General features: G+C 47.2%; 6 protein-coding genes, 2 long non-coding RNA genes, 135 other non-coding genes and 9 pseudogenes across 149 annotated transcripts; 6 read left to right on the plus strand and 146 right to left on the minus strand.

The window, feature by feature from the left end:
* The first annotated feature begins 12,478 nt into the window (after nt 1-12,478).
* Nucleotides 12,479-26,098, plus strand: LOC141072641 (monocyte chemotactic protein 1B-like). Its single transcript, XM_073559934.1, has 4 exons — nt 12,479-12,648; nt 14,278-14,404; nt 17,179-17,275; nt 22,966-26,098. Exons 1-4 carry the CDS (start codon nt 12,588-12,590, stop codon nt 22,981-22,983), a joined length of 303 nt encoding a protein of 100 aa, XP_073416035.1. The 5' UTR covers nt 12,479-12,587; the 3' UTR covers nt 22,984-26,098.
* LOC141072642 (uncharacterized) lies at nt 22,462-154,164 on the minus strand. Its single transcript, XR_012226723.1, has 2 exons — nt 153,931-154,164; nt 22,462-23,051 (listed from the first exon to the last, which is right to left on the minus strand). It is a non-coding gene; the product is annotated as an uncharacterized lncRNA (long non-coding RNA).
* On the plus strand, nt 110,903-146,008 carry LOC141072640 (uncharacterized). Its single transcript, XR_012226722.1, has 3 exons — nt 110,903-110,946; nt 135,469-135,533; nt 144,834-146,008. It is a non-coding gene; the product is annotated as an uncharacterized lncRNA (long non-coding RNA).
* A 123,383-nt stretch (nt 154,165-277,547) lies between the features above and the next one.
* On the minus strand, nt 277,548-277,694 carry LOC141072762 (U1 spliceosomal RNA; annotated as a pseudogene).
* A 5,786-nt stretch (nt 277,695-283,480) lies between these two features.
* LOC141072768 (U1 spliceosomal RNA) lies at nt 283,481-283,637 on the minus strand. Its single transcript, XR_012226822.1, has one exon. It is a non-coding gene; the product is annotated as a U1 spliceosomal RNA (small nuclear RNA).
* A 10,739-nt stretch (nt 283,638-294,376) lies between these two features.
* On the minus strand, nt 294,377-294,557 carry LOC141072769 (U1 spliceosomal RNA; annotated as a pseudogene).
* Nucleotides 294,558-300,279: 5,722 nt separating this feature from the next.
* On the minus strand, nt 300,280-300,426 carry LOC141072766 (U1 spliceosomal RNA; annotated as a pseudogene).
* A 5,742-nt stretch (nt 300,427-306,168) lies between these two features.
* Nucleotides 306,169-306,332, minus strand: LOC141072756 (U1 spliceosomal RNA). Its single transcript, XR_012226819.1, has one exon. It is a non-coding gene; the product is annotated as a U1 spliceosomal RNA (small nuclear RNA).
* Nucleotides 306,333-306,957: 625 nt separating this feature from the next.
* Nucleotides 306,958-307,104, minus strand: LOC141072767 (U1 spliceosomal RNA; annotated as a pseudogene).
* A 5,771-nt stretch (nt 307,105-312,875) lies between these two features.
* On the minus strand, nt 312,876-313,039 carry LOC141072806 (U1 spliceosomal RNA). Its single transcript, XR_012226857.1, has one exon. It is a non-coding gene; the product is annotated as a U1 spliceosomal RNA (small nuclear RNA).
* A 640-nt stretch (nt 313,040-313,679) lies between these two features.
* Nucleotides 313,680-313,843, minus strand: LOC141072668 (U1 spliceosomal RNA). Its single transcript, XR_012226733.1, has one exon. It is a non-coding gene; the product is annotated as a U1 spliceosomal RNA (small nuclear RNA).
* A 622-nt stretch (nt 313,844-314,465) lies between these two features.
* On the minus strand, nt 314,466-314,629 carry LOC141072680 (U1 spliceosomal RNA). Its single transcript, XR_012226745.1, has one exon. It is a non-coding gene; the product is annotated as a U1 spliceosomal RNA (small nuclear RNA).
* A 631-nt stretch (nt 314,630-315,260) lies between these two features.
* LOC141072750 (U1 spliceosomal RNA) lies at nt 315,261-315,424 on the minus strand. The gene has a single exon (XR_012226813.1). It is a non-coding gene; the product is annotated as a U1 spliceosomal RNA (small nuclear RNA).
* A 637-nt stretch (nt 315,425-316,061) lies between these two features.
* On the minus strand, nt 316,062-316,225 carry LOC141072691 (U1 spliceosomal RNA). Its single transcript, XR_012226756.1, has one exon. It is a non-coding gene; the product is annotated as a U1 spliceosomal RNA (small nuclear RNA).
* A 634-nt stretch (nt 316,226-316,859) lies between these two features.
* LOC141072765 (U1 spliceosomal RNA) lies at nt 316,860-317,006 on the minus strand (annotated as a pseudogene).
* A 5,793-nt stretch (nt 317,007-322,799) lies between these two features.
* Nucleotides 322,800-322,963, minus strand: LOC141072702 (U1 spliceosomal RNA). Its single transcript, XR_012226767.1, has one exon. It is a non-coding gene; the product is annotated as a U1 spliceosomal RNA (small nuclear RNA).
* A 631-nt stretch (nt 322,964-323,594) lies between these two features.
* On the minus strand, nt 323,595-323,758 carry LOC141072714 (U1 spliceosomal RNA). The gene has a single exon (XR_012226778.1). It is a non-coding gene; the product is annotated as a U1 spliceosomal RNA (small nuclear RNA).
* Nucleotides 323,759-324,379: 621 nt separating this feature from the next.
* Nucleotides 324,380-324,543, minus strand: LOC141072725 (U1 spliceosomal RNA). Its single transcript, XR_012226789.1, has one exon. It is a non-coding gene; the product is annotated as a U1 spliceosomal RNA (small nuclear RNA).
* Nucleotides 324,544-325,168: 625 nt separating this feature from the next.
* Nucleotides 325,169-325,307, minus strand: LOC141072758 (U1 spliceosomal RNA; annotated as a pseudogene).
* A 625-nt stretch (nt 325,308-325,932) lies between these two features.
* Nucleotides 325,933-326,096, minus strand: LOC141072737 (U1 spliceosomal RNA). The gene has a single exon (XR_012226800.1). It is a non-coding gene; the product is annotated as a U1 spliceosomal RNA (small nuclear RNA).
* A 652-nt stretch (nt 326,097-326,748) lies between these two features.
* Nucleotides 326,749-326,912, minus strand: LOC141072748 (U1 spliceosomal RNA). The gene has a single exon (XR_012226811.1). It is a non-coding gene; the product is annotated as a U1 spliceosomal RNA (small nuclear RNA).
* A 628-nt stretch (nt 326,913-327,540) lies between these two features.
* LOC141072760 (U1 spliceosomal RNA) lies at nt 327,541-327,679 on the minus strand (annotated as a pseudogene).
* Nucleotides 327,680-328,304: 625 nt separating this feature from the next.
* Nucleotides 328,305-328,468, minus strand: LOC141072759 (U1 spliceosomal RNA). The gene has a single exon (XR_012226821.1). It is a non-coding gene; the product is annotated as a U1 spliceosomal RNA (small nuclear RNA).
* A 640-nt stretch (nt 328,469-329,108) lies between these two features.
* Nucleotides 329,109-329,272, minus strand: LOC141072770 (U1 spliceosomal RNA). The gene has a single exon (XR_012226823.1). It is a non-coding gene; the product is annotated as a U1 spliceosomal RNA (small nuclear RNA).
* Nucleotides 329,273-329,900: 628 nt separating this feature from the next.
* On the minus strand, nt 329,901-330,064 carry LOC141072772 (U1 spliceosomal RNA). The gene has a single exon (XR_012226825.1). It is a non-coding gene; the product is annotated as a U1 spliceosomal RNA (small nuclear RNA).
* Nucleotides 330,065-330,692: 628 nt separating this feature from the next.
* Nucleotides 330,693-330,856, minus strand: LOC141072773 (U1 spliceosomal RNA). Its single transcript, XR_012226826.1, has one exon. It is a non-coding gene; the product is annotated as a U1 spliceosomal RNA (small nuclear RNA).
* A 630-nt stretch (nt 330,857-331,486) lies between these two features.
* Nucleotides 331,487-331,650, minus strand: LOC141072774 (U1 spliceosomal RNA). Its single transcript, XR_012226827.1, has one exon. It is a non-coding gene; the product is annotated as a U1 spliceosomal RNA (small nuclear RNA).
* A 625-nt stretch (nt 331,651-332,275) lies between these two features.
* Nucleotides 332,276-332,439, minus strand: LOC141072775 (U1 spliceosomal RNA). Its single transcript, XR_012226828.1, has one exon. It is a non-coding gene; the product is annotated as a U1 spliceosomal RNA (small nuclear RNA).
* A 625-nt stretch (nt 332,440-333,064) lies between these two features.
* Nucleotides 333,065-333,228, minus strand: LOC141072746 (U1 spliceosomal RNA). Its single transcript, XR_012226809.1, has one exon. It is a non-coding gene; the product is annotated as a U1 spliceosomal RNA (small nuclear RNA).
* A 628-nt stretch (nt 333,229-333,856) lies between these two features.
* Nucleotides 333,857-334,020, minus strand: LOC141072745 (U1 spliceosomal RNA). Its single transcript, XR_012226808.1, has one exon. It is a non-coding gene; the product is annotated as a U1 spliceosomal RNA (small nuclear RNA).
* A 645-nt stretch (nt 334,021-334,665) lies between these two features.
* LOC141072776 (U1 spliceosomal RNA) lies at nt 334,666-334,829 on the minus strand. Its single transcript, XR_012226829.1, has one exon. It is a non-coding gene; the product is annotated as a U1 spliceosomal RNA (small nuclear RNA).
* Nucleotides 334,830-335,453: 624 nt separating this feature from the next.
* Nucleotides 335,454-335,617, minus strand: LOC141072777 (U1 spliceosomal RNA). Its single transcript, XR_012226830.1, has one exon. It is a non-coding gene; the product is annotated as a U1 spliceosomal RNA (small nuclear RNA).
* A 624-nt stretch (nt 335,618-336,241) lies between these two features.
* Nucleotides 336,242-336,405, minus strand: LOC141072778 (U1 spliceosomal RNA). The gene has a single exon (XR_012226831.1). It is a non-coding gene; the product is annotated as a U1 spliceosomal RNA (small nuclear RNA).
* A 625-nt stretch (nt 336,406-337,030) lies between these two features.
* Nucleotides 337,031-337,194, minus strand: LOC141072779 (U1 spliceosomal RNA). Its single transcript, XR_012226832.1, has one exon. It is a non-coding gene; the product is annotated as a U1 spliceosomal RNA (small nuclear RNA).
* A 631-nt stretch (nt 337,195-337,825) lies between these two features.
* LOC141072780 (U1 spliceosomal RNA) lies at nt 337,826-337,989 on the minus strand. The gene has a single exon (XR_012226833.1). It is a non-coding gene; the product is annotated as a U1 spliceosomal RNA (small nuclear RNA).
* Nucleotides 337,990-338,626: 637 nt separating this feature from the next.
* Nucleotides 338,627-338,790, minus strand: LOC141072662 (U1 spliceosomal RNA). The gene has a single exon (XR_012226726.1). It is a non-coding gene; the product is annotated as a U1 spliceosomal RNA (small nuclear RNA).
* Nucleotides 338,791-339,409: 619 nt separating this feature from the next.
* Nucleotides 339,410-339,548, minus strand: LOC141072761 (U1 spliceosomal RNA; annotated as a pseudogene).
* Nucleotides 339,549-340,173: 625 nt separating this feature from the next.
* LOC141072781 (U1 spliceosomal RNA) lies at nt 340,174-340,337 on the minus strand. The gene has a single exon (XR_012226834.1). It is a non-coding gene; the product is annotated as a U1 spliceosomal RNA (small nuclear RNA).
* Nucleotides 340,338-340,971: 634 nt separating this feature from the next.
* Nucleotides 340,972-341,135, minus strand: LOC141072783 (U1 spliceosomal RNA). Its single transcript, XR_012226836.1, has one exon. It is a non-coding gene; the product is annotated as a U1 spliceosomal RNA (small nuclear RNA).
* A 625-nt stretch (nt 341,136-341,760) lies between these two features.
* Nucleotides 341,761-341,924, minus strand: LOC141072747 (U1 spliceosomal RNA). The gene has a single exon (XR_012226810.1). It is a non-coding gene; the product is annotated as a U1 spliceosomal RNA (small nuclear RNA).
* Nucleotides 341,925-342,569: 645 nt separating this feature from the next.
* LOC141072749 (U1 spliceosomal RNA) lies at nt 342,570-342,733 on the minus strand. The gene has a single exon (XR_012226812.1). It is a non-coding gene; the product is annotated as a U1 spliceosomal RNA (small nuclear RNA).
* Nucleotides 342,734-343,360: 627 nt separating this feature from the next.
* Nucleotides 343,361-343,524, minus strand: LOC141072784 (U1 spliceosomal RNA). The gene has a single exon (XR_012226837.1). It is a non-coding gene; the product is annotated as a U1 spliceosomal RNA (small nuclear RNA).
* A 633-nt stretch (nt 343,525-344,157) lies between these two features.
* Nucleotides 344,158-344,321, minus strand: LOC141072785 (U1 spliceosomal RNA). Its single transcript, XR_012226838.1, has one exon. It is a non-coding gene; the product is annotated as a U1 spliceosomal RNA (small nuclear RNA).
* Nucleotides 344,322-344,957: 636 nt separating this feature from the next.
* Nucleotides 344,958-345,121, minus strand: LOC141072786 (U1 spliceosomal RNA). The gene has a single exon (XR_012226839.1). It is a non-coding gene; the product is annotated as a U1 spliceosomal RNA (small nuclear RNA).
* Nucleotides 345,122-345,757: 636 nt separating this feature from the next.
* LOC141072787 (U1 spliceosomal RNA) lies at nt 345,758-345,921 on the minus strand. Its single transcript, XR_012226840.1, has one exon. It is a non-coding gene; the product is annotated as a U1 spliceosomal RNA (small nuclear RNA).
* A 636-nt stretch (nt 345,922-346,557) lies between these two features.
* On the minus strand, nt 346,558-346,721 carry LOC141072788 (U1 spliceosomal RNA). Its single transcript, XR_012226841.1, has one exon. It is a non-coding gene; the product is annotated as a U1 spliceosomal RNA (small nuclear RNA).
* A 636-nt stretch (nt 346,722-347,357) lies between these two features.
* On the minus strand, nt 347,358-347,521 carry LOC141072790 (U1 spliceosomal RNA). Its single transcript, XR_012226842.1, has one exon. It is a non-coding gene; the product is annotated as a U1 spliceosomal RNA (small nuclear RNA).
* Nucleotides 347,522-348,148: 627 nt separating this feature from the next.
* Nucleotides 348,149-348,312, minus strand: LOC141072791 (U1 spliceosomal RNA). The gene has a single exon (XR_012226843.1). It is a non-coding gene; the product is annotated as a U1 spliceosomal RNA (small nuclear RNA).
* Nucleotides 348,313-348,943: 631 nt separating this feature from the next.
* LOC141072792 (U1 spliceosomal RNA) lies at nt 348,944-349,107 on the minus strand. Its single transcript, XR_012226844.1, has one exon. It is a non-coding gene; the product is annotated as a U1 spliceosomal RNA (small nuclear RNA).
* A 636-nt stretch (nt 349,108-349,743) lies between these two features.
* Nucleotides 349,744-349,907, minus strand: LOC141072793 (U1 spliceosomal RNA). The gene has a single exon (XR_012226845.1). It is a non-coding gene; the product is annotated as a U1 spliceosomal RNA (small nuclear RNA).
* Nucleotides 349,908-350,543: 636 nt separating this feature from the next.
* Nucleotides 350,544-350,690, minus strand: LOC141072764 (U1 spliceosomal RNA; annotated as a pseudogene).
* A 5,786-nt stretch (nt 350,691-356,476) lies between these two features.
* LOC141072795 (U1 spliceosomal RNA) lies at nt 356,477-356,640 on the minus strand. The gene has a single exon (XR_012226847.1). It is a non-coding gene; the product is annotated as a U1 spliceosomal RNA (small nuclear RNA).
* Nucleotides 356,641-357,276: 636 nt separating this feature from the next.
* Nucleotides 357,277-357,440, minus strand: LOC141072796 (U1 spliceosomal RNA). Its single transcript, XR_012226848.1, has one exon. It is a non-coding gene; the product is annotated as a U1 spliceosomal RNA (small nuclear RNA).
* A 636-nt stretch (nt 357,441-358,076) lies between these two features.
* On the minus strand, nt 358,077-358,240 carry LOC141072797 (U1 spliceosomal RNA). Its single transcript, XR_012226849.1, has one exon. It is a non-coding gene; the product is annotated as a U1 spliceosomal RNA (small nuclear RNA).
* A 632-nt stretch (nt 358,241-358,872) lies between these two features.
* Nucleotides 358,873-359,036, minus strand: LOC141072798 (U1 spliceosomal RNA). Its single transcript, XR_012226850.1, has one exon. It is a non-coding gene; the product is annotated as a U1 spliceosomal RNA (small nuclear RNA).
* A 636-nt stretch (nt 359,037-359,672) lies between these two features.
* On the minus strand, nt 359,673-359,836 carry LOC141072799 (U1 spliceosomal RNA). Its single transcript, XR_012226851.1, has one exon. It is a non-coding gene; the product is annotated as a U1 spliceosomal RNA (small nuclear RNA).
* Nucleotides 359,837-360,470: 634 nt separating this feature from the next.
* On the minus strand, nt 360,471-360,634 carry LOC141072800 (U1 spliceosomal RNA). Its single transcript, XR_012226852.1, has one exon. It is a non-coding gene; the product is annotated as a U1 spliceosomal RNA (small nuclear RNA).
* A 636-nt stretch (nt 360,635-361,270) lies between these two features.
* On the minus strand, nt 361,271-361,434 carry LOC141072801 (U1 spliceosomal RNA). Its single transcript, XR_012226853.1, has one exon. It is a non-coding gene; the product is annotated as a U1 spliceosomal RNA (small nuclear RNA).
* Nucleotides 361,435-362,067: 633 nt separating this feature from the next.
* Nucleotides 362,068-362,231, minus strand: LOC141072802 (U1 spliceosomal RNA). The gene has a single exon (XR_012226854.1). It is a non-coding gene; the product is annotated as a U1 spliceosomal RNA (small nuclear RNA).
* Nucleotides 362,232-362,864: 633 nt separating this feature from the next.
* Nucleotides 362,865-363,028, minus strand: LOC141072803 (U1 spliceosomal RNA). Its single transcript, XR_012226855.1, has one exon. It is a non-coding gene; the product is annotated as a U1 spliceosomal RNA (small nuclear RNA).
* A 633-nt stretch (nt 363,029-363,661) lies between these two features.
* LOC141072804 (U1 spliceosomal RNA) lies at nt 363,662-363,825 on the minus strand. The gene has a single exon (XR_012226856.1). It is a non-coding gene; the product is annotated as a U1 spliceosomal RNA (small nuclear RNA).
* A 633-nt stretch (nt 363,826-364,458) lies between these two features.
* LOC141072807 (U1 spliceosomal RNA) lies at nt 364,459-364,622 on the minus strand. The gene has a single exon (XR_012226858.1). It is a non-coding gene; the product is annotated as a U1 spliceosomal RNA (small nuclear RNA).
* A 633-nt stretch (nt 364,623-365,255) lies between these two features.
* LOC141072808 (U1 spliceosomal RNA) lies at nt 365,256-365,419 on the minus strand. The gene has a single exon (XR_012226859.1). It is a non-coding gene; the product is annotated as a U1 spliceosomal RNA (small nuclear RNA).
* A 633-nt stretch (nt 365,420-366,052) lies between these two features.
* LOC141072809 (U1 spliceosomal RNA) lies at nt 366,053-366,216 on the minus strand. Its single transcript, XR_012226860.1, has one exon. It is a non-coding gene; the product is annotated as a U1 spliceosomal RNA (small nuclear RNA).
* Nucleotides 366,217-366,849: 633 nt separating this feature from the next.
* Nucleotides 366,850-367,013, minus strand: LOC141072810 (U1 spliceosomal RNA). The gene has a single exon (XR_012226861.1). It is a non-coding gene; the product is annotated as a U1 spliceosomal RNA (small nuclear RNA).
* Nucleotides 367,014-367,646: 633 nt separating this feature from the next.
* Nucleotides 367,647-367,810, minus strand: LOC141072751 (U1 spliceosomal RNA). The gene has a single exon (XR_012226814.1). It is a non-coding gene; the product is annotated as a U1 spliceosomal RNA (small nuclear RNA).
* A 639-nt stretch (nt 367,811-368,449) lies between these two features.
* LOC141072812 (U1 spliceosomal RNA) lies at nt 368,450-368,613 on the minus strand. The gene has a single exon (XR_012226862.1). It is a non-coding gene; the product is annotated as a U1 spliceosomal RNA (small nuclear RNA).
* A 642-nt stretch (nt 368,614-369,255) lies between these two features.
* LOC141072663 (U1 spliceosomal RNA) lies at nt 369,256-369,419 on the minus strand. Its single transcript, XR_012226727.1, has one exon. It is a non-coding gene; the product is annotated as a U1 spliceosomal RNA (small nuclear RNA).
* Nucleotides 369,420-370,058: 639 nt separating this feature from the next.
* Nucleotides 370,059-370,222, minus strand: LOC141072664 (U1 spliceosomal RNA). The gene has a single exon (XR_012226729.1). It is a non-coding gene; the product is annotated as a U1 spliceosomal RNA (small nuclear RNA).
* Nucleotides 370,223-370,861: 639 nt separating this feature from the next.
* On the minus strand, nt 370,862-371,025 carry LOC141072665 (U1 spliceosomal RNA). Its single transcript, XR_012226730.1, has one exon. It is a non-coding gene; the product is annotated as a U1 spliceosomal RNA (small nuclear RNA).
* Nucleotides 371,026-371,661: 636 nt separating this feature from the next.
* Nucleotides 371,662-371,825, minus strand: LOC141072666 (U1 spliceosomal RNA). Its single transcript, XR_012226731.1, has one exon. It is a non-coding gene; the product is annotated as a U1 spliceosomal RNA (small nuclear RNA).
* Nucleotides 371,826-372,461: 636 nt separating this feature from the next.
* LOC141072667 (U1 spliceosomal RNA) lies at nt 372,462-372,625 on the minus strand. Its single transcript, XR_012226732.1, has one exon. It is a non-coding gene; the product is annotated as a U1 spliceosomal RNA (small nuclear RNA).
* A 632-nt stretch (nt 372,626-373,257) lies between these two features.
* On the minus strand, nt 373,258-373,421 carry LOC141072669 (U1 spliceosomal RNA). Its single transcript, XR_012226735.1, has one exon. It is a non-coding gene; the product is annotated as a U1 spliceosomal RNA (small nuclear RNA).
* Nucleotides 373,422-374,051: 630 nt separating this feature from the next.
* On the minus strand, nt 374,052-374,215 carry LOC141072670 (U1 spliceosomal RNA). The gene has a single exon (XR_012226736.1). It is a non-coding gene; the product is annotated as a U1 spliceosomal RNA (small nuclear RNA).
* Nucleotides 374,216-374,848: 633 nt separating this feature from the next.
* LOC141072671 (U1 spliceosomal RNA) lies at nt 374,849-375,012 on the minus strand. The gene has a single exon (XR_012226737.1). It is a non-coding gene; the product is annotated as a U1 spliceosomal RNA (small nuclear RNA).
* Nucleotides 375,013-375,645: 633 nt separating this feature from the next.
* Nucleotides 375,646-375,809, minus strand: LOC141072672 (U1 spliceosomal RNA). Its single transcript, XR_012226738.1, has one exon. It is a non-coding gene; the product is annotated as a U1 spliceosomal RNA (small nuclear RNA).
* A 645-nt stretch (nt 375,810-376,454) lies between these two features.
* Nucleotides 376,455-376,618, minus strand: LOC141072673 (U1 spliceosomal RNA). The gene has a single exon (XR_012226739.1). It is a non-coding gene; the product is annotated as a U1 spliceosomal RNA (small nuclear RNA).
* A 633-nt stretch (nt 376,619-377,251) lies between these two features.
* On the minus strand, nt 377,252-377,415 carry LOC141072674 (U1 spliceosomal RNA). Its single transcript, XR_012226740.1, has one exon. It is a non-coding gene; the product is annotated as a U1 spliceosomal RNA (small nuclear RNA).
* A 633-nt stretch (nt 377,416-378,048) lies between these two features.
* On the minus strand, nt 378,049-378,212 carry LOC141072676 (U1 spliceosomal RNA). The gene has a single exon (XR_012226741.1). It is a non-coding gene; the product is annotated as a U1 spliceosomal RNA (small nuclear RNA).
* Nucleotides 378,213-378,845: 633 nt separating this feature from the next.
* LOC141072677 (U1 spliceosomal RNA) lies at nt 378,846-379,009 on the minus strand. Its single transcript, XR_012226742.1, has one exon. It is a non-coding gene; the product is annotated as a U1 spliceosomal RNA (small nuclear RNA).
* Nucleotides 379,010-379,648: 639 nt separating this feature from the next.
* On the minus strand, nt 379,649-379,812 carry LOC141072678 (U1 spliceosomal RNA). The gene has a single exon (XR_012226743.1). It is a non-coding gene; the product is annotated as a U1 spliceosomal RNA (small nuclear RNA).
* A 633-nt stretch (nt 379,813-380,445) lies between these two features.
* Nucleotides 380,446-380,609, minus strand: LOC141072679 (U1 spliceosomal RNA). The gene has a single exon (XR_012226744.1). It is a non-coding gene; the product is annotated as a U1 spliceosomal RNA (small nuclear RNA).
* A 639-nt stretch (nt 380,610-381,248) lies between these two features.
* On the minus strand, nt 381,249-381,412 carry LOC141072681 (U1 spliceosomal RNA). Its single transcript, XR_012226746.1, has one exon. It is a non-coding gene; the product is annotated as a U1 spliceosomal RNA (small nuclear RNA).
* Nucleotides 381,413-382,045: 633 nt separating this feature from the next.
* LOC141072682 (U1 spliceosomal RNA) lies at nt 382,046-382,209 on the minus strand. The gene has a single exon (XR_012226747.1). It is a non-coding gene; the product is annotated as a U1 spliceosomal RNA (small nuclear RNA).
* Nucleotides 382,210-382,857: 648 nt separating this feature from the next.
* On the minus strand, nt 382,858-383,021 carry LOC141072683 (U1 spliceosomal RNA). The gene has a single exon (XR_012226748.1). It is a non-coding gene; the product is annotated as a U1 spliceosomal RNA (small nuclear RNA).
* A 638-nt stretch (nt 383,022-383,659) lies between these two features.
* LOC141072684 (U1 spliceosomal RNA) lies at nt 383,660-383,823 on the minus strand. The gene has a single exon (XR_012226749.1). It is a non-coding gene; the product is annotated as a U1 spliceosomal RNA (small nuclear RNA).
* Nucleotides 383,824-384,456: 633 nt separating this feature from the next.
* Nucleotides 384,457-384,620, minus strand: LOC141072685 (U1 spliceosomal RNA). Its single transcript, XR_012226750.1, has one exon. It is a non-coding gene; the product is annotated as a U1 spliceosomal RNA (small nuclear RNA).
* Nucleotides 384,621-385,253: 633 nt separating this feature from the next.
* LOC141072741 (U1 spliceosomal RNA) lies at nt 385,254-385,417 on the minus strand. The gene has a single exon (XR_012226804.1). It is a non-coding gene; the product is annotated as a U1 spliceosomal RNA (small nuclear RNA).
* A 639-nt stretch (nt 385,418-386,056) lies between these two features.
* On the minus strand, nt 386,057-386,220 carry LOC141072686 (U1 spliceosomal RNA). The gene has a single exon (XR_012226751.1). It is a non-coding gene; the product is annotated as a U1 spliceosomal RNA (small nuclear RNA).
* Nucleotides 386,221-386,853: 633 nt separating this feature from the next.
* Nucleotides 386,854-387,017, minus strand: LOC141072687 (U1 spliceosomal RNA). Its single transcript, XR_012226752.1, has one exon. It is a non-coding gene; the product is annotated as a U1 spliceosomal RNA (small nuclear RNA).
* Nucleotides 387,018-387,665: 648 nt separating this feature from the next.
* LOC141072688 (U1 spliceosomal RNA) lies at nt 387,666-387,829 on the minus strand. Its single transcript, XR_012226753.1, has one exon. It is a non-coding gene; the product is annotated as a U1 spliceosomal RNA (small nuclear RNA).
* Nucleotides 387,830-388,471: 642 nt separating this feature from the next.
* On the minus strand, nt 388,472-388,635 carry LOC141072689 (U1 spliceosomal RNA). The gene has a single exon (XR_012226754.1). It is a non-coding gene; the product is annotated as a U1 spliceosomal RNA (small nuclear RNA).
* Nucleotides 388,636-389,268: 633 nt separating this feature from the next.
* On the minus strand, nt 389,269-389,432 carry LOC141072690 (U1 spliceosomal RNA). The gene has a single exon (XR_012226755.1). It is a non-coding gene; the product is annotated as a U1 spliceosomal RNA (small nuclear RNA).
* A 633-nt stretch (nt 389,433-390,065) lies between these two features.
* Nucleotides 390,066-390,229, minus strand: LOC141072692 (U1 spliceosomal RNA). The gene has a single exon (XR_012226757.1). It is a non-coding gene; the product is annotated as a U1 spliceosomal RNA (small nuclear RNA).
* A 633-nt stretch (nt 390,230-390,862) lies between these two features.
* Nucleotides 390,863-391,026, minus strand: LOC141072752 (U1 spliceosomal RNA). The gene has a single exon (XR_012226815.1). It is a non-coding gene; the product is annotated as a U1 spliceosomal RNA (small nuclear RNA).
* A 633-nt stretch (nt 391,027-391,659) lies between these two features.
* Nucleotides 391,660-391,823, minus strand: LOC141072693 (U1 spliceosomal RNA). Its single transcript, XR_012226758.1, has one exon. It is a non-coding gene; the product is annotated as a U1 spliceosomal RNA (small nuclear RNA).
* Nucleotides 391,824-392,456: 633 nt separating this feature from the next.
* Nucleotides 392,457-392,620, minus strand: LOC141072694 (U1 spliceosomal RNA). The gene has a single exon (XR_012226759.1). It is a non-coding gene; the product is annotated as a U1 spliceosomal RNA (small nuclear RNA).
* A 633-nt stretch (nt 392,621-393,253) lies between these two features.
* Nucleotides 393,254-393,417, minus strand: LOC141072695 (U1 spliceosomal RNA). Its single transcript, XR_012226760.1, has one exon. It is a non-coding gene; the product is annotated as a U1 spliceosomal RNA (small nuclear RNA).
* Nucleotides 393,418-394,050: 633 nt separating this feature from the next.
* On the minus strand, nt 394,051-394,214 carry LOC141072696 (U1 spliceosomal RNA). Its single transcript, XR_012226761.1, has one exon. It is a non-coding gene; the product is annotated as a U1 spliceosomal RNA (small nuclear RNA).
* A 633-nt stretch (nt 394,215-394,847) lies between these two features.
* Nucleotides 394,848-395,011, minus strand: LOC141072697 (U1 spliceosomal RNA). The gene has a single exon (XR_012226762.1). It is a non-coding gene; the product is annotated as a U1 spliceosomal RNA (small nuclear RNA).
* A 633-nt stretch (nt 395,012-395,644) lies between these two features.
* Nucleotides 395,645-395,808, minus strand: LOC141072698 (U1 spliceosomal RNA). The gene has a single exon (XR_012226763.1). It is a non-coding gene; the product is annotated as a U1 spliceosomal RNA (small nuclear RNA).
* Nucleotides 395,809-396,450: 642 nt separating this feature from the next.
* Nucleotides 396,451-396,614, minus strand: LOC141072699 (U1 spliceosomal RNA). The gene has a single exon (XR_012226764.1). It is a non-coding gene; the product is annotated as a U1 spliceosomal RNA (small nuclear RNA).
* A 633-nt stretch (nt 396,615-397,247) lies between these two features.
* LOC141072700 (U1 spliceosomal RNA) lies at nt 397,248-397,411 on the minus strand. The gene has a single exon (XR_012226765.1). It is a non-coding gene; the product is annotated as a U1 spliceosomal RNA (small nuclear RNA).
* Nucleotides 397,412-398,044: 633 nt separating this feature from the next.
* Nucleotides 398,045-398,208, minus strand: LOC141072742 (U1 spliceosomal RNA). Its single transcript, XR_012226805.1, has one exon. It is a non-coding gene; the product is annotated as a U1 spliceosomal RNA (small nuclear RNA).
* Nucleotides 398,209-398,847: 639 nt separating this feature from the next.
* LOC141072701 (U1 spliceosomal RNA) lies at nt 398,848-399,011 on the minus strand. Its single transcript, XR_012226766.1, has one exon. It is a non-coding gene; the product is annotated as a U1 spliceosomal RNA (small nuclear RNA).
* A 633-nt stretch (nt 399,012-399,644) lies between these two features.
* LOC141072703 (U1 spliceosomal RNA) lies at nt 399,645-399,808 on the minus strand. The gene has a single exon (XR_012226768.1). It is a non-coding gene; the product is annotated as a U1 spliceosomal RNA (small nuclear RNA).
* Nucleotides 399,809-400,450: 642 nt separating this feature from the next.
* Nucleotides 400,451-400,614, minus strand: LOC141072704 (U1 spliceosomal RNA). The gene has a single exon (XR_012226769.1). It is a non-coding gene; the product is annotated as a U1 spliceosomal RNA (small nuclear RNA).
* A 642-nt stretch (nt 400,615-401,256) lies between these two features.
* LOC141072705 (U1 spliceosomal RNA) lies at nt 401,257-401,420 on the minus strand. The gene has a single exon (XR_012226770.1). It is a non-coding gene; the product is annotated as a U1 spliceosomal RNA (small nuclear RNA).
* A 633-nt stretch (nt 401,421-402,053) lies between these two features.
* LOC141072706 (U1 spliceosomal RNA) lies at nt 402,054-402,217 on the minus strand. Its single transcript, XR_012226771.1, has one exon. It is a non-coding gene; the product is annotated as a U1 spliceosomal RNA (small nuclear RNA).
* A 633-nt stretch (nt 402,218-402,850) lies between these two features.
* On the minus strand, nt 402,851-403,014 carry LOC141072707 (U1 spliceosomal RNA). The gene has a single exon (XR_012226772.1). It is a non-coding gene; the product is annotated as a U1 spliceosomal RNA (small nuclear RNA).
* A 633-nt stretch (nt 403,015-403,647) lies between these two features.
* On the minus strand, nt 403,648-403,811 carry LOC141072753 (U1 spliceosomal RNA). The gene has a single exon (XR_012226816.1). It is a non-coding gene; the product is annotated as a U1 spliceosomal RNA (small nuclear RNA).
* Nucleotides 403,812-404,444: 633 nt separating this feature from the next.
* On the minus strand, nt 404,445-404,608 carry LOC141072708 (U1 spliceosomal RNA). Its single transcript, XR_012226773.1, has one exon. It is a non-coding gene; the product is annotated as a U1 spliceosomal RNA (small nuclear RNA).
* A 633-nt stretch (nt 404,609-405,241) lies between these two features.
* On the minus strand, nt 405,242-405,405 carry LOC141072709 (U1 spliceosomal RNA). Its single transcript, XR_012226774.1, has one exon. It is a non-coding gene; the product is annotated as a U1 spliceosomal RNA (small nuclear RNA).
* A 648-nt stretch (nt 405,406-406,053) lies between these two features.
* On the minus strand, nt 406,054-406,217 carry LOC141072743 (U1 spliceosomal RNA). The gene has a single exon (XR_012226806.1). It is a non-coding gene; the product is annotated as a U1 spliceosomal RNA (small nuclear RNA).
* Nucleotides 406,218-406,856: 639 nt separating this feature from the next.
* On the minus strand, nt 406,857-407,020 carry LOC141072710 (U1 spliceosomal RNA). Its single transcript, XR_012226775.1, has one exon. It is a non-coding gene; the product is annotated as a U1 spliceosomal RNA (small nuclear RNA).
* Nucleotides 407,021-407,653: 633 nt separating this feature from the next.
* On the minus strand, nt 407,654-407,817 carry LOC141072712 (U1 spliceosomal RNA). The gene has a single exon (XR_012226776.1). It is a non-coding gene; the product is annotated as a U1 spliceosomal RNA (small nuclear RNA).
* Nucleotides 407,818-408,465: 648 nt separating this feature from the next.
* On the minus strand, nt 408,466-408,629 carry LOC141072713 (U1 spliceosomal RNA). Its single transcript, XR_012226777.1, has one exon. It is a non-coding gene; the product is annotated as a U1 spliceosomal RNA (small nuclear RNA).
* Nucleotides 408,630-409,271: 642 nt separating this feature from the next.
* On the minus strand, nt 409,272-409,435 carry LOC141072757 (U1 spliceosomal RNA). The gene has a single exon (XR_012226820.1). It is a non-coding gene; the product is annotated as a U1 spliceosomal RNA (small nuclear RNA).
* Nucleotides 409,436-410,068: 633 nt separating this feature from the next.
* On the minus strand, nt 410,069-410,232 carry LOC141072715 (U1 spliceosomal RNA). The gene has a single exon (XR_012226779.1). It is a non-coding gene; the product is annotated as a U1 spliceosomal RNA (small nuclear RNA).
* Nucleotides 410,233-410,865: 633 nt separating this feature from the next.
* On the minus strand, nt 410,866-411,029 carry LOC141072716 (U1 spliceosomal RNA). The gene has a single exon (XR_012226780.1). It is a non-coding gene; the product is annotated as a U1 spliceosomal RNA (small nuclear RNA).
* A 633-nt stretch (nt 411,030-411,662) lies between these two features.
* On the minus strand, nt 411,663-411,826 carry LOC141072717 (U1 spliceosomal RNA). The gene has a single exon (XR_012226781.1). It is a non-coding gene; the product is annotated as a U1 spliceosomal RNA (small nuclear RNA).
* A 633-nt stretch (nt 411,827-412,459) lies between these two features.
* On the minus strand, nt 412,460-412,623 carry LOC141072718 (U1 spliceosomal RNA). Its single transcript, XR_012226782.1, has one exon. It is a non-coding gene; the product is annotated as a U1 spliceosomal RNA (small nuclear RNA).
* A 633-nt stretch (nt 412,624-413,256) lies between these two features.
* On the minus strand, nt 413,257-413,420 carry LOC141072754 (U1 spliceosomal RNA). The gene has a single exon (XR_012226817.1). It is a non-coding gene; the product is annotated as a U1 spliceosomal RNA (small nuclear RNA).
* Nucleotides 413,421-414,059: 639 nt separating this feature from the next.
* Nucleotides 414,060-414,223, minus strand: LOC141072719 (U1 spliceosomal RNA). The gene has a single exon (XR_012226783.1). It is a non-coding gene; the product is annotated as a U1 spliceosomal RNA (small nuclear RNA).
* A 633-nt stretch (nt 414,224-414,856) lies between these two features.
* On the minus strand, nt 414,857-415,020 carry LOC141072720 (U1 spliceosomal RNA). Its single transcript, XR_012226784.1, has one exon. It is a non-coding gene; the product is annotated as a U1 spliceosomal RNA (small nuclear RNA).
* A 639-nt stretch (nt 415,021-415,659) lies between these two features.
* LOC141072721 (U1 spliceosomal RNA) lies at nt 415,660-415,823 on the minus strand. Its single transcript, XR_012226785.1, has one exon. It is a non-coding gene; the product is annotated as a U1 spliceosomal RNA (small nuclear RNA).
* A 633-nt stretch (nt 415,824-416,456) lies between these two features.
* LOC141072722 (U1 spliceosomal RNA) lies at nt 416,457-416,620 on the minus strand. The gene has a single exon (XR_012226786.1). It is a non-coding gene; the product is annotated as a U1 spliceosomal RNA (small nuclear RNA).
* A 642-nt stretch (nt 416,621-417,262) lies between these two features.
* Nucleotides 417,263-417,426, minus strand: LOC141072771 (U1 spliceosomal RNA). Its single transcript, XR_012226824.1, has one exon. It is a non-coding gene; the product is annotated as a U1 spliceosomal RNA (small nuclear RNA).
* A 633-nt stretch (nt 417,427-418,059) lies between these two features.
* LOC141072723 (U1 spliceosomal RNA) lies at nt 418,060-418,223 on the minus strand. The gene has a single exon (XR_012226787.1). It is a non-coding gene; the product is annotated as a U1 spliceosomal RNA (small nuclear RNA).
* A 648-nt stretch (nt 418,224-418,871) lies between these two features.
* LOC141072744 (U1 spliceosomal RNA) lies at nt 418,872-419,035 on the minus strand. The gene has a single exon (XR_012226807.1). It is a non-coding gene; the product is annotated as a U1 spliceosomal RNA (small nuclear RNA).
* A 639-nt stretch (nt 419,036-419,674) lies between these two features.
* Nucleotides 419,675-419,838, minus strand: LOC141072724 (U1 spliceosomal RNA). Its single transcript, XR_012226788.1, has one exon. It is a non-coding gene; the product is annotated as a U1 spliceosomal RNA (small nuclear RNA).
* Nucleotides 419,839-420,473: 635 nt separating this feature from the next.
* LOC141072726 (U1 spliceosomal RNA) lies at nt 420,474-420,637 on the minus strand. The gene has a single exon (XR_012226790.1). It is a non-coding gene; the product is annotated as a U1 spliceosomal RNA (small nuclear RNA).
* A 648-nt stretch (nt 420,638-421,285) lies between these two features.
* Nucleotides 421,286-421,449, minus strand: LOC141072728 (U1 spliceosomal RNA). Its single transcript, XR_012226791.1, has one exon. It is a non-coding gene; the product is annotated as a U1 spliceosomal RNA (small nuclear RNA).
* A 642-nt stretch (nt 421,450-422,091) lies between these two features.
* Nucleotides 422,092-422,255, minus strand: LOC141072729 (U1 spliceosomal RNA). The gene has a single exon (XR_012226792.1). It is a non-coding gene; the product is annotated as a U1 spliceosomal RNA (small nuclear RNA).
* Nucleotides 422,256-422,888: 633 nt separating this feature from the next.
* LOC141072730 (U1 spliceosomal RNA) lies at nt 422,889-423,052 on the minus strand. Its single transcript, XR_012226793.1, has one exon. It is a non-coding gene; the product is annotated as a U1 spliceosomal RNA (small nuclear RNA).
* A 633-nt stretch (nt 423,053-423,685) lies between these two features.
* Nucleotides 423,686-423,849, minus strand: LOC141072731 (U1 spliceosomal RNA). The gene has a single exon (XR_012226794.1). It is a non-coding gene; the product is annotated as a U1 spliceosomal RNA (small nuclear RNA).
* A 633-nt stretch (nt 423,850-424,482) lies between these two features.
* Nucleotides 424,483-424,646, minus strand: LOC141072732 (U1 spliceosomal RNA). Its single transcript, XR_012226795.1, has one exon. It is a non-coding gene; the product is annotated as a U1 spliceosomal RNA (small nuclear RNA).
* A 633-nt stretch (nt 424,647-425,279) lies between these two features.
* LOC141072733 (U1 spliceosomal RNA) lies at nt 425,280-425,443 on the minus strand. Its single transcript, XR_012226796.1, has one exon. It is a non-coding gene; the product is annotated as a U1 spliceosomal RNA (small nuclear RNA).
* A 633-nt stretch (nt 425,444-426,076) lies between these two features.
* Nucleotides 426,077-426,240, minus strand: LOC141072755 (U1 spliceosomal RNA). Its single transcript, XR_012226818.1, has one exon. It is a non-coding gene; the product is annotated as a U1 spliceosomal RNA (small nuclear RNA).
* A 639-nt stretch (nt 426,241-426,879) lies between these two features.
* On the minus strand, nt 426,880-427,043 carry LOC141072734 (U1 spliceosomal RNA). Its single transcript, XR_012226797.1, has one exon. It is a non-coding gene; the product is annotated as a U1 spliceosomal RNA (small nuclear RNA).
* Nucleotides 427,044-427,676: 633 nt separating this feature from the next.
* LOC141072735 (U1 spliceosomal RNA) lies at nt 427,677-427,840 on the minus strand. The gene has a single exon (XR_012226798.1). It is a non-coding gene; the product is annotated as a U1 spliceosomal RNA (small nuclear RNA).
* Nucleotides 427,841-428,479: 639 nt separating this feature from the next.
* Nucleotides 428,480-428,643, minus strand: LOC141072736 (U1 spliceosomal RNA). Its single transcript, XR_012226799.1, has one exon. It is a non-coding gene; the product is annotated as a U1 spliceosomal RNA (small nuclear RNA).
* A 633-nt stretch (nt 428,644-429,276) lies between these two features.
* Nucleotides 429,277-429,440, minus strand: LOC141072738 (U1 spliceosomal RNA). Its single transcript, XR_012226801.1, has one exon. It is a non-coding gene; the product is annotated as a U1 spliceosomal RNA (small nuclear RNA).
* Nucleotides 429,441-430,079: 639 nt separating this feature from the next.
* Nucleotides 430,080-430,243, minus strand: LOC141072739 (U1 spliceosomal RNA). The gene has a single exon (XR_012226802.1). It is a non-coding gene; the product is annotated as a U1 spliceosomal RNA (small nuclear RNA).
* Nucleotides 430,244-430,876: 633 nt separating this feature from the next.
* LOC141072740 (U1 spliceosomal RNA) lies at nt 430,877-431,040 on the minus strand. Its single transcript, XR_012226803.1, has one exon. It is a non-coding gene; the product is annotated as a U1 spliceosomal RNA (small nuclear RNA).
* A 642-nt stretch (nt 431,041-431,682) lies between these two features.
* On the minus strand, nt 431,683-431,846 carry LOC141072782 (U1 spliceosomal RNA). The gene has a single exon (XR_012226835.1). It is a non-coding gene; the product is annotated as a U1 spliceosomal RNA (small nuclear RNA).
* Nucleotides 431,847-432,479: 633 nt separating this feature from the next.
* On the minus strand, nt 432,480-432,643 carry LOC141072794 (U1 spliceosomal RNA). The gene has a single exon (XR_012226846.1). It is a non-coding gene; the product is annotated as a U1 spliceosomal RNA (small nuclear RNA).
* A 9,401-nt stretch (nt 432,644-442,044) lies between these two features.
* On the plus strand, nt 442,045-582,486 carry PLPP1 (phospholipid phosphatase 1). 3 transcript variants are annotated; one of them, XM_073559937.1, is made up of 6 exons: nt 442,045-442,332; nt 498,889-499,043; nt 532,453-532,733; nt 574,977-575,034; nt 579,232-579,408; nt 581,447-582,486. In XM_073559937.1, exons 1-6 carry the CDS (start codon nt 442,275-442,277, stop codon nt 581,573-581,575), a joined length of 858 nt encoding a protein of 285 aa, XP_073416038.1. In that variant the 5' UTR covers nt 442,045-442,274; the 3' UTR covers nt 581,576-582,486. The 3 variants fall into 3 exon arrangements, with proteins under 3 accessions (XP_073416038.1, XP_073416039.1, XP_073416040.1); XM_073559938.1 differs by lacking the exon at nt 498,889-499,043 and adding an exon at nt 515,774-515,925 and having other exon boundaries at nt 442,046-442,332; XM_073559939.1 differs by lacking the exon at nt 442,045-442,332 and adding an exon at nt 515,774-515,925 and having other exon boundaries at nt 498,908-499,043.
* MTREX (Mtr4 exosome RNA helicase) lies at nt 582,353-753,109 on the minus strand. The gene is made up of 27 exons (XM_073559936.1): nt 752,843-753,109; nt 749,419-749,550; nt 739,850-739,916; nt 738,676-738,738; nt 707,701-707,813; nt 707,043-707,217; nt 702,038-702,128; nt 694,912-695,036; nt 655,008-655,106; nt 654,821-654,923; nt 652,904-653,035; nt 652,684-652,763; nt 650,197-650,307; nt 649,603-649,704; nt 649,323-649,448; nt 641,770-641,920; nt 640,153-640,325; nt 633,510-633,578; nt 630,874-631,002; nt 601,587-601,697; nt 596,556-596,744; nt 596,308-596,471; nt 595,389-595,494; nt 588,900-588,956; nt 588,471-588,633; nt 586,441-586,545; nt 582,353-582,628 (listed from the first exon to the last, which is right to left on the minus strand). The coding sequence occupies exons 1-27, from the start codon at nt 752,947-752,949 to the stop codon at nt 582,576-582,578; spliced, it is 3,096 nt and encodes a 1,031-aa protein (XP_073416037.1). The 5' UTR covers nt 752,950-753,109; the 3' UTR covers nt 582,353-582,575.
* Nucleotides 753,110-753,240: 131 nt separating this feature from the next.
* Nucleotides 753,241-878,640, plus strand: DHX29 (DExH-box helicase 29). 4 transcript variants are annotated; one of them, XM_073559940.1, is made up of 28 exons: nt 753,241-753,394; nt 760,448-760,652; nt 761,107-761,180; nt 764,690-764,803; nt 768,124-768,253; nt 768,434-768,570; nt 768,808-768,975; nt 775,698-775,824; nt 782,727-782,882; nt 785,038-785,203; nt 785,453-785,576; nt 795,109-795,711; nt 797,524-797,667; nt 799,171-799,347; nt 806,674-806,814; nt 807,102-807,246; nt 824,280-824,400; nt 825,557-825,641; nt 825,980-826,068; nt 826,343-826,471; nt 829,414-829,489; nt 832,654-832,878; nt 839,733-839,869; nt 840,717-840,807; nt 853,487-853,792; nt 853,952-854,083; nt 869,729-869,825; nt 878,376-878,640. In XM_073559940.1, the coding sequence occupies exons 2-28, from the start codon at nt 760,469-760,471 to the stop codon at nt 878,423-878,425; spliced, it is 4,128 nt and encodes a 1,375-aa protein (XP_073416041.1). In that variant the 5' UTR covers nt 753,241-753,394; nt 760,448-760,468; the 3' UTR covers nt 878,426-878,640. The 4 variants fall into 4 exon arrangements, with proteins under 4 accessions (XP_073416041.1, XP_073416043.1, XP_073416044.1 ...); XM_073559942.1 differs by having other exon boundaries at nt 768,808-768,930; XM_073559941.1 differs by lacking the exon at nt 753,241-753,394 and adding an exon at nt 753,430-753,599.
* A 52,735-nt stretch (nt 878,641-931,375) lies between these two features.
* CCNO (cyclin O) lies at nt 931,376-936,988 on the plus strand. Its single transcript, XM_073559944.1, has 3 exons — nt 931,376-931,954; nt 933,498-933,683; nt 936,063-936,988. The coding sequence occupies exons 1-3, from the start codon at nt 931,592-931,594 to the stop codon at nt 936,549-936,551; spliced, it is 1,038 nt and encodes a 345-aa protein (XP_073416045.1). The 5' UTR covers nt 931,376-931,591; the 3' UTR covers nt 936,552-936,988.
* Nucleotides 936,989-951,710: 14,722 nt separating this feature from the next.
* Nucleotides 951,711-962,382, plus strand: MCIDAS (multiciliate differentiation and DNA synthesis associated cell cycle protein). 2 transcript variants are annotated; one of them, XM_073559945.1, is made up of 7 exons: nt 951,711-951,830; nt 951,904-951,982; nt 952,053-952,138; nt 957,710-957,782; nt 958,655-958,878; nt 958,973-959,083; nt 959,699-962,382. In XM_073559945.1, exons 1-7 carry the CDS (start codon nt 951,732-951,734, stop codon nt 960,149-960,151), a joined length of 1,125 nt encoding a protein of 374 aa, XP_073416046.1. In that variant the 5' UTR covers nt 951,711-951,731; the 3' UTR covers nt 960,152-962,382. The 2 variants fall into 2 exon arrangements, with proteins under 2 accessions (XP_073416046.1, XP_073416047.1); XM_073559946.1 differs by lacking the exons at nt 951,711-951,830; nt 951,904-951,982; nt 952,053-952,138 and adding an exon at nt 956,794-956,918.
* The last annotated feature ends 174,409 nt before the right edge of the window (nt 962,383-1,136,791 follow it).

Here is a 1,136,791-nt window from a genome sequence, read left to right on the forward strand (position 1 = left end):
GTGCAGGCTCCGGTGGTCTGTGCAGGCCTGCCGGGGGGCTGTGCCGGCCTGCCGGTGGTCTGTGCAGGCTCCGGTGGTCTGTGCAGGCCTGCCGGGGGGCTGTGCCGGCCTGCCGGTGGTCTGTGCAGGCTCCGGGGGTCTGTGCCGGCCTGCCGGGGGGGCTGTGCCAGCCTGCCGGTGGGCTGTGCAGGCTCCAGTGGTCTGTGCCGGCCTGCCGGGGGGTTGTGCCGGCCTGCCGGTGGGCTGTGCAGGCTCCGGGGGTCTGTGCAGGCATCGTCCGATGGGAGTACAAGTCCCATCGGGCGATGCCTGCTACCATGACAGTGATTGACACATTAGCCAATGATGGGACAGTAGTAGTCCCATCATCCGGCTAATGTGTTGAATGTAAAAAAAAAAAAAAAAAATTTACATGCTACATACATGCTACATACATACAACATGCATACTACATATATACTACATGTAACATACATACTACATATATATTACATGCAACATGCATATTACATACATGCTACATACTACATGCATGCTACATACTACATACATAATACATATATACTACATGCATGCAACATACATACAACATATATACTACATGCATGCAACATGCATACTACATATATAATACATGTAACATACATACTACATATATACTACATGCTACATACATGCTACATACTGCATACATGCTACATAATACATATATACTACATGCATGCAACATGCATACTACATATATACTACATGTAACATACTTACTACATATATACTACATGCTACATACATGCAACATACATACTACATACATGCTACATACATAATACATATATACTACATGCATGCAACATACATACAACATATATACTACATGCATACTACATATATACTACATGTAACATACATACTACATGCAACATACATGCAACATACATACTACATACATGCTACATACATACTACATACATAATACATATATACTATATGCAACATACATACAACATATATACTACATGCAACATGCATACTACATATATACTATATATACTACATGTAACATACATACTTCATATATACTACATGCTACATACATGCAACATACACACTACATGCTACATACATGCAACATACATACTACATACATGCTACATACATACACACTACATGCTACATACATGCAACATACATACTACATACATGCTACATACTACATACATGCTACATACATACTACATATACACTCACTGGCCACTTTATTAGGTACACCATGCTAGTAACGGGTTGGACCCCCTTTTGCCTTCAGAACTGCCTCAATTCTTCGTGGCAGAGATTCAACAAGGTGCTGGAAGCATTCCTCAGAGATTTTGGACCATATTGACATGATGGCATCACACAGTTGGCGCAGATTTGTCGGCTGCACATCCCTGATGCGAATCTCCCGTTCCACCACATCCCAAAGATGCTCTATTGGATTGAGATCTGGTGACTGAGGAGGCCATTTGAGTACAGTGAACTCATTGTCATGTTCAAGAAACCAATCTGAGATGATTCGAGCTTTATGACATGGCGCATTATCCTGCTGAAAGTAGCCATCAGATGTTGGGTACATTGTGGTCATAAAGGGATGGACATGGTCAGCAACAATACTCAGGTAGGCTGTGGCGTTGCAACGATGCTCAATTGGTACCAAGGGGCCCAAAGAGTGCCAAGAAAAAATTCCCCACACCATGACACCACCACCACCAGCCTGAACCGTTGATACAAGGCAGGATGGATCCATGCTTTCATGTTGTTTACGCCAAATTCTGACCCTACCATCCGAATGTCGCAGCAGAAATCGAGACTCATCAGACCAGGCAACGTTTTTCCAATCTTCTACTGTCCAATTTCGATGAGCTTGTGCAAATTGTAGCCTCAGTTTCCTGTTCTTAGCTGAGAGGAGTGGTACCCGGTGTGGTCTTCTGCTGCTGTAGCCCATCTGCCTCAAAGTTCGACGCACTGTGCGTTCAGAGATGCTCTTCTGCCTACCTTGGTTGTAACGGGTGGCAATTTGAGTCACTGTTGCCTTTCTATCAGCTCGAGCCAGTCTGCCCATTCTCCTCTGACCTCTGGCATCAACAAGGCATTTCCAGCCACAGAACTGCCGCTCACTGGATTTTTTTTCTTTTTCGGACCATTCTCTGTAAACCCTAGAGATGGTTGTGCGTGAAAATCCCAGTAGATCAGCAGTTTCTGAAATACTCAGACCAGCCCTTCTGGCACCAACAATCATGCCACGTTCAAAGGCACTCAAATCACCTTTCTTCCCCATACTGATGCTCGGTTTGAACTGCAGGAGATTGTCTTGACCATGTCTACATGCCTAAATGCACTGAGTTGCCGCCATGTGATTGGCTGATTAGAAATTAAGTCTTAACACACAGTTGGACAGGTGTACCTAATAAAGTGGCCAGTGAGTGTATACCACATGCATGCAACATGCATACTACATATATACTGCATATATACTACATGCATGCAACATACATACAGTATATACTACATACAATACATACATATAGACATACAGTACATATAACATAGAGTACATACTCACCGTCACTTGTCACTTTGATCCCCGAAGCCATTGTCCCCTTGAGGAATAAATATCAAAATAAAAAAACACCAATATACTTACCCCGATCCGCAGAAGTCCACGAGGGTCCCACGTCCATCTTGCGTGGAGAACAGCAGCATCAGCTGATGCTACCGTTCTCTACCAGCTCCAGGAATACAATGACGGAAGGTAGGTTCATTTTAATAAGGTTAGATCATCAACATTTTGGGTTGACAGACGGGTCCTCTTTTCTGTCAGGATTGATCCAGCAGCACTGAAGACTCGTTCAGATAACACACTAGCAGCAGGGCAAGCGAGCTCCTGTAAGGCATATTGTGCCAATTGTGCCACTTTATGCCATTGCTGCGTGGGAAATTCCCACGCAGCAATGGCATAAAGTGAGACTAGGGACTTTTTTTTTTTTTAAAGTGGTGGAGGAATAAAGTGCGGAAGGATACCTACCTTCCGTCATTGTATTCCTGGAGCTGGTAGAGAACGGTAGCATCAGCTGATGCTGCTGTTCTCCACGCAAGATGGACGTGGGACCCTCGTGGACTTCTGCGGATCGGGGTAAGTATATTGGTGTTTTTTTATTTTGATATTTATTCCTCAAGGGGACAATGGCTTCGGGGATCAAAGTGACAAGTGACGGTGAGTATGTACTCTATGTTATATGTACTGTATGTCTATATGTATGTATTGTATGTAGTATATATGTATGTTGCATGCATGTATTATATATGTAGTATGCATGTTGCATGCATGTGGTATGTATGTAGCATGTATGTAGTATGTATGTTGCATGTATGTAGCATGTAGTGTGTATGTATGTAGCATGTATGTAGTATGTATGTTGCATGTATGTAGCATGTAGTGTGTATGTTGCATGTATGTAGCATGTAGTATATATGTAGTATGTATGTTACATGTAGTATATATAGTATATATGTAGTATGCATGTTGCATGTAGTATATATGTATTATGTATGTAGTATGTATGTAGCATGTATGTAGTATGTATGTTGCATGTATGTAGCATGTAGTATGTATGTTACATGTAGTATATATAGTATATATGTAGTATGCATGTAGTATATATGTTGTATGTTGCATGCATGTAGTATATATGTATTATGTATGTAGCATCTATGTAGTATGTATGTTGCATGTATGTAGCATGTAGTATATATGTAGTAAGTATGTTACATGTAGTATATATGTAGTATGCATGTTGCATGCATGTAGTATATATGTAGTATGTAGCATGTATGTAGCATGTAGTATATATGTAGTATGTATGTTACATGTAGTATATATAGTATATATGTAGTATGCATGTTGCATGCATGTAGTATATATGGTGTATGTATGTTGCATGCATGTAGTATATATGTATGTAGTATGTAGCATGTATGTAGCATGCATGTAGTATGTAGCATGTATGTATTATGCATGTTGCATGTAATATATATGTAGTATGTATGTTACATGTAGTATATATGTAGTATGCATGTTGTATGTATGTAGCATGTATGTAGTATGTATGTTGCATGTATGTAGCATGTAGTATATATGTAGTAAGTATGTTACATGTAGTATATATGTAGTATGCATGTTGCATGCATGTTGTATATATGTATTATGTAGCATGTATGTAGTATGTAGCATGTATGTAGCATGTAGTATATATGTAGTATGTATGTTACATGTAGTATATATAGTATATATGTAGTATGCATGTTGCATGCATGTAGTATATATGTTGTATGTATGTTGCATGCATGTAGTATATATGTATTGTGTATGTAGTATGTATGTAGCATGCATGTAGTATGTAGCATGTATGTAGTATGCATGTTGCATGTAATATATATGTAGTATGTATGTTACATGTAGTATATATGTAGTATGCATGTTGTATGTATGTAGCATGTATGTAGTATGTATGTTGCATGTATGTAGCATGTAGTATATATGTAGTAAGTATGTTACATGTAGTATATATGTAGTATGCATGTTGCATGCATGTAGTATATATGTATTATGTAGCATGTATGTAGTATGTAGCATGTATGTAGCATGTAGTATATATGTAGTATGTATGTTACATGTAGTATATATAGTATATATGTAGTATGCATGTTGCATGCATGTAGTATATATGTTGTATGTATGTTGCATGCATGTAGTATATATGTATTATGTATGTAGTATGTATGTAGCATGCATGTAGTATGTAGCATGTATGTAGTATGCATGTTGCATGTAATATATATGTAGTATGTATGTTACATGTAGTATATATGTAGTATGCATGTTGTATGTATGTAGCATGTATGTAGCATGTAAATTTTTTTTTTTTTTTTTTTTACATTCAACACATTAGCCGGATGATGGGACTACTACTGTCCCATCATTGGCTAATGTGTCAATCACTGTCATGGTAGCAGGCATCGCCCGATGGGACTTGTAGTCCCATCGGACGATGCCTGCACAGACCCCCGGAGCCTGCACAGACCACCGGCAGGCCGGCACAGCCCCCCGGAGCCTGCACAGACCACCGGCAGGCCGGCACAGACCACCGGAGCCTGCACAGACCACCGGCAGGCCGGCACAGCCCCCCGGCAGGCTGGCACAGCCCCCCGGAGCCTGCACAGACCACCGGCAGGCCGGCACAGACCCCCGGACAGTCGGCACAGCCCCCCCGAAGGCCCGAACTGACGGCGCATCATGATGCGCACAGACAGCGCATCATGATGACGTCATTTCGGCAGCCAATCAGAGCCACAAAAGTGGCTCATTGCATTTTGGACTTCCGATTCCGGTATCCCATACGAAAAAAGTATCGGTACTCGGTATCGGAATTCCGATACGGCAAATATCGGCCGATACCCGATACTTGCGGTATCGGAAAGCTCAACACTACTCATTAGAGATGATTCCCTACCGGTTGGTTGAAAGCAAAGCTTTCCGTGAGCTCATGGCCTACACAGTACCACACTATGACCTACCCAGTCGGCACTTCTTTTCGCGAAAAGCCATCCCAGCCCTCCACGTGCATGTGAAAGACCGCATTGTCCATGCACTCAAGCAATCAGTGAGTGGAAAGGTGCACCTCACAACAGATGCATGGTCCAGTAGGCATGGCAAGGCCGTTACGTGTCCATCACTGCGCACTGGGTTAATGTGGTGGATGCAGGGTCCACAGGGGACAGCAGTGGTGGAACAGTGCTGCCTAGCCCACGGTATAGGAAACAGTTGGCTGTAGGCGTTCGACCCTCCTCTTTCTCCTCCTCCAGAAGCGAAAGCTCGTCCACAGAGCGCAGTCGCACGAGCACTCCATCCGCAGCTGCCAGTGTTGCATACGAGGTGTCCTACTATCGAACAGCTAGTAGTAAGCGTCAGCAGGCTGTGTTGAAGATGATGTGTTTGGGAGACAACAGACACACCGCGGAAGTACTGGCCAACTACTTGCAGCAACAAACTGAGTCATGGCTGGGCAGTCTACATTTTGAGGCAGGCAAAGTATTTAGTGATAACGGCAGGAATTTTGTGGCAGCCATAGCCCTTTCAAAACTCAGACACATACCTTGCCTGGCTCACACCTTGAACCTGGTGGTGCAGTGCTTCTTCAATAATTATCCGGAGTTAGCACCCCTGCTCCATAAGGTGCGAAGACTGTGCTCGCACATCCGTCGGTCACCCGTACACTCCAGTCGTATGCAGAAGCTGCAGCGATTGCTCCACCTTCCCAAGCACCGCCTAATTATCGACGTTGCAACAAGGTGGAACTCCACCCTGCACATGGTTCAGAGGCTGTGCGAACAGAGGCAGGCTGTAATTCATTTGTGGGAGGATACACGGGCAGGCATTTTGCAGGCAGACATGGAGTTGTCTGGTGTGAAGTGGTCGAAGCTGAAAGACCTCTGTAAAGTCCTTCAGTGTTTTGAGGAATACACATGGCTGGTAAGTGCAGACGATGCCATCATAAGCATGAGCATCCCACTTATGCGTCTGCTCATGCAAACTTTGACGCACATTAAGGAGCAGGCGTCTGCCGCCGAGGAGGAGGGAAGCCTTGATGACAGTCAGCCATTGTCTGCTCAGGGAAGTCTCGTGGACAAGGTGGAGGAAGAAGAGGAAGGGGAGGAGGAGGAGGATGATGGGGATGATTATTTTGGGGAGGAGGATGCTCTCAGGGGGCAAGAAAAAATGTTGGCGTGGCAAGGTCAGGTACAGGGTTTGTGCGTGACTGGAGGGATGTGGATTTGCCAGAAAGTGCTCCTCCATCCAGCACTCGCAGTGCATCATTGACACCTGGAACATTGGCCCACATGTCTGATTATGCCTTGCAGAACCTAAAAAGGGACCCCCGCATTGCTAAAATGATGAATGATGACAACGACTGGTTGGCCAGCATCCTGGATCCACGCTATAAAGGCAAATTCCAAAACATCATGCCACAGGAGAACCTAGAGCTAATATTGGCTAACAAACAAGCAACTCTGGTATACCGTTTGTTTGAGGCATTCCCAGCACACAGCGGCGGTGACGTTTTTCCAACAAGCCGTAGGGGGCAACATGAAAGAGGTGTTCGTGGTGCACACAGCTGAAGTGGCGTTGGACACGGGGGTTTCTTGACCATGTTGTGGACTGATTTTTCAAGTACCCACGACTGGTAATACTGCATCGATCGAAAGTGACAGGAGACAGCAGTTGTCAACTATGGTAACAAACTACTTCTCCCATATCGATGTTCTCCCTCACCGGTCATTACCCTTTGACTATTGGGCCAGTAAACTTGACACCTGGCCTGAATTGGCACAATATGCCTTACAGGAGCTCGCTTGCCCTGCTGCTAGTGTGTTATCTGAACGAGTCTTCAGTGCTGCTGGATCAATCCTGACAGAAAAGAGGACCCGTCTGTCAACCCAAAATGTTGATGATCTAACCTTATTAAAATGAACCATGCATGGGTTTCAAAGGATTTTGTCCCACCCTCCCCTGCTGACACGTAGGTTGCCAGAAAAATGGCTTGCTTTTGTCCTCCTCTTCCACGGACTTCTCCAATTACTCCATTTGCAGCTGCTGAATGTCCAACATCAACGTATGCCAATTTTTCCACCTCCCTAATTGGGCTGCCTCCCCCCACAGGGCCAGGGTCACCACCTGGCGCACGCACCCGTGCGAGTGCCGTTGCCCTGGACAGGTGGGTGGGCACACTGTTTAGCAACGGCACTGGTACAAGGTCCCTCATAGTACAATCAAGTGTCTCTGACATTGGGGGTGCACACCAGCCATCAGAAACACTGGCATACTATCAGGGGCCCTGTGCCGGTGCCGTCGCCAACGAGTGCCCCCCCCTGCTTGCTCAGGATCACAGCACTTGCAAAGTTGAAATACTTACCTCTCCCTGCTCCACCGTTGTGACGACTTCCGCGTTTCCTGACAGTGACATTCTGATCAGAGAGCGCGATGACATCACGTCTGTACGCCCTCTGCCTAAACAGTCCAAGTGCAGTGAGATGGAAGATGGGGACGACGATGAGTCCAGACTAGTTCAGGGATTCCCTAGCGAGGAGACTTATTTAATTGTTTTCAATGTTGGGACAGCTATTTTTGGGGAGCACTCTACTCTGGAGAATGATATATGAGGCCCACCATACACTGGAGCATTCCAAAGGTGGACATCAGACACTGGAGCAGCATTTACAGGGCCCATTATACACTGGAGCATTAGAAATGGGGCCCATTATATATGGAGCATTATTTGGGCCCATAACACAGTGGAGCTTCATCCATGGGGACCAACATATACTGTAGCATTATGTGGAGCTCATCATATACTGTTTCAAACATTATATGGGACCAATGATTCTGTATGGAGAAATATATGGGCCTCATTACTCTGTATAGCGCACTATGCGGTGGCCATAATACTGTATGGAGTAATATACTGTCCGTTTTTGGAGCTATTGGAGAATTTAAAATGGATATCAGTCAAAAGATGTAAGAAGTGAAGTATTTTTCATTGTACTATACCGCTATTTCTCTGCCGTATCAGAGGATCATGAATTGTGACGTGTTAAAGGAGCCCATTGACACTCTTTGGCCTTGGGCCCACGAAAATCTGGAGCCAGCCCTAACCCCCCCACTACTTTAGCCAAATAACCCCCAGTTTTCAATGCCTAACTATTATTATAAAGTAAATTAAGGCTGACAAGCTTAAGTAATAAGAATTGATGTTTTTGGCATTAAAATGGGCACTGTAGGTGTGTTTCCTGTCCTCCACTCACTGCCGACTTTTCTTCCCCATTGACTTGCATTGGGTTTCGTGTTTCAGTCGGCCTTCGACTTTTCACGGTAATCGGCCAATTTCGTTCGACCCAACTTTTGCGAAAGTCGGGTTTCATGAAACCCGACTCGACCCGGAAAAAGGCAAAGTTGCTCATCTCTAATGAGGAATAAAATCTATGTGTAGATAAGTTTGTGACGCCACCTGTGGTACTCGGCAATAAAGGCGTTAGCCGACGCTGCTTGTACAGACCGCTGGGGCTTGTGGTGATGCAGCAGAGTTGGTTCAGCTCTCCACAGGCAGAGCTTAACCCCAGGGCAGTGTAGGTGAAAGATGGTGGATAACTGTAGTGCAGGGCTGCATGTGTGATCAATAACTGCAGACACAAGAGTTACTGTTCCTTTTAGCTTTTACTGAAGGCTTGGGGTGCAGACTGAAGCACTTGTACAGATGGAAATGGAGATCCAGCAGCCTGAAAGCAGAGCAGGGTCCCTCGAACCAAGTGTTGTTGGAGGCCTCCTTTCTGAGCTAGTGTCTGAGGTCCCTGCAGTTTGTAGCTATACTAAGTCCTCTGTTCTCTACAGTCTTTAGTACTTGCCCTTGTGGCAGGCAGCTCGAGCCTCTTCATCTCATATGCTGCTGTGCCTCTGGGGTTTTGGTGAGGCCAGGAGGTCTGCAGTCTCCTGCTTTCTGGATTTGGCTACTGAGACTGTCGTTCCCAGACAGCCATGGACTTCAGTGTCCAGTATCCAGCGCACTGACCTGAGGTGAGCTTCTTTACAGCTCCACTTCCCCAGGCTTTTCTTAGCTCTTTCTCCTTCCCTCTCTCTACTTTAGTCTGGGGAGCAGCTCCGTCATGCTTCCTTCTCCTTCTCACTCCCAAATTAACTCCTCCCCCTGCCCAGAACTTGCTGGAAGCTCCCCTAAAACAGGGTAGTGATTGCCTGATCAGGGAACTCTTCTCTGCTTCCAGGCATGTCATCACCCCCCCCGGGAGGGAGGCAATGCCACTGTGGCAACTGGACTCCTGGGGTACCACAAATTCTCTATTGATGGAATAGCCTATGGTTAACGGATAGGTTGCAATATAATTGAAAGGGAATTATGGGCGTTGGATGAGTACAGGGTCTCTTCCACATCAATCTGATACTATCTACTGCTGACCAGACATTAGCAAATTTATTCAAAGTAAAATTATTTTCATCTCATTTGTAAGATTTTCATGAACCCAGGGAAATCATACAATATGCAATTCATTTTGTGCAAACTGCCTCCACCATAATGTCTTGTAGCTATCACATCACAAGACATAGTACAGCCAATGATAGCCTGTAAAAAAACCAGAGGCAGGAAAAGTAAAAAAGCAGCGTTGCAATGAATCTGGATAGTGAGAGAACGTCACAGCTCATAACTTAGGCATAGAGATAGTGGGAAAGAGTTATAAATCACTGCAAAAACTGTACAGATACATTGTGTGCACAATTATTAGGAGGCTTGTGTTTATGATGATTAATTTTATTATTGAACTACTATGGTGCTGTCAGTCAATCTAAAAGGTTAATAAACCTGAATATTTCAAGTGAACCTCACAGCTGATACATTCTGTCCATGGATTGGGCAGCATGTATCAGTCATTCACTGTAAGATATAAGACAAGTATGTTCGACTCAATTAAGAACAGTGCTCCTTCCAGGTGTAGTAATATAAAAAGGACTTTATTCCACCATAGTGTAAACGACGTTTCGACCACCAATGGGTCTTTATCAAGTACTCATTTACACTATGGCGGAATAAAGTCCTTCTTTTATTACTACACCTGGAAGGAGTGCTGTTCTTCTCTCTTTTGATTGTCTGGACCATCCAAGAGGGTTCATTGGACTTGGAACGGGCACCCCAATTCAGTGAGTGCTGTCAGCCTTTCTTTAGTATTGAAGTATGTTTGACTCAACTGGGAAGCTAGAAGCTGCTGGGGACCGAGTCTTGCTGGAAACTCGTCTGCCAGGATGGTCCTCATTGGCTTCTCCCTGTCTGCTTGCCTATATTGACAGGTCTTAAATCTACATGTGCATATAGGCAGAAACCTGTCAATCAAGGCAGCAGGCGGTTTCCAGCAAGATTCAGTCCCCAGCAGCTTCTAAAGTATGTTTTTCTCTGAAATGTAGCAGTGTTTCAGAGTCAAGCACACGTGGTGGAGATCATACAGCTAGTACCTGATACATGCTGTCCACAGATTGGGCAACAGGTATCAGCTGTCAGGCTCACTTTAAAACTGCACCAGAAAAACCCGAACAAATCCTGAATGTACATTTTCCATCTCAATTGTTTAATTTTAATTTGTTAAAGTGAGTATAATAACCAACAAAAAGACGTTTGCTGGTTCTGAGATCACGCCCCGATATATTAGCAATTTCAGTTCTGCATCTCTATGTAAGACGTGTCATAATTTTTGTTTTTTCATGATCAGTTAAATCTTTTTTTTTTTTTGCTTATTTTGCCTAAGGAAAACAAGCTGCCTACTAATTCTGCACACCTTGATAAAGGGCGTTTTATCCTTAGGTCTCACTCTTCTTGATTCCACAAAACATAGATCACCTGATCTGCTTCATCCAATAAGCTTCAAGTTTATACAGCTTGGCATTAGAGAACCTGTATAAAATAATGATGGTCAAAATACTCACTTGCGTAATAATTGTGCACACAGCATATGACGGAGATCAGAGTGCGAGGAAAGGAAATATTACAGATAGAACTGATAGAAAGAGAGAGAGGTTGGAGAATCAGAGTCAAACATTTAGAGGGGTTGGAGTATTTTTGATTTGCTTCAAAAGAAATATTCTGGAAAAAATGTGTAGTTGGTGAATTGCAAATTTTAAAAAATGTGTTCATCTTTAGGGCATAGAAATTGGAATGAGATCGAAATGTATTACACGGACTGGCTGGCGGCTCTCCCGAACCGAACGTGACAGCTCCATGTACGGTGTTTCTATGCAGCCGGCGCACTCAGGTAGGCAGAGCTGCCGGCCAGTCCGTGCACTCTAATCATTTTCCGATTTATACGGCTGCCTGACTGCGCCCTTACACATGACAGTATTCTCCCCAACATTGTTTTTCAGCAGCAGAATGAGGGGAACGGTTAGCGATATATAATATTTATTGATAATATTTATTAAGAATGTATGACTTCCCTCCTCATATTTCTGCAAGATCAGATCGGTCTTTTTCTTTGATGAAGTGCACAGCGCAGAAGATACAACTTCAACTTTTTTTGGCTTCAAAAACTGCACCAGAAAAACCCAAACAAATCCTGAAATGTGTAAAAGCACCTTTCAGCGTCACCAGATTTTGTAATGAAACTTTTCAAGGCTTATAATTAGCAATGTAATTAATTGCAGACAGAGCAGAGATGAGCAATAAGGATCAGGAAATGTTTGAATATTTGCGAGGGGGAGGGGGGTCGGTAAGCAAGAAAAAATGGGGAATTTTAAAGTTTACACCACTTTTCCCTAGGAGGAGGAGGCATTACAGGAATCCAGCCCACTATCCTACCTCTGCTGAGGGCTGGTCTATAAAATCCAGTAGTGAAAGTAAAGCATTTGGATAAATAGAAGGTGCCGGTCAGCAGAGATCAGAGCAGAGTCTCACGGAGTGGATATATCAGTATCACAGCTGTGAACATCTGTCCTCGCTGCAGAGATGACATCAACCACCCTCATTGTATTCCTGGCCGTCTTCTCCATCTATGCCATTTGCCAAGGTAAAACTGCATCTACAGATATTATTATTACCGTTAATTTCTTTTTCTTGCTTATAGTTGTTTTTTTTTTATTATTATTTTTACTTTATACTTTTCAGTCTGTTTAGTTATTTTGACTTCTTTTCCAGATTGTAGAGTACATCTAATGCAGGGATATAATGTTACTTCCTAATACAGAATAGCTGCCAATACTAATATGTAATTGTTTAAATAATGAGCCATCCATCCAGCCAAAAAGACATGTCAGGAAGCCAAACTCTGCATCTGCGCCGGCCGCTGCCTGATGTGAGTGAACTAAAATAGGGAAATGGATCATTCCTCATTGCCTGTAAATAATTGAGTTTCAGTAGCAATGCGAAACTTCTAGTTTGACATTTTCAAAATACTTCTTAATTTTTGCTGCTCGGTGGTTAAGCGCCCCCATCTCAGGGTTCAGGAAATGAGATGTCCAATTATTGAGCTTTGTGTTGCTATTTGGCACGTCACTCTGACTTTCTATCTTCGGGTGATATTGTTTGTATACATTGTATCACAAGGATGAATAAGAAACCAGAAGCTGCGGTGTCGCTCTCGGTTGCTTGATTAAACAAATGAGGTTTCTACGAGAGTCAAATTTCACTGGCGTGCCACTAATAAATGGTTTTAACACTACGGCTCCATTCACAAGTTGTGGCTGCGGTGCGTGATTTTTTAAAACTGCAGCAAAAATATAGCTATTTTACAGCGATTGCTTAAAAAAAAAACAAATGCACTATGATCGCAATGTGTGAATACAGCCCAAGAAGAAATAAACATTTATATAAAATGATCAGCATATCTTTTATCTGGCCCAGCTTTCTAATGACAGATCTTCACACAGTTGCATTATGTTACTTATCCTATACTGATCCCGAATATTTAATACCTTTATTATAATCGAGAGCTGCATTCATAATTCTGCTTTTTGAAAACAAGACATGACCATGAAAGCTTAGCTGAGGTTTTAGAGTGTGGAGAAAGGGGACTTTCATTTTTCTATAGAACAAGATGAGTGCTTGGTTCTAAAGGTAACACTTCCCAGATTGCGTATCACCAGATCAAACGCTGTCCAAAAACAGGAACTGTTGGGAGATTTCAGCACAGTTGCAGAATTGTAAATGCAGCTCTGGAGGGCAATGTCAACCTATGCAGGAAATTGTAGTATCACAAAATCCAGAGAGCTTTCTAATCCGCTGGTCTAGACAATATAATGATGTTATCATTAATATACATCTGGAAACATTTTCTTACATCTGTGCTGAATATGTCACAATCCAGCCAACTGCAATGATTAATGATTATTTATTAGACTTGGTTATATGGCACCATCATATTCCATAGCGCTTTGCAGTCATCATCTCTGTCCCCATTGGGGCTCGCAATCTAGATTCCCTATCACTAAGTCTTAGGAGTATGGGAGGAAATTTGGGAACCCGGAGGAAACCCAAGCAAACATGGAGAGATCATACAAACTCCTTGTAGATGTCGTCCTTGGTGGGAGCAGGACCAAAACACTACAATACAACAGTGCTAACCACTGAGCCACCAATCTGACCCATTAATACCTATTTATACGTTGTAATAAACATGCAAACATTCTCCTTTTTGCAGTATCTTCTGCTAATTTAATGTCATTTGACTGCTGCCTGAAGACCAATGACAAAGAGATACCCCAACAAAATGTGAAGTCCTACCGCCACCAGACCACCACAGAGGGCTGCAATATTGAAGCGATTGTGTAAGTGTCCATCTCCAAATCAATCCTATTAGCTATGTATTTCTGTGCTTTCTCTACCCGTCCTGTAAGTATTGTTCTAGTTTGTGTGACACAAGTGCTATCTCGCTTTTTAGAATAGAATAACTCAGTCATTTTGATTGCAGAAATCGCTGTGGGCCGGCAGTAGCCCAAGTGATCCTCGGCTAGCCCAGTAGCCTAAGGCCGGGTTCCCACTGTGCTATGGTAGTCTGTTTAATGGACTGCGTTACACTGTGGTATAACGCGGTGTAACGCAGTCCGTTAACGCTGCCATAGCCTCCCATTAACTAGTACATCGCGACGTATGCCGTCAAGCGGCACACGTTCGCGATGTGCCATTAAGCACTGACGGAGCATCGGACGCGGGCTGCAGCATCTGAGGCTTCGTCACAGCTAGCACTGATAATTCATCAGTGCTAGCGGTATAGCATAACACATATTGCGTTATGCTATAGCGTTAATGCAGCCCGTCAACGCTATGCGTTGATAGGGCTGGTTAACACTATGTGAACCTAGCCTTACACATCCCACAATATCTTGCCCTGAAAATGTGGCTTGGTCATATCCTTCAGAAGACTTAATTATGTACAGGCTCGGACTGGCCCATAGGAGAACAGGAGAATTCTCTGGTGGGCCCCACTGCAGGAATGTACTCTTCACTCCTACTATATGAGAAGTAGTTGACACAATGCATTTGTTTCGCTATGTTCAGACAAAGGCATCATCTCAACATTCATTTAACAAACTACCCCATTTATTATAAAGAAACAGGTAAATTTGTGAATGAGGGTAATGGTGATAATTGCATGTAGCTGAACAGTGGGCCAACAGAGTCAATGTTACTGGTGGGCCTTGGCACCCCAGTCCGGTAGTGATCATGTAGAAACAATTTCAAGGCACAGGACAGGCACCGACTGCGTTCTGCGCAGCTGCATGCATGTCATAAGCCACATGCACACATTCAGTATTTGGTAAGGTTTTTTTACCACAGTATTTGTAAGCCAAAACCAAGAGTGGGTGAAAGATACAAAAGTGATGCAAATGTTTCTATGGCCGGGGTCACACTAACCGACGCAAAATACGGTCCGTAGTTTACAGGCGTAATACGGATGAATTACCCCTAAATAGTGCTCCGTATGTCATCCGTAAGCAAGGTGTGTTCGCGTATTTTGCGCATGTAAGCATCCGTATGTAATCCGTATGCCATCCGCATGGACTCCGTATGGCGAGATTTTCTCGCCGCCTTGCAAAATGGACATATAATGGAGCCCTATGACAGGGTTTCTAACAGAAACGAAATAATAGATATAGACACATAGAATGTATATATATATATATATATATATATATATATGTATATATACACATACATGTCATTGTGACAAATATATATATATATATATATATATATATATATAATTTATATTTCACAGAGTTCTTCATAGCAGAATAGCCACTAATTAAATTGCCGGCTTCTATGAAATCATTCCCCAACCCAACATGAAATGACACATGGTGTACATTCAGTAAAGCATTTCATTTGATGTTTTTTTATATGTCCCTGACTAATAATTAGATGAGGGTTTGTGTGCAAAATTTGGGAGTTGTAGTTGTTATTTTAAGGGGTTAATTCGTTGTTAAAAAATTTGTGGGCTTCCCATTGCCCTATAGTGGTGGCGAGTGGGTTAATCTAACAAAGGGTTAATGTCACCGTACAATCGAATGGTGACATTAACCCTTTGTTAGATTAACCCACTCGCCACCACTATAGGGCAATGGGAAGCCCACGCATTTTTTAACAATGAATTAACCCCTTAAAATAACAGCTACAACTCCCAAATTTTGCACACAAACCCTCATCTAATTATTAGTCAGGGACATATAAAAAAAACATCAAATTAAATGCTTTACTGAATGTAAAACATGTGTAATTTCATGTCGGGTGGGGGAATGATTTCATAGAAGCCGGCAATTTAATTAGCGGCTATTCTGCTATGAAGAAATCTGTGAAATATAAATATATATATATATGCTTGTCACAATGACATGTATGTATGTGTATATATATATATATATGTGTGTATTCTATGTGTATATATCTATTCTTTCGTTTCTTTATTAAACCTGTCAGTGTGAGTTTACTGTATCGCGCACTGAATTGCCGGCTTTTGTAAAAGACACCGGGTGCATATTTCTCGCAAGTCACATGTGTGGTCCGTGTGTAATCTGTATTTTTAGCGCACCCATAGACTTGCATTGGCGTATTACGGGCGTAGTACGCTGACAATCGCAGCATGCTGCGATTGGCACGGACTGTAGAATATGCCCGAGAAATATACGGCTGTTGGGAGCTGCCCCATAGAGAATCATTGGTCCGTGTGTAATGCGTGCTTTTAGCGCCTCTCACTCGTCCATATTCCTCGCCAGTGTGACCCCGGCCTATTATGCTTTTCCTCTGACCGTTCCACTCCTGGTTTTGGCTTACAAATACTGGGGTAAAAACTCACCAAATACTCAATGTATGCACATGGCCATATTCAATGTACAATTCAGCTTCAGGAATCCTAGCAAAAAAAGAAACCCATGCAGCAAAACTAATCTACTGTTAGATTTTTTAATGGCATTTAAATGATTTTTTATGTAAACACATTAAAAAATATTCTAATAGGAAACAAACGCAATGCAGGCAATTGTGGGAAGGAGATCAGTTTGGGAATTGTGCAGTGAAACTAAATCAATGATCTCTTTTTACACAGATTCATCACCCGCAGGAACAAGCACCTGTGCGCCCCACTCGGCTTAAAATGGGTAAAAGATTTAATGGCAAGAGTAGACAAGAAGAAGACACATGAGGTAGGCTGTTACAATGTAGTTGTGCACTTACCAAATTATTCTCTACCTCTAGCTTTTCTTCTTTCTTTGAAATTTTGCTACAGTTTTTATTTTATTTTTTTTTTACATTTTGGCAAAAATGACAAGAAAATATGTTCCTTTATTGTTTTCACATAGCGACCCTAAAAAAGCAGCAAAGGTCTAAAAAAAAAAAAAAATCAATACAAAAATGCCACATACATATATAGTCCTCATTTATGCAAACTAGAATAGCTGTGGGGCAGGTGAGAACTACACTAAATTAAAAGGATTGTCTACTTTATTTTAACAAATGTGTTGGGGACATTATTTTGGCAAAGCAGACAATATCACGATGTGCAGGCTGCGCTCAGGGAAAAGATGAGATCCGGAGAGTATAAGCAAGTCTTTTGCTTACACTAATGCATTTTGATACCAGACTAGTGCCTTTCTCATGGTAAAAAAACAACTAACTTGGGGAATATACATTCTAGCACTTACTAATATACAGTCATATGTAAAAGTTTGGGCACCCCTATTAATGTTAACCTTTTTTCTTTATAACAATTTTGTTTTTTGCAACAGCTATTTCAGTTTCATATATCTAATAACTGATGGACTCAGTTATATTTCTGGATTCAAATGAGGTTTATTGTACTAACAGAAAATATGCAATCTGCATTTAAACAAAATTTAACTGGTGCAAAAGTATGGGCACCCTTATCATTTTCTTGATTTGAACACTCCTAACTACTTTTTACTGACTTCCTGAAGCACTAAATTGGTTTTGTAACCTCATTGAGCTTTGAACTTCATAGCCAGGTGTATCAAATCATGAGAAAATGTATTTAAGGTGGCCACTTGCAAGTAGTTCTCCTATTTGATTCTCCTATGAAGAGTGGCATCATGGGCTCCTCAAAACAACTCTCAAATGATCTGAAAACAAAGATTATTCAACATAGCTTTTCAGGGGAAGGATACAAAAAGTTGTCTCAGAGATTTAACCAGTCAGTTTCCACTGTGAGGAACATAGTAAGGAAATGGAAGAACACAGGTACAGTTCTTGTTAAGCCCAGAAGTGGCAGGCCAAGAAAAATATCAGAAAGGCAGAGAAGAAGAATGGTGAGAACAGTCAAGGACAATCCACAGACCACCTCCAAAGACCTGCAGCATCATCTTGCTGCAGATGGTGTCACTGTGCATCGGTCAACAATACAGCGCATGCATACCGCCTTTTTGTATGACCAAACAACTCAATCTTTGTTTCATCAGTCCACAGGACCTTCTTCCAAAATGTAACTGGCTTGTCCAAATGTGCTTTTGCATACCTCAGGCGACTCTGTTTGTGGCGTGCTTGCAGAAACGGCTTCTTTCGCATCACTCTCCCATACAGCTTCTCCTTGGGCAAAGTGCGCTGTATTGTTGACCGATGCACAGTGACACCATCTGCAGCAAGATGATGCTGCAGGTCTTTGGAGGTGGTCTGTGGATTGTCCTTGACTGTTCTCACCATTCTTCTTCTCTGCCTTTCTGATATTTTTCTTGGCCTGCCACTTCTGGGCTTAACAAGAACTGTACCTGTGTTCTTCCATTCCTTACTATGTTCCTCACAGTGGAAACTGACTGGTTAAATCTCTGAGACAACTTTTTGTATCCTTCCCCTAAAAAGCTATGTTGAATAATCTTTGTTTTCAGATCATTTGAGAGTTGTTTTGAGGAGCCCATGATGCCACTCTTCATAGGAGAATCAAATAGGAGAACTACTTGCAAGTGGCCACTTTAAATACCTTTTCTCATGATTTGAAACACCTGGCTATGAAGTCAAAGCTCAATGAGGTTACAAAACCAATTTAGTGCTTCAGGAAGTCAGTAAAAAGTAGTTAGGAGTGTTCAAATCAAGAAAATGATAAGGGTGCCCATACTTTTGCAGCGGTCAAATTTTGTTTAAATGCAGATTGCACATTTTCTGTTAGTACAATAAACCTCATTTGAATCCAGAAATATAACTGAGCCCATCAGTTATTAGATATATGAAACTGAAATACCTGTTGCAAAAACCAAAATTGTTATAAAGAAAAAAGGTTAACATTAATAGGGGTGCCCAAACTTTTACATATGACTGTATAAGTTCCCACAGTCCTCGCAGACGGTACAGCTTCCCTGTCTGCTGATGGATGATCATGTGACCAGACAGGGGCGGATTAAGAGTAAGAAGCCAGAGCCACTGGCAGTTTAAAAGGTGTGAGGCCCCCAGGTATCTGATGTATCACGTGACATGTCACATGATCCCGTTTGATAGATCATTTGATAAGTCATGTGACCAACACAGAGATGTTCTGGTGCACAACTATAGATGGAAAATGACAGAAGTAGTTTGTGAGCCTGCACATAGCTCTCTATATACAGTATGAGCTCCCACATAACCACTAATATACAGTATGAACCCCCGTATAACCACTAATATACTGTATGTACCCCCACATGGCCTCCTATAAACAGTATGAGTCATCACATAGCCTCCTATATACATTGTGCTCAAACATAGCCTTTTATATACAGTATAAGCCCACATATAACTTCCTATACACATTATGACCTTGCACATAGCTTCCTTTATGCAATATGAGCCCCTACATACCCCCTTATATACAGTATGAGCCCACACATAGCTATGAGCTGTCATATGGCCTCCTATATCCAGTATGAGCCAGCATATAGCCTACTATATACATTATGAGCCTCCTATATAAGGTATGAGCCTGCACATAGCTCCCTGTATAAAATATGAGCCCCACATAGGCTCCTATATACAGTACGAGTCATCACATAGCCCATATACTGTATATAGGCACACATCCCCATACACAAATTAATTTAAAAAAAACAACACATACTCACCTAGCTCCCGTTCCTCTGGCGCTCTGCTCCTGTCCATGTAGCCCTACTTGTACTTCTGGCCAGCACGTACAAGCTGGCGGATGCCGGCTGATGACTTAATTGCCCAGACTCGTCACATAAGAGGCGACGGGAGCTCTCCTGGAGCTGTGTTGCTATTCTGTATTGTTGGCAGCAAAGCTCCAGGAAGTTCCCTGCTGGGATATGTGCGCCGCCGGTAGTGCCGTACAAAACATTATGATGAGTGCAATCTGGCCATGCGCCCCCATCGGAGCCTCGGGCAGTAACCCAGATTGACCTCAGTATAATCCGTCTATGTGACCTAACCCACTTACTGTATTTGCCTCCTTCAGTTGAAAATCACTGAACATGGGAAAGATGTTTTTCCATTGGAGGAGACAAGTCTGTCTGTTAAGATTGAGTCACCGTAGGAGGCAAAAACAAAATGCTAGCTAAGTCCAGAAAACCAGAGAAGTTGGCAGCTATCGGATTGCAGACCCCTGAACCTATCAACACAACTAGCAGTAGCCGTGAGGGGTTCCTACGATGCCCTAGACCCCTCGATCACAGCCGGAGAATTAAATAGGCCTAAAGAAAGAAAGGGGAAATCTAAACTGCCCCAGAGCAGACCCCAAAGCAATAGGCAGCCCCCAACATATAATGACGGTGAAGCAAGATGAAAATACTAACACAGACAGAAAGATAGACTGAGCAAAGACGGGGCCCAAGCTAACTAGATAGAAAAGGACAGGAAGGCTGCTGTCTGCAATCCATGAAAAACCCTATGAAAATAAGAGCCAACAGACTGACAGTGAAAAAGACCCTGAAGACGCTAGGCTTCAAAAAGCTATGTCAGTACTCAGGAATATTCTGAAGACAGAGCTACAGGCAAAAGGAGATTCAGCTCACCCCAGCAGGGAATGGCAGAATACAGAAAAGCAAGGAAAAACAAAAAACAAAACAAAAATGCTAACAGGCAAAACAGAAAACTTAGCTTTAGAGGAGCAGGAATCAGACTGGTGTCCTAGAAGTCCACAGAGAAATCACCCGCAGGGCAGAAGGGCGTCGGCAGCCTTATATCCAGTCCGTGACTCCACTCAGCCAGTCATCCTCATTAGGCTCAGGTGCCTGATAATCAGGCTCATTACCTTCCTTTACCAGAATAGGGAGTTCACCAGACCTCAGTGACGAAGGGGAAAAAGAACTCACAACATCTGTCCATCAGCGGCCATAGTCTAGTAGGAAGGCAATATTAAGGAGAACCTGTAATGCATATATATTGATAAAGTTCATCAAATCAAATCCTCAACACATTTGTTAAAATAAAGATAAAATAACCATCCTCTTCAAAGTACTAAAAATGTAAAATCTGCCAAGAGACAAAGGGTCAGTCACCACCCGGAATAGAGAAGAGTGAATTTATTTGCATTGAATTTAATTCTCCTCAAATTTTACAAAAAAATCATATGGTACAGAACATTTTTGGAGATTTTTTGCAACTCGCTCAGCCTGAGTTCAGCACAGCTGGCCACCATTTTTCTGAACATTTGCAGGTCACACAAACGTTTAAAAGAAAACAAAATTAATAATACTCACGGCTGAAAAATCCTGCCACCCCGACAACCCGCCGTCTGGTCCTCTCACCTCTTTTTTGCCTCTTCCAGTGTAACACGTATCCTCTTTCGCCTCCTCTCTGCAGTCTGTGGATTCTGGCTTGACTTGACAATGAGGATCTAGGCTCCCTATTATTTCAAGAAACTTCTGAAATGTCTCTGAAACATGTCAGACGTTTCAGCAATCAGTGAGGGGCTCATAATCTGGACCCTTACAGTTCAAAAGCAAGGGGCCGTAGTGCTCTGCAGTGTTATGCCCCTTTCTGTTCTGCTGCACTTGACTGACGTCATTTACAGATTCATAGAAAGACAGCTGTACCCAGATGCTCTCTGAAGAGTCACAATGTTCTGCAGACAGCTTTTACCCCTTTGACTTAGAATCAGTGAGGGTCTCAACACCTGGACCTCCACCAAATAAAACTTCTGACATGTTACTATAACCTGTCAAACATTTCTTAAAGGGAATCTGTCACAAGGTTTTTACTAAATTATCTGGGAGTAGTATGATGAAGGGGCTGACACCCATGTGTCACTTGCTAATTGGCATGCGGTCAATTTGATACAATCACGGTTTTCTCTGATGCAGATGTAGCTGAAAATGCCGAGCTGTGCATAACCCCGCCCACACCACTGACTGGTGCTTTCCCTCAGTGTACACAGAAAGCTGCCAATCAAAGATAAGGGCGTGGTTGGATCAGCAGTCACGAGTCACTTAGTCCTGTAGTGATAATCTCCTGCTGATAAAACACTGACTTTATTGAAACAGCAAAACACAGCCTAGAAAGTGATACATCGCTGCAATCAGGGTCTCTGCCCCTAGATCATACTGCACTTGGATTACATGGCAAAATCATGCTGATATATTCCATTTAAAATGATTGGTACCATTTAAATATCATATCTTCAGGATGATAAGGACCTCCATAGCTAAATTCTGGAGCCGATATTACATGCAATTAAAGGGTTAATCGGGATATGCTCACATATGTACTGGGAGACAAGCAGGGAACAGCGACATCGCATTTACAAATATCTGCCAGGTCACTAGCAAATTTAAACAGGATAACAAAATGGAGTTGCCCTTTAAGTAATTTCTTTATCTAACATTTAAGTGAAAAACATTACATTATAACATTTGAATTTAGCTCCATCTGACAATTTTGTATTGTGCTTTCTTTTCTTCAGAAAAAACGAGGTCGCTAAATATTGCTGGGCATTGGAAATGTTGGAGGTGCCAAAGGACGAATATGAGGAGGAAAGTGTGATGGGTCCTGTAAAAAAAAATAATAACCTGCTGTTATTCCATCCTTTACTGCCTGTAGCAATTGGTGCAATTGATTCTGGGAACCTTTACCTTTTTCTTGGCGTAATTACGGTACTAGAGGCTAAATACGAACTTTAGGATGTGCAATACTAAATAGTGTCATTGCGGATCCTGGACATTATTTTCTTGATTTTGTTTTATAAAATACTGAAGAGTAATTTCAAATTAATGTAACGTTTCCTGTACATGTGAAGAGGCAAAAATTGTGTGAAATCTGTAAATTAAGCTCTTGTTCATTATTACTGTAGCTTTAATGTCCTGGGGTCAAACCACTTTTTTTTAGGATTGAAAAGAGCTGTATCTCCTTGTCAAATATAAGTAACGTGACCTGGTAAAACATTTGCCTTTGCTTGATAAGGTGTTGTTGACTAAAAGCGGTTTCATGGAAAATTAGATTAAAAAACTGTCTGTTTTATTTGAGAAACAGCGCCACATGTGTGCACAGGTTGTATGTGGTATTGCAACTCAGCCCTATACACATTAATAGAGATCAGTTACAACTGAAGGCTGCTATTTTTCTTTCATGAGCCACATATGTCCATATTTTTCTAATCTTTTACATCACCATCTATCTGTACATAGTGAAGGCAGTAACATTACTGAGAATTCAGCCTATCCCTTCGCCAGAGAGGGGAGACATTGCTAAAAATGCAACCCATCCATTCACTTAGGCTGCATTCTCATCATTTATGTCACATACCCTATATATTCACTAGTGATCGGTGACATCACTAAAGGGCAGCAGTGACATCACAGACAATCCGACTTTACTTGGACTGTAGAGCAATGGCTTCTCTAGTCCTCCCCACCCAAGGACAAAGTCTAAGTCAAAATTAAAAATATTGATCAATTAGCCCATCTACCAATCATACAGTATATTACCATTAAAAGAAGCCCCCCAAAAGTCAATTATATTGTTAACCAGTTCAAGACAAAGCCATCCCCCACCTTCCTGACCAGGCACATTTTGGGTTTTCTTTTGTACATGCCCTTTTAACAGCTCTAAAACTCTCTCTCCATTGGCTATTCAAATAATGTTTGCTACTTTTATCGCAATATATGGGAGTTAATTTTTATGACTGTTTTTACATTACAATTTCCTTAGGAAAGAAAAATTGAAAATATGTGTCTAATTTTCATATTTTTTTCACAACCATAAAGGACCGCTAAAATTTTTTTTTAAATTGTGTTCTTCTTTCCATAGAAATTATCTTTTTTTTCAGTTTTGTTTTATCTAATTTTTTAATTTATTTCACACACTGTGTGCCCCATAAGGTTTTAAAGGACTTTTAAAGAAGAGGGGGAATTATACTATATTAGTACATTCTTTTTATTGTGGATTTCCCCTGTAACTGGGGCTGATAAATTAGTTACAGAGGAAATGCCACCTCCTGCCTACATAACAGAGCTGACTTTGAGTAAGAGCTGCTGGATTCTAGGAGACAAACTTTACACCAGACAATCACATAATTATTAGAACCAGAGAGCCAGCGATCAGGAAGGCAGAGATGGTAATAAACATCTCTGCCTTTTTCATGGGGAGTCTGGTAGTCTCTGTCAGCTGGCTCCATAGATGCATGTGGAAGCAGTCTACTTTACAAAGAAGTTTTAAAACATCAATACACAGTGCGGATCGTCTACAAGTTCAACTGATCGCTTTTGTAAAAACCTCCCAAGCTGAGCCTCACCAACAAGTTAAGGTTTCTCCCAGGTGAGACCCACATCACATTTTGAGAAGCACTGCCCTAGAGATTGGAATGTCACTCCACCCTTAAAGATTCAGTGCGTTTATTGGTTTATTTGCTTATAATATCAAGTAGCATTTTATCTATGTCCTAAATTGGACCAATTTTGAAATACTAAGTCACTTTATTTTTAATCTTTTTGGCTTTCGAAATTAATGTGAATTTTTTTTTTCCCATGTCGAAAATATCTGTATATTGTGAAAATCAATTATTGCCACAGGTAACAGCTCGTTTCATATTTTCAATATTTACTATATATAACATTTTCAATATTAATATATATTTGTATAGGAATTATATTTTCTTCAGATTAATTTTTCATTCTCATCTGGATTTCTTGGCCTCTTTGGTTTACAGAAGTGATTTGAAATGTACAGTATGTCTCAGGTCTTGACTGATTGGGTTTCATGACAGGAAATATGCCTGACACCTCAAAAGAAACTCATCTTCGCTCATTTTAAACATTTTGCTTTTACCGCAAAGAATCCTTTCCTACAATTACAATAAATACATCTTCGCCATGCCCTTAACTGATGGCCTTTAGTAAATATTATTTACTTCTGGTTGGTTCACAACACAATGACATCATTGATTGGATGTAATGATTCCCTTGGCCATATAATATATGATGGGTAATTATCATACATAAATACATTCCTCACTTCTGGTATACCAAAGTTGATTCAACCCTTGTTAGACAATATGCAGAGGCAATAGATGATGATAAACCAGGATAAATTCATTCGGTTCTGGTGTAATAGTGTTTCTTCTGTTTGGGTCACTAAGATTCTCCGAGACTCCATGTTGTGGTGCCCATCTCTTCACAATAATTCTTACAAACAGTGACCATTCCTTCGGGTTGGGTCATATAAAATTTTTTTTTTTTACAAAATTACCGCAAATTGTAGTCATCGCTGTTCTTTAGTATTGGCTCCAAAAGACAGCACCAATTATTGGTTAATTTCATATTCAGACCTAATAAAATATATCAGATCAGAAGTTGCCATCAACTATGTCTTATATCTTTTCTGTCAGTTCATTGGATGGTGATGTGAACCAAAAGAACAACCCTTTAAGAGGGCACAAAGGACAGAAATGCATTTCAGTCTTACAAGCTTAAGGCAGCTCATCCAAGTGTATCCAGACTGAGACCGTTCATTTGTTGTGTTTTGTTTTTTACAATGACGTTTAAGGTTTTGGGTCTTATATATTAAATTTGATTTCAAATAAATGAAACTAAAATATTAAATTTTGTGTCTCAATTTTTTTTGGTCTGCTTGATGCTGGAAAAAAAATGTATTGAAAACTTTGTTTCAATAATTTACATTATTTTAGGATAATAATCTCATCAAGACAACTCCTTGTCTAAAATAGCTGTTTCTATGCTTAGCTGGGCTTTGTCCAGTCATACAGTATCCCAGATGGTGCTGGGGAAATGTACTAATATGAATAACTAACCATGTAATACATGGACTGGACCGGGTGCACTGATAGATGTTCGCCTGCTTGGTACTCATCCTATAACTCCCATATACCGTATTAGAGCAGGAAGACAGGGGTTATCATCAGGATGCAATTTTTCATTAAAAATCTTCTAAAGGACCAGAATAAATGAGTTATTTATACACTAGAGATGAAGAATTCTCCCAAAAATGTATTTTGCGATGAATAAATTCGCCACGAGTTTCAATATTGCAAAGCCTTAACAGCTTTACCACCTTAGACGTATAGTTATGTCTAATGTGCCCTTCCCATTTGCTGCGGGCTCAGGCAATGCAACTGCAACTTTCCCAGCACATCAGCTGATTTCATCAGCTGACATGTGACCCTAACAGCCACAGGTGGAACCCTGATCCACCCACAGCTGATAACATGTTAAGTGCCACTGTCACTAATCCTGCCCGAAATGGGTCAATAATCCCACCCATCGGCACCAGTGTCACATGACCGCAAGTCTTCGAAGGGTTAGCATGATAACCAGGCCTCTGCCTTTGGTTGTCATTGCCGGATTGCTATGAGCGCTGGCCAGTGGTCGGCACTCACAGCATGTGAGTATTTTTGCTAGATAGAGCAGGGCTGCAGCCCTGCTCTGTGTAGCACAAACGATCGTAAGATCGCAGCTTCTAGTCTCTCATGGAGACTATTAAGCAAGTAGAAAACTTTTTTAAATATTACAAAATTACAAAGAAATATAAAAATTCAAATCACCCCACATTTTCCCCATTCAAAATAAAATAAAAAATACATGTAATTGGTATCCCCGTGTTCAAAATTGCCCAATCAATATAACCGACAGAATAACGGTTTTTTTGGTCACCGCAACATTGTATTACAATACATCAAAATGGTATCAATAAAAACATCAGCTCGGCGCGCAAAACATAAGTCATCACCAAGCCCCAGATCCTGAAAAATAGAGATGCTATTGGACTCAGAAAATGTTTTTTTTTTTTTGTTTTTTTTGTTTTTTTTTTAGAAATTTGGGATTTTTTTTCTGAGATTTAGTTAAAAAAGAACCTATATATATTTGGTATCTACAAACATCTACAAACTCGTAATAACCTGGAGAATCATAATGGCAAGTCATTTTTAGCACTTAGTGAACATGGTAAAAAAGTAAAACAAAAAACAATTGTTGAATTGCACTTTTTTTTGCAATTTCATCACACTTTGAATTTTTTACCTGTTTTCCAGTACACTATATGGCAAAAACAATGGCGTTGTTCAAAAGTACAACTCGTCCCGCAGAAAAACAAGCCCTCACATGGCCATATTGACAGAAAAATAAAAAAAGTTATGGCTCTGGGAAAATGGGGAGCAAAAGATGAAAAAGTCAAAAACTGAAAAACCCAAGGTGGTGAAGGGGTTAAATTGACTGGAAAATACATATATAATAATCTGAGGTCTCTAATTAGACCCATTTGACCTCTTTAATGCAAACACAGCCACAGCTTCAAACTATCAACATCAACTGCAGTATTAGACTTTTTATGCTACCTAAATTATAAAAACAGTCCAAAAATTATCTTTTAGGAGGCAGAAAAGAGCCTTGCTGGTGGTATATACGGGTATAATATTGGACTACTATCACAATTAGATGTTTCAAAAATATATATATATTTTTGCAACTCGTGTACTTTGTGAGGATGACAGTTACTTTTACAATTTTTGTATTATTCAATTTTCCCATCTCACAAGCCAGGAAGCACTTTCTTTAAAAGACAAATCTTGGTTTCAGGATTTTTATTCAGTAGCAAAATTAGGATAGAGAGGTATTAAACTTCTCCTTGTTTGCAATGTATTAAGAATACAAAAAAAGCTGTTATTAAGGTTTTTATATGATAAATCAATCAATTCACTGTCACATTGATTCTGCAGGTCCAGCACCTCCCTATATATAACTTCAATTATGTACTCAACACTGACACTATCACTCCCACTTTTAATGAGCTTAAACATGACATTAGTACTCCACAATCAGATTAGTTTTTTTTAACTATCCCTATGTGGATTGAGCTGTGTGATCTGGCCTCTAACCCCATACAGTAGAAGGCGAAAACGGCGCTGCTTAGTCAGCCTTCATCTTTTATAGTCCCTGAGATAGTTTCCCTCTAATTATCTGCCCTAGACCATGGGATGTGATAGCTGCATGTCCTTATAGAGAACCAAAAAACAGAAAAAAGGTAATGCCAGCTTATCGTTGAAGTACTTAGAAGTGCAGCATGCACGGAACCACGAGCCGACCACTCGTGTTGGCAAATGCAAAAAAAGAGGAAAAATTCCAGCTTCTGGTAAAATTTCAAATGTGATCTTTATTCCATCAAAAACAACTAAAAAATTGAAGACAGGATGGTCAGCAAGCTACGTGTTTCGAACACAGTTGTTCTTTAACAATAAAGATAATGATAAATGATAAAGACGAACCATGTTCGAAACGCGTCACTTGCTGACGAGTTGCATCCGATTATCAGAATGTACGGGGCCTTTCATGTATATGGGTCTGTGGAAAAAAATGAATTACACTCAGATGACAACCGAGTGTGGTCCAAATTTCACAGACACACTACATGTAGAAGTTGGAGAAAAAATGTTTTTTCCTCCACATCCAGGAAAATCGGATCACATGATGATAACACTCTGATCAGAGTCTGGTCAGAGTGTGATTAGCATAATTATACCAATTTTCTTACATGTAGTGTGACCCTAGGCTTTGGGTGCAAATCTTTAGTAGACCAATAAAACATACTTAATGCTACTGCAGATTTTCGCTTTCAGCAGAATCATTAACACTGACATTGTGGAAGTATGATCTGTTTTACTTGGAACATATCAAAAATTATTTGCAGACTACATCATCAACATGAAAGAGTAAATGTGAGAACCAACGCAAAGCAAACTAACAATTAACAGAGTGCAAGCAACTGTCTGCTGAAATGTCCACGGCATAAGCCGGCATAAGCTTCTAACAAGTCAGGTGTTTTTATATGCAGCAGAAAACAATAGTCCAGAATGGATTAGCTGGAATTTATCTGATAGTTTGACACTATTTATCACACATTCAAGTCCAAAGGGGACATATATTGTCAGAGATTTGCCCATCTCTCCGAAGTACCAAAAGTTCTGAATTTCTGTTAAACTGTTTGCTGGTTTGGACCATCCAAGAGAATTGGAATTTTGATTTGTTTGATAGAATCAATGTTATGTAACCATATTTTATGGAAATTCCTTGTAAAGAAAAGGATTAAACAAGGACTAAAAAGTAGAGATGAAAGGAACATTTTTCGAGAGTCCAGTTCGTTGTCCCGGTCAATAGTCTCTCGCCACTTAACGTGAAGCTCTTACCTTCTGAGATGCCTACTTTGCTTTTGACTAGCTGGGCTGGCGTGATATCATTTGTGCATCATTGCTGCAATGATGACGTTCCGTCATCCCGGCTAAGAGCAGCGATGGTCACCTTGCCCATCTCTACTAATAAGTCCTCCTATTTAGCATAAATAACAATATCCTCCTAAAATCAATGCTCCAGAATAATTTAAATATTCATTGCTCTGCATCTTGCAGGGTAATTCAGTTATTCTAGTTTTTCCCAGCAGTTTTGACAATATCAGACAAAGTAAAGTATTTATGTCACCTATATGGGTTTCACCTGTGATCAATGTCCTAGAATTTTTGTTCGTCAAACTAGTAATAGTGGTCTTCCATGCAGTGACCATTACTGGAGAAATATAGCATTAAAGTAATTTCATATGAAAGAGGATCGACTGTTGCAATTTTTTCTCAGAGATCAGCAGCATTAATGACATGATACATTTTGTCTGTCCCAACACAAGTTATCACCTACACACAGAAAAAACTGATCACTTTGGGTTTGACTATTGGGTCCCCCACTGATTCAGAGAATGGGGCTCTGTCAAAGGGACTAACGGAAACTGTAAAGTAGAGTGCTTGCCAGTGTAAGAGGGGGGCAGGATGGTAGTCATAGCCGAGGACACGGGGGCTCTGGTGTCCTGACCTCCTCCCACAGACAAATCATCATCTTCTACCGGCGTACCTGTTCGAGGTGCTGGTCCACCATCAGGGATTCCACAGTGGTGCGACCCAGCTCCTGCAATCTTGGTTCCAGTGCACAGGGTTGAAATAACAGACACAGATACCGGTTCTGATGCCAAATCAATGGTTTTACTTTCTTCTTCAATGGTCCCGGGCAGATCAGATACATTACAGTTCACACAGCCTTCCTCCTGCACTTGCTTACTTTCTACGTCCTCAAGCACATTCTGGGGTAGTAGCGCCCTAGGCAGTACCGCAGCATCACTCCTGTAGGACCTCAAGATAAAGGGGATCCCATTCATCCGCTTTACCTCAGACTTGCAGGCTTCAGCCCTATTCCAGATCTGCCACATGGTGAATACTCTGCACCCTGCACGGCTCTAGGACCACTTTCTCCTTCTCGTTCCTGCTGCTGTCATAAACTGTAATTTCCCCAGGTGCTCCGCTTTTATACAGCACCCGTCTGACTGAGCCCGTGCTTTTATGCTTCTCACAACATTGCGCAGCTGCTATGGCATCCTTGGCTTAGAGCCCTTGTGGACTTGTCGGGCGTGTTTGCCCTTATGAACTATTCCTATAACCTACACTAGCTTAACCCATAGCAGCTCCTCTTACTGTTAACCCTTATGTGAACTACCTATCAACTATACCTAACAAGGCCCACTAGTATACCCCCATCTAGTGGTCCACAACAGAACTACGCTTACTCAGTCTATGGAACTATATACTAACAGTGCCCTCCACTATTAAACATGAAGGATGCACTGGCTTACTCTAATCTAAGCATTGACATACGGCATACAACACAATATATTACATCATGGTATCACATAATGTGGCAGTACCAATAAACAGGAGGTAATACACCGTAGTGCAGCAGTGCCGAAACATCATAAGGTCTATACATTATTTACAATACACATCAATATTAGAACTTCCTTAAAGGGAAGGTAGCATTAAAGAGATATACTGCTCAATCCCTTACACCAGTCCCGTAGGCAATGACAAAATATTCTGAGTGCATTCATTCTAAAAGCACCTTTTAGAGATCCATTCATGAATTGTTGTATTGGACTTTAAATAATTGCAGAAACTGCATATTAGCACATTCTTGTTTTAAATGTGTTTTCCAACATGTAAAAAAAACTGAAATATTCCTAAAGTGACTAAAGAAGCAATATTGTAGGCTGTTAAAAATGTTCTTCTTCCATTCAGAATTAAATTGCTGCGATGCTACAAACAAATTCTAAACACTGATCTACAAGTCACATTCACTTTTTTTGTGGGAGAAAATGATTTTTCCATGATGCAGAACCTAGGAAACTAGGAATTTAGGAAACTAAACTGCTTTTGTGGATTGACTTCTTACTGCCAAGTAACATAATATCATTCCCCATCAAGAAGACGTGTGCAGTGAGAGTCTTCAGCCTCATCTTATTAACTCAGAAGCTGGCGTCTGTCCAGAAGGTGCTTTTCACTGATCGCTAACCACATCCTGCTTGCACAATGCTTTGATTTCTCCATATTGCATGTTTCTGGCCTGTTCTCTAATATCAAGGCTTAATAGGGTTGTCCGGTAAAAACAAGTTATCACCAATCCGCAGGATATGTGATAACCTAACAATCGGTGGGGGTCTGACCGCTGGGACCTTCACCGATCAGCAGAATGGAGAATTTTTATCCTAGTGCTTGAGCGACCCTCAATTCGTTCTCTATGTGGCTGCTGGAAAAAGTCGAAACCAGCGATAGGTCATTAGTGTCTGATTAATGATGGTCTGACTGCTAGAAGTGCCACCAATCATGAAAATGGGGTAAAATCTCCCCCTTTTCGAATGGAGAAAAGGTTGAGCATATGCATTGTGACTTTATACATAGAGACTTTGGAGTCAACTGATAGAACTAAGCGTTGTACTTAGCTATTGTTAGCATTTCCATAGACTTTGAAAAGAGCAGCAATGCGCATGCTCCATTCGAAAAGGGGGACGTGGTAATCTTGATCTTGTGGCAGACGGACCACCATAAATAACAAAGACTGTGTCAACTCACTGAGATGAATGAGTACATGAACTTAAATATTGCTATAAACCTTAAAAAAGTAAAGTAGTTAGTGTTTTTTAAGCAAAGAGCACAAAATACATCCAACCACGTTAAGGTGTACCTAAATATGGATGATCCCCTTCACTAATGTCCTACCTCTCTTTGTGCTAAACCAGGCTTCAACTGAACCAGGGAAATGAAAGAAAACCAGGCATCAGTAAGAAGACTCTTATCGCTGACCACAAGATAGGTAATCATTTTGATTATAGGACAACTACAGAAGCAGGTGCCATTTGAACATTGTCTATAGAAGATTAATGACTATGATGATTGTCTTTTTGATACAACAATCCAAAAATGTATTTATAGGAGTGATCATTTAGAAAAGTTTATACAAAATGTTACATGAATAGACACCTAAAATGGTTAAATACCCCTAATTCCTGTCGTTGGTGCCACAGTAAAAGCATGTCATATAGTGCTGTATTCATTTCTGTACCATAATGTCTTGTCCCGTACCGAACCTGTAACTAATGTGCATAATGTATATTCAACATCTAAACCATTCTGGTGAACTCTATTGAAGCATCTGTAAGGCTCCTAGAAAACGGGGAGACCTTCTTGACACTCTAAGTGAAAGTAACCAATCCACTGCAAAATGTTCCTGAAACCTCCCAGAAAATAGTGCTTCCAGAAAGCTTCTTCTGCTCCAGAGTCCGGTTGCGCATTTAAAATGGGAGTGCGTCGAGGAGGTATGGATACGCGGAAAAAATATTTATTTATCAGTCTATATTATCTGTACTAATTGCATTTACTGGTGAAGCAATACAGTATGTGTAGCATAACATAAATTAACTATATGAACAGCCCCTTAGGTCACTTCTTGTTTTCTCAGACAGATCACATTACGGGAAAATAACTTCATATTCATTGAAAAATCCTTGAAAAACGCTTCCCTCTCTGAGACACAGGAAGCAATGTATCAATGTATGAGGTACGTAGCCGAGGTGAAGGGATTCTGCCCCAGGGCTTCATGTCCGGCTTATGGTCTATTGTCACATATTCCAAACTGAGGAGTATAATGGATGACATGTTAGGCAGGTCCTAGAGAGCCAGGTCATTGCTTGATTTGCAAAATAAGAATCTATGAGGGTCACATCGGGTGCCAGACATGTGATATGTCAGACATATGAGAAGTCGTCCTCTGATGTGGGACATACAAGAATGCAACAGGACTGAAAATAACACTAATAATAATAATAATCTTAATTTTTATATAGCGCTAACATATTCCGCAGTACTTTACAGTTTGCACACATTATCATCACTGTCCCCAATGGGGCTCACAATCTAGAATCCCTATCAGTATGTCTTTGGAAATGTTGGAGGAAGCCGGAGTACCGGGAGGAAACCCATGCAAACACGGGGAGAAAACACAAACTCCTTGCAGATGTTGTAGTAGGATGCCACAATGAGCTTTTGGTGAGTTTTCCTGAACCTATTGTTTAAATTTGGTTCTTGCGTTTTTTCATTGCGTTTTTGTGTGTGTTGTTTTCGCGTTTTTGACGCTGCGGTTTTTGTCTTTTTTTGGTGTGTCATGCTATAAAGCTGCTTTGTTTCTGATACTCCCTGGCATTTCACTTTGACAAAAATTTATTGATATACTTAAGTTCTTTCCAACTCATTTGAATGGGTGAAAAGCACTGCAAAAAAATCCTAAAACAATTGTTAAGCTAGAGACCTGAAAAAACGCTTTGAAGGTTCAATTGCACATGGAAAATCAGCAGCGTGCACATAACATTACAGAAATCTCTTTTGTAAAACGCTGCAATTTCTATGTGGCAAAAATTTATGAAAAAAAAAACGTGGCAAAAATGCAAAGTTTGAACAAACTCTATAAGTGCCAACCACTGCGCATTCTTGAGTTATCACCCGGTTGTTGCCAAAACCCTTACATACTGTAGTCAGTTCCCTGGTATAGGGCCAGTACCATAGCTATTTAGTCATCTCAGACTTCAGTTTATCAAAAATCTTGGTCCTCCATTTATACATTCACATTAATGCATTGATGTGCTGACAGCTTGGTGGATAGGTGCTGCTCCCTACGGAGGCCACCTTCTGATAGTCAAAGTCAAATCTATACACTTGAACAGAGTTTTTGACAGCATGCCCAATTCAAAGATGGTGCTATGGTCCTATAATTAAACTGAGCTGGAAATAACAGGAGAATTGACTATTAGTTGCTACTCCATTCATGAATGCAAGCTCACGTGCAATAGCAAACATCAGAAAAATTTAGCGCATTGAGTCATTGCATTTCTTCTGTATTGGTGTCACATTGACTTTTTTGTTTTGCGTTTTCTCATTTCATATTCTGCCTTGTGTTTTCCTATTGCACAACTACAAATAAAATGCAGGCATTAATGCAGAGCATGTAAATCATTAGGTTGGGATGCCGGAGGCCATTAGATTGCGATGTACAGTTATCCGCATTCTAAGGGAGATTGTTCTCTGTTCATTATGATTTATGACATTTGGAAATTACTGACACTACAAATTGCCGGGGGACTCGTGTCGTAGCTTTTGCTTCCTTTGTCTTGAACGTGTGGGAAGCAGCAAAAGTCCCTAATTTCCTCAAGCAGTAAATGACTTCTGGCAAAGCAAAGATTAGCTTCTTACTAAACCAATGAAAAGAAAATTCCCTACTAATATTCTTTAGGTGTAATCGTACTGTAGATTTAGTGAAAACTGTTGAGAAGTAAACATGAGCGACAAGTAGAGCACAGACACTATTACACCCATCCTCCAGCAGAACATGGGCAGCAATTGGCTTCCATATGCATTAGTATACTGTATAAAAAACATATCCTCAAAGCTAGTGCCTGCTGAAAGGGTTAATATTAGCCAAGATCAAGGTAAAAAAAAAAAGTGTGGTCCAGCAAAAAAAACCAACAATCCATTATTAAAACTTTACGTTTACATAAAATATTAAAAAAACCTCCCATCAGAACATATACAGCCTATCAGAGAGAGAAGCAAAGCTGAGCAACGCATTTCGGTGTTTAGCCTTAGGCTAGGTTCACAATTGCGGATGGGCAAGCTGCAGAGGGATGTGGCCTTCCTCCGTGAAGCTCTGCCCACGGCCGCACCTCCTCGGATCAGCCCCACCTACGGCCGCATGCAGCCACACGCGGCCTGCGTACCCTATCTAACATTGGGTATGCAGGCCGTGCGGATGTATGTGGATGTGTCCTCATGCATCGCTTTGGCGATGCGGTGAAAAAAAGAAATTCCAATCAGGTGCGTTTGACGTGGGTCACTGCATCGTCAAAATGACGCATGCGGACGCATACACATACATCCGCATGGTCTGCGTACCCAATGTTAAAGATAGGGTACGCATGCGGCCATAGGCAGAGCTAACCGGAGGAGGTGCGGCTGTGGGCGGAGCTTCACGGAGGAAGCTTGCATACCTCCGCAGCTCGCCCATCCGCAAGTGTGAACCTAGCCTTAGTCATGGGATGTACTATGGCTAATCATAGTCATCCAGAGTCAAGTAAACAAAGCATGAAGAATTGCATGGCATGAATTATAATCATGTAACTCAGCTATTTAGGCCTCCTGTACCTGTGCCGGACACCCCTATACAAGCTGATAAAAATACAGTAGGTCATCCAAAAAACAATTTGCAAAAACAGCAGAAAGTCATGCAAGGTTTTACTACATGAATGGGCTCCCAATATAAAGGAATGTACAGATCAGCCGGACTCAATTCATGCAGATAAATTTTTGCAATCCAGAGAAAAACCAGATAACACATATCCGGAAGAACTCTCTTATGGGACGGTACCCTATGATAATATAGGAAGCGACTCTTCTGATGAAACGGACTCCGATGAAGTATCTTCTTTATACTCTTCTTCTTCGGGGAATTCTTGTTACCATGAGAAAATTGAAAGTGAACAGAAATCTTTATTACAAGCTGATGGACTTAATACTATACTATTAGATACCATTCCAGCCTCTGATAAATATCCCACTGAAGGCTTTTTGATCAATCTATGTAAAGCCTTTTTATCATCACTCGATACATTGTGGAAATCTGTTAACAATGAGGGTGATTCAGGACTAACGTCTGAAATTAAACATAAAATAACAAACCCTCAGCATATTGATAAGCTTAAGGCATCAGAGAGCCTTATTAAGAAAAATTTTCAAGACACATTATCATCAATGGCTGAAGATATCGAAGTAAACTCTAATAAAATATCTATTATCTCTCTTCTCGACCCAAAAATATCTAACTCTGCAATCAATAATCAAGAAATCTCGCATTCTAAAGATGACCCAAGTATTTATGAACTCTCGAATTCCCTAAAAAATGTTCAGAAAGATATCAATACTTTTAGATGCTGTTTGTCTAATTATGAAGATTTATAAAGGAAAAATAATCTGAAAGTCAGAGGTGTGCCAGATGCTATTCATCCGTCTCGACTAAAGGATAATATTTCTTCACTGGTATGCCATCTATTTCCAGACGTTAAAGGGAAAAAATTGATTGAAGGAGTATTTAGGATTCAAAGACCATCCTCCTTGCCGTCTGATCTGGCTAGTGATGTCATCGTTTCGTTTTATCCTAACTGGTTGAGAAATGCACTCCTCGGGATTACTAAAGAATCAGTTTTCCTCTCGTCACCATATAGTAATTTAGCTTTCTTTAAGGACTTAGCCAGAAATACTTTGCTAAAACGTAGATCATTTCGTCAGACAACAAAAGAACTTCAACGTGCTGGTATTAATTATAATTGGACCCAAACACCTACATTACTCCTCAAATTTACATCCAAATTAGTTACTATCCAATCTCCGAAAGAGGGTATGGACTTTCTTAAAAATGCGGGAATTGCTTCTTCAACGTTTCCTCCAGACGCGCTTCCATGGTCTACTGAGGATCTTCATTATTACCCTACTTGAAAATCGTGAACTGCCAAGATGCTCAATCTTTATTTTGGATTATAAATATTACTAGCAAAAGTGACATTAATAATAGCTTTAATTTTAATAGGATGTGTATTTCACTAGTATAGTTTGAAAAAAAAAAGAACTTTCCTTCCATTTGGTCCTTGGGTTACCAGGTATACTCGGACCAGTCACGACAAGTTTGCATATATTTTATTTTGAGGGTATCTTTATCTGCTTATTTGTATAAGCACTCTCGTTTATAAGAAGTGTACTAAGCGCAATTAATTATTTTCTTTGATATTTACTTTGAGGATATTTTTATAAGCATTTCTGTTTATAAGCAGTTTACTAAGCGGATTTAATATTTTTTCTAAGCAATGTATTAAGCGGTTTTAATACCTTTCTCCTTTTACAGGTGTATTGATATATGTATGCTTGTCTTATTCCGTATAGGGGTTTATTTAATCCCTAAACATATTGAAAAGTCAGAATACTGTTAGTTTCTAACATCTTGTCTTATTCCTTATAGTGGTTTATTTAATCCCCAAACATACCGAAGAGACACGATACTGCTGGTTTTTAATAATTTATAGATAGATATTATGTATCTCTACTAGTGTTGAGCATTACGATACCTCAAGTATCGGGTATCGGCCGATATTAGCTGTATCGGAATTCCGATACTTTTTTCATATCGGATACCGGAATCGGAAGTTCCCATAATGCTATGAGCCCGCTCGCTTTGATTCAGCCAATGGGAATCCTCAGAAGTGTGGGCACATCCTGTTAGGCAAGTAAGCATGTTAACTATTGGCATGGCTGTGATTGGCTGCTGAAATGACGTCATGATGCACTATAAAAGCCGCCGCCGCTGCCATTTCTGGTCACTCTGCTGTGAATTCAGTTAGGGACAGGCTGCTGTTGAAAACTGTGAGGGACAGTTAGAAATAGCGATTCTACAAAACATATTGTGCTTTAACCAGGCTACATAAACCACCACTGTAGCTTTCTTTTCCCTAGCAGCAGTGTTCACAGCTGTCTGCAAGGGCTGTGTGAGTGCAGCTCACGCTGTCGAGTGGGCCCTGCAGCCACGTCTGTTTGTAGGCCGCCCAGCGTGCCTCACTGCTGCCTCATACATATTTTTCTTTTTGAGCTGCTTATTTTTCAAAAATTCTATCTAGTGTGCTTCCATCTGTATCCATATACATTGGTTGCAAACACTAGTAGTAGACAGCGGAGCCTTTCTGCAGCCTTTCAGTGCTAGTGCCCACTTAGCTGCACTGTTCACGGCTGTCTGAGAGGTCTCTGACTGTGTGTGAGTGCAGCTCACGCTGAGTAGTGTGTCCAGCAGCTACGTCTGGTTGTAGGCCGCTCAGCGTGCGTCACTGCCTCACACATATTTTTCTTTTATTGCAGCTCATTTTTTCTTCTCCTATTAGTGTGCATCCATCCGTATCCATCTACATTGGTTAGTTGCAAACACTATATAGGAGTAGATAGAGGAGCCTTTTTTCTGGCTTGTGCCTTTCATCTGCAGCCAGATTAGTATTACCCAATTTTTTTGGAGCCTCATCTTTTGCATTGTAGGTTACCTGCCTGCATTGTAATAGATCAAAAAAGTTGGTGATACTATCACTTTCAAATCTTTGATCACATCCTTTTAGTTTTTTTTCACAAAAAAAAATAAAGTTCACCAAACACTACATTTGAAAGTTGTGTAGGCCACATTAGCTCCTATTAAAGTGTAGTCCACACACACAATTCATAAAATTAGTGTTTCTTCTACTTGTAACCAGCTGTTCAGGAATAAGCACACTAAGCCCCCCCTTTGTACTTTTCTGCCTATCTTTATCAGTCTAGCAAGATGAAAAAGGCAGGGAGTAAGGCACGTGAGAGTGGAGTTTCAGCAGGGAGAGGATGTGGGGATTCTGCAGGGAGAGGATGTGGGGATTTTGCAGGGAGAGGACGTGGGGATTCTGTGCCTGCTGCGGGCACCAGTGAGTCAGCATCACCCAGTTTTAGCAGGCAACAGTCCTTTATGCGCAGCTTTGTAGGACCTTGCCGTACCCCACTGCTGCGGGAGGAACAAATTGAAGCCGTTGTCGGATGGATGGCAGCTAATGCATCGACTTCAATGACTTCCACATCCTCTCAGGGCCAGAGCACCGAAGAGCAACCATCTGTCTCATCACCACCTGCCAAAGTGCCCAGGCAGTAAGAGCCCTGGACAGGAGCCATCACAGTCTCTACTTCTGTTCTTTGAATCTGTTGGCTTGGAAAGAGGGGGCCAGCCAAGCAGCATTCCAGAATGTGAAGATGAGGGAGTATGCAGTGATGCGCAACTTCTTTGTCCCTCTGAATCTGAAGAGGCGGGTGGGCCAGTGCCTATGGTCAGCACACCTCAGTACGCATCAGATGATGACGAGACACAGATACCACTTTCTGGTGCGTACGGTGCTGGCGCGACAACCCAGGAGAAGCAGGTGTTTGAAGAGGGGAGTGTAGATGATGAGGACCTTGACCCATCATGGCGTGAGGAACAGGAAGGTGGTGGGAGCAGCTCTGAGGAAGAGATTCCCCGAACGGCCAAAACAGGAGGGAGAGGGAGGGGGAAGACTTGGTTGCCTGTAGCCTCCACTTCGGCAGCCGTTAGGAGCATTCCTCTTTCAAAAGCCAAAACGGGCGCTCCCAAGACTTGCAGTGCGTGGTCCTTTTTTGACACAGTTGCAGATGACATTTGCTTTGTCAAATGCAAGCTGTGTCATCAGAGAGTCAAAAGAGGGAAAAATGTCAGCAACCTCAATACCACTAATATGCGGAAACATGTGCGGACCAAGCACGAGGTGGAGTTACACAGACACACTGAAGACGTAGGCCAACGTACAGCACCACCTACCACCTCTTCAGCTCGTGTTGGGGCCTCTTCCTCCAGCTCACACACAGCTGGTTCGGCTTCCTCACAGGATCGCCAAGGAAGAACCTCTAGCACTGTTGTCCGGAGACCCTGGGACATTCCACCCACAGCACCACGTTCCCAGTCATCCTCACACTCCCAGGCCGCTAGACAGCCATCGGTAGCACAGGCATGGGATAAAAGGCGGCCATACTCGGCAAACCATCCCGAGTACAGGCTCTGAATGCTGGCATTGCCAAACTACTGGCACTTGAAATGCTCTCATTCAGGCTGGTGGAGACTGACACCTTCCGGGACTTCATGGCATTGGCGTCCCACAATACACCGTGCCCAGCCGCTTTTATTTCAGCAGGCGAGCCGTCCCTGCCCTGCAGAAACATGTGGAGGGAAAAATAAAACATGCGCTACTAAACGCCGTTAGTAGCAAGGTCCACCTGACCACCGATGCGTGGACCAGTAACCATGGACAGGGACGATACCTTTCCCTCACTGCCCATTGGGTCAATGTTGTGGAGCCAGGTATAGATCTGGAGAGAGGCGCTGGACGTGTTCTGCCAACTCCACGGATTGCAGGAATCCAGTCTGTACACATAGACTCCTCCTCCTACTCAAGTTCCTCAGAAACAGCGCAGCAGGAGCCTGTTATGACCGATATGAGCACAGCTGTGGCCAAACGTCAACAGGCCGTACTCAAATTAATTTCTTTGGGGAATCGAATCCACACAGGAGCTCTGGAATGCCATCAAGCAGGAGAGCAACGTGTGGTTTGTGCCAGCGATTCTCCAGCCGGGCTTGGTAGTGTGTGACAATGGCCGAAATCTGGTGGCAGCTCTTGGCCTAGGCAACCTCACTCACATCCCATGTCTGGCACATGTGCTGAACTTGGTCGTGCAGAGCTTTCTGAGGGACTATCCAGATCCTGATGCACTGCTGCACAAGGTCCGCATAGAGTGCGCTCACTTGCGGCGTTCCAGCACGGCAAGATCGCGCCTTGCTGCTCGGCAGCGCCGATTATGCCTTCCGGAACATCGCATCATATGTGACCTACCCACCAGGTGGAATTCAACATTACATACAGTATGTTGGAGCGGTTGTGTGAGCAGCAGGCAGCAGTCATGGAGTACCAGCTGCATCAGGCACAAACCACTCGCACTGTGCGCCAGTCACACTTCAGCACCACTGAGTGGGCCTCTATGAAGGACATCTGCCTCGTTTTGCGTGCCTTCGATGATTCCACTCGGATGGTGAGTGCAGATGATGCACTAGTCAGCATGACTGTCCCCCTTATCTGCCTGCTTCAAAAAACACTGCAAGCACTAAGGGAGGAGGTTTTGGAAGAGGTGGAGGATGAGGAGTCCCAAATTCCATCTGCTTCTGGACAGTCTGCGCTACGTGGTTCCTCACAAAGGCCTAGGCAGGGGACACTTTGTGAGGAGGATGAGGAGGACTCGATGGAGGAGGAAGACATCTCTCCAGAGGAGGGAGGTACACAAAGCTCTAGTCAGTATGTACAGCGAGGGTGGGGTGATGCAGAGCAGGCAGAGATCACGCCTCAAGCAGGGGACAGCAGTTCTTTGGCAGTCTGCAGCACATGGTTGATTTCATGCTGCAGTGCCTGAGAAACAACCGCTGCATCGCCCACATTCTCTACATGGCTGATTATTGGGTGTACACCCTCCTAGATCCTCGCTACTGGGACAACTTACAAAGCCTCATACCAACGTTGAACCTGGAGCGTAAACTGCGGGAGTGCCAAGACACACTGGTGCAGTCTATCATGTTTTCCATTCCACCCGACAGCAGTGGTGCTAGTGCTTTACAAAGCAGCTCTGTGCGTCGAGGCAGTGGAGGAAACTCGGCACAAAGAGGGAGCAGAGGCTGCGCCTCAGCACAAGGCAAGACCACTATGGTCCAAATGTGGCAAAGTTTTGTGTGTCCGCCACAATTGTCTACACCATCACAGACGGCTCCAGTCAGCAGGAGGCAACGTTTCCGTCAGATGGTGACAGACTACATGTCTTGCCCTGTCAGTGTACTCCCAGATGGCTCTTCCCCCTTCAAGTTTTGGGTCTCTAAGCTGGATACATGGCCAGAGCTTAGCCAGTATGCATTGGAGGTGCTGGCTTGCCCTGCTGCCAGTGTATTATCGGAACGCGTCTTTAGTGCCGCAGGTGGTGTACTAACAGACCGTCGCACGCGACTATCTTCTGATAACGTCGTCCGGCTTACTTTTCTGAAAATTAACAAGGCCTGGATCTCTCCAGAATTTGCCAGTCCTCTTCCCGACTAAATAATTGGTTGGCAACTGTATCCAGGTCTCCTGTTGTGTTCATGTTTCTACCACCTGAACTATAATCCCTGGGCTTCAACACAGCCAGTTGTCGCTCAGATGTGTCATCTGCACAGAGAAAAACACACTAGCTCCTGTGTTAGTGGGGTTCAGTAACGCCAGCTGCTCCCCTGCTGTGTGGACGGCAAAGTCTCCTGCTCCATCCACATTCAAACTCCTACTGATTTTTAACCGTGCTCCACTTAGGCCTCTGGCTCCACTGTCTCTAGTATTTCCCTTGGCCTCCAACCCCGCCTGTTACAGCTCTGAAGTGGCGTCTGCACAATCCACACTTGTTCCTGTGTTACTTGGGCTCAGTCACGTCAGTTGATCCCCTGATGTGTGTCCGGCAAGGTCTCCTGCTCTGTCCACATTCCCATTACTAGTAGTGTAAATGAGGACAGAGCAGGAGACCTTGCCGGACACACATCAGGGGATCAACTGACGGGACTGAGCCCCAGTAACACAGGAACAAGTGTGGATTGTGCTGATGCCACTTCAGAGCTGTAACTGGCAGGGTTGGAGGCCAGGGGAAATACTAGAAAACAGTGGAGCCAGAGGCCTAAGTGGAGCACGGTTACAATCAGATGTAGTCTACAACCTCTATAAAACCAGCTGCAAGTTGGCCTCCGCCTGCTGCATGCCTCATCCTGGGCTCCAACAATGCCAGTTGGTGTTCAGAAGTGTCGTCTTCCCAGAGAAAAACACACTAGCTCCTGTGTTAGTGGGGTTCAGTAATGCCAGCTGTTCCCCTGCTGTGTAGACGGCAAAGTCTCCTGCTGCCTCCACATGCCAACAACATCAGGCATCCGCCTGCTCCATGCCTCAACCTGGGCTCCAACACCAGTTGGTGTTCAGAAGTGTCGTCTTCCCAGAGAAAAACACTGTGACGACTCCTGGAGTGGACCCCCTGGGTCGTGGCACCAACCCTCCCAGGGCGAGCTGACCTAGTGAAACCACCCCTATACAGGGAGTGTCAGGGGCAAGCCCCAGGGGGTGAGGTACCACGACTGCTGGCACCAGGCGGCCGGCTCACAGGAGACACGAGTGGGTGAGTGTGTCTGCAGGAACGTGTAAAGCGTGGACACAGGAACACGTGATATACAGAGACTTCGTACATCCGGGTGTGAGTGAAGCAGGATGCGTGCAAGGAGCACGTCAGAGCACTGAGTCAGGCAGCAGGTGTGCCAGGAGGTGTAACAGAGTACAGGAGCAGGGTGTGTGCCAGAGGGCACAACTGAGCATAAGACAGAGTGCAGGATTGGAACGTGTGCCAGGAGGCACAACTGAGTAAGAGACAGAGTACAGGATCAGAGCATGTGCCAGGAGGCACAACTAAGTATGAGACAAGGCACAGGGTCCGAGTGTGTGCCAGGAGGCACAACTGAGTATAAGTCAGAGCACAGGATCAGAGTGTGTGCCAGGAGGCACAACCAAGTACAAGACAGAGCACAGGATCAGAGTGTGTGCCAGGAGGCACAACCAAGTACAAGACAGAGCACAGGGTCAGAGCGTGTGCCAGGAGGCACAACCGAGTACAAGGCAGAGTGCAGGTTCAGAGCGTGTGCCAAGAGGCACAACAGAGTGCAAGGCAGGGGACCCGAATACAGCGCACAGCCAGGCAGGGACACGGCAGGCCAAGCCAGGAAGCACAACAATAATCAGGCACCTCCCCTAGGAAGAGGTAGCCTGATATAGCACATGATCACGAGAGCTTCCGGGTCAAGTCCTCCAGTACCATAGAGAGGACTGACCTGGAGACCGAACTGAGAAAAGCGCGCAAGCGCAGACATAACATGAAGGAGACAGGGACCTAGGTACGAGAGGTGCGCGTGCGCACCCGGCGGGACCCCCGGAGTGACCGCGGCTCCGGAAGAGATGACGTAGGGGCCGAGGTCCCGCCCCCAGGTGAGCGCGGCGTGACAGTACCCCCCCTTTACGCCCCTTTTTTCTAAAACTGGAGAGGAACTTAGACAAAATCTGGGGTGCGTGGATATTCTCCCTGGGCTCCCATGACCTCTCCTCGGGGCCAAAACCCTTCCAATCGATCAAGAACATGGTTCTCCCTCTTACCTTCTTCATGGCCAAAATGTCATTCACCTCAAACTCATCCCCCAAGCCAACAGGCTGGGGTGTGTGGCCTGGAGAAGGATGAAATCAGTTAAGAACCACAGGTTTAAGGAGAGACACATGGAAGAAATTGAGAATACAGAGTGAAGGAGGCAGCTTCAATTTGTAAGCAACATCATTAATTCGCCTGAGGACCTCAAAAGGACCAATGTAACAGGGACCCAGTTTGTAAGATGGTACCTTAAGGCGGACGTATTTGGTGGAGAGCCACACCTTGTCACCAGGAAGAAATGGAGGAACGTCCAGGCGCCTCTTCTCAGCGTGTAATTTCATTCTGTCCCGTGCTTTCTCGAGAGCGGTTTTGGTCTCCTGCCATACCCTGGAGAACTCCACAGACAGAGAATCGGCAGCAGGTACCCCCGAGACAGGAAGTACCGGTAGAGGCACATAGGGATGCTGTCCAAAGACGATGAAGAAAGGAGGCTTGGTAGACGATTCACTGGAGTGATTATTGTAGGCGAACTCAGCCCAAGGAAGTAGACCGACCTGTTATGATTGAGTCACCGTAGGAGGCAAAAACAGAAATACAAGCTAAGTCCAGAAAACCAGAGAAGTTGGCAACTATCAGATTGCAGACCCCTGAACCTATCAACACAACTAGCAGTAGCCATGGGGGGTTCCTACGATGCCCTAGACCCCTCGAACACAGCCGGAGAATTAAATAGGCCTAAAGAAAGAAAGGGGAAATCTAAACTGCCCCAGAGCAGACCCCAAAGCAATAGGCAGCCCCCAACATATAATGACGGTGAAGCAAGATGAAAACACTAACACAGACAGAAAGATAGACTGAGCAAAGCCAGGGCCCAAAACTACCTAGATAGGAAAGGACAGGAAGGCTGCTGTGTGCAATCTGCCAAAACCCTATCAAAGACATAAGCCAACAAGCTGATATGAAAAAGACCCTGAAGCAGCTAGGCTTCAAAAACTAAATCAGCACTCAGGTATTTTCAGAAGACAGAGCTAAAGGAATTCAGCACACCCCAGCAGGGAATGGCAGAAATCCAGAAAAACAAAGCAAACAAAGTCAAAGCGCAAATGCAAAAAGCCGAGCAGCAAACTTAGCTTTAGAGGAGCAGGAATTCAGACTGGTCTCCAAGGATCCCACAGAGAAATCACCCGCAGGGCAGAAGGGCGTCGGCAGCCTTATATCCAGTCAGTAACTCCACTCAGCCAGTCATCATCATCAGCCTCAGGTGTTTGATAATCAGGCTCACTACCTTTCTTTACCAGAAGAGGGAGTTCCTCAGGCCTCAGTATTGAAGGGGAAAATGAACTCACAACAGTACCTCCCCCTTGAGGAGGGGTCACCGAACCCTCAACCACGCCACCAGGGCGATCAGGGTGAGCCCGATGAAAGGCACGCACCAATCTTTTGGCATGAATAGAGGCAGAGACCCAGGAATTATCCTCCTGACCATAACCCTCCCACTTAACCAAATACTGGAGTCTCCGTCTAGCCAGATTCGAATCCAGTACTTTCTCTACCTCATATTCCATGTTACCTTCAACCAATACAGGGTCTGGAGGTGCCACCCCCGGAACAACAGGTTCAACAAACCTCTTCAACAAAGATTTATGGAACACATTATGGATTATGGATTTTAAATGTGACAGGAAGAGCCAAACGAAAAGAGACCGGATTAATAATCTCCACAATCTTGTAAGGTCCAATAAATCTAGGCTTAAACTTAGGAGAAGCCACCTTCATAGCAATATTTTTTGATGATAACCACACCATATCACCAACCTTAAACTGGGGACCAATGGTCCTATGTCGGTTGGAAAACCGCTGGGCCTTTTCCTGGGAGAGAGATAACTTATCCACCACTTGGTCCCAGATCTGGTGCATTCTCTCCACCACAGTGTCAACACCTGGGCAGGCAGAGGGCTCCACCTGCCCTGAAGAAAATCGAGGATGAAACCCAAAGTTACAAAAAAAAGGTGACATCAAAGTGGCAGAACTAGCTCTATTATTTAAAGCAAATTCAGCCAAGGGCAAAAATGAAACCCAATCATCCTGATCAGCAGAAATAAAACATCTCAAATATGACTCCAAGGTCTGGTTTGTTCTCTCTGTCTGCCCATTGGTCTGACAGTGAAAAGCAAAGGAGAAGGACAACTGAATTCCCAGCCTGGAACAGAAAGTTCTCCAAAATCTAGACACAAACTGGACTCCTCTGTCAGATACAATGTTCTCAGGAATCCCGTGCAAACGAACCACCTGTTGTAAAAACAGGGGCACCAACTCAGAGGAAGACGGCAACTTAGGGAGTGGTACAAGATGAACCATCTTAGAGAACCTATCACAAATCACCCAAATAACAGTCACCCTTTGAGAGACAGGCATATCAGAGATGAAATCCATTGAAATATGGGTCCATGGCCTCTTGGGGACAGGCAAAGTCATCAACAACCCACTAGAGCGAGAATACGATTTAGACCGGGAGCACGTCCCACAGGACTGCACAAAATTCCTGACATCACGAGACAAGGAGGGCCACCAAAAAAACCGACTCACCAGATCTCTAGTACCAAAAATACCTGGATGACCAGCCAAAGCAGAGCAATGAACTTCAGACATCACTCTCTTCTTCCACTGGTCAGGAACATACAACTTTCCACTGGGACAACGCTCAGGTTTGTCCTCCTGGAACTCTTCCAGAGCACGTCTCAAATCGGGCGAGATGGTAGAAAGAACTACCCCTTCGCCTAAGATGGTAGCAGGCTTGGTCACCACAGGAGAATCAGCAAAGAAGCTCCTAGAGAGGGCGTCTGCCTTGACATTCTTCGTTCCAGGAAGAAAAGAAACCACAAAATCAAAACGTGTAAAAAACAAGGCCCACTTAGCCTGTCTAGGGTTCAAGCGCTTAGCCGACTCTAGGTAAATCAAATTCTTGTGGTCAGTGAGGCCTACGGCTTGATGCTTAGCTCCCTCCAACCAATGTCTCCACTCCTCAAATGCCCATTTCATGGCCAACAGTTCCCGATTCCCCACATCATAGTTACGTTCAGATGGAGAGAACTTTCGGGAAAAGAAAGCACAGGGATTCATTTTAGATGTTACAGGATCCTTTTGGGACAAAACAGCTCCTGCACCAATCTCAGAAGCATCCACCTCTACCTGGAATGGAAGTGAGACATCAGGTTGCCGCAAAACCGGGGCGGAGGTGAATCTTCGCTTCAGCTCCTGAAAGGAAGAAACAGCCTCCGGAGACCAATTTAACACATCAGCACCCTTCTTAGTCAAATCAGTCAATGGCTTGGCAATACTAGAAAATTTTGCTATAAATTTCCGATAAAAATTAGCAAAACCCAAAAACTTCTGGAGGGCTTTCAAAGAAGTGGGCTGAACCCAATCGTAAATGGCCTGTACCTTGGCCGGGTCCATTTCAATAGTTGACGGGGACAAAATAAATCCCAAAAAAGAAATCCTCTGTACTCCAAAAAGGCATTTAGATCCTTTGACATACAGGGAATTCTCCCTCAAGATCCGGAACACAGTCCGAATATGTTCCACATGAGAATCCCAATCCTTGGAGAAGATCAAAATATAATCCAGATAGATAGTCAAAAATTTATCGACAAAATCTCGGAAAATATCGTTCATGAAGCACTGGAAGACAGAAGGGGCATTAGTGAGCCCAAAAGGCATCACCAGGTACTCAAAATGTCCCTCCGGAGTATTAAACGCCGTCTTCCATTCATCCCCATGCTTAATGCAAATAAGATTATACGCCCCCCTGAGGTCAAGCTTGGTAAACCAGCAAGCACCTTTAACTCTGGAGAATAGATCAGAAATCAGGGGTAACGGATACTGATATTTAACAGTAATTTTGTTGAGGGCACGATAATCAATACAAGGTCTTAATGATCCATCCTTTTTGGCTACAAAAAAAAACCGGCACCTAAGGGTGACGAGGATGGTCTAATATGACCCTTCTCCAACGCCTCCTTAATATAGGATCGCATAGCCTCGTGCTCGGGTACAGATAAATTGAAGAGCCGACCCTTGGGAAATTTACACCCCGGGCTCAGTTCAATTGCACAGTCATAACTCCTATGAGGAGGCAGAGGCGCAGACTCATTCTCACTAAATACATCATAAAAGTCCGCCAAATAATCACGAACATCATGCGACTGGGGAGAGGTGGAAAACACCGGAGCCTCACTAAATGCACACCGACAACCCCAACTCACCACAGACACAGATTTCCAATCCAAAACTGGATTATGAATTTGTAACCAGGGAAACCCCAGAACAATAGTATCATGCAGATTATGCAACACCAAAAATCTGCAATTTTCTTGAGTCCAAAACTGAGGTTTATTTTTAGCCAAAGGAGTAGCATCAATCCCCCTCAAAGGGATAGTCGTCTGCAGAGGTGTCATCGGAAATCCACAACGTTTAGCAAAATCCAAGTCCATTAGGTTTAGGGCTGCTCCCAAATGCACAAAAGCCTTGGCGGAAAATGTGGACAGGGAGCAGATCAGAGTAATAGCCAGAAGAAACTTAGGTTGAACACCCCCAACAGAAAACGTGTGTGCAAAGCGTTTCTCTTGTTTAGGACAGACAGAAATAATATGCGAAGCATCTCCACAGAAAAAACACAACTTATTACGCCTTCTGAACTCCTGACGCTGCTCTCTGGAAAAAACTCTATCACATTGCATAGGTTCAGATATTTGTTCAACAGGTGGCAACACCTCTCATGCAGCTTTGCGTTCGCGCAAACGCCGATCAACCTGAATGGCTAATGACATAGAATCGTCAAGACCAGAGGGAACAGGAAATCCCACCATAGTATCTTTTATGGCTTCTGACAACCCCTTCCGAAAGAGAGCAGCCAAGGCATTATCATTCCAGGTAGTCAGTACTGCCCAGTTTCGGAATTTTTGACAGTACAATTCTGCAGAATCACGACCCTGGTTCAATGCCAGCAGGGTCTTTTCATCCTGATCAATGGCATTAGGTTCGTCATACAAAAACCCCAAGGCCTGAAAAAATGCGTTCACATTAGTCAGAATAGGATCATCTGGTTTCAAAGAAAACGCCCAATCCTGGGGATCGCCACGCAGCAAAGAGATGACAATTTTATCTGCTGCGCGGAGCTCCCTGACGAGTTAGGCTTCAAGGCAAAAAATAATTTACAATTATTTTTGAAATTCAAAAATTTAGACCGATCCCCAAAAAATACATCAGGTGTAGGAATCTTTGGTTCAGCATCATGTGAATGAGCAAGGTAGGCGGAAATTCCCCGCACTTCCGCAGCGAGCTGCTCCACACGATCTGACAATTGCTTTATCTCCATTGAGAGAAAAAAAAATTCCCCCTATACACTTTTTTTTTTTTTTTTTTTTACTATTCTTTCCTGCTATTGAGTACCCTAGGATCTGCGGTATGGCGGGTGATTCTGTTATGATTGAGTCACCGTAGGAGGCAAAAACAGAAATACAAGCTAAGTCCAGAAAACCAGAGAAGTTGGCAACTATCAGATTGCAGACCCCTGAACCTATTAACACAACTAGCAGTAGCCATGGGGGGTTCCTACGATGCCCTAGACCCCTCGAACACAGCCGGAGAATTAAATAGGCCTAAAGAAAGAAAGGGGAAATCTAAACTGCCCCAGAGCAGACCCCAAAGCAATAGGCAGCCCCCAACATATAATGACGGTGAAGCAAGATGAAAACACTAATACAGACAGAAAGATAGACTGAGCAAAGCCAGGGCCCAAAACTACCTAGATAGGAAAGGACAGGAAGGCTGCTGTCTGCAATCTGCCAAAACCCTATCAAAGACATAAGCCAACAAGCTGATATGAAAAAGACACTGAAGCAGCTAGGCTTCAAAAACTAAATCAGCACTCAGGTATTTTCGGAAGACAGAGCTAAAGGAATTCAGCACACCCCAGCAGGGAATGGCAGAAATCCAGAAAAACAAAGCAAACAAAGTCAAAGCGCAAATGCAAAAAGCCGAGCAGCAAACTTAGCTTTAGAGGAGCAGGAATTCAGACTGGTCTCCAAGGATCCCATAGAGAAATCACCCGCAGGGCAGAAGGGCGTCGGCAGCCTTATATCCAGTCAGTAACTCCACTCAGCCAGTCATCATCATCAGCCTCAGGTGTTTGATAATCAGGCTCACTACCTTTCTTTACCAGAAGAGGGAGTTCCTCGGGCCTCAGTATTGAAGGGGAAAATGAACTCACAACACCGACCCAGTCATTCTGATGAGCATTAGAAAAATGCCGGAGGTAGGATGTAAGGATCTGGTTGGTACGTTCCACCTGCCCATTGGTTTGGGGGTGATAGGTGGAAGAGAAATCCAATGACACTTTCATGAGTCCGCATAGAGCTCTCCAGAACCGAGAGGTGAATTGGACCCCTCTGTCTGACACGATGTGCTGGGGGAAGCCGTGAATTCTGAAGATGTGGGAAATGAAGATCTTCGCCAAGTCAGGAGCAGAGGGTAGTCCGGGAAGAGGAATGAAGTGGGCCATCTTTGAAAATCAGTGTACAACCACCAAGACCACAGTACAACCGGAAGAACAAGGCAGATCAGTAATGAAATCCATGGCTATGTGCTGCCATAGAGCCGACGGAACGGGAAGCAGGAGCAGAAGACCAGAGGGTGGTTGTCTGGGTATCTGGGTTCTGGGCACAGGACGGGCAAGATGCCACAAAGTCTTTAACATCCTGGGAGAGTGAAGGCCACCAATAATAGCGAGAGATTAAGTCCAAAGTCTTTTGGACACCAACGTGGCCGGCAATCTTGGATGAATGTCCCCAATTTAACACTCATTTTCGGTTATTCTCAGCCACAAAGTTTCTTCCCAGAGGTAACGTGGTTAACTTGACAGGAGCCACTGTAATTACTTTTGATGGATCAATGATATGAGAGGGTTCTTCCTCTGCATCAGACGACAAGAATGATCTTGACAATGCATCCGCTCTAACGTTTTTATCGCCGGGCCGAAAATGTAGTTCAAAGTCAAAGCGGGCGAAGAATAGGGACCACCTGGCTTGCCGAGGATTGAGCCTCTGTGCGGACTGGATGTACGCCAGGTTCTTATGGTCCGTGAAGATCTTGAATGGATGTATGGCGCCTTCCAGTAAGTACCTCCACTCCTTCAAGGCCAGTTTAATGGCCAATAGCTCTTTGTCGCCAATGGAGTAGTTCTGTTCAGTGGAGAAAAATACAGGTGACAAAACGTCCAGAAGAGGATTTCTGCAGAAGGACTGTGCCAGCCCCGGTAGAGGATGCATCCACCTCGAGAGTGAAAGGTCTACTAACCTCAGGTCGGTGAAGCGCCGGAGCAGCGGCGAAGGCTTGTTTCAACGGCTGGAAGGCCTCTTCAGCCTCAGAGGGCCAAGCCTTTGGGTTAGCTCCCTTGCAGATAAGGGACGAGATGGGGCGAACCAACGAGGAGAAATGAGGAACGAACTGTTGGTAGTAGTTCGCAAAACCAAGGAAGCGTTGGATTGCCTTCACCCCATGGGGCTGTGGACAATCGAGGACGGCGGACACCTTTCCCGGATCCATGCGTAGACCTGATTCTGAGATAATGTACCCCAAGAATGGCAGGGACGTTTGCTCGAAGGCACATTTCTCGAGCTTAGCATAAAGGCGGTTCTCCCTCAGGCGCTGGAGGACTTGACGCACGTTCTTTCTGTGGGCGGCGAGGTCTGGAGAAAAAACGAGGATGTCATCCAGATAGACTACCACGCAGGAGTACAGCATATCCCGGAAGACGTCATTCACGAACTCCTGGAACACTGCTGGGGCATTGCAGACCCCGAAGGGCATGACCAAGTACTCGTAGTGACCGTCTCTGGTGTTAAAGGCGGTCTTATACTCATCACTGGAACGAATGCGGATCAAGTTGTAGGCCCCACGAAGATCCAGTTTGGTTAAAATTCGAGCTCCTCTAAGCCGGTCAAAGAGTTCCGGGATCAATGGCAATGGGTACTTGTTCTTGACCATGATATCGTTCAGGCCTCGGTAGTCTATGCAAGGACGGAGGGAGCCGTCCTTCTTTTTGACAAAGAAAAATCCTGCTCCCGCGGGCGAGGAGGACTTATGGATAAAACCACTAGCAAGGTTCTCCTGGATATACTCAGACATAGCTTGGGTTTCAGCAGGGGATAGCGGATATATTCTACCCCTGGGTGGCGTTGAACCAGGAATGAGGTCAATCGGACAGTCATATGGCCGATGGAGGGGCAGAGTCTCGGCCTCCTTCTTGTCGAAGACATCTGCAAAGGACCAGTAAGCCGACGGCAGACCTGTAGGTGCCGGGGATGGACAGGCAGAGTTCATCGGATGGACGGGCAACAGGCACTTCTCCTGACAGGACGGTCCCCAACGGAGTATCTCGCCCGACCGCCAGTCCAGGGTTGGCTCATGAGTCCGTAGCCAAGGGAGACCTAGAAGAAGCGTGTGAGACATGGTAGACAAGACGAGGAAGGAGATCTTCTCCCGGTGCAGGGCTCCGATCTGCAGCTCGATGTCTTCGGTGGCCTGGGTAACGGTCTCCTGCACGGACGTACCATTGGCCGAAACTATCGACTGAGGAGTCTCAAGGGATCTGACAGGAATCTGATATTTTTTAACCGCCTCGAGTGTGATAAAATTCCCCTCCGTGCCAGAATCCAGAAAAGCCTCCTCAGAATAACGCTTGGCACCTAGATTCAATAACACGGACACGAGCAGGGGAGGAGAGGGATCACGTACACCTAGTGAGGCCTCTCCTACCATCCCTAGGCAGAGAAGTTTCCCGGATTCTTGGGGCAGGAACGAAGGAGGTGAGAGGAGTTCCTCTCTCTGGCTGATTCACGGGCACGTTCCTGAAACCGCAGGTCAATGCGTGTCGCCAGAGAGATCAGATCCTCTAAAGAGGTGGGAGTATCCCGACCTGCCAGTTCGTCTTTGATCCAACCGGACAGGCCACACCAAAAGATCCCTACGAGAGCCTCATTGTTCCAACCGAGTTCGGAGGACAAGGTACGAAAACGGATGGCATACTGTCCCACCGGTAGCGTACCCTGATGGAGGTTAAAGAGAGACTCGGTGGTAGAGGCCAGCTGACCTGGCTTGTCGAACACCTTGCGGAAGGTGTCCAAAAAGGTGGAAAGCTGAGAGATGAGTTGGTCATTGCGCTCCCAGAGGGGGTTCACCCATGCTAACGCCTCCCCCTCTAAGTGTGAAACAATAAAGGCAATTTGGGCGTGCTCAGTGGGATAGTGCTGCGGCCAAAGCTCAAAATGTAACCGGCATTGGTTCAGAAATCCTCGACAAAACTTAGGGTCCCCGCTATATCGGGGTGGCTTGCCGAGGCGCGGCAGTGGGTGCGGGGCCGAGGACTGGGCAGAAACAGCGTGTATGGAAAGAAGCCGACTGTCTACCGACGCCATATAGTTGAGGATATGGACCTGGGTGTCGCGTTGCTGTGTGAGTTCTTGCTGGAGGCTGGCCAGCTGGGAAGCATTCCCAGGGTCAGAGGACTGCATGGCCGACAAATGGGACTCCATGGATTTCAGAGAGGACACGATCCTGGTCTGACTCTCCCGTAGGAACACCAGTTCCTTTAGGATGGAGGCGGTGGTTCCAGCAGGGTCCATGGCCTGATTATACTGTGACGACTCCTGGAGTGGACCCTCTGGGTCATGGCACCAACCCTCCCAGGGCGAGCTGACCTAGTGAAGACCACCCCCTATACAGGAAGTGTCAAGCCCCAGGGGGTGAGGTACCACGACTGCTGGCACCAGGCGGCCGGCTCACAGGAGACACGAGTGGGTGAGTGTGTCTGCAGGAACGTGTAAAGCGTGGACACAGGAACACGTGGCATACAAAGACTTCGTACGTCCGGGTGTGAGTGAAGCAGGATACGTGCAAGGAGCACGTCAGAGCACTGAGTCAGGCAGCAGCTGTGCCAGGAGGTGTAACAGAGTACAGGAGCAGGGTGTGTGCCAGAGGGCACAACTGAGCATAAGACAGAGTGCAGGATTGGAACTTGTGCCAGGAGGCACAACTGAGTAAGAGACATAGTACAGGATCAGAGCATGTGCCAGGAGGCACAACTGAGTATGAGACAAGGCACAGGGTCCGAGTGTGTGCCAGGAGGCACAACTGAGTATAAGACAGAGCACAGGATCAGAGTGTGTGCCAGGAGGCACAACCAAGTACAAGGCAGAGTGCAGGTTCAGAGTGTGTGCCAAGAGACACAACAGAGTGCAAGGCAGGGGACCCGAATACAGCTCAAAGCCAGGCAGGGACACGGCAGACCAAGCCAGGAAGCACAACAATAATCAGGCACCTCCCCTAGGAAGAGGTAGCCTGATATAGCACATGATCACGAGAGCTTCCGGGTCAAGTCCTCCAGTACCATAGAGAGGACTGACCTGGAGACCGAACTGAGAAAAGCACGCAAGCACAGACATAACATGAAGGAGACAGGGACCTAGGTACGAGAGGTGCGCGTGCGCACCCGGCGGGACCCCCGGAGTGATCGCAGCTCCGGAAGAGATGACGTCGGGGCCGAGGTCCCGCCCCCAGGTGAGCGCGGCGTGACAAACACACTAGCTCCTGTGTTAGTGGGGTTCAGTAACGCCAGCTGTCCCCCTGCTGTGCGGATAGCAAAGTCTCCTGCTGCCTCCAAAGTCACGCAACATCTTATTTTCTACTTGCTCCAAGTAGGCCTCAGCCTGCTCGGAGCATTGATCCTGGGCTCCAACACAGCCAGTTGTAACTTGGAAGTGCCGTCCGCACAGATAGAAACACTCGCTCCTGTGTCTCTGGGATTCAGTAACGCCAGCTGCTCCCCTGCTGTGAATGGCAAAGTCTCCTGCTGCCTACACCGTCACACTACTACTGATTTTTAACCGTGGTCCACTTCGGCCTCTGGCTCTACTGTCTCTAGCATTTCCCCTGGCCTCCAACCCCGCCAGTCGCTGCTCTGAAGTGTCGTCTGCACAATCCACACTTGTTCCTGTGTTACTGGGGCTCAGTCACGTTAGTTGATCCCCTGGTGTGTGTCCGGCAAGGTCTCCTGCTCTGTCCCCATTCCCATTACTAGTAGTGGGAATGTGGACAGAGCAGGAGACCTTGCCGGACACACATCATGGGATCAACTGACGTGACTGAACCCCTGTAACCCAGGAACAAGTGTGGATTGTGCAGACGACACTTCAGAGCAGCAACTGGCGGGGTTGGAGGAAAGGGGAAATACTAGAGACAGTAGAGCCAGAGGCCGAAGTGGAGCACGGTTACAATCAGTAGTTGTGTACAACCAATATAAAACTTGCTCCAAGTAGGCCTCATCCTGCTGCATGATTGACCCCTGGGCTCCAACATCACCATTTGCTGCTCAGAAGTGTCTTTGGCACGGGTACTCCCTCCTGCCCAGCCTGGTTCCAGCACGCCTGCTGTTTCCGGGGAGTGTCAACGTCACTTTGCCACCGATACATTGTCCTGTCGTGTTGCGGTCGGGTTAGCCGAGTTTATGGTGCCTGCAGTTTTGGTGCTTCCTATGTGGGCTACGGGTCCTGGTACTAAAGGCTGGTTCTGTAGTGCCAATAGGACAAGCACCCCCTGTTGGACTGTGGGATTCGGTAACTGCGTCCTGCTCGCGGCCTTGCAACTTTGTTGATTATGGGTACCTTCTGCTACCCATCTGGGTTCCAGCACCGTCAGATGGTTCTCGGCAGTGTCTTTGGCACGAGTACTCCCTCCTGCCCAGCCGGATTCCAGCACCGTCAGCTGTTTCTCGGCAGAGCCTTTGGCCGAGGTGCCTCCTTCTCAGTGTCCGAGTTCCAGCAACGTCTGCTGGTTCTTGGTAGTGCTTTAAAGCACAGGTACCTCCTGCTTAGAAACCGTGTTCCAGCACCGTCAGCTGGTCCACAGTTGTGCCATTGGCTCTTGTTTCTTCTGCTACCCATCCGGGTTCCAGCACCGTCAGCTGGTTCTCAGCAGTGTCTTTGGCACAGGTACTCCCTCCTGCCCAGCCTTGTTCCAGCACGCCTGCTCTTTCTGGGTAGTGTCAACGTCACTTTGCCACCAATACGTTGTCCTGTCGTGTTGCGGTCGGGTTAGCCGAGTCTATGGTGCCTGCAGTTTCGTTGCTTCCTATGTGGGCTGTGGGTTCTGGTACTAAAGGCTGGTTCCGTAGTGCCAATAGGACAAGCACCCCCTGTTGGACTGTGGGATTCGGTAACTGTGTCCTGCTCGCGGCCTTGCAACTTTGTTGATTATGGGTACCTTCTGCTACGCATCTGGGTTCCAGCACCGTCAGCTGGTTCTCGGCAGTGTCTTTGGCACGGGTACTCCCTCCTGCCCAGCCGGGTTCCAGCACAGTCAGCTGTTTCTCGGCAGAGCCTTTGGTCGAGGTGCCTCCTTCTTGGTGTCCGAGTTCCAGCAACGTCTGCTGGTTCTTGGTAGTGCTTTAACGCACAGGTACCTCGTGCTTAGAAACCGTGTTCCAGCACCGTCAGCTGTTCCACAGTTGTGCCATTGGCTCTTGTTCCTTCTGCTACCCATCCGGGTTCCAGCACCGTCAGCTGGTTCTCGGCAGTGTCTTTGGCATGGGTACTCCCTCCTGCCCAGCCTGGTTCCAGCAAGCCTTCTGTTTCTGGGTAGTGTCAACATCACTTTGCCACCAATACATTGTCCTGTCGTGTTGCGGTCGGGTTAGCCGAGTCTATGGTGCCTGCAGTTTCGGTGCTTCCTATGTGGGCTGCGGGTTCTGGTACTAAAGGCTGCTTCCATAGTGCCAATAGGACAAGCACCCCCTGTTGGACTGTGGGATTCGGTAACTGCGTCCTGCTCGCGGCCTTGCAACTTTGTTGATTATGGGTACCTTCTGCTACCCATCCTGGTTCCAGCACCATCAGCTGTTTCTCGGCAGAGCCTTTGGTCTAGGTGCCTCCTTCTCGGTATCCAAGTTCCAGCAACGTCTGCTGGTCCTTGGTAGTGCTTTGTAGCACCGGTACCTCCTGCTTCGTAACCGTGTTCCAGCAGCGTCAGCTGGTCCACGGTTGTCCCATTGGCTCTTCTTCCTTCTGCTGCCCCTCCGGGTTCCAGCACCATCAGGTGGTCCTCGTTAGTTTCATTTGCTCTTGCAGCTTCTGCTACCCATTCGGGTTCCAGCACCGGCAGCTGGTTCTCGGCAGAGCCTTTGACCTAGGTGACTCCTTCTTGGTATCCGGGTTCCAGCAACGTCTGCTGGTCCTTGGTAGTGCTTTGTAGCACAGGTACCTCCTGCTTAGTAACCGTGTTCCAGCACCGTCAGCTGGTCCACAGTTGTGCCATTGGCTCTTGTTCCTTCTGCTGCCCCTCCGGGTTCCAGCACCGTCAGCTGGTCCTCGCTAGTTCCATTTGCTATTGTTCCATCTGCTACCAATCTGGGTTCCAGTACCGTCAGCTGGTTCTCGGCAGTTCCTCAGCCTTCTTGTACCTTCTGCTACTTTTCCAAGTTCAAGCTTGTGGAAATGGTTTTTGATTCTCACTCTGGATCTCCTGACAATGACCCTGAAGATGACGACCCTAAAGACCACACAGAAGAATACCTAAAAGATGACCCTGAAGATGACCAAGAGGACAAACAACATGAAGACAACCACCAAGATGCAGAACAACAAGAGACAGAAGAACAAGAAGCATAAAAACCAAAAGCAGAAGAACATTAAGCATAAGACTAAAAATCAGAGCAAATGATATTATCTAATTTATAAGCAGAAGAAGACTAAGCAGTGTATGGGGGTGAGTCCGTTCCTCTTCGTGGTGCCCCTGGAAAAGGTCTGCTGCTGCAGGCAGTGGCGGGCTGGGCCGGGTGGCAGGGAGGAATTTTCCCCCGGGCCGGTTAATTGGCAGAAGGACAGGGCCACAGCGCTTGTTGTGTACATAATAGTACTGTCGGGCTGTCGGCATCCTCATAGGACTGGAGACAGGAGGAGGAGAGCGGCCGCCGCACTAGCAGCTGCAGACACAGGGGGGCCGGGCGGGCTGCCTGCCACACATAGCATAGGCATAGGCTAGCATTAGCCGAGACAGGGTTGCTGGGCGGTGTAATGTATAATAATTAAATCTGTCTCTTTAAGCAAGCCAGACTTATGGGACTTGGAGGGTGGAGACAAGAGGGATGAGAAGGGAAGTTTCAGTTTCACTTCGGGTAGCATGGGAATGCAAGTGTTATGCTGTGTGCTGGAGGACGAAGAATAAAACATATCTAAAGTTTAATACCTTGAATTCTTCATAACGTGTGGATATTACAACTGGCGACGAGGATGGGATATAATCACCTACTGCTGTGAGTACGGACTCTATTTTACCGCTTCACACGCCAGCACCACTGAGAGACTCTATCATGGCTGACTACTTGCACACATTCCCACAGTTTGATATGACTGCTGTCATTAATCTCTCCCATAACTGGAGAAAATGGCTAAACAGGTTTGAGAATTTCCTAGAAGCCATGGACATAAAGGAGGAGAAAAGAAAGAGAGCTTTGCTCCTGCATTGTGCAGGCACAGGAGTCTATGACATATACAGTACGTTACCTGCAGCAGAAACAGACACATACAGCAACTGCACTAAAGCTCTCACTGGCTATTTCAACCCCAAACAGAATATCAGATATGAAAGATATAAATTCAGGATTGCCAAGCAGCTTCCAGAAGAGTCCATAGACACTTATGTCACACGGCTGAAAGAGTTAGCACATGGATGTGCCTTTACGGATGTAGATGATGAAATCCTAACTCAAATAATTGTCACCTGCTCGTCTAATAACCTAAGGCGTAAGGCTCTGCAGCAGGATATCTCTCTACATGATTTGCTCAAAATGGCCCGTGCTATAGAAATAGCAGATCATCAGGCTACCGTAATGGAGAATGGGGATAAATTACATGTGCATAATCTCAAACAGAAAAATTTACCAGACAAACAAGCCCAGAAACAGAAGAAATGTTATAGATGTGGACAGGATTTCCCTCACCACCAGAACAAATGTCCAGCTATGGGACAAACCTGCAGTAAATGTGGAAAAGGGAATCATTTTGCAGCTGTTTGCAAATCAGCGCACTACAAGCCTCCGCTGCCTATGACAAAATCTGCAGATGTAAAAGTGATAAATCAAGACACAGAAGAAATGTCTGCGACTGAGAACTATGTGTTCACTACCTCTGTCACTGGTTCAGTACAGTCTCCCTGTGTTACACTCTCAATCTGCAACACTGACATTACCTTTACAATAGATACAGGAGCTTCAGTGGATATCATAGATGGCACTACATATGAACAATTGAAAACAAGGCCAGTCTTACAACAAGTGCAGACTAAAATTTTTCCTTATGGATCTAAAACACCTCTAGCTATAATGGGACAATTTGATGCTGAAATTAGATATAAAGAAAACAGGCAGAAAACCACTTTCCACACATTACAAGGATCGGGAGGATGTCTTCTCAGCTATCACACTGCCTTGGAGCTAGAGCTCATCCAGATTATTCATACCATAACTGACCCTGCGGATATGGATGTACAAACTATGGTGAACAGCTTTCCCTCCCTATTTAGTGGTTTGGGAAAACTAAAGGACTCTCAAGTACACCTTCATGTGGATGACAATGTTCGTCCAGTAGCCCAGCCTCACAGGCGTATTCCATTTCACCTGAGACAGAAGGTAGAAAAGGAACTCCAATTGCTCATGGATGAGGACGTTATTGAAACTGTTACTGGTCCCACTCTGTGGGTCTCTCCACTTGTGGTAGTTCCAAAACCAAAGACTCCTGATCAAGTGAGACTGTGTGTTGACATGCGCCTGCCCAACACCGCTATCCAGAGGGAAAGACATATCTCACCTACGATTGATGACATTATTCATTTATTAAATGGAGCCACTGTCTTTTCAAAGCTCGACCTCAATAAGGGATATCATCAATTAGAACTGAGTCCAGAGTCCCGATATTTGACCACATTTTCCACCCATGTGGGCCTCAGAAGATACAAAAGATTGACTTTTGGAGTCTGCTCAGCAGCAGAAATTTTTCAGGATGCAATAAGGAGTGTCATTCAACACATCCCAAATGCCTTTAATTACAGTGATGACATATTGGTTTTTGGTAAAACTCAAGCTGAGCATAATCGTGCTCTATATGCTATCTTCGAATGCCTGCTTTCTGCTGGACTCACTTTAAACAAAGAGAAGTGCGAGTTTGACAAGGGTTCATTAGAATTCTATGGTCACATCTTCTCAGCAAAAGGAGTACAACCAGACCCCAAGAAAGTGGAAGCTATCAGAACAGCCTCAATTCCACAGGATGCTAGTGAAGTGCGTTATTTCCTTGGAATGGCAAGTTACTGTGCTAGATATATTCCAAATTTTTCAACAATCAGCAATCCACTACGGGAACTTACAAAACAAAGTTGTATTTTTCAATGGTCTCAAGGCTGTCAGGCCTCTTTTGAAACAATTAAAAATGAACTCTGCTCGACAACCACTATGGCTTATTTTGATCCAGCTCTTCGAACTGAATTGATTGTGGACGCCAGTCCCGTGGGACTGGGTGCTATTCTAGCGCAATACAAGGATAACAATCAAAATCCTCACATCATTTCTTATGCAAGTAAGAGCTTAACAAACACTGAAAGAAAATATTCTCAACCTGAAAAAGAAAGCTTGGCAGTTGTCTGGGGATGTGAACACTTTCACTTATTTCTCTATGGAGCTCCCTTCACCATTGTCACAGATCATCAAGCACTTCTTACAATTTTTGGAAATCCCAGAGCTAAAATGCCTGCACGAATTGAACGATGGGGCCTACGTCTACAGGACTACAACTATAAAATTGTTCACAAACCTGGAAAATACAGCAATCCGGCTGATTATCTTTCAAGACATCCTACTAATGATGATATACCTGTGCATTCCTCCATTGAAGAATACATACGTTTTGTTACAGATTATGCCGTGCCAAAAGCACTTTCTCTTGATCAATTTATAAATGAAACAACAAAAGACAAGACACTCTGTGCCCTAATACAAATCATCCAAAATCGAAGGTGGCATGAAATTCAAAAAGAAAAATTTCCTGATTCTGAGATTGATCTGAAAGAGTTAAAACTATTCTCAAACGTACGTGAGGAACTATCAGTCACTGAAGAACACCTCATTCTTCGAGGTACCAAACTAGTCGTACCTAAGACTTTGCGTAACTTAGTCATACAGATAGCACATGAAGGTCATTTAGGAATTGTTGGCACAAAGAAGTTACTCAGAGAAAAAGTGTGGTTCCCAAATATGGATCACTTGGTGGAAGAAAAGATTAGACGCTGTTCTACTTGTCAATTAATCACTCCATCATCAAACTTAGAGCCATTACAAATGTCTCCGTTACCCACTGCTGTCTGGGAGGAAGTGGCAGTCGATATATATGGACCATTGCCAAAAGGCCAAAACATTCTCGTAACAATTGATGAATATTCTCGATACCCTGTCAATTCATTTATCTCTTCAACATCTGCTAATAATGTCATACCAGAGCTGGATGACATTTTCTCGGCATATGGTATTCCAAAAGTGGTCAAAACAGACAATGGACCTCCATTCAATGGACATGTGTTTACACAATTTTCTGAATACTTGGGATTCAATCACAGGAAAATCACACCTTGCTGGCCGCAAGCCAATGGAATTGTGGAACGTTTTATGCGCACTCTGGGGAAACGTATCAAAGCAGCGAGTCTGGAGCACATCTCACTGAAACAGTCATTATACAAATTCATGCGTAATTACCGCAATACGCCACACTCCACTACTAATGCTGCTCCAGCTCATTTAATGTTCAGCAGAACCCTGCGTATACGTCTCCCTGATGTGACCAGCCATCCCCGACCGAGTGACTCCTCAGTGAGATCCACAGATTTCTCCAACAAACAAGCCATGAAACGTTATGCAGACAGAAGGCGAAGGACACAGTCAAGTGCCATCGAAAGAGGGGATGTCGTGGTGGTACGTCAAAGACCAACCAACAAGACCTCACCTGTATATGGTCCTGCAAAATATTATGTTACCAAAAGGAAAGGCAGCATGATCACCGCTGAACGAGATGGACACTCCATAACGCGAAATTCTTCATATTTTAAAGTCATACCGCAGAATGATGACAATGAACTCTCTTTGGTGGAAGATTTGGTATCCGATGGTGGAGAGGACCAACAAGAGGTAGCTGGTCCATCAACAATGAACTCTCTCAATGAGCCCAGACGTTATCCTACACGAGAGAAAAGAGCTCCATCGAGGCTTATTGAAGAAGTGTAACTACAGTTTTGTTTGGTTTTTTTTTTGTTGTTTGTTTCTCTGGTTTTAGAATTGAACAAATAAGACAAAACGGACATATGATTTCTTTGGACGTTTTCATGTTGTTGCATTTATCAGTAATATAGATTATTTATATAAAAAAAAAAGGGGATGATGTAATGTATAATAATTAAATCTGTCTCTTTAAGCAAGCCAGACTTATGGGACTTGGAGGGTGGAGACAAGAGGGATGAGAAGGGAAGTTTCAGTTTCACTTCGGGTAGCATGGGAATGCAAGTGTTATGCTGTGTGCTGGAGGACGAAGAATAAAACATATCTAAAGTTTAATACCTTGAATTCTTCATAACGTGTGGATATTACAGGCAGGTGGCCGGGCACTACTGCAGCCACACACACATAGGCTATGTGTGTGCGGCGCCCCGCCCACTCGCCCTCCCTCCATGTGTCTGCTAAATGCTATGTGACATTATCATAGCATTAGCAGACACAGGGGGGGTGGGGGGGCGGGGCGCCGCACACACATAGCACATTGACACAGGGGGGGTGGGTGGGCCACGGCAGCACACATAGGTTGCATCATTCATTATAGTACTGTGTAGCAGTACAGAGACATGGGGAGGGGAGGGGAGGGGCACTCAGTCACTGCACACAGAGTCAGACTGTCACTGCAGGCTGACTGAGACAGTGAGACAGCACAGACGTGGCAGCCTGTGATTGGAGGATCTGCCCGAGGTTCAGAGAGAGGGGGGTGGGTCGGTCATGTGTACAGCGTGCTATGTAAGCACGTCTCTGAACCGTCCCCAGCCATATCTGAGAGAAGAGGCAGAGATCAGCCGCCATTGCTCACACAGTGAGAGCCACAGCCCTCAGCCAGGCCTCAAACTGTCCACTCGTGACTCGCTCCACTGAGTGCACTACTGATCGTGTGTCCTCCAGCCCAGGCAGGCTCCTCCAGCACAGCAAGTATGGGAAAATGTGTTTTAGCCACATTCACAGACTAATAATAATGTGGATGTGGCCCTCTAAAATGTTAATGTGACTGTGACTGATGTGTCCCTCTAAGGCCTGTTTCACACGTCAGTTTTTTCTTGTCAGTTACAATCCGCCAAAATGGCGGAAAGCGGATCCGTTCGTAACTGATGCAAACGGACGGCAGCCGACAGTTTTTTTTACGGATCCGTTGGCTGAAGAATTTTTAAGGAACCGCAGTTTGGGGAAGAGAAAGAGAGAGAAAGAGAGAGAGAGAGAATTTTTCCGTGCGCCAGAAAGTATTTCAGGGTTAAATTGCCGGCTGCGTTCATGCCTCCGGGCATGCGCAATACAAAAATGCGGATCATTCAGCCCAAAAAACGTTACATGCTCCATCTGGGTATGTCGGCGGACGGTAAAAAAATGGCGGATCCGCAAAAAAACGGATTCAACGGATGGCCATCCCCATCCGTCAAGATCCGCCAGTAAGGCTGGTTTCACACTTGCGTTTTTTTTTCGCGGTATTTTAGCGCTAAATAGCGCATGCGTTTTTTTTTCCTATACTTTGCATGGGATGCGCTTATGTGCGCATACACATGCGTTTGTAAGCGTTTTTCCGCGCATGCGTTTTTTTGCGGTATGCGCTCGGGCGCACAAAATGCATCCTGTTGCATTTTTTGGGCGTCCGACTTGCCTCAAAAAAACGCATGCACGCGCAATGCGATTTTTACAGCAAGACACCCATTATAAGTCTATGGGTGCGCATATGTGCGCATTGGCATGCTTATGTATGCGTTTTTTTGCACATGCTTTTTTTTTGTTAACCATGGAATTTAGGGGTTTGGTTAGGGTTAGTTAAGGGGGTTTAGGGTTAGGGTTAGGGTCAGGGTTAGGGTCAGGGTTAGTTAGGGTTTGGGTTAGGGTTAAGTATGGTTTGGTTAAGGGTTAGGGTCAGGGTTAGGGTTAGGGTCAGGGTTAGGGTCAGGGTTAGTTAGGGTTTAGGGTTTGGGTTAGGGTTAAGTATGGTTTGGGTTAGGGTCAGGGTTAGGGTTAGGGTCAGGGTTAGGGTCAGGGTTAGGGTCAGGGTTAGGGTCAGGGTCAGGGTCAGGGTTAGTAAAGTCATGGTTTGGTTTAGTGTGAGGGGCCACCTAATGTTTGGAAAAAACGCAAACGCGGTAAAAACGCACTAAAAACGCATACAAACGCATAAAAACGCTGCGTTTTTTTCATGCATGCTCATAAAAATGCTTGAAAAAAACGCAGCAGTTGTATGCTTTTGTATGCGTTTTTTCAATGCGTTTTTTTGCAGGAAAAACGCTGCAAAAAAAAGCAAGTGTGAAATTAGCCTAATGCAAGTCAAAGGGGAAAAAAACTGATCCGCCAAACAAAATGGCGGATCCGTTTTTTTTAGGAAAACGGCGGATCTTGACTGATGGCAAAAAACTGACATGTGAAACAGGCCTAAGGCAACTTTCAGATTTGCGTTCGGAGGTGCAGGGCCACCGCTAAGCTCTGCCCCCGTCCCACCTCCTCCGGTCAGCTCCTCCTCTGATCGCATGACGCAGCATGTAATCAGCGTACCCTATAGTTAGCGTTGGGTATGCTGGTCATGCGCTGGTACATTTTTGCTGGTGCTTGCGTGTTTTTGGCGCTGCGGCAAGCGCACAAAAATGCGCCGTGTTGCTTTTTTGTGCACTTAGTTGATTTCATCACACCAAGCTGTTTGCCTATTGCAGATTCAGTCTTCCCAGGCTGGTGCAGGGCTACAATTTTGTTTCTGGTGTCCTCCGACAGCTCTTTGGTCTTCACCATAGTGGAGTTTGGAGTGTGACTGTTTGAGGTTGTGGACAGGTGACTTTTATACTGATAACAAGTTCAAACAGCTGCCATTACTACAGGTAATGAGTGGAGGCCAGAGGAGACTCTTAAAGAAGTTACAGGTCTGTGAGAGCCAGAAATCTTGCATGTTTCTTATGTTCCGCCATAGTTTGCAAAATAAATCTTGCCAAATCCGACAAGGTGATTTTCTGGATTTGTTTTCTCATTTTGACTCTCATAGCTGTGGTCTACCTATGATGTCAATTACAGGCCTCTCTCATCTTTTTAAGTGGGAGAACTTGCACAATTGGTGGCTGACTAAATACTTTTTTCCCCACTGTATGATACGTATAGGACAGTGAGGACCTTCATACTATATATAGGGGGCATTGGGGACATCATATTGTATATAGGAGCTATGTAGCCATTTTACTATATATAGGGAGCTCTGGGGTCCTCAACGTATTATAAAGGGCTTTGGGGAAAATCATATTGTGTATTGAGGGCTGTAGGACTATCATTCTGTATATACAGAGCTGTGTGGGTACTCAAAGGACATTATTTGTTATAAAAGGAGACATTATTAGTTTTGATAGGGGCACTCAGGTCCCATTATTTATTTTTGTTGGGGGGGCATTACTAACTTTAAGTGGACACTCAAGAGTATTTGTTGCTGGAAGGGGGCACTTGGGATATTATATAGAATTTTTTGGGGAGGGAGTAATCCTAATAATGCCATAATTTTTTAAATATTGGGGTCAGTGCTCCACACCGCAAGTGCACGCAGAGTGGGGAGTTTTTGTAGGTTGGAAATAGATGGCTACGTCGCTTTAAATGTGTTTTTATTGTAATCTGTGCAGACAAGCTGTGGCTGGAGAAGTGGTAATGGAGGTCTGGGCCAGATGGAAAAGACTGGAAAAGTGAACAACCCGAATCAGAAAGAACGTCATGTGTAAGTTAAACTGTACTGTAATCACGTGTATGTTCTGTGGGACTGGTATCTACCAATATACAGTTACTGTAAGGTGGTAAGATTGCTCTTTTTAGTAGTGTTTTGATTTTTTTATTTAGTAACAGGTTAATGTGTTTCAGTCATTATGTAGTAGGTGTATGGTGGTATCATTGGTCTTTGCAGAGTGTTTTGTTATGTAGAGATAATGGTCATATTATTATGTATTCTCTGTGTATTGGTGATGATAGTGGACATTGTGTAGCCGTATTGTTTGGTCTTTTGTAGTAGTCATTTTGATAATATTGGTCTTTGCATTGTGTGTTGTTGGCTAGCAACAGTGATATACTGTAATTACAGATGCTATTTTATATGTATATAGGGCGGTCATATGGGGAAACATGCACTTTGGGGCTTGGACCCCTGGTCTTTTAGGACCCTAGCAACACCCCTGCGTACTGTGTGTTTACATGTCCGTGTTTCCGGAGTTGTATGTTTGAAGGTAAGCTCAGTTATGGTACCATATCTAAGCAGTAAGCTTGGTTCTGGTACTGTATCGATGTAGTAATCTAGATTCTGGTACCATATGTATGCCATAAGCTTGGTATTGTTCCCGTATTTATGTAGTAGACTTAGTAATCTCGGTTCAGCTCCCATATCTCTGGAGTAAGCTCTGTTCTGCTCCCATATCTCTGTAGTAAACTCTGTTCTGCTCCCATATCTCTGTAGTAAGCTCATTTCTGCTCCCATATCTCTCTAGTAAGCTCAGATCTGCTCCCATAGCTCTGTAGTAAGCTCAGTTCTACTCGCTTATCTCTGTAGTATGCTCGGTTCTGCTCCCATATCTCTGTAGTAAGCTTGGCTCTGCTCCCTTATCGCTGTAGTAAGCTCGTTTCAGTTCCCTTATCTAAGTAGTATTCTTGGTTCCGTTCTTGTGTCTATGTAGTTAGCTTGCTTCTGTTACTGTATCTATGTAGGCAGTAAGCTTGGTTCTACTCCCATATCTATGCAGCAAGCTTTGTTCTGTTCGCATATCTATGTACCAGCCTGTCTTTAAAGCTTGTCATTCCTGCTGCTTTAATGCAGTGGCCAGAGATAAGCAGGGCAGAGGTGGGCCACCACAATTCGAGGGCCACTGCCTTGTGATTGCCCCCCAGGCTGAAAAGTGCCAGCCAGCCCCTGGCTGCAGGCCAAACTGAACGCGGACAAATCCTGTTGTAAATCTTTTGTGACAGGCTGAACGGAAGGTGTAATTTTCAAACTTTTATAGATTACAACTACAGGAATGCCTGACACAAATAAGAATATGATGAAGAAGAATAGGAAGAAGATGAAGAAGTAGAATATGAAGAAGAATAATAGTTGAATAAGAAGAATATGAAGAATGTAAAAAAAAAAAATAGGAAGAAGGTGAAGAAGAAGAATATGAATAAGGTGAAGAAGAAGTTGATGAAAAAGATGCTGCTGAGGATGATGAAGGAGAAAGTGTGGGAGAAGTAAAAAAGAAGGTGAAGAGCATGGAAGTAGTGAAACATACATATCTGACAAAATATTAAAGACTTTAACATAGTCAATATCTTTGTAACTACAAACGTCTTTAAAAAAAAAAAATTACTGCTATTCCATTTGATTGGGCTAAACATCTACGGCTTTAATGTCTCCTACACCTCCCACAATACATTCTACATTATTATTAGTTGTTTTTCTTCATGTAGAATTAACCTACAGGGAAAAAAGGTTTTTTTTTTATTCAATATTTCTGTTCCATTGACTTGAATGGGACTTCTGGGATCGGAATCGGCAATACCCGATACTTTTTTTTAGATCGGCCGATCATTTCCGATCCGATATTTTTCAGTATCGGGTGGTATCGCTCAACACTAATCTCTACTTATTTCTTAAAATGTAACATTACTGTTATATTTACCCTCCCCTACCCTCTCCTTTTGTTTTGCCCTTTGTATGTCTTTAATAAAGCAACTTAAACCTACTCCGAACCCCTTACCCTCTCCTCCCCTTTGTCTTATATTTCAAAATTTTTAATAAAGTTATTTGGAAAATGAATGGTCTCCCATAGTTTGCTTGGTTTAGTTACCGTAAATTGCATTGTTTTATAAGGATTGCGTAAAACGAAGGAAATAAAATGCAATTTGACTGTACCATGTGGATCAAGCCTTATCCTTTTGCCAACAGATTTTTTTTTTTTTTGCTTTTGCATTTTCCTTTTTTTTCTCTTCTCTTTTTCCAAAAGTGATTACTGATTTTTCCGTGGAGCTTGTCGTATGAGGGCATTTTTTCAAATATATTTGTAGTTTTAAAAGAGGCGAGTTTAATATATAATGTACTTTGGGCTCTGCTCTTACATTATAAATTGAGAAGTTAAAATTACCTGGCAGATTTATTCTCCAGTTAGGAAGAATTACAGCACTACCAAACTTGCAAACTAGTATAGATTATTTTATACAATATTTAGCGGCTAAAAATAAATTAGAACTTTGTAAAAAACAAAAGTAATAAATAAATCATTCCACTTTCTACAATACAAATGAAATTGAACAGAAAACAGAGCTCTAAATGCTAATGTGAATTTAGACTTGCTCATCAGATTCATCACCCTTCAAGAGGCTGCAGATCCAGTAAGAGGGTTTTCTGTAGTTGCTGAGATTCCCCAGTGCTGTGCAGGAGACTGTCACCTACTGCCCTTAGCAGTACCCTGTGAAACCAAAATGAGGGAAAGAGTTTTGGGAAGGAAGAGTCTAGACTGAGCACTGTGACAGGTGACCTTCATGACGCAGTTCCCCGATACAAGAATCAGGAGTGACAAGGTGGGGAGAGATTAAATGCCAACCAATTAGACCAGCAGGACTGGGGCTGAGAGGGGCGCCAAGGCCGAGACAACAGGATGTACAACGAGGCCCGAACTAGCGGGTTGTTTTACGTCCATGAGCGGGTGCCAGTAAACATTTGTGAACCAGACCATGCCAGTCAAACCTGAGGTTCAGGCTCATGCCAACCAAAGGTCCATGAAACAGGCAATGCAAGGCAAGACCTGAGGCCCAGCCCTCGTTCATCAAGGGCCAAACAGACAAACATCTCAGGTCAAGCACCGAAGACCTGGATAGGACCTCCATCTGGAGGTCGACGTTCGCAGCGGAGAACAGGAGGCATGAGTGAGCAGTGCCATTACTTCCAGCACCGATATACAGGGTTCAGTCTGGGGTGGTATAGCAGATGAGACGGGGACCGGCCAGGGTGAAGAAGGCCCAAAGAGCACTGCTTGACTTTGTCAGAAAGACTTGAGACCTAGTGGGAAGAACCAGAGACCACGACTAGGACCTGGAATCTAAAGGGGGAACATTGTAGTGACACCCACCCTTATTACTGTAACTATTGCCCTCATTAGGAATTTATCAGTTAACATAGAGAGAAACTGCTGCAAGTTATAGTGTGCTTGATGACGCATTGTATATTGTAATGTATACTGTAAATACTCTGCATTCATACGATTTACTCCCTGTTGAAAGTACCCCTTCTTACACCCATGTTAGGAAAATAAACAGGACTGGTTATAAAGAGTAGAGGGGTCCTCATGCCAGTATAGGCAGTATAGTCGCATCAAGCAACAATGCAGCCTACCATCTAGATGTAACAGACAAAAACAATGAACATTAGTAATGGGGGCGTCTTATAGATGCCTCTCCATTACTAACTTCTGGGCTTCATGTCACCTGACAACACAAAGGTGAGAGCACCCCCCCTAACTATCACCCAATTGAGACCGCTCCAGGGCAAGTGGGAAGAGCAAGGCTAAGTACCAGATTTGGTGCATCTTATGGAGAGCTGAGATTTTTAGTCTGGGAGGGCCAATATCCATGGCCCCTTCGTAGGCTATTAATATCAGCTCACAGCTGCCTGTCAAGCGTTGCTGGTTATTAAATATAGGGGACCCCTATTTTAATAACCAGGAAAGGCTAAGTATACAGCAGTGAGCTGATACTAATTGCCCTGGAACCTTTATGAATATTATCTCTACTCCAGAATATTAACATCAGCTCCCAGCCACCGACTTTACCTCTGCTGATTACGAAAATTACAGTGTCCTCCATGCGTTTCCCTTCAGTTACTTTTTTAAATTGTCAACAAGAACAGTATGGTCATGTAATGATACACCGGAAATGCTCTATTATCAAAGTGCCTTTCTAATACTTTCATTGTTCCACACACTGAGCTCTGCTACATCCATTAGGTCTGTGCAAGACACGCTGGGGGATTTTTGACCCCCCCTCCCCTCTCAGCTCCTTCTATCTACACGCTCTCTGTAACGTGAGATTCCAGTGTGTGATCTCACTCCTCCCTCAGAAATGTGGTAATTAGCAGAAACCATTCCTTTGTCTCTAACATGTACTCTGTGTCTAAGATGGCGTTGATTTACAATCTAACCATTAGAGCATAGCTTAACCCCCGTGTATGTTATGAGTATTAGAGTTACATACTTGGGTTGTGCTTCGACAGAGCTACCCAGCCTGTGTTTTCTAGACTCCAGTGTCAGCAGAATCCAAGAAATGGATTCCCACTTAGCCGATTCCTGCAGGTACCTTGAGTGTAGGCTTAAATCAATGCCAACGTCATGCTGAGTAAGATGATGCTCTGTTCATCGCCATACGAGGTCCCTCTCCGAGTTATGTAATTCAGAAAGTTTTTAGCAAAGTGTTCACTCTGGTAGAAAGAGGAGGGCTTCCCTAACTCAGCCCCTTTAGTGATGTCACTACCATGGGGGTATAAATAGTGGGAGCCCACTTCCCAGGCATCTTTGGACCTGGAAGCCTGTTACAGAATGGGACTGTGATGCTCTGCGATGTATCGCCCCTCCCACTTGCATGGTCTGCCTGAGATTGCTTAAGCAATTGTAAGTGCTTCTTCTTCTTTTAATCCCTGTTATTTTGTAATTGTCTTGTACATACTTCAATTGTCCCATATTGTAAAATCTTTTTATATCTTTTGTAAACAGTGCCTAACCTTTTGGAGTAAAATATATAAAATTACTAGTTTCGTTCTCCTTGCTCTGTAACAAATTTGCACGTTCTCTGAAGTGAATTACGCTACTAAATTGGGTTGGCTTCGGACCCCTAATTAAGAAATCGGAGCTGGTGACAGCAAAGTGTGTTCTGGGCTAGTTCGGCAAAGCTGGCAGTGATGGAATGGGTTTTATAAGCTTATTGTCTGGCTGTGGCTAGGAGTAGTTATAATTCCCTCGCTGCAGTGTGCCTGAAAGCCAGTACACATTCAGGCGGCCTGTCTGGCAACTAATTATCCTAGGTGCAGTTCCCTGACTGACCTGAGGGTAAGGGGGGCACCGGAGAGCTGTGAGTTCCAAAGCGGAACTGGAAAGTGGGATATACATAAATCCCTGCAGTTGGTGACATATTGGTGGCAGAGGTGGGATACCTAAAATAAGCCCCCCCTGCGGTAAATTGATAGGTTGATAAAATTGAGTGCGTGTGTGCTGTTTTTTTCATTACAGGTCACTGGAGTTCATAGCAGCTGTTTCTCTTGCTCTGCAAATGTCTTTGCCGGACTGATGAACGACTGCGAGTCCGGCATTCAACAGTCCAGCACTGGAGCTACCATGAGACCCAGTGACTTGAACTCAGGTAACCTTTCAGGATACCAGAGTTCATAGATACCAGGTCTCCTGGCAGCTGGGAGGCCTGGAAACCTCATATGAAACTTTGAAAGACATTTTAAAGTTACTGAAGTTTCAAGCTGCTGGAACACCTGAAGGCTGTAATCTAAGGTTACCTTGGGTGTTTATTTTACTGTACTAGTAAATCAATAAAAAATAAATAAAAATAACAAAGCGTAGTCCCCCTCAATTTTTATAAACAGCTGAGGGAAAGCTGAAGGTTGGGGTCTGATTTTAATATTATAGAAAAAGAGACAATATTCATAAAGATTCCCAGGTTATTAATATCAGCTCACAGCTGTATACTTAGCCTTTCCTGGATATTAAAATATGAGACCCCCCAAAAAGTGACCCTGTATTTTTGATAACCAGCCAGGCAAAACTGACAACTGATTCCCAGGTTATTAATATCAGCTCACAGCTATATACAGTACTTAGCCTTTCCTGGATATTAAAATATGAGACCCCCCAAAAGTGACGTGTGATTACCCTGTATTTTTGATAACCAGCCAGGCAAAACTGATAGCTGTGGGCTGCAACCCTCAGCTGTCAGCTTTAGCAAGGCTGGTTATCAAGAATAGAGGGGTCACCATGCTGTATTTTTTAATTATTTAAATAAATAATAAAAAAACACAATTTTTGGACAACCAGCCAAGCTAAAGCAGACAGCTTGGTGCTGCTATTATGAGGCTCATAAGGGGCCATGGATATTGCCTCCAAGCCTAAAAATAGCAGCCCGCAGCTGCTCCAGAAAAGACACATCTACTAAAGGCACCAATTCTGGCTCATTGCCCAGCTCTTCCCACTTGACCTGTGGCAAGTGGGGTTCATATTTGTGGGGTTGGTGTCACCATTATATTGTCTGGTGGCATCAAATCCATGGTCTAGTAATGGAGAGGCGTATTTAAGACGCATCATGCAACATTGCAGCCTGCCATCTAACTGTAGCAGAGCTAGACACGTTACGGGACAAATGTATCTTTATCTTTTCAGTGGATAGGTAAGGAATATTGTGGTTTATTTTTTAAATCTGTTACAGGAGACCATGGATTCTATGGACTGGGCAATGACGTTAGTATAAATTAATTTAGATTCATTAAAGGAGTCTGTGCCAAACTTTCAATTAAAGGACTTTATTCTGGCTGTGTGTTTCTTTAAAATATAACTATAAGATTAGTAATAGATAGGTGTTTTATAGATGTCTATCCAGTACTAAGCCATTGGCTTGATGTCACCGGGCAATACAAAGGTGTCATCAGCCCCACAAATATGAACTTGTTGCCGCCACAGGGCAAGTTGGAAGAGCAGGGCAAAGTGCCACAATTGGGGAATCTAATAAATGCACCTTTTCTGGAGCAGCTGTGGGCTGCTATTTTTAGGCTGAGGGGCAATATCCATGGCCCCTTACCAGCCTGGGAACACCGACCCCAGCTGTCAGCTTTAGCTTTGCTTGTTGCCAAAAATGGGGGAGACCCCACTTTATTTATTTAAATGCTTAAAAAAAACTAAGAAAACTAAAAGAGTATGGAGTCCTCTATTCTTGATGACCAGCCTTGCTAAAGCTGACAGCTGAGGGTTACAACCCGCAACTGTCAGTTTTGCCTGGCTGGTTATCAAAAATAAAGGGTAGCCTAATTTTTTTTATTATTTATTTATAGTGCAATTGATAGGTCAATTGATGCCACTTTTCCTGATGTTTGCCCCTAATTTTATCTGCTGAAGGTGTTGTCTATGCATTTGGTTTTGCTTCCCATTGAAGTCAATGGGGTTCGGGTATGTTCATCAAACAATTCATAATCATCATTAGGATATTCCAGGTGATTCAAATTTCCCAGAGTTATAAAACCCTAGCCTCCTCTAACCATGTGCCCAAAAAACTGCAGCCAGCTGCCTAGCACTCTGAAAATAAAAATGGTGGAGGCCCACAAAGCAGGAGAAGGCTATAAGAAGATAGCAAATCATTTTCAAGTTGCCCTTTACTTAGCTTGAAATGTAGTTAAGAGGAACAGTGGAGGTCAAGAAAGGTCTGTAATACCAAGCAAAGTTTCTGTGAAAGCAGCTTGTAGGATTGCTAGAGAGACAAATCAAAACCCCACTTGACTGCAAAAGAAATTCAGAAAGATTTAGCAGACTCTGGAGTTGTGGTGCAATATTCTACTGTTCAGAGACACATGTAAAAATATGGCCTTCCTGCATCCTTACCAGTTCTAGGAAAGCAGTTCCACCTTCAGTGTCGCGCCAGCTTCCTCTGGCTCCAATAATCCTCCGGTCACTACCATGGGAGTCTCATGATTCTGTCATCTTTGTCACCAATAAAGCATGCAAAAGTCCAAGGATGAGTAATTGAATACAGAAAAATGTTTCAACACTGTTTTGGAGTGTTATATGCAATTGAAATGTACCAAAGACCACGTAATAGTCTATGGATGAGTAATTAAATCCATAAAAATGTTTCAATGCTTTTTTGGAATGTTATACAACACAGAAATGAACCACAAAGCACCTAATACTCTATAGATAACAATATAGTCAATTTTTCAGCCAAAAAATAAAATGTGGTCAATTGCTGCAGCTATATATTTAGCAACCAACTGCAAAGCCCTAATCCCTGCCTAGAGACTGTATTCATCCACTCTCCATGCTCCTGCAATGCTCTCTCCCTCCCTAGGCTAAATGCAGAATGTATCTCATGCAAACAGCAAAGCACAAAGTTAGGTCTTGTTCGTGTGATGGTTCAGCTTCATCATCAGTATCAACACTACAGGACTTTGATTCGTTAAACTGTGCACACACAGGCCTGCACAAACACTCTCTCCCTCCAATAACAATTTTCACAATGCTGTGTAATGGCGTCAGTGTGCCGAGCCTGGCTGAGCCTTCTATAACCCCTGATGATGTCACAAGGTCAGTCAATCCCATAATGCCACTACCAAGATGGCTAGAGCATTACAGTGAGTTGCAGGCAATGTGGGGCGGGAATTCTAATTTGAAATCAAACACTGGCTAATGTTCGCCTAGTACAGAGCACATCAGAGTATCACTGAGCATGTTCGCTCATCCCTAGTAGCAATAAATCAATGAACAGAGCATAGAATACCGGGCAAACTGCACCACAGAGAGAATGCTACAATTGGCAGAGCTCTGGGCTGAGAGCCGAACTAAGTAGCATGGAAATAATTAGAAACAGGGAGCACCTGCAAGAAGCCCAGCTCCTCCCAGTCTCAGATTGAACGATTGAACTGTCAATCAACACACTGACTTCTCAGCAAGCCCTGCACCCAATTGGATGACTGCGTCATCACTCACTCTGCACATGACACGCCGAGGGGAGGAATCGTGATAATAATAAATATATGTATGCAAAAACCAGGAGTGTCTCCAAAACACAGAAAAGGTGTCAATCTTTTAGGCTACTTTCACATGAGCGTTTTTTAGCGCTGCGCTTTGTGCGCAACAGAATCATGCGTTTTGAATGCATTTGCTTTTTTTAGGCGCATGCGTTTCTAGCCATGTTAACTCTTAAAACGCATGCGATTTTAAATGCAGGCGTGCACATTTAAACAGAGGAATGGAGACATGTGACCCAGAGAAGCATGAGGATCAGGAGGCAGTCAGCACCCATACTGCTCAGGAACCAGTACCAGGCTCTCACGCAGGAAAACAATGAAGAAATACATCAGGATAAGACTTTGCCAACAAACAGCAACCTTGTACGCCTTCAGAGTCCTCCTGGATGGAGAAAGAAAAATGTTGTGAAGAAGAAACGGAGAGTGGTGGTCATGGGGGATTCCCTGTTGAGAGGAACAGAGGCCGCTATCTGCAGACTGGATATAACTTCAAGAGAAATGTGCTGTCTTCCAGGTGCAAAAATTAAAGATGTGTCTGACAGGATATCAGGACTCTTCAGACCTACAGATGACTACCCATTCCTGCTACTATATGTGGGGACAAATGACACCGCAAGAAATGACCTGGAAACCATCTGCAGAGACTTTGAAGACTTAGGCAAGAAAGTGAAAGAACTGGGAGCGCAGGTGGTCTTCTCTTCCATCCTCTCAGTGGATGGCCATGGAACAAGGAGGTGGAATAAGATTCTGCAGGTGAACAACTGGCTACGTCGATGGTGCCATCAGCAAAGATTTGGATTTCTGGATCACGGAGTGAATTACTTATACGATGGACTACGTGCTAGAGATGGGGTGCACCTTACAAAGACTGGAAAGCATGTATTTGGAAGTCGCCTTGCTACACTTGTAAGAAGAGCTTTAAACTAGAGCAACATGGGAAGGGAAACAAAAGATCAGAAAAAGCCATACACCTGACAAATGCTATTGAGAACTCTGCTATTAGAAGTGGAAAGGAAGAACAAAGACGAAAGAATCTAATTAATAAAAATATTGGAGAAAGAGAAACCTATCACAAACTAAAATGTTTCTATACTAATGCACAAAGCATGGGCAACAAACAAGGAGAATTGGAACTACTAACACAGGAAAAGAAATATGATGTAATTGGAATCACTGAGACTTGGTGGGACAATACACATGATTGGAATACAAGACTAGAAGGATACTACTTATTTGCAAGAAACAGACTTGATAAACGAGGAGGAGGTGTCGCATTGTATGTTAGAAACGCGTATATCTGCACAGAGATTGAAGCTTCAGAGACTGGGAGTTCTGTGGAAACTGTTTGGGTAAGAATACAAGGACAGAACAATGGAAAGGACACCATTGTAGGCATTTACTACAGGCCGCCTGTGCAAGCTAAAGACATGGATGAACTCTTTATGCATCAAATGGCCAAGTTCTCCAAAAAATATGACATAGTTGTCATGGGAGATTTCAACTATCCAGACATTTGTTGGGAATCTCTCTCAGGCAAAACTAACAGGTCAAGGAAATTCTTATCATCTCTTGCTGACAACTTTATCTTCCAAAAGGTAGGGGAGAAAACAAGGGGAACTGCTACCTTGGATCTAATCCTTATAAACAGGGAGGAAATGGTTGAGGAGGTAAAAGTGGCTGGGACCCTAGGAGGTAGCTACCATGCTATTTTAGAATTTTGGATAACTAGAGGAGGAAGACCTGTGAAGACTCAGACGTCAAGGTTAGATTTCAGAAAGGCAGATTTTAAGGGATTCAGAAAGAGAATTGGAGGGATCCAATGGCTGGATATTCTTAAAGACAAAAATGTCCAGGAAGGATGGGAAATCTTGAAAAATGAAATTCTCAAACCACAGTTGTTAACAATTCCGAAAAGAGGGAAGAATAGGAAGCATTTAAGGAAACCAGGATGGATGAACACAGAACTTAAGCACATGCTAAAAAGGAAGAAAAAAATGTTTATAAAATGGAAAGAGGGAGGCATATCTAAAGAAGAATATAATGCTGTCTGCAGAACCTGCAGGGCACAAATCAGATTACTAAAGCTGAAAATGAATTGAGGCTTGCAAGAGATGTCAAAAGCAATAATAAAGGATTTTGGGGATATGTCAAAAGTAAAAGAAAAGTCAAAGATGCTATAGGATTTTTACAGGATGAAAATGATGAAATGGTAAGACAGGATGTTGAGAAGGCTGAACTTTTAAATTCCTATTTTGCATCTGTTTTCTCTCAGAAAGAAAATGTAACATCAACTGTTCTTCACTGTTTTATTAAGGGAATAGAAGAATCCAGGATATCTATAAACAGAAAGATAGTGAGGAAACACTTAGCTAACCTAAATAAATTCAAGTCTCCAGGTCCAGATGAATTACACCCCAGAGTACTGAAGGAGAGAGCAGAAGAAATTTTTGAACCCCTCTCCATAATCTTTGAAAATTCTTGGAGAACAGGAGAAGTGCCAGAAGACTGGAGAAGAGCAAATGTTGTTCCTATCTTCAAAAAGGGGAAGAAGGTGGACCCAGGCAACTATAGGCCGGTGAGTCTGACTTCTATACCAGGAAAGATCTTTGAACAAATTATTAAACAACATGTATGTCAGTACCTGGATAAGAATGAAGTGATTAAACAGAGTCAGCATGGGTTTGTAACTAATAAGTCATGTCAGACTAACTTAATTTCCTTCTATGACAGAATCACTGATTGGGTGGATCAAGGAAATGCTGTAGATATAGTATATCTTGACTTCGGCAAAGCATTTGACAAAGTCTCTCATACAATCCTTATTGAAAAAATGACTAAGTATGGAATGGACAAGGCAACTGTTAGGTGGATTCATAACTGGCTTAGTGATCGGACCCAAAGAGTGATCGGACCTGGAAACCATCTGCAAAGACTTTGAAGACTTAGGCAAGAAAGTGAAAGAACTGGGAGCACAGGTGGTCTTCTCTTCCATCCTCCCAGTGGATGGCCATGGAACAAGGAGGTGGAATAAGATTCTGCAGGTGAACAACTGGCTACGTCGATGGTGCCGTCAGCAACGATTTGGATTTATGGATCACGGAGTGAATTACCTTTACGATGGACTACTTGCCAGAGATGGGGTGCACCTTATGAAGACTGGAAAACATGTATTTGGAAGTCGCCTTGCTACACTTGTAAAGAGAGCTTTAAACTAGAACAACGTGGGAAGGGAAGCAAAAGACCAGAAAAAGTCATACACCTGACAAATGCTATTGAGAACTCTGCTATTAGAAGTGGAAAGGAAGAACAAAGACAAAAGAATCTAATTAATAAAAATATTGGAGAAAGAGAAGCCAATCACAAACTAAAATGTTTCTATACTAATGCACAAAGCATGGGCAACAAACAAGGAGAATTGGAACTACTAACACAGGAAAAGAAATATGATGTCATTGGAATCACTGAAACTTGGTGGGACAATACACATGATTGGAATACAAGACTAGAATGATGCAACTTATTTGCAAGAAACAGACTTGATAAACGAGGAGGAGGTGTCGCATTGTATGTTAGAAACGCGTATATCTGCACAGAGATTGAAGCTCCAGAGACTGGAAGTTCTGTGGAAACTGTTTGGGTAAGAATACAAGGACAGAACAATGGAAAGGACACCATTGTAGGCATTTACTACAGGCCACCTGTGCGAGCTGAAGATATGGATGAACTCTTTATGCATCAAATGGCCAAGTTCTCCAAAAAATATGACATAGTTGTCATGGGAAATTTTAACTATCCAGATATTCGTTGGGAATCTCTCTCAGGCAAAACTAACAGGTCAAGGAAATTCTTATCCTCTCTTGCTGACAACTTTATCTTCCAAAAGGTAGGGGAGAAAACAAGGGGAACTGCTACCTTGGATCTAATCCTCATAAACAGGGAGGAAATGGTTGAGGAGGTAAAAGTGGCTGGGACCCTAGGAGGTAGCGACCATGCTATTTTAGAATTTTGGATAACTAGAGGAGGAAGACCTATGAAGACTCAGACGTCAAGGTTAGATTTCAGAAAGGCAGATTTTAAGGGACTCAGAAAGAGAATTGGAGGGATCCAATGGCTGGATATCCTTAAGGACAAAAATGTCCAGGAAGGATGGGAAATCTTGAAAAATGAAATTCTCAAAGCACAATTGTTAACAATTCCGAAAAGAGGGAAGAATAGGAAGCATTTAAGGAAATCAGGATGGATAAACACAGAACTTAAGCACATGCTAAAAAGGAAGAAAAAAATGTTTATAAAATGGAAAGAGGGAGGCATATCTAAAGAAGAATATAATGCTGTTTGCAGAAACTGCAGGGCACAAATCAGATTAGCTAAAGCTGACAATGAATTGAGGCTTGCAAGAGATGTCAAAAGCAATAATAAAGGATTTTGGGGATATGTCAAAAGTAAAAGAAAAGTCAAAGATGCTATAGGATTTTTACAGGATGAAAATGATGAAATGGTAAGACAGGATGTTGAGAAGGCCAAACTTTTAAATTCCTATTTTGCATCTGTTTTCTCTCAGAAAGGAAATGTAACATCAACTGTTCTTCACTGTCCTATTAAGGGAATAGAAGAATCCAGGATACCTATAAACAGAAAGATAGTGAGGAAACACTTAGCTAACTTTATTGAATTCAAGTCTCCAGGTCCAGATGAATTACACCCCAGAGTACTGAAGGAGATAGCAGAAGAAATTTTTGAACCCCTCTCCATAATCTTTGAAAATTCTTGGAGAACAGGAGAAGTCCCAGAAGACTGGAGAAGAGCAAATGTTGTTCCTATCTTCAAAAAGGGGAAGAAGATGGACCCAGGCAACTATAGGCCGGTGAGTCTGACTTCTATACCAGGAAAGATCTTTGAACAAATAATTAAACAACATGTATGTCAGTACCTGGATAAGAACGAAGTGATTAAGCAGAGTCAGCATGGGTTTGTAACTAATAAGTCATGTCAGACTAACTTAATTTCCTTCTATGACGGAATCACTGATTGGGTGGATCAAGGAAATGCTGTAGATATAGTATATCTTGACTTCAGCAAAGCATTTGACAAAGTCTCTCATACAATCTTTATTGAAAAAATGACTAAGTATGGAATGGACAAGGCAACTGTTAGGTGGATTCATAACTGGCTTAGTGATCGGACCCAAAGAGTGGTCGTAAATGGCTGCACATCCAGTTGGAAGAATGTCTCAAGTGGGGTACCACAGGGCTCTGTCCTGGGCCCTGTATTGTTCAACATCTTTATCAACGATTTAGATGAAGGAATTGAGGGTAAACTTTAAATTTGCTGATGACACAAAGCTAGGAGGGATAGCTAATACTAGAGAAGAGAGAGAGAGGATTCAAAAAGATATAAATAAACTGGAGAAGTGGGCAGCAATTACAGAATGGTTTTTAACAGGGAAAAATGCAAAGTATTACATCTGGGCAATAAAAATGAAAAAAGCATATACAGAATGGGAGGAATAGGGCTAAGCAACAGCACATGTGAAAAAGACTTGGGTATACTAATAGATCACAGACTGAATATGAGTCAACAGTGTGATGCAGCAGCAAAAAAGGCAAATGCAATTCTCGGATGTATTAACAGAAGCATACAGTCTAGATCACGTGAAGTCATTATTTCCCTCTACTCCTCTTTGGTCAGACCTCATCTGAAATATTGTGTCCAGTTTTGGGCACCACATTTTAAAAAAGACATCAACAAACTGGAGCAAGTTCAGAAAAGAGCGACCAGAATGGTGACCGGTCTGCAAACCCTGTCTTATGAGGAAAGGTTGCAGGATTTGGGAATGTTTAGTTTGCAAAAGAGAAGACTGAGAGGAGACTTAATAGCTGTCTACAAATATCTAAAGGGCTGTCACATTGTAGAAGGATCAACTTTATTCTCATTTGCACAAGGAAAGACTTGAAGCAATGGGATGAAACTGAATGGGAGGAGACACAGATTAGATATTAGAAAAAACTTTTTGACAGTTAGAGTGATCAATGAGTGGAACAAGCTGCCACGAGAAGTGGTGAGTTCTCCTGCAATGGAAGTCTTCAAACAGAGGCTGGACAGACATCTGACTGGGATGATTTAGCGAATCCTGCTTTGAGCAGGGGGTTGGACCAGATGGCCCAGGAGGTCCCTTCCAACTCTACGATTCTATGATTCTATGAGTGGTCGTAAATGGCTGCACATCCAGTTGGAAGAATGTCTCAAGTGGGGTACCACAGGGCTCTGTCCTGGGCCCTGTATTGTTCAACATCTTTATCAACGATTTAGATGAAGGAATTAGGGTAAACTGATTAAATTTGCTGATGACACAAAGCTAGGAGGGATAGCTAATACTAGAGAAGAGAGAGAGAGGATTCAAAAAGATATAAAAAAAACTGGAGAAGTGGGCAGCAACTAACAGAATGGTTTTTAACAGGGAGAAATGCAAAGTACTACATCTGGGCAATAAAAATGAAAAAAGCATATACAGAATGGGAGGAATAGGGCTAAGTGACAGCACATGTGAAAAAGACTTGGGTATGCTAATAGATCACAGACTGAATATGAGTCAACAGTGTGGTGATGCAGCAGCAAAAAAGGCAAATGCAATTCTAGGATGTATTAACAGAAGCATACAGTCTAGATCACGTGAAGTCATTTCCCTCTACTCCTCTTTGGACAGACCTCATCTGGAATATTGTGTCCAGTTTTGGGCACCACATTTTAAAAAAGACATCAACAAACTGGAGCAAGTTCAGAAAAGAGCGACCAGAATGGTGACCGGTCTGCAAACCCTGTCTTATGAGGAAAGGTTGCAGGATTTGGGAATGTTTAGTTTGCAAAAGAGAAGACTGAGAGGAGACTTAATAGCTGTCTACAAATATCTAAAGGGCTGTCACATTGTAGAAGGATCAACTTTATTCTCGTTTGCACAAGGAAAGACTAGAAGCAATAGGATGAAACTGAATGGGAGGAGACACAGATTAGATATTAGAAAAAACTTTTTGACAGTTAGAGTGATCAATGAGTGGAACAGGCTGCCACGAGAAGTGGTGAGTTCTCCTTTAATGGAAGTCTTCAAATAGAGGCTGGACAGACATCTGACTTGGATGATTTAGCGAATCCTGCTTTGAGCAGGGGGTTGGACCAGATGGCCCAGGAGGTCCCTTCCAATTCTACGATTCTATGATTCTATGTGCACGCCTGCGTTCCCATAGACTTTAATGTGTTATATTGGTGCATTCTGTGCGCATGCGATTTTTTGACACAGGTTGGACGGACCAAAAACGCAACAGGTTGCGTCCGGCGTGCCTAGGCGTACACTACAAAAAACCGCATGCGCATGAAAACACATACAAACGCTAGACCATGCACCCCCATGTTAAACATAGGGGCGCATGCGCATGGACACGCACGAAGCGCAGCGCTAAAAAACGATAGTGTGAAGCTAGCCTTAATTAAAGTTTTTCTCTGTATGTTTCATCCTGATTTTGGCAAACATTGATGCAAAATACTTACCAAATACTGACATGTGAATAAGTCCTAAGCGTGAGTTTTGCCTCAATCTCAGAGTGATGATTGCCATCACCTGCATGTTTAAAACAACAAAGACTAGAAGTAGATCCTGGCAACTTCTTGCAAATTCTTGTAGTTTTTTAGTCACACCTTGGCTCTTTGAATAACTTAATGTGCTGTAGATTAGGTACAATAAGGTAGTAATAGTTGACCCAAAAACACAGGTAAGAAAGGGAGTTTAGAATCCCTAAAAGCGTAGGTAATAGGCCTGAGTGATATCAGGATGATGAAGCCCAGTGGTAGTGTTAAAGCGACAGCATGATAATAAGCATAGGACAGTAACCATGGTAATCCAGCACAGGACAAAGAGAAAAATCCAGATGATTTTTAGCAAGTCTGCACTTATAAGGAATGTCCACTAGATGGTGGTATAGAACAAGAAAGATATTCTGCTCTCTGCGCTGACTGCAAAGCATGCACATTCACAAAATAGATCCACCAATGTTCACTTTATAGCCACAAAGTATAATATGTGGATTGTATGGTCACCACCCAAGGTGTTCCCACACACAAACACACAAAATAAAAGAGCTTGGCTCTTCAGAGTACATCAAATATTGTATCTTAAACTAACATGGCAGTCAATCCAGAAGGCAGATCAGAAAATGTGGGCAGTGCCCAGTTCTAAGAAGTAGTCTCTGGCCAGGTAAGGACCAAGAGGTATAAGCACCGTGGATGACACTAGGGACCAACCGCTGCAATGCATCACCCACTCAAAGGGCTTCAGTTAATTACAACTTCTAGGCTTCAGTACCGGCCGGGCAGCATCGATGCTGAGATGGTCAGTGCGTGCAGAATTGGAGGAGTGGGTTGTGGGAGAGAGGGTCCCCGTCGAGTGTCCGGGTCGGAACCAAGGGGACTGTCACCTGGGTTCCGGGAGAAACTGTTTCCGGGGGACAGAGTTCGGGGACGGACCATTGTGACAGACGGATGGGCTGGGGGAGGGACCAGTATAAAGAAGGTGGGGAATTCCCGGGACAATGAGTCAGAAGAATGAGACAGAAGGAGTAGGAGATCGTGGGAGTGACAGAGCCAGAGCGACTCACCGGAGCCAGGAAGGAGGCCAGAGACAGGAGAGATACTTCCCCTGGATATCAGTGGGACGGCGCCGAGATGATCGTCGGAGAACCGCTGCCCCGCGTCGACCAGCGGCCGCTGCCGCCTCGCTCCTGCCCGCGGCTGTGGCCTGCCCGCAGACACCAGCAGCCGTTGCCGCCTCGCTCCTGCCCGTGGCTGCGGCCTGCCCGCGGACACCAGCGGCCGCTGCCGCCTCACTCCAACCCGCGGCTGCGGCCTGTCTCCCGCTGTCCGCAGCCACTCTGCCCTCACCCGTGGTCGCAGCAAGCCCAGTGCCGGCAGCCACCACTGTCCCGCTCCGGTCTGCAGCAGGGGCCGGCCTCTGCTGACCGCGGACTCCTCGTTGCAGCCATTAACTGTGCAGGTGGCCTGTCATTCGCCACCACACTTTGCTGCTACTTGCCCCAGTCCGGGGGCTGCGGCCCATCCGTCCAAGGACTCCGCAAGGGCCTGTGGGGCTCCAGTGTCATCAGCGCGCCAAGACATCGTCAACACCTCAGCAACTGGGCCCAGCAACTACTAAGCCGAAAGACCACTATCCTGAACAGCGAGGGACGTCTGGACGGCTAAGTTGAATATGTATTTAAGGACCCATAGTGGGCCATACCGCTGCCCTATAGTGACCGGCTATTGCCAGAAGTAGTCGTGTTCTACCCATTTGTGTTTGCTTGTATAGAGCCCCTGCGAGGGCAATCCATGTTACCCCTTTTGGTGATCAGGCCGTGACTGAGGAAAGTTCCCTCTAGTCTTATAAACATTATTATAGAAAGCACCAAATTGTCTCATGACTCATCACTGCATCATGCGTACCTGCAAACACCACATTTGGTGTAGTCTTGCTGATTACTGTCATACTGCTTCAATACGGGTTACCTTGACGCGGTGAAGCAGCTTGGTATACATTTTTTTGCAAAATAAGTATCGACTAACTACCCTGTATTTGTTATCCAGCACTTGCTGATTACTGTCATATATTTTACTGCAGAGTATTTTTGCAATTCTGTTTTTGTGTTGTGTCTCAGTTAGTGGGTGGTGTGAACGTTGTCTTACTGACTTGTTCACATTGTGCATGTCACATGTGTTTTTAATCGTTTTTTTCCTTGCATAGCATGGTTTGAGAGACCCCACCCCTCTCTTGTGTGGCATGCACAAAAGAGCTGTCTTGCACCACAAGCCCATACTAAGAAGCTCCTGTCCGAATCCTGTTCATTTTAGACACTGTTCAGATGTTCAGGTTTTAAATACATTAGATAGGGACTGCTTCAATACAGGTTACCTTGACGCGGTGAAGCAGCTTGGTATACATTTTTTTGCCAAAAAAGTATCGACTAAATACCCTGTATTTGTTATCCAGCACTTGCTGATTACTGTCATATATTTTACTGCAGAGTATTTTTGCAAATCTGTTTTCGTGTTGTGTCATAGTCGGCAGGATGCAGTCTCCGAGCGTGGACAATGAGGGCCCCCAGCCCAGCATTTCTTTGGGGCTATGCTAAGCAATCTACCCAGGTTCTCTGGCAGCAACCTGTGGAATTGGACGGAGTGAATGCATGGGTTATTCAGGATGCATCCGCTTACCCCTGACCTAGAGGCAGAAGTGGCCCTGATGGCATTGGACGGGGATGCCCGGGATACCGTAATGTTGAGGCCCCAGGGGCAGCGAAACACCTTCGTCAGGGTGTTACGTTACAGATCTTAGAAGAGACTTGTGGGGACCCGACCGATGTGGGGGAACTGAGAACCCAGATGTTTGGACGCAAGCAGAAAGAGGGGGAAACAGTGACCCAGTATATGAATGTTTTGCAGGAACTGTTTTTAGCCATTGAAAGGAAGGATGGAGTCAGCGTGGGGACCATGGACGTAACATTATGTGACCTGTTAGTGACCGGGCTACGAGACACCCTGACAAGACAGGCTTTGCGAGAGCGGGTGCGAGTGGACCCACATCTGACCTTTTCAGAGATAGGGAAGGAGGCACGGGTTCGGGAACAGGAGCAAGAGGTGACGGTCCCCGTGTGGATGGCTCAGAGTATCGAAGCATCTGTAAGCGCCCTGAGAGAACCCCACTGGGTACAAGAGGTGAAGCAAGAGAACTGGCCAAAGCCAAGAAAGCGGCCACAAGGAGTCGGCCAGGGCTGGGTAAAGGAGGCATGAATGTTTTGAGTTCATTTTTCCCTTCACCATTGAGGTCTGATGAACTCCCTCCTCTGGTGAAGGAAGGTAGCGAGACTGATTACCAAACACCTGGGCAGCTAGATGATAACTGGGTGGCTGGAATTGAGGACTGGATATAAGGCTGCAGACGCCCTTCTTCCTGGCTGATTTTCCTGCTGGATTCTTGGAGACCAGTCTGATTCCTGCGTCTCAAAGCTAAGTTTTTCTGCTCTGCTTTGTACTGTTCAGTTTTGTTTTTGTTTTGCCTTGTTTTTTGGGAGTTCTTCCAACCCCGGCCGGGGGTGAGCTGAATTCCATTTTTGTCTCTGATCTGTTGATCTTTTGCTCTGTCTTCAGAATATACCTGAGTGCTGATATAGTCTTTTGAAGCCTAGCGACTTCAGGGCCTGTTTTTCCTATCAGTCAGTTGGCTCATTTTGATAGGGTTTTTGCGGATGGCAGACAGCAGCTTTCCTATCCTGTCCTATGTAGTTAGCTTGGGCCCCATCATTTGCTCAAGCTATCTTTCTATCTGTGTTAGTGTTTTCGTCTTGCTTCACCGTCATTATATGTTGGGGGCTGCCTATTGCTTTGGGGTCTGCTCTGGGGCAGTTTAGTTTTTCCCCTTTCTGTCTTTAGGCTATGTAGCTCTCCGGCTGTGATCGAGGGGTCTAGGGCACCGTAGGAACCCCCCATGGCTACTGCTAGTTGTTGTGGATAGGTTCTGGGGTCTGCAATCCGATAGCTGCCAACCTCTCTGGTTTTTCAGGACTTAGCTGGTATTTCGTTTTTTCCTCCTTCGGTGACTGATCATAACAGAATCACCAGCCATACCACAGATCCTAGGGTACTCAATAGCAGGAGAGAATTGTAAAAAGAAAAAAAAAAAAAAGGAAAGGAAAAAAAAAAAGTGTCAGAATTTTTTTTTTTTTTTTTTAGTGTGCATATTTTTTCCTCTATATCTCTGAGGCCGTAGAGGGAATTTTTCTCTCAATGGAGATGAAGCAATTGTCTGATCGTGTGGAGCAGCTCACTGCTGAAGTGCGGGGAATTTCCACCTATCTTGCTCATTCACATGCTGCTGAACCAAAGATTCCTACTCCTGATGCGTTTTTTGGGGATCGGTCTAAATTCTTGAATTTCAAGAATAATTGTAAATTATTTTTTGCCTTGAAGCCTAACTCGTCGGGGAACTCCGCACAGCAGGTTAAAATTGTCATCTCTTTGCTGCGCGGCGATCCCCAGGATTGGGCGTTTTCTTTTAAACCTGATGATCTTATTCTGAATAATGTGAACGCATTTTTTCAAGCCTTGGGGTTGTTGTATGATGAACCTAATGCTATTGATCAGGCTGAAAAGACCCTGTTGTGTTATGAATGAGTCACCGTAGGAGGCAAAAACAGAAATACAAGCTAAGTCCAGAAAACCAGAGAAGTTGGCAACTATCAGATTGCAGACCCCTGAACCTATCAACACAACTAGCAGTAGCCGTGGGGGGTTCCTACGATGCCCTAGACCCCTCGATCACAGTCGGAGAATTAAATAGGCCTAAAGAAAGAAAGGGGAAATCTAAACTGCCCCAGAGCAGACCCCAAAGCAATAGGCAGCCCCCAACATATAATGACGGTGAAGCAAGATGAAAACACTAACACAGACAGAAAGATAGACTGAGCAAAGACGGGGCCCAAAACTACCTAGATAGGAAAGTGTTATGATTGAGTAACCGTAGGAGGCAAAAATAGAAATGCTAGCTAAGTCCTGAAAACCAGAGAAGTTGGCAACTATCAGATTGCAGACCCCTGAACCTATCAACACAACTAGCAGTAGCCGTGGGGGGTTCCTACGATGACCTAGACCCCTCGATCACAGCCGGAGAGATACATAGACCTAAAGAGGGAAAGGGGAAATCTAACTGCCCCAGAGCAGACCCCAAAGCAATAGGCAGCCCCCCACATATAATGACGGTGAAGCAAGATGAAAACACTTACACAGACAGAAAGACAGGCTGAGCAAAGACGGGGCCCAAAAACTACCTAGATAGGAACGGATAGGAAGGCTGCTGTCTGCAATCTGCCAAAACCCTATCAGAGACAAAAGCCAACTAGCTGATATAAAAATGGCCCTGAAGCAACTAAGCTTCAAAAACTAAATCAGCACTCAGGTACTTTCAGAAAACAGAGCTCAAGGAACACTGCACACTCCAGCAGGGAGTGGCAGAATCCAAAAAGCAAGAAAAACAAAAACAAATCTTAGATGCAAAAAGGCAAAACAGCAAACTTAGCTTTAGGAGAGCAGGAATCAGACTGGTGTCCAAGAGTCCACAGAGAAATCACCCGCAGGGCAGAAAGGGCGTAGGCTGCCTTAAATCCAGTCAGTGACTCCACTCAGCCAATCGTCTTCATTAGTCCCAGGTGCCTGATAATCAGGCTCACTACCTTCCTTCACTAGAATAAGGAGTTCACCAGGCCTCAGTGACGGAGGGGAAAATGAACTCACAACAGGAAAGGACAGGAAGGCTGCTGTCTGCAATCTGCCAAAACCCTATCAAAGACATAAGCCAACAAGCTGATATGAAAAAGGCCCTGAAGCAGCTAGGCTTCAAAAACTAAATCAGCACTCAGGTATTTTCAGAAGACAGAGCTAAAGGAATTCAGCATACCCCAGCAGGGAATGGCAGAAATCCAGAAAAACAAAGCAAAACAAAGTCAAAGCACCAATGCAAAAGTCCGAGCAGCAAACTTAGCTTTAGAGGAGCAGGAATTCAGACTGGTCTCCAAGGATCCCACAGAGAAATCACCCGCAGGGCAGAAGGGCGTCGGCAGCCTTATATCCAGTCAGTAACTCCACTCAGCCAGTCATCATCATCAGCCTCAGGTGTTTGATAATCAGGCTCACTACCTTTCTTTACCAGAAGAGGGAGTTCCTCGGGCCTCAGTAATGAAGGGGAAAATTAACTCACAACACTGTTGGCATTAAGCCAGGGTCGGGATTCGGCAGAGTTGTACTGTCAAAAATTCCGAAAGTGGGCGGTCCTTACTACCTGGAATGATGGTGCCTTGGCAGCCCTCTTTCGGAAGGGTTTGTCAGAAACTGTAAAAGATACTATGGTGGGATTTCCTGTTCCCTCTGGTCTTGACGATTCTATGTCATTAGCCATTCAGGTGGATCGGCGTTTACGTGAACGCAAAGCTACACGAGAGATGTTGCCACCTGTTGAACAGATGTCTGAACCTATGCAATGTGATAGAGTTTTGTCTAGGGTGCAACGTCAGGAGTTCAGAAGGCGTAATAAGCTGTTTTTTTTGTGGAGATGCCTCGCATATTATTTGTCTGCCCTAAATGAGAGAAACGTTGTGCACACACGTTTTCTGTGGGTGGTGTTCAACCTAAGTTTCTTCTGGCAATTACTCTGATCTGCTCCCTGTCCACATTTTCCGCCAAGGCTTTTGTGGATTCAGGAGCAGCTCTGAACCTGATGGACTTGGATTTTGCTAAACGTTGTGGATTTCCTATGACACCTCTGCGGACGCCTATCCCTTTGAGGGGGATTGATGCTACTCCTTTGGCGAAGAATAAACCTCAGTTTTGGATCCAGGTGGTAATGCGGGTCGCCCCAGACCATCAAGAAAATTCCAGCTTTTTGGTGTTGCATAATTTGCATGATACCATTGTTCTGGGGTTTCCCTGGTTGCAAATCCATAATCCAGTTCTGGATTGGAAATCTTTGTCTGTGGTGAGTTGGGGTTGTCGGTGTGCCCTTAGTGATGCTCCTGTTTTCTCCACCTCTCCCCAGTCGCATGATGTTCCTGACTATTTGGCTGACTTTTATGATGTATTTAGTGAGAATGAGTCTGCGTCTTTGCCTCCTAATAGGAGTTATGACTGTGCAATTGAGCTGAACCCGGGGTGTAAATTCCCCAAGGATCGGCTTTTCAATTTATCTGTAACCGAGCACAAGGCTATGCAATCCTATATTAAGGAGGCATTGGAGAAGGGTCATATTAGACCATCCTCTTCACCCTTAGGTGCTGGGTTTTTTTTCGTGGCTAAAAAGGATGGTTCATTAAGGCCTTGTATTGACTATCGTGCCCTCAACAAAATTACTGTTAAATATCAGTATCCGTTACCCCTGATTTCGGATCTATTCTCCAGAGTTAAAGGTGCTTGCTGGTTTACCAAGCTTGACCTCAGGGGGGCGTATAATCTTATTCGCATTAAGCATGGGGATGAATGGAAGACGGCGTTTAATACTCCGGAGGGACATTTTGAGTACCTGGTGATGCCTTTTGGGCTCACTAATGCCCCTTCTATCTTCCAGTGCTTCATGAACGATATATTCCGAGACTTTGTGGATAAATTTTTGATTATCTATCTGGATGATATTTTGATCTTCTCCAAGAATTGGGACTCTCATGTGGAACATGTTCGGACTGTGTTCCGGATTTTGAGGGAGAATTCCCTGTATGTCAAGGGATCGAAATGCCTTTTTGGGGTACAGAGGGTTTCATTTTTGGGATTTATTTTGTCTCCGTCAACTATCAAAATGGACCCGGCCAAGGTACAGGCCATTTATGATTGGGTTCAGCCCACTTCTTTGAAGGCCCTCCAGAAGTTTTTGGGTTTTGCTAATTTTTATCGGAAATTTATAGCTAATTTTTCTGGTATTGCCAAGCCATTGACGGATTTGACTAGGAAGGGTGCTGATGTGCTGAATTGGTCTCCGGAGGCTGTTTCTTCCTTTCAGGAGCTGAAGCGAAGATTCACTTCTGCTCCGGTTTTGCGGCAACCTGATGTCTCACTCCCGTTTCAGGTGGAGGTGGATGCTTCTGAGATTGGTGCAGGAGCGGTGTTGTCCCAAAAAGATCCTGTGACATCTAAAATGAATCCTTGTGCTTTCTTTTCCAAAAGTTCTCCCCATCCGAACGTAACTATGATGTGGGGAATCGGGAACTGTTGGCCATGAAATGGGCATTTGAGGAGTGGAGACATTGGTTGGAGGGAGCCAAACACCAAGTCGTGGTCCTTACTGACCACAAGAATTTGATTTACCTGGAGTCGGCCAAGCGCTTGAATCCTAGACAGGCTAGGTGGGCCTTGTTTTTCACACGTTTTGATTTTGTGGTCTCTTTTCTTCCGGGCACTAAGAATGTCAAGGCAGACGCCCTCTCTAGGAGTTTCCTTGCTGATTCTCCTGTTGTGACTAAGCCTGCTACCATCTTAGGCGAGGGGGTAGTTCTTTCTGCCATCTCGCCCGATTTGATACGTGCTCTGGAAGAGTTTCAGGAGGACAAACCCGAGCGTTGTCCCAGTGGAAAGTTGTATGTTCCTGACCAGTGGAGGAAGAGAGTGATGTCTGAAGTTCATTGCTCTGCAATGGCTGGTCATCCAGGTATTTTTGGTACTAGAGATCTGGTGAGTCGGTCTTTTTGGTGGCCCGCCTTGTCTCGTGATGACAGGAATTTTGTGCAGTCCTGTGGGACTTGCTCCCGGTCTAAACCTTGTTCTCGCGCTAATGGCTTGTTGATGCCTTTGCCGGTGCCCAGGAGGCCATGGACCCATATTTCAATGGATTTTATCTCTGATATGCCTGTCTCTCAGAGAATGACTGTTATTTGGGTGATCTGTGATAGATTCTCTAAGATGGTCCATCTTGTACCACTCCCTAAGTTGCCATCTTCCTCTGAGTTGGTGCCCCTGTTTTTGCAACAGGTGGTTCGCTTGCACGGGATTCCTGAGAACATTGTATCTGACAGAGGAGTTCAGTTTGTGCCTAGATTTTGGAGTACTTTCTGTTCCAAGCTGGGAATTCAGTTGTCCTTCTCCTCTGCGTTTCACCCTCAGACCAATGGGCAGGCGGAGAGTACAAACCAGACTTTGGAGTCGTATTTGAGATGTTTTATTTCTGCCAATCAGGATGATTGGGTTTCATTTTTGCCCTTGGCCGAATTTGCTTTAAATAATAGAGCTAGTTCTGCCACTTTGATGTCACCTTTTTTTTGTAACTTTGGTTTTCACCCTCGATTTTCTTCAGGGCAGGTGGAGCCTTCTGCCTGCCCAGGTGTTGACACTGTGGTGGAGAGAATGCACCAGATCTGGGACCAAGTAGTGGATAAGTTGTCTCTCTCCCGGGAAAAGGCCCAGTGGTTTTCCAACCGGCATAGGACCGTTGGTCCCCAGTTTAAGGTGGGTGATATGGTTTGGTTGTCATCAAAAAATATCGCTATGAAGGTGGCTTCTCCTAAGTTTAAGCCTAGATTTATTGGACCTTTCAAGATTTTGGAGATTATTAATCCGGTCTCTTTTCGGTTGGCTCTTCCTGTCACATTTAAAATTCATAATGTGTTTCATAAGTCCTTGTTGAAGAGGTTTGTTGAACCAGTAGTTCCTGTGGTGGCACCTCCTGACCCTATATTGGTTGAAGGTAACATGGAATATGAGGTAGAGAAGATACTGGATTCCCGTCTGGCTAGACAGAGACTCCAGTATTTGGTTAAGTGGAAGGGTTATGGTCAGGAGGATAATTCCTGGGTCTCTGCCTCTGATATTCATGCCGAAAGATTGGTGCGTGCCTTTCATCGGGCTCACCCGGATCGCCCTGGTGGCATGGATGAGGGTTCGGTAACCCCTCCTCAAGGGGGAGGTACTGTTGTGAGTTCATTTTTCCCTTCACCATTGAGGTCTGATGAACTCCCTCCTCTGGTGAAGGAAGGTAGTGAGACTGATTACCAAACACCTGGGCAGCTAGATGATAACTGGGTGGCTGGAATTGAGGACTGGATATAAGGCTGCAGACGCCCTTCTTCCTGGCTGGTGATTTTCCTGCTGGATTCTTGGAGACCAGTCTGATTCCTGCGTCTCAAAGCTAAGTTTTTCTGTTCTGCTTTGTACTCTTCAGTTTTGTTTTTGTTTTGCCTTGTTTTTTGGGAGTTCTTCCATCCCCGGCCGGGGGTGAGCTGAATTCCATTTTTGTCTCTGATCTGTTGATCTTTTGCTCTGTCTTCAGAATATACCTGAGTGCTGATATAGTCTTTTGAAGCCTAGCGACTTCAGGGCCTGTTTTTCCTATCAGTTGGTAGGCTCATTTTGATAGGGTTTTTGCGGATGGCAGACAGCAGCTTTCCTATCCTGTCCTATGTAGTTAGGTTAAGCAAATGATGGGGCCCAAGCTATCTTTCTATCTGTGTTAGTGTTTTCATCTTGCTTCACCGTCATTATATGTTGGGGGCTGCCTATTGCTTTGGGGTCTGCTCTGGGGCAGTTTAGTTTTTCCCCTTTCTGTCTTTAGGCTATGTAGCTCTCCGGCTGTGATCGAGGGGTCTAGGGCACTGTAGGAACCCCCCACGGCTACTGCTAGTTGTTGTGGATAGGTTCTGGGGTCTGCAATCCGATAGCTGCCAACCTCTCTGGTTTTTCTGGACTTAGCTGGTATTTCGTTTTTTCCTCCTTCGGTGACTCATCATAACACATGAACCATCGCGGCCCCCACCCAAGTCGGTCCCCACGACCATTCGCCTCTTACGATTGTGGAGAATTGGGACGCTCCGCCCGAGAGTGCCCACGTTCCAGGGGAAACTTGCCCCGCTGGCCAAGAAGAGCAGAGGACCCTGAGCCGTGGAGACACCGCCCGGAGCTGGAGCCCATCACACGGGGTGGAGGTAGTCACGAAGACCTAGTCGCGCGGTGCCCAGCGGTATGGGCAGAGATCGAAGGCCATGCCGTGCGATGCCTAGTGGATATGGGATCGCAGGTTACGACCATACCAGAGACTTATTTTCAGCAGCGTTTTCCCGAAGCAGTGAGACCTCAGTGGGGGACAGTGATAAAGTTGGTAGCCGCCAACCAGTTACCAGTTCATGTCGTCGGAGTAGCCTGGATGCGGCAAATCACTCGGCCGCCGGGGAGTGGTCCTCACCCATGGAGACACAGACAGCAAACATCCGGTCATTCTGGGTATGAACATACTACGAGAGTTCGGCATCCTCCTCCTCAATGAACCCACACAAGAAACTCTGAGCCACTTGGGTTCTCGCACGGCCCAAGGGCAGGTCTTCCAGCGGTTGGTGCGGGAGGCGCGAGTGCTCCAGGAGTGCCAGGAGGGTGAGGCGCTTGGCATGGTCATCGCGCCGGCAGCCTCCCGCTCGTGCTTCCTCCAGGGCAGATGGTGGTAGCTCTGCCAATCCACACCCCGATGCCACTGGAGGGCGTGGAGGTGCAGGTGGAGTCATGTTACTCGGAGCGCCTGCACCCTGGCATACTGGTAGCCTGCTCCCGATCTACGGTGTGGGAGGTGACCGTCCTGGTGTGTTGTATCAACCTGGAAGACCTAGATATCACCCTGAAGGCCCGGGCCGAAATGGCCAAACTAGTGAGGCCTTTGGAGGAGATGCTGCCCGGAGATCCTTGGGCAGTAACAGTATGAACCCAACAGACTGCCGTGTCCTCGACCCAGGAGAAAGGTCGAGTCATCCTGGAGAGAATGCGGGCTGAACTTTCCGGCCTAGCGCCAGCCCAGCTTCTCCAGGTAGAGACACTTCTTGGACAATTTTACAGTGTCTTCGCCAGCCACGAGGACGACTTCGGATGTACCACGGCCATCACGCATGGGATCCCCATGGCAGGAGAAGCCCCCATCCGGGAGCGATAGCGGCAAATACCACCGCAGCTATACCAGGAAATGAAAACCCTATTAGCCCAAATGCTCCGGAAGGGGGTCATATGAGAAAGCCAGAGCCCTTGGGCAGCCCCTATTGTCCTGGTTCGGAAAAAAGATGGCACTCTGCGTTTTTGCGTGGATTATCGGAAGTTGAACGCCTGCACCATCAAGGATTCGTATCCATTGCCCCGCATAGAAGAGTCTCTGTCCGCCCTGGGGAACGTGACGTACTTTTCAACCCTAGACCTGGCCAGTGGGTACTGGCAGGTGCCGATGTCGGAGGAAGACAGAGCCAAGACGGCATACATCCTTCTCATGGGACTGTTCGAGTTGAATCGGATGCCGTTTGGGCTGGCCAATGCCCCAGGAACTTTTCAGCGGTTGATGGAGTGGTGTCTAGGAGACCTCAACTTTGAAGCCATGTTGATATACCTGGACGATATTATCATCTATTCCACCACGTTCGAGGACCACCTGAGGCCGTTGGGGCAGGTGCTCGGCCGGCTGCAGAAGTACGGGTTAAAGGTAAAGCCCCAGAAATGCAACCTGTTCCGCACCCAGATCGAATACCTGGGGCATACTGTCTCGGCAGAGGGTGTCCGACCATCCCTGGAAAAGGTCGCTGCCATGCGGGGGTGAAGGACGTGCGGGCCTTCTTGGGGTTGGCCGGCTACTACCGTCGGTTCGTGAAGAATTTTGCACGCCGAGCTTGAGCCCTGCAAGACCTGCTGAAGGGGGCTCCCGCTGGGGCGAATGGACGGAAGATCCAGTGGCAGCAACCGCAAGAGGATGCGTTTCAAGATCTCAAAGCTGCTCTCTCGGACGCCCCGGTATTGGCATATGCGGATTTCTCGCCACCGTTCATCCTGCATACCGATGGGAGCCTCCAGGGATTGGGAGCTGTGTTGTCACAGGTGCAGGACGGCTGGGAGAAAGTGATCGCCTATGGTAGCCGGTTGCTGCACGACTCAGAACGCAACCCGGACAATTACAGCTCCTTTAAGCTCGAGCTCCTCGCGGTAGTGTGGACAATGATGGAGCAATTCGCAGAGTACCTGGCGGGCTCCGAAGTAGTAGTGCGGACCGATAACAACCCGTTAGCCCATTTGGAGAATGCCAAACTGGGGGCCCTAGAGCAGCGGTGGGTGGCTCGGATGGCCAAATTCAATTATAAGATCATCTACAAACGGGGAGCAGAAAACGTGCACGCCGACGCGCTCTCCAGAATCCGACACACCACCCCAGGAAGAAGTCGAGAAGACGAATTAGAAGCAGACGAGATGCCATTCGCCCTCACCACCGCGCTTACAGTCAACACGCAAGAAGTGCCTCATCCGGGACTCCTAGGAGGGATGCTGGAACAGCCCCGCGACAAATGGATTCAGCAGCAACAGGAAGATACAGAAGTTGGACTCCTACGCCGATGGGTGGCCACCGGTAAATTGCCCATGGGCTCACAGAGACAGACTTTGACCCAAGATATGTTGCTGATGTTGCGCCAGTGGGAAAAACTAGTCATCAAAAAGGGACTTTTATTTCGAAAAGCCATGTCACATCAGCTACGATATGGCAGGTGATCGTGCCTGGAGCCCATCTCAACCAACTCCCCGGGAAGCCCATGAGAAGGGGTCTCATTTTGGTGCTCAAAAGACTTTACAATGGTTGCAGCAGATAGCGTACCACCCATGCTTGCACGCTGCTGTAGAAGAAGTTTGTCGAATCTGTCGCCCATGCGAGCTCGCTAAACCCCTGGCGCAATGAGCCCCGGTGCAAACTATTGTAACATCAGCCCCTCTGGAGCTTCTTATGGAGGATTATCTGACCATAGGTCCTGCCTATCAGGGGTATGAACATTGTCTCGTTATGGTGGACCATTTCACCAAGTTTGCCGTGGTCACCCCCACTCGAGACCAGACAGCGGAGTTGGCCGCCTATGCGATTTGTATAAACTTTATCCAAGTGCACGGCTGCCCGCAATGAATACATTCGGACCAAGGAGCGTGCTTCCTAGGAAGAGTCATGGAAGAACTACATCATCTCTACGGTATCGATAAGTCTCGGACTACACCATACCACCCGCAGGGAAACGAAGCCTGCGAACGATTCAATCGGACACTAATCCAAATGCTGCGTACCCTGAAGAGCGACCGAAAGGCCCGCTGGCCTGAATACATCCCTGAGCTGGTGTAGGTATATAATAACCGGGTGTACCGGGTGACTGGTTACACCCCCTACTCATTGCTGTTTGGACGGAAGGCAAAGGAATCACGGAAGTGGAGTTAAACCCAGAGGAACCTCTACCCTGGACTGGAGTATCCTCGAGGGTCCGAAACCAATGGCACCGGCTGCAGACCCTTCACCGAATCGTCCATAGAAAGCTCCATGATCTAGAACACCTGGGGGGAGCGCTGCCCCTACCAATTGACTTCCAGGCTGGGGATTGGGTACTCGTACTAGATCAATGCTCCCAAAACAAGTTAGAACCATGGTGGGAGGAAAACCTGTACCGAGTGTTGCGCCGGATAAGCCCCGACGGGCCTGTGTATGAAATACAATCAGAAAGAGACTGTGCACCTCCCACTGGTACTGTGCACCAAAATATGTTGCGCCCCCGTGCGTCCACTGATCCCATGCGACCCGTGCCGATCACTCAGGTCCCCGGCCCCCCGTCAACGGTCTGGGACCTGGATGACGAAGAGGACTTCCCAGCCACATCCGCGGGCCCTCCAAGTAATAACATTGCAGCGGACCCAGTTAGCCTGCCAGAATCGACCAACCCACCACCATCCACCACCCCAGAAAGCTACACCCCGGTCAAACTTAGACGCTTCGAGCGGTCAACAGCTGGCAAACCCCCTGAACGTTACAAACAGGACCAGTTCGTATGGCGACAAGAACTGTCATCTCCAAAGATTAACTCGAGTCTACTAAAGCCCTCGCCCAAGGACTGGCAAGCATACAGGGTGGGGGAGTGTGGGAGAGAGGGTCCCGGTCGAGTGTCCGGGTCAGAACCAAGGGGACCGTCACCTGGGTTCCGGGGGAAACTGTTTTCGGGGGACAGAGTTCGGGGACGGACCGCTGTGACAGACAGATGGGCTGGGGGAGGGACCAGTATAAAGGAGGCGGGGAATTCCCAGGACGATGAGTCAGCAGAACGAGACAGAAGGAGCAGGAGATCGTGGGAGCGACTGAGTGCCAGAGCAACTCACCAGAGCCAGGAAGGAGGCCAGAGACAGGAGAGATACTTCACCTGGACATCAGCAGGACAGCACCGAGACGACCGAGAACCGCTGCCCCGCGTCAACCAGTGGCCGTTGCCACCTCGCTCCTGCCCGCGGCTGCGGCCTGCCCGCGGCCACCAGTGGCCATTGCCGCCTCGCTCCTGCCCGCGGCTGTGGCCTGCCCGGGGCCACCAGCGGCCATTGCCGCATCACTCCTGCCCGCGGCTGCGGCCTGCCTGCGGACACCAGCAGCCACTGCCGCCTCACTCCAACCCGCGACTGCTGCCTGTCTCCCGCTGTCCGCAGCGGTCTGCCCTCACCCGTGGTCGCGGCAAGCCTAGTGCCGTCGGCGGCCACCACTGTCCCGCTCCAGTCTGCAGCAGGGGCCGGGCCTCTGCTGACCGCAGACTCCCCGTCGCAGCCGTTAGCTACGCAGGTGGCCTGTCATTTGCCACCACATATCGCTGCCACTTGCCCCAGTCCGGGGGCTGCGGCCCATCCGTCCAAGGACTCCACCGAGGCCTGTGGGGCTCCAGTGTCATCAGCGCACTAGAGAGCGAGAAGACTTCGTCAACGCCTCAGCAATTGGACCCAGCAACTACTACGCCGAAAGACCACCGTCCCACACGGCGAGAGACGTCTGGACGGCTAAGTTGACTATATATTTAAGGACCCGTAGTCGGCCATACTGTGGCCCTATAGTGACCGGCTATTGCCGGAAGTAGTCGTGTTCTACCCGTTTGTGTTTGCTTGTATAGAGCCCCTGCAAGGGCAACCCGTGTTACCCCTTTTGGTGATCAGGCCGTGACTGAGGAAAGTTCCCTCTAGTCTTATAAACATTATTATAGAAAGCACCAAATTGTCTTGCGACTCGTCACTGCATCCTGCGTACCTGCAAACACCACAGGGTCACCAGCACAGACACAATGGTAGGTTCTCGGGAGTTCAGCTACAAAAGGCACACAGGCGACAAACAGATCATGCCACACCGCCAACAAGCCACATTGGAGACAGCAAGAAACAAAAATCACAGGAGTCTCAGTCGGAAAGGGCTCTGGAGATTAGATAGGCCATAAACCTTCAGGGCTGTTCCAATGCCTACCCCAACATTAACAAGACAGGAAATCTCCTGCAGCAACCAGGGGTCAAAGACTACCAGACAGAGCAAGGATGTTTCTAGATAATGAGGATTAAATGCAACTATAACTTTTCCTGTATTGAAATTTCTGATGTTTGTCCGAATGAGTCAAGTGGGCGGTCCTACTAGTGACTAACAGCTATCTCTGCATGTGCAGTTCTAAGGAGAAGAACCGGACCGTGGGTACCTGTCCTGTGCCGGGTCCGGAACTGTCGGGATTGTCTCTCCTGTTGTCCAGGGGGAAGGAGTAAGAGACCGAACAGACCTTTGCACACGGAAGCAGTGGGCGTGGCTGGGGGAGTACAGGGACAGAGCGCGCGGAAGCAGTCAGTCTTGGCGGGAGCAATCAGCGCGCAGCAGAGAAAGAGGTGCGCTCCATTCCTTGAGCAACGGGACTGCGCGGATCTGCGTCTTTGTACCCCCACAGTCACCAGCGGGGATTGCAGAGAGAAGTGCGGTGTGCCCTATAATTGGCAGGAAGCTAGGTGCCATGCGTGTCATGACCGTAAGTACAGCGCACGTTCCACAGAGAGAGAACCGGGTGCTGTATAGACATCTGCGGCCAACCTTACTGGCATATCCCTGCCCGCCCATGGTGGATCCTGATAGTTCTGTGGCCTTGTTTGTTTCGGTCGCGTATGCTCATGGACTAGGGACTCAGCGGAAGATACCGGAGACCAACTGCTGTCGCCAGAAGACGGACCGCCGCTGTCCACAGAATCTCTTTGGACCAACACCGTACCAGCTGTTGCTGGCGCTATAAACCCCCAAGTAGTATCTGCAGTCTGAAGGACTCCTGACACAATAAGTGCACCAAAGAACTGCTGTCACCTTGTTTATTAACTCTTCATATCCTTTATAATTGGCCTGCTATTCTCCCAGTTAACCCTTCATCTCCCTGCTAGGAGGTAACCCCTTGTTAAATTAAAACTGTCAAATTTGTTAACCCTTGCTCTGCCTTCTGTCTGTCACTGCATCCCGCAACCTGCTTTCACAGTCATATGGGAAGGCTGTCCTTCTCTTAATAGGACCGCCGACTGGACTCGAGTGCAGAAAGACGCTAGGGAATTCAATGTTTAAAATGTCAGTTTTGCTGGAACTTTTCCCACAAAATTGTGTATCAATCTGATTATCTCCTTCTGCTCTATAACATCCTGCCTGCAGTTCCAATACCATTTTTAAACTAAGCAAGTTCCCTTTTATAGTCATGTAAGATGCCTACAAAATAACTGGATATTTGAAAAATTATGCTGACATAACAGACGTATGTTAAATGTTATTTCTTTACTTTTTTTGTTCAGTATGGCTCTCTCATTTATGGTGTAAAAATTAAAAAAAAAAAAAAAAAATTTAAATTTTTTGGTCACATTTTTTCATAACTAAACACAAAAAATATTGAACTAAATTTACTATCAAAAGAAATTGCAATGTGTCATGATAAAAACAGTCTCAGAATTATTGGGATATGTAGAAGTATTCCAAAAATAATCATTACATAGTAATGTGTAGGATTCAAAAAATGGGTCTTTGTTACAAATTCCTAAATTAGCTCTGTCGCTAATGGGTTAAACTGCAAACTACGGACAGCACTCGGATGAGAAAAGGTGGTATTTGTGAACCCTCCATTTATATCATGGATGCATTGATTTGATTTGGAAAGTTTGATTTGTGACTCAGATTAAAAAATAGAAATGTCTTTTTTTTTTTTTTAAAGGCCACTCGGCACGTGAAAAAACGCCAGACACATGAAAAGCCCCACAGACCATAATCGGTGTGTTCTATCAGAAAAATGGCCCTCTGAGCAGTGTCTGACAGGGTTACCAGGGCCACCCCAGTATCCTCAACTCCAGGGCCCCACATTTGAGCTACATGCAAATGTGACTTTAATTTCATTCACAAATTTCTAAATTAATAAACTGAGTAGATTGTTAAATGAATAAAATGCCGCCTTTGTCTGTACATAATGATCCAAGTCAGAGGCGTAGCTAGGATTTCAGCTTGGGGAGGGGCGAAAAATCTGAGTGGGCCCCTGACCACTACAGTGGTGCACCCTAATTGTGAGTATAGGGGAACATCAGCAGATGACTTCTCTGAGATTGAAAATAAATCTATATACAAAAATGAACACTGATATTACTATATGGGGACCATATTGTGGTAGATACCAGTCCTGCAGACTATATAAGAGATCACAGCACAGTTATAGATTGTGACTTATGCCTCTTTCACACATCAGGTTTTCGCCGTCAGGCGCGATCCGGCGCTTTTGACAGAAACCGGATCCGGCAAAATGCAATGCCGGATCCGGTTTCCCCCCCATTGACTTGCATTTGCGCCGGATCGCGCCGGATGGCCATGCGTTTCATCCGGTTTTCGCCGGATCCGGCAATGTGTCGCGATCCGGCGTCTGGAAAAAACGGTGACTGTAACGTTTTTTGTCTCCGGCGAAAAAGTCGGACACGCCGGATCCGGCGCGTCCGGCTTTTTCACACAATGAAAGCCTATGAGCGCCGCAATGCGCCGGATCCGGTTTTTTGGTCTGAGCATGCTCAGTAGCTCTGCCCACAAGACATATATAAAAGCAAGACAGTGGGACCCACAGCCACACCCAACATGCCACCCAAGACAGCAACCAGGCGCAGGAGAAGGCAGGAGACCACTGCAGCACCATCAGCACCACCACCACCCCAAATGGAGCAGCAAATAGAACATGCTGAGGAGGGGAGGCCAGCAGCAGATGAGAGACGGTAATTATCAAATAACCCATTCCTCCAAACTAGGGCTATTGAATATCAAGATATTCATTGGCCCTTTGTTTCTCTTTATTCAACAGCCGCCCAATAGATGCAGCAGCAGCAGCAGCAATGGCAGCAGCTGGAACACCACCCACAGGCATGGAGTGTGGCCACCAGGAAGACAGCACATCATCTTCTGGGAGCCCTCCCTCGCATCGTCAGCGTTTGACGGTAAGTTTTTATTTCCAAAATCCATCTTCTCTGTAATATATGTCTATTCATTGCCTTTTATTTCAAAACAGGAATCACAAGATGAAGAGGAGCTCCCAGAAGAAGAAGGAAGGGGTGGACAGACACCTGGAGTGGGCTCACAATTGGTAAGTTTTTTGCATCAAACGCAGAAACACAACATCACACTACACACAACACATAGAAAACAATGTTCTGCAGACCACACACAGCAAACAAATGCCTACATCCAAAGACATAACATTTTTGTTTTCTTCTCTAGTCTTCCCAATCTGGTGCTCGGCCAAGAGGTCCTCGCAGTGCCTCCCAGGGTCGTCGGCGACAGCAACGCGGCGGTCACCAGCGTGTAAGTATAAATATTTTTGCTTTGTTTTTTTGCACTTTTTATTTCATTTCTTTTGTGGAGGCTAATTATGTTATTTTTGTCTTTTTCTTTAACAGCCTTCACAGCGTGCTCCCGACTCTGACGGTGAGGATGGAGGGATTGATGTGGACCGCCTCATCGATCTCGTCAGAGAAAGGGAGCCGCTCTGGAATATGGCTGACCGCCGCCACGCTGACCTGATCGTTACCTGACGACTCTGGGAGGAAATCTGTTCGCTCCTTGTTGGCCGCTGGGAGGACCTCGAAGCTCGGGCCCAGATTAAAGAGCGAAAGTATATACAGTACCGGTTGCTTGATGTAAACCAGTGTTTCCCGAACTCCAGTCCTCGTGGTCCCCACGGATCATGTGTTCAGGATTTCTATTTACTATAGAAATCCTGAAAACATGACCCCTGGGGACCATGAGGACTGGAGTTTGGGAAACACTGATGTTGTATACTAACCACTCCTTTCTCGTTTCAGGGAACAGAATTGTGAATCGGTGGCGGTCTGTGAGAGATCGTTTCAAGAAGGAGTTCAATAAAGAGATGCGGGCCCCGAGTGGATCTGGAGGACGCAGGAGCAAGTACAAGTACGCAGAAGCCCTGTCGTTCCTCCGGGAAACAATGGTCACCAGAAGGTAAATATTACACACCACATGTGAAAAAAAATGTTATATGTAAATTTTTTTTTCAGCCAGGGCCATACCATGTCAGTATTTTAATTGTTTTTTTTTCTCTTTATTCCACAGCACGGTGAGCAGCACTCGGGAGCCGGCACGATTGGACCCTTCTGAGGCGATCCCTGAGGAGACCGGCACCGAGGGACACTTCGACCGCCCCGGTACATCTGCACCTTCCCAGCCTTCCCACACATTCGACCCATCTGTCCCATCCACCAGCACAGGAGCATCGTGGCCGCCTACATTACATGAAGCTGCTGGTGAGATCACTTTCCCTTTACCCCACCCTTCTGCCCCTGTCACCTCTAGTACACCTGCAGGTACTGGGCGGCAGCGGCAGAGGGGTCAGGAAAAGACTTATGCGCCAGAGTTCTTGCATCTGAATGCATCTTTCCAGAACTGTCTAAAAGTCTTGTCAGAGCAAATCTCCGCAGGCTATCAGCAGATCAACTCCAGCATTCTGGAGGTGAAGACACTTCTGCAAACCATGCATTCAGAAGCAAGATCTTCGCCAAACCACACCTTTTTCAGGTCTGTTGTGGAGCGCATGGAAACGCTCTCTCCTGCCCAGCAGATGCATGTAATGCATTCATGCCACGCTGCTCTCCAGCAAGTTACCTCCCAACCTCCTCCTCCTCCCACCACAGTAGTTCCTCTACCTGCACCCCCTCCAGCCACTTTCCATCCTCCCCCTCCTATTACATCTACACCCCCTCCAGCCACTTTCCATCCTCCCCCTCCTATTACATCTACACCCCCTCCAGCCACTTTCCATCCTCCCCCTCCTATTACATACCATCCACCTCCAGCCACTTTCCATCCTCCCCCTCCTATTACATACCATCCACCTCCCCAGCACCATCTACCTCCCCAGCACCATCCACCTCCCCAGCACCAGCAACCTCCCCAGCACCAGCAACCTCCCCAGCACCAGCAACCTCCCCAGCACCAGCAACCTCCCCAGCACCAGCAACCTCCCCAGCACCAGCAACCTCCACAGTACCTGCAAACTCCCCAGTACCAGCAACCTCCCCAGTACCAGACATCTCCCCACTTCCAGCAACCTGCCCCGTACCAGACATCTCCCCACTTCCAGCAACCTGCCCCGTACCAGACATCTCCCCACTTCCAGCAACCTGCCCCGTACCAAACTCCTTCCCCATACAACTTGCCATCAACATCATCTGCTCCTACAGTCCCTGCCCAACCCTCCACTCCACCACCCACCACCTCTTCTGCTTCCCACATGTCCACCCATTCTGTAGTTTTCTCCACACCTTCACCTCTAACTGTTCCTTCCCCACCACGATCCCAGTCCTCTCTCCACACTCCCAGTGTCGAAGTGTCCCGCAGCCCCTACAGCAGTATTTCCACCACACACTACACAGAATTATAATGTGTGTATTTAAATAAAAATGACAAGTTTTATGGTTTCAGTTTTATAGTTTCAAAGTTTTATTAAACAAGTTTATTAAAATTTTAAAAAAGTTTACTAAAAAAAACATTTTTCAATAAAAGTTAAATTATTTTACACTGGTTGTCTGTCATTTCTTTCTGCGGCGAAAAAGGTTAAATACAGGGTATTTAAAAGGTGAAATGGTATTCAAAACTAGGTATATAACTGTGGGTAAATTTTAGCTTTTTGCCACAGTTGTGTTCCTGGTTGTGTTTGAAGCAAAGTATTTCACCTAAAAAGTTGTGTTTATTGTTGGTGATTTCCTAACAATGTACACAACTTTTGTTAAAAGGTGAAATACTTTGCATAAAACACAACCAGGTACACACCTGTGGCCTAAAGCTAAAAATAGAGACCATGACAAGATAGCCAACTTTGGTTGGCAAAGGTATATACTGTTGGTACAGAAGGTACACAAGTTTGGTTAGGGCACAAATCTTTCACACTCTGTCATCCTGCCAGTGTACTCTGCCTTGAGGTGACATAAAGTATAGTGCAAAATTGTCCCTCATTACTGAAACCGTCACAGAACTTCTAGTGGTAATGTCATGGTAATCTTGCAAGGTGGTTTCTTCAGAGGTGTCCTCAATGGAAATGGGTTCCTTGCAGATAACAAAATTGTGGAGTACCACGCACGCTTTGATCACCTCGTCCACAGTTTCTGTCTTGAGGTTGATCGCAGTCAATAGGACCCGCCATTTGGCTGTCAGAATACCAAAGGTACATTCAACCATTCTTCTTGCTCTTGTGAGGCGGTAATTAAAAATGCGTTTTGGTCTTGTCAATCCTCTGCTAGAGTACGGTTTCAAAAGGTGTTCTGACAGCTGGAAGGCTTCATCCCCTACACAGACAAATGGCATAGGTGGACCAGATGTTTGCGGCAGCGGTCTAGGTGGTGGGAACTGGAAGGTGTTTCCATACAGTTTACGCCCCATGGCAGACAGTTTGAAAACTTGAGAGTCATTGGAGCGGCCATAGGCCCCAATATCAACCGCAATAAATTTGTATTCCGCGTCAGCGATGGCCATGAGGACAATTGAAAAATATTTCTTGTAATTGAAATATTCCGATCCCGATCCAGCTGGCTTTACAATGCGGATGTTTCCCGTCCACAGCGCCCAAGCAGTTTGGAAACTGACATATCTGTTGAAACTTGTCAGCAATTTCAATCCACCTCTCTGTTGTGGGCTCTGGTAAAAACTCTTCAGCTAAGGAGTCCCACAGTGCACGGCATGTGTACTTCACAATTCCAGATATGGTGGAAATCCTGAGTCTGTACTGGAAATGCAGTGACGAAAGGGATTCTCCAGTTGCAAGAAATCTGTGGGGAATTAAAAAACAATAAATTAGTTTTAAATCACAGCATTACATACCAAAACTGACCTATAACACTTGGAGATACAAACTACCACCAACAAGATTGCAGTGAAAGTGTGCTCTGATGCGATCATATCCAATAAATGTGGCTTACCTTAAAGTCACCATCAGACGCTCTGCGGGTGAAACAGAGAAGCGGCAATAGGTGTCCGCTTTTCTTATGAGGTGTGCAATGCGCTCCACCAAGTAATCAAAATTCTCCATTTTCATCCTAACATATCCAAAAAATTTATCCGGGTTTCGTCGAAGGTCCATGCATAGTGTAGAATAGACCCCACGCGTCATTCTCTTGGCTGTGATGGGGTGGATCCACAAACGTCGTCTACGATGCCTGATGCGCTGCTGTCTCGCTCTCTCCTTCACCAGAACAATCACCCTCAAACGATTCGCCTCCACTGTAAAATCCGCCAAATTCTTCAAAATATTTCCAATGACAACATCCATCTTCGCCAGTAACTTGCTCTTCTCTCCAACCTGCACTTTCTCCTCTACAACCTGTCAAAGAAGGGCTGTAGGAACATGCTATATATAGTTTTCCAGTAGCCAATCCCGTTCGGAAGGCCACAAGGGTCAATTTTAAAAACCGGATCCGGCGTAATCCGTCGAAAAACGGATAGAAAAACGGATGAACCGGATGAGACGGATCCGGTTTTGTCTGTCCAGAAAAAGACGGATCCGCCAGAAAACCGGATCCGTCACATCCGGTTTTACGAAACATTTGCCGGATCCGGCGTTCCGGCACAACGCCGGATCGCGCCTGACGCCGAAAACCTGATGTGTGAAAGTAGCCTTACAGGTAACGTTCTTTCTGGTGAATTTTTGCAGTCTTTTCCATCTGGCCCAGACCAACATGACAACTTCTCCAACCAGGACTCCTCTGCAGAGATTACAGCAACACATCTGACTTCTCACATTTCCTGCACCGTCCTTATCTATGCCCAACCTGTGCAAACTACTCATTCTGCTGATACCCCAATACTGAGCTGCTGCTGCGATATGTGTCCTACAGCACCTGCTGTGTGGTACAGTAACAGCTCCTCTTACCGCCCACATAATACTGCCACCACTGTGCCCCTTACATAGTAATAATGCCACCACTGTGCCCCTTACCTAGTAATAATGCCTCCTTTGTGCTCTGTAGATATTAAAATTCCCACCTAAAAAATATTAATGCCCTGTGCTAGTGCCCTCCACATTTTGTCCCTAAAAAAGTAATAATACCCCATATGCAACATTGATGGTCACAATACTGAGTGCTCCCATAACAATAAAGCTTCTTAAGTGCCCACTTAACATTTGTTATCACAGATTGGAGCAGGCGGTCATGTCATGACTCTTTCGGCTTCTCTCAATTCTCTTCTATTGAGAGAAACCAAACCTTTCTAGTCGACACATGCAAATAGCAAACGTGTGGTTCCTGACCTTCCGATAATGCCAGTGATATTTGGGGCTCGATGCAGCAGGCGCTCCCTGTCATGATTTGGCAGTCTGCAGTCACATAAAGTGACTGCAATTGTTTCAAACCATAATTAACTTTAGAACTATAAATTGCTTATTAAATTATTAAAGCTCCACTCCAGCGGGGGTTATTTTGTACTCATCCTCCGGCGTATTCACCACTTTTCGGCACCGCTTCAGTCCAGCGGCTCCATCTTCTGAGCACAGCTTCTAACTGGCCACAAATTAGAATCTACGTCACAAGCGCTCAATGTAAGTCTATAGACAGAAAGCGGCAAGAACAAGACCTGGAATGGGGCTCTCATAGACTCATATTGATTAGAGACCTCTGCTCCACTCCATGAAACACTGGAGCAGCGGACAGGTCACAAACTGGAGGAGATGGCGCCGAACGGCGGCGAAAACAGATGAAAATGCTGGAAGGTGAGTATGATACAGTCGGTCGAGGTCTTGGATTTAAATGTCACCACTCCAGTGGTGAAATAAAGAAAATCTGGAGTGGTGATTTAAAGGGAATCTGTCACCCTCTGGTACCTGGATGACCTATTAATATGGGCATACAGGTAATAGAAATGTTACACTGGTCCTACCTGTATGCTTCATATTATTGGTATTGTTGCTGAGAAATGTTATTTTCTGTTTTTATGTTAGTGATTTCTTCCAGGCTCCGGGGCGTGTGGTGCTTGCAAGAAATCCCTGCCCCCTGTTTTCATTGTACTACTACCCCCCTCCCATCAGCATCAGTTACAGCTTCGGAATCCCGCGCCTGCGCCCGGCACTCCCTCAGGAATACATCCCTCATCCTCTCCCTTCTGTGGGCACTGCATTCAAGGAACTTCTGTGCAGGTAAGGCCTCTTTCACACTTCAGTTTTTTGCATCAGTTATAATCCGCCAAAAAGGCGGACAAGCGGATCCGTTCTCAACTGATGTGAACGGATGGCACAGGATCCGTTTTCAGACGGATCCTGAAAATGAAGAAATTTGAGAGAGAGAGAGAGAGAGAGAGAGAGAGAGAATTTTTTTTTTTTTTTTGTCCGGCACCCAGAAAGAAATTCGGGTTAAATCAGTGTTTGCAGGATCCGCCAGATAAAAAAACGTTACAAGCTCCGTTTTGAAATTTTTGAGGATGGTGACGGACAGCAACTTTTGGCGGATCCTCACAAAAAACGGATGCAACGGACAGCAATCCGTCACAATCCGCCATTAATGCAAGTCAATGGGAAAAAAACGGATCCTCAAAAAAAATTTAAGGATCCGTTTTTTTTCAAAACCTGGCGGATTGTGACTGATTGTAAAAAACGGAAGTGTGAAAGAGGCCTAAGCCACTGTGACCTCCAGTGTGTGCGCCAATAACGTGCTCTCCCCACTTCCTCCCTGCATAGTCATCACTAGGAACCATATGTACATGGTGATGACTATGCAGGGAGGAAGTGGGGAGAGCAACTTATCGGCGTGCACACCGGAGGTCACTGGAGCAGAAGTCGCCAGCGCAGAAGATCCCTGAATGCAGTGCCCATAGAAGGGAGAATGAGGTGAGTATTTCAGAGGGAGTGCAGGGGGCGCAGAATTCCGGGGACATAACTGGCGCTGATGGGAGGGAGTAAGTATTACGATGAAGACAGAAGGCAGGGATTTTCGCAGCGCATGCACCAGAGCCTGGAAGAAATCATGAGCATAAAGACAGAATATAACATTTCTCAACAAGACCGTTTATATGAGGCAGACAAGTAGGACTATTACCTGTATGCCCATATTAATATGTCATATACGTTCCAGGGGGGTGACAAATTCCCTTTACATGTGATTCAGCTCATGGTTACTATATGGGGGCTTGTTATACTAATACTTGTAAATGACCGAGCTAAGGTAAGTATCAAATGCCCCCGGCCTCCCCATCTTCAGCCCCCCAGTTAGCAACTATTACATGTAATAGAGTGAATATAATGTCAAAACATATAATGATCAGCCCCCCCAGTGCCCTGTTGCCCCTCACCCACCTCAGCTCTCACAAAACACCCAACCTCTCACATTAACCCCCCAGTGACCTGTTGCTCCTCACCCACCTCTGCCCTCACAATACCCTCAAACTCTCACATTCAACCCCCAGTGTCCTGTTGCCCCACACCCACCTCAGCCCTCACAATATCCCCATTCTCTCACATTCACCCCCCCAGTGACCTGTTGCTCCTCACCCACCTCTGCCCCCACAATACCCTTAAACTCTCACATTCAACCCCCAGTGTCCTGTTGCCCATACCCACCTCAGCCCTCACAATACCCCCATTTTCTCACATTCACCCCCAAGTGTCCTGTCGCCCCTCACTCACGTCTGCCCTCACAATACCCTCAAACTCTCACATTCAGCACCCAGGGTCCTGTCGCCCCACACCCACCTCAGCCCTCACAATACCCCCATTCTCTCGCATTCACCCCCCAGTGTCCTGTAGCCCCTCACCCACCTCAGCTCTCACAATACCCCCCATCCTCTCACATTCACCTCCCAGTGCTCTTTCCCCCTCACCCACCTCAGCCCTCACAATACCCCCATCCTCTCACATTCACCCCCAGTACCCTATCCCCCTCTCCCATAATACCCCCATCTTCTCACATTCACCTCCCAGTGCTCTTTCCCCCTCACCCACCTCAGCCCTCACAATACCCCCATCCTCTCACATTCACCCCCAGTACCCTATCCCCCTCTCCCATAATACCCCCATCTTCTCACATTCACCCCCCAGTGACCATAACATGCCTTCATTTAATCAATCAATTACATTTCATCCCCACTTACAGATGAAGTTTGCAGACACTTGCAGTGAGGCAGGACCAGGAAGTGTCTGAGTGAAATGCACAGTCGGCACTAGGACCCAGCGTGCCAGAGACAATCTAAGCATCACGTGCAAAAAACTGCAACCCGACAGACAGAGCAGACACTCCTCAGGTCAGTGAAGCCTGCAATTTACACTGCAGGAGGGAGACTGCAACTGTCTACTGTGCTGCCAGCGTGCAGAGTCTCTGTCAGGCTGGGGAGCAAGCATTTTGCTGATTCCCTACCGTGCAGTGTTCTGCCTCATCACAGCAGTGGCTTCGGCTCCCGGTGGGCCCCTTCATGTGACAGGGCCCGGGGCATGGCCCCCTCTGCCCCCCGCCAGTAGCTACGCTACTGATCCAAGTATATTGTGCCAAGTACTGCTCATATATTAGGCTGATGGCCCACTCCTGCACGGGGGCCCACCGGAAGATTCTCCTGATCTCCTGTGGGCCAGTCTAAGGCTGTGTGCACACGCTGCGGATTTTGCTGCGGTTCCGCAGCGGTTTTGGCCGCTGCGGACCCGTAGCAGTTTTTGCTGCGGTGTACAGTACCATGATTCCCTATGGGAATCAAAAACCGCAATGCAGACGGTGCGGAATTTTCCGCGCGGATTATCTGCGGTTTTCAATCCGCAGAAAGAATTGACATGTCAATTCTTTCTGCGGATTCTCCTGCGGTTTGCCATCTCCTCCATTGAGGAGATGAAAAACCGCAGGGCAAAACCGCAGAGCAATCCGCAGGTAAAACCGCGGTTTCACCTGCAGATTTTATAAAATCCGCGCGGATGAATCCGCACCTAATCTGCAGCGTGTGCACACAGCCTAAGACAGTGGCTGAGTGAGGCCTTAGCATGTTCTTTACTGGTATCATCCCTTTTACTCCAGAAATATAGTGTGAAGGCTTTGAAAAGTTGCAAAATTTTAGCACAACATGGAGTTGCGCAAAAATATTACAACTTTTTGATGTTTTAACAATAACAACTCATTTTGACGAAAGGGGTAGAGCCTGGGGGGAGCTGGAACAGAGCTGGGACAGGGCCATGGTGGGGTAGTGTGTGGCCTTTCACCCCGATCTAATAAACATTATCAAAAATGCTGGCATTTTGTACACCAGAAATGCTACTCCGGTTACTGCAGATGGTCCAAATTCATTCAGTGACATGCCACGCTAATGAATTCAGTTCTATGGCAGTCTTGATGAATTGGCCCCCAGAAGTGGATGAGAAAGGCTAAATGAATACAGAAGTTTGTCAGTAACAACTTACTATTAGGACTCATACACACAAACATATTTTCTATCCAAGTGCTGTCCATTAAAAGAAACTCAGACCAATGTTATTCAATGGGGCAGTGCAGATGAACAGTTTGTAATTCACTGAGTGTGGTTGTAAAAAAAAAAAAAAATTCGCAGCATACGGAACTATCCTCCGGAAATCGGATGAGACTCACCCATTCAAGTCTGTAAGTGCATGAAAAAAAAAAATCAGATACCATCAGAAGCCACAGTATAACAGCCAGTTTTTATGGATACATTGCAATTCTGCAACATAGGAAACTTTAAATGGTTTTGTAAATGATTAATAGGTGCAACTGTAAACAAAAATGAGTAAGAAAACAAGTAGTGCCACCCTTCTGGATGAAACTCTGGTCGTGTGAACCTACCGTTACTATAATCTTTCACCGTAATGTGGGCTTATGACCCAAAGCTGGATTCATGTTACCCATCCTTATGCTATGTTCACACATCCATTTTCTTTTTGACAGCCATGTACAATAGACCATTTTACATCTGTGCGCCATCTTGTTTTTTTCATCTGTTTATTTTACTGAAGGATTTGTTTTGCTCCCAAACCAATAAAAAGACCCCTGGAAATTCACATAATTGCTCAAATGTCATTGTTTTTTGTTAGTTTTTTGCGTTGTGGTAAAATCATGCTGACCTAGCTAATATCTCAGCAATTAGCCGAGATCCTGAAGGACGATGTGAGGATGAAGAGAAGAACATTTCATTCTGTCAATCTGGACAGAAACCTGACAAATTTCTTTCTTTGTGCCGCATGTCCATCCTGACTTTTGACAGCAACGTAAACTAAATGGAAAAGGCACACACATGCAGCGATGTATTTCTCCTGAGGAATGGCTCATTGCCTCCCTGAGGTAAGAACATGTAACCCCCTGCTACAATACTGCCATTTCACCCTCATACAATGTACACATATTTCCTTAATCAGATTTTTCACAATCAAGATTTATGTCCCAAAAAGATCCTTTTTTTTCTCTAAATCAACAAAAACATCTAGTTCTCATCCTCCCCAGGTCCCGTTTTCTGCTGCAGCCAATCACTGAGCTCGGAGCTCAATGGTTGTGTGCATCGGTGATGTGCGCCTTAGTCCTGATTTTACTATTGCAGCCAATAAGCTGGGTTTGTTATTCGAGAGGTATATGAGTGTTAGGTTACATACAACTTCAATTCATTAGTAGCGTCAAAGCTAAAAACACCTGGGTCACCCTGAAAAACAGTTCTGTTACAGGTCAATGTCATTGTTCCAGGGTATGGAGGTCTTGAGAGCAGGGTTGACATTTTCTTGTTTTGTCTACTGTACTTTCAGGCTCTTTTGCATTCCTGAATTTTCAGTTTTTGATGGGGCATCCACTCTTGTAAGGATAGTCCAGTGGCCCGGGAAAGTGCAGCATGGTGGCTCAGTGGTTAGCGCTGCAGCCTTGCAGCGCTGGGGTCCTGGGTTCAAATCCCACCAAGGACAACATCTGCAAGGAGTTTGTATGTTCTCACCCTTGTTAGCGTGGGTTTCCTCCGGGTTCTCCGGTTTCCTCCCACACTCTAAAGACATACTGATAGGGAATTTAGATTGTGAGCCTCATCGGGGACAGTGATGATAATGTGTGCAAACTGTAAAGCGCTGCGGAATATGTTAGCGCTATATAAAAATAAAGATTATTATTATTATTATTATTATTATTATTAAAGTGATATGGCACAGCCTGTAGGAGGCGGTGATGCCTCAGCCCAGAGCAGAAGATTGGTTGCAGATTGCTGCACTTTTTTTTGGAAACTCCACAGTTTTCCGGCTGCATTGATGCAATTAATGTGTGAGGTAGCGTCATTCGGGTAGGGGATACTCGCTTGGCAGCCAATAAATCACATCCGGCACAGGTTTTCCATAAAACAATCACGGTCCAAGCGGTTTATTTACGCATCATAAACCATGACCAGCAACATAAAGTTCATATCAAACGGCATAGCGTCCATGACAGAGCTCCACTCTGATTATCCTGTACTTACACAGGTTATGCAATGTTCATTGCGCAGGCTTTCTAGCCTCACAGTTCTCACCCCATCGGGGTTTTACCTCATGGCTGCTTCTCCATGCTGCAGACATCCATTCCCTCCTCTGGGAATTCTCAGACATGTGCAGCCATTACACACAGGCACTTCAGGGAGACAGACACATCTCCCAGCGAGACCTTCCAAATGGACCAACCGGGTCCCTGTATTCACCCATGTGACCTACCTGGCCACCTTATATGGTCCGTAGCCATGCCCACCGGGTCACATGGCTATGACCTCATCACAGGTCCTTGAACCATTCTCACACTCTTTACACTATCATTCTTAACCACACCCCTGGGTGGATTTGTAGGTAACTAGTTCCGCCCGACTCACCAGCTACCTGGAGACTTCACCCGGACACGTTGAAACAGCACCTCAGCATTATCACTGCTGATCAACACACACAAGTCTCCATCTCAAGGCCACCCACCTTGAGATACACAACGGTCATTCAGTACTCTGCCATTCATCCTCTCTCCTAGGACATCCACATAGCGCCCCCTAGCGGACACAGTGGTCACTACACCACAGATGGTAAACATCCAAGTTCAGAACCTGTTGTGCTTCAGGTTCCGAATCTATAAGAACAAGCAGTTTTTCTCAAATATTTTGGTGGCATTAGCTGACAATCACTTCCAGTTTATAGTCATATTTATTGGATCATATGGCAGCATGCTGCTGTTTGCATCTTTGGTGCTTCCAGATTAGGTCAGGAGCATCTTCAAAACTAAATTGTCCTTCCTGAACCTCACACAGTGTCATAACATCCACGATGCTTTTGGGTTTTTGCTGGCTCCTCTGGACCTGCACAGCAAGGTTATCAGTCGTACCGTTTGAAAAAGGTAAATACACATGACATTTGGGTAATCGTGATTCCTATGAGCTTCCCTACCCTTCCAGAGCCACCCAACCTATCCACCAACCTGTACACCCCCAACGCAAAATAATGAATCAACACACTAATTTTGGATAAATTGGCCACAGCAGCCTTTTAACAACATTTATCATAACAAAGCCCCAAAAAATATGACAGCCTCATGATAACACCCACATCTGACCCCATGTCGAGTCCTGTGTCCAGCCATTAAACACCAGCTCAAGGACACGGAAAAGACTTGACTGGCCAGTATCTGCCACTGATCACCCCAGGTTCTGTTTTACCTTTCCTTGCGACCATTACATTCCAGTCCACTTATTCCACCCGAGGGGGAGTCCAGGACCTCTTGAGATACCCCCCCTTCGAACCACCATTTACTGGCACCACCAACTTCGAGGCCCCCCCACACACCACCAACATAAATGTTCTGACCCCCTCAAACATTTATGTCCCTCCACACCTTTAAGCTTTTCTCAATGCCTTCCTGTATTGCTAAGCACCACATGTCGATCCCAATTGCGTTCAAATGAATACTGTCCGTTCTCCAAAAATCCCTTCACCTGATTCCAAGTCCAAATGATGCACCAATAAACAAAAAATCGTCCAAGATGTGAATACATGAACTCAACCCTGACACTTCCTTAACCGTCCACCCCGAAAACGTGCTGAATGTTTCGAAATACACACAAGATAGCGAACACCCCATGGGCAAACAACGATCCATAAAAAAACCTCCATCCCAGAAACATCCCAACAAATGCATACTATCAGGGTGAACTGGTAACAAACAAAAAGCCGCCTCAATGTCCATCTTTGCTAACCATTTCCCTTTTCCACACCCCCGAACAAAAACCATGGCTGCATCAAAAGACGTATACAAAACTGAACATAACTGGGGGGCAATGCCGTCATTAACTGACAAACCCTTTGGAAATGAAAGGTGATGAATCAACCTAAATTTGTTAAGCTCCTTTTTGGGTACCACACCCAATGGTCAGACCCTCAAATTATTGGTGGGAGCCAACTCAAAAGGACCGGCCATTATACCAAAAGCCACTTCTTTTCTCAACTTCTCCGTGACCACATCTGGGAAATCCATGGCCGACTTCAAATTTTTAGTTCTTCACCTTAACATCCACAAACGGAATTTTGAACCTGTCTCTGAAGCCCTCCCTCAGCAACGTTGCCACATCTCTATCCCTATATCTACTTAGAAACCACTCCCTCCCTGCTAGGTGCACCAGCGTCACCCCTTTTTTCAGTACCCTCTGACCCCTCTTGTCCTCCACCCCTAAAACATTTTGACACCCCATGGTTACCTCCACAGGAAGAACATTCGTGCTTAAATTTGCATTTGGCACCAAATCTACAGGCTCCATCATTAAATGAGAAACACAGCCCTTTTTGGAACAGTACTGAGTGCCCCGACTGTCCCGGACCCCCAGTGCCCCCGTGAAACGACTGTGTCCCTTGTCCTGGTCTACTAGGGGCTGTTACTCTCACTGCTTTCCATTGGCGGAACTGCTTATCATATCTAAGCCATCCCTGCCCCCCATAGAACCTATAAACTTCCCCAACGGTGTCCATATAGCAAAAAAGTGCTGAACAATTCTCTAGCGACTTCTCCCCAGTGACGCTGGCCAATATAGTAAAAGCCTGTAAACAATTATTAAACGTGTGGGGAATTAACCGATACCTCCTCTTATCCTCATCCTCTCTTCTCTACTCATCCCTTCTCACCCTATCTAAATTAAAACATTCCAGAGGAAGTAAAGAGAATATGTCTATGTATTCCCCATTCCAAATCCTTTCCCTCACATCCCAGCTTCAAATGCATCCCTAACGGCCCTTCAAAGCAAATATAAACCTCCCCTTTGGCCGCATCATCCAGCCAAAATGCCTCATCCCTATCTTTATCCCCTCCATCTCCTACAGAAGGCCCCTGCCCAGGCAACTCACTGTCTACCGCCGATACCACACCAACATTTGCCAAACATCCCAACGTTGTGCCTGTCATTGAAGTGGAAGAACCGGTCACCCCGCCACTACCCATAACTCTCACTCCAGTATTCCCTAGCCATGCAGACAATGGTGAAGATTCACACTGACCCCTCCCAGATTCCCATAACCTCATTAATTCACTCAGACCTTGCAATACCACACCTATACCGACACCCGCCCCTCCCGCAAACACACCCCCACTCGTACAAACATTAGAAGCTAGTGACGGATGAACGTTAACTAATGAATCTCTCTCACCTGGCTGCCTGGGTGCTGTGAGCCGAGCAGCCGGCAATCCAGAATCCAGAAGCAGACGATCCGTGCCATGCTCTATGCTGTTTTGTTGATTCGCCAATCCAATAGCTCCCAGCAGCCGACCCCACTGTCCGCTGCGATGTCTGTAGGTGTGCCACTCCTCTGGAATGCAGTCTGCATGCTTGTAATACTTGAGCCAGCAGAACGCTGCCCATGGCACTGATATAGGCCATCTCCCTCCCCCATATGTCCAAATTAACCCCGACCCCAAACCCCAGGGTTGAACTTTGCTGTCAGGTCGAGTTACCCTCCCTCCCCCCAGCAGACCATGGGCCTGTACTGCCCTGTACACCATCTCTTGAAGAACTGCCAGCTGCCAGTGAGTGAGCAGTGCCCTCCAGCCGCCACACACTGGCAGCTCCGTGTCTATCAGCCTGAGGCACCTGCTCCCAACGATTCCCCCTGTCATGCCAAGCGGAGGCCTGAAAGCCAGGATCCATATCCACCGATGTTGTCGGCAGGTAGGCGGGGCCACCACTCCGGGTCCTCCGTGAAGGCACCTGGTTTGCAGGCCCCCGTGCTGCCCTCTGCACTTTACACCGCCACTGAGCGAAAGCCCTTTGCTGGCTGAACCTCCGCCGCTCCACTACCCGGATCCTCGCTCTCCACCACCGCGTTTGACAAAGGGGGGCCGACATCACGCCCCGCTGCAGGTTCCGCCATGATGCCAGATTCCTCCCGGCCCTGGAACAGTGCGCCCTCAGCCTGCTGCACGCATTCCCGGCCAAAGGGTCCCTGGAGGGGCTCCTTACTCTGTGCCGGACCCGTGGGGTAGCCTCAGGACTGAGGCACTCCAGAAGCCTGGCTTTCCGAGGCCGGCGTCCTTCACACTGAGCCTTTGTGTGCCCGGCTCCCCCACTTTGTAGCAGGCCTTGAATGGAAGCTTGCAGCCAGCCAACACCCCTGGAATTTGTAGCCTCCCTCAATTGTTGAAGAATCGCCTCGACCTCCACCCTAAGGTACGGTGATACAGCTTGTTTCTGCTGTATTGGGCACCTAAAATGGTTGCCCCAATAAGATGGCCAACCCTTTTTATAGTGACCCTCCAGCCCCCCTTTTAACCCCTCCTACTCCTTGCATCCTTATCCCCAGCCCTGTTATTATTCAAATCCCTTAACCCCTGATGTGCCTCCACCCATTCCTAAGTACAGCTCCCTATAGGTCCCCCTCAACCCAGTCATGTTGGCTATTCTGCCTTCAGGCACACTGACACAATGTGCAATCCAGCATACAGTATAAACCACAGCTCTATCTTCCAAAATAATGAGACTGTTCTCTGTTGTCTAACTTGTTTATTTGTGAAGAGTATAGAACATGCACGGTAAAACTACAAGGAATGCAAAGAACATGCATAAGTATTGGGCAGATGATCACACAGTTAACACAGATACAGGAAGCAATTAGTGTAATGCAATTTACATAGAAAGAAAACACAGGTGTCCAATTACGTCTACTGAGCGCTGACTACTGTGCAGCTAAAAAACTCTCTGCACACACTGCATTGTAAGAAAGATTAAGCTTACCAGATATGCATTAACCTGATAATGAATTCAAATTGGAGAATTAAGATGGAGGACAGGTAAACACATGCATCCTATCATATACACAGAAGCAAAATGGCCCTTCATCCCAGAATACATTGCTTCCTTCCCACAAAGCACTGTTTCAATCCCATGTCCATTGCTTCTGTTAAAGGCACAGACTATATAATGCTATCAAAAACACTGCTATAAATTCAGCCACCACTAGATGGTGCTATAATTAACCCAGCACATAATACAAAACAGACTGCCCTATATCAGAGGGCAGAACACTCCCCGCTTGGCATCAACTGATGCCACTGACAGGCTCTTTAGGCGAAAGCAATAGAATTAGCTCCGCAACTGGTCTGAGGAATAGTTTACTCTCCCCAGTCTTCCACACTTTGACTTCGACCTTGCGCACCTTCTCATCTTTGCTTGGGAACACCTTGGTGATGAGGCCTAGTGGCCACTCATTTCGGTGTGACTTGCTGTCTTTCATGAGCACAATATCACCGGGTTTGATGTTCGGCTTGTCGATCTGCCACTTCTTCCTAGGCTGTAAGGTGGAGAGGTATTGCTTTCTCCATCTGTCCCAGAAAGTATTGGAGAGACTTTGAACTTGTCTCCATTGACGTCTGTAGGGGTCCTTGTTGCTGAATTCTCCCAGTGGAGCACTAGGGGTGTCGGTTTTCTGAGTGAGTAACATGGCGGGAGTGAGAATGGTTGGATCTTCAGCATCACTGGAGAGCGCAGTCAATGTTCTGGCATTTATGATGGCCAAAACTTCTGCCAAGAATGTAGTCAAACCTTCGTGTGTGGGACTTGTGCTACCTTCTTGCAAGAAGATAGAGTCTAAGATTCTGCATGCTATTCCTATCATCTTCTCCCAAGCACCTCCCATGTGAGAAGAGTGTGGTAAATTGAAGGTCCAGGTACATCCCTGTTCACGCAAGTATCTTTCCACACTGGTAATGTCTAGGTTGGAAGGAATTTGGAGTTCTTTCACTGCTCCTACGAAATTTGTGCCTCTGCCAGAGCAAAGGTGTTTCACGGTGCCTCTGATGGCAATGAAGCGTCAGAGTGCATTTATGAAACTTGATGTATCCATGGATTCAATCACTTCGATGGGGACCGCTCTGATGGACATGCAGGTAAACATAACTGCCCAGTGTTTTGCATTGGCTTGGGCTCCTCTGGTGTGCCGTGCAACTACAGACCATGGCCCGAAAACATCCAGTCCGACGTTGGTAAAGGGAGGATCCATACTAAGTCTGTCTGATGGGAGATTGGCCATCTTTGGGCTTTGAGTCGCGCCACGGAGTTTGCGACAAGTCACACAGCTGAAGATGAGTTTACTCACACATCTCTTTGCTCCGACTATCCATAGTCCAGCAGTTCAAAGTTTCCCTTTGGTAAACAATCGGCCCTGATGTTTCACCAAAACATGATGGTGCTGTACGAGCAGAGTAGTCACATGATGATGGCCAGGAATTATTACAGGGTGTTTTTCCACGAATTCCACCTTGGCTTCCTGAAGACGACCTCCAATTCGTATCAGCTCATTTTGGTCAATTATTGGATCAAGCTTTTTACAGACGCTGTCTCTAGAAATGGGTTGACCTTTGTTGAGGTTGTCTATTTCTTTGGCGTAACACTCGCGTTGTATGGTACGAATTATCGTGTTTTTGGCATTTTCCAGGTTCGGAGCGGTAAATGCGTGTTTGCAATGGTGCCAACCGTTACAAGACTTCTGACTGGTGGGTGATGTTGACTTGTAAGACTGAGCCACATGAATTAAACAAGCAATGGCACAAACAAGCGAGGTCCACATTGAAAACCTGCTGAAATGGTGGGATTTGAGGTGATTGTCTGCAGTCACCATACTTAGAGCGGATACCTGAGGGCGGATTTCTTCATCTGCATCTGGATCTACCAGTTCAAAGTGGTCTGATTCATCACTGTAAGGTTTTGAATGGCATAAGAATGCAGGGCCCGTAAACCAGTTTGTGTCCTTTAGGTGTCCAGATTCAACGGATCTAGTTGCATGGTCTGCAGGATTGTGGTGTGTGGACACATAGTGCCACTGTTTAAGGGCAAGTGGATCTCCTGATCCTTAGCACCCGATTGCTAACGTAAACATAAAGGTGTCGAGTTTCGTTGCAAATGTACGGATAGGATGCCTCTACGTGTGAAAGGTTTTTCTTCGTTGATCCGAAAGATAACTGTATCTCTCTTTAAATCCCAGAGCAAACCAAGGCTCCCTTGCATGGGAAGGGAGTCCGTATCCAAATCCAAGTCTTTTAGATCAGTTGAGTAATTTTGAAAGGGAAAAGCTGCCATCATTCCTTGGCTGTTGGAAGCAATTTTGTGCAGCCTCAAGTTCGACAAAGCAAGCATTTCTTGTGTCCTCTTTGGGAGACTGACTGCCGATTCATCTGTGGGTGTGGATTTCAAGCAGTCGTCCACGTAGAAATCCTTTTCCAGAAACGATCTAACATCCAACCCGTGATTTGCCTCATCCTCTCTGGCTGAATGTCTTAGACCATAGATGGCGACAGCAGGGGAAGGGCCATTCCCGAAGATATGTACTTTCATCCGATATTCCACGATGTCGTTGTAGGGGTCATTATCGTGGTACCAGAAAAACCTCAAATAGTTTGTATGTTCTTTTTTGACAAGGAAGCAATGAAACATCTGTTGTATGTCAACCATGAATGCCACTGCATCTTTGCGGAAGCGAAGAAGTACTCCTAGAAGTCTGTTGTTGAGGTCTGGGCAAGACAAAAAGACATCGTTTAGCGAGACACCTTCATATCTGGCGCTTGAGTCAAATACTACTCTTATCTGACCAGGTTTCTTAGGATGATACACGCCAAAAATGGGTATATACCAACATTCCTTGGAATCTCGAAGTACAGGTGCAATTTCTGCATGGCCATTCTGAAGTATTTTCTCCATGAAGGCAAAGAAATCCTCTCTCATTCTTCATCCCAGAATACATTGCTTCCTTCCAACAAAGCACTGCTTCAATCCCATGTGCATTGCTTCTTGCACAGACTATGTAATGCTATCAAAAACACTGCTATAAATTCAGTCACCACTAGATGGTGCTATAATTAACCCAGCACATAATACAAAACAGACTGCCCTATATCAGAGGGCAGAACATTGGCTTCCCTTTGAAGGCCTGCGGCCCAGTACGGCCTCACTAATGTGCAGATTTAACTATTTCAGAAAAAAATATGATATTTCTATATGAAACGTCATTTGTGTGTAAAGGAAACATGTGTCAATGTTTCTCTGTATGGAAGTAGTGGTATGACTGTGTATGAGCTTGATCAACACTAAAATAAACTTTTTTTCATAGAATTTCAACATTAGCACAGAATCAAAACGCAAGGACATTTCAGAGAAAAATTTACTTGGCTACAGTCTTGCAGCCATTTTCTGATTAACGCCGAAAATATCTATCAATTTATCCAATGGAAAAAATTAAATATATACTAGACAATAACCCTCGGTAAATATATATAATTCATTTGCAAGGTTTGGTAAGTGACCGGTCATGTAGCAGGAGAGCTCAGGGGACACAGGCCTGCATAATAATCTACTGGACCCTGCTTTCCTGTTTTTTGGCTATAAGAGCCTCTGAGTATCCCCTGCATCTTCTGGTACACATCAGCAGCGTGACAATGGCTGGAGGCACCAGTAAAAAGCTCTGAGATGCGGCTTACCACAGCGGGTAGAGAAATCCAAGATGGTGCTGACACCCCTTCAGCAGGTATCGGGATGGGAAAACCAGTGGTAGCTAATGTGGAGGTGAAGTTAACCAGCTGTACTAGGACCACAGGTAAAAGCGATTCCTCCCCTGTAAAAGCACTTCTATCACTTGATGGGGATAATAGATGGCCCCAGGTGCCCATAGGGTAAGGAAGGAACTATGATTAACGTAATCCTGATGTTTTCCCTGCCTTACAACCCCAAGTAGGAGATGATTTTGAATATCCATATTGAATCATCAGTTCATGATGGCCCCATAAGATGCTCCATACAAAATACACCTCATATAATGCTGCGCAAAGGTTAATAATACCCCCATAAGATGCTCCATACAAAATACACCCCATATAATGCTGCATAAAGGTTAATAATGCCCCCATAAGATGCTCCATAGAATAATATGCCCCATATGCTGCCCCATAAAGGTTATGGCCCCATAAGATATTTCATAAATTATGCTCCATATGATGCCCCATAAAATGCTCCATAGATTATGCCCCATAAAATGCTTCATAGATTATGCCCCATAAAATGCTCCATAGATTATGCCCCCTTAAAATGCTCCATAGATTATGCCCCATATGCTGCCCCATAAAATGCTCCATAGATTATGCCCCCATAAAATGCTCCATGGAATATGCCCCCATAAAATGCTCCATAGATTATGCCCCATATGCTTCCCCATAAAATGCTCCATAGATTATGCCCCCATAAAATGCTCCATAGATTATGCCTTCATAAAATGCGCCATAGTTTATCCCCCCATATGCTGCTCCATAATTATGCCCCCATATGCTGCTCCATAATTATGCCCCCATATGCTGCTCCATAGATTATGCTATAGGTAGCTAGAGAGAAGTATTCACACTAGACAAGTAGGTTCCCAGCAGATCACAGACCGCCTTGTCGTTTGGCTGCTGGACATGCATGAATTGTCCATATTATGTGCTAAGCATCTCCATTTTTTCTTACTATCTAGAGCAGTAATGCTATTCATATTTCATATATTACATGTTTACATGCTTTAGCACTACAGAGTGCAACTGTTATGAATGAGTCACCATAGGAGGCAAAAACAGAAATACTAGCTAAGTCCAGAAAACCAGAGAAGTTGGCAGCTATCGGATTGCAGACCCCTGAACCTATCAACAACAGCTAGCAGTAGCCGTGGGGGGTTCCTACGGTGCCCTAGACCCCTCGATCACAGCCAGAGAACTAAATAGCCTAAAGACAGAAAGAGAAATCTAAACTGCCCCAGAGCAGACCCCAAAGCAATAGGCAGCCCCCAACATATAATGATGGTGAAGCAAGATGAAAAAACACTCACACAGATAGAAAGATAGGCTGAGCAAATGATGGGGCCCAAGCTAACTAAATAGGAAAGGATAGAAAAGCTGCTGTCTGCAATCCGCCAAAACCCTATCAAAACAAGAGCCAACAGACTGATAGGGAAAAAAGCCCTGAAGATGCTAGGCTTCAAAAAGACTATATCAGTACTCAGGTATTTTCTGAAGACAGAGCAAAAAGGAATTCAGCTCACCCCAGCAGGGAATGGCAGAAATCCAGAAAAACAAGGCAAAACAAAACCAAAACACAAATGCAAAAAGCAGAGCAGAAAACTTAGCTTTTGAGGAGCAGGAATCAGACTTGTCTCCTAGAATCCCTCAGAGAGATCACCAGCAAGGCAGAAGGGCGTCGGCTGCCTTATATCCAGTCAGCAATTCCAGTCACCCAGTCATCATCATCCTGCACAGGTGCTTGGTAATCAGCCTCACTACCTTCCTTCACCAGAAGAGGGAGTTCATCAGACATCAATGGTGAAGGGGATAATGACCTCACAACAGTACCTCCCCCTTGAGGAGGGGTCACCGAACCCTCATCCACGCCACCAGGGCGATCAGGGTGAGCCTGATGAAAGGCACGCACCAATCTTTTGGCATGAATATCAGAGGCAGAGACCCAGGAATTATCCTCCTGACCATAACCCTTCCTCTTAACCAAATACTGGAGTTTCCGTCTAGCCAGACGGGAATCCAGTATCTTCTCTACCTCATATTCCATGTTACCTTCAACCAATACAGGGTCCGGAGGTGCCACCCCAGGAACCATTGGTTCAACAAACCTCTTCAATAGAGTTGAGCGACTTTTGGTTTTTTAGGGTCGCGTTTCGTTTCGTGAAACCCGACTTTTCCAAAAGTCGGGTCGAGCAAGATCGTCCGATTATAGGGAAAAGTCGGGGTCGTCCCGAAACACGAAACCCAATGTAAGTCAATGGGGAATAAAAGTCGGCAGTGAGAGGAGGACAGGAAACACACCTACAGTGCCCATTTGAATGCCAAAAGCATCAATTCTTACTTAAGCTTGTCAACCTTAATTAACTTCATAATACAAGTTACGCACTGAAAAATGGGGGTTATTTGGCTAAAGTTGTGGGGGGGGGGGGGGAGGGCTGGCTGCAGGTTTTCATGTGCCCTTGGCGAAAGAGCACCCCTTTAACACATACCACAACTCATCATGCTCCGATACGGCAGATAAATAGCGGTATAGTACAATGAAAAATACCTCACTTTTTACATCTCATGACGAGGCCCATCTATTTCTCCATACAGAATCATTGGTCCCATATAATGTTTGAAACAGTATATGATGAGCTCCACATAATGCTACAGTATATGTTGGTCCCCATGGATGAAGCTCCATTGTCTTATGGGCCCAAATAATGCTCCAAACATAATGGGCCCCATTTCTAATGCTCTAGTGTATAATGGGCCCTGTAAATGCTGCTCCAGTGTCTGATGTCCACCTTTGGAATGTTCCAGTGTATGGTGGGCCCCATCTATCATTCTCCAGAGTATAGTGCTCCCCAAAAATTGCTGTCCCAACATTGAAAACAATCAAATAAGTCTCCTCGCTAGGGAATCCCTGTACTTGTCTGGACAGGTGCTGTAGCTTGCTTAACAGCTCGCCAGCCGTTCTCACGCCCAGTATGGATTGCATGTGATTGCACAAAGGTTAGAAAGGGTACCGTATCCCTGGATAACATGTATGGATAGCGTACACATTCAAAATATATGTCTCAGGAGGCAGGCTCAGACGGTGTTAGGCCCAGTATGGATTGCACGTGATTGCACAAAGGTTAGAAAGGGTACCGTATCCCTGGATAACATGTATGGATAGCGTACACATTCAAAATATATGTCTCAGGAGGCAGGCTCAGACGGTGTCAGGCACAGTATGGATTTGACGGCCCAGATTACACAGCGGAGGAGCAGGGAGAGGTAAAGATTGCAAATGCTGGGGCCCTGCCCAAGCAAGGGGGGCCCACTCGTGGGCATCGGTACTGGCACTGGGCCCCTCATAGTACAGCGGTGTGTCTGACGGCGGGTGTGCACCACCGCCGTCAAAGACACTTGATTGCACTATGAGGGACCCTGTGCCAGTGCCCGCGCCCAAGAGTCGGCCTACCCACCTGTCCAGGGCAACGGCACTCGCACGGTGTCGTGCGGTAGGTGGTGACCCCGGCCATGGGGGGGGAGGCAGCACAGTTAGGGAGTTTTAGAAAGTGGCATATGTTGATGTTGGACATTCAGCTGATGCAAAAGGCGAAATAGGTGAAGTACCAGGAAGAGGTGGACCAAAGCAAGCCATTTTTCTGTCACCCTATGTGTCATCAGGGGAAGGTGGGACAAAATCCTTGGAAACCCATGCGTGGTTCATTTTAATGAAGGTTAGATCATCCACATTTTGGGTTGACAGACGGGTCCTTTTTTCTGTCAGGATTGATCCAGCTGCACTGAAGACTCTTTCCGATAGCACACTTGCAGCTGGGCAAGCGAGCTCCTGTAAGGCATATTGGGCCAATTCAGGCCAGGTGTCCAGTTTAGCGGCCCAATAGTCAAAGGGGAATGACCTGTGTGGGAGAACATCGATACGGGAGGAAAAGTAGTTTGTAACCATAGTTGACAACTGCTGTCTCCTGTCACTTTCCATCGATGCAGTATTACCAGTTGTGTGAGCGGTATTTGAAAAATCAGTCCACAACATTGTCATGAAACCCCTGTCTCCAACGCCACTTCTGCTGTGTGCACCACGAACACCTCTGCCAAGCTGCCCCCGGCCCGTACGGCTCGTGTGAGAACCATCACCGCTGCTGTGTGCTGGGAATGCCTCAAGCAACCGATTTACCAGAGTTGCTTGTTTATTAGCCAATATTAGGTCAAGGTTCTCCTGTGGCATGATGTTTTGTAATTTGCCTTTATAGCGTGGATCCAGGATGCTGGCCAACCAGTAGTCGTCATCGTTCATCATTTTGGCAATGCAGGGGTCCCTTTTTAGGATCCGCAAGGCATAATCTGACATGTGGGCCAATGTTCCCGGTGTCAATGATGCACTGAGAGTGCTGGGTGGAGGAGCACTTTCTGGCAAATCCACATCCCTCCAGTCACGCACAAACCCTGTACCAGACCTTGCCACGCCAACATTTTCACTTGCCCCACGAGATGCATCCTCCTCCCCTAAGTAATCATCCCCATCATCCTCCTCCTCCTCCTGTTCTTCCTCCACCTCATCCAGGAGAGGTCCCTGAGCAGACAATGGCTGAATGTCATCAAGGATTCCCTCCTCCTCTTCCTCCTCATCAACATTGGCTGCAGACGCCTGCTCCTTAAGGTGCGTCAAAGTTTGCATGAGAAGACGCATAAGTGGGATGCTCATGCTTAGGATGGCGTCGTCTGCGCTTACCAGCCGTGTGCATTCCTCAAAACACTGAAGGACTTTACAAAGGTCTTTCAGCTTCGACCACTGCACGCCTGTCAACTCCATGTCTGCTCTCAAAGTGCCTGGCCGTGTATCCTCCCACAAATGCATTATGGCCTGCCTCTGCTCGCACAGCCGCTCCACCATGTGCAGGGTGGAGTTCCACCTTGTTGCAATGTCGATAATGAGGCGGTGGTTGGGAAGGTGGAGCAATCGCTGCAGCTTCTGCATACGGAGTGTACAGGCGACCGGCTGATGTGCGCGCACAGTCTTCGCACCTTCTGGAGCAGGGCTGTTAACTCCGGATAATTTTTGAGGAAGCACTGCACCACCAGGTTCAAGGTGTGAGCCAAGCAAGGTATGTGGCTGAGTTTTGAAAGGGCTATGGCTGCCACAAAATTACGGCCGTTATCACTAACTACCTTGCCTGCCTCAAGATGTACACTGCCCAGCCATGACTCAGTTTGTCGCTTCAAGTACTCGGCCAGCACCTCGGCGGTGTGTCTGTCGCCCAAACACATCATCTGCAACACAGCCTGCTGACGCTTTCCACTAGCTGCTCGATAGGGGGACACATCGTGTGCAACAGTGGCAGCTGCAGATGGAGTGCTCGTACGACTGCGCTCTGTGGACGAGCTTTCGCTTCTGGAGGAGGAGGAGGAGGAGGGTCGAACGCCTACAGCCAACTGTTTCCTATACCGTGGGCTAGGCAGCACTGTCCCACCACCGCTGTCCCCTGTGGACCCTGCATCCACCACATTAACCCAGTGCGCAGTGATGGACACGTAACGGCCCTGGCCATGCCGACTGGACCATGCATCAGTTGTGAGGTGCACCTTTCCGCTCACTGACTACTTGAGTGCATGGACAATGCGGTCTTTCACATGATGGTGGAGGGCTGGGATGGCTTTGCGAGAGAAGAAGTGGCGACTGGGTAGGTCATAGCGTGGTACTGCATAGGCCATGAGTTCGCGGAAAGCTGTGCTTTCCACCAACCGAAAGGGCATCATCTCAAACGAGATTAGTTTGGCAATGTGGGAGTTCAAACCCAGTGTACGCGGATGAGAGACTGAGTACTTTCTTGACCTACTCATAGTGTCTGGGAGGGTGAGCTGGACTTGAGAGCTGCATATGGTGGAAGTAGCGGTGGACAGGGCGGACTGAGAGAGGGTTGATGATGGTGATGGAGTTGGTGTTCTGTCTTTCGTTGATATAACAGTGGGATTCCCTGACTGCTGTGGTCTTGCAACGACACCTCAACATTTGCTGCTGTGCTAACCGGTGGGCTTACAGTGGGGGAAACAATGTAGCGTTGCTGACTACCTTCGTTGTGATCAGTTGCACATGTGGCACTTGAGGTTTGGTGTTGTGTCCACGCTTGCAAGTGCATGCTGGTTAAATGTCTAAGCATGCAACTGGTATTCAAATTTTTCAGATTTTTCCCTCGGCTAAAGGTCTTTGCGCACTTCTTACAGATAACCTTGGCCTGATCATGAGGATTTTGTTCAAAAAAGTGCCACACTGCACTCTTCCTACTTTGGCAGACATTTTGCGGCCTAGCACGCTGTGATCTTTTGACCCTCTGGACAAGCTGTCTAGCAACTCTTTTGATGTTTGGAACCTGTCTTTGGAGTGCTCCGGGCCTGCCAGATAACAGCTGTTGCGATGTCGATGTCTGCTGTGGCTGCTCCTCATCTGAGCTATTGGAAGCAGCACCCTCTTCCCCCAATGGATGCCAATCTGGGTCAACAACTGGGTCATCCATCACCTCCTCTTCTATGTCATGTGCACCTTTCTCTGTGTCACCGTGTATGGTGGTATAGTGTGCGGGAAGGGGCACCTGAGTCTCATCAGGGTCAAAATCTGGCTCTGTACACTGCGAGGACAATGTAGTGCTCTGAGTGAATGTACCAGCAGAATCATCCATCAGCGGCTGTGCATCAGTGCACTCCATGTCAGATTCATCTTGGCCTGGGTAATTCACCATTTCACTTGATAATCCAGGCATGGTATGTGAAAACAGCTCCATGGAGTAATCAGTAGTATGGCCTGCGTCATCCTTCAATCTTGGTTGGGGTGAAGGACACAAGGAAAGGTGTGGTTCATGAACATGAGCCTCCAATGGCGACTCTGTGCTTTTACTTTTTACAACTGAAGAAGAGGAGGCGATAGAGCTGGAGGCTGAGTCAGCAATGTAAGACAAAACTTTTTCCTGATGCTCTGCCTTTAAAAGCGGTTTGCCAACTCCTAGAAAACTAAGCGTTCGAGGCCTTATGTAGCCAGACGATGACGCAGGGTCAGCACCTCCTGCATTCGGTCCTATTTTGCTCTTGCCACTACCATCAGATCCACCACCAACACCATCATTACCAGCTGCCAACCCCCGCCCAATTCCACGGCCTCTTCCACCAGCCTTCCTCATTTTTGGTAGAAATGTAGACAAAATCCAACAAACTATATAGTAATGTAAAACAAGGTACAAGGTGTCTATAGGACAGGGGAGATTTAGAATTTCTGCACACACTTGTGGACAGTGGACACTTTTGGATTGTGTGAGGCCCACTGATATCTGAGCGCTATGTGACAGGCCCGATGGCACAGCTGCCTGTGACCAAAGTGACGAGAGGATAATGGAGATTTTGAATCTCTGCGCACACTTTTCGACACTGGACACTTGTGGATTGTGTGAGGCCCACTGATATCTGAGCGCTATGTGACACGCTCGATGGCACAGCTGTGACCAAAGTGACGAGAGGATAATGGAGATTTTGAATCTCTGTGCACACTTTTGGACACTGGACACTTGTGGATTGTGTGAGGCCCACTGATATCTGAGCGCTATGTGACAGGCTCGATGGCACAGCTGCCTGTGACCAAAGTGATGAGAGGATAATGGAGATTTTGAATCTCTGCGCACACTTTTGGACACTGGACACTTGTGGATTGTGTGAGGCCCACTGATATCTGAGCGCTATGTGACACGCTCGATGGCACAGCTGCCTGTGACCAAAGTGACGAGAGGGTAATGGAGATTTTGAATCTCTGCGCACACTTTTGGACACTGGACACTTGTGGATTGTGTGAGGCCCACTGATATCTGAGCGCTATGTGACAGGCTCGATGGCACAGCTGCCTGTGACCAAAGTGACGAGAGGATAATGGAGATTTTGAATCTCTGCGCACACTTTTGGACACTGGACACTTGTGGATTGTGTGAGGCCCACTGATATCTGAGCGCTATGTGACAGGCTCGATGGCACAGCTGTGACCAAAGTGACGAGAGGATAATGGAGATTTTGAATCTCTGCGCACACTTTTGGACACTGGACACTTGTGGATTGTGTGAGGCCCACTGATATCTGAGCGCCATGTGACACGCTCGATGGCACAGCTGCCTGTGACCAAAGTGACGAGAGGATAATGGAGATTTTGAATCTCTGCGCACACTTTTGGACACTGGACTCTTGTGGATTGTGTGAGGCCCACTGATTTCTGAGCGCTATGTGACAGGCTCGATGGCACAGCTGTGACAAAAGTGACTAGAGGATAAGGGAGATTGGATTGCTTTTAAAAAAGCAGTTTGCGGAGCAGTGGGTAAACAGCAATGCCAGCGTGTCAGGAAGCCTTAAAAGGCAGCCCAACAACCAACACCACTGATACACCACAATATAGCCTCCCCTTGCACTGCACACACAGTGACTTGTGTGTTGTGCAGGCCAAATCGCTAGCAGCAGAAGCAGTTTTTTTGTCTTCTTCCCTGCCTAACGCTCTCCCTACAGAATCAGCAGCAACCTCTCCCTATACTAAGATCGGCAGAAGTAAGATGGCGGTCGGCGTGCACGCCCTTTTATACCCCCTGTGACGCCCACCAAAGCAAGCCAATCACTTGCATGCCCTTCTGAAAGATGGTGGTGACCCATGCCTAGGTCATCACGTTGCCCACAGTGTCCGTGGATCCTGATTGGCTGAAAAAGAGCGCAAAACAAACTTTTGAAACGCGACTTTGGCGCGTAAGTCGCCGACCTCGTGGCCGACCTCATCCTAGGGTCGGGTTTCGTTTCATGAAACCCGACTTTGCCAAAAGTCGGCGACTTTTGAATTTTTTCGACCCGTTTCGCTCAACTCTACTCTTCAACAAGGACTTATGACACACATTATGGATTTTAAATGTGACAGGAAGAGCCAAACGAAAAGAGACCAGATTAATAATCTCCAAAATCTTGTAAGGTCCAATAAATCTAGGCTTAAACTTAGGAGAAGCCACCTTAATAGCGATATTTTTTAATGATAACCAAACCATTTCACCAACCTTAAAGTGGGGACCAATGGTCCTATGTTGCTTGGAAAACCGCTGGGCCTTTTCCTGGGAGAGAGATAACTTATCCACCACTTGGTCCCAGATCTGGTGCATTCTCTCCAACACAGTGTCAACACCTGGGCAGGCAGAAGGCTCCACCTGCCCTGAAGAAAATCGAGGATGAAACCCAAAGTTACAAAAAAAAGGTGACATCAAAGTGGCAGAACTAGCTCTATTATTTAAAGCAAATTCGGCCAAGGGCAAAAATGAGACCCAATCATCCTGATCAGCGGAAATAAAACATCTCAAATATGACTCCAAGGTCTGGTTTGTTCTCTCCGTCTGCCCATTGGTCTGAGGGTGAAAAGCAGAGGAGAAGGACAACTGAATTCCCAGCTTGGAACAGAAAGTCCTCCAAAATCTAGACACAAACTGAACTCCTCTGTCAGATATAATGTTCTCAGGAATCCCGTGCAAGCGAATCACCTGTTGCAAAAACAGGGGCACCAACTCAGAGGCAGATGGCAACTTAGGGAGTGGTACAAGATGAACCATCTTTGAGAACCTATCACAAATCACCCAAATAACAGTCATTCTCTGAGAGACAGGCATATCAGAGATGAAATCCATTGAAATATGGGTCCATGGCCTCCTGGGGACAGGCAAAGGCATCAACAACCCACTAGAGCGAGAACAAGATTTAGACCGGGAGCAAGTCCCACAGGACTGCACAAAATTCCTGACATCACGAGACAAGGCGGGCCACCAAAAAGACCGACTCACCAGATCTCTAGTACCAAAAATACCTGGATGACCAGCCAATGCAGAGCAATGAACTTCAGACATCACTTCTTCCACTGGTCAGGAACATACAACTTTCCACTGGGACAACGCTCAGGTTTGTCCTCCTGGAACTCTTCCAGAGCACGTCTCAAATCAGGCGAGATGGCAGAAAGAACTACCCCTTCGCCTAAGACGGTAGCAGGCTTGGTCACCACAGGAGAATCAGCAAAGAAGCTCCTAGAGAGAGCGTCAGCCTTGACATTCTTAGTGCCAGGAAGAAAAGAGACCACAAAATCAAAACGTGTAAAAAACAAGGCCCACCTAGCCTGTCTAGGGTTCAAGCATTTGGCCGACTCCAGGTAAATCAAATTCTTGTGGTCAGTGAGGACCACGACTTGATGTTTAGCTCCCTCCAACCAATGTCTCCACTCCTCAAATGCCCATATCATGGCTAACAGTTCCTGATTCCCCACATCATAGTTACGTTCAGATGGAGAGAACTTTCGGGAAAAGAAAGCACTGGGATTCATTTTAGATGTTACAAGATCCTTTTGAGACAAAACAGCTCCTGCACCAATCTCAGAAGCGTCCACCGCTCCACGGGAGTGAGACATCAGATTGCCGCAAAACCGGGGCAGAAGTGAATCTTCGCTTCAGCTCCTGAAAGGAAGATACAGCCTCCGGAGACCAATTCAACACATCAGCACCCTTCTTAGTCAGATCAGTCAATGGCTTGGCAATACTAGAAAATTTTGCTATAAATTTCCAATAAAAATTAGCAAAACCCAAAAACTTCTGGAGGGCCTTCAAAGATGTGGGCTGAACCCAATCATAAATGGCCTGTACCTTGGCCGGGTCCATTTCAATAGTTGACGGAGACAAAATAAATCCCAAAAATGAAATCCTCTGTACCCCAAAAAGGCATTTCGATCCTTTGACATACAGGGAATTCTCCCTCAAGATCCGGAACACAGTCCGAACATGTTCCACATGAGAATCCCAATCCTTGGAGAAGATCAAAATATCATCCAGATAGATAATCAAAAATTTATCCACAAAGTCTCGGAAAATGTCGTTCATGAAGCACTGGAAGACAGAAGGTGCATTAGTGAGCCCAAAAGGCATCACCAGGTACTCAAAATGTCCCTCCGGAGTATTAAACGCCGTCTTCCATTCATCCCCATGCTTAATGTGGATAAGATTATACGCCCCCTGAGGTCAAGCTTGGTAAACCAGCAAGCACCTTTAACTCTGGAGAATAGATCCAAAATCAGGGGTAACGGATACTGATATTTGATAGTAATTTTGTTGAGGGCACGATAATCAATACAAGGCCTTAATGAACCATCCTTTTTGGCCACGAAAAAAAAACCGGCACCTAAGGGTGAAGAGGATGGTCTTATATGACCCTTCTCCAACGCCAGCCGTGGGGGGTTCCTATGGTGCCCTAGACCCCTCGATCACAGCCGGAGAACTAAATAGCCTAAAGACAGAAATAGAAATCTAAACTGCCCCAGAGCAGACCCCAAAGCAATAGGCAGCCCCCAACATATAATGACGGTGAAACAAGATGAAAAAACACTCACACAGATAGAAAGATAGGCTGAGCAAATGATGGGGCCCAAGCTAACTAAATAGGAAAGGATAGAAAAGCTGCTGTCTGCAATCCGCCAAAACCCTATCAAAATAAGAGCCAACAGACTGATAGGGAAAAAAGCCCTGAAGACGCTAGGCTTCAAAAAGACTATATCAGTACTCAGGTATTTTCTGAAGACAGAGCAAAAAGGAATTCAGCTCACCCCAGCAGGGAATGGCAGAAATCCAGAAAAACAAGGCAAAACAAAACCAAAACACAAATGCAAAAAGCAGAGCAGAAAACTTAGCTTTTGAGGAGCAGGAATCAGACTGGTCTCCTAGAATCCCTCAGAGAGATCACCAGCAAGGCAGAAGGGCGTCGGCTGCTTATATCAAGTCAGCAATTCTAGTCACCCAGTCATCATCATCCTGCACAGGTGCTTGGTAATCAGCCTCACTACCTTCCTTCACCAGAAGAGGGAGTTCATCAGACCTCAATGGTGAAGGGGAAAATGAACTCACAACAGCAACTTTATTTGTTGTATATGGAGTTGGCTACTCCTAGTTTGCACCTGTACACACCAGTTTCCTGATTTGGAAGTGGCAGTTTTTTGCCAATAGTATGCTTCAGTTGTAAGGGATACAAAGGAGTGTCAGTAAGTGTACAGATATATACGTGTATGTATATATTTATAATGTTGGATGTTATGTACCCTTTCCCTTTAACATGATTCGTATTTATTGTACATGCCATGCAAATCTCTATTTATTGTATCTGTTACATGTATTTAACATTGTACACTGTTATATAGTTTGGGAAAGTGTAGTACTCTAGTTTTCCCACTAGATGGGGTTAGATATGCTCAGCTTGTAAATAGTTAAAGTAAGAGGGGCTAACAGCTGTTAAGCCAGTGAACTTCTGAATTTTGAGTCAGCTGAGTGGGAGTGCCCTGATAGGGCTGTTGGCTCCTTAACATTAAAGTCAAGAGCCCAGTCATACAGAATTCGGGCCAGTATCTCATCGGGGAGTAACACCAGGAGAAGTGCTGACAGTGCAGAATTAGTGGGCCTGCAGTTGCCAGAAGTCGACTAAGCAGTACGGGCAGGTCACTCAGAATGTGGCAGGTTATTATATCTGTGGATATTCTTGAGATCGGGGTTAAATGGTTAAGAGGGTTCCCTGCTGGACAAAGACTAAGCAGAGTTGATGCTGAAAGACCGGAGAGTATGGTCCATCCCAGAAGCGAGCTTAGTGGGAGAGAGGGAAAGACAGGGACAGAGGGGAAGAGGTCTATTGCCAACCCTGATGCTGGAGTGAATATGTATGCTCTGTGTAAAGGAAACAGTAAAGTTGATTGTTCAAGTATTGAACAGGACTGTGACTCTGTTTGTTCCAGATCGTCTGAGGAGAATGTGCAACGCATAGCAGAAAGCCCTGAGGGGGATCTGGGGAAAGCAACAGGTATGCCGACAGAAAACTGTCATGTCTATTTGAGGGGAGGCCAGGACTCCGTTGCCCCGGAGTCCTCGGCTACGACTACGGTCCTGGCCGAACCTTACACAGTCAGGAGTCCACATCTCAGAATCTAAAACCTTTGTACAAATCATGTGGTTCAGCCAGCGGTATACATTTCAGCATCTAAATCCTTTGTGCTAATCGTGTTGTCCATCCATGAGTCCACATTTCAGTATCTAAATCCTGTGTGCTAATTGTGTGGTCCAGACATACTATCTCAGCAAATAAATACAGATTGTTAATTTAGTGACAGGTGACTGAGAGGTTTGGGCCTAGGGTTGTGAAGCAGCTGGTAAAAAGAAGTGAAGGGCACATCCAACAAGAGTGGGAAAAAGTGAGGTTGTGGTGGAAGGGGGAATATGTATGGTGTTCAAGGTGTACGTGGGTTAGGTGGTAATGTTACTGAAAGCTCTACTGAACAAACATCATATCGTCCATTCCAAACAAAACTGACATTTGTTAGTGGACGGGCTACTAGACTCCCTCTCTTTGGCAGTAGGCACAGTGGTATGCTTTGTAGATGAGGGCCAGAAAGAACATATGGTCTAGTGGATGGCAAGAGCTGCATCAAGTGGTCTTTCTTCCTCCACACTGTACAATCCTAAGAGATGGCACCCCAATTACCCTTGTGTTTCCCCACGTCAAAACTCTCCAACTGCCCAACTGACTGTTGGGAACCACAGATGGGCAAGTCTGCAGAGCTGTTCACACATCCTTTGGAATATCCTCAAACAAAATCTTTGAGGCTGGAAAGCAGTTCACAACAGCAACTCTAGTAGGCTATTCTGACACACTGCAAAGAAATTCATGCAGAAACTACCCAAAAACTCACATGTTCAATGGATGCAAAAATTGTGAAGGTGATATCAAAGAAGAGGTCTTAGATTAATATGTAACTTGGCCTGTTAAGATTTTTATTATTATTTTCTATTTATTTTAATCCTCAGCAAATAAAATAGTGCAACCCAGCATGCAACCCAGTAAGTGATAAATCATGGGAATCTTTACCCCTTCATTATGCTACTCTCAGATGGAGAAAAAACCAGGTGACAAATTTCCTTTCAGGCGCTCAATCCCAAGGGCGCCCTGTTCCAGGCATTTATTTTCCACCCACCGACACACAACTATGGCCAATGCATTGCTAGGGCAATAGGGAGACTGTTGAAGTCCCTAGAGGCCACCATCTTGGTAATATTGTACCTGGGCTTCATAAAAAAACAGGATTTTTAGCTATATACTGCAATACACCTATATTGCAGTATATAGAACTATCAGAACTACCAACAAACTATCATATGATCAAAAGTCCAAGTCCCCTTAAAGGTGTTGTCCACTACTAGGAAAACCCCTTCTTGAACTAAATGTTTGGCCCCGATAAAATAGAAAAAGCTATACTGACCTCCTATGCTGGTGCCATTCAATCGGTATCAGCACTCGTGATCCTGGAGCTCTCGTGCGGTGTTGTGACGCGTGGTGCTCAATTCCCAGTTAGCGCTGGCATCACGGTTCCAGCCTTTGCATGTATTGAACATGAAGAGGAAGTCCGGGCTGCACCTGACCCCGAACTTACTTTTCATGTTCAGTTTGTCCGAAGGTGGAGACAGTGACGCCAGTGCTAATTGGGCACTGGGAACCACGTGTCACAACACCGCATCACAGCCCCGGGACTGCGATCGCTTACACTGATGGAAAGTTGGCAGCATGGGAGAGGAGTATAGGTTTAACCCCTTTTCAACATCGGGCATAATAATACACCGATGTCGGACACCCTCCCTTTGATGTGGACTACGGCGGTGAGCCCACATCTTTCCCGAGACATGTCAGCTGTTTTGAACAGCTGACATGTGCATGTAACAGCTGCGGGTGGAATCGCAATCCACCTGCGGCTATTAACCCATTAAATGCTGTTGTCAAACTTTGGCAGCGGCATTTAACATGCGCTTCCAGCAAGTGAGCCGTAAATTTGCCCCTTGGTGACCCCTGTCACGTGATTGTGGGTCACCGATGGGTTGGTATGACATCCAGAGGGTTCTTGCAGACCTCTATGGTTGTCACTGCCAGATTGCTATATGCGATGCCCAGTGGTCGGCACTCATAGCAAGTCACCAACTTTGCTACATACAGTTGTGGCCAAAAGTATTGACACCCCTGCAATTCTGTCAGATAATACTCAGTTTCTTCCTGAAAATGATTGCAAACACAAATTCTTTGGTATTATTATCTTCATTTAATTTGTCTTAAATGAAAAAACACAAAAGAGAATGAAGCAAAAAGCAAAACATTGATCATTTCACACAAAACTCCAAAAATGGGCCAGTCAAAAGTATTGGCACCCTCAGCCTAATACTTGGTTGCACAACCTTTAGCCAAAATAACTGCGACCAACCGCTTCCGTTAACCATCAATAAGTTTCTTACAATGCTCTGCTGGAATTTTAGACCATTCTTCTTTGGCAAACTGCTCCAGGTCCCTGATATTTGAAGGGTACCTTCTCCAAACTGTCATTTTTAGATCTCTCCACAGGTGTTCTATGGGATTCAGGTCTGGACCCATTGCTGGCAACCTTAGAAGTCTCCAGTGCTTTCTCTCAAACCATTTTCTAGTGCTTTTTGAAGTGTGTTTTGGGTCATTGTCCTGCTAGAAGACCCATGACCTCTGAGGGAGACCCAGCTTTCTCACACTGGGCCCTACATTATGCTGCAAAATTTGTTGGTAGTCTTCAGATTTCATAATGCCATGCACACGGTCAAGCAGTCCAGTGCCAGAGGGAGCAAAGCAACCCCAAAACATCAGGGAACCTCCGCCACGCTAGACTGTAGGGACTGTGTTCTTTTCTTTGAATGCCTCATTTTTCTCCTGTAAACTCTATGTTGATGCCTTTGCCCAAACAGCTCTACTTTTGTCTCATCTGACCAGAGAACATTCTTCCAAAACGTTTTAGGCTTTTTCAGGTAAGTTTTGGCAAACTCCAGCCTGGCTTTTTTATGTCTCGGGGTAAGACGTGGGGTCTTCCTGGGTCTCCTACCATACAGTCCCTTTTCATTCAGACGCCGACTAATAGTACGGGTTGACACTGTTGTACCCTCGGACTGCAGGGCAGCTTGAACTTGTTTGGATGTTAGTGGAGGTTCTTTATTCAACATCCGCACAATCTTGCGTTGAAATCTCTTGTCAATTTTTCTTTTCCGTCCACATCTAGGGAGGTTAGCCACAGTGCCATGGGCTTTAAACTTCTTGAAGACACTGCGCACGGTAGACACAGGAACATTCAGGTCTTTGGAGATGGACTTGTAGCCTTGAGATTGCTTATGCTTCCTCACAATTTAGTTTCTCAAGTCCTCAGACAGTTCTTTGGTCTTCTTTCTTTTCTCCATGCTCAATATGGTACACACAAGGACACAGGACAGAGGTTAAGTCAACTTTACTCCATGTCAACTGGCTGCAAGTGTGATTTAGTTATTGCCAACACCTGTTAGGTGCCACAGGTAAGTTACAGGTGCTGTTAATTACACAAATTAGAGAAGCATCACATGATTTTTCGAACAGTGCCAATACTTTTGTCCACCCTCTTTTTTATGTTTGGTGTGGAATTATATCCAATTTGGCTTTAGGACAATTCTTTTTGTGTTTTTTCATTTAAGACAAATTAAATGAAGATAATAATACCAAAGAATTTGTGTTTGCAATCATTTTCAGGAAGAAACTGAGTATTATCTGACAGAATTGCAGGGGTGTCAATACTTTTGGCCACAACTGTACAGGCGATCTGATCATTGCCTGTATGTAGCAGAGCCGATCAGGTTATGGCAGCTTCTAGTTTCCCATGGAGACTATTGAAGCATTCCAAAAGTAAAATAAAAAATTTTTTAAAAATATATTTTTCAAATTATAAAAAATAATAAAATGTAAAAGTTCAAACCACCCCCCTTTCACCCCATACAAAACAATATAAAACAATAAAAAAAAATTAACCTTACACATATTTGGTATCTCAGAGTTCAGAACCGCACGATCTATCAATATAAGAAAATAATTAACCTGATCGCTGAATCGGCATAATGAGAAAAGAAGTCAAAATGCTTTGGTCGCCGAAACATTGCATTACCCCCTTCATGACGGAGCCCTTTTTCATTTTTGCATTTCTGTTTTTCACTCCTCTTCCTCTCAGAGCCATAACTTTTTAATTTTTCCATCAATATGGCGATGTGAGGGCTTTTTTTTTGTGGAACAAGTTGTACTTTTAACTGACACCATTGGTTTTACCATATTACTTACTCAAAAACAGTAAAATTGCAAAAAATGTGCAATTCTTCAACTGTTTTTTGGACTTTTTTTTACCATATACACCAAATGCTAAAACTGACCTGCCATTATAATGCAGGTCATTACGAGTTCATAGACACCAAACATATCTAAGTTCCTTTTTATTTAAGTGGTGAAAAAAATCCAAAGTTTGTTTAAAAGCAAGAAAAAAAAATTGCGTCATTTTCCGAGACCCGTAGCGTCTCCATTTTTCGTGATCTTAAGTTGGGTGCATACTTATTATTTGCATGCCAAGCGGACATTTTTAATAATACCATTTTGGTGCAGATACAATCTTTTGATCTTTTTATTGCATATTAATGCAATGTTGCGGGATCAAAAAAAAACATAATTCTGGCATTCTGAAATTTTTTCTTGCTACGCCATTTAGCGATCAGATTATTTTTTTTAATATTGATAGTTCGGGCGATTCTGAACACGGTGATACCAAATATGTGCACGTTTGATTTTGAACTTTTATATTTTTTTATACTTTTATAAAGCTTTTTTTTTTTTTTTTTTTTTACTTTTGGCATGCTTCAATAGTCTTCATGGGAAACTGCCATAACCTGATCGATGATCAGATCACCTGTATGTAGCAGAATTGCTGACTTGCTATGAGCTCCGACTACCGGGCGGCGCTCATAGCTATCCATCCTGTCTCTTCCCCACTATACCGTAGAATGTAAGTCTGCAAGGACAGGGTCCTCTCCCCTCTGTACCAGTCTGTCATTGTAAATTTATTTACTGTTAACAATATCTATAACTTTGTATGTAACCCCCCTTCTCATGTACAGCACCATGGAATTTATGGCACTATATAAATAAATAATAATAATAATAATCCATCAGTGACAACCATAGAGGTCTGCAGGAGACCTCTGATTGTCATGCCAACCCTTTGGTTACCTGTGATCATGTGACGGGGTCACCGAAGGGTGGGATTTCCGATGCACTTGCCGGAAGCGTGCGTTAAATGCCGCTGTCAGAGTTTGATACGACATGCACCGTACTGTGTCGTGAAGTAGTTAAAATGCAATAATGGGCGATTCAAAGATTGTATCTACACCAAAATGGTATAATTAAAAACGACAGCCCGGCATTCAAAAACTAAGCCCTCACCCAACCCGAGATCACAAAAAATGGAGACACTACAGATCTCGGAAAATGACGCTTTACTTTCTTTTTAAATAAACTTTGGATTTTTTTTTCACTAAATAAAAGTAAGAACCTAGACATGTTTGGTGTCTATGAACTCGTAATGATAATGACCTGGAGAATCATAATGGCAGGTCAGTTTTAGCATTTATTGTACACTAGATGGAGGCCCGATGCTTTCGCATCGGGAGGGCGGTAATGTCACGATGGGGGACAGGTGTAGCAGCGTTGAGAATCTCTCCCCCCCATGTGCTCACCCACCTATCCACTCCCTCTTTCCCCATGGCCTTTGTTTCTTTTCTTTCATTGTCATTGGCGTACTTTTCAGGAGAAACCATGTTGGCGTTGATATTTGCTTTTAAAAGGGGTTTTCCCACAAACGAAAGTTCATTTTAAAAATTGTGTCTGACCATGAACAGAACATACCACATCTCTTGGGCAGGGGTGGAAGCAAAAGACAATACTCACATTACAGCAGGGAATCACAGAGGATACATTTTGTGAGGTAAAATATTGTTTAAAAACAGTCAGTGAAATATTTTACCCCACAAAATGAATCCTCTGTGATTCCCTGCTGTAATGTCAGTATTGTCTTTTGCTTCCTCCCCTGCCCAGGAGATGTGGTATGTGGAGCGCCCCACCAGGGCTTAGCGGGGTACTCGGTACCGGGCCCGTTGATCTCAGTGGGAGTTGTCATGGAAGCTGTGACCCAGTCCGTGTCCCTGGAACTTCATGGCAAAAGGGGGATGAATGAACAATGAAATAAAGTTTCTGAATAGTTTGTGACGCCACCTGTGGTGTTCGGCAAGTGAGGTGTTAGGCCTTCGCTGCATGCAGATCCTCTGGGACTGGTTGCGGGTTGCAGGCAAGATGGTGAAGCTCCCCACAGGTGGAGCTGTAGTCCCAGGGCAGTGTAGATGTAGCAATGGAGGAGAGGCACAGGCGGTGTAGAGGCTGGGGCCCAGATGTAGTAGCGCGGGGTGTAGTGGTGCGGGAATAAGTGGAGGACACCAGAGCATGTAGTTCCAAAGCTTTACTCACAGTCTGCAGTTCACACAGATGCCTGCCTCCATGCTGCGTCCTCCGGGTCCTGGGCTCAGTCAACCTCCAGGCAAGATAGGATGAACCCTTCCAACACTCCGCCAACATGTACCTTTCTGAACGTCTCCTCTATAGCGCCTTTAAGTGAAGTAATCCTAGTACTGAGTTACACTGGAGTGCCTCCTGACAGATGTTCCCAAGAACTCTACTTGTACGGCAGACAGCTGTAGCCTGCTTCGGGGACTCCTTACTCCTGAGTCCCGGCTCACTATTCAAGTTGCTGTTGTGCCCCAAGTCTTAGATGGGAGTAGTGCATTTACAGCCCACTACTCCACCGGTGTCTGCTGCAGAAGCATTAGTGTCCATACAACCTCGGGGACCGGGCTCCGGTCTTGCGCTTAGAACTTCTAGGCAGGGTTCTTCCTCTAACCCACGTCCTCTGTGTTCCCTTTTACACCTACGTTCCGTACATGTCTTTCTTTCTTATGGAAGCTCAGGCTTCAGTTCAATGTCTTTCTCCTTCTTTCCTTTCCCATGCCAGCTGGCTCAGATCACTGAGGCAGCTGCAGCACTCCTTCCACCATCCCTCTCTTAGGGATCTTCTCTCCTCACTCCTCTCTGAGTGACTCACCCCGACTGACTGACCTAACTAACTGACTACTCACTGAAATTCTAAACCTTCCCACTCTTTTATGTATTTTAAACTCCACCCACCTCCCAGCACGTTTCGTGTTTCGAAGCAGGGAACCACCAAAGGTTCTCTGCTACTCTCTAAGCAAGGAGCCGCAATGTGGCATTACTACACTACTTTATGGTGAGGGGTGCAGGTGTTGGAGCGTGGTTAGGAGTTCCCACCTTACCTGTATGGTGGGGCACCACACCTCAGGAGGAGGTGCAGTACCTCTGTGGCGACTGAAGCCTCAGGGGCGCCACATTATGCTCTGTACACGGTCAGACACAGACAATTTTTAAAATGAACTTTCGTTCTTGGGAAAACCCCTTTAATGTGACCGGCTTCCTCTGCTTGTAGACACGTCGTGCATCTGCCGCCAGGATCAGCCAAATGATTCACTGCACTTGCACAGAATTTGCGCAGATGCAGTAAATCAGACCGCCACCATCTTTGTGCCATGCAGCAAAATGCAACATGCTGCGTTTGGCGCAGGTCGCTACATCGTCAAAAAGACGCATGCGGAGGCATCTGCATTCATCGGCACGGCCTGCATGCCTAATGCTAAAGATAGGGTACGCAGGCCGCATGCTGACAGTGGCGGAGCTGACCAGAGGAGGTGTGGCTTGGGGCGGAGCTTCATGGAGGAAGCCCGCAGCCCTCTGCACCTCGGGCATACGCTAGTGTGAAACTAGCCTTAGGCCGGGGTCACACTAACCGACGCAAAATACGGTCCGTAGTTTACAGGCGTAAAACGGATGAATGACCCCTAAATAGTGCTCCGTATGTCATCCATAAGCAAGGTGTGGTCGAGTATTTTGCGCATGTCAGCATCCGTATGTAATCCGTATGGCATCTGTATGGACTCCGTATGGCGAGATTTTCTCGCAGCCTTGCAAAATGGACATTTAACGGTTTTGAGGCCTGCCAACTTTAAATCATTAGCCTGCACCCTATTTATTGGCTCAGGAACAGGTGGCTGCCTCCATTCTGTCCATTTGTGACCTTGCCTTCACTAGGTGTGTTGGGGTTGTATGTGCAACATGGCAAACAGTCTGACTTTCAACACAACTGAGCAGGTTCTCTTCAACTGGCTTTTGTCACGCCGCTTTGGCCAACCATACCCAGTGATAGTGGATCTGTGGAGGAGGAGACGCATGTGGGTACATCCACTTTTGAGGCAACGACTAACAAGAGGTCATTTTCACCGCCTCTATTCTTCTCTGCGGGAGCATCCGGCTAAATTCTACCAATACTGTCACATGAGCCTTGCAACATTTCATAGACTCTTGGAGACAGTGCGCCCTGGGATAACCTTTCAGGACACAAGGATGCGTAAAGCTATATCTGCAGAGGAGCGACTTCTACTCACAATACGGTATGTACTACACAACCACATTCTTAGAAAATTAGGAAGGGGAAAGGGAAATTTGTGCTCACCAAAATAGTCCTGTAAGCCGGTCGTGCCTAGGGATCAAATGGCTGACCACCATGTGTTGCAAACATGAAAAGAGAAGGAAGATCCGGCACTGGAGACTTAATAAAATCCACGATAAGTTTTATTCACATAATTTCATGATAAAACCATAAAGGGGAAAACAGACCCCCCACGCCTGACGCATTTTGAACCTTACACCAGGTTCTTCCTCAGAGACATGAGGAAGAACCAGGTGTAAGGTTCAAAACGCGTCAGGCGTGGGGGGTCTGTTTTCCCCTTTATGGTTTTATCATGAAATTATGTGAATAAAACTTATCGTGGATTTTATTAAGTCTCCAGTGCCGGATCTTCCTTCTCTTTTCATGTTTACAACCACATTCTCTATGTTCATGATGTGTTGGCCAAAGTATGTATTTTTTGCTTCTTGGAGTAACTTTTATGCCCTCATCTTAGTCCACATATGTCAACTTACAGACCAGAATGTTATGTGTAATATGTACTGAATATCACTAACTCATTGTGCAAACAAAGATGTGTGTGTTATTTGCTCTAAAATCCTACCAAGTTTGTTATGTATGGACCTGTTTGTTTTGTAAATGTGTGCATTCTAAAATATTCCTTTTCTGTTGTTCTTCAGCTTCCTGGCCACTGGCCTGTCTTATGCTGCCCTCCACCATGAGTCTCTGATTGGAAGATCTACCATTTCTGGCATAGTCAGGTCAACATGTAGTGAAATCTGGACAAGACTACATCAAGTCATCATGCCCGAGCCCAGGATGGAAGACTGGTTGAGGATATCAAGGGACTTTGAGGAGGAATGCCAGTTTCCAAATTGTATTGGGGCCCTTGATGGCAAACATATCCGGGTGCGTAAGCCGCCGAACTCTGGCTCCCAATTCTTCAATTATAAACAATACTTTTCTGTTGTATTGTTGGCTCTGGCCGACCCTCAATACAAGTTTATAATTGTTGACATTGGGGCCTATGGAAGGACGGGAGACTCTAGACTTCAATACTTCCATTATGGCTCGGCGGCTACGCACCAGCCAGTTGGATCTACCACCACCACGCCAGCTACCTGGCTTCACTCAAGAATCTGTCCCTTATGTCCTTGTGGCAGATGAGGCGTTTCAGTTAACACGCAATGTCATCAGGCCATATCCCCGGCGCAACCTTGACCACAGGCGCAGAATTTTTAACTTGCGCCTATCACGTGCTCGGCGACTGGTGGAGTGTTCCTTTGGTATTCTTTGAGCCAAATGGCGTGTACTTCAGTCTGCCATTCAGCTGAGTGAACAAAATGTTAATGAAGTAGTGAAAGCCTGTGTGGTTCTTCATAACTTCACCAGGATACATGTTTGTTCCTCCTCTGCTGGTGTTGTGCGTAGGCCGGACAATGTGCGTAGGGTGAGACCACCTATCAACCCTCAACGTAGACCGCTCTCTGGCCTCAAAGTGCGTGATATTTTCACTAATTACTTTCTGGCACCTGAGGGGGAAACTTCTTGGCAAGAGCATGCTGTCTCTATGTTGTAAATTTTGGTTTGATGTGTGTCCAAAAATATATATTTCTACCCCTTCTGAATCTATGACTGTTTAATTGCATTGGTAAGTGTATGTTGATACGGTTTTTGAGTATTGAGACAGAGACGTAAAGTGTAGTAGACAAATTTTTACTTTTGCCTTTTTTTTTAGGTTTTTTTTTTCTTAAAGGCAAACATATTCTTGCCCTATGTAAAACTTGGGCAATGGGCCAAATTGGCCATTTTGCAGATTTGAACATTGTTGCAAAATAAACTTTACAAACATATCCAACAAAAGATATAATGCAATAACAACATTGCAACATTAGACAATTGGATTCCAAAGTCAAAAAGAGGAGGTCTCAATCATCAAAATGATATAAAAAATATAATACAAACATTTATTATGAATGTTTTCAAATCATATTAATAAGCCACCATGACAGGCAAGGCTACCTTACGCGTTTCTGAGACATATTACATGTCTGCAAAAAAGACAATATTTCAGCGCACTATACAGAGAAACTCAAAGGATCACATTAGAATACTCACTTGATAATACATAGAGAGAGCGTGATGTTCTTGAGGCTGTTTGCCTTGATTTGGAAAGAAAGTTAGCTGCCCACAAATTTACGAATTTTATATGGACAGCACGGCTTTTCTATGTATTATCAAGTGAGTAGTCTATTTTGATCCTTTGACTTTACCAGTATAGCGCGGTGAAATATTGTATTTCTTACAGACATGTAATATATTCTCAGAAACGCATAAGGTAGCCTTGCCTGTCATAGTGGTTTATTAATATGCTTTGAATACCTACATAATAAATGTTCGTTTTATAGTTTTTACATCATTTTGATGATGTAGAGCACCTCTTATTTACTTAGGATTGTGATTTTTAGCACCAGTTGTAACACACTGACATCTCCTGCCATCAGTCTGCTTATGGACACTGATGTACAGTATGCATCAACAATTTGCATGTTTGTAGCCACTTATAAATTGTGGAATGTTGGGGAAGGAGAAGGCGGAGGAGCAGTATGTGGTTGCTGCTGACTAATTTGAGCAACATCGCCCTGTGTGGGGGCATACTGTTGCACATGATGTTGGTACTGACCTTCCTCCTGTGATTGTTGGGGGTAGTGGCCAGAGTAATACTGCTGAGGGGCTTCTTGTTGGGGCGGGTAGGCCCATGTCTCATACCCCCCAATATAGCCATGTCGTCCCCAACCAGGTTGGGACGAGCCTCCAACACTTGGTGGGAAAAAGTGGCCATATTGGTGGGGTTGGCTAGAGGCAGACATATGTTGTTGCTGTAGGGAAGGTTGGGTAGGGGGAGGAAGGGGGTGAGGTGTAGGGCCACGTATTTGAGGATGTTCAGACCCTGCTTGAGCAAGCATCTGTGTGGGTGGTCTCATGCGCATAAGATTTCTGGGGGAAAGCTGCCACCTCTCCAGATATTCAAAAAGCTCATATGGGGTATTGGGGGTGTGCTTGCATCAAGCAGGATCTGAAAACATCCTCGAATACGGAGCCTCACCTCACATGAAAGGGCACGGAGATAAAGGGCAAGGCTTCGTGAGTAGGCCTCCTCCCCATCATCTGCATTGACTCTAGATAGGTAATTTAGGACCTCAGTGTCCACATTGGTCCTGGTATCTTGGACAGCCATCTGCCGCCTTCTTCGTCAACGCCAGGATGTTACTCAAGCCTGTGGGGAGCCCCGGATCTGGGCAGTTGGGCTGCTGCTCATGTTGCCCTGCTCCTCCAGTATGGGTGATGGGCCAGCAGCAGACGGTCCTGGTGGTGGTGTTTCTTGGGCAGGCAATGGGTTCTCGTGTGATGACTCTTCACCCATGCTTCTTGTTGGGGGAGAAGATGGGCCAGCCACCTCATCCCCTACAGGATCAATTATGGCCTCTGTCTCTGAGCCCGTTCCTCGAGCCGTAAGGTTGGATTGAGTTCTGTTATGAAATAGAACAGAGCCAAAAATATATCAATATTTTTGGCCCTGTAAAGTATGGGTGCAATGTGGTGTGAGGTATCTACTTACGGTCTCAGATACAGAATTGGGGCGAGGAAGGAGAGGCGGTCATAATATATGTATTTTCTTTTTACGTAGCCCGCATCCCCACTCCTGGACCGCTGCTGACGTTCCCGCCGGTACAGATCCCGGATGCTACGCCAGCGTTTCATAACATCTTCCACTGCAATGTGACAGGAAATATTATCAATTTCACATATTTGATCGGTCACATTTGCTACCAGTAGTCTAGGCATGTGGCCTTCTGGGGTGTGCTTTCTAGCAAGGGTGGCATATCTAATTGGCCCATCCAGGCCAGATACAGAGGGTCTGAATAGTTCATGTATCAAGTAACTACACTTAATAACTTGGTTGGCTAAGAGGATGAGGAGCTTGTGGCCTGGGCAAAATTATGGCAGTGTGAAACTATGTGTCACATCAAAATCTACCCGCCTCATGAGGAAAAAAGTAGAAGCACAGGAAGGGGGGGCAGAATCTGTATGCATTTTTGGTTGTGAGGTAATTTTAATCATTTTTGGGCCTTGTACTTACTCAGTTTCTGCTGCTCCTCACGTGGCCGATCACCAAAGTCATGGAACATCTGGCGACATATGCGCCTCCATGACGCCTCCTTTCTTGCCCGGTTTGCATAATTGGCATCCCGTTGGTCCCAGAGTTCTGGCCGCTCCTGTACCAGTACAATGAGCATCTCCACATTTAGGAAATATGGCGCCATGACGCTGCTGTACTCCGTGGAGGCTGACTTCCTGGATGTCTGGAGCGCTATTTGAGGTGATTTGCATGTCTAGACTTCCTGATGATGGATTGGGCCATTTTCTGTCACTAGCCAAAAGACCTGCGTATTTCTCGCAAGTCACACGTGTGGTCCGTATGTAATCCGTATTTTTTGCACACCCATAGACTTGCATTGGCGTACTACGGGCGTAGTACGCTGACAATCGTAGCATGCTGCGATTGGCACGGACTGTAGAATACGCTCGAGAAATATACGGCTGTTGGGAGCAAACCCATAGAGAATCATTGGTCCGTGTGTAATGCGTGCTTTTAACGCCTCTCACTCGTCCGTATTCCTCGCCAGTGTGACCCCTGCCTTAGACTTTTTCACATCATGTTTTTGGGTTCTTTGTAATGTGGACATCGTGATTTTAAAGCCACACATATTCAGTATTTGGTCAGTATTTTACATCAGTATTTGTAAGCCAAAATCAGGAGTGGGTGATAAATCCAGAAGTGGTGACGGGTTTCTATTATACTTTTCCTCTGATTGTTCCTCTCCTGATTTTGGTTTATAAATACTGATGTAAAATACTGACCAAATACTAAATATATGAACGTAGCTAAGGGTACCGTTACACGTAGCGATGCACCAGCGATCCCGACAACGATATGGATCACTGGTGCATTGCTAAGTGGTTGCTAGTGAGCTGCCACACAGGCAGATCTCACCAGGGACATAAAAGTGGTCAGGGGGCTCTACTTACCTGTGAGACGAGGCGATCCTGACGTCCTTCCGCCCGCGTCCACGCGTCGCTCGTCGGCGCCACAGGAAGCGCCCAACGAGAAATGGCCCAGGCCGTTCTCGCGCGATCATCGCGGGGGAGCCGATCGGAGGTAAGTGTCATATGTAGCGATATCGCTAGCAATATCGCTGCTACGTCACAAAATCAGTGACGTTACAGCGATATTGCTAGCGATATCGCTACGTGTAACGGGCCCTTAAGTCTGTGTGCTCATGATGAGTTTTTCATGAATTTTTGCTGCAGTGTATTTTTGCTGAGTCAAAAACGCAGCGTCTTAGGCTATGTGCGCACGTTGCGGATTTGCCTGGGGAAATTACTGCATGGATTCTTCATCTCTTGGCAGAAAACGCAGTGGAAATTTCGCACTTTTTTTTGCTGATTTCATGTGGTTTTGATGTAGATTGACATGCGGATTTGGATGTGGTTCTGTCTGCAGATTTGGTAGCTCAATAAAGATGTGTACTACTGCTAAAAAATAAATTAAAAAAATTGCCTTGTTCAAGTCCTACCTCCGTTGTTGATATGTTTGAATCAAGATTTGCTCTAGTTTTTATTTTCCGCCCATACACTCTTCCCTCCTGATATATGTGCATTTCAAAAATCCGCAGCTTTTTTTTCAGCCAAATCCACATGAAATCTGCAGCGAATCCGTAAATATTTTTACACCTGTGGATCTGTTGTGGATTTGAGTGCCCCAATCGAAGTCAATGGGGGAAAAACGCTGCAGATTCGCACAAAGAATTGACATGCTGCGGAAAACAAAATGTTGCGAATCAGGATGGAATTTTCTGCAGCATGTGCACACCAATTCTGGATTCCCACTGAATAACCTTGCTTGAGCAATCATTTGCGGATTTGGTGCAATTCCGCGCAGAAAAACTGCTGCAGATCCGCAACGTGTGCACATAGCTTACAGTTCCAGAAAAATGATAGGATTTAGAGAGACATCCTGCCAATGGTGCATCTTTTTTACTCAGTTTACACTGATCTGCGGAGCGTGTTTCAAATCCGCAACATGTCACTTTTTCTTGCATATATGCTGAGCTTTATGTGCATATTTTTTCCATAGACCTACATCAGATGCTGATAATCCGCAGGTAAAAAACACACATGCATTTTCACACCAAAATCTCATGTAATCTGCAACAGGTTGTATCAATGAAGTTTTGTCAAACTCACATACCAGGAAATATACTGTAAATAATATACATATATATATATATATATATATATATATATATATATATAAATAAAAGCAGCCTCATCTAAAATGCAACATGACAAAAATCGCCGGGGCAAAAACGCTAGAAAACCAGTTTTAAAAAAAATAAAACAAATCAATAAAAAATGCAAGCAACTTCACCTCCACCCAACACATTGTGTTTTCTGGATTTCCTTAGTTTTGCACAGGTGAGAGAACCTCTGGCCGTTTCTGATGCCTTGATGATAATTCTATCACCTGTGCAATACTGAGGAAATCCTGAAAACGTGATCTGTTGGTGGACCACGAGGACTGGATTTTGGGAAACATTGCATTAAATGGTTCCATCCAAAGAATGACATGTTGTCACATAGTAAAAAATAATGCCATGTATCGTATACATTATAGCATTGTAAGGAATAACCTGACCTACTACCCTGCTCAATATTATGCTGCGGTGTACCATTGTATATCAGCCACTTACAGGACAGGAGGACACTCTTTTAGTCCAAATTCAGAAATCTGTGAAACATCATTCAGTAAATTTAATGCACAAATGTGATATAAAACCAGCCTCAGGGTATATGCACATGGTGTCTTTAAGGCTAGTTTCACATTTGCGTTTAAGGCCGCAGCGAGGGCCTGCGCACAGCCGCCGTTAAGCCCCGCCCCTGCCGCGCCTCCACCAGTAGCTCCGCCTACGGGCGCATGACGCTGCATGCGTCATGTGTCCCCTATCTTTGGCACTGGGGACGCAGACCATGAGCAGGTATGCGTTTGGAGGCGCATGTGTCCTTTTGATGCTGCGCCGACCAGAGCCAAACGCAACCTGTTGCAATTTGGTGTGCTCGGCGCAGCGTCAAAAGGACGCATGCGCTGCCAAACGCATACCTGCGCACGGCCTGCGTCCCCAATGCTAAAGATAGGGGACTCATGACGCACGCAGCGTCATGCGCCCGTAGGCGGAGGCATGGCAGGGGGCGGGGCTTAGCAGCAGCCGTACGCAGGCCGACGCTGCGGCCTTAAAAGCAAATGTGAAACTACCCTTAGATGTTGACGTCTAGTGGAAGTCTCCTAAAGAATGGTCAGGTCTTGCAATTTTAGCTGCTTCATGACTTTCATTGCCTGAAGCATTTAAAAGAAGTGACAAAAGGTGGAACATATCCACAAGTTGTTAGACAATGCTGTGTATATGTCCGGTCTATTTTTTTTACTTTTTTAGTGCTTTTTTCAATGTGGTTCCAAGTTTTAAAATTGTGTTCACACTGAGGTTTTTGAGCAATTTTTGAAGCCGATACTGAGCAAAAATTTTATAGATATTCCGCAAAAAAAAAAAGCAAATGTAAAACTCCTTAAGAAAAAAAAAAGTTTCCGCTTCAAAACCTCGGCAAAAACAGACTCAGAAGCCACAAAGTTAGGCTACGTTCACACTTGCAATCGGAGGTGCAGCGTACGCTCAGCATGAAGCTCCGTCCCCTGCCGCGCCTCCTATGGTCAGCTCCGCCTATGGGCGCATGACACTGCATGCAACCTGCGTACCCTATCTTTAACATTGGGTACGCAGACCGTGCGCAGGTATGCATTTGCCAGCGATGCGTCCTTTTGACGGTGCGCCGAGCGCACCAAAATGCAATATGGTGCGTTTGGCACACGGTGGCGCGCCGTCAAAAGGACGCATGCGCTGGCAAACGCATACCTGCACACGGCCTGCGTACCCAATGCTAAAGATAGGGTACGCAGGTTGCATGCAGTGTCATGCGCCCATAGGCGGAGCTGACTGGAGGAGGCGCAGCCGTGGGCGGAGATTAGCGGCGTCCGTGCGTTGCCTGACGCAGCTCCAAGCAACGCAAGTGTGAAAGTAGCCTTAAGAAGGCACACAACCAAAGACTGTGTTCACACTTGTTTGTTTTATTTTAGGATCAGATAAGCAGAATTCATGCCAAAAATTCATTCATTCATTTCATAACTGATGCAAACGAAAGAGGGCCATTGATTAGTTTGGGCTTCATCTGGTTTACCGTAATTATTTATCAGTTTTTAGAATGAAAAATAAAAATTCCTTCATGATCCTGAACCTGAGCAGACCAATGGAATTAAATAAGAAACACAATTGCGAACCTTGTCCAGTGCGGTATTTATCAAAATTATAAACAGCATATATATAGCATTTTTATTTTTATATACTGATAGAGCATGGTATGCACTGTATTTTGCACATTATAAGGCGCACCCCAAATTTTGTGAAGGAAAACAGGAAAAAAAATGTTTCTAAATATGTCAAATGGGGGTCCGTCTTAGAGAAGTCCACCACCGAGAGAGCAATGTGCAGAGCGCAGACTCTGCTGCTACCTGCACAGCCGACATTTTCTTGAAGAACACCAGCGGGACCCCCCCTCCTCCCAGCCCATAGCAAGCAGCATCACCCCACTCCAGCTGTGACCCCACTCCACCGCCACCCTCTCGAAATGCTCTTTTCGGACTTTAAAATGCACCCCCATTTTTCTCCCAAACTTGGGGGAAAAATATATGTCTTAAAGTCCGCAAAATATATTATACAACTATGAACTTTATTTTCTATATGTTGTTATGTAAACATTAAAAATGTAAATAATTTTTATATAATATATACCACAGCTTATAAAAGATTAAGGGATCGTTCACATAAGTCTGATATCTATTATTATCCTGGGGGAAAATCTATGACTATACACCTCCAATTACAACCTATGCAATCAATTGTAAGGCCATGTTCACACAATGCGTTAGTGTTGCTTTTTCTTTCAGCGTTTTCTTATGCAAATTAATAGCTGAATTTTACAGCATCAAAAGCTTTGAGATTTCAGAAATCTCATGCACACTCTTGCTGTTTTTTTACTGACTAAGGCTGGTTTCACGCGTTTTTTTGCTCTTTGTTTTAGCGCAAATAAACGCATGCGTTTTTTCCCTATACTTTAACATTGTTGCGCATATGTGCGCATACACATGCGTTTGTACGTGTTTGTATGCGCATGCTTTTTTTGTAGTGTGTGTTCGGGCGCACAAAATGCATCCTGTTGCATCCGACTTGCCCAAAAAAAATGCATGCGCACGCAATGCGTTTTTTTTTACAGCAAAACACCCATTAAAGTCTATGTAATGCGCACGTATACGCAAAAAAGCATGCGTTTTTAAAAAAAACCCGCAAATAATGCACACAAACGCATGATGCATTTTTTTCATGCGTTTGTGTGCGCAAAAAATGCGCAGCAAAAAACACAAGTGTGAAAGTAGCCTAAATTGGAAAACTGGAGTGTTTTTGAAATCTGCAGCATGTCAATTCTTTCAGCATTTTTACAGCACCTTTTTCACCTATAGAAAGCAATGAGGACATGAAAAAAATGCTCCAAAAATGCAACAGTGTTTTTTTTAGATATATAAAAATAACTAATTATACAAAGAATACATACGTGTTAAGCATTAAATTCCCACCGCTGCACAGGAGGGAATCTCAAGCCATGTTCTCCACGGTCTCCCATGCTTTTTCAGTCACAGAGGTTCCTGCTCAGCAGAAACATAGGTCGCAGCATTTTGCTCAGGTTAATGCTATGCATTTGGTTGCTGCTGCTGCCCAAGGTTCAGCTGTAGCATCCTGCATTAGTCAGAGGAGAGCAGAAGCCCCTGGGACCAAGTCCTGCTTTTCTCCATCTGAGCATGCCCCTGAGACGATCACTCATTGGTGGTCGGAGGTCACATGCTCAGGTCTTCAAGCAGCTCGGATTGGGCCATCAGGAATGTCCTAGAAGGCTGCAGTTATAAAAGGATCTCATGGCCGCACGGCTGTGCACTAGTATAGACCATGTGGAGTGAGTGTTGTATGCACGTATGAATGTCTCTGGTGAATGACTCATTATGAAAACCCTACCCTTGGTACGCATGTCTTGTTCAGCCTCATCAGTTAGTGCCTAGGCAGATAGCACAGGTAGGAGGCAGAGTCAGGGACTAGCATCAGCGCCAAGTAGTGGCTTTGCCTGTATGCCACTGTGCACTTGGTCTGCACTCCATGGTAGCCAGCGTCTATTAGTGGTGTTCACAGGTGCGACGCTGTGCGCATAATGAGTCTAGAGGGACTCTAACCCTGTGTCTTTGGGGCAAAGTTCTGTGACTGTACACTAGTGCTCACTTTGCCGAGCTCTGTGAGCTTTAACAGGCTACGGCAGTTATGTTCCACAGTAGTGCGGTTCTGTGAAGCAACAGAGTCTGCCTCTGTACACACCGGGTGACGTTAACCCGCGTGTGTTCTTCTATTATACCGCCATATAGTGTCCGCCATTACCGGGCAGAAGGTAATATCTCTGCATGGTGGAACCCGGGCTGCGAACGCACCTTATTGCTGCCTTCTTATTTGGTGCGTTCCGCCAGCCCTAACATTATACTAGTATCAGGGTCTGGCTAGTAATGGCGGACGAACAGTGACTGCAGAGGTACGTCTAGCAGCTAGAGGGCAGGTTAGTGGCTCTTGAGCGCATAACCTCAGCCGTGGATGTTACCGCAGTACCTATTCAGGCTGCTAGCGTAGCTGCAGCCAGTTTGTCCACTGCCACCCCTGTTCTGACCATATACTGCCTCCAGATAAGTTTTCTGGTCACAGCAAGTCTTGTAGGGAATTTGTGAGCCAGTGTGCTATACACCTTGAGCTCCTGGTGGAACGTTTCCCCTCAGAGCAGGCCAAGGTAGGATTCATAATATCCCTTCTGTTGGACAGGGTGCTGGAGTGGGCCATGCCGCTGTGGGAGTGCAACGATCATGTGGTAGAGTGCTCTGCAGTTCCTGAGCACTCTGAAACAGGTTTTTTTGGGACCTTGAGTGGCGATCCAACTGCTGGCACTGACACAGGGCTCCTCCATGGTCAGCCATTTTGCTGTCCACTTCCAGACTTTAGCAACTGGGCTGCAGTGGCTGGACAAAGTCCTTATCCCTGTATTTTGGAGGGGACTGGCTGACCATGTGAAGGTTGTGTTGGCCACTAGGGAGATTCCTGCCACACTGGAGGAGCTAATAGCAGTGTCAACTCGCATCAACCTTCATTTTAATGAGCGAAGGTTGGAGTGAGCCCAGTGTAGGCAGATGTTTCGGCTGGCTCCCACCTTCGCCAATCCCCTGCAATCTCCAGTCCAGGCATCGGAGCCACATGAGGCCATGGAGGTGTCATGAGAGGGATTTAAGTCCCGGACCGCTCATGCACTCAAGGTCTGTCATGTCTGCCGGCAGTCAGGACATCTTGCCTCCAGATGTCCTCAGCGGTCAGGAGAACGTCCCCGTTTAGTGACCGTAGGAGGTGGTTCACTAGACAGTGGCGTTTTCCTCCAAACTGTCCTTCAAGGGGACAATCACCATTGGCCCATCCACTCATACGGTAGAGCTTTGCATAGATTCCAGGGCGGAGGGCAACTTTGTCTTCTGCCTTCGCCCAATGGCATGCAATGATGATGCTCGCAAAACCAGTGACCATACGAGTGGCAAATGGGTCGACACTGCCTTCACAGATAACTCATCAGACCATCCCATTTACTCTATCCATGTTTCCATCCCATCAGGAGATCATCTCCCTGCTAGTCAATCCCGAGGGAATTGATGAGGTCCGCTTAGGGATACCATGGCTTCGCTACCACTCCCCTCATATAGAGTGTCCTCCACTAGTCCCCCTCACGGATGCGAATCAGGTTGTAAGCACCCCACAGATCAAGTTTAATAAACACCCTTGCTCCCCCGCAACCTATCAAATAGCTCAGATATCAGGGGCAGAGGGTACTTGTTCTTAACGGTGATGGCGTTAAGACCCCTGTAGTCTATGCATGGACGTAGTTCTCCGTTGTTCTGCACAAAGAAGAACCCCGCACCTGCAGGTGACACTGACTGCCTAATGAATCCTCTTGCCAGATTCTTCTGGATTTACTGAGACATCGCCTCCGTCTCCGGGAGAGACAGTGGATAAACTCGACCCCGGGGAGGCTCAGTACCGGGCAAGAGGTCAATAGGGCAGTCATAGGGGCGGTGAGGCGGAAGGGTCTCCACAGCCCTCTTGGAGAACACATCCGCATAGGGCCAATAGTCTTGGGGAGAGAGGAAAAATCTGCGTGTACCTCTGTAGTAGCAACCTGAATGCACTCCCTCTGACATCTATCCTCACAAAATTTACTCCATCCCAGAATTCTCCCTGAGAACCACTCTATATGAGGGGAGTGGTAGCGTAGCCATGGTATCCCTAAGAGGACCTCATCAATTCTCTTGGGAATGACTAGCAGGGCGATGATCTCCTGATGGGATGGAGACATGGAAAGAGTAAATAGGATGGTCTTATGAGTTATCTGTGAGGGCAGTGTTGACCCATTTATCACCCATATGGTCACTGGTTTGGCGAGTATCAACAGGGGAATTGCGTGCCATCAGGTGAAGGCAGAAGACATAAAGTTGCCCTCCGTTCTGGAATCCATGCAAAGCTAAACCATATGGGTGGATGGGCCAATGGAAATTGTCCCCTTGAAGGACAGTTTGGAGAAAACTGCCGCTGCGTCCAGTGAACCACCTCCTGCGGTCACTAAACTGGGACATTCCCCTGACCGCTGAGGACATCTGGAAACAAGATGTCCTGACTGCTGGCAGACATGACAGACTTTGAGTGCACAAGCAGTCCGTGACTTTGATCCCGCTCGTGGACACCTCCATGGCCTCATGTGGCTCGGGCGCCTGGACCGGAGATTCCAGAGGCTTGGCGAAGGTGGAAGCCAGCAGAAACCTGTGCCTACACTGGGCTCACTCCAACCTCCGCTCATTAAAGCGAAGGTCAATGCAAGTTGACACCGCTATTAGCTCCTCCAGTGTGGCAGGAGTCTCCCTAGTGGCCAAAGCGTCGCTCACATTGTCAGCTAGTCCCCTCCAAAATACGGGGATAAGGACCTTGTCCGACCACTCCACTCAGATGCTAGAGTCTGGAAGTGGACTATAAAATGGCTGACCATGGACGAGCCCTGTGTCAGTGCCAGCAGTTGGAGCGCCATATCATGGGTGACTCAAGGCCCCAAAAAGACCTGTCTCAGAGTGCTCAGAAACCGCGGAGCACTCTGCACCACATGATCGTCATGCTCCCACAGCGGCATTGCCCACTCCAATGCCCTGTCCGACAGGAGGGACACTATGAATCCGCCCTTGGCCCGCTCTGAGAGGAAACGGGCAGTTAGGAGCTCAAGGTGTATAGTACACTGGCTCACAAACCCCCTACACGTCTTGCTATCACCAGAAAACTTATCTGGGAGAGGGGATAAGGTTGGAACAGGGGTGGCAATGGACAAACTGGCGGCAGCCACGCTAGCAGCCTGGACAGCTACTGCGGTACCATCCACGGCTGAGGCTATACGCTCGAGAGCTGAAAACCTGCCCCCCAGGTGCTAGATGTACCGCTGTAGTCGCTGTTCGTCTGCCATTACTAGCCAGACCCTGGCGCTAGTATAATGTTAGGGCTGGCGGAATGCACCAAATAATAAAAAAAATGGTGAGGTGCGTTCACAGCCCGGGTTCCACCATACAGAGATGTTAACTGCTACTCGGTAATGGCAGACACTAAATGGCGGTATCGTACTGGGCACACATGGGTTAAAAGCCACCCAGTACGAATATCAACAGACTCTGTTGCTTCACAGAGCCACGGTACAGCATATCACAGATGCTGTACCCTGTTAACTGTGACAGGGCACATCTGAATCAGCACTTGTGTATGGTCACAAGACTCTGCCCCAAAGATGCAGTGTAAGAGCCTCTCAAGACCCACTAGGCGCACGGCGTCGCACCTGCGAACGCCACTAATAGACGCTGGCTACTGTGGAGTGCAGATCAAGTGCTCAGTGGTGTACAGGCAAAGCCACTATTTGGTGCTGAAGCTAGGCCCTGACTCTGCCTCCTACCTGTACTATCAGCCTAGGCACTACCTAGCAAGGCTGAATCAACACATGCGTACCAAGGGTAGGGGTTTCATAATGAGTTAGTCATCAGAGACATTCATACGTGCATACAACACACACTCCATATTATCCAAAAAGAAAAAAGAAGCTATGCTTAAAAGTAATAATCTTTATTGGGACATAGTTTAAACCATGAATATAAAATTCACAATAATTATAAAAGTGAGGGCACTACAAAAAATGCCACATCAAAGGTAATGAGTAGAGTTGAGCGAAACGGGTCGAAAAAATTCAAAAGTCGCCGACTTTTGGCAAAGTCGGGTTTCATGAAACGAAACCCGACCCTAGGATGAGGTCGGCCACGAGGTCGGCGACTTACGCGCCAAAGTCGCGTTTCAAAAGTTTGTTTTGCGCTCTTTTTCAGCCAATCAGGATCCACGGACACTGTGGGCAACGTGATGACATAGGCACGGGTCACCACCATCTTTCAGAAGGGCATGCAAGTGATTGGCTTGCTTTGGTGGGCGTCACAGGGGGTATAAAAGGGCGTGCACGCCGACCGCCATCTTACTTCTGCCGATCTTAGTATAGGGAGAGGTTGCTGCTGATTCTGTAGGGAGAGCGTTAGGCAGGGAAGAAGACAAAAAAACTGCTTCTGCTGCTAGCGATTTGGCCTGCACAACACACCAGTCACTGTGTGTGCAGTGCAAGGGGAGGCTATATAGTGGTGTATCAGTGGTGTTGGTTGTTGGGCTGCCTTTTAAGGCTTCCTGACAGGCTGGCATTGCTGTTTACCCACTGCTCCGCAAACTGCTTTTTTAAAAGCAATCCCAATTTTTTTTTTTTTGTCCTGCTGAGAAGAAAAAAAAACTGCTTCTGCTGCTAGCAATTTGGCCTGCACAGCACACCAGTCACTGTGTGTGCAGTGCAAGGGGAGGCTATATAGTGGTGTATCAGTGGTGTTGGTTGTTGGGCTGCCTTCTAAGGCTTCCTGACAGGCTGGCATTGCTGTTTACCCACTGCTCCGCAAACTGCTTTTTTAAAAGCAATCCAATCTCCCTTATCCTCTAGTCACTTTTGTCACAGCTGTGCCATCGAGCCTGTCACATAGCGCTCAGATATTCATTGGGCCTCACACAATCCAAAAGTGTCCAGTGTCCAAAAGTGTGTGCAGAGATTCAAAATCTCCCTTATCCTCTAGTCACTTTTGTCACAGCTGTGCCATCGAGCCTGTCACATAGCGCTCAGATATCAGTGGGCCTCACACAATCCAAAAGTGTCCACTGTCCACAAGTGTGTGCAGAAATTCAAAATCTCCCTTATCCTCTAGTCACTTTTGTCACAGCTGTGCCATCGAGCCTGTCACATAGCGCTCAGATATCAGTGGGCCTCACACAATCCAAAAGTGTCCACTGTCCACAAGTGTGTGCAGAAATTCAAAATCTCCCTTATCCTCTAGTCACTTTTGTCACAGCAGTGCCATCGAGCCTGTCACATAGCGCTCAGATATCAGTGGGCCTCACACAATCCAAAAGTGTCCACTGTCCACAAGTGTGTGCAGAAATTCAAAATCTCCCTTATCCTCTAGTCACTTTTGTCACAGCTGTGCCATCGAGCCTGTCACATAGCGCTCAGATATCAGTGGGCCTCACACAATCCAAAAGTGTCCACTGTCCACAAGTGTGTGCAGAAATTCAAAATCTCCCTTATCCTCTAGTCACTTTTGTCACAGCAGTGCCATCGAGCCTGTCACATAGCGCTGAGATATCAGTGGGCCTCACACAATCCAAAAGTGTCCAGTGTCCAAAAGTGTGTGCAGATATTCAAAATCTCCCTTATCCTCTAGTCACTTTTGTCACAGCAGTGCCATCGAGCCTGTCACATAGCGCTCAGATATCAGTGGGCCTCACACAATCCAAAAGTGTCCAGTGTCCAAAAGTGTGTGCAGAAATTCAAAATCTCCCCTGTCCTATAGACACCTTGTACCTTGTTTTACATTACTATATAGTTTGTTGGATTTTGTCTACATTTCTACCAAAAATGAGGAAGGCTGGTGGAAGAGGCCATGGAATTGGGCGGGGGTTGGCAGCTGGTAATGATGGTGTTGGTGGTGGATCTGATGGTAGTGGCAAGAGCAAAATAGGACCGAATGCAGGAGGTGCTGACCCTGCGTCATCGTCTGGCTACATAAGGCCTCGAACGCTTAGTTTTCGAGGAGTTGGCAAACCGTTTTTAAAGCCAGAGCATCAGGAAAAAGTTTTGTCTTACATTGCTGACTCAGCCTCCAGCTCTATCGCCTCCTCTTCTTCAGTTGTAAAAAGTAAAAGCACTGAGTCGTCATTGGAGGCTCATGTTCATGAACCACACCTTTCCTTGTGTCCTTCACCCCAACCAAGATTGAAGGATGACGCAGGCCATACTACTGATTACTCCATGGAGCTGTTTTCACATACCATGCCTGGATTATCAAGTCAAATGGTGAATTACCCAGGCCAAGATGAATCTGACATGGAGTGCACTGATGCACAGCCGCTGATGGATGATTCTGCTGGTACATTCACTCAGAGCACTACATTGTCTTCGCAGTGTACAGAGCCAGATTCTGACCCTGATGAGACTCAGGTGCCCCTTCCCGCACACTATACCACCATACACGGTGACACAGAGGAAGGTGCACATGACATAGAAGAGGAGGTGATGGATGACCCAGTTGTTGACCCAGATTGGCATCCATTGGGGGAAGAGGGTGCTGCTTCCAATAGCTCAGATGAGGAGCATCCACAGCAGACATCGACATCGCAACAGCTGTTATCTGGCAGGCCCGGAGCACTCCAAAGACAGGTTCCAAACATCAAAAGAGTTGCTGGACAGCTTGTCCAGAGGGTCTAAAGATCACAGCGTGCTAGGCCGCAAAATGTCTGCCAAAGTAGGAAGAGTGCAGTGTGGCACTTTTTTGAACAAAATCCTCATGATCAGGCCAAGGTTATCTGTAAGAAGTGCGCAAAGACCTTTAGCCGAGGGAAAAATCTGAAAAATTTGAATACCAGTTGCATGCTTAGACATTTAACCAGCATGCACTTGCAAGCGTGGACACAACACCAAACCTCAAGTGCCACATGTGCAACTGATCACAACGAAGGTAGTCAGCAACGCTACATTGTTTCCCCCACGCAGCAAATGTTGAGGTGTCGTTGCAAGACCACAGCAGTCAGGGAATCCCACTGTTATATCAACGAAAGACTGATTCTAGGCCATCAGAAAGAACACCAACTCCATCACCATCATCAACCCTCTCTCAGTCCACCCTGTCCACCGCTACTTCCACCATATGCAGCTCTCAAGTCCAGCTCACCCTCCCAGACACTATGAGTAGGTCAAGAAAGTACTCAGTCTCTCATCCGCGTACACTGGGTTTGAACGCCCACATTGCCAAACTAATCTCGTTTGAGATGATGCCCTTTCGGTTGGTGGAAAGCACAGCTTTCCGCGAACTCATGGCCTATGCAGTACCACGCTATGACCTACCCAGTCGCCACTTCTTCTCTCGCAAAGCCATCCCAGCCCTCCACCATCATGTGAAAGACCGCATTGTCCATGCACTCAAGCAGTCAGTGAGCGGAAAGGTGCACCTCACAACTGATGCATGGTCCAGTCGGCATGGCCAGGGCCGTTACGTGTCCATCACTGCGCACTGGGTTAATGTGGTGGATGCAGGGTCCACAGGGGACAGCGGTGGTGGGACAGTGCTGCCTAGCCCACGGTATAGGAAACAGTTGGCTGTAGGCGTTCGACCCTCCTCCTCCTCCTCCTCCTCCAGAAGCGAAAGCTCGTCCACAGAGCGCAGTCGTACGAGCACTCCATCTGCAGCTGCCACTGTTGCACACGATGTGTCCCCCTATCGAGCAGCTAGTGGAAAGGGTCAGCAGGCTGTGTTGCAGATGATGTGTTTGGGCGACAGACACACCGCCGAGATGCTGGCCGAGTACTTGAAGCGACAAACTGAGTCATGGCTGGGCAGTGTACATCTTGAGGCAGGCAAGGTAGTTAGTGATAACGGCCGTAATTTTGTGGCAGCCATAGCCCTTTCAAAACTCAGCCACATACCTTGCTTGGCTCACACCTTGAACCTGGTGGTGCAGTGCTTCCTCAAAAATTATCCGGAGTTAACAGCCCTGCTCCAGAAGGTGCGAAGACTGTGCGCGCACATCCGCCGGTCGCCTGTACACTCCGTTCGTATGCAGAAGCTGCAGCGATTGCTCCACCTTCCCAACCACCGCCTCATTATCGACATTGCAACAAGGTGGAACTCCACCCTGCACATGGTGGAGCGGCTGTGCGAGCAGAGGCAGGCCATAATGCATTTGTGGGAGGATACACGGCCAGGCACTTTGAGAGCAGACATGAAGTTGACAGGTGTGCAGTGGTCGAAGCTGAAAGACCTTTGTAAAGTCCTTCAGTGTTTTGAGGAATGCACACGGCTGGTAAGCGCAGACGACGCCATCCTAAGCATGAGCATCCCACTTATGCGTCTGCTCATGCAAACTTTGACGCACCTTAAGGAGCAGGCGTCTGCAGCCAATGTTGATGAGGAGGAGGGAATCCTTGATGACATTCAGCCATTGTCTGCTCAGGGACCTCTCCTGGACGAGGTGGAGGAAGAAGAGGAGGAGGAGGATGATGATGGGGATGATTACTTAGGGGAGGAGGATGCATCTCGTGGGGCAAGTGAAAATGTTGGCGTGGCAAGGTCTGGTACAGGGTTTGTGCGTGACTGGAGGGATGTGGATTTGCCAGAAAGTGCTCCTCCACCCAGCACTCGCAGTGCATCATTGACACCGGGAACATTGGCCCACATGTCAGATTATGCCTTGCATATCCTAAAAAGGGACCCCCGCATTGCCAAAATGATGAACGATGACGACTACTGGTTGGCCAGCATCCTGGATCCACGTTATAAAGGCAAATTACAAAACATCATGCCACAGGAGAACCTTGACCTAATATTGGCTAATAAACAAGCAACTCTGGTAAATCGGTTGCTTGAGGCATTCCCAGCACACAGCAGCGGTGATGGTTCTCACACGAGCCGTACGGGCCGGGGGCAGCTTGGCAGAGGTGTTCGTGGTGCACACAGCAGAAGTGGCGTTGGAGATGGGTTTCATGACAATGTTGTGGACTGATTTTTCAAATACCGCTCACACAACTGGTAATACTGCATCGATGGAAAGTGACAGGAGACAGCAGTTGTCAACTATGGTTACAAACTACTTTTCCTCCCATATCGATGTTCTCCCACACAGGTCATTCCCCTTTGACTATTGGGCCGCTAAACTGGACACCTGGCCTGAATTGGCCCAATATGCCTTACAGGAGCTCGCTTGCCCAGCTGCAAGTGTGCTATCGGAAAGAGTCTTCAGTGCAGCTGGATCAATCCTGACAGAAAAAAGGACCCGTCTGTCAACCCAAAATGTGGATGATCTAACCTTCATTAAAATGAACCACGCAAGGGTTTCCAAGGATTTTGTCCCACTTTCCCCTGATGACACATAGGGTGACAGAAAAATGGCTTGCTTTGGTCCACCTCTTCCTGGTACTTCACCTATTTCGCCTTTTGCATCAGCTGAATGTCCAACATCAACATATGCCACTTTCTAAAACTCCCTAACTGTGCTGCCTCCGCCCCCATGGCCGGGGTCACCACCTACCGCACGACACCGTGCGAGTGCCGTTGCCCTGGACAGGTGGGTAGGCCGACTCTTGGGCGCGGGCACTGGCACAGGGTCCCTCATAGTGCAATCAAGTGTCTCTGACGGCGGTGGTGCACACCCGCCGTCAGACACACCGCTGTACTATGAGGGGCCCAGTGCCAGTACCGACGCCCACGAGTGGGCCCCCCTTGCTTGGGCAGGGCCCCAGCATTTGCAATCTTTACCTCTCCCTGCTCCTCCGCTGTGTAATCTGGGCCGTCAAATCCATACTGTGCCTGACACCGTCTGAGCCTGCCTCCTGAGACATATATTTTGAATGTGTACGCTATCCATACATGTTATCCGGTGATACGGTACCCTTTCTAACCTTTGTGCAATCACGTGCAATCCATACTGGGCCTAACACTGTCTGAGCCTGCCTCATGCTGTATAGACATATATTTTGAATGTGTACGCTATCCATACATGTTATCCGGTGATACGGTACCCTTTCTAACCTTTGTGCAATCACGTGCAATCCATACTGGGCCTAACACCGTCTGAGCCTGCCTCATGCTGTATAGACATATATTTTGAATGTGTACGCTATCCATACATGTTATCCAGGGATACGGTACCCTTTCTAACCTTTGTGCAATCACGTGCAATCCATACTGGGCCTAACACCGTCTGAGCTTGCCTCATGCTGTATAGACATATATTTTGAATGTGTACGCTATCCATACATGTTATCCGGTGATACGGTACCCTTTCTAACCTTTGTGCAATCACATGCAATCCATACTGGGCCTAACACCGTCTGAGCCTGCCTCATGCTGTATAGACATATATTTTGAATGTGTACGCTATCCATACATGTTATCCAGGGATACGGTACCCTATCTAACCTTTGTGCAATCACGTGCAATCCATACTGGGCTTAACACCGTCTGAGCCTGCCTCATGCTGTATAGACATATATTTTGAATGTGTACGCTATCCATACATGTTATCCGGTGATACGGTACCCTTTCTAACCTTTGTGCAATCAGGTGCAATCCATACTGGGCCTAACACCGTTTGAGCCTGCCTCATGCTGTATAGACATATATTTTGAATGTGTACGCTATCCATACATGTTATCCAGGGATACGGTACCCTTTCTAACCTTTGTGCAATCACGTGCAATCCATACTGGGCCTAACACCGTCTGAGCCTGCCTCATGCTGTATAGACATATATTTTGAATGTGTACGCTATCCATACATGTTATCCGGGGATACGGTACCCTTTCTAACCTTTGTGCAATCACGTGCAATCCATACTGGGCCTAACACCGTCTGAGCCTGCCTCCTGAGACATATATTTTGAATGTGTACGCTATCCATACATGTTATCCAGGGATACGGTACCCTTTCTAACCTTTGTGCAATCACGTGCAATCCATACTGGGCCTAACACCGTCTGAGCCTGCCTCATGCTGTATAGACATATATTTTGAATGTGTACGCTATCCATACATGTTATCCGGTGATACGGTACCCTTTCTAACCTTTGTGCAATCACGTGCAATCCATACTGGGCCTAACACCGTCTGAGCCTGCCTCATGCTGTATAGACATATATTTTGAATGTGTACGCTATCCATACATGTTATCCGGGGATACGGTACCCTTTCTAACCTTTGTGCAATCACGTGCAATCCATACTGGGCCTAACACCGTCTGAGCCTGCCTCATGCTGTATAGACAAATATTTTGAATGTGTACGCTATCCATACATGTTATCCAGGGATACGGTACCCTTTCTAACCTTTGTGCAATCACGTGCAATCCATACTGGGCCTAACACCGTCTGAGCCTGCCTCATGCTGTATAGACATATATTTTGAATGTGTACGCTATCCATACATGTTATCCGGGGATACGGTACCCTTTCTAACCTTTGTGCAATCACGTGCAATCCATACTGGGCCTAACACCGTCTGAGCCTGCCTCCTGAGACATATATTTTGAATGTGTACGCTATCCATACATGTTATCCAGGGATACGGTACCCTTTCTAACCTTTGTGCAATCACGTGCAATCCATACTGGGCCTAACACCGTCTGAGCCTGCCTCATGCTGTATAGACATATATTTTGAATGTGTACGCTATCCATACATGTTATCCGGTGATACGGTACCCTTTCTAACCTTTGTGCAATCACGTGCAATCCATACTGGGCCTAACACCGTCTGAGCCTGCCTCATGCTGTATAGACATATATTTTGAATGTGTACGCTATCCATACATGTTATCCGGGGATACGGTACCCTTTCTAACCTTTGTGCAATCACGTGCAATCCATACTGGGCCTAACACCGTCTGAGCCTGCCTCCTGAGACATATATTTTGAATGTGTACGCTATCCATACATGTTATCTGGGGATACGGTACCCTTTCTCACCTTTGTGCAATCACGTGTAATCCATACTGGGCGTGAGAACGGCTGGCGAGCTGTTAAGCAAGCTACAGCACCTGTCCAGACAAGTACAGGGATTCCCTAGCGAGGAGACTTATTTGATTGTTTTCAATGTTGGGACAGCAATTTTTGGGGAGCACTATACTCTGGAGAATGATAGATGGGGCCCACCATACACTGGAACATTCCAAAGGTGGACATCAGACACTGGAGCAGCATTTACAGGGCCCATTATACACTAGAGCATTAGAAATGGGGCCCATTATGTTTGGAGCATTATTTGGGCCCATAAGACAGTGGAGCTTCATCCATGGGGACCAACATATACTGTAGCATTATGTGGAGCTCATCATATACTGTTTCAAACATTATATGGGACCAATGATTCTGTATGGAGAAATAGATGGGCCTCGTCGTGAGATGTAAAAAGTGAGGTATTTTTCATTGGACTATACCGCTATTTCTCTGCCGTATCGGAGCATGATGAGTTGTGGTATGTGTTAAAGGGGCGCTCTTTCGCCCAGGGCACATGAAAACCTGGAGCCAGCCCTCCCCCCCCCACAGTTTGTAGCCAAATAACCCCCATTTTTCAGTGCGTAACTTGTATTATGAAGTTAATTAAGGTTGACAAGCTTAAGAAAGAAGAATTGATGCTTTTGGCATTCAAATGGGCACTGTAGGTGTGTTTCCTGTCCTCCTCTCACTGCCGACTTTTATTCCCCATTGACTTACATTGGGTTTCGTGTTTCGGGACGACCCCGACTTTTCCCTATAATCGGACGATCTTGCTCGACCCGACTTTTGGAAAAGTCGGGTTTCACGAAACGAAACGCGACCCTAAAAAACCAAAAGTCGCTCAACTCTAGTAATGAGCATAAAAAAGTACAAAATGTATATGCAAGAAAAACTGAAACCAATGCTGAGGAACAAATATAAATGCATAAAAAAGGAAGTAAATATTTAAATAGATGCCAGTGCATTCCTTATTTAGTATAAAGCAATAAAGCAAGATAAATGTGCATATAAGGTATTTAAGGCATAATGCAATTAACATACAGATAATAAAATCCCCTTAACCATTACACAGAAGTGTGTTAGTATAAACAGATCACTTAGCATAGGCAGATGTAAATGAATAGGGAGCTACATAGCCAGTATATGCTGGTGCTAATAGCATAATTTAGCACCAGCATATACTGGCTATGTAGCTCCCTATTCATTTACATCTGCCTATGCTAAGTGATCTGTTTATACTAACACACTTCTGTGTAATGCTTAAGGGGATTTTATTATCTGTATGTTAATTGCATTATGCCTTAAATACCTTATGTGCACATTTATCTTGCTTTATACTAAATAAGGAATGCACTGGCATCTAATAAAATATTTACTTCCTTTTTTATGCATTTATATTTGTTCTTCAGCATTGGTTTCAGTATTTCTTGCATATACATTTTGTACTTTTTTGTGCTCATTACCTTTGATGTGGCATTTTTTTGTAGTGCCCTTACTTTTATAATTATTGTGAATTTTATATTCATGGTTTTAACTATGTCCCAATAAAGACTATTACTTTTAAGCATAGCTTCCTTTTTCTTTTTGGATGATTTGTCATTGAAGCTGTTTGCTTTCTAGGCTGACCATTTTTGAACACACTCCATATTGTCTATACTAGCGCGCGGCCGTACAATCCTTTTATAACCGCAGCCTTCCGGGACCTTCCTGATGGCCCAATCCGAGCTGCTTGAGGACCTGAGCATGTGACCTCCGACCACCAATGAGCGGTCGCCTCATGGGCATGCTCAGATGGAGAAAAGCAGGACTTGGTCCCAGGGGTGTCTGCTCGCTGCTGACTAATGTAGGATGCTATAGCTGAGCCTGGGGTGGCAGCAGCAACCAGACACATAGCATTAGCCTGAGCAAGATGCTTTGACCAATGTCTCTGCTGAGCAGGAGCCTCTGCAGCTGCAGAAGAATGGCATACTGCAGAGGACATGGCTTGAGATTCCCCCTGTGCAGTGGGGGAAATACGCTGCCTAATACCCGCTCCTTAAAATTGGGCATATTTTTTAATGAGGCCTTCCTCCACGTCTCATCATCCACTGCCACTAGATCACCAGGGTTAACGTGTTCCGTGCTGCTATAGCCAGTGTCGAATTCTTAGCAAGGTTGGGTGGTTATGCTGGATGTAAAATAATTGTTATAAAAAAGGTAGAGCTGTACCCCACAGGGGAAAAAGCTTGCCAGCCCGTACACTTAGTCAGAGGCGTAGCTAGGGTTTTGGTTCAGGGGGGGCAAAACTTCTGAGTGGGCCCCCAACCAGGTAACCTTGATTACAACTCGGTGACGCACAATAATAGTGGAGGAGCACCTCAGCAGAGGACAGCGCTGTTGCTGAATATAATTTCTAAATAAAGACCAATACTGATATTACCGCCATATAGTGAGTGGTAGATACCTGTCCTACACAACATACCGTAAAAGAGATCACAGCACAGGTACAGATGGTAACTTACAGCTGACGTTCTTTCTGATGGAATCGTTCACTTTTCCATCTGGCCCAGACCAACATGACAACTTCTTCCAGCCAGGACTCGTCTGCAGAGATTACAACAAAAATTCATTTCATGTCTCATATTTTCAGCACTGTCACCAATGGGACTACCTGCACAAACTCCTTACCCTGCTGATACCCCAATGCTGAGCCACTGCTGCTGTATGTGTCCCTTTAACTGTACCTGCTGTGTGGTTCTCTGTGCCCTCTAAATTCTAAAGCAACTCTCGAAAACAGTGCCCATATTTTGTCCCCTAGAAAGTAATAGCGCCATTTGTGCCCCTATGACAGTCACAGTCACCTGAGTTCCCTATAACAATAAGTGCCCACTTTACATTTAATAATGTCATGAGTCCCCCCCCGTACAGCTCCCCTATACACTGTATGATGCTCCCCTATACACAGTATGATGCTCTCTTATACACAGTCTAATCCCCCCTCACTGTATATATACTGACTGCTTAATATTCCTGTCAGGGTCCTGACAGCACCGGCATACAGCCTCCGCTAAGCAGGGACTCACCCGCACCGTAGGGACCACTGGGGACAAGAACAGCCGGAAAATAAAGATGTACAGGACCTGAATGTAGAAGTTTAGCAAGCCGGCACAGGACCTACGGTCATGTGAACGGTCATGTGACTGCAAGGGGGTGGGGCTTAGCTTCCTGCTTTCAAAGAAGGTAGAAAACTCAAAGTTGGGCACAGCGGGGGTCATGCACAGTACAGGCAAGCGAGGTACAGGAGGGATAAACAGACGGGAGGACAGACAAAGCCAAATGTCATACACAAGATATCAGTAAAGTACCAGGGATGAGACAGAATGGATAGTCAGGGTCAAGCAGAGATCAAAACCAAACAGACATAGAAGGTACCAGCCAGAATCCAAAGCAATATCCAGAGAACAGACCGATTCGTACACAGAGAATCAAGCAACCAGAATACAGCACTAACACACTCAGGGGTCACCACACAATGCCAAGGGCGAAAGTATAACTGACGGGGGGATGGGAGCTTCCTGAGGCTATAAGAAGCCTCCCCAGAACCAATGAGAGGCCACCATAATAGGTCCCTGGTGTGCAGGTGAGAGTCTGCACTGAGGTCAGAACATTAACCCCAGCAGTGCCGGTAACCCAGCACTGGTGTCATGACAGTACCCCTCTCTCAACGGGGGGCCTCTGGACCCCCAGGCTTGCCGGGGTATCTAGCATGGAAAGCCTGAACCAGACGATCCGCATGCATCAACCGGGCTAGCACCCAGGACCTGTCCTCCGGCCCATACCCCTTCCAATGAACTAGGTACTGTACTGACCGCCGTACCAACCTAGAATCTACGATGTGACCAATCTCATATTCCACATGTCCCTCAACCGAAACCGGAGGAGCAGCGGACTCGGATTCTCCCCGGACTGCTTCAAACAGCTTCAGTAGAGATCTATGGAAGACGTTAGGGATCTTGAAACAGGGTGGAAGGCACAGCCTGTACGCTACTGGGTTGATTTTTTCCACAATCTTGTACGGGCCAATGAATTTGGGGCCCAACTTGGCTGACGGAATCTTTAACTTAATGTTTCGCGTGGAGAGCCAAACTTTCTCTCCAACCTGAAACATGGGACCAGGTGTTCGTTTCCTGTCCGCGAAAAACTTATACCTGCCTTGAGACCTAGATATACGCCGTATACAGACGAGAAAACTCACCAAAATGAGGACTGAACCCATAGTTGATCAAGAAAGGGGACATACCAGTGGATTGACTCACCCGACTATTGAAGGCAAATTCAGCCACGGCAGTATATCACACCAGTCATTCTGTCTAGCAGAAGTCAGACATCTGGGGATCTGTTCCAGAGACTGATTAGTGCGTTCCGTCTGACCATTACTCTCAGGATGATATGCAGACGAAAAGGACAGAGATATCCCTAATTTTTTGCAGAAAGCATGCCAAAACTTAGCCACAAACTGCACACCATGATCAGACACCACATTCAGGGGTACCCCACGCAAGCGGACCACATGCTGCACAAACAATCTGGATAAGGTCTCAGCAGAAGGTAATGCGGACAGGGGTACAAAATGAGCCTGCTTTTAAAATCTGTCCACCTCTAGCCATACCACCGTATTACCCCTGGAAGAGGGAAGATTGGTAATAAAATCCATGGACAGATGGGTCCACGGTCTTTCGGTAACTTCCAAGGGCATCAGCTACCCCGCCGGCCGGCTATGGGAGCTTTTAGAACGAGCGCAGACCCCACAACCAGAAATGAATTTCTTTATATCAGAACCAAGGGTAGGCCACCAGAAGATCCTTGCCACCGCCAGTCGCGTGGCTGATATACCAGGGTGAGCACACAACTTGGATTCGTGGAACTCTTGCAAGAGTTTAAGGCCAAGTTGCTCTGGGACAAACAACCTGCCCCCTGGCTTGGCCGCAGGAGCCAGCGACTGGGCCCCCTCAATTTCCCATTCCAATTCAGACGAGATCCCTGCTAACACCACGCCAGGGTGCAGGATGGAGGACGGTGGCTCAGGGGCAGACACAGGGTGAAAACTACGAGATAAGGCGTCAGCCTTGACATTCTTTGACCCTGGATGGAATGTAATAGTAAGCTGGAAACGAGAAAAAAAAAGTGACCAACGGGCCTGTTTGGGCATTAATCTTTTAGCAGACTCAATGTATGACAAATTTTTGTGATCAGTGATCACAGTAACCGGGTGACTGGCCCCCTCCAAAAAGTGCCTCCATTCCTCAAACACCAACTTGACCACAAGAAGCCCTCTATTGCCTACATCATAATTTCTTTCAGCAGCAGAGAACTTCCTGGAAAAGAAAGCACATAGCCTGAAGTTGGTTAGAGTGGCAGACCCTTGGGATAACACTGCCCCCACCCCCACCTCGGAGGCATCCACCTCTAACACAAATGTTTTGGAAGGATCTGGCTGTACCAAGACAGGAGCAGACATAAAACATTTTTTCAGCGTTGCAAAGGCCTCTTTTGCGAGTGAGGACCAATTTCTCACATCCGCACCTTTGCATGTTAGATCCGTGAGAGGTTTGACCACTTGCAAAAACCCCCGGATAAATTTGCGGTAATAATTGGCAAACCCCAAGAAGCGCTGAAGACCCTAAAGATCTCGGGGTTGCACCCAATCCGCAATGGCCTGCACCTTCTTGGGGTCCATGCGAAAACCCTCACCGGATACAATTAATCCCAAAAAAGACAATTCTTGCACACAGAATACACATTTCTCCAATTTGGCATACAGATGATTTTCTCTCAGTCTTTGGAGAACAGTTCGTACATGTTCCAAATGAGAATGCTTGTCAGAGAAGTATATCAAAATATCATCTAAGTAGATAACAACAAAACGACCAATGAGATCTGAGAATACCACGTTGATGAAATTCTGAAATATGGCAGGGGCGTTGGTAAGACCAAACGGCCAGACTAAATTTTCAAACAGTCCCTCGGTCGTGAGGAACGCGGTTTTCCATTCATCCCCCTCCTGGACCCTTATCAAATTATATGCCACCCGAAGATCCAGTTTAGAAAACCACTTTGCCCCTGATAGTTGGTTACACAAATCAGGAATCAACGGAAGGGGGTACGTATTCCGTACCGTTATCTGATTAAGCTCCCGAAAATCGAGACAGGGACGTAACCCGCCATCTTTTTCTTTACAAAAAAGAAACCTGCCACCACAGGTGAGACTGAAGGACGTATGTGTCCTTTGCGCAGACTTTCAGCAATGTACTCCTTCAAAGCCAAGCGCTCAGGACCGGACAAATTAAACAGATGGGCTTTAGGTATTTTAGCCCCCGGGACCAGCTCAATAGCGCAGTCAAAGGGTCTATGTGGCGGTAACGTCTTGGCCTCGCTTTCGGAGAATACATCTTCGAAGTCCTTCAGGCATTCCGGAATACCTTCCAGCTCGACAGATGATACAGATACAGATTTAACAGGTTCAACCAGCAGTGCGGATTTATCACATAACTTAAAATCATTAAACCCCCATTGAACAATCTCCCCCGCTTTCCAGTTAATAACTGGGTTATGACGTTGTAACCAGGGCATGCCCAGCACCAACCCTGCAGATAGATTGTCCAGAACAAAACAACTTAGGTTTTCCACATGAGTAGCGCCCACTCTGAGTGAAAACAAGTCAGACATAAAGAGAATTCCCTCCTTAGTGAAGGGAGAGGAGTCAATGGCCATCACATTGATCGGAACCTTGAGCCTAACTGTCTATCTTACAGTGTGTGACCAATTGGGAGTCAATGAGGTTAATAGATGATCCGCAGTCCACGAAGGCTGTAGAGGAAAAAGAACTACCGTCCACAAACAGTTCCACATGCAGTAACACTTTAGAAAACGAGGAAAAGGGTACCTGAGGGTCTGAGTAGTCTCCCCGTTGACTACCCAGACCTAGTCCTTTCTCGCCGACCGGGTTGAAGACGGGCAATCAGGACACTCCCTTTTCCAATGTCCCATTTTACCGCAGTAAAAACATAACTGCTTGTCCTTCCGGCATTTCCTCTCTGTATCCTTCAAGGAGAGGGCGCCTACATCCATGAGCTCAGGGGCAGTCTCTTTTCCACTGGGGAACAATGGAGCTTCCACCTGCATCACCCCTCTGGCCCGCAGCCTGCGGTCCATCCGGACGGCCAGGGTCATGGCGTCCTCGAGAGAGTCAGGTGGGGGATGTAACGCCAAGGAATCCTGCAGCCGCTCGGACAAGCCTCTGCAAAAGAGTCCTTGGAGTGCGGCATCGTTCCACAAGACCTCTGCGGCCCAGCGGCAGAATTCAGTACAAAACCACTCAGCTGAGTGTTTCCCCTGACAGACGCTCATCACCATGTCCTCTGCCAATTGCACTCGGTCAGGCTCATCATAAATGTGCCAGAGGGCCTCAAAGAATGCATTTACAGACACTCTCTCAGGGGCAGTGGGAGGAAGGGAGAAAGCCCAAGCTTGTGGGGACCCTCTTAACAGAGACATAATGACCCCAACCCTCTGACTTTCGTCCCCAGAGGAACGTGGTCTCAAACTAAAAAAAAGTTTGCACCCCTCCATGAAGACCCTGAACTCCTTTTTGTTTCCAGAAAAAAAATCAGTCAGTTTAACAGGTGGTTCTGGGGACACCAAAACAACATCACTTGCCCCAGTCCACAGAGACCCAGCAGCTAGAGCCCCCCGCACTGTCTCAGAAGCCTGCTGCTGAGAACGAGCCAGAGCTTGCTGCTCCAGAGATAAACCCTGAAACATCTGACTCAGACTTTTCATCTGGTCAGCCAGAGACTGTATGGGATCCATAACTCTCTGCATAAAAAACCCCCCAAAAACTTAATGGTCAGTTATAATGTCAGGGTCCTGACAGCGCCGGCGTACAGCCTCCGCTAAGCAGGGACTCACCCGCACCGTAGGGACCCCTGGGGACAAGAACAGCCAGAAAATAAAGATGCACAGGACCTGAATGTAGAAGTTTAGCAAGCCGGCACAGGACCTACGGTCATGTGAACGGTCATGTGACTGCAAGGGGGTGGGGCTTAGCATCCTGCTTTCAAAGAAGGTAGAAAACTCAAAGTCGGGCAAAGCGGGGGTCATGCACAATACAGGCAAGCGAGGTACAGGAGGGATAAACAGACTGGAGGTCAGACAAAGCCAAAGGTCATATCAGTAAAGTACCAGGGATGAGACAGAACAGATAGTCAGGGCCAAGCAGAGATCAAAACCAAACAGAAATAGAAGGTACCAGCCAGAATCCAAAGCAATATCCAGAGAACAGACCGAGTCATACACAGAGAATCAAGCAACCAGAATACAGCACTAACACACTCAGGGGTCACCACACAATGCCAAGGGCGAAAGTATAACTGACGGGGGATGGGAGCTTCCTGAGGCTATAAGAAGCCTCCCCAGAACCAATGAGAGGCCACCATAATAGGTCCCAGGTGTGCAGGTGAGAGTCTGCACTGAGGTTAGAACATTAACCCCAGCAGTGCCGGTCACCCAGCACTGGTATCATGACAATTCCCCAAATTGTTTGATAGCTCCAACACTGTAATCTCCACACTGTATGATGGCCCACTAGAGAGCCTCCATGTAGCATAATGTGCCAGACAAGTTCACTATAGTCCTCAATATAGTATAATGCACTCCCCATAGGCAGACCCTATAGAATAATGCAGCCCTTTATATAATGCACCCCATAGGCAGCCTCATAAAAAATAAATCCAAAACTCACCTTTCCTCCTGGTTTCTTCACTGCTGCGAGCTTCTGGACTGTAGGCTCCGAGTAGTGACATCATTGCGCCCCCCTGTCAGTGTTGGCGTTAGTGACATCAGAAGCTGATGAGAGGGGGAAGATGGGAGAGGGAGCGTAATGCTCCTTCTCTCATCAATGTAGTCAGCTGAAATGGCATCCAGCCAACACAGTTGATTTTGCAATGACAAGTGGGGACCCACTGCTGGCGCAGGGCCCCTGCGCCTGCTCACGGGCCCCATAGCGGCCGGGTGGCAGAGCAGGGAGATCGATTCTGCCTGATCTGCCGCAGAATGTAATACTATCGGCGTGCTGTGGGTGGGTCCCCTCAAAGCGCTGGTCCCGGGATGACCTCCCTCCCCCCTGTAGCTCACCACATTTTAGGATTCACTCCAACAATAAGTCACCTGCATTACTGATACTAATATATATCAGACTAGTAAAATGTCCATGCCACTAACAATCGCTGAATAGAAAAACACTATTCCACAGCTATTTGTCATCAAGCACTAACTGCTGCTGTGGCACTACTAGTGCCAGACTAAACTTCCCAGTAGGAGCACTCTGGGAGCAGCAAACACTAGTTATGGTGTGTGCACACGTTGCGGATTCTGCTGCGGATCCGCAGTGGATTTGGTCCTGCGGATCTGCAGCAGTTTCTGCTGCGTTGTACAGTACAGTCTATGAGAAATGAAAAACACTGTGCTCATGCTGCGGATTTTCTGCAGATTTAAGTCTGCAGCATGTCAATTCTTAGTGCGGAATTTGCAACGTTTTGACACCTGCTCCATTATAGGAATCCGCAGGTGTAAAAACGCAGGGGAAATCCGCACAAAATCTGCACTAAATCCGCAGGTAAAACGCAGGTCATTTAACCTGCGGATTTACCTGTGAATTTGGCCAAATCCTCGCGGAAAAATCCGCAGAGTAATCCACAACGTGTGCACATACCCTAATCCTCTAGGACTCGCTGTCAGCCTGGTAATGGGTAGGTTAATAATTACACACCAGCACAAACAGCGAGATAAGGTGATCGATACATTGGTTTAACCCTCCCTTTGCCTGCCAGGGAGGATGCGCCGCTTTCTCTGCACAGCTCAATGACTGCAGCCAGCAGTGCGATCTCTAGTTTGCACTTTTCCTGGTCTTCTCTCAGTCCCAAAGTGCAGTAAATTCCCAGGCCAAGACAAAGCATTGCCATATAGCGCATCACTGACCGCTGCAAAGTGCCTGAAAACTATGTAACACGTAAGGAGAGCATCATGAAATGAATATTACACCCAAATAGCAGTAAGTTGCATGTATATATCCAAAGCAACAGATTAGACACTTCACATAGTAATTAACATAGATACTCATCAATTCCCATGCTGTGTGCAGTGTCCACTGGTCCTGGAGCAGCACGCTCCTCAGCTTTCAGGCTCCTCTCAGTCAGAAGCAATCAAGTGCAGAGCAGACAGTGAACTCAGCTCACAGGCAGAGGCAAAGCCCCCTGCGTCCAGGCTGCTGCTGGAGCTGATGTCTTCTCTGCAGCAGGGAGCTTTCAAGGAGAAAACAAAAAGCAAAAAACACAAATATCCTGAACTAAAAAGTAAAAAATGTACTGCAAATAATGCATAAAGGTAATAATAATAATAAGGGTATTTAGTAAACATAATTTTGATCAAAATAATGTACAAGCCATCCCGCCACGTCACGGCAACCCTTGTGGGACAGTCCCTACTCTAGTATTTAAAACCTTTTCACTTGCCAAGTGACGTGAATGTGAATAAGGATCGAGCGGCTGAACCACTAGTAACAGCTTAGGCCAGACTGGATGGCTTTCCCAGCTCAGAAAAAGGGCGGTCACACCCATATATGCACTGAATGCACAATGAAATGAATAAAAAACAAATCTGAACTGAGAAAAGTAAGTTAATGTGTATGCACAATGTAAGTGCATATTAACACATGACCATTAACCAGAGAAAACAAAAAGCAAAAAACACAAATATCCTGAACTAAAAAGTTAAAAATGTACTGCAAATAATGCATAAAGGTAATAATAATAATAAGGGTATTTAGTAAACATAATTTTGATCAAAATAATGTACAAGCCATCCCGCCACGTCACGGCAACCCTTGTGGGACAGTCCCTACTCTAGTATTTAAAACCTTTTCACGTGCCAAGTGACGTGAATGTGAATAAGGATCGAGCGGCTGAACCACTAGTAACAGCTTAGGCCAGACTGGATGGCTTTCCCAGCTCAGAAAAAGGGCGGTCACACCCATATATGCACTGAATGCACAATGAAATGAATAAAAAACAAATCTGAACTGAGAAAAGTAAGTTAATGTGTATGCACAATGTAAGTGCATATTAACACATGACCATTAACCAGAGAAAACAAAAAGCAAAAAACACAAATATCCTGAACTAAAAAGTAAAAAATGTACTGCAAATAATGCATAAAGGTAATAATAATAATAAGGGTAGTTAGTAAACATAATTTTGATCAAAATAATGTACAAGCCATCCCGCCACGTCACGGCAACCCTTGTGGGACAGTCCCTACTCTAGTATTTAAAACCTTTTCACTTGCCAAGTGATGTGAATGTGAATAAGGATCGAGCGGCTGAACCACTAGTAACAGCTTAGGCCAGACTGGATGGCTTTCCCAGCTCAGAAAAAGGGCGGTCACACCCATATATGCACTGAATGCACAATGAAATGAATAAAAAACAAATCTGAACTGAGAAAAGTAAGTTAATGTGTATGCACAATGTAAGTGCATATTAACACATGACCATTAACCAGAGAAAACAAAAAGCAAAAAACACAAATATCCTGAACTAAAAAGTAAAAAATGTACTGCAAATACATTTGCTTTCAAGGAGAGCGCGCTCAGCCAGGATTGGGTGAGTGACCTCCCCTCCCCCTCTCCTCTGCAGAAGAGCAGTCACATGACTCACTCCCTGCTGCAGCATGTAATTGTATCGGCGCGATCTGCATGCCGATATAGTTACATAGCATAGCTCGGGTGGGCCCCATCAGAGCGCGGGGCCCGGGGCCACCGCCCCCTCTGCCCCCCCGGTAGCTACTCTACTGCACTTAGTGTATGGGCATTACAACTCTAGGAGACTTGCTCCTTTGTAATGTAACATTTTATTTTATGAGACCCTCCTGTTTCTTCCAAGGGGGTATTGGGGTGCATGCAAATTTGGGTCAAGGTGTCCCTTGCATCAATGCATAAGGAAACAGTACGGCAGAACCAAATGAAGAATGTGAACTGGGTTTTCCTGTGCCTATCCAGTACCTGTGTTCAAAGGCTTATTGGGGTGCATATGACTTGATAGCAGGGCAGGCCTTGCAGTCAATGCATAAGAAAAGCGTATGGGAGTACAAAATGAATAATGTAAATTGGATTTTCCTGTGCCCATCTAGTATGTGGGTTCAAAGGTTTATTGGGGTGCATATGACTTGGTAGCAGGGCAGGCATTGCAGTCTATGTGAAAGAAAAGAGTATGGGAGTACAAAATGAATAATGTGAAGTGGATTTTCCTGTGCCCATCCAGTATGTGGGTTCAAAGGCTTATTGGGGTGCATATGACTTGGTAGCAGGGCAGGCTTTGCAGTCAATGCATAAGAAAACAGCATGGGAGTACAAAATGAATAATGTGAAGTGGATTTTTAAGGAAGCCCCCTGTACCTCTCATGAAAGTGGTATTTGGGTGCGTCGTAATTCTTGGCAGCCCATCCACTCACTGCATAGGCAATAACAGTATAGGAGACCCTCTGTTTAATAATGGCCCTTTAAGAATATTAATGCTGCCTGATTGCCCTCTAAAAATAGGCTCTGTGACTTTGAGTCCCTCCTTCATAAATGAAACAAGATGTGTCTGCTTATGTGTCACACACCACATGGCCACCTAGGGTTGCTAAATGTTACAATAACATTTCCCAGTGAATGCATTTGTATAGGTTGAAAGCAATGTTAAAGTTGAAAAACGCATCAAAAACACTGCGTGTGAACATAGCCCAAGTGGTGGAGGAACATTTTTGTTTTGGGTTAATTATTTTGCCTTATATTCAAGTCATTAACCTGGAAAGGATGTTCCTTAACATATTTCACAGCAAAATCCATTTTGCTTTCATTTTTGTATGCCTTTTGGTGCGCCTGTAAAAATGGCATGAAACTCTGACATTGTTTTAGAGCTGTGACCTAGGAGTCTGAAATGCTTCCAGGGGCATTTGCCATGATGTTCCCATGTCATTTGAGCTGTTTTTCCAAAATTTTCAGACGTTTTTAGACCTTCAAAGGACCCCCAGGGGATCATGGTAAAAATGCTCGGGTCTCCCATAGACTTACATTGGGCTAGTTCTGTATGAGTACCCGAGTATTCCAATTTGCTCTCCCTGAGCAACGAGCACTCGAGCATTTTAGTGCTCGCTCATCACTACTCCTGAGCAAGCCATGACAGTACCCCCCTTTCAATGGGGGGCCACTGGCACTGGATCCCCAGGCTTCTCAGAATGCCTGGCATGAAGCGCCCGGACCAGGCGATCGGCGTGCACTGACTGGGCCGGGACCCATAAGTGATCCTCTGGACCATACCCCTTCCAGTGTACCAAATACTGCAGTGTATGGCTCACCCACCGGTAGTCTATAATGCATCCCACCTCATATTCCATGTGACGTTCCACCAATACCGGAGGAACGGCGGACAAGGAACTCTCATCAATGGCTCCCAAGGGCTTCAACAGGGAATTGTGGAACATGTTGGAAATTTTCAATGACGCCGGGAGACGTAATCTACAAGCCACTGGATTAATAATTTCCACAATCTCATACGGGCCAATGAACTTCGGACCCAACTTGGCTGATGGGACCTTGAGTTTTATATTACAAGTGAACAATCATACCTTCTCCCCTACCTGGAATGTAGGACCTGAGACCCTTTTCTTGTTTGAAAAAATTTGAATCTCCTCTGAGCCTTAGAGATGTTACGATGAACCTCAGCCCACAGCACCTTTAGATGCTGTACAATACTCTCAGCCCCAGGGCAACCTGAATCCAGACGAGAAAACTCCCCAAAATGCGGACAGAACCCATAGTTAACAAGAAAGACTGTACTGACTCACACGACTATTGAAAGCAAACTCAGCCAAGGGTAAAGCATCACACCATTCATCCTGCCAAGTAGAGGCCAAGCACTGCAGAATTTGCTCCAGAGACTGGTTAGTTCATTCAATTTGCCCATTAGACTCAGGGTGATAGGCATAAGAAAACGACAAAGTAATCCCCAATTTCTTACAAAACGCCCTCCATAATTTAGGGACAAACTGCAGACCACTGTCAGACACCACATTTGTCGGCACACCCTGCAGGCGCACCACATGTTGCACAAACAGTCTGGACAATGCCTCCTCTGAGGGCAATGCAGATAAGGGTACAAAATGGGCCTGCTTAGAGAACCTGTCCACCACCACCCTCTGGAAGGAGGGAGGTTGGTGATAAAATCCATGTACAGATGAGTCCATGGTCTATCAGGAACTGGTAGAAGTACCAATTCCTCGGCCGGCTGGGAATGAGAGCTTTTTAGAAGGGGCACAGACCCACATGGAGGCACAAATTTTTTGATATCAACAACCATTGAGGGCCACCAAAAAATTCTAGTCACAGCCTCGCGAGTTGCCGAAATCGACGGATGAGCACTCAACACAGACTCATGAAGCTCCCGATGGAGTCTAAGACAAAATTGTTCCGGGACAAACAACTTCCCAACTGACATAGAACTAGGAGCAAGAGACTGGGCCTCAAAAATCTCTCACTCCAACTCCGATGTGATGTCTGCCACCACCACCCCAGGTTGAATAATGGAGGACGAACGTTCGGGAGGAGATACTATATCAAATCTGCGGGATAAGGCCATCAGCCTTAACGTTTTTAGATCACGGGCGAAATCTAATAGAAAATTGAAACCGAGAAAAAAAGAGACCACTGTGCCTGCCTGGGGGTCAGTCTTTTGGCAGACTCGATGTAAGCCAAATTTTTATGATCGGTAATTACCGTTATGGGATGAGACGCCCCCTCCAAAAAATGCCTCCACTCTTCAAAAGCCAACTTAACTGCAAGAAGTTCTCTATTGCCTACATCATAATTTCTCTCTGCAGAAGAGAACTTTTTGGAAAAGAAGGCACATGGTTTAAAGTTGTTCAAAGAGGCGGGTCCCTGAGAAAACACTGCACCTACCCCCACCTCAGACGCATCAACCTCCACAATAAAAGGTTCTGATGGATTAGGTTGAATAAGTACCGGGGAGGTTATAAAACACTTTTTCAATGCCAAGAATGATTCTATAGCAGACGTTGACCAATTCTTAACATTTGCACCCTTTAACATGAGATCAGTAAGGGGTTTAACAATCTGTGAAAATCCCTTGATGAACGTTCGATAGTAGTTTGTGAACCCCAAGAAGTGTTGCAGACTCTTCAAATCTCGGGGCTGGACCCAATCACTAATAGCCTGCATCTTCTTGGGTTCCATGTGAAAGCCCTCATTGGAAACAATCCCAAAAAGGGTAACTCTTCTACAAAAAATAAAGATTTTTCCAATTTAGCAAATAATTGATTTTCCCTTGGTCTCTGAAGGACAGTACGCAAATGTTGTAAATGGGTATGACAATCAGAGGAGTACACCAAGATGTTGTCAAGGTAAATGGCCACAAAGTGACCTATAAGATCCACAAACACAACATTAATAACATTTTGAAAAATGGCAGTGGCATTTGTCAGGCCGAAAGGCATCCCCAAATTCTCAAAAAGACCTTCTGTCGTGAGAAACGCCGTCTTCCACTCGTCCCCCTCTTTAACCATAATCAAGTTATAGGCTCCCCACAGATCCAGTTTAAAAGACCACTTAGCCTCAGACAATTGGTTACACAAATCGGGAATAAGATTGAGTGGGTACGTGTTTCTCACAATGATTTTATTGAATTCCCGAAAGACGAGGCATGGCCGCAACCCACCGTATTTTTTTTAACAAAGAAAAAAACAGCTGCATTCAACTCCTGCACTGATCCATCTTGCATTTGTTCACTCTATTCCATGCCAACAAGCATTTTGTACTGGTAACTATTTCATTCAACTCCTGCACTGATCCATCTTGCATGTGTTCTCTCTATTCCATGTGACCAAGCTTTTTGTCCTGGTAATCATTTCATTCAACTCCTGCACTGATCCATCTTGTATGTGTTCACTCTATTCCATGTGAGCAAGCATTTTGTCCTGGTAATCATTTCATTCAACTCATTTGCTATAATTCATCTGTTACATTGTTCTCAGTACTTACTGTTGTATATCCATGGGGGGAATCACTGGAGATGTTATCATGGGAGAGGTGCTATAGCATAGAGATAGAATCAGGAATATCGTCTTTGATAATCTATTCCTAACCAGGATGTGTTGAGCAGCTGTTGCTAATTTATAAATAACCAGCTCCCACAATCCCTTTCTCCTGTCCCTGTAGTGTGTTGTATAAATTTAGATTCATTCTAAGGGGAACATGCATGTGAGGGGTCGCATGCATTCAGCAAAGCATCGCATTAGCTAAGCATCAAACAAAAGCCGTTATTCTCTGGCAGTTAGTCAGGGCAGGAGTCAGTTAACCCACACTTTGCACTCCATTTTATCCATATGCTTTATTTCTATCCTCCTGTGTTCTCTTGCCATCCACACTCACCGCCCCATCCCCCCTCCATCATGACTTATACACATCAGCCCCTCTTAACTTTCCTCTCCCATGTACAGCTCCCATGCACTTCTCATCTTCCTGAAAAACCTCAGCCCATCTTGACCATACACATTGCACAAAAAAATCTTCTTACAAATCCAATAAGCACTTGCTCTTTATCTTCCTACTCCTACTGATTTCGAGGGACATCTTCCCCAACACCGGACCACCATCCCCCAACCTCTACCCTTACTCCACCTCATATCGAAACCATACTAATCTTATGAATATTACTTGCAATCCCTCATATCCCTGTTTCAATTGTGCCCTCTGGAATCCAAAGTCTGTATGTAACAAGCTTCTTTGCACAATTACTTTCTGAACAACTCTCTGAATCTGTTGGCCCTCACTGATACCTGGATACAGGACTCTGACACTGTCTCCCCTGCTGCCATTTCCCATGGTGGCTTACAATTCTCCAATTGCCCGAGACCCACAAACAGACTAGGTGGTGGATTCAGCATACTCCTGTCCTCACAATGCACTTTCCAGGTCATCCCCCCAGTTCCATCACTCTCATTCCCTTCTTTTTAGGTCCACACCATCAGGCCCTTCCATCCCTTCTCCCTCGGAGTAGCGGTCATATACCTGCCCCCACGCTCACCCACCTACTTCCTTAACCATTTCTCAGCCTGGCTGCCGCACTTCATGTCCTCAGAACTCCCAACCCTTATCCTGGGAGACTTCAACATCCCCATTAACAGCCCCACTTCCACATCTGCATCCCAGCTTCTATCACTTACCACTTCTCTCGGCCTCTCACAGCTCTCAACCTCTGAGACACACAAAGACGGTAACATTTTTGACCGGGTCTTTGTTCTGCTCTGTTCAATCTCCTACCTAAATAACTCACTGCTTCCCCTCTCTGACCACAACATTCTCTCCCTCACCCTCACAAATCCTTGCCCACCCCAGCACACTCCTATCTACCACACATTCAGAAATTTACAAGCCATTAACCCTCATACACTTGCAGACTCCCTACACTCATCACTGTCCCCAGTCCCCTCTTTTTCCTGTCCTGATCTGGCTGTACATCACTACAATGACACTCTCAGAAGCACCCTTGACAAAGTAGTGACCCTCACCCTCAGAATCTCCAAACACAGAGTAAAACAGCCCTGGCTTACATCGCAAACTCAACTTCCCCAGTGATGCTCTAGGAGTGCTGAATGCTTATGGAGGAAAACCAGCACACCTGAAGACTTCATCTACTTCAAATTTATGTTAAGAACCTATAACTCTGCACTTCACCTCGCCAAACAGACCAACTTCACGACCAAGATCTCCTCACTATCCAACAACCCCAAGAAACTTTTTGACACCTTTCATTCCTTCCTCAGGCCAAAAGCACAAGCCCCTATCACAGACATTTATACTGATGACCTGGCCTCCCACTTTATAGAGAAAATAGATAACATCCGTCAGGAAATCCGCTCCCAACCACTAAGTACTGTGACTCCCATCCCTCCCTGCATTTCCCCTGGCTCACTCTCCACATTTGATCCCATCACAGAAGAATTGTTAGGCGTCAGGTTTCTGCATCTGCTCTGCAGGAATCCAGAGCCTCACATTCTGCATTCTCCTGCTGTCTATCTACCACAGAGGAGATTACTTTGCAGCAGATCGCTCCAGAGACTAAGTCCCTCTGTTCACCTACTGGGCATGCTCACGAGACGATCTCCCATTGGAGATCGGGAGTCATGTGCCCAGGTCCTGCTCCAGATCTCATTGGTCCATCTCGGAGATCTGGAAGCTTCCGGAAGGTCCCGGCTATAAAAAGCGCGCATGACCGTTCGGCCATGCGCTAGTATAGACTATACTTGCTACTGTGTGAATGATGATGGATGCATGTACCTGAGAATGACTCATTAAGATCCCCTCCCTCTGAAATTACATGTGGGGATAGGGACTTAGTCTTAGAGTCAGCGCCAGTCAGTGGCACGTTTCAGGCCACATTGCACATCTACACAGTGCTAGCGTCCGACAGTGCGCCCCCTCTTGGGCACTGTCGTACAGCGGCTGGTTCAGTTGCTGCGCTGCAGTCAGCAGCACTTGGGGCGTCCATGGTAGCGATGCCGCACGCACAGTAGGTCTAGACGGACACCGACCCTTTGTCTTGGGCCCGAGTCCTGTGACCATATACCGTGCGTGCACACCGCTGAGACATGTGAGGTCAACAGGCTCGGCATTTATGTTTATGCCTTAAGGTGCCTCTGTGAACATAAGAGTACGCCCAGTGCACACTGGGTGACGTTCAACCCGTGTGAGATATACCGCCATATTGTGCGTCTGCCATTATATAGAAGCAGTGTAACACCTCTGCACGGTGGACCCCGGGTGGTGAACGCACTTTCTATTTTATATTTAGTGCGTTCCGCTGTCCCTAACATTATACTGTACTAGCGCCAGGGTCTGGCTAGTAATGGCAGATCAGCAGCAACTCCTACAGTACATTCGGCAGCTAGAGGGCCGGTTGGCTGCTCTTGAGAGTGCTATCTCAGCTGCGAAGTCTACTGAGGCTGCTGTACAGGCCATCGCAGAGGCGGTTTCACGTATGTCCACGTCCTACGTCCTCCCCAGCGCCGACAGTTTCCCGCTTCCCGTTGCCTGATAAATTTTCTGGCGATTGTGCCTCCTGTAGGGGTTTCGTGAGCCAGTGCTCTATCCAGCTGGAGTTACTGGCTGCGCGATCCCTATGGAACGGGCTAAGGTGAGGTTTGTTTCCCTACTGTCGGGCAGGGTGCTGGAGTGGGCCACGCCACTATGGGAGCATGGTGACCCAGAGGTTCGTACCGCTGCTCAGTTCTTAACATCTATCAAGCAGGTCTTCCTGGGACCACAGGTCACACACGATAGCTCTCTTCAGCTACTTGCATTAACTCAGGGATCTCTCTCGGTTAGCCACTATGCCGTTCGTTTTCTGACACTGGCTTCCGAGCTGGAGTGGTCTGATAAAGCCCTCATCCCTGTGTTTTGGAGAGGTTTAGCGGAGCATGTTTAGGATGCTCTGTCTACCAGAGAGGTGCCTGCAAGTCTGGAGGAGCTGATTGCCATTGCCACCCGCATTGATCTCCGTTTTTCGGAGCGCAGGTTGGAGCGAGCTCAAACCAGACGGAAGGTTACTTCGCCTCCCAACCTTTTTGAACCTCCGGAATTACCCAAGCCAGAGTGTTCACTCCCAGAGCCCATGGAGGTGTCGCTTTATTTTAAAGTGTGCATGTGTAGCCCATTCACTATCCCCATCTATCCTCCACTCCCTCAGGTTTGCTGGAACATCATTGTAAATACACACTTGTACTTTGTTTCTCCCCCACCCTATTGTAGATTGTAAGCTCTCAGGAGCAGGGTTGCCTAATTTTGCTTTAATTATTATATTGTTAACGTTGTTACTTATGACTTGTGTTTTGAAACTGTTAAACTGTAAAGCGCTCCGGAATATGTTGGCGCTATATAAAGTTTATTATTATTAACTGCCACAGGAGAAACAGAAGGGTGGATATGCCCCTTATGGAGACTCTCGGCAATATACTCCTTCATGGCAAACCACTCAGGACCAGACGGATTAAACAAACGGGCCATGGGTAATTTAGCCCCAGGAACTAAATTGATGGCACAATCAAAAGACCGATGTGGTGGGAGGGCCTCTGCATCTCTTTCGGAAAACACGTCTTCAAAGTCCTTCAGGTACTCCGGAATGCCATCCAGACCGACAGACAACACAGATACAGATTTCAAAAATTTTACAGAGGACACAGATTTATCACACAGATTGACACAGTTAGACCCCCATTGGACAATTTCCCCAGTAACCCAGTTGATAATGGGGTTATGATGCTGTAACCAAGGCATGCCAAATACCAATCCCGCAGACAAAATGTACAACACAAAACAACTTATGCTTTCCACATGAGCAGGGCCAATCTTGAGCAGAAAGACCTCCGAGACATAGGGGATCCCTTTTTTAGTAAGTGGAGAGGAGTCAATGGCCACAATTTTAACCGGAGTCTCCCTAACTTACATTGAGTCACTAGGCAAGAGTATGGTAGAGCCACAATTGACAAAAGCCATGGTAAATGACCAAACACTGTCTACCTCCAGCTCCACCTGCAGTAGGATTTTAGAAAATGAGGAGAATTGTACCTGAGTGTCTGGGTAACTTCCTCGACCATTACCCAGACCTAGACGTTTCCCGATGGCTTGGCGGATGAAGGACAAGAAGGACAGTCCTTTTTACTGTGTCCTGGAGATCCACAGTAAAAACACAACTGATTGTCCCGGCGGCACTTCCTCTCCTTATCCTTGAACAAAACAGCTCCCACCTCCATGGATTCAGAAGCCATTGGTGTATTACCTTTGCTAGGATATAGAGGAGTGTCCAGCTGCATCACCCACCCGAGCACAGAGCCTTCGGTCCATGTGGACAGCCTGAGTCATGGCGTCTTCAAGGGAGTCTGGAGGAGGATGCAACGCCAATGCGTCCTTCAGGCGTTCAGACAGGCCCCGGCGAAATAAACCCTTGAGGGCTGTGTCACTCCATGAAACCTCTGAAGTCCAACGCTTGAACTCCGAGCAAAACCACTCAGCAGAGTGCTTCCCCTGTATCACACTCATCATCATGTCCTCAGCCAGACGCACACGATCAGGCTCATCAGATATATGCCCTAGGGCCTCAAAAAAGGGATCCACTGACATTCATTCAGGGGCAGTGGGAGAGAGAGAAAAAGCCCAAGCCTGCTGAGCTTCCCTTAACAAAGAAATTATGACTCCCACCATCTGACTCTCATTTCCGAAGCACGGGGATGCAGTGAAAAAATAATTTACACCCCTCCCTGAAAGCCCGAAACTTCTTCTTGTCCCCAGAGAAAGTGTCAGGTAATTTTACAAGAATATTTAGAATTGAGAGACCTCAGTGGTTGATACCTTTTAAGGTATCAACGATTGAGGACTCTCAATTCTAAATATTCTTCTATCTACTGGCTAACATGGTACAAAGATATATATCTGTCCTGTATCAAAATAGGTAATTTTACAGGCAGTACAGGAGTGAGAAGGGACACATCGTTGGCACTGTCACCCTGAGCCCCAGAGAAAAACACATCCTGCACAGCCTCTGCAACCTCCCTCTGAACTTGCTGCTGAAACTGAGCCAGGGTTTTGTGCTCCATCGACAATTTTTGCATCATCTGGGTGAGACTACTAACCTGGTCGGAGAGAGCGCGCAGAGGATCCATAATGTCACAGAAAAGCTCCACACCAAAAAGAGGGAAATCTTTAGTGGTCAGTTATAATGTAACGGACACCATGACAGGCTTACCCCCTGAGACTGTACGAGTGTCTGGGGACGTGCTGGGAAAACTGGGAACTTCTGCTGTAACATGGGATGCTGCTGTGAGCACGCCTGCAGCACGTGACCACTGTGGGTGTGGTTTGGAGATGGGGCTAGGTTCTGAACTCCCAGGGATGATCAAAGGAGCCGGGGAAGCCCAGAAAAGTGTCAGGCAAGCCGAGGTCAGACCAGAGAACAGCACGGTAGCCAAGGGGACATAAAAATAGCATGGTGAGAGACAAGCCGGGGTCAGAAGCCAGAGAGAGATACGAGGTACCAGAGGGACTAACAAGCAGACAGTCAGGGGACAAAGCAGAGATCAAAACTAGGAGTATCACGAGAAGTACCGAATCAGGAGACAAATGCAAAATGAGGAAAAGACCAGGTCATACACAAGCACGCACACAGATATAAGCAATACACAAAGGCATTCACAGGGTCAGCTGCTCAGCCAAGATAGGATGTATAGCTGACAATGGGCACAGGACAGGGGTAGGTAAACATAGCCCTCCCCAGCCCCAAAGAGAGGCCACATGGTGTTAACCCTAGAAGCACTGCCAAAGATCTCCTGAGCAAACCATGACAGCTCCTGACCGCTTTCACTAATGTATCTACATGGTTTAAGGGGAAACAAAAGTGACCCAAGTCCTCTTCCAAAGAATAGGAAGTTGAAGGAGATGATCCGGAAGATACTGGATTAGGCATCTTCTGATGTCTAGAGTATGTAAGACTTTCTCTTCCCTATTTTTGGGATTGGGACAAAAAAAAGGGAGGGAGATCTCCTGAGATCTGTGAAATTGTGATGCCACCTTTGGAAGGTAGGCCAGGTCAGTTTTAAGAATCACCCTATCCTCTAAAAATTTGTGTGAAAGGAGGGCAGGCCCATAAAGCCTGAATGTCACTGACCCTACGAGCTGATGTGAGAGCTACAAGAAGTAATGTCTTAAGGTGCAGGACTTTCAGGGAAGCCACTGACAGGGGTTCAAGGGGAGGTTTGGTTAGGGCTATAAGGACCGAGTTTAAATCCCACGAAGGAGTACACCGAGAGGGGATGGGCTCAGACCTAGCTGACACTTTGATGAACCTGGATATCTACCAATTTCTAACTAGGTCATAATTGTACAAAACAAAGTATATACAATGAACAAAGACATGGTCAAAAAATAGATTACACTAGTAATTGAGACCAATGCTAATGAACGTAGCTAGAACCAGTCAGATTATCTCAGGTGTGGAAAAATAATCTCAAGTATAGAGAAATATAATCTCAGGTATAGAAAAATTAAGGACCATAGAAGTGAGGCCAGGGAGTATTTGGTGGAGGAAAGGCAGGACATACCAGATTAAAGGATGATTATTAGGTCAGGTGGACCAATAGACTTGATTGGAGATCACTAGATCTATAATGAAAATAATATAAATCGTGTGGAGGCATATAGGATCATAATGCAAGATCTAATAATTGGCAGCACATACCATTTAACATTCCATGACATGAAAAAGTAGGGCAAGGGTTGTCAGACCTGAAAGCAGACACAGATAGCTATAGTATATATCGGCAGCAAGGCATAGAATAAAGCAGAGGTTCACTGGTAGCAAGTTCAGAAAATAGTGGGCTGTGCTGGAGACTAACCTGTGCACATATAGAATTAAGTGCACCGTGCCTCAGTGGTGTGTGCGGACGCGATGTCTACCGCTTGTCCTGTGTGAGAGCGCTGTACAGGGGGGTGGAAATAGGGAAGAGGTGGTGGCTGAATGCAGCCAATCAGCGTCATGGTGTGCCGATACAGGAGGTGACACCACCAGAAGAATATGGATGTGCATTCCAGGGGAGGCTTATGCGTTCCACCAATGTTAATGAGCGTTCCACTGCGTTCCAAAGGCAGGAAGTGGACGCAGTGAGGAGATTGCAGGCTCAGAGGGACAATATTAAGAGAAAGGTGAAAATAGGGTGCAGTCCAGAGTGAAGTGGAGGATGATTCTTAATAAAGGCGATTCTAGAAAAAAACAGAGAGAATATATTACACACATCGCTATGTCAATGCATTATACAGTATTTACGGTACATACTTAGTGATATAATAAATGATTAATCACAATGATGAGGTGCCTTTTATATTTAGGCTAATGACAGGAAGGACATATTGAAGACATCCGTAACAAAAAACATATTACATAAATGACAGGAGCTCGTCTATTGGTCCACCTGACCTAATACTGATGAGCGAGCACTAAAATGTTTGGGTGCTCGTTGCTCGGGTCGAGCAAATTGATATACTTGGGTACTCGGACAGAACAACGAGCCCAATGTAAGTCTATGGGAGACCCGAGCATTTTTGCCATGATCCCCCCGGGGGTCCTTTCAAGGTGTAAAAACGTCTGAAAATGATGGAAACACTGCTCAAATAATACGGGAACATCATGGGGATGGCCCCGGAAGCATTCCTGACTCCTAGTTGACAGCTTTAAACAAATTTTTTCTGAGATTCATGCCATTTTACCTGGTGCAACAAAAAACACACCAAAACAGATTTTGCTGGGAAACATGTTAAGGTACATCCTTTGCAGGTTAATGACTTGTCTGTAAGCCAAAATAATTAACCCCAGACCGAAATGTTTCTCCCCCACTTGGGCTTAGGTCAGACACAGCGTTTATGAAGTGTTTTTCAACTTTAACATTGCTTTCAACCACTACAAATACATTCACTGGGAAATGTCATTGTAACATTTAACAACCCTAGCTAGCCATGTGGTGTGTGACACATAAGCAGACCCATCTTGTTTCATTTATGAAGGAGGGACTCTTAAAGTCACAGAGCCTATTTTTACTGGTGCATCAGGCGGCATTAATCTTCTTAAAGCCTATGCTGTGAGTGGATGGACTGCCAAGAATTACGACGCACCCCAATATCCCTTAAATAAGATGTCCAGGAGGACCTCCATAAAAAATGTAGCATTGAATGCAAGGACTGCCCTGCTACCAATTCATATGCACCCCAATAAGCCTTTGAACCCACATTCTGGATGGGCCCATGAAAATCCACTTCACAATATTCATTTTGTACTCCCATACTTTGTTTTACACATTGGCAGCAAGGCCAGCCTTGCTGCATAGTCATATGCACCCCATTGCGCCTTGAAATCCACATACAGTATGGACCCAGGACAAAAAAAATTTAACAATATTCATTTTGTACTCCCGTACTCTTTGTTTTACACATTGGCAGCAAGGCCAGCCTTGCTGCATAGTCATATGCACCCCATTACACCTTGGTACCCACATACTGGATGGACCCATGAAAATCCTCTTCACAATATTCATTTGGTACATCCACAAGTCGCCAATGGTAGACATAAAAGGTCTAAGTTAATGTACCCAAGTGATAAATAATGGGGCTTCAGTGCAAGATTCCCAACATATCAAAGTAAATGGCATTTCCACGCAAAATAAATTACTTACACCTCCATGCAAAGTATGCGCTTTTTCCACAGAAACCCTTGAAAATCCTTATATTTATTTATATTTTTTTTTTCGACAGTTATTGCATCAGATAAAGAAAATAATGATCCTTCCCTGAAATCATCTTCTGAAGGCAAAGAAAAGCATTCAGTGAACTGTGAAACTGTAGGCAAAGATTGTACATGCAAGATGGTAGACGTTAAAGGCATGGTTCCCAAAGATTTTTTTCAAATGTCAGAAAAGTGCATTTTTCCCCTACCAAATCCATTTCTCAATGTTCCAATAAAAAATCATATAGAAAATCACACGGAGTTAAGGAGAACTGACTGCAAGGAAAAAAAAAATAATTTAAATCTCTTCCAAAAAGAATTGCTAACACTTCAGAACTGTGGCTGATTAAAATCTCACCAATTACTCCAAAAGCAAGTGAAGCAGATTACTTAAAATGTTTTCAAGACTATAAAGTTTAATAATGTGACACAAAATGATGTCTGGTACCATAAAACCTGAAGCTGTCAAACCCTTTCTTTGTTTTCAAATGGTAATGGAACCCCAACAATATGTTGAGAGCAGGATGAACAACATTGAAGGACGATCAAATTTGTGTATTTTTTAATGGTATGATGGTTCCCTCTTTGCAGAGTTATTTATGGGCCAATTATGCTATTTGATTTGCCAAGTTGTTAACACTAAGTGTTATGAATGGGTCACCGAGGAGGATGGCAGGAACAGGCTAAGCCACCAAAAACCAGAGAGGTTGGTAGCTAAGCGGATTGCAGACCCCTGATCCTATCAACACAACTAGCAGTAGCCGTGGAGCGTTCCTACGATGCCCTAGATGCTTCGTCACAGCCAGAGAACTAACTAAGCCTGAAGTCAGAAAAGTGAAATCTAAACTGCCCCGGAGCAGATCCCTAAAGGAATAGACAGCCCCCAAACATATATTGTCGGTGAGACAAGATGAGACACAAACACAGGCAGAAAACAGACTGAGCAAACGGTGGGGCCCAAGCTGTCTAGACAGGACAGGACAGAAAAGACCCTGTCTGCAATCACGCACAAAACCCTAAAAAAAATCCAACACTTCTGATATACAAAAAATCTGAGGCCACACGACCTCACCCCCGCTAGATCAGCACTCTGGTATAAACTGGAAGCAAAGCAAAGATACTAACATAACAGAGGACTGAACAAACTGACACAAGCTGTAACATATAGAGCAGGGCCCAGCGCTGCCCCCAGCAGGGAGTACGCTGAACCCTAGCAACAAAGCAGAAAGCAAAAAAAAGGCACAACCAAATTAGATAGAATCATAGAATCATAGAATCATTTGCATATTCCCAGTGCCTTCTGGGATAAGTGAAGAATCTCCGCGAGCTCAACGATCACTGGGTTTTGGCCGTTGCAGCTGAAAAGAGGAAATCGGAAAACCAGGGGAAGCGTCTTGAGGAGATCATTTGCATATTCCCAGTGTCTTCTGGGATAAGTGAAGAGTCTCCGCGAGCTCAACGATCACTGGGTTTTGGCCGTTGCAGCTGAAAAGAGGAAATCGGAAAAAGAATTTTGGCTCATCTTTCATCGTTTTTAAGAAATCTCAAGATGGAAGAGGCCAGGAGCCATTTGGTGAGCTGCATTTCTTGCTACATGTTCACAGATTTACCAGTGGAAAAGCCAAACTTCACATGCCACAAATGCAAGCTTGTGTCCCTGTTGGAGGAAAAGTTGCAAAATCTTGAAGAGAGGTTAGCTACGTTGAAGATCATTAAGGAAGGTGAAGAGTTCTTGGACAGAGCAGAATTATCTCTTCATGTTACAGAAAGAGAAGAAATTCGAAGTGCACCTGAAGAAACAGAGGAATGGACACATGTGACCCAGAGAAGCAGGAGGATCAGGAGGCAGTCAGCACCCATACTGCTCAGAAACCAGTACCAGGCTGTCACGCAGGAAATCGATGAAGAAATACATCAGGATAAGACTTTGCCAACAAACAGCAACCTTGTACGCCTTCAGAGTCCTCCTGGATGGAGAAAGAAAAATGTTGTGAAGAAGAAACGGAGAGTGGTGGTCATGGGGGATTCCCTGTTGAGAGGAACAGAGGTCGCTATCTGCAGACCGGATATAACTTCAAGAGAAATGGACTGTCTTCCAGGTGCAAAAATTAAAGATGTGTCTGACAGGATATCAGGACTCTTCAGACCTACAGATGACTACCCATTCCTGCTACTACATGTGGGGACAAATGACACCGCAACAAACGACCTGGAAACCATCTGCAGAGACTTTGAAGACTTAGGCAAGAAAGTGAAAGAACTGGGAGCGCAGGTGGTCTTCTCTTCCATCCTCCCAGTGGATGGCCATGGAACAAGGAGGTGGAATAAGATTCTGCAGGTGAACAACTGGCTACGTCGATGGTGCCGTCAGCAACGATTTGGATTTCTGGATCACGGAGTGAACTACTTATACGATGGACTACTTGCTAGAGATGGGGTGCACCTTACGAAGACTGGAAAGCATGTATTTGGAAGTCGCCTTGCTACACTTGTAAGGAGAGCTTTAAACTAGAACAACATGGGAAGGGAAGCAAAAGACCAGAAAAAGCCATACACCTGACAAATGCTATTGAGAACTCTGCTATTAGAAGTGGAAAGGAAGAACAAAGACGAAAGAATCTAATTAATAAAAATATTGGAGAAAGAGAAACCAATCACAAACTAAAATGTTTCTATACTAATGCACAAAGCATGGGCAACAAACAAGGAGAATTGGAACTACTAACACAGGAAAAGAAATATGATGTCATTGGAATCATTGAAACTTGGTGGGACAATACACATGATTGGAATACAAGACTAGAAGGATACAACTTATTTGCAAGAAACAGACTTGATAAACGAGGAGGGGGTGTTGCATTGTATGTTAGAAACGCGTATATCTGCACAGAGATTGAAGCTTCAGAGACTGGGAGTTCTGTGGAAATTGTTTGGGTAAGAATACAAGGACAGAACAATGGAAAGGACACCATTGTAGGCTTTTACTACAGGCCACCTGTGCAAGCTGAAGATATGGATGAACTCTTTATGCATCAAATGGCCAAGTTCTCCAAAAAATATGACATAGTAGTCATGGGAGATTTCAACTATCCAGACATTTGTTGGGAATCTCTCTCAGGCAAAACTAACAGGTCAAGGAAATTCTTATCCTCTCTTGCTGACAACTTTATCTTCCAAAAGGTAAGGGAGAAAACAAGGGGAACTGCTACCTTGGATCTAATCCTTATAAACAGGGAGGAAATGGTTGAGGAGGTGAAAGTGGATGGGACCCTAGGAGGTAGCAACCATGCTATTTTAGAATTTTGGATAACTAGAGGTGGAAGACCTGTGAAGACTCAGATGTCAAGGTTAGATTTCAGAAAGGCAGATTTTAAGGGATTCAGAAAGAGAATTGGAGGGATCCAATGGCTGGATATCCTTAAAGACAAAAATGTCCAGGAAGGATGGGAAATCTTGAAAAATGAAATTCTCAAAGCACAGTTGTTAACAATTCCGAAAAGAGGGAAGAATAGGAAGCATTTAAGGAAACCAGGATGGATGAACACAGAACTTAAGCACATGCTAAAAAGGAAGAAAAAAATGTTTATAAAATGGAAAGAGGGAGGCATATCTAAAGAAGAATATAATTCTGTCTGCAGAACCTGCAGGGCACAAATCAGATTAGCTAAAGCTGAACATGAATTGAGGCTTGCAAGAGATGTCAAAAGCAATAATAAAGGATTTTGGGGTTATGTCAAAAGTAAAAGAAAAGTCAAAGATGCTATAGGATTTTTACAGGATGAAAATGATGAAATGGTAAGACAGGATGTTGAGAAGGCTGAACTTTTAAATTCCTATTTTGCATCTGTTTTCTCTCAGAAAGGAAATGTAACATCAACTGTTCTTCACTGTCCTATTAAGGGAATAGAAGAATCCAGGATATCTATAAACAGAAAGATAGTGAGGAAACACTTAGCTAACCTAAATGAATTCAAGTCTCCAGGTCCAGATGAATTACACCCCAGAGTACTGAAGGAGATAGCAGAAGAAATTTTTGAACCCCTCTCCATAATCTTTGAAAATTCTTGGAGAACAGGAGAAGTGCCAGAATACTGGAGAAGAGCAAATGTTGTTCCTATCTTCAAAAAGGGGAAGAAGGTGGACCCAGGCAACTATAGGCCGGTGAGTCTGACTTCTATACCAGGAAAGATCTTTGAACAAATTATTAAACAACATGTATGTCAATACCTGGATAAGAATGAAGTGATTAAACAGAGTCAGCATGGGTTTGTAACTAATAAGTCATGTCAGACTAACTTAATTTCCTACTATGACGGTATCACTGATTGGGTGGATCAAGGAAATGCTGTAGATATAGTATATCTTGACTTCAGCAAAGCATTTGACAAAGTCTCTCATACAATCCTTATTGAAAAAATTGTATATTGCTATAGCTTGTTTATATGGTTCTGACACGATTCTGTTTCCCATTGTGAGTTTGCCTGTTGATTTTGTACTGTGTTATTATCTGTGTATGACTCATTGCCTGTGATCTGACTACTCTCTGCTCGCCCCTCTTGTACCCTGCAGCTATCTCTGTGTATGACTCATTGGCTACGTCCTGACTATTCTCCCTGTCTTTGCCCCTTGGTAACTTTGTCTCGCAGTTACTCTGCTAGGAATTGTCTTGCAGCTCCTAGCTCTGTGGAGTTTAGGCCACGCCTCTAGCAGTCACGTGCTTCAGGTCCTGCGGGTCTGAAGTACACATCTATTCGGTTGCTGCCCGCTCCACAGGTATCTTTGAGCACGCTTTCGCTTTACTCAGGGCACGCGCACTGGCTCAGTGAGCAAGTTCAGTGCGGTGTTTCTGACAAAATTATTAAACAACATGTATGTCAGTACCTGGATAAGAATGAAGTGATTAAACAGAGTCAGCATGGGTTTGTAACTAATAAGTCATGTCAGACTAATTTAATTTCCTTTTATGATGGAATCACTGATTGGGTGGATCAAGGAAATACTGTAGATATGGTATATCTTGACTTCAGCAAAGCATTTGACAAAGTATCTCATACAATCCTTATTGAAAAAATGACTATGGAATGGACAAGGCAACTGTTAGGTGGATTCATAACTGGCTTAGTGATCGGACCCAAAGAGTGGTCGTAAATGGCTGCACATCCAGTTGGAAGAATGTCTCAAGTGGGGTACCACAGGGCTCTGTCCTGGGCCCTGTATTGTTCAACATCTTTATCAACGATTTAGATGAAGGAATTGAGGGTAAACTGATTAAATTTGCTGATGACACAAAGCTAGGAGGGATAGCTAATACTAGAGAAGAGAGAGAGAGGATTCAAAAAGATTTAAATAAACTGGAGAAGTGGGCAGCAACTAACAGAATGGTTTTTAACAGGGAGAAATGCAAAGTACTACATCTGGGCAATAAAAATGAAAAAAGCATATATAGAATGGGAGGAATAGGGCTAAGTGACAGCACATGTGAAAAAGACTTGGGTATACTAATAGATCACAGACTGAATATGAGTCAACAGTGTGATGCAGCAGCAAAAAAGGCAAATGCAATTCTAGGATGTATTAACAGAAGCATACAGTCTAGATCACGTGAAGTCATTATTTCCCTCTACTCCTCTTTGGTCATACCTCATCTGGAATATTGTGTCCAGTTTTGGGCACCACATTTTAAAAAAGACATCAACAAACTGGAGCAAGTTCAGAAAAGAGCGACCAGAATGGTGACCGGTCTGCAAACCCTGTCTTATGAGGAAAGGTTGCAGGATTTGGGAATGTTTAGTTTGCAAAAGAGAAGACTGAGAGGAGACTTAATAGCTGTCTACAAATATCTAAAGGGCTGTCACATTGTAGAAGGATCAACTTTTCTCATTTGCACAAGGAAAGACTAGAAGCAATGAGATGAAACTGAATGGGAGGAGACACAGATTAGATATTAGAAAAAACTTTTTGACAGTTAGTGATCAATGAGTGGAACAGGCTGCCACGAGAAGTGGTGAGTTCTCCTTCAATGGAAGTCTTCAAACAGAGGCTGGACAGACATCTGACTGGGATGATTTAGCGAATCCTGCTTTGAGCAGGGGGTTGGACCAGATGGCCCAGGAGGTCCCTTCCAACTCTACGATTCTATGATTCATCAGGGTGGTTAACGGAGCACCGTTACCCTCTCAGGTGACCCATCAGACAGCTCCACTAGGGCTCACTATCTCACCCTCTCATCATGAGACTTTGTCCCTGCTAATCCTGCCAGACGGCATCGATCAGGTGCTGCTCGGGGTTCCCTGGCTTCGGTGCCACTCTCCTCATATCGAGTGGGTGACAGGGAAGATACTGGCCTGGAGCAAGTACTGCGAGGGGAGATGTCCGAGGGGCAGTCTTCAGGTGGCATCCACTGAAGTGCCTGTGGATCTCTCCGCACTACCTAAACGCTACCACCAATACGCGGATGTCTTCTCCAAAAAATCTGCAGAGACTCTCCCGCCGCACTGTCCTTACGACTGCCCGATAGACCTCATGCCAGGCACAGAACCTCCTAGAGGCTGTGTGTATCCACTATCTCTCCCTGAGACAGAAGCTATGTCACAATACATCCGGGAGAACCTGGCTAGAGGCTTTATCAGAAAGTCGGTGTCACCGGCTGGTGCAGGGTTCTTCTTCATTCAGAAGAAGAGCGGAGAGTTACGCCCCTGCATTGACTACAGAGGTCTCAATGCGATCACGGTTAAAAACAAATACCCTCTACCGTTGATCTCTGAGTTGTTTGACAGGTTGCGAGGGGCCCGGATCTTTACTAAGTTGGATCTGCGAGGGGCATACAACCTGATCCGCATTTGCGAAGGAGACGAATGGAAGACAGCTTTTAATACCAGGGATGGCCATTACGAATATCTGGTTATGCCTTTTGGCCTTTGTAATGCGCCAGCCATCTTCCAGGATTTTGTCAACGACGTCTTCCGCGACATGCTTTCTACAGTGGTGGTAATATCTGGATGATATACTCATCTTTTCGCCAGATTTGACTACCCACCGGAGGGACATCTGCAGGGTCTTCGACCGTCTGCGGGCGAATTCCCTCTTTGCCAAGCTGGAGAAGTGCCAGTTTGAGCAGGAGTCCTTGCCGTTCCTGGGCTATATCATCTCGGCCCACGGGCTGGCCATGGATCCTGCCAAACTGCAAGTGGTACTGGACTGGCAAGAACCTCATTCACTCCAAGCTGTGCAGTGCTTTCTGGGGTTCGTGAACTATTACCGCCAGTTTATACCACACTTTTCCACCCTGGTAGCTCCTTTGGTTGCTCTCACCAAAAAAGGAGCTAACCCCAACGCTTGGTCTGAACAGGTCTCCAAGGCCTTCTGGGCTATAAAGTCTCATTTTGCTGGTGCTCCCATCCTACATCGTCCCGATGTGAACAAGCCATTTATACTAGAGGTAGATTCCTCTTCTGTCGGTGCAGGAGCAGTTCTTTTCCAAAAGGATGCTCAAGGTCGGAAGCATCCCTGCTTCTTCTTCTCAAAGACCTTCTCACCGGCAGAGAAGAATTACTCCATCGGTGACAGGGAGCTGCTAGCCATGAAGTTGGCCTTTTCAGAATGGAGACATCTCCTGGAGGGGGCTCGGTTTCCCTTCCAGGTATATACGGACCATAAAAATCTGGTCCATTTACAGACTGCCCAGCGCCTGAACTCCCGTCAGGCAAGGTGGTCGCTCTTCTTTTCCCGCTTCCGCTTCACCCTGCACTACCTTTCTGGAGAGAAGAACGTCCGTGCGGATGCTCTCTCACGCTCGGTGGTCTCGGTGGAAGAAGGAGAGGCTGAGCCTCGGTTAATTCTCCCACCGGAGAGTTTTACAACCGTGGCTCCAGTCGCTCTCGAGTCAGTGCCACCAGACAAGACCTTGGTGCCTCCTCAGCTACGGCCGGAGGTCCTCGCCTGGGCACATGCCTCCAGGGTGGGTGGTCATTTTGGCAATAAACGGACCACCGAACTCCTGGCAAGGTCATATTGGTGGCCACATATGGCTCGAGATGTCAAGGAATACGTGCAAGCATGCGTCTCGTGTGCTCGAAACAGATCCTCTAGACAGAGGCCGGCGGGGCTGTTGTATCCCCTGCCAGTGGCGGATAGTCCGTGGGAGATAGTTGGCATGGATTTCATAGTTGGCCTGCCCAAGTCTGGTGGCAGTACGGTCATCTGGGTGGTCACCGACCATTTTTCCAAAATGGTGCACCTGGTGCCACTCGCACGCCTGCCTTCCGCTCGAGGTCTGGCCACTTTGTTTATTAAGCACGTATTCCATTTGCATGGCATGCCGGACAAAATCGTGAGTGACCGAGGTTCCCAGTTTGCGTCTCGGTTTTGGAGGGAGCTCTGCAGCCTACTCAGCATCGAGCTAAATCTGTCCTCCGCCTACCATCCTGAGACGAATGGCTTGGTCGAGAGAGCCAATCAGACCTTGGTCACCTATCTACGGCATTTTCTCTCTGCCAGGCAGGATGACTGGGCATCCTTGCTACCTTGGGCTGAATTTGCCCTAAACAATGCGGTGGCTGATTCCACTGGACAGACGCCCTTCCTCTTAAACCACGGCCAACATCCACGCGTCCCTGTCCCGATGCCAGTGTCCTCCACTGACTCCAGGGTGGCAGACTGGGCAGTGGAGGCCCGGGACATCTGGGATCGCACTCAGGATGCTATCCGTGCCTCTAATGAGAGGATGAGGGCGTCCGCTGACACGCATCGGCGACCCTCTCCAAGCTTCTCCCCTGGCGACATGGTGTGGCTCTCCACCCGAAAGATCAAACTACAGGTCGAGTCCCCTTTCAAGGTCCTTGAGCGAATTAGCTCGGTGGTATACCGCCTAGCTCTTCCTCCACATTTAGCCATTTCGGACGTGTTTCATGTGTCCCTCCTCAAACCAGTTCACATGGCCCGGTTTTCTGAGTCATCGGCCGGGTCGTCAGACTTATCATCTGACGAGTTTGAGGTTAATGCCATCGTAGGGTGCAGGTTTGTCCGTGGCAAAAAATGTTATTTAGTGGATTGGAAGGGTCATGGGCCCGAGGCTCGAACCTGGGAGCCGGTGGAGAATATCCACGCACCGCTCCTGATCGCGGCTTTTGAGCGCAGTGAAGCGCAGAGGGGAGGGGGCCTTAGGAGGGGGGGTAATGTTAGGCGTCGGATTCCTGACACTGCACAGCGGAAATCCAGAGCCAGACATCCAGCGGTCTCCCATGCTCCTCCGACCGCTCCGGGTGCTGCTCAGCAATCACGGCGAGCCAGGCGTGCTACTCAGGCTTGCTCTGACAGCCTGGATGTTGCTGCCACCTCTGGTGCAGCAATGGTAGTGCATCCTGTTCTGCAGGGAACCGCTCCAGAGGCTAAGTCCTCATGCCGTGCTACTGGGCATGCCCGCAAGGTGACCTCTCACTGGAGAGCAGGGGTCACATGCTCAGGTCCTGCGTCGGATCTGATTGGTCCTTTCCAGGGTACTGGAAGGTCCTGGAAGCGCATGGCTATAAAAAGCCTGCATGGCGGCTTGGCCATGCGCTAGTGTAGCATATTATGCTGTGTGTGTATGGTGATGGATGCATGGACTGGTGACTGACTTATTATGAAACCCCTTCCCTTGGATAATACGATTGGTGACTGTGTGTTGGGTTAGTCAGCTCCAGGTTGTGGCAAGCTACACGCCACAGTGCGATCCACGCCTACACTAGCGTCCGTCGGTGCCCGGTTCTCGGCGCCGACGCTTGCGGCTTTAGTTGCCGCTGCGCTGCATTACCAGCAACTATTGATGTTCGCGGCTGCGACGCCACACGCCGGCTCCTGTGATGTTAACAGGGCCAGCGCCTTTCCATATATTTCTGCCAAGCGACTCTGTGTCTGAACAGAGCCGCTCCTAGCGTTCGGGTGACGTTAACCCGTGCGCACTACAGCACCTTCTGGTGCATCTGCCATTGTCCAGCAGCGGTCTAGTCACCTACCGCACTGTGGACCCCGGGCGGCGAACGCACCTCCTATTATTTATATTTGGTGCGTTCCGCCGTCCCTAACACTTTTGAGGAGTGACTTGGGAATGTTCCAATTCTCAAAGTCGTTTCTGCACTAGCCATTGAATGGTCCATAGCCGACGACGGAGTTCTTGAACCCAGGAGTACACCCCCGTCAGAGGGTAGTCCTCCTCGGGTTCCAGCTCCAGCTCTGCCAGCCCCTTCCTGGGTCTGCCGAAGAACAGAGTATAGGGTGTGAATCCGGTGGTGCTGTGTCTCCAATTGTTGTATGCCCACACCAATTCGGGGACGGACTCAGTCCACCGTGCTTTCTGGTCCTCTTCCAGATGATAAGGGGTGGTCCCGGACTTATCGATTTTGTACAGCTGGTGCAGCTCCTCCATCTCTTTTCCAAGGAAGCAGGCTCCCTGATCATAATGGATGCGTTTGGGACACCCATACACCTGTATGAAGTGTTTGCAGATTGCATGTGCTGCAGACTCGGCAGTCTGGTCCCGTGTGGGCGTCACTACAGCAAATTTAGTAAAGTGGTCTATCATCACTAAACAATGCTCATAGCCTTGGTGCACTGGTCCCATTGTCAAGTAATCTATGGCCAGTAGGTCCATGGGGCCAGAAGATCTCACTGTGTATGTGGGAGCTTGCTGTTCTGGCGGCTTAACCAGCTCACAACTCTGGCACAGCTGACATACTTTCTCCACGATATTTCTTAGGTGGGGGTGATAAAACAAGCGCTGCAACCACTGGAACGTTTTTCTGGTCCAAAGTGTGCTCCTTTCTCATGTGCCTCCTTAGCCACCTGACCTACCAAGGATGAGGGAATGACCATCTGCCACACAAGACTGAGTTCGGTTTGAAGGAACACCTTCCGGTACATGATACCATCCCGCAACTGGAGCCTTTCCCACTGGCGCAACATCTTCAACACCTCAGGTGATTTGGACCCCCTCTCATAGTGGTTGGGCATTTGTTACGACACGACCCACCGTCTCAGCTGAGCTAACTCCTGATCCTCCTGCTGCATTCGGACCCACTCATCGCGAGGCTGCTCCAATAAATTCACACAGGCCTCTTCTTTTTCAGTCTCCTGCATAGCTGCCACTGTCCTGGCAGTCTCTCCAAAACCGGGAACTTCCACATCCTCCCTTTCTTCATCCTGGTTGGCCACTGGTTTGCGATAGTTTACTCGAGAGAAGGCATTCACATGAACATTCTCGGCTCCTCTTTTGTACGAGATTCTGTACCGGAACTTGGCCATTCGGGGTACCCAACCCTGTTCCAGGGCCCCTAACTTGGTGGTCTCGAGATGAGCCAGGGGGTTGTTATCGGTGCGTACATGAACTTCTGAGCCAGCCTGATATTCCCCGAACTTCTCTCATTGCCCATACCAGGGTCAACAGCTCCAGCTTAAATGAACTGTAGTTTTCTGGATTCTTTTTGGAATCATGCAGGGATCAACTGGCATATGCTGTTGGGTCGCCCTCCCAGGGCCGTGGGGTACTCGGCACCGGGCCGGTGTCAGGGGGATGTGTCACAGCAGAGGTGACCCTGTCCTTGGCTATGGGCACCCAAAAATCAATGGGAGATTGTAGTGTAGTTTAATGTGGAATAGTTTGTGACGCCACCTGTGGTGTTCGGCAAGGGAGGTGTTAAGCCGACACTGCAGACAGCTCCACTGGGACAGATGGTGTGGTGCAGCAGTGATGGTATAGCCCTCCACAGGCAGGGCTGATGTCCCAGGGCAGTGTAGTTGTAATGGTTGAGGAGAGGCGCAGGCGGTGTAAATAATGGTACCCAGATGTAGCAGTGCTGAGCGGGCCGGCGCAAGAACGAATGGAGGACACCGGGGCCTGTAGCTCCAAAGCTTTACTCACAGTCTGCGGTACACACAGGTGCCTGCCTCTGGGCCGTGTCCTCTGGGTCAGAGACTCAGCCAACCTCCACGCAAGATGGAAAGCTCCTCTCCAACACTCCTGCAACATGTACCTTTCCTGAACGACTCCTCTATTGCGCCTTAAAGTGTGAAGATCTCCAGTACCATTGTACACTGGAGTTCCTCCTGACTGATGTTCCCAAGAACTCTACTCGTACAGCAGACAGCTGTAGCCTGCTTCGGGGACTCCCTTCTCCTGAGTCCCGACTCTCTATCCAATTGCTGTTGTGCCCCAAGTCTTAGATGGGAGTAGTGCATTTACAGCCAACTACTCCACCGGTGTCTGCTGCAGAACCATAAGTGTCCATACAACCTAGGGGACCGGGCCCCGGCCTTGCGCTGAGAACCTATAGGCAGGGTTCCTCTTCTAACCCACGTCCTCTCTGTTCTCCTTACACCTTCATTCCAAACTTGTCTTTCTCTCTCTTATGGAAGCTTAGGTTTCAGTTCTACGTCTTTCTCCTTTTCCCTTTCCTGTGCCAGCTGGCTCAGATCACTGAGGCAGCTGCAGCACTCCTTCCTCCATCCCTTCTTCCAGGGACCCCCACTCCTCCCGAGTGGCTTCCATCCACACTGACCTCCTGTCAGACTGACCTCTAATCCTACACTTTCCCACTCTTTTAGGTATCCTAACTCCACCCACCTCCCAGCACATCCAGTGTTCCAAGCAGGGAACCACCAAAGGTGCTCTGCTACTCTCTAAGCACTGAGCCGCAATGTGGTTGTGCTGAACTACGCTGTTGTGTGGGGTGCGAGTGTTGGAGTGTGGAACGGGGTTCCCACCTTACCTGGACGGTGGGGCACTACACCTTAGGAGAAGGTGCAGTACCTCTGTGGTGCCACACTATGATGCGTTCTTTCTTGTCCTGCATCTGCGAAAGTACTGCCCCGAGCCCCTGTAGGCTTCCATCAGTGTGCAAGATGAATGGCTGCGTGAAGTCTGCGTAGGCCAGCACAGGAGCCTCCGTTAAAGCCTTCTTCAGAGCAAGGAATGCTTCTTCTTGACGCTTCCCCCACAGTATGTTCCTGTTTTTGGCGCAAGAAAGCACTCCCCTCAACAACTCCAGAAGTGGATTTGCAAGGCGTGTAAAGTCTTTTACGAAGCGTCTGAAATATCCTGTGAGTCCCAGGAATGCACACACATCTTTCACGGATTTTGGAGACGACCAATATTGTACGGCAGAGATCTTCTCATGGGAAGACCTCACCCCCTCAGTGGAGACAATGTGTCCCAAGAATTAAATATCAGTCCAGAAGAAGTGACACTTCTGGGGTTTTACCTTCAGGCCATACTTCTGTAGTCGACTCAGAACTTGCTTCAGTCTCTGTAGATGCTCCTCAAAGGTAGGGGCAAAGACAATGATATCATCCAAGTAAATCAAAGTGGCCTCAAAGTTCAGGTCTCCCAGATATCTCTCCATGAGTTGCTGAAATGTTCCTGGGGCATTCGCTAGGCTGAAAGGCATCCGGACAAACTCGTTCAGTCCCATCGGAAGGATGAAAGCAGTCTTGGCTCGATCTTGCTTGGACATGGGCACCTGCCAATAACCGCTGGCCAAGTCTAATGTGGATAAGTACCTGGCATTTCCCAGTGCCGATAAGGACTCTTCTATCCTGGACAATGGGTACGAGTCCCGCACGGTGCAAGCGTTGAGCCGGCGGTAGTCCACACAGAATTGCAAGGACCCATTCTTCTTCGTCACCAAGACTATGGCAGCAGCCCACAGGCTCTGACTTTCACAAATAACTCCCTCCTTCAACATGTTTGAAAGCATTCCCTTCACCTCCTGGTACATCTGTGGAGGTATCTGACGGTACCGTTCCCGGATTGGTGCCGCATCCCCGGTGGGTATCTCATGGGTGATGGCCGTGGTGCGTCCAAAGTCGTCTTCTGATATTTCCCCAGCAAGGCTTCCACCTGGGGGACCTGCTGTGTGTTAAGTTCTGAGAGTTCTGCCCACATGTGTCCCAATATTCTGCACCATTCATGCAGCAATCTGGGGTCCGGGGCTGCCTCCGCTTTGACGGTCACCAGCCACGGGTCTTCTGGCCTTGCGGTCAGCTGCACTGTCTCGGATGGAACAGCTCATCTGGGAGGCCCAGGACTTGGGAGACTTCACTCCTAGGGGGTAAAGTGGCAACCGTCTCCCCCTCATTTATACAGCGCACAAGGACGGTACTGTCCCGCACGGTGGCCAGGGACCGTACGATCAATATTCCTGAACTTCCACCCCTTCTAGCGAGATGCCAGTTTGTATAGGCAGGGGGAGTACCGTCTGTCTAGGGGGCAACACTCAATTGACAGAGGCAGGTGCGATGACTTTGCCGAGTTCCTTTCCGTCACCACATGTCTCCCGGACATGGGCTGTCCGCATTAATTGTTGAAAGACTCTTCTCTGGGGAATTCGGTCGCTCCATTGTTGTATGAACTGTTCCGGGGACTCGTTGAAAATCAGGACCCCGAGGTCTTTTAAAACATTCATGCCCAGGGTCTCGGTATGGTCTTTAGTGGCCTCTCCATCCACCAGTACTACTCCTTTCCTCCCGACATCTTTACCGCACACCTCGATGTTCATCCATACCACCCTGCGACCGGGATGGGCAAGTGATTGGCTGCCATAAGTTTGATCACTGAGCCCCACTCGGGCTGTAGCGCCTCCGTGAAGTGACGGTGGAAATATCCCTCAGGCATGGTGGTCACTTGTAAGCCAGTGTCTACCAGACACCGCACTGCTCTTCCATTGATTTCTGCCCAGACCAGGGGGCACGTGGAAACAAGGCTGGTTGTCATGTCGCTGTCAAACTCGGGGCCTGCTGTTCCGTTCTCGGTCACCAGGAGGCGCCGGACTGTCATGTCGCCATCAGATTCGGGGCCTGTTGTCCCGGCCTCGGCCACCAGGAGGCGCCGTACCGTCACATCGCCGTCAGTCTCTGGGCCTGCTGTTCCTGCCTCGGCCACTGGGAGGCGCCGTGGTTCGGCCCCGAGTGATGGCAGCGACAGATAAGGGGCTCCTGCGCAGGCATCTGATGGACGCAGGCTCCGCTTCTCAGTCAGTTGGGGAGGGGTTGGTGCATCGCCATCTGGCCGGGACCTGGGGGCGGTCCTGATGACATCAGCAGTCCGGGAACCTGTGAGGGATGACCTGATCCCTCAAATACTTTGGGACTGGTCTTGCAAGCCGCCAGATATATTCTTGGTTCCCCTAAGTGCTACCGTGTGAATTACTATTGTTTGACTCTGATCTCAGCCTGGATTTCTGACCCATCTACTGCCTGATTATTTTGTACCTCTGCTATTCTCCCGGTTTGTGACCTTGGCCTGGATATTCGACTCTGCTACTGCCTGCCGTTTTTGCACCGTTACCACCCTCCCGTTTTGCGACCTTGGCCTGGACTCTCGACTCTTCCTCTGCCTGCTGTTTCTGTACATCCGCTGCTCACCCTGTTTCTGACTACGCTTGTGGCTCCCTGCCTTCTTCCATATTGGCGACCGTCCTACTCTGGCACACTGCTTCTAGACAGCCACCTCCTGGGCCTTGCTACAATTCCAGATCCCTGTATAGGGGTTAAGGGTCTCAGGGTTTCTCGGGGTGCTGTCCCTAAGGCAGTCCAGAACCGCGGACGGGCGTTACATTATATCCGGCCCAAAAATTAACTGCTTCTTGTGTATATATCCAACATACACAAAAGCAGTCTCCCTGAACTTTTTTTTTTTTCTTCCCTTCCTTCTCCTGAGCTGATTTTTGGCCTGAACACCTGTTGCAGTACACAGCCTGGAAGATCACTCTCATTTTCCTGCACAAGCATGCTGCAGTCTGGAGATTTCAGGGAGAAAGCTGAACATCAGAGATCCGTTCTCCTGGGACATCGGCCTCTGGGCAACTCTGGCTATGGTTGCCCAGGGGCTCAGGTACCGCCCGCAGATGCGGCTAAAGTTTTATTACCTATTTCTCTTTCATTTGGTCAGAAATTCCAGTGTTTAAAAGCTTATGTGGATTGTGGATCTGAAGGAAATTTTATGGATTCTTTGGCTGCTAAAAAAACTCGGTGTACCGCTACTAAGGCTTAATGTCCCTATTAAAACCACGGCAATTAATGGCACATCCATTGTTCAGGAGGGGGTTAAATTTGTTACTGACAAAATTGCTATGTCTGTGGGAGTGTTGCATACTGAGCTTATGTCATTTTTTGTGATGGATAATTTATCTGCTGCAGTCATTTTGGGAATGCTATGGCTACGCCTGCACAATCCAGTCATTGACTGGCACCTGGGTGATGTTGTACGCTGGAGTTCACACTGTCAGGCTAACTGCATATCATTAGCAGTAAACCAAGTTAAAGTTAAAAACCCCCTCATACCATTTGCTTTCAGAGACTATGAGGATGTCTTTTCTGTTGTAGAATCTGAGAAATTACCCCCACACAGAGTATGATTGCCCAATACACCTGATTCCGGATGCCCGTCACCCAAAAGGGAGAATATTTAATCTCTCTGGTCCAGAGCGTCAGGCCATGAATGAGTATATAGCAAATAGCTTAAAAAAAGGGTTTATTAGACCATCCATTTCACCGGTTAGAGCCGGGTTCTTCTTTGTAGAGAAGAAAGATGGTGGTCTCAGACCCTGCATTGATTACCTGGAATTGAATGCAATCACTATAAAGAACCAGTATCCGCTTCCACTCATCCCTGATCTTTTTAATCAGTTAATGGGAGCCCGTTGGTTTACTAAACTTGACCTCCGGGGGGGCATATAATCTGGTCCGCATAAGAGATGGGGATGAGTGGAAAACAGCCTTTAATACACCTCTTGGCCATTTAGAGTATCTTGTAATGCTGTTCGGACTCAGTAACGCACCTGTAGTGTTCCAGCACTTTGTAAATGATATTTTCAGAGACATTTGTGGGGTGTATGTCATCGTGTATTTAGATTTTAGATGACATTTTGATTTACTATGCTGACCCTGTGACACATGCTCAACACGTCTGTTCTGTACTGCAGAGACTGCGAGAACACTCCTTGTTTGCTAAACTGGAGAATTGTGTTTTGTTTTTTTGCTGAGGAGGTACAGTTTTTAGGTACATGGTTTCAGGCAAAGGCTTCCGCATGGATCCTGCCAAGATCCAACCTATTAAAGCTTGAGTGCAACCTAAATCGCTAAAAGCGCTGCAGTGATTTTTGGGATTTGCTAATTACTACCGTAAGTTCATCAGGGGTTTCTCCGAAATTGCCAAACCACTCACGGATTTGACCCGAAAAGGGGCAGACATGACCAACTGGAACCCTGAGGCAATTCAGGCTTTTTTCATGCTAAAAGAGTGCTTTGTGGCCAACCCGGTATTGGTTCAGCCTGATCTGGACCGCCCATTTATTGTAGAAGTGGATGCCTCTGAGGTCGGAGTGGGAGCAGTGCTGTCGCAAGGCACTGCATCCCTCACTCAGCTTCGTCCATGTGCTTTTTTTTTCCCGCAAGTTCTCTGCCACTGAGAAACTATGATATAGGTAATCGGTAATTATTGGCGATCAAATGGGCCTTCTAGGAATGGCGCCACTTCCTCGAAGGAGCCAAACATAAGATCACAGTAATTAATGATCACAAGAACCTGACCTACCTGGAGTCAGCCAAAAGACTAAATCCTAGGCAGGCAAGGTTGGCCTTGTTCTTCTCTAGGTTTGATTTTTTTAATCACCTTTCACCCTGGTACTAAAAATGTGAGGGCCGATGCCCTCTCTCGCAGTTTTTGCCCCTCACAAACCGAGGACTGTGAGCCAGCCCCGATATTGGCCAATGGGATCGTTGTGTCAGCAGTGTCTTTGGACCTTCTGGAGGAGATCCGTAGCTCCCCAGAACAAGCTCCTGACACCACGACCCCCAAAAAATTGTTTGTCCCGGCTACGTTTCGCCTACAAGTTCTTAAAGAATCGCATGACTCTGTTCTGGCAGACCATCCTGGTCTCAAAAACACCACCAGACGTAACTAGGAACTTTTGGTAGCCGACGGTGGTTAAGGACTGTAAAGACTATGTGTTAGCGTGTGAAGTCTGTGCCCGCGCCAAGTCCCCCCCTAATCGCCCTGCCGGCTGGCTCCAGTCCTTGCCCACCCCTGAGAGTCAATGGACCCACATCTCCATTGACTTCATTACGGACCTGCCACCTTCAGATGGGAAAACGTGTATCTGGGTGGTGGTGGACAGGTTCTGCAAACAGTGTCACTTTGTCCCCCTGTCTGAGCTACCTAACTCAGAAACCTTGAGTAAACTCTTCATTGTACTTGTAGTATGCCTTCACGGTGCTCCGGTGAATATTGTGTCCGACAGAGGTACCCAGTTCATCTCAAAATTCTGGAGAGCGTTCTGCAAACGCATTGGGATTGAGCTGTCCTTCTCCTCTGCCTACCACCCTGAGACCAATGGTCAAACCGAACGTACCAACCAGGCACTGGAGCAATACCTCCGCTGTTATGTGTCAGAACATCAGTCTGATTGGGTGGAACATCTGCCACTAGCTGAGTTTGCCCTAAATAATCGATACCAGGACTCCATTAAGACTACCCCCTTTTTCTGCAACCATGGACTGCATCCACGGTTTGGTTCGTTCTCGGCCAGGTGTCGGAGCTCCCTGGAGTAGAGGGAAATATACATTGCTTAAAAACGATTTGGTCTGAGGTAAACTCAAACTTGAAAGGGGCCCACGTTAGACAGGCTTCGGCTGCGAACAGACGGCGATCTAAGGGGCCGCACCTGGGAGTTGGAGACAAGGTTTGGCTCTCTACCAAAAGCATCAAGCTTAAAGTGCCATCTGCCAAACTGGCTCCCAGATTTATTGGCCCATACGAAATTATTGAGGTAGTTAACCCGGTAGCCTTCCGTTTAAAACTTCCTCAGTCTTTTAAGTTGCCCAATGTGTTCCACAAGTCTCTCCTCAAGCTGTATCGCACCTCAATTCACCCTGTCCAGTCCCCTCCTCCTCCTGTTTCGGTCGGGAGAACCTTGGAGTATGAAGTCCAGGGTATCCTTGACTCCCTCCTTGTGAGAGGCTCCATACAGTATCTTGTACTTTGGGGGGCTACGGCCCGGAGGAGAGGTCCTGGGTTCCTGCAGGGAACATCCATGCCAAGGCATTAATTAGGAGATTTCATCTCCTTCATCCTGACAAACCGGGTTTTGAGGGTCCTGAGGCCCCTCTTGGAGGGGGGTACTGTCATGTCGCCGTCAGACTCGGGGCCTGTTGTCCTGGACTCGGCCACCAGGAGGCGCCGGACCGTCACATCGCCGTCAGTCTCGGGGCCTGCTGTTCCTGCCTCGGCCACTGGGAGGCGCCGTGATTCGGCCCCGAGTGATGGCAGCGACAGATAAGGGGCTCCTATGCAGGTATCTGAAGGATGCAGGCTCCACTCCTCAGTCGGTCGGGGAGGGGTTGGTGCATCGCCATCTGGCCTGGTGCTGGGGGCGGTCCTGATGACATCAGCAGTCCGGGAATCTGTGAGGGATGACCTGATCCCTCAAATACTTTGGGACTGGTCTTGCAAGCCGCTGGATATATTCTTGGTTCTCCTAAGTGCTACTGTGTGAATTACTATTGTTTGACTCTGACCTCAGCCTGGATTTCTGACCCCTCTACTGCCTGACGATTTTGTACCTCTGCTATTCTCCAGGTTTGTGACCTTGGCCTGGATATTCGACTCTGCTACTGCCTGCCGTTTTTGCACCGTTACCGCCCTCCCGTTTTGCGACCTTGGCCTGGACTCTCGACTCTCCCTCTGCCTGCTGTTTCTGTACCTCCGCCGCTCGCCCAGTTTCTGACTACGCTTGTGACTCACTGCCTTCCTCCCTATTGGCGACCGTCCTGCTCTGGCGCACTGCTTCTAGACAGCCACCTCTTAGGCCTTGCTACAATTCTAGATCCCTGTATAGGGGTTAAGGGTCTCTTGGTTTCTCGGGGTGCTGTCCCTACTGCAGTCCAGATCCGCGGATGGATGTTACACTGGGGGGACTTTTACTCCTCCTCCTCCTCTGCTCTTCATGCTCCGGGCGGCGTCCCTTGTGCTCGGAGTCACCTAGTTTAATGGAGGGCATGGGGATGGTCGGCTTCACCAGGGACACCACCGGGCAATGTAGCCGTGTTCTCCACAGGTATAGCACGTAAGAGAGCTTCTCCTCCAGGTAGCTTCAACCTCTCTCAGGAGGACAGCTTCTCTGTCACGCACCAAAGGACTGGGCCCTTCTGCCTGAGTTCTCCTTGAGGCTGCCATTTCTTCATGGACCTGCCTGATCTCCATTCTCAGGTCCTCTACCCATCAAGGGATATTGTCTGCGGTGGTGGTTGCCTCCCCGCTCCACACCTTCCCCACCGACCCTGTCATGCCCTGTTCTTGCTCTTGCGCACGCGCCTCTATGCCAACTTTAGAGAAAGTCATATCTGGCTTTACCCACAGGTACTCTCACATGGCCTGCTTCATCATTCCATCACGCAGTCCCGTCACCAACTGATCCCTGAGCAACACGTCAGTTGACCCTACACCTACACCGTCCTTCAATCTAATAGCAGTATGGAGCTCTTGTAGGGCGTTCATGAACTGGGTCATGGTCTCCCCCTCTCTTTGTACCCGGTGGAATAGTCACATGCGGAGTTCCCCTATGTCAGTGGGGTCCCCATGTGTCTCCTCAAGTATGCGCAGCACCTTGTCCAGGGTATCTCTCTCCCGGGGAGACCTATGCATGACAGAATCTCATGCCTCCCCCTCTAAGGCCATCAAATCTCTGCCTCCAGGGCTGGTGCCAGGGGATGCATTCGCATCAGTCCCCGGATTCTCTCCGTCCAACTCCACAACATCACATTGTTCCCAGTAAACCTCGGCAAATTTTTCAACATGGCTCCCAGGGAAATGCTAGACCTGGGGCCTTCCCAAACTGCTTAGTCCGCCCCTTCCGCGCTACCGTGTGACATCCTGCCAACTACACCAAGTGTAACAAAGTGCAGGTGTTGGGTATGCCACCACGGAACAGACAGACCAACAGTTAAAGGGTTTTAATTACAAGAATGTAAACTGGTAATATAACAGTGCAAGTATTAGAAAAGTGAAAACAGGTTCTCAGACAGGCAAAAAGTATAAACAGCAATAAATGGTATTTCTTGAGAAGAACTTATCAGTCTGAAGGGGACTTGCTTGAAGGGTTGAACTTTTCCCACGTTGGCGCCGAACAACAGCGGCACTTGTCGTCTATAGTCTCTGTGAACTCTGTGGTCTTTAACAATCCCCAACCAGGGTCTCAAGGGTTACTGCGAGAGTGAGAGGGGATGTGAGGCAAATGGGGTCCCCTCTGCTTTGAGTCCTTCGCTCCAACACTACAGTCTCTCCTGGGGAAGCGAAGCTCAGTTTACAATCAAATCAGGGGCTCTGCACTAACACCGCGGGTACCGGAGCTTCACGTGAGGGTCACAGTCTCTGCAAGGGTCACTGTCTCTGCACGGTGGTCAAGACGCACCTCTCCTGCCACTGCAGACTCTGATTTCACATATTCACAAGATGCAGTCTTCCTGTACAGTCCCCCTGTGTGGGTCCTCTGAACGGGAGTTCTCTTTTCTCTCCCGAGCGCAGCTGCGTTCTGCTCTGACCGCTGCCCAAGCTGCTCTGAGGACAGCACGCATGCTTTTCTCGCTCTCTGCCTGGCTCCCTTCCTGTCCCGGTCTCTTTGTGTGCCCTCCGGGGGAACCTGATGTGCAGCTCAATGGTTCTGGAAGCGGAGCAGAGGAGGCAACCCTCCCCCCCGACTCTTCCTGTGTTTCACACCCTTACATGGGTTCCAAGGTGTAATGGGGTGCATATGACTATGCAGCAAGGCTAGCCTTGCTGCCATTGTGTAAAACAAAGAGTACAGGAGTACCAAATGAATATGGTGAAGTGGATTTTCCAGGGCCCATCCAGTATGTGGGTACCAAGGTGTAATGGGGTGCATATGACTATGCAACAGGGCAGGCCTTGCATTCAATGCTACCTTTTTTATGGAGGCCCTCCTGGACATTTTCTGAAAGGGGTATTGGGGTGCGTCGTAATTCGTGGCAGCCCATCCACTCACAGCATAGGCTACAACAGTTTAGGAGACCCACTGTTTAATAATGGCCCTTTAAGAAGATTAATGCTGCCTGATGCACCAGTAAAAATAGGCTCTGTGACTTTGACTCCTTGCTTCATAAATAAAACAAGATGGGTCTGCTTATGTGTCAGCCAGCTAGGGTTGTTAAATGTTACAATGACATTTCCCAGTGAATGCATTTGTAGTGGTTGAAAGCAATGTTAAAGTTGAAAAACGCTTAAAAAATGATGCGTCTGACCTAAGCCCAAGTGGGGGAAGAACATATCAGACTGGGGTTAATTATATTGCCTTATAGGCAAGTCATTAACCTGCAAAGGATGTTCCTTAACATATTTCCCAGCAAAATCCGTTTCGGTTTCGTTTTGGTGTGTTTTTTGTTGCACCGGGAAAAATGGCATGAATCTCGGAAAAAATTGTTTAAAGCTGTGAACTACAACTCAGGAATGCTTCCAGGGGTGATCCCCATGATGTCCCCATGTCATTTGAGCAGTGTTTCCATCATTTTCAGACGATTTTAGACCTTAAAAGGACCCCCGGGAAGGATTGCGGCAAAATGCTCGGGTCTCTAATAGACTTACATTGGGCTCGTTGCTCTGTCCGAGTACCCGAGTATTCCAATTTGCTCGACTCGAGCATTTCAGTGCTCGCTCATCACTACTCATCAAACCATCCCATTCACTCTATCCATGTCTCCATCCAATCAGGAGATCATCTCCCTGCTAGTCATTCCTGAGGGAATTGATGAGGTCCTCTTGGAGATACCATGGCTGCGCTACCACTCCCCTCATATAGAGTGGTCCTCAGGGAGAATTCAGGGATGGAGTAAATCCTGAGGGTAGATGTAGCAACCTGAACACACTCCCTTTGACTTGAATTACCCGCAGATCTTTCCTCTCTCCCCAAACACTATTGGCCCTATGTGGACGTGTTCTCCAAGAAGGCTGCGGAGACTTTTACGCCTCACCGCCCCTATGACTGCCTTATTGACCTCTTGCCTGGTGCTGAGCCTCCCCAAGTTCGAGTTTATCCACTGTCTCTCCCGGAGATGGAGGCAATAACTCAGTACATCCAGGAGAATCTGGCAAGCGGATTCATTAGGAAGTCAGTGTCACCTGCAGGGGTGGGGTTCTTCTTCGTGCTGAAGAAGAATGGAGAACTACGTCCATGTATAGACTACAGGGGTCTTAACGCCATCATCGTTAAGAACAAGTACCCTCTGCCCCTGATATCTGAGCTTTTTGCGGGGAGCGAGGGTTTTTACTAAACTTGATCTGCGGGGTACTTACAACCTGATTCACATCCGTGAGGGGGACGAATGAAAGACGGCATTTAACACCAGTGACGGGCACTATGAATACCTGGTGATACCCTTCAGGCTCTGTAATGCCCCTGCCGTCTTCCAAGACTTTGTGAACGGCATCTTCCCGGATATGCTCACCACCTCGGTCATAGTCTATCTGAATGATATTCTCATCTACTCTCCAGATATAGACTTCCACCAGAGAGATGTTTGAAAAGTCTTCGACCTCCTACGGGCAAACTCCCTCTATGCCAAATTGGAGAAGTGTGTGTTTGAGCAGGAGTCCTTGCCTTTCCTGGGCTATATCATCTCCACCCAGGGATTGACCATGTATCCTGCCAAGCTAAAGGCAGTGATGGATTGGCAGGAGCCCCATTCCCTCATAGCGGTACAGCACTTTATGGGGTTCATTAATTATTATCGCCAATTCATTCCCCACTTTTCAACTTTGGTAGCTCATTTGGTTGCGCTCACCAAGAAGGGAGCAAATCCCCAATTGTGGTTGTCGGAGGTCTCCAAGGCCTTCCTCTCTATCACCCCAATGTAGATAAACCATTTATAATGGAGGTGAATGCCTCATCCATCAGTGCTGGGGCAGTCCTGTTCCAAAAGGATGCTCAAGGTCGAAAGCATCCTTGCTTCTTCTTTTCTAAGACCTTCTCACCAGCGGAGAGGAACTATTCCATCAGGGACAGGGAGTTGCTAGCCATGAAGTTGGCCTTTTCGGAATGGAGACACCTCCTAGAGGTAGCTCGCTATCTCTTCTAAGTGTACACCGACCACAAAAATTTGGTTTACTTGCAATCCGCCCAGCGGCTAAACTCTTGCCAGGCTAGATGGTCCCTGTTCTTCTCCTGGTTCCACTTCACCCTCCACTTTCTTTCCGGGGAGAAGAACATTCGTCCCGATGCTCTCTCCCGCTCTGTAGTGTCATCAGAGGAGGAGGAGCCTTGGCTAATTGTCCCTTCTGAGAGCCTGAGGACCGTGGCTCTGGTTTTGCTTGGGTCTGTGCCCTCGGGCAGGACATTTGTGCCACCCAATCTGCAACCAGAGGTTCTCTTGGGCTCAGTCGTCCAGGATGGGTGGACATTGTGGGACCAAGAGGACATCTGAGCTTCTGGCAAGGACGTACTGGTGGCCGCATATGGCCCATGTCATTGGAGACTATATTCGGACATGTCTCCTGCGCCAAGAATAGGTCTTCTCGACAATGGCCTGCTGGGCTACTTTACACCCTGCCGTAGCAGATAGGCCCAACCTGGGATATGGTCGGGATGGACTTTGCGGTGGGCTTACCAAAGTCTCATAGCTGCACCGTTATCTGGGTTGTCACCGACCATTTTTACAAAATGTTGCACTCGGTGCCTCTTCCGTGGGTGCCTTCTGCACGGGCATTGGCGGCATTGTTCATCAAGCACATTTTTTTCCTACACAGTAAAGTATGCCTGACAAAATCGTCAGTGACAGAGGTCCCCAGGTTGCGTCTCGGTTCTGGAGAGAGCTTTGTCGCCTACTCAGCATTGAGTTGAATCTCTCTTCAACTTACCATCCTGAGACAAATGGGTTGGTAGAGAGTGCCAACCAGACCCTGGTCATGTATCTGCGACATTTGTTTCGGCCAGGCAGGATGACTGGGCATCCTTGCTACCGTGTGCGGAGTTTGCGCTGAACAACGCCGTATGTTATGAATGGGTCACCGAGGAGAAAAAAACAAAGCAAGCTATGCCACAGAAAACCAGAGAAGTTGGTAACTATGCAGATTGCAGATCCCTGATCTTACCACACAACTAGCAGTAGCCGTGGAGCGTGCCTACAATGTTCCTAGATGCCTCATCACGGCCGGAGGACTACATAAGCCTAAAGCAGGAAAAGGGAAAACTAACTGCCCCAGAGCAGACCCCAAAGGAATAGATAGCCCCCACACATGTATTGATGGTGAAACAAGATGAAGGCACAAACACAGGCAGGAAAATAGGCTGAGCAAACGATGGGGCCCAAACTAACTAGACAGGAAAGGAAAGGCAAGTCACTATCTGCAACCTGCAAAAAATCCTACAAAAATAATGTCCAACACTTCTGATAGCAAAATTAACCCTGAGGTCACTAAACTTCTCCCACTATATCAGCACTCTGGAATATTCTGAGACAGAGCAAAAATAGACCGAACTAGTAAGGGACAAAAAGCCAATTGGCAAAATACTGATAAATAAGAGGGGAAATTCAGCTCAGCCCCCATCTGGGGCTGGCAGACCACACAAAAAACTGAATAGACCAACAAAATCAAGTGTGAACATTAGCAAAAAAACTTAGCTTTAGATGACTGGAACAGAGCTGAAAACCAAGAGCTGACAAGCCAGAAGGAATCACCAGCAACTGAATAGGGTGTCGGCTGTCTTAAATCCAATCTGAGAATCCTGAGATCCAATCATCATTCTCATTCTCAGTTGGCAGATCTCCACCGATCAAACCAGCCGCACCACCTCCCGTCACCACCAGAGGGAGTCCAGAAGGGAAACTCACAACTGGTGAGAATGAACTCACAACAGCCGTAGCCGATTCCACTGGACAAACCCCATTCCTCCTTAACTACGGCCAGCATCCGTGGGTTCCTGTGCCGATGCCCGTGTCTTCCACCGACTCCAGGGTGGCAGACTGGGAGGTGGAGGCACGTGACATTTGGGACCGCACACAGGATGCCATCAGGGCCTCCAAGGAGTAGTAATAATAATAATAATAAATTTTATTTCTATAGCGCTGACATATTCCGCAGCACTTTACATTTCAGAGGGGACTTGTACAGACAATATACATTACAGCATAACAATAATCACATAGATCATAACAGATACCAAGAGGAATGAGGGCCCTGCTTGCAAGCTTACAAACTATGAGGAAATAAGGGGAGACAAGAAAGGTGGGTGGTAACAGTTGCCCTGATTGTGTGGACCAGCCATAATGTTAAGTGTGTAACAGTACGGATGCAGAGGGCTAATGGATGCATAAAGCATGTGGGAACATGATGCGGGGAACCTGGTTATGGTAAAACTTTTGGCTGTGCCACACAGGGATAGATTAGGTTAATATGTTGAGGCGATAGGCCAGTCTGAATAAATGCATTTCAGGGCATGCTTAAAATTGTGGGGATTGGGGACTAATCGTATTGACCTGGGAAGTGCATTCCAAAGAATTGGTGCAGAAGGTGTATAGTCTTGAAGACGGGAGTGGGAGGTTCTGATTATTGAGGATGCTAACCTCAGGTCATCAGCAGAACGGAGGGCGCGGGTAGGATGGTATACTGAAACAAGGGAGATGTAGGGTGGTGCTGAGCCATGGAGGGCTTTGTGGGTGAGGGTAATAAGTTTGTACTGGATTCTGGAGAGAATGGGTAGCCAGTGTATAGACAGGCACAAGGTAGAGGCATCAGTGTAACGATTGGCGAGGAATATGATCCTGGTAGCTGCATTCAAGACAGATTGGAGGGGGGAGAGTTTGGTAAGAGGGAGACCGATTAGAAGGGAGTTACAATAGTCGAGACAAGAATGAATAAGAGAAACAGTAAGAGTTTTTGCAGAGTCAAAAGTAAGAAAAGGTTGAATTCTAGAAATGTTTTTGAGGTGCAGATAACAATAGCGAGCCAGTGATCGGATGTGGGGGGACAAAGGAAAGCTCAGAGTCAAGTATGACCCCAAGACAGCGGGCATGTTGCTGGGGAGTAATAGTAGAACCACACACGGAAATGGCAATGTCGGGTATAGGTACATTAGTAGCGGGAGGAAACACAAGGAGTTCAGTCTTTGACAGGTTCAGTTTCAGATATAGTGAGGACATAATGTTAGACACAGCGTTTAGACAATTCCCGGTGTTTTCTAGAAAGGCTGGCGTGATGTCAGGAGAAGAAGCGTATAATTGGGTGTCATCAGCATAGAGATGGTACTGGAAACCAAATCTACTGATTGTTTGACCAATATGGGCAGTATACAAAGAAAAGAGGAGGTGGCCTAGGACTGATCCTTGAGGAACCCCAACAGTAAGAGGAAGATGAGAGGAGGAGGAGCCAGCAAAGGATACAGTAAAGGAGCGGTCAGAGAGATAGGAGGAGAACCAGGAGAGAACGGTGTCCTTGAGGCCAATGGAATGGAGCATAGTGAGGAGGAGCTAATGATTACACAGTGTCGAATGCTGCAGAGAGATCCAAGAGAATTAGCATGGAGTAATGACCATTTGATTTAGCTGTTAGTAGATCTTTAGAGACTTTAGTCAGGGCAGTTTCAGTAGAATGTAAAGAGCGGAAACCGGATTGGAGAGGGTCGAGAAGAGAGTTTTCTGAGAGATAGCGGATAAGACGGGAGTGGACCAGGCGTTCCAGGAGTTTAGAGATGAAGGGAAGATTAGAAACAGGTCTATAGTTAGCGGCACAGTTTTGGTCGAGGGATGGTTTTTTAAGTAGTGGATGTATGATGGCATGCTTAAATGAGGAGGGGAAGATACCAGAAGAGAGAGAGAGAGGTTAAATATTTTAGTTGGGTGAGGGGTGACAGCAGAGGAAAGGGTCACCGGTGCAAGTGGTTGGGCGAGAAGATGAAAGGAGCCTGCTTACTTCTTCTGTGACTGGTTCAGTCAGAGAGTGAGCTAGATGCAGTGGGGGAGGGAGGACAGTGCATGGCATGAGGTGATTGGGAGATAATTTCCTGTCGGATCTGGTCAATTTTTTCTTTGAAGTAATTGGCCAGATCGTCAGCTCGAAGCTCCGTGTTTGGGGCCTGCAGTCTTGGGTTGAGTAGAGAATGAAAAGTGTCAAAGAGACGTTTAGGGTTATTGGACAGTGAGATGATGAGGGTGTTGAAATAGGTTTGTTTTGAGAGGTGAAGGACAGTGTTGTATGTTTGAAGCATAAACTTATAATGGATGAAATCTTCGGGTAGGTTGGATTTTCTCCACGGACGTTCGGCGCACCTGGAGCACCGCTGCAGGAAACATGTTTGCAGGGTGTGCCAGGGTTGTCGCCGTCTGTGTTGTGGTGTTCTATGTATAGGAGGAGCAAATTCATCCAGGGCACTTTGAAGTGTTTCATTGTAATGCTTCAATGCAGAATCAGGACATGAAAGGGAGGAGATAGGGGCCAATGAAGTGTGCAAGTTCTTCATAAGTTTCTGGGTGTTAATGGCCTGTATGTTTCTATAAATATGGGCAGTGGGGGTGACCTGAGCAGCCTGGCAGTTCTTGATAGAGAATGAAAGAAGGTTGTGGTCAGAGAGGGGAGTTTGCAAAAATCATCCACTGCACAAAGCCGAGAGAAGACCAAGTCGAGGGAATTCCCGTCTTCATGCGTTGGAGAATTAGTAAGCTGCAAAAGTCCAAACGAGGAGGTTAGAGATAAAAGGTGAGTAGCAGATGGGGAGAGTGGAAGAGCAATGGGGATGTTGAAATCGCCCATGATGAGGGTAGGGATGTCACAAGAGAGAAAATGTGGAAGCCAAGTGGCAAAATGATCCAGGAACTGATGGGAGGGGCCGGGAGGACGATATACCACCGCCACTCGCATGGAGAAGGGGGTGTAGAGTCTGACGGCATGGACCTCAAAAGAAGGGAAGACAAGTGAGGGTACTTGAGGGATAACCTGAAAGGTACATTTTGATGATAGGAGCAGACCAACGCCTCCACCTGCTCTATTGTCTGATCTTGGGGTATGAGAGAAGTGTAGTCCCCCGTATGAAAGAGCAGCAGCATCGGTAGTGTCTGACTGCTGAATCCAGGTTTCAGTAAGAGCCAGGAGGTTAAGAGAATTAAAAAGGAAAAAGTCATGAATGAAGGAGAGTTTGTTACACACTGAGCGAGAATTCCAAAGTGCACAATTAAGAGAGACAGATGGCATGCAGGGAATATTAATAAGATTAGAGGGATTTCTGTGTGTAGCAGTTGGGGGGTTTGACATTCTATAACATGAGGGACCAGGGTTGGGAGCAATGTCTCCTGCGACTAGGAGAAGGAGGATAGAAAGACTGAGCAGATGGTTAAGTAATTTGTGAGAGCGTCTCTGATGTTGAATGGTGGGACTGAATGGATCTGTGCAATTTAGCAAAGTGAAAAGAGCGTGAGTGCTATACATAGGAGAGGAAAGGAGTGAGGGGCCAATATGGACGGAGTGTAGAGAGTTAATACCAGGGCGGTGAATGTGTATAAATGCAGAGGCCAGGATATAAATTATACAAATGCATATGGTAAATATTTGGGGTTGCCCAAATGTACAGGGAAGAGATATATTTGTGTCTTACCTGTCTCCTGCCCTGTCTAACTGCCATGTTATAACTGCCAGCGTACTTAGATAAATGTACTTTGATTACATGTACATAAATGCCCCCTGCATAAATGCTTTCCCCAGGGTTGCTCTGAATTTATAGAAGGCCACTTCTAAGATCTTCCTTTTTTTTTCTCTCCTTACTCGTTAGCAATCAAACTAAGTTAGGAGAGCAGGACACAATAAATGTATTTAGCAGATAAACAAGTGTCCAGGCCTACATGGATCATAAACCACTTTGAAAAGTTACTTGACCTCAATAGCATAAGGGGACAAGCAGGGTGAGATGAAATAACTATATACCATTATATATGCTGCAAAGATGAATGATAGAGGTTGAACACATGCAGGATTCAGTGAAGTTGCTGGAAAGAGTTAAATACCATTATATATGCTGCAAAGATGAATGATGATAGAGGTTGAACACATGCAGGATTCAGTGAAGTTGCTGGAAAGAGTTAAATACCATTATATATGCTGCAAAGATGAATGATAGAGGAGTGAATGAGTGAAGGAGTGAATGAGTGTTTCCGGCGATGCTCACCGGCGCCCCGCTCCAACCTTTGCTCCTGGTGACTTAGTGTGGCTCTCCGCCCATAATATCAGGCTGCGAGTTGAGTCCACTAAGTTTGCGCCTCGCTGTATAGGTCCCTTCAAGGTCCTGGAATAAATTAACCCTGTGGACTATTGTCTGGCCCTTCCTTCATGCCTAGGTATCACCAACACCTTTCATGTGCCCCTCCTAATACCCGTTCACATGTCCCGGTTTTCCGAGTCATCTGCCGGGACATCAGGTTGACTGGAAGGGTCATGGCCCAGAGGACAGGACTTGGGAACCTATTGAGCACATTCGTGCTCCTCAGCTCATTGCAGCTTTTGAGCGTAGCGAGGCCCAAGCAGGGGGGTAATGTTAGGCATCAAGTTCCCGCCACTGCACAGGGGGAATCTCGAGCCATGTCCTCTGCGGTCTTCCATTCTTCCTCAGCCGCAGAAGTTCCTGCTCAGCAGAGACATTTGTCCTAGCGTCTTGCTCAAGCTAATGCTATGCGTTTGGTTGCTGCCGCTGCCCCAGGATCAGCTATAGCATCCAGCATTAGTCAGCGGCGAGCAAACGCTCCTGGGACTAAGTCCAGCTTTTCTCCATCTGAGCATACCCGTGAGATGACCGCTCATTGGTGGTCGGAGGTAACATGCTCAGGTTCTCAAGTAGCTCGGATTGGGCCATCAGCAAGGTCCTGGAAGGCTGTGGTTATAAAAGGATCGAATAGCCACACGGCCGTGCGCTAGTATAGACCATGTGGAGTGAATGTTGTATGCATGTATGAATGTGTCTGGTGAATGACTCATTATGAAACCCCTACCCTTGGTACGCATGTGTTGTTCAGCTTTGCCAGTTAGAGCTTAGGTTGATAATGCAGGTATTCCTCTGCACAGGAGGAATCCCGAACCTTGCCTTCTGCAGTCTCCCATTCAGTCCCGACCGCAGAGGAGGCTGGTCAGCAAAGGCGTCGGTCCCAGCATCTTGCTCAAGCTAGTGCTGTCAGATTAGTTGCTGCTGCCACCTCAGGGTCAGCTTTGGCAATCCGCACTAGGCAGCAGCGAGCAGCTCCAGAGGCTAAGTCCTTTTTTCAGCCTACTGAGCATGCCCGTGGGATGACCTCTCAATAGAGGTTGGAGGTCACATGCTCAGGTCCTCAAGCATCTCAGATTGGACCATCAGGAAGGTCCTGGAAGGACGCTGCTATAAAAGGTTCACATGGCTGCTCGGCCATGCACTAGTACACACTCAAGTTGTTAGTTGTGTGTGTGTGTGTGATGATGGATACATGTGTATAGGTGACTGACTCATTATGACTCCCTCCCTTGGTTGTGTATGAGTTAGGGTTTATAGAGTTAGATTCAGCGCCGAATAGTGGCTTAGTGCCGCAGTGCTCCCAGCTACTCTCACATGTTAGCACCTGAGGGCGCCATGCAGCACACAGCACCACTGTACCGCAGCATCCGCCAGAGTGGTGGCGTGTGCAGATAGTGCACTTTCCAGCTCTAAGCTTAGGCTGGTTAGTGGCATCCGCCCGTGCGGTGCTGTTCTCATTAAGTGCAGTAAGCAACTGTCTGCTGCACTCTGTGACTGTTAAAAGGGCACAGCATTCCTTAAGGGTCTACCCCTGGCAGCACAGTAGCGGTTCCATGCGCCTGTGGGTGTAGAGGGACTCCATCTCTGTGTCCTTTGGGCTGAGTCCTGTGACCACTTCACTAGCGCTTTTTCCAACGTTAGAGCGGTCCTGTGAAGTTAACAGGCTCCGGCATTTGTTCCACCGGCCCTGTGAAGAGTTCGCCCCTGTGCACACCGGGTCAGTGGTTAACCCACCAGTCTGCAGATAGTACTCTGCCATTACCGAGCAGCAGTTTACCATCTCTGCACAGTGGACCCCGGGTTGCGATCGTACTCTCTTATATTTTATATTTAGAGCGATCTGCACTCCAAACTAGCCAGCATCGATTAGTGGCATTCGCAGGTGCGATGCCACGTGCTTAGTGAGTCTAGAGCAGTGGTTTGCAAACTCCAGTCCTCGCGGACCCCAACAGGTCATGTTTTCAGGATTTCCATAGTGTTCCACGTGAGAGAATGCCTGATACCTTGATGATACTTCCATCACCTGTGAAATACTAAGGAAATCCTGAAAACATGACCTGTTGGGGTCTGTGAGGACTGGAGTTTGGGAACCACTGGTCTAGAGGGACTCTAACCCTGTGTCTTTGAGGCAGAGTCCTGTGTACTGTGACTGTACACTAGGGCTCACTTTGCCTAGCTCTGTGAGCTTTAACAGGCTGCAGCATTTATATTCCGCGGTAGTGCGGTTCTGTGAAGCAAGAGTCCGCCTCTGTACGCACCGGGTGACGTTAACCCGCGTGTGTTTATCTATTCTACCACAATTACCGGGCAGCAGGTAACATCTCTGCACAGTGGACGTCGGGCTGCGAATGCACCTTATTACTACCTTCTTATTATTTGGTGCGTTCTGCCAGCAGAATGTATGTAAAAAAAAAAATAAGGAGCCATTTTAATGAAAATACATAAATTACGTGAAAAGATGTGTATAAAGTGCCTTGTGCAATGAACCTAACCTATAAGATATTAGTCAATAAGCTAATAATAAACCAATATTAATATACAGTAAAATAAAGTGAAGAAAAATAATAAATTATACATAAAAACAATAATCCATAATAAAAAACATACAGGCTTGCCAAGTACATGATATTAAATATAATATTATTATCATAAAAATCCATCAAGTCCACACGTCATCTTCCTTTCCAACATTTGATATTAGGATCACCCATAATAATGAAAGAGATGAAGAAAAGGTCTCAAACTTTTGTTCAGAGCGGCCTATCATGTTCACTAATGAAAGTCATTCTATGTGTAAGTGTGCGTGTGTAGCCCATTCACTATCTCCATCCATCCTCACTCCCTCAAGATGGCTGGACCTTCATTGTGAATACACCATTGTAAATACACACCTGTACTTTGTATCCCCCCCACCTCATTGTACATTGTAAGCTTTCACGGGCAGGGTCGTCTTATTTCGTCTTACTTTGCTTTAATTATTGTATTGTTAACGTTGTTACTTATGACTTGTGTTTTGAACCTGTTAAACTGTAAAGCGCTGCGGAATATGTTGGCGCTATATAAATAAATATTATTATTATTATTCAATCATCAGAATGGAACATTATTGTTAAGGACCAACATCACACGGAATCAATATGAAAATGAATCTGAAAATACAAATAGTTAAAACCATGTAAAAAGGGGTAAGAAAACCTACCACAAAAAAACCCTACCAAAATACTTCCAGAAAAAGAATAATGCAAACTGCAATTACAAGAATGCCCCAAATCCAAAATTCTCATTTAATCCTTGAGGGGCCACTGTCTATAGCCTATATATCCATTGGCACTCCTTTTTTGCCAATCTCTTCGCAATATCACCTCCTCTTAATCCCAAATCCACAACATCAATGCCCTTAAAATATAGTAATCTAGAATTACACTGATGGAACTTTTTGAAGTGTTTTGGTAGAGCTTTCAGAGGTATTGTCCACCACTGTTTTGGCCTTGTCTATATCTATATAATGTTTCCGCACGCAGATTTTAAGCTCATGGCAAGTCATGCCAATATAGATTTTTTTGCATGGACATTCTGCCAGATAAATGACCCCCTTAGTAGAGCAGGTGATATAAGTTCATATATCAAATTTCTGGATGTTGTTGGAGTTATAGAATATGTGCCCTTTGCACATACCACAAGGGTAAAATTCTTTTCGCTCTGTGTTTCCTAGCATTTTCCCTCCTCTTTGAGTCATAGGTACTATGTGTAAGCATGTCCCGCAAATTATGGGCTCGTTTTGCAACAAATGAGGGTCTGGTAGGTAAAATTCTCTTTAAAGTGAAGTCAGTCAAAAGAATCCTCCAATGTTTTCCAATGACGTTTTTGAGAGATGTTTTCCTGTGCCAAAATTAGTAATAAATCTAACCTGGTGATCTTCCTTACCAAGGGTTCTATCATGGTCATTCCTATGTAAAAGTTGGTCTCTAGGGGGTCTTCTTGGCAAGTATATATCCCTTCAGGATCGCTCTTCTATTATACTCTCGATCTCGAAACCGTTCTTTAACAATTTTGGATTGTTCTTCAAATTATTTTTCCTCAGCGCATATCCTTTTAACACATAAGAACTGCCCAATCGGTATTCCATTAATAGTAGTTTTTAGATGTAAAGAAGTGGCATATAACAATGAATTTGTTGCAGTAGGTTTGTGGTAAGTTGTGGTGGATAAATGTCCATTTAGTAATGCTGAAATTGACAAATCCAGGAATTCTTTATTCCGTCCCAACTTGTAGGTTAATTTGATATTCTGATTGTTATTCAACCTACTCATAAGTTCTGTTAAGTGCTCCAATGGTCCCTCCCAGATGAAAATGATGTCATCTATGAAATGTATCCAATTATGGACACGTTCCATACCTGATATTTCATCTCCCTGAAAAGTGGACCACTCCCATGCCCCCATAAATAAGTTTGCATAGAAGGGGGCACAAGAGGCCCCCATTGCAGTCCCCTGCAATTTTAAAAAGATTTTACCATTAAAAGTGAAGGCATTATGTGTGAGGATGAATTCTAACAGTGTAAGAATTAATTGAGACATTCCCCTTTCAACGTTATTGTGCATAAGGTATTTATCCACAGCTCTTAGTCCATCAGAGTGCCTTATTGATGAATATAGGGCCTTGACATCAGCGGTTACTAGAACCAGCTATTCAGTTAATTGAATGTTTTCGAAGTGATCCAGAGCAGCAGTTGTCTTTGATGTAAGATGGTAATTGTATCCCTAATGGTTTTAAAAAAATATTCAATTACATCACAGACAATTTCACACAAACCTTCATTTACTGCAATTATGGGTCTCCCCGATGGGTCTAATGGATTCTTATAGACTTTCAGGACCAAATAAAAAGTTGCTAATCTAGGGTTGCATTTCAGATAAAGGTCCAGTAGTTTTTTGGGGATGATGTTTTCATAGGCTTTATTCAAAATATCAATCAGTTCCATTTTGAATTTTGTTAAAGGATTAAAAGAAAGTAATTTATATTCCTGTACATTATGCAGTATTTTGTAGGCTTAAGTTTCATACATTTGGATAGGCCAAATTACAATGTTGCTTCCTTTATCAGCCATTTTGACAAAAGTATCATCCCACTCGCTAAGTTCACCAAGAGCCTTTCCCCCAAAATAGATTATGTTCAAATAACCCCCAAGAGGCTCCCATTTCCTCAATATCAGACATAACCATTTTGGTGAAGGTATCTACAGCCGGAACCATAGATAAAGGGGGACATTTTTTCGATTTGTTTATGAGATCCGTAGGAAATTTACTCACATTTGGGGAGTTTTATTCCAAAAGGGATTCTAAAATCTCCAAAGCCTCCTACTCCTCCTTATTTGTCAAACTTTCCCCTATGATTTCTTTATGGTGTAATTTTTTTCAGTACCAACTTCCTAGAAAAAAGGTGACGGTCCTTTACAGTGGTAAACAGATCTAGGGCAAATGAAGTCTTTTTTTAACAGACTCTTTTAAGCCTCCGTTAGTACATGTAGACAAATTTATTACCTTCACGGTTTCTTCTTTCTGATTGCGATTAGTCTGAGATGAACCTTGCTGAGTTCTAGGACCTCTAACTCCTTTATAGGTAGACTCCCCACCCTCACTCATAGATGAGTTAGATACAATGGATGAACTTCTTGACATACTCTTCTGTTGTGACGTCTTTCTGATTTGCCACCTAAAGATTTTATTAGATTCGAAATCCGCCATGTCTACTTCGTATTTTTTCTATTTATTGAGACTAATGATACATTCCCATTTTTCAATATCTTTGTCCAAATTGGCTAACATTTCTTGAAAACTTGCTGCCTTCAAATCTTGTTGTAAAAGTTTTTTGAATTATTTCAATCTCTTTTTCAATACTTGCCTGTGTGAATGCATTTTTCTCAATAATAATATTGACAAATTCAAAGGAGCAAGTATTGGCAGCTTTAATCCATCTTTGAAGTAAAACTTCCAGCTCAAAAGTGGGGAAAGCATTTATTCTTAATCCCCTAGGGATAATCTTTTGCTCAATGTAATTTTCTAAAGTCACCTTAGTCCACCAGATTTTAATCTTCTTATGGAGGGCATTATTGTATTTTTTAACATTTTCATGATGATTACTTTAAGTAAAAGTAGGTGAAGGACCCACACCTTTCTTAAAATTCTTAGCTACTTACCGGTAGTGGTGTTTTTCAGGAGCACATGACAGCACCACGAGAGAGGGGATCCTCCCTTTGGGGACAGGAAACCTACAGACACAAAAAGGGCGGCCCTCTCCCTCGCTTCAGGTGGCTTACAGAGCATGAGAGGACCTCCCGGGTTAGTAGCAGGTTAGTAGCAACATTATATATATCTCCAATTAAATACTCTTCACACCCATGCCTAAGATCTAATTCCCGAGGAAAAGGTGCTGATCCATACATGAGAAAACAAAGAAAGGGAGGGAATGGAAAGGTGCTGTCGTGTGCTCCTGAAAAACACCCCTACCGGTAAGTAGCTAAGCATTTATTCAGTCGCCACGACAGCACCACGATAGAATTACAGAGATGTAAAGAGCCTAGGGAGGGACAGCTGCCTCCAGCACCTATCTCCCAAATGTGAGATCGGAGGAGTCACCGAAATCCAACCTATAGTGTCTAAAGAACGTAGATGGAGAGGACCACGTAGCTGCCTTACAAATGTCCTCGATGGATACCTCCGAGCATTCTGCCCATGATGTCGCCACGGCCCGGGTCGAGTGTGTTTTTACGCCTTCCGGAGCTTCTGCGCCACCTGCTGTATAAGCCAGAGAAATTGCCTCCCTAATCCACCTGGCTAAAGTGTTTTTGGACCCACTAAGCCCTTTCCTAACTCCCTGAAAGGAAACGAATAGGGATTTGTCCTTCTTCCAAGAGTCTGTGGCCCTAGTATAAGTAAGGAGACATCTTCTTACGTCTAGTGAGTGAAGTTTTTTCTCTGACTGGCTAACAGGGTTTGGGCAGAAGGAGGGAAGGACTATCTCTTGTAGTCTGTGAAACTTTGAAGCAACCTTGGGCAGATACAGTACATGGGTCTGATCTTAGTATGGCTCTGTCTTCTCTAAACTTAGTATACGGGGAGAGTCTACAAAGAGCCTGCAGATCGCTAACCCTCCTGGCAGATGTCAGTGCAGCCAGTAGGGCAGTTTTGAAGGATAGGATCCTAATAGGGGCAGAATCAATAGGATCAAACGGGGCTTCTGTTTAAGCTGATAGCAACAAATTCAGATCCCAGGGGACTAGCTTCTTTTTAATAATGGGCCTAGATCTAGCCCCTGCCTTTTTGAATCTGGATACCCAGTAGTTGCTCGCTAGGTTACAGTTGTATAATGCCCCTAGGGCTGAGACCTGGACTCTGAGCATGTTTGTGGCTAGACCCATCTCTAACCCCTTCTGCAGGAACTCCAAAACCTGGTTAATACGGATTCTCTGACCAACCTCCGCCCCTGAGGCTGACAAGAATCTTTTCCATATTCTGAAGCAGATGTTTGTCGTGGAAGGTTTTCTGCTTTTTAATAGAGTGTTGACTAACCCCGGGAGAAGCCTTTCCCACTCAGTAGTGCCCCCTCAAATTCCACACCGCTAGATGTAGATTGGATACACGCGGGTGGAATACTGGACCCTGGGAGAGTAGATCTGGGAGCTCCGGGAGAATCCATGACTGGGTCACCGACATCTTCCACAGCCAAGGAAACCATGGCCTCCTGGGCCAGAATGGAGCTATCAGGATTATGCGGGCCTTGTCTTCACGAATCTTCCTCGGCACTATCGTAATTAGATTCAGTGAGGTGAAGGCGTAAGCAAGGCCAAAGTTCCATGGAATCAGGAGAGTGTCCACTGCGAGCGGGTTTTCTCTGGGGTCCAACGAACAAAACTGAAGCAACTGCCTGTTTTTTCTGTTGGCGAACAGGTCAATTTCTGGGGACCCCCACATGCGCATGATCTGTTCGAAGATGGCCCTGTTTAGTACCCACTCTCCTTGCTTGAGCATGTTGCGGCTTAGGAAATCTGCTGTAATATTGTGTTTCCCTTTTATATGGAGGGCTGTAAGAGATAGAAGATGAACCTCGGCTATCTGAAAGATATGATTTGCCACCTCCATTATTGCCCTGGAGTGTGTTCCCCCTTGATGGCTAACATAGGCTACGGTTACCTGATTGTCTGAGAGAAACCTGATATGTCGGCCCTGTAGGGACATAAGGAAACCACTTAAGGCCCGTTCTACTGCTAGTAATTCCTTTATATTAGATGAGTAGTTCTGCTTCTGTGGTGACCATACCCCTTGGAGATCCACATCTCCCCCATATGCACCCCCCCCATCCCTTGGGGCTAGCATCTGTGGTTATGACTCGGGAGACCTGATTTACCCAGGGAACCCCTCTACACAGGTTTGGTATGTGAGTCCACCACCGTAGAGAATGTACCGACTCGTGGGACAGTGTAAATTTTTTCTCTAGGTGACCTTCTAGCCAGGAAGTATTGTGTAACACATCCCACTGCAGGGACCTGGTGTGGTATTGGGCCCAGAGAACCGCAGGTATACACGAAGTGAGTGAGCCCAATAGTGACATTGCCCCCCTTAGTGACCGAAGGGTTTTGTATTTGTTAGGCGTCAGGTTTCTGCATCTGCTCTGCAAGAATCCAGAGCATCAGATTTTGCTGTCTCCTGCTGTCTTTCTACTGCAGAGGAGATTACTTTGCAGCAGACCGCTCCAGAGACTAAGTCCCTCTGTGCTCATACTGGGCATGCTGATGAGACGATCTCCCATTGGAGATCGGGAGTCATGTGCCCAGGTCCTGTTCCAGATCTCATCGGTCCATCTTGGAGATCTGGAAGGTCCCGCATGGCAATAAAAAGCGTGCTTGGCCGTTCCGCCGTGCGCTAGTATAGACTATACTGCTATGTGTGAATGGTGACGCATGTATGATTCTGGTGACTGACTTATTATGAAACCCCTTCCCTCTGATAGTACGCATGTGGTTAGGGAATTAGTTCAGTAGTCTGCGCCAGTCTGTGGCAAGCTTTAGGCCACTGTGCACACCGCACCTCTGCGCTAGCGTCCGACATAGCGCCTGCTTTGTAGCTGTGTCGTCCAGCGGCAGAGTCCTTCTTGGCGTTCGCAGTAGCGACGCCGCACACACGGTAGGTCTAGACGGGCGCAGCACCTCTGTCTTAGTTCCTGCTCCTGTGACCTTATACCGTGTGTGCATTTGCCTGAGGCCTGTGACTCTAACAGGCTCAGCCTTTTTTTTTTTTTTTTGTTGCGGCGCCTCTGTGTGTGAACAGAGCCCGCTCTGTGCACTTCGGGTGAAGTTGAACCCGTGCGCATTATCGCCATATTGCTCCTCTGCCATCACTCAGCAGTGGTTGTAACACCTACTGCACGGTGGACCCCGAGCGGCGAACGCACTTTATTATTATTTTTATTTAGTGTGTTCTGCCGTTCCAAACATTATACTAGCGCCAGGGTCTGGCTAGTGATGGCAGATCAGCAGCAACTCCTTCAGTGCATTCGCCAGCTAGAGGGCCGGTTGGCTACTCTTGAGAGTGTTATCGCAGCGGCGAAGTCTTTGGAGGCTGTTGTACAGGCGATCACAGAGGTGGCAAAGGCGGTTTCTTGTATGTCCACGTCCTCCCCCGTGCCGACAGTTATCCGCCTCCCGTTGCCCAATAAATTTTCTGGCGATGGTGCCTCTTGTAGGGGTTTCATCAGCCAGTGCTCTATCCAGCTGGAGTTACTGGCTGCGCGATTCCCTATGGAGCGGGCCAAGGTGCGGTTTATTGTATCCCTTCTGTCGGGCAAGGCGTTGGAGTGGGCTACGCCACTATGGGAGCGTGGTGACCCAGAGGTTTGGACCGCTGCTCAGTTTTTAACAGCTATTAAGCAGGTCTTCCTGGGACCACGGGTCATGCACAACACCTCTCTACAGCTACTGACTTTGACTCAGGGATCCCTCTCGGTTAGTCAGTATGCCGTTCGTTTTCGGACACTGGCTTCCTAGCTGGAGTGGTCTGACAAAGCCCTCATCCCTGTGTTGTGGAGAGGTTTAGCTGAGCATGTTAAGGATGCTCTTTCTACCAGAGAGGTTCCTGCAAGTCTGGAGGATCTGATTGCCATTGCCACCCGTATTGATCTCCGTTTTTCGGAGCGCGGGCTGGAGCATGCTCAATCCAGACAGAAGGTTACTCCGGCTCCCAACCTCTTTGAACCTCTGGAATCACCCGAGCCAGAGTGTTCACTCCCAGAGCCCATGGAGGTGTCTCGCGCCAGTCTCGAGGCGCGTCCGACACTAAGTTCCACTTGCAGCTGCCACTGTCAGCACTCTGTTCACCAGGGTAACGGGGTCCCGCAATGGTCAAACTCTGTGCCGCCGGGCAAGACCTTTGTCCCCCTTCGTCTTCTGCCGAAGGTTCTCGCATGGGCACACGCGTCCAGGGCGGGTGGTCACTGTGGCTACATGCAGACCACAAAACTCTTGGCAGGGTCATATTGGTAGCTGCACAGAGCTCGGGACATTAAAAAATATATTCAGGCATGCGCCTCGTGTGCTCAGGTAAGCTTCCTTTAACAAAGAGTTGAGACGTCCACCAACACACCGTGGCGTCCCACTTCAACTTTTGCTCTAGGCGGTTTTGCCGCTCCCGTTGTCTCCCACGTGTCCCTTCTTAAACCTGGCGATCTTGCCTCCTCTGATACCTTCCACGTGTCCCGGTTTTCCGTGTCACCTACTGGGACATCAGACTTGCCTTCGGACGAGTCTGAGGCCTATGCCTCTGATGGGCACAGGGTTGTGGATTGGAAGGCTCAGAGAGGAGGGGGCCCTAGGAGGGGGGGTAATGTTAGGCGTCAAGTTTCTGCGTCTGCTCTGCAGGAATCCAGAGCCTCACATTCTGCGGTCTCCTGCTATCTTTCTACTGCAGAGGAGATTGCTTTGCAGCGGACCGCTCCAGAGACTAAGTCCCTCTGTGCTCATACTGGGCATGCTCATGAGACGATCTGTGGCACCCCTGAGGCTCAGTCGCCACAGTGGTACTGCACCTCCTCCTGAGGTGTGGTACCCCACCATCCAGGTAAGGTGGAGACTCCTGACCACACTCCAACACCTGCACCCCACACCACAAAGTAGTGTAGCAAAGCACCTTCGGCGGCTCCCTGCTTGGAGTGTAGCAAAGCACCCATTGGTGGCTCCCAGCTTGGAACACGAAATGTGGTGGGTGGAGCTTAGTTTACATTCAAGAGAGCGGGAAGAGATTAGGAGTTTGTCAGTCAGTTGGAGTCAGTTGTTGAGTGGGAGAGAAAAGAAGATCCCCCGGAGAGAGGGATAGATGGATAGAAGTGCTGCAGTAGATCCCAGTGACCTGGGTCTGCTGGCACGGGAAAGGAAGAGAGAGAGAGCGACATAGACTGAAAGCCTGATTTTCCATAGAAAGAAAGATTAGTACGGAACGTGAGGAGTAAAAGAGAACAGAGGACGAGGGTTAGAAGAGAACCCTTCCTAGAAGTTCTAAGCGCAAGGCCGGGGCCCGGTCCCCGGTCCCTGAGGTTGTATGGATACTAATGGTCCTGCAGCAGACACCGGAGGAATAGAAGTAGTGACCACTTTATTCCCACACAAGACTTGGGGGCACAGCAGCAACTGGATAATGAGCCGGGACTTAGTAGCAAGGAGTCCCCGAAGCAGGCTACAGTTGTCTGCCGTACAAGTAGAGTTCATAAGAACATCGGACAGGAGGAACTCCAGTGTAACTCAGTACTAGGAGTACTTCATTTAAAGGCGCTATAAGAGGAGACGTTCAGAAAGGCACATGTTGGCGGAGTGTTGGAAAGGAGTATTCCATCTGGCCTGGAGGTTGACTGAGTCCCTGACCCGGAGGACACGGCACGGAGGCAGGCACCTGTTTGTACAACAGACTGTGAGTAAAGCTTTGGAACTACATGCCCTGGTGTCCTCCACTCATTCCTGCGCCACACACCTGGCACTGCTACATCCCTGTGCGCCTACACTGCACCATTCCTGCAACGCTTCTCTACACTGCCCTGGAACTGCAGCCCTGCCTGTGGAGGGCTATAATATTACTGATGCACCACACAATCTGTCCCAGAGGATCTGTCTGCAGCGTCGGCTTACATCTTCATTGCCGAACACCACAGGTGGTGTCACGAATCACTTATAAACTTTCACACTGCAACAACTCCCTTTTACAATGGGCGCCCAGGGCCACGTCCCAGCTGCCGTGACATCTCCCATTGAAGCTCATTGGGCCGGTACCGAGTACCCCACAGCCCTGGGAGGGCGACCCAGATCTCCCATTGGAGATCGGGAGTCATGTGCCCAGGTCCTGTTCCAGATCTCATTGGTCCATCTCGGAGATCTGGAAGGTACCGCACGGCTATAAAAAGCGCGCATGGCCGTTCCGCCATCCGCTAGTATAGACTATACTGTTATGTGTGAATGGTGACGGATGTATGATTCTGGTGACTGACTTATTATGAAACCCCTTCCCTCTGATATTACGCATGTGGTTAGGGAATTAGCTCAGTAGTCTGCGCCAGTCTGTGGCAAGCTTTAGGCCACTGTGCACACCGCACCTCTGCGCTAGCGTCCGACATAGCGCCTGCTTTGTAGCTGTGTCGTCCAGCGGCAGTGTCCTGCGCCGCGCTGTAGTTGCAGCCCTTCTTGGCATTCGCAGTAGCGACGCCGCACACACGGTAGGTCTAGACGGACGCAGCCCCTCTGTCTTAGTTCCTGCTCCTGTGACCTTATACCGTGTGTGCATTTACCTGAGGCCTGTGACTCTAACAGGCTCAGCCTTTTTGTATGTTTTTGTTGCGGCACCTCTGTGTGTGAACAGAGCCCGCTCTGCGCACTTCGGGTGAAGTTGAACCCGTGCGCATTATATCGCCATATTGCTTGTCTGCCATTACTCAGCAGCGGTTGTAACTCCTACTGCACGGTGGACCCCGAGCGGCGAACGCACTTTATTATTATTTTTATTTAGTGCGTTCTGCCGTTCCTAACAGAATTGCCCTGAGTGTTTGTCACTGAATATTGTCCACTTTTGTTTCTGGTAACCGACACTCCTGTAACCTGGAATCTATTAGCAGACCGAGGAACTGCTGCATTTCCAGGGGTTGCAACCGCGATTTTTTGAAATTGATAATCCATCCCATCTCTTGAAGGCTGGATACTACCTTCCGTAATTGTGGGTGCAATGTGACTGAGTGTCCCACAATTAGCAGGTCATCTAAATAAGGGATCATGAGAATATCCTGTTCATGTAAATGAACCATAACTTCCGCCATTATTTTTGTGAAAACTCGTGGTGCAACCACCACCCCGAAGGGAAGTGCTCTGAATTGGAAGTGGCTTACTATTCCCCCCAATGAACCCACTACTCTTAGAAACCGCAGGTGATATATGTGTATCCGGACATGATAATAAGCGTTAATAAGTAATAACACCACCATGAAACATCCGTTAAACAGCAGCTTTATGGCAGATTTAACTGACTCCATTTTGAAGGTGCGAATGAAAATAAGTTTATTGAGGCCTTTAAGGTCAATGATGGTACGGAAGGAGCCATCAGGCTTTTTGACCAAGAGGAGGGGGGGTAAAATCCCTTACCTCTCTGTACCTCTGGAACTTTCACAAGGACTCCCTTCTGCTGAAGTTCCCAGACCTCAGACTCTAACGCCAGTTGTTCTGCAGAGGAAGAATGAACGGGAGTCAAAATAAATTGTTGAATCCAAGTGTAGGAAAGGTCGCACTCGACAGGATAAAATATAGCTCCTTTATTGACACATATTTACATGTCAGGTCAGAGTGGTGTGGCAAGAGTGTTCACAAGCTGACAACAGCAGTTTCGCGCTGTTCAAGCGCTTCCACGGGTGCGACCTTTCCTACACTTGGATTCAATTATTTGATCGCTGCGAGGTCAAGCACCCAGGAGCATTGGATGACAGCCTGCTGCCAGACACATACCATCAGCTGATATATGGTAATAGCGGTGCCGTCCGCAGTTTCTATTCATTTACTTTCTGTGTCAAAATAAATTGGTTAATAGGCGTTTCCCGGAACTCAAATTTTAGCCCCGTCTTAATGACGCTGTGGATCCAGTGGCTATTAAAAAATATTTTTCCAGGTTGGATAGAAGTGTAAAAGCCTGCCTCCGACCTGATCCGTCAGTCATTGTGGCTTTCTGCGGTCACGAGAGGAAAACATATATCCTCTACCTTTCCTCCTGCTGGTGTCGTCCCTCGTTCTCTCTCTATTTGACCTTCTTCGGTCGAACCACCTTCTGTTATAGTCCCGCCTGTAAAAGGGACTCTCCAAGTAAGGTAACCGTTTTTTGCTGTCGCCTGCTTTCACCAAAAGCTCGTCTAGTACCGAGCCAAATAGGTGTCCCCCTTCACAAGGGATGTTGCACAGCTTTGACCTGGCCTGAATGTCCCCTGGCCAACACTTCAGCCATATGGCTCTGCGGGCAGCATTAGACAAGGCCGCTGACCTGGCCGCTAGCCTTACGGAGTCTGCTGATGGGTCTGAAAGGAACGCAGCTGCCCCCTGGATCATAGGGAGGGAGGATATAATCTCTTCCCTAGGGACCTTGTCCCTGAGCTGTTCTTCTAGGTGATCTAGCCACACCATCATAGACCGGGCTGTACACGTGGCTGCAATAGCTGTCCTAAGAAATCCCGCTGAAGTTTCCCAAGACCCCTTCAGGAACACATCAGCCCTTCTGTCTAGTGGATCTTTTAAACGACCCAAATCCTCAAATGGTAGAGAGGTTTTTTTGCAGGCCTTTGCCATGGCCGCATCAAGTTTTGGGGCTTTATCCCATGCGGCTGGTGCTGTTTCCTCAAATGGGTACTTCCTTTTAAATGCTGGCAGTAAGGAACCCTTTCTTTCGGGTCTTTTCCACTCCCGCGTAATAAGGAAATTTATTTTATCAATAACCGGGAAGGATCTACAAGACTTCCCGTCCAGTCCTTTAAACATAAGATCCTGTATGGAATTTTCTGACTGGGGCTCCTCGATCCCAATAGTGTTCACTGCTTTTACTAGCCGGTTAATCTGGTCAGGCGGAAAACATGGGCGACCTGCTCTTACCTCTGAGGACGACTAGGATGAAGGGGATGAATCTGATCTCAGTTCCCCTGAGTCGCTCCCTGAATCTGAAAATGGAAGGCAGGGTTCTACCTCTCTAACCCGTCTTTCCTGCGATAGGACTTTAACGGAGCCCTTAATCTCCTGTCCAACCAACTCCCTCAGAGCAGAGGACAGGCCTGGGGTCTCCTCCGCTAATAGGTTCTGGATGCAGGGTCTGCATAGTTTCTTCCTGTGGCCATCAGGGAGAGGAACGCCACATTCGGCACACTCCCTGTGTTTGGTCTTAGCAGAACTCTTTTGCCCCTGCTAAATTAGGAGAGAGGGAACATAAGGGGAGACAATACATCACCAAGTGAACCTTCACAAAGATCACTTACCCCCTGCCTGTAGTAAGTGGTACCGTAGTCTGGGGGGGTTCTTCTTAGTCGATGATGTATCTCTGCAGCTTGAGGACCTGCCGGACTTATCCTTCTCCTTTTGGCTGGCTTTAGGTTCTGTAAGGTGGCTACTGCCACTAGACTGCCTGAAGTGCGGGGCTTTTCCTGTTGCGGGCGATCTGGCGATGCGGCTGCTGCTTGCTCCGATGAGTCCATTATGTGTAATGGCCTTGAAGCACCTGGATGCCCATGCAGCCCCCTTAAATAGCCGGCCTCCCCCGACGGTACCTGCCTCGGATGGGGCCAGCAGGCGAATCCAGGTGGCCTGCCCGGTACTGTGATGCGTGTTGGGGACGGCTCCCCAGACCGCGCCCCCGCTAGGCGACGCCCGTCCGTGGCCTCCGGTACCCCCCTCCCGCCCGCCGGTGCCTACTCGGCCCAGCGCAGCATCCTGGAAGAGGCCCACGCCGCCGGTCCCACCGCGCATGCCCGGCCACGTCATCAGGGACCGCCCCTTCTGACGCATCACAGCAGCCGCTCCCTGACTGCGGTGGGCACACACCGAGACTGTGCTGCTGGCCCCACCAGATGGAGGAGAACCCTCTCCCGGCCCGAAGTAGGGAGGCCCCCACGCGTGTACTTACCGCTATACGTGGTGATGGGCCCCCTAAAGTCAGCCCTCCCCCTGGAGGGTGTTATGCCCTGCTGCCATCTCACCAACAGTTCCCCTGCCGTGAGCGCTTCCAGGATACCGGGCAAGCCGCGGCAGGGACCCTCCCGCTGCCTGACCCGACCAGCCGGCCCTGGGAATCATCTTCCAACGGAGGTATGTCTGAAGTGGTTCACCTGTCGGGGACAGAAAACCAAAACTGAAGCGAGAGAGAGGGCCGCCCTTTTTGTGTCTGTAGGTTTCCTGTCCCCGAAGAGCGGATCCCCTCTCTTGTGGTGCTGTCGTGGCGACTGAATAAAATACTAGATGCTTTTGCCTGCCAAGAAGTTTCTTTGGCCTTGCAATCCATATTATTGGGCTCTGAACAACAGTTATATATAGTGAACAACAGTTATACAGTTGTGGCCAAAAGTATTGACACCCCTGCAATTTTGTCAGATAATACTCAGTTTCTTCCTGAAAATGATTGCAAACACAAATTCTTTGGTATTATTATCTTCATTTAATTTGTCTTAAATGAAAAAACACAAAAAGAATTGTCTTAAAGCCAAATTGGATATAATTCCACACCAAGCATAAAAAAGAGGGTGGACAAAAGTATTGGCACTGTTCAAAAAATCATGTGATGCTTCTCTAATTTGTTTAATTAACAGCACCTGTAACTTACCTGTGGCACCTAACAGGTGTTGGCAATAACTAAATCACACTTGCAGCCAGTTGAAATGGATTAAAGTTGACTCAACCTCTGTCCTGTGTCCTTGTGTGTACCACATTGAGCATGGAGAAAAGAAAGAAGACCAAAGAACTGTCTGAGGACTTGAGAAACCAAATTGTGAGGAAGCATGAGCAATCTCAAGGCTACAAGTCCATCTCCAAAGACCTGAATGTTCCTGTGTCTACCGTGCGCAATGTCATCAAGAAGTTTAAAGCCCATGGCACTGTGGCTAACCTCCCTAGATGGGGACGGAAAAGAAAAATTGACAAGAGATTTCAATGCAAGATTGTGCGGATGTTGGATAAAGAACATCGACTAATATCCAAACAAGTTCAAGCTGCCCTGCAGTCCGAGGGTAAAACAGTGTCAACCCGTACTATCCGTCGGCATCTGAATGAAAAGGGACTGTATGGTAGGAGACCCAGGAAGACCCCACTTCTTACCCCGAAACATAAAAAAGCCAGGCTGGAGTTTGCCAAAACTTACCTGAAAAAGCCTAAAACGTTTTGGAAGAATGTTCTCTGGTCAGATGAGACAAAAGTAGAGCTTTTTGGGCAAAGGCATCAACATAGAGTTTACAGGAGAAAAAAAGAGGCATTCAAAGAAAAAAACATGGTCCCTACAGTCAAACATGGCGGAGGTTCCCTGATGTTTTGGGGTTGCTTTTCTGCCTCTGGCACTGGACTGCTTGACCGTGTGCATGGCATTATGAAGTCTGAAGACTACCAACAAATTTTGCAGCATAATGTAGGGCCCAGTGTGAGAAAGTTGGGTCTCCCTCAGAGGTCATCGGTCTTCCAGCAGGACAATGACCCAAAACACACTTCAAAAAGCACTAGAAAATGGTTTGAGAGAAAGCACTGGAGACTTCTAAGGTGGCCAGCAATGAGTCCAGACCTAAATCCCATAGAACACCTGTGGAGAGATCTAAAAATGGCAGTTTGGAGAAGGCACCCTTCTAATATCAGGGACCTGGAGCAGTTTGCCAAAGAAGAATGGTCTAAAATTCCAGCAGAGCACTGTAAGAAACTCATTGATGGTTATCGGAAGCGGTTGATTGCAGTTATTTTGGCTAAAGGTTGTGCAACCAAGTATTAGGCTGAGGGTGCCAATACTTTTGTCTGGCCCATTTTTGGAGTTTTGTGTGAATTGATCAATGTTTTGCTTTTTGCTTCTTGCTTCATTCTCTTTTGTGTTTTTTCATTTAAGAAATTAAATGAAGATAATAATACCAAAGAATTTGTGTTTGCAATCATTTTCAGGAAGAAACTGAGTGTTATCTGACAGAATTGCAGGGGTGTCAATACTTTTGGCCACAACTGTATATAGTTAATATAAAATTTCTCCAAATCATTTTAACACCTGACTGTGGTATACATTCCACCATTATGTTGCATTACAGCGGCGACTCGTTCATATTGAATCAAAAAACAGAGGACCTGAGTCTATGCAAGTTTACAAAATATAATCATTTTTATTCAAAAATATTAAGAATTAATAGATCATATGCAAAGAAGCACAATATTCAAAAAGCTGAGCAGATACAAATATGACAACATGTAAACATTAATTAGTGACCTAGTCCAGCTATCGTAGCAAAAGATCCCTGATCCCACTATCAAAAACAATGGGTATACAGTGTCTGTACCAAGGTCAGTTATATACTCCAATACAAGAACATAACCCCCCAGTACCGAATAATTCTCTGAGCCGCTAGAGTTTCCCGCTCAGGAGCTTATACCTTCTGAACCCATGGAGGTGTCTCGCGCCGGTCACAAGCCGCGTCCAGTGCCTGCAGTTTGGTCACTTGGCTAACACGTGTCCACTGCGGTTGAAAAAACTATCACATCCAGTGGTCGTAGGTGGGGGTCTCTCATATGAAACCTTTCTCCCCCAAACCGGTATTCCAAGGGACCTTAGGGCTTCCACCTGGGAGGTAGAGGTCACGGTGGATTCCGGGGCAGAAGGGAACTTTATATCCTCAGCCTTCGCCCAAAAGCACGCTATTCCGCTGGTGTTACTGTCCCAACCCTTGACCATCAGGGTGGTTAATGGTGCACCTTTACCATCTCAGGTTACCCACCAGACAGCACCCCTAGGGCTCTCAATCTCACCATCCCATCGTGAGATTTTGTCCCTGTTCATTTTGCCAGATGGCATCGACCAGGTGCTTCTCGGAGATCCCTGGCTCTGTTGCCATTCCCCTCATATCGATTGGGCTTCGGAGAGTATACTGGGTTGGAGCAAGGACTGTGAGGGAAGGTGCCTGAGGAGCAGTGTTCAAGTAGCCTCCACGGAAGTGCCCGTGGATCTCTCCGCGCTGCCCAGACAATACCACCAGTACGCCGACGTCTTCTCCAAAAAATCTGCTGAGACGCTTCCGCCGCACCGTCCATACGATTGCCCACTAGACCTATTGCCAGGCACGGAACCTCATAGAGGCTGCGTGTATCCTCTATCACTCCCCGAGACGGAGGCCAAGTCTCAATAAATCCGGGAGAACCTGGCAAGAGGTTTTATTAGAAAGTCGGTGTCGCCGGCTGGTGCAGGGTTCTTCTTCGTGCAGAAGAAGAGTGGAGAGTTACATCCCTGCATTGACTGCAGAGGTCTCAACGTCATTACAGTAAAAAACAAATATCATCTTCTGTTGATCTCTGAGTTGTTTGAGTTGAGTTGAGTTGTCACCGGCGGAGAAAAACTACTCCATCTGGGACAGGGAGTTGCTGGCAATGAAGTTGGCCTTTTCCGAGTGGAGACATCTCCTGGAGGGAGCTCTGTTCCCCTTCCAGGTGTATACTGACCATAAAAACCTAGTCTATTTGCAGACGGCCAGCGCTTGAACTCTCGTCAAGCAAGGTGGTCGCTCTTCTCCCGCTTCCGCTTCACCTTGCACTACCTGTCTGGAGAGAAGAACGTCCGTGCGGATGTTCTCTCACGCTCGGTGGTTTCAGCGGAGGAAGAGGAGGCTGAGCCTCGGCTAATTCTCCCCACTGAGAGTCTCAGAACCGTGGCCCCAGTTGCTCTCGAGTCAGTGCCACTGGGCAAGACCTTTGTTCCTCCTCGCCTGCGGCCGGAGATCCTCGCGTGGGCACATGCGTCCAGGGTGGGTGGTCACTTTGGCATTAAGCGGACCACAGAACTCCTGGCAAGGTCTTATTGGTGGCTGCACATGGCCCGGGACACGAAAGAATACATTCAAGCATGCGTCTCGTGGGCTCAGAACAGGTCCTCTTGACAGAGGCCGGCTGGGTTATTATATCCTCTGCCGGTGGCAGACAGACCTTGGGAGATGGTTGGCATGGATTTTGTGGTCGGCCTGCCCAAGTCTGGTGGCAGTACAGTCATCTGGGTGGTCACCGATCATTTTTCTAAAATGGTGCATCTGGTGCCACTCGCGCAGCTGCCTTCCGCTCGCGGTCTCGCCGCACTGTTCATAAAGCATGTTTTTCATTTGCACAGTATGCCAGACAAAAAGTCCACATTTAGAAATGAGTGAACTACTGAATCACATGGTCATTCATTTACAAATAAACAGCAGGGTCACAGGGTGCAAAAAGGCACACAGGCAGTAAAAATACAGTCAAATTGTTAGTGAGTCATGATACCTGTGTCATTAAAATAAAAGAAGGGCCTCATTAGAGACAAAAAGTCCACATTTAAAAATAAGTTAACTACTGAGTCACACGGTGCCATAGAGGTAGCCTTTTGCATAAAGGTGCATAAAACCCACAAAAAATACATCACAGGTGTTATATATTAAAATTTTGAAGCGTGTAATATGACTGTATCCTTCAGAAGGCGTCTCTTCAATTTCTTAAAGTGCTGTGCCAATGATGAAATGATTGATGCCCCAAACTGGATATTGGAAAAATAGAGAGACACAGATGGGCTCATATACTGGATATCGATATAATTAGTCACTGTGAAAAACACATACAAGGCAAAAACAATTAGACACATATAAAATAAAAGCCAACTTAAAATACTAAAACAGAGGTGGTAAGAGAAAATTCTTATTAGATTGGGAAAAGATATTACCCATGAGTTGCGACTGAGGTAGACAAAAGCACAAAAGGAATTGTATATATTTTACAGGAAGGAAGCGAATCCTAGGGATTCATTTAGACCATTGGGTGACATTGTCCCCAATATGGTTATCCACCTGCATTCCTTTTGTGCTAGAAGTCGCTTTGTCGCCGCCACGTATCCCACACTGGACATGTTGTATGCCCCTGACCATAAAGGATTTGGGATTGCACTGGTGGTACCGTTTGTAATGTCGTGGTATGATTTTTAAACTGGAGATATCAGTAACAGATGCAGCTGCCAGAATATCATGCACCTGTGTGGTAGAACAGGTTTTGTATTGTCTAATAGAAAACCTTTGAATTCCATCGGCCGAGGTGAAGCTTGTAGTAGCCCTAACAATATTTTTGCAGGCTCTACAGCTAACACATGGGAAACAGTCTTGTGGGGGACCACGTGAATTAAATGGGTTTTTTGGTGCTGGAGCATAATGACTATGCACAAGGAGGTCTGCTAAATTTTGGCCTCTTCTAGCCGTCATGAGAGGACGTTCCGGTAAAAGACCTGCTAGCGTTGGCTCAGTTTGTAGTATATTCCAATGTCGTTGAAGACATTCTCTCATCGCTGACCATTCACCGTTGAAGGTGGAGATGAACCGAATTGGGTCATTTTCTTTTCTGTTAGTTTTATTTTGGGAATGCAATAGAGATGTGCGCTGGCTTTTTCTTGCTCTCATGTAGCCTGCTTTGACAAATCTATTGCTGTATCCACGTGTCGTAAATCTATCTTTAAGATCATTAGCCTGATTCTCGAATCGAGAGTCAGATGAGCATACCCGTCTTAGTCTCAGAAATTGTCCCACTGGGATGGCCCTGACAGTGGCCCCAGGATGGCATGAACTTGCGTGCAATAAGGAGTTAACCGCGGTGGACTTCCGGTATATATCTGTCTGCAAATGCAGATGTTCGTCTACCAAGACCTTTATATCCAGGAAGTCCACCTCAGTCCTACTAAAAGTGTAGGTTAATTTGATATTATAAGAGTTATGATTATGTCCCTCCATGAAGGTACACAGCTGGTGCTCGGTACCTTGCCAGATGATCAGCACGTCATCTATATACCGTAACCAGCACTGCACATGGTCGGTGGCCTGGGCGCCCCCCCCCCTGAAAACATCCCTTTCCCCAAACCCAAAGATGATGTTTGCGAAACAGGGCGCACAGGCCGCGCCCATGGCAGTGCCACATTGCCACAGGTAAAATCGTTCTTTGAAAACAAAAAAATTGGGTCAAAATATACTGCACCAATTCCAAAATGAGGTCACAGAGAGGGTCATCCCAGTTACTATTACTCAGGAAAAAACAACATGCCTCAAGGCCATCTTTGTGTAGAATACACGTATAGAGTGGCTCGATGTCAGCTGTCACTATAAGCATATCTTGATCTAGGATCATACCGTCAATCCTGCCCAGTACGTCAATAGTGTCTCGGGCATAAGAGGGTAGGGCCTCAACTAATGGTTTGAGATAATAATCTATAAATGTACAAATGGGTTCACACAACCCTCCCATGCCCGAGACTATTGGACATCCCGGGGGTTCCAGAGCATTTTTATGTATTTTCGGCACAAAGTAAATTGTGGGGATCTTAGGGGATTTGATAAGTAATCCCTCCAACACTTTTTTGGGGATTATACCCTTTTCAAAGGCATGGTATATGATCATCTCCAACTCAGCCATGAAAGCTCGCAACGGATTATGGTCCAACTTAAGATAGGTCTTACTATCTTTTAATTGTCTGAATGCCTCCCTCTCGTACATGTCTCGTGGCCAAATAATAATGTTTCCCCCCTTATCAACTGGTTTTATAACATCCTGGAGGGTTTGTAATTCTCTCAGGGCAGCCTGCTGTTGAGCCGTCAGGTTGTCTGTGCTACGTTTATGAGTAATATGTTTGAAATCCTTCATGACTAACCTGGTAAAAATATCTACTGCTGGGCATATTGATAAGGGGGAAAGCGAGTAGACCGAGGATAGATGTTTTGTGGAAACATACCTCTAGAAGATGGATCTTGCTCATTGAGTAGTTCCTCAAGGGCCTGTAAAGCCTCCTCCTCCTCCATGTGATCCGTGTGTTGTTGTTCACCATTTCCTCTTGCATATAGCTTTTTAAGGATCAATTTTCTTGAAAATAAATACAAATCTTTTATAGCTGTAAAAGAGACTGTGACGTTCAGGAAGAGATAACGTCCGAGAGTGGACCCTCTGGATCGCGGATCCGGAGCCCCTGGGTCGAGCGCACCAGGTGATGACCGACCCCTGTTCAGGGATCGTTAGGGGCAGGACCGCAGAGGACAGAACCGCGACTGCTGGAACCAAGAGGGGCGGCTCGAGGGACTGGAGCAGGCAAGCGGCTGGCGAGGCTTACCAAGGACCGGAACTCCGTGCAGGAGGATGGAGGACTGTGGGCAGAATGCTGGGCAAGAACAGAACGGACACTGCAGGACGGAACAGAGACAGGGAACCGGGGAGACAAGGGTGGTGGCACTAGGAGTAGGCAGACAGATGACGGGCAGGAAGACAGGGCAAACACCAGGGGAAGAGACAGCAAGGCTGGAAAACGTAAAGGAAGACAAGAAACCTATAGGCGGCCAAATTACAGCAGGAATGGATACACAATAATCAGGCGCCCTCCCCTTGTGGGAGACGCCTGATATATCCCCTGCCGGTGGGCGATAGGCTGGCCACTAATCGGCCGCCGCCCACCGCAGGGTTAGAATCATAGAATCATAGAATTGGAAGGGACCTCCTGGGCCATCTGGTCCAACCCCCTGCTCAAAGCAGGATTCGCTAAATCATCCCAGTTAGATGGCTGTCCAGCCTCTGTTTGAAGACTTCCATTGAAGGAGAACTCACCACTTCTCGTGGCAGCCTGTTCCACTCATTGATCACTCTAACTGTCAAAAAGTTTTTTCTAATATCTAATCTGTGTCTCCTCCCATTCAGCTTCATCCCATTGCTTCTAGTCTTTCCTTGTGCAAATGAGAATAAAGTTGATCCTTCTACAATGTGACAGCCCCTTAGATATTTGTAGACAGCTATTAAGTCTCCTCTCAGTCTTCTCTTTTGCAAACTAAACATTCCCAAATCCTGCAACCTTTCCTCATAAGACAGGGTTTGCAGACCGGTCACCATTCTGGTCGCTCTTTTCTGAACTTGCTCCAGTTTGTTGATGTCTTTTTTAAAATGTGGTGCCCAAAATTGGACACAATATTCCAGATGAGGCCTGACCAAAGAGGAGTAGAGGGAAATAATTACTTCACGTGATCTAGACTGTATGCTTCTGTTAATACATCCTAGAATTGCATTTGCTTTTTTTGCTGCTGCATCACACTGTTGACTCATATTCAGTCTGTGATCTATTAGTATACCCAAGTCTTTTTCACATGTGCTGTCACTTAGCCCTATTCCTCCCATTCTATATATGCTTTTTTCATTTTTATTGCCCAGATGTAGTACTTTGCATTTCTCCCTGTTAAAAACCATTCTGTTAGTTGCTGCCCACTTCTCCAGTTTATTTAAATCTTTTTGAATCCTCTCTCTTTCTTCTCTAGTATTAGCTATCCCTCCTAGCTTTGTGTCATCAGCAAATTTAATCAGTTTACCCTCAATTCCTTCATCTAAATCGTTGATAAAGATGTTGAACAATACAGGGCCCAGGACAGAGCCCTGTGGTACCCCACTTGAGACATTCTTCCAACTGGATGTGCAGCCATTTACGACCACTCTTTGGGTCCGATCACTAAGCCAGTTGCCTTGTCCATTCCATACTTAGTCATTTTTTCAATAAGGATTGTATGAGAGACTTTGTCAAATGCTTTGCTGAAGTCAAGATATACTATATCTACAGCATTTCCTTGATCCACCCAATCAGTAATACCGTCATAGAAGGAAATTAAATTAGTCTGACATGACTTATTAGTTACAAACCCATGCTGACTCTGTTTAATCACTTCATTCTTATCCAGGTATTGACATACATGTTGTTTAATAATTTGTTCAAAGATCTTTCCTGGTATAGAAGTCAGACTCACCGGCCTATAGTTGCCTGGGTCCACCTTCTTCCCCTTTTTGAAGATAGGAACAACATTTGCTCTTCTCCAGTCTTCTGGCACTTCTCCTGTTCTCCAAGAATTTTCAAAGATTATGGAGAGGGGTTCAAAAATTTCTTCTGCTATCTCCTTCAGTACTCTGGGGTGTAATTCATCTGGACCTGGAGACTTGAATTCATTTAGGTTAGCTAAGTGTTTCCTCACTATCTTTCTGTTTATAGATATCCTGGATTCTTCTATTCCCTTAATAGGACAGTGAATAACAGTTGATGTTACATTTCCTTTCTGAGAGAAAACAGATGCAAAATAGGAATTTAAAAGTTCAGCCTTCTCAACATCCTGTCTTACCATTTAAGGTTAAACTACCCGACGGCCGCGCGCCCGCGCCCTAATGCGCATGTGCGGTGTCGCCACCGTTGGGAGACCAGGAAGGCGGGGCGCGCGAGAGCAGGAGGAGGAAGGAGGCGTGCGTGGACCGGAGGGGGAGGAAGCAGCAGTGCGCGACGGAGCAGGTAAGAACTAGTCGTGGGGGGGCCCGGAGCTAGGGGGACGGCGGCGGTTACGACCGGCGCCGTTACAGAGTCATATGTATTAGTAGGGGAGAAGGTAAGGCCCCTGGAAAGTACTTCAAGCTGAACTCTGGTCAGAGCATGCTTAGATAAATTTATTACCTCTGAGTTGTTCTTTTTATCCATTTTATCCTGTTTAGTGGGGAAGGCCATTTTTCGTTTGACAACCTGTGTCTCTCTATTGGGGAACATGTTAGTAGTTTCCATGCCCCTTGCTGTTTTGGATCTAGAGGATTCCTCGCTAGAGGCATATGAGGTCATGAATGTAGATCTTTTTCTAATGGCATTTTTGGAGCGCCGTAGTCTTCGATTCCATTCATACATCATGTTGGATTGTTTATCATTAACATCTCTCTGGAATTTGGCCGTTTTATTGGGACAAATTTCCTTTTCCCACTTTTGGAACTCACTATCTATGTCCTGATGAATTTTTTGCAAGTCACCCTCTGATAATTCTTGTTTCAACTCTTTTTTGAATGTTTTCAATTTCCAAAACCAAGGATTCAATAGTTTCTTTATTCTGCATTGTCAAGATCTCCATAAAACTCCTCAATCAATTATTTGCTATGTCCTCCCATTTGTGGCGGAATACAAGATCCTCAACCTCAAATGATGGAAAAACCTGAACTCTCAGGCCTCTAGGCACCAGGCCTCTTTCAATATATTTGTTTAGGAATGCACGGTTCCACCAGATTCTTGTCCTCTTATTGAGTAGGCCTTTCAGCCTTTTTTTATATATAGTTCTATCACAAAAAAAGTGTCCCAAAGGGTTAAAGACACCCCAATATCTGAGTGCATGTCCCAGGGGCTGGCTGGCAACTTTTAGCCTGGGGGGCAAGCACAATGCAGTGGCCCACTGTGACGCGGGCCGCGGCCCATCTTAAGGTTTGGGTCTCCTGTAGTAGCACTTGAGTATAGCGCATGTGCGACAGAGGTACACCTTCTAAGAACCCATTTCACAAAAATGGTTGAGCAACAATAAATACTTATCAATAGAAAAAAGGCTCTGTTAGTGTATCACCACTGAAAACACAATTAAGTGCTCAATTAACATATTTATTTCTCTCTTTGCTTCATATCAGTGTGTCAGCCAGGGGTCCACAGCATACCAGAACATTGATATCAGCACAAAACTTGCCTTGCTGCAGTTCCCACTCTCTGAACCCTCGGCACACTATACCACCACCGTACATGGTAATACTACCGTAATTTTACTAAATTATAGGTAGTGGTTGTAGTAGTGCCTATACAACCAGCTGATATATCAGACATGCACATATATATATATATATATATATATATATATTTTAATTAAGATACCACCACATCAAATCCCTGTCATGGGTAACCCAAATCTCCAGACCTAAACCCCAATGAAAACCTTTGGAGTGTCATCAAGAGGAAAATGGATAGTCACAAGCCATCAAAGAAGAACTGCTTACATATGTGTACCAGGAGTGGCATAAGGTCACCCAAAAGTAGTGTGACAGGCTGGAGGAAAGCAGCCAAGATGCATGAAAGCTGTGATTAAAAATCATGGTTATTTCACAAAATATTGATTTCAGAACTCTTCCTGAGTTAAAACTTTAGTATTGTTGTTTCTAAATGATTATGAACTTGTTTCCTTTGCATTATTTGAGGTCTGCAAGCACTCTGCATTTTTTTTCTAATCTTGACCATTTCTCATTTTCAGAAAAATATACAAGATTTAGTGCTTGGAATTTCAGAGACATGTTGTCAGAAGTTTTTAGAATAAAATAGCAATTTACATTTTATACAAAAGTCTACCAATAAAGAGAAAAATCAGTCAAACTGAAATTTTTAAAGTGGTCTCTTAATTTGTACCAGAGCTGAATATACTGTGTGTGTGTGTGTGTGTGTGTGTGTGTGTGTATATATATATATATATATATATATATATATTCTTTACAATCAGCTATACTGTGCTATGCACTACAGTACTGAAGCACCTTCAGGGATATAACTAGAGTAAATGCTTAGAGAGTCTCCCAATACGTTAAAACATAACCTTTAATCACACAATTTAGATGAACGAAAAAACATGACACAAGAAAACTCACATGAATAAAGTGCTCATGCAAAACAGTGCTCTATTAAAAAATGGTTTGGTCTCAATGTAAGAAGATGTATGCTCCACAGGAGATTCGAACCGGACAAGTTGTCCAAGGGGGGAGAACAGGAGGGGGGGGGGAAGATATACAATAGTTTTATACTAGCTCCCTGTTGTGCCCCTGCATTGCTCCTGTCCTGTAGGCAGTGACAAAGACAGTCACATCTTTTGGGAAGTACCTGGCCACTGCAGGGTCCCATTATGCAGACGGACATCTGAGATATGTTTTTGGTCCCACTGGCCCTAGCTTTACCCAACTCCCCTCATGAATCCCAAGACTGATGAAGAAAGTAGTAGGGAGATTTGTACCCTTTCATTCTTGTGGGGGATGTATTGAGTTGTGACCTCCGATACACTCCAAGAAGCACTAGAGCTGCCGGAAGGTCACAAAAGGAGCCCAATGGGAGCAACACTGGAAATAGATGAAGATGGCAGAGAGGGTGAGTATAAAGCAGGGGGCTGGAGTCTTACATTTAAAGCACCACTCCAGCACTGAAAAACAAATCGCTAGAGTGGTGCTTTAAACACTGAGAATTCTCATACAGTTAGCAAAGATCTCATCAGAGGTGAACTTTCACGAATAATTTCCAGCACATCTTGAAATGGAACTAGTTCCAAGAGATCTCGCTCCATGGACATGATCATAAAGGCTTCAAGCAGGTCTTGTCCCATTGTAACCCGCAGTCTTGTCTTTATGAGTTTGAGCTTGCTGAATGCTCTTTCACATGCAACTTGTGTGAAAGATAGAGTCAGTAAGTACTCATATGCCACAGACAGATTCTCATAGGCAGCTGAATAGAGATTGTACTTCAAAAGTAATCGGTGACAGCAGAGGAAGCAATTTTTACATGACTTGCATTTAGTGTTGACAATGTCTGTAGGTACACCCCATTCATCTCCATCTCCTCCATCTTCTTCTGTAGCTACAGTTGTTTTTTTCTGGTTCATCCAAGTGTACCATCAACTTAGGAAAGAGGTTTGCAAAACTTCTGAGCTCACTAATAAGAGCTTCTTCATTAACTTTTGATAATTCAGAGATTCTTGTTAGGGTGCCTTCCTTGAGTTGGTTGGGGTCATTTCAAATATTTTCAAAATATTTGGGATGCAAAAATTGCGTATCAATTATCAACTGTTTATTTTCTGAAAATCTTTCAGTGAGGCTTGTCAAAATTTGATCTAAAATTGGCCTGTATACTTCCACACGAAAACATTGTGTTTCGTCAGCTGGACGTTCATCAACTGAGCTTTCACCTGCCATTCTTTTCTTTCTGCCAGTCCTCTTTACTTGGATCTCTGTTTCAATCTCCAAGAATGAAATATCGTGACTCGATATTAGATCATTCATTGTTAATGCAAACTGTGTAGCAGTTTCCTTAATATGTTCAAATGTTATCTTCTTAAGCTGGTCAATTGCACTTTTGATCATTGTCCATGCTACCATAAAGTCAAGGCCACTTGTCTGCAAATATTTTGAAACAGGGCCAATAACGTCAAAAATAGGAAGAAACGCGTTTGCTGTTAAAATGGTCTTGAACTCGCACAGCTTTTCATACAGGGATGTAGCCTCAGAAGCAGTTCTTGAATCACAGTTGTGCATTTGTGAGATTAAAAATAAAACCTCAGTGGCATCCAGAAAAAGAGATTGTTTCTCCCCAAATAGCCAATTAAGGGCCTTCTCCTTTGCCCACCATCTTGTCTCTCCAATTTTCTGTAATCTTAAGTTTTTCATGACCATGGCGTTTTTGAAGTTGTTCTCCCCAAATGTTCATTCGCTTGTGTGAATCTCCAATAAAGGATGCCATGCGATTTAAAAAAAAAGTTTTTTGCCTCAAGGACCTTACAACAATCGGAGATACAGAGATTGAGGATGTGACTGTAGCACCAGGTGTAAATAGAGTCGGGCACTTCTTTAGCAATCTGTGCTCGTAAGCCTAGATATGAACCGCGCATATTTGCTGCACCATCAAATGATTCTCCAGCGATCTTATGGTAGTCAAGTCCAAGTACTTTGAAGTTAGCCATTAACAGTTCATTAAATCCTTGACCAGATGCATCTTTAACTGGAAGAACAGAAATGAGTCGTTCCTGAATTTCTTCATTTTTCACATACCTTATGACAACTGTTGCTTGATCTACAATCCCAGCATCTTGAGTGGAATCAACTTGGATGCTAAATCTCTTTTCACCAATCCCAGAAACTATGGCTTGCTTTACACAATGAACCACTGCCATAACAACATTATTACAGGTCTTGTATGATAAAAAAGTCACTAAACTTCCACGACCAACTGCCATTTTCCCATCTCTTCCTCTTTTTTCTAAACGTTTTTTTCTTTTTTCACTCTGTTGAATACTTTTTTCAAGGTGATTTTTTAATGGTACATCATAATGGGATAACAGTAAGATCATTTCCAAAAAATTGCCATGGTTAGTTTCACTGTTGTTAAGGTTGTAGAGTGACTCGTTGGTTCCATGGGCACGAAATGGCAAGCCTTGTTTCCCTAATAGTTTTACCGCATCAAAAATGCGTTTCATGACTTCAATATTCAGAAGTACTTCTTTCGTTTTGAAGCTTGATCTGTGTTTATTAATATGTCAATGGTTTTGTTTTTCTTTGCAATGAGGTATGCATTAGCGGCATCACAATGACCGTTTGATAATTCATGTTTTGCAACTGCTTGGTAGCAGTGTTTAAAATTTGCAGAGCCTTCAATAAAAGGTGAAGCAGCATTTGAAAAGGCAATGCATATGCTGCAGAAAAATGCTTCAATTTTTCTATTTATCACCTTCAAGGTTAGCCAAGAGCGCATAACATGATCTCCATTTTGTTTCCTACGATAATAGAAAGCTGCCTCCTTAAATGGGATGTGGTCGCAATCCAAGGTAGTAGGTTGATAAGGATGTTGTTCAACAAATGCAATTTTTTCAGCAATAGATCTTGATGAAGATAACACAAATGTATGGCTAGTAGATTTTACTACATCCATGTCATTGCTTTCTGATATCATGGTGACCTCTTGCTCTGGAAGGTTCATTTGATCTTCTTGGGAAGCACTGTGTGATTGTGGTTGAAAGCTCTGCTGTGAGCTGCTTGCAGGGAAAACCTCCATATCACTTGCATTAGCATCCAAATCTCCTTCATTTGTATGTAACATTTTAGGAGAGCTTGAAAGTTCACTTGGATCAGCCAAAATCTCCTCAGTATTACTTTTTTGGGTTTCATCGGTTCCCTAAGATAAGAATTGTCAGTAAAAACAAAGGTCTTTGGCTTATAGCGCTTTAATGCCGCACTACCACCTAAACCAATAAAGGTCTGGCCCATCAGTAGCCTTGGGATGTGACAAGAGGTTTTTTTTCTATGACTTTCACTATGAAACATTTGTAAAGTGTAAATCTTTAAAGCAATATGGACATGGTGACATTTGATTGGTCTTCATACTGCCAAAAGCTCAACCATTTTTAGTGGATAAGGAAAATGATCATACATTTAGGTGTTACTGCGGATTAAAGATATTCGTTCAGAAACCAAATGAGCGTAACATGCTCAAGAAAATGCATGAACTCAAACAAAGTAAAACTCCATGCAAACATTGGGTGCTAAATGTTCACTCTTACAATCGCTACCATTATTCTTAGCATAATATTTGAAATATCTTTCTTTAACATTGTAATTATGTTAAAGCATGCTATATCATATCTCTCTGAAGGCGCAGTTAGAGGGCCATATAAGTCGGACTGAAATTTGCCCTCAATGTTACCATGGCCCGCAGCTCTCTTGAGCCGAGCATGACAGCTGCATATGTATCTGCCACGCTCTGCTTGGGAAAGCTGCAGGCCAATCTGTATACTGTGGGCAGATTTCAATACGACTTATACGGCCCTTTGACTGCACACTTATGGATATTGTAGAAGACTCAAAAATGTATCTCATGCCAGAGAGGTATGTGGACCAATAGACTTACTATTGAGGCCATATAATGCTCTATGCACTCGGCTCTTGCAGGAGCTAGGCATTTCAGAGCATTCTTTTGACTAATCGGGGAATGCCTCAGCACCTGTACCCCAATGACTGGAAGCCCAGAAGCCTTCAAACATTTTTTAAAAATGTTTGTATACGATTGGTACCTTTATACATTTTCTGCCATAAATTTAAAGAAGTAGATAAAGTAACAAGTTATTTATTTTATAAACTAGTAAGAGTGACTGCATACAGCCCTACGATCTACTGCCATTTTGTAAAGGCGACCTGTCACCTCGTTTTGCCGCTATAAGATGCGGCCACTGCCTTTCAGGGCTTATCTACAGCATTCTATAATGCCATATATATGCCCCTATTCCGACCTGAAAGATAATCTGATGCGTGTCGCAGGTCTGGAGCTTCCCATCTTACGATTGCCGTCCTCTTGCTTCCTTAATGGTCCTCGGCATCGCACTCCTGCGTAGGCGTACTAATCTGCCCTGTTGAGGGCAGAGTAAAGTACTGCATTGCACCGGCCCGGGCCTCTCTGACCTTTCCCGGAGCTTGAGCACTGCAGTACTTTGCTCTGCCCTGCGCAGGAGTGCGATGCCGAGGACCATGAAGCAAGCAGGAGGGCGGCATCGCAAGAAGATGGGAGGCGCCGGACTCGGACCTGCGACATTCGGACTGGACGCCCCCCCCCCCGGGGGAGTATACAAAAACTTATTTTTCCTCTCTTGCAGGTCAGATCGTGAGCTTATCTACAGCATTATATAATACTGTAGATAAGCCCTGAAAGGCAGCGGCCGCATCTTACATCGGCCAAAACAGCTGACAGGTTCCCTTTAAAAAAGATTATGTAACTTGGCATTTTTCATTTACATTTTAAATGCCACGCTTACAAAAGGACAGTAGATATATGTCTTATAACCAGCTGAAACAAAATCAGGGTTGCCAATTAAATATTTTTTATTTTATCTGTATAACTTAATGAAAAGTCACACAGCCAGAAATTGAAAACCCAAATGAATAAAGAATATAAATTATTTCTATCTACAGCTTTGATACTATTGAAGACATTAGCAACATTTACTGTAATTTGTTAAATCACCAAAACCTACGAAACCTCATCAAGCTTCAAATGACAGGACACACTAAAGGAAGGGGCGCTCTATTTTTATGGACTGTCCCAGAATTTATGGAAAGCTGGCAACCCTGATCTGTATTCTGATCAATTAACTATTTACATACCACATTAAAAGACAGTCTCATTTGTTTTGGATCCTTTCCAGCTAAATCAAGCTCTTTCATCCTTTTCTCTCGAGCTTTCTGAGCACCACCTTTACCTCTTTTTGATTTTCCACTCTCGATATTTAGTTATTAACTACAAACTACCACCATAGAAAAAAAAAAATTAAATAGAAGCAGCAGGCGGCAGGCCGGCTACACAGTAAAGGTCAATATGACATTTCAGGCATAAAGCTACACTCACTAACAATATGACTTGGGCCAGTTGGGCCAAAAATGCTGTGGAAACGCATCTAAATCTGCAACATGTGCACACAGCGGCAACCTTACTGTGACGTTGTCTAGACTTTGCAGCCTCCTGCCTCGCACATCGGGGCAGGAGGTTGCAAAGTCCAGACAATGGCACTATAACACACTACAGCACCACTCAGGTATTTAATTACTCTCCATGTGGACATCACATTACTTTCTTTGCATGAGAGAATAGATGAATTCATTATCACATGAGCATTGCACTGCACTGCACCTGACTAAGATGGCCACTAACAGCACTCTGCAGCAGTATGTATGCAACCCCCCCCAATTATTAATAATTACAAATACAGTTAATATAGACCAAAAAGGACAATTGACCCTGGTAAAAAAGCATGGGTCACCAGGCATAAATGTCATTACAATAAAGTCACAATAGCACAATCCATTATGTGTGCATTATGGCACCAAAATGCAGTTTAACGCAAGTGCATGTGCAAGTGTAATATAGCCACGCTGCCAAAGTGCTCACAGCACCTGGGATCAAACATCAACTTAAGGAAGTTCCCCAAACATCAGTATGTATATTACAGGTAGAAAATAATGAATTGGTCAAATATGGTCAATCAATTAACAAATTGGGATAATATTGGACGTGGACAACACTTACCGCAGGGCGCAGGCACTGGGCAGCAGGAACTGGAGTAGGAGTGGGACTGAGTCTGGCCTGTGGGTCTGTGGCACACTGTAACCTAGAGGGTCACATCCACATTTTAGAGGGTCAGATTCATATTACAGAGGTTCAAATCCACATTACAGACGGTCACATCCACATTATAGAGCAGACCTGGGCAAAGTGCGGCTCGTGGGCCACATCCAGAACGAGACAGCCATGGTGCTGGAAATCAAAGGTCCACGACCACGGGCCACACGTTGCCTGCCTGACCACTCGCTGCTTCCATGTGCGCCGCGGCACTGCTGACTCCTTTGGTGGAGGAGGGGCCTCCAGCCACTTCCTCCACCAGTGTGTGAAACAGCTGACACAATGAAATGACATCATGACGTCACCTGTTTACTCCGGAGAGTCCGTGCAGCCGAGGCAGGGAGTGAAGCACAGTGACAGGGAACGGGACGAGGTGAGTATGTGCTGTTTTTTCCTTATGTGTATGGGCCATTTGGGTGGATATGGGAAGGATATGGGGGTGACGACATGGTGCTGCACACCTGGGGTGGGTGACGACATGGTGCTGCACACCTAGGGTGGGTGACGACATGGTGCTGCACACCTAGGGTGGGTGACGACATGGTGCTGCACACCTAGGGTGGGTGACGACATGGTGCTGCACATGGTGTTGCATATGGGGGTGACATGCTGCACATGGGGAGCTATGGGGGCAACATGCAGTGTATATAGGGAGGCAGTGTGGGGCTCATGCCATATATATGGATGGAGGCTGTGTGGGACTCATGCCGTATATAGGGAGGCTGCGTGAGGCTCATGCCATATATAGGCAGGCTGCGTGAGGCTCATGCTGTATATAGGGAGGCTGCGTGAGGCTCATGCCATATATAGGGAGGCTGCGTGAGGCTCATGCCGTATATAGGGAGGCTGTGTGGGGCTCATGCAGTATATAGGGAGGCTGTTGGGGGGCTCATACAGTGTATATATGGAGGCTGTTGGGGGGGCTCATACAGTGTATATATGGAGGCTGTTGGGGGGCTCATACAGTGTATATAGGGAGACTGTTGGGGGCTCATACAGTGTATATAGGGAGGCTATTGGGGGGCTCATACAATATACAGAAGGGGTTGTGCTTGGGTTCAAATGATATATAGGGGGTGTCAGCCTACTTAATTCTGCTCAATATATTAAATTCTGATACAATTAATAATAATTATCAATAAAATATCAATATTAATATTGAGAAGAATTAATTTTGCCCTATTGGTTTGGCCTTCCACGACAGTCAGGCTGTGTGCACACGCTGTGGATTTTGCTGCGGTTCCGCAGCGGTTTTGGCCGCTGCGGACCTGCAGCAGTTTTTGCTGCGTTGTACAGTACCATGATTCCCTATGGGAATCAAAAACCGCAGTGCAGACGGTGCGGATTTCTCAGCGCGGTTTTTCTGCGATTTTGAAACCGCAGAAAGAATTGACATGTCAATCCTTTCTGCGGATTCCGCTGCGGTTTGCCATCTCCTACATTGAGGAGATGAAAAACCGCAGGGCAGAACCGCAGAGCAATCCGCAGGTAAAACCGCAGGTCTTTTGACCTGCGGTTTTACCTGCGGATTGTACAAAATCCGCACGGATGAAACCGCACCGTGTGCACACAGCCTAATGATCTCTCATGTGGCCCCTCTGGAAAATCAATTTCCAACCCGTTATAGAGGGTCACACATCCATATTACAGAAGGTCATATCCACATTTTAGAGGATCACATGACTCACATCCACATTTTAGAGGGTCACATGACTCACATCCACATTTTAGAGGGTCACATCCACATTGCACAATCTGTAATGTGGATGTGGCCCTCTAAAAAGTGAATGTGGCCCTCTAAAATGTTCATGTGACCCTCTAAAATGTGGATGTCACCTACATCCACATTTTTGAAGGTCACATCCACTTTTTAGAGGGTCACATCACATCCACATTTTAGAGGGCCACATCACATCCACATTTGAGGCTACTTTCAGATTTGCGTTCGGAGGTGCAGAGCAGGGTCGTCGCTAAGCTCCACCCCCGGTGGAGCCTCCTCCGGTCAGCTCCTCCTCTGATCGAAGGACTCTGCATGCGATCAGCCGCGTACCTTAGAGTTAGCGTTGGGTACGCTGGTCGTGCGCTGGTACACTTTTGCCGATGCTTGAGTCCTTTCAGTGCAGCGCTAAGTGCACAAAAAGCAACACGGCGCATTTTTGTGCGCTTGCCGCAGCGCCAAAAATGCGCAAGCACCAGCAAAAATGTACCAGCGCATGACCAGCATACCCAACGCTAACTATAGGGTACGCTGATTACATGCTGCGTCATGCGATCAGAGGAGGAGCTGACCGGAGGAGGTGGGACGGGGGCAGAGCTTAGCGGTGGCCCTGCACCTCCGAACGCAAATCTGAAAGTTGCCTTAGGCCTGTTTCACATGTCAGTTTTTTGCCATCACTCAAGATCCGCCATTTTCCTAAAAAAACAGATCCGCCATTTTGTTTGGCGGATCAGTTTTTTTCCCATTGACTTGCATTACTGGCGGATCTTGACGGATGGGGATGGCCATCCGTTGAATCCGTTTTTTTGCGGATCCTCCATTTTTTTACCGTCCGCCGACATGCCCAGACGGAGCATGTAACTTTTTTGGCTAAATGATCCGCATTTTTGTATTGCGCATGCCCGGAGGCATGAACTCAGCCAGCAATTTAACCCTGAAATACTTTCTGGCGCACGGAAAAATTCTCTCTCTCTCTTTCTCTTCCCCAAACTGCGGTTCCTTAAAAGTTCTTCAGCCAACGGATCCGTAAAAAAAAACGGTCCGCTGCCGTCCGTTTGCATCAGTTATGAACGGATCCGCTTTCCGCCATTTTGGCGGATTGTAACTGACAAGAAAAAACTGACGTGTGAAACAGGCCTTAGAGGGACACATCAGTCACAGACACATTAACATTTTAGAGGGCCACATCCACATTATTGATGTCTGTGAATGTGGCTAAAACACATTTTCCCATACTTGCTGTGCTGGAGGAGCCTGCCTGGGCTGGAGGACACACGATCAGTAGTGCACTCAGTGGAGCGAGTCACGAGTGGACAGTTTGAGGCCTGGCTGAGGGCTGTGGCTCTCACTGTGTGAGCAATGGCGGCTGATCTCTGCCTCTTCTCTCAGATATGGCTGGGGTTCAGAGACGTGCTTACGTAGCACGCTGTACACATGACCCACCCACCCCCCTCTCTCTGAACGTCGGCCAGATCCTCCAAACACAGGCTGCCACGTCTGTGCTGTCTCACTGTCTCAGTCAGCCTGCAGTGACAGTCTGACTCTGTGTGCAGTGACTGAGTGCCCCTCCCCTCCCCTCTCCATGTCTCTGTACTGCTACACAGTACTATAACGAATGATAATAATAATAATAATAATATTTATTTTTATATAGCGCTAACATATTCCGCAGCGCTTTACAGTTTGCACACATCATCATCACTGTCCCCGATGGGGCTCACAATCTAAATTCCCTATCAGTATGTCTTTGGAGTGTGGGAGGAAACTGGAGTGCCCGGAGGAAACCCACGCAAACACGGGGAGAACATACAAACTCCTTGCAGATGTTGTCCTTGGTGGGATTCGAACCCAGGACCCCAGCGCTGCAAGACTGCAGCGCTGATGCAACCTATGTGTGCTGCCGTGGCCCGCCCACCCCCCCTGTGTCAGTTAATGTGCTATGTGTGTGTGTACGGCGTCCCGCCCCCCCTGTGTCTGCTAATGCTATGATAATGTCACATAGCATTTAGCAGACACATGGAGGGAGGGCGAGTGGGCGGGGCGCCGCACACACATAGCCTATGTGTGTGTGTGGCTGCAGTAGTGGCAGGCAGCCCGCCCGGCCCCCCTGTGTCTGCAGCTGCTAGTGCGGCGGCCGCTCTCCTCCTCCTGTCTCCAGTCCTATGATGATGCCGACAGTACTATTATGTACACAACAAGCGCTGTGGCCCTGTCCTGCCAATTAACCAGTCCGGGGGGCAAATTCCTCCCTGCCACCCGGCTCAGCCCGCCTGTTGTGAGTTCATTTTCCCCTTCACTACTGAGGCCCGATGAACTCCCTCTTCTGGTAAAGAAAGGTACTGAGCCTGATTATCAAACACCTGAGCCTAATGATGATGACTGGCTGAGTGGAGTTACTGACTGGATATAAGGCCGCCGACGCCATTCTGCCCTGCGGGTGATTTCTCTGTGGGATCCTTGGAGACCAGTCTGAATTCCTGCTCTTCTAAACCTAAGTTTTCTGTTCGGCTTTTTGCATTTGTGCTTTGACTTTGTTTTGCTTTGTTTTTCTGGATTTCTGCCATTCCCTGCTGGGGTGAGCTGAATTCCTTTAGCTCTGTCTTCTGAAAATACCTGAGTGCTGATTTAGTTTTTGAAGCCTAGCTGCTTCAGGGTCTTTTTCCATATCAGCTTGTTGGCTTTTGTTTTTGATAGGGTTTTGGCAGATTGCAGACAGCAACCTTCCTTTCCTGTTCTGTATAGTTAGCTTGGGCCCCATTGTTTGCTCAGCCTATCTTTCTATCTGTGTAAGTGTTTTTTCATGTTGCTTCACCGTCATTATATGTTGGGGGCTGTCTTTTACTCTGGGGTCTGCTTTGGGGCAGTTTAGATTTCCTTTTCTGTCTTTAGGCTATTTAGCTCTCCGGCTGTGATCAAGGGGTCTAGGGCACCGTAGGAACCCCCCACGGCTACTGCTAGTTGTGTTGATAGGTTCAGGGGTCTGCAATCTGATAGTTGCCAACTTCTCTGGTTTTCTGGACGTAGCTTCTATTTTTGTGTCTGCCTCCTACGGTGACTCAATCATAACAGAATCACCCGCCTGTCATGTCGGACACTGTTCACACCAAGGTGTCCGGCAGACAGCGGTAATACCCTGTTGGGTATTCTGTTCCAGTCGGGATAGGGTTAACCAGGTTGTCATGCTGGCTGAGGGCTGGGCCACGCCCTTGGTCTTTAAATAGTTCGTCCTGACTATGGGCGTCGCCGACTATAGCTTTAGCCTAGTGCTAGCAATACCGGTCAGCAGTGGTGGTGTTGGAGCGTCTGATATCTGGTGCAGTATATCCCTCAGTGGTTCTTTCTCCAATCTGTTATATATAGATATTTTTGGTTGCCCTTGCACATTATTGTATTCCCTTGTGTATTAACTGTGTGGTGTTTCTTTTACCCCTGTCCATACGTATTTGTGGGGTCTGGTGTCTGGTCCCCTCACTGGGTGGAGGGAGGTGGGTTCAGCTTAGGGCTGGACAGGAAACAGGGACAGGGTGGAGGCTCAGGCAAGCACACCTTCAGTGTAAACCCTGGGTAGAGGGACAGACAGGGTTCCCCTAGTCTGAGGGACATCGCAGGGGTCCCGGGGTTTTTGCCTAAAGTAACCTAGGCATACCATGACATTATAGTCGGCCCAAATAATAAAGTGAGAGAAAAAAAAAAAAAAAAAAAGAAGAGGTATAGATAGGGAATATAGGGGTTACTTACTATGGATCCTATACTTTCCCTAGCCAAGCAGCTGGAGGCTCTATCCATACAGGTCACTGAACTCAAGGGGGCCGTCCAGCAACAAGGCCTGTCAGCTCCTGCAGTACCTGCTGAGGCTGCAGCCAGGGCAGCTGAGCCCAAGTTTCCCCTTCCTGAACGATTTGCTGGTGATCGTGGTAGGTTCACGGTGTTTCGTGAGTCATGCAAATTGTATTTCCGTATGCGTCCACATTCCTCAGGTAATGAGGCTCAACGCGTGGGCTTGGTGATTTCTTTGCTGAGTGGTGACCCACAGGCCTGGGCCTTTTCACTCCCTTCAGACTCACCGGCATTTGAATCTGTAGATTTTTTTTTCTCTGCTCTGGGTTTGATCTATGACGATCCGGATAGATTAAACTTAGCAGAGTCTAAGATACGCTCACTGCTACAGGGTGATCGACCAGCTGAGGATTACTGCACGGAATTCCGGCGCTGGGCGGTGGACACGCAGTGGAATGACCCTGCGCTTAGAAGTCAATTTCTGCATGGGGTTTCTGAAAGGGTTAAATAGACTCTCCTAATGTACGAGACTCCCGCCTCTCTGGAGGCTGCGATGGCACTTGTAGTATGCATAGACCGACGTCTCCGTCAGGGGGCGCTGGTTTCGTTGCCTCCGGGAGGTGGGGGAGTGGTCGGTGAGGTTGCCGCGGCTGAATCCGTGGAACCCATGCAGATCGCTGGTATAGCACAGTCACCGCGTAACAAGCCTAAACGTCCTTGGCACAGAAGGCAGGGGCTCTGTTTTTTTGTGGCAAAGGAGGACATTTTATTAACGCTTGCCCCCTGGTACCTAAGAAGGGCGCACCGGCGGAAAACTGATAGGCTCAGAGGGTTTGGAGGAGTCTAGTCTGAGCCTTTGTGTATCCTCCGTCATGGTTTCCCAGTGTATGCTCCCTGCTAGGGTAGCACTTGGGGGGCAAATGCTCTCTATTACAGTGTTTGTTGATAGTGGCTCAGCTGCCAATCTCATTGATGAGAAGTTCGCGCATACAGCGGGATTTCCAGTGGAGAAATTGCCGAACCCCATCCGGGTGGTTACCATCAATGCTTCCCCGTTGTCTCAAGGGGAGATCACAGAGTGTGTGTTGGATATACAACTCCACATTGGAGTATTACACTCAGAGCGGGTAACTTGTAAGGTGCTTAGTAACTTACCGGCTCAGATGGTTCTGGGCTTTCCATGGTTGTCAATGCATAATCCTGTTATTGATTGGAAGACCCAGGACATAATTCAGTGGAGCAGGGAGTGTCAGGAGAAGTGCCTGGCTACATGTATTTCCGCTTTGACCCCCAGTATCCCGGAGCCGTTGCTGGACTATGCGGATGTATTTTCTGAGAAGGGTTGTTCAGAACTACCACCGCATCGCCCCTATGACTGTGCTATTAGGTTGAAACCAGGGGCCAAGTTACCTAAAGCTAGAATGTTTAATATCTCAGGTCCCGAGAGGCTAGCTCTCAAGGAATACATTGCGGATAGCCTGAGCAAGGGTCATATTAGACCTTCCTCTTCTCCTCTGGCTGCTGGCTTCTTCTTTGTTAAAAAGAAGGATGGCGGTTTACGCCCGTGTCTGGATTTCAGAGAACTCAACCAGATTACGGTCCGTGATCCTTACCCTATGCCACTTATACCCGATTTATTCAACCAAGTGGTTGGTGCCAGGTGGTTCTCCAAACTGGACCTCAGGGGGGCGTACAATCTTATAAGAGTCCGTCAGGGGGATGAGTGGAAGACGGCGTTCAATACCCCTGAGGGTCACTTTGAGAGTTTGGTAATGCCGTTTGGGTTGACTATGGCACCGGCGGTCTTTCAACACTTCATTAATGATGTCTTCTCTCAGCTGTTGGGGAGGTTCGTTATAATTTATCTTGACGACATCCTCATTTTCTCTCGCGACCATGATACACATATAGAGCATGTTAGACAGGTTCTGCAGTTGCTCAGAGAGAACAGGCTCTATGTCAAGCTTGAAAAATGTGTGTTTTTCGTACAGGAGCTACCGTTCTTGGGTTATATAATCTCCGCCTCAGGTTTTAAGATGGACACCGCAAAGGTGCAGGCGGTACTACATTGGGATCAGCCTGATAATCTTAAGGCGCTTCAGCGATTTCTTGGCTTCTCCAATTACTATAGGAAATTTATTAAGAACTTCTCTATGATTGCCAAACCACTGACTGACATGACTAAGAAGGGTACCGACTTTTCTGACTGGTCTGAGCCTGCGGTACAGGCGTTTGAATTCCTCAAGAATAGTTTTGCCTCAGCGCCCATTCTGGTGCAGCCCGATGTCTCCTTACCGTTAGTCGTGGAGGTGGATGCGTCGGAGGTTGGAGTGGGGGCTGTACTGTCTCAGGGCCCTTCTTGGGCCAAGTTGCATCCGTGTGCCTTCTTCTCCAAGAAGCTGTCGCCTGCAGAGCGTAATTATGATATTGGCAACAGGGAATTATTGGCCATCAAATTGGCATTTGAGGAGTGGCGACACTTCTTGGAGGGGGCTGTTCATCAGATTACTGTGATAACCGACCATAAGAATTTGCTTTATTTAGAATCTGCTAAGCGCCTGTCCTCCAGACAGGCTCGCTGGGCATTATTCTTCACCCGGTTCAACTTCATTGTTACCTATCGACCTGGGTCGAAGAATGTTAAGGCAGACGCTTTATCCAGGTGTTTTCCTGGTGGAGAGTTATGTGAAGAGCCGGTGCCTATTCTCCAAAAGGGTGTGGTGGTATCTGCCATCACGACAGAGATTGAGGCAGAGATTGCGGAGGCTCAGGAGGTGGTACCGCTGGGGTTGCCTGCTAATAAATCTTTTGTGCCGCTACATCTACGCTCTAGAGTGTTGGGCGAACATCACGACACGGTACTGGCAGGTCATCCAGGGGTTAAGAGCACTCTGGAACTGGTATCGCGTCGTTTTTGGTGGCCTAAAATCCGGCAGGATGTGGCCTCATATGTGGCTGCCTGTACCACGTGCGCACGGGCCAAGACTCCTCGTTCCCGTCCCGCTGGTAGCTTGCAGCCTCTCGGGGTGCCAGTAAGCCATGGACTGAGATTTCCATGGATTTTATTACTGACTTGCCCGCCTCGGCAGGGAACTCGGTCATTTTGGTAATTGTTGATAGGTTCTCCAAAATGTCACATTTCGTTGCTTTACCGTCTTTGCCCAATGCTAAGAATCTTGCTCAGATATTTATTCGCGAGGTGGTCAGACTTCATGGTGTCCCGTCTGACATTGTGTTTGATCGAGGTACGCAGTTTGTGGCAAAGTTTTGGAGAGCTTTTTGTTCTCGCCTTGGAATCAAATTCTCATTCATCGGCTTTCCACCCTCAGTCGAATGGACAGACTGAGCGGATGAACCAAAACCTGGAGCAATACTTGCGCTGCTTTATTTCCGACAATCAGGAAGAGTGGTCAGCGTTTCTTCCTCTGGCAGAATTCGCAATAAACAACCATTGCCAGGAATCGTCTGGGGAATCTCCTTTTTTTTGTGTGTATGGTCAACATCCTCAATTTTGCACCTTGCGTCAGGGGTGCTCAGTTGGCGTCCCTGAGGAGGACCAGTTGGGAGCTCAATTGTCGTCTGTTTGGAGGAGAGTCAAGCAGCGCTTGTTGAAGGTGGGTTTCAGGTACAAACGGGTGGCTGACTGCAGACGTGTGCCAGGTCCGGACCTGTGTGTGGGTGATTGGTTGTGGTTATCTACTAGGAACATTAAGCTCAAGATACCGTCACTTAAGTTGGGTCCCAGGTTCATTGGCCCATTTAGAATCTCCGCAGTGATCAACCCCGTGGCATTTCGTTTGGAGTTGCCGGCTGTGTATAAGATTCATAATGTATTTCACAAAGCATTGCTAAAGAAGGTCGTGGGTTTGGTGGATGGTTCCCCCGGGCCACCACCTCCCGTCTTGGTGGATAGCGCGTTGGAATTTGAGGTGTCCAAAGTGGTGGACTCTAGGGTTGTGCGTCGCACTCTACAGTACCTGGTCCACTGGCGTGGCTATGGTCCTGAGGAGAGGACATGGGTGCCGGCCTCTGACATTCATGCTGATCGACTGGTTACTATGTTCCATCGTCGCCATCCGGACAAGCCAGGTCCTCGACATGGGGAGGTTCCGGAGGTCCCTCGTAGAAGGCGGGGTACTGTCATGTCGGACACTGTTCACACCAGGGTGTCCGGCAGACAGCGGTAATACCCTGTTGGGTATTCTGTTCCAGTCGGGATAGGGTTAACCAGGTTGTCATGCTGGCTGAGGGCTGGGCCACGCCCTTGGTCTTTAAATAGTTCGTCCTGACTATGGGCGTCGCCGACTATAGCTTTAGCCTAGTGCTAGCAATACCGGTCAGCAGTGGTGGTGTTGGAGCGTCTGATATCTGGTGCAGTATATCCCTCAGTGGTTCTTTCTCCAATCTGTTATATATAGATATATTTGGTTGCCCTTGCACATTATTGTATTCCCTTGTGTATTAACTGTGTGGTGTTTCTTTTACCCCTGTCCATACGTATTTGTGGGGTCTGGTGTCTGGTCCCCTCACTGGGTGGAGGGAGGTGGGTTCAGCTTAGGGCTGGACAGGAGACAGGGACAGGGTGGAGGCTCAGGCAAGCACACCTTCAGTGTAAACCCTGGGTAGAGGGACAGACAGGGTTCCCCTAGTCTGAGGGACATCGCAGGGGTCCCGGGGTTTTTGCCTAAAGTAACCTAGGCATACCATGACACCGCCATACCGCAGATCATAGGGTACTCAATAGCAGGAAAGAATTGTAAAAAAAAAAAAGTGTGTATATTTTTTCCTCTATCTCTCTGAGGCCGTAGGGGGAATTTTTTTTTTTTCTCTCAATGGAGATAAAGCAATTGTCTGATCGTGTGGAGCAGCTCGCTGCGGAAGTGCGGGGAATTTCCGCCTACTTTGCTCATTCACATGCTGCTGAACCAAAGATTCCTACACCTGATGTATTTTTTGGGGATCGGTCTAAATTTTTGAATTTCAAAAATAATTGTAAATTATTTTTTGCCTTGAAGCCTAACTCGTCAGGGAGCTCGGCGCAGCAGGTTAAAATTGTCATCTCTTTGCTGCGTGGCGATCCCCAGGATTGGGCGTTTTCTTTGAAACCAGATGATCCTATTCTGACTAATGTGAACGCATTTTTTCAAGCCTTGGGGTTGTTGTATGACGAACCTAATGCCATTGATCAGGCTGAAAAGACCCTGCTGGCATTGCACCAGGGTTGAGATTCTGCAGAATTGTACTGTCAAAAATTCTGAAAGTGGGCAGTACTTACTACCTGGAATGATAATGCCTTGGCTGCTCTCTTTCGGAAGGGGTTGTCAGAAGCCGTAAAAGATACTATGGTGGGATTTCCTGTTCCCTCTGGTCTTGACGATTCTATGTCATTAGCTATTCAGGTTGATCGGCGTTTGCGCGAACGCAAAACTGCACGAGAGGTGTTGCCACCTGTTGAACAAATGTCTGAACCTATGCAATGTGATAGTTTTGTCCAGAGAGCAGCGTCAGGAGTTCAGAAGGCGTAATAAGTTGTGTTTTTTCTGTGGAGATGCCTCGCATATTATTTCTGTCTGTCCTAAACGAGAGAAACGCTTTGCACACACGATTTCTGTTGGTGGTGTTCAACCTAAGTTTCTTCTGGCTATTACTCTGATCTGCTCCCTGTCCACATTTTCCGCCAAGGCTTTTGTGGATTCGGGAGCAGCCCTAAACCTAATGGACTTGGATTTTGCTAAACGTTGTGGATTTCCGATGACACCTCTGCAGACGCCTATCCCTTTGAGGGGGATTGATGCTACTCCTTTGCTTTTCACCCTCAGACCAATGGGCAGACAGAGAGAACAAACCAGACCTTGGAGTCATATTTGAGATGTTTTATTTCTGCTGATCAGGATGATTGGGTTTCATTTTTGCCCTTGGCCGAATTTGCTTTAAATAATAGAGCTAGTTCTGCCACTTTGATGTCACCTTTTTTTTGTAACTTTGGGTTTCATCCTCGTTTTTCTTCAGGGCAGGTGGAGCCCTCTGCCTGCCCAGGTGTTGACACTGTGGTGGAGAGAATGCACCAGATCTGGGACCAAGTGGTGGATAAGTTATCTCTCTCCCAGGAAAAGGCCCAGCGGTTTTCCAACCGACATAGGACCATTGGTCCCCAGTTTAAGGTTGGTGATATGGTGTGGTTATCATCAAAAAATATTGCTATGAAGGTGGCTTCTCCTAAGTTTAAGCCTAGATTTATTGGACCTTACAAGATTTTGGAGATTATTAATCCGGTCTCTTTTTGTTTGGCTCTTCCTGTCACATTTAAAATTCATAATGTGTTCCATAAATCTTTGTTGAAGAGGTTTGTTGAACCTGTTGTTCCGGGGGTGGCACCTCCAGACCCTGTATTGGTTGAAGGTAACATGGAATATGAGGTAGAGAAAGTACTGGATTCCCGTCTGGCTAGACGGAGACTCCAGTATTTGGTTAAGTGGAAGGGTTATGGTCAGGGGGATAATTCCTGGGTCTCTGCCTCTGATATTCATGCCAAAAGATTGGTGCGTGCCTTTCATCGGGCTCACCCGGATCGCCCTGGTGGCATGGATGAGGGTTCGGTGACCCCTCCTCAAGGGGGAGGTACTGTTGTGAGTTCATTTTCCCCTTCACTACTGAGGCCCGATGAACTCCCTCTTCTGGTAAAGAAAGGTAGTGAGCCTGATTATCAAACACCTGAGCCTAATGATGATGACTGGCTGAGTGGAGTTACTGACTGGATATAAGGCCGCCGACGCCCTTCTGCCCTGTGGGTGATTTCTCTGTGGGATCCTTGGAGACCAGTCTGAATTCCTGCTCTTCTAAAGCTAAGTTTTCTGTTCGGCTTTTTGCATTTGTGCTTTGACTTTGTTTTGCTTTGTTTTTCTGGATTTCTGCCATTCCCTGCTGGGGTGAGCTGAATTCCTTTAGCTCTGTCTTCTGAAAACACCTGAGTGATGATTTAGTTTTTGAAGCCTAGCTGCTTCAGGGTCTTTTTCCATATCAGCTTGTTGGCTTTTGTTTTTGATAGGGTTTTGGCAGATTGCAGACAGCAACCTTCCTTTCCTGTTCTGTTTAGTTAGCTTGGGCCCCATCGTTTGCTCAGCCTATCTTTCTATCTGTGTGTGTTTTTTCATCTTGCTTCACCGTCATTATATGTTGGGGGCTGTCTTTTACTTTGGGGTCTGCTCTGGGGCAGTTTAGATTTCCTTTTCTGTCTTTAGGCTATTTAGCTCTCCGGCTGTGATCGAGGGGTCTAGGGCACCGTAGGAACCCCCCACGGCTACTGCTAGTTGTGTTGATAGGTTCAGGGGTCTGCAATCTGATAGTTGCCAACTTCTCTGGTTTTCTGGACGTAGCTTCTATTTTTGTGTCTGACTCCTACGGTGACTCAATCATAACACCCGCCACTGGCATGTCCCATTCAGAATAATCAATACTTCACAAAGGAGACTATCATTAAATAATGGCCCCAAATGATGGTACTATGATAAAAGTGATTTTATTTGTTACAATTAATAATAAAAGGACAAAAAAGGTGCAGAATACAATAAAGAGGGACTATATCCTCATAGGGAATCACAAAATTATAAACTCAGACCAGAAAATTTAAACATCAATCAAAATATACTTGCATGAAAGGCACTATAGAAGGTTCAAAAATTGAAAGATCAATGAGATGCTCAAAAATACAAGTATTAGTAGTGAGTCAGGCACACTCCCAAAGTGACAGATTTACCCTCCTATGTATATTGCACTTTCTGCATTCACTAATATACAGGTAACTACATCAATGTGTGTTGGAGCTGAGCCCTACCACAAAAAGAGCATAAAGATTTAGAGCTAATCAAAAACTTCCTATCATTGCCATAAGAATAAGTATAATGAATTACCTAAGATTAGTAGATTGGTCTTGTGTTCCCCTGCACGCGTTTCACTTTGCTTCTTCACAAGGTGTGTCAGGGCAGAGGGTGTACCGATTTAAATAATGACTCCTGTGTGTTGATTGGACTAGAAATTGCCAGACCGCCAATGGGGCGATAAAATAACCACGCATGCTGAATATAAAGGCATCGTCAAAGCGTTGTTATAGTAACTAAGAGAGGCGTCACGAGCCAGATAGCCAATAGAGCGATGGCATAACCACGCATGCTCAATATAATGATATTGTCACAATGTTTTATGGTAACTAAGAGAAGCGTCGTGAACGAAGTTGTTCCAGCGCGTGCGCAGATCAGTCAGTCCCAACTTCATATTCGGGTGCAGTTTCGCGGTCACGTGTGCGGACACGCTAGGTCAACAACATAGCTACATTTTTATTGCCCAGATGTAGTACTTTGCATTTTTCCCTGTTAAAAAACATTCTGTTAGTTGCTGCCCACTGCTCCAGTTTATTTATATCTTTTTGAATCCTCTCTCTCTTCTCTAGTATTAGCTATCCCTCCTAACTTTGTGTCATCAGCAAATGTAATCAGTTTACCCTCAATTCCTTCATCTACATCATTGACAAAGATGTTGAACAATACAGGGCCCAGGACAGAGCCCTGTGGGTACCCTATAGCACTTAAAGGGGTAAAGCCCACATCCCCTTACACACATACACAAACCACACACACATCATCCATATATGCTAAAACTTTTACTTATTTCCCACCACTTCCAGGCACTCTTAAAGAACTGTCACACTTAACGATGCACCAGCGATCCCGACCAGCGATATGACGAGGTCAGGATCGCTGGTGCATCGCTAAGTGGTCGTCAGTGAGCTGCCACACAGGCAGATCTCACCAGCAACATAGTAGCGGTCGGGGGGCGATCCTGACGTCCTCCCGCCCGCGTCCACACGTCGATCGTCGGCGCCACAGGAAGCCCAGCAGGAAGCTGACGACGAGAAACGGTCCAGGACGTTCTCGCGCGATCAGCGATAACCAGCGGGGGAGCGGTCGGAGGTAAGTATCAGACATAGCGATATCGCTAGCAATATCGCTATAACGTCACAAAATCCAGTGACATTATAGCGATATTGCTAGCGATATCGCTTAGTGTGACAGACCCTTAACACCCCTCATACATTTATCTCTCCTAATCAGCTCCAGTAGAGGTTCCATTACACAAATGAACACAATAGGTGATAGCGGGCAACCTTGTCTCACCCCTGAGCGCATCTTCACTTCTTCACTAACCCATCCATTTATGAAAACTTTACTACATGCGTCCTTATACAACATCCTTATCACATTCGCAAAAACACCGGGAAATCCCATTTTTACTAACACTCTAAACAAAAAACCATGCGACACTATCAAAAGCCTTTTCAAAATCAATTGACAATATACTAACATCTTGCTTTCTACTCATACTATCCCACAGCACGTCTCTCAGCAAGCACAGATTTTCACTTCTCCTCCTTCCAGGTACACCACACACTTGCTCTTCACCAATCACCTGACTAATCACCCCTCTCATCCTATTTGCCACCAATTTTGCAAATATCTTATAATCAACATTCAAAAGCGTAATTGGCCTCCAATTTTTGACATCCTTTTCAACCCCATTCTTATAAATTAAAACAACCACACCACTTTTCATACTTTCAGCCTTCCTACTATTTTCCCACATACATTTATATACTTCCATTAAATCACACCCCATAATGTCCCACATCTTCCTATAAAACTCAGCCGGCAATCCATCCTCACCAGGAGTCTTGTTTAAAGCCATACTAACCATCACACTCTTCACTTCTTCCTCATCTATATCCTTCATCAGTTCAGCCAAATCATTCTCCAACACCTTTCTCTCAATACACGCAAACAAATCATCCTCAAGGTTTCTATCACATGTCTTCTCTGCATATAAATCCTTATAGAAATCTTCGACCACACCCAAAACATCCTTCCCTTTCACAACACTTCCCTCCATATCATATGCTCTCACAAAATCCTCTTTACGTCCCACCACCTTTTTGAAAAAAAATTTAGAACATTTTTCATCCTTTTCAAGTTTGTCCATCTTGGCCTGGTATATAATTTCTTTGCCTCTCCCATTTAAACATTCATTACACTTTTTCAATTTCCACATCCACCTTCCATCCTTTTTTTTCCCAAATTTTTCAGAAATACTAACCTCTTATTCAGCCATTTATACTTTCTCCTCTTTCTAGCAGCCTGTTTATACCCTTCCTTCCAAAAAAACACACACGTTTGCTTTTTAATCCAATCCCACCACTCCAAAACACTATCAAACTCCCCTTTTTTAGCACACCATTCTCTGTATTTTCTTGCATAATTTTTATACAATTTCTCATCTTCTAACATGCTCACATTTAATTTCCATATACCTCTCCCACTCACACCATTCTCATCCAGCACCAATTCACATTTTACACATTCATGATCAGAATACATCACCTTAATTTGCATATTTCTTACACACCAAACCCTTTGATACAAAACACATGTCAATTCTTGAGCTATACCTTCCACACTCAGAATGATATGTTGCAGGTGGTAAATTCACCCCACCCTGTTTTGCCAAATCCTGCAGCTTAACATCCACGAGCATTAATTTAACAACACTCCCAGAAGCATCCACACTATCACCATCAATCCCACAATTAAAGTCCCCCACCAAACAAGCGGATCCTTCCCAGTCAAATACATCTTAATTTTTTCAAACAGTCCTATTCTCTCATACCTCTTAGTTGATGCATACACATTAACCACACGAAACCTTAACCCATTAATTCTCACCACCACCATTATACACCTGTCGGCCTCAATAACCATATAACTAGATATTTCAAATATTTTGATTTTAAACAAAACACCCACCCCATCATTTCTATTAACACAAGACATTGACCACACTGCTGGACTATGTCTCCATTCTTCTCTTCTGACTTCATTATTTAAGCCACATTCCTGAAGGCATATAATATCAGCGCCTGACTCTTCAAGTTCTTCCAAAATTGCAGCCCTTCTCTTCTTATTTGCAAAAACTCGGACATTTGATGATATAATCACAAAAGCCATGCAAGTCTAGTTCTCAAACAACCCTAGGAAGCATAAGGACATAAGTCACAGGGGGGCGGGAGGATTTTTGCCGCCAGGCCCAGTATCCATCCCTTCCTCAAATAACGTCTGAAAGCGATTCTATGTCGCCACAAACGGCGGTTCCACAACTTTAGTTCTCTGTTTTTTTGCTGCTTTCCGAAAGGGACGAAAGGAATCTCCATCCCCTTCTTTGGAGGAACATTCGTCAGATGATGACCATTCATCAATTACTTGAGACTCGTCAATTTCTGGACTTGGTCGATAATCAATTGATTCCACCTCCTCCTGATCAGCACCTTTCTCAGCAAGCAAACTTTCCTTCTGCTCTTGCTCATCCTCTTGCTCCAGCACCCTCCTAGCCTCCTCTTGCTTTCTTTTTAAATCAAACTCAGCTGCCGTTCTTCTCTGCCTCTCATTACGCTCAACTTCCTCTGCCTTTTTCTTTGCCACTGGTCAGTTCCTGTAGACATGCCCAGTATTTCCACACATGTCACAGGCCCTCAGCATAGGGCAACCTCCGGCTTCATGACCAGGTGTCTTGCAAAGTCTGCACACCTTAACATTTAGGCAGTCCTCTTTAACATGGCCAAAGACATGGCAATTCCTGCAAAAGGATGGCTGACCCTGGTACCACAAGTAACCTCTGTGACCAGCCACTGAGAAATTGGCTGGAGGATGCTTCACACCACCAATGCAAGAAGGATAAGTCTTCAGCCTTAAAAAAGAATTTGTATGTGCCATTAAAGACATTCAAGGCACTGGTCTGCTTCATGCCACCCTTCACGTACACACAGTAGTTAGACAAAAAGGTCTGAATAACTGACACTGGCATAAAGGGATTGTACACATGCACAAACAGCACCTTATCCTCCAACTCAAAAAGAGGATGAAAGGAGATATTTTTCAAAACCGCGTTACTGAGGGTTTTTCCTCAGGCATTCATAAAACAACAAGCAGGTGCCTTGCTCATTAAAGATGACATCATACTGGCCGATTTTCTTAGCCTCCTGGACACAATAAAGTTCATTAAGAGATACCTGCCATTTCTTCAATGATGGTAGGTCCAATGTACAGTCATGGCCAAAAGTTGAGAATGAGACAAATATTAATTTTTACAAAGTCTACTGCTTCATTTTTTCTAATGGCAATTTGCATATACTCCAGAATGTTAAAGAGTAATCAGCTTAACATCAATTACTTGCAAAGTCAGTATTTGCATAGAAAATTAACTTTATCCCCCAAAACACATTTCAACATCATTGCAGCTCTGCCTTAAAAGGACCAGCTAACATCGTTTCAGTGATTGCTCCATTAACACAGGTGTAGGTGTCGATGAGGACAGGGCTGGAGATCAATCTGTCACGATTAAGTAAGAATGACACCACTGGACACTTTAACCCCTTAATGTCCAATGACGGACACAGTCCGTCATCAGACATTTCCCCTGCTTTGATGAGGGCTCCGGCGCTGAGCCCGCATCAAAGCCGGGACATGTCAGCTGTTATGAACAGCTGACATGTGCCCGCAATAGGCGCGAGCGGAATCTCCGTCCGCCCGCGCCTATTAACTAGTTAAATGCCGCTGTCAAAGCTGACAGCGGGCATTTAAATAGAATTTCCGGCCGCCGGGCCGGAAATGACGTCATCGCCGACCCCCGTCACGTGATCGGGGGTCGGCGTCACGTTGCCTGGACAACCAGAGGTCTCTATGAGACCTCTATGGTTGTTCCAGGCATAAGGCTTTCAGCGCCACCCGGTAGTCGGCGCTGAAAGCACAGCAGTAAATCTGCTACATATGGGCGATCTGCTCATCGCCCATATGTAGCAGAGCCAATCGGATTGCGCATGCTTCTAGCCTCCTATGGAGGCTATTGAAACATGCCAAAAGTAAAAAAAAAAAAAAAATGTTTAAAAATAAAAAAAAATTAAAAAAACCTAAAAGTTCAAATCACCCCCCTTTCGCCCCAATCAAAATAAAACAGTAAAAAAAAAAATCCCACATACACATATTAGGTATCGCCGCATTCAGAATCGCCCGATCAATAAAAAAAAAGAATTAATCCGATCGCTAAACGGCGTAGCGAGAAAAAAATTCAAAACGCCACAATTACGTTTTTTTGGTAACCAAGACATTGCATTAAAATGCAATAACGGGCGATCAAAAGAACGTATCTGCACAAAGGTGGTGTCATTAAAAACATCAGTCCGGCACAGAAAAAATAAGCCCTCACCCGACCCCAGATCATGAAAAATGGAGACGCTACGGGTCTCGGAAAATTGAGCAAATTTTTTTTTTTTTTAGCAAACTTTGGAATTTTTTTTCACCACTTAGATAAAAGAGGACATAGACATGTTTGGTGTCTATGAACTCGTAATGACCTGGAGAATCATAATGGTAGGTCAGATTTAGCATCTAGTGAACCTAACTTTTTTTGCAATTTCACCGCACTTGGAATTTTTTTCCTGTTTTCGAGTACAAGATATGGTAAAACCAATGATGTCATTTAAAAGTACAACTCGTCCCGCAAAAAATAAGCCCTCACATGGCCATATAAACGGAAAATTAAAAAAGTTATGGCTCTGGAAAGAAGGGGAGGGAAAAATGAAAATGTAAAACCAAAAATACCCCTGGTCGTTAAGGGGTTAAAAGGAGGCTGGTGCTTGGCATCATTGTTTCTCTTCTGTTAACAATGGTTATCTCTAAAGAAACACGTGCAGTCATCATTGCACTGCACAAAAATGGCCTAACAGGGAAGAGTATCGCAGCTAGAAAGATTGCACCTCAGTCAACAATCTATCGCATCATCAAGAACTTCAAGGAGAGAGGTTCCCTTGTTGCCAAAAAGGCTCCAAGGCACCCAAAAAAGACGAGCAAGCACCAGGACAGTCTCTTAAAAGTGTTTCAGCTGCGGGATCAGGCTACCAGCAGTGCAGAGCTTGCTCAGGAATGGCAGCAGGCAGGTGTGAGTGCATCTGCATGCACTGTGAGGCGGAGACTCTTGGAGCAAGGCCTGGTCTCAAGGAGGGCAGCAAAGAAGCCACTTCTCTCCAGAAAAAACATGATGGACAGACTGATATTCTGCAAGAGGTACAGGGAGTGGACTGCTGAGGACTGGGGTAAAGTCATTTTCTCTCATGAATACCCTTTTCGATTGTTTGGGACATCTGGAAAACAGCTTATTCGGAGAAGACCAGGTGAGCGCTACCACCAGTCTTGTCTCATGCCAACTGTCAAGCTTCCTGAAACCGTTCATGTGTGGGGTTACTTCTCAGCCAAGGGAATGGGCTCTCTCTCAGTCTTGCCTAAAAACACAGCCATGAATAAAGAATGGTACCAGAATGTCCTCCAAGAGCAACTTCTCCCAACCGTCCAAGAGCAGTTTGGCGATCAACAATGCCTTTTTCAACATGATGGAGCACCTTGCCATAAAGCAAACGTGATAAATAAATGGCTCAGGGAGCAAAACATAGAGATTTTGGGACCATGGCCTGGAAACTCCCCAGATCTTAATCCCATTGAGAACTTGTGGTCAATCATCAAGAGACGAGTGGACAAACAAAAACCTTCAAATTCAGACAAAATAAAAGCATTGATTTTGCAAGAATGGACTGCTATCAGTCAGGATTTGATCCAGAAGTTGATTGAGAGCATGCCAGGGAGAATTGCTGAGGTCCTGAAGAAGGGTCAACACTGCAAATATTGACTTGCTGCATTAACTCATTCTAACTGTCAATATAACCTTTTGTTACTCATAATATGATTGCAATTATATTTCTGTATGTGATAAAAACATCTGACAAACACACATAAAAACCAGAGGGCAGCAGATCATGTGAAAATATAATATTTGTGTCATTCTCTAAACTTTTGGCCATGACTGTACAGGATATCAATTCTCTCCAGATCAGATGTGTCCACTCGGAGACGAACGGTGCTCTTCACTCCTGACGAAAAGCTTGAAAGACATGTTGACAGAACAAAACTGTCGGTCCAAAGACCACAGTAAAAGAACAATGCTTTTCCTTGAAACTACAAATCACCCAGCTGAGACTATAAACCTCAGACTGAGCTGCAGGCCGAAAATGGTATCTCTCCTGCCCGGTAAGTATGAGTTGGGGCCCGACGAGCGGCCCTCCGACGCAGCTCTCCAACATCGCGGAGTCTCGTGCCGGAAGGGGAGGGGGTGGTGGCGTAAGGCACAGGCCGCCCGGAGGCTCGTTGAGTGGGAGGCGCTGGCTGGCGCCCGGTCCAACCCCCACGGGGCAGGCCGAGCTCAACTGAGTCAAAAGTCGTCCAAGATGCCCAGCAGAAGCCAGAGTCATTTGCATATAGGGCCATTGGCTCCGCTCCAGCCTCACTCACGCCGCTGCACCCACCCGGGAACATGCAGACAGCTGCAGCTGCTGCCGCCCCCCTCCTCCCGGCCCAGTGGCCAAGTGAATAAGACACAGGCGAGCTGATCAATCCCCACCAGCCAGAGAGCCCCAAAAGGGCCAAAGGAAGGAAGTGCCAAGCAAAAGCTCTCGTTGAGAGCCCAAGCCAAGCAAGAAACAGACAAACAAAGCAAAAAGACACACAGCGATGCACGGAAGTTGCGGCATCCCTCCCCCACAAGGGGGAGCCAAAGGCCACAACTGACGCCGCTTTGAGCTACTCCAAAGTATTCTAGCTCTAGCAACAGGTGTGACGTGCGGCTCTGCCAGAGCGTCTTTCGGTCGGTTGGTCAGCATGTGTCTTTGACCAGAGGAAATCAGGGGAAAGCGCGAACGCAGTCCCCCACTACCACAAATTATGCAGTCGAGTTTCCCACGTTTGGGGAAATCGCAGGGGTCAGCACACCCGGAGTGCAATGGATGAGCCTCACCCTGGGAGAACCTTTTTCCTCAGATGGGAACTCTCATTAACTCTTGCATCATTTGCTCGTTCATGCAACAAGTTTCCAGATCATCACATGGAAAAATAACCTTCTACCAAAAAACAAATAAGCAATCCCAATCACCGAAAGGATAAAATCTTACTGTAACAGCTCCTTCCACTGTGAATACTTCCAAAATGCCTCTGCTGTTTCTTCACAGAGCCTCTTTTTATCTAATATGTAAACATAAAACAACCTGGCAAGAAAAATATTCTTACATTCGACTGGAGAAAGACACACCTTTTTAAAAATGACCAGATTCCGTGCATCCCACAAAACTTCCTTATATATGGCAAAAATAATCCAACTCATCCGTCTCCGTTCCAAGTGGTTAAAGTCTTGACCTGTTAAATTCCTTCCAAAATTAAAGCAATGGAATCCAACAAGAGCAATAAAAAACCGAGATAAAAGGGTAAAAACTTTTTTTGCATAAAAACAGTCCCAAAAAAAATGTGCTGTATTGTCTCTGGATCCTTACATCCCTCCCTTGGACAAACTTCTTGAACCCTTATCCCTCTCCTGCTCAGAAAAGCTCGTGTTGGCAAACATCCTTGTAATGCCATCCAGGTTACGTCCTTCTGCCGATTGCTGATCCCTATAACAAAAAAGAGCTTCCAGACTTGCTTTGATTGCGCAATATTGCAGGATGGCACATCACATAAAGATTCACCCTCCTTTAGTCTCTTAGCAAGATTTCTTTTATCAGGTCTATCTGTGGAGCTTAAACCAATTTGATCATAGAAGGACTTAAGTACTACGTAAAAGGATGGCACAACAAACGCAACTGGCTTCCTCAAATCCTTCTCACACCAGCTCCATTTCTGAAATAGCCAACCTGCCAAAAACCTGCACATGTCAGCAGCCTTACTTTTCCCCTGGGAAAGTCTATAAATATTTAAAAAATAATACATCCTTAAAAACCTTTCGATATTGGGAAAATCACAGCCGCCCATTTCCACAGAAAGCATCACCTTTTCGCTCCTTGTTTTCTCCATCTTTGACCCCCAAAAAAAGGTAAACCGTTTTCTTGTAACTCTCTTAGTCCACAAACTCACAGGCAGAAATATCATAGCAGTGTATAGCAGTAAAAGGAAGGATCACCGACTTCACAATAAGTACCTTCCCTCTCAGGGACAGGTTCCTTAATTTCCAATAATTCAGTTTCTGTTCCATTTTGTTTTCCAAGATCATCAGGCTCTTCTTCCCTTTAAGTTCCTTTTCAAAAATTACACCAAGAACTTCCATCTCTTCTTTTCTTTCTACTCTCACCACACTAACATCCACCTGCCTCCCAATGTTGCAAAACTGACACTTATTCCAATTTACCGTTATTCCAGCCACACAACAAAAAATCCTTAAATGAAGATTTATCCTATTAAGCTCAGCTTGTGAACCACAAATAAAACAATGTCATCCATGTAGCTTAATGACTTGACGGGCCCCCCCATACCTCCAGGTATAAAAGCACCAGCCTCACACTTATCGACTTGCACACTTTTTAAAAGAGCTTCAACCACACAAATAAAAAGGATTGGTGATAAAGGGCACCTTTGCCTAACCCCAGATAGAATATTAAAACTAGAACTCACATGACCATTAATTAAAATCTGACTTCTAACTCCACAATAAAAAGACTTAATAATATTCAATAATTTAATGGGGATCCCAAGATGTCTAAGTGCAGCAAACAAGAATCTATGTGAGACTTTATCAAAAGCTTTTTCCAGGTCCACTGACTGTACAAGAAAGGGGTTCTTATTAAAATTAGCGTGATAAATTAAGTCCCTTAAAAGCACCAAGTTGTCCGAGATTCTGCTACCTGGCACTGCACATGCTTGGTATTCACCCACCATATCTATTATTACATCACTCACTCTATTTGCTACAATTTTGGAAATAATCTTGTAATGACAATTGAGCAAAGTTATTGGCCTCCAGTTTTTAATTTCTCTCACTTCACCCTTCTTATGTATTAAAGTGACAATCCCTCTACGCATAGAGTCAGACAGAACCGCATGAGTAAAAACATATTCCACCACCCGATAAAATTCCACACCTAAAATATCCCAAAATACCACATAAAATTCCACAGGAAGGCCATCACAACCAGGTGTCTTCCCTTTTGCCAGCCCATCCACAGCACGCCTCACTTCATCCTTTCTGAGCCCATCACTTAGAGAAGACACCTTTTCTTCAGGAATATTGTCAGCCAAAATATTACAATCATTAATTTCTGCATCCCTGGCTCTGCTATCATTCGAAAAAAGTATTTTATAAAAGGAATGTATACCATTGATCATTTCCTCACCACACTTCTCACCTGCAGGAGTAAAAACAGACTTAAAAACCCCTTTAGGCTTAAAAAATTTCTTAAAAAAATATCTTACATTGCTCATCTTCTTCCATGTGCTGTATTTTTGCTTTAAAAACAATAGACTTCCCTTTTTCAATGTTTTTTTAAAATCCTCTTTCAAATCAGCAATCTCACGATCCACCTCCAACCCCGCTCTTTTAAACTTATAGAGCGCCTCCATCTTTGAAATTGTTGCTGCCTTTTGCTCTTTTAGCTTTTGCCCTTTTAGAACACACCCCTTTAAAATAATGTGCAAATTTCTCCTTTGCCCAGTCCCACCATTCCAACAGATTTTTGAAACGGTGCTGTTCAGACACACAGAATGTAAACACGTTTTTAAAACCACCTCTCACCTCCTCTTCTTGCAGCAAGCTTACGTTTAGCTTCCAGAGACCCTTGCCAAAAGCCAGGGACTCAGCAATACACAGATCTGCCACTACCATCTTGTGGTCAGAAAAAATGTTCATCACATGATTGCATTTGGCCACTTTAATCCCTTCAGACACAAACACAATCAATCCGGGAACTACAATGCCCACTGTCTGCCACGATTGTAAACTTGTTTTCAGTAGGTTGAACCGTCAAACCCACATCCGTGTAGCGTAAATCCTGCACCAATTGGTTTAACAGATTGGAAGTCACATCAGTCCTGAATTCTGCAGAGCTCTTACGGTCATTTGCGGATCTAATACAATTAAAATCACCAGCTATTATAGAAAAATCTCTACCTGGCAGAAACAACTTTACTGACTCCAAAAAGGACACACGTGCTTGCTTGTCAGCAGGGGCGTAAATGTTTAACACCCTTACCCGGTGACCTAAGAAATCCAATAACAAAAACAAACATCTTCCAGGTATAATAATTTTAAACTGTAATACTTTTAAATTATTATTTTTCAATAGTATGCCTACACCTTCATTTTTTTTGTCTGTACAAGGAGACCAAAAGGATTGTCCCCTTGTCAATTCACTTGCATGCGGTGAAGCTTTAATTGCATATTCCTGCAGACATATAATGTCTGCATCCACCCCCTGCATATAATCGAATATACCTGCTCTCCTAGTGGTGGAACTAATCCCCTGCACATTCAGGGAAGCAACACACAGACTCATCGTGGCGAAAAAAATTATTCTCCACCATACATTCTCCATCATGATTCAATCAAAGGCGTATTCCTACCATCCACTTTTCTACATATATCAGGCGACTCAGGATCTGAGCCCCTGTTAGAACCACCAGGCATTGGAGAGACAGGATCTCCCTGCCCACCAAATCAACACCCCTCCATTCTACTCTTTTTACTGAGCGAGGAAGCCATTTTCTCATCCTCCTCCTCCTCCTCCTCCACATCATCTTCATCAAAATCACTTTCACCACTACTACTAGTCCCCTCATCCCTCTGCCCAGGGGTTAGAGTCCTATCTGAATCCTCCTCCTCATACTGAAACTCCATTCCTTCCCCATCTCCTTCCTCCACTACATGGTCTACACATATGGCTGCATTAGCATATCCCAAATCACCACCAAGGCCCTGTCCTTCAGATACAGTCTTCATTGCATCCTTGGCCTTACCCAGATCAATTATAGGAGAGCTCTGAAAATCTGTTCCCCCTTTCTGACCCCTCCCACCTTCCTCCATCTTAGATCCAATATGGCCCACTTTCCTTCCACCATTTTGTTTCTGGCCCTTATGCACTTTAGCTGCATTTGAAACTATCACACCAACACAATGTTCAGGTTTCCCTTTTCCACCAAACTCACTTTTTTCATCCTTAGCACATCCGTGTTCAGAAGCATCACCACTCTTACCATCACTCTTATTTCCCCAATGACCACTAGTTGCATCCGCATAGGACTTGGGAATCTGAGTCCACAATCTACATTTCCTGGCAAAATGCCCTTCCAACCCACACAAGTCACACACCTTTGCCTCCGGGCAACTATCCACCATGTGGTCAGGCTTCCCACAGTTCTTACAAACAATCCCTTGCACTGGGCAATCTTTCTGCACATGTCCATACATATGACACTTTCTACAGTATTCAATTTGTCCAGTGTAGAAACAAAAATCCCTCTCATCCCCAATGGAAAATTGTGCAGGAATGCTCAAAGCACCCCCAATAGCTGTTGCATCAGGAATTAATTTTACCAAGTATCTTCTTTTGCCATTGTAATAGTTATGACTATTTTTCATCCTCCCCAGAAATTTGACTTCATAACAGTATCTTCTCAAAAAGTGGGTTATAGTATCATCTGGAACCTTGGGATTATACATATGTGCCACAACATATTTGTAAGTCTGCTGAAAAAGGGGCTCCACAACAATTAACTACATGCATTCCACTTTCTTCTTCTCCTTCATCCGCACAAGCTCCATGTAGACTTTCTGACATATGCCCAAGGAAACAAAAGTGATATCATAAATTCCCTGCTTTTGAAAATCCTGCAGTGCCAATACATCTGTTACATTAAGGCTTCTTATGTTCTTCAAAACATTCATACAAATTTGGTCCAGGCCAATTTCTTCCTCATGTCCAGACAGAACCTTTAGACGGACAGAGTTCTCTAATCCACGTGTCTTCTCCACCATTTTCGCAGCAGATAAACACTGCCGCTACTCTATCGCACACCAGGGCCCCACAAAGGGAACCCCAATCGCAACCACCACCCAACAAGAAACAGACATAGTCTCCCACCACTGCTACTCATCAGAAGGCTGAAAAGCGGTACTCACCTGGAGAGAATGGAATCTCCCCTGCCAGGTAAGTATGAGTTGGGGCCCGACGAGCGGCCCTCCGACGCAGCTCTCCAACATCGCGGAGTCTCGTGCCGGAAGGGGAGGGGGTGGTGGCGTAGGGCACAGGCCGCCCAGAGGCTCGTTGAGTGGGAGGCGCTGGCTGGCACCCGGTCCAACCCCCATGGGGCAGGCCAAGCTCAACTGAGTCCAAAGTCGTCCAAGATGCCTAGCAGCAGCCAGAGTCATTTGCATATAGGGCCATTGGCTCCGCCCCAGCCTCGCTCACGCCGCTGCACCCACCCGGGAACATGCAGACAGCTCCAGCTGCTGCTGCTGCTGTTGCCCCCCTCCTCCCGGCCCAGTGGCCAAGTGAATAAGATGCAGGTGAGCTGATCAATCCCCACCAGCCAGGGAGCCCCAAAAGGGCCAAAGGCAGAAAGTGCCAAGCAAAAGTCAACGAGCCCAAACCAAGCAAGAAACCGACAAACAAAGCAAAAAGACAGACAGTGATGCACGGAAGTTGCGGCATCCCTCCCCCACAAGGGGGAGCCAAAGGCCACAACTGACGCCGCTTTGAGCTTCTCCAAAGTATTCTATAGCTCTTGGCAACAGGTGTGACATGCGGCTCTGCCAGAGCGTCTTTCAGTTGGTCGGCTTCTGTCTTTGACCAGAGGAAATCAGGGGAAAGCGCGAACGCAGTCCCCCACTACCACAAATTATGCAGTCGAGTTTCCCGCATTTGGGGAAATCGCAGGGGTCAGCACACCCGGAGTGCAATGGATGAGCCTCACCCTGGGAGAACTTTTTTTTTTTTCTAAAACCTTCAGATTTGGATTAAAAATCAGTAAAACTTTGTTACCAATCCATGCTTAATTTCAGAAAATTTCGTCCTTCTGAAATAATTTCATCCAAAATCATCATCAGGCAAATTTATTTCTGCAGTTCAGAAACCACCATGGTTACTTACCGGTAGCCGGTTTTTCCGGAACCCATGACAGCACCACCTGAGAGAGGGATCCGCCCCGCCAGGACAGGAACCTACTGAGACATAAGGGGCGGCACCTCTCCCCCGCTTCAGTTGGGTTACAGAGCACTGAGAGGAACTTCCCGGTGAAAAAAGGGGGGGGGGAATATACGGGTGCTGTCATGGGTTCCGGAAAAACCGGCTACCGGTAAGTAACCATGGTGGTTTTCCCTTCACCCATGACAGCACCACCTGAGAGATTTTTGGAGATTCGAAACACCTTAGGGAGGGACCACCGCTTGCAGCAACCTTCTACCAAAGGTTAAGTCAGCAGAGGAGGATAGATTCAACCTATAGTGCTTAAAGAAGGTTGAAGGTGAGGCCCAGGTAGCGGCCTTACAAATCTGTTCGATCGATACCTCTGCTTTTTCGGCCAAGGAGGTCGCCACGGCTCTGGTGGAATGAGCCTTGATGCCGTCAGGAATCGGGATACCACTAGCTGTGTAGGCTACACTAATGGCCTCCCTAATCCATCTAGCAATAGTCCCTTTTGAAACCCCATAGCCTTTCCTGGCACCCTGAAAAGCTACGAATAGGGACTGGGACCTCCTCCACTGGCTAGTCACAGAAATGTATTCTACAAGAGCTCTCTTAACATCTAGATTATGGAACTTTTCCTCCCCCAGATTTTTTGGGTTCTCGCAGAAAGATGGAAGGACAATTTCCTGGCCCCGATGGAAATCTGATGCTACCTTGGGCAAATAAGCGGGGTCTGTTCTTAACACTACCCTATCCTGAAAGACTTGCGTATAAGGTGGATTTACTGAGAGAGCCTGTAAATCGCTTATCCTGCGGGCTGACGTGAGGGTCACTAACAGGATTGTTTTTAAGGTCAGAAACTTTAGGGGTAGCTGATGTAATGACTCATACGGATCTTTTGTAAGGGCCTCTAGCACTAGGTTTAAATCCCAGGGGGCTATCTGGGGTATTGGGATAGGCCTAGCTCTATGGCAGGATTTAATAAATCTGGCTACCCATCTATTTGATGCCAATTTGCAGTTGTAGAGTGCCCCTAGTGCAGACACCTGAACTTTAAGTGTGTTCACTGCTAACCCCATCTGCAACCCCGATTGTAAGAACTCCAGGATGGCATTAATCGGGGGATCTTTCCCTAACGGCCTACCTAAGAACTGTAGGAACTTATTCCATGTTCTGCCATAGATGTTAGTCATCACTGGTTTCCTACTTTTTAGTAGGGTGGCCACCAACCCAGGGGAGAACCCTCTATCCGTTAGAAGCGCCCTTTCAAATTCTACGCCGTCAGATGGAATCCTTTGACCTGAGCGTGGAATATTGGACCTTGAGCTAGTAGGTCCGGGATTTCTGGTAGAACCCATGGATCGGAGAGGGACATCCTTCGTAGCAGAGCAAACCAGGGCCTTTTTGGCCAAAATGGAGCTATTAGAATCACCCTGGCCTGATCTTTTCTGATTTTCCTGACAACTGTTGGGATCAGAGCCACTGGGGGGAACGAATAAGCTAGCCTGAAGTTCCACTGGATGTGCAACGAGTCCACTGCCCATGGATTTTCTCTCGGGTTTAGAGAGCAGAACCTTTCTGTTTGCCTGTTGTGTTTGTTGGCAAACAGGTCTATCACTGGTTTCCCCCAAAGCTGAGTTATTTTTTGAAAAATGGACCGGTTTAGCGCCCATTCCCCCTGCTTCAGGGTATTGCGACTCAAGAAGTCTGCCTCTACGTTTTCTGCCCCTTTTATATGTAAGGCTGTCAAGAAGTGTAGGTGTTCTTCTGCTCTGCTCAGAATGTCTGTCGCCGCTGCCATTAAGGAGTGTGATCTTGTCCCTCCTTGGTGGTTGATGTACGCCACTACTATCTTGTTGTCTGACATGATGCGTACGTTTCGACCCTGGAGTAGCGGAATGAAGTGACTTAGGGCCTTGCTCACTGCCCACAATTCTCTCAGGTTGGAGGATGCCTCCCTTTCTTGACGCGTCCAGGAACCCTGACCTATGATGCCCCTTAGGTGTGCCCCCCACCCCGAGGAGCTCGCATCTGTTAAGATTATATCTGATGTCTGTCTGTCCCACGGTATTCCCAAGGTCAGATTTTTCTTGTCCAGCCACCAATTGAGAGAGTCTCTGGTTTTTAAGGAAAGCTCCAGCTTTCCTTCTAAACGCCCTCTTAGCGATCTTTGTGCTGTTAGTATCTCCCACTGGAGTTGCCGGGTGTGAAACCGAGCCCACTTGACCGCCGGAATACAGGATGTTAGGGTACCTAGCAGGGACATTGCTCTTCTTAAAGTCATACGTGGTTGGTTTTGGCCCGTGAAGGCCAGATTTTGCACTTTTTCTATTTTGGACTATGGCAGCAGACACTCCTGCTTTTCTGAGTCTAGTATAAATCCTAGGAAGGTCTGTTGTTTTAGGGGTTGCAATTTTGATTTTTTGAAATTGACTATCCATCCTAACTCCTGCAAGGTGTTGATCACCCGGGTCAACTGCGCTGTACAGTGGATCTCTGAGCGGCCTACTATGAGAAAATCGTCCAGGTATGGTATTATGACCGTGTCGTGAATCCGGAGAAAGGCAGTCACTTCCGCTATGACTTTGGTGAAAACTCTCGGGGCTATAGATATGCCAAACGGAAGAGCCCTGAACTGAAAGTGCCTTAGCGTGCCTTGCATATAAAGTGCTACCCTCAAGTATTTCTGGAAATCTGCGTGGATAGGGATGTGATAATACGCATCCTTTAAATCGACCACGGCCATGAAGCAATCTTGGTGTAGCAGCTTCACCGCCGTAGTTACTGATTCCATCTTGAAGGTCGAGTTCCTTATCCATAGGTTGAGCCGTTTGAGATTTATGATAGTCCTGAAAGTTTGATCGGGTTTTTTTTATCAGAAAAAGGGGTGAATAAAACCCCTTCCCTTCTTGTAGGCGTGGTACCTCGGAGAGTACCCGCTTGTCTATCAGGCTCATGATCTCTGTTTCTAAGGCCACCTGCTCTTCGGTCACTTTCCTGATGGGTGTGATGACGACTACGGATTTTGGCTGACGGATGAAGGGAATTTTCAGGCCTTCTGTTAGGATGGTTAGGATCCAGGCATTGGAGGAGATCTTCTTCCATGTTTGGAAAAAGAGTGCCAATCTCCCCCCCACTGGAACACTGGCGTCACTGTGGCGACTTTTTTGAGGTGGAGGTGCCTCCACCAAACATAAATCCCGATTCTTTTTTCCTTTTATCCTCCCATCTTCTCCTGTCAGCGGGAGGGCGCCCCCTATTGAATCTTCCCCTCCGAAAGGGCTGTCTCCTCTGATCCATAGGGAATCTGGGGAAGCCTTTTTTCTTATCGCCTGCTTTCTCCAATATATCGTCCAAGTTCTTGCCGAACAAGAATCGACCATCGCAGGGGAGAACATAATTTGGCCTTGGACTGAAGGTCACCCGGACAGCCCTTAAGCCACAATGCGCGCCTAGCAGCATTTGATAGTGACGCTGCCCTGGCTGTCATCCGCATAGAATCCGCCGAGGTATCGGCCAAAAAAGCTGCTGCTCCGTGTAAGAGATACATCTCCGATAAGATTTTCTCTCTTGGGACCCTTGAAGCCAGCTTTTCTTGTAACTGCTGCAGCCAGATCATGAGGGAGCGTGCCGTACAAGTACCCGCTATTGCCGGCTTTAGTCCTCCTGCTGTTGCTTCCCATGCGTGCCTCAAATATGAGTCCGCCTTTTTGTCTAGTGGGTCTCTAAGAACCCCTGCGTCTTCCAGGGGCAGGGCCGATCTTTTGGAGGATCTGGATACCGCTGCATCTATTTTGGGGATTTTGTCCCATATCTCTGCATCCTTATGCTCGAAGGGATATCGTCTCTTGGAAGTGGATGGAAGGGCCCCCTATTTTTCGGGCTTTTTCCACTCTTTCTCAATAAGTGCCTGGATCTTCTCGTTTACTGGAAAGGTTCGTTTTTTCCTCTCCTGAAGCCCCCCAAACATAACATCCTCTAGGGTTTTAGCCGCCTTTTCCTCCTGTAAGCCCATTGTAGCTCTGATGGCCTTTAGGAGGGCGTCTGTGTCTTCTACAGGGAAACATGGTTTACCCCCCATGAGGAGTCTGAGGAGGATGATTTTTCCGCCTGAGATGACATTGACGCGGAATCCGAGGGGGAACTGGGGGGATCCTTCCTGGTTTTTTTCCCTTTTTTCAATAGGGACTTAATTGAGCCTTCCATTTCTGACCTTAGGGCAGATATCAGATTGGCTGCGAAACTAGGCGCTTCCTCCGACATAGTCCGCTGAATGCACGCAGCACAGAGATCTTTTTGCCAATCTCTTGCTAGGGGAGATTTACATATAGCGCAATCCCTATTGTTCTTCTTGCTTCCCGCTTTCCTAGGCCTTTCCTACAGGGTGAAGCATACAACAGAAGCCCTATTAACATAAATGCTAACATTCACGAAGATCACTCACCACCCGAAATCAAGGGTACCGGGCTCGGAGGCTGCGTCGGGGCACGTGACCTGCGTTCTTTGGATCTCGCTGAATCCCCCGACCTGCGGCTGGGGCGACTGCTGCTGGAATGGCTTCCATGCTTTCTGCCAGAGGGCTGAGAGGGAGGCAGGGACGCTGAACGTTCCTGCTCTGACTCCATGTTGCACCGCCGTCTGCTGTCGCCTTCCTTCTTTAAATACCGCGCCTCCGCCAGGTGAGCGTCCCCCCTCCCCCCTGTGATCGCCGGCCTCCGCCTTCAGAAAGCCGGCGTCGCACCCGGTGCCATTACACCGTCGCCCTTCTCTGACGTCAGCCGGCACGCCCAGCATGCAATGCGCCGCTGACGTCAGCGGCCGGAAGAAGCCAGCGTCTCTCCCCTGCTATGGGGATCGAGATGCGGTGCGCGCGAGGGGAGGGCGGCATGGTGGGGGCTTCCCGCAGACCCCGGGGATCCCACCGACGCCCGCACGAACCCGGAACCCCGGAGGGCCCGGGGACTGCGCATCCAGCACCCGACGGCCGGCGCTGCAGGTGAGATACCTGCTCTTCCTGCGCCGGGACGGGGCTGGGTCTATTTTCTTCACCCATGACAGGCACCGACGACCGTGGGGTTCCTTCCAGGACAGGAACCCAACTGAAGCGGGGGAGAGGTGCCGCCCCTTATGTCTCAGTAGGTTCCTGTCCTGGTGGGGCGGATCCCTCTCTCAGGTGGTGCTGTCATGGGTGAAGGGAAAAGTACATTATTTGCAATATTTAGCCCACCACTCATAAAGCCTCCCCCATCCCCACAATACTACACGTTTACCACTTGTCTCCATTTCAAGAATTTCCACACCCCTTCAGCCTCATTTTCCCCAAATCTTTTCTTATCCAACAAATACACCGTGTACAATTTATCCAATATCATCCTCAGACATCCATCCACAGTCACAGTTTTCTTTTTAAATACATACAAATTCCTGACATCCCACAATACTTCTTTAATAACAGCTATCATGATAAATAAAATTCTTTGACTTTTCATACTCGCAGCACCCAATCCAAACATTATCAACCGAAAAGACAAATTATTTAATCCAATTAGCTCTTTAAATAACGGACCCATTCCTTTCCACACTTCCTGAACCACTCCACAATTCCAGAACAGATGCACAATACTTTCACTTCCATGGCAACTGTCTCTGGGACATTCATTCGTACTTCTTATACTCCGATTTTTGTAAAACTCTCTTACTGGTAGAGCCCCATGCATACTCTGCCATACAATCTCTCTTTGCCTATTTGTTATTCCATCAGTCTTCAGACTTTTCCACACTTTCTCAACATCCTGGCCTCTCACCATATTTGTATTACATTGCAGCTCTTTCTCTCCAATGAAATTCAATACACTCTTCTTGTCTTTCCAGACCTCATTCCCCACACCATCCAGATCAAACTGTTTCACAAAAGTTTCAAAGAAACAATACCACTTAGGACATACAAAAGCACACGGTCTCCTCAAATCTCTAGCCATCCATCCTAATTTGCATAAAACATTCCCACTCAAAAATCTCAACATACATGCAGATTTCCACTCACCTCCCAGCATTCTTTTTGCTGCAAAAAGGACATTCATACCCAGATATAATTCAATATTTGGAAAGTTCATCCCCATTTTTCCAATCTTTCATGACAATCTCTCTTTTCACTCTCTCCATTTTTGTTCCCCAGAAAAAAACAAACAAAATCCTGTTAAGTCTTCTCAGAACCAAATTTCCAGGTGGAAAAACTAACGCAACATACAACAATATTGGCAAAATCACACTCTTAATTATTAAAATCTTACCCACATAAGACAACTCTCTCAATTTCCAAAAATTTAACTTTTTCATCACTCTTTCCCACATCCTCCCAACTTTCTCTCCCATCCAAACTTCCATCAAACTTTACACCTAGCACTTTCATTGGCCCATATACTCTCACAAAGCCCAAATCCTCATTTACAGTCACATTTCCAAACACTTTTACCCCAATTCACCCTAAAAGCAGATGCACCACAAAATAAGGAGACTAACAATTTAGCCCTTCTTAGCGTGCACACAGAATCACAAACCACACACACATCATCCATATATGCTAAAACTTTCACTTCTTTCCCACCACTTCCAGGCACTCTTACACCCCTCATACATTTATCTCTCCTAATCAGCTCCAGTAGAGGTTCCATTACACAAATGAACACAATAGGTGATAGCGGGCAACCTTGTCTCACACCTGAGCACTTCTTCACTAACCCACCCATTTATCAAAACTTTACTACATGCGTCCTTGTACAACATCCTTATCACATTCACAAAAACACTGGGAAATCCCATTTTTACTAACACTCTAAACAAAAAACCATGCGACACTATCAAAAGCCTTTTCAAAATCAATTGACAATATACTAACATCTTGCTTTCTACTCATACTATCCCATAGCACGTCTCTCAGCAAGCACAGATTTTCACTTATCCTCCTTCCAGGTACACCACACACTTGCTCTTCACCAATCACCTGACTAATCACCCCTCTCATCCTATTTGCCACCAATTTTGCAAATATCTTATAATCAACATTCAAAAGTGTAATTGGCCTCCAATTTTTGACATCCTTTTCAACCCCATTCTTATAAATTAAAACAACCACACCACTTTTCATACTTTCAGCTTTCCTACTATTTTCCCACATACATTTATATACTTCCATTAAATCACACCCCATAATATCCCACATTTTCCTATAAACTCAGCCGGCAATCCATCCTCACCTGGAGTCTTGTTTAAAGCCATACTAACATCACACCCTTCACCTCTTCCTCATCTATATCCTTCATCAGTTCTTGCAAATCATACTCCAACACCTTTCTCTCAATACACGCAAACAAATCATCAAGATTTCTATCACATGTCTTCTCTGCATACAAATCCTTATAGAAATCTTCAACCACACCCAAAACATCCCTCCCTTTTACAACACTTCCCTCCATATCATATGCTCTCACAAAATCCTCTTTATGTCCCACCACCTTTTTGAAAAAAAACCTAGAACATTTTTCATCCTTTTCAAGTTTGTCCATCTTAGCCTGGTATATAATTTCTTTGCCTCTCCCAATTAAACATTCATTACACTTTTTCTTTGCTTCTTCAATTTCCACATCCACATTCCATCCATTTTTTCCAAAATTTTTCAGAAATACTAACCTCTTATGCAGCCATTCATGCTTTCTCCTCTTTCTAGCAGCCTGTTTATACCCTTCCTTCCGAAAAAACACACGTTTGCTTTTTAATCCAATCCCACCAATCCAACACACTATCAAACTCCCCTTTTTTAGCACACCATTCTCTGTATTTTCTTGCATAATTTTTATACAATTTCTCATCTTCTAACATACTCACATTTAATTTCCATATACCTCTCCCACTCACACAATTCTCATCCAGCACCAATTCACATTTTACACATTCATGATCAGAATACATCACCTTAATTTGCATATATTTCTTACACACCAAACCCTTTGATACAAAACACATGTCAATTCTTGAGCTATACCTTCCACACTCAGAATGATATGTTGCAGGTGGTAAAATCACCCCACCCTGTTTTGCCAAATCCTGCAGCTTAAAATCCACGAGCATTGATTTAACAACACTCCCAGAAGCATCCACACTATCACCATCAATCCCACAATTAAAGTCCCCCACCAAACAAGCGGATCCTTCCCAGTCAAATACATCTTAATTTTTTCAAACAGTCCTATTCTCTCATACCTCTTAGTTGATGCATACACATTAACCACACGAAACCTTAACCCATTAATTTTCACCACCACCATTATACACCTGCCGGCCTCAATAACCGTATAACTACATATTTCAATTTTTTTGTTTTTAAACAAAACACCCACCCCATCATTTCTATTAACACAAGACATTGATCACACTGCTGGACCATGTCTCCATTCTTCTCTTCTGACTTCATTATTTAAGCCACATTCCAGATGCATATAATATCAGCGCCTAACTCTGCAAGTTCTTCCAAAATTGCAGCCCTTCTCTTCTTATTTGCAAAAACTCGGACATTTTATGATATAATCACAAAAGTTACGCAAGTCTAGTTCTCAAACAACCCTAGGAAGCATAAGGACATAAGTCACGGGGGGGCAGGAGGATTATTGCCGCCAGGCCCAGTATCCATCCCTTCCTCAAATAACGTCTGAAAACGATTCGATGTCACCACAAACTGTGGTTCCACATCTTCAGTTCTCAGTTTTTTTGCTGCTCTCCGAAAGGGACGAAAGGAATCTCCATCCCCTTCTTTGGAGGAACATTCGTCAGGTGATGACCATTCATCAATTACTTGTGACTCGTCAATTTCAGGACTTGGTGGATCATCAATTGATTCCACCTCCTCCTGATCAGCACTTTTCTCAGCAAGCACACTTTCCTTCTGCTCTTGCTCATCCTCTTGCTCCAGCACCCTCCTAGCCTCCTCTTGCTTTCTTTTTAAATCAAACTAAGCTGCCATTCTTCTCTGCCTCTCATTACGCTCAAATTCCTCTGCCTTTTACTTTGCCACTTGGCAGTTCCTGTAGACATGCCCAGTATTTCCACACATGTCACAGGCTCTCAGCATAGGGCAACCTCCGGCTTCATGACCAGGTGTCTTGCAAAGTCTGCACACCTTAACATTTAGGCAGTCCTCTTTAACATGGCCAAAGACATGGCAATTCCTGCAAAAGGATGGCTGACCCTGGTACCACAAGTAACCTCTGTGACCAGCCACTGAGAAATTGGCTGGAGGATGCTTCACACCACCAATGCAAGAAGGATAAGTCTTCAGCCTTACAAAGAATTTGTATGTGCCATTAAAGACGTTTAAGGCACTGGTCTGCTTCATGCCACCCTTCATGTACACACAGTTACACAAAAAGGTCTGAATAACTGAAACTGGCATAAAGGGATTGTACACATGCACAAACAGCACCTTATCCTCCAATTCAAAAAGAGGATGTAAGGAGATATTTTTCAGAACCGCGTTGCTGCAGGTTTTCCTCAGGCATTCATAAAACAACAAGCAGGTGCCTTGCTCATTAAAGGTGACATCATACTGGCCGATTTTCTTAGCCTCCTGGACACAATAAAGTTCATTAAGAGATACCTGCCATTTCTTCAATGATGGTATGTCCAATGTACAGGATATCATTTCTCTCCAGATCAGATGTGTCCACTTGGAGACGAACGGTGTTCTTCACTCCTGACGAAAAGCTTGCTCCTCTGAAAGACATGTTGATAAAAAAAAAAAATTGTCAGTCCAAAGACCACAGCAAAAGAACAATGCGTTTCCTTGAAAGGAAACTACAAACCACCCAGCTGAGGCTATAAACCTCAGACTGAGCTGCAGGCCGAGAATGGTATCTCCCCTGCCAGGTAAGTATGAGTTGGGGCCCGACGAGCGCCCCTCCGACGCAGCTCTCCAACATCACGGAGTCTCGTGCCGGAAGGAGAGGGGGTGGTGGCGTAGGGCGCAGGCTGCCCAGAGGCTCGTTGAGTGGGAGGCGCTGGCTGGTGCCCGGTCCCACCCCCACGGGGCAGGCCGAGCTCAACTGCGTCCAAAGCCGTCCAAGATGCCCAGCAGCAGCCAGAGTCATTTGCATGTAGGGCCATTGGCTCCGCCCCAGCCTCGCTCACACTGCTGCTCCCCCCCGGGGAACGTGCAGACAGCTCCAGCTGCTGCTGCTGTTGCCCCCCTCCTCCCCCCGGTCCAGTGGCCAAGTGAATAAGACGCAGGCGAGCTGATCAATCCCCACCAGCCGAGGGAGCCCCAAAAGGGCCAAAGGCAGAAAGTGCCACGCAAAAGTCAACGAGCCCAAACCAAGCAAGAAACAGACAAGCAAAGCAAAAAGACAGACAGTGATGCACAGAAGTTGCGGCATCCCTCCCCCACAAGGGGAAGGCAAAGGCCACAACTGACGCCGCTTTGAGCTACTCCAAAGTGTTCTAGATCTGGCAACGGGTGTGACGTGCGGCTCTGCCAGAGCAACTTTCTTTCGGTCGGTCGGCTTCTGTCTTTGACCAGAGGAAATCAGGGGAAAGCGTGAACGCAGTCCTCCACTACCAAAAATTATGCAGTCGAGTTTCCCGCATTTGGGGAAATCGCAGGGGTCAGCACACCCGGAGTGCAATGGATGAGCCTCACCCTGTGAGAACCTTTTTCCTCAGATTGGAACTCTCATTAACTCTTGCATCATTTGCTCGTTCAAGTAACAAGTTTCCAGATCATCACATGGAAAAAACAAAAAAGCAATCCCAATCACCAAAAGGATAGAAACTTACTGTAACAGCTTCTTCCACTGTGAATACTTCCAAAATACCTCTGCTGTTTCTTCACCGAATCTCTTTTTATCTAATATATAAACATAAAACAACCTGGCAAGAAAAATATTCTTACATTCGACTGGAGAGAGACACACCTTTTTAAAAAACGACCAAATTCCGTGCATCCCACAAAACTTCCTTATATATGGCAAAAATAATCCAACTCATCCGTCTCCGTTCCAAGTGGTTAAAGTCTTGACCTGTTAAAATCCTTCCAAAATTAAAGCAATGGAATCCAACAAGAGCAATAAAAAACCGAGATAAAAGGGTAAAAACTTTTTTGCATAAAAACAGACCCAAAAAAATGTGCTGTTTTGTCTCTGGATCCTTACATCCCTCCCTTGGACAAACTTCTTGAACCCTTATCCCTCTCCTGCTCAGAAAAGCTCGTGTTGGCAAACATCCTTGTAATGCCATCCAGGTTACGTCCTTCTGCTGATTGCTGATCCCTATAACAAAAAAGGAATTCCAGACTTGCTTTGATTGCGCAATATTGCAGGATGGCACATCACATAAAGATTCACTCTCCTTTAGTCTCTTAGCAAGATTTCTTTTATCAGGTCTATCTGTGGAGCTTATACCAATTTGATCATAGAAGGACTTAAGTACTACGTAAAAAGACGGCACCACAAACGCAACTGGCTTCCTCAAATCCTTCTCACACCAGCTCCATTTCCGAAATAGCCAACCTGCTAAAAACCTGAACATGTCAGCAGCCTTACTTTTCCCCTGGGAAAGTCTATAAATATTTAAAAAAATAATACATCCTTACAAACCTTTCGATATTGGGAAAATCACAGCCGCCCATTTCCACAGAAAGCATCACCTTTTCTCTCCTTAATTTCTCCATCTTTGACCCCCCAAAAAAAGGTAAACAGTTTTCTTGTAACTCTCTTAGTCCACAAACTCACAGGCAGAAATATCATAGCAGTGTATAGCAGTAAAGGAAGGATCACCGACTTCACAATAAGTACCTTCCCTCTCAGGGACAGGTTCCTTAATTTCCAATAATTCAGTTTCTGTTCCATTTTGTTTTCCAAGATCATCAGGCTCTTCTTCCCTTTAAGTTCCTTTTCAAAAATTACACCAAGAACTTCCATCTCTTCTTTTCTTTCTACTCCCACCACACTAACATCCACCTGCCTCTCAAAGTTGCAAAACTGACACTTATTCCAATTTACCGCCATTCCAGCCACACAACAAAAAATCCTTACATGAAGATTTATCCTATTAAGCTCAGCTTGTGAGCCACAATTAAAAACAATGTCATCCATGTAGCTTAATGACTTGACGGGCCCCCCCATACCTCCAGGTATAAAAGCACCAGCCACACACTTATCGACTTGCACACTTTTTAAAAGAGCTTCAACCACACAAATAAAAAGGATTGGTGATAAAGGGCACCCTTGCCTAACCCCAGATAGAATATTAAAACTAGAACTCACATGACCATTAATTAAAATCTGACTACTAACTCCACAATAAAAAGACTTAATAATATTCAATAATTTAATGGGGATCCCAAGATGTCTAAGTGCAGCAAACAAGAATCTATGTGAAACTTTAACAAAAGCTTTTTCCAGGTCCACTGACTGTACAAGAAGGGGGTTCTTATTAAAATTAGCATGATAAATTAAGTCCCTTAAAAGCACCAAGTTGTCCAAGATTCTGCTACCTGGCACCGCACATGCTTGGTATTCACCCACCATATCTATTATTATATCACTCACTCTGCTTGCTACAATTTTGGAAATAATCTTGTAATCGCAATTGAGCAAAGTTATTGGCCTCCAGTTGTTAATTTCTCTCACTTCACCCTTCTTATGTATTAAAGTGACAATCCCTCTACGCATAGAGTCAGACAGAACCGCATGAGTAAAAACATATTCCACCACCCGATAAAATTCCACACCTAAAATATCCCAAAATACCACATAAAATTCCACAGGAAGGCCATCACAACCAGGTGTCTTCCCTTTTGCCAGCCCATCCACAGCACGCCTCACTTCATCCTTTCTGAGCCCATCACTTAGAGAAGACACCTTTTCTTCAGGAATATTGTCAGCCAAAATATTACAATCATTAATTTCTGCATCACTGGCTCTGCTATCATTCGAAAAAAGTATTTTATAAAAGGAATGTATACCATTGATCATTTCCTCACCACACTACACACCTGCAGGAGTAAAAACAGACTTAAAAACCCCTTTAGGCTTAAAACATTTCTTAAAAAAAATCTCGTACATTGCTCATCATCTTCCAAGTGCTTTATTTTGCTTTAAAAACAATAGACTTCCCTTTTTCAATTAATGTTTTTTTAAAATCCTCTTTCAAATCAGCAATCTCACGATCCACCTCCATCCCTGCTCTTTTAAACTTATAGAGCGCCTCCATCTTTGAAATTGTTGCTGCCTTTTGCTCTTTTAGCTTTTGCCCTTTTAGAACACACCCCTTTAAAATAATGTGCAAATTTCTCCTTTGCCCAGTCCCACCATTCCAACAGATTTTTGAAACGGTGCTGTTCAGACACACAGAATGTAAACACGTTTTTAAAACCACCTCTCACCTCCTCTTCTTGCAGCAAGCTTACGTTTAGCTTCCAGAGACCCTTGCCAAAAGCCAGGGACTCAGCAATACACAGATCTGCCACTACCATCTTGTGGTCAGAAAAAATGTTCATCACATGATAGCATTTGGCCACTTTAATCCCTTCAGACACAAACACATAATCAATCCGGGAACTACAACGCCCACTGTCTGCCACGAATGTAAACTTGTTTTCAGTAGGCCGAACCGTCAAACCCACATCCGTGTAGCGTAAATCTTGCACCAATTGATTTAACAGATTGGAAGTCACATCAGTCCTGAATTCTGCAGAGCTCTTACGATCATTTGCGGATCTAATACAATTAAAATCACCAGCTATTATAGAAAATTCTCTACCTGGCAGAAACCACTTTACCGACTCCAAAAAGGACACACGTGCTTGCTTGTCAGCAGGGGCGTAAATGTTAAACACCCTTACCCGGTGACCTAAGAAATCCAATAACAAAAACAAACATCTTCCAGGTATAATAAATTTAAACTGTAATACTTTTAAATTATTATTTTTCAATAGTATGCCTACACCTTCATTTTTGTTGTCTGTACAAGGAGACCAAAAGGATTGACCCCTTGTCCATTCACTTGCATGCGGTGAAGCTTTAATTGCACATTCCTGCAGACATATAATGTCCGCATCCACCCCCTGCATATAATCTAATATACCTGCTCTCCTAGTGGTGGAACTAATCCCCCGCACATTCAGGGAAGCAACGCATAGACTCATCGTGGCGAAAAAAATTATTCTCCACCATACATTCTCCATCATGATTCAAACAAAGGCGTATTCCTACCATCCACTTTTCTACATATATCAGACGACTCAGGATCTGAGCCCCTGTTAGTACCACCAGGCATTGCAGAGACAGGATCTCCCTACCCACCAAACCAACACCCCTCCATTCTACTCTTTTTACTGAGCGAAGAAGCCATTTTCTCATCCTCCTCCTCCTCCCCATCATCTTCGTCAAAATCACTTTCACCACTACTACTAGTCCCCTCATCCCTCTGCCTAGGGGTGAGAGTCCTATCTGAATCCTCCTCCTCCTCCTCCTCATCCTGAAACTCCATTCCTTCCCCATCTCCTTCCTCCACTACATGGTCTACACATATGGCTGCATTAGCATATCCCAAGTCACCACCAAGGCCCTGTCCTTCAGACACAGTGTCCATTGCATCCTTGGCCTTACCCAGATCAATTATAGGAGAGCTCTGAAAATCTGTTCCCCCTTTTTGACCACTACCACCTTCCTCCATCTTAGATCCAACATGGCCCACTTTCCTTCCACCATTTTGTTTCTGGCCCTTTTGCACTTTAGCTGCATTTGAAACTATCACACCAACACAATGTTCAGGTTTCCCTTTTCCACCAAACTCACTTTTCTCATCCTTAGTACATCCGTGTTCAGAAGCATCACCACTCTTACCATCACTCTTATTTCCCCAATGACCACTAGTTGCATCCGCATAGGACTTGGGAATCTGAGTCCACAATCTACATTTCCTGGCAAAATGCCCTTCCAACCCACACAAGTCACACACCTTTGCCTCAGGGCAACTATCCACCATGTGGTCAGGCTTCCCACAGTTCTTACAAACAATCCCTTGCACTGGGCAATCTTTCTGCACATGTCCATACATATGACACTTTCTCCAGTATTCAATTTGTCCAGTGTAGAAACAAAAACCCCTCTCACCCCCAATGGAAAATTGTGCAGGAATGCTCAAAGCACCCCCAATAGCTGTTGCATCAGGAATTAATTTTACCAAGTATCTTCTTTTGCCATTGTAATAGTTATGCCTATTTTTCATCCTCCCCAGAAATTTGACTTCATAACAGTATCTTCTCAAAAAATGGGTTATAGTATCATCTGGAACCTTGGGATTATACATATGTACCACAACATATTTGTAAGTCTGCTGAAAAAGGGGCTCCACAGCAATAAACTCCAAGCATTCCACTTCCTTCTTCTCCTTCATCCGCACAAGCTCCATGTAAACTTTCTGACGTATGCCCAAGGAAACAAAAGTGATATCATAAATTGCCTGCTTTTGAAAATCCTGCAGTGCCAATACATCTGTTACCTTAAGGCTTCTTATGTTCTTCAAAACATTCATACAAATTTGGTCCAGGGCAATTTCTTCCTCATGTCCAGACAGAACCTGCAGACGGATGGAGTCCTCTAATCCACGTGTCTTCTCCACCATTTTCGCAGCAGATAAACACAGCCGACACTCTATCGCACACCAGGGCCCCACAAGGGGAACCCCGATCACAACCGCCACCCAACAAGAAACAGAAGTAGTCTCCCACCACTGCTGCTCATCAGAAGGCTGAGAAGTGGTACTCACCCGGAGAGAACGGTATCTCCCCTGCCAGGTAAGTATGAGTTGGGGCCCGCCGGTCCGACGAGCGGCCCTCCGACGCAGCTCTCCAACATCGCGGAGTCTCGTGCCCGAAGGGGAGGGGGTGTCTTGGCGTAGGGCGCAGGCCGCCCGGAGGCTCGTTGAGTGGGAGGTGCTGGCTGGCGCCCGGTCCAACCCCCACGGGGCAGGCCGAGCTCGACTGAGTCCCAAGCCGTCCAAGATGCCCAGCAGCAGCCAGAGTCATTTGCATGTAGGGCCATTGGCTCCACCCCAGCCTCGCTCACGCCGCTGCTCCCACCCGGGGAACATGCAGACAGCTCCAGCTGCTGCTGCTGCTGCCGCCCCCCTCCTCCCAGCCCAGTGGCCAAGTGAATAAGACGCAGGCGAGCTGATCAATCCCCACCAGCCCAGGGAGCCCCAAAAGGGCCAAAGGCAGCAAGGAACAGACAAGCCAAGCAAAAAGACACACAGCGATGCACGGAAGTTGTGGCAGGCCTCCCCCACAAGGGGGAGCCAAAGGCCACAACTGACGCCGCTTTGAGCTACTCCAAAGTATTCTAGCTCTGGCAACAGGTGTGACGTGCGGCTCTGCCAGAGCACGTTTCTTTCGGTGGGTCGGCTTCTGTCTTTGACCAGAGGAAATCAGGGGAAAGCGCGAACGCAGTCCCCCACTACCACAAATTATGCAGTCGAGTTTCCCGCATTTGGGGAAATCGCAGGGGTCAGCACACCCGGAGTGCAATGGATGAGCCTCACCCTGGGAGAACCTTTTCCCTCAGATTGGAACTCTCATTAACTCTTGCATCATTTGCTTGTTCAAGTAACAAGTTTCCAGATCATCATATGGAAAAAAAAAAAAAAACCTTCTACCAGAAAACAAAAAAGCAATCCCAATCACCAAAAGGATCAAATCTTACTTACTGTAACAGCTCCTTCCACTGCGAATACTTCCAAAATGCCTCTGCTGTTTTTTCACCGAGTCTCTTTTTATCTAATATATAAACATAAAACAACCTGGCAAGAAAAATATTCTTACATTCAACTGGAGAGAGACACACCTTTTTAAAAATGACCAGATTCCGTGCATCCCACAAAACTTCCTTATATATGACAAAAATAATCCAACTCATCCGTCTCCGTTCCAAGTGGTTAAAGTCTTGACCTGTTAAAATCCTTCCAAAATTAAAGCAATGGAATCCAACAAGAGCAATAAAAATCCGAGATAAAAGGGTAAAAACTTTTTTTGCATAAAAACAGTCCCAAAAAATGTGCTGTATTGTCTCTGGATCCTTACATCCCTCCCTTGGACAAACTTCTTGAACCCTTATCCCTCTCCTGCTCAGAAAAGCTCGTGTTGGCAAACATCCTTGTAATGCCATCCAGGTTACGTCCTTTTGCCGATTGCTGATCCCTATAATAAAAAAGAGCTTCCAGACTTGCTTTGATTGCGCAATATTGCAGGATGGCACATCACATAAAGATTCACCCTCCTTTAGTCTCTTAGCAAGATTTCTTTTATCAGGTCTATCTGTGGAGCTTAAACCAATTTGATCATAGAAGGACTTAAGTACTACGTAAAAGGACGGCACAACAAACGCAACTGGCTTCCTCAAATCCTTCTCACACCAGCTCCATTTCTGAAATAGCCAACCTGCCAAAAACCTGCACATGTCAGCAGCCTTACTTTTCCCCTGGGAAAGTCTATAAATATTTAAAAAATAATACATCTTTAAAAATCTTTCGATATTGGGAAAATCACAGCCGCCCATTTCCACAGAAAGCATCACCTTTTCTCTCCTTAATTTCTCCATCTTTGACCCCCAAAAAAAGGTAAACAGTTTCCTTGTAACTCTCTTAGTCCACAAACTCGCAGGCAGAAATATCATAGCAGTGTATAGCAGTAAAGGAAGGATCACCGACTTCACAATAAGTACCTTACCTCTCAGGGACAGGTTCCTTAATTTCCAATAATTCAGTTTCTGCTCCATTTTGTTTTCCAAGATCATCAGGCTCTTCTTCCCTTTAAGTTCCTTTTCAAAAATTACACCAAGAACTTCCATCTCTTTTTTTCTTTCTACTCCCACCACACTGACATCCACCTGCCTCCCAAAGTTGCAAAACTGACACTTATTCCAATTTACAGCCATTCCAGCCACACCACAAAAAATTCTTATGTGAAGATTTATCCTATTAAGCTCAGCTTGTGAACCACAAATAAAAACAATGTCATCCATGTAACTTAATGACTTGACGGGCCCCCCCATTCCTCCAGGTATAAAAGCACCAGCCACACACTTATCGACTTGCACGCTTTTTAAAAGAGCTTCAACCACACAAATAAAAAGGATTGGTGATAAAGGGCACCCTTGCCTAACCCCCGATAGAATATTAAAACTAGAACTCACATGACCATTAATTAAAATCTGACTACTAACTCCGCAATAAAAAGACTTAATAATATTCAATAATTTAATGGGGATCCCAAGATGTCTAAGTGCAGCAAACAAGAATCTATGTGAAACTTTATCAAAAGCTTTTTCCAGGTCCACTGACTGTACGAGAAGGGGGTTCTTATTAAAATTAGCGTGATAAATTAAGTCCCTTAAAAGCACCAAGTTATCCGAGATTCTCCTACCTGGCACCGCACATGCTTGGTATTCACCCACCATATCTATTATTACATCACTCACTCTATTTGCTACAATTTTGGAAATAATCTTGTAATCACAATTGAGCAAAGTTATTGGCCTCCAGTTTTTAATTTCTCTCACTTCACCCTTCTTATGTATTAAAGTGACAATCCCTCTACGCATAGAGTCAGACAAAACCACATGAGTAAAAACATATTCCACCACCCGATAAAATTCCACATCTAAAATATCCCAAAATACCACATAAAATTCCACTGGAAGGCCATCACAACCAGGTGTCTTCCCTTTTGCCAGCCCATCCACAGCACGCCTCACTTCATCCTTTCTGAACCCATCACTTAGAGAAGACACCTTTTCTTAATGGATATTGTCAGCCAAAATATTACAATAACCATTAATTTCTGCATCACTGGCTCTGCTATCATTCGAAAAAAGTATTTTATAAAAGGAATGTATACCATCGATCATTTCCTCACCACACTTCTCACCTGCAGGAGTAAAAACAGACTTAAAAACTCCTTTAGGCTTAAAACATTTCTTAAAAAAATATCTCGTACATTGCTCATCTTCTTCCATGTGCTGTATTTTCGCTTTAAAAACAATAGACTTTCCTTTTTCAATTAATGTTTTTTTAAAATCCTCTTTCAAATCAGCAATCTCACGATCCACCTAGAGCGCCTCCATCTTTGAAAATGTTGCTGCCTCTTGCTCTTTTTTAGCTTTTGCCCTTTTAGAACACACCCCTTTAAAATAATGTGCAAATTTCTCCTTTGCCCAGTCCCACCATTCCAACAGATTTTTGAAACGGTGCTGTTCGGACACACAGAATGTAAACACGTTTTTAAAACCACCTCTCACATCCTCTTCTTGCAGCAAGCTTACGTTTAGCTTCCAGAGACCCTTGCCAAAAGCCAGGGACTCAGCAATACACAGATCTGCCACTACCATCTTGTGGTCAGAAAAAATGTTCATCACATGATTGCATTTGGCCACTTTGATCCCTTCAGACACAAACACATAATCAATCCGGGAACTACAACGCCCACTGTCTGCTTCGAATGTAAACTTGTTTTCAGTAGGCCGAACTGTCAAACCCACATCCGTGTAGCGTAAATCCTGCACCAATTGATTTAACAGGTTGGAAGTCACATCAGTCCTGAATTCTGCAAAGCTCTTACGATCATTTGCGGATCTAATACAATTAAAATCACCAGCTATTATAGAAAAATCTCTACCTGGCAGAAACAGCTTTACCGACTCCAAAAAGGACACACGTGCTTGCTTGTCAGCAGGGGCGTAAATATTAAACACCCTTACCCGGTGACCTAAGAAATCCACTAACAAAAACAAACATCTTCCAGGTATAATAATTTTGAACTGTAATACTTTTAAATTATTATTTTTCAATAGTATGCCTACACCTTCATTTTTGTTGTCTGTACAAGGAGACCAAAAGGATTGACCCCTTGTCCATTCACTTGCATGCGGTGAAGCTTTAATTGCACATTCCTGCAGACATATAATGTCTGCATCCACCCCCTCCATATAATCTAATATACCTGCTCTCCTAGTGGTGGAACTAATCCCCCGCACATTCAGGGAAGCAACGCATAGACTCATCGTGGCGAAAAAAATGATTCTCCACCATACATTCTCCATCATGATTTAAACAAAGGCGTATTCCTACCATCCACTTTTCTACATATATCAGGCGACTCAGGATCTGAGCCCCTGTTAGAGCCACCAGGCATTGGAGAGACAGGATCTCCCTGCCCACCAAACCAACACCCCTCCATTCTACTCTTTTTACTGAGCGAGGAAGCCATTTTCTCATCCTCCTCCTCATCCTCCCCATCATCTTCGTCAAAATCACTTTCACCACTACTACTAGTCCCCTCATCCCTCTGCCCAGGTGTGAGCGTCCTATCTGAATCCTCCTCCTCCTCATCCTGAAACTCCATTCCTTCCCCATTTCCTTCCTCCACTACATGGTCTACACATATGGCTGCATTAGCATATCCCAAGTCACCACCAAGGCCCTGTCCTTCAGACACAGTGTCCATTGCATCCTTGGCCTTACCCAGATCAATTATAGGAGAGCTCTGAAAATCTGTTCCCCCTTTTTGACCACTCCCACCTTCCTCCATCTTAGATCCAACATGGCCCACTTTCCTTCCACCATTTTGTTTCTGGCCCTTTTGCACTTTAGCTGCATTTGAAACTATCACACCAACACAATGTTCAGGTTTCCCTTTTCCACCAAACTCACTTTTCTCATCCTTAGTACATCCGTGTTCAGAAGCATCACCACTCTTACCATCACTCTTATTTCCCCAATGACCACTAGTTGCATCCGCATAGGACTTGGGAATCTGAGTCCACAATCTACATTTCCTGGCAAAATGCCCTTCCAACCCACACTTCCTGGCAAAATGCCCTTCCAACCCACACAAGTCACACACCTTTGCCTCAGGGCAACTATCCACCATGTGGTCAGGCTTCCCACAGTTCTTACAAACAATCCCTTGCACTGGGCAATCTTTCTGCACATGTCCATACATATGACACTTTCTACAGTATTCAATTTGTCCAGTGTAGAAACAAAAACCCCTCTCACCCCCAATGGAAAATTGTGCAGGAATGCTCAAAGCACCCCCAATAGCTGTTGCATCAGGAATTAGTTTTACCAAGTATCTTCTTTTGCCATTGTAATAGTTATGCCTATTTTTCATCCTCCCCAGAAATTTGACTTCATAACAGTATCTTCTCAAAAAATGGGTTATAGTATCATCTGGAACCTTGGGATTATACATATGTACCACAACATATTTGTAAGTCTGCTGAAAAAGGGGCTCCACAGCAATAAACTCCAAGCATTCCACTTCCTTCTTCTCCTTCATCCGCACAAGCTCCATGTAAACTTTCTGACATATGCCCAAGGAAACAAAATGGATATCATAAATTCCCTGCTTTTGAAAATCCTGCAGTGCCAATACATCTGTTACCTTAAGGCTTCTTATGTTCTTCAAAACATTCATACAAATTTGGTCCAGGCCAATTTCTTCCTCATGTCCAGACAGAACCTGCAGACGGACGGAGTCCTCTAATCCACGTGTCTTCTCCACCATTTTCGCAGCAGATAAACACAGCCGCCACTCTATCGCACACCAGGGCCCCACAAGGGGAACCCCGATCGCAACCGCCACCCAACAAGAAACAGAAGTAGTCTCCCACCACTGCTGCTCATCAGAAGGCTGAGAAGCGGTACTCACCCGGAGAGAATGGTATCTCCCCTGCCAGGTAAGTATGAGTTGGGGCCCTCCGACGCAGCTCTCCAACATCGCGGAGTCTCGTGCCCGAAGGGGAGGGGGTGTCTTGGCGTAGGGCGCAGGCCGCCCGGAGGCTCGTTGAGTGGGAGGCGCTGGCTGGCGCCCGGTCCAACCCCCACGGGGCAGGCCGAGCTCGACTGAGTCCCAAGTCGTCCAAGATGCCCAGCAGCAGCCAGAGTCATTTGCATGTAGGGCCGCTGCTCCCACCCGGGGAACATGCAGACAGCTCCAGCTCCAGCTGCTGCTGCTGCCCCCCTCCTCCCGGCCCAGTGGCCAAGTGAATAAGACGCAGGCGAGCTGATCAATCCCCACCAGCCCAGGGAGCCCCAAAAGGGCCAAAGGCAGCAAGGAACAGACAAGCCAAGCAAAAAGACACACAGCGATGCACGGAAGTTGTGGCAGGCCTCCCCCACAAGGGGGAGCCAAAGGCCACAACTGACGCCGCTTTGAGCTACTCCAAAGTATTCTAGCTCTGGCAACAGGTGTGACGTGCGGCTCTGCCAGAGCACGTTTCTTTCGGTGGGTCGGCTTCTGTGTTTGACCAGAGGAAATCAGGGGAAAGCGCGAACGCAGTCCCCCACTACCACAAATTATGCAGTCGAGTTTCCCGCATTTGGGGAAATCGCAGGGGTCAGCACACCCGGAGTGCAATGGATGAGCCTCACCCTGGGAGAACCACCTTAGTGATCATGGTATCGCCCCTGCCAGGTAAGTATGAGTTGTGGCCTGCCGGTCCGACGAGCGGCCCTCCGACGCAGCTCTCCAACATCGCGGAGTCTCGTGCCCGAAGGAGAGGGGGTGTCTTGGCGTAGGGCGCAGGCCGCCCGGAGGCTCGTTGAGTGGGAGGCGCTGGCTGGCGCCCGGTCCAACCCCCACGGGGCAGGCCAAGCTCGACTGAGTCCCAAGCCGTCCAAGATGCCCAGCAGCAGCCAGAGTCATTTGCATGTAGGGCCATTGGCTCCACCCCAGCCTCGCTCACGCCGCTGCTACCACCCGGGGAACATGCAGACAGCTCCAGCTCCAGCTGCTGCTGCTGCTGCCCCCCTCCTCCCGGCCCAGTGGCCAAGTGAATAAGACGCAGGCGAGCTGATCAATCCCCACCAGCCCAGGGAGCCCCAAAAGGGCCAAAGGCAGCAAGGAACAGACAAGCCAAGCAAAAAGACACACAGCGATGCACGGAAGTTGTGGCAGGCCTCCCCCACAAGGGGGAGCCAAAGGCCACAACTGACGCCGCTTTGAGCTACTCCAAAGTATTCTAGCTCTGGCAACAGGTGTGACGTGCGGCTCTGCCAGAGCACGTTTCTTTCGGTGGGTCGGCTTCTGTCTTTGACCAGAGGAAATCAGGGGAAAGCGCGAACGCAGTCCCCCACTACCACAAATTATGCAGTCGAGTTTCCCGCATTTGGGGAAATCGCAGGGGTCAGCACACCCGGAGTGCAATGGATGAGCCTCACCCTGGGAGAACCTTTTCCCTCAGATTGGAACTCTCATTAACTCTTGCATCATTTGCTTGTTCAAGTAACAAGTTTCCAGATCATCATATGGAAAAAAAAAAAAAAACCTTCTACCAGAAAACAAAAAAGCAATCCCAATCACCAAAAGGATCAAATCTTACTTACTGTAACAGCTCCTTCCACTGCGAATACTTCCAAAATGCCTCTGCTGTTTTTTCACCGAGTCTCTTTTTATCTAATATATAAACATAAAACAACCTGGCAAGAAAAATATTCTTACATTCAACTGGAGAGAGACACACCTTTTTAAAAATGACCAGATTCCGTGCATCCCACAAAACTTCCTTATATATGACAAAAATAATCCAACTCATCCGTCTCCGTTCCAAGTGGTTAAAGTCTTGACCTGTTAAAATCCTTCCAAAATTAAAGCAATGGAATCCAACAAGAGCAATAAAAATCCGAGATAAAAGGGTAAAAACTTTTTTTGCATAAAAACAGTCCCAAAAAATGTGCTGTATTGTCTCTGGATCCTTACATCCCTCCCTTGGACAAACTTCTTGAACCCTTATCCCTCTCCTGCTCAGAAAAGCTCGTGTTGGCAAACATCCTTGTAATGCCATCCAGGTTACGTCCTTTTGCCGATTGCTGATCCCTATAATAAAAAAGAGCTTCCAGACTTGCTTTGATTGCGCAATATTGCAGGATGGCACATCACATAAAGATTCACCCTCCTTTAGTCTCTTAGCAAGATTTCTTTTATCAGGTCTATCTGTGGAGCTTAAACCAATTTGATCATAGAAGGACTTAAGTACTACGTAAAAGGACGGCACAACAAACGCAACTGGCTTCCTCAAATCCTTCTCACACCAGCTCCATTTCTGAAATAGCCAACCTGCCAAAAACCTGCACATGTCAGCAGCCTTACTTTTCCCCTGGGAAAGTCTATAAATATTTAAAAAATAATACATCTTTAAAAATCTTTCGATATTGGGAAAATCACAGCCGCCCATTTCCACAGAAAGCATCACCTTTTCTCTCCTTAATTTCTCCATCTTTGACCCCCAAAAAAAGGTAAACAGTTTCCTTGTAACTCTCTTAGTCCACAAACTCGCAGGCAGAAATATCATAGCAGTGTATAGCAGTAAAGGAAGGATCACCGACTTCACAATAAGTACCTTACCTCTCAGGGACAGGTTCCTTAATTTCCAATAATTCAGTTTCTGCTCCATTTTGTTTTCCAAGATCATCAGGCTCTTCTTCCCTTTAAGTTCCTTTTCAAAAATTACACCAAGAACTTCCATCTCTTTTTTTCTTTCTACTCCCACCACACTGACATCCACCTGCCTCCCAAAGTTGCAAAACTGACACTTATTCCAATTTACAGCCATTCCAGCCACACCACAAAAAATTCTTATGTGAAGATTTATCCTATTAAGCTCAGCTTGTGAACCACAAATAAAAACAATGTTATCCATGTAACTTAATGACTTGACGGGCCCCCCCATTCCTCCAGGTATAAAAGCACCAGCCACACACTTATCGACTTGCACGCTTTTTAAAAGAGCTTCAACCACACAAATAAAAAGGATTGGTGATAAAGGGCACCCTTGCCTAACCCCCGATAGAATATTAAAACTAGAACTCACATGACCATTAATTAAAATCTGACTACTAACTCCGCAATAAAAAGACTTAATAATATTCAATAATTTAATGGGGATCCCAAGATGTCTAAGTGCAGCAAACAAGAATCTATGTGAAACTTTATCAAAAGCTTTTTCCAGGTCCACTGACTGTACGAGAAGGGGGTTCTTATTAAAATTAGCGTGATAAATTAAGTCCCTTAAAAGCACCAAGTTATCCGAGATTCTCCTACCTGGCACCGCACATGCTTGGTATTCACCCACCATATCTATTATTACATCACTCACTCTATTTGCTACAATTTTGGAAATAATCTTGTAATCACAATTGAGCAAAGTTATTGGCCTCCAGTTTTTAATTTCTCTCACTTCACCCTTCTTATGTATTAAAGTGACAATCCCTCTACGCATAGAGTCAGACAAAACCGCATGAGTAAAAACATATTCCACCACCTGATAAAATTCCACATCTAAAATATCCCAAAATACCACATAAAATTCCACTGGAAGGCCATCACAACCAGGTGTCTTCCCTTTTGCCAGCCCATCCACAGCACGCCTCACTTCATCCTTTCTGAACCCATCACTTAGAGAAGACACCTTTTCTTCATGGATATTGTCAGCCAAAATATTACAATAACCATTAATTTCTGCATCACTGGCTCTGCTATCATTCGAAAAAAGTATTTTATAAAAGGAATGTATACCATCGATCATTTCCTCACCACACTTCTCACCTGCAGGAGTAAAAACAGACTTAAAAACTCCTTTAGGCTTAAAACATTTCTTAAAAAAATATCTCGTACATTGCTCATCTTCTTCCATGTGCTGTATTTTCGCTTTAAAAACAATAGACTTTCCTTTTTCAATTAATGTTTTTTTAAAATCCTCTTTCAAATCAGCAATCTCACGATCCACCTCCATCCCCGCTCTTTTAAACTTATAGAGCGCCTCCATCTTTGAAATTGTTGCTGCCTCTTGCTCTCTTTTAGCTTTTGCCCTTTTAGAACACACCCCTTTAAAATAATGTGCAAATTTCTCCTTTGCCCAGTCCCACCATTCCAACAGATTTTTGAAACGGTGCTGTTCAGACACACAGAATGTAAACACGTTTTTAAAACCACCTCTCACATCCTCTTCTTGCAGCAAGCTTACGTTTAGCTTCCAGAGACCCTTGCCAAAAGCCAGGGACTCAGCAATACACAGATCTGCCACTACCATCTTGTGGTCAGAAAAAATGTTCATCACATGATTGCATTTGGCCACTTTGATCCCTTCAGACACAAACACATAATCAATCCGGGAACTACAACGCCCACTGTCTGCTTCGAATGTAAACTTGTTTTCAGTAGGCCGAACTGTCAAACCCACATCCGTGTAGCGTAAATCCTGCACCAATTGATTTAACAGGTTGGAAGTCACATCAGTCCTGAATTCTGCAAAGCTCTTACGATCATTTGCGGATCTAATACAATTAAAATCACCAGCTATTATAGAAAAATCTCTACCTGGCAGAAACAGCTTTACCGACTCCAAAAAGGACACACGTGCTTGCTTGTCAGCAGGGGCGTAAATATTAAACACCCTTACCCGGTGACCTAAGAAATCCACTAACAAAAACAAACATCTTCCAGGTATAATAATTTTGAACTGTAATACTTTTAAATTATTATTTTTCAATAGTATGCCTACACCTTCATTTTTGTTGTCTGTACAAGGAGACCAAAAGGATTGACCCCTTGTCCATTCACTTGCATGCGGTGAAGCTTTAATTGCACATTCCTGCAGACATATAATGTCCGCATCCACCCCCTCCATATAATCTAATATACCTGCTCTCCTAGTGGTGGAACTAATCCCCCGCACATTCAGGGAAGCAACACATAGACTCATCGTGGCGAAAAAAATTATTCTCCACCATACATTCTCCATCATGATTTAAACAAAGGCGTATTCCTACCATCCACTTTTCTACATATATCAGGCGACTCAGGATCTGAGCCCCTGTTAGAGCCACCAGGCATTGGAGAGACAGGATCTCCCTGCCCACCAAACCAACACCCCTCCATTCTACTCTTTTTACTGAGCGAGGAAGCCATTTTCTCATCCTCCTCCTCATCCTCCCCATCATCTTCGTCAAAATCACTTTCACCACTACTACTAGTCCCCTCATCCCTCTGCCCAGGTGTGAGCGTCCTATCTGAATCCTCCTCCTCCTCATCCTGAAACTCCATTCCTTCCCCATTTCCTTCCTCCACTATATGGTCTACACATATGGCTGCATTAGCATATCCCAAGTCACCACCAAGGCCCTGTCCTTCAGACACAGTGTCCATTGCATCCTTGGCCTTACCCAGATCAATTATAGGAGAGCTCTGAAAATCTGTTCCCCCTTTTTGACCACTCCCACCTTCCTCCATCTTAGATCCAACATGGCCCACTTTCCTTCCACCATTTTGTTTCTGGCCCTTTTGCACTTTAGCTGCATTTGAAACTATCACACCAACACAATGTTCAGGTTTCCCTTTTCCACCAAACTCACTTTTCTCATCCTTAGTACATCCGTGTTCAGAAGCATCACCACTCTTACCATCACTCTTATTTCCCCAATGACCACTAGTTGCATCCGCATAGGACTTGGGAATCTGAGTCCACAATCTACATTTCCTGGCAAAATGCCCTTCCAACCCACACAAGTCACACACCTTTGCCTCAGGGCAACTATCCACCATGTGGTCAGGCTTCCCACAGTTCTTACAAACAATCCCTTGCACTGGGCAATCTTTCTGCACATGTCCATACATATGACACTTTCTACAGTATTCAATTTGTCCAGTGTAGAAACAAAAACCCCTCTCACCCCCAATGGAAAATTGTGCAGGAATGCTCAAAGCACCCCCAATAGCTGTTGCATCAGGAATTAGTTTTACCAAGTATCTTCTTTTGCCATTGTAATAGTTATGCCTATTTTTCATCCTCCCCAGAAATTTGACTTCATAACAGTATCTTCTCAAAAAATGGGTTATAGTATCATCTGGAACCTTGGGATTATACATATGTACCACAACATATTTGTAAGTCTGCTGAAAAAGGGGCTCCACAGCAATAAACTCCAAGCATTCCACTTCCTTCTTCTCCTTCATCCGCACAAGCTCCATGTAAACTTTCTGACATATGCCCAAGGAAACAAAAGTGATATAATTCCCTGCTTTTGAAAATCCTGCAGTGCCAATACATCTGTTACCTTAAGGCTTCTTATGTTCTTCAAAACATTCATACAAATTTGGTCCAGGCCAATTTCTTCCTCATGTCCAGACAGAACCTGCAGACGGACGGAGTCCTCTAATCCACGAGTCTTCTCCACCATTTTCGCAGCAGATAAACACAGCCGCCCACAAGGGGAACCCCGATCGCAACCGCCACCCAACAAGAAACAGAAGTAGTCTCCCACCACTGCTGCTCATCAGAAGGCTGAGAAGCGGTACTCACCCGGAGAGAATGGTATCTCCCCTGCCAGGTAAGTATGAGTTGGGGCCCGCCGGTCCGACGAGCGGCCCTCCGACGCAGCTCTCCAACATCGCGGAGTCTCGTGCCCGAAGGGGAGGGGGTGTCTTGGCGTAGGGCGCAGGCCGCCCGGAGGCTCGTTGAGTGGGAGGCGCTGGCTGGCGCCCGGTCCAACCCCCACGGGGCAGGCCGAGCTCGACTGAGTCCCAAGCCGTCCAAGATGCCCAGCAGCAGCCAGAGTCATTTGCATGTAGGGCCATTGGCTCCACCCCAGCCTCGCTCACGCCGCTGCTCCCACCCGGGGAACATGCAGACAGCTCCAGCTCCAGCTGCTGCTGCTGCTGCTGCTGCCCCCCTCCTCCTCCCGGCCCAGTGGCCAAGTGAATAAGACGCAGGCGAGCTGATCAATCCCCACCAGCCCAGGGAGCCCCAAAAGGGCCAAAGGCAGCAAGGAACAGACAAGCCAAGCAAAAAGACACACAGCGATGCACGGAAGTTGTGGCAGGCCTCCCCCACAAGGGGGAGCCAAAGGCCACAACTGACGCCGCTTTGAGCTGCTCCAAAGTATTCTAGCTCTGGCAACAGGTGTGACGTGCGGCTCTGCCAGAGCACGTTTCTTTCGGTGGGTCGGCTTCTGTCTTTGACCAGAGGAAATCAGGGGAAAGCGCGAACGCAGTCCCCCACTACCACAAATTATGCAGTCGAGTTTCCCGCATTTGGGGAAATCGCAGGGGTCAGCACACCCGGAGTGCAATGGATGAGCCTCACCCTGGGAGAACCACCTTAGTGATCATGGTATCTCCCCTGCCAGGTAAGTATGAGTTGGGGCCCGCCGGTCCGACGAGCGGCCCTCCGACGCAGCTCTCCAACATCGCGGAGTCTCGTGCCCGAAGGGGAGGGGGTGTCTTGGCGTAGGGCGCAGGCCGCCCGGAGGCTCGTTGAGTGGGAGGCGCTGGCTGGCGCCCGGTCCAACCCCCACGGGGCAGGCCGAGCTCGACTGAGTCCCAAGCCGTCCAAGATGCCCAGCAGCAGCCAGAGTCATTTGCATGTAGGGCCATTGGCTCCACCCCAGCCTCGCTCACGCCGCTGCTCCCACCCGGGGAACATGCAGACAGCTCCAGCTCCAGCTGCTGCTGCTGCTGCTGCTGCTGCTGCCCCCCTCCTCCTCCCGGCCCAGTGGCCAAGTGAATAAGACGCAGGCGAGCTGATCAATCCCCACCAGCCCAGGGAGCCCCAAAAGGGCCAAAGGCAGCAAGGAACAGACAAGCCAAGCAAAAAGACACACAGCGATGCACGGAAGTTGTGGCAGGCCTCCCCCACAAGGGGGAGCCAAAGGCCACAACTGACGCCGCTTTGAGCTGCTCCAAAGTATTCTAGCTCTGGCAACAGGTGTGACGTGCGGCTCTGCCAGAGCACGTTTCTTTCGGTGGGTCGGCTTCTGTCTTTGACCAGAGGAAATCAGGGGAAAGCGCGAACGCAGTCCCCCACTACCACAAATTATGCAGTCGAGTTTCCCGCATTTGGGGAAATCGCAGGGGTCAGCACACCCGGAGTGCAATGGATGAGCCTCACCCTGGGAGAACCACCTTAGTGATCATGGTATCTCCCCTGCCAGGTAAGTATGAGTTGGGGCCCGCCGGTCCGACGAGCGGCCCTCCGACGCAGCTCTCCAACATCGCGGAGTCTCGTGCCCGAAGGGGAGGGGGTGTCTTGGCGTAGGGCGCAGGCCGCCCGGAGGCTCGTTGAGTGGGAGGCGCTGGCTGGCGCCCGGTCCAACCCCCACGGGGCAGGCCGAGCTCGACTGAGTCCCAAGCCGTCCAAGATGCCCAGCAGCAGCCAGAGTCATTTGCATGTAGGGCCATTGGCTCCACCCCAGCCTCGCTCACGCCGCTGCTCCCACCCGGGGAACATGCAGACAGCTCCAGCTGCTGCTGCTGCTGCCCCCCTCCTCCTCCCGGCCCAGTGGCCAAGTGAATAAGACGCAGGCGAGCTGATCAATCCCCACCAGCCCAGGGAGCCCCAAAAGGGCCAAAGGCAGCAAGGAACAGACAAGCCAAGCAAAAAGACACACAGCGATGCACGGAAGTTGTGGCAGGCCTCCCCCACAAGGGGGAGCCAAAGGCCACAACTGACGCCGCTTTGAGCTGCTCCAAAGTATTCTAGCTCTGGCAACAGGTGTGACGTGCGGCTCTGCCAGAGCACGTTTCTTTCGGTGGGTCGGCTTCTGTCTTTGACCAGAGGAAATCAGGGGAAAGCGCGAACGCAGTCCCCCACTACCACAAATTATGCAGTCGAGTTTCCCGCATTTGGGGAAATCGCAGGGGTCAGCACACCCGGAGTGCAATGGATGAGCCTCACCCTGGGAGAACCACCTTAGTGATCATGGTATCTCCCCTGCCAGGTAAGTATGAGTTGGGGCCCGCCGGTCCGACGAGCGGCCCTCCGACGCAGCTCTCCAACATCGCGGAGTCTCGTGCCCGAAGGGGAGGGGGTGTCTTGGCGTAGGGCGCAGGCCGCCCGGAGGCTCGTTGAGTGGGAGGCGCTGGCTGGCGCCCGGTCCAACCCCCACGGGGCAGGCCGAGCTCGACTGAGTCCCAAGCCGTCCAAGATGCCCAGCAGCAGCCAGAGTCATTTGCATGTAGGGCCATTGGCTCCACCCCAGCCTCGCTCACGCCGCTGCTCCCACCCGGGGAACATGCAGACAGCTCCAGCTCCAGCTGCTGCTGCTGCTGCTGCCCCCCTCCTCCTCCCGGCCCAGTGGCCAAGTGAATAAGACGCAGGCGAGCTGATCAATCCCCACCAGCCCAGGGAGCCCCAAAAGGGCCAAAGGCAGCAAGGAACAGACAAGCCAAGCAAAAAGACACACAGCGATGCACGGAAGTTGTGGCAGGCCTCCCCCACAAGGGGGAGCCAAAGGCCACAACTGACGCCGCTTTGAGCTGCTCCAAAGTATTCTAGCTCTGGCAACAGGTGTGACGTGCGGCTCTGCCAGAGCACGTTTCTTTCGGTGGGTCGGCTTCTGTCTTTGACCAGAGGAAATCAGGGGAAAGCGCGAACGCAGTCCCCCACTACCATAAATTATGCAGTCGAGTTTCCCGCATTTGGGGAAATCGCAGGGGTCAGCACACCCGGAGTGCAATGGATGAGCCTCACCCTGGGAGAACCACCTTAGTGATCATGGTATCTCCTCTGCCAGGTAAGTATGAGTTGGGGCCCGCCGGTCCGACGAGCGGCCCTCCGACGCAGCTCTCCAACATCGCGGAGTCTCGTGCCCGAAGGGGAGGGGGTGTCTTGGCGTAGGGCGCAGGCCGCCCGGAGGCTCGTTGAGTGGGAGGCGCTGGCTGGCGCCCGGTCCAACCCCCACGGGGCAGGCCGAGCTCGACTGAGTCCCAAGCCGTCCAAGATGCCCAGCAGCAGCCAGAGTCATTTGCATGTAGGGCCATTGGCTCCACCCCAGCCTCGCTCACGCCGCTGCTCCCACCCGGGGAACATGCAGACAGCTCCAGCTCCAGCTGCTGCTGCTGCTGCTGCTGCTGCCCCCCTCCTCCTCCCGGCCCAGTGGCCAAGTGAATAAGACGCAGGCGAGCTGATCAATCCCCACCAGCCCAGGGAGCCCCAAAAGGGCCAAAGGCAGCAAGGAACAGACAAGCCAAGCAAAAAGACACACAGCGATGCACGGAAGTTGTGGCAGGCCTCCCCCACAAGGGGGAGCCAAAGGCCACAACTGACGCCGCTTTGAGCTGCTCCAAAGTATTCTAGCTCTGGCAACAGGTGTGACGTGCGGCTCTGCCAGAGCACGTTTCTTTCGGTGGGTCGGCTTCTGTCTTTGACCAGAGGAAATCAGGGGAAAGCGCGAACGCAGTCCCCCACTACCACAAATTATGCAGTCGAGTTTCCCGCATTTGGGGAAATCGCAGGGGTCAGCACACCCGGAGTGCAATGGATGAGCCTCACCCTGGGAGAACCACCTTAGTGATCATGGTATCTCCCCTGCCAGGTAAGTATGAGTTGGGGCCCGCCGGTCCGACGAGCGGCCCTCCGACGCAGCTCTCCAACATCGCGGAGTCTCGTGCCCGAAGGGGAGGGGGTGTCTTGGCGTAGGGCGCAGGCCGCCCGGAGGCTCGTTGAGTGGGAGGCGCTGGCTGGCGCCCGGTCCAACCCCCACGGGGCAGGCCGAGCTCGACTGAGTCCCAAGCCGTCCAAGATGCCCAGCAGCAGCCAGAGTCATTTGCATGTAGGGCCATTGGCTCCACCCCAGCCTCGCTCACGCCGCTGCTCCCACCCGGGGAACATGCAGACAGCTCCAGCTCCAGCTGCTGCTGCTGCTGCTGCTGCCGCCCCCCTCCTCCCGGCCCAGTGGCCAAGTGAATAAGACGCAGGCGAGCTGATCAATCCCCACCAGCCCAGGGAGCCCCAAAAGGGCCAAAGGCAGCAAGGAACAGACAAGCCAAGCAAAAAGACACACAGCGATGCACGGAAGTTGTGGCAGGCCTCCCCCACAAGGGGGAGCCAAAGGCCACAACTGACGCCGCTTTGAGCTGCTCCAAAGTATTCTAGCTCTGGCAACAGGTGTGACGTGCGGCTCTGCCAGAGCACGTTTCTTTCGGTGGGTCGGCTTCTGTCTTTGACCAGAGGAAATCAGGGGAAAGCGCGAACGCAGTCCCCCACTACCATAAATTATGCAGTCGAGTTTCCCGCATTTGGGGAAATCGCAGGGGTCAGCACACCCGGAGTGCAATGGATGAGCCTCACCCTGGGAGAACCTTTTTCCTCAGATTGGAACTCTCATTAACTCTTGCATCATTTGCTTGTTCAAGTAACAAGTTTCCAGATCATCATATGGAAAAAAAACCTTCTACCAGAAAACAAAAAAGCAATCCCAATCACCAAAAGGATCAAATCTTACTTACTGTAACAGCTCCTTCCACTGCGAATACTTCCAAAATGCCTCTGCTGTTTTTTCACCAAGTCTCTTTTTATCTAATATATAAACATAAAACAACCTGGCAAGAAAAATATTCTTACATTCAACTGGAGAGAGACACACCTTTTTAAAAATGACCAGATTCCGTGCATCCCACAAAACTTCCTTATATATGACAAAAATAATCCAACTCATCCGTCTCCGTTCCAAGTGGTTAAAGTCTTGACCTGTTAAAATCCTTCCAAAATTAAAGCAATGGAATCCAACAAGAGCAATAAAAATCCGAGATAAAAGGGTAAAAACTTTTTTTGCATAAAAACAGTCCCAAAAAATGTGCTGTATTGTCTCTGGATCCTTACATCCCTCCCTTGGACAAACTTCTTGAACCCTTATCCCTCTCCTGCTCAGAAAAGCTCGTGTTGGCAAACATCCTTGTAATGCCATCCAGGTTACGTCCTTTTGCCGATTGCTGATCCCTATAATAAAAAAGAGCTTCCAGACTTGCTTTGATTGCGCAATATTGCAGGATGGCACATCACATAAAGATTCACCCTCCTTTAGTCTCTTAGCAAGATTTCTTTTATCAGGTCTATCTGTGGAGCTTAAACCAATTTGATCATAGAAGGACTTAAGTACTACGTAAAAGGACGGCACAACAAACGCAACTGGCTTCCTCAAATCCTTCTCACACCAGCTCCATTTCTGAAATAGCCAACCTGCCAAAAACCTGCACATGTCAGCAGCCTTACTTTTCCCCTGGGAAAGTCTATAAATATTTAAAAAATAATACATCTTTAAAAATCTTTCGATATTGGGAAAATCACAGCCGCCCATTTCCACAGAAAGCATCACCTTTTCTCTCCTTAATTTCTCCATCTTTGACCCCCAAAAAAAGGTAAACAGTTTCCTTGTAACTCTCTTAGTCCACAAACTCGCAGGCAGAAATATCATAGCAGTGTATAGCAGTAAAGGAAGGATCACCGACTTCACAATAAGTACCTTACCTCTCAGGGACAGGTTCCTTAATTTCCAATAATTCAGTTTCTGCTCCATTTTGTTTTCCAAGATCATCAGGCTCTTCTTCCCTTTAAGTTCCTTTTCAAAAATTACACCAAGAACTTCCATCTCTTTTTTTCTTTCTACTCCCACCACACTGACATCCACCTGCCTCCCAAAGTTGCAAAACTGACACTTATTCCAATTTACAGCCATTCCAGCCACACCACAAAAAATTCTTATGTGAAGATTTATCCTATTAAGCTCAGCTTGTGAACCACAAATAAAAACAATGTCATCCATGTAACTTAATGACTTGACGGGCCCCCCCATTCCTCCAGGTATAAAAGCACCAGCCACACACTTATCGACTTGCACGCTTTTTAAAAGAGCTTCAACCACACAAATAAAAAGGATTGGTGATAAAGGGCACCCTTGCCTAACCCCCGATAGAATATTGAAACTAGAACTCACATGACCATTAATTAAAATCTGACTACTAACTCCGCAATAAAAAGACTTAATAATATTCAATAATTTAATGGGGATCCCAAGATGTCTAAGTGCAGCAAACAAGAATCTATGTGAAACTTTATCAAAAGCTTTTTCCAGGTCCACTGACTGTACGAGAAGGGGGTTCTTATTAAAATTAGCGTGATAAATTAAGTCCCTTAAAAGCACCAAGTTATCCGAGATTCTCCTACCTGGCACCGCACATGCTTGGTATTCACCCACCATATCTATTATTACATCACTCACTCTATTTGCTACAATTTTGGAAATAATCTTGTAATCACAATTGAGCAAAGTTATTGGCCTCCAGTTTTTAATTTCTCTCACTTCACCCTTCTTATGTATTAAAGTGACAATCCCTCTACGCATAGAGTCAGACAAAACCGCATGAGTAAAAACATATTCCACCACCCGATAAAATTCCACATCTAAAATATCCCAAAATACCACATAAAATTCCACTGGAAGGCCATCACAACCAGGTGTCTTCCCTTTTGCCAGCCCATCCACAGCACGCCTCACTTCATCCTTTCTGAACCCATCACTTAGAGAAGACACCTTTTCTTCATGGATATTGTCAGCCAAAATATTACAATAACCATTAATTTCTGCATCACTGGCTCTGCTATCATTCGAAAAAAGTATTTTATAAAAGGAATGTATACCATCGATCATTTCCTCACCACACTTCTCACCTGCAGGAGTAAAAACAGACTTAAAAACTCCTTTAGGCTTAAAACATTTCTTAAAAAAATATCTCGTACATTGCTCATCTTCTTCCATGTGTTGTATTTTCGCTTTAAAAACAATAGACTTTCCTTTTTCAATTAATGTTTTTTTAAAATCCTCTTTCAAATCAGCAATCTCACGATCCACCTCCATCCCCGCTCTTTTAAACTTATAGAGCGCCTCCATCTTTGAAATTGTTGCTGCCTCTTGCTCTCTTTTAGCTTTTGCCCTTTTAGAACACACCCCTTTAAAATAATGTGCAAATTTCTCCTTTGCCCAGTCCCACCATTCCAACAGATTTTTGAAACGGTGCTGTTCGGACACACAGAATGTAAACACGTTTTTAAAACCACCTCTCACATCCTCTTCTTGCAGCAAGCTTACGTTTAGCTTCCAGAGACCCTTGCCAAAAGCCAGGGACTCAGTAATACACAGATCTGCCACTACCATCTTGTGGTCAGAAAAAATGTTCATCACATGATTGCATTTGGCCACTTTGATCCCTTCAGACACAAACACATAATCAATCCGGGAACTACAACGCCCACTGTCTGCTTCGAATGTAAACTTGTTTTCAGTAGGCCGAACTGTCAAACCCACATCCGTGTAGCGTAAATCCTGCACCAATTGATTTAACAGGTTGGAAGTCACATCAGTCCTGAATTCTGCAAAGCTCTTACGATCATTTGCGGATCTAATACAATTAAAATCACCAGCTATTATAGAAAAATCTCTACCTGGCAGAAACAGCTTTACCGACTCCAAAAAGGACACACGTGCTTGCTTGTCAGCAGGGGCGTAAATATTAAACACCCTTACCCGGTGACCTAAGAAATCCACTAACAAAAACAAACATCTTCCAGGTATAATAATTTTGAACTGTAATACTTTTAAATTATTATTTTTCAATAGTATGCCTACACCTTCATTTTTGTTGTCTGTACAAGGAGACCAAAAGGATTGACCCCTTGTCCATTCACTTGCATGCGGTGAAGCTTTAATTGCACATTCCTGCAGACATATAATGTCCGCATCCACCCCCTCCATATAATCTAATATACCTGCTCTCCTAGTGGTGGAACTAATCCCCCGCACATTCAGGGAAGCAACACATAGACTCATCGTGGCGAAAAAAATTATTCTCCACCATACATTCTCCATCATGATTTAAACAAAGGCGTATTCCTACCATCCACTTTTCTACATATATCAGGCGACTCAGGATCTGAGCCCCTGTTAGAGCCACCAGGCATTGGAGAGACAGGATCTCCCTGCCCACCAAACCAACACCCCTCCATTCTACTCTTTTTACTGAGCGAGGAAGCCATTTTCTCATCTTCCTCCTCATCCTCCCCATCATCTTCGTCAAAATCACTTTCACCACTACTACTAGTCCCCTCATCCCTCTGCCCAGGTGTGAGCGTCCTATCTGAATCCTCCTCCTCCTCATCCTGAAACTCCATTCCTTCCCCATTTCCTTCCTCCACTACATGGTCTACACATATGGCTGCATTAGCATATCCCAAGTCACCACCAAGGCCCTGTCCTTCAGACACAGTGTCCATTGCATCCTTGGCCTTACCCAGATCAATTATAGGAGAGCTCTGAAAATCTGTTCCCCCTTTTTGACCACTCCCACCTTCCTCCATCTTAGATCCAACATGGCCCACTTTCCTTCCACCATTTTGTTTCTGGCCCTTTTGCACTTTAGCTGCATTTGAAACTATCACACCAACACAATGTTCAGGTTTCCCTTTTCCACCAAACTCACTTTTCTCATCCTTAGTACATCCGTGTTCAGAAGCATCAACACTCTTACCATCACTCTTATTTCCCCAATGACCACTAGTTGCATCCGCATAGGACTTGGGAATCTGAGTCCACAATCTACATTTCCTGGCAAAATGCCCTTCCAACCCACACAAGTCACACACCTTTGCCTCAGGGCAACTATCCACCATGTGGTCAGGCTTCCCACAGTTCTTACAAACAATCCCTTGCACTGGGCAATCTTTCTGCACATGTCCATACATATGACACTTTCTACAGTATTCAATTTGTCCAGTGTAGAAACAAAAACCCCTCTCACCCCCAATGGAAAATTGTGCAGGAATGCTCAAAGCACCCCCAATAGCTGTTGCATCAGGAATTAGTTTTACCAAGTATCTTCTTTTGCCATTGTAATAGTTATGCCTATTTTTCATCCTCCCCAGAAATTTGACTTCATAACAGTATCTTCTCAAAAAATGGGTTATAGTATCATCTGGAACCTTGGGATTATACATATGTACCACAACATATTTGTAAGTCTGCTGAAAAAGGGGCTCCACAGCAATAAACTCCAAGCATTCCACTTCCTTCTTCTCCTTCATCCGCACAAGCTCCATGTAAACTTTCTGACATATGCCCAAGGAAACAAAAGTGATATCATAAATTCCCTGCTTTTGAAAATCCTGCAGTGCCAATACATCTGTTACCTTAAGGCTTCTTATGTTCTTCAAAACATTCATACAAATTTGGTCCAGGCCAATTTCTTCCTCATGTCCAGACAGAACCTGCAGACGGACGGAGTCCTCTAATCCACGTGTCTTCTCCACCATTTTCGCAGCAGATAAACACAGCCGCCACTCTATCGCACACCAGGGCCCCACAAGGGGAACCCCGATCGCAACCGCCACCCAACAAGAAACAGAAGTAGTCTCCCACCACTGCTGCTCATCAGAAGGCTGAGAAGCGGTACTCACCCGGAGAGAATGGTATCTCCCCTGCCAGGTAAGTATGAGTTGGGGCCCGCCGGTCCGACGAGCGGCCCTCCGACGCAGCTCTCCAACATCGCGGAGTCTCGTGCCCGAAGGGGAGGGGGTGTCTTGGCGTAGGGCGCAGGCCGCCCGGAGGCTCGTTGAGTGGGAGGCGCTGGCTGGCGCCCGGTCCAACCCCCACGGGGCAGGCCGAGCTCGACTGAGTCCCAAGCCGTCCAAGATGCCCAGCAGCAGCCAGAGTCATTTGCATGTAGGGCCATTGGCTCCACCCCAGCCTCGCTCACGCCGCTGCTCCCACCCGGGGAACATGCAGACAGCTCCAGCTCCAGCTGCTGCTGCTGCTGCTGCTGCTGCCCCCCTCCTCCTCCCGGCCCAGTGGCCAAGTGAATAAGACGCAGGCGAGCTGATCAATCCCCACCAGCCCAGGGAGCCCCAAAAGGGCCAAAGGCAGCAAGGAACAGACAAGCCAAGCAAAAAGACACACAGCGATGCACGGAAGTTGTGGCAGGCCTCCCCCACAAGGGGGAGCCAAAGGCCACAACTGACGCCGCTTTGAGCTGCTCCAAAGTATTCTAGCTCTGGCAACAGGTGTGACGTGCGGCTCTGCCAGAGCACGTTTCTTTCGGTGGGTCGGCTTCTGTCTTTGACCAGAGGAAATCAGGGGAAAGCGCGAACGCAGTCCCCCACTACCACAAATTATGCAGTCGAGTTTCCCGCATTTGGGGAAATCGCAGGGGTCAGCACACCCGGAGTGCAATGGATGAGCCTCACCCTGGGAGAACCACCTTAGTGATCATGGTATCTCCCCTGCCAGGTAAGTATGAGTTGGGGCCCGCCGGTCCGACGAGCGGCCCTCCGACGCAGCTCTCCAACATCGCGGAGTCTCGTGCCCGAAGGGGAGGGGGTGTCTTGGCGTAGGGCGCAGGCCGCCCGGAGGCTCGTTGAGTGGGAGGCGCTGGCTGGCGCCCGGTCCAACCCCCACGGGGCAGGCCGAGCTCGACTGAGTCCCAAGCCGTCCAAGATGCCCAGCAGCAGCCAGAGTCATTTGCATGTAGGGCCATTGGCTCCACCCCAGCCTCGCTCACGCCGCTGCTCCCACCCGGGGAACATGCAGACAGCTCCAGCTCCAGCTGCTGCTGCTGCTGCTGCCCCCCTCCTCCTCCCGGCCCAGTGGCCAAGTGAATAAGACGCAGGCGAGCTGATCAATCCCCACCAGCCCAGGGAGCCCCAAAAGGGCCAAAGGCAGCAAGGAACAGACAAGCCAAGCAAAAAGACACACAGCGATGCACGGAAGTTGTGGCAGGCCTCCCCCACAAGGGGGAGCCAAAGGCCACAACTGACGCCGCTTTGAGCTGCTCCAAAGTATTCTAGCTCTGGCAACAGGTGTGACGTGCGGCTCTGCCAGAGCACGTTTCTTTCGGTGGGTCGGCTTCTGTCTTTGACCAGAGGAAATCAGGGGAAAGCGCGAACGCAGTCCCCCACTACCACAAATTATGCAGTCGAGTTTCCCGCATTTGGGGAAATCGCAGGGGTCAGCACACCCGGAGTGCAATGGATGAGCCTCACCCTGGGAGAACCACCTTAGTGATCATGGTATCTCCCCTGCCAGGTAAGTATGAGTTGGGGCCCGCCGGTCCGACGAGCGGCCCTCCAACATCGCGGAGTCTCGTGCCCGAAGGGGAGGGGGTGTCTTGGCGTAGGGCGCAGGCCGCCCGGAGGCTCGTTGAGTGGGAGGCGCTGGCTGGCGCCCGGTCCAACCCCCACGGGGCAGGCCGAGCTCGACTGAGTCCCAAGCCGTCCAAGATGCCCAGCAGCAGCCAGAGTCATTTGCATGTAGGGCCATTGGCTCCACCCCAGCCTCGCTCACGCCGCTGCTCCCACCCGGGGAACATGCAGACAGCTCCAGCTCCAGCTGCTGCTGCTGCTGCTGCTGCCGCCCCCCTCCTCCCGGCCCAGTGGCCAAGTGAATAAGACGCAGGCGAGCTGATCAATCCCCACCAGCCCAGGGAGCCCCAAAAGGGCCAAAGGCAGCAAGGAACAGACAAGCCAAGCAAAAAGACACACAGCGATGCACGGAAGTTGTGGCAGGCCTCCCCCACAAGGGGGAGCCAAAGGCCACAACTGACGCCGCTTTGAGCTGCTCCAAAGTATTCTAGCTCTGGCAACAGGTGTGACGTGCGGCTCTGCCAGAGCACGTTTCTTTCGGTGGGTCGGCTTCTGTCTTTGACCAGAGGAAATCAGGGGAAAGCGCGAACGCAGTCCCCCACTACCACAAATTATGCAGTCGAGTTTCCCGCATTTGGGGAAATCGCAGGGGTCAGCACACCCGGAGTGCAATGGATGAGCCTCACCCTGGGAGAACCACCTTAGTGATCATGGTATCTCCCCTGCCAGGTAAGTATGAGTTGGGGCCCGCCGGTCCGACGAGCGGCCCTCCGACGCAGCTCTCCAACATCGCGGAGTCTCGTGCCCGAAGGGGAGGGGGTGTCTTGACGTAGGGCGCAGGCCGCCCGGAGGCTCGTTGAGTGGGAGGCGCTGGCTGGCGCCCGGTCCAACCCCCACGGGGCAGGCCGAGCTCGACTGAGTCCCAAGCCGTCCAAGATGCCCAGCAGCAGCCAGAGTCATTTGCATGTAGGGCCATTGGCTCCACCCCAGCCTCGCTCACGCCGCTGCTCCCACCCGGGGAACATGCAGACAGCTCCAGCTCCAGCTGCAGCTGCTGCCCCCCTCCTCCTCCCGGCCCAGTGGCCAAGTGAATAAGACGCAGGCGAGCTGATCAATCCCCACCAGCCCAGGGAGCCCCAAAAGGGCCAAAGGCAGCAAGGAACAGACAAGCCAAGCAAAAAGACACACAGCGATGCACGGAAGTTGTGGCAGGCCTCCCCCACAAGGGGGAGCCAAAGGCCACAACTGACGCCACTTTGAACTGCTCCAAAGTATTCTAGCTCTGGCAACAGGTGTGACGTGCGGCTCTGCCAGAGCACGTTTCTTTCGGTGGGTCGGCTTCTGTCTTTGACCAGAGGAAATCAGGGGAAAGCGCGAACGCAGTCCCCCACTACCACAAATTATGCAGTCGAGTTTCCCGCATTTGGGGAAATCGCAGGGGTCAGCACACCCTGGGAGAACCACCTTAGTGATCATGGTATCTCCCCTGCCAGGTAAGTATGAGTTGGGGCCCGCCGGTCCGACGAGCGGCCCTCCGACGCAGCTCTCCAACATCGCGGAGTCTCGTGCCCGAAGGGGAGGGGGTGTCTTGGCGTAGGGCGCAGGCCGCCCGGAGGCTCGTTGAGTGGGAGGCGCTGGCTGGCGCCCGGTCCAACCCCCACGGGGCAGGCCAAGCTCGACTGAGTCCCAAGCCGTCCAAGATGCCCAGCAGCAGCCAGAGTCATTTGCATGTAGGGCCATTGGCTCCACCCCAGCCTCGCTCACGCCGCTGCTCCCACCCGGGGAACATGCAGACAGCTCCAGCTCCAGCTGCTGCTGCTGCTGCCCCCCTCCTCCCGGCCCAGTGGCCAAGTGAATAAGACGCAGGCGAGCTGATCAATCCCCACCAGCCCAGGGAGCCCCAAAAGGGCCAAAGGCAGCAAGGAACAGACAAGCCAAGCAAAAAGACACACAGCGATGCACGGAAGTTGTGGCAGGCCTCCCCCACAAGGGGGAGCCAAAGGCCACAACTGACGCCGCTTTGAGCTGCTCCAAAGTATTCTAGCTCTGGCAACAGGTGTGACGTGCGGCTCTGCCAGAGCACGTTTCTTTCGGTGGGTCGGCTTCTGTCTTTGACCAGAGGAAATCAGGGGAAAGCGCGAACGCAGTCCCCCACTACCACAAATTATGCAGTCGAGTTTCCCGCATTTGGGGAAATCGCAGGGGTCAGCACACCCGGAGTGCAATGGATGAGCCTCACCCTGGGAGAACCACCTTAGTGATCATGGTATCTCCCCTGCCAGGTAAGTATGAGTTGGGGCCCGCCGGTCCGACGAGCGGCCCTCCGACGCAGCTCTCCAACATCGCGGAGTCTCGTGCCCGAAGGGGAGGGGGTGTCTTGGCGTAGGGCGCAGGCCGCCCGGAGGCTCGTTGAGTGGGAGGCGCTGGCTGGCGCCCGGTCCAACCCCCACGGGGCAGGCCGAGCTCGACTGAGTCCCAAGCCGTCCAAGATGCCCAGCAGCAGCCAGAGTCATTTGCATGTAGGGCCATTGGCTCCACCCCAGCCTCGCTCACGCCGCTGCTCCCACCCGGGGAACATGCAGACAGCTCCAGCTCCAGCTGCTGCTGCTGCTGCTGCCCCCGCTGCTGCTGCTGCTGCCCCCCTCCTCCTCCCGGCCCAGTGGCCAAGTGAATAAGACGCAGGCGAGCTGATCAATCCCTACCAGCCCAGGGAGCCCCAAAAGGGCCAAAGGCAGCAAGGAACAGACAAGCCAAGCAAAAAGACACACAGCGATGCACGGAAGTTGTGGCAGGCCTCCCCCACAAGGGGGAGCCAAAGGCCACAACTGACGCCGCTTTGAGCTGCTCCAAAGTATTCTAGCTCTGGCAACAGGTGTGACGTGCGGCTCTGCCAGAGCACGTTTCTTTCGGTGGGTCGGCTTCTGTCTTTGACCAGAGGAAATCAGGGGAAAGCGCGAACGCAGTCCCCCACTACCACAAATTATGCAGTCGAGTTTCCCGCATTTGGGGAAATCGCAGGGGTCAGCACACCCGGAGTGCAATGGATGAGCCTCACCCTGGGAGAACCACCTTAGTGATCATGGTATCTCCCCTGCCAGGTAAGTATGAGTTGGGGCCCGCCGGTCCGACGAGCGGCCCTCCGACGCAGCTCTCCAACATCGCGGAGTCTCGTGCCCGAAGGGGAGGGGGTGTCTTGGCGTAGGGCGCAGGCCGCCCGGAGGCTCGTTGAGTGGGAGGCGCTGGCTGGCACCCGGTCCAACCCCCACGGGGCAGGCCGAGCTCGACTGAGTCCCAAGCCATCCAAGATGCCCAGCAGCAGCCAGAGTCATTTGCATGTAGGGCCATTGGCTCCACCCCAGCCTCGCTCACGCCGCTGCTCCCACCCGGGGAACATGCAGACAGCTCCAGCTCCAGCTGCTGCTGCTGCTGCCCCCCTCCTCCTCCCGGCCCAGTGGCCAAGTGAATAAGACGCAGGCGAGCTGATCAATCCCCACCAGCCCAGGGAGCCCCAAAAGGGCCAAAGGCAGCAAGGAACAGACAAGCCAAGCAAAAAGACACACAGCGATGCACGGAAGTTGTGGCAGGCCTCCCCCACAAGGGGGAGCCAAAGGCCACAACTGACGACACTTTGAGCTGCTCCAAAGTATTCTAGCTCTGGCAACAGGTGTGACGTGCGGCTCTGCCAGAGCACGTTTCTTTCGGTGGGTCGGCTTCTGTCTTTGACCAGAGGAAATCAGGGGAAAGCGCGAACGCAGTCCCCCACTACCACAAATTATGCAGTCGAGTTTCCCGCATTTGGGGAAATCGCAGGGGTCAGCACACCCTGGGAGAACCACCTTAGTGATCATGGTATCTCCCCTGCCAGGTAAGTATGAGTTGGGGCCCGCCGGTCCGACGAGCGGCCCTCCGACGCAGCTCTCCAACATCGCGGAGTCTCGTGCCCGAAGGGGAGGGGGTGTCTTGGCGTAGGGCGCAGGCCGCCCGGAGGCTCGTTGAGTGGGAGGCGCTGGCTGGCGCCCGGTCCAACCCCCACGGGGCAGGCCGAGCTCGACTGAGTCCCAAGCCGTCCAAGATGCCCAGCAGCAGCCAGAGTCATTTGCATGTAGGGCCATTGGCTCCACCCCAGCCTCGCTCACGCCGCTGCTCCCACCCGGGGAACATGCAGACAGCTCCAGCTCCAGCTGCTGCTGCTGCTGCCCCCCTCCTCCCGGCCCAGTGGCCAAGTGAATAAGACGCAGGCGAGCTGATCAATCCCCACCAGCCCAGGGAGCCCCAAAAGGGCCAAAGGCAGCAAGGAACAGACAAGCCAAGCAAAAAGACACACAGCGATGCACGGAAGTTGTGGCAGGCCTCCCCCACAAGGGGGAGCCAAAGGCCACAACTGACGCCGCTTTGAGCTGCTCCAAAGTATTCTAGCTCTGGCAACAGGTGTGACGTGCGGCTCTGCCAGAGCACGTTTCTTTCGGTGGGTCGGCTTCTGTCTTTGACCAGAGGAAATCAGGGGAAAGCGCGAACGCAGTCCCCCACTACCACAAATTATGCAGTCGAGTTTCCCGCATTTGGGGAAATCGCAGGGGTCAGCACACCCGGAGTGCAATGGATGAGCCTCACCCTGGGAGAACCACCTTAGTGATCATGGTATCTCCCCTGCCAGGTAAGTATGAGTTGGGGCCCGCCGGTCCGACGAGCGGCCCTCCGACGCAGCTCTCCAACATCGCGGAGTCTCGTGCCCGAAGGGGAGGGGGTGTCTTGGCGTAGGGCGCAGGCCGCCCGGAGGCTCGTTGAGTGGGAGGCGCTGGCTGGCGCCCGGTCCAACCCCCACGGGGCAGGCCGAGCTCGACTGAGTCCCAAGCCGTCCAAGATGCCCAGCAGCAGCCAGAGTCATTTGCATGTAGGGCCATTGGCTCCACCCCAGCCTCGCTCACGCCGCTGCTCCCACCCGGGGAACATGCAGACAGCTCCAGCTCCAGCTGCTGCTGCTGCTGCTGCTGCTGCTGCCCCCCTCCTCCTCCCGGCCCAGTGGCCAAGTGAATAAGACGCAGGCGAGCTGATCAATCCCCACCAGCCCAGGGAGCCCCAAAAGGGCCAAAGGCAGCAAGGAACAGACAAGCCAAGCAAAAAGACACACAGCGATGCACGGAAGTTGTGGCAGGCCTCCCCCACAAGGGGGAGCCAAAGGCCACAACTGACGCCGCTTTGAGCTGCTCCAAAGTATTCTAGCTCTGGCAACAGGTGTGACGTGCGGCTCTGCCAGAGCACGTTTCTTTCGGTGGGTCGGCTTCTGTCTTTGACCAGAGGAAATCAGGGGAAAGCGCGAACGCAGTCCCCCACTACCACAAATTATGCAGTCGAGTTTCCCGCATTTGGGGAAATCGCAGGGGTCAGCACACCCGGAGTGCAATGGATGAGCCTCACCCTGGGAGAACCACCTTAGTGATCATGGTATCTCCCCTGCCAGGTAAGTATGAGTTAGGGCCCGCCGGTCCGATGAGCGGCCCTCCGACGCAGCTCTCCAACATCGCGGAGTCTCGTGCCCGAAGGGGAGGGGGTGTCTTGGCGTAGGGCGCAGGCCGCCCGGAGGCTCGTTGAGTGGGAGGCGCTGGCTGGCGCCCGGTCCAACCCCCACGGGGCAGGCCGAGCTCGACTGAGTCCCAAGCCGTCCAAGATGCCCAGCAGCAGCCAGAGTCATTTGCATGTAGGGCCATTGGCTCCACCCCAGCCTCGCTCACGCCGCTGCTCCCACCTGGGGAACATGCAGACAGCTCCAGCTCCAGCTGCTGCTGCTGCTGCCCCCCTCCTCCTCCCGGCCCAGTGGCCAAGTGAATAAGACGCAGGCGAGCTGATCAATCCCCACCAGCCCAGGGAGCCCCAAAAGGGCCAAAGGCAGCAAGGAACAGACAAGCCAAGCAAAAAGACACACAGCGATGCACGGAAGTTGTGGCAGGCCTCCCCCACAAGGGGGAGCCAAAGGCCACAACTGACGCCGCTTTGAGCTGCTCCAAAGTATTCTAGCTCTGGCAACAGGTGTGACGTGCGGCTCTGCCAGAGCACGTTTCTTTCGGTGGGTCGGCTTCTGTCTTTGACCAGAGGAAATCAGGGGAAAGCGCGAACGCAGTCCCCCACTACCACAAATTATGCAGTCGAGTTTCCCGCATTTGGGGAAATCGCAGGGGTCAGCACACCCGGAGTGCAATGGATGAGCCTCACCCTGGGAGAACCACCTTAGTGATCATGGTATCTCCCCTGCCAGGTAAGTATGAGTTGGGGCCCGCCGGTCCGACGAGCGGCCCTCCGACGCAGCTCTCCAACATCGCGGAGTCTCGTGCCCGAAGGGGAGGGGGTGTCTTGGCGTAGGGCGCAGGCCGCCCGGAGGCTCGTTGAGTGGGAGGCGCTGGCTGGCGCCCGGTCCAACCCCCACGGGGCAGGCCGAGCTCGACTGAGTCCCAAGCCGTCCAAGATGCCCAGCAGCAGCCAGAGTCATTTGCATGTAGGGCCATTGGCTCCACCCCAGCCTCGCTCACGCCGCTGCTCCCACCCGGGGAACATGCAGACAGCTCCAGCTCCAGCTGCTGCTGCTGCTGCCCCCCTCCTCCTCCCGGCCCAGTGGCCAAGTGAATAAGACGCAGGCGAGCTGATCAATCCCCACCAGCCCAGGGAGCCCCAAAAGGGCCAAAGGCAGCAAGGAACAGACAAGCCAAGCAAAAAGACACACAGCGATGCACGGAAGTTGTGGCAGGCCTCCCCCACAAGGGGGAGCCAAAGGCCACAACTGACGCCGCTTTGAGCTGCTCCAAAGTATTCTAGCTCTGGCAACAGGTGTGACGTGCGGCTCTGCCAGAGCACGTTTCTTTCGGTGGGTCGGCTTCTGTCTTTGACCAGAGGAAATCAGGGGAAAGCGCGAACGCAGTCCCCCACTACCACAAATTATGCAGTCGAGTTTCCCGCATTTGGGGAAATCGCAGGGGTCAGCACACCCGGAGTGCAATGGATGAGCCTCACCCTGGGAGAACCACCTTAGTGATCATGGTATCTCCCCTGCCAGGTAAGTATGAGTTGGGGCCCGCCGGTCCGACGAGCGGCCCTCCGACGCAGCTCTCCAACATCGCGGAGTCTCGTGCCCGAAGGGGAGGGGGTGTCTTGGCGTAGGGCGCAGGCCGCCCGGAGGCTCGTTGAGTGGGAGGCGCTGGCTGGCGCCCGGTCCAACCCCCACGGGGCAGGCCGAGCTCGACTGAGTCCCAAGCCGTCCAAGATGCCCAGCAGCAGCCAGAGTCATTTGCATGTAGGGCCATTGGCTCCACCCCAGCCTCGCTCACGCCGCTGCTCCCACCCGGGGAACATGCAGACAGCTCCAGCTCCAGCTGCTGCTGCTGCTGCCCCCCTCCTCCCGGCCCAGTGGCCAAGTGAATAAGACGCAGGCGAGCTGATCAATCCCCACCAGCCCAGGGAGCCCCAAAAGGGCCAAAGGCAGCAAGGAACAGACAAGCCAAGCAAAAAGACACACAGCGATGCACGGAAGTTGTGGCAGGCCTCCCCCACAAGGGGGAGCCAAAGGCCACAACTGACGCCGCTTTGAGCTGCTCCAAAGTATTCTAGCTCTGGCAACAGGTGTGACGTGACGTGCGGCTCTGCCAGAGCACGTTTCTTTCGGTGGGTCGGCTTCTGTCTTTGACCAGAGGAAATCAGGGGAAAGCGCGAACGCAGTCCCCCACTACCACAAATTATGCAGTCGAGTTTCCCGCATTTGGGGAAATCGCAGGGGTCAGCACACCCGGAGTGCAATGGATGAGCCTCACCCTGGGAGAACCACCTTAGTGATCATGGTATCTCCCCTGCCAGGTAAGTATGAGTTGGGGCCCGCCGGTCCGACGAGCGGCCCTCCGACGCAGCTCTCCAACATCGCGGAGTCTCGTGCCCGAAGGGGAGGGGGTGTCTTGGCGTAGGGCGCAGGCCGCCCGGAGGCTCGTTGAGTGGGAGGCGCTGGCTGGCGCCCGGTCCAACCCCCACGGGGCAGGCCGAGCTCGACTGAGTCCCAAGCCGTCCAAGATGCCCAGCAGCAGCCAGAGTCATTTGCATGTAGGGCCATTGGCTCCACCCCAGCCTCACTCACGCCGCTGCTCCCACCCGGGGAACATGCAGACAGCTCCAGCTCCAGCTGCTGCTGCTGCCCCCCTCCTCCTCCCGGCCCAGTGGCCAAGTGAATAAGACGCAGGCGAGCTGATCAATCCCCACCAGCCCAGGGAGCCCCAAAAGGGCCAAAGGCAGCAAGGAACAGACAAGCCAAGCAAAAAGACACACAGCGATGCACGGAAGTTGTGGCAGGCCTCCCCCACAAGGGGGAGCCAAAGGCCACAACTGACGCCGCTTTGAGCTGCTCCAAAGTATTCTAGCTCTGGCAACAGGTGTGACGTGCGGCTCTGCCAGAGCACGTTTCTTTCGGTGGGTCGGCTTCTGTCTTTGACCAGAGGAAATCAGGGGAAAGCGCGAACGCAGTCCCCCACTACCACAAATTATGCAGTCGAGTTTCCCGCATTTGGGGAAATCGCAGGGGTCAGCACACCCGGAGTGCAATGGATGAGCCTCACCCTGGGAGAACCACCTTAGTGATCATGGTATCTCCCCTGCCAGGTAAGTATGAGTTGGGGCCCGCCGGTCCGACGAGCGGCCCTCCGACGCAGCTCTCCAACATCGCGGAGTCTCGTGCCCGAAGGGGAGGGGGTGTCTTGGCGTAGGGCGCAGGCCGCCCGGAGGCTCGTTGAGTGGGAGGCGCTGGCTGGCGCCCGGTCCAACCCCCACGGGGCAGGCCGAGCTCGACTGAGTCCCAAGCCGTCCAAGATGCCCAGCAGCAGCCAGAGTCATTTGCATGTAGGGCCATTGGCTCCACCCCAGCCTCGCTCACGCCGCTGCTCCCACCCGGGGAACATGCAGACAGCTCCAGCTCCAGCTGCTGCTGCTGCCCCCCTCCTCCTCCCGGCCCAGTGGCCAAGTGAATAAGACGCAGGCGAGCTGATCAATCCCCACCAGCCCAGGGAGCCCCAAAAGGGCCAAAGGCAGCAAGGAACAGACAAGCCAAGCAAAAAGACACACAGCGATGCACGGAAGTTGTGGCAGGCCTCCCCCACAAGGGGGAGCCAAAGGCCACAACTGACGCCGCTTTGAGCTGCTCCAAAGTATTCTAGCTCTGGCAACAGGTGTGACGTGCGGCTCTGCCAGAGCACGTTTCTTTCGGTGGGTCGGCTTCTGTCTTTGACCAGAGGAAATCAGGGGAAAGCGCGAACGCAGTCCCCCACTACCACAAATTATGCAGTCGAGTTTCCCGCATTTGGGGAAATCGCAGGGGTCAGCACACCCGGAGTGCAATGGATGAGCCTCACCCTGGGAGAACCACCTTAGTGATCACGGTATCTCCCCTGCCAGGTAAGTATGAGTTGGGGCCCGCCGGTCCGACGAGCGGCCCTCCGACGCAGCTCTCCAACATCGCGGAGTCTCGTGCCCGAAGGGGAGGGGGTGTCTTGGCGTAGGGCGCAGGCCGCCCGGAGGCTCGTTGAGTGGGAGGCGCTGGCTGGCGCCCGGTCCAACCCCCACGGGGCAGGCCGAGCTCGACTGAGTCCCAAGCCGTCCAAGATGCCCAGCAGCAGCCAGAGTCATTTGCATGTAGGGCCATTGGCTCCACCCCAGCCTCGCTCACGCCGCTGCTCCCACCCGGGGAACATGCAGACAGCTCCAGCTCCAGCTGCTGCTGCTGCTGCCCCCCTCCTCCTCCCGGCCCAGTGGCCAAGTGAATAAGACGCAGGCGAGCTGATCAATCCCCACCAGCCCAGGGAGCCCCAAAAGGGCCAAAGGCAGCAAGGAACAGACAAGCCAAGCAAAAAGACACACAGCGATGCACGGAAGTTGTGGCAGGCCTCCCCCACAAGGGGGAGCCAAAGGCCACAACTGACGCCGCTTTGAGCTGCTCCAAAGTATTCTAGCTCTGGCAACAGGTGTGACGTGCGGCTCTGCCAGAGCACGTTTCTTTCGGTGGGTCGGCTTCTGTCTTTGACCAGAGGAAATCAGGGGAAAGCGCGAACGCAGTCCCCCACTACCACAAATTATGCAGTCGAGTTTCCCGCATTTGGGGAAATCGCAGGGGTCAGCACACCCGGAGTGCAATGGATGAACCTCACCCTGGGAGAACCACCTTAGTGATCATGGTATCTCCCCTGCCAGGTAAGTATGAGTTGGGGCCCGCCGGTCCGACGAGCGGCCCTCCGACGCAGCTCTCCAACATCGCGGAGTCTCGTGCCCGAAGGGGAGGGGGTGTCTTGGCGTAGGGCGCAGGCCGCCCGGAGGCTCGTTGAGTGGGAGGCGCTGGCTGGCGCCCGGTCCAACCCCCACGGGGCAGGCCGAGCTCGACTGAGTCCCAAGCCGTCCAAGATGCCCAGCAGCAGCCAGAGTCATTTGCATGTAGGGCCATTGGCTCCACCCCAGCCTCGCTCACGCCGCTGCTCCCACCCGGGGAACATGCAGACAGCTCCAGCTCCAGCTGCTGCTGCTGCTGCTGCTGCTGCCCCCCTCCTCCTCCTCCCGGCCCAGTGGCCAAGTGAATAAGACGCAGGCGAGCTGATCAATCCCCACCAGCCCAGGGAGCCCCAAAAGGGCCAAAGGCAGCAAGGAACAGACAAGCCAAGCAAAAAGACACACAGCGATGCACGGAAGTTGTGGCAGGCCTCCCCCACAAGGGGGAGCCAAAGGCCACAACTGACGCCGCTTTGAGCTGCTCCAAAGTATTCTAGCTCTGGCAACAGGTGTGACGTGACGTGCGGCTCTGCCAGAGCACGTTTCTTTCGGTGGGTCGGCTTCTGTCTTTGACCAGAGGAAATCAGGGGAAAGCGCGAACGCAGTCCCCCACTACCACAAATTATGCAGTCGAGTTTCCCGCATTTGGGGAAATCGCAGGGGTCAGCACACCCGGAGTGCAATGGATGAGCCTCACCCTGGGAGAACCACCTTAGTGATCATGGTATCTCCCCTGCCAGGTAAGTATGAGTTGGGGCCCGCCGGTCCGACGAGCGGCCCTCCGACGCAGCTCTCCAACATCGCGGAGTCTCGTGCCCGAAGGGGAGGGGGTGTCTTGGCGTAGGGCGCAGGCCGCCCGGAGGCTCGTTGAGTGGGAGGCGCTGGCTGGCGCCCGGTCCAACCCCCACGGGGCAGGCCGAGCTCGACTGAGTCCCAAGCCGTCCAAGATGCCCAGCAGCAGCCAGAGTCATTTGCATGTAGGGCCATTGGCTCCACCCCAGCCTCGCTCACGCCGCTGCTCCCACCCGGGGAACATGCAGACAGCTCCAGCTGCTGCTGCTGCCCCCCTCCTCCTCCCGGCCCAGTGGCCAAGTGAATAAGACGCAGGCGAGCTGATCAATCCCCACCAGCCCAGGGAGCCCCAAAAGGGCCAAAGGCAGCAAGGAACAGACAAGCCAAGCAAAAAGACACACAGCGATGCACGGAAGTTGTGGCAGGCCTCCCCCACAAGGGGGAGCCAAAGGCCACAACTGACGCCGCTTTGAGCTGCTCCAAAGTATTCTAGCTCTGGCAACAGGTGTGACGTGACGTGCGGCTCTGCCAGAGCACGTTTCTTTCGGTGGGTCGGCTTCTGTCTTTGACCAGAGGAAATCAGGGGAAAGCGCGAACGCAGTCCCCCACTACCACAAATTATGCAGTCGAGTTTCCCGCATTTGGGGAAATCGCAGGGGTCAGCACACCCGGAGTGCAATGGATGAGCCTCACCCTGGGAGAACCACCTTAGTGATCATGGTATCTCCCCTGCCAGGTAAGTATGAGTTGGGGCCCGCCGGTCCGACGAGCTGCCCTCCAACATCGCGGAGTCTCGTGCCCGAAGGGGAGGGGGTGTCTTGGCGTAGGGCGCAGGCCGCCCGGAGGCTCGTTGAGTGGGAGGCGCTGGCTGGCGCCCGGTCCAACCCCCACGGGGCAGGCCGAGCTCGACTGAGTCCCAAGCCGTCCAAGATGCCCAGCAGCAGCCAGAGTCATTTGCATGTAGGGCCATTGGCTCCACCCCAGCCTCGCTCACGCCGCTGCTCCCACCCGGGGAACATGCAGACAGCTCCAGCTCCAGCTGCTGCTGCTGCTGCTGCTGCCGCCCCCCTCCTCCTCCCGGCCCAGTGGCCAAGTGAATAAGACGCAGGCGAGCTGATCAATCCCCACCAGCCCAGGGAGCCCCAAAAGGGCCAAAGGCAGCAAGGAACAGACAAGCCAAGCAAAAAGACACACAGCGATGCACGGAAGTTGTGGCAGGCCTCCCCCACAAGGGGGAGCCAAAGGCCACAACTGACGCCGCTTTGAGCTGCTCCAAAGTATTCTAGCTCTGGCAACAGGTGTGACGTGCGGCTCTGCCAGAGCACGTTTCTTTCGGTGGGTCGGCTTCTGTCTTTGACCAGAGGAAATCAGGGGAAAGCGCGAACGCAGTCCCCCACTACCACAAATTATGCAGTCGAGTTTCCCGCATTTGGGGAAATCGCAGGGGTCAGCACACCCGGAGTGCAATGGATGAGCCTCACCCTGGGAGAACCACCTTAGTGATCATGGTATCTCCCCTGCCAGGTAAGTATGAGTTGGGGCCCGCCGGTCCGACGAGCGGCCCTCCGACGCAGCTCTCCAACATCGCGGAGTCTCGTGCCCGAAGGGGAGGGGGTGTCTTGGCGTAGGGCGCAGGCCGCCCGGAGGCTCGTTGAGTGGGAGGCGCTGGCTGGCGCCCGGTCCAACCCCCACGGGGCAGGCCGAGCTCGACTGAGTCCCAAGCCGTCCAAGATGCCCAGCAGCAGCCAGAGTCATTTGCATGTAGGGCCATTGGCTCCACCCCAGCCTCGCTCACGCCGCTGCTCCCACCCGGGGAACATGCAGACAGCTCCAGCTCCAGCTGCTGCTGCTGCCCCCCTCCTCCTCCCGGCCCAGTGGCCAAGTGAATAAGACGCAGGCGAGCTGATCAATCCCCACCAGCCCAGGGAGCCCCAAAAGGGCCAAAGGCAGCAAGGAACAGACAAGCCAAGCAAAAAGACACACAGCGATGCACGGAAGTTGTGGCAGGCCTCCCCCACAAGGGGGAGCCAAAGGCCACAACTGACGCCGCTTTGAGCTGCTCCAAAGTATTCTAGCTCTGGCAACAGGTGTGACGTGCGGCTCTGCCAGAGCACGTTTCTTTCGGTGGGTCGGCTTCTGTCTTTGACCAGAGGAAATCAGGGGAAAGCGCGAACGCAGTCCCCCACTACCACAAATTATGCAGTCGAGTTTCCCGCATTTGGGGAAATCGCAGGGGTCAGCACACCCGGAGTGCAATGGATGAGCCTCACCCTGGGAGAACCACCTTAGTGATCATGGTATCTCCCCTGCCAGGTAAGTATGAGTTGGGGCCCGCCGGTCCGACGAGCGGCCCTCCGACGCAGCTCTCCAACATCGCGGAGTCTCGTGCCCGAAGGGGAGGGGGTGTCTTGGCGTAGGGCGCAGGCCGCCCGGAGGCTCGTTGAGTGGGAGGCGCTGGCTGGCGCCCGGTCCAACCCCCACGGGGCAGGCCGAGCTCGACTGAGTCCCAAGCCGTCCAAGATGCCCAGCAGCAGCCAGAGTCATTTGCATGTAGGGCCATTGGCTCCACCCCAGCCTCGCTCACGCCGCTGCTCCCACCCGGGGAACATGCAGACAGCTCCAGCTCCAGCTGCTGCTGCTGCTGCTGCCCCCCTCCTCCTCCCGGCCCAGTGGCCAAGTGAATAAGACGCAGGCGAGCTGATCAATCCCCACCAGCCCAGGGAGCCCCAAAAGGGCCAAAGGCAGCAAGGAACAGACAAGCCAAGCAAAAAGACACACAGCGATGCACGGAAGTTGTGGCAGGCCTCCCCCACAAGGGGGAGCCAAAGGCCACAACTGACGCCGCTTTGAGCTGCTCCAAAGTATTCTAGCTCTGGCAACAGGTGTGACGTGCGGCTCTGCCAGAGCACGTTTCTTTCGGTGGGTCGGCTTCTGTCTTTGACCAGAGGAAATCAGGGGAAAGCGCGAACGCAGTCCCCCACTACCACAAATTATGCAGTCGAGTTTCCCGCATTTGGGGAAATCGCAGGGGTCAGCACACCCGGAGTGCAATGGATGAGCCTCACCCTGGGAGAACCACCTTAGTGATCATGGTATCTCCCCTGCCAGGTAAGTATGAGTTGGGGCCCGCCGGTCCGACGAGCGGCCCTCCGACGCAGCTCTCCAACATCGCGGAGTCTCGTGCCCGAAGGGGAGGGGGTGTCTTGACGTAGGGCGCAGGCCGCCCGGAGGCTCGTTGAGTGGGAGGCGCTGGCTGGCGCCCGGTCCAACCCCCACGGGGCAGGCCGAGCTCGACTGAGTCCCAAGCCGTCCAAGATGCCCAGCAGCAGCCAGAGTCATTTGCATGTAGGGCCATTGGCTCCACCCCAGCCTCGCTCACGCCGCTGCTCCCACCCGGGGAACATGCAGACAGCTCCAGCTCCAGCTGCAGCTGCTGCTGCTGCTGCTGCCCCCCTCCTCCTCCCGGCCCAGTGGCCAAGTGAATAAGACGCAGGCGAGCTGATCAATCCCTACCAGCCCAGGGAGCCCCAAAAGGGCCAAAGGCAGCAAGGAACAGACAAGCCAAGCAAAAAGACACACAGCGATGCACGGAAGTTGTGGCAGGCCTCCCCCACAAGGGGGAGCCAAAGGCCACAACTGACGCCGCTTTGAGCTGCTCCAAAGTATTCTAGCTCTGGCAACAGGTGTGACGTGCGGCTCTGCCAGAGCACGTTTCTTTCGGTGGGTCGGCTTCTGTCTTTGACCAGAGGAAATCAGGGGAAAGCGCGAACGCAGTCCCCCACTACCACAAATTATGCAGTCGAGTTTCCCACATTTGGGGAAATCGCAGGGGTCAGCACACCCGGAGTGCAATGGATGAGCCTCACCCTGGGAGAACCACCTTAGTGATCATGGTATCTCCCCTGCCAGGTAAGTATGAGTTGGGGCCCGCCGGTCCGACGAGCGGCCCTCCGACGCAGCTCTCCAACATCGCGGAGTCTCGTGCCCGAAGGGGAGGGGGTGTCTTGGCGTAGGGCGCAGGCCGCCCGGAGGCTCGTTGAGTGGGAGGCGCTGGCTGGCACCCGGTCCAACTCCCACGGGGCAGGCCGAGCTCGACTGAGTCCCAAGCCGTCCAAGATGCCCAGCAGCAGCCAGAGTCATTTGCATGTAGGGCCATTGGCTCCACCCCAGCCTCGCTCACGCCGCTGCTCCCACCCGGGGAACATGCAGACAGCTCCAGCTGCTGCTGCTGCCCCCCTCCTCCTCCCGGCCCAGTGGCCAAGTGAATAAGACGCAGGCGAGCTGATCAATCCCCACCAGCCCAGGGAGCCCCAAAAGGGCCAAAGGCAGCAAGGAACAGACAAGCCAAGCAAAAAGACACACAGCGATGCACGGAAGTTGTGGCAGGCCTCCCCCACAAGGGGGAGCCAAAGGCCACAACTGACGCCACTTTGAACTGCTCCAAAGTATTCTAGCTCTGGCAACAGGTGTGACGTGCGGCTCTGCCAGAGCACGTTTCTTTCGGTGGGTCGGCTTCTGTCTTTGACCAGAGGAAATCAGGGGAAAGCGCGAACGCAGTCCCCCACTACCACAAATTATGCAGTCGAGTTTCCCGCATTTGGGGAAATCGCAGGGGTCAGCACACCCTGGGAGAACCACCTTAGTGATCATGGTATCTCCCCTGCCAGGTAAGTATGAGTTGGGGCCCGCCGGTCCGACGAGCGGCCCTCCGACGCAGCTCTCCAACATCGCGGAGTCTCGTGCCCGAAGGGGAGGGGGTGTCTTGGCGTAGGGCGCAGGCCGCCCGGAGGCTCGTTGAGTGGGAGGCGCTGGCTGGCGCCCGGTCCAACCCCCACGGGGCAGGCCAAGCTCGACTGAGTCCCAAGCCGTCCAAGATGCCCAGCAGCAGCCAGAGTCATTTGCATGTAGGGCCATTGGCTCCACCCCAGCCTCGCTCACGCCGCTGCTCCCACCCGGGGAACATGCAGACAGCTCCAGCTCCAGCTGCTGCTGCTGCTGCCCCCCTCCTCCCGGCCCAGTGGCCAAGTGAATAAGACGCAGGCGAGCTGATCAATCCCCACCAGCCCAGGGAGCCCCAAAAGGGCCAAAGGCAGCAAGGAACAGACAAGCCAAGCAAAAAGACACACAGCGATGCACGGAAGTTGTGGCAGGCCTCCCCCACAAGGGGGAGCCAAAGGCCACAACTGACGCCGCTTTGAGCTGCTCCAAAGTATTCTAGCTCTGGCAACAGGTGTGACGTGCGGCTCTGCCAGAGCACGTTTCTTTCGGTGGGTCGGCTTCTGTCTTTGACCAGAGGAAATCAGGGGAAAGCGCGAACGCAGTCCCCCACTACCACAAATTATGCAGTCGAGTTTCCCGCATTTGGGGAAATCGCAGGGGTCAGCACACCCGGAGTGCAATGGATGAGCCTCACCCTGGGAGAACCACCTTAGTGATCATGGTATCTCCCCTGCCAGGTAAGTATGAGTTGGGGCCCGCCGGTCCGACGAGCGGCCCTCCGACGCAGCTCTCCAACATCGCGGAGTCTCGTGCCCGAAGGGGAGGGGGTGTCTTGGCGTAGGGCGCAGGCCGCCCGGAGGCTCGTTGAGTGGGAGGCGCTGGCTGGCGCCCGGTCCAACCCCCACGGGGCAGGCCGAGCTCGACTGAGTCCCAAGCCGTCCAAGATGCCCAGCAGCAGCCAGAGTCATTTGCATGTAGGGCCATTGGCTCCACCCCAGCCTCGCTCACGCCGCTGCTCCCACCCGGGGAACATGCAGACAGCTCCAGCTCCAGCTGCTGCTGCTGCTGCTGCCGCCCCCCTCCTCCTCCCGGCCCAGTGGCCAAGTGAATAAGACGCAGGCGAGCTGATCAATCCCTACCAGCCCAGGGAGCCCCAAAAGGGCCAAAGGCAGCAAGGAACAGACAAGCCAAGCAAAAAGACACACAGCGATGCACGGAAGTTGTGGCAGGCCTCCCCCACAAGGGGGAGCCAAAGGCCACAACTGACGCCGCTTTGAGCTGCTCCAAAGTATTCTAGCTCTGGCAACAGGTGTGACGTGCGGCTCTGCCAGAGCACGTTTCTTTCGGTGGGTCGGCTTCTGTCTTTGACCAGAGGAAATCAGGGGAAAGCGCGAACGCAGTCCCCCACTACCACAAATTATGCAGTCGAGTTTCCCGCATTTGGGGAAATCGCAGGGGTCAGCACACCCGGAGTGCAATGGATGAGCCTCACCCTGGGAGAACCACCTTAGTGATCATGGTATCTCCCCTGCCAGGTAAGTATGAGTTGGGGCCCGCCGGTCCGACGAGCGGCCCTCCGACGCAGCTCTCAAACATCGCGGAGTCTCGTGCCCGAAGGGGAGGGGGTGTCTTGGCGTAGGGCGCAGGCCGCCCGGAGGCTCGTTGAGTGGGAGGCGCTGGCTGGCGCCCGGTCCAACCCCCACGGGGCAGGCCGAGCTCGACTGAGTCCCAAGCCGTCCAAGATGCCCAGCAGCAGCCAGAGTCATTTGCATGTAGGGCCATTGGCTCCACCCCAGCCTCACTCACGCCGCTGCTCCCACCCGGGGAACATGCAGACAGCTCCAGCTCCAGCTGCTGCTGCTGCCCCCCTCCTCCTCCCGGCCCAGTGGCCAAGTGAATAAGACGCAGGCGAGCTGATCAATCCCCACCAGCCCAGGGAGCCCCAAAAGGGCCAAAGGCAGCAAGGAACAGACAAGCCAAGCAAAAAGACACACAGCGATGCACGGAAGTTGTGGCAGGCCTCCCCCACAAGGGGGAGCCAAAGGCCACAACTGACGCCGCTTTGAGCTGCTCCAAAGTATTCTAGCTCTGGCAACAGGTGTGACGTGCGGCTCTGCCAGAGCACGTTTCTTTCGGTGGGTCGGCTTCTGTCTTTGACCAGAGGAAATCAGGGGAAAGCGCGAACGCAGTCCCCCACTACCACAAATTATGCAGTCGAGTTTCCCGCATTTGGGGAAATCGCAGGGGTCAGCACACCCGGAGTGCAATGGATGAGCCTCACCCTGGGAGAACCACCTTAGTGATCACGGTATCTCCCCTGCCAGGTAAGTATGAGTTGGGGCCCGCCGGTCCGACGAGCGGCCCTCCGACGCAGCTCTCCAACATCGCGGAGTCTCGTGCCCGAAGGGGAGGGGGTGTCTTGGCGTAGGGCGCAGGCCGCCCGGAGGCTCGTTGAGTGGGAGGCGCTGGCTGGCGCCCGGTCCAACCCCCACGGGGCAGGCCGAGCTCGACTGAGTCCCAAGCCGTCCAAGATGCCCAGCAGCAGCCAGAGTCATTTGCATGTAGGGCCATTGGCTCCACCCCAGCCTCGCTCACGCCGCTGCTCCCACCCGGGGAACATGCAGACAGCTCCAGCTCCAGCTGCTGCTGCTGCTGCTGCTGCTGCTGCCCCCCTCCTCCTCCCGGCCCAGTGGCCAAGTGAATAAGACGCAGGCGAGCTGATCAATCCCCACCAGCCCAGGGAGCCCCAAAAGGGCCAAAGGCAGCAAGGAACAGACAAGCCAAGCAAAAAGACACACAGCGATGCACGGAAGTTGTGGCAGGCCTCCCCCACAAGGGGGAGCCAAAGGCCACAACTGACGCCGCTTTGAGCTGCTCCAAAGTATTCTAGCTCTGGCAACAGGTGTGACGTGACGTGCGGCTCTGCCAGAGCACGTTTCTTTCGGTGGGTCGGCTTCTGTCTTTGACCAGAGGAAATCAGGGGAAAGCGCGAACGCAGTCCCCCACTACCACAAATTATGCAGTCGAGTTTCCCGCATTTGGGGAAATCGCAGGGGTCAGCACACCCGGAGTGCAATGGATGAGCCTCACCCTGGGAGAACCACCTTAGTGATCACGGTATCTCCCCTGCCAGGTAAGTATGAGTTGGGGCCCGCCGGTCCGACGAGCGGCCCTCCGACGCAGCTCTCCAACATCGCGGAGTCTCGTGCCCGAAGGGGAGGGGGTGTCTTGGCGTAGGGCGCAGGCCGCCCGGAGGCTCGTTGAGTGGGAGGCGCTGGCTGGCGCCCGGTCCAACCCCCACGGGGCAGGCCGAGCTCGACTGAGTCCCAAGCCGTCCAAGATGCCCAGCAGCAGCCAGAGTCATTTGCATGTAGGGCCATTGGCTCCACCCCAGCCTCGCTCACGCCGCTGCTCCCACCCGGGGAACATGCAGACAGCTCCAGCTGCTGCTGCTGCTGCCCCCCTCCTCCTCCCGGCCCAGTGGCCAAGTGAATAAGACGCAGGCGAGCTGATCAATCCCCACCAGCCCAGGGAGCCCCAAAAGGGCCAAAGGCAGCAAGGAACAGACAAGCCAAGCAAAAAGACACACAGCGATGCACGGAAGTTGTGGCAGGCCTCCCCCACAAGGGGGAGCCAAAGGCCACAACTGACGCCGCTTTGAGCTGCTCCAAAGTATTCTAGCTCTGGCAACAGGTGTGACGTGACGTGCGGCTCTGCCAGAGCACGTTTCTTTCGGTGGGTCGGCTTCTGTCTTTGACCAGAGGAAATCAGGGGAAAGCGCGAACGCAGTCCCCCACTACCACAAATTATGCAGTCGAGTTTCCCGCATTTGGGGAAATCGCAGGGGTCAGCACACCCGGAGTGCAATGGATGAGCCTCACCCTGGGAGAACCACCTTAGTGATCATGGTATCTCCCCTGCCAGGTAAGTATGAGTTGGGGCCCGCCGGTCCGACGAGCGGCCCTCCGACGCAGCTCTCCAACATCGCGGAGTCTCGTGCCCGAAGGGGAGGGGGTGTCTTGGCGTAGGGCGCAGGCCGCCCGGAGGCTCGTTGAGTGGGAGGCGCTGGCTGGCGCCCGGTCCAACCCCCACGGGGCAGGCCGAGCTCGACTGAGTCCCAAGCCGTCCAAGATGCCCAGCAGCAGCCAGAGTCATTTGCATGTAGGGCCATTGGCTCCACCCCAGCCTCGCTCACGCCGCTGCTCCCACCCGGGGAACATGCAGACAGCTCCAGCTGCTGCTGCTGCTGCTGCTGCCCCCCTCCTCCTCCCGGCCCAGTGGCCAAGTGAATAAGACGCAGGCGAGCTGATCAATCCCCACCAGCCCAGGGAGCCCCAAAAGGGCCAAAGGCAGCAAGGAACAGACAAGCCAAGCAAAAAGACACACAGCGATGCACGGAAGTTGTGGCAGGCCTCCCCCACAAGGGGGAGCCAAAGGCCACAACTGACGCCGCTTTGAGCTGCTCCAAAGTATTCTAGCTCTGGCAACAGGTGTGACGTGACGTGCGGCTCTGCCAGAGCACGTTTCTTTCGGTGGGTCGGCTTCTGTCTTTGACCAGAGGAAATCAGGGGAAAGCGCGAACGCAGTCCCCCACTACCACAAATTATGCAGTCGAGTTTCCCGCATTTGGGGAAATCGCAGGGGTCAGCACACCCGGAGTGCAATGGATGAGCCTCACCCTGGGAGAACCACCTTAGTGATCATGGTATCTCCCCTGCCAGGTAAGTATGAGTTGGGGCCCGCCGGTCCGACGAGCGGCCCTCCGACGCAGCTCTCCAACATCGCGGAGTCTCGTGCCCGAAGGGGAGGGGGTGTCTTGGCGTAGGGCGCAGGCCGCCCGGAGGCTCGTTGAGTGGGAGGCGCTGGCTGGCGCCCGGTCCAACCCCCACGGGGCAGGCCGAGCTCGACTGAGTCCCAAGCCGTCCAAGATGCCCAGCAGCAGCCAGAGTCATTTGCATGTAGGGCCATTGGCTCCACCCCAGCCTCGCTCACGCCGCTGCTCCCACCCGGGGAACATGCAGACAGCTCCAGCTGCTGCTGCTGCTGCTGCTGCTGCCCCCCTCCTCCTCCCGGCCCAGTGGCCAAGTGAATAAGACGCAGGCGAGCTGATCAATCCCCACCAGCCCAGGGAGCCCCAAAAGGGCCAAAGGCAGCAAGGAACAGACAAGCCAAGCAAAAAGACACACAGCGATGCACGGAAGTTGTGGCAGGCCTCCCCCACAAGGGGGAGCCAAAGGCCACAACTGACGCCGCTTTGAGCTGCTCCAAAGTATTCTAGCTCTGGCAACAGGTGTGACGTGACGTGCGGCTCTGCCAGAGCACGTTTCTTTCGGTGGGTCGGCTTCTGTCTTTGACCAGAGGAAATCAGGGGAAAGCGCGAACGCAGTCCCCCACTACCACAAATTATGCAGTCGAGTTTCCCGCATTTGGGGAAATCGCAGGGGTCAGCACACCCGGAGTGCAATGGATGAGCCTCACCCTGGGAGAACCACCTTAGTGATCATGGTATCTCCCCTGCCAGGTAAGTATGAGTTGGGGCCCGCCGGTCCGACGAGCGGCCCTCCGACGCAGCTCTCCAACATCGCGGAGTCTCGTGCCCGAAGGGGAGGGGGTGTCTTGGCGTAGGGCGCAGGCCGCCCGGAGGCTCGTTGAGTGGGAGGCGCTGGCTGGCGCCCGGTCCAACCCCCACGGGGCAGGCCGAGCTCGACTGAGTCCCAAGCCGTCCAAGATGCCCAGCAGCAGCCAGAGTCATTTGCATGTAGGGCCATTGGCTCCACCCCAGCCTCGCTCACGCCGCTGCTCCCACCCGGGGAACATGCAGACAGCTCCAGCTGCTGCTGCTGCTGCTGCTGCTGCCCCCCTCCTCCTCCCGGCCCAGTGGCCAAGTGAATAAGACGCAGGCGAGCTGATCAATCCCCACCAGCCCAGGGAGCCCCAAAAGGGCCAAAGGCAGCAAGGAACAGACAAGCCAAGCAAAAAGACACACAGCGATGCACGGAAGTTGTGGCAGGCCTCCCCCACAAGGGGGAGCCAAAGGCCACAACTGACGCCGCTTTGAGCTGCTCCAAAGTATTCTAGCTCTGGCAACAGGTGTGACGTGACGTGCGGCTCTGCCAGAGCACGTTTCTTTCGGTGGGTCGGCTTCTGTCTTTGACCAGAGGAAATCAGGGGAAAGCGCGAACGCAGTCCCCCACTACCACAAATTATGCAGTCGAGTTTCCCGCATTTGGGGAAATCGCAGGGGTCAGCACACCCGGAGTGCAATGGATGAGCCTCACCCTGGGAGAACCACCTTAGTGATCATGGTATCTCCCCTGCCAGGTAAGTATGAGTTGGGGCCCGCCGGTCCGACGAGCGGCCCTCCGACGCAGCTCTCCAACATCGCGGAGTCTCGTGCCCGAAGGGGAGGGGGTGTCTTGGCGTAGGGCGCAGGCCGCCCGGAGGCTCGTTGAGTGGGAGGCGCTGGCTGGCGCCCGGTCCAACCCCCACGGGGCAGGCCGAGCTCGACTGAGTCCCAAGCCGTCCAAGATGCCCAGCAGCAGCCAGAGTCATTTGCATGTAGGGCCATTGGCTCCACCCCAGCCTCGCTCACGCCGCTGCTCCCACCCGGGGAACATGCAGACAGCTCCAGCTGCTGCTGCTGCTGCTGCTGCTGCCCCCCTCCTCCTCCCGGCCCAGTGGCCAAGTGAATAAGACGCAGGCGAGCTGATCAATCCCCACCAGCCCAGGGAGCCCCAAAAGGGCCAAAGGCAGCAAGGAACAGACAAGCCAAGCAAAAAGACACACAGCGATGCACGGAAGTTGTGGCAGGCCTCCCCCACAAGGGGGAGCCAAAGGCCACAACTGACGCCGCTTTGAGCTGCTCCAAAGTATTCTAGCTCTGGCAACAGGTGTGACGTGACGTGCGGCTCTGCCAGAGCACGTTTCTTTCGGTGGGTCGGCTTCTGTCTTTGACCAGAGGAAATCAGGGGAAAGCGCGAACGCAGTCCCCCACTACCACAAATTATGCAGTCGAGTTTCCCGCATTTGGGGAAATCGCAGGGGTCAGCACACCCGGAGTGCAATGGATGAGCCTCACCCTGGGAGAACCACCTTAGTGATCATGGTATCTCCCCTGCCAGGTAAGTATGAGTTGGGGCCCGCCGGTCCGACGAGCGGCCCTCCGACGCAGCTCTCCAACATCGCGGAGTCTCGTGCCCGAAGGGGAGGGGGTGTCTTGGCGTAGGGCGCAGGCCGCCCGGAGGCTCGTTGAGTGGGAGGCGCTGGCTGGCGCCCGGTCCAACCCCCACGGGGCAGGCCGAGCTCGACTGAGTCCCAAGCCGTCCAAGATGCCCAGCAGCAGCCAGAGTCATTTGCATGTAGGGCCATTGGCTCCACCCCAGCCTCGCTCACGCCGCTGCTCCCACCCGGGGAACATGCAGACAGCTCCAGCTGCTGCTGCTGCTGCTGCTGCTGCCCCCCTCCTCCTCCCGGCCCAGTGGCCAAGTGAATAAGACGCAGGCGAGCTGATCAATCCCCACCAGCCCAGGGAGCCCCAAAAGGGCCAAAGGCAGCAAGGAACAGACAAGCCAAGCAAAAAGACACACAGCGATGCACGGAAGTTGTGGCAGGCCTCCCCCACAAGGGGGAGCCAAAGGCCACAACTGACGCCGCTTTGAGCTGCTCCAAAGTATTCTAGCTCTGGCAACAGGTGTGACGTGACGTGCGGCTCTGCCAGAGCACGTTTCTTTCGGTGGGTCGGCTTCTGTCTTTGACCAGAGGAAATCAGGGGAAAGCGCGAACGCAGTCCCCCACTACCACAAATTATGCAGTCGAGTTTCCCGCATTTGGGGAAATCGCAGGGGTCAGCACACCCGGAGTGCAATGGATGAGCCTCACCCTGGGAGAACCACCTTAGTGATCATGGTATCTCCCCTGCCAGGTAAGTATGAGTTGGGGCCCGCCGGTCCGACGAGCGGCCCTCCGACGCAGCTCTCCAACATCGCGGAGTCTCGTGCCCGAAGGGGAGGGGGTGTCTTGGCGTAGGGCGCAGGCCGCCCGGAGGCTCGTTGAGTGGGAGGCGCTGGCTGGCGCCCGGTCCAACCCCCACGGGGCAGGCCGAGCTCGACTGAGTCCCAAGCCGTCCAAGATGCCCAGCAGCAGCCAGAGTCATTTGCATGTAGGGCCATTGGCTCCACCCCAGCCTCGCTCACGCCGCTGCTCCCACCCGGGGAACATGCAGACAGCTCCAGCTGCTGCTGCTGCTGCCCCCCTCCTCCTCCCGGCCCAGTGGCCAAGTGAATAAGACGCAGGCGAGCTGATCAATCCCCACCAGCCCAGGGAGCCCCAAAAGGGCCAAAGGCAGCAAGGAACAGACAAGCCAAGCAAAAAGACACACAGCGATGCACGGAAGTTGTGGCAGGCCTCCCCCACAAGGGGGAGCCAAAGGCCACAACTGACGCCGCTTTGAGCTGCTCCAAAGTATTCTAGCTCTGGCAACAGGTGTGACGTGACGTGCGGCTCTGCCAGAGCACGTTTCTTTCGGTGGGTCGGCTTCTGTCTTTGACCAGAGGAAATCAGGGGAAAGCGCGAACGCAGTCCCCCACTACCACAAATTATGCAGTCGAGTTTCCCGCATTTGGGGAAATCGCAGGGGTCAGCACACCCGGAGTGCAATGGATGAGCCTCACCCTGGGAGAACCACCTTAGTGATCATGGTATCTCCCCTGCCAGGTAAGTATGAGTTGGGGCCCGCCGGTCCGACGAGCGGCCCTCCGACGCAGCTCTCCAACATCGCGGAGTCTCGTGCCCGAAGGGGAGGGGGTGTCTTGGCGTAGGGCGCAGGCCGCCCGGAGGCTCGTTGAGTGGGAGGCGCTGGCTGGCGCCCGGTCCAACCCCCACGGGGCAGGCCGAGCTCGACTGAGTCCCAAGCCGTCCAAGATGCCCAGCAGCAGCCAGAGTCATTTGCATGTAGGGCCATTGGCTCCACCCCAGCCTCGCTCACGCCGCTGCTCCCACCCGGGGAACATGCAGACAGCTCCAGCTGCTGCTGCTGCTGCTGCTCCCCCTCCTCCTCCCGGCCCAGTGGCCAAGTGAATAAGACGCAGGCGAGCTGATCAATCCCCACCAGCCCAGGGAGCCCCAAAAGGGCCAAAGGCAGCAAGGAACAGACAAGCCAAGCAAAAAGACACACAGCGATGCACGGAAGTTGTGGCAGGCCTCCCCCACAAGGGGGAGCCAAAGGCCACAACTGACGCCGCTTTGAGCTGCTCCAAAGTATTCTAGCTCTGGCAACAGGTGTGACGTGACGTGCGGCTCTGCCAGAGCACGTTTCTTTCGGTGGGTCGGCTTCTGTCTTTGACCAGAGGAAATCAGGGGAAAGCGCGAACGCAGTCCCCCACTACCACAAATTATGCAGTCGAGTTTCCCGCATTTGGGGAAATCGCAGGGGTCAGCACACCCGGAGTGCAATGGATGAGCCTCACCCTGGGAGAACCACCTTAGTGATCATGGTATCTCCCCTGCCAGGTAAGTATGAGTTGGGGCCCGCCGGTCCGACGAGCGGCCCTCCGACGCAGCTCTCCAACATCGCGGAGTCTCGTGCCCGAAGGGGAGGGGGTGTCTTGGCGTAGGGCGCAGGCCGCCCGGAGGCTCGTTGAGTGGGAGGCGCTGGCTGGCGCCCGGTCCAACCCCCACGGGGCAGGCCGAGCTCGACTGAGTCCCAAGCCGTCCAAGATGCCCAGCAGCAGCCAGAGTCATTTGCATGTAGGGCCATTGGCTCCACCCCAGCCTCGCTCACGCCGCTGCTCCCACCCGGGGAACATGCAGACAGCTCCAGCTGCTGCTGCTGCTGCTGCTGCTGCCCCCCTCCTCCTCCCGGCCCAGTGGCCAAGTGAATAAGACGCAGGCGAGCTGATCAATCCCCACCAGCCCAGGGAGCCCCAAAAGGGCCAAAGGCAGCAAGGAACAGACAAGCCAAGCAAAAAGACACACAGCGATGCACGGAAGTTGTGGCAGGCCTCCCCCACAAGGGGGAGCCAAAGGCCACAACTGACGCCGCTTTGAGCTGCTCCAAAGTATTCTAGCTCTGGCAACAGGTGTGACGTGACGTGCGGCTCTGCCAGAGCACGTTTCTTTCGGTGGGTCGGCTTCTGTCTTTGACCAGAGGAAATCAGGGGAAAGCGCGAACGCAGTCCCCCACTACCACAAATTATGCAGTCGAGTTTCCCGCATTTGGGGAAATCGCAGGGGTCAGCACACCCGGAGTGCAATGGATGAGCCTCACCCTGGGAGAACCACCTTAGTGATCATGGTATCTCCCCTGCCAGGTAAGTATGAGTTGGGGCCCGCCGGTCCGACGAGCGGCCCTCCGACGCAGCTCTCCAACATCGCGGAGTCTCGTGCCCGAAGGGGAGGGGGTGTCTTGGCGTAGGGCGCAGGCCGCCCGGAGGCTCGTTGAGTGGGAGGCGCTGGCTGGCGCCCGGTCCAACCCCCACGGGGCAGGCCGAGCTCGACTGAGTCCCAAGCCGTCCAAGATGCCCAGCAGCAGCCAGAGTCATTTGCATGTAGGGCCATTGGCTCCACCCCAGCCTCGCTCACGCCGCTGCTCCCACCCGGGGAACATGCAGACAGCTCCAGCTGCTGCTGCTGCTGCTGCTGCTGCCCCCCTCCTCCTCCCGGCCCAGTGGCCAAGTGAATAAGACGCAGGCGAGCTGATCAATCCCCACCAGCCCAGGGAGCCCCAAAAGGGCCAAAGGCAGCAAGGAACAGACAAGCCAAGCAAAAAGACACACAGCGATGCACGGAAGTTGTGGCAGGCCTCCCCCACAAGGGGGAGCCAAAGGCCACAACTGACGCCGCTTTGAGCTGCTCCAAAGTATTCTAGCTCTGGCAACAGGTGTGACGTGACGTGCGGCTCTGCCAGAGCACGTTTCTTTCGGTGGGTCGGCTTCTGTCTTTGACCAGAGGAAATCAGGGGAAAGCGCGAACGCAGTCCCCCACTACCACAAATTATGCAGTCGAGTTTCCCGCATTTGGGGAAATCGCAGGGGTCAGCACACCCGGAGTGCAATGGATGAGCCTCACCCTGGGAGAACCTTTTTCCTCAGATTGGAACTCTCATTAACTCTTGCATCATTTGCTTGTTCAAGTAACAAGTTTCCAGATCATCATATGGAAAAAAAACCTTCTACCAGAAAACAAAAAAGCAATCCCAATCACCAAAAGGATCAAATCTTACTTACTGTAACAGCTCCTTCCACTGCGAATACTTCCAAAATGCCTCTGCTGTTTTTTCACCAAGTCTCTTTTTATCTAATATATAAACATAAAACAACCTGGCAAGAAAAATATTCTTACATTCAACTGGAGAGAGACACACCTTTTTAAAAATGACCAGATTCCGTGCATCCCACAAAACTTCCTTATATATGACAAAAATAATCCAACTCATCCGTCTCCGTTCCAAGTGGTTAAAGTCTTGACCTGTTAAAATCCTTCCAAAATTAAAGCAATGGAATCCAACAAGAGCAATAAAAATCCGAGATAAAAGGGTAAAAACTTTTTTTGCATAAAAACAGTCCCAAAAAATGTGCTGTATTGTCTCTGGATCCTTACATCCCTCCCTTGGACAAACTTCTTGAACCCTTATCCCTCTCCTGCTCAGAAAAGCTCGTGTTGGCAAACATCCTTGTAATGCCATCCAGGTTACGTCCTTTTGCCGATTGCTGATCCCTATAATAAAAAAGAGCTTCCAGACTTGCTTTGATTGCGCAATATTGCAGGATGGCACATCACATAAAGATTCACCCTCCTTTAGTCTCTTAGCAAGATTTCTTTTATCAGGTCTATCTGTGGAGCTTAAACCAATTTGATCATAGAAGGACTTAAGTACTACGTAAAAGGACGGCACAACAAACGCAACTGGCTTCCTCAAATCCTTCTCACACCAGCTCCATTTCTGAAATAGCCAACCTGCCAAAAACCTGCACATGTCAGCAGCCTTACTTTTCCCCTGGGAAAGTCTATAAATATTTAAAAAATAATACATCTTTAAAAATCTTTCGATATTGGGAAAATCACAGCCGCCCATTTCCACAGAAAGCATCACCTTTTCTCTCCTTAATTTCTCCATCTTTGACCCCCAAAAAAAGGTAAACAGTTTCCTTGTAACTCTCTTAGTCCACAAACTCGCAGGCAGAAATATCATAGCAGTGTATAGCAGTAAAGGAAGGATCACCGACTTCACAATAAGTACCTTACCTCTCAGGGACAGGTTCCTTAATTTCCAATAATTCAGTTTCTGCTCCATTTTGTTTTCCAAGATCATCAGGCTCTTCTTCCCTTTAAGTTCCTTTTCAAAAATTACACCAAGAACTTCCATCTCTTTTTTTCTTTCTACTCCCACCACACTGACATCCACCTGCCTCCCAAAGTTGCAAAACTGACACTTATTCCAATTTACAGCCATTCCAGCCACACCACAAAAAATTCTTATGTGAAGATTTATCCTATTAAGCTCAGCTTGTGAACCACAAATAAAAACAATGTCATCCATGTAACTTAATGACTTGACGGGCCCCCCCATTCCTCCAGGTATAAAAGCACCAGCCACACACTTATCGACTTGCACGCTTTTTAAAAGAGCTTCAACCACACAAATAAAAAGGATTGGTGATAAAGGGCACCCTTGCCTAACCCCCGATAGAATATTGAAACTAGAACTCACATGACCATTAATTAAAATCTGACTACTAACTCCGCAATAAAAAGACTTAATAATATTCAATAATTTAATGGGGATCCCAAGATGTCTAAGTGCAGCAAACAAGAATCTATGTGAAACTTTATCAAAAGCTTTTTCCAGGTCCACTGACTGTACGAGAAGGGGGTTCTTATTAAAATTAGCGTGATAAATTAAGTCCCTTAAAAGCACCAAGTTATCCGAGATTCTCCTACCTGGCACCGCACATGCTTGGTATTCACCCACCATATCTATTATTACATCACTCACTCTATTTGCTACAATTTTGGAAATAATCTTGTAATCACAATTGAGCAAAGTTATTGGCCTCCAGTTTTTAATTTCTCTCACTTCACCCTTCTTATGTATTAAAGTGACAATCCCTCTACGCATAGAGTCAGACAAAACCGCATGAGTAAAAACATATTCCACCACCCGATAAAATTCCACATCTAAAATATCCCAAAATACCACATAAAATTCCACTGGAAGGCCATCACAACCAGGTGTCTTCCCTTTTGCCAGCCCATCCACAGCACGCCTCACTTCATCCTTTCTGAACCCATCACTTAGAGAAGACACCTTTTCTTCATGGATATTGTCAGCCAAAATATTACAATAACCATTAATTTCTGCATCACTGGCTCTGCTATCATTCGAAAAAAGTATTTTATAAAAGGAATGTATACCATCGATCATTTCCTCACCACACTTCTCACCTGCAGGAGTAAAAACAGACTTAAAAACTCCTTTAGGCTTAAAACATTTCTTAAAAAAATATCTCGTACATTGCTCATCTTCTTCCATGTGTTGTATTTTCGCTTTAAAAACAATAGACTTTCCTTTTTCAATTAATGTTTTTTTAAAATCCTCTTTCAAATCAGCAATCTCACGATCCACCTCCATCCCCGCTCTTTTAAACTTATAGAGCGCCTCCATCTTTGAAATTGTTGCTGCCTCTTGCTCTCTTTTAGCTTTTGCCCTTTTAGAACACACCCCTTTAAAATAATGTGCAAATTTCTCCTTTGCCCAGTCCCACCATTCCAACAGATTTTTGAAACGGTGCTGTTCGGACACACAGAATGTAAACACGTTTTTAAAACCACCTCTCACATCCTCTTCTTGCAGCAAGCTTACGTTTAGCTTCCAGAGACCCTTGCCAAAAGCCAGGGACTCAGTAATACACAGATCTGCCACTACCATCTTGTGGTCAGAAAAAATGTTCATCACATGATTGCATTTGGCCACTTTGATCCCTTCAGACACAAACACATAATCAATCCGGGAACTACAACGCCCACTGTCTGCTTCGAATGTAAACTTGTTTTCAGTAGGCCGAACTGTCAAACCCACATCCGTGTAGCGTAAATCCTGCACCAATTGATTTAACAGGTTGGAAGTCACATCAGTCCTGAATTCTGCAAAGCTCTTACGATCATTTGCGGATCTAATACAATTAAAATCACCAGCTATTATAGAAAAATCTCTACCTGGCAGAAACAGCTTTACCGACTCCAAAAAGGACACACGTGCTTGCTTGTCAGCAGGGGCGTAAATATTAAACACCCTTACCCGGTGACCTAAGAAATCCACTAACAAAAACAAACATCTTCCAGGTATAATAATTTTGAACTGTAATACTTTTAAATTATTATTTTTCAATAGTATGCCTACACCTTCATTTTTGTTGTCTGTACAAGGAGACCAAAAGGATTGACCCCTTGTCCATTCACTTGCATGCGGTGAAGCTTTAATTGCACATTCCTGCAGACATATAATGTCCGCATCCACCCCCTCCATATAATCTAATATACCTGCTCTCCTAGTGGTGGAACTAATCCCCCGCACATTCAGGGAAGCAACACATAGACTCATCGTGGCGAAAAAAATTATTCTCCACCATACATTCTCCATCATGATTTAAACAAAGGCGTATTCCTACCATCCACTTTTCTACATATATCAGGCGACTCAGGATCTGAGCCCCTGTTAGAGCCACCAGGCATTGGAGAGACAGGATCTCCCTGCCCACCAAACCAACACCCCTCCATTCTACTCTTTTTACTGAGCGAGGAAGCCATTTTCTCATCTTCCTCCTCATCCTCCCCATCATCTTCGTCAAAATCACTTTCACCACTACTACTAGTCCCCTCATCCCTCTGCCCAGGTGTGAGCGTCCTATCTGAATCCTCCTCCTCCTCATCCTGAAACTCCATTCCTTCCCCATTTCCTTCCTCCACTACATGGTCTACACATATGGCTGCATTAGCATATCCCAAGTCACCACCAAGGCCCTGTCCTTCAGACACAGTGTCCATTGCATCCTTGGCCTTACCCAGATCAATTATAGGAGAGCTCTGAAAATCTGTTCCCCCTTTTTGACCACTCCCACCTTCCTCCATCTTAGATCCAACATGGCCCACTTTCCTTCCACCATTTTGTTTCTGGCCCTTTTGCACTTTAGCTGCATTTGAAACTATCACACCAACACAATGTTCAGGTTTCCCTTTTCCACCAAACTCACTTTTCTCATCCTTAGTACATCCGTGTTCAGAAGCATCAACACTCTTACCATCACTCTTATTTCCCCAATGACCACTAGTTGCATCCGCATAGGACTTGGGAATCTGAGTCCACAATCTACATTTCCTGGCAAAATGCCCTTCCAACCCACACAAGTCACACACCTTTGCCTCAGGGCAACTATCCACCATGTGGTCAGGCTTCCCACAGTTCTTACAAACAATCCCTTGCACTGGGCAATCTTTCTGCACATGTCCATACATATGACACTTTCTACAGTATTCAATTTGTCCAGTGTAGAAACAAAAACCCCTCTCACCCCCAATGGAAAATTGTGCAGGAATGCTCAAAGCACCCCCAATAGCTGTTGCATCAGGAATTAGTTTTACCAAGTATCTTCTTTTGCCATTGTAATAGTTATGCCTATTTTTCATCCTCCCCAGAAATTTGACTTCATAACAGTATCTTCTCAAAAAATGGGTTATAGTATCATCTGGAACCTTGGGATTATACATATGTACCACAACATATTTGTAAGTCTGCTGAAAAAGGGGCTCCACAGCAATAAACTCCAAGCATTCCACTTCCTTCTTCTCCTTCATCCGCACAAGCTCCATGTAAACTTTCTGACATATGCCCAAGGAAACAAAAGTGATATCATAAATTCCCTGCTTTTGAAAATCCTGCAGTGCCAATACATCTGTTACCTTAAGGCTTCTTATGTTCTTCAAAACATTCATACAAATTTGGTCCAGGCCAATTTCTTCCTCATGTCCAGACAGAACCTGCAGACGGACGGAGTCCTCTAATCCACGTGTCTTCTCCACCATTTTCGCAGCAGATAAACACAGCCGCCACTCTATCGCACACCAGGGCCCCACAAGGGGAACCCCGATCGCAACCGCCACCCAACAAGAAACAGAAGTAGTCTCCCACCACTGCTGCTCATCAGAAGGCTGAGAAGCGGTACTCACCCGGAGAGAATGGTATCTCCCCTGCCAGGTAAGTATGAGTTGGGGCCCGCCGGTCCGACGAGCGGCCCTCCGACGCAGCTCTCCAACATCGCGGAGTCTCGTGCCCGAAGGGGAGGGGGTGTCTTGGCGTAGGGCGCAGGCCGCCCGGAGGCTCGTTGAGTGGGAGGCGCTGGCTGGCGCCCGGTCCAACCCCCACGGGGCAGGCCGAGCTCGACTGAGTCCCAAGCCGTCCAAGATGCCCAGCAGCAGCCAGAGTCATTTGCATGTAGGGCCATTGGCTCCACCCCAGCCTCGCTCACGCCGCTGCTCCCACCCGGGGAACATGCAGACAGCTCCAGCTGCTGCTGCTGCTGCTGCCCCCCTCCTCCTCCCGGCCCAGTGGCCAAGTGAATAAGACGCAGGCGAGCTGATCAATCCCCACCAGCCCAGGGAGCCCCAAAAGGGCCAAAGGCAGCAAGGAACAGACAAGCCAAGCAAAAAGACACACAGCGATGCACGGAAGTTGTGGCAGGCCTCCCCCACAAGGGGGAGCCAAAGGCCACAACTGACGCCGCTTTGAGCTGCTCCAAAGTATTCTAGCTCTGGCAACAGGTGTGACGTGACGTGCGGCTCTGCCAGAGCACGTTTCTTTCGGTGGGTCGGCTTCTGTCTTTGACCAGAGGAAATCAGGGGAAAGCGCGAACGCAGTCCCCCACTACCACAAATTATGCAGTCGAGTTTCCCGCATTTGGGGAAATCGCAGGGGTCAGCACACCCGGAGTGCAATGGATGAGCCTCACCCTGGGAGAACCACCTTAGTGATCATGGTATCTCCCCTGCCAGGTAAGTATGAGTTGGGGCCCGCCGGTCCGACGAGCGGCCCTCCGACGCAGCTCTCCAACATCGCGGAGTCTCGTGCCCGAAGGGGAGGGGGTGTCTTGGCGTAGGGCGCAGGCCGCCCGGAGGCTCGTTGAGTGGGAGGCGCTGGCTGGCGCCCGGTCCAACCCCCACGGGGCAGGCCGAGCTCGACTGAGTCCCAAGCCGTCCAAGATGCCCAGCAGCAGCCAGAGTCATTTGCATGTAGGGCCATTGGCTCCACCCCAGCCTCGCTCACGCCGCTGCTCCCACCCGGGGAACATGCAGACAGCTCCAGCTGCTGCTGCTGCTGCTGCTGCTGCCCCCCTCCTCCTCCCGGCCCAGTGGCCAAGTGAATAAGACGCAGGCGAGCTGATCAATCCCCACCAGCCCAGGGAGCCCCAAAAGGGCCAAAGGCAGCAAGGAACAGACAAGCCAAGCAAAAAGACACACAGCGATGCACGGAAGTTGTGGCAGGCCTCCCCCACAAGGGGGAGCCAAAGGCCACAACTGACGCCGCTTTGAGCTGCTCCAAAGTATTCTAGCTCTGGCAACAGGTGTGACGTGACGTGCGGCTCTGCCAGAGCACGTTTCTTTCGGTGGGTCGGCTTCTGTCTTTGACCAGAGGAAATCAGGGGAAAGCGCGAACGCAGTCCCCCACTACCACAAATTATGCAGTCGAGTTTCCCGCATTTGGGGAAATCGCAGGGGTCAGCACACCCGGAGTGCAATGGATGAGCCTCACCCTGGGAGAACCACCTTAGTGATCATGGTATCTCCCCTGCCAGGTAAGTATGAGTTGGGGCCCGCCGGTCCGACGAGCGGCCCTCCGACGCAGCTCTCCAACATCGCGGAGTCTCGTGCCCGAAGGGGAGGGGGTGTCTTGGCGTAGGGCGCAGGCCGCCCGGAGGCTCGTTGAGTGGGAGGCGCTGGCTGGCGCCCGGTCCAACCCCCACGGGGCAGGCCGAGCTCGACTGAGTCCCAAGCCGTCCAAGATGCCCAGCAGCAGCCAGAGTCATTTGCATGTAGGGCCATTGGCTCCACCCCAGCCTCGCTCACGCCGCTGCTCCCACCCGGGGAACATGCAGACAGCTCCAGCTGCTGCTGCTGCTGCTGCTGCTGCCCCCCTCCTCCTCCCGGCCCAGTGGCCAAGTGAATAAGACGCAGGCGAGCTGATCAATCCCCACCAGCCCAGGGAGCCCCAAAAGGGCCAAAGGCAGCAAGGAACAGACAAGCCAAGCAAAAAGACACACAGCGATGCACGGAAGTTGTGGCAGGCCTCCCCCACAAGGGGGAGCCAAAGGCCACAACTGACGCCGCTTTGAGCTGCTCCAAAGTATTCTAGCTCTGGCAACAGGTGTGACGTGACGTGCGGCTCTGCCAGAGCACGTTTCTTTCGGTGGGTCGGCTTCTGTCTTTGACCAGAGGAAATCAGGGGAAAGCGCGAACGCAGTCCCCCACTACCACAAATTATGCAGTCGAGTTTCCCGCATTTGGGGAAATCGCAGGGGTCAGCACACCCGGAGTGCAATGGATGAGCCTCACCCTGGGAGAACCACCTTAGTGATCATGGTATCTCCCCTGCCAGGTAAGTATGAGTTGGGGCCCGCCGGTCCGACGAGCGGCCCTCCGACGCAGCTCTCCAACATCGCGGAGTCTCGTGCCCGAAGGGGAGGGGGTGTCTTGGCGTAGGGCGCAGGCCGCCCGGAGGCTCGTTGAGTGGGAGGCGCTGGCTGGCGCCCGGTCCAACCCCCACGGGGCAGGCCGAGCTCGACTGAGTCCCAAGCCGTCCAAGATGCCCAGCAGCAGCCAGAGTCATTTGCATGTAGGGCCATTGGCTCCACCCCAGCCTCGCTCACGCCGCTGCTCCCACCCGGGGAACATGCAGACAGCTCCAGCTGCTGCTGCTGCTGCTGCTGCCCCCTCCTCCTCCCGGCCCAGTGGCCAAGTGAATAAGACGCAGGCGAGCTGATCAATCCCCACCAGCCCAGGGAGCCCCAAAAGGGCCAAAGGCAGCAAGGAACAGACAAGCCAAGCAAAAAGACACACAGCGATGCACGGAAGTTGTGGCAGGCCTCCCCCACAAGGGGGAGCCAAAGGCCACAACTGACGCCGCTTTGAGCTGCTCCAAAGTATTCTAGCTCTGGCAACAGGTGTGACGTGACGTGCGGCTCTGCCAGAGCACGTTTCTTTCGGTGGGTCGGCTTCTGTCTTTGACCAGAGGAAATCAGGGGAAAGCGCGAACGCAGTCCCCCACTACCACAAATTATGCAGTCGAGTTTCCCGCATTTGGGGAAATCGCAGGGGTCAGCACACCCGGAGTGCAATGGATGAGCCTCACCCTGGGAGAACCACCTTAGTGATCATGGTATCTCCCCTGCCAGGTAAGTATGAGTTGGGGCCCGCCGGTCCGACGAGCGGCCCTCCGACGCAGCTCTCCAACATCGCGGAGTCTCGTGCCCGAAGGGGAGGGGGTGTCTTGGCGTAGGGCGCAGGCCGCCCGGAGGCTCGTTGAGTGGGAGGCGCTGGCTGGCGCCCGGTCCAACCCCCACGGGGCAGGCCGAGCTCGACTGAGTCCCAAGCCGTCCAAGATGCCCAGCAGCAGCCAGAGTCATTTGCATGTAGGGCCATTGGCTCCACCCCAGCCTCGCTCACGCCGCTGCTCCCACCCGGGGAACATGCAGACAGCTCCAGCTGCTGCTGCTGCTGCTGCTGCTGCCCCCCTCCTCCTCCCGGCCCAGTGGCCAAGTGAATAAGACGCAGGCGAGCTGATCAATCCCCACCAGCCCAGGGAGCCCCAAAAGGGCCAAAGGCAGCAAGGAACAGACAAGCCAAGCAAAAAGACACACAGCGATGCACGGAAGTTGTGGCAGGCCTCCCCCACAAGGGGGAGCCAAAGGCCACAACTGACGCCGCTTTGAGCTGCTCCAAAGTATTCTAGCTCTGGCAACAGGTGTGACGTGACGTGCGGCTCTGCCAGAGCACGTTTCTTTCGGTGGGTCGGCTTCTGTCTTTGACCAGAGGAAATCAGGGGAAAGCGCGAACGCAGTCCCCCACTACCACAAATTATGCAGTCGAGTTTCCCGCATTTGGGGAAATCGCAGGGGTCAGCACACCCGGAGTGCAATGGATGAGCCTCACCCTGGGAGAACCACCTTAGTGATCATGGTATCTCCCCTGCCAGGTAAGTATGAGTTGGGGCCCGCCGGTCCGACGAGCGGCCCTCCGACGCAGCTCTCCAACATCGCGGAGTCTCGTGCCCGAAGGGGAGGGGGTGTCTTGGCGTAGGGCGCAGGCCGCCCGGAGGCTCGTTGAGTGGGAGGCGCTGGCTGGCGCCCGGTCCAACCCCCACGGGGCAGGCCGAGCTCGACTGAGTCCCAAGCCGTCCAAGATGCCCAGCAGCAGCCAGAGTCATTTGCATGTAGGGCCATTGGCTCCACCCCAGCCTCGCTCACGCCGCTGCTCCCACCCGGGGAACATGCAGACAGCTCCAGCTGCTGCTGCTGCTGCTGCTGCGCCCCCTCCTCCTCCCGGCCCAGTGGCCAAGTGAATAAGACGCAGGCGAGCTGATCAATCCCCACCAGCCCAGGGAGCCCCAAAAGGGCCAAAGGCAGCAAGGAACAGACAAGCCAAGCAAAAAGACACACAGCGATGCACGGAAGTTGTGGCAGGCCTCCCCCACAAGGGGGAGCCAAAGGCCACAACTGACGCCGCTTTGAGCTGCTCCAAAGTATTCTAGCTCTGGCAACAGGTGTGACGTGACGTGCGGCTCTGCCAGAGCACGTTTCTTTCGGTGGGTCGGCTTCTGTCTTTGACCAGAGGAAATCAGGGGAAAGCGCGAACGCAGTCCCCCACTACCACAAATTATGCAGTCGAGTTTCCCGCATTTGGGGAAATCGCAGGGGTCAGCACACCCGGAGTGCAATGGATGAGCCTCACCCTGGGAGAACCACCTTAGTGATCATGGTATCTCCCCTGCCAGGTAAGTATGAGTTGGGGCCCGCCGGTCCGACGAGCGGCCCTCCGACGCAGCTCTCCAACATCGCGGAGTCTCGTGCCCGAAGGGGAGGGGGTGTCTTGGCGTAGGGCGCAGGCCGCCCGGAGGCTCGTTGAGTGGGAGGCGCTGGCTGGCGCCCGGTCCAACCCCCACGGGGCAGGCCGAGCTCGACTGAGTCCCAAGCCGTCCAAGATGCCCAGCAGCAGCCAGAGTCATTTGCATGTAGGGCCATTGGCTCCACCCCAGCCTCGCTCACGCCGCTGCTCCCACCCGGGGAACATGCAGACAGCTCCAGCTGCTGCTGCTGCTGCTGCTGCTGCCCCCCTCCTCCTCCCGGCCCAGTGGCCAAGTGAATAAGACGCAGGCGAGCTGATCAATCCCCACCAGCCCAGGGAGCCCCAAAAGGGCCAAAGGCAGCAAGGAACAGACAAGCCAAGCAAAAAGACACACAGCGATGCACGGAAGTTGTGGCAGGCCTCCCCCACAAGGGGGAGCCAAAGGCCACAACTGACGCCGCTTTGAGCTGCTCCAAAGTATTCTAGCTCTGGCAACAGGTGTGACGTGACGTGCGGCTCTGCCAGAGCACGTTTCTTTCGGTGGGTCGGCTTCTGTCTTTGACCAGAGGAAATCAGGGGAAAGCGCGAACGCAGTCCCCCACTACCACAAATTATGCAGTCGAGTTTCCCGCATTTGGGGAAATCGCAGGGGTCAGCACACCCGGAGTGCAATGGATGAGCCTCACCCTGGGAGAACCACCTTAGTGATCATGGTATCTCCCCTGCCAGGTAAGTATGAGTTGGGGCCCGCCGGTCCGACGAGCGGCCCTCCGACGCAGCTCTCCAACATCGCGGAGTCTCGTGCCCGAAGGGGAGGGGGTGTCTTGGCGTAGGGCGCAGGCCGCCCGGAGGCTCGTTGAGTGGGAGGCGCTGGCTGGCGCCCGGTCCAACCCCCACGGGGCAGGCCGAGCTCGACTGAGTCCCAAGCCGTCCAAGATGCCCAGCAGCAGCCAGAGTCATTTGCATGTAGGGCCATTGGCTCCACCCCAGCCTCGCTCACGCCGCTGCTCCCACCCGGGGAACATGCAGACAGCTCCAGCTGCTGCTGCTGCTGCTGCTGCCCCCCTCCTCCTCCCGGCCCAGTGGCCAAGTGAATAAGACGCAGGCGAGCTGATCAATCCCCACCAGCCCAGGGAGCCCCAAAAGGGCCAAAGGCAGCAAGGAACAGACAAGCCAAGCAAAAAGACACACAGCGATGCACGGAAGTTGTGGCAGGCCTCCCCCACAAGGGGGAGCCAAAGGCCACAACTGACGCCGCTTTGAGCTGCTCCAAAGTATTCTAGCTCTGGCAACAGGTGTGACGTGACGTGCGGCTCTGCCAGAGCACGTTTCTTTCGGTGGGTCGGCTTCTGTCTTTGACCAGAGGAAATCAGGGGAAAGCGCGAACGCAGTCCCCCACTACCACAAATTATGCAGTCGAGTTTCCCGCATTTGGGGAAATCGCAGGGGTCAGCACACCCGGAGTGCAATGGATGAGCCTCACCCTGGGAGAACCACCTTAGTGATCATGGTATCTCCCCTGCCAGGTAAGTATGAGTTGGGGCCCGCCGGTCCGACGAGCGGCCCTCCGACGCAGCTCTCCAACATCGCGGAGTCTCGTGCCCGAAGGGGAGGGGGTGTCTTGGCGTAGGGCGCAGGCCGCCCGGAGGCTCGTTGAGTGGGAGGCGCTGGCTGGCGCCCGGTCCAACCCCCACGGGGCAGGCCGAGCTCGACTGAGTCCCAAGCCGTCCAAGATGCCCAGCAGCAGCCAGAGTCATTTGCATGTAGGGCCATTGGCTCCACCCCAGCCTCGCTCACGCCGCTGCTCCCACCCGGGGAACATGCAGACAGCTCCAGCTGCTGCTGCTGCTGCTGCTGCCCCCCTCCTCCTCCCGGCCCAGTGGCCAAGTGAATAAGACGCAGGCGAGCTGATCAATCCCCACCAGCCCAGGGAGCCCCAAAAGGGCCAAAGGCAGCAAGGAACAGACAAGCCAAGCAAAAAGACACACAGCGATGCACGGAAGTTGTGGCAGGCCTCCCCCACAAGGGGGAGCCAAAGGCCACAACTGACGCCGCTTTGAGCTGCTCCAAAGTATTCTAGCTCTGGCAACAGGTGTGACGTGACGTGCGGCTCTGCCAGAGCACGTTTCTTTCGGTGGGTCGGCTTCTGTCTTTGACCAGAGGAAATCAGGGGAAAGCGCGAACGCAGTCCCCCACTACCACAAATTATGCAGTCGAGTTTCCCGCATTTGGGGAAATCGCAGGGGTCAGCACACCCGGAGTGCAATGGATGAGCCTCACCCTGGGAGAACCACCTTAGTGATCATGGTATCTCCCCTGCCAGGTAAGTATGAGTTGGGGCCCGCCGGTCCGACGAGCGGCCCTCCGACGCAGCTCTCCAACATCGCGGAGTCTCGTGCCCGAAGGGGAGGGGGTGTCTTGGCGTAGGGCGCAGGCCGCCCGGAGGCTCGTTGAGTGGGAGGCGCTGGCTGGCGCCCGGTCCAACCCCCACGGGGCAGGCCGAGCTCGACTGAGTCCCAAGCCGTCCAAGATGCCCAGCAGCAGCCAGAGTCATTTGCATGTAGGGCCATTGGCTCCACCCCAGCCTCGCTCACGCCGCTGCTCCCACCCGGGGAACATGCAGACAGCTCCAGCTGCTGCTGCTGCTGCTGCTGCCCCCCTCCTCCTCCCGGCCCAGTGGCCAAGTGAATAAGACGCAGGCGAGCTGATCAATCCCCACCAGCCCAGGGAGCCCCAAAAGGGCCAAAGGCAGCAAGGAACAGACAAGCCAAGCAAAAAGACACACAGCGATGCACGGAAGTTGTGGCAGGCCTCCCCCACAAGGGGGAGCCAAAGGCCACAACTGACGCCGCTTTGAGCTGCTCCAAAGTATTCTAGCTCTGGCAACAGGTGTGACGTGACGTGCGGCTCTGCCAGAGCACGTTTCTTTCGGTGGGTCGGCTTCTGTCTTTGACCAGAGGAAATCAGGGGAAAGCGCGAACGCAGTCCCCCACTACCACAAATTATGCAGTCGAGTTTCCCGCATTTGGGGAAATCGCAGGGGTCAGCACACCCGGAGTGCAATGGATGAGCCTCACCCTGGGAGAACCACCTTAGTGATCATGGTATCTCCCCTGCCAGGTAAGTATGAGTTGGGGCCCGCCGGTCCGACGAGCGGCCCTCCGACGCAGCTCTCCAACATCGCGGAGTCTCGTGCCCGAAGGGGAGGGGGTGTCTTGGCGTAGGGCGCAGGCCGCCCGGAGGCTCGTTGAGTGGGAGGCGCTGGCTGGCGCCCGGTCCAACCCCCACGGGGCAGGCCGAGCTCGACTGAGTCCCAAGCCGTCCAAGATGCCCAGCAGCAGCCAGAGTCATTTGCATGTAGGGCCATTGGCTCCACCCCAGCCTCGCTCACGCCGCTGCTCCCACCCGGGGAACATGCAGACAGCTCCAGCTGCTGCTGCTGCTGCTGCTGCCCCCCTCCTCCTCCCGGCCCAGTGGCCAAGTGAATAAGACGCAGGCGAGCTGATCAATCCCCACCAGCCCAGGGAGCCCCAAAAGGGCCAAAGGCAGCAAGGAACAGACAAGCCAAGCAAAAAGACACACAGCGATGCACGGAAGTTGTGGCAGGCCTCCCCCACAAGGGGGAGCCAAAGGCCACAACTGACGCCGCTTTGAGCTGCTCCAAAGTATTCTAGCTCTGGCAACAGGTGTGACGTGACGTGCGGCTCTGCCAGAGCACGTTTCTTTCGGTGGGTCGGCTTCTGTCTTTGACCAGAGGAAATCAGGGGAAAGCGCGAACGCAGTCCCCCACTACCACAAATTATGCAGTCGAGTTTCCCGCATTTGGGGAAATCGCAGGGGTCAGCACACCCGGAGTGCAATGGATGAGCCTCACCCTGGGAGAACCACCTTAGTGATCATGGTATCTCCCCTGCCAGGTAAGTATGAGTTGGGGCCCGCCGGTCCGACGAGCGGCCCTCCGACGCAGCTCTCCAACATCGCGGAGTCTCGTGCCCGAAGGGGAGGGGGTGTCTTGGCGTAGGGCGCAGGCCGCCCGGAGGCTCGTTGAGTGGGAGGCGCTGGCTGGCGCCCGGTCCAACCCCCACGGGGCAGGCCGAGCTCGACTGAGTCCCAAGCCGTCCAAGATGCCCAGCAGCAGCCAGAGTCATTTGCATGTAGGGCCATTGGCTCCACCCCAGCCTCGCTCACGCCGCTGCTCCCACCCGGGGAACATGCAGACAGCTCCAGCTGCTGCTGCTGCTGCTGCTGCCCCCCTCCTCCTCCCGGCCCAGTGGCCAAGTGAATAAGACGCAGGCGAGCTGATCAATCCCCACCAGCCCAGGGAGCCCCAAAAGGGCCAAAGGCAGCAAGGAACAGACAAGCCAAGCAAAAAGACACACAGCGATGCACGGAAGTTGTGGCAGGCCTCCCCCACAAGGGGGAGCCAAAGGCCACAACTGACGCCGCTTTGAGCTGCTCCAAAGTATTCTAGCTCTGGCAACAGGTGTGACGTGACGTGCGGCTCTGCCAGAGCACGTTTCTTTCGGTGGGTCGGCTTCTGTCTTTGACCAGAGGAAATCAGGGGAAAGCGCGAACGCAGTCCCCCACTACCACAAATTATGCAGTCGAGTTTCCCGCATTTGGGGAAATCGCAGGGGTCAGCACACCCGGAGTGCAATGGATGAGCCTCACCCTGGGAGAACCACCTTAGTGATCATGGTATCTCCCCTGCCAGGTAAGTATGAGTTGGGGCCCGCCGGTCCGACGAGCGGCCCTCCGACGCAGCTCTCCAACATCGCGGAGTCTCGTGCCCGAAGGGGAGGGGGTGTCTTGGCGTAGGGCGCAGGCCGCCCGGAGGCTCGTTGAGTGGGAGGCGCTGGCTGGCGCCCGGTCCAACCCCCACGGGGCAGGCCGAGCTCGACTGAGTCCCAAGCCGTCCAAGATGCCCAGCAGCAGCCAGAGTCATTTGCATGTAGGGCCATTGGCTCCACCCCAGCCTCGCTCACGCCGCTGCTCCCACCCGGGGAACATGCAGACAGCTCCAGCTGCTGCTGCTGCTGCTGCTGCCCCCCTCCTCCTCCCGGCCCAGTGGCCAAGTGAATAAGACGCAGGCGAGCTGATCAATCCCCACCAGCCCAGGGAGCCCCAAAAGGGCCAAAGGCAGCAAGGAACAGACAAGCCAAGCAAAAAGACACACAGCGATGCACGGAAGTTGTGGCAGGCCTCCCCCACAAGGGGGAGCCAAAGGCCACAACTGACGCCGCTTTGAGCTGCTCCAAAGTATTCTAGCTCTGGCAACAGGTGTGACGTGACGTGCGGCTCTGCCAGAGCACGTTTCTTTCGGTGGGTCGGCTTCTGTCTTTGACCAGAGGAAATCAGGGGAAAGCGCGAACGCAGTCCCCCACTACCACAAATTATGCAGTCGAGTTTCCCGCATTTGGGGAAATCGCAGGGGTCAGCACACCCGGAGTGCAATGGATGAGCCTCACCCTGGGAGAACCACCTTAGTGATCATGGTATCTCCCCTGCCAGGTAAGTATGAGTTGGGGCCCGCCGGTCCGACGAGCGGCCCTCCGACGCAGCTCTCCAACATCGCGGAGTCTCGTGCCCGAAGGGGAGGGGGTGTCTTGGCGTAGGGCGCAGGCCGCCCGGAGGCTCGTTGAGTGGGAGGCGCTGGCTGGCGCCCGGTCCAACCCCCACGGGGCAGGCCGAGCTCGACTGAGTCCCAAGCCGTCCAAGATGCCCAGCAGCAGCCAGAGTCATTTGCATGTAGGGCCATTGGCTCCACCCCAGCCTCGCTCACGCCGCTGCTCCCACCCGGGGAACATGCAGACAGCTCCAGCTGCTGCTGCTGCTGCTGCTGCCCCCCTCCTCCTCCCGGCCCAGTGGCCAAGTGAATAAGACGCAGGCGAGCTGATCAATCCCCACCAGCCCAGGGAGCCCCAAAAGGGCCAAAGGCAGCAAGGAACAGACAAGCCAAGCAAAAAGACACACAGCGATGCACGGAAGTTGTGGCAGGCCTCCCCCACAAGGGGGAGCCAAAGGCCACAACTGACGCCGCTTTGAGCTGCTCCAAAGTATTCTAGCTCTGGCAACAGGTGTGACGTGACGTGCGGCTCTGCCAGAGCACGTTTCTTTCGGTGGGTCGGCTTCTGTCTTTGACCAGAGGAAATCAGGGGAAAGCGCGAACGCAGTCCCCCACTACCACAAATTATGCAGTCGAGTTTCCCGCATTTGGGGAAATCGCAGGGGTCAGCACACCCGGAGTGCAATGGATGAGCCTCACCCTGGGAGAACCACCTTAGTGATCATGGTATCTCCCCTGCCAGGTAAGTATGAGTTGGGGCCCGCCGGTCCGACGAGCGGCCCTCCGACGCAGCTCTCCAACATCGCGGAGTCTCGTGCCCGAAGGGGAGGGGGTGTCTTGGCGTAGGGCGCAGGCCGCCCGGAGGCTCGTTGAGTGGGAGGCGCTGGCTGGCGCCCGGTCCAACCCCCACGGGGCAGGCCGAGCTCGACTGAGTCCCAAGCCGTCCAAGATGCCCAGCAGCAGCCAGAGTCATTTGCATGTAGGGCCATTGGCTCCACCCCAGCCTCGCTCACGCCGCTGCTCCCACCCGGGGAACATGCAGACAGCTCCAGCTGCTGCTGCTGCTGCTGCTGCCCCCCTCCTCCTCCCGGCCCAGTGGCCAAGTGAATAAGACGCAGGCGAGCTGATCAATCCCCACCAGCCCAGGGAGCCCCAAAAGGGCCAAAGGCAGCAAGGAACAGACAAGCCAAGCAAAAAGACACACAGCGATGCACGGAAGTTGTGGCAGGCCTCCCCCACAAGGGGGAGCCAAAGGCCACAACTGACGCCGCTTTGAGCTGCTCCAAAGTATTCTAGCTCTGGCAACAGGTGTGACGTGACGTGCGGCTCTGCCAGAGCACGTTTCTTTCGGTGGGTCGGCTTCTGTCTTTGACCAGAGGAAATCAGGGGAAAGCGCGAACGCAGTCCCCCACTACTACAAATTATGCAGTCGAGTTTCCCGCATTTGGGGAAATCGCAGGGGTCAGCACACCCGGAGTGCAATGGATGAGCCTCACCCTGGGAGAACCACCTTAGTGATCATGGTATCTCCCCTGCCAGGTAAGTATGAGTTGGGGCCCGCCGGTCCGACGAGCGGCCCTCCGACGCAGCTCTCCAACATCGCGGAGTCTCGTGCCCGAAGGGGAGGGGGTGTCTTGGCGTAGGGCGCAGGCCGCCCGGAGGCTCGTTGAGTGGGAGGCGCTGGCTGGCGCCCGGTCCAACCCCCACGGGGCAGGCCGAGCTCGACTGAGTCCCAAGCCGTCCAAGATGCCCAGCAGCAGCCAGAGTCATTTGCATGTAGGGCCATTGGCTCCACCCCAGCCTCGCTCACGCCGCTGCTCCCACCCGGGGAACATGCAGACAGCTCCAGCTGCTGCTGCTGCTGCTGCTGCTGCTGCCCCCCTCCTCCTCCCGGCCCAGTGGCCAAGTGAATAAGACGCAGGCGAGCTGATCAATCCCCACCAGCCCAGGGAGCCCCAAAAGGGCCAAAGGCAGCAAGGAACAGACAAGCCAAGCAAAAAGACACACAGCGATGCACGGAAGTTGTGGCAGGCCTCCCCCACAAGGGGGAGCCAAAGGCCACAACTGACGCCGCTTTGAGCTGCTCCAAAGTATTCTAGCTCTGGCAACAGGTGTGACGTGACGTGCGGCTCTGCCAGAGCACGTTTCTTTCGGTGGGTCGGCTTCTGTCTTTGACCAGAGGAAATCAGGGGAAAGCGCGAACGCAGTCCCCCACTACCACAAATTATGCAGTCGAGTTTCCCGCATTTGGGGAAATCGCAGGGGTCAGCACACCCGGAGTGCAATGGATGAGCCTCACCCTGGGAGAACCACCTTAGTGATCATGGTATCTCCCCTGCCAGGTAAGTATGAGTTGGGGCCCGCCGGTCCGACGAGCGGCCCTCCGACGCAGCTCTCCAACATCGCGGAGTCTCGTGCCCGAAGGGGAGGGGGTGTCTTGGCGTAGGGCGCAGGCCGCCCGGAGGCTCGTTGAGTGGGAGGCGCTGGCTGGCGCCCGGTCCAACCCCCACGGGGCAGGCCGAGCTCGACTGAGTCCCAAGCCGTCCAAGATGCCCAGCAGCAGCCAGAGTCATTTGCATGTAGGGCCATTGGCTCCACCCCAGCCTCGCTCACGCCGCTGCTCCCACCCGGGGAACATGCAGACAGCTCCAGCTGCTGCTGCTGCTGCTGCTGCTGCTGCTGCTGCCCTCCTCCTCCCGGCCCAGTGGCCAAGTGAATAAGACGCAGGCGAGCTGATCAATCCCCACCAGCCCAGGGAGCCCCAAAAGGGCCAAAGGCAGCAAGGAACAGACAAGCCAAGCAAAAAGACACACAGCGATGCACGGAAGTTGTGGCAGGCCTCCCCCACAAGGGGGAGCCAAAGGCCACAACTGACGCCGCTTTGAGCTGCTCCAAAGTATTCTAGCTCTGGCAACAGGTGTGACGTGACGTGCGGCTCTGCCAGAGCACGTTTCTTTCGGTGGGTCGGCTTCTGTCTTTGACCAGAGGAAATCAGGGGAAAGCGCGAACGCAGTCCCCCACTACCACAAATTATGCAGTCGAGTTTCCCGCATTTGGGGAAATCGCAGGGGTCAGCACACCCGGAGTGCAATGGATGAGCCTCACCCTGGGAGAACCACCTTAGTGATCATGGTATCTCCCCTGCCAGGTAAGTATGAGTTGGGGCCCGCCGGTCCGACGAGCGGCCCTCCGACGCAGCTCTCCAACATCGCGGAGTCTCGTGCCCGAAGGGGAGGGGGTGTCTTGGCGTAGGGCGCAGGCCGCCCGGAGGCTCGTTGAGTGGGAGGCGCTGGCTGGCGCCCGGTCCAACCCCCACGGGGCAGGCCGAGCTCGACTGAGTCCCAAGCCGTCCAAGATGCCCAGCAGCAGCCAGAGTCATTTGCATGTAGGGCCATTGGCTCCACCCCAGCCTCGCTCACGCCGCTGCTCCCACCCGGGGAACATGCAGACAGCTCCAGCTGCTGCTGCTGCTGCTGCTGCTGCTGCCCCCCTCCTCCTCCCGGCCCAGTGGCCAAGTGAATAAGACGCAGGCGAGCTGATCAATCCCCACCAGCCCAGGGAGCCCCAAAAGGGCCAAAGGCAGCAAGGAACAGACAAGCCAAGCAAAAAGACACACAGCGATGCACGGAAGTTGTGGCAGGCCTCCCCCACAAGGGGGAGCCAAAGGCCACAACTGACGCCGCTTTGAGCTGCTCCAAAGTATTCTAGCTCTGGCAACAGGTGTGACGTGACGTGCGGCTCTGCCAGAGCACGTTTCTTTCGGTGGGTCGGCTTCTGTCTTTGACCAGAGGAAATCAGGGGAAAGCGCGAACGCAGTCCCCCACTACCACAAATTATGCAGTCGAGTTTCCCGCATTTGGGGAAATCGCAGGGGTCAGCACACCCGGAGTGCAATGGATGAGCCTCACCCTGGGAGAACCACCTTAGTGATCATGGTATCTCCCCTGCCAGGTAAGTATGAGTTGGGGCCCGCCGGTCCGACGAGCGGCCCTCCGACGCAGCTCTCCAACATCGCGGAGTCTCGTGCCCGAAGGGGAGGGGGTGTCTTGGCGTAGGGCGCAGGCCGCCCGGAGGCTCGTTGAGTGGGAGGCGCTGGCTGGCGCCCGGTCCAACCCCCACGGGGCAGGCCGAGCTCGACTGAGTCCCAAGCCGTCCAAGATGCCCAGCAGCAGCCAGAGTCATTTGCATGTAGGGCCATTGGCTCCACCCCAGCCTCGCTCACGCCGCTGCTCCCACCCGGGGAACATGCAGACAGCTCCAGCTGCTGCTGCTGCTGCTGCTGCTGCTGCCCCCCTCCTCCTCCCGGCCCAGTGGCCAAGTGAATAAGACGCAGGCGAGCTGATCAATCCCCACCAGCCCAGGGAGCCCCAAAAGGGCCAAAGGCAGCAAGGAACAGACAAGCCAAGCAAAAAGACACACAGCGATGCACGGAAGTTGTGGCAGGCCTCCCCCACAAGGGGGAGCCAAAGGCCACAACTGACGCCGCTTTGAGCTGCTCCAAAGTATTCTAGCTCTGGCAACAGGTGTGACGTGACGTGCGGCTCTGCCAGAGCACGTTTCTTTCGGTGGGTCGGCTTCTGTCTTTGACCAGAGGAAATCAGGGGAAAGCGCGAACGCAGTCCCCCACTACCACAAATTATGCAGTCGAGTTTCCCGCATTTGGGGAAATCGCAGGGGTCAGCACACCCGGAGTGCAATGGATGAGCCTCACCCTGGGAGAACCACCTTAGTGATCATGGTATCTCCCCTGCCAGGTAAGTATGAGTTGGGGCCCGCCGGTCCGACGAGCGGCCCTCCGACGCAGCTCTCCAACATCGCGGAGTCTCGTGCCCGAAGGGGAGGGGGTGTCTTGGCGTAGGGCGCAGGCCGCCCGGAGGCTCGTTGAGTGGGAGGCGCTGGCTGGCGCCCGGTCCAACCCCCACGGGGCAGGCCGAGCTCGACTGAGTCCCAAGCCGTCCAAGATGCCCAGCAGCAGCCAGAGTCATTTGCATGTAGGGCCATTGGCTCCACCCCAGCCTCGCTCACGCCGCTGCTCCCACCCGGGGAACATGCAGACAGCTCCAGCTGCTGCTGCTGCTGCTGCTGCTGCCCCCCTCCTCCTCCCGGCCCAGTGGCCAAGTGAATAAGACGCAGGCGAGCTGATCAATCCCCACCAGCCCAGGGAGCCCCAAAAGGGCCAAAGGCAGCAAGGAACAGACAAGCCAAGCAAAAAGACACACAGCGATGCACGGAAGTTGTGGCAGGCCTCCCCCACAAGGGGGAGCCAAAGGCCACAACTGACGCCGCTTTGAGCTGCTCCAAAGTATTCTAGCTCTGGCAACAGGTGTGACGTGACGTGCGGCTCTGCCAGAGCACGTTTCTTTCGGTGGGTCGGCTTCTGTCTTTGACCAGAGGAAATCAGGGGAAAGCGCGAACGCAGTCCCCCACTACCACAAATTATGCAGTCGAGTTTCCCGCATTTGGGGAAATCGCAGGGGTCAGCACACCCGGAGTGCAATGGATGAGCCTCACCCTGGGAGAACCACCTTAGTGATCATGGTATCTCCCCTGCCAGGTAAGTATGAGTTGGGGCCCGCCGGTCCGACGAGCGGCCCTCCGACGCAGCTCTCCAACATCGCGGAGTCTCGTGCCCGAAGGGGAGGGGGTGTCTTGGCGTAGGGCGCAGGCCGCCCGGAGGCTCGTTGAGTGGGAGGCGCTGGCTGGCGCCCGGTCCAACCCCCACGGGGCAGGCCGAGCTCGACTGAGTCCCAAGCCGTCCAAGATGCCCAGCAGCAGCCAGAGTCATTTGCATGTAGGGCCATTGGCTCCACCCCAGCCTCGCTCACGCCGCTGCTCCCACCCGGGGAACATGCAGACAGCTCCAGCTGCTGCTGCTGCTGCTGCTGCTGCCCCCCTCCTCCTCCCGGCCCAGTGGCCAAGTGAATAAGACGCAGGCGAGCTGATCAATCCCCACCAGCCCAGGGAGCCCCAAAAGGGCCAAAGGCAGCAAGGAACAGACAAGCCAAGCAAAAAGACACACAGCGATGCACGGAAGTTGTGGCAGGCCTCCCCCACAAGGGGGAGCCAAAGGCCACAACTGACGCCGCTTTGAGCTGCTCCAAAGTATTCTAGCTCTGGCAACAGGTGTGACGTGACGTGCGGCTCTGCCAGAGCACGTTTCTTTCGGTGGGTCGGCTTCTGTCTTTGACCAGAGGAAATCAGGGGAAAGCGCGAACGCAGTCCCCCACTACCACAAATTATGCAGTCGAGTTTCCCGCATTTGGGGAAATCGCAGGGGTCAGCACACCCGGAGTGCAATGGATGAGCCTCACCCTGGGAGAACCACCTTAGTGATCATGGTATCTCCCCTGCCAGGTAAGTATGAGTTGGGGCCCGCCGGTCCGACGAGCGGCCCTCCGACGCAGCTCTCCAACATCGCGGAGTCTCGTGCCCGAAGGGGAGGGGGTGTCTTGGCGTAGGGCGCAGGCCGCCCGGAGGCTCGTTGAGTGGGAGGCGCTGGCTGGCGCCCGGTCCAACCCCCACGGGGCAGGCCGAGCTCGACTGAGTCCCAAGCCGTCCAAGATGCCCAGCAGCAGCCAGAGTCATTTGCATGTAGGGCCATTGGCTCCACCCCAGCCTCGCTCACGCCGCTGCTCCCACCCGGGGAACATGCAGACAGCTCCAGCTGCTGCTGCTGCTGCTGCTGCCCCCTCCTCCTCCCGGCCCAGTGGCCAAGTGAATAAGACGCAGGCGAGCTGATCAATCCCCACCAGCCCAGGGAGCCCCAAAAGGGCCAAAGGCAGCAAGGAACAGACAAGCCAAGCAAAAAGACACACAGCGATGCACGGAAGTTGTGGCAGGCCTCCCCCACAAGGGGGAGCCAAAGGCCACAACTGACGCCGCTTTGAGCTGCTCCAAAGTATTCTAGCTCTGGCAACAGGTGTGACGTGACGTGCGGCTCTGCCAGAGCACGTTTCTTTCGGTGGGTCGGCTTCTGTCTTTGACCAGAGGAAATCAGGGGAAAGCGCGAACGCAGTCCCCCACTACCACAAATTATGCAGTCGAGTTTCCCGCATTTGGGGAAATCGCAGGGGTCAGCACACCCGGAGTGCAATGGATGAGCCTCACCCTGGGAGAACCACCTTAGTGATCATGGTATCTCCCCTGCCAGGTAAGTATGAGTTGGGGCCCGCCGGTCCGACGAGCGGCCCTCCGACGCAGCTCTCCAACATCGCGGAGTCTCGTGCCCGAAGGGGAGGGGGTGTCTTGGCGTAGGGCGCAGGCCGCCCGGAGGCTCGTTGAGTGGGAGGCGCTGGCTGGCGCCCGGTCCAACCCCCACGGGGCAGGCCGAGCTCGACTGAGTCCCAAGCCGTCCAAGATGCCCAGCAGCAGCCAGAGTCATTTGCATGTAGGGCCATTGGCTCCACCCCAGCCTCGCTCACGCCGCTGCTCCCACCCGGGGAACATGCAGACAGCTCCAGCTGCTGCTGCTGCTGCTGCCCCCCTCCTCCTCCCGGCCCAGTGGCCAAGTGAATAAGACGCAGGCGAGCTGATCAATCCCCACCAGCCCAGGGAGCCCCAAAAGGGCCAAAGGCAGCAAGGAACAGACAAGCCAAGCAAAAAGACACACAGCGATGCACGGAAGTTGTGGCAGGCCTCCCCCACAAGGGGGAGCCAAAGGCCACAACTGACGCCGCTTTGAGCTGCTCCAAAGTATTCTAGCTCTGGCAACAGGTGTGACGTGACGTGCGGCTCTGCCAGAGCACGTTTCTTTCGGTGGGTCGGCTTCTGTCTTTGACCAGAGGAAATCAGGGGAAAGCGCGAACGCAGTCCCCCACTACCACAAATTATGCAGTCGAGTTTCCCGCATTTGGGGAAATCGCAGGGGTCAGCACACCCGGAGTGCAATGGATGAGCCTCACCCTGGGAGAACCACCTTAGTGATCATGGTATCTCCCCTGCCAGGTAAGTATGAGTTGGGGCCCGCCGGTCCGACGAGCGGCCCTCCGACGCAGCTCTCCAACATCGCGGAGTCTCGTGCCCGAAGGGGAGGGGGTGTCTTGGCGTAGGGCGCAGGCCGCCCGGAGGCTCGTTGAGTGGGAGGCGCTGGCTGGCGCCCGGTCCAACCCCCACGGGGCAGGCCGAGCTCGACTGAGTCCCAAGCCGTCCAAGATGCCCAGCAGCAGCCAGAGTCATTTGCATGTAGGGCCATTGGCTCCACCCCAGCCTCGCTCACGCCGCTGCTCCCACCCGGGGAACATGCAGACAGCTCCAGCAGCTGCTGCTGCTGCTGCTGCCCCCCTCCTCCTCCCGGCCCAGTGGCCAAGTGAATAAGACGCAGGCGAGCTGATCAATCCCCACCAGCCCAGGGAGCCCCAAAAGGGCCAAAGGCAGCAAGGAACAGACAAGCCAAGCAAAAAGACACACAGCGATGCACGGAAGTTGTGGCAGGCCTCCCCCACAAGGGGGAGCCAAAGGCCACAACTGACGCCGCTTTGAGCTGCTCCAAAGTATTCTAGCTCTGGCAACAGGTGTGACGTGACGTGCGGCTCTGCCAGAGCACGTTTCTTTCGGTGGGTCGGCTTCTGTCTTTGACCAGAGGAAATCAGGGGAAAGCGCGAACGCAGTCCCCCACTACCACAAATTATGCAGTCGAGTTTCCCGCATTTGGGGAAATCGCAGGGGTCAGCACACCCGGAGTGCAATGGATGAGCCTCACCCTGGGAGAACCACCTTAGTGATCATGGTATCTCCCCTGCCAGGTAAGTATGAGTTGGGGCCCGCCGGTCCGACGAGCGGCCCTCCGACGCAGCTCTCCAACATCGCGGAGTCTCGTGCCCGAAGGGGAGGGGGTGTCTTGGCGTAGGGCGCAGGCCGCCCGGAGGCTCGTTGAGTGGGAGGCGCTGGCTGGCGCCCGGTCCAACCCCCACGGGGCAGGCCGAGCTCGACTGAGTCCCAAGCCGTCCAAGATGCCCAGCAGCAGCCAGAGTCATTTGCATGTAGGGCCATTGGCTCCACCCCAGCCTCGCTCACGCCGCTGCTCCCACCCGGGGAACATGCAGACAGCTCCAGCTGCTGCTGCTGCTGCTGCTGCCCCCCTCCTCCTCCCGGCCCAGTGGCCAAGTGAATAAGACGCAGGCGAGCTGATCAATCCCCACCAGCCCAGGGAGCCCCAAAAGGGCCAAAGGCAGCAAGGAACAGACAAGCCAAGCAAAAAGACACACAGCGATGCACGGAAGTTGTGGCAGGCCTCCCCCACAAGGGGGAGCCAAAGGCCACAACTGACGCCGCTTTGAGCTGCTCCAAAGTATTCTAGCTCTGGCAACAGGTGTGACGTGACGTGCGGCTCTGCCAGAGCACGTTTCTTTCGGTGGGTCGGCTTCTGTCTTTGACCAGAGGAAATCAGGGGAAAGCGCGAACGCAGTCCCCCACTACCACAAATTATGCAGTCGAGTTTCCCGCATTTGGGGAAATCGCAGGGGTCAGCACACCCGGAGTGCAATGGATGAGCCTCACCCTGGGAGAACCACCTTAGTGATCATGGTATCTCCCCTGCCAGGTAAGTATGAGTTGGGGCCCGCCGGTCCGACGAGCGGCCCTCCGACGCAGCTCTCCAACATCGCGGAGTCTCGTGCCCGAAGGGGAGGGGGTGTCTTGGCGTAGGGCGCAGGCCGCCCGGAGGCTCGTTGAGTGGGAGGCGCTGGCTGGCGCCCGGTCCAACCCCCACGGGGCAGGCCGAGCTCGACTGAGTCCCAAGCCGTCCAAGATGCCCAGCAGCAGCCAGAGTCATTTGCATGTAGGGCCATTGGCTCCACCCCAGCCTCGCTCACGCCGCTGCTCCCACCCGGGGAACATGCAGACAGCTCCAGCTGCTGCTGCTGCTGCTGCTGCTGCTGCTGCTGCCCCCCTCCTCCTCCCGGCCCAGTGGCCAAGTGAATAAGACGCAGGCGAGCTGATCAATCCCCACCAGCCCAGGGAGCCCCAAAAGGGCCAAAGGCAGCAAGGAACAGACAAGCCAAGCAAAAAGACACACAGCGATGCACGGAAGTTGTGGCAGGCCTCCCCCACAAGGGGGAGCCAAAGGCCACAACTGACGCCGCTTTGAGCTGCTCCAAAGTATTCTAGCTCTGGCAACAGGTGTGACGTGACGTGCGGCTCTGCCAGAGCACGTTTCTTTCGGTGGGTCGGCTTCTGTCTTTGACCAGAGGAAATCAGGGGAAAGCGCGAACGCAGTCCCCCACTACCACAAATTATGCAGTCGAGTTTCCCGCATTTGGGGAAATCGCAGGGGTCAGCACACCCGGAGTGCAATGGATGAGCCTCACCCTGGGAGAACCACCTTAGTGATCATGGTATCTCCCCTGCCAGGTAAGTATGAGTTGGGGCCCGCCGGTCCGACGAGCGGCCCTCCGACGCAGCTCTCCAACATCGCGGAGTCTCGTGCCCGAAGGGGAGGGGGTGTCTTGGCGTAGGGCGCAGGCCGCCCGGAGGCTCGTTGAGTGGGAGGCGCTGGCTGGCGCCCGGTCCAACCCCCACGGGGCAGGCCGAGCTCGACTGAGTCCCAAGCCGTCCAAGATGCCCAGCAGCAGCCAGAGTCATTTGCATGTAGGGCCATTGGCTCCACCCCAGCCTCGCTCACGCCGCTGCTCCCACCCGGGGAACATGCAGACAGCTCCAGCTGCTGCTGCTGCTGCTGCTGCCCCCCTCCTCCTCCCGGCCCAGTGGCCAAGTGAATAAGACGCAGGCGAGCTGATCAATCCCCACCAGCCCAGGGAGCCCCAAAAGGGCCAAAGGCAGCAAGGAACAGACAAGCCAAGCAAAAAGACACACAGCGATGCACGGAAGTTGTGGCAGGCCTCCCCCACAAGGGGGAGCCAAAGGCCACAACTGACGCCGCTTTGAGCTGCTCCAAAGTATTCTAGCTCTGGCAACAGGTGTGACGTGACGTGCGGCTCTGCCAGAGCACGTTTCTTTCGGTGGGTCGGCTTCTGTCTTTGACCAGAGGAAATCAGGGGAAAGCGCGAACGCAGTCCCCCACTACCACAAATTATGCAGTCGAGTTTCCCGCATTTGGGGAAATCGCAGGGGTCAGCACACCCGGAGTGCAATGGATGAGCCTCACCCTGGGAGAACCACCTTAGTGATCATGGTATCTCCCCTGCCAGGTAAGTATGAGTTGGGGCCCGCCGGTCCGACGAGCGGCCCTCCGACGCAGCTCTCCAACATCGCGGAGTCTCGTGCCCGAAGGGGAGGGGGTGTCTTGGCGTAGGGCGCAGGCCGCCCGGAGGCTCGTTGAGTGGGAGGCGCTGGCTGGCGCCCGGTCCAACCCCCACGGGGCAGGCCGAGCTCGACTGAGTCCCAAGCCGTCCAAGATGCCCAGCAGCAGCCAGAGTCATTTGCATGTAGGGCCATTGGCTCCACCCCAGCCTCGCTCACGCCGCTGCTCCCACCCGGGGAACATGCAGACAGCTCCAGCTGCTGCTGCTGCTGCTGCTGCCCCCCTCCTCCTCCCGGCCCAGTGGCCAAGTGAATAAGACGCAGGCGAGCTGATCAATCCCCACCAGCCCAGGGAGCCCCAAAAGGGCCAAAGGCAGCAAGGAACAGACAAGCCAAGCAAAAAGACACACAGCGATGCACGGAAGTTGTGGCAGGCCTCCCCCACAAGGGGGAGCCAAAGGCCACAACTGACGCCGCTTTGAGCTGCTCCAAAGTATTCTAGCTCTGGCAACAGGTGTGACGTGACGTGCGGCTCTGCCAGAGCACGTTTCTTTCGGTGGGTCGGCTTCTGTCTTTGACCAGAGGAAATCAGGGGAAAGCGCGAACGCAGTCCCCCACTACCACAAATTATGCAGTCGAGTTTCCCGCATTTGGGGAAATCGCAGGGGTCAGCACACCCGGAGTGCAATGGATGAGCCTCACCCTGGGAGAACCACCTTAGTGATCATGGTATCTCCCCTGCCAGGTAAGTATGAGTTGGGGCCCGCCGGTCCGACGAGCGGCCCTCCGACGCAGCTCTCCAACATCGCGGAGTCTCGTGCCCGAAGGGGAGGGGGTGTCTTGGCGTAGGGCGCAGGCCGCCCGGAGGCTCGTTGAGTGGGAGGCGCTGGCTGGCGCCCGGTCCAACCCCCACGGGGCAGGCCGAGCTCGACTGAGTCCCAAGCCGTCCAAGATGCCCAGCAGCAGCCAGAGTCATTTGCATGTAGGGCCATTGGCTCCACCCCAGCCTCGCTCACGCCGCTGCTCCCACCCGGGGAACATGCAGACAGCTCCAGCTGCTGCTGCTGCTGCTGCTGCCCCCCTCCTCCTCCCGGCCCAGTGGCCAAGTGAATAAGACGCAGGCGAGCTGATCAATCCCCACCAGCCCAGGGAGCCCCAAAAGGGCCAAAGGCAGCAAGGAACAGACAAGCCAAGCAAAAAGACACACAGCGATGCACGGAAGTTGTGGCAGGCCTCCCCCACAAGGGGGAGCCAAAGGCCACAACTGACGCCGCTTTGAGCTGCTCCAAAGTATTCTAGCTCTGGCAACAGGTGTGACGTGACGTGCGGCTCTGCCAGAGCACGTTTCTTTCGGTGGGTCGGCTTCTGTCTTTGACCAGAGGAAATCAGGGGAAAGCGCGAACGCAGTCCCCCACTACCACAAATTATGCAGTCGAGTTTCCCGCATTTGGGGAAATCGCAGGGGTCAGCACACCCGGAGTGCAATGGATGAGCCTCACCCTGGGAGAACCACCTTAGTGATCATGGTATCTCCCCTGCCAGGTAAGTATGAGTTGGGGCCCGCCGGTCCGACGAGCGGCCCTCCGACGCAGCTCTCCAACATCGCGGAGTCTCGTGCCCGAAGGGGAGGGGGTGTCTTGGCGTAGGGCGCAGGCCGCCCGGAGGCTCGTTGAGTGGGAGGCGCTGGCTGGCGCCCGGTCCAACCCCCACGGGGCAGGCCGAGCTCGACTGAGTCCCAAGCCGTCCAAGATGCCCAGCAGCAGCCAGAGTCATTTGCATGTAGGGCCATTGGCTCCACCCCAGCCTCGCTCACGCCGCTGCTCCCACCCGGGGAACATGCAGACAGCTCCAGCTGCTGCTGCTGCTGCTGCTGCTGCTGCCCCCCTCCTCCTCCCGGCCCAGTGGCCAAGTGAATAAGACGCAGGCGAGCTGATCAATCCCCACCAGCCCAGGGAGCCCCAAAAGGGCCAAAGGCAGCAAGGAACAGACAAGCCAAGCAAAAAGACACACAGCGATGCACGGAAGTTGTGGCAGGCCTCCCCCACAAGGGGGAGCCAAAGGCCACAACTGACGCCGCTTTGAGCTGCTCCAAAGTATTCTAGCTCTGGCAACAGGTGTGACGTGACGTGCGGCTCTGCCAGAGCACGTTTCTTTCGGTGGGTCGGCTTCTGTCTTTGACCAGAGGAAATCAGGGGAAAGCGCGAACGCAGTCCCCCACTACCACAAATTATGCAGTCGAGTTTCCCGCATTTGGGGAAATCGCAGGGGTCAGCACACCCGGAGTGCAATGGATGAGCCTCACCCTGGGAGAACCACCTTAGTGATCATGGTATCTCCCCTGCCAGGTAAGTATGAGTTGGGGCCCGCCGGTCCGACGAGCGGCCCTCCGACGCAGCTCTCCAACATCGCGGAGTCTCGTGCCCGAAGGGGAGGGGGTGTCTTGGCGTAGGGCGCAGGCCGCCCGGAGGCTCGTTGAGTGGGAGGCGCTGGCTGGCGCCCGGTCCAACCCCCACGGGGCAGGCCGAGCTCGACTGAGTCCCAAGCCGTCCAAGATGCCCAGCAGCAGCCAGAGTCATTTGCATGTAGGGCCATTGGCTCCACCCCAGCCTCGCTCACGCCGCTGCTCCCACCCGGGGAACATGCAGACAGCTCCAGCTGCTGCTGCTGCTGCTGCTGCCCCCCTCCTCCTCCCGGCCCAGTGGCCAAGTGAATAAGACGCAGGCGAGCTGATCAATCCCCACCAGCCCAGGGAGCCCCAAAAGGGCCAAAGGCAGCAAGGAACAGACAAGCCAAGCAAAAAGACACACAGCGATGCACGGAAGTTGTGGCAGGCCTCCCCCACAAGGGGGAGCCAAAGGCCACAACTGACGCCGCTTTGAGCTGCTCCAAAGTATTCTAGCTCTGGCAACAGGTGTGACGTGACGTGCGGCTCTGCCAGAGCACGTTTCTTTCGGTGGGTCGGCTTCTGTCTTTGACCAGAGGAAATCAGGGGAAAGCGCGAACGCAGTCCCCCACTACCACAAATTATGCAGTCGAGTTTCCCGCATTTGGGGAAATCGCAGGGGTCAGCACACCCGGAGTGCAATGGATGAGCCTCACCCTGGGAGAACCACCTTAGTGATCATGGTATCTCCCCTGCCAGGTAAGTATGAGTTGGGGCCCGCCGGTCCGACGAGCGGCCCTCCGACGCAGCTCTCCAACATCGCGGAGTCTCGTGCCCGAAGGGGAGGGGGTGTCTTGGCGTAGGGCGCAGGCCGCCCGGAGGCTCGTTGAGTGGGAGGCGCTGGCTGGCGCCCGGTCCAACCCCCACGGGGCAGGCCGAGCTCGACTGAGTCCCAAGCCGTCCAAGATGCCCAGCAGCAGCCAGAGTCATTTGCATGTAGGGCCATTGGCTCCACCCCAGCCTCGCTCACGCCGCTGCTCCCACCCGGGGAACATGCAGACAGCTCCAGCTGCTGCTGCTGCTGCTGCTGCTGCTGCCCCCCTCCTCCTCCCGGCCCAGTGGCCAAGTGAATAAGACGCAGGCGAGCTGATCAATCCCCACCAGCCCAGGGAGCCCCAAAAGGGCCAAAGGCAGCAAGGAACAGACAAGCCAAGCAAAAAGACACACAGCGATGCACGGAAGTTGTGGCAGGCCTCCCCCACAAGGGGGAGCCAAAGGCCACAACTGACGCCGCTTTGAGCTGCTCCAAAGTATTCTAGCTCTGGCAACAGGTGTGACGTGACGTGCGGCTCTGCCAGAGCACGTTTCTTTCGGTGGGTCGGCTTCTGTCTTTGACCAGAGGAAATCAGGGGAAAGCGCGAACGCAGTCCCCCACTACCACAAATTATGCAGTCGAGTTTCCCGCATTTGGGGAAATCGCAGGGGTCAGCACACCCGGAGTGCAATGGATGAGCCTCACCCTGGGAGAACCACCTTAGTGATCATGGTATCTCCCCTGCCAGGTAAGTATGAGTTGGGGCCCGCCGGTCCGACGAGCGGCCCTCCGACGCAGCTCTCCAACATCGCGGAGTCTCGTGCCCGAAGGGGAGGGGGTGTCTTGGCGTAGGGCGCAGGCCGCCCGGAGGCTCGTTGAGTGGGAGGCGCTGGCTGGCGCCCGGTCCAACCCCCACGGGGCAGGCCAAGCTCGACTGAGTCCCAAGCCGTCCAAGATGCCCAGCAGCAGCCAGAGTCATTTGCATGTAGGGCCATTGGCTCCACCCCAGCCTCGCTCACGCCGCTGCTCCCACCCGGGGAACATGCAGACAGCTCCAGCTGCTGCTGCTGCTGCTGCTGCCCCCCTCCTCCTCCCGGCCCAGTGGCCAAGTGAATAAGACGCAGGCGAGCTGATCAATCCCCACCAGCCCAGGGAGCCCCAAAAGGGCCAAAGGCAGCAAGGAACAGACAAGCCAAGCAAAAAGACACACAGCGATGCACGGAAGTTGTGGCAGGCCTCCCCCACAAGGGGGAGCCAAAGGCCACAACTGACGCCGCTTTGAGCTGCTCCAAAGTATTCTAGCTCTGGCAACAGGTGTGACGTGACGTGCGGCTCTGCCAGAGCACGTTTCTTTCGGTGGGTCGGCTTCTGTCTTTGACCAGAGGAAATCAGGGGAAAGCGCGAACGCAGTCCCCCACTACCACAAATTATGCAGTCGAGTTTCCCGCATTTGGGGAAATCGCAGGGGTCAGCACACCCGGAGTGCAATGGATGAGCCTCACCCTGGGAGAACCACCTTAGTGATCATGGTATCTCCCCTGCCAGGTAAGTATGAGTTGGGGCCCGCCGGTCCGACGAGCGGCCCTCCGACGCAGCTCTCCAACATCGCGGAGTCTCGTGCCCGAAGGGGAGGGGGTGTCTTGGCGTAGGGCGCAGGCCGCCCGGAGGCTCGTTGAGTGGGAGGCGCTGGCTGGCGCCCGGTCCAACCCCCACGGGGCAGGCCGAGCTCGACTGAGTCCCAAGCCGTCCAAGATGCCCAGCAGCAGCCAGAGTCATTTGCATGTAGGGCCATTGGCTCCACCCCAGCCTCGCTCACGCCGCTGCTCCCACCCGGGGAACATGCAGACAGCTCCAGCTGCTGCTGCTGCTGCTGCTGCTGCTGCTGCTGCTGCCCCCCTCCTCCTCCCGGCCCAGTGGCCAAGTGAATAAGACGCAGGCGAGCTGATCAATCCCCACCAGCCCAGGGAGCCCCAAAAGGGCCAAAGGCAGCAAGGAACAGACAAGCCAAGCAAAAAGACACACAGCGATGCACGGAAGTTGTGGCAGGCCTCCCCCACAAGGGGGAGCCAAAGGCCACAACTGACGCCGCTTTGAGCTGCTCCAAAGTATTCTAGCTCTGGCAACAGGTGTGACGTGACGTGCGGCTCTGCCAGAGCACGTTTCTTTCGGTGGGTCGGCTTCTGTCTTTGACCAGAGGAAATCAGGGGAAAGCGCGAACGCAGTCCCCCACTACCACAAATTATGCAGTCGAGTTTCCCGCATTTGGGGAAATCGCAGGGGTCAGCACACCCGGAGTGCAATGGATGAGCCTCACCCTGGGAGAACCACCTTAGTGATCATGGTATCTCCCCTGCCAGGTAAGTATGAGTTGGGGCCCGCCGGTCCGACGAGCGGCCCTCCGACGCAGCTCTCCAACATCGCGGAGTCTCGTGCCCGAAGGGGAGGGGGTGTCTTGGCGTAGGGCGCAGGCCGCCCGGAGGCTCGTTGAGTGGGAGGCGCTGGCGCCCGGTCCAACCCCCACGGGGCAGGCCGAGCTCGACTGAGTCCCAAGCCGTCCAAGATGCCCAGCAGCAGCCAGAGTCATTTGCATGTAGGGCCATTGGCTCCACCCCAGCCTCGCTCACGCCGCTGCTCCCACCCGGGGAACATGCAGACAGCTCCAGCTGCTGCTGCTGCTGCTGCTGCTGCTGCTGCCCCCCTCCTCCTCCCGGCCCAGTGGCCAAGTGAATAAGACGCAGGCGAGCTGATCAATCCCCACCAGCCCAGGGAGCCCCAAAAGGGCCAAAGGCAGCAAGGAACAGACAAGCCAAGCAAAAAGACACACAGCGATGCACGGAAGTTGTGGCAGGCCTCCCCCACAAGGGGGAGCCAAAGGCCACAACTGACGCCGCTTTGAGCTGCTCCAAAGTATTCTAGCTCTGGCAACAGGTGTGACGTGACGTGCGGCTCTGCCAGAGCACGTTTCTTTCGGTGGGTCGGCTTCTGTCTTTGACCAGAGGAAATCAGGGGAAAGCGCGAACGCAGTCCCCCACTACCACAAATTATGCAGTCGAGTTTCCCGCATTTGGGGAAATCGCAGGGGTCAGCACACCCGGAGTGCAATGGATGAGCCTCACCCTGGGAGAACCACCTTAGTGATCATGGTATCTCCCCTGCCAGGTAAGTATGAGTTGGGGCCCGCCGGTCCGACGAGCGGCCCTCCGACGCAGCTCTCCAACATCGCGGAGTCTCGTGCCCGAAGGGGAGGGGGTGTCTTGGCGTAGGGCGCAGGCCGCCCGGAGGCTCGTTGAGTGGGAGGCGCTGGCTGGCGCCCGGTCCAACCCCCACGGGGCAGGCCGAGCTCGACTGAGTCCCAAGCCGTCCAAGATGCCCAGCAGCAGCCAGAGTCATTTGCATGTAGGGCCATTGGCTCCACCCCAGCCTCGCTCACGCCGCTGCTCCCACCCGGGGAACATGCAGACAGCTCCAGCTGCTGCTGCTGCTGCTGCTGCCCCCCTCCTCCTCCCGGCCCAGTGGCCAAGTGAATAAGACGCAGGCGAGCTGATCAATCCCCACCAGCCCAGGGAGCCCCAAAAGGGCCAAAGGCAGCAAGGAACAGACAAGCCAAGCAAAAAGACACACAGCGATGCACGGAAGTTGTGGCAGGCCTCCCCCACAAGGGGGAGCCAAAGGCCACAACTGACGCCGCTTTGAGCTGCTCCAAAGTATTCTAGCTCTGGCAACAGGTGTGACGTGACGTGCGGCTCTGCCAGAGCACGTTTCTTTCGGTGGGTCGGCTTCTGTCTTTGACCAGAGGAAATCAGGGGAAAGCGCGAACGCAGTCCCCCACTACCACAAATTATGCAGTCGAGTTTCCCGCATTTGGGGAAATCGCAGGGGTCAGCACACCCGGAGTGCAATGGATGAGCCTCACCCTGGGAGAACCACCTTAGTGATCATGGTATCTCCCCTGCCAGGTAAGTATGAGTTGGGGCCCGCCGGTCCGACGAGCGGCCCTCCGACGCAGCTCTCCAACATCGCGGAGTCTCGTGCCCGAAGGGGAGGGGGTGTCTTGGCGTAGGGCGCAGGCCGCCCGGAGGCTCGTTGAGTGGGAGGCGCTGGCTGGCGCCCGGTCCAACCCCCACGGGGCAGGCCGAGCTCGACTGAGTCCCAAGCCGTCCAAGATGCCCAGCAGCAGCCAGAGTCATTTGCATGTAGGGCCATTGGCTCCACCCCAGCCTCGCTCACGCCGCTGCTCCCACCCGGGGAACATGCAGACAGCTCCAGCTGCTGCTGCTGCTGCTGCTGCCCCCCTCCTCCTCCCGGCCCAGTGGCCAAGTGAATAAGACGCAGGCGAGCTGATCAATCCCCACCAGCCCAGGGAGCCCCAAAAGGGCCAAAGGCAGCAAGGAACAGACAAGCCAAGCAAAAAGACACACAGCGATGCACGGAAGTTGTGGCAGGCCTCCCCCACAAGGGGGAGCCAAAGGCCACAACTGACGCCGCTTTGAGCTGCTCCAAAGTATTCTAGCTCTGGCAACAGGTGTGACGTGACGTGCGGCTCTGCCAGAGCACGTTTCTTTCGGTGGGTCGGCTTCTGTCTTTGACCAGAGGAAATCAGGGGAAAGCGCGAACGCAGTCCCCCACTACCACAAATTATGCAGTCGAGTTTCCCGCATTTGGGGAAATCGCAGGGGTCAGCACACCCAGAGTGCAATGGATGAGCCTCACCCTGGGAGAACCACCTTAGTGATCATGGTATCTCCCCTGCCAGGTAAGTATGAGTTGGGGCCCGCCGGTCCAACGAGCGGCCCTCCGACGCAGCTCTCCAACATCGCGGAGTCTCGTGCCCGAAGGGGAGGGGGTGTCTTGGCGTAGGGCGCAGGCCGCCCGGAGGCTCGTTGAGTGGGAGGCGCTGGCTGGCGCCCGGTCCAACCCCCACGGGGCAGGCCGAGCTCGACTGAGTCCCAAGCCGTCCAAGATGCCCAGCAGCAGCCAGAGTCATTTGCATGTAGGGCCATTGGCTCCACCCCAGCCTCGCTCACGCCGCTGCTCCCACCCGGGGAACATGCAGACAGCTCCAGCTGCTGCTGCTGCTGCTGCTGCTGCTGCCCCCCTCCTCCTCCCGGCCCAGTGGCCAAGTGAATAAGACGCAGGCGAGCTGATCAATCCCCACCAGCCCAGGGAGCCCCAAAAGGGCCAAAGGCAGCAAGGAACAGACAAGCCAAGCAAAAAGACACACAGCGATGCACGGAAGTTGTGGCAGGCCTCCCCCACAAGGGGGAGCCAAAGGCCACAACTGACGCCGCTTTGAGCTGCTCCAAAGTATTCTAGCTCTGGCAACAGGTGTGACGTGACGTGCGGCTCTGCCAGAGCACGTTTCTTTCGGTGGGTCGGCTTCTGTCTTTGACCAGAGGAAATCAGGGGAAAGCGCGAACGCAGTCCCCCACTACCACAAATTATGCAGTCGAGTTTCCCGCATTTGGGGAAATCGCAGGGGTCAGCACACCCGGAGTGCAATGGATGAGCCTCACCCTGGGAGAACCACCTTAGTGATCATGGTATCTCCCCTGCCAGGTAAGTATGAGTTGGGGCCCGCCGGTCCGACGAGCGGCCCTCCGACGCAGCTCTCCAACATCGCGGAGTCTCGTGCCCGAAGGGGAGGGGGTGTCTTGGCGTAGGGCGCAGGCCGCCCGGAGGCTCGTTGAGTGGGAGGCGCTGGCTGGCGCCCGGTCCAACCCCCACGGGGCAGGCCAAGCTCGACTGAGTCCCAAGCCGTCCAAGATGCCCAGCAGCAGCCAGAGTCATTTGCATGTAGGGCCATTGGCTCCACCCCAGCCTCGCTCACGCCGCTGCTCCCACCCGGGGAACATGCAGACAGCTCCAGCTGCTGCTGCTGCTGCTGCTGCCCCCCTCCTCCTCCCGGCCCAGTGGCCAAGTGAATAAGACGCAGGCGAGCTGATCAATCCCCACCAGCCCAGGGAGCCCCAAAAGGGCCAAAGGCAGCAAGGAACAGACAAGCCAAGCAAAAAGACACACAGCGATGCACGGAAGTTGTGGCAGGCCTCCCCCACAAGGGGGAGCCAAAGGCCACAACTGACGCCGCTTTGAGCTGCTCCAAAGTATTCTAGCTCTGGCAACAGGTGTGACGTGACGTGCGGCTCTGCCAGAGCACGTTTCTTTCGGTGGGTCGGCTTCTGTCTTTGACCAGAGGAAATCAGGGGAAAGCGCGAACGCAGTCCCCCACTACCACAAATTATGCAGTCGAGTTTCCCGCATTTGGGGAAATCGCAGGGGTCAGCACACCCGGAGTGCAATGGATGAGCCTCACCCTGGGAGAACCACCTTAGTGATCATGGTATCTCCCCTGCCAGGTAAGTATGAGTTGGGGCCCGCCGGTCCGACGAGCGGCCCTCCGACGCAGCTCTCCAACATCGCGGAGTCTCGTGCCCGAAGGGGAGGGGGTGTCTTGGCGTAGGGCGCAGGCCGCCCGGAGGCTCGTTGAGTGGGAGGCGCTGGCTGGCGCCCGGTCCAACCCCCACGGGGCAGGCCGAGCTCGACTGAGTCCCAAGCCGTCCAAGATGCCCAGCAGCAGCCAGAGTCATTTGCATGTAGGGCCATTGGCTCCACCCCAGCCTCGCTCACGCCGCTGCTCCCACCCGGGGAACATGCAGACAGCTCCAGCTGCTGCTGCTGCTGCTGCTGCTGCTGCTGCTGCTGCCCCCCTCCTCCTCCCGGCCCAGTGGCCAAGTGAATAAGACGCAGGCGAGCTGATCAATCCCCACCAGCCCAGGGAGCCCCAAAAGGGCCAAAGGCAGCAAGGAACAGACAAGCCAAGCAAAAAGACACACAGCGATGCACGGAAGTTGTGGCAGGCCTCCCCCACAAGGGGGAGCCAAAGGCCACAACTGACGCCGCTTTGAGCTGCTCCAAAGTATTCTAGCTCTGGCAACAGGTGTGACGTGACGTGCGGCTCTGCCAGAGCACGTTTCTTTCGGTGGGTCGGCTTCTGTCTTTGACCAGAGGAAATCAGGGGAAAGCGCGAACGCAGTCCCCCACTACCACAAATTATGCAGTCGAGTTTCCCGCATTTGGGGAAATCGCAGGGGTCAGCACACCCGGAGTGCAATGGATGAGCCTCACCCTGGGAGAACCACCTTAGTGATCATGGTATCTCCCCTGCCAGGTAAGTATGAGTTGGGGCCCGCCGGTCCGACGAGCGGCCCTCCGACGCAGCTCTCCAACATCGCGGAGTCTCGTGCCCGAAGGGGAGGGGGTGTCTTGGCGTAGGGCGCAGGCCGCCCGGAGGCTCGTTGAGTGGGAGGCGCTGGCTGGCGCCCGGTCCAACCCCCACGGGGCAGGCCGAGCTCGACTGAGTCCCAAGCCGTCCAAGATGCCCAGCAGCAGCCAGAGTCATTTGCATGTAGGGCCATTGGCTCCACCCCAGCCTCGCTCACGCCGCTGCTCCCACCCGGGGAACATGCAGACAGCTCCAGCTGCTGCTGCTGCTGCTGCTGCTGCTGCTGCCCCCCTCCTCCTCCCGGCCCAGTGGCCAAGTGAATAAGACGCAGGCGAGCTGATCAATCCCCACCAGCCCAGGGAGCCCCAAAAGGGCCAAAGGCAGCAAGGAACAGACAAGCCAAGCAAAAAGACACACAGCGATGCACGGAAGTTGTGGCAGGCCTCCCCCACAAGGGGGAGCCAAAGGCCACAACTGACGCCGCTTTGAGCTGCTCCAAAGTATTCTAGCTCTGGCAACAGGTGTGACGTGACGTGCGGCTCTGCCAGAGCACGTTTCTTTCGGTGGGTCGGCTTCTGTCTTTGACCAGAGGAAATCAGGGGAAAGCGCGAACGCAGTCCCCCACTACCACAAATTATGCAGTCGAGTTTCCCGCATTTGGGGAAATCGCAGGGGTCAGCACACCCGGAGTGCAATGGATGAGCCTCACCCTGGGAGAACCACCTTAGTGATCATGGTATCTCCCCTGCCAGGTAAGTATGAGTTGGGGCCCGCCGGTCCGACGAGCGGCCCTCCGACGCAGCTCTCCAACATCGCGGAGTCTCGTGCCCGAAGGGGAGGGGGTGTCTTGGCGTAGGGCGCAGGCCGCCCGGAGGCTCGTTGAGTGGGAGGCGCTGGCTGGCGCCCGGTCCAACCCCCACGGGGCAGGCCGAGCTCGACTGAGTCCCAAGCCGTCCAAGATGCCCAGCAGCAGCCAGAGTCATTTGCATGTAGGGCCATTGGCTCCACCCCAGCCTCGCTCACGCCGCTGCTCCCACCCGGGGAACATGCAGACAGCTCCAGCTGCTGCTGCTGCTGCTGCTGCCCCCCTCCTCCTCCCGGCCCAGTGGCCAAGTGAATAAGACGCAGGCGAGCTGATCAATCCCCACCAGCCCAGGGAGCCCCAAAAGGGCCAAAGGCAGCAAGGAACAGACAAGCCAAGCAAAAAGACACACAGCGATGCACGGAAGTTGTGGCAGGCCTCCCCCACAAGGGGGAGCCAAAGGCCACAACTGACGCCGCTTTGAGCTGCTCCAAAGTATTCTAGCTCTGGCAACAGGTGTGACGTGACGTGCGGCTCTGCCAGAGCACGTTTCTTTCGGTGGGTCGGCTTCTGTCTTTGACCAGAGGAAATCAGGGGAAAGCGCGAACGCAGTCCCCCACTACCACAAATTATGCAGTCGAGTTTCCCGCATTTGGGGAAATCGCAGGGGTCAGCACACCCGGAGTGCAATGGATGAGCCTCACCCTGGGAGAACCACCTTAGTGATCATGGTATCTCCCCTGCCAGGTAAGTATGAGTTGGGGCCCGCCGGTCCGACGAGCGGCCCTCCGACGCAGCTCTCCAACATCGCGGAGTCTCGTGCCCGAAGGGGAGGGGGTGTCTTGGCGTAGGGCGCAGGCCGCCCGGAGGCTCGTTGAGTGGGAGGCGCTGGCTGGCGCCCGGTCCAACCCCCACGGGGCAGGCCGAGCTCGACTGAGTCCCAAGCCGTCCAAGATGCCCAGCAGCAGCCAGAGTCATTTGCATGTAGGGCCATTGGCTCCACCCCAGCCTCGCTCACGCCGCTGCTCCCACCCGGGGAACATGCAGACAGCTCCAGCTGCTGCTGCTGCTGCTGCTGCCCCCCTCCTCCTCCCGGCCCAGTGGCCAAGTGAATAAGACGCAGGCGAGCTGATCAATCCCCACCAGCCCAGGGAGCCCCAAAAGGGCCAAAGGCAGCAAGGAACAGACAAGCCAAGCAAAAAGACACACAGCGATGCACGGAAGTTGTGGCAGGCCTCCCCCACAAGGGGGAGCCAAAGGCCACAACTGACGCCGCTTTGAGCTGCTCCAAAGTATTCTAGCTCTGGCAACAGGTGTGACGTGACGTGCGGCTCTGCCAGAGCACGTTTCTTTCGGTGGGTCGGCTTCTGTCTTTGACCAGAGGAAATCAGGGGAAAGCGCGAACGCAGTCCCCCACTACCACAAATTATGCAGTCGAGTTTCCCGCATTTGGGGAAATCGCAGGGGTCAGCACACCCGGAGTGCAATGGATGAGCCTCACCCTGGGAGAACCACCTTAGTGATCATGGTATCTCCCCTGCCAGGTAAGTATGAGTTGGGGCCCGCCGGTCCGACGAGCGGCCCTCCGACGCAGCTCTCCAACATCGCGGAGTCTCGTGCCCGAAGGGGAGGGGGTGTCTTGGCGTAGGGCGCAGGCCGCCCGGAGGCTCGTTGAGTGGGAGGCGCTGGCTGGCGCCCGGTCCAACCCCCACGGGGCAGGCCGAGCTCGACTGAGTCCCAAGCCGTCCAAGATGCCCAGCAGCAGCCAGAGTCATTTGCATGTAGGGCCATTGGCTCCACCCCAGCCTCGCTCACGCCGCTGCTCCCACCCGGGGAACATGCAGACAGCTCCAGCTGCTGCTGCTGCTGCTGCTGCCCCCCTCCTCCTCCCGGCCCAGTGGCCAAGTGAATAAGACGCAGGCGAGCTGATCAATCCCCACCAGCCCAGGGAGCCCCAAAAGGGCCAAAGGCAGCAAGGAACAGACAAGCCAAGCAAAAAGACACACAGCGATGCACGGAAGTTGTGGCAGGCCTCCCCCACAAGGGGGAGCCAAAGGCCACAACTGACGCCGCTTTGAGCTGCTCCAAAGTATTCTAGCTCTGGCAACAGGTGTGACGTGACGTGCGGCTCTGCCAGAGCACGTTTCTTTCGGTGGGTCGGCTTCTGTCTTTGACCAGAGGAAATCAGGGGAAAGCGCGAACGCAGTCCCCCACTACTACAAATTATGCAGTCGAGTTTCCCGCATTTGGGGAAATCGCAGGGGTCAGCACACCCGGAGTGCAATGGATGAGCCTCACCCTGGGAGAACCACCTTAGTGATCATGGTATCTCCCCTGCCAGGTAAGTATGAGTTGGGGCCCGCCGGTCCGACGAGCGGCCCTCCGACGCAGCTCTCCAACATCGCGGAGTCTCGTGCCCGAAGGGGAGGGGGTGTCTTGGCGTAGGGCGCAGGCCGCCCGGAGGCTCGTTGAGTGGGAGGCGCTGGCTGGCGCCCGGTCCAACCCCCACGGGGCAGGCCGAGCTCGACTGAGTCCCAAGCCGTCCAAGATGCCCAGCAGCAGCCAGAGTCATTTGCATGTAGGGCCATTGGCTCCACCCCAGCCTCGCTCACGCCGCTGCTCCCACCCGGGGAACATGCAGACAGCTCCAGCAGCTGCTGCTGCTGCTGCTGCCCCCCTCCTCCTCCCGGCCCAGTGGCCAAGTGAATAAGACGCAGGCGAGCTGATCAATCCCCACCAGCCCAGGGAGCCCCAAAAGGGCCAAAGGCAGCAAGGAACAGACAAGCCAAGCAAAAAGACACACAGCGATGCACGGAAGTTGTGGCAGGCCTCCCCCACAAGGGGGAGCCAAAGGCCACAACTGACGCCGCTTTGAGCTGCTCCAAAGTATTCTAGCTCTGGCAACAGGTGTGACGTGACGTGCGGCTCTGCCAGAGCACGTTTCTTTCGGTGGGTCGGCTTCTGTCTTTGACCAGAGGAAATCAGGGGAAAGCGCGAACGCAGTCCCCCACTACCACAAATTATGCAGTCGAGTTTCCCGCATTTGGGGAAATCGCAGGGGTCAGCACACCCGGAGTGCAATGGATGAGCCTCACCCTGGGAGAACCACCTTAGTGATCATGGTATCTCCCCTGCCAGGTAAGTATGAGTTGGGGCCCGCCGGTCCGACGAGCGGCCCTCCGACGCAGCTCTCCAACATCGCGGAGTCTCGTGCCCGAAGGGGAGGGGGTGTCTTGGCGTAGGGCGCAGGCCGCCCGGAGGCTCGTTGAGTGGGAGGCGCTGGCTGGCGCCCGGTCCAACCCCCACGGGGCAGGCCGAGCTCGACTGAGTCCCAAGCCGTCCAAGATGCCCAGCAGCAGCCAGAGTCATTTGCATGTAGGGCCATTGGCTCCACCCCAGCCTCGCTCACGCCGCTGCTCCCACCCGGGGAACATGCAGACAGCTCCAGCTGCTGCTGCTGCTGCTGCTGCCCCCCTCCTCCTCCCGGCCCAGTGGCCAAGTGAATAAGACGCAGGCGAGCTGATCAATCCCCACCAGCCCAGGGAGCCCCAAAAGGGCCAAAGGCAGCAAGGAACAGACAAGCCAAGCAAAAAGACACACAGCGATGCACGGAAGTTGTGGCAGGCCTCCCCCACAAGGGGGAGCCAAAGGCCACAACTGACGCCGCTTTGAGCTGCTCCAAAGTATTCTAGCTCTGGCAACAGGTGTGACGTGACGTGCGGCTCTGCCAGAGCACGTTTCTTTCGGTGGGTCGGCTTCTGTCTTTGACCAGAGGAAATCAGGGGAAAGCGCGAACGCAGTCCCCCACTACCACAAATTATGCAGTCGAGTTTCCCGCATTTGGGGAAATCGCAGGGGTCAGCACACCCGGAGTGCAATGGATGAGCCTCACCCTGGGAGAACCACCTTAGTGATCATGGTATCTCCCCTGCCAGGTAAGTATGAGTTGGGGCCCGCCGGTCCGACGAGCGGCCCTCCGACGCAGCTCTCCAACATCGCGGAGTCTCGTGCCCGAAGGGGAGGGGGTGTCTTGGCGTAGGGCGCAGGCCGCCCGGAGGCTCGTTGAGTGGGAGGCGCTGGCTGGCGCCCGGTCCAACCCCCACGGGGCAGGCCGAGCTCGACTGAGTCCCAAGCCGTCCAAGATGCCCAGCAGCAGCCAGAGTCATTTGCATGTAGGGCCATTGGCTCCACCCCAGCCTCGCTCACGCCGCTGCTCCCACCCGGGGAACATGCAGACAGCTCCAGCTGCTGCTGCTGCTGCTGCTGCCCCCCTCCTCCTCCCGGCCCAGTGGCCAAGTGAATAAGACGCAGGCGAGCTGATCAATCCCCACCAGCCCAGGGAGCCCCAAAAGGGCCAAAGGCAGCAAGGAACAGACAAGCCAAGCAAAAAGACACACAGCGATGCACGGAAGTTGTGGCAGGCCTCCCCCACAAGGGGGAGCCAAAGGCCACAACTGACGCCGCTTTGAGCTGCTCCAAAGTATTCTAGCTCTGGCAACAGGTGTGACGTGACGTGCGGCTCTGCCAGAGCACGTTTCTTTCGGTGGGTCGGCTTCTGTCTTTGACCAGAGGAAATCAGGGGAAAGCGCGAACGCAGTCCCCCACTACCACAAATTATGCAGTCGAGTTTCCCGCATTTGGGGAAATCGCAGGGGTCAGCACACCCGGAGTGCAATGGATGAGCCTCACCCTGGGAGAACCACCTTAGTGATCATGGTATCTCCCCTGCCAGGTAAGTATGAGTTGGGGCCCGCCGGTCCGACGAGCGGCCCTCCGACGCAGCTCTCCAACATCGCGGAGTCTCGTGCCCGAAGGGGAGGGGGTGTCTTGGCGTAGGGCGCAGGCCGCCCGGAGGCTCGTTGAGTGGGAGGCGCTGGCTGGCGCCCGGTCCAACCCCCACGGGGCAGGCCGAGCTCGACTGAGTCCCAAGCCGTCCAAGATGCCCAGCAGCAGCCAGAGTCATTTGCATGTAGGGCCATTGGCTCCACCCCAGCCTCGCTCACGCCGCTGCTCCCACCCGGGGAACATGCAGACAGCTCCAGCTGCTGCTGCTGCTGCTGCTGCCCCCCTCCTCCTCCCGGCCCAGTGGCCAAGTGAATAAGACGCAGGCGAGCTGATCAATCCCCACCAGCCCAGGGAGCCCCAAAAGGGCCAAAGGCAGCAAGGAACAGACAAGCCAAGCAAAAAGACACACAGCGATGCACGGAAGTTGTGGCAGGCCTCCCCCACAAGGGGGAGCCAAAGGCCACAACTGACGCCGCTTTGAGCTGCTCCAAAGTATTCTAGCTCTGGCAACAGGTGTGACGTGACGTGCGGCTCTGCCAGAGCACGTTTCTTTCGGTGGGTCGGCTTCTGTCTTTGACCAGAGGAAATCAGGGGAAAGCGCGAACGCAGTCCCCCACTACCACAAATTATGCAGTCGAGTTTCCCGCATTTGGGGAAATCGCAGGGGTCAGCACACCCGGAGTGCAATGGATGAGCCTCACCCTGGGAGAACCACCTTAGTGATCATGGTATCTCCCCTGCCAGGTAAGTATGAGTTGGGGCCCGCCGGTCCGACGAGCGGCCCTCCGACGCAGCTCTCCAACATCGCGGAGTCTCGTGCCCGAAGGGGAGGGGGTGTCTTGGCGTAGGGCGCAGGCCGCCCGGAGGCTCGTTGAGTGGGAGGCGCTGGCTGGCGCCCGGTCCAACCCCCACGGGGCAGGCCGAGCTCGACTGAGTCCCAAGCCGTCCAAGATGCCCAGCAGCAGCCAGAGTCATTTGCATGTAGGGCCATTGGCTCCACCCCAGCCTCGCTCACGCCGCTGCTCCCACCCGGGGAACATGCAGACAGCTCCAGCTGCTGCTGCTGCTGCTGCTGCCCCCCTCCTCCTCCCGGCCCAGTGGCCAAGTGAATAAGACGCAGGCGAGCTGATCAATCCCCACCAGCCCAGGGAGCCCCAAAAGGGCCAAAGGCAGCAAGGAACAGACAAGCCAAGCAAAAAGACACACAGCGATGCACGGAAGTTGTGGCAGGCCTCCCCCACAAGGGGGAGCCAAAGGCCACAACTGACGCCGCTTTGAGCTGCTCCAAAGTATTCTAGCTCTGGCAACAGGTGTGACGTGACGTGCGGCTCTGCCAGAGCACGTTTCTTTCGGTGGGTCGGCTTCTGTCTTTGACCAGAGGAAATCAGGGGAAAGCGCGAACGCAGTCCCCCACTACCACAAATTATGCAGTCGAGTTTCCCGCATTTGGGGAAATCGCAGGGGTCAGCACACCCGGAGTGCAATGGATGAGCCTCACCCTGGGAGAACCACCTTAGTGATCATGGTATCTCCCCTGCCAGGTAAGTATGAGTTGGGGCCCGCCGGTCCGACGAGCGGCCCTCCGACGCAGCTCTCCAACATCGCGGAGTCTCGTGCCCGAAGGGGAGGGGGTGTCTTGGCGTAGGGCGCAGGCCGCCCGGAGGCTCGTTGAGTGGGAGGCGCTGGCTGGCGCCCGGTCCAACCCCCACGGGGCAGGCCGAGCTCGACTGAGTCCCAAGCCGTCCAAGATGCCCAGCAGCAGCCAGAGTCATTTGCATGTAGGGCCATTGGCTCCACCCCAGCCTCGCTCACGCCGCTGCTCCCACCCGGGGAACATGCAGACAGCTCCAGCTGCTGCTGCTGCTGCTGCTGCCCCCCTCCTCCTCCCGGCCCAGTGGCCAAGTGAATAAGACGCAGGCGAGCTGATCAATCCCCACCAGCCCAGGGAGCCCCAAAAGGGCCAAAGGCAGCAAGGAACAGACAAGCCAAGCAAAAAGACACACAGCGATGCACGGAAGTTGTGGCAGGCCTCCCCCACAAGGGGGAGCCAAAGGCCACAACTGACGCCGCTTTGAGCTGCTCCAAAGTATTCTAGCTCTGGCAACAGGTGTGACGTGACGTGCGGCTCTGCCAGAGCACGTTTCTTTCGGTGGGTCGGCTTCTGTCTTTGACCAGAGGAAATCAGGGGAAAGCGCGAACGCAGTCCCCCACTACCACAAATTATGCAGTCGAGTTTCCCGCATTTGGGGAAATCGCAGGGGTCAGCACACCCGGAGTGCAATGGATGAGCCTCACCCTGGGAGAACCACCTTAGTGATCATGGTATCTCCCCTGCCAGGTAAGTATGAGTTGGGGCCCGCCGGTCCGACGAGCGGCCCTCCGACGCAGCTCTCCAACATCGCGGAGTCTCGTGCCCGAAGGGGAGGGGGTGTCTTGGCGTAGGGCGCAGGCCGCCCGGAGGCTCGTTGAGTGGGAGGCGCTGGCTGGCGCCCGGTCCAACCCCCACGGGGCAGGCCGAGCTCGACTGAGTCCCAAGCCGTCCAAGATGCCCAGCAGCAGCCAGAGTCATTTGCATGTAGGGCCATTGGCTCCACCCCAGCCTCGCTCACGCCGCTGCTCCCACCCGGGGAACATGCAGACAGCTCCAGCTGCTGCTGCTGCTGCTGCTGCTGCTGCTGCCCCCCTCCTCCTCCCGGCCCAGTGGCCAAGTGAATAAGACGCAGGCGAGCTGATCAATCCCCACCAGCCCAGGGAGCCCCAAAAGGGCCAAAGGCAGCAAGGAACAGACAAGCCAAGCAAAAAGACACACAGCGATGCACGGAAGTTGTGGCAGGCCTCCCCCACAAGGGGGAGCCAAAGGCCACAACTGACGCCGCTTTGAGCTGCTCCAAAGTATTCTAGCTCTGGCAACAGGTGTGACGTGACGTGCGGCTCTGCCAGAGCACGTTTCTTTCGGTGGGTCGGCTTCTGTCTTTGACCAGAGGAAATCAGGGGAAAGCGCGAACGCAGTCCCCCACTACCACAAATTATGCAGTCGAGTTTCCCGCATTTGGGGAAATCGCAGGGGTCAGCACACCCGGAGTGCAATGGATGAGCCTCACCCTGGGAGAACCACCTTAGTGATCATGGTATCTCCCCTGCCAGGTAAGTATGAGTTGGGGCCCGCCGGTCCGACGAGCGGCCCTCCGACGCAGCTCTCCAACATCGCGGAGTCTCGTGCCCGAAGGGGAGGGGGTGTCTTGGCGTAGGGCGCAGGCCGCCCGGAGGCTCGTTGAGTGGGAGGCGCTGGCTGGCGCCCGGTCCAACCCCCACGGGGCAGGCCGAGCTCGACTGAGTCCCAAGCCGTCCAAGATGCCCAGCAGCAGCCAGAGTCATTTGCATGTAGGGCCATTGGCTCCACCCCAGCCTCGCTCACGCCGCTGCTCCCACCCGGGGAACATGCAGACAGCTCCAGCTGCTGCTGCTGCTGCTGCTGCCCCCCTCCTCCTCCCGGCCCAGTGGCCAAGTGAATAAGACGCAGGCGAGCTGATCAATCCCCACCAGCCCAGGGAGCCCCAAAAGGGCCAAAGGCAGCAAGGAACAGACAAGCCAAGCAAAAAGACACACAGCGATGCACGGAAGTTGTGGCAGGCCTCCCCCACAAGGGGGAGCCAAAGGCCACAACTGACGCCGCTTTGAGCTGCTCCAAAGTATTCTAGCTCTGGCAACAGGTGTGACGTGACGTGCGGCTCTGCCAGAGCACGTTTCTTTCGGTGGGTCGGCTTCTGTCTTTGACCAGAGGAAATCAGGGGAAAGCGCGAACGCAGTCCCCCACTACCACAAATTATGCAGTCGAGTTTCCCGCATTTGGGGAAATCGCAGGGGTCAGCACACCCGGAGTGCAATGGATGAGCCTCACCCTGGGAGAACCACCTTAGTGATCATGGTATCTCCCCTGCCAGGTAAGTATGAGTTGGGGCCCGCCGGTCCGACGAGCGGCCCTCCGACGCAGCTCTCCAACATCGCGGAGTCTCGTGCCCGAAGGGGAGGGGGTGTCTTGGCGTAGGGCGCAGGCCGCCCGGAGGCTCGTTGAGTGGGAGGCGCTGGCTGGCGCCCGGTCCAACCCCCACGGGGCAGGCCGAGCTCGACTGAGTCCCAAGCCGTCCAAGATGCCCAGCAGCAGCCAGAGTCATTTGCATGTAGGGCCATTGGCTCCACCCCAGCCTCGCTCACGCCGCTGCTCCCACCCGGGGAACATGCAGACAGCTCCAGCTGCTGCTGCTGCTGCTGCTGCCCCCCTCCTCCTCCCGGCCCAGTGGCCAAGTGAATAAGACGCAGGCGAGCTGATCAATCCCCACCAGCCCAGGGAGCCCCAAAAGGGCCAAAGGCAGCAAGGAACAGACAAGCCAAGCAAAAAGACACACAGCGATGCACGGAAGTTGTGGCAGGCCTCCCCCACAAGGGGGAGCCAAAGGCCACAACTGACGCCGCTTTGAGCTGCTCCAAAGTATTCTAGCTCTGGCAACAGGTGTGACGTGACGTGCGGCTCTGCCAGAGCACGTTTCTTTCGGTGGGTCGGCTTCTGTCTTTGACCAGAGGAAATCAGGGGAAAGCGCGAACGCAGTCCCCCACTACCACAAATTATGCAGTCGAGTTTCCCGCATTTGGGGAAATCGCAGGGGTCAGCACACCCAGAGTGCAATGGATGAGCCTCACCCTGGGAGAACCACCTTAGTGATCATGGTATCTCCCCTGCCAGGTAAGTATGAGTTGGGGCCCGCCGGTCCAACGAGCGGCCCTCCGACGCAGCTCTCCAACATCGCGGAGTCTCGTGCCCGAAGGGGAGGGGGTGTCTTGGCGTAGGGCGCAGGCCGCCCGGAGGCTCGTTGAGTGGGAGGCGCTGGCTGGCGCCCGGTCCAACCCCCACGGGGCAGGCCGAGCTCGACTGAGTCCCAAGCCGTCCAAGATGCCCAGCAGCAGCCAGAGTCATTTGCATGTAGGGCCATTGGCTCCACCCCAGCCTCGCTCACGCCGCTGCTCCCACCCGGGGAACATGCAGACAGCTCCAGCTGCTGCTGCTGCTGCTGCTGCTGCTGCCCCCCTCCTCCTCCCGGCCCAGTGGCCAAGTGAATAAGACGCAGGCGAGCTGATCAATCCCCACCAGCCCAGGGAGCCCCAAAAGGGCCAAAGGCAGCAAGGAACAGACAAGCCAAGCAAAAAGACACACAGCGATGCACGGAAGTTGTGGCAGGCCTCCCCCACAAGGGGGAGCCAAAGGCCACAACTGACGCCGCTTTGAGCTGCTCCAAAGTATTCTAGCTCTGGCAACAGGTGTGACGTGACGTGCGGCTCTGCCAGAGCACGTTTCTTTCGGTGGGTCGGCTTCTGTCTTTGACCAGAGGAAATCAGGGGAAAGCGCGAACGCAGTCCCCCACTACCACAAATTATGCAGTCGAGTTTCCCGCATTTGGGGAAATCGCAGGGGTCAGCACACCCGGAGTGCAATGGATGAGCCTCACCCTGGGAGAACCACCTTAGTGATCATGGTATCTCCCCTGCCAGGTAAGTATGAGTTGGGGCCCGCCGGTCCGACGAGCGGCCCTCCGACGCAGCTCTCCAACATCGCGGAGTCTCGTGCCCGAAGGGGAGGGGGTGTCTTGGCGTAGGGCGCAGGCCGCCCGGAGGCTCGTTGAGTGGGAGGCGCTGGCTGGCGCCCGGTCCAACCCCCACGGGGCAGGCCAAGCTCGACTGAGTCCCAAGCCGTCCAAGATGCCCAGCAGCAGCCAGAGTCATTTGCATGTAGGGCCATTGGCTCCACCCCAGCCTCGCTCACGCCGCTGCTCCCACCCGGGGAACATGCAGACAGCTCCAGCTGCTGCTGCTGCTGCTGCTGCCCCCCTCCTCCTCCCGGCCCAGTGGCCAAGTGAATAAGACGCAGGCGAGCTGATCAATCCCCACCAGCCCAGGGAGCCCCAAAAGGGCCAAAGGCAGCAAGGAACAGACAAGCCAAGCAAAAAGACACACAGCGATGCACGGAAGTTGTGGCAGGCCTCCCCCACAAGGGGGAGCCAAAGGCCACAACTGACGCCGCTTTGAGCTGCTCCAAAGTATTCTAGCTCTGGCAACAGGTGTGACGTGACGTGCGGCTCTGCCAGAGCACGTTTCTTTCGGTGGGTCGGCTTCTGTCTTTGACCAGAGGAAATCAGGGGAAAGCGCGAACGCAGTCCCCCACTACCACAAATTATGCAGTCGAGTTTCCCGCATTTGGGGAAATCGCAGGGGTCAGCACACCCGGAGTGCAATGGATGAGCCTCACCCTGGGAGAACCACCTTAGTGATCATGGTATCTCCCCTGCCAGGTAAGTATGAGTTGGGGCCCGCCGGTCCGACGAGCGGCCCTCCGACGCAGCTCTCCAACATCGCGGAGTCTCGTGCCCGAAGGGGAGGGGGTGTCTTGGCGTAGGGCGCAGGCCGCCCGGAGGCTCGTTGAGTGGGAGGCGCTGGCTGGCGCCCGGTCCAACCCCCACGGGGCAGGCCGAGCTCGACTGAGTCCCAAGCCGTCCAAGATGCCCAGCAGCAGCCAGAGTCATTTGCATGTAGGGCCATTGGCTCCACCCCAGCCTCGCTCACGCCGCTGCTCCCACCCGGGGAACATGCAGACAGCTCCAGCTGCTGCTGCTGCTGCTGCTGCTGCTGCTGCCCCCCTCCTCCTCCCGGCCCAGTGGCCAAGTGAATAAGACGCAGGCGAGCTGATCAATCCCCACCAGCCCAGGGAGCCCCAAAAGGGCCAAAGGCAGCAAGGAACAGACAAGCCAAGCAAAAAGACACACAGCGATGCACGGAAGTTGTGGCAGGCCTCCCCCACAAGGGGGAGCCAAAGGCCACAACTGACGCCGCTTTGAGCTGCTCCAAAGTATTCTAGCTCTGGCAACAGGTGTGACGTGACGTGCGGCTCTGCCAGAGCACGTTTCTTTCGGTGGGTCGGCTTCTGTCTTTGACCAGAGGAAATCAGGGGAAAGCGCGAACGCAGTCCCCCACTACCACAAATTATGCAGTCGAGTTTCCCGCATTTGGGGAAATCGCAGGGGTCAGCACACCCGGAGTGCAATGGATGAGCCTCACCCTGGGAGAACCACCTTAGTGATCATGGTATCTCCCCTGCCAGGTAAGTATGAGTTGGGGCCCGCCGGTCCGACGAGCGGCCCTCCGACGCAGCTCTCCAACATCGCGGAGTCTCGTGCCCGAAGGGGAGGGGGTGTCTTGGCGTAGGGCGCAGGCCGCCCGGAGGCTCGTTGAGTGGGAGGCGCTGGCTGGCGCCCGGTCCAACCCCCACGGGGCAGGCCGAGCTCGACTGAGTCCCAAGCCGTCCAAGATGCCCAGCAGCAGCCAGAGTCATTTGCATGTAGGGCCATTGGCTCCACCCCAGCCTCGCTCACGCCGCTGCTCCCACCCGGGGAACATGCAGACAGCTCCAGCTGCTGCTGCTGCTGCTGCTGCTGCTGCTGCCCCCCTCCTCCTCCCGGCCCAGTGGCCAAGTGAATAAGACGCAGGCGAGCTGATCAATCCCCACCAGCCCAGGGAGCCCCAAAAGGGCCAAAGGCAGCAAGGAACAGACAAGCCAAGCAAAAAGACACACAGCGATGCACGGAAGTTGTGGCAGGCCTCCCCCACAAGGGGGAGCCAAAGGCCACAACTGACGCCGCTTTGAGCTGCTCCAAAGTATTCTAGCTCTGGCAACAGGTGTGACGTGACGTGCGGCTCTGCCAGAGCACGTTTCTTTCGGTGGGTCGGCTTCTGTCTTTGACCAGAGGAAATCAGGGGAAAGCGCGAACGCAGTCCCCCACTACCACAAATTATGCAGTCGAGTTTCCCGCATTTGGGGAAATCGCAGGGGTCAGCACACCCGGAGTGCAATGGATGAGCCTCACCCTGGGAGAACCACCTTAGTGATCATGGTATCTCCCCTGCCAGGTAAGTATGAGTTGGGGCCCGCCGGTCCGACGAGCGGCCCTCCGACGCAGCTCTCCAACATCGCGGAGTCTCGTGCCCGAAGGGGAGGGGGTGTCTTGGCGTAGGGCGCAGGCCGCCCGGAGGCTCGTTGAGTGGGAGGCGCTGGCTGGCGCCCGGTCCAACCCCCACGGGGCAGGCCGAGCTCGACTGAGTCCCAAGCCGTCCAAGATGCCCAGCAGCAGCCAGAGTCATTTGCATGTAGGGCCATTGGCTCCACCCCAGCCTCGCTCACGCCGCTGCTCCCACCCGGGGAACATGCAGACAGCTCCAGCTGCTGCTGCTGCTGCTGCTGCCCCCCTCCTCCTCCCGGCCCAGTGGCCAAGTGAATAAGACGCAGGCGAGCTGATCAATCCCCACCAGCCCAGGGAGCCCCAAAAGGGCCAAAGGCAGCAAGGAACAGACAAGCCAAGCAAAAAGACACACAGCGATGCACGGAAGTTGTGGCAGGCCTCCCCCACAAGGGGGAGCCAAAGGCCACAACTGACGCCGCTTTGAGCTGCTCCAAAGTATTCTAGCTCTGGCAACAGGTGTGACGTGACGTGCGGCTCTGCCAGAGCACGTTTCTTTCGGTGGGTCGGCTTCTGTCTTTGACCAGAGGAAATCAGGGGAAAGCGCGAACGCAGTCCCCCACTACCACAAATTATGCAGTCGAGTTTCCCGCATTTGGGGAAATCGCAGGGGTCAGCACACCCGGAGTGCAATGGATGAGCCTCACCCTGGGAGAACCACCTTAGTGATCATGGTATCTCCCCTGCCAGGTAAGTATGAGTTGGGGCCCGCCGGTCCGACGAGCGGCCCTCCGACGCAGCTCTCCAACATCGCGGAGTCTCGTGCCCGAAGGGGAGGGGGTGTCTTGGCGTAGGGCGCAGGCCGCCCGGAGGCTCGTTGAGTGGGAGGCGCTGGCTGGCGCCCGGTCCAACCCCCACGGGGCAGGCCGAGCTCGACTGAGTCCCAAGCCGTCCAAGATGCCCAGCAGCAGCCAGAGTCATTTGCATGTAGGGCCATTGGCTCCACCCCAGCCTCGCTCACGCCGCTGCTCCCACCCGGGGAACATGCAGACAGCTCCAGCTGCTGCTGCTGCTGCTGCTGCCCCCCTCCTCCTCCCGGCCCAGTGGCCAAGTGAATAAGACGCAGGCGAGCTGATCAATCCCCACCAGCCCAGGGAGCCCCAAAAGGGCCAAAGGCAGCAAGGAACAGACAAGCCAAGCAAAAAGACACACAGCGATGCACGGAAGTTGTGGCAGGCCTCCCCCACAAGGGGGAGCCAAAGGCCACAACTGACGCCGCTTTGAGCTGCTCCAAAGTATTCTAGCTCTGGCAACAGGTGTGACGTGACGTGCGGCTCTGCCAGAGCACGTTTCTTTCGGTGGGTCGGCTTCTGTCTTTGACCAGAGGAAATCAGGGGAAAGCGCGAACGCAGTCCCCCACTACCACAAATTATGCAGTCGAGTTTCCCGCATTTGGGGAAATCGCAGGGGTCAGCACACCCGGAGTGCAATGGATGAGCCTCACCCTGGGAGAACCACCTTAGTGATCATGGTATCTCCCCTGCCAGGTAAGTATGAGTTGGGGCCCGCCGGTCCGACGAGCGGCCCTCCGACGCAGCTCTCCAACATCGCGGAGTCTCGTGCCCGAAGGGGAGGGGGTGTCTTGGCGTAGGGCGCAGGCCGCCCGGAGGCTCGTTGAGTGGGAGGCGCTGGCTGGCGCCCGGTCCAACCCCCACGGGGCAGGCCGAGCTCGACTGAGTCCCAAGCCGTCCAAGATGCCCAGCAGCAGCCAGAGTCATTTGCATGTAGGGCCATTGGCTCCACCCCAGCCTCGCTCACGCCGCTGCTCCCACCCGGGGAACATGCAGACAGCTCCAGCTGCTGCTGCTGCTGCTGCTGCCCCCCTCCTCCTCCCGGCCCAGTGGCCAAGTGAATAAGACGCAGGCGAGCTGATCAATCCCCACCAGCCCAGGGAGCCCCAAAAGGGCCAAAGGCAGCAAGGAACAGACAAGCCAAGCAAAAAGACACACAGCGATGCACGGAAGTTGTGGCAGGCCTCCCCCACAAGGGGGAGCCAAAGGCCACAACTGACGCCGCTTTGAGCTGCTCCAAAGTATTCTAGCTCTGGCAACAGGTGTGACGTGACGTGCGGCTCTGCCAGAGCACGTTTCTTTCGGTGGGTCGGCTTCTGTCTTTGACCAGAGGAAATCAGGGGAAAGCGCGAACGCAGTCCCCCACTACTACAAATTATGCAGTCGAGTTTCCCGCATTTGGGGAAATCGCAGGGGTCAGCACACCCGGAGTGCAATGGATGAGCCTCACCCTGGGAGAACCACCTTAGTGATCATGGTATCTCCCCTGCCAGGTAAGTATGAGTTGGGGCCCGCCGGTCCGACGAGCGGCCCTCCGACGCAGCTCTCCAACATCGCGGAGTCTCGTGCCCGAAGGGGAGGGGGTGTCTTGGCGTAGGGCGCAGGCCGCCCGGAGGCTCGTTGAGTGGGAGGCGCTGGCTGGCGCCCGGTCCAACCCCCACGGGGCAGGCCGAGCTCGACTGAGTCCCAAGCCGTCCAAGATGCCCAGCAGCAGCCAGAGTCATTTGCATGTAGGGCCATTGGCTCCACCCCAGCCTCGCTCACGCCGCTGCTCCCACCCGGGGAACATGCAGACAGCTCCAGCAGCTGCTGCTGCTGCTGCTGCCCCCCTCCTCCTCCCGGCCCAGTGGCCAAGTGAATAAGACGCAGGCGAGCTGATCAATCCCCACCAGCCCAGGGAGCCCCAAAAGGGCCAAAGGCAGCAAGGAACAGACAAGCCAAGCAAAAAGACACACAGCGATGCACGGAAGTTGTGGCAGGCCTCCCCCACAAGGGGGAGCCAAAGGCCACAACTGACGCCGCTTTGAGCTGCTCCAAAGTATTCTAGCTCTGGCAACAGGTGTGACGTGACGTGCGGCTCTGCCAGAGCACGTTTCTTTCGGTGGGTCGGCTTCTGTCTTTGACCAGAGGAAATCAGGGGAAAGCGCGAACGCAGTCCCCCACTACCACAAATTATGCAGTCGAGTTTCCCGCATTTGGGGAAATCGCAGGGGTCAGCACACCCGGAGTGCAATGGATGAGCCTCACCCTGGGAGAACCACCTTAGTGATCATGGTATCTCCCCTGCCAGGTAAGTATGAGTTGGGGCCCGCCGGTCCGACGAGCGGCCCTCCGACGCAGCTCTCCAACATCGCGGAGTCTCGTGCCCGAAGGGGAGGGGGTGTCTTGGCGTAGGGCGCAGGCCGCCCGGAGGCTCGTTGAGTGGGAGGCGCTGGCTGGCGCCCGGTCCAACCCCCACGGGGCAGGCCGAGCTCGACTGAGTCCCAAGCCGTCCAAGATGCCCAGCAGCAGCCAGAGTCATTTGCATGTAGGGCCATTGGCTCCACCCCAGCCTCGCTCACGCCGCTGCTCCCACCCGGGGAACATGCAGACAGCTCCAGCTGCTGCTGCTGCTGCTGCTGCCCCCCTCCTCCTCCCGGCCCAGTGGCCAAGTGAATAAGACGCAGGCGAGCTGATCAATCCCCACCAGCCCAGGGAGCCCCAAAAGGGCCAAAGGCAGCAAGGAACAGACAAGCCAAGCAAAAAGACACACAGCGATGCACGGAAGTTGTGGCAGGCCTCCCCCACAAGGGGGAGCCAAAGGCCACAACTGACGCCGCTTTGAGCTGCTCCAAAGTATTCTAGCTCTGGCAACAGGTGTGACGTGACGTGCGGCTCTGCCAGAGCACGTTTCTTTCGGTGGGTCGGCTTCTGTCTTTGACCAGAGGAAATCAGGGGAAAGCGCGAACGCAGTCCCCCACTACCACAAATTATGCAGTCGAGTTTCCCGCATTTGGGGAAATCGCAGGGGTCAGCACACCCGGAGTGCAATGGATGAGCCTCACCCTGGGAGAACCACCTTAGTGATCATGGTATCTCCCCTGCCAGGTAAGTATGAGTTGGGGCCCGCCGGTCCGACGAGCGGCCCTCCGACGCAGCTCTCCAACATCGCGGAGTCTCGTGCCCGAAGGGGAGGGGGTGTCTTGGCGTAGGGCGCAGGCCGCCCGGAGGCTCGTTGAGTGGGAGGCGCTGGCTGGCGCCCGGTCCAACCCCCACGGGGCAGGCCGAGCTCGACTGAGTCCCAAGCCGTCCAAGATGCCCAGCAGCAGCCAGAGTCATTTGCATGTAGGGCCATTGGCTCCACCCCAGCCTCGCTCACGCCGCTGCTCCCACCCGGGGAACATGCAGACAGCTCCAGCTGCTGCTGCTGCTGCTGCTGCTGCTGCTGCTGCTGCCCCCCTCCTCCTCCCGGCCCAGTGGCCAAGTGAATAAGACGCAGGCGAGCTGATCAATCCCCACCAGCCCAGGGAGCCCCAAAAGGGCCAAAGGCAGCAAGGAACAGACAAGCCAAGCAAAAAGACACACAGCGATGCACGGAAGTTGTGGCAGGCCTCCCCCACAAGGGGGAGCCAAAGGCCACAACTGACGCCGCTTTGAGCTGCTCCAAAGTATTCTAGCTCTGGCAACAGGTGTGACGTGACGTGCGGCTCTGCCAGAGCACGTTTCTTTCGGTGGGTCGGCTTCTGTCTTTGACCAGAGGAAATCAGGGGAAAGCGCGAACGCAGTCCCCCACTACCACAAATTATGCAGTCGAGTTTCCCGCATTTGGGGAAATCGCAGGGGTCAGCACACCCAGAGTGCAATGGATGAGCCTCACCCTGGGAGAACCACCTTAGTGATCATGGTATCTCCCCTGCCAGGTAAGTATGAGTTGGGGCCCGCCGGTCCAACGAGCGGCCCTCCGACGCAGCTCTCCAACATCGCGGAGTCTCGTGCCCGAAGGGGAGGGGGTGTCTTGGCGTAGGGCGCAGGCCGCCCGGAGGCTCGTTGAGTGGGAGGCGCTGGCTGGCGCCCGGTCCAACCCCCACGGGGCAGGCCGAGCTCGACTGAGTCCCAAGCCGTCCAAGATGCCCAGCAGCAGCCAGAGTCATTTGCATGTAGGGCCATTGGCTCCACCCCAGCCTCGCTCACGCCGCTGCTCCCACCCGGGGAACATGCAGACAGCTCCAGCTGCTGCTGCTGCTGCTGCTGCTGCTGCCCCCCTCCTCCTCCCGGCCCAGTGGCCAAGTGAATAAGACGCAGGCGAGCTGATCAATCCCCACCAGCCCAGGGAGCCCCAAAAGGGCCAAAGGCAGCAAGGAACAGACAAGCCAAGCAAAAAGACACACAGCGATGCACGGAAGTTGTGGCAGGCCTCCCCCACAAGGGGGAGCCAAAGGCCACAACTGACGCCGCTTTGAGCTGCTCCAAAGTATTCTAGCTCTGGCAACAGGTGTGACGTGACGTGCGGCTCTGCCAGAGCACGTTTCTTTCGGTGGGTCGGCTTCTGTCTTTGACCAGAGGAAATCAGGGGAAAGCGCGAACGCAGTCCCCCACTACCACAAATTATGCAGTCGAGTTTCCCGCATTTGGGGAAATCGCAGGGGTCAGCACACCCGGAGTGCAATGGATGAGCCTCACCCTGGGAGAACCACCTTAGTGATCATGGTATCTCCCCTGCCAGGTAAGTATGAGTTGGGGCCCGCCGGTCCGACGAGCGGCCCTCCGACGCAGCTCTCCAACATCGCGGAGTCTCGTGCCCGAAGGGGAGGGGGTGTCTTGGCGTAGGGCGCAGGCCGCCCGGAGGCTCGTTGAGTGGGAGGCGCTGGCTGGCGCCCGGTCCAACCCCCACGGGGCAGGCCAAGCTCGACTGAGTCCCAAGCCGTCCAAGATGCCCAGCAGCAGCCAGAGTCATTTGCATGTAGGGCCATTGGCTCCACCCCAGCCTCGCTCACGCCGCTGCTCCCACCCGGGGAACATGCAGACAGCTCCAGCTGCTGCTGCTGCTGCTGCTGCCCCCCTCCTCCTCCCGGCCCAGTGGCCAAGTGAATAAGACGCAGGCGAGCTGATCAATCCCCACCAGCCCAGGGAGCCCCAAAAGGGCCAAAGGCAGCAAGGAACAGACAAGCCAAGCAAAAAGACACACAGCGATGCACGGAAGTTGTGGCAGGCCTCCCCCACAAGGGGGAGCCAAAGGCCACAACTGACGCCGCTTTGAGCTGCTCCAAAGTATTCTAGCTCTGGCAACAGGTGTGACGTGACGTGCGGCTCTGCCAGAGCACGTTTCTTTCGGTGGGTCGGCTTCTGTCTTTGACCAGAGGAAATCAGGGGAAAGCGCGAACGCAGTCCCCCACTACCACAAATTATGCAGTCGAGTTTCCCGCATTTGGGGAAATCGCAGGGGTCAGCACACCCGGAGTGCAATGGATGAGCCTCACCCTGGGAGAACCACCTTAGTGATCATGGTATCTCCCCTGCCAGGTAAGTATGAGTTGGGGCCCGCCGGTCCGACGAGCGGCCCTCCGACGCAGCTCTCCAACATCGCGGAGTCTCGTGCCCGAAGGGGAGGGGGTGTCTTGGCGTAGGGCGCAGGCCGCCCGGAGGCTCGTTGAGTGGGAGGCGCTGGCTGGCGCCCGGTCCAACCCCCACGGGGCAGGCCGAGCTCGACTGAGTCCCAAGCCGTCCAAGATGCCCAGCAGCAGCCAGAGTCATTTGCATGTAGGGCCATTGGCTCCACCCCAGCCTCGCTCACGCCGCTGCTCCCACCCGGGGAACATGCAGACAGCTCCAGCTGCTGCTGCTGCTGCTGCTGCTGCTGCTGCTGCTGCCCCCCTCCTCCTCCCGGCCCAGTGGCCAAGTGAATAAGACGCAGGCGAGCTGATCAATCCCCACCAGCCCAGGGAGCCCCAAAAGGGCCAAAGGCAGCAAGGAACAGACAAGCCAAGCAAAAAGACACACAGCGATGCACGGAAGTTGTGGCAGGCCTCCCCCACAAGGGGGAGCCAAAGGCCACAACTGACGCCGCTTTGAGCTGCTCCAAAGTATTCTAGCTCTGGCAACAGGTGTGACGTGACGTGCGGCTCTGCCAGAGCACGTTTCTTTCGGTGGGTCGGCTTCTGTCTTTGACCAGAGGAAATCAGGGGAAAGCGCGAACGCAGTCCCCCACTACCACAAATTATGCAGTCGAGTTTCCCGCATTTGGGGAAATCGCAGGGGTCAGCACACCCGGAGTGCAATGGATGAGCCTCACCCTGGGAGAACCACCTTAGTGATCATGGTATCTCCCCTGCCAGGTAAGTATGAGTTGGGGCCCGCCGGTCCGACGAGCGGCCCTCCGACGCAGCTCTCCAACATCGCGGAGTCTCGTGCCCGAAGGGGAGGGGGTGTCTTGGCGTAGGGCGCAGGCCGCCCGGAGGCTCGTTGAGTGGGAGGCGCTGGCTGGCGCCCGGTCCAACCCCCACGGGGCAGGCCGAGCTCGACTGAGTCCCAAGCCGTCCAAGATGCCCAGCAGCAGCCAGAGTCATTTGCATGTAGGGCCATTGGCTCCACCCCAGCCTCGCTCACGCCGCTGCTCCCACCCGGGGAACATGCAGACAGCTCCAGCTGCTGCTGCTGCTGCTGCTGCTGCTGCTGCCCCCCTCCTCCTCCCGGCCCAGTGGCCAAGTGAATAAGACGCAGGCGAGCTGATCAATCCCCACCAGCCCAGGGAGCCCCAAAAGGGCCAAAGGCAGCAAGGAACAGACAAGCCAAGCAAAAAGACACACAGCGATGCACGGAAGTTGTGGCAGGCCTCCCCCACAAGGGGGAGCCAAAGGCCACAACTGACGCCGCTTTGAGCTGCTCCAAAGTATTCTAGCTCTGGCAACAGGTGTGACGTGACGTGCGGCTCTGCCAGAGCACGTTTCTTTCGGTGGGTCGGCTTCTGTCTTTGACCAGAGGAAATCAGGGGAAAGCGCGAACGCAGTCCCCCACTACCACAAATTATGCAGTCGAGTTTCCCGCATTTGTGGAAATCGCAGGGGTCAGCACACCCGGAGTGCAATGGATGAGCCTCACCCTGGGAGAACCACCTTAGTGATCATGGTATCTCCCCTGCCAGGTAAGTATGAGTTGGGGCCCGCCGGTCCGACGAGCGGCCCTCCGACGCAGCTCTCCAACATCGCGGAGTCTCGTGCCCGAAGGGGAGGGGGTGTCTTGGCGTAGGGCGCAGGCCGCCCGGAGGCTCGTTGAGTGGGAGGCGCTGGCTGGCGCCCGGTCCAACCCCCACGGGGCAGGCCGAGCTCGACTGAGTCCCAAGCCGTCCAAGATGCCCAGCAGCAGCCAGAGTCATTTGCATGTAGGGCCATTGGCTCCACCCCAGCCTCGCTCACGCCGCTGCTCCCACCCGGGGAACATGCAGACAGCTCCAGCTGCTGCTGCTGCTGCTGCTGCCCCCCTCCTCCTCCCGGCCCAGTGGCCAAGTGAATAAGACGCAGGCGAGCTGATCAATCCCCACCAGCCCAGGGAGCCCCAAAAGGGCCAAAGGCAGCAAGGAACAGACAAGCCAAGCAAAAAGACACACAGCGATGCACGGAAGTTGTGGCAGGCCTCCCCCACAAGGGGGAGCCAAAGGCCACAACTGACGCCGCTTTGAGCTGCTCCAAAGTATTCTAGCTCTGGCAACAGGTGTGACGTGACGTGCGGCTCTGCCAGAGCACGTTTCTTTCGGTGGGTCGGCTTCTGTCTTTGACCAGAGGAAATCAGGGGAAAGCGCGAACGCAGTCCCCCACTACCACAAATTATGCAGTCGAGTTTCCCGCATTTGGGGAAATCGCAGGGGTCAGCACACCCGGAGTGCAATGGATGAGCCTCACCCTGGGAGAACCACCTTAGTGATCATGGTATCTCCCCTGCCAGGTAAGTATGAGTTGGGGCCCGCCGGTCCGACGAGCGGCCCTCCGACGCAGCTCTCCAACATCGCGGAGTCTCGTGCCCGAAGGGGAGGGGGTGTCTTGGCGTAGGGCGCAGGCCGCCCGGAGGCTCGTTGAGTGGGAGGCGCTGGCTGGCGCCCGGTCCAACCCCCACGGGGCAGGCCGAGCTCGACTGAGTCCCAAGCCGTCCAAGATGCCCAGCAGCAGCCAGAGTCATTTGCATGTAGGGCCATTGGCTCCACCCCAGCCTCGCTCACGCCGCTGCTCCCACCCGGGGAACATGCAGACAGCTCCAGCTGCTGCTGCTGCTGCTGCTGCCCCCCTCCTCCTCCCGGCCCAGTGGCCAAGTGAATAAGACGCAGGCGAGCTGATCAATCCCCACCAGCCCAGGGAGCCCCAAAAGGGCCAAAGGCAGCAAGGAACAGACAAGCCAAGCAAAAAGACACACAGCGATGCACGGAAGTTGTGGCAGGCCTCCCCCACAAGGGGGAGCCAAAGGCCACAACTGACGCCGCTTTGAGCTGCTCCAAAGTATTCTAGCTCTGGCAACAGGTGTGACGTGACGTGCGGCTCTGCCAGAGCACGTTTCTTTCGGTGGGTCGGCTTCTGTCTTTGACCAGAGGAAATCAGGGGAAAGCGCGAACGCAGTCCCCCACTACCACAAATTATGCAGTCGAGTTTCCCGCATTTGGGGAAATCGCAGGGGTCAGCACACCCGGAGTGCAATGGATGAGCCTCACCCTGGGAGAACCACCTTAGTGATCATGGTATCTCCCCTGCCAGGTAAGTATGAGTTGGGGCCCGCCGGTCCGACGAGCGGCCCTCCGACGCAGCTCTCCAACATCGCGGAGTCTCGTGCCCGAAGGGGAGGGGGTGTCTTGGCGTAGGGCGCAGGCCGCCCGGAGGCTCGTTGAGTGGGAGGCGCTGGCTGGCGCCCGGTCCAACCCCCACGGGGCAGGCCGAGCTCGACTGAGTCCCAAGCCGTCCAAGATGCCCAGCAGCAGCCAGAGTCATTTGCATGTAGGGCCATTGGCTCCACCCCAGCCTCGCTCACGCCGCTGCTCCCACCCGGGGAACATGCAGACAGCTCCAGCTGCTGCTGCTGCTGCTGCTGCCCCCCTCCTCCTCCCGGCCCAGTGGCCAAGTGAATAAGACGCAGGCGAGCTGATCAATCCCCACCAGCCCAGGGAGCCCCAAAAGGGCCAAAGGCAGCAAGGAACAGACAAGCCAAGCAAAAAGACACACAGCGATGCACGGAAGTTGTGGCAGGCCTCCCCCACAAGGGGGAGCCAAAGGCCACAACTGACGCCGCTTTGAGCTGCTCCAAAGTATTCTAGCTCTGGCAACAGGTGTGACGTGACGTGCGGCTCTGCCAGAGCACGTTTCTTTCGGTGGGTCGGCTTCTGTCTTTGACCAGAGGAAATCAGGGGAAAGCGCGAACGCAGTCCCCCACTACCACAAATTATGCAGTCGAGTTTCCCGCATTTGGGGAAATCGCAGGGGTCAGCACACCCGGAGTGCAATGGATGAGCCTCACCCTGGGAGAACCACCTTAGTGATCATGGTATCTCCCCTGCCAGGTAAGTATGAGTTGGGGCCCGCCGGTCCGACGAGCGGCCCTCCGACGCAGCTCTCCAACATCGCGGAGTCTCGTGCCCGAAGGGGAGGGGGTGTCTTGGCGTAGGGCGCAGGCCGCCCGGAGGCTCGTTGAGTGGGAGGCGCTGGCTGGCGCCCGGTCCAACCCCCACGGGGCAGGCCGAGCTCGACTGAGTCCCAAGCCGTCCAAGATGCCCAGCAGCAGCCAGAGTCATTTGCATGTAGGGCCATTGGCTCCACCCCAGCCTCGCTCACGCCGCTGCTCCCACCCGGGGAACATGCAGACAGCTCCAGCTGCTGCTGCTGCTGCTGCTGCCCCCCTCCTCCTCCCGGCCCAGTGGCCAAGTGAATAAGACGCAGGCGAGCTGATCAATCCCCACCAGCCCAGGGAGCCCCAAAAGGGCCAAAGGCAGCAAGGAACAGACAAGCCAAGCAAAAAGACACACAGCGATGCACGGAAGTTGTGGCAGGCCTCCCCCACAAGGGGGAGCCAAAGGCCACAACTGACGCCGCTTTGAGCTGCTCCAAAGTATTCTAGCTCTGGCAACAGGTGTGACGTGACGTGCGGCTCTGCCAGAGCACGTTTCTTTCGGTGGGTCGGCTTCTGTCTTTGACCAGAGGAAATCAGGGGAAAGCGCGAACGCAGTCCCCCACTACCACAAATTATGCAGTCGAGTTTCCCGCATTTGGGGAAATCGCAGGGGTCAGCACACCCGGAGTGCAATGGATGAGCCTCACCCTGGGAGAACCACCTTAGTGATCATGGTATCTCCCCTGCCAGGTAAGTATGAGTTGGGGCCCGCCGGTCCGACGAGCGGCCCTCCGACGCAGCTCTCCAACATCGCGGAGTCTCGTGCCCGAAGGGGAGGGGGTGTCTTGGCGTAGGGCGCAGGCCGCCCGGAGGCTCGTTGAGTGGGAGGCGCTGGCTGGCGCCCGGTCCAACCCCCACGGGGCAGGCCGAGCTCGACTGAGTCCCAAGCCGTCCAAGATGCCCAGCAGCAGCCAGAGTCATTTGCATGTAGGGCCATTGGCTCCACCCCAGCCTCGCTCACGCCGCTGCTCCCACCCGGGGAACATGCAGACAGCTCCAGCTGCTGCTGCTGCTGCTGCTGCCCCCCTCCTCCTCCCGGCCCAGTGGCCAAGTGAATAAGACGCAGGCGAGCTGATCAATCCCCACCAGCCCAGGGAGCCCCAAAAGGGCCAAAGGCAGCAAGGAACAGACAAGCCAAGCAAAAAGACACACAGCGATGCACGGAAGTTGTGGCAGGCCTCCCCCACAAGGGGGAGCCAAAGGCCACAACTGACGCCGCTTTGAGCTGCTCCAAAGTATTCTAGCTCTGGCAACAGGTGTGACGTGACGTGCGGCTCTGCCAGAGCACGTTTCTTTCGGTGGGTCGGCTTCTGTCTTTGACCAGAGGAAATCAGGGGAAAGCGCGAACGCAGTCCCCCACTACTACAAATTATGCAGTCGAGTTTCCCGCATTTGGGGAAATCGCAGGGGTCAGCACACCCGGAGTGCAATGGATGAGCCTCACCCTGGGAGAACCACCTTAGTGATCATGGTATCTCCCCTGCCAGGTAAGTATGAGTTGGGGCCCGCCGGTCCGACGAGCGGCCCTCCGACGCAGCTCTCCAACATCGCGGAGTCTCGTGCCCGAAGGGGAGGGGGTGTCTTGGCGTAGGGCGCAGGCCGCCCGGAGGCTCGTTGAGTGGGAGGCGCTGGCTGGCGCCCGGTCCAACCCCCACGGGGCAGGCCGAGCTCGACTGAGTCCCAAGCCGTCCAAGATGCCCAGCAGCAGCCAGAGTCATTTGCATGTAGGGCCATTGGCTCCACCCCAGCCTCGCTCACGCCGCTGCTCCCACCCGGGGAACATGCAGACAGCTCCAGCTGCTGCTGCTGCTGCTGCTGCTGCTGCCCCCCTCCTCCTCCCGGCCCAGTGGCCAAGTGAATAAGACGCAGGCGAGCTGATCAATCCCCACCAGCCCAGGGAGCCCCAAAAGGGCCAAAGGCAGCAAGGAACAGACAAGCCAAGCAAAAAGACACACAGCGATGCACGGAAGTTGTGGCAGGCCTCCCCCACAAGGGGGAGCCAAAGGCCACAACTGACGCCGCTTTGAGCTGCTCCAAAGTATTCTAGCTCTGGCAACAGGTGTGACGTGACGTGCGGCTCTGCCAGAGCACGTTTCTTTCGGTGGGTCGGCTTCTGTCTTTGACCAGAGGAAATCAGGGGAAAGCGCGAACGCAGTCCCCCACTACCACAAATTATGCAGTCGAGTTTCCCGCATTTGGGGAAATCGCAGGGGTCAGCACACCCGGAGTGCAATGGATGAGCCTCACCCTGGGAGAACCACCTTAGTGATCATGGTATCTCCCCTGCCAGGTAAGTATGAGTTGGGGCCCGCCGGTCCGACGAGCGGCCCTCCGACGCAGCTCTCCAACATCGCGGAGTCTCGTGCCCGAAGGGGAGGGGGTGTCTTGGCGTAGGGCGCAGGCCGCCCGGAGGCTCGTTGAGTGGGAGGCGCTGGCTGGCGCCCGGTCCAACCCCCACGGGGCAGGCCGAGCTCGACTGAGTCCCAAGCCGTCCAAGATGCCCAGCAGCAGCCAGAGTCATTTGCATGTAGGGCCATTGGCTCCACCCCAGCCTCGCTCACGCCGCTGCTCCCACCCGGGGAACATGCAGACAGCTCCAGCTGCTGCTGCTGCTGCTGCTGCCCCCCTCCTCCTCCCGGCCCAGTGGCCAAGTGAATAAGACGCAGGCGAGCTGATCAATCCCCACCAGCCCAGGGAGCCCCAAAAGGGCCAAAGGCAGCAAGGAACAGACAAGCCAAGCAAAAAGACACACAGCGATGCACGGAAGTTGTGGCAGGCCTCCCCCACAAGGGGGAGCCAAAGGCCACAACTGACGCCGCTTTGAGCTGCTCCAAAGTATTCTAGCTCTGGCAACAGGTGTGACGTGACGTGCGGCTCTGCCAGAGCACGTTTCTTTCGGTGGGTCGGCTTCTGTCTTTGACCAGAGGAAATCAGGGGAAAGCGCGAACGCAGTCCCCCACTACCACAAATTATGCAGTCGAGTTTCCCGCATTTGGGGAAATCGCAGGGGTCAGCACACCCGGAGTGCAATGGATGAGCCTCACCCTGGGAGAACCACCTTAGTGATCATGGTATCTCCCCTGCCAGGTAAGTATGAGTTGGGGCCCGCCGGTCCGACGAGCGGCCCTCCGACGCAGCTCTCCAACATCGCGGAGTCTCGTGCCCGAAGGGGAGGGGGTGTCTTGGCGTAGGGCGCAGGCCGCCCGGAGGCTCGTTGAGTGGGAGGCGCTGGCTGGCGCCCGGTCCAACCCCCACGGGGCAGGCCGAGCTCGACTGAGTCCCAAGCCGTCCAAGATGCCCAGCAGCAGCCAGAGTCATTTGCATGTAGGGCCATTGGCTCCACCCCAGCCTCGCTCACGCCGCTGCTCCCACCCGGGGAACATGCAGACAGCTCCAGCTGCTGCTGCTGCTGCTGCTGCTGCCCCCCTCCTCCTCCCCCCGGCCCAGTGGCCAAGTGAATAAGACGCAGGCGAGCTGATCAATCCCCACCAGCCCAGGGAGCCCCAAAAGGGCCAAAGGCAGCAAGGAACAGACAAGCCAAGCAAAAAGACACACAGCGATGCACGGAAGTTGTGGCAGGCCTCCCCCACAAGGGGGAGCCAAAGGCCACAACTGACGCCGCTTTGAGCTGCTCCAAAGTATTCTAGCTCTGGCAACAGGTGTGACGTGACGTGCGGCTCTGCCAGAGCACGTTTCTTTCGGTGGGTCAGCTTCTGTCTTTGACCAGAGGAAATCAGGGGAAAGCGCGAACGCAGTCCCCCACTACCACAAATTATGCAGTCGAGTTTCCCGCATTTGGGGAAATCGCAGGGGTCAGCACACCCGGAGTGCAATGGATGAGCCTCACCCTGGGAGAACCACCTTAGTGATCATGGTATCTCCCCTGCCAGGTAAGTATGAGTTGGGGCCCGCCGGTCCGACGAGCGGCCCTCCGACGCAGCTCTCCAACATCGCGGAGTCTCGTGCCCGAAGGGGAGGGGGTGTCTTGGCGTAGGGCGCAGGCCGCCCGGAGGCTCGTTGAGTGGGAGGCGCTGGCTGGCGCCCGGTCCAACCCCCACGGGGCAGGCCGAGCTCGACTGAGTCCCAAGCCGTCCAAGATGCCCAGCAGCAGCCAGAGTCATTTGCATGTAGGGCCATTGGCTCCACCCCAGCCTCGCTCACGCCGCTGCTCCCACCCGGGGAACATGCAGACAGCTCCAGCTGCTGCTGCTGCTGCTGCTGCCCCCCTCCTCCTCCCGGCCCAGTGGCCAAGTGAATAAGACGCAGGCGAGCTGATCAATCCCCACCAGCCCAGGGAGCCCCAAAAGGGCCAAAGGCAGCAAGGAACAGACAAGCCAAGCAAAAAGACACACAGCGATGCACGGAAGTTGTGGCAGGCCTCCCCCACAAGGGGGAGCCAAAGGCCACAACTGACGCCGCTTTGAGCTGCTCCAAAGTATTCTAGCTCTGGCAACAGGTGTGACGTGACGTGCGGCTCTGCCAGAGCACGTTTCTTTCGGTGGGTCGGCTTCTGTCTTTGACCAGAGGAAATCAGGGGAAAGCGCGAACGCAGTCCCCCACTACCACAAATTATGCAGTCGAGTTTCCCGCATTTGGGGAAATCGCAGGGGTCAGCACACCCGGAGTGCAATGGATGAGCCTCACCCTGGGAGAACCACCTTAGTGATCATGGTATCTCCCCTGCCAGGTAAGTATGAGTTGGGGCCCGCCGGTCCGACGAGCGGCCCTCCGACGCAGCTCTCCAACATCGCGGAGTCTCGTGCCCGAAGGGGAGGGGGTGTCTTGGCGTAGGGCGCAGGCCGCCCGGAGGCTCGTTGAGTGGGAGGCGCTGGCTGGCGCCCGGTCCAACCCCCACGGGGCAGGCCGAGCTCGACTGAGTCCCAAGCCGTCCAAGATGCCCAGCAGCAGCCAGAGTCATTTGCATGTAGGGCCATTGGCTCCACCCCAGCCTCGCTCACGCCGCTGCTCCCACCCGGGGAACATGCAGACAGCTCCAGCTGCTGCTGCTGCTGCTGCTGCTGCTGCCGCCCCCCTCCTCCTCCCGGCCCAGTGGCCAAGTGAATAAGACGCAGGCGAGCTGATCAATCCCCACCAGCCCAGGGAGCCCCAAAAGGGCCAAAGGCAGCAAGGAACAGACAAGCCAAGCAAAAAGACACACAGCGATGCACGGAAGTTGTGGCAGGCCTCCCCCACAAGGGGGAGCCAAAGGCCACAACTGACGCCGCTTTGAGCTGCTCCAAAGTATTCTAGCTCTGGCAACAGGTGTGACGTGACGTGCGGCTCTGCCAGAGCACGTTTCTTTCGGTGGGTCGGCTTCTGTCTTTGACCAGAGGAAATCAGGGGAAAGCGCGAACGCAGTCCCCCACTACCACAAATTATGCAGTCGAGTTTCCCGCATTTGGGGAAATCGCAGGGGTCAGCACACCCGGAGTGCAATGGATGAGCCTCACCCTGGGAGAACCACCTTAATGATCATGGTATCTCCCCTGCCAGGTAAGTATGAGTTGGGGCCCGCCGGTCCGACGAGCGGCCCTCCGACGCAGCTCTCCAACATCGCGGAGTCTCGTGCCCGAAGGGGAGGGGGTGTCTTGGCGTAGGGCGCAGGCCGCCCGGAGGCTCGTTGAGTGGGAGGCGCTGGCTGGCGCCCGGTCCAACCCCCACGGGGCAGGCCGAGCTCGACTGAGTCCCAAGCCGTCCAAGATGCCCAGCAGCAGCCAGAGTCATTTGCATGTAGGGCCATTGGCTCCACCCCAGCCTCGCTCACGCCGCTGCTCCCACCCGGGGAACATGCAGACAGCTCCAGCTGCTGCTGCTGCTGCTGCTGCCCCCCTCCTCCTCCCGGCCCAGTGGCCAAGTGAATAAGACGCAGGCGAGCTGATCAATCCCCACCAGCCCAGGGAGCCCCAAAAGGGCCAAAGGCAGCAAGGAACAGACAAGCCAAGCAAAAAGACACACAGCGATGCACGGAAGTTGTGGCAGGCCTCCCCCACAAGGGGGAGCCAAAGGCCACAACTGACGCCGCTTTGAGCTGCTCCAAAGTATTCTAGCTCTGGCAACAGGTGTGACGTGACGTGCGGCTCTGCCAGAGCACGTTTCTTTCGGTGGGTCGGCTTCTGTCTTTGACCAGAGGAAATCAGGGGAAAGCGCGAACGCAGTCCCCCACTACCACAAATTATGCAGTCGAGTTTCCCGCATTTGGGGAAATCGCAGGGGTCAGCACACCCGGAGTGCAATGGATGAGCCTCACCCTGGGAGAACCACCTTAGTGATCATGGTATCTCCCCTGCCAGGTAAGTATGAGTTGGGGCCCGCCGGTCCGACGAGCGGCCCTCCGACGCAGCTCTCCAACATCGCGGAGTCTCGTGCCCGAAGGGGAGGGGGTGTCTTGGCGTAGGGCGCAGGCCGCCCGGAGGCTCGTTGAGTGGGAGGCGCTGGCTGGCGCCCGGTCCAACCCCCACGGGGCAGGCCGAGCTCGACTGAGTCCCAAGCCGTCCAAGATGCCCAGCAGCAGCCAGAGTCATTTGCATGTAGGGCCATTGGCTCCACCCCAGCCTCGCTCACGCCGCTGCTCCCACCCGGGGAACATGCAGACAGCTCCAGCTGCTGCTGCTGCTGCTGCTGCTGCTGCTGCTGCTGCCCCCCTCCTCCTCCCGGCCCAGTGGCCAAGTGAATAAGACGCAGGCGAGCTGATCAATCCCCACCAGCCCAGGGAGCCCCAAAAGGGCCAAAGGCAGCAAGGAACAGACAAGCCAAGCAAAAAGACACACAGCGATGCACGGAAGTTGTGGCAGGCCTCCCCCACAAGGGGGAGCCAAAGGCCACAACTGACGCCGCTTTGAGCTGCTCCAAAGTATTCTAGCTCTGGCAACAGGTGTGACGTGACGTGCGGCTCTGCCAGAGCACGTTTCTTTCGGTGGGTCGGCTTCTGTCTTTGACCAGAGGAAATCAGGGGAAAGCGCGAACGCAGTCCCCCACTACCACAAATTATGCAGTCGAGTTTCCCGCATTTGGGGAAATCGCAGGGGTCAGCACACCCAGAGTGCAATGGATGAGCCTCACCCTGGGAGAACCACCTTAGTGATCATGGTATCTCCCCTGCCAGGTAAGTATGAGTTGGGGCCCGCCGGTCCAACGAGCGGCCCTCCGACGCAGCTCTCCAACATCGCGGAGTCTCGTGCCCGAAGGGGAGGGGGTGTCTTGGCGTAGGGCGCAGGCCGCCCGGAGGCTCGTTGAGTGGGAGGCGCTGGCTGGCGCCCGGTCCAACCCCCACGGGGCAGGCCGAGCTCGACTGAGTCCCAAGCCGTCCAAGATGCCCAGCAGCAGCCAGAGTCATTTGCATGTAGGGCCATTGGCTCCACCCCAGCCTCGCTCACGCCGCTGCTCCCACCCGGGGAACATGCAGACAGCTCCAGCTGCTGCTGCTGCTGCTGCTGCTGCTGCCCCCCTCCTCCTCCCGGCCCAGTGGCCAAGTGAATAAGACGCAGGCGAGCTGATCAATCCCCACCAGCCCAGGGAGCCCCAAAAGGGCCAAAGGCAGCAAGGAACAGACAAGCCAAGCAAAAAGACACACAGCGATGCACGGAAGTTGTGGCAGGCCTCCCCCACAAGGGGGAGCCAAAGGCCACAACTGACGCCGCTTTGAGCTGCTCCAAAGTATTCTAGCTCTGGCAACAGGTGTGACGTGACGTGCGGCTCTGCCAGAGCACGTTTCTTTCGGTGGGTCGGCTTCTGTCTTTGACCAGAGGAAATCAGGGGAAAGCGCGAACGCAGTCCCCCACTACCACAAATTATGCAGTCGAGTTTCCCGCATTTGGGGAAATCGCAGGGGTCAGCACACCCGGAGTGCAATGGATGAGCCTCACCCTGGGAGAACCACCTTAGTGATCATGGTATCTCCCCTGCCAGGTAAGTATGAGTTGGGGCCCGCCGGTCCGACGAGCGGCCCTCCGACGCAGCTCTCCAACATCGCGGAGTCTCGTGCCCGAAGGGGAGGGGGTGTCTTGGCGTAGGGCGCAGGCCGCCCGGAGGCTCGTTGAGTGGGAGGCGCTGGCTGGCGCCCGGTCCAACCCCCACGGGGCAGGCCAAGCTCGACTGAGTCCCAAGCCGTCCAAGATGCCCAGCAGCAGCCAGAGTCATTTGCATGTAGGGCCATTGGCTCCACCCCAGCCTCGCTCACGCCGCTGCTCCCACCCGGGGAACATGCAGACAGCTCCAGCTGCTGCTGCTGCTGCTGCTGCTGCCCCCTCCTCCTCCCGGCCCAGTGGCCAAGTGAATAAGACGCAGGCGAGCTGATCAATCCCCACCAGCCCAGGGAGCCCCAAAAGGGCCAAAGGCAGCAAGGAACAGACAAGCCAAGCAAAAAGACACACAGCGATGCACGGAAGTTGTGGCAGGCCTCCCCCACAAGGGGGAGCCAAAGGCCACAACTGACGCCGCTTTGAGCTGCTCCAAAGTATTCTAGCTCTGGCAACAGGTGTGACGTGACGTGCGGCTCTGCCAGAGCACGTTTCTTTCGGTGGGTCGGCTTCTGTCTTTGACCAGAGGAAATCAGGGGAAAGCGCGAACGCAGTCCCCCACTACCACAAATTATGCAGTCGAGTTTCCCGCATTTGGGGAAATCGCAGGGGTCAGCACACCCGGAGTGCAATGGATGAGCCTCACCCTGGGAGAACCACCTTAGTGATCATGGTATCTCCCCTGCCAGGTAAGTATGAGTTGGGGCCCGCCGGTCCGACGAGCGGCCCTCCGACGCAGCTCTCCAACATCGCGGAGTCTCGTGCCCGAAGGGGAGGGGGTGTCTTGGCGTAGGGCGCAGGCCGCCCGGAGGCTCGTTGAGTGGGAGGCGCTGGCTGGCGCCCGGTCCAACCCCCACGGGGCAGGCCGAGCTCGACTGAGTCCCAAGCCGTCCAAGATGCCCAGCAGCAGCCAGAGTCATTTGCATGTAGGGCCATTGGCTCCACCCCAGCCTCGCTCACGCCGCTGCTCCCACCCGGGGAACATGCAGACAGCTCCAGCTGCTGCTGCTGCTGCTGCTGCTGCTGCTGCTGCTGCCCCCCTCCTCCTCCCGGCCCAGTGGCCAAGTGAATAAGACGCAGGCGAGCTGATCAATCCCCACCAGCCCAGGGAGCCCCAAAAGGGCCAAAGGCAGCAAGGAACAGACAAGCCAAGCAAAAAGACACACAGCGATGCACGGAAGTTGTGGCAGGCCTCCCCCACAAGGGGGAGCCAAAGGCCACAACTGACGCCGCTTTGAGCTGCTCCAAAGTATTCTAGCTCTGGCAACAGGTGTGACGTGACGTGCGGCTCTGCCAGAGCACGTTTCTTTCGGTGGGTCGGCTTCTGTCTTTGACCAGAGGAAATCAGGGGAAAGCGCGAACGCAGTCCCCCACTACCACAAATTATGCAGTCGAGTTTCCCGCATTTGGGGAAATCGCAGGGGTCAGCACACCCGGAGTGCAATGGATGAGCCTCACCCTGGGAGAACCACCTTAGTGATCATGGTATCTCCCCTGCCAGGTAAGTATGAGTTGGGGCCCGCCGGTCCGACGAGCGGCCCTCCGACGCAGCTCTCCAACATCGCGGAGTCTCGTGCCCGAAGGGGAGGGGGTGTCTTGGCGTAGGGCGCAGGCCGCCCGGAGGCTCGTTGAGTGGGAGGCGCTGGCTGGCGCCCGGTCCAACCCCCACGGGGCAGGCCGAGCTCGACTGAGTCCCAAGCCGTCCAAGATGCCCAGCAGCAGCCAGAGTCATTTGCATGTAGGGCCATTGGCTCCACCCCAGCCTCGCTCACGCCGCTGCTCCCACCCGGGGAACATGCAGACAGCTCCAGCTGCTGCTGCTGCTGCTGCTGCTGCTGCTGCCCCCCTCCTCCTCCCGGCCCAGTGGCCAAGTGAATAAGACGCAGGCGAGCTGATCAATCCCCACCAGCCCAGGGAGCCCCAAAAGGGCCAAAGGCAGCAAGGAACAGACAAGCCAAGCAAAAAGACACACAGCGATGCACGGAAGTTGTGGCAGGCCTCCCCCACAAGGGGGAGCCAAAGGCCACAACTGACGCCGCTTTGAGCTGCTCCAAAGTATTCTAGCTCTGGCAACAGGTGTGACGTGACGTGCGGCTCTGCCAGAGCACGTTTCTTTCGGTGGGTCGGCTTCTGTCTTTGACCAGAGGAAATCAGGGGAAAGCGCGAACGCAGTCCCCCACTACCACAAATTATGCAGTCGAGTTTCCCGCATTTGGGGAAATCGCAGGGGTCAGCACACCCGGAGTGCAATGGATGAGCCTCACCCTGGGAGAACCACCTTAGTGATCATGGTATCTCCCCTGCCAGGTAAGTATGAGTTGGGGCCCGCCGGTCCGACGAGCGGCCCTCCGACGCAGCTCTCCAACATCGCGGAGTCTCGTGCCCGAAGGGGAGGGGGTGTCTTGGCGTAGGGCGCAGGCCGCCCGGAGGCTCGTTGAGTGGGAGGCGCTGGCTGGCGCCCGGTCCAACCCCCACGGGGCAGGCCGAGCTCGACTGAGTCCCAAGCCGTCCAAGATGCCCAGCAGCAGCCAGAGTCATTTGCATGTAGGGCCATTGGCTCCACCCCAGCCTCGCTCACGCCGCTGCTCCCACCCGGGGAACATGCAGACAGCTCCAGCTGCTGCTGCTGCTGCTGCTGCCCCCCTCCTCCTCCCGGCCCAGTGGCCAAGTGAATAAGACGCAGGCGAGCTGATCAATCCCCACCAGCCCAGGGAGCCCCAAAAGGGCCAAAGGCAGCAAGGAACAGACAAGCCAAGCAAAAAGACACACAGCGATGCACGGAAGTTGTGGCAGGCCTCCCCCACAAGGGGGAGCCAAAGGCCACAACTGACGCCGCTTTGAGCTGCTCCAAAGTATTCTAGCTCTGGCAACAGGTGTGACGTGACGTGCGGCTCTGCCAGAGCACGTTTCTTTCGGTGGGTCGGCTTCTGTCTTTGACCAGAGGAAATCAGGGGAAAGCGCGAACGCAGTCCCCCACTACCACAAATTATGCAGTCGAGTTTCCCGCATTTGGGGAAATCGCAGGGGTCAGCACACCCGGAGTGCAATGGATGAGCCTCACCCTGGGAGAACCACCTTAGTGATCATGGTATCTCCCCTGCCAGGTAAGTATGAGTTGGGGCCCGCCGGTCCGACGAGCGGCCCTCCGACGCAGCTCTCCAACATCGCGGAGTCTCGTGCCCGAAGGGGAGGGGGTGTCTTGGCGTAGGGCGCAGGCCGCCCGGAGGCTCGTTGAGTGGGAGGCGCTGGCTGGCGCCCGGTCCAACCCCCACGGGGCAGGCCGAGCTCGACTGAGTCCCAAGCCGTCCAAGATGCCCAGCAGCAGCCAGAGTCATTTGCATGTAGGGCCATTGGCTCCACCCCAGCCTCGCTCACGCCGCTGCTCCCACCCGGGGAACATGCAGACAGCTCCAGCTGCTGCTGCTGCTGCTGCTGCCCCCCTCCTCCTCCCGGCCCAGTGGCCAAGTGAATAAGACGCAGGCGAGCTGATCAATCCCCACCAGCCCAGGGAGCCCCAAAAGGGCCAAAGGCAGCAAGGAACAGACAAGCCAAGCAAAAAGACACACAGCGATGCACGGAAGTTGTGGCAGGCCTCCCCCACAAGGGGGAGCCAAAGGCCACAACTGACGCCGCTTTGAGCTGCTCCAAAGTATTCTAGCTCTGGCAACAGGTGTGACGTGACGTGCGGCTCTGCCAGAGCACGTTTCTTTCGGTGGGTCGGCTTCTGTCTTTGACCAGAGGAAATCAGGGGAAAGCGCGAACGCAGTCCCCCACTACCACAAATTATGCAGTCGAGTTTCCCGCATTTGGGGAAATCGCAGGGGTCAGCACACCCGGAGTGCAATGGATGAGCCTCACCCTGGGAGAACCACCTTAGTGATCATGGTATCTCCCCTGCCAGGTAAGTATGAGTTGGGGCCCGCCGGTCCGACGAGCGGCCCTCCGACGCAGCTCTCCAACATCGCGGAGTCTCGTGCCCGAAGGGGAGGGGGTGTCTTGGCGTAGGGCGCAGGCCGCCCGGAGGCTCGTTGAGTGGGAGGCGCTGGCTGGCGCCCGGTCCAACCCCCACGGGGCAGGCCGAGCTCGACTGAGTCCCAAGCCGTCCAAGATGCCCAGCAGCAGCCAGAGTCATTTGCATGTAGGGCCATTGGCTCCACCCCAGCCTCGCTCACGCCGCTGCTCCCACCCGGGGAACATGCAGACAGCTCCAGCTGCTGCTGCTGCTGCTGCTGCCCCCCTCCTCCTCCCGGCCCAGTGGCCAAGTGAATAAGACGCAGGCGAGCTGATCAATCCCCACCAGCCCAGGGAGCCCCAAAAGGGCCAAAGGCAGCAAGGAACAGACAAGCCAAGCAAAAAGACACACAGCGATGCACGGAAGTTGTGGCAGGCCTCCCCCACAAGGGGGAGCCAAAGGCCACAACTGACGCCGCTTTGAGCTGCTCCAAAGTATTCTAGCTCTGGCAACAGGTGTGACGTGACGTGCGGCTCTGCCAGAGCACGTTTCTTTCGGTGGGTCGGCTTCTGTCTTTGACCAGAGGAAATCAGGGGAAAGCGCGAACGCAGTCCCCCACTACCACAAATTATGCAGTCGAGTTTCCCGCATTTGGGGAAATCGCAGGGGTCAGCACACCCGGAGTGCAATGGATGAGCCTCACCCTGGGAGAACCACCTTAGTGATCATGGTATCTCCCCTGCCAGGTAAGTATGAGTTGGGGCCCGCCGGTCCGACGAGCGGCCCTCCGACGCAGCTCTCCAACATCGCGGAGTCTCGTGCCCGAAGGGGAGGGGGTGTCTTGGCGTAGGGCGCAGGCCGCCCGGAGGCTCGTTGAGTGGGAGGCGCTGGCTGGCGCCCGGTCCAACCCCCACGGGGCAGGCCGAGCTCGACTGAGTCCCAAGCCGTCCAAGATGCCCAGCAGCAGCCAGAGTCATTTGCATGTAGGGCCATTGGCTCCACCCCAGCCTCGCTCACGCCGCTGCTCCCACCCGGGGAACATGCAGACAGCTCCAGCTGCTGCTGCTGCTGCTGCTGCCCCCCTCCTCCTCCCGGCCCAGTGGCCAAGTGAATAAGACGCAGGCGAGCTGATCAATCCCCACCAGCCCAGGGAGCCCCAAAAGGGCCAAAGGCAGCAAGGAACAGACAAGCCAAGCAAAAAGACACACAGCGATGCACGGAAGTTGTGGCAGGCCTCCCCCACAAGGGGGAGCCAAAGGCCACAACTGACGCCGCTTTGAGCTGCTCCAAAGTATTCTAGCTCTGGCAACAGGTGTGACGTGACGTGCGGCTCTGCCAGAGCACGTTTCTTTCGGTGGGTCGGCTTCTGTCTTTGACCAGAGGAAATCAGGGGAAAGCGCGAACGCAGTCCCCCACTACCACAAATTATGCAGTCGAGTTTCCCGCATTTGGGGAAATCGCAGGGGTCAGCACACCCGGAGTGCAATGGATGAGCCTCACCCTGGGAGAACCACCTTAGTGATCATGGTATCTCCCCTGCCAGGTAAGTATGAGTTGGGGCCCGCCGGTCCGACGAGCGGCCCTCCGACGCAGCTCTCCAACATCGCGGAGTCTCGTGCCCGAAGGGGAGGGGGTGTCTTGGCGTAGGGCGCAGGCCGCCCGGAGGCTCGTTGAGTGGGAGGCGCTGGCTGGCGCCCGGTCCAACCCCCACGGGGCAGGCCGAGCTCGACTGAGTCCCAAGCCGTCCAAGATGCCCAGCAGCAGCCAGAGTCATTTGCATGTAGGGCCATTGGCTCCACCCCAGCCTCGCTCACGCCGCTGCTCCCACCCGGGGAACATGCAGACAGCTCCAGCTGCTGCTGCTGCTGCTGCTGCCCCCCTCCTCCTCCCGGCCCAGTGGCCAAGTGAATAAGACGCAGGCGAGCTGATCAATCCCCACCAGCCCAGGGAGCCCCAAAAGGGCCAAAGGCAGCAAGGAACAGACAAGCCAAGCAAAAAGACACACAGCGATGCACGGAAGTTGTGGCAGGCCTCCCCCACAAGGGGGAGCCAAAGGCCACAACTGACGCCGCTTTGAGCTGCTCCAAAGTATTCTAGCTCTGGCAACAGGTGTGACGTGACGTGCGGCTCTGCCAGAGCACGTTTCTTTCGGTGGGTCGGCTTCTGTCTTTGACCAGAGGAAATCAGGGGAAAGCGCGAACGCAGTCCCCCACTACTACAAATTATGCAGTCGAGTTTCCCGCATTTGGGGAAATCGCAGGGGTCAGCACACCCGGAGTGCAATGGATGAGCCTCACCCTGGGAGAACCACCTTAGTGATCATGGTATCTCCCCTGCCAGGTAAGTATGAGTTGGGGCCCGCCGGTCCGACGAGCGGCCCTCCGACGCAGCTCTCCAACATCGCGGAGTCTCGTGCCCGAAGGGGAGGGGGTGTCTTGGCGTAGGGCGCAGGCCGCCCGGAGGCTCGTTGAGTGGGAGGCGCTGGCTGGCGCCCGGTCCAACCCCCACGGGGCAGGCCGAGCTCGACTGAGTCCCAAGCCGTCCAAGATGCCCAGCAGCAGCCAGAGTCATTTGCATGTAGGGCCATTGGCTCCACCCCAGCCTCGCTCACGCCGCTGCTCCCACCCGGGGAACATGCAGACAGCTCCAGCTGCTGCTGCTGCTGCTGCTGCTGCTGCCCCCCTCCTCCTCCCGGCCCAGTGGCCAAGTGAATAAGACGCAGGCGAGCTGATCAATCCCCACCAGCCCAGGGAGCCCCAAAAGGGCCAAAGGCAGCAAGGAACAGACAAGCCAAGCAAAAAGACACACAGCGATGCACGGAAGTTGTGGCAGGCCTCCCCCACAAGGGGGAGCCAAAGGCCACAACTGACGCCGCTTTGAGCTGCTCCAAAGTATTCTAGCTCTGGCAACAGGTGTGACGTGACGTGCGGCTCTGCCAGAGCACGTTTCTTTCGGTGGGTCGGCTTCTGTCTTTGACCAGAGGAAATCAGGGGAAAGCGCGAACGCAGTCCCCCACTACCACAAATTATGCAGTCGAGTTTCCCGCATTTGGGGAAATCGCAGGGGTCAGCACACCCGGAGTGCAATGGATGAGCCTCACCCTGGGAGAACCACCTTAGTGATCATGGTATCTCCCCTGCCAGGTAAGTATGAGTTGGGGCCCGCCGGTCCGACGAGCGGCCCTCCGACGCAGCTCTCCAACATCGCGGAGTCTCGTGCCCGAAGGGGAGGGGGTGTCTTGGCGTAGGGCGCAGGCCGCCCGGAGGCTCGTTGAGTGGGAGGCGCTGGCTGGCGCCCGGTCCAACCCCCACGGGGCAGGCCGAGCTCGACTGAGTCCCAAGCCGTCCAAGATGCCCAGCAGCAGCCAGAGTCATTTGCATGTAGGGCCATTGGCTCCACCCCAGCCTCGCTCACGCCGCTGCTCCCACCCGGGGAACATGCAGACAGCTCCAGCTGCTGCTGCTGCTGCTGCTGCCCCCCTCCTCCTCCCGGCCCAGTGGCCAAGTGAATAAGACGCAGGCGAGCTGATCAATCCCCACCAGCCCAGGGAGCCCCAAAAGGGCCAAAGGCAGCAAGGAACAGACAAGCCAAGCAAAAAGACACACAGCGATGCACGGAAGTTGTGGCAGGCCTCCCCCACAAGGGGGAGCCAAAGGCCACAACTGACGCCGCTTTGAGCTGCTCCAAAGTATTCTAGCTCTGGCAACAGGTGTGACGTGACGTGCGGCTCTGCCAGAGCACGTTTCTTTCGGTGGGTCGGCTTCTGTCTTTGACCAGAGGAAATCAGGGGAAAGCGCGAACGCAGTCCCCCACTACCACAAATTATGCAGTCGAGTTTCCCGCATTTGGGGAAATCGCAGGGGTCAGCACACCCGGAGTGCAATGGATGAGCCTCACCCTGGGAGAACCACCTTAGTGATCATGGTATCTCCCCTGCCAGGTAAGTATGAGTTGGGGCCCGCCGGTCCGACGAGCGGCCCTCCGACGCAGCTCTCCAACATCGCGGAGTCTCGTGCCCGAAGGGGAGGGGGTGTCTTGGCGTAGGGCGCAGGCCGCCCGGAGGCTCGTTGAGTGGGAGGCGCTGGCTGGCGCCCGGTCCAACCCCCACGGGGCAGGCCGAGCTCGACTGAGTCCCAAGCCGTCCAAGATGCCCAGCAGCAGCCAGAGTCATTTGCATGTAGGGCCATTGGCTCCACCCCAGCCTCGCTCACGCCGCTGCTCCCACCCGGGGAACATGCAGACAGCTCCAGCTGCTGCTGCTGCTGCTGCTGCTGCCCCCCTCCTCCTCCCCCCGGCCCAGTGGCCAAGTGAATAAGACGCAGGCGAGCTGATCAATCCCCACCAGCCCAGGGAGCCCCAAAAGGGCCAAAGGCAGCAAGGAACAGACAAGCCAAGCAAAAAGACACACAGCGATGCACGGAAGTTGTGGCAGGCCTCCCCCACAAGGGGGAGCCAAAGGCCACAACTGACGCCGCTTTGAGCTGCTCCAAAGTATTCTAGCTCTGGCAACAGGTGTGACGTGACGTGCGGCTCTGCCAGAGCACGTTTCTTTCGGTGGGTCAGCTTCTGTCTTTGACCAGAGGAAATCAGGGGAAAGCGCGAACGCAGTCCCCCACTACCACAAATTATGCAGTCGAGTTTCCCGCATTTGGGGAAATCGCAGGGGTCAGCACACCCGGAGTGCAATGGATGAGCCTCACCCTGGGAGAACCACCTTAGTGATCATGGTATCTCCCCTGCCAGGTAAGTATGAGTTGGGGCCCGCCGGTCCGACGAGCGGCCCTCCGACGCAGCTCTCCAACATCGCGGAGTCTCGTGCCCGAAGGGGAGGGGGTGTCTTGGCGTAGGGCGCAGGCCGCCCGGAGGCTCGTTGAGTGGGAGGCGCTGGCTGGCGCCCGGTCCAACCCCCACGGGGCAGGCCGAGCTCGACTGAGTCCCAAGCCGTCCAAGATGCCCAGCAGCAGCCAGAGTCATTTGCATGTAGGGCCATTGGCTCCACCCCAGCCTCGCTCACGCCGCTGCTCCCACCCGGGGAACATGCAGACAGCTCCAGCTGCTGCTGCTGCTGCTGCTGCCCCCCTCCTCCTCCCGGCCCAGTGGCCAAGTGAATAAGACGCAGGCGAGCTGATCAATCCCCACCAGCCCAGGGAGCCCCAAAAGGGCCAAAGGCAGCAAGGAACAGACAAGCCAAGCAAAAAGACACACAGCGATGCACGGAAGTTGTGGCAGGCCTCCCCCACAAGGGGGAGCCAAAGGCCACAACTGACGCCGCTTTGAGCTGCTCCAAAGTATTCTAGCTCTGGCAACAGGTGTGACGTGACGTGCGGCTCTGCCAGAGCACGTTTCTTTCGGTGGGTCGGCTTCTGTCTTTGACCAGAGGAAATCAGGGGAAAGCGCGAACGCAGTCCCCCACTACCACAAATTATGCAGTCGAGTTTCCCGCATTTGGGGAAATCGCAGGGGTCAGCACACCCGGAGTGCAATGGATGAGCCTCACCCTGGGAGAACCACCTTAGTGATCATGGTATCTCCCCTGCCAGGTAAGTATGAGTTGGGGCCCGCCGGTCCGACGAGCGGCCCTCCGACGCAGCTCTCCAACATCGCGGAGTCTCGTGCCCGAAGGGGAGGGGGTGTCTTGGCGTAGGGCGCAGGCCGCCCGGAGGCTCGTTGAGTGGGAGGCGCTGGCTGGCGCCCGGTCCAACCCCCACGGGGCAGGCCGAGCTCGACTGAGTCCCAAGCCGTCCAAGATGCCCAGCAGCAGCCAGAGTCATTTGCATGTAGGGCCATTGGCTCCACCCCAGCCTCGCTCACGCCGCTGCTCCCACCCGGGGAACATGCAGACAGCTCCAGCTGCTGCTGCTGCTGCTGCTGCTGCCCCCCTCCTCCTCCCCCCGGCCCAGTGGCCAAGTGAATAAGACGCAGGCGAGCTGATCAATCCCCACCAGCCCAGGGAGCCCCAAAAGGGCCAAAGGCAGCAAGGAACAGACAAGCCAAGCAAAAAGACACACAGCGATGCACGGAAGTTGTGGCAGGCCTCCCCCACAAGGGGGAGCCAAAGGCCACAACTGACGCCGCTTTGAGCTGCTCCAAAGTATTCTAGCTCTGGCAACAGGTGTGACGTGACGTGCGGCTCTGCCAGAGCACGTTTCTTTCGGTGGGTCAGCTTCTGTCTTTGACCAGAGGAAATCAGGGGAAAGCGCGAACGCAGTCCCCCACTACCACAAATTATGCAGTCGAGTTTCCCGCATTTGGGGAAATCGCAGGGGTCAGCACACCCGGAGTGCAATGGATGAGCCTCACCCTGGGAGAACCACCTTAGTGATCATGGTATCTCCCCTGCCAGGTAAGTATGAGTTGGGGCCCGCCGGTCCGACGAGCGGCCCTCCGACGCAGCTCTCCAACATCGCGGAGTCTCGTGCCCGAAGGGGAGGGGGTGTCTTGGCGTAGGGCGCAGGCCGCCCGGAGGCTCGTTGAGTGGGAGGCGCTGGCTGGCGCCCGGTCCAACCCCCACGGGGCAGGCCGAGCTCGACTGAGTCCCAAGCCGTCCAAGATGCCCAGCAGCAGCCAGAGTCATTTGCATGTAGGGCCATTGGCTCCACCCCAGCCTCGCTCACGCCGCTGCTCCCACCCGGGGAACATGCAGACAGCTCCAGCTGCTGCTGCTGCTGCTGCTGCCCCCCTCCTCCTCCCGGCCCAGTGGCCAAGTGAATAAGACGCAGGCGAGCTGATCAATCCCCACCAGCCCAGGGAGCCCCAAAAGGGCCAAAGGCAGCAAGGAACAGACAAGCCAAGCAAAAAGACACACAGCGATGCACGGAAGTTGTGGCAGGCCTCCCCCACAAGGGGGAGCCAAAGGCCACAACTGACGCCGCTTTGAGCTGCTCCAAAGTATTCTAGCTCTGGCAACAGGTGTGACGTGACGTGCGGCTCTGCCAGAGCACGTTTCTTTCGGTGGGTCGGCTTCTGTCTTTGACCAGAGGAAATCAGGGGAAAGCGCGAACGCAGTCCCCCACTACCACAAATTATGCAGTCGAGTTTCCCGCATTTGGGGAAATCGCAGGGGTCAGCACACCCGGAGTGCAATGGATGAGCCTCACCCTGGGAGAACCACCTTAGTGATCATGGTATCTCCCCTGCCAGGTAAGTATGAGTTGGGGCCCGCCGGTCCGACGAGCGGCCCTCCGACGCAGCTCTCCAACATCGCGGAGTCTCGTGCCCGAAGGGGAGGGGGTGTCTTGGCGTAGGGCGCAGGCCGCCCGGAGGCTCGTTGAGTGGGAGGCGCTGGCTGGCGCCCGGTCCAACCCCCACGGGGCAGGCCGAGCTCGACTGAGTCCCAAGCCGTCCAAGATGCCCAGCAGCAGCCAGAGTCATTTGCATGTAGGGCCATTGGCTCCACCCCAGCCTCGCTCACGCCGCTGCTCCCACCCGGGGAACATGCAGACAGCTCCAGCTGCTGCTGCTGCTGCTGCTGCTGCTGCCGCCCCCCTCCTCCTCCCGGCCCAGTGGCCAAGTGAATAAGACGCAGGCGAGCTGATCAATCCCCACCAGCCCAGGGAGCCCCAAAAGGGCCAAAGGCAGCAAGGAACAGACAAGCCAAGCAAAAAGACACACAGCGATGCACGGAAGTTGTGGCAGGCCTCCCCCACAAGGGGGAGCCAAAGGCCACAACTGACGCCGCTTTGAGCTGCTCCAAAGTATTCTAGCTCTGGCAACAGGTGTGACGTGACGTGCGGCTCTGCCAGAGCACGTTTCTTTCGGTGGGTCGGCTTCTGTCTTTGACCAGAGGAAATCAGGGGAAAGCGCGAACGCAGTCCCCCACTACCACAAATTATGCAGTCGAGTTTCCCGCATTTGGGGAAATCGCAGGGGTCAGCACACCCGGAGTGCAATGGATGAGCCTCACCCTGGGAGAACCACCTTAATGATCATGGTATCTCCCCTGCCAGGTAAGTATGAGTTGGGGCCCGCCGGTCCGACGAGCGGCCCTCCGACGCAGCTCTCCAACATCGCGGAGTCTCGTGCCCGAAGGGGAGGGGGTGTCTTGGCGTAGGGCGCAGGCCGCCCGGAGGCTCGTTGAGTGGGAGGCGCTGGCTGGCGCCCGGTCCAACCCCCACGGGGCAGGCCGAGCTCGACTGAGTCCCAAGCCGTCCAAGATGCCCAGCAGCAGCCAGAGTCATTTGCATGTAGGGCCATTGGCTCCACCCCAGCCTCGCTCACGCCGCTGCTCCCACCCGGGGAACATGCAGACAGCTCCAGCTGCTGCTGCTGCTGCTGCTGCCCCCCTCCTCCTCCCGGCCCAGTGGCCAAGTGAATAAGACGCAGGCGAGCTGATCAATCCCCACCAGCCCAGGGAGCCCCAAAAGGGCCAAAGGCAGCAAGGAACAGACAAGCCAAGCAAAAAGACACACAGCGATGCACGGAAGTTGTGGCAGGCCTCCCCCACAAGGGGGAGCCAAAGGCCACAACTGACGCCGCTTTGAGCTGCTCCAAAGTATTCTAGCTCTGGCAACAGGTGTGACGTGACGTGCGGCTCTGCCAGAGCACGTTTCTTTCGGTGGGTCGGCTTCTGTCTTTGACCAGAGGAAATCAGGGGAAAGCGCGAACGCAGTCCCCCACTACCACAAATTATGCAGTCGAGTTTCCCGCATTTGGGGAAATCGCAGGGGTCAGCACACCCGGAGTGCAATGGATGAGCCTCACCCTGGGAGAACCACCTTAATGATCATGGTATCTCCCCTGCCAGGTAAGTATGAGTTGGGGCCCGCCGGTCCGACGAGCGGCCCTCCGACGCAGCTCTCCAACATCGCGGAGTCTCGTGCCCGAAGGGGAGGGGGTGTCTTGGCGTAGGGCGCAGGCCGCCCGGAGGTTCCTCGACACTTCAATGGCTGATGCAGAAATATATATTAACTATTTGTGTGTATCATTCATCAATATTTTGACTTTTTATGCAGATTTTATACAGGGATCATTTAATTTGGAATTGACTAATACTATTCATTGTATCCATTTTTTGAGAGTGTCTGTACCTATGCAGTTTGCTGTCATGTCAATCCATCCTATTTCCACACCTGGTGTTCTAACATTAATTACTAAGGTACATAGTATAAATGTAAGTCATGTGGTCATTTGTGACCTTGGTCATTTTTGTGCAACCTTCCAAAGTGCAACTTCTTAAGTGCACAATTCCGAATTATACCAGAATTGAACCAGAAGGGAACGGAAGGTAAGGGCTACATAAATTTAAATTTTCTTTAAAAAAAAAAAAACCATAACTAGAGTGGAATAAATCAAGAATAAACTACTGCACTCTTGGCTTCACATTACTTTTGTTGCTGTCACTTAACCACCTTGGCTTCCTTAAAATTTAGCATTTAATTTGTGCATGTTTGCAACCTCCAGTCACCAGACTATCACTAAGTCATTATCCCCTTTAATCCAAAATATTGTCAGCTCAGCATTTCACTATTTGGTGAACCAACCAAAAAAGTTAGCCAGCAAAATATTTGCTCGAGCTATAACTTTTTCCTTTACAGCAAGTTATTCTTAATAGAATACATGGAAACATGTCTGACACTATCTTAAGGCTCATTCACACGTCAGTATTTGGTCAGTATTTTGCATCAGTGTTTGTATGCCAAAGCCAGGAATGGAACTTACCGAGAAAAAATATAATTGAAAGACTGACACGTGTTCCTTATTTTGGAGACATTCCTGGTTTTGGCATACAAATACTGATGAAATACTGATCAAAAATACTGATGTGTGAAAGAGGCCTTAGACAGAATCCTCTTTTGCACTCTTTCTGGGACCTAATCACATCACTTACAATTTATCCCAATAGAACAAGCATATTGGAGAAGTTGGCACTGTCTTATCAAATACCTTTTGCTTTAACTCTTTCCTTTCTTTTCCACCTGTGCCTTCCTGCTTGCTCTATGTACCACTTAAAAAAGGACTTTATTTAACATCCAACACGCCCTATCAATAACATTATCAATGACTTCACTACCTGCTACCCTTCCTTTCAAGTCGTATATACTCTCACCCCCCAACACCCATTATCATTTTTAAATTTCAAATCTTTCCCCTTGCTTTGTTCTATTTATTATTATTGTTATTATTATTATTATTATTATTTATTTCTATAGCACCATTGAGTCAATGGTGCTGTACATGTTCTATCACTGATATTCCACACCAAAATACAAAGATGGACACACACTAAACTTTACATTCACTTGCCTATATTGCCAAGTTAAACTCACCTATTCCCCAACAAGACCACAATCTACTTAGAGTAACTCTCATTTTCTTTGCAAACACCCAATTCCCCATATGGAGCAAATTGTAGACACTACAAGAATCCTATTCACCAACACACTTTCAGACTTATTTGTGTTGCACTGCTCTGACAAATTAAGTTCATTTCAGGAGGCAAAAGCAGCTGCTACTTTCAATGATAACACAATTACCTTGTTCCACAACAATGCTACAAAAGTCTGCACTCACTTCTCCAAAGCAGACTGTTCACAATACTCTCATAGCACACGATTCTAACAAACTAAACCCAACATTGGACTTTCAGCTTTATTTGCTGCATCTCTCAACAAAAAAAAAACTTGGCCTCATCTCTCAAACAGAACAGAAAGCTTCAAACGCCAATATTTTCGAAATCTTTATACAACTGACTATTAACATTACTGATGGAAAACTTTCCACACAAGTTGGCAGATCATAGCTCAATTCATGAGCACTTAAATCTGTCGAATTCCACTTAAGTCACAATCTTTAAGACAGTGTTTATCCCAGCCCCAATTTGTGTTGTTAAATTTACAGTATCCCCTGACATCTTCCCTTCTTCATTTAAAATAACAACCATCAGGTTTTCTCCTATTATCTCCTTTTCAGCTCTTACTTCCTATCTTATTACTCAATTTGCATTTTTAGAAGCTCTCCCATGAGCAGATCTCCCTGTGGATTTGGGTAAGTACTCTAGTTTAACTATGCTAATATACTCGCCTACTGCCATCTTCTCCAGTATGCAGCGCTGTTCCACTCCTCTACTCAGTGACGTCACTGCTCTACAAACTCTCGGGATCGCTCTATGATCTATGCCTGAGGCGGAAGACTATTTTACAATACAATCTTATGGTGTTTTATTCTGATGCTTCATAGACTTATATTGTAAAAGCTTCTTCCACATTACACAGAGCACAGTGTGATAAACAGGAGTCTTTCTATACAATTCCTTTTGGACTGACTAAACTTCAAAACAACACTCTGCAGAAAGTGCTGGGGTTTTTTCACGTCAAATGTGCTGTCAAAGCCTCACAACATTACTCCACACCCCTCCATCTAGATCTGTCTTTTGCATAAAACTCAGCTAACCAGTTCTCCTGTAACAACCTCAGTTATTCCTAGGCATCACAAACTTAGTTTGATTTTCAAACACCTGCTCTCATCTTGGACTATCTCAGTTACTGGACCCTCATTGCTCTGTTCTGGGAAATGCTTGATTCTGAAGTTCCTTTTAAATCACAAATTAGGGCTCTTATTACATCCCTGCCAACTTCAACACAAATTTCTCAAACATGCCTTCTTCAAAATATGGAGTCCACAAACACATGGATGACATCATCTCCCACCTACATTATTGCAATGTACCTCTGTAACCTCCCTTTTAGTACTTTAGCATCACTCTAAACCACCTTCAACTACGCCTCCAGTTTTATCCACTGCTGTTCTTAATATTCTGCCTCTTCCTACTGCCATCCCATTTTCCTGGCTCCCCAATTCACAGAGAAATCCATCATAAATACTAATAATGTACATTACAAGCCCTCTACATACATTTCTGGCCTAATAACTCCCTGCACCAAAATCTCACATCCTCACTACACCTTGGTTTTTGCTTTCTCATCTTGTGTTCTCAAACTGTCTCTTAAAATTGAGCTCAAACTGGTCAAACTCCAGCCCCCTTTTGCATATGTGTTCGGTTGGATTTAAATGATGTTATATACTTATGTTATCCAAACGTTATGCATTGTAAACCATGTTTATCACTTACAGATAACTTGCATCTGATCAAAACTACCAAGTTTGGTCTTGTATCTACCATAATTCCATGTTCCATTCCATAGCTGTTAAGAACACCAGGTTGAAATTGTTTTGAGGAAATTAGCCAAGAAAAAATGCAATTGAAGTGAAAGGTTTTAGGAAAGAGTCAGACGGCCATAGAACTCCAATGGAGATTACAATGCAATGCTCACACTGATTAGCAGCTCTCCCAACGGGGTTGTGACACCATGTATTCCTATGCAGATATCCAGGGTTGGACTGGCCCACCAGAGAATCCTCCGGTGGGCCCTTTCTTCTCCTTCAGGAGAGTTCATTGTGCAAACCTTGCAGCTGCTATGGGGCTCTTTAGTGAGTGAGAAAGGTGGGACCTCAAAATCAAATCTTTGGGTGGGCCCAGTGTTCTTCAGTCTGACACTGCAGATGTCACACTCAGGTATGGAGAGCCACCAGCCAATCCGAGCATTGCATTCCAATACCCATCCAGGTTATAAACCTAGCAAACTTTTCCCTCATTATTATTAATTTTTTAACAATGAGTTGGACAACATCTAGCCAGTAGAGATGAGTTGATCGCTTTGCGTAACTCAGGTCCATGTCAAAGCTCTATGGATCTGGACAGGAACTACATGAATTTCCCAAACGGCTGGCTTTCCCTGAGTAGCGTTTGTTTCACCTGTCTGGAATGATGTCATCTGTGCAACGCACAAGGGTTAGACCAGCTACTTATAAGCCGAGCCTGGGATTCTAAAGAGTGAGGACATTTACATAGCTCATCTCCAAAGCCAAAAAGTACTGACCTGGACAGCAGAAGGGGGTGGCACAAAGTGATCTGCTCATCTATACTGACAAGCCTAAAAAATCATAATATGAAAGACAGACAGCCCAAGTGAGACTGCAACAACATAGCAAGGCCCTGTCCAGCAAGCACAAACACAAAATGTGCAACAAATAACTAGTTATTTATGAACGCAAACCCCAAAAATGTAAACCTTTCAAGGAAGTATTATTAGGTAGAGCAAGGTGCACAAAAAAGTCATAAAAAAAAACCAAATAAGAATGCTCCTGAAGCATTGATCAAGAACAGATTTTGTACTAGTTACACTCCAATGAAAATAAAAACTATATCACCAAACAGCACAAAGAATTAAAAGATCAACGCGTTATATGGCAGGACAAAAAAAAATCATGAACATGGCATGAGAAAGACAGAGAGAGAAATAGACAATTAGATTTTCATAGTTTTGCAATAGTGTCCATTGGGACACTGGGGTCTAAGGTCAATACCCAAATAAGGTAGGCCCAGATCCATGAACCTCTGCCCTCTTTGTGAGAGATTATTAAACAGATTTTCTAATTCAGAGTAGGTTGGTCGAAAACTAGATGTTTAGATGTGCATCTAAATTTGAAAAACACTCATTCATCAGGTGAAATATTTTGCACAGTGCAAAAAAAAACATTGTTCATGGTGGTGCATTATCCTGTGTAAACAGGTCTCACAGTGCCAACACTAATGGTAGCCTATGCACACTGAGTGAAGTGCTACTAGACATCCTTTTCATATCAAAATACGCTCTGCAACATCTTAACAGGACCGGTATAAGACATCTAGTCAGTAGTCTCAATATATAAACCTATTCAGAAATATCACACCATCCCTGAACCAAAAAAGGTTCTTTAGATCATCTTTATTGGCAAAAGTGTTGGTTTCTTTCATTCGACTCTTTTCTTCTTCTAGGTATAGATTGCAAATTCTGGCTATGCAACAACAAATACAACCATTTTAAGGTAATTTACCATTATTCGGCTTTTTAAACCAACGTATTGTTGATGCTTTCTGAATAATTTTTGCATAATCCACTGAAAGACAATTTCAAGGAAAAACCAAAACAAGCTTACTCAATCCAGATCCCAACTAACACTGTCCAGAGTCCAAGAGAGAAAGGAGACCTACAGTATTTTCCCACTCCAGGATTGGTTGGGTTTGTACCCATAATAAAATTTTATGCAGTTAGCTGATGGTGTCCAGTGTATCTTTTATATACATGCTACGTGACACATCAACTTTTTTGAACCAGCACTGAAATGCTCATATCACCCATAGGTTTCCTGACCCAAACTAGACAGCCATAAGGCTCGTGCAGACAACTGTATTATGGGTCCAAGTGCAATCTGACAAAACATCAGATCGCACTTGAACCACTATAATGCTATGAGTTTGTGTACATGTCTGATTTTTTCCTATGACAGAACCAGTCCAGAGAAAAACATTGCAGTAGAGGGACTGCAGACTTATCGATTTGAACCAGACGACCTCTCTAGTTACAAATCATTTTAAGGGGATTGGGTCTTTTCGATCAGTATCCGAAAGACACACCGTAAATGTGAAAACTGGGTGTGGCCTCTCTTGTGAATAGAAAGCCCTATTGCATGTTGTCCACAGTAAAGGTGGCCAGGAATGCATGGTTTTCTTCATTAAATAGGTTGTCTACTACTATTTTTGCATGAATGGCCTATCCTCAGAATAGGTCATCAATGTGTAATCAGCCAGGGTAGGGCACCTGGCCAATCAGCTGTTATCGGTGGCAGAGGCCAGAAGTATTTACTTGTAGTGGCCGGGACTTGCTACTGCAAATCCGCTTCTTAACGATTTGTATAGGAGGCGGATGAGAAATACACTGAGGAGGCCACTAAAAGTAGATGGCCAGCTCTACAAGTAAGTACTTCTAGCCGGCAACTCCGCTGCCACCAATAGTAGCAGATCGGTGGGGGTCTCGGATGCTGAACCCAGAAAATCATGTATTGATGGTCTATTCTAAGAATAGGCTGTGTTGGTGTGTGGGGTATCATTCTGTCTATATTTATATTTTTAATGATTTTAGGAGTGTTGTCTGGTTGCTCTCTATCATGTTGTGCATTCCCCACCTTGTCTATAGTCTAAACTACCTTACAAAGCGTATGATAATTGAAATCACTGTTACCATCTGCAGACTGAATGTGTCCATGCATCTTGATGAACCCCTGCTGACTTTTCTTGACTGTCTATTCATGACCCCTCTGCTCTCCAAATACCGCAAATCACCCCCAATAGTGCCTTGATCTCTGAGGCACCATTCGTAGGTCTGAGGGTCTTGAAACACTCCATCCTGACTGCATACTCCTGGATATAAGGAGGGGGCCTGAGGAGAAGGACATGCAGAACAGTAAGATACATTCTTTGTGGGATGTTGATGCTAAGGCCAATACCCCACAGAGACTTGGAGAAACTCTGATTACCCTGGATACCAATGCTGGAGGAGCCCTACATGTAGAAGTATCTTCAGCCATATCGATCTCTAAGTGGAGGACTGTGACTCGCATTTATCCCGTTTCTGGACTATTTTATCCTCTGTGTGGTGGATTGTTTTATGCACCTTTCGGTTTGCATGTAATGAAGGTTCTTGGGATTGTTCACTCATCTCTTTGTTTATTGCGTGATACCGAAGTAGGAATCCGTGACATAGGCCATCAATGTAAAAGTAGTGGACAACCTCTTTAAATACTTCCAGGTCACCCATAGACATTAACCCCTTTGCGCCGCAGCCCATTTTCATTTGTTTTTTCTCCCCTTCTTCCCACAGCCATAACTTTTTTATTTTTCCATCAATATGGCCACGTGGGGCCTTGTTTTTTTGTGGGACAAGTTGTACTTTTGAAACATATGGTTTTACCATATCGTGTACACAAAAATGGAAAAAAAATTCCTAGTGCAGTGAAATTGCAAATAAAGTGCAATCCCACACTTGTTTGTTTTTTTTTCACCATGTTCACTAAATGCTAAAACTGACCTGCCATTATGATTCTCCAGGTCATTACGATTTCATAGCCACCCGACATGTCTAGGTTCTTTTTTATCTAAGTGGTGAAAAAAAAATTACTTTGTTAAAAAAAATGCTCCATTTTCCGATACCCATAGCGTCTCCATTTTTTGTGATTTCAGGTTGGGTGAGGTCTGGATCTCAGGTTGGGTGCCCTCTGAGCTGACGTTTTTAATGATACCATTTTGGTGCAGATACGATCTTTCGATCGCCCATTATAGCATTTTAATGCAATTTCGCAGCAACCAAAAAAGTAATTCTGGCGTTTTTACTTTTTTGTTGCTACGCCATTTACCGATCCGGTTAATCCTTTTTTTTTATTGATAGATCGGGCGATTAAGAACGCGGCGATACCTAATATGTGTGTTTGTTTTTTTTTATTGTTGTATTTTGAATGGGGCAAGTGCAGAAAAGAGCGACCAGAATGGTGACCAGTCTGCAAACCCTGTCTTATGAGGAAAGGTTGCAGGATTTGGGAATGTTTAGTTTGCAGAATAGAAGACTGAGGGGAGACTTAATAGCTGTCTACAAATATCTAAAGGGCTGTCACATTGTAGAAGGATCATCTTTATTCTCATTTGTACAAGGAAAGACTAGAAGCAATGGGATGAAACTGAATGGGAGGAGACACAGATTAGATATTAGAAAAAACTTTTTGACAGAGTGATCAATGAGTGGAACAGGCTGCCACGAGAAGTGGTGAGTTCTCCTTCAATAGAAGTCTTCAAACACAGGCTGGACAGACATCTATCTGGGATGATTTAGCGAATCCTGCTTTGAGCAGGGGGTTGGACCAGATGGCCCAGGAGGTCCCTTGCAACTCTACCATTCTATGATTCTATGAAACGGGGGTGATTTAAACTTTTATACTTTTTAAATATTTTTATAAACTTTTCTTGTTTTTACTTTTGGCATGCTTCCATAGTCTCCATGAGAGGCTAGGTGCTGCCATAAACCGATCGGCTCGGCTACATACAGGCGATGATCACATCGCCTATATGTAGCTGAATTACTCACTTGCTATGAGCGCTGACCACTGCAAGCAAGCCACTGCACAGCAAGCCAGCAGTGACAATCATAGAGGTCTCCAGGAGACCTCCGGTTGTCATGCAAACCCACTGGTGGGTGACCCGCGATCACATGACAGGGGTCACTGGTGGGCGGATTTCCGGCCCGATGGCAGGAAGCGCACTTTAAATGCCGCTGTCAGAGTGTGACAGTGGCATTTAATGGGTTAATAGCCGCGGGTGGATCGCGATTACACCAGCGGCTATTACGAGCACATGTCAGCTATTCAAAACATTGAAACATTTGGCAGGTTGTGAACTGGTTAAATTGCTTAGAAGTTCCCAATGTTGACAAAAAAAGCGCCCAGTACTGATCATAGGGCGCCGATTCTGGTGTGAGGGGATCTACATGTATCCAACATGAGATTCTAAACACCCAAGAATCACTCCTTCCTGTAGGATCCGTCTACACACGTAATAATAAGGCTGTGTTGACATACAGCGGTTTTTTAGCGGCATTTTTAGTGGTTTTGCCTATAAAACCGCAAAAAATAAGCTTCCCATTCATTTCTATGCATTTTGCACTTTTTGGGCATATTGATGCTTTTTTTACCACAAAAAAAAGCATCGCGATAAAGAACGCAACATGCTCATTAATTTCACGGATTTTTCCACGTTTCTGGCTAGTTCAATGCGTTTTGAAAACGCAGCGGAAAAAAACGCTTCAAAGCCGCGCAAAAAACGAAAACACGTGGAAAACGCGAAGACAAAAAAGGCGCGGTTTCTGGGAAGGGAGTCAGGTTTTTGAGCAGAATTTTTCGGCTACAGATCCTGCAGGAAATTCCCTAATGTACCCATGTTGGCACCTGCTGCTCCCTGTGACGTCACTGCGCGACACATCAAAGCGCAGGAGAGTAATGACGTCGCTGTCGGCAACCTCGAGCCGCACCTCACTCCGTTCAGTAGCAGCCAGTGCCTCCCGCACCTACTTGTCGCGCATGCGTACTCCCCACCCTTTACCATGCTAATACGCATACGCCAGAGTAGTTTAGTAGTTTTGATTCGACTCCGCCCTCACCACACCTATCGTGACGACGCAGAACAGGATTGGTCGCTTCTATTCCCTACGGAAGCTGCGGATTGGGCTACGCCCCCCGTGACTGCCCATCCGATTTATGATTGGCTGATAACTTCATACGTCACGTCATATTTATGGTCCGTCCCATCAACACTACACAGCTCTAGCCGACTCCGTGCAGACAGATAAGACTCCTGTCCGTGCGCAGCCTGTGCGCTGAGTCACTGACGCCCTGTACCCCGGAGGAATGTCACCTGTCTGTGGTCTGTGACAATCCACCCACCCGGACTATCACTCCACACGTGAGACTGCTGGAGCTGCTCCGGTGACCGGCACTTGTCTCCTGTTTAGCAAATACCAGCGACATGTTTGACAAAACGAGGATCCCGTTTGTCGTTCTGGACCTAGTGTGCGTGGTGCTCGGTATGTACCGTGTCCGTGTGCTCAGCATGCTCTCTGTCCCTTTAAATGTGGGGGGGGGGGGTCACCGTGCATGTCACCTGTCATGTCGCCTGCATGCTTTGCGTTATGCACTAACCTGCCTGCGATCCTTCACTTTCCTGGGAGACTCTACAACTCACTTGTCGCACAAGTTTAATGAATAGGTAAAAAAAGAAATCTTCTCTGCTCCTGGGAATGCTGAGTGACCCCCCCCCACTGTTGACATCACCCCCGTCCTACCTGGGGGTTGTCACCCAGCTTTCTCACGCCCCTGAACAGTATCTGATGTGTATTTCTGCAGTAGTAAGCCAACACTTGGGCTTTGTTGGCTTTTTTTTTGGATCAGATCTGCTCCGTAATCCTCTTCAAAAACTCTTTGGAGCACTCATCCTATTGAATTCTATGGGAAATCCATGAGGTGATGAGGTTCTGAAAAACACCTGGTTGAGAAAATTAAGGCTGGAAGAAATGTTTCATGAGAAAATCTCTTCCAAACCTATTTTTGCGGACAGATTACAGTTCTGTAGTATAGGGAGCTGAAGATGGTCTTGTAAATGATTAAATACTGAGTAAAAAAAAAAAAGCACATAGATAAGTGAGACTAAATCATCCCAATTCTATGGATGAAAAGTGGACTGATTATTTATTTATTTTTTTTTAACTCTCGTGTGACCCTAGGATTCCCAGTCTTGTAAAGTCTCAAAGCTGTATGTGAACAACGCTTTAAGGCTATGTGAACACGTAGATTTTGGTCCTGCGGATTTTTCCACGCGGATTTGTAAAAATCCGCAGATAAAATCTCAGGTCAAAAGACCTGCTGTTTAGCCCTGCGGTTTCACACCTCTACAATGGAGAAGGTGTGAAACTGCAGCGGAATCCGCACAAAGAATTGACATGCTGCGGATTGTAACACGCAGCAAATCCGCGTGGAAAAATCCGCAGCATGTGCACAGCGTTTTTGGTTTTACCATCGGAAACAATGGTACTGTACAACGCAGCTAAATCTGCTGCGGACCCGCAGGGCCAGAAACGCTGCAGATCCACAGCAGAATCCGCACCGTGTGCACGTGGCCTAAATCTGCTACAAATTTTGGTTAGATGTGCTATTGTGTGAGCAGAAGATCTACAGGACAATTGGCACCGTCAAGCATCCTCGGCAGTTAAAGGGGTTGTCACAAGAACAAAGTTAATTTTAATCAATAGATCTTCGAGTAATAATTTCCCCAGTTGGATGTGTTTAAAGAAAAAAAAAAAAAAAAAAAGTTTTTGTGCTGAGATAATCTTATAAATGTGCCCCTGCTGTGTATAATGCCTATGTCTCCCCATGCAGGGGGATGAACGAGAGGAGTATACAGACATTACAGCACAGGACTACCGATAATTCTTTCTTTGAGTTAAAACTTTTTTTTAATAACCGGCAGGGAAATGTTTGATCTCGAAGAAAGAATCAGCTGTGATCCTATGTTGTAATGTCTGTATACTTTTTTTTACTTTTTTTTTCCTCTTCTGCCCAGGAGATGTGGAATGATCAGACCAAGCACCTGTACGGTCAGACACGGCCATTACACAGTACACAGCAGGGGAACATTTATAAGATTATCTCAGCACAGGAACATTTTTTTTTAAACACATTCAATTGTGGAAATTATTATTATTCCAGGATCTATATTGATTAAAATAAATCTTACCATTCGCTTTGTTTGTGGGGAAATCCCTTTAAGTCCCAAATAGATAACACTTTAGTTGGCGCAACAAATTCACCCTCCGAAATGTCTTGTGTTGGTCATGGCAGAATCTCCATTTTCCTGCCTGGAAGGTTTATTGTCATTGGATTTCCCATGGATCTCACAGTGGAGTCTGCTCCTAACATAGCCTCCGGGTTAGTAATGACAATACGTTGCTGCATAGAAGAAACTTGATTTTTCAGGGGTGAAATAAAGCTCCATGATCCCTTTTTCCAGAGCTGTATTTTGCAGCCAAGCTTTCCCAAGAGCAGATAAAACAAGCACAACATTTTTATTTCTCCAAGATATGTATATATATATATATATATAATATATATATAGTTTTTGTTACCCTTGTATGCAAGTCAGGATTATTCCTTGTGTGTACCTTGTATTATAGTCTATGTCCAGACCCGGCGGAGTGAGGGTCTCCTGACCCAAATCTGTGTGTTCATGAGGCGATTGCGTTCAGGTATATAGACCCTTTGCCAGTTTGGACATCGCAGTTTGCACTTTGGCTGAGAAAATGACACTCTTCTTGACAATATTACCCTTTGAAGTCCTACCCCAAAATTAGAAGGATGCTTTTGTACCCAGTAACCATTCTGTGCATGGGAGCAGTGAAAGACTGTAGCACAATCACTCAGTTGGGCTACAAAATATCTATTTAACATGTGCTGCCGATCTTAATGGCTACTTGGTTTTATAGGTGAAACGGCTGTTTCTCTCCAAAATTATTAGGCTGACTTCACTTATTTTTCCCCTGTGGACAAACTCCCCTTTTTTTTCTACTTCCTAAACGTGATGACTTGAGCGTTTGGACCCTCACCTATCAGCAGAACAGAGATTTTTAGCCACATTAGAAATTGGAGCAGCAGTTCGAGTGCTCCATTCATTCTGTATAGGGCTATAGGAAAAATCTCAGAGCAGTGCTTGGAAATCCCATAAAAGATTAGAGGGGCTGTCTGCTACTTGGACAACCTCTTTTCAATTGCCATATTCCTCTTTTAAAAACAAACAAAAAAAAAAAAAAAAAAAAAGCAGCCTGCCCTCTCCTCCAGTGCTGGGTTCCATTCCAGCGATGGCTGAACTGGCACTCGCATGACCTTCTGTCCCGCGAGCTCTGGAGCCAATCAGTGGCTGCTTCACTGTCCCTTCCTTTGGAAGAAACTGTTATTCTGAAGAGGTCGGAGCTGCTGCTCTTTGGCTTTCCTTGAATGTTGGCTACATTCGACAAAAAGGGAGAGTGAAGCTGCAACTGATTGACTGCAGGGAACCCTGGGAGAGCCAGTGCAGTCACGGACAAGTGCCAGGGTCCTAAGCAAGCGGGGGGGCACTTGCCGTTGTGGACATCAGAATGCACTGAGCCCCCGTGCTTTATACTGTTTGAAATACTTGCCTCTTCTTGTTCCCCATTGGCTGTGGGTCCCGTATCTTCAGTGTCTCATCTCTGCAATGTCTGAGGGCGCAATGATGTCACTACAGCATACCCACTGTGCTGGGCAGTGCAAAGAGACAGAAGAGGCTGAGGAGACCGGCGCTGCAGCTGGCGAGGAACAAGGAGAGTTGAGTATTTGATGATTTATTTTTTATGTATTGAGCCCATTCTCTATGAAGCATTATATGGTGCCCATCATTCTATATGGAGCATTATATGGGGCCCATTATTGTGCATGGAGCATTATATGGGGCCCATTATTGTGCATGGAGCATTATATGGGGCCCATTGTTTTGTATGGAGCAATACATGGGGCTCATGATACTGTGTGGAGCAATATATGGGGCTCATACTGTATTGAGAAATATATGGGGCTCATGATACTATATGGAGCAACATATGGGGCTCATGATACTGTATGGAGCAATATTTGGGGCTCATAATATTGTATGGAGGACTATACTGTCCGGTCTGAGATGAAAACTTTTGAATCATCCCCAGGGCGTGCACTGTACGCTGCAAGGATTCACTGGCTTCTGAGCTATTGTAGAATGTACTATAGATAACTCTTGTTACTGTAATGTAAGTGAAACTTTTGGCAATGTACTATACCTATATTTCTCTGCTGTATCTGTGCATCAAGAGTCGTGGTATGCATTAGAGGCCCACTGAGACTTTTTCGCCCGTGGCCCACCAAATCCTGTGGCTGGCCCTGAATGCAATCATAGCTGGAATGGCACTGGCTTAATATAGCAATTGAGAAGGTGTTGTCTGAGTAGTGGACAGCTTTTTTAATGGAGTGACAGACAAGGATGTGCGCCGCAGCTCCATTCTAACATGGATAAAAGTTCTACTTTTGGCCAATCGGTGGAGGTCAGAGCCTCACCAATCAATAAGTTGTCACGTGAATAGATAACTTGTTGTTAACAAATGAACTATTGATTGTGCTACAGTCCAGAAATTGGCCTCCTAATAGTAAGCCAGCAAAACTGATGGAGACAGAATTTGGTAATAAATTGTCAAAGAATTTTGCAAAGTATGGCCATGTCACGATTAAGCCTAAAATTGCACTTGTTTCCTCTGTTTTTATGGTTCTTGAAAATGTTTTGTAATATGGGCAGGATCTCCACTGCCAGGCAAACATTATAATTGATGGCAGAAACTGGCCTCATTTATATTTCAAATTTATGCCAACTCTGAGACGAGACCTCCTGGCACAGACAACAGAGATCTTCCAGATCTATTAAAAGGTGTGCTCTTAATAAATGAGGGTAATCTTATGCCAGCTAACTTTATATTAAAGCCTGCCTAAGAAAAACAGGTACATCACTATTATAGTGTCTGTTGCATTTAATAATGAATTGCGCCATGTTTAGAGAATCTGCAGACTCATACGTGTTATGAGGTGGTGTGACTGTATACTGTCATATCAAATAAGAACTCAATTATGTGTTATTTTATTTGAAGTTCATACTTAATTGCCACTTGTATTAGTTAAAAATATTTTTTTTTTCCCTCCATAATCTATTTCTTGCCTGTCGTACATGTACACCACCATAATAAATTTTGCTCAATGTCACAAAATTTTTACACTTTTCAAGGGGCAGCGCTGGGCCGCAGCGAATCTGGACAAGTGCTGGAGCCCACTCCATACGAGGACATAAGTTCTGGCTGTGTTGTTCACCTGAGGGGTGGGTCGAACTGCTGCTTTGGGAGCAACCTCTGATTGCATCAGTTGAACACCTTAAATGCCGCTGTCAACTGTGACAGCAGCATTAAAGGGGTTTCCCACTGGTAAAATCCCACAAGTAAAATAAAATACCTTATTCTCACCTCTTGAACGAACGACGGCCCAGCAATGTTGGCACCGGTGCTCACATGACATTGTTATGCCATCCACTGTTGGTCTTCTCCGCTCACTCTTTCCTCTCGTGTCTGGGGGAGGTGTGTGCTCTGCAGACCCCTAGTGGCCACGGATTCTTATGTCACAAGATCACTGGGAGACCCAGCGCAAAGATTACTCTGTGTTCCAGTGCATGAGGGGAGTCTACATTTTTTTTTTTTTTTATGCAGGGAAGGAGGGATCAAGGGAATGGGGGATGAGTACAGTATTTAAAAGGGGTTGTCCAAGTAATGAGCAGCCTCTTTAAGGTGTTGGAAATGGGGTGACAATATCATGGACTTAGACCAAGCCCCAGTGTCAGCCATGTTTGGACGCATCACATATTTTATAACACAAGGCAATATCGCCTCATTGCAGTGTATTGTACCAGCGATCACAGGTTCCAGTCTTGTACTGAGGCTAATAGAAGGTGTAGCTCTAGGAAGATGAGCGAAAGCAAAGAGGGGCCCACTGGCCATTTGCATCTCGTTTCATGTCAATCAAACTTATTCAAAATGCTAAAATGCAATGTTTTTCGACTCCAGCCTTTTTTTGAGGATGAAGTTTCTAGATTTTTCATCAAAGTGGTCACTGCTTCAGTCAGGATGTGTGGTGGGAGCCATTTTTGTTCTATTGTGGTGTGAAAAATCTAAGAAAGGGGGAAAAACGAGACTTATTGCCCCTAGGAACCAATCAGCACTCTGGGAGAAAACAAGGGGAACTTGTTATGATTGAGTCACCGTAGGAGGCAAAAACATAAATGCTAGCTAAGTCCAGAAAACCAGAGAGGTTGGCAGCTATCGGATTGCAGACCCCTGAACCTATCAACACAACTAGCAGTAGCCGTGGGGGGTTCCTACGATGCCCTAGACCCCTCGATCACAGCCGGAGAATTAAATAGCCTAAAGACAGAAAGGGAAATCTAAACTGCCCCAGAGCAGACCCCAAAGCAAAAGGCAGCCCCCCACATATAATGACGGTGAAGTAAGAAGAAAGACTGAGCAAAGACGGGGCCCAAGCTAACTAGATAGGAAAGGACAGGAAGGCTGCTGTCTGCAATCCGTGAAAAACCCTATGAAAATAAGAGCCAACAGACTGACAGAGAAAAAGGCCCTGAAGACGCTGGGCTTCAAAAAGACTATGTCAGTACTCAGGAATATTCTGAAGACAGAGCAACAGGCTCTGTCTGTCTGAGCAACAGCTCACCCCAGCAGGGAATGGCAGAATCCAGAAAAGCAAGGCAAACAAAAGCAAAACACAAATGCTAAAAGGCAAAGCAGAAAACTTAGCTTTAGAGGAGCAGAAATCAGACTGGTTTCCTAGAAGTCCACAGAGAAATCACCCGCAGGGCAGAAGGGCGTCGGCAGCCTTATATCCAGTCCGTAACTCCACTCAGCCAGTTGTCGTCATTAGGCTCAGGTGCCTGATAATCAGGCTCATTACCTTCCTTTACCAGAATAGGGAGTTCACCAGACCTCAGTGACGAAGGGGAAAATGAACTCACAACAGGAACTGCTACCTTGGGTCTAATCTTTATAAACAGGGAGGAAATGGTTGAGGATGTAAAAGTAGCTGGGACCCTAGGAGGTAGCGACCATGCTATTTTAGAATTTTGGATAACTAGAGGAGGAAGACCTGTGAAGACTCAGACTTCAAGGTTAGATTTCAGAAAGGCAGATTTTAAGGGATTCAGAAAGAGAATTGGAGGGATCCAATGGCTGGATATCCTTAAAGACAAAAATGTCCAGGAAGGATGGGAAATCTTGAAAAATGAAATTCTCAAAGCACAGTTGTTAACAATTCCGAAAAGAGGGAAGAATAGGAAGCATTTAAGGAAACCAGGATGGATGAACACAGAACTTAAGCACATTCTAAAAAGGAAGAAAGAAATGTTTATACAATGGAAAGAGGGAGGCATATCTAAAGAAGAATATAATTATGTCTGCAGAACCTGCAGGGCACAAATCAGATTAACTAAAGCTGACAATGAATTGAGGCTTGCAAGAGATGTCAAAAGCAATAATAAAGGATTTTGGGGATATGTCAAAAGTAAAAGAAAAGATGCTATAGGATTTTTACAGGATGAAAATGATGAAATGGTAAGACAAGATGTTGAGAAGGCCGAACTTTTAAATTCCTATTTTGCATCTGTTTTCTCTCAAAAAGGATATGTAACATCAGCTGTTCTTCACTGTCCTATTAAGGGAATAGAAGAATCCAGGATATCTATAAACAGAAAGATAGTGAGGAAACACTTAGCTAACCTAAATGAATTCAAGTCTCCAGGTCCAGATGAATTACACCTCAGAGTACTGAAGGAGATAGCAGAAGAAATTTTTGAACTCCTCTCCATAATCTTTGAAAATTCTTGGAGAACAGGAGAAGTCCCAGAAGACTGGAGAAGAGCAAATGTTGTTCCTATCTTCAAAAAGGGAAGAAGGTTGACCCAGGCAACTATAGGCCGGTGAGTCTGAACAAATTATTAAACAACATGTATGTCAGTACCTGGATAAGAATGAAGTGATTAAACAGAGTCAGCATGGGTTTGTAACTAATAAGTCATGTCAGACTAACTTAATTTTCTTCTATGACGGAATCACTGATTGGGTGGATCAAGGAAATGCTGTAGATATAGTATATCTTGACTTCAGCAAAGCATTTGACAAAGTATCTCATACAATCCTTATTGAAAAAATGACTAAGTATGGAATGGACAAGGCAACTGATAGGTGGATTCATAACTGGCTTAGTGATCGGACCCAAAGAGTGGTCGTAAATGGCTGCACATCCAGGTGTAAAAATGTCTCAAGTGGGGTACCACAGGGCTCTGTCCTGGGCCCTGTATTGTTCAACATCTTTATCAATGATTTAGATGAAGGAATTGAGGGTAAACTGATTAAATTTGCTGATGACACAAAGCTAGGAGGGATAGCTAATACTAGAGAAAGAGAGAGGATTCAAAAAGATATAAATAAACTGGAGCAGTGGGCAGCAACTAACAGAATGGTTTTTAACAGGGAAAAATGCAAAGTACTACATCTGGGCAATAAAAATGAAAAAAGCATATACAGAATGGGAGGAATAGGGCTAAGTGACAGCACATGTGAAAAAGACTTGGGTATACTAATAGATCACAGACTGAATATGAGTCAACAGTGTGATGCAGCAGCAAAAAAGGCAAATGCAGTACTAGGATGTTTTAACAGAAGCATACAGTCTAGTTCACGTGAAGTCATTATTGCCCTCTTCTACTCCTCTTTGGTCAGACCTCATCTGGAATATTGTGTCCAGTTTTGGGCACCACATTTTAAAAAAGACATCAACAAACTGGAGCAAGTTCAGAAAAGAGCGACCAAAATGGTGACCGGTCTGCAAACCCTGTCTTATGAGGAAAGGTTGCAGGATTTGGGATTGTTTAGTTTGCAAAAGAGAAGACTGAGAGGAGACTTAATAGCTGTCTACAAATATCTAAAGGGCTGTCACATTGTAGAAGGATCATCTTTATTCTCATTTGCACAAGGAAAGACTAGAAGCAATGGGATGAAACTGAATGGGAGGAGACACAGATTAGATATTAGAAAAAAACTTTTTGACAGAGTCATCAATGAGTGGAACAGGCTGCCACGAGAAGTGGTGAGTTCTCCTTCAATGGAAGTCTTCCAACAGAGGCTGGACAGACATCTGTCTGGGATGATTTAGCGAATCCTGCTTTGAGCAGGGGGTTGGACCAGATGGCCCAGGAGGTCCCTTCCAACTCTACCATTCTATGATTCCATTTGTTGAACTGCTCTGGAAAAACGAAAGGTGAGGTTTGGTTGCCGTATACGACAAGGTCTGTTTTTTGTAAGAAGTTGAATGCTGCTTTGTGACTGTTCTGTTCTAGAGGCTTTTGGAGTTCTGGATAAGTAAATGGTGAAATTACGAATGTTTTGTTTATCGAGCTCCAGTAAATTTGTCTTCGCCATTTTGAACTAATAACTGTGGAGAAATATATTAAAATTGGTTTGGTATTTGCTGAAATGACCTTGCATGATGATGATGAAGTCAGTGTAGATAGTTAACAGTCAAACCAGTGTTCATCAAGGTATTTAAAGGGTTCTCTGGGAATAGGGAAAAAAAAGAAAATGTAACTGAGTAAATTCCTAAATATATTATCAGATTTGTTTTGTCTAGGCAGGTAAATACTGTAGGGCGTTAAAATGGCTGTCATCTTGTTACACAGGAGAAACCTGTCCTGGTATATTAAAGGGGCTGTCCACTACTATAACAAACCATTTGTGTTCAAAATATTTGGCCCTAATAAAATCAAAAAGCCTTTACTCCCCTCCCGTGCCGGCGCCATTCCAGCAGTGTCTTCACTCAGTGTCCCGGGTCTCCCATGCGGCTATGACACATGAGCTCGGTGCTCAATCAGCGCTGGCGTCACTGTCCATACCTCTATGACTTCCTCTTCATGTTCAATTAATATGAAGACGGGAACAGTGATGCCATCGGCTGATTGGGGGCGGGCTCACATGTCACAACAACCGCATATGAACCCCGGTACCGCGAGTGCCGACACTGCTGGAATGGCGCTAGCGCAGAAGGCGAGTATAAGCTTTTTTTTATTTTATCGGGTACCAAACATTTAGGGCAGGAAGTGGTTATCCTAGTTGTGAACATCCCCCTTTAAGAGGACTGGTAACTGAGCATGTGCAGAAGAAAGTTCTGCTGCTGTGAAAAGAAACCACTGCTTACTGTCAAGCTATCTCCAGGTCACATCAGCAGAGCTTCATACTGCACATGCTCAGATTCCTGTCCAATTAACACCCTAGGACAGGCTTATGTCATTGTAACAAGATGGCGATGATTTATATGTGCTACAGTGATTGGCTCCCGACACAAAACTCTTTGTGATCTGCTAATTAAAAGATATTTAGTAATTTTTCTAATTACATTTATTTTTCTAGTACAGAAGAAAACCATGTATTAAGTAAGCTGGTAACTAAAAATCACCAAGGAAATTTTAGCAAATTTATAAACCATAGACTTTGCTGCTGGAATGACTCTTTCCCTCGTCCTTTCGCCCCTCTCTCCTTCTCACCCTCCCCCACTCTCTTCCACTCTCTCTCCTTCTCCTTTGCAGGCCAGTCACATCAAATGTTCTTGCTTGTCTGAGAATTACTAATAAACTGAGATATTAAGATGCCAGTCATAGCATTGTGATTTTCTGTAGTCAGAGATCTGCTCTGTGTGCTCATTGGGCGATGAATATTGGGCATCTGCAGCCTAATGCAGCACTTTAATGTAAATGCCTTATGGGTTCGTGCCAAGATGCTTGTGCTGCTGCAGTACCAAGTGATCTAGTATAACAAGATAAGTGCAAGTCCCAGAGCTTGTGTGTGCTTTTTTTTTTTTTATTTATTTTTTTTATATATTTTCCTAACGATTATGTCCATTACAAAGATGGCATATTAAGAGGAAAGTGTATTAATGGGTATGTAGATACACTTCTTAACCTTTTTGGTTTCCTATTAAATCTAAGAAATTGTTTTGAAATAAAGGGATTTGAGAAATTCTTCCTGGCTTATGTGCACAGTGAAAAGCTGAGCTTAGGTAGAGATAGGGGAAACAAGGTACCGTATTATGCAAGATCTATTTAAGTCAGTAAATATTGGCAGTCCACCAAACCATCCAATATTGGTGAGATCAGTGGGACCATCTTATGTACTAAGCTTTCTAAGGCTGTGTGCCCACGCAAGCATTTTTTTTTCGCATTTTTTAATCGTTTACTGGCAAAAACGCTTAAAAATCATTCAGTTCATTTTAATGCATTTTGCACTTTGTGCATATTGATGCGTTTTTTTTTTCCGCGAAAAAACGCTTCGCGGTAAAACGCAGCATGCTCATTAATTTTGCGGAAAAGTCCACGTTTTTAGCTATTTTCTATGTGTCTGGGGACGCGCGGAAAAAAACGCATCGAAAACGTGCTTTTTTTTTTTTTCGCGGAAAAACAGTGCATTTTCTGGGAAGGAGTCCGGTTTTCAAGCAGAAATTTTCTGCATACGTGGGCACATAGCCTTAGGGCATGTGCACACGTTGCAGATTTGCCTGTAGAATTTTCTGCACAGAATCTGCACCTCTTGGCAGAAAACGCAGGTTAAAATCCATGCGGGTTTTTCATGTGGATTGTATGCGTTTTTGTAAGCTAAATAAAGATATGTTAATTAACAAAAAAAACATTGATGTCATTTCTGGTCTAACCTCCCACACTCCATTAGGCCGGCTTCACATTTGCGGTTTAGTCCGAAGGGTTTGATGCGCATACATCCGCATGTGTCCTGTGTATCTATCTTTAACATGGGACATGCGTTTGTATGCGTTAGGGTGCGTTTGCGTACGGCTGCGCCTCTTTGCAGTATGCGGTGGGGTGCCCTGAAAGCATCTTGTTGCATTTTTTTTTTGCTGCGTCAAATATCCAGTCGTCCGCATGCGGATGACGTGCGTACCCCCCCCCCTGCATTACTGGCTATGTAAACGCAAGCGTACACAACGACGTGTACGCTTTGTTTGCGTACGCAAGAATTTACATAAGACACACCCATTGGGCATGGCTTGTGTAAATTAAAAAATTCGTCGGGAAAATGGCACTTCCATATCGTCGGCAACCACATGCATGCGTTTGCAGTTGCGGACGATACGCTGCGGACTCAACCGCAAATGTGATCCTAGCCTTGGACAGATGGATAATCGACAGATGGATAAATAGTAAGGCCGATGTTTATTAATGAACAATATGTTTAATTTTGAAAATAGGGAAAAAAAATGGTGTAGGCTCCCACGCGATTTTCTGTGCCAGAGAGGGAAAGCCGATGGCCGGGGTCCAATATTTGTAGCCTGGGAAGGGGGTAATATCCATGGCCCCTACCTAGGCTATGAATATCAGCCCGCAGCTGTCTGCATAGCCTTTACAGGCTATTAAAATAGGGGGACCCCCAAAAAAATGACGTGGGGTCCCCCTATATTTTAAAGCCAGAAAGGCTATGCAGACAGCTGCGGGCTGATATTCATAGCCTAGGAAGGGGCCGTGGATATTACCCCCCCCCCTCCCTTGGCTACAAATACTAGCCTGCAGCCGCCCCAAAAATGGCGCATCTGTATGTGTAAATTCTGGCACTTAGCCCCTCAATTCCCACTGCCATGCAGCGGTGGCATATGGGGTAATAAGGGGTTAATATCACCTTGCTATTGTTAGGTGACAATAAGCCCGGTTAATAATGGAGAGGCGTCAATAAGACTCCTATCCATTATTAATCTTATAGTAAAAAAAAGTTAAAAAAACACAAGAATAAAGTATTTTAATTAAATAAAACACGACACGATTTTTCATTATTTTTATTGTACACCTAAATCCATTCGAAGCCATCGTCTCCTGTAAAAAAAAAAAAAAAAAAAAATTAAACCAAACCACCAATATACTCCCTGTCTGACTTAATACCGTTAACGATTGCCCCACAACCATCTCCCCTATAGAGCGGTCACATCAGCATATGTGACCGTTCTATAGGCCTCCGATGATACACTTGACTGGAGATAACCCTCCCGCAGTGTGTCATCGGAGATAAGCCTCTCGTTTTACGGCACTACAGCGTGAGAAAATTCTCATGCAGTAGTGCCGCAAAGTGACAGGTGAACTCCGGTGACCTGTCGGCGGCGGAGTGATACAATGGAGGAAGGGAAAACCTACAGACAGAGGTCCTCCATCTACATAGAATGTTATCAGTGGCAGCTGCCATCTCCTAAAGATTCTATGTAGATGGAGGGTCTCTGTAGCTTCTCCCTTCTTTCCATCTACATACAATAGTATCTGTGGCAACTACCATCTCATCTCAGTAATGGGGAAAGTAGGTTTTCAGGGAATACAGGTTTTACAGGTTTTTGGACATAAGGTCTTCCTTCAGCCTTCAAAACTATGTTACTATGTTAAGCCCGCGTTACACACTGCGATATCGCTAGCAATATCGCTGTAAAGTCACCGATTTTGTGACGTTACAGCGATATTGCTAGCGATATCGCTGCATGTGATACTTGCCTCCGACCGGCTCCCCCGCTAGTAATCACTGGTCGCGCGAGAAGCTCCTGGATCATTTCTAGTCGGGCGCTTCCTGTGGCGCTTCCTGCTGTGACGACGAGCAACGCGTGGAGCCGGGCGGGAGGACGCAGGATCGCCGCGTCTGACAGGTAAGTAGCGACCCCCGTCCTCAGCGATGTCGCTGGTGAGATCTGCTTGTGTGGCAGCTCACTAGCGACCACCTAGCGATGTACCAGCGATCCTGACCGCGTCATATCGCTAGTCGGGATCGCTGGTACATCGCTAGGTGTAACGGTATCCTTACCTCAGAAATAAGAATTCTGGTAATGACTGATCAACTTTGGCAGAGAAAGAAGCACGTTTTTCTGATCAGATATATTACAAAGTGGCTTATTTTAATGTGTATTAAAAATGACAGTGCTGAACTGTAACTTAAGGCCCCGTTACACGCAACGATATTGTGAACGATATTGTAAAAAGAAAAGAAGGAGGTACATCCAACAAGGGAACTCCAGTACAAAAAATCTCAAAATGAAAAACATGTATAAATTTTATTGAAAGCATGTACACAACACAGCAAGATAAAAACACTTAAAAACACACAAAAAAGCATGTCACAATCATATGATGCTGAAAAAGTGACGTTCCACACGAAATACCCCTATTACATAACAATCTGATATTGGTATAAATACAGCAGACAACTGGACAAAAAAGATATGTATATCTATAACGCTCAACATGTGAGCATGGATGAATGTTAAAGAGGAGCCCCAAAAAGGGGGCAACACATTAAACACAGCACCATGCAGCAAAGGAACCCAGCAATTCAGAACAGCCAAAGAATAGTATTAAGGCTTGTTCAAGGATTGATAACCTTAAAATAAAAGGAGGAATAGGGAAACCTTACATGTCAAAAGATGAAGTGTTAGTAATGGACAATCAGAAAAAATTATGATAGCCCAATAATAAATAAAGCCAGTAACCGGCGGGGTAAATCAGAGAAGGAACCGCACCCCACGCGTATCGCCACGTAACGTGTGGCTTTCTCAAGGGAGGATGAAATAGGGGTATTTCGTGTGGAACGTCACTTTTTCAGCATCATATGATTGTGACATGCTTTTTTGTGTGTTTTTAAGTGTTTTGATCTTGCTGTGTTGTGTACATGCTTTCAATAAAATTTATACATGTTTTTCATTTTGAGATTTTTTGTACTGGAGTTCCCTTGTTGGATGTACCTCCTTCTTTTCTTTTTACACTATGTTTCCCTGTACATCCATGGTGAACCCGTGTCACTGTTAGCTGTGCCCTCCTTACTCTATGTCTTTCCCATTGTGAACGATATTGTTGCAACGTCACCAGTTTGATGTTGCAGCGATGTCGGAACGACATCGTTGCGTGTGACACGTAACAACGATCAGCTGGCTGATCGTTAATTGTTGCCTAATGGTCTGGGCCATAAATCTATCGTTGGTCTCCCGCTAGGCAGCACACCGCTGCGTGTGACAGCAAGAGACCAACGATCAGCGAGCTCCCAGCGCCATACAGCAGACGCTGGGAGCTGGTATCCAGGGTAAACAGCGGGTAACTAAGAGCCGCCCGGCGCTTAGATACCCGCTGTTTACCCTGGATGCCAGTGTGCTAGCTGGTCCTGATCACTGGTGTGTCTGCCTAACTATGTCCCAGCGATCCCATCCATGTCGGATCGTTGGTGGGATCGCTGGAAGATTGAAGCGTGTAACGGGGCCCTAAATCTATAAATGATTTGGAAAAGGGCCACACATCCGTGCGCTGGGGCCACGCTTATTCAGGATGCACCAAATTTTCTCCAAGTAATTGAAAATAATATATGTTATACACATACACACTGTACTTGTAAGTTGCCCATCTGTTTGGTTTCCACTGTGATGTCGTAAAGCAGGGTGTGCTTATTCCTTATTACATCTGACAGTGAATCATGCACTTATATGACTGTTTATTACTCACGTGGAAGTTACTTCGCTTATCTGAAGGGAAAACTTTTGGCACTGCTAGACTCTGATTAGGCTCTACTCACACACACAACTTTGGGTTTTTTAATGCTTCATAGAAAGTGTTTTTTTTTTGTTTTTTTTTGTTCACTTTTTCTTGAGGGTTTTTTTTTTATCCTCTCAATAATGTGTTTTTAATTTAATACACTGTGTAGTTTCTGCCCTTGGAAAAGTCTTCTACAGAATCCCTTGGGAATAACAGCAGAAAAACACCAGGAGTTAAAAAAAAAAAAAAAAAATTCTAAATGCAGTATATTATAGTTGTGGTATGTGTTGTGAAATTCCTATTAGGAAATCGTGGAGATTACCAGTTGCGATTCTTTGAAATGACCATAAGATAATTCAGTTATATGATTGAAGGGCTGGCAACACATACAGTAGGAAAGAACTGTCTGATAACTGGCATGACTATAGTAAAAAGCTGAGGAAGTGCTGCATTATTGTATGTTCACACTGAGTTTTTCTCTTAGGCATTTTCAGAGCGGAAACACTCCAAAATCCTCTAAAATTGGAGTTTCCACTGCAAAAAGACTGTGCACATACCCTTAGATTAATCTAAGCTGAATTCGCCAATATCAACTGGGCCAGGTGAACATCTCATGTGAGGTCCCAACCCTCCTTTTAGATGATGGGTGGTAAGGGGGGAAGGTCAGCACTACAGTATAGTATTTCAGTGAGTCTAATCCTTTTGTTCTAAGAAAGATTTTCAGAACATTACTTGACCCTGATACAGTTTAAAAAAACAAACAACAAAAAAACTTTTTTCGCCCTACCCAGGTCCAGCGCGGAGTCCTCTCCACTGCTCCCACTGTATGTGGGTTTTTTGTTTTTTTTTGGCATCATTGTCGAATTGATGTATGTGCTGCAGACAATACCAGTTTCCGCAAGCCGTGTCGGAGACTCATTGCTGGACCCGGGGAGAGTGAGGAGATCACATGGTGTGGGTTTTTTTTTTTTTTTTTTTAAAGCTGCAGCCTAGATATGGGGACTTTCTGAAACCAGAAAAACGCCTTTAAAATGTTAGCTGCCACCTGCTCTAAGAATCTAGCAGCACCTACTGCTCTTTTCAGTGGATCCAGTGTGTTCTATAAACTGGTTTCATTAGACAAGCCGACAGACATCCAGTGTGCACGTACGATATCATTGACGAGTTCTGCAGGTGACAATGGTTTTTAAAAATCCTCCTATCCCACGAATGAGTATTTTGTTAGTTGTTAACGTGACTGCTGGCGTATAGGAACAAAACCTTCATACAACTGCTCAACCCTAATATTGGCTTCTGTAAATGGGCGATTACTTGCCTCCTTGTTGAGCATACACGCACACTTATAATTGTCAGTTGAACTAGCGGCCTGCGGCCATCTTGAATAAAGTGTGTGGCCGTCTTGGGCTGGTTTCACACTTGTGTGTTTGGCAGTCTGAGTACGGACCTTGATAGATGGTCTGGCCATGGGGTCTCATGACTCAAACTCAACAGTCTCACTTATTCCTATGAGGCTGTAGCATTTGGATAAGGAGACCCCTATGTCCGGTCCCTGCTCAGATGGCAAAACACGGATGTGAGAGACCGACCTTATTCTCCCACCACAGTGCATGTGCAGGGCACCCTATGCCCAGAGAGTGTGCCATATGTGGCAGATATCAGTCGCATGCAGTCTTTGAGCTCTGTAGTTTTGCCTCGGGAGCCATTGCTAGGTGCTTATTATAGAGTGTACAGTAGGGCGTGCGTCATATAATGTAGTCTCCTGTCATTTTGGACTTTGTGCCAATGATTCACATTGATGTTATTTCAAAACGCCTGTCCTCTGTACTCGATACAAAGTGCAGATAGTTTGGAAATAAAGGCCACACAAGTAAATATTGTCTCTCGCTGTCCTCTGTCATTTTGATCAAACCATTTTTTTTTTACATGGAGAAAGCCGTATAATACATCTGGCTTATAACAATGATTTTCACTGCGCCGCAGTCATCAGCCCAGACTCCTGAATGGCAAAGTTTTGTATAGCAGTATATTCCCTGCTGTCGAATTGCTGCATAACTGAGGTGATTTCCATTCCGGGGAACCTACCCATGTAGGAGCTGTAATAACTGCCCTATTACTTCCCACCCAGGCTCAGTAGGACAGGCCTGGCTCAGGATCACTTTCATGAATGTTTTACAAGTATTCATAGTTGAGGTTTTTGTAGAGATCACACCTGACAGATTGCTGCAAAGCATTGGAAATGTAGACTCTGCCTGTGTCCATGACTTGGATTCAAGGATGTGTATGCACGAGGCGATCCTCGCTCTTATATGAAGCTGCGTGGAGTGTATATGCGACGTCTGAGTCTCGCCCCTATAAGTCTCATTACATAGCTAGTAGCGAAGTGTGTGAGGAAACCACATCCTTAATGTTCTTCGTTCATTCGACCACGTTATAGACAAGCTACTAAGTATTCTTTATACTCATATTGATTTATTCTCTAGGGGATTTGTGACCCTTAAGCCGAGATCAGATGAGCATATGAAAAATCATTAAAAAATCTGATTTTTGTAGTGGCATACATTTTAAATTGTAAATGATCAGATAGATTCATAAGTTAATAATTGCCAAGCTTCAGTACAAATCCGATGCTCCTCAGAGACTAGTGCGTGCTGCAAAATTATATTTTTTTTTACATATAAATTTTTTTTCTTAAAGGGAACCTGTCGCTAGAAAAAAAAAACAACGTATTAATCTACAGGTATGGAGTTAATCTGCAGGTTAGTAACATTATTAACCTGCCCGCAGCATTTCGCTTCCTGTCACAGGGTGCAACACTGGTGCGGTTTCAGTCACTGCTCTAAATATACGGAGCAGCGGCTGTAACGGCGTCCCCGGCTCTGTCAGTCAGTGTGGGGGCCGCCCCTATGGCTAAAACCTGGTATCTGCCGCCGGGGGGAATAAAAATACATTTTCTCCCAGCAATGTTTATTGAAGTGCAGGCGTCGAACAGGTTCATAACTTGCAGATTAACCCCATATCTGCAGGTTAATGGCATTTTTTTCTGATGACGATTCCATTTGAGACAAACACTTGGTTCATGTGAAAAAATTGTTAGCTTTTTAAAATACTTAGAAAACCATGTATCCTTTCACGTGCACTTCACAAACACTTACTACTTTGTGTTCGTATCACATTAAAATCCCAATAAAATACATCTGAATTTGAGTGTAACGTGGAAAGAATCTGGAAAAGTTCATAGGTGATGACTTTTTCAAGGCACTGTAAATAACAGATTTGGAATGAGAGATGGATCTATCCTGTTGAGTTAGTAGTTCATATTGAAAGTTTTGTAACTTTGTTTTTTATTCCCTGGGGAAATGTCCTTTAACTTCACGTCCTTGAGATTATAACTCCTATCTAGTTTAATAGTGTGTTCCTATAGACCCGGAATTAGCCTCTGGCTGCCCCCTATGTGATTACAATGAGTCCAAGTCTTGATGAAGCCAAGTTGCGAACTCCTTTCTGTGTCCCCAGAATCTTTGGATTGAAGGGTTGTATTGAACACGACAGTGCTGTTCCTTTTCCACTTCCTTTGGCTTCCCAGAGACTCATCAATGCCCCTATTGTATGGCGGTATGACATCATTTGTATTGGGGTCCTATCTGTGACTGATAGAGGCACTTGTTCTACTGCACTTGTTGCACTGGAGAAAGTAAATGAGTTCCCATGATGGAATGTGGAGTCTCGGGAGACCGGCTGTGATGTGTTCGTACATGCTCAGTGGGATGTCCATGCCGCCCGCCCCATTGGGTGGTGCAGTGTATTCTAAGAGCGCAACTATAACAAAAAACTCCCCCCCCCTCTCTTGGCTAATTCCGGGTTAACTTTTCTATAGTGTGTGTGTGTAATGGAAAGTAAATCCTCCGGCTGCCCCACTTGCCTATTGTGAGAGGGGAAGAGGGAGGAAGTGATTATTTTTTCCCTTGTCGTCTGTCACAGCCAATTCTTTGCTAAGTGTGAGGCCGAGCCTGTAAAACCCGTGTATGTTCCAATATGTGTACACATCGGGCCGTCAACTTCCAGTCATTTAAACTCCCAGCGGACCCAGTTCACAAAATAAGCTGCAACATCCGTGTCTACTTCTGAGAAGGTTACGAGACCATTAATACGACTGTCAGAACCGCCCCCAATGGGGCTTCCCATCACTTATTATCCCAGCGGACCCCCGTTAACCAGATAAGCTGTAATATCCGTGTCTACTTCTGAGAAGAGTATGTGACCACTTACTATGGCTCCCTCCACAAGGACTACCAGATTTTTCTAAAGGATAATTCACACATAGCGAGATCGTTGGCAAGATTGCTGAAACGTAACAGGTTTTGTGACGCAACAGCGTCCTCACTACGTGTGACACATCGCAGCGACCGCCCCCCCCCCCGCTGCGATGTCACTGATCGTGCTCGACTGTCCTAGGCCATTTTTTTGATCGTTGGTGTCCCGCTGGCCAGCATGCATCGCTGCGTTTGACGCCATAAAAATGACGAGCGACCTCGTTGGCGATTCAGAACTCGGGGACGCAGGCATGATTTTGCTTTGTCTTTTCAGTGCCCCCTTAGCTCCGATTGGTGGTCTCAAATTAGGATCTTTGTAGCGTTTCCTTTTATAGGTCAGCTATCAATTATATGCAATCATAACATTTAACATGTACAGTTATAATAATCGTGTGTCAGTGACTGTGGATCCACAAGTAAATAGCGCACTAGCGACTCAGACAGGGACGCCAAAGTAAACCGCGTAGTGATAGCGCAGTAATGGCCACCAATCGGAGCAGAGGGGCGTGGAAAACGCAACGCTGAATCACGCCTATCGAGATCTGAGTCGTCAGAATAGCTGCTGTGTGACAAGGTCCCAATGACTGCCGAGGTCGTTATACAGATCGCCGTATCGTTGCTGCGTCGTTGCGTAGATCTGCCTGTTTGGCAGCTCACTAGCGACCATGTAGCAACGCACCAGCGATCCTTACCAGGTCGTATCGTTGTCGGGATCGCTGGAGCATCGCTATGTGTAACGGGACCCTAAGCCTGAATTTGACCAGTTGAGCCCCCACGTCTCCACATGACAGACTTGTCTAAACCAGCTGATTTCTGTAGAATTGGCAAAAAAACTTTTTGAGTCTGACATCAAACTTTTTTTTTTTCACTCCTTTTAATGTTGATGCCAGAAAAGGGAATGGTAATATATAATTTTTTTTTCTCTTTAAATACCGTAAATGCCTGTATTTTGAGTGAATTTTTGTAATTTAGTTTTGTTGAAAATGTTGCACTATTTGGCTTCTAATAAGGTGGTTTATATTCCTGCTCACTTGCAATAAAACTAAAACGACCCTTCGCCCTGAGACAGAACATTGGCTATCCAGTTTCTCATGTATTGTCAGTCGACCCATCTGGTGTTCCCGGTTTGCCTCCCGCTGCCTCCTCCAGTGGAAGGCAAATAGAGCGAGTTCTGTCTCCAGTTTGTAACACACTGATCTGTCTTTTACTGAGCTTCTACAAGCAGAATTTTAACCAAAGACCATATCAAAGGCGAGTGGACCTTTTTTATGTGACGGGAATTCGGTTGAGAAAAGCTATGTTAAAGAAAACGCATTAATGGAAGGAACTCGCTGACTAATTCCTAGTGAACTCATTCTTCAGCCAGTGAAACATAAAGGCTAGAGAAGGCAAAGTGTGCAACGTTTTTTGAGTAAAGCTAATTGTGAACATGTTCAGCCCAAAACACATGCATTTAGGTTAAAAAAATAAATAAAAAAACTGCCTCTGAAAATATGGTGAGATGATTTACACGATGACCCTGGAGGTCCCTTCCAACTCTACCATTCTATGAAAACATACCCCTTCAAAAATGTTATTTCATGTATAAGGAAAGAAAAGCCATGTAACATGACCATTTAGGCTTGTTTCACATTAGTTTTTTTTTGCGCTGCGCATCCATGCGCCTGCGTCATGCGTACCTATGTTTAACATGGCGTGCGCATTGTCTTGCATTTGCACGCGTTCGTATGAGTCTTCGTGCGCATGCGTTTTTTCAAGGTGTGCGCCTAGGCGCGCCAGACGCAACCTGTTGCATTTTTGGGTCCACCGAAAGGTGTCAAAAAAACACATGCGCACGGAATGCGACAAAATATCTCATTACAGTCTATGGGAACGCAGGCGTGCACATGGACATGCGTTCATCTGCGTTTTCGTGCGCATGCGTTTTTGGTGTAAAAATGTGTAGACACTGGTTTTAACCCCTAGAGAACAAATGCGCATAAAAACCGCAAACGCATGCAAAAACGCATGGGTTTTTTTGCATGCGTTTTCTATTGCACACAATGCGCTGCGCAAAAAAAAAATCGCTTTGTGAAATTAGCCTTGCATAGAAATTGATGCCCATGGTTGTTGTTGTGCGTTTTTTTTTTTTTTTTACAATTTGTCTGCTGGTTTACACAAGGATGGATCGGACTGTGTGCTTTTCCAGGCACAAGTCGTCTAACATCCCCTTTAGAAAGGTATTCTGAGCTGCAGGGGGGGGGATAAAATGAGAGGCTTCATTCTGCTCAGGAAAGAGAAAATGCTTTCTAAAAAACTGCTCGAGGTGCTAAATGCTAAGAAGGGCTGAAGTGTATTTCTCCATAATCCCAGGCTCTGGAAATAGAATCCAGGAGCCAGGTCATTCCGGGCCAGATTGATCCGATTCACTTCCAGCTCCTTCCTGTATGTGGACTACTGCTGGGAACAGGCTTCTCTCCGGCTCAATTGAGTCAACACTAGCAAAGTGGCGATTTTATATTTTTATTTGTTTATGCTGCTAGTCTTTTTTTTATTTATTTATTTTTTTTTAATTTTATCTATTTATATTTAATAAACAAGTTTATAAAATTAGCCATTGTTATAGAAGTTATTTTTATACCTCTCTCATGACAGGTTTTTTTTTTTTTTTTACCATTTTATAAAGTGATATCACTCCAGAATGAATGGGGCACACAGATGGATCAATACCGGGTCCCTCATGTTGTTTTTGGCTGCTGCTCAGTGCCAGTCAGATCCATCTGGCTGTGCACAGAACTGCAGTATGGATAATTTAAGTAAATCGACTGACTGCAGTCCTTGGCCCAGTCCAATGGGCAAAGTGGCACTGTGCAGTGACTGCTTACAAGGGGATATAGTGATGCGCTAGAATTATGGCCAGAATGGATAGAGATACAGTGAATGCATCTATAAAGCCTCGTTGATCCATATCTGAATGTTGTTACATTTTTAGAAGACTTTCTTTAACCTCCCCCCCCCCCCATATACTTTAATGAAGAGGACAAGTGCAGCCAGCTGTCCATTGAAGTGAATGGAGAATCTGGCTGCAGAGACTCTGCTAGTGAGACTCCATAAACTCGTGTTTTCCAAATAAGTTATGAGTGACATGCAAGACTCAAACCTACCTGCCATTTGTGGCATATTGTTTGGATCTCCTGCTTAGGCCGGGATCACACTACCGTGTGTGATGCGAGAAACTCACACGAGCCTCTCGCATCAACACTCGAGACCGGAGCTGCAGTTGCAAGTATTTCTATGCAGCCGCAGCTCCGGTCCTGAGTGTCAGCAGTAGCGCCTGGTGTTGATGCGAGAGGCTCGTGCGAGTTTCTCTCATCACACACGGTAGAGTGATCCCGGCCTGAGGAGGAGATGGGCAGTACGGTGGCTCAGGGGTTAGCACTGTACCCTTGCAGCGCTGGGGTCCTGGGTTCAAATCCCACCAAGGACAACATCTGCAAGGAGTTTGTATGTTCTCCCCGTGTTTGTGTGGGTTTCCTCCGGGTACTCTGTTTTCCCCCCCACATTCCAAAGACTGATTGTGAGCCCCATCGGGGACAGTGATAATGTATGCAAACTGTAAGGCTGAGTTCACACGTGGCTTTTTTTTGCGTTTCCGCAGCGCTTTTAACCGCGAGATTTTGCCGCGAAAGCGCGAAAAATAAGCATCCCATGCATTCTTATAGGATTCCGCTGTGCTAATGCTGCGGGTTTTTACCGTGGCGGAATCGCTTCGCGGTAAAAAACGCAGCATGATCATTAATTTTGCGGAATCGCGGCGATCCCGCACCCATAGGAATGCATTGTTCTGCTTACTTTCCGCATGTGGCTGTGCCCACCATGCGAGAAGTAAGCAGAACAATTGCGGATGGTACCCACGGTCCGGAGGAGAGGAGACTGTCCTCCGGGCTTTGGGTACCATATCCCTGTAAAAAATAGAATTTAAAATAAAAGATATTGTTATTCTCACCTTCCAACGTCCCGCGCAGCCTTCCCGCCTCTCTCCACGCTCCCGGTCCCAGTACTCTTTTGCGAAAATGCCCGCGATGACGTCTGTTCTCGCGGTCATTCGCGCGACGTCATCGCGAATTATCGCGAGACGTCGCGATCCCGTGAGACCGTACGTCATCGCGGGCATTTTCGCAAAGGATTACTGGGAACGGGAGCGTGGAGAGAGGTGGGAACGCTGCGCAGGACGTCGGAAGGTAAGAATAACACCCTTTTTTTTATTTTTATTATTTTTTACATTTTATCTTTTACTACTGATGCTGCATAGGCGGCCTCAATAGTAAAAAGTTGGTCACACTTGTCAAACACTATGTTTGACGAGTGTGACCAACCTGTCAATCAGTTCACCAAGCGATGCTACAGATCGCTTGGAAAACGCTAGCATTTTGCAAGCTAATTACGCTTGCAAAATGCTAGTTTTTCAGCGGGAAAATCACGGGAATTTAAAATGCGATTTTTCCCGCGGAATGGAATTCCGAAACTCTCGCTGTAATTTCCGCGAGAGTTCCGCTACGTGTGAACCCAGCCTAAAGCGCTGCGGACTATGTTGGCGCTAAATAAAAAAAAAAGAAGAGACTCGCTCGAGTTTCTTGTATCACACACGGTAGTGTGACACTGGCCTTAAAATGGGAATAACCACCTCTAAAGTAGTAGACATGGATAATGCTGCCTCCCTTTCTCCAATGACTACTAAAGATCCTGCCTTTCTCATTTTAGCTTTCATCTGTCACTAAGGCTAAGTTCACACTGGGTGTTTTTAGGTGCTTTTTTTTTTTTTTATGCTAATTTTCAGCTGCTTTTCACAGTACCAGCAAAGCCTATGAGATTTCAGAAATCTGCACACGCTGTGTTTTTTTTTTTTTTCTTTTGTCATCAGTATTTTGTGGTTTCCATGTCTTTTTGGCTATAGAGCATGTCACTTCTTTCAGCGTTCTTCACCCATTGAAAGCAATGGATGATAACAAAAAGGGTGACAAAATAGAAGAGGGGGAAAAAAAAAGCAAGTACAGCAGTATATGAAACCTGTTAATTATTTTCTTTTTTCTCCCACTCCCAGGTTTTGTCTTGGTCACCAGTTTGGATTAGTACAGTTAAATTAGTGATGTATAAAAAGTAAACATTGGCCAACAAAGGTGTGAGATTGAACTTTGCCTGTGGCCGACTGAGGTGTGAGGGTGCCCAATGCTGTGAGAAACTCAATGGCAGAAAGTGTGAAAGTTAAGCAAGCTCAATGCACTGCCAGTGTCCTAGGTAATTTATTCCAGACTAATTCACCTCCCGCGCTGTTAGATTTGTATGTGTATTTTTTTTTTCCATGAACCTATGGGGTACTTCACACATGGCGAGATCACTGAAACGTCACAGGTTTTGTGACGCAACAGCGATCTCTCCAGCGATCTCGCTACTTGTGACACATGGCGGCGACCAGCCCCCCGCTGCGATATCGCTGATCGTGCTCGAATGTCCTAGGCCATTTTTTTGATCGTTGGTGTCCCGCTGGCCAGCATGCATAGCTGTGTTTGACGCCATAACGACGAGCGACCTTGTTGACGATTCAGAACTCAGGGACGCAGGCGTGATTTTGCTTTGTCTTTTCAGCGCCCCCTCAGCTCCGATTGGTGGTCTCAAATTAGGATCTTTGTAGCGTTTCCTTTTATAGGTCAGCTATCAATTATATGACACGGGGACACGCGATTATTATAACTGTACATGTTAACATTTAACATGTACAGTTATAATAATCGCGTGTCCCCGTGTCAGTGACTGTGGATCCACGAATAAATAGCGCACTAGCGACTCAGACAGGGACGCCGAAGCAAACCGCGTAGTGATAGCGCAGTAGTGGCCAATCGGAGCAGAGGAGCATGGAAAAGGCAACGCTGAATCACACCTATTGAGGTCTGAGTCGTCAGAATAACTGCTGTGTGACAAGGTCCCAACGACTGCCGAGGTCGTTATATGGATCGCCGTATCGTTGAGTAGATCTGCCTGTTTGACAGCTTACTAGTGACGTACCAGCGATCCTTACCAGGTCGTATCGTTGTTGGGATAGCTGTAGCATCACTGTAACGGGACCCTATGTCTTGCATTGGTGAGCTGTGTTCATGCTGCTTTGGTGGAAGCAAAGCTAAACTTTGGGATCCTGAAAAACGCACCAAAAACATGTGTTTTTGATGCTGCTTCTTTTCTGCCAAGAGTGCAGATTTTGCTGTAGAAAAAAAAACGCCCAGTGTGAACTTTGCCTAAGTGCTGAGAGTTGGATCATCAAGAAGCCAAAAGGGGAAAATGTGGCTTATGGAATTTAACAAGATGAATATTTTCCAAAGAGGTAGAGCTTATTAAAAGTTAGAGAATGGGGCGACATGTGAACGTGTGACTGCTTACTGCGGAAAAAATGGGATGAGGGGTTTTTTTTTTTTTTTTTTTAAAGATTGGATTGGACACTTAAGGCTCCGTCTCACATAGCGAGATCGCTGAAGCGTCACCAATTTTGTGACGCAACAGCGACCTCGACAATGATCTCGCTGCTCGTTACATGTAGCGGCGACCAGGCCCCCGCTGCGAAATCACTGATCGTGCTCGAATGTCCTGGGCCATTTTTTGATTGCTGGTGTCCCACTGGCCAGCGCGCATCGCTGTGTTTGACACCAACGAGCGAACTCGTTAGCGACTTGGAACGCATGGATGCAGGCGGGAGTCGTCAGAATAGCTGCTGTGTGACAAGGTCCTAACGATCGCCGAGGTCGTTATACGGATCGCTGGATCGTTGCTGCGTCGTTGGGTAAGTCTGCCTGTTGACAGCCATGTAGCGATCATGTAGCGACGCACCAGCGATCCTTACCAGGTCGTATCTTTGTCGGGATCACTGGTGTGTCGTTTAGCGTAACGGTACCCTTAAGGCCCTGTCTCACATTGCGAGATCGCTAATGCGTCACCTATTTTGTGACGCAACAGCAATCTCTCTACATGTGACACATACACTGTGTTCCAAATTATTATGCAAATGATATTTTTCTCTGATTTTCCTAAATAGTCGGTACAAATGACAGTCAGTTTGATAAAAGTCATCACCGGTTAGAGTATACATCAAATTTTATTGAAGAAACCTCCCAATAATAACAGTATAATCTCCAAAATGAATAAAAACTCAAATTGCACTGTTCAAAATTATTAGGCACAGTAGAATTTCTAAACATTTGATATGTTTTAAAGAACTGAAAATGCTCATTTGTGGAATTTGCAGCATTAGGAGGTCACATTCAATAAACAAAAAGGATATTTTGGAGTTAAATAGCTTAACAGGCCAAGTTACATGTTAACATAGGAACCCTTCTTTGATATCACCTTCACAATTCTTGCATCCATTGAAATTGTGAGTTTTTGGAGAGTTTCTGCTTGTATTTCTTTGCATGAAGTCAGAATAGCCTCCCAGAGCTGCTGTTTTGATGTGAACTGTCTCCCACCCTCATAGATCTTTTGCTTGATGGTACTCCTAAGGTTCTCTATAGGGTTGAGGTCAGGGGAAGATGGTGGCCACACCATGAGTTTATCTCCTTTTATGCCTATAGCAGTCAATGACTTAGAGGTATTCTTTGCAGCATGAGATGGTGCATTGTCATGTATGAAGATGATTTTGCTCCTGAAGGCACGTTTCTGCTTTTTTATACCATGGAAGACAGCTGTCAGTCAGAAACTCTATATACTTTGCAGAGGTCATTTTCACACCTTCAGGAACCTTAAAGAGCCCTACCAGCTGTTTCCCCGTGATTCCAGCCCAAAACATCACTCCTCCACCTCCTTGCTGACGTCGCAGCCTTGTTGGGACATAGTGGCCATCCACCAACCATCCACTACTCCATCCTTCTGGACCATCCAGGGTTGCTCTTCATGTATGTCTGGGCCCACTGCAACCGTTTCTGCTTGTGAGCACTGTTTAGGGGTGGCCGAATAGTAGGTTTATGCACCACAGCAAGCCTTTGAAGGATCCTACACCTTGAGGTTCGAGGGACTCCAGAGGCACCAGCGGCTTTAAATATCTGTTTGCTGGTTTGTAATGGCTTTTTAGCAGCCGCTCTCTTAATCCAATGAACTTGCCTGGCAGAAACCTTCCTCATTCTGCCTTTATCAGCACAAACATGTCTGTGCTCAGAATCAACCACAAATCTCTTAACAGTACAATGATCACATTTCAATTTTTGGGAAATATCTAATGTTTTCATCTCTTGACCAAGGCATTGCACTATTTGATGCTTTTCAGCAGCGAGATATCCTTTTTATTTCCCAAATTCCTTGAAACCTGTGCCCTGCTTAATAATGTGGAACATCATTCTTAAGTAGTTTTCCTTTAATTGAGCTCACCTGGTAAACTAAGTATCACAGGCATTTGAGATTGATTTCAGTGATCCAAAGAGCTCTGATACACAATACCATCTATGAGTTTATTTGAAAAACAAAAAATAACATCTTTATGACACTTAAATCCGATTTGCATAATAATTTGGAACACAGTGTAGTGGCGACCTGCCCCCCCCCCCCGCAGGATATCGCTGATCGTGCTTGAATGTCTTGGGTCATTTTTTCATCGTTGGTGTCCAGCTGGAACTCCCATTTCTTTTCTTATTGTGTGTGTGTTCCCTTTAAAAATATCCAGTACATACATGGTTATTATGTAATGTTATAGTACTTAGACTGCAGCGCCTGTATTAACATCTTTCGGCCGTAAAGTTTTTCAGCATGTGTGCAGTAGCGATGTTTTACCCCACTGGTAGCGCCTTTGAATTTTTGGGGCTTGATGTGGGTTACAATGCGATTGACACATTAACGTAACCTGAACTTCTACTTATGTAACTTTGTGCAATAAACCTCGCTTCTAAAATAACACCAGCGCATGCGCTATAGATGTGTTGTCAGGTTGCCTGGGTCACTGTAATATGGCGTCGATACAGGCACTTCCGGCATTGTGAGTTCTAGCGCATGCGCATTAGTAGCAAATCACGTCCCTAATATGATATCGGCGCACGCGCTGTAAATATGTTCTCAGGTTGCTGTGGTTACTGAGTCATGGAGCTAATACCGGCATTTCCGGCCTGGTGAACTTCAGCGCAAGCGCATTAGTAAAACCACATGAGTCACTCCTTGTGCTCACTCTGATTATAGCACCTTTGGTCTGGCGAGTCTCACGCCCCCAAGGTAAGCGACTCAGCTGTTACTCATCTGCTAACCCTTGTTGGATGTATATAAGGACACAGGTTACCAGTGTATGATTACCCTGACAAAGCCCCCTAGTGTGGCGACAAGCGTCGGGTCTCTTTCTCTCTACCTTATGGGGCTATAAGTGTGCCTTATTTGATGCCGTCACAGCTGTATTTTGATCCCTCTCGGGGGCAGTCTTCACAGCATTTGCTGTAACGTGCGCTGTGTCCCTATTTGACCGCTCATTTTATATCTTAGATCTTACCAACAGGGTTTTTTTGTGGCACAGCATTCAGTTATTTCTTGTGCAAATTGCTGTCCTATTATATGGGCTGCTTTTTTTTTTTTTTTTATTGCAGGGTAAGCTACATGTGTTTACAGGTTTATCACTTACCTCTTGTCTCTTTATGTTTTATAAGCCACCTGAAGAACTTGAATTGTAGCAAGGTATTTTTTCACCTAATCGAGATGTACATGTGTGGTTTATACCCTGATATTTGTGCAAACAGTCGACTGATTAGCAATTTTCTGTGATGGTATGCTGTTTATATTTGTATAGATTGCACACTTTTGAGTCCTAAGGGTATTGGCTTTATCACAAGCCTATGTATTGTTCTCTTGTGTCACAAGTGTGACCGTTTTAATGGTTTCTGTGTGTTTCTATATGTCTAATAAAATTTCTATGCACTATTTTCATGCCTTGTGGTGATCCCCTCTTTTTGGCCTATCTTTTCTTTTGGTGGTGTCCCGCTGGTCAGCGCGCATCGCTGTGTATGACGACGAGCGACCTCGTTGGCGGCGCAGAACTCAGGGACGCAGGCTGGAATCGTTCAGAATAGCTGCTGTGTGACAAGGTACCAGTGATCCTTACCAGGTCGTATCGTTGGCGGGATCGCTGGTGCATCGCTATGTGAAACGGGACCCTTAGAGTTGCACAATTTTGCAGTGAATTTGACGTTGCAGTGAATTTGACGAATCTCCCTAATAGGATTATCTATTACTATGCAAAGCTGATTATTGACATGACCTCAAAGATGGGGAAGGTGACTTTAAGAGGTCTCCAACCTATGGAATGTATACATTCCTATAAAGAAGTGGCTCTCTGGGTCATGGAATTGCCAGGACAGTGTCAATTTACACATTTTTGACTAAGGATAGTAAAGGACACTACCTCCTTAAAAAAAAAAAAACCTAATGACTGTGAAGGAAGGACCGGTTCCTCTCACGTCACCAATGTGACGTAACAACACAGGCTCAGCTCTCCGGCGCCCCCTTTGTCTTTCACGTCAGTAAGGGAACTGCACCTAGAGCAAATGGCCACCGGGTAGGGTGTCCTGTTACCTGCTGGGTATTCTAAGATCCGTAATCGGAGTAAAAGCATCAGCCCAAGATTAATTTTATGGTTTAATTGCCTTAAGGGCGTACTAGATAATTACAGAAATATACAGTAAGCTATACAACGGAATTACAGTGGATTTGCAGTCAGTAAAAATATAACAATAATGGTACAAGGCTGAGATATTAAGCTGGAGGTCAATTTACCAGGTTGTAGGTTGCATGTGGATGCCGGAAGCTTTGCAGTCCATAGGTACAAGAATCTTAGTTGCCGGACAGAACCCAATGCGCGGGCCGCTGCTCCCTTGGCAGGTCTGTCCCCAGTTCCTTTTTAGATCATCATCTGGTTCTTCTGTGTGAGTGAGACTGTCTGCCATGTGCTCCCAGTTCTTAAGCATGCTGGGTTCCTCCCCCCTGTGTCAGAGGGTGGGCTAATAATCTCCATCCTTTAGCTCCCTGCAGAACGTATTCCTAATATCTAAGAAAGGGGGTAACTTCCTCCAGGATGATCGGATCAGGACACGAGAGGTACCAGTGAATGCGGTTTGTTTTGCCTGTCGTGTGGAGAGCAAACATGGCCCCATTGGGTCGCTGTGGAGGGCAGGTCTCAGAGCCCTCACCGACTCAGGAGTCGCACTGCCAGATGCGCGGTTTCCTCAGGGTCACGCAGATATTTTTTATGAGTCTGTAACTCGAAAGGTGTGCTCATAATCCATGATCCTTGGATCGAGTCGAAGTGGCTGGGAGAGACAATGGATGTGTATTTCTGTATCCAGCTGGCAGGTATATTCTAATTGAAGCCCCCAGGCACCTTAATGCCCCGTGCTGGCGTGGCTCCTACTCAAGATTTGAAGTTCTGTTTTGGCCTTACCTCATTATCATACTAAAAGACCTTGCTATTCAACATTGGAGCACTAAATCCTGCTTTCTTCAATATGCTTACAGGCCATGGGGGGGGGTAGGAGCAGTTAGCTGCCTGTAATTCTTGTGAACTCAGACCAAAATGGCATCATTGGGACAGGCCAAGCTCAGACGTGAGGCGCGCATTAGGCCCCATATCCAAGATGCCGGCTGCTCCTTCATCACAATGACTATTAAATAACTGGTGTTACTGTGTAAGACTGGGTTCACATGTTGCAACACAGTTTTTTCTCTGCTCATTGGCTTAATCTTTTTCTCTTCCATGAGAGCTGAAATACTGATGGGCTGCAGCCAATTAGTGGCCTCTGACTGTGTGCAGCAGTCAAATGGCATAACAATGTCATGTGACCGACATGAGATCACAGGAGCATCCGGATGTTTTTTTTTTGTTGTTTTTAAATCAAGGTAATGCACATAAAGTCACATGAATCAGTCCTTCTGCTAGTATGTTTGTATGTACATATATGAAGATAATTGGGGTGCAAGGAGTGTGGGCAATAATGCTGAAGGAATAAGTTCAAAGAAATATATTGTGTGAGTGGGAGGGGACAAATTAACTTTACTTAACAAATGGGATAGGATGTTGGGAAATATTCTGATTGGGGTAGCTCATTCCAGAAAACTCATGCAGCACAAGAAAAGTCTTGGAGATTGTAATGGAAGATTTGAATAATGGCGGATGTAGAGCACATATAGTGTGGTAGATGGACATGAAGGTGTTGTTTGGGAGCTCTCTACTGTGGAAGTTTACTAAATTGTAAAGCTGTCACTGTAGCGACTTGCATAGGGTAGAGGCCTCAGGGTAGCGGTGGGTCAGACAAATGAGCCTGGCAGCTGCACTTGTTGGAAGACTATTCACAGGCGAGGAGAAAAATGTTTAATTGCTGGGGGTCCCACTTCGGAGAAGAGAATCAGGGGTCCTGTGTATGTAGTTTGGAGTGGTGGCTACATATGTGGACATTCTGTCCTTTTGTCTATGGGACAGAAGACACTAACACTTGGGTATCTTTGTCAGTCCCATAAACTTTGAATGTAGAGGCAGAGCGCAAGTCTGACCATCACTTTATGTCAAATGGGGAATTGGGGAACCTTGTACTTGTGGTAGGTGAGGGTCCCAACCGAACATAAAGTTATCAACTATTCCACTCATTTGGTTTTATTTTTGTGAAAAAATATTCTCTCTGTGACCAGCAAATGATCCATTTCCACAAGCTCGATACGTGTGGCTTTGTGTGACTGACGTATTCGTATCTGTCCAGTCCACACTTGTTGTTTCCGTTAGTGGTTATCTTCTGACTGTGCAGGCAGCGCTTATTTTCATTATTTGTAGTTTTTTTTTCCAGAATTTACCATCAGTCTCAACTTTTCGTTCATATTCAGCATTATGCACGTTTCATACGACCCTGCCCATCTGTGGTTAATAATGCCATGCCTTATGCCTGTGCCGCTTAATACATTTGGCACATCTGACTCCTCTGGGTTTTGATCAAGACTGGTTTCTGAAACGCCTTGCTCGATGAATTTCCTCCAAAATGTGAACTTCGTCTGATATTATTTTTTTTTTTTTTTTTTTTTATAAAGAATTGTACTTTTAGAAACACTTCTTCACATTATGGCAGACAATGAAATGAAATATGGTCAGATTTATCAGAACTAGTGCAAGACAAAAGTAAGAGTACATGTCCAGCTCAACCAGTTTGATCCAATGTTTTCATTTTGCAGCTACTCCCCGAAGGGTAAGTGCACATGCTGCGGATTGTACTGCGGATTTTTCCGTGCGGATTTAGTAATATCCGCAGGTCAAAAGACCTGCATTTTATCAGCGGATTAGCCTGCGGTTTTGCCCTGCGGTTTGACACCTGTACAATGGAGCAGGTGTAAAACCGCTGCGGATTACGCACAAAGAATTGACTTGCTGCAGATTTGAACACACAGCAAATCTGCGAGGAAAAATCCGCAGCATGTGCACTGCATTTTTGTTTTTCATAGATTTTAATGGTACTGTACAACGCAGCAGAAACTGCTGCGGATCCGCAGGGCCAAAACCGCTGCGGATCCGCAGCGTGTGCACACACCCTCAGCCTACGTGCAACTTTAGTTTAAATTGGGGTGCTTGCATCTTTGAGTGCGTGTTTTTTTTATTTTTTTTTGTTTTTTTTTCTTTTTCTTAAACGTTTGTTTTTAGGTCTTTTTTGCTTTAAAGCAGCTTTGTTTTTTAAACTTCCTGTTATTTGGCTTTGACAACTTTATTGACACATTATGGTGTGGATTACATGCGGTTCTGATGCCTAAAACGCACTAAAGGTGCTTGTGAGTTTTTTTGTTTTTTACCTGCGGAATTTCCACACCGTACTCTTGTCTGTGAGGAAAATGCACGCAGAATACTCAGTGTACCCACAAGAGAATTTTACATGCTGCGGATTTCAAACCCAGACAGCAGGTGAGTTTACGCTGTGTTAAAAAAGCACAGTGGGCCGGAGATTTCTATAAATACCATCCACTTTACTGGAACTGAGATGCTATGTTTTTGCCAACGCTAAAATACACAGCGTCAAAAAATGCACCAAAAACTTATCATGGAAACCTAGCGCTACACTCTGAACCAATAGTCGTCTACATGAATTTTCTTTGTTGCTGTCATTTCAACTAGCTCTGCATAAATCAATAGTTGTAATATAAGGCTGTGTGCACACGCTGCGGATTTTGCTGCGGTTCCGCAGCGGTTTCGGCCGCTGCGGACCCGCAGCAGTTTTTGCTGCGGTGTACAGTACCATGATTCCCTATGGGAATCAAAAACCGCAGTGCAGACGGTGCGGAATTTTCCGCGCGGATTATCTGCGGTTTTCAATCCGCAGAAAGAATTGACATGTCAATTCTTTCTGCGGATTCTCCTGCGGTTTGCCATCTCCTCCATTGAGGAGATGAAAAACCGCAGGGCAAAACCGCAGAGCAATCCGCAGGTAAAACCGCAGGTCTTTTGACCTGCGGTTTCACCTGCGGATTTTACAAAATCCGCGCGGATGAATCCGCACATAATCCGCAGCGTGTGCACACAGCCTAAGCAATTTTGTGATAATTTATCTGAGAAATCTTTTTTTTTTTTTTTCTCCTCTCTCGGCCTCCTGAACTCCTCATTCATTCTCAAAAACATCTCAAATCTACCTTGGTCAAAACAAGATGGTTGCGAGCTGTCAGATTATCAGGTGACAAGAACCTGTTAAACTCTATGGACAGAAGGAATAGGTAGAGGCAGAGAAATAGATTAGTACTGTTGCTTTCTAGTAAGTGTTTATTTCACGTTATTGCTGGATCTTGGACGTCATTGGTCAGTAATTGCAAAGGGAGCTGCCAGCAGCGTATCTTGTTGAATTGAATTCAGCGCAGCAGAACATTCCTCAGAAAACTATTAATAACCACTATGCTGGCAGCCAAGGCTGTAAATGTGGGAATTTCTGTGCATGGCGTTAATACTCGATACTGAATAAATCGAGTGTTTTGAAAATTTTGTTTCCATTGTTTTTCACCATTTTCATATCATTACCATGTCAATAGATCATGATTTTCAGAGTTCCACAACTTTTTCTTATTGGTGTTGCAATTTCAATGTTGCGGAGTGCATGATGCTCTTAGTACTTTGTGCCATATTTCCTATTCCCCCATAGAAGTCAATACAAGAATCAATCAAAAATAATTGTTCTAATATTCCATCAAACCATGACTGGCAGTGATTCGGTGTGTGAACTGGAGTTAAAAATTACAGTACAGTAGGAAAATGGCTTCTAAAATCCTAGTGTGAATGGGGCCTGATCATGTTTTCAGTCTGGAAATCTACATTCACATGACCGTATTTCCGGTCCGAGTTCTCTGTGGAAGGGAAAAAAAAACCTGAAAGTAGTCAGAACAATGTTATTCAGTAAGGCTATTCGGATTACAATTTTTTGTTTGTAGTGTTCTTCTTTTAATTAAGGATGAGGCTCTCCTATTCCTGTCTATGGGTGCACACACAAATCAGGTCCCATACCGATCAATCGTATAAGGTATACGATATATTGCAATTTTGAAACACAGGACACTGTTTCAAATTTAATTAACTGCTGATGTATAAAAACGGATCCTATACAGATGACATTAATCGCTCGTGCACACATCTGTAAAAATTGGATGAGCGCTATTCATCGTTTTTATTTATGGCACTCATCCACGTTTTATTCAGTGAGGATGTGCACTTGTGTTTTTTTCATACTTGGACTGAGTGGTCCGAGCAAAAAAATATTACAGCGTGCCCGGTTTGCCTCCGATATTCAGATTGCACTCGGCCATTCAAGTCTATCGATCCATTGAAAACAGGACCTTGCTTTGGTGACAGAGTATCGTCCGATTTTTCACTGACAGACCGGAGAAGCTGGAGACTTTTTTTTATTTTTCTCTCCTCCACCTCTGCGAAAGTTGGATCAGACCATAATCGGACCGTTTTTCTTGGATGAAAGAAAATTGGTTGTGTGACCCTAGCCTAAAAATAAAAAATGGTCCTTTTTTATTTTCTGGATGAAATTCAGAATTCTTTATTTTCCTCATTTATATAGCGCATTAATTCCTCAGCGCTTTACAGACATTATCATCACTGTCCCCAATTGGGCTCACAATCTAGATTCCCTATCAGTGTATCTTTGGAGTGTGGGAGGAAACCAGAGAATCTGGAGGAAACCCACGCAAACACGGGGGGGGGGAACATACAAACTTCTTGCTGATGTTGTGCTTGGTGGGATTTGAACTCAGGACCCCAGCACTGCAAGGGTACGGTGCTAACCACTGAGCCACTATTCTAACCCCTGAGCCACCGCTTTTGTGTGAACTTGGCCTAATACAAGCTATGGTGAGTAATACAGGCACAAAACAAACCTCTGAAGGTGACCTGGATATAGAATGTAGTAAAGTGGTAATATGAGCCCTCTGATAACAGCGTCTGCAATGGAGTCCTATTTATAGACGTAATGGGGATGGGTTTGACATAAACATCAGTGTGTATGTATGTGTAAATATATATTTTTAATATATACCCAGTGGTATGGAAAAGTACATCTTGGTATTTCCAGATCCCTTTCTTCCTTCCAGGAATGTTGTTGCGGCCTTAAGGCCCCGTCACACACAGCGAGATGGCTGATTTTGCGACGCGCCAGCGATCCCCATCCACCCCCCCCCCCCCCACCGGTATCGCTGATCGTGCAGGAATGTCCTGGGCCATTTTTTGGATCGTTGGTCTCCCGCTGGCCAGCAGGAGACCATCGATTAGCGAGCTTCGTTTAGTGTGACGGGACCCTAAGTCTCTCTCTCTCAGCAACTCATCCAGTAGTGCCGTTTTCGTGATTGCATTCCTGGATATCCTTTATTCTGTCAGTGGTGGCTTGGACACCACTTATCAGGCCAACAGATATACAGTCATGGCCAAAAGTATTGACACCCCTGCAATTCTGTCAGATAATACTCAGTTTCTTCCTGAAAATGATTGCAAACGCAAATTCTTTGGTATTATTATCTTCATTTAATGTCTTAAATGAAAAAACACAAAAAGAATTGTCCTAAAGCCAAATTGGATATAATTCCACACCAAACATAAAAAAGAGGGTGGACAAAAGTATTGGCACTGTTCGAAAAATCATGTGATGCTTCTCTAATTTGTGTAATTAACAGCACCTGTAACTTACCTGTGGCACCTAACAGGTGTTGGCAATAACTAAATCACACTTGCAGTCAGTTGACATGGATTAAAGTTGACTCAACCTCTGTCCTGTGTCCTTGTGTGTACCACATTGAGCATGGAGAAAAGAAAGAAGACCAAAGAAGTGTCTGAGGACTTGAGAAACCAAATTGTGAGGAAGCATGAGCAATCTCAAGGCTACAAGTCCATCTCCAAAGACCTGAATGTTCCTGTGTCTACCGTCCGCAGTGTCATCAAGAAGTTTAAAGCCCATGGCACTGTGGCTAACCTCCCTAGATGTGGACGGAAAAGAAAAATTGACAAGCGATTTCAATGCAAGATTGTGCGGATGTTGGATAAAGAACCTCGACTAACATCCAAACAAGTTCAAGCTGCCCTGCAGTCCAAGGGTACAACAGTGTCAACCCATACTATCCATCGGCGTTTGAATGAAAAGGGACTGTATGGTAGGAGACCCAGGAAGACCCCACTTCTTACTCCGAGACATAAAAAAAAGCCAGGCTGGAGTTTGCCAAAACTTACCTGAAAAAGCCTAAAGCGTTTTGGAAGAATGTTCTCTGGTCAGATGAGACAAAAGTAGAGTTTTTTGGGCAAAGGCATCAACATAGAGTTTACAGGAGAAAAAAAGAGGCATTCAAAGAAAAGAACACGGTCCCTACAGTCAAACATGGCGGAGGTTCCCTGATGTTTTGGGGTTGCTTTGCTGCCTCTGGCACTGGACTGCTTGACCGTGTGCATGGCATTATGAAGTCTGAAGACTACCAACAAATTTTGCAGCATAATGTAGGGCCCAGTGTGAGAAAGCTGGGTCTCCCTCAGAGGTCATGGGTCTTCCAGCAGGACAATGACCCAAAACACACTTGAAAAAGCACTAGAAAACGGTTTGAGAGAAAGCACTGGAGACTTCTAAGGTGGCCAGCAATGAGTCCAGACCTGAATTCCATAGAACACCTCTGGAGAGATCTAAAAATGGCAGTTTGGAGAAGGCACCCTTCAAATATCAGGGACCTGGAGCAGTTTGCCAAAGAAGAATGGTCTAAAATTCCAGCAGAGCATTGTAAGAAACTCATTGATGGTTACCGGAAGCGGTTGGTCGCAGTTATTTTGGCTAAAGGTTGTGCAACCAAGTATTAGGCTGAGGGTGCCAATACTTTTCTCTGGCCCATTTTTGGAGTTTTGTGTGAAATGATCAATGTTTTGCTTTTTGCTTCATTCTCTTTTTGTATTTTTTCATTTAAGACAAATTAAATGAAGACAATAATACCAAAGAATTTGTGTTTGCAATCATTTTCAGGAAGAAACTGACTATTATCTGACAGAATTGCAGGGGTGTCAATACTTTTGGCCACAACTGTATATAGGTGTGTATGGGAATGTGTATGTAAAAAAAAAACAAACAACCTCCTTCTCACCCCCCACTGGCGGTGGTTTTTGTTGCCCTTTCTCATTCTCTGGTCCTCTACCAGAGGCCTGGGAGTTTGAGGGTTCTGCGCAGGATCTTAGTTCCCATTATTTTGCATTTCTGGACAGAGAGCTCAGATGTTGCTCCTGGGATCTGTTGTAGGTATTCTTCCAACTGGGGGGTAACTGCTCCAAGTGTTCCTATCACCACTGGAATCACTGTTGCCTTCACCTTCCACATCTTCTCCAGTTCTCCTTTGAGGCTCTGGTATTTCTCCAGCTTCTCATATTCCTTCTGTCTGATGTTGCTGTCACTTGGCACTGCCACATCGATTATCATTGCTGTCTTCTGATCCTTGTCTACTATGACAATGTCTGGTTGGTTAGCCAACACCTGCTTATCCGTCTGGATCTTGAAGTCCCACAGGATTTTAGCCCTTACATTCTCCACCACTTTCTCTGGGGTCTCCTACCTTGACTTAGGAGAACTTGGCCCATATGCTGTGCAGATGTTCCTGTATACAATTCCTGCTACTTGGTTGTGACGTTCAGTATATGCTGATCCTGCTTGCATTTTGCACCCTGACACTATGTATTGGATGGTTTCTGAGGTTTCTTTGCATAGTCTACACTTTGGGTCTTGTCTTGTGTTGTAGATTCCTGCTTCTATGGATCTGGTACTTATTGCTTGCTCTTGTGCTGCTATGATTAGTGCCTCTGTGTTGTCTCGGAGTCCAGCTTTCTCCAGCCATTGGTAGGATTTCTCCATGTCAGCCACCTCCATTATCTGTCGATGGTACATCCCATGCAGCGGCTTGTCTTGCCATGGCGCTTCATGTTCCTGTTCTTCCTTCCAGATCTGTTGTTGTTGCTGTCTTGGGCTTTCTCTCAGCATCTCATCTTTTGGTGCCATTCTTCTGATGTATTCCTGGATACTCCTTGTTTCATCCGTGATGGTGGCTTGGATGCTTAACAAGCCTCAACCACCCTTCTTTCTGTTAGTATACAATCTTTGGGTGCTAGACTTAGAGTGGAGACCTTCATGCATTGTGAGGAGCTTTCGTGTCTTCACATCTGCAGCTTCCATCTCTTCTTTTGGCCAGGTCACTATGCCAGCAAGGTATCTGATAACTGGCAGGGCATATGTATCGATGGCATGGATTTTATTCTTCCCATTGAGCTGGCTCTTCAGAACCTGTCTTAATGTTTGGTGGTATTTGGATGTTGCTGCTTTCCTTGCCTCCTCATCATGGTTACTGTATCCCTGTGAGATGCTGAGATACTTGTAGCATGTCTGTATATCTGCTACGTGCCCTGCTGGTAATTCCACTCCATCGGTCTTGACTACCTTGTCTCTCTTTATTACCAACCAGCCGCACTTCTTTAATTTGATGGATATCCAGATGTCTTCACTGTAGATCTTTGTAAGGTGTATCAGTGAATCGATGTCTCGTTCGTCTTTCGCATACAGCTTGATATCATCCATGTAGAGGAGGTGGCTGATGGTGCTTCCACTCTTGAACTTGTATCCATGGCCAAACTGTAATAATCTGACTGAGGGGATTCAAGCCTATGCAGAACAGCAATGGGGACAGTGCATCACCTTGGTATATGCCGCATTTGATGGTCACCTGTGCTAGTTGTCTTTTGTCTTGCATTTATTATTTTGTAATTTTCTCTTTCTCAATTTGTGGGAAAGCTTGATGACAATCCCTGAAGGTGCTGTATTGGGGGGTTACACACTGTTTCTAGTGGTCAGAACAGCAAATGTACCGTATCTAGTTTTGGATAGGTAGGGGACATGGGCAGACTCGGTGCTTAGGAGCAAGGTTCTGCTGTTAGGATAACTAGGGTGTGCCGTAGTAATTATTATTACTGGGTGTTTCCCGGACTGTGGGTTGTGTAGGAAGCACGAGCACATATACAGTTTGGTTAAATGTTTGCATTTGGTCTTCATGATACTGAGAATCCCATTGTTCTGCTTAGGTTGGCTGCATGAAATGTTCCCTATTATTTTCCTATCTGGAGAGATATTTATTATTTGTCATCTGTGTCAACCCAAGTAGGGTCATGGTTGCACCAGATTTATTATTGATTTATTTGCCGTACAGTGACTCAATTATCACGAGCCGTGGCAAATAAACGCTATTAGCAGTGCTGAAAAATGTGCTGCACTTTGTTCCAATTATGGTATAGTGCTAATGTGCCTAGTTTCTGACATAAGGTAGTAGGGTGATGTGCCTGTGACTTCCTCCTCCGTTCCTACCATGCTGTGCCTCTTGTAAAATTAAAAGATCCAGATTGTGTACCTCTTGTATATGGCACAGGGGGCAGACTACTCCATTTCAGGATTTCTTTAATATATTTGCAGCAATGTTGTCTGCAGTGTATAACGAAATCCCTTTCATTATGCCTGCAAAACCTTCAGTGCTTAGCAGGCACCATATACTGCAGCACAATAACAATGTCCACTTCTGTCTCTATCATCTATAACTCTAATCTCCCAAACTGTAGAACACATCCAGAAGAAGTCCAAGTCCGGAACGAAAACCCCAAAATTTACAGTTCGGGTTCACTCATCTTTAGTGAGCACATGTCATAGGCATTAATAGGGCTTTATGCACATATACCTTGTATACTACATTTCTGGTCCCACCGGTTCAGGACTAGGCTATGTTCTCATTGTGTTTTTTGTACTGCGTTTTGGAGAATTACACCTGAATTCCTCCCCCTAAGAACATCACTCGTATAACCCCCGACATAGACTGCAACAACATGAACAGAGTTAGTGACCTCTTGTTTTGTAGTTTTTCTTACTGTCCATGTCAGACGGGCACTGAAATGTGATCTGGTATATATAATTTATGTGCCCATCTCAAATGATGGAAGCTTTCTGGGGGAAAAAAAAAAGTCAAAATTGTGAGTTCACCTGAACTTGTTTTGTATCGATGCAATCTGTCTGTCGGGGGTTCATCTGAATGCCGTTTTTAGGGGAATTTAAATGAAATCCCCCGAAACGCCTGCAGAAATGCCATGTGAACAGGACGTTGCATACATTCGTATAATTTGGGCACTCTAGTTACATTGAGCTCTGTAGGTGCAACAGAAGAATTTTTTGCAAAACTGATTTGGGACATCTTACTTGCCTAATATGACATTTCTACATTTTGCAGGGCTCAGGGTAGGTGGTTTAATCTCCAGTTTTTGTTTTTTTTTTTTTAACATTTCAGAGTTGTGACTTCCCCTTTCTCAAAACAGGAGCAGACTGTGCCAGCGCAGACTTTTGACTTTGCTCCACTTTGGTAATACATTGTGTAAGGGCCCTGTCACATATAGCGACGCACCAGTGATCCCGACAACGATATGACCTTGTCAGGATTGCTGGTGTGTCGCTACATGATCGCTGGTGAGCTGCCAAACAGGCAGTTTCACCAGCGATCAGCACCAGCGACACGCGGGTAACAAGCGACGCACGTCGCTTAGTTACCCACTGTGTACCTTAGTTACCAGCGCGCTGGTAACCAAGGTACACATCGGGTTTCTAAGCAGCGCACGGCACTTAGAAACTCGATGTGTACCTTGGTTACCAGCTCCCTGCACCAGCGCGCTGGTAACTAAGGTACACATCGGGTTTCTAAGCGCTGCGTGCCGCTTAGAAACCCGACATTTACCTTAGTTACCAGCACGCTGATTGCTGGTCTCCTGCCTGTCACACTCAGCGATGCATACTGGCCAGCGGGAGACCAGCGATCAAAAAAATGTCCTGGCCATTCCAGGACGATCAGCGATAAACGGCAGGGGGGCCGGTCGCTGATAAGTGTCACACACAGTGATCTCGCTGGTGAGATCGCTGTTGTGTCACAAAACTTATGACTCGGCAGCGATCTCGCTAGCGAGATTGCTATGTGTGATGGGGGCTTAAGACTGAGATGCGTATGTTGTAGATTTCAGACTAACAACGCACATCCCCCTCCACACCCCAGGTAACACCCCTGCTGAAAGCCAGCCCAAACAGTGTGTTGGATAGTTTTTATTTCAAAGAGAACCTGTCACTTTACGATTAATGTTGGATATTTATTTATTCATGGTCTCTTGTGTAAATGCTATCATTTTCCGAATTTGGCGCTTTTTTTTTTTTTATGTACATGTTCTCACACCTCATCTTTTCTGAAATATGGCCTCCTCTTCCATGTGTGTAAATCCAGTCTTTTTTTCCAACTGGGTGTGGTGCTTTATACTCCCACATAATGACCAGATGACCACACTCGTATTGCAACAATGAGGGATTCAGTAGAACAGCGGGATTTTATACCTGGGGGTGCGTCGGGGAGTTGGAATAGAAATGGTGAGAGACCGGTCCTCTTTCATCATGTGCCAACTGTAAAACGGTGTTAATTCGATCTTCATAAAGCTTCAAAGGATCAGTGTTTTGTTCAGCTTTCTCATCCTTTCCATTTATTAGGTCATCCGGTGGCCCAGGCTTGACTGCCGCCCAATTCATTATCTATGGGAGATGGCCAAGCACAGAGCTGAGTTTTGTACAGCAGTCCGAAGAGAATTGTTAATAAAATACCCCTTATAAATGGAACCATCAACTTCAAGAAAACACTACTTACTCTCAGATGTAGTGGTAATCTGCAGGTAAATGGCGTTTAAACCCCAGTTAGCGGAATCACTGGAGGCGCGGCTGCAGGTAGAAAACTACATTTTCTCCCTGTAGCCGCTCTCTTCCAGTCATTGGGGTGGTGCAGTAATGGCCCCGTTAAATTTAGCGATGCACCAGCGATCCCGACCAGGATATGACCCGGTCAGGATCGCTGGTGCATCGCTAAATGGTCACTAGTGAGCTGCCAAACAGGAAAATCTCACTAGCGACGCAGCGATGCTCGGCGGTCGTTACTCACCTGTCAGATACGGCGAGGGTGACGTCTTCCGCCCGTGTCCATGGCTCGCTCATCGGCGCCAGCAGGAAGCCGACGACGAGAAATGGACCAGGCCGATCTAGCGCGATCAGCGATAGCTAGCGGGGGGGGTGGCGGTCGGAGGTGAGTGTCACATGTAGCGATATCGCTGCCGTGTCACAAAATCGGTGACACTTTAACGATATCGCTAGCGATATCGCTATGTATAACAGGCCTTTAAGAGTCTCCAATCACTTCACAATGAGTGTTGATGTGGTCCTACTCCCCAACACTTGAATAGGCTGCTGTGCACACGCTCTGTGGAGCAGGATGTCAGACTTTGTGCCAGGTAGTGATTACAGCACACCTGCTGTATAGTTAGAGGTTTTCCTTACAGGCCCTTCACCACATAGTTGACTGGAAGTGAGCGGCTGCAGGGAGAATATATACCATCAATTTCTACCTGTAGTTGCACTTCCAAAACAGTCAGGCATAATTAAAGGGAATCTGTCACCCCTTTTTAGTGATATCATGTGAAGATATCACCCTATTGTGCGTCCCATAAGGATTCTTTTAGGATTTTTTATTCCCCCCGACCCCACACCTTTGATGCAAAAATGCCTTTGTTATGTTGGTGAAGAGGTATGCAAATCACAGCGGTCCGATGGGCGTGGCCCAGTCGACTCCCCCCTTCCTCGGCTTGTTGAGCGTAATCTTCATCTGTGACTATCACAGATAATGTTGCTTGCCGCACTTGCGCATTCAGAGAGGCCTCTGGCACCTGCGCAGTATGCTTTGCCCAACTGTGGGCGAAGCATATAAGCGGTACTGCGCATGCGCCGGTATGTTCCAGCACTGTCTATGCCCCGGATGTCTTCACATGCAGGACACACTTCCGGGCATAGACCGCGCTGGAACATACCGGCGCATGCGCAGTACCGCTTATATGCTTCGCCCGCAGTTGGGTAAAGCATAATGCGCAGGCGCCAGAGGCCTCTTTGAATGCGTAAGCAACGTTATCTGTGGTATTCACAGATGAAGATTGCGCTCAGCAAGCCGAGGAGGGGGTTGAGAAGCTGACTAAGGCACGCCCATCAGACCGGACCGCGGCGATTTGCATACCTCTTCACCAACATAACAAAGGTATTTTTGCATCAAAGGTGCGGGGTCGAGGGGAATATAAAACCCTAAAAGAATCCTTATGGGACGCACAATAGGGTGATATCTTTACATGATACCACTAAAAAGGGTGACACATTCCCTTTAAATTGCTATTTACCTGCAGATTTATACTGTATCTGTCAGAACATTGCATTTTTGTATGTGACCTAGTTACTTCAAATATTCCCACTTCTCTTCGGAAATCTCCCGAGATGCCGATTGTGATGTATAATGTAACAGCTGTAGCATAATTGTGTTCAAGTCTCTCATTTCTGGTAAAACCCCTCGGTACGGACAAGCAATCACTTACCGTGTATCACATTGCGGATCACAAGATTGTTGGCTGCTAATTATAATCTTTTCTAGAAAGCAGCTGTTGAATTCTTGAACAGGGTGGCGGTGATCTCTCCACGATGCTCTGATCTTATGACATCTCATATGAAGCACAACTTGAGAATCCAGTAACTCTAATTTTACTTTGTGGTCCCTTAAGAGAGCTCTTTTAGGTTGGCTTTTAGTCAAATACTTTAAAAATTATTATGTACTGTTTAAAGGGGTTTTGTAATAAAACTTGTCAAGTTCAAGAAACTACAAGACCTTAAAGGGGATGTCTAGATTCAGGGCTCAAGTATGCAGTCACACTGTGCACTGTCAGGATTCTCCGGTGGCGGCGCCTGGAGTATGCGGACATGTGATTCCAAGTATGCGATTTGTATTGTGCAAGGCCTCACACATCTAGTTGGCACGTGACCGCGTATATGCAAATTTTAGTTTTATTGTTTACTTCTCATTTCTGAGATTACTGCCCACCTCGGTACTCTGCGGCAAGGCTTGTAGTGTTTACAATCTCTTTCCTATAGAGGTTACAATTGCTGCTTTGATGTTGGCTTGATCCAGTGATCATCAGTACTCCAACATTGCTCCAGTGCTGTGGAGGAAAAGCTACGTCTTCTTGCCTGCATAATTGGGACCAGCGTTGCAACCTGATCTGGTCTAAATGATCAGTGAAGCAGGATTGCAAGAAGCTGGGGTGGGTGGAAGCGGGAAAGTGGGTGCGCCCCTTTTAACTTGAGACAATCTCGTTAAAGAAGAAGTGGCCCGGATTTCACAACCACCTGAAAGGCCAACGATGCGGCCAGTTTCGGAACAACGATTGGAAGCGCTGGTTAGGAGACCGGTCACACCTAGTAGACTGATACAGTTAATTTTTTCAACAAGCCGTAAATAATAAAATTCCTTTCTACTTGGAAGTAGAAAGTATTTTAAATAACAATAATTTGGTAATGTTTCTTATTTTCACATGCACTTCACAATTTTAAATATTCAGGAGGGTGAGAATAACCCTTAAAACTTAGCTCCAAATACCATGCCCATTGAGGATTTGAGAACCTCCCCCCAACTCCCAGACTAATGCGTACATGACCATTAAAAGAAGTATTAAAAAATGATTATTAAAAAGTAAAAGTAACTTATCAGAGAATTGTTTATTTTATCCCATTTCTTCTCCCTTGGTGATTCTATAATTTGATGTTATAGGTTGTTTGCACTGATTCCAGTGTTTTATTCCCTCTTCTCTACCCGCTGCGGGCAGCTGATCTGCCAGCTGCACTGATGACAGGAGAAAATCCTTCCTCCTACTGGCGTATATTCTGTGATCATCTATGGCTCCTTGGCCTCTGCTAGATCGTAGTACTCTATATTGTATCCGATTCACTCTAAAATGTTTGTTTTTAATTAAAAACCTACTAGAAAATCCCCAGTCCATCCAATAGTTCTGTCAATCCAATGTGACTACTATGGAGAAGTCATGGAGCTTGGAAGAGAAGTGCTAAACTAATGGAATCCCTATTTGAATATTCTGCCCCAATCAATAGGTCTCAGGAGTAGTGCTATTCTTCAATCCATATCAATAATGCATATATGCCAAAAGCAGATTTAGTTTATGCAAGTAGGGAAAAACGTTCCCAAAAGTATGGTTTTTCAGCTGCATTTTAACACACAACTTAGGATCCTATGTTATATATGTGGTAGCTGCAATGGTGGCCATATTGGTTAACCGTCGTGACAAATTTGTCGTCTTTTATCGTTCACCATCTCCTACTGCGTCCGAGTTCTCTGGGTTTTGCACGTCGGTTCTAGAAGCAGATGATCATTCATCAGAATCTGAATTTGGCAGCTTCCTCCATTGCAGTACGTGGAGCTGTGACTGCTCATACTCGTGCATCAAACCCACAAATCTGGGACTCGAAAATGAAAATCTATTTAGTAAACCACAAGCTTAAGACCTAAACTGTACAAAGAATTTACATGCGTCTCGTGTATCCGTCTCGTGACTGCATTTTATTTCCTTTTTGTGTTCCTGTAATAAAGCCGAGGTTATCCCTGACTCTGGTCTGAGCCGAATCTAAATGACTATGGGTCAAAAGTGAATGAAAGTTGTCAATTTTAAACAAGATGATTTGTTGGCTGAAATGTGTTATCGAATTCTAACTTTAACAATCGTCATCTGGAATAAAGTCATCCGTGTTTTTAAAATATATTTTTATTGATAGTCGCAGTCTATGAAGGTGCTTTTTGTAAAGGAACATTCCCAGAAAGTTTCCAAATAGATCATTTGTCCTTCACCTGGTGTCATTGAAGATTTATGGCCAACTTGATCAACTGTAGCCACAGGAGTAAAGCAAGAATATTGGTGGAACCCTGATCTGGTGTCCACATTTGTACTCTGTAGTGGCCGGACTGGGGTGGGGTAAACGCCTTAGTCCAGAGCCGTATCTAGAGGGTTTGGGCAGGCAGGGCATTTGCTCCGAGTGCAGCCTGCAGCGGGATGTTGTCGGGACACCTGATGCGGCGGTCCAAAGTGTTTCGCCGGCTGCTGCATTTTGTCGCAACTCACCCCCCCCCCCCCCCGGACAGGGAGTCGGCAGCTCTCTGAGCTTACTGACAGCTGGCTCAGAGAAGGTGCAACGCGCCACCTCCCAGTGACCAATTGTATTTGCCGAGCTAGTCTAAGGGTACCGTTACACATAGCGACGCACCAATGATTCTGACAGCGATACAATCTGGCTAAGATCGTTTGTGCATCGCTTGTAAGCAGTCATACAGGCCGATCTTCATAACGACGCATCAGCGATCAGCGATGTCACTAACGACCACGGCGATCGTTGGTACCGTGTCACACACTGTCTATAATAGCGATTCAGGCTTTAAATAGGCGTCCTTCAGCGCTATCTATATGAGTTCGGAGTCGCCAACTAGGTCGCTCGTCTTTGATAAGGGGCGTCAAACACAGCGATGCATGCTGGTCAGTGTGACGCCAGCGATCAAAAAATGATCCTGAACGTTCGCGCACGATCGACATTGCAGCAGGGATCCGGTCGTTTCCGCGTGTCACACTTAGCGAGATCGCTAGCGATGTCGCTGTTGCGTCACAAAATCGTTGACGCTTCAGCGATATCGCTAGCGATCTCGCCGTGTGTAGCGGGGGCTTAACTCTTGAAGGGCAGCACCCTGGGCGCTACTGTCGTTAGCAAATTTTTTGCGATATCCACAGCGTGACGTTCCGGGGGGCCTCTTAAATGCAAGAGGTGCCCATCATGCTGGCATTCAAGTGCTGGCTAAGGAACTTTACAGGACCCTGGGCTTACTTTCACATTGGTTCTTCGTGTCAGCTGGAATGAATCTTTTTCCTTATCTCTAGGTGCCACCAGTATGGACTAAAAGGTGTTCGTTTGCGTCAGGGTAACGATCCATCACAACCTACTTCTGTCTAATTTGTAGAACCAATTTGACTCCAAATAAAAAAAAAAAAATACAGGGAACTGCAAATAGAAAGTGCGGTGAGGGTAATTTCAGACTCCTTTTATTTGCGTTCTTCCCATTTGCTAAGTATACATTGTCTTTTACAGAAGTTTAATGTTTACAGATGGGGAGGGAACAGCCGATGGCTTGCCTTTAGGCCGACCGATGGGGAAATGTATCTGTAGGAAACGGGTTATTACAGTTAAGTGTACCTGCCTGAAGAAGAACTTCAAGATGGTGGTGTACTCAATAATTCCAGTTCCCCCTTTCCATTTAGTTTTTATTTTGAGTTTGGCATGCTTCACTCGCTTTCATTTGTGCCTAAATTGTCTTTTTTTTTATATAGCCTTTTGGCATCATCTAATTTTTTTTTTTTTTTTTTCCCTTATTTCATTGTTCTTCCCCGTTTGCCATTGTGGGCAGAGGTTATGGTCTCCAGATGTTTTCACTTGATTCATTATCTTTTGGCTTTTTGCTCAACCTTCGTGCCCTTTTGAAATGTGACCTTTTTTTGGCAAATTAAATGGCAAAAATCGCCAAAGACAAAACTAAAGACTGGATTTGACTTTGTGTGAAAATTCATGAACTGCTGCGCTGCTCTGCAACATTCTGCGCATGCCCAGGCAGCACAGATAAGTGCGCACACATGGGGGAGATTCACAGAACTAAGAAGAAGCCGTGAGCAGCGCAGAGACGGTCAGTCACACCCAGCAGGGGTATCATTGCAGTAACTGAAGCCAGACTAATCTGTGTAAGGCGAACCCTTCACCGGACTATGTGCATATCCGAGCAGCCCTGTAAAACTTTATTATGCACAATTACAATATATATATACTTCTGTATGGAACATAAGTGTTATTTAATGCAGGAATAAGGTTCTAAAGATGTAATAGTAGTGACCTAAAAGCACTGGGGGACCTGACAAGTTCCCTTTAAATGACAAAACCCATCTTTAAATGCACTCATGTTGCACCTTTATTTCCTGTCCTATTTCTAACGGGACCATGCTAAAGGCGCATTTATACAGCTCCTATGTTAGTCTGGGTTCACATTTGCGGTTTAGTCCGTTGTTTGATGTTCATACATCCGCATATGTCCTGCGTACTTATCTTTAACATGGGGTACGCAGGGACATGCGTTTGCGTCTTTTTGCGGTATGCGGCGGGGGGCGCTGAACGCATCTTGATGCTTTTTTTTGCGGCGTCAAATATCCGCATGCAGATGACGTACGTAAAAAAAACACATTACTGGCTATGGAAACGCAAGCATACGCAACGACATGCGTACGCTTTGCGTGTGCGTATGCAAGAATTTACAGAAGACATGCCCATTGGGCGTGGCTTGTGTAAATTCCAAAATTCACCGGGAAAATAGCATTTGCCTATCGTCCGCAACCGCATGCATTTGTTTGCAGACGATACACTGCGGACTCAACCGCAAATGTGAACCTAGCCTTAGAGAGTTGTCTGCGGTGAGCTCCCCCTAGTGGTGACTGCAGGGTGAAATTTTTCAACTAACTATAGCTGTGCAGTACAAAGCGGAGCATTTTGAGTTCTGCGTCTGTAGCGCCTACAAATGTATTTTGTTGTGAGGAAAACTAAGGTAGGGTTTTTTTTGCGTAGGCTTTAAAAACAAATAAGTTAGTAAGAAGTTATATTGACTCCTGTGCTTGTGTGTCTTGCATGGTAGAGTTAGTGGTACAACGCATGTAATTTATGCCCATTTTCCCATGTGGTTCCCGGCACATTGCTGCTTATAAATATTAGCTCTGCTGAGAAAGGCCTGTTATACAGTAGCTGACAGAAATGTCTTCAATGTTTCTCATGGATCCCGGACATGTTCTGCCTCAGATTTCTTTCCGCGCTGTCTAAATACGGCGGTTTGGTGTTAACGAGCGTCAGGGGAAAGGTTTCAAAATGTAATGTATCAGCGATGCCTACGTGGCACGAAACCAGCGCCGTGCCTTGTACTGTTTAGATTATGATTGCACGAAGACTGGTGAATATCAGGATTGATGATAACACAGTGTCTGCACGGAGGCCAAGCGATCATGTTGCCATTGGCGTCTGGGAGAAAAATATACAGTAGACCATACCGGGGGTGAACTGAAGCTTCACGCCAACAACGTTTTGTTAGGATTGGAGATTGTGGATGTTTAAACTTACAAGTAAAGGCAAAGAAAAATGGAGTTTATTGCATGACTGTTTTGGCTTTCTTCTTACTTTTTAAATTTTGTTATCTTGAGAGAAATTTTATTTATTGCAAAAATCTGACGGGAACGTAGTTGGCGCCATATCTGCCCTCAGCTAAACGCCAGTTCACAGTTTGGATAAAGACATGAATTCTCTGTATCACAGGCTATGCCTGCTACAGTGTTCTGCTTAACGCCCATGTTAAGGCTGGGCTGTAACGTGACTTTAATTACGGCACCGGTTCGTTCGGTGCTGCGGCTACAAGGCAGCACAATACGTGTGGAAGGGGTCACGTTGCGATCTCCAGGCTTCTGCGACAAGCAAATCACAATAAGTCAGACCGTGTAAGATTATTTTTTTGTGAATTATTGCTTGTCAGGTTCTTCTGTAGGGTGTCGAGCGATCCTTGGTCGTGTGACACGTATTGAATCCAAAGTCACTGTGTAGCCCTAGCCTAAAGGTTTAACGATATTGCATGACAATCCCTATTGTAAATTAATAAGGTTTTCTGGATGCTGGTGACATCAATGATGTGACAGATCCTGATAAATTTTACAGTATAAATGGGAATTGCAATGCAAATATAAACAGAGCTTTAAAGGGAATCTGCCATATGGTTCATGCTTCATAATCTTGGGGCAATGGGGACATGGTGCTGAAGGCTATGTGCACACGTTAAGTAAATGGATGCAGAAATTTCTGCACCATTTCTTCATCTCTTGGCAGGAAAAACGCAGCTGCAAAAATGTGCGGTATTTTTGTTTTTGCTTTGCGCGTTTGACTAAAGTCAGTGGTGAAAAACGTTAGCAAAAAAGAGCACAGAGAATTGACATGCTGCAGATTGAACTCTGCACCAAATCTGCGAGGCAAAAATACTCAACGTATTCAATGGTGCATGACATTTCAGGTTTCTCATTCACTTTTCTGGCATCAGGGTTTGCTTCAGGTTTTGTTAACAAATCCGTGCTGCAGAAACGCAATGTGCACATGGCCTAATTCCAGCGCTGTGTCGCTTACTGGGCTGCTTGCTGTTTTAAAGGGAACCTGTCACCTGTTTTGGCCTCTATAAGATGCGGCCACTGCCTTTCAGGGCTTATCTACAGCGTTCTATAATGCTGTAGATAAGTCCCCGATCCGACCTGCAAGTGAAGAAAAATAAGTTTTATTATACTCACCAGGTGCGGTCCGATGGATGTCGCAGGTCCGGCACCTTCTATCTTCTTGCGACGCTTCCCTCTTGCTTGCTTCATTGCTCCCCGGTATCGTGCTCCTGCGTAGGCGTACTTATTTGCCCTGATGAGGGCAAAGTAAAGTACAGCAGTGCGTAGGCACTGAACCTCTCTGACCCTTCCCGGCACCTGAGCACTGCAGTACTTTGCTCTGTCCTTCACAGGGCAAATAAGTACGCCTACGCAGGAGCACGATAACGGGGAGCAATGAAGCAAGCAGTAGGGCGGCGTCACAAGAAGATGGGAGGCTCCGGACCAGGACCTGTGACTCCCATTGGACCGCACCGGGTGAGTATAATAAAAGTTATTTCTCTTCACTTGCAGGATCGGGGGCTTATCTACAGCATTATAGAATACTGTAGATAAGCCCTGAAAGGCAGTGGCCGCATCTTATGGTGGCCAAAACAGGTGACAGATTCGCTGTAATAATAAAACTGTTTTCAATACTGATGAACTAGCCTGTTCAGTGTCTACATGGCTTCACCTTTGATCAAGCGCCTTCTGTGTCTACACTGTGCATAGACACAAAGCTGCCAATCAGTGGTGCGGATGGGCTAGTCAGATCTCAACACTGAGAAGAGCTGTAGCAGATAATCACAATGTCTTATCAAAACTACAGCAAGAAGCCCAGTACATGACACTGCTGGAATCTGTTCTCTACTCCGTCTGCATGCTGCTTACAAATGTGGCAGCATAAGCTGTAGAGGAAAATGATTGTTGAGTTTCAGCCTCCCTAATTTTGTCATCTGTCTGGGGAGTGTTGGAAGACCCCAATACACATCAGATGTTTTCTCTCAACAGTCCACTTCTTCATGACTGGAGGACACTAATCTGTGTATGGGACCTTTAAGCAGTTTGCCCCTATTAACCAGATTGTGCAGAAGTGGAGATAAGGAGATGAACTGCTTAAATCCACAGGATACAATTAATACATACATGCTCAGCCATTAATTTCCCCAGACGATCATTGGATGATCCGTGAGTTGACCCTACACCCATTAGACTAGATTCCTGACACATACAGGTGCTTCTCCCAAAATTAGAATATCATCAAAAAGTTAATTTCTGTCCTTAAATACAAAAAGTTAAACTCATATATTATATAGTCATTACAGAGTGATCTATTTCAAGTGTTTATTTCTGTTTGGGTTTTCATTGGCTGTAAGCCATAATCATCAACACTAAGGTCATTATCTCAGTAAATTAGAATAATTAAAGGGAATTTGTCACCCCATTTTAGCGCTATAAGCTGCGGTCACCGCCATCAGGGGCTTATCAACAGCATTCTGTAATGCTGTAGATAAGCCCCCGATGAAACCTGAAATATAAGAAAAACACGTTAGATTATACTCACCGGGTGGTGTGGTAGGGTGCGGTGGGTGTCGCGGTCCGGTCCGATGCCTCCCATCTTCATACGATGATGTCCTCCTCCTTGCTTCTCCCTCGGCTCCTGTTGAGGGCAGAGTAAAGTACTGCAGTGCGCAGGCGCCAGGAAAGGTCAGAGGTTCGGCGCCTGCGCACTGCAGTACTCTGCCCTCAACAGAGCAGATAAAGTACGCGTGCGCAGGAGCCGAGGGAGAAGCAAGGAGGAGGACATCATCTTATGAAGATAGGAGGCACTGGACGGGACGGCGACACCCATCGGACCAGACCGAATGCTGGGGTGAGTATAATCTAACTTGTTGTTCTTATCTTTCAGGTTCCGTCGGGGGCTTATCTACAGCATTACTGAATGCTGTATATAAGCCCCTGATGGCGGTGCCGGCAGCTCATAAGGCTAAAATGGGATGACAGATCCCCTTTAACAAAACCCACCTGCAAAGGCTTCCTAAGCATTTTAAAAGGTCCCTTAGTCTGTTTCAGTAGGCTCCACAATCATGGGGAAGACTGCTGACTTGACAGATGTCCAGAAGGCAGTCATTGACACACTCCACAAGGAGGGTAAGCCACAAAAGGTCATTGCTAAAGACACTGGCTGTTCACAGAGGGCTGTATCCAAGCATATTAATGGAAAGTTGAGTGGAAGGAAAAAGTGTTGTAGAAAATGATGCAAAAGCAACCGGGGTAACCGCAGCCTTGAAAGGATTGTTAAGAAAAGGCCATTCAAAAATTTGGGGGAGATTCACAAGGAGTGGACTGCTGATGGAGTCATTGCTATAAGAACCACCACACACAGACATATCCAGGAAATGGGCTACAAGTGTCACATTCCTTGTGTCAAGCCACTCATGACCAAATAGACAACGCCAGAAGCGTCTTACCTGGGCCAAGGAGAAAAAGAACTGAACCGGTTTTAAACACTTAGGAAGCCTCTGCAGGTGTTTTTTGTTAATTATTCTAATTTACTGAGATAATGACTTTTGGGTTTTCACTGGCTGTAAGCCATAATCATCAACATTAACAGAAATAAACACTTGAAATGGATCACTCTGTAATGGCTCTATATAATGAGTTTCACTTTTTTGTATTGAAGAACTGAAATAAATTAACTTTTTGATATTCTAATTTTGTGGGAAGCACCTGTGGTGTCTCAGCTAGAATGTGCAGACAGCTACACTTGTCATTACATAATGTACTTTTACAGCCCAAATGTACACATTTCCCACTCTGGATTTACATCAGTTTTTATTGTAAGCATTTCAAAGAGTTAAATCTGTAGCCAAAAAATTATCATGCTGTGGATTTATGCTTGGCAGCACAGATCAGTTTCACTGAAGATTTTTCCCACAGTATGTGAATGCTTCAGGAAAACGGAATGTGAATATCCCACCGAGCAAATCTGAATGGAAAATTCTCAGCATATCCACAACGTGTGAACATTCCCTTAGCGTAGGTTCATATATTGCATTTCTGGAGCTTTTTTTCTGAAGGAAAACAAAAATCAGGTTATGCTGCCTTTTTTTGGTGCAAATAGTGTTTTTTGTCTACAGTACATGATTATTGTAGTCTAGTTTTGTTCAACAAAAATGCATGGTTGTGGGTTGTTTTTGGGTTTTTTTTCCAGCGTTTTTGCACATTCTCATCATTTTCTATAGGATGGGGGAACATGGAAAAATTTGATATGCCGTATATTTATGAAACTCTCCAGTTGTCCAGTTCATTCAGGAAAAAAAGTCTGCATGAAATTTCAGAAATCTCATTACTTTTGCTGGTACTGTAAAACGCAGCTTTTTTATTTGCATTAAAAAAATGCTGCAGAAACGCAAGAAGTGACCATAGCCTTAGCATGTCAGTAGATCAGCCAACTAATATCCAGGGTCACGGTCACATTCTGTTTGTTGGTTCCGCTTTGAGGAGCAGACAATTTTTGGACATTAATATAAATTATCTGAGGTATCCCATTTATTATTATGGTGGGTCATGTGGGTTCAGTTATGTGTTAATGTTTAGAATGGATAAAGAAGTTTGCATACACAGATTCTAAAAAAAAACAAGACTGACCTCACTGGAGTCCGTCTTCTTTCTTTTTAGGTTAGTTATTATGCAATGAATAATTTTTGGACATTAATTCTGTTTATCTGTTCTAAAATGAACCAGAATCTAAATGCCGTGTAACAGCAGGTTGAAGATGATTTTGAGTCTTTTTTTTGCTTTCCAAAGGTAAACTGCAGAGCCTCAAACAGCTATGTAGCATTCTAGACAATACCGTAAGGAAGTAAGCCATTGACATGGAAGTTGAGCATTGTGTTTTATGAACTACTATAATTGGTAGCCTATGAAGCTTTACCATGATTTATTATAAAATATATGATCGTGCTTCTGTTTTTACTTAGTGGATTCTTATTTGTACCTTGTGCTATATATAATAACTTTTAGATCCTTTTTTTTCTAAAACTCCACTTCCTGATATTTTCACCCTTTTGGGTTTTCGTGTTTCCATTATTTTATTTCCTGTTTTTCTGAATATAACTTTCTGGCTTTGCATGTCCTTAGCGGTTTCACTATAATTCCTCTCCCTGACGCCTGTTAGCCGATAACACCCCCTTCTCCCTATTTCTGACAGTCTGTTCTGTGGACCATTTTATCTGAAGGGGAAAAAAAATTCAAGGTTTATCCTGTTACATTTTTTCCTGCGCTCAAAATCTAATTAAAGTACAATGTAACCGAATGTAGGAAGATACAACGGAAGGGCGCTTGCGAGCCAAATTCTGTGTAAATGATGATGATGTCCAGATTCTAAGGGGGAAAAAAAATTATCTTATCAATTTCAGTAATGTGGGTTTTTCTTTACCGGTACGCCTTTTCGACTTCCAAATTTCTTTTTATGCATAAAGAATTTTTTTCAGAACGTACGGTCCGATTGGAAAACCTGATTTGCTTATGGTCTCTTCAGGCAGATCAATTCTGTCACCTGCAGCTGCCTCGGGAATCTATCAGCAGCATATAGGCTGTCCTTTTGTGGCAGCCTGCATTCTGCTTTAGTATAGCTAATTGGGTTTATTACAGAGCAGCATACATCTGCGTACATTCATTCAGGCGAACCTATTTTTATTCCGTTTTAATTGATTGTCCGCACGGACCACAGGATGCAGTAATCCGTTCGTGTTTTTTTTTTTGCAGATCGGTGCTACTTTGCGTGGCCAGTCCACAGAGCTGCACACGGAGACAGTCACATCTGTCATATGTGGACGTGACTGGTCCAGAACTTGTAACGTTCGTATGATCGTATTTAAAGGGGTGTGCAAATTATTATTTTTTTTTTTTTTTACGTACGAAGCCAAGTTATGTAACCCAATCCTCCCCTCCCAAAAATAAAAACGTCCACCCTTATTAAAATCTTCACGTTGATTCTGAGAATAACATTATTTTTTGGGAACTTCTATATATGCGTCCTTTTTTTTTTTTTTTAATTTAATTCCGAATATCGGTACAAAATTCTGATTATCAGTACAGAATAATTGTCAAGAGATAATCTTGCAGATGTCGGTTTCCCTAAGTCCTAGCAGTGCATGCACATTTATCTCTCTATGAAAAATTAACCAAGGTCTCAGTTGGCAGACCCCCCACCAGCATTACATAAGTTGAATATTAGAAAACGACCCTCAAAAATACTTTATTTTGCAATACCTTGAATTTTTTTTTTTTTTAATTGGGCTTTCGCGTCACTTTTGCATGATTTTCCTTCCTTGGCACCACTGCAACCCCCAATTTCATCTACTAACTGACATACCCTGGTGAACCAGAATTCTTTTAATATTTCTGTTTTCTTCCTTCCCCCCAACAGCTGGCTTACCTCTGGGCGTTTTAAAGTTGATCACAAAAAAGCCGTATCAAAGAGGTTTTTACTGTAATGACGAGAGCATCAAGTATCCGTTCCATGACAGCACCGTCACCTCCACTGTACTCTACACCGTAGGGTTTACTGTGCCTATATGCTCTGTAAGTAGCAGAATCCGTGGGCAATAGGGGCATCTTTATCCAGACAGGGTCCTAGAATTCATCAGGTCACCATTAAAGAGGCCAAGAGATGGCAAAGACCTTTTATTTGATGTTGCGCCCTGAAACCTCTACTCAAAACCTGATGATTGCAGTTCGGTTGATATTACCCCAATTTCCAAACCTTGCTTCGTTCTGAATTGATAGTGTGCAAACGTAATATATGGAATTCTTACAATAGTGTGCCTCCATGTCGTGACAGTCCGATGGGCTCTGGTGCAAAATTTGGATCGGGGCCCCCTTCTGCATATTGGTCAGACGTATGAGTCCTTTGCAGCGTTCTAAAACGTATAAAAACATGCGTGTTTACCTCCCCATGTAATAATGTCCCCCGTCCTGGGCCCTTCCTGTAATAATGTCACCTCTTTTGGCCCCATCTGGTAATAATGGCCACCGTCGTCACTCATGGCCATGTGTCGCCCGTGCTGAGCAAGCCTACGTTGGCTGCCAGCCTCTGGTTGACCGGAGGCTTGTATGGTGGTGCAGGGATGCAACGGATCTCTGTGCCGCTAAACATTTCAGCTGAATCTCCGTCCTCTGGTGCACATACAGGTGAAATAGTCGCTGGTGTCAGTGGGCCTCCTTATGCACAGGCTAGTCGCGCTGTCTTGATTGTTTTGTCTCTGGCATGCCTGTAACAGGATTTTTTTATGGTAATTTTTCTTTAGAGCCTCTATTTTGATGGTTGTAGAAGAAGAATGTTTGCTGTGACAGGGAGGGGTTTGTCACTAAAAATTCTTCTTCTAAAACCATTAAAATAGAGGCTCTTTTAAAGAAAATACATGCATATCTACTAAAGATCAGCTAGCCAGATCAGTGTCTCCCCAGCCACACCTTTGATTGAGCGCCTTCTGTGTCTAAACTGTGCAATGACAGGAAGCTGCCAATGAGTGGTGCGAATGGGCCAGTCACATCTCACCATTGAGACGAGCTGCAGCAGATAAACACAATGTTGTATCAAAACTACATCAAGAAGCCCAGTACATGACGTTGCTGGAGTCTGATCTCTACGCTCTCCGTATGCTGCTTACAAATGTGGCAGCAAAAGCTTTAGAGGAAAAGGAATAAGTGATCCGTTTCAACCTCCTAATTCTGTCATCTGTCTGGGGAGTGTTGGGAGACCCCAGTACATATCAGATGATTTCTCTGAACCATCCACTTCTTCAGGATTGGACTACTTTAATCTGATGTGTATGAGACCTTCAGGCAGTGAGGTTAAAGACATGGACAGCTCAAATCCACAGGATACAATGAATACATACATGCTCAGCCATTAATTTCCCCAGACGATCATTGAATGACCCGTGAGTTGACCCTACACCCATTAGACGAGATTCCTGACACATTGTTTCTCGGCTAGAAGGTGCAGAGAACTACACTTGTCACTACAAATGTACTTCTCCACCCCAAATGTACGCATTTTCCACTATGGATTTACAGCAGTTTTTATTGTGAGCAGAAGACCTAAGCGGACAATAAAAAAAAAAAAAAGTTGCTACATTTCAGCCCACATGGGGTCCTTTCAAGCCTGCTTAAAGGCATTATCCAGGATTTGAAAAAGAAACCTGCTTAGTTTCTAAAAGAAACAGTGTCTCCATTGACTATGGGTTGTACGTACAGTAGCTGTGCATCTCTCCTCCATTCTCCAACAGTCAAGCTGAGTTCCAATACCAGATATGACCCATGTTCAAGGATGGTGCCATTTCTGGAACAAGGCAGCCATGTTTTTCTAAACCCGGATAACCCCTTTTAAGTGGAAATGTAGTAACTACAGTAAATATGAAACATACATTCTTCTATTGAACTTTGTCTCAATTTTTTTTTCTGTATTTCTATGTAATATATTTCATAAACTTTTTTTTTTTTTATACAACCTTCACTCCCCATCACTGGCATTTGTACATCTAAAACACTATCACTGTTTGGCAGGACTAAACAGCCATGGATCTGATGGTTTTTAGGGGCTTCTGGACATTGGGGAGAGACGATTTGGGGAGTTAAAATAGAAAGTTCCTGCTCAGGGGACCCGTAGCGGCCAGGCGGCAGAGCAGGGAGATAGATTCTCCCTGCTCTGCCGCAGAATGTTACTGTATGGGCTCGCTGTGCACGCCGATAATTAAAGTAGCGTAGCTCCGGGTGGGCCCTCTCAGAGCGCAGGGCCCGGGACCACTGCCCCCCCCCTCCGGTAGCTACACTACTGGTTCAATCCTTTTGTTCTTGATGGAGATTAGCTGCTTCTAGAATATGTTTTTTTTCTCTTCTTTAATAGCATGTGATTGCTATGCTGTGCTGAAGATTCGGGTGTGTGGCAAAGTAAGAAGAAAGAGCTGTCATACAAGTATGAGCCACTTCAGAGGATGGTGGATTGCTTTGGGCATAATCACAACTGATTCTAAGGCTGTGTGCACACGCTGCGGATTTTGCTGCGGTTCCGCAGCGGTTCTGGCCGCTGCGGACCCGCAGCAGTTTTTGCTGCGGTGTACAGTACCATGATTCCCTATGGGAATCAAAAACTGCAGTGCAGACGGTGCGGAATTTTCCGCGCGGATTATCTGCGGTTTTCAATCCGCAGAAAGAATTGACATGTCAATTCTTTCTGCGGATTCTCCTGCGGTTTGCCATCTCCTCTATTGAGGAGATGAAAAACCGCAGGGCAAAACCGCAGAGCAATCCACAGGTAAAACCGCAGGTCTTTTGACCTGCGGTTTCACCTGCGGATTTTACAAAATCCGCGCGGATAAATCCGCACCTAATCCGCAGCGTGTGCACACAGCCTAAAGGTTTTGATCAAATTGAGAGTATGATGACAATACCTTTTTTTTCTGCTTTCTTTATTCTTATTCTATTATGGCTCACATTTACAGATTGGATAGATTGTGGAGATAAGTTGTTTAGGTTGTTGGATATGGATTTGATAAGCATCACGTCACCTGCCTAACACGCTTATAATAAATTCAGCAGATGTCGCCTATTGTGCTCTAACCTTCATCCACAAAGATGAGAAGAGTGATTCAGACTTTCTTTTTGTAGTGATGAAATAAATAACTTGAAAAAGGCACCAATTCGTCTGCATTCTTGGCGTGGGCTGAGAGCCCAATCTTGTAGCTTGTCAATGGGTTACTAAACGCCATGACATCACTGAGGATTATAATCCACTGTTGTGCTGAACAATTGGTTATGTGTGAGATGGGAGCTGGTTTGTCCCCCGTACAGTGCCTGGCCAGAAGAAATTCTAGGACTTCTCTGCTGCCAATGTTCACTTATTACCATGTCCTCATTGCTTCTTAACAAAAAAACACCAAAACATAGAATTACAGCTAGACATTCTACATAATCATGTTATATATTATCACTATTATTACTTAGTTTTCACGGGAAAAATTTATGGATTAAACGTGCGCTGCTTGACAAATCACCAATTCCAGGTTACGTTAGTTTGTACTTTAATTTCCCAACGCGTTTCGAAGTTTACACGTCTTCCTCAGGGGATGACATGTACAGATAGACAAAGCTGGGCAGAAAATTAGAAGAATGGACATCAGGATGTATTATAAAGTGGAATCCCTTGAAAGGTCAATCTCACACATGGGATTAATATATTTATATCAACTATTGGAAGGTGACAGCTTTGGTAGTGTGTGGATAGCGGCCGTTGGTGGGTGGTGGCTCTGTGTGCCTGGAGGAACGCGGTATTCACAACTGCGGCACTAGTTGTGAATACCGCGTTCCTCCAGGCACACAGAGCCACCACCCACCAACGGCCGCTATCCTCACACTACCAAAGCTGTCACCTTCCAATAGTTGCTATAAATATATTAATCCAATGTGTGAGATTGACCTTTCAAGGGATTCCACTTTATAATACATACTGATGTCCATTCTTCTAATTTTCTGCCCAGTTTTGTCTATCTGTACATGTCATCCCCTGAGGAAGAAGTGTAAACTTCGAAACACGTTGGAAAATTAAAGTACAAACTAACGTAACCTGGAATTGGTGATTTGTCAAGCAGCGCACGTTTAATCCATAAATTTTTCCCGTGAAAACTGATAAATTGTGGCCCCGGTGTGGACCTTTGGATGTGCAGCACGCTGACCTACTGATCTTTCACGCTTAAACCTCTCCTTTACATGGTGAGTATAATGATTTGATTTCATACTGGATTTTACTCGGGTAAGACCCTATTGCGCTCTCTCTCCTTTAGTCTCCTGATCATCACTATTATTACTTGTCACTTTTTTAACTAATTTGAAATATCATCAACCAACTTCCCATCATTTATGGAAGTGCACAAGAAGGAATTGTTTGCTTTTTTCGATTTGTGATCACAGAGCCATAAATTTATTGGCCACCTGTTTGCTTCTCTTTTTGACCTGTCAAAGTGGTCTCTTGTGTATACTTGAGTAGTATCTTTATATGAAGTCGATGCCATGTTAGTTCAGTTAACAGGCGTCTGATATTGAAGCGAAAAAAGCTGGTGACATCTCGGATAAGAGAAAATCTGATGTGGGACCCTGGACTTCTACTTTCTTAAGACAGTACACTAAAGAATGCACAATATTTTTCTCCCCCATGTGCTGATAGCCAGGGGGTGCCAGTAGGCCGCTTTATGTTGACCAGGGCGTTTGAACAGAAGACTAGATTAATGGCGTGAATATTGTCCTGGGTAAAGGAAAATCTAGATGTGCTTCTACTTTCATAAACTCATTCTTGCCATCTCATGACTGGAGATCCTTGCTCATTATTTTGTAAGTGGTTGATTTCGAATTGTGTAACAATTGATAATTTTATAACATTTTAAACCAGACCTGCTCCAGTAATTGTGGAACACCTTTTTATTTTTTAGACCTTTTGTTTCAAAGTTATGGTCAACCACCTGATTTGTATAGCGGTCTATTGACTTTCCCCTGATAGATTGTCTTAAGGAGAGAGGGTTCGGGCAGTAGAGATGTCAACACCATATTCTTTCGTTTTCTGGTGAGATAATCCACCACCAGCGGTATCTGTCACTGGCTATCTCCATCTTGAACATTGAAAACACATGAGCTCTCAATTGAGCCTAACGTTCAAGTGTTGGGCGTATGTAGAGATGGCTGTCTGCTGAATGAACACCGGGCCTGCAGTTCTCTCCCGTATGGTGACCTTAAAACTTTAAACTGTTGATGGACTAATTGCTTAATTTACTAGTTCATAAAATCTAAGGCTATATTTGTCTTAAGATAAGTGTTTTATTAGCATCTTATGACTTGCCGTATTCAGTGGTGTCGTCTCGTAATGCTTTTTATTTATATTGTGCAATAGTATGACCTCATGGGAACCAAAAGTCCTAAATTTCCTGCTTGTTCTGTGGTTGCCAATTATTATTTTACTTTTTATTATTTAATTTTTTTTTATAATGTTTGACTTTTGGACTCGCTTTAATCATGACTGCATTACTATCTGGCATGTGACCTCAATGTTTGCGTGTGGGAAGGTGACTTGCGACACTCAATAATATTAGAGCTACAATATTTAGATACTGTGGATGCGTGACAACAGTACAGACAGAGATGAGGGATGGGCATTGAAAGAAGGGAGCAGAATAGGAAATTGCAGACCCAAGGCCCATTTCAGAGGCCAGTATGTAATAGGAGGGTAGAGTAGCGAAGGCGCTAATCCTCTTCTTCAATGACATCTGGACTGTCCATGATGGAGTATGGAATTTGTGAAGGGACACGTAGCCATTACTGGGTTTTTCAGAGAGCTTGATCACATGAGATGGTAACTTGCTTCCCAGAAGCCATATTGGTGTCTGTCTCTGCAGATAGACCTAGAAAAGACGAATTCAGGGTCGATCATCTTGGGTTTGCACCTTTTATTCCTAGTAAAGGTTTCAATGGACACCAGAAAATGCATCACCTTCACCATAAAGGCCCACTGCTGCACTTGCAGAATGCTGCCAACTGATTGATAATCTACCCCAGTGTTCCCCCAACTCCAATCCTCAAGGCCCATCAACAGATCATGTTTTCACGATTTCCTTAGTATTGCCCAGGTGATAATTGCATCACCTGTGCAATACAATGGCATTCCTGAAAACATGACCTGTTGGTGCGCTTTGAGGACTGGAGTTGGGGAACACTGATCTAGCCAATGTGAATGGAGGGGTAGTCGATCATGCGCATTCTTAATGGGACCGCCAGAAATAGCCGAACACTGTGCTTTGCTAGTTTAGAGCACTCCCGTAGGAATGAATGGAGGGACTGCCGCTCCCTGGAGAGCATTGTCCCTCTAGATCCTGCTTCATTTTCGAGTACTGAAGACAAAACATATGCTGTAATGCAATTATTTGTCTCATCTAAATAACAGGGTACAATGACTCAGCATTGTAGCTATCACAGTGAATTATTCTATCAACAGCTTCTTAGCCTGTATATTTTAAGTAGCTCTTCCATTTTCTATTTAGTTCCACACTAATGTGATAAATAAAATATATTACATAAAAAAAAGTTAATTTCTACCTAAAACCACCACTAAAAGGGTTTTGTCCTCTTCGGTCTTACAGACTGCTGGGGTGGGGAGCACTATTGATTGACAGTTTAGGCCAGCTGCACTCAGATGCCGCTATAGGGAACAGCTATGCATCTGTAGGCTCAGAAGCTCAGTAGGGCTGTGGAGAAGTGACTGGGATTAGTAGCGAAGTCCATGCCATCAATCCCGGCCAGCCTGCAAATGGTACTTTACAAGCTTACTTGCAAGGAGCTTGGAAGTGCTGTGCATTTTCAGTCCTCATAGCAAGTGGACTATAAATAATAAAAGTTGGGCTAGCGGGATAATGGAGCTAATACTTCAAATAGGTTGTATTTCCAAACACTTTAAACATAATCTAATTTTTGATGAGAATAACTCTTGGAAGTCTTTTCATTTGTTTTCAGTCAGTCTTCCGATGGGTTCCTCAGAAATCTAGGGATGACAATATGGCTTCCAATATATCTGCCAAATGGGATACTGTGTAACCTTCCTCTGACTGCTGTTTAGAAAGTGTCCCTAGTCAGTGCAACACACTGCCTGAATTTCTGCACAACTAGTCTGACCTATAGATAACTTCCGAAGGCAGCATACAAACATATGGCTTCCATTTTCACCCTAACTTTGTAGAAATAGGGAGTGTCTAGGCATTACAGGCTCAGTCAGGTTTATATGTGATTGTCTTCTTATAGGGGTCTTATTTTGTCAGAGCTACTGGAGGACAATTCGAAGTCCAATCCTTAGAGTTGTTCCCAAGAGTGAACGTGACCATCTATCCATAGTGATATACTCTGATTTTGGGAGCAGGGAATAGAAATGCCTTGTTGGAATGGAGCAGTGAGGAATCATTGTCAATAGACCAGCCGGAAACAGTCAAGCTGGTCATGTAATTGCCCCATCTTCTAAATCGATGAAGATCCCTGTTGATAGGCTAGAACTTCAATCTTGGAAATAGTTCTTTATTGCTTATCCATAGGGACCTCCACCGTTTCTGAGAATGGCGCCCTGGAATGCCCTGCTCAGTTGTGTCTGGCGGGCTGGTTGACAAATTTAGGCTACTTTCACACATCAGGTTTTCGGCGTCAGGCGCGATCCGGCGTCGTGCCTGAACGCCGGATCTGGCAAATGTTTTGTAAAACCTGATGTGCCGGATCCGTTTTTCTGCCGGATCCGTCTTGTTCTTGACAGAAAAAACCGGATCCGTCTCATCCGGTTCATCCGTTTTTCTATCCGTTTTTCGACGGATTACGCCGGATCTGGTTTTTAAAATTGACCCTTGTGGCCTTCCGAACGGGATTGGCTACTGGAAAACTATATATAGCGTGTTCCTACAGCCCTTCTTTGACAGGTTGGAGAGGAGAAAGTGCAGGTTGGAGAGAAGAGCAAGTTACTGGCGAAGATGGATGTTGTGATTGGAAATATTTTGAAGAATTTGGCGGATTTTATAGCGGAGGCGAATCGTTTGAGGGTGATTGTTCTGGAGAAGGAGAGAGCGAGACAGCAGCGCATCAGGCATCGTAGACGTTTGTGGATCCACCCCATCACAGCCAAGAGAATGACGCGTGGGGTCTATTCTACACTTTGCATGGACCTTCGACGAAACCCGGATACATTTTTTGGATATGTTCGGATGAAAATGGAGAATTTTGATTACTTGGTGGAGCGCATTGCACACCTCATAAGAAAAGCGGACACCCATTGCCGCTACTCTGTTTCACCCGCAGAGCGTCTGATGGTGACTTTAAGGTAAGCCACATTTATTGGATATGCTCGCATCAGAGCACACTTTCACTGCAATCTTGTTGGTGGTAGTTTGTATCTCCAAGTGTTATAGCTGAGTTTTGGTATGTAATGCTGTGATTTTAAACTAATTTATTGTTTTTTAATTCCCCACAGATTTCTTGCAACTGGAGAATCCCTTTCGTCACTGCATTTCCAGTACAGACTCGGGATTTCCACCATATCTGGAATAGTGAAGTACACATGCCGTGCACTGTGGGACTCCTTAGCTGAAGAGTTTTTACCAGAGCCCACAACAGAGAGGTGGATTGAAATTGCTGACAAGTTTCAACAGATATGTCAGTTTCCCAACTGCTTGGGCGCTGTGGACGGGAAACATATCCGCATTGTAAAGCCAGCCGGATCGGGATCGGAATATTTCAATTACAAGAAATATTTTTCCATTGTCCTCATGGCCATCGCTGACGCGGAATACAAATTTATTGCTGTTGATATTGGGGCCTATGGCCGCTCCAATGACTCTCAAGTTTTCAAACTGTCTGCCATGGGGCGGAAACTGTATGGAAACACCTTCCAGTTCCCACCACCTAGACCGCTGCCGCAAACATCTGGTCCACCTATGCCATTTGTCTGTGTAGGGGATGAAGCCTTCCAGCTGTCAGAACACCTTTTGAAACCGTACTCTAGCAGAGGATTGACAAGACCAAAACGCATTTTTAATTACCGCCTCACAAGAGCAAGAAGAATGGTTGAATGTACCTTTGGTATTCTGACAGCCAAATGGCGGGTCCTATTGACTGCGATCAACCTCAAGACAGAAACTGTTGACGAGGTGATCAAAGCTTGCGTGGTACTCCACAATTTTGTTATCTGCAAGGAACCCATTTCCATTGAGGACACCTCTGAAGAAACCACCTTGCAAGATTACCATGACATTACCACTAGAAGTTCTGTGACGGTTTCAGTAATGAGGGACAATTTTGCACTATACTTTGTCACCTCAAGGCAGAGTACACTGGCAGGATGACAGAGTGTGAAAGATTTGTGCCCAAACCAAACTTGTGTACCTTCTGTACCAACAGTATATACCTTTGCCAACCAAAGTTGGCTATCTTGTCATGGTCTCTATTTTTAGCTTTAGGCCACAGGTGTGTACCTGGTTGTGTTTTATGCAAAGTATTTCACCTTTTAACAAAAGTTGTGTACATTGTTAGGAAATCACCAACAATAAACACAACTTTTTAGGTGAAATACTTTGCTTCAAACACAACCAGGAACACAACTGTGGCAAAAAGCTAAAATTTACCCACAGTTATATACCTGGTTTTGAATACCTTTTTACCTTTTAAATACCCTGTATTTAACCTTTTTTTTAAACATATTTCGCCGCAGAAAGAAATGACAGACAACCAGTGTAAACAATAATTTAACTTTTATTTAAAATATTTTTTTTTTGTAAACTGTTTTTAAAGTTAAAAAAAACTTTTTTAATAAAGGTTTGAAACCAACTGTGCATTTTTATTACAAAACACATCATAAATCTGTGTAGTGTGGGGTGGAAATACTGCTGGAGTGGCTGCGGGACACTTCGACAATGGGAGTGTGGAGAGAGGACTGGGATCGTGCTGGGGAAGGAACAGTTAGAGGTGATGGTGTGTAAAAAGCTACAGAATGGGTGGACATGTGGGAGGCAGAAGAGGTGGTGGGCGGTGGAGTGGAGGGTTGGGCAGGGACTGTAGGAGCAGATGATGTTGATGGAAAGTTGTATGGGGAAGGAGTTTGGTACGGGGAAGGAGTTTGGTACGGGGCAGGTTGCTGGAAGTGGGGAGGTTGCTGGTACTGGGGAGGTTGCTGGTATGTAATAGGAGGGGGAGGATGGAAAGTGGCTGGAGGGGGTGCAGATGTAATAGGAGGGGGAGGATGGAAAGTGGCTGGAGGGGGTGCAGATGTAATAGGAGGGGGAGGATGGAAAGTGGCTGGAGGGGGTGCAGGTGGAGGAACTACAGTGGTGGGAGGTGGAGGTTGGGAGGTAACCTGCTGTAGAGCACCGTGGCACGAATGCATTACATGCATCTGCTGGGTAGGAGATAGTGTTGCCATGCGCTCCACAACAGACCTGAAAAAGGTGTGGTTTGGTGAAGATCTTGCTTCTGAATGCATGGTTTGCAGAAGTGTCTTCACCTCCAGAATGCTGGAGTTGATCTGCTGAAAGCCTGCGGAGATTTGCTCTGACAAGACTTTTAGACAGCTCTGGAAAGATGCATTCAGATGCAAGAACTCTGGCGCATAACTCTTTTCCTGACCCCTCTGCCGCTGCCGCCCAGTACCCGCAGGTGTACTAGAGGTGGCAGGGGCAGAAGGGTGGGGTAAAGGGAAAGCGATCTCCTCACCAGCAGCTTCATGTAATGTAGGCGGCCACGATGCTCCTGTGCTGGTGGATGGGACAGATGGGTCGAATGTGTGGGAAGGTGCAGATGTACCGGGGCGGTCGAAGTGTCCCTCGGTGACGGTCTCCTCAGGGATCGCCTCAGAAGGGTCCAATCGTGCAGGCTCCCGAGTGCTGCTCACCGTGCTGTGGAATAAAGAGAAAAAAAACCAATTAAAATAGTGACATGGTATGGCCCTGGCTGAAAAAAAAAAAGTTACATCTAAACATTTTTTTGTCACATGTGGTGTGTAATATTTACCTTCTGGTGAGCATTGTCTCCCGGAGGAACGACAGGGCTCGTGCGTACTTGTACTTGCTCCTGCGTCCTCCAGATCCACTCGGGGCCCGCATCTCTTTATTGAACTCCTTCTTGAAACGATCCCTCACAGACCGCCACCGCTTCACAATTCTCTCCCCTGAAACGAGAAAGGACAAAGTGGTTAGTATACAACATCAGTGTTTCCCAAACTCCAGTCCTCATGGTCCCCAGGGGTCATGTTTTCAGGATTTCCAAAGTAAATAGAAATCCTGAACACATGATCCGTGGGGACCACGAGGACTGGAGTTCGGGAAACACTGGTTTAAATCAAGCAACCGGTACTGTATATACTTACGCTCTTTAATCTGGGCCCGAGCTTCGAGGTCCTCCCAGCAGTCCACAAGGAGCGAACAGATTTCCTCCCAGAGTCGTCGGGTAACGATAAGGTCAGCGTGGCGGCGGTCAGCCATATTCCAGAGCGGCTCCCTTTCTCTGACGAGATCGATGAGGCGGTCCACATCAATCCCTCCATCCTCACCGTCAGAGTCGGGAGCACGCTGTGAAGGCTGTTAAAGAAAAAGACAAAAATAACATAATTAGCTTCCACAAAAGAAATGAAATAAAAAGTGCAAAAAAACAAAGCAAAAATATTTATACTTACACGCTGGTGACCGCCGCGTTGCTGTCGCCGACGACCCTGGGAGGCACTGCGAGGACCTCTTGGCCGAGCACCAGATTGGGAAGACTAGAGAAGAAAACAAAAAATGTTATGTCTTTGGATGTAGGCATTTGTTTGCTGTGTGTGGTCTGCAGAACATTGTTTTCTATGTGTTGTGTGTAGTGTGATGTTGTGTTTCTGCGTTTGATGCAAAAAACTTACCAATTGTGAGCCCACTCCAAGTGTCTGTCCACCCCTTCCTTCTTCTTCTGGGAGCTCCTCTTCATCTTGTGATTCCTGTTTTGAAATAAAAGGCAATGAATAGACATATATTCCAGAGATGATGGATTTTGGAAATAAAAACTTACCGTCAAACGCTGACGATGCGAGGGAGGGCTCCCAGAAGAAGATGTGCTGTCTTCCTCATGGCCAGACTCCATGGCTGTGGGTGGTGTTCCTGCTGCTGCCATTGCTGCTGCTGCTGCTGCTGCTGCATCTATTGGGCGGCTGTTGAATAAAGAGAAACAAAGGGCCAATGAATATCTTGATATTCCATAGCCCTAGTTTGGAGGAATGGGGGATTTGATAATTACCGTCTCTGATCTGCTGCTGGACTCCCCTCCCGTTGTTCAGCATGCTGCTCCATTTGGGATGGTGCTGATGGTGCTGCTGCTGCAGATGTCTGCTGCCTTCTCCTGCTCCTGGTTCTTGGCTTGGGTGGCATGTTGGGTGTGGCTGAGGGTCACACTGTCTTGCTTTTATATATGTCTTGTGGGCAGACCTACTGAGCATGCTCAGACCAAAAAAACCGGATCCGGCCACCGGATCTGGCTGTCGCCGGATCAGGCGCATTGCGGCGCTCATAGGCTTTCATTGTATGAAAAAGCCGGACACGCCGGATCCGGCGTGTCCGGCTTTTTCGCCAGAGACAAAAAACGTTACAGTAGCCGTTTTTTCCAGACGCCGGATCGTGTCACATTGCCGGATCCGGCGAAAATCGGATGAAACGCATGGCCATCCGGCTCGATCCGGCTCTAATGCAAGTCAATGGGGGGGAAACCGGATCCGGCATTGCATTTCGCCGGATCCGGTTTTTGTCAAAAGCGCCGGATCGCGCCTGACGGCGAAAACCTGATGTGGGAAAGAGGCCTAAGCAGTGGCAACCATGCCAGCTACTGCTCTATTCAAAGAAGGCATTTCAGATCCCCGTTCTCGGGATTATTTGCAGCAGTATGAACACCTCCTCCCCCCACGATCAGCAAGTTTATAATTTATCTTTCAGGAATAACCATCTGAGTTAATTTTTCAAATCTAGGAATCTGTCCCCGAGTTGATATTCTTTTAATTGTCTTTCTCTTCTGATCTCAACTTTTTGCCCGGTAACATGGCCAGTTTTATCATGGTTACCTTTGCCCTGATGGCATAAATAATGGTTTCTTCCGTCTGCCTTCATTGAGGAAGTGTGAAGGAAGGACACATAAAATCAGCGATCTAACTGTGGACATTGACAGGAAGGGAAGTTTATTTTCTCCGCTGTTGCCGTTGTTGATGTTTTTGTAACTCCTCCAGCCCGGTGCTAAAATAGCCACGATTATTTAGAAAGCTGTAATAAACCCGGACAGGTGTGGATACAACACGGCCTTAGGGGTATTTTTAGGAAATTCACTGATGTAAATTTTATCATGAAAGGTTGGGAGAGTTGGAAGCACTGGGGTCTTTGGTGCCTACATATTTTTAATGTCAGAAGACTGAATGTGACTTATGTAAACTGTTCCTAATGTGACATGGCTTATAGCCTGAAGGGAAAACTAAAAACAGTCTCCTATTTCTGTGCACTACAGGCTGTTCTTTGTCTGTCATTATGTCCGTTGATGGACAATAGAGATCTGTGAGACAAAGTTGTACAGCTGGCAGTTGTTAAGGCCTCCATACACCTTCGACTGACGTCTCCTGAAACCGATGATGTCGGGAGAGAGGAAGATTCAGCATGTCTAGTTTCGGTTTGCCGACCCTTTTGTTCTCCGTGAGATAAGACGCTGCCAGAGAAGTTTGGCAATGGCACTGTTTGTAGAGAACACAGAAGCGCTCAACAGACCGAGAACTCCTGTGTATGAAGGAGTCAGGAAAGATGAAGGTTGGCCAATTGATTTGCCGAACCACAGGTTGTAAACAGCTATGTGTTATGTTTATGGGATTTTAAGCTGGCCTAATACATTTTACATCTCTCCTCCCTCCCCCATGAACAGGAAAATTTGGCTTAGCCAAGCGCACTTATGTTTCAGATATTTTTGGCAATGGCTTATAACGAAAGGATCAACAATTGAAGTTTCAATTGCCTAATTCTTCTCTGCCCCAACATGTTCTCCCGACAGACTGAGTCATGTTAGATGGTCAACAAAAATTGTCAAACGATTAGCTAATGTGTAATGGGGACCTTTATATACCTGAGTATTGGTGCTGGAAATTCCAAAGAAAGACCCCATCTAACGCAAACTAACACAAACTCTACCCCTTTATTAATACAGTTAGTTCTAATTGTATGCTATGGTGTTTTGTACCCCTATGCTTACTGCACTATGCTGCCATATGAAAAATAAGTATTGGTGCATCAGATGTTGTTTGGATGCTAATATTTTATTTATTTTTTTTGTCATAAGCCAGTGACACTGACAAATCCATCTGATTAGGGAAAAGTGGTACTGTTCACTAAGCTACAGGTATGCCATTGAGAAAGCGCTTAAGAAAAAGTCTTATATTACCCTTAGTTAACAAATGCAGCGCCCATCCACAACCATGCAAGTTGTCCATTCATATAGTTTGCTTTATGGTGCCATATTTTTCACTGCCATGTGTTTGAAGTTTTACATGGCCAGCATAGAATAACGGTATGTTGCGCAGGTCAGGTCTTGAGTTTTCTTGGTGAAAATCCTGAGTCTTACACCAGTCATAAGCACTATACTTATGCTGGCCAATCCCTGCAATATCTACGTTTTCAGCCAATGGTCTAATGTGTATAGTTGGATTGGCCAAATGATGGTCTGGAGAGATGTCGATTTTAGGTATGTCCAATTTCGGACTGCCGATAGTATTGGCTAACCTGAGAGAAGTCGCTGGTTGGCATGTCAGTCGGTGGCTGTCTCGTAGAGAACCCGGGAGCGCTCTGCCAAACAAGTGGTGTATGGGAGAGTTGGCTGAGATGGCTGTCGGCCAAACGATCTTTTGACTCACAGCCATCTAATGTATGTGGCCAGCGTTAGCTGCACTTTGCTTTGGGATTGCAGATTTCACCCTTTGATTTTGCAGCGGCTCTAAATTTACACTGCAGATTTTTGTAAAATCCCATCCACGACGCTGCTACGTAGCGCACAACAGGTCTTTCGTCTGCTGAGTAATCGCCCCATGTGCACATAACATGAGGCAGAAACGATCCGCTGAAAGGTGCTTTATTCTCATTAGTTTGGTTGTGATGGTGAATATAGCACATTTTAGTTACACTGAAAATGATGGATCCTAATTAGGTGGTGAATTTCCCTCACTATTGTGAGCATTTCCTTCCTCGTCTCACTGGTGACTGTTAATTCTTTTTCTGGGTTTGCATCGCCATTTATATGTAGGAATGTCTTGAGCTCTTTTCATCTGTGAAAGGCGCCTCTGGCCTCACCTACACCACCCTTCAGTACGAGAGACAGGATACATTACTGACAGGGCTAATATTAGGATGGGTGTGTGACCCGGCGGTCTCTGGGTGTGGGTGACATCACATCGCTGTTATTATAGATCTAAATTTATCATTGTTGAAACCACCTGACTGCTATCAAAAGCTCATGATGTAGCACGATTTCCCTCTAAGAAGCCGTGTGATGACTCTTAGGTCGGCTTTTAATGTTATAAAATATTTCTTGTCAGTTATTCTTCCCACGAACAGATATTAAGAGAACACTTCCAGATAAATCTGATCGACTTAGGAGGATTTCCATCTCATTGATGGCAGATCGCAGGGAGGTGACCCCCAGGTAAACTAACGATGATCAGTTTTTCCTTTTGCACAAGACCGTTCCTGACCATCCACTGCAGCTCAGCTCTATTAACGTTAAAGCTGGGGCAGCCCCTTCATTCCTAGCATCACTGGGGGGTGAGACTCCCAGCGATCTTATCACTAGTATATGCCATCACTCAGATGAGAATTTACCCTGTAGGCAGCACAAGACAAAGCAGTTATTTCAGTGCTCTGTCCAATACGGCACACGCCAGAGAGCCGAGACCTGACATACAAACTCCCATATACGCAATTCCATTTTTCCATCTGCTCGTACACAAGGTTTCAGATCTTTCACTGTCCATTAGTTTCACTAGTGAACAGTTTTTCTTATTTTATCCCCACTGCTCCCCCTGAGGTTTGTGCTTTTTTTTTTTTTAATCTACCATATGGTTTCTGAGATATATGGCTTGGTGCTAATTTTTAGAGTATTAACAAGGGAGTGTGGCTCATTGGGCTATTCGGTAGAGCACCCTAAAGCCACACTCTAGAGGAGCAACCTATGGGCCCACGCCCCTTTGAAGAGAAATATTCAGGGGAGCAAAAACGGACCACTTTTGAACAGCTGACAAGTCCTCTTTAAACGACTCATTTTGATGTTTAGTGATTTATTGTGTGTTTTTCTATGTTCATGCATTACTATTTTTTGTGTGCGTTTATAGCTAACTAAATGGACTTCACTTAGTGCATTGTTGCCCCCCTCCTCCATCCCCCGAAAAAGAACAATGATCAGTATTTTCCATGGAAATTATTATAATACATAAATATTCTGAACCAAAGTTGAATTCTTGGGGGAGGACTAACAGCATAAAAAACCCCCCAGTTTTTAAGCCTCCTGCATGTTAATTTGGGATATTCTTTCTCTATTTTCCTTTTATAAATCGAGCATGCAGATCGATTCGTATGTGTATTGTTTTGCTTTCAGTCTGTTTTGTCCTGCTTGCGCTGCTTCCTCGCGGTCTGAACCTTTTCCCGTTAACGCAGCATTTCCATGTGTTGTCGTGACTCTCTCCCTGTATTAATGCATATCTTTCTTCCTTTTGCTAGCCGGATTGCCTTTTGCAATTCTCAACTTGAAGCATAGCTCCTTCAAACGTGGATTTTTCTGTAACGATGATTCCATCCGGTATCCGTACAAAGAAGACACCATTTCTTATCAGTTGTTAGCAGCGATAATGATACCGTTCACTATTGTTATTGTAAGTTCTCACCGTTCTCTATTCTGTCTCTGATTTAATTAATATTTTAGCTACTATTTTTTTAGTTATGGAGATCCCAGTCCCATTTTATTTGACGGGTGCATTGACAATAGATTGATCTGAACATGTCCCCCTGATCCATAATAAGGTGGTCAACCCTATTACATATACCGTCATGAGTCACTGTTAATGTAGAAAGTAGTTATAAGGAAATGTCAAGCTTGGCCCAAACATAGGTACCTTTTAAAGGAATTGTCCAGGACTAACATATCTGAAGGGTAGGACATCACTATAAAATTGGTGGCAGTAGGACACTCGACACCAATCTTGGTATTGACAGTCTTGGCGTATTTGTTTAGGAGTTTTCGGTTCTGATTTTCAGACCGGTATCCTGGAAAAGGAATAGAGACGTAGCAAAATGGTCCACACGTTCCTTTTATTTTCAGGGTTGATTTTGATTTTTTTTTTTTTTTTTTGTTGTTTAATCCACAGCATGTAAATTTTTCTTGCATAAATAAGGCAAACTTATGTTTGATTTTTTACTATAGACAATAATGGGCAATAAATCCGTTTGCCGGGGACCCATGTATGTAACAAAACAAATACAAATAAATTATCTGGTCCCAGCAGGAGAATCTCTACCAGGGGTGGGCACTGACAGCTTGTGGCCCCTGTGCAAGAAATGTGTCTGGGCCCCCTTTTTTTTGGCGACAAATCTTACCTTAATGGAGGAGCTGATGGACTGGTCGTCTGGTCATGGACTGCTTCATCAGCAGTCATGTTATATTTAACAAGAGAGGGGACTATGCAATAAGAGGGCGCTGTGAATAACAAAAATAGCAAGAATGAACTAAGTAAGGCTAGTTTCACACTAGCGTTCGGCAGAGCTGCGGAGGGCTGTGTAGTTCTTCCGTTAAGCCCTGTCCACTGCCGCACCTCTTCCTTCAGCTCCGCCTACGTCGGCATGCGTCCAGCATACCCTATCTTTAACATTGGGTACGCAGGCCATGCTAATGTATGCGGATGCCTGTGCAGCGTCGTTTTGACGCTGCGACGGGCTGCGCAAAACGCAGCATGTTGCAGTCGGCGCAGCGTCAAAACAACGCATGCAGAGGCACCCGCATACATTCGCATGGCCTGCGTACCCAATGTTAAAGATAGGGTATGCAGGACGCATGCCGACGTAGGTGGAGCTGAAGGAAGAGGTGCGGCAGTGGGCGGGGCTTAATGGAGGAACTAAGCAGCCCTCCGCAGCTTTGCCGAACGCTAGTGTGAAACTAGCCTTAGAGACAGCACTGTACATAACATAGCAGAGGAAGCTATATACGGGACGGCACCATATATAACTAGAGGCTGGTACGCAATAATGGACGGTGTGATACATAATAAAAGAGGAAACTGTGTAACTAAGGACAGTGTTATACATAATAAGTGAGTACACTGTGTACTAAGGGACTGTGTGAGTGAGTACACTATATACTAAGGGACTGTGTCATACATACAGTGGGGCAAAAAAGTATTTAGTCAGTCAGCAATAGTGCAAGTTCCACCACTTAAAAAGATGAGAGGCGTCTGTAATTTACATCATAGGTAGACCTCAACTATGGGAGACAAACTGAGAAAAAAAAATCCAGAAAATCACATTGTCTGTTTTTTTTTTTTTTCATTTTATTTGCATATTATGGTGGAAAATAAGTATTTGGTCAGAAACAAAATTTAATCTCAATACTTTGTGATATATCCTTTGTTGGCAATGACAGAGGTCAAACGTTTTCTGTAAGTCTTCACAAGGTTGCCACACACTGTTGTTGGTATGTTGGCCCATTCCTCCATGCAGATCTCCTCTAGAGCAGTGATGTTTTTGGCTTTTCGCTTGGCAACACGGACTTTCAACTCCCTCCAAAGGTTTTCTATAGGGTTGAAATCTGGAGACTGGCTAGGCCACTCCAGGACCTTGAAATGCTTCTTACGAAGCCACTCCTTCGTTGCCCTGGCGGTGTGCTTTGGATCATGGTCATGTTGAAAGACCCAGCCACGTTTCATATTCAATGCCCTTGCTGATGGAAGGATGTTTGCACTCAAAATCTCACGATACATGGCCCCATTCATTCTTTCATGTACCCGGATCAGTCGTCCTGGCCCCTTTGCAGAGAAATAGCCCCAAAGCATGATGTTTCCACCACCATGCTTTACAGTAGGTATGGTGTTTGATGGATGCAACTCAGTATTCTTTTTCCTCCAAACACGACAAGTTGTGTTTCTACCAAACAGTTCCAGTTTGGTTTCATCAGACCATAGGACATTCTCCCAAAACTCCTCTGGATCATCCAAATGCTCTCTAGCAAACTTCAGACGGGCCCGGACATGTACAGGCTTAAGCAGTGGGACACGTCTGGCACTGCAGGATCTGAGTCCATGGTGGCGTAGTGTGTTACTTATGGTAGGCCTTGTTACATTGGTCCCAGCTCTCTGCAGTTCATTCACTAGGTCCCCCCGCGTGGTTCTGGGATTTTTGCTCACCGTTCTTGTGATCATTTTGACCCCACGGGGTGGGATTTTGCGTGGAGCACCAGATCGAGGGAGATTATCAGTGGTCTTGTATGTCTTCCATTTTCTAATTATTGCTCCCACAGTTGATTTCTTCACTCCAAGCTGGTTGGCTATTGCAGATTCAGTCTTCCCAGCCTGGTGCAGGGCTACAATTTTGTTTCTGGTGTCCTTTGACAGCTCTTTGGTCTTCACCATAGTGGAGTTTGGAGTCAGACTGTTTGAGGGTGTGCACAGGTGTCTTTTTATACTGATAACAAGTTTAAACAGGTGCCATTACTACAGGTAATGAGTGGAGGAAAGAGGAGACTCTTAAAGAAGAAGTTACAGGTCTGTGAGAGCCAGAAATCTTGATTGCTTGTTTCTGACCAAATACTTATTTTCCACCATAATATGCAAATAAAATGAAAAAAAAACAGACAATGTGATTTTCTGGATTTTTTTTTCTCAGTTTGTCTCCCATAGTTGAGGTCTACCTATGATGTAAATTACAGACACCTCTCATCTTTTTAAGTGGTGGAACTTGCACTATTGCTGACTGACTAAATACTTTTTTGCCCCACTGTAAGTGAGTATACTCAGGGGTGAACCTAGCCTCTCTGCTGCCTGAGGCGAGCAGCAAAATGACGCCCCCCCCCCACACACACACACACACTAAGTAAATTTTCATATCTATCCTGTAAAACTGAGTACAATAGTGGACATTTTGATTCAGATAAATAGAAAAAAAAAAAGGTGTGCAAACACAAGGATGTCAGCGCCATCACACGCACATACAAGAACAACACAGAAGTATCCAGAACAAGGGTCATTAATGGCAATGGTAGGCCTGGCACAGGGCCGGACTGGGACAAAAATGCAGCCCTGCCACACAAATTCCACCAGCCCACAAACTATAGCACTCATCACCCCGATCAGTGAATTTTTGCTATACTTTGTCGTCCCCATATCACTCTCTTTAAGGAGTTATTTGAAGAACCACATGTGAATGGCACCACAGTGCGTATGATTGACCACAGCTCCATTTACATGGTGCTCTTCAAAGCTATGTTACCTAGGATCATGGGGGTCCCAGCGGTCAGATCCACAACAAACAGAAAGTCATCCCTTATCCCCACATAATGCTCCATACAGTATTATGGGCCCCATATATTACTGCATACAGCATAATGGGCCCCATATAATGCTCCATACAGTATAATGGGCCCCATATATTACTTCATACAGCATAATGGGCCCCATATAATTCTTCTCCCCAAACCCCGTTGCTCCTGGTCTCCTCAGTGTATTCTGATCCTCCGCACTGCTTGGCACAGGGACATCATTACCTTTTACGTATATAATTGTCCACTTGGACTGATAGTAATAGTGATTTGTTTGTACCTTGTTGTCTGGGACTGGCCCTCTTTATGGGGGTGCTCAGGGCATATGATTATACACCAATAAAAAGTATGAGAGGCTCAAAGTGACCAGTGCCACCTAGTTTCCTACCCCCCTTATTCTACTGGTACTGTGGGCACGCTGACTGGTACTGAGGAAAAGAAAGAAAGAACAGAGAGAAAAAAGAAAACAGAGAGAGAGAAAGATTAGAGAGATAAAGAAACAGAGAAAGAAAGATTCTATAAAGATACTATAGCAGCCCAGCTCCCACTGTAGTGCCCACCTGAGCCTCCCGATGCAGGACATATCATGATCCGCTCACATGGCCGGCATCCCTGACTTCAAGGCAATCCTGCTATCCGCGCTGTTGGAGGAGGACACTGTGATGGATCTGAAGCATTCCCTGAAGTGCCTCCGTGGTTCCGTCACAATCTCCTCCCGAAATTACCTCATTTCCGGTCAGCTTCTAGCACGTCACTTCTGGTGGAACGTCGCGTACGAATTTTAAAGTGCTCCTCGGAGCTCCGCCGTGTACTCCTGTGTCCGCGGGAAAAGTAAGCTCCCAGCCGGGGCAGTGACTGTCCCGCTGGGAGGTATGAATGCTCCCCACCATACACCTTGTACACGTATGGCTCCGCATACATCCTACACACACTGTTCCGCTTTTTATGCCTCGTACACACGGCTCCGTTCTGTACACCTCGCACACACACGGCTCCACTCAGTACACACATGGCTCCACTCTGTAAACCTGGTACACCTTATACGCACGTGGCCACGCTCTGTAAACCTTGTACACAAATGACTCCGCTCCGTACACCTCATACACGTGCGGCTCCGCGCCATACAACTCGCACACTCGCGGCTCTGCTCCATACATCTCGCACACACTGCTCTGCTACATCCACGCTGTAAACCCTCCCTGACCCCACACATGAACTTCACCTCATCCAGGACGATGAGAACCAGCACAGACAGCAGAGTCCTGCAATAAACCAAGGGCTGATACTGGGGGAACATTATACTGTGTATGGGGGGATGACAGTACTGGGGAACATTATACTGTGTGGGGGGGGGTGACGGTAGTGGGGAACATAATACTGCGTGTGGGGGATGGCGGTACTGGGGGAACATTATACTGTGTATGGGGGGATGGCAGTACTGGGGAACATTATACTGTGTGGGGGGGTGACGGTAGTGGGGAACATAATACTGCGTGTGGGGGATGGCGGTACTGGGGGAACATTATACTGTGTGGGGGATGGCAGTACTGTGGGAATATTATACTGTGTGTGTGTGTGGGGGTGACGGTAGTGGGGAACATTATACTGCATGTGGGGACAGGAAAGGGACATTGCAATATGTGTTTCGTTACTTCCTGTTTTCCATACTTGGGTCATATGTATCTATCAGAGGAAAAGGAACAAAATGCTATGATTCTAAAGGCCCTTTTACATTTAGCGATGCACCAGCGATACGACTCGGTCAGGATCGCTGGTGCATCGCTAAATGATCGCTAGTGAGCTTTCATACAGAAAGATCTCACAGCGATGCAGCAGCGACGCAGCGCACGATACTCACCTTTCACACACAGCGATGAAGACGTCCTCCCGCCCGCCTCCACGCGTCGCTCGTCGTCACAGCAGGAAGTCTCAGCAGGAAGCGCCCGACGAGAAATGGAGCCGGACATTCTCGCGCGATCAGCGATGGACAGCGGGGGAGCCGGTCGTTGGTAAGTATCACACATAGCGATATCGCTAGCAATATCGCTATAACGTCACAAAACCAGTGACGTTTTAGCGATATTGCTAGCGATATCGCTTAGTGTAAAACCCCCTTTAGATAGTGACCAAAAACAGCACCAAGATAGTCTTATCTCTGAAAAGGTTACTGGTTACTTCCCCCTGTGCCCAGTAATGGGGAGCCTCCGGCACCGACCTCCACCCGCAGAGCCACACTCCACATAGAGAATAATGGAGCCTCCGGCATCGGTCTCCACTCACAGAGCCCCACTCCACATAGAGAATAATGGAGCCTCCAGCACCGACCTCCACCCGCAGAGCCACACTCCACATAGAGAATAATGGAGCCTCCACCCGCAGAGCCCCACTCCACAGAGAGAATAATGGGGCCTCCAGCACCGACCTCCACCCGCAGAGCCACACTCCACATAGAGAATAATGGAGCCTCCGGCACCGACCTCCACCCGCAGAGCCACACTCCACATAGAGAATAATGGAGCCTCCAGCACCGACCTCCACCCGCAGAGCCACACTCCACATAGAGAATAATGGAGCCTCCACCCGCAGAGCCCCACTCCACAGAGAGAATAATGGAGCCTCCGGCACCGAACTCAACCCGCAGAGCCACACTCCACATAGAGAATAATGGAGCCTCCGGCACCGACCTCCACCCGCAGAGCCACACTCCACATAGAGAATAATGGAGCCTCCAGCACCGACCTCCACCCGCAGAGCCCCACTCCACAGAGAATAATGGAGCCTCCGGCACCGACCTCCACCCGCAGAGCCGAACTCCACATAGAGAATAATGGAGCCTCCGGCACCGAACTCAACCCGCAGAGCCGCACTCCACATAGAGAATAATGGAGTCTCTGGCACCGACCTCCGCCCGCAGAGCCGCACTCCACATAGAGAATAATGGAGCCTCCAGCACCAACCTCCACCCGCAGAGCCACACTCCACATAGAGAATAATGGGGCCTCCCGCACCGACCTCCACCCGCAGAGCCCCACTCCACATAGAGAATAATGGAGCCTCCAGCACCGACCTCCACCCGCAGAGCCCCACTCCACAGAGAGAATAATGGGGCCTCCAGCACCGACCTCCACCCGCAGAGCCGCACTCCACATAGAGAATAATGGAGCCTCCAGCACCGACCTCCACCCGCAGAGCCCCACTCCACAGAGAATAATGGAGCCTCCGGCACCGACCTCCACCCGCAGAGTCGCACTCCACATAGAGAATAATGGAGCCTCCGACACCGACCTCAACCCGCAGAGCCGCACTCCACATAGAGAATAATGGAGCCTCTGGCACCGACCTCCACCCGCAGAGCTGCACTCCACATAGAGAATAATGGAGCCTCCAGCACCTACCTCCACCCGCAGAGCCCCACTCCACAGCGAGAATAATGGGGCCTCCAGCACCGACCTCCACCCGCAGAGCCGCACTCCACATAGAGAATAATGGAGCCTCCAGCACCGACCTCCACCCGCAGAGCCCCACTCCACAGAGAATAATGGAGCCTCCGACACCGACCTCCACCCGCAGAGCCGCACTCCACATAGAGAATAATGGAGCCTCCGGCACCGACCTCAACCCGCAGAGCCGCACTCCACATAGAGAATAATGGAGCCTCCAGCACCGACCTCCACCCGCAGAGCCCCACTCCACAGAGAATAATGGAGCCTCTGGCACCGACCTCCACCCGCAGAGCCGCACTCCACATAGAGAATAATGGAGCCTCCGGCACCGACCTCCACCCGCAGAGCCGCACTTCACATATATGGCTGCTCTGTGCGCACAGGACCTGTGATGAGGTCACAGGAGGGGAGGAGTCAGGGGTCACATGATCAGGGGCCCTTACTACTTCCCTCCTGTCACTGTGACCATCAATTACAGCCTCTTGCATGACCGGCCGCAGCACCAGCGTGCAGACTCAGAGGCTAAATTGTAGGTGCTGCAGGTATAGGAGCGCATAATGCCGCCCCCTGCTGCCTGCCGCTTCAGCAAGTCGCTCAACTTGGCTCATTATAGCTGCGGCCCTGAGTATACTATATTCTAAGGGACTATGCTATACATAATAAGGCTACATCCCTGTGTTGGTGTGCTGTCCACTTTTACAGATGCACTGAGCATGTCCTATTCTGATCCTCAAAATCGAATCAGAAGAAGACATTCTCTGACCCTCACGGATCTCATTCTCAGAGCCGTGATTTTCATGTATGTGTGAATAAATCTATAAAAGTCTACAAGCCCGTGTGCCATCCGATAAAAGAACCTGGAAGCACACGGATATTTCACACCAATGTGAGAATGTAGAATAAGGGATTTTACAGATCATATTATCACTCTACATCACACAGTGCAGATACAGAATAATATCTACATCCAGGCACTTACTGCTGACGTCTCGTCTGATTAGAGCCGCTTTCTCTTGTTTGTTCTCCATCTGGTCAGACCTTCATGTCGACATCTCCAAGCCACGACTCTTCTGGTCATGATTATCTTCGCAGCCCTGAAAATAACAAGGTCACATACATCTGTCTCCCCCCCCGAATACAGTTATGTACCCCACCATTATTATACTATTAGCCACGAACCATTAAAAATATAGTGATAAGCAGCACTGTGTCCTCCATTACCTTTAATCTCTGACTCTCAATAATATGATTTATTCAGTCTGTGACTCTCTCCAATTACCTGTAAAGGGCATGTCACACTAAGAGATATCGCTAGCAATATCGCTATAACTAGTGACGTTATAGCGATATTGCTAGCGATATCGCTGTGTCTGATACTTACCAGCTACCCGCTCCCCCGCTGATTATCGCTGATCGCGCGAGAACGTTCAGGACTGTTTCTCGTCGTCAGCTTCCTGTGGCGCTTCCTGCTGTGAAGACGAGCGACGCGTGGAGCCGGGCGGGAGGACGTCAGGATCGCCTGGTGTGACAGGTAAGTAGCGACCCCCGTCCCCAGCGATGTCGCTAGTGAGATCTGCCTATGTGGCAGCTCACTAGCGACTACTTAGCGATGTACCAGCGATCCTGACCGCGTCATATCGCTGGTCGGGATCGCTGGTACATCGCTAAGTGTGACAGTACCTTAAGGCTATGTGCTCACAGAATATATACAAGGTTTACAGTACAAACGAAGTGAATGAGATCCCTGAAGTTTCATGCACACTCTGCTTATTTTTTCCTTGCAGATTAAAATCTGCATAATGTCTATTCTTGCAGTGTATTTCACCAGTACTAATGGGGAAAAATACATAACAAAGAAAAATGTGGAAAAAAATAAATGTATTTTGCGCAACTTCCTTCCTGCCAACACATTAAGACATGCATTAAAAACACATGTGACATGCACACATATGAACAAGTCGGTAGGACACTGTTCATACCACCCACTGACTCAAACAGAGAGCACAGAATAACAATTGTGCAGAAATATCCTGCAGTAAGTAGATCGAAAAAATAAAGAGGCGCGCTCGTGCTGTAGGAGGAGGTGCTGACTGAACGTGGATATACCACAGGTAAAAGTCAACGGGTAGACAGTCGCACTCAAAATTGAATGTCACTTGCAAGTGACATTCAATTTTGAGTGCGACTGTCTACCAGTTGACTATATCCTGCAGTGAAACATAACAGTAGTCAGCAAGTGCTGATAAAAAGATGATAACAAATACAGGGTATTTAGTCGATACTTTTTTTGCAAAAAAATGTATACCAAGCTGCCTCACCGCGTCAAGGTAACCCTATTGAAAACGTATCGACTAAATACCCTGTATTTGTTATCTTTTTATCAGCACTTGCTGACTACTGTTAAGTTTTACTGCAGGATATTTCTGCACAATTGTTATTCTGTGCTCTCTGTGTTTGAGTCAGTGGGTGATATGAACAGTGTCCTACCGACTTGTTCATATGTGTGCATGTCACATGTATTTTTAATCCAGTTTTTTCGTGCCTATGCATGATTTGAGAGACCCCACCCCTCTCTTGTGTGACATGCACATAAAAAGCTGGCTTGCACCACGTGCCCATACTGGGAAGCGCCTGTCCTCATCCTGTTCATTTAGACACTGTTCACATGTTCAGGTTTTAAATACATTAGATAGGGACTGCTTCAATAGGGTTACCTTGACGCGGTGAGGCAGCTTGGTATACATTTTTTTGCAAAAAAACGTATCGACTAAATACCCTGTATTTGTTATCATCTTTTTATCAGCACTTGCTGACTACTGTTATGTTTTACTGCAGGATATTTCTGCACAATTGTTATTCTGTGCTCTCTGTTTGTGACATTAAGACATGCAGCAGAATTTTGTCCTGCAAATCCTGAGCGTGGGCACATAGCCTTAGTCCCTGTTCTGTGTCCCTCATCATTCATTTAAAGTCCTTATTCTGCCTTCAGGCACCCCCCACACGATGTGCAATCCAGCATACAGCATAAACCACAGCTCTGTCTTCCAAAATAAGCAGACTGTTCTCTGTAGTCTAACTTGTTTATTTGTTAAGAGTATAGAACATGCGGTAAAACTGTAAAGAATACAATGACATACACAAGTATTGGGCAGGTGATCACACAGTTAACACAGATACAGGAAGCATTTAGTGATGCAATTTTCCAATTAAGTCTACTGAGCACTGACTACTATGCAACTAATAAACTCTCTGCACACACTGCATTGTAAGAAAGATTAAGTTTACCAGATATGCCTTAACCGGATAACGAATTCAAGTTGGAGAATTAAGATGGAGGACAGGTAAACATGTGCATCCTATGATATACACAGAAGCAAAATGGCCCTTCTTCATCCCAGAATACATTGCTTCCTTCCCACAAAGCACTGCTTCAATCCCATAGTGCATTGCTTCTGTTAAAGGCACAGACTATATACTGCTATCAAAGACACTGCTATAAATTCAGCCACCACTAGATGGTGCTATAATTAACCCAGCACACAATAAAAACATATTGCTTTATTCAGAGCACATAACACAGACTGCCCTATATCAGAGGGCAGAACAGTCCTTGAGAGTTTCATAATGAATTTGGAAGTGGGAAAAGACGCCATCAGGTACTGAGCATCCTCCGCCACCTCCCAATTCATTACAAGTCCCTGACAGCGTCTTCACCCACCTTTCAGTTCATTATAAAAGGTCCTATGCACCTTATCGCCTCCTCGCCCACTCTCCAGTAAATTTTAATTCCACTATAGTATCACAATGAATTGTGAGATGGGGGAGGACACAATCAGGAGCTTAGCACCCTCCTTCACCACCCAATTCATTTTACATCCATATCTAACATCTTCCTCCACCTCCCCCTGTTCGTAAGTCCATTATAAGTCCCCCGTCCTCCCATCCCAATCCTCCACATCCCTCTTTGTCTTCCCCCCCATCCCATCATTGTCTTCTCTGCCACCACCATCATTGCCTCTTCTCCCTCCACCTCTTTATTGCCCTTTCCACCCCACCACTCCCATCATTGCCCTTTCCACCACATCACCATTATCATTGCCTTCTTCCCCACCACCCCCATCATTGCCCCTTCCACCACCTTCATCATTGCCTTCTCCCCCATCTTTGCCCTTTCCACAACCTCCATACTCAACTTAATATTTGGTTGCACACCTTTTTGGAATAAATAACTGCAGTCAATTGCTTCCTGTAGCATCAACCAGCTTCTTGCCCCTCTCAGCTGACTGGACCACTTTTCTTTTGCAAACTGCTCCATGCCTTTGAAGGTGCCTTGCAGTGATGCCACCAGGTATTTAAGGGCCTTATACTGGCAAAATCTTCATGTCCTCTTGAGACTCTGCCTAGGCTCCACCCCAACTCTGCCTCCACCCCTCAAACCTTCCACTGTCTTACTGCCCCCTCTTGGAAAAACTCTACTTCTGTGTGCGCATTGCATTCTCCACTCGCGCATTCGCAGTATGCTTTGCCCAACTGCGGGCAAAGCTGAAAAGCATTAGTGCGCATTCGCCGGTGAACTATGTCCCGGAATACTTCTGGCGCATGCAAACTGCTTTTTTTGGCTTTGCCCGCAGTTGGTCAAAGCATACTGCGCATGTGCGAGTGGAGATTGCAATGCACATACTCGAAATATGGACGAGAACTACGGAAAATACCTGAAATATTGCGTACAGCGGCCAAGGAGGGGTGGAGGGAAGGAGCAAAAACACCGCCCATCGGATCGGACCCAACTTGCATACAGCGCGAAAATGAGGTGACCGCTTCCCTTTAATGTTACCATAGGTCTTTTTGGCAGTCTCACAGACCAATTCTCTTTTCTAGTCTTTAAAACCATTTTTGGGGGACATGCAGTTCTAGGTAATGTCACTGTTGTGCCTAATGTTAGTCACTTCTTGATCACGTCTTTAGTGTTCCATGGTATATTTAATGCCTTGGAAATTCATTTGTACCTTACTTTTTATATCCATTGTATGTTTTATCGTAGCCTTAAAAGCAGTTGCTTTGCCGTAATTTTTGACATAGGAAAGATTTTCATTTTTATGTTTTTCCACGATTTTTGAAATAGAAATTTGCAGCTCCGGAATCTTGACAAGCAGCTGATGGAAAAAATTAAGCACCACTTGTTCTGTCCAAAAAGTGGTCTCCAGAGACACCACACTCTCTTAGGTTTGGGTAATTTCCACTCTCGCAGAGTAGACTCCGTCCTGATAACCCCTTCCATGTTTGCATGCTAAAAAGATAAAACTAGTTCATGCAAGCGTTACAAGAGCGTCTAGTCTGACCGTATCTCCCAGTGATGGCATGTAGCAGCTTGTCCAAGTCAGTTTCTTGTCCTTACCGTGAGCTGCAAGATAAAAATACTGTAACTTATGTACGGTGTCTTCAACCTCCTGTCAACATATTACTACAGCCTTGTCCGTGGAAAGTACAGAAAAAAGTTTTGCAGCCCATTACTGTGCATCCCAAAGGCTCTCTCTAGTAACCATATATTCCAAGCAAGTGATTGTATAACCAGTCTACAAGGGCATACTTTGGATCTCTATTTGTATTTCGTTTTTAGTTGTAATGTACTGGAAACACCAGCTGCACGGCCCCGGGGGAATAAAACATTACATTATGCCCATTGAAACTAAAAGGCCATTAAGGTATTGCAAATGCATGGAAGTGCTGGGCCCTTCAGATAAGGACTTTGTTGAGGAGCGTCTTAAGGCATTACAGAAGAAAATCCATTAAGTTATTGACTATCTAGCAACCCCTTAAAGGGAGTCTGTCTGTGCACTCCACTTTCCTAAGCGGTGTATATGGGCATTTAGGTCATAGGAAGTTCAACAACATTATACCTTGATATGTGATTTGATGTTTTATTGCAGAGAAATCCACGTTTTTCTCAATACGTAAATGAGCTGTTAAGATCTTTGATCTGGATATAGATCTCCCTGAGAATCTGCCACCACAGCTTCTTATAAAAGAAAGGGGGTGATAGTGTGAGACATGTCGGTCAGGAGAGCAGACTGTCAGTCATTACATGTCTCACATTTGTAACGCCCCCATTCATTTAAAATAAGCTCTGGAGGCAGATTCTGTGTCCGGATCTTCAGAGCTCATTTACATAAAAAGAAAAACGTGTATTTCTAAGGAATAAGACATCGGATTATTACACATATCAAGGTATCATTTTCATCCTCTTTCTATGACTTGCATGCCCATATAGACTGCTTAGGACAGTAGATCCTACTGACAGATGCCCTTTTAAAGTTTAGATCAAACCATCAAAATTGTCGTCTTCTCTAGATTTCTATATATCATGGCGCTAAATCTGTGCCTCACCATTTAAAGGGGTTGGCCACTATTGGACAAGCAGGTTTGAATCCCTCCCCCTTGTGTTACTGAATGTAATAAGGAAAAAGTATAACTACATCCTGGTCCAGCTCCGCTCTGAGTGATGTGATCTCGTGATATTGTTTGTCACTTGGACACTGCAGCCCATCAGCAACCACTGAAGGGCTGCAATCCTTAGTTCTCTGCAGCCATCACAGTTCTGACTGCTCCTGTGATGCACACAATGTTAAGATCGCCAGGGAACACCGATCACGAAAGGGTTGGAAAACTAGATAAAAACATTGGTTTCTCCATTGAAGATTATTTGTCTATATGACATACGCTTCTCAAATCCCCCATCTATGAGCCATCAGAGAGACGATTAGCTGGACATGCATGGTCCTTGTATGACTCAGACTTATACTCATATGAATGGACACCATGTTCTTCTACTTTTGCCCCTGCAATGGTTCCCTAAGAGAAAAAGCCTATCCGACTGCAGGCAAAATCTGCTGTTTGGAAGGGGTGACGAGTCCTGGTCCTGCAGCGATCACTTGATCATCCTGGAAACCACCTGAATCAATGTTTGGGGCAGCATATGGTAGGTGCAGAGAACCGTAAACCTCTGATAGGTGGTTTTTGTTTTTATAAAATGAACACTGACCCCTTTAATGTGTCATAGTCAATTAGTGTGAGTGTTTAGAACTTTATTTGCTATAAACAGGTAAACTAAAGGGTACAAACTAGGCGTGTGGCCCACCGCATTATTATCTTGGAAAGAACCTAATAAATTAAAGTTTAATGAAAGTTCTCTATAAAGAGTCACTGATGACATCCTTCTCTTGTGAGACATTCTGTTGGTCACAATCACATTTTTAATATAATCGAAACCTATACAGTGATGTTCCTTTTATGACTCAGTCAATAATCTCATTTTCTAGCACTTCTTCTTTTTTTTTTTTTTTTGCATAGAACTGTACAATACTTTTTACATCAGAAGACAGAGCAGAGATGGCTCCTCCGATTAAAAAACCACATTCAAATACACAAGAATCTCTAATCTTACAAATTTCCATATACATATATTTTATCACCCAGTAATCTTCTCCTGTCTACTGTTGTATGAAATGAATTTTACTGTGACTTTATTTCTTGTTGCAATCCTTATCATTTATCTTCACTGATAAACGAATTATATTTTTTTTGTGTGTGTGTGGGGGGGAGGGAGGGGTTTCCAATACATGCAATATACATACAGTTTACATTAATGAGTAATTTCGGTCCTTCAAGTATATTACACATTTCTATATTTTGGCTTTTGTTTTTTTGGTTCCTTGTGATTAATACAATCTCCGTGTTAGAGGAGTTCACTGGCAAAAGGAAACTCTGAGCAGGTGCAGTAGGTACCTATACTGCTCAAGATAGCTTAGCATGACATGGCATAGATTATCTACAGGTCACAACACCTTCTTAGTATTCACAAAATACAGGGCAGCAGTGTGTATTAGATCAGCTAGGTAGACATGGTGGACAGCAGTGTGAGCAGCCTCTTCCTACCTTAGCATCGTGGTATCTTCAGTATTAGATCAGATAGACCATGGACAACTGTGTGAGCAGCCTCTTACCTCAGCACTTCTTGTATTTCTAGTATTGGATAAGATGAACAGTGTGGACAGCAGTGTGAGCAGCCTCTTCTTACCTCAGCACTATGGTATCTCCAGTATTAGATGAGATAGGCAGGGTGTACAGCATTGTGAGCAGCCTCTTACCTCAGCACTTATGGTATCTCCACTATTAGATCAGATAGACAGGGTGGACAGCAGTTTGAGCAGCCTCTTTTTATCTCAGTACTCCATGTTATCTCCAGTATTAGATCTGATAGACCGGGTGGATGTGTGAGTGAGTGGCCTCTAATTACTTTAGTACCCCTGGTATCTCCAGTATTAGATCAGCTAAACATGGACAACAGTGTGAGCAGCTTCTTCTTACCTCAGCACTTCTTGTATCTTCAGTAAACTTTCTGAATATTCACTGGAAACACCTCTTCGTACACATGAAAGGAGTTCCAGCTTCCTACTGCACATGCTCTCAGGCACCTGTCCTTTTAACGTTCTTGGACAGATGGTAAACCTTTCAATCTACTACAGGGATTATCTCTTAAAAAAATGACCAGCACTTCTGAACAGGATAAAAGACATATGAACAGGTGCAAGCTGCCATGACTGCATAATATACAAACTAGAGAATGTAGCCGCACTCTGTAAGAGTGAAGATATATGCAAACATTGAATATATGAAATTTGAACTGCATTACTGCTATATAGAATATGCTTATAAAAATGAAGATACGGTACTTAGTGCATAAATTGCCAATTCATGTGTGCCCATCAACCACAGCAAGGTGACCTTTCTTTGACAGGACCCTAACACTAATAATTATCAAACATGCTTCTCCCGGGTGAAAAGCCTGCAAATTTAAAGGGCAGGTAGGATCCATCATCAATTAAAAACAGCTTTATGCTGAAGGGAGGAGTGCACAGTCAGAAAAGAAGGCTGCCAACAGCTCCAATAGTATACAAAGAGCTGATCAGTGCCTGTGAACAGGTGCGAGCTGCTTTGACTGTATAATATACCAGCAAGGGAATACAGCAGCACTCCAGACAATTTATGCACAAAGTATCTTCATTTTTATAAGTATATTCTACATAGCAGTAATTCAGTTCAAATTTCATATATTCAATATTTTCCAATCTTACTGCTTACAAATGCTGCTGTATTCTTTTGTTTAGGTATTTTCTCTATATGCAAAACGAGAGTGATTTGCTAAAGGTATTTTGGCTTTTTTTCCCCTATATTTTAATCCGCTTCCTTTTTTTTTTTTTTTCAATTAGTGGAGAATCCCCTTAATGAATGTGCGATATATATTTACAAAGTCCTATATATGTACAATACAAGGGCCAAATTGGTATCTATAGAACTGTGAAAATCTGTAGGTGATTTCCTGTAGTCCATGAAGTCGCTGACCATTGTATTAACCGGTGTCCTTTTCTTCTCTACAGATCATTTTAGGGGAAGCCCTGTCTGTGTTTTATAAGTGCCTTCAGTCTAACGGCTTTGTCAGAAATCACTATGTAGCAACGATTTACAAAGCCATTGGCACGTTCATCTTTGGAGCTGCAGTAAGCCAGTCGCTGACCGACATCGCCAAGTACACCATAGGGCGCCTGAGGCCTCACTTTCTGGATGTTTGTAAACCAGACTGGACCAAGATCAACTGCAGCGCTGGATACATCGAGAACTTTGTATGTCTAGGAGATTCCGTGAAGTCCAGTGAAGCGCGGTGAGTACAATCACAAGGGTTTGTTAGTATTGAGGTATTCATCGGGTGAATCGGGAACTTTTGCAAGCGATTTGTGTAAGCTCTGGTTACCAGGGATGTCCTTATTTGTTAACGCTCCTGCTTCCCAAGGTATCTTATCTGTCTAATTAACAACACTGCTGTGCCAGCAATTAACCCAAACATCTACGGCACAGAGTTTGGGTAGGTATTACAGGACCCGGGACTATTATTTTCTATAAAGATAAAGCGATGTTCCCTAGAAAAAAAAAAATGGTTCCATTATATTTCAAAGCACAATTTTCTTTTTCTTGCGGATTCCTTAGAAATTAAAAAATGATAAACTTGTTTGGCACCATATAAAATCATACACATGAAGGTACAGTATAGAATTAGAGCGCTTGTCATAAGAAATGACCTATTGTTTAAAGCAGGTTTTTGTTACATGTATTTTTTTTTTTTATATATATATATATATATATAGAATATGATACAGCATTTTCTTTTCTTACTAAAAAAAAGTAGGATTTTTTAATACCTTTTTTGGTAATTTTTATTATATATATCTCAATCTGTGTAAAAAAAACAAAAAAAAACTGACCATTGGAGCTAATTGTCCATTAGCAACAATAAAGATCAGAAAATACGAGCGAAAATTAGCACCGGTGGCCAGTGTGAAAACTGTGAGACTTCTTATTATTTTTAATATAGATTGTAATATGGAAGAAACAAAAATACATCGCCATTTCACACACATGATTTAAACAGTTATTTTTTTTTTCTGATGACACTTTCTCTTTTAAGCTCCCAAACTTATTTTAATTTTTTTTTTTATTTATGCAAATGATGTCACCATCACAGAAGTCCTATTGCATTTTTGTGCTGATCTTGCCCACAAGGCCAAGACTATTTAGACGATTGGCATCTGTACGAGAAGCTCGTTTCCTTAGCAGATCGCCTTGGCTTACGGACTTTGCATCTTCGTGACAGAATCTCTTTAAATATTCAGTGTTTGCATATTAGGAGGGCGCCGCCACATCCTTGTGATTGTTTGCGCACCAGCAGACACATAGGACACAGCCAAAGTAAATGACTAAAAATGTATAACATGGCATACGCAGGTACAGTAAAGACTGCGTGTGCTCTTACTGGAGCCACATTACCTGGCACAGGCACATTGCGCATGTGTAGCTAGTACGCCCCACTGCACTGGGCATGTGCCAGATGTAGCCTGAGATAGTTTAGGATGACTCTTGGACCTTACAGGCACTGCCTACATGACTCTTAAGTGACATTTTAGCATAGAATGTGTGCACAATTATAGCTTTATTTTTAAACAGAACCCCATAGTTTACACAAGGACATGTTGAGAACGCTACTGTTAATTCACAGGTTCTTTTTAAAGACAAAACCAAAGAAATGAGCCGGAACACATGGTGGTGTAAGTGAAATGTGTAGGTGCACATAAACACTGTGTCCACTAAAGGGTGGTCCAAAGTCAAAGTAAATTTCATTCTATATCCCTATATATTTAGAGCCATAATATAAACTGAATTCTAATATACTAGCACTAAATATTCCCAATCCTTCCCTAACTACACGATCTCACTACTTTTCTATTATTCTTGTTCCCTACTTCCTTTCAGATGAAGTGTTTGAGAATCCCGTTTGTGGGGACTGGGCTAGTCCATGCTGTGTCCTTGCACGCTGCACACAATGACAGCGGCATGCTCTGTTGTCGGCTCAGATCAGTAGCTGGTAACAGAGCAGTGTGACAATACCCTGCGTGCCGCAACCAGCGCCGCACCCGACAGGTGATGTCACTGGACTCTGCGCATCGGATATTCTGACAACGCTCTGTTGCCGGCTTGTTACTACTGATCTGAGCCTACAACAGAGCACACTTTGTGATATATCGCACAGTGCACAGAGCAGGAACTAGCCCAGTCCCTGAAATGAATGTGACTGATGACACTACATTTCAGGAAGGGGCTGGGGGTGTGGCAGTTACCACCGCCTGTGCCCAACCCCCCCCCCACAATGACTCTATCTCAGCATGCGCTTGGGGATTCTCAAATGAGGCATCATCAGAAAGGAAGTAGGGGTAAAATAGAAAAGCAGTTGGTGTACTTGGGGAGCGTTAGGAAATTTTTAATGCAAGTATATTAGAAAATTGTTTAGATTATGGCACTAAATAGTTAGGGATTCAGAATAAAAATTTTGACAAACATAACCTTGAATAAAAACAAAATGAGCAAATACCTGTGCAGTAAATAAAAAGTAATAGTAATGTAGGGTACTTGGTTGACACCACTATTTTGATCAAAAAAAGTTTTAAAAGCCATCCCACTGCAGGAAGGTTTGCCCTTCAATAGTCTGGGGCAGAGCAGGACCCAGACATGACTTTTTTTTGCACCTGCCTGTGGATAGATTGAAAGACAACCTGTCACCAGATCAAAAGTGGCCAGTTTTTGCTCTTCTTTTTACTAGCTGATTCTGACTTTTTTTTTTTTTTTTAAACCTGCCATAAGCTTTCAGAGATATGGGCCTTTTTCATCTACTGCCGTTTTTCCTCTGGTCTTTGTCAAGGGGTGGTGCTCACAAAGTAATCAGAGCAGCCTGAAGACCCGTCCCCAGAGAATCTTTTGAGCCACGCCCCCTTGTTAAGGAATGAAACAATTAGCACTAAATAAAAAAAGGAAAAAAGAAAAAAGCCAAATATTCAAGGGGACAACGAGAATGAAGAAGAGAGAAAAAAAAAAAAAGCAAAAACTGTCCACTTTTGACTTGGTGGCAGGTCCCCTTTAATTATGGCGTAGTAGACGAAAATGTGCTTTCACAGGCATTACATTATAGTACAGTTTACTGTGCAGGGAATCTTGGCTCAGCTTCACGCACAATATGAAATGAGACACCGCTGTGCCGGCTCCTGGCATGTCGCTGTGCTGACTTTCTGGGATATTGGGGAGCTGTGCCTGTTACTATAATTAAATGTAACATGACCTCTGGTGTGATAATACCACATTACAGCTGTTTTGTGCCCAAGTCCTGCTGTAAAGCCTTGCTCACAGTCTTAATACCTAGATTGTCAGCTTAGCTAGATCGCACCAGCATCACAAACACCCTATAATCTTAGAGAACGTTTCAGGCTCTGAGAGGGTGGGAGAGACTGGGGGCACACTGTGCCTCCTAGGGCAATCCGCACCTAGCAATGCTTTAGTAATAAAAGATTATTATAGTTTCTGCCAGAAAAGCTAACGTATAGTCAGAAAAGTTGTCTTTTAGTAGAAGCTTTTATTCGATTCCTAATCATAAAATGAATATACTATTAATTGTTGAGTCAGGACTATCCCTTGTATTGTCGCCTGTCTATAAAAATTCACTTCTGCTTTCAGATGCAACCAAGCTGGATTGGAATAACAGATATTCTTATACAGGACATAAAACGGAAGTGATCATGGATTTGATCCACTTTTTACACACACTAAATATGATGGTCTTTAACCCCTTAACCATTGGTGCAAATTTTGCACTTTATGTGGTTCCTAATTTTCTGAGAAGAGCCAGTTGTAGTGTGGAATAATTCCAATCATTGTACCATATAATGGTTAAACAAAAAAAGTCACAATTCCTTTATCTTTTCTTTATATTGATAATATTGAGGTTTGCAGTATGGTTAAATTGACCTGGCAGCGAAATCCTGCAAATACGTAGCACTTGCAGTGACGCCAAACCTTTATGGTTTGTGTGTGTGTGTGTGTGTGTATATATAATATATTTCTCTCAAGCCATGGCGACTTCACAGAAGTGCAAACCTGGGAAGGTCCAACAGGGTCTCCTCCACCGTTATCTTGATAGTATCAAGCCTTCGAGTTGTTGGCCTTGTTCCTTCTATATGTCCAACAATGATGTCCGTCTCGTGTGATTGCTCTCTTTGTATAATGTGTCCAAAGTAGTTAAGTCATGAATTGGTGACCCTTGCTTAAAGTGACATGTCTGGCTTGATTTTTTCCAAAATTGATTTGTTTGTTCTTCTTTACATCCATGGTATTCATAACATCCTAAACCAGCACCACATTTCGAATGCATTGATTCTTCTTCTGTTTTGTTTCTTAATAGTCCAGATTTGGCATCCACATATTACAGAAAAGATCAGACTATGTACGAGCCATTCCTTTGTCTCCAGTGAAATGTTTCTTGATTTGAACACCTTGTCCAGTGACGTCATTGTTGATTTGACCATAGCTATTCTATTGACTTCCGGTATCGTCGGTGCATCTTGAGTTATCGATCCGACTAGGTTTAAGTCCTTTTCAACTTCCGATTTGTTGCCTTCCATCTCAAAAGTGTTCCGTCTTACCTGGCAGTAGTCAATATCTTTGTCTTCTTTGTGTCGAGTACCAGTCCTGTGTTCGAGCTTTCCCTCTTCAGACTCCATAAGTCCTTTATTCCATCTATGCGTGTTGCTATCAATGTTGTATTGTGTACATATTTAAGATTCTTGATAATTCGTCCAGCAATTTTGATTCCTTCTTCTTTTTCGGCAAGTCCAGCTTTCCTGAAAAAAGTTGTGCATACAAATTGAAGAGAAATGGTGACAGGGTACAGCCTTGTCTTACGCCTTGCTCTGCTTTGAACCATGCCGTGTGACCGTGCACTGTTCGGTCTGTTGCTTCTTACTCGATGTAAAGGTTTGTAATGAGGCTGATCAGATAGTTCTGCACACCCATATCCTTCATAGTATTCCAAATTTTCTGGTGGTCAACACATTAGAAGATTTTGTTGTAGTCAATCAAGCAAAATATATCTCCTTGTGGAATTATTTGGCCTTTTCCATTATCCAGCTAATGTTAGCATTTACACCTCTTGTTCCTCTGCCTTTTCTGAATCCTGCTTGTTCCTCTGCCAGCTCTTTGGCAAAGTAAGGCTGTAACTGACTTTTAGGATCTTCATCTTCAGTAGTATTTTGCTAGCAAGAGGTATGAGCGCAATAGTCCGATGGTTTCCACAATTGGTAGCATCTCCCTTCTTCGTAATGGGAATACAGACAGATCTTGTTCAGTGCTTGGGCCATTTACCCGTTGTCCATATGTGTTGACACAGGCCAATCTGACCACTCCACCTCAGAGTTTGATGGTTGTGTCATTGTGGATTCATATCCTTGATCAGATGCAACACAGGTGACAGCTGTTTTATGCCAGGTTTACTGTAAAAAGCCTACTTTTTTTTGTTTCCTCTCTCTTTGGGGCAGCTGTATTTGAGACACAAACTTGCAGGTTGTGTTTTGTCTCGATAGGCAGTGTTAGCAATGTGTGCTTTTTAAAAGATAGGGTTCTAACCCTCCCTTTTCAAGAAGTGGGAGAGGGGCTGTAGACCAAGTTTTACCTTTGTGCATAGTTTTGCTTTTCGGTTTTATTTTGACCTCTTGCAGTACAGCAGAGCTGCAGTCTGTGTGTAAATTACTTGCATTGTAATAATAATGAGGTTACTCTGGTGATTCTGCCTAGTCTACACTACAAAGCTGAAAGAGTAGGTGTTTGCCTATTGTGAGTTTACCAGTTGCCTGATTTAAAAGTGGAGTATTTTTTAATCCACCCCCCACCCAAAAAAAAAAAACCCCCCCAAAAAAAGCAATTATCATTAAGAGAACATTACAGTTAATATTTTTTGTGTTCAGAGGGGAGGAGGGGTGGTTGACAAATTTGCTTGACAGGCACGTGGCATGACTAGGGATGATACAGTGAAAGGGTTCAGTAAGCATGCACACTATAGCTATTACACAACACGTGGTTACTAGTTTAGAGTTAGGGTACCGTTATACTTGGCGATGCACCAGCGATCCCGACAACGATTTTTTGTTTTCTGTAGATAACGGATCGCTCCCATGTGCATTGGAAGCCTGCTCCTCACATCATAGGCTTTCTGTTATTACTTGAAGCTGGGCAGTTTGACAGATTCCTGTTATCTGCATCATCTGGCAATGCAATCAGTTTAGATTTATGTGGCCAAGTATGGTGCTGTTGGAAATCTAGATTTAAAATATAACATCTGTTTTCCAAAGCTTAAAGAAAAATATCCCATGTTAAAAATTTCAGATGCAAAACAGGAAAGACATCTTAATCCCACTACTCTGGGTTTAATACATTGTTTTATCACCATAGGTCAAAAACCTAAATGATTTTGGTGAGGGATCTCACAGAGGAGGGGAGAGAAGGACCCGCAGGGATAGGCTCTTTGGCGCCACCACTTGCTCCAGGTCAGTCAGGGAACTGCACCGAGGGCAAATAGTCACCGGAAAGGCTTCCCTTATAGGTACGAGTTAGTGAGGCGCTCCCAGTGAGGGGGGATATATATCACCAGTCCAGGCTGGAGATATATATTTAAACCTCCCAGCCGTCACTGCCAGAGTTCCTCACTAAAACAATACGGTAGTCTGCCACCAGCTTGCGGATGTGGAGATTCATGAATCGAGATAAGAGTAGCCCAAGATTAATTTTAGATTTAAAAGCCGAAAAGGGGCACTAGAAATATACAGGTATTTATTTACAAGAACAATATACAGGTATATGGTCACAAATGTAATACAAGGATAGGGTATACCTATCATGTTAGGTAGCATGTGACTACAGGGAGGCGCTGACGGATCACAGGTCCAAATCTTAGTTACAGGCTTTCCTGGCTGCGTCAGCTAACGTATCCTCCTGCCATTAGAAAAACTAAGTCCAAAATGAGTGACTGCCTTGTATCTCCTAGGCTGTTCCCTCCCACACTCTGCTGCCATCCCTGGGTTGGACTGCCTCCCTCCTCCCATGTCTGAAAATAAGATTTCCTATCCAGAATCGTGAATGACCCATAACTTTGCGCCCAAAGCTTTAAATGGGTTGGTTGTGCCGCTACTGGGTTCTGCTGGATTTTATCTGTGCACAGAGACCAAATATGCCTACCCTATGTAATTCCTGTTAGCTATGTTTTATAACTCATAATGCAAGTTTCTGGAGGTGGCTAAATAATGTGTGGTGGGGAAAGGAATGCCGATTATGATTATGTGCTTGGCTAGTCTCAGACATATTGCATTGTGTTATTTTCCAGATTCAATACCTCAGAGCCTGCTGTGACTTGTACCACGGGGGCTCCATGTGATTCAGTCAGACAAAAGAGCCAGCTGGCTGCAGTTGCAAAAACAGTTTGCACCCTTGTGTTAATAGCTTAAGAGTTTCTTCTTGGCTCTTTTTAATTAACAAAAAAAATGATCCTGTGGAATCCTAAGGGTGGGGGCACATTGCAGGAGGGAAGACACTTTTACTTCATCCCTCACAATTTCCAATATTCATCCTTAAATGGAAGCTACCGTATATACTCGAGTATAAGCCGACCCGAGTATAAGCCGACCCCCCTAATTTTGCCACAAAAAACTGGGAAAACTTATTGACTCGAGTATAAGCCTAGGGTGGGAAATGCTCCATAGATTATTCCCCCATATGGTGTCCCCATAAGAAGCTCCATAGATTATTCCCCCATATGCTGACCCCATGAGAAGCTCCTTAGATTATTCCCCCATGTGCTGCTGCATGTAAAAATAAAAAAAATGACATACTCACCTCTCCGTAGCTGGGTGTCAGATACTCACCTGTCCTGCGTCCATGGCTGCTCACCGCTATCTGCCACGTCATCGGTCAGTGACGTTCAGACTGCAGGAGGCGCGGCGCGCACTAATCACGTCACCGTGCCCTCTGCTGTCTGAAGTCACTGACCGATGACAGACAGCAGCAAGCAGCCATGGACGCAGGACAGGTGAGTATCGCTATACTTACCCGTCCTGACGCTGTCTCTTGAGCCCCCAGCTTCTCCGCGCTCTCTCTTCCTGCGTTCAGCGGTCATGTGATACCGCTCATTAAAACTCGTGAATATGCGCATATTCATGAGTTTTAATGAGCGGTACCATGTGACCGCTGAATGCAGGAAGAGAGAGCGCGGAGAAGCTGGGGGCTCAAGAGACAGCGTCAGGACGGGTAAGTATGACCTGACGCCCCCGCCCCCCCTCCCCCTCCGACCCCCCCGGTGTATATGACTCGAATATAAGCCGAGAGGGGGACTTTCAGCCCAAAAAAATGGGCTGAAAATCTCGGCTTATATTCGAGTATATATGGTAAGTGCAGAAATGACAAAGCAAAAATAAAAACCAATAGAAAACACCTGTTTGTTGGGTTATAAGATTTTCTGTAAGCTCCTGAAACAATCCCGTAAGGTCCATTTGCCCATGGAGCTTTTCTCTTCACAATTACGGATCTGCTGCGGCAAGACTTTACCTTCCACATTGAAAGGAAAAAAAATCACCTTTTTCATTAAGACTTTATTTTCAATATGTACTAATACTAGCCATTAACCCTAAGACACTTTCAGATTCCTTACACTCATCACTGTCCCCAATCTCCTCTTTTTCCTGTCCTAATCTGGTTAGAAGCACCCTTGACCAAGTAGCTCCTCCCCTCACCCTCAGAACCTCCAAGCACAGAGTAAAACAGCCCTGGCTCACATTGCAAACTCAACTTCTCCATCGATGCTCTAGGAGTGCTGAACGCCTATGAAGAAAAACCCGCACACCAGAAGACTTCATCCACTTCAAATTTATGTTAAGAACCTATAACGCTGCCCTTCATCTCGCCAAACAGACCTACTTCACCACCCTGATCTCCTCACTAGCCAACAACCCCAAGAAACTTTGTGACACTTTTCACTCCCTCCTCAGGCCAAAAGCACAAGGCCCTATCGCAGACATTTGTGCTGATGACCTGGCCTCCCACTTTACAGAAAAAATAGATAATATCCATCAGGAAATCTGCTCCCAACCACCAAGTGCTGTGACTCCCATCCCTTCCTGCATCTCCCCTGGCTCACTTTCTACATTTGATCCCATCACAGAAGAAGTCTCCAGACGCCTCTATTCTTCTCATCCGACTACATGCACTACCGACCCCATTCCCTCACATCTCCTCCAGTCTCTCCAGTCGTCACAACCCACCTAACTACAATCTTTAATGTCTCCCTCTCCTCAGGCATTTTCCCATCCTCCTTCAAACACGCCATCGTTACTCCATTACTAAAGAAACCCGATCTCGACCCATCCTGGACAAACAACTGCAGACCAGTCTCCAATCTCCCCTTCATCTCTAAACTTTTGGAGCGCCTAGTTTACTCCCGCCTTACCCGTTACCTCTCCACTCACTCCCTTCTAGACCCTTCGCAGTCCGGCTTCCACCCCTACATTCGACTGAAACTGCACTCATCAAAGTGACCAATGACCTTCTGACAGCAAAATGTAATGGTGACCACACTCTGCTCATTCTTCTTGACCTATCTGCAGCTTTTGACACTGTTGACCACCATCTCCTACTCTCTAGGCTCCAGTCACTAGGCATTAAGGACACTGCTCTCTCCTGGTTCTCTTCCCATCTCTCTGACCGCTCCTTCAGTGTTTTGTTCTCTGGCTCCACGTCATCTCCACTTCCTCTTGCTGTCGGGGTACCTCAGGGCTCAGTCCTTGGCCCCCCTCTTTTCTCTCTCTACACGGCCCCAATTGGACAGACCATCAGCAGATTTGGCTTTCAGTACCATCTTTATGCTGATGACACACAACTATATACGTCTACCCCCGACCTTACCCCCGCTGTACTACAGAACGCCAGTGACTGTCTGTCCGCAGTCTCCAACATCATGTCTGTTCTCTATCTGAAACTCAACCTCTCCAAAACTGAACTTCTTCTGTTCCCGTCGTCTACTGCCCTCCCTAAATCTGACATTTTCCGCTCCGTGGGTGGTACCACAATAACACCCCGGCAGCAGGCGCGCTGTCTGGGTGTTATGTTTGACACCATTCTCTCCTTCACATCTCATATACAATCTCTTGCCCGCTCTTGCTGCTTACACCTAAAGAACATCTCTAGAATCCGCCCTTTTCTCACCATGGAAACAACAAAAACATTCACTGTAGCATTGATCCACTCCCGCCTGGATTACTGCAACGCTCTATTAATTGGCCTCCCCGTCACTCGACTATCCCCTCTCCAGTCCATACTTATTGCAGCAGCCAGGGTCCTCTATCTGACTAATCGGTACTCGGACACGTCCGCTCTTCGCCAGTCCTTACATTGGCTGCCCATTCATTATAGGATCCAATTCAAAGTACTTGTTCTCACCCACAAAGCTCTCCACAGTGCAGCACCCCCTACTTTTCCTCCCTCATTTCTGTCCATCGGCCTAACCGACCGCTGTGCTCTGCAAACGACTTTCGACTAACCTCTGCACTAATCCGTACCTCCCACTCCCGACTCCAAGACTTCTCCTGTGCTGCTCCTATCCTCTGGAATGCTCTACCCCAAGAAATCAGGACTATCCACAATTTGCATACTCCCAGGCGCTCCCTCAAAACACAATTGTTCAGAGCGGCGTATCACGTTCAGTAAGCAAAGACATTCTATGTGTAAGTGTGCGTGTGTAGCCCATTCACTATCTCCATCCATCCCTCACTCCCTCAAGATGGCTGGACCTTCATTGTAAATATACCATTGTAAATACACACCTGTACTCTGTATCTCCCCCACCTCATTGTAGATTGTAAGCTCTCACGGGCAGGGTCGTCTTATTTTGCTTTAATTATTGTATTGTTAACGTTGTTACTTATGACTTGTGTTTTGACACTGTCAAACTGTAAGGGTATGTGCACACGTAGTTTTTAGTCTGCGGATTTTGTAGAGAAAACCGCAGGAAATCCGCAGGACAAAGTGCTGCGGTTTTTCTGCGGTTTATCTGCGGATTATCTGCGTTTTTTCTGCGGTTTTGCCCTGCGGTTTTACACCTCATAATGGATGAGGTGTAAAACCGCAGCGTTTCTGCACCAAACAATTGACATGCTGCGGATTGTAAACAGCAGCAAAACCGCGCGGAAAAAAACGCAGCATGTGCACAGCTTTTTTTATTTCCATAGGAAATAAAGGTACTGTACAACGCAGCAAAATCTGCTGCGTTTCTGCAGAGCCAAAAACGCTGCGGAAACGCAGCAGAATCCGCAGCATGTGCACATACCCTAAAGCGCTGCGGAATAAGTTGGCGCTATATAAATAAAGATTATTATTACTTACAGTTGCAGTCAAAATTATTCATACCCCCCGTATTGGAGATTATCGTAGGTTTATTAGAAAATAGACAAAATGTTTGCTGTAAACAAGTGAAACTATGTAAAAAGCTCAACACAACTGATAGAACGTGTGGTTTCTCCAAGTTCAGCACAAAATTCTATTTCTAATGACTTTTGCAGCCTCAGAATTATTCATCTTCCTTTTATACCTAGTAGAGCCCCCAATGTGGTTGAATATGACATGCTGCAAACATGATGAATAGCCTGACCCAAGGTTCTGGCTGCAAAGTTGATCAATTTTAGCCCAGTTTCTCATGGCTAATGGGCCGGCCTCTCATGTTTTTTTTTTTTTTGTTTGTGTGCTGCCACAGTTTTCTTTCAAATCTCACCAAAAATGTTCTATGGGGTTCAATTTAGCTGACTGTGATGGCCACATAAGAAGCTTCCGGGTGTTCTGAAACCAAGCCTTAGTGAGCTGCGGGACGAGTTCCAAATATTTTTGGGACACCGTCTTTTTTATCCCTTTTTATATTCAGATTTTTTGAGACACAGAATGAAGAAACAAAACCAAGCATTTCAGTTACTTTTGTTTTTTGTACCATTCACCGTGCGGTGTAAATTATAAGACTGATTTGTTTCAGGTCAGTACGATTACAGAGATGCCACATTTATTTTTTTTTTTTTTCATGTTTTGCTATTTTTACACACTAAAAACAATATTTTACAAAAATTAATTTGTTTTTGCATCGCTATATTCTGAGAGCTGTAACTTTTTTTTTTTTAATGAGCCATTGTACGGCTTTTGTTCGTTTTTTTTGGCGGGATGGTTTGGCATTTTCATTTATACCATTTTCTTTTTTACCATTTTCTTTTTTTTATATGACTTCTTTTTATTCTCTTTTTTTGTGAGTCAGTATGATGAAAAAGTGACCGTTTTGGCATTATTATTATTATTATTATTATTATTATTATTATTATTATTATATATAATTTTTTTTTTTTTTTTTTTTTTTTACAACATTTGCTATACGAAATAAATAATGTGCCAGGTTTTTATACAGTGGGGTCATTCCAGACCCGACGATACCAATTAAGAGGACTTTTTTTTTTTTTTGTTTGATCAAAAATGCTGAATTTTCAGTGGTGAAATGGCTTTTCGTGACTGGTGTATTTTTTTGTGTGTTTGTTACTTTTTTACACAAGTATTTTCCTTTTTTCACCTTTTTTTTTCTTGCTTAGTCTCACTGTGGGACATGAATAATTTTTAGTTTGCTTATTGGTCTCATACACTGCAGTACTCGTGTACTGCAGTGCATGGGACGGTCACTGAATCAATGACTAAGCCTTTGAGACCCAGCATATAGCTGGATCTCATAGGCCACCGTATCCTGGGGTCATCACCTATGAATCACATTGTGGGAGTCTGATAGGTACAAAAGGGGCCTTGTAACCTCCTTGCAACCAATTAAATACTGCTCTCGCAATTGACAGCGGTATTTACTGGGTGGTACTACACACTGATTCCCGCTCACCTTTTAAAACGGCAAGCAGTAATAAGGCCCCTTAACGACCACCGTTTTAATGTATATCGGCAATCGTTAAGCGATTAAAACCAGAAGTATATATTTTTATTTTCTTTTAATGAAGTTTTTAGATTTTCATTCGGATATGTAGAGTCAGCCGAAATAATAGTTTTCATCCTTATTTCAACCCTGTTAAAACTGCTGACTAGTCCATACACTTTTCCTTTCAGGAAGCCATAACTCAGAATATGGTCTAAGCAAATGTCCAGCTCATTGGATTGAAAATTGGCTGCAAACTGCTGTTCACCACCTAAAAATTAGTCTGAATCATGAGCTACAGTATATTCAGCCTCATGGCAGCAAAAAATAGTTTGAAAATATATAATCCCAGTGATCTCTCCTGCTTGACCTTTCAACTGGTGTAATCTTTTATTGACCTTCAGGTTTAACCCTTGTAGGATTTTCAGCTCTCTGGTAGCAGTGTGGATACACACATGCACATGGTTTTATATCAAAACACTATAACATTTTATGGTCCATCATAAACTTCACCGCTCCAAAAGGAAAACTGCCTTTCTCCAGTACAAATGACTAACAAACAGTGTTTTCTTCAGGTACAATGAAACAAAGTAAATTTAGCAGCCTTAACAATCTCAGTATTCCAGAGACCATTTGCCGAAGTAATATTAAACGCATTGACCAAACAAACACATCTCTGTTCAGCTTCAGCCCAAACTCCACTCTGCTGCGCTAACCCAGCTGCTGTTATTAGGCCTGTTAACACTGGGAGCAAACTTTCCCACCCAGACTTTTTGTTGCTCTTAAATCAGAGACCCAAAATCCAGTCAAATTAAAACTCTCTCAGTAACCAACTGTAACTGGTACAGACTCTACATTACTGAGGCCAACCACCTCGGTGACACACATCTGCCATCCATGATCTTGCTTTCTTACATCCTGTGTCTTTTTTTAGTTAAGGAAAAAAATTTGTGCCTTGATCATACCAGCAGATGCCAAAATTAATAGGATTTGCCACCACTTAGAGACATTACACTAGAGATAAGCCTTCTCCTGAAAGATATATCAGGCATAGGTCATTGCTCTGGAGAACATAGAATTGATGATCATCTTCTGCCTCGATCTGTGACATGCACTTGGCAATATCTAGAAAAGTATTCATGGAAAATTATTTGTCAGATTTACGGTACAAACAAGTGGAAAATACTTATACAACCCATGTAGGTTAACTTTTTCAGACGTCTGTGTTCGAATGTTGATACTTAATAAGGCCTACAAACAGCAAAATGCACAGCAAAATGCACAATCTGCAAATGTCCCTAGTGTACTCTGCTCAAGCAGGTTCATATTTTTCATTGAATGTTTCTCAAGACAAATGACAAAATTTATCCTTGATTTTTAAGCTGACGAAAGTGTTTATAATAAAAAAAAAAAAGGCTATGGGTGAATTATGAGATCTTTAAAAAAAAAAAAATGGATTTATAAAAGACACCTTGTCTGCTATTTCGGCATACCTAGGCCACAGTGCTAACTCACTATGGTAACTGACCACAGTCATGTAATTTTTCCAGACATAATTCTTAGCTGTGTGGGGGACTCATGAATTGAGGGTCACTTAACTTTTTTTTTTTCCCCTTCCTTTATTTTGAGAACATCCTTCTTATATATATTCTAACTTTTACATCTGTAAGTTATGTGAATACAGAAATATTTGCTTTATTATGACATGAAAGTTGTCAAATATTTTTTAAAACTAATTTTATAGGAAGAAATTGGAAGATATTTTTGCCTACCTTTTTTTGTTTTTTTTTTTCACTTTTTCTGGCTGTGTATAGTTTTGATGATGACAGAAATATTACCCAGTCACTCTTCCCAACCAACAGCAACTACAATCAAGGTAAATCCTCCTTAATGAATCCATCAGATCATTAGCAGTTAGAGGTGCTTTACTTTGTTTGCAAAGGCTCACGTCTGCTCATTTGGCAAAGGGTTGGGCGTTTGGCCCTCTGCTGCTATTCTGAAGGGTCATGTTTGGATCTTATTGGAGAGATGATAGTGCTTTTTTATGATATATTCACTATCTACCTACTCATTTTAGGCACTGGGCAGTGACCCTTGGCTATATACGGTTCAGCTACCTTGAGTCTGGCTTGTTTGATCATAGTCAACCTGACAAAGCTGCATTGTATTCCTGCTCACCCTAATTGTTACTCTTGCTGTGTTTTAAGGCCCCGTTACATTTAGCGATGCACCAGCGATCCCGACAACGATATGACCCGGTCAGGATTGCTGGTGCATCGCTAAATGGTCGCTAGTGAGCTGCCAAACAGGCAGATCTCACTAGCGATGCAGCGGCGGTCGATACTTACCTGTCAGATGCATCGAGGGTGACGTCTTCCGCCTGCGTCCATGGAGTCGTTCGTCTGCGCCAGCAGGAAGCCGGCGATGAGAAATGGACCAGGCCGATCTCGCACGATCGACGATATCCAGCAGGGAGCCGGGTTGGAGGTGAGTGTCACAGGTAGCGAGATTGCTACCGATCTCGCCGTTGCGTCACAAAATCGGTGACGCTTTAGTGATATCGCTAGCGATCTCGCTATGTGTGAAGGGGGCTTTAGACCATTAGATGTCCAGGTCTATTGACTCTTCTAGGGTACCGATTTTATTTACTTTCTGCCACCTTAAAGAAATTTTGAACATGAGCAGTGACCTTGTATGGAGCATCTGTAAATGCATCTCCCCACATAAAAGTATGGATTGCACATTTGTGATGCTTTTGAAAATGGTTAATGTGTATGCACTATAGTAGAAGAATCTGGTGCCAAAGGAGTTCTTAACAATCGCAATAACTTTTCAATAAGTTTTAAATACAGGGGTTGGACAAAATAATGGAAACGCCTAACGTTTTGGCATCATAATCTTCGAACATGTTATAAACATGCAAACCGTGACATATGGTAATGTTTTATAGTTGATTATTTGTGTTATGTGATATGTGTATGTAAATTAACTGTTTGTTTTACAGAATTGTAAGAACATTGATGAAAACCTGATACCAATGGCAGGCCTCTCGGATTTTCAAAGAGGCCAAATTGTTGGTGCTCGTATGGCAGACGCTAGTGTAACAGAAAGTGCCCGAATGCTTGGCGTGTCAAGAAGAGGTACTGTCTCCAAAGTAATGACTGCGTTTGAAAGAGAAGGAAAAACGTCCGCAGCAAAGCACAGGTCCGGCCGAAAGTCGAAGTTGACTGAGAGAGACCGTCGGACTCTAAAGCGAATTGTGAGATAGGATCGCAAGACCACGGCTCCGAAAATCACTGCTGAGCTCAATGAACACCTACAGAACCCAGTTTCCACGAAAAATGTTCGTCGGGAGCTGCACAAATCTGGTTTCCACGGAAGAGCTGCAATTCGAAAACCGCTGCTGTCAATGACAAATATTTCCATGCGTTTAGAGTGGTGTAGAAATCTCCAGAATAGGTCTCTCGAGCAGTGGAAACGTGATAGTCTCAGATGAATCATCATTTACCCTATTTCCGACCTCCGGCCGAGTGTACGTTTGGAGACAGCCGAAAGAAGCATTCCATCCAGACTACCTTCTCCCAACCGTAAAACATGGCAGAGGTTCTGTGATGATCTGGGGTGCTATTTTCCCTTCACCCATGACAGCACCACATGAGAGAGGGATCCGCCCCGCCAGGACAGGAACCTACTGAAACATAAGGGGCGGCACCTCTCCCCCGCTTCAGTTGGGTTCCTGTCCTGGAAAGGAATCCCTCTGACAGCGGCGGTGCCTGTCAGGATGAAAGACCCAGGGCCGTCCCGGCGTGTAAAAATTGCAGGGCTGGCTTACCTGCAACGCTGGCCGTCGGCAGCTGGTAGCGCAGTCCCCGGGGTTTTCCTCATACGGGCTCCGGGTTCGTGCGGGCACGGTCCGATGTCCTCCCTTCGGAGGTTCCTCCCTGTGCCGCCCTCCCCCTGCGCGCGCGCCCGTTCCTTCCCCTGCATGCAGGGGAAGCCGGGGGCAGAGACCGGCGTCTGACGTGGGAGCGCGACCGCTGACGTCATCTGGACGCGACGGTCATGGCGCCGGGCGCGACGCCGGCCAGGAGAAGCGGCTGGCGGTCGCGGGGGGGAGGGGTAATGAGGGGCTCACTCACCACATAAAGAAGGAGCAGAAGCGGCTGCAGGGGTGACAATGGCGTCTCAGGAGGATCGCTCACCGTCCCCGTTGTCCCTGCCCCCATCGCAAGCTTCTGGTCGCAAGAGCCGCTCGAGCGGCAAAAGCAGCAGCCGTCCGAGTCACCGATCGAGGGATTCCTCGAGATCAAAAGAGCGCAGAGCGCACGCTCCTTCGCAGCCCCAGAGCCCGGTATTCATCTTTCCTGGGTGGTGAGTGATCTCCGTGAAAGTTAGACAATAATGGGCCTTCCTATGTCTTGTTTTTTTCTCTTTTAGGGAGGCAAAAAAGCTATAAGCAAAAAGAAAAATAGAGAATGTGCCATATGCCACAGCCCTTTAGCAAAAGACTACCAAAAGGACTTGTGTGTCAGCTGTATCCAGCGGACTATGGCTGAAATGATGCCGAGCCTGGCAACAAACCTCAGATCGATAATAAAATCTGAGGTGCAGGGCTCACTTAAAAAATTATTAAAAAAGAAGAGTAAGAGTAGGAGAGCCTCCCCGAGTTCCTCGTCAGGCTCCTCCTCTTCGGAGTATCATGTTGAGCGCGGGTCATCTTCATCCTTAGACAGTGATACGGGGGGCAGACCTTGCTTTCCCGTAGAAGATACGGACGCTCTCCTCAAAGCCATCAGGTCCACTATGGGCCTGCAAGAGGAGAAGGTAGAGAGATCACTGGAGGATGTAATGTTTGGCGGCCTGCAAGAAAGGAAGAAGCGTACCTTTCCGGTCAATGACAAGGTTCAGGCCCTAATCGAAAGAGAATGGAAGAAACCGGAGAAGTCAGGTAGCCTTCCCTCCTCTTCAAAGCGAAGATACCCCTTTGAGGCTAAAGGCACGGACGTCTGGGACAAGGTCCCAAAGATTGACGCAGCAGTGTCTAGATCTTCCAAGAAGTCGGCCCTGCCCCTGGAGGACTCATGGGTTTTGAGAGATCCCTTGGATAAAAAAGCGGACTCATACCTAAGGCACACTTGGGAGGCAGCGGCAGGGGGTCTGAAACCAGCAATAGCCGGCACCTGCACAGCCCGGTCATTAATGGTCTGGTTGCAACAGCTTGAAGAAAAATTAGCCTCCAAGGTACCAAGAGAGAAAATATTAGGAGAAATGTACTTGCTACACGGAGCTGCCGCTTTCTTGGCTGACACCTCCGCCGACTCAATGAGGTTAACGGCAAGAGCAGCGGGGCTATCGAACGCCGCAAGACGGGCGTTATGGCTCAAAGGCTGCCCTGGGGACATTCAATCTAAGGCGAAATTATGCTCGTTACCATGTGATGGACAGTTCCTGTTTGGGAAAAACCTGGATGACATCCTGGAGAAGGCCGGCGATAAAAAGAAGGGCTTCCCCAGATTCATGGGTGATCAGAGGAGACCGCCCTTTCGGAGGGGAAAGTTCAATCGGGGCCGTCCCCCGGGAGAGCGGAAAAGGTGGGACGACAAGAGGAAAAAAGAACCAGGGTTCATGTTTGGGGGAACTACCTCAACCGCCAAAAAATCCCCGCAATGACGTCAGCCCTCCGGTGGGGGGAAGATTGAAGCTCTTTTCTCAAGAATGGGAGAAAATATCGGCCAACAATTGGATTCTGAGCATTATAAAGAATGGCCTAAAAATCCCTTTCTTCCAGCATCCGAGAGCTTTATTTGTGGTAACCCCCGTCAGAAAGGAACCAGGAGAGCAATCAGCCATAGAAACGGAAATTTTAGGACTATTGGAGAAACAAGTTCTAATAGAGGTCCCAAAAGATCAGGCGAGAAGGGGGTTCTATTCTCCCCTCTTCCTAATAAAAAAACCAGACCTTTCCTTCAGAACAATAATAAATCTCAGGTGCCTCAATCAATGGATCATAAACCAAACATTCAAAATGGAATCGGTGACTTCGGCCATAAAGCTGTTACACCACAACTGCTTCATGGCCGTAATAGATTTGAAGGATGCCTATTACCACATCCCGATGCACCAAGAATACCAGAAATACCTGAGGGTAGCCCTATACATCCAGGGCGACCTCAGGCACTTTCAATTTACAGCTCTTCCGTTTGGCATCTCCATAGCGCCAAGGATTTTTACGAAAGTAATAGCGGAAATGACAGCTTTCCTTCGAATCCACAATGTGATTATGGTGCCTTACTTGGACGATTTTTTGGTCATTGGCAATTCAGAACATCACTGCGCACATCAAGTAGAGAAAATAGCAGAAACCCTGCAAAGACTGGGTTGGATGGTAAACTTAAAGAAATCAAAACTTCAACCCCTAAAGAAACAAACATTTCTAGGTTTCGTCTTGGACTCCGACCGTCAAGTTTGTCTCTTGCCAGAGAAAAAACTAGAGAAGGTTAGAGAAATGACCCTTACGGCAATACAGCATCCTCACATGACCCTAAGAAGGGCAATGTCCCTGTTGGGCACGCTAACAGCCTGTATCCCTGCGGTCAACTGGGCACAGTTTCATACCCGACAACTGCAGGCGGAAATCTTGTCAGCCCAGAAACGATTGAAAGGGCGTTTAGAAGGGAAGCTGGAACTTTCCGAAAAGGGGAAAAACTCTCTCACTTGGTGGCTAGACGGCACAAATTTAGCAGGAGGAACTTTGTGGCACAGGCCCGTGTCCGATGTAATATTGACAGACGCAAGCTCCTCGGGATGGGGGGCACACCTGAGAGAACAAATAGCCCAAGGGTCCTGGGGTCACCTAGAGCAGAAGGCTTCCTCCAACTTAAGAGAGTTAAGAGCGGTAAACGGAGCCTTAGAGGCATTCATTCCCATGATACAAGGTCAAAACGTCCGAATTATGTCAGACAACAGGGTGGCAGTGGCGTATGTCAACCACCAGGGAGGGACAAGGTCAAACTCCCTAATGGACGAAGCCAAAAGAATCTTTCTCAAAGCAGAACAACATCTAACCTCCCTTACGGCCCTACACATCAAAGGGACAGAAAATGTTCAAGCCGACTTTCTAAGCCGCAACAAGTTAAAACAGGGAGAGTGGGCCTTAAATCGTGTAATATTCCAGAGGATAGTACAGTTATGGGGGCAGCCAGTGATCGACCTCTTTGCCACCAAAAACAACCTGCAAGTGAGGAGGTTCTGCTCATTAAACCCTGGGGAAAACCCGTGGGCAGTAGACGCTCTGCAAATCCCGTGGCTGTTCAAACTGAGCTATGCCTTTCCCCCAGTAGCGTTAATCCCGGCAGTGGTAAAAAAGATAAGAGACGAGCAAGCCAGAGTAATCCTCATAGCCCCGTTCTGGCCAAAAAGACCGTGGTTTTCACTACTACGAATGATGTCTCTCTCGGACCCGTGGGTACTGCCAGAAATTCCAGATTTATTAGCTCAGGGGCCGATATTCCACAAACAAGTCAAGGGGTTCCATCTGACGGCGTGGAATTTGAGAGGGCACTTTTGAGAGATAAAGGGTTTTCCCCGGGGTTGGTGACTACTCTAATGAAAAGTAGAAAACCAATAATGACCAACATATATGGCAGGGCGTGGAAGAAATTTCTACAATTCCTGGGAAAACCGTTAGGTCAAGAACCCCCAATCGAGTCCATCTTGGAGTTCCTGCAGGCAGGCCTACAGCTATGCCTGGCGGTTAATACCCTCAAGGTACAGGTTTCAGCGCTGGGTGCGTTATACAATTGCAATATAGCGGCAAACAGATGGGTAGCCAGGTTCATAAAATCTTGCCACAGATCTAGGCCAGTTTCCCTACCAAAAATAGCTCCATGGGATCTAAATCTGGTACTGGAAGCCCTTACGAAGGAGCCTCTCACCCTAAAAACCATCATTTTGGTAGCTCTAACGTCGGCACGTAGAGTTAGTGACTTGCAGGCCCTCTCAGTCAACCCACCATATACCCAGATATACCAGGATAGGGTGGTTATGAGAACAGACCCTGCTTACTTGCTGAAAGTAGTAACTAACTTTCACCGAAACCAAGAAATTGTCCTCCCTTCCTTTTGCGAGAATCCGAAAAACCCAGGGGAGGAGAAATTTCATAGCCTAGACGTTAAAAGAACCCTAGTAGAGTATATGTCTATAACCAGCCAGTGGAGGAGGTCCCAGTCCCTATTCGTAGCCTTCCAGGGTGCTAGGAAAGGTTATGGAGTGTCAAAGGGGACTATTGCCCGATGGATTAGGGAGGCCATTAGTGTAGCCTATTCAGCTAGTGGCGTCCCGGTTCCTGACGGCATCAAGGCTCATTCCACCAGAGCCGTGGCGACCTCCTGGGCTGAGAAAGCAGAGGTATCAATAGAGCAAATTTGTAAGGCCGCTACCTGGGCCTCACCCTCAACTTTATTTAGACACTATAGACTAAATCTATCCTCCTCTGCTGACTTGACCTTTGGTAGAAGGGTGCTGCAAGCGGTGGTCCCTCCCTAAGGTGTTCGAAGTCTCCAGAATCTCTCATGTGTTGCTGTCATGGGTGAAGGGAAAACCACCATGGTTACTTACCGGTAGCCGTTTTTTCCGGAACCCATGACAGAACCCGTATATTTCCCCCCCTTTTCACCGTTTGGGTGTGCACAATAGTCGGGTGTATTTGTGTGATGTGGTGTTGGATAAATATGTAACTAACCGGGAAGTCCTCTCAAATGCTCTGTAATCCAACTGAAGCGGGGGAGAGGTGCCGCCCCTTATGTTTCAGTAGGTTCCTGTCCTGGCGGGGCGGATCCCTCTCTCATGTGGTGCTGTCATGGGTTCCGGAAAAACCGGCTACCGGTAAGTAACCATGGTGGTCTCGTGGAGATCCACCAGGCCAATGATATCCCTTCATGGAAGAATTAACAGCCGCGATTATTTAGGCATTTTGGGTGTCCAAGTGCAGCCTATGGTTCAAGCACTGTTCCTGGAGGGGAATGCCATCTTTCAGGATCATGCACCAATTCATACAGCTAGAATCGTTAAAGCATGGCACGAGGAACATTGTAATGAAGTTGAGCATCTCATCTGGCCCCCACAATCCCCAGACCTCAACATTATTGAGCATTTATGGCCGATTTTAGAGATTCAAGTTAGACGTCAATTTCCGCCGCCATCGTCGCTCAAAGAACTGGAGGGTGTTTTAACTGAGGAATGGGCTACAGTTCCTTTGGAAACAATTCACACCTTGTATGAATCCATACCACGGAGAACTGAGGCTGTAATCGCCGTAAAAGGTGGACCTACACCATATTAAACTAACTTTTGTTGATGTTTCCAGGTGTTTCCATTATTTTGTCCAACCCCTGTATATGTAGTCTGTTGGTGAACAGTCAAGGCGGCCCTATTGAGAATGCCAGTTTTTGTTTTGTCATCAATTCAAATCCAGCCACAAACTGATGTTAATTCTCCACTTGAATGAATAAATGGGCTGAACAACAAGACTAGGATAATGTGACGCTGTGACCGTAGGAAAATCGGGGAAGGTGGTACCCTGTACTGTCCCTTAATCTAGGAAGGCCCCAGTGTATCTCTAACCCCCAGGGATACCACTAACAGTGGAGATGCCTGGGTCTCGTACCTCTCTGTGTTCCTACCAAATCCTATGCACCCTTTGCCCTCCCCCCAGGGAGGAGAGGAGAAGAAGAAAAAGGGTAACACCAGTTGGACAGAGGGGTAACCAATGCACAATCAAATGACAGACACAGGATAAAATACAACAGGAAAATGAGTACACAGTAAAGAGACAAAAGTAACATGAGAGAACGCCAGCAGGGGAAGGTAGAGGTATTCACAACAAACTGCATGCAACAATCTCAAAATGACAAGAGCGACTCTCCAAAATGCTTTCTCGAATTAAGTCAGGAACAGAGTGAAGATTCTATTGCTTGCATGGAGGAAAGCAAGACACAGGTTTATATAATGGAAGGATGTGGTTGAAATAAGCAGCACAGCCACCAGACTAGGAGGAACTCTAAATTCTAAACCCTTTCCCTGCCACAAGAAACCTATTAACTCATGAATGGCTGTGTAGATTTAAAAAGGACCTGTGCTTAGCTAATCACCACAATCTTCTAATCTCAGAAATACCACAGATCCCAGCAGAATGTGGGACATTCATGACATAATGTTGGGTCTTCCAACCAAAAATTTATCCTATTAGCCAGTGCATAAAGTTGCTGCAAGGAACGGCTCAGGTTGTAGAGGTCTCTGCACACCCATTTATTAAATATTCATCTATTTTTAAAGGGATTGTCCAGGCTTGGGGCTCAAGGATGCAAGACACTCCGTGTGACTACAGACTTGAATCCTCACGGCGTGCAGTGCGCGAGGTGTCGGCAATCTCTGATACCGACTTCAGGAGCGGATGGGCACGTGATTTGCATACATGTGATTAGGGACGACTAGATGTGCGGGGCCTAGCTCATTACAGGTGAATTGAGCGTTGGAATGTGGCTGGAAGTATGCAAATTGCATACTTATGGTCACATAACCACCCTCTCCTGGCGCCTGCACTATGTGACTTGGGATTACTCACAGTATGCACAGAGAGACTGATGACTTGAGCCCCAAGCTTAGACAAGTCCTTTGAATTTCAACCATAAACCTCAGCTGAATAGAGTATCACAATGGAGGCACCAACACAAAATATTCTAGTATCTAATCATGGACCTGGCTCACTTGACCTTCCTAAACAGATGCACTTGTTTTCATCCCAGTCTATACCTAAATGACGAGACCATTTCTTTTTCTCTTGATGATGTTACACCATTTAAGATCTTTAATTTTCAGCCTTGGCACAGGAAATTCTGGAAAGAACTGCTGGCAATTCCAAGACTGACAGCCTTATGAGTAATGGTGACGTTTCTAATATGGAATGTGTTTGTTTCTGGGCGATAATGCTCATTTTGACGTGTTTAGTGAATGCAACACTAGAATATGAATATTTTATGCAAGTTTTAGCATATATATATTTTTTTTTTGTTTTTGAATTAATCCCTAAAATGATGGGCAGGCCCTCACCTCTTTATATGGCACATCAGTCATCACATCAGTCTTTGACTCCAAAAAGAAGTCATTTTCCAATTTGATACAGAATCATAATCCAAACATATGGAAAGTATCAGAAGCTCTTTAAGGCTTCAGCCCATCTTTCAGAGATGTAAGGCAGTATTATGACTCCATCTTTTGGCGTCCAGTGCGGTCTGATAAATAAGACAACCCAGAGTAGTTGCTCTGTGTAGTCCTAACTTCCCAATGCATATGCTGAATTGGCACTGCAGAGTAAAGGAGTGTGCACAGCCTTCCCAATTAAACTACAGGAGAGTTGCTATGACTAAGGGCACTGATGTGCCAGAAACGTGTCAGATTTTGTTTTTCTTCATGTTTTTCGCTTAATAAACGTTGGATTTTTATTTACTGGAAGTTTGTGCTGAGCTTCATCCTCCCCTCCTGTTCTACAGGAGAGTTGCGTAAACTGCCAAGCATTTCACATTCCTCACCATAAATATAAATATCCCCTTTCTAGTACCACGCAGAGGAGCCCCAAATATTGTGGTAGGGGTTATACTGTACTGTGCTTATCTTCAAAGATCCCATCCACTGGCTTGTGAAGTACATTATATGAATCAAAGTATTGGGAGACCTTTTATTCAAATTCAGATTTTTCTTTCAGTCCCATTGTCACAGGTGTATAAAATCCAGCCCACACTTCTCTATTTGGCGTCTGAAGGATGAGTCGGAATTTGGTGACTGCTGGGAGAACATTACATGCCTGACTACATTGTGCCCACTGTAAAGTTTGTTGGAGGACGAGGATAATGATGTGGAATTGCTATTCAAAGGTCGGTCTCAGAACCTTCTTTCTAGTGAAAGGAAATCTTATTGCTTCAGCATACCAAGACATTTTGGACAATTGTAGCTTCCAGCTTTGAGGGAACAGTTAGGGAACGTCTCTTTTCTGTTCTCCATGACTGTGCCCAGTGCGCGAGGTTCATGAAGGCCATGGTTGGTGGAGTTTGGTGTGGAAGAACATGACTGGCCGCACAGAGCCCAGACCTCCACCCCATCCATCACATTTGGGATGGACTTAAAGCATTGATTGTGAGCCCGGTGCTCTCCAACATCAGTGTCTGGACCTCACAAATGTTCTTCTGGATAAAGGGGCATATATTCCCTCAGGCACCTCCAAAATCTTATAGAAAGCTTCTCAACCCAATCCCCTCCTTCACACCAAAAATGTAGGCTGTTGGTCAGAACATAGCCTTGAATATAATTTCTTCTAGTGTTGCAATATCAGTCTGATGTAGATTATAACACTGGCTAGGGAATTCTTGAGAAACTTTCGTAGTGCAATACTTTGTACACACATGCACAATTATTCAATATTACATCAGCTTTTGGCTTTGGATTGGCTTTCATTAGTAATTTTATACAGAAGCACCTTTTTTTTAAACTTTTATTTTCTAGTTAATCAGGCAAAAGATATATAATCACAGTATCCCAAAGATTTTTTCTATGAGATTAAATCAACAAAATCACAGTTATCTCATAAGACTGCTAAAACTGTCAAACCTTTAATAATCAATTATACAAAAAAAATACACAAATTAGTAATGCATCATACACAGAAGGATGAACACTATAGGGGAAGTGCCTGTCCCTATGCTGACCTGTGTATCCCTACCTGTCAGCGCAGGTTGGAGCCCTAGGACCTGCGCATTGGTCCCCCACTCCTCGACGGCTTTCCCTGCTATCCCTATAGGGCCCTATAGTGGCAGGGGTGTGATAAGGTGTTAAACAGGTAGGTGAGAAAGAGGAGAAATGTCTTAATGGAATCTTTTTGGATTTCTTCACAGGTGCTCTTCTTGATTAGGATGTTCCTACGATAGATTATCTCTATCTAGAGATTTATTCTCTCCAGATATCCCATATCTCAACTGATCTAGTATGGTTATATTTCAATATAGATTATAAACAAGAGCCCCCCAAAACCCACAAAAAAGGACGAATAGACCACTGTAAAATTAGAGGTCCACTAAGAGTTATTAGATATAGTCTCCTCAATGCAAATCCTCTTATAATTCAATATTTACACAGGTCACTAATGTATACATGAAAAAAAATCCCATGAAAAACCCCAAAACTAAGGTGTGGTGCACCACATGAAAAACAAAAAATGCAAAAACGTGTGTACAGTGCAAATCATGCACATCTGCATGTAAAAATTACACAGGATTCAAAAAATTCACTGTATGCAAAGGTTATGTATCATACCACGAGAGGGGGACTGTCCCTGACCATCAAGGCACATCCTGTACATCTCTTGTACAGCTCATGTTTAGGGCTCCAACCTCCGCTGACAGGTAGGGATACACAGGTCAGCATAGGGACAGGCACTTCCCTATGGTGTTCATCCTTCTGTGTATGATGCATTACTAATTTTAGTGTGTTTTTTTTTTTTTATAATTGATTATTAAAGGTTTGACAATTTTAGCAGTCATGAGATAACTGTGATTCAGGCAAAAGATAGAACTTTAAAGGTACGGTAATTAGTTTTGTGGTTCAGGGCTCTTTATAACATGGCCAAAGAGTTTACAAGGAACCATTGAACCTAAATGTTGTTTTTTTTTTGCACCACTATAAACCTTTTACGTTCTGTTCACAAGATGAACCATAAATGTCTGCTCCACCAATAGTTGTGTGTCCCTAGGATAGGACACGAGTTCTCTTGATCCAAGCAGACTTGCTCTGCAGTTTCGTTAACCCATAGACTTGAATTGAGAAAACGATTTTCTGAGGCCAAGTGGCGACATCACAACACAGGGAATAGGTTTAAGGTTCTCCTGTTTAGAGAGGGTCACAGATGCATTTTATATTTTTTGCGAAATATCTGGTGGATTCTCAAGGATGTTACAAAGGTAATTGAAGGAAATACCAGATATTTACTTCTAACACCTGGAAAACACTTTAGTTTTTGCAAATGTTCCATTTAAATGTAGAAGAGTGACCAAAATATCAATCGTATCACTATCAATAATCTGGCCGACTACAGGCGTCTATTAGTTTTAGTTCAGAATTTGTATCAAATTCTATTCTTTACTTTGCGTGTTTTTGCACATCTCCTCTCACAACTGTGGTTTATATTTAGTTCTACTTCTAACTTGTGGTTTCTTGATCTATTGGCAGCAATTCTATGTAATAAGAACATAGTAGGTTTCTAAAGAACTGAACTTCATGAGTTTTAATCTAATAAATTTTGATATTTGGCTTCCTTACTTTTCTTTCTTGTAGTTGATAAGTTTTGCGTTGAAATGTTTCTTTCCGTGCTGTCTTATGAAATGTACAAAGGAATTTCCTCTAAAAAAGATTTCCAAGGCTGGAGACAATATGGACTATTTTGGCAGAAGAAATGCTGACTTTGTTATAGCTAGACTACAGCAGGCGCGAGCCCTTAGCGTGCTGTCGTTTGGTGGATTTAGTTAAAAAAAAAAAAGATATATATATATTGATTCAAACCAGTTATTGAAGCATACAACGTTTTTGTGCTAATCTGGTTTTATTTTCTGATTCTTTGTTTTTTTTTAAATGTTATTCTAATTTCTGTGTATGATTATGGGAGCGGTCAGATACGTAGACTATAGTACACAGACTGGCATGCTCTGTAACCTGTGCAGGGGTCATTGGGTAGGTTGGAGGAAAGGATGAGTGTGACTATTCCCTATTGCCAGTGATGAAGTCTCCTCCAGGTTTTTGCAATAGAAAATGATCATTCCTATTACTTATATTGTTATTGTGTGACGATGTAGAGACTGTTGAAAACTGATTTCTTTTACTAGATAATATACACTGCTCAAAAAAAAGGGTACACAATGTAACTCCAAGTCTATCACACTAATGTGAAATCAACCGGTCCAGTTATGAAGCATCACCAATTGTGAAACCATTTCTACTGCAGTTGTGCAAATGGAACAGACAACAGGTGGAAATGATAGGCAATTCACAAGACAACCCCTATAAAGGAGTGGTTCTGCAGCGGGTGACCACAGACCATTTCTCTGTTCTTATCCTTTTTTTTGGCTGTTTTGATCACTTTTGCATGTTATCATTGCTCTCGCCCCTAGAGGTACAGTAGCATGAGGTGGTGCCTAGAACCCACAAAAGCTGCTCAGGTAGCGCAGCTTATCCAGGATGGCACATCAGTGCGAGCTGTGGCAAGAAGGGTGGCTGTGTGTGTCCAGCTCATGGAGCAGATACCAGGAGACAGGCCAGTAGTGGAGGTGGCCGTAGGAGGGTAACAGGACAGCTACATCCTCCTTTGTGCAAGAAGGAGCAGTGCCAGAGCCCTGCAAAATGACCCCAGCAGGCCACTAACATCCATGTGTCTGCTCAAACTGGCAAAAACAGACTCCATGTGGGTGGTATGAGGTCCTGACGTCCACAAGTGGGCGTTGTGCTTACAGCCCAACACTGTGCAGGGCGATTGGCATTTGCCAGAGAACACCAGGATTGGCAGATTCGACATTGCAACCCTGTGCTCTTCACAAATAAGAGCAGGTTTACATTAAGCACATGTGACAGACATGACAGTCTGGAGACATCGTGGAGAATGTTCTGCTGCCTGCAACATTCTCCAGCATGACCGATTTGGTCGTGGGTCAGGAATAGTGTGGGGAGTCATTTCTTTGGATGGCCGCACAGACCTCCATGTGCTAGCCAGAGGTACCCTGACTGCCATTGGCTACCGGGATGAGATTTAAACCTATTGTGAGACTATATGCAGGTGCAGTGGACCCTGAGTTCCATCTGCTGCATGACAATGCTAGGCCTCATGTGGCTGAAGTGTGTCAGCAGTTCACTGCATGATGAAGTCATTGCTATGGGTTGGCCCCCAATCCCTCAGACCTGAATCCAATTGAGCACTACAGACTGAACAGAAATTGACTGATGCTTTAACCCAGGTCTGTGAGGAGATCCCTCAGGAGAATATCTGATGCCTTATCAGGAGCATGCCCAAGTGTTGTAGGGAGGTCATGGAGGCCACACACACTACTGAGCATCATTTTCTTGTCTTGAGGCATTTCCACTGAAGTTCTATTAGTCTGTAAATTGATTTTCCAGTTTGATTTTGAGAATCATTCCAAATCCAGACCTCCATAGAATAATTTTGATTTACATTGATCAGTTTTGTTTTCTCAACACATTCCACTATGTAATGAATAAATACTGGAATATTTCATTAAGTGATATCTAGGATGTGGTATTTTAGTCTTCTCCATTTTTTGAGCAATGTACAGTCATGGCCAAAAGTTTTGAGAATGACACAAATTATTATATTTTCACATGATCTGCTGGCCTCTGGTTTTTATGTGTGTTTGTCAGATGTTTTTATCACATACAGAAATATAATTGCAATCATATTATGAGTAGCAAAAGGTTATATTGACAGTTAGAATGAGTTAATGTAGCAAGTCAATATTTGCAGTGTTGACCCTTCTTCTTCAGGACCTCAGCAATTCTCCCTGGCATGCTCTCAATCAACTTCTGTATCAAATCCTGACTGATAGCAGTCCATTCTTGCAAAATCAATGCTTTTATTTTGTCTGAATTTGAAGGTTTTTGTTTGTCCACCCGTCTCTTGATGATTGACCACAAGTTCTCAATGGGATTAAGATCTGGGGAGTTTCCAGGCCATGGTCCCAAAATCTCTATGTTTTGTTCCCTGAGCCATTTAGTTATCACCTTTGCTTTATGGCAAGGTGCTCCATCATGTTGAAAAAGGCATTGTTGATCGCCAAACTGCTCTTGGACGGTTGGGAGAAGTTGCTCTTGGAGGACATTCTGGTACCATTCTTTATTCATGGCTGTGTTTTTAGGCAAGACTGAGAGAGAGCCCATTCCCTTGGCTGAGAAGTAACCCCACACATGAATGGTTTCAGGATGCTTGACAGTTGGCATGAGACAAGACTGGTGGTAGCGCTCACCTGGTCTTCTCCGAATAAGCCGTTTTCTAGATGTCCCAAACAATCGAAAAGGGGATTCATCAGAGAAAATGACTTTACCCCAGTCCTCAGCAGTCCATTCCCTGTACCTCTTGCAGAATATCAGTCTGTCCATGATGTTTTTCCTGGAGAGAAGTGGCTTCTTTGCTGCCCTCCTTGAGACCAGGCCTTGCTCCAAGAGTCTCCGCCTTACAGTGCGTGCAGATGCACTCACACCTGCCTGCTGCCATTCCTGAGCAAGCTCTGCACTGCTGGTAGCCCGATCCCGCAGCTGAAACACTTTTAAGAGACTGTCCTGGCGCTTGCTGGTCTTTCTTGGTTGCCCTAGAGCCTTTTTGGCAACAAGGGGACCTCTCTCCTTGAAGTTCTTGATGATGCGATAGATTGTTGACTGAGGTGCAATCTTTCTAGCTGCGATACTCTTCCCTGTTAGGCCATTTTTTATGCAGTGCAATGATGACTGCACGTGTTTCTTTAGAGATAACCATGGTTAACAGAAGAGAAACAATGATGCCAAGCACCAGCCTCCTTTTAAAGTGTCCAGTGGTGTCATTCCTACTTAAGCATGACAGATTGATCTCCAGCCCTGTCCTCATCAACACCCACACCTGTGTTAATGGAGCAATCACTGAAACGATGTTAGCTGGTCCTTTTAAGGCAGGGCTGCAATGATTTTGAAATGTGTTTGGGGGGATAAAGTTCATTTTCTAGGCAAATATTGACTTTGCAAGTAATTGCTGTTAAGCTGATCACTCTTTATAACATTCTGGAGTATATGCAAATTGCCATTAGAAAAAATGAAGCAGTAGACTTTGTAAAAATTAATATTTGTGTCATTCTCAAAACTTTTGGCCATGACTGTATATTATAGTTACCTGGAAAATTAAATCTTAAAAATGATGCCAAACCTAACTTGTGACCTTCTCTTTAGAATATATAGAATGGCAAAAATAAAGGTGAAATATACAGGGAAAAAAAGTATTTGCTACCTTGAATTCTAATTTCCTTTTGCAATAAGTCTGTAGCATACACACAAAAACTGCAATGAATATCACCGGATGACGAAATATTGCATTTAATAGAAAATGCAAATTAGTTGGGGCCTAAAGACTTCACTGATGTGCAGCCGATCAGGACTGGAGAGGAGTGGAAGCGACTTTGTCCAGGGACTTTTTCTATTTTTGGTAAAAATCTGATTCTTTGTGCCGGTGGTAGAAGTAAAACAGGATATTTTTGTATGTGATTTTACAAGTGTAAAGGCATACAAGTTAATTATTGGGATATGGTATCTGATGGAAGACAGAGCTGGGAAGCTTTATTTTTGCAAGAGCACAGTATGAATGGTGTGCGAGTCTCTCTCCTAGGGCAGCGCACCATGTGGGTGAACCTGCTGCTGTTTTAATAGGACAGGTCGAATCTGCCACAATTCAATACTGGTGATGATTGGTGATTAATGATTAAACAATTGGATTAATTGAAGTGGATCTTTTTGGAAGATTTATCTTTTTTTTTTTTTATTTGTGCTGCAAGCTAAATAGATATGAAGTTAACTAAATGTCGTTGTTAGTTAAAGATTAAGCATAATAAAATGCATTGGCCCGTAGCTAATTCTGATGATTAAATATGATGTTAATCATTGTCATGTATTTAACAACATAGTAACCGATTTTTGCAGAAGTCTATGTGGCCCCATTCTATTTGTCGGACGCTGTATAAATTTAACTTAAGGCTGTGTGCACACGTGCGGATTATAAGCATTTTTGCCGCGTTTTTTCACTGCGAAAATGCTTACAATCCGCAAACCATTGTATGCAATGGCATTCTGCGCAATGCTGCGCTAATGCTGCGTATTTTTCCGCGGTGGAATCGCATTGCGGAAAAATACGCAGCATGCTCATTCTTTGTGCGGAATTGCGGAGATTCTGAACACATAGGAATGCATTGATCTGCCTATTTTCCGCATGTGGCTGTGCCCACCATGCGCAAAGTAAGTGGAAAATGTGCGGATGGTACCTAGGGTCAGGAGGAGAGGAGACCGTCCTGCAGGTACTGGGTACCATATCCCTGTTACAAAAAAAAAAAAAAAGTGATATTTTTGCCTTCCCGCCTTTCAGCCATGCTCCTGGCAACTCCCGTTCCCAGCGATGCCTTGCGACAATGACCTATGATGACGTAGAGGTCTCGCGTGATGCTACATCATCTGGGGTCATTGTCACAAGGCATCGCTGGGAACTGGAGTTGCTGGGAGCATCATGAGGATCGGGAAGGTGAGAATATCGTGATTTTTTTTTATTTTTTTTATTTTTAACATATCTTTTTACTATTGATGCTGCATAGGCAGCATCAATAGTAAAAAGTTGGTCACACTTGTCAAACACTGTTTGACAAGTGTGACCAACCTGTCAATCAATTTTCCAAGCGATGCTACAGATCACTTGGAAAACACTAGAATTCCGCAAGCTAATTACGCTTGCAAAACGCTAGGAAAATGCATGCCAATTCCGCATGCGTATTTCCCACCGCAGGGAGTTGCGGAATTGCCGTGGACATTTCCGCGGCAATTCAGCACGTATGCACATAGCCTAAAAGTAATGTGGCAGGTTCCATCGTATTCTATATTACGGCATTTTTCTTTCTTTATAGGACCTCTCCAACAAGCTTTTTTTCTATATTTTTTGGTTGTATTTTCTTCATGTGTAAACAATCCAATAACTGGTTAACAGTGTGTCTGTGTGTGGCCATTACAACACTTAACCATTGCCGTCTTCTGCCATTCTCAGCATCATGTGTTTGCAATTGTATCCCGCTGACTCAAAGTAAGTCTCCTGTGTGGATCGGAAGTCATTCTCAATATAAGGCCACGTTTACATGGTCAGTATTTTACATCAGTATTTGTAAGTCAAAACAGGAGTGGGAGAAAAATGCAGAAGTGGTGACGTGTTTTTATTATTGTTTTACTCCTAATTTTTGGCTTCTAAATACTGATGTAAAATGCTGAAGGTGTGAATGTAGCGTAAGGTTGGGGTCAGACTTGCCTGTGCAATGTGCGAAACTTGCGCATCGATACCCGGCACTGCCGCCGACGCTCGGGACCAGAGTGTGCAGCTGCATAGAAATACATGCAGCTGAATGCTCCGGTCCTGAGTGCCGGGTATTGATGTGAGAGACTCGCATTGCACACGCAAGTGTGACCCCGGCCTAAGTCTGAGACTCTGAATGAGGCTTTCATTAAGGGTGGGGTTACACTTGTGAGTGTGATGCGAGAAACTCTTGCATCAATACCCGGCGCTGCCGCTGACACAGACCGGAGTATGCAGCTGCATGTACTTCTTTGCAGCTGCACATTCTGGTCCCAAGTGCCAGCTCCGGGTATTTTTGCGAGACACTTGCGCGAATTTCTCACATCACACTCGCAAGTGTGACCCCCGGCCAAAAAAAGGAACTAATTAATACTCTGCTGTGTGAGCCGGCATGAAAGATCCATGGACAAATGATGGAGGATGGAGACTGGAGCACAATGTGTAAGTATCTTAATGCACACAGTCCACCATAAAAAAGAAACTGTAGAGTGGTCCTTCTTAAGTACGGCTTTACATAAAAACTAACCCTACAATTTGGCAACTAACTAATGGGTAATGGATCCCTGCAGAGATCATACACTTTAGATGAGTCGTATCTGCCAAACTTGCCTTTTTCGGTGGACTGAAGAACAATCTAGTGTATGGGGGTGCCCCTTCTCTACCTGTAGGCACGTATTGCCAATTCTTTGTTCTCCCGGGAGAGATACCGTTAATAGAAATGTCTTTGATTCCTTTTCTGCATGCTCGGTTAATTCAGATGTGCATGGGGGCAGGTAAAAGTAATAGCTCTTTAGCCAACAGCTATCAAAAATTTGTGGCCACTTCTATACTGCCCCCCCCCCCTTCCCCTCCCTGTAAATGAAAAATGTAGGAATGTTGTCAATCATTGGTTGAACTTGATGCTGTTAATAAGCCGATTACAATGAAACAAACATTAGACTGATAAAAGACAAACCAGAGGCTTTTCTCTCCCTTTCTTCTATAAAACAGGATATTACTTGCTGCATCCCTGAGAAAATAATACATGAAGGTTCAATGAAAGATCAAAGCCCCAAAAAATGTTATTTCGCCAGCCTCGTCTGTCCTCTAGCTTGTTGCCATCTGTGTTGTATATGTGTGCAGGGAAATAACCATGATCATTACTAAATGAGATTAAGCATGCTCAAATATATATATATTTTTTTAACAACGAAAAACCCTTGTAAATCCTTAGCTGAGCTTGTGTGTTTTTGCGTTTTACTGTAAAGCGGTTGGGGAGGGCAGATTTTAGGGCATTTAAATCTATTCCTAATATAAATACAAATGTAGCAATCAGCAGTTTTATCCTTATTGTGCTACACCCAGGATGGGGAAAAAAAACCTTAAATTTGCTCTTTTAAGGGTTTGTGCTGTGTAAAAGGGGTTGTCCAGTATAAGTAGAAAAGACAGCTGAATCCCAAATCCTCTGTATTCCACCAACGGGTGGGTGGTCACTTGACTGCACGTGTACGATTTGCATGCTTCCCGTCACAAAGTGACTAGAATATACAGAACGATAAGAGGACCCACATGAGAATGGAGTCGGCACGTGACCCCACATACGCAAATTGCATACATGCAGTCACCAGACCACACAGGAAATCCAGGGGAATCGTGGCAGTGTGCACATTGCCCAGTCTTAATTTGGCAGACTGCAATAAAAGGTAGAGCCTGCAGACTTTTCTTCTTACACGAGACAAGAAGCATTCCAAGTTATAGAAAAAAAAAAATCTGCACCACCCCCATGATCAGTCTGTGCTTCTTACATATAGCACACATACTTGATTGTAGGTCAGCCTCTGTCTTGGTTCCTAGTTTTAATTCTGCTTATCGTTCCTCTAAGCTTTTAATAAATCTTATGTTATGTTGCATTATCTCAATAGTCAGGGAAGCTGAACTGTGATCTTCACTGTAATGGAATCATCTTCCCTATTATCAGTATTAATAGGTTTCTGCTAACCGTCCCCTACAACTCTTGAATTTTAGATAACTTCAGTGGTACAGTCCATGTAGTTGCATCATACAGGAAACTGTTGATTGAGATAGTGACCTCCTTCAGAGATCATGAACCCATGTAATTCTGTGGTGTGAGGGAGGGGTCAGGGGCGCCATTTAATCACATGACCTAACTGAAGAGCAAGACAAATGGATTTCCAGATAGTCTGGAGAAGTAGCCATCCCATCGGAGACATGGGGAGCAGTTTGCTCATAAGCAGTAGCCAACATGCATATGGACAGGTGTAGACATCTCCTTGAGAGTTACAGAAATCATTTCTTTTGCGCAACAAAATATTAAAAGGAACCATCATTGCTGTCCAGGCCATTTTCATTATTTTTTTTCCTGTTGATCCACAATTCAAAATCAATGTCTGATTCCCCTCAGATGATATTCAGTAAACTTTTGTCATTTTCAGGGTTTTCTTACTTATCCAGAAGGGTACCCACAATTTTATGCACGTATGTGTATATTGGGGGGAGTAGCGACAGGACAAATGAAGATCAAAGAGTTCAATTAGTCTGTTGCATTGTGGTTAGTAGTGCGATAAAGATGGTTCAAATCGCAACGTGTAGCCATTTTGTATCTCTACCTCACAGTTTAGATATCAATTGACTGATAATAGTAATGTAGATTTTGTGTAGAAAAATAGCTCTTTGATCACTTTCCTACATGCAGAGTGATTACCTACTCTGGATTGGCATCCTTAACCAACATGCAGCATATTACGAAGCAAAAGTTAAAATACGCGGCTTAACTGGTCTTCTTTAGATCGCTTTTCCAGGGGCATAACTACCGCAGTCGCCGCTGCGACTGGGCCCGGAGGAAGTGAAGGGCCCGGCCGGTCAGACCGTGATATCTCCCAACCGTGTCGATTTTCGCGGGATAGTCCGTTTTTTTACCCCGCGTCCCGCACCAAGCCGCCACCCCCCCATGCACCCCATCCTCGCCCTCCTGTCTGTAATGAAGTTCTTTTCTGTGCGCACAGGACCTGTGATGAGGTCACATGATCAGGGGGCCTCATTGTCTGCAGGACTCTGCTGTGCTGGTTGTCATGATGCTGGATGAGGTAAAGTTTGTGTGTGGGGTCAGGTGGGTTTACAGGGTAGATGTAGCAGAGCCGTGTGGGTACGAGGTGTACGGAATGGAGCCGTGTGTGTATGGGGTGTGCAGAGCGGAGCCGGGTGGGTACGAGGTGGTCGGAGCGGAGCCGCGTGGGTACGAGGTGGTCGGAGAGGAGCCGCGTGTGTATGAGGTGTACGGAGCGGAGATGTGCGTGTATTTTGGCATGGGGGGGGCATTTGAAAGTTTGCATCGGGGCCCATAACTTTGTAGTTACGCCACTGGCAATACCATAAAACCTCATTCACACTGCCGAAAATCCTGGCTTAACGGGGGGTGGTTTAATAAGTGGAAAGGAGTACATCATAAGGGATTATGGTGGTAATAAGAGTAAGATTTGTAACTCTCTGAATGAGGCTTTATGTAGTGCACGATGTTGCTTTTTGGTCACATTGAATAAGCTGCCACCCACCCACTGGAAGAGAAGAAACCAAAACTGCACAGGAGTAAAGGGGCTAGAAGGTGTGAAAATTACTCCAGTTATGATACAATTACAATAATTATGTACATTACTTGAGATGATTTATTTTCAGTACTGTTAATTACCCCTTAAAAGACCCTGTAGGGTGACTGTGTCCTGCCCTCCATACAGTTAGAATAAGCACAGATTACATTCAGACCAATATTTAATAATGGACTTCTATCACTGGCCATGACCATCCCTACCCATGTATTAGCTGGTGAGGCATCGGTAAAAATTATTTTGAGGGCTACATTCATCAGAGTGTACAAGTCGGAAGAATGCAATCCAATTAATAATGGAATAGCATTCGGACCAATGTTGTTCTATGGGTCATACGTGTTTTTGTTTTTTTTCCTCATGCCGAATCGGTCTGAGGGGGAAAAAAATGACAGCATATTTCTGTATGTGAAAGCATAAACTTGTTGCAGTGACGTAATGGCATCGGGAGATCTGTCCACACATTGGCATGGCTTCTAAGCATAGAGCAACTGCTGGAACATGTCAGACTAAAAGTAATGTTACAAGTTGTGTTCTCTCTGGGAAAGACAATACTGACCGATCAGAAGCACTGGAGGCAGAGACGTTACTCTGTGCCATTGAAGTATGTACAGATGGATCACACAGCATCTGGTGTGACAGTTTTGGATTTCCACAGTCTGAGCACATACAGAGGTCAAAAGAAATACTCATAAACACAAACAGGCTGAAATAACACATTATATGCATACTAAGTGCTCAACCTGTATGTAACCGTCAATTGAAAAGGACCCCAATAAAGATCCATCGTAAAAGTACTATGAAAAAAGGGGGTGGAAAAAGATCCACTAATGTACGACCACAGATCCAGTATAAAAATAGAATATCTTTATTAGACAGGTATGCAGAACAAGACAAAAACAGTGTGGTAATACACATAGATTAACCACGTAGCATGGAAAACGTGGCAGACCCCACCCAAGGACTCATAAATTAGTATTACAAATCAGATGAAATATGAATATATACATGTACAATACTTATCTAGGCACCTAGATTACTCATACTTATTGTAAACTGCATTAATGGCCGGTCTAGTGGGCCCTGCAGGTATATCATGGCATCCCAGTGAGCAAATAAATCGCTATATTCTAAAGATCAAATAGCTGCCATCCAAGGGAGACTATAACAAAAATATAAGCGTCTGCGGACCCCCCAGGACCCTGTACACCACCGTCATACTTTGGTAAGATGCCACCTCATCGACCCCTGGCGTTATGCTGCCCGGTTTGGGTGAACATGGTTACATACATCGCATTAGCAATATGGTGATGTAACATATTTATGACTGGTACATTAGCCAGTGTTCACTTTTTGCCGATTGTGGTATGATAAAGATGACGGTGGCACTTATATTTTTGTTATAGTCTCCCTTGGATGGCAGCTATTTGATTTCATCTGATTTGTAATACTAATTTATGAGTCCTTGGGTGGGGTCTGCCACGTTTTCCATGCTACGTGGTTAATCTATGTGTATTACCACACTGTTTTTGTCTTGTTCTGCATACCTGTCTAATAAAGATATTCTATTTTTATACTGGATCTGTGGTCGTACATTAGTGGATCTTTTTCCACCCCCTTTTTGCACATACAGAGGTGTACGGATTTAGGGCTATTCCTATGCTTTATTGAATCCATACTTCAGGCTGTCTGCTCAGACAGGAGCACGGATTGAATAGCATCCATAGGAACACCTGCTGTGTGCTCCTGTCTGCTGAGCTATGCACTTCTCGACGTCTATTGCACGATACGTGAGGGGTCTCAGGATTCAGACTCCCACCGATGTGTAGACAATTCCTGTTCCATGCAAAAGTTGTTGTGTTCATTAGAAAGGAGATATAAATTGTTTACATGAATTCAAGCTGCAGCGATGTCAATCGGTGATTAGTGACATGATGGATCAGGCTCCTTCATCTCATTTCTGTCCGTATACATGAACCCGTAACCCTGATGCCATTGTGCTTGGTGCATCACCATGAATCCTGCCAGTATGGATTTTTTTTTGACAGTTCTCAATTACTATATAACACATGGCAAATAAACGCATGCAAAGTGGGGTAGAAAAAAAAATTGTACTCACCTGCAAATTTCTATCTAGTTAACTGGAAAAAATAAGGATTTTTGTATACTCACCGTAAAATCCTTTTCTCCGAGCCATTCATTGGAGGACACAGAGACAGTGGGTGTTATGCTGCTTGCAACTAGGACACTAAGTAAGCTAGAAAAAAAAGTTTAACTCCTCCCCTGCAGTATACACCCTCTCGCTGGATGAGATTTCTCTAGTTTGGTGAAAAAAGCAGTAGGCGCTTAAACAGTCAACAATAACCATAACTATGACAACCTAAAAATGCTACAATGAGCCAGTAGGCTAAACAGAGGGTGGGTGCTGTGTCCCCCAATGAATGGCTCGGAGAAAAGGATTTCACAAAAAGGAGTTCACAAAAATCCCTATTTCTCCTACGTCTCATTGGGGTACACCGACAGTGGGACATCCTAAAGCAGTCCCTGGGTGGGGAGCATACATCTGCTAATACCCCATGTACCACTGAGTCAACACTGAGGTACTGCCGATTGCAGGATGCGTCTGCCAAGAGCTACATCTGCAGAAGCCTGAGACTGAATTTGGTAATGTTTTGTAAAAGTATGCAGACTGGGCCAAGTCGCAGCCTTGCAGACCTCTTCTGCCGAGGCCTGGTGCCAAATGGCCCAAGAGGCGCTCACTGAGCGGGTAGGGTGCGCCTTAATCCCTACTGGGACAGGCGCGTTCCTGACATGGTAGGATTCCTGAGTCGCCAAGCGAATCTACCTGGCTAGCGATGCCTTTGAAGCGGCTAGACCCTTCCTTTGCCCCTCTGGAAGTATGAACAGGGCATCTGACTTGCGGAATGGAGCCGTCCGCGAGATGTACCGTCTCAAAGCCCAAACTACATCCAGGGTGTGGAGGGCCTTCTCAATGCGATGGACTGATGCCGGACAAAAGGAAGGCAAACAATTTCATCATTGAGATGGAAGGAAAATACGACTTTGGGAAGGAAGGATGGGGACGTCCTGAAAACTGCCTTGTCCTGATGAAAGTTCAGGAACAGAGGACGGCAGGACAGGGCCACCAATTCCAAAACTCTTCTGATTGACGTAATTGCCACTAGAAAGACCACCTTCCAAGAGAGTGAAACGTCCTGCAGCGGTTCGAAAGGAGCCTCTTGTAAGGCCCCGAGAACCAGGTTAAGGTCCCATGACTCCAATGGCCTTCTATAAGGAGGCGCCACATGGGAGACTCCATGAATGAACGTCTTGACCTTGAGTTGGTGGCAATTTTGCGTTGGAATAGCACTGACAAGGCCAAAATCTGACCTTTGAGCGAGCTAAGCGCGAGGCCTGACTTTAAACCGGATTGAAGGAATTCCAAAATAACCGGAATGAAAAACACCAGAGGGGATCGACCATGATCCTTGCACCATGAAAAGAAGGCTTTCCAGGTGCCGTGATAGATGCGCATGGACACAGGTTTCCTTGCACTAATCATGGTGAAATTCACGTCGTAAGAGAACCCAGCCTGTGCTTAAATTCCAGGATTCAACGGACACGCCGTCAAAGACAGGGCCCCGGAGTTCGGGTGGTAAATTGGGCCCTGTGAGAGTAGATCCATGCGATCCGGAAGTCGCCAGGGGACGACGGCGACCAGTTGTATTAGTTCTGCGTACCATGCTCAGCTCGGCCAATCTGGCGCGACTAGGATCACTGGTACTCCCTCCACTCTGATCTTCTTGATGACCCTTGGAAGCAAGGGAAGAGGGGGAAAGATGTACGGGAGCTGGAACCGGTGCCATGGCAGAACTAGGGTGTCCGCTCCGATGGCGCATGGATCGCGCAGTGAACCGAGGAACTGTGTTTCATTTTGACGCCATGAGATCCACAACCGGAGTCCCTCAACGATGACAAATCTGTTGAAAGACTTCTGGATGAAGAGACCACTCCTCCGAGGCAATGCCTTCGCGACTGAGAAAATCTGCCACCCAATTTTCTATGCCCGGGATGTGGATTGCTGAGATGGATGAATGGTTGGTCTCGGCCCAATGGAGGATGTGACTCACTTCGGGCATGGCCATCCTGCTCCGGATACCTCCCTAGCGGTTGATATACACTACAGCCGTGGCGTTGTCGGATTGGATCCTGATGGGGTGACCTGCGAGGAGATGGTGGAAACTCCGTAGAGCTTATCTGATCGCTAGTATCTCCAAAATGTTGATGGGGAGCCGTGACTTTCGGGTTGACCAATGAGCCTGTGCTGTGTGGTGACGAAAGACCGCACCCCAGCTGAGAAGACTTGCGTTGGTGGTTACTACCAACTATCTTACTGGGAGAAAAGACCTCCCTTGATTCAGGGAGGACCTCAGTGTCCACCACCTGAGGGCTTGACTGACCCGCAGGGACAGAAGGATCCGACGATCCAGGAAGAACAGGTTCTTGTCCCAAGCTAACAGCAACACATGTTGTAAGGGACGGAGATGGAACTGTGCAAATGGAACTGCTTCCATCGCAACCACCATCTTTCCGAGAACTCTCATGCTAAATGAATGGAGTGAGAAACCGGTCGGGAAAGAGTCCACGCTGCCTGTTGTAATTCTTGGGTCTTCTCAGGAGGGAGAATGACCAACCCGCGGGAAGTGTCCAAGATCATTCCTAAAAAGGAAATCTGCTGAGCCGGTCTTGGGAAAGACTTTTCGAAGTTTATCTTCCGCCCCCAGGCAAGAAAGTGTATTTACTGTTATATCCACGGACTCCTCGCAGGCTGGAAGGGACGGACCCTTGATGAGCAGGTCGTCCAGATACGGTAACACCACTACTTCCCCGGTGCGCTGACGCCAAGTCAGCGCTTCTCCCGGGGACCAGGACCTGACCCCATACCTTCACTCCAGTGCTCGGCCGGCCGCGCTGTCCAGGGCCATCCATGCAGGTCTTCTCATCCTCCTGGCTGATGTAGCAGAGCTGGAGTTCTTAAAGGGGTATGCTCAATCGATCCTCCCTGTGGCAGGGGGATGGAGAGCTATGGGGCTGATTCAGGGCATTCGGAAGCGCTGTTCCTGTCTTCTCAATTGCACTCCATGCGCCCGCCCTCGTATCCGTGGATTACTGGGACCGTAAGGATCATCGCCAGAGGAATCAGCCCCAATCGTCGCAGGAAAGTGTACGGGGAGGTATACTCCACGTGCTTGCCTGTTGTTGGTTCGGGGGAGAGCGGGCCGTAGAAAGGAACAGTCGCCCCTTCACTCCGTTAATTAAAAAATAATCTACAGGAAATTCAAAAATAAAATATAAACGGTGGGGTCTGAAGTCAGACCCAAGTGCCTCCTATAGACACTAAGCAAGAACTGGAGAAATCTCATCCAGCGAGAGGGTGTATACTGCAGGGGAGGAGTTAACTTTTTTTCTGGTTTACTAAGTGTCCTCCTAGTGGCAAACAGCATAACACCCCACTGTCTGTGTCCCCCATGAGGCGTAGGAGAAAGCGCCAGACATTTCTTAATGAAACCTGTTTACAGAGAAGCTTTATGCCCACCTACGATGTCTTCATAAGTTGCCCTACCCTCCAACCCAGTTTTCCCAGGATTTATAAACAGTATTTTCCATATTTTTGTGTTACATTAAAATCAATAGGGACTGGATCATATACAATCAAACTATTTAAAAAAAAAAAATGCTCCCCCCACACACCTCATTGTTTGCTAACGGAGTTTTATTGTTTGTGTCTTTCAGATTGTCCTTTTATTCTGGCCATTCCTCTTTCTCCATGTACTGCATGCTCTTCCTCGCAGTAAGTATATTTGGGGTTACCGTACTTATCACCTTGCCGTTCTACATACATCTGTTACAATATGGGGCACATTAAAGCTAGTGACCCACTACAAGGGTAAAGCCAGCGCGAGTGGGTGGTGAAAGGCACATATTGCATGAGCCGCAGTTTGTAGAGTTACACCACAACCGCTCTGTCCCTACCCTTGTACCTGCAGGTGGAGTCTGAGCTCATTGGTATCACTAATAGTGCTGGCAGGATGCCCGAGCGGCCAAGATCTCTGCTGCAAATGTATGCTCAGCTTAAATCAAGGAACTGTTAAGGCCCCAGGACAAAATGACCTTCAGTATCCAAATAACCGTACCAAACAATGCCCACATTGTTATACCACCCAAATAACGAATTGGGATCTATACAGCTCTGGCAAAAATTGAGACCACTGCACAGTTTTATAAAAATCAGCTTCTCTACATGTCTCACAGCCATTCCATTCCAGCGTCAGTTAAATTCCAACCAGAGTACACCTCATTCTACGCAATACGCGTCTGATTAGGTGATCACCTGAACCAAATCTTATTTAATGAAGAAGAGTTTAAAAAAAAAAAAACCCTGCTGTGGTGTTAGCAATCCTCTTGCAATAGGACAAGCTGGATGGCAAAACAAGTGCTAGTAATATCCCAAAAGTAATAGGAATGAAAAAAATTTTAACCATGCAAAAGGAGTTGAAAAGAAAAGGTCTTGAGTGAGGAAAAGAAGGGCTTTACTAGCAGAGGGATACAGTGAGCGTCATGTTGCCTCCATCCTTAAAATTTCTAAGAAGGTAGTCCATTACAACAAGGTCAGGCAGCAGACATTGGGGATAACAAAGCTACAGACCAGAGGGCGAAAACTACTCTCCACTGACCGGGATGACCGTCATCTTATTCGAATGTCACTCAGCAACCGCAGGATGACATCAAATGACCTACAAAAGGAATGGAAAATGGCAGCTGGGGTGAAGTGCAAGGCAAGAACAGTTTGTAACAGGCTCCTAGAGGTTGGGCTCAAGTCATGTCAAGCTAGAAAAAAGCCTTTCATCATTGAGAAGCAAAGGAGAGCCAGGCTGAAGTTTGCCAAAGACTATAAGGATTGGACCATAGAGGACTGGAGTAAGGTAATCTTCTCTGAGTCTAATTTTCAGCTTTGCCCAACACCTGATTGTCTAATGGTTAGATGGAGACCCAGAGAGGCGTACAAGCCACAGTGTCTTGCACCCACTGTGAAATTTGGTGTAGGATCGGTGATGATCTGGGGGTGCTTCCGCAAGGCTGGAATTGGGCAGGTTAATCTTTGCGAAGGACGTATGAATTAAGCCGCATACAAGATTATCCTGGAAAAACAGTTGACTCCTTCCGCTCAGGCAATGTTCCCTAACTCTGGGGACTGTTTTTTCCAGCAGGACAATGCGCCATGCCACACAGCTAGGTCAATGTGTGGATGAAGGACCACCAAATCAAATCCCTGTCATGGCCAGCCCAATCTCCAGACCTAAACCCCATTGAAAACCTCTGGAATGTAATCAAGAGGAAGATCGATAGTCACAAGCCATCAAACAAAGAAGAACTGCTAACATTTTTGTACCAGGAGTGGCATTAGGTCACCCAAAAGCAGTGTGAAAGACTGGTGGAAAGCATGCCAAGACGCATTAAAGCTGTGATTAAAAATCATGGTTATTTCCCAAAATATTGATTTCTTAACTCTTCCTGAGTTATAACATTAAATGATCATGAGCTTGTTTTTTTTGCATTACTTGAGGTCTGAAAGCACTGCATTTTTTGACAATTTCTCATTTTCTGAAAATAAATACAAAATTAGTGCTTGGAAATTCGAAGACCTGTTGTCAGTAGTTTATAGGATAAGAGCATTTTATTCAAAAATATACCTATACAGAGAAAAATCAGACAAACTGAACATTTTGCAGTGGTCTCTCAATTTTTGCCAGAGCTGTATATTCAGTTAAGACGCGAGTGTCATACGCCAGTCTTAATTAATTTGGTACGTCTTATTCCTGCAAGCTGTTCATTAAAAGACGCGCCACATAACATGCACCTAATTCATTATCAGTAGTGTGCCGTCCAGAAAGGTTACTCCAGTCAGTGACTGTTAATCAACTTGTTGGGTGGGTTACTACCTGCCATCTGCATCTCTACTCATTTTGGTAGATCTGTCCAAACCTAAGTTTTATTGTTATGTAAAAATTGAAGACTTACAGAATTTTTTCCTGCAATCCTGATGTTTTTTTATTTCGAGAAATTAACCCTATTTTTGCCTTCATGTTACAGACTGGGACAGATAAGCAGCTCTACAGAGCGAGGGCCTCTACTCCTATTATAGTTGCCGTCTCCCGACAATGGTCAGATAAGGTGTTAGAGCCGGACATTCACCAGCCACATCTACATTAGATAAACGATTGCTGGGGTTGTTCAATTACATAGTGGGATCTGGCAAATGGCTACAATAATTATATTTTCTTTTATTGCATTTTTTTTCCAATATTGCTCAGTCAGCACTTATTAAAGGTTAGGCTTTGACTTTGCAGCGTCTGTAGGATGCGACCACACACCACAGTATTACTGTATCACTTTCCTTGTGGGAGATTGAAATTCAAGTAAATTCCCCATCTCTGTATATTACCCAGAGATTGTGCGCTGGCAGAGGGTATTCTGGTGACTCCTTTCTAAAAATGTACCGTAATTTTCAAGTGTTGAGGTTTTTTTTGTTGTATTATTTAAATTACTACTTGTATTAAAATCCATACATGCGTGACAGATGATCACACAAGGAACCCGCAACCATAACCCCTCCATATACACACCCCACAAAAATCCATCCTAGTCCATCTCCGTATGGCTCAATCTGGCCCTGTAGTCCAGTATTTGCACACTAATATTTTTGCTCATAGCTGAACCATGAAACTATAGTGTTTGCCAACTATTAATCTATAAAGCCTCATTTACACATCTGCATGTCACTGTTCAAGTAGACCGTGATTGACGGACAGCTGCGGGGGTCTCCGGATCCAAACTTGCCACCCTCATGATTGAGGTTTGGGTTGTGAGACCACCAGCCAGTATGAGATGGATGAACACAACGTAACGCCCCATTCACACAACCTGTGCCAGTGTACTGTTCCTTAATCATGACTTGTGATGAGCAAGTATGCTTGTGTGCCAACAGTGTGTCTGGCGTGCTCGAAAAATACGTTTTAGTCCCTGCGGCTGCATGTCTCGGTATGCTCAAAGTATGTTTGAGTCCTAACAATCAGGCAATCCCTGTGTTTGTTGTGGCTCTTGAACAGTCGCGAGACATGCAGCCGCTGGGACTCGAACATATCTTTCGAGTACGCTGAAGACTTTAGCGCTCGAGCCTGCTCAGATAACACCTTACCCGAGTACGTTCGCTCATCACTAATCATAATCAAACTGGTAAAATGATAATGCCGCTATAAGCGTTTATTTTCTGACAGGAGGATAACGGCCTATTGTGGATAAATGTAATCTAATGGCAGAGGCTGCGGCACCATTCATCCCATGGATATGGTCGTTACCTTTCCTTCTGTAGAAGGAATTTCTGAGGTGCTCAGCTTGTGTGTAATACAGATACTTTGGGAAACTAAGAAAGCAGCTCTCACCATTGCTTAGAAAAGTAGGAAGTAATTTATTCCAATTTACTGGGACATGCGTGCGTTCCTGGGGGGGGTGCAGGAGGGTGGGGGTGTTAGCTAGCCAAAACCGCATTGACCAGCGATCATCCCACCGAACGCCTGCTCTCCTTTCACCGTAAAGGTAATAGTACTCATAAAACTGTTTGTCACCCTGTGGTGTCTAAGGAATGGTGAGAGCTGCTTTCTCTTTGTTTCTCAAAGTCTCTTTAAATAGGTAACACTGCCCAGACATAGCACGATTCTCCCAACGGTTGAAGTCAGGGGAAAGCAGGACCAAGCATGTTGCATTGCCATGCCTAATCCTTTTATCCAGACATGTCGGGCAGTGACTCATTTCTTCCTATTCACGTTCGATCACACGAGGCATGGATGTACATATGGGACAGAAGACCTGATGACATTTATCCAAAAGCTGTTGCACAGATCTGTCCCCAATTTGTGTATGCTGCACCTTTTTCCACAAACACTCACATGCCATTGAGTTAAAGGAGATTTTTTTTCCCTTCCTCTTCCAGCTGTATCTTCAGGCCAGGATGAGAGGACATTGGGCCCGGCTGTTACGTCCCACCATTCAGTTTGCTCTGGTTGCTGTGTCCATCTACGTCGGCCTCTCTAGAGTCTCTGACTATAAGCATCACTGGAGCGACGTGCTCACCGGACTCATCCAAGGAGCCATTGTTGCTGTTCTTATTGTAAGTAAAACCACAAGAGACTCTGTTGCTTTTGAACCAAATCTAGTTACAATAATGTAGATAATCAGCCAGAGACTTATGTCCTGGTAGCCTGGTGGGCAATTAAGTTTTCATAGTGGCCACATGAAACTGTGACTGTTGTGGAGGCCGAATCAATAGGCTGAAATTAATTCTGTGCAATATTAAGTGATGCAATTCATAAGCAGAAAAAATATGCTGACATCACTTAATGTACAGTATGAGCCCCACACAGCCCCCCGATCTACAGCATGAGCCCCTCCTGTATACATGTACATATGGAAAAACCAACACATACTCTCCTCACTCCCATTCTCTCGGCGCTCTGCTCTCGGACGCACTGACAGTCTTGGGCTAAACTGGAACAGCCAGAAAGCTATATGTAACATGACACACAACCACAATTGTCTACAGTGTAAGTCCTAAGGCTTTCTTGCTAATGGGACATGTTTACAGGAACGTAAGATGGCAGCAGTGCCCCCTCCAAAAAAAAAAAAACACCCTTACAAGTAGCCAACACCATATCAGGTCAGCATTCCTTGTAGAGGTCAGTGTTTCATTCCATATCTGTCCTAACACCTCAATGGTCAACCATCAGTATTTGTTTACCAGGATGCAGCAATGCATCAAGCTCGACAAAACTACGATTGTAAAGTGCCCTCCATGCTGCGGTCAGTGATTGGCTGCGGCAGTCTCGTGTCAAGCACAAGTTGGAATAGACGTTCATGAATACTATTGATGAGTTGATTCATGCAGACGTCTGTGCAAATCGGTTAGAGCTGGTCGGGCCGTGGGTCTCCCAACCAGAGCAGGACAGCCTCAGAGAAATATAGAAAGCCGTCACGCTCTAGCTGAGAGAGCCCCAGCCAGTCCTTGCATTGTGATTCGAGATGTGACCTAACATCAGACACATCTGTCCGAGCCCTTAACCAGCAATGATTTAAAGCTGTAATGTGGATCCTAATGGTAGCAGTAAATTCCCAGGAGCAGCGGTGGAGACAGCGCGTGCACTGCATTTGCGACACTCACAATTGCGACGTCCTAAAGCTAGTGTTGAGCGAGCGTGCTTGGATAAGGTGTTTTCAGAGCACGCTCATGTACTAGATGATCTCTGGCATGCTTGAATAATATGTACGAGTCGCTATAGCTGCATGTCTTGAGGCTGTTTGACAGCACGTGCAGGGATTATTACCTAACAAGCTAGAAATCCCTGCATGGGTTGTGGAAGTCGAACAGCCATAGTGACTCAAACATAGCATACCCTTGGCGTGCTCAAACACTATTAGCGCATGAGCATGCTCAGATAACACCTCATTAGAGCACAGTGGCTACACGCACACAGTAAATGAAGTTGGGGCAGTACACCCAGATTCACTGCACATGCCCAGGAAGCTGCGGGATTACAGAGTAGATTCCTGTGACGTCGGGCCAGTACAGCAGATTAATCAAACAGTGTGTGGATAAGATGACGAGACCGTGACTGAAACCAACAGAAGCCCACCCCCTATGACTAAAAGTCAACATAGAATATAACTGTACAAAGTGATTTTTTTATAATGAATTCTTTTTTCTCTGTTTTGCTTCAAAACATGTAAGAGATGCAGATTGTATCACTAACACCACATTGGGGCCAGTTTAATAGCAAAAAGTTACATGATATGTTCTTTTTAAATACCCCGTAAATTATGAATCGGGGTCTTCCTGTATATTTGATGGCCCTGCCCCTTCTTATTTTATGGTTACTAAATTAAATAAAATCCTACATTTTCTCCTTTTTCATGAAAACATACGGTATTTAGTGAGGTTTTTTCCAGCTCAGTGCAGCTTCATATTGTCTGTGATGGCTGGAGATGATGAGGGTCCCATGTGGGGGCTTAATGGTTCAGTGATCAAAATGACGCAGACAATGGAGGGATAATTGTAGGGAATTCCTTACTGGTAGCTACGGGGTCGGCTACTTTACTTGCAGCTTATATTAGTGTGGCTTAATCCTCACTTTTATATTTTTTTTACTTTTCAGGTCGTTTACGTTTCAGATTTTTTCAAAATCAAAAAAACTGGGTTCAATGAGAAAGAAGAAGATTCACATACAACCCTGCATGAGACGTCCACCAATGGGAACCACTATGGCAACAGTCACCAGCCATGAAAGCCACTCTTGTCCAGGATAAAAAAAAATAAAAAATTATATACTGCTTTTTTTTTTCTCCTCACAGTATTAAGAGTTTAATCTCTTAATCCCCGTTAATTAGCCTTTAACCCTGTTAATGCTGGAGAGGCTAATCCTGCATGGCACTCTAGCACTTAAGCCTTTAAATTGCACCCATCTCGTATGTACCACTCAAGCAGCCAATTTGGGGGCCCTAGACCGATATGAGAACGCAGCAGCATCTGGGATCGCTGGGAAAATGCTGCATCCTCGTGTCTGATCAAGGATTACAAAGAGGCTGCCGAACCCTTATATAGAAGCAACACGTGCAATGGACAGCTGCTGCTATTCCTGTTGGATGCCCACTTTGTATATAGTTATAAAGAACACATTTTATGTATATGTTATAGCTTTAAATAAAACATTGTTTTAATGGGGTTTTATGAGATTAGAAAAACATGGCTGCCCCCCCTTAACAAAAAAAAAAAAAGTACCCTAGAGGTTGAGAGTGGTACTGCAGCCCATCCTCGTTCACTTAATGCAATACCAGGTATAGTGTCGTTTCCGCAAGAAAGCAGCTCTGTTTTTCTAAGTCTCTATAACCCAAATCTTTATTAAGGCTCTGTTCAGACTGGTGGTTTTCCCTTGGGGGGGGTTCCATTATTTCTAAAATATTAGACCCTGAAATGGAAGTTAATAGGGTCCGCAGTGGCTCAGATATGAGGACACTAGTCTGCACCGAACCTTATCACCTATACAAATGAGAGAATGTGGAAATGAAATTGTAAATTTTTTTTAATTAAAATAGTGTGGAAACAGTATGTACAAACTTGTATTATATCGCTTTGCTCGAACGTTGCTTGTTCTGCAACCGTATAACACCAAAACATTAAAAAAAGGTTTATAGCAAACATGTGGCCTATGTGAACTCTGTTGTCCAAGGATCTTGTGCTCCAGATGCGAACCGCGTCCTTACACAAACGTCTTCGGATCTGTTCCACTATAGGTACAGACTGGCAGCAAACACAATGTCCCTTTTGATCTTTGTAATTCCTAAAAGAGAAGAACAATAGCATTAATGACCGTCGCCTCGTAAACAGCAGTATAAAAAGGAACAGGCAAAGTCTTCACCGGAAAGCTCTAAATTGACACAATATTCTTATAACTGTCAAAGGAATCCACGTTCTCACCCCCGCACAGAGAAGGTGGAGTTGTGAGAAGAGTCTGGTAATTATATTTTGGAAATAACTTTTCAGAGTACACAAGATGTGAGGTCTGACGGCTACACCCAGCAATTACAACTCATTTTTAAGTTGGTCGGGGGGTTTTCAGCCATAATGGAAATGGTCTTCACTGTTTCAGCTCTTGAAACTTTACAATGCAGATTGTAGAATTGCTATTCTGTTGGCACAGACGGTAGATCGCTCATCCTCAATGAACGGCCTGGTCTGCGAGGCAGACGGGTCAATCAGCCAACAATTATCTGTTCTGACTTTCCCACAGATGTGCATGTACGCTCACGAGTCCTCTGGGCCAAGCCTTGCCGTTTGATGCTATTTCACTACATATTATGTGCACAATTATGTTTTTGGTATACAGACAATTGGCTATAATTCAGCATCTGTTCTTGGGGGAGGAAAAAAGGATGAGATGAAGACCCAGAACTACATCATCCAATCCATCCCTGCTCCTGACTGTCAAACTGCATACAGGCATAAATTAAGCAGGCTTTCAGTTCAGGGTAAGAAAGCCATTAGGGTTGATTAATTTTTTGCAAAATCAAAGATGCTCTTTTTGTCTCACCTTTTTAGAGCAAGGAGTCACATTTAAAATGCCACACAAGTATAAAGGTGCAAAAATTAGAATTAGACATTTTGTACACTAGTACGATAGTGGAGTACAACTACACAAAAAATTTAGTGTCACTTCAAAAAGTTGCATATGAGAAATGACACGGTGGCAGTTTTTGTTATCCAGGTGGTTTAGCGTAAAAAGAACAAAAAAGTTAATTTAAAAAGGGGTGTTTTTAGGTTATTAAATTGCTTAAGTTAGAAAAAGCAAGTCAATTGGTAACTTGCTTATTTTCATGCTATCTGCTTTCATTCCCCTGCTGTGAGTTTTTATCTTGCCCAGTGTACAGCTGGTTTTCAACTAGCTTTGCTACCAGAGCTAAGTGTGCACCACAGAAGAGAGTCCAGGAGAGGAGTCAGCTCTCTTCCACCCATTATTCCATTTATTTTTATATAGCAGTTGGCTTGCTTCTCATCTCCATTACTGTTAGTTCGAGTAGGGGACGAGCGAATAGCTTCGGATAACTCCTTATCCGAATAGCTATAGCGCTTACTAAATAGCTGCACCGGGAACCTGGATATCTGGAGCGCTCTCGATAATCAGCTGTTGGACTCCGCAGAGGCGTGTGTTGCAGCTGTGTAATAAAAAAAACCAAAACAGGCTCTCCATATATATGTTGTGACTGCGACACATGCAGCTGCTGAGCCGAACAGCTGATTATCAGGAGCACACCAGGTATCCAGGTTACCAATGCAGCTATTCACTAAGCACTATACCTACTCAGATAAGGAGTTATCCGAAGCTATTCGCTCATCCCTATTTATCAGCTCTATAAAATCTAAAGCCATTGACAGCTTCAGGGGTAGTTTTCCTACTAAGGGCCCCGTCACACATAGCGACTCACCAGCGATCCCGACAACGATATCAACTTGTCAGGATCGCTGGTGTGTCGCTATATGATCGCTGGTGAGCTGCCAAACAGGCAGCTTCACCAGCGACACAGAGCACGCGTCGTCGCTGTGTACGTTAGTTACCAGCGCCTAATGCAGGGAGCTGGTGACGAAGGTGCACATTGGGTTTCTAAGCAGCGCGCGTCACTTAGAAACCTGATATGTACCTTGGTTACCAGCTCCCTGCATCAGCGCGCTGGTAACGAAGGTACACATCGAGTTTCTAAGTGACGCGCCCTGCTTAGAAACCCTGAGTTTACCCTAGTTACCAGCGCGCTGATCGCTGGTCTCCCGCCTGCCACACGCACCGATGCGTGCTGGCCAGCAGGAGACCAGCGATCAAAAAATGTCCTGGCCATTCCAGGACGATCAGCGACACAACCGGCGTTCGCTGGTCAGTGTCACACATCGCAATCTCGCTGGTGAGATCGCCTGTTGTGTCACAAAAATTGTGACTCAGCAGCGATCTCGCTAGCGAGATCACTCTCACTGTCAGGAATTGTGTGCTTGTTCAAAGTCCGTTATCTCTATAAGTAAATATAGTGATAACATTGAAAACTCAGAACAAACACTGATAGATCATTAATGTGTTGTGGTGATATGCAGATCATGGATCAGAGCGTCATTCAAGGAGGAGCATCCCAAGTTACCAGGATGTAAGGAGACTTAGAGCTTGGAGCTGCTTAAGAGGGAACTTTGAGAATTTCCCTTAAAAAAAAACAGAAAAAAAAAAAACGCACATTCAGAAATAAGGCAAAAACATGCGTGAACCATTTTTACTCTAACAAAAAAAAGGGGCAAATAGTGACAAAGCTGGGACTTTAATCTTATCCGGCTACACAATCAATGGCTGTCAAAAATCTGTCTAAAGGTACTGTCACACTAAGCGATATCGCTAGCAATATAACTTGTGACGTTATAGCGATATTGCTAGCGATATCGCTGTGTCTGATAAAGGGAAAAGACAAAAAGAGCATCTTTGATTTTGCGCAAAATTCGTCAGTCCACAAGCGCCATTTTGAAGAATGTGCCCCCCAAAAATAGCAACTAATACCACAAAACACAAAAAAAAAGCTGAATTACAATGAAAAAGGACCCATGGTATTTTACAGATGGAGTTCGATGCTAATAAAGTCACTTGTGATTTGTAGTTAACAACTAATCCAGTAGATGTGGATGCTTTGCGACTGTTGGGTCATGATCATGTCCCATGCAGTAACATGACCACCTTACTTATTACTCTGAACATGGAGCCCCTCACCCATAATCTAGCCATGTAATAGGGTAGCACTCTGATGTCTTTATTTTTACTATTAGGCTAGGATAATACAAGGTGGATGATAATTACTTCATACGGGGACATAAGGCCCTAAATACTGGATGGAGTAATGTAATATTCCGAGCCGGCAGTGCTCCAGTGCTCCCCGCAGGATGCCAGCGATGCTCTGCGGGGCCCCTGCTCTGTTATTCTAGTACATCAGTGAAGTCCTGGACTGTGATGTGTCTCCCATTCAGCAGGGTCACAGGTCCCTCTTTGTTCTTCCATTTCTAATGAGATGCTCACATTGTACAACTGCGGCTCACATAAAGGAACACACACACAAACCGCGAGGTCAGACAATCTATCCCAGCGAAAAAGCCTTTTGCACATGAGTTCAATTGTAACGGTGCCTTACTAAAGGCTTATTCCCATCTTCATAAATGCGGATTTTTGGATGGTGCTTGTAAAAACACACACTTTGGCAAATTACTGCTAGTTAAAATTTGAAGCTGTTCTTCCGATATTAATACTTTTCGTTTAGTAACAGATGGGTTGCGTTGGAGACCGACCATCGCTGTTAAGAGCAGGACAGGCATAGTATTCACAAGCTCTTTTCTGTTGAACATGTTTGCACTGTTGAAGTGCAATGTAACCTACTAATCCCGACCAGCTTCAGTGCAGCAGTGGTGGGTCTCCTAAGCAACAAAGAGTTAATATCTTAAGAATGGCTGCAAATGTTAATAAACAGTAAATTGCTTGGTGCTGGCATTTACAAGCACTACCCAACAATAACCCTTCTAAAGTCCCGCAGCTGCAGCACCAGAACCAAGCTTCCATGGCCGTATTTCGGTGTGGGCACTTACCTTCTGCAAACTTGTTCTCCAGTTCTGTATTTCCGATGGCTTTGGCGGCCTGACACATTTGACGCAGTAATTCTTCCAGACGCCTCATACAACGAATAATACTACCTAGAAGACAAGCCCTAGATATCAGCAAGTAGCCCAGAAAACTGGGAAGATCCACCAACCTGCTCCAGTGTTGCTTTAAATACATTAATCACTTCAGTCCTAGAAATTCTTCAAGGAAACCCTCTCCCCCATTCTGTCTATAGGGCCCAAGGTTCGGCTTCTCATCAGATAAATCGATGTTGTGAGTTTCTGTGGCAGCAAAACACAACTGTCCGCACCATGTGGGGGACGCGTCGGATTCCTACGGCCCAAGTCATTACAGCACAGAGAGATCAGTCTGAGAATAAGCGGGAAGGAGCCTTCATTCTTATAGATCAAGAACGGGGTCAGCACAGAAGCAGACGGTAACGTGTATCCACAGAGGGGCGGGAAACTCCCCAGAGCCGTGGGAGTCACTCATGACCAGCAAAAAAATTAGAAGTACTTTTAGGTTTTGTGAAATTTGCTTGTCACAATTATTAAAAGACTACGGCTCCGATTAACCATTACTTTCATTTTTCTATTTGTTTTTTTTTCTTTTAAAGGTGTAATGTGAAGACTAAGTAATTTTCTATCTACAGTAAATGGTAATCTATTTAGTGCCATAATCTCTACCATTCCCTCTTACCCATTAACTGCTTTTCTATTTCCCCCCCCCCACTTCATTTTTGATGACTCTTGGTTTGAGAATCCCAGCGCATGCTGGCATACTCATACAAGTCATCATCGGGGGGCACAGGCTGTGGTCACTGCCCAGAATCTAAAGCCCCCGTCACACATAGCGACGCACCAGCGATCCCGACTACGATATGACCTGGTCAGGATCGCTGGTGTGTCGCTACATTATCGCTGGTGAGCTGTCAAACAGGCAGATCTCGCCAGCGATCAGCACCAGCGATGACGCGGGTAACAAGCGCGCGCATCGCTTAGTTACCTGCTGTGTACCTTGGATACCAGCGTGCTAGCGCTGGGAGCTGGTAACCAAGGTAAACAGCTGGTAACTAAAGCGTGCGCGGCACTTCGCTACCCGCTGTTTACCTTGGATACCAGCTCCCAGCGCCAGCACGCTGGTATCCAGGGTACACAGCGGGTAACTAAGCGACGTGCGCGCTTAGTTACCCGCGGTTTACCTTGGATACCAGCTCCAGCTCACTGATCGATGGTTTCCCTCCTGCCACACGCACCGATGCATGCTGGCCAGCGGGAGACCAACGATCAAAAAAATGTCCAGGGCATTCAAGCATGGTCAGCGATACCCGGCGGGTGGGCCGGTCGTTGATACCCGTCACACGCGGAGAGATTGCTGGTGAGATCGCTGTTGCGTCACAAAACTTGTGACTCAGCAGCGATCTTGCTAGCGAGATCGCTGTGTGTGACGGGGGCTTAAGAGTCATCAGTGAAAGTAGATAAAGGGGCTGGGTCAGTCCCTGCTCCATCACTCTGCCATGTGCACAATTACAACATGTATTTCTATGCAGCAGCACACTCTGGTCTCAAGTGTTGGCAGCAGTATCGGGTATTGAGGTGCGAGACTCGTGGCAAGTTCCTCGCTAGTGTGACCCCGGCCTAAGACTTTACCACTAACTTTAAATGGATTGGCTGAATCTGCATGCGCCTTGCCTTTCCATTCTATTTTCCCTGATTGTAGTCTTGCAGCAAAAACAGAACGAAGGAGGCGAGACCCAGGACCCTCACTAACCTAACAATTATCTGTGATCATTCAGACAGGGATATTCCTCTACTACTTTCATACATTTAATACATCTTGCGTAAAGTTTAGAGATTCTTAATGTTTAGAGACCCTCATACGTGATACACTGACGGCCTCGTCACTAGTACAACAGAGAATATCGGCTTTGCAGCCGTATTACAATATGTTACATATGTTAAAGTCCGTTTCCGGCAGGTATATCCTGCTGTTGTCCGTTCTACACAAGTCATCTTACCTTCAAAAACATCTGTCATTTTACAAATCTGAGCAAAGGTTGCCCCATTGGCCCAGGTGTAGACAACATCCATGAGATTGGGCCGGAAAGTACCAAGATACGTCTCTTCATCGATTTCTAACTTCGCTTCTGCCGAGATTTTTGCAATCCTCCGGGCTGTTTCCTGTCCGGACGGTTAAATCCATTAAAATCACCTTTACACGCCTTACTATTTGCAGATCTATACACCATGTACTCAGAGCGCAGGATAAAATAGTGTCATCGGTCTGTGAGACGCAGAGCAGACACCGCAGGGAGGACACGGAGGATGTGAGCTCAGGCTGCAGACAAGACGCTACACGTTACATTGTGTCTCACACTGTACACTACAAAAAACAATTCTTCTATATTCTGAAAGTAAGCAATTTTCTTCTAGACGTTATCGCTTACCTGCATTTGTCGGAGCGGTCCGGCCAGTTGTTCCGTTAGTTTGGGCATTTCACTGGACTAAAACAAAGAAAACAAAAGTAAAAGAAAAGTCAAAGATGCTATAGGATTTTTACAGGATGAAAATGATGAAATGGTAAGACAGGATGTTGAGAAGGCTGAACTTTTAAATTCCTATTTTGCATCTGTTTTCTCTCAGAAAGGAAATGTAACATCAACTGTTATTCACTGTCCTATTAAGGGAATAGAAGAATCCAGGATATCTATAAACAGAAAGATAGTGAGGAAACACTTAGCTAACCTAAATGTATTCAAGTCTCCAGGTCCAGATGAATTACACCCCAGAGTACTGAAGGAGATTGCAGAAGAAATTTTTGAACCCCTCTCCATAATCTTTGAAAATTCTTGGAGAACAGGAGAAGTGCCAGAAGACTGGAGAAGAGCAAATGTTGTTCCTATCTTCAAAAAGGGGAAGAAGGTGGACCCAGGCAACTATAGGCCGGTGAGTCTGACTTCTATACCAGGAAAGATCTTTGAACAAATTATTAAACAACATGTATGTCAATACCTGGATAAGAATGAAGTGATTAAACAGAGTCAGCATGGGTTTGTAACTAATAAGTCATGTCAGACTAATTTAATTTCCTTCTATGATGGTATTACTGATTGGGTGGATCAAGGAAATGCTGTAGATATAGTATATCTTGACTTCAGCAAAGCATTTGACAAAGTCTCTCATACAATCCTTATTGAAAAAATGACTAAGTATGGAATGGACAAGGCAACTGTTTGGTGGATTCATAACTGGCTTAGTGATCGGACCCAAAGAGTGGTCGTAAATGGCTGCACATCCAGTTGGAAGAATGTCTCAAGTGGGGTACCACAGGGCTCTGTCCTGGGCCCTGTATTGTTCAACATCTTTATCAACGATTTAGATGAAGGAATTGAGGGTAAACTGATTAAATTTGCTGATGACACAAAGCTAGGAGGGATAGCTAATACTAGAGAAGAGAGAGAGAGGATTCAAAAAGATTTAAATAAACTGGAGAAGTGGGCAGCAACTAACAGAATGGTTTTTAACAGGGAGAAATGCAAAGTACTACATCTGGGCAATAAAAATGAAAAAAGCATATATAGAATGGGAGGAATAGGGCTAAGTGACAGCACATGTGAAAAAGACTTGGGTATACTAATAGATCACAGACTGAATATGAGTCAACAGTGTGATGCAGCAGCAAAAAAGGCAAATGCAATTCTAGGATGTATTAACAGAAGCACAGTCTAGATCACGTGAAGTAATTATTTCCCTCTACTCCTCTTTGGTCAGACCTCATCTGGAATATTGTGTCCAATTTTGGGCACCACATTTTAAAAAAGACATCAACAAACTGGAGCAAGTTCAGAAAAGAGCGACCAGAATGGTGACCGGTCTGCAAACCCTGTCTTATGAGGAAAGGTTGCAGGATTTGGGAATGTTTAGTTTGCAAAAGAGAAGACTGAGAGGAGACTTAATAGCTGTCTACAAATATCTAAAGGGCTGTCACATTGTAGAAGGATCAACTTTATTCTCATTTGCACAAGGAAAGACTAGAAGCAATGGGATGAAGCTGAATGGGAGGAGACACAGATTAGATATTAGAAAAAACTTTTTGACAGTTAGAGTGATCAATGAGTGGAACAGGCTGCCACGAGAAGTGGTGAGTTCTCCTTCAATGGAAGTCTTCAAACAGAGGCTGGACAGACATCTAACTGGGATGATTTAGCGAATCCTGCTTTGAGCAGGGGGTTGGACCAGATGGCCCAGGAGGTCCCTTCCAACTCTACGATTCTATGAAATCAAACCGTAATTCTAGTTTTGGATGAAAAGCTAGATTTTTGCAAATACATTTACTTATTACTCCATACCATATAAAAATTAGACAGGTATCACAGCTACTATGCAGGCTTATGTGTCTCCATGGTTACACAATACAAACAAATCACATGTATTCTGATCCTGCAGTCATGACCAGATCCATCTGTCCATGTATGGAAACTAGTGATGAGTGAGTATACTCGTTGCTCGGGTGATCTCCGAGTATTTGGATGAGTTCAGAGACTTAGTTTGTGTCGTCTCAGCTGCATGATTTGCGGCTGCTAGACAGCCTGAATACATGTGAGGATTTCCTAACAGGCAGGCAACCCCCACATGTATTCAGGCTGTCTAGCAGACACAAACTAAATCTCCGAGCACATGCAAATACTCGGAGATCACCCGAGCAACGAGTATACTCACTCATCATTAATGGAAACGTATGTAATAAGTAGAGATGGATGGGATGGGGAGCTGTTGGCACAAAACAATAGGAGAAGAAAAAAACAAAACAAAACACCTTTGTGAGGGCGAGCATATCCCTGTATCTGGTATCTCTGCAGAATGACGACGTGGTGTACCCACGAAGGACAAGGCCATGTGCCCAGGCTAAGCATCGTGGTATATGAACAGATCGAATAAGATGACCAAGTGCAAGAAACGTGTTTTTCCATTTATAACCTTCGAGCTTGAAGCTTTATGACCAGGAACGTATCAGACTATAAAGCTGGGTAGAAAATCAGACTCATTACATTGAGTAACAGAATATGGACTTTTTTATGGTTGCAATTGTATATCTAATACTGTACTCAACTTATTCACCCCCTTCCATTCAAAATTTTGTTTATTAGTAAAATTTACAAACTTTTGTATGTACTTCAACGCAACAAGTGTGTTCTCCAACTTCACCACAAAATGCCACTTTTCCAGCTTACGCAGTATGAGGAATACACCTCTTTCATGACAAGCATCTTTAGTACTTAGTAGAGCACCTCTAGCTGTTAGGACCTGCTGCAAATGCGATATATAGATGGACACCAGGTTCTGGCATAGTTTCTGAGGACTCACGGATATTCTTGGGTTTTCAAGAGAGTAGTCCAAAAAGTGAAGAGAAGAGATCGCCATTACCTTGCATAAATCAGGAAAAGGATGCCGACAGAGTAAAAAGAAGAGTTCACAATTAAAGGAACACTGATTATACTAAGACAAGGCAGAAAGAGGAAGTGATTACCAGCTCAAGAGTCAAGTGATCAAAAACCCTAGACTTAATAAAGTCTTGCAGTGAGATTTGATGGCAGCAGGCAAGGAGCTTCTAGCTTGTAGTGTAAGGCCTCTTTCACACTTCAGTTGTTTGACGCAAGTCAAAATTCGCCGTTTTTAGAAAAAACGGATCCCCCTTTTTTTTGGCGGAATCCATTTTTTCCCCATAGACTTACATTAGTGACGGATTGCGACGGATGGTCATCCGTTACATCCGGTTTTTGACGGATCCGTCATAATTTTGGCATCCGCTGTCTGAAGTGGACGGACAATGAAACGTTTTCTGCCAGCGTTGAAACGGCGGATCTGTCGCTGTCCGCCAAGTGCTATAATGGACGCCTATGGGTGACGAATCTGTTGCAAACAGTTAATTGACGGAATCAGCCAACGGATTCCGCTTTGTTATACTGAGCATGCCCGGAACAGCTTCCATTCATGTAATTTAACCCCAAAAGCCATTCTGGCACCAAAAAAAAATTCTCTCTCTCTCAATCTCTCTCTCCTTTTCCAGAATCCTGTTGCTTTAAATTTCAGATGTTGGCAGCTGCAGCGGATTCGTCAAAAAAAAAAACAAAAACGGATCCGATGCACCTGTTTCTTGCAAAGTGGAAACTGATCCGTTTTTTTCACACTGACGGTTTGCAACTGACGTCAAACAACTGAAGTGTGAAAGAGGCCTAAGGCGCTTACTAAATGCTGAAAGTCTCCATGGCCGAACTCCAAGATGACATCTTTACTGATCCAAAGGCACAAGAAAAGTGGGATACAACATACTCAACAGCATAGGGAAGTTTTAGGATTCTGTTCTCTGGAGCCATTAAACAAAATGAACTTTTTGAGCCTATGGATCTATCCAGCAATATTGTCAAGAGAAAGAATGAAGCACTCACTGAAAAGAGCTTTCTGTCTTCACTGAAGAATGGCTGTGGCTCTGTGATGCCTAAAGTGAAGCATGGAGGTGGCTCCGTGATGCCTAAAGCTAAGCATGGTGGTGGCTCCGTGATGCCTGAAGCGAAGCACGGCGGTGGCTCCGTGATGCTCTGGGGCTGCTTTGTTTCTTTTGACATTGGAAAACTGCAGTGTGGAGGGTGAGATGGATTCAGTCAAGTATTCAGTTTCTTCTAGGATTTCCAAAACTTGGGCTTCATGGGACTTTATAAAACAAATATGACCCCAAGCAAACCTCAAAGTCCCCTAAGGCTTTGTTTAGGGAAAAAAAAACCTGGAAGATTAACTTGAATCCAAAAGAGCATTTTTGGTGAGATTTGAAGATGGCATCATATTAACCCAAGACTATTAATGAACAGGAGGCCATTGATGACGTAAGATTCTTCAGGAACGCTGCAATGATCTGGTGTCTGGCTATGTAACATTTGCAGCAGGTCATAACAGCCAGAGGTTCTCTAATAAGTAAGTACTAAACATTATGAAGGGGATGAACAATTCTGAGACTGCAGGATTCATTAGGAATGGCATCTTGTGGTGAATTTGCAGAAACCACTTGTTCTATTACTTGTGTTGATAGATTTACATTGTTCTGGTCTCATTGGTTTATTGTAAACAGCAGGAAGTTTTGTAAATTTGGCTAATAAATCTAATCTGCAATGGAGGTTGAATTGTGACTGTATGTATGTACGTAGTCCGCTCTACACTCTATGGCTGTAACCATACACTCCAGCACTGATGAACAGACGGACTGTCGTAGGCACATCAATATGCTTCCAGGTGACAGCGAGGCTCACATGGGCATAAGAGGACCAAGCTTCGTCATCCACAGGCAGGAGACTCTTTTAAGGTTACGTCTATGGAAGAATGAAGTAGCTGCCTCTCACGCATCCAGTGGCCATCTGTGCTCCATCCCACTAATTGGTGATAACTATCTGATATCCACAGTCTTTAATCTCTGTGACACAGATACTATAGCCCTGAATGCGTTCCCTCGTACAGTGCAGTACGTCAGTCTGGTCGTCCCTCTGCTCCAGTATACTTCTATAGCGCAGCAACTTCCTCTGGAAAACCAGCTGTCCAAACATGGCACTTAATGAGAAAATGCCCCCGGACTCCAGCTGGACTGTGTGTGATGTGTCCTCAGCAGGGAAGATGAAATGTTTGTTCTCTGCAGGCCCACCCACCTCTCCGGCGCTCACATTTCTACCAGGGGCCGGGTTTTCATTATTAGTCATAGTGATTGCTCAGATCCCAAAACTAATGAGACCGGGGGTCGTGTGAACCACAAAAAGGTAAATTATCAGCTGTTACATCTGTTTCTATGAAAGCAGAGAGTTAACCGAGATGCCACAGCTTTCGATTAAACCACAGTTTCCCAATATTAAAAAAAAAAAAAAACACAAAAAACGAACAAAAAAACAACAACAACTTTTTATTTTGCTAAAAGAAAACGACGCTACAAGCAATGACAAGATATGTGACTGCTACGGAACATGAGCTGTGGTGCCAAAAAGCCTTGCCTCTGCCCAGCACCACCAACTTCTCCCGATATTTGCTGAATATATACGGCAAAAGGATCGATCGCACGAGCAGAACCTACCCCCCCTAATGCCGCAAGTGCCGGCTGTTGGACCTAGCTCTGATTGCAGAAATGTAATCCCTGGTGAGCAACAACTACAACATCTAAATGGTTAAACGGGGGTGTGACTGGCTCCATCAATACCACTAGACCTCTGCAATGTCATTGAGGCAACCCAATGGGTTAATTGCAGCTGGGGGGACCCAATTCAGACCTTCGCTATAGAGCCCCCAGATTTCTACATTAGACCCTAAGGCACCACCCTTGTCCATGGTCGTTGTCTGCAGCTTAACTTCGGTCACTTGAGTGTAAAATTGTAGACCACTTTGGAGCGACTTTTTAAAACCGTCCTGTGCCGATAAAATGAGTCATAAATCAGGTACAAACTGTGTGGTAATCCATAAGAGAGTGTTCAAATCCCCTGCAGTGCCCCCACAGGGGAACAAGAAATATTACACAATCCCTGGGTGCACCAGACACATTTTATATCAGCTCTCAGCCCAGTGTAACACAGGTTTGCTATCCTGAGCCTCACCTAAGACTGAGTCCCCCCCAAAATCCCCATAAGAACTTATGATAAGTTCTCTGAAGGACGGTCTAGAAACTGAAATGCAAGCTGATGTCTAGACTATTGCACATCAGTTACGAGATGGCTGTGTACATGGTCTCCTCTCTACTCAAAGACACCAAAAAAGGAGGTTTTACACAGCAACTTCTTATTCCTTGTAGCTTAGGGAAAAAGAAAACAGAATCCACTGCAAATTTATCATTTATCTAACAAATAAACAATGAGAAGAGCAAACAAATGGGACTCCTCAGCCCTGAGCCGTACAGCCTGGGAACCTAAACTTACGTTCTCCTGGAACACGAAGCAGCTGAGCAGGGCGGTCGCTTGTTCTGCTGTCAGGTCGTTAAAAAGTCCATTAAACATCATCTCGGTAAGGAGCAGCTCGTCAGCACTGGGAGGACACAAAGATCACGGAATTATACACTGCCCCCATGTGCGGCACGTTCTGAAATCACTTATCTTCTATACCAAGTTAGAATATACAATAAAGGGTTAATGTCATCCTTTAAGATGGGTATATGTCTCATGTGCCTGCAGGGAACAAGCAACTTTGCAATCTATTAACATTTTGCCTCGTTCTCTCCAAATCTCTAGGTAATAGTTTACTGCTTGTTGTCTGGGAGACCGGCCACTGCTGCAGTCCCGCAAGAGCAGGGTTTACAAGCGCTTCTCCTAGTAAACCTGTAAGCACTGCACTGAGGTTGGCAGTGATTGCTGGAGCACCCCATGATACCCGTCCGGCTTCAGTCCCACTGCCCTTCTGATTATGCAGAGGTAAAGCTGCTGCTTATAGCGTCATGTGGAGCGCACACAGATCAGGAGAGTGGCATAAGTGTCCACCTAGATGGGCCGATGGGGGGGCGAGGACGAGGGAGAGAGGAGATGGGGGGAGAAATCACATTATAAGGCTAGGCAATTGTGTATAATTCACTGTTAAAGGGGTTGTCTGCGAAGACAACAGCGGTATAGATTATATCCCATCAAATCATTTAGAGATAAACGGATGTCCCGCCCTTGGAGCCGTCCGCTAAGATCCAGATGTAAATCTACTATAGATAAAATGCCTGACTAGCTGTGGCAAGAACAGCAGTGTCCTGTTACCAGAGGTGATCACTTGTTTGTGCTACTGGCCACTCTTAGGACACGTCTCTTGTCATAGCCAAAAATTGAGAGAACGAATGGATATGAGAATAAAAAGCATTACCTGCTAATTTCGCAGGCCACGCGTCCCTTCATCTCAATAACATCAGAGGAGGAAGCGAAGCCCATGCGTCTCAGCACGCGCTTCCTGCACTTCAGCTCATCCATCTGTAACACCGTGCGCGCTTTCTTCAGCTCGCGCCTCGCCGTTCGGATGTCCACTGCAATCTGCAAGTCAAGACAAACACTTATACACATCTACAAAAACCAGTGCAGACCAAATGTGACAAACGGAAAGATTTATGGTCGTACCTGGGCTTTCTTCTCACACAGCTTGTACGCGGACTCCAGATTGGGGTCGTTGTTGAGAGGGTGAGAATACATCCGGTGTTCAAAGGCTTCGGTTTTCTGAATGACTTTTTTAAGACCTGGATCCTTAATGCCCATATCATCAATGGGATCCAGTAACGGCACGCCATCCGGAAAGCGCTTCTGCACCTCCTGGAAATAGATGAGAAGGAGAGCGTTATGGGACCGCAGTCGTTACCCGTATTGTGCCGATCGCTGACACAAACTTCCTCATCTTTTAAACACTCAAAATAACGCAGGTCTTCTGCACATTACCTTCCGTATTCTCTATGCTTTCCTGAGTAGGAGGAGCCTAAAACAAGTCTGGGAGGCACAGAAAGGCAGTATACTGCATAGCATATAGAGATTCCTGCAGTCAATTAATTATAAGTAACTCAAATTGCAGTCATGTCGGTGAGAAAAGAAGCGTTCAATAGTAACCTCAAATTACAAAAGTGGCAAAAGTCACTAAAAGTGGTCATCCACATCAGCTGATCCTTTGTTTCACCAGGAAACAAGTCATCGCATGGGATGTCTGGGGCGGCCGGGTCCCATCTTCTCATTCAAAATGCATGCACGCTTGGGGAAAGCCACAATGAGCATTATGGAGACAGGTATGGCACGCTTATAATCTTAAACTTAGGGTAAAGTGTGAAAAAAGGTAACGGCTCAGTTAGTCAAATCCACAATGGCCAATTATCTCTTTGTGCAAACATGTCGGCAACCCGTGTAAAAACGAGTACAACGCTCAGTCATCGAGTGATGCGATCATTCATATCTGCTTTAAAATCATTGTTCTCGACAGTACATCAAACTGTTTCAACAAGAGATGACGATATGCTATGTGCACAGAACAAACATAATAATGATCGTGCTCTACATACAGAATTCTGGTCAGCCCGGGCCTTTATACAGAGCATTTAACAATCACTGATCAGCTTGTATATTGGCAATCAGAGGTCGTAAATGCTATAGCTGACAGGTGTAAATGCACCTTTAGTATTAAATAGCATGACATTGAGTGAAGCCTAGAAAAGGTAAAGACATGACAGATAGGTTAAAGCTCTACATGGATAAGAAATACAGCGGGATCCTATGCAAAACCCTAATGGATCTGACTGTATGACCCTATAGGTTAGTGAGTTAATAATATAGGAACCTGCTATGATAAGCAATTGGGTGATCTATGGAATACCATCGATTAAGCGCTCATATATCACTCTTACTAATTGCAAAATCCATTATGTAACGGAAAGGTGGAGCGATCGGTATTGATAGATCTTACTATGGACGAATACCCTCTTGTACCTAAAGAGCCTTCACGTGGATCTAACTGTATGATCCTTACAGCTCTGGGTAGGCAACTTATTCAGAAGGATGACTATGACAGACAAGTAAGGTGGGCAGGCCTGTGTCACTAGTTCACAAGTGCCAACACATCCTTGCGCATTAAAGCCAATGAATATAAGGGCAGTGCAATAATCAATAGGCGGCACATGCACTAGCACTTTTTTGTCACCAAGAGGTTCCTCGAGTGGCATAATCACTACTCACACACAGGAAAGATATATATCTTTGTACCGTGTTGGCCAGTAGATAGAAGAATATTTAGAATTGAGAGTCCTCAGTGGTTGATACCTTTTAATGGCTAACTGAAAAGACGGTTAACACATTGCAAGCTTTCGAGACTACTCAGGTCTGATGAAGAGACCTGAGTAGTATGGAAAGCTTGCAATGTGTTACCATCTTTTCAGTTAGCCTTTAAAAGGTATCAACCACTGAGGACTCTCAATCCTAAATTTTCTTCTTTACTCACACACTGAAGTCCTGTACTTTTAAACGTGGGTCCCCTTTGAATTTGATTAAAAATTACGCTTTACTTTAGGATCTTTATTAGGGATCTGTATTTGCCTCTGGCAACCAGGATGACATACCACACATGTCTATGCTGTGACGGGAGGACCGGTCCCTGGAGAAATGGGTGGCACGGGCTGTACGAACTCACACATTTATTTACTAAGCATCTGCCAACATTTCTCCACTCCGCAAACAAGTGACTTCCATCCAGCTGGCGTTCTCCGCAGACTCGTCGGTGATTAACTACCTCCATTAGAGCACTGTAGCACAAAGGCTTCGTTACATCTGTTCTTGGGAAAGCTGGGTGTCATCCGTTATGCCCCTCTCAGTGACCTAAGGCTACGTTTACGTGACAGTATTTTAGGACTATGTGCTGTACGTGAAAAAAAAAAACCCCCACAGCACTCGAGCCAATTCTTAGTCATTAGCACTGTTCAGATATTTTTTTTCAACAAATTGTCTGCATGTAAAAAATGACAATTCTCCATTATCCGCATTTTTGTCTCGCCTATCCAAGGCTATGGATGTGCAAAAACATAGAAATAAAAAATAAACTGGATCCCATTCGGATGCAAGGGCAATGGAGTCCGAGTCCATTTTGGTGGAGTCGGCGTTGTAGTCGGTATAAGATGTCCGAAAATATATAATTAATTAGGTTTAGTAATATAGTTCAGGATATGCTGTAAAGGTTTTCATAATAATTTGGGAAAGCTATGAAATGTCCTATAAATGTCTATTCTGTTCCTGATCTAACGATCTGGGCTTTTAGTTGCGATGAATCTGTGCTGCACTTTATGCACATGCTCAGTAGTGATGAGTACTGTAGAGTCGGAGTGGAGATGAATCTGTCCTGCACTTTATGCACATGCTCAGTAGTGACGAGTGCTGTGGAGTCAGAGTGGAGATGAATCTGTGCTGCACTTTATGTACATGCTCAGTAGTGACAAGTGCTGTGGAGTCGGAGGTGAGATGAATCTGTGCTGCACTTTATGCACATGCTCAGTAGTGACGAGTGCTGTGGAGTCGGAGTGGAGATGAATCTGTGCTGCACTTTATGCACATGCTCAGTAGTGACCAGTGCTGTGGCGTTGGAGTGGAGATGAATCTGTGCTGCACTTTATGCACATGCTCAGTAGTGACCAGTGCTGTGGAGTCGTAGTTGAGATTAATCTGTGCTGCACTTTATGTACATACTCAGTAGTGACGAGTGCTGTGGAGTCGGAGTGGAGATGAATCTGTGCTGCACTTTATACACATGCTCAGTAGTGACCAGTGCTGTGGAGTCGGAGGTGAGATGAATCTGTGCTGCACTCTATGCACATTCTCAGTAGTGACCAGTGCTGTGGGGTCAGAGTGGAGATGAATCCGTGCTGCACTTTATGCACATACTCAGTAGTGAGGCAGTGCTGTGGAGTTGGAGTTCGAAGTCAAGGAAACTGAGGAGTCGCAGTCGGAGGAGTACATCCTAGGCACACACCGGTTATATTTTTGAGATCTCTGGAATGGGCAGAACACCTTTTAAGGGTCTCGATTTGTTCTAGCACTCCTGGGTGGTGAGATACGCAGAACGGTTAGTAAAAGCCTTGTAGCGAAGCCGAGTTTGGGGTCCAAGCATAAGAGGAATGGCCAGGTACAATGGTGCCAGAACCGTTGCCCTATGATTTTCAGTTGGAAAGTTATGATCTTTCATAGGTTTTGGGCATTTTAGCTAAAACACCAAGGGGAGGAGCATAAGGCCAATCCTGAGGGCGGAAAGGAATGACCAACCAAGGGATTAAATGCTTGTGTAAAGCCATATGCCCTCTCTGTCATACTTGCTGTTCACTTCCAAAGGAGGGGGCCATGTCTAACATGCTGGAAGGAACGTGAACAAGCTGGCACCCCATGCCTCCCAGCACACATGGTCAAACATCAACATGATTCATCCGCTTATACATTTTGTACTTCACCTGTATTTGCATATCTGACCAGGGTACCCTTAAAGCGATTAAAGAAATAATTTAACCTTGGGCTACTCTGTTATCTCAATCCACATGTCTGCATTTTCGGTTTTAATGTTATATTCTACCAGGGCTGGTTTCTGGCCTGATATAATTCTATTAACAGATCGGGCTCATATGTAATGAGAAACTGTGGCAGCCCTCCCGGGCTGGCAGGTCTCTGCCACTGGTGAAAGTGAAAAGGGCCTCTCAGCCTGTCAGGGTTGTGAGCAAGGGTGGTGCCACGTAAACGGCTGTGTGGGTCCTCTTCTCTTACCCACCATTCCTCCCTGGGTCTGTGTGGACATGGGGTGTCTGTGTAAAACTGTGCCAAACTGACCTTTCGTGTCCCTAGGGTGTGCGGAACATCACGATGGTGCCAGTGAGGAGACCGTACTGTGTGATCCCTCTGACGTAATAGTGACGTCAGGCGGGGTGCGGGTTCATTAAAGCGTGTACACGACAGATAACACTACTGGCCATTATATCCAGCGTTCTCATCAGTTGTCCCCATTGCTGGCACTCTCAATTTTCAGATCTCTCTGAGCTAATGGGTAGAAACTAGTTGCTATGATATCTCTCATACACCTCTGTTGTATGTGGAACAAAAAACAGGGATTCCCGTTTTTCTACCTCTGTTTAGGATATTTTAAGAAGCAGTAGGGAGGTCATTTTATTTAGTAATGAGCTGTGGAGATGTGATTCCAGCTCTGGAATGAAATAAAGTTTCCTCACTAACTTCAGCACCAACTGCCTGTTTTTTCCTTTGCTTGTTTCCGCACTCTGCTCCTCATACCCCTTCCCCTCTCCAAAGAGTATATTAGAAAGTGTAACCTGAAACCTCACTGAGTTCCTAATCAATATTCCTTTCAATAAGATGGATTTGGCCATTTTTTTCACCCCACAGTGAATGAGGATTTCAGAAGGAGGTGGGGAAGTGGCTCCAAAGTGGAGAAAGAAGCAGATTTCTCAGCAAAGATATATTACAAAGTTTATTATATCCCTGTATTATGGATTTATGCAAAATTTGTTAAAAATACATTGACTGTTTACTGTATAAACGCAGTGACTGTTATATCATATACAAATCAGAACAAAACATAATCATAATGATCTCGCCAGAAGAGAGTTCAGAAGTCACTATATCTCTATACATTACCTGTATGGACTTTAACACACTCTGTCTGTTGTCAAGAGGTCTGAGGTCCTTGGGGATATACAAACGGACACTACTGACTGCAGACAGCAAATGCAGCAAAACTGGAACAACCTGCAAAGAAGAAAGTACAAGTAGTCACCACTATTATTAATGCTAGCAAAAAAAAATCCTACGTATAGCGACCTTCATATATACTGACAACCAGTCTGGCCATCACTCCATCTACCATACATGCTCCTGAACGGAGTTAAGTAGGGTCAGGCACCTATACTTATCAAAAACAGATATTTAATGTGTAGGCATTTCACAAAGGTGTTTGACCAGGTCATTTTAAGCACATTCGGGTCTGGAGTGGATCAAACCTTTGTCCTGACGTGAGACTGCTGGGGACTGTGTATATAAGCAGCGTAGAGATCCGGTGCTTAGAAAGCAGATGCATCGATCTACATGGGTCAAATAAATATGTGTGCAGAGATTAAGTACGAGGACAAAAGGGGGTAAATCACACCCAAATAGTCACACTGAATGGCAACTGATAGGTTACAACAGCCTCTGGGTAGCTGTATGTACTTATTTTTATATGGTGTGTGCACATCCCATGTTATTAGGAAATCTTCACAACTGTGCTATGTGCGCTTATGCAGCTACACATGGCGTCAGTAATTATATCTCCACTAGTGTTGAGCGATGTGCGCTTATGCAGCTACACATGGCGTCAGTAATTATATCTCCACTAGTGTTGAGCGATACCATCCGATATCATGAAATATCGGATTGGATCGGACCGATACCCAAAAACTCGGATACCGAGAAGGAGGCGCATAAGCCAAAGGCACTGCCGATTCCGATACTGGAAACCAATGCAAGTCAATGGGACAGAAATATCGGAATTAAAATAAACCCTTTCTTTCCTTGTAGGTTAAGTCTACATGAAGAAAAACAACTAATAATAATGTAGAATGTATTGGGGGAGGTGGAGGAGACATTAAAGGCATAGAGGTTTAGCCCAATCAAATGGAATAGCAGGAATAATTTGTTTTTAAAGACGTTCGGAGTTACAAAGATATTGACTATGTTAACCTTTTTTATATTTTGTCAGATATGTATGTTTCACTACTTCCATGCTCTAAACCTTTTTTTACTTCTCCCACACTTTCTCCTTCATGATCCTCAGCAGCAGCAGCATCTTTTTCATCAACTTCTTCTTCACCTTCTTCATCTTCACCTTCATCATATTCCTATTTGTGACAGGCATTCCTGTAGTTATCTCTAAAAGTTTGAAGATTACACCTTCTGTTCTGCCTGTCACAAAAGATTTACAACAGGATTTGTCCGCGTTCAGTTTGGCCTGCAGCAGCAGGCATTTTCCAGGGGCACCACAAGGAGTAACGGACTCATCCCCATACACGCCTTAGTCTTCTTCTGCTTATAATTTAGATAATATATTTTGCTCTGCTTCTTGGTCTTCTGCTTCTTGGTGGTTGTCTTCATGTTCTTTGTCCTCTTCGTCATCTTCTTCAGGGTTATCTTTTTGGTCTTCTTCGGGGTGGTCTTCCGGGTCATCGTTTTCGTGGTCGTCGTCTTCTTCGGGGTGGTCTTCAGGGTTGTCGTCAGGGAGATCCAGAGTGATAACTAAAAACCATTTCCAAAAGCTTGAACTTGGAAATGTAGCAGAAGGAACAAGAAGGCTGAGGAAATGCCGAGAACCAGCTGACGGTGCTGGAACCCGGATGGGTAGCAGAAGCTGCAAGAGCCAATGGAACTAGCGAGGACCAGCTGACGGTGATGGAACCCAGAGGGGCAGCAGAAGGAACAAGAGCCAATGGCACTACTGAGGACCAGCTCACGGTGCTGGAACACGGTTACCAAGCAGGAGGTACTTGTGCTAGAAAGCACTACCAAGGGCCAGCAGATGTTGCTGGAACTCTGATACCGAGAAGGAGGCACCTAAGCCAAAGGCACTGCCGAGAACCAGCTGACGGTACTGGAACCCGGATGGGTAGCAGAAGGTACCCATGAAAAATAAAGTTGCAAGGCCGCGGGCCTGCTGCAGTTACCGAAACCCACAGTCCTACAGAGGGTGCTTGTCCTATTGGCACTACGGAACCAGCCTTTGTTGCCAGATCCCGCAGCCCACATAGGAAGCCCATAAACGGCAGGCACCATAGACTCGGCTAACCCGATCGCAACACGACAGGACAACGTATTGGTGGCAAAGTGACGTTGACACTACCCGGAAACAGCAGGCATGCTGGAACCAGGCTGGGCAGGAGGGAGTGCCAAAGACACTGACGAGAACCAGCTGATGGTGCTGGAACCCGGAGGGGCAGGAGAAGGAACAAGAGCCAATGGCACTACCGGGAACCAGCTGACGGTGCAGGAACCTGGTTACTAAGCAGGAGGTACCTTTGCTAGAAAGCACTACCAAGGACCAGCAGACGGTGCTGGAACCCGGATGGGTATTAGAAGCTGCAAGAGCCAATGGCACTACCGAGGACCAGCTGACGGTGCTGGAACATGGTTACTAAGCAGGAGGTACCTGTGATAGAAAGCACTACCAAGGACCAGCAGACGTTGCTGGAACTCGGATACCGAGAAGGAGGCACCTCAGCCAAAGGCACTGCCGAGAACCAGCTGACGGTGCTGGAACCCGGATGGGTAGCAGAAGCTGCAAGAGCCAATGGAACTAGCAAGGACCAGCAGACGGTGCTGGAACTCGGAGGGGCAGCAGAAGGAACAAGAGCCATTGGCACTACTGAGTACCAGCTGACGGTGCTGGAACCCGGTTACTAAGCAGGAGGTACCTGTGCTAGAAAGCACTACCCAAGGACCAGCAAACGTTGCTGGAACTTGGATACCGAGAAGGAGGCACCTCAGCCAAAGGCTCTGCCGAGAACCAGCTGACGGTGCTGGAACCCGGATGGGTAGCAGAAGCTGCAAGAGCCAATGAAACTAGCGAGGACCAGCTGACAGTGCTGGCACTACCGAGGACCAGCTGACGGTGCTGGAACCCGATTACTAAACAGGAGGTACCTGTGCTAGAAAGCACTACCAAGGACCAGCAGACGTTGCTGGAACTTGGATACCGAGAAGGAGGCACCTCAGCCAAAGGCACTGCTGAGAACCAGCTGACGGTGCTGGAACCCGGATGGGTAGCAGAACGTACCCATGAAAAACAAAGTTGCAAGGCCGCGAGCCGGCCGCAGTTACCGAAACCCACAGTCCTACAGGGGATGCTTGTCCTATTGGCACTACGGAACCAGCCTTTGTTGCCAGATCCCGCAGCCCACATAGGAAGCCCATAAACTGCAGGCACATAGACTCAGCTAACAGCAACACGACAGGACAACGTATTGGTGGCAAAGTGACATTGACACTACCCGGAAACAGCAGGCGTGCTGGAACCAGGCTGGGCAGGAGGGAGTACCTGTGCCAAAGACAATGCCGGGAAACAGCTGGCAGTGCTGGAACCGAGGGAAAATACTACAAACAGAGTGGAGACAGAGGCCTAATTGGAGCAAGTTTAAAATCTGTAGTTGTGTGAGTGTGGACAGAGCAGGAGAAATTGCCGGACACACAGCTGGGGATCAGATGACATTTCTGAACCCCAATAACACTGGAGCATATGTTGACTGTGCAGACGGCACTTCTGAGCAGCAACTGGCGATGTTGGAGCCCAGGGTCAATCAGGGTGTAGGCTGAGGCCTAATTTCATCAAGTTTAATATCTGTTGTAGACTACTACTGATTTTAAACGTGCTCCAATTAGGCCTCTGGCTCCACTCTGTCTCTAGTATTTACCCTGGCCTCCAACACTGCCAGTTGCTGCTCAGAAGTGCAGTCTGCACAATCAACACTTGTTCCTGTGTTACTGGGGTTGAGTAACGTCAGCTGCTTCCTTGATGTGTGATGTGTGTCCGGCAATATCTCCTGCTCCCTCCACACTCCCACTAGCAGTGGGAATGTGGACAGAGCAGGAGACATTGCCGGACACACATCAGGGGATCAGCTGACGTTACTGATCCCCAGTAACACAGGAACAAGTGTTGATTGTGCAGATGGCACTTCTGAGCAGCAACTGGCGGTGCTGGAGGCCAGGGTAAATACTAAAGACAGAGTGGAGCCAGAGGCCTAATTGGAGCAAGTTTGAAATCAGTAGTAGTGTGAATGTGGAGGCAGCAGTAGACATTGCCGGACACACAGCAGGGGAGCAGCTGGCGTTACTGAATCCCACTAACACAGGAGCTAGTGTTTTTCTCTGTGCAGACGGCACTTCTGAGCAACAACTGGCGGTGTTGGAGCCCAGGGTCATTCATGGAGTAGGCTAAGGCCGAATTGGAGCATATTTAATATCGGATGTTGGGATGAATGTGGAGGGAGCAGAAGATATTGCCGGACACAGAGCAGGGGAGCAGCTGGCGTTACTGAACCCCACTAACACTGGAGCATGTGTTTTTCTCTGTGCAGACGGCACTTCTGAGCAACAACTGCCGGTGTTGGAGCCCAGGGATTACAGTTCAGGTGGTAGAACCATGAACACAACAGGAGACCTGGATACTGTTGCCAACCAATTATTTATTCTGGAAGAGGACTGGCAAATCCAGGCCTTGTTCTTTTTCAGAAAAGTAAGCCGGTCAACGTTATCGGAGGATAGTCGCGTGCGACGGTCTGTTAGTACACCACCTGCGGCACTAAAGACGCGTTCCGATAATACACTAGCAGCAGGGCAAGCCAACACCTCCAATGCATACTGACTAAGCTCTGGCCATACATCCAGCTTAGAGACCCAAAACTTGAAGGGGGAAGAGCCGTCTTGGAGTACACTGAGAGGGCAAGACATGAAGTCTGTCACCATCTGACGGAAACGTTGCCTCCTGCTGACTGGAGCCGTCTGTGATGGTGTTGACATTTGTGGCGGGCACACAAAACTTAGCCCCATTTGGGCCATACTGGTCTTGCCTTGTGCTGAGGCGCTGCCTCTGCTCCCTCTTTGTGCAGAGCTTCCTCCACTGCCTCGATGCACAGAGCTGCTTTGTAAAGCACTAGCAGCATTGCTCTCGGGTGGAAAGGAGAACATGATGGAATGCACCAGTGTGTCTTGGTACTCCCGCATTTTACGCTCCCGGATCAACGGTGTTATGAGGCTTTGTAAGTTGTCCAGGTAGCGAGGATCTAGGAGTGTGTACACACAATAATCAGCCGTGTTGAGAATGTGGGCGATGCGGCGGTCGTTTCTCAGGCACTGCAGCATGAAATCAACCATGTGCTGAAGACTCCGAACTGCCCAAGAAACACTGCCCCCTGCTGAGGCGTCATCTCTGCCTGCTCTGCATCACTCCACCCTCGCTCTACATACTGACTACTAGAGCATTGTGTACCTCCCTCCTCTGGAGAGATGTCGTCCTCCTCCTTTGACGACTCCTCATCCTCCTCACAAAGTGTCCCCTGCCTAGGCCTTTGTGATGAACCACGTAGCGCAGACTGTCCAGAAACAGATGGCATTTGTGACTCCTCATCCTCCACCTCTTCCAAAACCTCCTCCCTTAGTGGTTGCAGTGTTTTTTGAAGCAGGCAGATAAGGGGGACAGTCATGCTGACTAGTGCATCATCTGCACTCGTCATCCACGTGGAATCATCGAAGGCACGCAAAACGTGGCAGATGTCCTTCATAGAGGCCCACTCAGTGGTGCTGAAGTGTGACCGGCGCACAGTGCGACTTGTTTGCGCCTGATGCAGCTGGTACTCCATTACTGCTGCCTGCTGCTCACACAACCGCTCCAACATATGTAACGTTGAATTCCACCTGGTGGGTAGGTCACATATGATGCGATGTTCCGGAAGGCGGAATCGGCGCTGCAGAGCTGCAATGCGCGATCTTGCCATGCTGGAACGCCGCTGCAGAGCTGCAATGCGCGATCTTGCCATGCTGGAACGCCGCAAGTGAGCACACTCTATGCGGACCTTGTACAGCAGTGCATCAAGATCCGGATAGTCCCTCAGAAAGCTCTGCACGACCAAGTTGAGCACATGTGCCAGACATGGGATGTGAGTGAGGTTGCCTAGGCTCAGAGCTGCCACTAGATTTCGGCCATTGTCACACACTACCAAGCCTAGCTGGAGATTCGCTGGCACAAACCACACGTCGCTCTCATGCTTGATGGCATTCCAGAGCTCCTGCGCTGTGTGGCTTCGATTCCCCAAAGAATTTAATTTCAGTACGGCCTGTTGAGGTTTGGCCACGGCTGTGCTTATATCGGTCGTAACAGGCTCCTGCAGCGCTGATTCAGAGGAACTGGAGTATGAGGAGGAGTCAATGTGTACAGACTGGATTCCTGCAATCCTTTGAGTTGGCAGAACACGTACAGCGCCACTCAAGATTTGTACCCAGCTCCACAACATTGACCCAATGGGCAGTGAGAGAAAGGTATCGTCCCTGTCCATGGTTACTGGTCCACGCATCGGTGGTCAGGTGGACCTTGCTACTGACGGCGTTTAGTAGTGCATGTTGAATTTTTCCCTCCACATGCTTTTGCAGGGCAGGGACGGCTTGCCTGCGGAAATAAAAGCGGCTGGGCACGCTGTATTGTGGGACTGCCAATGCCATGAAGTTACAGAAGGTGTCAGTCTCCACCAGCCTGAATGAGAGCATTTCAAGGGCCAGTAGTTTTGCAATGCCAGCATTCAGAGCCTGTGCTCGGGGATGGTTTGCAGAGTATGGCCGCCTTTTCTCCCATGCCTGTGCTACCGATGGCTGTAGAGTGGCCTGGGAGTGTGAGGATGACAGGGAACGTGGTGCTGTGGGTGGAATGTCACTGGGTCTCTGGACAACAGTGCCATGGCGATCCTGTGAGGAAGTCGAACCAGCTGTGTGTGAGCTGGAGGAAGAGGCTACAACACGAGCTGAAGAGGTGGTAGGCGGTGCTGTAGGTTGGCCTTCGTCTTCAGTGTGTCTTTGTAACTCCACCACGTGCTTGGTCCGCACATGTTTCCACATATTTGTGGTATGGAGGTTGCTGACACTTTTCCCTCTTGACTTTATGATTACACAGCTTGCATTTGACAAAGCAAATGTCATCTGCAACTGTGTCAAAAAAGGACCACGCACTGCAAGTCCTGGGAGCGCCCATTTTGAGTTTTGGAAGAGGAATGCTCCTAACGGGTGCCGAAGTGGAGGCTACAGGCAACCAAGTCTGCCCCCTCCCTCTCCCTCCTGTTTTGGCCGTTCAGGGAATCTCTTCCTCAGAGCTGCTCCCACCACCTTCCTGTTCCTCACGCCTTAATGGGTCAAGGACCTCATCATCTACACTCCCCTCTTCAAACACCTGCTTCTCCTGGGTAGTCTCGCCAGCACAGTACGTACCAGAAAGTGGCACCTGAGTCTCATCATCTGATGCGTACTGAGGTGCTGACCATAAGCACTGGCCCACCCGCCTCTTCAGATTCAGAGGGACAAAGCAGTTGCGCATCACTGCATACTCCCTCTTCTTCACATTCTAGAATGCTGCTTGGCTGGCCCCCTGTTTCCAAGCCAAGAGATTCAGAGAACAGAAGTAGAGATGGCTCCTGTCCAGGGCTCTTGACTGCCTGGGCAATTTGGCAGGTGGTGAAGAGACAGATGGTTGCTCTTCAGTGCTCTGGCCCTGAGAGGATGTGGAAGTAATTGAAGTCGTTGCGGTAGCTGCCATCCATCTGACAACGGCTTCAATTTGTTCGTCCCGCAGCAGTGGGGTATGGCGAGGTCCTACAAAGCTGCGCATAAAAGACTGTTGTCTGGTAAAACTGGGGGATGCTGAGTCACTGGTGCCCGCAGCAGGCACAGAATCCCCATGTCCTCTCCCTGCTGAAACTCCACGCCCACGACCACGTGCCTTACTCCCTGCCTTCTTCATCTTGGTATACTGATAAAGAATTGAAATGTCAATTCTTTTTGCGGATTGAAAACCGCAGATAATCCGCGCAGAAAATTCCGCACTGTCTGCATTGCGGTTTTTGATTCCCATAGGGACTCATGGTACTGTACACCGCAGCAAAAACTGCTGCGGGTCCGCAGCGGACAAAACCGCTGCGGAACCGCAGCAAAATCCGCAGCATGTGCACACAGCCTTATATGAGCTAATGTGGCCTACACAACTGTCAAGTGGAGTGTTTGGTGAACTTTATTTACGTGTTTGTTTTTTCAAAAAAACAAAAAGGATGTGACCAAAGATGTGAAAGCGATAGTATCACAAACTTTTTGGAGCTATTACAATGCAGGAAGGTAACCTACAATGCAATAGATGAGGCTCCAAAAAATAGGCTAATACTAATCTGGCTGCGGCTTCAGGGCACAAGCCAGAAAAAAAGGCTCCTCTATCTACTCCTATATAGTTTTTGCAACCAACCAATGTAGATGGATACGGATGGAAGCACACTAATAGGAGAAAAAAAATCAGGAAAAATGAGCTGCAATATAACAAAAAAAGGACTATGTATGAGGCAGTGACGCACGCTGAATGGACTACAGAGGTGGCTGAAGAACACACTACAACGTGAGCTGAACTCACACACAGAGACCTCACAGACAGCCGTGAACAGTGCAGAGAACTGGGCACTAGCACTGAAAGGCTGCAGAAAGGCTCCGCTGTCTACTCCTATAGTTTTTGCAACCAATGTAGATGGATATGGATGGATGCACACTAATAGGAGAATTAATGAAAAATGAGCAGCAACAAAACAAAAATAAATATGTATGAGGCAGTGACGCACGCTGAGCGGCCTACTACCAGAGGTGGCTACAAGACACACTACAGCGTGAGCTGCACTCACACAGACCTTGCAGACAGCTGTTAACAGCGCTGCTGCAAGGCAAAAGAAAGCTACAGTGATTGAATGTAGCCTGGGTAAAGCACAATATTATATAGCAAATCGCTATCTCTAACTGTCCCTCAGAGTCTTTAACAGCAGCCTGTCCCTAACTGAATTCACAGCAGAGTGAACCCTAAATAGCGGCGGCGGCTTTTATAGTGCATCATGACATCATTTCAGCAGCCAATCACAGACATGCCATTAGTTAACATGCCTACATGCCTAACAGGATGTGCCCACACTTCTGAGGATTCCTCATTGGCTGAATCAAATCAAACTGGCTCATAGCATTATGAGAACTTCCGATTCCGGTATTCGATATGCAAAAAGTATCGGAACTCAGTATCGGAATTCCGATGCCACGAATATTGGCCGATACCCGATATTTGCGGTATCGGAATGCTCAACACTAATCTCCACTAGATGGAGGCCTTATGCTGTCACATCGGGAGGGCGGTAATGTCACGATGGGAGCAGGCTTTGCAGCACTGAGAATATCTCCCCCCCCATGGGCTCACCCACCTATCCACTCTATCTTTCCCCGTGTGCTGACTTCTCACATCTGTGCTCTCTTCTTTGACCTGTCTACCCCATGTGCTATGCCCCTTGTCATGTTTCTGCGGTAACTTGGATAACCGTCCTTTTCTTTGATGGTATATTCTTGGTATTTTTTTTGATGTTGGCATTGATATTTGCTTTTTTAAGGGGTTTTCCCACGAACGAAAGTTCATTTTAAAAATTTGTCTGTGTCTGACGGTGTACAGAACATACCACAGCTCCTGGGCAGGGGAGGAAGCAAAAGACAATACTGACATTACAGCAGGAGATTGCAGAGGATTCATTTTCTGAGGTAAAATATTGTTTAAAAACAGTCAAATATTTTACCTCAAAGAATGAATCCTCTGTGATCCCCTGCTGTAATGTCAGCATTGTTCTTCCCCTGTCCAGGAGCTGTGGTATGTTCTGTACACAGTCAGACACAGACAAATTTTTAAAATTAACTTTCATCCATGGGAAAAGCCCTTAAAAGTGAATGCTTCCTCTGCCTGTAGACACGTCGCGCATCTGCCGCCGGGATCAGCCAAATAATTCAATGCGCCTACACGGAATTCACGCAGGCACAGTAAATCAGACTGCTGCCATCTTTGTGCAGACAGATAGCGGAGGTCACATTAAAATTGCGCATGTGCTCCTCCTGTACAAAGATGGCGGCGGTCAATGAATCATTCGGCTGATCTCGGAAGCGGCGTGTTTGTGACGGAGTTCCGCTGGTGGTACCGCACAAGAGGCTGCGCACGGCGTATACCGTGTGTGTGTGTGTGTTGCGACGGTGTTCCGCTGGTGGTACCGCGCAAGAGGCTGGTACCACCAACAGTTTCCATATTGAGACACCCATTACTTGGGTGTCCCAATATGGCGGTCGGTAAACTTCTGTCGCTTGGAATTCTGGGATCCGGACACATCTGGACGGAACAGGATGTGAGGACATTACAAGATAATTAAACGGTGTTTCAAATTATTATGCAATAAGAGATTAGGAGTGATAAGGTTAGAATTTTTTTGTTTGTCATTTAAACTCATTGATGGTGATGTGTGTCAGGGCTCTTTATATCACTGAAAGCAATTGCAGATACCTGTGCAAATTAGTTTGGCAGGTGTGTCCAAATAAAGGCAAGACTACTTAAGAAGGCTGTTCCACATTATTAAGCAGCCTACATTTTTTGCCAAAATGGTAAAGAAAAAGGATGTGACGGCTGCTGAGAAGCAACAAATTGTGGAGTATTTAGGTCAAGGCATGACTACAATCAACATTGCCAAGACACTTCATCGTGATCATCGCACAGTCAAGTAGTATGCAGCCGATTCCCAGCACACACGTGTGCGTGCTGATAAGGAAAAATTGAGGACTCTTTCCAACAGGCAATTGCGTCAGGTTAAAAGAGCAGCTGCAAAAATGCCTTGTCATAGCAGCAGACAAGTTTTTGAAGCTGCTGGTGCCTCCAACGTCCCCCGAACAACAAGATGCAGGGTCCTTCAGAGGTTTGCAGCTGTGCGTAAGCCATCCTGTCGACCACCTCTATCCACTGCACACAAGCAGAAACGGCTCCAGTGGGCCAAACGATACATGAAGACTGACTTCCAAACTGTTTTGTTCACCGATGAGTGCCGTGCAACGCTCGATGGTCCAGATGGATGGAGTGGAGGATGGCTGGCTGATGGACACCCCATGAAAACACGGTGAAGGCGCCAACAAGGAGGAGGTGGAGAAATGTTTTGGGCAGGAATCATGGGGAGAGAGATTGTCGGCCCCTTTAGGATCCCTGAAGGGGTAAAGATGAACTCCATAATCTATGTGGCGTTTCTAAAACAGCACTTCCTGCCATGGTTCAAGAGGAAGAACCGTGCTTTCCGCAGCAAGATCATTTTCATGCATGATAATGCACCATCTCATGCTGCAAATAACACATCTGCATCTCTGGCTGCTATGGGCATAAAAGAGGACAAACTTATGGTGTGGCCACCATCTTCCCCTGACCTCAACCCCATTGAGAACCTCTGGAGCATCATCAAAAGGAGTGTCTATGATGGCGGGAGCCAGTTCACATCTAAGCAACAGCTCTTGGAGGGCATTCTGTCCACACGCAAAACAATTGAAGCACAAACCATCCAAAAACTGACAAATTCAATGGGCGAGAGAGTTCAGAAGCTTCTTTCGAACAATGGGTCCAATTTGCAAATGTAACATCACCTAGAATAAAGTTTTGACTTAAACTGTTTGATTTCATTTTGTAATAAGCTGATAATGCTTATAATTTCACAATTGACCATTATTTTTGTTCAAAATAAAAATAAAAAGGTTGAAAACTCTGCTGTGCATAAAAATTTGGAACATGCATTTTGAGTGTTTCTTATTTTTAAAAATATACTGTTTTCATAGGCAGGTTGTTCAAAAACATTGCAATTATACTAGAATATTAGATGACTGGAAAATAACAATGACTGCAATTCATATAGGTAATTTAGAGAAAATATGAGGAAATATTTTTTGCATAATAATTTGGAACAGTGTGTATATATTATATATATATAGTTGTATCTCTACACTGTGTTCCAAATTATTATGCAAAACATATTTCCTCATATTTTCTCTAAATTACCTATATGAATTGCAGTCATTGTTATTTTCCAGTCATCTAATATTATAGTATAATTGTAAATGTTTTTGAACAAACTGCCTATGAAAACAGTATATTTTTAAAAATAAGTAACACTTAAAATGCATGTTCCAAATTATTATGCACAGCAGAGTTTTCAACCTTTTTATTTTTATTTTGAACAAAAAAATGGTCAATTGTGAAATTATAAGCATTATCAGCTTATTACAAAATGAAATCAAACAGTTTTCAAGTCAAAACTTTATTCTAGGTGATGTTACATTTGCACATAGGACCCCTTGTTCGAAAGAAGCTTCTGAACTTTCTCGTCCATTGAATTTGTCAGTTTTTGGATGGTTTGTGCTTCAATTGTTTTGCATGTGGACAGAATACCCTCCCAGAGCTGTTGTTTAGATGTGAACTGCCTCCCGCCATCATAGACACTCCTTTTGATGATGCTCCAGAGGTTCTCAATGGGGTTGAGGTCAGGGGAAGATGGTGGCCACACCATAAGTTTGTCCTCTTTTATGCCCATAGCAGCCAGAGATGCAGATGTGTTATTTGCAGCATGAGACGGTGCATTATCATGCATGAAAATGATCTTGCTGTGGAAAGCACGGTTCTTCCTCTTGAACAATGGCAGGAAGTGCTGTTTTAGAAACTCCACATAGATTATGGAGTTTATCTTTACCCCTTCAGGGATCCTAAAGGGGCCGACAATCTCTCTCACCATGATTCCAGCTCAAAACATTACTCCACCTCCTCCTTGTTGGCGCCTTAGCCGTGTTTCATGGGGTGTCCATCAGCCAGCCATCCTCCACTCCATCCATCTGGACCATCGAGCGTTGCATGGCACTCATCGGTGAACAAAACAGTTTGGAAGTCAGTCTTCATGTATCGTTTGGCCCACTGGAGCCGTTTCTGCTTGTGTGCAGTGGATAGAGGTGGTCGACAGGATGGCTTACGCACAGCTGCAAACCTCTGAAGGACCCTGCATCTTGTTGTTCGGGGGACGTTGGAGGCACCAGCAGCTTCAAAAACTTGTCTGCTGCTATGACAAGGCATTTTTGCAGCTGCTCTTTTAACCTGACGCAATTGCCTGTTGGAAAGAGTCCTCAATTTTTCCTTATCAGCACGCACACGTGTGTGCTGGGAATCAGCTACATACTTCTTGATTGTGCGATGATCACGATGAAGTGTCTTGGCAATGTTGATTGTAGTCATGCCTTGACCTAAATACTCCACAATTTGTTGCTTCTCAGCAGCCAACACATCCCTTCTCTTTCCCATTTTGGCAAAAAATGTAGGCTGCTTAATAATGTGGAACAGCCTTCTTAAGTAGTCTTGCCTTTATTTGGACACACCTGCCAAACTAATTTGCACAGGTATCTGCAATTGCTTTCAGTGATATAAAGAGCCCGGACACACATCACCATCAATGAGTTTAAATAACAAACAAAAAAATTCTAACCTTATCACTCCTAAACTCTTTTTGCATAATAATTTGGAACACAGTTTAGACATGCAGGGCCATGTAAGGGGTCTAGGAAAGCTGGGTGACAACCCTAACAGCATTTGTCAATTGTCATCCAACTTTCCCAAAAACTTAGAAAAAGCAGAAGTGAATCATTTAACGGTGGAAAAATGACAAAGAATTGATAACATTTACTTGTGATCTTTTATATTATAAACAAACAGTAGCTTGGGTGGGCCGGTGTGGGCTTGGGGTTTTATATGTCTATTTTCTAACTGTTTATATGCAGAAAAATAAATAAATAAATCCATAGCAAAGATCAGCACCACACTAGAGGACTGTGCGATCACATACAACATGGTGGTCATCTGAATAGCCATCATGCAGTATAACATTCTCCCTGGTGTCTACATTATATCACATGTTGAGTACTGGCAGCGTATTTTTCTGCACCAAAAAACAGTGTTTGCAGGAAAAATACCGCTTACAATGCGTGCGGTTTTTATGCGTTTCCCCCCCATTCATTTGAATGAGTGAGAAACTATGAAAAACGTGCCAAGCTGCAGATGTGAAAAAAACAAAAACAACAAACAAAACAAAAAAAAACCCAAACCAAACAAATCAGAATTCATGGTTAAAATCCACAAAGGAACAAATAAGCAACATGAGAATGATATTTCAGAAATCTCATTCAGTTTGCAGATAGTTTAAAGTAAGTTTTTAACCCTTGGAAGAAAAAAAAAAAAAACACGCAGCAAAAAACGCAATATGTGAACAAGCACTTGAAGGAGTTCTACAAGATTACAAACACCAAAGCTTGTTCACAGGTTGTGTGTGAAGTTGCAGATCAGCTTTAATTATGTGTACTGGGGTAGCATGTGTTATTTTTATTCTAAATTCCCAACATTTTGTTCCTTAGAGAGGATCTGTCAGCAAAATATTCTATCCCCAACTAAAGGTCGGAGTGTAACACCCCTGTAATGCGCTCAGTGGTTAGCACCGTACCCTTGCAGCACTGGAGTCCTGGGTTCAAATCCCACCAAGGACAACATCTGCAAAGAGTTTGTATCTTCTTCCAGTGTTTGTGTGGGTTTCCTCCGGGTTCTCCGGTTTCCTCCCAGACTCCAAAGACATACTGATAGGGAATTTACATTGTGAGCCCCATTGGGGACAGTGATGATGACGTTTGTAAAGCGCTGTGGAATTAATGTGAGTAAATAAATTAAAAAAAAAAAACATTCATGCCATTCTGGTAGAATTTCGTTGTGGCATTAGTGAGAAATCTATTTTCAGAGATTAAAGGGGTTGCCTGGTCTTAAGGTACAAGTCTGCATTCACCCTGTGTGTCTGCAGATTTGAGAATCCTCACAGTGTGGTGTCGGGAGCGTATATGATTTCTATACATGCAGTTGCGAGACGACTAGACTTGCGTGTGCAAAACCAGATCCAGTCTAGTTGGAATGTGGTTGCAAGTATGCAAATCGCATACTGTCCGCTCCCGATAATGCCAGTGAATTGCACCCACAGTGAAGCACGTGCAGTGAGCGTGATGTGAGAGTTCACAAGTCTCAGTCACATCGAGTGACTGCAGACTTGCAGCTTAAGACTGGACTAACCTTTATTCTCACACAGCTTTTTTGCAGATTTTTTTTTTTAAAGTAAATAAGCCAAGGTTTGTGTAACAAGTTCCAGCAAAAGATATGAAAGTTCAGAAGTCTCAAGCCCTTGCTTGCTTTTTTTTCCTGAAAGAATTTAAGAACTGCTGCGTTTTTTAACTCTTGAGCATGTCAATACTTTTGCCTTTGTCACCCGTAAAAAGCAATTAGAAAGTGCAAAAAACACCAAAAAAAGCAGCAAACAAGTTTTGAAAGCAGCAAGAGAGCAGGTTTTAGCTGCAAAAACGCTGCGTATGAACATTGCCTTATTCTCAAGTCCATCAGGGCAGGCACTTCAGCATTGCCGTACTTCGCCGTCAACTGCCGCTGATCGACAGGTCTTGTGTTAAAATGACGGTGGCAGCGCTGTGAGATCCTAATAACTTTGCTGGAGCTGGTGTGTTGATCTTGCAGTATTATCAGGTGATCAGTGCACAGGCGCTGCTACCCCTTCTGATTAAACGAACCCGGGCACTGATGGCACAGGAAAGATCGGTGACTGAGGGAAGAGTGATCTGTCAATCAACTACTAGAGGTCGGCAGAGGTGGGTGAAGTTTTTCAGAGAAGTTATGAAAATTTGTTAGATTACACCTATTTGTGTATTCAGGTCTTCTGCATACTTATGTAATGGAAAAGTAGCAGATTTTACCTACAATCAACTGGCGGCGGATGGAAGAGAGAGGGATATTAAGATAAGAGTACACAGGGTTTGTTGGACACCTGTAACCATGTAGACATAGTTCTGCAGGGGAGCTGTAGACACAAAATGGCACAATAGCTTTACAGAAAATACCACCATGGTTACTTACCGGTAGCCGGTTATTCCGGAACCCATGACAGCACACCTGAGAGAGAGAGGGATCCGTCCCCCCAGGACAGGAACCTACTGAAATATAAGGGGCGGCACCTCTCCCCTGCTTCAGTTGGGTTACAGAGCATTGAGAGGACTTCCCGGTTAGTCACATGTTTATCGGACACCACATCACACAAATACACCCTATTAACGTGCACACCCATACGGTGAAAAAGGTGGGAATATACGGGTGCTGTCATGGGTTCCGGAAAAAACGGCTAACGGTAAGTAGCCATGGTGGTTTTCCCTTCACCCATGACAGCACACCTGAGAGATTTTTGGAGACTTCGAAACACCTTAGGGAGGGACCACCGCTTGCAGCACCCTTCTACCAAAGGTTAAGTCAGCAGAGGAGGATAAATTTAATCTATAGTGCTTAAAAAGGGTTGAGGGTGAGGCCCAGGTAGCGGCCTTACAGATTTGCTCAATCGATTCCTCTGCCTTTCCTTTTCAGCCCAGGAGGTCGCCACGGCTCTGGTGGAGTGAGCCTTGACGCCGTCAGGAATCAGAACGCCACTAGCTGAGTAGGCTACACTAATGGCCTCCCTAATCCATCTGGCAATAGTCCCTTTTGATACTCCATAGCCCTTCCTGGCACTCTGGAAGGCTACAAATAGGGACTGGGAACTCCTCCACTGGCTAGTCACTGATATATACTCTAAGAGGGCTCTTTTAACATCTAGTTGGTGGAATTTCTTCTCTCCTAGATTTTTTGGATTCTCACAGAAGGAGGGGAGGACAATCTCCTGGCTACGGTGGAAATCTGATACAACTTTGGGTAAATAAGCAGGGTCTGTTTTTAGGACAAACCTTTCCTGGTACACCTGGGTATAAGGTGGATTAACTGAGAGGGCCTGTAAGTCAGATGGGTGTCCCACTCTGCAACTCTTACAAGACCTGTGGAACAGACTAAAGAGGGTGAGAGGGGTGACCGGGTTGACTAGATTCACAGTTATATGGGATAATAGTAACCTCCCAGAGATTCGGAAACTTGGGAGACTGGAAGACTGGAAACGTAGGGGGCTGACATTAATGTCTCAAATTATGGATAACGGGGAGCTGAGCCCGTTTGTGCAATTACAGAGTGAGTTTCAGTTGCCGGATTCTGAATGGTATCACTACTGTCAGGTACGGCATGCCAATACGGCTCAAAAAATTTCCAGAAACCTGCAGATACAATCTGACATAGTGTTGGACTATATATGTGGTGGTGCTGGACTTACGAAAGGGGTAATTTCTAACACCTACAAAGTTATATTGCATACACATTTAATGGGGTTCCCACTTAAAGCAAGATCCAAATGGGAGGGAGAGATTGGGGTGATGACTGACAAGGTATGGGACAGCGTCCTAGACTATGTCCCCAAACTCACTATGAGTAAACCAGCTAGGTTGTCCCATCTTTATGTGATCCATCGTGTGTACCGTACTCCCCTTCTGATGTTTAACCCCTTCACCCCCAAGGGTGGTTTGCACGTTCATGACCGGGCCAATTTTTACAATTCTGACCACTGTACCTTTATGAGGTCATAACTCTGGAACGCTTCCATTGATCCCGGTGATTCTGACATTGTTTTCTCGTGACATATTGTACTTCATGTTAGTGGTAAAATTTCATTCAAATAACTTGCGTTTATTTGTGAAAAAAATGGAAATTTGGCAAAAATTTTGAAAATTTCGCAATTTTCCAACTTTGAATTTTTATGCCCTTAAATCACAGAGATACGGCACACAAAAAACTTGATAAGTAACATTTCCCACATGTTTACTTTACATCAGCACAATTTTGGAACCAAAATTTTTTTTTGTTAGGAAGTTATAAGGGTTAAAAGTTGACCAGCGATTTCTCATTTTTACAACACCATTTTATTTTTAGGACCACATCACATTTGAAGCCACTTTGAGGGGTCTATATGATAGAAAATACCCAAAAGTGACACCATTCTAAAAACTGAACCCCTTAAGGTGCTCAAAACCACATTCAAGAAGTTTATTAACCCATTAGGTGCGTCACAGGAATTTTTTTGAATATTTAAAAAGAAATGAACATCTAACTTTTTTTCACAAAAAAAATACTTCAGGTTCAATTTTTTTTATTTTACCAAGGGTAACAGGAGAAATTGGACTGCAAAAGTTATTGTGCAATTTGCCCTGAGTACGCTGATACCTGATATGTGGGGGGACGACTGTTTCGGCGCATGGCAGAGCTCAGAATGGAAGGAGCGCCGTTTGACTTTTTCAATGCAAAATTGGCTGGAATTCAGATCGGACGCCATGTCACGTTTGGAGAGTCCCTGATGTACCTAAACAGTGGAAACCCCCTACAAGTGACCCCATTTTGGAAACTAGACCCCCCAAGGAACTTATCTAGATATGTGGTGAGAACGTTGAACCCACAAGGGCTTTACAGAAGTTTATAACATACAGCGGTACAATTAAAAAATCATATTTTTTCCACAAAAATGATCTTTTCACCCCAATTTTTATTTTCCCAAGGGTAACAGGACCCTAAAAGTTATTGTGCAATTTGTCCTGAGTACGCTGATACCCCACATGTGGGGGTAAACCACTATTTGGGCGCATGGCAGAGCTCGGAAGGGAAGCAATGCCATTTGACGTTTTTGGCTGGAATTGAGATCGGACACCATGTCGCGTTTGGAAAACCCCTGATGTACCAAAACAGTGGAAACCCCCCACAAATGACACCATTTTGGAAACTAGACCCCCTAAGGAACTTATCTAGATGTGTGGTGAGCACTTTGACCCCCCCCCCCAGTGCTTCACAGAAGTTTATAATGCCCGGGCGTGAAAATAAAAAATTCGTATTTTTTCCACAAACATGATCTTTCAGTCACCATTTTTTTATTTTCCCAAGGGTACCAGGAGAAATTGGACCCCAAAAGTTGTTGTCCAATTTGTCCTGAGTATGAGGATACCCCATATGTGGGTGAAAACTACTGTATGGGCACACGTCGGGGCTCGGAAGGGAAGTAGTGACGTTTTGGTATGCAGACTTTGATGGAATGGTCTGCGAGTGTCATGTTGCCTTTGGAGAGCCCCTAATGTACCTAAACAGTGGAAACCCCCCACAAATGACCCCATTTTGAAAACTAGACCCACTAAGGAGCTTATCTAGATGTGAGGTGAGCACTTTGAACCCCCAAGGGCTTCACAGAAGTTTATAATGCCAGGGCATGAAAATAAAAAAATGGTATTTTTTCCAGAAACATGATCAATTAGTCCCCAATTTTTTCATTTTCCCAAGGGTAATAGGAGAAATTGAACCCCAAAAGTTGTTGTCCAATTTGGCCTGAGTACGCTGACACCCCATATGTGGGAGAAAACTACTGTATGGACACACGTCGGGGCTCGGAAGGGAAGCAGTGACGTTTTGGAATGCAGACTTTGATGGAATGGTCTGCGGGTGTCATGTGCGTTTGGAGAGCCCCTGATGTACCTAAACTATTGAAACTCCCCACAAGTGACCCCATTTTGGACACTAGACCCCCCCACGGAACTTATCTAGATGTGTGGTGAGCACTTTGAACCCCCAAGTGCTTCACAGAAGTTTATAACACTCGGACGTGAAAATAAAAAAATCATTTTTTTCCACAAAAATGATATTTTTGCCCCCAATTTTTTATTTTCCTAAGGGTAACAGGAGAAATTGGACCCCAAAAATTGTTTTGCAATTTGTCCTGAGTAGGCTGATACCCTACTTGTGGGGGTAAAACACTGTTTGGGCGCATGGCAGATCTTGGAAGGGAAGGAGCACCATTTGACTTTTTCAACTCAGAATTGGCTGGAATTGAGATCAGACGCCATTTGGCATTTGGAGAGCCCCTGATGTGCCCAAACAGTGGAAACCCCCAATTATAACTCCAACCCTAACCCCAACACACCCCTAACCCTAATCTGGGCCCTAACCCTAGCCCTAACCCTAGCCCTAAGGCTGTGTGCACAGGCTGCGGATTTTGCTGCGGTTCCGCAGCGGTTTTGGCTGCTGCGGACCCCAGTACCATGATTCCCTATGGCAATCAAAAACCGCAGTGCAGACGGTGCGGAATTTTCCGCGCGGATTATCTGCGGTTTTCAATCCACAGAAAGAATTGACATGTCAATTCTTTCTGCGGATTCTCCTGCGGTTTGCCATCTCCTCTAATGAGGAGATGAAAAACCGCAGGACAAAACCGCAGAGCAATCTGCAGGTAAAACCGCAGGTCTTTTGACCTGCGGTTTCACCTGCGGATTTTACAAAATCCGCGCGGATGAATCGGCACCTAATCCGCAGCGTGTGCACACAGCCTTACCCTAACGGGAAAATGGAGATAAATACTTTTTTTTTAGTTTTATTATTTTTCCCTAACTAAGGGGGTGATAACGGGGCGTTTGACTTACTATTTATGGCGGTTTTTATGTTTGGCGGCTGTCACACGCTAAAAGACGCTTTTTATTGTAAAATAGTTTTTGCATCACCACATTTTGAGAGCTATAATTTTTCCGTATTTTGACCCACTGAGTCATGTGAGGTCTTATTTTTTGCGGGACGAGTTGACGTTTTTATTGGTACCATTTTCGGGCACGTGACATTTTTTGATCGCTTTATATTCCTATTTTTGGGACGCAGAATGAACAAAAACCAGCGTTTCATGAATTTCTTTTGGGGGGGGTGCGTTTACACCGTTCCGTGTGCGGTAAAATTGATAAAGCGGTTTTATTCTTCGGGTCAGTACGGTTACAGCGATACCTCATTTAGGTCGTTTTTAATGGGTTTTATGCAATGAAAACTATTTTATATAAAAAATAATTATTTTTGCATCGCTTTATTCTGTGAGCTATAACTTTTTTTATTTTTTCGCTGATGATGCTGTGTGGCGGCTCGTTTTTTGCGGGACAAGATGACGTTTTCAGCGGTACCATGGATATTTATATGCGTCTTTTTGATCGCGCGTTATTACACTTTTTGTTTGGCGGTATGATAATAAATCATTATTTTTTGCTTCGTTTTTTATTTTCATTTTTTAAGGGGTTCGCTAAAAGGGTTAACTAATGGGACAGTTTTATAGGGCGGGTCATTACGGACGCGGCGATACCTAATATGTGTACTTTTATTGTTTTTTTTTTTATTATTTTCAAAAAATGAATTTATTGGGGAATATTTTTTTTTTTTTTTACTAATTTATTTGGCGATTTTTTTAAATTTATTTTTACATTTTTTTTTAATTTTTTTTTTACTTTATTACATAGTCCCAGGTGGGACATCACTGTCCTGTGACAGATCGCTGATCTGTCACATCACAGATCACTGTGACAGATCAGCAATCTGTCACAGGCATTGAAGCAGACTTCCTCTTGCCTGCGCTTTGCAGGCACTGAGGAAGCCAGCTTCCTCAGGTCCCCGAAGGCCCCCGTCGCCATCTTGGATTCGGGGGCCTGGAGGATAGGAGCCCCCCCGCAGCAGCGCTGCACATTGCGCTGCCGTGGGGGGCTCAGGGAAGCACGGAGGGAGCCCCCTCCCTGCCGATGCTTCCCTTTAACTCCCGGTACACCGCGATCATGTTTGATCGCGGTGTGCAAGGGGTTAACGTGTCGGGGGCGGTCCGTGACCGCCCCTGACACATAGTGCCGGGTGTCAGCTGTGATAATCAGCTGACACCCGGCCGCGATCAGCGGCGCTCACCACGTGGGCGCCGCTGATCGCGGTAGACGTACTATCCCGTCCACGGTCATACGGGCCCGGGTACCGTGGACGGGATAGTACGTCGGATGTCAGGAAGGGGTTAAAATGGGGCTGAGGGACAACTCTGCCTGTCCAAGATGTGGGGGGTCTGGTGCCGGAATCCTTCATATGATGTGGACTTGTCCCAGGCTATCTGCGTTCTGGTTTAATGTCATTAACAGAACAGAAGGGGCTTACGGAAGTGTTATACCCAAAAACCCACTGGTCTGCATACTGGGATATGTGGAGGAAATTTAAATAGTTAATAGTGTAAAGCTTGCTATAGCCAGACTACTAAATGTAGCAAGGAAGCTGATTGTGAGGAACTGGATCAGGAAAGAACCACCTTCTGGGAGAGAGTTTGTGAAACAGGTGTCTTGTAAAATCCAGTTGGAGGAAAGGATATATGCTAAAAGAGGCAATTCTAAAACCTATGAGAGGTTGTGGAATCCCTGGTTACAATACGGTACAGTTAACTGATGGGAATGTGCTATATTTTACAATGCTGGTGTTGTGGATAAACCATTAATACCCGGACATAGGAACATTTCTGTTTTGTATGGTTTGATTGACAATATGTGTAAAGAGGATGAGTAATGGTAAATTACGGTGTAAGAGAAATCTTATGGAGAAAAGAGTTATATATGCTGTCTACATGGGGGGGGGGGGGACAGGGATGTTCAATTTGTAAATCTACTGTTTGTGGAAGATTTACTGTATATTCTGTATTTTGAATTCTGATTAATAAAAATCTATTTGATCAAAAAAAAAAAAAAAAAAAGAGAGGGCCTGTGAGTCACTTACTCTACGGGCCGATGTAAGGGCCACTAAAATAATGGTCTTTAGGGTGAGATATTTTACTGGCAGTTGGTGAACCGGTTCAAATGGCTCTGTCGCGTGAGCTTCTAACATGAGGTTTAAATCCCACGGAGCTATTCTTGGTAATGGAATTGGTCTAGACCTCTGGCAGGATTTAATATATCTGGCTACCCATCTGTTTGCCGCTATGCTGCAGTTATATAGAGAGCCTAGTGCTGAAACCTGTACTTTAAGGGTATTTACCGCTAGGCCCAGCTGTAGTGCTGCCTGTAAGAATTCTAAGATGGCCTCAATCGGGGGTTTTTGGTCTAACGGCTTCCCCAGGAACTGCAGAAACTTGTTCCATGTTCTACCGTATATGTTAGTTGTTACTGGCTTTCTACTTTTCATCAGCGTAGCCACCAACCCAGGAGAGAACCCTCTTTCTTAAAGGTGACCTCTCAAATTCCACGCCGTCAGATGGAACCCCTTGACTTGCGTGTGGAATACTGGACCCTGAGCTAGCATGTCTGGAATCTCTGGTAGTACCCATGGATCTGAGAGGGACATCATCTGCAGTAGCGAGAACCAGGGCCTTTTTGGTCACAACGGGGCTATTAAGATCACTCTGGCCTGATCTTCTCTTATTTCCTTCACCACTGCTGGGATTAGAGCTACTGGAGGAAAGGCGTAACCCAGTTTGAAATTCCACGGAATTTGCAATGCGTCCACCGCCCATGGTTCTTCTTTTGGGTTCAATTAACAGAATCTCTTTACCTGCCTGTTGCTTTTATTGGTAAGGAGGTCTATTACCGGCTCTCCCCAGAGTTGTACTATCTTCTGGAACACTAAGTGATTTAGGGCCCATTCTCCTTGCCTCAATGTTTTGCGGCTTAGGAAATCGGCTTGTATGTTCTCTACCCCTCTTATGTGTAGTGCCGTTAGGGAAAGTAGATGTCGTTCTGCTCTGTGAAAAATTTTGTTGGCTTCGTTCATTAAGGAGTGTAACCCTGGTGGTTGATATACGCCACTGTCACTTTGTTGTCCGACATGATCCGGACATCGCGGTCTTCTAGGCTGGGAATAAATATTTTTAAGGCTTTGTTTATGTCCCGTAGTTCTTTTAGGTTGGAGGATGCATTTTGCTCTTGGTGTCCCCAGGGTCCCTGGGCTGCCTGTCCCGTCAGGTGCGCCCCCCCATCCCGAGAAACTTGCGTCCGTCAGGATCACATCGGACACTGGTCTGTGCCATAATGTTCCTGCTACCAGGTTTGCCCTGTCTAACCACCATCTGAGAGAGTTTTTTGACCTTTAAGGAAAGTTCCAGCCTTCCTTCCAAACGCCCTCTTAACGATTTCTGTGCCGATAGGATCTCTGCTTGCAGTTGACGGGTATGAAATTGTGCCCATCTGACCGCTGAAATACAGGCTGTCAGGGTGCCCAGTAAGGACATCACACCCCTCAGGGTCGTGTGAGGCTGGTCTATGGCTGCCAAGGTCATATTCCTCACCTTTTCCACCTTGGCCTCTGGCAACAGACAAGTTTGTTGTTCCGAGTCCAGGATGAACCCTAAATATATTTGCCTCTTTAGGGGTTGTCGTCTTGACATTCACCTTCCAGCCAAGTCTCTGTAAGGTATCTGTTACCCTTTCCACCTGTTCTGTGCAGTGATGTTCAGAGTTGCCCACTAATAGAAAATCGTCCAAGCAGGGTATTATAATAGTGTTGTGGATTCGGAGGAAGGCTGTCATTTCCGCTACGTCTTTCGTAAACACCCTCGGGGCTATGGATATGCTGAATGGAAGGGCTCTGAATTGAAAATGCCTGAGGCTGCCCTGGATGTAGAGAGCTACCCTTAAGTATTTTTGGTACTCTGGATGGATCGGGATGTGGTAGTAGGCATCCTTTAGATCGACTATGGCCATAAAACAATTGTGGTGTAATAGCCTTATGGCCGAAGTTACTGACTCCATTTTGAAGGTCTGATTTTCTATCCATTGATTGAGGCCTCTGAGGTTTATAATCGTCCTGAATGATTGGTCCGTTTTTTTTTTTATTAGGAAGAGGGGTGAGTAGAATCCCCTGCTCTCCTGTTCGCTTGGGACTTCGGTCAGAACATGTTTGTCTAGCAGACCTAGGATTTCTGCCTCCAGGGCTAACTGCTCTTCTATCCCCTTCCTGATGGGGGTCACCACAAATGATGCTCTCGGCCGTTGAAAAAAGGGAATTTGAGGCCTTTTTTTTTTTTCTTTTTTATAATGTTTAAGATCCAGGTATTGGACGATATACTTTCCCAGGCCTGATAAAAGAGCATCAGTCTCCCCCCTACTGGGATACCGGCGTCATTGTGGGGATTTTTTTGCGGATGAAGCAGTTCCGCTAAACATGAATCCAGACGCCTTCCTTTTTTCCTCCCATCTTTTCCGATCCCCCGGAGGACGGCCCCTGTTGAATTTTCCTCTCTGAAAGGGCGGCCTTCTTTGATCTCCTGGAAATCTGGGGAAGCCCTTCTTTCTATCACTTGCTTTTTCCAGGATGTCATCCAAATTTTTTCCAAATAGAAACTGTCCATCACACGGAAGAGAGCACAATTTGGCTTTTGATTGTAGATCTCCAGGACAGCCTTTAAGCCATAATGCACACCTCGCGGCGTTAGATAATCCTGTCGCCCTCGCCGTCAGTCTCATGGAATCGGCAGAGGTGTCGGCCAAAAAAGCGGCTGCTCCATGTAGAAGATACATATCCGCCAAAATTTTTTCTCTTGAAACTTTGGATGCAAGTTTTTCTTCCAGCTGCTGTAGCCAAATCATTAAAGGGGTTGTCCAGGCTTTTCACATAATCTCAGTACATATCTGGGCTGCAGAATTATGACAATAAGTTATTTACTTTCTGTCACTAGTTTGCACGGTTTCCTAGATATTCTGAAATGAACGTCCAAGGGGGGGTGTGTTATGGCATTGAAATGAGAACTAGTCGTAACCTCCTACTCTACTCCAAACATGCCCTCTATAGCAACAATCCCACCCTCCATAGCTACAGGCCCTCCCCGTCCACATGAAGCAGCCCTCATCACACAGTAACAAATTCTTCCCCTCCAGCAGCCTCAGTGCAGACAGCAGAGAGCTGCTCCTCCTCCAGACACACACTGAGCAGTTTTCTATGGAAAGTGAAACTAGTTAGGCTAAGTTCACACGTACCGGAACACTCGCAGAAATTACCGTGAGAAATCCGGAATTCCATTCCGCGGGAAAATCGCATTTTAAATTCCTGCGATTTTCAAGCGTAAAAACTAGCATTTTGCAAGCGTATTTAGCTTGCAAAATGCTAGCGTTTTCCAAGCGATCTGTAGCATCGCTTGGAGAACTGATTGACAGGTTGGTCACACTCGTCAAACATAGTGTTTGACAAGTGTGACCAACTTTTTACTACTGAAGCCGCCTATGCAGCATCAGTAGTAAAAGATAAAATGCAAAAAAAAATAAAAAATGGTGTTATTCTTACCGTCTGACGTCCCGTGCAGCCGTTCCCAGTAATCCTTTGCGAAAATGCCCGCGATGACGTCAGTTCTCGCGGGATCGCGATGTCTCGCGGTAATTCGCGATGACGTCGCGCGAATGACCGCGATCCCGCGAGAGCGGACGCCATCGCGGGCATTTTCGCAAAGGATTACTGGGAACAAGAGCGTGGAGAGAAGCGGGAAGGCTGCGCGGGACACCGGAAGGTGAGAATAACAATATTTTTTATTTTAAATTCTATTTTTTACAGGGATATGGTACCCAAAGCCCGGAGGACAGTCTCCTCTCCTCCGGACCGTGGGTACCATCCGCAATTGTTCTGCTTACTTTCTGCATGGTGTGCACAGCCACATGCGGGAAGTAAGCGGAACAATGCATTCCTATGGGTGCGGGATCGCCGCGATTCCGCAAAATTAATGAGCATGCTGCGGTTTTTACCGCAAAGCGATTGCGCTGCGGTAAAAACCGCAGCATTAGCACAGCATTGCAGAATCCCATAGGAATGCATGGGATGCTTATTTTTCGCGTTTTCGCTACAAAATCGCGCGGTTAAAACCACCGCGGAAACGCGAAAAAAAAACGCCACGTGTGAACTCAGCCTAAGGAGGAGGGAAAATCGTCCTGTATTCTGGGACACTCCATGATTACAATACATAACTCATTATCAGTAATTCCTTCCCTCACTGTCCCAGGCTGCTGGCAGCAGTGAGAACAGACTGTGTGATGGCCAGTGATGGGGGTCTGCAGCTTCTAATCTGCACAGGGGATGGCAGTCACTGATGTAATCTGTTGTGTGACAAAGCCTCTGCTGTGTGAATGAGACAGCTCTGTGTCACTGATGTCTTCGCACAGCAGCAGATTTGGTGCAGTGTATGTGTGAGCACTGTGTCTCTAATGACAAATACTGATGGGAGCAGCCTGTCCAATCAGCAGCTGTAACAGTGTGAAGTGTTGGGGGGTGTATGTATGTATGTATTGTGCTGCTTTTACAAATACAGGATCACTGCTGTGTTCTTTCCAATGCTGGAATAATGATAAAGATGAGTGCTGGTGCAGTTTACTGCCAGCCAATGAGTGGGCAGTGGGTGGTGCTGGTAACTGGAGCTTGCTGGGAGTTTGGTGGAGCTTCGCACATACACTGCACCAAATCTGCTGCTGTCTGAAGACATCAGTGACAAAGAGCTGTCTCATTCACACAGCAGAGGCTATGTCTTAGGTAGGAATCTGCTTTCTTATCTAGCGGGTCTCTCAGTACACCTGAGTCTTCTAGGGGCAGGGACGATTTTTTTGATGATCTGGACACTGCTGCATCAATCTTTGGGACCTTGTCCCATATTTCCGTATCTTTAGGCTCAAAGGGATATCTCCTTTTTGAGGAGGAAGGAAGGCTTCCTGATCTTTTAGGCTTCTTCCATTCTCTTTCAATGAGTGCCTGGATTTTCTCATTGACTGGAAAGGTGCGCTTTTTCCTTTCCTGTAACCCCCCCCGAACATGACGTCTTCTAGGGACTTAGTCGTTTTCTCCTCCTGTAGGCCCATGGTTGTTCTAATGGCTTTAAGGAGAGCATCCGTATCCTCTACCGGAAAACACGGCTTGCCCCCCGTATCACTATCCGGGGAGGAGGAGGACGTGTTCGGCCTGATACTCAGTCGAGGAGGAGTCTGATGAAGAACTAGGGAAGTCTCTCCTACTCTTTCTTTTTCTCTAATAACATTTTAAGTGAGCCTTCTACCTCAGATCTGATGATTGATCTGAGGTTAGTTACCAGGCTCGGCACCTCCTCCGCCATAGTTCGCTGGATACAGCTAGCGCAAAGGTCCTTTTGCCCATCTCTCGCTAGGGGGCTTTGACATATGGCACACTCTCTATTTCTTTTGCTCCCTGCTTTTTTGCCTTTTCCCTAAGGAAAAATAACACACAAGAAGGACCCTATTAGCATTGGTCTAACATTCACGAAGATCACTCACCACCCATAAAGTCGGGTACCGGACTCGGAGGCTGTGTTGGAGCATGTGGTCTGTGCTGTCTCGATCTCGAGGAATCCCCCATCTGTGGCTCGGGCAGCTGTTGCTTTTGCCGCTTGAACGGCTGCCATGCTTACGTGCAGACGTCTGCGATGGGGGCAGAGATGGTGGAGACGGTGAACGTTCCTGATGTGACCCCATTATATCACCTGGCCACCTGCTCCTCGTCCTCCTTTAAATAGGTCCGTCTGGTGAGCGATCAGTCTTCCCATCCCCCCTGCGACCGTCAGCCGTCGCCATTCTTCTTACTGCGGCCGGCGTCGCACCATGCGCCATCTTGCCGTCGCGTCTGTGACGTCAGCCGGCGCACTCCCAGGGTGCCCTGCGCCGCTGACGTCAGACGCCGGAAACCGCCCCCAGCTCTCCCTGTCATGTCGGGCGCGCGCAAGGGGAGGGAGGCACAGAGGAGCGCCCCGCTACAGAGGCCGCCTAACCGCACCAGCACGAACCCGGGGCCTGCGCTTCCAGGCCGGGACGGCCCTGGGTCCATTTTCATCCATGACAGGCACCGCCGCTTTCAGACTGGGATCCCGTTCCAGGACAGGAACCTAACTGAACCGGGGGAGGTGCCGCCACTTAATTTCAGAAGGTTCCTGTCCTGGCAGGGCGGATCCCTCTCTCTCAGGTTTGCTGTCATGGGTGAAGGGAAAATTTTGAGTTAAAATATAAATGCACTGGAGAAAATAAAAAAAAAATAAAGGACGTAAAAATGATATCATGGTGCAGACTATGTAAGCAGAGCCCAAGAAGAGACCAGAACAGGGCGGCATCAGCAGGAGAAGATGAAGGAGCTGGGGAACATGTGGGAATCCTTCCGGCCTTTATTAATTACATTTAACATGTGGCAACCAAATGTGCAGCTCCATCTGCTGCCAAGCTCCGGGCGACGAAGACACGCCACGATTTACATGCCAGCGCCAGTCATCTGACCGGTCTGTTTTACATGAGGTCTATTACTGACAGTGCGGGAGAGGTAGATGTCTATGTTAACTGTGAAGCAAATCTGATATCCCACAGCCTGACCTCTCTCTGCCTCGTCACCCCTGTAATATGTACAACCACCAAGGTGTCTGATCTGCCCTTCTGTCACCTTACAATCCCAATCAGTACTGGGGTATGGAGGGTATTTTGCCGCTTTCACTTGCAGCAAATTTCATAGAAACCGCCCCTGTGTGAGCTTTGTACAAGACGAGATCTATGAAGCATGTCGAGGATCATGCCCAACATTCCTGTAGTTTACGACCCCTACCTGCATTTCTCCTTTTTCATCCTGTTTCACTGGCTTTGCAGCCTCTGTTGCGGCATTTTTAATGCTCTCTTTACAGCAGTTTATCAGCACTTCGACCACATAAATAGGATCCAGATCTCCAGTATTTGGCTAAAGAAGGGATTACAAGAAAAGTCACTTAAATGACACTTAAAATAAAAAATCTGGACTATGACATTTATTGAAACAAATCTTAGAAACACAATATTCATCCTACTTAAAAATACAGTTTAGCCATGTTTCAGCTGCTCTTCTGTTTATATGCTGTACTCTGAGGACATCCAGATGGCGGCTCTACGGTTTCATGGACTGAACAACACTCACATTTGACCACAATTTACCATTGTACATCTAGATATACAAAATTTATACTGACGGTCATATTTTAAACACATTGCAATACTATTACTGATCCTGTACTGATCCTGAGTTACATCCTGTATTATACTCCAGAGCTGCATTCACTATTCTGCTGGTGCAGTCACTGTGTACATACATTACATTACTGATCCTAAGTTACATCCTGTATTATAACCCAGAGCTGCACTCACTATTCTGCTGGTACAGTCACTGTGTACATACATTACATTACTGATCCTGAGTGACATCCCGTATTATACCCCAGAGCTGCACTCACTATTCTGCTGGTGCAGTCACTGTGTACATACATTACTGATCCTGAGTTACATCCTGTATTATACGCCAGAGCTGCACTCACTAGTCTGCTGGTGCAGTCACTGTGTACATACATTACATTACTGATCCTGACTTACATCCTGTATTATAACCCAGAGCTGCACTCACTATTCTGCTGGTGCAGTCACTGTGTACATACATTACATTACTGATCCTGAGTTACATCCTGTATTATGCCCCAGAGCTGCACTCACTATTCTGCTGGTGCAGTCACTGTGAACATACATTACATTACTGATCCTGAGTTACATCCTGTATTCCCCAGAGCTGCACTCACTATTCTGCTGGTGGAGTCCCTGTGTACATACATTAGTGACTCAGCTGCAGTACCAGGCATGGCCACACATACATACAGCGCTGCAGCTAAATAATCATTGAGGAGGCCTTTGGGATTTTCGCTTGCTAATTATTGGAGGACCCCACAGATCAAATATCAATGGTGTACCCTGAGGATGGGCCAGTTTTAAATTTATTTTAGCAATTGTACAGTAAGGTGCCTTGTTCCCTGACTGAGGAATACTCTGACCAGTCATCCTAACAACAGAAGACCTAACGCCACCATTGTGGAGTCTTACAAGAGCGCGGCCTGCATACAATGCAGACGATTAACATCTCGGCCGTTATATGGAGCTTTTCTACGTTCTTGCACCGGATCACAGTGCGCTCGTTGCTTCCATCAATGCTATTAATGCCACCCACACATCCTGCAGGTGCACAAGCTCAGATCTGCCCACATATAGTAACGCCAGGACCCGGTGACTCTGCCACTGTTCACACTAGGTAGGTTTTAACATTACAGAGTGTAGTTACTATCCCAATAAGGTACACCATGTCGTGGTGGGACAGCTTTATGCTTTTTTTTTTTTTTTTTTAAATCAATGAGTGTTTACTAAATACCCCATGTTAATTATTTACTGCACTTGCTTTTTTACTTCTTTATTTTCATTAGGGTATATGCACACATTGTCTGTTTTTGGTTTTGCTAGTAATGCCGGTATGTCCAGCCTATTTCTACTCCCTTGTAGAGATGAGCGAATTTATTCGGATTTGAATGCGATCGGCAGTGAATATTGTTTTTGCAATATTCGTCTAAAACATCCGAACGTCATTAGAGTCAGTGGGAGTAGAAATTACCGAATATGTTCAGAACCGATCATAAGACAAACATTCGGCATGGATAGTGTTTGAATATGTCAAAATCAGATTCGGGGACAAAAACTTACAAATTCGCTCATCTCTACTCAATTGCAATTCTTTTCCACAAAGTACATACATTAGAAGACAAAAGCCCGTGTTATGGCAGCCTGTGTGTCTGCGAAGCTCCCGCAGCATCCTCTGGAAGTGTTATCATGGGGTCGGGGAGCTAACCAAGAATTTAGTATCTCCTAGAAGATGCTTGGTAAAGAATCATGTCCTTAGAACAGTCACTGTGTGCCGACAGTCCCACTACTTGGACAACCCGTTATTAAATGTTGGTAAATAAAAGGACGTATACCCCCCTTTTGAATCAGTACCGTAATAGTAATGTCATCTCAAGGTCTCCATGTGCTCGGGTGATGTGATTCCACAAAAGAGCAGCAGCTAATAAGCTGTAGCTCTCACACCACTGCCAAGCGTCCGCATTGCATCCTGGGGATGAGTGAGCAGCATAGCCCACCGGAGGTAACAGATTATAATGTAATGTGAGCCCTGCAGCCAATGTCATGTGAGCACAGGGAGACCCAGTGCAGGAAGGGAGTATAAGGATTTTTTTTTCTTTTAACTTGTATGACAGCATTTAAGAATTGTTTGTCCAACTAGAGGACAGACGATCCCTCCCCTTTGGCCACTCTCCCCCCCAAAAAAGGGCTGAAAACACCATTATGTGTAGTGTAGAAGTATAAACAAGACCATTCAGTAATAAGTCTGAGAACAAAATCCACCTTAACATTTGACTTTTTGGAAAAGTTGACCACGACACCCCATCCAAAGTCGTCTTCCTCATTCTTAACCTACAAAAAGAAAAGACTGGATGGAGATCAAGAGGACAGTAGTTACAGCTTCCACAGGACAGATCAGAGAACAGATCTACTAAATCACATATCTGTAGGGGGCAATGGGGTGAAATTTAAAGTCATGTGTTTAATACGGGGCTGAGAAGCAATTAAACCGTTCATTATGAAATCTTCTGTCACAACCTGTGAAGACGTCTAATATGACGAATGGAAAAGTCATAAAATTGGACTCCAACTGGCAGAGAAAGAGGGTGACAGCATTTATTGTGAAAATGCCTGGGCAACAGCTGCTTGGCCCAAGGACAGATCTGCACATAACAGTGTGAAATGACCCGCAGAACAACGAAAGCGGGCGCTCCTGCAAGTGTATGTTGTCTGCAAGTGAAATACTGCGCTATATGCTGTGCCGGAGCTACACCGTAAGGCAGCATCCTGACACTATTCACATATGATTCTATGACACTTCATTGCTTAGTATGTGTCCTATTTGTATGATTAGCAACGTGTTCGTTATCTGTATGACTGGCGCAGTGCTACTTTTTCTTGCATGATTGGCGCTGTGCTACCGTTTCCTTAATGATTGGCGAGGTGCTACAGTTTCCTGCATGATTGGTTTGGTGTTCGTTTCCTGTATAATTGGCGCTGTGCTACAGTTTCCCGCATGATTGGCGCTATGTTACAGTTTCCCGTATGATTGGTCCTGTGTTACAGTTTCCTGTATGATTGGCCCTGTGTTACAGTTTCCCGTATGATTGGCCCGGTGTTACAGTTTCCCGTATGATTGGCCCGGTGTTACAGTTTCCCGTATGATTGGCCCGGTGTTACAGTTTCCCGTATGATTGGCCCGGTGTTACAGTTTCCCGTATGATTGGCCCGGTGTTACAGTTTCCCGTATGATTGGCCCGGTGTTACAGTTTCCCGTATGATTGGCCCGGTGTTACAGTTTCCCGTATGATTGGCCCTGTGTTACAGTATCCCGTATGATTGGCCCTGTTACAGTTTCCCTCATGATTAGCACTGTGTTACAGTATCCCATATGATTGGCGCAGTGTTACAGTATCCCGTATGATTGGCGCTGTGTTACAGTATCCTGTATGATTGGCGCTGTGTTACAGTATCCTGTATGATTGGCGCTGTGTTACAGTATCCTGTATGATTGGCGCTGTGTTACAGTATCCTGTATGATTGGTGCTGTGTTACACTATCCTGTATGATTGGCGCTGTGTTACAAGTATCCTGTATGATTGGCGCTGTGTTACAGTGTCCCGTATGATTGGCGCTGTGTTACACTATCCTGTATGATTGGCGCGATGTTACAGTATCCTGTATGATTGGCGCTGTGTTACACTATCCTGTATGATTGGCGCTGTGTTACACTATCCTGTATGATTGGCGCTGTGTTACACTATCCTGTATGATTGGCGCTGTGTTACACTATCCTGTATGATTGGTGCTGTGTTACAGTATCCCGTATGATTGGCGCTGTGTTACAGTTTCCCGTATGATTGGCCCTGTTACAGTTTCCCTCATGATTAGCACTGTGTTACAGTTTCCCATATGATTAGCGCAGTGTTACAGTATCCTGTATGATTGGCGCTGTGTTACAGTATCCTGTATGATTGGCGCTGTGTTACAGTATCCTGTATGATTGGCGCTGTGTTACAGTATCCTGTATGATTGGCGCTGTGTTACACTATCCTGTATGATTGGTGCTGTGTTACAGTATCCCGTATGATTGGCGCTGTGTTACAGTTTCCCGTATGATTGGCCCTGTTACAGTTTCCCTCATGATTAGCACTGTGTTACAGTTTCCCATATGATTAGCGCAGTGTTACAGTATCCTGTATGATTGGCGCTGTGTTACAGTATCCTGTATGATTGGCGCTGTGTTACAGTATCCTGTATGATTGGCGCTGTGTTACAGTATCCTGTATGATTGGCGCTGTGTTAGAGTATCCTGTATGATTGGCGCTGTGTTACAGTATCCTGTATGATTGGTGCTGTGTTACAAGTATCCTGTATGATTGGTGCTGTGTTACAAGTATCCTGTATGATTGGTGCTGTGTTACAGTTTCCCGTACGATTGGCGCTGTGTTACACTATCCTGTATGATTGGCGCGATGTTACAGTATCCTGTATGATTGGCGCTGTGTTACACTATCCTGTATGATTGGCGCTGTGTTACAGTATCCAGTATGATTGGCGCTGTGTTACACTATCCTGTATGATTGATGCTGTGTTACAGTTTCCCGTATGATTGGCGCTGTGTTACAGTATCCAGTATGATTGGCGCTGTGTTACAGTATCCTGTATGATTGGCCCTGAGTTACAGTTTCCCGTATAATTGATGCTGTGTTACAGTATCCTGTATGATTGGTGCTGTGTTACAGTATCCTGTATGATTGGCGCTGTGTTACAGTTTCCCGTATGATTGGTGCTGTGTTACAGTTTCCCGTATGATTGGCGCTGTGTTACAGTTTCCCGTATGATTGGCGCTGTGTTACAGTATCCTGTATGATTGGCGCTGTGTTACAGTATCCTGTATGATTGGCGCTGTGTTACAGTATCCTGTATGATTGGCGCTGTGTTACAGTATCCTGTATGATTGGCGCTGTGTTACAGTATCCTGTATGATTGGCGCTGTGTTACACTATCCTGTATGATTGGCGCTGTGTTACACTATCCTGTATGATCGGCGCTGTGTTACACTATCCTGTATGATCGGCGCTGTGTTACAGTATCCAGTATGATTGGCGCTGTGTTACAGTATCCTGTATGATTGGCGCTGTGTTACAGTTTCCCGTATGATTGGCGCTGTGTTACACTATCCTGTATGATTGGCGCTGTGTTACACTATCCTGTATGATTGGTGCTGTGTTACAGTTTCCCGTATGATTGGCGCTGTGTTACAGTATCCTGTATGATTGGTGCTGTGTTACAGTTTCCCGTATGATTGGCGCTGTGATACAGTTTCCCGTATGATTGGCGCTGTGTTACACTATCCAGTATGATTGGCGCTGTGTTACAGTATCCTGTATGATTGGCGCTGTGTTACAGTTTCCCGTATGATTGGCGCTGTGTTACACTATCCTGTATGATTGGCGCTGTGTTACACTATCCTGTATGATTGGTGCTGTGTTACAGTTTCCCGTATGATTGGCGCTGTGTTACAGTATCCTGTATGATTGGTGCTGTGTTACAGTTTCCCGTATGATTGGTGCTGTGTTACAGTATCCTGTATGATTGGTGCTGTGTTACAGTTTCCCGTATGATTGGCGCTGTGTTACAGTTTCCCGTATGATTGGCGCTGTGTTACACTATCCAGTATGATTGGCGCTGTGTTACAGTATCCTGTATGATTGGCGCTGTGTTACACTATCCTGTATGATTGGCGCTGTGTTACAGTATCCAGTATGATTGGCGCTGTGTTACACTATCCTGTATGATTGGTGCTGTGTTACAGTTTCCCGTATGATTGGCGCTGTGTTACAGTATCCAGTATGATTGGCGCTGTGTTACAGTATCCTGTATGATTGGCCCTGAGTTACAGTTTCCCGTATAATTGATGCTGTGTTACAGTATCCTGTATGATTGGTGCTGTGTTACAGTATCCTGTATGATTGGCGCTGTGTTACAGTTTCCCGTATGATTGGTGCTGTGTTACAGTTTCCCGTATGATTGGCGCTGTGTTACAGTTTCCCGTATGATTGGCGCTGTGTTACAGTATCCTGTATGATTGGCGCTGTGTTACAGTATCCTGTATGATTGGCGCTGTGTTACAGTATCCTGTATGATTGGCGCTGTGTTACAGTATCCTGTATGATTGGCGCTGTGTTACAGTATCCTGTATGATTGGCGCTGTGTTACACTATCCTGTATGATTGGCGCTGTGTTACACTATCCTGTATGATCGGCGCTGTGTTACACTATCCTGTATGATCGGCGCTGTGTTACAGTATCCAGTATGATTGGCGCTGTGTTACAGTATCCTGTATGATTGGCGCTGTGTTACAGTTTCCCGTATGATTGGCGCTGTGTTACACTATCCTGTATGATTGGCGCTGTGTTACACTATCCTGTATGATTGGTGCTGTGTTACAGTTTCCCGTATGATTGGCGCTGTGTTACAGTATCCTGTATGATTGGTGCTGTGTTACAGTTTCCCGTATGATTGGCGCTGTGATACAGTTTCCCGTATGATTGGCGCTGTGTTACACTATCCAGTATGATTGGCGCTGTGTTACAGTATCCTGTATGATTGGCGCTGTGTTACAGTTTCCCGTATGATTGGCGCTGTGTTACACTATCCTGTATGATTGGCGCTGTGTTACACTATCCTGTATGATTGGTGCTGTGTTACAGTTTCCCGTATGATTGGCGCTGTGTTACAGTATCCTGTATGATTGGTGCTGTGTTACAGTTTCCCGTATGATTGGTGCTGTGTTACAGTATCCTGTATGATTGGTGCTGTGTTACAGTTTCCCGTATGATTGGCGCTGTGTTACAGTTTCCCGTATGATTGGCGCTGTGTTACAGTTTCCCGTATGATTGGCGCTGTGTTACACTATCCAGTATGATTGGCGCTGTGTTACAGTATCCTGTATGATTGGCGCTGTGTTACAGTATCCTGTATGATTGGCACTGTGTTACACTATCCTGTATGATTGGCGCTGTGTTACACTATCCTGTATGATTGGTGCTGTGTTACAGTTTCCCGTATGATTGGCGCTGTGTTACAGTATCCTGTATGATTGGTGCTGTGTTACAGTTTCCCGTATGATTGGCGCTGTGTTACAGTATCCAGTATGATTGGCGCTGTGTTACAGTATCCTGTATGATTGGCGCTGTGTTACAGTTTCCCGTATGATTGGCGCTGTGTTACACTATCCTGTATGATTGGCGCTGTGTTACACTATCCTGTATGATTGGTGCTGTGTTACAGTTTCCCGTATGATTGGCGCTGTGTTACAGTATCCTGTATGATTGGTGCTGTGTTACAGTTTCCCGTATGATTGGCGCTGTGTTACAGTTTCCCGTATGATTGGCGCTGTGTTACACTATCCAGTATGATTGGCGCTGTGTTACAGTATCCTGTATGATTGGTGCTGTGTTACAGTTTCCCGTATGATTGGCGCTGTGTTACACTATCCAGTATGATTGGCGCTGTGTTACAGTATCCTGTATGATTGGTGCTGTGTTACAGTTTCCCGTATGATTGGAGCTGTGTTACACTATCCTGTATGATTGGCGCTGTGTTACAGTATCCTGTATGATTGGCGCTGTGTTACACTATCCAGTATGATTGGCGCTGTGTTACAGTATCCTGTATGATTGGTGCTGTGTTACAGTTTCCCGTATGATTGGAGCTGTGTTACACTATCCTGTATGATTGGCGGTGTTTCCCGTATGATTGGCGCTGTGTTACACTATCCTGTATGATTGGCGCGATGTTACAGTATCCTGTATGATTGGCGTGGCGTTACAGTATCCTGTATGATTGGCGCGGTGTTACAATTTCCCCGCATAATTGGTGCAGTATCACAGCCCTCTGTGGTACATAGTCACCCGCTGTGCAATGTGCAGAGGAACAACGGCGCATCGGCACACCAGGAGCAGAGTGCTTACCTGCACCAGTATACTGCATGAAATCATAAATGTTGCATTTAAAAGCAAATTAAGAGTCACCTCACTAGGAGACTCCTCAACTAAGACCGGCTGTCGATTATAGTCAGCATTCTGCTAATGGATTCCCCATGATGCAAAACAAATATTTTAATTGTGAAAAATCAAAAGATATATTCTGATGCCAAGAAAAAAAAAAAATATATAGCTTTCAAAAGTCCCTCACCCCTTAGTTAATAAGTGGTGGTGGGGGTCCGAGAAACAACTGTGGTGGTTGGTCATACGTAGAGTTCTCCTGTAAAATGGCCACACACACATAAGGGGGTAGATGTAATTGCACTTGACGAACATCTAAAGTTTATAGGGGACTGCAAACTCCTTAAAGACGGCACGTTGGAAAATAAGGATAGAGCCAACTTGATTTCAACAGCGATAGAAGAAAGTGAGCTGGTTACTCATCTTTTAAAATTGAAACACAGGCAGACTAGATTGTATATGTGTGGATGGTGTCCGGAAAGATCACTGGTGGCGGCAGAGATCTCACCCGTATAGTCAGACAGGAGGTGCTTTTACATTCCTAGGAACGCTTATTTGCGAGGTAATCATGTAGGCTGACAAACACCCAACAAAAGAGTAAAACAGTTGTTCGTCGGGTGAAAAGATCTTTTGATTTGCTTAAAAAAAATCATTGCTCTCGGCAGCACATTGTTGTGTGGAAACAGGACGTGCTGTTGAGAAGAGAACGATGCACTACTGATAGTCGTCTCCGCATGTTTAATGTGGGTCATTCGCCTAAACAAGTGGCTGATGGGCGGTCAAGTGATGTAAACTCACCATTAGCCCAAAAATTGGTGGGGGTTTAGCAGTTGGACACTGATAATGTATATGGATTGTGACCGCTACATAAAGGCAAAACAGAGGGAGGAAAAAAATAAATCTGTGGCTTTACCTTAACCAGCCGGCCAGGCTGCAGGAAAGGCAGGCAATACTTGGGCTTGTGGATGTACTCTTCAATCTCCTTGGCGAGTTTAGCGAGCTGCTGGCGAATTTTGTAATAGGTCACGACGCTTTCCTCATTTGTAATCTGAATACTGTTATATTGTTCCTCCAGCTTCTTCACCTCTGCAAAGGGCAGACCATGGGGACAAGTTCAGGATTAAAGCTGGGAAAATGGTCTGATGTGAGCAGCAAATGCAGTGTTACATATGTTACAGCTGCCATCCGGAAGTAGCGCATCGAGTAGTTGCGGGAACAGGGACCTGGCAGTCAGACAGAAACGAGAAGGCAGAAACGTTTTTTTACCGTCTGTGCCTTCTCCATCTGAACAAGCTCTGTGTCCACAGTAATGGGACGCGCTGACTGCTCTTCCTCCTCCATAGACAGCGGTCATGTGATCACTACCTACAATGAAGGTCACAGGAGATGTGGACAGCTCCGCAATGCAGACAGGAGGCGGCATTTCCTCCTTGTAACTGGTGCAAGTATACCTGCCACAGTTACAAGGGAAAGATGATGGAAATTATATGTAAATATTGAAATCTCCCTACAGAGGTCATTTACTATTTTATTGGGGGTGGGGGGAGAGCACAATATGTAAAGTAAATTAAAAATAAGATGAATTAAGAAATAAATCTAATTCCAGCGGTGTGTAACTTACTGGGCTGCTTGCTGTAATTATATATATATATATATATATATATATATATATATATATATATATATATATATATATACATAAAATCACTAGAGGACTAGTAAATCTGCTGCAATGTAGTCCTCCATGTTCTTCAACTCTGTATAAGCTCCCCACACTGATTGGCAGCTTTCTGCCTATGAACAGTGTACATAGAAACCTGCCAATCAGAGGTGTGGGCGGGGGCTATGCATAGCTCAGCATTCAGAGAACTGCTAGATCTGCAGACAAAAAAAAGGATTTTATCAAAATTACAGCAAGCAGCCCAATAAGTGACACATCGCTGGAATCAGGGTCTCTGCCCCCCATCATGCACATCTGATAACAGATTCCCTTTAAAATGGAATGTTTACTACAGAACATCTCTTATTACATGTGCCCAATGTGCAGAATAGAACAAAAAAAAAATAAAGTATACTTGCCTCCCGGACTAGGGACTGAGCGCAGAGGTCCTTGGCAATCTCATGACATTGTGTAAGTCACGTGGGTGCACCAGCCGACCAGAGGCCACCGACGGGCTACACCCTTTGCAGTCTTGTCAGACAGAACATTTCTATGTGTCGGCACTACATTTCTATGTGTCGGCACTGTGAATGCAGCTGCTGATTGTCATGCAACTTATGTAAAGAGATTGCAGGGGGCCGCAGCGCTCCGAGAGGCCCCAGTCCGGGAGGCCAGTACGCTTTATTTCTTATTTTATACTGCACACTGGGCGAATTCAAAAGAGGATGTCAAGTAGGGAACAACAACTTTAAATAGGATTCTTGTAGGATGCGCCATTTCTACCTCTCAGTAAGTCCAACACCGCACTCAGTGAGGAGAGAGCAGGAGGAGACACGTCCCCATTTGCTCAGACAGAGAAGGTTCACTTACTTTCTGCTACTCCAGGAATGGCTCTATAGTGCTGGAACTGATAGAAGGACTTTTCCAGCATGTATTCGGGGTTAATTTCCTCCACACGCAGCAGGTTCAGTACCATGTTGTATGTGAGGTGGAACGCACTGTTAAGTGGATCAGCTGATCCCTGAGAAAAGGAAAAAAAACAAAACAAATAAGTAATATGGAAAAATAATGATAATTAACCAGGAGCCAAAAAACTATTAAATAATAAGTCTGATCGCCTGGGATACCCCATGTTTAGACTTGTCTGAATTTCAGTGTAACCGCTCAGGAGGTGGTTTTTATTTTCTCCCAATTTCTGCAGCTTTCTAGTCCTGCTTTGCAGTGTAGACTGGGCCATGGTTAATCGAGTAAAGCCCCCGTCACACATACCTGCTGAGTCACAAGTTTTGTGACGCCACAGCAATCTCACAAGCGAGATCGCTGTGTGTGACAGCGATCAGCGACCGCCCCCCTGCCGGGTATCGCTGAGGAAACCTCTGGACATTTTTGGGGTCGCTGGTCTCCCGCTGGCCAGCACGCATCGCTGTGTGTGACAGGCAGGAGACCAGCGAGCAGGAGCTGGTAACCAAGGTACACATCGGTACCTACAATAAGTGCCGCGCGCCCCTTAGAAACCCGATGTGTACCTTGGTTACCAGCTCCCTGCACCAGCGCGCTGGTAACTAGGGTACACAGCGATGACGAGCACGCTCGTCGTCGCTGTGCTGATTGCTGGTGAAGCTGCCTGTGTGGCAGCTTACCAGCGATCATGTAGCGACACACCAGCGATCCTGACAAGTTCATATCGTTGTCGGGATCGCTTGTGCGTCGCTATGTGTGACGGGGCCCTAAGGACAACATTCTGACAGCTTCATTGCACTGGTAAAGGCACAGATGCACACAGACAAGGTTTTGTATGCAGCTCCCCTGTTACTCCATCACTTTTTACAGACTGTATTACCTATTAAATCTTTCTCTGACCATTCACATTAGCTACTATAAAGGGCTGACGGCCCGCAGTGCTGTACTGATCCTACAAGAAGGCTGGGCCTCCGATATGGTTATGTTTCTATTGAAGTGAATAGAAGCGTGAAGACGACTATTGTGGATTACTAAATGCAGATTACAGGGAAGCAGTCAGCAGATTCAGCCTACACTAATTATATGTATATACAGACAGCATTGATCACAAACAGAGTTGGCCGGGAAGAAGCTGTCCGCCCGACTCCCCTCCAAGAGAGCGCCCGACTCCCCTCCAAGAGAGCGCCCGACTCCCCTCCAAGAGAGCGCCCGACTCCCCTCCAAGAGAGCGCCCGACTCCCCTCCAAGAGAGCGCCCGACTCCCCTCCAAGAGAGCGCCCGACTCCCCTCCAAGAGAGCGCCCGACTCCCCTCCAAGAGAGCGCCCGACTCCCCTCCAAGAGAGCGCCCGACTCCCCTCCAAGAGAGCGCCCGACTCCCCTCCAAGAGAGCGCCCGACTCCCCTCCAAGAGAGCGCCCGACTCCCCTCCAAGAGAGCGCCCGACTCCCCTCCAAGAGAGCGCCCGACTCCCCTCCAAGAGAGCGCCCGACTCCCCTCCAAGAGAGCGCCCGACTCCCCTCCAAGAGAGCGCCCGACTCCCCTCCAAGAGAGCGCCCGACTCCCCTCCAAGAGAGCGCCCGACTCCCCTCCAAGAGAGCGCCCGACTCCCCTCCAAGAGAGCGCCCGACTCCCCTCCAAGAGAGCGCCCGACTCCCCTCCAAGAGAGCGCCCGACTCCCCTCCAAGAGAGCGCCCGACTCCCCTCCGAGTTCCCAGCTCTTTTTATATCCACTGGTCCTCAAATATCAAGCTATGCTGAGACAGACAGTCTTGTGGATCCAACACCGTAACCTCTCCATTTTTCACCAACAGGAAACATGTTTCCCTGACATGTAGAGAGCAGATGACGGGGTCAGGACATCAAACGTCCACAGCTGCTCTGGTTTTAGGAAGCACAAGTCAATATTTCATTTTTGCTTTACTATTTAGCATTTTGCACCAAGAACAAAGTGTCTGCGTCCACATTTGTAGGGTCTCACTGCTCAGTTCCAGTATGGGGAGAAGTCATAAGAGCCAAATTTATCCTACAAGACGGCTGATTACTGTCTGTCTGGGTGGGCGCTGCATTTCCGCACTTAGCTGCAGGGGGCTCATTTAATGTTCCTATAAGTTCCCATTTACCAGGCCAAAAGTGTAGGTAATGTATAGGAACCGCAGCAGACAGTGCAATGTTTCTATGCAAAAAGCCAGAGGAAAAAACGCAATATACTTTCATCTGCATTGGGGCCAGGAGTGTATCTTCCACCAGAGGTTGACGGTCTACTCCTGCTCAGATTTTAATCTTCCAAGTCCAAATAATCTATTGTTTAATTCAGGTTTTTGTGTGTATTTTCTTTTTCAGTTTGCGATCTATATGTTTTTTTTTTTTTTTTTTCTTGTTTTTACAAGTGATGCAATTTTAATGGAGACCATTATGACTATTTTTGACTTGTACCTCCCATTTTTCAGCAGGATAATCATCATTAGAGTTGAGCAAATTTGTTCGGGTTCCCTCTTATTCAGCAAACTATAGCGCTTGGCCAAAACAAAAGGCTAAAATTAAATCTGATCAATACGAATATTAACATAATTATTTTATATTATTTGTATATGACTTAATATTAAGCAGAAGTATTCTGACACCCCCTATATACTGCATGAGCCCGCACACAGCCCCTCTATACACCATAAGGGTCCACACACAGTGACCCCCATATGCCATAAGGGCCCATACAGAGTCCCCCCATACGCCATAAGGGTTCACACATAACCTCCTATATATCGGATGAGTCCTACATAGCCTCATATTTACAGCATGTGCCCCACATAGCCTCCGACATACAGCATGTGCCACGGCGTAGCCTCCGACATACAGCATGTGCCACGGCGTAGCCTCCGACATACAGCATGTGCCACGGCGTAGCCTCCAATATACAGCATGTGCCCCGGCGTAGCCTCCAATATACAGCATGTGCCCCGGCGTAGCCTCCAATATACAGCATGTGCCCCGGCGTAGCCACAAATATACAGCATGTGCCCCGGCGTAGCCACAAATATACAGCATGTGCCCCGGCGTAGCCACAAATATACAGCATGTGCCCCGGCGTAGCCTCCAATATACAGCATGTGCCCTGGCGTAGCCTCTTATATGAGGCATGAGCCCCACGCAGCTTCCAATATAAAGCACATGACCCCACGTAGCCTTCAAAATATAGCTTGTGCCCCAGAAGAGCCTCTTAAACACAGCATGTGCCCCATGTAGCCTGTTATGATCAGCATTAGCCCCATGTAGCCTCCAATATATGGCATGTGCCCAGGCATAGCCTCATATATACAGCATGTGCCCCACATAAATTCTTCTATACAGCATGTGCCCCAGCATAGCCTCTTATATACAGCATTTGCCCCACATAGCCTCTTAAATATAGCATATGCCCTACACAGCACCTCAATTTACAGCATGAGCCCCACACTGTCCCGTCCCATACATACATTATATATTTATATATGCAAATTCTATACACATGAAAAATACAAAGACAAATCCTCCTCCCCTTTCTCCTGTTCCCCCAGCGCTCTGCCTGACCGGACCAGGCATTGGGCCAGATGTGGCCTGCGGGCTGCACTTTGCCCAGGTCTGTTCTAAGCTCCAAGCAGAAACAGGAGGTCAATTTTCTTTGGACAAGTCATGGATCACTGTAAAAGTCTATGGCAGGGGGAAGGAGCCAAAGGGGGGAGGACAAGAGACTTCCTGATTCTATATACAGCAGAGAAAAGAGAAGACTGGGCCGGGCAGAAAGGCAAAATGAGCAATTGTAAGTACACAGGGCCATATAATATGATGATTGCAATTTATTAAGAGTCATACTCAACTCTTTGATGGAAGTGCTTCTTTAATAGCTTTATGACACAAAAAACCTACAACAAAAAAAACAAAGACCTTTTATACTTACCTCTCAGAACCAGGGCTGTGGAGACTGATCCCATTTTGGTGGAGTCGTACTCATAGAAATTGAGGAGTCGGAGGTTTGGTTACCGACTCCACAGCCCTGCTCAGAACAATGTTGCTCCTGTGAGTCCCCCTGGCAGTCAAACGCATTGTCATGCAATGGCCTATGACAGGATGTAACGGGGGACACGGCGTTGACATTGATGTAAGCGTGCCATACCAGGAGGAAAGTATAAAGGGCTTCTCTTTTATGACATGCAGTAAAGCCATTAAGAAGGGGCTGTCCAGTAGTGGAGAAGCCCTTTAAGGAATGCAGAGTTAATAGAGGACCCTGGGCTCTTAGCCAGAAGATAGACCATTGATAGGAGGGTCTCCCACTATGGAGGACGTGCCCTGTCAGACATCCCATGATCAGACGCGGTGTACTGCTTTGCTTCCCCTGGGGACACTGTTTTCAGCTTTAGGTCATGCGACCCATCTTAGGAATTGTCAAAAACGGAGGTCCCTTTAGAGCCCCTACATGGGACATTGCTTTTGATGCATTTTATCCAGGTCTCCCTTGTTTTCTGGGAAAACAACCCCACAGTGCGCTTGCTGTCGGCCGCTGCTGCCGCTGCACTTTCGCCTCCTACAGCTTGGCATCAAGTGTTCTTTCCATTATAGAGGAAGTCCGAGAACTGGAGACGCGTTCTTGCATAATCCATCATAAAACGTCTCAGCTTTCCAGATCTTGCGCTCGTTTCACATGACTCCGAGGAAGCAGTCTATACCTGACAGCTTCTAAGAAAGGGAAAAAGGTCAGATGGATTCTCCCTTTGACACGAAAAAAGGCAAAAAAACAAAAAAAACAACCCAAGACGAGAATGAGCAGATATGACAAAAAAACTAGACGCAAGCCTGCAAAATTAAAAAACAAGTCCTGAAACTGAATGTAACAGGCATCCATCCAGACATCTGAAAGTGATAAACGCTCACCACACATGGGCTCCAATAGCAGATCAACGTCAATGCTGCTGAAGTGCCGGGAATTGAAGGGGAAATTCTACTTAATATATAGAGTTTAGTAGATGAAACGCTTCTGTTATTACATATTCGGCTGTATGGCTACATCCGTGTCAATGGATCAATCATAGAGGAAAACGACACACCAAGATGAGACGCATTTTAGGTCAATTAGAACCGTGCTACAGATAAATCCTGCCGAATAGACCGTCAGCGAGAAATACTATGTAGGACAGAGTGTCTGCTAAACCCACCTGCATCAAAGGGGTTTTACAACATTAGAAATAAACAGCCGTCTTCTTGCAAAAACAACTGCACACTGAAGCCAAATGGCAGTACCACACACAACCTGAGGGACAGGGGTGGCGCAGTGTGGGCACAAACGTACCAATGTTTTTCTAATCCTGCACAATTTTTAAGGACTCGCGCTCCTGTACGTCTAAAACGTGGCTTCGAAGTTGATCCAGAAAAGTTGGACGAACGTCATGCGAGTACAACGCTATTTTTCTCATATAGCGTCCATATCACATCTGTATGCAATGCGTTCTCTTTCTCTGCAACGATTACTTTACAGTCTTTTACAGCGTCCCATGCTACATAACCGTAATACATCTGTAAAAATCGGACGGCATACGAATGGTCCGCGTGCCGTCCTTTTTTTTTTTCTCGCACTCTATGACTTCCATTTGGGAGTCTCTTGTCTGATGTACGCGGCCACTCGCAGCATGCTGAGACTTTTTTCTTATTCAGATTCCAGCTAAGAAAAAAAAAAACGCAGATGAGCCCTGAATCAGTGACTAACATTAGTCAGAGCGGAGTCCGATTTTTTTTTTTTTTATCAGATTGCACTTGTCCGATTTACAGGCAGAGGAGTGTGAGCCCCGACACTAAACCTTCTACAAGTGGCCCTATGAGGAGGGGGGCAATCTTCCCACCTCTCTAAAACCTATGTCCAGAAGTCCACCATGAATCCATATTGTACGTACGAAGTAACCTGGCCTTATGTTTAAGGGTTGTTCTAAAGTACAGATTTATAATTTTGTTGTGCGCTGATCACTGCCTAGGTTACAGAGCACCGCTGTAGTCTTCTAGGTAAGGAGATCAGTGCTTTCAAGCTCTTTACGGTTGAGCTTGTGAGCTTCGCTCTAAAACTCGATATGGCAGAGGTGAAGTTCTCTGCTGGCAGCAATCATGCCTTTACTCGTGTCTAAAAATCTCACACGTTCGTGCTCTGTCCACCCTGCTGCCCAGGCAGGAAGATCTCACACGTTCGTGCTCTGCCCACCCTGCTGCCCAAGAAGGAAGATCTCACGCATATCCTCTTTGAGGGATTTTGTTATAAGAATCCGTGTGTTATACAAACTCAGTCCTCCAAGTGTTACAGAACAAGCCATAAAGTTCACACACTAAACCAAAAGACTATTACAGGATTATGAGGTGAAAAAGTATTGAGAGTGAGGCGCGCACATGTGGACGCCACAACCACTGACTCACACGCAGCAAACCTGTTGGCAGGATCTGAATTCCCATCCAAAGGTGAAGCCAACACAAATGTTGTCACAGATTGTAGAAAGGGGGGAAAGAAAAAAAAAAACGCCCCGAAACAGAAAATATCACTTTGCTGTGAAGGCTAAATGCACTGAAGGGCTACAGTGCACACAAAGGTGACATTGACATTTTGTTCTTCCTGCTTTAACCAAGATCTCGGTACTTGTACCCTGCACACCACGATAGTCTGCAAACACAATCTGATCTCCAAACCTCTCGCTACAGGCACCCAGGGCAAAAGTCTACGCAAGGATCATTGCAAATATGGCAATCCATCCCTCTGTCCAGGCGTGTACACAACAGGGTACATGCTGTGAGAGGACAGGAGTACTAGTAGAATGGAGGGGGCTGGCTCATGGCGCAGCCACTGAATCCCACAAGTAAGCCAAGACCAAAAATTGGAGGAGAACCTCAAACATTGCAGACGGTGCTACATCTTTGGATGCTTTTTGATTTTTCTTAGGGATTATCCAATACCAATCACTTGTGCATCAGAGGCGAGCAGTGCTGATGACATTAGGACCCCACATACCTACTGAAACGGGTGTCCTGCTTTATATACCCAAACACAAGCAAAACACCTGCCAATCATGCATGCATCTCTGCTGTGTGGGGTTGTAACTAGTGATTAGCGAACATGCTCGGATAAGGTTTTCTTTTAGACTATAGGAAGTGATGGAATAATGAAAAGCTAGGTCATAATGTCTACATTTTTGAGGGTCCAACTTCCAGGACCCCTATGATGCTTAAAATAAAGGGACCACAGCAGAACAACATTCCCTGCCACCCGCTGTGCGAGGAAAGAAGACACAACCCTAATGAATGTAAAAGCTAGAAGGTACGCCGTCCCTTTGTTTCACGGTTGGTGGTCCAGACCCACGCCAACGTTATGGCATATGCTAGTGATATACTGTAACGCTCTAAGAGGTGGAAATCACTTAAACCTTATGTAATAAGTAGAAGTCACCGGGAACGCGGCACGTTACCTTTAGCAGCTGTTTTCCAACCGTGGGGCTCATTTTCTCATCGACCATGAGAATGACTATTCCTCTGTCGTCCATCCCGCGCCTGCCGGCACGTCCGGACATCTGAATATATTCTCCTGAAGAAATCTGTCAGGAAAGAAAATGAAAGTCATATTGATGGATGATCTGGGAAATAGCAGATTATATTAGGGTAATTTTAAAAAAAAAAATTAAAGTAGCAAAATGGTGGGGGGAAAAAAAAAAAAGTTTCCTTTTGCTGTATTACATGGAGGTGACTCACCCAGCGAAAATCTTTGCCATCAAACTTTCTTGCACTTGTGAATAAGACGGTCCTGGCCGGCATGTTTATACCCATAGCAAACGTCTCCGTGGCAAACAAAGCCTGTTGGAAATAGATGTAATTTAGAGATGCAATAAGAGGCGAGAAACAAAATGATGTTACCTACACACAAAACACCATAGAAGTATCAATTCAGCTACATTCATATTAGTGTGCTTATATAGACACATAGGTATATTACACACATATCAAGACCAATGCCGTACACACACACACACACGATTTTCTAACATGCCCTATTGTAATCACAAGCTCAAAATCAGTGCAAAAGTGGGATGATTTCATAGCGTTTAGTTGCACACATATGTACCAAATACTTTGCATACAATACAAAGAATTTTCCTGCATTGGGATAATCCTTTTCGGTCGAATTTGCAACTAAAACAGATATACGTGAACCTAAGTGTTTAGTTTCCGTGCAGCTCCCCCATAGGCCAAAGAGAGCATTACACCTAACTCATCATCATTGGACTGCCGATCTCTGCTCTACTGATAGACAAGGCTTCTGCAAAAGATCAATATTGAAATGATTACCTTGAGTAAACCCTCAGAGAACAGAATCTCTATTGTTTCCTTCAGAATGGGAAGCAGACCTCCGTGATGTATTCCGATGCCTCGCTTGAGAAGAGGCAGAACATGTTCCACCTACAAATGAAAAAGACATTACATATATACATACACACAAAGAGCAGCCGCTGTCTTAATTGTCAAGTATCCATCCTTCAGAACTCTTGGCTTTTGTCAGAGTAAAAGGGGTGTCCACACTTCTGATAGAAAGCTCTACGTGAATGCAGACATCCCAATCCTGACAGCGTGCTGTGCTCACGCTGTCACGAGTGTCCTGTATGGCAGGTGAGAGCGGGAAGTCTGGTGATCACAAATATGCCATTAGTATACATGTGGTCACGTGTCGACTAGACATGTTGGACCGTTGTAAATTCACTTATACGTCTAGTCGGAATGTCTGTACTTACGATCACATGACCACTCAATTTCACTTGCAAAAAGGGGGAATCATGACAGCGCGAGCATCACACGCTGTCAGGATTCAGACGCCCGCCGTCACAGAGTAAGCAGAGTTATTAAATGACAAGACAACCCCTTTAATCTTGAATTTTCTGCTTCCTCTCCTGATGATGCTGCGCCAAAACGCGCCTTAGCACATCATTAATGCCTGATATCTGCTGATGAGAAAGAGGGAGGCAGTGGAGAAGCGCATTAATCTTAGACACATTTCAGGGAATCTGTAAGCAGAACATAGAATAGTTTGGGGGTGAAATTCTGTGAACAGATTCCTTTAAAAGAAATTTGGGCCATTATTCCAACGTTTGCACAAGTTTCTAATCATGGAAATCTCAGGGTAGTGCCAAAGGCATTTATATATATACAGTGCCTACAAGTAGTATTCAACCCCCTGCAGATTTAGCAGGTTTACACATTCGGAATTAACTTGGAATTGTGACATTTGGACTGTAGATCAGCCTGGAAGTGTGAAATGCACTGCAGCAAAAAAGAATGTTATTTCTTTGTTTAATTTTTTTTTAAATTGTGAAAAGTTTATTCAGAGGGTCATTTATTATTCAACCCCTCAAACCACCAGAATTCTGTTTGGTTCCCCTAAAGTATTAAGAAGTATTTCAGGCACAAAGAACAATGAGCTTCACATGTTTGGATTAATTATCTCTTTTTCCAGCCTTTTCTGACTATTTAAGACCCTCCCCAAACTTGTGAACAGCACTCATACATGGTCAACATGGGAAAGACAAAGGAGCATTCCAAGGCCATCAGAGACAAGATCGTGGAGGGTCACAAGGCTGGCAAGGGGTACAAAACCCTTTCCAAGGAGTTGGGCCTACCTGTCTCCACTGTTGGGAGCATCATCCGGAAGTGGAAGGCTTATGGAACTACTGTTAGCCTTCCACGGCCTGGACAGCCTTTGAAAGTTTCCTCCCGTGCCGAGGCCAGGCTTGTCCGAAGAGTCAAGGCTAACCCAAGGACAACAAGGAAGGAGCTCCGGGAAGATCTCATGGCAGTGGGGACATTGGTTTCAGTCAATACCATAAGTAACGTACTCCACCGCAATGGTCTCCGTTCCAGACGAGCCCGTAAGGTACCTTTACTTTCAAAGCGTCATGTCAAGGCTCGTCTACAGTTTGCTCATGATCACTTGGAGGACTCTGAGACAGACTGGTTCAAGGTTCTCTGGTCTGATGAGACCAAGATCGAGATCTTTGGTGCCAACCACACACGTGACGTTTGGAGACTGGATGGCACTGCATACGACCCCAAGAATACCATCCCTACAGTCAAGCATGGTGGTGGCAGCATCATGCTGTGGGGCTGTTTCTCAGCCAAGGGGCCTGGCCATCTGGTCCGCATCCATCCGAAGATGGATAGCACGGCCTACCTGGAGATTTTGGCCAAGAACCTCCGCTCCTCCATCAAGGATCTTAAGATGGGTCGTCATTTCATCTTCCAACAAGACAACGACCCAAAGCACACAGCCAAGAAAACCAAGGCCTGGTTCAAGAGGCAAAAAATCAAGGTGTTGGAGTGGCCTAGTCAGTCTCCTGACCTTAACCCAATTGAAAACTTGTGGAAGGAGCTCAAGATTAAAGTCCACATGAGACACCCAAAGAACCTAGATAACTTGGAGAAGATCTGCATGGAGGAGTGGGCCAAGATAACTCCAGAGACCTGTGCCGGCCTGATCAGGTCTTATAAAAGACGATTATTAGCTGTAATTACAAACAAGGGTTATTCCACAAAATATTAAACCTAGGGGTTGAATAATAATTGACCCACACTTGTATGTTTAAAATTTATTAAAATTTAACTGAGCAACATAACTTTTTGGTTTGTAAGATTTATGCCTCTGTTAATAAATCCTGCTCTTGTGTTAAGTTTGAAGGCTCTAACTTATTTGCATCTTATCAAACCCGCTAAATCTGCAGGGGGTTGAATACTACTTGTAGGCACTGTATATATATATATTTTTACTTGGAAGTCCAGAGAACTGACCTGTGGGAGCTTCTTGTCCTCGTCAGACAAACAATCTATGGCGTTATTAAAGACCTCTTCCACCATCTTTTTCTCATCGTCTGGAGGAGAGAATTGCACAGAAGAGCAAATAAGATGATTGGCGCCTTTGGGGCAACCACAAGATAATACACAACATCCGTCAGCTGCTGGAATAGGACAGAGCCAAGTCCTGCAGACAGGTGGGAATGAGGGCAGGTACCGGAGTTGAAGTCCAGCTTGGACATCTGGAGGGCGTAAGCCTCGCAGTCTTTCTTGCTGAAGCTGAATATAATGACAGGCTGGAAGTTACGCTCCATGATCATCTTCACAATCTTGAACACATTAGACGGACCTGGAAGGAGGACGCGGATAGTGACATGAGATCAGGATTGTAGGAAGGTGGCGAAAAAGGGGATTAAAAAAATAACTAACTTGTTTCTTCTTTCATAATGAACATGAACTATGTGATGGAGATTCTGTAATGCGGCCTTCTGTTCACTTACTTAATTCACTTGCCTATACAAAACCTGTGTGCCAACATAATTAACCCTACAGCTTCTATGGGGCCAGTCACAATCTTCTGCTTAGTTCGGGATATGCCCTGCCACTCTCAAAGTACTAGGATGACTTCATGTCCAAAACTTAAAGGAGCAATCGGACCTTACGCTACAAGTTTGCAGACATGCTCCCGGCCACATTACGACTAGACTTGTCCGGCTTCACTCAATAGACTAGCATTGACTGAGGCTGTGCCCGTCTAGTCTGCACATGACCACATGTATACACTTCACATACTTGCAACCATGCTCCCGGCCAGAGAATCCGCACAATGTGCCACAGACTGCAGACTTTAAGCCTAAATCTGGACAAGAACTTTAAGAAAATACTGGCAATAACCCTGGAGGGCTTTCGGAAGCACACAAGCAGCAAGGAGCATTGGTCATAGACAGGACTAATGGACTGCAAAGGGCCCATAAACTGTTCTTGTACAGAGGCCTCTTCTGTCTGGGTCCGTCACCGATACCGGGCACCTTGCTGCGGTGCCATTACCAGGGCTTTACAGTACACTGTCTCCAAAGGTAATCTCTATGTTTAGAAGCCACAGCTCAGTCTCTGTTCACATGTCCAGTAGTTATTTTAGTTTTTATTTTTACATCCATGTGGGGGATCACAAACATGCAAATCATTCCAGTACAGGAATCCATCTGAGCAGCAATGTAAGGGTCATAAAACGTTTTCAGATTGCCTAAGGCAGCCCTTGTTAAGATTGAATCAATGGGAAACTGCTCATATCGGACATTAATTCAAGAAAAATCACAGAAAAAACAGGCTTACCAAAACCAGGTCATCAATGTCTTAGCAGGATGCAGCAGACCCCCACAATAAAGGCGGGAGCACCAAACAACCACTCACAAACCTACCAATTCATGGAGGGGGTGGCTGGGTAGTAATAAAAATGCACTCAGATGAAGCTTGCTTAGGGCGCCAATCACACAGATACATGGGATACAGAGTGTCTGTCTTACAACCTATTTATGACACCCATACTATTAGATCAGGCGGGCTGTCCAGCACTATATCAGTGCACCCCACATGACAAGACGCCCCACTAACACTAAGGGGCATGTCTGCATCCTGCAAAATTTGGAAAAAAACATGAAATCAATAGATGAAAGATGGAATTGCTGTTTTTTTTTTTTTCAGTGACTTTTCTATGGGAAACTACTAAAAATGGATCAGAACAAAAACCGATAAAAAAACCCAAACCAAAAGTTTTTCTTAAATACTAGATCCGTTACAAACGTCTGACATCTGGCCGTGTGCTCAGTGCATTGTATGTAGGTCAGAGGTTTGTGACCCATAAACCCGATGCCGCCAGTAGCTTTTCTACAGCCGGTGAACAGTCAGTGGCGCTGTGCGTCCCTTCCTCCGGGGCGGCGGGACATGAGCGGCACCGCTGCCCCCAGCTAACGCACCAAGACCCTGGACTGTGCCGCAAAAAGCCAATAAAGGATGAATGAATGGACGGACAGGAGCTTCTATTAGAGGATGCGGGAGGACAAATAATAAAACCAGTCAGGAGATGGGAATAATGAGAACAGAGGCTGGATTATGGGAGATGACGGCATCTTTGTACCTTTAGTTCCTCCTCGTCGTCCTTTCTGATCGCCCTTGGACAGCTCCCCGGAGTCTCGCAGCACTTGCATGGCCGTATTAAAGTTGTCTTCTCTGAAGTCGCCCTGGTAAAAAGTGAACAGAACATTGAGTTTCTGCAGGTGACCCCCGATCGGGCGACGCGCTATAGGGTATAACGGACAGCTTACATTTTCATCAACCACAAGGTGCAGCCCGTCCCCTCCTGCCGGGAAGATGTAGTGCTGCAAGGGAGTGGGACGATAGTCCGTGTAGACGACATGACAAGGCTGGGGAAATCATACAACAAAAAGAGTTACATGTTTATGGAGACAATGATTAATAACAATGGAATTACTAGGAATAAAAATATATCTGGAAAAACAAAACAGGCAAAGACAGTGTAGAAAAATAACTGTACAGGCAGGAATCAGAGCGCCACCTATTGGGTTACATGTCCGCGGTAGCCTAAGCATTGATTTTATAACGAGCGCCATCTATTGGTTTACATGTCTGCAGCAGCCTGAAGATACAATATAACGAGCGCCACCTATTGGTTTACAAGTCTGCAGCAGCCTGAAGACACAATAGAAGAAGACCTAGTAAGGTCGAAACGCGTAGTCTGCACGCATAAAGCAGCAGTGTGCCCTTTTTTCTTCTGACCCCCTGTATATATTTGGGTTTCTGCCACATGGGACTATTTTAAAAGATAAAAATAAAATGGATTTTATGGCCAAGTAGGAAGCATCCGCTGGAATTATTTGCTGTTTTTTGTTTCTATTGCAACATGGGTGTGCCTCTCCCATTACAACTCCGTGCGGCTTCCTGGCAGTGAGCAGAACCACTAAGGACGTCTAACTGGGTGAGCTGGCTATAATTTTTCTTGTTTGAAGACACAATATAACGTGCGCCAACTATTGGTTTAGGCTGGTTTCACATTAGCGCTTTTGTGCGCAGCACGGGTGCACTGCGCACCTATGTTTAACATGACGTGTGCATGGTCTTGCGCACACTTGCGTTTTCGTGAGCATGCGTTTTTTGTCTTTCGCGCCAGATGCAACATGTTGCTTTTTATGGTCTGCCCTGTCTCAGCAAAAAACGCATGCGCACGCTTGCGCATGGAATGCGCAAAAACAACACATTGAAGTCTATGGGAACGGATGCGTGCGCATGGTCTTGCGCACGCTTGCGTTTTTTAGGTAAACAAGTCTGGAATGTGGTCTAGACAATGGAAAAAATGTCACACCTAAAAACGCATGCGCATAAAAATGCAAACGCATGCAAAAACGCATGTAAAACGCAAGCAACGCTGCATTTTTTGACGCATCAGCGTACGCATGACGCTAAAAAAAAGCGCGCTTGTTCTGCGTTTTTTATGCGCACGATTCACTGCGCAAAAAAACGCTAATGTGAAACTAGCCTTACAGGTCTGGAGCAGCCTGAAGACACAAAGTAACGAGTGCCACCTATTGGTTTACAGGTCTGCAGCAGCCTGAACACACAATTCGAGCGCCATCTATTGGTTTCACAAGATTGCAGCAGTAAAATTCCATAGGGAAACACTAGTTTTGACAAGATAATCAGCGGCTCCGCAGTCCTGCCAGAGGACATGGACTGTGTGCACATGTGCAATGGATTTTTGCAGCGAACACCACATAACGGCCGGTTTCACATTTGCATTAAAGGCCGCAGCGTCGGCCTGCGCACGGCCGCCGCTAAGCCCCGCCCCCTGCCGTGCCTCCCCCCGATAGTTCCACCTCCGGGCGCATGACGCTGCATGCATCATGCGTCCCCTATCTTTATCAGTGAGGACACAGGCTGTGCGCAGTATGTGTTTGGCGGCGCCTGCGTCCTATTGACGGTGCGCCGAACACAACCAAATTGCAACAGGTTGCGTTTGGCGCTGGTCGGCGCACCGTCAAAGGAAGCAGGCGCACGGCCTGCATCCTCAGTGATAAAGATAGGGGACGCATGCAGCGTCATGAGCCCGGAGGCGGAGCTACCAGCAGAGGCGCGGCAGGGGGTGTGGCTTAGCGGTGGCCGTGCGCAATAAAACGCAAGTGTGAAACCAGCCTAACAGCAAATAATAAGCAACATTAATAATGAGCGCCATCTATTGGATATACAGGTTTTCCGCTACAAGAGACGCATGAGAAAACCCCAAATGAATAGTTATCTTTAGACACCCAGACTCCGCGTCCTGACAGAGGACATCACTATGCACATATCCACTGGATATTCAATACACAAAGCGGCGAGTAGCCGCAGTCTCATAAGCTCTGCGCTGCCCTCACACATCGGCTTGCATTGCCTCTCTATTAACTCTAAGCGCAGCTTATTTCAGTAGCAGATCCATTACAAAGTTGAAAAACCAATATGAATGAGCGATAACTATAGCTCTCACATGAAGCAGCCAGAAGACTCAATACACAATGAGCGCCATCTATTGGCTGTATATGACTGTAGCAGCCTAAACACTCGCTGTGTATAAAGAGCGCCATCTATTGGCTGTACGTGAATGTAGCAGCCTAAACACTCCGCTGTTTATGAGCGCCATCTATTGGATGTATATGACTGTAGCAGCCTAGAAAAATATTCAGGATTGAGAGTCCTCAGTAGTTGATACCTTTTAATGGCTCAGGCTGGTTTCACATTAGCGCTTTTGTGCGCAGCGCATCGTGCGCACCCGTGCACCTGTTTAACATGACGTGCGCATGGTCTTGCGCACACTTGCGTTTTCGTGCGCATGCGTTTTTTTGTCTTTCGCGCCAGGCGTGCCAGACGCAACATGTTGCATTTTTTGGTGCGCCCTGTCTCGGCAAAAAAACGCATGCGCACGCAATGCGCAAAAAAAACACATTGAAGTCTATGGGAACGCATGCGTGCGCATGGTCTTGCGCACGTTTGCGTTTTTTTGCACATGCGTTTTTGAGTTAAACAAGTCTAGAATGTTCTCTAGGCAATGGAAAAAATGTCATCTAAAAACGCATGTGCATAAAAAACACAAACGCATGCAAAAACGCATGTAAAAAGCAAGCAACGTTGCGTTTTTTGACGCATCAGCGTGCGCATGACGTTAAAAAAACGCACGTTTGTTTTGCATTTTTCTTTGTGTTTTTATGCGCCCGATGCGCTGCGCAAAAAAACGCTAATGTGAAACTAGCCTAACTGAAAAGATGGTAACACATTGCAAGCTTTCGAGACTACTCAGGTCTCTTCATCAGGCATTGACTAATACAAAATCTGAAGTCACATATTTATGCACAATACAGCCTAGAAAAAATGCAATAGATTAGACAAGTGACGTGAGGCAGAACTATCAATATGGGAGAGGGAGAAACAAATATAAACATTGGACCAGTTCATAGATAAGGAGTCCGGATGTTCTATGGTCCTCTGATTGGGGTCTAGTTCTGTGTTGTGATGCCCCCACAAGGTTTTAATAGGAAATTCCTTAATTGATGTAAAAAGACACAAATCCATGCGATACATTCATTCCAGCACTGAGAGTGTCAAAGTTTGTCATAAATTTGTACTCCCAAACTCGTCCCTCTCTCTGAGAATTGAAGTTACCTTTCAATACCAGTAATTTCATATCCACGCTGCTGTGATCAGGGATACAGAAATGTTTTGCCACAGGTAGATCCATTCTTTTTTCTCTTATTGTGTGACGATGAGCATTCATCCTTGTTCTAAGCTTTTGCCCTGTCTCCCCCACATAAGTTGGACATTTAGTACAAATAATTAAGTACACCATATTAGATGTGATGCAGCTGAAAGTACCTGGGATCTTGTAGTCCTGATGTGAGTTGGGGATCTTTATCTTGTCCGTGGTCATTATAAATGGACAGGTTTTACATTTTTTTCTGGTTGCAAGGAAAGGTTCCTGCAGCCGTTGGAGAGGACAGGGAGCTTCTGACAATGATGCTTCTTAAATTTGGGGGCTGCCTAAAACACAGCAGTGGGGGGTCTGGAAAAATGGATTTTAATCGGGCATCTTTTTGTAGTAAAGGTTGTAATTTCCGTGCAGCTCCCCTTAGCACCTCCAGATTTGGGTTGTAGGTGACTACTAGAGGCACTCGGTTATTTTCTTCTTTAGCTTTGTAATTTAGCAGGTGATTCCTTGACAATCTGGTGGCTCTTGTAATTTGGTTTTCAATTGTTCTTGGATGGTAACCCTGATTCAAAAAGGTCTTTTTGAGGCGACCAAGGTGTTCATCTCTATCCATGGGGTTGGAACATATACGATTGTATCTGATGGCTTGGCTATAGATAATAGAGTTCTTTATGTGTTTTGGATGGAAACTGTCCCATTTAAGGTATGTTTGACGGTCGATTGGCTTCTGATACAGGGATGTCTCTATTTCATTGTTTTTTAGCTTAATGATGGTGTCCAAAAAATTAATCTCAGTACTGGAGTAGTTGAGTGTTAAATTGATGGTGGGATGAAATTGATTAAACTGTTTGTGGAACGTCTTTAGCTGTTGCTCAGACTCCGTCCAGATGATTAAAATATCATCAATGAAGCGGTAGTAGGCCAGGGGCCTGATGGGGCATGAGGACAAAAAGTCGCTTTCAAGCTTTGCCATGAAGATTTGCATACTGTGGAGCCATTTTACTTCCCATAGCTGTGCCAGTCTCCTGTAGATAGATCCTGTTGTCAAATTCAAAGTAATTGTGGGTGAGGATGAATTTTATAAGTTTCACCACAGCATCAGTCCCTGTGTTTTCCATGAAGAATTTGCAGGCATTTAAGCCATCTTGGTGTGGGATATTAGAGTACAAAGATTCCACATCCATGCTGGCCAGGATGGTTCCTTCTGGTAGAGGACCTATTGTTGCTAGTTTATTCAATAGGTCAGTTGTGTCCTGAATGTAGCTGGATGTATCCTTCACCAGTGGTTTAAGAATACCCTCTACCCATCCAGATACCTGCTCAGTGAGGGTGCCCACACACAAAATAATTCGTCTTTCTGGATTTCCAGATTTGTGGATTTTGGGGAGCATGTAGAATGTCCCTATTCTTGGAGTCTCTGGTATCAGGTCATCGCCAGCTCTTATGGACTGGTCAGGCAGACAAGAAACCAACTTGTTTAGTTCCTTGTAATAGTCCAGTGTAGGATCCGACTCCAATTTTCTATAGTAGCGTGTGTCCATAAGTTGCCTGTTTGCTTCCTTCCTTCATGTAGTCTGACGTATTCATCATGACTATTGCACCTCCCTTGTCAGCAGGTTTAATGATGATTTCTTTGTTGGTTTTTAAAGACTGTATGGCCTTTCTCTCCTGGGCACTGATGTTGGATGCTTGTCTCCTGTTAGTGTCTATGATTGTGGATTTTATCAAATGTCTGAAGGAGTCTATATATTTATCCAAATGAGGGTTGCGTCCAGTGCTGGAGTGAATGTGTCGCATGGATTTATGTCTTTTTACATCAATTAAGGAATTTCCTTTTAAAACCTTGTGGGGGCATTACAACACAGAACTAGACCCCAATCAGAGGACCATAAAACATCCGGACTCCTTATCTATGAACTGGTCCAATGTTTATATTTATGTTTCTCCCTCTCCCATATTGATAGTTCTGCTTCACGTCACTTGTCTTATCTATTGCATTTTTTCTAGGCTGTATTGTCCATAAATATGTGACTTCAGATTTTGTATTTGTCTAGCCTGATGAAGAGACCTGAGTAGTCTTGAAAGCTTGCAATGTGTTACCATCTTTTCAGTTAGCCATTAAAAGGTATCAACCACTGAGGACTCTCAATCCTGAATATTTTTCTATCTACTGGCTAAGGCTACTTTCACACATCAGTTTTTTGCCGTCAGGCAGGATCCGGCTATTTTTAGAAAAAACGGATCCGGCATAAATTTTGGAGAACTGTAGAAATGGATCCGTTTTTCTGCCGGATCCGTCTAGCAGGTTATATCTGTTTCCTGGGGGCTGGCCAACTGGATCTGAGCATGCGCAGACTTAAAAAAACGGATCCGGTGGCTGGATCCGTCTTTTTCTGGATCCGGCGCATTCCGGCGCCCATAGACTTTCATTGTGGCAAAAAGCCGGAAACGTTGGATCCGGCGCTTCCGGCTTTTCCGCCGGAGACAAAAAACGTTACAGTAGCCGTTTTTTCCAGATGCCGGAATGAGACAAGTAGCCGGATCCGGCAAAAAACGGATGAAACGCAATGCCATCCGGCGCTAATGCAAGTCAATGGGGAAAAACTGGATCCGGCATTGCATTTCGCCGGATCCGGTTTTACAAAAAAAAGCCGGATCGCGACTGACGGCGAAAAACTTATGTGTGAAAGAGGCCTAACACGGTACAAAGATATACATCTTTCCTGTAGCAGCCTAAACACTCGCTGTATAATGAGCGCCATCTATTGGCTGTATATGACTGTAGCAGCCTAAACACTCGCTGTATAATGAGCGCCATCTATTGGCTGTACGTGAATGTAGCAGCCTAAACACTCGCTGTTTATAATGAGCACCATCTATTGGATGTATATGACATTAGCAGCCTAAATACTCGCTGTATAATGAGCGCCATCTATTGGCTGTACGTGAATGTAGCAGCCTAAACACTCGCTGTGTATAATGAGCGCCATCTATTGGCTGTATATGACTGTCAGTCCAGCCTGATGAGACCTGAGTAGTCTCGAAAGCTTGCAATGTGTTACCATCTTTTCAGTTAGCCATTAAAAGGTATCAACTACTGAGGACTCTCAATCCTGAATATTTTTGTAGCAGCCTAAACACTCGCTGTATAATGAGCGCCATCTATTGGATGTATATGACTGTAGCAGCCTAAACATTCGCTGTATAATGAGCGCCATCTATTGGCTGTACATAAATGTAGCAGCCTAAACTGTACTACAGAACGCCAATGACTGTCTGTCCGCAGTCTCCAATATCATGTCTGCTCTCTATCTGAAACTCAACCTCTCCAAAACTGAACTTCTTCTGCTCCCGCCGTCTACTAACCTCCCTAAATCTGACATTTTCCTCTCCGTGGGTGGTACCACAATAACACCCCGGCAGCAGGCGCGCTGTCTGGGTGTTATGTTTGACACCAATCTCTCCTTCACATCCCATATACAATCTCTTGCCCGCTCTTGCCGCTTACACCTAAAGAACATCTCTAGAATCCGCCCTTTTCTCACCATGGAAACTAAAAAAAACCCTCACTGTTGCATTTATCCACTCCAGCTTCGATTACTGCAACGCTCTATTAATTGGTCTCCCCGTCACTCGACTATCCCCTCTTCAGTCCATACTTAACGCAACAGCCAGGGTCATTTATCTGGCTAATCGGTACTCGGACGCGTCTGCTCTTCGCTAGTCCTTACATTGGCTGCCCATTCATTATAGGATCCAATTCAAAGTACTTGTTCTCACCCACAAAGCTCTCCACGGTGCAGCACCCCTCTACATCTCCTCCCTCATCTCTGTCTATCGGCCTAACCGACCGCTGTGCTCTGCAAAAGACTTTCGACTAACCTCTGCACTAATCCGTACCTCCCACTCCCGACTCCAAGACTTCTCCTGTGCTGCTCCTATCCTCTGGAATGCTCTACCCCAGGAAATCAGGACTATCCACAATTTGCATACTTCCAGGCGCTCCCTCAAAACACAATTGTTCAGAGTGGCCTATCACGTTCACTAATCACAGTCATTCTATGTGTAAGTGTGCATGTGTAGCCCATTCACTATCTCCATCTATCTCCCACTCCCTCAAGATGGCTGGACCTTCATTGTAAATACATCACTGTAAATACACACCTGTACTCTGTATCTCCCCCACCTCATTGTACATTGTAAGCTCTCACGGGCAGGGTCGTCTTATTTTGCTTTAATTACTGTATTGTTAATGTTGTTACTTATGACTGTTAAACTGTTTTGTGTTTTGCATTTGGGTTTTCTCTGTGTAAAGGTCATGTGTTCATATGCAATTACATTTTGCATGCACATTAATTTACTTTTTCTGCTCAGACCCAGTTTCTCATTTGTTTCATTGTGCATTCTGTGCATATAAGGGTGTGACCGCCCTGTTTCGGAGTTGGAAAATCCATCCTGTCTGGCCTATACTATTACTGGTGGTTCAGTCCCTCTGTCCTTGTTCACATTTACGTCACTTGACAAGTGGAAAGGTTTTAAATACAAGAGTTAGGACTGTCCCACAAGGGTTGCCGTGACGTGGCGGGATGGCTTCTACATTATTTTGATCAAAATTATGTTAACTAAATACCCTTATTATTACTATTATTACTACCTTCATGCAATTTTTGCAATATATTTTTTTACTTTTTTATTTCAGGATATTTGTTTTGTGTTTTGCTTTTGGGTTTTCTCTGTGTAAAGGTCATGTGTTCATATGCAATTACATTTTGCATGCACATTAATTTACTTTTTCTGCTCAGACCCAGTTTCTCAACTGTTAAACTGTAAAGCGCTGCGGAATATGTTGGCGCTATATAAATAAAGATTATTATTAATAAACACTCGCTGCATAATGAGCGCCATCTATTGGCTGTATATGACTGTAGCAGCCTATTTTGATACAGGAAAGATGTATATCTTTGTACCGTGTTAGGCTACTTTCACACATCAGTTTTTTGCCGTCAGGCAGGATCCGGCTATTTTTAGAAAAAACGGATCCGGCATAAATTTTGGAGAACTGTAGAAACGGATCCGTATTTCTGCTGGATCCGTCTAGCAGGTTATATCTGTTTCCTGGGGGCTGGACAATTGGATCTGAGCATGCGCAGACTTAAAAAAAACGGATCCGGTGGATGGATCCGTCTTTTTCTGGATCCGGCGCATTCCGGCGCCCATAGACTTTCATTGTGGCAAAAAGCCGGAAGCGTCGGATCCGGCGCTTCTGGCTTTTTCGCCAGAGACAAAAAACGTTACAGTAGCCGTTTTTTCCAGACGCCGGAATGAGACAAATAGCCGGATTCGGCAAAAAACGTCTCAAACGCAATGCCATCCGGCGCGATCCGGCGCTAATGCAAGTCAATGGGGAAAAACTGGATCCGGCACTGCATTTCGCCGGATCCGGTTTTAAAAAAAAAAAAGCCGGATCGCGCCTGATGGCAAAAAACTGATGTGTGAAAGAGGCCTTAGGCTACTTTCACACTAGCGTTTTTTTGCACTGCGCTGTGTGCGCAGTCCAAACGCATACAAATAACGCATCAAGCGTTTTGCATGCGTTTGCTTATTTTATGCGCATGCATTTTAACCAGTTTGTAGCCATATTAACTCTTAAAATGCATACGATTTTAAACGCTGACGTGCGCATGTCCATGCGCACGTCTGCATTCCTATTGAATGCAATGTGTTAGTCGCATTCCGTGCGCACGCGTTCGCATGCGTTTCTTTGAGACAGGTTGGACGGACCAAAAATGCAACAGGTTGTGTCCAGCACGCCTGGGCGCACACCACAAAATAACGCATGCGCACGTAAACGCATACGAAAGCGTGCAAACGCTAGACCATGCGCCTCCATGTTAAAGATAGGGGATCAGGACGCATGCGTGCGCACGATGCGCTGCGTTAAAAACCGCTAGTGTGAAACCAGACAGAGCCAGTAGATAGAAAAATATTCAGAATTGAGCGTCCTCAGTGGTTGTGGACTGAGGACTCTCAATTCTGACTATTTTTGTAGCAGCCTAAACACTCGCTGTATAATGAGCGCCATCTATTGGCTGTATATGACTGTAGCAGCCTAAACACTCGCTGTATGAGCGCCATCTATTGGCTGTACATGACTGTAGCAGCCTATTTTGATACAGGAAAGATGTATATCTTTGTACCGTGTAAGGCCTCTTTCGCACATCAGTTTTTTGCTGTCAGGCGCGATCCGGCTTTTTTTTTGGAAAACCGGATCCGGCGAAATGCAATGCCGGATCCAGTTTTTCCCCAATGACTTGCATTAGCGCCGGATGGCATTGCGTTTCAGCCGTTTTTTGCCAGATCCGGCTACTTGTCTCATTCCGGCGTCTGGAAAAAACGGCTACTGTAACGTTTTTTGTCTCCGGCGAAAAAAGCCGGAAGCGCCGGATCCGACGCTTCCGGCTTTTTGCCACAATGAAAGTCTATGGGCGCCGGATCCAGAAAAAGACGGATCCAGCCACCGGATCCGTTTTTTTTAAGTCTGCGCATGCTCAGATCCAATTGTCCAGCCCCCAGGAAACAGATATAACCTGCTAGACGGATCCAGCAGAAAAACGGATCCGTTTCTACAGTTCTCCAAAATTTATGCCGGATCCGTTTTTTCTAAAAATAGCCGGATCCTGCCTGACGGCAAAAAACTGATGTGTGAAAGTAGCCTAAGGCTAGTTTCACATTAGCGTTTTTTTTGCGCAGCGCGTCGTGCGCATAAAAAACGCAAAACAAACGCGCTTTTTTTAGCGTCATGCGTACGCTGATGCGTAAAAAAAACGCAGCGTTGCTTGCGTTTTTGTATGCGTTTTTTTATGCACATGAGTTTTTAGGTGTGACATTTTTTCCATTGTCTAGACCACATTCCAGACTTGTTTACCTAAAAAACGCATGCGCAAAAAACGCAAGCATGTGCAAGACCATGCGCATGCATGCGTTCCCATAGACGCCAATGTGTTGTTTTTGCGCATTCCGTGCGCATGCGTTTTTTTGCTGAGACAGGTCGTACCAAAAAATGCAACATGTTGCGTCTGGCGCGAAAGACAAAAAACCGCATGCGCACGAAAATGCAAGTGTGCGCAAGACCATGCGCACGTGATGTTAAACATAGGTGCGCAGTGTGCATGCGCACGATGCGCTGCGCACAAAAGCGTTAATGTGAAACGAGCCTTAGGCTAGTTTACACTAGCGTTGATTCCATGCAGCGCAGTTAAGCCAAGCCCCCTCCCGGCTCCCTGCCCGCCCCATCCTGTCATCGCCGCCTACTAGCGCACATGGACGCTTGCGATCTGCGCACCCTATCTTTAGCATAGGGTGTGCAGATCGTGAGCTGGCCGTGCGCTAGGATTTTAGCGTGCGCTGCGCACTTTTGAAGGTGCGACCGTGTGCGCCGAACCAGCATGTTGCATTTTGGCGCGCTCGGCGCAACTTAAAAAGTGCGCAGCGCAAGCTAAAATCCTACTAGCGCACGGCCAGCGCACGATCTGCGCACCCTATGCTAAAGATAGGGTGCGCAGATCTCAAGCGTCCATGTGCGCTGGTAGGCGGCGATGACCGGATGGGGCGGGGCTTAGCGGTGCCGTGCGCTGCGTGGAATAAACACTAGTGTGAAACTAGCCTTAGGCTTGTTCCACACTTGCGTTTCTTTGCGCTGCTCTTTAGCGCAAAATAACGCATGCGTTTTCCCCCCTATATTTTACATGGGGTTCACTTATGTGCGCCTAAACATGCGTTTGTACACGTTTGTATGCGCATGCGTTTTTTTGTAGCGTGCGCTCGGGCGCACAAAATGCATCCTGCTGCATTTTTTGTGCGTCCGACTTGCCCCCAAAAAACGCATGCGCACGCAATGCGGTTTTTTTTTTACAGCAAAATCCCCATTGTACTCTATGGGTGCGCATACTTGCGCACTGTAATGCGCATGTATGCCCAAAAAAAGCATTTTTAAAAAAGCCCACAAACGCATGATGCGTTTTTTCCATGAGTAGATAGAAAAATATTCAGAATTGATAGTCCTCAGTGGTTGTGGACTGAGGACTCTCAATTCTGAATATTTTTGTAGCAGCCTTAACACTCGATGTATAATGAGCGCCATCTATTGGCTGTACATGACTGTAGCAGCCTAAACACTCGCTGTGTATAATGAGCGCCGTCTATTGGCTGTATATGACTGTAGCAGCCTAAACACTCGCTGTGTATAATGAGCGCCGTCTATTGGCTGTATATGACTGTAGCAGCCTAAACACTCGCTGTGTATAATGAGCGCCATCTATTGGCTGTACATGACTGTAGCAACCTAAACACTCGCTGTGTATGAGCGCCATCTATTGGCTGTACATGACTGTAGCAACCTAAACACTCGCTGTGTATAGTGAGCGCCATCTATTGGCTGTACATGACTTCAGCAGCCTAAACACTCGCTGTGTAATGAGCGCCATCTATTGGCTGTATATGACTGTAGCAGCCTAAACACTCGCTGTATATGAGCGCCATCTATTGGCTGTACATGACTGTAGCAGCCTAAACACTCGCTGTGTAATGAGCGCCATCTATTGGCTGTACATGACTGCAGCAGCCTAAACACTCGCTGTGTAATGAGCGCCATCTATTGGCTGTATATGACTGTAGCAGCCTAAACACTCGCTGTATAATGAGCGCCATCTATTGGCTGTACATGACTGTAGCAGCCTAAACACTCGCTGTGTAATGAGCGCCATCTAGTGGCTGTATATGACTGTAGCAGCCTAAACACTCGCTGTTTAATGAGCGCCATCTATTGGCTGTACATGACTGTAGCAGCCTAAACACTCGCTGTGTAATGAGCGCCATCTATTGGCTGTATATGACTTGTAGCAGCCTAAACACTCGCTGTATAATGAGCGCCATCTATTGGCTGTACATGACTGTAGCGGCCTAAACACTCGCTGTGTAATGAGCGCCATCTATTGGCTGTACATACTGTTAAGGGGAGAATATATGGCACATGAATATATACAAGAATCAAAACTGTACCACTATATAGACGCTTTTAGGATCATGTTGCTTTAAGATATTTCTGATTTTCTGCTGAATCATTTCTGTGTAGGACCCACCTAGGCTTCATGTAATACCGCAATACTGGGTGGATCGGGTGGATCGGGCTAAAGAACAATACTTATGTACACGGTGATTATGTAGCATATGAGAATAGTAAACAGTAACTCAGAAACGTACATAGTGATATGTAGCGGCATGGGAATGGTAAATAATAACTTAGAAATGTACCCATGATGTAATAACACAAACTCTGTATAAAAGCTGTTCATTTTTGGATTAAAGACAGAGAAGAATCATACTGACACGATACACCTTGTCTTGTGTATTCTTTTCTCCGTGCATGTACAATCTCTACCAAAGATCCAATTTGGCCACAGACAATTAAGACGGGCCACACCCTAGTGCGGCAGAAATCAACAGTTGGCGCCCAACGTGGCGCCCAAATATAGATAGGAAGACGTACTGAGCAAATTCACTGTCACTCTGGTTCCGGTCCTGCTCTCGGCTTGACCGATGATCACAGAAGTCTGAACTGTGTCTCTCCCATTGGGCAAGTGGGAGTAGGGGCTTGATTACTCTGAGTGATTTTCCAACCTCTAAGTGGTTGATGACTTCTTGCGGGCTTCCCACCGGACATCATCTGGCTAAGGTGATGGTGTTTTAGCTGCAGCATAGGTTCATAAGTTATATGGGTGGAAGGGTAATTTCAATTACCGTGTTGATGTGACTGAGTGATTGCTCTCTCCCTGAAAAGTATGGTTTGCCCAGGTGTAGATTTTTCACCTCTACAAATCAGGCTGGCATATGGATAGGTAAATTGCGAATTGTTTTGGTGTCAAGGATTCGCAGTATTTGATGTCAGTACCAGTTTTAAATTCATTGTCTTTTGTCTTTTGTAGTGTGTATAATTTGCAGGAGGCGTACTAGCATGTGGTTAAAATTTTTGAATGCATTCTATGTGTGTATACATATATATATATATATGTTGTGAAATTAGAGAATTGGATAAACTGGTTTTGTTCTGCATACTATAATTATAAGGTTAGTTGGTTCAGGTAGAAAGAGAATTACTTGAATGGTAATTGCTTGATTTGTACAGATATCTCTGTGAGATCCGAGGTCTATTGTTACTTTTTAGTTATTGTTTTACTAATGTCACTATATTTCTCTATGAGATGGTTTTCTTTGAAATGTTTTAGAGCGAAAGTTTTGAGGAAACAGAAATTTTAACAATTTATAAGGTATTTTTATACTACGCAGTTTCTGGATACACAAGATTTGTGAAATACTCTGGTGTTAGTTGTTGGTTAATTCCCTATATTACTGTGTTCAAGATAGCTAGACATCACTATGTTCACTGAAGACCCCTTTACTCGGACATAAGGAGTACATACAGCTTTTACAGTCACATATCCCACTGTTCATAACCCCGTGAGAATTTGTTTCAAGACGCACACATACATATGTTTTTCAGATATACTCAGAATTCAGATGATAGAATGGGTGGGAGCGGTCAGTCGATATCTATAAGACAGATACAGTGCCTACAAGTAGTATTCAACCCCCTGCAGATTTAGCAGGTTTGATAAGATGCAAATAAGTTAGAGCCTTCAAACTTCACACAAGAGCAGGATTTATTAACAGATGCATAAATCTTACAAACCAAAAAGTTATGTTGCTCAGTTAAATTTTAATAAATTTTAAACATAAAAGTGTGGGTCACTTATTATTCAACCCCTAGGTTTAATATTTTGTGGAATAAACCTTGTTTGCAATTACAGCTAATAATCGTCTTTTATAAGACCTGATCAGGCCGGCACAGGTCTCTGGAGTTATCTTGGCCCACTCCTCCATGCAGATCTTCTCCAAGTTATCTAGGTTCTTTGGGTGTCTCATGTGGACTTTAATCTTGAGCTCCTTCCACAAGTTTTCAATTGGGTTAAGGTCAGGAGACTGACTAGGCCACTCCAACACCTTGATTTTTTCCCTCTTGAACCAGGCCTTGGTTTTCTTGGCTGTGTGCTTTGGGTCGTTGTCTTGTTGGAAGATGAAATGACGACCCATCTTAAGATCCTTGATGGAGGAGCGGAGGTTCTTGGCCAAAATCTCCAGGTAGGCTGTGCTATCCATCTTCCCATGGATGCGGACCAGATGGCCAGGCCCCTTGGCTGAGAAACAGCCCCACAGCATGATGCTGCCACCACCATGCTTGACTGTAGGGATGGTATTCTTGGGGTCGTATGCAGTGCCATCCAGTCTCCAAACGTCGCGTGTGTGGTTGGCACCAAAGATCTCGATCTTGGTCTCATCAGACCAGAGAACCTTGAACCAGTCAGTCTCAGAGTCCTCCAAGTGATCATGGGCAAACTGTAGACGAGCCTTGACATGACGCTTTGAAAGTAAAGGTACCTTACGGGCTCGTCTGGAACGGAGACCATTGCGGTGGAGTACGTTACTTATGGTATTGACTGAAACCAATGTCCCCACTGCCATGAGATCTTCCCGGAGCTCCTTCCTTGTTGTCCTTGGGTTAGCCTTGACTCTTCGGACAAGCCTGGCCTCGGCACGGGAGGAAACTTTCAAAGGCTGTCCAGGCCGTGGAAGGCTAACAGTAGTTCCATAAGCCTTCCACTTCCGGATGATGCTCCCAACAGTGGAGACAGGTAGGCCCAACTCATTGGAAATGGTTTTGTACCCCTTGCCAGCCTTGTGACCCTCCACGATCTTGTCTCTGATGGCCTTGGAATGCTCCTTTGTCTTTCCCATGTTGACCATGTATGAGTGCTGTTCACAAGTTTGGGGAGGGTCTTAAATAGTCAGAAAAGGCTGGAAAAAGATAATTAATCCAAACATGTGAAGCTCATTGTTCTTTGTGCCTGAAATACTTCTTAATACTTTAGGGGAACCAAACAGAATTCTGGTGGTTTGAGGGGTTGAATAATAAATGACCCTCTGAATAAACTTTTCACAATTTAAAAAAAAATTACACAAAGAAATAACATTCTTTTTAGCTGCAGTGCATTTCACACTTCCAGGCTGATCTACAGTCCAAATGTCACAATGCCAAGTTAATTCCGAATGTGTAAACCTGCTAAATCTGCAGGGGGTTGAATACTACTTGTAGGCACTGTATGACCCATAGTGGAGTGAGGAAGGAAATGTACGTTAAGAAACCCTCCGATCACGAGGGGAGGAGCATTAGATAAGAAGGGATGAAAAAATGTGTTAATGAGTGGAGAGCAGTGTCCCAGCCTCAGGTATTATGAGGTGTTACAGGACCCTGAAGCATTTTATAAGATGGCAGAGGAAGTTAGGAAAAAAGGGATGAGGAGAGGAATATAACAAGATTGCTGAATTTTGTGCAAAACAAATATTTACACAGGAAGATGTCAGTTGCAATATCTGCATTACATTCATTTATACTTCTATATACATTCCCGATGACTGGACGTGTGCCAGCTGTCAAACGCAGAATGCAGAACATCGTGAGACTTGTTCTGACTGTCAGATGACCAACCCAAAGAGCCGTACCTTCTTTCCAACTATTTATATAGACGGCACGTCTTATGCTACATCCTGTCCAGCATCCATTATAGGTTTATTAACTAATGTCGTTTATGAAAAGAATAATGAAGAAAAAGATGAATATGACATGGAGGTATATAATTAAACAGAACAGGAAGAGACAGGAAATAAATAGCTCAGACTGATAATCTACAGTATTTATCGTTATATGGTGGGGAGACATAATTATCATCATCATCATCTTTTAAGCCTCAAAGCTCATTCTTTTGTACACAATCTACTCCACACAAGGACTCCTGGAAATACCGGGAGACAGATACCCTAGTAAGCAGCTTGCCAGACCCCCCATTCTCCAGGATGTCATGCAGGGAAAAGGAGAACTTGTGGATAGTTTCTTCCACCGATGTAACAAAAAGTTTCTGGATCTCAGATTTGAAATGCAAATTAGTTCCCAGTTGGAAGAAGCTTGACACCCACCAATACCGAGCTCCAGATTTTAATAGGGTATTGGCATACTGATTCCACAACCCATGAAAGTATGTATACTCTTGCAGACCCCCCCCCCCACAAAAATACAATAGAGAAACAACATCTCTCACCCAGACAGAGGTTGAGGATACTCCTCTCAAATTCCTGGTGGGTCCCGATGCAATCAGAAGAGTAATCAGGGATATTGATCTACTTGCTGAAGAAGTATGTAGTCTTTTCTTTTTTTACAGGACACATCTGTAGATCATGTGGGCGTTGAACGAATGGCACTGATCCCAGACTCAATATTGGCAGGCTGAAAATCCAGTTTGTAAAAGTGGGGCCGAAGCCAGTAGCCCTGCTACCAAGGAAATTGCAATATTCACCCTCTATTTCATAATTTGCAATTATTTCTATGAAGTTATGGATAATACATGACTTATGTGCTGTCAATGAAGTTATAGTACTGAACACATCTATGGTACCAAACCCACACACTATGTTTTGTTTTTATCAATTCTATTTATTTTTCTATGGTTCATGGTGATTGACCTGGCCAATGCTTTCTTCAGTTTATTTCTACATGCTGCAAGCCAGTACCTGTTTGTTTTCACACGAGGGCCAGCAATATATTTGGACTATGATGCCTCAAAGGGCACAGTATAGCCTCTCTATGTTCACCCGAGCCATGACCACGGTCCCGGAGCCCTGGAAGAGGATACATCCCACAGCCACTTTTTTTTTACAATACATATGGATGACCTCCGACCCTGACTGAAGACAGCCAAACCAATACTGCTCTTCTACACATGCAACCTTTTTAGAATTATTTCAAGACTTTCCAAGAAGGTATCAGTGTGTTTTATATGCTAAATTGCAATCACATTTTCACAGCTCTAGGACTGCCACGCTATACTGAACTGTTTTGTCTGTTTGTCATGAAGAAGCCTGACCATGTAAATGGAGTCCTAACACAGCTTCACGGAGGAAGACAATGCCCTCCTGGCTTCTACTCTCCAAAACCTGACCAAGTGACTCGTGAAGTCCAAACCTGCATGAGAACCGTGTTTGCAACCCACCTGTGCTGGATAAAGCTTCTGATATTTCTGTCTGCAATGCCCTACTCTGCTCCCGGACAACGTCACCATCTCCAGATGTGCTGTCCATAATCCAGCTACTCTTCTACCTCTGCCAAAGGGGGGAGGAAGATGGAGGATGAAAACCACATCTCTGACACATTAGTGGAAGAGGTAGTCGACTTTGAAATGGCTGAACGCGATTGTCTTGCTGTCATGAGGCAAGAGAACACCTGGAAGATCCTGACCTGATGCTCTTTGTGGATAGACCAAGGTATGCAGACCAAGAAGGCCGTTCGCACACTGGTATAGCAGTAGCCACAGAAGTAACTTGCTGCCAGCAAAACCACTGCCTACATCCAAAGGCAGGACTGCGGGCCTTGACAGAAGCATACGAGAGGTCCACTCAACATGAAGCTGTCAAGATCAATCTGGAGGGAAAGAGGCTTCATCACGGCTAACGGAACGCCAGTCTGACACCACAAAGCCATACAAGAATTAATGGAGTCCTTGTTGATGCCAGGAAGAGTTGCGGTGGTAAAAGTAAAAGCACACACACTGGAGACACTTCAAGGGAAGCAGTGGGCAACAGACTAGCTGAAGTAACAGCACAAGAAGCAGCAGTAATACCGGTTGACACGGAAACAGAGGAAAAGGAATAACCCTGGAAAAAGATGTTCTGACACTCCAGAAACAAGTATCCAAGGAAGAAAAGAAGAAATGGACCTAATATGAAGTTATACAGGATGAAATATGCCTAAGGATGAACAAGGAAAATTTAAGGCCTCGAACAAAACACTACATATTTGATGCTATACAGGAAACAGGGAAGTCATAGCATAAGAGTTTAGTCTTTCCCTTGGGTCACATACACGCACAAGTATAATTGTCTATATGTATACTAAGTTTAAAAACGTGACTAAAATGCATTTTCGAGTCTTTTCATCCATCCCAGATCCTGAGGACATAGGAGCCCACCAGATCCTGCCCGGTGACTGAGTCCTCATCACCAAGAGGTTCAACAGACGTACCCTTGAACCTAGAGATGACAGCCTGTTCCAAGTCCTGTCAACTATCGCAGCAGTCCATGGGTCCTCGCTTCCCACTGCAAGGAGATGCCGGATCCAGAGTCCAGTAGCGGCTGCCACTCTTCATCCATCTGGCACTTATCCTTTTCCTAGCTCAAGGGGTAGTCACTCATGAGAAGGGCATACTGACTTTCTGGGATAATGTCTCCACCCCAAGAGTAACATATCAATTTGACTACTGTCCCACAATAAGAATGTCCAGGCCCCATGGTACAGTTTCATATCGGGTTAAATACACAATTCATCTGTGTCACTACTGCTGAAATAGGGGAAGGTTCAAACTGGGAGGATTAGTCTCTTGTTGGGTGGCACACTGGTGAAAGTGACTGGAGACATCAACCAGCCCAGGCCCTACAGCGAAGGGACAAATGGGGAATAAGCCTATTAAGTCGCATGACCCTGTCCAAAGCCCATTTTAAGGGTCAGAGTGGCCTTCCAGATGCAATACTCCCCGTCACTACCGCTCACTGCCCCAAGGAGGGATGCATAGTTCTGTACCTCACCATTGAGAACCCCTCAGAGAATGAGCAAGGGTTATACATACTAGGCTCAAGTACTAAACTTGGGAGGGAAAATGGTGACACAAAAGGTAAATTTTGGCTAAGAAGCATAGATACCAGTGGGGGCACACAGGGAGCACCTGACAAATTCAAAGTCGAGAACGAGACAATAGTTGTGTTTAAACCCACCATCCCCGTAAATAAGAATGCAAAGCGGATAAACTATTTATACAATAATCAACAACGGTTTATAAAATACACTGGGGATGCCATAAAGGCAATTATTGACCCATTAAGTTTGCAAAAGTTATTTTATGTCCTTTGATCATATTTTCCTTAATTCTATGCTGCATAGTTCCATGCCTTAAGAAAATGATGATGAAAACTATGGAAACCACAGTGATGACCATGCATGCCGATTTTGAAGATCCCCTGTATGGAAGATGTCCTAATGAAAACATGCAAGCACCACCTCCGGAATATGCCTGCTTGAAGCAAGCCAACGAGGGAAAGTCCAGGATCTGACTTCCTCCTGTGCAAAGTCCGTTAGGAGGGGGTCCATCTACTAGAGATGGGTCGTCTCGTATATACGGTGAAGATTAGTTAGTTAGGTTCCAGCATTGTTGAGATAGGTAGGCCGGGAGGACAGATCGATAGGTTCGACGAGATTAGGATTTTGATTTTGCATATCTCCAAAGGAGGGACTGTTAAGGGGAAAATATATGGCACATGAATATATACAAGAATCAAAACTGTACCACTATATAGACGCTTTTAGGATCATGTTGCTTTAAGATATTTCTGATTTTCTGCTGAATCATTTCTGTGTAGGACCCACCTAGGCTTCATGTAATACCGCAATACTGGGTGGATCGGGCTAAAGAACAATACTTATGTACACGGTGATTATGTAGCATATAAGAATAGTAAACAGTAACTCAGAAACGTACATAGTGATATGTAGCGGCATGGGAACGGTAAATAATAACTTAGAAATGTACCCATGATGTAATAACACAAACTCTGTATAAAAGCTGTTCATTTTTGGATTAAAGACAGAGAAGAATCATACTGACACGATACACCTTGTCTTGTGTATTCTTTTCTCCGTGCACGTACAATCTCTACCAAAGATCCAATTTGGCCACAGACAATTAAGACGGGCCACACCCTAGTGCGGCAGAAATCAACAATACCACCACATGTAATATAATAAATTGACATATCCAAAAATCACAATTACAAATTACCCCCAAAAATGAGAAAACCCCATAAAACCTGAAAAAGGGGTAGTGTGATAAGATCGAAAACTGCATGATCCATCTATCCCTCACTTCCTCAAGATGGCTGGACCGTCATTGTAAATACACCATTGTAAATACACACCTGTAGTCTGTATCTTCCCCACCTCATTGTTGATTGTAAGCTCTCACGGGCAGGGTCGGCTTATTTTGCTTTAATTATTGTATTGTTAACGTTGTTACTTATGACTTGTGTTTGGAACTGTTAAACTGTAAAACGCTGCGGAATATGTTGGCGCTATATAAAGATTATTACTGTTACTATTATGATCTACCACTGGCATCAATATCTTCACTCCACGACACAGTGCCACTGCTTTCTACAATGCCACTCTCGCATCAGCTATTGACACGCTTGCCCCTCTCGTTCATGGCAGAATGTGACGTATCAACAGACAACTGACACAATAACACCACTAAAAACTCCGGCAAGTGTCCAGGATTGCAGAGCGGCGCTGGAATAAAACAAATTCGCAAGACGACTTCACCTCATTCAAACTGGCAACACTCAATTTCAAATCTGCCCTCACCTCTGCTAAACAGGCCTACTTCACAACCCTCGTATCTTCTCTATCTTAGGCTACTTTCAGTTTTGGTGCTTTTTTTTTTTTTTTAAAAAAAACCCATGCTTTTTTGTGTGCTAAAAAACAGCGCAAAAAAAAACGCAAGTGTGAAACCAGCCTTACAATCCAGTTATTCAAAACTTAACTCCCTCCTCTAACCTCCCTCATCTCTGCCGAGGACTTTGCCACACACTTCAAAAATAAGATCGACCAAACAAGGCAAGTCATCATCACTCAACCACCACAACCCCTTTGTATACCAGACCAATGCCGAAACCCCATAACCTCACTCTCCAACATCACTGAAGAGGAGCTTACTAGCCTCTTCTCCAAATCGCATCTCACCACCTCTGCACTTGACCCCATCCCATCTCCTCCCCAACTTCACCACACTTACCCCATCCCTAACCCACCTCTTCAACCTATCACTAACGTCCGGTACCTTCCCTTTTGCTTTCAAACATGCCACAATCACGCCTATCCTTAAAAAGCCAACCCTCGACCCAACCGCTATGACCTGCTATCGCCCAATATCGCTGCTCCCATTCGCTTCCAAACTCATGGAACTGCACGTCCACGCTGAACTTTCCTCCCACCTCTCATCTAACTTGCTCTTTGACAATCTTACAATCTGGTTTCCGTCCCCCATCACACCACTGAGACAGCCCTGACCAAAATTACTAACGACCTACTTACAGCCAAAGCTAACGGACAATACTCTATACTCCAGCTTCTACACCTGTCCTCTGCTTTTCACACAGTTGACCACTGCCTCCTACTACAGATCCTCTCCTCCTTTGGCATCAAAGACCTCGCCCTATCCTGGATCTCCTCATAATTCTCCAACCGCACATTCAGCGTCTCCCACTCCCACACTACCTCCACATCCCACCCTCTCTCTTGGAGTCCCCAAGGCTCTGTTCTAGGACCCATACTCTTCTCAATCTATACACGTGGCCTGGGGCAACTCATAAAGTCCCATGGATTCCAGTACCACCTTTATGCCGATGATATCCAGATCTACCTCTCTGGTCCAGACGTCACCTCTCTGCTCTCCAAAATCCCAGAGTGTCTATCAGCCATATCCTCCTCCTCCTCCTCCCGCTTCCTCAAACTCAATGTGGACAAATCTGAACTCATCATTTTTCCTCCATCTCACATATCCTAGCTATCCCAATTAACGACATCACGCTTTCCCCGATGCCAGAAGTCTGCTGCCTTGGAGTAACCTTTGACTCTGCCCCGTCCTTCAAACCGCACATCCAAGCTCACCACCTTCTTGTTGCCTCCAGCTCAAAAATATTTCCAGAATCCATCCCTTCCTCAACCCTCAATCTACTAAAATGCTTGTGCATGCCCTAATCATCTCCCATCTCGACTAACGCAACATCCGTTTCTGTGGCCTCCACAGATAACACTCTTGCACCTCTCCAGTCCATCCTTAAAGGGAACCTGTCATCCCACCCAGGGCATTTTTAAGTAAAAGAGCCACCTTCAGCAGCACTAAGGCTGCATTCTGTGAAGGTGGCTCTTCTTTTTCTGACCTCTAGTAATGCTGAAATATCGACTTTTATAACTAGCTCCTCATACTTGTAATGTGTCCCATAGGTATGATGTGTCCCCCTGTATCAGCCGCCTACCATCCGTCCATCATGACTGTCCGGTGCCTTGGCGCCGCCCATCATCTGTTCATCATGTTGCCCCATGCGTCGCTTCGTCCTCTTGATTTGAATCCCGGCACCTGTGCTGTGACAAGTGTTCTCGGGCATGCGCAGTGTGCGCTGCCCGAGAACAGACATCAAGCTATTGCGCCTGCGTGTTGCTGAGGCCCCAGCCCCGCAGTGTTGCTACATCATAACACACCGCAGGGCGGGATCTGAGGCCTCCACAACACGCAAGCGCAATAGCTTGATGTCTGTTCTCGGGCAGCGCACACTGCGCATGCCCGAGAACACTTGTCACAGCACAGGTGCCGGGATTCAAATCAAGAGGCGGAAGCGACGCACGGGGCATCGTGATGGACAGATGGTGGGCGGCGCCGAGGCCTCGGACAGGCATGATGGACGGATGGTAGGCGGCTGATACAGGGGGACACATCATACCTATGGGACACATTATAGGTATGAGGAGCTAGTTATAAAAGTCAATATTTCAGCATTACTAGAGATCAGAAAAAGAAGAGCCACCTTCACAGAATGCAGCCTTAGTGCTGCTGAAGGGGGTGGGGGGGTGGGTGACAGGTTCCCTTTAACTCTGCGGCCAGACTAATTAATCTCTCTCCTCGCTACTCCTCCGCAGAACTCTTCACTGGCTCCCATTCCCTCAGCGTATCCACTTCAAATATCTAAAACTGACCTACAAGGCCATCTATAACCTGTCTCCCCATATGTCTCTGAATTAATCTCCCGATACCTTCCCTCACGTAATCTCCAGTCCTCCCAAGACCTCCTTCTCCCCTCCACACTTATTCGCTCCTCACCCAACCGCCTCCAAGACTTCTCCCGAATATACCTCATTCTCTGGAATTCTTTGCCCCAACAAGTCCGACTATCAACCACATTTGGATCCTCCAGACGGAACCTGAAAACCCACCTTGTCAAGAAAGCCTACAGCCTGCAATGACCCCGCTACCTCCTTCTCTCTCACCACTACCAGTGATATCACCTCAACCAACAGCGGAACTGCTGCAACCCACCAACCTACTGTCTCCTTCCCCACCATCCTGTAACATGTAAGCCCGAAAGGGCAGGGTCCTCTCTCCCCTCTGTATCAGTCTGTGATTGTTAGTTTGTTTACTGTAAGTGATATCTGTAATTTGTATGTAATTCCTTCTCATGTACAGCACCATGGAATCAATGGCGCTATATAAATAAATAATAATACTAATTAGACAATAAGAGGTGAATTAGTCAGGACTCCTTAACCAGCATCTGTACAAAAGGGCCCAACACTGCCCAGGATCCTGACTATACTGACAATGATGCAGGGGGTCTGGTGAGAACTAGTAATTTGTATACGGCATTGGTTGTTAATATACGATTAACAGACCTGTATGTTCATCCATACCCATGTTACCAATTCTGCTCTTACTGACTACGGTAAATCATGCTGTTATCCACCTTGCCACACTGCCCCTTTTTCAGGTTTTATGGGGTTCGCTCATTTTTGTAGAGTAATTTGTAATTGTGGTTTTAGTATGTGCCATTAAAATATAATTTTACTATACTTGTGTAAATTATTATATTACATTTGGTGGTAATTATAGGATTAAATGTTACTTTTGGGTACCTCCAATACGTATACTTCATTATCTTTATTATGGGTTCAGTTAACCAAATTTGGATATTTATTGGATGTACATGAGTGCAGCAGCCTATAGGCTCACTATATGAGCGCCATCTATTGGATGTACATGAGTGTAGCAGTCTATAGGCTCACTATATGAGCGCCAGCTATTGGATGTACATGTGTAGCAGCCAATAGGCTCACTATATGAGCGCCATCTATGAGACGTACATGAGTGTAGCAGTCTATAGGCTCACTATATGAGCGCCATCTATTGGATGTACATGAGTGTAGCAGACTATAGGCTCAGTATATGACCGCCATCTATTGGATGTACATGAGTGTAGCAGTCTATAGGCTCACTATATGAGCGCCATCTATTGGATGTACATGAGTGCAGCAGACTATAGGCTCAGTATATGAGCGCCATCTATTGGATGTACATGAGTGTAGCAGTCTATAGGCTCACTATATGAGCGCCATCTATTGGATGTGCATGAGTGCAGCAGTCTATAGGCTCACTATATGAGCGCCATCTATTGGATGTGCATGAGTGTAGCAGTCTATAGGCTTACTATATGAGCGCCATCTATTGGATGTACATGAGTGTAGCAGTTTATAGGCTCACTATATGAGCGCCATCTATTGGATGTACATGAGTGTAGCAGTCTAGTCTATAGGATCACTATATGAGCGCCATCTATTGTATGTACAGTTGTGGCCAAAAGTATTGACACCCCTGCAATTATGTCAGATAATACTCAGTTTCTTCCTGAAAATGATTACAAACAAATTCTTTGGTATTATCTTCATTTAATTTGTCTTAAATGAAAAAACACAAAAGAGAATGAAGCAAAAAGCAAAACATTGATCATTTCACACAAAACTCCAAAAATGGGCCAGACAAAAGTATTGGCACCCTCAGCCTAATACTTGGTTGCACAACCTTTAGTCAAAATAACTGCGACCAACCGCTTCCGGTAACCATCAATGAGTTTCTTACAATGCTCTGCTGGAATTTTAGACCATTCTTCTTTGGCAAACTGCTCCAGGTCCCTGATATTTGAAGGGTGCCTTCTCCAAACTGCCATTTTTAGATCTCTCCACAGGTGTTCTATGGGATTCAGGTCTGGACTCATTGCTGGCCACCTTAGAAGTCTCCAGTGCTTTCTCTCAAACCATTTTCTAGTGCTTTTTGAAGTGTGTTTTGGGTCATTGTCCTGCTGGAAGACCCATGACCTCTGAGGGAGACCCAGCTTTCTCACAATGGGCCCTACATTATGCTGCAAAATTTGTTGGTAGTCTTCAGACTTCATAATGCCATGCACACGGTCAAGCAGTCCAGTGCCAGAGGCAGCAAAGCAACCCCAAAACATCAGGGAACCTCCGCCATGTTTGACTGTAGGGACCGTTTTCTTTTCTTTGAATGCCTCTTTTTATCTCCTGTAAACTCTATGTTGATGCCTTTGCCCAAAAAGCTCTACTTTTGTCTCATCTGACCAGAGAACATTCTTCCAAAACGTTTTAGGCTTTTTCAGGTAAGTTTTGGCAAACTCCAGCCTGGCTTTTTTATGTCTTTGGGTAACAAGTGGGGTTTTCCTGGGTCTCCTACCATACAGTCCCTTTTCATTCAGACGCCGATGGATAGTACGGGTTGACACTGCTGCACCCTCGGACTGCAGGGCAGCTTGAACTTGTTTGGATGTTAGTCGAGGTTCTTTATCCAACATCCGCACAATCTTGCGTTGAAATCTCTTGTCAATTTTTCTTTTCTGTCCACATCTAGGGAGGTTAGCCACAGTGCCATGGGCTTTAAACTTCTTGATGACACTGCGCACGGTAGACACAGGAACATTCAGGTCTTTGGAGATGGACTTGTAGCCTTGAGATTGCTCATGCTTCCTCACAATTTGGTTTCTCAAGTCCTCAGACAGTTCTTTGGTCTTCTTTCTTTTCTCCATGCTCAATGTGGTACACACAAGGACACAGGTTGAGTCAACTTTAACCCCTTCACTACCAAGGGTGGTTTGCACGTTAACTCCCAGGCCAATTTTTACAATTCTGACCACTGTCCCTTTATGAGGTAATAACTCTGAAACGCTTCCATGGATCCCAGTGATTCTGACATTGTTTTCTCGTGACAAATTGTACTTCATGTTAGTGGTAAAATTCATTCAAATAACTTGCGTTTATTTGTGAAAAAAAACGGAAATTTGGTGAAAATTTTTAAAATTTTGCAATATTCCAAATTTGAATTTTTATGCCCTTAAATCACAGAGATATGGCACACAAAACACTTGATAAGTAACATTTCCCACATGTTTACTTTACATCAGCACAATTTTGAAACCAAAATTTTTTTTTGTTAGGAAGTTATAAGGATTAAAAATTGACCAGCGATTTCTCATTTTTGCAACGCCATTTTATTTTTACGGACCACATCACATTTGAAGCCACTTTGCGGGGTGTATATGATAGAAAACACCCAAAAGTGACACCATTCTAAAAACTACACCCCTTAAGGTGCTCAAAACCACATACAATAAGTTTATTAACCCTTTAGGTGCATCACAGGAATTTTTTGAATAATTAAATAAAAATTAACATTTAACTTTTTTTCACAAAAAAAAATACTTCAGGTTCAATTTTTTTTATTTTACCAAAGGTAACAGGAGAAATTGGACTGCAAAAGTTATTGTGCAATTTGTCTTGAGTACGCCGATACCCGATATGTGGGGGGGGATCACTGTTTCGGCACATGGCAGAGCTCAGAAGGGAATGAGCGCCGTTTGACTTTTTCAATGCAAAAGTGGCAGGAATTCAGATCGGACGCCATGTCGCGTTTGGAGAGCCCCTGATGTGCCTAAACAGTGGAAATCCCCCACAAGTGACCCCATTTTGGAAACTAGACCCCCCCAGGAACTTATCTAGATATGTGGTGAGAACTTTAAACCCGCAAGGGCTTCACAGAAGTTTATAACGTACAGCGGTACAATTAAAAAATCATTTTTTCCACAAAAATGATCTTTTCACCCCCAATTTTCATTTTACCAAGGGTAACAGGACCCTAAAAGTTATTGTGCAATTTGTCCTGAGTACGCTGATACTCCACATGTGGGGGTAAACCACTATTTGGGCGCATGGCAGAGCTCGGAAGGGAAGCAGCGCCATTTGACGTTTTTGGCTGGAATTGAGATTGGACACCATGTCGCGTTTGGAAAGCCCCTGATGTACCAAAACAGTGGAAACCCCCCCCAAAATGACACCATTTTGGAAACTAGACCCCCTAAGGAACTTATCTAGATGTGTGGTGAGAACTTTGAACCCCCCCAGTGCTTCACAGAAGTTTATAATGCCTGGGAATGAAAATAAAAAAAATCTTATTTTTTCCACAAACATGATCTTTTAGTCACCAACTTTTTTATTTTCCCAGTGGTACCAGGAGAAATTGGACCCCAAAAGTTGCTGTCCAATTTGTCCTGAGTACGCTGATACCTCATATGTGGGAGAAAACTACTGTATGGACACACGTCAGGGCTCGGAAGGTTAGTAGAGACGTCTTGGAATGCAGACTTTCATGGAATGGTCTGCGGGAGTCATGTTGCCTTTGGAGAGCCCCTGATGTACCTAAACAGTGGAAACCCCCCACAAGTGACCCCATTTTGGAAACTAGATCCCCTAAGGAACTTATCTAGATGAGTGGTGAGCACTTTGAACCCCCAAGTGCTTCACAGAAGTTTATAACGCCCGGGCGTGAAAATAAAAAAATCATTATTTTCCACAAAAATGATATTTTTGCCCCCAATTTTTTATTTTCCTAAGGTAACAGGAGAAATTGGACCACAAAAGTTGTTTTGCAATTTTTCCTGAGTAGGCTGATACCCCATATGTGGGGGTAAAACACTGTTTGGGCGCATGGCAGAGTTTGGAAGGAGCACCATTTGACTTTTTCAACGCAGAATTGGCCGGAATTGAGATCAGACGCCATGTTGCATTTGGAGAGCACCTGATGTGCCCAAACAGTGGAAACCCCCCAATTATAACTCCAACCCTAACCCTAGCCCTAATGGGAAAATGGAAATAAATACATTTTCTTTTAATTTTATTATTTTTCCCTAACTAAGGGGGTGATAAAGGGGGGTTTGATTTACTATTTATGGCGGTTTTTATGTTTGGCGGCTGTCGCACGCTAAAAGACGCTTTTTATTGTAAAATAGTTTTTGCATCACCACATTTTGAGAGCTATAATTTTTCCGTATTTTGACCCACCGAGTCATGTGAGGTCCTTTTTTTTGCGGGACGAGTTGACGTTTTTATTGGTACCATTTTCGGGCACGTGACATTTTTTGATCGCTTTTTATTTTGTTTTTTGGGACAAAGAATTTACAAAAACCAGCGCTTCATGAATTTCTTTTGGGTGGTGCGTTTACGCCGTTTCGGGTGCGGTAAAATTTATAAGGCGGTTTTATTCTTCGGGTCAGTACGGTTACAGCAATGCCTCATTTAGGTCTTTTTTTATGTTTTGGCGCTTTTATGCTATGAAAACAATTTTACATAAAAAATAATTATTTTTGCATCGCTTTATTCTGTGAGCTATAACTTTATTTTTTGCTGATGCTGTATGGCGGCTCGTTTTTTGCGGGACAAGATGACGTTTTCAGCGGTACCATGGATATTTATATGCGTCTTTTTGATTGCGTGTTATTGCACTTTTTGTTCGGCGGTATGATAATAAATCATTTTTTGCTTCATTTTTTATGGGATTCGCTTAAGGGGTTAACTATTGGGACAGTTTTATAGGGCGGGTCGTTACGGACGCGGTGATACCAAATATGTGTACTTTTGTTTTTTTTTTTTTTTTTATTTCCAAAAAATGAATTTATTGGGGAATATTTTTTTTTTTTTTTTAATTTAGCGATTTTTTTAAAATTATTTTTTACACATTTTTTTTTTTTTTTTTTTACTTTATTACAATGTCCCAGGGGGGACATAACTGTCCTGTGACAGATCGCTGATCTGTCACATCACAGATCACTGTGACAGATCAGCGATCTGTCACAGGCAGTCCAGAAGGCTTCCTCATGCCTGCGCTTTGCAGGCACTGAGGAAGTCAGCTCCCTGCAGGCCCCCGCCGCCATATTGGATCCGGGGACCTGCAGGAAAGGAGCCTGTCGCAGCAGCGCTGCACATTGCGCTGCTGTGGGGGGCTCAGGGAAGCACGGAGGGAGCCCCCTCCCTGCCGATGCTTCCCTTTAACGCCCGGTACACCGCGATCGTATTTGATCGCGGTGTGCAAGGGGTTAAGCTGACACCCGGCCGCGATCAGCGGCGCTCACCACGTGGGCGCCGCTGATCGCAGTGACGTAATATTCCGTCCATGGTAATTAGGTCCAGGGTCACATGGACGGAATATTACGTCCATTGTAGGTAAGGGGTTAATCCATGTCAACTGGCTGCAAGTGTGATTTAGTTATTTCCAACACCTGTTAGGTGCCACAGGTAAGTTACAGGTGCTGTTAATTACACAAATTAGAGAAGCATCACATGATTTTTCGAACAGTGCCAATACTTTTGTCCACCCTCTTTTTTATGTTTGGTGTGGAATTATATCCAATTTGGCTTTAGGACAATTCTTTTTGTGTTTTTTCATTTAAGACAAATTAAATGAAGATAATAATACCAAAGAATTTGTGTTTGCAATCATTTTCAGGAAGAAACTGAGTATTATCTGACAGAATTGCAGGGGTGTCAATACTTTTGGCCACAACTGTACATGAGTGTAGCAGCCTATAGGCTCACTATATGAGCGCCATCTATTGGATGTACATGAGGGTAGCAGTCATAGGCTCACTATATGAGCGCCATCTATTGGATGTACATGAGTGTAGCAGTCAAATTCAAAGAAGCTTTATTGGCAGGCCTAAATACACATTAGTTTTGCCAAAGCAAGTGTACAGACGGGAGTAGGGACAGGGACTGTAGGGATGTTGGGAAGGGGCTGTAGGAAAGGTGGATGGGGGCAGATCCAGGATGGGGCTATAGAAGTCCATGGCATAGGGAAGGTGGATGAGGGGCATGAGCCAGATCCAGGGTGGGGGCCATAGAAGTCCATGGCATATCATAGTTCTCTTTCTCGCAGTCTATGACATGCGCTCACATATTGCGCTGCTATCTCCACTGCTCTCTCTTCTTCCCCTAGTAGGATATGTGTTTTCTCTTCCTCCTTCATGGTGATGAAATCCGGGAAGAGATGTGAGCGTCTCCTGAAGTGAGTGGCCCTCACTGCTGAGTATTTGGGGCAGTGTAGCAGGAAGTGGGTCTCATCCTCCAGGGCCTCCTGGTCACAGTGTTGGCAGAGTCTTTCCTCCCTGGGCTTGTAGCTCTGCCTGTCGGCCGGATTCGATGGCCAGACTGTGGGCACTGAGTCGGAGAGGAGCTATGTGTGAGATATATATGCACTAGCATGATGTTTTCTGTATGCCTGTTTCCCTGCAGTTTTGTCCTGGGCCTCGGTAGTGTGGTTGGAATGACTTGTTCCACCTTATAGCCCCATCTTTTATCTGTCCGTCTGTATACATTTTTATACTTGTAGTCTAATAAAATTAATCTTATTGTTGACCTGAGGACTGTTTTGCCTTTTGACTGTGATTATATCATTGCAGTTGGTCACATACTGTGCTAGTTGGGTGGTTTTTTTCTGAGATTGTGTTTCTACTCTGTACAATTTTGGTTGACTTTTTCCACCAATTATGTTCATTGGACTTCTCTTATCACTATATGAGCGCCATCTATTGGATGTACATGAGTGTAGCAGTCTATAGGCTCACTATATGAGCGCCATCTATTGGATGTACATGAGTGTAGCAGTCTATAGGCTCACTATATGAGCGCCATCTATTGGATGTACATGAGTGTAGCAGTCTATAGGCTCACACTTTCCTTCCTTAAATAAGATTTGGTGATCACCTAATCAGAAGCACAATAAGTAGAATGAGGTGTACTCTGGTTGGAATTCAGCTGACACTGGAATGGAATGGCTGTCAGACATGTATGGATGGCGATTTTTAGAAAACTGTGCAGTGGTCTCAATTTTTGCCAGAGCTGTATATATGGGGGATAACAGGTGTGGGGCCATCATACTATATATGGGGGATTACAGGTGTGGAGCCATCATGCTATATATGGGGGATTACAGGTGTGGGGCCATCATACTATATATGGGGGATTACACAGGTGTGGGGCCATCATACTATATATGGGGGATTACAGGTGTGGGGCCATCATGCTATATATGGGGCATTACAGGTGTGGGGCCATCATACTATACAAATGTCAATTAAATAACTATGCACTGAACTACAACTTGGTCCATAACCCCACTCCCATCAGACAAAAGCTACGCCCCCGCCCCACCCCATGGAAGAATGGTCTTGCTTGAAGCCGGTCCCCGATGCAAAAAAGGTTGGGGACCACTGATCTGCTGGATGTACATGATTGTAGGAGCCTGAAGACGTGCTGTATAATGAGCGTCATCTATTGGATGTACATGACTGCAGTCTTCAGTAAGGCTGCGTACACATTTGCGTTTAGCTGAACTGCGGATGGCTACGTACTTCTTCTGTTAAGCTCCGCGTACGTCCTGCGTACCTATCTTTAACATTATGTACGCAGGGACATGCGTTGAATGCGGATGCGCCGTTTTGATGCACCCGCCGACCAAACAGGAACACATGTTGCGTTTCCGTGCGGTCGGCGAGCGCGTCAAAACGACGCATCCGCATACAACGCATGTCCCTTCGTACATAATGTTAAAGATAGGTACGCAGGACGTACGCGGAGCTTAACAGAAGAAGTACGTAGCCATCCGCAGTTCAGCCAAACGCAAATGTGTACGCAGCCTTAATGAGCGCCATCTATTGGTTTCAGGCAAGCACTGCACCTAGATGATAAACTATCAGCTGATGGCAAGTTATCATATTAGTGGGTGCTACAAGTGTGAGCGACACCATAGAGATCAGAGCACAGATTCAAAAAGAGAAAAAATAGCTGTCAGTTTTATGACCATAAAGAATTACAGCTGCACTTTCAGGCTCCACATTAGATAAATGTGCACATAGCAAGAGTAAGGCTGGTTTCACAGTAGCGTTTTTTTTTGCGTTGCGCGCGCATGCATGCGCCCCCATGTTTAACATGGGTGCGCATTGTCTAGCGTTTGTATGCGTTTTTGTGTGCATGCGGGTTTTTTTGCAGTGTGCGCCGGACGCACCCGGTTGCATTTTTGGTGCGCCCAACATGTGTGAAAAAAACGCATGCGCACAAATGTGCAAAAAAACCACAGTACAGTCTATGGGAACGCTGACATGCGTTTGTAGAGTCAAAATGGTTAACAGGCATGCGCAAAAAATAAGCAAACACATACAAAACGCTTGATGCGTTTTCTGTATGCGTTTGCACTGCGCACAGAGCACAGCTCCAAAAAAACGCTAGTGTGAAAGTAGTCTAATAGACTGCAGATAAATGAGCAGAGAGAAGCCCCAGCGCCCTCCTTAGGCTACTTTCACACTTGCGTTTTTTTGCTGCGCCTTTTTTGCGCACACAAACGCATGAAAAAAACACATCATGCCTTTGTGTGCTTTTTTTGCAGGTTTTGGTGTTTTTTTGCGCATACGTGCGCCTAAGGCTAGTTTCACATTAGCGTTTTTTTGCGCAGCGCATCGGACGCATAAAAAACGCAAAGAAAAACGCAAAACAAACGCGCGTTTTTTAACGTCATGCGCAAGCTGATGCGTCAAAAAAACGCAGTGTTGCTTGCATTTTACATGCGTGTTTGCATGCGTTTGCGTTTTTTTATGCACATGCGTTTTTAGGTGTCATTTTTTCCATTGTCTAGAGAACATTCTAGACTTGTTTACCTCAAAAACGCATGCGCAAAAAAACGCAACCGTGCGCAAGATCATGCGCACGCATGCGTTCCAATAGACTTCAATGTGTTGTTTTTGCGCAATCCGTGCGCAAGCGTGCAAAAAAAACGCAAACGCATGTAAAACGCAAGCAACGCTGCGTTTTTTTGACGCATCAGCGTGCGCATGACGTTAAAAAACGCGCGTTTGTTTTGCGTTTTTCTTTGCGTTTTTTATACGCCCGATGCGCTGCGCAAAAAAACGCTAATGTGGAACTAGCCTTACAATGTGCAACCATAGACTATAATGGGCGTTTTGCTGTAAAAAAAAAACGCATTGCGTGCACACGCGTTTTTTTGTGGCAAGTCAGACGCACAAAAAATGCAACAGGATGCCTTTTGTGCGCCCGAGCGCACAGTACAAAAAAAACGCATGCGCATACAAACACGTGTATGCGCACCCATGTTAAATTATGGGGGGAAAAAAACGCATGCTTTTTTGCCCTCAAAAACAGCACAAAAAAAACGCAAGTGTGAAACCAGCCGGTGTGTCCCTATAAGGAGCAGTAGGGAGGCTGCCGTCACTCAGGAGGAGACGGGGCTGCCACAATACAACGACATCAGTGAAAAGGTGAAACTGAGCGAACTGTGGAATCAAGAAGCTGTAAAGTAGAACAATTCACGACACTGCCGCCAGTCAGAAGGCAGGAGGGATAGTCCGTGCTCCCCACAGACTACACAAAGGAGCGCCCTCTAGCGGAATCACAAAACTACAACAGAGTAAGAATTCACAGTGATATGAGCGCCCTCTATTGGGTTCACATAACTACAACCGCCTACTAGCACATGAAGGAGCGCCCTCTATTGGCCTCACATGACTAACAGCCTAATCGTTCATTGCAACGAGCGCCACCTATCGGTTTTGAGTGACTCACAAATTAGAATTCATACTCCAGCTAATGTCAGCCATTGGATTCTCCCTAGTGCAGGAGCCGCGCTGTGTGCACTGGTCTCGAGACAGCCGGCCAGAGCGAGGAGAAACCGCACTTCAGAGCACCGTGCAGTCTGGGGGTGTCAGCACGAGCTCCTTGCACGCTGTCCGCTGTGTCCTTGGCCCGTACATTACAGGGGCTGAACCGCTGCTATCGAATAAACGTAGAAATAAATAAAACCAACTTCCACAATAAGCGCCACCTATTGGGTTCACATGAATACAGCAGCCTAGAGCCCCAATATTCAATATAGCGCCACCTATTGGGTTCACGGAACGTCTGCAGCTTAAAAGGCTAATAAGCGCCACCTATTAGATCCTATTAATCCATCTACTGAAGCCCGAGATGCCGTGAGTACAATGCAGCGCCCTCTACTGGACTGAAGTGATGCAATAGCCTCTAATGACTCAGTATAACGAGCGCCACCTACTGGTTCATACGTAATCGCAGTCTGGCACTTTACAATGAAGCGGCGCCTAATGGTTACAGCTGAAGGGCGCCCTCTATCGGGCTCACACAAAGACAGCAACCTCTAGTAATGAGCGCCCCCTATTGGGCGTCACATGAGTGCAGCGGCCTAAACACGCACTATACAATGATGCGCCGCCTACTGGGCGCACATTACAATTACAGTCTGCTGAGTAATCAGTGCAGAAAGAGCTTCCCCTTAGAGCTATCAATTAATTTTTCCGAGGGACCACGAGAGACGTAACTGTGGTGGAGGCTGTTAATAGGATACAATTATCTCAGCTCATTATTAAGATTAACATATTAATTATATTCTATATTAATAATTGCATCAATATTGAACATAAGTATTTTGACATCCTCCTATATACCATTTCTGCACACACAAGCCCCTTCTATATATTATAAGAAATCCCGCATAGCCTCCCCACGTCCGGCACGAGACCCTGCATAGCCTCCCCACGTCCGGCACGAGACCCCAGCATAGCCTCCCCACGTCCGGCACGAGACCCCCAACATAGCCTCCCCACGTCCGGCACGAGACCCCAGCATAGCCTCCCCACGTCCGGCACAAGACCCTGCATAGCCTCCCCACGTCCGGCACGAGACCCCCAACATAGCCTCCCCACGTCCGGCACGAGACCCCAGCATAGCCTCCCCACGTCCGGCACGAGACCCCCAACATAGCCTCCCCACGTCCGGCACGAGACCCCCAACAGCCTCCCCACGTCCGGCACGAGACCCCCAACATAGCCTCCCCACGTCCGGCACGAGACCCCCAACATAGCCTCCCCACGTCCGGCACGAGACCCCCAACATAGCCTCCCCACGTCCGGCACGAGACCCCAACATAGCCTCCCCACGTCCGGCACGAGACCCCCAACATAGCCTCCCCACGTCCGGCACGAGACCCCCAACATAGCCTCCCCACGTCCGGCACGAGACCCCGCATAGCCTCCCCACGTCCGGCACGAGACCCCGCATAGCCTCCCCACGTCCGGCACGAGACCCCGCATAGCCTCCCCACGTCCGGCACGAGACCCCGCAAAGCCTCCCCACGTCCAGCACGAGACCCCAACATAGCCTTTATTAAATTATTATATTACATTTGGTAATTATAGGATTAAATGTTGCTTTTGGGTACCTAAAAAAAGTATACTTCATTATCTTTATTATGGGTTCAGTTCACCAAGTTTGGATATTTATTGGATGTACATGAGTGTAGCAGCCTATATATGCATTGCTCACTATATAATGAGCGCCATCTATTGGACGTACATGACTGCTGTCTTCAGTAAATGAGCGCCATCTATTGGTTTCATGCAACTACTGCACCTAGATGGTAACTTGCCATCTGCTGATAGCTTATCATATTAGTGGGTGCCAAAAGTGTGAGTGACACCATAGAGATCAGTGCACAGATTAGAAAACAAAAAGAGAAAAAATAGCTGTCAGTTTTATGACCATAAAGAATCACAGCTGCACATTTTGGCTCCAGGCTACATAAATGTGCACCTAGCAAGATTAATAGACAGCAGATAATTATATATGAGCACAAAGAAGCCCTAATTTATTGAGAAGCACTTGTATATGTAACTCAAAAATGGAAGCAAAAAGTGACAAGAAGCATAATACAGATTATGTGCCATCTAGTAGATAAACCCATTCTGTACAAGTATGTCATTACACATGTAAGTGGCTCAGGAGCTGAGCCAGGTCCGTATCAGGCAGATGCTGGCAGTGTAAGGCTGAGTACACACGTTGCGGTTTTCTTCGTGCTTTTTTTCGCAGACTTACCAAAAAATCTGCTCAAAAACGCTTAAAAGAAGTTTCCCATTCATTTTATTGCATTTTGCACTTTTTGATGCTTTTTTCCGCGAAAAAACGCAGCATGCTCATTAATTTTGCAGTAAATTACGCATTTTTGGGTATTTTGTATGATACTGGGGACACGACGAAAAAAAGCATAAAAAACGTGGAGTCTTGTTTTTAGGCAGAAATTATCTGCATACGTGTGCACATAGCCTTACACAGCTGGCACCTGCCTCTAATACACACGCCAAACTCTGGCCCCGGGGCCAAAGCTGGTCCTTAGGGTGATTATTTGCCCTGCGACGCCGGGGACTAGGTGGGGTCCATCACACTGTGCGGAGGACTAGGTGGGGTCCATCACACTGTGCGGAGGACTAGGTGGAGTCCATCACACTGTGCGGAGGACTAGGTGGAGTCCATCACACTGTGCGGAGGACTAGGTGGGGTCCATCACACTGTGCGGAGGACTAGGTGGGGTCCATCACACTGTGCGGAGGACTAGGTGGGGTCCATCACACTGTGCGGAGGACTAGGTGGGGTCCATCACACTGTGCGGAGGACTAGGTGGGGTCCATCACACTGTGCGGAGGACTAGGTGGGGTCCATCACACTGTGCGGAGGACTAGGTGGGGTCCATCACACTGTGCGGAGGACTAGGTGGGGTCCATCACACTGTGCGGAGGACTAGGTGGGGTCCATCACACTGTGCGGAGGACTAGGTGGGGTCCACCACACTGTGCGGGGGACTAGGTGGGGTCCACCACACTGTGCGGGGGACTAGGTGGGGTCCACCACACTGTGCGGGGGACTAGGTGGGGTCCACCACACTGTACGGAAGACTAGGTGGGGTCCACCACACTGTACGGAAGACTAGGTGGGGTCCACCACACTGTACGGAAGACTAGGTGGGGTCCACCACACTGTACGGAAGACTAGGTGGGGTCCACCACACTGTACGGAAGACTAGGTGGGGTCCACCACACTGTACGGAAGACTAGGTGGGGTCCACCACACTGTACGGAGGACTAGATGGGGTCCACCACACTGTACGGAGGACTAGGTGGGGTCCACCATACTGTACGGAGGACTAGGTGGGGTCCACCATACTGTACGGAGGACTAGGTGGGGTCCACCATACTGTACGGAGGACTAGGTGGGGTCCACCATACTGTACGGAGGACTAGGTGGGGTCCACCATACTGTACGGAGGACTAGGTGGGGTCCACCATACTGTACGGAGGACTAGGTGGGGTCCACCATACGGTACGGAGGACTAGGTGGGGTCCACCATACGGTACGGAGGACTAGGTGGGGTCCACCATACCGTACGGAGGACTAGGTGGGGTCCACCATACCGTACGGAGGACTAGGTGGGGTCCACCATACCGTACGGAGGACTAGGTGGGGTCCACCATACCGTACGGAGGACTAGGTGGGGTCCACCATACCGTACGGAGGACTAGGTGGGGTCCACCATACCGTACGGAGGACTTGGTGGGGTCCACCATACCGTACGGAGGACTTGGTGGGGTCCACCATACCGTACGGAGGACTAGGTGGGGTCCACCATACCGTACGGAGGACTAGGTGGGGTCCACCATACCGTACGGAGGACTAGGTGGGGTCCATCATACCGTACGGAGGACTAGGTGGGGTCCATCATACCGTACGGAGGACTAGGTGGGGTCCATCATACCGTACGGAGGACTAGGTGGGGTCCATCATACCGTACGGAGGACTAGGTGGGGTCCATCATACCGTACGGAGGACTAGGTGGGGTCCATCATACCGTACGGAGGACTAGGTGGGGTCCATCATACCGTACGGAGGACTAGGTGGGGTCCATCATACCGTACGGAGGACTAGGTGGGGTCCATCATACCGTACGGAGGACTAGGTGGGGTCCATCATACCGTACGGAGGACTAGGTGGGGTCCATCATACTGTACGGAGGACTAGGTGGGGTCCATCATACTGTACGGAGGACTAGGTGGGGTCCATCATACTGTACGGAGGACTAGGTGGGGTCCATCATACTGTACGGAGGACTAGGTGGGGTCCATCATACTGTACGGAGGACTAGGTGGGGTCCATCATACTGTACGGAGGTCTATGAGGGGATCACAGTTGGGGTATCATACCGTGCGTGTGGAGGGTACTGTAGAGGAGTTCATTGTGGTGGTATCATACAGTGTTTGGGGGGCACTTTGTTGGCATCATGCTTCATTATCTGCTTTTATTAATTCATGGTGTTTTTATCCTTTGTTATTACATATTTAAAAAAGGCAATTAACATATGAAAAGTTTCATAATTATATTTGATAAGGAAAAACTTCCTCAAATGGAGACATTTTTTTAATAAATATCTAGGTTGGATCGCAACTTTGTCCAAGTTATTAATTTTAGCCCTCTGTGTATTTGAGTGTGATGTTCTTGGTCTAATAGGAGCTATTAGAGCTTTGATCGCTGATGAATAATTTCTTAAATGGGGGCTATAAAGGGCACTTACATGGATGCCTGCTCCAGGTAACTCACTTTAAATCCCACTGTTAGGACCTTAAAACGCCGAGTCAAAAATAAAAATGATTACGAAAAATTAAAATTTGAATCACCCTCCCACCCACTTAATCCAAATAAAAGTTTTTCAGTCACCCCCCCAAAAACAGTAAGTAATGAAAACATTGCATGCACCTCAAAATGGGAACAATAAGAGCTACAACTCAGAATGCAAAACATAATCATAATAAAATAATAATCAATAATAAAATAAAAAAAGCTCCAACGTAAATACAAAAAAGTTCAAGATCTTGGGAAACAGCGAAAAAACTTTATAAGCCATTAAAAAAAAAAAAAAATAATTCACAATTAGTATTACTGTATGTTTTGAAGAATCTTTTACCTACAGGTTTCTTATGAGAAGCCTGAAAAAACAAAGTAAAAAAGTAAAAAAATGAAGTTGCATTTTCAAGCGCAGAATCCCAGCATTTCTAAAAATCACTACTGTGAATCAGAACCAAAAACACAAAAAAGGGGAAAACTAAAAAACTGCAGCAAAAACATAAGTCAGGGAAGACTGATAGCGTATTCTGGTGTGGACACCTACAGAAAAACGAAGAGGAGGAAAAAAAAAAAAAAAAAAGTACATAGGAACATGGACTGAAAAATTAAATTGTAACCAGTGACTTGAGCCACCTATTGGTTTTAATGGAGGATCCTGGAACATTGTGAGAACAGGGATTTGCTTTCTAAATATGGTTTAGGAGAATTATGGTCACAATGTTACAGCCGGGAAAACAGAGATAATTAATGGCGACACAGAGGCTCTTTTCCTGGGATCTCAGTATAATGACCCCGTATAACAATCAGAGCGACCTTACGTGTAATCACTCCATCCCCCCCCCCGGCGCTGCCGGCATCTTACCTGTTTGTGTAGATGGCAGATCCATTCAGCGAACTGACGAGCATTGGGAATGGTGGCAGAAAGAAAAACATAGTGAACATTGTCTGGCAGAAGGATGATGGTCTCTTCCCAGACAACTCCTCTCTCTGGTGAGGAGAAGCAGAAAGAAAAAAAAAAAAAGAAAGCAATATTAAGAAATTTAGTTTTGATCATTTTGATACACACTAAAAATATCATTTTTCAGCTTTAGGATTTAAAGGGGTTGCCCATGATTAGAAAAAAATATTTCCACCACACCCCTAAAAATTTACAGGTCCATGACTGTTGGTGCTTATAAGCTTCTATGGAGAAAGGAGGTTGGAGGAGGAGTAGGAGCTAGAGGCAGACACAGACCTAGAGAGACTGCAGACTTTTAGCACAAGGCCAAGCAACCCCTTGAAAGTGAAACTTGTTTCAGGAGAACTTGCAAAAGAAAGTCTGCAAGATCAAAAACTGACCAAATACTCATTAAACTAAAGGGGTTGTTGAGGACTTTTTTTTTTTTTTAAACTATGGGCCTAAACTAAAATCAGGTAGCTGCTAACAGAGGCAACTACCTGCCTGTTCTATCCAGCACTTGAGAGCAATCACAGACGAGGCATGTCTGACGACATCATGCTGACTGACAGCCAGTTCTCCGCAGTTAGGCAGCGAAGAGCCTGCTGTCAATCAGGTCCCTCAACAGAGCCAAAGGGAAGCTGCTGCCCTGTCAACAGAACGAGTCAGTTAAGGCCGCTGAATCAATGGTAAGAGTGGTCTGTGATCACTAGGGTGACCGGATCTCATATGGGGGGGGGGGGGGGGAAATGTCAGAATCTTGTCCGTCTGGACCCCACAAAACGATTCCCCTTTCCAGATAGAGATAGCCAAAATTTGAGCTCGATCAAACGACGTTAACCCCGTGCCGCTCGTCGCTCAAAGTTTGAAAAAATCCAAATTGAGGTATTTTAAGATTTAGGTATTTTGCATAGTCTGTTAGACTATAAAGAATGTGACAACAACATTGCAGAAATAGCCCTGACCAAATTTTCGAACCATTTGTGGTATTTGAATGCAGAGTTGGTGGGATTATCGTTTTTTGATCCCACCATTACAGACAATGAAAAGTTGTTAATGGCTAATAAATTGCTCAGTAGCACAGATGAACCATCAGAGCACGCTAACCTACATGAGTTGATAATTTTACATAGTTATCTAATCTATTCTAGAGCTTTTGTTAAAGTAGTTTTTGAAACGTCAGAATATAATGCTCGGCATTTGCTTACAACTTGCAGGACATATTGCTTTTGTTCTTCATCTTTTGTCAGAAGGTCGTTAAAGTCGGTTACTTCCTACCTCTTTTAATTTTTCTTTCCTAACTTTTGGATTTACAACCCTAGTGTGCTCTGATGGTTCATCTGTGCTACTGAGCAATTTATTAGCCATTAACAACTTTTCATTGTCTGTAATGGTGGGATCAAAAAACGATAATCCCACCAACTCTGCATTCAAATACCACAAATGGTTCGAAAATTTGGTCAGGGCTATTTCTGCAATGTTGTTGTCACATTCTTTATAGTCTAACAGACTATGCAAAATACCTAAATCTTAAAATACCTCAATTTGGATTTTTTCAAACTTTGAGCGACGAGCGGCACGGGGTTAACGTCGTTTGATCGAGCTCAAATTTTGGCTCTCTCAATATCTGGAAAGGGGAATCGTTTTGTGGGGTCCAGACGGACAAAATTCCGACATCGATTTTTTGCGGTCACCCTAGTGATCACACTGTGCCGGCAGAAATTGGCACAATGCACAACAAGCAGGTAGGTAGCAACTAGCTGCCTGTTAGTTCTTACGTCCATAATAAAAAAAAACCCAAAACAATTAACTATGGCTTGACTGACACTGATGGAGTTTCGTATTCAGCTTTCCCAGCAGTTGCTTGAGCATTTACACTTCTGCTCCAATTTATCGGACAAAAGTGCCCCCTCTTCTGGCGATCGGGGGTATTAACAGTAGTTGAACCACCACCAATCTTTAAGTTTTTGCCTATCCTGTGGATATGTGATAACTTACTACAGCCAGACGACCTCATTAAAGGTTTTTTTTTTTTTAAATATTTTTTTCTCACAAGTTTTTAAGTTTTGTACCAGTTTAAATACACTGCTCAAAAAAATAAAGGGAACGCTCAAATAACACATCCTTGAAATAGGAATGACTGAAATATTCTCATTGAATACTTTGTTCTGTACAAAGTTGAATGTGCTGACAACAAAATCACACAAAAATCATCAATGGAAATCAAATTTATTAAGCAATGGAGGCCTGGATTTGGAGTCACACACAATTAAAGTGGAATGTAATGTCCTTAAAACAAGTCAAAATGATGCTCAGTATTGTGTGTGGCCTCCATGTGCCTGTATGAATTCCCTACAACGCCTTTGGAATCCTCCTGATGAGGCGGCGGATGTTGTCATGAGGGATCTCCTCCCAGACCTGGACAAAAGCATCCGCCAACTCCTGGACAATCTGTGGTGCAACGTGATGTTGGTGGATGGAGCGAGACATGATGTCCCAGATGTGCTCAATCGCATTAAGGTCTGGGGAACTGGCGGGCCAGTCCATAGTTTCAACGCCTTCATCTGCTGACACACTCCAGCCACATGAGGTCTGGCATTGTCCTGCATTAGGAGGAACCCAGAACCAACCGCACCAGCATATGGTCTTCACAAGGGGTCCGAGGTTCTCATCTCGGTACCTAATGGCAGTCAGGCTACCTCTGGCGAGCACATGGAGGGCTGTGCAGCCCTCCAAAGAAAGGCCACCCCACACCATTACTGACCCACTGCCAAACCAGTCATGCTGAAGGTTGTTGCAGGCAGATCACTCTCCACGGCATCTCCAGACTCTGTCATGTCTGTCACGTGCTCAGAGTGAACCCGCTTTCATCTGTGAAGAGCACAGGGCGCCAGTGGCAAATCTGCCAATCCTGGTGTTCTGTGGCAAATGCCAAGCGTCCCGCACGGTATTGGGCTGTGAGCACAACCCCCGTCTGTGGACGTCAGGCCCTCAGACCATCCTCATGGAGTCTGTTTCTAATTGTTTGTGCAGACATGCACATTTGTGGCCTGCTGGAGGTCATTTTGCAGGGCTCTGGCAGTGCTCCTCCTTGCACAAAGGCGGAGGTAGCAGTCCTGCTGCTGGGTTGTTGCCCTCCTACACCCCCCCTCCAAGTCTCCTGGTGTACTGGCCTGTCTCCTGGTAGCATCTCCAGCCTCTGGACACTACGCTGACAGACACAGCAAACCTTCTTGCCACAGCTCGCACTGATGTGCCATCCTGGATGGGGTGCACTACCTGAGCCACTTGTGTGGGTTGTAGAGTCCGTCTCATGCTACCACGAGTGTGAAAGCGCAACCAATATTCAAAAGTGACCAAAACATCAGCCAGAAAGCATTGGTACTGAGATATGGTCTGTCGGCCCAACCTGTAAAACCACTCCTTCATTGAGGGTGTCTTGATAATTGCCAATAATTTCCATCTGTTGTCTATTCCATTTGCACAACAGCATGTGAAATTGTCAATCAGCGTTGCTTCCTAATTGGACAGTTTGATTTCACAGAAGTTTGATTTACTTGGAGTTATTTTCTGTTGTTTAAGTGTTCCCTTTATTTTTTGAGCAGTGTACTTCTGTACCACCCATAGATTATAAATGTTGGGGCGGTCCAAACATTGTTCAGTGCAGTATAAGCAGCTTGCATGACATCATGCGGCTGTTACATTAGCTATCAGACACAGCCTGACTCCCCATGGAGATGAAGATAAACGCGCTTTATTACCATATTTCCCTTCTCCATCTCTATATAAATATGCAGAACTACACTTGTGTATACACAATGGATTAAGAAGAGATTAGGAGGCACATACAATGCTACATCCTTCTTCTGCACAGGACTGTGTGATCATTGTGTGCAGGAAAGTAGCAGGAGCTGCTGCGCAATAGGAGACCGAATCAGGAGGATTAAATTTCCCTGGAACTGGAGCTAACATACCATCCCCAGTTGCAGGTGAAATCAGAAAGAGAATGGATTAATATGATTAAAATATCACCCAAAATGTCTTGTGAGACTACAGTGGGGCAAAAAAGTATTTAGTCAGTCAGCAATAGTGCAAGTTCCACCACTTAAAAAGATGAGAGGCGTCTGTAATTTACATCATAGGTAGACCTCAACTATGGGAGACAAACTGAGAAAAAAAAATCCAGAAAATCACATTGTCTGTTTTTTTTCATTTTATTTGCATATTATGGTGGAAAATAAGTATTTGGTCAGAAACAAGCAATCAAGATTTCTGGCTCTCACAGACCTGTAACTTCTTCTTTAAGAGTCTCCTCTTTCCTCCACTCATTACCTGTAGTAATGGCACCTGTTTAAACTTGTTATCAGTATAAAAAGACACCTGTGCACACCCTCAAACAGTCTGACTCCAAACTCCATTATGGTGAAGACCAAAGAGCTGTCAAAGGACACCAGAAACAAAATTGTAGCCCTGCACCAGGCTGGGAAGACTGAATCTGCAATAGCCAACCAGCTTGGAGTGAAGAAATCAACTGTGGGAGCAATAATTAGAAAATGGAAGACATACAAGACCACTGATAATCTCCCTCGATCTGGTGCTCCACGCAAAATCCCACCCCGTGGGGTCAGAATGATCACAAGAACGGTGAGCAAAAATCCCAGAACCACGCGGGGGGACCTAGTGAATGAACTGCAGAGAGCTGGGACCAATGTAACAAGGCCTACCATAAGTAACACACTACGCCACCATGGACTCAGATCCTGCAGTGCCAGACGTGTCCCACTGCTTAAGCCTGTACATGTCCGGGCCCGTCTGAAGTTTGCTAGAGAGCATTTGGATGATCCAGAGGAGTTTTGGGAGAATGTCCTATGGTCTGATGAAACCAAACTGGAACTGTTTGGTAGAAACACAACTTGTCGTGTTTGGAGGAAAAAGAATACTGAGTTGCATCCATCAAACACCATACCTACTGTAAAGCATGGTGGTGGAAACATCATGCTTTGGGGCTGTTTCTCTGCAAAGGGGCCAGGACGACTGATCCGGGTACATGAAAGAATGAAGGGGGCCATGTATCGTGAGATTTTGAGTGCAAACCTCCTTCCATCAGCAAGGGCATTGAAGATGAAACGTGGCTGGGTCTTTCAACATGACAATGATCCAAAGCACACCGCCAGGGCAACGAAGGAGTGGCTTCGTAAGAAGCATTTCAAGGTCCTGGAGTGGCCTAGCCAGTCTCCAGATCTCAACCCTATAGAAAACCTTTGGAGGGAGTTGAAAGTCCGTGTTGCCAAGCGAAAAGCCAAAAACATCACTGCTCTAGAGGAGATCTGCATGGAGGAATGGGCCAACATACCAACAACAGTGTGTGGCAACCTTGTGAAGACTTACAGAAAACGTTTGACCTCTGTCATTGCCAACAAAGGATATATCACAAAGTATTGAGATGAAATTTTGTTTCTGACCAAATACTTATTTTCCACCATAATATGCAAATAAAATGAAAAAAAAAACAGACAATGTGATTTTCTGGATTTTTTTTTCTCAGTTTGTCTCCCATAGTTGAGGTCTACCTATGATGTAAATTACAGACGCCTCTCATCTTTTTAAGTGGTGGAACTTGCACTATTGCTGACTGACTAAATACTTTTTTGCCCCACTGTATATAGGGGGCATAGTGTGTATAACAAATGACAAAAAATACATAATTAAAACAAAGCACACAGAAAAAAAAGCACAAGCAGCAAAACGAGTCGAAAGGGTCTGTCTGAACCACCATTTCTGGCCTCGCTAGTCACAAAAAATGGTCTAAGGCTGTGTGCACACGTAGCGATTTTTAAGCTTTTTTGCCGCGATTTTTGGCGCGAAAACGCTTAAAAATCGTGTACAGAACGCCCCCCATGCATTCCTATGGCATTCCGCACATGCTGTGCTAATGCTGCGCTTTTTTCCATGGCGGAATCGCATCACGGAAAAAATCGCAGCATGCTCATTCTTTGTGCGGAATCGCAAAGAATTGCCGCGATTCCGCACCTATAGGAATTCATGAGAATCGCTTACTTCCCGCATGTGGCTATGCCCACCATGCGGGAAGTTAAGCGTCTCATGTGCGGTTGGTACCCACGGTGTGGAGGAGAGGAGACTGTCCTCCAGGCCCTGGGTACCATACCCCTGTAAAAAAAATCAAAAATAAAAAAAAAATCGGGGTATATTTACCTTCCGGCGTCCCGCGATGCATTCCCGGCCTAAGCGTTCCCAGTAATGCCTTGCGGCAAGGTCCTGTAATGACGTGGTCTCGCGAGATCGCTATAGCAACGCGAGACCAACGTCATCACAGGTCTCGCAAGACATTACTGGGAACGCTGAGGCCTGGGAATGCAGCGCGGGACGCCGGAAGGTAAATATACACCGATTTTTTTATTTTTTTTAGCATTTTAACATCCTATCTTTTACTATTGATGCCGCATAGGCGGCCTCAATAGTAAAAACCTGGTCACACTTGTCAAACACTATGTTTGACGAGTGTGACCAACCTGTCAATCACTTTCCAAGCGATGCTTCAAATCGCTTGGAAAGTGCTTGAAAATCGCACACGAAAATCGCGGCAAAATCACGATCATAATCGCGGTAAAATCGCGGTGAAATCGCGCGGAAAAAAACGCGCGATTTCTGGGAAGGAGTCCGGTTTTTAGTAAGCGTTTTAAAACGCTAGGTGTGCACATAGCCTAATATATAAAAATTTTTACAGGAAGCGGAGCAAATAAAAACAAAAAATTGAATAAGTTGTCACTTATTTCCTATTTTCCCCCAATTTCAGAAAAAAAGGCATAAAGAAATGTCAAATATACAGAGTCCCATGTATCTTGAGGAAAAAAAAAAGCAAAAATAATTTCAATATCTGAAAACTTTTTTTTTTTTTTTTTTTTAAGGTTGATAAAAGCGCATATACCAAAACCCCCCAAAAATGCGCCCAGGTGGTGGTTAGGGAGCACAATATACATTCAGATTAACCAACAGCGCACTGCTAAGCAATAAATCTAATACTCCTCCATACCTGAGTCTCTCATGTAGTGAATCTCATCAAAAATAACCCAGGCCACTTCTCTCATGACCTCCGAGCCTCGGTACAACATGCTGCGCAAAATCTGTACATGACAATGAAAACATTTCATTATACTCCAAACATTTAGTAACACAACAAATGAAGCGACATTGTTATGTCTAGAGAAACATCCGACTTTTGAGTCATAATAATCCATTATCTGATAAATATATTCCTTTGGGTCTCTGCAATTAAAAGAGGTCTTCCACATTATTAGGGTCTTTTCCAGATAGAGACCCAGTTTTCAGTTCTGACCTGTGTCACTTTATGTAGAATTAAAGGGATATTCTCATCTCCAAGATCCTATCCCAATATGTAAAAAAGTGTAAAAATAATATTAGCAAATACATCCAATAAGAAATGTAGCATACCGTAGTTCTGATTCACTATGTCGCTTACCCCATGTGCAGGGCATTGCAGTAGCTTAGGTCTCCATGGATACGACCACTCAGTGACAGTTAGTGGTCGTAATCATGGTTATCTAAGCTACTGCAATGCCTTGCACATGGGGTAAGTGGCATAGCAAATCAGAAGAACTATACTAGATTTCTATGTCGCTTACCCAATGTGAAATAGCAGATCAGAACATGTCCAATTGGAAGCATTTGCTAAATTACACCTGGGAATATCCCTTTAACTCTGAAATGTTTCTACATACCCTCAAAATTACAAGATAGTATTACCCAAGACACATTGTACTTTATGTTAGTGGCGAATTTAGAGATCTATATATTCTTTCCAAAAGAAATTGACAAATCCTATTCTTTTGGTTTTTAGGGACAGCTTCACTTTTGCACTGACATTGAGGGGCCTATATGTCAGAAAACCTGCAAACAAGACCCAATTTAAAAAAAAACAAAAAACTGCACCCCTTCAAGTTTTCAAAACTGTATTTGAGCAGATTAATGTATCTCTTCAGGTGCTTGACAGGAATTAACGCAAAGCGGAATGAACAAAATAAATTAAAAAAAAAAATAAAAAATTACTTTTTTCACAGAAGTAATAGGGGAAAATGGACCTCACAGTCCATGAGGAGCGCAATTTAATTTTTTAAGAGCAAATTTGACTGGAATAGATTGTGGACACCATGTCTCATTTGCAGAGTCCAAATATCTAAAGGGCTGTCACATTGTAGAAGGATCATCTTTATTCTGATTTGCACAAGGAAAGACTAGAAGCAATGGGATGAAACACAGATTAGATATTATAAAAAACTTTTTGACAGTTAGAGTGATCAATGAGTGGAACAGGCTGCCACGAGAAGTGGCGAGTTCTCCTTCAATGGAAGCCTTCAAACAGAGGCTGGACAGACATCTGCCTGGGATGATCTAGTGCAGGGTTCCCCAACTCCAGTCGTCAAGGCCCACCAACAGATCATGTTTTCAGGATTTCCTTTGTATTGCTCAGGTTAAGCAATTATCACCTGCGCAATACTAAGGAAATCCTGAAAACATGATCTGTTGGTGGGCCTTGAGGACTGGAGTTGGGGAACCCTGATTTAGTGAATCCTGCTTTGAGGAGGGGGTTGGACCAAATGACCCAGGAGGTCCCTTCCAACTCTACCATTCTATGATTCTATGCCAGGACAGCAGAAACCCCCCTCCCCAAGCGTGAGCACATTTTGGAAACGACAGCCTCTGAAAGAATTCATCTAGGAGTATAGGGGGCATTTAAAACCCACAGGTGATTCTAAGGAGTTTTGAACATTCAAATTTTTCCATTAAAATGTTGATTTAGCAACAACTTTTTCACAAAGGTTATTAAAATAATTTTCTACAAAATTTCTTATGACTAAGCAACACCCCAAAAGTCATATCTTTGGACATACAACAGGGTGCGGAAGGGAAGGAATGTTGCAAACAGAGAGATGCTGAATAAAAATTTACTGCGCTAATACTCAGAAAACCAAAGCAAAACTAGTTGTGCGACAGAAAGTGGTTGTACCATAATAATACAGTATGTACCGACACCTCACCGCTGCTGTCAGACAGCGATAGGTTAGGCACTTACTTGTAAGTAGATGCTGGGTTAAGTTGCTGCGTTCCGCTATCAGACAATAAACCGCCGTATAGCATCAAGGCGTGCGCTCCCAATGTGCCGCTGACCCACACCACTACCCGTCCAGTCTAGCAGTCAGCTACGTGACGTCATGCCCCCAGCTTCCTGCTGTGTGTTGGCGGCGGTGCTTCGGCCAGAGCCCGCCGTAAACTTCTGCTCCCCCACGCCCCTCCTCCCCCGCATGTCAGACTGACGCCAGCAATCAGTGGCACATTGGGAGCACACTCCTTGATGCTTTCCGAGCATAAATGGACCAAATCGCTATAGAATTCTTATGCAAGCTAATTACATGACAATCCTGAAGTGTAGTACACATGATCAGTACATTTCCTTTGAGTATTTGCAGTGCGTTTTTTTTCTACAGCATGTCAATTCTTTGTGCGTTTCTGCAGCGTTTTTCACCTACTGACTTCAATTGAGTCAGTTAAATCTGCAGCAAAAATGCACATATAAAAATGTTTGTGGATTTGCTGAGTTTTTGTTTTGTGTTTTCATGTACTTCCTATGGCATTTCCCATGCTGTCATGGGCACAGTGGCACAGTAGTTCTTATTGGCGATAATGCTACCGCTGGTAAAACCATCGGTCTGAGCGCTGCGGGGTCATGCTGTCAGATGACAGCGTGACCCTGCAACTGTGACTGACCCGCGGAAACGCCACCGCCGTTAATACTGTTGGTCAGAGTGCTGCGGGGTCATGCTGTCAGATGTCAGTGTGACCCCACAGAGATTCTGTGACTTGCAGCAGTGACCTGTGGTAAAAAGCTTACCGCAAGTCAGCAGGCGTGGGCTGATGAGACTACTGCTCCCATCGGGACGGCAGGTGCCGCTGATGGGAGACGTAGTGCCTGTGTTCACAGGGCAGTAAAAATGAAAAAAAGCATATACTGAATGACAGGAATAGGGCTAAGCAACAGCACATGTGAAAAAGATTTGGGTATACTAATAGATCACAGACTGCATATGAGTCAACAGTGTGATGCAGCAGCAAAAAAGGCAAATGCAGTTCTAGGATGTATTAGCAGAAGCATACAATCTAGATCATGTGAAGTCATTATTGCTCTCTACTCCTCTTTGGTCAGACCTCATCTGGAATACTGTGCCCCGTTTTGGGCGCCACATTTTAAAAAAGACATCAACAAACTGGAGCAAGTTCAGAAAAGAGCGACCAGAATGGTGACCGGTCTGCAAACCCTGTCTTATGAGGAAAGGTTGCAGGATTTGGGAATGTTTAGCTTGCAGAAGAGAAGACTGAGAGGAGACTTAATAGCTTTCTACAAATATCTCAAGGGCTGTCATTTACCAACAAAATCTGCTCAAAAACCGCTTAAAAGCTTCCCATTCATTTTAATGCATTTTGCACATATTGATGCGTTTTTTTCCACGAAAAAAATGCTTCGCGGTAAAAAAAAATGCAGCATGCTCATTAATTTTGTGGAAAATTCCGCATTTCTAGCTATATTCTGTGTGTCTGGGGACGCGCGGAAAAAACGTGCAAAAAAACGAGTGTTTTCTGGGAAGGAGTCCGGTTTTTATGCATACGTGTGCACATAGCCTTATGGTACCGCTGCGTGAGAACTTTCTCAAGGCAGCTCGGTGATAAACTGCGGGAGCGATTACATCCATGACTGCTCTTAAATCTCTCAAAGTCAACAGGATTGTCGTGGGACATTATGGATTATGCAATATGCTGAAAAAGAGAATGGACAGCACCTCCAAAGATCATACATTGATCTAATGCCTCTAGGCAAAAATATAAATTACTGAACATGAGGTTCTTAGTTTAACATTCTGATCAGACTGTATGAATCCCACTGTCACGTCACGGCAAACCTCTAAATGGGTCCTTATCACCCTAACGGAGCAGAGCCGTATGATTTTTGGAGGTGCAGTCCATTCTCTCTTTCAGCATATGACATTATGGATTATCTTCTTTGCAGACAGGTGAGGAATATAGTGGTTTATTAGTTTATTTTTGTTGTAGGAGACGTTGGTGTCAGTGAGTATGGTTTAATTATGATTCAATAAAGGATTCTGTCATTATTTTAAATAAAGGACTTTATTCTGGGTGTCTGTGTTTTTATACAATATCACTTATAGACGCCTCTCCTTTACTAACCTGTAGGCTTGAAGTCACCTGACAATACAAAGGTGACATCAATCCCACAAATATGAACCCCACTTGCCAGCGCTACAGGGCAAGTGGGAAGAGCAAGGCTAAGCACCAGATTTGGCACATCTTAAAGATGCGCCTTTTCTGGGGCGGCTGAGAGCTGATGTTTTTAGTCTGAGAGGGTCCCATTACCCTGATGCCAGTGCATCAGCATGAAAAAGATGAAGTTGAACCAAGAAATTACATCACAAAACTTTTTTTTTTTTTTTTTTAATTATCTTTATTTAGCTCAAAAAATGTCCTCATTGCTGTGCACAAAACGCATACAAAAACGCGAGTACATAACCTTAGGATGCCTGCTGTGAGGATTCTCCAGTGCCGGGAGCATCACTGTGAGTGCTGGATTTGCGTACATGCAGTCATTTGCTGACTATACAAATGACCCCGCTCAATACAAGTGTACTGAGTATAGAAGTGCATTGAGAAAGGCTACACATGTCTAATTGGAATGTGAGCCCAAAGTAACGTCCAGTCGGAATGTGACCAAAAGTATGCAAATCGCATATAAGAGGTTTGGAGGTCTCCAATCACAGCCATTGCTTCGGGAGCAAGTAATCGTGGTTCTTATTTTGCAACTAGAACTTAACTATACATCCATTCGAACAAATGGGTAAATTATGTGTACAGTTTACGCTGTGAAATCTGGCGACTGATCATCCAAAATATAAAAATGAAATTCAGTCACAAAAAAAAAAAAATTCATATGTCACATTGCCCCAAATACTAACCTCAGTGGTCATCACCAGGCAGGAAGCTGTTGGATTTATCGTGACGTCTCCAGTCATTAAACCAACATCCTGGAACTCTTCGTACATCTCTCTGTATTTCTGATTACTCAGAGCTTTGATTGGGCTGGTGAAAATAACCCTTTGTTTTTCCCGGAGAGCAAGAGCTATAGCATACCTGTAGGAAAGCAAGAGGACGGGAGTTGAACATTGCCTTCAAAATAATAAGACATACGCTCATGTCATAATATTGGTAAGGATGGGTTGTACTTAAATGTCACATCCTTGATATATACCATTAATGCGTGATTGGTGTGAGATCTATAATCATGAAAGACAGGAGGTTGTACTCAGTAAAACACAGCGGCCATTCACAATTTTTACTAGTCACATGGCCACTCATTCATAATCTCAAGTGAACAGGAATAGGCTGTAATATCACACCCCATGCAGGAGAGCAGAGTCTGGCAAAATCCAAACCACAAACGTGCAACCGTCCACTGAGCACTGCTGCCCCTTCATGATCAGAGGGGAAGGTTTACCGATTAATGCACTAAAAATAATATATGAAATAAACAAAATATGAAAGCACAAAATTTTAGATAATACAAATTACATAGTGTTAAAAAGAAAACAAAAAAAAAAAAAAAAAGATACATACTCTGCACACACGGTTTTTCCAGCTGATGTATGAGCAGACACCAGGACAGACTGATTGTTATCGATGCAAAGAATGGCTTCTTTCTGAAAGGCATCAAGTATGAACGGATATTCCTGAAAATAGGAAAGAAAAAATAAATAAATTAAAAAAAAAAGGAGAATGACTGACAGACCGGGAAATAAAATGCGGCACTGTGCAATCGAAAAAAAGGAATTTGTGCAAGTATCCCAGACAACTAGGATGACTAGTCACCATTACAGCTCTGATAGAAACGTCTGCATTGACCACTTCACCCCCGAGCCTGGTTTCACCTTCCTGACCAGGCTAAATTTTACAATTCTGACCACTGTCTCTATGTGGTAATAACTCTGGAACGCTTCAATGGATCTCACTGATTCTGAGATTGTTTTTCGTGACATTGTGAACGGTTAAAACTAAAATCAAAGCTGAAGTTTCATTTTCTCCATTCTCTGAAGGTTTCGTTTCTCCGTTTTTGTTGATTTAAGATAAATTTTTTGTAATTGGGATGAAAAGTTCAGGCTGTCATGAAACCAGACTGTTCCTCATCAGGTGCAAGATAAGGGACCCGGGGGTGTATTGTTCTGAAGAATATGCCATTATACTACTTTCTATGCTATGTAAATACGGACATATATGCAGTTTCCGGTTTTCTTGCAAAATTATTGGCTTATAAAGTGAAATGATGCTATTGGTAGTTGAGAACTTTGCATAATTAAGCAAAATATTATAAAAGAAGTGACTAAAATAAACGGGTTTAGTGATCTCTTTGGATCGTCCCATACAGAGACATGTCTCCGTTTGGTCATTTCAGTTACTAGCAACACTCTGTGGAATAATTTGGAAATCACTGGATCAACCGTGAAGGGTTAATTTAACCCTCTCCATATCAGCTGGCTGCCCAACATGGGGGCCCCCGAAGGACAACAAGACAAAGAATCCTCGGACCGGACACAGGTGCTGGAAAATTGGGACTGATCATCCCCCACGACAACCACGCTAAGTTGGCAGTTATACTGTTCAGACTGACCGTTTTGGTGTGGTTTTTCCTGTGTCTGTTGCTGCAAAGAGGATCTGATGTTTGTCCTCCATGGTGGGGTGATTCTTGGGTGGAATCATATAGAGGTGCAGTCCCGTTGGGGGCCCAGTGCTCGAACCGTACCTCATAAGGGACGGACACCCCGGATTGACCAGTGATTGTGACTCTTTATAGTCAAAATATCCTGAAATCCTGATAACTGTTAATATCGGGCGTGGTGAGGTGATCGAAGATTGGGTAGGATACGTAACTCAGGAATATATATATATATATATATATATATATATATATATATACACACACATACACACACACATATATATACACACAAGCACATACATATACAAACACACACCACATTGGATTTTGGGCTTCCCAGAGGGAGATTATTGACCCTGTGGAACAGAGACTGAAACGGACGCTCTAGATCTGTGCACAACTGACGTAGCTTTAAAAGAGAGAATTATGTTTCTGTGGAAGGAAAAGAAAAGTTTGGAATTGTGTGAAGGATCGGATGCTGTTAGTCTTATGATTCAAAGACGAGGAAAGAAATCTGTCAGGAATGCAGAAAAAATATTTTCAATTCTGGGATTTCCTAAGGGCGGGAGGCTACAGCCTATGCTATGGGACGAAGGAGTTAAAAAGAACAAAGGGAGATTGACTGATGATGGATAACTTAAAGGCGCTGAGGAATTCCGTGGCTTGGCACATGAATTGTATAATGAAGGTTATGTGGAAATTGAAGAGCAAGTGAATTCTGATTGTTTTTATTGCTATGTTGAAAAAGGAAAATGGTCTACCACTGTGAAAAAAACTGGAAGTTTTGTGGTACAGGAAAGAATTGAGGAAGTGGTTAAAGAAGAAACTGAGATCGAGACTAATGTGTCAGGCAGACAAACAGTTAAGAATGATTTGAAACAAGAAGTCTCCCTGCTAGATGATCAGGTTCCTCCCCAGGAAATCAAGCCTCTCCTCCCGACTGTAAGCTCTGTGCCCCTTAACCCTAAGGCACCAATATATTCTGGACTACCGAAACTCAGTACGCCCCCACCCTATGATCCTGCCGGTTGGATCTGTGCTGTATGCGGAGTGACTATTCCTCAGTGGAGAGAGGTCTGTTACAATTGTGGTATGAGGAGACCGGGAGTAGCAGCCCCCACCTTTCCTTTGTTAAACGCTGATGGTACCTATTATTATCCGCCGCCAGCCTCGGTCCCCGTTATGCCTAATATTGCTAGTGGTTATGAATATCCACCCCCTCCTACTTTAGTCACTCGGTCAGAGACAGGATACTCAGAGGAGATAGAAGATTTCCAGGAAATGTATTCCAATATTATTCCTGAACCCCACTGTTATGATGTGCTCTTTAGGATAGGGACTGGGGATGTCACGAAGCAGCATGTTGGGGCCATAGTAAATGCCGCGAATAATCAACTTCGCCATGCTGGAGGACTGGCCGCAAAAATTTCTCAGAAAGGCGGACCCATTATACAGGAAGATTCTTATTCGTATATACAAACGTATGGCCAGGTAGAAACAGGACAGGTCGCAGCAACCAGAGCAGGACAGCTGCCGTGTCTATATGTAATACATGCAGTGGGACCACGATATGATCCTATCAATATTCCTAGGTCCCAACAATTGCTTATTGAGGCTGTCCAGAATGCAATCCTGTATGCCTCCTCTGTCCCCCCCGGTACGATGCCTCAACGTACAGTGGCTATACCATTAATCTCTGCAGGTATTTTTCAATATCCCAGGAAGGATGCTGCCATGGTCATAGTATCAGCAAGAGCGGTGTATACAGGAAAACCCCATAAAATTGGAAGAGGACCGATTTGTTCTCGACAGCCGCCTAACAGCCCATCAGGCAATACAATCTCTAACTGTAACAGAGCCTCCTGCCCCGCTCCCACAGCAGATGCCTCTTGTGCCCGTACTACCGCTACCTCCTCCCCCCGAGTTGTCAGTAATATCCAAATTTGAAGAAGATAATGTAGAAACCACTCCTGACAGGTCAAAGTATACTCCCTTCACCCCATCCCAAATAGGCACTCTTTGCAATCAATTACCCGATCCAGAGACTTCCCCCATGGCTTTCTACAGGCAAATGGCAGCAAATCGAGAGATTTATTCCACTCCCCGAAGAGATCCATTACACATACTTTGAGTAAAAGCTGGGGAGGGGTATTTTCCAATTATTGAGGGTGGCATAATGTATAATGTGAACTTGGATAGGGGAACCTATGAGAGTGGTGTTGCTTTCTGCAATGCTTTAAAGGTTTGGGCACAAGATAGACTAGCGGACCAAGCTACCTCTCTCACAGATGTCACACAGGACAAGGGGGAGACTGCCGAGAAGTTATATCGGCGTCTTATGGTAGTATTTAGAGATCTGGGATTCTCACTGTATAATAAAGACCATACACATCTTTTTGTGGCAGCTTAGATGTCCGGCCTTAAACCCGAATTGCAAGAGGCAATAATGTCAGTTAGACCTGACGTTGAGAATTCCACTCCGGATGATGCATTTAAAGTAATAAAAAGTTTTCAGAAGAATTTATCCCGTTCTGCAGCAGCAGAGAAACATAAAAATAAACCAACAGCGGCAGCTGTGACAGCTCCTGCTCTAACAGCAGCCCCCACCAACGCGCCCAGTGCGGCTGCGAGTACAAAGCCAGTCCCTTATCAGTGGAGCACACAGCAAACCCCAGCCCCCCCCTCAGACTTCAGCTCCCTATTCTCCTAATCCTATGACTAGGAACCTTACTCCCCAGATCCGCCGTGCCAATTCTCGTCTGCAATGCTGGCGCTGTGGCCGATTCGGTCACTTTCAGAGAGACTGTCACACTCCTGCTGATAGATGCTACCCTCAAGTTCCCTCGTCTAATCGTAATCTAAATACTGGGAACCCTAGAGGATACCCCGGTTACGGACAGCCCCAAAATCCTGATAATTGTCCATACTGAAGGGGTGGCCAACCAGGGTCTGCCATCACAATGTCCTCCACCAAACCTGGGGCATGCTCATCCGTCACGCTCCCTGTAGGTGACACCCTTGTTAAGTTCATGGTTTCATGGTAGACACTGGGGCGGCCAATTCTATAATCAAATAATCACATGTACCTACGGATATCCCTATTCAATTCTCAGATCAAGAGCTTGTTTTAATTGGAGTAGATGGCAGACCCAATAAACATACTCTTACAAAACCCATCCCTGTGTGACCCTTCCCCGAGGTTACTGCTCAGTTCGTAATCTCTCCCACATGTTCAGTAAATTTACTGGGGGTAGATTTATTATCACAGTTCCGCTCCAGAATACAATTCCAAGATGATGGTCGGATGGTTCTTACGTTACATAACCCCTATGCAGATGAAGACAGTGAGGAAAATAGGCATTAGACCTACCGGTAATTATGTTTCCAGGAGTCCATCCTGACAGCACCAGGGAGGACGTCCCTCGCCTCCTTGCAGGGACAGGAAGAGCACACAAGAGGTTAAAACAGTCTCCACCCCCATTCCCTCAGTGTTTTTCCAAGTACCACACCATGGATGATGCAACTGAACACTTTATTTACAGAATCATATTACGACATATGACATGATTAATTCGGGAAGGGAACTATCCGTGCTGTCAGGATGGACTCCTGGAAACATAATTACCGGTAGGTCTAATGCCTATTTTTCAGGACGTCCCTCCTGACAGCACCAGGGAGAATACCAAAGTATCCCCTTAGGGTGGCATGACTGCCTGGAGAACCATTCTCCCGAAAGCAGTCTGTTGGTTAGATAACACATCTAATTTGTAATGCTTACAGAAAGTGTCCAACCTGGACCAGGTTGCGGCCCTACAGATTTGGTTTACTGAAGTCCCTGCTCTTTCCGCCCAGGAAACTGATAAAGCTCGTGTTGAGTGAGCTTTTAACCCTTCTGGGGGAGGAACCCCCTGAGAGACATAGGCTAAACTGATTAGCGATGTTATCCATCTCGCGATGGAAGCTTTTGAGGCTTTTATCCCTTTGTTTTTCCCCCCCAAAGAGTAAAAATAGGTTATGGTCCTGTCTCCAACCCTGCGTGGCCTTGATGTAATCAATAACTGCCTGTCGTACGTCTAATTTGTGCAGGGCCCTTTCTTTGTCATTTGAGGGGTTCTCACAAAAGGAAGGTAAAATTATTTCCTGGTTTAAGTTTTGGACTGACGCAACTTTGGGCAAAAAGTTTATTATTCGATCCTCCCAGATTCGGAGATATGGGTCTCGGATAGATAGCGCCTGTATCTTACTTATCCGTTTTGCAGTGGTGATCGCCACTAAGAATGCTACCTTCATGGTTCGATGTGAGATGGGCATCGCCTGACTCTGGATAAAGGGATCTGAGCAAAGGGACCGCAGGACAAGACTAAGATCCCATGGGGGGGGACTGACCTCCTGACTGTGGGACGTAACCTCTGAGTTGCCTTGATAAATCTTATTACTCTGGGATGGGAGGCCAAGGGGTAGTCCAGAAAGGCGCTTAATGCCGAGATCTGGACCTTCAGCGTGCTAAGCCTAAGTCCTTTATTAAAGCCTGCCTGAAGAAAATCCAGTATCTTTGGGATGTCTGGCTTTCCTTCCGCTGAGTCGGGCCTGCCACAATCCAGACAGAATCTTTTCCAAATTTTGCGGTATATCGCAGAAGTTACGGGTTTTCTGCTGACCTGAATAGTCAATATGACCTGGTCTGACAGGCCTCGAGCCCTCAGGATCTGCCGTTCAGGATCTAGGCTGACAGGTGAAGTCTCCCTGGACCTTGGTGAAGCACCGGCCCTTGGTGAATGATGTGTTCCCTCTGTGGAAGCAGGAGTGGTCGATCTTCTGCCATAATCCCCAGGAGTGGAAACCAGCTCCTTTTCGGCCAATAAGGTGCTATCAGTAGCACTCTTGACTGATCCTCCTGAATCTTCCTGAGGATGGCTGGAATGAGAGCTATCGGGGGAAATGCATATGAGAGAGTCTGCCCCCACTTTTGGCTTAGGGCGTCTACCCCTTCTGCATTGTCCAATGGATTCAGAGATAAAAACCTGTACGTCTTCGTATTCTTTCTGGTTGCGAAGGGGTCCATCTGCTGTCTTCCCCAGCGCTGGCATAAGTTCTGAAAGATCTCTGTGTTCAGCTCCCACTCCGTGGGACAGTTCTTCTGTCTACTTAAATAATCTGCCACTGTGTTTTGCGACCCTTCGAGATGGACGGCTGTTACTGACAGAACCGTATTTTCTGCCCAGGAAAAGATCTTTTTTGCCAGGTCCTGGAGTGCCCAATGCCTTGTTTCTCCTTAATGCCGGAGGAAGGAAACCGCCGTCACATTGTCGGATAGAATCTTGACGTGTTGATTTCTTAGTTTGTCCTGATTTCTTTTTAGGGTCTCCCATGTGGCGTAAAGTTCCTTGTAGTTGGAGGAGGTGGACCGCATGTTTGCCAGCCATTCTCCCTGAAGAATTCTGCCTTCTAAATGAGCCCTCCAGCCCCATTTGCTGGCGTCCGTAGTGATTATGACGCATGGGGAGGTGATCCAGGGGACACCTTTCCTTAGGTTTTGTCGCTGCATCCACCACACCAGGGATCTTTTTACTGCTGGAGACAAGGCCATTTTCTTGTCTAGGGAGGTCTGGTGACGATCCCAGGCGGCCAGTACTTCTTTTTGAAGGGTTCTCGCATGGAACTGTGCTCATCGGACACAAGGGATGCAGGATGTCACGAGGCCCAGAGCGCGCATGGCTATTCTGATGGAAACGCGGCCTTTTTGAAGTTCCTTCATGCTGTCCAGTATCCTTGACTGTTTTTCTGGTGGTAAGAAGGAAGTTCTGCTTCTGGAATCCAGTAGTACCCCCCCAAAAAAAATCTTTCTTTCTGGTACTAAGTTCGATTTTTCTTTCTTTATGATCCAGCCCAGAAACTCTAGAACTTCTATTGTCTTCTCCTTGTGTCGCCGTAGTTCTTCTGCCGATCTTGCCACCAGGAGTAAGTAGTCTAGGTATGGAATGATTATTCCACAATTTCTTAGGAACGCCACCACTTCCGCGATTAGCTTCGTGAAGACTCGAGGCGCCGAGGCCAGACCAAAAGGAAGACACAAATTTAAAGTGGCAGGTCCGATTCTGAAGTCTTACTGCAAACCTCAGGAATCTCTGTGACATTGGGTGAATTGGAACCTGATAGTAGGCACTTTTCAGGTCCAGTGTACACATCAGGGCATTCTTGTCTATAAAATGGACCGTGGATCTGATTGACTTCATTCGGAATTTTTTGTACGTGACCCAGGCATTTAAGGGTTTCAGATTTATAATGGTATGGGATTCTCCAGATGGCTTTGCGATGGCAAATAGGGACGAATAGTGGCCCGCCCCAATTTCTGCCCGGGGAATCGGAATTACCACCCCTAAGTTTGCCAGTTTTGTCACGTCAACCCACATCTGGGAGTCGTCTTTCATCCTGCGGGGAGAAATGGACCTTTCGGGGGGAGGGGATGAAAATTCTATTTGGTAACCCTCTGCTATTGTCCTCAGTACCCACTGATTTTTTGTGATCTGAGACCACTGGGAACTGAATTATCTGAGTCGACCCCCTATGTTGGTATAGGCATGTTCTCCTGGATCTAGTACGTGATCCAGAAGGGGGCGCTCTAGATCTTCTAGCTCTAGAGTGGGTAGGAACCCCTCTGAGAGCTCCCCTGGTACCTATAGTACTGCTGCCTTCTACAGTATATCCCCCGGTTCTCCGAAAGGGCTGGTCCCTAGGTTTCCTTTCCTCAGGGAACCCTTTCTTTACATCGGATGCTTTTTCTAATATATCATCCAATGCTGGGCTAAAGACTTTTAACCCAGAGAAGGGAAGAGCACAGAGCTTGTTTTTAGAGGCTCCGTCCCCCGTCCAGGTCTTTAACCAGATGGCTCTGCGTGCCGAATTTGACAAAGCCATTCCGGGCGGCAATTATAACAGATTCCGCCGATGCATCGGCTAGGAAGACTGTGGCTGACTTCATGATCGGAAGAGAATCTATAATTTCCTCCCTTGGGGTTTTATTAGTTAAATGTTCCTCTAACTGGCTCAACCATGAACACATAGACCTTGCTACCTAAGTAGCTGCTACGCTAATTAATTAAGGCTGCTGATGTTTCCCAGGCCCGCCTTAGTAGGTTATCCGCCTTCCTATCCATGGGGTCCCTCAGACTAGACGCGTCCTCAAAAGGGATCGTTGTTTTCTTGGCTACTTTTGCCACAGGGACATCAATCTTGGGAACTACCTCCCATTCTTTAATGTCCTCAGGGTCGAAAGGGAGCCGTCTCTTAAAGTCCCGGGATATTACGAGACGTTTTTCCGACTCCTCCCATTCCTCCAGGACCATAGCTCGCACATGGTCATTCACTGGAAATACTACTTTCCTCTGTGCCCTAAGGCCCCCCGAACATCATGTCCTGCCTGGACTGAGGTTTCTGGACCTCCTCAATCTGCATTATGTCTCTGACCGCCTGAACCAGATTGTCTGTATCATCCAAGGAAAAGAGGTATCTTTTCCCATACTCCGGTTCACTAGTGCCCAGCTCGCCTTCTTCCTGATCCGACTCCGAGGAGTAGGAACTTTCCTCCGAACTAAGCTCCATCTCCTGTCTGGTTCGCTTAGCACTGGGGCCTGGACTAGCTGGCTGTGGCTGGGACAAGGTGGCCACGGAAGCCTGGACCTCCTCTCGAATCAGCGATCTCATCTCCGATAGGAGGGATGGCTGTTCGCCTTTCATTACTTTGGCCGCTCTGCTCCTTCAGAGTGCCCGCCGGCAGCCTGTATTTCCGGCGCTCTGACATGCGTCGCGGTCTCTCTGCACGCGACTTCCGGTCCCCGCGCTGCTGCCGGTGTCGGAGCTGAGAGCCTCCGCTGCGGGAGTAAGCAGCTCTACCCAGGGGGCTCGTCCTCCCCTGGTCTCTGTGGCTGAGGGACCCCCCACCCAGGAGGGTTTCAGCGCCGGGGCCGCTTCACAGTAGGAAGGATTGGCAGGGCCGCCCGATGCACCTGGACCCCTCCGGTAAGCAGACTCCTCTTGTGCGTCCCTCCGTGCAGGGACAGGAAGAAATACTGAGGAAATGGGGGTGGAGACTGTTTTTAACCTTGTGTGCTCTTCCTGTCCTTGCAAGGAGGCGAGGGACGTCCTCCCTGGTGCTGCCAGGGGCCTTCAGGAACAAATACAAACGTTACTTGATAACAGTGCTCTGGTACCCTGTGTTTCTCCATGTAATACGCCCTTGTTTTCCGTTAAGAAACAGACCCCACCTGGCCAGCCCCCTGTGTACTGGCTGGTACAAGAGCTACGGGCAGTTAATGCAGCTACTATTCTGGAAACTCCAGTGGTGTCTAATCCACATACTCTTTTGTCCCAAATAACCCAGGATGCTGCTTGGTTTACAGTTATTGATCTTACCAATGCCTTCTTTGGCATTCCGTTACTCCCAGATTGCCAGTTTCTGTTTGCATTCACTTATCAGGGACAACAGTTAACATGGACAGTTATGCCACAAGGGGCCCAAAACAGTCCCAACCAGTTTGCAAAAAACATGAGTGAGTGTCTCTTGCCCTGGCAGTTAGATCACCCCCTGGTTACGCTGCTTCAGTATGTGGATATTTTGTTGTGTGCACGGACAGAGCAGGAAGCCATTGCTGCCACTGTTAGCCTCCTTAAGCATCTGGCAGCACAGAACTGTCGGGTTTCGGCCTCAAAACTTCAGTTCTGCCATGGTCAAGTGATATTCTTGGGTCACTGTCTCCTTCAGGGTGTCAGACACCTCACGGAAGAAAGAAAAATAGCTGTCAGCTCCCTTCCTTTCCCAAAAGATGAAAATGAACTCCAGCGCTTTCTTGGACTATGTCAGTGGATACCGGATGCATCCCGCATAATGCAACCTCTTTACAATGCCTTGAAAGACGGCATAATGAGCTACAAGGAAAGATCACCGGTTTGCATGGAAAGCCTTTATCATGCCTTATCTGAGTTAAAGCAGCTTATTGCTTCCGCCCCTGCCTTGGGCATCCCGGACAATACTCGACCGTTCCATTTGTATGTGTCTGAGAATGAAGGATATGCAGCAGGGGCACTTACACAAGCACATGGCTACCTACAAAAGATCTCCACCACCGTCATAAAAAATTATTATTCGTGAATTGCAGTATACAGGGGGGGCGGGTGCGCCGCGACAGCCACGACTGGTAACACGGCATCAGTCATGTGAAGACCAGTACCCCTCAAGCTGTTAGCTTGGGATAGCACCTCTGATGCTGCATATGTGTTAAAAAATTTTTATCTAAGGGGGATTGTGAAGGGTTAAAACTAAAATCAAAGCTGAAGTTTCATTTTCTCCATTATCTGAAGGTTTCGTTTCTCCGTTTTTGTTGCTTTAAGATACATTTTTTGTAATTGGGATGAAAAGTTCAGGCTGTCATGAAACCAGACTGTTCCTCATCAGGTGCAAGATAAGGGACGCGGGGGTGTATTGTTCTGAAGAATATGTCATTATACTACTTTCTATACTATGTAAATACGGACATATATGCAGTTTCCGGTTTTCTTGCAATATTATTGGCTTATAAAGTGAAATGATGCTATTGGTAGTTGAGAACTTTGCATAATTAAGCAAAATATTATAAAAGAAGTGACTAAAATAAACGGGTTTAGCGATCTCTTTGGATCGTCCCATACAGAGACACGTCTCCGTTTGGTCATTTGAGTTGCTAGCAACACTCTGTGGAATAATTTGGAAATCATTGGATCAACCGTGAAGGGTTAATTTAACCCTCTCTATCAACATTTCGTACTTCATGACCGTGATAAATTTAGGCCCATAATTTTTTGCGTTTGTCAAAATATTGGGAATTTTGGCGAAAAGTTTGAAAATTTAGTAATTTTCAAACTTTATTTTTAAGCGCTTAAAACAGAACAAATTGCATTTCCTACATTTCTACTTTACATCTGCATTATTTTTTTAATATTTTTTTGTTAGACGGGCTAAAATTTCATCAGCAATATCTATTTTTTTTTTTTAGGGACCACATCACATTTGAAGTGAATTTGAGGAGCCTATATTACAGAAGAAATACCCAAAAGTGACACCATTCTAAAAACTGCACCCCTCAATTTCCTCAAAGCCACAATCAAGAAGTTTATTAACACTTTAAGCTCTTCATATGAATTAAAGCAATATGGAAAGAAAAAAAGGAAAATTTTACTTTTCCCAACAAAAATGTTGATTTAGCCCCACATTTTTCATTTTTACAAGGGTAACAGGAGAAAATGGACAGCATGCAATTTTTCCTGAGCACGTCGATGTCCCATATGTGGTGGAAAATGGCAGGGCTGGAAGGGAAGGATCATCATTTGACCTTTGGAGCGCAAAATTGTTAGGAATCGAGAGTCTACGCCAAGTCACAATTGCAGAGCCCCTTATGTGGCTAAACAGTGGAAACACCACACGTGTGACACCATTTTGGAAACTACACCCCTCAACATTTTTCACACACTCTTTTTGCCCCAAATTTTCATTATGACAAGGTTAACAGAAGAAAGTGGACAGTATAATTTGTTGTGCAATTTCTTCTGACTACACAGATGTCCCACATGTGGTTGAAACATGGATTTTTGTGATAACTCACCGTAAAATCCTTTTCTCTGAGACGCTCATTGGGGGACACAGGTACTGTGGTGTATGCTACCGCCATCTGGAGGCTGACACTAAGTAAACACCACAAGGTTAGCTCCTTCCCCGCCGTATACACCATTGCCCCGATTGCGGGCGGAAACCAATTTAGTGCAAAAGCAGTAGGAGAATAACAAAAAATATCAGCCTTAATGCAGATAACAATATGTCTGGAAAAGGACCACCCTGACAACAACATATGCACATAAATTAAACAAAGAGCCAACTGGCTATCAGGGTGGTTGCTGTGTCCCCCAATGAGCGTCTCAGAGAAAAGGATTTTACTGTGAGTTATCACAAAAATCGATGTTTCTCCTTCGTCTCATTGGGGGACACAGGTACTGTGGGACATCCTAAAGCAGTCCCTGGGTGGGAGTTTGACTCAACGATCCAAGCTACATGCACCTCTTGTTAAAGGTGCACCACCGCTGCTTGGAGAATCCTTTTACCTAGGCTCGCATCTGACGACGCCCGAGTATGGACACTGTAATGTTTAGTGAACGTGTGCAGGCTGGACCAGGTTGCTACCTTGCACACCTGTTCCGTCAAAGCCTGGTGCCGAAGCGCCCAAGAGGCGCCCACTGCCCGAGTAGAGTGGGCTTTGATCCCTGATGGAACCGGCGCACCCCTGATGCGATAGGCCTCCTGAATAGTTAGACGGATCCATCTGGCTACGGTCGATTTTGAGGCTGCGAGTCCCTTTCTGCGCCCCTCAGGAAGCACGAACAGCGTGTCCATCTGACGAAAGGGTGCCGTCAGCGACAAGTACCTCCTGAGTGCTCTCACCAGGTCTAACATGTGAAGACCTTTTTCCACGTGATATACTGGTGCTGGACAAAACGAAGGCAAGACAGTATCCTCATTAATGTGGAATGAGGACACGACCTTCGGCAGAAAGGGGGGAGCTGACCTAAGCACCACCTTATCCTTATATAAGGTGAGAAACGATGCTCGGCAAGACAGGGCCGCCAACTCCGAGACGCTCCTAATGGAAGTAATGGCTACCAAGAATACCACCTTCCAGGAAAGGTATGACAGAGAAATATCTTGTAGCGGCTCAAAAGGGGCTTCCTGCAGAACACTCAGGACCAGGTTAAGGTCCCAGGTGTCCATCGGCGCCTTATAGGGTGGTACCAAGTGGGAGACTCCCTGGATGAAAGTCTTCACCTGTAAGTTGGTAGCAATTTTTCGCTGAAAGAGGACAGACAACGCCAATATCTGTCTCCTAAGGGAGCTCGGGGCTAAACCCGAGTCTAGGCCTGACTGTAGAAAAGCCAAGACGTTAGGAATGGAGAATGTCAGAGGAGAAAGACCACGGTCCCGACAACAAGCAAAGAAGACCCTTCCAGGTGTGATAGTAGATTCTCGCCGAGGTAGGCTTCCGGGCGTTAACCATTGTGGCGACCACCTTGCGCTCAAACCCCGCTTGAGTCAGAATCCAAGATTCAACGGCCACGCCGTCAAACACAGGGCCTCTGAGTTCGGGTGGAAGATCGGTCCCTGGGACAGTAGATCTGAGTGCTCTGGTAGTCGCCATGGGACGTCAGTGAGCCGACAGGGCGAGTCTGGGGCCAGCAGAATCGCTGGAACCCCTTCTGTCTTGATCTTTTTGGCAACCCTCGGAAGTAGTGGCAGCGGGGGAAACCAGTATGGAAGGCGAAACTGGCTCCATGGTAGAACCAACGCATCCACGGCGAACGCTCGCGGGTCCTGAGACCGAGCGACGAACACCTTGGCGTTCACCCTGGATGCCATCAGATCCACATCCGGTGTTCCCCACAGTTGGCAAATCTGCAGGAAGACCTCGGGATGCAGAGACCATTCCCCCGACGAAACCCCCTGCCGGCTGAGGAAGTCCGCCGCCCAATTTTCCACGCCCGGGATGTGGACCGCCACAATTACTGAATGGTTCTTCTTGGCCCAGTGAAGCACGTGCCCCACCTCGCGCATGGTTGCCCTGCTGCGCGTGCCCCCTTTTTGATTTACGTAAGCCACCGCCGTGGCGTTGTCTGATTGTATCCGAACAGGGCGTCCTGCTAGAAGGTGCTGAAAATGCTGCAGCGACAGCCGGACCGCACGTATTTCCAATAAATTGATCGGGAGACGTGCCTCCTGTTGTGACCATTGCCCCTGAGTCGTGTGGTGGCGAAACACTGCTCCCCAGCCGAGGATGCTGGCGTCGGTTGTAACCACTAGCCATCGATCCGGGGGAAATGGTTTTCCTTGAAGAAGGGAGGACCTGATCGTCCACCACTCTAGTGACTGCCTGACCTGCGAGGATAGGCGGCACTGATGATCAAGCGTGAACGGGTTCTTGTCCCAAGTAGACAAGAGGGCATGCTGCAGGGGGTGAAGATGAAATTGGGCAAACGGAATTGCTTCCATTGCTGCCACCATCTTCCCTAGTACCCTCATCCCGAACCGAATGGTGTGAGGGACCAGCTGAAGCTTCTGGACACCTTGCTGGAGCGCTAGGGTTTTGTCTTGAGGGAGAATTACCAACCCTCAGGAGGTGTCGAAGATCATCCCTAAAAAGGAAATCCTCTGGGCTGGGACAAGGGATGATTTTTTCCTGTTGATCAACCACCCCAAGCGGGAGAGTGTATCCAGCGTGATGCTGACGTTCTCTTCGCATGCCCGAAATGAGGGGCCATTCACCAAGAGGTCGTCTAAGTATGGCAAGACGACTATGCCCCAAGAGTGTAAGACAGCCATCACGACTGCCATTACCTTCATGAATACTCTGGGGGCGGTGGCTAGCCCGAAGGGCAGTGCTGCAAACTGGAAATGTTGGCCATTGATGGCGAACCGTAGAAACCTTTGATGCGGAGGAAAAATGGGAACGTGCAGGCAGGCATCCTGGATGTCGACAGAGGCCAAGTATTCTCCCTGCCCCATGGCCGATATAACTGAACGGAGAGATTCCATTCTGAAATGTTTGATCCTGATGAACTTGTTCAGGAGTTTTAGATCCAAAACCGGCCTGACTGCCCCATCCTTTTTGGGGACTGTGAACAGATTGAAATAAAAACCCTGAGCTTTCTCATGCTCTGGTACAGGAACGATGACTCCATTGTGCTGAAGTGAATTGATGGCCCCTAGCAATGCTTTGGCCCGGGGCTCCACTCTGGGAAGTCGGGACAGAAAAGAATGTTTTGGGGGATACTTGATAAACTCTATCTTGTACCCCGAGGACACCAGTTCCGCCACTCATGAGTCGTGTGCTACCTTGACCCAGACACGGCGAAACCAGAGCAGGCGGCCGCCTACCCTGCTGATGTCGTCTAAACGGCGCTGAGTCATTTAGCTGAGGACCTCTGGGCCCTAGTTCCCCTCGGCCTGGGCTGACGGGCCCCCATTCTCCCCAATGGGTTGGCTCTATATGAGACCTTTCGCTCCCTATCCTGATTGGCGCGACTTGGAGCGGCAGAGCTAGCATCTGCCGACCATCCGGGGTTACGAAAGGCCTGAAACCGTGTCGGAACCTGACGAAACGGTTGTTTAATCTTTTGCTGTGGGCGGAAGCTGCTTTTTCTCCCTGTAGCATCGGAGATGAGTTGATCCAACTTTTCCCTGAACAGGCGGTCTCCCTGATAAGGCAGGGAAGTCAAGGACTTTTTGGAAATAGAATCGGTCGCCATGTTCTTAACCATAGGGCTCTCCTGATGGCTACTGCGTTTGCGGCCGCAAGTACCGCACAACTGGCCGCATCAAAGGAAGCATTGATTAAGTAGTCCCCCGCCATAGCGATCTGACTCGTGATCTCCGATACCTCCGCAGGCAGGTCTCTATCCTGCAAGATTTTGTTCAATGACTGACCATGACATCATGGCCTTGGCTACCCATGTTGCCGCAAACGAGGGAGAGAGAGCCGACCCTGACGCCTCAAAAACGGAGCGAGCTAAACTGTCTATGAGTCGATCAGTGGGGTCCTTAATGGACGAGCCACTAGGTATGATAACAAGGTTTTTGAGGCCAAGCGTGACACTGGTGGATCCACCACTGGGGATTCCGCCCATTTCTTACAGAGCAGACAGGCCGCCACAAACCGAGGACTGAGTACCCGGCTCCTTGCATGACCTCGGACAAGCGGGGGCTGCTGTAACAGCTGGGGGGCTAAACCGGGGGGGGGGGTGGATGCGCTGGATCCCTGCTGACCGCATGAAGCGCTCCACCTGGCCGCCATCTGCCTAGAACTCCTCGGACGCCACAGAGCCCTCAAAGCTGAATATACCTCCATCCATGCCCTGGACACTGACACCTTGATCCGAACAGGTAGAGGGAAGGGGGGTGATATCCAGGACGGTGCAGGCACCCTAGCTCCGTCACCTTCCAGGGCTGAGGAGAGGGACCGTCTGCCGCCTTGCAGCACCGCCGTCTAGCGTTGGTGGAGCAGTGGGGGCCGCACGGACTAGTCTTGTGCCTCTGTACAAGCCCATGGTTTCAATAACTAGGGGTGGCCAGGGCTAAGTCCGGCATCGTGTCCCACGTCGCGGGAGAGGATACGTGGAGGAACACTCGCCCGTTCTCGCCCATTGATGGTTTGGGTAAATCGGACCCTTTCCATAGGGTACGTTGCCCCGGTCTAATCTTCATAGGGGAAAAAAAAAAAAAAATTCTGGGGAAAAATGCCCAGATATGTCCCACTGTGCGGGAAAGGATACTCGTAGACGATACTCAACATGTAGACCTACATAGAAGACGGAGTATGACGCCATGGAGTCAATACCAATAATTGGTTATAATGTCAAAAATTATTCGCTCTTTATTAATACAGGTGCATAAAAACTGTACATTACAAAATACAATCATATGATCAGATGTCGGATATGACACTACGAAGAAGAGGGGATGGATACACCGCACATGTATGGTAAATGCAATAGTACAAAAAATAAGTTTTCAAAGCCCCAAGGAAATGCATGAAAAATAGTGCCCACGCAGAAAAGTCTCACACTTAAACGTCTAGTGTTGCTATCAGAATAAAGTGCATAGCACAAAGCATGGGGAATTCATACAAATACTTTGCAATAAAGTGCTGTGTGCGAAAAAAGCATGGGGGATTTTGCAGAAAAGTGATCATGCTTACCCATAAAAGAAGTACATGTGCGTGGCGTCCAGCCCCAAAACCCCTACGCACGTTTCGCGCTAGGCTTCATCGGGGGGCATGTGTCAATAACTATGGGTGGCCAGGGCTAAGTCCGGCATCGTGTCCCACGTCGCGGGAGAGGATACGTGGAGGAACACTCGCCCGTTCTCGCCCATTGATGGTTTGGGGAAATCGGACCCTTTCCATAGGGTACGTTGCCCCGGTCTAATCTTCATAGGGGAAAAAAAAAAAAAAAAAAAAAGATTCTGGGGAAAAATGCCCAGATATGTCCCACTGTGCGGGAAAGGATACGCGTAGACGATACTCAACATGTGCTCGCGCCCGTTGTTGGTTTGGGGCGATCGGACAATTTCTATAGGGTCCTTCGCCGCTGTCTTATCTTCATAGGGAAAAAAAAATAAGTCTGGAGAAAACCAGACGTGTGTGCCTCCAAAGGACACTAAGCAAAAACCTGGTTTCCGCCCGCAATCGGGGCGAGGGTGTATACGGCGGGGGAGGAGCTAACCTTGTGCTGTCTACTTAGTGTCAGCCTCCAGATGGCGGTAGCATACACCACAGTACCCGGTCCCCCAATGAGACGAAGGAGAAAACTACTTATGAGGCACAGTGAAAAGCGCAGAAGAGATGAAACGATATATTAGAGTTCAGATATTGATGTTAAAGTTTGAGGGTGCCATGTCACATTGGCAGAGCCTCCAAGGTGCTGGAAAAGCAGAAACTCCCATAAGTGATCGCTTTTAACAGACTACACAGTTAAAAGCTCAGGCACAATGCAAAGCTCAGAAGGGAGGGAGAACCATATTATAGCACAGATTTTACACTTCTGGTTTGCACACGCCATGACCCACTGGGCTAGCCACCCCCCCTAGTTGCCAGCACAGCAGAACCCCCATAAGTGACCCCATTTTACAAACTATACCTCTCAATGAATTCATATAAGTGTGCAGTGATCATAATGACACCACAGGTATGTCACAGCATTTTATATCATTGGGCAGTGAAGAAAAAAAAAAAAAATTAATTTTTCCTCACAAAAATGTGGTTCTAGCCCCAGATTTCAAGTTCTCATAATGGGAAATGGGTAAAAAATGGCACCAAAATTTGTACCACAATTTCTGCCAAACGCAGAAATACCTCATATGTGGCTGTACAGTACTGCTTAGCCATACGCCAGACTATGGGGGGACAGAGCACTATTTGACTCTTGAGAACAAGAGCCACTAAGCGCCAGAAGAGCAGAATCCCCTCCTCAAGTGACCCCATTTTGGAAGTTACACTCCTCTAGCAGTTTATGTACAGGTGTAGTGATGATTTTGACCCCATAAGTGTTTTCCAAAAACAAGCAGCAGTTGGTGTTCCTGAGTAAACATTGCAAATCTGACAGTGTTGTCACCAATATGTTTTTCTGGAGACAAGGTCCCCGTAAACTAAGCGGACTCTCTTCGCTTCAGAAATGCCAAACATGTGGATGCTAAATGTGGTTAAGGCACACTGAGGCTCAAATAAAACCTCCACGGGATCAATTCACTATAATGCGGCAGCAGAGTTACTCTGGATTCAGTCTGGCCTCTATTTAGCGGTGTCCTTTTCAGAAATGCACAAAACTACACTTTTATGCATAGTTTAAAAGATGGGCACCGCTGGATCACAGGCCAGACGTCATCCACAGTGCCTCCATCTGCCTCATTATAGGGAATCTGGTAACAGGGGTAATTCTGAATCCTGCATTTCAGAGATTTGCACGGAATCTCCGGTGTAAGAGCTCAAAGTAGAGCGCAGGATAAATGTGAGCCGGGCCTTACTGCGATCTTTGGGAGGCAGAATGAACAAATCAACAGCAGGTGAAGAATTGGTTTTATTTTTTATGCCATTCTTTGTGTGGTAGAAGTGATTAGGTGACGACTTTATTCTTCGGGTCGGTGCGATTACAGCAATTCCAGATTTAAATCTTTGTTTTTATTTTTGGCTGCTGTCACACATTACAAAACCCTTTTACTGCAAAATAAAGTTTTTGCACTGCCATATTTCGAGAGCTATAATCATCCTATATTTCTGCCAACACAGACATGTGAGGGCTTGCTTTTTGCGGGATGTGATGGTGTTTTTATTGGTCCTATTATTGAGGACAAAACATTTTTTGATTGCTTTCTGTTCCGATTTAGGGAGGCAAAATGAACAAAAACCAGCAATTCAGGAATAAAAGTGATCAGGCAGATGCATTCTTCGAATCAGTTTGATTACAAGAATTTATAATTTTTTTACGCTTTGGCGCTTTTACACACAAAAAATTTGATAGAAAAAATTCTTTTTGCAATGCTTTATTCAAAGAGCTATAGCTTTTTTATTTCTTTGCTGACAGAGCTGTACAGCGGCTTGTTTTTGCGGGACAGGATGACGTTTTCAGCTATAACATTTTTGCTTTAATTGCTTTTTATTCCACTATTTTTAGCAGTATGATTAAAAAGCATAGTTTTTTTGCCGCTTTTTTATGGAGTTCACTGAAGGGGTTAAATAGTACGACCGTTGTATAAGTCGGGTCATTCCGGATGCGGCAATACCAAATATGTGCATTTTTTTTTTTTTTACATTATTATACCTATTTATTGGTTTAATATTTCCTTGTTTTTTTTACTTTTTTACTTTGTCCCTCTATGGGACTTTAACTTTTATTCATCTGATCACTGGTATAATGCATTGCAATACACCAGCATTACAATGCACTAAACCTGTCAGTGCTGCACTGACAGAAGCCGCATCAAACTTACGTTTAAATCGGGCACTGGAATTTTTCGATATCCAAATTTCTGCATCCAAAAAAGGGGAACTACAAACAAACGTATATAGAAAGCCTACAGAAACCAATTCCTTCCTTATGGCCGATTCATCACACTCAAGGTCTACCATTCGGAGTATTCCTATCAGACAATTTCTCAGAATCTGCTCTCAGCAAGGTGCTTTTGAGGCCCGATCTGCAGACCTGGCTCAGAGATTTAATGAAAGAGGCCAGAGCAACAGGTTGATCGGACGGGGATACAATAGGGCTACAAGAAAGGAGTTATATGTTAGCACGTTGTCCAAGAATGACAAGGAACAGGTACGTTTTATATCTACCTACAACAGTCAATGGCAGGAGCTGACGACTTATCAAAAACTTTGGAACGTTTTACTAGTGGATCCTGCCTTGAAACAAATTTTGCCATCCTCCCCCTGCCTCGTAGCCAAACGCTTGGCTAATCTCAAAGAGCATAGACACTATGACCCCAAAAGGGTAGTGGCAGACAGAAACCTTAGATTCCTAGGATTTTATTCCTGAGGTCTATACAAAGCTTGTCTTAACCATATCAACAAATTTTAAGAATTTTGATGGCTCTCGACCACTGAGGACTCTCAATTCTGAATATTTTTCTATCTACTGGCTAACACGGTACATCTTTCCTGTCTCGCACCTCTGAAATGAGAAAATATCTTAACTGTTCTTCCAAGGGCGTGAGATATCACGCTGAATACAATTGTGGTTAAGTATCTATTGGTTTAACCACCCGTGAACTTATAGTTAGGGAGCACATCCGAGACATTGAGAATGCTCCACCTGTTGAGGATAATGCTATCCTCGAAAGCTTTCCAAGACACTTTAAATGGTTCCACAACTACAATTCAAGGGGTCTGGTCATCAAGGGCATTGATTCTCGTCCTGGGTTCTCGTGGTGGTGATATTGGCAAGATCCTCTCCTACATTGAGTGCAGTAGGATTTATCGTTTGGGTACTCTTAGTCCGTAGGGTCATAAAGGGAAAGTGCCGCGTTATATTTACAGTTAGGTCCATATATATTTGGACAGAGACAACATTTTTCTAATTTTGGTTCTAGACATTACCACAATGAATTTTAAACAAAACAATTCAGATGCAGTTGAAGTTCAGACTTTCAGCTTTCATTTGAGGGTATCCACAATAAAATTGGATGAAGGGTTTAGGAGTTTCAGCTCCTTAACATGTGCCACCCTGTTTTTAAAGGGACCAAAAGTAATTGGACAATTGACTCCAAGGCTATTTCATGGACAGGTGTGGGCAATCCCTTCGTTATGTCATTCTCAATTAAGCAGATAAAAGGTCTGGAGTTGATTTGAGGTGTGGTGCTTGCATTTGGAAGGTTTTGCTGTAAATGAAACTTGCGGTTAAAGGAGCTCTCCATGCAGGTGTAACAAGCCATCCTTAAGCTGCAAAAACAGAAAAAACCCATCCGAGAAATTGCTACAACATTAGGAGTGGCAAAATCTACAGTTTGGTACATCCTGAGAAAGAAAGCACTGGTGAACTCATCAATGCAAAAAGACCTGGGTGCCCACGGAAGACAACAGTGGTGGATGATCGCAGAATAATCTCCATGGTGAAGAGAAACCCCTTCACAACAGCCAACCAAGTGAACAACACTCTCCAGGAGGTAGGCGTATCCATATCCAAATCTACCATAAAGAGAAGGCTGCATGAAAGTAAATACAGAGGGTTCACTGCACAGTGCAAGCCACTCATAAGCATCAAGAATCAAAAGGCTAGACTGGACTTTGCTAAAAAACATCTAAAAAAGCCAGCACAGTTCTGGAAGAACATTCTTTGGACAGATGAAACCAAGATCAACCTCTACCAGAATGATGGAAAGAGAAAAGTATGGCAAAGGCGAGGTACAGCTCATGATCCAAAACATACCACATCATCTGTTAAACACAGCGGAGGCACGCATGGCTGCCAGTGGCACTGGGTCACTAGTCTTTATTGATGATGTGACACAGGACAGAAGCAGCCGAATGAATTCTGAGGTATTCAGAGCCATACTGTGTGCTCAGATCCAGCCAAATGCAGTCAAACTGATTGGTCGTCGCTTCATACTACAGATGGACAATGACCCAAAACATAAAGCCAAAGCAACCCAGGAGTTTATTAAAGCAAAGAAGTGGAATATTCTTTAATGGCCAAGTCAGTCACCTGATCTCAACCCAATTGAGCATGCATTTCACTTGTTAAAGACTAAACTTCAGACAGAAAGGCCCACAAACAAACAGCAACTGAAAACCACCGCAGTGAAGGCCTGGCAGAGCATCAAAAAGGAGGAAAAAGGGAATTAGACCTATCGGTAATTCTGTTTCCTGTAATCCCTCAGGACAGCACCATGGAGGACGTCCTTCCTTGCCCTATAGTGGGACAGGATCAGAGAGAGGTTAAAAGGCCCCTCCCACCTCCACCCTCCAGTGTTTTTTCAAAGTACCACCGAGGATGGATGGAAATGGTCTAAACATGCCCTTACAAACGCGTCTGTAAGACCCTTTAGCGGCTCCATCCCCATCTCGAGCCACGATGACCTGATGGATGAACAATCTGCCGATCGATTCCATGCAAGCCTAAAGACAAACATAAGGGAGGGAACTAAGGGTGCTGTCCTGAGGGACTACAGGAAACAGAATTACCGGTAGGTCTAATTCCCTTTTTCCCTTACGTCCCTCCGGACAGCACCATGGAGAATACCAAAGCAAAGGTCTCAGGATGGGTACAGAAGCCCCCAGATCAAAGTTCTAGGTAAGAACCAGGCTAGATCTAGACATTATCTATAAGATGAGAAGAAATATAGATATCGAAAGGGATCTACAAAGGTAATCACCGCAGTGAGTGTCTGATATATGTTTATAATGTCCAATTTCAGTATGAATGTGGCAAACAAGATTTGCAGTGGAACAACCTGTTGCACCCCAATACCACTAATGAACCGCAGTGAATTACAGTTATTGTGATAGATACTTATGAACACCGCAGTCGCAGAAATAGGATTAAAACCTTATTGCCCAGCAAAAGGTATGGTGATAACCACAGCCATAATACAAAGAGGACTGTACAGACCGTTAATTCGCTGTATGTGCTTATAACACAGGATAGTTCCTTCGTCGGTCCTCCTGGGCTCGGCTTAAATCTTGGCTAGAGACCACCTTACCATACTACAAGGAAACCTGCAGGCCAGAGACCCTGCTCCGCTGGCAGATCAGAGCAATAACAGTACATGGAAAATAGCGGAGTATTGAGACGTATGTACCCTACTCATCCAGGAGGTCCTGTGTATACTGAATTGTTTACATGTCTAAACCTCAAGAAAGGGTTGGCTATTATTTAAGACTAAGGAAATACTCCATCTGGCAGGTAACTACTCCTGCCACTACCAACATTGGCTTTTCATTAGAAGCATTGAAAGGGAAATGTGGATCCTCACACCTGTTTTACTGATGTTAGACACAGGGAGTCTGGACTCTGGAACGGAGGAGACTAAGTGTGTGCTTCTATACAAGTCATTAGCTCAGAAACTGTAAATGTGTCAACTTATTCATATGTTATATCCTAACAGGCAATCATCTTAGAGATATTTATACCCCTGACTGCTATGGTGCGAGGAACCACACTCTTTAACTAGAGGGAAGTAGGTTTCCTCCCATCGCAGAGGGGATTGACTATTGCGAGGCAGATGGACTATGGGTTCTCGACTGCAAGAGTCATGGATACCGCTTCTTTACCTTAGGAGCCCTGACTCCCGTAAGAGCAGCGAGTATGGGATCCTCTGCCACCTGACGCAGGGCTGCTGAACCGCCACCAGGTACAAAAAGTAGTGATGCCACCCCTGGTAAACATAATACAACTGATTTATAGGACAAGAATCTGCCTAACGGATCTCTATCAAGGAAACCAGTCCGACTGCTCTATGTGGAGTCAGGAAGAATTGTTTCCTCACACCTTATGGGATTTTCTGCACCCAGACTATGTCCACTTAAAGGATGAACCCCAAAGACGTATGTCTCCCTTTAAAAGTTAACTATGAGAGGGACCTGCCTTTAGCCCTCAAGACAGTAACTCACTTTAGAGTTCTGTTCCAAATAGAAGAAATGCTAAGTTACTAGGCCAATTCAAGCATAACTGTTCGTCTGGCTAAGTCCAGTTGCCAAGAATGAAGCAACAGAAACTGGGTCTAGGCCCGAAACACAAAGACCAGAGTTGGGGCCTGAGACAAAATGTGAAGTGGTAGGCCAACCATACAAGGTGTGGCCCACAAAAATGCCCAAGTCAGAAGGTCTAAGCCAGAGGCCCAAAGCCACAGCACCCGAGGTATTATGAAGCACAGAGGTATTAGGACCCATAAATGACCCCCTGAGGCGCAGGGGTACCAAAGCCTTATGACGCCATATGATGCACAGAAGCACCATGACGCAATATGATGTGCCAAGACACTATGGGGCACTATGAAGCAATATGATGCACCAAGGGACTATGAAGCTATATGATGCAGTATGACGCACAGACACTATAGAGCTCTATGTTGCAGCACAAAGGCACTATGAAGCCACATAGTGGAATACGCTGCACAGAGGTCCCATGATGCCGCATGGTGAACAGAGGCACTATGCAGCCCCCTGATGCAGTCTGATGCACAAGGGAACTATGAAGCCACATGATGTACAAAGGCACTATGAAGCCATATGATGACGTATGATGTACCAAAGTACTATGACGCCATATGATGCACAGTGATACAAATATGATGCGCAGTGATACAAATATGATGCGCAGTGATACAAATATGATGCGCAGTGATACAAATATGATGCGCAGTGATACAAATATGATGCGCAGTGATACAAATATGATGCACAGTGATACAATTATGATGCACAGTGATACAATATGATGCACAGTGATACAATATGATGCACAGTGATACAATATGATGCACAGTGATACAATATGATGCACAGTGATACAATATGATGCACAGTGATACAATATGATGCACAGTGATACAATATGATGCACAGTGATACAATATGATGCACAGTGATGCAATATGATGCACAATGATGCCATATGAAGCACAATGATGCCATATGAAGCACAATGATGCCATATGAAGCACAATGATGAAATATGAAGCACAATGATGAAATATGAAGCACAATGATGCAATATGATGCACAATGATGCAATATGATGCACAATGATGCAATATGATGCACAATGATGCAATATGAGGCACAATGATGCAATATGAGGCACAATGATGCAATATGAGGCACAATGATGCACAGAGGCACAATGATGCACAGAGGCACAATGATGCACAGAGGCTGTATGATGCACAGAGGCTGTATGATGCACGGCGGCAACATATCGTGCACGGTGGCAACATATCGTGCGCAGCGGCCGTGTGTCGTGCGCAGCGGCCGTGTGTCGTGCGCAGCGGCCGTGTGTCGTGCGCAGCGGCCGTGTGTCGTGCGCAGCGGCCATATGTCGTGCACAGCGGCCATATGTCGTGCACAGCGGCCATATGTCGTGCACAGCGGCCATATGTCGTGCACAGCGGCCATATGTCGTGCACAGCGGCCATATGTCGTGCACAGCGGCCATATGTCGTGCACAGCGGCCATATGTCGTGCACAGCGGCACGATGTTCAGCGGCGATACGATGCACAGAGACAAAACGATGCCCCTATGATGTAATATGATGCACAGATTACGGCCCTGCTTGAAGGTGCCAAACAAGAGGCCAGGTCCCCAGCTACCTCCAAGAGAGCAATCAGAGATCCGGATAAACCTTCGCTCTGAATAATATATCTCAATTGTCAGACCAGCTCCACCTGAAGGAGCTAATTAATGAGACTCAGGTGGAGAGCAGACTCCCTGGAGACCCTGTGTTGCATTCCACCACGTGTCCAGCCATAAGGCTCTGTGCAGACCTGGTCTGCAACTAACTGAGGTCCCATTATGAGATGTAGCTTGGACAAATGGCCTTACTACAGCCTAGAGGTCCAAGGACTAGCTGCTTATATGTGGAGCATATCTCAGCACATGAGGCTCTAGGCCCAGCTTTGGCACCAAGGCATGAGGCTAGTATTAACCCAGAGGCCAGGCCCTGAACACAACATTCCAGCGTGCACTCACCTGTGCTGGCTCCACACCTGCTAGAAAGACAGGGGGAGCTGGTAACGCCGAGAGCCTACCATGGAGGGAAGTGTCAGGAATGTTGTATTACTGCCAGTGATTTCCTTTCCTGTGCCCCACGAGATCCAAGAAAGTAGGCTGTTGCCCGTCTCGTTCTGCACTTCCGCGTTCTGCCGTGGAACGCACGCCGACCTTATGCTGACGTTGCCGGAGGCGCGGCGGCCTTCTCCACCGCATGTTTTCCGGAATTAGCCATGTTTTGCCGGCCGGCGTCCGAGCCGAGAGCCTCCCACCGGGAGGAGCGGCTCAACCCAGGAGCACGTCCGCTCGACTGGTCTCTGGGGCAGAGGGACTCCCCACCGGGGAGTGTCGGCCCTGAGCCCCTTGACAGGGGGAAGGATTGGACGCGCCGCACGATCCCCCTGAGCCCATCATGCAGGCTGGCTGAGGAACTTCTCCAAGAGGTGTCAGCCACGGTCCACTTGACAGTGGGGAAGAGAGGGCTGAGACCCTCAATCCCGTCTGGTACAACGAATGACGGCTGAGGGACCTCTCCCAGAGAGGAATCAGCCACAGACCACCTGCCAAGGGAAAGGAAAGCAATAAATGTCCACAGGCTATCTTCGCTCTAAGAGCAACCTCTCATACAACCGTCCCCTGCCGGGACAGGAAAAACACTGGAGGGTGGAGGTGGGAGGGGCCTTTTAACCTCTCTCTGATCCTGTCCCACTATAGGGCAAGGAAGGACGTCCTCCATGGTGCTGTCCGGAGGGACGTAAGGGAAACACAGCGTCTGGTGATGTCCATGAGTTCAAGACTTCAGGCAGTCATTGCCAACAAAGGGTTTTCAACCAAGTACTAGAAATGAACATTTTATTTACAATTATTTAATCTGTCCTATTACTTTTGGTCCCTTTAAAAACAGGGTGGCACATGTTAAGGAGCTGAAACTCCTAAACTCTTCATCCAATTTTAATGTGGAGACCCTCAAATGAAAGCGGAAAGTCTGAACTTCAACTTCATCTGAATTGTTTTGTTTAAAATTCATTGTTGTAATGTCTAGACCCAAAATTAGAAAAATGTTGTCTCTGTCCAAATATATATGGACCTAACTGTACATAACAAGTATTGCAATTTTCAAACTTTTAATTTTTGTACACTTAAATCACAGATAGGTCACACAAATTAATAAATAACATTTCCCACATGTCTACTTTATAATGGCACAATTTTGGAAACATTTTTTTTTGTTAGGAAGTTGTAAGGGTTAAACGTTGACCAGTGATCTCATTTTTCCAACAAAATTCCCAAAACCATTTTTTTAGGGACCACCTCACATTTGAAGTGAGTTTGGGGGTCCATATGACAGAAAATACCCAAAAGTGACACCATTCTAAAAACTGCATCCCTCAAGGTGCTCAAATCCATATTCAAGAAGATTATTAACCCTTCAGGTGCTTCACGAGAACTAAAGCAATTTGGAAGGAAAAAAAAAATAAACATTTTACTTTTTTCAAAATTTGGAACCAATTTTTTATTTTCACAAGGGTATCAGGAGAAAGTGGACCGCGAAATTTGTACGCCGATACCACATATGTGGGGAAAAGACACTAATGTATCTGGGTGCATGGCAGTGCTCAGAAGGGAGGGAGCACTGACTTTTTGAAGGAAAAATTAGCTGGAATCAATGGTGGCGTCATGTCATGTTTGTAGACCCCCTGATGTACCTAAACAGTGGAACCCCCCCCCCCCCCCCAATTATAACGCCAACCCTAATCCCAACCGTAACCATAATCCCAGCCCCAACCCTCACTTTAGCCCAAACCCCCATGCTGTCGGGAGAGAGACTTAAGCGCATATCCTATGTCTCTCAATATGTCTGCCTTTGCAGAAAAGCACCATGCCTGGCCCTGATACTCACCAATGCTCCGCGTTGCTCCTCCAGCTCAGTAGCACATGTAGTGCTCCACTGATCCCATAGACGCAGACAGAGCAGGGTCACACATTACACCACTGCTCCCATAGATGCAGACGGAGCAGGGTCACACATTACACCACTCCTCCCATAGACGCAGACGGAGCAGGGTCACGCATTACACCACTCCTCCCATAGACGAAGACGGAGCAGGGTCACACATTACACCACTCCTCCCATAGACGAAGAAGGAGCAGGGTCACACATTACACCATTCCTCCCATAGAAGCAGACAGAGCAGGGTCACACATTACACCACTCCTCCCATAGACGCAGACAGAGTAGGGTCACGCATTACACCATTGCTCCCATAGACGCAGACGGAGCAGGGTCACACATTACACCACTCCTCCCATAGACGAAGAAGGAGCAGGGTCACACATTACACCATTCCTCCCATAGAAGCAGACAGAGCAGGGTCACACATTACACCACTCCTCCCATAGACGCAGACAGAGTAGGGTCACGCATTACACCATTGCTCCCATAGACGCAGACGGAGCAGGGTCACGCATTACACCACTCCTCCCATAGACGCAGACAGAGCAGGGTCACACATTACACCACTCCTCCCATAGAAGCAGACGGAGTAGGGTCACGCATTACACCACTCCTCCCATAGACACAGACGGAGCAGGGTCACACATTACACCATTCCTCCCATAGAAGCAGACGGAGTAGGGTCATGCATTAAACCACTGCTCCCATAGACGCAGACGGATCAGGGTCACGCATTACACCACTCCTCCCATAGACGTGGATCGAGCAGGGTTATGCATTACACCACTCCTCCCATAGAAGCAGACGGAGCAGGGTCACGCATTATACCACTCCTCACATAGACGCAGACGGATCAGAATCACGCATTACACCACTCCTCCCATAGACGTGGATCGAGCAGGGTTATGCATTCCACCACTCCTCCCATAGACGCAGACGGAGCAGGGTCACACATTACACCACTCCTCCCATAGAAGCAGACGGATCAGGGTCACACATTACACCACTCCTTCCATAGACGTGGATCGAGCAGGGTTATGCATTACACCACTGCTCCCATAGACGTGGATTGAGCAGGGTGATGCATTACACCACTGCTCCCGTAGAAATGGACAGAGCGGGTCACGCATTACACCACTGCTCCCATAGACGTGGACGGAGTGGGGTCATACATTACACCACAGCTCCCTTAGACATGGACGGAGTGGGCTCTCGCATTACACCACTGGTCCCATAGACATGGATGGAGCGGGTTCACGCATTACACCATTGCTCCCATAGAAGTAGACGGACCGTTTTCACGCATTACACCACTGCCTCCGTAGAAGTTGATGGAGCGAGGGGGGGGGGGGTCACGCATTCCACCACTGCTCCCATAGACGTAGATGGAGCGGGGGTCGCACATTACACCACTGCTCCCATAGATGTGGACGGAGCGGGGGGGCACACGTTACACCGCTGCTCCCATAGGTGTGGATGGAGTGGGGAGAAGGTCACACATTACGCCAGTGCTCCCATGGACGTGGACAGAGGGGGGAAGGGGGCTCACACATTACACCACTGCTCCCAGAGATGCGGACGGAGCGGGGGGTGTCACATTACACCACTGCTCCCATAGTAATGGACAGAACGGGTCAAGCATTACACCACTGCTCCCGTAGACATGATGCGTAACCGTGCGCCACCACTGCTACCATAGACATGTGGACAGAGCGCAGTCACGCACTATACCACTGCTCCCATAGATGTGAACATAGCAGTGTCACACATTAAACCACTGCTCCCACAGATGTGGACGGAGCGGGCTCTTGCATTACAGCACTGGTCCCTTAGACGTAGACAGAGCGGAGGTCACACACTACACCACTGCTCCCATAGAAGTAGAGGGAGGGGGTGACATATTACATACATTAGATACTGAGTATCTAAATCACATCCTTTATGATAAACTCTGCTGAGCTGTATATCTAATCCCATCATGTGTTAAACTACACTTAGCTCTGTATCTATTTTCAGCATGTTACGCTAAGCATAGCTAACTGTGCACGTGATAAACTCCACGTATCTAATCTAATGATACAGCAAGCAGCAACAACTATCAGAATCTGTGCTGCCGGCCATTCTCAGTGATGCGGTTTACTTGTCAGTATCACTTTGCAGTCACCAACAAAATGGTTCCGCACAGTGATCCTAAACTTAATCCTGTCTTGTTCTTTTGCAAATACCCAGAAGGGGAGAGTAGTGACATCACACACATCAGCAGACCCCGCCCACATTTACTGAAGTCGTAATGTGAGCTAGTTGTACACAAGATTTTCATGGTAAATTTCAGCAGCTGCTCCCCCTAAAGTATCCCATGCTGTGATTATCACACCCCTTCAGTATAGCCGTTTATATGTTTATTCATCGGTGTCCTCCATACTAGGCACTCTGCATTTTTTAAGTGTTTTTACATGTTGTTTCTAATAAAGATTTATTAATTTTAGAATTATGGTTCTTGCCTTTACTCTGGCTGTTACCTGTGGCCCGAGCATGTTTTTTTATGTATTGTGTGTAGTGCCATTTATCTTCCTGTTTGTATAATGCATTAATTATAACAATGTCCAAACAGAAGCCTCTAAGTCCAAGCTCTCAGCATGGTCTAACAGGCTTGCTGTAGCTGGCTGACCCAAAGGTCATCACGATGACTTCAGGTTTGCCATGGCAACAATTGGGCCCTCATAACGATGTCGCGGGGGGCGCCAATTAAAATGGAGCCCCCTCCTTCTCTTCTAAATGCTGCAATCACCTTCGACTGTGGCATTTAGGGGGTTAAATGGCCCAAGGAGGTGCAAGCACCACTCCTAGCAATGACAGCTGGGTCTCAGCTATAACTTAAGCTGAGCTCTCGGCAGTCATCATACCATAATGATCGCTATGACGTAAATGTATGTCATTTTGCCGGAATCCTTTTCTAACCATGACGTAAACTTAAGTTAACTGTTGGGGATGGGTTAAAGTAGAGATCTGGAACACAGGAAGAGTGTTCCTTAGTACAGGAATGCTACCAGATATCTTGTTGCCCTGACCGGCAGCCACGTTTAGGTATAAATGATTGGAAGTGACAGTAAACACCTTCAGTGTAAACCAATTCTCCAACGAAATCTTAAGGACCCACCTTTGAAGCTTTGCCGACTCGTGGCCTTAAAGGGAAATACTCGTCATCTGCAGGGAGTGCAACCTAAAGAAGGAAAACAGACAAATATAAACTGTGTACAGCGGTATCCAGGAGCCTCGAAACAACTGGAAATATAAAGGTCATGACCTATCTGTATTTTTCTGTGGCATCGGGCACCAGTCCCAGCTTTGTGCAAGTACAATCAAGCAAAGTCCGGATCACTTACAAGATGCTGACTAACCATCCCAGGTCCCTAAAGTAATCATTGGGAATGTGTGTCACCAAGATCAAGGCTACAGAACGTTCACCGGGGGGATGGGACGTGGCCGTGACTGTAATGATGTGAAGATAAACGGTATAAAAGGGTTAATTCTAACTTAAGAATTGGTGTATGTATTACTTACAGAAAGCAAAGAGAAAATAGCACTGATTCAACGTCATCAGGTCTATGGACCCTTCATTCCCAGGATCAGTGGGGGGAGGTGGACGGACTAACCCCCTAACAACCATTAAGTAATGGCATATCCAAAAAGTAAGCCATCACTTTGTGTGAAGAGAAACACAAATGAAGTTAAAGGGGCTATCCACTACTGCAACATAAATGTGGAAAATAAAAAGCATACTTATCACCTGGACAAGTGCCACTGCTCCGCTCTGAGTGCGGTGCCACCCAGTAATCTGACATTGCTTCTGCCATGCGAGTGCTGCAGATCAGAAGCAGCTTTCACAGTTCCATCAGAGTGGACATCCGCATGGTCAGAAGACCTAGTGCTCAGGGTGGTGGAGAAGCAGTCTAGACGGCACGTGTGTGTGTTTGTGGTTTTTTCTTTGTGCTACACACTTGCAGCATTTGACAAGGGGATTACCTAGTAGTGAAGTCAAATGTAATTTCAGAAAACTTTTCTGACAAGTCCAAAGTGTTTCAGACTTTTCTTCTGCCTGGTGCACACATGAAGCCTTCTCTGCCCCCATCGCTGTAAGCACTAAGAATCAGCGCTCAGAGGTAGAGGGTGCTCTGCTCATTCACACATCTGACTCGCACTATGTGCCCCATGTATTTTTTTTAGTAGCCTAACAATGCAACTTTTTTTAGGACACTAGGATGCCCAAATTACGCAAAGAAGAAGCATCACTAGAATGTGTTAACTAGGCAACGTATAGTACCAGTAATTACCTCGTGAGTGCAGCCCTCAATGGTGTCCACTTCTTGCACTTTTACCCTCGGCATCAGGTCTGCTAGGCTGTAAGAAAACAAGATGTGTGACTCAGGCATGTCAGAGCTTCTGTCTTTTCCAGTAACCCCAACAACAGCGCCACCTAATGATCCACCGCTGCCTCTGACCTTTGCTGACAGGCTGCAGTGGTGACATTAAGACTACAGCTAGCAATCACTGGACTCAGTGGTCTGGTGCCGGATACGTTGACACCAGTGAACAGTCAAGTGATTTGCAGCAGTGATAAATTACTGAAATCACTGCAGACCGTCAAAGACAAGGGTTATGGTGGACTAGAAACTCATTGTACTAAATTTGAAGTTGATAAGTCAGCTAAAGGGATTATTCCTTTTTCTATTTATTTAAATGGGATTGTGCCATGAACAAAAGCACATTTTAATCAATAGATCTTGGAACAATAATAATTTGCACAATTGAATGTGTTTAAAAAAAAATATGTTCCTGTGCCGAGATAATCTTATAAATGTGCCCCTGCTGTGTACTGTGTAGTGGCCATATCTGTCCATACAGGGACATGGTCTGATCAGAAACATTTATTCAAAAAAAAAAAAAAAAATGTTCCTGATCAGACCATGTCCCTGTACGGTAAGACACAGCCATTACACAGTACACAGTAGGGGAACATTTATAAGATTATCTCAGCACAGGAACATTTTTTTTAACCCCTTCACTACCAAGGGTGGTTTGCACGTTAACTCCCGGGCCAATTTTTACAATTCTGACCACTGTCCCTTTATGAGGTAATAACTCTGAAACGCTTCCATGGATCCCGGTGATTCTGACATTGTTTTCTTGTGACATATTGTACTTCATGTTAGTGGTCAAATTTCATTCAAATAACTTGCATTTATTTGTAAAAAAAAAAACGGAAATTTGGCGAAATTTTTGCAATTTTTCAACTTTGAATTTTTATGCCCTTAAATCACAGAGATACAGCACACAAAAAACTTGATAAGTAACATTTCCCACATGTTTACTTTACATCAGCACAATTTTGGAACCAAAATTTTTTTTGTTAGGAAGTTATAAGGGTTAGAAGTTGACCAGCGATTTCTCATTTTTACAACACCATTTTATTTTTACGGAAGACATCACATTTGAAGCCACTTTGAGGGGTCTATATGATAGAAAATACCCAAAAGTGACACCATTCTAAAAACTGCACCCCTTAAGGTGCTCAAAAGCACATTCAAGAAGTTTATTAACCCTTCAGGTGCGTCACAGGAATTTTTTTTGATTTAAAAAAAAAAAAAAAAAAAAGGAACATTTAACTGTGGAAACCCCCCACAAATAACACCATTTTGGAAACTAGACCCCCCCCAAGGAACCTATCTAGATGTGTGGTGAGAACTTTGAACCCCCAAGGGCTTCACAGAAGTTTATAATGTACAGCGGTACAATTAAAAAAATCATTTTTTCCACAAAAATGATCTTTTCACCCCCAATTTTTATTTTCCCAAGGGTAATAGGACCCTAAAAGTTATTGTACAATTTGTCCTGAGTACGCTGATACCCCATATGTGGGTGCAAACAACTATTTGGGCGCATGGCAGAGCTCGGAAGGGAAGCAGCGCCATTTGACGTTTTTGGTTAGAATTGAGATTGGACACCATGTCGCGTTTGGAAAGCCCCTGATGTACCAAAACAGTGGAAACCCCCCACAAATGACCCCATTTTGGAAACTAGACCCCCTAAGGAACTTATCTAGATGTGTGGTGAGCACTTTGAACCCCCCAGTGCTTCACAGAAGTTTATAACGACCGGGTGTGAAAATAAAAAAATTGTATTTTTTCAAACATGATCTTTTAGTCCCCATTTTTTTTTCTTATTTTCCCAAGGGTAACAGGAGAAATTGGACCCCAAAAGTTGTTGTCCAATTTGTCCCGAGTATGCTGATACCTCATATGTAGGAGAAAACTACTGTATGGGCACACGTCGGGGCTCAGGAGGGAAGTAGTGACGTTTTGGAATGCAGACTTTGAAGGAATGGTCTGCGGGTGTCATGTGCATTTGGAGAGCCCCTGATGTACCTAAACTATTCAAACTCCCCACAAGTGACCCCATTTTGGCAACTAGACCCCCCACGGAACTTATTTAGATGTGTGGTGAGCACTTTGAACCCCCAAGTGCTTCACAGAAGTTTATAACGCCCGAGCGTGAAAATAAAAAAAAAATCATTTTTTTTCCACAAAAATGATATTTTTGCCCCCAATTTTTTATTTTCCTAATGGTAGCAGGAGAAATTGGACCCCAAAAGTTGTTTTGCAATTCGTCCTGAGTAGGCTGATACCCCATATGTGGGGGTAAACCACTGTTTGGGCGCATGGCAGAGCTTGGAAGGGAAGGAGCACCATTTGACTTTTTCCAACGCAGAATTGGCTGGAATTGAGATCAGGCGCCATGTTGCATTTGGAGAGCACCTGATGTGCCCAAACAGTGGAAACCCCTAATTCTAACTCCAACCCTAACCGCAACACACCCCTAACCCTAGCCCCTAACCCTAATGGGAAAATGGAAATAAATACATTTTCTTTTAATTTTATTATTTTTCCCTAACTAAGGGGGTGATATCGGGGGGTTTGATTTACTATTTATAGCGGGTTTTTAAGTTTGGCAGCTGTCGCACGCTAAGGCTGTGTGCCCACGTAGCGATTTTTAAGCGTTTTTGCCGCGATTTTCGGCGTGAAAACGTGTAAAAATCGTGTACAGAACACCCCCCATGCATTCCTATGGCATTCCGCACATGCTGCGCTTTTTTCTGCGGCGGAATTGCATCGCGGAAAAAAAAAAAATCGCAGCATGCTCATTCTTTTGTGCGGAATCGCAAAGCATTACCGCGATTCCGCACCCATAGGAATGCATGAGAATCGCTTACTTCCCGCATGTGGCTATGCCCACCATGCGGGAAGTTAAGAGTCTCATGTGCGGTGGGTACCCACGGTGTGGAGGAGAGGAGACTGTCCTCCAGGCCGTGGGTACCATACCCCTGTAAAAAAAAAAAAAGAATGAATCGGGGTATATTTACCTTCCAGGGTCCCACGCTGCATTCCCGGCCTAAGCGTTCCCAGTAATGCCTTGCGGCACGGTCCTGTGATGACGTAGGTCTCGTAAGATCGCTATAGTAACGCAAGACTACATCATCACAGGTCTCGCAAGGCATTACTGGGAACGCTGTGGCCCGGGAATGCAGCGCGGGACGCCGGAAGGTAAATATACCCCGATTTTTTTTTTTTTTTAGCATTTTAACATTCTATCTTTTACTATTGATGCCGCATAGGCGGCCTCAATAGTAAAAACCTGGTCACACTTGTCAAACACAATGACGAGTGTGACCAACCTGTCAATCACTTTCCAAGCGATGCTTCAAATCGCTTGGAAAGTGCTTGAATATCACACACGAAAATCGCGGCAAAATCGCGATCATAATCGCGGTGAAATCGCGCGGAAAAAAACGCGCGATTTCTGGGAAGGAGTCCGGTTTTTCGTGTGCGTTTTAACACGCACCGTGGGCACATAGCCTAAAAGACGCTTTTTATTGTAAAAATAGTTTTTTGCATCACCACATATTGAGAGCTATAATTTTTCCATATTTTGACCCACCGAGTCATGTGAGGTCTTATTGTTTGCGGGACGAGTTGACGTTTTTATTGGTATCATTTTCGGGCACGTGACATCTTTTGATCGCTTTTTAGTCCGATTTTTGGGACGCAAAATGAACAAAAACCAGCGTTTCATGAATTTCTTTTGGGGGGTGCGTTTACACTGTTCCGCCTGCGGTAAAATTGATAAAGCGCTTTTATTCTTCGGGTCAGTACGGTTACAGCGATACCCAATTTAGGTCTTTTTTTATGTTTTGGCGCTTTTTTGCAATGAAAACAATTTTATATAAAAAAAATAATTATTTTTGCATCGCTTTATTGTGTGAGCTATAACTTTTTTTTTTTTGCTGATGATGCTGTATGGCGACTCGTTTTTTTGCGGGACAAGATGACGTTTTCAGCGGTACCATGGATATTTATATGCGTCTTTTTGATCGCGCGTTATTGCACTTTTTGTTTGGCGGTATGATAATAAATCATTATTTTTTGCTTCGTTTTTTATTTTTTAAGGGGTTTGCTAAATGGGTTAACTAATGGGACAGTTTTAACCCCTTCACCCCCAAGGGTGGTTTGCACGTTCATGACCGGGCCAATTTTTACAATTCTGACCACTGTACCTTTATGAGGTCATAACTCTGGAACACTTCCATTGATCCTGGTGATTCTGACATTGTTTTCTTGTGACATATTGTACTTCATGTTAGTGGTAAAATTTCATTCAAATAACTTGCGTTTATTTGTGAAAAAAATGGAAATTTGGCAAAAATTTTGAAAATTTCGCAATTTTCCAACTTTGAATTTTTATGCCCTTAAATCACAGAGATACGGCACACAAAAAACTTGATAACTAACATTTCCCACATGTTTACTTTACATCAGCACAATTTTGGAACCAAAATTTTTTTTTGTTAGGAAGTTATAAGGGTTAAAAGTTGACCAGCGATTTCTCATTTTTACAACACCATTTTATTTTTAGGACCACATCACATTTGAAGCCACTTTGAGGGGTCTATATGATAGAAAATACCCAAAAGTGACACCATTCTAAAAACTGCACCCCTTAAGGTGCTCAAAACCACATTCAAGAAGTTTATTAACCCTTTAGGTGCGTCACAGGAATTTTTTTGAATATTTAAAAAGAAATGAACATCTAACTTTTTTTCACAAAAAAAATACTTCAGGTTCAATTTTTTTTATTTTACCAAGGGTAACAGGAGAAATTGGACTGCAAAAGTTATTGTGCAATTTGTCCTGAGTACCCTGATACCTTATTTGTGGGGGGGGAACGACTGTTTCGGCGCATGGCAGCGCTCAGAATGGAAGGAGCGCCGTTTGACTTTTTCAATGCAAAATTGGCTGGAATTCAGATCGGACGCCATGTCACGTTTGGAGAGTCCCTGATGTATCTAAACAGTGGAAACCCCCTACAAGTGACCCCATTTTGGAAACTAGACCCCCCAAGTAACTTATCTAGATATGTGGTGAGAACTTTGAACCCACAAGGGCTTTACAGAAGTTTATAACGTACAGCGGTACAATTAAAAAATCATATTTTTTCCACAAAAATGATCTTTTCACCCCAATTATTATTTTCCCAAGGGTAACAGGACCCTAAAAGTTATTGTGCAATTTGTCCTGAGTACGCTGATACCCCACATGTGGGGGTAAACCACTATTTGGGCGCATGGCAGAGCTCGGAAGGGAAGCAATGCCATTTGACGTTTTTGGCTGGAATTGAGATCGGACACCATGTCGCGTTTGGAAAACCCCTGATGTACCAAAACAGTGGAAACCCCCCACAAATGACACCATTTTGGAAACTAGACCCCCTAAGGAACTTATCTAGATGTGTGGTGAGAACTTTGAACCCCCATGGGCTTCACAGAAGTTTATAACAAAGCCATACAATTAAAAAATCATATTTTTTCCACAAAAATGATCTTTTCACCCTCAATTCTTATTTTTCCAAGGGTAACAGGACCGTAAAAGTTATTGTGCAATTTGTTCTGAGTACGCTGATACCCCACATGTGGGGGTAAACCACTATTTGGGTGCATGGCAGAGCTCGGAAGGGAAGCAGCGCCATTTGACGTTTTTGGCTGGAATTGAGATCGGACACCATGTCGCGTTTGGAAAACTCCTGATGTACCAAAACAGTGGAAACTCCCCACAAATGACACCATTATGGAAACTAGACCCCCTAAGGAACTTATCTAGATGTGTGGTGAGCACTTTGACCCCCCCAGTGCTTCACAGAAGTTTATAATGCCCGGGCGTGAAAATAAATAATTCGTATTTTTTCCACAAACATGATCTTTTAGTCACCATTTTTTTATTTTCCCAAGGGTACCAGGAGAAATTGGACCCCAAAAGTTGTTGTCCAATTTGTCCTGAGTATGCTGATACCCCATATGTGGGTGAAAACTACTGTATGGGCACACGTCGGGGCTCGGAAGGGAAGTAGTGACGTTTTGGTATGCAGACTTTGATGGAATGGTCTGCGGGTGTCATGTTGCCTTTGGAGAGCCCCTAATGTACCTTGAAATTTGTCCTGAGTAGGCTGATACCCTACATGTGGGGGTAAAACACTGTTTGGGCGCATGGCAGAGCTTGGAAGGGAAGGAGCACCATTTGACTTTTTCAACTCAGAATTGGCTGGAAATGAGATCAGACGACATGTTGCATTTGGAGAGCCCCTGATGTGCCCAAACAGTGGAAACCCCCAATTATAACTCCAACCCTAACCCCAACACACCCCTAACCCTAATCTGAGCCCTAACCCTAGCCCTAACCCTAGCCCTAGCCCTAAGGCTGTGTGCACACGCTGCGGATTTTGCTGCGGTTCCGCAGCAGTTTTGGCTGCTGCGGACCCCAGTACCATGATTCCCTATGGGAATCAAAAACCGCAGTGCAGACGGTGCGGAATTTTCCGCGCAGATTATCTGCGGTTTTCAATCCGCAGAAAGAATTGACATGTCAATTCTTTCTGCGGATTCTCCTGCGGTTTGCCATCTCCTCTATTGAGGAGATGAAAAACCGCAGGACAAAACCGTAGAGCAATCTGCAGGTAAAACCGCAGGTCTTTTGACCTGCGGTTTCACCTGCGGATTTTACAAAATCCGCGCGGATGAATCCGCACCTAATCCGCAGCGTGTGCACACAGCCTTACCCTAACGGGAAAATGGAGATAAATACTTTTTTTTTAGTTTTATTATTTTTCCCTAACTAAGGGGGTGATAACGGGGGGTTTGATTTACTATTTATGGCGGTTTTTATTTTTGGCAGCTGTCACACGCTAAAAGACGCTTTTTATTGTAAAATAGTTTTTGCATCACCACATTTTGAGAGCTATAATTTTTCCGTATTTTGACCCACCGAGTCATGTGAGGTCTTATTTTTTGCGGGACGAGTTGACGTTTTTATTGGTACCATTTTCGGGCACGTGACATTTTTTGATCGCTTTTTATTCCTATTTTTGGGACGCAGAATGAACAAAAACCAGCGTTTCATGAATTTCTTTTGGGGGGGTGCGTTTACACCGTTCCGCGTGCGATAAAATTGATAAAGCGGTTTTATTCTTCGGGTCAGTACGGTTACAGCGATACCTCATTTAGGTCTTTTTTTATGTTTTTGTCGGTTTTATGCAATGAAAACTATTATATAAAAAATAATTATTTTTGCATCGCTTTATTCTGTGAGCTATAACTTTTTTATTTTTTCGCTGATGATGCTGTGTGGCGGCTCGTTTTTTGCGCGACAAGATGACGTTTTCAGCGGTACCATGGATATTTATATGCGTCTTTTTGATCGCGCGTTATTACACTTTTTGTTTGGCGGTATGATAATAAATCATTATTTTTTGCTTCGTTTTTTATTTTTCTTTTTTAAGGGGTTCGCTAAAAGGGTTAACTAATGGGACAGTTTTATAGGGCGGGTCATTACGGACGCAGCGATACCTAATATGTGTACTTTTATTGTTTTTTTTTTTATTATTTTCAAAAAATGAATTTATTGGGGAATATTTTTTTTTTTTTTTACTAATTTATTTGGCGATTTTTTTAAATTTATTTTTACATTTTTTTTTATTTTTTTTTTTACTTTATTACATAGTCCCAGGTGGGACATCACTGTCCTGTGACAGATCGCTGATCTGTCACATCACAGATCACTGTGACAGATCAGCAATCTGTCACAGGCATTGAAGCAGACTTCCTCTTGCCTGCGCTTTGCAGGCACTGAGGAAGCCAGCTTCCTCAGGTCCCCGAAGGCCCCCGTCGCCATCTTGGATTCGGGGGCCTGGAGGATAGGAGCCCCCCGCAGCAGCGCTGCACATTGCGCTGCCGTGGGGGGCTCAGGGAAGCACGGAGGGAGCCTCCTCCCTGCCGATGCTTCCCTTTAACTCCCGGTACACCGCGATCATGTTTGATCGCGGTGTGCAAGGGGTTAACGTGTCGGGGGCGGTCCGTGACCGCCCCTGACACATAGTGCCGGGTGTCAGCTGTGATAATCAGCTGACACCCGGCCGCGATCAGCGGCACTCACCACGTGGGCGCCGCTGATCGCGGTAGACGTACTATCCCGTCCACGGTCATACGGGCCCGGGTACCGTGGACGGGATAGTACGTCGGATGTCAGGAAGGGGTTAAAGGGCGGGTCGTTACGGACGCGGCGATACCAAATACGTGTACTTTTATTGTTTTGTTTTTTATTTCCAAAAATGAATTTGGGAATATATTTTTTTTAATTTATTTAGCGATTTTTAAAAAATTATTTTTACCCTTTTTTTTTTTTTTTTTTTTTTTAACTTTATTACATTGTCCCAGGTGGGACATCACTGTCCTGTGGCAGATCGCTGATCTGTCACATCACAGATCACTGTGACAGATCAGCAATCTGTCACAGGCACTACACAGGCTTCCTCCTTGCCTGCGCTTTGCAGGCACTGAGGAAGCTAGCTCCCTGCAGGCCCCCGAAGGTCCCCGTCGCCATCTTTGATCCGGGGACCTGCAGGGAAAGAGCCCCCCGCAGCAGCGCTGCACATTGCGCTGCTGTGGGGGGGCTCAGGGAAGCAGGAGGGAGCCCCCTCCCTGCCGATGCTTCCTTTTAACCCCCGGTACACCGCGATCGTGTTTGATTGCGGTGTGCAAGAGGTTAACTTGTTGGGGGCGGACACATTGTGCCGAGTGTCAGCTGTGATAATCAGCTGACACCCGGCCGCGATCAGCGGCGCTCACCACGTGGGTGCCGCTGATCGCTATGACGTAATATTTCGTCCATGGGAATTAGATCCAGGGTCACATGGACGGAATATTACATCCATTGTAGGAAAGGGGTTAAACATACATCCATTTGTGGAGTTTATTTTCATTCCAAGATCTGCTGATTAAAATGAACTTTTGTTTGTGGCACAACGCCTTTAAAGAGATTTGCCCAGGATTAGAAAAAAAAAAAAAACGTTATACTTTTTCTAAAACCGTGCTACCTCCGTCCATTATGTGTGTCGGGTATTGCAGTTAAGTGCCATTTGCTTGGGTTTGGATGAGACCCTTGGACTGATGTGGTGTTTTCTTTCTTTGATCAGCTTCTTAGTACTGGAAAACCCTTTAATAGACTTCCACTTAACTCCTCCCACTACAAATGACCAAGTATTTGGCCTTATTCAGTCTTTGTGAAAACGTAACAGCATTTTGCGCTGCATCCTGCGATGAGAAGCTGTGACAGTTTACATTACATGTGTATTGGGTTTTCAAAACCTCATGTACAGAAAAAAAAAAATCTTTACTCTAGGTCTCCTTACACAGTTCTTCTACTCTGTCTATTTAGGCAGTTACCAGTTTAAGACATTCTTTTTAACCAAAGTTTCTCAGGAGCTGCCTGTAAAATAATCGTAGCCAGACATTAACTCTTACTTGACATCATCTGATGTTGAAGGCTCAAGCTTTAGCTTTTTTCCGAAAATGCAATCCTCCGGACCGTCCAGACTGCTCGCCTCTCTTTTGGCTGAGGGAGAGGGTCCGGTAAGAGGTTTCACATTTTTCTTCCTAAGACAATAGATTGGAATGGGTTAAAGAGAAACATTCAAGGCAAAATTACTCTATAACATTTAACTGGAAAGCAAGGTAACCAGAAAGAGAACAGGAGGCGGAGGCCCTGCAGTGATGCAGCTCCAGCAATAGTCAGGGGACAGAGACCATGACATATATTGGCTGGGCTGCTGCTTCATTTAAACAGGAGATTAGGAATTCCCATTCTTGTGATTGCAGAGTCCAAGTGGTAAGAGTTCCCCATTGACCAGACACTACCCTGTAAATAGATTGTGATCTTAGGACAACCACTTTAACAAGTTTGCGTTGTAACAGAAAGAGTATGGAGATTTTTATAGTCATTTTTTTTCTTAAATGCATGTAAATTGGTAACTGGGTTTCATTTTAAGTTTTGCATCATTTGCCTTCTATAGCCTGTTTATTGTTGACTGCAGGGAGTTCACAGAGGCCATCAGTAAGGTTGTTTCGATCACAGTCTTTCTTCCACTGAGCTGAATTTCAGCTTCATAAATCAGCAGAGAGGAGCTCGGAAAAAGGAAGATAAGAGTTACAAACGATAATATCAGAATTGGCTCACTGACTGATTTGGATTCTTAGTTAAAAAGGTTTCTCAGGATGCATCTTCAGGAGCAAAATGTTTCACTCTCCTGCTTTGCAGGAGGGGGGGGGGGTGCGCTCTTGAAGACCAAGGGCTCATGCACGCTCCCGGTATCTTCCGGTCCCAGTAATGCTTTGCTCTCGCGAGAGTGACGTCATCTCCGGTCCTTCGCGCTAAGCATTACTGGGACCGGAAGATGCCAGGGGCATGGAGAGGAGATCGGGGGCCGTTGTAAGGTGAGTATCTCTGTGACCTCCCGATGCGATAGCATCAGGCCTCCATCTAGTCTACTATATAATCGTCTAATTATGTCTCTCTGTTTGTAACGGAAATCCCGCGTCGTTGATTGGTCGCAGCCGGCCGGACGCGACCAATCAGCGACGCGGGATTTCGACAGACAGACGATTACATAGTAGAGAGCAAAATCAGAGCACCATATAAAGACCCCCCCAGGCGCCCCCCGGAGCACGAGCATATCATTAACTCAAAACTGAAAATATAAATTAAACAACAACCACCACAAGACGGATTTCATTAACCAAGGTATTATTGTAATCAGTATAACGGTGCCGATCTGACATTGTCTGTAGGTTACTATGCACAATCCTGCTGACAATGTTCCCTTTAATTGAATAAAGGGGTTAAACAAAAATATACCGTGAAACAATTAGGAATTTCACCCATTTTTCTAAAAAGGTCCCTCATATTAAGGTTTCTATAAGGTAATTGGACAAATTAACCTTACTTAATAAGAAATGTTCATTTTTGAAGTGCACCTGTCAAAAAAATTTAAAACTGCAGATATGGGAATAATCACAAGGTTCATAGCATTGTGAACTTGCCTGATACCTGCACATAGACCCCCGCTGTCAGGAGGAAATCAACTTTATCCCCCCAGGAGCATTTGGGTTCCAATCATGGAGGCCGGTTCAGTCTCTCTGTGTATATAGAGCAGAAGCTGTGACTGTGCCAATGGCACTGATGGCTGGCTGAAATGTTGAACACCTGTCAGTCAGTGCCAGGGGCGCGGTTACACTCGCCTCTCTCTATACACAGAGCAGTGACTGGACCCACGCCGCTGCAACCTCCATGCCTGGAACTCGATCGCTGCTGGGGGAAATAAAGTTTATAACCTCCAGGCAGCAGCGATCTAAGTGTCGGGCAGGGTCACAAAGCTATTAACCCCATATCTGTAGGTTAATAGGGTTTTTTTTTCCAGGTGACAGGTTCCATTTTGTAGAGTATCCTTTGCAGGTTTCCTCCTTTGTGATGCTTTGCCGGTGTTTACTGCAGCTGTTGCTCATTTGTGGGTCTTTCTGCCTTATATTTTTGTCTTTAGCCTGTAAAATGCAGCTCTATAGGGCTGAGATCTGGTGATTGGCTTGACCGTTGCATTATATTCCACTTCTTTGCCTTATGTAATTCCTGTGTTACTTTCACAGTATGTTTTCGGTCATTGTCCATCTGTATTATGAGGCGCTGTCCAATCAACCTCACTGTATTTGGTTGAATCTGAGCAGACAGTATCGCCCTGTACACTTCAGAAGTCATCTGGTTGCATCTCTCTTCAGTCACATCATCAATAAACACTAGTGACTCACTGCCTTTGGAAGCCATACATGCCCGCACCACCACACTGCCATGGTTTAGAGAGGATGTGATGGGCTTTGAATTATCAGCCGTTCCAATCCTTCTCCATATTGTCTTCTTCGCATCATTCTGGGAAAGGTCGATCTCAGTTTCATCTTTTGAATTAATACTTTTCCAGAACTGGGCGGCTTCTTCAGATTATTTTTGGCAAAGGCCAATCTGGTCTATTTTTCAGGCTGATTAATGGTTTGTACCTTCTGGTGAACCTTTGGGATTTGTTCTCATGAAGTCTTCCCTATATGATAGGCAGAGATACTGAAACACAGTTCCCGGAGAGTGTTATTCACTAAGGTGAATGTTGTGAAGGGGTATTTCTTCACCAAGGAAAAGTGGGTGATCTGCAATCATCCACCACTATTGTCTTCTGTGAATGTCCAGACCTATTTGCGTTCTCAAGCTCACTAGCTCGTGTTTTTTTTTGCATAATGTACCAAACATTTCTGCCATTTCTCTGATGGATAATTTCTTTTTTTTTATTTCAGCCTAATGTCCATGTCCTTTCCATTGAGATCTCCTTCGACCGCATGTTGTGGTTTCACAGCAACTGCTACACCCGGAATCAGCTCCGGATCTTTTAACTGCTAATGATGGATTAAAGCGGGACTAGCCCATTAACAAGCTTTGGTGATAATTGTCCAATTACTTTTGGTCCCTCTAAAAAGAGAAAATAAGAGGCATCTACATATTATAGAGCTATACATCCTAAACCCTTACTGCAATTAGGATGTGAATACCCACAAGTCAAAGCGGATAGTCTGCAGTTAAGCCAAGATTGATTAGATAACTGCATCTTGAATATGTTTTAGCAAACGGCTAAAATGACAAAACGGTCCACATGTTTCTGAACGTGTGTGTGTCTAACATATGGTAAAATCCTTTAAATGCAGCCAATTGTGTGAAACGATGACCGAAAAACAAAATGACCCCAAATAAAGGCCTCATATAATGATTTGTGTATCAGACACAATAGGCCCGATCAGTCCAGAGCAAGAGCTTTCCCTGGTGCCGCCCACCTCCGGTGTTATTAGCGGGGACACTCACCCGGTTTTGGCAGCGGGCCCCGGCTGCGGTACGTTCTTGCTTGCGGTCGCCGCTGGTGTCTCTTCTTCAAACACACTGAACAGATCATCCCCGAAAGCGTCCGCCATTTCTTCCCGTTCTCCCGCAGGCTGACACTAAACCTGTGAGTTGGGTACCGACTGAAAAAGCAAACACAACCCGTAACGTGTGGTAGCGTGCGCTGCCGTCACAGACAGATGACCACACGAGTAAGCCCCGGTCGCGCATACAATGACGTCACCACCGCGCTCTGGTTGGCGCATGAGTGAGACGATGCCTCATTGGATGTGTCTCCTGCAGATGCGCATTGATTCGCGCTTTCGGCCATTTTTCCAAAGACCAAGATATTAGCAGAAATGAATGAGTTGAACTACAACAAAATGGCCACTTTGGTGCGGACAGGAAGGAAATGGTGTTAGGCATCACACGTGGTGGCAAAACTGTGTTGGAGATCAAGTTTCGTGACGTCAGAGCAGCCGGGCGCTCGTGGACTTGTCGTGACGTCACGGGTGTGATGGGGACGTCGTGTGTGTGGTGAGTTCTTACTGCGTATGGTCACGTAGCAGCAGTCAGTGTCTGCGGGCGCAGGGTGCAGTCTGACCAGTCATCTCCTGCACAGGGAATGGCCGGGGAGGATCCGGACTGTTATTAGTCGCGCTCGTATTCCGTGTGATTCGCTGTGTGAAGAGGTCGCATTGTTCTCTGGCGGCCGATCGGTCTGAAGACAGATATTGGAGGTGTAAGGGACCTTTCATTAGGCGCCAGTAGTAGAGCAGAGGGTCTGTTCCCTCAGTATTGGGGTCCGGCATCTGTTACCCTCCAGATTTACACCCCAGTCCATTTTCCTTTATGGCTTTCCTTATTCCCTCCCCTGGAGCCAAGACGTTATATGTTTCTGGTGCTTGTAGTTTTGATTAACACCATTTATTTTACCATTTCATATAGTGGCAAAAAATGGCAAAAAATTGTGAAATAGTGAGGAAAACCCCCCCAATTCTACCGTATAACTGTCTTTTTTTGCCTAGTAATATAATTTTTCATATTGGTATGACAATGATGGCACCGACATTTTTTTCATTTTTTTGTGTCTTGAAAAAGCTCCAAACTTTGTACAAGAATTCACTTCTGTTCATAGCGGTTGCGCTCCAATGTGTTTCTTCGCATGCTGAGATGTAGTTTTTCTTGGTACTTACAACATTTTATTCAAATTATTGGGGTAAAATGGCCGATCTGGTGTCAGGAATGTGTTTTTCTGTACATTGTTTACCGTATGGGCTGATTATCTTTTCATTTTGTCATTTTTCAGACTTTGACTCAGTGTTATGAAATGTGGTTGTTTTATGTTATGTTATATTCTTTTATTGGTTTTTATGAAATAATCGCAATTTTGCCATGATGACACGGTCTCTTCATGACGAGCCCTGAATCATCCAGCTATGGAAAGCTGCTCAGACTCAGCTCGGAGCTTCTGTACAGGTATAATGCATTACAATGTGTTATGCCTGCAATCATCAGAGTGAAAAAAAAGTGAAAGTCCCATAGAGGAACTGAGTAAAAAAAAAAAAAATAATTATTACACTAAGGCTAGTTTCACACTAGCGTTTTTTTGCGCAATGCAAACGCATACAAAAAAACGCATCATGTGTTTTGTATGCGTTTGCTGCTTTTTTGCGCATGTGTTTAACCATTTTTTAGCCATTTTTACGCTTAAAACGCATGCATTTTTAAACGCAGACGTGCACATGTCCATGCGCACATCTGCGTTCCCATAGACTGTAATGTGTTTTTTTGCGCATTACGTGCGCATGCGGTTTTTTGAGACAGGTCGGACGGACCAAAAATGCAACAGGTAGCGTCCAGCGCGCCAGGGCGCACACTACAAAAAACCGCATGCACACGTAAAACGTGTACGAACGCGTGCAAGCACTAGAAGAAGTGACGGTCTCTATGTCTAAAAAAACAAGCAAAGAACACAAAAAAAAACAACCTGTGAGCATGAGATTTCTGAAATCTCATAGACATAACTGGTACTGCCAAATTTGTCACACTAGTTAAAGGGAACCTGTCACCCCATTTTCATCCTATGAGCTGTGACCATCGGCATCAGGGGCTTATCTACAGCATTCTGTAATGCTGTAGATAAGCCCCTGATGGCGGTGGCCGCATCTCATAGCCCAAAAATGAGGTGACAAATTCCCTTTCACTCCTTCAGTGAATGCCTTTAAAAAGAAAAAAAAAAAGTGGCACGCTATGCTTTTTTTTAATCGTACAATTGGGAGGAAAAAGGGCAATAAAATACTATCAAAAAGATGAATGCAAATACAAATTGTATCACTGAAATGGTCATCTTGTCACGCCAAAAGCAAGCCACCATACAGCACCATCAGCGTAAAAATTAAAAAGCTATAGCTCTCATAATATGGCAATGCAGAAGTAATTTTTTTTTTTTTTTTAATAAAAGTTTTTATTGTGTAAAAGTGCCAAAATATAAAAAATAACATAAACGAGGCATCGCTGTAATCGTACTGACCCGAAAAATACTGTTGCCTCATTCATTTTTACTACATGTGTAGTGGCATAAAAACCTAAAAAAATTCCTGAATTGCTTTTGTTCATCCTTCCTCCCAAAAATCGGAATAGAAAGCGGAAAAAAAATTTCATGTGCCCGAAAATAGTACCAAAAAATGTCAACTCGTCCCGCAAATACAAGCCCTCACATGACTTTGTCAGCCAAAATATGGAAAAATTACAGCTCTCAAAATATGGGGATGCATAATTAGTTATTGCAACAACAAAAAAAAAAAGCGTCTTTTAGTCTGTGACAGCAGCCAAAAAAACAAACAAAAAAACACTATATAAATCTGGTATCGCTGTAATCACACCAACCCGAATAATAAAGTCATCTAATCACTTATACCACACGAGGAACAGTTCAAAAAATATAAGTAAAACCAATTATTCACCTCCTGTTGATTTGTTCATTCTGCTTCCCAAAGATCACAGTAAGGCTCGGCGCACATTTATCCTGTGGTCTGCGCTGAGCGCTTACACCTGGGTTTCCATGTAAATTTCTGAAATACATGATTCAGACGGGACCTCTGTCGGAGGATTCCCTATAATGAGGCAGATGGAGGCACTGTGGATGCCGTCTGGCTTATGATTAGGCGGTGCCCATCTTTTTATGCGTACACCACTGAACAGAGGCCAGACGGAGTCCAGAGTAACTCTACTACCTCACACAACAAAATATGACCTTACCAAAAAAGTGTCTGATGACAAATGCACATATAGCAGGATATGTGCATTTGTCATCAGACAGGGTTTTGGTAAGGCCATATTTTGTTGTGTGAGGTTTTTTTTAATTTTTTCTATTTTAGCTAACTCTACTACCTCATTATAGTGAATTGATCCCTCATGGGGTTTGATCTAAATCACGTTACTTGGAGATTTAGGCTGTGTTCACACACAGCGTTTTTTTAGCGGTTTTTACTGCGGTTTTCACTATGAAACCGCTAAAAATAAGGTGCACAGTCATTTCTATACATTTTGCACTTTTTGTGCACATTGATGCGTTTTTTACCGCGAAAAAACCGCATCGCGGTAAAAACCGCAGCATGCACATTAATTTTGTGTTTTTTTCCGCGCGTTAGGCTTCTCCCATGCTTTTATAAACCGCTGCGGTAAAAAACGCATCAAAACCACGCAAAAAACGCCACGGAAAAATAGGTGCGGTTTCTGGGAAGGGATTCAGCTTTTGGTGCAGAAATTTTCTGCAACGTGTGCACTTACCCTTAGATTGAAAACCCAAAGTAAGTGCTCAGCGTAGAGTGCTGGATAAATGTCATCCCAAATGTTATGAAAAATGATTCCAATAAAAGCTTCAAATCAATCCATAAAAAGTCCCCCACTCAGGTCCATCATCTGTCAATGGAAATACAGGGGGCTTCCACGTTACTGGTAGTACAAAGGCTCTGGAAAAGCGAAATGGCTCCTTGCCAGCTAAAAGAAATCCAGCGAATTCTGCGCCTCAAAATCCAAATGCCCCCCTCCCTTCTGAGCCCCACATGTACATAAACCACATTTAGCATCGACATGTTTGGCAGCAATATAATTTCCAAAATTGGGTCACCTGAGGGGGGATTCTGCTCTTCTAACACTTAGGAGCTCTGTATATGGAGTCTGAAAACTATTATAGGAAAATTTGCTCCAGGAGGCAAATAATCCCTTCCGAGTCTCGCCGTGTGGCTAAGCAGTGCTGTCCAGCCACGTATGGGGTATTTCTACGTTCAGCAGAACTTGTGTGACACGTTTTGGTGCCATTTCTCCCCATTTCACCTAAGGAAAACATAAAATCTGGGGCTAAAACAAAATTTTTGTGGTAAAAATGTAATACTTTATTCTTCACTGCTCAATGGTATAAAATGCTGTGACACACCTGTGGTGTCAATAAGATCACTGCACCCCTAAATGAATTCATTGAGAGGTTTAGTTTGTAAAATGGGGTCACTTATGGGGGGTTCTACTTTTCTGGCACCTCAAGGGCTCTCACAGAGGGTCATGGCACCCTCGAACCATAACAGTAAAACCTGCGCTATAACATGATTCTTCTTCCCTTATGAGCTTTGTACTGTGCCTCAGAAGTATTTCTGTATTATATGTAGGGTACTATGGCAATCAGGAGAAATTGCACAACAAACTGAGATGTCCATTTTTTTCCTATTAGCCCTTAAAAAACTTAAAATTTGGGGCTAAAAAAACATTTTAGTAGTAAAAATGTAATTTATTCTTTCTTTGCCTCCCATTGATATAAATTTCTGTGAGGCTCAGGTGGTGTCAACATGCTCACTGCACCCCTAGATGAATGAAATGAGAGATTTGGTTTGTAAAATTACATCACTTATGGGGGGTTTCTCTTGTTCTTTGACCTCAGGGGCTCTGCCAATGTGACATGGCACCCTCAAACCATTCCAGCAAAATCTGAACTCCCAATATGGCGCCTCTTCCCTTCTGAGCTTTGCACTGTGCCTCAAAAGTAATTTTCCACCACATATGGGGTAACAGCATACTCAGGAGAAATTGTACAAAAAAATGTGTGGTGCATTTTTCTTGTTACCCTTGTGAAAATAAAAATTTGAGGGCTCTTTGTGGGAAAGATGTGATTTTTTTTTTTTTTTTTTTTTCATTTCATGGCTATACGTTACAAATTTCTGTGAAGCACCTGAGGATTGAAGGTGCTCATCACACATCTAGATACATTTCTTGAAGGGTCTAGTTTACAAAATTGGGTCACATGTGGGGAGTTTCCACTGTGTAGACGCATCAGGGGGTCTACAAACGTGACATGGTGTCCCTTTACGATTCCAGCCATTTTTGTGTTCAAAAAGTCAAATGGTGATCCTTCCCTTCTGAGCCCTGCTATGCGCCTAAACAGTAGTTTTCCCCCACATATGGGATATCTGCATACTTAAGGGGAAATTGCACAACAAATTTTGAGGTTCAGTTTCTCCCGTTACCCTTCTGAAAATGAAAAAAAAAATGGGGCTAAAGTAAAATATGATTTGTTTTATATCCACATTGCATTAATTCCTGTAAAGCACCTTAAGGGTTAATACATTTCTTGAATGTGGTTTTGAGGACATTAAGGGTTGCAGTTTTTTGGAATGGTGTCATTTTTGGGTATTTTCTGTCATATAGGCCCCCTAATGTCACTTTAAATGTGATGTGGTCCCTTAAAAAAGAGTTTTGTAATTTTTGTTGGAAAAATTAGAAATTTCTGATTACTGTATTTTTTGGACTATAGACACACCCCACACCCCAAATTTTCAGAAGGAACATAGGGGAAAAAAATATGTCAAATGGGGTACTTCTTACAGTCCAAATTCAGCTTACCAGGAAAGGGATCGGCACAGGTGGAGGAGTTGTCACAGGGGTCGTTTGGTGGTCCAGGCAGGTGCAGTAGCCTCCGGGAAATCCCATTCCAGGCTGGTGCGGTGGCAGTGCTCTGTAGGGTGGCTTGGGCTCTGTGGGCGGCAGCACTCTGTCCTGGGGCGGTAGCGCTCTGCCCTGGGGCATCAGCGGCTCTCTGCTGCGTTGGGGGCTCCGCCGGCATTTCATCAAAGCCCAGAAGCCCCGCAGCTCCGTTGTTGCGACATAGAGGCCTCCGGAAAGATGGCCGCCGGGGGAGGTGCATGCTCTGATTCAGATCTCGGCGACGAGATCTCATTGCCGAGATCTGAATCTGAGCATGCTCCGCCCCCGGCGGCCATCTTTCCGGAGGCCACTGCGTCACAGCAACGGAGCTGCTGGGGTTTCTGGGCTTTGATGAAATACCAGCTGAGCCCCCCACGCAGCACAGAGCCCCGACACCATCGCACCACAGAGCACAGCCATCACCGCACCACAGCTGTACCAGCCTGGGAAGGGAGGCTGCATTGGAACCGCCGCCACCGGGACCGCCGCTGCCACAGGATTTGTAAGTACAGTATATTGCGACCATAAGATGCACCCCCATTTTCCCCCAAAACCTTTTGAGAAAAAAGTGCCTCTTATGGTCCGAAAAATACGGTAGATGTGGGAAATGTTATATATTAACTACAGTATTTAGCGTTCCAAACTCTCTGGTTTAAGGACATAAAATGGAAGAGTTTGAAAATTGTGAAATTTTTGCCAAATTTCCAATATTTTCACAAACGCAAGTTATATTGAACATATTTTACCACTGAAGTACAATATATCACGAAAAAGCAATCTGAAAATCACCAGGATCCGTTGAAGCGTCCCAGAGTTATTAGCTCATAAAGGGACACTGGTCAGATTTAAAAAATGGGGCCCAGTTAGTAAACTACCACAAAATGGCTCGGTCCTTAAGGGGTTAAAGGAGTGGTCTGACACTCACGTTTATTTTAATTTTAAATATCTGTCTTTTCAATGTAATAATGTAAGAACGATAGCGCAAAAAGGTTCTTATCCGATTATATTGGGATAGCATTTTGAAAAAACCTCACCTTTTAAGGTTGCGTACCACAAATAGCGCCTGAGAGCGGATGCTGCAGACCCACCAAGAAAAGACAGCGATTGTAGGAATAATGGATGAAATTCTGCACTGCCGGACAAAGGATTAAAGATCAATGGAGCTGTTGATCTAGGAGATAAATGTGCAGGTTTTTTTATCTACGCCTTTGGAAGTGACAACACTTCTTCAGGACAAAACACCGAACAGAGCAAAGCTCTGTAGGACGCAGGCGTCGGCGCTGTGTGGTCTTTGCCCACACACGCATTCTACAGTACTGCACTCAGCAGGAGCGCGATGGAGGACACTGTGGGGATGATATGTAGGAGGCGTCATCCACACTAGTCAAGGAAAGATCGTAAAAAGAGAGGAGGCATCGGATCAAGATGAGACACCCATCGGACCGGACCACCCCATGGGTGAGTATAATAAAAGGTCTTTTTTGTTTTATGCAAAGCACATTGGGTACATATGGCATCCTAGAATGCTGTCACATAGGGTGTACAGGTACTTGGTCTAGGGGGAAAACCTAGTGACATGTTCCCTTTAAAGAGTTTATCCATTATGTTTTGGTGCAGATATCCTGAAGATCTAGAAGAATGGGTGGTAAAAATAAGAAAAATAGGCACAGCAATGCTCCTGCCATCCAGGGTGCGATTTCTGCTGCTAACCGAACAAGGGCAGCGGCGGAGACCAGGACTGGTGGGGACGATGCCGCAAAGAGGGAGGCTGGCAGGTCGGCAAGTGCGTCTTCTGTGAGTAAGGAAGCGCGGAGCAAACAAGGTAACATGGAGACAGTCCAGAACTAATGCTTATGTTTTAGGGATGAGGTTTGTCACCCTCAGAAAAGAGGCAGGGTAACAACCAATATGGCTGCCAGGACAGCTCCCAGGCAGTTATGTACCTGTTTAATAAAGATCAATAGCGCTATTTTTTTTTCCAGGGACAGCACCACGCCTGTTCATGGGCCATGTCTGGTATTGCAGCTCATCCTTATTCATGCAAGTGTGACAATGCAGAAATATCAGACACAGCCTGAGGACGGAGGTGGAGCTGTTTCTAGAAAGAATCAGTTCTAAATCTCAGATTACGCCATTCTGCCAGCAGCGATTTCCGTCTTAGCAGAAGATCCCTGAAATATTTAGGTTTTATTTGTCGCCTTTGCCATTTATTTGTTCTGTCAGTTTTCTACACTATCAATTTTTCTTGCTTACATTTTATTTCACTTTTTTCTTAGGTCCAAAAACGTACAGCTTTGCTTCATCCGCCGACGCCGGGTCTTCTGCTAATCATGACAAGTCTGTACTGAAGGTGAGAATGCACCATTGAATTTCTGCAATTTAATTTATGTTGGGGAGTTGCTGATAATGTCATTATTTCCTTATATAAGACTCTGTTCACACTTTGAACACAAGATAAAGACAAGGTTTTAGGTTTTGTGTTCACACTTAGCAGTTTTTTTGCACAGTAGCTGCTTGTGTCTGCTAGGAAGCTTTGCAAAATTTGTTTCCCAATTTGTATATATAGCCCCCTTGCAGACCTACACGGGGTGACAAAAGTATTAAGCACGTCACCAAATTTCTAACTACATATATTTCTTAAGGTGCTATTGCCGTGAAATTTTCACCTGATGTCGGTAACGCATCCAATCCACAGAGGCAAATAAATCAAACCATAGGTGTCCTTAATTTGTAATGTGTAAGTGTGCTTTCACATTGCGTTTCGACACCCGTTCAGTGGCCCCATCCGGGCTCACGTCTGAACTCCCCTCAATACGGGATTCAGACGTATGCTCTGACTGGGCCATAGACTATACTTGTGCCGAGAGAGTGAATGTGCGCTCTGTCACACATCATTTTCAGGTGTGTTCGCCTACTGGAGGTGGACTCTCAGTCCTAGTAGACTGCGCTGGGTGTCCGCCTCCAGTAGTCGTGTACGCCCTAAAATGATACACGGCAGAGCACAAATTCGCTCTATAGGAACCATTATAGTCTACAGAGTTCAGATGTAAGCCCCGACGGGTGCCTGTACCTAGTGCGAAAGGACCCTAATAATGAAAAATGACACAGGAAAATATATTGAACACATGAAGAATGAGACGTGCAAAAAGCCATGGAAAGTCAAGATAACAGCTGAAATCTATCAGTAATTGGAAAACAATCTTGCCACTTAGTGAAAAATAATATCAGATGGTTCAACTGATGGCCTATAAAATGGTGTCTCATTACCAAGGTGCCACACAAGAAACATCTCATGATGGGTAAAACCAGTGAGATAACTCAACACCTTTGTAACTGGTGTGCGGCGAGATTCTGCAGTCCTGTGTTACTCTGCTTCCCCTATCTTACTAACATAAAACAGCAGGCGTGTCTGGAAAGGAATGACACATAACTGCAGGGTCAGACTACACCTAGGGTCAGTTTGTACTCCCAACAAATTATAATACATCCATACAAACAGTATGATGTCCCCACACACAGTATGATGCCCCTCCTTCCCCACACACAGTATAGTGTCCTCTCATTCCCCACACACAGTATGATGTCCCCACACACAGTATGATGTCCCCTCGTTCCCCACACACAATATGATGCCCCTCATTCCCCACACACAGTATAATGTGCCCACACACAGTATGTTGTCCCCTCATTCCCCACACACAGTATAATGTCCCCACACACAGTATGATGCCCCTCATTCCACACTCACAGTATGATGCCCCTCATTCCCCACACACAGTATGATGCCCCTCATTCCCCACACACAGTATGATGCCCCTCATTCCCCACACACAGTATGATGCCCCTCATTCCCCACACACAATATGATGCCCCTCATTCCCCACACACAGTATGATGTGCCCACACACAGTATGATGTGCCCACACACAGTATGATGTCCCCTCATTCCCCGCACTCAGTATGATGTCCCCTCATTCCCCACACACAGTATAGTGTCCTCTCATTCCCCACACACAGTATGATGTCCCCACACACAGTATGATGTCCCCTCGTTCCCCACACACAATATGATTCCCCTCATTCCCCACACACAGTATAATGTGCCCACACACAGTATGATGTCCCCTCATTCCCCACACACAGTATAATGTCCCCACACACAGTATGATGCCCTTCATTCCACACTCACAGTATGATGCCCCTCATTCCCCACACACAGTATGATGCCCCTCATTCCCCACACACAGTATGATGCCCCTCATTCCCCACACACAATATGATGCCCCTCATTCCCCACACACAGTACCACACACAGTATGATGTCCCCTCATTCCCCGCACTCAGTATGATGTCCCCTCATTCCCCGCACTCAGTATGATGTCCCCTCATTCCCCGCACTCAGTATGATGTCCCCTCATTCCCCACACACAGTATGATGTGCCCACACACAGTATGATGCCCCCACACAATATGATGTTCCCTCATTCCCCACACACAGTATAATGTGCCCACACACAGTATGATGTCCCCTCATTCCCCACACACAGTATAATGTCCCCACACACAATATGATGCCCTTGATTCCACACTCACAGTATGATGCCCCTCATTCCCCACTCACAGTATTATGTCCCCACACACAATATGATGCCCCTCATTCCCCACACACAGTATGATGTGCCCACACACAGTATGATGTCCCCTCATTCCCCACACACAGTATGATGTCCCCTCATTCCCCACACACAGTATAATGTGCCCACACACAGTATGATGCCCCCACACAATATGATGTTCCCTCATTCCCCACACACAGTATAATGTCCCCACACACAGTATGATGCCCTTCATTCCCCACTCACAGTATAATGCCCCTCATTCCCCACACACAATATGATGCCCTTCATTCCCCTCTCACAGTATCATGTCCCCACACACAATATGATGTCCCCTCATTCCCCACACACAATATGATGTCCCCTCATTCCCCACACACAGTATGATGTCCCCTCATTCACCACACACAGTATAATGTCCCCACACACAGAATGATGCCCCTCATTCCCCACACACAGAATGATGCCCCTCATTCCCCACACACAGTATGATGCCCCTCATTCCCCACACACAGCATGATGTCCCCACACACAGTATGTTGTCCCCTCAGTGCCCACATGCAACATGTTATTCCCTTGGTCCCTACACACAGTATGTTTTTTTTCCAGACGAAGTATGATGCCCCTACAGTATGATGTGCTGATAAATTAAAAAGGAAACCCACAATTCCTTTCCCCTGCAGCTCTAGTTTGTGAGGCGTACTGAGGCTCCGCACATCACTACATCACACCTGCTGTGCTCTTAGAAGCACAGGCTTAATGGTAGAAGAAGGGAAGAAGGCGCTAACCGTTCCCTGTTCCATAATTGTATTCACCCTTATCTGATTTCCGAGGATATATAAATACCGATGAAATTGAAACAGTGCAGGGGGTGGCCACATGGTGCGGGTCACCTCTGTTTCCAGCCCTTACGGCATGTGGCCCTCAGACTGCACTTTGTCAAGGGCTTCTCTAAGTTTCTGGGTTTATAGAGGGGGTCCCAAGTTCAGGATCCTCATCTCGCATACAAAGATTGTCTCTCACTCTGTCTAAGGTGTATGGGCGTCTGTTCACTTTACATCTGTATCAGGCTATATTCACATCTGACATTTTTGCTGCAGGTTTTGTAAGAATGAAACTGAAATGTTTCTGTAATTTTTTCAGCACAATTAGCTCAGCCGTAGCTGGAGCTAAAAGATAAGGAGAATGTAACAGGTCGTCGCCAGTTTGCTGCATTGTCCTCATTTTTCTTTTCTCCCATCAGGTAGTGATTGAAAGCAAGCTGGAGAAAAAGATCATCTCTCTCATAAATGAGCATAAGAAACTGAACTGTGACTTAGGAACGGTGTCGGGGAGGCTGACTACTAAGAAATTACAGGTCTGCAGCTCTTATCGTTACACGCATTACACTTTCTACTCGACACCACACAAATCCTGTTATGTTACATATTAACGTAAAGGGGTTATCCCACCAGCACCTGTGTTTCCTATGTGAATCTAGCAGTATTGTCCACTGTTTATGGGAGCGGTGATTACACTGCGATATTCACACACTTTGACTCCCGTTGATCGGACCCCACCAATCATATATTTATCAGCCATCCTTCACATACACAGTAGTTATTTTTCTTGGGTTTTTTTTGGCATAAACCCTTTTAATAGAGGTCAAAACATTAAATTGGGATTTCTTCCTGCTTGTATGGGGACATAGCTGTACGAGAGCTTGTTTTTTGACGAATGAGTTGTGCTAAAAAAATGCAAAAAAAAAAAAAATTCCAAGTGCTGTGAAATGGTGAACCCCTCCACCCCATTCCACCATTGTTTTTATGGGTTTAGTATGGCATTTATTGTTCTGTATAAATGACCTAGAACTATGACTTCTCAACCCTGTTTTCCCAAAAATAAGGGACCGAGAGAACAGTGTGGTGCTGTTGACATCATACCCTCTATGGCCTGCAGGGCAGGACCTTACCCCCTGACACTTCAAGAGGTCACTTTCCAGTTTCTCGTCTGGTTCCCCTTCTCCTTTCACATCCTCCTGGATGCCCTCGGTATCAAACTCCGCTTCCTCTGAGGTGGCCTCAGGGTCTGACCTTGATAAAGAATCAGAATCTGATCCTGACACTGACCAAACTTCCAAACTCCCAGATATGGTCGACACTCTCATAACTGTTGTCAATCAGATGCTCAATATTAAGGAGGAGGGATCACACCGCCTCATTCAAAAGTAAAACCCTCTCCTTATGTTTTTCCCTCCACAAGGAATTTGAGGAAATCTTTACAAAACACTGGGAGCACACGAAAAAGTACTTCCCAGGTACAAAGCTGTTGGATATTTTATATCCTCTTGAACCTGATCTCCTCAGCAATTGGGCAGCATCCCCGACCAAGGACCCACCAGTCCCTTGACAATTCACTAAAACGGGCCAGTCACGCCCTGATGTCCTCCCTCAAGGACTCCACTGACAGGCAGACCAAGGCCCTAGCCAGGTGTGCTTTTGAGGTTGCTGGCACCTCTCTCTGTCCCTTCTTCACTTCCACATGGTTATCCAAGCCAGGTTTTGGGAAGGACTTCTTATCAGTGGCCAATTCGGACAGACTGGCTAATCTTGTGGACCAGATTGTCCACGCGGGTAAATATTTGCTCTCCACGTCTCTTGACACCGCAAGCTTTTCTGTCTGTGTTACTAACAATATTGTAGCCATATGGAGAATTCTCTGGCTCAAGGCCTGGAATGCAGACCTGGCTTCCAAAAAGTCCGTTACTAATCTCCCCTTCCAAGAATCATGACTCTTTGGGTCTAAGCTGGATCAGCTCATCTCGGACGCCACCGGCGGTAAGAATACCTCTCTTCCTCAGCCTATGCCTAGCCCTGTGAAGTCTTCTCTGATCCCAGGCCAGCAGCTAGTTTTCCAAGGTGTGAACAACTGGGCAGCCGACTTCCTTAGTCGTCAGGGACTCTCCTCAGGCAAATGGTCCCTCAACTCCTCTGTGTTTGACTAGATCTGTCAGAGGTGGGGCACTCCTACAGTGTCTCGGATTAATCACAAGATCCCTCATTTCGTGGCCAGGTGTCGCTACCCGCTGGCAGTCTATTGCGACGCCCTGGTAATTCCATGGTCTCAGGTTTCAACTTCCGCACTTTTTTCCACCTCTTCTCTTGATCCCCAGACACATGAAGAAGATCAAGGCATAAGAAGTTCCAGTCAGAGCCTGGTTTGCAGTCAGTTAACCTCACAAATGTACCCTGGAAACTCCCAGATTGACCAGACCTACTCTCTCAGGATCCCCTCGTCGACCAGAATTCTCGGTCTCTCAGTTTAATGGCATAGCCTTTGAAGCCACAGTCCTGAGGAGGTGGCAGGCTTCTCGTCCCAGGTCATACAGGCCATGAGGAAGGCAAGGAAACCTTGATCATCACAAATTTATCAATGGACCTGGAACACCTTCTTTCGCTGGTCCAAAGGTAGCCACACATCTCCCATGTCTTTTTCCATTTCTACCATCTTGGAGTTCTTACAATCAGGACTTGTGTCCGGTTTGGTTCTTAGTACCCTATAGGGTGAGGTTTCTGCGCTTTCAATTCTGTTTCAACGGAATTAGGCCTCTTGTCCCCAGATCAAGACTTTCCTTCAAGGAGTTGCTTGCCTAGTCCCACCATATAGTCCCCCTGTGGATTTGTTGGACCTTAACCTAGTTTCTGGGTGTTATTTAGGGATCCCCCTTCGAAACCACTCAGGACTGGAAGGTGGCCATTTTGGTTGTGATCACTTTCATCAGATGAGTCTCAGAATTAGCAGCTCTCACTTCTCTTGAAGCTCTCCTTTCCTCTTTCTCCACCAGGGTAAGGTGGTACTACTACCAGTTTCTTCATTCCTACCTAAGGTAGTCTCCCTGTTCCATATCAACAAGGATATTGTCCTTCCTCTCTTTTGCCTGTTCCCATCCATCCCCTGGAGAGGACAAGGATGCCTTGTTTGTCATTTTAAGGGACTCCCTGACTCCAAGTCTACTATTGCCCCCTGGATCCTCTCTGCTATACTGGTAGCTGACAGAGTTAAGAATAGTCTACGCTCTCCAGGAGTTAAAGCTCTGTTCATACATGTTGAATATGTTCATAAATGTCCAAGCATACAATGCATACATATGCTGAATCTATGTGTATCATATCTTTATTATGAGGATAGAAAATGTGAAAAAGGAACAATCAGCTCACCTGTCCAAGTGCACGTACTCCAGTAATAGCAGCAGTCCGAACTCACATCTTCTTCAAATAATTGCTTTATTGATCCAGTAGTATAAAAGGCACAAAAATGGTTGGACACAACAGCACAAAAATTAAAAGGGCAGAAAAGAAATATCTGCTGCGCTCTCAGGCAACATGTTTCAGACCTTCGTAGTCTTTTGTCAAGGTCTGAAACATGTTGCCTGGGAGCGCAGCGGATATTTTCTGTCCTTTTTAATTTTTGGTCTGTTGTGTTCAACCATTTCTTGTGCCTTTTATACTACTGGATCAATAAAGCAATTATTTTAAGAAGATGTTAGTGCCGGCTATCGTTTGAACTGTTATTTTTTCACTTCATAGAATATCCTGAGAACTCAGTAAAAACGTAAGCCGTGCTCTATATGTTTGTTTTTTTTAACAGTGGGTTCACATCTCTGCTTTAGCATACTGTGTTTTTTTTATTTTTTGCTAGGATCTGTATACGGCTTTACAGGAGTTTAATTTTAAGGCAGAACACATTGAAGATGCCATGTCCAATGCTGTGCTATACGGCGGAGATCTGCATTCTGCACTGGACTGGCTTTGCCTGAACCTACAGGACGGTAAGAACAACACTTTATTGGGAAAAACTTGGTTCTAAAGTTTTGACCACGAGGTCGTTTCAGAACCTGTTTTCCTGCCTCCCTTTATTTGGATCCGTTCCCAATTTGTGAAGAAATTTGTGAAGAAATGCACAGACCTATATGCCTATAGGATATAGTAGCGCCTCTTTCCTTTCACAGATGCGTTGCCTGATGGCTTCTGTCAGCAGTTTGTGGAGGAAGAGAAGAAAGTTAGAGAAAAGTTTCATCCCGCATCACAGCAGTCAGTTTGTGACAGTGTCGGCAGCTGTGGTAGATCAGCTGATCCGCCTTTGAAGGTAAGTGGTCGAAGTCACAAAGCTTGAAAATCAATGGCAAAAGGTAAAAGGCTTAATTTTACATTTGTGTGATGCTGCTCCACACTGGCTGTGTCACAAAGTGAGCTCCTTCCGATATGCAAATTGAGAAAGTAAAATTATAAAAATAACTTTTATCTCTGATATCAGTAATGAGTCTTCCCAGGAATCATATTGATAACTTGTGATATAATTTTTTTTTATTATTTTTTTTTCCAGGCCAGTAACAGTAAGGAGGAAATGAGCATGAAAGAGTGGATTCTCCGGTATGCGGAACAAAGCAGTGACGAGGAGGAAGAGCTGGATCTTAAGAAAGACCCCGAGAGTGAGAAGTTTGACCCTGTAGGTGACCACATACCCAGCATGGTGCCGTCACATGTGCACTCGGTTTGTGAAATCTGCAGTGATAGACTTTATCGTATACGTCGCAGTGGCGTCCATCACTCATACGTTGACTTGGGATCCATAATGGATGCACATCTAGCCGATACGTATCACGATGTGTTCATCGTCATAGGATAGGCTCACAACTAGCTTTTTTTTTTCTCCTACGCCTCATTGGGGGACACAGACAGTGGGTGTTATGCTGCTTGCCACTAGGAGGACACTAAGTAAACACAGAAAAAAGTTAACTCCTCCCCTGCAGTATACACCCTCTCGTTGGCTGGGAATTCCCCAGTTCTTGCTTAGTGTCTGTAGGAGGCACTTGGGTCTGGGTTCAGACCCCATCATTTTTATTTTATTTTTGAATTTTTTGTAAATTTTTATTTTTTTAATTAACGGAGTGAAGGGGGCGACGGTTCCTTTCTACGGCCCGCTCTCCCCCGAACGAACAACAGGCAAGCATGCAGAGTATACCTCCCCGTACACTTTCCTGCGACGACTGGGGCTGATTCTTCTGGAGATAGTTCCTTTACGGTCCCGGTACCCCACACGGATACGAGGGCGAACGCACGGAGAAGATTTGACCAGCGCTTTTGGATGCCCTGAATCAGCCCCACAGCTCTCCATCTCCCTGCCCATAGGGTGGATCGATTGAGCAATACCCCTGTAACAACCTCTCCGGCTCTGCTACATCGCCTGGGAGCTTTTTTACCTCAGGACCTGAGATGGAATGAAACCTGCAGCCTCCTGGACAACGCAGACGGCGCGAGCACCGGATTGGAGGTATGGGGTCTGGTCCTGGTCCCTGGGAGAAGCGCTGACCGAGTCTCAGCGGCGGCATACCGGCGCCCCATCGCGGCCCCCCCCCCCGCTCCCCCCCTTCACCTGGCGCTCGCCGCGGGTAGGCCCAAAAATGTCCCCGGCTTTTCAGCCTACTAGGCCGCAATTTACATAGCGCCGCCCACTGTTAGCACCGCCGCCCACGTCTTTGGCGCCTCTCGCTCTGTACGAGAGGCGCCCTGCTAGTCTCGGGGGGCCATGTCCTTAACCCCTTCTCTGCTCCTCGGGCTCTGTGACGGCTGCGGGGGTGCGCGCACGGATGGACAACACCTGGTGATGCTATAGGGCCACCGATATTCCTCCCAGGGACAAAGCATCAGGACCGCGGGTAAGCTGCATCTGCTCTCAGAGAAAAGCTGAACCCCTTCGCTGCACATTCCCTGCAGCCCAGGCTCTGCTTGTAACCCTTTCACGGGCACTATGTCTCAGTCTAAGGAAGCAAAAAGGGGGCTAATAAGAAGCGCACTGCATTCTTTACCGCTGGTACCTTTTGCAAGACTGCCTTGCCCAGTACCCAGACTAATCCGCTATGCACGGATTGCGACCCGGCTTGTGCTAAAACGCCATCCGCTGCAAGGTGCTCCAACTTTTAGTCCCCTTGTGTGGGCCGTGTCCTTGTCACGGTCTGTGGAGTCACTGACCAAGGCTATAGACTCCTCCGGGAATCCTATTTAAGTCAGAACGCATCTTTACCGTCCGAGGAGGGCTTTGGCGACTGCCGGGAACCGTTCGCCAGCAGGGGCCATGCTCGTTCAAGGGATCCTCAGGTCTCCAGAAAGCGGACCCATGACGCGTCCCCTAGTCACGCTCGCGATTCATTATCGGCGAGTTCTGTCTCTCGCTCTCACTCTCCCAGTTTTGGGCACCACATTTTAAAAAAGACATCAACAAACTGGAGCAAGTTCAGAAAAGAGCGACCAGAATGGTGACCGGTCTGCAAACCCTGTCTTATGAGGAAAGGTTGCAGGATTTGGGAATGTTTAGTTTGCAAAAGAGAAGACTGAGAGGAGACTTAATAGCTGTCTACAAATATCTAAAGGGCTGTCACATTGTAGAAGGATCAACTTTATTCTCATTTGCACAAGGAAAGACTAGAAGCAATGGGATGAAACTGAATGGGAAGAGACACAGATTAGATATTAGAAAAAACTTTTTGACAGTTAGAGTGATCAATGAGTGGAACAGGCTGCCACGAGAAGTGGTGAGTTCTCCTTCAATGGAAGTCTTCAAACAGAGGCTGGACAGACATCTGACTGGGATGATTTAGCGAATCCTGCTTTGAGCAGGGGGTTGGACCAGATGGCCCAGGAGGTCCCTTCCAACTCTATGATTCTATGATTCCTAATGTTCGCAGAGAACATGTCTCTGAGTTTGAGTCTGACACGTCAGTTCCTCAGAATTCCCCAAATGTCCATGAATCGCTTGATTTTCTGACAGAGTCAGTCTGCAAGTTTTTGACGTTGGACGAGGAGAATATTCCCGCTCCGGAACACGTTATCTCCTTTAAGAAGACTAAACATGTATGCAGGGTATTTGCCAGCCTTCCGGAGTTGAAGGACATTGTCTAGAAACGTAGGAACCGACCACATAAGCGGTTCACAGGGCAAACGCCTATCGAGGCTAAATACCCCTTTACTCCAGATTTAATGAAGGATTGGTTACAGTCCCCCTCGGTGGACCCTCCTGTATTGTGCCTTGCTCCTAAAACGCTTTGATCCGTTTCTGAGGGCTCTTCAGTCAGAAACTCCTCCGATCGTCAAATTGGCTACCTCACCAGTTCAGTTTTTGGAGCTTCAGGAGCGGCATCTCTCGCGGCGTCTTGAGTGGCTAAGGCATTGGCCACTTGGGCAGAAGTCTTAATTACTGCCTTCCAAGGTAGCAATCCTCCGGAGTCAATCAGTGTCGCCAAGTAGATAATTCACGCAGGGGATTTTGCAGTAGACGCCTCTTTAGATGCCGCTAATTGCACCGCTAAGGCAACTGTTAATGCAGTCTCCATCAGAAGAGCCCCATGGCTACGCGACTGGCGGGCAGATTCCAACTTCTCTGCCGTATCAAACTGGTCGCCTGTTTGGACAAGAAACTAGACCAGCTCATTTCTGACACTTCCGGGCGGAAGAGTAGATTTCTTCCCCAACAAGGGGCAGCCCGGCCGTTTTCGGAATCAACAGACGACTCTTTTTTCGACCTTTATCACAACAGCTCCAGCTGGTCTTCCACAGCCTTCTCTTCCGAATAAGGTCGGTTCCCAGGTCTCTCACAGACCTAACTGCTCTTGGAAACCCAGGCCCACAGCATCTGGATCTAAGGAAGCAGATCCCATAGATCCTCTACTCAATAACTTGTTGTGGTATCCGGCAGACACCGACAAAGTAGGCAGCGTCTGCTGTCATCCTTCCGGTCCCTCAAGACGAATGGTTCAGCGGTTTTTTATTCAAACCTTTCTTTGTGGTTCCAAAGAAGGAAGGAACGATTCGGTCCATACTGGACCTCAAGCTGTTAAATCAGTTTGTCAAAGTACGGCGATTCCCAATGGAATTCGTCCGATCGGTGTCGCCTCCATGCAAAGGGGAGAGTCCCTATCATCCAGCAGTTCCTGCGTTTTGCAATTCGAGAAGAACACTTCTAGTTCGTTGCCTTGCCCTTGGGTCTCGCCTCCGCAGGGTCTATACCAAGGCCATGGCGGCTCTCATGGCCATTCTCCACGCTCGGGGAGTGGTGGTACTGCCGTATCTGGACGACCTGCTGATCAAGGGTCCATCCCTTCCAGCCTGCGAGAAATCCGTGGATATCACAGTAAATACACTTTCTTGCCTGGGTCGGAAGATAAACTTCGAAAAGTCTTCCCCAACACCGGTCCAGCAGATTTCCTTTTTGAAATTGATCTTGGACTCTTCCCGCGGGTTAGTCATTCTCACTCCAGAAAAGGCCCGAGACTTACAACAGGCAGCGCGGACTTTTCCCGATCATTTTCTCACTCCATACGTTTTTCAGCATGATAGTTCTCGGAAACATGGTGGCAGCGATGGGAGCGGTCCCGTTCGCACAGTTCCATTTCCGCCCTTTACAACGTGCGTTGCTGTTAACTTGGGACAAGAATCCGTTCTCGCTGGACCGCCGGTTCCTTCTGTCCCTGCGGGTCATACGAGCCCCTAAGCGGGGGACACTGAAATCCTCCCTGAGTTAATGGAAGTTCTTTCTCCCAGGACCATGGTCAGTGGTGACCATCGACGCCAGTCTCCTAGGCTGGTGTGCGATTTTTTTTCTTCATCACCCCACGGCACAGGGTCGTTGGTTAATTCAAGGTTCTCCCCATCAACATCTTGGGCATTCAAGAGATCAAATTAGCTCTACTGAGTTTTCACCATCTCCTCGCAGGTCACCTCATCAGGATCCAATCCGACAACGCCACGGCTCTGGGGTATATCAACCGTCAGGGGGTACTCGGAGCAGGATGGCCATGCACGAAGTGAGTCACATCCTCCATTGGGCCGCGACCAACCATTCACCCATTTCAGCAATCCACACCCCGGGTGTGGACAACTGGGCGGTGTTTTTTCTCAGTCGCCAAGGCCTTGCCTCAGGAGAGTGGTCACTTCATCCGGAAGTTTTTTTCAGCATATCTGTCATCGCTGGGGGACTCCGGATGTGGATCATATGGCCTAAAGACTAAACAACAGGGTTCCTCGATTCATTACTCGATTGCGCGCTCCCGTGCATTCTTCCCTTGCTCCCGAGGGTCATCAAGAAAATTAGAGCAGAGGGAATACCAATGATCCTAGTCATGCCAGATTGGTCGCGCCGGCCATGGTATGCATAACTAGTGCAACTAGTCGCCGGCGTTCCCTGGCGACTTCCAGATCACATGGATCTACTCTTACAAGGCCCGATTTACCACCAGAGCTCCGGGGCCCTGCCTTAATTTTAAGAAGCACGTGTCCGTGCGCATTTATCACTGCATCTGGAGAACCCACCATGGTCGATCCCCACTGGTGTTTTCTATTCTTTCCATATTGGAATTCCTACAATCCGGATTAACGTCAGGTCTCTCGCTTAGCTCGCTCAAGGGCCAGATTTCAGCCTTGTCAGTGCTATTCCAACGCAAAATTGCCACCAAACTTCAGATGAAGACATTCATTCAGAGAGTCTCCCAGGTGGCCCCTCTATATATTAAGGGCCATTGGAATCATGGGAGTTTAACTAGCTATTCTCTCTTGGAAGGTGGTCTTTCTAGCAGCAATTACGTCAATTACACAAGATTCTGAATTGGCAGCCCTGTCCTGCCGTTCTCCGTTCCTGAATTTTCATCAGGACAAGGCAGCTCTCAGGATGTCTTTCCTGCCCAAAGTCGGGTCTTCTTTTCATCTCAATGAAGAAATTGTTAGGCCTTCCTTCTGTCCGGCTCCAGTCCATTGCATTGAGAGGGCCTTCCACACCCTGGATGTGGTCAGGGCTCTGAGACGGTACACCTCGCGGACGGTTCCCTTCCACAAGTCAAGATGCCCTGTTCCTACTTCCACAGGGGCATAGGAAGGGTCTAGCCGCTTCAAAAAACCACGCTAGCCAGGTGGATTTGCTTGGCTATTCAGGAAACCTACCGTGTCTGGGACACACCTGTCCCAGCAGGGATTAAGGTGCATTCTATCCGCTCAGTGGGCGCCTCTTGGGCCATTCGGCACCAGGCATCGGCAGAACAGGTCTTCATCGCTGCGACTTAGTCCAGCCTGCATACCTTTACAAAACATGACCAAATTCATTCTCAGGCCTGTCTGCAAGGCTGCGACTTGGTCCAGCCTGCATACCTTTACAAACATTGCCTAATTCTTTCTCAGGCCTCTGCGGATGCAGCTCTTGGCAGACGCATCCTGCAATTGGCAGTACCACAGTCAGTGATACATGGGGTATTAGCAATTGTATGTTTCCCCACCCAGGGACTGCTTTAGGATGTCCCACTCTCTGTGTCCCCCAATGAGGCGTAGGAGAAATAGGGATTTTTGTGTATTCACCGTAAAATCCTTTTCTCTGAACCAATCATTGAGGGACACAGCACCCACCCTGTTTGGCCTATTGGCTCACTGTAACATTTTTAGGTTTTGACAGAGTTATGATTATGGTCATTCGTTTAATGCTCCTACTGCTTTTTCACCTATCTGGGAAATTCCCAGCCAGCGAGAGGGTGTATACTGCAGGGGAGGAGCTAACTTTTTTCTGTGTTTACTTAGTGTCCTCCTAGTGGCAAGCAGCATAACACCCACTGTCTGTGTCCCCCAATGATTGGCTCGGAGAAAAGGATTATATTTTTATATAACTACTTTTGACATGTGTTTTTAGTAACCCACTGGAACTCAAACTTGCTATTGTTTGATTGCAATACATTAGTATTGTAGTATATATTGATTGTCACCTTTCATAACACTTTGGGCTCAAACCAGCAGTAATTATAGCAAAACAAACTCTTTTCCCTCAACCAGCCCGGCACCGGCTTTCCACCACTGCCCTGATTTCTGTTGTTTGTCTACAGTAATGACGGCGCTGCAGACAATTGCTGAGCTCAGTAGCTTTGCATATGTAGATGGCCCAAGCAGTTGAGCTGACTGACTGACTATGGTGCTGTTGACATGATGTCCGCACTGCAGGCAATCAATGGAGACATGTGTAACGGCGGAAAGTCTGTGCTGGAGGGGGGGGGGAATTAACTCTCACTTTGTTTTGCTATAGCATAAAGTGTTCTAAAAGGTGACAACGCCTTTGACAACCTCCTATGAAGCTTAGCGACTGGCTGGGTTTCATAGAAGCAAAAATATTGAGTCAAATGAGGCCATCAGAAGGCTTACGAGCAGACTATGTAGCACCTCTGACGATTCTGTATTTTGTGTTTTATGTAGAATGAACGTTATCTCGAGCTGACAGCGAAGTTGTTGGATGCCAAAGCTCTAGCTGCTGGCACGAAGCAAGCAAAAGACAAGGCCGGCCAGAGGGAAGCACAGAACAAAATAAGGGAATGTCAGCAAGGTACGGCCTCTATCAACAGCTTGGAAGAAAATCTGTGTAAGAAGCACAGGATTTTTTGGTTTGCTTCTTACAGTTCCTGGAGAAACAACAGTAAAGTGTGGGCCAAGTGCCTACTGAGTTTGTGGCCACTTTGACCATGCAATCATTTGTACCCAAAACACGAAGTGACAGTGACCACAGTGTGGATGGATGTCTTGGCATCTGTCCACCAAAGGAACCCAATGCAAAAAATGGTGTAGGAATAGCTGGAGATAACCCCCTCAGGAGAGAGTTGTGAGAAACAAAAAGGGCTGCAATCTGTTGTAGTGGGTAGGGTGGAAAAGCGGGACTGCTCACTTTTACCAGTTGTGCTAACGATGGCCACATCGCCAGTGTACGTTTTATATGAGGTATAAGGGTCTGCTGCAAGCCGGTGCTGTTCTCCTATGTTGTCCTTCAAAGTAGACCCTAGGATAAGTAAAGAGTGGACCGTGGAGGCAGAAAACCCCTTTGGACACTGCAGGTATACTCCGTGTTTGTCGTCCTTCCTGGAGGAAATTTGGATTTATTAGAATAACAAAAGGCAATGTGTTTCGACACTGAACCAGTACTTTCTTCATGCCCTGAAAAAAGCTCTGGTTCAGTGCCGAAACGTGTAGCTTTTTTGCTATTCTGATAAATCTAGTTTGTATTTATCACATCCCAGGTAATTCATTTCTTCCATTACCGATCACAAACATGGAGCATGCCGCCAGTACCCGAAGGAGTTTTCTGCATCCATGGTGGATGTTTTTTCTCGTTCGCCTTATTGGGGGACACAGAGACCATGGGTGTATGCTGCTGCCACTAGGAGGCTGACACTATGCACAAAAAAGTTAGCTCCTCCTCCGCCGTATACACCCCACCGACCGGCAGGAAATTCCTCAGTTTAGCTTAGTGTCAGTAGGAGGTGGACACGGGTCTTTTATTAGACCCATATCTACCTCAGTGTGCGTCGTTTCTTTGCAGGTTCCGGAGGGATACGGAGTGAACAGTCACATCCGTACTCCCACAAAGAGACTATGAGTACGGCGTGTACTGCCACCCCGTATCCTCATAGGTCTCCGGAGCAGGACCAGGAGCCTCGCACAAGTAGGTGCCAGCCGCACGGACGGTCCTTGCCCCCCGCCTCCCACCCTCTCGCCTACCAGAGCCTGAAGGTTGGATGAGGCGCGGATTTCATAGAGACAGACAGCGTGGGATTTTCAGGTACCTTTATTGTAAGGCCCCCTGCCTGGGTGAGTATGTCAGTCTTCCCCCGGCGTTTTCTCTTGGAGCGGTCGCCAGGGGGACCACGTTAGGGTCTCTGCACGCCCCGCATCCCCCCACGGTCACCGCATCCATGCAGGCCCCGGGTCTTCACGGGCCTCGTTCTGTGCTTTCCCCTTTTTTCCATCTCGGCAGGGGTAGCGCTGGAGTCGAGCAGTTCTGGGCAGGGACGCGGCCCGGTGTTGCGACGCGTCTTCCGCGCCGACCCCCTGCTGACAGGCGGCCGTCGCAACTAATTTAGGCCCCGGCTTGTGTTCGGGCCTACCGCAGCGTCGCGGCCACGCCCCCCGCCCCTTTCTACTAAGCGGGCTTCACTCCCGCTCTCCACAGGCCCTCCCCCCGCCTTTCCCTCTCCTGCCCAGCATATTATGGCTAGAGGGCAGCAATTATTAACCCTGCGAGGACCGCCCTTCCCCGGGACCCGCGCTTTTCTACAGGCAGGCGCCATCTTCACAGCCTGCCAGCTGGACGCGGCTGGAGAGGCTCCCCAGCCCCTGAGCAGTTTCTGCAAGCAGCTTTTTGCCTCTTTGGGACGGCCAGCCGGACTTCTCCCTGATCTGCATCCCCGGACAGGTCGAGCAGCATCGCTTTTGGGGACACCGGACCGTGAGTAGTTCTGCACGGCAGACTGACCCTTCTCCGCCCTCTGTCCCCCAACCTTCCGGCACTACCTCAGGTTTTTCACAATGTCTATCCCTAAGGCTGATCGTACCCGCTCTTCGGCCCTCCCCTGCACAGCCCGACGCCGCTCAGGAGCCATCCATAGCCCCAGGGGTGAGTGAGCCCTCCTTGCCGGGTTGGGCCTCCTCCCTATCACAGTCGGTGGCAGACCTCACCAAGGTGTCTCGGTCCCTAGTAGCCGTTCTGGATAAGTTGCCCTTGGGAGCTTCTGCGGGACCTAGCACGTCCCAGGACGTCTCATCTGAGCCAGCCAGTGTCAGTCGCAAGAGACCCAGGCAGGATCTCCAGGCGGAGTCCTCTCCTCGCCCTACCTCACCCCATACTCCCCAGCAGTCTCCCTCTCGGGCCTCCTCTCCCGAGTCAGGTGAAGCGCTTTCGGAATCTGAAGGGGTCTTAGAGCTGGATTCGGATCAGGATGCGAACATGAAGGTTACGGTGCAGAACCTCATTGCCGCGATTCTCCATACCTTCGACATCACTGACGCCCCTGCGAAATCCTCAGATCAGGAGGTTTCGTTCAGACGGGCGGAAACACCTTCCAGGGTGTTTCCCTTTCATTCCGAGTTTGGGAAGATTTTTACCAAGGAAAGGGAAGATCCGACTAGACGCTTTCAAAGAGGAAAGCGTCTCAGCGTGCTGTATCCGTTTGCTAAAGAGCTCACGGACAACTGGGCCGCTTCTCCTTCTGTGGACCCTCCCGTATCCAGACTCTCTAATAATACTGTTCTTCCGCTGTCGGGTGTAGCGTCTCTAAAAGATTCTAATGACAGAATCATAGAATCCCTAGCAAAGTCTGCCTTCGAGGCGGCATCTGCGGCGGTATGTCCAGTCTTTGCTTCATCTTGGGCAGCAAAGGCTATATCCGCTTGGGCAGAGGACCTTCGGCAGGGCATTCTGGATAAGGCACAACCGGAGCATTTGGCCGATCTCGCCAATCAGATTTCCCATGCGGGGGATTATCTGCTTTCTGCTTCCTTGGATGCCGCATCTTGCGCGGTTCAGGCGTCAAGCAACATCGTGGCAATCCGACGCACAATTTGGCTCAAGGCCTGGCAGGCGGACTTGTCCTCTAAAAAGTCTGACTAATCTGCCTTTTCAAGGAGTGCGTCTCTTTGGGTCCCAATTGGACCAGATTATTAAGGACGCTACCGGAGGTACGAGTTCTCTTCTCCCCCAATCCAAGTCTCGCAGACCTCCTCCAAGGCGTCAGTTCCGTCCCTTTCGGTCTTTCCGCCGTTTCAATGCGGCGGAAAACCCTTCCAACCAGCAAAGGCCACAAGCACGTCAGGAAAGAAAGAAGGTCTCCTTCAGGCTCACTCCGTCCTGGCGGTCCCACTCTTCCCAGGGAAGACCACCCAGATCTAGATCTGGACGGTCTACGTCCGCATGACTATCATCGGTCTTCCGTGGGTCCCTTCCAATTGGGAGGTCGACTTCTTTTCTTCAGCGACGTCTGGTTCGCCTCAGTAGAGGACGCTTGGGTCAGAGAGGTTGTATCGACAGGATACAAAATAGAGTTCGTTTCTCTTCCACGGGATCGCTTCTTCCAATCCCGTCCGCCACGGGATCCTGCCTTGATCCCGGGGTTCGGTTCGGCCATCGCCTCTCTCCTCAGCTCCGGGGTGATTGTGCCCGTTCCCGAATCGGAACGATTCACAGGGTTTTATTTAAACCTGTTTGTGGTGCTGAAAAAGGACGGGGCGGTTCGACCCATCTTGGATCTCAAGTTACTCAACAAGAGAGTTCGCCTCCGCCACTTCCGGATGGAGTCGGTTCGCTCGGTGATTGCCTCCATGGAGGAGCAGGAATTCATGTGTTCCATAGACATCCAAGATGCCTATCTACACGTGCCCATATTTCCCGGACATCCGAAGTTCCTGTGGTTTGCGATTCACCACGAACATTATCAGTTCGTCGCGCTCCCTTTCGGGCTCGCCACCGCTCCCAGGGTCTTCACGAAGATTATGGCGGCGTTGATGGCCTTGTTGAGGATCAGAGGTCTTGTTCTTTTTCCGTATCTCGACGATATTCTGATCAAGGCTCCCTCCTTTCATCAGGCCCGCCTAAGTGTGGCGATCGTTCTAGACACCCTGTCCAGTTTTGGGTGGATCGTCAACCGGAAAAGTCCTGTCTGATCCCTACTCAACGCCTTGTGTTTCTGGGCCTTCTTTTCGACACTCATCAGTCAAGGGTATTTCTCCCACAAGACAAGATTCTTTCCCTGCAGCAGGGCGTCCGATCACTACAGATCGCACGGTTTTCATCTCTCAGGACAGCCATGAGGACTCTGGGGAAGATGGTGGCAGCAATAGAGGCAGTTCCCTTTGCCCAGTTTTCACGCCAGGCCCCTCCAGCAGGCCATTTTGTCCAGGTGGAACAGGTCGGCTCTGTCTCTGGATCGTCCAGTTCGTCTTTCATGCCGGATCAAGCGGTCTCTCAACTGGTGGTTGACGTCTCCCCTCATTCTCTCGGGGCGGTCCTTTCTTCCCAGATTGTCACAACGGACGCCAGCCTCATCGGCTGGGGTGCAGTGTTCCGCAATCACACTGTTCAGGGTCGATGGTCGACTCAGGAATCAGCTCTGCAGATCAATGTCCTAGAGATACGAGCGATCCTTCTGGCTCTTGTCCACTAGGAACGGCGCCTCAAGGGCCTGCCTGTCAGGATTCAAACAGACAATGCCACAGCGGTGGCGTATATCAACCGACAAGGGGGGACACGGAGTGTCTCAGCCCTGGCGGAAGTGTCCAGAATTCTTCAATGGGCAGAGACCTTTGTTCCAACAATTTCCGCGGTTCACATTCCCGGCGTGGACAACTGGGCCGCCGATTTTCTAAGCCGCGAGGGTCTCGCGGCAGGGGAATGGTCCCTACATCCGGAGGTGTTTCATCTGCTCTGCCGTCGGTGGGGAACCCCGGACGTAGACCTCATGGCGTCTCTCCTCAAAAGGAAGGTACCACAATTCGTGTCCAGGTCTCGGGACCCCCTGGCAGGGGGCGCCGACGCTCTGGCCGTTCCTTGGTCACAGTTCGAGCTCCCCTACCTGTTCCCTCCCTTGCCTCTTCTTCCCAAGCTGTTGAAGAAAATCAAGGCAGAAGGGATTCCAGTTGTCCTCATCGCCCCGAATTGGCCCAGAAGGTCTTGCTTCGCGGACATTGTCAACCTTCTCACTGACGCCCCCTGGAAGCTTCCCGACAGGGCAGATCTGCTGTCGCAAGGCCCGATTTGCCACCCCAATTCTCGGTCGCTCAATTTAACGGCGTGGCTGTTGAGACCGAGGTTTTGAAACGGGCAGGATTCTCTGATCGAGTGATTCATACCATGATCCGCACCAGAAAGCCTTCCTCTTCCAAGATCTATTACCGTACTTGGAAAGCCTATTTCTCCTGGTGTGAGGCCAATGACATTGCGGCCATGGTTTTTTTTCGCTTCCTTCTGTTCGGGCTTTTCTTCAGACAGGGCTGGATGCGGGGCTTGCTCTCAGTCCCTTAAGGGTCAAGTTTCCGCACTGTCCATTTTATTTCAGAAGACGCTGGCCTCCCGGCCCCAGGTCAAAACCTTTCTTCAGGGTGTGGCTCACACGGTTCCTCCGTACCGAGCGCCCGTGGATCCTTGGGATCTTAATTTCGTTCTTGGGGTTCTGCAAGGTCCTCCTTTTGAACCTCTCAGGGATGTTTCCCTTGCCCTCCTTTCTTGGAAGGTGGCCTTTCTGGTGGCCATTACTTCCATCCGACGTGTGTCGGAATTAGCGGCCCTTTCTGGCCGCTCTCCCTTCTTGGTACTTCATCAGGACAAGGTAGTTCTGCGGCCTCCGCCCTCTTTCCTTCCGAAGGTGGTATCTTCGTTTCACCTCAATGAGGACATTGTTCTGCCATCCTTCTGCCCGAGCCCAGCTCATCCTCGGGAGCGATCCTTGAACAAGCTGGACCTGGTCAGGGCATTGAGAGTCTATCTAGCCAGGACATCTTCCTTGCGGAAGTCAGACTCTCTGTTTATCATTCCAGACGGTGCAAGGAAAGGTCACCCAGCCTCAAAGGCCACTCTTGCTCGCTGGATCAGATCGGCAATTTTGGAGGCATACCGGGTCAAGCATCGTGCAGCTCCTTCAGGGATCAGAGCGCACTCTACCCGGGCGGTGGGTGCCTCCTAGGCGGTGCGCCACAGAGCTTCCGCGCTGCAGCTTTGCAAAGCTGCAACGTGGTCTTCGGTTCACACTTTTGTGAAATTCTACAGGGTCCACACCTATGCTTCGGCGGACGCCAGCCTAGGTAGAAGGATTCTGCAGGCCGCGGTGGTGAGTCCACTGGCCTGATGGAAGTTTGTTTCCCACCCCAGGGACTGCTTTGGGACGTCCCATGGTCTCTGTGTCCCCCAATAAGGCGAACGAGAAAACAGGATTTTTTGGGTTGCTTACCGTAAAATCTGTTTCTCGGAGCCTTCATTGGGGGACACAGCACCCTCCCATGTTATACAACTCTTGTTCTTATGTTTGTCGATTGGTTACAGTTGAGTTGTTCGTTCTGTTTTCAATCTATTCCATTACTTCTCCTACTGCTTTCTCACTAACTGAGGAATTTCCTGCCGGTCGGTGGGGTGTATACGGCGGAGGAGGAGCTAACTTTTTTGTGCATAGTGTCAGCCTCCTAGTGGCAGCAGCATACACCCATGGTCTCTGTGTCCCCCAATGAAGGCTCCGAGAAACAGATTTTACGGTAAGCAACCCAAAAAATCCTGTTTTTGCTGGACCCTCTCAATTGGAAAGGCAGTCTGCTGTTCTTTCCTGTACAGTTAAAAATGGATATGCAGATCTGACTGACTGAAGCCAAAAGAACTCACCGTTGGCTCTGTCTCTTAAAACCCGCATAGGATCAGTATGGCTTTAACTATTACTCTTGATTTGCTTCTTTGTTTTGTAATTCTTTTCTTTTGTACAGAAATGAAGATGCTGGAACAGCATCCAATGTTTAATTCGGCAGTGAAACTTCCCGAGGAGAAGAATGAATGTAAAAAGGCGCCAGCAGCTCCTCAGGATGACGCGGCATTAGACTTTAGTCTATTTGACAATGCCAGTGAGGTCCAAGAGGTGAAAGGTATCAGCTGAAAACATGCACTTATACTATTTGGGTTCACATAATGTAACAAAAACTAAAAAATAAAAAATGATATTTATACTTTAAAAATGTAAGTGCCGCCCAAAACATCCAAACTGATTTCAACATAAATGAAGTGATCTGGTTGGTCAGTTTTTCTGGGCTGTTACTGTTTTGTAGGTTCACGATTAGAAAGTCCATCGTGGCCTACATTTATTACAGAAGCTTCATTCTAAGCTTGTGTCACTCCTCTCAAGACAAGAAGTTAAAAAGACGAATATGCAAATAAAGTCCGTGGAGCCTCATTTAAGAGTCTCAAACACGGGACTAGCCAGATCTTCCTCCAGGGAAGGACCCAGCCAAGGAGTGGCTCCTTTCGGAAACCACCATATTAAGTGGCCCTTTAAGTGAATATCCAGCTCTTTACGAGGTAACAGATATGACAAGGGAAATACCAAGGCCAGGTATCCATCCACAGTCAGCTGTTTCGTGGTGTTGCCCCTCATCAGTGTGGAGTAGGATTCTGGCTAGGTGGGAGGAATGCCTACTAGACCAACATCACGAAACAATCACTGACCTCAGGGAGACCAGTCAAAGAAAACACTGCGGCAGCCGGCAAAGGCGCTCAAACACAGTGAAATCCTAGGTGCAATAGTCCCTGGGAAATACAAATATGCAAATAAAGTCCGTGGATCCTCATTTAAGAGTCTCAAACACTGCTGCCGCAGTGTTTTCTTTGACTCGTAAAGAGCTGAAGGCCACTTAATATGGTGGTAATGGTGGTTTCCTAAAGGAGCCACCCCTTGGCTGGGTCCTTCCCTGGAGGAAGATCTGGCTAGTCCCGTGTTTGAGACTCTTAAATAAGGCTCCACGGACTTTATTTGCATATTCGTATTTCCCAGGGTGCAATGCACCTAGGATTTCACTGTGTTTGAGCGCCTTTGCCGGCTGCCGCAGTGTTTTCTTTGACTGGTCTCCCTGAGGTCAGTGATTGTTTCGTGAAGAAGTAAAAAATGGCACATGGCAGTGACCGCAGTGACACGTGATGTACCTCATTGATTTATAATGGGGTTTGTCATAGTTTGTGCTACATTGATAGCTAGGCTGATGATGCTCAATTCTAGTCATGAAATCCAACAGCAGTGAGAACTTAGCCATAAAAGGAACCTGTCAGAAAGTGTTACCCTTGCAAGCCATTAATTTAATTGGTGTAGCCCTTTAAATCATTAGCCAGTTGGTCCATTCATGACCTCAAAGCACTGCTCCAGTAGCGAAAAATAGAAGTGCATTGGAGGGTAAAGATGCACTTACAGCTGCTCTGCCCCGTTCTGTAATCTTTGCCTAGCAGCAACCTCCCTTGTCTGGTTAACAGAGATTTTGCTATAATATACGACCACTGACCTGTCAAATTACCAGGGGCACGGTGCTGTTATGTATAAAATACAGCTTGAAGCTGAGGAGCTGTAAGTTCATCTTTATGCCACAATGCACTTCCACATGTGAAGGAGAGAATGGCTAATGAAATCAATTATTAACCTTACATAAGCTAGTTCAGACGTGGTGTGGCAAGATGGTGTCTGCATCCTGGAACAACGCCCTGGAAGGAATTCTTGAAATGTGAAGTGAATACACCAAAGACTATGTATGGAGCAGACCTAACATGGACCAATCACAGACTGACATGATAGTTGCTCAGAAGATGCGTGACACCCTTTTTCTGCCTGTTAGATGATCTTGTGTTCTGTACTAATAAAATCAGTTGTGTGTCAGCTTCTGCTGAGAGAGGACCACATAACTGACTTCTGTGTTTGATGTAATTTCTCTATGCATGCACTCTGCTCATATTTATCATGTCATGGGCAGGCAATTGGTGAGATTTCACCTTAAGAGATCATCCCCACACAGACACAACTTCAAAATGTGATTTCTTGCTGCTAGAGAAGCACTTTGTGGTCATAAAGGGATCGAAAGGCATATCTTTAAATGTGCTACACAGTCATATAGATGGTTTGTGGAGGAGTTAAAAGTTTCTAACAAGTCTCCTTTAAATTATTTATTTGGCCCATGCTCAAATATTACATTTACTTATGATTTTTTTCTTCTTTCTCTCTAATACATGAATTATAATTTCCCCTGGTGATTATTTTCTATTCAGCTAAAACGAAACCACCTCTCGATATCCGGAACTTTGACTACACGTCTCGCAGCTGGACGGGTAAATCTCCGAAGCAGTTCTTGATTGATTGGTGTAGGAAACATTATCCTAAAAGTCCAAACCCCTCATTTGAGAAGGTTCCCGTGGGCCGATACTGGAGAAGTAGGTAAGTGTTATCGCATTGTGCTGTGTTCATAATAGTCATCTTGTCCAAATGGTCTTGCTGGGTGACTCAAACAGCACCAAGAAAGAGTCAATGATGGTTGTCAATCAGCTTTACTATCGCCATAAATGTCACTCATGTCTCGTTAGGGCTGGGTAAGGGATGTGTAGCTGGCAGATTTGCCATTCAGAATTCTGGGAAACCTGGGAAAAATGTAATATTAACATTGTAATTTTGTCTCTGTCCTTTTAGAGTGAAAATTATAAAATCGAATGAAGATCGCCTGTCTGTGTGTCCCACAATCGTCACTGAGGACAACATGCAAGCTCAGCACCTCGCTGCAACGTTAGCTCTTTATCAGCTCACTAAAGGCCAGGTATGAGAGTTTCCTCCATTACTAAAGTATTCCGTGGTGGCGTTCATATGTAACCAGCTTCTCTAAATGCTAATGATAATGCTCTCAATTCGCGGCCCGATCCTTCCTTTCTGTGCCATGGAGATAGTTAGAGAAACGAGAGGTACTTTTAATGTCCGTTTTGCTGGATGCTGCATTGCAAAATGTTGCACAATGTTTGATCATTTTGGCGCATGTTTACATATAACACTTCTGTCTAGAGCTGATTCTCCACTTTTACACAACTTTTGTACTTAAGTGTGAATTGCGACTTTTTAAAGCATCACAAGTCATGAAGTGTTACTGCCATCTTCAGAAGTTCTCACCTATCCACAACATGCTGTGCGGTGGCGTTCTCAGGATCGATTACTGGGGAGACCCAGTAGTGAAATACCAATCGATCAACATCTTATTAATCGGTGATGAATTTTAAAGATGCGTATGACCATATCTCTGGCTCTTCATCGGGGGACAAAGAATACCATGAATGTATATTCCTGCCACCATGAGTCTGACACTAAGAATTACATCTTTGAGCAGGACCTTTCACTAAATTTTTCATGTTGAACTAGACACAGTATGTAATTGTGTCTGCAGAGTTAAATAAAAATGGTTGTTGTCTAGACAGGTTTCACTGGGGTGTGTGTACTTCTCCCCTTTTGTATGATACTGACCAATTTTAAGTAAGCAGCAACTCTCAAAGGACAGAAGAACACGCCCTCACTGTAACTTACAACAGATTTCTCAGACAGCCCTGGTCTCCTGGTCTAACCTCCTGCATGATTAGAAAGTGCTGGGAGTAAAGCACAGATGAATAACACCTTTCAGATAAGAACCCAGCAGTTAGTGTGGGGGGGGGAGGGACAGCTCAGCTGAGTTTAATATTGTCACATTACAAACCCTTCCATCAGCTTTCCACGTCTCATAGCACTGTCTCCTCTTCCTGTTTGGCTGTTCATCACTACAACAACACTCTTAGAAGCACCCTTGACCTAGTAGCTCCCCTCATCCTCAGAACCTCCAAGCACAGAATAAAACAGCCCTGGCTTACACCGCAAACTCAACTTCTCCAGCGATGCTTTAGGAGTGCTGAACGCCTATGGAGAAAAAGCCGCACACCAGAAGACTTCATCCACTTCAAATTCATGTTAATAACCTATAAAGCTGCCTTTTACCTCACCAAACAGAAATACTTCACCACCCTGATCTCCTCACTAGCCAACAACCCCAAGAAACTTTGTGACACTTTTCACTCCCTCCTCAGGCCAAAAGCACAAGCCCCTATCACAGACATTTGTGCTGATGACCTGGCCTCCCACTTTACAGAAAAAAACAGATAATATCCATCAGGAAATCTGCTCCCAACCACCAAGTGCTTTGACTCCCATCCCTTCCTGCATCTCCCCTGGCTCACTTTCCACATTTGATCCCATCACAGAAGAAGAAGTCTCCAGACTCCTCTCTTTCTCTCTTCCGACCACATGCACTACCGACCCCATTCCCTCACATCTTCTCCAGTCTCTCTTTCCAGTCGTCACAACTCACCTAACTACAATCTTTAATCTCTCCCTCTCCTCGGGCATTTTCCCATCCTCCTTCAAACACGCCATCGTTACTCCCATTACTAAAGAAATCCGCTCTCGACCCATCCTGCACAAACAACTACAGACCAGTCTCCAATCTCCCCTTCATCTCCAAACTTTTCGAGTGCCTAGTTTACTCCCTCCTTACCCGTTACCTCTCCACTCACTCCCTCCTAGACCCTTCACAGTCCGGCCTCCGCCCCCTACATTCGACTTAACCTGCACTCATCAAAGTGACCAATGACCTTCTGACAGCAAAACGTAACGGTGACCACTCTCTGCTCATTCTTCTTGACCTATCTGCAGCTTTCGACACTGTTGACCACCATCTTCTATTCTCTAGGCTCCAGTCACTAGGCATTAATGACACTACTCTCTCCTGGTTCTCTTCCTATCTCTCTGACCGCTCCTTCAGTGTTTTGTTCTCTGGCTCCACGTCATCTCCTCATCCTCTCGCTGTCGGGGTACCTCAGGGCTCAGTCCTTGGCCCCCTTCTCTTCTCTCTCTACACAGCCCCAATTGGACAGACTATCAGCAGATTTGGCTTTCAGTACCATCTTTATGCTGATGACATACAACTATATACGTCATTCCCCGGCCTTACCCCCGCTGTACTACAGAACGGCAGTGACTGTCTGCAGTCTCCAACATCATGTCTGCTCTCTATCTGAAACTCAACCTCTCCAAAACTGAGCTTCTGATCCCGCTGTCTACTAACCTCCCTAAATCTGACATTTCCCTCTCCGTGGGTGGCATTATAATAACACCCCGGCAGCAGGTTCGCTGTCTGGGTGTTATGTTTGACACCAATCTCTCCTTCACATCCCATATACAATCTCTTGCCCGCTCTTGCCGCTTACACCTAAAGAACATCTCTAGATTCGACCCTTTTCTCACCATGGAAACAACAAAAACCCTCACTGTAGCATTGATCCACTCCCGCCTGGATTGCTTCAATGCTCTATTTATTGGCCTCCCCGTTACTCGACTATCCCCTCTTCAGTCCATACTTAATGCAACAGCCAGGGTCATTTATCTGGCTAATTGGTACTCGGACGCGTCTGCTCTTCGCCAGTCCTTACATTAGCTGCCCATTCATTATAGGATCCAATTCAAAGTACTTGTTCTCACCCACAAAGCTCTCCACAGTGCAGCACCCACCTACATCTCCTCCCTCATTTCTGTCTATTGGCCTAACCGACTGCTGCACTCTGCAAACGACTTTCGACTAACCTCTGCACTAATCCGTACTTCCTACTCGCGACGCCGAGACTTCTCCTGCGCTGCGCCAATCCTCTGAAATGCTCTACCCCAAGAAATTAGGACTCTCCACAATTTGCATAGTTTTAGGCGCTCTCTCACAACACATTTGTTCATGGCCTATCACGTTCACTAATCAAAATCATTCTATGTGTAAATGTGCATGAGTAGCCCATTCACCATCTCCATCCATCCCTCTTCCCTCAAGATGGCTGGACTATCATTGTAAATACATCACTGTAAATACACACCTGTAGTCTGTACTCCCCCACCTCATTGTAGATTGTAAGCTCTCACGAGCAAGGTCGTCTTATTTTGCTTTAATTATTGTATTGTTAACGTTGTTACTTATGACTTGTGTTTTGAAACTGTTAAGCTGTAAAGTGCTGTGGAATATGTTGGCGCTATATAAATAAAGATTAATATTATTATCTCAAAGGTGTCAATAATCGCAGTAATGTCTGCAACTTGTAATCCCTCTACAGTCAGAACAGAGTATCATCCTATTTCCAGCTTAGCACTTATTTTATCTCTCTGTCCCCATATCCAGTATATGCGCATCCAGATATACTCTTCATAGCTGTTTGCTAGACGTGGTGGTAATAACAGGATTTTTGGTTGCTTACCGTAAAATCTGTTTCTCAGAGCCTTCATTGGGGGACACAGGAACCATGGGTATGCTGCTGCCACTAGGAGGCTGACACTATGCACATAAGAAAATTAGCTCCTCCTCCGCAGTATACACTCCACCGACTGGCGCTGAATTAGTCAGTTAGTGAGAAAGCAGTAGGAAAAGTAGTAGAATAGAGAACAAACACACAACTCTATTGTAACTATAATACACAAAACCAATGACCGAAGTTGTGAAAAATGGGACGGTGCTGTGTCCCCCAATGAAGGCTCCGAGAAACAGATTTTACGGTAAGCAACCAAAAATCCTATTTTCTCTATCGCTTCATTGGGGGACACAGGAACCATGGGACGTCCCAAAGCAGTCCCTGGGGAGGTAAAGCAAACTTCCATCAGGCCAGCGCACTCACCACCTCTGCCTGCAAGATCCTTCTCCCTAGGCTGGCATCCGTCGAAGCGTAGGTGTGGACCCTGTAGAATTTCACAAACGTGTGAACAGATGACCAGGTTGCAGCTTTGCAAAGCTGCAGTGCTGAAGCTCTGTGGTGCACAGCCCAGGAGGCACCCACTGCCCGAGTGGAGTGAGCCCTAACCCCTGGAGGAGGAAGGAAGGAAGGCTGAGGTCGCAGTACCACCTTATCCTGATGAATCACCAAGAAAGGCGGGTGACAAGAAAGGGCCGCCAATTCCGAGACACACCGGATGGAAGTAATGGCCACCAGAAAGGCCACCTTCCAAGAGAGAGAGGCTAGAGAGACCTCCCTGAGAGGTTCAAAGGGGGGAACCTTGTAGGGCCTCTAGGACTAGTTAGATCCCAAGGATCTACAGGCGCTCGATACGACGGTGCTGTGTGAGCTGCCCCCTGCAGAAAGGTCTTGACCTGCTGACAAGAAGATAACGACCTCTGGAAAAGCATGGAAAGAGCCGAAACTTGGCCCTTTAGGGAACTAAGGGCAAGTCCAGCGTCTGACAGGCCCGATTTTTTTCAGAACCGCAGTCTCAACGGCCACGCCGTCAAATTGAGAGACCGAGAATTGGGGTGGCAGATCGGACCCTGAGACAGTAGATCCGGTCTGTCTGGAAGTCTCCAAGGCGCATCCGCGAGAAGGTTGATGATGTCCGCGAACCAAGCCCGCCTGGGCCAATCTTGCGCGATGAGAATGACTGGCACCCCTTCTGCCTTGATCTTCTTCAACTGTTTGGGGAGAAGAGGAAGGGGAGGAAATAGATAGGGGAGTGCGAACTGTGACCAAGGAATGGTCAGAGCATTGACACCTACCGCGAGAGGATCGCGTGCTCTGGACACGAACCGAGTCACCTTCCTGTTCAGACGGGACTCCATAAGGTCCACGTCCGGGCTTCCCCATCGCCGACAAATTTGATGAAAGACCTCCTGATGCAGGGACCATTCCCCTGCCACGAGGTCATTGCGGCTGAGAAAGTCGGCGGCCTCGTTTTCCACGCCGGGGATGTGTATCGCGGATATCGCTGGAACTGAGGCCTCTGCCCAATGAAGGATCTTGGATACCTCGGCCAAGGCACTCAGAGTCCCTCCCTGGTGGTTGACATATGCCACCGCCGTGACATTGTCCGTCTGGATCCGAATTGGCAGACCTCTGAGTTGCCTGTGCCAATGAAGAAGGGCCAGAAGAATTGCCCGTATCTCCAGGACGTTGATCGGGAGGGCTGCCTCTTGCGACGACCAATGCCCTTGGACGGTCAGATGGCGAAATACCGTACACCAGCCGAAGAGGCTGGCGTCCGTCACCACCTGCCAATGCATCGGAAGAAAAGACCGGCCCTGGGAGATGAGAGGTGATGTTAGCCACCAATTGAGGGACAGTCTGACTCGAAACGAGAGTCGGATTGGACGATCCAGGGAGGACATTGATCTGTTCCACTGCGCCAGAATGGCCTGCTGAAGTGGTCTCGAGTGGAACTGGGCGAAGAGAATCGCTTCCGCCGTTGCTACCATCCTCCCTAAGACTCTCATGGCTGAACGGAGAGACGTGGGCCGATGACTCTGAAGCAAGCGAACATCCCGCCGGAGAGTTACTCTCTTCTCTTCGGGAAGGAAAACCTTCGCCTGACGGGTGTCGAAAAATAGGCCTAGAAACACAAGACGTTGCGTTGGGATCAGGCAGGACTTTTTCCTGTTGATAATCCACCCGAATCGGGAAAGGGTGTCGCAAACGATGGCGAGACTTTCGTGAGCCTGGGGCAGGGACCGAGCTTTGATGAGGATGTCGTCGAGGTATGGGAAGAGCACGAGACCTCTGATCCTTAAAATGGCCATCAGCGCTGCCATGATTTTCGTAAAAACCCTGGGAGCGGTGGCGAGACTGAACGGTAGAGCGACAAATTGGAAATGCTACTGATGTATCGCGAAGCGCAGGAATTTCTGATGTCCTTGGAAGATGGGAACATGTAGATAAGCGTCCTGAATGTCTATGGAGCACAGAAACTCCTGTGCCTCCATGGAAGCGATTAGTGAACGAAGGGACTCCATTCTGAAGTGTCGCAGGCAGACCCTTTTGTTTAGTAACTTTAGATCCAGAATGGGCCGAACCGTACCGCTTTTCTTTTGCACTACAAACAGGTTCGAATAGAAACCTGTGAAGCTCTCTGCTTCTGGAACGGGGATAATCACCCCCGAATCAAGGAGAGAGGAGATGGCAGTATGGAAGCCCAGGATCAGAGAGGGATCTTTTGGGGGTCGGGATTCGAAGAATCGATCCCGAGGATGAGAAACAAGTTCTATTTTTTATCCTGAGGATACAATTTCCCTGACCCCAGCGTCTTCCACCGAGGCGAGCCAGACATCCCTGTAAGCAAGAAGACGGCCGCCCAAGTGGTGGGATGCGCCGGGGTTTTGACGCCAGTCATGCTGAGGAAGACCTTCCAGGTCTAGATCTGGTGGATCTACCTTGGGAGGAATGGGAGCGCCAGGAAGGAGGGGGCCTAAAGAAAACTCTTTTCCTATCTTGGCGCGCTTGTGGCCTCCGTTGGTTAGAAGGCGACTCTGCGGTCGCGAAACGACGAAAGGGCCGAAACTGACGTTTCGGAGGAGGACGACGAGGCTTGGACTGGGGCAGAAGGGAGCTTGTGCCCCCAGTGGCGTCCATAATGATCTGGTTTAGTCTGTCACCGAAGAGGCGCAAACCCTGAAAGGGTAGGCTGGTGAGGGACTTTTTTGACGATAAGTCTGCCTGCCAGGCCTTAAGCCAAACTGCGTCGAATAGCCACAACGTTGCTAGATGCCTGGGCTGCGCAAGACGCAGCATCTAGGGAGACAGATACCAAATATTCGCCCGCATGGGAAATCTGGTCGGCGAGGTCCGCCAGTTGCTCTAGACGAGCCCCGTCTAGAATGCCTTGTTGGAGATCCTTAACCCAGTTGGTTATGGCCTTAGAAACCCAGGTAGAAGTGAAGGCCGGACTTAGGGCCGATGCCGCCGCTTCGAAGGCTGATTTCGCAAAAGATTCAATGATTCTGTCGCTAGGATCTCCTAGCGACTCTCTCCCAGGGATCGGAAGGACAGTGTTGTTAGTCTGGAAACCGGCGGGTCTACGACAGGAGAAGTTGACCATTCTGCGGTGAGCTCCGGCGAGAAAGGGTATAAAACGCCAAGGCGTTTCCCTCTTTGAAAGCGCCTGGTCGGATTCTCTTTCCCTAGTCAGAATCTTCTGAAACTCAGAATGAGGGGCGAAGACCTGGGTAGGTGGTTTAGACCGCCTGAACGAAATACCCTGATCTGCGAGTTCCGTGGGTGAGTCCTTGATTTTAAAGGTTTGGTTGATCGCACCAGTGAGGCTCTGGACCATATCCCTCATGTCTGCGATTTGGTCCTAGTCCAGCTCCAAAACATCCTCGGAGGGCACGTCCGAGAAAGTTTCGCCTGGTTCAGGAGAAGAGGATCTGGCCGACCCGGGCCGCTGTGACGGGCTAGAGAGAGGAAGACGAATCAGAGTGGTGCCCCTGTCTGGATCTTTTGCGGCTAATGTTGGTAGGCTCAGCCAGAGCTTCCTGTGGCCTGCTGGGCCCTGTGGAAGTCTGCAGGGGAAACTTATCAAGTACAGAAACCAGAGTCTGAGACACTTTGGTGAGATCTGCCACAGATTGAGAAGAGAGGAAGCCCACACTGGAATAGGGGTCTCACTCTTACTTGGGCCAGCCGGGGGCTCCTGAGCGGTGGGATCAATAGGGGTTGCTGCAGTCCTGACAGAGGGGAGAGGACTGGCCTGATGGAAATTTGCGTTTGCACGCAGAACATGCAAAGTGACTGACCACAGTTGAGGAAGAAGAGGAAGTTGGGGGGCGAGAGCGAAGTGGCTTAGAATTAGACATGGTGAGCTAACCCACTAAGCGGCGCCAGACGGTTAGGGGACCAAGAGCTGAGGAGGGTGTCAGTCTGCAGTGCAGAGCTACTCACGGCACCTGTGAAGCGACTTTCAGCTATTGCTCGGCTCGCTTGGAAAGGCTCCTGTAGACAGGGAAGGCGACCGGCTCTCAGGCTGAAGAAAATGGCTGCTGCCTGGGAGAAGACACGCTCTGCAGAGGAGAAGCTGGGCGGAACAACCGCGCTTGGACGCTCCCCCCTGCAGAAGTAGTGGGTGGCAAATGTGGCTGGAGGAGAAGGTGGGCGGTACAACCGCGCTTGGACGCTCCCCCTGTAAAAGACCCGCTCGGAGCCCATAGGTCGGCTGGGGGGAGAGGGCGGAACCTTTCGCCGCCCCTAGTCCCCTTAGTGTGGCGGTGGGAGGTATGAGACGGGCTGGAGAAAGCCCGCCCGAGCGAGGTGGTGTGGCCTCGCCCAGCACAAGGCCCGAATAGAAGCCGGGGCCTAAATTTGAAGTGGCGGCCGCCGGAGGGGTGCGGTGCGGCGCGGAGGTATCCCGCCAGCCGCACTGTCGCGGCGCTATGAGGACACAGGGCTGGAGACGCCACAACATCCGATGCCTAAGCCAGCGCTTGCTGACTTAGGACCCCTGGAGCAGCGCTGTCACCGGACTTCCCCTGGAAGGGCTGTGGACGCTGCAACGTCCGATGTCTGACCCAGCGTTTGCTGCATTAGGACCCATGGAGCCGCGCTGTACCTTACATTCAGTGAGGAAATAATACGTCCGTACCCTTCAGCGGACGTCTGTGCCTCCATCTACCGACAGGCTCTGGTGGGTGTGAGGCAGAGGCTAGGATATTTTTAGTTCTTGATCCTGCCGGCTAGACCTATGAGGATACGGGGTGGCAGTACACGCCTTACTCATAGTCTCTTTGTGGGAGTACAGATGTGACTGTTCACTCTGTATCCCTCAGGAACCTGCAAGGAACGACGCACGCTGAGGTAGATAGGGGTCTAATGAAAGACCCGTGTCCATCTCTTACTGACACTAAGCTAGACTGACTAATTCAGCGCCATTCGGTGGGGTGTATACTGCGGAGGAGGAGCTAATTTTCTTATGTGCATAGTGTCAGCCTCCTAGTGGCAGCAGCATACACCCACGGTTCCTGTGTCCCCCAATGAAGCGATGGAGAAATACTAAGTTGTGAAACAGCTGCAAGCCACATGTGCCCCCCCCCCCAGCCACAGGTTTTGGATCCCTGCTTTAACCTATTGTGGGGGAGTGTTTTTCTCTCCTCTAAGTGTTGCTGCCTGTTTATGATTGGTCAGAGTAATACAGAGGGAAGAAGTACACTCCCACAGTGAAAGCTCTCTGTTAACACCCACCTAGACAGAATGAAAATTAACTCATTAAGTGTCAAATACTCTGCTGATTTCTCCTGAACTGATTTCTTCTCTCTCTGCCCGTCATTCTTAAATCATGTGCTCTGTTCAACATGTAAAATGTGTTGAAAGATTCTCTTTAAGAAATGATTTTTTTTTTCAAATATCACAATGATAAAATGACTTGCATACCTCGTATTTCTTTTACAGACGATCTGTCTTGGTGACACCTTATTAAGTTAGAATATCTTTCAGTGAATGATCACTTGGCCACAACCTCTTTTTAATTTTGGAAACATTACATTTTCTCCCCTTTAGTCGGTACATCAGTTGCTGCCCCCGACATACAGAGATGTTTGGCTGGAATGGAGCGATGCCGAGAAATGCAAGGAGGAGAAGGACAAACTTGAAGTCAACAAACCCCGGGACATGTTCATTGCCAAATTATTAAATAAGCTGAAGCTGAGACAACAGCAGCTAAAACCAGCGAAGATCAGCAAAGTATCCGACGACCCTGAAGACTCCTGGGAAAACTTGGCTGGAGCCGACGATCTGGCACAGAACACGTTAAATCCAGTCGAAAAAGACAATTTAGAGCCTGTGAGGAACCTTTTCTCCAAGTGCCGTGATTCAGCGAGGTATAAAAGGCTGCTGAGCGACCGGCGGCAGCTACCCGTCTTTGCCCACAGGGACTTTATTTTAGAAATGCTTAGCAGGCACCGGGTTATCGTTGTAGCTGGTGAGACCGGCAGTGGTAAAAGTACCCAGGTACCCCACTTCTTACTGGAAGACATGCTCCTCAACAAGTGGGCCTCAGGGAAGTGTAATATTGTCTGCACTCAGCCTCGCAGGATATCCGCCATGAGTCTGGCTACCCGGGTGTGTGAAGAGCTGGGGTGCGAGTCTGGACCTGGTGGGAAGGTAAGTGGAGAGCAGATGATTTAGACCCTTTTCTCTTTATATCGAAGAGGTATTGATTTTTCATATTTCATCAGCATTAGAGGCATAGCCCCTTTAAAAGGGTTTTCTAGTTTTCGAAAAACCCTCCCCCCAGCTGCAGTTTATTTTTTTAATAAAAGCAGACAAGCTGGTCTTTACTCACCCTCCCCGAGTCCATTGCAGAGTCTCTCCCAGACCGGTGTCTGTTATTGATGTCAGAGGTGCAGCTAATCGTTGAACTCTGTGGCTCTTTTTTACCTTTTGGAGCTCAGTGATTGTCAGTGACGTTAGCACTGCATACAATAGCTTACACTGGGAGCAGCATTGGAAGCTCAGCACTGGACCTGGGGAGGGTGAGTAAGGTTTTGTTTATTTTTTCCAAAACAATCTGCAATCAGGGCATAGAGGTTTTCCAAGCCCCCTTAACCCTTTAGTGACTGAGCTAATTTTGACCTTAATGACTAGGACAATTTTTACAATTCTGACCACTGTCACTTTGAGGTTATAGCTCTGGAACGCTTCCATGGATCCCGGTGATTCTCAGATATTTTTTTTTCGCAACATATTGTAATTCATGATGGTGATAACATTTCTTCGATATGACTTGCGTTTATTTATGAAAAAAACAGAAATTTTGAAAAATCTTTGAAAAGTTTGCAATTTTTAAACTTTTAGTTTTTGTGCCCTTAAATCAGAGAATGATGAATTTTGTTTGTTAGGACGTTATAAGGGTTAAAAGTTGACCAGCGATTTCTCATTTTTCCAACAAAATTTACTAAAACATTTTTTTAGGGAGCACATCAGATTTGAAGTGACTTTGGGAGGTCAGTATGACATAAAATACCCAAAAGTGACACCATTCTAAAAACTGCACCCCTCAAGGTGCTCAAAACCACATTCAAGAAGTGTATTAACCCTTCAGGTGCTTCACGAGAACTAAATTATTGTAGAAGGAAAAAAATTAACATTTAACTTTTTTCACAAAAAATTTACTTTAGACCCAAACTTTTTTATTTTCACTAGAGTATCAGGAGAAAATGGACCACAAGATTTGTTGTGCAATTTCTCCTGAGTACACCATTACCCTGTAGGGGGGAACGCCACTGTTTGGTCGCATGACAGGGCTCAGAAGGGAGGGAGCACCATTTGACTTTTTGAACACAAAATTGTCTGGAATCAGTGGCGGTCGCCATGTTTCATTTGGAGACCCCCAAATGTACCTAAACAGTGGAACCCCCCAATCAAACTCCAACCCTAAAGGTACTGTCACACTTAAGGTAGTGTCACTCTTAGCGATGCACCAGCGATCCCGACCAGCGATATGACGCGGTCAGGATCGCTGATGCATCGCTAAATGGTCGCTAGTGAGCTGCCACACAGGCAGATCTCCACAGCGACATAGCAGGGATCGGGGGTCGCTACTTACCTGTCAGACGAGGTGATCCTGACGTCCTCCGCCCGCATCCACGCGTCGCTCGTCGGCGCCACAGGAAGCCCAGCAGGAAGCTGACGACGAGAAACAGTCCAAGACGTTCTCGCGCGATCAGCGATAATCAGCGGGGGAGCCGGTCGGAGGTAAGTATCTGACATAGCAATATCGCTGCTACGTCACAAAAACAGTGACGTTACAGCGATATTGCTAGCGATATCGCTTAGTGTGACAGGCCCTTAACACATGTGTAGGGTGTTCCAATCTGACAGTGGGGAATTTCATTTCTGCAACATTTCGTCTGGCTGCTTATTGCTGATATGGATAGTTCGTGTTCATTTGTACATGTAAAAAATTTTTTCTAGAATTCACTTTGTGGCTATCAGATTCGCCTGGAATCGAGAACGGGGGAACACACCAGACTATTGTACTGTACTACAGGAATCTTACTGCGGAGGCTACAGGAGGACAGCCTGCTGAGGAGCATCACTCACGTCATTGTGGACGAGGCAAGTAGATCTGCACAGCTTTACGTGGAGACAGATCGAATCGTATTATTCTTAGTGCCATCATGTGCAAAATGGCAGCGGAAATTCTGATGTCACATCCTCGTGTCTGCGAGAGTTTTTCCGTCCACTGCCCTTCTATACACATGCAGACTCGGCCCGGCCAGGTATCTGTCGTCTGCCTGGCACCTATGACACCACTTATCCCTAAGGGGCCCATCACACATAGCGACTCACCAGCAATCCTGACAATGATATGAACTTGTCAGGATTGCTGGTGTGTCGCTACATGATCGCTGGTGAGCTGCCAAACAGGCAGATCTCAGCAGCGATCAGCACCAGCGACGACGAGCAGGCGCATCGCTGTGTACCTTAGCTACCAGCGCGCTGATGCAGGGAGCTGGTAACCAAGGTAAACAGCGGGTTTCTAAGCGACGCACGGCACTTAGAAACCCTATGTTTATCTTGGTTACCAGTTCCCTGCACTAGCGCGCTGGTATCTAAGGTACACAGAGGGTTTCTGAGCACCACGCGGCGCTTAGAAACCCGCTGTTTACCTTGGATACGAGCTGGGAGCTCGCTGATCGCTGCTCTCCCGCCTGCCACACGCAGTGATGCGTGCTGGCCAGCGGGAGACCAACGATCCAAAAAAAGTCCAGGGTATTCGAGCACGATCAGCGATACCCAGCAGGGGGGCCGGTCGCTGATACCTGTCACACACAGCGATATCGCTGGTGAGATCGCTGTTGCGTCACAAAACTTGTGACTCAGCAGCAATCTCGCTAGCAAAATCGCTGTGTGTGACAGGGGCTTAAGAGAACTTAAGGGGGTTGTCTGGTCTCAAAATATGACACATCCTTAAGATCGGTCATCAATATCATATCAGCGGGGGGGTCAGAAATCCATCCCAGCCCCCACTGAGCAGCTGATACCTGGAGCCTTGACCACAATGCTCCTTACGCTGTGTAGCGGCTGTTCGCTCTGGCTGTGGCCGTATGTAAACGTTGAGTGAAGCTGCAAATTTCAGCTGGATTGAAATGTGTAGCGACCAGTCCAGACAGATTTTACCATTACAGAGATAGGAGAGGACAGTTAGTGCTTATAAAATTCAATGATGGGAGGAGCTATAGGCTGACACACAATTTCCCTACTCCATAGAACTTTATGAGCACCAACTGTCCTCTCCTATCTCAGTAATGTCTGCATTCACTGAAGGCAGATTTTGTCCGTGACTTGAGAAGAAAGGGGGAAAAAGAAGTGTATTTCACTGATAAGATCTATTACAAAGTTTCCTATTTTAACTTGTACTATAGATCTATGCAAAAAAAAAATAAAAGCGAAATGACGGTTACTCTTTAAGGATAGTTCATCAATAACCAAATCATCCAAACTAAAATATAAAATACTCAATCTTTTGATTGTTTTTTGCCCCTAGTAGCAGCTGCCCGGTGATTGATCGGTCTGATGGTTACGTGTCGATAACCGTCCATGATTTGTCTGTCGTAGGTACATGAAAGGACAGTGCAGTCGGACTTCCTGCTCATCATCCTCCGGGAGATCCTGCACAAGCGGTCGGACCTGCACCTCATACTCATGAGCGCCACCGTGGACAGCGATAAGTTCTCCAGCTACTTCTCACACTGCCCCATCATAAGGATTTCAGGAAGGACGTACCCAGTGGAGGCATGTGCAGCGCGGCTAATGCTTGTCTATGGGGGTGATGTGTATATTCATCATTACTGCCGCTCCCCGGAGATTGCACCTTACAATTTTACGATTCTGTTCCTTTTTCTTGGCTTCCTTGTGGTACTGGATATAAGCTTCACTCTAAAGTAGGAGGTGTTAAAGGAACGACCTATTATGTGTGTGGGTGGTAGTAAAAGAGTTATTATAAAGGGGTCTTCCTTCCTTAATGATATTAATAAATCATCTATCGTTAGAATACTCTTCAATATCAGATTGGTGGCATCCGACTCTCAGCACCCCTCTGGTCAGCTCCGGCTGAAAAATAGAAACAAAGGAGCTGATCTGCAGTTCGTGGCAGCGGTCACTACACGGAGAGTGGCGCTATGCTGTTCTGCATTGTACAATGTGTGCAGGGCTAATATCAGCTGACTGGCGGGGGGGTGCCGAACCCCCATGATCAGATATTGATAACCTTAAGGACAGGACATAAGCATCGTAGTAGTGGAAACTTCCCCCCCATACTGATTCTTGGCCGGCGTGTCACACTGCAATTCTGAAGGTCAGTGTCTCTGCTGTGGATTTTGTTTCCAACATGCCTGCACAATCTAATTTGCTTCTTTTTTGTGTGTTAAATGTATTTTTTTAAAATATTTTTGACAATTTTTTTTTTTTTATTTCCATGGCACAATCTATATAAAATAGAAATCTGACTCCTTTTTGGACTAAGTGCCTATTGTTTTAGGATCAGCACATGTACATGAGCAGCAATGAACAGACTCTGACCCCGTCTTTTGTAGTGCAGCATCTAATGAGCGTGTGCAAACGTCATTGTTAAAGGGGGGGAGCAGCGACCTATTGTTATTGGTGGATCCTTGTTATCGGCTGTGTATAAAGGTGTTACCTGTCACTGTAATCCATCCTCTGATGATAATGAGTCTGCTGAAAACTCTTGCTAAAAGGACAGAAAGAATGAGTGTGAAAAGCCCCAGTGGCCAGTGTGCAAACCGCAACATGGCTCATTTTGTTTTTTGATAAAAGATGTGATTTTGATGTGGAGAAAAAAACATTCCCAATATTGAAAAAAACTACAACTAAAAACCTGCTTTAAAGGGAACCTGTCGCCAGATTTTCCCAATGTAAACTACGGCCGCCACCTTTGCTGCCTCCAGCAACTCGTATATAAGCTGCCAATCATATCGCTCCGTATGGGGGTATATATCAGTCATAAGCCTCCTTATATAAAACAGGATTTTTAGTTGCTTACCGTAAAATCTTTCTCTGAGCCTTCATTGGGGGACACAGGAAACCATGGGTGTATGCTGCTGCCACTAAGAGGCTGACACTATGCAGAAAAAAGTTAGCTCCTCCTCCGCAGTGTACACCCCACCGACAGGAAGTATGATGTTCAGTTAGTGAGAAAGCAGTAGGAGAAGTAATCTGTAGACGAGATAAAAACACAGAAAACACAAATCCACACTGTAACAATATTACGCAGTAAACCGAGCTGTTCAACTTGGGAGGATGCTGTGTCCCCCAATGAAGGCTCAGAGAAACAGATTTTACGGTAAGCAACTAAAAATCCTGTTTTCTCTATCGCTTCATTGGGGGACACAGGAAACCCTGGGACGTCCCAAAGCAGTCCCCAAGGGGAGGGAACAGGAAACAACTCCAATCAAGATGAGGAAGTCACCCTCGTCACCTGCGAGGTCTTTTACCCGACAGGCACTTGCCGAAGCTAGGCAGGCTCTGAAGAAAACCTATTGGACCTGTGGAGGACATATCATCGCACTGCAGAGGTGCCAGACGAAGGCCCAAAGAGTACCGCCAGGAGGACACACACTGCCCGGGCAGAGTGCATCATACTCAAAAGAACACAGTCCTTTCTGAGCCGGCAACCCTACTAATGCCGACCAGATTCCGCGAGCAGACGCTGACCTGGAGGCCAGAGGACCTGTACACTTCAAGCCGGAGCTTGAAAAGTACGGTTGCGGTGGCAAGGTAGCCTGATGCGAGAGCGTCACGAAGTAAAATTTTGAGGCGGACGAAAGAAAGGGAATTCAGAAGGATGGAGAGTGGACCCTTGATCCACAGGAAGTGCACCACGGCTGCTACAGGCTCTGTGAGACCCCAAGGGTGGTTGAGAGTCTGAAAGGACAGGCTACCAACTGGAAGGAAAAGGAACCCGTCCGTTGCAAACGCAGATATCGCCAAAGTCCTGAAGAAATCAGGACCTGGATAAGAGCTTCATGGAACAAGGGAAAATCATGCGATTCACAGGAGGCAAATGCTGAACGAAGAAAATTTCTTTCTGAGAAAAACAAGTATGGACTCAAACCTAGATCCCCAAAGTAACGCTGAGGGAAAAAAAGCGCTGAAGAATGATGAGGTTAAGCCTGAGGAAGGAGAGCGCTTGTCCTTCCGGTGACCTCATCAATGATTTGGCCTATTGCAGACACATGGAAAGAACGGAAAGTTGGTGAGGGACTTCTTTGGGGATAATTTCGCTCGTGAAACTGAAAGCCAAATGGAACCTTAGATAGGAACGATAGGCGAAAACCCATGTCTCCATGCACGAAAATTTTTTTGAACAGTGAGGACGGTCAAATCTTCCAACTGGTGTCCAGAAAGAATGCTCTGAGGAGCAAGCTAGGCCACGTGACTATAGAATTTTGCCAACTACTATGTGAATTTGCCGTTTGCATCCCTGAGGGATGCACTTCTGGGAGAGGAAGGACCATAGTGGTGGAAAACTTGGAACCGGAGGTTTCGCAGCCGCAGAAGTAGTCCAATTTTGCGAAGCACTCGGGAGAAAAGAGATATACCGAGGCACCCCCTTGTTTGGAAATGGCTGAAGTCTGTTCTGTGAGAAAGTGACAGGACCTGAGGGCAGGCCACTGGGATCCTGCTAAAGAGTCGAACACTGGAAACATACTGAATGGCACCTGGGAATAACCTGGATCTCATCGTCGCGATGTAGGCTCAGGATGGCTATGAAGAGACAACAGATTGCTTGACTAGGCAGGTAGAACGAAGGCTACTGGATTACTTTGAGATCAAAGGGAAGATCAACCCATCATTCAGGGATGAGGGTGGATATGGAAAAAATAGTCCCACCGGACTTAGAAAGGAGATTAGTCGAGCAAGGAAAGTCCATGCAAAACATGGACTATGTCAACTGTAAGAAAAGTTGGCTCTAGGTAGATAAAATAGACCCCAGAGGACAACTAGGCTGAGGAAAGGTAGGTCAATCCGTATGACGATGTAAACGACCAAATCCATCCTGGACCCTCTGGAGCAGGGAGGGGATTGCGGTGAGTAGATCCGCTTACCTAAGTCTAAAGGGTATGTCACACTAAGAGATATCGCTAGCAATATCGCTATAACTAGTGACGTAGCAGCGATATTGCTAGCGATATCTCTGTGTGTGATACTTACCTACGACCGGCTCCCCCGCTGGTTATCGCTGATCGCGCGAGAACGTCCAGGACCGTTTCTCGTCGTCAGCTTCCTGCGGCGCTTCCTGCTGTGAGGACGAGCGACGCGTGGAGCCGGGCGGGAGGACACAGGATCGCCTGGTGTGACAGGTAAGTAGCGACCCCCGTCCCCAGCGATGTCGCTGGTGAGATCTGCCTGTGTGGCAGCTCACTAGCGACCACTTAGCGATGTACCAGCGATCCTGACCGCGTCATATCGCTGGTCGGGATCGCTGGTACATCGCTAAGTGTGACAGTACCTTAAGACAACACGCCCGAGGATAACAGGGAAAAGATACAATTCTAGCTGGAGGAAGAAACGCGTTATCACCAGACTCATCCTTGGATCCCAGACTGGAGCAGCTTTCTACCCTGGTCGATGCTTGCACAGAGTCAGATCCCACTCTTGTCTGAGGTGGGATACATTTTCCAGTCACGGTCAGAAGTTACCTGTCTGAGCTGCTGGAGGCTTTACCCGGCGTCTGTAAGAAAGAATAAGTAAGTTCCAAAGATAAGGAGCTTAGGCATTGTGGTAGCTCGAAGGCCCTTAGGACAGACTAGAACTTATAAACTACTATTAGCCAAACATTAAAGATAGACGTAACACCTGCAGTAAAGCTAGCCTGCGGACAGTACTGTAAACTGATCAGAAGGTGTGGCAAAAAAACTCCTGTGGGGCAACTCGCACATAGGGTCCAGAGCATGCTGCAGTAAAACCGCGACCATCCGTACCTGACACGAGAGTGTCTGACCCACCTGAGGGTGGAGAATCAAGTTATGTTGCTACCGAGATCCGCTCTGTGGTACAGAGATCCGCTCCGTTTGGACATAGTAGTGCTTACGTTTAACTGTTAACAAACCACAGATGTTATTAACAATGAAATATGCATCTGAAAGGTGTGTTTGACTCACCTGGACGCGGCCTGTAACCGCAGCTGCAGCCCGTCAGGAGCAATAAATGCCGGCACCTCACCACGAGTGGTGATTAGACGGGAGCTTAGGCAAAAGCTGCAAAAGACCCAGATGAACGCGAAAGAGGACGCTCCTGACTCACCTGAAATGGGACAGTAGAGCCGGTCCGGTGTAGTATATGGACCTCGGGTACGTTTGAGTCACCAGAAAGACGGCATGTATTGACTAAACATGTCTGGTAGAGGCCTATCCAAGTTGCTCGATAAGAGATATAATACTGCTGCAATAGAGCGCGAGGAACCTGAAGGCGAGAGCGTCTAACTCACCTGAATACTGTACAGAACACCAGTACCACTGAAGCAGTCAACCCCAGACACGTCTCAACAGTAATACGGCCGTTTGAACTACTGTACCTGGAAGGTGATGCTTCTGTATAGCAGATATAGCACAGCTGCCATCGGCTCTAAGTATCCTGTGAACAAATCAGTGTGGAGAGAAACCGGAGAAGGATATAGGAGACAGCCCTTTCTGTGGTGCGGTGCAGTCTAGGCCTGGATACCTGATGACATTAGGCAGAATAACGGTTTCTGTGTAGTGGTCTAGGTCTGGATACCTGACGGCATCAGGCAGAATAACAGCTTCTGTGTTGCGGTCTAAGTCTGGATACCTGACGACATTAGGTAGAATAATGGCTAAACGTGTAGTAAGCCGTACTACGAAGACTGTAGTAAAGTAGATTCTGACCAGTCAATTCTTCTGACGGTAGAACACTAGGCCTGGGATCAGAAAGACTAACTGCACTCTCTGTTGTGTGCTATGGTTCCAACCTCTGGACCAGCGAGTTGTGGTCAGCTTCTTTATCCACTGAACCACAGTAGACAATTGCCAGGTAGCACGAACTTCTATCCAGCTGGAAGGCTGGCCCAAGCAATGCAGACGTGAAGAGATAGAAGCCGCACATTATTCTGCTTACAGCAGTATGAAGCCAGCGTCGAGAGGGGGCTGCAAAAAAGGAAGGGCGAGTGCCTGTGAGCCGTAGATATGGGAGCAGTTGCTATGCCAGGGCTCCAGCACCTTTATGTGTGAAGCAATGGTTGAGTGTTGCTCTGCTGAAATCAAGGCACATATCTGCAATGGCCGAAAACACAACAGCCGTGTGACAAAATCAGATTTCCGATGAAAAAAATGTGCGAGTGAAACCCCCTACCAGGCCAACGCCATGCGGAAAATACAGAAGACAGCAGCATGGCTCTCCAAGCCTCTGTATGCTATGCCAGACATACTGATGCACTAGAGACTGTGCGGCAGAAGATTACAATTACGCCAGGAAAATACACGATTCTAGAGTACTATTACGTCAGTAACTGTACAGTTCAAGAGTACAATTACTTCAGAGACTGCACGGCTCCAGAAAACCATTACGTTAGTGACTGTACAGCTCCAGGGACTGTACGACTATAGCGCATTTCACATGAGACGCAATAGATAAGATGGATCCTCTGCTCCATCACTGGACTTGCAGAAAGTGTGGCCCTGCTTAATTTTACTATGAGGGGCTTATACTCCGCATTGTATCTGATTCGGCTGAGGGAAGATAGGCAGGAAACAGCTCGTCCTGTCCGGTGAAGGCACTAACCGTGTCCCACGCTGGGAGAATGCGACCGCTGTGGTGGATGCCGAGGTCCAGGAAGACGTATCTCATTTTACAAGTGAGAGAAGAGGAGCAAAACTGAGCGGTGACGAGGACCGCGCTGCCCGCAAGCAGGACAGAGTCATTACCGGTGTGCTCACACCAATATGGCCGCTCAGGGCCCCCACCTACCCGCCTTAGACAAGGGCGCGCTGTGCACAACTCCACTCTGCACAGCCTGAACGGGGGCGGAGCCAACCGTCAGGTCTGGGGACAGAAAGATGGAGGCGAAGCTTGCGCTGGGTGCAGGGAGCGGCTGAGGGAAGACGGGCGGAAAAAAAACCCCGAAATGAGAGGACGGGGGCGGGGCTACCGAGGACTAGGCCGCAATTGAAGCCGGGGCCTAGATTAGACCCAGGAGACCGCCGACCAAGGGGGGGCGGCGCGGAGGCCCAAAAAATTCTGGAGTTATCACCTGGATCCTACCAGAAAGGTAGTCAGGTGTGGAGGGGAAGCAGTGGGGCGGGAGACCCACGCTGAGGAGAGCAGGCTGCTGCCCACCTTCGCCTATTGTGCTGAATAGGGTACCAGCTGGGGGAAGCCTGAAACACACAGCACTCGGCGAGCGGTGGTGAGGGCTTTGCCGACCTCGGCAAGGAATGAGCTCCCCACATGTGCGGCAGGAGAGCGGCCAGAGAGAGGGGAAGACTCTGCCCGATATAAGCCGGGCCAAGGGGATTTCCTCTTCTTATGCGGTGTTTACCTCTTCTCCCTGTGGTGTCAGATGTCCGGAAACATGTTGCAGGACGTCACATCTCATCCAACTAACAGGCTCTGGTGGGCGAGTACTTGGGAGACGAAGGGCCAGGACCAGGTCTGGATCACCTAAGCACGCTTCTGTGCTAGGGGTTTGGGTCCTGCCGGCTAGACGTATGGGGATACGGGGTGGCAGTGCATTCCGTACTCATAGTGTCTTTGTGGGAGTACAGTTTTGACCTTTCACACTGTATCCCTCCTGGTACATGAAAAGCAACGACGCACATTGAGGTAGATAAGGGTCTAATGAAAGACCCGTGTCCACCTCCTACTGGCACTAAGCTAAACTGAACATCCTACTTCCTGTCGGTAGGGTGTACACTGCGGAGGAGGAGCTAACTTTTTTTCTGCATAGTGTCAGCCTCCTAGTGGCAGCAGCATACACCCCATGGTTTCCTGTGTCCCCCAATGAAGCGATAGAGAAAGGCAGATTTATTGCTCTATGAGTCTTTCTAGTTTCCTCATAATCACGAGTAACTTCCGGTTTTGCAGGTTTTTCACCTGGAAGATGTTGTTGAAGAAACGGGCTTTATCCTGGAACAGGACTCCGAGTATTGTCAGAAATTCTTAGAGGATGAAGAAGAAATAACCCTTAATGTCACCAGCAAAGGCGGAGGCAGCAAGAAATACCAGGTGCCGAGGAGGAGCCCGGAAGTGTGGCGGAACGTTATATGTTATAAAGTGGTCACCAGGATTAGTGAATGGTTCCCTCTGGTGGCCATTGATTGATTGAAATTCAATAACCCCCTAGTGGACATTGATTTTAAAACAATGGTGGCCATCTGAATATTGCATGCAATAATATAGAACTCTGCTTACCATTTCTGTCTTAAATCATTCTCAGGGACTTGATAAAAGTGGGACACAATACAAAAAAAAGCCACACTGGTTAACAATACAAATGTTTTTTTTTCTTGTAGGAGTTTATCCCTGTTCAATCAGGTTCTGCGATGGATGTAAACCCGTCTTATCAAAAGTATTCAGCCCGGACGCAGCATGCCATAACGTACATGAACCCTAACAGAATTAATCTAGATCTGGTTCTGGAGTTGCTGGTCTTCTTGGGTAAGTTAATAAAATTTCTTAGTTTTCCTTGCTTCTGAGAAAGCTTAGGGACTGTCACTACAGGGGCCACCATTACTTTTATTTCTAGACACCTGCATGGCAGATCTGCTATCTATGTAGCCATGATTCACTGTAAATTATAACATAGGTGGGAAGATTAGCAGCAGTCACAGCAGAATTTTTTGATTTGTGCTGGAGGTAAAGGTGTTTTCCGGCCTGTAATATTGATAAATGTCCTTTTAGGATAGATCTTCCATTTCACATTGGTGAAGGTCTGGTTCCCAGTATCCCCCCGTATTACTTCCATGACCACCGTCTTCTTTACCCGGCATAGATCTGCAGCTAATTACACACCAGTTCCATTTAAAGAGACTGTCCAGGACTGAGATATTGATGGCTTATTTTTAGGACAGGTCATCAATAGAGTTGAGCGATACCAGCCGATACTTGAAAATATCGGATCGGAATGGATCGGCCGATCTTAAAAAAAAAAAAATTATCGGTATCGCCGATTCCGATACCGGGAACCAATGCAAGTCAATGAGGCCAAAATATCGGAATTATAAAAAACCCTTTCTTTCCTTGTAGGTTAATTCTACATGAAGAAAAACAACTAAGAATAATGTAGAATGTATTGTGGGAGGTGGAGGAGACATTAAAGCCATAGAGGTTTAGCCCAATCAAATGGAATAGCAGGAATTAAACTTTTTTTTTAAAGACGTTAGGAGTTACAAAGATATTGACTATGTTAGCCTCATTTATATTTTGCCAGACATGTATGTCTTCTTCTTCTTTCTTCTTTCTTCTTTCTTATTCTTCTTCCTTTTTTTACCTTCTTCTTCTTCTTATTCCTTTTTTTACATTCTTCTTCTTCTTCTTCTTCTTCCTTTTTTACATTCTTCTACTTCCTTTTTTTACATTCTTCTTCTTATTCCTTTTTTTACATTCTTCTTCTTCCTTTTTTTAAATTCTTCTACTTCCTTTTTTTACATTCTTCTTCTTCTTCCTTTTCTTACATTCTTCATATTCTTCTTATTCAACAATTATTATTCTACATATTCAACTTCTTCATCTTCTTCCTATTCTTCTTCATCATATTCTTGTTTGTGTCAGGCATTCCTGTAGTTGTTATCTAGAAAAGTTAGAAGTTTACACCTTCCGTTCTGCCTGTCACAAAAGATTTACAACAGGATTTGTCCGCGTTCAGTTTGGCCTGCAGCAGCAGGCCTTTTCCAGGGGCACCACGAGGAGGAACGGACTCACCCCCATACACTGCTTAGTCTTCTTCTGCTTATAAATAAGATAATATCATTTGCTCAGAGTATTAGTCTTATGCTTAATGTTCTTCTGCTTTGTTTTTTTATGCTTCTTTGTCTTCTCTCTCTTGTTGTTCTGCATCTTGGTGGTTGTCTTCCTGTTCTTTGTCCTCTTGAACCAGCTGACTGTACTGGCACCCGGAGGGGCAGCAGAAGGAACAAGAGCCAATGGCACTACCGAGGACCAGCTGACGGTGCTGGAACCCGGTTACTAAGCAGGAGGTACCTGTGCTACAAAGCACTACCAAGGACCAGCAGACGTTGCCGGAACTCGGATACCGAGATGGAGGCACCTAGGCCAAAGGCTCTGACGAGAACCAGCTGACGGTGCTGGAACCCGGAGGGGTAGCATAAGCTGCAAGAGCAAATGGAAATAGCGAGGACCAGCTGACAGTGCTGGCACCCGGAGGGGCAGCAGAAGGAATAAGAGCCAATGGCACAACCGAGGACCAGCTGACGGTGCTGGAACCCGGTTACTAAGCAGGAGGTACCTGTGCTACAAAGCACTACCAAGGACCAGCAGACGTTGCCGGAACTCGGATACCGAGATGGAGGCACCTAGGCCAAAGGCTCTGACGAGAACCGGCTGACGGTGCTGGAACCCGGAGGGGTAGCATAAGCTGCAAGAGCAAATGGAAATAGCGAGGACCAGCTGACAGTGCTGGCACCCGGAGGGGCAGCAGAAGGAATAAGAGCCAATGGCACAACCGAGGACCAGCTGACGGTGCTGGAACCCGGTTACTAAGCAGGAGGTACCTGTGCTACAAAGCACTACCAAGGACCAGCAGACGTTGCCGGAACTCGGATACCGAGATGGAGGCACCTAGGCCAAAGGCTCTGACGAGAACCAGCTGACGGTGCTGGAACCCGGAGGGGTAGCAGAAGTTACCCCTGAAAAGCAAAGTTGGCATGCCGCAAGCTGGCCGCAGCTACCGAATCACACAGTCCTACAGGGGGTGCTTGTCCTACTGGCACTACGGAACAAGCCTTTCTTACCAGAACCCGCAGTCCACATAGGAAGCACCTAAACTGCTGGCACCCTAGCCTCGGCTAACCCAACCGCAACACGACATGGCAACTTGGGGTGGCAAACTGACATTGACACTTCCCGGAAACAGCAGGCAGGGCTGGAACCAAGCTGGGCAGGAGGGAGTACCCGTGCCAAAGTCAGTTATGAGCAGCAACTGGCGATGTTGGAGCCCAGGACAAGCACTTAGCAGGCTGAGGCCTGATGTGCTGTCAATTGGGAGGCAGCAGGACAGATTGCCATCAAAACAGCAGGGGAACAGCTGACGTTACTGAACCCCACAAACACAGGAGCTAGTGTTTTACTCTGTGAAGACGGCACTTCAGAGCAACAACTGGCTGTGTTGAAGCCCAGGGACAAGCACGGAGCAGGCTGAGGCTGCATTGAAGAAATTTTAAGATCGGTTGTAGACTTCTACTAATTTTAACCAAGCTCCACTTAGGCCTGTGGCTTCACTGATTTTCGTATTTCCCCTGTCCTCCAACCCCGCCAGTTACAGCTCCGAAGTGGCGTCTGCAAAATCCACACTTGTTCCTGTGTAACAGGTGTTCAGTCCGGTCAGTTAATCCCCTGATGTGTGTCCGGCAATGTCGCCTGCTCTGTCCACATTCCCATAACTAGTTATGTGAATGTGGACAGAGCAGGCGACATTGCCGGACACACATCAGGGGATTAACTGACCGGACTGAACACCTGTAACACAGGAACAAGTGTGGATTGTGCAGACGCCACTTCGGAACTGTAACTGGCGGGGTTGGAGGACAGGGGAAATACGAGAGACAGTGGAGCCACAGGCCTAATTGGAGCACGGTTAAAAATCAGTAGCGGTACGACTGTGTAGGCAGCAGGAGACTTTGCCATCCACACAGCAGGGGATCAGCTGACGTTACTGAACCCCACTGAGACACGGGAGCAAGTGTCTCTTTCCGTGTGGACGGCACTTCCGAGCTACAACTGGCTGTGTTGAAGCCCAGGAAATAGGAGGGTGTAGGCAGAGGCCTACTGTATTTGGAATGTGGTGACAGCAGGAGAGACTGCCATCCACACAGCAGGGGATCAGCTGACGTTACTGAACCCCACTGAGACACGGGAGCAAGTATCTCTTTCCGTGTGGACGGCACTTCCGAGCTACAACTGGCTGTGTTGAAGCCCAGGAAATAGGAGGGTGTAGGCAGAGGCCTACTGTATTTGGAATGTGGTGACAGCAGGAGAGACTGCCATCCACACAGCAGGGGATCAGCTGACGTTACTGAACCCCACTGAGACACGGGAGCAAGTATCTCTTTCCGTGTGGACGGCACTTCCGAGCTACAACTGGCTGTGTTGAAGCCCAGGAAATAGGAGGGTGTAGGCAGAGGCCTACTGTATTTGGAATGTGGTGACAGCAGGAGAGACTGCCATCCACACAGCAGGGGATCAGCTGACGTTACTGAACCCCACTGAGACACGGGAGCAAGTATCTCTTTCCGTGTGGACGGCACTTCCGAGCTACAACTGGCTGTGTTGAAGCCCAGGAAATAGGAGGGTGTAGGCACAGGCCTACTGTATTTGGAATGAGGTGACAGCAGGAGAGACTGCCATCCACACAGCAGGGGATCAGCTGACGTTACTGAACCCCACTGAGACACGGGAGCAAGTATCTCTTTCCGTGTGGATGGCACTTCCGAGCTACAACTGGCTGTGTTGAAGCCCAGGAAATAGGAGGGTGTAGGCAGAGGCCTACTGTATTTGGAATGAGGTGACAGCAGGAGAGACTGCCATCCACACAGCAGGGGATCAGCTGACGTTACTGAACCCCACTGAGACACGGGAGCAAGTATCTCTTTCCGTGTGGACGGCACTTCCGAGCTACAACTGGCTGTGTTGAAGCCCAGGAAATAGGAGGGTGTAGGCACAGGCCTACTGTATTTGGAATGAGGTGACAGCAGGAGAGACTGCCATCCACACAGCAGGGGATCAGCTGACGTTACTGAACCCCACTGAGACACGGGAGCAAGTGTCTCTTTCCGTGTGGACGGCACTTCCGAGCTACAACTGGCTGTGTTGAAGCCCAGGAAATAGGAGGGTGTAGGCAGAGGCCTACTGTATTTGGAATGAGGTGACAGCAGGAGAGACTGCCATCCACACAGCAGGGGATCAGCTGACGTTACTGAACCCCACTGAGACACGGGAGCAAGTGTCTCTTTCCGTGTGGACGGCACTTCCGAGCTACAACTGGCTGTGTTGAAGCCCAGGAAATAGGAGGGTGTAGGCAGAGGCCTACTGTATTTGGAATGTGGTGACAGCAGGAGAGACTGCCATCCACACAGCAGGGGATCAGCTGACGTTACTGAACCCCACTGAGACACGGGAGCAAGTGTCTCTTTCCGTGTGGACGGCACTTCCGAGCTACAACTGGCTGTGTTGAAGCCCAGGAAATAGGAGGGTGTAGGCAGAGGCCTACTGTATTTGGAATGAGGTGACAGCAGGAGAGACTGCCATCCACACAGCAGGGGATCAGCTGACGTTACTGAACCCCACTGAGACACGGGAGCAAGTATCTCTTTCCGTGTGGACGGCACTTCCGAGCTACAACTGGCTGTGTTGAAGCCCAGGAAATAGGAGGGTGTAGGCAGAGGCCTACTGTATTTGGAATGAGGTGACAGCAGGAGAGACTGCCATCCACACAGCAGGGGATCAGCTGACATTACTGAACCCCACTGAGACACGGGAGCAAGTGTCTCTTTCCGTGTGGACGGCACTTCCGAGCTACAACTGGCTGTGTTGAAGCCCAGGAAATAGGAGGGTGTAGGCAGAGGCCTACTGTATTTGGAATGAGGTGACAGCAGGAGAGACTGCCATCCACACAGCAGGGGATCAGCTGACGTTACTGAACCCCACTGAGACACGGGAGCAAGTGTCTCTTTCCGTGTGGACGGCACTTCCGAGCTACAACTGGCTGTGTTGAAGCCCAGGAAATAGGAGGGTGTAGGCAGAGGCCTACTGTATTTGGAATGAGGTGACAGCAGGAGAGACTGCCATCTCCACAGCAGGGGAACAGCTGGCAGTGCTGAACCCCACTAACACTTGAACGAATGTGTTTGGCTCTGTGGAGATGACACTTCTGAACACCAACTGACGCTGTTGGAGCCCAGGATTAGGCGAGGAGCAGGCTGGGGCCTGTTGCTTTTGGCAGGTGAAGGCAGCAGGAGACTTGCCATCTCCACAGCAGGGGAACAGCTGGCAGTGCTGAAACCCACTAACACTCGAACGAATGTGTTTGGCTCTGTGGAGATGTCACTTCTGAACACCAACTGACGCTGTTGGAGCCCAGGATTAGGCGTGGAGCAGGCTGGGGCCTACTGGATTTTGGCAGGTGTAGGCAGCAGGAGACTTGCCATCTCCACAGCAGGGGAACAGCTGGCAGTGCTGAAACCCACTAACACTCGAACGAATGTGTTTGGCTCTGTGGAGACGACACTTCTGAACACCAACTGACGCTGTTGGAGCCCAGGATTAGGCGAGGAGCAGGCTGGGGCCTGTTGCTTTTGGCAGGTGAAGGCAGCAGGAGACTTGCCATCTCCACAGCAGGGAAAAAGCTGGCAGTGCTGAACCCCACTAACACTCGAACGAATGTGTTTGGCTCTGTGGAGACGACACTTCTGAACACCAACTGACGCTGTTGGAGCCCAGGATTAGGCGAGGAGCAGGCTGGGGCCTGTTGCTTTTGGCAGCTGAAGGCAGCAGGAGACTTGCCATCTCCACAGCAGGGGAACAGCTGGCAGTGCTGAACCCCACTAACACTTGAACGAATGTGTTTGGCTCTGTGGAGACGACACTTCTGAACACCAACTGACACTGTTGGAGCCCAGGATTACGCATGCCGCATGCAGAGGCCAATGGGCAGCGGTTTTTATGGAGGTTGTTGACTACTACTGATTCTAACCATGCTCCACTTAGGCCTCTGGCTCCACTGTCTCTACTATTTACCCTGGCCTCCAACCCCGCCAGCTACATCTCTGAAGTGGCGTCAGCACAATCTACACTTGTTCCTGTGTTACTGGTGCTCAGTCCCGTCAGTTGATCCCCTGATGTTTGTCCGGCAAGTTCGCCAGCTCTGTCCTCATTCCCACTACTGGTTATGGGAATGTGGACAGAGCAGGAGACCTTGCCGGACACACATCAGGGGATAAACTGATGGGACTGAGCCACAGGAACACAGGAACAAGTGTAGATTGTGCTGACGCCACTTCAGAGATGTAGATGGCGGGGTTGGAGGTCAGGGGAAATAGTAGAGACAGTGGAGCCAGAGACCTAAGTTGGGCACGGTTAAAAATCAGTAGTGGTTTGAATGTTGATGGAGCTGGTGACTTTGCCGTCCACACAGCAGGGGATCAGCTGGCGTTACTGAACCCCACTAACACAGGAGCTAGTGTGTTTCTCTGTGCAGACGACACATCTGAGCGACAACTGGCTGTGTTGAAGCACAGGGATTATAGTTCAGGTGGTAGAAAAATGAACACACCAGCAGACCTGGATACAGTTGCCAACCACTAATTTAGTCTGTAAGAGGAATGGCAAAGTCTTTGGAGATCCAGGCCTTGTTCATTTTCAGAAAAGTCAGCCGGTCAACATTATCGGAAGATAGTCGCGTGCGACGGTCTGTTAGTACACCACCTGCGGCACTAAAGACACGTTCCGATAATACACTGGCAGCAGGGCAAGCCAGCACCTCCAATGCATACTGGCTAAGCTCTGGCCATGTATCCAGCTTAGAGACCCAAAACTTGAAGGGGGAAGAGCCATCTGGGAGTACAGCGACAGGGCAAGACATGTAGTCTGACACCATCTGACGGAAGCGTTGCCTCCTGCTGACTCGAGGCGTCGCTGATGGTGTAGACAATTGTGGTGGACACACAAAACTTTGCCACATTTGGGCCATAGTGGTCTTGCCTTGTGCTGCGGCGCTGCCTCTGCTCCCTCTTTGTGCAGAGTTTCCTCCACTGCCTCGACGCACAGAGCTGCTTTGTAAAGCACTAGCAACAATGCTGTCGGGTGGAATGGAAAACATTATGGACTGCACCAGTGACTCTTCGTACTCCCGCAGTTTACGCTCCGGGTTCAACGTTGGTATGAGCCTTTGTACGCTGTCCCGGTAGCGAGGATCTAGGAGGGTGTACACCCAATAATCAGCCGAGACGAGAATGTGGGCGATGCGGCGGTCGTTTCTCAGGCACTGCAGCATGAAATCAACCATGTGCTGCAGACTCCCAACTGCCAAAGAACCGCTGTCCCCTGTTTGAGGCGTGACCTCGGCCTGCTCTGCATCACCCCACCCTCGCTGTACATACTGAGTAGAGGTTTGTGTACCTCCCTCCTCTGGAGAGATGTCTTCCTCCTCCATCGACTCCTCCTCATCCTCCTCACAAAGTGTCCCCTGCCTAGGCCTTTGTGAGGAAACACGTAGCGCAGACTGTCCAGAAGCAGATGGCATTTGGGACTCCTCATCCTCCACCTCTTCCGAAACCTCATCCCTTAGTGCTTGCAGTGTTTGTTGAAGCAGGCAGATAAGGGGAACAGTCATGCTGACTAGTGCATCATCTGCACTCGCCATCCGCGTGGATTCATCGAAGGCACGCAAAACGAGGCAGATGTCCTTCATAGAGGCCCACTCAATGGTGCTGAAGTGTGAACGGCGCACAGTGCGACTTGTTTGCGCCTGATGCAGCTGGTACTCCATGACTGCTGCCTGCTGCTCACACAACCGCTCCAACATATGTAACGTTGAATTCCACCGGGTGGGTAGGTCACATATGATGCGATGTTCCGGAAGGCCAAATCGTCGCTGCAGAGCAGCGAGGCGCGATCTTGCCGTGCTGGAACGTCGCAAGTGAGCGCACTCTATGCGGACCTTGTGCAACAGTGCATCAAGATCCGGATAGTCCCTCAGAAAGCTCTGCACGACCAAGTTAAGCACATGTGCCAGACATGGGATGTGTGTGAGGTTGCCTAGGCCAAGAGCTGCCACCAGATTTCGGCCATTGTCACACACTACCAAGCCCGGCTGGAGATTCGCTGGCCCAAACCACACATCGCTCTCCAGCTTGATAGCATTCCAGAGCTCCTGCGCTGTGTGGCTTCGATTCCCCAAAGAAATTAATTTGAGTACAGCCTGTTGACGTTTGGCCACGGCTGTGCTCATATCGGTCGTAACAGGCTCCTGCTCTGCTGTTTCTGAGGAACTTGAGTAGGAGGAGGAGTCTATGTGTACAGACTGGAGTCCTGCAATCCGTGGCGTTGGAAGAACACGTACAGCGCCACTCTCCAGATCTGTACCCGGCTCCACAACATTGACCCAGTGGGCAGTGAGGGAAAGGTATCGTCCCTGTCCATGGTTACTGGTCCACGCATCGGTGGTCAGGTGGACCTTGCTACTAACGGCGTTTAGTAGCGCATGTTTTATTTTGCCCTCAACATGTTTCTGCAGGGCAGGGACGGCTCGCCTGCTGAAATAAAAGCGGCTGGGCACGTTGTATTGGGGGACTGCCAATGCCACTAAGTCCCGGAAGGTGTCAGTGTCCACCAGCCTGAATGACAGCATTTCAACTGCCAGAAGTTTGGCAATGCCAGCATTCAGAGACTGTGCTCGGGGATGGTTTGCCGAGTAAGGGCGCCTTTTATCCCATGCCTGTGCTACCGATGGCTGTGATGGATGGGAACGTGCTGCTATGGGTGGAATCTGACAGGGTCTCCGGACAACAGTGGCAGAGGTTCTTCCTTGGCGATCCTGTGAGGAAGCCGAACCAGCAGTGTGTGAGCTGGAGGAAGAGGCCCCAACACGAACTGAAGAGGTGGTAGGTGGTGCTGTACGTTGGCCTACGTCTTCAGGGTGTCTCTGCAACTCCAACTCGTGCTTGGTGCGCACATGTTTCCACATATTTGTGGTATTGAGGTTGCTGACATTTCTCCCTCTTTTGACTATCTGATGACACAGCTTGCATTTGACAAAGCAAATGTCATCTGCAACTGTGTCAAAAAAGGACCACGCACTGCAACTCTTGGGAGCGCCCGGTTTGCCTTTGGAATGAGGAATGCTCCTAACGGGTGCCGAAGTGGAGGGTACAGGCAACCAAGTCTTCCCCCTCCCTCTGCCTCCTGTTTTGGCCGGTAGGGGAATCTCTTCCTCCGAGCTGCTCCCACCACCTTCCTGTTCCTCACGCCATGATGGGTCAAGGAATCATAGAATCGTAGAGTTGGAAGGGACCTCCTGGGCCATCTGGTCCAACCCCCTGCTCAAAGCAGGATTCGCTAAATCATCCCAGTCAGATGTCTGTCCAGCCTCTGTTTGAAGACTTCCATTGAAGGAGAACTCACCACTTCTCGTGGCAGCCTGTTCCACTCATTGATCACTCTAACTGTCAAAAAGTTTTTTCTAATATCTAATCTGTGTCTCCTCCCATTCAGTTTCATCCCATTGCTTCTAGTCTTTCCTTGTGCAAATGAGAATAAAGTTGATCCTTCTACAATGTGACAGCCCTTTAGATATTTGTAGACAGCTATTAAGTCTCCTCTCAGTCTTCTCTTTTGCAAACTAAACATTCCCAAATCCTGCAACCTTTCCTCATAAGACAGGGTTTGCAGACCGGTCACCATTCTGGTCGCTCTTTTCTGAACTTGCTCCAGTTTGTTGATGTCTTTTTTAAAATGTGGTGCCCAAAACTGGACACAATATTCCAGATGAGGTCTGACCAAAGAGGAGTAGAGGGAAATAATGACTTCACGTGATCTAGACTGTATGCTTCTGTTAATACATCCTAGAATTGCATTTGCCTTTTTTGCTGCTGCATCACACTGTTGACTCATATTCAGTCTGTGATCTATTAGTATACCCAAGTCTTTTTCACATGTGCTGTCACTTAGCCCTATTCCTCCCATTCTATATATGCTTTTTCCATTTTTATTGCCCAGATGTAGTACTTTGCATTTCTCCCTGTTAAAAACCATTCTGTTAGTTGCTGCCCACTTCTCCAGTTTATTTAAATCTTTTTGAATCCTCTCTCTCTCTTCTCTAGTATTAGCTATCCCTCCTAGCTTTGTGTCATCAGCAAATTTAATCAGTTTACCCGCAATTCCTTCATCTAAATCGTTGATAAAGATGTTGAACAATACAGGGCCCAGGACAGAGCCCTGTGGTACCCCACTTGAGACATTCTTCCAACTGGATGTGCAGCCATTTACGACCACTCTTTGGGTCCGATCACTAAGCCAGTTATGAATCCACCTAACAGTTGCCTTGTCCATTCCATACTTAATCATTTTTTCAATAAGGATTGTATGAGAGACTTTGTCAAATGCTTTGCTGAAGTCAAGATATACTATATCTACAGCATTTCCTTGATCTACCCAATCAGTGATACCGTCATAGAAGGAAATTAAGTTAGTCTGACATGACTTATTAGTTACAAACCCATGCTGACTCTGTTTAATCACTTCATTTTTATCCAGGTATTGACATACATGTTGTTTAATAATTTGTTCAAAGATCTTTCCTGGTATAGAAGTCAGACTCACCGGCCTATAGTTACCTGGGTCCACCTTCTTCCCCTTTTTGAAGATAGGAACAACATTTGCTCTTCTCCAGTCTTCTGGCACTTCTCCTGTTCTCCAAGAATTTTCAAAGATTATAGAGAGGGGTTCAAAAATTTCTTCTGCTATCTCCTTCAGTACTCTGGGGTGTAATTCATCTGGACCTGGAGACTTGAATTCATTTAGGCTAGCTAAGTGTTTCCTCACTATCTTTCTGTTTATAGATATCCTGGATTCTTCTATTCCCTTAATAGGACAGTGAATAACAGTTGATGTTACATTTCCTTTCTGAGAGAAAACAGATGCAAAATAGGAATTTAAAAGTTCAGCCTTCTCAACATCCTGTCTTACCATTTCATCATTTTCATCCTGTAAAAATCCTATAGCATCTTTGACTTTTCTTTTACTTTTGACATATCCCCAAAATCCTTTATTATTGCTTTTGACATCTCTTGCAAGTCTCAATTCATTTTCAGCTTTAGCTAATCTGATTTGTGCCCTGCAGGTTCTGCAGACAGCATTATATTCTTCTTTAGATATGCCTCCCTCTTTCCATTTTATAAACATTTTTTTCTTCCTTTTTAGCATGTGCTTAAGTTCTGTGTTCATCCATCCTGGTTTCCTTAACTGCTTCCTATTCTTCCCTCTTTTCGGAATTGTTAACAACTGTGCTTTGAGAATTTCATTTTTCAAGATTTCCCATCCTTCCTGGACATTTTTGTCTTTAAGGATATCCAGCCATTGGATCCCTCCAATTCTCTTTCTGAATCCCTTAAAATCTGCCTTTCTGAAATCTAACCTTGATGTCTGAGTCTTCACAGGTCTTCCGCCTCTAGTTATCCAAAATTCTAAAATAGCATGGTCGCTACCTCCTAGGGTCCCAGCCACTTTTACCTCCTCAACCATTTCCTCCCTGTTTATAAGGATTAGATCCAAGGTAGCAGTTCCCCTTGTTTTCTCCCTTACCTTTTGGAAGATAAAGTTGTCAGCAAGAGAGGATAAGAATTTCCTTGACCTGTTAGTTTTGCCTGAGAGAGATTCCCAACAAATGTCTGGATAGTTGAAATCTCCCATGACAACTATGTCATATTTTTTGGAGAACTTGGCCATTTGATGCATAAAGAGTTCATCCATAGCTTCAGCTTGCACAGGCGGCCTGTAGTAAATGCCTACAATGGTGTCCTTTCCATTGTTCTGTCCTTGTATTCTTACCCAAACAGTTTCCACAGAACTCCCAGTCTCTGAAGCTTCAATCTCTGTGCAGATATACGCGTTTCTAACATACAATGCGACACCCCCTCCTCGTTTATCAAGTCTGTTTCTTGCAAATAAATTGTATCCTTCTAGTCTTGTATTCCAATCATGTGTATTGTCCCACCAAGTTTCAGTGATTCCAATGACATCATATTTCTTTTCCTGTGTTAGTAGTTCCAATTCTCCTTGTTTGTTGCCCATGCTTTGTGCATTAGTATAGAAACATTTTAGTTTGTGATTGGTTTCTCTTTCTCCAATATTTTTATTAATTAGATTCTTTCGTCTTTGTTCTTCCTTTCCACTTCTAATAGCAGAGTTCTCAATAGCATTTGTCAGGTGTATGGCTTTTTCTGGTCTTTTGCTTCCCTTCCCATGTTGTTCTAGTTTAAAGCTCTCCTTACAAGTGTAGCAAGGCGACTTCCAAATACATGCTTACCAGTCTTCGTAAGGTGCACCCCATCTCTAGCAAGTAGTCCATCGTATAAGTAGTTCACTCCGTGATCCAGAAATCCAAATCGTTGCTGACGGCACCATCGACGTAGCCAGTTGTTCACCTGCAGAATCTTATTCCACCTCCTTGTTCCATGGCCATCCACTGGGAGGATGGAAGAGAAGACCACCTGCGCTCCCAGTTCTTTCACTTTCTTGCCTAAGTCTTCAAAGTCTCTGCAGATGGTTTCCAGGTCGTTTCTTGCAGTGTCATTTGTCCCCACATGTAGTAGCAGGAATGGGTAGTCATCTGTAGGTCTGAAGAGTCCTGATATCCTGTCAGACACATCTTTAATTTTTGCACCTGGAAGACAACACATTTCTCTTGAAGTTATATCCGGTCTGCAGATAGCGGCCTCAGTTCCTCTCAACAGGGAATCCCCCATGACCACCACTCTCCGTTTCTTCTTCACAACATTTTTCTTTCTCCATCCAGGAGGACTTTGAAGGCGTACAAGGTTGCTGCTTGTTGGCAAAGTCTTATCCTGATGTATTTCTTCATTGTTTTCCTGCGTGAGAGCCTGGTATTGGTTTCTGAGCAGTATGGGTGCTGACTGCCTCCTGATCCTCCTGCTTCTCTGGGTCACATGTCTCCATTCCTCTGTTTCTTCAGGTGCACTTCGAATTTCTTCTCTTTCTGTAACATGAAGAGATAATTCTGTTCTGTCCAAGAACTCTTCACCTTCCTTAATGATCTTCAACGTAGCTAACCTCTCTTCGAGATTTTGCAACTTTTCCTCCAACAGGGACACAAGCTTGCATTTGTGGCATGTGAAGTTTGGCTTTTCCACTGGTAAGTCTGTGAACATGTAGCAAGAAATGCAGCTCACCAAATGGCTCCTGGCCTCTTCCATCTTGAGATTTCTTAAAAACGATGAAAGATGAGCCCAAATTCGCGCGCCGATAGGTTTTCCGATTTCCTCTTTTCAGCTGCAACGGCCAAAACCCAGTGATTGTTGAGCTCGCGGAGACTCTTCACTTATCCCAGAAGGCACTGGGAATATGCAAATGATCTCCTCAAGACTCTTCCCCTGATTTTCCGATTTCCTCTTTTCAGCTGCAACGGCCAAAACCCAGTGATCGTTGAGCTCGCGGAGACTCTTCACTTATCCCAGAAGGCACTTGGAATATGCAAATGATCTCCTCAAGACTCTTCCCCTGGTTTTCCGATTTCCTCTTTTCAGCTGCAACGGCCAAAACCCAGTGATCGTTGAGCTCGCGGAGACTCTTCACTTATCCCAGAAGGCACTTGGAATATGCAAATGATCTCCTCAAGACTCTTCCCCTGGTTTTCCGATTTCCTCTTTTCAGCTGCAACGGCCAAAACCCAGTGATTGTTGAGCTCGCGGAGACTCTTCACTTATCCCAGAAGGCACTGGGAATATGCAAATGATCTCCTCAAGACTCTTCCCCTCTTCCCCTCATCATCTTCCCTCCCCTCTTCAAACAGCTGCTTCTCCGGGGTTGTCTCGCCAGCACCGTACGAACCAGAAAGTGGCAACTGAGTCTCGTCATCATCTGATGCGTACTGAGGTGTGCTGACCATAGGCACTGGCCCACTCGCCTCTTCAGATTCAGAGGGACAAAGAAGTTGCGCATCACTGCATACTCCCTCTTCTTCACATTCAGGAATGCTGCTTGGCTGGCCCCCTCTTTCCAAGCCAACAGATTCCGAGAACAGAAGTAGAGACTGTGATGGCTCCTGTCCATGTCTCTCTGACTGCCTGGGCACTTTGGCAGGTGGTGAAGAGACAGATGGTTGCTCTTCGGTGCTCTGATCCTGAGAGGATGCGGAAGTAATTGAAGTCGATGCGTTAGCTGCCATCCATCCGACAACGGCTTCAATTTGTTCCTCCTGCAGCAGTGGGGTACGTTGAGGTCCTACAAAGCTGCGCATAAAGGACTGTTGCCTGCTAAAACTGGGGGATGCTGATCCACTGGTGCCCGCAGCAGGCCCAAAATCCCCACGTCCTCTACCTGCAGAATCCCCACGTCCTCTCCCTGCAGAATCCCCACGTCCTCTCCCTGCTGAAACTCCACGCCCACGCCCACGCGCCTTACTCCCTGCCTTCTTCATCTTGCCAGACTGCTTAACATAGGCAGAAAAGTACAAAGGGGGGCCTTAGTGTGCTTATTCCTGAACAGCTGGTTACAGGTACAAGAAACACTAATTTTATGAAGTGTGTGTGTGTGGACTACACTTTAATAGGAGCTGATGTGGCCTACACAAGTTCCAAATGTAGTGTTTGGTGAACTTTTTTTGTGGTTTCTTTGTTGGAAACAAACTCAAAGTATGTGAACAAAGAATTGAAACTGATAGTATCACCAACTTTTTGGAGCTATTACAATGCAGGCAGGTAACCTACAATGCAAAAGATGAGGCTCCAAAAAAATTGGGTAATACTAATCTGGCTGCGCCGGCAGGGCACAAGCCAGAAAAAAAGGCTCCTCTATCTACTCCTATATAGTGTTTGCAACCAACCAATGTTGATGGATACGGATGGATGCACACTAATAGGAGAAGAAAAAATGAGCTGCACTCAAAGACAAATATGTGTGAGGCAGTGACGCACGTTGAGCGTCCTACAACCAGACGTAGCTGCAGGACACTCTACTCAGCGTGAGCTGCACTCACACACAGTCAGAGACCTCTCAGACAGCCGTCAACAGTGCAGCTAAGTGGGCACTGGCACTGACAGGCTGCAGAAAGGCTCCGCTGTGTACTCCTATATAGTGTTTGCAACCACCGTAGATGGAGACTGATGGATGCACACTAATAGAAGAAAAAATGAGCTGCACTCAAATAAAAATATGTGAGGCACTGACGCACGCTGAGCGTCCTACAGCCAGACGTAGCTGCAGGACACACTACTCAGCGTGAGCTGCACTCACACACAGTCAGAGACCTCTCTGACAGCCGTGAACAGTGCAGCAAAGTGGACACTAGCACTGAAAGGCTGCAGAAAGGCTCCGCTGTCTACTACTAGTGTTTGCAACCAACGTATATGGATACGGATGGAAGCACACTAGATTGAAATTATGTAAAAAATGCAGCTCAAAAAATAAAAGATGTATGAGGCAGCAGTGATCACACTGGGTGGCCTACAGCCTGACGTGGCTGCAGGACCCACTCCACAGCGTGAGCTGCACTCACACAGCCCTTGCAGACAGCTGTTAACACTGCTGCTAGGGCAAAGAAGGCTACAGTGGTGGTTTATGTAGCCTGGGTAAAGCACTAGATGTTTGGTGGAATCGCTATTTCTAACTGTCCCTCACAGTCTTCTACAGCAGCCTGTCCCTAACTGAATTCACAGCAGAGTGACCAGAAATGGCGGCTGCGGTGGCTTTTATAGTGCATCATGACATCATTTCGGCAGCCAATCACAGCCATGCCAATAGTTAACATGCCTACATGCCTAACAGGATGTGCCCACACTTCGGAGGATTCCCATTGGCTTAATCAAAGCAAGCAGGCTCATTGCATGATGGGAACTTCCGATTCCGATTCCGGAATCCGATATGACAAAAGTATCGGAAGTCAGTATCGGAATTCTGATACCGCTAATATCGGCCGATACCCGATACTTGCGGTATCGGAATGCTCAACACTAGTCATCAATATCAGTTTGGTGGAGGTCCAACACGTGGCACCCCCTTAATCAGCGATCAGCTCCTGCAGCAGCCAATTGTACATAGTATAAGGAGCTGCGGACAATTGATGGGTGAAGGTGCCGGGTCAAACTCCTTTACTGATCTGATATTATTGATCTATCATAAGGATGTCTGTGGCCTGAACAACCCATTTTAGAATACAGACTGAGCACAGTAAGTACAAAATGTACGGCGGTGTGCCCGATAAACAATGAAAAGGCTGCACTCAGCTGAGCAATGGGGGTGCCAGTAATAGGTCCCCCTATTGATCTGACATTGATGACCTTTTCTACACAGTCTAAGGAGGTGTTTACACTGCACGACCTGTGGCCACTAAATCATCACAAATCGGCATCATGTTTGCCGATTGGTGGTTGTTTAATAGCCTTTCCAGATAGATGATCCGACTGCTTTTCCTATGCTCACAACAATCCGGCAGCACATGTTCTGTTTACACACGACAATGTGCTCTTCAGAACAGCATTTTACTTGTTCATCAGGTGACAGCCTGTTTACACTGCCCGATTTTCGTGTAACGTTCCGCACAGGTGGGCATTGTCCGACTGTGAATGATTAGCAGCCTATTGATGGGAGATTTCAGGATTTTTGTTTTGCCATAAAACATATCAGGACACTGATGTCCCCCATTTCTGCTGCTCACAGTCTTTTTAGGACTTTTATTCCAACGTCATTGCTTTATTACTCAATTTTCTGCTTTTTTCTTCCACCAGACAGAAGTGCACAGTACAGAAATGTGGAGGGAGCTGTGCTGATCTTCTTACCCGGCCTGGCTGATATTCAGCAACTTTATGACCTTCTATCTTCTGACAAGAGGTTTAATGACAGGAGGAGGTAATGGACTGTAGAAAACTGCATTGTAGAGATTTGTACCACCCTGCATGGCGGCTGCACCAGGGCAGTGCACAGCACATTAACGCCGGCATCCTGCAACATAATGCTATGATGTGAGGCCTAGTCACTAAGCTTCACCCCAGGTCGCAGGGTTGTAGTAATGGTACCAGGCATTCAGGGCGCTGGCATTCACGTTGGCACTGTCCTGGTCCAGGAGTGTCAAAGTGGACGCCGGACCAAGGTAGTGCCAATCTTTTTGCTCATCTCTACTACATTGTATAACTACATTATATAATTATAATATTTCTCGGCTTCAGTAGTAGTGTTTGAAGACCTCCCTCTGCATCAGCGTGACATTGCAGAAGGTATTTGGCAGCAGCCTTTTCCAACTCTCCTATTGCAACCACTTGCATACTGTACCAAACAGAGCGTGCATATTCATAGCACTCTATAGTTACTCTAATGAGCTGAAATGTCACCACGTAGCCTAGTGTATCACACAGGGCAGTCTATTTATAGAGGAAACCAGGCTAAGTTACTTGCAAATTTTGGGTAGTTGATAAACCAGGTCCACAAACTGCCCTGAATGATCTCTAAATCGCCATTCCAGAATGGCTCTGTATTGGGATTGGCACCAGAGATTTTTCATAATATACTCTTCTTGAAAGAGAACCTGTCACCAGGTCAAAAGTAGCCAGTTTTTGCTTTTATTTCCTCCTTGCTGCTCCCCTTAGTACACCATTTTTTTTCCTTTTTGTAAATCCACCATACGAGTCCAAAGATATGGACCTTTTATATTTAGAGCTCATTTTGATGGGTTTTTACCAAGGGGGCGGTGCTCACAGGTTCCTCTGGGGCCTGTCTTATGGCTGCTGTGAGCCATGCCCCCTCGTAAAAACCATACAAATTAGCACTAAATAAAAAGGCCCATATCTCTAGAACAGTATGGCGGATTTAAAACAGTAAAAAATTGCAATAGTCAGAGGAGCAGCAGGAATAAAGTAAGAGCAAAATCTGGCCACTATTTTGATTTGGTGACATGTCATCTTAAAAGCATTTCACATATGGTACTGCTGATAAGCTGTTTTACTCATACTGTCATGTATCTGAGACTACATTGTTTGGGTCAATGCTTGTCTGTTTTTTTACTTTTAAGATACAAGTTGATAGCGCTGCACTCCATCCTTTCCAGTCAGGACCAGGCTGAAGCGTTCGTACTTCCGCCAGCAGGAACAAGAAAGGTAAAAATTTACAGGAAAATCAAAATAGATTTCCCAGATGTTTTATTTGGTTCTATACACTGGCATTATTGATGAGTGAACGTGCTGGAATAAGGTGTTATCTGAGCATGCTCAGGTGCTAACCGAGTGTATTCGGCGTGCTCAAAAAAATATGTTTGAGTCCCCGCGGCTGCATGTCTCGCAGCTGTTCGACAGTCGCAACACATGCAGGGATTGCCTGTTTGTCAGGTTATCACTCATCATGCGATACAAGTGCTATTCTTAGCTGTTTTACTTATATAATTGGGTTTACTCTTTAATGCCATGCCATTTATTCTTTTCTTTCCTCTTAATTACAGATTGTGCTGGCAACAAACATTGCTGAAACGGGCATCACCATCCCAGATGTGGTATTTGTCGTAGATGCTGGAAGAACTAAGGAAAATAGGTGACACGCATACATCCTTTTTTGTTTAAACTTTCCTTTATTATTTTTTTTTTTTTGGCAATTTCAACCTAAAAGAGTAAAAAAAGGGCCATCAAACACGAATCTATGATTGCTGCCTATTTGTGCTGATTTACCAGTCGGGGGTCAGGGAAAGCTGTGTATCCATTCCGATAATGGTGAAAAGTTGCCGTTGTTGCTCCTTTTTTAAGATTTAGACAGAAGAATCGTATGTGCTGTACTTTAATAAGCTGTGATTCTGGATCCTTCCTTTTAGATATCATGAAAGCAGTCAGATGAGTTCTCTGGTGGAGACCTTTATAAGTAAAGCCAGCGCACTGCAGCGGCAAGGACGGGCCGGTCGGGTCCGCGATGGCTTCTGTTTCCGACTGTACACCAAAGAAAGGTAAAGAAGCTCGTTCACAAAATATTGGTCTTGTGCAACTAATATCTGAAATGATAGTATAAACTTTCTCTTCTAGGTTGCCCACTATAGGGGGGTGTATTTAAAAAAAAAAAAAACCCTCCAGTTGTTTTTCTTAGCAGGATCTCATTCTCTGCCTATTTCTCAGCTTTCCTTGTGCTGTGGAAGCTACTAAGCTATAACCAAGCTTTCTTCTGCCTGCACACTTGCCTCAAGATGGAGGTCGTCCAAAATACTGACCACGTCCCAAGTACTGTACGACGGCTCTTCGGCAGTGCACGTTCCCAGGAGCCGTCCTGTTCGTTTCAGCAGTACGACGGAGGGGTTATATTCATTTGAATAGACTTTCCAAAAATTGTCACTGTGGCCCCTAAGCTATGATTGGGGAGGGTGGAGGAGAAAAGTCATAAATAGTGGTAGAGAAAAATGGAGCTGCCGCCCATCGCAACCAACGAGATTCCTGCTCTCATTTTTCAAAATCGTATGTAACCTTGGCACCACATGGACTTTTGGCGCCTCGTGGACTGCATTGCATGTCAATTATGAAGTTGCTATAATCTCCTAATGCCAGAGAAATGTAAGGAGTAAAACTAATTGGTTTTAAAGGGGTTGTCCACTGCTGACCGGTTACTTTTGATTGCACCACATTTGCTGAATGAAAAAAAAGATTTACCTCCCGAACTGCGCACACTTGTGATTTTGTGACCTTGGTTATGTCACGAGAGTGCTCGGGTCTATCGCCGGCACTTGGAGCCGAGGAGGTAAGTTTTTTTTTTTTTTCTTATTTTATTCAGTACCCCGCAAGCGTTAGTTGAGTAGTGGACAACCCATTTAAATGTATTGTTTTTTTACTATGTTTATGTGTATCTGTTTGGACACAATACATATTAGTAAATCACGTGACTTAGGTCATACATACAAGGCCAGGGCTTAGAGGTGGTGTATAAGGGGTTAAAAAAGTATTCCCATCTCCAAGATCCTATTCCAATATGTAGTAGGTGCAATAATAATATTAGCAAATGCCTCCAATTAGAAATGTAGTATAGTTCTTCTGGTTCGCTAATGTTGTTAATCTCATGTCCAGGGCATTGCAGAGGCTTGGGTATCCATGGTTTGGACCACTCATATAGTGACAGTTAGTTGTTAGTGGTTTCAACCATGGATGCCAAAGCTACTGCAATGCCCTGCACATGGGGTAAGCAACGTAACGAATCAGAAGAAGCATTACTACATTTATAATTGGAGGAGGTCTTTGCTTATATTATTATTACACCTACTACACATTGGGATAGGATCTTGGAGATGGGAATACCCCTTTAAGGAAGATTCAGGCTATGTGCACACGTAGCGTTTTAAAACGCTCACTAAAAACCGGACTCCTTCCCAGAAATAGCGCGTTTTTTTCCGCGTGATTTCACCGCGATTTTACCGCGATTATGATCGCAATTTTGCCGCGATTTTCGTGTGCGATATTCAAGCACTTTCCAAGCGATTTGAAGCATCGCTTGGAAAGTGATTGACAGGTTGGTCACACTCGTCAAACATAGTGTTTGACAAGTGTGACCAGGTTTTTACTATTGAGGCCGCCTATGCGGCATCAATAGTAAAAGATAGGATGTTAAAATGCTAATAAAAATCGGGGTATATTTACCTTCCGGCGTCCCGCGATGCATTCCCGGGCCTCAGCGTTCCCAGTAATGCCTTGCGAGACCTGTGATGACGTAGTCTCGCGTTGCTATAGCGATCTCGTGAGACCGCTAGAGTCACGCGAGACTACGTCATTACAGGGCCTTACCGCAAGGCATTACTGGGAATGCTAGGCCGGGAATGCAGCGCGGGACATCGGAAGGTAAATATACCCGATTTTTTATTTTTTATTCTTTTTTTTACAGGGGTATGGTACCCAGGGCCTGGAGGACAGTCTCCTCTCCTCCACACTGTGGGTACCAACCGCACATGAGACGCTTAACTTCCCGCATGGTGGGCATAGCCACATGCGGGAAGTAAGCGATTCTCATGCATTCCTATGGGTGCGGAATCGCGGCAATTCTTTGCGATTCCGCACAAAAGAATGAGCATGCTGCGATTTTTTTCCGCGATGCGATTCCGCCGCGGAAAAAAGCACATTAGCACAGCATGTGCGGAATGCCATAGGAATGCATGGGGGGCGTTCTGTACACGATTTTTAAGCGTTTTCGCGCCGAAAATCGCGGCAAAAACGCTTAAAAATCGCTATGTGTGCACATGGCCTTATAGAGTAGTAAAATCCAAGAAAATTTTACCCCATGTGAAGGGCAATGCAGTAGCTTAGGTATCCATGGTTATGTTACGACCACTAACAACTGTCACCGTATGAGTGATTGTAACCATGGATAACTAACCTACTTCAGTGCTCTGCACATAGGGTAAGAAACATAGCAAATCTGAAGACCAATACTACATTTCTAATTGGAGGTATTTGCTAATATTATTACACCTACTACATATTGGGATAGGATCTTGGAGATGGGAATACCTGTTTAAGAAAGTCACTAAACAGCAGTCATGTGAAATCTCAGTAACAGATAGTAGTCCGTCTTCCCGGGTCTGCTGCCTTTGTCTCTGTGTTTTAGCTGTAGCAATAATATCATGTCGACAGCGCACATCACCGCTGCAGCCAGTCGCTGAGCTCAGCAGCTTGTGTCTTTCTTTATCAGTATGACTGCAGCGGTGATGTGTGCTGTCACTGTGTGACGTACTGACAGCCAAAACAGAGTCAGGAGCCGGTGCTGGATCCAGGTGAGCAAGATCGGATTTTGTCATTGTACATGGCTGCTGCTGTTTGGGGAACACTTAGATTTTCTCAGGACTAACGACCCTCCTTACAGCCGCATCTCCTATAATGTTCTGCACATTCAATGTCACCTGCATGTTTCTCCTCACAGATTTCACAGCTTTATGGATTACTCCGTGCCAGAGATATTACGGGTGCCTTTAGAGGAACTTTGTCTCCACATCATGGTGAGGTCTGCCACATTACTAATCACAATGCAGAAGTCTGTAGACAATGTATCGCTGCCACCAGCGAGTAGACGTGGTGTTCCGGGGTTTTCAGCGTCTGTAGGATAGTTTCCTATGATAAATACAGAATGTCCTCCTTATCGGTCAGTGTTCACACTACAAACCAGGCTCTGACCTGGAGGCTGTAACCAAAGGCCGTTTTTTTTGTTCCTATCACTGGGAACGGATCCATCGTACGACGGACACAAATGGCTCCCGACAGACTGCAGCGCCCATAAGTGGGTTTGTTGAGTTTCTATTTTGGCGGCGTCCATCATTTTACTGGAGGTGCTAGGGCAACTTTCTGCTTTTTGTTCTTTTTGGTGAAAATGACAGAACCAGCGATGGAGGCTTGAACCCGGCCTCACTATTAGTAATAACATTATATTAATTCTTCGCTGGCTCGGATATAAGCTGAGGACCAACGCTCCATGGCTCAAATCTTAACCTCTTCCCGACCGCCCACAGTAGATAAACGTTGGCGCTTGCTGGGCTTTGTGCAGCGCCGACGTTTATCTACTGTCGGCGGTTTTGTGCCCCCCGGGACCCCCTCATACCTTATAACGCGGGGATCCCGGTGCACAATGCATGCTGGGACCCCCGACGTCATCGAGACCTGATTGGTTCAGGTCCTGATGAAGTCGCGTCACAGCAGCCAATGAGAGAGCTCGCTGGGAAAGCTGCTTGTTTCCCGGCGATCTCCCTCATTATAACGCGACTTCTCCTCTGCGCTCATGCTGACAGATGAGCAGAGGTGAAGCAGCGTTACACTGTGACTAGATCGCTGCCTGGCACATCTGATCGCTGCCTGGCACAGCTGTGTCAGGCAGCGATCTTGTCACACAGTAACGCTGCTTCTCCTCTGATCATCTGTCAGTGTGAGATCAGAGGAGAAGTGGCGTTACTATGTGCCGGGCAGCGATCTTGTCACACAGTAACGCTGCTTCTCCTCTGATCATCTGCCAGTGTGAGATCAGAGGAGAAGTGGCGTTACTATGAGTCAAAAATACAAAAAATAAAAAACACAAAAATAAAAAAAAAAGTAAAGAAAAAAAAAAGCAGGTAGGCAGGTTAGGGCTAGGGTTAGGGCTAGGGTTAGGGTTAGGGCTAGGGTTAGGGCTAGGGTTAGGGGTGTGTTGGGGTTAGGGTTGGAATTCGAATTGGGGGTTTCCACTGTTTAGGTACATCAGGGGCTCTGTAAATGCAATATGACGCCCGCAGACCATTCCATCAAAGTCTGCATTCCAGAACGTCACTACTTCCCTTCCGAGCCCCACCGTGTGCCCAAACAGTGGTCCCCCCCCACATGTGGGGTACCAGCGTACTCAGGACAAATTGGACAACAACTCTTAGGGTCCAATTTCTCCTGTTACCCTTGTGAAAATAAAAATTGGGAGCTAAAAGATCATTTTTGTGGAAAAAAAAATGATTTTTTTATTTTCACGGCTCTACATTATAAACTTTAGTGAAACACTTGGGGGTTCAAAGTGCTCACCACACATCTAGATAAGTTCCTTGGGGGGGTCTAGTTTCCAAAAAGGGGTCACTTGTGGAGGATTTCCACTGTTTAGGCACATCAGGGGCTCTGCAAACGCGACATGACACCCGCAGACCATTCCATCAAAGTCTGCATTCCAAAACGTCACTACTTCCCTTCCGAGCCCCACCGTGTGCCCAAACAGTGGTCCCCCCCCACATGTGGGGTACCAGCGTACTCAGGACAAATTGGACAACAACTCTTAGGGTCCAATTTCTCCTGTTACCCTTGTGAAAATAAAAATTGGGAGCTAAAAGATCATTTTTGTGGAAAAAAAATGATTTTTTATTTTCATGGCTCTACGTTATAAACTTCTGTGAAGCACTTGGGGGTTCAAAGTGCTCACCACACATCTAGATAAGTTCTTTAAGGGGTCTAGTTTCCAAAATGGGGTCACTTGTGGGGGTTTCCACTGTTTAGGCACATTAGGGGCTCTCCAAATGCGACATGGCGTCCTATCTCAATTCCAGCCAATTCTGCATTGAAAAAGTCAAACGGCACTCCTTCCTTTCTGAGCTCTGCCGTGTGCTCAAACAGTGGTTTAGCCCCACATACGGGGTATCGGCGTATTTGGGAGAAATTGCACAAAAAATTTTGTGGTTCATTTTCTGTTTTTACACTTGTGAAAATAAAAAAAATGGTTCTGAAGTAAAATGTTTGTGAAAAAAAGTTAAATGTTTATTTTTTCCTTCCACATTCCATTCATTCATGTGAAGCACCTGAAGGGTTAATAAACTTCTTGAATGTGGTTTTGAGTACATTGAGAGGTGCAGTTTTTAGAATGGTGTCACTTTTGTGTATTTTCTGTCATATTGACCCCCCAAACTCACTTCAAATGTGAGGTGGTCCCTAAAAAAAATGGTGTTGTAAATTTTGTTGTAAAAATGAGAAATCGCTGGTCAACTTTTAACCCTTATAACTTCAAAAAAAAAAAAATTATGTTTCCAAAATTGTGCAGATGTAAAGTAGACATGTGGGAAATGTTATTTATTAACTATTTTGTGCGCTATCACTCTCTGATTTAAGGGCATAAAAATTAAAAGTTTGAAAATTGCAAAATTTTCAAAATTTTTGCCAAATTTCGATTTTTTTAACATATAAGCGCAGTTCATATCTAAGAAATTTTACCACTATCCTGAAGTACAATATGTCATGAGAAAACAATGTCAGAATCAGCAGGATCCGTTGAAGCGTTCTAGAGTTATGGCCTCATAAAGTGACACTGGTCAGAATTGAAAAAATTGGCCTGGTCACGAAGGCAAAAACAGGCTCAGGCGCGAAAGGGTTAATATAAAAGCTCTAATCATTCAGTCACATGTAAAATAGCTCCCCAATTACAAGGAAGAGTAATAATATATGCATTATATGCAAATATTGCTTTTGTCAATCTGAGCTGCAGTACCAGGCACTGCCCATGGACAGAAGTGGCGCTGTTTCTGATAACGAAAGCCAACATTTTTACTAATTTCATACATAAAAAAAAACAAGGCTAATGAAATCACTGTTCTGTCTAATAGCAGTTCTGTGTTTGTTGCACACTGTGCTTTATTCTGATATCTGGTTCTTGTTCCTCTGTTGGTAATTCCAGAAGTGTGAGCTCGGCTCTCCGGAGGATTTCTTATCTAAGGCATTGGACCCTCCACAGCTCCTAGTCATCAGTAACGCCATGAGCTTACTGCGGAAGATCGGAGCCTGCGAGCTCGCTCAGCCCCGGCTCACTCCGCTAGGTCAGCACCTCGCCGCTCTGCCGGTCAATGTGAAGATTGGAAAGATGCTGATATTTGGGGCTATTTTTGGCTGTCTGGACTCAGTGGTAAGAATTTCTAATTTTGCCTTTTTTTTGTTACATGAGAACACGGGTTCATAGAACAGCAGATCTTGCAGTGGTAACTTGCAATTCCAGTCTTAATACATTTACTCTGTTGCCTCATTGGGGGACACAGAACCATGGGTGTTATGCTGCTGTCCACTAGGAGGCGACACTATGCATAATCTGAAAAAGATTAACTATGGCTCCTCCTCTGCTGTATACACCCCTGGACGGCGTCAGCCTTCTTCAGTTTTTGCTTAGTGTCGCAAGGAGGCACACCTAAAGGATTTTTCTCTTTTTTCCGTTTTTTTCTTCGGATGACAGATGAAGAAAAGTGGGTCTCCTCAGTGAGACTCCCGGCATGGGTCCTTCCTCGGCCCCCTATTATGGGGTGCCCAGTTGAAGTTGAGATGGCGGTTCCCCATGTCGCTCCTTCCCCAGTCCTGCGGGTGCTGGTTCGAAGTTTAGACCCCCCTCCTTCCCCAATTCCTTTTGGTCTTGGGTTGAGGTCGAGGCGAGGAAGAAGCCCCCTGACGGTGACAGCAGCACTCTCCCTAATCCCCCTCTGTGGGTATTAGGTTGAGACGCCGCAGGTAGGGTCTGTTCCATGGCATCCAGGGACCCCAGCTAGTTGCGGGCTCCTGTCGGGGCCGGGGGGAGTGCAGGCAGGCATAGCACATGCAGACACAGGGCTCTATGCTCCCCTGTGTCTGCGGCAGCATTAGTTTACAGCGTCTTAAGGGAACCCACCACAGGGCCCCGCTTCAGGTTGTGGCCCCACCGCTAGCCTGCGTTTCAATCTGGGGGGGTCCGGTAAAAATCCGACCCCCTCCGGTCTACCGCGCCTGCCTGGAGCCCTTCCTGGGCATAGAAATCTAATTTAGGCCGCGGCTTCGGCCTAGCTGAGGTCGCCGCCTCCTCTCCGCCCCCCGGCCCGCCCCCCCGGATGACAAATATGACACTCCACAGTGCCATAGAAGGGGCGGATCGAGGCAGAAAGGGCGCGTTTTTTCACATCTCTGCGCGCTCTTTCTCAGCTCTCCGCCCCCTTCTTCTCCCTCATCTCCTCACCATCTTCGCTGCAGCAGACGCTGTCCCATACAGCAGCAGCAACGCCAGCACACTGGTGGGGTAAGATCACAGCCGGGTTCTCTTTACTCGGCTGTGAATCCATATTACCTACAAGGTTTTCCTATAGCTCCCCTGCGTATTCACCCCTGTACAGTCCTCTGCTAGCCAGCCTCTGTGCACTATGCCGGGCTCAAGGAAAAGAACCAGGCAGGACTGTTTTTATGCTTTCTGCACAGTCTGCAAAGCCACTCTCCCCAGTGGCAGCACGTACCCGCACTGCAAGGATTGTATCCAAAGTACTGGGTCAGAGCCCCAGGAAGCCCCTATCATTGCTTCAGCGGCCGCTACCACGCCGGAATGGGTTACCTCGATGTCGCAGTCTATGACACAGTCCATAGATAATCTGACCTCCACATTACTCCAGGCTCTGCAGGGTCATGTCTTGCCTATGAGTCTTACCCAGCAAAGGGACAGCTCCACCCACCCACACGTCGCGTTCCTCTGCGTCATCCCATAGCACACGGTCATCCCCCTCCAGGGAGAGACATCGTGGTCCCAGGTAGCCTAGACCGTCCCCTACCAGAGACAGACAACGCAGATCTCCGCAAGAAGACCTCCGCCCCAGCTCATCCACCAGGGAACACCTGAGCGATACGCAGGATTCGGAAGGCATCTGTGACTCCGACTCAGACAATGAGACAGAGAGGTCTTTGGTCCCTTGTCCCCCTAGCAACACACCGCTAGTTGAGGACATAATCTCTTCCATCCATCGGTTGCTGGACATTTCCGATCCAACCCCGGAAGTCCCAGAACACAAGATTTGCTTTGAAGGTGTTCTGAAACCAACTAAGGTTTTCACTAACCACCCGGAATTTCAAACGATCCTTACCAAGCAGTTTGCACAGCCTGATAAAAAATTCACCAATCGTAAATATTTAGCAGCTAGGTACCCCTTCCCACAAAAGGACACCAAACAGTGGACAGATCCACCCGAAGTGGACCCCCCAGTCTCTAGACTAGCAGCACAGACCCTCCTCTCACTGCCAGATAGCTCAACCCTCAGGGACGCAGCAGACCGACAGGCAGAACGCATGGCTCGCCCAGTGTTCGAAGCGGCAGGGGCCTCCCTGGCCCCCGCGTTCCCTTCAGTTTGGGCGGCCACAGCCATTCTGGCTTGGGCCAAAACATTGCAAGATGGCCTTCAAACTTCAATTCCTGAGCTGTCGGACATTGCGGTTTAAATAGCAGTAGTAGCAGATTACATGCTTCATGCAGCCCTTCACTCCACAAGAGGTGTAGCGGGGATAGCAGCAAACGCCATCACAATTCGGCGTATCCTCTGGCTGCGGGAATGGAAAGCGGATGCGGCCTCAAAGAAATCCCTCACGCATCTCCCGTACTGCAGTGGACGGCTTTTCGGTGAAAAGTTTTTACACAATGATATCCAATGCCACTGGGGGTAAGAGTACCTCTCTTCCTCAACTCAAACCAAAACGCACGTTTAAACGGCGTAACCAAACACGATTCCGATCCTTTCGGAATTCTTCCGGGCTGGTCAGTCTAGCGCCCAGCACAAAATCGTAACCGCTCTCCACGCAGGGACAACCCACGGGCGGCGCAGAGGCCGGACAGGACCTGGCAGTCGAAAGCAGGCCAGGCGAAGCCCAAAGGAGAAAAACCTCAGAATTTCGCTTCATCATGGCTCACGAACTCCGGAAGACACCCCACCAATAGGCGGACGACTTCTACTCTTTCAGCAAGTCTGGCTGCCTATTACAGAAGACAGGTGGGTCAGGGAAATAGTGTCTTCCGGATACAAGATAGAGTTCACTTCCAGTCCACCGAACCGGTTCTTCCTCTCTGTTCCACCAAAACCACCGCCAGACAAGGCTCGTGCCTTTCACCAGGCGGTCTCCTCTCACCTTCAAGCAGGAGTCGTAGTACCGGTTCCCACGACCAAACGCTTGCGAGGGTTCTACTCCAATCTATTCGTAGTCCCCAAGAAAGGAGGCAGCGTCCGGCCCATACTAGACCTAAAACAGCTCAACAAATATGTACGGGTCCGTCATTTTCGCATGGAGTCCCTTCGGTCCATCATTGCTTCCATGGAGCAGGGAGAATATCTCGCCTCCATAGACATACAAGACGCATACGTGCATATACCAATTGCTCCCGCCCATCAAAGATTTCTCAGGTTCGTGATCAACCAGGACCACTACCAGTTCGTGGCTCTCCCGTTCGGACTCGCCACGGCTCCCAGGACGTTTACCAAAATCATGGCAGCCACCATGGACGTTCTACACTCCAGAGGCATTGTAGTCGTTCCATACCTGGACGACCTTCTCATCAAGGCTTCCACCTTCAAGGACTGCGAAGTCAGCGTCTCAATCACAATCGACACTGAGTCGACTGGGCTGGTTAGTCAACTTACAAAAGTCATCGACTACCCCGAGTCAGTCCCTGACCTTCCTAGGGATGCTATTCGACACCTCCAGGGGTCTGGTGCTCCTTCCCAGGGACAAGGCACTGGCTCTCCGTCTGGGAGTTCGCATACTCCTCCGCAATCCTCCCCGATCTTTCCGGTTTCCTATGAGAGTCCTCGGCAGGATGGCAGCAGCGATGGAGGCGGTACTATTTGCCCAGTTTCACCTCAGGCCTCTTCAGCTAGCCATCCTCAAGTCTTGGGACAGGAATCCCTTCTCCCTCGACAGGGAGTTCCGGCTGACATCGTCGACCAGGAGGTCCCTACACTGGTGGCTCAAGCCAACTTCACTTGCAAGGGGAAAATCCTTTCTCTCAGGTCAATGGAAGGTCCTGACCACCGATGCAAGCCTGACAGGTTGGGGTGCGGTGCACCTACATCACAGGGCACAAGGCAAGTGGTCACCAGTGGAAGCGACCTTGCCCATCAATATCCTGAAAATTCGGGCCATCTTCCTGGCACTGAGAGCCTTTCATTACTTGCTGGCAGCCTCTGATATCAGGATACAGTCGGACAATGCCACGGCGGTGGCATATGTGAGTCACCAAGGCGGGACCCGCAGTTCCCAAGCGATGAGAGAAGTGGCACATATCCTCCACTGGCCGAAGACACGAGGTCGGTACTCTCGGCGGTCCACATTCCGGGTGTGGACAACTGGGAAGCCGACTTCCTCAGCAGACAAGGAATGGACTCGGGGGAGTGGTCTCTCCATCTCGAAATTTTTCAGCAGATCTTCCATCGCTGGGGGACCCCGGACGTGGACCTAATGGCATCCCATCTCAATGCCAAGGTCTCCAATTTCATGGCCAGGACACGCGACCCGCGGTCGCTAGGAGCGGATGCCTTGGTTCAGGACTGGACCCAGTTCCAGCTTCTGTACATTTTTCCACTCCTCCCCCTGATCTCCAGAGTAGTGAGGAAGATCAAACAAGAGGGAGTTCCAACCATCCTGATCGCGCCGGACTGGCCCAGACGTACATGGTACGCCGACATCATACAACTTACAGCAGGCGCCCCCTGGCGTCTCCCCGAGCGTCACGACCTTCTGTCACAAGGTCCGTTCTACCATCAGAACTCAGGGGCTCTCAATTTGACGGCGTGGCCCTTGAAACCTGGGTTCTAACCCAGACAGGGTTCTCACCGGATGTCATTACGACCATGATCAGGGCAAGGAAGCCAGCCTCCACCAAGATTTATTACCGTAACTGGAGAATGTTTTTTACCTGGTGCGAATCTCGCGGACAGGTCCCACTCCCTTATTCCCTCCCAAAGGTACTTGGGTTTCTTCAATCGGGCCTAGACGCCAGGCTATTCCTAGACTCGCTTAAGAGCCAGGTATCAGCGCTCTCAGTGCTCTTTCAGAGGCGCATCGCTAACAAGCCGCAAGTAAGGACCTTTCTCCACGGGGTTTCCCGATTGGTTCCCCCCTACAGACATCCACTGGAAACGTGGGACCTCAACTTGGTCCTGACAGCATTGCAGGCACCACCTTTCGAACCCCTTAATGAAGTCCCACTCCGCATTCTATCACAGAAAGTGGTTTTTCTGGTGGCAATCACCTCGCTTCGCAGGGTGTCTGAATTGTCAGCACTCTCCTGCAGACGGCCCTTCCTAGCCTTTCACCAGGATAAGGTGGTTCTCCGTACAGTCCCATCCTTCCTTCCGAAGGTTGTGTCCAACTTCCACCTCAATGAGGAAATTTCGTTGCCATCCCTTTGCCCGGTTCCGGTTCATAGAGTGGAGAAGGCTCTGCATACGCTTGACCTTGTCAGGGCATTGCATATATACATGTCTAGGACTGCACCCTTCCGGAAGTCTGATTACCTTTTCCTTCTTCCGGAAGGCGTTCAAAAGGGTCTGCCGGCTTCCAAAGCCACCCTTGCCAGGTGGATCAAGTCCACCATACAAGAGGCTTACCGTCTTAACAATTCTCCTCTTCCGGCCGGTATAATGGCACACTCTACGCGGGCAGTTGGGGCCTCCTGGGCCATTCGGCACAAGTGTGTAAGGCGGCCACTTGGACTAGCCTACACACGTTTACGAAACACTACAGTGTTCATACCCAGTCCTCAGCGGATGCGAGCCTGGGTAGAAGGGTTCTGCAGGCGGCAGTGCCCCAAGTTTAGGGACCTGCTAGCACAATATTCGTCCATTGCTTCCCACCCAGGGACTGCTTTGGGACGTCCCATGGTTCTGTGTCCCCCAATGAGGTGACAGAGTAAAGGAGATTTTTGTGTACTCACCGTAAAATCTTTCTCTTAGCCTCTAATTGGGGGACACAGCTCCCACCCTGTTGCCCTTACGGGCCGTTGTTTACGGTTGAGTTCTCATATTGTTCTTTGAGCTCATACATAGTTGCCTTCTTACAGGCATGGTTATGCCGTTTCTGTTAAGTTCCTCCTAATGCTTTTGCACAAAACTGGAGAAGGCTGACGCCGTCTAAGGGTGTATACTGCAGAGGAGGAGCCATAGTGAATCTTTTTCAGATAGTGTCGCCTCCTAGTGGACAGCAGCATAACACCCATGGTTCTGTGTCCCCCAGTTAGAGGCAAAGAGAAAGAGATTTTACGGTGAGTACACAAAAATCTCCTTTTTTTTCCTCTGTCCAGATGTTATCAAAAAAGTTGTTCTAAAGTTGGAATTAATAGCTGAGCGTTCAGCCAAAAGCTGTTCACCACAGCCGTCCCATGTATGCTCGGTCCTTCTGAGCATGTGTTCTCATTGGAGAGAGAGGAGGAGGTCGCTGTCAGACACTTCTGTCGAGCGCCTGTTGCCCTTATGAACAAAACTTTGGGCATGACATTAGAAAGGAGAAAAAATATTTGCAGGACTCTGGTTCGGCGTCTTGCAAACGTCCTGGACCAACACACAGATGTCGTCATCCTGAGCACTTCTTACTATTACTGCGCCTCGACGTCATGGCATCCTGGTCATCTCTTACATGCCTCATTTTTGCAGGAGCCAGGTGGTCACAAGAGGCGCACAGGATGCAGGTATTCGAGTGCCAGCCTAGGAAGTTCACACCATGTGGCAGTGGTCTAGTAATGGTACCAGGCACTCAGGATACTGGCATTCGTGTTTGCACTGTCCTGGTGCAGATGCCATGGAGTAGCGAAGTTGAACTCCGGACCAAGAGAATATGAATTTTCATGTGTACATGACCCCTGATGAAGAACATCACATAAACCTTGAGCACACATCAGAACAGTCTTTCTTAATACTAAACCCATGTGCAATATATCATCACTGATGGCTTCCTTACTCTAAGGGTAGCTACATTTTAATGATTGTTCCCTTTTAACAGGCAACGTTGGCTGCCACCATGACTGAGAAAACTCCATTCGTGACACCTATTGGTAGAAAGGATGAAGCAGACGTGGCAAAGTCCTCCATGGCTCTGGCTAACTCTGATCATCTGACCATCTTGAGTGCCTACATGGGGTAAGTCCTCACTGGAGACATCACAAAGTATTGGGCTACGAGCAGGTAATGCCTCATTGACTATAAGGATTTGTACATTTATTTGTTAGTTATATCTTGATAAACTTCTATTACTGGAATCGCCGCCTCTTGGAGGTAAGGATAGGATAGTGTTAAGGTCCCACGTAGGGGTCATTACGCTCCATTGTGAATGTTGCGGCAGCTTTCAAAGGGATAAATTGTTAACGCATTAATAGTAATTAGTGATGAGCGAGTATACTCGTTACTCGGGTTTTCCCAAGCACGCTTGGGTGATCTCCGAGTATTTGGATGTGCTTGGAGATTTAGTTTGTGTCTCCGTAGCTGCATAATTTGTGGCTGCTAGACAGCCTGAATACATGTGGGGATTTCCTATCAAACAAGCAACCCTCACATGCATTCAGCCTGTCCAGCAGCCGCAAATCACACAGCTACGGCGACAGAAACTAAATCTCCGAGCACGCCAAATACTCTGAGATCACCCAAGCATGCTCGGAAATCTCGAGTAACAAGTATACCCGCTCATCACTAATAGTAATCAGTCATCTTACACCTTGAATAAGCTATCACTGATGTTGCAGTAGCTTTCTATTGGAATCACATTGATGGATCTTACCCCAAAGGACCTGTGTTCTGCACTGATGGCCGCCACAGACTTTGCTGCACCTTATACCATGTCCATTGCTTTGTAGACCTATATTTCGCCTATTCGATTAACTGGACTTTGTATGTATAAATGTGTAGGATTCTTGTAGTCTCTTGGATTGTGTTATCCCATCCTTTGTCACATAGATGGATTTCTTGCTAAAAATTCCCTCTGTCTTCACAGGTGGAAGATGATCCGAGCCGACGGTTACAGCTCAGAGATGACTTACTGTAGGAAGAACTTTTTAAACAGAAAGGCGCTTTTAACTATAGAGGTATTAGTGGTTTTTCATTTTAATAGTATGTTGAATATTGTGATGGAATGGACTAATAGTCCCATAAAACAACATGAGTGCAACGATGTACCCAAGATAACAAGATTGGCAAAGCTCCTTCCACAACTATCATAAACTACAATGGAGGTAGCCGCGTGCATGTACGTCCTCTACGTGTCCTCTTTCTCCTACGCCTCATTGGGGGACACAGAGACCGTGGGTGTTATGTTGCTGGCCACTAGGAGGACACAAAGTAAACAAGAAAAAAAGTTAGCTCCTCCCCTGCAGTATACACCCTCTAGCTGGCTGAGATTCTCCAGTTCTTACTTAGTGTCTGTAGGAGGCACTTGGGTCTGGTCTCAGACCCCACCGTTTTTATTTTATTTTTGAATTTTCTGTAAATTTTTATTTTTTAATTAACGGAGTGAAGGGGGCGACGGTTCCTTTCTACGGCCCGCTCTCCCCCGAACCAACAACAGGCAAGCACGTGGAGTAACCCTTCACGTACACTTTCCTGCGACGAATGGGGCTGATTCCTCTGACGATGGTTCCCTTATGGTCGGTACTCCATGGATACGAGGGCAAGCGCAACAGGACGTAGCACAGGAGTGCATGGAGCAGACCTGAACAGCGCTTTTTCGGATGCCCTGAATCAGCCCCAGAGATCTCCGTCCCCCTACCCAGAGGGTGGATCGATTGAGCAATACCTCCCTGTAAAACCTCCTCCAGCTCTGCTACATCGCCTGGAGAATGAGACTGAAAGACCCTGGACAGCGACGACCTGACTGAGCACAGGAGTGGAGGTATGGGGTCGGGTCCTTGTCCCCGTGAGAAGCGCTGACTTGGCGTCAGCGGCGGTACACTGGCTCCCGGTCGCGGCCCCCCCGCCCGGCGCTTAACGCGGGGAGGCCAGAAATTTAGGCCCCGGCTTTTTCGGCCTGCTAGGCTGCAATTTACATAGCGCCGCCCTCGATAGCCCCACCCCCGGCGCCTACCGCGGGTAGGCCAAAAATTTAGTCCCCGGCTTTTCCGGCCTACTAGGCCACAATTTGAATAGTGCCGCCCACGCTATCGTCACTACCCCCTCCTCTTGGCGCCTCTCATTGCAAACGAGACACGCAATTCTAATCTCGGGGGCCATGTCTGTTACCTCTGCTGCAGTTAACCCTTTCAGGAGCAGCCGAATTCCGGTTGACGCCACAGGGCCACCGTTTTCCTCCCGGGGGACATAACACAGGACCGTGGGTATGCTGCATCTGCCCTCAGATTAAAGCTTAACCCCTTCCCGGCACATTCCCTGCAGCTGCAGTCAGACTCTGCCGTTAACCCTTTCTGGAGCGCTATGCCTCACTCACAGGAGGCTAAACGGGCCACTAGGCACACTGCGCTTTTCTACCGTGTGTACTACCTGCAAGTCGGCCTTACCACAGCGAGCATCACTCTCCAGAGCTCAAACTAAACTGTTATGCACGGACCGCGACCCGGCCTGCGCCCGAACCGCTCCCCGACCTGCGCTCCAACGCCCCTCGCAGCCGCTACTGACGGGCCTCCTGCGTCTGGTACCCCCGAGTGGGCTTGCGCCCCTGTCACGGTCGGTGGAGCCTCTGACCAAGGCTATATTCCCCCTCCAGGAGGACTGTGTCTGCGAAAGCGGGCTCATGGTGCGTCCCCTAGTCGCGTTCGCGCCTCAACATCAGCGACTCCTGTCTCTCGCTCGCCCTCTCCTGAGGTTCACAGCGAGCATAACTCTGATTTTGTATGTCACGTCAGCCCCTCAGAATCCCCCAACTGATCAAGAGTCACTTGATTCTCTTATAGAATCCTTCAACAGGATTCTGAGCTTGAATGAGGAAAATATTCCCGCTCCTGCACTCCTTATTTAAGGAATAAGTGTGTGCGCTGGTTATTTACCAGCCATCCAGTATCATAGGGATCAGCCATAAGTGGTTCACTGGGCAAAAGTTTACTCTGGCTAAATACCCTTTAGATCCAGACCTAATGAAGAATCGATTAAAGATCCCTCCGTAGGACCCTCCTGTACCGCGTCTTGCTTCTACAACGCTCCTATCTGTTTCTGAGGGTTCCTCTGTCAGAAACCCCTCCGATCATCAAACTGACTACCTTGCCCGTTCAATCTTTTGGAAGCTTCAGGAGCGGCGTTCCATCCTTCGCTGCAGTTTAGGTTACTAAGGCATGGCCGCTTGGGCCAAAGTCCTGATTACTGCCTACCAGGGCACCAATCTTCCTCCGGAGACAACCTCTGTCGCCAGCCAGATGATTCATGCAGCGAACTTTGTAGTAGACGCTTCTTTTCAGGCCGCCAATTGCGTGGCTCATACTGCCGCTAATGCGATCTCCATTAGAAGAGCCCCAGGGCTCCGCGGCTGGTGGGCAGATGCCACATCTAAAAGTTTGTTGACTTCTCCCCCCTTTTCAAGCGAGTCATCTTTTTGGAGAGAGACTGGACCAGCTCATTTCTGATACTACCGGGGGAGAAGACAAGTAAATTCCTTCCTCAACAAAGGGCTGTTCGGCCGTTTTCGCTCCAACAGCCGACGTGTTTCGATTTTCTCGCAACAATTCCAGTTGGTCCTCCTCTACCTTCTCTTCCGGATCAAGTCTGTCCCGCGCGGAGACAGAGGCTCCCAGATCTCATACAGATCTAACTGTTCTTGGAAACCCAGGTCTAGGGCTTCTGGATCTAGGGGAGCCAGATCTCATAGATCTACCTAATGACGACAAATGGGTCAGGAAGCTGGTATTCTTCGGCTATAATATACAATTTCTTCCCCCCCTCCAACTTGAGTTTTCCTTTTCTATTCCTCCAAGAGAAAGACAAGAGCCTTCCTTCGGGCTGTTCAGGCTCTTCTAAGGGACGGAGTCATCATTCTGATCCCCCTTCACGAAGGGTTCAGGAGATTTTATTCAGTCCTTCTTTTTTGGTTCTAAAAGAGGACGGGTCCATGCGACCCATCTCTGGATCTCAATTGTTAATCACCTTGTCACGGTATGGCGATTCCAAATGGAAACTCTCCGATCAGTTGTCGCTTCCATGGAAAAGGGACAGTTCCTAGCATCCATCGACGTCAAGAACGCTTGCCTTCACATTCCAATCTGCCCGTCCCTCCAGTAGTTCATGCGTTTTGCAACTCACAAGGAACACTTCCAGTTCGTGGCCTTGCCCTTCAGACTCGCCACCGCTCCCAGGGTCTTTACCAAGGTCATGGCGGCTGTCATGTCCATTCTTCATCCTCGGGGAGTGGTACTGTTACCGTATCTGGACGACCTGCTCATCAAGGGTCCGTCCCTTCCAGTCTGCAAGGAATCTGTGGATAACAGTAAATATTCTTTTCCCGCCTAGGGCGGAAGATAGACTGCGAAAAGTCTCTCCCAGGACCGGCTCACACTTCCCGCGGATTCACCACTCTCCCTCCAGGAGAGACCCAAGACTCACAACAAGCAGAGCGGCCTCTTTCTCGACCAGTTTCTCTCTCCATTCATTTCAGCATGAGAGTTCTCGGAAGGATGGTGGCAGCGATGGAAGCAGTTCCATTTGCACAGTTCCAGCTCCGTCCCTTACAACATGCATTGCTGTTAGCTTTGGACGAGAACCCGTGCTCCCTGGACCGTCGGATTCCTCCGTCCCTGCGGGACAGGCAAGCCCTCGGGGAGTAGACACCGAGGTCCTCCCTGAATCATGGTAGGTCTTTACCCACAGTAAGATGGTTGGTAGTAACCTCCGACACAAGTCTCCTCAGTTGGGGTGCGGTCCCTCGTCACCTCACGGCACAATGTCATTAGTCAACCCGAGAGTCACGTCTCCCCATTAACTTTGGGAGATAAGAGCTATCAGATTAGCTCTAAGGAGTTTCCACCATCTCTTCGTAGGTCTCCCCATCAGGTCTCAATCCGACAACGCCACGGCTGTAGCGTATATCAACCGTCAGGGAGGTTTTCGGGGCAGGATGGCCATGCACAAAGTGAGTTTCATCTTCCATAGGGCCGAGACCAACCATTCGCCCATCTCAGTAAGCCACATCCCGGGTTTGGAAAATTAGAAGATAGATTTTCTCGGTCATTAAGGCATTGCCTCGGGGAGGTGGTCTCTTCATCCGGAACTCTTTCAGCAGATTTGTCATCGTTGGAGGACTCCGGATGTGGATCTCATGGCCTCAAGACTAAACAACAATGTTCCTCGGTTCATTTTCCGATCACGCGATCCTTGCGCCATCGGAGGGGACGCTCTAGTTCCGCCATAGCTCCGGTTCCGGCTCCTGTACATCTCCCCCCCCCTCTTCCCTTGTTTCCGAGCGTCATCAAGAGGATCAGAGTGGAGGGAGTACCAGTGATCCTAGTCGCGCCAGACTGGCTGCGCCGAGCATGGTATGCAGAACTAATACAACTAGTCGCTGACGTCTCCTGGCGACTTTCATATCATATGGATCTACTCTCGCAGTGCCCGATTTACCACCAGAACTCCGGGGTCCTGTCTTTGATGGCGTGGCCGTTGAATCCTGGTTTTTAGCTCAGGCTGGTTTCCCTCACGACGTGATTTCCACCATGATTAGTACCAGGAAGCCTGTGTCCATGCGCATCTATCACCGCACCTAGACAACCTTCCTTTTTTTGTGGTGCAAGGTTCGTGGTCGATCAGCTCCATTATTTTCCATTCTGGCCATATTGGAATTCCTTCAATACGGATTAATATCAGGCATTGCGCTTAGCTCGCTCAACGGCAAAATTTTGGCCTTGTCAGTGCTTTTCCAACACAAATTGCCACAATGCTTCAGCTCAAGACGTTCATTCAGGGAGTTTCCCATGTGGCGTCTCCTTATAGAAAGCCATTTGACTCATGGGGCCTTAACCCGGGGCCTTTCAGGAAGTTCCTTTTCGAACTGCTGCAGGATGTGTCACTGACCGTCCTCTCTTGGAAGGTGGTCTCTCTAGTGGCAACTACGTCAATCAGACGAGTTTCGGAATTGGCAGCCCTTTCCTGCCGTTCTCCGTTTCTGAATTTTCATCAGGAAAAGGTAGTTCTCAGGACGTTCCCGTCCTTCCTGGACAAGGTCCTCTCCTCTTGCTGTCTCAACGGGGAAATTGTTTTGCCTTCCCTTTGTTCCGGCGCCAGTCCATCGCATTGAGAAGGCCCTCCACACCCTGGATGTGGTTAGGGCGCTGAGACGTTACATCTCGCGGATGGCTCCTTTCCACAAGTCAGATGCCCTGGTTCATACTTCCAGACGGGCATAGGAAGGGTCTAGCCAGGTTGATTCGCGGTTGATTCGCTTGGCGATTCAGATATCCTACCGTGTCAGGAACGAGTCTGTCCCAGCGGGGATTAAGGCGCTCTCTACCCGGTCAGTGAGCACCTTTTCGATCTTTCGGCACCAGGCCTCAGCAGAACAGGTCTGCAAGGCTGCGACTTCGTCCAGTCTGCATACTTTTACAAAAAGTTACCAAATTCATTCTCAGGCCTCTCCGCAAGGCTGCGACTTGGTCCAGCTTGCATACCTTTACAAACATTGCCTAATTCATTCTCAGGCTTCTGCGGATGCAGCTGTCGGCAGACGCTGCCTGCAATCGGCAGTACCACGGTGTTCACTCAGTGGTACATGGGGTATTAGCATATGTATGCTCCCCACCCAGGGACTGCTTTAGGACGTCCCACGGTAGGCGTAGGAGAAATAGGGATTTTTGTGTACTCACCGTAAAATCCTTTTCTCCGAGCCAATCATTGGGGGACACAGCACCAACCCTTTTTAGCCTATTGGCTCACTGTAGCATTCTTAGGCGTTGATATTGTTATGATTATTGTTAACTGTTTATGCTCCTACTGCTTTTTTCACCGAACTGGAGAATCTCAGCCAGCGAGAGGGTGTATACTGCAGGGGAGGAGCTAACTTTTTTTCTGGTTTACTTAGTGTCCTCCTAGTGGCCAGCAGCATAACACCCACGGTCTCTGTGTCCCCTAATGATTGGCTCGGAGAAAAGGATTTTACGGTGAGTACACAAAAATCCCTATTTTATGAAATGCTAAGATGGGATCAAGAAATCAGAAAGAGCAGATACACTATAGATTTCCAAGCATGTTAGAAAGATTACATCTTTACTAAAGCTCATGAGCGTGGGAATAAGAACAGACCAGAAACCCTGCTAATATAAAAGACATAAAGGTATTCAGACAAGTCTGTGTTTGACCACAATAAGGTCACAGACATCCCCACATGGAGTCAATGAATATATAGAGCTAAGTCCTCAAAATAAATGAGGACAAGGCCCTACAGTTAAGCAAAATATGCAAGACACTTGCCCAGTGGCCATACTGCTAGTCCTTGGATGCCAGACCAGAGCCTAGCAAACCTCCTTGCGTCTCTTCTGACTAGTTGGCCTCCATGACATGATGCATGGATCTTGTAACGATGTAATGATGACTGCTAATCAGAAGAGGCGCCAGTGATGCTGTGGGAAGTAGGAGGTGCACAAGTACAATCGGCAGCGATATCCGCATTGTAAATTGAGATGCTGCAAATTTCACATCCACAGCACCAGTCCATTTATGCTGAGTATATTCTCTGGAGCATGTGGATGAGATTTCTTGAAATGTTTTCTCCTTCGCCTCATTGGGGGACACAGATACTGAGGGTGTATGCTTCTGCCGCTAGGAGGCTGACACTAAGTGAAAAAAAGAAGTTAGCTCCTCCTCCGCCATATACTCCCTCGCCCCTATTGCGGGCGGAAATCAGTTTTTTGCTTAGTGTCCATGGAGGCACACGTCTGTTTTTTCCTCCAGACTTTTTTCGTCTTTTTCCATGAAGATGTGACAGGGGCAACGGATCCTATTGAAAGGGTCCGATTTCCCCAAACCAACAACGGGCGAGCACGTGCGAGTGTCCCTCCACATATCCTCTCCCACGTCGTGGGACACAATGCCGGACTTAGCCCTTACCACCCCTAGGTATTGAAACCATGGGCTGTACAGAGGCACAAGACTAGTTCGTGCGGCCCCCACTGCTCCACCAATGCTTAGACTGTGGTGCTGCAAGGTGGCGGACGGTCCCTCTCCTCACCCTCTGAAGGGGTTAGATGGAGCTAGGGGGTGCCTGCACCGTCCTATTTTATCAAGGCCCCCTCATATACCTGCGCTCAGGCTGAAGAGGATCATCGGTGAGGAGAGGGTCTGGGAGGGCTCCTGCAAAGATCTCAGGGCTGGAGCCCCCAGCTGGCAGAAGCCACCGGACATGCAAGGCTGAGGGTGGCTGGATCCGTCAGGCGGCGCCGCGCAGTTAGTGGCGCCATGTGTTTTGTGTACCGTGCCCCCCCCACCCGGTCGGGTAGGTGAAAAACTGAGGCCGCAGCCAAAAGTCCTGCCCCTGGGGCCGCGCATCACTTCCGGCGGCCCGCCCCGCACTGGGCGGCGGCAAAGAAATTTAGGCCCCAGCTTCGGAGCGCGGCTAGGCCGCAGAACGGAAGCACCGCCCCCGGAGCGGTTTTACATGCTGGTTCACTTCTGCAGCTGGTGGCGCGCGATTTGAAGGAAGCAGCCAGGACGGGGGGGGGCCGCAGGACTGGGGTAGGTGCTGCCCGAGAGGCCACGCTACAGGGAAAACAAGGTGCTACCTCCTCCCCACATCCCCAGTAGCGGACAGATACAGCATGTCCGAAAAAGCAAAGACGCACACGTTCTTTTACGCTGCATCCATCTCTTGTCGGGCTGCGTTTCCGCGGGCGCAGAGCAAGCGATTATGCGAACCCTGCGAATCTGAACGCGCCCAGGAGCCCTCCCCTGCGACCGTGACCAATGTGTCAAATCCCCCGGAGTGGGCCCTATCACTGTCACAGTCCATAGCTTCGCTTGCGAGAGCAATAGAGTCCCTTCAAGCCACAGATAGGGGCAAGGACAATGGCTCGCCGGCCTTAGAGGGAACCTCCACCTCACAAAAGCCTCCGGCCTGCAGAGGCCGCTCTCACTTCGGGCAGACACGGAGGAAACGAATCCACACGGTGTCGCCCAGTCCATCCGGTGCCTTGGCATCCGTAAGCTCTGCTTCTCGCTCCCCGTCACCAGTGGTTGATAGCGAGCAGACCTCAGATTGCGACTCAGACGAGCCCCTTGACCTGGACACTCCAGGGTCATATGAAACAGTGTACAGCTTCATAGAAGCCGTCAATCAGACCCTGGGGATTGAGGATGATCCCGCAGCGGCTACGGGGCATAAAGTAGCATTTAAGCGAGTGAAGCGCCCACACATAATTTTTTCCTCTCACCCGCAGTTTGAGGACATAGTGCAGCGGCACAGAGAACGTCCAGACAGGCGTTTCTCGGGTCAAAAGGCACTCGAAACAAGGTATCCGTTTGCTCCGGACCTCTGTAAAAGATGGATGGAATCCCCGATGGTGGATCCTCCGGTTTCTCGCCTAGCCACTAAGACCCTGCTATCCGTCCCTAGTGTTTCCTCAATTAAGGATCCCACGATCGCCTTATAGAGAGCTTAGCTTGCTCAGTATATGAGGCGTCATGGTCAGCACTCACTCCCTCGTTCGCGGCAACTTGGGTAGCCAAGGCTATGATATCATGGTCAGAAACATTAAACAAGGTCACGCAGGAGCAGTATCTACCTGCAGAGATTTCGGAGGTCGCAGGTCAGATGGCGATGGCCGGAGACAATGTAATCAATGTGTCTTTGGATGCGGCCAATTGATCGGCACTTGCTGCCGCTAATGCAATTTCTATCAGAAGAGCCCTATGGTTAAGGATATGGTTGGCTGATTCTTCTTCTAAGAAGTCCTTGACTTCCCTGCCTTATCAGTGCGGCCACCTATTTGGGGACAAGTTGGATCAACTTATCTCCTACTCCACAGGAGCAAAGAGCGGGTTTCTCCCTCAACAAAAGGTCAATCCGCTTCTTCGTCACCTGTTTCAGGCACGTTTTCGGGCCTTTCGTAACACCGGGTGGACTACAGCGGCCAATTCCGCCGCCTCAGGCCACCACAACCGGGATAGGGAGCGGCAGGTCTCATATAGAGCCAACCCATTGGGGAGAATGCATACTCAGCAGCCCAGATCGAGGGGATCCAGATCCCAAAGATCGTCAGCCAAATGACTCGAGGCCTTTACCAAGACGACACCAGCAAGGTGGGCGGCCGCCTGCTCTGGTTTTTCCACGTCTGGGTCAATGTTGCTCACGACGCATGGGTTAAGGAATTGGTGGCCTCAGGTTACAAAATAGAATTTGTCAGATACCCTCCAAGACGGTTTTTTCTTACCCGCCTTCCCAGGGTGGATGCCCAGGCAAGGGCTCTATTGGGAGCCATCAAATCGCTCCAGAACAACGGAGTCATTGTTCCAGTGCCGGAACACGGAAAAAATCAGGGGTTCTATTCCAACCTTTTTGCTGTTCCCAAAAAGGACGGGTCTGTCAGGCCTGTTTTGGACCTTAAGCTTCTGAACAAATTCATCAGGATCAGACATTTCCGGATGGAGTCTCTCCGGTCAGTCATATCGGCCATGGAGCAGGGAGAATACTTGGCCTCAATAGATATCCAGGACGCATATCTGCATATTCCCATTTTTCCTCCTCATCTGAGGTTTCTACGCTTCGCCATCAGCGATCTACATTTTCAGTTCGTAGCACTATCCTTCTGGCTAGCCACTGCTCCCAGAGTGTTCACAAAGGTTATGGCAGTTTTCATGGCCATACTGCATTCTCGAGGCATAGTCGTCTTGCTTTATCTGGACGACCTCTTGGTCAAAGGCCCTTCAATACGGGCATGCGAGGAAAATGTCAACATCACGCTAAATACTCTTGCCCGCTTAGGGTGGTTGGTCAATGCGAAGAAGTCATCCCTTGTGCCAGCTCAAAAGATCTCCTTCCTAGGAATGATTCTCGACACTCGCCGAGGGTTGGTAATTCTCCCTCAGGAAAAGGTGCTAGCGCTCCGGCAGGGAGTCCGGAAACTTCGTCAACCAGTCCATCATACCATCCGATCCGGGATGAGGAGTCTAGGGAAAATGGTGGCAGCAATGGAAGCGGTCCCGTTTGCCCAGTTCCATCTTCGCCCCCTGCAGCACGCCCTTTTGTCAGCCTGGGACAAGAATCCCTTCACGCTCGATCGGCAGTGCCGACTGTCCTTTCAAGTCAGCCAGTCGCTCGGATGGTGGTTAACCAGTTCCTCTCTGACCCAGGGGAAACCTCTCCCCCCAGACCATTGGTTAGTGATGACAACCGACGCCAGTCTCCTTGGCTGGGGAGCGGTGTTTTGCCAACACACGACCCAGGGACGGTGGTCGCCACAGGAGGCACGCCTCCCGATCAACTTATTGGAGATACGAGCAATTCGGCTGGCTCTGCAAAAGTTTCATCACTTTCTAGCAGGCCGCCCTGTCCGGATTCAATCGGACAACGCCACGGTGGTGGCTTACATAAATCACCAAGGGGGCACCCGCAGCAGAGCAACCATGCGCGAGGTGGGGCACATTCTGCAGTGGGCCGAAGCAAACCACTTGGTGATTTCGGCTGTCCACATCCCGGGCGTGGAAAATTGGGCGGCAGACTTTGTCAGCCGGCAGGGTCTTGCATCCGGAGAGTGGTCCCTACATCCCGAAGTCTTCCGGCAGATTTGTCAGCTGTGGGGAACTCCGGATGTGGACCTGATGGCGTGCAGAGTGAACGCCAAGGTGCCCACATATGTCGCTCGGGCTAGGGACCCGCAGGCAATCGCTGTGGACGCGTTGGTTCTGCCATGGAACCAGTTTCGTGTCCCATATCTATTTCCCCCGCTGCCACTACTTACGAGGGTCATCAAGAAGATCAAGACGGAAGGGGTTCCGGCGATTCTGCTGGCCCCAGACTGGCCCCGTCGAGCGTGGTACGCAGATCTAATGCAGGTGCTCGCCGACGTTCCTTGGCGCCTGCCAGAGCGCCCAGACCTACTTTCTCAAGGGTCTATTTGCCACCCGAACTCAGGGGCCCTGTGTTTGATGGCATGACCGTTGAATCTTGGATTCTAACCCAGGCAGGGTTCGGGAGCAAGGTGGTCACTACAGTGATTAGCACCCGGAAGCCTGCTTAAGCATGAATTTACCACCACACCTGGAAGGTGTTCTTTGCTTCGTGTAGAGGCCGTGGTGGTTCTCCGCTGAGATTCTCGATCCCCAACATCTTGACTTTTCTCCAGTCGGGCCTAGGCTCGGGCTTAGCCCCAAGTTCCCTAAGGAGATAAATATCGGCCTTATCCGTCCTGTTCCAGAGCAGAATTGCTACCAATCTGCAGGTGAAGACTTTCATCCAGGGAGTCTCCCACTTGGTACCTCCCTATAAGGCACCTATGGACGCTTGGGACCTTAACCTGGTCCTAAGTGTTCTGCAGTAAGCTCCATTTGAACCGCTTCAGGATATCTCCTTGAGGTACCTTTCCTGGAAAGTGGTGTTCCTAGTGGCCATCACTTCTATCTGGCGGGTTTCAGAACTGGCAGCCCTATCCTGCTAAGCCCTGTTCCTCACTTTCCATAAGGATAAGGTGGTGCTCAGACCAGCCCCTCCTTTTCTGCCGAAAGTCGTGTCCTCTTTTCACATTAATGAAGATGTTGTCTTGCCTTCATTTTGTCCAGCACCGATGCACCGTGTGGAAAAGGCTCTTCACACGTTAGACCTGGTAAGAGCCCTCCGGGGGTACGTGTCGAGGACGGCACCCCTTCGTCAGACGGACACGCTGTTCGTGCTCCCCCAAGGGCGCAGGAAGAGACTCGCTGCCTCAAAATCGACCATAGCCAGATGGATTCGTTTGACTATTTAGAAGTCCTACTGCATTAGAGGCACGCCAATTAAAGCCGGGATCAGAGCGCACTCTACTCGGGCAGTGGGCGCCTCTTGGGCGCTTCGGCACCAGGCTTCGACAGAACAGTTTGCAAGGCAGCAACCTGGTCCAGCCTGCACACATTTGCCAAACATTATAATATCCATGCTCAGGCCTCGGCGGATGCAAGCCTGGGTAGAAGAATTCTCCAAGCAGCACCTAAACAAGAGGTGCATGTAGCTTGGATCGGTGAGTCAATCTCCCACCCAGGGACTGCTTTAGGACGTCCCACAGTATCTGTGTCCTCCAATGAGGCGAAGGAGAAACATGGATTTTTGTGATAACTCACCGTAAAATCCTTTTTTGCGAGACGCTCATTAGGGGACACAGCACCCACCCTATTAGCCAGTTGGCTCTTGTTTTGTTTAAATTAATATGCATTTACTAATTTGATATAAGGGTGGTGTTTTGGACATGTTGTACCTGTATTAAGGCTGATTTTGTTGTCTTCCTACTGCTTTGGCACCAAACTGATTTCCGCCCGCAAAAGGGGCGAGGGTGTATACGGCGGAGGAGGAGCTAACCTCTTTTTTTTCACTTAGTGTCAGCCTCCTAGCGGCAGAAGCATACACCCACAGTATCTGTGTCCCCCAATGAGCGTCTCGGAGAAAAGGATTTTACGGTGAGTTATCACAAAAATCCATGTTTCCCTATGGGAACAAACCCTAAACTCTAGAGTCACTCATTACTTTGCAGTAAATCTGTGGTTTCCGTGGGGATCAGATCATTTGCCTCTGAATATATGCTGTGTACACCAGTGCTGATCTCCATACTTCTGTGGTGTATAATGCTTTGTGTAAAGTACATGTCTTACTATTTCCTGAAGGATGTGAAGCAGGAGTTGATTCGCTTGGTGAGGGCAGCGGGCTTCGAGTGCTCCAGATCCACAAATGGCGTTCAGTCAACTCTGGACAAGAAAGGAAAAATGTCTACAGAGGAGATTTCACTTCTTAAAGCCATTCTAGCAGCTGGTCTGTATGACAACGTCGGGAAGATCCTGTTCACCAAATCAGTGGATATCTCAGAGAAATTGGCATGCATGGTGGAAACGGCGCAAGGAAAAGCACAAGTGCACCCATCGTCTGTGAACAGGGACCTCCAGACCTATGGCTGGCTGCTGTACGAGGAGAAGGTGAGACAAGCATCACTCTGCTGATATATTGGGCCTTTATTTTCTCTACATGTCAGTTCCGTCCATAGCATCTCACAGCATCGGGAATCGTAAATGCCTATTTTACACCATAGCTATTTTCCTTGTGTCTCTAATGTTCTGTCTTCGGGATCTTCCCAGGTGAAATATTCCAAGGTCTTCCTTAGAGAAACAACTCTGGTGTCCCCCTTTCCGATACTTCTGTTTGGAGGAGATATCGCTGTACAACACAGGGAGAGACTGCTGACTGTAGACGACTGGATCCAGTTTCAGGTATTAAACTTGATTTTTACAATAATGTATTTTCTATTTTTTTAGAATTCAAGTAGTATGGGTATATGTGTATGTATATTATTTTTTTCTATGACCTCTAACAATCTAGCACACATCTTATCCTAATAGATGCAGAAAAAATATCTACCTTGACACTTCTTCCCTTAATCTTTTCCGTTTCTTTGATCCAATTTTGTATTGTATTACAATCAAAAATTAGAAATATATAAAGACATTTTCTCTGTGACACTCAGGAGCACAACCATGTCCCCCTACTGGTCCTCGCTGTCTGGTGTATGGCTGCAGCAGAAGCTTCTCTCCTTTGTAGTAAGACAAAATATGATTTCTTTATCGCTTCATTGGGGGACACAGATAACCATGGGTGTATGCTGCCAGTGCCAGGAAGCTGACACTATGCAAAAAGGAAAAAAATAGCTCCTCCCCGGCAGTATACACCCGCCCACAGGCACTAAGTATCTCAGTCTGTGCTTAGTGTCTGTAGGAGGCGGACCTGGATCTGTTCCCAGATCCGCAGGTAATCCTTTTTTCCATTCAGGTCTTGTTGTGTGTTACTAATGTTTTCACTTTGTTTTTCAGATACAGATTTAGGGAAACAGGGTGTAAATTCTCACCCTGCCTTCCCATATTTATGCGGCTGAGCAAGCAATGTGGTGTCACCCACATTGCTACTCTCAGGCCCACAGGCAGGACCCTATCCCCTGTCACCCTCACGGGTGCTCCAGGTTGAATTCCGGAGGCTGGTCCTTGCCGCTTCCCCTACTCACCCCTCTCCTCGGAGAGGGCTGAGAGGAAGATGGTGGTCCCCAGCAGTGACCTCCCCACTTCTCGTAAGGGGTTGACACCGTCTTCTGCACTGTCCCGAGACATAGTAACATAGTTATTAAGGTTGAAGGAAGACTTTAAGTCCATCTAGTTCAACCCATATCCTATCCTAACTTGCCCTAACATGTTGATCCAGAGGAACGAAAAAAAAAACCATGTGGCAAACAGTAAGCTTCACACTGGGGAAAAAAATTCCTTCCCGACTCCACATACGGCAATCAGACTAGCTCTCTGGATCAACGCAATATTAAGGAAACTAGTGTATATAACCTGTAATATTATACGTTTCAAGAATGGCATCCAGTCCCTTCTTAAATTTTAGTAGGGAATCACTCATTACAACATCATATGGCAGAGAGTTCCATAGTCTCACTGCTCTTAACAGTAAAGAATCCGCGTCTGTGAGTATGCTTAAACCTTCTTTCCTCCAGACGTAGAGGATGCCCCCTTGTCCCCTTCACAGGTCTAAGAGTAAAAAGATCATTAGAAAGGTCTTTGTATTGTCCCCGCATATGTGTGTGTGTATATATATATATATATATATATATATATATATATATATATACTGTATATATATGCAGTCATATGTTAAAGTTTGGGCACCCCTATTAATGTTAACCTTTTTTCTTTATAACAATTTTGGTTTTTGCAACAGCTATTTTAGTTTCATATATCTAGTAACTGATGGACTCAGTTATATTTCTGGATTCAAATGAGGTTTATTGTACTAACAGAAAATGTGCAATCTGCATTTAAACAAAATTTGACCGGTGCAAAAGTATGGGCACCCTTATCATTTTCTTGTTTTGAACACTCTTAACTACTTTTTACTGACTTCCTGAAGCACTAAATTGGTTTTGCAACCTCATTGAGCTTTGAACTTCATAGCCAGGTGTATCAAATCATGAGAAAAGGTATTTAAGTTGGCCACTTGCAAGTAGTTCTCCTATTTGATTCTCCTATGAAGAGTGGCATCATGGGCTCCTCAAAACAACTCTCAAATGATCTGAAAACAAAGATTATTCAACATAGCTTTTCAGGGGAAGGATACAAAAAGTTGTCTCAGAGATTTAACCTGTCAGTTTCCACTGTGAGGAACATAGTAAGGAAATGGAAGAACACAGGTACAGTTCTTGTTAAGCCCAGAAGTGGCAGGCCAAGAAAAATATCAGAAAGGCAGAGAAGAAGAATGGTGAGAACAGTCGAGGACAATCCACAGACCACCTCCAAAGACCTGCAGCATCACCTTGCAGCAGATGGTGTCACTGTGCATCGGTCAACAATACAGCGCACTTTGCACAAGGAGAAGCTGTATGGGAGAGTGATGCGAAAGAAGCCGTTTCTGCAAGCACGTCACAAACAGAGTCGCCTGAGGTATGCAAAAGCACATTTGGACAAGCCAGTTACATTTTGGAAGAAGGTCCTGTGAACTGATGAAACAAAGATTGAGTTGTTTGGTCATACAAAAAGGCGTTATGCATGGAGGCTAAAAAACACAGCATTCCAAGAAAAACACTTGCTACCCACAGTAAAATTTGGTGGAGGTTCCATCATGCTTTGGGGCTGTGTGGCCAATGCCGGCACCGGGAATCTTGTTAAAGTTGAGGGTCGCATGGATTCAACTCCGTATCAGCAGATTCTTGACAATAATGTGCAAGAATCAGTGACGAAGTTGAAGTTACGCAGGGGATGGATATTTCAGCAAGACAATGATCTAAAACACCGCTCCAAATCTACTCAGGCATTCATGCAGAGGAACAATTACAATGTTCTGGAATGGCCATCCCAGTCCCCAGACCTGAATATCATTGAACATCTGTGGGATGATTTGAAGCGGGCTGTCCATGCTCGGCGACCATCAAACTTAACTGAACTGGAATTGTTTTGTAAACAGGAATGGTCACAAATACCTTCATCCAGGATCCAGGAACTCATTAATAGCTACAGGAAGCGACTAGAGGCTGTTATTTTTGCAAAAGGAGGATCTACGAAATATTAATGTAACTTTTATGTTGAGGTGCCCATACTTTTGCACCAGTCAAATTTTGTTAAAATGCAGATTGCACATTTTCTGTTAGTACAATAAACCTCATTTGAATCCAGAAATATAACTGAGTCCATCAGTTATTAGATATATGAAACTGGGGGGGCGTGGCCTAGCGCTGATGTGAGCAGACGCTAGGCAGAGGAGCTCTGCCATCAGCTTTATGAAAAATCCTTCATCAGGCCGCTTTAGCACTGATCTGGGCACATCTATTGGCACAGTGAGTGCATAAGAGTCGGGGGGAGACGCCGGGAGTACAGAGGAGCGCTGAGATGGGAAGGAGGAGGCAGAAAGACATCGGGGAGGTCGGCAGCGTGACTGCACAAGATGGCGCCGGGAAAGTGGAGGAGGCGCGGAGACAGTCTGAAAGCTATGGTAAACGGTCACAGATCCTCCAGAAGCTGCAGCGCTTTGCAAGGGAGGAGGAGGGGGACACCGGAGAAGGTATTGTGCTGGAGGGAGAAGGAGTGAGCGATGCAGCCACAGGAGATGCTGATAACAGGAGGAGAGGGGGAGGGGAAGTCGCTGGCCCTGAGTGTATGTCTGAGGAGGAAGACAGTGGAGCTGATGATGAGACCCCTGAGAGAGAGCCGACCCTGAAAGATGTCTTTATGGTGGTGTCGTTTTGCAAAAGGACACTGACTAGATTGAATAGTCGGGTTGATAAGATTAAAGAAGAAATCACTGGCATTAAGGAGGCACTGAATAAGGCTGATACTAGGATGGGTGCTGTGGAAGAGAGGGTTAGCACCACTGAAGACTCTGTAAACAAAATGCAGAAAACTCAGACTCAGCATGCTCAAAAGATATCAGAAGTGCACTTAAAACAGGACGACTTAGAAAATAGATCAAGGAGGAACAACCTTAGATTTGTGGGCTTTCCGGAAAAAGCAGAGGGCAGCGACCCCACCGACTTTATTGAGCAATGGATCTTATCCAAGATCGGCAGAGACACGCTCTCCGGGGTGTTCGCAGTGGAGAGAGCGCACCGTGTCCCCCTACGACCCCTCCCACCGGGTAGTGCTCCCCGTACTATGCTGGCTAGGATACTAAATTGCAGGGACTGAGAGACTATCCTCCGGGAAGCCAGGAAGCTGCAGGACCTCACGTTTAATGGAAGCCGTATAGGAATATATCCGGACTATTCAGCAGAGGTCCAGAAAATGCGGATGAAATTCGGCGAGGTCAAGAGAGGAATGAGAGCGCTGGGAGTGAAGTATTCTATGATGTATCCTGCCAAACTGAGAGTTGCAGCGTTGGCGTCTGTTCAGTTCTTCCCGACCCCAGAAGAAGCCGTCCAATGGATGGAGAACAATCGCTCCAAGCTGGGAGCAGAGAGAGACTGAGAAGGATGAAGTAGAGACTCCCGGACATATATCCTTTTCTCTTTTTGATGTGGTGCCCCGAGGTACCTGGTTTTTTCAGAACTATTTTTTAGGGGTATTGATCCCCGGACGTTTTTGATTATTATTGCAATATCCTTGTTTGAAAATGTTATGCGGCCTGATGAGTACTGTTGAGCATTCTTGTTTTTGATGGTGGGAGTGATGGACGCCAGAGGAAGGAGACTCAGTGGCTTTGTATGGGTTTGCAATAACTGGGTGCTGGCTGTACCCTCTCTCGTTGGAAAGAGAGAATCAGCTAGATTGGGATAGAGGGGAGGGAGGGGGGAGTGGAGGGAGACAGGGAGGGCCTTGTTATGGGGTAGTTCATATACTGCAATATAATATAGTGACCATAGGAGCTCGGTTATATTTTATATCTTTAGGACATAATGAGTGGTGATGCAAAAATCCTAAGTTGGAACATACGGGGAGTGTCTGATCCAAATAAAAGAGCGGCAGTTATGGCAGAAATTAGGAGGCATAGTCCAGCTATCACATGTTTATTGGAAACCCACTTGATTAAAGGAAAGGAAAACTGGTTGGGAGGGAAAAAATGGATCGCTCGGGCCTATCACTCTATGTACTCGGCTTACGCAAGGGGAGTATCTGTACTGATACACTATAGTACTCATTATGAAGAAATTGATTCTTGCATAGATAAAGACGGACAGTTTGTCTCTTTGCACTGTCGAATCTCTGGAATATGCATAATTGTGGTGGCCCTCTATATTCCACCCCCATATTCGAAAAAGAAACTGCAGGAGATCTTTGAATGGATTGGGGGGAGAGGGGATTGTCCAGTGCTAATATTAAGAGACGTTAATAATGTTATGAATGAGTTTTCGGACCGGGCGGGTACCGCTGGAAATTGCTCTAGGAAAGACAAGATGACTCCATTTGGGATATATGTTAGCGAAATGGACATGATAGACTTATGGAGAGTACGCAATGAGGGGAAAAAATGCTTTTCGTGTTATTCGACCTCGTATCACACTTTATCACGAATAGACTTAGCACTGGGTAATAGGGGCATGGACAGAATGGTTGGGACGGTGGAATACTTACAGAGACTTATCTCCGATCACAGGGCAGTTGTGGTTAGTCTGAGAGTGGGAATAGGGAAAGGGAAGAGAGCAGGGGGGACAATCCACCCGGAATGGCTCAAATGTTTAAACATGGGAACTATTAAAAATGATATTGTTGAGTTTTTTCAGTTAAACGAAGGTACTGCGGATCCACTTATAGTATGGGATACCATGAAAGCTTACTTGCGGGGATTATTCATACGAGATATTTCGAGACAGAAGACACGAACGAGGCAAGTAAATCAGGAGGCAGCAGATAGGCTCAGCAGAGCAGAGGAGGAAATGATAGTTAGACCTAATACCGACACCCAAAACGCATTAAAAGAAGCACAAGAGGAAGTAAATAAGCCAGGATCTATGAGGGAGGCTGTAATCGTGGTGATTCCTAAGGAAGGGAAGGATGCCTCATCCGTAGAATCCTATAGACCAATCTCATTATTGACATCAGATGTTAAAATACTAGCCAAAATGTTGGCGATAAGAATGTCTAGAGTTGTCCCAAAATTGATACATCCAGACCAATCAGGGTTCTTACAAAATAGATCCACCGCCATTAACCTGCGAAGACTTTTTTTAAATATTCAAATCCCAGCAGATAACAGGGGGGAAAGGGTGGTGGTCTCATTGGATGCACGAAAGGCATTTGATAGGGTAGAGTGGAAGTATTTATGGGCAGTACTGAAATGCATGGAATTTGGGCATAGATTTATCTCCTGGGTTAAGTTACTGTATGTAGACCCCAAAGGATTTATTAGGATTAATGGGGAGACTTCGGAGGCATTTGGGTTGTTCAGAGGAACTCGCCAGGGATGTCCATTGTCGCCGTTATTGTTTGCTGTAGCGATGGAACCGTTAGCGGCTAAAATTCGTAATTCCAAGGAAATACAAGGCTTTAGATATGGGGAATTGGAGGAAAAGATCGCCCTATACGCGGACGATATACTCCTGTTCTTGAAAGACGGCAGAAAAGCACTGACTGAGGTCATGGACCTTATAGGGAAATTTGGACACTTTTCCGGATTGAGAATTAATTGGGACAAGTCATGTATCATGGGGGTTGATAGAGAGCTGGGAGTTCGAGATGAGGGGGGGATAGCTGGACACTTGAAAGTAGTTAAGGAATTTAAATACCTCGGAATATGGGTATCTATGCCTGTGTCTAGATTTCTCGAACTAAACTTGGACCCATTACTAGTTAAATTTAAAGTTAAGATGACAGCATGGTGTAAGCTAGTACTATCAATAGTGGGGAGGACAAATTTAATTAAAATGATTATGATGCCTCAGTTGATGTACGTCCTTCATAATGCCCCGGTTTGGATCCCAAAGAAAAAATTTTACAAAATTAACACCATTTTTAGGGAATTGATTTGGGGGAAAAAGCAAGCAAAAATTAAATTGGAAATACTGCAAAGGTTGGCGGCGCCAAATCCATGGATATACTTTGTAGCAACACAGGGGCAGCACTTTAGGGGCTGGAGAGAAGAGGGGAATTTGAGCGTTATGGGGAGAGTTTTGGCCCAAATGACCAACAAGAGAACACTGGTACAGAGTCTAGAAGCAGGAAACTTCGGGAGATTAGGGAAGGACATGCCCACATTTGGACTAATGCACAAAATATGGCAGCATATCAAAATTCTTAGAAGAGTTGAGGAATTGACGACATACACACCTATCTGGGATAATGTGAACCTTTCTGAACTATACAAACTGCGGGTCTTTATTGATTGGGAGAGGAGAGGTTTGCAATATGTGTGGCAACTATTGGAAGGGTCTGAGATCAAGTCTTCTACTGTTTTAAAAGAAGAGTTTGGACTCCCATGTAGTGGGGAATTTAGATATTTTGGTCTCAGGCATGCATTTCAAGCGCAGAAACAGATAATGAATATGACGGTACAGAGGGATGTGGTATTGGATTTTGTGTGTGCGTCCGGGGGTACGAGAGGTGTTATTTCTACCATCTATTATTTACTCTATTATACTCTTACTTGGCTGGGTCTCCCTTAACAGTAAAATCTAAATGGGAGAGAGAAGTGGGGGAAATAGTAGATGACACATGGGAGTCTATTTTAGAGTATATACCTAAACTCTCTTTGAGTGAGCCAGGTAGGATATCGCAACTATATATTGTACATAGAACATATAAGACTCCAGAACTTATGAGGAAAATGGGCTTGAGGGATAACGCGGAATGTCCAAGATGTGGATTTGAACCTGCGGGAATGCTTCATATGCTTTGGTCTTGTCCACGACTATCATCATACTGGGAGGAGGTTATAGGGCTTGTTGAGAAGATATATCGATGTGTTATAGGAAGGGACCCGGTAACGTGTGTGTTGGGGTATGTGGAGGAGGTGTCGGTGGGGAATGCCTATAAGTCCATCATAGCAAAACTCTTATATATTGCCCTTAAGCTGATAGCTCAAAAATGGATCGATGCTGAACCCCCAACGGTTGGGGAGTTTGTTACTCGTGTGAATAATGTAATTAGATTGGAGGAGAGAATTTACAGAAGGCGACATACGGAAGTTCACTTTGAGAAACTCTGGGCCACGTGGTTACAGTGGAGACAATCACATTGAGAAAGTCTGTATTGCAGCTGGGAAGGGGGGGGAGGGAGGAGGGAGGTGGTTGGGTTAGTTTATCTTCTTGACGGGGAGGAAATTGAATGTCGTGTAAATCTCTATATGCAATGGAAATGATTTGTAAGATGTGCTTGAATGTAATTATAACGACATTTGAATATAATAAAAATCTTTTGTTTAAGATATATGAAACTGAAATAGCTGTTGCAAAAACCAAAATTGTTATAAAGAAAAAAGGTTAACATTAATAGGGGTGCCCAAACTTTAACATATGACTGTGTATATATATATATATATATATATATATTTTTTTTTAATAAGATCACCCCTAAGCCTTCGATTTTCCAAACTAAATAACCTCAAGTGTAATAACCTGTCTTGGTATTGCAGACCCCCCAGTTCCCTAATAACCTTGGTCGCTCTTCTCTGCACCCTCTCCAGTTCAGCTATGTCTTTCTTATACACCGGAGACCAGAACTGTACACAGTATTCTAAGTGTGGTCGCACTAGTGACTTATATAGAGGTAAAATTATGTTCTCCTCATGAGCATCTATGCCTCTTTCAATACATCCCATTATTTTTTTTGCCTTTGCAGCAGCTGCCTGACATTGGCCACTAAATGTGAGTTTGTCGTCCACCCATACACCCAGTTAAGCACATAACTATACATCTTGTTTGCTCTACCCAAGTGCATGACCTTGCATTTATCCCCATTAAAGCTCATTTGCCATTTATCAGCCCAAGCTTCTAGTTTACATAAATCCTCCTGTAATATAAAATTGTCCTCTGTATTGATTACCCTGCAGAGTTTAGTGTCATCTGCAAATATTGAAATTCTACTCTCTATCCCCCCTACAAGGTCATTAATAAATATGTTAAAAAGAAGCGGGCTGGAAGGACAATCTTTGCTCCCAGCGACCCTCTCCACCCGTGGTAATCCTCACCTCATCCCTAAAGTGGAGCTGGACATCTTTCAGGTAAGCGGATGCTCTTCACGGCAGACTCCCCTCTCGAGCCCCATAGAAATCAGCAGTATCTGCGCTCCAGTTTAATTTTCGCGCCAACACTGTCAGTCCCCGGGTCCCCCTAGCTCCTACCGGTGCCCGCGCTGCAATTTGAATTTCGCACCCTTTTAGGCGCGCGTCTCTCCTGCTCAGTCAGTCCCCGGGCCCCGCGGTGTCCGCGCCACTTCTCCCTCTAGTCTGTGCTACTAAATAGCACTCTTCCGCAGTATCTCCATTTATAGATCCGTTCTGCTATATCGCAGCAGGCTCTACCTATGGTCAGCTCTACAAGGGCTCCTTATCGTAAGCCCACTATAACTCGTTACGTCAGGTCGGTCGTCTCCTTTCTGCCCGTCCTGCAGTCCTTCCACCGTGTCTGCCCCACAGGAGCACACCGACTCCCGGGATGAGAGCACTCCCCCTCCCCCAGAGTGGGCTGTTGCCATGTCTCAGTCGGTCTCAGACCTAACTAAAGTGTCCCTGGTCCAGGTCCTAGAATGCCTTCCACAGCTATCTACAGCCACTAGTGCTCCAAATGCCCTTCACGGCGATTCGCAAGCACCTGACCACGACCTCCAAAGGGACAGACCGGGTAGGAGTTCTAGGAAGCCGACTGTGTGGCTCCTCTTCCAGCTCACCGGGCCCCTCCGCAGCATCCAGGCTGCTCTCCTCTTCCCAGTTCCCCTCCTCGGAGGAGGACCTTGGGTCGGACATAGATTCCCAGTCCAGGTCTGACTCAGACACAGACCATACTTCTAAGATGCAGGACATGGTAGATAGCCTTATCTCGGCTATTACCCAAACTCTCAAACTAAAAGAGGACGACATGCCCTCCAAAGACTCCTCTGTCTCATTTAAACGGGTAAGGTGTCCCTCCCGAACCTTTCCCAATCACAAGGAGTTTGATTTTACCCTGATGAAGCGCTGGGAACATCCCAAAAAGCGTTTTCCGGGAAGGAAGCACATAGACGTGCTATATCCCTTTAACCCGGACCTTCTCAGCAAATGGGCTGAGTCCCCTAAGTAGGATCCGCCGGTTTCTCGTCTGTCATCCAAGACGGTCCTATCTCTACCGGACGGTGCGTCGCTTAAAAACGCGATAGACAGGCAGATCGAGTCACTGACCAAATCTGCTTTTGAAGCATCTGGCGCCTCCCTCTGCCCCAGTTTCACCTCCACTTGGGTGGCGAAAGCCATCTCAGCCTGTGCCAAAATACTTTGCAAGGGCATCTTAGCGTCAACCCCTCAAGATGATCCTTTGGTTGAAGGCGTGGAGTGCAGACACCACCTCTAAGAGGTCTCTCACCAACCTAGCCTTCCAAGGCTCCAGGCTCTTTGGGGCCAGGCTGGACCAGATAATTTCGGACTCTACTAGAGGTAAAAGCACCTCTTCCTCAGTCCAGACCTAAACGCCCTTTCAACAGGAAAGGTCCCAGACCTTTTAGGTCCTTTCGACTTTTCCCATCTTCAGAAGCCTCCTCACAGCAGGACCGTCCCTCCACCTCAGGAGAATGGAGAAGACCATTGTTCAAGCCTTCACCCCATTGGTGGCCAAAGGGCCGACCCTCCAAGACCTCTGGGTCCCGCTCCAACAGATTCCCTTCTAAGTGATGGGTCACCCCCACCTGGAAGTTTTTCCAGGGTGGGAGGCAGGCTTCTTTCCTTCAGGGACGCATGGTTGTCTGTGGTCGACGACGCCTGGGTCAGGGAGATCGTTACTTCCGGTTAAAAAATTGAATTTTCTTCTCCCCGAGAGACGCTTCTTTCTGTCTCGCCCACCAAAACAGCCATCTCAGACACCAGGGTTCCTCCAGGCTGTCTCTTCCCTTCTAACCACCGGAGTAATTGTACCCGTTCCTCCAAACAAACGTTTTTCATGGTTCTACTCGAATCTCTTCGTAGTCCCGAAAAAAGACTCCTTGCTCTGCCCAATCTTGGACCTCAAACTGCTGAATCGCCACGTTCGGATCCGCCACTTCAGGATGGAGTCCTTACGCTCAGTGATCGCCTCCATGAAGCCGGGGGGAATTCCTCTGCTCTGTAGACATTCAGGATGCTTATCTCCACATTCCTGTTTGTGTGCATCATCAGAGATTCCTTCGGTTTGCAATTCAGGAGGATCACTACCAATTTACGGCCCTTCCTTTCGGCCTGGCGTCTGCCCCCAGGGTCTTCATGAAGGTCATGGCCATCCTTCGCTCCAGGGCAATTCTCATAATTCCTTATCTGGACGATCTGCCTATCAAAGGCTCTTCCCACTGAGACTACATTCAGAGTCTTCGTCACTCTGGACACTTTGACTCGTCTCAGCTGGATAATCAACAGGGAAAAGTCCACTCTGAAACCAACTCAGCGACTGGTATTCCTGGGCTTGGTGTTCAACACGAACCTGGCCCGGGTGTTCCTTCCGAAGGACAAGTTTTCAGCTCTCTGCAAGGGAATCCGATCCCTGAAGCGCCCAGCGCCCCTTCCCCTTCGGCCCCTTTGGTCCTGCATGAGAGTCCTGGGAACCAAAAAAGTACCAAAGAGGACCCGTGGACGAGAGAGAACCAGACAAGACATAATCATAAATGGATATCTTTATTAATAATACATAGATGGTGGTATAAATACCATAAAATTAATATATAAAACACACTAAGCACAATTGGGACACTTTTACATAATATAAGAAAATTTATATAGCTTGGACCAATTATATGGTATTCACATATGCATATACATATATATGTTTCATTATTCCTAAAACAATTTTTTTGTGTTATGATAAAAAAAAAATAAAAAAAAATATAATAATATAGAAAATAGTGGTAAATTCCTTTTAATAAAAAATTATATAATACTGTGAAAAAATTGTGTATGAAACTCAATTAATGCTAAAAATGTTTTTAAAAAAATATAATAATATTCACATTGACAATGAGCAGTGTAAAGTGAGTCAATATCAAAAACCGCTATTAACTAAAGTGCAATGTGCCAGTGCAAAAACCAGAAAATATAAAGAAAAATTGTTTTTAAAAAATGCTGTGCCAAAACTAAAGTGCCATAAACCAATATGGCGTTTGAATAAAGCCACTACTTGCTGAAGTGAAGTGTACAGCAAGGACTGCACCTATATTGCTGTGCAAATAAATCGCTAGGAATCAAAGAATATTTTAAAGTGAAATTGCCAAAATGATTATACCTTTAAGGTCCTGCACGTCCCATAAATGTGCTCCCCGACGCACGTTTCGGAATTAATCCTTCATCACCCCTGATGAAGGATTAATTCCGAAACGTGCGTCGGGGAGCACATTTATGGGACGTGCAGGACCTTAAAGGTATAATCATTTTGGCAATTTCACTTTAAAATATTCTTTGATTCCTAGCGATTTATTTGCACAGCAATATAGGTGCAGTCCTTGCTGTACACTTCACCTCAGCAAGTAGTGGCTTTATTCAAACGCCATATTGGTTTATGGCACTTTAGTTTTGGCACAGCATTTTTTAAAAACAATTTTTCTTTATATTTTCTGGTTTTTGCACTGGCACATTGCACTTTAGTTAATAGCGGTTTTTGATATTGACTCACTTTACACTGCTCATTGTCAATGTGAATATTATTATATTTTTTTAAAAAAAATTTTAGCATTAATTGAGTTTCATACACAATTTTTTCACAGTATTATATAATTTTTTATTAAAAGGAATTTACCACTATTTTCTATATTATATTTTTTTTTATTTATTTTTTATCATAATAACACAAAAAAATTGTTTTAGGAATAATGAAACATATATATGTATATGCATATGTGAATACCATATAATTGGTCCAAGCTATATAAATTTTCTTATATTATGTAAAAGTGTCCCAATTGTGCTTAGTGTGTTTTATATATTAATTTTATGGTATTTATACCACCATCTATGTATTATTAATAAAGATATCCATTTATGATTATGTCTTGTCTGGTTCTCTCTCGTCCACGGGTCCTCTTTGGTACTTTTTTGGTTGTTTGTAATTAGTGGGTTTACCACGTATTTTCATTGAACACTGGTGATTGCACTTTTAAGAGTACAATATTTATTATTAGTATTATTTTATTACTTTTTTAATTGAATTTTTATTATATAGATATATTTCTATTATTCAGTGTTCGTGTGTCTTCTCTCATGAGAGTCCTGGGGAAGATGATTGCCTCCATATAAGCTGTGCCCTTCACCCAGTTCCACACCCGTTCTCTTCAGCTGTCCCTCCTGACTGCCTGGGACAAGACTTCGGTCTCTGTAGACTGCCCTGTGCTTCTGCCTCTCAAGGTGAGGCAATCCCTGACCTGGTGGACACTGTCTTCCTCAGTCCTGCGAGGGAGGTCCTTCCTTCCTCTTCGGTGGCAGGTCATCACCGATGCCAATCTCCTCGGGTGGGGAGCTGTTTTCCTTCGGCACACAGTGCAAGGTCGCTGGAATGCCCATGAAGCCTTTCTCCCCATCAACCTTCTGGAAATCAGGGCAATCTTCCTTGCCCTCCTCTGCTGGCAGTCTCTCCTTGCAGGCAAACCAGTCCGCATTCAATCAGAAAACGCCATGTCCGTGGCGTACATAAACCACCAGGACGGGACTCGCAGCAAACAGGTGATGGCAGAAGTGGCAAAGATCCTGCGTTGGGTGGAACGTCACGTTCCGGCCATATCAGCCGTTCACATTCCGGGGGTAGAAAATTGGGCAGCCGATTTCCTTAGCCGCCAAGGCCTAGCATCAGGCGAGTGGTCTCTCCATCCCACAATCTTCAATCAGATATGTCAGCGTTGAGGCACTCGGGACGTCGACCTCATGGCGCCTCGAATGAACCACAAGGTTCCCCTGTTCGTAGCCCTGTCCTGGGACCCACTGGCCATCGGTTGCGACGCCCTGGTGATTCCTTGGTGCCAGTTTCAGCTCCCTTACCTGTTTTCCACCTCTTCCCTTGATTGCGAGGGTTGTAAAAAAGACAGAAGGGATTCCAGTAATCCTGATAGCTCCAGACTGGCCAAGACGACCTTGGTATGCAGAGCTGCTAAACATGCTCTCGGACGTTCCCTGGAGGCTTCCAGACCGTACAGATCTTCTCTCGCAAGGCCCCCTCTTCCACAAGAGTTCTCAGTCTCTGAGTTTAACGGCATGGCCATTGAGGCCGTGGTTCTAAGGGAGTCGGGTTTTTCCCACCAGGTCATTCAGACCATGATCAGAGCTAGAAAACCTGCTTCCTCCCACATTTACCACAGATACTGGAAAGCCTTCTTCGATGGTGCAAGGATAACAATGTGTTTCCAATGTCCTTTTCCCTTCCTTCTATCCTTGGTTTCCTTCAAGTAGGCCTCAAGTCAGGCCTGTCCCTCAGTACCCTAAAGGTCCAGGTCTCCGCTCAGTCGATCCTTTTCCAGAGGTATCTGGCATTCATACCGCAAGTGAATACCTTTCTCCAGGGAGTTGCCCACTTGGCTCATCCTTACCATCCTCCGATAGATCCGTGGGTCCTTAACCTTGTCCTTGGCACTCTCCAATGTGCACCTTTCGAACCCATTAAGGACATTTCACTTTCCTTCCTCTCATGGAAGGTGACCTTCCTAATTGCAGATATGTCTATTAGGAGGGTCTCTGAATTAGCAGCCTTATCCTGTGGTTCCCCGTGCCTGATTTTTCATCAGAACAAGGTAGTTCTCAGACCCGTTCCCTCATTCCTCCCCAAAGTAGTATCTTCTTTCCACATCAATGAGGACATCGTCCTTCCCTTCTTTTGTCCTTCACCAGTTCATCCACTGGAGAAGTCTCTCCACAAGCTGGATGCGATCAGAGCCATTCGAGTCTATCTTTCTAGGACTGCCTCTCTTCATCAATCCGATTCCCTGTTTGTCATCTCTGAAGGTCGCCGGAAGAGGCTCCCAGCTTCCAAGTCCACAATCGCTCGTTGGATTCGTTCGGCGATACTGGAAACCTACTGCTTTCAGGACAAACGGCCTCCTCCGGGAGTGAAAACCCACTCCACCCGGGCTGTGGGAGCTTCTTGGGCTGTTCATCACCAGGCCTGGTCGTCCTTGCACACATTTACAAGGTTCTACAGGGTTCAAACCCAGGCCTCATCCGATGCAGGCTTAGGTAGGAAGGTACTGCAGGCAGCGGTAGCACACCGGCCAACCTAAGTCCTTTCTCTGGTTTGCCTTGTTTCATATTCCCTCCCTTGGGACTGCTTTTGGAAGTCCTATGGTTATCTATGTCCCCCAATGAAGCGATAAAGAAAAAGGGATTTTCTGGTACTCACCGTAAAATCTCTTTCTTGGAGCCTTCATTGGGGGACACGGCACCCTCCTGTTTGTTTATTATACCGTGTTTGGGCCTACGCGCTTCTTGTTGGGTTGGTACATATTTCTGAGTTCTTGTTGCTTCTCCTACTGCTTTTTCACCAACTGAGGTACTTAGTGCCTGTCGGTGGGTGTATACTGCCGGGGAGGAGCTATTTTTTCCTATTTGCATAGTGTCAGCCTCCTGGCAGCAGCAGCATACACCCATGGTTATCTGTGTCCTCGAATGAAGGCTCCAAGAAAGAGATTTTACAGTGAGTACCAGAAAATCCCTCTTTTCCCCACCCCTGGTGAAATATGTATGTTGCTTGTATCGACTCTACAAGTGTGTAAAAATTCTAGGAAGTCTTTTCACAGTATTGGTTCTGTTTCCCCGCACAGGCTCCTGTAAAGATCGCTGTCATCTTTAAGGAATTGCGCGTTTTAATTGAATCTGTCCTAAAGAAAAAGCTACAAAACCCCAAAATGTCTCTTAAAGGTAACTATTGCATTATTTTGCATGAAAGCATGTATTGAAAGAAGAAAAAAGGTAATAATTTTAGGAACATCATTTCCAGCCTAAAAAGAGTACAACTCTGGTAAAAATTAAGAGACCGCTTTCAAATGTTCAGTTTGTCTGATTTTTCTCTTTATAGTTATATTTTTGAGTGAAATGTAAATTGTTCTTTTAGTCTATAAATTTCTGACAAAATGTCTCTGAATTTCTAAGCAATAAATTTTGTATTTTTTTAAGAAAAATGGTCAAAATTTAAAAAAAAAAGTGCTTTCAGACCTCAAATATTGCAAAGAAAACAAGTTCATAATCATTTAGAAACAACAATACTAATGTTTTAACTCAGGAAGAGTTCAGAAATCAATATTTTGTAGAATAACCATGATTTTTAAAAACAGCGTCCATACGTCTTGGCATGCTTTCCACCAGTCTTTCACACTGCTTCTGGCGCAAAAATCTAAGCAGTTCTTTGTTTGATGACTTGTGACTATCCATCATCCTCTTGATTACATTGAGAGGTTTTCGATGGGGTTCAGGTGTGGAGAATGGGCTGCCCATGACAGGGTTTTGATGTGGTGGTCTCTTCATTTTTACAAGAGCTGTATAACGTTGTGATGTAACCATCAGAAGGCCAATCATGGGAGCAGTGTGTGAACAGGCACTGAACCAGGAGTGAATTATGGGGGATACAACCTCAAGACTGGACGATCAATGTTTTTTTTTTAAAGGGTTAGTGTAGGATAGGCATTGGAAGTTTGATTTGAGCTGCTTCCTCTACAATAAAAATGAAGGGACAAGAAGCTACAGGCGAAGTCAGCGATTAAAGGGGTATTAACATCTCCAAGATCCTATCCCAATGTGTAGTAGGTGTAATAATAATTTTAGGAGCTACCTTCAATTAGAAATGTAGTATAGTTCTTCAGATTGACTATTTCGTTTACCCCAAGTACAGGGCATTGCAGTTGCTTAGGTATCCATGGTTACGACCACTCTTATAGTGACAGTTAGTTTGGTGTTAGTGGTTGCAACCACGGATACCTAAGCTACTGCAATATCTGACACATGGGGTAAGCAACATAGCGAATCAGAAGAACTATACTATATTTGTAATTGGAGGAAATATTTGGTAATATTATTATTACTCCTACTACATATTGGGACAGAATCTTGGAGCTGTGAATACCAATTAAAGGAAGATTTATAGAGCAGTAAAATCCAAGAACATTTTACATGTATACACCTCTAAAATTGTGCTGTGTCTCTTATTCATACAATGATAAATGAGGCACAGTAGCAGATCAATAGGTGAAAGGAAGTCCGTCACCCCCCAAAATTATTTTAAACCATTTATACATTCACATAGGGGGCTTGGCTCCTATACAATCATACCTGCAGTCTAGATTTACCTTATTGTGTTTTATATAAACAGATTTTTTATTAGATGTGTAAATAAGGGGTCCTTGGTGCTCCCTTGGCATGCCCAGGAGCTCACTGCATCGTTCCGCTTACAAAAATTGTGCACCTCCTCTTTTGTTGATTGACAGCTCTCGCTTTTGAGCCTTGCCTGAATTGATTCCTCAGCTCTGCACACACTGACACTGCAGGGGCTGAACACATGCGCACATACAGTGTTGGTGTGAGAGAGCACTAATCCCTGTCTCCTGTCAGCATCAGCTGCCCGCAACTGTGTGATCCTGTGTGCAGTGGGCAGCCGGTGCAGACAGGAGGGGGATGATAACGTATCCACACACTGACAGTGTGTGTGCTTGGCCCCTGCAGTGTCAGTGTGTGCAGGGCTGAGATTTCTCCAAAACGGACGCTGTCAATCAGCATAAAGAGCAGTGTGGAGGATGCTAATTGAGGGGGTGGAACCATGCACGACCTTCTGCCCACGCCAAGGGGGCACCGAGGACCATTTACATTTAAAAAAATACATTGTTTTGTTATAAAACAAATCTGCACTACAAGTCAGATTTTTATAGGGGCCAAGTCCCCTATATGAACATATAAATGGTTTTATTTGAGTTTTGCGGGTGTCCATGGGATGTAAGTGGTTTTTCTTTGTCTCATTGGGGGACACAGAAACCGTGGATGTGTGCTGCTGTCACTACGAGGTTGACAGTATGCATGAAAAAAATGTTAACTCCGCCTCCGCAGTATACACCCCTCCGACAGGCTGTAGGACAATCAGTTTTTGCTTAGTGTCAGCAGGAGGTGGACAAGGGTCTCTTGCAGACCCATGCCTACCTCAATGTGCATCGTTTCTTTTCAGGTAACCATGGAGGGATACAGAGTAGAGCTGCTACATCTGTACTCCCACACCAGGATCATGAGTACGGCGTGTACTGCCACCCCGTGTCCTCACGAATCCCACGGGCAGGACCCTATCCCCTAACACAGGACTCGTGTTCAGGTGGCAGCTCCTGGTCCTGACCTTCGTCTTCCGTCACTCGCCCACCAGAGCCTGGTGATCGAGAGAGACGCCCTGCAGATAAGGTTTGGGACAGCAATCTTTTCATGCAGATAACTGACCCCTGTTAGGGGGTGAACTGGAGGTAAGAGGCTGCAGCGTTGTATAACCCACTTACCAGCAGCTCTAGCTGAATGTGACCGCTGTAATCAGCACTCGGGCTTACAGCCCAGGGCTCTATACTTATGTTAAGAGCCAACACTTACTTTCAAGCACACGGTGCAGCACGGTTCCAGCCTCCTCCCGTGGCGGCGTTATGGCCCTGGGCTCCAGTAGGAGCCCAGCAAGGCCGACGCTAGATTCCGGCTTCCGGCAGGCTCCGCCCCCCGGCTTCTTCCTGTACCAGCGCCATCTTGGTGCTCCAGGAGGCCAGAGCAGGACCCCGCCCATCACTTCCATGTGGGGATTTCATAAGGTTTCTAGGCAGGGCTGTTCACCTCGCTCTCTCCCTCTCATCAGCCTTCAGGTGGCAGCTGCGGCGGGCACACAGGCCGTGGGTATGTGAGTACTGCACTACAGGTTGCTCCCTCACTCCGCTTTCTACCCCCGACAGTCAGCACCAGGTAAAACCTGTCAGTATGCCCAAGGGAGAGCAGTCCCGCTCCTCCTCCTCATCCGCTTCAGTGACCTTGGTCAAATTTTTTGTATGTACCAAGTACCAAATGCAATGTCAGTCCTCGCCATTCTGCTCAGATTGCAGTAGACCTATGGTGTCACCTATGATAGAGAGCAGGTGCAGCCCCCCTGTTTTGCCTGTTAGAGCTGCCACATTACCCCTGGAGCAGGAGGAAGCACCTTGCCTGCCGCCCAGGGGCCATCCATCGGCACGGGAGACAGCGAGTGTCCAGGATGGGCCTCTTCCTTATCCAAGTCCGTGGCCAACATTACCAGGGTATCACAGACCTTGGTAACGGCGCTTAACAGATTGCCACTTCAGGCTCCAGTGGACATAGGAGCACCAAAGGGGCCTCCTTTTGGGCCTTCTAGAGGCCGTAAAAGGTTTAGACAGGACCATCAACCCTGGTCCCCATCTCACTCCGTCTCACCACCAGAATTCCTCTGGCCATCTGCCTTCTCCCGGTCTTCATCCCCGGAATCAGGCGAGGCACACTCCGAGGAGGGTTCTGAGTACGGGCCGGAACAGTCCCAGGTCAAGGATATGGTTCAGGGCCTCATTGCCGCAGTCAATGAGACCTTTTAACATTGGGGTCGCCACATCAAAACTTAATGATCAGGCTTTTTCATTTAAGTGTCATAGGTCCCCCTCTAGGGTTTTCACCTCCCACAAGGATTTTGAGGAAGTGTTGGCCAGGGAAAGGGAAAACACAACCAGGCGATATCAGAGAGGAAGTCATATCCCTTCCCTCCAGATCTCACCGCCAACTGGACCGACCTCCCCTTCAGTGGATCCACCAGTGTCCAGACTCGCTACCAATACAGTCCTTCCACCCGCCAGTGGGACAGCCCTAAAGGATCCCAATGATAGGAGGATAGAATCCCTGGCAAAATCCGCTTTTGAGGCAACAGCCGCCACATTGTGTCCAGCCTTCGCCTCAGCTTGGGTAGCTAAGTCTGTTACAGAATGGGCCAAACAGCATAGACAGGGCATAATGCCCGGGGCACCACCAGCGGAACTGGCGGAACTCGCAGATCAAATCTCCCATGCTGGGAGGAATATGGTATCAGCAGCCCCGGATGCCGCGTCTTGCGCAGCTCAAGCATCCAGTAACGTGGTAGCCGTCCGGCGGACGGTCTGGCTAAAGGCTTGGCAGGCTGATTTGTCCTCAGAGAAACCACTGACCAATCTGCCGTTTCAGGGCATTCGGCTCTTTGGGTCAATGTTAGATCAAATCATTAAGGATGCAAGGGGGTACACGCTTCCTTCTCCCTCAGGCCAAGCCTCATCGATATGTTTTCAAACGTAGGGCTTATCCCTTTCGCTGTACCCCAGCGACAGGCACTTATGCTCAGGGCCCACAGAGGTCGCAAGCACCGAGAGATAGGAGGAAGGTATCCTTTCGGGGGCCACCCCTTCATGGCACTCCCGCAGTTCCAACAGCAGAACTACCGGGTCAGGGCCGGGCAGAGCCACTTCAGCCTGACGCCAGCAGGGAGTCCAACTCCCTTTCCAGTACCTCTCCCAGACTAGGCCGCCTTCTCCTCTTCAGAGATATCTGGCGGAGTTCAGTAGAGGATATCTGGGTAAAGGAGGTAGTATCGACAGGATGCAAGATAGACTTCAACGTGCTTCCACGAGATCTCTCCTTTCTATCGCAACCATCAAAGGACGCTGCTAGGGCTCAAGGTTTTCTGCGGCAATCGACTCTCTCCTCAACGCAGGAGTAATCGTCCCCATTCCCGAGCAGGAACGTTTTGCCTGCTTTTACTCAAACCTGTTTGTGATACCAAAAAAGGATGGCTCAGTTCGTCCCATACTAGACCTCAAAAGGCTAAACAAGATGTGTCCGCTTACGCCATTTCAGGATGGAATCGATTCGGTCAGTAATTACGTCTATGGAGGATCAGTAATTCCCATTTCCAAAGACATCCGGGACGCTTATCTACACATCCCCATTTTTCAGGGACATCAGATGTTTCTGCGTTTTACTGTCCAAAAGCAGCATTTCCAGTTTGTGGCCCTGCCGTTTGGGCTGGCAACAGCCCCCAGATTTTTCACAAAGATTGTGGCAGCGATGGTAGCTATATTAAGGGTCAGAGGCATAATATTGGTACCATATCTCGACAAGTCTCCCTCCTTCGCTCAGGCCCAGGAAAATCTAGTGGTAGTTTTAAACACGCTGTCCCGGTTTGGTTGGATCATAAACAGGGAGAAATCTCACCTAACGCCAACACAACGCCTAGAATTCTTAGGAATCGTAATCAACGCCCGCCGCTCGAGGGTCTTTCTCCCAGAAAGAAAGTGGATTACCCTCCAGCAGGGAATTCACTCTCTGTTGAAATTCCGGCTTCTATCCTTTCGCTCTGCCATGAGTGTCCTGAGAAGGATGGTGGCAGCTTCAGAGGCAATACCCTTTGCCCTGTTCCATTCCAGGCTACTACAGAGGAATATCCTCCTTCAGTGGGACAGGTCCATCTCTTTGCTGGATCGCACCTTCCTCCCTCCCATTCAGACCAGGGAGTCCCTCAAGTGGTGGCTGACCTCCACCCTCGTTCATCTGGGACAGCCTTTTCCCCCTGTCCACTTGCAGGTAGTAACTACAGATGCCAGTCCCCTGGACTGGGGTGCGGTATTCCGTCACCTGACAGTCCAGGGACGATGGTCGAGGCAAGAATCCTCACTATCAATCAACTTTCTACAACTGAGGGCGGTCTTCCTAGCACTTCTACATTGGGAAAGGTACCTCAACAACCAGCCAGTCCGGAATCAAACGGACAATGCCACGGCGGTGGCATACATCAATCACCAAGGGGGAACCAGAAGTCCCTGGGCACTGGCCGAGGTATCCAGAACCTTCAACTGGGCAGAAACCGCAATTCCGGCAGTTTTCATTCCCGGCACAGACAACACTGCCGCCGACTTCCCCAGTCGGGAGGGGCTCTCGGCAGGAGAATGGTCCTTAAACCAGGACGTGTTCCGTCAGATATGCCAGCTATGGGGGACTCCAAACGTGGACCTCCTGGCATCGCAACAGAACAGAAAGGTCCAACAGTTTGTCTCAAGATACCGCGATGCTCTAGCAATAGGGGTCGACGCGCTGGTCATTCCCTGGACACAGTTCAGACTCCCTTACCTGTTCCCTCCCCTTCCCATACTGGTAAAGAAGATCAAAAAAGACATCAACAAACTGGAGCAAGTTCAGAAAAGAGCGACCAGAATGGTGACCGGTCTGCAAACCCTGTCTTATAAGGAAAGGTTGCAGGATTTGGGAGTGTTTAGTTTGCAAAAGAGAAGACTGAGAGGAGACTTAATAGCTGTCTACAAATATCTAAAGGGCTGTCACATTGTAGAAGGATCAACTTTATTCTCATTTGCACAAGGAAAGACTAGAAGCAATGGGATGAAACTGAATGGGAGGAGACACAGATTAGATATTAGAAAAAACTTTTTGACAGTTAGAGTGATCAATGAGTGGAACAGGCTGCCACGAGAAGTGGTGAGTTCTCCTTCAATGGAAGTCTTCAAACAGAGGCTGGACAGACATCTGACTGGGATGATTTAGCGAATCCTGCTTTGAGCAGGGGGTTGGACCAGATGGCCCAGGAGGTCCCTTCCAACTCTACAATTCTATGATCAAGGCGTAAGGGGTGCTGGTCATATTGATCGCCCAGTACTGGCCCAGGAGGGCCTGGTTCGCAGAAATTATCAATCTTCTCGCAGGCACCCCCTGGAGACTCCCCGACAGACCAGATCTCCTGGCTCAGGGGCCGTTTTACCACCCGAATTCTCGGTGGCTCAATTGGATGGCATGGCCGTTGAAACCACGATACTGAGAGCAGCGGGATTTTCGGACCATTAATCCCGGGATTTTCAGACCATTTCAGAGTCATTAATACAATGATCCAGGCTAGGAGGCCATCCTCTTCCAGGGTCTATTATCGAGCCTGGAAGGCCTATTTTGGCTGGTGTGAGTCTAATCACATCACTCCTATGCCATCTGTCCTAGCTTTTCTCCAGGCAGGGTTAGATGGCGGTCTGGCCCTAAGTTCCTTGAAAGGCCAGGTATCTGCTCTCTCTATTCTTTTTCAAAGAAATTTGGCCTCCCACTTACAGGTTAGGACCTTTCTGCAAGGAGTGGCACATGCGGCCCCTCCTTTCAGATCCCCTGTGGCTCCAGGGGATCTTGACTTGGTCTTGGAAGCCTTGACAGGTTCACCCTTCGAACCCCTCCAGGAAGCTCCCATGTCTTTGTTGTCCTTGAAGATGGTATTTCTCGTAGTCATCACCTCTACTAGGCAGGTTTCAGAATTAGCGGCTTTGTCCTGTAGCCCTTCATTCCTAATTATGCACCAGGACAAGGTTGTTTTGCTCTTCCTCCTAACTTTCTTCCCAAGGTGGTATCGGCCTTCCACCTGAACGAGGATATAATCCTTCCGTCATTTTGTCCCAATCCAACACATCCTCTGGAGCGTTCTTTGAATAAGCTAGACCTGGTCAGGGCGATAAGGGTCTCTCTGGCCAGGACCGCTCCCTTCAGGAAGGCAGACTCGCTCTTTGTTATCCCCAATGGGGTGAGAAGAGGCCTGCCGGCCTCTAAGGCAACAATTGCCCGCTGGATCAGAATGGCAATTCTGGAAGCCTACCGGGTGAAGGACAGGGTGTCCCCTGCTGGGGTCAAGGCCCATTCAACCCGGGCAGTGGGCGCCTCATGGGCGGTACACAACAAGGCATCAGCCATGCAGTTGTGCAAGGCTGCCACATGGTCGTCCGTGCATACCTTTTCAAGGTTCTATAAGGTCCATACCTATGCTTCAGCGGACGCCAGCCTAGGCAGAAGAATCTTGCAGGCGGCAGCGGTGAGTTCTCCGACCTGAAGGAAGTTTCTGTCTTTTCCCACCCCAGGAACTGCTTTTGGATGTCCCACGGTTTCTGTGTCCCCCAATGAGACGAAAGAGAAAACAGGATTTTGGTTGATTACCGTAAAATCTGTTTCTCAAGTCTTCATTGCGGGACACAGCGCCCTCCCGTGATTTTGTTATCTATAATGATTATATGATTGACTTACATGATAATGTCCCCTCCTACTGCTTTTTCACTAACTGATTGTCCTACAGCCTGTCGGAGGGGTGTATACTGCGGAGGCGGAGTTAACTTTTTTTCATGCATAGTGTCAACCTCCTAGTGACAGCAGCACACACCCACGGTTTCTGTGTCCCCCAATGAAGACTCTGAGAAACAGATTTTACGGTAAGCAACCAAAATCCTGTTTTTGCGTCATTGACATGAATGGGGTTGAGTTCCAATTCAAGTCCCGGCCCTTGGGTGAGCACAGCGTGGTTGCTTGCTGCCCATTTTTGGGGGGATTTGACTTTATCCTGTCGTTTCTCTTAACTAAACTTTTTACTCTGTAGCAATGACTTATAGTCTCTGTCTTGGGATTTCACAGACGATGAGACTTTACAAATCATCAAGGAACTGATCAAAATAGAAAAGTGAAGCCGATACGATTCCAATCCCAAGGATTGCTGTGTGAAGACGTAACCAGCCCGGCAGAGACGCAAACATTTAAATCCTGTGGAATTTCAGCTCTGTCATGTATGACGAGGTTTCTTCCTCTTATCAATGTTGCATGCAGCGTTGAGAAGAATATTAAGAATCACTTTGTTTTGTTCATCGTTTAATGCTTTTCAAATAAAACAATGCCATATTTATTTCTGCTGTGGTTGATTATGTCAGTATCACTTCCACCAGCGAACTCTGCTTCGGGCTGTTTAACCCAAAAAAATGCCGCTGTCAACCACTAACATTCATTTCGGAGGCACGATCATGATGACACACAGATAACTGTAGCCGATCAGCCCTCCTGCCATCTTTGTACTCTTATGAAGCAGAACTTGTGACTGAGCTTCACAGGAGACCCTTAAAGGGAATCTGTCACACTTTTTTTTCGACTATTAGCTGCCGGCACCGACATCAGGGGCTTATCTACAGCATTCTGTAATGCTGTAGATAAGCCCCCGATATAACCTGAAAGATAAGAAAAAAGTTAGATTATACTCACCAGGGGGGCGGTCCGGTCCGATGGGTGTCGCGCTCCGGTGCCTCCCATCTTCATACGATGCAGTCCTCCTTCTTTCCTTCCTGTCTTGGCTCCTACGCAGGCGCACTGCTCTGCTCTGTTGAGGGCAGAGCAGAGTCCTGCAGTGCGCAGGTGCGGGGAGAGGTCCGGCGCCTGCGCACTGTAGTATTCTGCTCTGCCCTCAACAGGACAGAACAGTGCGCCTGCGCCGGAGCCACGACAGGAAGGAAAGAAGAGGACGGCATTGTATGAAGATGGGAGGCACCAGACCGCAACACCCATTGGACCGGACCGCCCCCCCGAGTGAGTATAATCTAATGTGTTTTTCTTATCTTTCAGGTTACATTGGGGGCTTATCTACAGGATTACAGAATGCTGTAGAGAAGCCCCTGATGTCGGTGCTGGCAGCTAATAGTCGAAAAAAAGGGTGACAGATTCCCTTTAACCTCTTCACCCCCAGACCATTTTCAGTTTTTGTTTTTTCCTCCCCTTCTTCCAAGAGCCATAACTTTTTTTTATATTTCTGTCAATACGGCTTGTGAAGACTTATTTTTGATGGGGCAAGCTTTACTTTTGAATGGCACCATTCATTTTACCATATAGTGTACTGGAAAATGGGGGAAAAATTTCCAAGTGCGGTGAAATTGCAAAAAAAAAGTGCAATTCCACAATTGTTTTGTTTTTTTATTCACCATATTCACTTTATGGTATCACTGACCTGACAATATGGTTCCTCAGGTCAGTACGAGTACGCAGATACCAAACATGTATAGTTTATTTTTATTTAAGTGGTGAAAAAAAAAATCTGAAATTCATACAAAAAATGTTTTTACTTTTGTCACAAATTTCTGATACTTGTAACATGTTTATTTTTCAGGACCTGGCACTGTGAGGGCTTATTTTTTTACGCCCTGAGGTGTTCTTTATATTGATACCATTTTGGAGGAGATACAATGTCTTGATCATCTTTTCTCATTATGCCGTTTACCAAGTGGATTAATTTATTTTAGATTTTTGATAGATTGGAAATTTCTGAAAGCAATGATAACAAACCCATCGGCGCACCATAATCACGTCATGGGCATGCCGACGGGAACGCTGAATGATGTGTGCCTCACCCGGTGCATGTTAAATCTTGCTATCAGAGATTGTCAGCTGGATTTAACAGGTTAACAGTCTTGGGCAAGCACCGCTCCACTCGCGGCTGTTAAAGGCCCATGACAGCAGATTAAATCTAAAATGTATCACTCTTTGAAGAAGAGGAATCAAAAACAAAATTTGCCTGTAGCAGGAAGGGGCTAAAGCTTTTAATTTTTGAAACAAAACCCATCAATCTGGAGCTGATGTCTGAGATGTTTGCATGCCATAAAATTGTGGTCGTACCTCCCTAGATCGCTCCCGGAGTGGAGCATGTACTTTTTGCTAATTCTACTTTTGGATTATCCAGTTTCTTATTCTGGGCTTTTCAGTCATGTGGGTGGTCCTAATCCGTGACTGACAGCCTTCCTTGTACATGTGTGCATAAAGAGATCGCTGTCAGTCTGCGTAGGACCGCCCATTGGACTCAATCCTGGAATAAGCAGAAATGAAAATGAATTAAAGGCGGGTTTTACAGCATTTACTCTCACAAGATTGTAAATATTTATACACCCTCCATAATGCTATGTGCACAAGATGTCTTTTTCAAGTGTATTTTGCCGCCTGAAAAATCAGAAAACGCTCAAAAGAATAAACCCAGCAACTGTATGAAAAAACAACTTGCTGTGAACATGTTCAGGCCTTTGAGCGTCTTTTAACCACTTCAGTGTTTCTAAAAACACCAAGCGATTAAAAGAAATGACCGATCCATTCTTTTCGGCGTTTTCACACGCTTTGTATTTTCCAGTACAAATCAATGGAAACGCTCAAAGACCCCTGAACTTCTTTCGAAGCTTTTGGCCTAAAAAAAAGAAATGCTAGCAATTTCTTAATTATTCAAAGTGAAAAGAAAACGCAGTAAAATAAGATATTCCAAAACAATGGATAAGTTCTCCTTTAACACCACCGGTGGCGAAAACCAGAAAAATACGACCGAAAAAATGACACAACCGACGCTTCAGGGAGAAAAAAATCTCCAGAGTTTCTTGAAGCATCTTCTGCTTGAAAAACTTGGGCTCTGCAAAAGATGAATATAATACACAGCGATTAAAAAAAAAAGCGACTTTGTTGCACATGTTCCGTCTTGTTACTTATTTTAACGGGTTCAGAAAACCTTGATGCGGATAACAGAAATAACATGCTCGTTCCTCTGGCGGCTTCATATGGAAGCAGAGATGCCAACGGCAGAGCCACCGCCCCGGACTGTCCGAGAAGACGATGGATGAAGACGCTTAAGGAAAACGACCGCCATGGAAAACTTATCAGTTCCACCACATTTGATAGAAACATTAGTAACTACTTTAGTACAATTTTCTTTTTAAGGCCTCATTGAGATATCAGTGATTTTTTTTTTCATATGTAAAAACAGACCATTGCTTGTCAGCGGTTTTTTTTTTTTATCTTATTTTCAGCAGTGTTGGTCCAGTGTCAATTTTACCATAAAGTGTTTTCGTCTGGTTTTCCCGTATAAAAAAATAAATATATTACAAGGTTTCTGTTCATTGCAATGTTAATCACCGGCCCATAGACTTATTTAGGTTATTTTGATCTGTGACTCAGATTGAAAATGGACTTGTCTGTGTGATTTTTTTTTTATTTTGTGGACAAACAATTGTCAATTATTAGTAATAAATGAATTAAGATGAGATCTTTTTGATTAGTGCAAAATCGATACTTAAGTTGACCACTAGGTGGCAACACTCCATCAGAAAATGATTACCAGGGACCAGCCATGTATTATACCAAAAGATGTTTGATTGGAGAACTATAGCTGTATCAACAAAACTGCAGACTAATCGGTGGTCCACCAGAAACCTATGCCTAACGAACGATTGCTAATGCGATCTTGCAGCCTCCTGTTTACACAGGATAATGCGCTGGAGCAAATGATGATTTTTCAGCCAGCTAAAAATCATCACACCATTGGTGATTGCCGGTCTGTTTAGAAGGATTGATAATAGAACTCTCGTTCCCCAATCATTGTCCCATCCAAAACCAGCATAAAGATTATTTCTTTTGTTTACGCAGCGTCTGTAGAACTTTACAGACATTTGTCATCACTTTTCCCATAGGGAATTTTGATTTTGAACCTCAGTCAGTATACAGTATTTTTGGAGTGTAGGAAAAAAAAACAGAGCACCCGGAGAAAACCCACACAAACACGGGGGGAGAACTTACAAACTCCATGCAGAAAGCTATTCTTGGTCAGATCCACACTCAGGACTGCAGTGATGCAAAGAAACAGCGGAATCCACTGAGCCACCAAGTCTAAATACTTTGTTACTGCACATGCTGACAAAATCACCATTTGCCCTCCGTTTCGGGGAAACCACAACTAAGATTGCAAAAAATGGTTCGTTTTCCACAGTAAAACAGAGAAATCTCTTCAATTCTGCAATTACATAAAACAATCCGAGGCTTCACTCATAGCTGCAAATGTACTTTTCATTTCTCTGTTCCGTTCTAGGAACAGAAAGGCAGTATACATGCGGAGGAAGAATCCAATATAGAATGGACACAGGGGACCATAAAGAACCTTTTCACTATAATGGGGTGCGTCTGATTTCTGTTTTGCTGTCTGTTATTTCACAGGAACTACAGTGGGGGAAATAAGGATTTGATCCCTTGCTGATTTTGTAAGTTTGCCCACTGACATAGACATGAACAGACTATAATTTTAAGGGTAGGTTAATTTTAACATTGAGAGATAGAATATCAAAAATAAAATCCTGAAAATCACATTGTATAAATTATGTAAATTTATTTGCATTTTGCAGTGAGAAAATAAGTATTTAATCCCCTACCAACCATTAAGAGTTCTGGCTCCTACAGACCAGTTAGACGCTCCTAATCAACTCATTACCTGCATTAAAGACAGCTGTCTTACATAGTCACCTTTACGAAAGACTCCTGTCCACAGACTAAATTAATCAGACTCTAACCTCTACAACATGGGCAAGACCAAAGAGCTTTCTGAGCTTTCTAAGGATGTCAGGGACAAGATCATAGGACCTGCATAAAGCTGGAATGGGCTACCAAACCATAATTAAGATGCTGGGTGAGAAGGAGACAACTGTTGGTGCAATAGTAAGAAAATGGAAGAAATACAAAATGACTGTTAATCGACATCGATCTGGGGCACCAAGCAAAATCTCACCTCGTGAGGTATCCTTGATCATGAGGAAGGTGAGAAGTCAGCCTAAAACTACACAAGGGGAACTTGCTAATGATCTCAAGGCAGCTAGGACCACAGTCACCAAGAAAACCATTGGTAACACATTACGCTGTAAAGGTTTAAAATCCTGCAGTGCCCGCAAGGTCCCCCTGCTCAAGAATGCACACGTGCAGGCCCTTCTGAAGTTTGCCAGTGAACACCTGGATGATTCTTTTATTGGTTTGGAGAAGGTGCTGTGGTCAGATGAGACAAAAATTGATCTCTTTGGCATTAACTCTGTCACGCTCGCGCCTTGGCTGAATGGCGTGAGCCGGGGGTTTGTGGCCCCACTGGGCCACAAACCAGACTACCCTGGAAGGGGCGTGACTACGACAGCTACCTCGGTTTTCACTGGAGCCTCTGATGGTGAGGTCAGGCTTGTGCGGCAGATAGCCGTCGGGTGCCACTCCAGGGTGGTGTCTGGCTGTGGCTGTTGGTCCCACTCGGGGACAAGTCACTTGGACAAGTGTGACTAACAGGCAGGCTGAGACACTGGGCAAGCAGGCATGGCTTGGTACACTGGCAGGCAGGCACGGCTTGGAGGCACGGCTTGGAGACACTGGGCAAGCGGGCACGGCTTGGAGACACTGGGCAGGTAGGTGACGGCTTGAGACACAGGGCAAGCAGGAATGGTATATGAGAGAACAGGTTTGAACCTGTTCACACAGGAGGTGCAGGTATGGATATAGGCAGGAAGGAGTGGAATATGAAGGAACAGGTTTGGACCTGTTCACACAGGAGGTGCAGGTAGGCGGAGCCGCAGGAGTGCGGAGTAGGCTGGGCTCCATGGGAACCGTGCAGACAGAGCGGTTAGGGAGCCGTGCAGGCAGAGCGGCTAGGGAGCCGTGCCTCTGATAGGGAGGACACAAGGAAAGACAGCAGAGAAGGAACCACAGACAAGGAGACAGACAGAGGTAAGACTGAGTTCAGACAGAGACACAGGGACAAAGACACAAGGACCAGGATATTCTGCCTCCTGGCAGGCGGACAGAGAAGTACTAGGCAAGGTACCAAGACACAGGAATACGCAATAAGAGCCTTCAGAGAAGGCAAGACATAGGACAGGGCCTGGCTAACTCAGCAGCAAGGAGCTAACTGAGTTTAGACATTGCACAGGCAATGTTTCAGTGGATGTGGCAGGGTTAAATAGTCCAGGCCTCTAGGTAATTGGTCAGGGACCCATTAGCCAGGTGCACCCTGACTGCATAAGAACCAGAGAGTTCAGGAACCGCCCCCCTATACACAGTCAGGAAACATGGAGAGCAAGCAGGAAAACGAGGCATAGCACATGGATCTCAGGGCTGGCAACAGACAGAATTCACAGCATGGCTTGAAGCAGAAAGTAAGTTGGTGTGCGGGGGATGGGAGGCCATGCAGTGATACCAGCAGGGTTGTTACAAACTCAACTCGCCGTGTTTGGAGGATGAGAAATGTTGCCTATGACCCAAAGAATACCATCCCCACTGTCAAGCATGGAGGTGGAAATATGTTTTGGGGGTGTTTCTCTGCTAAGGGCACAGGACTACTTCACCGCATCAATGAGAGAATGGATGGAGCCATGTACCCTAAAATCCTGAGTGTCAGCCTTCCCTCCATCAGGACATTAAAAATGGGTTGTGGCTGGGTCTTCCAGCAAGACAATGACCCAAAACATACAGCCAAGGCAACAAAGGAGTGTCTCAAAAAGAAGCACATTAAGGTCATGGAGTGGCCTAGCCAGTCTCCAAACCTTAATCCCATAGAAAACTTATGGAGGGAGTTGAAGCTCTGAGTTGCCAAGCGACAGCCTCAAAATCTTAATGATGTAGAGATGATCTGCAAAGAGGCGTGGACCAAAATTCTTCCTGACATGTGCGCAAACCTCATCATCAACTGCAAAAAACATCTGATTCCTGTGCCAAACTTACAAAGTCAGCAAGGGATCAAATACTTACCCACTGTAATAGCGCAGCTGCTACTCTAACTTGGATTTACTAACTTAAAAAAAAGTTTTCATTTTGGGTAGAAATACTCATTAAAGTGAATCTGTCAGATACGAGCTTGGAGATAGTTTAGTTCTATTTCCATTTTTTTTATTAGCAATTTCATGTTAATACGTTGCTAGAGCTCATAAAGACAGCCAATGAGTTGGTTTTTTCACCCTCACTCATAAAGGAAGCCTGTGAGTCCTGCTGCAACCCTACACAGAGAATCTCTGAGTTCTGCTTCCCTCACAGACTCTCTGTGGGTGGGGGAAAGCAGGACTCATATTTTTCCTGTGAGTGGATGGGAAAAGCAGGACTCGCAGACTTTTTCTGTGAGTGGTTGGGAGGAGGCAGGACTCTCAGGCTTTTCCTGTGAGTGGGTGGGGAAAAGCATGACTCACAGGCTTTTCAGTGAATGGTTGGGAGGATGCAGGACTCACAGGCTTTTTCTGAGTGGTTGGGGGGAGGCAGGACTCACTGGCCTTCTCTGTGAGTGGGTGGGGAGAGACAGAAATAGACTTTATCTGTGAGTGGGTGGAGGAAGGCAGGCCTGGGCTTTTTCTGGGTTGGAGGAGGCAAGACTCACAGGCTTTCTCTGTGAGTGGGTGGGAGGAGGCAGGACTCAGGCTTTCTCTGTGAGTGGTAGGGGGGAGTCAGGATACTCTGGGTTTCTCTGTGAATGGTAGCTGGGAGGCAGGATTCTCCGGCTTTCTCTGTGAGGGTGTGGGCGGAGGCAAAACTCATAAGCTTTTTCTGTGAGTGGGTGGGAGAGGCAGGACTCAGGCTTTCTCTGAGTGGGTGGAGGATACAGGACTCACAGGCATTTTCTGTCAGCCTGTGGGTAGAGGCAGGACTCATAGGCTTTCTCTGTGAGTGGTGGGAGAGGTAGAATTTATAGGCCATCTTTGTGAGCGAGTCGGGGGAGGCATGACGTATAAGCTTTCTCTGTGAGTGGATGGGGGAGGCAGGACTAAGGCTTTCACAGAACAATCCCAGCAATTACCCCAAGATGGTGCACATTACAGGGTGTCACCCTTCCCTTCCGCTGACTCGCCAGGATGTTACGTCATGTTGATGTTACGTCAGATCTCCCAGGGTCGCTATTCACCTTTGATATACACAAAGAGGAGATATCGACAAGCGTAGGGAAATGACCGAGAACAGTCCATAGAGTCCGTACAAGGACCAAATTCAGTTGACACAAAGGTCAGAGCTCCCAGGGTTGCTAGTCCACCTGTGATACACAGAGAAGAGGTATTGACAAGCATAGGGAGATGACAGAGAACAGTCCATAGAGTCCGTACAAGGTCCAAAGCCGGTTGACACGAGAGTCACCACCTGGCTTATCCAACCATCTCCATGGAATCAAGCGATCGGCGGGTCCCAAAACCTGGCTTTCTCCTAGCATATCCATGGTTAAGAGATGGTCACTGGATCAGATCTGTGTCCTTCCAACCAGAGCTGACAACCCCTAGGTTGATTCCTATAGAGTCATAGATCCTTGTCCCTCGTGACGGTGCCATGATGAATTGGCTGCAGTCCTCTCTTTACATCTAAACAGCTTTAACTTTAAAATACTGAATAAAATCATAGAAAATTTGCACATTTCTGAGCTTAGTGCCTCCTTCCCTATCCTAATTGGAAAGCTCTCATCAAGCATTTGGCACTCATGCCATTATACACCCAGCACTGATTTGTAATTATTTGAGGTTTGTCAGCAACTTATGTAATAAACTCATTGTTTATAATTAAACAAAGGAATATCTTCCCATTATTTGCTCTCACAAACCGCTGTATAAATCCTACTTCAGTTTGGGCCTTAAGTATTAAGTAACTGAAGGAAATATTGTGTTTGCTGAAAAGCACCCAACACCTCACAAGAATAAAGGAAATTAACTGTAGCATACCTGAGTGACTACTCACCATGCTGAGCCTCTCACATAACCCCTCTTGTCACACTCCTCTTGTGTTAGGACATCCCTAGACAAAAGATCTGGAGAACATTCAGAGAAAAGCTCCACATTTCAAGGTGTATTCCTGGCAATGGGTGCTCTCATTTTTGTATTCTATTTTATTGATATTTTGCAAATAAAAGTTTAGACAGAAAGTTAAATATCAGTCACTTAATCCAAAAGTCACATTGCACAATTCAAGCAGAATGATAATTACAAAAGACAAATGTCGGAAATATATCTACCGAAACAACCAGACAAAAGTGACGTAGTAAAGATGGAACCGGAAAAGATGGGGAATCATCCCAAGGATTGAATCCTCAGGAGGAACCTGAAAGTGGTGCATGCAAACCTTTACTACCCAGGACTACCAGGAATTTTACTATTAATCCCGTCAATGTCCTAGACCGCTACTTCCTTCCTTCTAACTACGTAAGCATTGTATGACTATGTTATTGGACAATGAATGGCAGCATTGCACAGGAAACATATGGCAGTGTATTTATAAGGAGGAACAGCTCGGCAGCATCTGACTGCAGAACGGGGTCAGGCGAGTATGTGACAATATGATTGTATTTATTTGGACAGTAAAGAGAGTATTAATTGACATTGTATGGCAGTATTTGGGTAAAAAGTGCATATTTAGATGTGTTTTGTGTTTTCTCTAAAACCTGTGCTGGGTGATCCAGTAGACTGCTGGTGTATGATGTCTGGCAACTATATCACTTCTAACATACACTGCAGTTAATGGGAGGAGTGGTGGGCGAGCGAATGCACAGTCTGCTCCACGCCACTCTAAGAGAGCAATACAACCAAACATGCATCATTTCTTTTGGCATCCATATTAAAGGGAATCTGGGTAGATGATTTTGCTACGTAAACTAGTGGTTTGACTGTATAGCTCCTATACTTGAATAGAAATCATACCCATCCTCTTTTTTGCTGCACTGACGCTTAGAAATTAAACTTTAAAGCTACATTCAGAGTAGCCTTGAAGTACTTTGGGGGCATCCAAGTGCATTGTCACACCCCCAATAAATGCCACTGATGTCTTCATATCTAAAATCTTAGCATCTGACATATATTACTTTTCTTTATGTCCAGCTTCAAGGGACTGTCCAGTCAAAATCGATAAATCTGCAGTCACAATATGTGACTGCAGACTTATGAATCCCCCCAGAACACGCATGGTGCACTGTGGGGATTCGCAGATTTCTGAGCCGGGACCGGAGGGTATGTATGAGTTATACATACTCCTTGCCAGAGTCCGTCTAGTGGGCGTCACCTCGGTCCATACAGTTGTGTTGAGCGAGTACGCGGCCCACCAGTGTGTGTGGCCGACTAGAGGGCGTGGCCTCTCTGTACAAGGGTATGGAAGCGAGGTTGCGTCCACTGGCCGGGAGTATGTATTAGGGTGGTTTCACATTAGCGTTTAAGGCCGCAGCATCGGCCTGCGCACGGCCGCCGCTAAGCCCCGCCCCATGCCGCGCCTCCGTCTACGGGCGCATGACGCAGCATGCGTCCTGCGTCCCCTATCTTTAGCACTGGGGACGCAGGCCATGCGCAGGTATGCGTTTGGCGGCGCATGCGTCCTTTTGACGGTGCGCCGAGCGCACCAAATTGCAACAGGTTGCGTTTGGCGCTGGTCGGCGCACCCGTCAAAAGGACGCATGCGCCGCCAAATGCATACCTGCTCACGGCCTGCGTCCCCAGTGCTAAAGATAGGGGACGCAGGACGCATGCAGCGTCATGTGCCCGTAGGCGGAGCTACCGGGGGAGGTGCGGAAGGGGGCGGGGCTTAGCGGTGGCCGTGCGCAGGCTGACGCTGCGGCCTTAAACACTAATGTGAAACCACCCTAACGCAAACATACCCTCCGGTCCCAGATCAGAAGCCAGCTAATCCGCAGTGTACAGTGCATAGTACATGCACTGGAGGATTCATAAGGCCCCAGCGGGATTGCAGACTTAGGCCTCTTTCACACTTCAGTTTTTTACAATCAGTCACAATCCGCCAGGTTTTGAGAAAAATGGATCCTCAATTTTTTTTTGAGGATCCGTTTTTTTTTCCCATTGACTTGCATTAATGGCGGATTGTGACGGATTGCTGTCCGTTGCATCCGTTTTTTTTGAGGATCCGCCAAAAGTTGCTGTCCGTCACCATCCTGAAAGATTTCAAAACGGAGCTTGTAACGTTTTTTTCTCTGGCGGATCCTCCAGACACTCATTTAACCCGAAATTCTTTCTGGGTGCCGGACAAAAAAAAAAATCTCTCTCTCTCTCCTTTTTTCCTCATTTCCTCATTTTCACGATCCGTCTGAAAACGGATCCTGTGCCATCCGTTCACATCAGTTGACAACGGATCCGCTTCTCTGACTTTTTGGCGGATTTGAACTGATGCAAAAAACTGAAGTGTGAAAGAGGCCTTAGGGTGGTTTCACATTAGCGTTTAAGGCCGCAGCGTCGACCTGCGCACGGCCGCCACTTAAGCCCCGCCCCCTGCCGCACCTCCACCGGTAGCTCCGCCTACGGGTGCATGACGCGTATGCGTCCCCTATCTTTAGCACTGGGGACGCAGGCCGTGCGCAGGTATGCGTTTGGCGGCGCATGCGTCCTTTTGACGGGTGCGCCGACCAGTGCCAAACGCAACCTGTTGCAATTTGGTGCGCTCGGCGCACCGTCAAAAGGACGCATACGCTGCCAAACGCATACCTGCGCACGGCCTGCGTCACCAGTGCTAAAGATAGGGGACGCATACGCGTCATGCACCCGTAGGCGGAGCTACCGGTGGAGGTGCGGCAGGGGGCGGGGCTTAAGTGGCGGTCGTGCGCAGGCCGACGCTGCGGCCTTTAACGCTAATGTGAAACCACCCTTATCGATTTGGACTGGTTAACTATTTAAGTCCCAAACATACCTGTCTAAGTGGTTTAGTAAGAGTTTGGGGGGTGACAGACTCTTTATTTTTAATTCTGTTCATATGTGCGCTGCGGCTACTATTTTTCAGGGAAGCCATAACAGCATGCCGGATGTATCGCACAACAAGATCCAAACGGTATTCAGTGGCCCCCATTAGCTTATAGTGCGGTATATGGGGGCTCCACTGACTTAACAGCGCGAATAGAGAGAACTGAGGCGCTGGCAGAGCCCCTGGAAGAGGCACATGTGGCATGAATATCCGTTTGCTCAGGTTGTCTATCGGATCCAGTAACATGAAGCGTCACGCTGCTGTAACAGAATACAATAATGATTATCGTGGTAATTATACGGTGAATGAGCCTTTGTCAGCTGCCCGAGGCGCTGGATGAAGAATCATTTGCTAAAATGACGGAGCATAAAGATTCAGTTTTACATGTGACAATACAATGATGATTTCAAAACATTCTATATGTGCGCGGAGAGATGCCGTCTGCATTTAACTATTCATCAGCCAGGATCTGCGGTAGCCATTTTTCTTTAGTGATAACAGTATGATAAATACTTTGGATTGCTGATATACTTATATTACTGGCCCTGGTTAACCCTTTGAACCCATGTGTTGTACATTTGTGGTGCTGTACGAGAAGTGTACAGCATAGTGATGACTACGGTCTTCAATGGCAAAGGAGAAGATCCACATGTCCCCTTTCTTTTGTATTGACTCCAAAATTAGTATTTCTGATTTCAACCTAAAATGAAATCTAAACTTCTCTTTAGGCTTTCCCTTGGTCTTTTTGGATGTGTCTGTGACACTCCAGTGTAGGCATCAAATCAATCGATATTACATCATGCTCTAGTATGTATGTTGTACCTTAGATTATTGCATAGCTCTGATAATCCTCTAGGGGGAGACAGCATGTTCTTTTTCCGGCTGCATTGTAGATTTCACTAAGTGATCAAAAAGTGTCAAAGAACTGAGAAATATTGGAGGCCAACCCTATGTCTATGGAGTCACGGTAAGCTGTGGACCTTTTGTTTAGATTCTTACATGCAGCAGTTAACTCTAGGAACTATCAAATACACATTAACCCCTTCTCCACATGGCTATTTTCCACTTTTGCCTGTTTATCTCCTTCCTTTCTTCCAAGAGCCATAACTTTTGTATTTCTCCTTCGACATTTCAATCTGAGGCCTTGTTCTTTGCAAGGCGAGTTGTACTGTTGAATGACACCCTCCATTTTATCATTTGATGTACTAGAAAGCGAGAAATAATATCCGGAGTGCTGCAAAATTGCGGAACAAAAAGTGCAATTCCACAATTGTTTTTTGGGGTTTTAATTTACCATGTCCGCTATATGGTAAAACTGACATGGCAATATGATTCTTCAGGTCAGTACGATAAGCAGATATCAAACGTGAATAGTTTTTTGGGGTTTTTTTAAGTGGTGAAAAAGAATTCAGTAATTTGTAAAAAAAAAAGAAAACATTTTTTGCTTGTGTCGTCAGTTTCCGAGACCTGTAACGTTTTCAATTTTGGGTTAATTGGGCAGGGTGAGGGTTTGTTTTTTTGCGACCTGACGTTTTTATTGATACCATTCTGGATTGGATACAATTTTGTTTTTGCCTCTTGTTGCATTTTATGTTTTGCCGTGTTGTTGTGGCTGAAACAGCGTAATTCTGGAGTTTAGATTTTTTTCTCATCAAGCCATAATACATATATGTACTTTTTTGTTGCTTTTTAACACACTGTTTTGCCTCAATTATTAAAATTTGCTGTAAAATCACTGCAGCTTTACCATGGCAGAAAAAAAATATATGAACTTGCTGCATTTGTAAATATAAGGGCAGATGCAGACAAGCACATATTTTCTCATCCAAGAGAATATGGGCAATTATTAGGGATGAGGAAACCCGAACTGTAAAGTCCGTGGTTTGCATCGGACATCTAGTGTCCGTTACCAAATCCCAAACACACGACTTTTTACTGGATGTCCGGTACAATGCTCCGATGCCTAATGAAGTTTGTTGAAAGGCTGCAGCGCATCCAATCAACAAGCTTTTAGAAAAAACCTATTCAAAGCCAAAGAGTATGAAGCCACAAAATATATCATTACAATAACTTTTATTATCAATAAATACAAGAAGGAATAAGGATACACAACATTAAAAACTGGAGATACAGCTCAGAGGTAAATCAAACCAAGGGTGTGGTATGCAAACAAACAAAATGATGTATATTCAACACGGAATAATCAGAAGTCTATATTATTAGGCTATGTGCACACAGAGTTTTTTGGCTCTGTGGATTTTGTAGTGAAATCCGCAGATAAATCCAGTTTTGCCCTGCAGTTTTACACCTCATAATGGATGAGGTGTGAAACCGCAGCGGTTCTGCACAAAAGAATTGACATACTGCGGATTGTAAACCGCAGCAAAACCGAGCTGAAAAATCCGCAGAATGTGCACTGCATTTTCCAGTTTACCGTTGAAAACAATGGTACTGTACACCGCACCTAAATCTGCTGCGGACCCGCAGCTGCAGAAACGCTGCGGATCCGCAGCAGAATCCGCACCGTGTGCACATACCCTTATATTTTTGTATATAAGGTTTGCATCCATGGAGTCTGGGAATGACCAAATACCCAAAATGATGTGTGGAAGCACTGCTTAAATATAGAATGGTGTATACATTTTGTCATAGGATATAAAGAATTCTATAGAATAATGTTCCACCATTTATATATGTAAACTTTAGTATGCAAAAAGTAAAGTGACAGCAGTGCAATGGGTCTCAAATGCTGGAATCAGATGACTGGTCATGCATATATATGAAATATAAGTGGCATACAGTGGGGAAAAAAAGTATTTAGTCAGTCAGCATTAGTGCAAGTTCCACCACTTAAAAAGATGAGAGGCGTCTGTAATTTACATCATAGGTAGACCTCAACTATGGGAGACAAACTGAGAAAAAAAAATCCAGAAAATCACATTGTCTGTTTTTTTTTTCATTTTATTTGCATATTATGGTGGAAAATAAGTATTTGGTCAGAAACAAAATTTCATCTCAATACTTTGTGATATATCCTTTGTTGGCAATGACAGAGGTCAAACGTTTTCTGTAAGTCTTCACAAGGTTGCCACACACTGTTGTTGGTATGTTGGCCCATTCCTCCATGCAGATCTCCTCTAGAGCAGTGATGTTTTTGGCTTTTCGCTTGGCAACACGGACTTTCAACTCCCTCCAAAGGTTTTCTATAGGGTTGAGATCTGGAGACTGGCTAGGCCACTCCAGGACCTTGAAATGCTTCTTACGAAGCCACTCCTTCGTTGCCCTGGCGGTGTGCTTTGGATCATTGTCATGTTGAAAGACCCAGCCACGTTTCATCTTCAATGCCCTTGCTGATGGAAGGGGTTTGCACTCAAAATCTCACGATACATGGCCCCATTCATTCTTTCATGTACCCGGATCAGTCGTCCTGGCCCCTTTGCAGAGAAACAGCCCCAAAGCATGATGTTTCCACCACCATGCTTTACAGTAGGTATGGTGTTTGATGGATGCAACTCAGTATTCTTTTTCCTCCAAACACGACAAGTTGTGTTTCTACCAAACAGTTCCAGTTTGGTTTCATCAGACCATAGGACATTCTCCCAAAACTCCTCTGGATCATCCAAATGCTCTCTAGCAAACTTCAGACGGGCCCGGACATGTACAGGCTTAAGCAGTGGGACACGTCAGGCACTGCAGGATCTGAGTCCATGGTGGCGTAGTGTGTTACTTATGGTAGGCCTTGTTACATTGGTCCCAGCTCTCTGCAGTTCATTCACTAGGTCCCCCCGCGTGGTTCTGGGATTTTTGCTCACCGTTCTTGTGATCATTCTGACCCCACGGGGTGGGATTTTGCGTGGAGCACCAGATCAAGGGAGATTATCAGTGGTCTTGTATGTCTTCCATTTTCTAATTATTGCTCCCACAGTTGATTTCTTCACTCCAAGCTGGTTGGCTATTGCAGATTCAGTCTTCCCAGCCTGGTGCAGGGCTACAATTTTGTTTCTGGTGTCCTTTGACAGCTCTTTGGTCTTCACCATAGTGGAGTTTGGAGTCAGACTGTTTGAGGGTGTGCACAGGTGTCTTTTTATACTGATAACAAGTTTAAACAGGTGCCATTACTACAGGTAATGAGTGGAGGAAAGAGGAGACTCTTAAAGAAGAAGTTACAGGTCTGTGAGAGCCAGAAATCTTGATTGCTTGTTTCTGACCAAATACTTATTTTCCACCATAATATGCAAATAAAATGAAAAAAAAAACAGACAATGTGATTTTCTGGATTTTTTTTTCTCAGTTTGTCTCCCATAGTTGAGGTCTACCTATGATGTAAATTACAGACGCCTCTCATCTTTTTAAGTGGTGGAACTTGCACTATTGCTGACTGACTAAGGGTGGTTTCACATTAGCGCTTTTTAAGCGCACGCACGGCCGGGGTAGCTCCGCCCCCGAGCCGGCTCTCTGCCTGGCGTGCCCGCCACTTGCTTGTATCGCCGCCTCCTAGCGCACAGCGGCGCCTGCGATCGGCGCACCCTATCTTTTGCATAGGGTGCGCAGATCGTGCGCAGGCCGTGCGCTAGTTGCGCTTTGACCTGCGCTGCGCAGTTTTGACGGTGCGCCGTGCGCGCCAAAATCCAAAAAGTTTGATTTTGGCGCGCATGGCGCACCGTCAAAAGTGCGCAGCGCAGGTCAAAGCGCAACTAGCGCACGGCCTGCGCACGATCTGCGCACCCTATGCTAAAGATAGGGTGCGCCGATCGCAGACGCCGCTGTGCGCTAGGAGGAGGCGCTACAAGCAAGGGGCGGGCACGCCGGGCAGAGTGCCGGCTCGGGGGCGGAGCTACCCCCGGCCGTGCGTGCGCTTAAAAAGCGCTAATGTGAAACCACCCTAAATACTTTTATTCCCCACTGTAAGTCACATGTGTGACGACTCCTGGAGTGGACCCTCTGGGTCATGGCACCAACCCTCCCAGGGCAAGCTGACCTAGTGAAGACCAACCCCCTATACAGGGAGTATCAGGGGCAAGCCCCAGGGGGTGAGGTACCACGACTGCTGGCACCAGGCGGCCGGCTCACAGGAGACACGAGTGAGTGAGTGTGTCTGCTGGAACGTGTAAAGCATGGACACGGGAACACGTGGTATACAGCGACCTCGTACGTCCGGGTGTGAGTAAAGCAGGATGCGTGCAAAGGAGCACGTCAGAGCACTGAGTCAGGCAGCAGGTGTGCCAGGAGGTGTAACAGAGTACAGGAGCAGGGTGTGTGCCAGAGGGCACAACTGAGCATAAGACAGAGTACAGAATTGGAACATGTGCCAGGAGGCACAACTGAGTAAGAGACAGAGTACAGGATCAGAGCGTGTGCCAGGAGGCACAACTGAGTATAAGACAGAGCACAGGATTAGAGTGTGTGCCAGGAGGCACAGCTGAGTGTAAGACAGAGCACAGGATCAGAGTGTGTGCCAGGAGGCACAACTGAGTACAAGACAGAGTACAGGATCAGAGTATGTGCCAGGAGGCACAGCTGAGTGGAAGACGGAGCACAGGATCAGAGTGTGTGCCAGGAGGCACAACTGAGAGTAAGACGGAGCACAGGATCAGAGTGTGTGCCAGGAGGCACAACTGAGTACAAGGCAGAGTGCAGGTTCAGAGCGTGTGCCAAGAGGCACCACCGAGTGCAAGGCAGAGGACCCGAATACAGCACACAGCCAGGCAGGGACATGGAAGACCAAGCCAGGAAGCACAACAATAATCAGGCACCTCCCCTAGGAAGAGGTAGCCTGATATAGCACATGATCGCTAGAGCTTCCGGGTCAAGTCCTCCAGTCCATAGAGAGGACGGACCTGGAAGCCGAACTGAGAGGAGCGCGCAAGCGCACACATAACATGAAGGAGACAGGAACCTAGGTATGAGAGGTGCGCATGCGCACCCGGCCGGACCCCCGGAGCCAGGGCTGCCATCAGAGCATTACTGCCCTGACTGGCGAATGGGACCTGGTGGGCAGAGGGGGCCCGCATTGGGGCCGCGTCTCATCTGCTCACCAGGCCCTACCGTCAGGCTAAACCGGACCCTGGCTAGCGGCGCTGCGGCAGTTCAACTCTATTGATGTGCGGGCCGGGCCCGCACGTCAATAGTTAACAGCCGCCAGCCAATCGGAGGCTGGCAGCTGACGTCAGCCGCAGCATACACGTTGCCGGTGTCTGACGTCATTCAGTTGCTGGTGAGTGCGCGCTTCAGCTGAGTGGAGGTAGCTTCGCCGCAGGAGCGTGGCCAGGAGGGGGCAGAATGTGAGGCACAGGGGTAGAATGTGACAGTAAGACACAGGAGGGGGCAGAATGGACACGGGGCAGAATGTGAAACAGGAGGGGGCAGAATGTGACAGTGAGATACAGGAGGGGGCACGATGCGAGACACGGGGCAGGATGGGAGACACATGGTGCAGGATCTTGGGGCAGGATGGATACGATGTAGACAGATGGGGCAGGATCGGGAGATCATATGGGGGCAGAATGGATACTCATGAGCGCAGGATGAGAGAAATATGGCTGGGGTCAGGAATGAGACACAGGGGGGTGAGGATGGGGGATATTATTACCATAGGGGCTAAAGGGATATTATTACTGCAGTGATGTATTTTTAATTTTTTTGAGGATACTGTTTTAAATGGGGGGAGGTTCTGTTACTGCGCAGAGCATCCCTATGTTGCCTTTTTTTCTTCATCTGGTGTAGTGTAGAAGTTGGGAAAAAATTAAGTAATGTGTTCTGCAAGTGGAGCTCTAGATAACTGTGTTATTTCCTGCAATGACGAGTCCTGGCTGAAAGACGTGATGGCGGTCTGTGCTGGATGAAAGATGAAAAGCAAAGATGAAGGACTTCACCTAGAGACGTCACTGGTGAGTCAATGTGTTACCTGTACACTGACACTATACACTATATACAGAGTGCCTTTGTACAATGTCAGCAGTGATCACTGTATTATCTGTACACTGACCCTATATACAGAGGTGTAGTAACCACTGTGTCCGCTAGGGGGCGCTGTGTGGATGTCCCAGGAGAAAGGATGAATGGCAGAATACTGAATGGCCGTTATGTATCTCAAAGTGGGTGGCTTTGAGATGGAGACATGTGTTGATCAGCAATGACATTGCTGAGGTGTTGCTTCAAGGTGTCGGGGAGAAGTCTCCAGGTAACTAGAGAGATGGGCGACCCTGGTTACCTACAAACCCACCCAGGGGGTGTGTTTAAAGAACACTGTTGTAAAGAGTGTGTAAATGCTTGAAGGACCTGTGATGAGGTCAGAGTCATGTGACCCGGTGGGTGTGGCTATGAACCATATAATGTGTCCAGGGTAGGTCACATGTAGTGAATGCAGAGACCCGATTGGTCCATATGGAAGGTCTCGTGCAAAGAGATGTCTGTCTTCCTGACAGCACGTGTGGACACTGTGTTTAATGACTGCAAGTGCCTGAGAGATCCCTGGAGGGAATGAATGTCTGCACTATGGAGAAGCAGCCATGAGAGAACCCTGACCAGGTGAGATATAACTGTGAGGCTGAAAAGCCTGCGTATTGGACATTGCTGACAGAGAGAAGCTCTGCCATGGACGCTATGCCGTTAAGTGAACTTTATGTTGCTTGCTTTGGTTTATGCTGCTGAACAAACCGCATGGAGTTATGGTTTTGTAGAAAACCCATGCCGGATCTGATTTTTTGTGGCTGCAAGCGAGTATCCCCTACCCGAATAACAGCGCTACCTCACAATTGGTGGAGAAAGCTATGGGCATTATTGTAGCCTTGTTGCTGGGAGCAACGGAAGAGGACTGCAAAGTCGGTTGCTAAGGGCAACGCTGAGCCAGGATGGCTGACGGTATGGAAAGCCATGTGATGTGCTGACAGGAGTCAGTGGCAAAGACTTATAGGACACCTCTGCAGTAGAGGGGTCCGAGAACCTGCGCGGCCAGCAGGTGACGGTCGTGAAAACTGTGTTGTACTGACCGGGGTCAGTGAGAAAGAGACTGGTGATTGATAGGGTGCCTCTGTGAAGAAGAGGTATCCAAGGACCTGTGTGGCTGACACAGGTAACTGACTGGTGTTCGTGTGGTACTGACCTGGGTCAGTGGGAAGAGACTGTGTAACTGGAGGGTTCAGTGAGCAAGGTCCTGGAGGGTCAGTGTTGGGAGGTTCTGGGAGAAGAATCGGATCCCTGGAACACGTGGTATGACCCTGGACCTGGTGAGGCGTGAGTGTTGGGCAGTCTCAGGAGGAGATGGATGTCCTGAAGAGCACCCGCTGAGCCCTTGGACCTGGTGAGGCCGGTGTGTTGGGAAACCCTGGGAGGAGGGTCAGCTCCCTGAATAGCACCCGGTGCGCCCTGTGTGTTGGACGGTCTCAGGAGGAGTCCTGAAGAGCACACAGACAGGACATGTGAGTTTTTTGTGGCGTGTTTTTTTTTTTTTCTTCTTTTCTCAACTCAGCCTGCGGTGGTTCAGTGGGAGTCAAGAAGCTGACAAGCGGCTTCCTGTAACTCGGCGGGGTTACGAAGGGGACAAGCGGCTTCCGGTAACTCAGTGGGGTTACGACGGGGACAAGCGGCTTCCTGTAACTCGGCGGGGTTACGAAGAGGACACCAGCCGCTGTGTGTGAACAGCAGCCAGTGGTGTCGATGATCGGTGACAGCAGGAGCAGTGGTGGTGCCAGCAAGGACTTGTGTGGTATCGTTAAAAGACATAAATTGTACTGTGTGAACTGTGGCATAACAAGTTCTGCAGAACGGACATGGGGAAATCCTGAAAGGGGGTGGTGGCCCAGAAAGGGGTGGAGTCCCAAAGGGGGCGGTGACCCAAATTGGGGTGGTAACCCAAAGGGGGTGGAGTCCCAGAGGGGGCGGTGACCCAAATTGGAGTGGTAGCCCAAAAAGGGGTGGAGTCCCAGGAGGGGGCGGCGACCCAAATTGGGGTGGTTCAGGAAATGGCAGCACTGGTTGCCTCAGTGGGTATGTCTGGGGAACCGCAGTGTGTGTATGAGTTTTGAGGAGTGCGGCATGTATTTTCCTGATAACGACGGGCCATAGGTGTGTACCGTGATGCTGCACTGGGAAGGACTCCCTGGTAGGCTGGACTCAAAGAGTCAGGTGACTCTGACAGGAACTCCTCTCATTTTATCTCTGACCGAGAAAAACGTCAGGGTTGGCTGCGACCATGGGGTCATTGTGAATTATAAGGTGGAAAGAGTTATGATTGAGATGACAAAGGGGAAGTGTCAAGGTGGTAGTATGCCACCAAACTTAGTGCATACCTTGGAGAGGGGCCGAGACTTTGTCGTGTTTGATGACGTATGGCAGGCGGTTGGAGACGTTTCTACTGTTGGGCTAACAGGTATTGAGACGGTGACTGCTCCTGACGTGGACAGGTCAGAGGTAGAAGTGACCGGAAGAAGAAGTACATCTGCCCAACTGACGGACCTGATGTCTCGTGACAAGACAGATGGTGGGCTGGGAGATGAGGTGACTGGAGTGGACACACGGTCAGAGGGTAACTGGAGGGTTGACTCGGATTATCGGCGTGACTCAGACTCTAGGGGTGACTGTGGCTCTGAGAGAGAAAGGGAGCACATACTAGATGACCTAGAGAAAGAAGTCTTCGAGCTCAAAGGTCACCTGGCATCGTTGCAAGGTCTGAATAAGTCCCTCAGAGAAGAGGTAGGAGTACTAACAGAAACTGTAAGAGGTCTTCTGCGGGAGAAGAAGTGGGGCGAAGACTTACAGCGGCCAGGCCTGAATGAGGAACAGTGTGAAGACAAAAAGAAACTGAAAAGTATGGAAGCAGAGGTGATTCGTTTGCAGACGGAGCTTGCTGCTACAGAGTGTGCTAAAAAACAAGCACAGCAGGAAAGAGATGAACTGGCTGATATGATTGCCAACAACAGAGGTGAAGGTGCTCTGGCTTTGGAAGAAAAGAGGCGGTTAGAGTCTCGCATTGTTCAGCTTGAAGAAGTGGAGGAAGAACACGGCAACGTTAAATTAGCCAATGACAAGCTGAGAAAGGCCACACTTCAGGTTGCCCAGATGGATGCTGATCTGAAGACAGAACGTAGTAATGCTCAGAAGAATGAGAGTGCCCATCAGCAATTAGATCGCCAGAATAAGGACTTAGAAGCAAAGGTTGCACTACTTGAGGAACAGCTTGATGCAGAAATTAAAGTGCGACAATCTGTTAGCAAACAAGTACGTCGTACGGAGAAAAAACTGAAGGTTGTACTAAGGCAAATGGATGATGAAAGGCGTAATTCTGAGCAGTACAAAGGCCTGGCGGAGGGAAATGATGTGTGTCTGAAACAGTTGAAACGCCAGGTGGAAGAAGCAGAGAAAGAGGCTCAACGTGCCAATACGTTGCACCGTAGATTACAGTGTGAACTGGAAGTTGCTACGGAGACAGCAGATGCAAAGAACTGTGAGGTTAATGCACTGAAAAGTAAACTTAGATGTGGTGGGGTACCATTTCTTACAAGACGCTTAGATAGAGAAAGGATGGTGACTAACCAGTGTCTGACGACGCAGACAGACCGTGACTGGAGGGTCAAAGCCAATGACCGATATTCTGACCGCTGGAGGCGGGGGAGGTCTAACGTAGGAACAAGGCCGTATGACAGATGGAGACGGTTCTCTCGACCTGTGGGGCAAGGTGTAATGAGTGCCCGATCGTGAGACCCTGGTGTAATGTTGTGTGTTAAACCCCACAAGCTTGAACAGAGGGGGGAGGTATGTGGTGTAGTAACCACTGTGTCCGCTAGGGGGCGCTGTGTGGATGTCCCAGGAGAAAGGATGAATGGCAGAATACTGAATGGCCGTTATGTATCTCAAAGTGGGTGGCTTTGAGATGGAGACATGTGTTGATCAGCAATGACATTGCTGAGGTGTTGCTTCAAGGTGTCAGGGAGAAGTCTCCAGGTAACTAGAGAGATGGGCGACCCTGGTTACCTACATATCCACCCAGGGGGTGTGTTTAAAGAACACTGTTGTAAAGAGTGTGTAAATGCTTGAAGGACCTCTGATGAGGTCAGAGTCATGTGACCCGGTAGGCGTGGCTATGAACCATATAATGTGTCCAGGGTAGGTCACATGTAGTGAATGCAGGGACCCGATTGGTCCATATGGAAGGTTTCGTGCAAAGAGATGTATGTCTTCCTGACAGCACGTGTGGACGCTGTGTTTAATGGCTGCAAGTGTCTGAGAGATCCCTGGAGGGAATGAATGTCTGCAGTATGGAGAAGCAGCCATGAGAGAACGCTGACAGGGTGAGATATAACTGTGAGGCTGAAAAGCCTGCGTATTGGACATTGCTGACAGAGAGATGCTCTGTCATGGATCCTGTGCCGTTAAGTGAACTTTATGTTGCTTGCTTTGGTTTATGCTGCTGAATAAACCGCATGGAGTTATGGTTTTGTGGAAAACCCGTGCCGGATGTGATTTTTTTGTGGCTGCAAGCGAGTATCCCCTACCCGAATAACAGCGCTACCTCACAATGGGTATAATGTCACTGGTGATCACTGTATTACCTGTACACAGACACTGCATACTAAGTACAGATCTCCTGTATATAATGGCACTTATGGTGATAGTATTATGTTTTTTATTAATTATCAGTATTGTAGTATTCAGTCACCATGTAGTTGTAATATGTGGTCTGGGCATAGTGCGATGGTATTTATGCCTTGTATGTGCTGTTATTCTGTCACTGGTGTTAATATGTGGTCTGGTCATGGTGTGGCTGTATTTGTTCCTTGTATGTGGTATTATTGGTCACCATGTGGTGGTAATATTATTATTATTTATTATTATAGCGCCATTTATTCCATGGCGCTTTAAATGTGAGGAGGGGTATACATACAGTAATACATACAAGTACAGTAATCGTAAACAATACAAGTCACGACTGGTACAGGATGAGAGAGGACCCTGCCCGCGAGGGCTCACAATCTACAATGGGATGGGTGAGGATACAGTAGGCGAGGGTAGAGCTGTTAGTGCACCGGTTTGGTGGATCAGTGGTTACTGCAAGTTGTAGGCTTGTCGGAAGAGGAAGGTCTTCAAGTTCTTTTTGAAGGTTTCCATGGTAGGCAAGAGTCTGATATGTTGTGGTAGAGAGTTCCAGAGTAGAGGGGATGCGCGGGAGAAATCTTGTATGCGATTGTGGGAAGAGGAGATAAGAGGGGAGTACAGAAGGAGGATCGGAGGTTTCGTGCAGGTAAGTACCGGGAGACTAGGTCACAGATGTACGGAGGACTCAGGTTGTGGATGGCTTTGCATGTCATGGTTAGGGTTTTGAACTGGAGTCTTTGGGTAATGGGGAGCCAGTGCAGGGATTGACAGAGGGGAAAGGCCAGGGAATAGCGGGGGGGACAGGTGGATTAGTCGGGCAGCAGAGTTAACAATAGATTGGAGGGTGCGAGAGTGTTAGAGGGGAGGCCACAGAGCAGGAGGTTGCAGTAGTCAAGGCGGGAGATGATGAGGGCATGGACTAGGGTTTTTGCAGATTCTTGGTAGAGGAATGTACGGATCCGTGAAATATTTTTGAGTTGAAGTCGGCAGGAAGCGGAAAGGACTAAGATATGTGGTTTGAAGGAGAGATCAGTGTCAAGGATAACCCCGAGGCAGCAAGCTTGTGGGACTGGAGAGAGTGGGCAGCCGTTTACTTTAATGGATAGGTCTGTTGGGGGGGTCACGTGAGATGGGCGAAAGATGATTAATTCTGTTTTGTCCATATTAAGTTTTAGAAATCTAGCGGAGAAGAAAGATGAAATAGCAGACAGACATTGAGGGATTCTGTTTAGTAGGGAGGTGATATCTGGTCCAGAGATGTAGATCTGTGTGTCATCAGCATAGAGATGATACTGAAAGCCATGAGATTCTATGAGCAGTCCAAGACTGAAGGTGTAAACGGAGAAGAGCAGGGGCCCTAGGACTGAACCTTGCAGGACTCCGATGGATAGGGGGCGCGATGAGGAGGTGGTGTGCGAATGGGAGACGCTGAATGTCCGGTCTGCTAGGTATGACGCAATCCAAGATAGAGCCAAGTCTGTGATACCAAGAGATGAGAGGGTCTGTAGTAATAGGGAATGGTCCTCTGTGTCAAAGGCAGAGGACAGGTCCAGGAGGAGGAGGACAGAGTAGTTTCGCTTGGCCTTGGCGGCTAGTAGGTCATTGGTGACCTTAGTTAGGGCAGTTTCAGTGGAGTGGTGTGGCCGGAAGCCGGATTGCAAGTGGTCAAGGAGGGAGCAAGAAGAGAGGTGGGAGGATAGTTCAAGATGGACGTGTTGTTCCAGTAGTTTTGAGGCATAGGGGAGAAGTGATATAGGGCGATAGCTAGGTACAGAGGATGGGTCAAGAGAGGGCTTTTTGAGGATAGGTGTGATTGAGGCATGTTTAAAGCTTGAGGGGAAAACACCAGTTGTTAGTGATAGGTTGAAGAGATGGGTTAGGGTTGGGATGAAGACTGTGGTGAGGTTTGGGATGAAGTGGGATGGGATCGGGTCAAGTGCACAGGTAGTGAGATGTGATCTTGAGAGTAGAGTGGAGAGTCGATCTTCTGTAATGGTGGAAAAGTTGGTTTTGGGGGAGGAGGGCAGGGCAGGTAGGAGGAAGGGCACTGGGGGTTGTTGACCAAAACTGTCTCTGATGTTATCAATCTTCTCCTTGAAAATTGAGGCAAAGTCTTCAGCTGAGATGAGTGGAAAGGGAGGAGGTGCTGGGGGGCGGAGGAGAGAATTGAAGGTGTTGAATAACTGTTTAGGGTTGTGAGACAGGGAGGATATGCGAGATGAGAAGTAGGTTTGTTTTGCTGCAGCGAGTGAGGCCTTGAAAGTAGTGAGGGACTGTTTGAATGTGATGAAGTCCTCATTGGAGTGGGATTTTTTCCATCTCCGCTCAGCAGCCCTGGAAGCCTGCCTCAGTTCTTTGGTCAGACTGGTGTGCCAGGGCTGTCTGTTGATTTTGCGAGTTTTGGTATGTTTGAGAGGGGCAACTGATTCCAAAGCTACAGCTATTGTGGTGTTATATAGAGCGGCAGCGGCATTCGCATTGTGTAGGGAACTTATGTCTGTAGGAGGGAGGAGGGATTCAGACAGTGAGTGTAGATCGAGGTGTTGAAGATTTCTGCGAGGGTGGGGGAGTTTTTGAGGTGGGGATTGTGGACCTGAGGAGGAGAGGGAAGAGAATGTATGTAGGTTGTGGTCAGAGAGAGGAAGAGGTGAGTTAGAGAGGCTAGATAGGGAGCAGAGGCGGGTGAAGATGAGGACTAGTGTGTGGCCATCTTTGTGAGTGGCTACAGAAGACCATTGAATGAGGCCGAAGGAGGAAGTGAGAGATAGAAGTTTAGTGGCAGCTGAGAGGGAAGTGTCAATGGGGATGTTGAAGTCGCCCAAGATGATAGTGGGGATATCAGTGGAAAGGAAATGCAGTAGCCAGGCGGTGAAGTGGTCAAAGAAGGTGGTGGCTGACCCTGGAGGGCGGTATATGACAGCTAGTTGGAGGGGGAGTATATGCGCACAGAGTGCACCTCGAAGGAAGGGAGGGTGACAGAGGGCGGCAGTGGGATTGGGGTGAAGGAGCAGTTATCTGACAGGAGAAAACCAACTCCTCCACCAACTTGCAGCTGGGGCGGGGGGTGTGGGAAAGGTGGAATCCACCATATGAGAGTGCAGCAGGAGAGGCTGTGTCAGAGGAGGTGAGCCAGGTTTAGGTGATGGCGAGGAAGGAAAGTTTGTTAGTAATAAAAAGATCATGGATGAAAGAAAGTTTGTTGCAGACAGAGCGAGCGTTCCACAGAGCTCCTGTTAGTGGGACTGGGAAGCTGGGGCTGGGCGAATGTGTATAAGGTTGGAGTGGTTACGGAAAGTTGTGATTGGGTGTGGATGGGAGGTAGAAATGACTGTGGGAATGTGGTGAGGAGGACCAGGATTTGGAGAGATATCGCCGGCAGTGAGGAGGAGCAGAGATAGTGTTAGCAGGTGCGAGCAGGAGAGGGCATGAGGGGGCTGTCTGTCTTTGGAGACAGAGCAATGTATGTTGAGGAACAGATCTGAGGAAGAGGCGAGATGGATTGGAAGGATTGAAGAAGAGATGAACAGTTCCTTACTAGGTGTAGGGATTAGTGGGGTTATCAGAAAGTGAAGGATTATAGGGGATAGAGTGGAAAAAAACAGAAACATTGTTTAAAGTGACTAAAGTTACCTTCTGTTCCCTTCTGGTTCAATTCTGGATTAATTCATATTTTCATATAATCTCACACTTCTAGGATACACACTGCAGACTAAAGTCTTGGCAGACTTGTGCTATGCAATATACACTCACTGGCCACTTTATTAGGTACACCATGCTAGTAAGGGGTTGGACCCCCTTTTGCCTTCAGAACTGCCTCAATTCTTCGTGGCAGAGATTCAACAAGGTGCTGGAAGAATTCCTCAGAGATTTTGGACCATATTGACATGATGGCATCACACAGTTGGCGCAGATTTGTCGGCTGCACATCCCTGATGCGAATCTCCCGTTCCACCACATCCCAAAGATGCTCTATTGGATTGAGATCTGGTGACTGAGGAGGCCATTTGAGTACAGTAAACTCATTGTCATGTTCAAGAAACCAATCTGAGATGATTCGAGCTTTATGACATGGCGCATTATCCTGCTGAAAGTAGCCATCAGATGTTGGGTACATTGTGGTCATAAAGGGATGGACATGGTCAGCAACAATACTCAGGTAGGCTGTGGCGTTGCAACGATGCTCAATTGGTACCAAGGGGCCCAAAGAGTGCCCAGAAAAAATTCCCCACACCATGACACCACCACCACCAGCCTGAACCGTTGATACAAGGCAGGATGGATCCATGCTTTCATGTTGTTTACGCCAAATTCTGACCCTACCATCCGAATGTCGCAGCAGAAATCGAGACTCATCAGACCAGGCAACGTTTTTCCAATCTTCTACTGTCCAATTTCGATGAGCTTGTGCAAATTGTAGCCTCAGTTTCCTGTTCTTAGCTGAGAGGAGTGGTACCCAGTGTGGTCTTCTGCTGCTGTAGCCCATCTGCCTCAAAGTTGGACGCACTGTGCGTTCAGAGATGCTCTTCTGCCTACCTTGGTTGTAACGGGTGGCAATTTGAGTCACTGTTGCCTTTCTATCAGCTCGAACCAGTCTGCCCATTCTCCTCTGACCTCTGGCATCAACATGGCATTTCCGGCCACAGAACTGCCGCTCACTGGATTTTTTTTCTTTTTCGGACCATTCTCTGTAAACCCTAGAGATGGTTGTGCGTGAAAATCCCAGTAGATCAGCAGTTTCTGAAATTTTCAGACCAGCCCTTCTGGCACCAACAATCATGCCACGTTCAAAGGCACTCAAATCACCTTTCTTCCCCATACTGATGCTCGGTTTGAACTGCAGGAGATTGTCTTGACCATGTCTACATGCCTAAATGCACTGAGTTGCCGCCATGTGATTGGCTGATTAGAAATTAAGTCTTAACACACAGTTGGACAGGTGTACCTAATAAAGTGGCCAGTGAGTGTATGTGCTACAAAGTGCATTCAGGTGTGAAGCTGAGAGGAGTGGTCTGTGCTCCTCTTGGTCAGATAATTAAGAGTGGACCAGATGCATATGATCAAGCCAAAGTAAACAAGGTCATAAATAATACTGGGGTAAAGCAGGGGGTTAGTTGAGAGACATACCAAGTGAATGCTATGTGCAGAGGTAAGAAGTCGTTGAGGAAAGCTGAGTAACGTACCAAGTGAATGCTATGTGCAGAGGTAAGAAGTCTTTGTGAAAAGCTGAGTGACGTACCAAGTGAATGCTATGTGCAGAGGTAAGAAGTCTTTGTGGACAGCTGAGTGACATACCAAGTGAATGCTATGTGCAGAGGTAAGAAGTCTTTGTGGAAAGCTGAGTGACGTACCAAGTGAATGCTATGTGCAGAGGTAAGAAGTCTTTGTGGAAAGCTGAGTGACGTACCAAGTGAATGCTATGTGCAGAGGTAAGAAGTCTTTGTGGAAAGCTGAGTGACGTACCTGTAGGGAGAATAGATAGACATGCTGGTTAGAGTGCGATGGTGGCAGATGAGAGGGCACAGTCTGTATGCATCATTCTGGATTAATTCATATTTTCATATCATCTCACACTTATAGGATACACACTGCAGGATACACAATAATATGGTGTCTGGTCTTGGTGCAGTGGTATTTGTCCCTTGTATGTGCTATTATTCTGTCACTGTGGTGGTAATATGTGGTCTGGTCATGGTGTGACTGTATTTGTTCCTTGTATATGGTATTATAGGTCACTATGTGGTGGCAATATGTGGTCAGGACATGGTGCAGTGGTATTTGTCCCTTTGGATGTGATATTGTTGGTCCTTTTAAAAATAAATAAAAAATATACCTAAATTGTATTGGATATTTTAACAAATGTTTAATAGGTTAGAGTAGAGTACGGCCTGGCCAAGAGTCTACCTTGTCGTGGTGGCAGATTTAAAAAATCTTTTGGCCAAAACAAGACCTGCTGGCTATGTGTGTGATCTGGAGATGGGAACTGTTAATATGTGATTGATGAGAAGTAGAGTTTTTACAAAAGAGAGTGGTGTGACTGTGGACAGTTTGGGGTGTGGAGGGCGGGGCTGGGGTGGAGCCTGAGCGGAGTCTCAAGGGGGCCCCGAAAATTTTGCCAGTATGGGCACCAAAATTCCAAGTGGCAGCCCTGCCCGGAGCGACCGTGGCTCCGGAAGAGATGACGTCGGGACCAAGGTCCCGCCCCCAGGTGAGTGCGGCGTGACAACATATTAAAAGAAATGGGGATACACAATAATATTGCACCATTAGTGTATGTACAAAAAAATAAAATGGCTATAGTACAACAAGGAATGATTCTATGTATAACAACTAATTCATCATGCAAATGCATATGGAGTATCCTAAGCAAAAGTATGCAACACCATATACATACTGTATATATGCAACAGAACAGACTCATATCAATCAAGACATAGTATATTTACCCAGGGAGAGATCAAAGAGGGACACCCCTAATGCACATTTCACATTTGCTTCTTCGGAGGGTATTTCGTTATTTACTTTACCCACTCTGAGAACTTTCCTTTTTTCAGCACTAGTAATGAGCGAGCGTGCTCGTGTCCTAATTGAGTATGTTCAACGTGCTCAAAAAAAATGCTTGATTCGCCATTGCTGCATGTCTCATGGCTGTTCGACAGCTGCAACACATGCAGGGATTGCCTGTTGTTCTCTTATAGTTATTTCAATCTCTGTACCTGCAGGCATCACTAGGGACTGCAGTGTCAGGATATCTAGTTTGTACAGGATCCGGCAGGGTCAATTGCATTTTTTTAGTGTCTAACTTGTTAATCCTGAGCGAGTTGCTACCCAGGCATAACCAAAACGTTGTTTCCTGCTAATATGGATGGTATCAGATGGTGGTGCTGGATGTTGTGATTGGCTGAGGAAAGTTTTCCACATTTCGGTCATGCTAACCCTCCCTTCCGAGGTGTTGCCGGTGCACGAGCTGCGACTCTCCCCTCTTCTGCCATGTACTTCCACTGAGCCCCCTCTGTTAGGTGAGAACGCCATCAGTCATGCATCTACCAGCGTACTCGTGTATTATCACATTTTCTTATCACGCTCCAGTGACGGAAGTAAGGATGGCACGTTTTGCTTGTAGCGGGGACTAAGTAGGGTAGCTGCCCAGTAATCAGCACTTATAACAATCCGGGCATCTTGATAGTCGCTGCACAGGCACAGCAGAATGTATTGGTCATGTGTGCCAGGCTGCCTAGAGGCAACAAAAAGCTGTCCTCGGTGGAAGGTGTATCATCTGGGTACAGGAAACCATATGAGGTGGAGTGGGAGGCGGGGGCAGAAGTGACGCTGCAGCGTAGACAGGCAAGCAGCAGAGTGAGAACGCCAAAAGTGTGCACAAGACAGCTCGCACTTTCTGACTACATGAGGAGACGGTGGAGGAAGTGGAGTAGGATGAGAAGGGAATGCTGACAGAGACAGGTGACTTAATGGCTAGGGACCGACCGTGGTGCGCCGCAGCAGCAGCCAACTTAATGGCTAGGCCTCAGCGCTTTTACACCCTGCTCCCTCTTTTGCTGTCGAGCTGAGGCAACGTGAACACCACCTTTTCCTCCAAACTGCCGTAGTTACTGGGATGGCATTGACTCCATGTGGGGTCTAGAACTTCGTCATCCCCCATTGCTTCATCACACCTCTCTGTCCTTAACTCTTCTGTCCTACTATTCCACGCCTTCCTCGCTACTCCTCTGCTTCTCTTCACTGCAAATTCCTTTATTGTCTCCCAATTCCACAATGTATTCTACTTCAAGCTACTAGGACTGACCTGTAAAGCTGTCTATAATCTGTCTCCCGGATATAACTCTGAACTAATCTCTTGATATCTCCCACTGTGTAATCTCTAGTCCTCCCAAGATCTCCTTCTGTCCTCCATCGTACGTTCCTCATCCAATCACCTGCAAGACTTCTCCTAAATATACCCCATCCTGTAGAACTGTGTCCCAACTGTCCGATCATCCCCTTCACTCAGAACTTTCAAGTGGAACTTAAAAACCCATCTCTTTAAGAAAGTTTACAGCCAGCAATGAGCCCGCTACCACCTCACCACCACAATCAGAGCTGCTGCAACTCCCGAAACAACAGTCTCCTTTCCCAATTATCCTGTACAATGTAAGGCTGCAAGCTTAGGGTCCTCTCCCCTCTGTACCTGTCTGTCACTATTAGTTGGTTCATTGTAATTTCTGTTCTTGTTTTGTATGTAACCCATCCTCAAGTACAGCACCATGGAATCAATGCTGCTCTAAAAATAAATAATAACAATTCTCCACATGATGTTCCACCCAGTCTTCACCCCTGCCATCCTTGCCGGTGTACACACAGCAGAAAGCCGCAGCAGTTGGCACCTGTGTTTCGTCATCATCATGATCAGAGATGTGCTGCGGTGGTCCACTGACCATTTGCACTTCCCCTCCCATGTACTCATCTCTCCAACAGAACAAGTGTTTGGTCATCAGTGCACTCAATCTCTTCCAATTGTAGGGCAAGGCCAGGTGGATGACCCATGGAACCACAGCCAGCGGAGTCATCAATCACCAGAAGTGATTGCTGCATGACTTGGGGCTCAGGCTGCTTGCCTGATTTGCAAGTGTATGAGTTGGTAGAAAGATACCCATGGGCCGCAGATGCAAAATTTGCACTTTCAGTAGGGGACCAGGTGGAAGACAAAGCAGAAGAGCTGATTCCATTCTCAGCCATCCAATCTAAAACCACTTCTACTTGTTCTGGCCTCACCATTCATCCAGTGCTACTCATGCTTCCGACATTACACAGAACGTCCTGTCACCTGCGTGCAGCAAAGAAAATTGTGTTTCATTTGGGTGCGTAGCAGACACAGATAGACCATGCCCTCTCTCTTTCTGCAGTAACTATATCACCGCCAGCAGTAACGTCTCCTATTTGATGCTTTCTTCATTGTTTTCACCCAAAAAAAGTGTGGAGTATTAGCCTGTATACAGAATGTAGACAGCAGACGATTACACTTCTTGTTTTCAGAGTACACCCCAAAAAAACACAAAAACAGTGTAGACTACTTCCTCCTCTCCCGCCTCTTTCACCCATACCGCCAGGTCCACATCCTCCTCAACCTCCTATTCCACTTGGACCTCCGCCTCCTGGTTCAAGATTATAATTTTTTTTTTAATTCTGTTATTTGAAGTAATTTTCCTATCCAAATTTGTTTGCAGGACAATTGTCCTGCTGTTACCCCCATTTAGCTTCCTTTTGCAGCCCCCTTGCCCTGACTATGGCCATTTTACAGCACCGAACTTCGGGTCCCTCATTAACTTCTATTGGATGTCGGTTCAGGGTCAAGTTGGGATACCGAACCAAATTTTGAACTACAGTTCGGCTGAACCCAACAAACCCAAACATTCACGGGTCCTCTCATCCCGAGCGATTATGCAAATTACACTCTGATCAGACTCTGATAAGAATATGATCATAGTGTGATCCAATGCTCTTGGATAAGTTGGGGGAAAAATGTCTCCATCTTCTCCATTCTGTCGCGGAAATCGGGCTGCACTCAGATGTCATCTTATTTCGGGCAGATGTTTTCCACGCACTCATTGACTTGCATGGCCGAGTGCGATCCAAATATAAGATCAAACTCTGGCATGCAGCGATTTTCTAATCACACCGGGTCTGTCCGAGGAAAAAAATTGAACATGTGTCTCAAAGGCATTTGTCCGAGTGTGATCGGATGTTTTGTCGGATCACAAGTGAAAGAACTGGGAGCGCAGGTGGTCTTCTCTTCCATCCTCCCACTGGATGGCCATGGAACAAGGAGGTGGAATAAGATTCTGCAGGTGAAAAACTGGCTACGTCAATGGTGCCGTCAGCAACGATTTGGATTTCTGGATCACGGAGTGAATTACCTATACGATGGACTACTTGCTAGAGATGGGGTGCACCTTACGAAGACTGGAAAACAAGTATTTGGAAGTCGCCTTGCTACACTTGTAAGGAGAGCTTTAAACTAGAACAACGTGGGAAGGGAAGCAAAAGACCAGAAAAAGCCATACACCTGACAAATGCTATTGAGAACTCTGCTATTAGAAGTGGAAAGGAAGAACAAAGACAAAAGAATCTAAATAATACAAATATTGGAGAAAGAGAAAACAATCACAAACTAAAATGTTTCTATACTAATGCACAAAGCATGGGCAACAAACAAGGAGAATTGGAACTACTAACACAGGAAAAGAAATATGATGTCATTGGAATCACTGAAACTTGGTGGGACAATACACATGATTGGAATACAAGACTAGAAGGATACAACTTATTTGCAAGAAACAGACTTGATAAACGAGGAGGAGGTGTCGCATTGTATGTTAGAAATGCGTATATCTGCACAGAGATTGAAGCTTCAGAGACTGGGAATTCTGTGGAAACTGTTTGGGTAAGAATACAAGGACAGAACAATGGAAAGGACACCATTGTAGGCATCTACTACAGGCCGCCTGTGCAAGCTGAAGATATGGATGAACTCTTTATGCATCAAATGGCCAAGTTCTCCAAAAAATATGATATAGTTGTCATGGGAGATTTCAACTATCCAGACATTTGTTGGGAATCTCTCTCAGGCAAAACTAACAGGTCAAGGAAATTCTTATCCTCTCTTGCTGACAACTTTATCTTCCAAAAGGTAGGGGAGAAAACAAGGGGAACTGCTACCTTGGATCCAGGGCCGGTTTTAGGCAAAGTGGGGCCCTAGGCAAAGTTTAAAATGGGGCCCCAAATGCTAACATACTGCACATCACACAGAAGCATTTCGATTGTATTTACATGCACTGAGTTCGGGCCGCTATATGATCGTCAAAATTGAAGTTGTTCAATGCTTGTTTCCCGGCCTCTTTCCACCATCTGAGAAAGAATGATGGGAACAGAACGATCACTAAGGGTGTGTGCACACGTTGCGGTTTTTGCTGCGGTTACGCCGCAGTTTCCATGCAGTTTACAGTACAATGTAAACCTATGGAAAACCAAATCCGCCATGCACATGCTGCGGAAAATTCCGCGCCGATTTGCTGCGGTTTATTTTCCGCAGCATGTTACGTCTTTTTTGCGGGACCGCAGCTGCAGTGTATGTTCCGGGACATACAAATCAATCTCTCTCTCTCTCATTCACACTGCCAAACCGCACTAGAACCTGCATCAAATCCGCTGTACACATGCTAGGAATCCGCAGAAAAAATGCATGTGTTTTACCCTGCAGTTTCTGCCAAGAGATATGGATTCTCTGCAGAAAAAGCCGCAGACTAATCCGCAACGTGTGCACACACCCTAAGGGTGGTTTCACATTAGCGTTTCAGGCCGCAGCATCGGCCTGCACACGGCCGCCGCTAAGCCCCGCCACCTGCCGCGCCTCCTCCGGTAGCTCCGCCTACGGGTGCATGACGCTGCATGCGTCCTGCGTCCCCTATCTTTAGCACTGGGGACGCAGGCCGTGCGCAGATATGCGTTTGGCGGCGCATGCGTCCTTTTGACGGTGCGCCGACCAGCGCCAAACGCAACCTGTTGCAATTTGGTGCGCTCGGCGCACCGTCAAAAGGACGCATGCACCGCCAAACACATACCTGCGCACAGCCTGCGTCCCCAGTGCTAAAGATAGGGGATGCAGGACGCATGCAGCGTCATGCGCACATAGGCGGAGCTACCAGAGGAGGCGCGGCAGGTGGCGGGGCTTAGCGGCGGCCGTGTGCGTCCCCAGTGCTAAAGCGTCATGCGCCCGTAGGCGGAGCTACCGAAGGAGGTGCGGCAGAGAGCGGGGGGCTTAGCGGCCTGCAACGTTAATGTGAAACCACCCTAACAGATCACCATACAGTATCATGTTATCAGCAGGACATCTACAGTTTACACCCCATAGTCCTCCATATAATATAATCTGCCCCAAAGTCCTCCATATAGTATGATACACTCCTTATAGCTCTCCATATATTAAAATACACTGCTCAGTCCTCCATATAGTATACTACACTCCTCATAGCCCTCCATATATTAAAATACACTGCTCAGTCCTCCGTATAATACACTCCATATAGTATAATGCACCGCCATAGTCACCCATGTAGTACAAATCACTTCCGATAGCATAATGCACCCCATAGTTCTTCATATAATGTATTCCCCATAGTCCTCGATACAGCATAATGCAGCCCACATATAGTATAATGCAGCCACCCCACAGAGTATAATGCAGCCCCGCCATACAATATAATGTAACCCCCATAGAATATAATGCAGCCACTCCACAGAATATAATGTAACTCCCCATAGTATATAATGCAGTCCCATCCCCCATATAGTATAATGCAGCCCCTCCATAGAATATATGGCAACCCCCTCATGGGATATAATGAAGCCCCTTATATAGTATAATGTAGCCCCTCCATAGAATACAATGTAGCCCTCCTCATATAATAACTATAATACAGCGTCCCCCATAGAATATAATACAGCCCACCTCCCCATAGAATATAATGTAGCCCTTCATATTATTTAACACAGCCTCCCCCTATAGAATATAGTGTAAAATGTACCCTACATGGTATATAACACACCGCATAGTATACAGCCCAGCCCACCATGGTATACAGCCCACCATGGTATACAGGCTGTATACCATGCTGGGCTGTATAATACAGCCCAGCATTGTATAATATAGCCCGCCCAGCATGGTATAATACAGCCCAGCATGGTATAATACAGCCCAGCATGGTATAATACAGCCCAGCATGGTATATAGCACCCCAGAATGGAATAATACAGCCCAGTATGGTATAATACAGCCCAGCATGGTATATATCCCCCCAGCATGGTATAATACAGCCCAGCATGATATATAGCACCCCAGAATGGAATAATACAGCCCAGTATGGTATAATACAGCCCAGCATGGTACTGTATATAGCCCCCCCCAGAATGGTGTAATACAGGCCAGCATGGTATAATACAGCCCAGCATGGTATATGGCCCTCCCAGCATGGTATATAGCCCCCCAGCATGGTATATAGCGCCCCCAGCATGGTATATAGTCCCCCCAAAGTGGCCCCACAGTCTAGTACTCGCACTGATTTAAAAAAAAACAAAAAAACAACACTCCTCACCTTCTCCTCATGCCCGCGCTGCTGGCTGCTCCTGTCTCCTCCTGCACACAGTGAGAGCGCAATGACGTCATTGCGCCCCCGCTGTGTCAGAGGCAGAGCGGGGAATGATGGGAGAGGGAGCGTCAGCTGACGCTCTCTCCCCCATCACTGCCTCCTTCAGTGCGGCGGCGGGAGTCGGCGCTGGGGGCAGGCGGGCCCTCCTGCCTCAGAGGGGCCCCATAGTGGCTGTGTGATGTGCCGCTGGCTCGGGGCCCCTGGAGGAGCGGGGGCCCTAGGCAGCTGCCTGGTCTGCCTGCCCATAACGCCGGCCCTGCTTGGATCTAATCCTTATAAACAAGGAGGAAATGGTTGAGGAGGTAAAAGTGGCTGGGACCCTAGGAGGTAGCGACCATGCTATTTTAGAATTTTGGATAACTAGAGGAGGAAGACCTGTGAAGACTCAGACGTCAAGGTTAGATTTCAGAAAGGCTGATTTTAAGGGATTCAGAAAGAGAATTGGAGGGATCCAATGGCTGGATATCCTTAAAGACAAAAATGTCCAGGAAGGATGGGAAATCTTGAAAAATGAAATTCTCAAAGCACAATTGTTAACGATTCCGAAAAGAGGGAAGAATAGGAAGCATTTAAAGAAACCAGGATGGATGAACACAGAACTTAAGCACATGCTAAAAAAGAAGAAAGAAATGTTTAAGAGGGAGGCATATCTAAAGAAGAATATTATGCTGTCTGCAGAACCTGCAGGGCACAAATCAGATTATCTAATGCTGACAATGAATTGAGGCTTGCAAGAGGTGTCAAAAGCAATAATAAAGGATTTTGGGGATATGTCAAAAGTAAAAAAAAAGTCAAAGATGCTGTAGGATTTTTACAGGATGTTGAGAAGGTCGAACTTTTAAATTCCTATTTTGCATCTGTTTTCTCTCAGAAAGGAAATGTAACCTCAACTGTTCTTCACAGTCCTATTAAGGGAATGGAAGAATCCAGGATATCTATAAACAGAAAGATAGTGAGGAAACACTTAGCTAACCTAAATGAATTCAAGTCTCCAGGTTCAGATGAATTACACCCCAGAGTACTGAAGGAGATAGCAGAAGAAATTTTTGAACCCCTCTCCATAATCTTTGAAAATTCTTGGAGAACAGGAGAAGTCCCAGAAGACTGGAGAAGGGCAAATGTTGTTCCTATCTTCAAAAAGGGGAAGAAGGTGGACCCAGGCAACTATAGGCCGGTGAGTCTGACTTCTATACCAGGAAAGATCTTTGAAGAAATTATTAAACAACATGTATGTCAGTACCTGGATAAGAATGAAGTGCTTAAACAGAGTCAGCATGGGTTTGTAACTAATAAGTCATGTCAGACTAACTCAATTTCCTTCTATGACGGAATCACTGATTGGGTGGATCAAGGAAATGCTGTAGATATAGTATATCTTGACTTCAGCAAAGCATTTGACAAAGTATCTCATACAATCCTTATTGAAAAAATGACTAAGTATGGAATGGACAAGGCAACTGTTAGGTGGATTCATAACTGGCTTCGTGATCGGACCCAAAGAGTGGTCGTAAATGGCTGCACATCCAGTTGGAAGAATGTCTCAAGTGGGGTACCACAGGGCTCTGTCCTGGGCCCTGTATTGTTCAACATCTTTATCAACGATTTAGATGAAGGAATTGAGGGTAAACTGATTACATTTGCTGATGACACAAAGCTAGGAGGGATAGCTAATACTAGAGAAGAGAGAGAGAGGATTCAAAAAGATATAAATAAACTGGAGCAGTGGGCAGCAACTAACAGAATGGTTTTTAACAGGGAAAAATGCAAAGTACTACATCTGCGCAATAAAAATGAAAAAAGCATATACAGAATGGGAGGAATATGGCTAAGCAACAGCACTTGTGAAAAAGACTTGGGTATACTAATAGATCACAGACTGAATATGAGTCAACAGTGTGATGCAGCAGCAAAAAAGGCAAATGCAATTCTAGGATGTATTAACAGAAGCATACAGTCTAGATCACGTGAAGTCATTATTGCCCTCTACTCCTCTTTGGTCAGACCTCATCTGGAATATTGTGTCCAGTTTTGGGCACCACATTTTAAAAAAGACATCAACAAACTGGAGCAAGTTCAGAAAAGAGCGACCAGAATGGTGACCGGTCTGCAAACCCTGTCTTATGAGGAAAGGTTGCAGGATTTGGGAATGTTTAGTTTGCAAAAGAGAAGACTGAGAGGAGACTTAATCGCTGTCTACAAATATCTCAAGGGCTGTCACATTGTAGAAGGATCATGGTTATTCTCATTTGCACAAGGAAAGACTAGAAGCAATGGGATGAAACTGAATGGGAGGAGACACAGATTAGATATTAGAAAAAAACTTTTTGACAGTTAGAGTGATCAATGAGTGGAACATGCTGCCACGAGAAGTGGTGAGTTCTCCTTCAATGGAAGTCTTCAAACAGAGGCTGGACAGACATCTGACTGGGATGATTTAGCGAATCCTGCTTTGAGTAGGGGGTTGGACCAGATGGCCCAGGAGGTCCCTTCCAACTCTACGATTCTATGATTCTATGACATTCAGACCGAAAATATGGTTGTCTGCAAATGCCCTAAGGCTATGTGCACATGTAATTTTGAGAGCTGCGGATTTGTCCCCGCGGATTTGTAAAAACCGCAGGTTAATCCGTAGGTCAAAAGTCCTGCGGTTTACCTGCGGATTAGCCTGTGGTTTAGCCCTGCTGTTTCACACCTCATAATGGATAAGGTGGGAAACCGCAACGGATTCTGCACAAAGAATTGACATGCTGTGGATTGTAATCCGTGCGAAAAATCCGCAGCATGTGCACAGCGTTTTTGGTTTTACCATTGGAAACAATGCTACTGTACAACGCAGCAGAAACTGCTGCGGACCCGCAGGGCCAGAAACGCTGCAGAATCCACACCGTGTGCACTTGGCTTAAGGCTATGTGGGAGTTTGCTATGAATCAATTAATACAGATAGCAAAGAAAACTTCCAATTTCCATGTCAAAAAACAGCTCTGGGCTACGTATTATACGGCATAATGTACAATAAAAACGAATATGAGCAATCACCTTGGAATTCCATAGCTTGTGTAAATGTGCTCGGCCTGCAGGCTCATACACATGAAAACAAGCCAAAGCATGAAGCACAAGTACTATACAGGTGCTACTATACTGTATATGCAAACACTAAAGCCATGAGCAAACTGCGCTTTTTAGGGAATTTTGTAGAGCAGATCCGCTCCAAAAAAAACGTCACTAACAACATCTGAGAAATGGAAATGAAAAAAAGACTCTCCTTATTCAATTCTTTGTTAATACTCATTGCTGTTCATATGTAGACTTTTTTCATCATTTTTTTTCTATTGCAAGTTTAGAAAAAAGCCTGGTGGAGAAGAAAAAAAAAAGTGTATGACACCTTTTGAAGTGGACCATGTTGGTGTCTGCTCCAAAGTGGACAAATCAAAAAACTGCAAAAAAAAAAAAACAAACTTCCAAAATGGTTCAGGAAACAACTCAAGAAAAGAAAAACTCCAAAAAAAGGGCGTTTCCTGACACAGTTCCGCTTGAAAAACTTGCCTTTTATCTGTTCACACTGAGTTTTCGGAGCAGAAACTTGCACATCGAAGGTATTTTTAGGAGTTTTTAGAGCAGAGACAGAGGGGAAACTTTATCCAAATCCTCCTCAAAAACTTGGAGGTTTCCGCTCACCGGCTATGTGCACAGCGTGCAGCCCCCTAGTTTTAACAGGCAAAGTCACTTCAGGAAAAAGACGGCATCTTTACCCCTGAAGCAGCTCTTCTAGCGGTTTCGCCAGCCTTCTTTACCATTTATATCTTTATTAAGAGGGCGGGAGGCTCGAAGAACGTGCATGTAACTTCTTATAATCACTCCAGAGTTTACGAATCATGAAATAGGTATAAAACATTAGCAAAATACTGAACTTGTGCACAGCAGTGTCGTTTATACATTGCTGTGCATCATGTCTATTTTTATAGTGCCTTTTCAAGCGTAATGTGAACAGAATATGCCTGAAAATCACGTTGTATGCGCTCAGCAAAAAGATTTGCGTGAACATAATTCATCTCTCCAATCAAAACCCATGTTTTGGGAAAGTTTGTGCACACAACATATTTTTCAGTGAAGACAGATTTTTCCATTAATGAGATGGGAGATGGCAGCGGCTACAGATAAGAGTCTATCAGGATAAGGCTGGGATCACATATGCGAGAAACTCGGACGAGTCTCGCATGTTAATACCCGACACTGCCGCCGGCAGTCGGATTGGAGCATGCAGCAGTGTCGGGTATTAACATGCGAGACTCGGCCGTGTTTCTCGCATATATGATCCCGGCCTAAGAGTGAGAGGGGAACGGAGAAGCTCTGTCTCTAGCTCCTATCTACTGTAGATATAATCTCATCAGTACCAGCAGTCATCTCCTATCACAGTAATGTAACAATCTGACTTAAGTGAATACAGATTTATCCGGAAATTCATAATTTTGATAATGACTGATCAATTCTGGCAGAGAAAGAAGCAGATGTCTCTGATAACATATATTACAAACTTGCTTATTTTCACGTGTACTATTGATTTATGACAAAAATTAAGACAATGGTTACGCTTTAGGCTCTGTTCACACTTTGCGTTTTTGCTGCGGTTTTTTTAATGCAAATTAAAAGTTGCATTTTACAATACCAGCAAAAGCTATGAGATTTCTCATACACACACACACCTTGTTTTTCTTTCCTGACTGAATTGGAAAACTGTTGCGTTCTTGAAAACTGCAGCATGTCCCTTCTTTCAGCATTTTTGCGGCGTTTTTTCACTAATAGAAAGCAAGTGCAAAAAAACAGCTAAAACACAGGTCTCAGGTTTTGCTGTGTTTTTGGTGGAGAAAACTCAGGAACAATACTGTATCAACATGAAAAAACAGCAAAAGAAAATGCAGCTAAATACACAGCAAAACTTATTTTTTAAGGAGCTTCTTTACTGCCAAGAGAACAGGCTTGCTTTCAGGAAAAAAGACAGCAAAAACACAAAGTGTGAACATAGCCTAAGGGTGTGTGCACACGCTGCGGATTCTGCTGCGGATCTGCAGCGGTTTTGGTCCTGCGGGCTGCGCTGTACAGTAGCATTATAACCTATGGAAAACGAAAACCGCAGTGCAGACGGTACGGATTTTTCCACGCGGTTTTGCTGCGGATTCCGCTGTGGTTTGCCATCTGCCCCATTGTAGAGGTGATAAACCGCAGGGCAAAAACGCAGGCTAATCCGCAAATAAACCGCAGGTGTTCTGACCTGCAGATTTTACTAAATCCGCGCGGACAAATCTGCAGAGCATTCCGCAGCATGTGCACACACTCTAAATGTCTTGCTGTCCACATGTGCAGTCTTTTCAGCTTCAGGTTTCCAAAGGCTACTTTCCGACTAGCGTTATGAGGCGCAGGGCCGCCGCTAAGCGCCGCCCCCGGCCGCGCCCCCTCCGGTCAGCTCCTCCTATGGTCACATGACGCTGCATGCGATCAGCGCATCCTATATTTAGCGCTGGGTACGCTGGCTGTGCGCTGGTATGTTTTTGCCAGCGCATGCGCCGAGTGCACAAAAAAGCGACACGGTGCATTTGGCGCACGTCGGCACAGCGCCAAAAGGGCGCATGCGCCGGCAAAAACATACCAGCGCACGGCCAGCGTACCCAACGCTAAATATAGGGTACGCTGATCGCATGCAGCGTCATGCGACCATAGGAGGAGCTGACCGGAGTAGGTGTGGCCAGCGGCGGAGCTTAGCGGTGGCCCTGCGCTGCGCCTCATAACGCTAATCTGAAAGTAGCCTAAAGCAGTAAGGCCGGAGTCACACTGGCGAGGAATACGGGAGAGTGAGAGGCGCTAAAAGCACGCATTAGACACGGACCAATGATTCTCTATGGGGTCCCTCGCACCAGGCGTATATTTCTCCTCCGTATCCTACGCTCCGTGCCACAAGCAGCATGCTGCGATTGTCAGCGTTCTACGGCCGTAATACGCCAATGCAAGTCTATGGGTGCGCAAAAAATACGCATTACACACGGACCACACATGTGACTTGCGAGAAATACGCACCAGGTGTCTTTTAGCAAAGCCGGCAATTCAGTGCACTATACAGTAAACTCACGCTGACAGGTTTAATAAAGAAAGAAAGAATAGATATATAAACATAGAATACATATATATATATATGTATTCTATGTGTCTATATCTATTCTTTAATTTCTTTATTAAAACTGTCATAGGGCTCCATTATATGTCCATTTTGCAAGCCTGCGAGAAAATCTCACCATACGGATGCCATACGGATTACATACGGATGCTGACATGCGCAAAATACGCGACCACACCTTGATTACGGATGACATACGGAGCACTGTTTAGGGGTCTGTCATCCGTATTACGCATGTAAAATACTGACCGTATTTTGCGCAGGTTAGTGTGACTCCAGCCTTAGAGTACAGACCAATCTTCCGATCAGAAGCCGGTCACTAGTTTATACTATTAAAAAAAAAATGCCAACAGCCAAAGATGTTGCAAAAAGCTCTCAGGAGGTAACCAAAGAGGTTAAAAAAAACATATTCTAAGATGAGCATTTGGTGAGTTTTTAAGTAGATTTTCTGCACCTATTAGGTAAATTAGGTGACTTGTGTTTTTATAGTGCTTTTGAAGCTGCGGTTTTTGTCTGTCTTTTTGTGTGTCTTGTTTTAACCCCTTTACCGTCCAAGCATGTTTGCATCTTGATAACCAGGCCAATTCTGATCACTTTATGAGGTAATAACTCTGGAACGCTTCAACGGATCCCAGTGACTCTGAGAGAGTTTTTTTTGAGACATATCGTACTTCATGATAGTTGTAATATTTCTTTGATATGACTTTTATTTATTAGGCAGAAACATGGAAATTTGGAGAAAATTTCGAAAATTTAGCAATTTTCAAACTTTTAATTCTTATGCCCTTAAATCCGAGACGTATATCACACAAAATAGTTAATAAATAACATTTCCCACATGTCTACTTTACATCAGCACAATTTTTTAAACATATTTTTTTTTCATTAACAAGTTATTAGGGTTAAAGGTTGACCAGCGATTTCTCATTATTCCAACAAAATTTACATAACTATTTTATTAGGGACCACATCACATTTGAAGTGACTTTGAGGGACCTATATGACAAAAAATACCCCAAAATGACACCATTCTTCACAGGAATTAATAGAATGTGGATGGAAAAAATGAACATTTAACTTTTTTCACAAAAATTTTACTTTAGATCCAATTTTTTTTATTTTTGCAAGGGTATCAGAAAAAAAATGGACCCCAAAAATTGCTGTGCAATTTCTTCTGAGCATGGCAATATCCCATATGTGGGGGAAAACCACTGTTTGGGCGCACAGCAGGGCTCGGAAGGGAAGGAGCATCATTTGACTTTTTCAATGTAAAATTTGCTGGAATAACTAGCAGACGCCATGTCGAGTTTGGAGATGTGCCTAAACAGTAGAAACCCACCACAAATGACACCTTTATGAAGACTATACCCCTCAGGGAACTTGTATAGTTGTGTGGTGAGTACTTGGAACCCCAAGGTGCTTCACATAAATTGTTGTGCAATTTCTCCTGAGTACGCTGATACCCCATATGTGGGGTAAAACTACTGTTTGGGCACACAGCAGGCCTCATAAATGAAGGAGTGATGTTTTGGATTGCAGACTTCGGAATGTCTGTGGGTGTCATGTCACGTTTGGAGAGCCCCTGATGTGCCTAAACAGTGGAAACCCGCCACAAGTGACACCATTTTGGAAACTAGACCCCTCAGGGAATGTATTTAGATGTGTATTGAGCATCTTGAACCCTCAAGTGCGTCACAGAAGTTTATACCATTGAGCTGGAAAATTTAAAAAATCACATTTTTACCCACAAAAATGTTTTTTTTAGTCCCAAATTTTGCATTTTCACAAGGGCAACAGGAGAATTTTCACCATACAATTAGTTGCGCAATTTCTCCTGAGTAGGCCGATACCCCATATGTGGGGGAAAACTATTGTTTGAGCACATAGCAGGACTAGGAAGAGAAGGAGTGCAATCTGACTTTTTGAATGCAAAATTTTCTGGAATAATTAGCAGACGCCATATCACTTTTGAAGTGCGCCTGATGTGTCTAAATAGTGGAAACACCCAACAAGTGACACCATTTTGGAAACTAGACCCCTCAATGAACTGATATAAATGTGTGGTGAGCACCTTGAACCCCCAGGTGCTTCACTGAAGTTTATAAAATTGAGAGGTAAAAATACAAAAATCACATTTTTCCCAAAAAAATCTATTTTAGCACTAAATTTTGAATTTTTACAAAGATAACAGGAGAAAATGGACCACAATATTTGTTTTGCAATTTCTCCTGAGTATGCTGATACCCCATATGTGGGGTACAACTATTGTTTGGGCACACAGCAGGCCTCAGAAATGAAGGAGTGATGTTTTGGATTGCAGACTTGGGAATGTCTGCGGGTGTCAAGTCACGTTTGGAGAGCCCCTGATGTGCCTAAACAGTGGACAACCCCACAAGTGACCCCATTTTGGAAACTAGACCCCTCAAGGAATGTATTTAGATGTGTATTGAGCATCTTGGACCCCAAAGTGCGTTACAGAAGTTTATAATGTAGAGTTATGAAAGTAAACAAAAATCACATTTTTACCACAAAAATGTTCTTTCAGCCTCACATTTTTTATTTTCTCAAAAGTATCAAGATAAAATGGACCCCAAAAAATGTTGTGAAATTGTGAAATGAGTACATAGATACCCCATATGTGGTTGAAATGAGTACACAGATACCTCAATGTGGTTGAGGTACAGTGCAAAGGTCAGAAGGGAAAAAGAACTATAGTGGAGTTCATATTTTTCTGCACTGGTTTGAGGGTGCCATGTCACATTGGCAGAGCCCATGAGGTACCAGAACAGCAACCCCCCCATAAGTGACCCTATTATACAAACTACACTTCTCAATGAATAAATCTAGGGGTACAGTGATCATATTGACACCCCAGGTGAATCACAGAATTTTATACTGTTGGGCAGTGAATAAAAAATAATTACATTTTTCCCACCAAAATGTAGTTTAAGCCCAACATTTTACATTTTCACAAGGGGAAATGGGAAAAAATGGCATTAAAATTTGTCCCACAATTTCTGCTGAATGCAGACATACCAGTACAGCTTAGCCACACGGTGGACTTGGGAGGGATGGAGTGCTATTTGCCTTCTGGAACATAGATTTTCCTAGAATAGTTTGCGGATTCCATATACAGAGCCCCTAAGTACTAGAAGAGCAGAATCCCCCTTCAAGTGACCCCATTTTGGAAATTATACCCCTTAGAGAATTTATCTAATGGTGTAGTGATGATTTTGACTACATGGGTGTTTTCCAGAAACAAACAGTAATGAATGTTGCTGAGTGAAAATTGCAAACTGTCATTGTAGTGACCAGTACGTTGTAGCGACCAGTATTTATGTCCAGCTCATGTATCTGGAGACACGCATCTGTAAATTAGGTAGGTTCTCTTCGCTACAGAAATGCCAAACATGTTTAGGCACACTGTGGGGCTCAGAAGGGCATTTGGATTTGGGAGCGCAGAATTCGCTGGATTTCTTTTCGGGGGTGAGGAGCCATTTTGCTTTTGCAGAGCCTACGTACTACCAGTAACATGGAAGCGCTCTATGTTTCCATTAACCCCTTTACCCCCAAGGGTGGTTTGCATGTTAATGACCAGGCCAAAATTTTTTACCTATAAAACTGTTCCCCTAGTTAACCCCTTTAGTAAACACCATTAAAAAAAAACAAGGGAAAAAAACCAATGCTTTATCATCATACCGCCGAACAAAAAGTGGAATAACACACAATCAAACAAGACTGATATAAATAAATATGGTACCACTGAAAACGTCATCTTGTCCCCCAAAAAAAATCCGCTGGAAAAATAAAAAAGTTATAGCTCTCAGAATAAAGCGATGCACAAATAATTATTTTTTCTATAAAAGTTTTTAGTGTATAAAAGCGCCAAAACATAAAAAAATGATATAAATGAGGTATCGCTGTCATCATACAGACCTGAAGAATAAAACTGCTTTATCAATGTTACCACACGCGGAACAGTATAAACACCCCCCCCCCCAAAAGATATTCATAAATTCCTGTTCTTTGTTGATTCTGCCTCCCAAAGATTGGAATAAAAACCGATCAAAAAATGTCATGTAACCAAAAAATGGTACCACTAAAAACGTCAACTCATCCCGCAAAAAACAAGACCTCAAATGACTCTGTGGGCGAAAATATGGAAAAATTATAATGTGGTGCAAATACTATTTTTTGCAATAAAAAGTGTCTTTTAGTGAGTGACAGCTACCAAACATAAAAACCCGCAATAAAAACCCGCTATAAATAGTAAATCAAACCCCCCTTTATCACCCCCTTAGTTAGGAAAAAATAATAAAATTAAAAAAATGTATTTATTTCCATTTTCCCATTAGGGTTAGGGTTGGGGCTGAAGTTAGGGATAGGGTTGGGATTAAGGTTAGGGTTGGGGCTAAAATTAGGTTTAGGGTTGGAGCTAACGTTAGGGTTTGGGTTGAGGCTAAAGTTAGGGTTAGGTCTAAAGGTAGGGTTGAGATTAGGGTGTGTTAGGGTTAGGTTTGTGGTTAGGGTTACGGTTACTGTTGGTATTAGGGTTAGGGGTGTGTTGAGGTTAGGGTTGGAGTTAGAATTGGGGGGTTTCCACTGTTTGGGAACATCAGGGGCTCTCCAAACTTGACATGCATATGATCTCAATTCCAGCCAATTCTGTGTTGAAAAAGTCAAACGGTGCTCCTTCCCTTCCAAGCTCTGCCATGCGCCCAATCAGTGGTGTACCCCCACATATGGGTTATCAGCATACTCAGGACAAATTGCAAAACAACTTTTGGGGTCCAATTTCTCCTGTTACCCTTGGGAAAATAAAAAATTGGGGGTGGAAAAGATCATTTTTGTGAAAAAAATATGATTTTTATTTTTACAGCTCTACATTATAAACTTCTGTTAAGCACTTGGGGGTTCAAAGTGCTCACCACACATCTAAATAAGTTCTCTGGGGGGGTCTACTTTCCAAAATGGTGTCACTTTTGGGGCGGGTTCCACTGTTTAGGCACATCAGGGGCTCTCCAAATGCGACATTGTGTCTGATCTCAATTACAGCCAATTTTGCATTGAAAAGTCAAACAGCGCTCCTTCCCTTCCGAGCTCTGCCATGCGCCCAAACAGTGGTTTACCTGCATATATGGGGTATCAGCGTACTCAGGACAAATTGTACAACAACTTTTGGGGTCCAATTTCTCCTGTTACCCTTGGTAAAATAAAACAAATTAGATCTGAAGTAAATTTTTTGTGAAAAAGTTAAATGTTCATTTTTTTTTTTAAACATTCCAAAAAATCCTGTGAAGCACCTGAAGGGTTAATAAACTTCTTGAATGTGCTTTTGAGAACCTTCAGGGGTGCAATTTTTAGAATGGTGTCACTTTTGGGTATTTTCTATCATATAGACCCCTCAAAGTGACTTCAAATGTGATGTGGTCCCTAAAAAAACCCGGTGTTGTCAAAATGAGAAATCGCTGGTCAATGTTTAATCCTTATAACTTCCTAACAAAAAAAAAATTTGGTTCCAAAATTGTGCTGATGTAAAGTAGACATGTGGGAAATGTAATTTATTAACTATTTTGTGTGACATATTTTTCTGTTTTAAAGGCATGAAAATTAAAATTGGAAAATTGCAAAATTTTCAACATTTTCTCCAAATTTCTGTAAAAGAAATTTTTACCACTAACATGAAGTACAATATGTCATGAGAAAACAGTGTCAGAATCACCAGGATCCATGGAAGCGTTCCAGAGTTATTACCTCATAAAGTGACAGTGGTCAGCATTGTAAAAATTGGCCCGGTTATGAAGGTGAAAACAGGCTTGGGGGAGGTTAAGATCTACAATGGAAAAATGAAAAAGTTAAAGGGGTTTTGCAGGCAGCTGTAGCCACTTTATGTGACATTGTTCGGTGTGTACGCTGTCAGGTTTCCCAGCTATTGCCGGTGCAACCGAGCGATCACATGACTGCAAGCCTGTGATCTTGCGAAGACTGGACATATCCTTTTTTTTCTCAATGCACTTCTATGGAGAGCAGTCGAGCATATTTTCAGCATTTCTCGGTGCACTTCTATGGAAAGGAGCAGAGCATGTATCTAGCTTTTCTCAGTGCATTTCTATGAAGAGGGACCGAGCACATATCCGGCTTTTCTCAGTGCACTTCTATGCAGGGCCGGCGTTAGGGGCAGGCAGACCAGGCAGCTGCCTAGGGCCCCCGTTCCCCCTGGGGCCCCCAGCTAGCGGCACATCATGCAGCCGCTATGGGGCCCCTTTGAGGCAGGGGGGCCGGCCTGCCCCAACGTCGACTCCCCCGCCGCCGCTTTGAAGGAGGCAATGATGAAGGAGAGAGCGTCAGCTGACGCTCCCTCTCCCATTATTACCCGCTCTGCCTCTGACACAGCGGGTGCACAATGACGTCATCGTGCTCTCACTGTGTGTGCCAGGCAGAGCAAGAGACAGGAGCCGGGAGTAGCGCGGGCACGAGGAGAAGGTGAGGAGTGTTTCTTTTTTTAAATCAGTGTGAGTACTGGACTGTGGCGCCATTCTGGGGGGCTATATACCATGCTGGGCTGTATTATTCCATGCTGGGCTGTATTATACCATTCTGGGGGGGCTATATACCTTGGCGGGCTGTATTATACCATTCTGGGGGGCTATATACCATGCTGGGCTGTATAATACCATGCTGGGCTGTATTATACCATTCTGGGGGGCTATATACCATGCTAGGCTGTATTATACCATTCTGGGGGGCTATATACCATGCTGGGCTGTATTATACCATTCTGGGGGGGCTATATACTTTGCTGGGATGTATTATACCATGCTGGGCTATATACCATGCTGGGCTGTATTATACCATGCTGGGCTGTATTATACCATGGTGGGCTGTATACCATGCTGGGGTGTATTATACCATGCTGGGCTGTATTATTCCATGCTGGGCTGTATTATACCATGATGGGCTGTATACCTTGCTGGGCTGTATTATACCTTGCTGGGCTGTATTATAGCATGCTGGGCTGTATTATATCATTCTGGGGGTGCTATATACCATGCTGGGCTGTATTATACCATGCTGGGCTGTATACCATTGTGGGCTGTATTATACCATGCTGGGCTGTATTATTCCATGCTGGGCTGTATTATACCATGCTGTGCTGTATACCGTGCTGGGCTGTATTATACCATGATGGGCTGTATACCTTTCTGGGCTGTATACCTTTCTGGGCTGTATTATACCTTGCTGGGCTGTATTATACCATGCTGGGCTGTAATATGCCATGCTGGGCTGTAATATGCCATGCTGGGCTGTAATATACCATGCTGGGCTGTATTATACCATGCTGGGCAATATTATACCATGCTGGGCTGTGTTATACCTTGCTGTGCTGCATACTATGCTGGGCTGTATTATACCTTGCTGGGCTGTATTATACCATGGTGCGCTATATACCATGCTGTGCTGTATACCATGGTGGGCTGTGCTATATATCATGTGGTGCTGGGCTATATACCATGGTAGGCTGGGCTATATACCATGGTGGGCTGTGCTAGATAATGTGTGGTGCCGTGCTAGATAATGTGTGGTGCTGTGCTAGATAATGTGTTGTGCTGTGCTAGATAATGTGTGGTACTGTGCTAGATACCATGGTGGGCTGTGCTATATAACCTGTGGTGCTGGGCTATATACTATGCGGTTGTGTTATATACCATGGGGGGTACATTTTACATTATATTCTATGGAGGAGGCTGTGTTATATAATATGGGGGGCTACATTATATTCTATGGGGGGCTGTACTATATTTTATATTCTATGGGGACTGCATTATACTATATGAGGAGGGCTACATTGTATTCTATGGAGGGGCTACATTATACTATATAAGGGGCTGCATTATACCCTGAGGGGGTTGCCATATATTCTATGGAGGGGCTGCATTATACTATATGGGGGGTTACATTATATTCTGTGGAGTGGCTGCATTATACTCTGGGGTAGCTGCATTATTCTCTAAGGGGTGGCTACATTATGCTATAAGAGAAGGGCTGCATTATATTCTATGGGGGTTACATTATATTGTATGGCGGAGCTGCATTATACTCTGTGGGGTGGCTGCATTATACTATATGTGGGCTGCATTATACTGTATCGAGGACTATGGGGAATACATTATATAAAGAACTATGAGGTGTATTATACTATGGGAAGTGAATTTTTACTACATGGGTGACTATGGCGGTGCATTATACTATATGGAGAACTATGAGGAGTGTATTATACTATATGGAGGACTGAGCAGTGTATTTTACTATATGGAGAACTATGAGGAATGAATTATACTATATGGAGGACTGAGCAGTGTTTTTTAATATATAGAGGGCTATGAGGAGTGTATTATACTATATGGAGGACTGAGGAGTGTATTATACTATATGGAGGACTATGGGGCAGATTATATTATATGGAGGACTATGGGGTGTAAACTGTAGATGTGCTGCTGATAACATAATACTGTATGGGGACAGATTGATCCATTAGTGATAGTTCTGTCCACATCATTCTTTCTCAGACGGTTTAAAGAGGCCGGGAAATAAGTGTTGAACGACTTCTTCAATTTTGTCGATCACACTCATTTAGCGGCCTGAACTCAGCGCATGTAAATACAACCGAAATGCTTCTGTGTGATGTGCAATATGTTAGCATTTGGGGCCCCATTTTAAACTTTGCCTAGGGCCCCACTTTGCCTAAAACCGGCCCTGCTTCTATGGAGAGGGGCCGAGCACTTATCCAGCTTTTCTCAGTGCATTTCTATGGAGAGTGGCCAAGTTCATATCCAGCTTTTCTCAGTGCATTTCTATGGAGAAGGAACGAGCACATATCCAGCTTTTCTCAGTGCACTTCTATGGAGAGGGGCCAAGTACATATCCAGCTTTTCTCAGTGCATTTCTATGGAGAAGGAACGAGCACATATCCAGCTTTTCTCAGAGCACTTCTATGGAGAGGGGCAGAGCACATATCCGGCTTTTCTCAGAGCACTTCTATGGAGAGGGGCAGAGCACATATCCAGCTTTTCTCAGTGCACTCCTATGGAGAGGGGCCAAGTACATATCCAGCTTTTCTCAGTGCACTCCTATGGAGAGGGGCCAAGTACATATCAAGCTTTTCTCAGTGCATTTCTATGGAGAGGGGCCGAGCACTTATCCAGCTTTTCTCAGTGCACTTCTATGGAGAGGGGCCAAGTACATATCCAGCTTTTCTCAGTGCACTTCTATGGAGAGGGGCCAAGTACATATCCAGCTTTTCTCAGTGCATTTCTTTGGAGAGTGGTCAAGTTCATATCCAGGTTTTCTCAGAGCACTTCTATGGAGAGGGACAGAGCATATATCCAGCTTTTCCCCGTTCACTTCTATGGAGAGGAGCCGAGCACATCTAGTCAGCACATGATAGCAAGTATGCAAATCGACACTCGCACTGGCAAAACTGGAGAATCCTGTCGGCGTGCGCCGCGCACCACACAATGGCACAATTCAGAAGTCCGATGTCACATAAAGTGACTGAAGACTTTAGTTTCAAGCCTGGACAACCCCTTTAAGGGACCAGAAAAGTGGTGACACAAAACTAACTGTATTTTTTAACGCTTTTTAAGCCACTAAAAATAATAAAAATAAACTGTACACGTTTGGTATTGCTGTAATCACACCGACCTGAAGAATTATGTAATTTTCACCGCACGATGACCGCCATAAAAGTGAAACCCAAATAACAATGGTGGATTGTTTTTTTTTTTTTAACTATTTGGGATTTTTTTTCCCGTTTTCCAGTATGTTATATGGTTTATTATGTTATTGGCTCTTGGAAGGTGAGGAAAAAACTACAGCACAAACTTGAAAATTAAGGGGTTAAATCTTATTGGTCGTGTGAGCCTGGTTCTTGTTTGGATGCTATTTAGCCTTGGGGCCGCCATGCACGTCCTGTACTGAACGTATGAGGTAAACTGAACGTGCGGCTTTCGCTCCAGTCTGCGGGTGTTTTGTCTTTAGACCCCACACACCCATTCAATAGCTAATTGCCCTCATACTGAGCGGCGGAGCCCGCCACAGCCCCAGGAGGTCCTGACTGGTACTGACTGCCCGCCACAAGCGAGCGCGCCTATTTATAAGCGCCGGCCCGTCTCCTAGGCAACCTCGCCTCTCACAGCCGCGGGGGAGACGCTGACAACTGCTTTCTCTCTTCAGCGGTTCTTTCGCCGGGAAAGGTTCTCACGGTGACGTCACATCCAGAGGTTCCTGACTCTGACCAATGAGCGCGCTTGCACAGCTGGATATAAAAGCTGCAGCATGTCGCTACCGAGAGAGCACAGAGGTGGGGAGGGAGCCGTGCGGGACACAGGTGCGCTAAGGTCGCAGACATGGTGGCGCGCGCTGGCAGACAAGCAGAGGGGCTGCAGGTGGTAGATGAGGGGTCTGTGTTTCCTAACAAGAGGCAGAGGGAAGAAGTCACCCCACAAGACCGAGGAGATGTCAAGAAAGCCAGATACCTGGGACAATGGAGGCTGAAGAGCTGTGACTCGGGGGTGTGTGACTTGTATGAGACCCCCAGCCCGACATCTGTGCCCCGCAGACCAGTGCCCTCTGCCCAGGACCTGTGCCCTAAGATCTCAGACCGCCTGGGACTGCAGAACTTCAGAGACTATGGGGAGGAGTGCTGCACCTTCCAGAGGGGCCTGGAGGAGCGGTACCTGGCTGCTCACTGCATGGCCAACCAGCCCCAGGTATGGACCCAGCTGGTGGCAACCATCACTGTACCCATGTGCTGAGCAGACCTGCAGCTCCTGGGATGTGTGCCAGCCAGGACATGCTGGGAGTTGTAGTTTTGCAACAGCTGTGGGGGTTTTTTGGAATGGGATGAACACTTTTCTTGATCAGTTTATGAAGATCTGTGTTCCTGCCTGTGAATGACAACCCACCTACTGTGTATGAGACCTGAAGGACAAATGCCCTGTGCTCTCCAGCTGCTCCAGAACTACAGCTCACAGCAGGTACATCAGGCAGGCTGAGAGTTGTAGTTCTGCAACTGCTGCAAAGTCACACTTTAGTCTTGGCTTACAATGAAAAATAAGACTACGTTCGCACAATGAGTTTTTAATGGTTTTTTTTTACGCTGTGTATTTTTGAAAAATGCAAGTAACCTATGTTAATGGATGCAGAAGATCTGCAACAGCAAAAACTCCCCAAAAAGCTGATTGTGGGAAAAGCCTTATTGTCAGTGATTGACAACACTGTAAATGCCTAAGGCTGATTTCATACTTGCAGCTGATCTGACATTAGGAGGCTGCATTATAGTTTTCTATCATTTTTAGAGCTTGCTCGCACTGTCATTTCTGTCCAAATGCGTGTCTGTCAAAATTCCGGATCACTCTCGGACCGATGTTCTGCTATGGGGCCGTTGAGCAAGCCAGAGTTTGATCAGATATTCGGATCACACATGCAAATCAATGAGTGCATGGCAACCATCTGACTGCACTCGGATGACATCCGAGTGCAGTCTGATTTCCATGGACTGACAGAATGGAGAAGACAAGAGAAATGTTTCTCTATCTTCTCCTCATTGGATCACATTCTGATCAGATTGTCATTCGCATAATTGTACCAATTCTCTCAGATGACCGAATCTACTGCTGTCTAAACCTAGCCTTACTGGAAGAAAAGGTCCAGCATGCTTTTTTTTTTTTTTCTTTGATCTCAGCTATTTTAAAGGACAAATATTTGAGTGCAGTGTGATGTTTCACACACACACACACACACACGCATAGACTTTCATATGGGTGCATGTGATCCGAATTTGGCATGCAGTAGCAGCATGCTGTGATTGGTTTTGTTTTTTTTTTCCTATCCGATCAGAGCAGGGGAAAAACCACCTCTTGCATACAGAAGCGTATGATTAAATTTATACAAATGCAATTCGATTTTTAATTGGATTGCATTCGTTCGATTTAACCTGGGGGGTGGGGTTTGAGCCTTTAGAATGGAGCCACAGTGTCACCGCTCTACTCATTCTTTGAGGCTTCGGAGTGCTGCGCTCAGCTTTTTCCAGCAGCCCATAGAGGATGGATGGAGCAGCGGTCGATCGTCCGAACTACCACTCCCATTATTTATTTTTTTTTTAACCGGGATTCAAATTCCCTGTTCTGCCAATTGGTGCGGATCCCAGCGGTAAAATCAGGAAGCCCCTTTTCAATATTGAGCCAAGCAAGCTGTACCACCACACGTGTAAGTAATTTCTGAGTTGTGACCATTTTTTCCCTTTTTTTGTAGCTGAAGCCGGAATCTCGTTGTAAATTGATCAGCTGGCTGATCCCAGTGCACAGACACTTCAGCCTGGGCTTTGAATCCTTGTGTCTTACGGTCAGCCTCCTGGACAGATTCCTCTCCTGCACGCCTGTGGCCATCGATTGCTTCCAGCTAGTGGGTGTCACGTCTCTACTCATCGCATGTAAACAGGTATGTGCCAACCATACAATGCGTGTCTGATTTCCATGGGCTTATTCTTCTTGCTTTGTGTCTCCATCACCATCGCGTACATCCTAAGCTGGTTTTGTAGTAGCAATGCAGAGGGGCCGCTGTGGGTAATAATTTGGACTTCGTTCCTATGTTCAGCAAGAGACTCCGTTGCATTTACTGTCATATTCAAACAGATGAATAGAGCGACTGAACCCGATACACTACATACTAAGCCGATGGGAGTCAATCTGACACTGTTGATGTTTGCTGCATGTTCATTCCTGGAAAAATGTCATTTTTAATAGAAATTAGAGTCTACATCTTATTACTTTTGGCAATCGTACCAGTGATACTGCATTCCCATTGCTTAGCAGGTTGAGTATTGACCGTCTAAACAGTGGAATGAGCCGGCCATGGTCTGTTCGGCTGAAAAATGTATTACTAGATAAGCCAATGAGCGCTATTCCTTAGACTCCAGGGTCAAGTACAGGAGCAAGAGCTGTATAATGCAATGTGCTTCTACAGCACCAGCTTCCCTACGGGATCCAAGAGCCTAAGGGAGGACAGTGGACAAGGAACGCAACGCCATGCTCAGACTGGCTGTCGGCAATCCTGACCAGAACATGTCAGCATGTATATCTGCGTAGCTGTCGTGCTCGGTTCGGGAGAGCTGAGACAGTCCGAGCAATGTGTTACTGTCCTTGTCCAATTTATACGTCTGACTCTTACCTACAAGACACCGATAGATGCTTTAATTCCTAATGTATATTCATGAGCAGGACAGGCCACAGTCCTCGAAGGAAAAAATATGCAACATCGATCAACTGCCTGTATGACACCGTTCGACTTAATATGATGTCTCTCCGTAGCCCTGATAAAAGTTTGTTCGCAACTTCATAAATGGATATTGTCTGATAGTGCTTGTAAAAATAAGGAATTTTAAAATTTACTGCTTATTACCATTTTCTGCCATTCTTGAGATATTTAACTTCTTTTTTTTTTCTCTTTCCCTATAGTTTGTCTAGGAGCCCGACCACCAATGCTGTCTAGCTTGTAAGCGCTGCGCTGAAGCTGACCTGGATTAGGCGGTAAAGGCGTGATCCAGCGATACTAGTTGGCTTCAAAGCAGTGCTACATCTCCATGGAATAGAGCTTGTAAGCACTGCGCACATTCCGTTGTCCAGCGGCGGTGGTCGGTCTCCAAGGCAATGAGCTGTAAACAAAAGAAAAATGTGTTACTATCTCAAACAGCTGAAAATTTTAATAACCATAAATTGCAAAATTATCTGTATTTACAAGCTATCAGACATGCACACTCGTGAAGATGGAAGTAACACTTTAAGTAGATATAAATGGCTATAGTTACTAGATCCCATATCGCCTTAGTATTCATTCAGACATCTGTTCTTTTGAGTGTTTTTTTTTTTCTAAGGCCACATGCACATGTTCAGTATTGCAAAAATTTGCCTCCGTATTTGTAAGAAAAAAAAACATGCGTGGAACAATCAGAGTAAAACTATAATAGAAACATGCCATCACTTCTGTATTTATCACCCAATCCTGGTTTTGGCTTCCAAATACTGATGTCAAATACTGAACGTGTGAACGTGGCCTTAGGGGAATCTGTCACCCATTTTTTTTCGAATGAGCTGCCGGCACCAACATCAGGGGCTTATCTACAGCATTCTGTAATCCTGTAGATGAGCCCCCGATGTAACCTGAAAGAGAAGAAAAACAAGTTATAGTATACTCACAAGGGGGCGGTCCGGGTCCGGTCTTGGTCCGATGGGTGTTGCGGTCTGGCGCCTCCCAACTTCTAACGGTGACATCCACTTCTTTCCTTTCTGTCGTGGCTCCGGCGCAGCCGCACTGCTGTGCCCTGTTGACGGCAGAGCAGAATACTGCAGTGCACAGGCGCCGGACCTCTCAGGGCACCTGCGCACAGCAGGACTCTGCTCTGCCCTCAACAGGGCAGAGCAGTGCGCTGGAGCCACGACAGGAAGGAAAGAAGAGGACGTCATCATATGAAGATGGGAGGCTCCGGACCGGATGGTGACACCCATCGAATCGGACGCCGGGGTGAGTATAACATAACTCTTTTTTTTTTTTTTCTTATCTTTCAGGTTACATCGGGGGCTCATCTACAGGATTACAGAATACTGTAGATAACCCCCTGATGTCAGTGCTCGCAGCTCATTTTTGAAAAAATGGGTGACAGATTCCCTTTAAGCAAAAGTGACGTACTGCGTAAGTGCATGCCTATGTGCGACATGAGACGGTTTCAGCACGAGAACACTTCATAAGACCATGCTCCCCCTGCAGACAATTTTGCGTAATGTCTGGATTCTGCCATTGATTTGTATTTCTCAATTTTTTCAGGTGGAGACCCGACCTCCCAGAGTGAAGCAGCTTCTTGCCTTGTGCTGTAACAACTTCTCCCGTGAACAGCTCTGCAATCTGGAGTGCATCATCTTGCTGAAGCTTCAGTTCCAGCTGGGAGCTCCTACCATCAACTTCTTCCTGCAGCATTTCTCTCTCCGGCAGCTGACGGATGGAGAACCCACAGAGCCGGACCTTTCTGTGGCCTCCAAATCGCTTGCATTGGCAAAGGGCATTGCAGAACTCAGCCTGGCCGACTACGCCTTCAATGCCTATCCGCCATCCTTGATGGCCATCTGCTGCTTGACGCTTGCAAAATCAATGTTATACCCAGGGAGCTCGACCAGTATAGAGGACAGTGGATACTCGGAACGCGAGCTGCAAGAATGCACGACCAAGATTGACTTGCTCGTCTCGTTAAATAGAGATTCTTTGCTGCGGCTTCTGCCCGGTGACCTGCCGGAGATGGCTATGGATGTGGAAAATTGACGCTTTATTGTTTTTTTATTTACCGTAAATGTTTACATTAAGTGAACATCTTAATAATTAACCTGTAATCTATACAATGCAAAATGGCTGCTAAAAGTCGACTAATTTATTTCTTAACGAGTCAATGAAGTTAATTTTATTGAAGGATGTGACGCTCCTCTCGTCTATCAGTATTGCGTTGTAGGCAAACACTTGAATATTTATGGTGCGATGCATTTCTGTTGTGTAGAAATCATAAAGACACTTAATTGTGTAAATTATAATGTTGCTTTTTTCACATTGCTACTAATGTAGCTTTTCTTTTGCACTAGTATTTATATACTCACAATGCCTCTGTATATAGGAATAGAGATGAACTGTTTATATTAAACAATATTTCTGATGCAGGAAAATTTCATTGAAGTTGTCAAAACCAAATAAAACTGATGCAAAATATATATATATTGTCTTTATTTCCTGTGTGTGCACAATTATTAGGCAATTTGTATTTTTGATGATTAATATTACTATTAAACCATTCCAGTGCGGTCAATCCAGAAGGTAAATCACCCCCCTCTATTACTGACCTACAATCTGCAGCACAGATCATTTCCCCCCCCCCTCTATTACTGACCTAATATCTGCAGCACAGATCACGCCCCCCTATTACTGACCTACAGTCTGCAGCACAGATTACCCCCCCCTCTATTACTGATCTACAGTCTGCAGCACAGATCACCCCCCTCTATTACTGACCTACAATCTGCAGCACAGATCGTCCCCCCCCCTCTATTACTGATCTGCAGCACAGATCACCCCCTCTATTACTGACCTACAATCTGCAGTACAGATCATCCCCCTCTATTACTGATCTACAGTCTGCAGCACAGATCACCCCCCTCTATTACTGACCTACAATCTATGGCACAGATCATCCCCCTCTATTACTGACCTACAATCTATGGCACAGATCATCCCCCTCTATTACTGACCTACAATCTGCAGCACAGATTACCCCCCCCCCCTCTATTACTGACCTACAATCTGCAGCACAGATACCCCCCCCTATTACTGACCTACAATCTGCAGCACAGATACCCCCCCCTATTACTGACCTACAGTCTGCAGCACAGATTACCCCCCCTCTATTACTGATCTACAGTCTGCAGCACAGATCACCCTCCTCTATTACTGATCTACAGTCTGCAGCACAGATCACCCTCATCTATTACTGATCTACAGTCTGCAGCACAGATCACCCTCCTCTATTACTGACCTACAATCTGCAGCACAGATCACCCCCCCTATTACTGACCTACAGTCTGCAGCACAGATTACCCCCCCCCTCCTATTACTGATCTACAGTCTGCAGCACAGATCACCCCCCCTATTACTGACCTACAATCTGCAGCACAGATCGTCCCCCCTCTATTACTGACCTACAATCTGCAGCACAGATCGTCCTTCCTCTATTACTGACCTACAATCTATGGCACGGATCACCCCTCCCTCTATTACTGACCTACAATCTGCAGCACAGATTACCCCCCCCCTCTATTACTGGTCTGCAGCACAGATCACCCCCCCCCTATTACTGACCTACAATCTGCAGCACAGATTACCCCCCTCTATTACTGATCTACAGTCTGCAGCACAGATCACCCCCCCTCTATTACTGATCTACAGTCTGCAGCACAGATCACCCCCCTCTATTACTGACCTACAGTCTGCAGCACAGATTACCCCCCCTCTATTACTGATCTACAGTCTGCAGCACAGATCACCCCCCCCATTACTGACCTACAATCTGCAGCACAGATCGTCCCCCCTCTATTACTGACCTACAATCTGCAGCACAGATCATTTCCCCCCCCTCTATTACTGACCTAATATCTGCAGCACAGATCACCCCCCCCTATTACTGACCTACAGTCTGCAGCACAGATTACCCCCCCTCTGTTACTGATCTACAGTCTGCAGCACAGATCACCCCCCTCTATTACTGACCTACAATCTGCAGCACAGATCGTCCCCCCCCTCTATTACTGATCTGCAGCACAGATCACCCCCTCTATTACTGACCTACAATCTGCAGTACAGATCATCCCCCTCTATTACTGATCTACAGTCTGCAGCACAGATCACCCCCCTCTATTACTGACCTACAATCTATGGCACAGATCATCCCCCTCTATTACTGACCTACAATCTATGGCACAGATCATCCCCCTCTATTACTGACCTACAATCTGCAGCACAGATTACCCCCCCCCTCTATTACTGACCTACAATCTGCAGCACAGATACCCCCCCTATTACTGACCTACAATCTGCAGCACAGATACCCCCCCCTATTACTGACCTACAGTCTGCAGCACAGATTACCCCCCCTCTATTACTGATCTACAGTCTGCAGCACAGATCACCCTCCTCTATTACTGATCTACAGTCTGCAGCACAGATCGCCCTCCTCTATTACTGACCTACAATCTGCAGCACAGATCACCCCCCCTATTACTGACCTACAGTCTGCAGCACAGATTACCCCCCCCCTCCTATTACTGATCTACAGTCTGCAGCACAGATCACCCCCCCTATTACTGACCTACAATCTGCAGCACAGATCGTCCTTCCTCTATTACTGACCTACAATCTATGGCACGGATCACCCCTCCCTCTATTACTGACCTACAATCTGCAGCACAGATTACCCCCCCCCTCTATTACTGGTCTGCAGCACAGATCACCCCCCCCTATTACTGACCTACAATCTGCAGCACAGATTACCCCCCTCTATTACTGATCTACAGTCTGCAGCACAGATCACCCCCCCTCTATTACTGATCTACAGTCTGCAGCACAGATCACCCCCCTCTATTACTGACCTACAGTCTGCAGCACAGATTACCCCCCCTCTATTACTGATCTACAGTCTGCAGCACAGATCACCCCCCCCATTACTGACCTACAATCTGCAGCACAGATCGTCCCCCCTCTATTACTGACCTGCAATCTGGAGCACAGATCGTCCTTCCTCTATTACTGACCTACAATCTATGGCACAGATCACCCCTCCCTCTATTACTGACATACAATCTGCAGCACAGATCACCCCCCCTCTATTACTGACCTACAATCTGCAGCATAGATTACCCCCCTCTATTACTGACTGACCTACAATCTATGGCACAGATCATCCCCCTCTATTACTGATCTACAGTCTGCAGCACAGATCACCCCCCCCCATTACTGATCTACAATCTGGCACAGATCATCCCCCTCTATTACTGATCTACAGTCTGCGGCACAGATCACCCCCCCCCCCATTACTGACCTACAATCTATGGCACAGATCGTCCCCCCCTCTATTACTGAGCTACAATCTGCAGCACAGATCATCCCCCCTCTATTACTGACCTACAATCTGCAGCACAGATCATCCCCATCTATTACTGACCTACAATCTGCAGCACAGATCATCCCCCCTCTATTACTGACCTACAGTCTGCGGCACAGATCATCCCCCTCTATTACTGACCTACAATCTGCAGTACAGATCATCCCCCTCTATTACTGACCTACAGTCTGCGGCACAGATCATCCCCCTCTATTACTGACCTACAGTCTGCACCACAGATCATCCCCCTCTATTACTGACCTACAGTCTGCGGCACAGATCATCCCCCTCTATTACTGATCTACAATCTGCGGCACAGATCATCCCCCCTCTATTACAATCTGCAGTACAGATCATCCCCCTCTATTACTGACCTACAGTCTGCGGCACAGATCATCCCCCTCTATTACTGACCTACAGTCTGCAGCACAGATCATCCCCCCTCTATTACTGACCTACAATCTGCAGTACAGATCATCCCCCTCTATTACTGACCTACAGTCTGCAGCACAGATCATCCCCCCCCCTCTATTACTGACCTAATATCTGCAGCACAGATCACCCCCCCTATTACTGACCTACAGTCTGCAGCACAGATAACCCCCTCCCCCCCTCTATTACTGATCTACAGTCTGCAGCACAGATCACCCCCCTCTATTACTGACCTACAATCTGCAGCACAGATCGTCCCCCCCCTCTATTACTGATCTGCAGCACAGATCACCCCCTCTATTACTGATCTACAGTCTGCAGCACAGATCACCCCCCTCTATTACTGACCTACAATCTATGGCACAGATCATCCCCCTCTATTACTGACCTACAATCTATGGCACAGATCATCCCCCTCTATTACTGACCTACAATCTGCAGCACAGATTACCCCCCCCTCTATTACTGACCTACAATCTGCAGCACAGATACCCCCCCTATTACTGACCTACAATCTGCAGCACAGATACCCCCCCTATTACTGACCTACAATCTGCAGCACAGATACCCCCCCTATTACTGACCTACAGTCTGCAGCACAGATTACCCCCCCTCTATTACTGATCTACAGTCTGCAGCACAGATCACCCCCCCCTCTATTACTGACATACAATCTGCAGCACAGATCACCCCCCCCTCTATTACTGACCTACAATCTGCAGCATAGATTACCCCCCTCTATTACTGACTGACCTACAATCTGCAGCACAGATCATCCCCATCTATTACTGACCTACAATCTGCAGCACAGATCATCCCCCCTCTATTACTGACCTACAGTCTGCGGCACAGATCATCCCCCTCTATTACTGACCTACAATCTGCAGTACAGATCATCCCCCTCTATTACTGACCTACAGTCTGCGGCACAGATCATCCCCCTCTATTACTGACCTACAGTCTGCAGCACAGATCATCCCCCTCTATTACTGACCTACAGTCTGCGGCACAGATCATCCCCCTCTATTACTGATCTACAATCTGCGGCACAGATCATCCCCCCTCTATTACAATCTGCAGTACAGATCATCCCCCTCTATTACTGACCTACAGTCTGCGGCACAGATCATCCCCCTCTATTACTGACCTACAGTCTGCAGCACAGATCATCCCCCCTCTATTACTGACCTACAATCTGCAGTACAGATCATCCCCCTCTATTACTGACCTACAGTCTGCAGCACAGATCATTCCCCCACCCCTCTATTACTGACCTAATATCTGCAGCACAGATCACCCCCCCTATTACTGACCTACAGTCTGCAGCACAGATAACCCCCTCCCCCCCTCTATTACTGACCTACAGTCTGCAGCACAGATCATTCCCCCCCCCTCTATTACTGACCTAATATCTGCAGCACAGATCACCCCCCCTATTACTGACCTACAGTCTGCAGCACAGATAACCCCCTCCCCCCCTCTATTACTGACCTACAATCTGCAGCACAGATCGTCCCCCCCCTCTATTACTGATCTGCAGCACAGATCACCCCCTCTATTACTGACCTACAATCTGCAGTACAGATCATCCCCCTCTATTACTGATCTACAGTCTGCAGCACAGATCACCCCCCTCTATTACTGACCTACAATCTGCAGCACAGATCGTCCCCCCCCTCTATTACTGATCTGCAGCACAGATCACCCCCTCTATTACTGACCTACAATCTGCAGTACAGATCATCCCCCTCTATTACTGACCTACAGTCTGCAGCACAGATCATTCCCCCCCCTCTATTACTGACCTAATATCTGCAGCACAGATCACCCCCCCTATTACTGACCTACAGTCTGCAGCACAGATAACCCCCTCCACCCCTCTATTACTGATCTACAGTCTGCAGCACAGATCACCCCCCTCTATTACTGACCTACAATCTGCAGCACAGATCGTCCCCCCCCCTCTATTACTGATCTGCAGCACAGATCACCCCCTCTATTACTGACCTACAATCTGCAGTACAGATCATCCCCCTCTATTACTGATCTACAGTCTGCAGCACAGATCACCCCCCTCTATTACTGACCTACAATCTATGGCACAGATCATCCCCCTCTATTACTGACCTACAATCTATGGCACAGATCATCCCCCTCTATTACTGACCTACAATCTGCAGCACAGATTACCCCCCCCTCTATTACTGACCTACAATCTGCAGCACAGATACCCCCCCTATTACTGACCTACAATCTGCAGCACAGATACCCCCCCTATTACTGACCTACAATCTGCAGCACAGATACCCCCCCTATTACTGACCTACAGTCTGCAGAACAGATTATTCCCCCTCTATTACTGATCTACAGTCTGCAGCACAGATCACCCTCCTCTATTACTGACCTACAATCTGCAGCACAGATCACCCCCCCTATTACTGACCTACAGTCTGCAGCACAGATTACCCCCCCCTCTATTACTGATCTACAGTCTGCAGCACAGATCACCCCCCCTATTACTGATCTACAGTCTGCAGCACAGATCACCCCCCCCCTATTACTGACCTACAATCTGCAGCACAGATCGTCCCCCCTCTATTACTGACCTACAATCTGCAGCACAGATCGTCCTTCCTCTATTACTGACCTACAATCTATGGCACGGATCACCCCTCCCTCTATTACTGACCTACAATCTGCAGCACAGATTACCCGCCCCCCCCTCTATTACTGGTCTGCAGCACAGATCACCCCCCCTATTACTGACCTACAATCTGCAGCACAGATTACCCCCCCTCTATTACTGATCTACAGTCTGCAGCACAGATCACCCCCCCTCTATTACTGATCTACAGTCTGCAGCACAGATCACCCCCCTCTATTACAGACCTACAGTCTGCAGCACAGATTACCCCCCTCTATTACTGATCTACAGTCTGCAGCACAGATCACCCCCCCATTACTGACCTACAATCTGCAGCACAGATCGTCCCCCCTCTATTACTGACCTACAATCTGCAGCACAGATCGTCCTTCCTCTATTACTGACCTACAATCTATGGCACAGATCACCCCTCCCTCTATTACTGACCTACAATCTGCAGCACAGATCACCCCCCCCTCTATTACTGACCTACAATCTGCAGCATAGATTACCCCCCTCTATTACTGACTGACCTACAATCTATGGCACAGATCATCCCCCTCTATTACTGATCTACAGTCTGCAGCACAGATCACCCCCCCCATTACTGACCTACAATCTGGCACAGATCATCCCCCTCTATTACTGATCTACAGTCTGCGGCACAGATCACCCCCCCCATTACTGACCTACAATCTATGGCACAGATTGTCCCCCCCTCTATTACTGACCTACAATCTGCAGTACAGATCATCCCCCCTCTATTACTGACCTACAATCTGCAGCACAGATCATCCCCATCTATTACTGACCTACAATCTGCAGCACAGATCATCCCCCCTCTATTACTGACCTACAGTCTGCGGCACAGATCATCCCCCTCTATTACTGACCTACAATCTGCAGTACAGATCATCCCCCTCTATTACTGACCTACAGTCTGCGGCACAGATCATCCTCCTCTATTACTGACCTACAGTCTGCAGCACAGATCATCCCCCTCTATTACTGATCTACAATCTGCGGCACAGATCATCCCCCCTCTATTACAATCTGCAGTACAGATCATCCCCCTTTATTACTGACCTACAGTCTGCAGCACAGATCATCCCCCCTCTATTACTGACCTACAATCTGCAGTACAGATCATCCCCCTCTATTACTGACCTACAGTCTGCAGCACAGATCATCCCCCTCTATTACTGATCTACAATCTGCGGCACAGATCATCCCCCCTCTATTACAATCTGCAGTACAGATCATCCCCCTCTATTACTGACCTACAGTCTGCAGCACAGATCATCCCCCCTCTATTACTGACCTACAATCTGCAGTACAGATCATCCCCCTCTATTACTGACCTACAGTCTGCAGCACAGATCATCCCCCTCTATTACTGACCTACAATCTGCAGCACAGATCACCCCCCTCTATTACTGACCTACAGTCTGCAGCACAGATCACCCCCCTCTATTACTGACCTACAATCTGCAGTACAGATCATCCCCCTCTATTACTGACCTACAATCTGCAGCACAGATCATCCCCCTCTATTACTGACCTACAATCTGCAGCACAGATCACCCCCCTCTATTACTGACCTACAGTCTGCAGCACAGATCACCCCCCTCTATTACTGACCTACAATCTGCAGTACAGATCATCCCCCTCTATTACTGACCTACAGTCTGCAGCACAGATCACCCCCCTCTATTACTGACCTACAATCTGCAGCACAGATCACCCCCCTCTATTACTGACCTACAATCTGCAGTACAGATCATCCCCCTCTATTACTGACCTAGTCTGCAGCACAGATCACCCCCCTTGTTACTGACCTACAGTCTGCAGCACAGATCATGCCCCTTTATAACTGACCTACAGTCTGCAGCACAGATCACCCCCCCCTTTATTACTGACCTACAGTCTGCAGCACAGATCACCCCCCCCGTTACTGACCTACAGTCTGCAGCACAGATCACCCCCCTCTATTACTGACCTACAGTCTGCAGCACAGATCACCCCCCCCTCTATTACTGACCTACAGTCTGCAGCACAGATCACCTCCCCCGTTACTGACCTACAGTCTGCAGCACAGATCACCCCCCCCGTTGCTGACCTACAGTCTGCAGCACAGATCACCCCCCTCTATTACTGATCTGAAGTCTGATTTGCTCAATCATTCGTCTTACAGCTAAATATTCATGTATTTCCATGGCAGATATTGAAGGCTGTCCCTACATTTCTTCTGTCGGTGCTGATCGTGCTGCAGATCCATTTTGTGATTCAGTAGTGTTCATCTTTTCTAAGCAAAACAAGTAGCAAACGAATTAGCAGTACATTTTCTATTTTATGTCAACACAATTGCAGAATCACCATTCACATACATGACGCGTGCATTATCGTCGGATCTGATGCAGATTTCGGAACAGAATCTGTGGTTAATCTCTGGGTCAAATCCAAAAATGTGAAAAAAGCCTATGGAGACATTGTATCAGAGTATACAGCAGTCATGCTATCATGCAGAGCGGGAGATAACATACTTAGTAATGTGATAGCATAGAGAAAATATACACAATGATGTCACGGTAGAGATCTATCACGTCATGATGTCACAAGACCTGGATAAAGTCACAGTATAGAAATCACAGAGCATCAATAGTGCACACAGTGATGTCATAGGATGGAGGTCATTCAGGCAGTGATGTCACAGAACAAGGATACTGTACATTGTGAAGAATAGCCATCATTCATATGGCGATGTTACAATAATATATACTGTGACGTCAAAACACTGAGAATATTCCCATAGTGCTGTCAGAGTGAATGGGGAAGTCACAGTACAGAGGTCATTCAGGGAGTGATGTCACAGTGCATGGACAATGTACATACTGATGTCACAGTATAAAGATCACTCACGGAGTGATGTCCTAGAGCACAGACAATGTGCATTATGATGTCACAGTATATGGATCATTCACACAGTGATGTCACAGTGCATCGATAATGTGCATAGTAATATTACAGTATAAAGGTGATCCACACTGTTGATGATGTCACATTGCACTTATTTGTATACTGATGTCAAAGTATAGAGATCACTCACGCAGTGATGTCACAGTACAGAGATTATTCAACGCTGTGATGTCATGGTGCATAAATAAACTACTGCAGTCCTGCAGAAGGAGATCAAGGCCCTGATGCAAAGACAGCAGGTAGAACTCTCTGGCGGAGAAATTGGCAGCAGCGTCAGAGTGAGTGATTCTTTCCCCATTGCAATACCCCCCCCAGATGTGAAATGTTGATTTGGTGTCGGGCAGCCATAGGCCTCGGAGTAAAAGATTACCAGGCATTGGTAGAGCCAGTGTACTCTGACAGCCGGCCCACTGTCCTGACAGTCAGAGGGGTAGTTGATGTTCGCAAAGGGAGAGTACCTGTACGCCTCTTGAATTGTGGGGAGGAGGAGGCCACAATACCTCGGTATGCCACAGTTGCTAAGCTGCTTACTGTCAGTAACAATGCAATACGGGCAGCAGAGCCCTTGGTCTCATCCGACCAGGTGGAGGACAATGGCTCTGTAAAGCAGCTGGAGGAGTGGTGCCAGCAACTGCAGGTGGGGACTGACTCTACACCTTTATACCAGAAAAATGGGGTTTACAGAGTGACTCAGGAGTATGAGCGGGTATTCAGTAAACACCCCTAGATTTTGGGAAGGCAAAAGGGGTTCAACATCATATCCCCACTGTAGATCATCCGCCCATTATAGAAAGGTACCGGCCTATACCCCCAACACAATATCAATGTGCCAAAAGTATGTTGCGGGAAATGAAGGAAGCTGGGGTGATCAAAGACAGTTGTAGCCCCTGGGGAACTCCAATAGTTTTTGTAAAGAAAAAGGATGGTACCATGAGAATGTGTGTTGATTACAGAAGAATTAACAGCATTACACAAAAAGATGCCTACCCATTACCCAGAATTGAGGAATCATTAGCTGCACTTAAAACTGCTATTTTTCCACCCTGGATCTCAGTAGTGGGTATTGGCAGGTTCCCGTGGCAGAGGCAGACAAGGAGAAAACAGCATTTACCACCCCAATGGGTCTCTGTGAGTTCAACTATATGCCATTCGGGCTCTGCACCACCCCAGGAACATTTCAATGGCTGATGGAGTGCTGCCTGGGACACAAGAACTTCGAGACGGTACTGTTGAACCTTGATGATGTCATTGTTTTCTCCAAGACTTATGAAGACCATCTGAAGCACCTGGCTGAGGTGTTTGAAGCCTTGTCCAACTTTGGCCTGAAGGTGAAGCCTTCCAAATGCCATCTCCTGAAGCCCAAGGTTCAGTACCTCAGTCATGTAGTGAGTGCAGAAGGTGTGGCACCGGATCCTGACAAAGTCACAGTTATCTGGGACTGGCAGAAGCCCAGCAACCTCCATGAAGTACGTCAATTCCTCGGGCTGGTAGGCTACTACTGAAGGTTCATCAAAGGCTTCACTGAGATAGCCACTCCTATGCAAAATCTTCTGGTGGGTCAGCCCAAGAAGGCCAGAAAGCAGAGTCCTACATTCGAATGGAATGAGGAGCTGGAGAGGTCCTTCACTCGACTGAAGATGGCTCTCACAGGAGATGAAGTTCTGGCCTACCCAGATTATGACCAACCCTTTGTGTTGTATACTGATGCCAGCAACGTGGGACCTGGAGCAGTACTGTCACAGGTACAAAATGGCAAAGAAAGAGTGATCTCGTACGCCAGCAGGAAGCTTCGTCCCACTGAAAGGAACCCTGACAACTACAGTTCCTTCAAGCTGGAGTTCCTTGCCATAGTCTGGGCTGTGACTGAACGATTCAAGCATTACATAGCTTCCTCAATGGCACACAGACCCTCACTACATGACTGCAGTCACAATCATTTCACAGTGAGGGATGTGTGAGAAGGAGGGCGTGGAGGGGAAATTATGTGTCTACATGGATTTTAGTTCCTGGGGCAACTGCCTCTCTGTCAACACCCCCACACCTCTGCCCCCTGCTACGTCTCTGCTGCACCAAAGATGATACTGCCCATAATTGTACTTAGCTTGCAAAAAAGAAGGCTTAATAGCTGTCTACAAATATGAGGGATCATCCTTATACTCACTTGCACATGGAAACATGAGAAGCAATGGAATGTAACTGAATGGGAGGAGACACAGATTAGATATTAGAAAACTTTTTGACAGTGAGAGTGATCAATGAATGGAGCAGGCTGCCATGAGAAGTGGTGAGTTCTCCTCCAATGGAAGTCTTCAAACAGAGGCTGGACAGACATCTGTCTGGGATGATTTAGTGAATCCTGCTTTGGAGCAGGGGGTTGGACACGATGGCCCAGGAGATCCCTTCCAACTCTACCATTCTATGATTGTACTTGTGCAACTTGTCCATGATCTGCTTTTGTGTAACTAAAGTGAAGTGATTTTACTTAAAAAAAAAAAAAAAAAAAAAGCAAATCGCAGATGTCATATTTGAGTGACAGTTGGGTGCATTGAGCAGTGAAGAGTGAAGACTACTGCAAGTAGCATAAAAAAAGAGGAATATTTGGAAACATTTGTGACTGTGTTGCACATGTGGCAGGTCATAGGTTGCAATACAACACCACAGGAAATCATTAGATGGAAAATCACAAAGCCACTAGTCACTGCTCAGTCTATGGAGAAAAACACAAAGGACAATATCTAAAATCAGGAGGATAGATAGATAGATAGATAGATAGATAGATAGATAGATAGATAGATGATAGATAGAGAGATAGATGGATAGATGGATGATAGATAGATAATAGATAAATGATAGATAGATAGATAGATAGATGATAGATAGATAGATAGATAGATATATAGATAGATAGATAGATAATAGATAGATAGATGATAGATAGAGAGATAGATAGATAGATAGATAGATAGATAGATAGATAGATAGATGGATAGAGAGATAGATGGATAGATAGATGATTGATAGATAAATAAATAATAGATAGAGAGATAGATAGATGATAGATAGATAATAGATAGATAGATGATAGATAGAGAGATAGATAGATGATAGATAATACAGTCATGGCCAAAAGTTTTGAGAATGACACAAATATTAATTTTTACAAAGTCTACTGCTTCATTTTTTCTAATGGCAATTTGCATATACTCCAGAATGTTATAAAGAGTGATCAGCTTAACAGCAATTACTTGCAAAGTCAATATTTGCCTAGAAAATTAACTTTATCCCCCAAAACACATTTCAACATCATTGCAGCCCTGCCTTAAAAGGACCAGCTAACATCGTTTCTGTGATTGCTCCATTAACACAGGTGTGGGTGTTGATGAGGACAGGGCTGGAGATCAATCTGTCATGATGATTAAGTAAGAATGACACCACTGGACACTTTAAAAGGAGGCTGGAGCTTGGAATCATTGTTTCTCTTCTGTTAACCATGGTTATCTCTAAAGAAACACGTGCAGTCATCATTGCACTGCACAAAAATGGCCTAACAGGGAAGAGTATCGCAGCTAGAAAGATTGCACCTCAGTCAACAATCTATCTCATCATCAAGAACTTCAAGGAGAGAGGTTCCCTTGTTGCCAAAAAGGCTCCAGGGCGCCCAAGAAAGACCAGCAAGCGCCAGGACCGTCTCTTAAAAGTGTTTCAGCTGCGGGATCGGGCTACCAGCAGTGCAGAGCTTGCTCAGGAATGGCAGCAGGCAGGTGTGAGTGCATCTGCACGCACTGTGAGGCGGAGACTCTTGGAGCAAGGCCTGGTCTCAAGGAGGGCAGCAAAGAAGCCACTTCTCTCCAGAAAAAACATCATGGACAGACTGATATTCTGCAAGAGGTACAGGGAGTGGACTGCTGAGGACTGGGGTAAAGTCATTTTCTCTGATGAATCCCCTTTTCGATTGTTTGGGACATCTGGAAAACGGCTTATTCGAAGAAGACCAGGTGAGCGCTACCACCAGTCTTGTCTCATGCCAACTGTCAAGCATCCTGAAACCATTCATGTGTGGGGTTGCTTCTCAGCCAAGGGAATGGGCTCTCTCTCAGTCTTGCCTAAAAACACAGCCATTAATAAAGAATGGTACCAGAATGTCCTCCAAGAGCAACTTCTCCCAACCGTCCAAGAGCAGTTTGGCGATCAACAATGCCTTTTTCAACATGATGGAGCACCTTGCCAAAAAGCAAAGGTGATAACTAAATGGCTCAGGGAACAAAACATAGAGATTTTGGGACCATGGCCTGGAAACTCCCCAGATCTTAATCCCATTGAGAACTTGTGGTCAATCATCAAGAGACGGGTGGACAAACAAAAACCTCCAAATTCAGACAAAATAAAAGCATTGATTTTGCAAGAATGGACTGCTATCAGTCAGGATTTGGTCCAGAAGTTGATTGAGAGCATGCCAGGGAGAATTGCTGAGGTCCTGAAGAAGGAGGGTCAACACTGCAAATATTGACTTGCTGCATTAACTCATTCTGTCAATATAACCTTTTGTTACTCATAATATGATTGCAATTATATTTCTGTATGTGATAAAAACATCTGACAAACACACATAAAAACCAGAGGGCAGCAGATCATGTGAAAATATAATATTAGTGTCATTCTCAAAACTTTTGGCCATAACTGTAGATAGATAGATAGATAGATATGGGATAGATAGATAGATAGATAGATAGATAGATATGGGATAGATAGATGATAGATAGATAATAGATAGATGATAGATAGATACATAGAGAGATAGATAGATGATAGATAGATAATAGATAGATGATAGATAGATAATAGATAGAGAGATAGATAGATAAATAGATACAGTAGATAGATAGATGATAGATAATAGATAGATAGAGAGATAGATGATAGATAATAGATAGATGATAGATAAATAATAGATAGATAATAGATAGATAGATAGATAGATAGATAAATAATAGAGAGATAGATAGATAAATAATAGATAGAGAGATAGATAGAGAGATAGATAATAGATAGATAGATGATAGATAGATAGATAGATAGATACAGTAGATAAATAGAGAGATAGATAATAGATAGATAAATAATAGAGAGATAGATGATAGAGATAGATAGATAATATATAGATAGATACAGTAGATAGATAGATAGATAATAGATAGATAGATGATAGATAGACAGATGATAGATAGAGATAGATAATAGATAGATAGATGATAGATAGACAGACAGATAGATGATAGAGAAGAACACTCCCTATACAGGAGGTGCAGAGCTCTGTTATATGAGCTTCGCGGGTTTGCGCTGCCGCCAGCAGGGGGCGCCTTTCGCAGCCTCTTTTGGCGCTCCCCGTCCCTCCCCCGACAACGTCCTCCGCTAATTGTCAGCTGTGAGGTCCCCAGTGCCCGCGGCGGCGCAGGAGCGGGGACACCGGAGTCCCGGCTGTAATTACTTGTCCCCTATTGTGCGTGGTGATTAGCTCCGCTCCCGGCGCCCCCTGCTGCCCCCGCTCCCGCAGCCCGGGCTCTGGCGGGCTCGGCACTGGCGGGCTCCGGCGCTGCCTGCTGCTAGGGACGCCTCACCCTGGTAACCGCCGGCGTCCCTGCTCCTGTGATTGGCGCAGACGACAGATTGTCGCAACTCTGCGGTTATAAAGTTTACTCTTAGTTCTCACTTTGTGAGCGGCAGATCTGCAGCATTTCCCTCCAGAGCTGGAATCATGCAGCACAGGAGGAAAGCCTTCGATAAACTGTGTCCAAACAGAATAGCGGACATTGCTAACAGAGTCAGTAGGAAGCCGGAAAAGCCCGAGAAGAAGGTAGGAGCGCTGAGTGCTGGCCGGAGCCGTGCTATGTGTCTACTGTCTCAGCTAATGACCCATTTATACTCAGGTGTCCCGGAGGATATTCGGGGAGCCCCCCGGGCCTGTCACCATCTATGTGGAGCAGCCCCCCAGCACTGTGGATGCAGGTATGTGTTCCATATAGTGAGGAGTGAGCGGTATAGCGGGGCTGCACTCACCTGTCTCTTTGCCCCACAGCTCTGTCTGCAATTGATTGGCAGGACTTGGCTGACTGTCACAGTGTCATACAGCAGGACGCCGCTAGGGGCAGTCTAACGCAGCAGGTAAGGCACCAAACCTCAAAGCTGTGATGTGAACACTAGCCGTGAAATGCTAATTGAGGTGGCAATACTCAGTGTCAAAGCAAGTCATTAACTCCTCTGAAAGCAGTTCAGGTTAGTGAGAGGTTACATATAGCACCCCCCCCGGGGTCTGATCACAGCGATAATCACTATGGGGAAAATGATCGCCTCAATCGCATAGGATCTGATCATTATCTTCATTTATCTTGTGACTTAAGACATCTTGAGAAGCTGATGCTTCAGTGTCTGTGTATGTATTTTTAAAGGGGTTGTCTGAGATTTTACCATTGATAGCCGTCAATGTGTGATTGGTGAGGGTGCAGCACTCGGCACCCTGCCGTTCAGCTGTTCACACCACCACCGATCAAACATTAGGATAGGCCATCAATGGACAGCCCCTTTAATAAACAGATGTGTTTTCTTGCCTTATCCATGGTCCATTGTCAGACTAAGTTCACACCAGCGTATAGAAAAAAAATCATCCAAGTTACATCCAGGAAAAAACAGGCAATTTTCATGTGAATTGTTGTCCGTATGACATCTGTTTTTATACATAAGCAGTTATTAAAATTTACAAGACCAAATACAATTTCCTATGTTAAAAGACAAAGCTATACATGAAATGCGTGTCAAAACCCTCTGACGAAGTTGTACGCGAATCAAAACCCTCTGATGAAGCTGTATGCAAAACGCGCGTCAGGGTCCTAGGCCTTGTTGGTCACTAGTGGCCATATACTATGGCACGCAGTGGGTGATATCTTTGCTGGGCTTGATCTTTTGTTATTTATGACTACTTCAGGGTCAGGTTAAAGATTTGTTATGTTTTGCTCAGAGTTTGTACCTTCACTACTTTATATATTTTGTGATTTATATCGATTTGATGATGTCATTGTGGGATTTACCTTTGTGAACACACTGCCTTCATGTTTTTTTCTGCAATGTTTTGAACATATTTTCTTTAGAGAATTGTTTTTTGATTGTGTCTAGTCAGTTGGTATATTTATATTACATATAGCATGGTTATTTTTGTTACATTGCTTTGGAGTAAATTCATATGTTAAAGAATTGGCTCCGTATGGGTAACCATATTTTTGGCGCACCCATAGACTTGAATAGACGAGTCTCATCCGACATATAGTAGAAACTAGTGCTAGCTCACATTTTTTCTGTCATGGGCAGATTTAATCCGTGACAAAAAAATTGCTCATCTGAACAGGAGTAACATTGGTCCACGTGCTGTTACTCTTTTCAATGACTGCACTCGCACTGAAAATACAGGTGTGTGAACTTGGCCTTAAGGTGACTGATACCTTCGGTTTGTTAAGTAGAATCAGTCCAGCCTGATTTCTGAGCTCTCTGTGGGATTGTGTTGTGGAAACTGATGTTACTACAGAAACTAACGGTCATATCAGTTTAACTGCTGCAAGCATAACCACCGATAGCGTGCGAATCCATGACCTGATTAACCACCGCCATGCTGGATACGAACTATGATGTATCTATCTATCTATCTATCTATCTATCTATCTATCTATCTATCTATCTATCTGTCTACCTATATCTATCTATCTATCACATATCTATCTATCTATCTATCTATCTATCTATCTATCTATCTATCTATCTATCTATCTCTCTGTCTGTCTGTCTGTCTACCTATATCTATCTATCTATCTATCTATCTATCTATCTATCTATCTATCTATCACATATCTATCTATCTATCACATATCTATCTATCTAGAAAATCAAAAAAGATAGAGGCAGCACACCATATGAAATTTTAGAAAAAAGTGCTTTTTAATGGCCCATGTGGCGACGTTTCGGTCTCAAGTGCAGACCTTTATCAAGGCTTGAAAAAGGTCTGCACTTGAGACCGAAATGTCGCCACATGGGCCATTAAAAAGCACTTTTTTCTAAAATTTCATATGGTGTGCTGCCTCTGTCTTTTTTGATTTTCTATTCATAAGGACTGGTATGTGCCTGGGAGGCTTTGCACCCTACTTTTTCCTGTACTGTTGTTTCTTATTATCTATCTATCTATCTATCTATCTATCTATCTATCTATCTATCTATCTATCTATCTATCTATCCCGTATCTATATATCTATCTGTCTGTCTGTCTGTCTATCTATCACATATCTATCTATCTATCTATCTATCTATCTATCTATCTATCTATCTATCCATCCATCCATCCATCCATTTAAAGGTTAATACACTGGCACGTACAGTCTGACATGGCCGTTTGGATGCGGTTTTTCATTATTCCTCATTATTTGCTGTTCTCTCCCAATTGATTATTACAATGAGTTGCACCCACCTGGAGGCGATACACATTGTGCTCTATATATAAACCTTGGCAGTGTAACAAGTTGCATAATGGCTGACACTTGTAGTGTATTTGTAGGAGGATTATTACCAGAATTCAGATTTGTGTGAATGTTTCTGCCAAGTTCACACAAAATGCACAAACTGGGATTTGTGTGGCAGGATGACAAAGTACCCTCCTTGTACGGCCACGTTCACACGTTCAGTATTCGATCAGTATTTTACATTAGTATTTTTAAGCCAAAACCAGGAGTGGGTGAAAAATATAAAAGACGTGCCCGTATTTCTATTATACATTTCCCCGATTGATCCTGGTTTTGGCTTATAAATACTGATGTCAAATTCTGAGCAAATACTGAATGTGATAATGTGGCCTAATGGTAATGAATATGGTGCCTGTCCTAAAGAAATAGTATTTGTTGCTAATAGCAACCAATCACAGCACAGCTTTCATTTTGCCACTGTGGTTTAAAAAACGAAAGCTGTGGTCTGATTGGTTGCTATGAGCAACTTCTCTTTGAGAAGTTTTTGATAAACTGCACTTATTCAGGTCCTCGTGTCTGTGGACGGACAATTTTCTTTTTTCTGCCCTGTTTCCCATAATCCATGCTAATTTTTCCACAGACCCAGGGCTACAAGTTGTAGAAAAAGAGTCAAGATGCGTCTCATTTACAAAACACTGGGGGCCAATTCATCATGCAGTTTTCACCAGAATTTTGATGTAAAACTGAGTGAAATTTTGTAAAAAATGTTGCACAACTCAAAGTTGTACAAGATTCTAGCATTTTTACCTCAGTTCCTGCCTCCTCTATGAAAAATGGCCGGAGCTCAATGGGGCAGAACATGGAAAGCGCACTCGACAAATTCATCATCATTTATGCCACAGAAGTACAGGCTTTGGCTGGTGTAAATTTCTGTGGCCTGTGCAATTCATAGACCTGAAAATTCATTGAGAGGTGTATCTTACTCCAGTGCCTCCTTCATTGAAACGGGCCGAAAAAATATCCGGTCTTAATAAATCAGAGCCAAAGTCCAACATTTTGTAAATTTGTCTCAAAATCCAAGAAGATGGGTTTACGTTCAGCAATAAAGCAGCACAGAGGGCAGGGGATTTCTGTAAATCTCATCCCCTTTGCTGGGACTGTCGCATTTGACACAGCAAAAATACGCAGCGCCAAAAACTCATCGTAAAATTTTTGGCTGTGTTCACACGATGAGTTTTTGGCGCTGCATATTTTTTCTGTGTCAAAAGCGCAGCGTCTTACAGTCCCAGCACAGTGGATGGGATTTATAGAAATCTCACACCCATTGTGCTTTTTATTTTTCTTGGCGAAAATTGACCTGCGGAGCGCGTTTCGAAACCCGCAAGATGTCATTTTCTCTTATGAGTACACTGAGTTTTATGTGCGGACTTTCTCCATAGACTTGCATTAGATGCAGGTAAAAAAAAACCACGCACAACGTTTTAGTGTGTCTACGCTGCGAAAACGCCGCGCCGTATCGGTGAAGTTTTGTTAAAATCAAATGCCAGGAAATATAAAAAAAAACAAAGCGGCTTTATGTTAACAATTACTTACCAAAAAGAGACAAAATCTGCAGGGTCAAAAATGCAATAAAAACACACAAAAAAAAGCAAGTAACTTAACTACCTAATGGGTGCAGAAAATCTACAACATCAAAAACTTTCCAAAAACTCTTAAGTGTAGAGCCATTTTTACTCCAGAAAAGGCTTAGAATCTATGATGGACTTTACACCAAAGAAATGCATGCCCCCCATATTACAAGCCCCCTTTGCGCTAACTTCTTGCGACATGTGCCAAGTGTGACACACGGGGTGCACCACTAAGTTTGGAGCAGAATGCTCCGGTAGGTCCCAGCAGACGGTCCTGCCTGTAATTTGCACTATACATATGGCTACTGGCTGCCCATAGGTGTGTAGTGTACCCAGGTAAACCTGCAGTGAATAGTCGTTTATTCTACTGTGAAGTGCATTGTAGTGGATGTGATCAGTGCCCTGTTTGGGAGGCGCCCTCGCCCTGGTTTGGCATTGTATGGACACTAAGCCTCCCCGGGCAGTTTCTTTGCCCGGTGCCCTGAGGTGAGGCTCTGCACACTGGAGCAAGCAGCCTGGGTTAATCTGTCACTGAAGGGCCTTGAGGAATGCAGATCAGTGAGGGGTAGAGATTGAACAATCACTGACCTATCAGGAGGCGACAGAGGCTGTATAGGGACAGAGAAGACTGACAGGTTCAGGATAACTGACTTGTCCTGCCTCCTGTACACCTGCTCCTGGCATTAGTGGACGTTACACTACAGTCGGCACCATCTACACGTCTCATTAGCTCTCCCACTGGTGGACGCAGTCACAATGTTGGATATGGCAGTGCCGACTGGTCCTTTTAATTTTTCCACCTATGGATATGAATATCAGGTTTGTGGCCTTTTTTTTTTTTGCAGGTATATTTATTCTGCACCTCCAAGTTTATGGGGCTTCGCAAAGGATATCTGTTCTGCACCTGTACATTTATATCGACGCTGCAAGGATATCTGTGTTTCATCTGTACATTTATGGTGCTGCTGCAGGGATATCCATTCTGCACCTGTACGTTTATGGTGCATCTGCAGGGATATTCGTTCTGCACCCGTACATTTATGGTGCTGTTGCAGGGATATCCGATCTGCACCTGTATGTTTGTGGTGCTGTTGCAGGGATATCCGTTCTGCACCTGTACGTTTATGGTGCTGCTCCAGGGATATCCGTTCTGCATATGAACTTTTATGGTTCTGCTACAGGGATATCTGTTTTGTAGCTGTTCTCTTATGGTGCTGTTGCAGGGATATCCATTCTGCACCTGTACGTTTATGCTGCTCTTGCAGGGATATCCATTTTGCACATGTATGTTTATGCTGCTGTTGCAGGTATATCCGTTCTGCACCTGTACGTTTATAGTGCTGTTGCAGGGATATCCGTTCTGCACCTGTATGTGTACGGTGCTGTTTCCGGGGTTATCCGTTCTGCACCTGTACGTTTATAGTGCTGTTGCAGGGATATCCATTCTGCACCTGTATGTGTACGGTGCAGTTGCAGGGATATCCGTTCTGAACCTGTATGTTTATGGTTCTGCTGCAGGGATATCCGTTCTGCACCTGTACGTTTATGGTGATGCTTCAAGGATATCTATGCTGCTGCTTACACCTGCTGTACCCCCTTATTTGTTCCAGGGGCATTGCTTGCAAAGTGAACCTGAGTTTGATCTGCAGGAATTCAGGGATGCCGTGGACAGTTTTATTGATGGTAATGGATGGTTGTTTTATTATTACATTTTATAACACTTATTATATTACACATTGTATCTTTTTTTTGTTATACATATTTATTTTTCTTGTAATTTCTCTCTGCGTAATTCTGGGACTGGCAGCACCACACCAGTCACATCACCTTGTACTTTTGTCAGTTTTTATTAGCATTACATTATAGCAGCGCAGTTGGCTCCGTGCCCCGGCAAGTAACGCTGGCACCTTACAGCACCAAAGGCCTTTTATTGAGCTCGATTCTCCCACTTTGCTTTCTAGTATATGTGCGTGAGTTAGTGTCACCTAGGATTAATGTGAGATATATTGACATCCTTTGACTATTAAGTAAAGTAGTAAGATGTTTATGACTTATTTTATTTTGTACCTTTTTATTATAGAAATACGAACAGAACTGTTTTATGTTAAAAATTGCATAAATTGTATTATGTTGATTGATCTCTGCACAGAGTTCTGTCCAACCGGTCAGGCTATAACGCAGTGTATGGCAGTATAAAGGCCACGTTCTCATCGCTTTCTTCCGTTTTGATTTTTCGGCAGATTTCTGCACCAAAATACACAATAGCAATCTGCGCTGATTATTGTAGTTTCACTGCTTTGTTGCTGAACTGTCCCTCTTCTTTGACATGTTTTCAGTAAAGATTTGACAGTTTTTTTATATTTTTTTTTTAGTGCAGAAACTTTGATTTTCTGAATTGCATTTTTTATTACAATAATTTTTGAGGCTCCCCATGAAATCGTATAAAGAAAAAACTGAACCAAAAAAACGCAGTCTATCTAGCGGCTTTAAATACACTTACTACTATTTTATATGCTTCTTTTATACTCTGAATTAATGTGCAAACTTCTTTGCAGACCAGACCTCTCACATGCAGACGGGATTGGGTGCAGCAGGCTTTCTTCTCCTGTCCTCGGATGTGCCAGCATTTGAGCCATGCATGGTCCCCAATATCCATCCATCCCAACCACAACTGGCGCCCATTAACGTCCAGCCTATTCCCAGCACAGAGCAATTCTGGAGGGATATGGCTGATCAGAACCAGAAGGCGCTGGGAGATGCCTTGGTAGAAAACAATCAGGTATGTATGGCAGCAGCATATGACAATCTATTGATTAGACATCTGATGTTTAAAAGATATTATTACTAAATACTTTTATTTTTAACTGTTTCAGCTACACGTGACCCTGAATGAAAAGCAGGAGGAGATTGCTTGCCTCAAAGAGAAAAATGTTCAGCTTAAAGAACTTGCAAATCAGGCGAAGCATTTGGCGTCTGTTCTTGATGTAAGTGGATGGAAGCTGTAATGTGATGATATGCCCACAGAGGGCGCTCAAGAGCCGCAAACTAGGATTGCTTCATTTTGGCTGATATCAGATTACAATAGCATAACAGCTGAGATAATATAGGCATTAGTTACCCAATTCGTTACTGTATTTGCTCCTTTTTTTGTCTAATTTTCGGCGTTTTCACTTTTCATTTCCGCATTATACTTTATTTAATTTGCACCTTTTTTTAAGTCTATTTTACGTGTTTTCTTTATATATATATATATATATATATTCATCATTGCTGGTTGTTTTGAGATGTTTTGGGCTGACTCATCAAAATGTTACAAACTTTTTGTTCAAATTTTCTCCAGCAACGAGAGGTATTTTTTAGGAATGCCTGTAACTTTGGCACAAAACTTGCAACATTTTAGCAGAACATGCAGGCAAAGAAAGCAAAAATAAAGAATATTGTGCACGGGTGCAATTCTGAAAAATTTGGTGCCAAAAAAATTCAACAAAAAAACAAGACAAAAAAAGAAAAGGGACTTAAAAAATATGCAAATGATGAATAGGGCCCCATGTTCATAAAACTAGTTTTTTTGTTAATTTTTTCTCTTCTTATTTCTACAGAAGCTCATGAAACATCCAGATGATACCAGACTTTCTTCTGACGGATTACCGAACAGACCTCCAGTAAAAAGAAGTCTAGAGGAATTCTATCCACAGACCGCTGAGCTGGAGAGTAATCAGGTGGATGAGATATTGAAGGAAATTTCGGAGAAGTGCAATGCCGCACTGATGGGGAGTGTCCACAGTGAAGCCAAGCGTCCGAAATTGCATTCTGAGGACAGCAAGGATGAGGTCACCGCCACTATCAAAATGTGCGGAGCTTTTCAAGGACTGAAGACCTCCACAGGTCACAGCTCAGTGAACTTGTGTAACACTGATTTGGAAGAAGACATCACCTTCAGGACCTCCATCAAAGATCATTGCACCATTCGGACTCTTGCTTTCCCCCAGGGAAATGCCTTTACTATTAGGACCAATGAAGGAGGCTATAAATTTAGATGGGTCCCAAACTGAATCCATCTACATTCAGCTAACTACACTTCCATAAACTGAGGCTCACATTGCTGGTTATCCAGACCGCCATCAGGGGGCGGGCAACACTCATAATAGTCCGACAATACAGCGCTAAGAACATGGACTACAGAGTAAAAAAGTTGCAGTGCTTGATACAACTCATGCACAAAACTGAATTCCGGATCTACATGACCTGCGACTGCGAGTTGTACGAAGCAATAAGGCCACATTCACACGTTCAGTATTTGGTCAGTATGTTACATCCATATTTGTAAGCCAAAACCAGGAGTGGGACAATCAGAAGAAAAGTATAATAGAAACACATCACCACTTCTGCATTTTTCACGCAATCCTGGTTTTGGCTTACAAATACTGATGTAATATGCTGACCAAATACTGAACGTGGCCTAATACGGCATCTTAAGATGTCTATGAGGCCATACTTTACACAGACATTCTCCTGTAGAAGTTTGTCTTGTTAGGATGTGAGTTTCTGGAGCAGAAACTGAGAGGAAACTCTCCAAATCCTCCTCAAAATTTCTCAAGCTGTCTATGTGAACACAGAGTTTTTTAAGGTGTTTTTGGAGCAGAAACTGATTTTCTATGTCCACACGGCATCCATAATCCCCTGCTGGAGCCGTCAGAGTTTGTCTGGCAGCTTGTCTTCTGAAGAGGCTCCGCCGGAGGTTTTGCCATCGTTTTTGCTGCGACTTTTTACTATATCTTGTATTGAAAGAGCAGGGGGCTTCTGAGCAGAAGTGTCCTAAAGAATGAACATGTTACATCTGTTAACCGCACGAGAGTTTCCAAATCCTAAGGCTGTGTACCCATGTAAGCGTTTTTTTAAGCGTTTTTCCCGGCAAAAACGCTTCAAAAACGCATACAAGAAGCATCCCATTCTTTTTAATGAATTCTGCAATTTTTCTGCACATGATGCGTTTTTTTCTGCGAAAAAAAAACGCAGCATGTTCATTAATTTTGTGGAAAAATCAGCATTTCTAACTATATTCTATGAGCAGGAGGATGCTCCTGTAAAAAAACATAAAAAAAGGGCAAAAAAGCATAAAAAATGCTCATTTTTCCTGGGAAGGAGTCCATTTTTTTTCTGCATACATGGGTACATAGCCTGAAGCTTTTGAAAAGAAGTGACAAAATGCTGAATGTATGCACAGTAATGTCATTTTTACTTTGCTGTGCATTATGTTTAGTTTTTCCGGGGGATTTTCACCACTTTTTCTGGTGCGAAATCCCCCTGAAAAAGATACTGTGTGCACATAACCACTAAGAGGAAAGCTTTTGATTTTTTGAGGAGGATTCGGAAAGTTTCTGCTCAGTTTCCACTCCGAAAAGACTCCATGTGCGCATAGCCAGACTTGGAGTTTTCGCTCAGTTTCTGCTCCAAAGAATCAGCATAAATATTCACACCACAAGGAAGAATATCTCTGTGCACATGCCTATTCTGGGTGTAGGAGACTTCGTATTATGTATTTTTTGCTGTGCATCATATTGTGCCTTACAAATATTTCCCATTGAAACCTGCACAGCGTAACTCCTCTCATGTATCTACCAGGAAGGCCACATATCAAGAAATCAATCTGCTCCGGTATAAAGTAAACATAATTTCAGGCACTGAGCAAATACCCATTACAATGGTGATGACTGGGTGACAAACTTTGCATTTTGTGGTTCGGAACACCTTGGTCAGCCATGTGCACTACCGCTCCATTCTAGCAGGGATAAAAGTGCTCCGCTCTTGCAATCGGCGGGAGACCCAACAGCCAGACCCCCCGTTGATCTAGGCTGTCCCTTATCCTGGGGGATCGGCAATAACTTCTTTTCATCCCTTTTTAGGCCGGGGTCACACTGGCGAGGAATACGGGAGAGTGAAAGGCGCTAAAAGCACGCATTAGACACGGACCAATGATTCTCTATGGGGTCCCTCGCACCAGCAGTATATTTCTCCTCCGTATTCTATGCTCCGTGCCACTCGCAGCATGCTGCGATTGTCAGCGTACTACGCCCGTAATACGCCAATGCAAGTCTATGGGTGCGCAAAAAATACGGATTACACACGGAACACACGTGTGACTTGCGAGAAATATGCACCAGGTGTCTTTTAGAAAAGCCGGCAATTCAGTGCACGATACAGTAAACTCACACTGACAGGTTTAATAAAGAAATGAAAGAATAGATATAGACACATAGAATACACATATATATATATATATGCATTCTATGTGTCTATATCTATTCTTTCATTTCTTTATTAAAACTGTCATAGGGCTCCATTATATGTCCATTTTGCAAGCCTGCGAGAAAATCTCGCCATACGGATGCCATACGGATTACATACGGATGCTGACATGCGCAAAATACGCGACCACACCTTGATTACGGATGACATACGGAGCACTATTTAGGGGTCTGTCATCCGTATTACGCATGTAAAATACTGACCGTATTTTGCGCAGGTTAGTGTGACCCCGGCCTAAAAGCAGGATCACAACTGCCAGTGCTCCCCATCCTGGACTACAACCCTCATCGTTTACTCTCCACTGAAAAGAAGTATTCATACTACCTGTAAAATATAGGCTGGATATCATATATACCTCTCGCAAGGATTCAAATGAAATCACCCATTGCACTGATGCCAATTCTTAGAAAATATTTATACACTGATTATGTAAAAAAAAAAACTATTGGAAAAATAAAAAATCTGCTGCTGCATCGCAGGTGAATGTATCAGCAGAGAGGTTAACTTATATAATGAAGATATGTTATTTTGCTCGTACGACTTTAATGTCAAATGAAAATGTAACTTAAAGCTGACAATGCAATTAATCTTTTGTTTAAAGGATGCTGATTTTTACAATGAGATGGTTTTATTTTTTATGTGTTTTCTAAGTAAAAATATTTATATACATCATAAAAAGTCTCATTTTTAATAAGTTTATGAAATCTTTTTAAAGGGAATCTGTCATCCAAGATGGGGCTATTTTTAAAGAGATGTTCCCCAAATAACCTGTTATTCCCTATCCATACAATACTGTCCAGCTTTCAATGTGAAGAACTGAACAAAATGTAATATGGACTTTTCTTTGCAACACAAGCCCCTGCCTGATTACAGAGCCCTCCTATGACTCCAGTAAAGTCAGAGATGTCAATCAAGCCAAAGGGAGGGGAGTGGGGATGGAGATGGATGGAAAACAAGTAGGTGGGTACGCAGGTTTGCCAACTTAACTTTTTATTTTTTCTGGACATTGTGACAAAGTCACTTGTAGAGTGCTGGAGGAGAGATATGTTTCACTCTGCTTAATGGTGTCAGTTATATAAAAACCAGAGATTTCCCTCCAGCACACTAAGGCCATGTGCACACGCTGCGGATTCACCAGCGGAATTTTCTCTGCGGTTTGACACCTGGACAATGGAATAGGTGGCAAACTGCGCGGAATCAGAAGAAAGAATTGACATGTCAATTCTTTCTGCGGATTCAAAACCGCAGCATGTGCACTGCGGATTGTAAATCCCATAGACTTACATTGTACTGTACACTGTCTGCAGAACTGCTGCGGATCTGCAGAGGCCAAATCCGCAGCATGTGCACCTGCCCTAAGTGTGGTGAGGGGTTTGCAGCTAATTTGTAATATGGGCTGCGTTTTATGTAGACATCCATAGAGAGGGTGGGAGGATGTCCTCATTATCTCCATCCCAGGGTGTGGTCTGGGGCTTAAGTAGCTGGCCTCCAAAGGCAGTAGTCATTCAGTGCCTGGAGAGGAAACACTCAAGAAAAATGGTTGTGCTGGAACCAACCTGAACCGTGTGTGTTCTGCTAGTGGTGAGCTGGAGGAACCCTGCTCTCAGTAGGACTGTGCTTTGTGCTACCATTTTGTTTTGTTTTCCTGTTTTGCCCAGAGGGCTGTATTTGTTTTACTAGAACTTGATTTACAGTATGTTGTCTACACTAAACCAAAGGAAGTTCTTAAAGAAACAGTGATCTCGTGTCTATCTCCGTGTACAGCCGAGTGAACCGATCTACCACAACAGCTTATCAAAAAATCATGGACAAACAGTATTTTTTGCGGACCTTTTGTAAAACCACAATAAATCCGTGTGTTTATAAATGTTACGTGTCTACAGCCCATATTTCTGATATGAGACATCAGATGCCTTCACTGTGATCTGTAAAATGATGGACAGGGCAAAAAAGTACCCTATTTTTACAGACTTGAATATCTGGACGGTTGGCAACCCTGTGGGTATAGTCTAGTGAACTGCTGAGGCCGCGCACAGGCTGCACTGAGCACCTCCCGAGTGTATTTCATGATATTTTTGTTAGATCTATGTCCCCTATGTGCCTGGTTTGAATGTTCATTTTGTGTTTGACAGACTCCCTTTAAAGTGGTTGTTCAGGCTAGGGGTTCAATTCTGCTGTCACTCTGTGACTGCAGACTTGTGAATCCTCACAGTGTGCGCTGTCAGGATTCTCAGGCTATATTCTGACTAGACTTTGTAAGAGAATGGTCAGCCATAATATACTGAGCGGCCATGTTGTCTCTAGCAGCCATTTTGTTGAAAGTTAGAGAAGATTCAACTTTTACAAAAGAGCTAATAAAATGTACTAAATGGAGGATGGAAAATGAGATCATGTCTCCTAGCAACCTCAGCCGATGTGCGTAGAGGAAGATTGGATCAATCAATAGGGTCACAGGTCACCAAATATATGGCCAGTATGCTTATACGTGATAGTGTGGTAGCCAAGTGTAGAGTAGTTAAAATGTCAGGATGTAAGAATTTAGGGACCTAGACTGGAGACAATGATAAGATTTTAGGACAGTAGCCATAGATACCAATGACTTATGGGTTTTAGAGTTGCTTGAAGAAATGTTAATTAATATCTTCGTATTATGTCAATATATTCTCTTTTCTAAACCACGTTTCTGTAGATTACCATGAAAACTCCTTAGAATTATAATGTTAACGCCCTCTGCGGCAAAATGCAGCTTTCTTTGTTCTGATAATGTTTAAGAAGCTCTTGTTACTGTTGCTTGTTGCCATTCCATCGCCATCATGCCACTGTGCCTCACCATGGCCAGGGCACAGAGCCTTATCACCGCTAGACCTGCTAGCGAATCTCTGCTCGTCTGAATTCCTGTTTTTGCCCGCATATTCCAACTCCTCTGTTATTCTGTATCTGTTTTGCCGTGTATCTCCGAATAAACTCCAACCTCAGCTTGATAAGAGATCGTCTGTGGAACTTCTTCCCGACTCTTCCAGCTCTCAGTAGAACTTTTTCTTACAGACTTGTTTAGCCTCATTCAATTCACTTGTATTGAGCAAGGCTGCGCACGTAAAGTTGGCACATGTCTCCCGGCGCTGGCCATGGAAAATCCTGATGGCACTCAGTTTGCATGATGTGAAGATTCACAAGTCTGCAGTCACTCTATGTCAGGGTTCCCCAACTCCAGTCCTCAAGGCCCACCAACAGATCATGTTTTCAGGATTTTCTTAGTATTGCTTAGGTGATAATTGCATCACCTGTACAATACAAGGGAAATCCTGAAAACATGATCTGTTGGTGGGCCTTGAGGACTGGAGTTGGGGAACCCTGCTCTGTGACTGCAAGACTTGAATCCCAAGCCTGGACAATCCCTTTACGGTAATTCACAGATTACCACAATTTCAAGTTGATGCATGATTGATTACGACTTACGAGTCTTTCATAAACTGAAAAAAGAAGGGATTGAATGGTTTGGAAATCTTTTTTATATCACTTGACAGCAGCGATGAAAAAGAGTCCGTCTTTAGATATTGTCTATAGTCTAAAGTCTAGGAGATTTCAGAAATCTCATGCACACATTGTTTTTTTGTCTTCAGTATTTTGTGCTTTGCATGGTTTTTTTTTTTTGTTGTTTTTTTTTGAACAATAGAGCATGTTACTACTTTTAGCGTTTTTTTTTTTTTTTTGGTTTTTTTCGACATATTTCACCCATTGAAAGTAATTGGTGTTGAAAAAACGCTGAAAATCCGCACCAAAAAATGCAGGTGTCATGTTTTGCTGCGTTTAAGTATTAATGAGGTTTTTTTTTTTTTGTTTTTTTTTTTGCACTAAACTTTATCAGCATGCACAAGAGACAAATGTAGCATGACAAAAATGCAGGAAAATAAAGCACCAAAAACACAGTAAAACCTGCGTTTTTGCTGCAGCTTCTTTCCTGCCAAGAGATCAGGTTTTGCTGCAGGCAAAAAAAATGCAGCAAAAATGCCTAGTGTGAACATAGTCTAAAGAGCATCTCTTTCTGGAGGACCTGGTTTGCTTGTGCACTATATTATTGATTTCACTGGTAACTATGTAATACTTTGTTTGCCCTGTAGTGGTGCTGCAGGCAAATTGAGTACTTGCTGCCAAATTCTCAGGAAAATTACAGGTGATTCCACTGATCATCCTGAGACTAATTTATTGTTGAGGGGTGTTGTAAAAGGTATGTTAATGCTAATGAATAATTATATATTAAACATAGTAATAATTGTAGAATGCTCAAAATCTACATCTTGTTAGCTCAGCCAAATAGAGTTACACGTTCACTATTTCCTTATGATCCACTTTGCGTTTGGTTGTGGGTTATATTCAGTATCCCTATCTACGTGGTTTTGCAGTAAATGTAATCTAGAAGCATTCAAGGCTGGCTTCAGATTTGCGGATGTCAGAGCTGCAGAGGGTTGCGCAGTTCAGTTCCTCCGTGAAGCTCCACCCACTGCCGCACCTCCTCCGTTCAGATCTGCCTACGTCTGCATTCGGCCTGCGTACCTATCTTTAACATTGGGTACGCAGGCCATGCGGATGTATGCGGATGCGTCGTTTTGATGCTGCGGCGACCTGCGTCGAATCCAACATGTTGCGGTCACTGCAGCGTCAAAACGCATCCGCATGGCCTGCGCACCCAATGTTAAAGATAGGTACGCATGCAGACGTAGGCGGAGCTGAACGAAGGAGGTGCGGCAGTGGGTGGAGCTTCATGGAAGAACTACGCAGCCCTCCACAGCTTTGACATTCGCAAATCTGAACCTAGCCTTATCTGTACAAAATGATATTTGTAGTGCTGATAGCCGTACGGACAGATCACACAAGCACTCGGCATTGTTTCCCCAGAACCTGTCACTTCATAGTACAGGTGCACAAAGCTCTCCTGGTCAGAAACGACAGGACTACATACAATAAACATCCAGATCTTTCTTATATACCTGATGTTTGGTAAGCCAGGTAGCTAAGCAATGGAAAGTGCATGCATCTAAGGAAAAAGAGTCAACCTTATTCCCCTGCGCTCAACTGATCATGCACTTATGGCAGCTAATTGCAGGGAATATGTAGTCTTAGACCGGGGTCAGACTTGCGAGAAACTCTCATCAGTCTCGCACGTCAATACCCGACACTGCCGCCGACACTCGGATCGAAGCATTTAGTTGCATATATTTCTATGCACCAGAATGCTCCGATCCCGAGTGCCGGCGGCAGTGTCGGGTATTGACGTGCGAGACTGAGATGAGTTTCTCGCATGTGAGTATGAGCCTTTATAGTTTGCCTATTTTATATATGCCATCTTCCAGAGTGGGAAAGGTTAAATACAACCTTTCCCTGGATTTTTTTTTTAATTTAAACTGAGTAACTTCTCCAATTTCGCTTTTTCTCTTCTATGACGCTGGCCAATCAAAACACAACTGTGCCTACAGAGAAGCTCTGTGGTATACGCCCAGTTAGTTGAAGGGAAAATTTGCATTATATTATGGGGACATAACTTTTGGAAAAACTGTGCCAGAATCAGTGTAGCAGTGCCAACTTGTAGAAGTACTCAATTTAACTTAAAAATATTCAGTAATATTTCCTCTATAGCAGCCATGCACTATCCCTTGAGGGGTCCGAAGTTGGCGGTAATGTTTTTCAGTGTCCCTAGTTTAAAGCTCTTGCAATCAAGCAGGAGAAGATCAGGTTTATAACCGTTTGTGCCTGAAGTCTACAAAGCACTAATTGAGGACTGTTGGGTGAATAGAAGCATTGGCAATACTTCCCTGAAAACTACTGAATCTTAGAAGACATAAACCATCTTTTCCAGTGACTGGCTTATATGGATGCCCCACTTTCATTTAAAATTGCAAAATAAAAAATATATAGAGATAATAAAGTGTAGATATAAAGGCCCTGATTCATCAAAGTGATTACACCAGAATTATTGCGTAAATCGTTTTGAAAAGTTGGAAAATTACAACTTTGTGACTTTTGGCATTTTCATAGAATCATAAAGTGTTAGCATTGGAAGGCATCGCCAGTATTATCATGTCCAACCCCCTGCTCAATGCAGGATTCAATAAACCATCTCAGACAGATGTCTACCCAGCCTCTGTTTGAAGACTTCCATTGAAGAAGAACTCACCACCTCTCATGGCAGCCTGAATTTTCTGCCAGATTCACTCAGCTCTGCCAAAATGTGTAGAGCTGGGTGTGGGACAGGTGCATGTCGGGGGGGTGTGATGCCACAACTAGTCTATTTCATGTTGCATTGTGCCTTTCTTTATGCCGGAAATCTTACTCTAGTCCCCCACTGGAGTAAGATTTATGACAAAGTGCATGGAGACACACGCCACTTATCAAATGCTCCTTACTTCAACATAACCCCTCAATAATGATCATGAATCAGGGCCATTGCATGATAAAGTGGACATCATAGGAGTCAAAGCACTGGAGAGACCTGGCATTGGCACAGAAGATTCAGTGGCAGATATTAAGAGAACAAGAGAAAGTGACTGGGCAGAGACTTTTCACATTTGGGAAGCTACTAAGGTTTCCCACTTGTATGGTTCAATGCAAAGACATCAGGGCAGTTGGGATCCTGGAAAGTTCCCCGTGAGTTTGAACCTGGTAGCAGTAAAAGCACAGAGATGAGCCAGCAATGGCCATGGCAGACAGGGAGGCTCGGAAAAAGGCACCTGGTGCACCAATAACATTATTGCAAAATTGGACTAAACTGTGTTCTACATGAGACTAATTGTTGCGGAATGTGGATTATCGAATAAGCAGAGCATGAATTCTTGATTGCCAAGGGGCAGAATATACTTTTATACAAATCATATTGTTCATGGACTGTATTTTGAACAGTTTTAGGCCGGTTTCACACGTCCGTGTCTCAGGTTCGTGTAGTGACAGTTTTCTCATGTATTGGAGACACTGACACACGTAGACCCATTCAAATGAATAGGTCTATGCACATGTCAGCGTGTTTTCAAGGACCGTGTGTCTATGTACAAAACACGCTGAAATGTCCGTTTTTTACCCCCAGCACGGTCTGCAAAACGTTCACACGGAGAACAGTGCACACTGTCCTGCATGTGCACGAATGGCCACCGGGGAAAAAGCGGCTACTGTAAGCGCCATTCCCCGGCGGCTGGTGCTGAATCCGGCTGTCATTCTCCCCTGCTATGCCTGCGAGCAGAGGAGAACAATGAGCGGTATATTAAAGTCCGAATAACAGCAGGTGGCGGCATTTGGGACTGTTACCCCCATCATCCGACACCTGCTGTCGTTGGGACTTTATATGCCGCTCATCGTTCTCCTTTGCATGCAGGTCTAGCAGTTGAGAATGACAGCCGGCTTCAGCACCAGCCGCCGGGGAACAGCGCTTAAAGTAGCCGATTCTTCCCCGTGGCTGTCTGTGTGGTCCAGATGCGGCCTTAGGCCGGTTTCACACGTCAGTGTCTTCGGTACGTGTGGTGACCGTTTTCTCACGTACTTGAAACACTGACACACGTAGACCCATTCAGATGAATGGGTCTATGTACACGTCAGCATGTTTTCACGGACTGCGTGTCCATCTGCAAAACACGCTGACATGTCCGTTTTTGACCAACAGCATGGACCCATACAAGTCAATGGGTCCATGTAAACACATGCCGCACACGGATGGCGTCCATGTGCCTTCCTGTGCCATCCATGTTTTAAAAGTCATAGGGTTAACATTGAAACAAATTGTTTCAATACACGAATAGCACACGGATGCCACACGAATGTGACAAATTGATACACTGACACGAATATCTCTGGTATTGTTTTTTCCGGTACCGGAAATATCAGGACGCCTGAAACTGGCCTTAAACTGTGTTTTTCTTGAAGCTAGAAAGATGAGGTAATCACATCGCAAAGCGTTAGGCCACGTTCACAGGTTCAGTATTTGGTCAGTATTTTATATCGAAACCAGGAGTGGAACAATCAGAGGGAAAGTATAAGGCCAGGGTCAGACTTGCGAGAAACTCGCACGAGTCTCACATCTCAATACCCGACACTGCCGCTGGTACTCGGGACTGGAGTGTGTGACTGCATAGAAAAACAAGCAGCCGCACACTCTGTCCCAAGTGCTGGTGGCAGTGCCGCGTATTGAGATGCGAGACTCGTGCGAGTTTATTGTAAGTCTGACCCCGGCCTCATTGAAACACGTCACTATTTACAATATCATTTAGATCAGTATTTATAAGCAAAAATCAGGAGTGGGTGAAAAACGCAGAAGTGGTGACATGTTTCTATTATACTTTATTTGGTCGTCCATGACAGCACCACCTGAGAGAGAGGGGATCCGCCCTCCAGAAACAGGAAATCCTACAGATACATAAGGACGGCACCTCTCCCACGCATCAGTTGGATTCCTGTTCCAGGCTGCGCCCCGGTGGCGTCCGGGGGGCGCTGTGTGTCGGGCGCCGCCATCGCGCTGGTGGCCTGCGCGTCCTCGCTCGCCCGTACCGGAAAGGATGCAGCGGGGCCGGTAGCGCTGGTGGCGTCCTCACGCGCGTCCGGACCGGAAGTGACGTGGCGGGGGGCGGGGTCGGTGGCCTGCGCGTCCTGGCGCGCGCCCGTACTGGAAGTGACGCAGCGGGGCCGGTGACGCTGGCGGCCTGCGCGTCCTCGGGCGTGCCCGGACCGGAAGTGACGTGGCGGGGGGCAGGGCTAGCGGTGCCGGACCGGAAGTCGGATGCCGGCATTTTTCTCCCTCCCCGTGCGTCACCGGGCACGGCAGCGCGGGCGCCGTCAGAGCGGTGGGGGCGCGGTGCGCAGAGGGAGGGACGTCAGGGAAAATGGGGGAGGGGGGCAAAAATAAGCCCCTGGCCACGTCACCTGTGAACCCGGATTACCGGGGGGAAAAAGGGCACAGAGGCACTGACGAGCGGCTTCAGCTCAGATGCAGGATGGACGAGCAGGAAGCTCCCGTGCCCCACCTGGACAAAGAGCAGGAACGTACCTCAGAGAGGTCCCAAACCAGCTCCCAGCAAAAGAAGAAACGAACTGGACAATCTGGCCATAGAAGTTCCTCCAGGCCGAAGGATCCAGCTCGCCCCCCCCCCGTGATCCGGTGCCTACGCCTTCTTCTCAGGGTAAGAGATCTTCGTGAATGTACCCTGACGCAGTATCCCCTTATGTTTCCTCCTATAGGGAAAGAAATGTACTGACAAGGCAAAAAACAGGGAATGCGCCCTTTGCAAATACCCCTTGCCGGATGCCTACCCTAAGAGGTTGTGCCAGTCATGCAGACGGTAAAAGGAAAAAAAAAAGGGGGGCGTAGTCCCGTAGGTGGCGGAAGAAACCCCTGACTTCGCTACAAGTCTAAGGGAAATAATCAGGACGGAGGTTAAAGCCCTAAAATTCGTACCCCAGCGGGAGTCATCTAGGAAGACAAAGAGGGTGAGTTTTTCAGGGTCAGGCTCTTCAGCTGACCCTAGAGGGAATGAAGAGTCCTCAGAGCCCTCCACCTCTGCGTCTGTGTCCTCTTCAGAGGAAGACGCCAGTCGTTTCTGCCTAGGTCTGGAACAAGTGGACAAACTAGTCAAGGCAGTCAGAGCTACCATGGGGGTAGCAGACACCAGGCCTGAACGGTCTGCACAGGACCTAATGTTCGGGGGTTTAGACCCCAGGAAACGTAAGTTGTTCCCGTTAAACGACAAGGTCCAAAATTTGATTAACAGGGAATGGAGGAAACCTGAAAAAAAAGGCTCCCTACCACCAGCCTTTAAACGGCGATCTCCCTTTGAGGACCCTGTGGTGAATAAATGGGATAAAGCCCCAAAATTGGATGCAGCAGCCGCTAAGGTGTCCAAAAAATCCGCTTTGATGACATGGTCTCGTTAAAGGATCCGCTGGATAAAAAGGCGGACTCCTACTTGAAAGGCACATGGGAGATGTCGGCTGGCGCCCTGAGACCGGCGGTCGCAGCTACCTGCACGGCCAGATCTATGATGGTCTGGCTGGACCATCTAGAAACTCAGTTAGAGGACAGAGCCTCGAGGGAATCTATCTTAAAAACCCTACCCACCATCCAGGATGCGGCAGCCTTTTTAGCCGACGCTTCGGCAGATTCCGCAAGAATGGCGGCCAAGGCCGCAGGGCTATCAAATGCAGGGTGACGGGCTATATGGCTAAAATACTGGCCCAGGGATATCCAGGCCAGATCCCGGCTGTGCTCCATCCCGTGTGAGGGGCAATATCTATTCGGATCAGTGTTAGATGAACTCCTGGAGAAGGCTGGCGACGATAAAAAGAAGTTCCCTTCCCTACCCCCCTCTTCCCTAGATGTCCCTTTACTAGGAAGAGATTTCTTCGGAGGAGGTCATCCAGGGACCGGGGCAGATGGGAAGATAAGAAGAGGAAACGTACCGGCTTTATGTTTGGAGGGGGACGCCAAGAAGCATCCCGTGAGACCAAGAAACCTCCTCAATGACTAGAGGCCCCGGTGGGAGGTAGACTATCAGCCTTCTTCCAAGCCTGGTCGCGGATCTCGAACAGTAACTGGATCCTGGGGTTGGTAGGCTCAGGCCTAAAGCTCGAATTTGCCTGTGTCCCCCAGAACAGTTTTAGGGTCACCCCGCTCAGGTCTTCCTTGGCGGAACAGACTGCCCTAGAAACCGAAGTTGTTGACCTATGTCAGAAGGGAATATTGATAAAGGTACCAGAGGCGGATAAGGGCGAAGGCTTCTACTCCCCCCTATTTTTCGTCCGTAAGCCAGATAATTCCTACAGGACCATAATTAATCTGAAGGCACTTAACAGATACCTGGTCATTTGGCCTTTCAAAATGGAAACGATCAGTTCCACAATAAAGTTGCTGTTCGAAAATTGCTTTATGGTGATGTTGGATTTAAAAGACGCTTATTATCAGCGTTTCCTTAGAGTGGCAGTTCATTTGGAGGGGTCGTTACAGCATTTTCAATATGTCGCCCTTCCCTTTGGTATAGCAGTCGCCCCCCGGGTGTTCACTAAGGTTATAGCGGAAGTTATGGCCCATCTACGGGATGCAGACATCCTAGTAATCCCCTACCTGGATGACTTCCTTATCGTAGGCAAAACAGCAGTCCATTGTCTGGATCAATTGCAAAAAGCAAAATCGGCTGTGGAATGATTAGGGTGGCTATTTAAACATTAAGAAGTCCCGTCTACAGCCCATGAAGGTCCAGCAGTTCTTGGGCTTAATCCTAGATTCGCAGAATCAGGAATGTTGTCTTCCACCCGAAAAATTAGTTTGCCTACGTCAGCAGGTCTTGAACGCTTCCAGTAACCCTACCATGTCTCTCAGGAAGGTAATGTCCCTCCTGGGGTCTCTCTCATCCTGCATCTCCGCGGTCCGGTGGGCCCAGTTCCACACAAGGGGGCTACAGGGCGAGGTTTTACGCCATCAAAAGATCCTGGGCGGTTATCTAGAAGGCCGGTTGACTCTATCCCAACACACTTTGTTTTTGTCTCGTCTAGTGATCTCAATCTAGCCAGAGGGGTACCCTGGGAATATAACATAACCCGAGTAGTCACCACAGACGCAAGCCCTATGGGTTGGGGAGCCCACATGGGGGAAATCTTGAGCCAGGACCTGTGGGAGGGCCCTCAGTTGGGAATTTCCTCCAACCTTAAAGAGCTAACAGCCGTAGAGCAGGCAGTTAAAAACCTTCTTGTGTATCTACAGGGTCGCCATGTTCGAATATTCTCTGACAATCAGGTCACCGTGGCTTACATCAAAGATCAAGGCGGCACTTGGTCCAGGCCCCTGATCGAGGTAGCAGAACGGCTGTTCCAGTGGGCAGAGTAACATCTTCTATCTTTAACAACTCTGCACATAAAAGGAAGGGAAAACGGCACAGCAGACTTCTTAAGCCGCAACCTTCTAAAGCAAGGGGAATGGCCCTTAAAAGCGTCCATCTTCAACCAGATAGTACAAAAATGGGGGCAGCCAGAAGTGGACCTCTTCGCCACCAGAGAGAAAAGGAAGGTGCCTCAGTTCTGCTCTCTGAATCCCAGGGAGAACCCTCTGGCAGTAGATGCTCTTCTAATCAAATGGGACTTCGGCCTAGCATACGCCTTTCCTCCCCTGGCTTTACTACCCCTGGTGATGAGGAAAGTCAGGAAGGACAAAGCGAGGATTATAGTGATCGCCCCGTTTTGGCCCAGGAGGGCATGGTTCTCATGCCTCAGGACCATGTCGGTATCTGACCCTTGGGTCCTACCAGACATCCCAGACCTCCTGTCCCAGGGCCCAGTTTACCATCATCAGGTAGCTGGCCTACATCTGACGGCGTGGATTTTGAGCGGGCACTGCTAAAAGAGAAAGGGTTTTTCCCCGGTCCTAATTGACACCCTGCTTAAAAGCAGAAAGCCGGTTACAACCAAAATCTACGTGAGGATCTGGAAGAAATTCCTTCAGAGCTCAGGGGTAGTAGCTGGACAGTCCACTCCCATAGCACAAATCTTAGAATTCTTGCAAAAAGGTCTGGACATGGGACTCTCCACCTGCACCCTTAAGGTACAGGTGTCGGCTCTAAGGGCACTGTTCAACTGCAACATCACCAGTAACCATTGGATCAATAGGTTAATTAAAGCAACAGGCAGGTCCAGACCGATAGTGAGGAATAAATTGATGCCATGGGATCTAAACCTAGTCCTTACGGCCATGACAGAGGCTCCGTTTGAGCCTATTTCATCAGCTTCCACAAAAAACCTGTCCCTTAAAGTGGCTCTCCTGGTAGCGTTGACATCAGCCCGTAGAGTGAGTGACATCCAGGCGCTATCTAGACTTCCTCCTTACATATAATTCAGGGATGACAGGGTAATTCTTACACCCGATCCAGCATACCTGCCTAAAGTAGCCTCCAGTTTCCATAGAACTCAGGAGATAGTTCTTCCATCCTTCCTCCCTAATCCCACGAACGATAAGGAAAGGAAATTACACACTCTAGACGTTAGGAGATGTCTCCTAGAGTACCTGACAGTTACCGACCCCTGGAAAGAAGATAATGCCTTATTTATTTCCTATCAGGGCACTAGAAAGGGCCTTAGGGCTTCAAAAAGTTCGCTAGCGAGATGGATTAGGGAGGCCATTTCTTTAGCATGCACCTCAAAAGGCAAACCGGCCCCTGGCAAGCTGAGGGCGCATTCCACCAGGGCCATGGCAAGCTCTTGGGCAGAGAGATCGGAGGTCTCGATCGACCAGATATGTAAGGCAGCTACTTGGTCCTCTCCGAGCACCTTCTACAACCATTATAGACTAGACCTGGGTGCTTTCTCAGACCTCTCTTTTGGTGTCAGGGTTCTGCAGGCTGTAGTCCCTCCCTAAAGTAATTATTACTCTCTGTAATTCTCTCAGGTGGTGATGTCATGGACGACCGAATAAAGTCGTAGTTACTCACCGGTTAACGGTATTTTTCGGAGTCCATGACAGCACCTGTATATTCCCTCCCTTTAGTTTAGTTTAATTGGGTGTGCACTTCTTCCTCTTATATGTACACGGGTAATTAATAGTCGTGTAGAGTATTGTATTTAAATCATGCTACTAACCATTGTGGTCCTCTTGTGCACTGTAAACCAACTGATGCGTGGGAGAGGTGCCGCCCTCATGTATCTGTAGGATTTCCTGTTCCTGGAGGGCGGATCCCCTCTCTCTCAGGTGGTGCTGTCATGGACTCCAAAAAATACCGTTAACCGGTGAGTAACTACGACTTTTTCTCCCATTGTTCTACTCTTGATTTTAGATTATAAATACTGATGTAAAATACTGAATGTGTGAATGTGGCCTTACGCAGTGCTTACATTACGAAGACATAACATGTCTAATTTTAGATTGCAATATTTTAGCCTTAATGTAAATTGGGACTCAGAAAAAAATGCTTAGTAATAGTAAAGTTCTATTGCTGCTTTCTTCCAATTTTGAAACATTTTTTTGTTTGTAAAGCGATTTCTTACCTCCCCCTTACTCATAATTAATCCTTACCCGGTATTGTATACAAGTGGGTGTAGAAAGAAAAAGCAAGCACTTACTTCTGACAACAATATTGTTCAAGCAAACATCACAAGGGTGAGATTTATGAAAGTACTTAAACAAAAACATCAGACCGGGCTTAGTGCCGCTGTCATCCAAAATCTGATAAGCATTTAGTGGGAGTGTTGGTGAAACCGGAGTTACACAAAATGACAAGAAATATACAACATAATGGAACTTGGTAGAATGAGGATGAAAGCTATAGAAAAGATCTTCAAGTGTAATGGACAATAAAAATGTGTGAGGAATATTAATGACTCTGAAGACATTGAAAGACTGTACATGAACCTATGTTGAGATCAAACTTTACTTTTCACCTGAAGCAGAAATGACCACATTAGAGATGGGAACCGTGGCAGCAGCAGAGCCAGTAATTGATTGCACCAAGATATAGTGTAACACCAAAAGAGAAAACAAGGAAGGAGCAAAAAGATCCAAAAATGCAAAAATTTATTTTACTATAATAAAAAACACATCATAGCAGCAGTATGTAATACATAATGAGTACAGAGCACATATAGGGAGGAAAATACCTCACCTGAATAATCAAAAGGACATAGTTGTGAGTAAGATGAATTGTACAGGGTCACAACAACCAAGTCATAAGCAGCAGTGGCTCACACCATATCAATACTGATTTGATCTTGAAGGGATCATTATTATATCTTTTTCTATGATATGAGGTTATAGTCGTTTGGATTGTTCATGATATAGTGTAGTTGCATTTCAATTACACATTTTTTTTTTCATTCTTCATGCACAAGCATGCAGCAGCCAGCCAACACAATATTTCTTAGAGAAAAAAAATCTTGATACAAATGAAAATAAAAAACAATCAAGACATTTGACTCCAGTTGTCTCTCATAAAGTGTGAGCATTATAAAGTGTGATCGTCATAAAAGACTTATTTTTTTTTTTCTTGCTTGATCCGTTTTAAATTTGACACCCATACACGCCACACTAATATACTAATATTGTGGCCTGTTGCTGCATTTGACTTTTCAGAACTAACGTTTCTTTTTCTATTTTTGAGAAGGGGGAAATAGCTATGTTTAAAGATAATAAAAAAGAAAACAAAAAGTAGCACAGAAAATATACTTGTGGTGTGCAAAAAGCTTCCCAGGTACTTACCAAACCTATTAAATATATCCACCTATGCCTATTGGGCAATTAAACTGCACGTGAATCAATCCAATAATGGTGTGCTGCTTCCATGTTTTTGAATATGTTTAAAGATAGCAACAAAAATTTTTAAAAAAAAGCCCAGACTTTTAAATGTCACTGTTTTTTGTACACTTATTTTAATAGTCAAATTTGACACATGTACATCCAACATCAACACTGTGGCCTGTTCTAATTGCTGGATTATTGGACATAGACCTACCAGATATTAATTATTCAAACCTTTTTGGTAAAGTTGGGGATTAATTATGTGAATTTTTACTTTAAAAGAAAAAGAGATATATAAGTTTGGGAAGGGGGAAATAATTAAACAGGGATAAAAGTTAACTATAGTGTAAGGCCAGGGTCACAATGGCGAGGAATACGGCCGAGTGAGAGGCGCTAAAAGCACGCATTAGACACGGACCAATGATTCTCTATGGGGTCACTCGCACCAGCCGTATATTTCTCATCCGTATTCTACGGTCCATGCCAATCGCAGCATGCTGCGATTGTCAGCGTACTACGGCCGTAGTACGCCAATGCAAGTCTATGGGTGCGCTAAAAATACGGATTACACACGGACCACACATGTGACTTGTGAGAAATACGCACCAGGTGTCTTTTAGCAAAGCCGGCAATTCAGTGCGCTATGCAGTAAACTCACACTGACAGTTTTAATAAAGAAACGAAAGAATAGATATATACACATAGAATACATAGAAAAATATTCAGGATTGAGAGTCCTCAGTAGATGATACCTTTTAATGGCTAACTGAAAAGATGGTAACACATTGCAAGCTTTCGAGACTACTCAGGTCTCTTCATCAGGCTAGACTAATACAAAATCTGAAGTCACATATTTATGCACAATACAGCCTAGAAAAAATGCAATAGATAAGACAAGTGACGTGAGGCAGAACTATCAATATGGGAGAGGGAAAAACATAAATATAAACATTGGACCAGTTCATAGATAAGGAGTCCGGATGTTTCATGGTCCTCTGATTGGGGTCTAGTTCTGTGTTGTGATGCCCCCACACGGTTTTAAAAGGAAATTCCTTAATTGATGTAAAAAGACATAAATCCATGCGACACATTCATTCCAGCACTGAGAGTGTCAAAGTTCGTCATAAATTTGTACTCCCAAACTCGTCTCTCTCTCTGAGAATTGAAGTTACCTTTCAATACCAGTAATTTCATATCCACGCTGCTGTGATCAGGGATACAGAAATGTTTTGCCACAGGTAGATCCATTCTTTTTTCTCTTATTGTGTGATGATGAGCATTCATCCTTGTTCTAAGCTTTTGCCCTGTCTCCCCCACATATAGACCCCCAGTTGGATATTTAGTACAAATAATTAAGTACACCACATTAGATGTAAGGCAGCTGAAAGTACCTGCGATCTTGTAGTCCTGATGTGAGTTGGGGATCTTTATCTTGTCCGTGGTCATTATAAATGGACAGGTTTTACATTTTTTCTGGAGGTTCCTGCAGCTGTTGGAGAGGACAGGGAGCTTCTGACAATGATGCTTCTTAAATTTGGGGGCTGCCTAAAACACAGCAGTGGGGGGTCTGGAAAAATGGATTTCAATCGGGCATCTTTTTGTAGTAAAGGTTGTAATTTCCGTGCAGCTCCCCTTAGCACCTCCAGATTTGGGTTGTAGGTGACTACTAGAGGCACTCGGTTATTTTCTTCTTTAGCTTTGTAATTTAGCAGGTGATTCCTTGACAATCTGGTGGCTCTTGTAATTTGGTTTTCAATTGTTCTTGGATGGTAACCCTGATTCAAAAAGGTCTTTTTGAGGCGACCAAGGTGTTTGTCTCTATCCATGGGGTTGGAACATATACGATTGTATCTGATGGCTTGGCTATAGATAAGAGTTCTTTATGTGTTTTGGATGGAAACTGTCCCATTTAAGGTATGTTGGACGGTCGATTGGCTTCTGATACAGGGATGTCTCTATTTCATTGTTTTTTAGCTTAATGATGGTGTCCAAAAAATTAATCTCAGTACTGGAGTAGTTGAGTGTTAAATTGATGGTGGGATGAAATTGATTAAACTGTTCGTGGAACGTCTTTAGCTGTTGCTCAGACTCCGTCCAGATTATTAAAATATCATCAATGAAGCGGTAGTAGGCCAGGGGCCTGATGAGGCATGAGGACAAAAAGTCGCTTTCAAGCTTTGCCATGAAGATTTGCATACTGTGGAGCCATTTTACTTCCCATAGCTGTGCCAGTCTCCTGTAGATAGATCCTGTTGTCAAATTCAAAGTAATTGTGGGTGAGGATGAATTTTATAAGTTTCACCACAGCATCAGCATCAGTCCCTGTGTTTTCCATGAAGAATTTGCAGGCATTTAAACCATCTTGGTGTGGGATATTAGAGTACAAAGATTCCACATCCATGGTGGCCAGGATTGTTCCTTCTCGTAGAGGACCTATTGCTGCTAGTTTATTCAATAGCTCAGTTGTGTCCTGAATGTAGCTGGATGTATCCTTCACCAGTGGTTTAAGAATACCCTCTACCCATCCAGATACCTGCTCATATATGCATTCTATGTGTCTATATCTATTCTTTGGTTTCTGTTAGAAACCCTGTCATAGGGCTCCATTATATGTCCATTTTGCAAGCCTGCGAGAAAATCTCGCCATACGGATGCCGTACGGATTACCTACGGATGCTTACATGCGCAAAATACGCGACCACACCTTGCTTACGGATGACATACGGAGCACTGTTTAGGGGTCATTCATCCGTATTACGCATGTAAAATACTGACTGTATTTTGCGTCGGTTAGTGTGACCCCAATACAAAATATAAAATGAAAAAAAAAAACACACCAAGGCATCTGGTAATATGAATGTTGGAGCCGCAATCAGCAGCACATTACATTAATTTGGTAACAGATTTCTGCTTTTCGATTCAAAATATATTCATCAAAGACAGTTTTATATGACAGGTCTGAAAAAGCTCTTTTCATGTCATCCTAACCCTACTTTACTCCTGGTCAGTAGCTGATATTTACATTTTGCAATTTATAATCCTAAGAAAAGCAAAAGTAAGTTTAAAGAAGGTTATAGATTGCTTTAGCTTAACTATTTCATAGGCATCTCGGGAAGAGCGTCTAACCTTCTTGTGTTAGGCACCTGTTCAAACTCCAATAGCTAATGACTGTTTAGATTCAATATTTGCTTTAATCTGTTCAACCAAATATTTCAGAGATCAGAACTGGTTAATGTCACAAGATTACTCCTTACACCTCCTATATAATAAGGAGCCATGTGTGTTCATTCTTAAAGATCCTGATAAAGAAGCAATTAAAAAACATTCATAAGGAAATTGCCAGCTCCCCTATGCTTCCTAAACCATCACCATAACATTAAAGTGGTATCCTCAAGTTATTTTTTTTTTTTTATATATAATTGTTGTTAATTATTTTAAAAATTCTTATGTATACATAAACAACAATTAAAATATAAAGGGAGACAGAAAGGTGGTGATGGTAAGGAAAGGTAAAATTTTTATTGGGGAGGAATAATAGGGGAAAAAAGGAAAAGGTGAGGAAGGAAAATAGGGAGAACTAAGGTTGTATGTCATTATAAAACCCAATAATAAAAAAAAAGCATACATCAGTAATACAATAAAACTTCTTTCACAGTATAAAACCATTAAAACGGGAATTGAGTAATCGTTAACTATAACAGTTCTGTAGTATCCTTATTTTTTTGATTTCTGGGACATAGGCACTCCTCTTTGAGTGACAGTTCTAGTTAGTAGCAGAGTTGTAGCATTAGAAAAACTTGTGCTGAGCTTTATAGTTGCACTCATGTAACTCATCACGTTATCAGTGGTTTGTTCTGGGGTGTCGACTGCAATCACTATATTTACATATTGAAATAAAAGGGAATTTAAACAAGCACACAGCTTGGGACAGTGAGAGCAGTCATTAGGAGATGGATAGCAATCATCTGATAATTACAGTTGTGAGCACAAGGCCTAAAGGGCCCGTCACACTAAGCGATATCGCTAGCAATATCGCTATAACGTCACTGGTTTTGTGACGCAGCAGCGATATTGCTAGCGATATCGCTATGTGTGACACTTACCTCCGACCGGCTCCCCCGCTGGTTATCGCTGATCTCGCGAGAACAGCCTGGGCCGTTTCTCATTGTCAGCTTCCTGCTGCGGCGTCGTGCGACGAGTGGACGCGGGCGGGAGGACGTCTTCATCGCCTCGTCTGACAGGTAAGTAGCGACCGCCGACCCCTGCTATGTCGCTGGTGAGATCTGCCTGTTTGGCAGCTCACTAGCGACCACTTAGCGATGCACCAGCGATCCTGACCGGGTCATATCGTTGTCGGGATCGCTGGTACAGTGTCACAGTACCTTAAGACATCATTCAGAAGTCTGCTTTGCACGTACGTGTTATTTTACACAGATACAACACACGCCCATTATAGTCAATGGGTCCATGAAAACACGTACAGCACACAGATGGCATAAAGCAGCACCACCCAGCGACTGTGATAAGCGGTACTGATGTCACGTTGTTCAGAGCTGTCGGGTCTTGTGCAGAGCAGCGTGACCTGGCAGTGGCTGTTTGCAAGGGCTATAGAGCATCAGAATGAGGTTCCATAGGCTTTATACTGAGGATTCAATAGATTTTGCTGCATTTGCTTTGACTACGTCAGATTCAATGGATTTTGCCGGACCTGTGTGGGAGTTTTTTTTTTTTTTATAAAGTGGTGAATTAGGGAAAGTGTCTGTTTCATTCCTGGGTCCCTCACTTGCCCTGCACCTATCCCTTACTAGGGAACTGGCAAGTGCGGACACTGGTCCCACCGCTGTACTAATAAGACAATAAGGAAAATAACAGACAGGGAAAACAAACAAGGCTTAGCTTGCTCTGCAGTCATGCACTGGACCGCAGAGTAAGGCACCCGAACACAGCTTCCAGCAGGAAAACCCCTGCTCCAGATCTGCTGCAAACACCACTGCTCAAGATAGCTTCTCTCTTCAGAATGGTTGGCTTCCAAATGACCTACATTACCAACAGTGAATTGCAGCACCAGTTGGCCTTATAAAGGGAGGTGGGAGTGGCACCCACCTGCATAGATAATTAATCACCATGCAGTAACACCAGTGACCACTGGGGGAAAAACCCACCAAGCAGACTAACTAAAGTTGTAGTAACACCAGCAGCCACCGGGGAAAAACTGACCTTAACCTCCGATGGCCAGAAAGGAAAAAAGTTTAAATGTGAGCAGTCCAAATTTACAGATCCAAAAATGGATCGTGACAGTCCCACTCTCCACATTTGAACTCATCACAGAAGATGAAGCCTTCAGGCTCCTCTTTTCTTCTCGTCCTACTATGTGCCCTACTGACCCCATTCCCTCACATCTCCTCCAGTCTCTTTTTCCAGTCGTCACTACTCACCTAACTAAAATCTTCAATCTCTCTGTTAGGCTAGCGGAACGCACCAAATAATAAAATGATAATGAGGAGCGTTCGCAGCCTGGGGTCCACTGTGCAGAGATGCAATACTGCAGTTAAGTAATGGCAGATACTATATGGCGGTGTAATAAGCGAACACACGCCGGTTAACGTCACCCGGTGTGTACAAGGCGGACTCTGTTGCCTCACAGAGCCGCACTACCGCCGAATATAATCGACGAAGCCTGTTAAGCTCACAGAGCTTGGCGAAGTGAGGACAAAGTAAGTGCATGCAGTGCCAGACTGGCAGACGCCACTAACCAGCCTAGACTTAGGACTGGAAAGCGCACTTTAATACTACAGAAGTGCGCACGGCTCTGCTCTGACAGGTGCTGCAGTAAATGCGGTACTAATGTGCCTTGTGCTGGAAGGCACAATATGGCGCTAAGTGAGGTGCTGACCTGGAAGCACTGTGGCGCAAGGCAATGCCACTGGTAGGTGCTGACTCTAACTACAGTTCCCTAATCCAAGGGAGGGGAGTCATAATGAGTCAGTCACCATTCTCATGCATCCATCATCACTCACACACATATTAACAAGAGTCTATACTAGCGCATGGCCGAGCGGCCATGCGACTCTTTTATAGTGGTGTCCTTCCGGGACCTTCCCAGTGGTGGAGCAATCCGAGCAGGCGCGGGACCTGAGCATGTGACCTCTGATCTCCAATGAGAGGTCGTCCCACGGGCATGCTCAGTAGGCAAAATACAGGACTTAGTCCCTGTAGTGTCTGCTTGCTGCTGATTCAAGCATGGTGTAACAGCAGAGCTTGAAGGAGCAATCAGATTACCCTGGGCAAGACCTCTGGACCAACGCCTCTGCTGAGCAGGAATCTCTGCGGCCGCTGAGGAATGGGAGACCGCAGAGGACATGGCTTAAGATTCCCTCTGTGCAGTACGGGAAACTTGACGCCTAACACTCTCCCTGTTCTCTGATATTTTCCTCCTCCTCCTTCAAACACTTAATCATTACTCCTTTATTTAAAATAATCTCTCAATCCATGAATGAATAACTACAGACCAGTCTTCAATCTCCCCTTCATCTCTAAACTCTTGGAGCACTTAGTGTATTCCCGCATTACACGTTACCTCTCCACTCACGCTCTCCTAGATCCATCACAGTCCGGATTCTGCCCCCTTCATTCTACAGAAACTGTACTCATCAAAGTGACCAATGACCTTTTGACCACTCTCTGCTCATTCTTCTCAACATGCCTGCAGCTTTCGACACTGTTGACCAGCATCTCCTACTCTCTATGCTCCAATCAATAGGTATTAAGGACATTGCTCTCTCCTGGTTCTCTTCCTGGTTCTTTTCCTATCTTTCAGACCCCTCCTTTAGTGTATAGTTCGCTGGCTCCACTTCTTCTCCTCTTCCTCTCACTGATGGGGTACCTCAAGGCTCAGTCCTCTTCTCTCTCTACATGGCCTAAATTGGGAGCAATACCAGGTAACATTTTAATAAATAGGAAATTGCACTAAATAGTGCAAAAAATGACTAAGGGTGCTGCTGTAGAGGTCGGTGGTGGGCCGAGCTGGGGGGGGTGATCCCTCTTCTTACCGTGCAGAGATGACACAGAGACAAGATGGAGGCAGTTACTGGGTACAACAGGTCCAAGTTTATTTCCTTACTTGCCGTTCACCTAACGGCCTCCGCAACACACCGCACTTCTCTTCACTTGTCGGCTCTTCGATTTCAGAGCCGTTTTCACACTGTCACCAGGGACGTATTTGTACGTACCGTCCCTCATTCAGTGTTTGATGTTCCTGACAGGTCCGTCACTGTGGCCGCCCTAGGCCCATAAACCAACAGCGCTTCCACTGGTCAGTCGTCGTGTTAAATGCGGTATCCTGCACCCACTGCCACGTCTCTTCTGCGGTACCTTCCTGTCAGGACCACCCCCCTGACGTTCTCTCTCCTCAGTCCCCCTGGTCTGATTCTCCTCAGAGCGCACAGACTGTCGCAGTCTTCCTGTCACCTGAGCTCCCCCTGGGGACTGGACTCTTCTGGAACCCTCCCTCAGAATTTATAGCTCACCCGGTTCCTTGAAACTGTCACTCCAACTGTCACCATGCCCCCATGACCAACGGTTTCTAAAGCCCTAAGCTGCTGTCAAGTCCTTTGCTCACACTCCTCCCTGCCATCTAATGTCCACCCAAGGTACTGCACGTCCACTACACTTTCCTAGTTGTTTCCCCCGGTAATAACTGACATCTACCTACACTGTGCAAACCTTTCCTTCTTCACTCAGACTAGTCCATCTGTCAGGTCACCTTCCCTACACTCTCCCTTCCTTTGTCCATTGTCGTCCTCGACAATCGTCATCCCTGCCTTCGTCGTTCTGAAGCTACACCTACATTCTGTTGTCGGACCAGCTGTTGAGCCACACCCACTATCTGCGGGGGCCGAACCATACTGGGAGCACTATGCTCTGAGCAGCCTACTGCTACTCACCAGCGCGCACGCCACATGACAACGTCTTTCAAATTGGGCTAGGTACACCCATATTCTCTGTATGGTGTGTACCTTCCCCTACTCTCCCCTACTGTCACCTTCCACTATTCGGTACGCCATGATCGAGGTCTCTTACCTTCCAGATCATTACCAGCGCCCGCCTTTCCTTCTTCAGGGGTGTCCGTGGTGTTGGGGACCTGACCTAGGACGGCTGTCTCTCTCACGTCTTCCAACTCATTTTCCTTTCTTTCAATAGCATGTCATGGTCGGCGTCCCGGTCTCCCAGACCTCCTCAACTCTTAGATCCCTACCGGATCTCACACTTTCCTTTGGTCCCGCAGACCTTCCCTTACCTGGACCTGTTGCATTTTACTTTGCATATTATACAACAAAACAACTTTATATTAGCACAAGTACCCATTTTTTTATATTTTTTTTCATTTTCTTTTGCTTTAAAACTCAACATCCAACAGTAAACATCACCAGTACTCCTTTTCCCTCCCCCTTCCTTGGACATGGACACTCCCTCTCTTCTACATATCCCCGCTCTGTCAGGCAATCAACTTTACGTTTGCTTTCCATACATGGAACATAAGAAAAGAGAGAGAAAGAAAATAATTGCATTAGTTAACAACAACAAAACTTTTTTTTTTTTTAAATGCAACTGTCCTTATAATCTGCACAACGGTGCATCGAACTCCTGGCAGTCTATCCTCCTCTCAGTGGACAGAGGTGAGGGCCCCAAAGCCGTGGAACTCCTGGGGGAATCGAGAGTGTCCATATCAGTCCTTTTTCACGGGGGTCCGCTTTGCTCAGGCTCCGCCAGTACTGCCACCGCATAATACCCGCGGGGGCAGTATTCTTTATAGTAGGAGACGAAGTCCCCTTCTTTCAGGGCCCGGCCATGACGTATGGATGCTACATTCACGTATACTTTCTGGCCAGACTGGTCACGAATGAAACCGTACCCCCTGTCCGTGTTGGTGTACACCAGCCGTCCCCGGGATCTTTCCACCGCCATGCCAGCCTCCCCTTTTGAGTGAAGCAGGCTCCATATCTCCTGCTCCCGGATCTTCTTCTGTTTTATCACGTCCGCCACCCAGACAGAGGGGGTCGCGCCAGTCCCAGAGTCCGGTGGGTGGGACCTTGCCGAGAAAGGGCGTGGATCAGAGGCGGCCGATTTCTGCGGCTCAGCAGCCGCTGGGGCCGGGTGGCGGATGGGAGCAGCCATGTTTCCGGGGGGCTGGTCCACAGGGCCTGTCACACAGGCCACAGCCGGTTCCAATGCAGGCATAACCGTGGCCGCAGGGTAGGCCGCATCCAAAACTTCCAGCAGAGCCGGAGTGACAGCCGGTTCTGGTGATGGCGGTTTTTCCGGCCGAGAGAGCACAGACGCATCTTCTGTCAACAAGCTCCGCCCTGGTGACTCCGGGCGGGATGGCTCAGGGACGGGGGCAGGGGTCTCACTCAACTCTGCGTATCCCATAGGGTCCTCTGCAGCCCGACCTTCCGGTTTGCTGGAGACCGCGTGTTGTGGCAGAATGGTGGGGGCCGCTTGCGGAGACACTGGTAGTGCCGGGGGTACTCTCACCTTCCCCGGCGCTGCGGCCTTCATCACATCACCACGCGGCTTTCCCCGCAGCCTCCGTCCTGCGGGCCGCTCCTCCAGACTCGGGGGCTCCGCTGGGAAGTCCTTTGCCGGTATTGGTGGTGGCCGTTCTCGCTGACTCCGCTCAGGCTCCGCACAGGCTCCGCTTCTTGCCCATGGACCCGAGGATGTCGTCTCCTGGCTCACTCCGTTCTCCCGCCACCATTGCCACTCCAGGCGGCCGATGCCCCGGCACCCGCAGCGTCTCATACCGTCCATTGGGCAGCAATCGAATGGCGCCAAACAGCCACAGCCAAGTCCTTCTTCTGTGCCACTCCTCCTGCTGGGTGGGGCATTGGCAGGCCTTTCCACCCATCTGTTAGGGTCCAGTACATGGGAGCGTCGGCCTCCAGGCACATACTGCTGTCCACGGGGGTATGTTGGAGGGGGTCCCAGTCCATTCTGAACAACTGCGAACACCCGGACCTCGCCTCTGCGTTGAAGCAGCACCGCCATACTGCACTGTCCCTGGTACCGCCCTGGATCCTCTACTGGCCACACAGATTCATCACTGCGCTCCTCATTTGTAATCCACTGGTAAGCCAATTGTAATCCACTGGTAATTGTAATCCAAACTGAGTAGTCCGAGACCTTTTCCATTCTTTGAGGCAGGTCTGCCGCAGAAGATGATGTATTAGCGGCGGCGATCCTGCCGACTACGCCAAATGTAGAGGTCGGTGGTGGGCCGAGCTGGGGGGGTGTGATCTCTCTTCTTACCGCGCAGAGATGACACAGAGACAAGATGGAGGCAGTTACTGGGTACAACAGGTCCAAGTTTATTTCCTTACTTGCCGTTCACCTAACGGCCTCCGCAACACACCGCACTTCTCTTCACTTGTCGGCTCTTCGATTTCAGAGCCGTTTTCACACTGTCGCCAGGGACGTATTTGTACGTACCGTCCCTCCTTCAGTGTTTGACGTTCCTGACAGGTCCGTCACTGTGGCCGCCCTAGGCCCATAAACCAACAGCGCTTCCACTGGTCAGTCGTCGTGTTAAATGCGGTATCCTGCACCCACTGCCACGTCTCTTCTGCGGTACCTTCCTGTCAGGACCACCCCCCTGACGTTCTCTCTCCTCAGTCCCCTTGGTCGGATTCTCCTCAGAGCGCACAGTGTTGTGAGTTCATTTTCCCCTCCGTCACTGAGGCCTGGTGAACTCCCTATTCTAGTGAAGGAAGGTAGTGAGCCTGATTATCAGGCACCTGGGACTAATGAAGACGATTGGCTGAGTGGAGTCACTGACTGGATTTAAGGCAGCCTACGCCCTTTCTGCCCTGCGGGTGATTTCTCTGTGGACTCTTGGACACCATTCTGATTCCTGCTCTCCTAAAGCTAAGTTTTCTGTTTTGCCTTTTGCATTTAAGATTTGCTTTTGTTTTTCTTGCTGTTTGGATTCTGCCACTCCCTGCTGGAGTGTGCAGTGTTCCGTTAGCTCTGTCTTCTGAAAGTACCTGAGTGCTGATTTAGTTTTTGAAGCTTAGTTGCTTCAGGGCCATTTTTATATCAGCTTGTTGGCTTTTGTCTCTGATAGGGTTTTGGCAGATTGCAGACAGCAGCCTTCCTATCCGTTCCTATCTATGTAGTTTTTGGGCCCCGTCTTTGCTCAGTCTGTCTTTCTGTCTGTGTAAGTGTTTTCATCTTGCTTCACCGTCATTATATGTGGGGGGCTGCCTATTGCTTTGGGGTCTGCTCTGGGGCAGATAGATTTCCCCTTTCTTTCTTTAGGCCTATGTATCTCTCCGGCTGTGATCGAGGGGTCTAGGTCATCGTAGGAACCCCCCACGGCTACTGCTAGTTGTGTTGATAGGTTCAGGGGTCTGCAATCTGATAGTTGCCAACTTCTCTGGTTTTCTGGACTTAGCTAGCATTTCTGTTTTTGCCTCCTACGGTGACTCAATCATAACAGAATCACCCGCCGAACCGCAGATCCTTGGGTACTCAATAGCAGGAAAGAATTGTGTTTAAAAAAAAAAAAAAAAAAAAAAGAGAGTGTGTATATTCTTTCCTCTATATCTCTGAGGCCGTAGGGGGAATTTTTTTTCTCTCAATGGAGATTAAGCAAGTGTCTGATCGTGTGGAGCAGCTCGCTGCTGAAGTGCGAGGAATTTCCGCCTATCTTGCTCGTTCACATGCTGTTGAACCAAAGATTCCTACACCTGATGTATTTTTTGGGGATCGATCTAAATTTTTGAGTTTCAAAAATAATTATAAATTATTTTTTGCTTTGAAGCCTAACTCGTCAGGGAGCCCCGCGCAGCAGGTTAAAATTGTCATCTCTTTGCTGCGCGGCGATCCCCAGGATTGGGTGTTTTCTTTGAAACCAGATGACCCTATTCTGACTAATGTGAACGCATTTTTTCAAGCCTTGGGGTTGCTGTACGACAAACCTAATGCTATTGATCAGGCTGAAAAGACCCTGTTAGCATTGAACCAGGGTCGAGAATCTGCAGAGTTGTAATGTCAAAAGTTCCGAAAGTGGGCGGTCCTTACTACCTGGAATGATAGTGCCTTGGCTGCTCTCTTTCGGAAGGGTTTGTCAGAAGCCGTAAAAGATACTATGGTGGGATTTCCTATTCCCTCTGGTCTGGACGATTCTATGTCTTTAGCCATTCAGGTTGATCGGCGTTTACGTGAACGCAGGATTACACGAGAGGTGTTGCCACCGGTTGAACAGACGTCTGAACCTATGCAATGTGATAGAGTTTTGTCTAAGGCGCAACGTCAGGAATTCAGAAGGCGTAATAAGCTGTGTTTTTTCTGTGGCGATGCCTCACATATTATTTCTGTTTGTCCTAAACGTGAGAAACGCTTTGCACACACGTTTTCTGTTGGTGGGGTTCAGCCTAAGTTTCTTTTGGCGATTACTCTGATCTGTTCCCTGTCCACATTTTCCGCCAAGGCTTTTGTGGATTCGGGAGCAGCGCTAAACCTAATGGACTTGGATTTTGCTAAACATTGTGGATTTCCGTTGACACCTCTGCAGACGCCTATCCCTTTGAGGGGGATTGATGCTACCCCTCTGGCTAAAATTAAACCTCAGTTTTGGACCCAGTTGGTCATGTGGGTCGCCCAGACCACCAAGAAAATTGCAGATTTTTGGTGTTGCATGGTGTGCATGATGCCGTTGTTCTGGGGTTTCCCTGGTTGCAGATTCATAATCCAGTTTTGGATTGGAAGTCTGTGTCTGTGGTGAGTTGGGGTTGCCGGTGTACCTTTAGTGAGGCTCCGGTTTTTTCCACCTCTCCTCAGTCGCATGAGGTTCCTGACTATTTGGCGGACTTCTATGATGTACTTAGTGAGAATGAGTCTGCGTCCTTGCCGCCTCATAGGAGTTATGACTGTGCAATTGAACTAAGCCCGGGGTGTAAATTTCCTAAGGGTCGGCTCTTCAATTTATCTGTACCCGAGCACGAGGCTATGCGGTCCTATATTAAGGAGGCGTTGGAGAAGGGTCATATTAGACCATCCTCTTCACCCTTAGGTGCCGTTTTTTTTTTTGTGGCCAAGAAGGATGGTTCTTTAAGGCCTTGTATTGATTATCGTGCCCTCAATAAAATTACTATTAAATATCAGTATCCGTTACCCCTGATTTCGGATCTATTCTCTAGAGTCAGAGGTGCTTGCTGGTTTACCAAGCTTGACCTCAGGGGGGCGTATAATTTTATCCGCATTAAGCAGGGGGATGAATGGAAGATGGCGTTTAATATTCCGGAGGGACATTTTGAGTACCTGGTGATGCCTTTTGGGCTCACTAATGCCCCTTCTGTCTTCCAGTGCTTCATGAACGATATTTTCCGAGACTTTGTCGATAAATTTTTGATTATCTATCTGGACGATATTTTGATCTTCTCCAAGGATTGGGATGCTCATGTGGAACATATTCGGACTGTGTTCCGGATCTTGAGAGAGAATTCTCTGTATGTCAAAGAATCAAAATGCCTTTTTGGAGTACAGAGGATTTCTTTTTTGGGATTTATTTTGTCTCCGTCAACTATTGAAATGGACCCGGCCAAGGTACAGGCCATTTATGATTGGGTTCAGCCCACTTCTTTGAAGGCCCTCCAGAAGTTTTTGGGTTTTGCTAATTTTTATCGGAAATTTATAGCAAAATTTTCTAGTATTGCCAAACCATTGACTGACCTGACCAGGAAGGGTGCGGATGTGTTGAATTGGTCTCCGGAGGCGGTTGCTTCCTTTCAGGAGCTGAAGTGTAGATTTACCTCCGCCCCGGTTCTGCGGCAACCTGATGTCTCACTCCCGTTTCAGGTAGAGGTGGATGCTTCTGAGATTGGTGCAGGAGCGGTGTTGTCCCAAAGGGATCCGGTAACATCTAAAATGAATCCCTGTGCTTTCTTTTCCCGAAAGTTCTCTTCATCTGAACGTAACTATGATGTGGGGAATCGGGAACTGTTGGCCATGAAATGGGCATTTGAGGAGTGGAGACATTGGTTGGAGGGAGCCAAACATCAAGTTGTGGTCCTCACTGACCACAAAAATTTGATTTACCTAGAATCGGCTAAACGCTTGAACCCTAGACAGGCTAGGTGGGCCTTGTTTTTTATACGTTTTGATTTTGTGGTCTCTTTCCTTCCTGGAACTAAGAATGTCAAGGCAGACGCCCTCTCTAGGAGTTTCTTTGCTGATTCTCCTGTGGTGACCAAGCCTGCTACCATCTTTGGCGAAGGGGTAGTTCTTTCTGCCATCTCGCCCAATTTGAGACTTGCTCTGCAAGAGTTCCAGGAGGACAAACCTGAGCGTTGCCCCAGTGGAAACTTGTATGTTCCTGACCAGTGGAAGAAGAGAGTGATGTCTGAAGTTCATTGCTCTGCATTGGCTGGTCATCCAGGTATTTTTGGTACTAGAGATCTGGTGAGTCGCTCTTTTTGGTGGCCCGCCTTGTCTCATGATGTCAGGAATTTTGTGCAGTCCTGTGGGACTTGCTCCCGGTCTAAATCTTGTTCTCGCTCTAGTGGGTTGTTGATGCCTTTGCTGGTCCCCAGGAGGCCATGGACCCATATTTCAATGGATTTCATCTCTGATATGCCGGTCTCTCAAAAAAATGACTGTTATTTGGGTGATTTGTGATAGGTTCTTTAAGATGGTTCATCTTGTACCACTCCCTAAGTTGCCATCTTCCTCTGAGTTGGTGCCCCTGTTTTTGCAACAGGTGGTTCGCTTGCACGGGATTCCTGAGAACATTGTATCTGACAGAGGAGTTCAATTTGTGTCTAAATTTTGGAGGACGTTCTGTTCCAAGTTGGGAATTCAGTTGTCCTTCTCCTCTGCTTTTCACCCTCAGACCAATGGGCAGACAGAGAGAACAAACCAGACCTTGGAGTCGTATTTGAGATGTTTTATTTCCGCTGATCAGGATGATTGGGTTTCATTTTTGCCCTTGGCCGAATTTGCTTTGAATAATAGAGCTAGTTCTGCCACTTTGATGTCACCTTTTTTTTGTAACTTTGGGTTTCATCCTCGATTTTCTTCAGGGCAGGTGGAGCCCTCTGCCTGCCCAGGTGTTGACACTGTGGTGGAGAGAATGCACCAGATCTGGGACCAAGTGGTGGATAAGTTATCTCTCTCCCAGGAAAAGGCCCAGCGGTTTTCCAATCGACATAGGACCATTGGTCCCCAGTTTAAGATTGGTGATATGGTGTGGTTATCATCAAAAAATATTGCTATGAAGGTGGCTTCTCCTAAGTTTAAGCCTAGATTTATTGGACCTTACAAGATTTTGGAGATTATTAATCCGGTCTCTTTTCGTTTGGCTCTTCCTGTCACATTTTAAGATCCATAATGTGTTCCATAAGTCCTTGTTGAAGAGGTTTGTTGAGCCAGTTGTGCCTGAGGTGGCACCTCCGGACCCTGTATTGGTTGAAGGTAACTTGGAATATGAGGTAGAGAAAATTCTGGATTCCCGTCTGGCTAGACGGAGACTCCAGTATTTGGTTAAGTGGAAGGGTTATGGTCAGGAGGATAATTCCTGGGTCTCTGCCTCTGATATTCATGCCAAAATATTGGTGCGTGCCTTTCATCGGGCTCACCCTGATCGCCCTGGTAGCGTTGTTGAGGGTTCGGTGACCCCTCCTCAAGGGGGGGGTACTGTTGTGAGTTCATTTTCCCCTCCGTCACTGAGGCCTGGTGAACTCCCTATTCTAGTGAAGGAAGGTAGTGAGCCTGATTATCAGGCACCTGGGACTAATGAAGACGATTGGCTGAGTGGAGTCACTGACTGGATTTAAGGCAGCCTACGCCCTTTCTGCCCTGCGGGTGATTTCTCTGTGGACTCTTGGACGCCAGTCTGATTCCTGCTCTCCTAAAGCTAAGTTTTCTGTTTTGCCTTTTGCATTTAAGATTTGCTTTTGTTTTTCTTTCTGTTTGGATTCTGCCACTCCCTGCTGGAGTGTGCAGTGTTCCGTTAGCTCTGTCTTCTGAAAGTACCTGAGTGCTGATTTAGTTTTTGAAGCTTAGTTGCTTCAGGGCCATTTTTATATCAGCTTGTTGGCTTTTGTCTCTGATAGGGTTTTGGCAGATTGCAGACAGCAGCCTTCCTAACCGTTCCTATCTATGTAGTTTTTGGGCCCCGTCTTTGCTCAGTCTGTCTTTCTGTCTGTGTAAGTGTTTTCATCTTGCTTTACCGTCATTATATGTGGGGGGCTGCCTATTGCTTTGGGGTCTGCTCTGGGGCAGATAGATTTCCCCTTTCCTTCTTTAGGCCTATGTATCTCTCTGGCTGTGATCGAGGGGTCTAGGTCATCGTAGGAACCCCCCACGGCTACTGCTAGTTGTGTTGATAGGTTCAGGGGTCTGCAATCTGATAGTTGCCAACTTCTCTGGTTTTCTGGACTTAGCTAGCATTTCTGTTTTTGCCTCCTACGGTGACTCAATCATAACAGCACAGACTGTCGCAGTCTTCCTGTCACCTGAGCTCCCCCTGGGGACTGGACTCTTCTGGAACCCTCCCTCAGAATTTATAGCTCACCCGGTTCCTTGAAACTGTCACTCCAACTGTCACCACGCCCCCCATGACCAACGGTTTCTAAAGCCCTAAGCTGCTGTCAAGTCCTTTGCTCACACTCCTCCCTGCCATCTAATGTCCACCCAAGGTACTGCACGTCCACTACACTTTCCTAGTTGTTTCCCCCGGTAATAACTGACATCTACCTACACTGTGCAAACCTTTCCTTCTTCACTCAGACTAGTCCGTCCGTCAGGTCACCTTCCCTACACTGCGACACCTGAAATGCATTGATAACGCATGATTTGCTGCTACCAGTGCTGACACTTTCATCCTCTATTTTTGGAATATTCAAGTGAATAAACAATCCTATTTTTTCAGTTTATCGTGGAGCTGGATTTTCTTCTATTATAAAATACATATACTTTATTAATTGCACATAGTGAAACATCACAAAAAAGTACAAAAAGTCAGTAATAAGGTGCACAGTGATGGAAAAAGAAGGGCCCCCAGTGTCAGTTGCCGACCTAGTAAGTAAACAAATGGACAGAGAGTCGCTCAATATAATAGATAATGTCAATGCTAATAGAGTAACACAAAACTCATTAAAGCATAATGGCAACGCTTACCAATAATAGTAGCAGCAGGCAAAAGGTACCGGGTTGGATCCTAAGAAGCCCCCCATGCACGATTCGCTTGTTTAATACTTGCTTTCTCATGGTCCCAGAGTCTGGAGGAAGAGTGGAGAGACAGACAAACCAAGCTGCTTGAGGAATAATGTAAAGTTTCCACAATCAGTGATGGTTTGGGGAGTCATGTCATCTGCTGGTGTAGGTCCACAGTGTTTTATCAAGATTAAAGTCAGTGCAGGCGTCTGCCAGGAAATTTTAGAGCACTTCATGCTTCCCTCTGCCGACAAGCTTTTTGGAGATTGAAATGTCATTCTCCAGCAGGACTTGGCACCTGTCCACACTGCCAAAAGCACCAATACCTGGTTTACAAACAACAGTATCACTGTGCTTGATGGGCCAGCAAACTCGCCTGACCTTAACCCCATAGATTATGGGGTATTGTAAAGAGGAAGATGAGAGACACCGACCCAACAATGCCGACGAGCTGGAGGCTGCTATCAAAGCAACCTGGGCTTCCATAACACCTCATCAGTGCCACGGGATGATCACCTCCATGCCACGCCGCATTGATGCAGTAATTGATGCAAAATGAGCCCCGACCAAGTATTCAGTGCATTTGCTGAACATTTCAGTAGGCCAACATTTCCGATTATAAAATAATTTTTTCAAGCTGGTGTTATGAAGTATTCTAATTTACTGAGATAGTATAATGACTTTTGAGTTTTCATTGGCTGTAAGCCATAATCATCAACATTAACAGAAATAAACATTGGAAATACATCACTCTGTCTGTAATGACTCTATATAATATATGAGTTTCACTTTTTGTATTGAAGAACTGAAATAAATTAACTTTTAAATGATATTCTAATCTTGTGAGATGCACCTGTATGTGGCTGAGCACATACCCAACCATCAGAGTCATGCTGTGATTTGTTTGCTCAGATCTGGCCCTTTCTGTTATCATTTCTCCTTTGCGACTTTACAGTGTTAAGCTATGTTTACTTTGTCGGCCGCCTTCATCCTTTTATTAATAGTTGATTGTTATCTTTGTAAAGATCTCGTCAGTTCTGTGTAAACATCATGCACAGATGAAGATGACTTTACTGCAGCTCACCTCCCCATAGGATCAGTTAAACTAACTAAGCTACTGGTGATAGGATATATGTACACGTTGAGTATCTGCAGCGGCTATTTCTACAACCAAAGTGTTGGCAAAAACGCTGCATGAAATGCACACATTTCTTTATGTATTTTCCCCCATTTAAATGGATGAAAACGGTGCAAAAATGCTGAAAGAATTGACATACTACACATTTTAAAAAATCGCTTTGATGGTTCAAATCTGCAAAGAAAAAATAAGCGGTATGTGCATACGATTTCTGCAATCTCATTCATTTTGCAGGTACTGCAAAATGCAGAGTGTAGACAAGCCCTTAGAAACAATTTCTGAACACTCCAAACCAATGATCTCACCTGCCGATCCTCCTCTGTATTGCTGCCCGTGGTGACAGGTTGTGACCGCTGCAGCCAATTAGTGACCACCTGCAACAGTGAATAATGAGTTATGGCTGCAGCCAGTGAAAAGCTGCAGTGGTCACATGTCCATGCAGCCAGAATCTGCTGACCCAGGATATGTATGTACACTGTGTGCAGAATTATTAGGCAAATGAGTATTTTGATCACATCATCCTTTTTATACATGTTGTCCTGCTGCAATCTGTATAGGCTTGAAAGACAACTGCCAATTATGTAAATCAGGTGATTTGCATCTCTGTAATGAGCAGGGGTGTGGTCTAATGACATCAACACCATATATAAGGTGTGCTTAATTATTAGGCAACTTCCTTTCCTTTGGCAAAATGGGTCAAAAGAAAGATTTGACAGACTCTGAAAAGTAAAAAATTGTGAGATGTCTTGCAGAGGGATGCAGCAGTCTTGAAATTGCCAAACTTTTGAAGCGTGATCACCGAACAATCAAGCGTTTCATGGCAAATAGCCAACAGGGTCGCAAGAAGCATGTTGATAAAAAAAGGCGCAAAATAACTGCCCATGAATTGAGGAAAATCAAGTGTTAAGCTGCCAAGATGCCATTTGCCACCAGTTTTGCCATATTTCAGAGCTGCAACGCTACTGGAGTATCAAAAAGCACAAGGTGTGCCATACTCAGGGACATGGCCAAGGTAAGGAAGGCTGAAAAACGACCTCCTTTCAACAAGAAACAAAGATAAAATGTCAAGACTGGGCCAAGAAATATCTTAAGACTGATTTTTCTAAGGTTTTATGGACTGATGAAATGAGAGTGACTCTTGATGGGCCAGATGGATGGGCCCGAGGCTGGATCAGTAAAGGGCAGAGAGCTCCACTCCGACTCAGACGCCAGCAAGGTGGAGGTGGGGTACTGGTATGAGCTGGTATCATCAAAGATGAACTTGTGGGACCTTTTCGGGTTGAGGATGGAGTGAAGCTCAACTCCCAGACCTACTGCCAGTTTCTGGAAGACACCTTCTTCAAGCAGTGGTACAGGAAGAAGTCGGTATCGTTCAAGAAAAACATGATTTTCATGCAGGACAATGCTCCATCACATGCATCCAAATACTCCACAGCGTGGCTGGCCAGTAAAGGTCTAAAAGAAGAAAAAATAATGACATGGCCCCCTTGTTCACCTGATCTGAACCCCATAGAGAACCTGTGGTCCCTCATAAAATGTGAAATCTACAAGGAGGGAAAACAGTACACCTCTAGGAACAGTGTCTGGGAGGCTGTGGTGGCTGATACACGCAATGTTAATCGTAAACAGATCAAGCAACTGACAGAATCTATGGATGGAAGGCTTTTGAGTGTCATCATAAAGAAAGATGGCTATATTTGTCACTGATTTTTTTTTTGTTTTTGAATGTCAGAAATGTTTATTTCTAAATTTTGTGTTATATTGGTTTACCTGGTGAAAATAAATAAGTGAGATAGGTATATATTTGTATGTTTGGTTTTTATTAAGTTGCCTAATAATTCTGCACAGTAATAGTTACCTGAAAAAACAGATATCCTCCTAAGATAGCCAAATCTAAAAAAAACCCACTCCAACTTCCAAAAATATTAAGCTTTGATATTTGAGTCTTTTGGGTTGATTGAGAACATAGTTGTTGTTCAATAAAAAAAAGAATACTCTCAAATACAACTTGCCTAATAATTCTGCACGCAGTGTATTTCAAGATGTAATGTTTCTAGACTTGATCACTGAATGAACGTATTACTTTTGACTAACCTATCATCATTATTTCAGCATTTTTTAAGGTGCAATTTTAAAGGGTCAGCCCACTGACATATAATCAGTACAGGACAGTGGTTAGTAGTGATATAGGCAATATGCTAGAGCCGATTCATTAAGATTAGCATTGCGCACGCCTGACTTAATGAAGGGCTTGCTTTAGTATGATGCACCAAAATAACTAAGAGTATGTTTCCACGTAGCGTAAACATTCAGGATTAGCTGCGGATTGAACGCTGCGTCCTGCTGCAGCGGCCAGATGTTCCTGCATAGTGGAGGGGATTTTATGAAATCCCGTCTCCACTATGCGTCCGATTACGCGGGTGACACACCCGCTAAACCGGACATGCAGCGCGTCATTTTAGACCGCAGCATGCCGGCTTACCTTGCGGAGACGCTCAGTCTCCGCAAGGTAAACTGCCTAGTCTATGACTATGCTGCGGCGATTCCGGATGTGTTCACTGAGCACAACCGGAATCACCACGCGGACAGAAGGGGGCGGGGCTTTGGGTGGAGCGGGGTTTCCGCGCCGTCCAAAGCACTGTGTTAACAGTACATGGAAACATACCCTAAGAGTTGCATGCAACTTAATGAATTTGGCACATCTTGTCAGTGGCATCCTCTTCCATGTGCCTCGCCAGAAATGTTAATCCAATCAGTGACTGGAGTAAAATTTTTGAAGTAAAAAACGCCAACACTTTGATGAATTTGACAGGTCGGCGTAGCCACTGCCCAACCCCAACCTGGATCCTCTCCAGGTCTGCACATATTGGCGAATCTGCTTTAAACTTGCATGAAAGCACCAAAAGTCTCATCATTTAGTGACTTTTCAAAGTGTTTTATGGATAACAAGGAAGTATGGTTTAAAAAAAACAAAGAAAGTATGTGGAGAAGTACTTCTGTGGTTCCCTTAAGCAGATATTGGGGAGAAATATTATTTGATTATTGTATATCAGTCTCAATGCCTAGGGTAAAATGAGCTATTGGCATGGTCATTTATGGTGGCACTGTTTTTGTCACTGTCATAGAGCACTGGTTGGGAGCAGAGTGAGTGTTATGCACTTGTCTCGTCTTCTGAGCTGGGCTCCTCTCCGTTCTCCTATGGCCACCTGCCTTTGCTCCGCTCCATATCAAGTCTTAAAAGTGGTCCGACATCTCCTAAGCCTCAGAACCAGGAGGGAAGATGAAGAGGGAAACTGCAGGTCTTAAAGGGTAAATCTGAAACTTTCTGAAAAACCAAAAATATTTCTAAGCACTAACAGGCAGGTAGTTACTACTTACCTGCCTGTTGTGCACAGTGCCGTTCTTCCCTTGCACAGTGTGGTGACCGCTCCTGCCAGGGATTCAGCTACTTCTGCTGACGTTACGTCAACAGAGCAGCGGGACTTCCGACATCAATCTGATTGACCGCCGAATTTCCGCTGCCTAACTGGGGGAGCTGTCTGTCAATCATAACGATTTTAGAAGTCCCACCCCGTCAGCAGAGCAGAGCAGAGCAGAAAAGAAGCAGCCAATTTGTTGCTGTGACGTCAGGAGAGGCAACTTAATCCCCGGCAGAAGTGGTCTGTGACCACTCTGTGTCAGGGAAAAGCGGTGCCAGGCACAACAAGCAGATAGGTAGCAACTACCTGCCTTTTTAAGTGCGTATGCACTTTTTTTTTTTTTCAGAAAGTCCCAGATATACTCTTTAAGACCCACAGTTTTCCTCTTCCCCCCTGGCTCCGTGGCTTCTGATCTACCCTGTTTGGCTAGTTGGTGTACTGTTCAACATAGTCTTTTGTCCCTGTCTTTCCAGACTGCTGTGCCAACGCCCTGGGTCCATGTGTCCACCCTAACCTGGAGTTTCATGACTCTACCTTACCTGGTGAGCTTTAGCAGTGGGTTACACTCTATGGGGGGCACATAAGTGGGGACATGTTGCTGGGTTTGCCTATGCTGATGAAGGATCATCATCTTGACCATCCCTATTCATCTTTTTTTATGTCTTAGCTTTAGCTAATAGAAGGGATTTCTCGATAGAACGGTGTTCTCAAAGAGAGGTCAACAAGTGCTAATTGTGCCCATGAATCCAGACATGTTCCCCCAAAAAGTCAACTCATTTTGGAAAAATGCCTTGCAATGTAAAACGTTCACTGTCTAGAAATTGGTACAGTATGTTTATTCATACAATGGAAGCGACAAAGAAAGGATTTTCATTGTGTTTAGCTCATAAGTCACCAGTGACATTTAATGCACGCACTTTTAAAAGGAACACAGAAATGTATAAGGTTTGCTTAGATTTTCTTATAAATGTCAAAGTATCTAAATGGAAATCAGCTACAAAAAAGAACAGCGACAGTCAAATAAAGTCAAAAGATGTCTTCAAAATGGTTGCTTTGATCTAAAAGAAAGTTTGATCGTCAATGAAGTTATGCAACACACCTGAAGCTCACGCCGCAGCACATTTTCGTTTTTGCATTTCCGTTTTTTGCTCCCCTTCTTCCCAGAACCATAACTTTTTTATTTTTCCGTCAATATGGCCACGTGAAAGCTTGTTTTTTCCGGGACAAGTTGTAATTTTGAACTACACCATTGGTTTTACCATATGCTATAATGGAAAATAGGAAAAAAAAATCCAAGTTTGGTGAAATTTAAAAAAAAAAAAGTGAATTCTATTATGATTCTCTAGGTCATTACGAGTTTGTAGATACCAAACATGTCTAGGTTCTTTTTTATTTAAGTGGTGAAAAAAAGAATCCAAATTTTGTTCACAAAAATAAAAATTGCATAATTTCAGAGACGGGTTTTTCGTGATCTGGGGCTGGGTGAGGGCTAGTTTTTTGATGTAGATACGAAGTTTTCATCGCCTCTTATTGCAGTTTAATGCAATTTTTCGGCAGCCAAAAATACATAATTCTGGAAGTTTGAATTTTTTTTCTCATTACACTGTTTACCGAGTGGATTAATTCTTTTTATATATTGATAGGAGTGATTCTGAATGCGACGATACCAAATATGTGTATTTTTGATATTTTTTTAAATTGCTTTATTTTAAATGTGGCAAATTAAATAGTGATTTAAACTTAATGTATATATTTTTTAATTTTTAAAATATTTTTAAAACTTTTTTTTAATTTTTACTAGTTTCAATAGTCTCTATGGGAGACTAGAAGCTGCGATTATCCATTTGCCTGTGCTTTGGGTTTATAAAGTAGAAATACTCAATTTCTAAGGGTGCCGACCGCTGGGCAGCGCTCATAGCTATCCGGCTATGACAACCACAGGGGTCTCCTGCAGACCACGGGTTGTCAAGCCAACCCATCGGCGACCCGCGGTCTTGAGACTTGGGCGCCAATGGGTGGTGTTTGAAACGGTCTTCTGGCTTGATTATTTTAATTGTCACTGTCAGAAATTGACAGCGGCATTTAACATATTAACAGCCGCGGGTGGAGTCGCGATCTGTTAGGGGCACATGTCAGCTGATTTCATGTCAGCTGATTAAATCAGCTGACGTGCTGGAAAAGATGTAAGCTCAGCACTGGAGCCCACATCAACAGGCGAGATCCAACATGTACGTCGCATGTCGTGAAGGGATTAAACAAAAATAGATATACAGGAGCTACAGTAAGCTAAAAAACTGTATTGACCTGAAGAAAACAGTAAATAAATAATAAAAAAAAATTGAAATTAAAGCATTAGGTAGAGATGCACCCAGCGATCTCCACAGGTATTTGTTAGAAGATTCCCAAATACGTTCCTTATTGAATCTCAAGTCACACACTTAAGCCAAACCACACTTAGAACAAACTGCTCGCAAGCTTGTTTACTCGCATTTTCAGATGTTTCTAAAGGGAACAACTACACTGATGAGCAAAAGGGTAACAAATGTTTTCAACTTTTAACTTTCAGGCTCCATATCTCACCATCCACTTCTGCTTTGAATGTGAAATCATTTTATAGACAATCGTCTTGGATATCTCAAACATAAATTTGATTTGCAACTATTTAGCATATGATTAGTTTTGCAGATTTTTGTCATGTCACTGCATTGTTACTGTTTTGCTCTTAAAAATCTAAATTTTAATTTTTATTATTTTGTTTGTATTTTGTAAATCCACATTTGACTTTCAACAATGCCTGAATCCTTCTGGGCATGCTCTCGATCAGAATCAAGTATGTCTTGATCGAAATCTGATCTCAGGTCTCTTCTACACGTTCCCTAAGTGGTCGACTTACTAGGTTATGTATACAGTTTTTTTCTTCAACTCTACCCATAAATGTTCTATTGGGTTGAGGTCTGGGGACAGTGAGGGACAATATAGCACCTCTTCTTCATTGTTATTGAACCATTTCTTCGCCAGTCTCAGCGTATGCTTTGGGTCGTTGTCCTGCTGGAACACCATGATGTCCTTTTCATATGCACAGTACTCGAGTGTAGGAAATAACTCATCTTGTAAGATACTCACATATAGCCCGGTGTTGAGGCCACCATTGTTCTTGTTCAAGAATCCAACCCTTTTGGCTGTAAAACAACCCCATATCATCAGGCTTCTTCCACCAAACTTGACAGTTTCTTACATTTCTCAATCTGTTAGCCCCTTTTTCCCTTGTTTCTTCCAGACCCATTCGCATTCATCAGAGCCTAGGCTATTCATTTTCATCTCATCGCTCCAACTCACCCGTTTTCCATCTTCTACTGTCCACTTTTTGTACTTTTTGAAATCTCGATCTGACACTTCTTTTGATGATATTGAAGTCAGGGCTTCTTCAACTTTTTTTAGGCCACCATTCCAGACTTGTGTAACTTTCATTGCACGATGCTTGCACGGACATCTGTCATCTCATTATTACGATGCATACGAGCCAGCTCCACTGCCGTGTTTCCTGCACCTATAGTTAGGGTTTTTGGCTAAGATTATTAGGGATCAAAGGGGTAACGTTTTTCCTTGTGGCGAGTCACAAGCCAGGCCTGGCATGTCAGAATGAGGAGACTTATACACCATGCATGCTCCTCTGGGAAATTAAATATGCACATTGCCTCTTCAGCGAGGAAGAGGACTTGAACTTGGCACTAAAGTCCACCAGAAGGAATGGAGGTTTAGCAGACTTGAGCTAATACATGTGATGGTTACGTGTGACTGGACACACCGCCTCCAGCAGGGCAAATTTCTCTGACACACGTGACCCTGGATACACCGCCTCCAGTAGGGCGAATTTAAATAATATAACGTGCAGCCAGATACACCGCCTCCAGTATGCGAATTTCAGAATTACACGTGTATCTGGATACATCGCCTCCAGCAGGGCGAATTTAAATAATAAAGGAAAACACCAGGGAAACCGATACAATGGAGGGCCCTGCGAAAGGGAACGGGGAAGTGGAGACTTCCTGCACTCCCCTGAGTCAGTGTCTCTACACTCCTGACAGTCCCTATGCAGGTTCCGCACCTGGCGCCGAGCAGGATACCTAAAAACCCTAGCTCGCCCTGCACCTAGCCCTTTCTAGTGAAATGGACGGTGCAGAAACTAATCCCACCACTGCACTGAAACATACAAAAGGAAAGGTGCAAACAGGGATAACACCACTTAGCTTTGCTCTGTCGCTCTTGCTCCCAGCAACAGAGTCCAGCACCAGAATGCAGCTTTCCTCCTGAATAGCTGCTGCTTCACCAAGGTTTGTCAGAGCTGCAAGGAACTCCTCTCTGTGGCTACTTCCACACCAGGACTCTGACTGAGCAGCAAGGAACTCTCTCTAGCTCCTTCCTCCACCAAGGATGGTTGAAATGACCAATATCATCAACCGTGATTGCAACACCTGACACTCTTTTATAGGTCAGAGCCAGAGCAATCACACCTGCTTTATTATCATGTGCACTAAACTAAAGTAACCAGAGTGCAATGACCCTAACGGCCACTGGGGGAAAAACTAGAACTGAAACCACCACAGTGCAATGACCCTAATGGCCACCGGGGGCAAAACTAACTTTACGCACACAGCTTAAGGAAACAAAAAGGTTACTTGTGCATTTATCTGTCATAATCCAACCTGGATCATGACAGTACATTTCCCTGCTACTGTGGCACTTCTAAACTTCTAAAGCCTCCCATATGCCTTAGATGACTGTTGGATGAACAATGGTTTGAAATCGGACAAGCAGGATAGAGGTGAGCGGATTGCTTCTCACAAAGAGGTTAAAATAAGCACAAAAAGACAGAACATATGAACAGCAAGTTGATTTTACATTACAGTCCATATATTCATTCTTTTTAGCATTTTTTTCAGACAGAATCCACATGTATCCTAAAAGGGTCTTGGAGTGGTAGCATAATTAGGGTATGTTGATATGTGGGTTTTTTGTTGCATTTTTTTCTCCATGAAAAATACAGGCTATTGTTAGAAAACCATGACAGGAAATTACGGACATTTTATTTTTGATTGCTAAGGTATTTTGATCTCAATGGGGAAATACTGCAGTAATAACGCAGAAAGAATTGACATGCTGCATTTTTAAAAAAAAATTTTAGTTTGATAAAAAAAGGAAAAAAATGCATTGAGTGAATGAGATTTTAGAAATCTTATTCATTTTGCTGTTACTGTAAATGTTACTTTTTATCCCACCAAAACAAGGAGAAAATATTACGATTTTACAAGCCCTCACCAGTCTGTGAATAGACATTACAGTTCCAAACTTACTAACTGTACTAATTTTGCCAAGACAATGCAGTGAGTTGAGGGAGACAAGCAGCCTGCTGTAAACCTCACTTCCTAAAGGCCATTTTGGGATTTTGGGGTGGTGGTGGGGGGAGGGAGTAGGGTATATCTGGGAAGTCACAGAGGCAGGCTTAAAAGTTTAGGTTTTGTGCTTTCGAACATTGGTAGCAAGGTTCGGACTGGCCCAATGTGGAACAGGGGAATCCCCTGGTGGGCCCCTGTGCAGATCTGGGCCACAGACCCAATTGTATGGGCAGTACTTGGCATAATTCACTTGATTTATTCTGTACAGAAAAAGCAGCATCTCTTCATTCATTAACCATGCTACCCAGTTTATTATTATATAGAGATATAGGTAAATTTGTGAACGATGGCAGTGTAATATTTGTATGCAGGTGAAAAGTGCCCCCCTCAAGTCAATGTTACTGGTGGGCCTTTGACACCTCAGTCCGGCACCGTTGGTAGCTATGGAGTACCAGCTCTTAAAGTATTCTGCGGGTTCCAATATGTCAGGACGTCCTAACATGTTGGGATCCTCAGAAGCGTTAAATTACTTGGAAATAAAATATATTTTTTATGGGTAGCGAGTGCCAAATTTTTTCTATTTTTTTTCAAGCATCTATTACAATTGAGTTTTAGTAAGTGGAGTTCCATGATATTGTTTTGTCATATGTTGTTTCCTATGTGTGTTTTTTCGAAGGTGCTATGAACATGTTTCTTTTTCTTATGTGAGTCAACAAAGTAGCAGAGGATCGTCCCAGGCTCTTAGTAAATAATTGACCCAAATATCCAGCAATGACAGCTGTATCTGGAAGTGATTTTAGAAGCCTTGGCTTGCCGATTCGCGGGTTTACTTCTAAGGGTAGGTGCACATGTGGCGCCCCCAGGAGTATGGCCGCCACAGTGACTTTGCTTTCCTCCAGGGGGGGTGATGTCATGCTTGGAAGCAGTGAAGCGTCTCTCTCGCAGTTAACCTATACATGCAACACAGTTCCACTCCAGGCCAGCGGGGGGGACTCTGAACCGGAATTGAAGGGAGGAGTGCTCTCTGAGGGCCAAGAGGAAGGAATGGTCAGTTAGTGTGAGGAGGTCCACGTGTGCAGAGAGACTGGAGGTTGAGCTGAGGAAAGAGAGCTCCCTCCCAGTGAGAGCGCATGAACTGGAGCCTGGTCTCCACGGGTGTATGGATACTGACGGTCCTGCACCAGAAAACAGAGGAGTAGGAGGCTGTAAATGCCCTACTCTCGTCTAAGACTCGGAGGCACAACAGCACGGAGTGAGCCAAGAGAGGAACACGGCTACAGCTGTCTGCCATACGAGGAGTGCTAGTAGAAGAGAATTAGGAGGAACTTCAGTGTAAGTCAGTACTAGGAGTACTTCATTCAAATAAGAGCTAGGAAGGAGACTGCACAGCCCTTCTGCTGAGAGAGAATCCTGAGCTGCTTCCAGGCTAGCCTGCTCTGGTACCATCTGTAATCAGGACCCTGGACTGCATTTATCAAGTAAAGGTACAGAAACTGCACCCCGCTGTGTCCTTGTCTGCTTCCTACCCTTCCCGCACTGTTACATCCCCGTGCCAACCACATCTGCACTGCCCTGGGACTACAGCTTCACCTGTGGGGAGCTTTTACATCTTTGCTGCACCATACCAGTGTGGCGCCCCAAGGGGTATGGTCGCCACAGTGGCTTTGCCTTCCTCCAGGGGAGGGTAATGCCAGGCTTGGAGGCAATGATGGGCCTCTCTCGCAGTTAACCTATTCATGCAACACAGTTCCACTCCAGGCCAGCAGGGGGGACTCTGAACCGGAATTAAGGGGAGGATTGCTCTCTGAGGGCCAAGAGGAAGGAGTGGTCAGTTAGTCTGCGGAGGGTGAAGTGTGCAGACGTGTGGAAGGAGCGCTGAGATAGAGCGGAGAGGACGAGCTTATCTCTGGAGAGAGCGCATGAACTGGAGCCTGATCTCCACGGTTGTATGGATACTAACGGTCCTGCAACAGACACCAGAGGAGTAGGAGGCTGTAAATGCCCTACTCCCATCTAAGACTTGAGGGCACAACAGCAGCTTGGATAGTGAGCCGGGACTCAGGAGAGAGGAGTCCCCGAGATAGGCTACAGCTGTCTGCCGTGTAAGTGAGGTTCTAGAACATCTGACCGGAGGAACTTCAGTGTAACTCGGTACTGGAGATCCCACAAATAAGCACTAGTAAGGAGACTGCACAACCCATCTGCTGAGAGAGAATCCCTGAATTGCTTCCAGGCTAGCCTGCTCCAATACCATCTGTAATCAGGACCCTGGACTGCAGTTATCAAGTAAAGGTACAGAAATTGCACCCCGCTGTGTCTTGTCTGCTTCCTACCTTTCCTGCACCGCTACATCCCCATGCCAACCACATCTACACTGCCCTGGGACTATAGCTTCACCTGTGGGGAACTTTTACATCTTTGCTGCACCATACCATCAGTCCCAGCGGATCTGCATGCAGCGTCGGCTTAACACCTCCCTTGCCGAGCACCACAGGTGGCATCACGAACTATTCATCTAACTACATTCCACCATTCACATTTTCCTATTACTTGGGCGCCCAGGGCCACGGTCCGGGTCACCGCTGCTGTGACACATCCCACTGATACCGGCCCGGTACCGAGTACCCCACAACCCTGGGAGGGCGACCCACCATCAGTCCCAGTGGATCTGCATGCAGCGTCTGCTTAACATCTCACTTGCTGAACACCACAGGTGGCGTCACGAACTATTCCATTCACTACATTCTACCATTCAATTTCCCCCATTAATTGGGCGCCCAGGACCACGGACCGGGTGACTGCTGCTGTGACACATCCCGCCGACACCGGCCCGGTACCGAGTACCCCACAGCCCTGGGAGGGCGACCCAACTTGGCATCATGAACAGGATTTCAGAGCCCGGTACCCCCCCGTGTCCTGTGTGCCATAGACTGTGCTTGTGTAAAAGACTGTGTGAAATTGGCGCCAATTGCCCCCATTGCCACGCTGCTTGGCGCGCGCGGGAAGAAAGAGGGGTGGGCCTTCGTGGGCGGAGCCTGCCACAGAGCGCGAAGAAGTGAGGTGCCGCGCTGGAAGAGAGGAGAGCGTGTGAGAAGTGCTCCCACTGAGCTGAGGCCTACAGCCTGGAGCGTCGGGCCTGCGAGGCGGCCGCCGGTGAGCTCACACAACCCCCGCTAACGTTAACTAGGGGGGGAGAGAATGTCTGCACCGAAAAACAATGCAGCGGCGGACACCATTGCCAACCCTGCAGCACCGCAGGGAGGAGTGTTATGAATGGGTCACCGAGGAGGAAAAAACCTAAAACATGCTAAGCCCAGAAAAACCAGAGAGGTTGGTAACTATGCAGATTGCAGATCCCTGATCCTACCACACATCTAACAGCAGCCGTGGAGCGTGCCTACGATGAACCTAGACGCCTCGACACGGCCGGAGGACTAAATAAGCCTAAAACAAGAAAAGGGAAAAATAACTGCCCCAGAGCAGAACCCAAAGGAATAGACAGCCCCAACACATGTATTGACGGTGAAACAAGATGAAAACACAAACACAGGTAGGAAAATAGGCTGAGCAAACGATGGGGCCCAAACTAACTAGACAGGAGAGGAATGGAAAGACACTGTCTGCAATCTGCCCAAAACCCTACAAAATAATGTCCAACACTTCTGATAGCAAAATTAACCCTGAAGTCACTAGACTTCTCACACTATATCAGCACTCTGAAATATTCTGAGACAGAGCAAAAAGAGACCAAACTAGTAAGGGACAAAAAGCAAATTGGCAAAATACTGATAAATAAGAGTGGAAATTCAGCACAGCCCGCAGCCGGGACTGGTTGAACACACAAAAAAATGAATAGACCAACAAAATCAAGTGTGAACATTAGCAGAAAAACTTAGCTTTAGATGACTGGAACAGAGCTGAAAACCAAGAACTGACAAGCCAGAAGGAATCACCAGCAACTGAATAGGGCGTCGGCTGTCTTAAATCCAAGCTGAGATTCCCGAGGTCCAATCGTCATCCTCATTCTCAGGTGGCAGATCTCCACCGATCAAATCAGCCTCACCACCTCCCGTCACCACCAGAGGGAGTCTGGAAGGAGAACTCACAACTGGTGAACCAGAGAATGAACTCACAACAGTACCCCCCCTTGAGGAGGGGTCACCGAACCCTCATCCACGCCACCAGGCCGATCAGGATGGGCCCGGTGAAAAGCTCTAACCAATCTATTGGCATGAATATCAGAGGCAGAGACCCAAGAATTATCCTCCTGACCATAACCCTTCCATTTGACCAAATACTGGAGTCTCCGTCTAACCAAACGAGAATCCAATATTTTCTCTACCTCATATTCCACATTGCCTTCAACCAACACAGGGTCAGGAGGTGCTGCCATAGGAACCACTGGCTCAACAAACCTCTTCAACAGAGATTTGCGAAATACGTTATGGATCTTGAACGTAACTGGAAGAGCCAATCGAAACGAAACAGGATTAAGAATTTCCAAAATCTTATAAGGACAAATAAATCTTAGCTTAAATTTAGGAGATGCAACCTTCATAGGAATATTCATAGACGACAACCAAACCATATCACCTACTTTAAACCGGGGACCAATGGTCCCATGCCAGTTGGAAAATCGCTGGGCCTTTTCCTGAGAGAGTGACAACTTATCCACCACTTGGTCCCATATCTGCTGCATTCTCTTAACCACAGTGTCCACACCTGGGTAGGACGAAGATTCCACTTGCCCTGAAGAGAATCGAGGATGAAACCCAAAATTACAGAAAAAAGGGGACATCAAAGTGGCAGAACTAGCTCTATTGTTTAGTGCGAATTCGGCCAAGGGCAAAAATGACACCCAATCATCCTGATCAGCAGATATAAAACATCTCAAATAAGACTCCAAGGTCTGGTTTGTTCTCTCAGTCTGTCCATTGGTCTGGGGATGAAACGCGGAGGAGAAGGATAACTGATTTCCCAGATTGGAACAAAAGGCTTTCCAGAATCTGGAAACAAACTGGACTCCTCTGTCGGACACAATGTTCTCAGGAATCCCATGTAACCGAACCACCTGTTGTAAAAACAAGGGCACCAACTCAGCAAAAGATGGCAACTTTGGGAGTGGTACAAGATGGACCATCTTCGAAAATCTATCAGAAATCACCCAGATAACAGTCATTCTCTGAGAGACAGGAAGATCAGAAATAAAATCCATTGAGATATGGGTCCATGGCCTCTTGGGCACCGGCAAGGGCATCAGCAACCCACTAGAACGAGAACAGGGTTTAGACCGCGAACAAGTCCCACAGGACTGTACAAAATTCCTGACGTCACGAGATAAGGCAGGCCACCAAAAGGACCGACTCACCAAATCTCTGGTACCAAAAATACCTGGATGACCAGCCAATGCGGAGCAATGAATTTCAGACATCACTCTCTTTCTCCACTGGTCAGGAACATACAATTTTCCCATAGGGCAACGCTCAGGCTTATCCTCCTGAAATTCCTCCAGGGCGTGTCTCAAATCGGGCGAAATGGCAGAAAGAACTACCCCCTCACCTAGGATGGTAGTAGGCTCGGTCACAATAAGAGAATCGGCAAAGAAACTCCTAGAAAGGGCGTCTACCTTAACATTCTTAGTGCCCGGAAGAAAAGAGACCACAAAATTAAAACGTGGGAAAAACAAGGCCCATCTAGCCTGTCTAGGATTCAAGCGTTTGGCCGACTCCAGATAAGTCAAATTCTTGTGATCGGTGAGGACCCCAACTTGATGTCTAGCTCCCTCCAACCAATGTCTCCACTCCTCAAATGCCCACTTCATGGCCAACAATTCCCGATTCCCCACGTCATAGTTGCATTCAGATGGGGAGAACTTTCGAGAAAAGAAGGCACAGGGATTCATCTTAGAAGTCACAGGGTCTTTTTGGGACAAAACAGCTCCTGCACCAATCTCAGAAGCATCTACCTCCACCTGAAATGGAAGTGAGACATCAGGTTGCCGTAAAACTGGAGCTGAAGTAAATCTCTGCTTAAGCTCCTGAAATGCTGAGATAGCCTCAGGAGACCAATTCAGCACATCAGCGCCCTTCTTGGTCAGATCAGTCAGTGGTTTGTCAATACCAGAAAAATTACCTATAAATTTACGATAGAAATTAGCAAAACCCAAAAACTTCTGGAGGGCCTTCAAAGAAGTAGGCTGAACCCAATCATAAATGGCCTGTACCTTGGCCGGGTCCATTTCAATAGTCGATGGAGATAGGATAAATCCCAAAAATGAAATCCTCTGTACACCAGAGGCATTTAGATCCCTTAACAAACAGGGAATTCTTCCTCAAAATTCGGAACACAGTCCGGACGTGTTCCACACGAGAATCCCAATCACTAGAAAAGATCAAAATATCATCCAGATAGATGATCATAGAATCATAGAATCATAGAATCGTAGAGTTGGAAGGGACCTCCTGGGCCATCTGGTCCAACCCCCTGCTCAAAGCAGGATTCGCTAAATCATCCCAGTCAGATGTCTGTCCAGCCTCTGTTTGAAGACTTCCATTGAAGGAGAACTCACCACTTCTCGTGGCAGCCTGTTCCACTCATTGATCACTCTAACTGTCAAAAAGTTTTTTCTAATATCTAATCTGTGTCTCCTCCCATTCAGTTTCATCCCATTGCTTCTAGTCTTTCCTTGTGCAAATGAGAATAAAGTTGATCCTTCTACAATGTGACAGCCCTTTAGATATTTGTAGACAGCTATTAAGTCTCCTCTCAGTCTTCTCTTTTGCAAACTAAACATTCCCAAATCCTGCAACCTTTCCTCATAAGACAGGGTTTGCAGACCGGTCACCATTCTGGTCGCTCTTTTCTGAACTTGCTCCAGTTTGTTGATGTCTTTTTTAAAATGTGGTGCCCAAAACTGGACACAATATTCCAGATGAGGTCTGACCAAAGAGGAGTAGAGGGTATTAATGACTTCACGTGATCTAGACTGTATGCTTCTGTTAATACATCCTAGAATTGCATTTGCCTTTTTTGCTGCTGCATCACACTGTTGACTCATATTCAGTCTGTGATCTATTAGTATACCCAAGTCTTTTTCACATGTGCTGTCACTTAGCCCTATTCCTCCCATTCTAGATATGCTTTTTCCATTTTTATTGCCCAGATGTAGTACTTTGCATTTCTCCCTGTTAAAAACCATTCTGTTAGTTGCTGCCCACTTCTCCAGTTTATTTAAATCTTTTTGAATCCTCTCTCTCTCTTTTCTAGTGTTAGCTATCCCTCCTAGCTTTGTGTCATCAGCAAATTTAATCAGTTTACCCTCAATTCCTTCATCTAAATCGTTGATAAAGATGTTGAACAATACAGGGCCCAGGACAGAGCCCTGTGGTACCCCACTTGAGACATTCTTCCAACTGGATGTGCAGCCATTTACGACCACTCTTTGGGTCCGATCACTAAGCCAGTTATGAATCCACCTAACAGTTGCCTTGTCCATTCCATACTTAATCATTTTTTCAATAAGGATTGTATGAGAGACTTTGTCAAATGCTTTGCTGAAGTCAAGATATACTATATCTACAGCATTTCCTTGATCCACCCAATCAGTGATACCGTCATAGAAGGAAATTAAGTTAGTCTGACATGACTTATTAGTTACAAACCCATGCTGACTCTGTTTAATCACTTCATTCTTATCCAGGTATTGACATACATGTTGTTTAATAATTTGTTCAAAGATCTTTCCTGGTATAGAAGTCAGACTCACCGGCCTATAGTTACCTGGGTCCACCTTCTTCCCCTTTTTGAAGATAGGAACAACATTTGCTCTTCTCCAGTCTTCTGGCACTTCTCCTGTTCTCCAAGAATTTTCAAAGATTATAGAGAGGGGTTCAAAAATTTCTTCTGCTATCTCCTTCAGTACTCTGGGGTGTAATTCATCTGGACCTGGAGACTTGAATTCATTTAGGCTAGCTAAGTGTTTCCTCACTATCTTTCTGTTTATAGATATCCTGGATTCTTCTATTCCCTTAATAGGACAGTGAATAACAGTTGATGTTACATTTCCTTTCTGAGAGAAAACAGATGCAAAATAGGAATTTAAAAGTTCAGCCTTCTCAACATCCTGTCTTACCATTTCATCATTTTCATCCTGTAAAAATCCTATAGCATCTTTGACTTTTCTTTTACTTTTGACATATCCCCAAAATCCTTTATTATTGCTTTTGACATCTCTTGCAAGCCTCAATTCATTTTCAGCTTTAGCTAATCTGATTTGTGCCCTGCAGGTTCTGCAGACAGCATTATATTCTTCTTTAGATATGCCTACCTCTTTCCATTTTATAAACATTTTTTTCTTTCTTTTTAGCATGTGCTTAAGTTCTGTGTTCATCCATCCTGGTTTCCTTAACTGCTTCCTATTCTTCCCTCTTTTCGGAATTGTTAACAACTGTGCTTTGAGAATTTCATTTTTCAAGATTTCCCATCCTTCCTGGACATTTTTGTCTTTAAGGATATCCAGCCATTGGATCCCTCCAATTCTCTTTCTGAATCCCTTAAAATCTGCCTTTCTGAAATCTAACCTTGACGTCTGAGTCTTCACAGGTCTTCCGCCTCTAGTTATCCAAAATTCTAAAATAGCATGGTCGCTACCTCCTAGGGTCCCAGCCACTTTTACCTCCTCAACCATTTCCTCCCTGTTTATAAGGATTAGATCCAAGGTAGCAGTTCCCCTTGTTTTCTCCCTTACCTTTTGGAAGATAAAGTTGTCAGCAAGAGAGGATAAGAATTTCCTTGACCTGTTAGTTTTGCCTGAGAGAGATTCCCAACAAATGTCTGGATAGTTGAAATCTCCCATGACAACTATGTCATATTTTTTGGAGAACTTGGCCATTTGATGCATAAAGAGTTCATCCATAGCTTCAGCTTGCACAGGCGGCCTGTAGTAAATGCCTACAATGGTGTCCTTTCCATTGTTCTGTCCTTGTATTCTTACCCAAACAGTTTCCACAGAACTCCCAGTCTCTGAAGCTTCAATCTCTGTGCAGATATACGCGTTTCTAACATACAATGCGACACCCCCTCCTCGTTTATCAAGTCTGTTTCTTGCAAATAAGTTGTATCCTTCTAGTCTTGTATTCCAATCATGTGTATTGTCCCACCAAGTTTCAGTGATTCCAATGACATCATATTTCTTTTCCTGTGTTAGTAGTTCCAATTCTCCTTGTTTGTTGCCCATGCTTTGTGCATTAGTATAGAAACATTTTAGTTTGTGATTGGTTTCTCTTTCTCCAATATTTTTATTAATTAGATTCTTTCGTCTTTGTTCTTCCTTTCCACTTCTAATAGCAGAGTTCTCAATAGCATTTGTCAGGTGTATGGCTTTTTCTGGTCTTTTGCTTCCCTTCCCATGTTGTTCTAGTTTAAAGCTCTCCTTACAAGTGTAGCAAGGCGACTTCCAAATACATGCTTACCAGTCTTCGTAAGGTGCACCCCATCTCTAGCAAGTAGTCCATCGTATAAGTAGTTCACTCCGTGATCCAGAAATCCAAATCGTTGCTGACGGCACCATCGACGTAGCCAGTTGTTCACCTGCAGAATCTTATTCCACCTCCTTGTTCCATGGCCATCCACTGGGAGGATGGAAGAGAAGACCACCTGCGCTCCCAGTTCTTTCACTTTCTTGCCTAAGTCTTCAAAGTCTCTGCAGATGGTTTCCAGGTCGTTTCTTGCAGTGTCATTTGTCCCCACATGTAGTAGCAGGAATGGGTAGTCATCTGTAGGTCTGAAGAGTCCTGATATCCCGTCAGACACATCTTTAATTTTTGCACCTGGAAGACAACACATTTCTCTTGAAGTTATATCCGGTCTGCAGATAGCGGCCTCAGTTCCTCTCAACAGGGAATCCCCCATGACCACCACTCTCCGTTTCTTCTTCACAACATTTTTCTTTCTCCATCCAGGAGGACTCTGAAGGCGTACAAGGTTGCTGCTTGTTGGCAAAGTCTTATCCTGATGTATTTCTTCATTGTTTTCCTGCGTGAGAGCCTGGTACTGGTTTCTGAGCAGTATGGGTGCTGACTGCCTCCTGATCCTCCTGCTTCTCTGGGTCACATGTCTCCATTCCTCTGTTTCTTCAGGTGCACTTCGAATTTCTTCTCTTTCTGTAACATGAAGAGATAATTCTGCTCTGTCCAAGAACTCTTCACCTTCCTTAATGATCTTCAACGTAGCTAACCTCTCTTCGAGATTTTGCAACTTTTCCTCCAACAGGGACACAAGCTTGCATTTGTGGCATGTGAAGTTTGGCTTTTCCACTGGTAAGTCTGTGAACATGTAGCAAGAAATGCAGCTCACCAAATGGCTCCTGGCCTCTTCCATCTTGAGATTTCTTAAAAACGATGAAAGATGAGCCCAAATTCTTCACTTATCCCAGAAGGCACTGGGAATATGCAAATGATCTCCTCAAGACTCTTCCCCTGGTTTTCCGATTTCCTCTTTTCAGCTGCAACGGCCAAAACCCAGTGATCGTTGAGCTCGCGGAGACTCTTCACTTATCCCAGAAGGCACTGGGAATATGCAAATGATCTCCTCAAGACTCTTCCCCTGGTTTTCCGATTTCCTCTTTTCAGCTGCAACGGCCAAAACCCAGTGATCGTTGAGCTCGCGGAGACTCTTCACTTATCCCAGAAGGCACTGGGAATATGCAAATGATCTCCTCAAGACTCTTCCCCTGGTTTTCCGATTTCCTCTTTTCAGCTGCAACGGCCAAAACCCAGTGATCGTTGAGCTCGCGGAGACTCTTCACTTATCCCAGAAGGCACTGGGAATATGCAAATGATCTCCTCAAGACTCTTCCCCTGGTTTTCCGATTTCCTCTTTTCAGCTGCAACGGCCAAAACCCAGTGATCGTTGAGCTCGCGGAGACTCTTCACTTATCCCAGAAGGCACTGGGAATATGCAAATGATCTCCTCAAGACTCTTCCCCTGGTTTTCCGATTTCCTCTTTTCAGCTGCAACGGCCAAAACCCAGTGATCGTTGAGCTCGCGGAGACTCTTCACTTATCCCAGAAGGCACTGGGAATATGCAAATGATCTCCTCAAGACTCTTCCCCTGGTTTTCCGATTTCCTCTTTTCAGCTGCAACGGCCAAAACCCAGTGATCGTTGAGCTCGCGGAGACTCTTCACTTATCCCAGAAGGCACTGGGAATATGCAAATGATCTCCTCAAGACTCTTCCCCTGGTTTTCCGATTTCCTCTTTTCAGCTGCAACGGCCAAAACCCAGTGATCGTTGAGCTCGCGGAGACTCTTCACTTATCCCAGAAGGCACTGGGAATATGCAAATGATCTCCTCAAGACTCTTCCCCTGGTTTTCCGATTTCCTCTTTTCAGCTGCAACGGCCAAAACCCAGTGATCGTTGAGCTCGCGGAGACTCTTCACTTATCCCAGAAGGCACTGGGAATATGCAAATGATCTCCTCAAGACTCTTCCCCTGGTTTTCCGATTTCCTCTTTTCAGCTGCAACGGCCAAAACCCAGTGATCGTTGAGCTCGCGGAGACTCTTCACTTATCCCAGAAGGCACTGGGAATATGCAAATGATCTCCTCAAGACTCTTCCCCTGGTTTTCCGATTTCCTCTTTTCAGCTGCAACGGCCAAAACCCAGTGATCGTTGAGCTCGCGGAGACTCTTCACTTATCCCAGAAGGCACTGGGAATATGCAAATGATCTCCTCAAGACTCTTCCCCTGGTTTTCCGATTTCCTCTTTTCAGCTGCAACGGCCAAAACCCAGTGATCGTTGAGCTCGCGGAGACTCTTCACTTATCCCAGAAGGCACTGGGAATATGCAAATGATCTCCTCAAGACTCTTCCCCTGGTTTTCCGATTTCCTCTTTTCAGCTGCAACGGCCAAAACCCAGTGATCGTTGAGCTCGCGGAGACTCTTCACTTATCCCAGAAGGCACTGGGAATATGCAAATGATCTCCTCAAGACTCTTCCCCTGGTTTTCCGATTTCCTCTTTTCAGCTGCAACGGCCAAAACCCAGTGATCGTTGAGCTCGCGGAGACTCTTCACTTATCCCAGAAGGCACTGGGAATATGCAAATGATCTCCTCAAGACTCTTCCCCTGGTTTTCCGATTTCCTCTTTTCAGCTGCAACGGCCAAAACCCAGTGATCGTTGAGCTCGCGGAGACTCTTCACTTATCCCAGAAGGCACTGGGAATATGCAAATGATCTCCTCAAGACTCTTCCCCTGGTTTTCCGATTTCCTCTTTTCAGCTGCAACGGCCAAAACCCAGTGATCGTTGAGCTCGCGGAGACTCTTCACTTATCCCAGAAGGCACTGGGAATATGCAAATGATCTCCTCAAGACTCTTCCCCTGGTTTTCCGATTTCCTCTTTTCAGCTGCAACGGCCAAAACCCAGTGATCGTTGAGCTCGCGGAGACTCTTCACTTATCCCAGAAGGCACTGGGAATATGCAAATGATCTCCTCAAGACTCTTCCCCTGGTTTTCCGATTTCCTCTTTTCAGCTGCAACGGCCAAAACCCAGTGATCGTTGAGCTCGCGGAGACTCTTCACTTATCCCAGAAGGCACTGGGAATATGCAAATGATCTCCTCAAGACTCTTCCCCTGGTTTTCCGATTTCCTCTTTTCAGCTGCAACGGCCAAAACCCAGTGATCGTTGAGCTCGCGGAGACTCTTCACTTATCCCAGAAGGCACTGGGAATATGCAAATGATCTCCTCAAGACTCTTCCCCTGGTTTTCCGATTTCCTCTTTTCAGCTGCAACGGCCAAAACCCAGTGATCGTTGAGCTCGCGGAGACTCTTCACTTATCCCAGAAGGCACTGGGAATATGCAAATGATCTCCTCAAGACTCTTCCCCTGGTTTTCCGATTTCCTCTTTTCAGCTGCAACGGCCAAAACCCAGTGATCGTTGAGCTCGCGGAGACTCTTCACTTATCCCAGAAGGCACTGGGAATATGCAAATGATCTCCTCAAGACTCTTCCCCTGGTTTTCCGATTTCCTCTTTTCAGCTGCAACGGCCAAAACCCAGTGATCGTTGAGCTCGCGGAGACTCTTCACTTATCCCAGAAGGCACTGGGAATATGCAAATGATCTCCTCAAGACTCTTCCCCTGGTTTTCCGATTTCCTCTTTTCAGCTGCAACGGCCAAAACCCAGTGATCGTTGAGCTCGCGGAGACTCTTCACTTATCCCAGAAGGCACTGGGAATATGCAAATGATCTCCTCAAGACTCTTCCCCTGGTTTTCCGATTTCCTCTTTTCAGCTGCAACGGCCAAAACCCAGTGATCGTTGAGCTCGCGGAGACTCTTCACTTATCCCAGAAGGCACTGGGAATATGCAAATGATCTCCTCAAGACTCTTCCCCTGGTTTTCCGATTTCCTCTTTTCAGCTGCAACGGCCAAAACCCAGTGATCGTTGAGCTCGCGGAGACTCTTCACTTATCCCAGAAGGCACTGGGAATATGCAAATGATCTCCTCAAGACTCTTCCCCTGGTTTTCCGATTTCCTCTTTTCAGCTGCAACGGCCAAAACCCAGTGATCGTTGAGCTCGCGGAGACTCTTCACTTATCCCAGAAGGCACTGGGAATATGCAAATGATCTCCTCAAGAGTCTTCCCCTGGTTTTCCGATTTCCTCTTTTCAGCTGCAACGGCCAAAACCCAGTGATCGTTGAGCTCGCGGAGACTCTTCACTTATCCCAGAAGGCACTGGGAATATGCAAATGATCTCCTCAAGACTCTTCCCCTGGTTTGATCAAAACCTTATCCACAAAGTCTCGGAAAATATCATTCATAAAGGACTGGAAGACAGAAGGGGCATTAGTGAGCCCAAAAGGCATCACCAGGTACTCAAAATGTCCCTCCGGAGTATTAAACGCCGTCTTCCATTCATCCCCGTGCTTGATGCGAATAAGATTATACGCCCCCCTGAGGTCAAGCTTAGTAAACCAGCAGGCACTCTTAACTCTGGAGAATAAATCAGACATCAGAGGTAACGGGTACTGATATTTAACCGTCATCTTGTTAAGGGAACGATAATCAATACATGGTCTTAATGAACCATCTTTCTTGGCCACAAAAAAAACCCAGCACCTAAAGGTGACGAGGATGGTCTAATATGACCCTTCTCCAATGACTCCTTAATATAGGATAGCATAGCATCGTGTTCGGGTACTGATAAGTTGAAAAGCCGACCCTTGGGAAATTTACACCCAGGCATCAACTCAATTGCACAGTCATAACTCCTATGAGGAGGCAAAGACGCAGACTTGCTCTCACTAAATACATCAGAAAAATCGGCTAGATAATCAGGAATATCATGAGACTGAGGAGAGGTGGAGAAAACAGGAGCGTCCCTAAGAACACACTGACAACCCCAACTCACCACAGACCCAGATTTCCAATCCAAAACTGGATTATGAGTTTGCAACCAAGGAAAACCCAGAACAATAGTATCATGCAAATTATGCAGCACCAAAAATTTACAATTTTCTTGGTTGTCTGGGGCAACTCGCATTGTCACCTGGGTCCAAAACTGAGGTTTATTCTCCACCAAAGGAGTAGCATCAATACCCCTCAAAGGAATAGGCGTCTGCAGAGGCATCATGGAAAAACCACAACGTTTAGCAAAGTCCAAATCCATCAGATTCAACGCTGCTCCTGAATCCACAAAAGCCTTCGTGGAAAACATGGATAAGGAGCAGATCAGAGTAATTGCCAAAAGAAACTTAGGTTGTACACTGCCCACAGCAAATGTGTGTGCAAAACGTTTCTCTCGTTTAGGGCAGACAGAAATAGCATGAGAGGCATCTCCACAGAAAAAACACAGCTTATTACGCCTTCTAAACTCCTGATGTTGCGCCCTAGACAAAACCCCATCACATTGCATAGGTTCAGACATTTGTTCAAAAGGTGGCAGCGCCTCCCGTGTAGTTTTATGTTCACGTAAACGCCGATCAACTTGAATGGCTAATGACATAGAATCATCCAGAACAGAGGGAACCGGAAATCCCACCATAACATCTTTTACGGTCTCTGATAAACCCTTCCGAAAGAGAGCTGCCAATGCACTATCATTCCATGTAGTAAGGACCGCCCACTTTCGGAAATTTTGACAGTATAACCCTGCAGAATCCTGACCCTGGTTTAATGCCAACAGGGTTCTCTCAGCTTGATCAACAGCACTAGGTTCATCATACAACAACCCCAAGGCTTGAAAAAATGCATCCACATTAGTCAGAATAGGATTTTTAGGTGTAAGAGAAAAAGCCCAATCCTGGGGATCGCCGCGCAGCAAGGAGATGACAATTTTAACCTGCTGCGCAGAGCTCCCCGATGAGTTAGGCTTCAAGGCAAGAAATAATTTACAATTATTCTTAAAATTCAGAAATTTAGACCGATCCCCAGAAAACACATCGGGAGTAGGGATCTTAGGTTCAGCAGCATGTGACTGAATGAGGTAGGTGGAAATTCCCCCACTTCAGCAGCAAGTTGCTCCACACGATCAGACAATTGCTTAATCTCCATTAGGGGAAAAAAAAAATCCTCCTACGGCCCCAGAGAAAAAAGAGGAAAAAAGAGGAAAAATTCTGACACTTTTTTTTTAATTTTAACCACTTTTCCCTGCTTTTAAGTACCCTAGAATCTGCGGTATGGCTGGTGATTCTGTTATGAATGGTCACCGAGGAGGAAAAAACCTAAACATGCTAAGCCCAGTAAAACCAGAGAGGTTGGTAACTATGCAGATTGCAGATCCCTGATCCTACCACACAACTAGCAGCAGCTGTGGAGCGTGCCTACGATGAACCTAGACGCCTCGACACAGCCGGAGGACTAATTAAGCCTAAAGCAAGAAAAGGGAAAACTAACTGCCCCAGAGCAGACCCCAAAGGAATAGACAGCCCCCAACACATGTATTGACGGTGAAACAAGATGAAAACACAAACACAGGTAGGAAAATAGGCTGAGCAAACGATGGGGCCCAAACTAACTAGACAGGAGAAGAAAGGAAAGACACTGTCTGCAATCTGCCCAAAACCCTACAAAATAATGTCCAACACTTCTGATAGCAAAATTAACCCTGAAGTCACTGGACTTCTCCCACTATATCAGCACTCTGAAATATTCTGAGACAGAGCAAAAAGAGACCAAACTAATAAGGGACAAAAAGCAAATTGGCAAAATACTGATAAATAAGAGTGGAAATTCAGCACAGCGCCCAGCCGGGGCTGGCTGAACACACAAAAAACTGAATAGACCAACAAAATCAAGTGTGAACATTAGCAGAAAAACTTAGCTTTAGATGACTGGAACAGAGCTGAAAACCAAGAGCTGACAAGCCAGAAGGAATCACCAGCAACTGAATAGGGCGTCGGCTGTCTTAAATCCAATCTGAGATTCCCGAGGTCCAATCGTCATCCTCATTCTCAGGTGGCAGATCTCCACCGATCAAATCAGCCTCACCACCTCCCGTCACCACCAGAGGGCGTCTGGAAGGAGAACTCACAACTGTTGAACCAGAGAATGAACTCACAACAGAGGAGCGCCCGCCGCAGCGGTCTCCATAATGTCGCTGTCTATGCCATATATACCGGGAGCGGCCTGGCTACTGCAGTACTCGGGTGAATCACATACCCTGAGTGAATTTAAAGAGAGACTGTGCAGTTTGTTTAAAGTCTACCCTCTGTCTGAAAGCCAGAAAGTGAATATCCTTATTGGACAGCTAACGGGTGCAACACAGAGAGAGGTGAAAGCCTGGCAGGACACTGATAAAGAAACTGTTAAAAAGATTCTAGCCAAGCTGAGAAGCACCTTTGACACACGCAATGCAACAGAAATCAAGATGCGATTCTGTGGATGTAAGCAGAGAGCGCAGGACAGTATCAGGGATTATGCTCTTAACCTGCAGGAAGCGCTGCGGGCAGTTAAGCAAGTTGATCCTGACAGTGTGAAGGAGGAAGATAAACTGTTAAAGGAGCAGTTCATTGAAGGACTCCTATCCAGTACCCACAGAGGACAGTTGCGCATCATAACCCTGATCTGGACTTTGCTGATTTTAAGGACAGGGCTATTTGGGTCCTGCAGGAATCAACTGACAGCCATCCAGCGCCCCCTAGGCGCCCAGCGATCACCTACTACCAGGAAGCAACATCTTTCCCTTCCATCCCTGTGGAGGCTGATGCACAGACTCTGGATAAAGATCCAACAGAAGAACTGCGTCTTCAAGTCCAGGAGTTGACTAAAGGTATGGCTGTACTTACTAAAACTGTGCAGTCCCTGCAGGTGTCCTCCAAAGAAAAGATCCAGCTTGCTTCCAGTCCAGAGGATGTCCCGTGGCTCCGGAGGAGGAGAGCCCCGCCACTCCGAGGAATGAACAACGACCGCTATGACCAGGATGTACGTCCCATCTGTCGTCGCTGCTACAAGGCAGGTCATCTCGCAAGATTTTGTCCTTTAAATGAGAAACTCCTGGGGCAGAGGACCAACCCCCTGGAGTAGGACCACAAGGCCCAAGGAACTGGCGAGCCAAGTATGCGGGAGGGAGACCGATCCTTCCAGTGGTGATTGACGGCATCCCCATGAACGCTTTGCTGGACACTGACTCCCAGGTGACCACCATGCCCTATATCCTCTACAAGCGGTATTGGGCCGATTCTGAACTCACCCGTGGCCCAACTGATGAACTAACAGTAGTTGCCAGTAATGGCCAGTCTTTTCCGCAGATAGGATGTAAGGAAATTACTGTTAAAGTGGGGAGGGTGGAGTTGAAATCTCAAGGTCTGATTGTTGTGGATATTGATCGACGTGAATGTAATCCCATGATGACTCTTGGTACAAATGTAATTGAAAATTGTCTTTCCGAGGTAATTGTCTTGTTGCAACAGGTGGCTGAGACTGCTGGTTCCAGTGAACAACGAGTCCTGCAGAAGGAGATCAAGGCCCTGATGCAAAGACAACAGGTAGAACTCTCTGGCAGAGAAATTGGTAGTGTCAGAGTGAGTGATGCTTTCCCCATTGCAATACCCCCCAGATGTGAAATGTTGATTTGGTGTCAGGCAGCCATAGGCCTCAGAGGGAAGGATTACCAGGCATGGATAGAACCAGTATATTCTGATAGCAGGCCCACTGTCCTGACAGCCAGAGGGGTAGTTGATGAATGTAAAGGGAGAGTACCTGTACGCCTTTTGAATTGTGGGGAGGAGGAGGCCACAATACCTCGGTACGCCACAGTTGCTAAGCTGCTCACTGTTAATAACAACTCTTTGCAGGCAGCAGAGCCCTTGGTCTCATCCGATCAGGTGGAGGACAATGGCTCTGTGAAGCAGATGGAGGAGTGGTGCCAGCAACTGCAGGTGGGGACTGACTCTACACCTTCATACCAAAAAAATGGGGTTTACAGAGTGACACAAGAATATGAGCGGGTATTCAGTAAGCACCCACTAGATTTTGGGCAGGCAAAAGGGGTCCAACATCATATCCCCACTGGAGATCATGCACCCATTAAAGAAAGGTACCGGAATATACCCCCAAGACACTACCAATGTGCCAAAGGTATGTTGAGAGACATGAAGGAGGCAGGGGTCATCAGAGACAGTTGTAGCCCCTGGGCAGCTCCAATAGTTATTGTAAAGAAAAAGGATGGTACCATGAGAATGTGTGTTGATTACAGGAAAATTAACAGTGTTACACATAAAGATGCCTACCCATTACCCAGAATTGAAGAGTCATTAGCTGCACTTAAAACTGCTAACTACTTTTCAACCTTGGATCTCACCAGTGGGTATTGGCAGGTTCCCGTGGCAGAGGTAAACAAGGAGAAAACAGCATTTACCACTCCAATGGGTCTCTGTGAGTTCAACTATATGCCATTTGGGCTCTGCACTGCCCCAGGAACATTTCAACGACTGATGGAGTGCTGCCTGGGACACATGAACTTTGAGACAGTCCTGTTGTACCTTGATGATGTCATTGTTTTCTCCAAGACGTATGAGGACCATCTGGAGCACCTGGCTGAGGTGTTTGAAGCTTTGTCCAACTTTGGCCTGAAGGTGAAGCCTTCCAAATGCCACCTCCTGAAGCCCAAGGTACAGTACCTTGGTCATGTAGTGAGTGCAGAAGGTGTGGCACCAGATCCTGACAAAGTCACAGTCATCCGGGACTGGCTGAAGCCCAGCAACCTCCATGAAGTACGTCAATTCCTAGGGTTGGTAGGCTACTACCGAAGGTTCATCAAGGGCTTCACTGAAATAGCCACTCCTATGCAAAACCTTCTGGTGGGGCAGTCCAAGAAAACCAAACAGAAGAATTCCACATTCGAATGGACTGAGGAGTTGGAGAGGTCCTTCACCAGATTGAAGATGGCTCTCACAGGAGATGAAGTTCTGGCCTACCTAGATTATGACAAACCCTTTGTGTTGTACACTGATGCCAGCAACGTGGGACTGGGAGCAGTACTGTCGCAGGTACAGAATGACAAGGAAAGAGTGATCTCCTACGCCAGCAGGAAGCTTCGTCCCACTGAAAGGAACCCTGACAACTACAGTTCCTTCAAGCTGGAGTTCCTCGCCATAGTCTGGGCTGTGACTGAAAGATTCAAACATTACCTGGCTTCAGCCAAGTTTACCATCTTCACAGACAACAACCCATTGACTCACTTAGACACTTCAAAACTAGGTGCACTGGAGCAGCGATGGATAGCTCGGCTGTCTAACTATGAGTTTACCATCAAGTACCGGGCAGGGCACAAGATTGCCAATGCTGATGCGCTGTCCAGGATGCCTAATCTGCCAGATGCAGGAGAAAACCCTGAGGCTCTTGAAGAAATAGAGTTGCCTCCCTTCCACCGGCCACTTGCGGCCCAGCGTGCTCAATGAGCGAGAAACAGACAGTTTGGCTTGAAAGAAGTCACCCTAAATCCATTGCCCCATCATGACTGGGCAGAAACTCAGGATAATGACCCCGCAGTCCACCTGGTGAAGGAGCTACTGTCACAAGCTGACTCACGCCCAGTCGAATGCTCCTGAAGAAACTCAGCAGTTGTGGAAGGAAAGAGGTCGGCTGTTCATTTATGAAGGAAAGCTGTGTCGGAGTATCAATGCCCGCACTCATGAGCTGGTTTGGCAGGTGATAGTCCCAAAGAGAGAGGCATCAATGGTCCTGGAAGCATACCACAATGGAGCTGGACACTTCGGATGGAAGAAGTTGGAAGCGTTGCTCCAGGAAAGGTTCTACTGGGCTGGTATGAGGAAAGCCATTGAGAGGTGGTGCAGGGAGTGTGGACAATGTAACCTGCGCAGAAAGGATCGAAACAGCCAGAGAGCTCCTCTACAGCCAATCATCACCAAACAGCCACTTGAGTTGGTAGCCCTGGACCATGTGAAGCTGGTTCCAAACCAGTCAAGGTACATCTATGCTCTTACCATTATGGACCACTACTCAAGATTCCTGGTAGTTGTGCCTGACAAAGATCAAACCGCCAGGACAGCAGCCAGAGCATTCCAACAGCACTTCTGTAGACCACATGGATATCCTGAAAGAGTGCTTACAGATCAAGGTCCCACCTTTGAGGCAGAAGTGTTCCAGGAATTCTGTAACTTGTATGGTTATAATAAGATCCAGACAGCACCGTATCACCCACAGACCAATGGCATGTGTGAGACGATGAACTAGGTAGTGATTGACCTACTGAAGACCTTGCCTTTGGAGGAGAGGAATCTGTGGCCAGAAAAGTTGCCAGATCTGGTAGACCTCTTCAACCACATCCCTGTGAATTCCACCAACTGCACTCCAGCCTACCTAATGAGAGCAAGGCCTGGTAAACTGCCTATTGAGTTGGACATGGGAGTCCTGACACCTGAAGTAATGTTACCAGATGCTGACTGGGATACAGAGAGGCAGCAACAGTATAGAAGAGTACAAAATGCGTGGAAAAGAGTCTAGCTCAGGCAAAACAGAAGCAAGAAAGGCACTACAATCAGAATGCACCTGCAGTGTTCCCTTTTCACCAGGAGAACAAGTTCTCAAGAGGAAAAGAAGACTGCATAAGTTGGATGATCAATGGGAAGCTGAACCCTACACCATTCTGCCCTCAAACTTTGACCATACCAAGGTGTGCCTTATTAGTAAAGATGGAGGAGAGACATCAACCGCAATATCAAGAGATCATTTGAAATAATGCCCTGATCAGCTAAAAGAAAGAATGGAAGAACAAGATAACATCCAACCCATGGAAGAAGAAAAGGTCAGCACCATACTTGGAGAATTCCCTGCAAATTAGACTAAAGTAATTGATGCAATAGTGGTGCCAGTGTTGACATTTCCCCAATTGGTAGCACAGGAAGAAGTGACTCCTGAGAACCCTGAAGATCAGGAAAATCAGGCAGCAGATGCCACACCAGCAGTGGAGCCAGAGAAACCTCGCCCTGCCAGTGGTGAACCTGTTGTGCCCATGGTGAGTCTAAGAGTCCACAGACAGTCTATTATCCCTGTGCCATGCAGAACCACCAGCAGTGTATCCAGTACATTACACACTACACCAGTGTTACGCAGGTCTACCCGTACTACACAAGGTATACCACCCATCAGATATCGTATCTAGCTAAAGTTAATGTGAATGTTGAAATGGTATGTATATATGTAACTGTTTTCAAGTTTTGTGCCTACAGGTAACCTGTAAGAGTTTCCTTTGAATTTGCCAGTTTTGTTTTATGGACATTGTACCACAGGACTTGTGTGGTCACCAATTTGTATATAGTTCACCATTTGCCCAGGAATGGACCATTGACATTGATGCTTGGACTTGTCATCATAGGACTATTTTTGGAGTTCTTGGTTTTTGTACATTTTTCATTTTTTCAAATCTTGTAACCTTCATACTGTTTACATGTCTATATGTTTTTCATATGTTTTGTTCAGCCCAGGAGTGCTGACTTGCACTAGGGGGGAATGTGGCGCCCCCAGGAGTATGGCCACCACAGTGACTTTGCCTTCCTCCAGGGGGAGTGACATCATGCTTGGAAGCAGTGAAGGGTCTCTCTCGCAGTTAACCTATACATGCAACACAGTTCCACTCCAGGCCAGCAGGGGGGACTCTGAACCAGAATTGAAGGGAGGAGTGCTCTCTGAGGGCCAAGAGGAAGGAATGGTCAGTTAGTGTGAGGAGGTCCACGTGTGCAGACGTGTGGAGAGAGACTGGAGGTTGAGCTGAGGAAAGAGAGCTCCCTCCCAGTGAGAGCGCATGAACTGGAGCCTGGTCTCCACGGGTGTATGGATACTGACGGTCCTGCACCAGAAACCAGAGGAGTAGGAGGCTGTAAATGCCCTACTCTCGTCTAAGACTCGGAGGCACAACAGCACGGAGTGAGCCAAGAGAGGAATACGGCTACAGCTGTCTGCCATACGAGGAGTGCTAGTAATAGAGAATTAGGAGGAACTTCAGTGTAAGTCAGTACTAGGAGTACTTCATTCAAATAAGCACTAGGAAGGAGACTGCACAGCCCTTCTGCTGAGAAAGAATCCTGAGCTGCTTCCAGGCTAGCCTGCTCTGGTACCATCTGTAATCAGGACCCTGGACTGCATTTATCAAGTAAAGGTACAGAAACTGCACCCAGCTGTGTCCTTGTCTGCTTCCTACCCTTCCGGCACTGTTACATCCCCGTGCCAACCACATCTGCACTGCCCAGGGATTACAGCTTCACCTGTGCGGAGCTTTTACATCTTTGCTGCACCATACCATCAGTCCTAGTGGATCTGCATACAGCGTCGGCTTAACATCTCACTTGCCGAACACCACAGGTGGCGTCATGATCTATTCCATTCACTACATTCTACCATTCGATTTCCCCCATTAATTGGGCGCCCAGGGCCACGGACCGAGTCACTGCTGCTGTGACACATCCCGCCGACACCGGTCCGGTACCGAGTACCCCACAGCCCTGGGATGGGCGACCCACACACAATGGGCCCGATTCCCTTTTTGATGTGGTGTATTTTTATAAGCTGAATGAACAATATCAGTGCATATAAGGATATGCCTCCATTATCCAGAAAAACCCAGTTTATTCATAATTTGCAGGAGGAATAGCATAGGCACAAAAGACGTCTAAAAAATGTGTTCTAGAATTAATTTATTCCGTCCCGGTCTAGTCAAAAACTTTTAAAAATATATTAAATGAAAATTCTGAGCTGCATTCACAGTTTTACACTGCTAAAGTATATAGAAAAAATCCTTAAGATTTATTATAAATTACTGTTGTTTTTAATAAAAATATGACTTTCCAATCCAGGTATCAATAACTAATGTATTTGTAATTTAGTTCAGAGTAATGTTGAGAGCGCAGATCATACACCAGTGACAATAAGACATGTGCGATCGTGATACATGAGCGATAATCGCCCCAGTAAGAAAATATTGTGCTGTCATCAAAACGTGCTTTTCCTTCAGATCTCACCGTTAATGTATTGTCTCTGCTAATATTTTCATAAGATAAGACGAGGGTGAAAAACGTACACTTCAAACGAGATAACGCTTCCTTACATATGACCTCCTTTGACTTGGCGGACCGCCATAAGATAATATATGCAGCTAATACTGTACAGCCCTAAAGATCCAAGCACACAGGGAAATACTGTAAGTTCTGAGTTTTTAGCTCGGCTTTGGAATCAAACTTTATAGTAGATATTGTAGAAAACATTGGAGTGATAAAGGTTTGTATTGTTACCAACGTTGCCCTTGATACAGCTCCGGACCGGTGCATGGGCTACACGTGGTACTGCTGCTCGACTCTCTGGAAGTGAATGGTGATAAGATGCAGAACCTGTGAACAGATGTGGCATTGTTTTTAGAGAAAGGAATCATGTTTTTCCAATAAAACGGTTCTTATACTTTTCATGAGGTTCATAAGTGTAAGTAGAGAAAACCTACAGTTCCTACAGTTGAGAAAAGACACATGTTCATCAAGCCCAACCGAGGGATGGGAAAAGGGTGATAGGAATGGGTATATGTACAATTGTGGCCAGAAGCTTTGAGAATGTGTATAAATATCAAAGACTAATTTCACTTCCAAACAGATAACAGATGTGAACAGGTGCACAGCCTTTTTTTCTTATTCCTCACACACTTCAAACAAGGAGGGCAATATTAAACCTTTCAGTGCTAATTTGGTCTCCCTTGCTGCAATTAGTGGCTTTTCAGTAGCATGATTAGTAGTGAATAAATTCACTATCCATCAAATTCATGGGTAAAAAATTGATGATCTAAAAAATGTTTTACGGGCAATTTTACAAGCCTGCTCTGTTGTGAGCTCTCTTGAGCCAACTTTTGAGGTAAGGCTCCCTCTGGTGGATACTGCTGACAGTGGTGCTGGTCAACATGATGTTAACCCAACAGCTGCAGAAGATAATTGGAGGAGTGGTGGTAGTGACTGTGACTACATAAGCAAGCAGACTTCTCTCAGTGACTGCCGGTGATACTCCTTTCTTTGCTTACTGAGGATTTCTGTCTGCTGCCTGATCCTGCATTTTGTCAGCTAAGTGTCATTTGCTAAACCCTTTGCATCTGTTTTTGCCTTGCTGTCAGGGGTCAGCTTGCTCCCCCTGGGGCAGCTGGCTCCTGCCCTGAATTTTTGTATCTTGCATTTGTTTGCTCATTCCCCTGCTGTATTAGCCTTTTGCTAGCCGCCAGTTCACACCTGAGTGCTGATATAGTGGGGGCGAGGTTGTTCAAACCTCAGTATTTTTGTACTGCAGTCGTGTTGGAATTATTAGGGTTTTTGAGTGATTGCAGACAGTACCTTTTCTGTCCTGTCCTACCTAGTCAGTGTGGGCCCCATCATTTGCTCAGTCTATTTTCTCTCTGTGTTTGTGCTTCATCTTGTCTCACCGACAATATATGTTTGGGGGCTGTCTATTCCTTTGGGGATCTGCTCCGGGACAGTTTAGATTTCACCTTTCTGTCTTTAGGCTTAGTTGGTCCTCCGGCTGTGATGAGGCATCTAGGGCAATGTAGGAACGCTCCACGGCTACTGCTAGTTGTGTTGTTAAGATCAGGGGTCTGCAATCCGCTGAGCGACCAACCTCTCTGGTGTTTTGGTTGCATAGCCTATTGCGCTCTCCTCCTCGGTGACCCATTCATAAGATTGCTCTACTTGTTCATGCTGATCCTCTTGCTGTCCTGTAAACCCTGCCCAATGTGCCATCTCCTTCGGTTCATGTTGTTGTCCCCGACCTACGGTTTAGACTGAATCCACCACACCAGATGAGCCCATGACATCTGCTAATCTAATTGAAATCTTCAACATATTCTTTAGTGACCTGTAAATGATATTTGGGAAATTCTATGTACTTTGCATTAATTGTGTACTCCTTGGACAGATAAGCACTTAAAATACTGTATGTGTTAATGCCATTCATGTTGTGAGTTCATTTTCCCCTTCATTACTGAGGCCCGACGAACTCCCTCTTCTGGTAAAGAAAGGTAGTAAGCCTGATTGTCAACACCTGAGGCTGATGATTGTGACTGGCTGAGTGGAGTTACGGACTGGATATAATGCTGCCGACGCCCTTCTGCCCTGCGGGTGATTTCTCTGTGGGATCCTTGGAGACCAGTCTGTATTCCTGCTCCTCCAAAGCTAAGTTTGCTGCTCCGCCTTTTGCTTTTGTGCTTTGACTTTGTTTTTGCTTTGTTTTTCTGGATTTCTGCCATTCCCTGCTGGGGTGTGCTGAATTCATTTAGCGCTGTCTTCTGAAAATACCTGAGTGCTGATTCAGTTTTTGAAGCCTAGCTGCTTCAGGGCCTTTTTCATATCAGCTGGTTGGCTTATGTCTTTGATAGGGTTTTGGCAGATTGCAGACAGCAGCCTTCCTTTCCTTTCCTATCTAGGTAGTTTTGGGGCCCTGTCTTTGCTCAGTCTATCTTTCTGTCTGTGTTTGTATTTTCATCTTGCTTCACCGTCATTATATGTTGGGGGCTGCCTATTGCTTTGGGGTCTGCTCTGGGGCAGTTTAGATTTCCCCTTTCTTTCTTTAGGCCTATGTATTTCTCCGGCTGTGATTGAGGGGTCTAGGGCATCGTAGGAACCCCCCACGGCTACTGCTAGTTGTGTTGATAGGTTCAGGGGTCTGCAATCTGATAGTTGCCAACTTCTCTGGTTTTCTGGACTTTGCTTGTATTTCTGCTTTTGCCTCCTACGGTGACTCATTCATAACAGAATCACCCGCCTTACCGCAGATTCTAGGGTACTCAATAGCAGGAAAGAATTGTAAAAAAAAAAAAAAAAAAAAAAGTGTGTATATTTTTTCCTCTATATCTCTGAGGCCGTAGGGGGAATTTTTTTTTTTTCTCTCAATGGAGATAAAGCAATTGTCTGATCGTGTGGAGCAGCTTGCTGCGGAAGTGCGGGGAATTTCCACCTACCTTGCTCATTCACATGCTGCTGAACCAAAGATTCCTACACCTGATGTATTTTTTGGAGATCGGTCTAAATTTTTGAATTTCAAAAATAATTGTAAATTATTTTTTGCCTTGAAGCCTAACTCGTCAGGGAGCTCCGCGCAGCAGGTTAAAATTGTCATCTCTTTGCTGCGTGGCGATCCCCAGGATTGGGCGTTTTCTTTGAAACCAGATGATCCTATTCTGACTAATGTGAACGCATTCTTTCAAGCTTTGGGGTTGTTGTATGACGAACCTAATGCCATTGATCAGGCTGAAAAGACCCTGCTGGCATTGAGCCAGGGTCGTGATTCTGCAGAATTGTACTGTCAAAAATTCTGAAAGTGGGCAGTACTTACTACCTGGAATGATAATGCCTTGGCTGCTCTCTTTCGGAAGGGGTTGTCAGAAGCCGTAAAAGATACTATGGTGGGATTTCCTGTTCCCTCTGGTCTTGACGATTCTATGTCATTAGCCATTCAGGTTGATCGGCGTTTGCGTGAACGCAAAGCTGCACGAGAGGTGTTGCCACCTGTTGAACAAATGTCTGAACCTATGCAATGTGATAGAGTTTTTTCCAGAGAGCAGCGTCAGGAGTTCAGAAGGCGTAATAAGTTGTGTTTTTTCTGTGGAGATGCCTCGCATATTATTTCTGTCTGTCCCAAACGAGAGAAACACTTTGCACACACGTTTTCTGTTGGGGGTGTTCAACCTAAGTTTCTTCTGGCTATTACTCTGATCTGCTCCCTGTCTACATTTTCCGCCAAGGAGTTTGTGGATTCGGGAGCAGCCCTAAACCTAATGGACTTGGATTTTGCTAAACGTTGTGGATTTCCGATGACACCTCTGCAGACGCCTATCCCTTTGAGGGGAATTGATGCTACTCCTTTGGCTAAAAATAAACCCCAGTTTTGGACCCAGGTGGTAATGCGGGTCGCCCCAGACCATCAAGAAAATTGCAGATTTCTGGTGTTGCATAATCTGCATGATACTGTTGTTCTGGGGTTTCCCTGGCTACAGATTCATAATCCAGTTTTGGATTGGAAATCTGTGTCTGTGGTGAGTTGGGGTTGTCGGTGTGCCTTTAGTGAGGCTCCGGTGTTTTCCACCTCTCCTCAGTCGCATGATGTTCCTGATTATTTGGCGGACTTTTATGATGTATTTAGTGAGAATGAGTCTGCGTCTCTGCCTCCTCATAGGAGTTTTGACTGTGCAATTGAACTGAGCCCGGGGTGTAAATTTCCCAAGGGTCGACTCTTCAATTTATCTGTACCCGAGCACGAGGCTATGCGATCCTATATTAAGGAGGCGTTGGAGAAGGGTCATATTAGACCATCCTCGTCACCCTTGGGTGCCGGTTTTTTTTTGTAGCCAAAAAGGATGGATCATTAAGACCTTGTATTGATTATCGTGCCCTCAACAAAATTACTGTTAAATATCAGTATCCGTTACCCCTGATTTCTGATCTATTCTCCAGAGTTAAAGGTGCTTGCTGGTTTACCAAGCTTGACCTCAGGGGGGCATATAATCTTATTCGCATTAAGCATGGGGATGAATGGAAGACGGCGTTTAATACTCCAGAGGGACATTTTGAGTACCTGGTGATGCCTTTTGGGCTCACTAATGCCCCTTCTGTCTTCCAGTGCTTCATGAACGATATTTTCCGAGATTTTGTCGATAAATTTTTGATTATCTATCTGGATGATATTTTGATCTTCTCCAAGGATTGGGATTCTCATGTGGAACATATTCGGACTGTGTTCCGGATCTTGAGGGAGAATTCCCTGTATGTCAAGGGATCTAAATGCCTTTTTGGAGTACAGAGGAGTTCTTTTTTGGGATTTATTTTGTCCCCGTCAACTATTGAAATGGACCCGGCCAAGGTACAGGCCATTCACGATTGGGTTCAGCCCACTTCTTTGAAGGCCCTCCAGAAGATTTTGGGTTTTGCTAATTTTTATCGGAAATTTATAGCAAAATTTTCTAGTATTGCCAAGCCATTGACTGATTTGACTAAAAAGGGTGCTGATGTGTTAAATTGGTCTCCGGAGGCTGTTTCTTCCTTTCAGGAGTTGAAGCGAAGATTCACCTCCGCCCCGGTTTTGCGGCAACCTGATGTCTCACTTCCATTCCAGGTAGACGTGGATGCTTCTGAGATTGGTGCAGGAGCTGTTTTGTCCCAAAAGGATCCTGTAACATCTAAAATGAATCCCTGTGCTTTCTTTTCCCGAAAGTTCTCTCCATCTGAACGTAACTATGATGTGGGGAATAGGGAACTGTTGGCCATGAAATGGGCATTTGAGGAGTGGAGACATTGGTTGGAGGGAGCTAAGCATCAAGTCGTGGTCCTCACTATCCACAAGAATTTGATTTACCTAGAGTCGGCTAAGCGCTTGAACCCTAGACAGGCTAGGTGGGCCTTGTTTTTTACACGTTTTGATTTTGTGGTTTCTTTTCTTCCTGGAACAAAGAATGTCAAGGCAGACGCCCTCTCTAGGAGCTTCCTTGCTGATTCTCCTGTGGTGACCAAGCCTGCTACCATCTTAGGCGAAGGGGTAGTTCTTTCTGCCATCTCGCCCGATTTGAGTTGTGCTCTGGAAGTGTTCCAGGAGGACAAACCTGAGCGTTGTCCCAGTGGAAAGTTGTATGTTCCTGACCAGTGGAAGAAGACAGTGATGTCTGAAGTTCATTGCTCTGCTTTGGCTGGTCATCCAGGTATTTTTGGTACTAGAGATCTGGTGAGTCGGTTTTTTTGGTGGCCCTCCTTGTCTCGTGATGTCAGGAATTTTGTGCAGTCCTGTGGGACATGCTTCCGGTCTAAATCGTGTTCTCGCTCTAGTGGGTTGTTGATGCCTTTGCCTGTCCCCAAGAGGCCATGGACCCATGTTTCAATGGATTTCATCTCTGATATGCCTGTCTCTCAGAGGATGACTGTTATTTGGGTGATTTGTGATAGGTTCTCTAAGATGGTTCATCTTGTACCACTCCCTAAGTTGCCGTCTTCCTCTGAGTTGGTGCCCCTGTTTTTACAACAGGTGGTTCGTTTGCACGGGATTCCTGAGAACATTGTATCTGACAGAGGAGTGCAGTTTTTGTCTAGATTTTGGAGAACTTTCTGTTCCAGGCTGGGAATTAAGTTGTCCTTCTCTGCTTTTCACCCTCAGACCAATGGGCAGACAGAGAGAACAAACCAGACCTTGGAGTCATATTTGAGATGTTTTATTTCTGCTGATCAGGATGATTGGGTTTCATTTTTGCCCTTGACCGAATTTGCTTTGAATAATAGAGCTAGTTCTGCCACTTTGATGTCACCTTTTTTTTGTAACTTTGGGTTTCATCCTCGATTTTCTTCAGGGCAGGTGGAGCCCTCTGCCTGCCCAGGTGTTGACACTGTGGTGGAGAGAATGCATCAGATCTGGGACCAAGTGGTGGATAAGTTATCTCTCTCCCAGGAGAAGGCCCAGCGGTTTTCCAACCGACATAGGACCATTGGTCCCCAGTTTAAGGTTGGTGATATGGTGTGGTTATCATCAAAAAATATTGCTATGAAGGTGGCTTCTCCTAAGTTTAAGCCTAGATTTATTGGACCTTACAAGATTGTGGAGATTATTAATCCGGTCTCTTTTCGTTTGGCTCATCCTGTCACATTTAAAATCCATAATGTGTTCCATAAATCTTTGTTGAAGAGGTTTGTTGAACCTGTTGTTCCGGGGGTGGCACCTCCAGACCCTGTATTGGTTGAAGGTAACATGGAGTATGAGGTAGAGAAAGTACTGGATTCCCGTCTGGCTAGACGGAGACTCCAGTATTTGGTTAAGTGGAAGGGTTATGGTCAGGAGGATAATTCCTGGGTCTCCGCCTCTGATATTCATGCCAAACGATTGGTGCGTGCCTTTCATCGGGCTCACCCTGATCGCCCTGGTGGCATAGTTGAGGGTTCTGTGACCCCTCCTCAAGGGGGAGGTACTGTTGTGAGTTCATTTTCCCCTTCATTACTGAGGACCGAGGAACTCCCTCTTCTGGTAAAGAAAGGTAGTGAGCCTGATTGTCAAACACCTGAGGCTGATGATTGTGACTGGCTGAGTGGAGTTACGGACTGGATATAATGCTGCCGATGCCCTTCTGCCCTGCGGGTGATTTCTCTGTGGGATCCTTGTAGAGCAGTCTGAATTCCTGCTCCTCCAAAGCTAAGTTTGCTGCTCGGCCTTTTGCTTTTGTGCTTTGACTTTGTTTTTGCTTTGTTTTTCTGGATTTCTGCCATTCCCTGCTGGGGTGTGCTGAATTCATTTAGCTCTGTCTTCTGAAAATACCTGAGTGCTGATTCAGTTTTTGAAGCCTAGCTGCTTCAGGGCCTTTTTCATATCAGCTGGTTGGCTTATGTCTTTGATAGGGTTTTGGCAGATTGCAGACAGCAGCCTTCCTTTCCTTTCCTATCTAGGTAGTTTTGGGGCCCCGTCTTTGCTCAGTCTATCTTTCTGTCTGTGTTTGTATTTTCATCTTGCTTCACCGTCATTATATGTTGGGGGCTGCCTATTGCTTTGGGGTCTGCTCTGGGGCAGTTTAGATTTCCCCTTTCTTTCTTTAGGCCTATGTATTTCTCCGGCTGTGATCGAGGGGTCTAGGGCATCGTAGGAACCCCCCACGGCTACTGCTAGTTGTGTTGATAGGTTCAGGGGTCTGCAATCTGATAGTTGCCAACTTCTCTGGTTTTCTGGACTTAGCTTGTATTTCTGCTTTTGCCTCCTACGGTGACTCATTCATAACACATTCAGCAGTATTAAGTAAATATTTTGCTTTTTTTTTATGTCCTAATAAAACAGACCACAAGAACCCTGGAATAGATAAATACATAACAACATATCTACCTGTTTTTTCCCACATTAAACTGAATCCTTTCAAAGTTTATGTTGGGCAATCATGCAGTTCGCTCCCACCCGGTGACAGTATGCCTTTGTCTTGATCTTTATGACGCCCACACATGAACTCTTCATATGTGGTCAGTGCTCAGTGCTCCAGGTTATCCATTTCATGTTATCTTTGACTTCAATACAAATCTGTTGAAACAGAAGATCTTCATCCTCAACAATGATAATAGTAGTAAACATATGTTTTTATCTTCTAGATTTTCCACTACTTCAGAACCTATGATGGTGCTTCAGTTTTTCCATGTCAAGCCTTTGACCAATTAGTTCTTGGGTCAAAACATGCCTTTACTTGTCATCACCTCCCCAAAAAATCGTGACTCCTTTGAGAGGATCCTTAGAGCTGGAGCTATGTCTACTCACCCTAAACTGACTTCACAGATGAATTTCTGATCTATTCACTTTCTTACTTATTCTCAGCTGAAATATAAATATAAAACCTTGAGCTTAGTACATTTAGGACCTTATAGTCACAATGGAAAATCTTTTCGAAAAAAACCCCTTCAACTCCTATTGATTAAATTATAGCCTTCAATGATATCTTAGATACTTTTGTATTCACTCTTTTCCCTTTCTAAGGGGCAAGTCTGCAGTCACATAGTGAATCCTCACATCTCGCACACTGCATGCTGTGAGGATCTTCAGTGTCGGAGTGAAGGGCGTGTGACCGCAAGTATGTGATTTACATACAATCGGTCATATATAGTGCTTTCAAACTTTTAGACTAAAACTGCACAACCACTTGAACTCATGGATTCACTGCATCGGCTTTTTCAAGCTTTACCTAAATATGGACTGGTTTCCCCTAATCCAATTCTTTCATTTTTGAAAAAAACTTGCAGGTTTGATTGATTCACTTTCTTCTCTTGTATGTATTATATCTTTTCAAATGAACTCATTCTGGATTGTTCTGTTATTTTGAAATATCTGTTAAAACTTCAAGAAAAAGTTATTTAAAAAGAAAAGCTAGATGGTAACTGCTACAGTGGTTGCTTCATAGTGAGTAAACTACACAACGTTCCTGAGTGGTGTACTGAGTACGGAGTCAGAGGCAAAAACGACTCTTACAAGCTGACCATGCATTGTGCGGAAATTCCTATTTAGGATCTGTTCACTCTATCCAGCTGCCCAGGCACTAAGACTACATAGCCCACTATGTACAACGATGTACATGGTGCCAACGGCAAATAATTTATTTAATACCAACATAGCCCATAGTCTATTTGAGCAATTTTAAAATTAGGGCTCACATGTTCAAAGGATTGCCATTTAGAATTGCATTATGTTCGATCCTTTGTTCTCACAGGGATCAAGGAGGGTCTATTAATGGTGTATTCCTTCTCGTAAGAATATCTGTTGGTCATACAGGCATTGGAGAAATATGTTTCTAACTTCATCCCTGCCTCCTGAACACATTATTCACTTGAAAAACAGCTAAAGCAAGGTGGATTTCCAGATCACTCAGTAATCAGATTACAGCAGCATATTAAAGTCTATGGAGAGGGGAAGGAGGAGCAGAGTGAGAAGCAGAGTGAAAGAGAATGAAGCACAGACACATACAGATGCATGCTCCTGTTTTCCAGTAATTATTTCATTTCACCCCAGTGATGGATTAACAGCTACACTGATCACTACTACTATATAATGTCCACCATGCTGATGCTTACAAATATGTGCTATAAAGAGATAGGGAAGCAATAATTCCTCATGCCTGTGTGTGCTGTGTATGGGAGACATCAGAGCATTAGTCTTCCTCCACTAGTTCAGAGGAAAATGAAAGTTTCAAAAGGGGGTTTGCAAAGGGGAAATCTTGTGAAAAGTGTAGGATACAATGGCCAGATATAGTGTCATTCCCTATGGACACATAAAAGCTTATTTTGAAAAATCATCTGAATCGTCAGGCATGTTTTAATACTATATACTGAGCTGCGCTTGATATTTTTTCTTTAGAGGGGTTGTTTCAGTTTGTTAAAAAATAGCAAACCGCGCTGTAATCACCTTCCCCGGGTTCACAGGCCATACTCTGCCGTTTCTTTCGGTGTCTGGCATCGGCTGCGACTCTGATGTTTTGTCGATAGCGCTGCAGCCAATCAGTGAGCTCAGTGGCTCTAAAGGGGGCATTCTGTCTACAGCTGCACAGGTGCTGAATTCACTGGAAGACTGCCGTGTCATTAACCTGTCGTCACCGCTGCAATCAATGCCAGATACCAAGAGCAGCTTTGGAGACCCGCAGGCAGACCCGGAAGGCGAGAACAGTGCGGTTTGTTATATTTTAACAAAAGGAACAACCTCTTTAATGAAAAAAATCCTAAATGAATAAACAAATGAAATCAAAGTGCTTTGTTGTATTTTAAATGCAAGGTAGTTTCCTTCTAAAAGAACAAGTATTTTTGAACAGGCAAATATGACTTGGAAAATATTTGCAGTTTTTCCTGAGGCAGAACTAATCTTGTATATTATGTAAGTTTTATGTTTGTGACAAGGTTAAAAGTGCAAGCATCCTCCGCAAGAACCTGGTTTTTACAGTTCAGCTAAACTTCACAGGAGATGAAAGCAAACATTTAGAGCAGAAAATAGAAGCATGTGGGAGAAATCTCATTGTTAGCCAACTGCATCAAAGGGATCTTTAAAGACCGCTCCTCTCGCGAAAATATGTCTGCAAATAAGGCCTCTTTCACACATCAGTATTTTTGATCAGTATTTCATCAGTATTTGTATGCCAAAACCAGGAATGTCTACAAAATAAGAAACAGGAGTCAGTCTTTCAATTATATTTTTTTCTCGGTAAGTTCCATTCCTGGCTTTGGCATACAAACACTGATGCAAAATACTGACCAAATACTGACGTGTGAATGAGCCTTAAGAGAGGGTCAAGTGAAGATGAATATATGCTGATTACAATAACTAAGCAATCACAGATAAGATACCTGCACAAGTATAAGTCCATGGACTCCCAAACAACGACCACCACGGAATGAACCCTTATTTAGGTGTTCTTAAGGGTGGCCATCTTTGGAACAATAAGGCAATGCCGCTATGGCCACTTGGTGGTCATTGGATTTAGTGCCATACTGCACTTCTCTCTAGAGTTTAATCCCAATTCCTAATAATTCAGCCTCTGGTGGTGCGAGGGGATGATTTGGTGTTAACGAAGTGTCTCAAGTTTGATAGTTATTTGCCATCCAAAAGATGCACATGATCGTCCTCTGCTCATTTTAGGAATTGCTACCATTTTTTACAATGCCCCTCATTTCAGAGACTCAAAAGTAATTGGGCAAATTAAATTTACCATAAATAAAATCTTCATTTTTAACACTTTGTGGAGAATCCTTCGGACGTAATGACTGCTTGAAATCTTGAAGCCATGAACGTCACCAAACGCTGGGTTCCCCCTCTGTGATGCTTTGCTGGGCTTTCTGCCTTAAGTTTTGTCTTAAGCCTGCAAAATGCACAGATCTGGTGTTTTGACTCGGCCATTGCAGAATATTCCTCCTTTTTGCCTTATATAACTCCCAGGTTGCTGTTGCACTACGTTTTCAGTCATTGTCCATCTATACTGTGACGCACCATCGAATCAACATCGCTGCATTGGTTGATTATGAGCAGAAAATATTGCCCTGTACACTTCAGAATTCATCCGGCTGCTTCTATCTTAAGTCACATCATCAACAAACACTAGTGACCCAGTTATATTGGACATCATACATGCCTGCGCTATCACACTGCCTCCACAATGTGTTACAGAGGATATGGAGTGCTTTGGATCATCAGCCGTTCTAAGCCTTCTCCATACTTTCTTCTTCCCTTCATTCTGGTACAGGTTGATCTTAGGGTGTGTGCACACGCTGTGGATTCTGCTGCGGATCCGCAGCGGATTTGGCCCTGCGGATCCGCAGCAGTTTCTGTTGCGGTGTACAGTACCATTATTCCCTATGGGAATTAAAAACCGCTGTGCAGACGCTGCGGAATTTTCCGCTCGGATTTTGCTGCGGTTTCAAATCTGCAGAAACAATTGCATGTCAATTCTTTCTGAGGATTCCGCAGCGGTTTATCATCTCCTCCATTGTAGAGATGATAAACCGCAGCCTAATCCGCAGATAAACCGCAGGTCTTTTGACCTGCGGATTTATCTGCGGACTTTGCAAAATCCGCGCGGATGTATCCGCAGCAGATTCCGCAGCGTGTGCACACAGCCTTAGTTTCATCTGTCCAAAAAATGTTTTTCCTGAACAGAATGGGTTCTTTAGATTATTTTTGGCAAAGTTCAATGTGGCCTTTCTATTGATAAGGCTGTTTAATAGTTTACACCTTGTGGTGAACCGTTCTCTTAGAAGATACTGAGACACTTACTTCCTGGAGAGTGTTCTTCACTTGGATGGATATTGTGAAGGTTTTTTCTTCATCATGGAAAGGATTCTGCAATCAGCCACCACTATGGTCTTCCATGGAAGACCAGGCCTCTTAGTTCCCAGGCTCATCACTGCACTCTTATTTTTCAGAATGTACCAAACTGTTGGTTTGGACACTCCTAACATTTCTGCTATCTCTCTGGTGGATTTCATTTGAGAGCTTCGTTATCTGCATGTTGTGGGTTCACAGCAACAGCATCCAAATGCAAATTCCATGCCTGGAATCACCTTTTACCTGCTTAATTGATGATGGATTATTGAGTGAAAACCCCATGCCATTCAGCCGATTAAAGAGTTTTTGAGATAGTTGTCCAATTAATTTTGTTCTTTTTAAAAAAAGAGGCTGCTACATATTAAAGTACTGTAAGTCCCAAACCCTTACTCCAATTAGGATGTGAATACCCACAAATTAAACCTGTGAGTCTGCCCAACTTATAACTGTATCTTGAATATGTTTTGGTAAACAACAAAAATGTTAAAACTTGTGTCACTTTCCAAATATTTCTGGACTTACGGTAACTGTACGTCATATATGTTGCTTCCAAACCCTGCTATTTCACAGACTATTTTGCCTGCATTAAGCTGCATTGGTATCAGAATGTACTGATTTGGAAAAAGCCACCTGCATTGGGCCAATGACCACACCAATGTGAAAAAAATCAGCAGCAACTGGTCATCATGTTGGGCGGTGTTTAGCCAACATGCGGGCATCTACCACATGTGGTGTCACTTTTAGTTTTCCATGTTTTTATAAACTACCAGATAGAGCTGGCATTGGCATCACGCAAACCTGGACAGATACATCAATGTACTAATCTTGGGGGATCTAGTAAAATCTTTGTAGGCATGATCTATGGTTGTCGAGTTAATGATAAGGTGAGACGCTTGCCCCATATATGCCTGGAACTATCAAAAATGTAAACTAAGCCATAAAAGAAAACTGAAAATGTTGAGCGCTGAAGCCTGCATAACTATAGATGCAGCTCCAAGCTATTATACAAGCTATAACCCAGCATCAGTTCCATATAAGTAATGAAATACATTTACAAAGTTACTTTTTACATAGATCAGTTTTGTGTAGATTGTAAAGTGATCCTCAAAGGTAGACATACTGTATAGTTTACATGCACAACATAGGAAAGTGAATAAAAGATACTATTTACATATAATGTCTACCAGGAATAATAGACTGCTAATTGTCCCGCTAGATTTGATTTCATACTTATTAAAACTCATCCAGGAAGAAAAGTAAATAATTCATATGACGTACGGCCGACCTAGTTAATAAGTCTATGCATTCCACAAGTCAAAACTTAAACTTCAGAACTTTGATTAATTGTGACACCATTGTTGCTCTTCTATTGAAAGACTTTCATAGGCTTTCATGGCCGATGTCGTAACTGTTGACAGAAAACAGTATCACAATCCAGTGTAGGTGGGTCTCCGGTACAGTAAATAAGTTAATCTGAACTGAATGTATTTTACGTGATGGTAGTTAAGGGTTGGACGTTGATTTTATTGCCTTATTTAAACAGCTGAATTGTACAATTGGTAATAAGTGGAGTTCTAAGTTAATGTAACACACTCTCGCCGCACGCTGTCTCATTGTGATTCTCGTGGAAACTGAATGTACATATATGAGACATACAATACTCAGCTGAAATTCAACATTATTCTGGCTACTGTCAGCCTTTACCAATATAACAATGATACACTTTATACATTCCTGTACGTCCAACCCACTCCTGTCAAATCAATACTTAGAATATTGACTTTTACATACATAAATATCGCATACGAACAATGTGAATAATCGAAAGAGCTTTGGAGCATTGTGTGAGGCGAACTGATTCTGTAGACGGAAGTTAGGTAATTATCAATATTAGTCATTAGTAGAGACAAACAAATCAGGAAAATTCGAACTTGCATTTTTTTCCCTGAGAAGTATGATTTGCAAAGAAGTTATTCTCCAACGGGGCCAATTTAAATTTTTGCTTATTCTCTTATTTCCTCCCCTTCTTCCCAGAGACATAACTTTTGTTTTACTTTTCTGTCCACGTAGACATAAGAAGACTTTGTTTTTCTTGCGGGACGAGTTGTACTTTTGAATGACACTATTCATTTTACCGCATAGTGTTCTGAAAAACGGGTGAAAAAAATCCAAGTGGGGAGAAATTGTGAAAAAAAGCTCCACAAATTCTGACTTTTTTGGGGGGGAAAGCAAAACAAAAAAACTGAGTTTGACTATAAACTGGTATACTTGCAAAGTGTAAGTAAACTTGTTCGCTTTGTGGCCATTTTATAGACAAAACCCAAGATAAAAAGCAAAAATGAGCATATGCCCTACAGCAAGTAAATAGTAATAGTACAATAACATAGGGTAATAATAATAATAAATTTTAATTCTATAGCGCCGACATATTCCGCAGCACTTTACATTTCAGAGGGGATTTGTACAGACAATAGACATTACAGCATAACAATAATCACATAGATTATAACAAATACCAAGAGGAATGAGGGCCCTGCTCGCAAGCTTACAGTCTATGATGAAAGAGGTAGACACGAAAGGTGGGTGGTAACAGTTGCCCTGATTGTATGGACCAGCCATAATGTTAAGTGTGTAACAGTACAGACACAGAGGGCTAATGGATGCATAAAGCATGTGGGAACATGATGCGGGGAACCTGGTTATGGTAAAACTTTTGGCTGTGCCACACAGGGATAGATTAGGTTAATGTGTTGAGGCGATGGGCCAGTCAGAATAAATGCGTTTTCAGGGCACGCTTAAAATTGTGGGGATTGGGGACTAATCGTATTGACCTGGGAAGTGCATTCCAAAGAATTGGCACAGCACGTGTAAAGTCTTGGAGACGGGAGTGGGAGGTTCTGATTATAGAGGATGCTAACCTCAGGTCATCAGCAGAACGGAGGGCGCGGGTAGGGTGGTATACTGAAACAAGAGAGTAGATGTAGGGTGGTGCTGAGCCATGGAGGGCTTTGTGGGTGAGGGTAATAAGTTTATACTGAATTCTGGAGTGGATGGGTAGCCAGTGTAATGACTGGCACAAGGTAGAGGCATCGGTGTAACGATTGGTGAGGAATATGATCCTGGCTGCAGCATTCAAGACAGATTGGAGAGGGGAGAGTTTTTGAGGTGCAGATGACAAGAGCGAGCCAGTGATCGAATGAGGGGGGCAAAGGAAAGCTCGGAGTCAAGTACGACCCCAAGACAGTGGGCATGTTGCTGGGGAGTAATAGTGGAAGCACACACAGAAATGGCAATGTCGGGTATAGGTACATTTGTATAGGGAGGAAACACAAGGAGTTCAGTCTTTGACAGGTTCAGTTTCAGATATAGTGAGCACATGATGTTAGACACAGGGTTTAGATAATCGTTGGTGTTTTCTAGAAAGGCTGGCGTGATGTCAGGAGAAGAAGCATATAATTGGGTGTCATCAGCATAGAGATGGTACTGGAAACCAAATCTACTGATTGTTTGACCAATAGGGGCAGTGTACAAGGAGAAGAGGAGGGGGCCTAGAACCGATCCTTGAGAAACCCCAACAGTACGGGGAAGATGAGCGGAGGAGGATCCGGCAAAAGATACAGTAAAGGAGCGGTCAGAGATACAGTGGCATTTAAAAGTTTGGGCACCCCTGGTCAAAATTACTGTTATTGTGACCAGTTAAGCAAGTTGAAGATGGAATGATCTCTAAAAGGGCTAAAGTTAAAGATGACACATTTTCTCTGTATTTTAGGCCAAAAAAATTATATATTGTCATTTTTTACATTTTAAAAATTACAATAAGGAAAATAGGCCAATGCAAAAGTTTGGGCACCCTGCATAGTTAGTACCTAGTAGCACTCCCTTTTAAAATATCACAGCTTGTAAACGCTTTTAGCAGCCAGCCAAGAGTCTTTCAATTCTTGTTTGATGGATTTTCATCCATTCTTCCTTGGAAAATTCTTCCATTTCTGTGAGATTCCTGGGTCGTCTTGCATGCACTGCTATTTTGAGGACTAGCCACAGATTTTCAATGATGATCGAATCGGGGGACTGTGAGGGCCATTGAAAAACCTCTAGCTATCTCCTTTTGAGGTAGTCTATTGTGGATTTTGATGTGTGTGATCATTATCCATTTGTAGAAGCCATCCTGTTTTCAAATTCAGCTTTTTTTACACATGGTGTTATGTTTGCATCAAGAATTTGTTGAAATTTCATTGACTCCATTCTTCCCTCTACCTGTGAAATGTTCCCTGTGCCATTGTCTGCAACACAACTCCAAAGCATGATTGATCCATCCCCATGCTTAATGGTTGGAGAGATGTTCTTTTCCTGAAATTCTATGCAATTTTTTCTCTGCGCATACCTTTGATCATTGCGACCAAAGAGTTTTATTTTAACTTCAACGATTCACAGGACTTGTTTCTAAAATGCATTGGGCTTGTTTAGATGTTCTTTTGCATACCTCTGATGCTAAATTTTATGGTGAGGGTGCAGGAGAGGTTTTCTTCTGATGAATCTTCCATGAAGGCCATATTTGATAAGGTGTCTCTGAACAGTAGAACAATTACCACAACTCCAGAATCTGCTAAATCTTTTTGAAGGTCTTTTTCAGTCAAGTGGGGGTTCTGATATGCCTTTCTAGCAATCCTACAAGCAGCTCTCTCTGAAATTTTGCTTGGCCTTCCAGACCTTATCTTGACCTCCACTGTTCCTGTAAACTGCTATTTCTGAATTACATATTGAACTGAGGAAAGGACAACTTGAAAACGCTTTGCTATCTTCTTATAGCCTTCTCCTGCTTTGTGGGCCTCCACCATTTTCATTTTCAGAGTGCTAGGCAGCTGATTAAAAGAACCCATGGTGGCTGTTTTTTCGCACAAGGTTAGAGGAGGCTATGTGTTTCTAAACCTGTGGAATCTGCATCAGTTGGCCTTTCCTAACATTGAGGGTGAACAAGCCATATCCCTTACAGGCTAATTAAGGTCTGAAACCTTGGTCAAAGTTACCTGAGCACACAAATCTTCAAAGGCGCCCAAACTTTAGCATCGGACCATTTTTCTTATTGTAATTTTTAAAATGTTGAAAAATTACAATGTGTATTACTTTTTAGCCTAAAATACAAAACAAATGTGTCATCTTTAACTTTAGGCCTTTTAGAGATCATTTTATCTTCAACTTGCTTAACTGTTCACAATAACAGTAATTTTGACCAGGGGTGCCTAAACTTTTGCATGCCACTGTAGGAGGAGAACCAGGAGAGAACGGCGTCCTAGAGGCCAATGGAATGGAGCATAGTGAGGAGGAGCTGATGATCCACAGTGTCGAATGCTGCAGAGAGATCCAAGAGAATTAGCATGGAGTAATGACCATTTGATTTAGCTGTTAGTAGATCATTTGAGGCTTTAGTGAGGGCAGTTTCAGTAGAGTGTAAAGAGCGGAAACCGGATTGGAGAGGGTCGAGAAGAGAGATAGCAGATAAGACGGGAGTGGACCAGGCGTTCCAGGAGTTTAGAGATGAAGGGAAGATTAGAGACAGGTCTATAGTTAGCGGCACAGTTTTGGTCGAGAGATGGTTTTTTAAGTAGTGGATGTATGATGGCATGCTTAAATGAGGAGGGAAAGATACCAGAAGAGAGAGAGGTTAAATATTTTAGATAGGTGAGGGGTGACAGCAGGGGAATGGGACTGGAGATGTGACGGAAATGGGTCACTGGTGCAAGTGGTTGGGCGAGAAGATGCAAGGAACCTGCTTACTTCTTTGTGACTGGTTCAAAATCAGAGAGTGAGCTAGATGCAGTGGGGGAGGGAGGACAGTGCATGGTATGAGGTGATTGGGAGATAATTTCCTGTCGAATCTGGTCAATTTTTTCTTTGAAGTAATTGGCCAGATCGTCAGCTCGGAGCTCTGTGGTTGGGGCCTGTACTCTTGGGTTGAGTAAAGAATGAAAAGTGTCAAAGAGACGTTTCGGGTTATTGGACAGTGAGGTGATGAGGGTGTTGAAATAGGTTTGTTTAGAGAGGTGAAGGGCAGTGTTGTATGTTCTAAGCATAAACTTATAATGGATGAAATCTTCGTGTAGATTGGATTTTCTCCACAGATGTTCGGCGCACCTGGAGCACCGCTGCAGGAAATGTGTTTGCAGGGTGTGCCAGGGTTGTCGCCGTCTGTGTTGTGGTGTTCTATTTATAGGGGGTGCAAATTCATCCAGGGCACTTTGAAGTGTTTCATTGTAATGCTTCAATGCGGAATCAGGACAAGAGAGGGAGGAGATAGCGGCCAATGAATACTGCAAGTTCTTCATAAGTTTCTAGGTGTTAATGGCCTGTATGTTTCTAGAAATATGGACAGTGGGGGTGACCTGAGCAGCCTTGCAGTTCTTGATAGAGAATGAAAGAAGATTGTGGTCAGAGAGCGGGAGAGGGGAGTTTGCAAAATCATCCACTGTACAAAACCAAGAGAAGACCAAGTCGAGGGAGTTTCCGTCTTCATGCGTTGGAGAATTAGTAAGCTGCGAAAGGCCAAATGAGGAGGTTAGAGATAAAAGGTGAGTAGCAGATGGGGAGAGGGGAAGAGCAATGGGAATGTTGAAATCTCCCATGATGAAGGTAGGGATGTCACAGGAGAGAAAATGTGGAAGCCAAGTGGCAAAAAGATCCAGGAACTGATGGGAGGGGCTTGGAGGATGATTCACCACCGCCACTCGCATGGAGAAGGGGGTGTAGAGTCTGACGGCATGGACCTCAAAAGAAGGGAAGACTAGTGAGGGTAGTTGAGGGATAACCTGAAAGGTACATTTTGGTGATAGGAGCAAACCAACGCCTCCACCTGCTCTATTGTCTGATCTTGGGGTATGAGAGAAGTGTAGTCCCATGTATGAAAGAGCAGCAGCAGCGGTAGTGTCTGACTGCTGGATCCTGGTTTCAGTAAGAGCCAGGAGGTTAAGAGAATTAGAAAGGAAAAAGTCATGAGTGAAGGAGAGTTTGTTACACACTGAGCGAGAATTCCAAAGTGCATAATTAAGAGAGACAGATGGCATGCAGGGAATATTAATAAGATTAGAGGGGTTTCTGAGTGTAGCAGTTGGGGGGTTTGACTTTCTATAACATGGGGGACCAAGGTTTGGAGCAATGTCTCCTGCGACTAGGAGAAGGAGGATAGAAAGCGTGAACAGATGGTTAAGTAATTTGTGAGAGCATCTCTTATGTTGAATGGTGGGACAGACTGGATCTGTCCAATTTAACAATGTGAAAAGAGCGTGAGTGCTATACATAGGAGAGAAAAGGAGCGAGGGGTCAATATGGATGGAGTGTATAGAGTTAATGCCAGGGCGGTGGATGTGTGTGAATGCAGCAGCCAGGATATAAATTACCCAAATGCATATGGTGTTAGGCGTCGGATTTCTGTTGCTGCACAGCGAGAATCCCGAGCCTTGCCTCCGACGGTCTCCCATTCCTCTCCAGCTGCAGAGGAGGTTGCTCTGCCCAGACCAGCTCCGTGGGTTTGCTTGCTTGCTGCTGTCACCTCTGGCACAGCTATGGCAATGCATGCTGCTCAGCAGCGAGATTCTCCAGGGACTAAGTCCTCATGTCAGGCCACTGAGCATGCCCGTGGAGTGATCTCCCATTGGAGATCAAAGGTCATGTGCTCAGGTCCTGCTCGTGTTCGGATTGGCCCATCCGAGAAGCAAGGAAGGTCCCGGACGCTCGCAGCTATAAAAGGTTTGCATGGCCGCTTGGCCATGCGCTAGGATAGACTGTAATTTCAGACTATGAGGAGTGAGTGGTGTATGCACGTATGAATGTCTCTGGTGACTGACTCATTAAGAAACCCCTACCCTTGGTATGCATGTGTTGTGCAGCCTAGCCTGCTAGCGCCCAGGCTTAGGTGTAGGTAGGTCAGAGTTGGAGTCAGGCTTTAATCCACATCAGTGACTCGGCACGCCTCAGTGCGAGTGCTCCACATTCCATAGCCAGTGTCTTTGGCGGCGCTCGTGGCAGCGATGCCGCGCGCTCAGTGTGCCTAGACGGACTCTAACCCCGTGTCCTTGGGGTAGAGTTCTGTGGCCGTTCACTGTGCGCTCTTTTGGCCGGGCTCTCTGAGCTAAACAGGCTCCGGCATTTACTTTCAGCGGTGGTGCGGCTCTGTGAGTTAACAGAGTTCGCTACTGTTCATATTGGGTGACGTAACCCATGTGTGACTGTTTTCACACCACTTAAGTCTCCCGTCATTATCTAGCAGCAGCGTACCACCTCTGCACGGTGGACTCCAGGCTGCGAACGCACCTACTACTATTTTATAAGTTGGTGCGTTCTGCCAGCCGTAACATTATCCTAGCGCCAGGGTCTGGCTAATAATGGCGGATGAACAACGGCTGCATAGGTACATCCAGCAGCTGGATGGTAGGTTGACAGCGCTAGAGCGTTCCACCTCAGCTGCGGATGTTACCTCGGTCGCCGTTCAAGCAGCTACAGAGGCTGTCGCTCGTGTCTCCACGGCCAGTCCTTCCCCGACCTTGTCCCGCCTCCCGCTGCCCGAGAAGTTCTCGGGTGATAGTGCTTCATGCAGGGGTTTCGTGAGTCAGTGCTCCATTCACCTGAAGTTGCTGGCTACACGATTTCCCTCTGAGCGGGCTAAGGTGGGATTTATCATCTCCCTCCTGTCGGGCAGGGCCTTGGAATGGGCCACCCCGCTGTGGGAGCGCGGGGATCCCCTGGTACAGAGTGCCACACATTTTTTGGTCACTCTGAAACAGGTGTTCCTGGGACCTGGGGTCACGCACGATACAGCACTTCAGTTGCTGGCTCTAACCCAGGGTTCGTCTTTGGTCAGCCAGTATGCCATCCTCTTCAGAACTCTGGCCTCAGAGCTGGAGGGGCCAGATAAGGTTCTCATACCCATATTCTGGAGAGGCCTGGCTGATCATGTCAAAGACGCCCTGGCCACTAGGGAGGTGCCCACCACTCTAGAGGAGCTCATTACGGTTTCCACCTGAATTGACGTTCGCTTCACTGAGCGAGGGTTGGAGCGCTCCAGGTCCCGCCAACGTTATAAGTTGGCTCCAAATTTTGCTAGACCGCTGGAGCCCCCCGGTCCACCGCCCGAGCCTCCAGAGGCCATGGACGTGTCCCGCACGGGGCCCAGGACCCGAGCCGCGCGGGTACCTCCAGTCTACTTCCGCTATCGGCAAACTGTGCACCTTGCTAACCAGTGCACACAGCGGCCGGGAAACGCTCCCGTCTAGTGGTTATCGGAGGGGGCCTACTAGACACCGCTACTTTCTCCTCCAAGCTCCTGTTTAAAGGGGCATTAGAGTTTGATTCTTCCACTCTGATGGTGGAGGTTTGTGTGGACTCTGGGGCGGAGGGCAATTTCATGTCATCTGCCTTCGCTCAACAACACGCAGTCCCCCTGGTCTTGCTACCTCAACCAGTCACCATCAGGGTGGTGAATGGGGCGACACTCCCATCCCAAATCACCCACCAGACGGCTCCACTGAGACTCTCACTGTCTCCTCATCAGGAGATGCTGTCTCTCCTTGTGATGCCAGAAAGTATCGACCAGGTCCTCCTAGGGGTTCCCTGGTTACGAGCTCACTCTCCCCACATAGAGTGGTCTTCGGGAAAAATCCTCGGTTGGAGCAAGTCCTGCGAGGGTAGGTGTCTGAGGGACTGCGTACAGGTGGCTACTTCCGAGGTCCCTGCAGATCTCTCCTCGCTTCCCAAGCCATATCAGCAGTATGCAGACGTTTTCTCCAAGAAGGCGGCGGAGACCCTTCAGCCGCGCCGCCCTTATGACTGCCCTATTGACCTATTGCCCGGCGCTGAGCCTCCCCGGGGTCGAGTATACCCCCTATCTCTCCCAGAGACAGAAGCCATGTCTCAGTATATCAGGGAGAATCTGGCAAGAGGATTCATTAGGAAGTCGGTGTCTCCGGCGGGAGCGGGATTCTTCTTTGTCCAAAAGAAGAATGGAGAATTACACTCACTGGCCACTTTATTAGGTACACCTGTCCAACTGTGTGTTAATACTTAATTTCTAATCAGCCAATCACATGGCGGCAACTCAGTGCATTTAGGCATGTAGACATGGTCAAGACAATCTCCTGCAGTTCAAACCGAGCATCAGTATTGGGAAGAAAGGTGATTTGAGTGCCTTTGAACGTGGCATGATTGGTGGTGCCAGAAGGGCTGGTCTGAGTATTTCAGAAACTGCTGATCTACTGGGATTTTCACGCACAACCATCTCTAGGGTTTACAGAGAATGGTCCGAAAAAGAAAAAAAATCCAGTGAGCGGCAGTTCTGTGGCCGGAAATGCCTTGTTGATGCCAGAGGTCAGAGGAGAATGGGCAGACTGGTTCGAGCTGATAGAAAGGCAACAGTGACTCAAATTGCCACCCGTTACAACCAAGGTAGGCAGAAGAGCATCTCTGAACGCACAGTGAGTCGAACTTTGAGGCAGATGGGCTACAGCAGCAGAAGACCACACCGGGTACCACTCCTCTCAGCTAAGAACAGGAAACTGAGGCTACAATTTGCACAAGCTCATCGAAATTGGACAGTAGAAGATTGGAAAAACGTTGCCTGGTCTGATGAGTCTCGATTTCTGCTGCGACATTCGGATGGTAGGGTCAGAATTTGGCGTAAACAACATGAAAGCATGGATCCATCCTGCCTTGTATCAACGGTTCAGGCTGGTGGTGGTGGTGTCATGGTGTGGGGAATTTTTTCTTGGCACTCTTTGGGCCCCTTGGTACCAATTGAGCATCGTTGCAACGCCGCAGCCTACCTGAGTATTGTTGCTGACCATGTCCATCCCTTTATGACCACAATGTACCCAACATCTGATGGCTACTTTCAGCAGGATAATGCGCCATGTCATAAAGCTCGAATCATCTCAGATTGGTTTCTTGAACATGACAATGAGTTCACTGTACTCAAATGGCCTCCTCAGTCACCAGATCTCAATCCAATAGAGCATCTTTGGGATGTGGTGGAACGGGAGATTCGCATCAGGGATGTGCAGCCGACAAATCTGCAACAACTGTGTGATGCCATCATGTCAATATGGTCCAAAATCTCTGAGGAATGCTTCCAGCACCTTGTTGAATCTCTGCCATGAAGAATTGAGGCAGTTCTGAAGGCAAAAGGGGGTCCAACCCGTTACTAGCATGGTGTACCTAATAAAGTGGCCAGTGAGTGTACGTCCGTGCATCGATTACGGGTGACTTAACGCCATAACCGTTAAGAATAAGTATCCTCTGCCCCTGATATCGGAACTGTTTGATAGGCTTCCGGGAGCGAGATTGTTTACTAAGCTTGATCTGCGGGAGCCTATAACCTGATTCGCATTCGTGAGGGGGACGAATGGAAGACTGCTTTTAACACCAGAGACGGGCACTATGAATACCTGGTGATGCCCTTCGGGCTATGTAATGTCCCAGCCATCTCCCAAGATTTTGTGAATGATATCTTCCGGGATATGCTTGCCACGTTGGTAGTAGTCTATCTGGATGATATTCTCATTTACTCTCCAGACATTGACTCCCACCGGAGAGATGTTTGCAAAGTTTTTGATCTCCTGCGGGCCAACTCTCTTTATGCCAAATTGGAGACATGTGTGTTTGAGCAGGAGTCTTTGCCTTTCCTGGGCTACATAATCTCAGCCCAGGGTTTGGCCATGCATCCTGCCAAGCTACAGGCGGTGATGGATTGGCAAGAACCCCATTCTCTCAAAGCGGTGCAGCGCTTTATGGGGTTCATAAATTACTATCGCCAATTCATTCTCCATTTCTCAACTTTGGTAGCACCCGTGGTAGCCCTCACCAAGAAGGGTGCAAATCCCAAACTGTGGTCGGAAACTGTCTCCAAGGCCTTCGCCTCCATTAAGTCCCACTTTGCTAGCGCTCCCATTCTACATCGCCCTGATGTAGATAAGCCATTCATTCTGGAGGTGGATGCCTCCTCCGTCGGTGCTGGAGCTGTCCTTTTTCAGAAGGACTCGCAAGGTCGGAAGCATCCATGCTTCTTCTTCTCCAAGACCTTCACACCGGCGGAGAGGAATTATTCCATCAGGGACAGGGAGATGCTAGCAATGAAGCTGGCCTTCTCATAGTGGAGACACTTCCTGGAGGGGGCTCGCCACCCTTTCCAGGTGTTCACCGACCACAAAAATTTGGTCTATTTACAGACGGCTCAGCGGCTGAATTCTCACCAGGCCAGATGGTCCTTGTTCTTCTCCCAATTCCATTTCACACTGCATTTTCTCCCCGAGGAGAAGAACGTCCAGGCCGATGCTCTTTCTCGCTCCGTGGTGTCAACGGAGGAGAAGCCTTGACTGATAGTCCCATCGGAGAGCCTGAGGACCGTGGCTCCGGTTGCTCTCGAGTCTGTACCTCCGGGCAAGACTTTTGTCCCTGCCCATCTGCGACCGGAGGTCCTCTCTTGGGCTCATTCGTCCAGAGTGGGTGGCCATTTCGGGATCAAACGGACCTCTGAACTTCTGGCGAGGACGTACTGGTGGCCGCATATGGCCCGTGACGTCAGGTACTACACTCAGGCGTGCGTCTCTTGTGCCCAGAATCGGTCCTCTCGGCAGCGGCCCGCTGGGTTACTCTATCCACTGCCGGTGGCGGACATGCCCTGGGAGATGGTCGGTATGGACTTTGTGGTGGGTCTGCCCAAGTCCAGTGGCAGCACCGTCATTTGGGTGGTCACCGATCATTTCTCCAAGATGGTGCATCTGGTACCACTCTCTTGGCTATCTTCGGCACGAGGCCTGGCAGCGTTGTTCATTAAACATGTTTTCCGCCTACACGGCATGCCGGATAAGATTGTCAGTGACCGGGGTCCTCAGTTTGCGTCTCGGTTCTGGAGAGAGCTCTGTTCTCTGCTCAGCATTGAGCTAAATCTCTCCTCGGCCTATCATCCTGAGATGAATGGGTTGGTGGAGAGAGCCAACCAGACCCTGGTGACATATCTGCGACATTTTGTCTCGGCCAGGCAGGATGATTGGGCATCCTTGCTGCCGTCAGCGGAGTTCGCCTTGATCAACGCGGTGGCCGACTCCACCGGTCAGACCCCATTTCTCTTAAAAAACGGTCAGCATCCGCGCGTCCCCGTGCCCATGCCCGTGTCGTCCACTGACTCTAGGGTGGCAGACTGGGCGCCACGCTATATTGGCCCTTTCAAGGTCCTCGAGCAGTTTAACCCTGTGGTCTACCGCCTGGCCCTTCCACCACACTTGGCTATCTCGGACACGTTTCATGTGTCTCTCCTCAAGCCGGTTCACATGTCCCGGTTTTCTGAGCCATCTGCCAGGACATCAGACCTGTCGTCTGACGAGTTTGAGGTCAATGCCATCGTGGGATGCAAGGTGATGCGGGGCAAAAAGTTTTACTTGGTGGATTAGAAGGGTCATGGTCCAGAGGCCCGGACCTGGGAGCCAGTGGAGAACATCCACGCTCCTCTACTCACTGCAGAGTTTGAGCGGAGCGAGGCTCAGAGAGGAGGGGGGGTAATGTTAGGCGTCAGATTTCAGTCGCTGCACAGCGAGAATCCCGAGCCTTGCCTCCGACGGTCTCCCATTCCTCTCCAGCCACAGAGGAGGTTGCTCAGCAAACTCGTCGGTCCCGGCACTCTGCCCAGACCAGCTCCGTGGGTTTGCTTGCTGCTGCCACCTCTGGCACAGCTATGGCAACACATGCTGCTCAGCAGCGAGATTCTCCAGGGACTAAGTCCTCATGTCGGGCCACTGAGCATGCCCGTGGAGTGATCTCCCATTGGAGATCGAAGGTCACGTGCTCAGGTCCTGCTCGTGTTCGGATTCGCCCATCCGAGAAGCAAGGAAGGTCCCGGACGCTCGTGGCTATGAAAGGTTTCTGTAACCTAGCTTGTTTTGTTTTTTTCTCCTCGGTGACCCATTCATAACACTCGCGGCTATAAAAGGTTCGCATGGCCGCTCGGCCATGCGCTAGGATAGACTGTAATTTCAGACTATGAGGAGTGAGTGGTGTATGCACGTATGAATATCTCTGGTGACTGACTCATTAACTCATTGACTTGGTGCGCATGTGTTGTGCAGCCTAGCCTGCTAGCGCCCAGGCTTAGGTGTAGGTAGGTCAGAGTTGGAGTCAGGCTTTAGTCCACACCAGTGACTCGGCACGCCTCAGTGCGAGTGCTCCACATTCCATAGCCAGTGTCTTTAGCGGCGCTCGTGGCAGCGACACCGCGCGCTCAGTGTGCCTAGAGGGACTCTAACCCCGTGTCCTTGGGGTAGAGTTCTGTGGCCGTTCACTGTGCGCTCTTTTGGCCGGGCTCTCTGACCTAAACTGGCCCGGCATTTACTTTCAGCGGTGATGCGGCTCTGTGAGTTAACAGAGTTCGCTACTGTTCACATTGCGTGACGTAACCCACGTGTGACTGTTTTCACACTGCTTAAGTCTCCTGCCATTATCTAGCAGCAGCGTACCACCTCTGCACGGTGGACCCCAGGGCTGCGAAAGCACCTACTACTATTTTATAAGCTGGTGCGTTCCGCCAGCCGTAACATTTGGTATATATTTGTTGTACTCCAAATGTACAGGGAGTAGATGTATATAAATATCTTACCTGTCTCCTGCCCTGTCTAACTGCCATGTTATGACTGTCAGTACTTTGATACATGTACTTAGATTACATGTGCATAAATGCCCCCTGCATTTAACTTATTTAACGCTATTATAATTTAACAAAAACATAAAATCCTCATCGCAACAAGGTGTATCCATTGGTGTGGTCCTACATGTTGTGGTGGGATGGCTTTTATACCTTTGCTGCCACATATTGCCTGCATCAGTTAAGCACCATAGGTACCTATGTAATAAACGATGGGGCTATATGTAGTAAGGGAGAAAACTATGTGATAATGGACAGCACTGTGCATAAGAAAGAGAGGACGCTATACACAAAGGGATGGCAATATTTACATAACAAGAGAGTATGCTATGTACCTTAATAAGGAAAGGTGGTGTACATAAGAAAGGACAGTACGTTATAATGGATGACACTATGCATAAAAAGGACACTATAAAATGTGTCACTGTACATAACAAGAGGGGATGCTATGTAATAAGGGACAGCACTACAGATATTAAGAGATAACACTGTAATAATGGTCGAAGCGAAACAAAATAAGAAAGACACTATATACTAAGGAATGATGCTATATATAAGACAGGGTGCTATATATAAGGAAAGGTGTTATACATAAGAGAGGACAATATATAATAAGATATAGTACTTTATGTAAGAGATTACACTATTGATTAAGGGGTGTCATTAAACATATTAATCATAAAAGAGGACACTATATAATAATGCGTGGTGCCATACATAACAAAGTGAGGACACTATATATTAAAGGCCAGCCCTATACACAGTAAGAGAGGATACCGTATGATAAAGTACAGCGCTATACATTAGGACACTATATACTAAAGGATGGAGCTACACAGATCAATGAGGACATTATGTAATAAAGGATGATGCTATATATATATATATATGTATATATATTTACATAATTTCTTTGCTGAATAAAAAAATTTATCATACTGCATCTTTGCATACACATATGCACCACCCCACTATTATATAAGTAGCCAATGTGCAATACACCATTCAAAATATAAATTGATAAGCCAGCACTGTGTCCCCTCCCATTAATTACAATTGGTCACTGTCATGGTTTGCTCAGCTTGTGGGATTAGGTAGTTCAGAGGTTAATCTGGACGGCCTCACTCTGGGATTCTGGGAGGCTTTTTATAGCCTCATTGTGGGGTCATTCCTCGTCGCTTATACTGTGACCCTCGGCCGAGTGTGTGTGACCCTCGGCCGAGTGTGTGTGACCCTGGTGTGTCTGTGCTTTATGCCTGTGCTACTTTTTGCTTGCTTGGTTTTGATCTGGTTCTGTTCCCGTTACGAGTTCTGTCTGTCCCTCCAGTACTACGCTGCCCTCTCCGTGTATGACTCATTGCCTACGTCCTATTCTCTGATTGCCCCTCTTGTACTGCGCAGCTATCTCTGTGTATGACTCATTGTCTACGTTCTGACTATTCTCTGCTCGACTCTTCTGTACCACGCCGCCCTCTCCATGTATGACCCCTGTTTTTCCGACCTGAGTTCACCTCTCCTCTACTTCAGGGTCCTTGTAGAATCCTGCATTCATCTTCAGCAGCAGGACCCTAAGCCCTGCCCCCTGTGGTCACATGCTTCTTGCTACCTTCAGCGTCTCAGGTCCCGTCTGGCTGAGCTTTCCCTGCAGTATCTGACCCCGGGCCCTCCTGCAGTGTGGGTGAGGCACCCTGCTCAGCCTTGGAAGTTTGCTGGTGCTGACAGGACCCTGATAGTCACATTTCCCTGAGAAATAAAATGTTAAATTAATAAGCTAATTGTAACAGCCTTGCCAGTATCACTGCATGGCCTCCCATCTCCCACCTGCCTTACTCACTGCTCCAGGCCATGATGTGACTTCTGTCTGCTGCCGGTTCCATGCTGTATGCCTCTTGCTTCCTGCCTGCTCTCTGCATGCTTCCTGGCTGTGTGCATAGGGGGGTGGTGCCGCCACTCTCTGGTTCTTATGGAATCAGTGTGTACCTGCCTAATGTGTCCCTGGCCAATTACCAAGAGGCCTCTAGTATTTAGGGCAGCTCCACCTGGTGAAAGCTGCCTGAGCAATGCCTTTACTCAGTCAGTGCCTTGCTGCTGAGTTGCCAGGTCCTGTCCTTCTCTGCCTGCTCTGGGGACATCATACCCAGATCTGTTTCCATGTGCTTTGTGTCATGTTTTCCGCCCACCAGGAGGCAGAATATCCTGGTCTCTGTATTCCTGTCTCTGCCTTGTGCATTTCTCGCTCCACCCACAAGGAGGCAGAATATCCTTGGTCTGTGTCCTTTTTCCTGTGCATTGACTCATACCTTGCCTTGTCTGAACTCTGTCCTATACCTGTGTCCGTCTTATCCCTGTTTCTGTACCTTTCCCTGTATGTTGCCTAGTCTGAACTATGTTCTGGCCTCTGTTTGTTGGTCTCCTTGTCTGTGCCTCCTTTCCCTGCCGTGTCTATTCTCCGCACTCTTGCGGCTCTGCCTGTGCTCCACACGCTTGCGGTTCTGCCTGTGCTGTGCACAATTTCGTTTCTGCCTGTGCTCCGCGCTCTTGCGGTTCTGCCTGTGCTCCGCGCTATTGCGGTTCTGCCTGTGCTCCGCGCTATTGCGGTTCTGCCTGTGCTCCGCGCTCTTGCAGTTCAGCCTGTGCTCTGTACACTTACGGTTCTGTCTGTGCACCACACACTTGCGGTTCTGTGCTCTGCTTCGGCTGCTGCAGAACCTCTTGCTGCAGTTTCTCTTCGCATAACTTGTGGTTCCGCTTTGCTTTGCCCCTGCTGCTGCAGAACCTCTTGCTGAAACTCCTCTCCACATACCTCGCGGTTCCGCGCTATTTCCCTTCTATAGCTGTCACGCACGGTGAGGGAAAACCAAGTGTAACATAAAGGGAAATGGGGACGGGGGCCCAGACACTAAGGAAGGGATTTGGAGACCCCTAGGCTAGATCTAATCTCTCCCTAGAACTCCTACCGAGTCCCTATATTGGATCACCAATCGCCGAGCCGGAACCTGGGGCCCTGAATCTCCCTGGGGCCTATTCCTGAATAGGGAATGGGAGGGAGATGCGCGCTAGGCAGTCTCCACTAAACTAAAGACGGTAAGGTGAGACAAACAGGGGAACATGTAGCTGAATCGCCAGATACGGATACCAGCAGAGGGATTCCAGACACCAAACTGAAGCATTCTGAAAAGGTCCAACACTCTAGCAAGCAGAAGTGGAAATGAAGCTATTACCCGCACTGGGTCACAGCTGAGCCACTAACTAAATAGATCCAAACTTCTCAGGGCAGAAGGAGGTCGACGGTCGGTCCAAGAGGCAGATGGTTCAGGGAGCAGTCTGTATGGACAGGCGCTCAGACCTTCTGAGGCCTGATGCAGGATGATGGACTGTCACCTCTGAAGCTCATGTGACAATAGCTCCTGCTGCTGTAACTGCAGCGCCTCTCCGCAGCCTTGCGGTTCTACCCTGCTCCGCTCCTTGCGGTTCTTCTCTGCTCCGCAACCCTGCAGTTCTGCTTTGCTTCCGTTCCGTATCCTGTGAATCCTTGTCCTACCTGTCTGTACTGGCTCTTGAACCAGTTCCTGCTTCTCCAGTGTGAACAGCCCCCTACCTGATCACATATCCTACTCGTCCTAGTCCGAGTTTCTGTCCTGTCACTGCCGAGTCAGTTCCTGTCGCGCCTGCCAGTGCCTCAGCCATGCCCGCCTGCCTGCCAGTGCCTCAGCCGTGCCAGCCTGCCCCTGCCAGTGTCTCAGCCATGCCCGCCCGCCTGCCAGTGTCATAAGCTGTACCCGCTAGAGTACCCGACGTGTCAGTTTGTACTAGCCCACACCTGCTCGCAGTATCCAGTCCCTCAATGGGATCAGCAGCCACAGCCAGACACTACCCTGGAGTGGCACCTGGCCGCTACTGTACCTGCTGCACAAGCCTGACCTTACCATCAGAGGCTCCAGTGAACACCAAGGTAGCTGCTTAGTTACGCCCCTTTCAGGGTTGCCTGATTTGTGCTCCAGTGGGGCCACACCCCCCCACGCTTGCGCCAACCAGCCAGGGCACGGGTGTTACTCTAAGGCTACTGTACCTCTCTCCCCCAATTCATTAGTCACTGTCCTGTGTCCTCAAGCATCCACCGCGGTGTTCCTCCTGTCCTTAAATTAACTACAAATACCGGTTCTATCTCCTGACACCAATTCATTACAAGTCTCTGCCCTGTATCACCAACAACTAAATTAAAGTCCTTGTCCTATGTCTTACCCCCACTCATCACCAGTCCCTGTTCTTTTTCCACCCAGTTCATTACAAGTTCCTATTCTGTGTCCACTCTCAATTCTTTATAAATCTCTGTCCTATGTTATATTTCAGGTGTAAGGGTGTGGCCTCTCTTTTTTTTTTGAGCTGGACAATACATTAATATGGCTCCCCATAACTGGATGTCCATTAGTCGGGGCCTCAGTCCTGCTCAACCCTTTTTCACATTTACGTTGTTTGACATATGGTAAGGTTTTAATACTAGAGGTTAGGACCATCCTGAATAAGGTCACTGTGACGTGGTGGGATGGCTTTTACATTTTTTTTTAAATCAAAATTATGTTAACCAAGTACCCTACGTTATTTCCATGCACTATTACTATTTATTTACTGCAGGGTATTTGCTATTACGGCTGGCGGAACGCACCAACTTATAAAGTAGTAGTAGGTGCGTTCGCAGCCCAGGGTCTACCGTGCAGAGGTGGTACGCTGCTGCTAGATAATGGCGGGAGACTTAAACAGTGTGAAAACAGCCACACGTGGGTTACGTCACCCAATGTGAACAGTAGCGAACTCTGTTAGCTCACAGAGCCGCACCACCGCTGAAAGTAAATGCCGGAGCCTGTTTAGCTCAGAGAGCCCGGCCAAAAGAGCGCACAGTGAACGGCCACAGAACTCTACCCCAAGGACACGGGGTTAGAGTCCCTCTAGGCACACTGAGCGCGCGGCGTCACTGCCACGAGCGCCGCTAAAGACACTGGCTATGGAATGTGGAGCACTCGCACTGAGGCGTGCCAAGTCACTGGTGTGGACTAAAGCCTGACTCCGTCTCTGAGCTACCTACACCTAAGCCTGGGCGCTAGCAGGCTAGGCTGCACAACACATGCGCACCAAGGGTAGGGGTTTCTTAATGAGTCAGTCACCAGAGATATTCATACGTGCATACACCACTCACTCCTCATAGTCTGAAATTACAGTCTATCCTAGCGCATGGCTGAGCGGCCATGCGAACCTTTTATAGCCGCGAGTGTTATGAATGGGTCACCGAGGAGAAAAAAACAAAACAAGCTAGGTTACAGAAAACCAGAGAGGTTGGTAACTATGCAGACTGCAGATCCCTGATTCTAACCACACAACTAGTAGCAGTCGTGGAGCGCTCCTACGTTGGTCCTAGATGCCTCGTCACAACCGGAGAGCTACATAAGCCTAAAGCAGGAAAAGAGGAAAACTAACTGCCCCAGAGCAGACCCCAAAGGAAAGACAGCCCCCACATGTATTGACGGTGAAACAAGATGAAAACACACACAAAGGCAGGAAAATAGGCTGAGCAAACGATGGGGCCCGACTAACTAGAAAGGACAGGAATGGAAAGCCACTGTCTGCAATCTGCCAAAAACCCTGCCAAAAATAACGTCCAACACAACTGATAGCAAAATTTAACCCGGAAGTCACTAGACTTCTCCCACTATATCAGTACTCTGAAATATTCTGAGACAGAGCAAAAAGAGGCCAATCTAATAAGGGACAAAAATAGAGGCATATTGGCAAATACAGATAAATAAGAGAGGAAATTCAGCACAGCCCAGCCGGGCTGGCTGATCACACAAAAAACTGAATTGACCAACAAGAGCAAGTGTGAACATTAGAAAAAACAAACTTAACCTGAAAAGACTGGAACAGAGCTGAGTCCAAGACCTGAGAAGCAGACTGAATCACCAGCAACAGGATAGGGCGTCGGCTGTCTTATATCCAGTCTGATACTCCAGAGATCCAATCACTATCTTCCTCACGAGGTGGCAGATTACTACCAATTAAACCAACCTCACTACCTCCTGTCACCACCAGAGGGAGAATGGAAGGAGAGCTCTCAACTGGTGGAGCAGAAAATGAGCTCACAACAGTACCCCCACCCTTGAGGAGGGGTCACCAAACCCTCATCCATGCCACCAGGCCGATCAGGATGGGCCCGGTGAAAAGCACGAACCAATTTATTGGCATGAATATCAGAGGCAGAGACCCAAGAATTATCCTCCTGGCCATAACCCTTCCATTTGACCAAATACTGGAGTCTCCGTCTAACCAAACGAGAATCCAATATTTTCTCTACTTCATATTCCACATTGCCTTTAACCAATACAGGGTCAGGAGGTGCCGCCACAGGCACTACTGGCTCAACAAACCTCTTCAACAGTGATTTGTGAAACACGTTATGGATTTTGAACGTAACTGGAAGAGCCAATCGAAAAGAAACAGGATTAAGAATCTCCAAAATCCTATAAGGTCCAATAAATCTTGGCTTAAATTTTGGAGATGCAACCTTCATAGGAATATTCTTAGACGACAACCAAACCATATCACCCACTTTAAACCGGGGACCACTGGTCCTATGCCGGTTGGAAAAACGCTGGGCCTTTTCCTGAGAGAGTGACAATTTATCCACTACTTGGTCCCATATCTGCTGCATTCTCACAACCACAGTGTCCACACCTGGGCAGGACGAACTTTCCACTTGCCCTGAAGAAAATCGAGGATGAAACTGAAAATTACAGAAAAAGGGTGACATCAAAGTGGCAGAACTAGCTCTATTGTTCAGCGCAAATTCGGACAAGGACAAAAATGAGACCCAATCATCTTGATCAGCAGATATAAAACATCTTAAATAAGACTCCAGGGTCTGGTTTGTTCTCTCAGTCTGCCCATTGGTCTGGGGATGAAACACGGAGGAGAAGGATAACTGAATTCCCAGATTGGACAAAAGGCTTTCCAGAATCTGGAAACAAACTGGACTTCTGTATCCGACACAATGTTCTCAGGAATCTCGTGTAACCGAACCACCTGTTGTATAAACAAGGGTACCAACTCAGCGGAAGATAGAAACTTTGGGAGTGGTACAAGATGGACCATCTTCGAAAATCTATCACAAATTACCCAGATAACAGTCATTCTCTGAGATACAGGAAGATCAGAAATAAAATCCATTGAGATATGGGTCCATGGCCTCTTGGGCACCGGCAGGGGCATCAGCAACCCACTAGAACGAGAACAGGGTTTAGACCAAGTCCCACAGGACTGTACAAAATTCCTGACATCACGAGATAAGGCAGGCCACCAAAACGACCGACTCACCAACTCTCTGGTACCAAAAATACCTGGATGACCAGCCAATGCGGAGCAATGGACTTCAGACATCACTCTCTTTCACTGGTCAGGAACATACAATCTTCCCATAGGGCAATGCTCAGGTTTATCCTCCTGAAATTCCTCCAGGGCGCATCTCAAATCGGGCGAAATGGCAGAAAGAACTACCCCCTCACCTAGGATAGTGGTAGGCTCGGTCACATTAAGAGAATCAGCAAAGAAACTCCTAGAAAGGGCGTCTGCCTTAACATTCTTAGTGCCCGGAAAAAAGAGACCACAAAATTAAAACGCGTGAAAAACAAGGCCCATCTAGCCTGTCTAGGATTCAAGCGTTTGGCCGACTCCAGATAAGTCAGATTCTTGTGATCGGTGAGGACCACAAATTGATGTCTAGCTCCCTCCAACCAATGTCTCCACTCCTCAAATGCCCATTTCATGGCCAACAATTCCCGATTCCCCACGTCATAGTTGCGTTCAGATGGGGAGAACTTCCGAGAAAAGAAGGCACAGGGATTCATCTTAGAAGTCACAGGGTCTTTTTGGGACAAAACAGCTCCTGCACCAATCTCAGAAGCTTCTACCTCCACTTGAAATGGAAGTGAGACATCAGGTTGCCGTAAAACTGGAGCTGAAGTAAATCTCCGCTTAAGCTCCTGAAATGCTGAGACAGCCTCAGGAGACCAATTCAGCACATCAGCTCCCTTCTTGGTCAGATCAGTCAGTGGTTTGACAATACTAGAAAAATTACCTATAAATTTACGATAGAAATTAGCAAAACCCAAAAACTTCTGAAGAGCCTTCAAACAAGTAGGCTGAACCCAATCATAAATGGCCTGTACCTTGGCCGGGTCCATTTCAATAGTCGATGGAGATAAGATAAATCCCAAAAATGAAATCCTCTGTACACCAAAGAGGCATTTCGATCCCTTAACAAACAGGGAATTCTCCCTCAAAATCCGGAACACAGTCCGGACATGTTCCACATGGGAATCCGAATCACTAGAAAAGATCAAAATATCATCCAGATAGATGATCAAAAACGTATCCGCAAAGTCTCGGAAAATATCATTCATAAAGGACTGGAAGACAGAAGGGGCATTAGAGAGCCCAAAGGCATCACCAGGTACTCAAAATGTCCCTCCGGAGTATTAAACGCCGTCTTCCATTCATCCCCGTGCTTGATGCGAATAAGATTATACGCCCCCTGAGGTCAAGCTTAGTAAACCAGCAGGCACTCTTAACTCTGGAGAATAAATCAGACATCAGAGGTAACGGGTACTGATATTTAACCGTCATCTTGTTAAGGGAACGATAATCAATACACGGTCTTAATGAACCATCTTTCTTGGCCACAAAAAAAAACCCAGCGCCTAAAGGTGACGAGGATGGTCTAATATGACCCTTCTCCAACGACTCCTTAATATAGGCTCGCATAGCATCATGTTCGGGTACAGATAAGTTGAAAAGCCGACCCTTGGGAAATTTACACCCAGGCATCAACTCAATTGCACAGTCATAACTCCTATGAGGGGGCAAAGATGCAGACTTACTCTCACTAAATACATTAGAGAAATCAGCCAGATAATCAGGAATATCATGAGACTGAGGAGAGGTGGAGAACACAGGAGCGTCCCTAAGAACACACTGACAACCCCAACTCACCACAGACACAGATCTCCAATCCAAAAGTGGGTTATGAGTTTGCAACCAGGGGAAACCCAGAACAATAGTATCATGCAAATTATGCAGCACTAAAAATTTACAATTTTCTTGGTGGTCTGAGGTAACTCGCATTATCAGTTGGGTCCAAAACTTAGGTTTATTCTCTGCCAAAGGAGTGGCATCAATTCCCCTCAAAGGAATAGGTGTCTGCAGAGGTGTCATGGACAAACCACAACGTTTAGCAAAGTCCAAATCCATCAGATTCAGAGCTGCTCCTGAATCCACAAAAGCCTTAGTGGAAAACGTGGACAAGGAGCAGATCAGAGTAATTGCCAAAAGGAACTTAGGTGGTACACTGCCCACAGCAAATGTGTGTGCAAAACGTTTCTCTCGTTTAGGGCAGACGGAAATAGTATGAGAGGCGTCTCCACAGAAAAAACACAGCTTATTACGCCTTCTTAACTCCTGACGTTGCGCCCTAGACAAAATCCCATCACATTGCATAGGTTCAGACATTTGTTCAAAAGGTGGCAGCGCCTCCCGTGTAATTTTATGTTCCCATAAACGCCGATCAACTTGAATGGCTAATGACATAGAGCCATCCAGAGGGAACAGGAAATCCCACCATAACATCTTTTACAGTCTCTGATAAACCTTTCCGAAAGAGGGCTGCCAATGCACTATCATTCCATGTAGTAAGGACCACCCACTTTCAGAATGTTTGACAGTATAACTCTGCAGGATCCTGACCCTGGTTTAATGCCAACAGGGTTCTCTCAGCTTGATCAACGGCATTACGTTCATCATACAACAACTCCAAGGCCTGAAAAAATGCATCCACATTAGTCAGAATAGGGTTTTCAGGTGTCAGAGAAAACGCCCAATCCTGTGGAACGCCGCGCAGCAAGGAGATGACAATTTTAACCTGCTGCACAGAGCCCCCCGATGAGTTAGGCTTCAAGGCAAGAAATAATTTACAATTATTCTTAAAATTCAGAAATTTAGACTGATCCCCAGAAAACACATCAGGAGTAGGGATCTTAGGTTCAGCAGCATGTGACTGAATGAGGTAGGTGGAAATTCCCTGCACTCCAGCAGCAACCTGCTCAACACGATCAGACAATTGCTTAATCTCCATTAGGAGAAAAAAAAAATCCTCCTACGGCCCCAGAAAAAAGAGAGGAAAAAACAAACAAACAAAAAAATTCTGACACTTTTTTTTTCTTTCTTTTTTCTCTCTTAACAACTTTTCCCTACTTTTGAGTACCCTAGAATCTGCGGTATGGCTGGTGATTCAACACATGCGCACCAAGGGTAGGGGTTTCTTAATGAGTCAGTCACCAGAGATATTCATACGTGCATACACCACTCACTCCTCATAGTCTGAAATTACAGTCTATCCTAGCGCATGGCTGAGCGGCCATGCGAACCTTTTATAGCCGCGAGTGTTATGAATGGGTCACCGAGGAGAAAAAAACAAAACAAGCTAGGTCACAGAAAACCAGAGAGGTTGGTAACTATGCAGACTGCAGATCCCTGATTCTAACCACACAACTAGTAGCAGTCGTGGAGCTTTCCTACGTTGGTCCTAGACGCCTCGTCACAACCGGAGAGCTACATAAGCCTAAAGCAGGAAAAGAGGAAAACTAACTGCCCCAGAGCAGACCCCAAAGGAAAGACAGCCCCCCACATGTATTGACGGTGAAACAAGATGAAAACACACACAAAGGCAGGAAAATAGGCTGAGCAAACGATGGGGCCCGACTAACTAGAAAGGACAGGAATGGAAAGCCACTGTCTGCAATCTGCCAAAAACCCTGCCAAAAATAATGTCCAACACAACTGAAAGCAAAATTAACCCTGAAGTCACTAGACTTCTCCCACTATATCAGCACTCTGAAATATTCTGAGACAGAGCAAAAAGAGGCCAATCTAATAAGGGACAAAAAAAAAGGCAAATTGGCAAATACAGATAAATAAGAGAGGAAATTCAGCACAGCCCAGCCGGGCTGGCTGACCACACAAAAAACTGAATTGACCAACAAGAGCAAGTGTGAACATTAGCAAAAACAAACTTAACTTGAAAATACTGGAACAGAGCTGAGTCCAAGACCTTAGAAGCAGACTGAATCACCAGCTACAGCATAGGGCGTCGGCTGTCTTATATCCAGTCTGATACTCCAGAGATCCAATCACTATCTTCCTCACCTGGTGGCAGATTACTACCAATTAAACCAACCTCACTACCTTCTGTCACCACCAGAGGGAGAATGGAAGGAGAGCTCTCAACTGGTGGAGCAGAAAATGAGCTCATAACACGCAAGCGTCCGGGACCTTCCTTGCTTCTCGGATGGGCCAATCCGAACACGAGCAGGACCTGAGCACGTGACCTTCGATCTCCAATGGGAGATCACTCCACGGGCATGCTCAGTGGCCCGACATGAGGACTTAGTCCCTGGAGAATCTCGCTGCTGAGCAGCATGCATTGACATAGCTGTGCCAGAGGTGGCAGAAGCAAGCAAACCCACGGAGCTGGTCTGGGCAGAGTGCCGGGGAGTTTGCTGAGCAACCTCCTCTGCAGCTGGAGAGGAATGGGAGACCTTCGGAGGCAAGACTCGGGAATCTCGCTGTGCAGCGACAGAAATCCGACTCCTAACATTTGCTCACTTTGTTTTTATCTTAGGTTTTAAAATTGTCACAGTAGTTAACCCCTTCAGTGAACACGAAAAAAATGTATTTAAAAGTGTGGCAAAAAACTATGATTATCATACTGGTGAAGAAAATGTGGAATAAAAGCAAACAAAAATTGGAATGGAAATTAAAATTATATAGCTGAAAATGTCATCTTCTGCAAACATCAAGCCACCATACAGCTCCATCAGAAATAAAAAAGTTATAGATCTTAGAGCATAGGGATGCAAAAACAATTCTTTTTAATAAAATTGATTTTATTGTGTAACAGTGGCAAAACATAAAAAAATTATATAAACGTGGTATGGCTGTAATAGTGCTGACCTGAAGAATAAATTTGTCTTATCATTTTTACCACACTGAACGACATAAACCCCCCCCCCCAAAAGAATTCCTGAATTGCTGGATTTTGCTTTTTCTGCCTCCCATAAATAGAAAGAGAACAAAAAATATGCTGAAAATAGTATAAATAAAAACTTCAACATATCCCTCAAAAATCAAGCCCTCACATGACTCTGTTGTCATAAATATGAAAAAATTATGCAGGAGAGATGAGTGTAGGAGGTTCCACGGGATCCAAAATGAAACCACATAGGTTTGAGCCAAATCAGCGAAGCAGGTGGGTGCACACAAAAGCTGGAAAGCACAGCATTGCAATGAAGCAAAAGGAAGATGTGGCACACCAAAAATTGAAAGTTAAAAAACTTTATTCGGCCATCAAGCCATGATTAAAAGCCATACAGAACCTGACACGTTTCAGGTGCAAAAAACGCACCCTTACTCATAGGATAGACAAGTAAAAAAAGGTCACAATAAATAGAAACAAGCAACCAATCAGAACCAATTAACAATTACTAGAATATGCATGAACATGTGAAAAACACAGCACTTTGAGAAACAACTTCAATAAATATAAAACAAGTCATTTCTTGAATTCATTCCTTTTGGGAAACGTGTGTCCAGCTTCAGAATCCAGTATGCCTCTTTTGTAGTTAACATTTTCGGTTTATTTCCACCCCGTGGGGGATTACGAATCTTTTCTAAAGCATAAAAGGAAAAAGTAGTGACATCTCCGTGGTGCACATTAACAAAATGCTTAGATGCGCCAGACGCATTTTTATTGTGTATGTTGGTAATGTGCTCAGCAATACGATTTTTAATCTTTTTTGTAGTGCACCCAATATACTGCATCTGACACAGCAAATGCAATATATCTCATATTTTGTATCACAATTCAAAAAAGAAGTAATAACAGAAGAAAAACCTGAAAAAAAGAATTAACAGATTTGGTTTTATCAATAGCAAAGGTGCAAACATTTACATTGTTGATTCCCAATATGGACTTCAAGGTCAGGGAAAAAGCCTGTCAAGAAAAAGCCTCTGATCTTTTAAAACAGAGCACCTCTACCAATTTTAATGAGACCCATGATGATGTAAAAGAATTGATGCAGAAATAGAAAAATCTGGTGAATAAAAAAACATGTACATGGTGGACTAAGGCATCATTTGACAATTATATTAAACAGAAAATTATTCCTTGTGGCTTAAGAATTCAGCTATATCTCACTTTTGAATTAGATGATATTGACCTTGTTAGTAAGTGGGAGGCTACTTCTTCCACATGTTCCCTACCCTTTATGGAGATTATTAATACCAAAAATGTATCCATGTTGGAGAGAATAGATGTTGAACTAAATGGATTACAAAAGGACTTGGCTACTAAACTAAGTGGTTAACAATTAAATAAATTCTATCAAGGAGTCAGCCAAGATCTGGAAAAGTGGGAACAGCAAATTAGTACAACAAAAATGAAAAAACTACAGAGGGATATTAATGATTATGACCAAAAAAGTTTACCGATGGCAAACAAGTACAGCTGGAAAATACAAAAAACAATCCTTCTCTAGAAGTCCTTCTGCTTCATCCACTTCTTCGCTTTCAAGTGTTGCGACTTCTGAAAGAGAACAATCTTATCCCAAACGCACTAGATACGGGGGAAGGAACAAAATGGCTACAAGACAGGGGAACAATGCAGGTTGAAGAAAGGATCACCCTAAGGTAATCAATCTGTCTACGCATGTATTATCTATAGAACGATTGAATTATTCGAAAAAGGTTTAACATTTTCTCCTCCTCAACCTCTAGATGCCTTCACGGCCATAAAGGACATCCATCTGTTCGCAAGGAAACTGATATTAAAAAGATTCCATGAAAAAAACAATATGGGAATACCATTAAATACAGAGGAGGAAAAAGAGGCCTTAGCCATTCTTGAATCTTTAGCTGAGGATAATGATTCCCTTGATATGGTGAGTGTATTTCCCTCCCACTTGTTGAATAAAACAAAAAAATTCCCAAGCTCAGCAGTGGAGGTATTTGTGAACTCAGTGACCAAGGAAATAGAAAAAAAATGTGATAAATTTCATTCTAGTCCTAAGGACTTAAAAGAGAGAAAATTAATCAAGGAGATGCAAAATTGGGATGATGTTGTTTTTAAATTGGCCGATAAGGGGGGCAATTTAGTTATCTGGCCCCATGAGATGTACATAAAACAGGCACTTCGTCTACTTTCAGACTCCAGTTGTTATAGGAAATTGACCCATGTTCCACTTGACGAATATCAGAGACAATTGATTAATATCATGATTGATGGATATGAGGGGGGCATTATTCCAAAAATTTTTTTGAAAAATATTGAATTCTTGAAGCCCAAATTACCCACCTTCTACTAAATCCCCAAGGTGCATAAAAATCCATTGGACCCTCCAGGGCGGCTGATTGTGTCAGGAAATGAAGGGTTGAGTGAATTAATTTGTCAAGTTATTGACCATTTTTTGAAACCTTTAGTTATATCGCTACCTTCTCATATCCTTGACACAACTGCTGCCCTAATAAGATTGGACCAATTACACCTTGGGGAAAACATGATTTTGGTAACGGCGGATGTGGAGGCATTGTATACCTCCATCCGCCATGCCCAGGGTTTAAGTGCGGTTTCATGGTTTCTTAATAATAGGAATTTAGAACCCCCTCTAGCTACTTTCATTCTGGTACTCTTGGAGTTTGTTCTCACACATAACTGTTTCAGGTTTGACCGTCAAGTGTATCTCCAGTTACAGGGCACGGCAATGGGGGCGGCATGTGCTCCACCATATGCCAACCTATTCTTGGATTATTGGGAGAGGGAGATGTTCCAAAGCTCCCCCATTGCCGGAATAGAAAAAGTCCATGACTGGGTAAGATACATTGACGACATCATGCTTGTGTGGGACGGGTCCATTGAGGAACTTCAAACATTTATGTCTAGGTTAAATGACAATGACATAAATATTCATTTGACATATACATATGGCCGAAGAGTAAATTTCCTTGATATTGATATTCCAGTGCAAGAGGATGGGTCAGTTTTTACTGACATTTTTCGTAAGCCCACGGCCACGAATTCAATTTTACATGCTCATTCATCACATTTGAAATCGACTATACGTGCAATACCGGTGAGTCAATACCTAAGAGCAAAAATAATATGTTCTACGGAGGAAGCCTTTCAAAAACAGGCTGATGATTTGTATTCTCGTTTTCAAGAAAGAGGTTATGGACATAGACCAATAAGACAAGCCTATAAAAAGGCACAGAATATCTCTAGAAATCAGCTCCTATACAATAAGAAAAAAATTGAGGAAGCTGATTCCAAAAAAGTGAGATTAATTACACCTTTCAATGCACAGTGGAGACAATTAACCGACATTATACATAATCATTGGAAAGTATTACTTACGGATCCTATTCTTCATAGGACCCTTTCTGAAAAACCATGTATAATAGCCAAAAGATCAAAAAGCATGTCGGATTATTTGGTCAGAAGTCATTTCTCTGTCAAGAAAAATGAACCAAAAGACTTTTTGAGTGACATCCATGGTTTTTTCCCTTGTAAAAAGTGCAAGGCGTGCGCTAACACAGTTAAAGGAAAGGACTTTCAAAATTTTGATAAATCACGGACATTTTCTATTAGAAAATGTCTCACTTGCTCTTCAAAAGGAGTTATATATGTGGCAAATGTCCTTGTGACAAAATGTACGTAGGGATGACTACCAGGATCAGGTCAGGATTTGTGAGCACGTCCACGACATCGAGAAAGCGAAAGAAATGGATGAAGGGGAGCAATTAAAGACCCTTCCGAGACACTTTCACAAATTCCACAATTCAGAGACAAGTGGTCTCCGGGTCATGGCCATAGACTAGATAACATTAGGCATCAGGGGTGGGAATTTATTTAAGATCCTATCCCAAATTGAAAGCAAATGGATATACAGGCTCAACACCATGGTTCCCAATGGGTTAAATGAGAGCCATGGTTTTGGGTCTTTTCTTTAAACCATCATGGATCTTTTTAATCTAGTCTTTCTGTTTTATAATGTATGTTTTTAATGTTTAAATTTTTTTTTACAGAGCTTTTTAAATTATTTTTGCTGGCCGCTGCGAGACTTAGGCCTCTTTCACACATCAGGTTTTCGCCGTCAGGCGCGATCCGGCGCTTTTGACAGAAACCGGATCCGGCATTGCATTTTCCCCCCCATTGACTTGCATTTGCGCCGGATCGCGCCGGATGGCCATGCGTTTCATCCGATTTTCGCCGGATCCGGCAATGTGACGCGATCCGGCGTCTGGAAAAAATGGAGACTGTAACGTTTTTTGTCTCCGGCGTAAAAGCCGGACACGCCGGATCCAGCGCGTCCGGCTTTTTCACACAATGAAAGCCTATGAGCGCCGCAATGCGCCGGATCCGGCGAAAGCCGGATCCGGTGGCCGGATCCGGTTTTTTGGGTCTGAGCATGCTCAGTAGCTCTGCCCACAAGACATATATAAAAGCAAGACAGTGGGACCCACAGCCACACCCAACATGCCACCCAAGAAAGCAACCAAGCGCAGCAGGAGAAGGCAGGAGACCACTGCAGCACCATCAGCACCACCACCACCCCAAATGGAGCAGCAAATGGAACATGCTGAGGAGGGGAGGCCAGCAGCAGATGAGAGACGGTAATTATCAAATCCCCCATTCCTCCAAACTAGGGCTATTGAATATCAAGATATTCATTGGCCCTTTGTTTCTCTTTATTCAACAGCCGCCCAATAGATGCAGCAGCAGCAGCAGCAGCAATGGCAGCAGGTGGAACACCACCCACAGGCATGGAGTGTGGCCACCAGGAAGACAGCACATCATCTTCTGGGAGCCCTCCCTCGCATCGTCAGCGTTTGACGGTAAGTTTTTATTTCCAAAATCCATCATCTCTGTAATATATGTCTATTCATTGCCTTTTATTTCAAAACAGGATTCACAAGATGAAGAGGAGCTCCCAGAAGAAGAAGGAAGGGGTGGACAGACACTTGGAGTGGGCTCACAATTGGTAAGTTTTTTGCATCAAACGCAGAAACACAACATCACACTACACACAACACATAGAAAACAATGTTCTGCAGACCACACACAGCAAACAAATGCCTACATCCAAAGACATAACATTTTTTGTTTTCTTCTCTAGTCTTCCCAATCTGGTGCTCGGCCAAGAGGTCCTCGCAGTGCCTCCCAGGGTCGTCGGCGACAGCAACGCGGCGGTCACCAGCGTGTAAGTATAAATATTTTTGCTTTGTTTTTTTGCACTTTTTATTTCATTTCTTTTGTGGAGGCTAATTATGTTATTTTTGTCTTTTTCTTTAACAGCCTTCACAGCGTGCTCCCGACTCTGACGGTGAGGATGGAGGACTCGATGTGGACCACCTCATCGATCTCGTCAGAGAAAGGGAGCCGCTCTGGAATATGGCTGACCGCCGCCACGCTGACCTTATCGTTACCCGACGACTCTGGGAGGAAATCTGTTCGCTCCTTGTGGGCCGCTGGGAGGACCTCGATGTTCGGGCCCAGATTAAAGAGCGTAAGTATATACAGTACCGGTTGCTTGATGTAAACCAGTGTTTCCCGAACTCCAGTCCTTGTGGTCCCCACGGATCATGTGTTCAGGATTTCTATTTACTATGGAAATCCTGAAAACATGACCCCTGGGGACCATGAGGACTGGAGTTTGGGAAACACTGATGTTGTATACTAACCACTTTGTCCTTTCTCGTTTCAGGGAACAGAATTGTGAATCGGTGGCGGTCTGTGAGGGATCGTTTCAAGAAGGAGTTCAATAAGGAGATGCGGGCCCCGAGTGGATCTGGAGGACGCAGGAGCAAGTACAAGTACGCAGAAGCCCTGTCGTTCCTCCGGGAAACAATGGTCACTAGAAGGTAAATATTACACACCACATGTGAAAAAAAATGTTAGATGTAAATTTTTTTTTTCAGCCAGGGCCATACCATGTCAGTATTTTAATTGTTTTTTTTTCTCTTTATTCCACAGCACGGTGAGCAGCACTCGGGAGCCTGCACGATTGGACCCTTCTGAGGCGATCCCTGAGGAGACCGGCACCGAGGGACACTTCGACCGCCCCGGTACATCTGCACCTTCCCAGCCTTCCCACACATTCGACCCATCTGTCCCATCCACCAGCACAGGAGCATCGTGGCCGCCTACATTACATGAAGCTGCTGGTGAGGAGATCGCTTTTCCTTTACCCCACCCTTCTGCCCCTGCCACCTCTAGTACACCTGCGGGTACTGGGCGGCAGCGGCAGAGGGGTCAGGAAAAGACTTATGCGCCAGAGTTCTTGCATCTGAATGCATCTTTCCAGAACTGTCTAAAAGTCTTGTCAGCGCAAATCTCCGCAGGCTATCAGCAGATCAACTCCAGCATTCTGGAGGTGAAGACACTTCTGCAAACCATGCATTCAGAAGCAAGATCTTCGCCAAACCACACCTTTTTCAGGTCTGTTGTGGAGCGCATGGAAACGCTCTCTCCTGCCCAGCAGATGCATGTAATGCATTCATGCCACGCTGCTCTCCAGCAAGTTACCTCCCAACCTCCTCCTCCCACCACAGTATTTCCTCCACCTGCACCCCCTCCAGCCACTTTCCATCCTCCCCCTCCTATTACATCTACACCGCCTCCAGCCACTTTCCATCCTCCCCCTCCTATTACATACCATCCACCTCCCCAGCACCATCCACCTCCCCAGCACCATCCACCTCCCCAGCACCATCAACCTCCACAGCACCAGCAACCTCCCCAGTACCAGCAACCTCCCCAGTACCAGCAACCTCCCCCGTACCTGCAAACTCCCCAGTACCAGCAACCTCCCCAGTACCAGACATCTCCCCACTTCCAGCAACCTGCCCTGTACCAGACATCTCCCCACTTCCAGCAACCTGCCCCGTACCAGACATCTCCCCACTTCCAGCAACCTGCCCCGTACCAGACATCTCCCCACTTCCAGCAACCTGCCTCGTACCAAACTCCTTCCCCATACAACTTGCCATCAACATCATCTGCTCCTACAGTCCCTGCCCAACCCTCCACTCCACCACCCACCACCTCTTCTGCTTCCCACATGTCCACCCATTCTGTAGTTTTTTCCACACCTTCACCTCTAACTGTTCCTTCCCCACCACGATCCCAGTCCTCTCTCCACACTCCCAGTGTCGAAGTGTCCCGCAGCCCCTCCAGCAGTATTTCCACCACACACTACACTGATTTATAATGTGTGTATTTAAATAAAAATGACCAGTTTTATGGTTTCAAAGCTTTATTAAACAAGTTTATTAAAATTTTAAAAAAGTTTACTAAAAAAAACATTTTTCAATAAAAGTTAAATTATTTTACACTGGTTGTCTGTCATTTCTTTCTGCGGCGAAAAAGGTTAAATACAGGGTATTTAAAAGGTGAAATGGTATTCAAAACTAGGTATATAACTGTGGGTAAATTTTAGCTTTTTGCCACAGTTGTGTTCCTGGTTGTGTTTGAAGCAAAGTATTTCACCTAAAAAGTTGTGTTTATTGTTGGTGATTTCCTAACAATGTACACAACTTTTGTTAAAAGGTGAAATACTTTGCATAAAACACAACCAGGTACACACCTGTGGCCTAAAGCTAAAAATAGTAAGACCATGACAAGATAGCCAACTTTGGTTGGCAAAGGTATATACTGTTGGTCCAGAAGGTACACAAGTTTGGTTAGGGCACAAATCTTTCACACTCTGTCATCCTGCCAGTGTACTCTGCCTTGAGGTGACAAAGTATATTGCAAAATTGTCCCTCATTACTGAAACCGTCACAGAACTTCTAGTGGTAATGTCATGGTAATCTTGCAAGGTGGTTTCTTCAGAGGTGTCCTCAATGGAAATGGGTTCCTTGCAGATAACAAAATTGTGGAGTACCACGCACGCTTTGATCACCTCGTCCACAGTTTCTGTCTTGAGGTTGATCGCAGTCAATAGGACCCGCCATTTGGCTGTCAGAATACCAAAGGTACATTCAACCATTCTTCTTGCTCTTGTGAGGCGGTAATTAAAAATGCGTTTTGGTCTTGTCAATCCTCTGCTAGAGTATGGTTTCAAAAGGTGTTCTGACAGCTGGAAGGCTTCATCCCCTACACAGACAAATGGCATAGGTGGACCAGATGTTTGCGGCAGCGGTCTAGGTGGTGGGAACTGGAAGGTATTTCCATACAGTTTACGCCCCATGGCAGACAGTTTGAAAACTTGAGAGTCATTGGAGCGGCCATAGGCCCCAATATCAACCGCAATAAATTTGTATTCCGCGTCAGCGATGGCCATGAGGACAATTGAAAAATATTTCTTGTAATTGAAATATTCCGATCCCGATCCAGCTGGCTTTACAATGCGGATATGTTTCCCGTCCACAGCGCCCAAGCAGTTTGGAAACTGACATATCTGTTGAAACTTGTAAGCAATTTCAATCCACCTCTCTGTTGTGGGCTCTGGTAAAAACTCTTCAGCTAAAGAGTCCCACAGTGCACGGCATGTGTACTTCACAATTCCAGATATGGTGGAAATCCCGAGTCTGTACTGGAAATGCAGTGACGAAAGGGATTCTCCAGTTGCAAGAAATCTGTGGGGAATTAAAAAACAATCAATTAGTTTAAAATCACAGCATTACATACCAAAACTCAGCTATAACACTTGGAGATACAAACTACCACCAACAAGATTGCAGTGAAAGTGTGCTCTGATGCGAGCATATCCAATAAATGTGGCTTACCTTAAAGTCACCATCAGACGCTCTGCGGGTGAAACAGAGAAGCGGCAATAGGTGTCCGCTTTTCTTATGAGGTGTGCAATGCGCTCCACCAAGTAATCAAAATTCTCCATTTTCATCCTAACATATCCAAAAAATTTATCCGGGTTTCGTCGAAGGTCCATGCAGAGTGTAGAATAGACCCCACGCGTCATTCTCTTGGCTGTGATGGGGTGGATCCACAAACGTCGTCTACGATGCCTGATGCGCTGCTGTCTCGCTCTCTCCTTCTCCAGAACAATCACCCTCAAACGATTTGCCTCCGCTATAAAATCCGCCAAATTCTTCAAAATATTTCCAATGACAACATCCATCTTCGCCAGTAACTTGCTCTTCTCTCCAACCTGCACTTTCTCCTCTACAACTTGTCAAAGAAGGGCTGTAGGAACATGCTATATATAGTTTTCCAGTAGCCAATCCCGTTCGGAAGGCCACAAGGGTCAATTTTAAAAACCGGATCCGGCGTAATCTGTCGAAAAACGGATAGAAAAACGGATGAACCGGATGAGACGGATCCGGTTTTGTCTGTCAAGAAAAAGACGGATCCGGCAGAAAACCAGATCCGTCACATCCGGTTTTACGAAACATTTGCCGGATCCGGCGTTCCGGCACAACGCCGGATCGCGCCTGACGCCGAAAACCTGATGTGTGAAAGTAGCCTTATATGAATGGGGCCTATTATAGCACATAGAGAAGTTATGGAAAATGATCTCTCTTCCCCTTCTTAAAATATGAAAATTGACATAAGAAGAAGCAAGCGTGAAAAGGAGGATGTTTAATATGGGACACAATTGAAAAATTGAATTATTATATAAGGAAGAAGATGGCACAAAGAAAAATATTGAAAAATTTACAAAAATGTTCAATAAGTAAAGATTGTATCATCTAATAGATAAAGCTCAAAGTGTGTATGTATGTGTGTATGTGTGTGTATGTCCGGGATAGGCATCCGCACCGTCGCAGCTACAGCCACAAAATTTGGCACAGTCACACGTCTGGACCCCGAGAGCGTCCTAAGCTATGTTGTGAGGTGAAATTTTAACCCCGTGCGTTCCAATTTACCAAACAATTTTGCCACTATCTACATAATGGGGAAAAAGTGTGTGTGTCAAGCCCCGCCCCTCATTATGATGTAATAATGCCCCTTTCTACATAATGGGGAAACAGTGTGTGTGTATCAAGCCCCGCCCCTCACTATGATGTCATAATGGTTGCCATGGCGACGCTGATGTCATCATAGGTTGCAAGCCCCGCCGCTCATTATGATGTCATAATGGTTGACTATGGGATGGAGTATGTATGATGGGTATATGGGCACTGGACTATGGGATGGAGGATATGTATGATGGGTATATGGGCACGGGACTATGGGATGGCGGATATGTATATGGGCACGGGACTATGGGATGGAGGATGTTTGATGGGCATATGGGCACTGGACTATGGGATGGAGGATATGTATGATGAGTATATGGGCACGGGACTATGGGATGGAGGATGTGTATGATGGGTATATGGGCACGGGACTATGGGGTGGAGGATGTATGATGGGTATATGGGCACAGGACTATGGGATGGAGGATGTATGATGGGTATATGGGCACTGGACTATGGGATGGAGGATATGTATGATGGGTATATGGGCACGGGACTATGGGATGGCGGATATGTATGATGGGTATATCGGCACGGGACTATGGGATGGAGGATATGTATGATGGGTATATGGGCATGGGACTAGGAGATGAAGGATGTGTGGGTATATGGGCATTCGACTATGGGATGTCGAATATGTATGATGGGTATATGGGCATGGGACTATGGGATGAAGAATATGTATGATGGGTATATGGGCATGGGACTATGGGATGGAGGATATGTATGATGGGTATATGGGCACGGGCCTATGGGATGGTGGATATGTATAGTAACATAGTAACATAGTTTTGGAGGCTGAAGGAAGACCTTATGTCCATCTAGTTCAGCCTATTTTTAGTGCAGCTGTTCTGCATTGTTGATCCTGGGGAAGGCAAAAAACCCACAGAGTAGAAGCCAATTTTCTCCATAGGGAAAAAAGTTCAAAAAATGCTATTTTTTGGAAATATATGTTGCAGATTGGTTTTTTGCAAAATTATTTATGCCTTTTCAGGTTATAGCAACTGGTCTTTATAAAGTATAGTATGGAATAGCTATTGCCTGTGATTAAATCCTCTATATACAGCCTGTTTGGTATTGAGTGCTCCAAATTTTATGTGTTTGTATTGAATAAAAATCCATGTATTTTTCCAAGAACACTCGTTTTGAACCTTGTTTTCCTTCCGTATAGAATTGGGTATAACAGGGTTGTGTTTGCTTATGATGATTGAGTTATTGGACTTATAAATGTCCTTGATTGTTATTCAAAGGAATTTTTTGGTATCTAATATAGTTACACAGGTCAGAATTTAAAAAATTGGCCTGGTCAGAAAGCTGAAAACAGGCTGGGGGGTGAAGAGGTTAAAAAAGCTACTTTGATTTTGATACTTCCTGGTATTTGTCTTTGACAAAACTTTATTGCTATACTTAGATGTGTGTTACATGTGTGATTGATAAGTTTCTGCCGCTGAAATGCACTTTAAATGCACATTCGTTTTTCAACTGCAGAAATTCCACACCTAATGTAAGTCTATGGGTGTGTGCACATGGTGCGGATTCTGCTGCGGGATCCGCTGCAGATCCGCAAGCAATGTACAGTACAATGCAAATCAATGGCTGTGCACATGCTGCGGATTTTTCAGCGCTGATTTGCTGCGGTTTTAAATCCGCAGCATGTCAATTCTTTTGGCGGATTCTGCAGCGGTTTGACACCTATTCTATTGTACAGGTGTCAAGCCGCAGGGGCAAACTGCAGGCTAATCCACAGGTAAAACGCAGGTCATTTAACCTGCGGATTAACCTGCAAATCCGCTTGGAAAAATCCGCAGCTCAATCCACACTGTGTGCACACAGCCTATGGGTAATTCTGCAAATAAACCTCAGTGCCCCAGCAAGAGAAATTGACATGTTGCGAATTTGAAACACGCACCGCAGGTTAGTTTACACTGCATTAAAAAGAAGCACAGTGTGCATGAGGTTTCTACAAATCCCATCCACTTTGCTGGAACTGTGTTTTTGATGTCTTATTACATCGTTTTATTCACATTTCTATTACCTACCGTACATGACTATATAGACATCTCAGCAGGGTTGATCCTACTGACATATTCCCTTTTAACCCCTTTCCTACAATAGATGTAATATTCCGTCCGTGTGACCTGGGACCTAATTCCCATGGACGGAATATTACGTCTAATGCGATCAGCTGCGCTCACGGGGGGAGCGCAGCTGATCGCGGCCAGGTGTCAGCTGATTATCACAGCTGACATCTGGCACAATGTGTCAGGGGCGGTCACGGCCCGCCCCCCGACACGTGAACCCCTGGCACATTGCGATCAAACATGATCACGGTGTACCGGGGGTTAAAGGGAAGCATCGGCAGGGAGGGGGCTCCCTCCGTGCTTCCCTGGGCCCCCAACAGCAGCGCAATGTGCAGCACTGCTGTGGGGGGCTCCATCCCTGCAGGTCCCCGGATCCAATATGGCGACGGGGACCTTCGGGGGCCTGCAGGGAGCTGGCTTCCTCACTGCCCGCAGAGCGCAGGCATGAGGAAGCCTGCAGCAGTGCCTGTGACAGATTGCTGATCTGTCACAGCGATCTGTGATGTAACAGAACAGCGATCTGTCACAGGACAGTGATGTCCCAACTGGGACAATGTAATAAAGTAAAAAAAAAAAGTGTAAAAATAATTTTAAAAAAATCGCTTAATAAATTAAAAAAAAAAAAAATATTCCCTAATAAATTCATTTTTTGGAAATAAAAACAAACAAACAATAAAAGTACACATATTTGATATCGCCGCGTCCGTAACGACCCGCCCTATAAAACTGTCCCATTAGTTAACCCCTTTAGCGGCGAACACCTTAAAAAATAAAAATAAAAAATGAAGCAAAAAATATTGATTTATTATCATACCGCTGAACAAAAAGTGCAATAACGCGCGATCAAAAAGATGCATATAAATATCCATGGTACCGCTGAAAACGTCATCTTGTCCCGCAAAAAAACGAGCCACCACACAGCATCATCAGCGAAAAAATAAAAAAGTTATAGCTCGCAGAATAAAGCGATGCAAAAATAATTATTTTTTACATAATATTGTTTTCATTGCATAAAAGCGCCAAAACATAAAAAAACCATAAATGAGGTATCGCTGTAACCATACTGACCCGAAGAATAAAACCGCTTTATCAATTTTACCACACGTGGAACGGTGTAAGCGCACCCACCAAAAGAAATTCATGAAACGCTGTTTTTTGTTCATTCTGCGTCGCAAAAATCGGAATAAAAAGCGATCAAAAAATGTCACGTGCCCGAAAATGATACCAATAAAAATGTCAACTCGTCCCGCAAAAAATAAGACCTCACATGGGTGAAAATATGGAAAAATTATAGCTCCAATATGTGGTGATGCAAAAACTATTTTTACAATAAAAAGCGTCTTTTAGCGTGTGACAGCTGCCAAACATAAAAACCCACAATAAATAGTAAATCAAACCCCCCGTTATCACCCCCTTAGTTAGAGAAAAATAGTAAAATTAAAAAAATGTATTTATTTCCATTTTCCCATTAGGGTTAGGGTTAGGGCTAGAGTTAGGGCTGAGATTAGGGTTAGGGGTGTGTTGGGGTTAGGGTTGGAGTTAGAATTGGGGGGTTTCCACTGTTTGGGCACATCAGGTGCTCTCCAAACACAACATGGCATCTGATCTCAATTCCAGCCAATTCTGAAAAAGTCAAATCGTGCTCCTCCCCTTCCAAGCTCTGCCATGCGCCCAAACAGTGTTTTACCCCCATATATGGGGTATCAGCCTACTCAGGACAAATTGCAAAACAACTTTTGGGGTCCAATTTCTCCTGTTACCCTTAGGAAAATAAAAAATTGGGGGCAAAAATATCATTTTTGTGGAAAAAAATATGATTTTTTTATTTTCACGCCCAGGCATTATAAACTTCTGTGAAGCACTGGGGGGTTCAAAGTGCTCACCACACATCTAGATATGTTCCGTGGGGGGTCTAGTTTCCAAAATGGGGTCACTTGTGGGGAGTTTGAAAAGTTTAGGCACATCAGGGGCTCTCAAAAGGCAACATGACACCCGCAGACCATTCCATCAAAGTCTGCATTCCAGAACGTCACTACTTCCCTTCCGAGCCCCGACGTGTGCCCATACAGTAGTTTTCTCCCACATATGGGGTATCAGCATACTCAGAACAAATTGGACAACAACTTTTGGGGTCCAATTTCTCCTGGTACCCTTGGGAAAATAAAAAAATTGGGGACTAAAAGTTCATGTTTGTGGAAAAAATATGATTTTTTTATTTTCACGATCGGGCATTATAAACTTCTGTGAAGCCCATGGGGGTTCAAAGTTCTCACCACACATCTAGATAAGTTCCTTAGGGGGTCTAGTTTCCAAAATGGTGTCATTTGTGGGGGGTTTTCACTGTTTTGGTACATCAAGGGTTTTCCAAACGCGACATGGTGTCCGATCTCAATTCCAGCCAAAAACGTCAAATGGCGCTGCTTCCCTTCCGAGCTCTGCCATGCGCCCAAATAGTGGTTTACCCCCACATGTGGGGTATCAGCGTACTCAGGACAAATTGCACAATAACTTTTAGGGTCCTGTTACCCTTGGGAATATAAAAATTGGGGTGAAAAGATCATTTTTGTGGAAAAAATATGATTTTTTAATTGTACCGCTGTACGTTATAAACTTCTGTAAAGCCCTTGTGGGTTCAAAGTTCTCACCACATATCTAGATAAGTTCCTTGGGGGGGTCTAGTTTCCAAAATGGGGTCACTTGTAGGGGGTTTCCACTGTTTAGGTACATCAGGGACTCTCCAAACGTGACATGGCGTCCAATCTGAATTCCAGCCAATTTTGCATTGAAAAAGTCAAACGGCGCTCCTTCCATTCTGAGCTCTGCCATGCACCGAAACAGTGGTTCCCCCCCACATATCAGGTATCTGCGTACTCAGGACAAATTGCACAATAACTTTTGCAGTCCAATTTCTCCTGTTACCCTTGGTAAAATAAAAAAAATTGAACCTGAAATATTTTTTTTATGAAAAAAAGTTAGATGTTCATTTTTTTTTAAATATTCAAAAAAATTCCTGTGACGCACCTAAAGGGTTAATAAACTTCTTGAATGTGGTTTTGAGCACTTTAAGGGGTGCAGTTTTTAGAATGGTGTCACTTTTGGGTATTTTCTATCATATAGACCCCTCAAAGTGGCTTCAAATGTGATGTGGTCCTAAAAATAAAATGGTGTTGTAAAAATGAGAAATCGCTGGTCAACTTTTAACCCTTATAACTTCCTAACAAAAAAAAATTTTGGTTCCAAAATTGGGCTGATGTAAAGTAAACATGTGGGAAATGTTAGTTATCAAGTTTTTTGTGTGCCGTATCTCTGTGATTTAAGGGCATAAAAATTCAAAGTTGGAAAATTGCGAAATTTTCAAAATTTTCGCCAAATTTCCGTTTTTCTCACAAATAAACGCAAGTTATTTGAATGAAATTTTACCACTAACATGAAGTACAATATGTCACGAGAAAACAATGTCAGAATCACCGGGATCCATGGAGGCGTTCCAGAGTTATGACCTCATAAATGTACAGTGGTCAGAATTGTAAAAATTGGCCCGGTCATGAACGTGCAAACCACCCTTGGGGGTGAAGGGGTTAATATATATTTTTGTATTTTAGTGTGTATATCCTGTTTATTGTTTTTTTTAGGTCCAATCCACACATTTGTGTTTTTAACACAATGGATGGATTGCATCTATGTGCTGTCTGCTACCTCAGAAACCCATTAAATTGTCAAGGGTGAGTTTGATCCACAATTCTCACCAAACTCAACCATTATTACGCTTTTTTATTAACAGCATTGGTTCATGAAACAAGACGTATGATTGGGGCTGCCATTGAATCTAATGGGTACGTGTTCTATCCACAAGAAAAAAAAACAAACAAAAACAAATGTATAGAAAAAGGTTGGAAACTCAGAAACATGATTTTTTTCTGCTTTTATTTGTTGTTTATGATTTTTCATTTACTTGTTGCATGCATAGAGAAAGGGTCGTGGGACCATAACAATTAGGGAGCCAGTGAATTGGAGAAGTGCTCCACCTTCAAGCTGGTAATTACAGCCTCACAAACCCGTGTGGCAGGTTATTTAGAAAGGTCAGAATCAAATTACTCTTTACAAATTGAAAGTAAGTGAAGTGAGAAGACATGTGAGCGGCCATGCGGCTGTAGCAGTGGAGAAAAAGGGGACTACCTGACAAGGCTCAAAATAGAAAAAATCTAAATAACGGAAAAAAAAACAACAACCCATAAACAATCAAAAACTAATTCTAAAACCTATGGCATGTTTACTATGTCAAGATAACTGATAATGCCGACACCTACGGTATATATTTTCATGTCTTGTCTGAGTTTATTTTGTTAGAATAATCACTTTAATGAATAGGGAAAGGATTGTTATTTCATGACATAGTATGTACTACTAGGAACGTAGGCAGACTGTATATTTCACTAAATAAGATGAATTCTGACTATGATCCCTTTGATTTTGCTAGCAGCGAGAAAAGGTACAAGGCCTCATTCAGATGTCCTTTTTTTTTTAAACAGTTTTTTTTTAATCAGTGTGCTAGATCAGATTTCTATCCATTTGTGGTCATATTGTAGTATCAGTGTGGAATCTGTTTTTCTCGCATTGTGTAAATGATCAAACACCCTGCATTCTCGGTATGGCTGCTTACCAAGGTAATCTGTGTGTGGCACAAGCAGACTCTATGCCTTAGCGCCTGTGCCTTACCATGCTGCTCGGAAGCTGGCCTGAACATGCTCCTGTGCTTTTCCCATGGTGCAGAGGTAAATCTGCCTCTCCTAGTTGTTTGGGAGAGCAATCAGCTCGGACCAGAAGTGCAAGCATGACACTGGCCCGCACCGTCAAGTTACATCTCGAGAGCACCCCTTTAATGGATTACTCCAATCTCAGTTTTTCAAGGCTGAGATGGGAATAATGTTCAGCTGTGAGCACAGGAGGTGGAATCATAGAGTCAACCAATAGCACTTGACCTACCCTGCTTCTGTAGCTCCATCTGTGGTGTTCAGTGCCGGAACGGAGCTGGCCATAAAAGGCTGAGATGGGACTAAGGCCTCTTTCACACATCAGGTTTTCGCCGTCAGGCGCGATCCGGCACTTTTGACAAAAACCGGATCCGGCAAAATGCAATGCCGGATCCGGTTTCCCCCCCATTGACTTGCATTAGCGCCGGATCGTGCCGGATGGCCATGCGTTTCATCCGGTTTTCGCCGGATCCGGCAATGTGTCGCAATGCGGCGTCTGGAAAAAACGGCTACTGTAACGTTTTTTGTCTCCAGCGAAAAAGCCGGACACGCCGGATCCAGCGTGTCCGGCTTTTTCACACAATGAAAGCTTATGAGCGCTGCAATGATCCGGCGGCCCGATCCGGTTTTTTTGGTCTGAGCATGCTCAGTAGCTCTGCCCACAAGACACATATATAAAAGCATGACAGTGGGACCCTCAGCCACACCCAACATGCCACCCAAGACAGCAACCAGGCGCAGGAGAAGGCAGAAGACCACTGCAGCACCATCAGCATCACCACCACCCCAAATGGAGCAGCATGCTGAACAATGGGAGGGGAGTCCAGCAGCAGATGAGAGACGGTAATTATCAAATCCCCCATTCCTCCAAACTAGGGCCATGGAATATCAAGATATTCATTGGCCCTTTGTTTCTCTTTATTCAACAGCCGCCCAAGAGATGCAGCAGCAGCAACAGTGGCAGCACTGGCAGCACTTGCAGCAGCAGTAGCACCACCCACAGGCATGGAGTCTGGCCAGCAGGAAGACAGCACATCTTCTTCTGGGAGCCCTCCCTCGCATCGTCAGCGTTTGACGGTAAGTTTTTATTTAGAAAAACCATCATCTCTGGAATATATGTCTATTCATTGCCTTTTATTTCAAAACAGGAATCACAAGCTGAAGAGGAGCTCCCAGAAGAAGAAGGAAGGGGTGGACAGACACCTGGAGTGGGCTCACAATTGGTAAGTTTTTTGCATCAAACGCAGAAACACAACATCACACTACACACAACACATAGAAAACAATGTTCTGCAGACCACACACAGCAAACAAATGCCTACATCCAAACACAAATTTTTTTCTTTTCTTCTCTAGTCTTCCCAATCTGGTGCTCGGCCAAGAGGTCCTCACAGTGCCTCCCAGGGTCGTCGGCGACAGCAACGCGGCGGTCACCAGCGTGTAAGTATAATATTTAAGTGAAATTTTGGTACACTTTTTATTTCATGTCTTAAGTGTGGTGACTAATTTTGCTATTTTTCTCTTTTACTTTAACAGCCTTCACAGCGTGCTCCCGACTCAGACGGTGAGGATGGAGGAATTGATGAGGACCACCTCATCGATCTCGTCAGAGAAAGGGAGCCGCTATGGAATATGGCTGACCGCCGCCATGCTGACCTGATCGTTACCCGACGACTCTGGGAGGAAATCTGTTCGCTCCTTGTGGACCGCTGGGAGGACCTCGATGCTCGGGCCCAGATTAAAGAGCGTAAGTATATACAGTACCGGTTGCTTGATGTAAACCAGTGTTTCCCGAACTCCAGTCCTCGTGGTCCCCACGGATCATGTGTTCAGGATTTCTATTTACTATGGAAATCCTGAAAACATGACCCCTGGGGACCATGAGGACTGGAGTTTGGGAAACACTGATGTTGTATACTAACCACTTTGTCCTTTCTCATTTCAGGGGACAGAATTGTGAAGCGGTGGCGGTCTGTGAGGGATCGTTTCAAGAAGGAGTTCAATAAAGAGATGCGGGCCCCGAGTGGATCTGGAGGACGCAGGAGCAAGTACAAGTACGCACGAGCCCTGTCGTTCCTCCGGGATACAATGGTCACCAGAAGGTAAATATTACACACCACTTGTGAAAAAAAAATGTTTAGATGTAACAATTTTTTTTCAGCCAGGGCCATGCCATGTCACTATTTTAATTGTTTTTTTTCTCTTTATTCCACAGCACGGTGAGCAGCACTCGGGAGCCTGCACGATTGGACCCTTCTGAGGCGATCCCTGAGGAGACCGGCACCGAGGGACACTTCGACCGCCCCGGTACATCTGCACCTTCCCAGCCTTCCCACACATTCGACCCATCTGTCCCATCCACCAGCACAGGAGCATCGTGGCCGCCTACATTACATGAAGCTGCTGGTGAGGAGATCGCTTTCCCTTTACCCCACCCTTCTGCCCCTGCCACCTCTAGTACACCTGCGGGTACTGGGCGGCAGCGGCAGAGGGGTCAGGAAAAGACTTATGCGCCAGAGTTCTTGCATCTGAATGCATCTTTCCAGAACTGTCTAAAAGTCTTGTCAGAGCAAATCGCAGGCTTTCAGCAGATCAACTCCAGCATTCTGGAGGTGAAGACACTTCTGCAAACCATGCATTGAGAAGCAAGATCTTCGCCAAACCACACCTTTTTCAGGTCTGTTGTGGAGCGCATGGAAACGCTCTCTCCTACCCAGCAGATGCATGTAATGCATTCATGCCACGGTGCTCTCCAGTACGTTACCTCCCAACCTCCTCCTCCCACCCCAGTAGTTCCTCCACCTGCACCCCCTCCAGCCACTTTCCATCCTCCCCCTCCTATTACATACCAGCCACCTCCCCAGCACCAGCAACCTCCCCAGTACCAGCAACCTCCCCAGTACCAGCAACCTCCCCAGTACCAGACATCTCCCCACTTCCAGCAACCTGCCCCGTACCAAACTCCTTCCCCGTACCAAACTCCTTCCCCATACAACTTGCCATCAACATCATCTGCTCCTACAGTCCCTGCCCAACCCTCCACTCCACCACCCACCACCTCTTCTGCCTCCCACATGTCCACCCATTCTGTAGCTTTTTCCACACCTTCACCTCTAACTGTTCCTTCCCCACCACGATCCCAGTCCTCTCTCCACACTCCCAGTGTCGAAGTGTCCCGCAGCCCCTCCAGCAGTATTTCCACCCCACACTACACAGATTTATAGTGTGTGTTTTTTTAATAAAAATGGTCATTTGGTTTAAAACATTTATTAAAAAAGTTTTTTTCACTTTAAAAACATTTTACAAAAAAAAAATATTTTAAATAAAAGTTAAATTATCGTTTCACAATGGGTGTCTGTCATTTCTTTCTGCGGCGAACTATGTTTAAAAAAAAGGTTAAATACAGGGTATTTCAAAGGTAAAAAGGTATTCAAAACCAGGTATATAACTGTGGGTAAATTTTAGCTTTTTGCCACAGTTGTGTTCCTGGTTGTGTTTGAAGCAAAGTATTTCACCTAAAAAGTTGTGTTTATTGTTGGTGATTTCCTAACAATGTACACAACTTTTGTTAAAAGGTGAAATACTTTGCATAAAACACAACCAGGTACACACCTGTGGCCTAAAGGTAAAAATAGTAAGACCATGACAAGATAGCCAACTTTGGTTGGCAAAGGTATATACTGTAGGTACAGAAGGTACACAAGTTTGGTTAAGGGCACAAATCTTTCACACTCTGTCATCCTGCCAGTGCACTCTGCCTTGAGGTGACATAAAGTATAGTGCAAAATTGTCCCTCATTACTGAAACCGTCACAGAACTTCTAGTGGTAATGTCATGGTAATCTTGCAAGGTGGTTTCTTCAGAGGTGTCCTCAATGGAAATGGGTTCCTTGCAGATTACAAAATTGTGGAGTACCACGCAAGCTTTGATCACCTCGTCCACAGTTTCTGTCTTGAGGTTGATCGCAGTCAATAGGACCCGCCATTTGGCTGTCAGAATACCAAAGGTACATTCAACCATTCTTCTTGCTCTTGTGAGGCGGTAATTAAAAATGCGTTTTGGTCTTGTCAATCCTCTGCTAGAGTACAGTTTCAAAAGGTGCTCTGACATCTGGAAGGCTTCATCCCCTACACAGACAAATGGCATAGGTGGACCAGATGTTTGCGGCAGCGGTCTAGGGGGTGGGAACTGGAAGGTGTTTCCATACAGTTTACGCCCCATGGCAGACAGTTTGAAAACTTGAGAGTCATTGGAGCGGCCATAGGCCCCAATATCAACAGCAATAAATTTGTATTCCGCGTCAGAGATGGCCATGAGGACAATTGAAAAATATTTCTTGTAATTGAAATATTCCGATCCCGATCCGGCTGGCTTTACAATGCGGATATGTTTCCCGTCCACAGCGCCCAAGCAGTTCGGAAACTGACATATCTGTTGAAACTTTTCTGAAATTTCAATCCACCTCTCTGTTGTGGGCTCTGGTAAAAACTCTTCAGCTAAGGAGTCCCACAGTGCACGGCATGTGTACTTCACTATTCCAGATATGGTGGAAATCCCGAGTCTGTACTGGAAATGCAGTGACGAAAGGGATTCTCCAGTTGCAAGAAATCTGTGGGGAATTAAAAAACAATCAATTAGTTTAAAATCACAGCATTACATACCAAAACTCAGCTATAACACTTGGAGATACAAACTACCACCAACAAGATTCCAGTGAAAGTGTGCTCTGATGCGAGCATATCCAATAAATGTGGCTTACCTTAAAGTCACCATCAGATGCTCTGCGGGTGAAACAGAGAAGCGGCAATAGGTGTCCGCTTTTCTTATGAGGTGTGCAATGCGCTCCACCAAGTAATCAAAATTCTCCATTTTCATCCGAACATATCCAAAAAATGTATCCGGGTTTCGTCTAAGGTCCATGCAGAGTGTAGAGTGGATCCACAAATGTCATCTCCGATGCCTGATGCGCTGCTGTCTCGCTCTCTCTTTCTCCAGAACAATCACCCTCAAACGATTCACCTCCGCTGTAAAATCCGCCAAATTCTTCAAAATATTTCCAATCACAACATCCATCTTCGCCAGTAACTTGCTCTTCTCTCCAACCTGCACTTTCTCCTCTACAACCTGTCAAAGAAGGGCTGTAGGAACACGCTATATATAGTTTTTCAGTAGCCAATCCCGTTCGGAAGGCCACAAGGGGTGATTTTAAAAACCGGATCCGGCGTAATCCGTCGAAAAACGGATAAAAAACCGGATGAACCGGATGAGACGGATCCGGTTTTGTCTGTCAAGAACAAGACGGATCCGGGAGAAAAACGGATCCGTCACATCCGGTTTTACGAAATATTTGCTGGATCCGGCGCTCCGGCACGACGCCGGAGCGCGCCTGACGCCGAAAACCTGATGTGTGAAAGTAGCCTAACTCTACAGTCAGAACAGTCTAAAAATGTGCCAAATTCATAGTGGTTCACGCTGGATGATATTTTTGCGCATCGTTAGACACTTTTGTGTAAATCTATGCTACCTACTTGTTGGCTTAGCTTTCATCAATATTTTCGGAATGTTTATATTCTCACATAAATAAGCATTGAAAATATTGACATGTGCTGCATCTTTGTTTCTTTAAGTTGGTAGTGGTTGCTTGTAGAGAGAGCCTGTCCAAAGCACATGATCAGTGTTCAGTATAAAGAAAGGGTCTTTGATTCTTGAAGAATTTTGATGGGCAAAGTAAACATTAATACCAGTTTCACAATGTAAGGATTTCACCTGTTTTGTAGAACCCTGGAATGAATGACAATTAAATGTTTTTCCTTACATCAGCCAGCTGAAAAATCCACTGCGGTAAGAAGAGGATAGAGAAATAAAGAAAATGTCTACATTGAGAGAATATCTCAACTGGGTTTTTACCTATTTTGTAATAATCTTTATTGTTTCAAACTACGTGTAGAATTGGTGCTACTTTATTTGTATGTTCTCCCCGTATTTGTGTGGGTTTCCTCCGGGTTCTCCAGTTTCCTCCCACATTCCAAAGACATACTGATAGGGATTCTAGATTGTGAGCCCCATCGGGGACAGTGCCGATAATGTATGTAAAGCGCTGTGGAATTAATGGCTCTATATAAATGAGTAAAATAAATAAAAATAAATAGTCACTGTATGGTGGTATCATGCATAGCTTACGCATATCCTATCTGCATAGTTATGCCTTTTATGATCATAGGCATTCTCCTTTGCTGCTAGATCACCTACTGTATATATTCAGCTCTAGGTATGCTTAGTGCTCTTAAATTTCTAGCGCCACCTAAGTTGCCTCAGACACCAGAGCTGTGGATTTTTTTCTTTTACACTACTACACTCTGTGTGGATGACTAGTGTTGAGCATTTCGATACTGCAATATCGGGTATCGGACGATATTCGTGGTATCGGAGTTCCGATACTGAGTTCCAATACTTTTAGAATATCGAATACCAGAATCGGAAGTTCCCATAATGCAATGAGCCAGTTTGATTTTATTCAGCTAATGATTAATCCTAAGAAGTGTGGGCACATCCTGTTATGCATGTTAGGCATGTCAACTAATGGCATGGAGGTGATTGGCTGCTGAAATGATGTCATGATGCACTATAAAAGCCGCTGCCGCCATTTTGGGTTCACTCTGCTGTGAATTTACTTAGGGACAGGACGCTGCTGTTCTGACTCTGAGGGACCGTTTGAGCTAGCGATTTGCTTTTTCTAGGACGTCCCCCTGACAGCACCATGGAGGACGTCCTCCTCCTCCTTACAGGGACAGGAAAAGCACACGAGAGGTTAAAAGGTTCCGCCCCACCCATCTCCCTCAGTGTTTTTCCTGTCCCTGCATGGAGGGACACGCGAGAGGAGCGCAGCAAGCGTACTCACCGGGATCAGGGGGATCGTGCGGCCGGTCCAAGCCTTCCCCCTGCGAAGACTCCCAGGGCCGAAACTTCCCGGTGGGGAGTCCCTCTGCCCCAAAGCCCAGGAGCAGGACGTTGCTCCTGGAGGAGCCGCTCCTCCCGGTGGGAGGCTCTCGGCTCCATGTTTGGCCACCGGTGTGGCGAAGGCTGGTCCCCCGCAGGCAGCTGGTCGGGCGGGCGCCGGCATCAGGAGGCGGGGCGCGTAGGAGGAAGTGGCCAGAGGAGATTCCCGGCCTATCGCAGAGAGCACGCGTCACTTCCGGTGACGTCACGCGCCGACTTAGAAATGTCTGTGGGCGTTCCAGGAGCCTGGCATCTCTCTGGAAGCGCAGGAAAGATGGACACAGAGCAGACGATCAGAGGGGTAAGTGCGCCTGGCGCTGAGCTCCCTCCCCATGCCACCCTCTGCGGCCAATGTAATAGCCTGATTACCCTACCCTCTATGACCAGGATAAGGGAACCCCAGCGCCCGCCCCGACAGTGGTCAAGGAACCGGCAAAGGCCGCGTCTAAAACGGTCAAATGCCCGGTATGCAGAGTAAAGCTGCCAGACGCCTATGCTAAAACCCTCTGCGGGCCCTGCACGTCAAGGGTGATAGGTGAAGAGCAGCCGTCCCTCCTAGCCGAGATGAGATCCCTGATTCATGAGGAGGTCCGGGCCTCCAGAGGCAGTCTTGAGCAGCGATCCCCCAGCCCATGGCCAAGCTGGAAGCGTCCCAGGTGGGAGGCGGAGATGTCTGAGCCAAGCTCTGAGGAGAGGTCCGACTTCCGGGACTCAGATCCAGAGGAGGAAGGGGAGATCCTGGTGGTCAAGCAGGATCAGGGCAGGAAATACCTGTTCAGACTTGAGGACACAGACGATTTAGTCCAGGCGGTGAGGAACACCATGCAGATGGAGGAAGTTCCTAAACCGCAATCTAGGCAGGACCTAATGTTTGGAGGTCTCGTGTCTCGAACCCAGACAGTGTTTCCCATAAGCGAATACATAAAGACAATGATCCGCGAGGAGTGGAAGGACGCGGAAGGACGTCTGGTGCTATCCCGGGACTTCAAAGGTTGACTGCCGTTTGACCCGGAGGAAACACGGTCGTGGGAGCAGGTTCTGAAAATTGATGTTCCGGTGGCCAAGGTCACCAAGAAGACCGCCATACCATTCGAAGACTCATCTAGTCTCCGGAATCCGATGGACAGGAAGGCGGACATTCTATTAAAAAGAACTTGGGAGACCTCGGGGGCCCTTATCAGGGCTAACATAGCAGCCACCTTGGTGGCCAGATCTATGTTTTTGTGGCTGGGGCAGTTTGAGGATCACCTTACCAAGACCCCTAGGTCTGAGATTCTAGCTTCCCTTCCCCTCATGAAGTCGGCCACGGCGTTCCTGTCAGATACGTCTGCAGATTTGCAGCCAGAAATAGCTCCCTCTCTAATGCCGCCCGGCTTAAATCATGGTCAGGAGACAATGCCTCTAAAGCAAAACTCTGTTCCCTTCCCTTCTCAGGGCTAAGAGTTTTCGGACCAGCCCTGGATAATATCTTGGAGCTGGTGTCCAACAAAAATAAGGGATTCCCAGAGGAAAGGCCTAAGCGGCCCCAGCCCTTTCGGAGAGTGCCCTTCTATAGGAGACAGACAGATCCTAGGACCCAGGTTAGGTCTAGTAGGGGCTCGTACAGAAGCCCCCACGGCCAAAGCGGGAGAAGCAAGGGCTCTCTTTTTCCGTCAACCTCCAGGTCTAGGAGGCAATGACGCCATAGGTATTGGGGGAAGACTTCGCCATTTTGCGGCAAACTGGTCCCGGGTTATCCAGAATCAGTGGGTCCTCAGAACCATCACGGAGGGCTACAGGATAGAGCTCTATTTCCCCCTGACAGATATACTATCCCTACTATAGTCCAGAGGGACTCACCAATGTGGGTGGACATACATGTCATGATCACGTCAGAGGTTATAGTGCCAGTTCCTCTGACAGAAAGGGGAAGAGGACACTACTCCTCCCTGTTCTCCATCGCAAAGCCCTCTAGCGAGGCTCGGACTATTATAAATTTAAAGCCTTTAAATACCTGGGTCAGGTACAAAAGATTCCGGATGGAATCTATCCGGTTTGCAGTACAGTTAATAGACAGAGACGCGGTCATGTGCACTCTCGACCTGAAGAGTGCGTACTATCAGGTCCCTATCCACCCCTCATCCCAGAGTTTATTAAGATTCGCAGTGAAATTTCCAACCCGGACCTGCCACTTCCAGTTCTAATGCCTTCCATTCGGCCTGGCCTTGGCCCCCCGAATCTTCACAAAGTTGGTTGCGGAGGTAGTGGCCTTCCTGAGGAGTCAGGGTATAATAATCATCCCGTACCTAGACGACTTCCTCCTGGTGGCAGCATCAGAAGAAGCGCTCATCCGAAACAGAAACCGAACAACATCTCTAATGGAGTTCCTCGGCTGGAAAATCAACTGGCAAAAATCAGACCTTATACCAGAATGCAGGAAGGTCTTCCTTGGTGTACTCTTAGATTCACAAGAGAGGATATCCCTGCTACCAGAGCGCAGGCTGAAGATAATTCAGGACAGAGCCAGGGACCTCTTAAAGCATCGCTCTTCCATACGAGAAGCAATGGAGGTCCTGGGCCTTATGACGGCCTGCATCCCGTGTGTCAGATGGGCCCAGTTCCACTCGAGACCGTTACAAAAGCAGATCCTCGAGGTATGGAACAGGAGGCAGACTTCGCTCGACGGACCCATAACGCTGTCAGGGCCAGCAAGAAAGTCACTACGGTGGTGGACACGGGCCAGAAATCTCCAGGTCGGTGTTTTATGGACAACCTCTCCATACATGGTACTCACCACAGACGCCAGTACGTGGGGATGGGGAGCCCACGTAGAAGGGAAGATTTTCCAGGATAGATGGCTGGCAGAGTTCGGAAACAGATCCTCCAACTACAGGGAGCTCTACGCGGTCTGGGAAGCTCTGTTGCGGATCCGTCCAATCATAAAGAATCGACACGTCCGGGTGTTATCCGACAACAAAACAGCAGTGTCATTCCTGAAACACCAGGGAGGACCCAGGCATCAACCCCTGCAGGCCTTAGCGGGAAAAATATTCTCTTGGGCAGAAAGAACAGTGCTCTCGGTAACGGAAGTCCATCTAGAGGGCTACCTGAACGTGGTGGCAGACTACCTAAGCAGACAACAGGTCTACCCGACGGAATGGGAATTGAACGGAGAAATTTTTCATCAGCTGTGTCAACGTTGGGGAACCCCCAGTATATACCTGTTCGCAAATCAAAGAAATGCAAAGGTCTCCAGATTTTATTCCCTGAACTTGGCAGACCACCCGGAAGGGGTGGACGCCCTGAGCCAGACTTGGAAAGTACCCCTCTCGTATGCATTCCCACCTCTGGCTCTCATACCGACAGTGTTAAGGAAGATCCGCGAGGACCGCGCAAAAGTAATAGTGGTGGTTCCATACTGGCCGAAGAGAAGTTGGTTTTCCCTACTGGGAGCCATGGCAGTGGGAAACCCGGTCGAGCTACCTCCATGGAAGGACCTCATCCACCAGGGCCCGATCTGCCACCGAAATCCAGCAAGACTTCACCTCTCGGCTTGGATCCTGAAAGGAACATCTTAAAGGCAAAGGGCTTATCAGACCAGGTCATATCTACCCTACAGGCCAGCAGGAAGCCGGTTACATCCGCAATATACCGGAAGATCTCGAAGAGGTTTTGTCTGGACGGTGGCAGGTCCGATCTTGTGGGGGGTACCCCTGACCTCCCTAGTATTTTAAACTTCTTACAGGCAGGGTTTGATAAAGGTCTTAAGCCTAGCACTTTAAAAGTTCAAATTTCGGCCTTAAGGTCATATTTTGATTACCCGTTAGCATGTCATCCCTGGGTAATAAGATTTGTAAGGACCATGCAGAGGCTTCGCCCCACAATTAGACAGCTCACCCCGCCTTGGGACCTTGGCCTGGTACTCAGGTTCTTATGTAGGGATTCCGGCATTCCTGGTAAGGAGATGTCTATCTCAACTCTCACCCGCAGAATGGCCTTCCTCGTAGCCATTACCACAGCCAAAAGAATTGGAGAGATCCAGGCCCTATCCACTAGAGACCCATATCTCCAGATCAGAGAAGACTGTATAGTTCTGAGATTAGACCCAACATTTATCCCAAAGGTAGCCTCCCAGCAAAATATAAACCAGGAGATAGTGTTACCATCATTCTGTGACAATCCACGGAACGAAAAAGAGCAGCGTCTTCACTCGCTGGATGTGAGATGCGCAGTTATTAATTATTTAGAAGTCACAAACAGTTGGCGTATCGACCCAAATCTATTCGTCCTTTTTTGGGGTAAAAATAGGGGGAAAAAAGCCTCTAAGGCAACTATCGTCAGATGGATTACGACAGTAATTGCTGATGCCTATCAGGCGGAAGGCGCAAACCCGCCGGATACACTGAGGCCCCACTCTACCAGGGCAGTATCGGCCTCATGGGCCGAACGAGCGGGCACCTCGGTTGATCATATCTGCACAGCAGCAACCTGGGCCAAACTTAATACTTTCTGCAAGCACTATAAGCTTGATGTGACGGCTAGTCAGCAAACCGCCTTTGGGAGAAAGGTTCTCCAGGCGGTAGTCCAACCCTAGAGGAGGTGCTTTGGTACTCTCCATGGTGCTGTCAGGGGGACGTCCTGGAAAATAGGTATTAGACCTACCGGTAATGATGTTTCCAGGAGTCCATCCTGACAGCACGGGTAGTTCCCTCCCTGTTATATTATACTATGCTATATTATGTTATATATGTCATGTCATATGCTGTAATATGATTGTACCATTAAAATTTTACGTGCATTATCCACATTGTGGTACTTGTCAAATCACTGAGGGAGATGGGTGGGGTGGAACCTTTTAACCTCTCGTGTGCTTTTCCTGTCCCTGTAAGGAGGAGGAGGACGTCCTCCATGGTGCTGTCAGGATGGACTCCTGGAAACATCATTACCGGTAGGTCTAAAACCTATTATTGTGGTTTACCCAGGCTACTTTAGCAACCGCTGTGTGAGAAGCTTTCTTTTGCCTTGCAGCGCTGTTCACGGCTGTCTGCGAGGTCTCTGTGTGTGAGTGCAGGTCACGCTGTAGTGTGTTCTGCAGCAACCTCCGGTTGTAGTCCGCTCAGCGTGCGTTACTGCCTCATACATTGTCCTTTTTTGCATTAGTGCTGCTCATTTTTCCAGATTTCTCCTATTAGTGTGGTTCCCTCCGTATCCAGCTAGATTGCTTGAAAACACTATATAGGAGTAGATAGAGGAGCTTTTCTTTTGCCTTGCAGCGCTGTTCACAGCTGTCTGCGAGGTCTCTGTGTGTGAGTGCAGCTCACGCTGTAGTGTGTTCTGCAGCCACCTCCGGTTGTAGTCCGCTCAACGTGCGTCACTGCCTCATACATTGTCCTTTTTTGCATTAGTGCTGCTCATTTTTCCAGATTTCTACTATTAGTGTGGTTCCATCCGTATCCAGCTAGAATATGTGCAAACACTATATAGGTGTAGATAGAGGAGCCTTTCTGCTGGCTTGTGCCCTGCAGCCCCAGCCAGATTAGTATTAGCCTATTTTTTTGGAGCCTCATCTATTGCATTGTATGTACCTTCCTGCATTTTAATAGCTACAAAAAGTTTGTGATACTATCGGTTTTACATCTTTGGGCACATCCATTGTCTTTTTGTGAAAAAAAAAAAGTTAATGAAGTTCACCAAACACTCCAATTTACAGTTGTGTAGACCACATTAGCTCATATTAAAGTCTAGTCCACACTTTATAAAATTAGTGTTTCTTATACCTGTTAACAGCTGTTCAGGAATAAGCACACTAAGCCCTTAGTACTTTTCTGCCTATCTTTATCAGTCTACCAAGTTGAAGAAGGCAGGGAGTAAGGCACGTGGTCGTGGGCGTGGAGTTTCTGCAGGGAGAGGACGTGGGGATTCTGTGCCTGCTGCAGGCACCAGTGACTCAGCATCCCCCAGTTTTATCAGGGAACAGTCCTTTATGCGCAGCTTTGTAGGAGCTCGCCGTACCCCACTGCTGCGGGACGAACAAATTGAAGCCGTTGTCGGATGGATGGTAGCTAACGCATCGACTTCAATTAGTTCCAGATCCTCTCAGGTCCAGAGCACTGAAGAGCACCCATCTGTCTCTTCACCACCTGCCAAATTGCCCAGGCAGTCAGAGAGCCCTGGACAGGAGCCATCTCTACTTCTGTTCTCTGAATCTGTTGGCTTGGAAAGCGGGGGTCAGCCAAGCAGCATTCGAGAATTTGAAGAAGAGGTAGTATGCAGTGATGCGCAACAGCTTTGTCCCTCTGAATCTGAAGAGGCGGGTGGGCCAGTGCCTATGGTCAGCACACCTCAGTACGCATCTGATGATGAGACTCAGGTGCCACTTTCTGGTGCATACTGTGCTGTCGAGACTACCCAGGAGAAGCAGTCATTTGAAGAGGGTAGTGTAGATGATGAGGTCCTTGACCCATCATGGCGTGAGGTACAGGAAGGTGGTGGGAGCAGCTCTGAGGAAGAGATTCCCCGAACAGCCAAAAAAGAAGGGAGAGGGAGGGGGCAGACTCGGTTGCCTGTTGCCTCCACTTCGGCACCCATTAGGAGCATGCCTCTTCCAAAACTCAAAACAGGCGCTCCCAAGACTTGCAGTGCCTGGTCCTTTTTTGACACAGTTGCAGATGACATTTGCTTTGTCAAATGCAAGCTGTGTAATCAGAAAGTGAAAAGAGGGAAAAGTGTCTGCAACCTCAATACCACAAATATGTGGAAACATGTGTGGACCAAGCACGTGGTGGCGTTACAAAGACACACTGAAGACCTAGGCCAACCTACAGCACCACCTACCACCTCTTCAGCTCGTGTTGTAGCCTCTTCCTCCAGCTCACACACAGCTGGTTCGGCTTTCTCACAGGATCGCCATGGAAGAACCTTTGGTACTGTTGTACAGAGACACAGTGTCATTCCACCCACAGCACCACGTTCCCTGTCATCCTCACACTCCCAGGCCAGTCTACAGCCATCGGTAGCACAGGCATGGGAGAAAAGGAGCCCATACTCGGCAAACCACCCCCGAGCACAGGCTCTGAGTGCTGGCATTGCAAAACTACTGTCCCTTAAAAAGATCTCATTCAGGATGGTGGAGACTGACACCTTCCGAAACTTCATGGCATTGGCAGTCTCACAATACAACGTGCCCAGATGCTTTTATTTCAGCAGACAAACTGTCCCCGCCCTGCAAAAGCATGTGGAGGGAAAAATTAAACATGCGCTACTAAACGCCGTCAATAGCAAGGTCCACCTGACCACCGATGCGTGGACCAGTAACCATGGACAGGGACGATATCTTTCCCTCACTGCCCATTGGGTAAATGTTGTGGAGTCGGGTACAGATCTTGAGAGTGTCGCTGTACGTGTTCTGCCAACTCCAGGGATTGAAGGAATCCAAGTCTGTACACATTTACTCCTCCTCATACTCCAGTTCCTCTGAATCAGCGCTGCAGGAGCCGTCACAGTTTACCTCCACATGGACCCGTGAATGCTTACCTGTTACAACCGATATGAGCAGAGCCATGGCCAAACGTCAACAGGCTGTATTGAAATTAATTTCTTTGGGGAATCGAAGCCACACAGCGCAGGAGCTCTGGAATGCCATCAAGCAGGAGAGCGACGTGTGGTTTGTGCCAGCGAATCTCCAGCCAGGCATGGTAGTGTGTGACAATGGCCGAAATCTGGTGGCAGCTCTGGGCCTAGGCAACCTCACTCACATCCCATGTCTGGCACATGTGCTCAACTTGGTCGTGCAGAGGTTTTTGAGGGACTATCCGGATCTTGATGCACTGCTGCACAAGGTCCGCATAGAGTGCGCTCACTTGCGGCGTTCCAGCATGGCAAGATCGCGCATTGCAGCTCTGCAGCGCCGATTCCGCATTCTGGAACATCGCATCGTATGTGACCTACCCACCAGGTGGAATTCAACGTTACATATGTTGGAGAGGTTGTGTGAGCAGCAGGCAGCAGTAATGGAGTACCAGCTGCATCAGGCGCAAACAAGTCGCACTGCGCGCCGTTCACACTTCACCACCACTGAGTGGGCCTCTATGAAGGACATCTGCCACGTTTTGCGTGCCTTCGATGATTCCATGCGGATGGTGAGTGCAGATGATGCACTAGTCAGCATGACTATCCCCCTTATCTGCCTGCTTGAAAAAACACTGCAAGCACTAAGGGAGGAGGTTGTGGAAGAGGTGGAGGATGAGGAGTCACAAATGCCATCTGCTTCTGGACAGTCTGCGCAACGTGGTTCCTCACAAAGGCCTAGGCAGGGGACACTTTGTGAGGAGGATGAGGAGGAGTCAATGGAGGAGGAAGACATCTGTCCAGAGGAGGGAGGTACACAATGCTCTAGTAGTCAGTATGTTGAGTGAGGGTGGGGTGATGCAGAGCAGGCAGAGATGACGCCTCAAGCAGGGGACAGCGTTTCTTGGCCAGTTGGCAGTCTGCAGCACATGGTTGATTTCATGCTGCAGTGCTTGAGAAACGACCGCCGCATCGCCCACATTCTCAACACGGCTGATTATTGGGTGTACACCCTCCTAGATCCTCGCAACAAGGACAACTGACAAAGCCTCATAACACCGTTGAATCGGGAGCGTAAAATGCGGGAATACCAAGACACACTGGTGCATTCCATCATGTTCTCCATTCCACCTGAGAGCAGTGCTGCTAGTGCTTTACAAAGCAGCTCAGTGCGTCGAGGCAGTGGAGGAAGCTCTGCACAAAGAGGGAGAAGAAGCAGTGCCTCAGCAAAAGACAAGACCAGTATGGCCCAAATGTGGCAAAGTTTTGTGTCCCCACCACAAATGTCTACACCATTACAGACGGCTCCAGTCAGCAGGAGGCAACGTTTCCGTCAGATGGTGACAGACTACATGTCTTGCCCTCTCAGTGTTCTCCCACATGGCTCTTCCCCCTTCAAGTTTTGGGTCTCTAAGCTGGATACATAGCCAGAGCTTAGCCAGTATGCATTGGAGGTGCTGGCTTGCCCTGCTGCTAGTGTATTATCGGAACGTGTCTTTAGTGCCGCAGGTGATGTACTAACAGACCGTCGCATGCGACTATCTTCCGATAACGTTGACCGGCTTACTTTTCTGAAAATGAACAAGGCCTGGATCTCGCAGAAATTTGCCAGTCCTCTCCAGATTAAATAATTGGTTGGCAACAGTATCCAGGTCTCCTGTTGTGTTCATGTTTCTACCACCTGAACTGTAATCCCTGGGCTCCAACACCGCCAGTTGCTGCTCAGAAGTGCCGTCTGCACAGTCAACACTTGCTCCTGTGTTATTGGGGTTCAGTAACGTCAGCTGATCCCCTGCTGTGTGTCCGGCAATTTCTCCTGCTCTGGCCACACTCACACTACTACAGATATTAAACTTGCTCCAATTAGGCCTCTGGCTACACTCTGTTTCTACTGTAATCCCTGGGCTCCAACACTGTCAGTTGCTGCTCAGAAGTGTCTTTGGCACGGGTACTCCCTCCTGCCCAGCCTGGTTCCAGCACGCCAGCTGTTTCCGGGTAGTGTCAACGTCACTTTGCCTCCAATACGTTGTCCTGTCGTGTTGCGATCGGGTTAGCCAACTCTATGGTGCCTGCAGTTTAGGTGCTTCCTATGTGGGCTGCGGGATCTGGCAATGTAGGCTGGTTCCGTAATGACAATAGGACAAGCTCCCCCTGTAGGACTGTGGGTTTCGGTAACTCCGGCCGGCTCGCGGCCTTGCAACTTTTTTTTTCATGTGTACCTTCTGCTGCCTATCTGAGTTCCAGTACCATTAGCTGGTTCTTTGGAAGTCAATCTTGAATATGTCCCCCTGGGTTCCAGTAACGTCAGCAGGTTCCAGGCAGAGCCTTTGGCTTAGGTGCCTCCTTCTCGGTATCCGAGTTCCACCAACATCTGCTGGTCCTTGGTAGTGCTTTCTGGCACAGGTACCTCCTGCTTAGTAACCGTGTTCTAGTACCATCAGCTGGTCCTCAGTAGTTCCATTGGCTCTTGTACCTTCGGCTACCCATCCAGGTTCCAGTACCGTCAGCTGGTTCTCAGCAGTTCCTCAGCCTTCTTGTACCTTCTGCTACATTTCCAAGTTCAAGCTTTTTGAAATGGTGTTTGGTAATCACTCTGGATCTCCCTGATGATGACCCTAAAGATGACGACCCTGAAGACCGCACCGAAGAAGACGACGACCCCTAAAACGATGACCCTGGAGACGATGACCCTGAAGACCACCCCGAAGAAGACCAAGAAGATGACCCTGAAGAAGATGACCAAGAGGACAAAGAACAAGAAGACAACCCCCAAGATACAGAAGAACAAGAGACAGAAGACCAAGAAGCAGAAGAACAAGAAGCTGCAGAACAATCAGCAGAACAACATTAAGCATAAGACTAAAAATCAGAGCAAAAGATATTATCTAAATTATAAGCGGAAGACTAAGCAGTGTATGGGGGTGAGTCCGTTCCTCCTCGTGGTGCCCCTGGAAAATACCTGCTGCTGCAGGCAAAAGTGAATGCGGACAAATCCTGTTGTAAATCTTTTGTGACAGGCAGAACGGAAGGTGTAATCTTCAAACTTTTATAGATAACAACTACAGGAATGCCTGTCACAAATAAGAATATGATGAAGAAGAAGAATATGAAGAAGATGAAGAAGTAGAATATGAAGGAGAATAATAGTTGAATAAGAAGAATATGAAGAATGTAAAAAAAAAGAATAATAGGAAGAAGGTGAAGAGGAAGAAGATGAATAAGGTGAAGAAGAAGTTGACGAAAAAGATGCTGCTGCTGAGGATGATGAAGGAGAAAGTGTGGGAGAAGTAAAAAAGAAGGTGAAGAGCATGGAAGTAGTGAAATATAAATATCTGACAAAATATAAAAAAGCTTAACATAGTCAATATCTTCGTAACTCCGAACGTCTTAAAAAAAAATTAATTCCTGCTATTCCATTTGATTGGGCTAAACCTCTATGCCTTTAATGTCTCCTCCACCTCCCCCAATACATTCTACATTATTCTTAGTTGTTTTCCTTCATGTAGAATTAACCTGCAAGGAAAGTAAGGGTTTATTTTCATTCCGATATTTGTGCCCATTGACTTGCATTGGTTTCCGGTATCGGAATCGGCGATATCCGATATTTTTGGGGTATCGGTCCGATCCAATCCGAACCGATATTTCCCGATATCGGAAGGTATCGCTCAACACTATGGATGACTGAGAATTTAGAAGACTTACGGTAGATTAGTTCCATTACCCCAGAAAGATCATTGTTGAGTATGATTGCAACTACCTTAGGAGTTTGCTTCTCTGCTTGATAACTTCAAACAACAGGTAAGATAAAATATTCATATAATCTGTGAAATGTTAGGGTATGTGCACACGGAGTTTTTTGGCTCTGCGGATTTTGTAGTAAAACCGCAGGTTTATCTGCGGTTTTGCCCTGCGGATTTACACCTCATAATGGATGAGGTGTGAAACCGCAGCCTTTCTGCACAAAAGAATTGACATACTGCGGATTGTAAACCGCAGCAAAACCGCGCGGAAAATCCGCAGCATGTGCACAGCATTTTCCAGTTTACCATTGAAAACAATGGTACTGTACAACGCACCTAAATCTTCTGCGGACTCGCAGCTGCAGAAACGCTGCGGATCCGCAGCAGAATCTGCACCGTGTGCACATACCCTCATACATGCTGCTGATTTCTGGCCAGTATGTATCAGACCGTGGCTGTATAATCTCAGTCGGGTATGTTTGACTCTGAAACGCTCCAACGTTTCAAGCAAAACACGTCCGTGAGATTAGTTGGAAATGTAAGTCCCCAGTGGCTTCTCGCTGCTCGATGCCAGTGACTAACAGGTGTCTCTATACTGTATACACACATGTAAGTAGAGACCTGTTACCCCAGTGGAGTCACTGAGGTGTTGTAAGGTTCGGCCAGGACCGTAGTCATAGCTGAGGACACTGAGGACGTGGGACCTAGAAGCAAGAGCCCAGCCCACCAGACAGTGGAAAGAAATCGCAGAGCACCCCACTTACCAGCGCCCAGAGAGTTCTTCAACGCAGAGTCGGCAGCCGACAGAGTCCACATTGTTTCGTAGGCCAGAGACATCGCGAGTGGAGCCGTCCTCTTCACGGTCACTGGAGCCGGAACATCTTGCGGAACCAGCGGCATGGCGCCAGGCAGAGGAGCCCTGTCATTCGGAAACTTGGCTGTTAGCTCAGCGAAAACCGGAACTGGCGTCCGCCCCAGAGGAACCGCTACCGGAAATCGAGAACGAGCCGGAGCTCTGTCTACCAGCGGACTGCGCAGGCATCCCCGCAGTAGGATCCAGCGTTCCCGGGATGGCCGCAGCCTACGTTCCTGCATCTGAGCGGGTGAGTGCACCTCAGCCCCTGACCCTGGAGGGCTGATCTTCGCCACGGGCCCCTATAGCGGAGGCTGTTGTCCATCCCCGCATCCATGAGGGGGGTTCTGCGCCCCGGCCTTGTCCCTTGGAGCTCCATCCTGTCTCCAACACCGCCATGTCCCTGGGTGCCTCCCTTTTTCATTTGCCTGCGGACGGCCCTTTTCCTACTCCTGGGCAGGCTGCCTGGATAGAGGAAGTCATCAGTCGGAAGAAGCAGAGGGAGAAAAGGGTGTGGGAAGAATTGCGCCAACCCGAAGGGAGTGCTGTGGCTGGTCGACGTACCCGCGGCCGACTTGTGTACACTAATATTGATCAGGGGTACGGATTCATCAGGGAAGATGGAACTGACAACAAGATTTATGTAAATGCAGCATCCGTCAAGTTTGGCAGACCCCTACAGGAAGGAGACTTTGTGTCATTTTTTAAGGAGGACTGTCCCCAGGGTTATTATGCGGTAGCAGTCACCCTCTACAGTGAAGATGACCTGGGACTCTTTCCGGGCCCGAAGCGGGCTCAATCTACAACTGACACTCAGGCTGTTATGAGGCCTGATTAGTCTTCCACTACTCCATAGCCACCAATGACCCCTGCAGCTGCAGGGTCATCTTCAGCCCAATACCGGGCATGGGACTCAGCGATGTTTGCAGCAGCACGAGATGCACGACGCTGACTTTGTCTATTGCTGCTAAATAAGGGTTGTGCACGTTGCACCTTGAAAATGGGACTGTTCTGTGTCCCTGCGGGCTATGGAGCCCTGGAGCACTCCAAGAAATGGGTGTGGTACGGCCTAAGTGAATAATCACTTAATTTTTGTTTTTTTCCTCATTTTGTGGCACCCATTGTCCCCCTCCTGCCGGAAAGCAGGGACTTCCACTTCTTTAAAGACTGTCTACGCCTATAATTATTTTTAGGTCCTTTTGAAGCGGACCATGCTCACTTCAAGAAAAGGGGGAGCACATTTCCAAGTACTGTAGACCCAGGTGGGGACGCCTCCGACAACTCGACCCATTTGCTGGAATTTTGTAGGGGAGGGCGAGGCTTTCTTTTCTTCATCCGCACCCACCAGGAGTGGACCCTAGGAGGAGAGCAGGGGGATTTTGGTGCCTTTTTAGAGCGGCTACGCCCGCAAAGGGTGAGGTACTTGTTGTTGTCTTCTTCTTTGTCGCCATTTCCAGGCAATTCCACTGCCGCCATCTTGGTCGCAATTAAGGGGTCAGACTTCCTCACAATATAAGCCAAGTCCAACTTGGTAGTCAAGTCCAGTGTTATCACAGTATTCACAAAATCTTTTTCTTGCAATTCTCTAAATACAGCAACCACTTGCTCCTTTTCCTTGTCATCTTTCAGGGGCACAGCAGTCACACACACAACTCTTCTCTTCGCGGGTTCTCCGCATTACAACTGCTGACTACGCCAAATGTAAGGTTCGGCCAGGAACATAGTCGTAGCTGAGGATACTAGGGCTCTGGTGTCCTGGCCTCCCCTCACAGAAACTCATGAATTCATCAGCATACATGTGTCTCCTGGTCCAGCTCCTTCTGGGTCCTCTCTATGCAGTGGTAGACCGTTCCTGGGTAATTCCCGATTAACTGAGACACAGTATTTCACAACTTTAACAAGAACATCTTTACTTGACTTGTTACACAGCACTTCCAAAGTTTCCACAGCATTATCAACAGGTTTCGCATTGCAAGGTTCCTTCACTTTCCCTGCGCTTTCTTCCCAGCTACTCAGCGTGGACCCCGCTTGGACCGTCCCTGACGGTTTCTCAACATTCTCGCTATACAGCCCCGCTACGGATATGCATCATTCGGTCTGTTTCGTCCCAGACACAAAATCATTAATACCTACACTCAGTAGCTTCTGAGAGAGCGACCTGTTCCGATGTTCTGTCCACTGTGCTGGCCCTGCTTTGTCACTGTCAGCACTCACTGCTTCAGTGGATTCCCTTGGCCGTTCCGCCCTGATCCTAAGGGTTTGTGCCCAAGTAATGAGTTGCCTCATCTTAGTGGTATTTCTGGCCCCAGCTGAGCTGGTCCGCTGTTGTATGGTGCTGTGCTGTGGTGAGCTGGGCTTCACTCTTAAACCTTTCATGGTTGCTGCAGCATCATGGGCCTATGTCCCATGTGGACCCTTCGGGCGCCTCTGGCCCTCTGACTAAACCTAACACTGTACACTACATTACTATGCAGCAGCCCCTCCTACACTTAACCATGTGTTTACGAACTATGAACCGTGTGCACTGTAATGACCCCCATCTAGTGTCCAATCCCATGAACTAAGCTTACCCTATTCTTATACAATGCAAAACAGTACACATTTGAGAGTAATGGTATCACACAATATGATGCAGCAGTACCAATTGAATAGATAGCGGTAATACATTATAAGTGTAGCAGTACCAGAATATAATAACATATATACATTAATATATGGTAAAAGAACAACAACATTTCTCTATCCCCTCACAGTGTGAGGGTGGTGATGATGGCGTTCCACTCCTCTGACATCTCCTGTCGTTTAAATGATTGAAAATGTATTTTTCTGTATTGCATTTTATAGTTATCCTTTTGTGACTGAAGTTCCTGTTGGTAGGGAACAGAGCGTTAACTATAGGACTGGCCCATAGTGAGGAGAAGGATTGGGGTTCTGTGGGTAGTTTGAGGAACAGGAAGTCAGTTAAGTGTTAGCAAGAAGTAAAGACACCCTCTGGTCAAGGTGATCTTCATCTGGGTGTGTGTGTGTAAGGAGACATGAGAGGAGCAGAGTGGGAGAAAAGGCATTTTTTAGAAAAATACCATTGGAGGCAGCAGGATACTCTTAGCAGGTGAGTTAAGGACAGGGACAAATGTCCAGCAACTTTGTTAGAGTCCCTAAGGGTTTCTGGGAACAGAAGTGTCAGATAGATTTTGGAAGCTGCGGATCCGAGAAGACACGAGTCAGCAAGGCTGGGGGCACAAACAGTAAATTATGTGGTTCCCTAAAAGTGGGCTGGAAGATAGTGATCACTGAAAAGCTCAGCTAAAGTTTCAATATAGCTAGAAAGGTTGGAAGTCCTTAGCGTGTTCTGAAAATTTCACCAACTGTGCCACTGAAGATGATTGTTGGAGTCATGTCACTGCACCATAACTAAAAGAAAACCGTCTGCATCTCCTGCCGCCTTTTGTGTACATGTGAAACTGTTAGTAAAGATGAGTTTGTTTTTATGGGCTGGTGTGGTTTCCTGTTCGTGGGGTCGTGGCGGAATCAAAGCCATGCAAAGCGTGGCGAACCAGAGGAGCTGTGAAGTGCCCAATGAGGTAACCTGTTCACACACACTCACTGAAAATGTACCTAGTTTTTCTGTAGCGGGCTGGACCGCAGCAGACAAGTACCTCGCCCACGGCTCCCGCCCATGCCCTGTTACAGAGGACGGCTCTCGCCCGTGCCCTGTTACAGAGGACTAAGTCGCAGTTGGAAAGGCTGATCCCCGGCGGTTTCTAAAATATGCTTTATTCTGAACTGCCGCAGTGCTTCTGAGTCAAACATCTCGGCTGAAATCTGTGGATCGGGCAGCATGTGCCAGCTGTTAGGTTCTCAGATTTTATTTGTGTGCTATAAAAGTTGTTGGCAAATATCATTTTAAGTATCTGCTACACAATGAAATGGAACATACAAAAAAAAATCCTCTAATTGATTTAATTATTAAACAAGCCATCTTAGGTGGATGCACACTGACTATCTAATTGTATTGTTAAGTTACTGATTCATTACGAAGACATGACTTAAAGTCTCTTAAGCGTGAACCTTTATGTTGTATTAAATTGTCTTCAGATTAATCACAGTTTTACTTCAAAGATGTTCAGGAATATACATTCATGGACAATCCATTGGATAGACTATCACTGTGTGATTAATGAAGGTGTCTGACCCAATGGGCTACATTTCTGTAGAACAGATGGGCTAAGGTGTCTGCAAACAGCACAGTGCCTTCTTTTTTTTGTAGTATGAGTAGGGAACACTTGAATGGAGTATAACCACAGAATTAGAAAATGGTCTTCTTGTAATCTGTTACCATTTAGGCACAGGTCTGCATGGGATCTGTCTATGCATAACAGTAGGACAATTTTAATCAGAGCTACTTCCAAACTTGCCTTTTTTTCTCATTTTTGGTAGATTGTATAATACCATAATACCATAATAATAATAGCAGTATATACTTGGTAACAACAGTATACATTTAGATACCCTTAGGCCCCATCAAGATGCCTATTTTTCATGGACATGTTCTATTCATATTTCTGTAGATTGTAAGCTTGCTAGCAGCAGGACCCTCTCTTAGGCTGGGATCACACATGCGAGAAACACGGCCGAGTCTCGCATGTTAATACCCAGCACTGCCGCCGGCACTCGGGAGCGGAGCATGCGGCCGCATAGCAATACATGGAGCCGCACGCTCTGCTCCTGAGTGCCGGCGGCCGTGTTTATCGCATGTGTGATCCCAGCCTTACTGTAATTGTTTAGACTGTCTTAGGCCGGTTTCACACGTCCAGATATTTCCGGTACAGAAAAACACGGTACTGGAGATATCCGTGTCCGTGTGCCGCATCATTACCACACGGACGGCCGCAGGGGAAGTAACCTTACAGTAAGCGCTGTTCCCCTGCATGTGTTGCTGAATGCGACTGTCATTCTCCCCTGCTCTGCCGGCTACAGCACAAGCAGGGAAGAATGAATGAAAATAAACCGAAAATATAGCCCCCTCCAGCCTAAAAACAGCAGCCCGCAGGTGCCCAGAAAAGGCGCATCTATTAGATGCGCCTATTCTGGAGCTTTGTCGGGTTCTTCCCACTTGCCCTTTAGCAGTGGCAAGTGGGGTAATAAGGGGTGAATGTTACCTTTCTATTGTAAGGTGACATTAAGCCCGGTTTAGTACTGGAGAGGTGTCAATAAGACACCGATCCATTACTAATCCTATAGTAAGTAAAGGGGTAAATAAGCACACACAGTAAGAATAAAGTCTTTTAATGAAATAATAGACCACACATTTTTTCCCATCTTTATTACACTGCTAATCCCATCTCGAATCCCTCGATCTCCTGTAAAAAACAAAACAAAAAAATACAATACCTGCCTGGCGCTCAGTCAAGTCCCACGGCATAAATCCATATCTGGGGGTTTACTATCCTCAGGGCTTGATGTCACCTAACAATACAAAGGTGACATCAACCCTCCCCAACTATCACCCCACTTGACACCGCTACAGTCGCTTATGATTTATTCACACTGCGGGGCGGGATCTCTGGCAGCGCGTCCACGCAGGCGCAATAGCCAGGCCATGAAGTGATGTGAGAGAACAGGCAGTGCTAACTGCACATGCCCAAGAAATTATTTTACAGTGCAGGCGCTAGCATTTGAATTGAACACAGAGGAGGCGGAGCAAAGACATAAGGAGAAAATTAATGATGGATGCGAGGCGTCGGTGTCAGAGGGGGAAAGACCTGCCCCCCAGTTAAAATTCTAGTATGTCTGACTAATTTTAAAAACGCTTATTTCGGCGGTGGAAGGGACGCTAAATAAAAGAGCCACCTTGACAGAATGCAGCATTAGTGCTGCACAAGGTGGCTCTTTTACTTAAAAACGCCTGGGGGGGGGTGACAGGTTCCCTTTAAATATTCAGCATATATATTTTTTTTGACTGATGGCTGAAAACATCAGTCACAGAGTTGACAAAAAACTGATGTTTAGAATAGGTCAACCTTTTATGAATCCTAAAAATAAATTTAAGTACATTTCTTGATAGTTATAGGAGGCGATAACATGAAGAAAAGTTCCTGTATTACCTGGGTACACTGAAGGACAAACTGACAGTAGCTAGCTCTTATATTGACATGGCGGGAAGCAATTAGAGTTGAATCGGTCCTAGGAAGTGAAGGGTTTAAATGGATTTTCTATTATGGGTACCAGCTTGGGCGGTAGCTGGATGTAAAGTATGTACAAAGGACAACACCACTGCGCCACTACCTTGTTTAGTGGCTGCTGCTGGGTACTGTAGATCAGCTTCTATTCATTTGAACCTCATTGAATTTCAAGAATTTCTTTAGTTATGTAATGGTCTAGACTGTTATATATTATTCACACTAACTTAATGTTAACAATTGATTGCACAGAATAAACTGTGATTTTTCTGAAACCTATTCTCTCAAAACACCAAGTCATCCTATTAATCATCAGCCATGAAGTATTGCATGTTACTGTATACGTTTTAAGTTAAGCAATATAAAAGGAATTTTCATTTACAAACAAAAAGTCGATCTGTGAAGATTGTTAACCCCTCCTGGGCTTTATGCTTTCCCCTTTGTACTGACTTTACTGCTAAACCCAACCTGTGGAAGAGTAAAGACCGAAGAATAACTTTTAGAAACCTAATGATGTAACAGTGAGAAGAAAAGTGAGGCCACTAAGCCCCATTTAAATCATATAGGACAACAGATTAAGAAGGTAAATAAAAGAGATGCTCTCCTTCTAGGTAGGCGAGGTGAATGTATCTATGTATATGCTGATACTGTCCATATACAATGAGCCCTTATAACCTGTCTCAGCTCACGTACGCTAGCGTTCAAAATAATAGCAGTGTGTTTAAAAACATGAGTTACTGGTAATCACAAAATCTTTATATTAGTTTTTATTTCCATGCATTGGGAACATTGCACACTGTTTTCTAATTCAAAACATGAAGAGAAATGCAGATAATTTTTAACTACTTTACAGAAAATAACAAAAATTGAACATTGGGCTGTTAAAAAAATAGCAGTGTCTGCATGTCTGCATTTGTCTTTACAAACTCACAATATGTACCGTTCTATTTTTTGAGGATTTAGCATTCCTGTGAATCACTAACCTAGTATTTAGTTGTATACTCACAGTTTTTTAGAACTGCTTCACATGTATGTTGCTTAGAATCAAACTTATGGCACATGTCAACTGTTATTTCTGCCCAGGATGCTTTGACTATATCCCACAAATTTTTGGCATTTGTTGGCTTTACCCCAGAAACAGCATTTTTAATGTCACCCCACAAGTATCATATCGGATTAAGGTCCAGGGAATGGGCTGCCCACTCCATAACCTCAAATTTATTGGACTGGAACTAAGTTTTTGCTCATTTACTGGTGTGCTTAGAGTCGTTGTCTTGTTGAAACACCCATGTCAAGGGCATATCTTCCTCAGCATAAGGCAACATGACCTCTTCAAGTATTTTAATATATGCAATTTGGTCCATGTGTAAGGAGGTGATGGGGACCCTCACGTGCATCCTCTCCCCTGGACGCTGTTCGTAGGATTACATGAGGCTCCACCTCATTTATTATTGTTAAATGTAATGTTTATGTATTGTGATGTCATGTACTGTGTATAGGGATAGGATTAGGGATAGTTTATTTTACTCATTTATATAGTGCCATTAATTCCACAGCGCTTTCCAGACATTATTGGTTAGAATAGAAGGGGGGCACACTAGAGAATATATAGGAGTGTTGGTTTTATTTGGCAAGCTATAGCGCTTCCCAAATAAGCTGCAGAGAGAACCCGGATTCCTGGATTACTCCGGCTGAACAGCTGTTCGGCTCCGCATCTGCATGTGTCGCGGCTGTGTGACAGTCACGACACATGAATGGAGAGCCTGTTTGTTGGCAACAGGAAGAGAAACTGCTGCTCTGTTGAAAGGGAGCAGCTGAATCTCTGACAGGAGCGTTCAATTGTGAGGGAAGGCCAGGGCCGTGGGCCGTAGTCATGGCCGAGGACACCGATGCATTTGTGCCCTGGCCTCCCATCACATGATAATAGTGTCCATTCCTCTGCATACCTGTGGCTTCACTTTCTGCGCCGTCAGCATCCTCTCTGCGCTGCTGAAGGCTCCCTATAGACGGTTCCGCATGAATAGAGACACATTCCATTTCAACTTTCAAAAGAACAACTTTACTGGTTTTTTTACGCAGCACATCCATATTCTTCACAGCATTAACAACATGTTCCACATTGCACATTTCTTCCTCTTTCCCTGCACTTCTCTCTCTGTCACCCAGCATGTACCCGGGTCGGACCGCCTCATACGGTTCCTCAGCGTCCTCCCTGTTCAGCTCTGCTATGGTTAGACGCTCCCTAGTCTGTTTTGCCCCAGACATAAGAGTATCAGCTTCCGAAGTCAGCTGCCACATGTTGAGCGACCTTCCCTTCTGTACGGTCGTGACTTCTCCTGCAGCTCTTCCTATGGCCTTCAGTACATTATGGGGTCTTACCATGTCACACGGTAATGCAGCGTCCTCCCTGTCCAAACCTACTTCATTTGGGAGTTCCCTCAGCTGTTTCACCCCAGATCTGAGGGCATCAGCCCATGTGATAAGTCGCCACATTATGGAGCCACCTGAGTCCCTGTACTGTCCTGGCCTTCCTTCAGCCTCTGTTCCTTCACTGCTGAATCCACTTCTGCCCCATTGGCCGTGGATGGCTGGGCTCTTCTCTTAAATTTCCCTATAATAAACATAAATGCATTACATAGACATACAATATATATATATTATAGCAGATATATATAACACCCAACAGATCATATACATATATACATGGGGTAAAAGGGGTGAGTATCGCACGATCCCGGTGCACCCCTTACATAATGACCAGTGCCGGGTACAACAGTCAGGGAGTTGACTCTGTTAGCAACTACATGCCTTTCTTTATGTCCCATATACCCTTAAAGCATCTGTGTGGGACAGTGTCAAATTCATTTACAAACTATGCAAAACTACAATCACAGCTACCCCATTACCTCATCTACATATTGTAGCCCAAATATGATGGTCTACCTGATCGTGGTTTTGTTTTTACAGAGCCCCTGATTTTCCATTTGTTAATCACAGTTTGAACATTGCTGACTGGCATTATCAATTCCTTGGATATCTTTTTGTATCCCTTTCCTCAGTGGCGTAACAACAAAGCTATGGGCCCTGGTGCGGACATTCAAATGAAGGCCCCCCATGCCAAAATACACACACATCTCCGCTCAGTACACCTCGTACACGCGTGGCTCCTCTCCGTCCACTTCGTACACACCCAGCTCCACTCCGTATACCTCATAACACCTGACTCCGCTCCGTACACCTCGTACACACCTGTGTTGTGAGTTCATTTTCCCCTTCGTCACTGAGGTCTGGTGAACTCCCTATTCTGGTGAAGGAAGGTAATGAGCCTGATTATCAGGCACCTGAGCCTGATGAGGATGACTGGCTGAGTGGAGTCACGGACTGGATATAAGGCTACCGACGCCCGTCTGCCCTGCGGGTGATTTCTCTGTGGACTTCTAGGACACCAGTCTGATTCCTGCTCCTCTAAAGCTAAGTTTTCCGCTTTGCCTGTTAGCATTAGTGTTTTGTTTTTGTTTTCCTTGCTTTTCTGGATTCTGCCATTCCCTGCTGGGGTGAGCTGAATCTCCTTTTGCCTGTAGCTCTGTCTTCAGAATATTCCTGAGTACTGACATAGCTTTTTTGAAGCCTAGCGTCTTCAGGGCCTTTTTCACTGTCAGTCTGTTGGCTCTTATTTTCATAGGGTTTTTCACGGATTGCAGACAGCAGCCTTCCTGTCCTTTTCTATCTAGTTAGCTTGGGCCCCGTCTTTGCTCAGTCTATCTTTCTGCCTGTGTTAGTGTTTTCATCTTGCTTCACCGTCATTATATGTTGGGGGCTGCCTATTGCTTTGGGGTCTGCTCTGGGGCAGTTTAGATTTCCCCTTTCTTTCTTTAGGCCTATTTATTTCTCCGGCTGTGATCAAGGGGTCTAGGGCATCGTAGGAACCCCCCACGGCTACTGCTAGTTGTGTTGATAGGTTCAGGGGTCTGCAATCCGATAGCTGCCAACTTCTCTGGTTTTATGGACTTAGCTAGCATTTCTGTTTTTGCCTCCTACGGTGACTCAATCATAACAGAATCACCCGCCATACCGCAGATCCTAGGGTACTCAATAGCAGGAAAGAATTGTGTTTAAAAAAAAAAAAAAAGGTGTGTGTATATTCTTTCCTCTATAGCTCTGAGGCCGTAGGGGGAATTTTTTTTCTCTCTCAATGGAGATAAAGCAATTGTCTGATCGTGTGGAGCAGCTCGCTGCGGAAGTGCGGGGAATTTCCGCCTACCTTGCTCATTCACATGCTGTTGAATCAAAGATCCCTACACCTGATGTATTTTTTGGGGATCGATCTAAATTTTTGAGTTTCAAAAATAATTGTAAATTATTTTTTGCCTTGAAGCCTAACTCATCAGGGAGCTCCGCGCAGCAGGTTAAAATTGTCATCTCTTTGCTGCGTGGCGATCCCCAGGATTGGGCGTTTTCTTTGAAACCAGATGATCCTATTCTGACTAATGTGAACGCATTCTTTCAAGCTTTGGGGTTGTTGTATGACGAACCTAATGCTATTGATCAGGCTGAAAAGACCCTATTGGCATTGAACCAGGGTCGAGATTCTGCAGAGTTGTACTGTCAAAAGTTCCGAAAGTGGGCGGTCCTTACCACCTGGAATGATAATGCCTTGGCTGCTCTCTTTCGGAAGGGTTTGTCAGAAGCCGTAAAAGATACTATGGTGGGATTTCCTGTTCCCTCTGGTCTGGACGATTCTATGTCATTAGCCATTCAGGTTGATCGGCGTTTACGTGAACGCAGTATTGCACTAGAGGTGTTGCCACTGGTTGAACAGACGTCTGAACCTATGCAATGTGATAGAGTTTTGTCTAAGGCGCAACGTCAGGAGTTCAGAAGGCGTAATAAGCTGTGTTTTTTCTGTGGAGATGCCTCGCATATTATTTCTGTTTGTCCTAAACGAGAGAAACGCTTTGCACACATGTTTTCTGTTGGTGGTGTTCAACCTAAGTTTCTTCTGGCAATTACTCTGATCTGCTCCCTGTCCACATTTTCCGCCAAGGCTTTTGTGGATTCGGGAGCAGCGCTAAACCTAATGGACTTGGATTTTGCTAAACGTTGTGGATTTCCGATGACACCTCTGCAGATGCCTATCCCTTTGAGGGGGATTGATGCTACTCCTTTGGCTAAAAATAAACCTCAGTTTTGGACCCAGGTGGTCATGCGGGTCGCCCAAGACCATCAAGAAAATTGCAGATTTTTGGTGTTGCATGGTCTGCATGATGCCGTTGTTCTGGTGTTTCCCTGGTTGCAAATTCATAATCCAGTCTTGGATTGGAAATCTATGTCTGTGGTGAGTTGGGGTTGTCGGTATGCCTTTAGTGAGGCTCCGTTTTTTTCCACCTCTCCTCAGTCGCATGATGTTCCTGACTATTTGGCGGACTTTTATGATGTATTTAGTGAGAATGAGTCTGCGTCCTTGCCTCCTCATAGGAGTTATGACTGTGCAATTGAACTAAGCCCGGGGTGTAAATTTCCCAAGGGTCGGCTCTTCAATTTATCTGTACCCGAGCACGAGGCTATGCGGTCCTATATTAAGGAGGCGTTGGAGAAGGGTCATATTAGACCATCCTCTTCACCCTTAGGTGCCGTTTTTTTTTGTGGCCAAAAAGGATGGTTCTTTAAGGCCTTGTATTGATTATCGTGCCCTCAATAAAATTACTATTAAATATCAGTATCCGTTACCCCTGATTTCGGATCTATGCTCTAGAGTTAGAGGTGCTTGCTGGTTTACCAAGCTTGACCTCAGGGGGGCATATAATCTTACCCGCATTAAGCAGTGGGATGAATGGAAGACGGCGTTTAATACTCCGGAGGGACATTTTGAGTACCTGGTGATGCCTTTTGGGCTCACTAATGCCCCTTCTGTCTTCCAGTGCTTCATGAACGATATTTTCCGAGACTTTGTCGATAAATTTTTGATTATCTATCTGGATGATATTTTGATCTTCTCCAAGGATTGGGATTCTCATATGGAACATATTCGGACTGTGTTCCGGATCCTGAGGGAGAATTCCCTGTATGTCAAAGGATCGAAATGCCTTTTTGGAGTACAGAGGATTTCATTTTTGGGATTTATTTTGTCTCCGTCAACTATTGAAATGGACCCGGCCAAGGTACAGGCCATTTATGATTGGGTTCAGCCCACTTCTTTGAAGGCCCTCCAGAAGTTTTTGGGTTTTGCTAATTTTTATCGGAAATTTATAGCAAAATTTTCTAGTATTGCCAAGCCATTGACTGATCTGACTAAGAAGGGTGCTGATGTGTTGAATTGGTCTCCGGAGGCTGTTGCTTCCTTTCAGGAGCTGAAGCGAAGATTTACCTCCGCCCCGGTTTTGCGGCAACCTGATGTCTCACTCCCGTTCCAGGTAGAGGTGGATGCTTCTGAGATTGGTGCAGGAGCTGTTTTGTCCCAAAAGGATCCTGTAACATCTAAAATGAATCCCTGTGCTTTCTTTTCCCGAAAGTTCTCTCCATCTGAACGTAACTATGATGTGGGGAATTGGGAACTGTTGGCCATGAAATGGGCATTTGAGTAGTGGAGACATTGGTTGGAGGGAGCTAAACATCAAGTTGTGGTCCTCACTGACCACAAGAATTTGATTTACCTAGAGTCGGCTAAACGCTTGAACCCTAGACAGGCTAGGTGGGCCTTGTTTTTTACACGTTTTGATTTTGTGGTCTCTTTTCTTCCTGGAACTAAGAATGTCAAGGCAGACGCCCTCTCTAGGAGTTTCTTTGCTGATTCTCCTGTGGTGACCAAGCCTGCTCCCATCTTAGACGAAGGGGTATTTCTTTCTGCCATCTCGCCCGATTTGAGACTTGCTCTGCAAGAGTTCCAGGAGGACAAACCTGAGCGTTGTCCCAGTGGAAAGTTGTATGTTCCTGACCAGTGGAAGAAGAGAGTGATGTCTGAAGTTCATTGCTCTGCATTGGCTGGTCATCCAGGTATTTTTGGTACTAGAGATCTAGTGAGTCGCTCTTTTTGGTGGCCCACCTTGTCTCATGATGTCAGGAATTTTGTGCAGTCCTAAATCTTGTTCTCGCTCTAGTGGGTTGTTGATGCCTTTGCCGGTCCCCAGGAGGCCATGGACCCATATTTCAATGGATTTTATCTTTGATATGCCGGTCTCTCAAAGAATGACTGTTATTTGGGTGATTTGTGATAGGTTCTCTAAGATTATTCATCTTGTACCACTCCCTAAGTTGCCATCTTCCTCTGAGTTGGTGCCCCTGTTTTTGCAACAGGTGGTTCGCTTACACGGGATTCCTGAGAACATTGTATCTGACAGAGGAGTCCAGTTTGTGTCTAGATTTTGGAGGACTTTCTGTTCCAAGCTGGGAATTCAGTTGTCCTTCTCCTCTGCTTTTCACCCTCAGACCAATGGGCAGACAGAGAGAACAAACCAGACCTTGGAGTCGTATTTGAGATGTTTTATTTCCGCTGATCAGGATGATTGGGTTTCATTTTTGCCCTTGGCCGAATTTGCTTTAAATAATAGAGCTAGTTCTGCCACTTTGATGTCACCTTTTTTTTGTAACTTTGGGTTTCATCCTCGATTTTCTTCAGGGCAGGTGGAGCCTTCTGCCTGCCCAGGTGTTGACACTGTGGTGGAGAGAATGCACCAGATCTGGAACCAAGTGGTGGATAAGTTATCTCTCTCCCAGAAAAAGGCCCAGCGGTTTTCCAATCGACATAGGACCATTGGTCCCCAGTTTAAGATTGGTGACATGGTGTGGTTATCATCAAAAAATATTGCTATGAAGGTGGCTTCTCCTAAGTTTAAGCCTAGATTTATTGGACCTTACAAGATTTTGGAGATTATTAATCCGGGCTCTTTTCGTTTGGCTCTTCCTGTCACATTTAAAATCCATAATGTGTTCCATAAGTCCTTGTTGAAGACGTTTGTTGAACCAGTTGTTCCTGGGGTGGCACCTCCGGACCCTGTATTGGTTGAAGGTAACATGGAATATGAGGTAGAGAAAATACTGGATTCCCGTCTGGCTAGACGGAGACTCCAGTATTTGGTTAAGTGGAAGGGTTATGGTCAGGAGGATAATTCCTTGGTCTCTGCCTCTGATATTCATGCCAAAAGATTGGTGCGTGCCTTTCATCGGGCTCACCCTGATCGCCCTGGTGGCGTGGTTGAGGGTTCGGTGACCCCTCCTCAAGGGGGAGGTACTGTTGTGAGTTCATTTTCCCCTTGGTCACTGAGGTCTGGTGAACTCCCTATTCTGGTGAAGGAAGGTAATGAGCCTGATTATCAGGCAACTGAGCCTGATGAGGATGACTGGCTGAGTGGAGTCACGGACTGGATATAAGGCTGCCAACGCCCTTCTGCCCTGCGGGTGATTTCTCTGTGGACTTCTAGGACACCAGTCTGATTCCTGCTCCTCTAAAGCTAAGTTTTCCGCTTTGCCTGTTAGCATTAGTGTTTTGTTTTTGTTTTCCTTGCTTTTCTGGATTCTGCCATTCCCTGCTGGGGTGAGCTGAATCTCCTTTTGCCTGTAGCTCTGTCTTCAGAATATTCCTGAGTACTGACATAGCTTTTTTTGAAGCCTAGCGTCTTCAGGGCCTTTTTCACTGTCAGTCTGTTGGCTCTTATTTTCATAGGGTTTTTCACGGATTGCAGACAGCAGCCTTCCTGTCCTTTCCTATCTAGTTAGCTTGGGCCCTGTCTTTGCTCAGTCTATCTTTCTGCCTGTGTTAGTGTTTTCATCTTGCTTCACCGTCATTATATGTTGGGGGCTGCCTATTGCTTTGGGGTCTGCTCTGGGGCAGTTTAGATTTCCCCTTTCTCTCTTTAGGCCTATTTATTTCTCCGGCTGTGATCGAGGGGTCTAGAATATCGTAGGAACCCCCCACGGCTACTGCTAGTTGTGTTGATAGGTTCAGGGGTCTGCAATCCGATAGCTGCCAACTTCTCTGGTTTTCTGGACTTAGCTGGCATTTCTGTTTTTGCCTCTTACGGTGACTCAATCATAACACACCTGGCTCTGCTCCGTACACCTCGTACACACCCAGCTCAGCTCCGTACACCTCGTACACACCTAGCTCTGCTCCGTACACCTCGTACACACCTGGCTCCGTTCCATACACCTCGTACACACCCTGCTCCACTCCGTACACCCCGTACACATGCGGCTCTGCTCCGTACATCTCGTACACATGTGGTTCTGCTCCGAACACCTCATACACACGTGGCTCTGCTCCGTACACATCGTACACACGCGCGGCTCTGCTCCGTACATCTTGTACACACACGGCTCCGCTCCGTACACCTCATGCACACGCGGCTCTGCTCTGTATACCTCGTACACACGCGGCTCCGCTCCATCCAAAATTGTACACAGACGGCTCTGCTACATCCACACTGTAAACCCCTCCTGACTCCACACATAAACTTACCTCATCCAGCACCATGACAACCAGCATAGCAGAGTCCTGCATACACGAGGCTCCTGATCATGTGACCGCTGACTCCTCCCCTCCTGTGACCTCATCACAGGTCCTGTGCCACAGAAGAGAACACTGCCTAGCAATGTTATTGCAGGCTGTATGGGGCTGCCGTGGGTCTATCTGGGAGGGCGAGGATGGGGAAGCATGGCGGCTCAGTGCAGTGGAAGAAGAATAGACTCCCAGGCGGGATGCGGGGGGGTCAAAAAAGGGACTGTCCCACGAGAATCAGGATGGTTGGGAGGGAGATATGGTCTGACCTGCCGGGCCCCTGACTTCCCCTGGGCCGGGTCGCAGTGGCGACTGCTGCGACCGTGGTTGTTACACCCCTACTTTTCCTGTTTTATACAGTTCAACTACCTTTTCCCATCGATCAGTTGAGAATTATTTTGCTTTCCCCATGACTCACAATCCAGAAACGTCAGTGGCTGGATGAAAGATGCAAGAGTCTGTCTGGATCCCAGAAAGTCACTCAGCTTTTATGCACACACAAAGTCACTCAGCTTTTATGCACACACACTGATTACAAGCAAACAGGTCACAGGTGAGGATGTTACATTTAGTAGCCATTCAAACCCATTTGTGTCAACTTCTGTGCATGTTATCCTGCCAAAATCACCAGGGTATTTCAACTTTTGATCATGGTCATTTGAATGTTTTGGGTTGTCATTATGATTTAAAAAGAGAAAACACAGTAGTTTGACAATAAATGGCTTCACCCAACCATGAGTTGGGTTTTTCTCCATGAGTGGAGAAAAAGTTTTGGTGTTATCAAATTTTTTAAAAATCTGACTAGCGTCACTTTATGACTCTGGAATGCTTCAACAAATCACAGGGATTTTGAGACTGTTTTTTCGTGGCACATTATACTTTATGAAAATGTTATATTTAGGTCGATAGTGTGATTATTTATAAAAAATATCAGAAATTTAACAAGGTAAAAAAATTAGCAATTTTCAAACTTTGAATGATTATCTCTTTAAGAGCAGAGACAGACTGTCTCATTTCTTGTGCGAGAATCGCATGGTAAACCTCGCACTGGCTGTCGGCTCTCCTGACCTGAGCTTGACAGTTGCATAGTAATCCATCATGCTGTCTTGCTCAGGTCAGGAGAGGTGCCGGGCCAGTCCATGCAGTGTGATGTGATTCTTGCACAAGTTATATGGCCATCTGACCCTGCCCTAATCCTGGAATTCATACCACACAACAACATTAATACACAACATTTCCCTCATGCCTGCTTTAAATCAGCACCATTTGTAAAATTGTAAAATGTTATTTTATTTTGTTAGTATTTTAGGAGGTTTAGAAATGTAACAGCAATTTTTTATTTTTCATGGAAGTTTACAAAATTAATTTTTTTAGGGACCTATCCAGGTTTGAAGTGACTTTAGGGGTCCTATATCTTGGAAACCCCCCAAGTGATACCATTTTAAAAACAACACCCCCTGACATACTGAGAACTGCTGTCAGGTAGTTTATTAACCCTTCAGATGCTTTTCAGGAATTAATACAAAGTGGCATGATAGGAATGAAAAAGTGTATTTTTACCACCTAAATGTCGCTAACTTTTGAACAGGGCACTGTAGCCGACAGACTCTAAGGGTCTAAGGGTAAGTTCACAAAGGGCGTTTTTGATGCTTTTTTTCTGCAGCAAAACCTGATTTCTTGGCAGGAAAGAAGCTGCGGCAAAAACGCAGGTTTTTGGTGCGCTTTTTTTTATGTGTTTTTGTGTCTCTTTGTGCAAGCTAATAAATTTGAGTGCCCCCAGAGAAAAAAAAAATAAAATCCTGTAGAACCGAACCGACAGGGAAGGGGATGGTAAAATCACACTGGGATGGGATGGATGGTGGGATGGATGGTGGGATGGGATGGATGGATGGTGGGATGGATGGATGAATGGTGGGATGGATGGTGGAATGGATGGATGAATCGATGGATGGTGGGATGAATGGATGGTGGGATGGATGGATGGATGGTGGGATAGATGGATGGATGGTGGGATGTATGGATTACCTGAGGTACCCTCTTCACGGTCATTTTCCCACGGTGAAGAGGTCACCTCAGGTCAGGCCGGCAGCAAGCACAGACTCAGTGAGGTGACGTCACTGAGTCTGTGTTCGCTGCTGGCATGAACTCCTGTGACCTCAGCATCGTCATTTTCACATGGTGCTGGGGTCACAGGAGTTTATGCCGGCAGCGAGCACAGACTGAGTGACGTCACCGCTACTCACTGAGTCTGCTCCCGCTGCTTCTCCTTCTTTCCCCAGTAGTTTACAGCAGGGACCAGTCGTATTAGCACCACTCCCGGTTGTAAACTGATTAACCCCCAGAGATGGATTTACGCTGTGGGACTTGACTGTATGCCGGACAGGTATGGGATATTGTTGGTTTATTATTTTAATTTTTTTCCAGGAGATTGAGGGCTTCAATATTGGAATAGCAGTTTAATAAAGATGGAAAAACTGTGTGTTGTATTATTTAATTAAAAGACTTTATTCTTATTGTGTGTGGTGTTTATTTAACCCTTTAGTAACTCTAGGATTAGTAATGGAGAGGTGTCTTATTGACACCTCTCCATTACTAAGCCGGCTTAAAGTCACCTTACAATAGCAAGGTGACATTAACCCCTCATTACCCCACTTGCCATCACTACAGGGCAGTGGGAGGAACCAGGCAAAGCTCCAGAATAGGCACATCTAGTAGATGCGCCTTTTCTGGGCAGCTGCGGGCAGCTGTTTTCAGGCTGTGGGGGGCCAAGATCAATGGCCCCTTACCAGCCTGAGAATATCAGCCCCCAGCTGTCTGCTTTAGTCAGGTTGGTTGTCAAAAATGAGGGTGACCCCACGCTGTTTTTTTTAAAATTATTGAAATAATTAAAAAAACAGCATGGGGACCCCTCTATTCTTGAGAACCAATCTTGCTGAAGCTGACAGCTGAGGGATGAAGCCCCCAGCTGTAAGTTTTGTCTGATTGGTTAAAAAATAAGGGGGACCCCACGCCGTTTTTTTTTATTTACAGCGCAGGAGTGGCAGATGAATACTCCCATCCGTCGCTCCTGCTCTAACTGCAATTAGCGGTTGTAGGTGTCTGATGATGGAAGCAGTAGTCCCATCATCTGACACCAGTGACTGGATGTAAACTTCATACCTCCGATCACAGCTGCCGGCGTCTGCTGTCTTTTGACAGCGTGGGAACTGCGGCTCTCTAACCAGTGGGGAAGATTTCCCCGCCGATTAGAAGAGGTGTTTGCCCAATTTTAGAGTAAATCATAGCTCTGTTAATTTTAATAACATTTGGAGGTGCTGGACCCAATTTAGGACATAATCATCCTTCTACTCAACAATTACGCCATAATTGTTTATTAAACACTTATCCCAAGGTGCTTTTACTACCCCTACTCTCCCCTCCCTCTGTTCAACTCTTCCCCCTTCCACCTGCTTCTACCTTTCCCATCTTCTTCTTTGACTCTTTTTGATTGTTTATCTTATTCTGTCAACAAAAATTGAAAGTTTCTATAACTCTCTTGATTACGGTGATTGAGTTTTATGTACAAAATAACCTCTGTACACTTTGACGGAAATACCTATTATTGCTCCTATTTCTGATACGGTTACTTTCTCAAACACTGTTTGTTACATTTAAATCTCTGTGTTAGACGCTCTGTCATGCATATGACAGCGTGTCAAACACTGTATTGTATTGACCCGAACCCCATTCATTCAAGTGAATGGGGTTCAGGTCTGTTCTGCTGGATGACATTCTGAATGGACTCATCAATCAGCCTGCCATCTAGATGTAGCAGAGCCGACTGATGTCACATCCGGCTGTCCTTGACTTTTCTTGCAGCAAATACGCTGCAAGAAAAGTCAACCAGCGTATTTGCAGCATTTTTTTCACCATCCATTCAAGTCAATGGGTGAAAAACGCTGAAAAAACGCTGAAAGAAGTGACATGCTCTATGTCTAAAAAAATGCTGCAAAGCACAAAATCCTGATCACAAAAAAAACAATCTGTGTGTCTGAGATTTCTGAAATCGCAAAGGCTTTGCTGCTAATGAAAAAAGCAGCTGAAAATTAGCATAAAATAAGCAGCAAAAAAACGCTGAAAAAATACCCAGTGTGAACATACCCTATGGCGGCTATTTGCTCGTGAATTGCCATGGCAAACATCAGGACCACACAACCATCATCTCAGGGTGCCAATGGGGATAAAGAGGGAGCCCCCACACTCTTTTAACCATTTATATGATAGTCATTATTGACAGCAGCGTCTAAGGGGTTAAACAGGTATGGACAGTGCCAACACTGTTCGTGGCTGATGCAGCAAGTTGTCAGCTATAGTATACAGCTGACAGCTGCTGGATTGTCACCTGTATGGGGATGATATCTATAATATAACGGGCTAAGTGTCATTCTGTCTAAAGCCTCTATATACTGCGCAAGCTCGAAGCGCTTGCGCAGTCTTGCTCCAGACAGAGTGACGCATCCCCCACATAGTGACGCAGACCCCCAAAAGATCGCGGTATGCGTAAGCACTGAACACATACCGTGATCTCTGCAAAACCTTACCAAGCCGGTGTTGCTGTTGCCGCAGGGTCTTGCGCCTTCATGTGACGTCAGGAGAGGGCGGGTTATGGCGCCGGAATCAGCGCATGTGCAGTCCGCGCTTACCGCCGCCATTTCAAGAACATGGCGACAGATAGCGAGGAATGCGCAGGCGCCGATTCATGTTGTGGGCACGTTGTGGTGCCGGACTCGGCGCCTGCGCAGTCCTTGTTTTCCGCCGCCATGTTCTTGAAGACACACTGCAGGACTGCGAGGACTGCGTAGGTGCCCAGTCTGGCACCACAACACGCCCAGAACAGGACACGGGGAAGAAAGGTGAGTATAAATGTTTTTTTTAATGTGTGCAGTTTAATAGGGGTGAGGGGGACCATTCATATCAGGATTGGGGGGTGAGGGGACCATGCATACCAGGAAAGGGGGGTGAGGGGACCATGCATACCAGGATTGGGGGGTGAGGGGACCATGTATACCAGGATAGGGAGGTGAGGGGACCATGCATATTAGGATAGGAGAGTGAGAGGACCATGCATACCAGGATAGGGGAGTGAGAGGACCATGCATACAAGGATAGGGGGGTGAGAGGACCATGCATACCAGGATAGGGGAGTGAGAGGACCATGCATACCAGGATAAGGGGTTGAGGGGACCATGCATACCAGGATAGGGGGGTGAGGGGACCATGCATACCAGGATAGGGGGGTGAGGGGACCATGCATACCAGGATAGGGGGGTGAGGGGTCCATGCATACCAGGATAGGGGGTGAGAGGACCATGCATACCAGGATTGGGGGGGTGAGGGGACCATGCATACCAGGATTGGGAGGTGAGAGGACCAAGCATACCAGGATTGGGGGGAGAGAGGACCATGCATACCAGGGTTGGGGGGTGAGGCACCATGCATACCAGGATAGGGGGGTGAGGGGACCATGCATACCAGGATTGGGGCGTGAGAGGACCATGCAAACCAGGATTGGGGGGTGAAAGGACAATGCATACCACGATAGGGATGAGGGGGTACCATGCATACCACGATAGGGATGAGGGTGGTGCCATGCATACCACGATAGGGATGAGGGGGGCGTCATGCATACCAGGATTGGGGGGTGAGGGAACCATGAATACCAGTATATGGAAAAGAGGGTACCATGCATACCAGGATTGGGGGGTGAGGGTACCATACATACCAGGATAGGGAAGAGGGGTGCAGCACATACCTGGATGGGAGACCATATACCAATAAAAATGCCCGCCACCCGGGCATAGAACGGGTGTATAGCTAGTTCTGTTATATGTCAGGTCAGTAAAAAGACGTATTGGCGGTCATTAAGCGGTTAAGCCTGTTATTTATTAACCTCTTTATGCAAAGGGAATAATTGTGCATTTTTTCACCTTTTCATCCCACTTGGATTTTTCTCCCTTATTCAGTACATTGGCCTTGACAAACTGAAAGGTGTACACCAACAATTTAGTGACAAACAAATCACTTATATCTCTAAATCATAAATGGATATTCATTAATAACATAATAACCTTCTCAAAAGAAATGAATAAACCAGAGAGAGTCCAGATAGAAAAGACTCAAATAAATTTATTAAATTGCACAAAACAAGGGAAAAACAGAACAAATGGACATAATAAAATACCATAAGGTAATATCATAAAGAGGTGAATACATGATAGACACATTGGCCACAATAATAAAGTGATCATATGAACATAGTAACAATAATAAAGGAGTGAAAAGGCCACGGTAGGCGAAACGTACGTTGGAGGGAGCCTGAGACGCACTGGGCCATTCATTACGGGTATCTATGATCTAGTCATCATTTTTTATGCACTTTATAATTGGCTTCTTTTAGCCTGTTCATATTATGCACTTTATTATTGTTACTATGTTCATATGATCACTTTATTATTGTGGCCAATGTGTCTATCATGTAGTCACCTCTTTATGATATTATCTTATGGTATTCTATTATGTCCATTTGTTCTGTTTTTCCCTTGTTTTGTGCAATTTAATAAATTTATTTGAGTCTTTATCTATCTGGACTCTCTCTGGTTTATTCATTTCTTTTGAGAAGGTTAAACTGAATGTTGTAATTCAAAACTGTGCTGCCAAAAATATCCAGCCTTTACATGGCTATGTTGAAAGAAAAATTAAAAAGTTATGGCTCTTGGATGAAGGCAAGAAACAAATCAAAGAGCAAAAATGAATAATCGCCATGGAGAGCAGGGGTTAAAAGTTGCAAATTATGAATAATACATAAATTTGGTATTGTAATTTTGGCAAGCAAAATAAAATCACGTCATATGTTTTTTTGTGAACATCACAAAATACAGTCCCAAAGCAATTTCTAGATATTGTGGAAGCTATTGACCATGTTAGCTAAAGGGTTATACCACTGTGAAGTTGTTTGCAAACCTAGCAGATCCAGGCAGGTGTCGGCGGCATGACACAGCTGGAAACTAATGTGTATAGAAAAGATCCAGCTTCTTTCCTTGTTCTGCACACTCTCACCCGATATGCTGTTAAGAGGTTAAAAATCCCCAACACTTTCTATAAATCATGAACTGAGATAGAAAAATATTCAGAATTGAGAGTCCTCAGTGGTTGATACCTTATAATGGCTAACTGAAAAGATGGTAACACATTGCAAGCTTTCGAGACTACTCAGGTCTCTTCATCAGGCTACACTAATACAAAATCTGAAGAATCACATATTTATGCACAATACAACACAGAAAAAATGCAATGTTTTCTGTGTTGTATTGTGCATAAATATGTGATTCTTCAGATTTTGTATTAGTCCAGCCTGATGAAGAGACCTGAGTAGTCTCGAAAGCTTGCAATGTGTTACCATCTTTGAAGTTAGCCATTATAAGGTATCAACCACTGAGGACTCTCAATTCTAAATATTTTTCTATCTACTGGCTAACACGGTACAAATATATACATCTTTCCTGTATCTGAACTGAGATAGTTATCAGCCTTGATACCTGTCACGGCACCGCCAGACTCAGGGCCTGCTGTCCCGGCCTCGGCCAGTAGGAGGCACCGGACTATCACATCACCATCAGACTCAGGGCCTGCTGTCCCAGCCTCGGCCAGTAGGAGGCGCCGGACTATCACATCACCATCAGACTCAGGGCCTGCTGTCCCAGCCTCGACCACTAGGAGGCCCCGGACTGTCCTATCACCGGCTGACCCGTGGCCTGCAGTCTTGGCCTTGGTCTCTGGGAGGCGTTGTGCCTCAACCCCGAGTGATGGCGGCGATAGTCATGAGGCTCCTGCGCAGGCGTCCGCTGGACGCAGGCTTCGCTCCTCGATCAGTCATGAAGGGGCTGGTGCATTACCATCCAGCCTGGTCCTGGGGGCGGTCCGGATGACATCATCAGGCCACGGGCCTGTAAGGGATGACCTGATCCCTCAAATACCTTGGGACTGCTCTTGCAGGCCGCCGGATATATTCTTGGTTCCCCTGCGTGTTACTGTGTGAATTGCTGTTTTACTGACTCTGACTTTTGCCTGGACTTCTGACTCTGCTTCTGCCTAACGATTCTGTACCTCTGCGACTCTCCTGGTTTATGACACTGACTTCGGCCTGGATTCTGACTCTGCTTCTGCCTAACGATTATGTACCTCTGCTGCTCTCCTGGTTTATGACTCTTACTTTGGCCTGGATTCTGACTCTGCTTTTGCCTAACGATTCTGTACCTCTGCTGCCCTCCTGGTTTATGACTCTGGCTTCGGCCTGGAATCTGACTCTGCTACTGTCTACTGTTTTTATACCATTTCTGCCTGACTGGTTTAGTCTCGGATATCATTGCCTCTGTGTCCTGTATTGGAACACCTTTCTGGCGACCGTCCTGCTCTGGTCATTGCTCCTATTCAGACAGTGCCTCCTGGGCTCTGCTATAAATCCAGATCCCTGTATAGGGGTAAAGGGTCTCAGTGTTTCTCGGGGTGCTGTCTGGCTGCAGCCCAGACCGCAGGCAGACGTCACATTATATCCGGCCACAAAAATAAAACGGCTTTTTGTGTCTATACTTAACACATATAAAAGCAGTTTTTCCTCACTTTTTTTTTCCTTCCTCCTGACTGAGCTGATTCTTGGCCCAAACACCTGTTACATTGCACAGCCTGGAAGGTCGCTCTCAGGCTCAAGCATGCTGCAGCCTGGAAGCTTCAAGGAAAATGCTGGTTGTTGGAAATCCACATTCCTGTATCATCGCCCCCTGGACAGCTCTGGGGGTCAGGTATTGCCCGCAAATGCGGCCAAACTGTTGTTACCAGTTTCCCTTTCTTTTGCTAAGAAACGTCTGTGTGTGAAGGCTTATGTGGATTGTGGTGCTGCCGGCAACCTTATGGACTTTTCATTTGCTAAGAGCCTTGGTGTACCTCTGTCAAGGCTTAAAGCGCCTATTCAGACTACTGCGATTAATGGTACATCTATATTCCAAGGAGGCGTGGAATTCGTTACTGCCGAAATTTCTATGTCAGTGGGGACATTACATAACGAGCAAATGTCATTTTTTGTTATATACAATTTATCAGATCCAGTTGTGTTAGGCATGCCATGGTTACACCAACATAATCCGGTTATTGACTGGCGCATAGGTGACGTTGTGCGCTGGAGTCCACGGTGTCAGAGTAACTGTATGTCTTTTTCAGTAAACCAGATTAAAATTAAAACACCTTCTATTCCCTATGCGTTTAGGGATTATGAAGATGTTTTCTCTATAGTGGAGTCGGAGAAACTACCTCCTCACAGAGAATACGATTGTCCTATTGAACTGGTCCCTGGTGCCCGTCTCCCTAAGGGGAGAATATTCAACCTCTCTGGTCCTGAGCGTGTAGCCATGAAGGAATACGTAGCAGACAGCCTTCGAAAAGGCTTCATTAGACCTTCCACCTCACCTGTAGGAGCTGGGTTTTTCTTTGTAGAGAAAAAAGATGGTGGACTTAGACCATGCATTGACTACCGTGAGCTGAACGCCATAACCGTAAAAAATCAATACCCGCTGCCACTCATTCCTGATCTGTTTAATCAGTTACTGGGAGCTCGCTGGTTTACTAAGCTTGACCTCCGGGGGGCATATAACCTGGTCCGCATAAGAGATGGGGATGAATGGAAAACGGCCTTTAATACACCCCTTGGCCATTTTGAGTACCTGGTAATGCCCTTCGGACTCAGTAACGCTCCTGCAGTATTTCAGCACTTCGTCAATGATATTTTCAGAGATATTTGTGGGGTGTATGTCGTCGTATATCTGGACGACATTTTGATTTATTCTGCTGACCCTGTGACGCATGCTCAACACGTCCGTTCAGTACTGCAGAGACTGCGCAAAAACTCTTTGTTCGCGAAATTTGAGAAATGTGTTTTTTTTGCCGAAGAGGTGCAGTTCTTAGGATACATGGTCCCAGGCAAGGGGTTCCGCATGGATCCCGCCAAGATTCAACCCATTAAGGATTGGGTACAACCCAAATCGCTGAAAGCACTACAGCGATTTTTGGGATTTGCGAATTATTATCGCAAGTTCATCCGGGGATTCTCAGAGATTGCCAAGCCACTCACGGACCTTACCCGGAAAGGGGCGGACGTGACTAATTGGAATCCTGAGGCAACCAGGGCTTTTTCTACACTAAAAGAGTGCTTCGTGGCCAACCCGGTGTTGATTCAACCAAACTTGGACCACCCGTTTATTGTGGAAGTAGATGCCTCCGAAGTCGGAGTGGGAGCAGTGCTCTCACAAGGCACTGCAGCCCTCACTCAGCTTCGCCCATGTGCCTTTTTCTCCCGCAAATTCTCTGCCACGGAGAGAAACTATGACATTGGCAACCGAGAATTATTGGCCATCAAGTGGGCCTTCGAGGAATGGCGCCACTTCCTCGAAGGCGCCAAACACAAAGTTACTGTTATTACCGATCACAAGAGCCTAACCTACCTAGAGTCGGCTAAAAGACTAAACCCTAGGCAGGCCAGGTGGGCCTTGTTTTTCTCCAGGTTCGATTTTTTTAATCACTTTTCGCCCCGGAACCAAAAATGTGAGGGCAGATGCCCTCTCCCGCAGCTTTTGTCACACACACACCGAGGACTATGAACCAGCCCCCATATTGGCTAATGGCATTGTCGTGTCGGCAGTATCTCTGGACCTTCTGGAGGAGATCCGTAGGTCATCAGAACAAGCTCCTGACACTACGCCCCCCAAAAAATTATTCATTCCAGCTACCTTTCGCTTACGAGTGTTAAAAGAATCTCACGACTCTGTCCTGGCAGGCCACCCTGGTCTCAATAATACCACTAGGCTGGTAACCAGGAACTTTTGGTGGCCAACGGTGGCCAAGGACTGTAAGGAGTACGTCTCAGCGTGTGAAGTCTGTGCCCGCGCCAAGTCCCCCCATAACCGTCCTGCCGGCTGGCTTCAGCCCTTGCCCACCCCTGAAAGTCCATGGACCCACATCTCCATGGACTTCATTACAGACCTGCCACCCTCCGAGGGGAAAACTTGTATTTGGGTGGTGGTGGACAGGTTCAGTAAACAGTCTAACTTTGTTCCCCTGTCCGGCTTACCCAACTCTGAAACCTTAAGTAAGTTGTTTGTTCTTCACGTTGTACGTTTGCACGGCGTTCCGGCAAATATCGTATCCGACAGGGGTACCCAGTTCGTCTCGAAGTTCTGGAGGGCGTTCTGTAGACGTATTGGTGTTGAGTTGTCCTTTTCCTCGGCATACCATCCCGAGACGAATGGTCAAACTGAGCGTGCCAACCAAACGCTGGAGCAATATCTCCGCTGCTATGTCTCAGCACATCAGACAGATTGGGTGGAACATTTGCCATTGGCAGAGTTCGCTCTCAATAATAGATACCAAGACTCCATCAAAACCATCCCCTTCTTCTGTAACCTTGGACTACATCCGCGCTTTGGATCATTTTCGGCCAAGATGTCGGAAATCCCAGGGGTTGAGCAAAATATACATCGTCTAAAGACTATTTGGTCCGAAGTAAACTCTAATTTAAAAGGGGCTCAAATTAGACAGACTTCGGCAGCTAATAGACGACGATCCCAGGGGCCGCACCTGGGAGTTGGTGACAAGGTTTGGCTCTCTACAAGAAACATCAAACTTAAGGTACCGTCGGCCAAACTGGGTCCCAGGTTCATCGGCCCATATGAAATATTAGAGGTAATTAACCCGGTAGCGTTTCGGTTAAAGCTCCCGCAGTCTTTTAAAATTCCTAACGTTTTTCATAAGTCCCTCCTCAAGGTATACCGCTCCCCAATTCGTCCCGTCCGGTCCCCTCCTCCTCCAGTTTTGGTCAAAGGCGCCTTGGAGTACGAGGTCCAGGGCATATTTGATTCCCGTCTAGTGAGAAACTCGGTACAATATTTGGTGCATTGGAAGGGCTACGGCCCAGAGGAGAGGTCCTGGGTCCCCGCTAGTGACATTCGTGCAAAGCGGTTGATTAGGAGGTTTCACCTCCTCCACCCTGACAAACCGGGTTTTGAGGGTCCGGAGGCCCCTCTTAGAGGGGGGGTACTGTCACGGCACCGCCAGACTCAGGGCCTGCTGTCCCGGCCTCGGCCAGTAGGAGGCACCGGACTATCACATCACCATCAGACTCAGGGCCTGCTGTCCCAGCCTCGGCCAGTAGGAGGCGCCGGACTATCACATCACCGTCAGACTCAGGGCCTGCTGTCCCAGCCTCGACCACTAGGAGGCCCCGGACTGTCCTATCACCGGCTGACCCGTGGCCTGCAGTCTCGGCCTTGGTCTCTGGGAGGCGTTGTGCCTCAACCCCGAGTGATGGCGGCGATAGTCATGAGGCTCCTGCGCAGGCGTCCGCTGGACGCAGGCTTCGCTCCTCGATCAGTCATGAAGGGGCTGGTGCATTACCATCCAGCCTGGTCCTGGGGGCGGTTCGGATGACATCATCAGGCCACGGGCCTGTAAGGGATGACCTGATCCCTCAAATACCTTGGGACTGCTCTTGCAGGCCGCCGGATATATTCTTGGTTCCCCTGCGTGTTACTGTGTGAATTGCTGTTTTACTGACTCTGACTTTTGCCTGGACTTCTGACTCTGCTTCTGCCTAACGATTCTGTACCTCTGCGACTCTCCTGGTTTATGACACTGACTTCGGCCTGGATTCTGACTCTGCTTCTGCCTAACGATTATGTACCTCTGCTGCTCTCCTGGTTTATGACTCTTACTTTGGCCTGGATTCTGACTCTGCTTTTGCCTAACGATTCTGTACCTCTGCTGCCCTCCTGGTTTATGACTCAGGCTTCGGCCTGGAATCTGACTCTGCTACTGTCTACTGTTTTTATACCATTTCTGCCTGACTGGTTTAGTCTCGGATATCATTGCCTCTGTGTCCTGTATTGGAACACCTTTCTGGCGACCGTCCTGCTCTGGTCATTGCTCCTATTCAGACAGTGCCTCCTGGGCTCTGCTATAAATCCAGATCCCTGTATAGGGGTAAAGGGTCTCAGTGTTTCTCGGGGTGCTGTCTGGCTGCAGCCCAGACCGCAGGCAGACGTCACAATACCTATACATCACTGCTTACAGCATTATACTGTTCGGTCTGTCATGGAAATACAACTGCTGCCCTCTTGTGGATATATGTAAGCATAAAAATACATCCAGATAAATCAATTGATAGATTAAAACTAAGATAGATAGATAGATAGATAGATATGGGATAGATAAATCAAAAAAGTTGAAGTAACACACCATAGATAAATTAGAGAGCAATTGAAACGTGACACCCCTGACAAAGCCCTGGATGAAACATGCCTTGGAGCTTGTGGACCAGGACTCATGTACACTACCCTTCTATTAACCTACCATCTAGCTGTAAGTATTTACTTATCTTTCTCACTAAATCACTTAGTAATAGTCATTGCATTTAGGTCCCTGACTTGGGGTATCTTGGGTAGGGTTTTTACCTGTTTAACCCCTTAACGACCGCCGATACGCCTTTTAACGGCGGCAGTTAAGGGTACTTATACCTCAGCGCTGCTTTCTAACGGCGCTGAGAAATAAGTGTATAGCACCCCCCAGCGTTGGAATTTCTCCAGGGTTTCGGCTACCGGGAGTAGTGAGACCCCAGAGAACATGATTCGGGTCGGTTTTTACCAACCCCAGTGTTGCTGTCGCCATTATTAACGGAATAGCGATGATCACAAAAAAAAGTCAGATTTTCCATTTAATTTCTCTCTCCTCTGCTGTGATCGCACATCAGAGGAGAGAGAAATGGTGTCCCTGCAACCCCCCATGAAGTCACCGGGGCCGCCGGCGTCTTCTTCCGGGAGAAAATGGCGCCCACCGAGATTTGCCGACCAGCACCCGGCAACAATAGGAATTTTTTCCTATTGGTTCATTTTGATCACTGTGATAGACCCTATCACAGTGATCAAAATAAAAAAAATTGTAAATCAAACCCCCTTTATTACCCCCTTAGTTAGGTAAAAATAATAAAATAAAAAATATGTAGTTATTTCTATTTTTCCTTTAGGGTTAGAATTGGGCTAAAGTTAGGCTTAGGGTTGGGCTAGGGTTAGGGTGGAGGCTAAAGTTAGGGTTGGGCTAAATTTACTGTTGGGCTAAAGTTACTGTTGGGCTAAAGTTAGGGTTGGGGCTAGGGTTAACGTTGGGCTAAAGTTAGGGTTGGGCTAGGGTTAGGGTTGTGGTTATGGTTGGAATTATGGTTAGGGTTGGGATTAGGGTTAGGGGTGTGTTAGGGTTGGGATTAGGGTTAGGGTTGGAGTTAGAATTGAGGGGGTTCCACTGTTTAGGTACATCAAGGGTCTCCAAACGCGATATGACACCACCATTGATTTCAGCCAATTTTTCATTCAAAAAGTCAAACCGTGCTCCCTCCCTTTTGAGCCCTGCTATGCGCCCAAACAGTGGCTTTCCCCCCACATATGGGGTATTGGCATACTCCGAAGAAATTGCACAACAAATTTTGTGGTCCATTTCTCCTGATACATTTGTGAAAATAAAAAAATTGGTTCCAAAATAAATTTTTTGTGAAAAAAGTAAAATGTTCATTTTTTTCCCTCCACATTGCTTTAGCTCTCGTGAAGCACCTGAAGAATTAATAAATTTCTTTAATGTAGTTTTGAGCACCCTGAGGGGTGCAGTATTTATAATGGTGTCATTTTGGGTATTTCCTCTTATATTAAACCCCCCAAACTTACTTCAAATGTTAGGTGGTCCCTAAAAAAATGGTTTTGTAAGTTTTGTTGGAAAAATTAGAATTCGCTGGTCAACTTTTAACCCTTATAACGTCCTAACAAAAAAAAAAATTATGTTTCCAAAATTGTGCTGATGTAAAGTAGATATGTGGGAAATGTTATTTATTAACTATTTTGTGTCACACCACTCTCTGATTTAAGTGTACAAAAATTAAAAGTTTGAAAATTGCAAAATTTTCAACATTTTTGCCAAGTTACCCCGTTTTTTTCATAAACGCTAGTTATATCGAAGAAATGTTTCCACTAACATGAACTACAATATGTCACGAAAAAACAGTCTCATAATCAGTGGGATCTGTTGAAGCGTTCCAGAACTATAACCTCATAAAGTGACAGTAGAATTGTAAATTGGCCTGGTCATTAAGTACCAAATGTACATGTGTACTGCTACCATTTTCAGGAACATTCTGTTTTGCTATGTTTATGTTTTTCATATATAATTAAAATACTAAATAAAATACTCTATTTTATGAGCCCCCTTTTTGCACTTCTTTTTCTCATGTTGGTTTTTAGATTTATCCCAAAGTGTGTCTCTTGAATGTTTTTTTGTTTGCTGCTCAACTTTTGTTGGTATTTGCTGTAATAGAACTGCCTGGTGTGGGAAAGGGATAAGAAGGGTTAGAATGTTTCGGCATGTTTTTGGAGTGTGTGTGGAAGGGCTCATACTCACATCATGCAAGAAACTTGAATGAGTCTTGCATCTTAATACCCGGCACTGCCACCGGCACTCGGAGCGGAGTGTGCGGCTGCATGTATTTCTATGCAGCAGAACGCTCCGATCCGGGTGCCGGCGGCAGTGCCGGGTACTAATGTGCGAGACTCGTCCGAGTTTCTTGCATGTGAGTATGAGCCTGAAAGCAGAGTTCCTGTAGATCAGGGTTCCCCAACTCCAGGCCTTCACCTGAGCTATAATACTAAGGAAATCCTGAAAACATGATCTGTTGGTGGGCCTTGAGGACTGGAGTTGGGGAACCCTGCTGTAGATAACCCCAAAACATGGGGAGGACACACAAGGTTTCACATGTTGCCCTTAGTGTTGAAAGACATCTGCGACAGAATATCAGCTTTATTGATCTGAAAGCGGCCATTTTGGCAGAAAGGGCGTGGATTTTTTGCAAATGGGGATATATCCTTTGGGTAAGTACAATGATGGTGGACAAAACCTCTGCTGGGGATGTGGTCATGTGCCACAGATTGTAACGCAGGTGGCTTTGCCGCCACTTCCACCCTCACTATATCCTTACATTTGCTGATTTTTTTTTGCTGTCACACACGGTTTATCCCTTTCACTTGGGTTTTACAGCAACTCTGAAACAAAAATCAATCCTGTCGCTTCTGTATGTAGCCAGCGACAACAAACAGGCCGACCTGTCCACAGTCCCCAAATGTCCCGAGAGGCCCTAGAAAAAATGTTGGACCTCCACGACTACGGGGTGGGAACACGGTAAATCTCCTGGGCGCCATAGTTGCCTGTAGGAAAGTGAGTGCTCGCTGAATGTTCCCTGTGTGTGCGCGTCAGGGACCAGCCATTATCTGATAAAGCTTTTGCATCTGGACGCAGATTTACCAGCGCAGGGAGCGGAAAATAACTGCCATCCATAAAGGGGGCTACAAAAAAATGGCAGCAGCCAGCCCGCTGCACGACATGTAGCACTGCACCGGCTACTCTTAAAACTGACTGACTTATTAACACAGTCAGGCGCCATTGTCAATTTATATAAAAAAAAAGTCTGCTGAAATAATAAACGGCCATTTTAGGAGTGACATTTTCCACAGTAAAATATTATTTTTAATTGCCCTTCAGGTATTCTAAATGACACAACTTTATTAAACAACTCTTCCAGCTGCACAATGTCTGTCATGGCAGAAAGTTTCCTGTCAGAGTTCATATTAAAGACGATATATCACGACTCCTGCCTCTCATGCCTGACAGGAGTAAACTGAGTGACTGCGCGCACAACCAACACACACGCGACGAAAAGGCCGCGTCACGTGACCTCGCCGCGCCACAGGTTAGACTCCGCCCCCTCCTCCTTACAGCCCTCGCGCGCGCTTCTTTGCCGCCGCAACCAACAAACACTACCCGGCAGTTGGCGCTGACAGTTTCAACGGCCCACGTGACTGCAGAGTAGTCATGGTGACTAGACGGGAAAGTTGGCGCTGACTCCGTATCCATGGTAACCAGGAAGCTTGGATGCGAAAGCTGAAGTACGACAGTGCCGCAAGTTGCCTAGCAACAATAAATGCGGTTATGTCCTGACACAAATATATATATAAATATATGTGTGTGTTTAATGCATGAGACTTTTATATCTGTTTTTTTACCCTTTGGATCATGTCCCCAGAAGCTGTAGGGTGTTAGCCATATTTTCCATGTTAACATTTTGGATGACGTGTGACGTTCCGATCGTCTTTCAGCGCCTTTTTTTTACGGCGTTGCAGCGTCTGAAAAACAACAGTTCTGCTGTTTACATTTTTGTTTCTTTTACACGGCTTATGTTTTCATAGTATAAACATTTAAAGGGGTTGTCCAGACTTGTGGGGCGCCCCTCTGCAGAACCACTATGTGACTGCAGACTTGTGCATCCTCACACCGCCCACAACGCGGATTCTCCAGCGGTCATGTGATTGCAGGTATGTGATTCCCATCCCGGTCACATGCCAACTAGACATGTCCAGCTTCTTCACTCCATTAACGTGCATGGAGCGAGGCTGCGCACAGCTAGTTGGCATGTGACCACATGTATACAGATCACGTACTTACAGTCACACGCCCGCCACTCCGGCACCGGAGAATCCGCGTAGTCCGCGATGTGAGGATTCACAAGTCTACAGTCACATAGACTGGTACCCCGAGCCTGAATAACCCCTTTAAGGGCACGACAATGCCTTCTATGTTTTTTGGTGATTTAAAATTTGATAATTTTTAAAACATTTCTCAATTTTCACCGTGTATTTTTTGTTGGTGCCATCGATTTTT

Source organism: Dendrobates tinctorius, unplaced genomic scaffold, assembly GCF_039654945.1.
Source record: "Dendrobates tinctorius isolate UK_male_01 unplaced genomic scaffold, ASM3965494v1 ptg000285l, whole genome shotgun sequence".
Taxonomy (NCBI): Eukaryota; Metazoa; Chordata; class Amphibia; order Anura; family Dendrobatidae; genus Dendrobates; species Dendrobates tinctorius.

Coding starts and splice junctions, on each gene's coding strand:
- PLPP1 (XM_073559937.1), top strand. CDS start 442,275: ATGTTTGACAAAACGAGGATCCCGTTTGTCGTTCTGGACCTAGTGTGC. Junction 442,333..498,888: donor CCTAGTGTGCGTGGTGCTCG/GTATGTACCGTG, acceptor TCCCCCCAACAG/CTGGCTTACCTCTGGGCGTT. Junction 575,035..579,231: donor ACTGCATGCTCTTCCTCGCA/GTAAGTATATTT, acceptor TTCCTCTTCCAG/CTGTATCTTCAGGCCAGGAT.
- MTREX (XM_073559936.1), bottom strand. CDS start 752,949: ATGGCGGACGCTTTCGGGGATGATCTGTTCAGTGTGTTTGAAGAAGAG. Junction 652,764..652,903: donor CAAGCTGGACTTCAACTCCG/GTACCTGCCCTC, acceptor TCTCTCCTCCAG/ACGATGAGAAAAAGATGGTG. Junction 596,472..596,555: donor TGTGTGAGAAGAAAGCCCAG/GTACGACCATAA, acceptor CTTGACTTGCAG/ATTGCAGTGGACATCCGAAC.
- CCNO (XM_073559944.1), top strand. CDS start 931,592: ATGGTGGCGCGCGCTGGCAGACAAGCAGAGGGGCTGCAGGTGGTAGAT. Junction 931,955..933,497: donor GCATGGCCAACCAGCCCCAG/GTATGGACCCAG, acceptor CTTTTTTTGTAG/CTGAAGCCGGAATCTCGTTG. Junction 933,684..936,062: donor TACTCATCGCATGTAAACAG/GTATGTGCCAAC, acceptor CAATTTTTTCAG/GTGGAGACCCGACCTCCCAG.
- LOC141072641 (XM_073559934.1), top strand. CDS start 12,588: ATGACATCAACCACCCTCATTGTATTCCTGGCCGTCTTCTCCATCTAT. Junction 12,649..14,277: donor CATCTATGCCATTTGCCAAG/GTAAAACTGCAT, acceptor TCCTTTTTGCAG/TATCTTCTGCTAATTTAATG. Junction 14,405..17,178: donor TGCAATATTGAAGCGATTGT/GTAAGTGTCCAT, acceptor CTTTTTACACAG/ATTCATCACCCGCAGGAACA.
- DHX29 (XM_073559940.1), top strand. CDS start 760,469: ATGGGTGGTAAAAATAAGAAAAATAGGCACAGCAATGCTCCTGCCATC. Junction 764,804..768,123: donor TGACTACTAAGAAATTACAG/GTCTGCAGCTCT, acceptor ATTTTTTGCTAG/GATCTGTATACGGCTTTACA. Junction 854,084..869,728: donor ACGACTGGATCCAGTTTCAG/GTATTAAACTTG, acceptor TTCCCCGCACAG/GCTCCTGTAAAGATCGCTGT.
- MCIDAS (XM_073559945.1), top strand. CDS start 951,732: ATGCAGCACAGGAGGAAAGCCTTCGATAAACTGTGTCCAAACAGAATA. Junction 951,983..952,052: donor CCCCAGCACTGTGGATGCAG/GTATGTGTTCCA, acceptor TTTGCCCCACAG/CTCTGTCTGCAATTGATTGG. Junction 952,139..957,709: donor GGGGCAGTCTAACGCAGCAG/GTAAGGCACCAA, acceptor TATTTGTTCCAG/GGGCATTGCTTGCAAAGTGA.